Here is a 1,046,689-nt window from a genome sequence, read left to right on the forward strand (position 1 = left end):
GAATAATCGGGGCGGCGACGTCAGTGGGTGCCGGCAGTGCCAGGGACATCGGCAAAGGGACCCGCGCTGGGGAAGGCCGAGATGAGTGTTATGGCCTTTTGCTATCTTATGCATTCTCCCCACTATCTTACTCAGCCAGTAAGTGAGGTCATTGTATGATTGGAATGTTGACAGTGTTTGTGCTTGGATGAGTGGACAGTTAGAGTGAGAAGGGCTGAGCAGCAGGATGCTGCTCCTGGTGGGGCTTTATCTGTAACCTACAACTAAGCTAATAAAGCTACTTCTTTTAAAACCTTAAGGTATCCATTTTTTATTACAAAACTGACTCGATCGGTATCGGTCCGAATCCGTCCATGGATACCAGTGGCCCAACTGGTGCAGGGAGGAAGCCCTTTGGTGGAAAACCATTAAGGGTCCTCCCCTACCCTGCAGGGACTAAAAGCACGTCAGCAGGGATAGGCCACCCGAATATGAGGTGCATGGCCTCATAAAACTCACAGAGTTGGGCAAGGGTCACTCCAGGTCTTGGAAACTCAAGGAGCTGTGGATACAGCCCAGGCACAAGCTCAACTGAGGAGTTAGACCTTGAAGGCCAACTTTCACTCATCGCATCAGCTGACTTCGAAGTATGGGGAGAAGTTGAAGTCCGCTTCAACTTCTTGCTTTTCTTTTTCTAGCTGAAGGCCCAGATGACTTTGTCTGCAACAAAGATGAATGGCTCCACGCTCCATCGGGAACTCTCCTCTCGACTGGGATCAAGACCGTTGCACTGGCACACGTCGTGCAGCAAGGAGCTTGAGGGACCACTCCATCAATGCCTTGGGTGCATGGCATGACAATCGATGCAGGTCTTGATGTCATGGTTGTATTTGAGACACCACAGACAGACTAGGTGTGGCTCCATCACCAACATCTGCTGGCGACAAGTGCCATGGGTTTTAAATCACAAACTATTGTGGGGCAAACCTATAACCCATGGGAACCTGGGCTACATAGCAAAAAAAACAGAACAATGGTTCCCGTCGAAAAAAGGTTTATAACCTGAACATCCTAGGCTGAGAGTAAAGGTTCAGAAACAATAAGCATGAATTATATAACCATTTAATCCAATGAAATATCTCACAACATATGCCTAAAAAAAAATGCAGTAAAGGTGAAATGGTGACATATATGAAAAACGTGTACATTGGTGCTATAAAAATATATGCAGCAGATATGCACAATGGTCTATAGAGGCTGAAAATTCCATAAATAATTGGCAAGACTCAAAGTGAAAGTATAGTGTATATATCACAATACATTATATCAGTCCACTAGTATATTTGTCAACGTTTCAACCATATAGGAGGTGATTTGACAGAGCTATAATCAGGACAATAAAGAAACGGCAGCAACCAGTATAACGGGGGGGAAACATCACTGTATAGGACATAATGAATCAAGACATTAATGTAGAGTCTCTTCTAAAAATACAGTTACAATAAGTAGCACCCTCCAGGGATCAGTGTCAGAGGTCAAAACAGAAGCAATGAAAATTACCGCCTATGTGCACTTCAAAAAGTGCAATATGGAGGCGCCCTGAGTCTGGGGTCCACATTGTTTGGGGGATTTGTATCTGAAGACTAAAGTTACTGTCTCATGTACCAGCGTGCAGAAAGCAAGAAATTGAATAGTGTTGGTTAACCAAGGAAATCATAAGAGCACAGTCCTGCAACGTATCCATCTATGTGTGCTTGGGCTGTGAGGCTGTAATGTTTAGCAAACACATACATGGATGGCCACATGGCTGTCCAGCAAATGTCAGATAAATGGACACCTCTGGTGAGAGCTGTGGCAGCAGACCTGGTCTAGTGGATTAGGCATTAATACATTCTGGATGTGTTTCTTGGCCAAGCCTTATACAGAGGATAGCTCAGAGCAAAATGGTGCATTTGGTTACAGACCTGCCCTTCCTGGTTCCGGTGAGGTCATTTTGGTTGATGTAATAGAATACTGCATGCCTGGGTCTAATCTATGCAGCTGTTCTTCCTAGTTGGTGAGATGAGGGAAGAAAAATGGAAGAGTAATGGTCTTGCCCATGTAAAAAGTAGACCTTTTTTGTAGAAAAGATGGGCAATTGTGTAGAACTTTGTGGATCGTGGTTGAAGCCAAGGGGCCTGAAGATCACCTTCCCTATAGACTGAGGTCCTCACCACTGAGAAGAAAGTCTTTAGAGTCAGATGAATAACTGTGTATCAGTTCGAACGGAAACACCAAAAGTAACTTGAAGGCAAGGTTCAAATCACACTGAGGGACAATAAACATAGTGGAAATAATTGGTGGCTCAACCTTATGGGCACTGGGCATTGAGCATCTGTGATCCCCATTTTCTGACCAGTTTTTATTTTATCAACAGTGAATAATAGTCTAATATTCACTGCTGGTATAGTAAAAAAAAATGCCAACCCTCAGGTTGAGCAACAATCTGAGGCATTGACATCTGTCTGAGGGCTGTTGCAGGTGTGCCATGTTGGCTCTCATTATACCAGTGAGACAGCTGGATTTGGGCTGCAGAACCACTAGGTTGTGGGGAGCTAAGTCCAATTCCACACTGTGTGACAGTTGTTGGCCTAACCCATCTGGCGAGCTAGCAGTACAGAACATCAACAGATCGGCGTCCAGTGAAATGAAGTGCCACATAGAAAGACAGATGTAGTGCACATTTGAAAAGGCACCAAGGGCAACGAAACACAGGCTGCACACAGTCCAGTTCCTCAAGGAGTGGTGCTCCGAAATACTGCATCATGCATTCATGAGACAGTTGAGCTGGTGGATGCACTATCAGTCCTCCGTGTTGAGATGGGACAGCCAATGCAAATGAAAAATAGCGACAGTAGAATGCCACCAATTAAAGGCAATGTAATTGGGAATCCCCCGAATAGACTTGAACATATTGAGTGTATGGCTGAAGGTATTATGCCAAATATAGATGAAAAGGTGCTGACGGACCCAGAACCAACAGCCTTAAAGAGGTGCGCAATCCCTGCAGTAATGAATGCAAGAAATATTCCTACCACAAGTTTACCAAAGTGTCTTGGAAAGTTTGTATTTAAAAAGGACTGTATATCCACGGATGACCTTGTTACTTGGAGCATGCAAGTCTCGTGGGCAGACGTTAGCACTTCATGTTTCTGAAACAACAGTACTTTTAGTCTACTCAGGTTGTCAAAATGAGAAGTAGCAATATGAAGCCAGATGTCTGCTACTTTCTTCTGATGCGTAGGGGGAAAAAGGATGATACTGCAACAAGTTACAATTTGGGAGACCAAAAACTACATAGGCAATTCCAGGTCGCATTCCACAACAGCTCTCTCTGTTTAGAAGAATATAACTTCCATTTGAGAGCACTTGAAACGCTGGTCGAATCAAGGGGACAGGAACTCCCTTCAGTTAACAAGCCACATAAGTTGCAAAAGCATTACATGCTTCGTGCAAGGAAAGCTGTTTGCAAACCATTGAATGGCTCACAGAAGTCTCACGTTCGCTGCCGCTAAGTAAGACCTCTTTCATGCCATTGAAACATTTGTACGAGAAGGGTAGCTTCCACACCTCATGAATGTAACTATCTCCTAGCCTTTCGTATCTGCCTACAGGAATGTGTTTCAAACAGGATGGGAATTTGAATGTTGAAATAGGCAGATTGACTACCCCATGAATTAGACAGACTGCAGATGGTATTTCGGCCACAGTAAAAGGCAACTTTCCTAATTTTCAGATGTTCGGCATAATATAAGTAGCTTCTTTCTTAGCCATTATTTGTTGTCTTCACAAATTAAATGTGGTAAATAAGTCTTTAGCCCTGGTGTAATGCCATGGAATGCGACCATTTTTGCAATGTCTAAAGTGTCCAGCATAATGGACCTAAGTTGACTCTGTCCATGGTGTAAAGATGACATGTCAGTTTGCATAATGCCAATTGCAGAAGAAATTATGTTGTCAAGAGTGTATATTTGCAGTTGGACGAGGTAATAATCCCATTATCTACAACGGCTAATGTTTTAGGTAAGTTTTTCCAATCTATTTGCCTTAACCGTGCTGCAGCTTCTTCTTGTGAAAGTTTCCAAATTTTATTGTACATTGCATGTAAGAAGCACTTTTTACATTGTCTTCTGGGGCCTAATAGAAAGTCTTGTAAGTCTGTATTATTTCACAAGAGACTGAGGTATTCTTTTAGAGCATCTAGTGAGGAACTTTTTAACCATTGCTGGCATAATATTCCTACACTGTATGTTGTCACAATACATATATGTTCTGATGACACATAGCAAGGGTCTGATCTGTTCACTCTAAAACCCCCACTGGAGTTCACAAAACATGCATGACAGCCATTTGTGTCCACTAGCCACAATAACCACTGGCCAGGACTTGAAAATGTTGTGTTAAATGTTCCATTTTGGACCCACTCATTGAGCTGTTTTTCAGTTGCAATAATAAATTTTTGTCATTTGTAAAATTTTGTGGGAGTGGGGATACTGGGCGCATTTAAATCTTGCACATTTGCCACACCTAAACAACTTGTCTGCTGCACTGTCATTTAAAAATCTAAGGGCCTGATTTATACTTTTTTAGCGCCGCATTTGCGTCATTTTTTTATGCAAAAGCGGCGCAAACTTACAAAATGTAATTTTGTGCCGCTTTTGAGTAAAAAAAATACGCAAATGCGGCGCCAAAGAAGTATAAATCAGGCCCTCATTTGTAAAGGTATCAGGCACCGGCTAAACAAAGCTTCCCTTCCCTGTATCTGCCAATTTTTAGCTCACCAAACACTCTTTAAGTCAATCGTCTTCATCCAATATTCATAGCCTTCTATAGCCAACTGGGAAACAAAGGAATCAGAATAAATCAATTTTGTGTCCGTTAACAATACATTGTGCTTTTCCATTAATGGCAATTTAAAATAGTAGGATGCAACATCTTTGCCCAGAGAAATACGTAAACTTATCCGTATATGTCTTGGAACTCCCCACTGGCAGGGTAGGACAATGTTCCCACTGTGTATGATTAAAATTAGTCTTTCGGGTACTGCTGTACGAATGAAATGATGTCCATAATAATTGTAACAGAACATATCACCATAATTTTCTTTCGTTTGGTAAATATCTAATTCAGATAGCATAGAATCAACTGTTTTTACATCCCAGTCATCATCAACATCCCCAGGTGTTATTACATTGTTTAAAGAAAGTTTGGAAACATATGGAATTTGAAGAACCTGTCAGGCCAAATGTATCAAAAGATACTTTATCCCAAACAGTCTCATCAGAAACTGATATAGCTGATATAGCTGCAATGATCACTAGAGACAAGGCTCAATGGAAGTTGTGTAAAGAAAAATGACAAACCCAATCCGAAGAAGAAAGGCAAGTACAGTTAGTAAAAGCCACAGATAGTTGCATGGATGAATTAAATAGTTTTGTTTCAGCCAATTTATCAGCTTGCGTGCTCTAGATGATGGTTTCGCAAAAGAAGTGGATGAGTCAGAGAAGGAGTCATCTTGATCAGCAAAATATCCAGAAGCAGCTAGTGCAAAAGCTGTAGCCTTGTTAGGAAGTGGAAAACTAACAGAAATCTCTCTCTCTGGTTTGTAGTAGACAATGCCCTCCGTTTGAGTCCCATTTGACTTATAGTGCTCAATATTTTGGTTGTTTCTTGCTGTAGATGAAGATAGTGGTACTAATGAAAGATCATTTCCACTCTCCCCAAGCTCGGGGAAGTGTCAGCATTGCTGCTTAAAACCTGTAGAGGAACTTCCTAGTCTGTAGTGAGAGGCATTTGAGAACTACCCAAGAATCCACTAGGTCTGCTGCGTAGGATCAGCCACATGCTGTAGTTCGACATTATCAATGGAGACAAAGAGTTTTTCTTTTGATCCGGGCAGCGGTGGTAGAATAACATTTCTGGTACGGTGTATTCCCAGGACTGGAACCGGTGCACGATGTGACGGGCCAAACTCCTTTTTCACAGCAATGTTCTCTCGCCCTAGATCACCAACTTACGGAATCCAGCCGGTCGATGTTATTCGTGCATCCTTTAGTCCTGAAAGTGTTGTAATTCCTGCAAGACAGTTATACATTCATTTAAGTCAAAAGGTGTGTCTGCTGCCTCCGCACCAGAGTCATCAATATACATTTGTGTCCCGAACATCACCTCATTTGAGGTGTGCCCTCCAGATGATCTTCTGGGCAGATTATTAAGTGCTCTCTGGACTCCATACAGGTGACTAAGCCAACTATGACCTGTGTCTAATACTCTCACTGTTCAGGATTACTTTAAGTCTCGATTCTTCTGCTTCACTACACAGTTACCCTCAGGATGGTAGTGAGGTGAGAAATGTAGTTGGACCCCAAGGAAACCATGGTGTCCCTGAATGCCCTTTAGGCAAAGCAGGGCACTGGTCTGAGTGTAAAGCTACAACTGCATATGCACTGATAAAGACGTGCAAATCTTTGATAATAGTTTGAGCGTCAGCTGATCATTGTGGCCATACCCTTAGAAAGCTGGAGCATGAGTTGACAGCAACTAGAATGTATTTGTATGCACCATCAGGTGTCAGGGGGCCACAAAGGTCCAGGTACACACATTGTAGTGGTTTGTTTGAAATTAGACGGGGTTTCTGCGGTGGGCATTTAACTGTGGGTCCTTTTTTATTTGCTGACAGATGTCGCAGCAATGACATATTGTTTTGTCTGTTTATATAGACCGGGCCACCACTAGTGCTTTTTTGTAGCAAGGAAATAGTAGCCGCCAAACCTGCATGGGCTAAAGCAACTCCCTCATGTGCCACTTTTATCAACTCAGATCTTTCATCTTGGTTGGGGATCACATGATCACCCACCCTTGGTATTGTTACTAGGGCAGTGTTTAGGCTAGTTATTCACTAGCAATATTTGGCAGGATATGCCTTTGGTAATGGCTTGCCGTCAGCCGAGGCTTTCTTAGGAGCAATTGTTTCATCATCCAGTCTTGTTTGTGAACATGTTTTTGCAGCAACAGAAGCCGTAGCTACTGCTGACTTGCCCGCTTCGTCAGCCAAGGTATTGTCTGCAACATGTACTCCTACATGTTGATGTCCCAATGAATGATCCACATGGGCATTGGGTAGCGCTTCTTTAAGATCTGCTACTTTCCCCCACAATAACCTGTGTTTGATGGTGTTACCTTTTGAATCTCGGAACCCATTCGGACACGAGTAATGTAGATATTCATTGAAGGACTGGACACAGTAGTACGAATCTCAAACTACCAACGTTATTTATTCTGGATCTATGTGTTCCAGTGTCATGGCCAGAGCCTTAAGCTCTGGTAGTTGTGCAATGTAGTCCCCTAAGGTCGGCGTGTATTGTTTTGTGGATAGAATTCACCATCCCACATGTAGCCACTCACAGTTGCACAAGCAGCGGAGTATTGGTATTTTGTGCCTATGGCTGGTTGGGCTGAACCATCGGTGTAAATAATTGTTTGATATTGATCAATTGGCAACATTTTTGCTGGTATTGGATATTCAATTTCGTATTGAAGGAATTCTTGAGTTTGTAATTTTGGGTCGAAAATGTAGTCAACATCAGTGGCTGTCAGTGACGCTGCCCATTGGATCCAATGTGGATGTAATGCCTTATCGTTTGGTACACTGGCCTTTGTAACAGCCTCGAGGGCTGGGATAGGAGACACAACAAAGATACATTTCCCCTGAGCCAGAGGTCTCTCTTTAATGACAGCCATCTGAACAGCAGTCAGAATCATTTTTCTCGCAGCAAAGCGTTGTTCAGCTGTGGCGTACAAGTGTGATTTGGATGCAGAAGGAATGGTATCACCCTCATTAAATGTTATATAGGTGAAACCAATGGCACCAGCAATTACTCTGATTACCAAATATGTTTTTTTGTCCATTGTGTGTAAATGGCTTGCTGCAAGTATTTCTTGTTATAATGCTCTGGGAATAGGAACCAAGGGCAAGAAGAAGGCTTAATGATCTCTTCCCCCACAGGACTTCACAGATAAATTCTGGCGGCTAGTCTTTTTCAGCCAACAAATTTTCATAAATGCCAGTTAATCGTTTCCAAAATATAATGTCAAATATGCGCTCAGTGTCTCCCTTTAATTGTATTTTCATTTTATACACCATTTTGGGAGGGGAGACACACATGTCCGCAGTCTCGACTTCTATAAAGTCATCAGTTGTTTTCACCTCCAGATGCTCTTGAAGATTCTGACGAACTATTGTGACCTCTCCTGCCCTGTCTAGCAGAGCCAGTGCCCATTTCCTGTTCATCAGTAACACTCTCATCTTGCATGGCATTTCGTGCAAATAGCTGTCAAATTCTTCTTTTTGAATTGGGGTTTTTGTTGTGGAAGTTTATCTTTTTTTTTTATTGAAATTTCTGCTGAGCATTGTGAATCATTTTATGGTTTCACATACTCTGTTTGCTGTTCTGATTGCCCACCTCTCTCACTACGTTTATCCGGTGAGTCCTGAAAGGAACGAGATTAGTGTTTATCAATATATTGATATCTATCAGGAATTTTTATATTATCCCTGTTTCTTAAGTTTCTTAAGTAGTCAGGGGTCTACGAGTGTGGAGATTCTCCCCTGTCTTTTTTAAATGTTTGTTTTTGTTTACCCCAGCATTTCTTAGAACCCTCAGGTGCTTGCTTGTTAAATCCTTATTGGATTTACCTTGTAATTGTGGTGTTCTAGGTCTGGCTGCTAGACTATATCGACCTATACTTGAATAGGTTTGGGCAATTATTTTAGGCAGCTTGCGTTCTTGATCCTGTGCAGGAACATTCCAGAGCCCCGTGTGTACTGCTAGTGCTACTGCTTCCCCTTTAAGGTTGCATAATATTATTGAGGACACTGTAGCAAAATTGTCCATTAATTGCATCCCCAAATCTAGAGGTTGAGCAGCCCCGTATTCATCTTGAATTTAACACCTCAGTAAGATTGCCAAGTGCTGGTGTACCGTGTGCAGTAGTGTAGAGCGTGGCAAATACCGTGCCCCAAGGGTTGCAGTTATCCACTGCAGGAACCATTCCAAATGGCAAGTACATAGTGAGAATTCTGTGTTTATCTTGAGGTCCTATATGGGGAAACACAGCTTCCAGCACGTTTATTTCTTTGAGGTAGCTAAAATGGAATTTTCTAATTCTTGCCGGGTATAATCAAAAGTACCGTTGCAGGGTTAAGGCCTGATGTGACTGTGTACAGTTGTGCTGGAGCAGTGCATGCTGGGTTTGTATTTAATGTTTGTATTACAAATTGTACTAAGAGTCTATATATTGCTACAAGTTCAATGTATAAGTGGCAAACCTCAGCTACTGCCAAGGTGCCTTCATCAGGATGCTGTGTATATGTGGCCAATTGAGGTCAGGTAGGACCGTCATTACTCAGAGGACCTAGCCTAACAAACAGTTTTGTATGAGGTAGGGCACCATCAAGCAAGTTCTGGTCATCTTGAAAAGATAGAGGTATTTCCATGTATGCAAATACTCTGTGTTGTGCAGGTTCATTTGAATGTGTATAATGATCAAATATATTAGTGTTCCCATCAACTGCTGGAAAATTGACCCAAGAGTAGAAATGTTCTGTTCTATAAGCTGGATGAGCCTCAACCACAAACATAACAGCACTCCCCTGGGTTGTAAGGCCATTATTTAATAAATGATTAGTGGGGGGGTGTCTCATGTTTACAACAATTACCACCTGTTGCGTGTTTGCGGTAGCAAATATGGTGGTTCTGGTATAAGGACACAAATTGGGGATTAATCCTTTTAAGGTTCAAGATTGAACAGCCTTCAGTGTAAAATAGGTTCTACCTGTCTAGCTGAGGAGGAAATCCTCAATACAACAGTCATCTCTGTATACAGTATTGGGGTGCCTTTAGAAAGTAGTGGGACAGAGATACTCAGGGAGATCTGTAATTCAGTGCCTGACCAAATGCTGGTGGCGCCATGTCATGTTTGATCTCATTATATCAATGAGACTGCTGGATTTGGGCGGCAGCACCATTAGGCTCTGGGGAGTTAAGTCCAATTCCACACCGTGTGATAACTGTCGGCCTAACCCTTCCAGCCAGCTAGCAATACCTCACTCACACCTAAAAGTGGTGGTGATTTGTGACATGACAAGTGCACATGACATCCTAATTTCTCAGGGAAATCGTGGTGTAATATATCTCATTCTTTTCTTTCAGTTACATTTGTTACATTCGTCTCACACATGCAAAGACAAACAGAAGCAGGAATTGGTTCAATGTACTTTATTGAATCAACTGCATTCTAGATAAAATGGCATGTACTGCAATGATTAGGATAATAAAACATAATAATAGCAATTTGGTGACAAGGAAAGTGAAACATAAGAAAAGTCCCACCATTGTTGGAATTCCTACCTACACCACTAAGGTACTACTAGAGCACAGCTGTGTTAACCCTAATCCACCCTTCAGGATCCCTAGGACACCATCTCCCATACCTGAAGATGGTAATAGCTAAGAGGGCTGGTGGTCTACTGAGAGTACTCTCCTATGTAGGCGCAAATACAGCAAGTCTCAGCAGACAGCTGCAATGAAGCTACAGCATGCGGTGGCAATTTTCTGGCTGGAACTCTCCCTCTATTGTGTAGCGAGCAGAGGAATGTTTTATAATAAAACAGCTGGTGTTCTGAGAAAACTGCCCTAACGTAAGAATACATATGTTTCTAATGAAACGGAAAAGATTGTGGTGTTCCACTTTGTACTGACAACAATATTGAGTACAGCCTTGAGCAGAGTACAGAAGGAGAATGTCAGACTAAGAAGAATGAAAACAGTGCCTAGGCAAAGAGTGCGTGTGATAAAATAAATAAAACATCACTTTGGAATGAAGCTTCTGCTCAGAAAATAAACAAATAAAATAAATAGTTATTAGGCTAACAGGCACAAGCTGCAGTCCTATATCTAAAATACCATGCCCATAAAAGCTGACTAAAATAATCTCATGACAGGTGCATGAAGGCACCTGCCTCAGCTATCAGTGAGATTGTCCAGGTCTGGTTTTGTCCCATCCTTGGACTCTGGGGCTTGGTGCACCTTATGACAAAATGCTGGCCCTGATATGCTAGACATACTTTTTGGCACAGGTGTCACAAATGGTATATGGACAGCATCAATTACAAAATTATGGCACTGTCATATTTTAATGTCATTTTTTCTGCATTAGAGATAACTCATAATAATATGCTGGCCCTGCCACAATGACTTACAGGTGTGCCCATAGTATTCTTTGGAAAAAAATGGGGTCAACCCTAGGGAGGATCAGGCTTTATTGATGTGGCACACAATGATAGGATTTGACTATTTAAGGGGAAGCGCTGTTTGCTGCCGGGAGGAGTGTCACGGGGCAGGAGCTCTTTAAATTAACTTCGCGCTCCTGCCGTCGTGGGAAGCGCTGTTTGCTGCCGGGAGGAGTGTCACGGGGCAGGAGCCCTTTAAATTAACTTCGCGCTCCCGCCGTCGCGGGAAGCGCTGTTTGCTGCCGGGAGGAGTGTCACGGGGCAGGAGCCCTTTAAATTAACTTCGCGCTCCCGCCGCGCGGGACGCGCGCGGGCTGCGCCCGGACGAAGCCCGGGCCAAGGGCGGGCCCGTCCTTGCCCGTCATTGCCAGGAAGAGGCAGGGCAGGGCCACCCCCCTGACATCTACCCAAAGACGTGGACCAGACAGCTAACTTGTCCATGGCTGCCTGAAGGAGATCTTAAGTTCCTTTGCTCATTGCGTGGGTAGCCCTCCCATAGAGCCCCAGGCCCCATCAAGCACGTGGAAAACTATCAACCTAAACCGGATACTCGCAGGTTTTTCTGTGTACTCAGTTGAATTTACCTCAGTTCATCATATAACTGCTTATTGAATTACGCTTCTTGGAGGGCGGAAGGAGGCGGCACCATTCTTCTTCTCCCAAGGGCAGGAGCCCAAAATTCATTACCCGTTTTGCGCCTGTCTGCGCCCGATAAGTGGTTGGGCCAGGCTATATATATACGCTTTGGGCATCTCACTGTGGTCTTGTCTTTGGGATTTGTGAACAGTAGGGTCTGAGAAGCTCATTAATCACGCTATAGTGACAGAGGCTGGGTCCCAAAGACCTACACACCCCTATAAGCCGGGGGCTCACTAAAGGCCCCTGATTTAAAGAATAATGGTCCGACGACGTGGGGGTGGGTTGGAAGGAAAGCAGCACTCTAACAAAACCCTAGATGGTTTTCTGCAAAAGGCTGTTGGGGAACTTGAAAAAGAAATAGAGTTAGTGCAGCGACGCTTAGCTGCCCCCCCTTCTTCAACCAACAGCCTAGTCCATGATAGCTCAGCCCCACAGCCCCCCCGTGAACAGAATTACAGTCTGTACTGACTACCCCTTTCCCCTCCCCCTCTACAATCTCCCAGGAGAATCATGATGAAACCCCAATCGTAATCACCACCCGTGCTGCACCAATTCTCCTGGCTCAGAGTCCCTCAAATGAAGGCCCCCTTACCTTAGCAGATTCTAATACCAAAGGAAAAAGGAAACGAAGGGAACCCGCTTTTAAAAACAAACGATCCAGGACTTTGAGCCCCTCTAACTTGGCCCAATCTTCCAATAAGGATACGGTATTAATCCCCTTACACAACACAAATGAGTGTTATGCTAATGAGTACACCAGGGATTTCATAAGAGATGAGCTTTCAAAACTATTTCTTCCTATTTCAACCCGCCTCCAATCAATTGAGGACAAATTGGAAAGCCTTATTAATAGCCAGCCACCAAAAATTGCTCCACCCGTAGAAACTCAATCCCATCCCCTTGCCAACCATGACCTCATCACTGCCAACAGACCCACTGGCCAAATACCCAAAATCCCTTTTTCCTCTTTAAACCAAGATTGGCCCAGCTCCGTCAAAACAGCTAGTATTTTAATGAATAAGCCCCATATGGTCTCAGTTCCCCTTTCAAAAGGAACCGCCCCATGGAATAACTCAGTAACTAATCCGGGAGATGGCAACCCCACTTGGGAGCACCCGCAAACAGAACACCAGAAGAGTGACAAGATCAGGGGTCTGCTAGATCCAAAAGTGCTCCATTTACCACCAGAATCATGTCATTATGTTCTCATTATAGAATGTTCCTGAACTCAAACCTCATTCCACTGAATCTTTTACCGAACTTAAAAACAAGGTCATCCATTGGTTGCACGCGAATGCGGGGTTTGCTTTTTCCATGACACCCTCAATACTGATGGTGAGAAGGGTAGGGTGGGTGGGTTCCCTAGCGAAGATCGGTTCAGGGGACTGCATAGTTATCAACTTCAGTTCTCCTGACCTTGTCCAACGGCTCTTTTTAAACGCTAATAGACCTTATCCTATAATTGAAAAAGCCTCTCTTTGCAGGTTACAAGTGTTTTATCCACCTCCCATGCCAGCTTGGAGTAGACAATTGCCAACGTTATACGGGGCTCCCCCGGCTATCCACACACAGTCTATCCCGGCACTTGGCCCTAGATGCCCTTCGTCATCTCTTTCTGAGACAGACTGACTAGGAGATGACCTTTCGGAAGTGTCTCCGAGCAATAGTGAAGCTGAGGACATTCACCCTACTGCCCTCAGCATCTCTAACTCTGTTGCCCCTTCGACCTTGGCAGATCCTGTTAATCAGGGATCACCCACAAGCACCACGAGCCAAGCAAGCGAGGAATGTATTCCGTACCTGTCAATTGTTCCACACATTCTGGGGTCCACCCGTATGGCCAACCTACCAAATTTAAATATAGCTGGGGTCACATCCAGAGAGGTTTACAAGGCACATAGCGAGAAAGCTACTGGTCCTAATATACCTGAGGGAAATAGCATGGTTCCTAGCAGTTCCTCCCCCTGTAGGAAATATCCTCAGAATAAAGCAGGGTCCATAAAAACAGAGGATCTCGATAAGGTACTCAGCTGGAATATAGCAGGGTTGGAAAGCAAATTACAAAGCCCAGGATGGGGCAATTTCATTGATGATCACCTGATCTGCCTCTTCCAAGAAACGTGGGCATTAGAACCCATATATAGACTAGGCTTTTAAAGCTATTGGGTTCCAGCACGCAAGTCATCTTCTGGGAGACCATCGGGAGGGCTGCTTGTGTGGATCAATACTTCTCTTAGGTGCAAGATAGAAGAAATAGATACGGGTTACCCTGATTTGCAAGTCCTATTAATAATGATTTCTGAAGAGAGACCTTTACTTTTAATTAATATCTATAACAGGAATGTGAGCTCCAACCCTGATTCTGATGTCCTGTCCGTTTTGGACAGTTTTCTTAAAAACAATCCCTCCTTCTTTGTTTTGATTGGAGGGGATTTTAATGTCACTTTCGAACCTAATCCTCTAGTCCAAGGAATATGTAAAGAAGAGGATGCCCATTGGGGCATCCCTCAGCTAGTCTCCAACAAAAGACCAAGGCTGAATAAATCTGCGCGCTTACTGGCCGATATCACACTAGCCCATGGCCTCCGAGCCTGCAACGGTCGCTTGCGCTCGGATGTAAATTTGCAAGCTACCTTTAGGCGCGGAGGGCACAGCAGTCGTATTGATTATATATTTCTTGACATCCGACTGTGGAGGCACATGTTTGATATGAGGGTCCAAAAGCAAATTGAGAGCGATCATGACCCGTTGATCTTATCGACCAGAGGACTTTTTCCTTCGTTTAATGTGCCCTACTCTAAGATCCATGCCTCCCAGCTGGCCCTAACTAATAACAGACGCAACCTAAAATGGGAATCTGTTATTTCTTCCCCTAAACACCTGGCATCTATTTACAACCTGCTTGCCAACCAGATGGAGTGCATGATCCGGCTAAACGAGAATGGGGAGGGTGACAGACTCTTAGCAGCCCACACTGATTTGTTCCAATCTTTAAAGCATCTTTTTACAAAAAAGATTCTTAATAATCCTAACAAAAAGCACTGCGCTCCCTGGTTTGACAATTGTTGCAGAGAAGTACAACTATCTCTCCTGGAAGCAATAAAAGAAGGCCATGTTGGGCTGTTAAGAACAGCCAGAAAGGTTTATAAGAAGGAATGTTCCAAGGCACGCAGAAGCTGGGAAGAGGCCAGATGGGTTATTATTCTGGAGACTGCTAAATCCAACAACACATCTAGGTTCTGGAAACTAATAACTGATGACTGTAGTAATTCCCCTGCTGCACCTGGCTCCTAAATTCTCTCAGCATCATGGGTAGAGCACTTTGGGCAACTATACAAAGGGCCATCTGAAGCATCTCTGTGGGCCCCTGATGCCTCAATAAACCAAGAGACCACCCCGATCACATTCTCTCTAACCGAAACAAGAGCAGCAATAGACTCATTGAAATGGGGAAAGGCCCCTGGCCCAGATAAGATTCCAGGCGATCTATACAAATCAAGACCAGATATATGGGCACCATATCTCAACCTTATCTGCAATGCAATTGCAGCAGGGGCCCCCGCTCCACCCACTTGGAAAGGGGCTGAAATAGTACCCATTTTAAAAAAAGGAAATCCGAATATCCCTGCCAATTATCGTCCGATTAGTCTCCTTGATAACTCCCAAAAAATCTATGCAAAACATCTTCTGCTCCATCTTGAGGAATGGATTATGGAGTCTGAAGCTCTTTTTGACCTACAAGCAGGATTCAGACCTGCAGTGAGTACAGTTGACCAAGCCCTAAGATTCATGTCAATAAAATGGAAGAATGTTGACCTGGGGAGGGGTAATCTCTATGTGGTCTTCATAGACCTCAGAGCCGCATTTGATCTGATCCCCAGGAACCTGCTGTGGTCAACATTATCAAATATGGGAGTGACATCTGGTCTCCTGAAACTCATTGCTCAACTGCATGAAAATACTTTCGCTCAAATTAGATGTGGCCAGGGGGGCGAGTTGACTGACCCCGTAGCTATTAAAAAAGGAGTTAGACAGGGATGTGTCCTGGCACCCACTCTTTTTTTGCTATATATCAATAATTGCATCCACTACTTAGAGAACTGTACAAATGATTCACCTAAATTGGTTGGGAAAAAAATCCCGTGTCTGCTATATGCAGATGATACAATTTTGATATCAAAATCGCCAATGGGAATCCAAAACTTGATCAACCAATTCTGTGTTTTTTGTAGTGACTATGGTCTGGACGTAAACATTAAGAAAACAAAACTTATGATATATAGTACCTCCAAGAAACGATCGCGCGTTAGTATAGAAATGAACTCGATTCCATTGGAGAAAGTAGAAGAGTTCGACTATTTGGGTTTCAGACTATCGACCACAGGCAAATGGGAGGCAGCCATTGACAAAGGGGCTCTCATTATAAGCCAAAGAGGCGGGGCCCTTGTCCGTAGATCGAGAAAGGCTCCGAGTCCCCCCTTGAACATACTTGCGGAGATTTACAATGTCCAAATCAGAGCAGCGGCCCTTTATGGAGCGGAACTTTGGGGGTCCCACAAAAACCTGGATACTCTGCAAACCAAGGAAAATCATTTCCTTAGACAGATTTCCCGGTTAGGTATGAGCTCACCAATGACCCCTCTAAGGCTTGACCTAGGTTTAAACAGTATTAAAACCACAGCGGCACTAAGGCCTCTCTCCTATTGGATTCGTTTATGGAAATCTGTTAAACTCGAACCATATAGGCTAGCTATAAGAGAGCTCATAGCCGCCCCCCAGGCACTGGAGAAAATTCCATGGCTGAAGGAGATGAAATCTGCCTGGGTCAAAATAGGTTTGCCTTGCTACTGGAAATATCCGGATCAAATCCCCGATAATGCAAGGAAACTTGTCACAAAAAGATATTGGGAGAAAGTTAATGAAGACTCCTTGCACCAAAAGGGGGCGGGCAGGCTTTCAATGGAATTTCTCCAACTCAAGCACGAGCCCTGGGCTGAGAACTTCTTGAACCTTCCCATGCCTCCGTACGCCCGTGCTTTATATCTCCAGCTAAGATATGGTACACTGCCTATTAATGGTTTTACGGCTCACTGGTCATCTAACATTGTTTCAAATGATAGATGTATCTCTTGCCAAAATTGCAAAGAAACAATAGAGCATATACTATTTTTCTGCCCTTTGTATAAGAGTCCCAGAGGGAGGTGGATCATTCCCCTCTACAAAAACATGTCATTACAGGATAGAGCAAACGCCACCAGAATCTGTACATATGACTCATCCTCCGTGGTAGCTATTACAGTTACCAAATATTTATCGGAGGCCTGGTACATCCGGCGTAGGTTTATTGTATCAAAGGGCATGTGAGCCATTCTGACATTAGTCCACAGAAGGAGTCTCAACTGTTATTTTCTGGTAGTATCAGTAGGAATTTTTAGCAGGAACTTGTTGCCCTCTATATGAACAATAGAGATTGTATAAGCTTATAGAGCCATTTTTTTAGCTGAAATCTGATAGGCTTCTTGTTAAAGTATCCTATATCTAAATGGGAACTCTATTTGTTTTTTGGATTGACGAGGGCCAGGTCTTACGGGAAAATAACTGCACACATTGGTATGTTAGACAAAATTTTATATCCTAGCTTTTATCTTTTTTCTCTTACCATTTTTAGCCATGTCTTATTTATTGTACTTTTTATCTATGATCAAAAACTTAGTCCTGTTGATTTTATTGTTATACTGTCCTGATTATTATTGTTTTTTATATTGCTATTACGTTTTTTTAACAAATATTATTTATCATGTATGATTGTTATCTTTGTTACTCTAAATGGTTTAGATTTCTAGACCGAATGAACTCAAATAAAAATATTTAAGTGCTCTTTTATACTCTATGATCAAATGTATGTGAAATGTGTTCCTTAAAATACACACTGGCCCAATTTTCAAAACTTTTCTTGGGGAAATAGTCCTATGAATCCTCATAAACGTTTTACTTTCTCACTAGAATAGAATGCCCCACCATCTTTAAGGATCACCAGTCACCACAAGAAAGGCTGGTGCGTGAGACCACAAGAAAGGCTGGTCAGGGAGACACAAGGCACATTTGGCAGTCAATAACCACTGTTAGACTTTGTTGAGCAAGTAACAGAGGAAACTGCAGCAAATTGGAGAGGCAAGACAGAAATGGAAACAGGCTTCTGACTCACACCAATGAAAAAAACCTGTTCCAGTGACCTGCACAAATTGAACTTATGCATCCAGTTCTGGGCCATGGAAAAGAGATTAATAAATGGACACCCCGATTGGGAGAAATTCACATCCATCATTCCATGATCAATTTCCCATTCACGGTCCTCTTAAGAGCGGCGACAAAAGCAATTCACTGTTGTTTCACCTTTGGGAAACCCCCACTGTGGAGATCACTGCCACAGATGAATCGCCTCCCAACATAGGGTCACCCCACCCAGGCTGTTAATACGATGGATATGGACGTTTTGTTGGGCAAAACTTGGATGACTCTCTCTGAGACTGAAGGGGGGAAGGCTTTCATTGCACTGCAGATCTCTTCTGCTCCAGCATGTTTATATACAGGTGCTGCTCCATTACAGACTAAAAGCTCTATGTTATCATGCCACAGATGAATCGCCTCCCAACATAGGGTCACCCCACCCAGGCTGTTAATACGATGGATATGGACGTTTTGTTGGGCAAAACTTGGATGACTCTCTCTGAGACTGAAGGGGGGAAGGCTTTCATTGCACTGCAGATCTCTTCTGCTCCAGCATGTTTATATACAGGTGCTGCTCCATTACAGACTAAAAGCTCTATGTTATCATGTTCCACTTCAGTTCAGCAGAGCAAGTAGTCTTTGACCAGGGTGGCCTGCTCCCACAGCAGGGACAACCCACCGACTAGATGGAGAGACACATCCACCAGTGCAGATCTGGATGGACTGACTTGAATATCTACATCTAACATAAGAGCCTCTACTGATGTAGAGCAACTCCATTCCCAGGCACATCTGAAGGGTTCATTATTCAATTGGTATGTGGAAACAAGAGGATGCACAAGGCCATCAGAGCCATCAAATGTGGGGCATGGAGAACTGTGATATGTGTCTGAATCATATCCCAAATATGTAAAATCTTCAAAGAGGGAGGAAAGCATTCAGACGGGTTGAGCCTACAACTGCCCCCATGAACATCAGCATCTGGATGAGATTTCTCGGCTTTGATCGTTAAGCCCAAGTCCTACATAATGGTCATAATGCACAAACAATGTTCTTTGATCAGCAAAAGAGACCCCACCTTCATCAGCAACAAGCAGCTAGAAAAAATAAAGCGCAGTGTATTTGTGGTGGACTAGGACCTACAAATGATTTCAGGGCAACTTTGATTGAGTAGAGGTCAGATACACTAAGCAGATCATCCTAGTCAAAGTTCTTACCGTAGGACTAAAGCTGATATTTGGAGCTCAACATCTTTCAGCAAGGCAAGGTCCAAGGTTGAAGCAAAAGAGTGTCCTTCAAAGTTGAATTTATCATTATTGTTCCTTCTGGTTGCTCCTGCAGGTTTTAGGTTCCCATCTCTCTCCAATCAGGGTTGCTTCAGGGTTCAGCCAAATGGGCCCTCTTGGACTCAGGAATTCACTTTTTGTGTTACAGGAGCAGGCAAACAGAATGAAAACAACTTGAGGCTTGGACAGCAGTTCAAGTACCTTGATGCAGCAGGACTCATTGAGTCTCTTTTTTGCAGCCGTCAGGCTGAGTCCTCTTTCTATATTATGTTTTCTTCCCAGGTTCAGGAATATTCTGATGAGGTGGTGGTGAGGTGTCAGTCATATTCAGTGTACTAGCCAGTGATTGGAGAATTTTCTACATTCAATCCTGACTATTCTCTTGCACTATTCCTCCATCATTTTCACCACTTTTCCTTTGATATACTACAAATGTCCTAAAATCCCTAAATCAAAAATTGCTACCTCCTTCTTCCATCTAAAGACAATTTGGCCCTTCCCTAGCCACTCCCCTGTTCAGTTTAGTCCGTAAATATCGTTTATTAGGATGTTGGTCATGAACCAAGACACAATAAAATAAAGATAATAAACCACAGTACAAATATAAACCCGAACACAAAGGAAATAAAATGCATTCAATAAATGTAAAACAATCCGACATGCAATGATAACATTTAAAGCTGAGCCTTTATACTTAGTAAACATCTATCTACAGCTTATACCGCATCTGAAAAAAACCAAATCTAAATGACGAGGTGTTAAATATGCCCACCTTTGTTTCAATAACAATATACAATCAAGCATTAGTACAAGTCTCTCCCATCGGACAGTTACAATGACCTTCAAGCAGGGCTTAATTTGTGCTTGTTGTTCCCGGTGCTGAGCACTGGCACTTATTTTTGAGGGCCAGGGCTTAGTCTTCTGCCTCAAGCATTTGCTGCGACCAAAAGATACATATGGGAAAGACGGAGGAAGAGAAAAACGAAAAAGCGTCACAAAGGGAGAATGTAGAAAGCTGCCAGAGTGAGCTGAAAGGGCAGGGATTGAATTTATATGGATTGAAGAGGCCCGAGATGGCTTCAGAGTTACCCCGCCTCAGTTTCTGTGTTCGCACGTTTAATTGTAGCAGCCGTGTGTTTAAGAGGAGGGCTTTGGACACTGGCACTTTTTTATTTACAAATTAAGCACTGTCTTCATGTGACTGACGCATCTTAACAAAGTCTGATGCAGCATATGCAGGATGCAACCTCATTCTAAATCTCAAGATTCTACGTGTCAACACTCTGTTTGGGAGTTTCTCGATATAAGGAAAACATCTTCATCATTCTAGGAAAGGCCCACCAAGGGTGTTTGGTTTAAATAAGGAAGCTCTTGTTCCCAAGCTGCATTATGTGTCCCTGTAGGTGGGTGTCATCCACCTCGCCTGTTAGCTCCTCCGACAGGCGTCTTCCCCGCGCCTCGGTCGGGGAAGTATCGCGTTCCCACGTCAACGTGGGAACACCTACAGACGCCTGGGACTCGGATTTCCGGGTCCCGGGCATGAAAAGGGAGGACGGACTCAGTGAAGGAGGGGAGGAGTTTCCTTCAGCGTCCTCGGAACGAGAGCACGACAACGGACAGGAGAGCAAAGGACGGAGAACCGGAGGAGACGACACGGCCGATTACCAAGAGAATACCGGGACCCGTGGGGAGCCTGCCGAGCCAGCCAAAGCCCGAGAAACAAGCGTTTTCCGCCACCGCCCTGGAGGGACGTGGCTTACAAAGGTACGCTCCTTGTTTCAAGGACGCCGTAACTCCTTAGAATTAACAGGGTACAGGGAGGAGGGGAGTGGGACGAGAGAGAAAGGGTTTGAGGAGGGGGTTTGACGGGAACCATCAGAGAGACCAGCCTAAAAGCCTACAGGATCTATGGGGAAGCACTAGTAGAGGTTTTGACAACCACACGTGTTCCTACTGTTCCACTCATACACGGAGGTCGGTCTCTCTCTCTCTCTCTCTCTGGTTCTCTCTTCCACTCTTCCCTGCTTCTTTTTTTTTTTGTTTTGTGTGCGTTAATAACGTCTCTTCACCCAACTTACCTTTTCTTTTTTTTTTCACTCCTTTGTTTTCTTGTTTTCCGGTGTACCTGAGAACCCGCATGATTCTACGCCAAACAAAGAAGCACCTATAAAAGACAAAGGAGAAAACGCCCGTAAAGAGAGAAGCCTGGTGGAAGGAACCTACCAAATCTCATTATTTGCTTTGTTTTGCTCACCTATTGCTTAAACTTCTATAATAAAGTAAATACTTCCCCTTAACCAGTCTCGGAGTCCTCCGTATCACCTCCACACCCCGCCACAGGGGTGTCAGAAGTGTGATGTGCACATAGGTGGTACGGAAAGGCGAGACCAGAATGGGGGATAAACCTACGCTGGAGGATATGATCCAGCAGCTCGCTGAAGGGCAGCGACACCTCCAGTTAGTGTGGGAGGCTCATCAAAGGGAGGCAAAAGAGGACCGAGAGGCCTTACAAACAGCACTAAAAAGCCAAGCCACTATCATGGCAAATAATCAACTTGTCCATGAAACTGCAATCCAGAAATTAACGGACACCATCGCGGCCAGCAAAGTACATCCAAATGTACCGAGTTCTGTCCTGCAAAAATTCCAAGAAGGTGAAGACCCTGATGCGTTCTTCACAAACTTCGAACGTGTAGCCTCCTCAGCACAATGGCCGGAAGAAATCTGGGGTCAATACATTGCTCCTCTCTTAACGGGTTTCCTACAGACCGCCTACCAAGCAGCCAATCCCGGGGGTACGACCCCATACAAAGATATTAAGAGCAGTATCTTGGAAAGGGTGGGCCATGACTCAGAATACTATAGGATGAAATTCCGGAAAGTGAGGTGGGGACAGAGTGAGGATCCCCGTACCTTTTACTTCAAAGTGAAAGATCTAGGGTTAAAATGGCTGGGCCCGCTAGGAACAGAACGTGAAGACATCATTAAGGCAGTTATCTTAGAGCAATACTTGGATTCCCTCCCAGGCAGTACGAGGAGTTGGATAAGACAACATCCCAAAATAGACACTGAACTGGCGATAGACTTGGCCTGCGCCTATCACAGGTCTACTGAATTCAAAAACCTGGGAATTAAAAGTAATACCAAACTTCCCGTAGGACCCCCCCCAAATATCCCCCACGTCGACCTCAAGAAGACCCTGCAAACCATAGGACCAGTGAAATAAATCCCATGCAACAGCCCCAGTGTTTTAGCTGCGGAGAGTGGGGCCACATCGCTAGGATGTGCCCAAGGAAAACCGACAGGGTAGAACCCATGGAAATCGGGGTTACCAGGGGTAGGGTATTGTGTACCGGCACGGGACACCCTAAGTTCAAACAATCTGTTAAAATAAATGGGACCACCATACAAGCACTAATAGACTCAGGGTGTAGTCAGTCGGTAATACGTGGAGACCTGTTAAGCCAGATGGACTATTCCCCAAACCAATGGGTTACTATCTGTTGTATCCATGGGGACAAAGCTAATTATCCACTGGGTCAGATTAGATTAGAATGGGAGGACTATGAGGACTTTCTTTTTGTGGGAATCATGGATCGTCTGGTAGAAGACTGTGTCATAGGTACGGACTATGTAAGATTCTCAGACTTATTAGATAAAGCAAGATCCCCCGTTTAGTCCCCAGACTGGTGGTCTGAAGCACCTTTTTCGAATAGTCATATTGAGGAAGTCCCCGCTCGAGTGAAATTGTCTAGGAGGGAGAAAAGACAAGAAAAACAGAAGTATCAAACCTCATGTTCGGGACAGAATCCTGGAAAATTGGTAGCCAGTACAAGCGCTACCACTGTTTCCTTCCGGGCTAGTCAACGAGAGGATCCCACTCTGTGTCACACATGGAAAAATGCCAAAACTGAACCTACAAAGGAGCTGGTTCCTTATTTCTTAATACATAGAAACCTACTCTATAGGATCACCACGTCCACAAGAGGGGAGAAGAAACAACTGGTAGTACCCGAGCCCTACCACAATCAGGTCCTGTTTTTGGCCCATAACCAACCGGGGGTGGTCATTATGGTCGGGAAAAGACAGAGGAATATCTATTAAGGCGATTCTATTGGCCGGGGGTCTATGCACAAATTAGGAAATACTGCGCACAGTGTCCCCGTTGTCAGCTAGTAGACCCAGGAGCTCTAAGGAAAGCCCCCTTACAGCCACTACCTATCAATGATATACCCTTTTGTCGGGTAGGTATGGATCTGGTCGGACCACTCTTACCCTCCACAAAGGGGCATACTTATATATTAGTCTTGGTAGACTATGCTACTAGATACCCAGAAGCCATTCCTTTACCTAGCATGACCACGAAGTCAGTCGCCCAAGCCATGATAACCTTCTTCTCTAGAGTAGGGTTCCCACAGGAGATTCTAACAGATCAAGGGACACCGTTTATGTCGGCCCTCATGAAACAGATCTGCAAAGTCCTAGGAATCAAACAGTTGAAAACCTCAGTATATCACCCCCAAACTGACGGTTTAGTCGAACGATATAACCGCACCATAAAGACCTTACTAAAGAAAAAGGTTGAGGATTCAGGGAGAGACTGGGACCAGAAACTACCATTAGTTTTATATGCCATTCGAACCCATGAACAAGCCTCCACGGGACATAGGGGGTCATTCTGACCCTGGCGGTTATGGACCGCCAGGGCCAACGACCGCGGAAGCACCGCCAACAGGCTGGCGGTGCTTCCATGGGCATTCTGACCGCGGCGGTACAGCCGCGGTCAGAAACGGGAAACCAGCGGTGTCCCGCCGGTTTCCCGCTGCCCCTGGGAATCCTCCACGGCGGTGCTGCAAGCAGCGCCGCCATGGGGATTCCGACTCCCTTCCCGCCAGCCTGGTTCTGGTGGTTTCCACCGCCAGAACCTGGCTGGCGGGAACGGGTGTCGTGGGGCCCCCTAACAGGGCCCCACATAGATTTTCAGTGTCTGCGTGGCAGACACTGAAAATCGCGACGTGTGCAACTGCACCCGTCGCACCCCTTCCACTCCGCCGGCTCCATTCGGAGCCGGCATCCTCGTGGAAGGGGGTTTCCCGCTGGGCGGGCGGGCGGCCTTCTGGCGGTCGCCCGCCAGCCCAGCAGGAAACTCAGAATGACCGCCGCGGTCTTTCGACCGCGGTACGGTCTTCTGGCGGTTCCCGCCAGGCCGGCTGCATCCGCCGCCGGCGGGGGTCAGAATGACCCCCATAGTCCTTTCGAATTAGTGTTTGGAAGGCAGCCCCGTAATTTACTCGACATGGCCGCAGAACTGTGGGAAGAAGAAGGGGAGGAAGAAAAACCCCTATTAGAATATGTCCATAGGTTAAAAAACCAACTACAAGTGGTGTGGGAGGATGTCCGGGAACATTTAGAGAAGGCTCAGGGGAGTCAAAAGGCTTATTATGATCAAGGGACCAAACTACGGTCCTTCCAGCCCAATGATCGAGTTCTAATAATGCGACCCTCCTCCGAGAACAAGCTCCTGGCCAGATGGCAAGGACCCTATAGGGTTATAAAATCAGTCTCACCAGTTACATATCTAATCGAAATGACTCAACACCCAAAAAAGACTCAAATATATCATGTTAACCTACTGAAAAAGTGGGAGGAACCAGAAGAGACTACCTCTAATACCGCTACCGGGTTTCTAGTCACCCCAACCACTGCTTTAGGGATGGATCTATATCCCACCATTAGAGAAGAACAAGGGGAAGGCCCCCGTATAAACAGCTCACTGAAAGAAACCGAGAAAGCCTAACTCACCGCCCTTTTAAAAACCCATTCACGTTTTTTTTCTGGGATACCGGGTAGAACTACGCTAATTCAACACCACATTAGAAAACCAGAGGGACAAACCATTCGCTTACGACCCTATCGAATTCCTGAGGCAAGGAAACATCTTATTGAAGATAAGGTAGAGAAAATGCTAGCCCTAAAAGTTATTGAACCATCTACAAGTCCCTAGTGCTCTCCGGTGGTTCTGGTCCCTAAACCAGATGGTTCTGTCAGGTTCTGTATCGACGTTCTTAAACTAAACGACATCTCTCTCTTTGACACATCCCCTTATTCCACGAGTAGACGATTTACTGGAGAGATTGGGAAATGCCCGATATATGTCCACCCTGGACCTAACGAAGGGTTACTGGCAAATTCCACTTGCCCCTTCCGACAAAGAGAAAACTGCCTTTTCTACCCAGTCAGGCCTTTATCAGTTTACTGTGCTCCCCTTTGGCCTTCATGGCGCTCCAGCCACATTTCATCGGTTGATGGATCAACTATTAAAACCCTTCCAAGCGTTTGCCGCAGCATACTTAGATGACATAGTAATCTTCAGTGACTCCTGGGTAGACCATTTACAATATCTCCATAAGATATTCCACACCTTATACGAGGCCGGCCTCACGGCCATCCCAAAAAAATGTGTATTAGGAAACACACACATAGCGTATCTCGGCTACTTTATAGGTAATGGGTTTCTACAACCCCAAAAAAAATAAGGTTGAGGCTATTTTACAGGTGCCCGTGCCTAAAACCAAGAAGGAACTTCGCTCCTTTTTAGGTTTGGTGGGATATTATCGCAGATTTATTCCACAATACTCCACTATTGCCTCTCCCTTGACTGACCTACTGAAAAAGCACCAGCCCTCTAAATTACCCATGTTTTCTGACTCCCAGTTCGCTAGCTTCCACCGCCTGAAAAGGTCCCTCACAACCGAGCCCGTTCTTAGGTGCCCGATTTTTCTAAGGCCTTTCACTTATATACTGACGCTTCCAAAGTGGGTTTGGGTGCTGTCCTCACTCAGCCCGATGGTGAGGGTTTGGAACACCCCATAGTATATATTAGTAGGAAACTACTTCCCCGGGAATGCAACTATCCGACTATTGAGAAGCAGTGTCTGGCTATCAAGTGGGCTGTTGAGAATTTGCAATATTACCTGGTGGGCCGTCCCTTCATATTGTTTACGGACCATGCACCGTTGATCTGGTTAGCCTCCCTTAAGGACTCGAATGCTAGGGTGTTACGTTGGTTTCTGAAACTTCAACCTTTTACCTTCCAGGTCCGGCATATTCCGGGGGCTCAGCAGGGTCCTGCCGACTTCCTCTCACGGTTTCCCGATTCTTCGGTCCTCTACCAGTCCCGATCATGGGATGGGGAGTGTAGGCGGGTGTCATCCACCTCGCCTGTTAGCTCCTCCGAGTGGCGTCTTCCCCGCGCCTCGTCGGGGAAGTATCGCGTTCCCACGGCAACGTTGGAACACCTACAGACGCCTGGGACTCGGATTTCCGGGTCCCGGGCATGAAAAGGGAGGACGGACTCAGTGAAGGAGGGGAGGAGTTTCCTTCAGCGTCCTCGGAACGAGAGCACGACAACGGACAGGTGAGCAAAGGACGGAGAACCGGAGGAGACGACGCAGCCGAATACCAAGAGAATACCGGGACCCGCGGGGAGCCTGCCGAGCCAGCCAAAGCCCGAGAAACAAGCGTTTTCCGCCACGGCCCTGGAGGGACGTGGCTTAACAAGGTACAGTCCTTGTTTCAAGGACGCCGTAACTCCTTAGAATTAACAGGGTACAGGGAGGAGGGGAGTGGGACGAGAGAGAAAGGGTTTGAGGAGGGGGTTTGACTGGAACCATCAGAGAGACCAGCCTAAAAGCCTACAGGATTTATGGGGAAGCACTAGTAGAGGTTTTGACAACCACACGTGTTCCTACTGTTCCACTCATACACAGAAGTCGGTCTCTCTCTCTCTCTCTCTCTCTCTCTCTCTCTCTCATTCTCTCTTCCCTGCTTCTTTTTCTTTTTTTTTGTGTGCGTTAATAACGTACCTTCACCCAACTTACCTTTTCTTTTTTTTTTCACTCCTTTGTTTTCTTGTTTTCCGTTGTACCTGAGAACCTGCGTGATTCTACGCCAAACAAAGAAGCACCTATAAAAGACAAAGGAGAAAACGCCCGTAAAGAGAGAAGCCTGGTGGAAGGAACCTACCAAATCTCATTATTTGCTTTGTTTTGCTTACCTATTGCTTAAACTTCTATAATAAAGAAAATACTTCCCCTTAACCAGTCTCGGAGTTCTCCGTATCACCTCCACGCCCCGCCACAGTCCCTAAGGTCAGTTGTTGTTCAGAAAGATTCGGGCCCATATTTTTACTTTTTTAGCGCCGCATTTGCGTAGTTTTTTGACGCAAAATCAGCGCAAACTTACAAAATACAAAGGGCCGTATTTATACTTTTTGGCGCACAACTGCTCCAATGCAATTCTGCATCAAAAAATTTAACGCCGGCTAACGCCATTCCAAAGCGCCATGCGGGCGCCTTATTTATGGAATGACGTTAGCCGGCGGAGCTGCCTGGTGTGCGTAAAAAAAAAAAGACTTACACCAGGCAGGGCCGGCGTAGGGGAAAATGGAGCTTGGGCGCCAAAAAATGGGGCAAGTCAGGCTGAGGCAAAATTTTCGCCTCAACCCGATTAACGCCATTTTGTTTTTACTCCCAACCCCCATTGAAATGACTCCTGTCTTAGCAAAGACAGGAGTCATGCCCCCTTGCCCAATGGCCATGCCCAGGGGACTTATGTCCCCTGGGCATGGTCATTGGGCATAGTGGCATGTAGGGGGGCACAAATCAGGCCCCCCTATGCCACAAAAAAAATATTTAAAAAAATACTTACCTGAACTTACCTTAAGTTCCCTGGGATGGGTTCCTCCATCCTTGGGTGTCCTCCTGGGGTGGGCAAGGGTGGCAGGGGGTGTCCCTGGGGGCATGGGAGGGCACCTCTGGGCTCCTTCCGAGCCCACAGGTCCCTTAATGCCTGCCCTGACCAGGCGCTAAAAAATGACGCTAAAACGGCTGGACGTCATTTTTTTTGACCCGTTCACTCCTGGGTGTCATTTTTGCCCAGGAGTGTAAATACGGCGCACATGCCTCGGAGTCATTTTTTAGACGGGAACGCCTACCTTGCATATCATTAACGCAAGGTAGGTGTCCACGCTAAAAAATTACGCAAACTCCAAGATCTTTGGCGCTAGACGGGTCTAACGCCAAAGTATAAATATGGAGTTAGTTTTGCGTCGGAACTGCATAAAAAAAAACGACGCAATTCCGGCGCAAACAGAGTATAAATATGCCCCAAAGTTACAAATACCATTGAGGCATATTTATACTCTGTTTGCGCCGGAATTGCGTCGTTTTTTTTTACACAATTCCGACGCAAAACTAACTCCATATTTATACTTTGGCGTTAGACGCGTCTAGCGCCAAAGTCCATGGAGTTTGCGTCATTTTTTAGCGTGGACACCTACTTTGCGTTAATGAGATGCAAGGTAGGCGTTCCCGTCTAAAAAATCGACTCCGAGGCATGTGCGTCGTATTTATACTCCCGGGCAAAATTCACGCCCGGGAGTGTGCAGGTCAAAAAAAATGACGTTTGCCGCTTTTGCGCCGTTTTTTAGCGCCTGCAAAAGGCAGGCGTTAAGGGACCTGTGGGCTCTGAAGGAGCCCAGAGTTGCCCTCCCATGCCCCCAGGGACAACCCCTGTCACCCTTGCCCACCCCAGGAGGACACCCAAGGCTGGAGGGACCCATCCCAGGGACATTAAGGTAAGTTCAGGTAAGTGTTTTTTTTTTTTTTTTTGTGGCATAGGGGGGCCTGATTTGTGCCCCCCTACATGCCACTATGCCCAATGACCATGCCCAGGGGACATAAGTCCCCTGAGCATGGCCATTGGGCAAGGGGGCATGACTCCTGTCTTTGCTAAGACAGGAGTCATTTCTATGGGGGTTGGGAGTCGAAAAAAATGGCGCAAATCGGGTTGAGGCGAAAAATTTGCCTCAACCTGACTTGCACCATTTCTTGACGCCCAAGCCCCATATCCCCCTACGCCGGCGCCGCCTGGTGTACGTCGTTTTTTTCCACGCACACCAGGCAGCGCCGGCGGCTAACGCCGGCTAACGTCATTGAATAAATACGGCGCCCGCATGGTGCTTCAGAATGGCATTAGCCGGCGCTAATTTTTTTGACGCCAAACTGCGTTAGCGCAGTTTTGCGTCAAAAAGTATAAATATGGCCCATTGTATTTTGTAAGTTTGCGCCGATTTTGCGTAAAAAAATGACGCAAATGTGGGGCGAAAAAAGTATAAATTATGGGCCTCAATGTGGACAGAAGATTGGCGAAATCTAGAGCCGAACATGTATTCATATATTTTAATACTTTACATGTGCAATTTAGACTAATCGAATGTATTATTTACTAATTCCTGAGTTTACCAGTGTTCTCATCTTCCACGATTGCTAGTTTATTTAAGTAGCGCAGGTTTTGATTTTTGTTGATATAACTCCGGGACGTTAGGTTTAATTCAGTACGAACTGCTTGGACCACATAGGTTTAACTCAAATTTAAATGATTCCTTCAGCAAACGCCGACGCTGGTTCCATTTAATATTCACATCAAGGCTAAGCAACTCAGTACAGCATAATACCATTGGCTGGGCTATGGCCTTAGAGTTTTTAAGGAGGGACCGTGGAAGGGCCTCCATTACTGTAATTGAACTGTCACAAAGCAAGCGGTTTGCCTTTACCGTTTTCTCCTTTTGCAGGGTTCCCCACCCTGGGCGGACTAGGTGGAACAACATGGTTGGGCGTGACTGAAACCTGTTGGAATTATTACATGGTTGGTTGCTGGAATTACCCTTGTCGGTTCTGACATGAGTGCTCTCACTGCGGAGAAAAACACTGCAATCCTTCGGAGGACAGATATATGTCAGTCACAGCTACTGGAGTGGAACGGTTGAGAAGGTGGCTGAGGCGGTACCCCGCTGGTTTCAGAACTGCTTTCTCGGATTCGGGAGTGGGAAGATGGGCAGTGAACTTGAAGCTTGAGGAGATAGAAGTTGTGCCTGATGAACTGATAAGAAAAGTGAGAAGGGGACAAATGTAGACCGTTTTCGGAACCACTCCAGAAATTCATGAGTGGAGGGGGAGTTTTGACTAATTCATCATCTTTTTTGCTTGCAAGGGAGTTCAGTGAATGATTTTATCAATCAGAGTGAGTTCTCAGTTACCTGCTCAAACTTAGATGCAGCAATAGCGCTGGCGAGAAATTGCGGTAAAAGGGTGGTATTGGGCAGGGCAGATACTCAGCCTTCTGGCTACTGTCAGTGCATCCTGATGACTTTCATGTGTTGTACTTTCAGTTCCAGTGCCAGTTCTTCAGGGACAAGGCCATGCCTGTTGGATATTCAGTGGTGTGTGCCATCTTTGAGAAGGTTAGTACATTCCTTGACAGGGAGGTGAGACAGTTGTTGAGATTGGAACAGGTGATGAACTCATTAGACAATTTCTTGTTTTTGTTTGCAGGGTTAAGAGAATGTGGAAGGCTCATGAAAACTTTCTACGCAGTATCACTATTTCTTTGCCGTACCAGTTGCACCAAAAAAGGCACAGCACCCAGGTACACAACTGATGTTCCTGGGGATTGAACTGGATTTAGTGGTCATAGGGTTTAGATTGCCAGCAGATAAAACGAAGTAAGAGACATGTTGCTGGAAGTGGTTAGCAAGTAGAAATGCGAACTGAGATACATTCAAAAAGTACTAGGCCACTTGAATTATGTCTGCACGGTGGTCGCACCTGGCAAGGCTTTTTAGAGACAGCTAACTTTTGCAATCAAAGCCCCATGACAGGTTCAGGACAACAGCCACAGTGAGAAAGGACATGCAAGTGTGGTGGAGTTTTTTGGAACAGTCCATACCACCCTATAGAATAATGCAGGAGGGCCCTGTGAACACCCTGGTGCAACAATACAGTCAGTTGGCTTATAAAAGGCATTTGGTACACTTAACTGGAGGTATATGGTTGCGGTACTCTGACGCAAGGGGCTTTTAGGTAACCGCATATGCTCGAGTCCCTTCCTATATAGTAATCACACCACAAGGATCTAGACTGGAAAAATAATGTTGCCCCCTAGAGCCATATCCTGTAGATAAAAATGCAAGGCAGTCTTCTGACATCTATGCTATTGGCAAAGGGATGCTTCGGTGGTAACACCAGAAAGAAAGGGGGCAGAAGAGGACTGAAAGTGGCTGACAGGGCACATAAAATGTTTCTGTCTACAAAGACCTTGGTGCACTTTGTCACAGATCGCAATTCAGATCTAACCCTTATAATTAATAGCCTTAGTGAGTTCAACCGATACTTGGGTTTCATAGTCAATTGGAGTAAAACATGTGGCATCGTACCTGTGCCAACATTTTAAAATGCCCAACTCAAGCTGGCAGACAAGAACAAAACTAGAGAAACAGATCAATTTCAATATCTGGGGATACAAATATACCACTCAGACTCTGACTAACTGACTTGGAACTTGAGAAGGGCACAATAACCCCCTGAGGATCATATTGAATTCTGGAATACCCTGCCAATATCTGTCATGGGCAAAATAGCTCTTGACCAGTTGTATTACCCTCCTCCTATACTACCTCAATGACCTACCAGTATGGGTGCTTAGCAGACATTTCCATGCTTTAGGAGCAATGTGGGAGAAGGCTCGACCGCCAGATCTGGTTTATATTTTGTGTGGGATGTGTGCAAGTAGAAGTCCAACAAGCAAAGGTGTCTGGAAGATTGTGACAGCAAATGCTATTGTTGAGGTATGGTGGTTCAGTGTTACATATTACCTTGAGAGTGATGGTGAGGAGTTTGAATTGTACTTGTTTGTGTATTGGTAGCCAGTGGAGCGCCTTCAGGCATAGTGTGATGTGAGTGTGGCGTGGGAGGTTGACAGTGGCTCTGGCTGGCGAGTTTTGAATGACTTGCAGTGATCTGGTGAGTTTATTTTGATCTCAGCATAGATGGTGTTCCAGTAGCAGAGCTGGCTTGTGACAAAGGGGATTGTGACAGTTCTCTGGGTGCTGATTGGTAGCCATTTGAAAATCGTCCTCATCTACCGATTATGGAAGCATGAGGCAGTAATGGCATTGACTTGGGCGGTCTTGTTGAGTTTCCAGTTAATTACATTCCCATGGTTCTTGATGTGGGTGGTGAGGATGGGTGTTGGGCCTAGCTCTGTTGGCCACAAGGTGGAGTCCCAAGGTGGAGTTCTCTTCCTGAAGGTCATGATTTTGGTCCTGTCAATATTCAGCTTCAGAAAGCTGTTCTACATCCGTTGGGTGATTTCAGTCATGCAGGCATTTAAATTTGATGTAGGTACTAGGTGTCTTGCCAGTGAAGGAGTGAATGAGTTTCATATCATCAGTGTAGGGGAGGGCATTGATGTTTTGAGAGCGGATGATGCTGGCTAGAGGGATTATGAATGCATTGAAGAGGGCTGGGCTAAGGAAGGATCCATGCAGAACTACGCTGATGAGGCTGAGGACGTCCTAGGTGTACTGTGCCAGGATGTTTGACTGGGTCCTTCCAGTCAGGAAGGAGAAGATCCATTAGAGTGTGCGTTCTTGGATTTTGATGTCATGTAGGCATAGCAGTCGGCCAGAGCGATGCGTTTGGTGGTCTGGATCATTTGGTGGTAGTGAGTCAGGGCGGATTTGAATGTGCTTCTGTCTGCATTGTCCTGGATCATTCTCTATTTGTACTCCAGTAGTTTGCAGTGGGTTTCATTAGTCTGAGTTACTCCAAGTACCAACAGGCCTGGGTCTAGATCTTGTTGTCTTGCTGTGTTTGAGGGGGGTCAGTGCAGGAGATGATCCAATTTAAAATTTGTGTTGCCTATGGAGTGGCTCTTGCTGTGTGCAGGTCGGTGGGTGCTGAGAGCTGTGTTCCAGTCCATATCAGTGCTGCTGTTCCAGTTTCGGCTGAATGGCGGTGATGTATGTGCTTTGAAAGGGGACAGGGTTGCTGAATTTGACATGGGTGTAGTCTGTCCAAAAAACTGTGTGGGATCATCAACTTGAATGTTGTTGAAGGTGGTGAAAATAAGGTCTAGGAGATGTTCTGTGACCTTCACTTTTTAGGTGAATTCCAGGTTTCCAAGGTCCTCAATGAGTGCTTTTGAGTTGGGGTGGTGTGGTCTTTCAAGAGGATGTTCAGGTCTCTGTGTAGCATGCAATTGTTAGTGTTGAGGACGAGTGGTGTAACGAAGTCAGTGACGGTGTCAGAGAAGTTGGAGTATGATATGTGGTTTCAAGATGACAGTGCCACTTAGGGCTAAGTTAGCTGTGACGTGGCGCTTGAATGACAGTTGTTCTATGTTAGAGGATAACGTGTCTGTGGAGGTGGTACAGGGGATGTTATTCTTGTGGATGATGGTGACTCCACCTCCAAGCTTGTAAAGTCTGTCTTGCCTGGGAATCTTATAGCTGGGGTGGGATGGTTGTTGCAATGTCAGCTGCCAGATGCAGGGGTTCAGCAATTTATCTGTAAGGAAAAGTAGGTCCAGCAGATCCCAGATCTCTGTGGTCTCTTTGGTGAGTGACCAGGTGTTAATGACCATGTATTCAAATGCCAAGTTTTGTGTGGGTGGTTGCAGGACTGTATGAAGAAGAGAGTGAGGTTTTGTGTGCTGTCAGTGCAGGTGCGGTGAGTGTTGGGTGTGGGTAAATGCATGAAAATGTGCAGGGAGCACAGAAGAGTGCTGTTGTGTGGTGCAGCAAGGCAGCAGTGTGGTGAACGGCAGCTAGGGTTGAGGGCATGGAAGGTCACAGCGGGATAGCAGCGGGACAGATGAAGACCATACTTCCAAACCCTGGGCACAGTCCAGGGCAGAAGAGCTTTCTGTCGCCCTGTCTTTGGCACATCAGTGACATTCGTACTGTGACCGCCATTAACTAGGTCCTGGGAGAGGAGAGGAGTGATGTTACTTCCTATGCAGATCAATGATGGGAACTTCAGTGATGTAATTGTAGGAAGCTGGCTTGGTATGTGGTGGGCACCTATGGTGTTATCACGTTATACCAGGTCCAGGTATCCTCTATCAGTAAGGTGTAGACAATGACTAGGAAGTCAGGGCTCTCTAGAGATAGCTTTGAATGAGCAGCCAAGACTTATCTAGTAGACATTCAAAGCTTATGCAAAACCACTACAGCCACACAGAACTTACACACATGAAAGAACCACACAGTGTTACAAAAATAAAGGTACTTTATTATAGTAACATAAATAATAAATTACTGAATAAGCAATACTCCAATAGGAGGTACGTAAACACACTATTATGTACACATTAGGAGTCAGTGATTAGCATAGGAAGCAATAGCAAATAGTAAAAGAAATAGTAAGTAATGAAGCACCTAGGGGGGACCAAACCATATACTAAGTAAATGGAATGTGAAAGGCAGTCCCCCACCCAAGGAAGTGGAATCAGTAGAGGGGAGCTGGAGAAACTAGAAACCCCAAAAGGTAAGTACCAGGGTGCCCCCAGTGACCAGGAGACAAGAGGTAAGTGCCTGGTATATCCCCAAACTCACAAGAGAACTTTGGAAAAGGACTCTGCAAGACCCAGACAAGACTGGAAGAAACCAAAGGTAGATCCTAACAGAAAAGGACCTGCAAAAGAAAGGGCCCAAGCCCACTTCGAGGTGGAGTTTCTGGCTGTGGCAGGAGCCACTACTCACCCTTCTGTGGATGCAGGACCAGGTCGACAGTTGATGAAGCAAGTCGTCAGTGCACCACAGGAGCAGAAGAGGAGTTCCAGAAGTGATGCAAATTATGTCTCACATCGGCGGTCGTGTTGCAGTCAGTCAGTGGTGCTGGAAAACCACCAACAAGCCTTGGCAAATGCATGAGTCGTAGAAAAAGAAGTTGCAAGGCTGAAGAGGACCAGCAAGGCCCAGGGGACTTGACGGAAGGCGGGGAGTCTGAGGTAACCCTCAGCAGATGGGAGAGGGACAAGAATAGGAGACAGCCCCCACAGGCGACCCACAGGCAGCAGGTCCAGGAAGTGCAGTTAGGCCCACTCAGCACCCCTGAAGAGGAGTCCCACATCGCTGGAGCAGCAGGCAGGAGACTGTGCATTGCATTGTAGAGTGCTGGAGGCTGGGGCTACACAGAGCCTGAAAAGCCCTTGACAGAGGAGCAAACAAGACTTGGTAGCTGCAAGAGTCGCTGTGCACAGGGGTACTGTCCTGCAAGGAGAGGCAAGGGCTTATCAACTCCCAAGTTGGACAGCTAGTAGGAAGGACGAAGTGGACCACTCCAGACTACCACCTGTGAGGCAGGATCCACACAGTTCAGGAGGAGAGAGGATCCATGCAGCTGGTCGTCTTTGCAGTTGGTGCCCACGGATGCAGGGGAGTGACTCCTTCACTCCAAGGGAGATTCCTTCTTACTTTTTGTGCAAGCTGAAGACTCATCGGCCTCAGAGGATGCACAGCCAGGGAAATGTTGCAGTTGCTGGAAGGAGCCAGAGAAACAATGTTGCAGAGCTGAGTCGCCACTGGAGTTGCAAATTGTTGGTTCCTGGATGGTCCAGTAGCAGGACTGGTAGCCAGAAGATGAAGTAAGCGATGGAGAGGAGTCCTGCTGGAAATTTGCCCGTCAAATCTGAAGACCCACCCGGGAGGGAGACCCTAAATAGCCTAGGAAGGGGAATTGGTCACTTAGCAGGATGACCACCTATCAGGAGGGGGCTGTGACATCACCTGCCTGACCTGGCCACTCAGATGCTCCCAGGGGCCTCTGCACATTTTGGTTTCAAGATGGCAGAATCAAGTGGCCACCTGTAGGAGCTCTGGGCACCATTCCTGGGGTGCTGATGAACAGGGGAGTGGTCACACCCCTTTCCTTTGTCCAGTTTCACTCTAGAGCAGGGACCGGGGTCCCTGGACTGGTGCAAGCCATTTTATGCAAGGGGGGCACCAAATATTCCCTTCAAAGCAAACCAGTGGAGTGGGGAGACTACCCCTCCCAAGCCTTGTAACAGCTATTTCCAAGGGTGAGGATATTGCCGCCCTCTCCTAAAGGAAATGCTTTGTTCTGCCTTCCTCTGCTTGAGCTGGTCAAGCAGCAGGAGGACAGAAACCTGTCTGAGGGGTGACAGCAGCGCAGATGGCCTGGAAAAACCCCAGAAGACTGGTAGGAGCAATACTGGGGGTCATCTAAGGAGCCCCCAGAGTGCATAGAATCATACAAACAATACTGGCAACAGTATTGGGGTATGATTCTGACATGTTTGATACCACACATGCCCTGGTTCAGAGTTACCATTATATAGCTGGACACAGTTTCCAGTATATGGGGAAAATGGCTTCCCCGCACTTACAAACTCCAGTAAAATGGAGCTGGAGTTCGTAGGGGCACCTCTGCTCATGCAGGGGTGACCTCACATACAGGTACCTGCATCCTGCCCTCTGAGGTAGGAGGACCTGCCATAGGGGTGACTTACAGTGACCAGGTGCAGTGACTTGTATGGAAACGGTGGAGGAACCTTTTCACACAGGCTGCAGTGGCAAGCCTCCAAGCACATTTTGCATGGGTTTCCATGGGTGGAACAATACATTCTGCAACCCATGGTCAACCCCTGGTGCCCCAATGCCCTGGGTACCTAAGTACCATATACTGGGGACTTATATGGGGGCACCAGTGTGGGGTGTGCCTAAACAACCAAATTTGAAGGGAGAGAGCACAGTCACTGGGGTCCTGGTTAGCAGGATCTCAGTGAACACAGTCAAAAACACACCGACAGCAGGCAAAAAGTGGGAGGTAACCATTCCAAAAAGAGGTTACTTTCCTACAGTCACTTCATGTGCAGATAGATGATAGGAATGAGGCCTCTTGAGTGGCTTTTTCTTTTAAAAACAGTTCTGTTGGGAAACCAGCAATGTCACTTCCTATGCAGATGGAGGATGGAAAATCCATTGATATCACTTCTTGTCCAGATGGATGATGGAAATGAGTCCTCTTTCTTGCCTTCTTCTTTTAAAGACAGTTTGAGAGGGAAACCAGGGATGTCACGTCCTGTGCAGATGGATGATGAGAAATCCAGTGATGCCGCTTCCTGTGTAGATAGATGCTAGGAAATCCAGTGATGTCACTGCCTGTGTGGATGGATGATGGAAAATTCAGTGATGTCACTCCCTGTGCAGAAAATTCTGTGATGTTATTTCCAGTGCAGAAGGATGATGAGAAATAGAGTGATGCACTTCCTATGCAGCTGGGTGATGGAAAATCATCATATTCCTATATCAACAAATGTATTGTAATTATATTTAAAAGGCAAACACCAACCATATGGGTTACAACAATATTGTAAATAAAATGTAGAAAACAGGAAATTTAACACCTCACAGAAGCAATACCTAGTGGTTATATTTCAATGTATGTTCTGACCACCCGTTTTTTCCAACATAGGCGTTCATGAAAGGAAAAAAAGTCAAACAGTGACCTCCCAACTTAAGTACTCATATTCTTGCCTAGAGCATAATATGTCCTTTCCAATATATCCCCGGAAAGTGACTTAAGCACTTGTCATTCTCTGTATGCTATCTTACACACACGGCTTCTTCTAATTGAGAACTTCATCATCCCAATTCAAAGGGCCTTACCATCAGGGCTGATAAAAGTGATTTGGTGTTTCTGACTCTCTGCTACTGTAGGGTGAAATACACATTAGCCTTTTACTAGGGCTAGTCTTGTCAGGGTGGTTGCAGGACTATGTGAATGGGACAGCGTGGGGATTTGGGTGCTCTCAGTTCAGGTGTGGTGAGTGTTTGGTGTGGGTAATTGATACATCGAGGAGAGATATGTAATGATTGAAACCTTGTGTACTGAACCATACAATTAATCCTGTTTGTGTCACTGTTAATAAATGGTTCCTTAGGATTATTCCTGGAGTGGGGATGGGAGAAAATGTGCATGCTGGGTTCAAAACCATTATTGTTTGTACATGTGCATTTCATAGAACGAGGGGAAATCTGTTCTCTTCTTTGAATTATCCATAAGGGTGAGCTTTTCCTATCCTTAATGATTTGATGTACTTTTCTCAATAAAACCAATAAAATATCCTTGTTAAAGAAAATTCCAGTGATTCTGAGCCACATTTCGATCAATTTGCTTGGTGTTTTGTTGTTCATACACGAGAATAAACCAACAACTACATCTTATAGGAATGACACAGCAGCCAATGCGGTATTGCCACCTACTTCCAGCCACCCTGCCCCTGTAAATAAAAGAATACCCTTTATGGAACATGCAGCATGAGTGATAGTTTCAGGATTGAAGCAGATCAAATCACAGGGAGAATTTTAAAGCGAGGGTATAAAAAATGCTTCACAAGACATTGTAAAGAGCTTCCGCAAGTGTTTGAATCCCTCTACTTTTCTTAAATATTAATTCAGAACATAACAATTAACTAGGGGAACGCACCAATGGTGCCCCCTGTTCCCCTTGATGTACAAGTTACTAAGCTTTGCTAAAGAAATATCTGGTAGAGACATATTCTAGTTGCAGATTCCTTACCTTAGAATTTCCCCCAGGCGTCAGATTGGATCCAGAGATTTTTCGCTCAAAGAAAAATCTCCCGATCCAGTCTGACGCCTGGGGGAAATTCTAAAATAAGGAATCTGAAACTAGAAGTCTATCAGATTTTCACTTTACCCATTGGAGCCCTTGGTAGCGAAGATTCAATGCAAGCCTGCAATTCGTGATATGCAAAACTGCAGCAGGGAGCATAAACTAGCCCTCTTCGCAAATGACATAGGGAGTCATTCCGATCCCGGCGGGCGGCGGGCACCGCCCGCCGGGCGGAAACCGCCCAAACACCACCCCGTGTCAGATGACCGCGGGGGGCATTCCGACTTTCCCGCTGGGCCGGCGGGCGATCTGCAAAAGATCGCCCGCCGGCCCAGCGGGAAAGCCCCAGCAAAGATGAAGCCGGCTCCGAATGGAGCCGGCGGATTGGCTGAGGTGCGACGGGTGCAGTGGCACCCGTCGCGATTTTCAGTGTCTGCCAAGCAGACACTGAAAATCTTGCTGGGGCCCCCAGGGGCCCCACGACACCCGTTCCCACCACACCGCCAGGAACAGGCTGGCGGGAAGGGGGTCGGAATCCCCATGGCGGCGCTGCTTGCAGCGCCGCCATGGAGGATTCCTTTGGCCAGGGGAAAACCGGCGGGAAACCGCCGGTTTCCCTTTTCTGACCGCGGTTTTACCGCCGTGGTCAGAATTGGCCAGGAAGCACCGCCAGCCTGTTGGCGGTGCTTCCGTGGTTGTTGGCCCTGACGGTCAATGACCGCCACGGTCAGAATGACCCCCATAGAGTCCTCTATCCCCACGTTGATGAGGGAACTTGATCTATTTGCACAGGCATCCGGTTTCAAGGTAATTTTTCTAAATCCTAGGGCATGGGAGTGGCAGATTCAAAGGATAGCCTCTGAGGGCCCAATCAGAGGGAGGGTTTCTAATGGGTGACCTCAGCGATAACGTACCTTGGAGTCCAACTCCTATCACAAACAAATGCTCTATACAACAGTAATATCCCTCCTTTGCTCACTACTGTCTTCAAAGACCTGTAGAGGTGGGGCAAACTAGAGATTTCCTGGCTGGGCCGGCTCAATTTCCTCAAAATTAACTTTATGATCCATCTGCTCTGCGTCCTCCAGACCCTCCCCATTACCATTATTATTGCCAAATCAACACAAAAACAGACACCCAATAAGTTGCTGTTTTGTCTGGGGAATCAGGTCACCATGGGTGGCCCAGACAACTCTGTTCTGATAACTACAGAAAAAGGTGGCCTAGGGTTCCCGGATATTTCTACCTACATCCTGGCCACCTGCTTCAACCCTCTCTGGATTGGAACCATAATCCTGACAATAAATCCTGGGTGCAAGTCAAATAGGCCTTTTCCCTGACCCCCTTGGTTGGCCTTTTATGGCTTCCCATGTCAACTGGAGCTCAAGACCCCCCCTCCCGTTGACATCCTCACTCCTAGGCTACTGGTGAGAAGATCAAGGGCGACGACAATTTCCAGCATACCCTTTCCCCCTCACCCCTCTAGCTTACAATCCAAATTTCCCTCCAGGCATGGTTCACTCTGGTTCTTTTTGTTGGGATTAAAGGAGATCCCCAAAGTTTATAGACTTCTATGACGGCGGAGTCCCGAGAACTAATGAGAACCTGGTGGAGAAATTTACCTTGACAAGGTGGGGTGTATATAAGGTAGGGCAAGCATTACTCTGGGCCAGACCGCCCTCTGCTTGCCTGGTCATGCAAAAATAGAAGACACCTATAGAATCCTTGTGGCTTTCAAATGTCAGGTGCAAAGGCATATCATGGGTTTATCACTATATACTCAATCTCACCCCGCCAAAGAAGCACACACATGTGAAACAATAGGAATGGGAATTGACTACAAATATCGCAAATGAAACTTGGAAAGCGGGATGGCAGAGGGCTTCCAAGTCCTCTATCTGTCTCCGTTAAAAAGAAAACTCTTTCAAAATCCTCACACAGTGGTATTTGACACCAGTACAGTTACGCAAAATGTTTGGGAGTTCGGAATTCTGTTGAAAGGGTTGTGGGGGTACATTCTTGCACACATGGTGGGCGTGTCCAAGTGTGCAAACATTCTTTGATGAGGTCCTCCTTACGATTCGCACCATTACTAACATCACCTTACCCCGTGACCCACTGGTGGCCCCGGCACAGATAGAGTCTTTCCCACAATGACCCTGCAGGGGCAAATGCTTACCCACCTTCTCTTAGTGGTACAGCTTTGTATGACACAAATGTGGAAGCAGCCCCAGGCACCTACACTGAACCTATGGTGGAGAAAGGTGTGGAATCTTTACAACTTAGAAAAGCTCACAACTATCATCAGGGACAGGATGGCAAAATTGTATACAGGCTGGCGTCTTTTTACTACATACAACGACAACACAGAATGGGGGTATTACACCTCACAATGTCCAAAATGCTGAGGGCCCCAGACATATGGGTGCTGTCTGTAGGAAAGCCACTCTTTTTGGCATGGTTACCCCACTCTTCGCCTGCTGTCAATGTGCTTAGACTGTTTTCACTGTGATCTTGCTAACTAGGACCCCAGTGATTGGTCTCTCTCCCTCTAAATTTGGTTGCCTAGGACTTTGTACACTACACAATTGGCATACTGGTGCCCCCTTCTAAGTCAATAAGTCTGTAGTATATGGTACTTAGATACCCTGGGCATTGGGCACCAGGGGTTCCCCATGCGCTGCAGCATGTATTGTGCCACTCATGGGAGCACATGCAAAATGTGTCTGCAGGCCTGCCACTGCAGCCTGTGTAAAAAGGTGCATGCACCCCTTCACCACAGGTCATTGCACTAGATCACGGTAAGTCACCCCTATGGCAGGCCCACCTAGCCCAGAGGGCAGGGTGCCAGTCCCTGTGTGTGAGGGCACCCATGCATGATAAGAGGTGCCCATACGAACTACAGTTCCGTTGCACTGGACTTCGTATGTCCGGGGAAGCGATTTTACCCGTATACAGGGCACAGGTACATACTGGACCTGTGTCCAGCTACATAATGGTAATTCCGAAGCTGGGCATGTTTGGTATCAACCAAATCAGAATCATACCCCAATACTGTTGCCAGTATTGGTTGTACGATTCCATACACTCTGGGGGCTCCTTAGCGGACCCCAGTATTGCTTCTACCAGTCTTCTTGGGTTTTCTTGGCAGCCCACACTGCTGCCACCCCGCAGACAGGTTTTTGCCCTCCTGCTGCTTGACCAGCTGAGGCAGGGGAAGGCAGAACAAAGGATTTCCTGTGGGAGAGGGAGGCAACTCCCTGTCCCTTGGAAATAGGTGTTACAAGACTTGGGAGGGGTAGCCTCCCCAAGTCACCGGTTTGCTTTGAAGGGCACATTTGGTGCCCTCCTTGACAAACTGGTTTGCACCAGTCCAGGGACCCCGTTCCCTGCTCTGGTGCAAAACTGGACAAAGGAAAGGGGAGTAACAACTCCCCTATCCATCACCACCCCAGGGGTGCTGCCCAGAGCTCCTCCAGGTGGCCACTTGATTCTGCCATCTTGAAACCAAGATGTGCAGAGCCCCTGGGAGCATCGGAGTGGCCAGGTCAGGCAGGTGACGTCAAAGACCCCTCCTGTTTGGTGGTCATCAAACTAGGTGTTCAAACCCCCTTTTAGGGTTATTTAGGAACTCCCTTGAGGGAGGGTCCCCGAGTCAACGTGCAAGACTCCAACAGGACTCCTCTGCATCATTTACTTCATTTTCTGGCAATTGGAACTGCAACTGGACTCTTCAGGAACTGACAAGCTGCAACTCAGGCAACAACTTCGCTTTGCAACATTGTTTCTCTGGTTCCTTCTAGCAAGTGCAATATTTCCCTGGCTGTGCCTCCTCTGAGATCGTCAAGACTTCAGCCTTCACCAAGACGCAAGAAGCAATCTCCCTTGGAGTGAAGGAGTCACTCCCCTACATCTGCAAGCACCAACTGCAACGACGACCAGCTGCATGGATCTGCTCCCTCCGGAACCGGGTGGATCCTGCATCACAGATGGTGGTGTGGAGTGGTCCCCTTGGTCCTTTCTGACAGCTGTCAAACTTGGGAGACAGTAAGCCCTTGCCTCTCCTTGGAGGACAGTACCCTTGGGCAAAGCGACTCTTGCAGCTACCAAGGCTTGTTTGTTCCTGCTCCAAGAGATCTACAGGCTGCGAGTAGCCCTGACACCCAGCACTTCTTCTTGCCAATCAGAGTCACCTCTCGCCTCCTCCGGTGACGTGGGGCTCCTCTTCAGGTGTGCTGATTGGGCCTCACTGCGGCTCACGGGGCATGCTGCCAGTGGGTTGCCTGCAGGTGCTGCAACTGCTTCTTTTGGCTCTCCCCACTACTCAGGGTCATCTCAGTCTCACCTCCGTTGGTCTAGTCCCCTGGACCTTGCAGGTCCTCTTCAGCCTTGTAACTCTTGTTTTTCTTCTCTTGCATTTGCCAAGGCTTGTTGTCGGTTCTCCTGCACCACTGACCATCTGCGACCCGACAACCGACGTGGGACACCATCTGCACCACTCCAAGGACTCCTCTTCAGCTCCTGGGCTCCATAGCTGGTCTTCTTCATCCTTTGTCGACCTCATTCTTCACCCACAGAAGAGTGGGTAGTAGCTCCTGCCCACACTAGACACTCCATTGTGGACTGGGCTCTTTCTTTTAGCCGGTCTTGTTCCTGCATAATCCTAATTCAAAATCCCCCTGTTCCTTGGGAAAATCAGGTACTTACTTCTGCTCTCCTGGTTGCTGGGGGTCACTCTGGTACTCACCTCTTGGGGTTCCTAGTTTCTCTAGCTCCCCTCTAGCAACTCCACATCCTTGGATTGGAAACTGTATCTCGCATTCCACTTTCTTAGTATATAGTTTGGCCCTCCCCTGGGGCCTTTGCTATTTTTTACTAAGTATTGCCAATGCTTGTTGTTTCTATGCTATCTACTGAGTGCTATGGTGAATGTAATTAGTGCGTACTTACCTCCAGTTGGGAGAACTGCCTATAAGTATTATAATGTTGTGTTACTATAATAAAGTACCTTTATTTTTGTAAAACTCTGTGGTTCTTTCATGTGTGATAAGTTGCTGTGTGACTGTAATGGTATTGCATAAGCTTTGCATGTCTCCTAGATAAATCTTGGCTGCTCATCCACAGGTACCTCTGGAGAGCCCTGGCTTCCTAGACGTACAAGTTACATACCTTCGGTAACAACATATCTGGTAGAGACATATTCTAGTTGCAGATTCCTTACCTTAGAATTTCCCCCAGGCGTCAGACTGGATCCAGAGGTTTTTCTTCGAGCAATACCCTTGCACGTCGGTAGGTGGCGTCGGTCGACTCCGCGGGCGTCGTTGGCATCCTAGTCGCCATGATGATATTGGGAGTAGTACATAGATGCCGCCCTCACGCAGTGACGTCAGTTTCTTTTAACGACTTTCCATGCCAAAGCGCAGAGCCGCTAAGAACACTGAGATTGGTGCGCCAGAGCTAAGGACCTGAAAGGGGGAATCCCTGTCCCTAGTAATCAGTTTACAAGCGGGGAGGATGGGTGGGCGGTAAGGAATCTGAAACTAGAATATGTCTCTACCAGATATGTTGTTACCGAAGGACAGTAACTTGTACATCTGATAGAGATTTCTAGTTGCATATTCCTTACCTTTGAATAGATACCCAAGCAATGCCATCCTCGGTGGTGGGCTGCAAACCAAGATCATACTAGGAAGTCCTGCAGGACCGAACGACCAAAGTAGCCGCCCCGACGGACCTGACTGTCTAAACAGTAGTGCTTAGCAGATGTGTGCAGGGATGCCTACGTAGCTGCTTGGCAGATATCCAGGACAAGAACTCAGCGTGCTAATGCAGTGGAAGCAGCAGTTGCTTTGGTGGAATGAGCACGCAAGCCCTCAGGAGGTTGCTTCTTGGCCACAGCATGGGTGCAAATGGAGGCCCACGAGGCACGACACAAGGGGATCCCACGCTGCTGGAGAACCACTCAGGAAGCTGTGCGTCGCAGGATGAAGTGCTGGGGGCCCAAGCTATGCTGTAAACGAAGAACTTCTTGGAAGATCGCACACAAGCCTTGGCAACTGCAAGTCACTCAGTGCACTGGGGTACTGTGTTGCGTGGGGAGGCTAGCTTTTACCTCCACCAAATTTGGACACCTGGATGTTGGGACTGTCGGGGCCACTTTAATCCACCACCTGTGTTGCTGGATCCACGCTCATCATCTTGAGAGGGGACCCACACCACCGGTCGTCGCTGCAGAGAGGTGCCTGCTGAAGCAGGGAACTGACTCCGTCACTCCACAGGAGATTTCTTCAGTTCTTCTGGTGCAGGCTGAAGACAGGCAGTCCTCAGAGAATGCACGACCTGGAAACTGTTGCAGTGGCTGACAGGAGCTGAAGTAAAAAATTTGCAGAAGTCGTCTTTGCTTCTTTGTTGCAGTTTGTAGAGTTCCTGGAGGATTCAGCTGCGGTTCCGTTGGTAGAAAATGAAGTAAAGGATGCAGAGGATTTCTGCTGAAGTCTTGCAATCCGAATCTGAAGAAACACCCAGAGGAGAGATCCTAAATAGCCCTGAAAGTGGGATTGGACACCTAACCAGGTAAGCACCTATCAGGGGAGGGATCTGATGTCACCTGCTTGCACTGGCCACTCAGGTGCTCCCAGACTACCCTACCACCATGGAATCCAAAATGGCAAAACCCAGGGACACTCTGGAGGAGCTCTGGGCACTACCCCTAGGGTGGTGATGGACAGGGGAGTGGTCACTCCCCTTTCCTTTGTACAGTTTTGTGCCAGAGCAGGGACTGGGGGTCCCTGAACCAGTGTAGACTGGATTATGCAAGGAGGGCACCGTCTGTGCCCTTCAAAGCATTTCCAGAGACTCTGGGAGGCTACCCCTGCCATGCCTGTAACACCTATTTCCAAAAGGAGAGGGTGTAACACCCTTTTCCCAAAGGAAATTCTTTGTTCTACCTTCCTGGGCTTGAGCTACTCAAGCAACAGGAGGGCAGAAACCTGTCTGTGAGGTGGCAGCAGTTGGGGCTGCTTGGAAAACCTCAGAAGATCCCAGGGTGCATGGGATTGTGCAACCAATACTGGAATCAGTATTGGGGTACAATTCCCAGTTGTTAGACACCTTACATCGCCATTTTCAGGATTACCATTGTGAAGCTGGACATAGGTATCATATGTATTGACCTATGTCAAGTGCACTCGAAAAATGGCATCCCCGCATTCACGAAGTCCCGGAAAATGGTCCTGGATGACGTGGGGACACCTCTGCTAGTGCAGGGGTGCCTTCATACACAGGTACTTTGCACGTAGGCTTCAGGCTTGGAAGGCCCGACAGATAGGTGACATATAAGTGACCTAGTGCAGTGAAAATGGCTGTGAAAGGGTGCATGCACCATTTCACACTGGCTGCAATTGCAGTCCTGTTGAAACCTTTGCATGGGCTCCCTGTGGGTGGCAAAAGTAATGCTGCAGCCCATAGGGGTCCCCTGGAATCCCAATGCCCTGGGTCCTAGGTACCATATACTAGGGTCTTATAAGGGGTGACCAGTATGCCAATTGGGAGTGAAATACTGGGTTACCAGTATGTAGTGACAAATTTTGGAACAGAGAGAGAGCATAAGCACTGGGGTCCTGGTTAGCAGGATCTCAGTGACACAGTCAAGCATATTTACACAAACAGTGAAACATACTGACAAGTAGGCCACAAACCATAAGCACTGGGGTCCTAGCAGGATCCCAGTGACACAGTCAAACACACTGACAAACAGGCCAAAAATGGGGGTAACCATGCTAGAAAGAGGCTACTTTCTCACACTAGGTCGGGAAAGTGCTAGCAATAAATGATAAATGTGTTTATCTTGTCGCATTTGCTGGTGCTTCAGACCCATAGGTCAAATGTCAGGTTATGTGTTCTGACAAATTGCTGATTACACTTTTAATAAAGGATTAGTGTTTACTCTTCTTTCTCTCACTGCAAAGAGAGGGGAGTCTTAAAGTGAATTATGTAACAACCTTGCTGTAGTACACAGAGTGTGAAAGGAAAGGCTATAGGATCTTGTTTTTTGCAACACACAACAAAATGTAGATACATGTAAATAAACTGTGCATTCAGTAGTTAAGACAGCAATAATGAAGCACATCTTTTGTAACTCTGAAGTGTGCTGGAAACAGAGCTTTTAATAGGATCAAAACAAATTAAGACACTTAGGCCCATATTTATACTTTTTTAGCGCCGCTAAAATACTATTGTATTTTGTAAGTTTGCGCCGATATTGCGTCAAAAAACGACGCAAATACGGCGCTAAAAAAGTATAAATATGGGCCTTAGTGATGAGCAAATGATAAATATTCACTGAAACCATATCCGCACATTATCATTTGCATGCTATGTAGTTTGATCAGTAATTCTGTGTGCCGTGCAAATTTAGTGGTCATTTCAGTGGACAACGTGCTGCCTGTAAATGGCAATGTGCTACTCTACAAAGCTTTAGATGGATTCAAAAATCGTCCCTGCCTTAAGTCCTTTAAAGCTAGGTGGGTCGCTAACATTTGTAGTTCAAAGATTGGGTCATGGTTCTAAAACGTTTGGGAATCACTGCTGTAGCTGGAGATGTGCAGTAAGAACAGAATGGACACGTGGCTCGTCTAATAATCTTGGCAGTAGATATTTCAAATGCTATTCCTCGAAGGGACAGGGAATTCTTACTCCGTCGAAAGGCAGCCAAATTAATTATTACATTTCAACGTTTGCAACCTCTGGACTGAACAAAGAGATGCGGCAGCCCTTCGGTATTTTTAAAATGTTTAAATGTAATCCATTCAAGAAATTATTCTTTTTTTGGGCTGCTTATTTGGTAAATGCACTTTTATAAAAGCTCCAGAAGATGGTACTGTTGGATTCATTTTACATATTGACTCATTACTTCTTCTTTTCGTGTAAAATCAGGTGGCATTTAATGAAATAAGGGGCCCGGTTTCTAATTTGGTAGTTGGGCCGTTCATGTTTCGGTTCGATGGTGTAATTTATCCTGGCAGAGGTCGCGACCGCCAAATTATGAAATGTCCATCAACCTGATAGACAATTCAAGCATTCACAGGAACTGTCAAGGCGGTAATTGTGAATTAATTTGACCTTTGCAGTACAGATCTGTCAAAAATAAAAAATGCCCACCTCCACATGGGAGTCATTTTTAGGGTCAAGCCTGCAATAGCGTTCCCTAGCGCACGCGTATCTCTTGCGAGAAGCTATTGTAGTTAGAAAAGGGCTTGGTGTCCGCCTGCTACCTATCCTTTGCTGGACTGCGTGACACTCTTCTTTGCAGCCTTGTTATTGGTGACGGCTGGTATTTCTGTAATTGATGTAACTTATTCAGTGCCCGTCCGCTGCTCCCGGCGTGATGAAGGTACTTTTTTGTTACTTTTAACTCCTCGTTTTCACTGCCGTTAAGATCAGAGTTTGTGACATCGTCGAAAGAGTTTTTTGTGGTCTCTTGCTGCCCCCAAGTGGACGCATGAGTACCTAGCACATTCAATGAAGGCCCAAGTACAATACATCCTATCTAAAGATTTTAAGCAAATTTAAAGCAGGGGGTCGACCTCGTCAACAAGAATGCCGTCTTCTTTGTTAGGCGTCCACTCACTGGCCATTCACAGCAGCCTATATCTTAGACACACATTCCACATTGCCTGCTTCTATAACCCTATCCCGAGTGCACCACTTGCTGTGCATGCTGCTCTGAGGCCCCGTGATAATTGAATGCACCTATGCACGCAGTGTGTCAGAAAAGCGTGCCCTGACCAACGGGTGCAAGCATTATATAAACAACAGAGCACTGCAAATAGCAAAGCACACCGGGCACTGGGTGAACGTGGTAGCGCAAAAAAAAAAAATGCGTTATGTAATCGGAGCTTGTGAAAAGCACTCCAATACCTTCAGGGCGAGTTTGCGCTCTATAAAAAACTGCAAAAAAGCTGGACCCCACAAGGGGGAGTGAAAAGTGCCTACTACTAACCAAACCGTCCCTTAACATCGATCTCTCAATTTATTTTGTAGCTGGACAGATCAGACTAAAAACAGGATATTTGTAAACAATTTTGTGTAGTTCTGCTGTTGAACAAGTTACTTACCTTCGGTAACAATTTATCTGGTAGAGATATATTCTAGTTGCAGATTCCTTACCTTAGAATTTCCCCCAGGTGTCAGACTGGATCTGGAGATTTTTCTTCAAGCAGTACCCTTGCGCGCCCTCAGGTGGCGTAGGTCAACTCCGCATCAGTCGTTGGCATCATGGTCGCCGTTATGACGTTGGGGTCGTAAATAGATGCCGCCTTTGCGCAGTGGCAACAGTTTCTTTTCATGACTTTCCACGCCAAAGCACGGAGACATGAAGAACACTGAAAATGGTGCGCCAGAACTAAGGCCCTGAAAAGGGAATCCCTGTCCCTAGAAATCAGTTCGCAAGTGGGGAGGATGGGTGGGCCGGTAAGGAATCTGCTACTAGAATATGTCTCTACCAGATAAATCGTTACTGAATGTAAGTAACTAGTTCATCTGATAGAGACCTCTACTTGCAGATTCCTTACCTTAGAGTAGATACCCAAGCAATATCATCCTCGGTGTTGGGCTGCAAACCAAGATCATACTAGGAAGCCGTGCAGGACCGAACAACAGTAATGCTTTGTAAACGTGTGCAGGGATCCCCATGCTGCTGCCTGGCAGACATCCAGGACAGGAACTCTGCATGCTAACACAGTGGTAGCAGCAATTGCTTTTGTGGAGTGAGCACGCAAGCCCTCAAGGAGTTGCTTCTTTGCCAAAGCGTTGCACATTTTGATGCAAAGTAGTACCCATTGCGAGAGTGTACGCTTTTGCACCACCTTCTCTTTCTTCGCACCCACATATCCAACAAAGACTTGATCACCAAGCCAGAAATCTTTGGTATGATTGAGGTAGAACGCCAACGCTGTTTTTGGATGGTGGAGTCTCTCCTTTTCATGGGAAGGATATGGAGCTGAGTAAAAAGTAGGCAAAGTGATGGACTGGCCTACGTGAAAAGGTGTAACTACTTTGTTAAGGAAGGAGGCCCTCGTACGTAACACCACTTTGTCAGGGTAAACAGACAAAAATGGGGTCTTTGAAGAAAGAGACTAAAGGTCACTCACTCTGCGGGCAGAGGTGATGGCCACAAGAAATGCAGTTTTGAGAGCAAGGAGCTGCAAAGAACAATTGTGTAACAGCTCAAAAGGAGCATACATTAGGTATGTAAGGATAAGACTGAGGTCCCACTGAGGCATGATAAACGGAGTGGGAGGAAACAAATGGGTGAGTCCATTAAGGAATCTACCAACAATAGAAGACTTAAAAGGGGAAGGTTGGTCTGGCATTCTAAGAAAGGCTGAGATAGGCAATAAGTAACCTTTAAGGGTGTCCAAAGCAGAGCTCTGCTCGGCTAAACAAAAGATGAAGAAAAGACCTAAGAGAGAGGGGCACAGACGGGATCAACAGACCTCTTGGTACACCATGCCAAACATTTATGCCAATGACAGGTGTATAACGTTTTGGTGGAGGGATGTCTGGCTGCCAAGATAACATCACAGACTTCGGGCAGAAAGTCAAAAGCTGTCAACTACCACCGCTCTATCTCCACGCATCAAGGCGAAGATTGGACAGGTTCGGATGAAGGACCATCCCATGTTGTTGTGACAGAAGATCCTCCTGAAGGGGCAGTATGACTGCAGTATCTGTGGCCATGCTCAGGATACCATACTCTCCATGCCCAGTCTGGAGCCACAAGGATTACTTGGCCCGGCCGTTCTTGGTCTTCTTCAGAACTCTGGACAGAAGTGGTATGCATGGAAAGGCATAAAGGAGGCCTGAGTTCCACTCAAGACAAAAAGCGTTGCCAAGCGAGTGCCGCCTTGGAAACTCCAATGCGCGAAACAGCTGACATTTTGCGTTCTCTGCAGAGGCAAACAGATCTAACCAAGGCACTCCCCATTGCTGAAAGAGACCTTGCACCACCTCCAGATGGAGATGCCATTCGTGATCGACTGTGCATCGACCGCTAAGTTTTTCTGGCGTTCTGAGAACCCACCAGATGTTGAATTACCAGGATAATGCCCAAGTGTGCCAGCGATGTCCAGAGGCGTAGAGCCTCTTGACAAAGGGTCCAGGACCCTACTTCGCCCTGTTTGTTGCAGTACCACATGATGGTAGTGTTGTCCATGAACACCTGCACCAATGTTCCTTTGAGTGAGAGAAGGAATGCTTTCAATGCAAGCCTGGGGGGCCGGAGCTCCAGAAGAATGATGTGGAGTCCAGACTCCGCCGGAAACCAGAGACCTTTGATCTCTGCCTCTCCCATGTGGCCATCCCATGAGTGACGTGTCTGACACTACTGTCAGATCTAGTTGGGAAAGGGAGAGGGATGTGCCATTGACCCAATCCTGATTTGAAGGCCACCACTACAGATCTTTCACAGTCCCCTCTGAGATCTGGGCCATGTTGGAGAGATTCCCCTGATGCTGCACCCACTGGAACTTCAAGTCCCACTGCAGAGCCCCGCATATGCCATCTGGGATGTGTCATTAGCAGGATGTAGGAGGCCATGAGGCCCACAGCCAGTCTCACCATAACCCAGAATAGAAGCTGAAAACTCAGAATCATAGCCTGAATATCCTGGACTCACTTTTCGGGAGAATAGGCACTAAATTGCACTGTGTCCAGAATAGCTCCGATCAAAAGGAGCATCTGAGAGGGAGTCAGGTGTGATGTTGGCATGTTTATAGTGAACCCCAGCGTGTGAAGAAGGTTCGCCGTCGTCTGAAGGTGGGAGACCACTTTCTGGGGCGTGTCCGCCTTTAAAAGCCAGTTGTCGAGGTAGGGGAAGACTGGAAACCCTAACATGTGCAGATGAGCTGCAACCACCGCCATCACTGGTAAGGCCGAAGGGGACCACAGTAAGTTGAAAGTTCTCGTGACCTACCATGAATCGCAGGTAGCGTCTGTGGGCAGGCAAGATGGGGATATGAAAATAAGCATTCTGCAAGTCCAACACTCCCATTCAGTCTCTTCGGTCCAGGGCAGAGAGGACCTGAGCCAGCGTGAGCATTTTTAACTTTTCCTTCATGAGGAAGAGATTGAGGGTCCAAAGGTCTAGGATAGGACGTAAGTCCTTGTCCTTCTTGGGCACCAGAAAGTAGCAGGAATAACAACCACAGCCTACTTCTGGCGCAGTGACCCTCTCTATGGATCCCTTGGCCAAGAGAGTTGCGACTTCCCCGCCGAGAAGTGCCAGATCATGCTCCGGTAAGTGGCCGTAGGATGGAGGCATGGCCGGAGGGGCAGTCTTGAAGGGTAGTGAGTAGCCCCTTCGGACGATCTGCAAAACCCACCTGTCCGTAGTGATAGATTCCCAGTGGGGCAAGTGATGGCGAATCCTGCTGCATACTGGTCTGAGATGGGTGAACTGGCTGGGAAGGTTTGGAGGCTGCAGCAGGGGCAGAGGTGGACTGGGCAACCCACTGGTTCCCTGTCCCACGAGCCCTTGGGAGTCCACGTCCCGGCCACGCAGGGGCTGAGTCGTGTGGGTGGCACAGTGACTGGAAAGGGACACGACAAGAAGCCCCTTCCATGGCTATGAAAGGGGCAAAAGATGGACTGTTGGGGATGAGGGGCAGTCGAAAGGCCGAAGGACAGAGCCTGGGACTCCTTGAACCTTCCAAGCACCGAGTCTGCCTTGTCTTCGAAGAGACGGGTGCTATCAAAGGGCATGCCCAAAAGGGGCTGTTGAACAGACCCTGAAAAACCAGATGTCCTGAACCAGGTGTGGTGCCTCAAGGCCACTGTCAACACAACCGATCTAGCTAGAGAGTCGATCGTGACCAGCCCACATCGAATAGTGAACTTCGCTGCTTCTCTCCCATCAGCAGAAGCTTGGGAGACAATAGCCCGGGACTCTTCTGGGATCTGCGGTAAGACTTGCGCAACTGTATTCCACATGGACTAAGTATAACGGCCCCAAAGGCTTGCAGAGTTGACAGGCTGCAGCGACAAACTGGAGGAAGAAAACTTCTTCTCCCCAATTTGGTCTAGCCTCTTTGATTCTTTATCCGGGGAGCGGAAGGGAATGCGCCAGATGATGAGGATGCCTGGATAATAAGGCTCTCAGGTGTGGGGTGTTGGAACAGGAATTTAGGGTTGTTCGGGGCGGGCCGATGGCGGCGAGCGATAGTCCTATTCACAGAAGCCCCTGTGCTGCATCTGGACCAAGTACCCAGAGGACATCAGTGAGGCCTTCATTGAAAGGGTGGAGGGGCTCTGAAGCGGAAGTCCCAGGCTGATGCACCTACGTCAGGAGATTAGTGCTGACCGCAACAGTGGGCAGTTCGAGGTCAAGAACTTCAGCTGCCCTACTGACCACCATAGAGTAGAAGGCTCCCTCCACTGTAGCCGCTGTCGGAGGAGAAAGCATGCCAGCATTTAAAGAAGTATCCAGAATACTAGCCTCACCCAATTCCTGTGTCCAGTCTATGTTAGGGTCGTCTAACTGGTATTCATATGGGTCCAGTGACCCCTCCAATCCTTCCTCGTATTCATACCCATAGGAAAAAGGGATCCGAATAAGACCTGGGATGAGTAGATCCCATCAAAGTTGAAAATGGCGTCAGCCAATGCCGTCTGGCTCCGGGTCGTCGGGGATCCGGAGCAGGTCAACGTCGATCGTGGGGACAATCGACATCAGGGAGCATCAACGACCTATCCGGCGCCAGGGAAGGTCGCGATGGTACGACCAGTGTCGGCACGGATTCGGTAGCGGATCCGGAGGGGTCCTCGAGGCCAAAGCCTCTGGTGTGGAACCCGAAGAGCCCCCATCTGAACCCCCAGGCCCAAAGGGGCTGCAGGGGGGTGGGACTGCCAAATATGAGGCGCATGGCCTCATAAAATTATTTTTATTGGGCAGGGGTCGCTCCAGCTCTCAGAAACTCAGTGTGGCGCAGAACAGATCCAGAAGTAGGCTCCGCGGAAGGAGGCCTGGAGCTTTGACGCTCCTACTGTGTCGCATCAGCCGAGCAACGCAATGAATTCAAAGAATGTCTAGCCTTCTTCAACTTCTTCTTACCAAGAGTGACCCGAAGACTTGGAGGACGACGATTGGTGGTGACTTCACGAGTGGTCTCGAGAACTTCCTCTTGAGTGAGACAAGGAGGGATGCGTAGTCGAGCGCCAGGCTGCCATGTGCTTTAGTGACCACTCCCTCAAAGCCTTCAGGTGCATGGCCCGGCACTCAGAGCATGACTTTGGGTCGTGGTAGCACTCCAAACACCACAAACAGACCCGGTGTAGATCCGTAACCGACATCATGCAGTGACAGTCCTCGCATGGTTTGAAACCAGTCTTCAGGGACATCCTCGACGCACCAAAAAGTCACCAAAGAACTCGACTAAAGTGTTGAAACCAGGGTATCTCTCTCAGGATCAGCGCTTGGCACGGAAAGAAAAGAAATGACATTACTGCGCCGAAGCAGCACCTATGTGCGACCCCAACGTCATCACGGCAACCACAACGCCAATGACGGACACAGAGTTGACCAACCCCACCTGACGGCGCACAAGGGTAATGTTCAAAGAAAAATGTCCAGATCCAGTTTGACACCTGGGGGAACTTCTAAGGTAAGGAATCTGCAACTAGAAGTCTCTATCAAATAATTTCAGCAGCAAACCCCCAGACATGGAATGCATGCCTTGCAACACTTTATTCTGTTTTTAGAATACATAGCAGGTTTCCTCGGAGCAGCCTCAGGTCCTGGAGGGTCAGTGATTAGGTGGGGAACCTAACCTGGAATAGCATCCTGCACAGCTTTATGAAGAAGTTATAACTTAATCCTCCGCCATCACTGGTAGACAGTGAAGCGATCTTTCAGCCAAAGGTTCCTGGGGTCGCATGGATCTATAGTCACAAGTCCTACAATTCAAAGAAACACAGGGTTTGCAACTGCAAAATTCATTTGTGTAAGTGTGACAGCAAAGCATTCTGACTTGCAAAGTGGCTTTTACAATCCATTACAAATTTCAAACAGGAGCAGGGCAAGAAAGAGACACCCTCCCTCCTTTTTAGGGTAAAGCCTGCCGCCGCTTTATTTTTTGTTTGCATCAGCGTGCTTTCTGCTCTTCTGCCTCAAGTTCATTCACCACTTCCTAAACAAACTACCTATACCTCACTATCTTCCTTTCTATATATTCTGTGCAGCTCTCACCCCTATCTATTCACATTGTCATATAATTCCACTACACAAATATACTCCACACCACACAATTACACCCCACACAATTCCACTACTAACAATTCAAGTACAACCCACATAATTCCACTCCACACCACATACATCAACTACACTCCAAGCCAAAACACATTGTTAAAGGAAATTGTCATATACAATGTAAATAGCTCTAACTCTGGCAAACACATGACCTATTGCATTGCAAATGCATGTTGTTTGTTTAGTGCCCCTTACCACCAGGCTTTTCCAGTCAATGACTAGCAGTAAAAAACAGCTATATGACCGCCCATCCAAATTGGGTAGGTGGACTTATAGCCAATTCTACTCTGTCGAGCCATCAGAAAAGTTTGGCTACGGCAGAGACACAGTAGAATCTGCTGTGGCAAAACTATGGCCAGCTTGCTTCTAAATTTGGTAGGCAGATCATTATGTTGGCTGTAAGCATACTCCACCGCCATTGCGATGGAGTATGCTTACCACCAACATAAAAATCGGACCCTAATTGTTAATTAAATTTAAAAAAGTTTTTGAAACAGAGTGATTAGCTTGTGGAAAAGATGTAAATGTCTTATCATCTAACTGAACAAACGGTTCACTTAATGTATGTATATATATATGGGTAAAATTCAGCGCTTGATTTCCTTAGGTTGCTCCCGTGAAACATTGAAGGGAAAGTGTATCACCTGAAACATGCCTCATTAGTGTGGAGTGTGATGCAACTTTTAGTGAACTTTTGACTATGAAATGAAAAGCAAGCTTTTACCTGATAGAAAAGAAAAATAATTTGAAACTTTTAATTAAGGGCAAAAGCTGTAAAATGTGACTCAGCTATGTGCAGAGAGCAGTTTTGTTGCTGACACGGAAGAGGGTGTTTGGAGAAGACTGACAAAACTGTCTCTAGTAGATTGCTGCACAGGGTGTCAGAAGCTCCACTTTCCATCCACACCACGCTCTGTTCTCTTCTGGCATGCGGGACAAGGAGCACAGGACAGGTATTACAGGAATGGGGTGGTTATCCTTCCTTGGGGTGCTGTGACCTGGTTGGGCAACTGTTGCTGGACGCCAAAGGCACCATGCCGGTGTCTGTGGTTCCCTATGGTGTCCCAAGGAGCCATCTGGAAGCACAATATAGTGCCCAATCCCAGATGGCGGCCAGGCAATGCTGCTGTAATGTTGCGTTCCCAAACTAAAATGACAGAATTACATCCTGGGGTTGTTCTCTTTCCTTCCTATCACATGTTTGTATTTGAGAAAGGGAGTATCAAGGGTAGTTGCGTTACAATGTTCTTCTGTTGTATTGCACACTCCTAGTTAGTGTCCTTGCTAAAACTAAGCAAAAACCTTTCAGCCCATAAAGTCAGGATCCTTTGATTCTTTATTAGCAGGTGTCATAAGACAGGCATCTGAGATTTGCTACAAGGAGGACGTTTGGACAACCAGCCTTTCCAGTGAAGGGTGAAAGGACAAAAAGTGGTGGCTACTTGGAATAGGCCTATGAAATTCTGGGTCCAAGAACACAGGGTTCTTGGATGAACCCATTACAGGGCCCAAGCATTTTGTCAATGAAAGTTAGTTGTCTGTCACTAATGAGGGTTGCAAGAGCACAGCTAAAATGTTTAACTTTGCACCTGTGGAGAGCAAGGTTAATTCCAAGGCTACTTTACCTACCTTAAGCATGAGAGGAAATGCACTCTGAAGCAGGGCCAGGGAATTATGTCCAGGCCAATCACATTTTGTAAATCCAAATATAAGTCCTTATCAGTTTTGTGAATGGTTAGGAGACTAGTTACCACTTAATCAACATCTTCTGTATGGCCATTTTGGATGTGGCCCTCTATGTAGGGTCACCCTAAAACCTTTGCCCTTCACCCCTCCTGGTTTCTGAAAACGTTTTTGTTGGATTTTAGGAATCTGTGTACTTTACCACTGCTAACCAGTGCTAAAGTGATGTACTCTCTCCGTCAAACATGGTGAAATTGGCTTATACCTAAATGGCACATTTAATTTACTTGTAAGTCCCTAGTAAAATGGTACTTCAGGTACCCAGGGCTGTAAATTAAACGCAACCAGCGGATCTGCAGCACTGATTGCGCCACCTGTTTAAGTAGCCTTTTAAAATATATCTCAGGCCTGTCACTGCAGCCTGTGGGCAGTTCTAAACTGTTATTTCAACCTGGCAAAATAAACCTTTTGCCAGACCTAAATCTTCATTTTTAATACATATAAGTCACCCACAGGCTAGGCCCTAAGCAGCCCACAGGGCAAGGTGCAGTATATCCAAAAAGTCGGGCATGTACTTTTAAGTTTTACATGTCCAGGTACTGAAAAACTCTTACAGTCAATGTTTACTACTGCAAGGCCACCTCCTCCAAAGGATAATAGTGGGTTACCTTATTACATTTAATAAGTGGTAACCTTTGACTGTGAGTAGGTAGGCATGTCAATGTTGGTTTCTAAAGAATTTTAATATGAAAACCTTCAATTCTTAAGTCAGATTTTAAGTTACGATTTTGAAAGTGCTGCTTTTAAAAAGTTGACATTTTCTTGCCTTAATCATTTGGTGCCTGCACTAGTTGTCACATGACTAGGTGTGAATGGCAGTTGGCCCTTGTGTATTCCTCCTAAACAGCCACATAATAGAAGGCAGGGGGGTGAAGGCAGGATGGGCCATTTAGGCAGTATGGGGGTGGAGATATACCTATCTCACTTGCACATCAAAGGGGCTGCCACAGCACACTCACAGAGGGCTTCGCAGGAGGTTACTGTGCCTCCAGACAACCTGGGACCAGGGCAAGAAGGCAGGAAATTCCAGACACTTATGTGTTTGTGGTGGGGAGAGGGAGTCCAGAAGCTAAACCCACTTCAAAGGGGGCAACAGGTATAAAAATAGGACTCTCAGACCAACTCTTCAGTTCACTTCTGGACCTGTGGAAAGACTTTGAGAGGACTGCCCTGCTGTCTATGGCCTGCTATGTACTTCACTGGACTGCCTTGCTGCATCGAGGACTGCCCTGCTGCCTGAAGTGACCTAAGACATGCTTTTCTGCTTGCACCAGGACTACCAGAGTGACTCCAAGGGCTAGTTGGCTGCCTCCTGATTAGAGCCTCAGGGACAGAAAAGGCTCCATTATCTTGAACCTGCATCTGGGCCCAGCCTGAGTGAGTCCTGACCCTCCAAGTGGTACCCTTCCAGTCCTGGACCCTTGGAATTGGGGTTAAAGGTGCTGTGCCAGCCTATTTGAAGATTCCATCAAAACTAGCTGGAAGTAATGTGTAGCCCTGCAAAGCAATGACACACAAACCAAGCACCAAACACATAAGGTACAAACCTCAGCGAGACAAACTTGGTCCTGTGCCAGCCCGCTCTCTCTCATGGTTGGCCTGAACCTATGACTTTGTCCCTTTTCAGCATGACCAGATACCCTCAGTTGGCTCTAATTTGATGTAAATCTTTACAATTGCATATGTCCATCTCTACTGATTGGATTTTTGTCATTTTGGTGTAATTTTATTACATTATATTCTAATTTTAGGTACAGCGCGGAAGCACTTTGACCTGTTGTAAGTGTTGTGGGCTTTTAACCACGCCCATCACTTTCACTCGTTCATGGGCTTGCCTCTCAGAATTCACATGATGTCATTGGTAATTGCTTTATGTGTGTCCCGCTTTGAGATTGTTTTTGTCATACCTTGCAGACTTCCCCTGTTACATGGAAAATTGCATGACTGCTGATATACTTCAGCGTGGGTGAACTATTTTTTATTTTGTCTCTCCCCTTCATGCTGCGTGGCGGGCATGGCGCTTACAGTGCAAACAGGCACAACAGCTTGAACTTGTATAAATCATACCTGTTTATTCAGAATATTTTGTACGAATGCAATGCATTTTTAACTTTCCTTCCACCCTCGTGAAAATAAGATAAGACTCTTTATTTGGTTCATTTTTTATGCTGTCGAGCCCCTTGTATACCACCCTTCGGGGACCTGGGTTGCGTTATAGAGGTTCACCAAATAAACAAAAAATACAGTGCCTGCGGCCTGGCTGCCTGGTGTTTATTCCATCCTAGCTTGGCGGATTGAGTTTCCTGTCCTTTCACCTGACACAAAGCATAACATAACACAATATAACACAACATTGCATATCATAACATAGCACAGCATACCATAACACAACATAACATAACATAACACAACATAGCATAACATAACACAACATAGTATAACATAACACAACATAACATAGCATAACATAGCATAACATAACACAACATAACACAACATCCCATAGCATAACAAAACACAACATAGCATAGCACAACATAACACAATATAACAAAACATACCATAGCATATCATAACACAATGTCACACAACATAGCATATTATGACATAACACAACATAGCATAGCCTAACACAACATAACATAACATTACACAACATAGCATAACATAACACAACAAAGCATAACATAACACAACATAGCATAACATAACACAACATAGCATAGCATAGCATAACATAACACAACATAGCATAACATAACACAACAGAGCATACAATATCACAACATACCATAACATAACACAACATAACACAGCATAGCATAACATAATACAACATAATATAACACAACATAGCATAGTATAGCATAACACAATCTAACACAACGTAGCTTAGCATAACATAACACAATATAACACAACATAGCATAACATAACACACCATAACATAGCATAACACAACATAGCATAACATAACACAACATAGCATAACAGAATGCAGCATACCATATCATAACAGCACAACATAACATAACATAACAACACAAGATGGCATAGCTTAACATAACACAACATAGAATAGCATAACATAACACAACATAGCATAACACAATATAACACAACATAGCATAGCATAACATAACACAACATAGCATTCTTAGCATAACACAAAATAGCATAGCATAACATAACACAACATAGCATAACATTGCATAACAAAACATAGCATACCATAACATAACACAACATAGCATAACATAATACAACATAAAACAGCATAACATAGCACAGTATAACACAACATAGCATAGCATAGCATGACATAACACAACATAGCATAACACAACATAGCATAGCATAACAACACAACATAGCATAACACAACACAACATTGCATGACGTAATACAACATAACACAGCATAACATAACACAACATCGCATAACATACCACAACGTATCATAACATAACATAACACAACAATAAACAACATAGCATAGCATAATATAACACAACATAGCATAACATAAGACAACATAGTATAACAACACAACATAGTATAACATAACAACATAGCACAACATAAGCCTATTATAGCATAACACAGCATAAGACAACATAGCATAGCATAACATAACACAACCTAACCCGCTTAATTCCACGCCACACCACCCATACATCAACTCCATTCCAAACCAAAACACTTGGGTAAAAAACATTGGCATTTACAATGCCAACAGCTCTAACTCTAACAAATGTGAAACCAATTGCATTGCAAATGTTTATTCTACATTGGGTTGAGATTTTACTAGTGTTTTGATTTCAATTCATTACTGTTTGTGTGCTGCATAAATACTTTACACGTTGTCCCTAAGTTAAACCTGACTGTTTTTGTGTCAAGCCACCAATGGGTGAAGCACAGGTTAATTTAGTGACTGTGTCGTAGTTGGACTCTCATTACTAGGCGAGACTGCTGGTTTAGGGATGACAGCACTTTTGTTTGTAGGCGACTGTGTCACTCCTACAACAAGTCGTAACTGTTGGCCCAATCCTCCTGGCTCACAAGCAGTACCTCACCAAAAACCCAAACAATAAAAGGTGATTTCTGGCAGCTTTATGCATTGACTCTAGATTGCGACATCTCAGGGGAGTCGTGGTGGAATGGAAGTTACCCTTCGCTTGTGATTTGTATATTTCTAGAGCAGGAGTCAGGGCAAAACTGGGGGATCTGGTTGCAAATCTCGCAATGCCACCCGCCATTTGCTTCAGGCACATTAATGATTTCTGGAGTTGGGCCTGCCAGTGGTGTGAATCTTCTATTTTTACACCCAGATAATCAAAAGTGCTTACTCTTTCCAGTGGAACACCTTCTAAGTAAACAAGTCTCTTCATCTTCTGATTTTTGTCTCCAAACAACATGTATTTTGTTTTTGTTGAATTAATTTCCAGGCCATGATCTTTGCAGAACTCCACGAACCTTGCAAGCAAACATGAAAGGCCCATGGCTGTTTGGGAGAGTAACAAGGTATCGTCAGCGAATAAAAGACACGGGAAATTCTGCCCTCCCATACTAGGGGCGTCACTAGAACAATCCAAAAGATAGGGAATACATGCATTGATAAATAAAAGAAACAGAGTGGGCACCAGAACACAACCCTGTCTCTCGCCACGAACCGTGGGAAATGCTGAAGTCAGATCACCTGCCAGGCCCCATCGTACTTTGGCGCAATTGCCTGAATAAAGATCTTTGATTATATTAAGCATGGAGCCGGGGACTCCAGCTTTACTCATGACTTCCCACAGTTTGGGGTGCGGGACAAGGTCGAAGGCGGATTTCAAATCAACAAATGCCACAAAAAGATGGCCTGATTCCACATCAACGGTCTTCCACTTTATGGTAATAAAGCGGAAGACCTGGTCGATAGTACTGACCTTGTCTCTGAACCCTGCCTGGAGATGGCTTAACATCTGATTTTCCGCTATCCAATGCTTCAACCTGCTTAACAGCTGGTAGGATAATATTTTTTGCAAATTATCTAGTAAGCTAATAGGTCTATAGTTCCCTGGAATATTCTTCTCTCCTTTCTTGTGTATGGGCACAATTATTGCCTCCTTCCAGGAGTCAGGGTAAGACCTAGTGGACAAGGCAATATTCAATATCCTATTTATATACCAAGTCCATTTGGGAAGATCTGATTTATATAAATCTGAGGGAATTCCATCCGGACCAGGTGCCTTCCCTGATTTTTGGGCAAGAATTGCCAACTCAGTTTCTTTTAGAGTGAAAGGGGGCAGAGAAATCGCTGGAGAGACAAGTGGTGGTAACTCTCAGAAACTGATGACAGCGGGATCTGATGTGGGGCCATACAGCTCCCTAAAGTAAGTTAACCAGATGTCAGAGGCGATGTAGCATTCTGGGACAGATAAGAGATTTGAATCTACATGTAACTAGAAGCCAAAAAGGTTTGGCATCATGGGTCCTAGCCGCCTCAGCCAATTCACCCCATAGTTTCTCCTCATGCTCGAGTTTACACATCTAGCATGTGGAGACATAAGATCTTCTTGCTCTCACAATGGCTTCCCGATCCTTAGATCTTAATACTTTAATCAAGAAGCTCTTAGCCTCTCGGCACTTCTTGTCGAACCACTTGCTATTAAATGAAGAGGAGGAATTACTTCGATTCGAGACAGTTTTGGTAAACAACTCCTTAAGGGCCCCAAAGAGGTCCACATGAGAGGACATAAATTCCAATGAGGTTAATACCAGATGATCGTCAAAGCACTGGTGTCTAGAGACTAAGGCGCGCAGTTTATCCCTTAGCATGTTAGACTTCTGGAATTAATCCCATCTCACAGCACGCCTGTTACTGGACAGCTTCAAGGCCCCATGAGCACTGGAAATGGAAAGAGAGGCGACTTCTGATAAAATAATTCTATCATGAACAATTTGTAAAGGCGCATGATCGCTTGTGTGCCGTGGGCCCACCTTCACATCTATAATAGAATGCCAAACCCTTAAATCAAACATAACATAGTCCAAAATACTGCAATATGATCCCCTAAACAAAGCGGGAGTATCTGCTGGGAACCGACCATTGCCAAGGCGAAGACCGTGTATTACTATAAAATCTACTATCTGCGAGACCCTACTACAAGCAGTAGATAACACAGGCTGCGTCGGAAAAGGGGAAATATTCCACACTTCATCTTCAGTCTGCGTTGCCTCAATAAAGGCCGAGTCAAATTCAATTTGCGCATTAAGGTCACCTGCAATGATAATGCGATATTTGGGACGAAAGTCTAATATGAGATTGTACAGGAGATCTATAGTAGCAGACCGGTGATTAGAAGGGCCTGGTCTAGTATAGATATAGTATTGCTATTGCCAAAATATTAGGGGAATCTACAAAAATCTCCTTAACTTCACCCACCTCAGTCATCTTAACCCAGGTACATAAACCCCCTATTGCCCTACTGTGAGAAAGTAGCCTCTTTCTAGCCTTGTTACCCCCACTTTGGGCCTGTTTGTGAGTGTATGTCAGGGTGTTTTCACTGTCTTACTGGTATCCTGCTTGCCAGGGCCCAGTGCTCATAGTGAAAACCCCATGTTTTCAGTATGTTTGTTATGTGTCACTGGGACCCTGCTAGTCAGGACCCTAGTGCTCATAAGTTTGTGACCTATAGGTATGTGTTCCCTGTGTGATGCCTAACTGTCTCACTGAGGCTCTGCTAACTAGAACCTCAGTGGTTATGCTCTCTCTTTACAAATTGTCACTAACAGGCTAGTGACCAATTTTACCAATTTACATTGGCTTACTGGAACACCCTTATAATTCCCTAGTATATGGTACTGAGGTACCCAGGGTATTGGGGTTCCAGGAGATCCCTATGGGCTGCAGCATTTCTTTTGCCACCCATAGGGAGCTCTGACAATTCTTACACAGGCCTGCCACTGCTGCCTGAGTGAAATAACGTCCACGTTATTTCACAGCCATTTTACACTGCTCTTAAGTAACTTATAAGTCACCTATATGTCTAACCTTTACCTGGTAAAGGTTAGGTGCAAAGTTACTTAGTGTGAGGGCACCCTGGCACTAGCCAAGGTGCCCCCACATTGTTCAGGGCCAATTCCCCGGACTTTGTGAGTGCGGGGACACCACTACACGCGTGCACTACATATAGGTCACTACCTATATGTAGCTTCACAATGGTAACTCCGAATATGGCCATGTAACATGTCTATGATCATGGAATTGCCCCCTCTATACCATCCTGGCATAGTTGGCACAATCCCATGATCCCAGTGGTCTGTAGCACAGACCCTGGTACTGCCAAACTGCCTTTCCCGGGGTTTCACTGCAGCTGCTGCTGCTGCCAACCCCTCAGACAGGCTTCTGCCCTCCTGGGGTCCAGCCAGGCCTGGCCCAGGATGGCAGAACAAAGGACTTCCTCTGAGAGAGGGTGTTACACCCTCTCCCTTTGGAAAATGGTGTGAAGGCAGGGGACGAGTAGCCTCCCCCAGCCTCTGGAAATGCTTTCATGGGCACACATGGTGCCCATTTCTGCATAAGCCAGTCTACACCGGTTCAGGGACCCCTTAGCCCTGCTCTGGCGCGAAACTGGACAAAGGAAAGGGGAGTGACCACTCCCCTGACCTGTACCTCCCCTGGGAGGTGCCCAAAGCTCCTCCAGTGTGCTCCAGACCTCTGCCATCTTGGAAACAGAGGTGCTGCTGGCACACTGGACTGCTCTGAGTGGCCAGTGCCATCAGGTGACGTCAGAGACTCCTTCTGATAGGCTCCTTCAGGTCTTGCTAGCCTATCCTCTCTCCTAGGTAGCCAAACCCTCTTTTCTGGCTATTTAGGGTCTCTGTCTCTTGGGATTCCTCAGATAACGAATGCAAGAGCTCATCCGAGTTCCTCTGCATCTCTCTCTTCACCTTCTGCCAAGGAATCGACTGCTGACCGCGCTGGAAGCCTGCAAAACTGCAACAAAGTAGCAAAGACGACTACTGCAACTCTGTAACGCTGATCCTGCCGCCTTCTCGACTGTTTTGCTGGTGGTGCATGCTGTGGGGGTGGTCTGCCTCCTCTCTGCACTAGAAGCTCCAAAGAAATCTCCCGTGGGTCGACGGAATCGTCCCCCTGCAACCGCAGGCACCAAAGAACTGCATCACCGGTACCCTGGGTCTCCTCTCAGCACGACGAGCGAGGTCCCTTGAATCCAGCAACTCTGTCCAAGTCACTCCCACAGTCCAGTGACTCTTCAGTCCAAGTTTGGTGGAGGTAAGTCCTTGCCTCCCCACGCCAGACTGCATTGCTGGGAACCGCGACTTTTGCAGCTACTCTGGCCTCCGTGCATTTCCGGCGGAAATCCTTTGTGCACAGTCCAGCCTGGATCCACGGCACTCTAACCTGCATTGCACGACCTCCTAAGTTGTCCTCCGGCGACGTGGGACTCCTTTGTGCGACTTTGGGTGAGCACCGTTTCACGCATCTTTGTAGTGCCTGTTTCTGGCACTTATGCAGGTGCTGCCTGCTGCTGAGAGGGCTCCTTGTCTTGCTCGACGCCCCCTCTGTCCCCAGACGCAATTGGCGACATCCTGGTCCCTCCTGGGCCACAGCAGCATCCAAAAACCCTAACCGCACGATTTGCAGCTAGCAAGGCTTGTTGGCAATCTTTTGGCGGGAAAACACTTCTGCACGACTCTCCACGGTGTGTAGGATCCATCCTCCAAAGGGGAAGTCTCTAGCCCTTGTCGTTCCTGCAGGACCTCCAGCTTCTACTGTCCAGTAGCAGCTTCTTTGCACCCACAGCTGGCATTTCCTGGGCATCTGTCCATCTCCGACTTGCTTGTGACTTTTGGACTTGGTCCCCTTGTTCCACAGGTACCCTCAACTGGAAATCCATTGTTGTTGCATTGTTGGTTTGTGTCTTTCCTGCAGAATTCCCCTATCACGACTTCTGTCCTTTGGGGAACTTTAGTGCACTTTGCACTCACTTTTCAGGGTCTTGGGGTGGGCTATTTTTCTAACCCTTACTATTTTCTAATAGTCCCAGCGACCCTCTACAAGGTCACATAGGTTTGGGGTCCATTCGTGGTTCGCATTCCACTTTTGGAGTATATGGTTTGTGTTGCCCCTATCCCTATGTGTCCCCATTGCATCCTATTGTAACTATACATTGTTTGCACTGTTTTCTAATACTATTACTGCATATTTTGGTATTGTGTACATATATCTTGTGTATATTTGCTATCCTCATACTGAGGGTAGTCACTGAGATACTTTGGCATATTGTCATAAAAATAAAGTACCTTTATTTTTAGTATATCTGTGTATTGTGTTTTCTTATGATATTGTGCATATGACACTAGTGGTACTGTAGGAGCTTCACTCGTCTCCTAGTTCAGCCTAAGCTGCTCTGCTAAGCTACCATTATCTATCAGCCTATGCTGCTAGACACCCTATACACTAATAAGGGATAACTGGGCCTGGTGCAAGGTGCAAGTACCCCTAGGTACTCACTACAAGCCAGTCCAGCCTCCTACATTGGTTGTGCAGCGGTGGGATAAGTGCTTTGAGACTACTTACCACTCTTGTCATTGTACTTTTCATAAGAGAAAAATATACAAAACAAGTTCAGTGTATGTACACCTAACCAAAAAGTTTTGCATTTCTTTTCTCACTTCTTTTCTAAAGTGCTGAAAAGTACTTCTAAACTTTCAAAATGTTCTTAAAAAGTTTTAAAAGTTTTTTTTTCTGTCCTTTCTAAAAGTTCTGACAAACTTTTTATCCTTTTTCTATCACTTTATCTCTTTCTAAAAATGTCTGGCACAGTCCAAAATGTTGATCTGTCCAAACTTGCATATGATCACCTTAGCTGGAAAGGAGCAAGGAGTCTCTGCATAGAAAGAGGTTTGAGTGTAGGGAAGAATCCTTCCTTGGAATTATTGCTTAACATGCTTAGAGAACAAGATAAGGCCAGAAGGGCCCCATCTGTTGAAAAAGTAGCCAATGGTTCCCAATCTGATCCAGGGACTCCCCTAGGAAAAGATTCAGGAAAGAAACTTCCTAGCCTGCCCATTACTAGACAGTCTAGCATAGTTGGTAATGATGTAGAGGTACACCATACAGATAGTGTTATCTCAAATCATAGCAAGAGTATTGTTTCTCGCCACAGTAGAAGTGATGTTTCTGTTAACCAAGCTGTTAGGGTGCCTTCTGTAAGGGATAGGTCTCCTTCTGTCCATTCTCACCATACTTCTGTTTCAAGGCATGTCCCACCCACCCACCCTGATGACAGATTGTTAGAAAGGGAGCTCAATAGATTGAGAGTGGAACAAACCAGACTGAAGCTCAAGAAGCAATAGCAGGATTTGGATAGACAGTCCTTAGAAGTAGAGAAGGAGAGACAGAAATTGGGTTTAGAAACCCATGGTGGCAGCAGTAGTATTCCCAATAGTCATCCTGCAAAAGAGCATGATTCTAGGAATCTGCACAAGATAGTTCCCCCTTATAAGGAGGGGGATGACATTAACAAGTGGTTTGCTGCACTTGAGAGGGCCTGTGTTGTACAGGATGTCCCTCAAAGGCAGTGGGCTGCTATCCCTTGGCTATCATTTAGTGGAAAAGGTAGGGATAGGCTCCTTACTGTGAAAGAAAGTGAAGCCAATGATTTCAAAATTCTTAAGAATGCACTCCTGGATGGTTATGGCTTAACCACTGAACAATACAGGATAAAGTTCAGAGAGACCAAAAAGGAGTCTTCACAAGACTGGGTTGATTTCATTGACCATTCAGTGAAGGCCTTGGAGGGGTGGTTACATGGCAGTAAAGTTACTGATTATGACAGCCTGTATAACTTGATCCTGAGAGAGCATATTATTAATAATTGTGTGTCTGATTTGTTGCACCAGTACCTTGTGGACTCTGATCTGACCTCTCCCCAAGAATTGGGAAAGAAGGCAGACAAATGGGTCAGAACAAGGGTGAACAGAAAAGTTCATACAGGGGGTGACAAAGATGGCAGGAAGAAAGATGGTGAAAAATCTCAAGATAAGCATGGGGATAAGGGTAAAACCAAAGATCCCACTTCAAATCTTAAACACTCTTCAGAGGGTGGGGATAAAACAAATTCTTCCTCTTCTTCTCAACCTGCACACATTAAAAAGCCTTGGTGCTTTGTGTGTAAAAACAGAGGCCATAGGCCAGGGGATAAGTCCTGTCCAGGTAAACCCCCTGAGCCTACCACCACTAATACATCAAGCTCTAGTGCCCCTAGCAGTAGTGGTACTAGTGGTGGGACTGCTGGCAACAGTCAAGTTAAGGGTGTAGTTGGGTTCACTTATGGGTCCATAATAGAAACTGGGGTAGTCAGTCCCAAGACAGTTTCTGTCACACCTAGTGGCATTGGCCTTGCCACACTGGCTGCTTGTCCCCTTACAATGGATAAGTACAGGCAGACAGTTTCAATAAATGGTGTTGAGGCCTTGGCCTACAGGGACACAGGTGCCAGTATCACTTTGGTGACTGAAAACCTAGTGGCTCCTGAACAACACATCATTGGACAACAGTATAAAATTATTGATGTCCATAACTCCACTAAGTTTCTTCCCTTAGCTATAATTCAGTTTAGTTGGGGTGGAGTTACTGGCCCTAAGCAGGTGGTGGTATCACCTAGCTTACCTGTAGACTGTCTCTTAGGTAATGACCTAGAGGCCTCAGGTTGGGCTGATGTAGAGTTTTATGCCCATGCAGCCATGCTGGGCATCCCAGAGGAATTGTTCCCTCTCATTTCTACTGAAATGAAAAAGCAAAAGAGAGAAGGCCTGAAAACTCGGGATCCCTCTCCGTCAACAGGTAAAAAGGGTATCACAGTATCCCCTAACCACCCTGCCATTCAGGATACCATTCCTGTGGATGGAGAAACCTCTCCTGGGGTGGCACCTGTTCCAAGGGAATCATCAGCTGGCAAAGCTGTACTCCCAGAGGTAGAAGTACCTCTCTGTGGGATAACTAACATTGGTGACAAAAAGAGCACCATTTTAGTTAACATGGAGCATCCCTCCAACCCTCCCAGAGAAACTTTAGTGCAGAAACTCTGCACTGCCTTACAACACTTAGGACAGCATCCCTGCCCTAGTGTGGAGCTCATAGGACAGCATCCCTGCCCTGCTCCAACCCAAGAGAAACAGCATCCCTGTTCTCTCTTCCAGCCATATGGACAAAGTTTTTGCCCAGCTATGGCTTTTCTGAGAAAGCATCCCTGTCTGGCATTTCCATCACTACAAATAGGTTCAGTGGACAATTCCCACTGCTCTAAACTAAAATTTACTGATAGAAACTCTGAAAATACATCTTCACATTGTTGCTTAGCTAAAAAACTTCAAACAGGGTGGTTTACATCCCCACAGGGAAGTAACCATATAGTGGATGATAAAGGGAGTAACCAGTCTATTGCAGAGCTACTCTCTACTTATCACCACTTAGACAATAAAGTCTCAACTGGCCAAGGTTAGCCTTATTGTCCTTCGTTTGGGGGGGTTGTGTGAGAAAGTAGCCTCTTTCTAGCCTTGTTACCCCCACTTCGGGCCTGTTTGTGAGTGTATGTCAGGGTGTTTTCACTGTCTCACTGGTATCCTGCTTGCCAGGGCCCAGTGCTCATAGTGAAAACCCTATGTTTTCAGTATGTTTGTTATGTGTCACTGGGACCCTGCTAGTCAGGACCCCAGTGCTCATAAGTTTGTGACCTATAGGTATGTGTTCCCTGTGTGATGCCTAACTGTCTCACTGAGGCTCTGCTAACCAGAACCTCAGTGGTTATGCTCTCTCTTTACAAATTGTCACTAACAGGCTAGTGACCAATTTTACCAATTTACATTGGCTTACTGGAACACCCTTATAATTCCCTAGTATATGGTACTGAGGTACCCAGGGTATTGGGGTTCCAGGAGATCCCTATGGGCTGCAGCATTTCTTTTGCCACCCATAGGGAGCTCTGACAATTCTTACACAGGCCTGCCACTGCAGCCTGAGTGAAATAACGTCCACGTTTTTTCACAGCCATTTTACACTGCACTTAAGTAACTTATAAGTCACCTATATGTCTAACCTTTACCTGGTAAAGGTTAGGTGCAAAGTTACTTAGTGTGAGGGCACCCTGGCACTAGCCAAGGTGCCCCCACATTGTTCAGGGCCAATTCCCCGGACTTTGTGAGTGCGGGGACACCATTACACGCGTGCACTACATATAGGTCACTACCTATATGTAGCTTCACAATGGTAACTCCGAATATGGCCATGTAACATGTCTATGATCATGGAATTGCCCCTCTATACCATCCTGGAATAGTTGGCACAATCCCATGATCCCAGTGGTCTGTAGCACAGACCCTGGTACTGCCAAACTGCCTTTCCCGGGGTTTCACTGCAGCTGCTGCTGCTGCCAACCCCTCAGACAGGCTTCTGCCCTCCTGGGGTCCAGCCAGGCCTGGCCCAGGATGGCAGAACAAAGGACTTCCTCTGAGAGAGGGTGTTACACCCTCTCCCTTTGGAAAATGGTGTGAAGGCAGGGGACGAGTAGCCTCCCCCAGCCTCTGGAAATGCTTTCATGGGCACACATGGTGCCCATTTCTGCATAAGCCAGTCTACACCGGTTCAGGGACCCCTTAGCCCTGCTCTGGCGCGAAACTGGACAAAGGAAAGGGGAGTGACCACTCCCCTGACCTGTACCTCCCCTGGGAGGTGCCCAGAGATCCTCCAGTGTGCTCCAGACCTCTGCCATCTTGGAAACAGAGGTGCTGCTGGCACACTGGACTGCTCTGAGTGGCCAGTGCCATCAGGTGACGTCAGAGACTCCTTCTGATAGGCTCCTTCAGGTGTTGCTAGCCTATCCTCTCTCCTAGGTAGCCAAACACTCTTTTCTGGCTATTTAGGGTCTCTGTCTCTTGGGATTCCTCAGATAACGAATGCAAGAGCTCATCCGAGTTCCTCTGCATCTCTCTCTTCACCTTCTGCCAAGGAATCGACTGCTGACCGCGCTGGAAGCCTGCAAAACTGCAACAAAGTAGCGAAGACGACTACTGAAACTCTGTAACGCTGATCCTGCCGCCTTCTCGACTGTTTTCCTGGTGGTGCATGCTGTGGGGGTAGTCTGCCTCCTCTCTGCACTAGAAGCTCCGAAGAAATCTCCCGTGGGTCGACGGAATCGTCCCCCTGCAACCGCAGGCACCAAAGAACTGCATCACCGGTACCCTGGGTCTCCTCTCAGCACGACGAGCGAGGTCCCTTGAATCCAGCAACTCTGTCCAAGTGACTCCCACAGTCCAGTGACTCTTCAGTCCAAGTTTGGTGGAGGTAAGTCCTTGCCTCCCCACCCAAGACTGCATTGCTGGGAACCGCGACTTTTGCAGCTACTCCGGCCTCCGTGCACTTCCGGCGGAAATCCTTTGTGCACAGTCCACCATGGGTCCACGGCACTCTAACCTGCATTGCACGACCTCCTAAGTTGTCCTCCGGCGACGTGAGACTCCTTTGTGCGACTTCGGGTGAGCACCGTTTCACGCATCTTCGTAGTGCCTGTTTCTGGCACTTCTGCAGGTGCTGCCTGCTGCTGAGAGGGCTCCTTGTCTTGCTCGACGCCTTCTCTGTCCCCAGACGCAATTGGCGACATCCTGGTCCCTCCTGGGCCACAGCAGCATCCAAAAACCCTAACCGCAGAATTTGCAGCTAGCAAGGCTTGTTGGCGGTCTTTCGGCGGGAAAACCCTTCTGCACGACTCTCCGCGGCGTGGGGGATCCATCCTCCAAAGGGGAAGTCTCTAGCCCTTGTCGTTCCTGCAGAACCTCCAGCTTCTACTGTCCAGTAGCAGCTTCTTTGCACCTACAGCTGGCATTTCCTGGGCATCTGCCCATCTCCGACTTGCTTGTGACTTTTGGACTTGGTCCCCTTGTTCCACAGGTACCCTCGACTGGAAATCCATTGTTGTTGCATTGTTGGTTTGTGTCTTTCCTGCAGAATTCCCCTATCACGACTTATATGTCCTTTGGGGAACTTTAGTGCACTTTGCACTCACTTTTCAGGGTCTTGGGGTGGGCTATTTTTCTAACCCTTACTATTTTCTAATAGTCCCAGCGACCCTCTACAAGGTCACATAGGTTTGGGGTCCATTCGTGGTTCGCATTCCACTTTTGGAGTATATGGTTTGTGTTGCCCCTATCCCTATGTGTCCCCATTGCATCCTATTGTAACTATACATTGTTTGCACTGTTTTCTAATACTATTACTGCATATTTTGGTATTGTGTACATATATCTTGTGTATATTTGCTATCCTCATACTGAGGGTACTCACTGAGATACTTTTGGCATATTGTCATAAAAATAAAGTACCTTTATTTTTAGTATATCTGTGTATTGTGTTTTCTTATGATATTGTGCATATGACACTAGTGGTACTGTAGGAGCTTCACTCGTCTCCTAGTTCAGCCTAAGCTGCTCTGCTAAGCTACCATTATCTATCAGCCTATGCTGCTAGACACTCTATACACTAATAAGGGATAACTGGGCCTGGTGCAAGGTGCAAGTACCCCTAGGTACTCACTACAAGCCAGTCCAGCCTCCTACACCTACCTATGGGAGACTGCGTAGCATTTTTAATATAAGAACAAAACCCTTGCCTATACACACTTTCCGTAGCCCACGTTTCCTGGAACATGCAAATGCAAAAGGTTTCAACATAAGCCCCCCATTCAGAGTCAGCTAGTTTGCTTTTGATTCCAGCCACATTCCACGACAAAAGCATCCCTGTTGAATGTGAAGTGCGACAGGTAGGTTCACTAATTGGATCGACTGGAAATTGAGTGTTGTTGTGTTCAACATGCAATACAGGATTAGAGTTCACAGTAAGGACAAAATGAGAATCCCGTAAAGTACAAACACCTAAACTCGACAAGGTCTGTGGATCAGGTCTAATACTAGGATGACAGAGATTAGAAAAACTTAGTCAATCAATATCTGAAGTGACCCCCTGAAGCTCAGAATCACATGCACTGATGAGTTTACAAGCAGGACCCCTATCAGTCTCAACAGCTAGGCTGGATGTCGGGCCAATAAAAGCAACATGACCGGTTGCATCAATTGGTACTGGCATAGACATACTTGAATGAATGGACAAGCTCATGCTACCAGAAGCAGAGGTGCTGTCACTGAAAAAAATATCAAGTTCCTTCCTTGTATGGTTGCGAGCTTCCATCTGCAATAGACCCATGACCAGAAGGGGACTTGAGAGGATAAGTTTGATGGTATCCCACCTGCCAGATCGACCACGTAAACGTTTGGCGAATAAAATATCGGCATGGATAATTGAGCCACAACCTCTAACGTGACGAATCCAATGCAAGACCTTGTTGATTAAGGAAGATTTGTCTTCCCGCATTCGTGCTGAAGGCGAAGGAACATTGTACATATAAATGTAATTTTCAATAGGCATATAGGAGGGCCGGCCAGATCCTAAAGTGGTGTCCCAATTCCGATCAAGGTTAGAGAGAGAGGTTATGGATTTTGCCAAAGGCGGCACAGCCTTCCTATTATAATGAGGCCTATGGTTAGGCCCTGAACAACCTCAGAATTCAACAACAGATCTACTGACGAAGACACAGGTGCAGGGGAGTAATTACATGACAAAGACAATGGCTTCAGTACTCGAGGAAGAGATAGATCAGTTTTCTTGAGCAGCTTAAGAACTTCGAGCAATAAGTGCTTCAACTCTCCTACTTCATTCTTTAAGCTGGAGACCAGTGCCAAAAGTTCTTCTCTGGGAGGGTCACAAATGGGGGGCAAGGGAGCCAAAGGGACCTGTTGAACACTGTCCAAGTCTTGGTGATCCAAAATGGAGAAACAATTTGAACAGGTGATCCCATGAATAATAGTATCAGTAACTGGGGCTTCCAGATTGGACTTGGGTACAGAATGTAAAGAAGAATTAACAGTTCTAGAAGGGCTATTAGGAGCAAGTTCTTGAGGCAGTACACTCGTGGGCTGAGTGTCAGCAGAGAAATTAGTTCCAGATGTTAAGAACGGCAATAAAGTCCCCGATTTCTGCCCCTTCCAAACATTCCTCTCTTTTTTTATTAAGAATTAATTCCACTTCTTCTATTAAGTTGTCGATTTCTCTGGACACGCAATTGGTATGGGGTTGCGTGACTCTATTAGGTTTAGAAATTTTAGATTTAGCAGGGCCCAAATCAGGACTAGTTCTCACCTTCCGTTTTCCCATTCTGTACAAGAGTCTCCTACCAATGTGGTGGCAAATTGAAGGAAGGTAAGCACAGCGATGTCAAAATAACCCCAAGCCGTACCTTGGGCCCAGAGGGGGAGCCCAGCCCGGCCTCAGATGGTCGCAGTCAGTCACAGACTGGCCCGCCCTTAACCAGGGCTCCGTGGCGTGCTCGAAAAAATCCACGTTCAGAGGGTGCAACAGGGGACCTGGAGGGTGGAAGAAGCCAGCGCTCCTCGGGCCTCACCAGTCTCCAATCCTAAATGCAAAAAACTAAATATAAGAGATGTGGCCCAGCCCAGCCTCTTCCAGGCGCTGACGGGCGCAGGACCAGTGCTTGGTCCGGGCGCGTCCCGCGCACGTCACGCAAAGCGAGCGGGCAAAAATGTTTAAAGGGGCCTCTGGTCCTGCCCCAACAGCAGCTCCACCGGCAGCGCGTCTCCCGAGCAAAGCGGGCGCGCGAAAATGTTTAAAGGGGCCTCTGGTCCCGCCCCAACAGCAGCTCCACCGGCAGCGCGTCACTAGGTGACGGGACACAGGCCTGCAAGCCAAAGGGCTAAGCTAATCTCCTGAGTCCCAATAACAACTAAATTAATTTCACCACACCCTCCCCACTGCCGGAACAAGGATGCTAACATGCTCTTGAGGGTGCATGAGTCCAAGCTCAAATGCTCTGAGTTATAAACAGACTAAAATATTTTTCAAAAACTAGGCTAAAATCATACAATTAGATAAAATGTCAACCATGACAAGCACAGCAGGCCAAATGTGAATCAACTTAATAAGGCACTTTGGCATTAAACTTTAAAACTTTTGAATAAGGCTAATGGTCAAATCATTTAACAATAATCGTGATCTGGAAAAATGGCTCCAAAGTCATTAAGTGGGAGTGCGTCCAGGAAGGACTCCACATAGTTGGATGTCAGATCGATCACATGATTGGCAGACGGATCCACTGAGCAGAATTGCGCTGAGACCTCAAGCTCAGGATCACCTGCGAGGTCAGCACCATCTAGAGTGCCTGGTGGAGCAAAATAGTTAACCAGCGGTGGCTCATAAATGGCCTCGCGAATCAACCTCAGTCTCATGGGGCACGACCGTGAATGAACCCTCATCGGGAACATCAGCAGTTCCTTGTCCGCAGGAGGCACTTGCTGAACAGCAAGACATACCTGTGGTAGACACTCGAAAAGGCAACAGGTGCAATGAAAGAAAGTTTGCACGCACCACAGGACTGCTCGGAATGACAACAACCAATTATGCTCCAATTCCTCCAGCAACGGAGCACCAAATAATTGTACCATGTGATCACAGCACAGCTGGGTGGGTGGTAGTAGCTCTATTACTCCGCATAGCTGAGAAGCCACAACCCCTGTGTATTAGGGATAACAGCAGCAGTATCCAGCCAATCAGAGCCAAAGTCACAGGAAAACCACCAAACACACTTCAAAAGAGTTAATGGATAGCTGATGGAATGACTTTGAAGACAATCTGGAAGTTGGAATCAAATCCAGACCCACCAGCCTTAAGGAAGTGTACAATCTCTGCAGTACTTGAGGCGTTGAATATTCTGAAGACCAGTTCTCCAAAGTGCTTGGGGAAGTTGGTATTTAATAGGGATTGCATCTCGGCTAATGATCTCGCTATCTGGAGAGCCTACGTCTCTCTGGCCGATGTCAACGTTACTTCTTTTTGGAACAATAGCGCTTTTAGTCTGCCCAGCTTGCCATAATTTACATGAGTAGTACCGTATCAATGTGAAGCCACATTTCTGCTACTCTTATCTCTTGTGTGTGGGGGGGGAATAAAACATGTCCAGAGCAAGTTACTATTTGGGAGACCGAAATTGCACAGGCAATTCGTGGCCTCATTACACAACAGCTTCGATCGTTCAGGAGCAGATAACTTCCATTCAAAATTATAAGAAATTCCGGAGGAATCAAAGAGACAGAAGTACCCTCCAGAAAGCATGCCAAGTTCGTGACTCCCGCTTTGCAAAAGCCATGAAGTGACACCTGTTTGCAGATCATTGAATAATTAACAGTAGTCTTACATGCCGCTCAGAAAGACCTCTATTTCACTGTTCAGACATTTGAACTCGAAAGGCATCTCCCCCTCTTCTTTAATATAGCTAGCTCCTAGCCACTCGTATGTGCCCACATCAAAATATTTCAAACATTTAGTGAAACAAAAGGTGGAAATTGGCAGATTTATAATGCCATATACGAGCCATATTGTTAATGGATTTTCCGCTACAGTGAAAGGCATCTTTTCTACGCTTTCTATGTTGAGCACGGTGTAACTCATTTCTTTTTTAGCCATTATGTGTTGCTCCTTGGACAAATTAAAGGCAGCAAACAAATCACTACTGTTAATGTGTTTCCGTTGGGCAGTGCCATTTTTCAGAATCTGTAATGTACAACCCAACTGCATAATGGAACGCAGCTTGCCCATGTTGCAAGAGGAGCATGTCATTCTGAATGATGTCTAATGAAGAAGACACTATGGTAATCATTTTGATATTGGCGGTAAAAACTGCCTACCGCTGCGGTGACGGCCGCCAAAATACCGCCACCGCGGCTAGCATCCGTCCACCATATTATGAACACTGCTGGACGTCCGCTGTGTTCCTAGTGGTGGACGGTGGTAAGGTGGCGCCGCTACCACCAGCATCGCCACGCCACTAGAATGCCGCCAGCCGTATTATGACAATTCATACAGCCTGGCGGTGTTCTGCTGGCAGGGTGCTGCTGGCGGTAGCAGCGCCCCTTCCCGTCCCATGCTGGAAGACCTCCTCGACCAAGGTAAGTTGGGCTTCCGACAGGGGAGTGGGTGGAAGGGTAGGGGGTTGTTGTGTGCGTGCGTGTCTGAGTGTGTGCGTGCGTGTGTGAATGCGTCTGGTTGTGTTGTGTTGTTTGCGTGGTTGTATGCTTGTTAGTGAATGCTTGTAAGAATGGTGACGTGAGTGCGTGTCTGCATGTCATTGTGATTGTGTGTAAGAATGTGTGCGAGCATGCCTGGAAGCATGCATGTATGAATGCGTGTATGCCAGTGTGAGTGATTGGGTGTATGCGTGGTGCGTGTCAGCGGGTGTGTACATGTATGGAGGATGGGGGTGAGTGAGAGGGTTGGAGGGGGTATGGGGTGTGTGTTTGGATCAGGAGGTGGGTGTGTGTGTGTTTGGATCAGGGGTGGGGGGGTGTTTGGTTTGGGGCGGGGTGTATTTGAGTGTCGGGGTGAGGGTTAGTGAGTGTATGGGGGGCCTTTGGATTGAGGGGAGGTGAGGGTGTCTAGTGTGTGTTGGGGGGGTGGGGGAGCCGCCTACCGGTGACAGGGAAGAAATTCCCTGTCATCCTTAGGGCCTACAGCCATGGTTTTCGTGGTGTTACTAATGCCAGGAAAACCATGGTGGTAGGCAGGCTCATAATTCTGCCGGTTTTACTGTGTCGGCTGCCAGGCTGGAGATTGACATCTCCGTCCCAGCAGCTCATGGCGGTATACAGTAAGTATAGAAGTGGCGGGTTGACTGCAGCCAAACTGCCACATTAACACTCACCGCCGGGGTCATAATGACCCCCTATGTTATTAAGTGTATATATTCTATTGGACAGAGTATTCATGCCATTATCGACAACAGCTAAACCCTTTTCCACATTTTCTTTATTTATCTGCCTTAAACGTACAGCTGCTACCATTTGAGAAAGCTTCCATATCTCATTATATATGGCATACAGGAATCATATAGAGTACGGTTTTATTGGACCTAGTACGAAATCTTGCAAGTCTACTTCCTCTGATAGGAGACAAAGGTGTACTTTTACTGCTGCTAAGGTGTTAGTGCGTAACCATTGTTGACACAGTTTACCCACACTGTATGTGGTAACTATACCCAAATGTTGACCTGAGACATAGCGAGGGTCCGGCCGGCTAATCTTGAAACCCCCTGAGGAATTAACAAAACGTGCCTGACACCCATTTGTGTCTATTGGCCACAATAACCACTCGCCGGGACTTGAAAGTGTGGCATTATAGGTACCACCTGAACCTAAACATTTAGGGGGTCAATACAACCCTGGCGGACGGTGTTAAAGGTGCGGCAATACCGCAAACAGGCCGGCGGACAAAAAAAGGGAATTATGACCCTGGCGGAAACAAAGACAGCCACTTTAACACACCGCCCGCCACGGCGGTACAGACAAGCAGCGCGGCGGTCACCGCCAACAGACAGGCGGAAGACAATGTACCGCCCACAGTATTACAACAGGCCAATCCACCACCTTTTCCGGGGCGGATTCACCGTGGATAAAAAACACGGCGGAAACAGTTACTGCAATGGGAAAACGCTCACCTGAACACATCCCAAGAGGAACGCCCGAATTACACATTCTACCGGCCCTTGTATTCCTACTCATCTACGAAGACCAACAGCGGCGCGGCCGAAGACAACGGTGAGTACTGCACCTACGACATGGGGGAGGGTGGAGGCAAAAGTTAGGGGGACACCCACGAAACACCCCCACCCCCACCCTCGCATATTACAACATACACACCAATGCATCCACAAAAATCACAGTAACAACCCACAATCCCCCCGGAAGAATGCAAAGACAAAGCAAAATCAGTTCAAACATTGTAATGTAGCAATATACATGTCTGTCAAAAATATACAGATATATAAGAAAATCAGCCAGAAATATATACATTACGAGAAGTAGTGCAGATATGCACATAGCAATGTCCGTGCACCACTAGTCCAAAAACGCATGGGCGAGGCCCACAAAAGACACCTGTCCACAATCGGAGAGAACACTGCCGGGGCATCAGATAGAAATACTACAGGCATCTCAGGGGGAAGGGAAGGGGGGGCACCTCAGCCGGATGACTGCAAAGCCAGATCCACGACGGGGCTCCATGCCCATTGATGTATCCTGGGGAGTGCAAAGCCACAGTCTCTCAAGTCTCTACAGTGGGTGGCTCGCCCACTGTGTCATCCTGGGGAGTGCAAAGCCACAGTCTCTCAAGTCTCTACAGTGGGTGGATTGCCCACTGTGCCATCCTGGGGAGTGCAAAGCCACAGTCTCTCAAGTCTCACAAGTGGGTGGCTTGCCCACTGGACCATCTTGGGGAGTGCAAAGCCACAATTTCGCAAGTAGATAACATCCGCCAGTTGCTCTGGAGAGGGACTGGTGGCCAGACTGGATTAGTCTCCCCGTGAAAATTCCTGTCCCGTCACTGTCCCAGCTGCACATGGGATAAGGATGCTTGATGTGGCGGTCTTTTCATTCTTACCCGGTGCATGCCCTGTTCAGCGGTGCTTTGCCATGGCGGTCTCTGGACTGTTCAGCGGTGCTTTGCCATGGCGGTCTCTGGACTGTTCAGCAGTGCTTTGCCATGGCGGTCTCTGGATTGTTCAGCGGTGCTTTGCCATGGTGGTCGCTGGACTGTTCAGAGGTGCTTTGCCATGGCGGTCTCTAGACTGTTCAGCTGTGCTTTGCCATGGCGTTTCTGGAACGGGCATTGGTGTGTGGCATGACGTTCTCTGGACTGGGCATTGGTGTGTGGCATGACGACCCCTAGACTGGGCATTGGTGTGTGGCATGATGTTCCCTCATAGCGCACCGGGGCTGTGGCAGCTGGGGCCCTCCTGGGCACTGACTCCGGCAGTGGTCTCCTGACCAGTGACGATACTTGGGCCCTCCTGGGCACTGACTCCGGCGGTGGCGGTGGTCTCCTGACCAGTGACGATACTTGGGCCCTCCTGGGCACTGACTCCGGCGGTGGTCTCCTGACCAGTGACGATACTTGGGCCCTCCTGGGCACTGACTCCGGCGGAGGCGGTGGTCTCCTGACCAGTGACGATACTTGGGCTCTCCTGGGCACTGACTCCGGCGGTGGCGGTGGTCTCCTGACCAGTGACGATACTTGGGCTCTCCTGGGCACTGACTCCGGCGGTGGCGGTGGTCTCTTGACCAGTGACGATACTTGGGCCCTCCTGGGCTATGACTCTGGCGGTGGTCTCCGGACCAGTGATGACGGTGCTGGCGGTGGCGTCTCGACCGCCGGGAATGATGCCGCCCTTTTCCGCCGTGATACTCACAACAGGCTGGGCAGACTTCCTCTGGCCCTTTCCCACCTTTGGTGGAGTCACAGCTGACTCTCCAATCCCCTTGGGACCCCTTTGAGTTGTTTTCCCACCAGGAGTCTTCACACGGTCCCGTCGTCCACTTTCCAATTTCAGAGCCTTTACAGGGGGTGGGCTGCCAGTGCCTTGGCTCCGGGTCATACTGCCGGCCCTGGTGGCCGGTGCACTCCACATACCTTGAACAGGCACCACTGGTATTGGAGGCTTTTTGGCTGAGGCGCTACAACAGGACTGATGAATTTTTATGCAAAAAGGTCAACTTTACAGAGGGACAGTTTCTGACGAACACTGGGATGGGTAGTTGGAGGGGGTCTGGGAGTGGAGGAAGAGGAGGTGGTTGTAGGAGGTGTCACTTTAGGTGTTTTGGGTGCAGGTGCAGGTACTGGAGGCTGTCGTGAGGTGGATGGATGTTGGGTGTGTGGTTGCCGGCGTTTGTGTACTTTGGGAGGGGGCGTCACAGACACACTGGGAGAGGACACACGGGACGTGTAAATGGGAGTGGAGGTGGTGAGTGCAGGTGAGCGGCTTGTGGTGCTGGGTGTCCTGGTTCGATTCCTGGTGCCTGTAGATGTGGTGCATGCAGGTGTGTGTGTAGACGAGACTGGGAGGGAGGAGGGAGAAGAGGAGGAGGGGGACACAGTGGAGGCAGTGGATGTTGCTGTGTCTGTATGTGGGTGAGGCTTGCGTGAGTGCCTGTGGGTTGTGTGGGGCCTATGTTTGCTTGAGCTACTTGTGTGTGCTGACTTGTGTGCATGCTGGTCTGTAGGTGTGCTTGGGATGGGCTGGGGTACAGGGGATTGGGTCTGGGTGGAGGAGGTTGGAGGAGGGAGGCTAGACACAGGGACAATGGCTGCCATCAGTGCTGAGGCCAGAGATTGCAGGGTTCGCTGAAGGACAGCCTGACCAGAATGAATGCCCTCCAGGAATGCATTACCGTGTTGCAACTCTCGTTCTACACCCTGGATGGCATTCACAATGGTAGACTGCCCAACAGTGAGGGACCTGAGGAGGTCAATGGCCTCCTCACTGAGGGCAGCAGGGGTGACTGGGGCAGGGCCTGTGGTGCCTGGGGCGAAGGTGATGCCCACCCTCCTGGGTGAGCGGGCACGGGGCGAACGCTGAGGGGCTGCTGGGAGGGCGGTGCTGGTAGGGGATGTGACGGCTGTACCTGTAGAAGTGGGGCGCACAGATGGTGCCGCCACCACAAAGGAGCCCCCATCGGCGGACGAGTCCGTGTCGCTGGTTGGTGATCCGGTGGCCGACGTGAAGCTCCCCTCGCCCTCCGTCCCACTGGTGCATTCTGAGTCCGTGGTGTGGCCCTCCATGGCCATGTGGGATGCAGCTCCCTCGTTCTCCGGTGCCACTGTACCTCCGCCTGATGATGCTGATGCACAAAAGAACAGGGAGAGCACAAAAAGGGGGGGGGGAGACAGAAGAAGAACAGGTTGAGTGCATGGCATACCGCTACCGTTGGCGGACAAGACAGACACAGCAGCCCCCTGCATTACGCTGTGCTCCTGGCCTCTGCATATCCTGGGATATGGTCTACATGGCTATGGTGGACATCTGCACACATGGATGCCACAGGGGCAACTATACCTGTACTTGGCACTCTACTGAGGTGGGGTATAGTGCCACATGGGCTGCATTACAGAGGGGCCTAGTCTACGTATTTCTGGCTGGCCTAGGTACAGCCACAGGCCTCCTCCCCCACCCAGACCCCTCTACTGCACGCAAAGTCCGCAGAATGAGGTTGTACTCACCCCCTTGTGTCTGCTGTGATGCCCTCAAGCGCCCATCCAACTCCGGGTAGGCCACCGCCAGGATCCGGAACATCAGGGGGGTCATGGTGCGACGGGCACCCCTCCCACGTTGGGAGGCCATCCCCAGCTGAGCCTCCGCCGTCTTCATGCTGCAGCGGCGAATGTCCTCCCATCTTTTCCGGCAGTGGGTGCCCCGTCTGGTGGGCCCCCAGGGCCCGGACCTCCTTGGCGATGGCACGCCAAATGTCCCTCTTCTGGTGGGCGCTGACCTACATGACATGCACAAGGGAAGACGAAAAGTCATTACCAACTGCACCGTCGATGTGAGTGGCCCCCTCCCTACTCAAGCTATGTGGCCCATTCATTCACATGCATTAATGTTCCCTGAACTCTGCACCCTTCCCTCTTCCAACCAGCCCTCTCCACCCAGGCCTAGCCCATACAACGTGCTCCCTGTGTACTAACCTGTTGGTCTGGAGGACCGTAGAGTAGCGTGTACTGGGGGAGGACCCCATCTACCAGTTTCTCCAACTCCTGAGCAGTGAAGGCAGGGGCCCTTTTCCCAGACGCAACAGCCATTGTCGCTTCCAGACCGAGGTAACAGCAGAACTTGCAGTGTAGGTCCTCTCCTGTCGAAGGTCAGGTATCTAGTGATTGAACAGATAGAAAATGGCGGTGAAGTCCGCGGCGGTGACGTCCGCGGCGGTGCGTATCATCACCGCCGGCACACCTGTTCATTGGCTCCTGGGACCCATGGGGTCCTATGTTAACCAATGCAGCATTGCGCCGCGGTCTACGACCGCCTACTGCGACGGTGTGCAACGCCAGCGCAGTTACCCCACAATCCCATTGTCCCAGTTTAGAGGTCAGGCAGCCGCCATTTCAGGGGCCCACATGGCTTCGTTTACTTCTGCGTCACACATAGCTAGGCCTACACTCAACACACATACAGGAAGGGTTTTGTGCTTGGTGTAGTCTTCTGTGTAACTGTGGGTACATACCTGGATGAAAATTGACTTTATCGTCGCTGTTGTCCTTCGTAGGCGCCGTCAGCTGGGACATGTGAGAAGATGGCGGAATCCTCCGGTGTACCGACCGCTGGTGGACCTGTTGACAATGGAAGAGCGACATGTCATTGTCACATACAGGTTTGACCGTGCCACAATCCAGGAACTATGTACCCAGTTGGAGCCAGACCTGATGTCACCAATCCGCCATCCCACCTGAATTCCCCCTGACGTGCAGGTGCTGTCAGTGCTCCATTTCCTTGCAAGTGGCTCTTTTCAGACAACAGTGGCCATGGCATCAGGGATGTCCCAGCCTATGTTTTCCAACGTCTTGTCCAGAGTGTTGTCTGCTCTGCTGAAACACGTAAGGAGATACATCATTTTCCCTGAGGTGGAAGATTTGCCTACAGTTAAAGGTGACTTCTATGCCCTCGGACATATCCCCAACGTCATAGGTGCCATTGATGGGACCCATGTAGCTCTGGTCCCCCCCCACAGGAGTGAACAGGTGTACAGAAACAGGAAGAGTTATCATTCCATGAATGTACAGATGGTCTGTTTGGCAGACCAGTACATCTCCCAGGTTAATGCTATGTTCCCTGGCTAAATGCATGACGCCTACATCCTGCGGAATAGCAGCATCCCTGATATGATGGGTCAACTCAAGAGGCACCGTGTATGGCTATTAGGGGACTCTGGTTACCCCAACCTTTCCTGGCTATTGACCCCAGTGAGGAATCCCAGGACCAGGGCAGAGGAACGCTACAATGAGGCCCATGGGCGTACTAGGAGGGTGATCGAACGCACCTTCGGCCTCCTTAAGGCCAGGTTCAGGTGCCTCCATATGACAGGTGGTTCCCTATTCTACTCACCGAAGAAGGTGTGCCAGATCATCATCGCCTGCTCGATGCTTCATAATTTGGCTTTGCGACGCCAGGTGCCTTTTCTGCAGGAGGATGGTCCAGATGACGGTGTTGTGGCAGCTGTGGAGCCTGTGGATAGTGATGAGGAGGAAGCTGAGGAAGAAGACAACGACAACAGGGAGTCAGTCATACAGCAATATTTCCAGTGACACACAGGTGAGAACATTTTCAGTTTTAACATTACATTCACTGTCACACGTCTTCCTCTATCCTGTGTGTAATTAATTGGGATTATTTGGTAATTGAGTTGTTTCTTTCCATTACGGTTTCACAGGTGTGGTTACCAACGTGTGTCATCTACTTGCATCCTTCAAGGACTTTTGATGTGTGACATTGGTATGTTGCCTTTACATCTCACAACGCATTTTGACACTGTCATTGATATTACATTTTAACAAATCATAGGCTGACTCCAGGTTGTTTTGTGTTTCAAGGGTGTTTATTGAAGTGCTCAGAAATGGGAGGGCGTTGTAAAATGAGGATGGGTGATGGCGGAGGAATGTCCATGGCAGAGTCCAGTCTATTAGTCTCACAGGTGCACTGCCCATATGGGCATGGGAAGTGGAGCTGGGGCAGTTCAAGTATGGACAGGGTAACAAAGTGGGACAGTGGGGGGACAATCAGGGTGGTCTCATTTCCTGGCAGGGGTCTTGCCATCTTGCTCTGTCCTGTTCCTGGCTCTCAGGGACCGCTTGTGTGGTGGTTGTCCGTCTGGGGGGGGGTGGGGTGCTGGTGTGGTGGTCCTGTGGCGGGGCGTCCTGTACACTAGCGCCGGCGGAGGTGGTGGGCAGTTCATCGTCCTGGCTAGTGTCAGGGGCCCCTTGGAGTGCCACGGTGTCCCTCAGGGTCTGCTGTATGTCCTTCAGCACCCCTACGATGGTGCCCAGGGCGGAGCTGATGGTCCTGAGCTCCTCCCTGAACCCCAAATACTGGTCCTCCTGCAGGCTCTGGGTCTCCTGAAACTTTACCAGGACCGTCGCCATTGTCTCCTGGGAGTGGTGGTATGCTCCCATGATGGAGGTGAGGGCCTCGTGGAGAGTGGGTTCCCTTGGCCTGTCCGCACCCTGTCGCACAGCAGCCCTCCCAGTTCCCCTGTGTTCCTGGGCCTCCGTCCCCTGGAACGTGTGCCCACTACCACTGCCCCCATGTCCCTGTTGTTGTTGGGGTGGTGGGTTACCCTGGGTTCCCTGTAGTGGTGGACACACCGCTGATTGACCTGTCCTGGGTACGGAGGTTTGGGCCCGCTGGGTGGGTGCTGTGCTGGTGTTACCAGAGGGTGGAAGGTCAGTGTTGGGCTGTGCCTGTGCAAGGGGAACCGACTGTCCTGAGGCCCACGATGGTCCGGGCTGGTCATCAGGCTCCAGTAGGGCAGAGCTGCTATCGTCACTGTGGGCCTCTTCTGGGGGTGGAGTGGTGTTGTCTGGACCCTCTGGTGTGGTGACGGTCCTTCGTGTTCCTGCAGGGGCATAAGAGCATGATTATTGCATGTGTGTGTGTGATGGTGTGCAATGGGTGGGTGTCTGTGTACCCCAGTGCAGGCATTCCTGTGTGGGGGCTTGTGTGATGATGGTTAGGGGGTTGTTCTGGGTATGTGCAGTGGGCATGCTTAGGTGATAGGTGTCCATGCTTAGTTGTGTCATGCAGGGCTTGGTGTTGGGATGTGTAGTTTGTGTTATGAATACATTAGTCAGGATTTGGGGTGATAGGGGAGGGTGTGAGGGTGGGGGTGTGTGATAGCATGCAGGTAGGGTGGGGGATATGTTAGTTAAGATTTGACTTACCAGTGTCCCATCCTCCACCGACTCCTCCGAGGCCCTCTGGATGCATGATGGTCAAGACTTGCTCCTCCCATGTTGTTAGTTGTGGGGGAGGAGGTGGGGGTCCGCCGCCAGTCCGCTGAACCGCCATGTTGTGCCTGGAGACCGTTGAACGCACCTTCCCCCGTAGGTCGTTCCACCTCTTCCTGATGTCCTCCCTATTTCTTGGGTGCTGTCCCACAGCGTTGACCCTGTCCACTATTCTTCGCCACAGCTCCATCTTCCTGGCTATTGATGTGTGCTGTACCTGTGAGCCAAATAGCTGTGGCTCTACCCGGACAATTTCCTCCACCATGACCCGGAGCTCCTCCTCGGAAAAGCGGGGGTGTCTTTGGCGTGCCATGGGGTGGTGTGTGTGAGGTGTGGGGCGGTGTGAGTGTTGATGTGTGTGGTGATGTGTAGTGGTGTGTGGTGTTTTGTGCATGGATGTTGTGTTGGTGATGGTGTTGTGTGCCTCTGTGTGGTGGGATTGTCTGATCTGTGCTGTGTCTCTGGCCTTCGTGATTAATTTTGGGTCGTAGGGGTTTGTGGGTGATGTGGGTGGGTGTTTTATATTGCGTTGGGTGTGTGGGAGTGATGTTTGTATGTGTATCAGGTGTGTGTATTTTGAATTGTCCAATGTGGCTGTGTTTTGGAGATGTGTGTGTATTTTTAGCACGGCGGTGTGTACCGCCAATGGAATACTGCGTTTTAAAGACCGCCGCGTGGATTCGTGGGTCGTAATAGCATGGGCGTGTTTCTGTTGGCGTGGAGGTGGAGGTTTTGTTATCGCCAGTTTATCACTGACCTTTGGTGAGGCGGACTTGTGTGGGTGTCTGAATTTCAGCAGTTTCCGAGATGTGTGTCATAATAGCTGTGGCGGAATTCCGCGGCGGCGGCGGTGTATTGGCGGTCTTCTGCACGGCGGTAAGTGCCTTTTACCGCCAATGTTGTAATGACCCCCTTAGTTCTTCCTTAGCGACATTTAGGAAAGTTTGCAAATCAATGAATTTGGCTGGTGTGGGGATGTTGGGCACATTCATTTTCTTTATTTTTGCTAACCCAAAGGCAGGATGTTTTTTGAACTGTGTTATTTAAAATTATGATTAAAACAGGACTAAGGCATGCTCTAAACAAAGCTTCCCTACCCTGAATTTCCCAATCTTGTGTTCTCCATACACTTTTCACATCAATGGTGCTCTTTCAGTATTCAATATAGCCTTCAACAACAAGTCGGGAAACAAAGGAATCTGAATAGATTAATATAGTGTCAGTTAGCAATATCTTCCACATTTTAGAAGGTGGTAATTTGAAGAAAAATGAGTCTGCAGTTGTAGTGACATGCCCAGAAAAGTATGCAAATTTGTCTACATATGTTTTGGGGCTCCCCACAGGTTGAGTTGAACAATGTTCCCCCTCTGTGTGTAATTAAATACTGATCTATGTCTAGTTGCTCGGTGCTGATAGTAATGTCTCCAATGATTATAACAGAACATTTCCGCATAATTAGCTGTGTTCATATATACATCATTATTTTCAAATACAGTGTAATCCTGCAGCTCAGCAAGCATAGAATCGTATGTTTTAACATCCCAATCACCAGGAACAACAGCAGGTGTAATCACATCAGTCAATGAAATTTTGAATACATATGGAATTTGGATAACCTCAGTAGGCCCATATATATCAAATTGAACTTTACCCCAAACAATCCCATTTGGAATTGGCAATGCTGAAATGTTTACAAGGGACAAGTCTCTTCGGACCTTATGTGAGGAAAGATATAGGGCCAGATTTATTCTTTTTCACGCAAAACTGCATTAGCGTGAAAAAGTATAGCGACGGCTACCGCCATTCCAAGACGCCGGCCGGGTGCCATATTTATGGAATAGGGTTAGCCGGCGCTAATGCCTTGTTAGCGTCATTGAAAGGATGCTAACAGTGCAGTGGAAGCGTAGGGGAAACCGGGGCTTGTGCGCCAAATTATGGCACTACACTGTTTAGAGGCAGAAAAATGCCTCTAAGCAGTGTAGCGCCATTTTCTGACGCACAACCCCCATGGACATGGCTCCTGTCTTAATTAAGACAGGAGCCATGCCCACCACTCCAATGGCCATGCCCAGGGAACGAATGTCATTGCCATAGGTGCCAGTGCCGTACAGGGGTCCGCAAGTCAGGGCCCCCGAGCGGGGAACAAAAAGGAAAAAAAAATACTTACTGGGACTCACCTCTGATGGGTTCCCCATCCTGTGATGTCCCTCTGGTGTGGGTGGGGGGCGGGTGGGGGTGTCCCCTGGGCCAGGGAAGTGCACCTGTGGGCACTTTCCATGGTCTCTGACCATGGAAATATGCCTACAGGTCCCCTTACGCCTGCCAATACCCAAGCATTAAATAATGGCGCTAGGCAGGCTTAGCACCATTATTTAAGGCCCCCATCCCCGTGCCGTATTTTAGCACGGCGATAAATATGGCGCAAAGGCCATATTGTCCTTTTCTGGACGGGAACCCCTACCTCGCATCTCATTGACGCAAGGTAGGTTTTCACATCCAGAAAACAACGTTAACTCCATAACTTTGTCAAAGTATAAATATGGAGTTAGGTTTGCAGTGAATTAGCGTAAAAACAAATGACGCTAATTAGGCACAAACGGGGTACAAATATGGGCCATGGTGTTAAATCTTCATCCACTGGCTCAACAGAAGAGCATTCAGGAAGATAATGACCAATTATCAAGATAAAGAAAACAGTCACAAAACCAATCCATAACAGAAAGGCTAGCAATGTCAGTAATATCCACAGATAATTCCATGGATAAACCAAATAGTTATTTTTAAGCCATACGTACAGCTTACTTGTCTTTGAAACTGTTTCAGTTGCAGATGTAGATGAAGTTGTAGAAATGTCAGCAAGGTCAATGAAGTAACCAGAAGCAGTCTCTCCGAACACAGGAGGCAGTACGCTACTGGTGGATGGATCCACTTCGCGTGAAGGTTCATAGTAAATAGTGTTGTCAGTTTGCATTGCATTGGATTAGAAAACAGCCACATCTTGGACAGTTCTCGTCAGTGAAGTGGTAACAGGATTCAGCAAAAGCTTATTCTCCGTCCTCCCCATGCTCGGGGAGGCATTTGGAGCATCTTTGCACATTCTGGTATAGTCAGAAGTGTTGTTGTTTCTTCTTTGAAGAGGTATGTCCTGTTGGGTAGTGAGAGGGTACCAGGGACTACTCAAGGGTCCTCTGGGTCTACTGTGCAGGATCAGCCACATTATGCAAGTTGATGCTGTCGTTCGAGACAAATCTGTTCCCTCTGGAACCTCGCAGCCGTGGTAGAATGACAGTTCTGGTGCCTTGTATTCCCAGGACTGGAACTGGTGCTCTATAAGATGGGCCAAATTCCTTCTTCACAGCAATCTTCTCACAAACCAGATTCCCAACTTTAGGAATCCAGCCTGTAAAAATTGTTGGCAAATCCCTTATTCCTATGGTGGGAGCAATGGCGGATGAATTACCATCACAAAATTGTTGAAGCTCCTGTAAGACAGTGAGGCATTCATTCATGTCAAAAGGTGTGTCTGATACCACCATACCAGGGCCATCTAGAGCTGTGACATACATAGGTCTCCCAAAGAGGACCTTATAAGGAGTGTGTCCTCCCAAGGACCGTCTTGGCAGATTATTCAGTGCTCTCTGGACCCATATAGGTGATTAAGCCAACTGCGGCCTGAACCTAATACTCTAGCTGTTAAGTACTGCTCTAGGCCACGATTCCTGCTCTCCACAACAGAATTTCTCTTGTGATGATATGGGGAAGAGTCATGGAGTTCAACACCCATCATCCTCATGGAGTCCCTGAATGCCCGAGAGGCAAAAGCAGGGCCATGGTCTGAGTGGAATGCTGCAACCACATATGTACTGATAAAGTCCAGCAAGTCTTTTATAACAGTTTGAGCGTCATCTGACCGTTGTGCCAAACCCACAGAAATCTAGAACAAGAAACAACAGTGACTAATTGTATTTGTATGCACCATCAGTTTGTAAGGCACCACAATGGTCCAGGTGCACACACTGAAGTAGCCTATTGGACACCAAGAGGAATGTCTGCAGTGGGGGTTTGTTGTTTGAGCCCTTTATTTGCTGGCAAATGTCATAGCTAAGGACATATTGCTTGGTCTGTTTATACAGACCCAGCCAGAAGAAGTGTTTCTGTAAGAGTGATGTTGTAGCTGCGACACCAGCATGAGCAGATGCAACACTTTCATGTGCTGCTTTAATGCGATCTAATCTCTGGCACTGGTTGGGGATCACTGGATCTCCAACCCCCGGAATTGTTGCAAAGGCAACATTATGTTCACTGATAACGTAGGAATAATCAATAGGGTATGCTTTTGAAAGAGGCTTGCCCTCAGCCGAAGCTTCCACAGCAGCCTGAATTTCATTATCCAATCTTGTGTGGGAACAAGTCACTGCAGCAACAGAAGCTGTGGCTAATGCGGATTTGGCTGCTTCATCAGCCAAGGTGCTTTTAATAACGTGTATTCCTACCATTTGCTGGCCCAACGCATGTACTACTTGAGCATCTAGTAGCTTATCCTTTAGATCAGCCAGCCTCCCCCACAGAGTTCTGTATTTAATGGTGTTCCCCTTTGAGTCTCTGAACCCGTTCAACCGCCAATGATTGAGATAATCATTGTAGGACTGGACACAGTAGTACGAATCACACAAAATCACTGTAAGGTGACCTGGATCCCTATGTTCCAGCACCAAAATAAGAGCTTTAAGCTCAGCCAACTGAGTTGTGCAGTCCCCTAGGGTCTGGGTTTAGGTATGTTGAGGGTGGAATACACCATCCTTTATCACTCCGGTCACAGCTGCGCAAGTGGCTGAATATTGATGTTTTGTACCTACAGCTGATTGTGCTGAACCATCAGTGTAAATGACAGTGTGGTATCTGTCAATTGGCAAGATGTTAAAAGGTGTGGGGTACTCCTGTTCTTATTGAAGAAATTCTTGTGTTTGAAGTTTTGTGTCAACGATGTAATCAACATCAGTGGCAGTCAGGGACGTTACCCATTGTATCAAATGTGGATTTAATGCTTTAGCATTAGGAATGCTTGCTTTGGTGAATGCCTCTAAAGCGGGCACTGGGATAACAACAATAATGCGTTTCCCTTGGGCAAGTGGCCTCTCCTTGATGACAGCCATCTGTACAGCAGTTAGACTTTTTTCTGTGGGTGCAGAGCGTTGTTCTGTGTTGGAGTATAAATGTGATTTATATGCTATGGACACCATATCCTCCCCATTACAGGTGATATATGTGAACCCAATAGCACCAGTAATTATTCTAATGACCAAATGTGTTTTTTTTATCGCGTGTGTGTAAGTGTTTCGCTTGTAGCATGCCTTGCTGCAAACCTCTAAGGATGCACATGTATTCCACTTTCCAGTGTCTGTTTGAGAAATCTGGGTGAATTAAATCAAAGAGTGGTTTGATGCATTGGGAATAATCAGGAATGTAAGTTCTGGCAAAGTTAAAGATAAAAAGTATTGACTGCAGTTTCTTGATAGTGTCTGGTGATTGAAGTTGAGCACATTTTTCTAAAAAGTGCAGGGCCAGGCTCTTGCCCTCATTTGATAGCTCACATCCCAGGAACAATACACTGAGAAAAACTATTTTATTTTTCTTAAAGTTGAACTTGTAGCTAAGGGCTGCGAATCCTAGAATGATCTGATCAACCCTGGCAAGATAAATGTTGAGGTGATCATCTGTGAGATAGATATCATCCACAAAAGACAACTCCTCGGGATCAATATCATGCACATTTGATGTTACACGGGCAGAAAACAACCCAGGGCTATTCTTGTAGCTCTGGGGCAAATGGCAAAACCATTTTTGTGAGCCAAATGAGAATCCACTCAGGTCCCAACTTTTATGTGCTAAGTTTTGGAAGAAAAAACAGTTGGAAATATCCAAGGTTGTTTTGTATTTTTTACGTACCATGTTGTCAATCAGTGCCATGCTGTGTGAGTTTTGTATTGCATGTGTGCGTGTATAGTTTAAGTGTCTGTAATCTAAGACTATTCTACATGAATGGTCTGGTTTTGCAATGGGGAATAACGGGTTATTCATTGCAGAGACAGAGGGCTGTATTATTCCCTGGAACCCGAGCTGAGTGAGGATCTCTCTCGCTGGAGCTTTAGCCTCAAGTTTAACAGGATATTAGGGCTGAGGCTGGGGAGTAGACCTGATAGGTATTACATGGCAGGGGGAATCCTTATCCCACCCTACGTAGTTGCGGTATATTGAAGGTGCCTCCGCCAAAGCCCAGCTGACAGTGTAGGCTTCCTTTACCGCTTCCGGAACTAAATTTGAGAAAGAAGGCAAAAAAATGACATCTTCCCCATGTGGGAGCTTATGGACTTGTTCAGGTGGCCAGTCTCTTTCTGCCAACAGGATATCGCAACTAATTTCTTCCCAAAAACTTACACTAACAGTGCGCTCTATGTCCCCCTCGATCTGGATACTTAAATCAGAAACCCTGTTGGGTAGGAGAACGAGCCCATCTGCAGTCTCGACTACAAGAAAGTTGTTAGTTGTTGTCGCATCCAGATGATCTTTCAGATTCTGGCGTCATGTGACTTCTGCTGCACTGTCCAGCAGGGTCACTGCCCACATCTTGTTCTTCAGCAATGTTCTCAAGTTTGCTGGCAAGTTTTAGTGAAATTGCTGTCACCTTTTATTTTTTTTAATTGTGGCTTTTGTTGTGGGGATTTGTCTTCTTTCTTGTCTGAAGACCACTGCAAGACTTTCTCCTGTTTCATGTAGCCAGGACGTTGCTCTGACAAGCCCACTCTCTCACTACGTCTATCCGGTGTGTCCTGAAAGGAACGAGAGGGACATAAATGAGTATATCTGTCAGGAGCCTTTAAAGTTTCTCTATTTCTGAGATTATATCTCCTTTTGGAGTTCTCCGGATACGGAGAGTCTGCCCTCTGACTCCATCTGTCTTTATTTTGTTTTTGTTTATCCCAGCGTTTTTTTGAACCCTCTTGTGCTTGTTTAGTACCGTCCTTACGGGTGGTACTCGGAATTTCAGGTTTCTTCGGCTTGACACCCAAACTATCCAGTCCTATACTAGTATAGGTGTTGGAGATCATTTTCGGTAGTTGACGCTCCTGTTTCAATGGTGGAATCTTCCAGGGCCACTGGCATATACTTCCCCTTTAATGTTACAGAGTATTATTGAGGAGATTGTGTTGAAGTTGTGCATCACTTTCATGCCCAAATCTAGGGCTGGAGCAGCCCCATGTTCATTTTGAATTTGTTTTAACACTTCTCATAAATTTGCAAGTGTCAGGGTACCATGCGTGGTAGTGCAAATTGCAGCGAAGACTGTATCCCATGTGGTGCAGTCGTCCACTAAGGGAACCATTAGGAATGTCAAGTACATTATGAGAATTATATGTTTATCTTGGATTCCAATATGGGGGAAACACTGCTTCCAGCTGGTTAGTTTTTTGTTCTATCCAGAACTGAATCTTTTCAGGTTCTATGGACGCTTTGCCCATGATAGAATGTACTGTTTGTGGGGGAATCCCCATAACGGCCAATTGGTGACCAGCTGGTGCAGCCCGTGCTGGGGCAGTTATCAAGGTCCGCATATCGAACTGTACTAATCGTCTGTAAAGTTGTACTACCTCATTATAAAGTGTGCCTTCGTCAGCTATCTGCATTGCCTTAAAGCCAGGATGTTTTGTGTACATCGCAAACATGGGCCATGTTGGTCCGTCATTACTTAAGGGACCTAATCTCACTGGTTGTATTACATGTGGTAGGGCGCCACTGAACCAATTTTGATGTTCTTGATAGGAAAGCATTATCTCTACATACCAGTAAGCTTGGTACCGCTGCAGTATGTTCACTATTTTATATGAGTGAAAGGTATGTGTTCTGTCATCTTTTTCAGGAAAAGTGACCCAGAAATCGAATGTTCTGGTTTGGTAAGCTTCATGAGCTTAAACGATAAATGTGTCCTCCCTGCCCTCATCTGTTAAGCCATAGGCTTCTAGATGTTGTGTTAATACATGTCTTACATTTTCTGAAATATCGTTAGCCATTTTGACCAATGGATGCAGAGATTGAACACCAAATGGGGAGAAGTCCTTTTAGGAGTTCAAGCTTGAACAAACCTACAGCCTAGTTAGGCACTCCATATTCAGCTGAGGAGGATTGTCCCTAAGACCACAGATGGCTCTGTATAGTAGTACTTAGGGTACCTGCTGTGTGTGAGACAGAGATACTCAGGAAATCCGTAAATTAGTGCCAAAACACCATCATTGGGGACGCCATGTCGTAGTTGGACTCTCGCTCCTAGGCGAGACTACTGGTTTAGAGATGACAGCACTTTTGTTTGTAGGCGACTGAGTCACTCCTACAACAACTCACAACTGTCGGCCCATCTCTCCCGGTTCACAAGCAGTACCTCACCAAAAACCCAAACAGTAAAAGGTGATTTCTGACATGAACTCCAGATTGTGACATCTCAGGGGAGTTGTGGTGGAACGGAGGTTACCCTTTTCTCTTGTTAGCAACAAGTCTCAGTCACACACAGGCAATGAAGAAGATGCAGGAGTGTTTTCAGTAGGTTTACTAAAAAAGACTGCAATCTACGATAAAATGCATGAGTTGCAATGGTTACTATAACAAACAATAAAAGAAGCATATTTGTGAAGATGAGAGTTGTAAAATAAAAGATGCCCTCCATCTTACTATAAACATGTGATGTAAAATCCCTAGCACAGAGAACCTAATCCCTAACCTAATGATAGCTAGGTATGATAAACCTAATATACCAGTACCATGTCCATGAGAAGCGCCCCCAACCCTTGTTACATAGGAATTAGGTCTCTAGGTAAGACTCCATGGTGACACAAAGCAAGGTGACATGCGGTGCAGATGGCATCTGGAAGGAATCCCTCTCATGACCTTGTCTGTGTAAGATGTATTTATACAGATCATGTAGGACCCCTGACGTAGGTATGTTCCCAAACAATTGATAAGGATGCAGACTTGTGGTGGCAATTATGTAAACAATCCCAAACAATTGTACATTATGTTCCTGTCACACGTAAGGGAGAAAGGGACATGATGTGAATACCTGCGTACATCACTTAATTATGAAGCTGATAGTGACGCATTCACAGAGTGGCACTGATAATGCAAATCAAAACATTTCTCTAACTATAAACAATAGCAACCATCTTAAAATAAATAATAAAATAAATGGACTCAAACAGAGCACGCTAAGTAGGTTAAAAGTCACTGGGTGACGGGGGCACAGGTCTGCAACCGGACAGCCTAAGCTAACCTCCTGAGTCCCAATAAAAACTAAATTGGATTCACTGCGACTGTTTGTGATTCACCCTGACAAGGGCGTGGCTGTTGCTTAAGAAGGGCTCACACCCCACTAAACCAACAACCCAATTTCTCACAGGCCTTATTTTTTGTGAACTGCAGCAAACAAAAAGGTGATGGATGGAATGCCTGAATCAATCCCAGTCACTGACAATCGCTCAGGGCGTATTCCAGACCATCTTTTTTTGCCCACAGCAACAATCTAGACAGAAGAACGACGTATTTAAATCAGTACTGACCCTGCTCCTAATGGAAACAGCCCATCTTGAACTTCCAGCAGTGGCCTCCTCCAGAAAGGACCAGAAAACAACCCCACACCGGTTCAACCTATTTGGGCCTCGTCCTCAGGGAGTATCTTAAGTCTTACAGCACAGTGATCACAGGACCCTAGGATGTCAACTGCAATAAACTACAAGGTGATGGATGGAATGTTTGAATTAAACTAAGCAGGAAGAAATGGGCAACCCAGCAACCCCTTTTGGGTGTGAGTAATAGACAAGATTTAGGTAAAGTCTAGCAAGGGGATGATTTAATGAAACATTACTTTTAATAACTTCAGTATATGGGATGCCCAGATAGATGGCATCAGGATTCAACCCAACGGCACATACTCATGGAGCAAAACATTGTAAAAGTGGAGCTAATGAATGAGAACAAACAGGCGTAAATCAACAATAATAATCAAAACGTTAGATAAACCATGGGGAACACAATGTGCACACAGGGTACTCACAGCTCTGAGTGGTAAGGAGAAATGTTTACACAGCCAAGCAGGCTTCTTTTTGATGCCTCTTTTCTATTTTTTAACAAAAAATACCACTGTGCAGCTGCAAAGGTTTAAAAAAACTATATAAAGTTGCAAAGCATATAGCTTTGCAACTTCACACACTACCGATGCTAAAAGAAGCATGCCTTTAAAAAAAGAGCGGACAAGTTAAATAATTAAATTAATTAATCATAACAATTAATGCACATTAAACACAACTGCCTACTATGCCTTGGTGATGGAGCCTCAACCGCTGGCGAAAGTTGTGCAGCTGTCTTCTTGAGCAATGAAGTTTGTCCAACTGTGTACCACCTGACTCTAGGAGTGCGCAATACCAAACACCTGTGCCCAGTACCCCAAAAAGCAACCCGAAAGAAAGCTTAGCCTTCAAGGCCCACCACTTGTTGCTATAATACAGGAAAATTGATTGTTCACTAAAGTATCATCACTGAAATGTTCCTCGCAGATAAAAGGTTTCGCTTGTGGACGTGACAGGCCAGGCTATGGTCTGCAAGGCTGGCAAAAGTATATGAAAATATGAAGAAAAAAAACAGAAAAAAAAAAATAATATATAACAGCACCAAAAAAGATTTAAAAAAACAAAACGCACGGGAAGGATGGTGGGCTTAAAAAGGCATGATGCCGCCTTTAAAGAGAAAAGCACCAGGCCTCTCTCTTTCAGAAACAGAATAGGATCAATGGCTGATTTTTCCTGCGTATAAACGTGACATATATTGGTAGCACGTGGAGTGACGCACTGGTTACCACACGAGATTAGTAAGGATACCTTTCTCACAGGTGACTTCAATCACATACATAAATATTGATGGTTAGCTGCCAAAAGGAACGCATTGTGAAAGTCCTGATTATCACACAAGAATCCGCTGTTTGTAGAACTTTGCAACCTTCATATACCTATTAGAATTTTTAGGTCAGAAATGTGTGAAATCTGCAAAGAAAACCTCACACACCCTAGGCTTTGCCAAAACATGAGTAGAAGGTTTTAAAGGCGTAAGAGTTTTACCTGGACAGAATAGTCAATCTAAGCTGTTTAAGTCGAAGGTACTGCTGAATTTATGGTATACGTCGGGCCCAAAATCAGTCACATAAGATGAAGCGATATGCTGAATTTGAAATAAAGACACCAGAGTACGAACGTGAATAGAAATATTAACTTCAATAAGTACAAAATAAAGTCACAGTTCATATACAAACGAACAATCGAAATTGTAAGTGTACTGTACCCCGGGATGTGCAAAGTTACAGTAGGCACAAAAAGGGTCCACACATAGATACCGCAATTATCAGGGGCGTATATGTTGATGATGAAAAATCTAAAACGTTTTACAACCCAGAATTAAACACGATAAACATTGAAACAAGACGTTTGCGTACAGACCGAAAACAGTCCCAATTTTGCCGAGCAGCTTCATAAAAAAATATTCTCTTGCAAACCCCATAACATCAATAGCTGGTGCAGGCACCCCCGGCTCAGGAAAAGCAAGCAGGTTTGTCAAGGTCCTTTTTTGCAGTACTGAAACCTGCAAACCTCCTTAACCTGTATATTCAGTAATGATATTTGAACATGGTTCAGTCCGGTTCCTGATGAAGGGCTGCATTCTCCTCGTGCAGCAGTACGAATCCTCCATCATGGGAATGTCCAGTCGGTCCCTTAACGTGTCTTTCGTAGTATGATGGTACTGCTCTCGAACCGTGCAGGCACCAAGGTGCAGCTTCTCATTATGCAGTTGGTCCATTTCCCACGGTTAGTCACTGCACATAAAGCGGCCTACCCAGTGAAGGCATGTCCACACTATGCAGAGCTCCACTCCCTTCAAACTCTTCAAAAACTATAATCTGGAAAAGAAAACAAAAGACAGTTAATAAACAGAAACAGATCTGACACGTCCTTATGAGGTCATCTGGTCAGGTATTTTTAAGACTATGTTAAAAAGTGAAAACTCAATTCACCCCCCTTCAAGAAAAGTCAAGATAGCAGCTTAAGGTCAACCACATGCCTCATGATATTCCATCAAGTTACTACTTTACTGCTACTGCATCACTGAGTCAAGGAGCCAGATGGTGAAACATGTATCCAGACTGAACCTACTCACGATGGCTGACATCGTTAAATTACAAAGAAAATCACTGGATTCACGGATCGCTATCTTAATCCCCTCCTGCAATCAAATTGTGATTGATATTCCAATTGTTTCTATGCACACTGCAATACAATTGAAAACAACCATAAAAGACACAAACACATTTTTGGTGTAGGGACTCAGGCAGAGTACCATTAAAGTAGACCCCCGTTTCAAAGATGGTGTCAAAACCAGAGAATTTGCAAAAGGCAGCATGAGAGGGAAGGTGTAGGATGAAAGGTCGGATTTTAGTTTGAAGCTGACATGTCCGCTAATTTGGAGAAGATGGGTGATGCCACACAGCTAGGGTTGTCTAATTTCTAGGATTTCCTCTGACCCTGAATCAGAAGATTTAAAACTCAATAGTATGCAGTCCTTTTCCCTTGGAAAAGGTCCAGTACTGTTTAATGTATGAGGAAACCACATTTACTCCGTAGTTCAGTCAAGATAAAAACTGCATCTTTAGAGAGACTTTACAAATCGTTTCCTTGGGTCTAGCAAATGATCATAGAAATATATATAGTAAATAGATATCCTTGACCTACAAGACCTATTCAAATCAAGAGAAAAGAGTGTGAGTCCACAACACCATATACCAGCCACATAAAACAATGGAGGGTCACAGGACCAGATGGTCTGCAGATCACACATTTTTGGAAGCAGCATTTCTTTCACAATATAAGCACAGAATTTAACATTCCATGTATCCTTGTGGTGAATGGGTACTTTAATCCGCAGAGGAGCAAATGTTGGTTTTCCAAAGTGGACAGGGTTCTTTATCCAGATACAATAATTGAGGAAAACCATTCAGACTACGACTTTAATTTCCAAAGTGAAATAATGTACAACTGTACACAGGAAGCTTTTTATGAAAAATGTGAATGGCAGCATTTATCAAAGACAGTATCACATACCATTTGACAAGAGATTATCATGTACTCTCCTTGCCCTATTATCATCATTAGCACTGCCTACGCACCTTATTAATGATAACAAATTTCTCAAAAGTAGAGTCTGTATCCAAGTCTAAATTATTGATAGAAATAAAACCTGTCACGATAACTCGGCAACCATCAAAAATGAAGCAAAAATAAACAGTCAACCCATAAACCCTCAAAAAATGGGGAAGAAGAAAAAGTCATCTGTAATCAATGTTTTTGATTGTGTGTATTTTAATTCTGCTGCTAAGTTGCTCCCTCACAACAGGGCTTGTTTAGAGTTTGACACAGAGAGTACTCCGATGGAGTATCCTCTCGCCAAACTGAAGTTCCACCCACCTCATTTAGGGTCGAGCACAACTGAACCATGTCTAAAGTATGTCAGCAGGGGAGACTACTTTGTCTCCACCGCTGACTGCACCATTTGGCCATTTGACCACCGGCCTAATTTCGAGTAGGCGGTCAAATGGGCAGTCTTCCCTGTCTGTCACTGCCAGTTAAAACCTGGTGCTAAATGGCAGTGAAACTTGCAAAATTACCCCCTTGTCAAAGGAGAAATTTCCGGGGTGAGGGTGTCATAGTTTGTTTTATTTTCAGAAAGAAAATTCAGCTTTGGGATTTTGTTTTTGAAAACAATGCATCCCTGTACATCCTGGTCTGATAAGAGGTGGCGACTCCTGAAGTCACATATTCAACAAAGAGATACACCCTCAGTCCTTCTACTCAGCCCGTCATCAGCCGAACTATGTAGTAGGAATACAGGGCTCACCCTAATAGGGTGCAATATATGATGTATACGAGGAGGCAGGACCTTTCCTTTGACCTTACAGTTGATTGTTTTTTTTACATATAAGTATAGAATAGGGATCCTTCTTGAACCTTGAAAATTCCCCAAGCCCTATTTATGGCTATCATGAGGAAGAAACATGTTGGCGAAAAAGGGGGATGCAAAGGACATTGTACCTAAAAGCATTCTCTGAGCATATGTAAATATATTGTTATTCATACATAAGATACCACCTAATAAAGTCAATCTTTGTGGTATAACCTAAGGTATTTTTAAAGGTCCAAACTGGATCCAGAGGATTATTTCTCAAGAACTCCCTCTTTAAATCTATGAGGTCAAGTCTGTCCTGGTAGTACTATCTTACCAGGGTAAGGTGAGGTGGCCGATGATAAAGCGTGCCACATTACGTTGGTGAGACCACCTCATCCAATATCTTAAGCCTCTAGGTTAGTGCGATTACTTTGGATGGCTACACCTGACTATAGAGAAAGGAGAAAAGGACCCCAATCCCTCACAAAAATAGGTCACCAAATTTCATTGGGGTTGAGTGTCAAGGCCTGACCTGCAAACATACAGTGTCTTGGTCATCTTGTATTATCTGTGCCAAATTGTACCAGAGGTCATCAGGGACTGCAGGCAAGATCTCGCCCACCACGTCCTACAAGACCTGTGATTAATGTCCCAGGAGCCAACGTGAGTTAACGGATCTGATAGCAAAGCTGGCAGATGAGAACATCCTTTTCCGAAAGATCTCCATACATTTAGAGTCTCTTTCGGGAGGTGTGGTTGAGAATGAGTGACGGTTCAACCTGCTGCTAGATGCTAGAGGAGGAAGGTTGGATCCCTTGGAACAGGTCTATGTCACCTCACACTTTGTCTGTAGACAAAGGGGCAAGATTCTGGTTTTGCCGAAGCACCCATTAAGGTGTCTGTAAGGGCCTAGTCAAAAGAGAGGAGCAGATCTGAAGTAGCCTGTCCTGGCTGCAGAACTTTATTTATTTATTTATTTATTTATTTTATAGTCTGACACACCAAGAAAAAGAGACAATGCAGTTACAAAAAATCTATCAATTATCAAACAGCCTCTGTTATATACATAGATTTTTCCACCCATTTGGTCAGTGGTGCCCAAATTCGTTCCCCCCTGCGTCTCTTCTTATACCCTTTAAGTATTTATAGGCTCAGTTCAATATTATGAATTGCTAATAGTCTTGACCTCCATATCTGAAACGTAGGGGGCTCTTTTTTAATCCAATCCGTAGCTATGCACAACCGGAGTATTGCCATTGCCACATATAAAAAGAGTCTTATTTTTTTCAATGCCAAACCCATTTCTCCCAGTGTATCAATTACTCCTAATAATACCATTGTTGATGACAGCTTCACGTTACATCCCGTAATCTTGCTGAGAAATACCTCTAATTCACCAAATAATGGTCTCAGCTTGGGGCATGAAAAAAACATATGCAAAATCTCTGCCTCCTTCCCTCCACAGCCATCTGATCTTCCCCACTTTCTCAACTTTGCTGGTGTATAATATAGATCAAATGCTGTTTTATAATGTTGCGTTTTCAAATTTGCTGAGAGAAAGGTTGTGTCTGCCATTTCTAATGATTTACTCATCCACTCACCCTCCTTCCCCACACGTTTGACCCATCTTTCGTTCTGTTGTACAAAGTCATCTTGTTGGGTATCAACTAATATTGCATATAACATACCTATCTTCTCCCCATGTCTAATGGCCTCTATTAATGGTATCTTATCCATGAGCGGCATATGCTGTCTGTGGCGATAAAAAAAATCCCGGATTTGTAGAAACTTAAAGAAATGGGTCCTAGGTAAACCATATTGTGACTGCAGTTCCATAAAAGATTTACACCGTAAATTTGCATATACATCCCCCACCCTCCTTATCCCTTGTCGTCGCCAAGAAGCTAAAATGGGATCTCTGAAAATGAAACTAGGGATAAAGGAGAAATCCAATGGGGTATAGACAGTAATCTTGCCCAGTCCCAACCTTTGTTTTACCTTTGCCCAAACCTTATAAGCTGCTTGTAAAACTTTGAATCTTACTTTTTTTAAATAACTAGGCTCCTCAAATTTTGACAGCCACCCTCTTGCTGCCCTGCCCAGCATCATTTCGTATAGGGAGGGTTGTATTTCTTCATTATTTTCTCTAGCCTCTCCCCTTATTAGTGCATCCATATGTTGAAGGCAACAGGCATTATAATGCAATGTAAAATTAAGAACCGACCAGCCTCCTCGACATTTAGGAAGCATCATATATTTCATTGCCCTCCTTGGTTTAGCATATCCCCACTAGAAATTACTGCTTGTTGTTTCAAGTTTTTTTAGCCAGCTTTTTGTAATCTCAAAGGGAATCGCCCGAAATAGATATAATACTTTTGGCAGAATCATCATTTTTAAAACATTGCAACGACCCTCAAGTGATAAATATAAATAATGCATTCTATCCAAGTCACTTCTCACTTTGCTTAACAGCGGGGCTAAATTAAGTTCCACCACTTGATTTACGGCGGCAGTAATTTTTATCCCCAAGTACATAGCTTCTGATACCACCCGTTTATCCTTTATCAAAGCTTATTCAGAGCATACAATCTGTGTCTTATCCGCATTCAATTTATATCCAGAAAATCCTCCAAATTTTCTAGCCACTTCTTCAACTTCCTTGATAGCACTCTCCAGATCACTTGTTATTACGGCTACATCATCCGCATAAGCGAACACCTTATACTCTTCCCCATGATAACTCAGTGGCTTGATATTAATACACCCCTCCAGTTTAGACAAAAAGGGGTCTATTTATAATGCAAAAAGCATTGTCTAGTGCCCGTTGAAATCGTAATAATACCTGATTCCAGCCCTCCCACACACACTCTGGCTTTAGGGGCTTCATATATAGCTCTACTAGCTGTTATATACCCTGTCCCTATCCCCTTCCACTTCAAATTTTCCCATAGAAAGTTCCAAGCCACACGGTCAAATGCTTTTTCAGCATCTAGTAATAATAAACCAAGAGGTGTTCGATGCAAATCGGCAATGTCAAACAGGGAGACTATTCTTCTTATATGATCAACCGTTCCTCTACCGGGAATGAATCCAGGCTGCTTTTTACAAACTAGCCTAGATATAATTTTTGCCAGTCTACTTGCTAACACCTTTGCATAGATCTTCCCATCTACATTTAACAGTGAGATTGGCCTAGATAGGCTTATACTTTTTTTTAAACACTATAATATTAGCATATTCCCATGATAATGGAGCCTGCCCTTCTTGTGCTTTACAGAAAGTATTATGTATATCATTCTTTGATAATCAGCTGCGACTACCTTGTTCAGATAGGCATTGATTTTAGCTTTTAACATCAAAATCTGAGTCTGTATGGAGGTATGATCCTCCTTATTTATGATATTTTGAACTAATTCCTTTTCCCTCACCATAAGTCTTTCCTGAAGCTCTTTCACCTCCTTCGCCTTAGCCTTCTGGAGTCCCAGGCTATAGTTTAGGGTTTCACCCCTAACACCCGCTTTAAATGAATCCCACACCGTACCACTCGTAGCCGTATTTCTATTGATGTTAAAAAATTGTTGAATCCAAATCTTCATATCATATGATATATATCCAAGGTCGACCAATAATTTCCTATCGAATGTCCACGTACGATGTGGACTTACTAGCCCCTTTATCAACACAGTCAACGTTATGATCCGACAGAAATCTGGGCTTAAGCTCTATTCTTGTGTAGGAGGCTGGCCTGGCTTGTAGTGGGTACCTGAGGTACTTACACCTTGTGCCAGGTCCAGTTATCCCTTATTAGTGTAGAAGAGGTGTTTCTAGCAGCTTAGGCTGATAGAAGGTAGCTATGGCAAAGCAGCTTAGGCTGAACTAGGAGACATGTAAAGCTCCTACTATACCACTGGTGTCATATGCAAAATATCATAAGAAAACACAATACACAGATAAACTAAAAATAAAGGTACTTTATTTTTATGACTATATGCCAAAAATATCTCAGTGAGTACCCTCAGTATGAGGATGAGAAATATACACAAGATATATGTACACAATACCAAAATTATGCAGTAATAGCAAAAGGAAGTAATGCAAGCAGTTTAAAGTTACAATAGCTTGTAATAGGAACACATAGGTATAGGGGCAACACAAACCATATACTCCAAAAGTGGAATGCGGACCACGAATGGACCCCAAACCTATGTGAGCTTGTAGAGGGTCGCTGGGACTGTAAGAAAACAGTGAGGGTTAGAAAAATAGCCCACCCCAAGACCCTGTAAGGTAGGTGTAAAGTGCACCTACAACCCCCAGAGAGCACAGAAGTCGTGATAGGGGGATTCTGCAAGGAAAACCAACACGAGCAATGCAACAACAGTGGATTTCCGGACCTGAGTACCTGTAAGACAAGGGGACCAAGTCCAAGAGTCGCGACAGTGTCGAGAGTGGGCAGGAGCCCAGGAAATGCCAGCTGAGGGTGCAAGGAAGCTGCCGTCGTGAAGAAGCTTGCAGAGGTGTTCCCACGCAGAAAGACCGCAGACAAGCCTTGCTAGCTGCAAGGGTAGCGGTTAGGGTTTTTGGATGCTGCTGTGGCCCAGGAGGGACCAGGATGTCGCCACTTGGATGAGGAGACAGAGGGGGCGCCCAGCAAGTCAGGGAGCCCTCACAGAAGCAGGCAGCACCCGCAGAAGTACCGGATCAGGCACTTAGAAGAGGAGTGAACCGGAGTCCACCCGAAGTCAGAAAAGGGAGTCCCACGACGCCGGAGGACAACTCAGAAGGTTGTGCACTGCAGGTTAGAGTGTCGGGGACCCAGGCTTGGCTGTGCACAAAGGAAATCCTGGAAGAGTGCACAGGAGCCGGAGCAGCTGCAAATCACACGGTACCCAGCAATGCAGTCTAGCGTGGGGAGGCAGGGACTTACCTCCACCAAATTTGGACTGAAGAGTCACTGGACTGTGGGAGTCACTTGGACAGAGTTGCTGAGTTCCAGGGACCACGCTCGTCGTGCTGAGAGGGGACCCAGAGGACCGGTGATGCAGTCTTTTGTTGCCTGCGGTTGCAGGGGGAAGATTCCGTCGACCCACAGGAGATTTCTTCAGAGCTCCTGGTGCAAGAAGGAGGCAGGCTACCCCCAGAGCATGCACCACCAGGAAACAGTCGAGAAAGCCGGCAGGATGAAGCGATACAAGGTTGCAGTAGTCGTCTTTGCTACTTTGTTGCGGTTTTGCAGGCGTCCTGAGCAGTCAGCGGTCGATCCTTTGGCAGAAGGTGAAGAGGGAGATGCAGAGGAACTCTGGTGAGCTTTTGCATTCGGTATCTGAAGAATTCCCCAAAGCAGAGACCCTAAAAAGCCAGAAAAGGAGGTTTGGCTACCTAGGAAGGAGGATTGGCTACTAACAGAGATAAGAGACTATCAGAAGGAGTCTCTGACGTCACCTGCTGGCACTGGCCACTCAGAGCAGTCCAGTGTGCCAGCAACACCTCTGAATCCAAGATGGCAGAGGTCTGGGGCACACTGGAGGAGCTCTGGGCACCTCCCCTGGGAGGTGCAGGTCAGGGGAGTGGTCACTCCCCTTTCCTTTGTCCAGTTTCACGCCAGAGCAGGGCTGGGGGATCCCTGAACCGGTGTGGACTGGCTTATGCAGAGATGGGCAGCATCTGTGCCCATCAAAGCATTTCCAGAGGCTGGGGGAGGCTACTCCTTCCCAGCCATCACACCTATTTCCAAAGGGAGAGGGTGTCACACCCTCTCTCAGAGGAAATCCTTTGTTCTGCCTTCCTGGGCCAGGGCTGCCTGGACCCCAGGAGGGCAGAAATCTATCTGAGGGGTTGGCAGCAGCAACAGCTGCAGTGGAGACCCCGGAAAGGCAGTTTGGCAGTACCCGGGTTCTGTGCTAGAGACCCGGGGGGATCATGGAATTGTCTCCCCAATGCCAGAATGGCATTGGGGTGACAATTCCATGATCTTAGACATGTTACATGGCCATGTTCGGAGTTACCATTGTGACGCTATACATAGGTAGTGATCTATGTATAGTGCACGCGTGTAATGGTGTCCCCGCACTCACAAAGTCCGGGTAATTTGCCTTGAACAATGTGGGGGCACCTTGGCTAGTGCCAGGGTGCCCACACACTAAGTAACTTTGCACCCAGCCTTCACCAGGTGAAGGTTAGACATATAGTTGATTTATAAGTTACTTAAGTGCAGTGGTAAATGGCTGTGAAATAACGTGGACGTTATTTCACTCAGGTTGCACTGGCAGGCCTGTGTAAGAATTGTCAGATCTCCTTATTGGTGGCAAAAGAAATGCTGCAGCCCATAGGGATCTCTTGGAACCCCAATATCCTGGGTACCTCAGTACCATATACTAGGGAATTGTAAGGGTGTTCCAGTATGCCAATGTGAATTGGTGAAATTGGTCACTAGCCTGTTAGTGACAATTTGGAAAGCAGAGAGAGCATAACCACTGAGGTTCTGGTTAGCAGTGCCTCAGTGAGACAGTTAGGCATCACACAGGGAACACATACATATATGCCACAAACTTATGAGCACTGGGGTCCTGGCTAACAGGGTCCCAGTGACACATAACAAACATACTGACTACATAGGGTTTTCACTATGATCACTGGGCTCTGGCTAGCAGGATCCCAGTGAGACAGTGAAAACACCCTGACATATACTCACAAACAGGCCAAAAGTGGGGGTAACAAGGCTAGAAAGAGGCTACTTTCTCACATCTTGCACCTTGAATTAAGTTACCAGAAATAAAAAAGTAGTCCAAGCGTACTAATTTCGCGTGTGGAGAAGAATAATAAGTATAGCCCGGGTCTGGAGCCATAATGCTCTCCCAAGCATCGATTAAGCCATGATCCACTACCAATCTTCTTAAGGCCTTCCATACTTTAGGTTTCCGTCCCACATATTGATTCTGATTGCCCATATTATTATTACTTACTTCTATATGGATATTTAAATCACCACATAATATCAGTGGTAGTGGACACTCGGTCAATTCCGCATTTAAGGTATCTAATGCCTCGGCCTCATCAAAATTTGACCCATAGATGGTACAAAGAGTAAATTTAAGTGTACCAATTATACATTCTAAAAGAGCCCAACGCCCTTCCTTATCTACCCGCGAGCGACCAACTTGAAAGCATCCAGCCCTAGCTAAAATCGCCACTCCCCGTGTCAACACCTTCTGCTGAGTGCAAGCTCAAAGTATCAGCCCGAGTTCTTTTAACAACTTTTGTGTTTCCCATGGAATATGAGTCTCTTGCAAGCAGTATAAATCCGTTTGAATTAATTTAAGGCCGGCTGCCACTTTTCTCCTTTTTTGGGGGTTATTAAGGCCGCAAATGTTCACTGAGCAAATCCTTAGTCTGCTTGCCATTCTTCCTTGTCTAAACGTACATCTTGTTTTGATATCGCCACTTCTCCTCTACTTCTTCCTCCTCTAAAGCCCAACCTCTGTCTTTGCTCAACTCTCTCATTAATCCTTTCCTGCAACCTCGTTTGTCTCTTTACTTGGTTATTCTGTATATTCTTGGCTGTCAGTGATTTCCCCTTGCTCCCCCTCCCCACCCCCGCATGCCCTCCCCCCACCCTTAATACCTGTTTTTGGAAAGTATGGGACTCCACTGTCCATAGTGATGGATATGTGACAACTCTGCCCGCCCCCGTCCTTGTCAGCTTCCATATCAGCTCATGCCCTACAGCCACATCAAGTCAAATTACGATTACTACAATGCCCTATTTCCCAGTACTAATTACTAGCGCTAGAAAGGGAAAAGACTAAGGCCTCTCTTCCCCACCCCTTCCCCCCCCCCCTTTTTTTTTGTCCCCTCCTTCAAACCCACCCTTTCCCCCTAGGTCCCTGTCAACCGCCCAGACCATCCAAAAAGTCCTTTGCTTTAACCTCAGAAGTAAAATACTGAGTCCTACTACCAGCCACCACCTTTAATTTATCAGGATTTAACAAAAAGGCCTGTGCACCTCTATTCTGCAAAGGCTGAATTAGCTGGCGAAGCCTCCATCTTTTTTCAACTGTTGTATGGCAAAAATCAGGCCTTACAAAAAAATCACAGCCCCTAGCCTTGCGTCTAGAGTTAGGTCGGGCAAGATCATACACAGTCAGTCTTGCCTGGAAGTTGAGGAGAGAGATTAACATTGCCCTTGGCCTGCCATCTCCTTCTGTAGAGGATTTACCTGTCCTGTTAAAGGGAAACCGGTGTGCTCTCTGAGCTTCTCTCTCCCTCTCCCATTGGTTCAGATCCGGAAAGGCCTCTTTAAACAGAGCAACTGCAAACCCACGCAGGTCAGACCCCTCAAGCCCTTCTGGTATACCCAGTACTCGTAAATTATTGCGTCTCAATCTATCCTCTAAGTCTGTCAATTTCCACTGGGTATCTTCAAGTTGTTTCTCCATGGTGTCCTTTTCTGGGAGCCTACATCGTCTTCCAAACGAGAAATCCGAGTCTCCACCTCCTCCATACGTGACGCAAACTCAGAACATGTTTTTGCCACCCAATGAATTTGAGTTAGCATTTTACGACAGGCTAGTTGAGTTCTACGACTCTCAATCTTTGATTCCTCTTGATGCTCCATAATGCTTTGGTAAATAGTTTCTAAAGAAACTGGATTACATTGTTTCTCAGTATTACCATACACAGTCAGGTCTCCCTTAAATTGAGTATTAGAGTAGTCCCATTGAAGACCCTTGGTATTCTGAGGTATAGATAAATGTTTAGTTAAGCCCAAATGTTCACTCCTCTTTCTCTGTTTTTTCCTTACAGTGGTAATTTTACCACTCTCATACTGTTCCTTGTCCGAAACTAAAGAGGATATTTCAGAGTCCGGTTCAAGGGAGATTTCTTCCGCCTCAGAATCCGATCGCTAATTACTAGGCCAGCTTCAGTGATCCGATAAGGAAATAAAATTTGTCACTCTGTGCCAGCTCCATATCCCGTGTTGTAGCTGGCCTTGAGGCGTCGACTTTGACATAGCTTGATATGCCCACATTATCCGATATTGCCAGATCCATAGCTTGGCCATTGTTGCACCTTTTCTGGTTGTGTTAATACCTTATCACTTCGCCTACTATTCGATAAGTCTGTATGATTTTCTGTAGTATGGTATATCTGTGGAAGCGTATCGCGAAGGTTCTTTAATCGTGAAGTTTCATCCGATATCCTACCGCTCGATCCCACCAGTCCTTTCTGCAAATGGGGTTCTAGCTCAGTTCCAATAAGCCCAGGCTGTTCTGATATATCCAGTGAAGCCGCCATCCCTGTTTCACACTGTGCTCCCTCTTGTTTTTTTTTTTCCAAGAATCTATCCAGTGAGGCGATTTTTATTTTAGCATTCATCTTTTCACACAAACCACGCTTTACCTCAGCAGACGCTCCAAGTCGAGTGGCTGTACTTGTCTTGATCGGCTTTCCTCGCCCCCCAGGAAGCGCCGCCTTTGATCCTTTTGGTGGCATTCGCCCGGTGTCTAGCCTCCAGCAAGTACGAACGCTACAACAACGTAGCCAGTGCGGAAGCCGCTGGAGAAAAGAAAGTATCCCCGCTGCTACCGAAGATTGTAGCTTCCAAGTTTTTCTCTTACCAAGGTCAGGGCGCTTCCTTAATCGAATAGCGCAGGGGATATTAGGCAAGGGAAAACATTACTGTCTGACGGGAGCGGTCACTCACAGCCGATTCACACGGCCGCCATCTTGCTTTTTTGGGGGGATTTCCAAAATGCTAGTGGTCTAGACATATTTGACACCAATCTTAGATTTGCACCTGGACCTTCCAAGAAAGAATCAGCATCTTTTGCCATGGTTGTCAGAAGGGCTGCAGAAGTCCTGAACCTCCAACTGTTCTTGGTGGAGGTCAAAACAAATATCCTCAAGAAAGTGCAGAACTAGCATTTTGGAAATCCCCCCCCAAAATCTTTATACGGTATAACCCGGACTCATGATCACCTCGTCATCATCATCCATAGCTTGGCCATTGTTGCACCTTTTCTGGTTGTGTTAATACCTTATCACTTCGCCTACTATTCGATAAGTCTGTATGATTTTCTGTAGTATGGTATATCTGTGGAAGCGTATCGCGAAGGTTCTTTAATCGTGAAGTTTCATCCGATATCCTACCGCTCGATCCCACCAGTCCTTTCTGCAAATGGGGTTCTAGCTCAGTTCCAATAAGCCCAGGCTGTTCTGATATATCCAGTGAAGCCGCCATCCCTGTTTCACACTGTGCTCCCTCTTGTTTTTTTTTTTCCAAGAATCTATCCAGTGAGGCGATTTTTATTTTAGCATTCATCTTTTCACACAAACCACGCTTTACCTCAGCAGACGCTCCAAGTCGAGTGGCTGTACTTGTCTTGATCGGCTTTCCTCGCCCCCCAGGAAGCGCCGCCTTTGATCCTTTTGGTGGCATTCGCCCGGTGTCTAGCCTCCAGCAAGTACGAACGCTACAACAACGTAGCCAGTGCGGAAGCCGCTGGAGAAAAGAAAGTATCCCCGCTGCTACCGAAGATTGTAGCTTCCAAGTTTTTCTCTTACCAAGGTCAGGGCGCTTCCTTAATCGAATAGCGCAGGGGATATTAGGCAAGGGAAAACATTACTGTCTGACGGGAGCGGTCACTCACAGCCGATTCACACGGCCGCCATCTTGCTTTTTTGGGGGGATTTCCAAAATGCTAGTGGTCTAGACATATTTGACACCAATCTTAGATTTGCACCTGGACCTTCCAAGAAAGAATCAGCATCTTTTGCCATGGTTGTCAGAAGGGCTGCAGAAGTCCTGAACCTCCAACTGTTCTTGGTGGAGGTCAAAACAAATATCCTCAAGAAAGTGCAGAACTAGCATTTTGGAAACCCCCCCCCAAAATCTTTATACGGTATAACCCGGACTCATGATCACCTCGTCATCATCCTGGGGTTGAGGTTGGGGTGGGCACAACTTTGGCTGAGGTTGTGGTATGTTCACTTCTGAGTTTGATATGACAATAAGGTGCTCCTCTGCCAATGGTGGAATCAGTGCTGGCATTGACGCAAAATGAACCGACGAAGGACTTGTCGTAGGTGAGGAGTCGAATCAGGCATCGGTCACAAAGTCAGGACAGACCTCAGACCAGGGTCGAGAGGAACAGTTGGGACAGATCCACTGACAGTAGTCCGACTGGACTTTGAGTTATCCAAAGAGGCAGACCATCTGGGGGTCTATCAATGAACTTAGATACGGCAATCCTTGCATGGTGTAAAACCTCTAGTTTTAGGACGAGAAACGTCCCATACACACTGTGAGGATTTAGGTCAAAAAAGTTCAGTCACGCAACAAAGTTGTGAGTTGCGGTTCCACATCAGAAGGCACAGAAAGAAAGGAACGAACGTCAACACACAGAGGTGGCAGTCATATATGTGGCCTGATGTCACTTCCGGAGTGAAATGGACCCGACACGAGCCGCAAGACACCACCTACTAGACCTCGTGGGACCTCCATCTCAGGGCTGACTTTAGGGTAGGGGTGCCGAGCTTGGGAAGCGCTGTGCTTTGAAATATCCTATGGGTTTAAAAGCACCTACTGCAGAGTTCCATGTTTTCAGGCAGCAATAAAAATGCCATGATAACTGGTGATTAAGTTATCTGCTGGAGAGAAATCAGAATGTTGTTGAGTGGCAGTTGTGACTCATCATAAATAGTGGAAAGGGTTAATATGCCTGTTGCAAAGCACGTGCATATAGATCACAAAACTCTAATTTTTAGAGATAGCTCAGTGGGCCACTGCTTTTGTCAGAGAGACCCTTTTGTTACTTGCAGTTCATAAGTTACAACCCTAATATCGCACAGTGAGCTGAGGACTGTTATCAAAGAACTGCACGCAAAGTGCAAGGTATAGATTGGAACATTAAGTTTTTCCCAGTCTTTCATTATCCTAATGTTGCTAAAAAAAGGTTTGTTTGGGTAGAAATATTTTGTTTTCAATAAAGCAAACCCCAACTACTGTGGTACGTTTTAAACCCAGGGTTTGTGCTTCTCCAGACCAAGCACTCTTACAATATACTGACTACTATTATAGCTGACATGTGACTCCTACACTTGTTGACCTCTTTGATTATTCACAAGGTGAGGAATATGCAGTTAGAAGTATCCATCAGAAATATGTTTGTGAAGCAAATGGCGTGAATACAACTGGTTAGAAAATATGTGTTTTTCTATTGTAAATGCATAATTTTATTCGAAGCTAAATGTAATTAGAAATTATCCATCCTGTTTGTTTTTAGACTTTTATTTTCAATGTTAAAGCGGGAAAACAACACTTATTCTACAACTCCTTTCTGTTCTTCCAATTCCCCATCAGTTCCTATCCCACCTACTTCTTATTACGAGTATCTCCCAACCTTCTCCATTCTAAAGGCATGCTTCTCATTACTTCCATCTTCCACATTCTTTGTACTTTGCCCTTTTTAGTACCTCATGCTTTTCCCCTATATTTCCCAAAGCATTCCATCCTCCACCACTATTGATTTTCCCAACGTTTGTAACTCAAACCCTTTCATTTCGACTGATTAGATGAGAACCTCGGGCCACATGTACAAAAATCATGGTTTTGCGACTCGCATTTTGCGAGTCGCAAAATCTGATTTACAACAGTGTTAATGAAACTGTTTGCGATTCCCAATGGGGTCGCCAATGACCTACCTCATGAATATGGGAATGGCCGCCCTCACAGCGATGGTGGCCTGCTGGAGACAGCAGACCACCACGTCTGTGACTGCTTTTAAATAAAGCAGTTTCTATTTTGAAATGCAGCCCGTTTTCCTTAAAGGAAAACGAGATGCATTTCAAAATCAAAAATGAAAAGCTTTCTTTTCATTTTTTCAGAGCAGGAAGTGGCCCGTGGGACCACTGCCTGCTCTGAAAAAATATTTTCGCTGCCATTCAGAAAGGGGAAGGGGTCCCCTGGGGACTTCTTTCCATTTGCGAATGGGTTAGCTCCAGCTTGAAACTGGTGCTAACTGTGATTGTTTTGCGACCACATTCGTGCTCACAAAACAATCATACATACCATCTGGATTCGGTATTAGGAAGGGATGCCCTTGTCACACCCCTTCCTAATACTGAATCTCAAAACCCAAACTGCGATTCGGTAACAAGTTACCGAATCGCAGTTTGGGCTTTTTACATCCCAAATAGCATTTTTCAAGTCGCAAACGGGCCGAATCACTGTTTGCGACTTGAAAACTGCTTCGTACATCTGACCCCAAATCATTTAGACTAGTCACTTTGCACTTATGCAGCCACGAGCAGTGAACGGAAAAATGACATTTGGTATGGAAGGTGGTCACCTGGCGCCATCTGCTGTGTCAAGTAGGACTTACACCCATGCCCTTTCCCTATTCAACAAGCATTTGCAATGCAATGAGTCTCTCATTTGCTCGGGTTAGACCTACTAGCGTTGTAAATTCCTAACCTGACTTTTCTTGCCACATTAAACTGAAAAAGAAAAGTAAAACACTTTCACATAAGCGAGCGGTCGGCCGCCATGAGTATGAAGGAGACACACAAAAGGAAACAGAAGTTCGCTCGCAGTCAAAGGCATATGCAAAAGTGCAATTATCCATGTAACTGGCAAAAGTGCAATTAGTCATGTAACAGGGTCGATGTCATGAAAAGCGTTTGACTACTGCCCAGCGAGATCGCGCTGCATAGGAAATAAAAATAAAAAGTAGTCCAAAAGCCATTCGGAAAACAAGGAGCCTCGTATGTTTTCAGTAGCTTACCGGTGCTCTCGAGGGTTGCTAAACAGCGGAAAAGTCATGACGTATGCATGCCTTTCACTAATGAAATAAAGTGAATTTTAAAAGGCAAGCCCACAAACCAATAAAAGTGATGGGCATGACAGGGGCATGGTTAAAAGCCCACCGAGAGATTACAACAGGGGCCCGAGCGCTTGTATGCTCGACCCTAAAAATTCCACTTCCAATACTTTATTTAGCTGTAGCTGATGATTTCTGGACATATAATAAGCTGTTGCGACGAAAGGTATAGTAGCGATCCCCTTAACAGTACACAAGCTTACACTTGCACCAAAAACAAAGAGTATAACAGTATAGAGGCCAAGGAATACCTGCAAGAAAAAAATAAATAGTCATACCTAAAACTTTGTACTACGTGAAAGCTTGTGTTATTCAGTCTACCTTTTTAGCCAATCCATTTTGCACATTAGGACATTTATTCTCATGATTATAATACTAATATTGCAACCAAGGGGGTAACATCGCACTTCATAAGTGCAGTATCAGCCTGCAGCGCAGGTATTTGCTACCTGAGGTGCTGCCACAGGGGACTACAAGCCCCATATTTCTGTAGTGCTGGGGGCCCTAGGCCCTCATGCTACTATAAATGGCCACACAGACCCATGGTTGTGGTTACTGGAACTGACCTAGGGCACGTGCACCTGGCCCCTTTTAATGGCAGGGTCACCTGACCGGAGACACCTGTGATGGATGGGTGTGGGTTGAGTGTGGAAGCCAGCCCTCAAGGAGTAGCTGGTAGAAACATGTCATGTTAGAAACACTATTATTAGTCCAGCTGGACGCTACATTCTTCACAATCTTTATTAAGAAATAACAAACAAGTCCAGCCTGTGGGAGAGAATAAACACTCAAATAAACACCACAGAGTCTCTTCAGGCAGTCTGCCGGACATGATGACTGGACAAGTGCAGCTGGGGTCACGCAGCATCACAGCACACCTCCATAGTTTAACCAGACTACTTTGGGCACAAATGGCAGTGTTGATGAAGTCCGGATCCCTCAATTGTCTGTCCATGAGGTTACAGTTTCCTCAGGCACTGTTGATCCTGTCCCGCCTGGGTTCACGGTGTTGCAGTCTACTTACAAAGTCCACTGGGATGTCACATCCTGAGCAGTGGCAAAATCTTTCTACAGAGTTCAATGCCGGTGCATCAGGAGCAGTGGAGCGTCCACTGCAGAGATCTCTCTGAAGGCGCTCGAGCTCAATGGATAGCAAACCTGCAAAGACGACATGGATGAAAGGGTGTCTTCCTTGAAGGCCTTGGTGCTTCCTACCTTCCTCTGGTAGAGCAGCTTCAGGCTTACCTCTCCATCGCATAGGAGGCTCCTTGAGGCCCTTTTGCTGGGCTGCCACGGGACTGTGTGGACTGTGGAGGACCTATTGCAGACCAAGAAAAGGAGTTGCTGAGGAACAGCCAACAGGACCAGATCCAAGTCGCTCATGCAGCCACAAAGGGTGGATGTCTCAGGGTTTGTGTGCTCTGGCCGTCAGGATTCAGTTTCCCCGGCCCTCGTAGAATAGTCTTTGGGTCGCCAGTCTCTGTCCGCAACCTCAGTGTTTCCCGGTGCCTGTCATGGAGCTGCTTTTGACACATCTCTCTTGTCAAGATTCCCCTCTCACTGGAATTCTCTTGAGGCCCTTACCCCTGGATTGCAAAAAACTGTGTTGGAAAATGGGTTATTTGTAAGGGCAGGTAAATACCTACAATTAGCAATAGGCCACTAACCTCCACTTAGTTCCAGTTAGGTCTCAAATAAATGAAACCTAGCTCAACCCTTGGTAGCTTGGCAACGAGCGGCAGGGCTTAACTCAGGAGACAAAGCTTAAAGCATTAAAAAATCTCAAAACAGTAATTAAATAAAACACATGAAACAGTTAAAAAATCCAAAACAAATTAATAAAAATAGGAAATGTTTTTTGCATTTAAAATGACAGAAAAACATATAAAATCAGATAAAGGGAACCGGAGATATGAATTTTTAAAGAATGAATGCATTTCAGCACTTAGAAACGAATAGCACCAATCTGGTCACCTGGTCGCACCTCGACTAGGGCAAAGTCACAGTTTAAGGCCGACTGCGATGGAGCCCTGTTCGGTTACAAACAAAAGTTTATCTTCGGAGTTAGTCGTTTTCTTGAAGATTTTCTTCAGCAGGACCAAGTCGCCAGTCCATTCCGACCTCCTGGAACTTTTCCTCAGATACGCATTGCAGAAGCCCTTAGTGGAGATTTTTACCCGTCGGACTTAGTAGTTTTTTTTAGAAGAAAATCCTTCGACCGGGGCAAACCAGAATCTTGATCCGACGTCCTTGGAGCCCTCTTCGGATACACTACTGGGAGGTCCCGGTCAACTTTCTACGTTCGGACTTAGTCACATTTTCTCTGACATTTTCTTCACCGGGATGAACCTGCAAGTCAGGCCGAGACGCGGTACAGGCAAGCCGGCTCGAGTTGCTGCTGCGGGTCAGTTCCTTTATGGAGCTTTTTTCAAAAAGTTCTCCAAACTTCTCTAAACTTCAGGATCTTCTCCCAGATGTTCTTTAAAGGTTCTTTTGAGGTCCACATCTCACCCCAAGGTTCCAGAAGCTCTGAGATGCTCCTTGAGGGTGCAGACTACAAATCCCAGAATGCACCTGGCGCAAACTCCAAATTGGTCACTGGACAGAGGTCAGCTGGTCAGTTTCTTCAGGAGTTGGTGCAAGGGACTCTGGTTAGCAATTTTTCACCTGTAGCAAACAGGGAATCCCTCCTTGAACCAGTTGAAGCCAGGCAAAATCCTTCTTGTGAGAAACCCAAGTGTGCAGCTGGTGCAGTCCTCCAGAGTGCAGTGTCCAGGTGCAGGTCAGTGGTCCAGTAGGGCAGTCCTTCTTCTCCTGTAGTTCTTCCTTGTAGGGATCTGAGGTTTGGATGCAGGTCTGCAAGTGTTATCCATGCTCCTGTGTGAAATACAGGGGGGTCCTGGTTCTCCAATCAGGTACAGGGTCCTTCTCCCTGTGATGACCACTTCCTGGGAAGAGTGTCAAAAATGAATCCCAGGGAGCAACATTCCTCAAAAATCCATCATGGCTGAAAATGATTTTTGGAGGTTACATCTGGCTAAGGCCACCCACTGGTGTGGCTACAAATCCTAAACACACCCCTCTCCTGCCCTCTCCTAATCTAATCAAGGGGGCACCTAATTGTCTGGGTTTGCAGGATGTGAAGGAGGTGCTGTGTTGCTCCAAATGTCTTTCCCTGCCTTTGAAGACCAGTTTGGCAGCCCTCCCCCCCTTCCTGCCTCTCCATTTGCCAAGGGAAGTTCTCCTCCCCCAGGCACATCTCTTTGTGTTTAGCCCAAGCTACTTCACACCTCATCAAGGCAGCCTGGCCAGGCTGCCAGAGGCTGGCCAATCACAACAAAGCGCTACAGGGCTGAAGTTGGCAACTTTTTAGGTAATGTTTAGAACTCTTTACCTGAACAAGTTATATTAAATCCAACAATTGTAAGTTGTGGGATTTCTTATAACAATTAATTTGATACCAAACTTGATGTATCTGTCACTTAAGGGGACTTTATAATTTAAAATAAAGTTTACCCAGTCTAGCCTATGAAGGCCATTCACTACAATGAGGGAAAAACGAAGATGGTTGTTTTACCTCACCAGGGCTTGTAAAACTATTTTTATAAGGTCCCTGCTTATAGTTACATGGCACCCAACCCTAAGGGCACATAGGGCACACCTTAGGGGTGACTTATATGTTTAAATAAGGTAGTTTAAGACTTTGGAAGTACTTTTAATTCCAAAGTCAAATTTGGATGTAACTTTAATTTAAAAGCAGCCAGCAAGGCAGGCCTGCCTTTAAAATGACACTGGACACCTCAGCAGTACACCTATGGGTGCACTACCTATGCTGCGGTCCCTAAACCTACATGCCCTACCACATACTAGGGACTTATAGGTAGGTTAATATGGCCAATTATAATTAGCCTAATTTGCATATCTCTTTACACAGAGCACTGGCCCTGGGACTTGTAAGCAGTACCCAGGGCACAGCCAAGAGCCAGTAACCACCAGTACCTGTCTAAAATTTTTGGGGGTGACCAGGGCAAAAAGGAGGACTTTCCTACAGACTTCGTGGGCTTTGCGGGCCTCTATGCTTTCTTCGGCAGGTCTCAGGTCCACAGGAGCTCACAGCAGATTTTGGGTAGTCAGCATCCCACAGTGCCAGAAATGCCCTGTCAACCTCTGGCCTTTTTGCGGACACGCGGCTCCACTCTGGTGGTGCAATGCTCCTTAGGTGGTTCGGGTGATGCCCCTGGTAAATATGATGATCTTACCATCTAATAATTTGATCAACAGGTGGCGGTGTCTTGCTTGGAGAATGAATGACTCGAGGGACTTTGTAGCCACTTGCGGTTCTCATTCGGCATGTGCAGATGGCAGCAGATATGCCATATATGTCAAGCAGCCAGTGACTGGTGGCTGGACGGTCGCACTGAGAAGCGTGGGGCCTGGACATGGTTCGCACTTGCTGGCGACTTACCACATGACTGGAGGCACCACCAACAGGGTTACATTATGCTTCAGAAGCGTCACATTAGCCTGATGCAAGGGTGTTTGATATAGGGGCTGCCACAGAGGACTACAGGCCTAATTTTACAATGCGCCTGGAGATGCCACTGACGGGACTTAATTACGCCTTATAAATGCTGCATCAGCCCAAAATGCAGTACGCGCGCAGGATGTGCCCGAAGGCCACCTCTTTACCACCCATCTGTGGAACTCATTGGATATTCTCATTATAGTTAGTAGTTTTCAGAGGTTTAAACGAGCTGTCTTTTACATTTTTTTTGCTACAGGTGGGACTTTTATTGACATTTGCTGGTAGTGAAAGTTGCAAGTAGATCTGGTTGGTCTTTCTGTTGCTTTGTGTGGAGGGTTTGTCCCATTTGTACACCATGCATACGCAAATTGTTAACCAAGTAGGGTTCCTCAATTAGTGTTAAACTAGTCATAATGGTTGAAAGCAAATTACTGGAGGGGGCCAAAGGCTTAGACAGAGCTAAAAAAAATACTAAAATCAGAGAGTGGCAACTGCGTATTCGATAGAATTGATACATTGATAGATGAATGCAATGACATCATTAACACCTCTCGTCAGGGTCACCAAGAGTGGCACAAATAGAATTGTAGAATTCTGTATACAACTCCAGCTGTGGGTTACCCATTTTAGTAACCTCTAAAAAGATAGTAGTAACCAGGTTGAGGTAGGTTTAGAGCAGCCTCCTGAGCGGGTTTACGCTACAAATAGTGATTCTACCATCTTGAAACTGGGGTTAAATTAAACTAAATTAGCAATTAATTCCTGTCTGGCAGCAAGAGCCCCAGAGCCCAACATGATCCCCAACAATCTCTACTTGGCTAACATGGAAGTTTGGGGATATTACATTAACTTCCTGTATAATGCAATCCTGTCAAGTATGGAGATCCCTACATTTTGGAAATTGGCAGAGATTATCCCTGATTTAAAAAAAAGTGCAACATAGTAATCCGGGCAACTACAGGTTTATCAGCCTGATAGATGCTGTACAAAAAATGTTTTGCAACAAATACTTCTCCATCTTGTAGATTGGATAGAGGATGATGAAGTGCTATCAGAATTCCAGGCAGGCTTCAGAAGTAAAGTTAGTATAGTCAACTAGCTCTTCCACTATACCAGTATCTACTGGAAGACAGCCTAAATCGATGGGGGCAAAGTGTATGTTGCCTTTGTCGACATACCACCTGCTTTCCACATAGTTGCTAGAGCCATGCTTTGGAAGGTCCTTGAAAATGGGTATCCCAGCCAATCTACTGAATATATTGATTTGGCTCCAACCACAAAACTATGTGCAAGTGAGGTGGGATGAACACCGACCAACTGACAGAGCCCTTTAGCATAAATCGTTGAGTTCAACAAAGCTGCCTCTTGGGCCCCACCCTATTTTCCCTGTGTATTAATGGGGTGGTGAAGTACCTGAATAAGGACAGATGTGATTCCCCAAATGTGAGTGGCAGGGGGTCACCAACCTCCTTTTTGTGGATGACACCCTGTTGCTCTCCAAGTCCCCACATGGCCTGCAACAGCTCTGAAATTATTTTATTTTGTTTTGTACAGAGAGGGAACTGAAACTGAATAATTCCAAGACCAAGTTTGTGGTCTTCGGCACGACTGGACATAGAGGTCCAAAGAGGAAAATGAGAGTGGGTAGCAACACAACTGACCAGGTCCCTCACTTCGATGACTTAGGTGTGAGGCTCATGCCAAACCTGAATTGGGGCATGCAGTTCCAGAAATCACATTCCACTTTAACTCAACACTCAGGCCCTCATTACAACCCTGGCGGTCAAAGACCGCCAGGGCTGTTTTAGAGTTTGTACCGCCAACAGGCTGGCGGTACAAACTTGGGCATTACAACCGCGGCGGTCGCACCGCCGGGACCAGCGGTTTCCCGCCACTTTGTCCCAGCGGTTGTAATCCCCCAGGGCAGCGCTGCTTGGTATGAACCGCCATTAAAAGGCTGGCGGAAAAGGGAGTCGCAGGGCCCCTGGTGGGCATAGCAGACAGTGAAAAGTGCGACAGGTGCAACTGCACCTGTTGCACAGCCGCAACACCGCCGGCTCCATTTGGAGCCGGCTCCCGTGTTGCGGCCGAGATCCCCGCTGGGCTGGCGGGTGGAAACCAGGTTTCCGTCCGCCGGTCCAGCAGGGATCTCAAAATAGACCCCGCGGGATGGCGGCCGCATTTCAAAGTTGAAATGAGGGCCTCAGTCTCTAGAGCCAAAATCCATAGGAAAACTATTTCCAGAAGTGTCATACCAGCCCCAGAAAAATCTGCAATATGAAGGTTTTAGGTGCAGCCCTTTATGGCTGCGAAATATGGGGATTTGCTGATATCCAAATTCTTATTACAGCTGAAAATAGGTTTAAAAGATTGTTTTTTGAATTACCAGAAAGCACCATGATGATACCTCTGTTTTGATTTGGTTCACAGATGTATTGCTCAGAAAGTCAAGCATGGAATGCTTGGTTATTGTCATCGATTGTGGTCGACAGAAGAGTTAAGCTCCTATTGTCTGGGTCTGAAAAACGTTATGTCTCCAACTGGTGTATGTGAAATCCCATGGCTGAATTCCACTCGATTGCTCTTGGCGAAATTGGGGCTAGAAAGCCTCAAGAGTTGTGTGCAATTGTGAAAGCTAGACTAAATACTCAAACAAATGTAACCAGCAGTGGCTCCCTGGTAAGGGGTTTCTTAGATGTAAAACCACAACCATGTTATGAGGAAACTAAAGATGAAGTTACCTACCCTCCCACCCCCAACGGCTCGCAAACTGTACATCCAGTTTAGGTACAGGATGCTCCTGAACAAACAATTTTTTAGCAAATAGTCTATAGATGTACCAGGGAATGATATGTGCCAGTTTGCAGAGAGATTTTGGAATCATTACTCATATATTGTATTTTTTGTCCTGTTTTGACTCCAAAGAAGAAAGTGGGTAGTCCCCCTGTGCAGGAATCTAGGCAAAGGCCGCTATATGGAGGCGAATAGAATCCTCCCAACTAACTTAAGCAGACCAATGTTTTTTTCAATTTCTAGATATGTATTGTCTGTCTGGATTTGGCGCACAAAGTGTATTCTAGCTGCCCAGGAAAGGATAGAGCCTTTGAAAATCCTTGAAAAGAGAGTGGGTTGCTGGAAGGAGTTATTCATATTAGTACCTAGCACGTTATTGCAATTTTGCACTGCTTGGCATAGAGCAAGTATCGCCTTTTCTTGTCCCATTTTAACTTTATTAGAAAAATGTTTTTTAAGTATCTTCCACTTTTTGTGGGCCAACACTAAAAGCTAAAATGTGGAGTCAATCTGTTTTTAATTTCCAAAATGACATTCATATGTAGACTTGTTACTCGACAATGTGAACAATTTCCTTTTGAACTTTGATGACACTTTGTATGCCTTTGGGAGGATGCTTTTATGTGTCTTTTATATAAGTTGTACTTTGATGATCTTGGAGAACGAAACAAATTATTGCTATTACCTATTCGGAGTCAGGTCCTAAAGTAATCTGATCTGTAATCAGAATGATTCAGCATACCAAACAATATCAATGGGTCAGCGCTTTCTGGTAGACACTATTGGATTTGTCAATGCAGGGTGTCTTTTAAAATGCACAGGCAATGAGTGGTGACTGGCAACCTTGAAAGTCTATTTGGCTGCAACGTTATGTTATCCAAGGCGGCATGCGCAACTGAAGATGGGCAATGCATTGCATCATGCAATAAGGCTGCCATCTTGGAAGTCTGGATACACAATGTTCATATTTTCAAGATGAGAGTCATGTTGTGTCAGAGCCACCATGTATAAACAAGCTTGGTGTCCATCTTGGAAAAACTGTACTTTCAAGACTGACAGTCACTGTTATGTCCTTTGCTAATGCCAATGCATTTTAAAAATAACCGGCATTGGCAAATTCAACAGCGGCAACCAGCATAGAAAGGGGGCCAGAAGAGGGCTGTGGAAGAAATAGGAAGCCGTCTGAGGGGCAAAAGAGCATAGAAAAAGACTGGCAGAAGAGGGCAGACAGTGAGCACGACATGGAACCACTGCAGTGCCCGGGATCAAATACTCTTAGGTAGGGTGGAATGAGACAGTCGGAGTAGTAGGAGAGGTTTGGGCACCAAGGAGAAATGCCTGAGCATGCTCTACCTGCTGAAACAGCAACAAGGATCAGAAAATGCACTCCCATCAATATCTAGTGAACAGTGAACAGTGAACAGTAAAAGTAAAAAGAAAAGAGAAAGAGACATAGAAAATTAAAAGAAAGAGTATAAAAACGCATGAACAAGAAGGGAAACCATCCAATAAAGAGCATGAAACTAAGACAGACAAGAAGGCCACCAAATCCAGAGCAAGGGGCTGACCCAAAACTATATCCATGTAACACTAAATGCAAAGTGGTCTGCAGCAAGACCACAACAAGCATTTGCAATGCAATGGGTCTCACGTTTACTTGAGTTAAAGCTATTAGCTTTGTAAACTCCTAACCAAACTTTTCATGCCACATAAACTGAAAAGTAAAACAGTTTCACATAAGCGAGTCAAAGGCTGCCATATGTGCAAAGCAAACACACAAAAGGAAACAGAAGTTAGCTCGCAGAGAAACATATGGGCAAAACTGCAAGTATCCATGTAACTGGCAAAAGTGCAATTATCCATGCTACCAGCAAAAGTGCAATTATCCATGCTACCAGCAAAAGTGCAATTATCCATGTGCTTTTCTACTGCCCAGCAATATTGCGCTGTCTACGAAATAAAGAGAAAAAATAGTGCAGATAATGGAAAACATGGAGCATCGTATGTTTTCAGTAGTTGGCAAGTACGCTTGAGGCGGCTAAACACCAGAAAAGCCATGATGTGTGCATACCTTTCAGTAATTAAATCAAGCTAATTTTAAAAGGCAAGCCCATGAACCAACCAAACTGATGGCTTGGCGTGTTTAAAAGTCCACAGAGAGATTACACCAGGGACAGAGCGCTTTGCGCTCGACCTTAAGAAGGAGCAGGAAATGCTGCTGTCCTGTAAACGGTACCGATCTCAAAGAGGCTGAACGACAAATTTAAGATCAAAGGGAAAAGTAGTACCAGTAAGGAAGATTAGTTAAAGCTCTTGAAGCATTTGCCCTGAACGGTTATTGGAGAGTTTCTGGTGAAAAAACACATGAGGAGTGAAATGCACATTTGCCCCATTCAGACAGGACAACTGCGCAAACGAAGGGGCACAAAGGACAGCTAATCTAACAAAAATCACGTACATGAGTGAAAGAATATTAAAAAGAGTAACTATTCACAAAGAAAATGGAACTTTTAAAGGTCAGTCTTTTTTTTGTTACTCTTTTCTTGTTAAACCACGAAAATGCTTCCTATGCAAGGAAGTCTAACAAGAGTTATATGGTACACAACCTAAAACGTACAAATTTTCCACTGGCTGAAAAACCATCAGAATAATTCTGCATGCTGGATTCTCGAACTCGAAAATATTATTACGGCTGAAGAAAACCCTGCCTACAGCCCCATAGCATACTGGGTTGCTGATACCCTTCCACCCCCTGGAAACACAATAACCTTCTTTAGAAGGTAATTTGCATTCTTTTCTGAGGTGGGAAATGCCATGCAAAACGTTAATTCTCTGACTCACCACTTTTCTGGGCCACTTACATCCACAGGTCATAGTGGGTACCGAAAAACAACGGAAGATACCTCAGTAGTCTGCCATGAACATTCTGTATCTATTCATAACAGTCAGAGGATATACCTGAAAGATATCCCTAGGTATCCAACTCTAAACGTCCTTTGGTATGAAGCCGACTTGCTGAAACTGCTTCAAGTAACTACCTTTAAGCTCTATGACCATTCTTCTCAGTGGCAAAATAACGACCTCATATTTCTTAAAATGAGCCTTCTGATACTGTTTAGCTTATATACTAATTTGTCTCTTGTGTAACTGAAAAAGCATTTAACATCCAATAATAGTAGTACTCCTCCTACCTTTCCAGCCAATACCAGTTTGTTCACATGAGCACCTCCCGATCACAAAAGATCCCTAACACCTGTTGGGGCACTCGGGATTCTATACTGTATCCTGTCATCTTCAACCTTTACATGGAGCTTCTCACAGATAGCCATATCAAGATCCACCAATATGCTGATGGTATACAACTCTACCTATCAAAAGCTCAACCCAGGCAAAACAAATGCCTTTTATTTGCCAAGAACAACAAACAGATAGTACAAATTTGGCTCAATGGCATTAACCTTGATGAATTCAAACCCTAATTTTCACTGAATACCAAAACATTTGAATTCACCCTGGACACCAACCTTACCTCCAAAGAACACATTGCTTGGACCAGCTCTCTCTTCTGAAGAAAGTCAAACAGTTTCTTCCAGAAAGCAGCTTCAGAACTACTTTTCAAGCCCTCATACTTTTGCACCTAGATGGTGGTATTGCCCTATTCCTTGCCCTCCCAGACTCTACACGGCATCCCTTAGGAGCATTCTACATGACACAATAGGTCTAATTTAGGGCTTGAAGAAACACAATCATACAGTCCCATCCTGACATCACTCCCTTGCTTCACCTTGCTAGCTTCATCTTCAAAGTCCGCAGTATCAATTACAAAGCCATCCCTGGTAGTCCATGGCACAATCACAGCCACAACGCCATCAGCCTGCAGACTAAGAAGCGTGAAAAAGAAAAAAACAATACAGCAGGTCTTCTCAATCAACCAATATACACGTTATACAGTTTAAAAACAGATAAAAGTAATAAAACACAAAGTTACATTTCACCACAATCCAGCAAATTCATAAAACATGTTAAAATGCGATACAATACAGAACTGTGACACAGAGCGAGACCTCAGCCAGAAAACAAACAAAAAATACTTGGTCTTACAGCATTGTTTTAGAAACAAGCGATATGCCATCAAAGGTTAGGTAACAACTGTAAATATATCAGCACCGGCTTCATCTGATTGAAGTTATTTCCAATTAAAATAGGTTTAAAAAACTCTTGCGCAGGTGTCGATAAAATAGACAGATCAAAACAAAGTGCTATGGATTCCAAGCAGAACCAGAATTACACAGACAAGGGATGCAAAATCACTACTTGCCCACCTCTATGGCGCCTTATTAGGCTTTATAGATCTTTAGCATCGCGGCCACACATCTGTGACCCAACCTAACAGCAAAGCCGAAGGCTACGCCAATGATCCTTTCAAAAACATGTTTCCTGGCTTTAACTAGAGATGTCCAACTAGCAGATAAGCTGAAAAGAATGCCAAGATATGGAAAGGGGCTCACCTTGCTGAAGACCTTGGCCCTGGTGAAATGAGTTCTACTTTTAGTGGTCTTAAGTCCTATAATCATAGTGTGAGGGTTAACTGCGTTAATGCTAAGTCTAAACTGCCCATGTAATTAACAAACGTATCTACAGGTACTGTAGGGTTTGTGTAGTTCTAGGAATCAAGATAATATCATCAGTGTAAAGTAACGCCTGAACGGGCTGCCGGCCCATTAGATGAAAATCACGCCACCAGCGACCAACACTTGCCCCAATTTGTTCACATGGAGAATAAATAAAAACGGAGCAATAAGACTTTGTCTGACCCCATATTTCAGCAAGAAAAGCTCTGAACAATTGCCCTGATCATTGTACCTTACCATGGTACACAAATTCAGATATAGATGCATAATAAGGACAATGTCTGTGTCAGCCCCCATCTTCAACATGATACCTCACAGTATGTCCCTGTATACTCAATTAAAAACAGAACTCATGTCCATGAACACAAAATGTAATGCTCCAGACCGGACCAGGGTATCTTTATTGATGATGAGCTACACATTGAGACACTGATCCACCGTCCCTCTAATAGGAATACAACCATTCTGAATGTCAGAAAAACTGAATGATCACTAGCCCAGGACTTTGGCCTTGAAAGAACCAGTCTCCCCATCACCTTGATCGTCTAATCAATCAACAAAATGGGGCGATAATAATAGGGATCGTCTTTAGCACCTTTTTGAAAACCTGGCACAATGACAGAATTAGAACAAGAAGTTGGAAGATTGTGTCTGAGGACTGCATTGATACAAGTGGTTAAAATTGGGGCCAAAGGGATGCCATCGAGTCCAGGGGCTCTGTTGCTATGCAGTCCAAAGACTGCATTTCTAATCTCTGTTTAGTCAAATGCGGGCATGGGTACAGCTCAGACAGAAATAGAATTTGGAGAATCATAAATGGCTTCAAAATGCTTAACCCAAATATCTGGAAGTATATGCTGGAACACCACGGTGCCAGGGACAGAGCCAAAGAAGGAACGATTGACACCGTTACAGTTACAAGCATCTAACAGATCTCCTCAAGCCTCCTGCTTTAACTGCTTTTTCCTGTGGCACATGGCAGATTTATAAAAAGCGATTCACATGCAAAAAAGAGTGGAGCAGGAGGCAACTGTAAAACAAATCCTAGGAATTTCTTTGAGAGTCGCCATAAACTCGCAAAGGTAATCGCTACTGTTGCCCATCTTGAAATTACTTGTTTTGATAATGTGGTTATCCTTTTCTTGGGCTGGAGAACAATATTAGCAACTGGGCACACTTTCTGAAGTCTATCATTCTTTCCACGTTTGCACATGTTCAGAGATTGAAGAGCCCTGACAGCCTAAGGGTGGTCTTCCACCCAAACGTTTTGCCTCACTCCTCCATTTTTGCTGATCTTGTTTTTGTTGGCCTTAAGACTCTGTGCACATATCACTGCTAACCAGTACTAAATTGCATGTTCATCTCACTAAAACATGGCAAAACTGACATACACCCAACTGCCACATTTAATTTACTTTTTAGTCCCTAGTAAAGTGGTTCTGCATGTACCCAGGGCCTGTAAATTAAAGTCTACTATTGGGCCGTGCCTCACTGATTGTGCCACCCACTTAAGCAGTCATTTCAAACATGTCTCAGGCCTGCCATTACAGCCTGTGTGTGCAGTTTTAAACTGCCATCTTGACCTGGCAAAATAAACCTTTTGACAGGCTAAACCTTTCTTTCTAATAATATATGTAAGTCACCCCTACGGTAGGCCCTAAACAGCCCATAGGGAAAGAAGAAGTGTATTTAGAATAGTTGGACATATACTTTAAACTTTTCCATGTCCTGGTAGCGAAAAACTCTTAATTTGTTTTCACTACTGCAAGCCCTACTGTCCCATAGGATAACATTGGGTTCCCTTATTACATTTAATAAGTGCTAACTAAATTTGGAGCAGGCAGAATCAGGTGTAAGAAGAACTGTAATTGTAAACCCTCTTTAATGGTAAACTCATATTTTAAGTCACAGTTTAGGAAATGTTGCTTTTAAAAAGTTATTGTCCTAACCTTTTGGTGCCTACAGCCTCTCTCCTGGGTCACATGACTAGATGTAGCTGGCAGTTGGTATTTGTGTATACAGAGACAGTGAAACAAAGGGGAACTAGGTGTTGGCAGGATGGAACCTCTGACTTGATGAGGTGGAGGAGCTGTCACCTATCACACCTGCACATCACAAAGGCTCTGCCTCAGCACATCAGTATATTCTGCCCACATACATGCTGGGGCCACAACAGTGAGGAAAGAACTTCCAAACACCTCTGGGGGTCCAGACAGCCAGCATCCTCTCATACTTCAAAGCTGGCAACAAGTATACATATTGGACTCTCAGACCCAAATCTCCAGTACACCTCTCGACCTGAAGACTCAGAAAGACTGATGTGCTGGTCTGCTGCAAGAAGGACTGCTACTCTGCTGCCTTATTTAAAAGGACAGGACCGGCATCTTGAACCCAAGACCAGCAGAGTGACCCCAACAACTAGCTGGCTAGCCTCCTGATCACAGCACACAGATAGAAAAGGCTCCAACCAACCTGAACCCAGCACCTGGACTCTGGATGCTGTGAGGCATGCCCCCCCGTGGCGCCACCCAAGCCCTGGGCCCTTCGAAGTGGGCCTGAAAGTGCTCTGTCAGCATAAATGTGGTCTCCTGGGTAGATTGGATACAGCATGACACATCTCCTCACAGCATCAGTTCATCGGAACCACTGCTGCACAACACATCCTCAACACGGGATCTCGCAATACTCCGCAACCAGGACTTATGGTACTTTGTTCAGCAGGTTTGTTAGAAATTACCCTTTTTGCCGGGTTATCCCCAAACATTTTGCCTTCTTCCTCCTATTTTTTTCTGATTTGTTTTTGCTAGTTTATTGTCTCTGCACACTTTACCACTGCTGATCAGTGCTAAAGTGCAAATGCTCCCTTTGTAAATTGTATTGGTGATTGGTTTATCCATGATTGGCATATTTGATTTACTAGCAAGTCCCTAGTAAATTGCACTAGAGGTGCCCAGGGCCTGTAAATCAAATGCTACTAGTGGGCCTTCAGCACTGGTTGTTCAACCCACATTAGTAGCCTGTAAACATGGGTCAGACCTGCCACTGCAGTGTCTGTGTGTGCAGTTGTAAACTGCCAATTCGATCTGGCAAGTGTACCCACTTGTCAGGCCCAAACCTTCCTTTTTACTACATGTAAGGCACCCCTAAGGTAGGCCCTAGGTATTCCCATGGGCAGGGTGCAGTGTATGTTAAAGGTGGTACACGTACTGATGTGTGTTTCATGTCCTAACAGTGAAATACTGCTAAATTCAATCTTCACTGTTGCAAGGCCTATCTCTCTCATGGGTTAACATGGGGGCTGCCTTTAAATAACTTTAAAGTGCAAATTCCCCTTGAGAGCAGATAGAAATATGAAGTTTCGGGTCTCGGAACTCACAATGTAAAAATACATCTTTTAGTGAAGTTGCTTTTTAGATTGTTTGTTAGTCAGAAAGTAGGCATTTTCTTGCTTAAACCATCCTGTGACTCTGCCTGTTTGTGGATTCCCTGTCTGGGCCAGTTTGACAGGCTGTTTACACCTCTCCTCTAGACAGTGGCACAATGGAGCTGGGGTGTAGCCTGCATAACCTGATGAGCCATCTGAGCTAGAGTGGAGGGAAGAGTGGTCACTTACACCTGAAAGGACTGTGCCTTCCCTCACACAAAGCAGTCTCCAACCCCCGGTGTGTGTCTGGGGCCTGGGCCGGGCAAGGAAGGATCTTGCAAACAACTGAGACTTTCCTTTGAAGTTTGCCAACTTCAAAGGCAGAAAGGGGTATAAGTATTGGACCCAGAACCCCAGGCTTTTATAATCTTTCTGGAATCAAGAGAAACCTCTGCCAAGGAGAAGAGGCTGAAGAGCTGGAGGAGAAGTACTGTCCCTTTGCTGTTTTGTTTTGCTGGATTGGCATGCCGTTGCTACTTTTACCTCAAAAGAGAGTAAAGGGTGAACTTTGCTGTGTATCCTGCTTGCGAAAGTTCTCCTACGGCTTGGAGTAGAGCTTGCCTCCTGAAGTCTCAGGGACACCAAAGACTCCAGTTTCCTCGACCTACAGCACTGGGTACTATGTGTTTTGTGCTGTTCAAGAAGAAAAACCATTGCAACGCCATTAACGATGCCACTGGCGTGCACTGTGACCTGTCAACACCGCACAGAGCCGCACTGCCCCGGTTCGCACTGTGACATTGTTCTCACGGATGCCATCATCAGACGACTTCACTGAGCGGCTGCTCACACCGCGACCTGTGGGCCCTGCACTCCAGCATCACCTGCTCACACTGCAGCCTGGGCATTCCAGACAAAGCCGCTCCTGCTGACACTGGTGCCACTGCCTGCACTGTGGTCTGTGGACACCGCTCGTGAGGAGCGCGAAGCACCGTCCCATCCCACACCGCAACCCCGGTCCACCGACGGCAGCACCATTGACTCCAGTGTCGCCAAGAGGCGTCCCTGTCTGCACCACAACCCGTAGACGCCACCCAGTGCTATCCCACGCCACACTGCCGACAACGCTTCAGCAACGACGATGCCACTGCCTGCACCATGACCTGGAGACACAGCACGCCACACTGCCCCGCTTCACACCGCAGCCGACGCCGCTGGACTCCATCACCGAACCGCTGCTTGCACCATGACCTGTGGGCACCGCACATCGCATCGTCCTGCTTTGCACCGCAGCCCCGACACCATCCACGCCAATGTTCCTGACTTCACCAGCCCGGAGTTCAATTTGCAACACGTGTGACTTCAAGGGCCCCATGGCTCCGACTCCCCCACCAACTCTGGAACCAACACTGCAACAGCAGCGACATAGATCTCTGGAGCTCACCGCAAGGATCACAATGCCCTGCAAATCCAAAGTTACTGTTTGCGGGTCTTTCCGACACTGTAGCTGCCCGCTACGCCGTGGCCGACCTGAACTGTTGGTTTTGTTGATCATGATGCCATGATAGTCCCAGGTGGAGCTATCGACTTCAAGGAACTGTATTTTTAAGTTATATCTTGCAAAATTCATATCTGTATTACTATATGTCAGATTTTTATCATTTTGGGCTTGTTTTATATGGATAAATATTGGCTATTTTTCTAAAAGTGGTTTGGTGTCCTTTTGTAGTTTTTGTCACTGTTTTACTGTGTGTTATGTGCAAATGCTTTACACATTGCTTCTGAGATAACCCTGACTGCTCCTGCCAAGCTACCAAGGGGGTGAGCAGGGGTTATCGGCACGGGTGTCTCCCTTATCCTGACTAGAGTGCGGAACCCTACTTAGACATGGTGCAAACCGACTGCCAACCAGAGACCCCATTTCTAACAAAGTCTAACTGGATTCCTGTATCCGGCCAGCGCTCCATCACAGTCCACCTATACTTGTGACTTTGTCCCGGTCCAGCGCAACCAGATAACCACAGTGGCACTTTGTGTTTTAGGCACTATTTTCACTCTAGTTTTCTGACTGGATTTTTGTTGTTTTGGTGTTGAATAATTTATTACATTTTTGTGTTTTGTTTTCACTTTACTACTGTTTGAAGTGCTGTCGAAATACTTTACACATTGCCTCTAAGCTAAGCCTGACTGCTTTGAGCCAAACTATCCGTAGTTTTGAGTACAGGTAAATCTGGGGTTTGCTTGTGCCTCACCATGAAGAGAATTATGACTGCTGCTTCAGGAGGGGTTTCACCCTAGCTCAACCAGTAACAGAATTTCTTACAAGTAGGGACTGTAGATGTATGTGCCATCAAAGTTGGAATCTGATTCCTTGGACTGGCAGGCATCGGGCATGGGTCTTTAATGTGTTGTGGAGGTAGTGTATTTCAGGCTGTGGAAAAGAGATGTTCTGGGGGTCTGGTGGAGGCCAGTGAGATACATGGATAGTTGATACTTACTACTTAATAGTCTACCATCACATGCTGGAGGTTCTTAAGAAAGACTTGCACAGGTACAGCTCATAGTCCATGGCATTCCTCATAAGCCCCTTCATAGGGAACATAGTGGCAATCAAAGCTGGGTCTGTCTCCCCGCCATTCCTCCTCTTCTCTGAATCACAGGTAATTAAGGTAGTATTGCTGTGGGGACAGAAAAAAAGGCTGGATAATAACTTTGTTCATTCTCCGTGTCCTGGCATTTCACTTTGAGCTGCCTTGGTCTGTGCGCTGCTCCAAACGAGTCATCCAGGTCTGGGTCTTCCTCCAGTTCAATTTCAAGCAGCTTTGCAGGTAGCTGCCAGGGACATGTGCTCTGCAGTATTTCTGGTGTGAAGTGCCCCTTTCCCTGTTTTGGTATCCATTGTCCACAGGACAGTACCACTAGACTCTGCCAGCAGCAGAGTGGTCATCGACTGGACTGCACTGAGGGGGCAGTCATCAACAGGACGATCCTCAACAGGATACTCGTTGTCTGTTTATTTATTCTTCTTTGACAATGGAGCGTCAACAGGGGCAGCCAACTATGTCTTTTGCCTCAGCTTTGACAACAGTGAAAACTTAATTGGCGGTGCAACTGTCAATAATGCAGTCCCCAACAAGGACTTTGATTTCTTAGGCTATGATGAAGCTGGTACTGACATTAAGCAGATGATAGTCTTTTTATTGATGTCATATTCAGGTAACAGAAGCATAGGTCTTCTACATTTCTTGATGGTCTTTTGAAGGATTTTTTCTTTAGGTTTGTAGGAGATGAAGGTCAATTTGTTCACAGAGGGCAATATTTTTGCTACTCTGGCAACATAGAGGTGGCATGCTTTTTCTTCTGGGGGGGTGTACTGCCATTTGGCTTAGTTTGTTTTGACCAATGACTTTGTGTTTCACCACTGCGCATATTAGTTGCTCAATGTTCACCAGTAGCACATGGTATGTTTTGTTCAGTTTAGCCGCCTATGGGCTTTGACATTGCATTAGTCATTACATTCTGTATTCTGCCTATTGGCTTTGACATGGCATTAGCCATTACTTTCTGTATTCAGTTGAGCCGCCTATGGGCTTTGACATTGCATTAGCCATTACATTCTGTATTCTGCCTATTGGCTTTGACATGCTGTATCCAGTCTAGCCGCCTATTGGCTTTGACATTGCATGCCTATTGGCTTTGACATGATGTATTCAATTTAGCTGCCTATTGACTTTGACATGCTATTAGATATTCTGCCTATGGGCTTTGACATGATATTATATATTGCATTTTATATTCAGCTTAGCTGCCTATGGGCTTTGACCAGCTGACATTGCATTTTGTATTCAGCTCAGCTGCCTATGGGCTTTGACATGATATAAGACATTGCATTTTGTATTCAGCTTAGATGCTTATTGGCTTTGACATGACACTAGACATTGCATTTGATATTTAGGTTAGCTGCCCATTGCCTTTAACGTGGAGTTAGACATTGCAGTTGAGAATCCAAGCTGTATTTTTCCAAGCTGTGTTTTTGCACCAGAGAACCAAGATGTTTTTCTCACAGTAGACTAGACCTGATAAGAGAGGGTACATGGTGTTGTTCTCTCTGCTTGAGCTTGGGAACAGGAGTAGTCTTGGAGACCTGGCCAGTCTCCAAAAGGCTTGCTCAGTTTCCCAGGTCTGAGAGGAGGGGGCACACCTTTGTAACGAATGACACAGGCTGCAGAGAGTCAGATTCGAATCTGCCGGACCTCGTGCTGGAGCTTGGCGCCAGCTGCCAGCAATCGCGTGTGGGTAGATGAATCTCTTTCTCGCGGCTGACAGGGGTCATCAGCTTGCAGACCTTAGAAAGATGAAGCTGTAAATAATTCCCACACGGTGAAGTATTTGTTTTGCTTTGCATTCAATATCTTATAAATATAACCTGCTGTGTATATTGCAAACTGATATATTTTGTTTGATTAACGCGGACTTGAAAGCTACTAATTCGTCATTCATAAATATTGTGGTTGGGGAAGAATTAACAACAATAAAAGTCTTCTTTGACCTCAGAAGTGCATTTCTGTTGTGTTATGTTAGTGCTTAGAAACTAAATAAGAGGAAAGCACTACAATTGGTACCAGAAGTGGGGTGTCGGTCATTAAGAGGTGATTAAGAGGGTGTTGACGAGTTGGTAGATTTCTAAGTGCACACTTTAAAAGTGTAATTGTTTTTGTTGTTTGGAGAATTACAGAAATTGTTTTTTTGGAGAATCACAGTAGCACGGCAGACCATGTCTGGGAATGCATGTGTTGATAAACTGCCTGATGGTGCTACGAAAAACTGTGAATTGTTTTCTGTTTGGGGAATTACAGAAGCGCTGCAGACCATGTCTGAAAATGCACGTGTAGCTAAAATGCCTGATAGTGTTTTGAGAAATAATTTCTGTTGTACATATGTAGAAAGCGTGTCTTTTGGAAGTAATGATGACAGAAAGGTCTGGATACCTTTATCTGCTTACAGAGAAATGCAGGAGAAATGTAGGAAGTTGGAACATGAAAATAGGAATTTACGTGAGCAAATTAGCCCGACTGAAAGTTATAAAAATGCTGTTGTAGGTGAATCTTTCTTGTCCCATTCCAGTAATGAGGGGGTTAAGACAGCTCCGAGCTGCATTGAGTTTTCGTGTGAGCCAGGGTTTTTGGCAGCCAAAATGCATTCCTTAACTGATAACACGGACGAGAGAGACCAGAATGTGATTTACGAGTTACCGTTGCAAAATGCACAAGTAAAACGAAAGATTTTAGAGAAAGAGACACCGAGTTGCATTAGCTTGTTTGATTTTTGGAAAAAGAATAGCCCTCATTTGAGTGAAATCCTAACACTTTTGTATATGGTCACTGTGAAAAATAATATGCAGCTGCGCGCTTGTGATTTGGCAAATGAAATAATGCAGACTTTAGGTTTCTGCGCAGTGCAAGAAGGAAATACTTATGTACATGTAATTCAAGAACAAGGAAAGAAAATAGTGCCCCTAGCTAGAATCATACAATGGATCTGGTACTTGCAAGACAGGGCTAGAGTACCACAGGTAAAAGAGTTATCAATGAAGTTGTGTGCACCATTTGAATTCGTGTCTACTGAAGATAAAAAGCATGTTTGTTTTACTAATGATTCATTGACTGAAATGTTGTTTTCTGGCACAGTAGAAGGAACAGCGTTGTATAATGTGTGTCAGATTTTAAAGCAAGAGCTACGTGAGATGTGTCATTTTTATGCTGATTTTTGGTTCTTTGATAATGTTTTAGCCACATGGCTTGTACCTAACTGGTTCAATTACCTTGCAGATGTTAATCAGAAAAATTCAGAGAGAGAAGTATACACCCAGAATTCTGCCTTAGTGGGGATGGCTAAGTGGGTTCCCCAGAAATGTGAACAGCAGAGAGAAAAAGCCACTTACAGGTGGGCAGAGATGAGAGAGATGCACATTCCCCTAGATTTGATAAAAACTGTGCAGTACGCACAAAAGCAATCTGTCATGCAAGCAGTCACAGAGCAGTTGGGGAGAGGAAAGTTACCAGGACAGAAATGGCAAATTGATCAGGTTTTAGGGAAAGTGATTGCTGCAAATTACCAAGGAAAAATCGAAATTATGCTGATACCTAGAAAATAATCTGATTCATTCATACAAATTGGAGACAGAATGGCCCAAATTGACAAAAGTGCAGTGAATGGAGGTTTGATAAAGAATGAGTCTGCCCCAGCCCTTCTGACAGTGCAAGAAAAGGGAAGCTGTGGCGCAGCAGATAAAAACCTCAGTGCTGATGTGTGGGCTGAAGCCCCAAGTGATCCTCCAGAACCTGCAGCGAATGTAACAAAGGGCCCCAAAAACGTCCTGCTGATTATAAAACAGGGAAAGAAAGAGGAAGGGTGCAGTTTAAATGAAAAATGTTATTTGCAAGAAAAGTCATACTTGTTTCTTTTGCAGATCCTACCACGTTTCGCCACTGTCCCTGAGTGTGCTGTGTGGTCCCCCTTCCGGTGTGTGCGTGTGGGGTCGGGGAAGGGACCGAATCCCCAACCTGAACCTGGCTGAGTAAAGTGCCAGCACCATGGATCCATTTTGCGCAAACTGCGCCTTCAGTTCAAGTTCAACTTGTTTGATTGCATTCTTCCACTGGAACTAAGCTGTGTTTTTTTTTTTTCTTCCCTCTCATATGGAACTCTGACTTTTGCTTACCTTCCAGAAAACCTTTTAGGTGGACCGTACACCTTTACATGAGCAGAACTCATGCCACATCAAATTGCTAACACTGTTGAATTAGAGACTCACTCAGAGTATAAAAATTGCCCAGTCTTTTCTGTGTAGATGTAGCTGATGTGAAAGGTTATGAGATCAATGTGTTAATTCACTTCTATTGCTTTACAGGGATTGCTTTGATCATTCAAATGTGACTTGCTGATAATGTTTTTTTGTGCTGATGTTTTTTGTTTTTTGTTTTTTGTTTGAAACAAGAGATATGTGAAACAAAAATTCATTGGTCAAAGGGCGGAATGTACTGCCATTTGGCTTAGTTTGTTTTGACCAATGACTTTGTGTTTCACCACTGCGCATATTAGTTGCTCAATGTTCACCAGTAGCACATGGTATGTTTTGTTCAGTTTAGCCGCCTATGGGCTTTGACATTGCATTAGTCATTACATTCTGTATTCTGCCTATTGGCTTTGACATGGCATTAGCCATTACTTTCTGTATTCAGTTGAGCCGCCTATGGGCTTTGACATTGCATTAGCCATTACATTCTGTATTCTGCCTATTGGCTTTGACATGCTGTATCCAGTCTAGCCGCCTATTGGCTTTGACATTGCATGCCTATTGGCTTTGACATGATGTATTCAATTTAGCTGCCTATTGACTTTGACATGCTATTAGATATTCTGCCTATGGGCTTTGACATGATATTATATATTGCATTTTATATTCAGCTTAGCTGCCTATGGGCTTTGACCAGCTGACATTGCATTTTGTATTCAGCTCAGCTGCCTATGGGCTTTGACATGATATAAGACATTGCATTTTGTATTCAGCTTAGATGCTTATTGGCTTTGACATGACACTAGACATTGCATTTGATATTTAGGTTAGCTGCCCATTGCCTTTAACGTGGAGTTAGACATTGCAGTTGAGAATCCAAGCTGTATTTTTCCAAGCTGTGTTTTTGCACCAGAGAACCAAGATGTTTTTCTCACAGTAGACTAGACCTGATAAGAGAGGGTACATGGTGTTGTTCTCTCTGCTTGAGCTTGGGAACAGGAGTAGTCTTGGAGACCTGGCCAGTCTCCAAAAGGCTTGCTCAGTTTCCCAGGTCTGAGAGGAGGGGGCACACCTTTGTAACGAATGACACAGGCTGCAGAGAGTCAGATTCGAATCTGCCGGACCTCGTGCTGGAGCTTGGCGCCAGCTGCCAGCAATCCCGTGTGGGTAGATGAATCTTTTTCTCGCGGCTGACAGGGGTCATCAGCTTGCAGACCTTAGAAAGATGAAGCTGTAAATAATTCCCACACGGTGAAGTATTTGTTTTGCTTTGCATTCAATATCTTATAAATATAACCTGCTGTGTATATTGCAAACTGATATATTTTGTTTGATTAACGCGGACTTGAAAGCTACTAATTCGTCATTCATAAATATTGTGGTTGGGGAAGAATTAACAACAATAAAAGTCCTCTTTGACCTCAGAAGTGCATTTCTGTTGTGTTATGTTAGTGCTTAGAAACTAAATAAGAGGAAAGCACTACAGGGGGCTCTCAAGACTAATTCATTCCCAGATGATGGCGCACCAGCAGCCTTGATTTTTTGTAATAAAGCCTTCCCTCGCTATCATTGACAGCTTTGGTCAAAAATGTCCTGTAGATCTTACAGTCTTTAGGACTGTGATCTGAGTGTAGTCAATACATACCTATTGTGTGAGTAGAAGCCCTTATTTTACCATAAAGAAATATATGCCTTTTTCACCTAATCTGAATAAATGGTGGATAACTCAACATACACATTCGAAGAAGTCGTTTTGAGGGTGTTTTTTTTTATTAATAAAAGACGTATCTGTCTCAAGAGAGACTTAGCTCTAGGACTCCCTTTCCACACAACGAGCAGTAGTAATCTGAGGTAAGACAGCCTGTGGAAGGTCTGACAGCCAGGGCACACTCACTTCATTGCTAGGTTTTGCGTCTTTTGAAATGAGGTGACTGTGCTACTAAAGTCACTATGTTATAAGGCCTTTCAGGCCTGTTATACTTTCATACTGCTCTGTAGGATTACAGTGAGACTCCCATCTCAATGACTGAATGATTCAAACATGTGAGTCTATGAAAGATCCAATGCTGGAGATCTACCAGTGGATTCCAGCTGATTGCACTGACACATGGTTGGAAGAAAAATAAAGCATTCTACACCCTGCAGGGACTAGATTAGTTTAAGGTTAAGACCTCTGGGTTCAAGAATGCCCCTGAAACTTTTCAGCTGTACAGTGTCTATTGTCCAGTCTGGAATCATTCTGTGCGGCCTACTTTGGCAATGTTTCTGTTGCTGTGTTGCATGTGTTGCAAGCAGAATGCAGGCGGTCATGAGGGTCAACAATCTTAGGGTCAAAATCACCAAACTCCAGGATAGAGGCTGAAACATCGGTATCAAAGCCTGAATATGGACTCTCAGCTCAGGAGGACACGACCAAAACTGCACAATCTCTGGAAATAGCTCAGATGAAAGGGACCATCTGAGGGGGAGTCAGGTGTGACTTCGACATCTTGATAGTGAACTCCAGCGAGTGCAGGAGGATCGCCGTATTCTGGAGGTGGGAGACGTTGGCGTAGTCATTTAGATAGGGGAAGGCTGGAACCCCTGACCTTCACAGATCCGTTGCAACCACCGCCATCAACTTGGTGAACTCCTGAGAAGAGATGTTTTAAGGCATGGGCAAAGTTGGCTCTCGCCCAGGGCCTCAGCCTTTCAAGGGGCCCCAAACCCAGCTCTGTTCTACAGCGTGGCTTGCCCTTATGACCTTGAAAAATTCATAACAGATTTCTTAAAATACATATTACTCTCATTAATTTTTAATGTGGATGAAATGTGAAAGTCTACTACAGACAATTTGCAGAGAAATGTTGTGCTTACGTTTCAAGCAACATCCATAAAAAAAGTATTTTTTATATAAAAACAGAACCACACACGTGAGAAATGGGAGGGTGTCACAGCACAGAGATTATTTGCAGGGATGTTAGTGAGCTGCTGCAGTGTTACAATATTAAAATCACACAGCACTCTCCTTCAATATTAAATGTAAACATATTTAAAATTTGGACCAGTGTGCCTGTGCCTGTGCACTGTCAGTGATCTGGACAAAGAAGGCATGAATCAGCTGAAATTGAATCATATATTCAAAGCTGTTCTGCACAGGTGCCCCCAAAATACATTTGCCCCAGGGCCCCCAAAATCCTTAAGATGTCCCTGCACCCAAAGGGCGCAGTTAAGGCCGAAGGGAAACATGACAAAATGAAAAAGTGCTCTGAGCCCACCGTTTACCGCAGGTAACGTCTGTGGGCAGGCAGGGTGGGAATGTGGAAATATGCATCCTGCAAGTCCAACGCCACCATCCAGTCTCTCGGGTCGCGCGCAGACAGGACTTGAGCATTTTGAATTTCTCCTTCTTCAGGAAGAAATTGAGAAGGCACAGGGCTAGATTAGGACAAAGGCCTCCATCCTTTTTGGCACCACAAAGTAGCAGGATCAACAGGATTAGCAGCCACATACGACTTCTGATGCTGGAGCCCTCTGGATGGCTCCCTTGGCCAAGAGAGCCAACACTTCCTGATGGACCAAGGAGATGTGGTCCTCCGTCAGTAGGTGGCATGGGTGGGGAGTAGTTTCATAGGGGATGGAGTAATCCCTTTGGACGATCTGTAAAACCGAACAGTCTGATGCTACTAACTTCTAGTATAGGGGTGCAGGTGGTGGCGTATTCTACTCCTCACTGGATGCCCATAATGGTAGGAGGGCAAACTAAAGGGATTTGGAGGCTGCAGCTGCCAGATTTTACCAGCTGCTTAGATTTTCATCCTGGGGCAGATCCGTTTTTTGTACATCGGAGTCCACTGTACTTTCATAGCTTCATTACATTACTTCATTATTGTCCTAGGGACTTCTTAGAATGTCTGTATAACTGATTTTAGTACCATGTCCAGAATGCAGCCTTTCTATTTATGCATATTTGTAGATGCATCTTCAAAGCTTGCCTCTCACCATTTCTCTATAGCTGTACTCCTGCTTATCTGTGTGAGCTTTCATTCATGGTACGAGCCCATTTTTTTAAGGAAATCAAGAACATGGAATGTATATGTTAATAGCATGTGTAGGGGTGCCCTGACTACAAAAGCTGGAACACCTGATCTTGCAAAACTTCTGCTGTGATCAGATATACTGACAATAAAAGCAAATCACTGACTTGCCCTAAAAATCTGTTGAGATCATAATTATAGATAAGAAAGCTGAAGAACCATCTTGCTAAAATTCTGCTGTGAACAGTCTTATTGATAAGCAACTAAAGCACCAGCTTGTACTAAACTTCTGCTGTAGTCCGAATAAGTGATTATAAAGTGACAAAATTAGTCTCCGCTTAACTTCCAATTTTATCACAAAAAATGCCATTAAACTTGTGTTTTCCAGAGCAAACATAAAATTAAATGCTATGACCGTATGAACCCACGGGAAAAGATAAAACATAAAGATTTGAATATGTCCGCCAATCATATATTGTTTAGAATAAATCCTAAGACACCAAGAGAACACCAACCTAATAAGGAAGAAACCAACACCCAGGTGAAAACACAATGTGCATGATTCAGAGAAGAAAATACTCACAGGGGTCTTGATACTGTATAAAAATGTGAGGCAAGAGAAGGCCAATTGATATAAAAGCCTGAGTTGACAAGAAAGTCACAAGGAAATTCGTTTACCCCCAGCTAAAGTCCTCACAATGTAAGAGGTAATCTCTTTGCTGCATGATAAATAAAAACATGTTCAGAACCAATAGCACCAATTGTCCAATACATAGTTGCACTATGGAGAATTCACTAATGGCTCACTAATACCACCCTTAGGGGAAGGAGTACCATGTTGGATTTGTTGGAACGATGCCGAAGAATATCAAAATATTTACTTACAAAATGTGTTGGGTGAAGAATCCACCTGAGTTAACACAACGCTGCTCAGAATGGCGACATAAACGCTGTTACTACACTGAGGACGCTCTAGTGGCGCATTGTCTCCAAGCACAGAAAAAGTATACAGGTGTGCAAGATGAGGCTTGAACCGCACCATTCACGCCGTGAGGGAGCGTGGCCCAAGACATACAAATATTGCATGGAGCCCATACAATTAAATAAAAAGGAGGGGCGTTCAAGACAAAACACAAACAGTACCTGGTATCAATGCCCAGGCAACCTGGCAAATATCTATGTATATGATTTTGAACAAAGATATGTTCTGTCATCTATTAATAGATATAAAACTTATATTGGCTGTTGGTAAATATATATAGATGAAATATTCATGACTTGGTCAAGCCCAGAACAAGAAGTGCACAATTTTGGAGAATATTTGCATCATGTCCAAGAGCATCTTCGCTTTACTTTTACTATGAGCATTGTGAAAATTCCATTCCTAGACCTTATGATAAAACATGGAGATGGCAGAAAACATTCCAGCCTATATCGGAAACCTACAGATAGGAACACTCTTTTGGAATACAAGAGCTACCATCCACGAGCCCTGAAGGATGTCCTGGTTTTTGGTAAACTCCTGCATCTAGTACATTCCACAACTCAACCCAAAACTAACCATCTGCAGTTAAACCCGATGTTGGGGCCACCCCCCTTAAGATGGCATTATCGATGTCAGAATTGTGTCACATGTGCATTTACCTTTGACACAAAGAGATTTGAACATGGTTCTGTGGCGAATAATTTGAAGTCTGTACCTGACTGTAACACCAACAATGTTGTTGATCTGTTATGGTGTCCTTGTGCTTTAATTTCTGTTGGTCACACCACTCAACCACTTAAGACACCTATTTGTCTACATCAGAGATGGATCAGGTGTTCGGTTATTACAGCCCCTCTGGTCTCACATTTCCTTGAAAGAAACCATTCAGCAGATGAAATGGCAAGTTATCGACATTGCATTGACTCAATTGAGGGGATGGAATTTTTCAAAAATCCTGAAGAAAAGGGAACTGATGTGGATTGAACAGTCTGATTCTATCAATAACATACTGAACACAGTGAAAAAGTGGCAAGCATATGAATCACAACTGGAGAATGTATAATTCTAAGTGTCATACTGGACAACATATGCTCTTCTTCAGCATAAACAGGAAATGTTTTATGATATAACCATGGTTAGCATTACAGAGATTGGTGAAGTAAGTGCTGTATAGGATATATTGATGGCTTCCTGAGGCTGACAAACATTACAATTTGAACTAAACCATTAAATATACAGGTTCCTCAAGTGTCCTGAGATGAGGTGAACACTGATTCCGTTTCGTGTCACATGCTGATACACTTATTTACCTCTATTTTTTGAGTTAATCATTTGGTAAGGATGTTTTATATTATGTATATTCATATCATAGTCTTTGATGAATTGTATTACTGTATGGGGGAATTGTATGGTAAACGTTTTTCTGCATAATTCTTTCTATACTCTTCCTTGTCAGGACCTGTGTCTCTTGTAATTATTCGTCACTATTCTAACCCCTTCCTATTCTGGTTTATGGGGCGATTGATTTGACTATCTGACATGTCTGTGCTGGATAACATCCCTCTATCTTGGTATATTAATTACTGCTCCACCTTTATATTGGCCTCTTGTTAGACCTATATATTATAGGCTACGCCCCTTTTGCCTAACATTGTATGGTGTGGTTCAAGCCATGTCTTGATCGCCGGGTTTTATCATTTCTACTCTTTGCTGCACCTTTATGTAAGGGCTTCAGGCAAGATCTGTTATCATAGGCCAGGGTCCCCCCGCTTACGTTTCATACTCTGCGGTCCAAGCCTTGTCTTGAACGCCTCTGCATTGTATGGGTTCTAGACAATATTTGTATGTCTTGGGCCATGACCCCTCATGCGATGAACAGTGCAGTTCAAGCCTCGTCTTAAACACCCGTATACTTTTTCTGTGCGCAGAGACGACGCGCAACTAGAGCATCCTTAATGTATATGTCGCCATTCTAAGCAGCGGTCTGCTAACTCAGGCGAATTCTTCACCTAGCACGTTTTGTAATTAAATATTTTGATATTCTCTAGCATCGTTCTGGCACAATCGGACATCATACTCCTTCACATTATGGCAGCATTAGTGAGACATTAATGTGCCCCTGTGCATAATTGGTAATGAATGCTCTATAGTGCGAATATGTATTGGACAATTAGTGCTATTGGGTCCGAACATGGTATTTTTTTCATGCAGCAACAAGATTACCTCTTACATTGTGAGGGCTTTAGCTGGGGGTAAGCAAATTTCTTTGTGACTCTGACTTCTTTGTCAACTCTGGCTTTTATATTAATTGTCCTCTCTTGCCTCACATTTGTATAGTGTCAAGATCCCTGTGAGTACTTTCTTCTCTGGATCAGTCACGTTGTGTTTTCACCTGGATGTTGGTTTCCTCCTTATTAGGTTGGTGTTGTCTTGGTGTCTTGGCCTTTATTCTAAATTGTATATGATTGGCAGACATACCGCTATTGTCTATTAAACATGTTTCTCTCTATTATAGGTGTCCTTTTATCTTTTGGTCACGATGAGACCCCTTATCTGTTAAAGTGTCAAAATGTTGTCGTCTTTCATTGGTGAACCTAGCACTATAACCCTTTGTTAGGAATTGGGTTATTAAAATGGACAATTGATGGCTTTAGGTCACTTATGCCAAGGGTACTGGAAACCTTTAAATGTGATTGTGGTGAACAAACTTGATTGGTTTGCAATATGGTTTTTGTTTTGGGTTCCTGGTTTTGGACACCATTCTGATTTTTTGTAAATCATTACACTTAGGTGTTTTTTTAATCTAATTTAAATACAAATATAACTACTTTTATAAATTCTAAAAACTTGTGTTTTTCTAAATATAATGGAGCTCCCTTTTGTCATCTAAGAGATTATTATTAGATATCTAATTCAATTAATTGAATATACATATATTGTTGGACAAGAAACAATTTTGTATATATATTGTATAGTCCAGCTTTCTTGTTACTAGGGTGGCCTTTGCTGAGGTTTACATAATTCCTGCTACAAGTAAAGGAATTTAGATTCCTTAGAGTGCACATAGCTTACATAAATGGAGATACTAATCAGGTTGCTTTTTTTTAACTAGAGTTCATAGAACTACACAAGGTGAGAAATCTGCAGGTTAAAAGTGTCCATCAGCATGCCAGAGTAAGATTAATCAGAGGAGTGACACAAATGGAATTACATTAACTTACAAACAAAGCTTCCAAATGCCTCTGCTTACTTTATAAATGCCATAAGATGTTAAGGGTTCTATATTTATAGTGCAAGCTTAGAGTTTCTCAATGAGAGATATTCTTGTTCTTATCATTCATAATTGATTGAGAAAAAGTAGGCAAAAGATGCTTCTCATATATAGCAACCAAACAGTTGAATGGCTCAGTAGCAGCACTACAGTTGGAGCCATCACACTGAAGTTTACAAGTCTGCGAATAAAAACGATCTGATCTGCCAGCTGCTTCTTCTCTAGGCTACTTTGGCCAGTCTGCAAATAATAAGGATCCCACTGCCTAAACATGCTTTACGTATCTACAAAAGCACATTTTCCATGTGGTATATTTCTCTAACACCACATTTCCTGAGAACTTAAGATCTCCAGCTTAGAAAAAGCACAAGCCAAAATCTTAACCAATTACCATCCTCAGTCAATTGATTCCCAACCCCCACCCCTCCCATCTCCAAGGATTGATAGAGATTGAAATGGATGACTAGCCTATGCTCATGTAGTAGTAAAAATGTAATCAATAGGACCTTCTCTGTCTTTATATATTATATTCCTACCTCATTGTTTCCTGGATGAAGCCATGTTCCTGGTAGGAAGAGAGTAGACTGAGGGCCAATGTCCCAGTAGCGACCAAGGTTCCGCCTGTTAACAAATACAACACCCTTTCTCCATCCCTACAAAGATAAAAGGTGCAATTAAGCCATCAAAGGAGAAGTACATAAAGTAGCTAAGGACAGGAAAGAGAAGGAAACTTTACTTCAATTTGACAACAGTCAATAGTCCCCAGAGTCATAATTCCTGTATATTTATATATATATATATATATATATATATATACACACACAAACACATCTATATACACAAATATATATATAGTTACTGCAGTACAGATCTTTATGGTGAGTACTCTATCTACCTGCAGATTCCGCACCTGTAGAACAATTGCTGGTGGCAGACTGAATTTGGAAACTTCAAACTCACATTGTTGGCTTTATATACCCATATACAACATTTATTTCAAGCGTGTGGTTTAACTTCATTAACATGTGTGTTACATTTAATCAAATTAATACGGCTTATCTATTACAATACTAAAGCTGTATACATGAGCAGGATAAAACTTGATTTGTAGCTGTAACCATATTTGAAGATTCAAATTTAACACTGAATACTGCTTTCAACATATATATGTATATGATATTGTAACAGGCATCCATTTTGTTTTTCGAGAAAGCTTAACCTGACATGAGGCCTTTCTTGAAAAAGTTTCGTTTAATTTACCAGTGTGTTAACATCTTCTTCTGCAGGTGCATTATCAAGTTTCTTTTTAATTAGAGAACAGCTTATAACAACTGATAGTGGGGCCTGCAGGGAGGAAGTTGGCAATGAAATCAGAAAAATAATGGTGAAAGGAGGCCTAGGTGTACCAGGAGGGTACTTAATTCTGAGGAGATGAAAACATTGGAGAATGTTGAATCCCTTCATTCATTTTGATTTGATTGGTGGGAGAGCGATATGAAAGTTTTTGAGGATACTGGTTATATTTAGTTGGTGTTTCCACAGTTAGTTAGGCAGACTTTCCCTTGACTCTGAGAGGGATCGGATCTCTTTGTTGAGCTTTCTTTAAGTGTATGGCTTCATGCTAAAAACTTCTCTATATTTCCCTGAACCTCTACAGAAGTTCATCTCTATGATGAGACCTTCTATGTTTCCGGCTAGGAATCGCCTCTAGAAATTTGACCTCAACCTATCTTTAGATTAGAAAAGGGAAAAGGGAAGTTTCTTTATGGAACATCTTATTGCAACAATTGGGGTTCTTTGCATTGTGGAGGTTACTATTTTGTATCTCATTTTATTACGATTTTACTTACTGGCACATTTTAGCGTTCAAACGATATTGCTGTACCTTCTGGATTTATGTCTACTTTGCATGTACACTGGATGGATTAATGTCCTAAAATAAATCTGTGTACTGGAATTAATTGATTCTTAATCTTCATTACAGAGTCACACTATCTTCGGAAAAATGAAATGCATTTCTGATGATAGGTTCCTTACAACGCTTCAGGCCAAATAACAAAGGTCCATATGACCAATGGGAAAATATAGTTGACAATTATACTAGAAGATTGAGGTGCAGATATTTGCATGCCAATCAGATGGAAGCAAGTCAGATGGTAAGTCCCTGAAGTGAAGGGAGTTGAGTATATCCTTGCACGCAATCTACATTTGCCCAAGCCCAGTCCAAGCCCTTAAAGTTCATGTCCCAGTTTGGAGAATTGGTGATGTTCATCGGTTCAGAAGTTGTGGCAGCTGAGGAGCAAGAATGAGTATTGATAGGATTGCACATTGCAACTGTGTATGCCAAGCTTGCGGTTATGCAGTGTGGTGTAGTGGCATTTTGAGTTGTTGTGTAGATGTAGATGCATTTATTTTTTATCAATTGAAGTTGCTATTGGACTAATCATAGTACAAGATCCCGTAATAGATATGCATTTTGTGTTGTAAGTTTGTCTATTAAGTTTGTGGTATTAGTCGTGAGGTACAGTTGACTGCACCATTGAGATAGGGGCTATAACTTAGTTGTGAGATTACCAATATTGACTGGTGTTGGTGGATCCTATTGCACAAAGCAGAAAATGCACTAGTCCTAGTGATTTCCCGCTGTTCCAGATTTTATCTGTGCATGCATGCATAAGTCGGAAAGTGTTACTTTGGACTATTCCTTGTGTGATTGAATACTTTGAATTCTTTAGTGGAGGAGACAAAAGTCTTGTTTATTCTGCTTGCTTAGTGTTGTGAGAGGTTGTGTTTGTGAAATTGTAAAAAAGGGCAAACTGCTGCAAGGAGCAAGTATTGCGTCAGAGTGTGCTGGGTTGGGATTGGATGGTTGGTGTAGGTACTGCACTGCCATTGATTGTTACATCATTGAGAGTCACGCTGTGATAGGCCAGAGCATAAGGTGCTGTGCAGAGATTGGCTACCAGTGTCGAATAAGAGTTCATTGTTGCTGAGTAAGGACTACCCCTTTGTTTGAAATAAAATTTGTTTTGTAATTGTTAGACTCGTTATTGAAAAGGGTGAAGGTTGAAGAACTGCCGCTAGAAGCCCGTAGATGTAGGGTTCCATACATGCATTTCGTTGAGCCAGTGGCATAAGATCACACAGAATGAATGTACACTGAGATTTCTTCACTATGGCACATTTAATTTGAGAATTATTGAATATTTGAGAAGGGTATTGCACAAGATGAAGATTTCCCCTATACCTGCACAATATGAAGCACTTAATGCCTGGAAGTATTCTGCCCATGCAAACGTTAAGGAGAAATATCAGAGTAAAGCTAGGAGAGGAGTATGTAGTTGTGCTGATGCTAAGTGGGATGCACAACAGAAAAAGTGACAAACAGAAATAGTTTAGGGAACAAGGCTGTACCCTGCCAAGAGAAAAAGAAAGCCGAAAGGAGAGGATACAATGGATGGCCCAGGATCAGATGACTCTGATGGTAGTGATGACTTTTTGGATGTGCTGTTGTTCGCTCATCCACCTCCCTATAATGTTACCCCATCTGATGGTCTGAGTGGAGTTACCACCGGTGGAAACCCTGTAGAAACCACTGCCCCTGTGATCCCAAATCAGATGCCTATTGGAGAAGTTTCAGGGATTCATGCCCCTATGAATTCCTCCGACCCTAATGCTCCAGATGCAATAACTGCTCTTGTGACCATTGGTCCAGTGGTTCCTATGTATAAATCAGGGACATCTGGTGGAATAACACAATCTTTGACAGTGCCTACCTGAGGAAATGCTTCAAACAAAATCCCTATGACCCAGATTTGGGGAGAGACAGGGAGAATGCCTTTTATCCCCACTAAGGTAGCCCCCCACATAAAGTCCCTGTGTCTTCGATGCTAAACAAATATGACTCACTTCTATAGAGAAGCGTGCCCAATACCCCAACATTCTCACATTTCCATTTGGAACTCACCATAGCATATTTTAAGTAGCAGCCCAAGAGGGGGTGTTAGTTTGCAGGATATAGATGATCTGGTCAGCTTCTTTAATGTGCTCTGTGGAGAAGGTGAAACATCAAAGTTCGCAAGGGAGATTCAACTACCTAAGGAGAGACCCATAGATGTGGCTAGGATAAGACTGGATTCCGATGAATTGATCTTCGGAAATCTTGATTCTTTTCCTTGTATAGACAAGTGGATGAATGTAGGAGGCTGGCCTGGTTTGTAGTGGGTACCTTGGGTACTTACACCTTATCCCAGGTCCAGTTATCCCTTATTAGTGAAATGTAGTAGTGTTCTAGCAGCTTAGGTTGATAGAGGTAGCCGTAGCAGAGCAGCTTATGCTGAACTAGGAGACATGCAAAGCTCCTTCAATACCACTATAGTTACACAGTACATATACACAACAAAAGACAATACTCAGTGTTACCAGAAATAAAGGTACTTTATTTTAGTGACACAAGACCAAAAATATCTTAGAGGCAATACTCCTTCAGGAGGTAAGAATTATACACAATATATACACTAGACACCAAAATAAGGTAAGTAAATAGTCATAGGATAGTACAAACAATAGAAAATACCATAGAATGCAATAGGAAGAAATAGGTCTGGGGCAACACAAACCATATACTAAGAAAGTGGAATGCAAATCACAAATTCCCCCCTAGACAAGTGTAGTGTGTAGAGAATCGCTGGGAGAGTAAGAAAACCACAAAGGTGAGTAAAATACCCACCCCAGAGCCCACGAAATTAGGAGTAAAGTACTGCAAGTTTCCTTAGGACACACTACAAGTCATGATTAGAGTTATTGCAAGAACCAAGCAAGACTGCAAGCACAAATGGTGCATTCCTGGACCTGAAGACCTGTGAAGAGAGGAGACCTAGTCCAGAAGTCGCAGAAGATTCCAGTAAGGACATGAGCCCCTGCCAACCTAGAAGATGGTGCAAAAGAGGATTCTCCGGTTGGAAGAAGACTGCAGAAGAGCACCAAAGAAGATGGCTGTGGGTTCCTGCGTGATGCAAAGGATGTCCTACGAGGAGATGTTGTACGCAGGCGAGTTGCAGCGCTGGATTCGTCCAACAAGCCTTGGTTCAAGCAATGTTGCGGATTGCATCAAAATGGCACTGCCTGGACCAATGAGGGATCTGGGGGCCTCAACACGGACTAAGGAGTCAGAGGGGGCTCCCAACACTGGAGGGAACCCACAGATTACCAGGCAGCACAAACGGAGGTCCCAGGACACCGGGACAAAGAAAGTGCAAATTGTGGTTGCTGCAGCACTACAAAGGAAGGTCCCACGCCGCCGGAGGACAACTCAGCCAGTTGAGTGTTGCAGAATAGAGTGCTGGGGACACGAGCCAGGCCGTGCACAAAGGACTTTTGTAATTAGTGCACAGAGGCCTCAGGAGGTGAAGATGACGTGGTGCACAGGGGTACTGTCGCAAACGGGGAAGGCAAGCTCTTACCTCCTCCACATTTGGACAGCAGGGCCTTAGGACAGTCTGTGTCGAAAGAGTCCACCACCTGAGTTCCAAGGAGCACGCTCTCGCTAGGAGAGGAGTCCAAGAGAACCGGCCCTCGTCTTAGAAGGTAGAAGGTGCCTGCCGTCACTCCACGGGAGATTTCTTTGGTCCTTCTGGTGCAGGGTGAAGACAGGGAGTCCCCAGAGAGTGCATACTGTGGGAACTGTTGCAGTTGCTGGCTGGAGCTGAAGTTGCAGAGTCAAAGTAGCCCTTCTGGATACTTTGTTGCAGTTGCAGCGGTTCCTGGAGCAGTCTGCGGTTGATCCAAGGTCAGAGGATGAATCAGTAGTGCAGAGGATTCCTGATGGAAACTTGCAAGCAGAATCTGAAGAGGAACCCACAGGAGAGACCCTAAATAGCCCTGAGAGGGGGATTGGCTACCTAACCAGGTATGCACCTATCGGGAGGGGTCTCTGATGTCACCTGCTGGCACTGGCCACTCGGAGTGTCCCCACACCTTCAAACACAAGATGGCTGAAGTCTGGGACACAGTTGAGGAGCTCTGGGCACCACCCCTGGGGTGGTGATGGACAGGGGAGTGGTCACTCCCCTATCCTTTGTCCAGTTTCGTGCCAGAGCAGGGACTGGGGGTCCCTGAACCAGTGTAGACTGGCTTATGCAAGGAGGGCACCATCTGTGTCCTTCAAAGCATTTCCAGAGTCTCTGGGAGGCTACCCCTTTCAAGCCTGTAAGACCTATTTCCAAAGGAAATGCTTTGTTCTGCCTTCCTGGGACTGAGCTGCCCAGAACCCAGGAGGGCAGAACCCTGTCTGTGAGGTGGCAGAAGTTGTAGCTGCAGTGCAACCCTCTGAGAGCTGGTTTAGCAGTACTGGGGGTCCATGGTGGAGTCCCCAGGATGCATGGAATTGGCTCCCCAATACCAGATTTGGAATGGGGGGACAATTCCATGATCTTAGACACCTTACATGGCCATATTTGGAGTTACCAATGTGAAGCTACATATAGGAATTGACCTATATGTAGTGCACGGGTGTAATGGCGTCCCCGCACTCACGAAGTCCGGAGATTTGACCCTGGACAGTGTGTGGCACCTTTGCTAGTGCAAGGGTGCCCTGACACTTAGTAACTTTGCACCTAGCCTTCAGTAAATGAAGTTTAGACATATAGGTGACTTATAAGTTACTTAAATGCAGTGAAAATGGTTGTGAAATAGTGTGTGCACTACTTAACGCAGGCTGCAGTGGCAGTCCTGTGAAAAGGGTTTGTCTGAGCTTCTTATGGGTGGCAAAACAAATGCTGCGGCCCATAAGGATCTCCTGGAACCCCAATGACCTGGGTACCTAGATACCATATAGTAGGGACTTATAAGAGGGGTCTAGTGTGCCAATTGGAATTGGTAAATAGAGTCACTAGCCTATAGTGACAAATTTGGAAGCAGAGAGAGCATAAGCACTGAGGTTCTGGTTAGCAGAGCCTCAGTGACACAGTTAAGCACTACTGACACACAAATTAGACCACAAACTATTAGCACTGGGGTCCTGACTAGCAGGATCCCAGTGAGACAGGCAAAACATACTGACAATTAGGATTTCACTATGAGCACTGGAGTCCTGGCTAGCAGGATCCCAGTGACACAGTAAAAACACACTGACACACACTCACAAACAGGCCAAAAGTGGGGGGGAATCATGCTAGAAAGAGGCTACTTTCTCACAGTGAAACTTTTTTTATTGCATTTTTACATTGGTATACTTAACAATTCGGGAAAGAAATCACGTAGAATGCAGCCTGCAGAATTTGCAAACAAGAGTTCGTACATGGTGTTAACTGGAGATCAACCCACTTCTAGAATACTTGGATAACTTCCCCATCCCTCCTCATACCTCCCCTCCGATCCTGTGCCTCGTGTTAGTTAATATGGTGTATTACAGTTTATCTCTTTTGCACAGTGCAGAGTCACTACTCAGTCAAGATCATAGGAGCGTGCAACCTAAGAATTCGCATATTTGTGACCATCTAGTCTTAGGCGACCTCTGAGTTATGTGTAGGTATCAGGGGACTCTCAGGGGAATCTGGTTTAGGTTCTTTCAAACATTATACCAAGTTTCCCCAAACCCTTGCTTCGTCTATCAAACTGCAACCCATTTTTAATTCCCCAAACAGGACTACGCTCTCGTATCCAGCCCACAATATGAGGACCTCTCTCCACTTGAACACCTGGCGGTTCCCGTGGCCTTCCATTACATCGTAATTGTGCATTTGGGTGATAATCAGGGCTAGGCCTACAAATTTAGTGGTTACTTTGTACTTGGCTGGCCATGGGAATCCCAGCAGTAGACACGCTAGAGAGGTGCAGGGGATCACTTACTCGGTAACCTTGTTAATGCACTCTATCACCCCCTCCCAGAGTTCAAGTAGAGCAGGACAGGCCCACACCATGTAGAGCATCTCAGCTTCACGTTCTCCATATCTGAGGTAAGTTGAGGCAGGTGCTCCAAATGTCCCCATGATTTTCACCAAGGTAAGATATGCCCTATGCAAAAAATAGAGGTTTATTAACTTGAATCTCGTGTTGCATGAAACTGTATGTGTATTAGCCAGTACTGTGCTCCAGTCTGCGTCTGTGATCGGGAGTGTGATGTCCTCCCATTTTTGTCACAACTCTACTAATGGGGTAATGATATCTGCCCATTAGTAATCTCTCGAACCTTGCCCTTTGTTGTGCAGAGGACCCGACTACATTGATGGGTTGGGTCTCCGCTGTTCCTGTTCCCCAACAGTTCTGTATTGTCACCACCACCAACCAATGAAGCAAGAACTGCCCTCTGGGCAGCTCAAATGCTTCTGAAAGATCATCAAACGGCAGTAGCTTTCCGTCTCTATAAAGGTCTCCAATTCAGGTGATGCCGAATTTTGTCCATTCCATCATTCCCTGCAGCACTCTCCTCCCGTCCGTCTGTGACCTCTGATCCCTGTAACGGAATGTGTGCAGTGTAAGATAGGTGGGCTCTGGTACATTGCAGGCAACGCTGCAAGCAGCACCAGGCCACCTCCAATTCCGTGGGTCCCTCAGCAAAGGGGCATCAGGGTGTCAGTAGGTTCTGAAGCAATACGTGAAGACTCGGGGCTCCGTTCAGGAGCACCTCTTCAGGGTGTAATTGTGAATGCAGCCCCTGGTTAAACCGCTGGACCCAGGCCGCTAGGTAATAAGCCTCAAGGTCTGGTGTCACCATCCACCCCTTTGGACTTAGGCCGGCACAGCTTGGCCATCACTACTTCACGCCTAGCTGCTCCCCAGGTAAGTTCAATCAGGAACGAGTCTACCTCTTTGAACATTGTGCTGGGAATGGAAATCGGTAGTGTAGAAAAAAAGTAGAACATTAGAGGGAGTGCCACCATTTTCACAATTGCAATCAGTCCCGCAATGGATAGAGGAAGTGTTTTCCAAATATCCAGATTTGGGCAGAGTGATCTAATGGCTGCCCCAATGTTGCTGTCTAGGATTTCCTGGGGTTCATGGTAAATTTTAACTCACAGATATTTCATGCAGGTCCCTTCCCATGAAAGCCCAGGCAGGTCCTGAGGCTGGGGCATGTGGCGACACAGGGGGAACAGATACGATTTCTGCCAATTAATGCAGAGGCCTGAGTTGTTGCTGAAATACTCCAGTGGCAATATTGCCCCAGGCAGATCATCCTCTACATAGCAGAGGAACAGGAGCATGTCATCGGCATATAGCGCAATTCGGTGGGAGACACCTCATCGATCCAGTCCCCCGATAGAATGCCTCTGAGCGCACCCTGCTAGCCAGTGGTTAGACTGCAATTTCGAACAGTAGCGAGGAAAGAGGGCTACTCTGTCTTGTATTCCACCCCACCATGTAGGAGTTAGATATTACTCTGGCTGTGCCAACATGCATGATGGGCTCTGAGTAAAGGAGTTTAATCCACTAAAGGAAACCCAGTCCCATCCACATCTTATCCATTGCCTGGTATAAGTAGTCCCATTGTAGGCTATCAAATGCCTTTTCAATATCGATGTAGACTATCACCTCTTTGCCTCTCTTCTGGGTACGTAGTCTCCATAATGGAGAAGAGCCTACAAATTTTCGGTGCAATATTTCACCCTGGGATAAACTCATTTTGGTGGACATGTATGAGAGTGGGCATGTGTGGGAAGAGTCACCAGGATCTTATAGTCTATGCTTAACATTGACAATGGGTGGTATGCTCTAACATCTTGGATGGTCCACCTTTTTTCAGTAGTGGAATTACAAGGGCTTTGCTGGTGGTATTTGGTAAACGTCCTGCCTCTCGGGCGGCAGCGTAGAGGTCAACCAGCTTGGGTGCTAAGTTTTCCATGTAAGTGACATGAAATTCCACCAGCAATCAGTCTATCCGGGAACCTGCACCCCTTGCCATTGTCTTAATAGCAGCACAGACTTCTTGTATTGTGACAGGTCCTCCCAATCCCTCGGCCTCCATCTCACCCAAGAGCGATAATTCCACTGGTCTCAGGAAGTCAACTGAGGCCCCATGTGATGATTCAAAGGGGGACACATATAAGATGATATAATGATCCTCGAACCTTTGATTAATGTTGTTCTGTCCGTAATGGCTCTCTCTGGTGGTAGATTCCACCTCCAGTATTAGGGAGCTTCAGAGAGTGGAGTGGGCGAGCCATGATAGCAGTGTTCCTGCTTTGTCGCACTCAGCATGAGCACAGATTATGTATTCACAGTGGTCAAAGTACCAAAGCTTCTCTGGACCAGCCGTCAGTAGCTCTTTCACGTCCAGGAGCTGTTGTTCCAGCCCTGGAGTCCACAGCAAGCCCTCTTTAGCTCACTCAAGGTTTTCTCTTATGTTTCTACTTCGTTTGCCAGTTTGTTGAACCCCCACCACTTCAGCAATGCACCGGCCCGTATCACCAATTTGAAAGCATCCCACCAAATCAAAGGCGATTTCATTGAGTGTGCATTATCTGTAAAGCAATTCCTAATGGCCTCCCCTATGGATACAATAAACACAAGGACTTATAGGGTTTCCGTCCAAAGGCACCAGTAAGGGATGCAGGAGAGTTCTGTGTGCCAGTCCAAAGAAAGGGCTGAGGTAAGAGACCATGCAACAGAGGTATTCTGCGTGACGGACATTCCTGTGCACTCCTGAGGAGCAAAGAAAGGTATCCAGTCTTACATGCAAGTTGTGCATTCCGGAATAGAACAAGTAGGGGGTCATTCAGACCTTGGCGGACGGCGGAGGCCGTCCGCCAAGGTACCGCTGACAAATGACCGCACCGCGGTCAAAAGACCGCGGCGGCCATTCAAACATTTCCGCTGGGCCGGCGGGCGCTCTCCAAAAGAGCGCCCGCCGGCCCAGCGGAAATGCCCCTGCAACGAGGACGCCGGCTCAGAATTGAGCCGGCGTAGTTGCAGGGGTGCGACGGGTGCAGTTGCACCCGTCGCGTATTTCAGTGTCTGCAAAGCAGACACTGAAATACTTTGTGGGGCCCTCTTACGGGGGTCCCTGCAGTGCCCATGCCATTGGCATGGGCACTGCAGGGGCCCCCAGGGGCCCCGCGGCACCCCCTACCGCCATCCTGTTCATGGCGGGTTTCCCGCCATGAACAGGATGGCGGTAGGGGGTGTCTGAATCCCAATGGCGGCGGAGCGCGCTCCGCCGCCATGGAGGATTCAATGGGGCAGCGGTAAACCGGCGGGAGACTGCCGGTTTACCCTTTCTGACCGCGGCTGAACCGCCGCGGTCAGAATGCCCTTGGGAGCATCGCCAGCCTGTTGGCGGTGCTCCCGTGGTCGGTGACCCTGGCGGTCAACGGCCGCCAGGGTCAGAATGACCCCCGTAGTCTCTAATTCCGGGGTGTAATCGCCTTCCAGGAGTCTATTAAGCCCCATCTCTGCTGCCAGTCTAGGAACGTCCGCACTAGTCGTAATAAGGGGGAATCGCCCTGTTGTAGATGAGAGTGATCAAGTATCGGGTCCGTTATAGTATTGTAGTCCCTGCCAAGTAAAAAGGTCTGCAGCAGGTATGGTGCTACAGTCCGAGATAAGTCAGCCAAAACCCACCCTGGTCTGAATTGGGGTATAGATGCCAACAATGGTCATGCTCGATCTGCAAGATGGCCCAACACGAGGACATATCACCCATTAGCGTCAATTAACTCGCTGGTCTTCCGAATGGTACTCCAGGACCCCCCTTGCAAATGCCAAATAGGTTGTGGCATATACCTATCGCTGGCATAGTGCGTCCCTCTCAGGGCCAGTGAGGTTGAACTCTTGCAAAAGGGCCATATGGGCTCACCCTCTCTTTAGGTATGGTTTAAACTTGTAGCTATTAGCCATGCTATCCAGGCTCCTGACATTCCAGCTAATGAAACTGTAGTTTCAGGGGGGTTGCAAAGGGGAAGTTTCGAAGCTGTGCTCTGGGTCTGCCGACCCAGGGAACCAGCCTTTATAGAGGCCAGTGACCTCATACCACTGCACAAAGGTTGCAACGATGGAGGCAGAGGCAGTACAACATATAGGCCCACATTACAACTTTGGCGGTATGTACTGGCTACCGCTGCGGCGACGGCCACCAAAAGATCGTTGCCGCGGCTAACATCCATCCGCCATAATATGACAACAGCTAGATTTCCGCCACAAGAAGGGCGGAAATCCGGCTGTGGCCATGCTGGCGGGCGGTGTTCAGGTTGCACTGCTACTACCGCTGGTGGTAGAAACGCCCCGTCCCGTCCCCTGCCGGAAGACCCCCTGGATTCAGGTAAGTCGGGATTCCAACAAGAGAGGGGGTTGAGGAGTGTTTTGTGTGTGTGTGTGTGTGTGTGTGTGGGGGGGGTGTGCATGAATGTTTGAGTGTGTTTGTGAATTTGCATCAGTGTGTAGTGTTGCTTGCGTGTGTGTGCATGTGGGACTGCATGTATGAATGCAAATGTGAATGTGTGTAAGTTTGGATGTGTGTACGGATGTGTGCGTGAATGAATGGATGCATGCATGTATGAATGTGTGTGTGCCTGTGTGACTGAGTGTGTGAATGCGTGGTGTGTCCCTGCGAGTGTGCGTGTGGGGGGGGATTGGAAGAGGGGGAGCATGGATGGAGGTGATGTGGGGGTTGTCTGGGGAGTGTTGGGCGGGTGGGCCTCCTACCAGTGACAGGGAAGGAATTCCCTGTCACTGGTAGGGCCTACCACCATGGTTTTTGTGGCGTTACGAACGTCACAAAAACCATGGCGGTAGACAGGGTCATAATGCCGGCGGCGGTGCTGTAGCGACTGCTAGGTTAGAGATTGTTAGCTCCAGCCCGGCGGCTGCTACCGCCATGGCGGTCGATGTGGTACATTGGCAGGTTGGCTCCATCCAACCCGCCAATGTAATAATGTGGCGGTATGTACTGCCAGTCTGTTGTCGGTACTACCGCCACATTAACACCGACCACTGGATTCATAATGACCCCCATAGTCTGCCTAAAAAACCCAACAGTACCCCAACTCCAGGATAAGAACAGAATGTCTCCTAGTCAAACCATCAAACAGTTATTGAACAATTGAGCACTCATCATGCGTACAACTTCAAGGCAAGGGGTGAACTTGATGAGGCGTCTCCCGGCTTCACATCACACCATCCAGAAAACAGTAAGGATATTTCAGCCCAGGCCAGACCCAGTAATCAGAGCCCAGGCGTACGACACAACTTGCCCCCTCTTTTGTTTGTGCCATCAATGCAGAGCTACTACATCCCATCCAATCCATCATTATTAAATAAGGTCATCAGCAGTGCCTGGTGTGACCCGTGGAAGAAAGATATCTGAATTTTGGGAGGAGACTGAGGCATGGTCAGAGTCTGAGTCCCTCAGTTCCATGTCACCTATCTCTGAGGGAGGATTGGATCTTGCTTCACTTATGGCCGCCACCACCTCCACTACTTTCTGGCATTCCTGCAGTGTTTGTGAGCGGAATGGGATTGCATTTGTACCAGCTTTTTAACACTTCCTCCCCAATTTTCAGGTACTCTACCGATTGTCAATGGTAGATGTTTGACAGTGCTCAATCCAGTCACAGAGCAGGGATGGGGAAGTGAAAAAGTGCACTTTGTCCTTATATGTCACTAGGAGCAGGGAATAACATGGCATGTGTTATCCCCAGTTTCCTGAATAATTTTTTTAGCATCCACAAATGAGGCCCTTTGCAATTGCACTTTTCTCGTGAAGTCTAGAAAAAAATTACTCTTTGGTTTGGTTTGGTGTCCCCTTTGAGTCGGGCCTGGGCTAGAATGTGGTCATGGTCTTTAAAGTGTAATACTTTGGCCACCAGTGGTCTAGGGGCCCACCCGGTGGCGGGGACTGGGCAGGTACTCTGTGGGCATGTTCAAGCACGTAGAATGGCGGAAGGCCCTCCTGGGCCACCTCACTGCACAGCCAAGTCTCCAAGAAGCTGGTCATGTCAGCTCTAGGTCCCTCAAAGTGCTCGGAATGCCAATGATTTGAAGGTAATTTCTTCTGGCCCTCTTCTCAGCATCCTCCGCTCCGATCTCCAATGTCTTTACTCTGCCTTCCATGTTTGAGAGACATTCCCAGATGGTTGTCACCTTGGGGTTGAGTTTGTCCAGTTTTCGCTCTGTTGTAGTGACCCTCTCCACTAGACAGTGATGGTCTCAGCAGCCCTAGTCGGTTATCATGGTATCCATTTTAAACTTGATCACTTCTCGTGACTCAGATATTGTCTGTAGAATAGTGCTCAGGGTGGCTCCACTGTGTCTCTCCTGCAAGGGTCCCATATTTGAGGACATTTATACAGTGGTCAGGCCAGAATCGCTAGTTTCTTTTTTCTTTGAGTACTTGCCGATCTAGATATGACCATGGAGGTGGGAGGTAGGGCTGTACCCGCTGGTGCTACAGGGGATACTGGTTTTGGTAGTCAGTGAGAACCCAGCTCTACTCAGTAATAAGGAAGGTCCGGATACCTGCGCAGCTCCGGGCTCCCACAAATCTTTAGTTTTAGGTTTGTTAGCAGATGAGTGTATGGGTGTGCGGGGTGAGTTTAGTGCTGACCCGACTTGCGCAAGGTGAATGTTGCGGGGAAAGGCAGCAAAGGCAGGGGGCCTCTCCTACACCCCCCTGTCAGACCCCCCACACAGGTTGTGCTGCCCTTCTCTAGGCCTCAATACCATGCACTAATGTCAGAGTGTGGGCGCCTTTCTGTTTGACTGTCCATTGTCAGGTCCCCACATAATTTTATTAAAGTTCCTTACCAATAGCATGCCCCATCACTCGTCCACATATTCTCCATGGTCCACTCTGTCTCTTTGTGTTGTCGTGTTAATGTGCCCAGCTGGGCCCAGTGAGTTGTGCCTACTCTTATAGCTCCAATAGGAATCCTCAATGCTTTGTTGAGCAAGACTGATTATAGTTCAGCACTGGAGCACTGCTTGCTGTTTAGGGAGACAGGTATGACCATAATCTGACAGGGTGGGGACCATGCCAGGACTCCCCTGTGTGCCCTGATGCACTATGTGGCGGAATCATCAGTGCTGCGGGGGAGGTTGGCTGTGCCCCCCTCTGAAGAACATTGTTGGGATCCCTGTCTCACCCCACTGATTCTTTGTCCTACTGGGGTCTTTCAGGGAGTGATAACAGTTTCGCAGCAGCAGGGGGTAGAGCTGTGAATTCGCAGGCATCTCTTCGCAGCTGTCACAGGTTTAGTGGTGCAATGGGGCTACCAGGGTGAGTGGGGTTGCATGGGCTGTTTCAGCGAGTACAGGCTCAGCTGCACTAGTATAGGCCCCGTAGGCCTCCGTGACATTGTGTTGTCTTCCTCTCCGCGACTAAGTAAGGGCAGGCATTGTGCCACAAAGGTGATTATCGGAACCAGCTCTGCTTTTGTGGGCTCTGCCCCCTTGCTTCGGGTTAAGCAGGCTTCAGTGCCGTATAGTGAGTGACACCCTCTTCCGCACTGCCATTTTGGTGGGGGTTACTTTGCAGTGCTCAGGTGTGGCTTCTTCCAGGCTATTCCAGCAGGATGTCTTTGTGTCCAAAGCTCTGGCCCAGGGATCCTGGGGTACAGCAGGACTCACCCCTATACTTTATGGGGTCCAGATTAGGCAAAGGCGATTAGGGTTGGCCAGGAGCGTTGCAACTCATGTCTTACTGGTGCCAGGCCATGCTCCCTACCAAGAGGATGAACTTGTGTTTATATGCAAGGACGTTACATGACGTGCACGTCAAGCACATGACAAACCTTCTGAGGTCTGTCCATGGTGTAATCTCTCTATGGTCCTTTAACCACACCCATCAATTTGGTTGGTTTGTGGGCTTGCCTTTTACAATTCGCTTCATTTCATTAGTGAAAGGCTTGCACACGTCCTGCCTTTTCTGGTGTTTAACACTCCTCGAGCGCACCGGCCAATTACTGAAAACAAAGAAGACTCCATGTTTCCCGTATGGTTTCTGGACTACTTCTCTTTATTTCACAGGCAGCACGATCTCGCTGGGCAGTAGTCGAGCGCTTTGTATGACATCGACCATGTTACATGGCTAATTGCACTTTTGCCAGTTACATGGATAATTGCACTTTTGCTGATACATTTCACTGCGAGTGAACTTCTGTTTCTTTTTATGTGTCTCCATCACGCTTCATGGTGGCCGTGGGCTCGCTTATGTGAAACCGTTCTACTTTTCAGTTTACATGGCAAGAAAAGTCCGGGTAGGAGTTTAAAATGCGAATAGCTCTAACTCGAGCAAATGCGTGACCCGTTGTTTTGCAAATGCTTGTTTTGATATTGTGGTACCCGGTGATCTATGGGCTCAGTTTAAGGTGACTATTCAATGGCCAAAGAAAGAGCCTCACTGAAACCTTATAATTCATGCGCCATCGTCTAAGGTAATGAAAAAGTATCAACAGATGATCACGTTTTTGAAAGGGAAGGTGTCTGTGAAAGGTATTAATTGGGTAAAGATTGACAGGACCACACAGGAACCTGAGGAGACAGTGCATGCTTAAAATGAGAGATAGCTGCAAGTGTTCAAACAGCACAGCGGGATGGAAAACCTGGAGGAAAAAACATGGGTAGTTCAGTAATCAGGTCTGTATTGGGATGGCGACCTAAGATTAGTATGATGATTCAGTAGCATTTGATTTCTGAGATATGCTAGATAATGCGTTGATAGGTTGGACATAAAACAGAAACAATAGGGAGAAATGTTCATGTTGGTCGAAATGAAGGCGTCATAAACAGGAGGTCAGAATCTGCCATATGTAGGTAATGTGAGTGAAATGCAAGAAGTTTCAGGTCCACAGGGAGGATCAATGATGCAAGGTGGAAATGGTGTTCCCCCATTTAGAGTTTGGGAGAGGGGGTTTCTCCATCACAAAGGTGACAGATATCCCGTCAGCCGTATTACAATCCCATTATAGCCTATGTAGATTGTAATATGGCAAGCAGGTGTCCAGCACGTTTGTGACAAAGTAACCCCTTCGCCAAACTCTAAATCAGGCTCTAAATTTAAAAGAATTGAGAAGATGCCTGAGGCTGCAGAAGGTGCTTAAGGGAGTCATTTTAGAAGAAGACTCACAAATACTTTAGTGAATAAATTAATCACATTTCATCGTTGATATCAGTTTTGGCAGTTGCACAAGTAGAAACGCACAAAGAAATCCCATTTGCGGTTATTTTCTACTCAACGGTCTGATTGTAGTGAAGTCATGGAAGCTAGTAACTATAGTAGACGCAGGTTTATAGAACCTGGTGTATTCATAGAAATTGTTGTAGGGATTATCATTTTGTAGGATTATATTCACTCACCCCTTCAAAACTAACTAAACCTAAGCCTCTACTGTCGGGAACATGCATACTTTTGACTTTACGACGATGCACATAGATACTTCAAAGGGGAATTTTTATGCAAATGCTTGTTTTAAATTGCTTTATTAATGTATTGATACTATGGGTGCTAAGGACTGTAATGTCTGTACACAACTGCCTGCTTCAGTAGTGGAGGGGATTATTTACCACCATATTTCCCTCACGCACGGTATTTCTAGCAGCCTTCTGCTTAGTCTTTTAAATAGATGGTCATTTTGAGTTTTATTTTTCAAATTATGTTTTTTTTCCTGAAGTTCCTTTGTTTAAACATTTGAATCCACATCCTAATGCCTAGGTGCCAGACACTGTCTGGGGTTTTTCAGACCCATTGCAACGTTTTTTCAACGCTTTTTTACTGTTAATGCCCATAGGCACAATTTTACTTGTTCCCTTACTCATGTTGAATAGAAATGTATAGACGAAGTGGAAGATAGAAGCAGGGCCACGGAATGAGATGGAGGTCAGGGCTGGACCAACAGAGTAATAGATTAGAAAAAGAAGAATTGGAACATAAACAGTTAGGAGTTTTACCTGGAATGGAAACATAGGTGTATTTGTGCTCTTAAGGTAAAAACTGTAATTCATACTCAGCTTATGGGGAGGAACGACTATGAGCACATCTTTGAATCTGGAGGAAATTTAGATGAACTTTTAGGAAGAAAAGACTTTTAGGAGAAAAGGATTCCATTATCCCCGGGGTGTATTATGTTTGTAGAGAGCATGCATACATTTTGTTGCATAGGAATTGGTATGGCACTTGCTAAATCAGTGATTCTTAACCTTTTGACTTCTGAGGACCCCTGCTTAATCATTGTTGGAAACCAGGGACTACCACTGAACTATTAGCATTAAGTACCCCTAATCAGTTATTGCTGGAAGCCAGGTAACCTGGTCTAAGCATTTTCGATGATTTGAATTGCTAAACTATATACAAACAAAACAGATACAAGCATTCATCAAACAAAGACAAAAATGATCAAATAATTTATTTAATTCACAATCAAATATCATTGAAATCAAAACTGTAATTTTAAAAGGAAATTTGGAGTGCTTCTAAACTCAATTGTGGCCACTCATCGTCCATACTCTATTCTGTATGATGCACTTACACCGCTCTCACAAATCAAACTGATTATACTAACTTAATTTTTAGGCTCCAATTTCAAATTTCTTCACATATGCAGAACATTTTAAACTGTGAAATTTTACATTTAGCTTGTTTATCTATATACATTTTGTTCATCAGTTAATGTTATTTAATTTTTTAAGTAATTGTGGACCCCCAGAGTAGGTCTCGCAGACCCCCAGGAGTCCCCAGGCCCTGACACAGGTTGGGAATTACTGTGCTAGATGGCTATAGTCTTCCAAAAAATTTATCATTTTGATGATTATGTATATGGATTTCTTCGTAGTCCAAAACTGTGTAGTGTCGCTTTCAGAGATAGTTTGGGATATTTATTGTGCAATGATATCTTCTGCTGGTGTAGTTATAAATTAAGTAAAAAAACGCAAGGGGTCCCTGATTTGATAAGGAGAGGATTCCAGGGAACAAAACTCAAAACACAGCCAGTGAAACTCTCCTATCTAGTTAACAAAATATCGCATCAATGGTTACAATATAATCATAGAAAAAATATTTTATTCAACATATACAAATTTCAGTACATTGCCTGGCTTCCGGGTAAGACTCCCTTAAAATAACTCTAACAAAATACATACAACACAAACACTGATAATAAAAAAATAATGAAAAAATAATGAAAACCACAAGACAACAAATAGAGAGAAATAAGTGTTACAAACCTTTAAGGAACCTATTTATAAAACAGGTCTTGAAGAAGGAAGGCTGATCTGGCAGCCACAGAAAGCAGAAATGGCTGACAAATAACCCTTCAACACGCTCCATGCAGAGCCCTCCTGGGCCAGGGTAAAGATAAACAAAAGAACTTGGGAAAGGGGTGCAGATAAAGGGACAGCCTGTTTGGCTGTACACAAAACCATACACTTGTTCCAACAGTCGGCAAATACTGTCTTGGTGGAGGGATGCCAGTCTACAAAGATTACATTACACACTTTGGGCAGAAGGTTGGAAGCTGTCAACTGTCACCGCACAGTCTCCATGCATGAAGGCGGAGCATTGACAGGTTCAGGGGACGAATTCTCCCCTGCTGCTGCAACAGAAGATCCTACTGAAGTGGAAGCCTAATTGAAAGACTAATGGCCATGCTCAACAGCACAGGATACCAAACTCTCAGAGCCCAGTCTGAAGCCACAAGGATAACTTGGGCCCGGTCGTTTGTAATATTCTTGAAAATTCTGTCCAGGAGTGGTATGGGTTGAAAGGCATACAGGAGGCCATAGCTCATAATGAGATGAAAAGTATCTCAGAACGGGAGCTGCCTTGGAAACTCCTGTGTGCAGAAGTGCTGACATTGCACATTCTCGGCAGTGGTGAACAGAACTAACAAAGGCTCTCCCAACTGTTGGAGGACCTTGTACCACTTCTGGTTGGAGACGCCATTTGTGATCCACTACGCATATTCGGGTGAGTTTGTCCACTATGGCGTTCAGAGAGCCGCCATGTGCTGAACCACCAGGGGAATGCCCTGACGTTCCAGCCATGTCCAGCGACGTAGGGCTCTCGACAAAGTGTCCACGACCCCACCGTGCCCCCTTTGTTGGTGTACCACAAGGCAGTGGTGTCTGTGAATGGAGGGTAGAAAGGGTTTCAATGCTAGCTGGATCGCTCAGAGCTCCAACAGGCTGATGTGGAGCCCAGATTCTGCAGAGGCCATATTCCTCCGATCTCCATTTCTCCCAGATGGCCACCACTGACAGTGCATCTGTCACTACTGTGAGATCTGGTTGGGGAAGGAAGAGGGGTCTGTTGCTGACCCAATTGCAGACTGGGTTTGGCGAGGGGTCATGGAAATACCCACGGACCTGGTCGTAGCTCTGCGATCCTTGAAGCTCTTCAGCACTGAACCCGCCTTGACTTCGAAGAGATGGGAGCCATCAAAGGACATATCCTAAGCAAAGCTTGGACATCTTCCGAAAAGCCAGTTATCCTAAGCCAGGCATGGTGCCGCAGGGCCACTGATGATGAAACTGCTCTGCCTAATGAGTAGATCGTATACAGTCCAGAATCAATTATGAACTTTCTTGGGTCTCTCTCACCAGCCATAGCCTGGGGAAATATGGCCCAGGCCTCCTCCAGGACCACAGGCAACACCTGTGCAACAAAGTCCTAGAGTGAGTAGGAGCATCAGCCCAAAAGGCATGTGATGTTCACCGACCGCAGAGGCAGTCTGGCGAAGAACAGAAAAAAAGCTTCTTCCCCATGGTATCCAGCATCTTGGATTCTCTGTCCGGTGCAGTGGTAGGGAATGCACTAGGATTTACATTGGAGGGGGATGTTTGAACCACCAAGCTCTCTGGGGTGGGAAGCTGGGTGAGGAAACCAGGGTCCCCTGGGGCGGGGGGATGACAGGAGGATGGCAGTGGGCAATTGTCCTATTCATAGGAGCCTCTATGCAGGGCTTTGACTAGGCCACAAGTAGGACAACTGTGAGTACTTTATGAAAGGGGAGAAGCGGTTGACATAGAGTAACTCTTGGCTGACCAACCTCCGCAAAGATGTTTGTGGTTAGAAGAAGGATCAGGACCTCCTCAGCGCATCTCAGCACCATTGCAAATGAGGATTCTTCCTCCATAGCCATGGTAGAAGTAGAGACCAAGCCAGTATCTGGAGAGGTGTCCAGTTCACTGACGTCCATCAGATCCTGACACAATGAGTCCACAATGTAATATAGAGGCTGGTATTCTTCAGGGTCCATTCGGCTCCATGTTGGAGTTGGGGATGAGAATGAGGAAAGGGCCGGCATTGGGCGCCGGTGATGCTGGGGACATCGGCATTGGAGCCGGTGCTGGGGAAGGTCAAGATGGCTCACCAGCACCAGTCCGGATCTGTCCATGATCCAAGAGTCCCGGCTGGAGCTGGGGTCAAACCGGCCAGCTGAAAACCAGTAGGGGACTCACCCGGACCCACGGGCCCAAAGGCACGCCAGTAGCAACAGTCCGCCCAAATATGAGCAGATGGTCTCATAAAAATCACAGAGTAGGACGGGCGTTGCTCCAGGAAATTCAGGGAGACGCAGAGACAGCCCACGTGCAGGCTCAACCACTGACCCACGCCTCTAATGCTGACATTCCCTCGTCTCATTGGATGCTCTTCTTTTTTTGTGGGACTTACCTGATCACCCAGACAACTTCGACTGCAATGAAGATCGATGGCTCTGCGCCCAATCCAGAGACTTTTCTTTTGACCAAGCTCAAGACAGTCACGGCGTCGCAAGTCAAGCAGCAAGGGGAATATTGGACCGCTCTTTCAAGGTCTTGTGGTGCATAGGGCAGCCATCGGTACAGGTCTTGGCGTCCTGGTCATTCTCAAGACAGCAGAGGGAGACGAGGTGTGGGTCCATCACTGACATCTGCCGGTGACAGGTGCCGCAGGGCTTAACTCCCGCCTTCCTCATGGACATCCCTGCCACGTCAGTAGACAATGTCTCAGACAAAACATTAAGAAAAGGTTAAAAAAGGTCAATCTAAAAGTGACTGGCAGTAGCTTTTCCCTGGATCTATGCTGACTGTCACAGAAAGAGAAGAACTGACGTCAGTGCACCTGGGTGGCTCCTATAAAGGTACTTCTGGCACGGCCGACTCAAGAAATATTTCCATATGAAGCCTGATGCCTGGGTTAAATTCCGAGGTAAGGAATCTGTGTCTAAATGAGATTATACATTTATATACTTATATACAATATTTATATTAAACTTGTGGTTACCTCTGTGTTACATTTAATTAAATCATTAGGGTGTATCCATCACAATAATAAAGATCTATACATAAGCAGTATTAAAGCTGATTAGTTGACTCTTGTAACATGTTTGCATATTCACATTTATTCCATTACATCTATGCATAGCAATATTGTAACAGGCATCCATTTTGATTTTTGAGAAATCTTAACTTGACATGAGGCCTTGCTTGAAAAAGCTTACTTTAATTTGACTCTTTCTTCTGCAGGTGTGTTAGCATGTTTCTCGTTAGTTAGAAAAAGGCTTAGGCCCATATTTATACTTTTTAGCGCCATGTTTGTATCATTTATTAATGCAAAAGCGGCGCAAACTTGTTTGCGCCGTTTTTGTGTGAAAAAACAGCGTAAATGCTGCGCTAAAAAGTATAAGGTGGAGGTGGAGGTGGTGCCAGCTCCGACACTGGTGGGAGCCCTACCAGTGCAGTGGGAGGAAAGCCGTCCAAGGCATCGAAGGTTGCATTGCCACGCAGTGGAGCGTCAGGTCCAAACAGTGTGAAGTTGGTTTTGGATCCAATAGGAATGCACTGAATAGTGTCGGGGAAATAGGAGCTAGCCATATGGAGTCATAGGGCCCAAAGGGATACTGGGGGCATCAAGCAGCTCATTCAAAAATGCAGCCGGATCCAAACCCGCAGTCAGAATCTCCTGAAAGGCTGGTGCCGACATCAGAAAGGTCGCGTTAGGCGTTGTGATGGGCCCGGCACAAAGAGATCCAGAGATATGGGAGGCCGATCTGTAGCCCCATCCAGTGGAGTCATCAGAGCTGGCCACTTGAAGGAGGAATCAGCAGAGTCAAGTTGACCAAGTCCGGCTCGGAAGAAGATGGTCCAGTGGGAGAAGGAGAGTGATGAGGTAAATTACTTCTAGGGTGCTTCTTGTGTTTCTTCTTTCCTAATACTGGGTAGAGGAAGAAGGTGACCTCGAGCGAGGTCTAAAGCGTTGTTGACTTCTTCTGTCATCTTTTGCCCTGGCAATAAAGAGCTTTGTTTTCAGCTCTTTAATTACCTTAGGGTGCATGATATGATAGGAAGAACATGCCTGAGAGTCATGGTCAGACACCAGGCACTAGGAACTGATTGTGTTGGGGCTCTTAATGTATGTTTGTCCCTTACAATCCCTAAAGGGTGTAAACCCTGATTTAGTCCAGAAAGACATAAGTACTGCAAAATATTTGTTTGTATTTGTGGAAAAACATGCTCAGAGAGAGTGATCTCCAGATCTGGTTTGAAGGCACGGAAAAAAGAGAACTGATGTTTTTCCACCGGGATGGATGCTATATGGCTTGCAGGAAATCACTTCCAGCGGCATCCGGAACCAGCACCCCTTCGGCAAAGTTAGAGTTTTGACATTTCAGGATCTGTCTCACACCTGGTATTGTTCTACAGGGGAGGAAGTTAGGCCCTCGTCATGCACTGCTACTTATCCCACATATACACCCTTCAAAACATCTTTGGCATCATTGATATTATCACTGCAACATTTGCAATAAAATTATTGATGAGAAAGTTTTGTATGGCAGGGGCACTAGATATAGGCCCTCATTCTGACCTTGGCGGGCGGCGGAGGCCGCCCGCCAAAGTCCCGCCGTCAGGTTACCGTTCCGCGGTCGAAAGACCGCGGCGGTAATTCTGACTTTCCCGCTGGGCTGGCGGGCGGTCGCCTTCAGACCGCCCGCCAGCCCAGCGGGAAAGAGGCTTCCACGATGAAGCCGGCTCGGAATCGAGCCGGCGGAGTGGAAGCTGTGCGACGGGTGCAGTTGCACCCGTCGCGTATTTCACTGTCTGCGCAGCAGACAGTGAAATACATGTAGGGGCCCTCTTACGGGGGCCCCTGCAATGCCCATGCCAGTGGCATGGGCACTGCAGGGGCCCCCAGGGGCCCCGCGACCCCCCCTACCGCCATCCGGATCCCGACGGTCGGACCGCCGGGATCTGGATGGCGGTTGGGGGGGTCGGAATCCCCTCGGCGGCGCAGCAAGCTGCGCCGCCTTGGAGGATTCAATGGGGCGGCGGTACACTGGCGGGAGCCCGCCAGTGGTGCCGGTCCGACCGCGGCTTTACCGCCGCGGTCGGAATCCCCATTGGAGCACCGCCGGCCTGTCGGCGGTGCTCCCGCGGTCCTCCGCCCTGGCGGTCTTTGACCGCCAGGGTCAGAATGACCGCCATAGTTACCTTGGAGCACAAGTTATAGTTACTTGAAATAACTCTAACTACAGCAGCTGCATTTCTATGGTTTTGCACATGTAAATTCGGAACCTAACTATAACATCCCTATCCCTGTATTATGTTTTTAGTTGTTTGATTTGTGGCAATTGACGTTGTTTGCAATTTAGTTTTCACCAAGTTAGGTTTGAAATGCTGCTTTTACGCTCCTTTTCCTGTAATTTATTTTATCACTGTGTCTTTGGTGTTGGATTCGTGGTAAATGGAAGTTGCATGAAACTGGTGACATTTTAGCAAGTTTTGTTTTGAATTGGAGTTTTCAATCAAGTTTACATTGGTGAATTCTGTTGAAAACACACATGGTTGGCTATAGTATTAGTATTGTGTTGCAATGTGTAACAGTGAGGCCATCCATTTTCTTTCACAGAATCAAGAGACCCCTGCTTTGGTGGTAAGCCGTTCACAAGATGGCAGTTCCTACTGATCGGATAATTATAATGGAAGTGTTAAGGGCACAGTGATAAGATCTGTTGGCACTCTTTTTTTAAGTAGTATATGTGATTTTCGTTTTTTTATTAACAGTTGTGTTTTGTTGTTCTGTGTCCTGAAGATAACCCTTGAATCCAGTAGGTTTGAAACGCGTCGACAATAGGGAGCAGCGGTGAGCGCTATTAAAGAAGATTAGGCCTTCAGAGATAATCCAAAGTAGTGTCTTGTAATGCGGATCATTCCTGTTTGAGCTACCAAAAAGACTTAAAATTAGCACATCCGCGCTATTCTGCTCTTTAAGGAGGAGCCTTAAAAAGTTTGCGAATTAGTTAGACTCCAAGTTCTCTCTTTTTCAAATTGGTGCAGAATCTGAATTTTAATTTGATTATTCAATGTGATGTGTTACTTATTGTTTGTTCTTGAATTTGTATTATTGTCAAATGTTTTTGATGTAAGTAATGCAGTACCAATTTTTATATGAGTTAACTGCTCATTTCTAAAGTGCCATTTTCAGTACTGCAATTTAAAATCGAACTTAATCATAAATTCTGGCTTTAAATTTTGAGTCGAGAGACACCAATCTCGAAAAAGGTATATCTTCCAGATTGTGAATTGCACATATAAAATGTAATAATGTAATCCCAATGTTATCCTATGGGAGAGATAGGCCTTGCTGTAGTGAAAAACCACTTTGGAGTTTTTCATTACCTGGACATGTAAAACTCAAAAGTACATGTTAAGTATATTGCACCCTGCCCTCTGGGCTGTTGAGGGCCTACTTTGGGGTGATTGTATGTAGAAAAAAGGAAGAATTGGGCCTGCCAGATTGACATGGCAGTGTAAAACTGCACACACCGGCTGTGCAATGGTTAGAGGGATAGTTAAGTGTTAAGTGGGTGGATCATCAGTGCTGCAGGCCCACAAGCAGCATTTAATTTACAGGTCCTAGGCACCTGTAGTGCACGTTACCAGGGACTTATAAATAAATTAAATATGGAAATTGGGATTAAGACAATGTTGCCATGTTTTAGGGGAGAGAGCACAAGCGCATATGTATATATTTATATTAATTTATATATAATTTATTTGATGCAGCCACTAGAGATCTGGAAGGGAAGTACAAAGAAAAAAGGTACAAAGATGAAATTGTACATACAGCGACTGAGAATTCCACCAATATGAAGAGGTGCTGTTCAAGCCAAGTAAGCCAAAACAACAAAATCAAACAAAACTTACAGCACTGAGCAAGGTACAATCAAGAAAATATTAAACAACTATTGGTATCTAGCTGAGAGTGACCTGTTGATAGTCTCTTCACTTCCCCAAAGATTGGGGTGCACTTTCAGAAGAGTGAGGCAGATGTGGGATGAACTAGTTAAGAGCAACTCTACAGTAACCACCAAAAGTAGCTGGTTTAAAGGTAGCCAGGGATTCAGTAAGTGCAGCAAGTGTTGGGCCTGTGAGTATGGAGTCAATCAGATGCAGTATAAAACACCACTAGAGAGAACTCCACAAGGTGGGCGTGCCCAAGCCAGTGACCAAGATGGCAGAACGGCATTGGCGCCCTGGGCAGTATCACCCTCATCGTACTGCCATTAGGCATAATTTGCATGCGGAGATGCCTCGCTCCTCCCGCAACAAGCACTCACAATGGAGCCCTGACTGATTTTGCCACTCTGCCCGGGGAGGGCTGATACTCTGCCTGCGTCTTTCTGCACCTGCCATCGTGGCTTAACACAACCTTTGGAGGCCCTACAGGGACATGGCGTGTGGACGAGCCTGAGGGAGGGGCCGCAGTACGTGCGGTAATGTTTTGAGGATGCCTGTTGCCTCTGTGGATGCTCCTGGGACGCTGGTGGGGCTCAGGCTGCAGCACAGCCCTCTCACAGCTCTGAGTGCCGCCCTCTCCCATAGGACTGCGCTGCGCTCGAGGAGGCAGTGCAGGCCAAGCTCCTCCATCCTGGACCTGAATATGACATGTGCTGCTGTCAGGGTGCCCAGCGTTCGCCCCCTCCGCAGAGGACTAGACTGCTGAGACCGCCCACTTCAAGGAGTACCTACCAGTATGCAGTGAGTGACGACCTGGCGCAGGCGGTACAGACCCCCGCTACCTTCATCATCTCTGCAGATCTCGCCACGTACCTGAGGGCTGGGCTGAGCTGACGATCCCCCAAAGCTGCATTCCACATGGCTCCAGGCTTCATGCCACTTCTGCCTTGGGCCTGCTGTCACCTGCTACATTGGCTTCATGCACAAATTAAGTGGATTGCACAGAGCAGACCTTGTTACCTCTCATGCCCTGCTGGATTGGATTCCTTTGCCCTCTGCTGCACCCGCTGAGCATATATAGCTGTGGCATTCCGCTGTGACTTACTTGGGCCCGACCTTATTGACTCGGAGTTGGGGGCAATGTCTTTCTATGGTTGTGATCACGTTCTTTGCTTCACCCCTACATTGCGCTCCTTCCACGCCAACTCTTGGGGCAATGCAACACTCTCAGAGCATCATTGTCCCGTTCTAACTTGTTTCCTGCAGACACCCCGGTGCATGGCACTTACATGGTCACAATGGGCCACAGAGACCCTAAACACAGGCAGTTCACCTTTGATGAGGTGGGGGCCTAGCAGCAGGAGTCCTCTCCCCCGAGGCAGGAGGACCCCCTTGTGAAGCTGATAACGACAACCGCTTGAGGCAACTGCTGCCTTTATGGCTTAATTGAGAGCTGGCTTTCAAGTCAGAGGCACACCCTTTGATGTGTTGGCTAACCGATTAGATCACCTGAGTGAACGCCTTGATTGCCACTCTACCAGGCTTGATGGGGCAGAACACAGGATGTCGGAGATTGAGGACGGGGATGCAGACATCATGAAGCACCTTGAGAGGGTGGAGCGAATCCTCAAAACAACTGCTGCGAAAAATGAACATTTGGAGGGGAGGACCCTCCGTAATAACCTGTGGATCACAGGCCTAGCGGAGACCACCAATACTGGTCGCATGGATCTATTTGTCGAGAAACTCTTGGGGGAATTATTAGGCAGAGACTCTTTCACCGATACCTTCATGGGTTGAGAGGGCACACAGATTGGTCGGGCTGCGGCTCATATCTGGGGCACCTCTGTGGCCGATTATTGTCAGACTCCTCAATTTCAGGGATCGAGACACAGCCTTACGTCTTTCTTGAGAAACGGGTCCACTGCTACACCAGGGCGCTGCATTGTCACTTTTCCCTGACTACATGCAACTGGTCCAGGTTGCGTGGCGTTAGTTGACTGATGTGAAGCATACTCTTCCTTTACCCGGCGCAACTGCAAGTGGAGATGGAGGGCCAATATTATGTGTTTGGTACCCCAGCAGAGGCAGGCAACATAGACTTCACGGGGCCTCGCCAAGTTGTCAACCGTCTTCCGGCTCTCCCTCCTCAGCAGCGCCGGACCCTCAACCTGAGACTTGACCCTGTCTGGCCCTGTGGCTACTCTATGTCCTCTTATGTTGTGCACGCTTGGCTGCGGTTCTCCACTTTTGTTACCTATGACTAACATCTACTGTTTTGATGTGTACTATTCTCTGTTGGCCCTCCAGCTACACAATGCGATTTTAGTGCTATGTTGGGTTAGACATTATTCTCCACTATTGGTACCCATGGCTGGCATCCGCTGCTTTGCTGTTTATGATCCCCTGATGGCTCTTTACTAATTTTTGCTAATTTATGCACCCTGATACATGGGATGCTTCTTCCACAGGAGTTGTCACACCCCCTAGGTGTACACCACTATGGTTGTGTTCGTAATGTTGCTTGAAATTTGGGGATTTGCAAGCTTTTGTTGTGGGTGGAGGTAGAGGTCGCCATTATGTTTATGTTTGTTTTGTCAAAGCCACACTTCTATTCTCACATTTGACACTTTATGGTTCTACCCCCTCTTCTATGTCACATACATACCTAGTACTTGATGATGTCACACACTAATGGTGGACCGGCATTCAAACGCCCTTGCCTGATATGAAATATTAGGGGCCTCAATAGCCCAGAGGAAAGGTAAGCAGGTACTTACTTACCTCCATAGGCATGGTATTAAGTTGGCTTATCTACAGGAGATCCACTTATCTCAGCACCCTGATGGTAAATGTGGTTCTACCAAACAATGATCTTTTACGAACTCTGCACTTTGATTAATCGCTACCTGGCTGATTTTGTACTGATAGGTGGAGACTTCAATATGGCACGTGCTCACAGTCGACATGCCACTGGCTCCACTGTAGTAACTAAACTGCTCTCCTTACAGGCCCTCGCAGAACTACTAGATGCCTTCCAATCGTACTTCCGATACCCGCTGAAAACGGACTATACATACTGTCCTGCTCCTCATAATCTCTGGACAAGCACTGGTTACTGGTATGTTTCGACCGAAATGCTACTATGGTTAAATGATGTTGCTCACATCCCTCGCACACTGTCTGTGCGTGCCCCCATTACTGCTTCATTGAATGTCCCCAGCTCCACTCTGTTATTCCGACACTGGTGCTTTCCTGCAAATACCCTCCTCGATTAAGTTTTCCGCACAGATGTCCGTGACGCTAAACTTGACTATTTTGCTACCAATACTAAGGGGGTCATTCTGACCCTGGCGGTCATTGACCGCCAGGGCCAACGACCACGGAAGCACCGCCAACAGGCTGGCGGTGCTTCCTGGCCAATTCTGACCGCTGCGGTAAAGCCGCGGTCAGAAAAGGGAAACCAGCGGTTTCCCGCCGGTTTTCCCCTGGCCAAAGGAATCCTCCATGGCGGTGCTGCAAGCAGCGCCGCCATGGGGATTCTGACCCCCTTCCCGCCAGCCTGTTCCTGGCGGTTTACACCACCAGGAAGAGGCTGGCGGGAACGGGTGTCGTGGGGCCCCTCGGGGCCCCTGCACTGCCCATGCCACTGGCATGGGAAGTGCAGGGGCCCCCTAACAGGGCCCCAGCAAGATTTTCAGTGTCTGCTTGGCAGACACTGAAAATCGCGACGGGTGCCACTGCACCCGTCGCACCTCAGCAAATCCGCCAGCTCCATTCGGAGCCGGCTTCATCTTTGCTGGGTCTTTCCCTCTGGGCCGGCGGGCGGCCTTTTGGCAGTCGCCCGCCGGCCCAGCGGGAAAGTCAGAATGACCGCCGCGGTCATTTGACCGCAGTGCGGTCTTTTGGCGGTCTCCGCCCGGTGGGCGGCGCCCGGCACCCGCCGGGGTCGGAATGACCCCCTAAGTCTGTGCGGACATATTCCACTCTCTGGGAGGCTTCGAGGCCTATATCAGGAGTATCTGCATTGCCAAACATTCTGGAGTTCAGCCTAGTATTTGGAATGACTTGGTTAAAGTGAAGCGTAAACTGCGCGACATCAACGCGCTTGACTCCTCCACTACCAATGCACCCCACTACTCACTAGAACTGAATTGCTTCACGAGTTTCAGGACCTCGCCAAGTGTGAGGTTAACTATCTAAACAAATTTGCTACGGCACATGAATACGGCGAGGGCGAGAGATCAGGCTGCACTTTAGCTAGTATTCTTAGGCCCCTATACCATGCTATGTGTGTGACCAGTCTACAGCAGTCTGATGGTTTGGCCACTACTGATGCCACGACTATTGTGCACAAATTCCTAGCATACTATAAACACCTCTATACGTCCCGTGTATGTGACAATGAGGCAGCCTTGGCTGAATATTTATCTGAAATAGCAATGGTCTGGCTCGAGCCTGGGCAGCAACAGTTCCTTGCAGCTTCAATTACTTGCAAGGAGATTGTGCAAGCGATTGATGCCCTGAGCAGTTCTAAAGCTACTGGGTTGGATGGCTTCACTGGCAATTTATAAAAAACGTATACAACGCTTCTGGCCCGCACCTGCTGGAGGTTTATACTGAATCTTTAGAACAAGGCACTTTTCCCCCTACAATGAGCAAATCCGTTATTACCTTGCTCCTTAAGCCTAACAAACTCCCCCTCAAATATTGCACTTCATACAGGCCATTATCACTACTGAATAACAACAATAAAATATTGGCTTTGGTGATAGCCACACGCCTTTCGCTATTAACGGAATGTATTATTTCCCCCATGCAAACCGGGTGCATTCCACACTGTTCCACCTCAATTAACCTCTGTACTCTCTTTGCACTTATTAACCAGATTTCCCCCACTATCCCTTCCGTTACTGTCCTTCTAGATGTTGAAAAAGCATTTGATTATCTTGAATGGCCTTTCCCCACCACCACCTTATCTAACTCTGGTATTTCAAATGGCTTCCAACAACTCATTCTGTTGCTCTATAAGAACTCCCCGGCCCACCTTCAGGTAAACGGCACAGTCTCCAATCCCTTCCCCTTAATAAGAGGTATCGGACAGGGCTGCCTCCTTTACCCCCTCCTATTTATCCTTGATATGGAACCTCTGGTTCGACATTTACAGGAAAGACTCCTGGAGAAGGTCCTTGGCTTCCCCAGTGGCATGCTATAGGGATCGGAGGCCTCCAGACAGCCCGCACTCCCCCCACCATAAATACACAGACCGACAAACTTAACTCGTTGGAAGTGGTTTTTATTATCAAAAAAATTTCAAAAACATCTTATAATTTTCTTTAGCAAACTAGTAACAACAAGTGTAAAAAGATTATTCATTCCATCAACATTTTCATATTTACATGTCATGAGAGTTTAGCGACCATAAATCAAATCTGACAGGATCCCTTCCTGTCCCGAACCACCATTGGACCACACAGGTGACCCATATCTCACCTGTATCCATAGGAGGGGCGGTTACCCTGACTCCACCGTACCTTGTCCTCATGTTTCGGGGTCCGCCCCCCCTCCAAACACCAATCTGACTCGGGGTGTATCGGGGTGGCCAAGAGCTGGAGCCCCGTGTTCCCCCCAGTGATCTGAGCTCTCTTACCCCCTGATCTGGTTTGTACATCCGCTGGTTGGCACAGAACTTCAGGATCCTATCCCATGTGTCCTCCTGGGGGCCCAACTTTGGGGACCCCCCCCAGTTGTTTCTAGTCACATTTATATCTCAAATTCCGCCTTATATCTCAAATTCCGCTACACTTCACAACCTAACAAAAAGGAGAGGGTGGGTGGGTCAATCGCAGGCCCCCTTGTGGATCCGGCCGCCGCAACAGTTAAAGAAAGGCTAGCCTTCTTGGGGGGGCTCTTAAATAGCCCCCCACCGGATTGCGGTGGCCGGATCCGGCCAGGAGCCAACGTCGAGCCAACGCCTCACCCCCCACTGTACTTCCGCCACAACGCCTCGCGTGATAAGCTTCAGAACTTTTTCTGGACTGTCCGTTAATTGGAATAAATCAGAGGAATTTCAGCTCACTAATGCTACAACACCCTATACTTTAGAGTTCCCCCTTCAATGGCATATAGACTGCGCCAAATATCTGGGCATATACTTTCACAGGGAGAAAACGGAGGTAAGACAAGGGAACTATGGCCCAGCTATAGACAAACTCAGGACTCAAATAAAACGCAGAATTAAATTGCCACTAATGATGGCTGGGCATGTAGCCATCATTAAAATGGTAGTCTTTCCACGTTTTCTTTATCTCTTTTTGAATATTCCTATTGCCTTAAAAAATTGTTTTTTTGACACCTTGAGAAAGTTGCTCAATCGGCTGTTATGGGCTGGGTACCGTCCCCACATTCAATGGTATATGCGAACACTTCCGTATGACCGTAAGGGGCTTGGGGTCCCCAAGTTACATTTATACTATCTAGTGACCTAATCAAAGTTTGCTCACTACAGGTATCACTCCGACACTAGACTTCAATACCTTAAACCTGAACAGGCTCAGGTGGCAAACTCCCCCTCTCCTTTCTACTGCCACGTGGATTTCCCTGGAACCTCACTGAAATACAGACCCTATCTACCACCTGCTGGGACTGGTCCAAACTTTTACGCTACCTGGGTGGCCAAATCCTGTGCTCCCCACATCTACCCTTTCTACATAACCCTTGGCTTTCTTACCCTCAGGAACCTCTGGTGCAATGGTCCCTTACAGCACATAGCGAATTGTTGGTGATCTTTTTGTCAATGGCTCACTTAAGCCCAGCTCCACTGTGACGGCGGAGGGACCTTGAACTCCTATAGATGGGTTTAGATTCCACTGTTTGCACAGCACCGTTCGAGAAGCCTTACCTAATTGCCCAGAGGAACCTCCAGATTTCACTCCACTTACAACAGTATCCACTGCCCCAGACAGCAGCCACCTTGTATCTAAGCTCTATCGCACTTCGGTACAGATGCGGTCAGTCAATGTAGAGCGATCAGGGGCAGCCAGGGATCGGGATCTGTGACACTCCATCCCGGATAAAGTTTGGTACTATTGTTGCACTTAGATCAAACTTGTATCAAACAAACATCGTCATAAACTTTAACATTTTATGTGTCTACACAGGGCATACACCACCTCCAAAGCCTTCGTTAAACTTGACCCTACAAGGTCCCATTATGGCCCCAAATGTAAAGCAGAGCAGGCGGACTTGGAGACTTGACATGGACTTGCAAGAAGATCACAACGTATTGGGAGGGGAACGAATGCAACACTGGGGGTCATTACAATATTGGCGGTCTTTTCGCAAGACCGCCAAGTTACCGCCGCGGTGAAGACCGCCAGCCGTGGTGGTCTTCCGCTCCGCGTCTTATGACCGCTGGCAGCGTACCGACGTTTTCCGTACGGAAATCCGCCAGCAGCTACACTGGCGGTCGGCAGGAAAGTGGAGGCTCCTCAGCCTCCACCGCCACTCCAACACAACACCGCCCACAGAATCACATCCCACAATTCTGTGTGGCGGTGTTCTGGTGGCGGTGTGCTGGTGGCGGTGATGTCCCCATGGATCCCGTCGCCTCCCGGAGGACCAACGCACAAGGTAAGTTGATCGTCCGTTAGGGGAGGGGGTGGGGGGTGTTGTGTGCGTGCATGGGGGTGTGCATGTGAGTGTGTAGAGGGGGTGTGTGAGTGCGTGTATGCGTGCGGGGGTGCTGCTGTGTCTATGGGAAATGTGTGCGGTTCGGCCGGTGTGCATGTCTGTATGTATGTGTGTGGGTATGTGTCCTCGTTGTGTATGTGTGTGTGTAGGGGTGTGTATATGTGCATGTTGGGGGTGTGTGCGTGTAGGGGTGCGTGTATGTGCATGTTGGGGTAGGGGTGTGGAGGGGGTTTGTACCACCTCTGGGGGTGGCAGGGGGGTGGAGGGTGTGGGGGGAGGACTCGTGGGGGTACTGGGGGAGACCCCTATCAGTGCCAGGGAAGGAATTCCCTGGCACCGATAGTGCCTACCGCCATGGTTCTCATGGCGGTTCCCAACCGCCAGAAACCGTGGCGGTATGCAGGGTCCTGATACCGTTGGTGGTCTAGTGACGACCGCCTGGCCGGAGACTGCAACCTCCAGCCCAGCGGTCATTACCGCCATGGTGGTCGGAGTGGTGAAGTGGCGGTCGATCGCGGCGGTGACCGCTGCGGTCCAAATTCCATTTTTTTTGCCGCCGGTCTGTTTGCGGTCTTACCGCCGCTTCTCCGCCGACCGCCAGGGTTGTAATGGGGGCCACTGTCTCTTATGCTCAAACAATCAATAGATCCAGATCTACTGATGGCCATACTGGGGTATGTTAAGCCGTTATCCCCTGGACTGAGGCGTTTCCCCGCCATTGCACTGCCTTTAGCTAAACAACAAGTGGTGCTCCACTGGGGAAGTAGTATGCTCCCTACTATTGCTGCTTGGTTACAAGATATGTCACACTGTGATACAAACTCCAAACTGTATGCTTCCCTGCAGCCAATATCTTTCAGACCCAAGGATATCTGGCAGCCACTTAGAGACTACTGCTAACAACGGACCATGTTGTGGAGCATACAGATTCTGAATAATGACTTTGTGCAAGAGAGCTAGCACCTTGCTTTTCTTATTTCAGGGTCCAACCTGGTCCACTTACCAGAGATATCTATGCAGTTTTCTCTCCTCTGTTTCTATTTTTTTCTGGTTTTATCATCTTATTCCCATTCTGTTTCCCACTCCCCCGTGCTAGTTCCCTCATTATTTTGCCATTCATGTACTCATCGAGTGTCAAATGTCTTATATTTGCGTTTGTTGTGGATTCCCTGTTCTTTGTAAAAATAAAAATTGATAACGTTTTTAAAAAAAAGAGAGAACTCCACAAAATATTAGAGGGACCTACAGCTGTAGAGCAGAGTATGCAGTATATGTATTGGAATGCCTTTGTGGACTCAAATACGTAACAGAACCAAGCATCGAGTTCACAAAAGGATATTACAGCATGTTAGAGGCAATCAAACATACAGATAAGAAGTATCCGGTTGCAACACACTTTGCAAAATGCCTTGAAAGTAATGATAAAGGGTTAAATTATTATGTTGTTGATGCAGTGCCATAAGAGGTGGCAACAGGGAAAACGATCTTAGGAAATTGGAATCAGTCTATGGGGGTTATTACAACTTTGGAGGAGGTGTTAAACCGTCCCAAAAGTGACGGTAAAGTGACGGATATACCACCAGCCGTATTACGAGTTCCATAGGATATAATGGACTCGTAATACAGCTGGTGGTATATCCGTCACTTTACCGTCACTTTTGGGACGGATTAACACCTCCTCCAAAGTTGTAATAACCTCCTATATCCCCAGACTAGACAAATGTTCACTAGGGCTAAATATTGATAAAGAACTTTACATGCATCTATCGCATATAGTTAGTTCCCAGTTTATTAGTTTTACTTTTCTTTGAGCTTTTTTGTTTGATTTCCATAATCCCTAGTATCTTTAAGGAAAATCTGTAACGGAATAGGTGCAATAATAAGTCACGCTGTTTGGGAGTATAATGAATTGTGAGTTATATTTGGTGTGATTTAGCCCAGTTAGGCTTAATTGAGTGGTATTCTACAGGCGGTCTTTGGATGCATTTGAAGTAATAATTTATCATTTTTAGCATACAGCTTTGTGGGTTGGGGTTTATAAAGTATGATTTACGATGACATGGTAATACAAATGTATTTGGGTCATATTGATCAATCTAATTTTATATTACTGTTTGGTATACTGGTGTGTTCATAACTGAGCCTAGTTTCATGGTGATTTACAGTTTTCCATGGATTGACTTGTTAGATCCAATCTAACACATTATTTTCTTTGGAGTATTTGGACTCGAGATGGTATAATGTTGAGACAGGTTCATATGATGGTGTTTTTAACATGTCAAGCATGGAGCAGTTCAAGCACTTGGTCAAGATTGCAGTGGGTATTTGAATACAAATGAAATATGTCTGTATTATATTTATGCAAAGTATTTATGTAAAGTCTTTGTTCAGAACTTTTAAATGAAATGTGCAAAAATGCTTGTAGTATTTCTACAATGTCTATCACTAAGAGAAATACAACAGTACATATTCTTTTTCTGAACAAAGATGAAAAAATGTATGTGGGTTTTTCGTTTAAGAAAGTTTTTAACATTGTTTACTATTGTGAGTGACACATATGCCCATAAATAATGCAACAAAATGGTGGCTCCCTTAATGTGATCAAGGCCGATTCCAGCTGAAATGCAGTATGGGAGGCATTGATAGAAACTGAGCGACTTCAGAGATCTTGTGTGCTGGAGTTCGTTTCTTAGTGGAGTGATCGGATTTTTTAATGTATATATACATATATATGTTTGTTCACAGGATAAAAACAAAAATTAAAGTAACATTTTAGTTAGGTGTAATAAAAGGATCTGTTTTGGGTTTTTTTAACTTAGAAATTCACTGAAAAAAACAGAGGTTAAAGTAACGTTATAGTCAGGTAGAAATGTGAGTCAACATTAACTGTTTGAACTAAAAAAAAAACACAAAAATTCACCAGCTATAGTTATCAACAGAGGTGGGCTCCCCGGGGCCTCTGGAGGCTCAGGGAGGGAGGCCATATAGTCCCTCTTCCCCTTATGAAATCAGCCCTGAGGTTAGAGTCCACAGAGCATAGATAATTAAATATGGCCTGGCTGCCATCTTTTTCCCACTCCCGCGAGAGTCTTGCGGGATTGCTGCATTTTTTGCTGATTTTTTTTTTGCCCCAGGGTGGGTCCCTCTGGGTCCCCCCTCATGGAGCTTAGGTGGTCAGGGTATACCTACCCTGCATTCTTATACTATTTTTTATGCTCAACTCCAGGACAGGGGACTGTAATGGCTGCCAGCAACATTTTTCTCATATTGCTGGCAGCCATTCAGAGTGCTCGCTCATGTGGGAGTCTGACTCTCTCAGGAGGAAGATGGGCTAACAGAAATAAAGTTCTCAGGGCCAATCAGAATGCTCCATTTCTAAACTGAACTTCTCCCTCTTGAGGAAGAAAATGAGAGGCAAGGGCTAGGATAGGATGAAGGCCTCCATCCTTCATTGGCACCAGAAAGTAGTGAGAAAAGCATCCTCAACCTACTTTTGGAGTAGGCACTCTCTGGATGGCTACCTTGGCCAAGATAGCCGTTAGCTGGTGGAGCAAGGAGAGATGGTCCTCCATCAGCCTGTTGCAAGTATGTTGGGGTAGACATGAAGGGTGAGGGAGTATTCCATCCGAAAAATTTGGAGAACCCATCGGATTGATGTGATACCTCTAGTGGGGCAGGTGATGGCATATCCTGCCTTCTGCTGGGGGCCCATGATGGTAAGAAGACAGACTATAGGGGTTTGGAGGTTGCGACTGCCAAGGGTTGTTGGACTGGGCAGATCTTTGGCTGCCTGACCCACGGGTTCGGTGGATACCACATCCTTGGACATGCAGAGGCTGGGAAGCTTGTGTGCCACAGTGACTGGGAGGGTATACACAAAAGATGTGAAAAACCAGCTTAGGGCAGCAAGGGGCCATGGAAAGGCCCAATGACCTGTCAACAGCCCTGCTGTCCTTAAAGTGCTCAAGAGCTGAATCTGCCTTGTCTCTGAAGAGATGGGAGCCATCAAAGGGCATGACCATAAGTGATGCAGTGAATTCAGCTGAGTCTATCCTGCCAGCAACAGCCTCAGAGAGTATGCCCCGGGCGTCCTCTGGGACTATGGACAGCACCTACAGAACCAAATCCCATAGAGCATGGGAGTAACGGCCCAAAAGGCACACACTGTTCACGGCCTGCAGTATCAGGCTGATGGAAGAAAGCATCTTCTTCCCAATGTTGTCCAACCTCTTGAATTTCCTATCCAGTGGTGTGGTAAAGAATGCACCAGGATGTACATGGGAAGTGGAGTCGTGGACCACCAAGCTCTCTGGGGTAGGTTGTTGTGTGAGGAAGCTGGCGTCCCCTGGAGGCGGCAGTGCGGTGGGCAATCATCCTGTTCACAGGAGCCCCTGTGCTGGGCAAGTCCCAAGCAGGATGTTTGTAAAAGGGAGAGGGGGTAACTCCCAGCTGAAGCACCTCTGTCAAGACGTTTGTCTTGACTACCACAGAGGGCAGGCTAAGGTCCAGGACCTCAGCCAGCCTTCTAACCACCATTGCAAATGAAGCTCCCTCCTCTGTGGCCACAGCAGGAGGAGAAAGCATGCCAATATCTGGAGAGGTATCCAGTTTACTGGCTTCTGCCAAATCCTCACACCATCCCATGTTTGGTTCGAAAGGCTGGTATCCTTCGGCCCCTCCCAATTGCCCACGAGTCCTAGAACTCATTAAGGCTGGTCAAGCAGGCCACAGGTGGTACTTGAGGGTGGGATCCTTCTAAAATATCTAAGATATGCCAGGGTACCACTAATTTACCTGGGTGTGGATCCTACAATTGTCTTGAGCTATATTAGGATCCTACAACTGGTCTTTTGGACCAAAGGAATCACAACAGAAAAGATGAAACCTTTATGTAGTTACATGCAGGTCTGTCACTGACATTGAGCAGTGACAGGTGCAACAGGGCTTGAAGCAGGCCTTCCGAGATGACATCCATACCACACTAGGAGAAAATTCTCTCAAAAAGACTTTGACAAAAGGTGAAAAAATGTTAGTCAAAATGTAGCTCCCGCCAGATCTGAGCTGACTGGGGAATAAAGAAATAACTGAAGTCAGAGCACTGGGGTGGCACTGCACACATCACTTTTGATGCGACAACGCCATGCACAGCCGATCGATGCCACCTACTGGGGCACAGGGGTACTGCTCATGAAAAATGTCCGGTCTGACACCTAGGGATAATTCTAAGGTAAGCAATCAGAGGCTAGATACAGGGGGTCATTCCGACCCTGGCGGTCCAGTCAGAAAAGGGAAACCGGCGGTTTCCCGCCGGTTTTCCCCTGCCCCAGGGAATCCTCCACGGCTTGCAGCGCCGCCATGGGGATTCCGACCCCCTTCCCGCCAGCCTGTTCCTGGCGGTTTACACCGCCAGGAAGAGGCTGTCAGGAACGGGTGTCGTGGGGCCCCTGGGGGCCCCATTAAGATTTTCAGTGTCTGCAAAGCAGACACTGAAAATCACGATGGGTGCCACTGCACCCGTCGCACACCAGCAACTCCGTTCGGAGCCGGCTTCATCGTTGCTGGGGCTTTCCCGCTGGGCGGGCAGGCGGCCTTTTGGCGGTCGCCCGCCCGCCCAGCGGGAAAGTCAGAATGACTGCCGCGGTCATTTGACCGCGGTACGGTCTTCTGGCGGGGGAACTTTGGCGGGCGGCCTCCGCCGCCCGCCGAAGTTGGAATGACCCCCACAGTCTTTACCGGATAAACCATTACTGAACCTAAGTAAGTTGTTCTAGGCTAGCCATCACAATATCCCATGAATGTTTCTCATGAGACCACCTCATAAACTTGCTGTTTTCAACATCTTTCTTCTGTTTTCCAGGTGCTCCATCTATTCATAGAACCTACACTGACTCTCTTCTAGTTCTACATCCCTTCTTTTTCTTTTACTCCCTTTCTGTTTTCCTCTTCTTTCTCTGATTTTAGGCACTTGTACCCTTTAAACATAGCAAACAAACAAATTACACAGATAGCAATGACAAATAACTCTACTAACTTGGTTCACAAACCACTTGCTTACTGCAGAAAATCCATTTTCCAATTGCTTCCTAAGCACCTGCAGCTTCCAACTGTCCTAGATATTCCTTCAATGCAGTGGCTAGAAGTCTTTATCAGATTTGGTCTAATTTGTAGGTGGCAGAATGGGGCTAGTGCTATGCGGTATGGCATGAGATTCAGTAGCAACTGATGAACTCTGACACTTCGACACAGAGTATACTGCACTTGGAAACATTCAAAGTCATAAGTCATAGTTTTGAGGCACGTTCTGCTGCTGGGAATGCCTTGGCCAATTATGTCTCCAGGATCACTCCTATGAATGTATTCGTGTAGCAAGGTTAACAGGGAACTTATCTTTGCTACGTGGGAAGCTTGGTCATTGGGACAGTTTGATGCAGACCATTGTGGATTTCTGGGCTTCCTGAGGAAAGTGGTTTCCACCAGCCAGACATCCAGGTATGGAAAGACTTAGTGGTCCTGTTGACGATGGAAAGGTAATACCGGAATTAGGCATTTGGTGTAAATAAAACCAGCAGTTTTCAGGCTAAAAAAGAGTGTTTCCAATTAGTATTGCTGACCTGCCACTGAGAACCTTAGATACTGCCTTTAGGTTATGGAATGTGGAAATGGAGTCTTAAATATCCAGGGAGGTGACAAATTGTCCCTTCTGCAGAAACTGACAGAACTCATTAAGGCTGGCCAATCAAAATACCTGTTTATGAGGTAACTGATTTTTCCCATCCTCCATCTGCATCAGATGTGACATCACTGCATTTCCCATCATCCATCTCTATAAGACGTAACATCAGTGGTTTTCCATCACAACTTTCTTTAAAATAAGAAACCAACAAAGAGGGCTTAAGTTGTCATAGTCCATCTGTACACCGGCCACCTGCACCCATCCCAGAACATACTTATTGGTGGCCGCAGCTCCACAGGTAAGCCCATCTGAACCTAGACCGTGCACAGCACCAGAAATCCTGGTGATCCACCAGCGCTCCACGCTATGCTCCTCCCAAGCGTGTTCCCAATCTCTGCCGACAGTTGCCCCACTATACTACTAAACAAGGAAGTAGCTTTCATATGCACCTCCTGGAGGTTCTTAAGCACTCTCTCACTCTCCCTACCCTACACCCACCACTCCCACACCAATAGCATCCTGCCACCCACTCGCTCACAATCACACAAACCAGCCATCCACTCGTGCTCACATCGACCAACCACCCCCCATGCACACACCACACTAGCATGCATACGCCTCAACACTTGCTCACTCACCAAGCATTCCACAGAGATATGGGACCTACTGCACGACCGTGCTCTGGGCCTGCTCTTACTTAGGGAAACATGTCTAAACCCAACCTCAGCACCAGGCATCACTAGAGCCGACCTCACCAGCTACAAGATCACCAAACAAGACCCTAAATACAAGCCCAAAGGCTGGGTTGACATCATATTCAAAGAGACAATCAGCTGCACTATCCAAATGGACACCCCCAATAGCTACATGGAACACTTCACATTCAAGATGCCCATCACAGCTAACTCCTCCATGGGTGGAACCCATATACAGACCAAAAGGACCCTGTACCAATTTCAACAGCATGGATTTCGTCTCATATCTCATCATCAGTGCCAGTATATTATTCTCCTCAGAGATCTTAACTTTCACCTAGAAGGCTGCACCTACCCAAACCCTATAACTTTTCTAGGAAATATCAGAAACCTGGCCTGAGCATACCAGTAACTTCCAGAAAGCCATCAAGAATCTCCAGTGCAAACGTAACCCCATATTTATATTTTGAGAACAGACATGTCTAGCGCCAAAATATTGGAGTTAAAGTCATTTTTTGCCTGTGGAAAACTACTTTGCGTCAATGAGATGCAAGGTAGGCGTTCCCGGGCAAAAAATTACTCAAAGGACCTAGCGCCTTATTTATCTCCCGTGCAAAAAACACGCATGGGGAGGGGGAGGGCCTTACACAATGGCGCTAAGCCTGCTTAGCACCATTATTTAACATCTGGGTCAGGGCAGGCGTTAGGGGACCTGTGGGCCTTTTTTCATGGTCAGTGACCATGTAAACAGCCCACAGGTGCCCTTCCCTGCCCCCACGGACGCCCCCACCCACCCACACTTAGAGGACACATAAGGATGGGGGGACCCATCCCAGGTAAGTATTTATTTATTTTTTAAAGTCCCATGGGGGGGCCTAACTTGGGCCCCCCTACATGGCCCTGTGCCCAATGGCCATGCCCAGGGGACTTAAGTCGCCTGGGCATGGCCACTGGACTGGGGGGCATGACTTCTGTTTTTACTTAGACAGGAGTCATGTCCATGGGGATTGGGCGTGGAAATAATGACGCTAATCAGGTTAGAGTCATTTTTTTTACTCTAACCTGACTAGCTCCATTCTTTCATGCACAACCTCCAGTTTACCCCTATGCCTCCCCACCTGCTTAGCGTCAATAATTCTGACGCTAACTGGGCCTTACCGCCGGCTAGCGTCATAGCTTAAATATGACGCCCGGCTGGCATCCAGGAATGCCGCTAGCCAGCAGTATACTTTTTGATGCAAGCCTGTGCTAATGCAGGTTTGCATCAAAAGTATAAATCAGGGCCATAGTTTTGAGCAGTGAGCATTCTCGTGAGTGGCAAAGAAGTCCACCTCAGTCATTACCCAGTGCTGTAAGATGAACTTGACTACTTCTGGGTGTAGATACCACTCGTGGTCAGCTAGATGACGTTGATTGATACCGTCCGCTCATACATTGAGCACCCAGGACTAGAGCTGCAGAGCCTCTTGACAGAGAAAGTGCAACCATATTCCTCCCTGCTTGTTGATGTACCAATCATAGTTGTATTGTCTATCAAGATCTGACCAGACTGGCTGTGAAGGGAAGGGAGGAAGGTCTTGAGAGCCAGACATACCACCTCCAATTTCAACAGAGTGATGTGCAATATGTGTTCTTCTGGACACTAAAGGCCTCGATCTCCAATTCCTCCAGGTGAGCTACCCACCCTACGGTGGAGGCATCGGTGTTTACTGATGTCACCGGAGGAGGCGGGTGAAACTGCTTCCCTTGGAACAGGTTGCCTTCCACACTCTACTGTAGATCTGCTGAAGTGTCCCTGAAGAATTTGACACAGCTTTGAAATCTCCCCCAAGCTGAAACCATTGCCTGTACAGGCACCACTGGGGTGCCCTCGTGCCAGAGTGTATTGATGACCAACAGAATGCAGGAGGCTAGAGGACCGAACAGGCGTAATACCATCAGGACTGGAATGATGCTCCATTCTGAACCACCTGTATCATAGCCTGAATGTCCTGCACCCTTTAAGGAGGAGGGAAGGCTCCATTCAGTGTTGTGCCCAGTGCTCTCCTATAAACAGAATGTGCTGAGAGGGCATCAGATGAGACTTTGGCTTGCTAATTGAAAAGCTCAAGCAGCAGTGCAGGTTTCATTTGCAGGTGGTGGAACACCATCTCTGGAGAATTGACCTTGATGAGCCAGTCATCCAGGTAAGGGAATAGAGATTCCTGCCCTTCCGAGATGGGCCAAAACCACTACCATCACTTCTGTGAAGACTGGCGCTGTGGAAGTCAGACCAAACAGAAGAACAACAAACTGGAACTGTTCAAAATCTACTGTAAAGTGAAGATACTTTCTGTGCAACCCCATGTGTGGAAATAGGCATCTTATAGGTCAACAGACACCCTCCAGTCTCCTGCTTCCAGTGCAAGCAGAATCTGAGATAGGACAGCATGTTGATCTTTACCTTTTTGAGGAACCAGTTGAGCACCCTGAGCTCTGGAATCAAATGAAGACAGCTGTCTTTTTTTGAAGACCAGGAAGTCCTGTGAGTAGCACCCCTAACTCCTTTACTGCTCTGGATCCAACTCCACCGCAGATCCGAAGGCAGGATAATAAAGCCATTATTTTGTGCAGCAGGACACATAAGTGGTCTGTGTGTTGGGTCAAGGATAGATGAGAAGTGGATTTTGTTGAAAGGGTAGGGCATACCCCCTTTCCACAAGCTGCAAGACCCATAGGTCTGACATAACGGCCGTCCATGCTTGTAAAAAGGTGGATACCTGTCCAACAACAGGTTGCCTGTTTACTGACAAGGGGGAACTACGGCTGCTTCCCTGAGATGGGTGGGAAGTAGGAAGAGGAAGAGGCGGGGAAAGTGATTTGATAAGTCTTCTTCCTTTTCCTCTACCCATGTACCGCTTATATCAAGGGTTCACTTGTTGTTGCTGCTGGGCATATTGTTGTTCACCCCAAAAGTAAAAGCCTCAGGATATTCCTCTAAATTTTCAAAACTGCCAATATCCTCTTGTTTGAGCCTGGAGGCTAAGAGATCTGGCAGCGGGGTTTATTATCTTTAAACCTCTCCAAAAGCTGAGTCAGTTGTTGCCTCAAACAGACACGGGCCATTGAAAGGAAGGTCCATCAGAGTTGTTTGGACAGTTGCAGAGAATCTAGAGTTGTGCAGCCAAACATGGTGGTGCAGGGAAAAAGATGTCTCCTTGGCTCTTGCAACAGACTGTTGTGTCCAAGCCAGATTCTATGACTTGCCTAGCCATGGTTTGACCATCCCCTAATACTGCAAGTGATTTAGCAGATTAGGGATAACTGCTTGTGCTGAGTCCCATACAGCAGGCACATATCTGATGAGAAGACAGGTCCCTAAGTGATTTGTGGGTCACGCTCCATGCCGAGAACATATTTTTTGCAAATTCTTCATCTTTTTTTGATTCTCTGTCAGAGACTGTGAAGGCAAAGTCCCCCTGTCACAATTTCGAGGAGCAAGAGGCTTTTACTACCAGGCTCTCCGGCTAGGGATGTGCAACTGGGAAGGTGGGACCTCCTGGGGCTGATATGTAATCCCTTACTCTCGACCTGTGTACTGCACTGAAAGTTATTGGCTTGTCCCAACCCGCAAGTATAGGTTCAGTGAAAGCCTCTTTGGACAGTAGCAAAGGCTATGTGGAATGGGTTAGCGTATGAAGGACTTCTGTAAAACAAGTTACTTATCTTCCGTAACGGTTTATCTGGTAGAGACCATATCTAGCTGCAGATTCCTTATATTAGAATTATCCCCAGGCGTCAGACTGGATACAGAAGATTTTTCATGAGCTCTACACCTGTGCGTCTGTAGGTGGTGTCGATCGGCTCCACATGCGTCACCAGCATCGTCCATGACACCTATACAGGCTTCACCTAGGCGTGCTGCCATCAGTTTCTTTTTAATGACCTTCCACAGTAGAAACGCAGAGCCATGAACAGCAAACTAGGGCCCTGAAGGGTATACAGCCCTGTCCCTAGAAATCCATTTGCGGAGCGGGGAGGATGGGTGGGTGAGGAATCTGCAGCTAGATACAGGGCATGATGATCAAACATGATGGATATCCTGCCTGTTGTATTGCGATCTCCAAAGGATACCATGGGATTGTAATATGGCAGACAGGATATCCGGCACATTTGTGATGGAATATTCCCCTCTGCTGAGATCTAAATCAGGCCCATAGTTTCTACTAGGTAAGGCTATCAAAGGTAAGTAACTTGTTCATCTGATAGAGACTTCGAGCTGCAGATTCTTTACCTTAAAATAGATGCCAAAGCAATACACGGAGCTGGGTCTGTGGACCAATTTCACAAGAGGACGTCCTGTATGACCAAACAGGCTAAATGCCTGTCACAACGGACCTGGCTGTCCAGGCATTAGTGTTTGGTAGATGTGTGCAGGGAGGCCCACATTGTTGCCTGGCAGATGTCCAGGACTGTTAATGCAGTGTTCTTAGCTTTGGCTCTGGTAAAATGAGGGCTTGCTTCTTGGCCAATGTGTAGCATATTTTACTGCAGAGCACCACCCATCTGGAGATGGTCTGGAGATGGTCCTTTTCTGCGTAGCACAATCCTTTTTAGCTCCGACATACCCCTCGAAGAGTTGATTGTCACCTGGAATTCCTGTGTGCGTTTAAGGTAGAACGACAACGTCCGCTTCGGGTCCAGACGATGGAGAAGCTCCTTATACTTGAAAGGGTGAGGGGAAGTGGAGAAAGTAGGCAAGGTGATGGATTGACCTACATGAAAGGGTGTGACAACCTTCGGAAGAAAGAAGGCCCACGTGCAATGCACCACTTTGTCAGGATGAATGGATAAATAGGGCAGCTTAGATGATAAGGCCTGTAGCTCACTAGCTCATCGGGAAGACGTCATAGACACGAGGAAAGCCGCTTTGGTTGAAAGTAACTGCAGGGGACAATCATGGCTCAAAGGGAGCGCACATTAAGAATGTAAACATCAGATTCATATCCTACTGAGGCATGATAAAATCTATATACAATAGGAGATTTGAAAATAGAAGGGTTGATCAGTGATGGCAGAGATAGCAGAAAGATGATCTTTGAGAGTGCCCATAGCACAGCCTTGCTGGGCAAAAGATAGAATGAATAAAAGAAACAGAGAAAGAGGAGGAAAAAGGGGATAAACATTTCTGTCAGAACACCAGGCCACAAATGTCTTCCAACAGCAGGTGTATACTGTCTTAGTGGAAGAACGCCTGACTGCCAAGATAACATCACAGACTTCAGGAGGAAGGTCAAAGGCTGTCTCCTGCCTCCGCTCAACCTCCACACAAGAAGGCACAGACTGGACAAGTTAGGGTGGAGAACCCTTCCCTGCTGCTGCAACAGGAGATCCCCCAATAGGGTATCCTGATCAGAGCCGTCAGAATAACTTTGGCCCAGTCGACCTTGATCACCTTGAGAACTCTGGGCAGGAATGGTATGGGTGGAAGGTCGACAGGAGGCCTGAGCTCCACTCTAGACAAAAAACGCCACAAAGCGAGAGCTGCCTTGGAAACTCCAACACGCAAAACTGCTGACATTGAGCTTTCTTGGCGGAAGTGAACAGATCTAACCAAAGCTCTCCCTACCGCTGAAAGAGACCTTGCACCACCTCCTGATGGAGACGCCATTTGTGATCCGCCAAGCATCTGAGGCTGAGTTCATCTGCCCTGGAGTTCAGAGAACTCACCAAGTGTTGAACCACCAGGGAAATGCCCTGACGTTCCAGCCATGCCCAGAGACAAAGGGCCTCTTGACATGGGGTTTACGACCCCACCCACCCTGTTTATTGCAGTACAACATGGTGGTGGTGTTGTCTGTGAACACCTGCACCAGCTTCCCCTTGATGGAAGGTAGGAAGGCATTCAATGTAGTCGGGTTACCCGCAACTGCAGCAAATTGATGTGGGGTCCGAATTCCAATGTAGACCGGAGTCCTCTGATCTCCACCTCTCCAGATGGCCACCCAATCCAAGGGATGACTCACCCGTCACTATTGTGAAATCTGGTTGGGAAAGGGAGAGGAATCTGTCTTTGACCCAATCATGGTTTGTCAATCAGCACCGCAGTTCCCTCCGAGATCTGGACCATGTCGGGGAGATTCCCCTAATGCTGTGCCTATTGGAACTTCAGGTCCCACTGCAAAGTCTGCATATGCCAATGTGCATTTGTCAACAGCGGGATGCAGAAAGCCATAACTCCCCACAGTCTGTCTCACAAAAATCCAGGATACAGGCTAAAATATCAGTATCATATCATAGCCTGAATATCCTGCACTCACCGTTCATGAAGATAAGCCTGAAACTGCACTGGGTCCAGAACAGCTCTGGTGAAAGGTAGCGTCTGAGAGGGAGTCAGGTATGACTTCAGCATGTTTATAGTGAACCCAAGCGAATGCAGGAGGTTCGCCGTAGTCTGAAGTTTGGAAACGACAGCCTGGGGCGAGCCCGCATTCAACAGCCAGCTGTCGAGATAGGGGAAGACTGACACCCTGATCTCCACAGATGAGCTGCAACCACCACCATCACCTTGGTGAACACGTGAGGGGCACTGGTCAGGCCAAAAGTGAGTGTGGCAAACTGAAAATGCTCTTGGCCGACTGTGAACTTCAGGTAACGTCTGTGTGCAGGAAGGATGGGAATATGAACATATACTTCCTGCAAGTCCAATGCTACCATCCAGCCTCCTGGGTCCAGGAGAGACAGAACCTGAGCCAAAGTGAGCATTCTGAACTTCTTCTTGAGGAAGTAGTTGAGGGGCCACAAGTTTAGAATAGGACAAAGGCCTCCGTCCTTCATGGGCATCTGAATGTAAAAGGAACAGCAACCACAACCTACTCCTGGCATACGGACTCTCTCTATGGCTCTGTTGGCCAAGAGAGATGCAACTTCCTTGCGGAGAAGAGAAAGATGATCCTTCGTCAGCTTGTCTTGAGATGGTGGCACAGGAAGAGGAATAGTCAGGAAGGGGAGGGAGTAGCCCTTTCAGACCAACTGCAAAACCAACCAGTCTGATGTTATGGACTGCCAGTGGGGCAGGTGATTACATACCTTGCCACTATCAGGGTACCTGTGATGGCATAAGGGCAGATTAGGAGCTTTTGGAGGCTGCAGCTGCATGTGTGTGGGGGGTGGACTGACCCAACCTCTGGCTGTCTGATCCACGTGGCTTGAGGATCCCAAGCCCTCGGCCACACAGGGGCTGGAAAGCATGCTCGGCACAGTGGCTGAGCAGGAACTGGTGTGGTTGGTAACCCTTTCCATAGCCACGAAAGGGGCAAAAAATAGACTGGGGGGTGGTGAGGAGCGGAAGTTAAGCTCAAGGGCCAGGACGTAGCCCGACTGTCCTTAAATCTCTACAGCGCCGAATCTGCTTTGTCTCCGAAGAGACTGCAGCCATTGAAGGGCATATCCATCAAAGAAGTCTTGACACCCCCCAAAAAGCCAGCAGTAGGTAGCCCAGCGTGGCACCTAAGGGCCACAGTTGACAAAACCGCTTTGCCTGGAGAGTCGGTTGTGGCGTGTCCACATCGAATTGTGAACTTTGCTGCATCTCTCCTGTCTGCTAAGGGTTGGGGGGGCTAGCCTGGGCCTCCTTTTGGACCGAAGGCAGCACTTGCACAATTGTATTCCACTGAGCGTGGGAGTAGTGGCCCACAAGGCATGCAGTGTTCACAGACTGCCATGCCAGGCTGGCATAAGAAAACATCTTCTTCCCAAGTGTCTCCAGCCTCTTGGATTAGCTATCTGGAAGAGCTGTAGGGTTGAAATGGGAGGTGGAAGGCTGGACCACCAAACTCTCAGATGTGTGGTGTTGCATGAGGAAAGCTGGGTCCCTGTGTAGCGGAGTGGTCACGACGAGCAATCATTCTGTTCACTGAAGCTCCTGTGTTGGGTCTGGACAAGATACCCTAAAGGACATCTGTGAGGGCTTTGTTAAATGGGAGAAGCAACTCAGATGGGGAGACTACCGGCTAAATCACCTCTGTCAAGACTTTAGTCTTGACCGCCATCGAGGGCAACTGAAGGTCGAGGATCTCCACAGCCCTCCACACCACCATCGCAAAAGACGCTCCCTACTCTGTAGCCATGGTAGGGGAAGAAAGCATTCCAGCATCTTCGGAAGTATCCAGGCCACTGGCATCACCCAGTTCCTCACATCAGTCCATATCATGTTCATAAGGCTAGACTTTAGAGTCTAGTGACCCCTCTCATTCCTTCATAAGCCAAGCCAGTGGGAACAGGGCTTAGGATCCTATCTGGGAGGTAAGGCTCCAGATAGTGCTGGATACTTTGACGCCCCTTCAGCTCTTTATGGGTGATCAAAATGGGGATGGTGGCGCCGGTGAGCACTGGGGGTGCCGGGAGCGCTTGTGCCAGGGAAGGTCGAGGTGAAACAACAGGCATCCGTCCAGATCCAGGAGTGGATCCTTGGGGCCCCACCGGAGCCGTCTGCATGGAACCACCAGAGGCTCCTGCTGACTCCATGGGGCCCATAGCTGTGGCAGAGGGGTCAGCTCACCAAAATATGGTGCACATGGAGTCATAAAACTCCTTGAGTTGGGCAGGGGCTGCTCCCAGAAACGCAGGGAGGCACAGAGTCAGTGTCAGAAGATTACTCACTAAAACAAACTTTCACAGGAGCAGATGCCTTTTACCCAACTCCCTCCAACAGATGCATGCTCAGACTTTAACTGATTATCTGAACCCTGCATACGCTAGGGGGAAAGGGGAATGGGAATGGGAATAGAAAAAGAGAGACCGCCTCCAGATCCAGTTCCGGCCTGTGTTTTCCACTTGAAGATAGGATATTCAGTGTGTGTTTCTAAAAACCTGCACCTCTCTTCTTATTGGGATTGCCTTAAAGGAAGGACCTGCAGTTGGGTGCTACAAGCAGAGATAAGTATATTCCTGCTGCGCATTCAACTGTTCAGCCATTTACATTCACCCAATTATGTTGTTCTCCTAAACTGGATCTTTTGAGAGACTAGCCTCTCTCTAAGGGAACAATGTTAACTTAATATTTTGTTTTCTCCAGGAGTCAGAGGTTTCCAAGGTTCTCTGGAGAACAGTTCAAAAGTTCACAAATATACAAACTACTAATGTCTTTTACAAGAAACGAAAACTCCTTCTCAGGGTTCAGCTTTCTCAATCACAGTCTCTAGGAATTAGTCTGAGCACTGAGGTTTGTCTGTAAGACTGACAAGTCTGCAAAGCAAAGAGTTCTTGAATATATATGTACATATATATATTGGCAAGTCTGGAAATCATACAAGAGGATTCCTTACTACAGTTGCTTGAAGTTCTGATAAGCCAAAATGAATTCTCCTCAGAAAGCCGATAGCCAGTTGTTGGAAGAAGGAAAAAATTCAGCTTCTCCAAAAGGGAAAAAGTAGCTGATGTGCACACCGTAACAAGAAAAAGAATGAATTACTCAAAACTGGAAGAATTCTCAATGAAACGAAGCGCCTCAGGAACACTGCTCATTCTCCTCAGGATGACAGTTGAAGTGCAGGGCTCCCAGAGAGAAACAGCTGGAGGGACATTTCAGCACGACACTAAGGTAGAAACACTAGAGCGCTGACCTCACAAGGATTTGTGTCCACCTTTTTGAGTGGCAGTTAAACCTGAAGAAGCTAGTTCTAAGAACAGCCTCTGCAAGAGCCACCAGGAGTGAGGATGCCACTGCAACCAACGTGGGTACAAGGAAAAGAGGAATCGTTTTGGCTGAGGGAAGAACTTAACAACGCTGGCAATAGTTTTCCTGACAGTCCCAGGCACAGGCTCAACCACGGAGCGAGGCCTAGAATGCGGATGCTCCGCGTCTCGTCAGCTGACGGATGCAATGAGGTCAAAGTATGCTTTGACTTCTTCTTCTTATGCTTGGACTTACCCGAGTATCCTGGCGATTTCAAATGGGATGACTAACTCATACTCCATGACCAATCCCGGGACCTTCCTCTAGACCGATACCTCAACCGGCGCAGAGTCGCACAACGGAGCGCCATCAGCTTCAGGGCATGAACTCTCAAAGCCTTCGGGCTTATCACACGGCAGTCGGAGCACGACTTCCGGTCATGGTAGCGCTTGAGGCACACCAGGCAAACAAGATTGAAGTCTGCCATCGACATCAGCCCATGACAGGCAGGATAGGGCTCCCAAAAGACCCAGTGCCACACCAGGAGGAAAATTCCACAAAAACATTGACAAAACATTGATAAAAGCCCAGTCAAAAGGTGACTGGAGGGGTAGCTCTTCCTGGATCCATGTTGGCTGGTGCAGAAAGAAAGGAAATTATGTCAGCACGCCTGCGTGGTTCCTATATAGGTGCTGTGGACGATGCTGACGACACACGCAGAGCCAATCAATGCCACCTACTGACACACAGGGGTACTGCTTATGAAAAATCTTCTGGATCAAGTCTGATGCCTGTTGTAAATTCTAAGGTACGGAATCTGCAGCTAGAAGTCTCAAACAAATAGGATGTTTGTTTTTAAATCAGTAGAGGGAAGAGGAAGACCCAACATGCCTGCTGCCATTCTGATCACGGAGTGGTAGGATGTAACCTCAAATGGATGAATTCCAGTTAGGGAGTACAGCTCCAACTCTAGGGAAGTTTCCAGATCACTGGCATCCTTAAGGCCTGCAAAACCTGGACTGACATCCTAGACATTCATCCCGTTCCCTAGCCATGAACATCTTGGCCTACCTTTCCCTTAAGAGCTTTTGGATGCACCCTCTGACATGAATCGCTGGCCTTCACTTCATGCGCAGACCCCACACACCAAAGACTGATCTCATGCAGGTCTGTAATTGACAATTGTATGCCACAGTCCACACATTTTTTTAAACCGGACCGATAGGGTGGTGTAATTGCGAAGAGAACTGCACCTATAGAAAAATATTATGGAAAGGCATCAACAATGTTGACAAACTACTGGGGAGATTGAGAGTTCTGGACCGTGTTGATGGTCCGGGAATAAAGCAAACTTACATCATGACACCAATGAGGGTGCTTTAAGGCTCCAGTGACTTAATAGGGATGCTCCAAATGGCATTACAGGGAGGCCAGCACCCCCTACTGGCATAGAGAGCTAGTGAAGAGTTTCTGGATCCAGACTGGCATCTGGGATACTGAAAAGGTGAAATATCATTAGACAGAAGTAAGTATCCATCAGAAAGAGGAGTCCTAGAAGTTTGCTCTCTTCTCCCTCTACAAACAAAGTATCCGTGTCTCCCTGTTGGATTAGTACTTTCAAGATCTTACATGGTATTAGAGGGCTGGTGCTGTTTGAGATTGTTCTGATGTTGATGGATGAGCTGGAAGAGACAGCTATATCCAGCAGGGACCTTCTGTAATAATCTCCCATCTTGTAAAGAAAGTCATTAATCAAGTCCACCAAGCTTGCACTATAGGCCAATCTTGGTGAATATCACAGTACTCATCATAATATATCTCAAAGTGTGAGTGTCAATAGCTCCATTGTGATTCATCTTCTGCAGAATTCTTCGGATTAGCTAAGCAGGGGAAAAGCATAAGCATAGATTCCTGACCATTTGATCAAATATGCATTCCCCCTCGACCCTTTCTGCGATTGCCAGCTTGTGTAGTATTGGCATTTTTTGTTTTCCTTTGTTGCAAAGAGGTCTAAACTGGCCTTGCACCAGTGAAGAAAAATATGATCGAGAGTTGCCAGGTTGAGCTCCCACTCGTGGCAGGTTATTGAGGTTCTACTTAATGAGTCCGCCAGGGTGTTGGATACACCTGGAACATGTTCTGCTCTGAGAGTTATGTGATGTTGAAGTGCCCAATTCCATATCTCTTGCACCTGAAGAGAGAGCGCTGCCGATTTTGTACCTCCCTGCTTGATGAGGTAATGCATACTTGTGGTGTTGTCGGTTTGGGCCAAAACCAATGAGCCTTTGATTTTCGTCAGGAAGGATTTGCGTGCTAGGAATACAGCTTTTAATTCCAACAAGTTGATGTGGAGCATTGCTTCCTGGGTGGTCCATTTCCCTCTCACTGTCAGGTCTTCGAGGTGCACACCCCCATCCCTCCAGAGAGGCGAATGTGGTCAGAATATGCTCTGGGCTGTGATTCAGAAAAAAAAGACCCTCAGAGATGTGTGGGGTCTTTAACCACCATTCCATGGCTCCTTTTATCAGTGGGATGATTTGGGCAAAATCGTCGAAAGATGTGTTTATATGTTTCCACTGGCTGTCTAACTGCTGCTGAAGTGTTCTCATGCGGAGACGACAGTTTGGTATCAATGGAATGCACGAGGAGAGCATCCCCAGAAAAGATTTGTAACTCCAGACAAAAGTGGACTTTCTTTAGACTTCGAATCCTCTTCTGCCTGACCTGAGAGGTGAAAGCTTTTGCTTGTTCCGTATCTAATACGGCTCCTAGAAAGGTGATGTTGGTTGACAGCATTAGGTGCGATTTTTGGTAGTTGACTGAGACACCTAATCTCTGGAAGAGGGACAAGCATGTTGCTGTGTCTCTGGCTGCCCTGGACGCTGTTTTTGCTTTTATTAGCCAATCATTCAAGTATGGAAACACTTGAACTCCTTTTTGTCTGAGGTAGGCTGCCACCGGAGCTAAGACCTTGGTGAAAACTCGAGGAGCCGATCTTGGACCAAAAGGTGACACTCTGAATTGGTAGTGGGTGCCTGCCACTCTGAAGCATAATAATTCCCTGTGGCTGGGGTGAATAGGGATATGAAAATAGGCATCTTGGAGATCCAGTGCCGTCATAAAATCCCCCTTGTTGAGCAATTGTAATACATCCTGAAGAGTGATCATCCAAAATTATTGTTTTTTCAGGAATTTGTTTAAACATCGAAGATCTAAGATAGGTCTCCAGTCCCCTGTCTTTTCCCGGATGAGGAAGAAGCAAGAGTAGAAGCCAGTTCCTGTCTGAGACTTCGGTACAAGCTCTATTGCTCCCTTGTCTATCATATTGGAAATTTTTACAAGGAGCTCTTTTAAGTGGGAAGGTGGGGTCATTGTGGCGATACATCTGGAGGAGGTTGCTGAAATTCCAGGGTATGCCCTTTGGTGATAATATCGAGGACCCATCTGTCTGAGGTGATCTGGGACCACTGGTGGGAGAAGCTGGAAATTCTGCACCCTATCTGAGTGTCGGAAAAGGGGTTGGAGGCAGACATTGGTGGAGGTTAGTGCTTTCTTGCTGTGTCCTTGCCTCTATAAGCAGACTTTCCTTTTGTGGTGTGTCTGTAGGCTGCAGATGGTGGTTGCCGATAGGGCTGTTGCTGTTGCTGACTGGTGGCTGAACGAAAATGGCCCTGGTAACGCTAGTACTGCCGATACTGGTACAGTCCTCTTCCTCTTGCCCCTCGAAAGGGCTGCCCTTTGAATTGAAGAGTATTTAGCAATCTAGCTGTGTCCGTCTTTATTGATTGAAGCGCGTCATTGACGTGCTTGCCAAATAGTAGCTCTCCATCATATGGCGTATCCAGAACTTTCATCCGAACCTCCGGGCAGTAGGAAGTGGCTTTTAACCACCTCTGTCATCTGAGTCCTGCCGCTCCGGCTAGCTGGCGGAAACCTGTGGATGACACATTTATTGCACCATCTATGATCTCGGCAGAGATCTTTTCTCCTTCTTGCAATATCTTCTGAGCTTCAGCTCTAGCATCTTCGGGAAGGAGATCGATGTATTGGGAGATGTCCGACCACATCTGTCGGTCGTATCTGCCTAGAATCGCCAAGGAGTTTGCTGCCCTGACTGGTGTAGCCGCCATTGTGGAGAACTTTTTCTCTATCGTGTCTAAGTGCCTTCCTTCCTTATCCGGGGGCGCGGAAAGCGGAGAGGATGGATTTCTGGACCTGCGCTGGGCCATCTGAGATATTACAGAGTCAGGTTTAGGTTGATCAATTAAACAAGCTGGTGAATTTTACGGTGCTTTGTATTTTTTGTCCAGACTAGGAAGTACCGCTGGAATGGAAGATGGGGTCTGCATTACTTTAAGGCCCTCTTCCCAGATTAAGTATACAATCGGGATCGCACAAACTGATTTCCTGGTGTCTTCTTTAAAGTCATGAAGGAAGCAATCCGACTGCTTAGTTACAATGGGAAGCTGGAACCTTTTAGCTGCTCTTTCCATTGCACTATGGAACCCCCCCAATAATATCCTGTGGTGGAGAATCTACTGGTGGTGACGTAGAGATGGATGGTGTTTGCATCTGGTAATCATCCTATTCAGTGAGGAGTGAGGCAGTGTCCTGTATCTTTCCTTCTTCCTGATCGTCTTCCAAAGAAGGTGGCTCGTTTTCGGGAAATGGAGATGAAGGTGGTAACGGTACTTGAAAGTCTGAGGATCAGTCTCTGGGAGCACAACTCAACGATATTTGCGGATGCTGCAGTGGAGTGGATGATGCTGGTGGTGGCAATCTACTATAATAATCTTGCATCATATGCTTAAGTCAGCAATTAGAGACACTGGCATCTTCACTGTTTGCTCACGCTGTTGTCCTTGGGCGCGTGTGTATTGTTGATCCTGAAATGATTGCTGAATATATACTCTTTCACACTCTTCCTCCTCCTCTTCCTGGTATTTAATTGGCAGGTCTGAAGGACTACGTGCCACCGGAAACAGACCATCATCAGAGTAGTCATCTCCATATTCTTCTTCATCCTCAGCAAGGAGATGTTCTGGAGGTATGGGTGACACCTTACTAGGTGAGGTATGTCAAGGTAGCAATGTCTCTTGAGTGGATTGACGTTTAATTGCTTTGATGTAGAAAACAATATTAAAGAAATTTCCTGTCAGGAAAAGGTAAACTGAGCAGAGCTCAGGGAGACTCCTTTACACACGACGTGCAGTAGAAAATCTGAGTGACTGGAGCCTCTGTGCTGAGGGTTCTAAAGGGTGGTCTATCCTGATTGGCTGGACTTTGTGTCTTTTCTAACGACACTAATAAGCTATGAAAGTGAATGTATTTTTCCATTGACTTAAATGTTTAAAATTTGATCTACTGCTTTCTATGTACTGTGGGACTCTCACTTCGACGACGGGAAATGATTCAAGCATGAAAATCTATGAAAGATACCCCAATACTAGAGAACTGTGTTTTTCATATGCCTTCCTGGGAGACACTACAAAAGTTGAAAACACTCTCTCAGTTGGAGGGGGAATTTATGATGTCTTACCCCCTGATAAATGGTGCTTCAAAGACATTTTTCCCCTCATCAATGGTTCTCTGAGTAGAATTATCAACAGAGAAAGATAAATTACTGGTCGCCTCCTTTTGAAGCACCCCCACACAAACGCTTATCAATTTTTGAGAAAAAGTCCAGAAAAACTTTAGGACTTTGGGAGAATGTGGGATAGAGGCAATATATTCCTTCCTTGTGAGTGTCATTGGAGTATCATCTCTCTTTCCTACAAAAAGCACAAGGGCTGAAGAGCCTTCTTCAGTGAGTCAGATGTCCCTAAAGTATAAAATTGGAATATTCACTGGATAAGTATCTAAATCAGAGACCTTGGGCACGAAAAGAAGAGGAAAAATCTAGATATGAAGAGAAACTCTGAGCAGAGCTCTAAAAGTGCTCTCTTCCACAGGCCATGGTCTGAGGTAGAAATCTAAGGTAATCTGGCCTCTAGGGGGAGTAGTGTATGGGGAACTTGCCTCCCACTGGCTGGAGGTTCTGTCTTTTCAAAGTAAGTGGTTCTGCCATTAAAGTGAAGTTTTCTTTACATGTTCTGTAACTTTTCTTACTACTATTTAATATACCCTACTGAGGGGACTCCTGAGTAAATTAATTTATGAAAGAGTCAATGCTGAAAACGTATTTTAATATGGGCATTCTAAACATGAAGGTCACAAGATTTCAGGATCCACCAAAAGTGCCTGTTGAGCCCCCTCCAGGCAACTCTAATGAAAACCTTGATCCCTGATACGAGTTGGGAGATGCAAGCCTTCTCCAGCTAACCTCTTTTATCCCAATATTCTTCTTAGCAAATCCTGGGGTTCAATACCTGTTGATGTTCATCCTTCCTACTACGGATCATTCACTGTTTTGTTGCACAGGAAGATCAATACAAAATTCAGCTTGTTTACCAAACAAGCTAGAAACGTTGGTGGCTTTAGGTCTTCTCACTCATTCTCCAAGGTGCATACTCCACAAACATGGATGTCACATGAAGAGCAAAACCAAGCTTCATTCTCTGAATTTTCACACCACTATATGCCTGATTCCTCCACCATGGCATCAAATATTTCAAATCAGTACTGCTAAAAACAACTAACATTCTGGAACAATAGAACCGAGGGTGAGGAGTTTCTGGATAGACAGCTATTTATTAACATAATACACACTCCCCATAATCTCCCCCTCAATAAATGGATTTTAAGGCTACAGTTTTTTAAAACAAAATATACTTTCTGTTGGAACTTATGAAATAGCATACCATTTCAACCTAATTGTGTAGCCAGGGGTCCATTACGTTTAACTACTTTGGAATTCCCCCATAAATTGTCAAAGCTGAATTCACGGAAAATCTCATATCCAATGGGGGAAATAATACGAGAACTCAGAAACATAAGCAAAGTAGATTGGGATCACGTTTTGATAGCAGACGAAAGAAAACAGAAAACAAACTCCCAAAGAAGGAGCACATATTATTGCATGCAACTGGAACAAGGAACCAGATCGAAAAGGAATACCTGTTTACTAATCCTTACTTAGTATCAAGGAATAGGCAAAATCATATCCCATGAAGAAAATGTACTCAGTCCCTAAAAGGCAACAATCACACCCACGCCGTGCTGGACTGAGGACACATATGAGGAACTATCTCAGAAATACTACATTCAGACCCACATCTACTGTTTAGCCCATCAACTATCAAATTAAACATTCAGAGCAAACAAATGTCTCCAGGGCCAGACTAAGAACCCAAAGCAGCCCTGGCAGCTTTGTTGGACCAGCCCCCGGTGGTTGGAGTGGTGCACGTGTGAAGCACTGCTGCTTTTGTTACTGGGGGTTGTGATTGCCGCATCGCTGCAAAACCGGCCCGCAGTAACCATACCAGCCCCCAGCCTTCCAGGGAAACACCTGCTATGGCCAGTCCAGCCTTGAATGTCTCCCAATCACCGACTGTACAATTGAAGCCCTGGTGCAAATACAGCTTACTGACTCAGTTCCAGCAGTTATAAAGGGCAGTAAAAGAAATAAAGAGCCATACAACCTCTTACCTTCAAACTTAGGTATGTGTCAAGAGTTGGGGCAGAGGTTTTCAAGATCCCCCGAAAGAATGCTGGGCCTAAATTGTTGTCCGGTGGACTGGTCCATGCAGCTGAGCTCAGACTTCACAGGAAGAGAAACAGAGGTAGGTGTTAGATAGCAATCTACCTCAATGAAGCACGACTCCCTTTATAGAACACAACATTTCAAAATACATAACTTCAAGAGCTACAAATGAGTAGACTGACTGGAAGCTCTAGAGTGTCAACTATTCTGGGAAATAATGTTAAAACCATTTATTTGACTCTTTACTGTTACCCAATTGATATGCCAGTTTCATTGTTCCGTTCTCTGCACCTGTGAAAACATCATCCGTGAATCTGTCTTCTGTTAAAAAAATGTTATTTTTTCCCTCAGGGGCATGTCACGTCTTGCTTTGGGTGACAGGATCGTTCTAGAAAGGGCATTTGTACTAGCATTAGAGCCCTGAGTTGTCTGAGACGTGAGGATGCTACTTTTATTTTAATGTGTGCTTTAATATATGCTTTCACAGACATATTTACAATTTCTAAAGAGTCCACAAAGTGTTTAGTGTGTCCAAAAGGCATAATGTCCGTGTGACTCTAGTTCAGATTAGACATTGGGGGTCATTACAACCTCGGCGGTCTTTTTTGAAGACCGCCGAGGTACCGCCGTGCGGAAGACAGCCAGTGGTGGCGGTTTTCCGCTCGGCCTATTATGACCGTTGGCAGCTCACCGTCCTTTTACCGACGGTGAGCCGCCAACAGCCATACTGGCGGGAGGCGGGGAAGTGGAGGTTGCTCCACCTCCACCGCCACGCCAACAGAACACCGCCCAGCGAATCACGTCCTGTGATTCGCCGTGGCGGTGTTCTGTTGGCGGTGTGGTGTCGGCGGAGCTGCCCCTATGGCTCCCGTCCGCTCCCGGAGGATCGACGGAACAGGTAAGTCGATCATCCGTTAGGGGAGGGGGGTGGGGGGGTGTTGTGTGTTGTGTGGGTGCATGGGGGTGTGCGTCTGTGTATGTAGAGGGGGTGTGTGAGTGCGTGTATGCTTGCGGGGGTATTGTGTGTATGGGAATGAGTGCGTGTATGTCTGTGGGTATGTCTGTATGGATGTGTGCGTGTATGTCTGAATGTGGGTGTGCGTGTCTGACTGTGTGTGTGGATGTTGGCATGTATGTCGGCGTGTGTGCGTGTAAGGGTGTAGGTGGTGCCTGTGTGCGTGTCGTGTGGGTATGGGTGATGTGATGTTGGGGGTCGGGGTGGGGAGGGGGGCCCTGCCTTCTTTGGGGGGTGGTAGGGGGTGTAGGGGAGGGAGTCAGGGGTGGTGGGAGGTGGGGGAGACCCCTATCAGTGCCAGGGAAGGAATTCCCTGGCACTGATAGTGCTTACCGCCGTGGATTTCATGGCGGTTCAAACCGCTGGAAATCCACGGCGGTAAGCCTGGTCCAAATACCGCCGGCGGTATAGTGACGGCCGCCGGGCTGGAGACCCAGGGCTCCAGCCCAGCGGTCGTCTCCGCCCTAGTGGGCGGAACGGAAAACCGGCGGATGACCGTGGCGGTAACCACCATGGTCATAATTCCCCAAAGTAAGACCGCCAGCCTGTAGGTGGTCTTACCGCCGGTTTAACACCGACCGCCAGGGTTGTAATGACCCCCAAAGTGTCCTTCCCCTCTTTGGGGATCACAGTTATGATGGCTTCCACGAGGGTGCCTGTGGCTTGTTCAGGTTTGCCAAAGTGGGTATAGGGTTTTGGTAAAGGCAGGATGATTCCTGTGGAGGAGGACTTAAAGAATTATGCAGAATACCCGCCAGGGCCGGGATATTAACCTATTTCAAGCTTTTTGATGGCGCTGGATATTTCTTCTTTTGTTATTAGACCATTAATCGTTTACATTTCTTCATCTGCTAGTTTGGATGAGTTGGCCTTATGTAAGTAAACTCCACCCTTTCTTGTGGTCAGATGAGATAGTGTTTGTATAAAGATCCTGATAAAAGTCATTGAAGATATCAGCAATTTTATTAGGGTTGGTGTGGACAAGTCCTTTGTCGTCTATAATTGTGTTTATGGAGTATCTTTGTAGTTTGTGCTTTAAGTATGACGCAAGTGTTTTGCCTGGTTTGTTTGCTTTGCACAGCAATGTTTTTTTATTTATTGACCCAGATACCAGCTTTTGTATTTAGAATTCTATTGCAGTCATATTGTTTCTTGACAATCTCATTTAGTAAGTGATTAGCTTCAGAGGTGATATGACGCTTTTCTAGTTATTTGGTTTGTTTCTCTAACTCCAGGAGCTTACTGTTAGCCTCTTTGTTCTTATTAGATCTAATTTTAATAATTACAACCCTTACTGTGGCCTTAAGTGCCTCCATCCATTGAAGTCAGAGGAGTAATTTTCTTTTTTTTCATTGAGGAAGTTCTGAATGGAGTCCTCAAGGATTTGCACATTATGTTGGTGCTTGAGTATTTCGTCATTGAATCGGCATTGCGTTTGTTTTGTGCCCAGTTAAGATGATCAGATATCACTCTTGGTTCAACTGTTGTTTGGTCAACCCTTCTAAAGGAGTGTCCCAAAATTAGTAAATAATCTATTGAGAGTACGAGCTGTGTGGTGTTGACTAAAAGGTGTAATCCCTTTCATCTGGGTTTTGTGTTCTCCAAGCGTCAATAAGGTTGTGCCTAGAGCACACTTTCCTTAGGGTCTTATGGCTTTTGTTTGGTCAGTATGCAAATTGTGAATGTCTATCTAGTGTAGGATAAATTGGACGATTAAAATCACCTACAAAAATGGTCCTGGCAGAATCTGGGATCACTTTAAATTGAGTAAATAGCTTGTTCCAGAAGGATGGGTCATCAGCAGTGGGCGCATAAACGTTGACCACAAAGAAGACATTATTGTTATTGCGCCAGAATAACATGACCGTGCATAGCCACAATGAAACTGTATTTGAACCACGGTACCCACACAAAATAGGGGGCAGTTATGACGCTAGTAGTTACTGTTTACAATTGAGAGCCTGAGTGCAGGGTCTCAGTGTGGGTTTGTGCAGGCTTATGAGTGCTTAGTGACCTGCTCTTTGCCATGCATGGTGCATGGGGCTGCTATTTTAGCTGGTAGTTGGGCCACAAAGGCGGAACTCGGCACAGATTATAGAAAGTGAGTGCCAGTGGACTTAAGTTGAGCACATCTAGATCTCTACGTCACTAATCATCTCAACTGTGTTAAAGATGTACAAAAGAGGCACTTGGTTACTTTACACTGCACGATGTATACAGGGCCACCATTTTGGTTTGCACCAGGAGCAGTTCCATGACTCGCAGCAGTTGCTTTCAAACAGGTGGGTTTATGTAGTCACATATTTATTCGGTGAGACACTCACACAAGTGAGATAGAAACGTATTACTTGGTTGCGTAGATTTCATCAGCTCCATTCCGATGTAATTCAGTTGGCTTTCCGCCCTTAATGTGAGCTGTGCAGTATAATTTCGGCCCAAACAGAGACTTCAAACATTGTTTCCAGGCATGGATTTTAGTGTTGAAGGTTCCTTAGGGTGCACAAAGTCAAAACACACCCATTTCGACTTCTTCGGACGAATTGTAAACTGTGCAGATGCCACCAGTTGCCTCCTTGTCCAAGCCATGTCCCAGGAAGATAGAGTATCCACCATAAAGACAGCTATCAAAGGTAAGCAACTTGTTCTGATATCTACCTGCAGCTGTAAACTGTTCAACTCTTGAATCAGTACCTCACGGTTTTCTGGTCTGAAGAGATGGTCAAGCCAAGACGTCCTGTCACACAGATCTGCCAAAACGGCAATCCCTGCAGACCTCAGTGGAGGCAATAAATCCAAATGAAGGTGTGGACTGAAGCTCTGAGTGCAACCCAGCAGATGATTCCCTCTGAAGGCTCCTTTTTGGCATGATTATAGCAATTCTAGATGCACAACACATTTGAACTGGAAAGAAAAACTTACTTACCTTGGACAATAATCTTTCCTATAGAGACCCTATTTATCTGCAGATTCCTCAACTTCTGAACACCTCTTGACACAACTCTGGACCTGGAAACATGAATGAAACAGCTCATCTATGATGCAGATGGCACAGACTCCATTTTGACATCAATAACAAAAAAACCTTGTGATATAACTTGAGGTATAGGGTGCCCAACCAATGGTCCAACAGTGGTTTACAGTAGAATTGTTCTGCACCAATAAGGCAAAAGGGCGAGAAATATGTTAATTTGCAAACATACTAATGAGATGTACTACTTGAAAGATATTAACAGAAAATACACAAATGGTAGATAACCTTCTTCAAAACAGGGAGGTGGAGAAAACCTTCTTCAAGACAGGGAGGTAGTCCGGGTAGGTGAGAAAGCTGCATGTAGACAGAGTATCCAACAAAAAGATTGTTACAGAAGGGAAGTAACTTTTTCTTCTGATGAATAATTCTACCTGTACATTTCTCACCATGTGAACAGACTAGTGAGCCATAAGGCACTTTGAGGGGCAATTTGAAGAATGGGTAAACCAAGAAGTCCAGTAGTTCAGAAACTGGCAAAAAAACATCCTGTCCAATAGCTATATCCATAAGTAATGTTTGTCAAAAGTGTGCCGAGATGTCCATCTGGCAGCTTCCTATATCACCTCTAACTAAACTATTCCTGCAAATTTAGAGGTAGAAGACTTTGTTCTGGAAGAATGAGCATGGATGACGTCATGTAGTTGTTTGTGCTCTAGGAAATACGTTTTAATGTATAAAATCATCCACCTTGATAATGTCCTTTTTGAAATTTACCTGAGTAGTCCAAAAAAGCTGATCACTCACACGGACGTCTTTTGTTCCATCAAAGTAAAAAACTAACTGTTCTTTTTGAGTTAAGTTTTTGGAGCCTTGCTTCGTCCTTAGGATGGTCAGGGGGTGGGTAAAAAGATAGAAGGGTAATTAACCGACCTAGCTGAAACTGGGTTACAACCTTAGGTAAAAAAAACGTTCAAGTCCACAGTACTAACTTGTCAGAAAAAACAGAGGTAAGAGGTGAATGGAAATTCAGTGCCTACAACTCACTGACACACATTGCTGAAGTAGTAGTGTTTAAGATCTGCTCTTTCTGCTCAGTCACACTCGATTTGTTGCCTTTTTGCTAACCCCTATTTTTTGCTGGCTTTAGAACTCTGTGCACACTAAACGTGCTAACCACTGATGAAGTGCTTGTGTTCCTCCTTTCAACAGGATAAAATCAGTAAACACCTGATTGGTTTATTTATTTTGCATATAAGTCTCTTTTATATGGTATCAAATGTACCTAGGGCCAGTAAATTAAATGTTACCAGTTGACTGCAGCATTCATTGTTCAAAACACTGCAATGGCACTGTAAAACATGTCTACAGACCTACCATCACAACCTGGCAGTATAGTTTTACACAGCAACTTCGACCTGTCAAAATAACCTGTTTTTGACCGACTGAAACCTACCTTTTAACTATTAATAAGTCACCCTTAAGTGGGTTTTGCTGCCATTAGGCCAGGGTGCATGCTATTAAAAGGTAATAGATGTAAATGTTGAATATTACACATGTCCTTGCAGTGAAAATTCCCTCAAAGCTATTACCACTGTAGAAAGGTTGGGTGTTGCATAGGAAAGTACTGGGATGCAGTATCAAGTTTAATAAATGTAAACAGCTACCTATTTAATTTTTTAAGTTTCTGAAGTAAATATTGCTGGCCCAGTTCATTGGAGAACTCAGTTTTGTAATAGATAGCTTGGAAAATGATTTTTTTAAAGTCACCCTTGCCCTGCTTGAAGTTCCTGGAAGCTAAATTTACATTTGTTCTCTCTTCCTTTTGCCAGCCAGTCCTCAGCATTCCAATGGGTGTGAATGAGGTGTAAACTTGCTCCCAAGACAGGACAAATGTCTTTTGAAATGTACAAAAGACATTTGGTGTGGGGAGGTGTTGTGCCCTTGACAAGATTGTCTGTGGGCTGGGCCCAAGGACTAGATTCATTTCAAAGTAGTCTTTCCTGTCACAAGCAGATGTCGCTAATACCCAGACCCGGGCTCTTCTTTTGTCCCACAGGCCAGATCGGCCTCTATAAGAGGAGGTCTCTTCTTGACATCACAATGTCAGATCTTGCTAGAGTGCCAAGACCTGTTTCACAGATTTGCTGAGGTATTTCATATGACATTGGGGGTACACTTCAAAGGAGGGAAACACAATGGCAAAACAATATCAGCAGTATAGTTGCTGAAAGCTCAGTTTTGTCCTACCAGACTTCTGTCTCTGAGTTTATTGGGGGTGAAGGGATTGCCTAAAACTAGATTTTGGTGATAGATGTGGGAGGGCACTAAAATTACCATAGCATACGCCCAACCTACACCCCAGCCCTCAGAGCCCAAGTTTAGCATTGAAAATGCCTAAAGTGAGTAGCATTAGCCCCGGAAGCCTTTAACACAATGGTTAGGGTATCCGCAGGGGTCATTCCCACTCACTAGCTCATGCCAGACATAATTCTGCCGTTTCCAGGCACCTTCCAGCACCCACTTCAGAACATTCTAGGAAGATCAGAAGAGAAAGAGGATTGAACCTGCTGTCTGAGCCCTGAGAAGAACCTAAAAGGCCGGACCTGCTCTCCTTCTTGCACCCAGAACAAAGAAGTGGACTCCAAGAGTCATAAGACTGAACTCCTGTTAATGCTACAAGGGCACAACAAGCTATAAGGGACCTTTTCCTGCAACTGCCAGCTAACCTGTGGGAATTGGACCCGGACTGGACCATCTAGTAGCCTCTGCCTGAGACCTTGTGTGTCTCTAAGTGCCTTACTTAAGTCAAAAGAGCGGTAGTTGTGTACTCCTGTGGTGGAATGGGACTTAAAAGCCTAAAGTCAGAAGGTAAAATCTTTGACCAGGATGAACCTAGTTAGTGTATCTGACCTGTGATCCAGTGCAGTCATTGTCAAATTGCTTCTAGGTCCTTTCCTACCGTGATCATAGACTATCTCTGGCACTTTATTCTTCTTGCCGCTGTTTCTACCTAAAACTTTAAAAGTTCATATCCCAGTGTCCTTTTTTAGGTTGTTCGGGATTTTGGTGTCATTTTGTTCATTAAATTGTACAGTACTTTTCTCATTTGTTTTGGGATTTTTATTGTTTTGCATTTTGGCTTTATTACAGTTTTAGTATTGTATAAATACTTTAAATATTGCCTCTAAATTAAGCCTGTCTGCTCTGTGTCATAGCTGCAAAGGGTTTGAGTTCAGGTTTATTTAGTGACTTTTGTGGTTCACCCTTATAAGGATTGTAGCTAGTACTTGAGGTGGGCACTTACGCCTTCACCTAATAACCCAATTTCTTATAAAAAGCCACTAAAAACAGTGTTTTCAAAGTCACCAACCCTATAAGACAACAATATAATGCGATATAACAGTTCAAAATGTGAACCCACCAAGAATGTTAAAATGAAATTGAGCTCCCACTGTGGCATTATAAATGTAGGAGGGGGTATTCTGTTTGTAAGACCTTTTAAACATACAAAACAATAGGTGATTTAAATAGGGATGGTTTGTTCGGAGAGTAGAGGAATGTCAATAAGGCAACCCAGTAATCTTGGAACATTTCTATAGCACAGCCTTGTTGTGCTAAGGAAAGAACAAAGCATAGAATGTCGCAGAAACAGGCTTTCAAATGATCCACAGTGTTATCAGAACCAAGTGACAAACCTGTCCCACCTTCCAGAATGCACTGTTTTGTGGACTCATGGCAAGCAGATAGAATAGCATCTACCACTTCCAATGGTAACTGGAATGCAATTAAATGTTACCGTTCAACCTCTAGGCCTGGAGGTTTAGGATCTGAAGATTGGGATGTAGAACCTGGCCATTCAACTGGGAAATTAAATCTACCTGGAGAGGAAAATGGAAAGGAGAACACAGTGAGAGGTGCAGGAAGCCTGCCTTCTTGGCCAATCTGGGGCAATGAAGATTACTTATATCAAAATAGACTTACCGTTAACTGGTAGAAGATAGACCTTGAGGGCTAGACGTATTGCCCTATGTTCCAGCAGCTTGACATGAAGAGCCTGTCTTTCTGGAGACCAGAGGCCTCGAAATGAGCACATCACCCTAGAGTGGAGGCTTCTGTCACTATTGTGAGAGGATGGAAAGACAACCTTACAGCTAGATTGTTTTCCAAATTTCCACAAAATTAGATCTGCTGAAGCATCCTGAGAGATGACTATGGTGGCTCCCCCTCATAATTAGGAAAGCACCACTGGCAAGCCCTCATGTGCCAGCACGCATGTTTGACTGGTAGGATGCAAGAGGCAAGCAGACCTAGCAGGCATAGGATCTTCAGGAAAGGCACCTGAGCTCTGCTCACAAGCAAGGACCCATAAAGTGAATGTCATGAATCCTCTCAATTGTTGGAAAAGCTAAGAGAGATGTTTCATCCAGTGCTGCCACCAAGTAGAGCAGATTCTGGGAAGGCTCTAGGTGAAATATGAGCTTGTTTACAGAAAAGCCAAGGTCGAACAGCAAAAGAGTTGTGGACTGCAAGGGGAATGCATCATCTCCGATAATTGAGCTTTCCATAGACAATCATCTAAATACAGAAATACCAGGATACCCAACCTTCTGAGATGTGTTGGAACCACCATCACTTTTATAAAGACAAGGGGTGCAGTAGTTAGGCCAAGGGAAGTACTGCAAATTGCAGGTACTTCCTGTGCAACTGCAGAACAGTAACTGGGAATATGTTAGATACATGTCCTATGACCATCTAGTCAAATTTTTTCAGTACTAAAAGCATCTGAGCAAGGGAGAGCATTTTGAACGTATCCTGACAATGAAAAACGTTCAAGATATGAGGTCTAGAATTGGACAGCGATTGGCATCCTTTTTTGGGATCCCAATGTACTATGAGTAGCACACCTGCTCAAATTCCTGCTGTGGCAGCAGCTTCACTGCTCTTTTCTTTTACCACAGAAGAATATGGTGATGGGACTGAAGGACAGGCAGTGTGTACCCTTTTCCTACTATTTGTAGGACCAACCAGTCCAAAGTTATGGCGAAGATGGCATGAAAAAAAGGATACTCTGAGCCCCTCTTCATCACCCTTCCCCCATCCCGGTCATCACCCTTCCCCCCATCCTGGTTGTTCATAACTGACAAGAATAAGGCAGGACTGTGTTCCAAGATGGGTTTGAGAGATGGAGGAAGGGCAAGAGGATGAGACAGGCTGTTGCGTTGACCAGCCTCTAGATTTTCGACAAACCTTGAGTTGCCTGAAGAGTGAGTTTTGAAGCTGCTGTTGATGTTGAGAAGGTTGTCTCTGTTGTAACCCAAAACCTCTTGAGAATACTCTGAATTTTTGATATTATCAAAAATCTTTTGGGGAGCTTGAAGGCCAAGTAAATTAGCAGTTGTTCTGCTAGATTTAAATCTTTCGAGAGAAGAGCCTGTCTTATCTCAAATAGCTTTGAATCATCAAATAGAAGGTTCAGTACTGTATTTTGGATGCCAGCAGAGAATCCAGATGCCAATAGGCAAGTTAAGTACACTAAAAGCAAGCAGAGGCACCAATGAAACACTAGCATTTGCCAAAAAGCATGGGGCTCTAGTAAGATGGAAAAAGCAGGCAGAGCCAATAGGTGCACCTGTCAGAAAGTTTTCCTTCTGAATCATCACAATCATAGTCTGACTGTACTAAACAAACCCGGGAGGCTAAAAGGCCTTAGGGGAGACAGCCTGCATAACTGTCCCAATAAAGAAGAGATGCTGAGTGACACTTGTTGAAGTTAATGGAAACCCTCATGTTAAAGAGAAGGGAAGTAGAGGTTTTTAATGGGATCCGATATTGCTTATAGCAATCCCCCCTTCAGCAGGCAGTCAGGAAAATATGGGAATACACAGTTTCCCACCTCTGAAACTGTGATGGACCCACCAATGTCACCTTTGTGAAGACTTGGGTTGCTGAACTTAACCAAAAAGAGAGAACTGCCAAATGATAGTGCAACTCACCACATAATGCAGGCAACTCCTGTGTAATACCAGGATCAGTACATAGAATACCTGTCCTGCAACTCATTGGACTCCATTCAGTCTTCCAGCTCCAGAGCCAAATTTACCAGCACAAGTTAAAGAGTCTTAAAGGTCTTGCAAAGAAAGGCATTCAGAAAGTGAAGGTCCAGAATGGAACACAGGCTTCTTTCTTTCGTGGGGACAACAAAATAACAGGAGTAGCAACTTTGCATGATCTTGGTCTCTGCAACCAACTCTATGACCCCAAACTCAACAGAGTGAGAGCCTCCTGCTGCAAAATATGAGCATGGTTGTTTAAGGTGACAGTGTGAACAGAATAAATATGATGAACCAAGTCCTTGAAGAGAAGGGTGTATCCTTGATTGAGAATCTGGTGGACTCAAACGTTAGTGGTGATGCACTGCCTGTGTTTTGAATTAAAGGGAGCCCCTCCCCCTTACAGACCGTATTATAGTGGTTTTGCAGGAGGCAGAAGAGTATTTTTGCCCCACCCGCTTGCAGCTGCAAAATAACTTGTTTACCCACTGTTTGGCCTGAAAGTGTTGGTGCCACTGAAAAAGCAGGAGGCCCCAGGAATTTTCCCAGCACATGAGGTACTGCTAATGAAAATGCCAAACAGGGAAAGCTAAGACCAAGGGCTGAGTTGGAGCCTGAGCTTGTTGAGGTAGAACAGAAGCTCTCCAGTGCCAAGTCAGCCTTTTCACCACCGTGGTTAGCTCCATCTTAGGGCTAGTGCATAGGGTGGACATTACCCGAAAACACATGGCATGAATCTTGGCATGGCAGTGAATGGTTAAAGAGCAGCCCTTGGATTGAGATATCAAATCCAAATCTGCTGTATCCAGGCCAGAGTGAAGGAAATGTTCGGCTGTTCCTATCGTGAAAGATCACTGCAGATTCAAAGCTAAAACTTGAAAATGAATTTGGGACCTCGATCTGAAATGATCACTGAGGAAATTCCGTGTATCCGGACTCCATAGCAGTAGGCATGTTTTTCAAAAGAACAACATTTTTCTTAAGAGATCCACCACCAACCAAATGGTGCGGAATTCTTTGGTGGACACAAGATCTGTCACAAAATCCATGTTGATGGTGTGCCACAGGGCTGGTGAAATAGGCATTACTTGAAGGAAACATGTAGGGTGGGAGGAGATTGATTTGTTATGAGCACAGGTTAGGCAAGTCTGGACAATGGTTGTGATATTTTTCAACACTGTTTCCCACCACAACCATTGCAGGTACTTTTGTATGGTCTTTTGTTTCACAGGATGCCCTGCCAAGGGAGTACAATGACAGCAATCTAACATAACCTTCCTTAATTCCAGAGTGGGTATATATATAAAAAAAACACAAAGGTTAAAGTAATGTTATAGTTAGGTGAAATGTTTAGTAACAACGTAACATTTTAAACTGTAAAAACACAGAAATTCACCAGTTCTAGTTATAGATATCCCAAGTAACTGTAGCTTTTGCACTAAGCTAAGAAATCGTTTCTTACCTGTAACTCCTGTTCTCTTGTAGGGGAATTTCCATGATAAGTTATACGCACTGAATAGCCCCGCCATGTGTGAGGTCCCTGGCGCAGTTCTTTAATATATCTTCCTAAAGTGTAGATTTTTCACTTTTCTTCAGGAAGGCCTGTAAAGGCCCTTAAAAAGAAGACAGATACTGCAGCCTATATATCTAGGCTGCAATGGCCAAATGCTTCATCATGAAGTCAAAAAAGGGCCAATACATTAAATTTGCATAATTTAAGATGTTTTGAAAACCGTATAAATCTGCTTCACAAACCTCTTTTTATGACAGAAATGGGGGGGGGGACCGAGTCCTGAGTCTTAAGATAGCTGCCACCACTTCCTGGTTGAGGTGGTGTCAACCAATCAGATCTCAGATGGAGATCTGTCAGGAGCTTCCACATCCCTAGATATACAAAGTTTTTGAGCATTGATTGATGAAAAACTACTTAACGAATTTACACCAAAACACAAAAAGCACTCTTTCTGGACCTTGATCTAGCTTTCTGCCAAATTTGGTGTAAATCCGTTCAGTGGTTTAGGCTGTAGCTTTGTGTGATGTTTTTATGGGAACATACGTGGTCAAAACAAGTTTTGGGACCCCTCCCCCTTTTGTCTCAGCCCTCACTTTATTAGCAACACAAACATTGCTTTTCGTATGGAAAGCCAATCCTAGTGGAGGCAGCCACTGTTTTAATATATATATATATATATATATATATATATATATATATATATATATATACATACACACTGGTGGTTAGGACCTAGTTTCCATAGAAAAATCTTTGCCACCGTTTCACAAATCTTCACAAAATGTTCCAAAAAGGTGTGCCCAAGAATTGTGTTGTACATGGGAAGTTCCGGAGCGATCCGTCAAGCAGGGGATGAGAAAAAGGTGGTGTGACAAAAAGTGCATTTCCCATTGTAACTCCCATAGGAGCTTTGAACTCGACTATAGCCCAAACCACTGGATGGAATAACACCAAATTTGGGAGAAAGGTAGCTTTTTGTACGCAAATTACGCTTTTTGTTATTTGGTGTAAATCTGTTTAGTAGTTTAAGAGAAATTAAAGGAAAAACAAATTAGTAAATCTAGAGGTGTTAAGACTTCGTAAATCGTCCTGCTCCTGTGCAGAGATTTGATTGTATGCCAACACTTCAACCAAGAAGTGTTGACAGCCATTTTGAAACTTGGCTTCAGTCGAGTCTAAAAAAAAAAAAGGAAAAAAAAAGAAAAGGGGCCTGGATACTGTTACTCTAACCTCCTAGCCTTGGTTGGGACACCCTCAGGGCCTAAAATTTTTTTTTCTTTAATTCACGGTAAACATTGTGAATATTTGTGAATTCCGATGTAGATTCAAAAAACAAAAAGAAACAAAAAGCATGCTCCCGTGCTTGCTTTTAATTTTGCCCCCAGATGGGCCGGGTCCCGGGGCCATTCACAAAATATAGGAGGGGGACGCAGGAGCTCCCCTCCTAGGGCTTATCAAAGTCCCGGGAACCACCACCTCCCCGGGGCTACAGTATTATGATATCCAGGGGGCCACAGGGCCCACCACCTCCCCAGGGCAAGTAACAGAAAATTAATAGGGAGGAGGACCACAGACCCTCTCCAGGCCCCGGGTACCACCTCGTCCAAGGGCTGCAAAATTATTGTGCGGGTGCCACACAGACTCCCCAGCCTCCGGGGACCACCATCTTCCATGGGGTACAATTATTTAATGTGCAGGGGGCCGCGCAGAAGCCCCCCCTGTGCCACAGAAACCACCACCTCCCTAGGGCAATCAATACATCATAAATGGGGGGGGCCCGCAGACCCCCCAGGTCCCGGGGACTGCCACTTCCCCGGCCTGGAATTATTTAATGAGCAGGGGCTGCTCTAGGGACCACCACCTCCCCGGGGAAAAATTTACTGAGTTAATTTGAGACAGCCGCTCGGACACCCCAAACCCCGGGTACCAACACCCCCCCCTGAGCTGAAATATGCAATGAGGCGGGGGTCCGTCGCAGACCCCCGGCCCAGGGAACGACCACCTCCCCGGGGCCACATCGAATGAAAGAGGGGGAGATATGACAGCTCCAGCCAATCATAAGCCAACACTCTGCTTTCAGCAAGTGGGAGCTGTAAAAATGCTCCAGCTTGCTTGAAGTGTGGATTTCATCTCTTTCCCTGCCGCAGAGCTGGGGGCAAGAATTGCTCCCACATGCAGGGAGTTACATTTTCAGCAGCTCTCTATGTACAAGAGCAATGCTGGCTCCCGCGGGGGCCTTGAAGCTCCCCCAGCGGTCCTCAACGTTTAGTTATTAAAATGAATCCTGTCCTGATATTTTTTACAATAGAAATATGCTAAGGCGAAGCAAGTGTCTTTTATCTGCATTTCCACCCTGAAACGTTGTCTGTACACTGTGAAGGAGGAATTTGTATTCTTGCATTTTTTTAGCTATGGTCCACATCTTGACAATGTTGGTAAGTACCGCCAACTGCCGCGGTGAGAGCTGCCAAAAGACCATTGCCGCGGCTACTATCCGTCTGCCATAATATGACCACAGATGGATTTCCACCACAAGAAGGGCAGACATCCGGCTTTGGCCATGCTGGCGGACGGTGTTAAGGTGGAGCTGCTACCACCAGCAGCGCCACACCAGTAGACCGCCGCCTGCCGTATTATCAAAAATAATACTGCCTGGCGCTGTTCTGCTGGCGGGCGCTGCTGGAGATAGCAGCGCCCCGTCCCGTCCCCTGCCGGAAGACCCCCTGGATGCAGGTAAGTTGGGCTTCTGACAGGGGAGAGGGGTGGGGGGTGTTGTGTGTGTGTGCATGAATGTGTGAGTGTGTGCGTGAATGTGAATGTATGTGTAGTATTGTGTGTGTGCATGTATGCAAGTGTGAGAATGCGTGTTTGAATGGATATGTGAATGCCTGTCTACGTGTCAGTGTGAATGTGGTACGGATGTGTGCATGAATGAATGGATGCATGCGTGTATGAATGCATGTATGCCTGTGTGAGTGAGTGTATGTATGCATGGTGCGTGTATGCGTGTGTGTGTATAGTGGGTGGGAGATTGGAAGGGGGGAGCGTGGATGGAGGGAGGTGCCTGGGGAGTGTTTGGGGGGATGGGGCCTCCTATCAGTGACAGGGAAGCAATTCCCTGTCACTGATAGGGCCTACCGCCATGGTTTTTGTGGCATTATGAACGCCATGGAAACAGTGGCAGTAGGCAGTAGGCAGGGTCAAAATGCCTGAGGCAGTACAGTAGCGGTCGCCGGGCTGGAGATTCAGCCAACACGCCAATGTCATACAAATATGTGAAATGGCCTGGAAGCTGCACCTTTTTGTCCCAGCCTCAGGTACATTAGTGATATGCAACGTGTTCCCCCATTTTCCAAGGAAGAAGGACAGCTTACTAAAAGGACCCCCCCAATGCATTTTACACTGATTTTTGAGATACGTTCTTGATAGGAATATAATCACACCAAACAATGAAGCACTTCATGAGTGCCGTGGGATAGGAAGCAGGGACTGGCCAATTAGTGCAAGGTGAGGGGCTCCCCTCCTCAGGCTGATTTTAGGGCTAAGCCTTATTACCTATTATATATTATTGGGGAGGGGTCAAGCAGCCCGCCTCCCCAGGCAGATTTCAACCCCGGGGACCCCATTCCATGTTGCCCGGCCTTAAAATATATCTTTTTTGGGGGGGAGGGAGGCCAATCTTGTCCCTTGGGACCTGCCTTGTCACCTAGGTGCCCCCCAGGGCACCCAGTCACCACTGTTGGGGACCGCGGGGAAGCCTAAATGCCCCTGTGGTCCCAGCCAGCTCCCTGCCTCCCGTGGGAGCTGGCATTGCTGTCACAGACAGGGAGTTGCTAAACAAGCGGCTCCCTGTCTGTGAGAGCACTCCTTTTGTCTGTTTCCCTGCCCAAACAGAAGAAAACTCTGCTCCCAGCAAGCGAGAGCTGTTTGACAGTGGAGTTGTGTTTGCTCTGCCTTGGAGGGAGCTGTCAAAGCTTCCGCCAAGTCTGAGCAAACATCTATGTCCCGGGGGTAGGCACCCCAGCACATAGCGGGAGTGGCGGTCCCAGGTCCATGTATGGCTCCACGAGGGGGGCTGCGTTGCCCCCCTCCTTCTGTTTTTATGGTCCGGCCCTGGGGAGGTGGTGGTCCCTGGGGCAGTATATGGCCCATGAGGGGAGTCGTATGGCCTCCCTCCCACTTCTAGAACTTATTTGGCCCCAGGAAGGTGGTGGTCCCTAGGGCCTGGGAGTGTCCACGAGCCCCCCCTCCTTACTGTTCATTTGGCCCCCTGGATTTGGTGGTCCCCAGGGCACTGAGAGGAGGAGTCCGGGCATCTCCCCCATTACAAACTATTGCTAGCTATTTGGCACCCAATTAGTCTGATATAGCCCCTGGGAGGTGGTGGTCCCTGGGACTCAGAGGGGTCTGGGTGGCACCCCCATTACTATCATTTAGCCCAAAGTGGTCCCTGGGGCTCAATGAGTCTCCTTTTTTAAATAATGCACCCAGGACCTGACCCAACCGGGGACTTTTTCCAAAACAAGCCGGCAGACCACGCTTGATTTTTTAAAATGTTCACCGGATCCATGACTCTTGGTAATTTTATTTTTTTTTAATGCTTTTTTTGCCTTGGCGGGGTCCATCTGGGAACCCCGCACCAGAGCTAAGGGGGTCAGGATGTCCCTACCTTGGCCCCTTTTATTTTAATTAATCTTTTTTTCAGGTACTCAGCTGAAGCCAAGTCCCAAGATGGCTGCCAACACTTTTTTGTAGAAGTGTTGGCAGCTAATCAGATCTCAGCTCGAGATAGGGAGGGTTCGCAGAGCATTTGTTCCATATATGTACACATTTGAAATTTTTTTAATATCTCAAAAACAACTGAACAGATTTTCAGAAAATTACAAAAAGGTTCTTTCTGGACCAAGAGCTACCTTTCTGCCAAATTTGGTGTAATTCCATCCAGCGGTTCCGGCTGAAGTCCTGTTCAAAACCCCATGGGCATTAACATGGGGAAAACATGTTTTGGGACCACCCCCTTTTTCTGGGCCCCCCTTGATGGATCACCCCAAAACTTTCCATACACCAGCTGCCGTGAGTATCAAATTTTGGGGAAAGTTTTGTGACGATTCATTAACCGGTGCCAAAGACAAAGGCAAGTCTAAAAATGCTTTTTCTATAGAAATTAGGTCCTAACTATAACTACCTAGTGGGGACTGTGACTAGGGAATATATATATATATATATGCATACATAGATATAGAGATATAGGGGGTCATTCTGACCCCCGCCGGCGGCGGTAGCCGCCGGCCTGGCTGGGACCGCCAGAAGACCGTCCCGCGGTCAGAAGACCGCAGCGGTCATTCTGGGTTTCCCACTGGGCTGGCGGGCGACCGCCAAAAGGCCGCCCGCCAGCCCAGTGGGAAACACCCTTCCACGAGGAAGCCGGCTCCGAATGGAGCTGGCGGAGTGGAAGGTGTGCGACGGGTGCAGTGGCACCCGTCGCGAATTTCAGTGTCTGCAAAGCAGACACTGAAATTCAAAGTGGGGCCCTCTTACGGGGGCCCCTGCAGTGCCCATGCCATTGGCATGGGCACTGCAGGGGCCCCCAGGGGCCCCACGACACCCCTCACCGCCATCCTGTTCCTGGCAGTCGGAACCGCCAGGAACAGGATGGCAGTGAGGGGGTCGGAATCCCCCATGGCGGCGCAGCAAGCTGCGCCGCCATGGGGGATTCCCAGGGCAGCGGAAAACCAGCGGGACACCGCCGGTTTTCCTGTTCTGACCGCGGCCAAACCGCCACAGTCAGAATGCCCTGCGGGGCACCGCCAGCCTGTTGGCGGTGCTCCCGCCGACCCCGGCCCGCCGGGGTCGGAATGACCCTCATAGATAGATAATAGTTAGATATATAGCTATATATATATATGAGAGAGAGATGGGTGGATATTTGAAATACATTGAAAATAAATGTGGCCCAATTACACTTGTTACTTGGAAGAAGTGTACTAATAAATGCACTTTCACAGATTTATTTCTATGGTGCAAAGTCCAAGTTCTCTATTTCTATCATAGCACAGCTGACATGGTTTGACACAACACTGCTTAAGGCCTCACATATTCCTTTAAACCACTTCACTGAAGAAAATGACTGTACAATAGTTGCAAGGCATAGTTATTGTGGTACTATCTAACTGCATGAATTTAACTCCTTATTGTCTGGATATTTGATTAACTTCTTTATACCTCCTGCACATAAAAACTGCATGAATATTTGTTAAAAGTAATATGTAATTTATTACCACTGTGGAAGGAGGGGAGTGGCATTATGACTCACTCTACCGTGCTCCCCACACTCAACAATGGTAGTAAACAAGATTTAACACTAGGGGCAGTAGTAGCATTTTCTGATTTTGCGAATCGGAAATTGCGAGTCAGTGCGACTCGCAATTTCCGATTTGCAAAATCGGATGCAGTACGGTGTCTCAGACACCGACTGTGAGTCGCTATGGGGTCGCAAAGACCCACCTCATTAATATTAATGAGGTGGGTCGCATTTTCGACCCCATTGCGAGTCCCTGCACCCACAGGGATGGTGGCCTGCTGAAGTCAGCAGACCTCCATGTCTGTGACTTCTTTTTAAATAAAGCAGTTTTTTATTTTTTATTTTGCAGCCCGTTTTCCTTAAAGGAAAACGAGTTGCAAAATAAAAAAAAAATAACGAAACCATTTGGTTTCGGTTTTTCAGAGTAGGCAGTGGTCCATTGGACCACTGCCTTCTCTGAAAAACCCTTTTTGGCAACATTCACAAAGGGGAAGGGGTCCCATGGTGACACTGGTGGTAAATGCGAACTGCTTTACGATCGCATTCGCGGTCACAAAGCAATTTAGCATAGCGATGCGAGTCGCAAATAGGAAGGGTACACCCCTTCCTATTTGCGAGTCGCATTCGCAATTTGCGAGTCGGTAACGACTCGCACATTGTGAATGAGCATCGCAATCTGCAGTTTGCATGGAGCAAACTGAGATTTTCGCAGTTTGCACCATGCAAAATGCATGCTACATCTGGCCCTAAATGTAGCATTCTTTATTATAAATCGTAAGAGGTGAAATATCGAATCTCACTTCAAAAAGCCCGACCCAAATCTATTTGGCTTTCTCAGATAACATCTTGGCCACTTTCAAAGGGTTAAATACCAGAGAAGTTTTTCTCAAGCAACAAACTCTACTAACCTTTCAATAAAAGTAGTATTCATGTCCAAGCTGTAAATCTTGAAGGTCCTCAAAGGAGTTTCCCGCAAAATCACATCCCCTACAAGACCTGAAATACAAAGCGCTACTTAAGAAAATAGAATAGTAGCCGTTACGTGAAAACCACAAGCAAATATCAACAGTGATCAACCCTTATCCCTTGAAACAAATCCTAACACCATTTGAAATACTAGAGTGACAACATTTAGAGTTTGACAGATCAGCAGCTTGCCACACTCTTGGTTCTGCCACTCAATTCAGAAGCACAGATGGGCTGTGTTTACACCTTGTGAGAAAGTAGCCTCTTTCTAGCTTGGTTACCCCCACTTTTGGCCTGTTTGTGAGTGTGTGTCAGTGTGTTTTTACTGTGTCACTGGGATCCTGCTAGCCAGGACCCCAGTGCTCATAGATAAAAACCTATATGTCAGTATATTTTGCCTGTCTCACTGGGACCCTGCTAGCCAGGACCCCAGTGCTCATAGTTTGTGGCCTAATGTGTATGCCTGTGTAGTGCCTAACTGTGTCACTGAGGCTCTGCTAACCAGAACCTCAGTGCTTATGCTCTCTCTGCTTTTAAATATGTCACTCTAGGCCAGTGACATTATTTACCAATTACAATTGGCATACAGGACCCCCCTTATAAGTCCCTAGTGCATGGTACCTAGGTACCCAGGGCATTGGGGTTCCAGGAGATCCATATGGGCTGCAGCATTTCTTTTGCCACCCATAGGGAGCTCAGACAAACCGTTAGACAGGACTGCCATTGCAGCCTGCGTGAAATAGTGCACATACTATTTCACAGTCATTTTCACTGCACTTAAGTAACTTATAAGTCACCTGTATGTCTAACCTTCACTTACAGGAGGTTAGGTGCACAGTTACTAAGTGTGGGGGCATTTCCCCAGACTTTGTGAGTGTGGGAACGCATTATGCGCGTGCACTACATATAGGTCAATACCTATATGTAGTTTCACAATGGTAACTCCAAATATGGCCATGTAACATGTCTAAGATCATGGAATTGTCCCCCATTCCAAATCTGGGAGACAATTCCATGCATCCTGTGGGCTCCACCATGGACCCCCAGTACTGCCAAACCAGCTCTCTGAGGCTTGCACTGCAGCTACAGCTGCTGCCACCTCACAGACAGGGTTCTGCCCTCCTGGGGTCTGGGCAGCCCAGTCCCAGGAAGGCAGAACAAAGCATTTCCTCTGAGAGCAGGGTGTTACACCCTCTCCCTTTGGAAATAGATGTTACAGGCTGGGGAGGGGTAGCCTTCCCCAGCCTCTGGAAATGCTTTGAAGGGCACAGATGGTGCCCTCCATGCATAAACCAGTCTACACCAGTTCAGTGACCCCTTCTCCCCTGCTCTGGCAGGACACTGGATAAAGGAAAGGGGAGTGACCACTCCCCTGTCCATCACTACACCAGGGGTGGTGCCCAGAGCTCCTCCAGTGTGTCCCAGACTTCAGCCATCTTGCTTTGCAAGGTGTGGGGTCACTCCGGAGGGCTCTGAGTGGCCAGTGCCAGCAGGTGACGTCAGAGACCCCTCCTGATAGGTCCTTAGCTGATAAGGTAGCCAATCCCCCTCTCAGGGCTATTTAGGGTCTCTCCTGTGGGTTGTCTTCAGATTCTGCTTGCAAGTTTCCTTCAGGAATCATCTGCAACAACTTTAGATGCTTCTGACCTCGGATCAACCTCAGCCTGCTCCAAGAAACGCTGTAACTGCAACAAAGTGTCTACAAGAGACACTTTTCTTCAGCAATCTCAGCTCCAAGTCAGCAACTGCAACAGTTTCCATGGTGTGCCTGCTCTGGGGACTCCGTCTTCATCCTGCACCAGAAGGTCCGAAGAAATCTCCCGTGGAGTGACGGAGTCACTCTCCTGCTCCAAGCAGGCACCTTCCAAGGCGACAATGGGTACACTGGGACTCCTCTCACGGCCACGAGCGTGCTCCTAAGCACACAGAGGGTGGACATTATCGACACAGACTGTCCTGAGGTCCTGCTGACGCAATTTGGAGGAGGTAAGACCTTGCATTCCCCGAGAACGACGGTACCCCTGTGTATTGTGTCTTCTTCGCCTCCTGAGACCTCTGTGCACTCTTTGCAAAATTCCTTCATGCACAGCCTGGCCCAGGTCCACAGCACTCCACCCTGTGACGCTCAACTCGCTGAGTTGTTCTCCGGCGGCGTGGGACCTTCTTTTGTTGTGCTGCATCAACCGCATTTTGCACCTCCTTTGAACCCGGATCGTGTGGCTTCTGGGGGTGCTGGCTGGCATCCTGAGGGCTCTCTAAAGTGCTGAGAGTCCCCTCTTCCTCCTCACACAGAGTTGAGGCCCCCACGTCCCTCCTGGGTCCATCCAGCACCATTTTGATGGAAAACGCACTTTTGCCGTAGCCAAGGCTTGTTGGCGCCTTCCATAACGAAATCTCGTCTGCAACGATCTTCACGCTGTGGGACATCTTTTGCATCATGCAGGAACCTGCTGGCATCTTCCTAGGGTGTATTTCTGCAGTCTTCGACTAACTTGGGACTCTTCTTTTGCACCCTCTTCTGGGTTGGCAGGGGCTCCTGTCCTTCCTGGAACTTCTTTCGACTTCTGGAGTTGGTCCCCTTCCTTTGCAGGTCTTCAGGTCCAATAATACAGCAGTTGTTCTTTGTAAACTTGGTTGGCTGCTGCAAATCCCAAAAACGAGGTGTAGTGTGTCCTAAGGAAACTTGCAGTACTTTACTCTGCTTTTCTGGGCTCTGGGGTGGGGTAATTTACTTACCTTTACTGTATTCTTACTCTCCCAGCGATTCTGCACACACTACACCTGTCTAGGGGGGAATTTGTGATTCACATTCCACTTTTTTAGTATATGGTTTGTGTTGCCCCTAGACCTATTTTCTCCCATTGCATTCTATAGGATTTCCTACTGTTTGCATTGTTCTGTGACTATTTACTTGTCTAATTTTGGTGTCTAGTGTATATATTGTGTATAATACTTACCTCCAGAAGGAGTATTGTCTCTAAGATATTTTGGTACTGTGTCACCCAAACAAATACCTTTATTTTTGGTAAGACTGAGTATTGTCTTTACTTGTGTATAAGTACTGTGTAACTATAAGTGGTATTGCATGAGCTTTGCATGTCTCCTAGTTCAGCCTAAGCTGCTCTGCTATAGCTACCTCTATCAGCCTAAGCTGCTAGAACACTACTACATTCACTAACAAGAGATAACTGGACCTGGTGTAAGGTGTAAGTACCCAAGGTACCCACTACAAACCAGGCCAGCCTCCTACACGCCTTTACTGGCTGCACCATTGTAAAGCACAGATCTAGTGGTCCATCCACTAAGTGGCAGTCAGGTCACAATGATGGCCATCCCGTTCTACTGCAGGCAGGGCGATTGAAGGGGCTGGCTCAGTTTATGGTGTACACCTATAGGTGAGGCACCCTCTACTGAATCCAGGCAACCCTTATTGATAGTGTAGGCAGTTCTAGATAACCAGAGTTCTCATAAGGGTAGCTGTGGAGAGCAGCTAAAGCTTATCCAGGAGGGTGTAAAGCGGTTGCAAATACCACACAGGTCAGTCACTAATGTACACACAGGAAAGAACCACACCAGTGTTAGAAAAATATGTTATATTTATTGTAACACATACTCTAGTACTAACTTTGGTATATCTCCTAACCGGAGATATGGACATACAAAAATATACCTAGCAACAGGTAAGTAAAGGCATAAAATAACATGGGCCCAATGGATGTGTGTGGGGGGAGTGGCAAACCATATACTACAAAAATGGTATGGGAAAATCAGTCCTAACCCACACTACTACCCACGGACCCTTAGGACTGGGGAAGCACTAAAACTCCAAAGGTAAGTAGGTAGGATTTCCCAGGCACCCATGTGCAGAGTAGTATTCTCGGGTCAGTGTCCATAGGCTAACAAGAGGAAGTCGCGGTTTGAGTTTTTGTGTTTTAGGACCCTTCTCAGAGGAAACCTGTAGGGACAAGGGAGGATAGATAGTGCCCCCACTCGTGGATACCGAGAACAGTGGAGTACCTACACCAGGGAGCCCATGTGCCAGGGGATGAAGTTGTGTCAGAACCGCCCGTTGAAGTCAACGGGGACCTCGGTTGTCCAGCTGCTGTCGTGACCCATGGACCAGGTCGTTGGAACCCAGGTGTAAATTCCAGAAGAAGAGGACCTAACGAAAGAGGGGACAGAGCATAGACCACCCGGAGCTGCCCAGGCAGTGCAGGAGGGCAATGCCCACCCTTCCTGGTGATGCTTTCCTGTAGGACGGTGGACGAAGAAGTGCAGCTGTGGAGTCCAGACAATGCAAGGAGATCCCAGGACTAGTCCAAAACAAACAGGAGAGGGCTATTCCATTGGGAGTGTTAAAGAATAGTTGGCCTTGTGTACTGTACTCCCATCAAACTTAAAAAAAAAAAAAAGGTACACAATTCCAGACAGAAAATTATATATAAATGCAGTGAGTAGGGGATAGGTCGTGTGAGTCTGCTTTCTTTTGAACAAGAGCCCTCACTCACCAAATGGTGACATGCTTCATCATCGGGCCTTTGCTCTTCGTCAGGCCGGCACTGCAATGCCTGACGGGCCCCTCACGGGGGCTCTTTGCCGGAGATCTTTTTAGATATAGAGATGCCGGTCGTTGGGTGCTGGAATGCGGGTTTGGTATAGAAAGATATGAGTGTGTGAGGTTAAAAATGGCTAGAGGTCTGCAAAACTCATATTTAATCAAAATCAGACCCCTGTCATGATTAAAAACAGTAATGCGGGGAAAGGATTAGTAGTAATGTCTAATCCACCCTCAAAGGAAAAAATTCAAGTTTAGTCTACACTCCCTGGATTCAGAGAATGTTAAGAATGACAGTACAGAAATCCCTATACTGCTACTAGAAAGGTCAACATGTTTCTCGCATTTAAAGACATTTAAGATCAGTGCGATTCATCAGGACCAAAACGTACCTAATCCACATGTTATATTAAATTAATAATCAAGTTGTTTCACAGGAACCCTCCTTGTATTAAAGGATGGGACCCATCGGGATGGCAACAAGCATCAGTGGTCCACAATGGTCTAATTATCCCGCTCTTTGGATCCATGAGGCGGTATGCACCTACCCCTGCTCTGTGCTCCCGGGAGCTTGTTGCCATCCCGATGGTGCTCATGCACTGGTGCCCTCACACTTAGAACCCTGCCCTTGGACTGAAGAGCCTACCTTAGGTGTGACTTATAGGGTCAGAGTGCAGTGACCATGATATAAGGCCAACCTTATATCTGGAGTTAAAGGTGCATGCACCATTTCACACAGGCTACAATAGCAGGCCTGTATTCACAGTTTGCATGGACCCCCATTGGTGGCATAATTCATGCTGCAGCCCCTGGGAGACATCTGGTGTACCAATGCCCTGGGTACCTAAGTACCATATACTAGGGACTTACATGACTGAACATTAGATATTGGCCCAGAGCAAGCAAGGGAAAACACATGCAACGGAAAAACAGAGGAAGAGAAAGACAGATAAAATGTCATCAATGGAGAACGCAAGAAACTTCAGGAGTGAAATAAAGGTGCAGGGACTGTCTGGTACTGGATTAAAGAGGCGTGAGGTGGATTTCAGACTATGCAGCCTTGGTATTCCACGTGCAAACATTTGATAGCACCAGCTGTGGACTTCTGAAAAGAGCTTAGGGCACAGGCACTTATTTTTTTACACATTGTGCAATGAGTGGCATCTTTAAACATTGCACCTGCTCTTTAAAACCTCAGGATGTGACAGGAGCCAGGCAGGCTGAAATCTCCAAACAGGGCAGATAGTCGTCAGTTAGTCTAAATGATGCTGAGCATATGCAAAGTTCTCAGTGCAGTGGATTCCAGACATCTAATGAAAGACAATGAGAAAAATATGCATCGGTCGATTCCTTTAAGAAGCCAAAACTAGAATCCCTACTCAGAAACCTTAAGATTCCTCTAATGGACCTAGGATAAAGTAATCAAAGGATAGTGTATCCTGCCTCCCACTCAGTGCCCATCATGGAATAAGGTCTAACTAAAGAGGTTTGGAGGCTGCAGCTGCCAGGGGAGGAGTGGTGGACTGGCCCGACCTCTGGCTGTCTGACTGACAGGGTTTGGGTACTGTGTCCTCGACCAAACACAGACAGGGAAGCTTGCATGCCGTTGTGGCTGGGTGGCCGCGAAAGAAGGTGGCCTGGGGTTGGTGTGTGGCCATGGATAGCCCCAAGGATCTGGCCATAGCCCTACTATCCTTGAAGCATTCCAGCGCTGACCCGCCTTGTTTCTGAAGAGACGGGAGCCATCACAGGGCAAGTCCATAAACAATGCCTGGGCATTTCCTGAAAAGCCAGTCACCCTCAGCTAGGTGTGGCGCCGTAAGACCACAGATGATGAAACCGGTCTGCCCATGGCTTCGGTGATATTTGGTCATCTTCGTGTAATGAACATGGCTGTATCTCTTCCATCAGCAATAGCTTGAGAATCTCCTCTGAACCAATGGCACCACGTGAACAACTGCACCGCACAGTGCATAGGAGCAACGGCCTAAAAGGCATGCAGTGTTCATGGACTGCAATGCCAGACTGGCAGAAGAAAACATTTTCTTTCCTAAGGTGTCCAGCCTCTTTGATTCCTTGTACAATGGGGTGTTAGGGAATGTGCCAAGATTTACACGGGAGGTTGCGGCTTGAACCACCAGGCTCTCTGGGGTAGGGTGTTGGGTGAGGAAACTGTGGTTTCTGGGAGGAGGACAGTAGCAAAGGGCAATCATCCTGTTCACAAGATTCCCTGTGCAGAGTTTGGACCAAGACCCTAGCAGGAAGTCTGTGAAGGCAGGGCTTCATTGAATGGGAGAAGTGGTTCTGAGGGGGCCACTCCTGGCTGAGGCACCTCTGTCAAGATGCTAGTCTTGACTGCCACTAAAGGCAACTGAATGTCAAGAACCTCAGCTGCTTTTCTCACCACCATTGTGAATGAGGCTCCGTCCTCCATAGATACAGTAGGAGGAGAGACCAAGCCAGTATCTGGAGAAGTATCCAATCTGCTGGCGTCCACCAGGTCCTCACACCAGTTCATTTTGGGATCTAGGGACTGGTTTTCTTTAGGGTCCAGCAACCTCTATCACTCCTGAGTCCCAGTCAATAGGAATAGGATTCAAGATCCGATCTGGAATGCACTAGCCGTCCGATGCCCCTCCGGCTTCGTGTCAGAGATGAGGATGATAATGGGGATGGTGCTGTCGGGGGCGCCAGGAGCATCGGCAGTGCCAAGAGCATTGGCATCAGGACCAGTGTCGAGAAGGGTCACGGTGGCACAACTGGTGTCGGTCCGGATTCACTGTTGGAGCCAAGGACCCCACTGGCGCAGGGGCAAGAGCTGCTGGATGGCAACCAGTAGGGGCCCCTTCCAAACCTGCAAGGCCTGAAGAGGTGCTAGAGGGAACAGGATACCCAAATATGAGCACCATGGCCTAAAAAAACTCACAAATTTGGGCATGGGTCACTCCGACTCCCAGAACCTTGAAGAGGCACAGAGCTGGTGCAGGCACTGGATCAACCACAAAGCCAGGCCTTGAGTGGCGATGCTCCCTCGTCTTGTTGGCCAAAGGACAGGGTGAAGTCAAAGATCTCTTAAACTTCTTACTCTTCAGTGGGACTTACCCGAGTGGCCTGACGACTCCAAGTATGGCGAAGAGCTGGGACTCCACGACCTATCCCAGGACCTTCCTCTCAACGAGATCAAGACCATTGTGATGTTGCACATCAAGCGGCCAGATGTTTGAGGGACCGCTCCCTCAAGGCCTCGGATGTATAGTGCCACAATCAACACAGGTCTTCATGTCATGCTCAAGGCGCGAGAGGCAAATAAGGTGTGAGTCTGACCCCAACATCTGTCAGTGACAGGCACCACAGGGCTTGAAGCTGACCTTCATAGATGACATTCCTCCCACACCAGAAGATCTCTCAAAAAAGACTTCTAAAAAAGTTTTTTTTTTAAAGTTCGGTCGAAAAGTGACTAGGGGTGGTGTTTTCTGCATCTGCGCTGACTGGCGTGGAAAGTAAAGAACGGACATCAGTGACCTGGGATGGCACCTATATTTGACCTGCGCACATCACTTCCAGCACAGATGACGCCATGCGGAGCTATATTGCCCCCCTACCAGCACGCAGGTTTACTGTTCAAGAAAACTTTCTGGGTCCAGGCTGACGCTTGGGGAAAACTCAAAGGTAAGGAATCTGCAGATAGAAGTCTCTATAGATTGGAATGATGTGGCGGAGGATAAAATGTCGGAAATGTAATAGATTGCTCCAGATGGAAAAGGGTCACCAGTTTATGGAGCATAGCAGCTCTGGTTCAAAGAACCAGTTTGTCTTGGGAAAAACATGTGAAAGGGGGCAAAAGCTCAGTGCTTGCAACTTTCTGACAAGCGTTATCGACGTAATTGCTATCAGAAAAAGAGCTTTGAATGCCAAGCTCCTTAAATGGGGCCTTTAAAGAGGCTTGAAGGGGAAACCCATCAGAAATGTTAACACTAACTTTTGATCCCATTGTGGCTAACAAATGGGGAAGGAGGAAACAAGTTAATCAGCTCCTTCAAATATCTCGTCTTAATTGTAGACTTAAAGAGGTAAGGTTGGTTGAAGGTATCCTTTGATGGTGCCCAATGCACAACTTCGCTAAGCCACTGAGAGCACAAACCAGAGACCCTCTGAAAGGCAAGCTTACAGGAGATCCAGTTTGTTTTCAGCCCACCAACCAAGTGACAGATCTAATCGGCATTCCATAGTAAACTGATTTAGTGGAAGGGAGCAGCATAGATGAAATGATGTCAACCACCTCTGGTGGCAGTTGCCCCCACTCAATCTCCAGGCATGAAGGTAAAGGATCGAACAAAAAGTGTGGGGCCTGTTCCCCTGAATAGGGGAGAAGGTAAACCCTGAGTAGCAGTCAGAGTAGGGGACAAATGGGGAGGCACGAAAGGTCCTCATACCACACCCTTCTCAGCTAGCGTGGAGCAACAAGAATGGCTTGAGTGCAATCCTGACAAATCTTCCTAGATAGAAGAGGAAGGAAACATATACTGAAGTGGAATTGTGCATCTAAATCACATCCTCCAAGGCTCACTGCAGCGGATACTGGCAGGCATAGAATTGATGGCAATGGAAACTGGAGTGAATAGCCAAAAGATTTACCTGAAGGGTTCCCTACAGGGAAAATATGTCTCAAACCACCTTCACGTGGAGATGTCACTTGTGTTTAGGAAGTTGGCACAGACTCACGTTGTGGGCCCTGATGTTCAGAGAATCAGCCAGGTGATTTGCAACTGGCAAAATCTACTGCTATCAGGCCCAAGACAAGAGCCTCAACACTTCCGGACTTAGAAGATGAAGGTAGGTCCTCTCCATCCACCTTGATTGGTGAAGGATTGATGATATTGAGAGGCATGACTTCTGATTTCTTCGTTCTGATCGTCATCTTGTTGTGCATAGATGTTGAGGTGAGACATCTTTTCCTGCATATGTTGGTGTGTGTGATAGAGGAAGGCTAGATCTTCCTCATATCCTCCAGTGTGGGAAATAAGGTCCACCTGAGGCCTCTGGCTTAAGTCAGATGGATGGATACTGTCAAAGGCCTTCTCAAAATCAATTAAGTTTACGTATTGTTCTGTACCACTCCTCCATGATATTGTATACAGTAAGGATCTGATCAACAGAACCTCTGCCCTTGCGGAACCCAGTCTGTTTGTTTCCTAACTGCATGTCTATTACATCAGAAATGTGCTGTATAATGACTTTTGTGAGGATTTTACCTGGGATTGACAGAATGGTGATTCCATACCAATTGTTACAGTTGGTTAATGCTCCACTCTTTGGAATCTTGAAGACCATGGTTCTAGTCATCAGGTACCTTCTGTCCCTCCAAAATTGATGTAAAGAGTGGTTGGAAGATCCTGGCTAATATTTCAGGGTCTGCTGTGAACATTTCTGTATTCAGGCTATCTTGGCCAGGAGTTTTTCTGTTCTTGAGTTATCAGATTGCAGTGAAGATGTCTTCTTTAGTGGTGGTGGGGGAGGGGGTGCTGTATACATCAGTGTCTATCTCCTGCCTCTGCTTCTTGGATGTCTGCTTCGTTTGTTGGTCCTGGTCTGGTGAAGTCTTCTTTGAGGTGCCTGGCCTGATTTCAGACATCAGGCTCAGACCTGATGTCGAACCCAGTCAAGACCTATCTAGCCCTTCTTCCCTTCTTCAAGATAATGCAGAGAGAAATGCCACTAGTCTAAAACAAAAAGGAAAAAAAAAGAAACAACACTGATCCTGTTTCGCTGGTGAGCCCCTTAGATGCCCCCGCCACCTGAGGATTCGCCATCTGAGCTGAGCCACAGCTGGTGATTACTCCACCTCCTGAAGAGCCAGTGCCCAGAGAATGGGAGATTTTAAATCCTCTGTTAAGCCCCTGTTTTGAGTTAGGTAAGGCAAAGCCAAGATTGCCTTCAAAGAGCGGTCCTGTGGCAGTTTTCATGTCCTGCAAGGAGTGAGTAATCAGCCACTGCACTAATAATTTGGTTGGAGACAAGTAACCCCTCATTGAGGGTTTCTTGGAAATCTTCTCTTTTGTTTCGAGGGAGATTGTCAATACATTTAGCATGGAGTCCCATAAAGCCCTGTCAAATTTGCCTAAAAGGGCTGTAGCACTTGTCGCTTTCATTGTGGTTGTCGCTGTGCCGCAAACTTTGCGACCCATCGAGTCAATCTTCCGGCTTTCTTTATCAGGAGGAACCGTGGACGTAGGAGTAGTGGCATGATGTTTTTGGGCTGGCACTACAATGACAGAGTCCAGTGGTGGGTCAGTTCGAAGAAAATCAGGATTCTGCTCTGGAGGGCAGTACTTCTTCTGACGCCTGGAGAGTCCTGGCATAACAGAGGCAGGTGATAAAAATAGGTCCACAGCAGGTTATAATAGGCCTGGTACTAATGGTAACAAAGGCCTTGATGCTGACCTATGTTGAAGAGTCGCAAATATTACTGAAGGCGATGGTGTTGACGTCGACATTGCTACATTAAGCTTTGCAGCTCCCCTCACCAAGACTTCCTGAAAGGTGATGATGTCACCCACAGGTGATATACGTGGCGGTGGGGAGTCTGACAGTGTTGGTGAGTAACGTCCAGTAGTGGAGGATGAAGTGCCAAGGGTCTACATTGAACAAGATCTATTGAAATGGTGGTGATGACGTGATGGAGAGGAACGCCTTGACATGTAATGTCTGGAAAAATTGTGCCATCGATAACGAGTTGTGGATCTTGGTAGAAATACTGGAGGTGGAGGCAGTGGCAGAACCAGAGGTTGAGGTGGTAGAGGAGGTGGTTGAGAAGATGGCGCTGGCAAGGGAGAGCCAGGTGCAGGTCTTGAAGGGCAGCTTGTTCTTGAGTACTCTGAATCAGGAGAAGGTTAAATGTGCCTCCTCTTTTTTCTTGCCTGTTGTAGTCTTGAGGATGTTTGGAAGCTCCTGGACATTGACCGTTCTCTATGTCTCAACATCCACCGGCTTGTCAATGGTGACAGACATCGACGCCTCAACGTTGGTATAGATCTCAATGTCGATCTCCTATAGAGTCTTGACGGCGATCTGGAACTCGACGAGCGAGTGTCGTGGTGGCGTCGGACTCCTCGACGGCGATAGAGGTCTCCTAGTCGACAGTGGTGTTCTCGACGTTGACACCCTATGCCTTGACAGCGACTGCCGGCATTTCCTTGCCGACAAGCCATGGATAGGTGGTGAACAGGTGGAGGCCGTATCTCTCTTGGACATCTATGTTCTCGATGTCGATCGGGATCTACGTTGTTTTTCTGCTGTTTTCTGTCTGGGACTCTCATCAGAGACAGATGAAAGAGCCCTGACCCTCCCCTTTCTCTGAGGTCCCTCCTTCAGACTGCATCTGTTATTTTCTTGTTTCTTCTGTTCCATGGAGGCACATTTTTTCTCTGTCCTTCAGGGTGCATTCGGAAAAGGTCCTGCAGTGTTGACACGAAGCTGGAATATGCGTCTCAGGAAGACAGAGAATACACATCTTGTGAAGGTCTGTCTTCGCCGCCTTCCTCCCACAGGATGGACATTTATCAAGAAAAGGGGTATTTCCAATGAAAAGACCTCTAATTCCTATCAGAAAAAGCTCGATAAAGACCAAAGACTTCACATAAAACAGTTGTCACCAAAATTGAATTGAAAATTATGAAGAAAAAAGCCAAAAGGCCGGGCTAAATGCACAAGGGCCCTATCAGCAGGAGCTGGGAAAAAGAACTGAAGCAGCTGGCACCTGCCCAGCATGATGGGATACTGGTGGCCCCTCTCCTCTTAAAGGCACAGTCTCTATTTTCACTCTTATAATGGCGGCCTATGGGACAACACTGCCCTAGGTTATTTCATCTTTCTGCTTTACCAAAAAAAGGGTTTGTGAAAAACATTTATGCTGTTTTTACCAAAACACCATCAAATTACATACATAAATAATATTCTGGCATCTTGTTTGTGAGATTCAAGATGAAGACTCTGGCCATTGTAGCTTGTTCCTATAGGCTGTATAATAATTTTCTCTCTTAAGTGACTCTGCAGGCCTTCCAGAAGAAAGGCAAACATCTGCACTAAAGAAGATATATTGTGAGAGGTGCTCCTGGGCCCCTGAACGTGGGGGGCACTATTCAGTGATTATGACTATAGAGGAAATTCCTCTGCGAGAGATCTTGAACTTTCTGAACTTTAAAGATATTCAACTTACTTTATCACTACATAAGATATTTCACAGTACAAATTTCACAAACTAATTAATGCGAATTATATAAAATTGGATTCAGTATTATAATTTGATGAGTTCTAAGATATTATGATCACATATACATTTTGCACTTGACTTACAATTAGGGATATTAAAGGAGCTGTGAAAAATTAAGTTGTTGGTTGACTGTGTGAGCACTGGTCAGGCCACAACCACAATCCCTTACAGGGGGAACCACAAACAAAATCACACAAATAACCTGTCCCTAACCCTAGGTAGTTTGGAACAAAAAGAAGAGACAATGTGTAAAGTATTTATGCAGCACACAAATAGCAATACAGTGACAACACAACACAACAAAAAGCCCAAACTAATTTAGAAAAAATGAAAAAAGTCAAATAAATTACTTGAAACAAAAAACACAAAAATACAATTAGTGGACTGGAGTTATGAATTTTTAAAGTTTAGGGTTCAAAACAGCAAGTCCTAAGTTTTGGAATATGGCCACCTGGGTACTTTTAGCACCACAACTAAGCGTCCAGGAGTAGATGGAGACCTCTTGGGGGTTTAAGGCTCACTCAGGCAGGGTCAGGGTGCGGGTTCAAGACGGTTGGAGCCTGTTATGTCCCTGTAGCTCTGAAGAGGAGGCCAGCAAAACTAACCCTTGGAGACACTTTTGGAAGTCCTGGGTGCAGGTGTAAATGCCGGGCTCTGCAGCAGGACTGGCCCCAGAAGTTTCAAGGAGGGCTCCAAGTAGTAAAGCAGTCCTTCCAGGTACAGCAGCACTCTGGCAGAGTGCACAGCAGGTCACAGCAGCAGGTAGTCCTCTGTGAGTCCTTCCACAGGTCTAGTAGTAAACTTAAGAGTGGGTCTGAGAGAGCTGTGTTTATACCTGTGCCCTGCTCCTGGATGTTGGGAGAAGTTTACAGAAGGGTTAGTTGAAGCTCAACAAACTTGCCGCCTCCCCTGCCCTGACTTATAGTTGGCAGCACTGACAATACAGGGTCATTAAGCTTATTGTGTGGTGGCAGAGCTAATCCCACTATTGTGCGACTGTCTGAGGTGAATTCACAAAGTCCTGTCAGTTATACCCAGTCATGTGACCTAAGACAGGCTGCAGGCACAGAGGGCTAAGGACAGGAAAATGCCAACTTTCTAAAAATGGCATTTTCAAACTTGTAATGATAAATCTAACTTTGCCATTAAAGAGGGGTTATCATTACAAGTTCATAGACACCACACATGATATATCTACCTCCTATGGTTTAGGAATTGAAGTGTATTAAATATAATAAGGAATCCCCACTGCTATCTTATGGGAGAAGTAGGTTTCACAGCAGTGAAAAACAAATTTGGGGTTTTTTCACTACTAGGGCATGTAAAATTCAAACATACATGTCCTAAATTTTAATTACACAGCACCCTGCCCTAAGGGCCACCTAGGGTCTACCTTAGGGGTGACTTATATGTAATAAAAGGAGGGTTTAAGGTTTGGCAAAGGGTTTTAAATGCAAAGTTGACATGTCAGTGAGACACTGCTATCAGGCTGCAATGGTAGGCATGGGACATCTTTTAAAGCACTACTCAATTGGGTGGCACAGTAAGTGCTGCAGGCCCACTTGTAGCATTTATTTACAGGTCCTGGGTATATGGTATACCACTCTACAAGGGGCTTACATGTAAAATAAATATGCAAATCAAATCATGTTTTTGGGAGAGAGCACAAGCACTTTAGTACTGGTTAGCAGTGGTAAGGTGCACAGAGTCCTAAGGCCAACAAGCAAATATCCAGAAAAAAGTAGGAGAAAGGCAAAAAGTTTAGGTGTGGCCCTGTAGAAAGGGCCATTTTCAACAGGAGCTATTGCCCGAATTAACAACGATTTTGATTAATTTTTATGTGCTATATGCAAAACATTTATAAAATTATATTTATATCTATACTCATCACTGGATAATTTCTTTATGATAGACTGAAATATTAGTCCAGCAGTTTGGGCCATGCGCATATGAATCAATAAAACAATTTGCTAGTATAGTTGTCAAAAGGTGTATACATTAATTATTATGAATGTTGGGGCTAATAATACTGAGGTTCTACAATACTATTTCATTTATTGATAGGAACCTTTTGCTGGGAATCACAACCATTAATATTGGAAAAGCAAATCTAATGAAGAATCCTGACTACCACTACAGACACCTCGAGTGATAACTTGAGTGACTTACCTGCTAATATTTAAAGTACAATTGATCAATATAATCTATAAATCGGGAAATATGATCATCTTAATAGAAGAACTCTTAATCAGTGGCTGGTGGCAATGGCTGCCTTAGCAGGGGGTTGAGTTATTGGTTGTCACTAAGACAAAGTTCCTCTTTATTTTGGCCAATTTTCCATGATGTAAATAATCTTTTACACAAGTTACTTACCTTTGGTAAGGCCTTACCTGGTAGAGACTCCAACTTGTCCCAGATTTCTTACTTTAGAATATTCTCCAGAAGCAGACTGGATCTGGTAATTTTTGGAAAGCAGTACACCTGCACGCCGGAAGGTTGCATCATTCATCTCTCCGTGTTGTTGTCCGTGCTGGAAGTGACGTGCATGGTGACTATATAGGCACCACTGCAGCACTCTGACGTCAGCTTCTTTTTACGACTCTCCATGCCAGAAGATCAAAGCCAGGAAGAGCACTGACCACCAGTGTGTCAAACTAGGGCCCCTGAAAGAAGAACATCTCTTTACTCTGAATCTGTTCAGAGAGAGAGGAGGATCGGTAGGTCAGTAAGGAATCTGCGACCAGACAGAGGGCTTGATTTAGACATTGGTGGTCGTGTTACACCATCCGCCAAAATCTAAATCCCATAGGAAATAAGGGGATCTAGATTTCAGTGAACGGGATAACCATCACCGTTTTGACGGAGCAACTTGTCCGCCAATCTCTAAATCAGGCCAAGAGTCTCTAATAGATAAGGCGTTACCAAATGTAAGTAACTTGTTCATCTGATAAATACTTCTTGCTGCAGATTCTTTACCTTAGATTAGATACCAAAACAATACTTCCCCGGAGGAGGGGCTGCGAGACAGATTACACTAGAAAGTCCTGTGGAAACGAAAAAGCAAAATGTCTGCCTCGACAGACCTGACTGTCAAGGCAGTAGCACTTTGTAAATGTGTGCAGAGAAGCCCAAGTTGCTGTCAGACAGATATCCAAGATGGGTAGTCCACAAGCTAAAGCTGCGGTCTCGGCCTTGGCTGTGCTAGAATGGGCTTGCAAACCTTAAGGAGGTTACTTTTTGGCTAATGCGTGGCAGATTTTGATATCCATTGTGAGATAATCTGTTTCTGCACTGACTTTCCTTTTTTGGCTCCAATGTACCCCACAAAGAGTTGATCGTCCACAAGGATGATGACAACACTCTTTTTGGATGGAGTCTCTCCTCTTTAGAGCGGTGAGGCAAAGAGTAAAAGTTAAGAATGGTGATGGACTGGCCTACTTGAAGGGCAGTGACCACCTTCATTAGGAAGGAGGTTCTTGATCGAAGAACCAGTTTGCCTGGGTAGACGGTAAGGCATGGAGGCTGAGATGATAACGCTTGTAGCTCACTGGCACTCTAGGCAGATGTTATTGCCAGTAGGAAGCCCGATTTTATAGTCAGGAGCCTGATAGAATAATTGTGTAATGGCTCGAAAGGAGTGCACATCAGAAATGTTAGGACTAAAGTGAGGTCCCACAGAGGTATGATGAAGGGAAAAGGTGGCAATGTGCTGGAGACCTTTCAAAAACCTATTTACAATAAAGGACTTAAACACGGATGGCTGATCTGGCAACTGTAGAAATGCTGAGATGGCAAAAATCTAGCATTTTAAGGTGCCCAAGGCTGAGCCCTGCTGGACTAGATTAAGATTATATAAAAGAACTTGGGAAAGGTGTGCAGATAAGAGGTCAACTTGTTTATCTGTACCACCATGCCACAAACTTGCTCCAACGGCAGGTGCATACCATCTTGGTGGAGAGAGGTCTGGCAGCCAAAATAACATTGCAGACTTTGGGCGGAAGGTCAAAAGCTGTCAACTGTCGCTGCTCTATCTCCACATAGGAAGGCGAAGCGTTGTCAGGTTCGGGGCAGCTCCCTGCCCTGATGCTATGACAGAAGATCCTCCCGAAGGAGCAGCCTGATCAGAGGATCTCATTGTCAATAGCTCAGGATACCAGACTCTACATGCTTAATCCAAAGCCACCAGAACAACTTGGGCCCAATCGTTTTCTCATCTTCTTAAGAAATCTGGTCAGAAATGTTACTGGCAGAAAGAATACAGGAGTTCTGAGCTCCAATCGAGATGAAAAAAGTCTGCGAGCAACAGCTGCCTTGGAAACTCCAGCTGGCGAAACTGCTGACATTGGGCGATCTCAACAGAGATAAACAGTTCCAGCCAAGGCTCTCCCCGATTTTGGAAGAGACCTTGCACCACCTCCAGATGGAGATGCCATTAGTGATCTGCTAGGCATCAACAGCTGGGTTTGTCCATCCTGGCATTCAGGGAGCCTGGCAGGTGTTGAACCACTAGGGCTATGCCGTGGTGTTTCAGCCATGCCAAAAGGAGCATAGCCTCTTGACAAAGAGTCCACAACCCCACCTTACCCTGTTTGTTGCAATACCACATAGCAGTGGTGTTGTATGTGAATACCTGAACAAGCCTTCCACTGATTTAAGGAAGGAAGGCCTTCAATGCCAGTCGGATCACCAGGAACTCCAACAGTTCAATGTACATCCCTGCTTCCAACGGAGACCAGATTCCTCTGATCTCGACCTGTACCTTTGTAGGTAAAACATGGTAGGAAATGTTAAGGATTCCATCTGCAGATCGGCCAGTCTTTTCTGATTATCTTTTTGATTTGATTTGGTTGTGGGGTAAATGTTGTCACACATGTCAGCATACCCTCCTGCACATGGCTGCATGGTCCCAGTAGGGCTACTCTGTTGTTGTTTCTTGCCCTCTTCCGTGCTAATTTGACAATGTGTGGTGGATAGTGGTGTGTCTCCAAGTTGGAGGACAATTGTTGTGCCTGTATTTCAAAGTTATGTGTGGTGCTGCAGTTACGGTGAAGCCATAGGAACTGACCATATGGGAGGTTGTCCCTAAGAGCTTTTGGTTGATGGCTTCCATATAAAAGCAAACTGTTGCTATCTGTGTTTTTTTTTATAGGCAGTGGTTGTCAGTTTGCCATTGGACAGGCAGATCATTTGGTCAAGAAAAGGTAGATGCTGGTTCAAAATGTTTCTGGTAAATCTCAAGTAAGGGTTAAGCATATTGATCCAGACACAGACGTATTCACAAACAGCCCTGTCTCCTTGCCAAAAAATCAGTACATCCTTGATGTATCGACGCACGAGCAGGATGGCAATGGAGTAGGGATTGGTGGCATTCAGTATGTTCTCCTTCTCAAAACTGGCCATGTAGATCTGGATCTTGTCAGAGAGATTCCCCTGATGCTGCACCCACTGGGACTCCAGGTCCCACTATAGAGCTCAGATATGCCATCGGACATATGTTACCAGCAGGATGCAGAAGGCCATGAGGCCCAGCAGCCTTATAGTCAGTCTCACCTAAATCCAGGATAGAGGCTGAAACAATGGAATCATAACCTGTATATCCTGGACTTGCCCCTCCAGAGAATAGGTCTGAAACTCCACTGTGTTCAGAATGGCCTCAATAAAAGGGAAAATCTGAGCGGGAGTCAGGTGTGACTTCGGCATGTTGATTGTGAACCCCGAGCGAATGCAGGAGGTTTGCCGCAATCTGGAGATGGAAGATGACTGCCTGGGAAGAGCCTGACTTCAACAGCCATTTATTGAGGTCAGCAAAGACTGGAATTCCTGAACTTCGCAGATGAGCTGGCATCACCGCCATCACTTTCGTGAAAATCCCAGGGGAGCTGGTAAGGCCAAAGGAGAGAACGGCAAACTGAAAGTGCTCTAGGGCTACCATGAGCCCTAGGTGGCGCCAATGCAGGGATGTGAAAACAAGAATCCTGCAAATCCATCCATACCATCCAGTTTACTGCATCCAGGGCAGACACAACCTGAGCCAACATGAGCATCTTGAGTTTCTCCTTCTTCAGGAAACACTGAGAGAGTACAGATATAAAATATGGTTAAGACCTCCGTCCTTTTTGGGCACCAGAAAGTAGGGGGAATAGCAATAATGACCTACTTCTGATTCAGGATACCCTCTCAATGGTCCCTTTGGCCAATACAGCCTGCACTTCCTGATGGAGCAAGGAGGTGTGGTGTTTCGTCAGGCGGTTGTGGATGGTAGCATAATCGGTTGGTTTTCCTAGAAAGGGATGAAACAACCCTATTGAACAATTTGAAGTTCCCACTTGTTCAATGTTATAAACTGCCAGCGGGGCAGAGGATGTCTGATCCTGCTGTCAACTGGTTGTCTGTGGTGTGAAGAGAGGAAACTGAAGGGGTTCTGAGGCTGCCCTGGGGATGGCAGTCTGGGTAACCTCTGGCTTCCATGGCCACAAAAGGATTGGGGAGTCTGTGGGGCTTGGTGGCTGGGCAGGAATTGATTTGGCTGGTAGCCCCTACCATAGCCGCGGAAGGGGCAAAAAGCAGAATGGGTTGATATGGAGCCATTGAGAGACCCAGCATCTGGGCAGTGGCCCTGTTGTCCTTAAAGTGCTCTAGCGCGGAATCTGCCCTATCACCAGAGAGGTGGGTGCTGTCCAAGGGCATGTCCATTAGAAACGCCTGGACATACCCAGGAAGCCACTAGATCACAGCCAGGTGTGGTGTCTGAGTGCAACTGACAACACAACTGCTCTGCTTAGCAAGTGAGTTGTATCCAGTCCATAGAGACATCCACTGAGGGCAATGTAAGGTCCAACTCTTAAACAACTCTAAAGTATACAAAACAGTGACAAATTAAATAGCTGAATTAACCTCAGTGACTGGTAATTACTCAGGGCCGCATCCCAGTCCAACGTTATTTTGCATACCATGCCACCTCAATTTAAACCCAGTCACATCCAAATCAGTCTTGACTCTGTTCCAATGGGAAGAGACCAGCTCGAACTGCCAGGCCAAGTACTCCCTGAATCGGAACACAAGCAACTCAGGACCAGTTTTGCTCTCATTAGAGCTCATCAGCCAGGTATAACGTGGTTCCAGTGACAGTGTGCACGAGACCCACGTCTGGGCATACCTGTCCCATTTAGGGTGGCACACTAAGGTATACAAAAAAGTGATGGATATAATGTTTGAATTAATCTCAGCCACTGGTAAACACTCGGGCCGATCCCAGTTCATCATTATTTTGCACACCATGCCACCTAAATTTGGAACCAGCCATGTGCAGTTCAGTCTTGACCTTGCTCCAAAGAGAGCAGTCTGCCATCAATTGGCAAACCAGGTACTCCCTAGACTGAAATACAAGCAACCTAGGATTGGTTTCGCCCTAGCTGGGCTCATCAGCCAAGTATAACGTGATTACAGTGACACAGTGTGTACAGGACCCACATATGGGCATACCCGTCACACTTAGAACGACACACTAAAGTATTCAAAACAATGATCGGTGGAATACTTGAACCTCAGCCACTGGTAATTACTCGAGCGCATCCCCGTCCATTGTTATTTCGCACACCATATATACACAAATTGAGAGAAAGAAGGAAACAAAGAGGGAACTGACGTGGACAAGTGCCAGGTTCCTGTTAGAAAATTGCCTTTGTTAGTTATGATTTCCTTGCAGGAATCCTAAAAGATTTCTCAAAATTCAGGATTCCTGTAGGTTAATCATAACTAACAAAGGCAATTTTTCTAGCATGGACCTGGAACCTTCTGTGAACATGTTTTGCACACCATGCCACCTCAGTTTGGATCAACCCATATGTGAATCAGTCTTGACCATGCTCTAGTGGGAATAGTCCATCCCGAACTGCCAGTTCAGGTTCTCCCTGAACTGGAATACAAGCAACCCAGGGCTGGTTTCATCCAACTTAGGGCTGATCTGCCAGGTATAGCCTGAGTCCAGTGACACAGAATGTACGGAACTCACGTGTGGACATATCCATCCCATTTAGGGCGACACACTAAAGTTTACAAAAACTCTGATGCAAGAAGCTCTATGTTTCCTTTTTCACATCACTTTAGTGAAAATGCTGGGAGGTGTCCTGCTCACAGAATCATCACTTGCAAATGGGGACAATCCTAAGGTAAATCTTCTTTCCTTCTTATATGTATAATGCCGGCTTCCTTTCCCTTTCTTTAAAAGTCTTTAAAGACAAAACCTTGTAGATATCACAGTGTCTATGCTTGGAACACAAGCAGTAGAGGTGCTGTGCAGGAGGGTCATCGGTATGGACTTTCCTTATCCTAAAGAAGGTACAGATTCTAAATAGGGGTCCTTTCTTGTCTGTTATGGTGACAGAAAGACTCCTTTAGGCCAGAGTTCACAGAAAAAAACCAATAAGCAATTCACTTCAGAGTGTCTGAAGCAAGGTTTGGTCCTAATCTCTGGTAAATCAAAATATTGTTTTTGTGGTAATTCCAAAGTATAAAGTAATAACAAGGGCAGAGCTCTTCTCTTTGACTCCCTCCCACACAAACTGAGGGAGAATTCTGAGATATGGTGGCCTCTAGGAGTGGAGTGCTCAGCACATTCACTTTACTGGCTGAAATATAGGCTGTTGTTAGGGTGTGCAGCCATTTTAACTAGGCCTGGGTGAAAGTGAAATTACACCAGTATAATCTCTATAATATAATTTAAAGAATTTCATGTTATGCTTGTTACACAAAATTCACTTAAATACACCGCTATTCCACTCTGCATAATTACGTGCCATTGGTGGTATGAATTTATAGTGCACATACAATTTGTGGTCAAAACTTACAATGAAGGCACAGGAACAACAGAAAGCGAGTGGCTGTTGTTCGCTGTGCTTTCATTTACAATGTGTCCTGGTGGCACAAATCGACAAGAGGAAGCATCTCACAAATAAAATATAGTGTGAAATTGCACATTTGCATGTCATGTAATTACATGTAATTATGCGTAATTCTGCCGTAATTTTGCATATTTAAGCAAAGGCAAAGTATGTAAATTATGCGAGCCCCAAATTCAATATTGTTTATTGCTTTAGTAAAGTACTGGGAATTCCCAGCATGACCATTAACTATGTGGCACCATAAAAGGATGATGGACGGAGTGCTGCAACTTTTCAAACACTCACCCCCAGTCACAGATCTGGGTTAAATCCATCGTTCTTTTGCTCACCATGCCACCCCAGTTTCGATCCAGCCATATGCAAATCAGTCTTGACCCTGCTCCCCATGGGAACAGTCCAGCCCAAACTCTCAGGCCAGGTCCTTCCTGAACTGGAAACAAGCACCCTGGGACCAGTTTTCGTGACATCACCCCTCATAAGCCAGGCTAGCTTGAATCCAGTGGCCTGGCTGATGAGGAGTGATTCCCCGAAACCGGTCCCAGAATGCTTTTTTTCTGGTCCTGGGAGGACCTGACTTGGCAGTTCGGGCTGGACTGTTCCCATGGGGAACAGGATCAAGACTGATTTACATATGGCTGGGTCCACGCTTGGGTGACGTGTTGAGCAAAATAACAATGGATTAAACCCAGATCTGTGACTGGGGTGAGTGTTTGAAAAGTTTCAACACTCCGTCTTATCATTTTATTTTGTGATATTGCTATTAACTATGTGGATCTGGTGGCACAAGGCATAACAGTGACTAGAATGCAGGACACCATTAGGGACAGCAGGACTGCAATGAAGAAACCAACTACTCTTAAATTACAGGAGAAGCTTAGATCTGTGTTGCTTGTCAACTTCTATTTACACTTTCTCTTCCTAGGTGATCATTTCTATAAGTAAGTACTTTCCTGACCACCTTTAAAGCCTCCAAGACTTAAGGAGAGTAATTCAGTACTCAAACTTCCAAAGGTTTACTTTTTTGCCCTGTGCTCCCATTATATATTGTAAGACACAGAAAACCCACCTTTGCGTTGTTCATCCACCTTGAGACCGTAGTTCACTCTGCCACAATTTTCAACCAAAATTTTCATTCTCCTGTAACCCTTAAAAAATAATATTGAGGTAAATATTACAAAACCTTTGAATATGTGCTACAAGAATAAAAGAGATAAAGAGAACAAATGTGTGACACAAGGACAGAAAAAAAGAGTGAAAGTAACTCTTAATTGTATTTAATGCACGAATACTAAGGAATTAGCAACATACATTTCTCACACAACATCTCAGAATGGACAGAATGAGCCTCAGACAAATGCATGCACACAAACATGCATTCTTGCACATGCACTGCTGGCACCTCAAGCTTACATAAAATAATAAAATTACTTACTTTTGGTAACATTCTTAGTGATGCATGGCTCAGCTCCCCCATATTCCTTACACAAACAGTTTCCTTAGACTGGATCTAGAATATTTTTGTCACCAATGCGAGGTCAATGCAAAATGACACCAAGAGATTGGCCACCAGAATATCAGTTCTGCTCATTTTTACAGACCTCTGCAGAGGCTGGAGACACAGAGTACTGCATTCCATCTGAATTGTTAACAGGGGTGTTTGGTTTTATAGTGAGGTAGATTAGCGTTAGAATCGTGCAAAATGTGATGTCAACATGAAATTTTGCACAGGGCTTAATAGTAATGTAAACAATGAGTGATGATATAGACCCCAAAAATCGTATGTCTACTTTGCTCATATAACATCATAAAAGAAAATGGACGCCGCTATTATCTGTATAGCGATTCTGACTCTAATGTTAGGCATCCATCACGTAATTTCACATGTTTTTCTGGTCGGGACTGTCAAAAGTGGTATGAATTCTGCATTTTAGTTGACCCCTGACGAAGTATGAGAGATTTTTAATGATATAGTAAGTAATACCTTAAGATGTAAATAAAAAAGTGTGTTGTACTGCCCTTGTAAACTAACATTTTTTTTTTTTGTAGGTTTCTGAAATTGTGAAAAGGTTATCTGCTCTCAATGAGTAAAAATGTCTACCAAAAGAAGATGTGAATTTGCAAATATTGATAAAGAATGTATATCTAGTACACAAAATGTTGGAACTGAGATTGAATGTGATCTGTGTGTATTGTGTCCACAAGATTTACCAGGAGCTTTAGTGTGTCCAGCTAATATTAAACATTCTGATAAAGGATTTGGGTACAAAGGTTTGCTTGACTATCCACTAGCTTTTGACGAAATAAAAGGACTTCCATCAATTGTCAAGACAAAATTGTTAAAAAATCATGATGTAGTTGAACAATTGTTAAATGAAAACTGTGGATAATTCCATAAAATGTGTAGATGCAAATTTGACAAACACAAACCTGCAAGGTTAATAAAAAAAACTAAACTAGTTCAAGGCAGTTTTCAAGAGAGTACTTCAAGGTGTACGCATGCTTCATTTATAGTTGGTGAGTTGAAAGATATGTGATTCTTCTGTAATGAAGAGTCAGGGGCAGAGCGTATGAATGTGCGTACACTTGAATTGAGTAATCTGGTCCGAGCTGCTGCAGTTCAATTTTCAGTGACTCAAAAGTACATGCAAAGTTACGTAGTGGTGATATGGTTGAGACTGAAGCGAAGTACCCCAAAATGTGTCTTGTTCATTTTTTATAACCCGGTTTGGCAAAACAAAAGAAAGAAAAAAGTGAAGACAACAAACAAACAAACATTAGGTGAAATTGAAAACAATCTTGAAGATACACCTCAAAATCATAAAGTATCGCCAGTGTTTATTTTATCTAACATCAAATCACTCGTAGTTCGTTGTATGGCAGAATTAGGTGTAAAAAATGCAGACAAATATGTACACAGCACACGATTAGAAGAAAAGATTCTTGCATTCATACCAGAACTTGAAGCTGAACCAAAAGGTAGAGATATTCTTCTAATACGCAAAAACGATACAGGAGAAAATATATTCAGTATGTGTAGCAAAATTTTCTTTAAGATGGTGTTGTCTGGCCAATGCAGCTGCTATTATTCGAAAATAAATGTTTCAACTTGAAGTAGATGGATTTAGGGACAGTTTGAGCACAATTCCTAGAAGAAGTCAGTATAGACTGCTATGCTAAATCTAATATGAATGATTATGGAAGGCTGTAACATTTCAAATGACATCAAAGTAAATGAAAAAAGGAGTGCAGCTTTGTCAGTCTCACAGCTTCTTCGGCATCATACTAGTAAGTGTACTATGAGTCAGTTTTACTGCAACATATTTGAAACCCTTGGCTAAAAAAAACATTACAATTATGTGCTGGAAGACTAATATTTCATTTATGATAATTTACTGGCCCTTGCGGAGGCCATTTTTGTATAATGACATCACACGTCCAAAATAGATGGTCGGATTTTTGGAGTTTATATAAAAAATCAGTGTTCATAGGACTACCTAACACTATGCCAAGTGCCATATTAGTTTCACATTTTGCACAACTCTGGTGGTTTTTTACTCTAAGCTACCTCACTATTAGTCTAGAGGAGTAGTGAAAGAGTGGTGTGAAATCTGCAGGACCACGTCGTCCATCAGAAAGGGCGGTACCAAAGGTAACATACTCTTTTAATAGGTGCTTGTTCACACAGATTCTTACACGTAGCACACCCACAGAACCCGATCCAGGAAGAGAATGGGGATAAATAACAGAAATTTAGAACTGAAAAACACTGAAAGGCTGCCCTGAAAAATGGGTCATACTCGCTTTCCTCCATTTCCAAACAATAATGTTTGGTAAAATAATATACTGAGGGCCACAAGTATACTGGGATGCAACATTTGTTAATATAAGAGAAGTAGATGCCACTCCCCTAGCCAAATAAACACAAAAGACTCCTGGTGGGAGTTGTCTGTTCATAACAGTATTTTACTGGTAAAGAAATCTAATGTGAAATGCTTTGCTTCCTGACCCTTTTTCCCTTCGTGTTTCTTTGGATACCAGCAAACGTGTTATGATCAATCCGGGAGAGTTCAATACGGGTACTAAGCATTTTTCTAAGGTCTGATGTATGCAGCCTCTTTATGTCCATTGACAGATGAGTAGGAAATGAAAATGGCAGAAAGATCACCTGGGTAATATGAAATGCGGTTGCCACCTTAGGCAGGAAAGAAGGATTACCTCTAAAATTAACCTTATCTTTTGAAAAAAGTAAACTGAGGAGAAGCAGACAGAGCTTGTAGCTCACTAGCACTCCTGGCAGACATGACTGCTAGCAAGAATTCCATCTTCCTTTAGGCAAACTTTAGAGGACAGGCGTGTAAGTGTTTAACGGAATTTTAAAAAAGTGGGAACGATTGTAAATCTCATGGGGTCACTTGAAAAGGAAGCTGAGGAAACAAAACAACACATTTTGCAGACAATTCAAAAATACTGCTGGAAGTTTTAACAAAGAAGCTTCTTTAGGACAAAACCTATACTTCATAACCCTTGATTGTGCACACATTCAGGCCTATTTCTGTCAAAGGAATTGCAATATTTTTATTATCTTATTTCACATTTTCTTGAAAATCCCCAACATAGCAGCAGTGATGTATTTTCACAATTTACAAATGAAAAATCTTACAATTGGCTAATCAAAAACATCAGGTGACATACTATACTGAGGTAGAAACAGACTTTAGTAGTGATCGGAATACACTGCAAACTAAATAAGTTCATCGGTCTTACCACCATTGTGTGGAAGCATGTTAGAAATGGGGTCTCTATTTGGCATTCAGTTTACACCCTGTCCAAGTAGGGACCCTCACTCTAGTCAGGGTAAGGGAGTCATATACCTAAGATAAACCCTGCTCACCCCCTTGGTAGCTTAGCACAAGCATTCATGCTTATCTCAGAGGCAATGTGTAAAGTATTTGTACACACACACACACACACACACAGTAACACAGTGAAAACACTACAAATGTACACAACACTAGTTTAGAAAAATAGCCAATATTTATCTGAGTAAAACAAGAATAAAATGACAAAAATCCAATATACAGAAATAAAGTTATCACTTTTTAAAGGTTTAAAAGAGTCTTAATAGTGAAAAATCAGTGGTTGTATCCTTATAATACACAGTTGCTTGAATGCGTCAAAACCAAAGATGATGCGGGACACAAAGGAGGTGATGCATTGGGAAAGCAAGAGATGCGTTGATTATTTCCCTGCTGGATAGGCAATGCGTGGATTTTTTACCCACCCGGATGGCAATGTGTCGATTCCTTACTGTGGTGCAGCATGGATGAAGAAAATGACACCCAGGGATGATGCATGGAAAATCCAGACACACAGAAATGATGGATCTGCACTGGAGCAGGCAATGAACTGATTTTGCAGCCGCAAGACAGGCGCTGCGTGGATTTTTCAGCCGTGGTGCAGGTGCTGCATTGATTTGTCTGATGCACCGGCCTTGGTGCGTGGATTTTACCTCAGCTCACCAGCTTCCACTCCCAAGGGCCCAGGAACTGGATTTGGCACCACTTGGCAAATCAGGACTCTCAGCACAAGAGCTCCGACACTGGCAGATGAAGTCTTTGACGTCCCTGAGACTTCACAACAGGAGGCAAGCTCAGTTCAAGCTCTTGGAGAACCTTGGAAAGCAGGATGTAGAAAGCAAATCCAGTCCTTTCACTCTCAGGACAGATGCAGCAATCAGCAGGTCAGCAAAGCAACGCAACAGGCATAGTGGCAGTTCATCCTAAAGCTTCCAGCTCTTCTACCGGCCAGAATGCCCTCAGTCCAGAAGTGTTCTGAAGTTGTGGGGTCAGCAGTCCAATACTTATACTCACTTCTGCCTTTGAAGGTGTGGTAACTTCTTCCACCACCCAATATGCTGCTGCACCTCCCTCCACCCCAAGAATACCATCCTGATTACTGCTGGGATGTTCTGTGATACCGGATACCAATAGAAGGTCCATAATGTGGGAAAATCCCAAATTTGCTAGTGCCAGCCGATAGGCTGGGTCCGCCCAACTCCCAGTGAACCAATCGTGTAGCACTGGGGCCTGGGCTGCTAGATAGTAAAGATGTATTTTTAAATTGTGAGTTCAGAGACCCCAAACTCCAAATCTCCATCTGCTCCCAATAGGAAACTGCACTTAAAGGATATTTCAAGGCAATCCCATGTTAACCTATGGAAGAGATAGGCCTTGCAATAGTGAAAAAAACATTTAGCAGTATTTCACTATCAGGACATGTAAAACACAGCAGTACATGTCCTAACTTTTAATGATACTGCACCCTGCACATGGGGCTGCCTTGGGCCTAACTTAGGGGTGACTTACATGTAGAAAAAGGGAAGGTTTAGGCCTGGAAAGTGGGTGCACTTGCCAGGTCGAACTGGCAGTAAATACTGCACACACAGACACTGCAGTGGCAGGTCTGAGACAGGTTTACAGGGCTACTCATGTGGGTGGTACAATCTGTGCTACAGCCTCACTAGTAGCATTTGATTTACAGGCCCTGGGCACACATAGTGCACTTTACTAGCGACTTACCAGTAAATCAAATATGCCAATCATGGATAGGCCAATCACCAATACAATTTAGACAGACATCACTTGCACTTTAGCACTGATCAGCAGTGGTAAAGTTCCCAGAGCCCTAAAGCCAGCAAAAACGAAGTTCAGCATAGGAACAAAGAAAGGAGGACGGAAGCAAAAAGATGAGGGAGATCACGCCAGGAGCTCTCAGGTCTAACACATGTCCCCTTCAGCTGAAGGTGAGGAGAACTACCCAACCGCTGGAAGAATCTGGACAGGCCTTCAGAGTTGGTGTGTTCTGTTCCAGGGCGGTGCTCCACCATGAAGTCCATTCCCTGTATGGAGATGGACCACCTCAACAGTTTAGGATTCTCACCCATCACCTGCATCAGCCATCTGAGGAGAATGTGGTCTGTCTCAACACGTAAGTAAGTCCTAATCAAATAGGGTCTGAGATTCTTCAGTGCCCAGACCACAGCAAAAGCCTCCCTTTCAATTGCACTCCATCTCTGTTCCCGGGGAAGTAACCTCCTACTGATAAAGGCTAAAGGTTGATCAGGCCTTCTTTGTTTAGCTGTGCACAGCTCCCACGCCATGCTCTGAAGCATCAGTCTGCATCACAAATTACTGGGAAAAGTCAGGAGCCTTGAGCACGAGTTTTGCACACATGGCCTGCGTTAGGGTGTCAAAAGCAGTCTGGCACACCTCTGTCCAGATCACCTGATAGGGCTGCATCTTGGAAGTCAGCTCTGTCAAGGTTGCAACACTGGTGCCATACCCCTTGACGAATCTCCTGTAAAACCTGGTCAGTTACAAAAAGATCCTCCCCTCTGTCTGGGTCTTGGGGGGTGGCCAAGCCAGAATGGTGTCAGTTTTGGCTTGTAGGGGCACCACCTGGCTGCTTTCTACCTGGTGTCCCAAGTACACCACAGACTCCTGCCCTATCTGGCACTTACTGGCCTTGATAGTGAGGCCAGCTGGAGCTGAAGACTGCAATGTCATCTAAGTAGGCGGCACTGAACCCAGCCAGGACCTTGTTGACCAGCCTCTGGAAGGTGGAAGGGGCGTTCTTCAACCCAATGGACATGACACAGAACTGGTTGTGCCCCTCTGGCGTTGAGAGCGCAGACCTCTCTTTTGCCCCCTTGGTTAAGGCAATCTGCCAGTACCCAGATGTCATATCAAACGTGCTGAGGAACTTGGCAGCTCCCAACCAGTCAATGAGATTACCAGCTCAGGGGATGGTGTGCGTGTAAATACTGGTGATGGCATTGAACTCCCGGTAGTCAACACAGAACCTAAGTTCAGGTGTGAAACCAGGTGGGGCAGCCTTGGGGACCAGGACCACTGGGCTGGACCATGAACTTTTGGAGTGCTCAATCACCCTTACACCAGCATCTTAGAGACTTCCTCCTTGATGCTGTTCCTCATTCTATGAGTCAACCTGTAAAACTTGTACTTAACAGGCCGGCTGTCCCCATGACAATGTCATGGGTGCACTATTGGATGACCCCAGAGGTAAGTGAGAATAGGGAGGCAAACTGCCCAAGCAACTGGCAACAGTCCCTCTGCTGTTCTAGGGTCTGAGAAGGGAGGAGGTTCACGCCCTTCAGTGACCCATCCTGCTCTTTGGAAGATAGGAGGTCAGGGAGAGGTTCATTCTCCTCTTCCACACCATCATCTGTGACCAAGAGCTTGGTCAACTCAGAACTCAAAATGGTGTTTGAGGCGGTTCTTGGGAGATGCTCCCAGCCCCGTTCACCAAACTGAGAGGCCCTCTCACAGGGTGCCCATACAGAAGTTCAAAAGGGCTGAATCCAATCCCTTCTGTGGTAACTCTCTGCAAGCAGCCAACAAGCATGATAACAAGACGTCCTACTTATGCCTCATGGGTTCTGAAAGACCCATAATCATGCCCTTCAGGGTGCGGTTGAACCTTTCATCCAACCCATTACTTTTGAGGTGGTAAGGCATTGTTAACTTGTAGGTAACACCACATGCCTTCAAAATGGCCTTCATGTACAGCGACATGAAACTGGCACTCCGGTTACATACCACCTCTTTGGGGAAGCCCACACTGGTAAAGATCCCCATAAGTGCCCTGGCCACTGTGGGCACAGTCACTGTTCTCAGAGGGATAGTTTCCGGGTACCGGGTGGCATGGTCCAATAGGACCAGGGTAAACCTGCTACCCTTGGCTGTCTTGGGATCCACAGTGTAGGAAAGTACCCTCTTTTTGGCATGGTTACCCCCACTTTTTGCCTGCTGTATGTTTTGACTGTGTTCAGTGGGATCCTGCTAACCAGGACTCCAATGACTGTGCTCTCTCCCTCTAAATTTAGTTGCTTGGGGCTTCATACACCCCACATTTGGCATACTGGTGCCCCCTTATAAGTCCTTAGTATATGGTCCTCAGGGCATTGGGGCACCAGGGGTTTCCCATGGGCTGCAGCATGTGTTATGCCACCCATGGGAGCCCATGTAAAATGAGCCTGCAGGCCTTCTGTTGCAGTCTGGGTGAAAAGGTGTATGCACCCTTTTCACTTCAGGTCACTGCACCAGGTCATTGTAAGTCACCCCTATGGTAGGCCCTCCTAGCTCAGAGGACAGGGTGCAGGTACCTGTGTGTGAGGGCACCCTGCATAAGCAGAGGTACCCCTACGAACTCCAGCTTTATTTTCCTGGACTTCATAAGTGCAGGAAAGCCATTTTACCCGTGTACTGGCCACACATACGTATTGGACCTGTGTCCAGCTACATAATGGTAACTCCAAACCTAGGCATATTTGGTATCAAACAGGTCAGAATCATACCCCAATACTATTGTCAATATTGGTTGTATGGTTCCATGCACTCTGGGGGCTCCTTAGTGGACCAACAGCTTTGCTCCTACCAGTTTGCAGGGTTTTACCGGGCAGCATGTGCTGCTGCCATCCTACGGACAGGTTTCTGCCCTCCTGCTGCTTAACCAGCTGAAGCCCACAAAGGAAAAGCAAAGGATTTCCTTTGGGAGAGGGAGGCAACACCCTCTCCCTTTGGAAATAGGTGTTAAATGACTTGGGAGGGGGTTGCCTCCCCAAGCCACCAGTATGCTTTGAAGGGAACATTTGGTGCCCTCCTTGCATAAACCGGTTTGCACCAGTCCAGGGACCTCCAACCCCTGCTCTGACACAAAACTGGACAATGGAAAGGGGAGTGACCACTCCCCTGTCCATCACCACCCCAAGGGTGGTGACCAGAGCTCCTCCTGGTGGCCACTTAATTCTGCCATCTTAATTCCAAGGTGGGCAAAGGCCTCTGGGAGCGTCTGAGTGGTCAGGACAGGCAGGTGACATCATAGCCCCCTCCTGATAGGTGGTCAGCTTGCTAGGTGACCAATCCCCCCTTTTTGGGCTATTTAGGGTCTCCCTCTTGGGTGGGTCCTCAGATTCGATGTGCATGATTCCAGCAGGATTCCTCTGCAACGTTTATTTCACCTTCCGGCTACTCGAACTGCAACTGGACCATCCAGGAACCGACAATCTGCATCCACAGCGACGACTCTGCTTGCAAAATTGTTTCCACGGCTCCTTCCAGCAACTGCAACATTTCTCCAGATGTGCATCCTCTGAGGGCGACACGTCTTCAGTCTGCATTAGAAGAAAAAAGAAATCTCCCTTGAAGTGAAGGAGTCACTCCCCTGCAACCGCAGGCACCAACTGCAACGACGACTGGCTGCGTGGATCTCTTCTCTTCCAGCGCTGCCTGGATACCGCATCATGGGTGGTGGTCTGGAGTGGTCGCCTTGGTCCTCTCTGCCATCTGTCCAACTTTGGAGAGGGTAAGTCCTTGCCTCTCTACACAGGACAATACACCCATGCACCTACTCTCTTGCAGCTATCAAGGCTTGTTGGCATCTCCTCTGAGGGATCTTCAGGCTACGTGTAGCCCCAGCCCCTAGCACTCTTCCTGCAAATCATAGCCCTTGGTATGCTGCTTCAGCGACGTGGGACTCCTTCCATGGTGTGCTGCGTAGGCCGCATTGTAACTCCTGTGCTTGCTGCCTGTGAGTCACCTGTGGGGGCTGCCTCCTCTTCCTGTGACTCTACTCACTGCTGAGGATCACCCGGGATTCCCCTCCGTGGGTTGAGTCCCCCTCGACCTTGCTGGTCCCCGGCAGCTCCGCATTTAGTCTTGCACAACATTTGCCTTTGCCAAGGCTTGTTGGTGGTTTTTCCACACTACTGACCGACTGCAATCCTTCCTTCGGCATGGGACGTCGACTGCATCACTCCAGGAACTCTTCAGCTGCTCTGGTGCTGTACTGCTGACTGTCTTCGTTCACCATCAACCTGGTCCTGCATCCATCGACGGGTGGGTAGTGGCTCCTGCCACGACGTACACTCCAACGTAAACTGGACTTGGTCCCCTTCCTTTTCAGGTCTTCCTCTTCCAGGATCCACCTTTGGCTTCTTGCAGTCTTGTTTGGGTCTTGCATTATCCTCTTCTGAAGTCCTTTCAGTGGGTTTGGGGAGAACCAGATATTTACCCCTTTTCTACTGGTCGCTGGGGGGGGGTACTCTGGTACTTACCTTGTGGTTTTCCTAGCTCCTCCAGCTCCCCTTTTCCGATTCCACTTCCTTAGGTGGGGGGTCTGACTTTCACACTCCACTTACTTAGTATATAGTTTGGTTCCCCCCAGGCCTTCAGTATTGTCTATTGCTTTCACTGTTTTCTATTTCCTTTGTATGTTAATCACTGACTCCTAATGTGTACATAATAGTGTGTTTACTAACCTCCAGCTGGGGTATTGCTTATATGGTATTTTGGTATTTGTGTTACCCTAATAAAGTACCTTTATTTTTGTGGTTCTTTCATGTGTGTGAGTGCTGTGTGACTACAGTGGTATTGCATAAGCTTTGCATGTCTCCTAGATAAGTCTTGGCTGCTCATCCACAGCTACATCTAGAGAGCTCTGGCTTGCTAGACACTGCCTACACCTCATTATTAGGGGATACCCGGACCTGGTATAAGGTGCTAACACCGTAGGTGCTCACCACACACCAGGCCAGTGTCAATGCCCACCCACTCAAAATGGGTGATCACAATAGGAAACGGTTGAAGAGAAAACCTGCACCCCTTCACAGATTTGCCAATGGCCTGGCAGGTTTCACAGATCCTGCAGAATGCATCTGAGGCCTTCCTCATTTGGTGCCAATAAAAGATTGTGACAAGCCTGTCAAAGATCTTGTCCTGCCCCAAATGACCTGCAGGTGGCACATCATGAGCCACACCAAGTAGGAAGGCTCTGAAACACTGGGGTACCACCAACACACGGGGTGTCCCAGGTTCAGCAACCTTAGGCTCACTATATAGATAATTCTCCCGGTAAATCAGGTGAGATCCAGAGGTGTCACCAGCTGCCTGGGCCAGTTTCAAAGGCCCTCAAAGGTGGGGCATGCTTTCTGCACTGTGCAGAACTCCTCCCTGGTGGGGCCTCCTTCCAGCTGCCAATGGGTCAGCTCAAACGGGTGCCGCAGTTTGGCCGCTTCTTCTCCTATAAGTTCCAGGGCATCCCCCTCAGGTTTAGTCTTCTCCCGGACCGTGGGAATCTCAGGAGCGCGTTTCCCATGCCTCTCACCCCTCATTCTCCTGGCAGGCACCCGGGCCACTGTTTCAGGCTCTAGGTCCTTCTGATTGCCCTCTCTGGCGGCCTTTAATTGGACACTGGAGCTCCTTACAAACTTTTCTGATCAGGGGCACTGAGTATGTCTCCAATTTCTCCTACTCAAACTCTACATTTGCAGCAACTGTTGATGGCTCCCCGAATTGAGACATGCTTGTAGATAAGGCTCAAAGAGTTGCAAACTTCAAAAAGGCAAGAGAAATCCGGAAAGGAAAAATAATACAGTGTGTGACTGTGTATTGGTCTGCAATCAGGCAGTAGTGTACACCAATTACTGTATAGAAAGTACAAATATAAGTCCCATCCTCAACACTGATCACCAGTGTTAGAAATGGGGTCTCTAGTTGGCGGTCAGTTTACACCCTGTCGAAGTAGGGACCCTCACTCTAGTCAGGGTAAGGGAGACACACCGAAGATAACCCCTGCTCACCCCCTTGGTAGCTTGGCACAAGCAGTCAGGCTTATCTCAGAGGCAATGTATAAAGCATTTGTACAAACACAAACACACAGTAATACAGTGAAAACAACACAAAAGTATTCCACTCCAGTATAGAAAAATAGCCAATATTTATCAAAATAAAACAAGACCAAAATGACAAAAATCCAATGTAAACAAATAAAGGTATCACTTTTTAAAGGTTTAGAAGAGTCTTAATCCTCAAACATCAGTAGTTGTATCCTTATAACACACAGTCACTTGGATGCGTCAAAGATGATGCAGGCCACAAAGAAGGTGATGCGTCTGAAAAGCAAGCGATGCATCGATTATTTTCCGACTGGATGGGAAATGCGTGGATTCTTTTTCCACCGGGTTTGGGATGTGTCAATTCTTTTCCAGCCAGACAGGCGATGTGAGAATTTCTTTCCCACTGGGCTGATGATGCATAGATTCCTTGCTGCTGTGCAGTGTTGATGGAGAAAATGACGCCCAGGGATGATGCATGAAAAATCCAGATGCACAGCAATGATGGGTCCGCGCTGAAGTTTGAACTTTGCAGACGCTGAGTCGATTTTCCAGCCATGGTGCCACTACGGCCTTGGTGCGTGGATTTTACTTCAGGTAACTTCCACTTCCTTGAGCCCGGAGATTGGATTTGGCACCACTTGGCAATTCAGAACTCTCAGCACAAGATCCCAGGCAAAGGGCAGATGAAGTCTTTGATTTCCCTAAGACTTCACAACAGGAGGCCAGCTCAGTTCAAGCCTCTGGAGAACCTTAAAAAGCAGGGTATAGAAAGCAAAGTCCAGTACTTTCTCTCTCAGGACAGAGGCAGCAAGCAGCAGATCAGCACATCAAAGCAACAGGCAGAGTGTCAGTTTCTCCTAAAGCATCCAGCTCTTCTTCTAGCCAGAATGTCTTCAGTCCAGAAGTGTTCTGAAGTTGTGGGGTCAGCAGTACAATACTTATACTCATTTCTGCCTTTGAAGTAGGCAAACTCCAAAGGAAAGTCTTTGTGGTGCACAAGACCCTGCTTTTCCCTGTCCTTGTCCCAGACACACTGTAGGGGATTGGAGAATGCTTTGTGTGAGAACATGCACAGCCCTATTCAGGTACAGGTTTCAGCTCCTCCCACCACTCTAGCCCAAGAAGACCCTTCAGGATATGCAGGACACACCATAGCTCCTTTTGTGTGGCTGTCTAGAGTGAATTCAGAAACAACCCAACTGCCAGTCTGACCCAGACGTCTATCCAGAAACCAGGCAAAGGCACAAAATGGTTAAGCAAGAAAATGCCTTCTTTCTAAAAGTGGCATTTTCAAACTCACAATCTAAAAAACAACTTTCCCAAAAGATGTACTTTTAAAATGTGAATTCAGAGACCCCAAACTCAAAATCTCTGTCTGCTTCGAATGGGAAACTACATTTAAAAGATATTTCAAGGCAACCCCTCTGTTAACCTATGGGAGAGATAGGCCTTGCAATTGTGAAAAACGAATTTAGCAGTATTTCACTAAAAGGGCATGTAAAACACAGTGGTACATGTCCTACCTTTTAAATACACTGCACCCTGCCCCTGGGGCTGTCTTGGGCCTAACATAGGGGTGACTTACATGTAGTAAAAGGGAAGGTTTGGGCCTGGAAAGTGGGTGCACTTGCCAGGTCGAACTGGCAGTAAAAACTGCACACACAGACACTGCAGTGGCAGGTCTGAGACAGGTTTACAGGGCTACTCATGTGGGTGGCACAATCTGTGCTGCAGCCTCACTAGTAGCATTTGATTTACAGGCTCTGGGCACACATAATGCACACTGCTAGGGACCTACCGGTAAATCAAATATGCCAATCATGGATAGGCCAATCACTAATACAATTTAGACAGAGAGCACTTGCACTGTAACACTTGTCAGCAGTGGTAAAGTGCCCAAAGTCCTAAAGCCTGTAAAAACGAAGTTCAGCACAGGATCAAAAACAGGGGGTTGGAAGCAAAAAGATGAGGGAGATCACGCCAAGAGCTACCATGTCCCACAAAGCAGCTATGTTCTTTACAAACAAGTCTACCAGCACAGATCATATATCCAAACACCTCACCCCACAAAAATTCACAGTATTATTTTTCACTACAATCCCTCTCCCAGTTAAGTATTCATGGCATTCCAAATATTTCCAGGACGTAAGGCTTGAAGTAATAACAGTGCACATGTACCAGATGCATCATTACAGTTTGTCAGATCTTGTAACCATACCTTCGCTGCTGGCAGTGGGACTCGTCGCCATCTCACAGCTATTCTTTTTGACATCATAAGAGTCAATGCTGCCCATCTACACGTTGAAACTGTATTGTCTTTAACTTAGCCCAGAGGATGAGGAAGCTGTAACGGCCTCCGCAGCCCGGGAGCATGCAAAGAACCAAATCACACACTGAGCTCTACAGCTGTTATCTTAATTCCTCAGCATACAATCACACACTGCACTCTGATTACAATATAACCGGTAATAACCACATTTTAACACCTTCCAGCATGTTACGTAATTCCCCTATTGAGTCTGCCTAGAACCGTGAGGGTCCTAGCGCACATAGGCGCACAATGCTACATCTTCCCCCTTATTAAATAAAAAGTGCAAACAACAGTTAAATTATATTTCTTCAATGAATTGTCGAGGCACTTCCACTAGTTGGCCAGATCAAGTGGTATGAGGTAGTTGAGATGCACTCTGGCCATGCAACGAGGGCACCGGTTCTGATCGGTACTGGTAGACGGGGTCCCTTCATTCATAATCGCAGGAGCTGAAGAACGTTGAGGCAGGTGCTTATAATGTGATGAGTACGGTGTGATGGACCGTCCGGGAACACCTTCCTGCACAAAAACTATTTTAAATGGCAATTTGCACTTTCTATGTGTGCTGCAAAATGCAGAACACATGAAAAGAGCAAACAATGAGGAGAAATTAAAGCATTTCTCCTCCTTGTGCCACTCTAATGTCACCTTCAGGTGGCGTTAGATTTGGCTCTACCTCAGGTTTACGAAAACTCGTAAATCTGGGACAGTGTCAAAATGCAATGGGTGTTGTTGTGGCATGGCCACAGCAACACCCATTGTACGCCCCTTCCACACAAAGTGCTGTGTGTGAAGGGGCCGTATTTACAAGGTGGCGTTAAGCCACTTTTCGTGGCTTAAGGCCACCTTGTAAATACAGCGCAGGGCATAGTGCCACAGGGGCGTCACGAAAAGTGAAGCTGCGGTGGCACTAGGGGCTCTTAAATATGCCCCTAATTTTGTTCTTGTGAATCTCACTGCTGCATTCAGAGTGAGGCCTGTATCAGCAAATAACTGGCACGCCTTGCTATGTTCCTCTTACATGGCTCCAAATACCAGTATGTCACCACTATATTTGAAAGCATGCATGGCAGGTTGAGTTATTTGATGTATAACACCCTGAAATATCACTGCAGCTCATGGCACTCCAAAACTCAGTCTTTTGTATCTGAACTAACCAAGTGAGTTGAAAAAGTAGTGAGCTACCTGCAGTTCTTTTCTAGCTCGAGTTGATGGTATTCCTTGTTTAGGGCAAGATGAGAGAAGATTTTGGCACCGTTCAGTTGCATGATCATGTCCGGCCTGTCCACTAAATTATAGTTTCTGCCATCTTAGCAGTGGGAGAATAGAGGGTTCCCAGTAGCTACCGTACGTGGTCATCTCAGGGGCAGATTAGCTGTAGGAGCTAGCTACCCAATGGCCAATAGTCTCCACAGCCCTAACTCCCCTAAATCTAGTATTTAAAGGACAACCCTGACAACAGAACCGCAGACTTGATCAACCATCTTCAAAGAAGGACTAGAAGAAGCTCTGCATCACCAACAACTGGACTCTGCCCACTGCTCCAAAGCAAAAGAAGGAAACCCTGTCCCTGAGGCAACAGACTGGAAACTTGCTGATCGACCTATACCCACCAGCGGTCGGTACACCGGAGGATTCCGCCATCTCCTCACATGTCCCCGCGTACAGTGCCTAGGAAGGACAACAGCCACCACAGAGTCAATCAACTCAGAGGTACGTACCCACAGTTTACACAGAACACCAATCTTACACAAAATGTGGCCTGTATGTGTGTTGAGACTAGGCCTAGGTATGTGTGACGCAGTTGGAAATTAGGCCATGTGGGCCATGTGGGCCCCTGAAATGGCAGCTGCCTGACCCCTAAAGTGGGACAATGGGATGTGAGGTAACTGCGCTGGCGTTCTACACCATCGCGGTAGGCGGTCGAAGACCGCGCCGCAATGCTGCATTGGTTAACATTGGACCCAATGGGTCCCAGTAGCCAATGACGATGTACGCCGGCGGAGATGGTACGCACCGCCGCGGACGTGACCACCATTTTCTATCACTTCAATCACTCGATACCTGATCTTCGACTGGAGAGGACCTACACTGCAAGTGCTGCTGTGACCTCGGACTGGAAGAGACAATGGCTTGTGCATCTGGCGAAAGGGCCCCTGCCTTCACATCGGAGGAGTTAGAGAAGCTCGTCGATGGGGTACAAGCTACTCTACGGTCCTCCAGACAAACAGGTAAGTACACAGGGAGCATGTTGTATGGGCTATGCCTGTGTGGAGAGGGCTGGATGTAAGAAGGAAGGGGGGAGAGCTCTGTGTGCATGAAAGACGGTGGGTGCATGTGCCACATGGTAAGGGTAGGGATGGGGGCCACTCACTTTGACGGTGCAGTTGGTAATGACTTCTCTTCTTTCCCTGTACATTTCATGTAGGTCAGCGCCCACCAGAAGAAAGATATTTTGCGTGCCATCGCCAAGGACGTCCGGACCCTGGGGGTCTACCACAGACGGAGCACCCACTGCCGGAAAAGATGGGAGGACATTCGCCGCTGGAGCAATAAGACGGCGGAGGCTCAGCTGGGGATGGCCTCCCAACGTGGGAGGGGTGCCCGTCGAACCATGACCCCCCTGATGTTCAGGATCCTGGCGGTGGCCTACCCGGAGTTGGATGGGCGCTTGAGGGCATCACAGCAGACACAAGGGGGTGAGTACACTATCATTCAGCTGACTTTGCGCGCAGTGGAGTTGTCTGGGTGGGGGAGGAGGGCTGTGGGTTTCCCTAGGCCATGGCGAGTTCCGTAGGCTAGGCCCCTCCGTAAGGCATGGCCCTGTGGCCCCCCACCCCACCTCTGTAGAGTGCCAAGTACAGCTATTCATGCCCCTGTGTCATCTATGTGTGCAAATGTCGTCCATAGCCTTGTAGGCCATTTCCCAGGAATTGCACTGTCGAGCCCAAGAGCGCGGTGTAGTGCAGGGGGCTTCTGTGTCTGTCTTGTCCGCCAACGGTAGCGGTAAGCCATGCACTCAACATGTCTTTCTTCTGTTCCCCCCCCCCCCTTTTTGTGGTCTCCCTGTTCTTGTGAGCATGAGCATCATCAGGCGGAGGAGCAGTGGCACCGGAGCACGAGGGAGCTGCATCCCACATGGCCATGGAGGGCCACACTTCGGACTCAGAATTCACCAGTGGGACGGAGGGCGAGGGGAGTTCCACGGCGGGGACAGGAGCTGACACCAGCGACACGGACTCATCCTCTGATGGTAGCTCCCTTGTGGTGGCGGCAACATCTGTGCCCCCCGCATCTACAGGTACAGCCGCCACCTCCCCTACCAGCACCTCCCTCCCAGCAGCCCCTCAGCCTTCGCCCCGTGCCCGCTCACCCAGGAGGGTGGGCATCACCTTTGCCCCAGGCACCTCAGGCCCTGCCACAGTCACCCCTGCTGCCCTCAGTGAGGAGGCCATTGACCTCCTCAGGTCACTCACTGATTGGGCAGTCTACCATTTTGAATGCCATCCAGGGTGTAGAAAGGCAGTTGCAACAAACCAATGCATTCCTGGAGGGCATTCATTCTGGTCAGGCGGCCCTTCACCGAGCCTTTCAAACTCTGTCCCTGTGTCTAGCCTCCACCTCCAACTTCCTCCAACCAGACCCAATCCCCTGTACCTCTGCCTATCCCAAGCACACCAACAGACCTGCCTGCACACACTTCACCACACAAGGGAAGCTGAGGCAAACATAAGCACCAGACATCCCACAGGCACTCATGCAAGCATCACACACATGCAGACACACCAACATCCACTGCCTCCACTATGTCCCCCTCCTCGTCGTCTCCCTCCTCCCTCCCAGTCTTGTCTACACACACACCTGCATGCACTACCTCTACAGCCACTACGTCCCTCACCAGCACACCCACCAGCACACCTGCTCACGTGCAGTCACCACCACCACTACCATTCACACGTCCCCTGTGTCCTCTCCCAGTGTGTCTGTGACGCCCCCTACCAAGATACACAAACGCAGGCACACACCCTCCCAACAGCCATCCACCTCACGACAGCCTTCAGCGCATGCACCTGCACCCAAAGTCACAAAACGTACACCTCCTACTACCACCACCTCTTCCTCCACTCCCAAACCCCCTCCAGCTACCCGTCCCAGTGTGTCCCAAAAACTTTTCCTGTCCAGCTTTGACCTTTTTCCCACACCTCCCCCACCCCGTCCATCTCATAGGTCCCGTAGTAGCACCTCAGCCACAAAATATCTGCGGGACCAGTGGTGCCTGTAGTCACAGGTATGTGGAGTGCACCGTCCACCAGGACAGCCAGTGTGTCACGGAGCCCCAGCACAGCCAGTCCCCACCCTGTGAAGCATCAGAAGTTGGCCAGTGCCCGGCGGGAGAGGGGGAAGACTCCTGCCACCAAAGTCGCTCCCAGGGGTCCAGGTGGGAGTGTGGACTCAGCTGTGACATCTCCCAAGGTGGAGAAGGGCCACAAGAATCCCGGCAAGTCTGGGAAGAGCAGCACGGCGGAGAAGACCGCCATCATCCCCGCTGCCCAGGAGGGCCCCGCCAGTCCCATCACCGCTGCCCAGGAGGCCACCGCCAGCCCCATCCACGCTGCCCAGGAGGCCACCGCCAGCCCCATCCGCGCTGCCCAGGAGGGCCCCGTAGGCCCCATCCACGCTGCCCAGGAGGGCCCCGCCAGTCCCATCCCCGCTGCCCAGGAGGCCACCGCCAGCCCCATCCATGCTGCCCAGGAGGCCACCGCCAGCCCCATCCACGCTGCCCAGGAGGGCCCCGCCAGCCCCATCCACGCTGCCCAGGAGGGCCCCGCCAGCCACAGCCCAGCTGCCCAGGAGGGCCCCGCCAGCCACAGCCCAGCTGCCCAGGAGGGCCCACCAGCCACAGCCCAGCTGCCCAGAAGGGCCCCGCCAGCCCAATCCACGCTGCCCAGGAGGGCCCCGCCAGCCCCGTCCACGTTGCCCAGGAGGGCCCCGCCAGCCCCGTCTAAGTTGCCCAGGAGGGCCCCGCCAGCCCCATCCACGCTGCCCAGGAGGGCCCGCCAGTCACAGCCCAGCTGACCAGGATGGCCCCGCCAGCCACAGCCCAGCTGGGCCATGAAGGACCGCCAGCCCCAGCCCAGCTGGGCCATGAAGGACCGCCAAATAAAGCTCCTCTGAACAGGGCAAGCACCGCTAAACAGAGCACCGCCAAATCAAGCACCGCTGACCAGGGCAAGCACCGCTGAGCAGGGCACCGCCAACTTAAGCACTGCTGAACAGGGCACCGCCAACTCAAGCACCGCTGAACAGGGCACCGCCAACTCAAGCACGCTGAACAGGGCACCGCGGCACCGCCAACTCAAGCACCGCTGAACAGGGCACCGCCAACTCAAGCACCGCTGAACAGGGCACCGCCAAATCAAGCACCGCTGAACAGGGCACCGCCAAATCAAGCACCGCTGAACAGGGCAAGCACGCTGAACAGAGCACCACCAAATCAAGCACCGCTGAACAGGGCAAGCACCGCTGAACAGGGCACCACCAAATCAAGCACCGCTGAACAGGGCACCGCCAAATCAAGCACCGCTGAACAGGGCACCGCCAAATCAAGCACCCCTGAACAGGGCACCGCCAAATCAAGCACCGCTGAACAGGGCAAGCACCGCTGAACAGAGCACCGCCAAATCAAGCACCGCTGACCAGGGCAAGCACCGCTGAACAGGGCTCCACCAAATCAAGCACCGCTGAACAGGGCACCGCCAAATCAAGCACCGCTGAACAGGGCAAGCACCGCTGAACAGGGCACCGCCAAATCAAGCACCACTGAACAGGGCACCGCCAAATCAAGCACCACTGAACAGGGCACCGGCAAATCAAGCACCGCTGAACAGGGCACCGCCAACTCAAGCACCGCTGAACAGGGCACCGCCAAATCAAGCACCGCTGAACAGGGCACCGCCAACACAAGCACCGCTAGCCCATAAGCGGCTGGGGCACTGACGCAACTGGGACCGTCACGGGGTGAATGATGCACTCTGGGCACCAGTCCCCCTCCAGAACCATTGGCGACATGCATCCACTACCTCTGTCCTTCACAGGATGAAGCACTCTGGGCACCAGTCCCCCTCCAGAACCAGTGGAAACATGCATCCACTACCTCTGTCCTTCACAGGATGAAGCACTCTGGGCACCAGTCCCCCTCCAGAACCAGTGGAGACTGTTATCCACTTGAGAGACTGTGGCTTTGCACTCCCCAGGATGGAACAGTGGGCAAGCCACCCACTGTATAGACTTGAGAGACTGTGGCTTTGCACTCCCCAGGATGGAACAGTGGGAGAGCCACCCACTGTAGAGACTTGAGAGACTGTGGCTTTGCACTCCCCAGGATGGAACAGTGGGCAAGCCACCCACTGTATAGACTTGAGAGACTGTGGCTTTGCACTCCCCCCGGATACAGCTGTGGGCAACCCACCCACTGTAGAGACTTGAGAGACTGTGGCTTTGCACTCCCCAGGATACATCAATGGGCATGGAGCCCCCTCGTGGATCTGGCGTCATGCACTCATCCGGCTGAGGTGCCCCCCCTTCCCTTCCCCTGAGGTGCCTGTTGTATTTCTATCTGATGCCCCCGCAGTGTTCTCTCTGTTTTGATCTGGTATCGAGTGTGGGGCTCGCCCATGCATTTTGTGCCCAGTGGTCCACGGACTATGAATGGTGCAATACCTCGACTACTATTCTTGGTGTATATTTAGTTAATGGTGTATATATGTATATTTTTCCGTACTGCATTTTGATATATTACAATGATTACACTCATTTCCTTTTGTCTTTGCATTGGGGGGTTGGGGGGTGTAACTATAATGTATAGATATGTATTGGTGTGTGTGTTGTAGTGGGTGGGGGTGGGGTTGTTGCGTGTGTGTGTCCCTGTTTTTTCCCTCCCCCCTGTGTCGTAGGTGCAGTACTCACCGTGGTCTTCGCCGCCGGCGTTGGTGCTCCTGGTACAGGAGCAGGAAGGCTATCGCAGGTAGGATTTGGAGTTCCGGTTCCATGGCGTCCGGATTCTTCGTGGAGTGTGTAGAGGTGAGCATTTTCCCTTCGAAATCCTGTTTCCGCCGTGTTTTTATCCGTGGTGAATCTGCCCCGGAAAAGGTGGCGGATTGGCCTGTCATAATAGTGTGGGCGGTAGATTGTCCTCCGCCTGTCTGTTGGCGGTGACCGCCGCGCTGTTTGTTTGTACCACCGTGGTGGTCGGAGTGTTAAAGTGGCTGTCTTTATTGGCGGTTTCCGCCACGGTCATAATTGCAATTTTTTTACCGCCGGCCTGTTGGTGGTCTTACCGCCACTTTAACACCGTCCGCCAGGGTTGTAATGACCACCTATATCCTAGGTCATTTTAGAAACAGTACGACATATACAAGACATTAACAACATCTTTGAAAAACAACAAATATAGGTATTCAGGTTGAAAACCAATCAACATGGACTGAATGATGACATACTTTGGTCATTACTAGCCAGAAAATGACTTCTTCTAAATATGAAGTCTACAATACACAGTTTGTTTGTTAGATTTTCACCCTTGACATTTAAAAACAAAAACAATACAGATCACTGTCTGTTAATTGTATGTGCATCTATTGAAAATATTTCTGCATATGGGTTCAAATTATAAACTCCCTTGTTTGTGACACTCTCCTTTGACAAACATAAAATATGGCCTGTTGTCAAGATTTAGAGGAATGGCACAGGCTAGCCCTCTTTTTTATGCCAACACACAAAACCCAATATACACATAAAATCATATGAAATATTTGGGGCACACAGATTGTTTAAAACATAAAGAACAGATCAGCGTTATAGACGTTATCAAATTTAACGTTTTTAAGGTGTGCATACGTGACGTTGTGATGCCAGATACACAGGTTCAGAAACGTGCTCTGCTCTACAGCACCTCCCTAATATTTTGTTCAGCTAAAACAGATTCTGTATTTATATGAGAGTATTACATATGACACCACTTTAAAATGGCCTCCGTTCTCAGGTTGAGGAATGATTGAAAGTGTGGAAGGACCGATGAGATAAACTTCCAATATACTCTCTAATTCAGCTGTTTTGTAAATGTAGATGAAGTGATTATGTGTGTTCAAGCCAGTTTAATGCTTTGGCGAACCCAGTGGTGATATCATTGATTTGTTTAACTGATTGGATCAGTATTTCCAAGTGGTACAGGTTATATATTTAAATCTGTGTACTGCTACAATATGGCTGACACTTTTTAGCCATGGAAAAGATGTGGAGTCTCACTTCGCATCACCTGTATCCAATGTAGCTCAAATTCGAGAGTATTTAAGAGTGGTGTTTAAGTTGACAAGGTTCCTTTTCAGTGACAATTTACACTCATGCTGTTCTATGGTCGAATGGGACCGGGTGGAGGTAAGCGGGCGCACGATAATGTTGGTTATTTGATGTTGGGACCACAAGTGTTAGTTGGGATATATGTAAGTGTAGAGTATAGCTATGAATGTGATGGGGAAACAGAAGCTTCTATCTGGTGGTTATTGGATGCCACGCTAGATTACACATGGTTATATATTCACTATGTGTCTAGAAGGATGGGAGTCTGGTTGTTGCAACTGCTCAATGTTTGATTGAATATGCTATTGGAAGCTTTAACTGATAGCGAGTACCGTGGTGTGGGAAAATAGGATTTCTCATGGGTCATAATGATCAACCGATAATTTGGAAGTCCACTTTCTGAGAGTGTGTAGGCATGTATGAATGCAGTTTGCTTGGTGTTTTTCTACGTAGTGGTGGATGCAACAGGCAAGCGAGTGAATTTAGGATTGTAGGATTTTAATTTTTTATAGACATTTGGCGGGACTTTTGAAAAAACTGTCCTTGCTCAGAGGAACTTTAGGGGAGGTGTGACAGGTCTGGCATTATAATTCAATTTGTTGGTTGTGAAGTAAGACTGTGGCGTTACTCACCTTGTGGGTGGAGGTTTGATTCATGTGGTGACAACTACTTTTGAATAGTTTTTTCACGTGGTGGGTGATTATGGTTCATCCTATAACCTGGGGAGTTGTAGGTAACATTTTGGACTATGTATTTTAAATTTATGCTGTTATTTTATAAAGGATATGATAAAGTAGTATAATTTTTGTAAAGCTCTTGGTTTGGAGCTCATGTGTTATAATAATTTCTGGGCGACATTACGGTGGGTTTGTGTGGCTTAACAGTATTCATTTCCTTTTTCAAGGACTTCATTTTGGAATATTATCATTGGTGGTTGCTGTGGATAGAATAACAGTCACCTCAAACGACTGACTGCTATGCTTAGTTTATGCTTTTGGGTAAGAGAAAAATTCAAATTCTCAATGGAATAAATGTCATAGTAAGGCCCTCATTTCAACTTTGGCGGTAACTGCTGCCTACCACCACGGCTACCAACATACCGTCGCCGCGGCTACCAGCCGCCCACCCGCATTATGACCGTTGACGAAATTCCACCCCGAGGCTGCCGGAATTCTGTCGACAGTCATGGTGGCGGACGGCGGTAAGGTGGCGCTGCTGTCAGCAGCAGCGCCACTCCAGCAAAACACCGCCTACCGTAACATGAGCAATGATATGGCCTGGCGGTGTTTTGCTGGTGGACACTGCTGCTGACAGCAGCGCTGAGTCCCGTCTCCAGCCGGAAGACCTCCTGGTAAGGTTCTGTGACAGGAGGGGGTTGTGGGGGGTGTGGTGTGCGTGTGTGGGAGTGTTGTGTGTGTGGGGGGGGGGGTGTCTGTTTTTGTATGCGTGCATGCGGGTGTGAGTCAAGCTGAATGAGTGCGTGAATGACTGAATGTGAGTGTACGAGTATGTTCTGTGTTGTGAATGAGCGAGTGCAACAAAGTATGTTGGTGTGTGTTGTAGTGTGTGGGTATGTATGTGTGCATGCGTGGGTGGATGTGGGTATGCGTGTGTGTATGTGTGTATATGTGTGCGCGTGTGGGTGTATAAATGTGCGGGGGCTGGAGAGGGAGGGGAGGGTGGGGGAGGACTCGGGGGAGGGGGGCGGAGGAGACCCCTATCAGTGTCAGGGAAGGAATTCCCTGGCACTGATAGTGCCTACCTCCATGGTGTTTGTGGCGGTACTCTTGTGCGCGGTCAAAATTCCGAGGGTGGGATTGTGACGGCCGCCTGGCTGGAGACCGAAGTCTCCAGCCCAGCGGCTGTTACCACCCTGGCAGACGGAGTGGTACATTGGCGGTTTGGCTTGAGCCAAACTGCCAATGTCATAATTTGGGAAAAGGTACCGCCAGCTTGTTGGCAGTACCTATCCCCCAATTACCGCCGACCGCCAGGGTCGTAATGAGGGCCATAATCATGCCGACCCTGATGGTAGAATTCTAATTACTGAAGGTCTCAACAGATCCTCTGCCATGCTCTGGTTTGGTCAATATTCATTAACGAGGTAGGATGTAAATACATTACAAATGAGAAATATGACATGAAAGTGATCAGTTACAATAATAAATTCCATTTCTTGATGTGGTTTTGACTAATGTAGGTTTATTCAATCACTATACTTTACTCAAATAGGACTAGTGTTTTGATTAAGTAAAAGAAAACTGTGTTTCAAATCAATAGGATGTAGAAGGTCATCTATTTAGGTGTGAATTTTCTAATGAAAGGTTTTTAAATGGTGTTACTTGATTCATATTATTCATAGTTGGGGCTTTGTCTGTTGCTTGCTTATGTATTTAATGTTTATTGTACATTTATACATTTTTGTATTTGATCAATGTTGTGTATGGGGCTTAAGTTTTGTCATATGTTTTTTAACAGCCCTGAAGAGTAATGGGACAAAACGCACTGGATGTGTCCTTGTCTTTATAAACTTTTAATCAAGAAAAAAGATTGAATAATCGAGTTGGATTTGTATATAATTAAATGTTATATGAAGTAACTCTGAAACTGAATTTATGGAGAGGCAATAATACCCTAACTTTATGTGTCTAATTTATTTTCTACTTGGCAGAGTGCTTCTGCCCAAACCTGTGTTAGAGTAAAATAATAGTTTTCTTTAGCCAGTCGTGCAACTTCAACAATCACCAAAAATAGTCATTTTAGAGTGTTGATTTGTTTGAGGTTTGAGATGGAAAAGTTACATACCTGTAGTCCTAGTTCTGCATCGTAGGTATTTTTATTGAAGCCATAAACATTGAATAATTCCCTGCTGCCAGTGCAGAGCCCTGAAATCCTTAAATATATAGATTTGAACTTTCAGGAAATTAGTTGAATAATGTTGATACCTCGAAAATAATTTCTAAAAATCTTCAGGGTAAGCTATCAGAGATATATTTTCATTCTGAATGCTGTAGTAGAAAGGATGAAAAAGCTGTAAGACTTTGACAGCTGAACCCCTTGTCATGGATAAAAGGTCTGCCTGTGTACAAACAGCATGAACAGAAAATGCAGCCCTAGAGGCTACCACTGATAGGAAGTTAAAGATACATATGCTCTGATAGCTGGGGAGGAGGGAGGGTCGTTTATGACTTCAATGAAGGTACCTATGATCAGAACTGGGACTGCAAGTATTTAACTTTTCCTTATGCATCGTAGAATCTTCATCGATAGTCATAAACATTGAATAAAATAGCAAGCTGAAGAAAGATAACCCCTACCGCAGCTGTCAAATTATCTACGTATGCTAACTGCACAATATTCAGTGCATTTATCTTGATGTGGTTTGCTTCAAAGCCCCCAAACCTTGACTTAAAGGACCGTAATTTATAAAGAGGTGGTTCGATTTCCTAATACCACTCAACTTGTCTAAATAGAATCGGAGTATCCTCTCTCCATCAAGAGAATGTGGAGTTCTCTCGGCCGCTGGGGTAGGATTAGGGAAAAAAGTAGGAAGTGTAATAGATTGGTTAATATAAAATCCTTAAGCAGAAATGAAAGATGTTGTAGGAGGCTGGCCTGGATTGTAGTGGGTAGCAAAGGTCCAGTTATCCCTTATTAGTGAAATGTAGTCAGTGTCTAGAAGCCAGGCTGTCTAGGGGTAGCTGTAGCTGAGCAGCCAAGGCTGATCTAGGAGACATGCAAAGCTCTTGCAATTCCCCTTGTAGTCACACAGTACTCAGACACATGAAAGAAAATACTCAGTGTTACAAAAATAAAGATACTTTATTTTTAATGACACAATGCAAAAAATACATTAGACCATACTCCCTTAGGAGGTGAGTAATATACACAATATATACACTAGAATGCAGAAATAGCTATAACAGTTAGAAAACAGTACAAATAGTGAAAATCACAATAGGTTGCAATGGGCCTAGGGGGAACACAAACCATATACTAAAATAGTGGAATGCGAAAGTCGGTTTCAAACCTAGGCAAGTGTAGTGTGTAGAGGGACGCTGGGATTGAAGAAAACACCAAAGGTAAGTAGTAGAACGCACTCCAGAACCCAGGAAAACAGGAGTAAATCACAGTAAGTTTCCTGAAACACACAAGAACCAGAAGAAACTGCAAGACACCAGCGATGAATTTCTGGACCTCAAGACCTGTGAACCAAGTCAAAGAAGCATTGAAGAGTCCAGTGAGAACAGGAGCCCCTGCTAACCCGGATAAAGGTGCAAAAGAAGAACCACTGGTGAGAAGATAGTCAGTTATGCACCCTAAAAGACAGATGCGGTTTCCCGGTTGGTGCAGCTGATGTCCCACGATGGATGCATGATTGCAGTCTGGTTTGTGTCGCTGGATTCCGCCAACAAGCCTTGGCATACGCAAAGTTCACAGATAGTGGAAAATGGTGCTGCCTGGGACCAGGAGGGACCTGGTGGCATCTACCCAGGAGGGGGAGACAGAGGGGGTTCTCATCAACTCAGAGCCCTCAGAAGACCAGGCAGCAGGCACAGTAGTCCCACAGCACAGGGACAAAGAAGGTGCAAATGGAGGCCCATGTAGCACGACACAAAGGGATCCCACACCAATGGAGAACCACTCGGAGAGCTATGCGTCGCAGGATGGAGTGCTGGGTGCCTAAGCTGTGCTCGGCATGAAGAACTTCTTGGAAGGTCGCACACAAACCTTAGCAACTGCAAGTCACGGGGTGCACAGGGGTACTGTCTTGCATGGGGAAGCAAGCTCTTATCTTCACCAAAGTTGGACAGCTGGACCTTGGGACTGTCAGGGTCACTTTAGTCCGCCACCCGTGTTGCTAGATCCACGCTTGTTGTCTGGAGAGGGGACCCAAGCCACTGGTCATCGCTGAAGAGAGTTGCCTGCTGAAGCAGGGGAGTAACTCGTCACTCCACGGGAGATTCCTTCGGCTCTTCTGGTGCAGGCTGAAGACAGGCAGTCATCGGAGGATGCACGGCCTGGAAACAGTTGCAGTTGCTGGCAGGAGCTGAAGATACAACGTTGCAAAAGTTGTCTTTCCTGCTTTGTTGCAGTTTGGAAAGTTCCTGGAGGGTTCAGCTGCGGTTCCGTAGGTAGAAGATTAAGTAAAGGATGCAGAGGATTCCTGCTGGAGTCTTGCAATCCGAATCTGAAGAAACACCCAGACGAGAGACCCTAAATAGCCCTGAGAGGGGAATTGGTCACCTAACCAGGTAAGCACCTATCAGGTGAGGTCTCTGACGTCACCTGCTGGCACTGGCCTCTCAGATGCTCCCAGAGTGTCCTACCACCTTGGAATCCAAGATGGCAAAACCCAGGGACACTCTGGAGGAGCTCTGGGCACCACCCCTGGGGTTGTCATGGACAGAGGAGTAGTCACTCCCCTTTCCTTTGTCCAGTTTCGCACCAGAGCAGGGACTAGGGGTCCCTGAACAGATGAAGACTGGATTAGGCAAGGAGGGCACCATCTGTGCCCTTCAAAGCATTTCCAGAGGCTTTGGAAGGCTACCCCTCCCATGCCTGTAACACCTATTTCCAAAGGAAGAGGGTGTAACACCCCTCTCCCAAAGGAAATGCTTTGTTCTGCCTTCCTCTGCTTGAGCTGCTCAAGCAACAGGATGGCAGAAACCTGTCTGAGGTGGAAGCAGCTGGGGTTGCATGGAACACCTCAAAAGGCTGGTGTGGAAGTACTGGGGGTCCACTGCGGAGCCCCCAGAGTGCATGGAATTGTAAAACCAATACTGGAATCAGTATTGGGGTACTATTGCCAGGTGTTAGACACCTTACATGGCCATATTTGGAGTTACCATTGTGAAGCTGGGCATAGGTATTGACCTATGTCTAGTGCACGCGTAAAATGGTGTCTGTGCACTTGCGAAGTCTGGGAAAAGGGTCCTGGACGATGTGGGGGCACCTCTGCTAGTGCAAGGGTGCCCCCATACTCAGGTACTTTGCACCCAGCCTTCAGGGTTGGAAGGCCTGACATAGGTGACTTATAAGTAAATGGCTGTGAAATGGTGCATCCAGCATTTCACAAAGGCTGCAATGGCAGTCCTGTAGAAGCCTTTGCATGGGCTCCCTTTTGGTGGCAAATGTAAAGCTGCAGCCCATAGGGATCCCAAGGAACCAAAATACCCTGGGTTCCTAGGCAACATATACCAGAGACTTATAAGGGGTCGCCAGTATGCAAATTTGGGATGAAATACTGGGTTACCAGTATGTAGTGACAAATTTGGGAACAGAGCATCAGCACTGGGGTCGTGGTAAGCAGGATCCCAGTGACAGTCAAGCATACTGACAAACAGGTCATAAACCATAAGCACTAGCGTCCTGGCTAGCAGCATCCCAGTGACAGTCAAGCATACTGACAAACAGACCAAAAATGGGGGTAACTATGCTAGAAAGAAACTACTTTTTCACAGATGTGTATGCAAAACTACATTTATGATAGAAAACTGTGAAAGGTTCTGAGGATGACAAAGCCTGTAACTCGCTAACTCTACGTTATGGCTATCAAAAAGGCAGCTTTCCTTGACAAATACTGCAGAGTGGATTTATGTATTGGTTCGAATGGTGGGCCCATCAACTTTGACAGAACAAAATTCAATTCCTAAGAAGCAAGGAGAAGGTCTCCTGACTGAAGGAAACACTTTCTTAAGTGCTTCTAAAAATCCTTGACCACTGGACTCTTTAAGAATGACGGTTGTGGTGGAGACTTTCTGTATGCAGTGATCGCTGCTAAGTGGACCTTGATGGAAGAGAATTGCAGACCTGACCTGGCCAGATGAAGCCAGTACAGGAGGACAACATTTGTTTGTACCCATTAGGGTTATGTGCATTGTTACCCCACCATACACAGAAATGTTTCCATTTGAAGGCATAACATCAGCTTGTTGACTGTCTCATTGATTCTTTAATAATGTTCATACAATCATGAGGAAGATTTAGTGATCTCGGGAGCCTTGCTGTCAAATTCAATGATTGTGCAATGCAGAATCTTGCCATAGAGGCTAGATAGAAGATCTGGCCTGACGAATGTGTGTTTGATGTTCTATGGATAATTGGAGGAGATCCATGTACCACCACTGTCTAAGCTAGTCTGGTGCAATTAGAATCATTCTGATGTTCAACCTACATAATTTCTGGATTACTTGTGGTATGAATGGTACTGGTGGGAAAGCAGAGACAAATGGAGTTGACTGACCTCAAAAGGGCATTGCCCAGAGACTGCGGTTCTGGAGCTCTCGACACAAAATCTCAGTAACTTTTGTTTAGCATTGAGGAAAATAAATCTAACACTGGAGTACCTCATTTTCGAAGATGTTGCTTACTACCTGAGAGCCCACTTAAGATTTTCTTTGTGAAAACGACTGAGATAGTCTGCATTTTGTCTTCCCAGAATGTGGAAGGTTGTTAGCAATAATCCTCGTGCTAGTGCCAAATGCCACAATGTCTGAGTGTGCAGTGATAACTGTCTTGACCTTGTTCCACCCTGTTGTTTATATAGTACATCCTAATAGTATTGTCCGTTTGAATCATTTGGAAGTGAGAGGTGGAAGAAAGGCGTTGAGAGCTGGATGTACTGCTTTGAGCTCCAACAAACTGATGTGATAACACGTGTCCTTCTGGGACCAACGCCTTTGGATGCAGAGGTGGTCCATATGCACACCCCATCCAGACAGACACATCTGTGACGACAGGTGTTTCCTTCTGAAATGGTACTCCTTCTAGGAGATTGTGGGATTTGGTCCACCAGTTGAGGGATTGACAAGCATTCTCAGTGAGTGATTTGATCTTTCCACCAACTCCATATTTATGACCACTGATCCTCCAGACCCCAGGGGTCTCATAAACAGTTGTGCATTTGGAACTATGTATATGCAGGATGCCATCAACCCTAGAAGGGAGGCTATCTGATGGACAGCTGGTTTGGTTTGTCGTATTAACTGTGCGCATTTGGTCTGGATTGATGACACTTTCTCCTCTGAAGGAAACACTTTTTCTATTTATTTATCTATTGTTGCGCATAGAAATGTAAGGCACTGAACTGGGGAGACAATCGATATCTCTGTATTGATTGGTAGGCCAAGCTCAGCTAAAACGGTTGTTGTGGTTTTGCAGTCTGTCTTTGCCTGTTCGAGAGACTCTGCTTTTATCAGCCAGTCATCCAGGTATGGGTACAGAAAAATGCCTTTTTCCGTAGATGTGCAGGTCCTCGTGCCAGCTCCCCCTGTAACAGTCTCCTGTCCAGCTTGCCCACTGCCGTGCTCTGCTGCCTAGATTCTGCTAGTTTGTCTGCTCCTTTTTTCCTTTGTTCTGCTCGTTTTCTGCTCCTTCCCCCCTCTTTTCTGCTTGCTTTTCTGCTCATTTTTCATTCTTATGCTCGTTTTTGCAGTGTTTTCTTTTTTCTGCTCCTTCTCCTCTCTTCCCCATTTCCCTCCTCCTGTAGTTTTCCACCTCCCACCAGTCAGCACCCTGCCCTCCCCCCAGACCTACTTAATGAAGACTGCAGCGCTACCCCATTGTGCAGATCCACATGCCAGCTCCGCCTCTGACAGTCTCTGTCCCGCTTGCCTACTGCTACCCTCTGCTGCCTAGTTTCTGCCCTTTTTCCTCTATTCTGCTTGTTTTTTGCTCCTTTTTCACTTTTCAGCTCGTTTTATGCACTTTTTCCTCCTCTTTTCTGCTTTCTTTTCTCCACCTTTTTCCAGCCTTTTCTGCTTACTTTTTGCTCTTTTTCTGGTCATTCTCTCTTCATTTCTGCTCCGTTTTCACTCTTCTGCTCATTTTTGCCCTGCTTGCCTTTTCTACTCCTTCTCTCTTCCCCATTTCCCTCCTCCCACCTCACTACCCAGTGCCCTCCTTGGTCCCCCCAGGACCTACTTAATGGAGGCAGCACGCAGCGTGCATGCCACCAGCATGCCAAAGGCAAGCCTGTTTGTGCCCTTCTCAGGGCCCGTGCCTGGGCTGTGCCCAGTGCCAGGAACCCTGGCCATCCAGCCATGCACCGCTACTACACAGAGGAGCTCAGAGCCATGAATCTTGGGTGCCACAACAACTGCTGCACCACATCTCCTCATGCTACCAAAGGATCCATTAACAGCTGAAACTGCCACTTCTCCTGCAGCACTGAGCCGGCAGCTCACAGTGGTCCCCACGCCATAGCTACTTGAAAGGCCACGGTCAACCCGGAACCGCTCTGATGTATTCTGCTCAACACCCGATCCCTCTGCAAACACGCCACGGAAATCTAGGACACCATCACCTCCCTCTCACCAGTCATAGCCTTTATCACTGAAACCTGGCTAAACGTCTGCTCAAACCTGACATCCCCACCACAACACCCAATGGCTACAAGATTATATATCAAGACCACACCAATCAAACACGCCAGGAGCATCGCTATCATATTCAAGAACACCATTCGATGCATCGCCACCAACGGCACCTCTTCCCTTATGGATCACCTCAATTTCCAACTTCAAACCAATGTCAAAACTGCCTCAAGAGGCACCCTCGTATACCTTCCCCAAGGACCCTGACTGGCCTCCTGCGATGCCATTCCCAACACCATCGCACCACTAGCTATTGACTCCAACCACTACATTCCACTCCGCCAGCTCAATTTCCACATCAACCCCAACAACGCCAACTCCACCACCCTCCTGGAACTTGAGCAACACAGGCCTCATCCAACTGGTCAACGTACTTACATACAAGATTAGACACTCTCGACCCCCTCTTCACCTCCAGCGGCAGTCAGATTCAGACACATCACAGAACTCTCCTGGTCTGACCACAGCATCATCCACTTCACCGTCACCATCACCGATGCCCAATACATCACCACCAAGAACCACAGAGCCAACAACCACAACTGGAGCAGAGTTACTTAATCACAGTGGACACAGGCTCTCGGCTCATCCAAACCCAAGGCCTCACCTGACCTTGACCAGGCCATATTGAACTTCTCCTGGATCACTGAATGCACCAACTCAGTTGCCCTGCTGAAACCAGCCAGAATCAACAACCTTTACAAACACAAGCTGGTACACTCCGGAGCTCAGAGCCACCAAGAGCAGCGGCTAATTTGAGAAACAAATGCAGTCAACCAGGAGTCCCTCTGACAGAACAGCCTACAAAGCAGCCCTCAGCAACTACCACCGAAAACTCAAGGAGGTCAAGAGAGTGGCCATCAAAATCTGCATCGACTCAGCAGCCAATGCACAAAAGAACATTAAACAATAGTCAAAATTCTCCAACCCAGCAGCCACAGAGAACACCATCGCCCCCTTCCAAGAACTCTGCAACACCTTCTCAGACTACTTCCACAGCAAGATAACCACAAAATCCACAATCACCAACCTCCTCATCACAAAACTCACCAGCATCCTCAACACCTCTATCACATCTAGTTTCCCCAGACAAATGGAAACGTGCAGAAATCAAACCGCTCATGAAAAAACCTCCACCGACCCCCAACAAACTCAAGAATTACAGACCCATCTCTTTTCCCCTACCCACTCAAAGTACTTGAGATGGCCAAAATCAGCAGCTCACCAGCTACCTGGAAGAAAACAATTCAATGGACTAGACACCTCCCAATCAGGTTTTCATTCCAACCGAAGCACCGAAACCGCACTCATAGCTGCCACTGATGACATCAGAGCACTCCTACACCAGGGGGAAACTGCCTCCTTGACCTATCAGATGCGTTCCACACTGCCTCCCACCACATGCTCATCAACAGACTCCACAGCATCGGAATACAAAACTATGCCCTCAAATAGATCGCTTCCTTCCAGACAGGGTGCATTCGGAGCGTCGGCCTACCCCTTTCACCTCTGCACCCAAGAGCATCATTTGTGGTGTACCCCAAGGTTCTTCCCTCAGCCCCACTTCATTCAATGCCTACATGACCTCCCTGGCTGATGTTAGATCCCATGAACTCAATATCATCTCCTATGCAGGTGAAATTCAACTGATCCTCTCAATTACTCCTACACCACCAGAGCCAACTTCTGCACCGCCCTGACCGCCATAGCCAACTGGATGAAAAATAACTGCTTGAAGCTCATCTCCAAAAAGAAGGAAGTCTTGATCTTTGGGGGAGAAAATACATCCATATGGAACCATAGCTGGCGGCCTGACGAACTTGGACCCAATCCCACGCTTAGAGACCACTCATTCAACCCTGGCATCATCGTCAGTGAGCTGACCATGAAGAGGCATATCAACTCAGTTGTCTCCTCCTACTTCCACACCCTACGCATGCTCCACAGAATCATCCGATGGATCCCAGCCAACTCTAGAAAAACCAGGCCCTCGTCACCAGCTGCCTCGACTACTGCCAGCATGCCCTCCCAGCTCCTAAAGAGACGCCTGACAATACAGAACACAGCTGCCAGATTCATCCTGGACTTTCCCAGGCGCACCCACATCCCCCACCTCAGAAACCCCCCACTGGCTCCCCACCTAGAAGAGATGTCATTTCAAGCTCCTCATGCATGCCTACAAAGTCCTATGTCATCAAGGACCGGACTGCTTTAACCACATTTGTACTTCCACCAACTCACCAGACCCCTGCGCTCTTCCTCTCTGACCCTTGCACACACACACAGAATCTGACGGAGCTGCAATGGCGGCCGTTCTTTTTCCTACATTGCCACCAAGGCCTGGAATGACCTCTGCCTCTGAACTACACCTTCACTGGCAGGCGTCAGGACCTGGTCCTTTGACAAAGATATCGCACCCCTGGTGCCCATATACCCCCGGGGTGACAGCAACACACTCTACAAATGAGTGATTGATTGCTACCAGGCTGGAGAATGTTCAGGGGCTGATTTGAGACCGAAAGGAAGTACCACGTATTGATTGTTTCTGCTATGAATCTTGGACATTTTCTAGTATAATGAGCTATTGAGATATAAACGTATGCATCTTGAAGGTCTACTGCAAAGATCCAATCGTCCTTACTAATGTGTGGGTAAATTTGATGAAAGCAAAGCATCTTGAATCTTTACTGTCTGGACAGGCTTTTCTTTTGAACTAGAAAGTACACTGACTTGATCTGAGGAAACTTTTTCTATTGCTCTTTTCTGTAATAAAAGAGAAGTCACTTCAGTAGGTTATCTAGATGAGTCATTCGGACAGGTAGTTGCTTAGTGATAAGGCCACCAGGAGTTTGAACCCTATGGTAGTAAAACCATTTATCCTTGAATTTTAATTGATGACTGAAGGCTTTCTTTTGTTCTTCTAGATCCAGCACCTTGTGAGAAAGTAGCCTCTTTCTAGCATGGTTACCCCACATTTTTGGACTGTTTGTGTGTTTCAGTGTGTTTTTACTGTATCACTGGGATCCTGCTAACCAGGATCCCAGTGCTCAGTTTGTGGCCTATATGTGTTGTCAGTATGCTTGACTGTGTCACTGGAGTTCTGCTAACCAGAACTCCAGTGCTTATGCTCTCTCTGTTTACCAAATTTGTCACTACACTTTAGTAACTCCAGATTCCAATTCTGATTGGCACTCTGGCCCCCATCATAAGTCCCTAGTATATGGTACCTAGGTACCCAGGGCACTGGGGTTCGAGGAGATCCTTATGGGCTGCAGCATTTCTTTTGCCGCACATGAGGAGCTCATATAAAACATTCATCAGGACTGCCACTGCTGCCTGAGTGAAATAGGGAACACACTATTTCACAGCCATTTTTAACTGCACCTGGTAACTTATAAGTCACCTATATGTCTAACCTTCATTTACTGAAGGCTAGGTGCAAAGTTACTGTGTGAGGGCACCCTTGCACTAGCAAAGGTGCCCCCACGTTGTCCAGGGCCAATTCCCCAGACCTCGTGAGTGCGGGGACACCATTTTAAGCGTGCACTACATATGTCAATACATATTTGTAGCTCATATAAAACATTCATCAGGACTGCCACTGCTGCCTGAGTGAAATAGTGAACACACTATTTCACAGCCATTTTTAACTGCACCCGGTAACTTATAAGTCACCTATATGTCTAACCTTCATTTACTGAAGGCTAGGTGCAAAGTTACTGTGTGAGGGCACCCTTGCACTAGCAAAGGTGCCCCCACGTTGTCCAGGGCCAATTTCCCAGACCTTGTGAGTGCGGGGACACCATTTTAAGCGTGCACTACATATGTCAATACATATTTGTAGTTTCACAATGTTAACTCTGAATATGGCCATGTGAGGTGTCAAAGATCATAGAATTTACTTCCCAATCCAAATCTGGTAATGGGGGGCCAATCCCATGCCCCCTGGGGGCTCCACAATGGACCTCCAGTACTGCCAAACCTGCTCTCTGAGGTTTCCACTGCAGCCCCAGCTGCTGCAACCTCAAAGACAGGTGTCTGCCCACCTGGGGATTGAGCAGCTCAATCCAAGGAAGGCAGAACAATGCATTATTTAGGAGAGGGGTATTACCCTCTCTCCCATTGGAAATAGGTGTTACAGGCATGGGAGGGGGTATCCTCCCAGAGCCTCTGAAAATGCTTTGAAGGGCACAAACGGTGCCCTCCTCGCATAATCCAGTTTACACACGTTTCAGGGACCCCCAGTCCCTGCTCTGGCACGAAACTGGACAAAGGAAAGGGGAGAGACCACTCCCCTGTCCATCACCATCCCTGGGGTGGTGCCCAGAGCTCCTCCAGAGTGGCCCCAGCATTAGCCATCTTGGATTCCGAGGTGTGGGGACCCTCTGGAGACCTCTGAGTGGCCAGTGCCAGCAGGTGATGTCAGAGACCCCTTCTGATAGGTGCATACCTGGGTAGGTAGCCAATCCCCCTCAGGTTCGGTTTGCAAGATTCCTCCAGGACTCCTCTGCTTCAGCTTCTGACTGTCAGGTCAAACGCAGACTGCTCCAGGAACCGCTGTAACTGCAACAAAGTGTCTAGGACAACTTGCGTGACCTGTAACTTAAGCTCCAGCCAGCATTTGCAACAGTTTAAAAGGTGTGCACGCTCTGAGGACTGCCTGTCTTCACCCTGCACCAGAAGAACTGAAGGAATCTCCTGTGGAGTGACGGAGTCACTTCCCTGCTGCAGCAGGCACCCTTCTGCGACGACAACCGGTACTCTGGGTCTCCTCTCCTGACAAGGAGCGTGCTCCCTGCAACACAGGTGGTGGACCAAAGTGACCCAAACTGTCCAAAGGTCCAACTGTCCAAATTTGGTAGAGGTAATAGCTTGCCTCCATGTGCTGCAACAGTACCCCTGTGCACAGTTTCTTCTGCAGCTCCTTGGGCTTCTGTGCACTTCTTTTAAAAGTTCTTTGGGCAAAGCGTAGCCCAGGTCCCCAGCACTCCATCCTGCAACACAAATCTCTCTGAGTTGTTCTCCGGCAGCGTTGGACCCTCTAGTGTAGTGCTGCGACAACTGTACTTTGCATCTTCTTTGTACCCGTGTTCTGGGACTCCCGTGAGTGCTGCCTGGTCTTCTGAGGGCTCTCTGAAGTGCTGAGAGCCCCCTCTGTCTCCTCAGTCCAAGATAAGACCCCCAGGCCGCTCCTGGGTCCAGGCAGCTCCTCTTTGACGCAAACCGCGTACTTGCTTGAACCAAGGCTTGTTGGCAAAATCCAGCGATGCAAACAGTCTGCATCCAACAACTCGACATGAGACATCTCTTGCACCAAGCCATCTTTGGTCCACTTCTGTACTTTTCTTCTAACCGGAGAATTCACTTTTGCACCTTCTTCCAGGTTGGCAAGAGCTCCTGTCCTTCCTGGATTATTCTTCGACTTCTGGACTTGGTCTCCTTTCAGGTCCAAGAATCCATAGTAAGTTTCTTGCAGTCTTGTTTGCAGTCTTGCTTGGTTCTTGAATAATCCTTTATCACGACTTGTAGTGTGTCCTGAGGAAACTTGCTGTACTTTACTCCTGCTTTCCTGGGCTCTGGGGTGGGGTACTTTACTTACCTTCGGTGTTTTCCTACACTCCCAGCGTGCCTCTACACACTACAATTGCCTAGGAGGGAACTTGACATTTGCATTTCACTATTTTAGTATAAGGTTTGTTGCCCATAGGCCCATTGCAATCTATTCTATTTTCTACTGTTTGCACTATTCTATGACTGTTTACTTACCTGATTTTTGTTACTAGTGTATATATTGTGTATAATGCTTACCTCCAGAAGGAGTATTGTATCTAAGATATTTTTGGCCTTGTGTCACTAAAATAAAGTACCTTTATTTTTGGTAACACTGAGTATTGTCTTTTATTGTGTGTAAGTACTGTGTAACTATAGTGGTATTGCAGGAGCTTTGCATGTCTCCTAGTTCAGCCTAAGCTGCTCTGGTACAGCTACCCCTAGATAGCCTAAGCTGCTAGAACTCTGCCTACATTTCACTAATAAGGGATAACTGGACGTGGTGTGAGTACCTTAGGTACTCATAACAAACCAGGCCAGCCTCCTACACACCTTTATTATCTCCACCTCATTCTTCATCCTGATCATCTCTTCCTCCATATGTTGGCCAAACAAGCAAGAACCCGAGAATGGTACATTTACGATCTTTAGTTGGGCATCAGGCTTTAATGAAGATAATCTCAGCCATGATGTACGCCATAATGAAATACCATGGCAAAAGCACATGGTTGAAAGCTTGACAGAGTCCACTGCTGAGTAAAGGATTGATTATATATGAAGGAGCCCTCAATTCACCATCTCCAGAAAATCCTGTTGCCTGTGGGCAGGTAGGTCAGACATGAAGGCCTTAATTACATTCCAGATCTCCTGGTGATACCTGCCTAGCAAGGCAGCTGCGTTGGCGTTCCTCAAATGTGTGGAGGCCGTTCCAGACTTTTTTTGCCAATGGCATCCATTCTCTTGCTCTCTCTATCTTGTGGAGCTTAGAGTCTGAAGCAGAAGAATGCCTTTGTCTCTCCGCTGTTGCAATTTTTCAGTCTGGTTTTTGGAGCCAATCTCACGAAATCCAGGTCTTGTTGTGGAGGCCTATATTTTTTTAAGTACCTTAGTGTAGCATATTTAACCGTAGCTTGAATAGGGAACTTTTCCTCAGCTAAGACAATAACACAAGGAAGAAGGGGAAGGAGAGGTCTTGGTGCAAACCTTGGCTGAGGGTTTCCACAATCACCAATACCAAAAGCTGGTGTGCATGTTTAGTTTAGTGGCACCCCTAAGTAGCGCATCCTGAAAGGTCATAATGTAATCCACCGGGGAAATCCTAGCAGAAGACTGATGCAGTGAAGTTGGGGTGAATAAGGAGTGCATTGACAAACAAGTTACTTACCTTTGCTAACGCCTTATCTGAAAGAGCAATATTCTAATTGCAAATTCCTTACCTTTGAATTTCCCGCAGGTGTCAGACTGGATTGGATAATTTTCTGAGCAGTAACACTGCGTGCCATTAGGTGGCACTTGATCGGATCTGCTTCCGTCGTTGGAATTGTCCACGCTGGATATGATGTCATGGGTCCTCTATAGGCGACACCCCAGCGCACTGACGTCACTTTTTGCACGTCTTTCTGTGCCAGAAGTGCAGATCCATGAAGAACTCTGGCTACTGGTGCATCAAAACCAAGGCACTGAAATGTGAGTCCCTGTTCTCAGAAATCAGTTCACAGAGCGGGGAGGATGGGTGGGTCATAAGTAATCTGCAACAAGAAAATGTCTCTACCAGATAAGGGGCTACCGAAGGCAAGTAACTTGGTCATCTGATAGAGGCTTCTAGTTGCAGATTCCTTACCTTTGAATAGATACCCAAGCAATACCATCCCTGGAGGTGGGTCTGTGAACCATGATCATACTAGAAAGTCCTGCAGGATCAAATGGGCAAAGTACCTGTTCCTACAAACCTGATTGTTCAGGCAGCAGTGTTTGGTAAAGAGTGCAGAGAAGAACAGGTAGCTGCCTGACAGCTGTAAAGGACTGGGGATCTACATTCTAACACAGTGGTCGCGGCTGTAGCTCACGGAGAATGAGCATGTAAATCTTCAGGTGGTTGCTTTTTGGCCAGTGCCTGGATGATCTTAATGCAGAGTCAACCCGTCTCGAGATGGTCCGCCTCTGCACTTTCTGATCTTTCCTCACACGCACATAACCAAGAAAAAGGTTGGTCATCCACCTGGAACTCTTTTGTACGATCAAGGTAGAACGCCAACGGTCTTTTTAGGTACAGACAGTGGAGTGTCTACTCTTCCTTAGAGGGATGAGGGTGTGTGTAAAAAGTAGGCAAGGGGATGGATTGGCCTACATAAGGGGTGTAACCACTTTAGATAGAAAATAAGCCCTAGTGCAAAGCCCCACTTTGTCACGATAGATAAAAAAGTAGTGCGGTTTAGATGACAATGCCTGCAGCTTACCCTGCAGGCAGAAGTAATGGCCACAAGGAAGGCTGTTTTTAGAGTGAGAAGCCTGAGAGAACAATTGTGGAGAGGCTCAAAAGAAGCAAACCTCAGAAATGTCAGGACCAAATTCAAATCCCATTGGGGCATAATGAATGGGAATGAAGGAAACATGGTAAAACCTTTAAGGAACCTACATGCAATAGGGGACTTAAACAAAGAAGGTTGATCAGGCAGCCTCAAAAAAGCAGAAATAGCAGACAAATAACTCTTGAGTGCCCATAACAGAGCCCCGCTGGACCAGAGAAAGAATAAACAGGACCTCAGAGAGAGGCAGAAAGGGAGTTAACAGACTTGTCTGTGTACCATGTCACAATTTTTTTCCTACGACAGGCATATACCGTTTTGGTGGAGGGACGCCTAACTGCCAAGAATACTTTACAGACTTTCAGGCAGAAGTTCAAAAGCTGTCGCTGCTCAATCTCCACGCAAGAAGGTGGAGAGGGGACAGGTTCTGGGGCAGAAACCTCACCTGCTGTTGCAACAGAAGATCTGTCTGAAGTGGCAGTCTGATCAGAAGATCGATGGACATGCTTAACAGCTTGGGATACCAGACTCTCCATTCTCAGTCCGTAGAGGAAAGGCATACAGGAGGCCTGAGTTCAACTAGAGGCAAAAAGCGTCTCAGCGCCATTGCCACCTTGGAATCTCCAACATGCAAAACTGCTGATATTGCTCATTCAATGCAGAGGTGAACAAATCTAACCAAGGTTTCCCCCTTACTGCTAAAAAAGATCTTGCACCACCTCCGGATAGAGACCCCATTCGTAATCTGATAGACATTTTCGTCTGAATTGGTCTGCTCTGGTGTTCAGAGGGCTCGCCAGATGTTGAGCCACCAGGGATATGCCCTGCTGTTCTAGCCATGTCCAGCGGTGCAGAGCCTCCCGACAAAGGGTCCATGACACCATCCTGCCCTGCTTGTTGCAATACAACATGGCGGTGATGTTGTCCATTAACACCTGCACCATCGTCCCCTTGACAGAGGGAGGAAATGCCTTCAATGCTAGCCAGATCACACTGAGCTTCAAGGGGCTAATGCAGAGCCCAGTCTCCTCTGGACACCAGATGCCTCTGATCTCCACCTCTCCCAGATGGCCGCCCCATCCCAGGAGGCATGCATCTGTCAATACTGTCAGATATGGCTTGGGAAGGGAGAGGGATCTGCCTCTGTCCCTGTTGTGGTTCGTTAACCACCACTGCAGATCTTGTGCAGTTCCCTCTGAGATTTGGACCTTGTCAGAGTCATTTATATTGAACCCCAGCGAATGCAGGAGGTTGCCGTAGTCTGGAGTAGGGAACGACCATTACATTATCGTCATTTAAGAGCCGCCTCCTTGAGATCAATACAGAACTCAATGAGACAAAAGAGTTCTTAACTCAACAGAAGATCTCAAAATTACAAAAAGACATCAGGAGGTTTGATCGAGAAAAGGTATACCCTTATATCAAGGATTATGATGCGGATGCACAATCCCGATCATCTGATGATTCTTCTGTGTCCAACAAAAAAACTCGCAATTACAGCAGGAGTTCTTAATCCGATGGATGGAGCACTGACGACAGCATGCAACCACCCTTTTACAACCAACCCCAATACCCCCCTAATCAACCTTTCTTTTGGTAACCACCATATCCCTTCTTTCAACCTCGCCCCATGTTACCTTATGGGCCTTTTTTAGGCCGCGGCCAGGGCAGAGGAAGAGGAAGAAGGAGAGGCAGAGGCAGACGGGTTCACTGGAACAGAGAAGAACCACAAATAGTCACTCGTAGTCAGGGCAAGAACCCCCCACCGAGGACCTAGTGGTCAATTTATCTGACAGAGGGCTCACAGTAGATGAATCAACAGCCCTGAATAAGGGCCTAGGTTTTGTCCCCACTCCCTCCGAAGATCCTTTCTGGTTGAACTGTGAAATTTACCAGTTCTTTAGGAAAATACGATTACACGTTTTCTTCCTGGAACGCCCTATGACACCTGGGAGCAATGATACCGGTTTAAGAAAACCATCTACTTTTATTCCTCCACCACACTCCATCCTAATTGAAGTACTGGCTTTTGAAAAAGCTGTCGTGGCAGACCTTGGGACCCTCTCCCCTAAACAATCATTTGTGAATTTATCAACCTCGGAGAGAAAGGCCTTACAAGATCTATCCCTGGATCAATCAATAGTTATAAAACCGGCAGACAAGGGAGGTGCGATTGTTATTATGAACACCTCTGATTATAGGCAGGAAAGCCTACGTCTTCTAAGTGATACGACTCATTATGCCCCCCTTGTCCATGATCCTACCAATGAACTTCAAATCAACATCAGGAGCATGATCGAGGAGGCCCGTAATAATTCGTGGATCTCCCCCAAAGAAGCGGAGTTCCTCGACGCGACGCATCCTCGTGTTCCATACTTCTATTGTTTACCTAAAATACACAAAGGTACCTTACCCCCTCCGGGACGTCCTATTGTATCAGGCATCGGCTCAGTGTTAGAACCGTTGTCTGTTTTCTGTGATTCCTTTCTTTAACCTTTAGTTAAAGAATCAAGCACTTTTCTCGAGGATACGAAACACGTTCTGAACCTCATATAAAATATCAACTCTTACACCAAAGTTCAAACCCTCATCACCTTGGATGTAGAGGCTTTATATACCAATATTCCTCAGGAGGCCACTCTACAAGTGGTGGAGTCAGCTCTCCTAGCTACCTCTTGGTCATCTCCGACTCCGATCCACTTCGTGATGCAATGTGCTAATCTAGCTATGAAAAGGAATTTCTTTCAATTTGAAGATGCCCTATTCCATCAGATTCAAGGGACATCTATGGGTAGTACATTTGCACCCAGTTTGGCTTGTTTGTATATGTTCAATTTTGAGAAATTGTTCATATTACATCCATCCAATCCTTTTCTTGAGAACATCACCTTGTGGCGAAGATATATTGACGATATTCTGATTGTCTGGAAAGGGCCATATGAAACTATAGACAATTTTACCCAATGGGTTAACACTCTGGACCCCTTCTTGAGATTTACTGCTCACCATTCATCTACACAGGTTTCCTTTTTGGACCTTGTCATCAAGATAGATAATGGTAAACTTACCACCAGTACATTTCACAAGAGCACTGATCGTAACAGTTTACTCCTATATGATAGCCACCATCCTAAGGCCCTGCGTGACAACTTACCTTTTGGACAATTCCTTAGGCTAGGTCGTAATTGTAGCTCCATTCAAACCTTTGACATTCAGTCCCAAGACCTCAAACAGAAACTCTTTGACTGACATTATCCTAAAAATGTCATTAATCCTGCTTAGAAAAGAGCTCGGAATAACCATAGAGATGCTCTCCTGACACCTGTACTTAGAGAATCAGGTAGACGTTTGACGTGCGTCTCTACCTTTACCCCGTTGTCCAACTCTATTAAGAAACTTATCAATAAACGTTGGAACATCCTACAGAGTGGCGGCGTTCAGATTCCGAGGCCCCTTTTTTGCTTTTAAAAGATCTCCTAATATACAAGATTTGGTTGTCCACACTCACCCTCGGGCACATCCCGACGTGGATAAACAAACTATTCAATGGAACATACCTCCGCTGATGTGGCAATAGCCGTGTGGTTCCTGCAATGTCTGTCCTCTTACCAAAAGCATTGATAGAATAGACCTTGATCATTTTGGCACCTGGCATTTGAATAAACATACAAACTGTAACACCGGCCAGTGTATCTATCTGATCTCTTGTCCCTGTGATCTGAAATATATTGGGATGACTACTCGTCCTGTTAAACAACGTATCAATGAACACCAGAGCAACATTAGATGCTCACGCATTACTACTAAGCTCAGCTCACATTTTTTAGAAGCCAAACACGGCCCTGATGACATGTGGTGGATTGTTCTACGGTAATGATCCCAATCTTTTATTCAGAACAGAACAACGTTGGGTGTTCAGACTCAAAACCCATAGTGAGGGTCTTAATGACGAGATCCCTTGGAACTCTATATCTATCGAGTACTTGCTAGCCCTTAAAAAATGTTTTTTCGAACTTTTTGATTTTTCATCACATCTCTAGTCTTAACTACCTTGGGTTCCTATGTTATACATACACATTCCTGTGACCACTGACTAAATTTCGCCACATTTGTGGGACTTTTGTCCTCCACTTGTCTGTATGCCCATCTTAACTTGGCATCTTTATCATTACTATTCTACTGAGTATAGATTTTTACCGTCCACCTGATTGTGTAATTTTACTGAGTACAGACAGTCGACTTAGACATCTCTGAGTGTCCATGTCCCTTTGACATCATCTACTTAGATGGATGGCTATACGTACACTATTTGCCTAGGTGGGTAATTTCATTCTGACTCCATACATCTACCTTAGGCATTTCTGGATGATAATGACTATGTGACTACATCCACGATGTTGGTTAATATATATTTTTTACATATTTTTTTACACATTTGGCTTTGCTTGTTTTGTTATTGTTTTTTGTACATCCTTGGTCTATGGTCACTGACGGGTCTGATAGTTCAGGGCCTCTGATTTTGCATTATTATGCATCGGGCCCTGGATCTTACTTTTCTGAGCCCCGTTAAAAGATGGCCGATACCGCATTATTAGGCCCCAGGATCCTCCAACTTGTCTTTTGGAGCCTGTTCCAATATGGCCGCGAGCCCAGGATAGTATTCCTTTTTTGATTAGTACGACCCGGAACAACCAGCTGGTTGTTTCCGGATCAGGACGTATGAAGCGTTTCCCCAGCAACATAAAAAGCGCCCGAGGGCGCCGCTCGAGCGTCGACGCGCGCGCGTCCTCAGGGCAGGTTTACCGCAACTACGGAGGATATGACAAGTGAGTTATCTTGGAGACGTGGGGGCTCTGCTACCCGCCCCCACCTCTCCTTACATTGCTATTTGGCTCCCGCTCAGTGTGGGTGAGCCCTCCTTCACTTTCTGATTACACACTAACATGAGGCAGCATCCATGGGCCATGAATAACTTTTTGACTTTTTACTTTGAGCCCATCCTATATGCGGTTGCATAATTTTTATTTGTGTGTTTATACAAGCAAGTTATGTGTGCATAGGATTCCACTACTTATGTCGTATGGTTTCTTCTTAAACTGTCCAGGAATTGAGTTACTGTCTCAATTACCAGTTGTGTATGACTGATGTTTAACAAGTGTTATATTTCTGATTTTTTCATTAACACGGCGACCATTTGATTTTGCCTGTGGTGTTCCCTTGTTGGCAAGCCAGTTTTTGACATATTGACATGCATTGTTCTTTCACTATGTTGTTTTTACATGTAGTATCACCTCTATGGTCGAGGCTAGCGCGTGCCTAGGGAGCTCTATCTCGAATGTGGGATGGTAAGCCTTTGTTTTCCCTTTTTTATGTGGCACTCTTTTTAGGGTATGTTTGCTGTGCTTTGTGAGTACACCCTTTCAGTTACCTATTTGCAGGTTGGCACTAATTTGTACTTGATTTTTACTTTCATGAAGGGCGACTGATTGACCTACTGACTTTGACAAATTGTCTTCAACTTGTAAGTGACACCTCAGCACTTCATGTTTTCGTTTTTGAATAGGAGAAGTAGTTTCCGGGTCCTGACGAAGCGTCGTGGGATAATTTTTTGACCCAAAAAAGACGCGAAACATGTTGACCATACAATAGATAGGATTAGGTGTACTACCCTTCCTTCTTTATAGAGCATAGCAGGACATTATTCCAGCCAATACTCGAAATGTTTTTAATCTTGGCCTGAACCTTTTCGGATACATTAAAATGATGTTTTAGGCTCAGAGCCATTTTTATCTTCACTCTCCTTCACATACACTTCCTTTTTTACTTCTCTAGTCAGTTCTTATTCCAGACCTTCATCTGGCAAGTTGCCTTCGGTATAGTACCACCCCCATTGGGGGGCGGCCTGCCAGATATTGCATTACCGGTCTGGCGTGGAGATTGCCCAATGATGAAACAGGTCACCTTAGCGGGTGCTTGAGGGCTCTCCTGATACTCCTCTGGATCTCTGACTTTCATTCGCCCTTTTCTGCTGGCACCCCGAATAGGTTGGATTCCTTATGGAACAGTGTACCTTTCTTTATAGTAGGGAGATGACAGCCTGGGGCGAGCCCGCCTTCAACAGCCAGTCATTGAGGTAGGAGAAGAATGAAGCCCCTGATCTGCACAGATGTGCTGCAACCACTGCCATCACCTTGGTGAACACCTGAGGGGTGCTGGTAAGGCCAAAGGGGGGCATGGGGAACTAAAATTGCTTGTAGCCTACTTTGAACTACAAGTAACCTTTGAGGGCAGGCAGGACGGGAATATGAAAATAAGCGTCCTGCAAGTCCAATATGACCATCCAGTCTCTTGGGTCCAGGGCAGATAAAACCTGAGCAAGGGTGAACATTTTGAACTTCTTGAGAAAGCGATTGAGGAATCGAAGGTTTAGGATAGGATGAAGGCCCCTAACCTTTTTGGGCATCAGAAAGTAGTGGGAATAGCAGCCTTGAGCTACTTCTGGCACAGGAACCCTCTCTTTGGCTCCCTTGGCCTAGAAAACTAACTTCCTTTCGGAGAAGGGACAAGTGATCCTCAGTTTTCCAATCGTAAGATAGTGGCATGAATGGAGGGGTAGTCTCGAAGGGGAGGGAGTAGCCCCTTTGGCCTATCGGCAAAACCTACCCGTTTGATGTGATGGCTTGGCAGCAGAGCAGGTGATGGTAGATCCTGTCTCATCAAGGGAAGTCCGACTAGGAAGGCTTGGAGACTGCTGCAGAGGGTGGGTGGCGGACTGGCCAGGCTGCTGGCCCCTGATCCACGAGATCAGTGGATCCCACACCCTTGGCCATGCAGAGGCTGGGCAGCATGCACAACATGATGGCTGGCTGGGAATGAATGTGGTTAGAGGCCCCTTCCTTAGCCATGAAAGGGGCGAAAGGCAGACTGAGGGGGCAGAGGGGTCGCTGCGAGGCACAGGGACCTGGCTGTAGCATGAGAATCCTAGAAGCGCTGAGTCTGCCGTGTCTCTGAAGAGATGGGTGCCATCAAAGTAACTGGGACATCCCCTGAAAAGCCAGACATCTTCAACCTGGTGTGGTGCCTCAGGGCCACTATCGTCGAAACCCATCTGCCTAGCGAATCGGTCGTGTCCAGTCCCCAATGGATGGTGAACTTGCTGAGTCTCTGCCATCCACAACTGCCTGAAAGAGTACAACCTGGGCCTCCTCAGGGACCTGTGGCAGCAACTGCGCAACCATATCCTACAGCATGTGGGAATAACAGCCCAAAAGGCATGCAGTGCTCATGGACCACAATGCTAGGCTGGTGGAAGAAAAAAATCTTCCCAAGTGTATCCAATCTTTGGGCAGCCCTATCCTGGGCTGCGGAAAGGAACGCACTGTGGGACGTAGAGATTTGAATGACCAAGCTCTCATGGGTGGTGTGTTGTGTGAGAAGGCTTGGGTCCCCTGCAGTGGGGCGATGGCAGCGGGCAATTGTCCTGTTCACATGAGCTCCTGTATTGGGTTTGACCTGGTACCCAGTAGGACACCCGTAACAGCTTCATTAAAGGAGAATGGGTTCTGAGGAGGAAGCCCTAAGCTGAAGCATCTATGTCAGGAGGTTAGGCCTGACTGCCACCAAAGGCAACTCAAGGTTTAAGACCTCAGCTGCCCTTCTCACCACCAATTAATAAGAAGTTCTCTCCTCCATAGCTATGGTAAGAGGAGAAAGCATGCTAGTACCTGGAGAAATATCCAGTCTGCTGGCCTCACACAAGTCTCTACGGTCTTGGAGCTGGTATTCTGAAGGGTCCGGTGACCCCCTCCCATCCTCACCATAACCTATTCCATAAGAAAGGGACTCAGCATCGGACATAGGAGGTAAGTTTCCTGTGGGGATCAGAGTCTGCATCATACGACACCCATCAGCTCTGTGATAGATTCGGCAAAGAGAATGGAGATGGCGCCGCCCATGGCGCTGGAGCACCGGGACCAGCATCGGGGAGGTTTGGATCCAGGAACAAATCCATGGGTGTCCCTCGGTGCAGAGGCAAAGCCACCAGTGCAGAAGCCGAAGGAGTGCTTTCGAACTCCACGGGGCCTGAAGACACTCCAGCTGAGTCAGGCTGCCCAAAAATGAGGCGCATGGCCTTGTAAAACTTTTGGGATTGGGCAGGGGTCACGCCAGCTCCCAGATACTTGGGGAGGCACTGCAAGCAGGTTCCTCAGAACGAGGCCCAGAGGGCTGAGGCTGCTTTGCCTCATCAGCCAATGGACGAGAAGAAGTTGAAGAGCGCTTCGACTTCTTACTTTTCTTCTTGTGCCTTGACTCACTCTATTGCCCTCAGGACTTGGAGTGGGACAATGACAATGGAGGACTCAACAACCTTCGTCTTGACAGGACCTCAACTTGTGCGGAGTCAAGCGTTGGCCTGCCATCAGCTTCAGGGACCACTCCCTCAAAGTCTTTGGATGCATGGCCCGACACTCAGAGCGCGATTTCGGGTCGTGGTCTCATTCCAGTCACCAAAGACACATGAGCTGTGGATCCATCATGGACATAGCCCTATGACAGGAACTGCAGGGCTTAAACCAAGTCTTACTCAGTGACCTCCTCAACACCAGAAGTTGAAAACTCCCAAAAAAAAATTAACAAAAAAATTGAAAAAAAGGGCAGTCAAAAAGTGATTGAGGGGCAGTGCTCTTCGGATCGGCGCCAGCTGGCATGGAAAGAACTTATGTCATCACACTGGAGTGGTGCCTATTTAGGACCCGCAGTGTCATATCTGGTGCTGACAGATGCAGAGCCAATTAATGCCACCAAACGGTACACAGGGGTACTGCTCAGAAAATTCCCTGGATCCAGTCTGACGCCTGGGGAAAATTCAAAAGCAAGGAATCTGCAACTCAAAGTCTGTCAGATGTGGTATAAGGTGATTTTGACCTGGTGTGTGAAGGAGTGATTGATGCTCTATCCGAAGGAGTTCTTGATCGTGGAGTTTTAACTGGAGATGGAGCCTTCCATTTTCTTATTGGAAACATGGACATGGCTCTCAAACTTTTCCACAGGAGATAGGCGCAATGAGAGTAAAGGAACCTGTAAAGGGTTGTTTGCCGGCTTTATGGGCCTAATAGGTGAAGTGCTGTGTCTATTTGGGTGGCTGGGGTCTCAGACTGCTGAGAGATGGAAGAATGAAGGAGACCTGGACCAGTCAATAGAAGTGGAGAGGTGTGATAGGCTTCAGATTCCTTACCTCAGAATATTACCCAGGAGTCAGACTGAATCCAGAAATGTTTCATGAGCCGTACACTGGAGGGCCAGTATGTGGAGTTGTTCAGCTCTGCGTGTAGTCATCGATATTGTCTGTGTCAAATGTGACAGGCAGGGTTTATACAGGTGCCACCCAGTGAGCTGACGTCAGTTTCTTTTTGCGACTTTCTATGCTAGAAGCACAGAGCCGTGAAGAACACGGACCACTGGTGTGCCGAACCAGGGCTCTGAAAAGGGAACTGCCCTGTACCTAGAAATCCGTTCACGTAGCGAGGAGGATGGATGGGTCAGTAAAGAATCTGCCGCTAGATAGTCACTACCAGATAATGCGTTACCAAAATGAAGTAACTTTCATCTGGTAGAGACTTCCAGCCGCTGATTCCTACCCTTAATCGGTAACCAAGCAATACCTCTCAAGAGGTGGGTCTGTGAACATGATTTAAACCAGAACGTCCTGCAGGACTGCATGGGCAAAATGCCCATCCCGATAGACCTGACTGTCCAGGCAGTAAGGTTTTTTTAACATGTCCACTGATGCCCACGTCGCTGCCTGACAGATGTCCGCGAGTGGAACGTTGTATGCTAATGCTGTGGCCTCAGCTTTGGCTCTTAAGAGTGAGCCCAAAAGCCTTGATGGAGCTATTTCTTGGCCCATGCATAGAGAATAATAATGCACAGGACAATCCACTGTGAGATGGCTCTCTTCTGTACAGCTTTCCTTTTCTTTTTTTCTTTTTTGCTCCCACATAGTCCACAAAGAGTTGATCGTCCACCCAGAATTCTCTAGGGTGGTAAAGGTAGAACAACCACTTTTTTTTTTGGTCCAGGCAGTTGAGTCTCACCTTCTTTGGAAGGATGAGATGGAGCAAAGAAAGTAGGCAAGGCGATGTTCTGGCCTACATGAAATGGAGTTACAACCTTTGGAAGAAAGGAGACACATGTCAGAAGAACCAGATTGTCTGGTTAAAAGGTTTTATAAGGAGTGTGTTGAGCGCGCTTGTATTTCGCTGACACTCCTGCCCGATGTTATGACCACTAAAAAGGCAGTTTTGATGGTTAATAGCCTAAGAGGGCAATTTTGCAAATGCTCAAATGGTGCACAAATGAGAAAGGTGAGGACCAGGTTGAGGTCCTACTGATGCATGATGAAGGACGTAGATGGGAACATATGTTTCAGGCCTTTAACGTACCTAGCCCCAACAGGTGACTTAAAGAAATATGGGTTGTCTGGCAAATGCAAGAATGCTGCGATGGCAGACGGGTGCCAGAAGCAGAGCGTTGCTGCGCAAGAGGTGCGGATGGGAGTGTGTGTGGGGTGGAATGGTCAATATTGTGGGAGGCACACCCTGATAATAATTTCTCCCAACAGCAGGCATATACCAACTAGGTTGAAAGACGCTTGGCTGACAGAGTTCTGGAGAACTCTGGGCAGGGGTGATAGCGGTGGAAAAGCATACAGGAACCTGGTACTCCACTTGAGACAAAGTGTTTCTGAGCAACAGTCGCCTTGGAAACTCCAGCATGCAAAACTGCTGACATTGCTTGCAGTGGCATAGATCTCTAACTAAGGCTCTCCCCACTGCTGAAACAGACCTTGCACCACCTCTGGGTAAACACCGTTCATGATCTACTAGACATCTTCAGCAGAGTTAATCTGCTCTGGCGTTCAAAGATCCTGCCAGATGCTGCACCACAGGAAAATGTCCTGACGTTCCAGCCATGTCCAGAGGCGCAGAGCCTCTTGAGACAGGGTCCAGGACCCACCTGGCCCTGGTTGTTGCAGAACCTCATGGTGGTGGGGTTGTCCGTGAACACCTGTACCAGCTTTCACTTGATTGAAGGAAGAAAGATGTTTAACACCAAGCGAATCTCCTGAAGCTCCACAAGGTTTAAGTGAAGCTTGGATTTCACCGGAGACCAGAGTCTTTAGATCTTCACCTCTCCAATATGGCCATCTCAGCCCAAGAGATGCATCTGCCACCACTGTTAGATCGTATTGGGGAAGGGAGAGGTCTGTCACTGACCCAATCACAGTTCGTTAGCAATCAATGCAGGTCTTTTGCATTTCCCACTAAGCCATCGGGGGTCCCACTGCAGCGCTTACATATGACAGTGAGCATGTCACCAGCAGGAGGCAATGAGGCACAACAGCCTTAGCCAGTTTCACTGAAATACAGGATGGTAGTTGAATCACCGGTATCATAACCTGAATATCCCAGAATCGCTGCCTGGGATGATAGATCCAAAACTGCAGTGTCCAGAACAGCTCTGAACAGCTCAGATTAAAGGAAGTCTGAACAGGAGTAAGGTGTGACTTTGACATGTTAAAAGTGAACCCCAGCGAGCGTAGGAGGTTTGCTGTAGTCTGAAGGCGGGTGACAACTGCTGGGGTGAGCCCGCCTTCAGCAACCAGTCATCGAAGTAGGTGAAGACTAAAATCCGCAACCCATCACCCTGGTGAACACCCATGGGGTGCTGGCAAGGCTGAAAGGTAGCACAGCAAACTGAAAGTGCTTGTGGCCCACGGTGAACCGCAGATAGTATCCATGCACCGGCTGGACGGGGATGTAGAAATGTGTCCTGCAAGTTCAACGCTACCATCCAGTCTCCCAGATCTAGGGCAGACCAAACTTGGGCGAGAGTGAGTATTTTGAATTTCTCCTTCAGGAAGTGGTTGGGAAGGTGAAGATCCAGGATAGGATGTAGTCCTCCGTCCTTCTTCAGCACCAGAAAGTAGCAGGAATAACAACCACAACCTACTTCTGATGCAGGCACCCTCTCTATGCCTCCTTTGGCCAAGGACATCCACCTTGGGTAGGGTATTGAATCCGCTTACATTTTGAAAGTTAACAAACAATTTCTGTGTAACCTTTCAGCAGAAAAATGTGTGCCTCACTGTCCGCTCATCAAATTCCAACATGGACGTTTAGGGAATTGATTCCCAACAAGCAGTGGAACCTTTGGAAAATCTTCTGTTTGGTAGGTTTAATTTGAGGACATACTCTTTCACACAGATGTTCCTCTTTGTTTTGTCAGGTAAATTTCAAAATAACCTTAGCTTTCCCAGAAGTCAGATCTTAAGTTATATTGTACATGCCAACGTTCTAAATGGCACAGAAATGTCAGAAAATGTTGGGTATCATGTTTACCAGTAAGAACGTTGATTTAGTAGATGTGTTCGGAGTGGGTTTTGCCAGAGGAGTGGAAGATAGTGACATCAGGACAGCTATCAATGATTGGACTGTCTAATCCTTGGTGGCGATCAATGGTGTGTTAGAGAAAGGAGAAAGAGGAAAATATAGCCAACATAGCCTTCTGAAATTCAGCAGTCTCCCCTGAAGAAGCCCTAAGCTGTATGGAGCAAAGTCTCACACCTCTTTCAGATGCATGAAAGCAAACACATCACATGATGAGGTGTCATTTCTTATTCAGGAATCACATGCAGTCAGTTAGGGACATCTGTTTCTGAAAAGATCAAGTGGATTTGAACCCAGGAGACTTAAAAATCGACACCTTGAGATGTCAGAAATAAAGGTTGAATTATGACAAAGAGACCAAAAATACAAGCAGAAATGTGATCATTGACTCAAAATACCATGTCTAGAAAGGCACAAATGAAATAGTTGTTGCCTCATATTCATGTCATCTTTGATTGTGAATGTTTAATGGCTGTTGCAAAATATTTGTACATTCAGTCTGGTGCCCCAGTAAAAGACTGATGTAACAGTGCAATTGATGTAGGGAATCTATGGGGTCAAAAATCTAAGTGGATAGATGCATTACCTGATTCTGGAGGAGGACCACAGTATTTGGCATCCAACATACACATGAACTCAATTAGTGCAAACTCTACGAAGTATGAACATATGATCACATAATATATACTTTATACATAAACTCCAAGGTTCAGAATCAATGCCCCCTGGCCTGTTTCACAGATATAAGATCACTTACTGGAACTTCTGGAATAAAAACCTCCTTATTCTTGTAATCGAAGTACCCCATTATTTGATTGTTTACAAACACCTGTGAAAAGAAGAGATGGGGTAAATTGCTTGAGTTTTTTTCAGGATGATGAAAAAACAACAAATCAATCAAATGAGCAGTTACTCACTAGTAGCTCCCCTCCAAGAGAATGTTCATTAAGGTCATAAGCACCCAGTAATCCCTTTCACATGCAGAATTTCAGCAGCCTTTTTAATATATACATATAAACATGTAAAAGCTTTATTTAGAAAAGCCAACTTGAAACAATCGGGCAGAATGTCCACAGGATATATTGGCCAAAGTTAATTTATTATTGGTTAATCCTTTAGGGGAGAAAATGCAAACTATGTAAAGTAGCTAGAAAAACTATTTCAGAAACCTCTATTAAAGGTAAAATTAAAGAAAATATAAACAAAACATATGAATAGGATGCCTTTATTGACTCAGACTGCCACTGCTCCTCTGTGGAGACCTGTGTCCCGTCTTTGTGCCTCGCAATGGTGAGGTTGTGAGCTATGGTGCAGCTGGATTCAGTGGTGATTGATATATATATATATATATCAAACCAAGGCCCTTTCAGGGTTAGAGTGATGCATAAATTAAGAAAAAACAAAGGAGAACTCTGGGAAGTTCCCAATTTAGGTGGAGAGTTGCTCTAGTAAGGAGCACTCTGCAACACCAACGACACTCTAGATTTGCTCACCTCAAATGTCTGCTTATCTAGCACAATTTTTATATATGTATATATATATATTAGAGTGGCGGTAGCCGCTCTGTAGCTATAGTTTAGGTGACCAGAGATATGGATTTTGTTTTATTTTTGTCTCTTAATAACTTTGCACCCGTTTGCCCGTTTGTCGAATGCCAACTATGCTTTGCAGACTTGCTGCTCTTCTGTTTAACTGTCAGAGTACTGAACATTTTGCGGGGTTTGGTCAAGGCAGTGCAAGGAAGAAAAGGGGTCCAAAAACAGGCTTGAAATCCAATGTATTTTACACAGCCTTCGCTATTTTGCATAGTGTGAAAATGACCAGTCAGTTTGAAATTTAGCAGCATTAGATATAACGGTGCGCAGTTGGTTCTTTTTGGGTAATGCAGGTAAGTAGAGTAAGTGTTTCTTAAGTTAAAAGTTTTCTCAACTTAGTGATATCTCAACGCATAATACTACTATCAGTAGTAAGGTAGCCCAAAAAATAAATTGGACTGCATATGTAAAGTTTCAGATTTATTACAGAATTAACTGAAAGATCCACTTATGGTCACATGCTACTGGAAACCTATAAATACATAATGAATAGAATACATCTTCATCCAAATAAGTGTTCTTTGCAAAATAAAACTGGCCCAACAACTCAAACAAAAAACATCTTTCTTATTCACGCCTATGAAACAAAAAGAAAAATTGACGTAGCAGTAGAGCGACCCAAACTACTATTTGGAAGACATGATAGTAGGCTGCTAGGAAAAAACGATCTCAATTTTCATAACAATAACTATGATAAGCGCCACCGCTCCAGGTATTGGTTTTTAGAATTTGATTCATCTTACTTCCATTTTTTCCCCAACGCTAATTAAGAAACGGGGAAACGTAAAGCAGTGGATGCCCTTGCACACATGAGTGGCTCAAAAAAATCTAAAGAACAGCCTAATAACAAAACTAAATCTTTGGGTAACAATAAAAACAACACCTTAGAAGAGATTGACATTTTAATCGAAGAAGTGGAGGCCATTTTGAGAAGTAATTCACACTTATCAGCTACAACATATGACAACCCCGCCATAAAAAAAAATCCCGATATGTATAAAAAAATGTCGCAGGTGCCCAAACCTTCAAGGGAGCTTGAGCAAAAGGTAGCATCTCAAGTTTTAAGATCTGATTCATCCCCTGTGCCGACTAGTACCCAGTGCAGTGGTTTGGACGCATTGCTGTGTGCCTCAGGTGGCCCTTCTGCAGGAGAAGAGGCCCATCGCCTTCCCTTAAGCCCTGAGGCCCCGGTGATCCCAAATATTTTGTGCTCCAATCGGTACGGGCCTCTGGCGGAAAATGAGGGACCCTGTGACGCTGCTATTTATGCATGCACTGGAATATGTGCTGATGACAATGCCATGGCTAACATATCTGTGGGCATGGGAAGGCTGCTTCCACCGTGTAGCAATTTTGATTTGGCGTCTGTTCGCCAGAAACTGGATGAAGTTAAGAGCTTGGTGCTGATGTTGTTGAACAAATTAACAAGGGAATCTGGTCAGATATGTGGGTCTAGGTGCCCTAGGCCAAGTACGGGTGGGATCTTGCCTGTTTCAGGGGGAACGCCCATTGACACTGTTGTGCCCAAACCTAGGTCACAAACAGGCAATCTTCATTCAGAGTCTGTCATTATTCCCCCTTTTACAAATATTTTTGTCCCTCATACTGAAAGAACACAGGCCCCTCTTGAGGCCAATAGGTGCAAGTGGAGTCTTGATGTCAAGGGCAGGAATCATACCGGGTATGTCAGCCTCAATGAAGCTCAAACTGCTGACCTTTCAAGGGGCCCCCGGGGGGCGGTTGGTACCTCAGTGCTAGTTGGAGAAGTCATTTCTACAACACATGAAACTAGGCCACTGGACCATGTCTTACAACGGGCTGAAGCGAGATGGCCAACACCTAAGAAACAGGCCCAAGGTATAGGGAGAATTGGAGGCACCATATACACGACAGAGGTACCAAAGTTGACACCAGGGTCCTTGGAAACACAGGATTTACTGATAAACAAGGCCACCTATTGGCTGAGAGCTTAGCGTAACTGACTTTCTGTTATTCGAGCAGATATGTTAGAGGTGGGAATACACAGCCAGCCAGGCTCAAATTCCGATTTTATTTCTATCTGTCTTGTGGACAAGCTGCTAGTGGATAATCTCATTGACTTTGAAATGTGTACTTGTCATTTTAGGAATCCCAGTGGGGTTGGTATTAGACTCAAACTTTCTCCGCCCGCCATTAGTCCACCACAATATGTAGGGGTCAAGTAGATGGGAAGTGTGATCATAGCCAAAATCATGCCCCGGCTTTAGCAGCAAATAATCCCCACACTACCAGATGTTGACTGAATATCCACTGATTCCTATCTATCAACTCCGGTTTTGGTCTCTGTGGGTAGGCGCAGGGTGATAGATGAGTTTGTAGATTGCAGGGAAGTTCAGTAACCTGGGTTTAGAGCTTTGGAAAATAATTCTGAACTATCTATCATGTCCTGGAACCTGGCCGGGCTGGGTAGTAAATTGCTGGACCCAGAGTGGGCCAACTACATTAGTAAGCAGGATGTATGCATATTCCAGGAGACTTGGGCCGAGGGCCCAGTCTTCCTGGATGGTTTTTCATCCTATTGTGTGGCAGCTCAAGGTGCAGAAAGGGGCACTGGTCGGGCCAAGGGGGGTCTATTGATATTATTAAACAAGAAATTGCAGTGCGATCATTCAGCACTAAAATTAGATTCCCCTGATATACTAGGTATCCAGCTTGAATTCAATTGAGATCTTAAGGTAATAGTAATCAATGTTTATGCTAGGTCAGTGTCACTGAGGAGAGAGTCTCAGACCTTGGCTCAACTAATCGAATTCACGGATACCTTACATTACTCCACCAAGCTTGTGGTTGCAGGGGATAGGAACTGTACATTTAAACCCTCTCTTATAAACAGCGATCTAACAGCTGAAGAGGATGAACATTGGAGCATTCCACAACTGACGAGCGAACGAGTGTGTACTCGCTCCCGTGTCGCCCTCCAGCTGACATCATTGTGTTTCAAGTGTGGGCTTCGGGCTTGTAACGGTCGCACACGCTCCAATCCAAGCATCGCCCCCACCTTTAAGCGCGGCCAATCTACTTGTGTTATTGACTATATCCGAGTGGATGTTAGGATGTGGACGATGTTGGAAGATATGAGGGTTGATTTTCGCCACAATAGTGATCATAACCCCTTGCTCCTTACTTTGTGCAGTGGTCAATTTAGGAGGTTTCAGAATACTCACTGTTGGAAGGTGGGTCATTAGTTGTGTGGCCTGCACAAGTAACGAGTCCGCACACGACCGCCACTGGGAACCAAACACCCCATTGTAGCGCTTGACTCTCATAGGGTAGCGTTGCAGAGCAGTCCAAGGCTTACTCAAGGGAGGTGGTGTGGGCTAGTAATCCGCATTCACAAGCAGGCAAGCATGACTCTTAATAAATGAATGTCCAGTCTGTGCTTTTTCTTTTGATAAAGCAAAAGTACATTTATTATTCACACACACTACTCAATACTATGCAACAATCTACAAATATATACAAAGTGATGAAATCACTCTGGACCAACAGTATGTAATCGTTCAGGTCTCCTTAAGGGAGAATATAATCCAACAACACAACCCGCATGGCAAAACAATCCCAGTGCCCCCCTGTGCGACATTGGAACATTCTGACAGTATTCAACAGTACAGTGCAATGATGACACCTACATTTGTGAATAAATACTTTCATCCTGCCAAGATGTGACTGTCAGTATCATTATTCAAATTAGCATAATCAGGGAACAAAAGAGACCAAATTCTAGCATTATCACCATTGTGATTACTTTTAGATTACTTTTGATTACTTTTGGATTATTCTTACTAAACCATAAAATAACAGTAGAATACATGGGGCCATACCAACCTACACCTATGGTAGGCACCCTGGCACAAACAGGAACAAAAGTTCACTGAAGCTTGTGCTTCAAGAATCCATCTAACCCTTGAGGGGTTATCTCTCAGGTGTCCCACCACACAAAGGGTGGGGACACCAACAGATGTTGGGTGGAGGCTGCGCTGCTCCTGCTGCTCCCCCAGCCTCCTAGTTCTCCGTTGGTGGTGGCCCCCATCTCAATGGGACCACCACAGGCGTTTTGAGGGCTCAAAAAGCAGCCCCTGCCCCGCAAAGCATGCTGGGGCTGTTGCATAAATGATGAGCGGCTCTCCCGCTGTGCTGGGGAGAGCCGCGATGCCTTTTCTTTTCCTTTCCCTTTTGTTTTTGATTTTTATGTTGGGGGTGCAGGTCCCACCCGGACACCCCGTGCCAAAAACAAGGATCCCTCGTGGGAGGGCGGCCCAGGGAGCCCACCCCTGGCCGCCCCCGCCGGCTCCCCGCACGGCCAGCACCTCCGGGTGCTGCCGCGGGAGCCGGCCAGCTGATTTGGAGTCTGCCCGCTCCAGCGGGCAGACTCGGGATGCTGGCGGCGGCCGCTGGGGCCGCGCGGGGGAGTGCAGCGGCACTCCCCCTTCCTCCCGGCATCTTAGGGGCCCCGGGATGGGGTCCGGGGCCCCTCCTCCTCAGACGGGGAGCGCGAAGGCGCTCCCCGGAGTCCTCCTGTTCTCGGGCCCCGGGATGGGGTCCGGGGCCCCTCTCCTTTCGTAGGGGGGAGCGCGACGGCGCTCCCCCAGGCCCTCTTCTGCGCGGGGCCCCGGGATGGGGTCCGGGGCCCCTCGCCCATAATCACGGGGAGCGCGACGGCGCTCCCCGGCTTTTCTTCGGCTGGGCGTGCGCGACGGCGCACCCCCACTCCCGTCTCTTCTCGGGGCCCCGGGATGGGGTCCGGGGCCCCAGGGGACCATTTTCACGGGGAGCGCGACGCCGCTCCCCGACTTCCCTTCTGCTGGGGGGTGCGCGACGGCGCCCCCCCCCATTTCACCCTTTCTTCACGGGGAGCGCGACGGCGCTCCCCGGCTTGTGTTCGCCGCCGGGGGCCCCGGGATGGGGTCCGGGATCCCCTTTCCTCAGCGGCAGGGGGGTGCGCGACGGCGCCCCCCCTTCTTGAACCTCCCATGGACCAGGCTTCACGGGGCCCCGGGATGGGGTCCGGGGTCCCTTCTTCTTCTGCGAGGGGGAGTGCGACGGCACCCCCCTTGCTCCTCTTTCTCCTGGGCAGCCCCCAGGCCCTGGCCCACCCTGGGGGCACAGTCTCAAGCAGCTGCGGAGCTTCACTCGCTTCGTAGCTGCTTTCACAAAGGTCAAAGGTCGCCATTCTTTGTCCTGTGATATCTCGGGCCCCCAAGGGCCGATTTTCTTCATTCTTGCGTCGTTCCGCTCCTGGTGACAAACCCTTGCCACCAGGAGTACTCTCCTTAGGCCTCCTGGCCTGGAAGGGTCCCAGATCTTCAGGGAGCCAGTTCCACTGACTCCTGCGCCAATCTTTCCTCTGGGTTTCCTCTTTTCCTTCTGGGCTGCGCGCTCTCCTTGCGCTAGCCCAGTCCTTCCCCCAACTAGTCCTCTGGGGGGATAAGGGGGCCAGCTTGCCTGGCCCTGGCATTCGCCTCGCTGGCCTGGGATCCTTCAGGGGCAGAGTCCCTGCCCCATGGGCAGTCAGGAGGTTCTTCCTTCCAGTTGTCCATGACGCCCGTCTACAGTCCCAGGGTCCAGCAGTGAAGCACAGCCAAGAGAGAGAGCTCTCCCCTGTGCAGGACCTTTTAAGTGGGGGCGGAAGTGTCCAGCAGGTCTGCACCTCTGGCCTATCCAGATGTGCCACATCACTTCCTTGCTCCCATTCCCCTCCTTCTTGCACAGTCTTCTGGGATAGCTCAAGATGGCATCCTCCAGGAGTTAGTTGCCACATGTGCTCTGAAAGTCTCAGCCCCTCCTTCCTGACATTCCTCGCAGGGCTTCTCCAGCCTGCCCCTGGCACTGAATGACAGCTGGCTGATTGATGCTAGGCCCTGCTCCAGCAACTGGACAGAGCAGTAATTGGCCCTAATCCTCAGCTGAGGCAGAAAAATATGACATCCCTGGATGACCCATAAGTGGTACAACTATGCTCCTGTAACCTACTGCATCATTCTTTTCTTACAGGTTACAGTGTACTTTGGTGTGACTCTGGTCTCGGTGGACCCCAGAGAACTGGAGTTGCACCCTAGGCCCTCCTTTCACATTGACATTCAATGGAGTATCCCCCAATGCAAATACCTTAAGCACCCTGACATTGGCATTGAACTGGGTGTCCCTACAGTGAAAAGACAGTAAGCACACTGACTCTCCCTCACATGTATACACCCCTCTCATGAGACCTACTCCAGGTCACCACCCACTCTGCATAGTTCCTCCTGCGCCAGGACTATCTAAGCGCAGTTCTAGGGCTGCGCACACTAGGTATTCTCCTCCCACAGCCCTCACATGGGTGCACCTCCATGCGCACACATGATCACATGTAACCTGCCTGGGGCCTCCTGCCTTGCTGCGCCACAGCAGCCTTTCCTTAGCACGGCACCAGCGGTAAACATGTGTAGTCCATTTTACCATGTGTTTATTGTGCGGGAGTCACCTCATAGGAGGCTTCCTCACAGTAAACAGTCAAAAACCAGGTGGTCAAAAATCTAAAAATCAGGGCAGTCCTGATGGTCCTGATGGTCAGAACCGTCCTCTAACACTCACCATACTGTGGTCCCAGAGCCAATAATTATAAAAGTATTAGCTGGCCAAAAGTGATGACCAATCCATACTTGATCAAGGAGATCTATAAATTGTTTGTTGATGCCATGGCTAATTATGAAGAGCATGATGTCAGAAATATCCCAATTCTCAGCATCCACAAGATGCTGGTACATGAATTAAGAATGTCTTCTATAAGAAAATTACCACCAAGCAAACTGCTGTCACATATAAAACAAGGGAGTGGTTTAATGAGGATTGCTCTAAGGCTGAATTAGCATTAAAGTCAGCTATTGTGTCTCGTTCTCAAGGGGTGATTGGAACAGCCAGACTAGTATATAATAGGGCTATAGTACAGGCAAAGAAAATCTGGGAAGATTAAATCTGGAAGAATCTGCTTGATGCAACTAGACACAATGATAATGTGACTTTTTGGAAGTTTCTTTCAAATAGACATAGAGATGGTAGGAGTACAATTCGTACGCATATTCAATCAGAGAGCAGGGTGGACCACTTCACTACTCTCTATGCTCCATTGTGCAATTCTTCAACCCACGATTCCTTCCCCCAGCAGCTGGCTAAAACTCATTTATTGTCAGACGACCTAGGAATGGACGTTTGTAACTACGATGATCACATTGTCTTCACCTTGGGGAAAACTATTGCTGCAATCGATTCCCTAAAATCTTCCAAAACCCCAGTTCCAGATAAGATACAGGGGGACTTATATAAGTCCGAGCCAGTAATCTGGTCCAGTTATATCAATATGATATCAAATGCAATAGCAGCTGGGGGCCCAATGTCCAGTACTTGGAAAGGGGCCGAAATAATACACATTTATAAGAAGGGTGAAGTGTGTTCCCCTGCTAACTACAGACCCATCAGCCTTATAGATAATCTCCACAAAATCTTTTCAAAACAACTTTTGGATAGGTTGTTGGATTGGGCTGATGCTCATCAAGTGATCTCGCCACTCCAGGCTGGTTTCCGCTCCAAAACTAGTACAGTGGATCAAGTTTTTAGGTTGGCACTCCTCTATTGGAAATATATAACCCTTGCTAAACAAAATGTATACGTTGTTTTTGTGGACCTTTGGTCTGCTTTTGATATGGTACTTAGAGAGCAACCGTGGGGTGCTTTACACAAAATTGGTACTCCAGGGAACATCTTTTACAGTGACTACAAAAGGGTACATATGCTCAGGTGAGATGGGGTAATTAGGGGGAATTAACAGACCACATTGCCATCCAGCGGGGGGTTCGACAAGGCTGTGTCCTGGCACCAACATAATTTACTTTATATATAAACAAGGTGGTTCAAGCTGTGTCTCACTGTCAGAACAATGCTCCCTCCCTAAATGCTCAAAAAATCCCTATGCTACTTTTTGCGGATGACTCCCTCCTCATCTCTAAGGCTCTAATGGAGCTCCAGATTCTGTTTAATAAGTTTACAGCATTCTGTGCAGACCATGGGTTGGAACTGAATGTCAGCAAAACCAAACTAATGGTGTTTAGCCCAGGACCAGCCACGAGATGCAGTATTAACATAGCTTGTGTTCCTTTGGATAAAGTCAGCTTGATAGACTACTTAGGCGTGAGGATTTCCAATCATTTAAATTGGGAAGATCAGATCAGTAAAAGTGTGTCTCTCCTCCAACACAGATCAGGTGCCATTTTACGTCTACATAAAAGTACTGCCATGAAAGCTGTTTCTCCGGCTATTAAGATCTATTTGGCAAAAGCACAAAATGCTGCTATCTATGGTGCTGAGGTGTGGGGAATCTGCAAAGCTCTCAAATTGTCTGTGAGTGTAAATAGCTTTGCCAGAGCACTATTTGCATGCCCAGGCAGCACTCCTTTGATTCCTATCTTTCTGGATCTTGGCTTTAATAGTATCTCAGATTCGTTAGCATTAAGACCGCTACTTATTTGGGTAAGGATTTGACTACCCCAGGGCTTACTATTTATATGGATTCACTTCTTGGCCTTTTAAAAAGAACTAATTTAGTTTCTATCCCATGGCTTAGGCATGTGTCAAACTGGTTCCGCACTTTGGGTCTTGGGGGTTATTGGGAGAACCCACAGGAATTAGGGAAGGCCCAGAAACAAACATTGAAAATAGTCTACTGGTCTCACGTTAGGAATAACTATATCCTTGGCACATCGCATGGGCGGTTGACTAACAAATTCCTCGACTTTATATGGTTCCCCCAGTATGAACCTTTTTTAGATCTTATCTCTGATCCCCTAAGAAAGAGCCTGTATGCCTGTTTTCGCTATGGGTGTTTACCGTTAATGTCTTTTACTAGTAGTTGGAGGGCATTGTCAGTACCCAACCTATGTCCAGGCTGTAACAATGTCCGAGAATCGGGTGTAGCACTTTTTGTTCTTTTGTACAGCATATGCTTTTCCACGATGCAAGTGGATCCGCCCGGTCTGTCAGAATTTGGGCATTAGACAATATGTAATTGCCCTTAGGATTTTAAAGAGCGACACTTCTATTGTACTGATACATGCAGTTAGCAAGTTCCTTGTGGCTGCATGGCATATTCGCACTCTCCTTTTGCAACATCAGTGATATGCAATTATGTATGTTATAGGGCAAGGACTGAGAGATTTAATCATTTTTTAATCTTAATATTGTATGATTTTTTTTAATTGTTCCTATTTATCTTTTTGATCCAAGTTTGTATTTATATGGAGCATTTTGGTTATTTGCTTTGATGGTTTTTTATGACCGAATAAAGCTTGTGTTTCAATCAATGATGGTCTTTTATTCACTTTGGCCGGCATATGTAGCACAATCCTACTAAAAGTAGCAGGGAAGCCCAAAAAATAAAGTAGATTGCATATGTAAAGCTTTGGATTTTCTACATGAACAACTGAAGACCCATTCATGGTTAGTGTTAATGGAAACTTATAAACAAATACCTAAGAAATAGAATATATCTTATTCTACGTAAATTTTCTTTGCATGCTCTCAGGCTCACAAAATACAACTGTGCCCAACAGCCAAAGAAAAACAACCTTCCTTATGCACTTCTGTGCAACAAAATGGAAATGCGACCTAGGAGTGAGCTACAAAAACTACTATATGGAGGACATTATCATTGGCCATTAGGAGAAAAATAGTAATCCTTCTATTTATAACAAAGTTTGGCTTTAATTCACTTTGGGCTTCATATGTAGCACAACCCAACTAAAAGTAGAAAGGAAGCTCAAAAAAATAAGCTAGCCTGCATCTATGTAAAGATTCAGAATTACTACATGAACAACTAAAAGACATATTTATTGTCATATGATTATGGAAAACAAATACAATATTTAAAAAGGAAAGAAATCCCATTAAATCTGATTGCCTCTGTGTAGTTAGTATTTCCAAAAATAAGATTGAATCCAATATTACCTCCCTAAGAACTTTCCACCCGTTTGATGAATAACCACAAAACGTTCCAATCCATTTTTCATAGACTATTGTATTTGACGTAGGACGAAAATGCCCGAGTTGATCTACATTAAATTTGGCAGGGTTATACATTATAGTGCAGAGATGAAGGTTTTGGGTACCTCAGTTAAGTAGGGTAAGTATTTTTCAAGTTAAGTCTTTGAAACTTAGGGACATTGGTCACTACTGAATTTCACTACATGTTGTGAAACTACCTCACTACATGGATGTAAACCTATTTAAAAATATATAAAATATAAATGAATTTCCCTACCTATTACCACTTTAATATAGTGGTAATAGGTAGGGACCCACTGCTTACCAATATCTAAGTCCCCAACACTGTACACCGCTATTACCCAATTATATATCATGGCACAAAATATAACTAAGGCGTTGCTGTATTATTGGATTGCGGTACCCTTGTCACTCATGGTGTAGCATGGGCAATGCAATACTTACAAAGGAACACAAGGCCACCTGCGTGGCCCTATGTTGATTGGTAAAATCTGGAGAAAAGTCTGGCAGCGCACTTCACTGTTTTGAGTTATTCTGCACACCATAATCTACATTGTTGCTACATTTCACATACATTCGTATGCCAGGCCACTGTAGACACTCCACTATATGCTATTCCACTCTGTCACTCGACTGAACGCCTCTCCACTGTATGAGATGAACATCTTAAATTCGGTAGCATCTTATCTAGTAGAGACAATATCTAGCCACAGGTTCCTTACCTTTGAATTTGCCCAGGAATCAGACTGGATCCAGAAGATTTTCTGTGAGCAGTACTTCTCCGCGCCAATAGGTGCTGATGATTGGCTCTGCACGTTGTCGTTCATGCCGGAAGTGACATCTGCGTCACCTATATAGCTGACATCAGTTACTTTTTACAACTTTCCACTCCAAAAGCATGGAGCCATGTAGTACACCGGATTACAGCCCTGAAAGGGATCATCACTAACCCTAGAAATCTGTCTGCAGAGTGGGTAGAATGGGTGGGTCAGTAAGGAATCTGTCGCTTGATATTGTCTCTACCAGATAAGGCCTTCCCGAAGGTAAGTAATTTGGTTATCTGATAGACTTCTAGCCTCATATTCCTTAGCTTTGAATAGATACCCAAGGAATACCGTCCCTTGTGGTGGGACTGCAGATAAATTTAAACTTGGAAGATCTGCAGGACCGAACAGATGAAATGTCTGTCCCTGCCGACCTGACTGTCCAGGCAGAAATGTTTGACAAACATGTGCAGGGAAGCCCACATTGTTGCCTGACAGATGTCCACACACTAATGCAGTGGTTGCGGTTTTAGCTCTGGTGGAATGAGTCAGTAAGCCATCAGGAGGCTCATTCTTGCCAGTGCGTAACAGATTTTGATGCAGAGAACGGCCCATCGAGATATGATCGGTTTATGCACCCGACCTTTCTACGCACCAACATACCCCACAGAGCTCGACTTACACCAGGAACTTTTGTGTGTGGTCAAGGTAGTATGACAACTCTATTGGGTCAAGATGGTGGAGTCGCTCCTTTTTTAGAGGGATGTGGAGGAGGGTAGAAAGTGGGCAAGGTTGACAGATTGGTCCACATGAAATTGTGTTACCACTTTTGGCAGAAAAGAGGCCCTAGTGCAAAGCACCAGAGTGACTTGGAAAATTGACAAGAATGGAGATTTGGATGATAAAGCCTGCAGCTCACTCACTGCCAAGAGAAATGCTGTTTTGATCGTGAGCACCCGGAGGGGACAATTATGAAGAGGCTCAAAAGCAGCACACATCAAGAATGTGAGGACTAAATTAAGGTCCCACTGAGGCATAATAAAAGGAGAAGGGTAAAACATATGTACAAGACCCTTCAGAAATCTATTCACAATAGGGGACTTAAAGAGGGTTGGTCAGGCTGCAGCAAGAAGGCAGACAGAGCAGAAAGATACCCCTTAAGAGTGACCAAAACAGAGCCCTGCTTCGCAAGGGTAAGAAAAAAAGTAGAACATCAAAAACAGAGGCAGAACCAGATTTTTCTGTATAATATGATACATATTTTTTCCATTGGCAGGCGCATACTGTCTTGATTGAGGGACACCTGGCTGCCAGAAAAAATTGCAGTCTTTGAGAGGAAGGTCGAAAGCTGCCAACTGTTGCTGCTCAATCCCCACGTAAGAAGGTGGAGAGTTGACAGGTTCAGGTGGGGGACTTTCCCCTGTTGCTGCAAGAGAAGATACTACCGAAGGGGAAGCCTGATAGGAGGATTAACACTCATTTTCAGAAGCTCAGGATCTCCGTGCCCAGTCCAAAGCTGCAAGGATGACTTAGGCCCAGTCATACCTGATCTTCTTGAGAACTCTGGGAAGGAGTGGTATGAGCCAAAAGGGGTACCGGAGGCCTGAACTCCACTCAAGATGAAGAGTCTCTGAGCGAGAGACGCCTTGGAAACTCAAGCATGCAAAACTCCTGATATTGCATGTTCTCAGTCGAGGTGAAAAGATATATCCAAGGCTCTCCCCACAGCTGCAAGAGACCTAGCCCCACCTCCGGATGGAGATGCCACTTGTGATCGCTAGGCAAAGGTGGCTGAGTTTGTCCACTCTGGCATGCAGGGAAACGCCAGGGATATGCCCATCTGTTCCAGCCACGTTCAGAGACGCAGGGCCTCTTGACAAAGGGTCTACAACCCCACTCCGCCCTGTTTGCTGCAGAAACAACATGTCGGTGGTGTTGTCCGTGAACACCTGCCGTAGCCCTCGATTGATGGAGGGTAGAAAGGCTTTCAATGCCAGTCGGATCGCACGGAGCTCCAGCATGTTTATGTGGAGTTCGGATTCCGCTGGGGACCAAAGTCCTCTGATCTCGACCTCTTCCAGGTGGCCACCCCTTTCAGGAGTCACATCTGTCACTACTGTGAAATCTGGTTGGAGAAGGGACAGGGGTCTCCCTCTGACCCAATTGTGGGTCGTTAGCCACCACTGCAGGTCTTTTGCAGTTCCCTCTGTGATCTGGGCCATGCTGGAGAGACTCCCCTGATGCTGCGCCCACTGGAACTTCAGGTCCCACTGCAGACCCACATAAGCCATCTGGCATGTGTCACCAGCAGGATGCAGGAGTCCATGAGGTCTAGCAGCTTCAGAGTCCATCTCACCGAAACCCAGGATACAGGCTGAAACATTGGTATCATAGCCTGAATATCCTGGACTCGCGGTTTGAGATGATAAGCCCAAAACTGAACCGTGCTGAGAACAGCTCAGATGAAGGGGAGTGTCTGAGACGGAGTCATGTGTGACTTTGGGATGATAGTGAACCCCAGCAAATACAGGAGGTTTGCCGAAGTCTGGAGGTGGGAGACAATAGCTTGGGGTGAGCCCGCCTTCAACAGCCAGTTGTTGAGATGGGGGAAGACTTGCATCCCTGATCTCCATAGATGTGCTGTGACCACCACCACCATCTTGGTGAACACCCAAGGGGCTCTGGTAAGGCCAAAGGGGAGCACACTGAAGTGAAAGTGCTTGTGGCCTACTGTAAACAGCAGGTAGTGACGATGGGCAGACAGGACGGGGATGTGAAAGTAGGTGTCCTGCAAGTCCAACGTTACCATCCAGTCTCCTGGGTCCAGGGCAGACAAGAGCTGAGCCAATGTGAGCACCATGAATGTCTCCTTTGTGAGGAAGAGGTAGGGGGTTCATAGATCTAAGATAGGAGGCAGACCCCTGTCCTTTTTGGGAACCATAAAGTAGTGGAATAGCAACCACAGCCTACTTCTGGCCCGGAACCCTATTTATGGGTCCTTTGGCCAAGAAAGCCATGACTTTCGTGGAGCAAGGACAAATGATCCTCTGTCAGCCGGTCGTAAGATGGAGGCATTGAGGGAGGGATGGATTAGAAGGGGAGAAAGTAGCCCCTCAGAATGATCTGTAGGAGCCATCTTTCCTATGTTATCAACTGCCAGTGGTGAAGATGATGATTTCTGCCAACATCTGGATTCCCATGATCTAGAAGGCCAAGGTTAGGAGGGTTTGGAGGCTGCAGGTGCTGGGGGCTGGTAGTTGGAGCAGACTCCTGGCTACCCGAGTCACAGGGTCGGTAGGAACTGCTCCCTTGCTCACACAGAAGCTGGGAAGCTTGCACACGATGGTGGCTGGGATAGGGTTGGTGCAGTTGAATGCCCCTTCCATAACCACAAAATGAGTGAAAGGCAGACTGGGTATGCCCGCAGGGAAGCTTAAAGGCCCAAGAACTTGCCCATAGCCTGCAAGTCCTTAAAGCTCTCCAGTGCCAAGTCTGCCTTGTCTCTGAAGAGACGGGTGCCATCAAAGGGCATGTTCATGAGGGAAGCCTGAACATCCCCTGAAAAGCCAGAAGTTCTCAGCCAGGCTTAGCATCCAAGTGCCACCATTGTCGAAACCGCTCAGCCCAGCAAGTCGGTTGTGTCCAAATCACCGTAAATAGTGAACTTTGCTGCATCTTTCCCATCATTGACTGCTTGGGAGAGAACCAAGTCCCACAGTGTGTGGGAATAGTGGCCTAATAGGCATGCGTTTTCACTGACCATAGTGCAAGGCTTGCAGAAGAAAACATTTTCTTACCAAAGCTACACAGCCTCTTGGATTCCTTGTCCGGGGGGGGTCAGGGGGAAGGGAAGCACAGCAGCATGGAACGCGTCACAGGAGGTAGAAGCTTAGACAACTAAGCTCTCCAGGGTAAGGTAGGGTGTTGGGTGAGGAAGTTTTGGTCCCCTGGGGTGGAGCGATGGCAGTGGCAAATCATCCTGTTGACAGGAGCCCCTGTGCTGCATTTGGACAAGGTACCCAGAAGGATGTCGGTGAAGTCCCTGGACCTTCCTCTCAACTGGGACCGAGACCTCTGAGGAGTCGTGTGACGCAGTGTTGCCTGCCAGGCTGCTAGCAGCTTTTGGGACCACAACATCGAAGCCTTCTGTGCCATGGCCTGGCAGTTGAAGCATGACTTGGAGTCGTCATTGCGCACCAGATACACAAGGTTTGGGTCCATTACTGACATGTCATGGTGACAGGTGCCACACAGTTTAAATTCTGTCTTTCTCAAAGATGTTCCCTCGACACACCAGGAGAAAAAATCCTCAAAGGAGAAACAAAACGATTAAAACATCCTGTCAAAAAGAGACTCTGGGGTAGCTCTTCTCCAGATCTGCACTGACTGGCACTGAAAGAAAAGAACTGACATCAGTGTGCTGAGGTGGTGCCTATATAGGTGACGTGGACATCACTTCCACGGTGACGTGTATATCACTTCTGGCGTGGATGATGCAGACGACAACGCGTGGAGTATATCAACGCCACCTACTTGCATGCTTGGGTACCGCTCATGAAAGATCTTCCAGATCTTTGATGCCTGGGAAAATTCAAAGGTGAGGAATCTGCTGCTTAAAGTCTCAATCAGATTCCACTCTACATCACTCCACTCTACCCTATTACACAATAGAGTGGAGTGATGTAGAGTGTAAGCCACTCCACTGGATGCTACTCCACTATACACATCTTTCCACTCTACTCCACTCTACTGTACACCACTCCACACTATTCCACTTCACTCAAACACTCCATTGGGCTCTATTCCACTGAATGCCACTCCACTGTATGCTACTCCACTATATGCCCCTCCAGTGTATAGCATTCCATTCTACGCCACTTCATTCTATGCTTTTCAATTGTACCCCACTCCAGTGTACGCCACTCCACTGTATGCTATTACACTCTACCCCACAACACTGTATACCCTTCCAGCCTACACGACTCCATTACAGGCCACTTCACTGTTTGCTACTCCACTATGCACTATTACACTCCACTGTACAACACTCTGCTGCACCCTACCCTACTCCTACCCTATTACACTGTACACATCTCCACTCTATGCCTCTTCAGTTTGCGCCACTTCACTGTATGCCATTCGGCTCTACACTATTTCAGTGTATGCCACTCCGCTCTATTCTATTCCACTGTATGCCACTCCACTGTATGCTTTTCCATTCTACGCCACTCCGCTGTTTCCATTGGAAGCCACTCAACTGTATGCCACTCCACTGTATACTGTCACTCTAGCCATTTCAGTATGTCATTCCAGTCTACACCACTTCACTGTATGCAACTGCAACCTCCACAATACACTATTCCAGTCTACACCACTCTACTGTACAACACTCCAATCTACACTATGCCACTGTATGACACTCCACTATAAGCTACTACACTCTGTCACTCCAGTGTACTCCACTCTATGCTATTTCACTCTACTCAACTCCACTGTACACTACTCCAGTCTATGCCACTCCAGTCTGCTATTCCACTCCACGCTGTTCTACTCTATGCTGCTCTAATGTAATCCACTCTACACTATTCCTCTGTACATCACTCCATTTGACACTATTACATTGTACGCAACTTCAGTCTTTGCCCCTCTACTGTATAGTATTCCACGCTACCCTAATCCACTGTATGACACTTTACTGTATGCTATTACACTTTACACCACCCCACCCTAGACCACTCCAATCTAAACCACTTCACTATATGTAATTCCACTGCATGCTACTACCCTATACGCTATTACACTCTACATCACTCCACTGTATTCTACTACAGCCTATGCTACTTCACGCTATGCTATTCCCCATATGCCACTTCACTGTATGTTATTCCACTCTACGCCACTCCAGTGTACACTCCTCCACTCTATACGACTCCAATCAACAAAACCCCACTACACTCTATGCCACTCTACTAGACTCTACTCTGTCCCATACACTCCACTGTCCATATGTGCACTTAACTCTATACCCATATACTCTATTGTACAAGACACTACTCCACTGTACAACAGTTTCCAACACTGCACCACACAGCACTCCACTCTATTGTATGAGACACCACTCCAACTTATAGCAGTTTCCTCGACTCTATGCTATGCCTCTTCAATGTATGCCACCTCACTCTAATCCACTCTACCCTACTCAATTCTATGCCACTTCACTGTACCCCACTCTACGCTAGTCCACTCTATGATGTTGTGTAGCCATTTTAGTTATAGCTCCATGCATGTTATTTTAGCACACTAGGCCTGCTGATGTGCACTTTAACCTAGATATATTTTATTCAGCTTTGCTTATTATTTTAATAATAGCCACATTCGCGATCTTGTTTTATTTCTCTCTATCTAGCTGTTCTCTGCTTAAGCCAGCACTGTGTCCTTGAAATAGGCACTCTATGCTTTTCTCAAGGCTGCAGTGAGATAGGTTGCTGGTAAACATGGTAACGTTTTGTCTCTGGTGTTCATAGAAACACACACATCCTAACGTAGAGTCATTTTCTCATAACATCATCTGTTTTATTATAAAAACACTGCCTTTTCCCATACACGTTAGAGGGAGATTTCAGCCAGAGGACCACGACTGTATGCTGATTGCAGAATGTTTCGCTACAGCTGCTTATGCAGACTTCGGGCCTTTGCTCAGGTATGGGGGATGATGTCTTCCGAGGGGAACCTGAAGGGCAGAAATAGAGCTTAACATGCTGTGCTCTATTATAGCCTAGGTAGGAATTAGTCTGTTTGACTCTAGTGACAATATGGTAGCGTTATTTCTATGTGTTACTCTCCTCGTCACAATTTTAGTCCTGTCAAGCTTTATGGTCCTGGTTATTGCAGTACATGCTTTACTGTCTAAGATGCATTTGCTTCATTAAAACCTTATTGAAACATATACTGCCTCTGCTTGTCGTTGTATATGTGAGACTAATGTAACTGAGAGAAACGGATGAGATGTGAGTGACCACGATTTTCCTGAGGAGTCAACTGTGTCATGCACTCGGCTGCCCAATCATCCCTCCCTCAGGTAGAGATGAGGCACTGCTAGTTAGCCGTAGCAAAACCCGGATTAGGGAGACAGGTGTCACCTGTAGCGGGCTAAGACCCGGTCTCCCACGCCGCAGGCGATTCTGACGCTCAAATCCAGTAGTCTCATTAGAATGAGAGCCTACGCGACAATGCCACTCCACTCTTCTACACTCCATTGTAAAGTATTCCACTGTACCCTATTCCACTATATGCTACTCCACTTTACTGTAATCCACTCTATGCCACTACAGAGTACATCACTCCACTTTATGCTGCTCCACTGTATGACACTCACCCCCACTCTACATAAATCCACTCTATAAACGTCTACCACACTTCATGGCACTCTACACCATTATACTCTCCCCAGGTACACTCCACTGTCCAGCTCTATACACCAGTCTATGCCCATACAGTCCGATGTTCAATACTCCATTCCACTATACAACTCTTTTCTATATGTACAGCACCCCACTCTACTGCACAAGATGCCACTACCACAATTGAATAGTTTACTACCTTCGCTACACCAGTACACTCCACTTCATGCCACTCTACGATACACCAATACACTCTATTGTACTTTACTTGACATAGCTCAACTAAACACTACTCTACTGTACAAGATTTTCCCTCACTCTACGCTACTATACAATGTACTCTACGCAGCTCCACTTTCACACATTACTGTACTCTATGCAAATTCACTCTACTACACTGTATGCCACTCTTGAACACTATACTCCTTTTTATATACCTTAATTCCATTGTACTATAATGTATGCCACTGTACAACACTACTCTACAATACTCTAGTCTACCATACAACACAGTATGCTACTGTTTGTATGCCACTGCACCTACATTTATTCCATTCTACTCTGACACAGTCTTACATTCTACTACGCGACTCCACTGTTTGTCCACTCCTCTGTATGCCACTCAATGACGTATTCTAACAATTGTAGGTAGCGAGTTGTAGTTAGTGTTGCCTAGTTAGCGAGCTGAAAAGTGTGTGTAACAAAGTCTGCTACTTATAATAATTTGAAGGTGGTGGAAACATTGTAAATGAAAGTTATAACTATAACTTTAGAATTTTGAAAATGTAAGTAGTTTTAACTTGGTGTATACAGGGGAAACGAGTTTTCCTAACAATAAGCGTTAACCTTTGTTTTTTCATTGAAAACATAAACATAAACATACATGTGTGTAAAACATTATTTCCCCTAAAACATAACAAAATACATTAAATCAAGTAAATACACCCCAATGTATACATAATGTAAAATCGCAATATTTAACATTAATAATAAAAAATGGGAAAATGTGCCTGTGCTTTCTGAGACAGGGCTCTGGATTTTGTTCCTCTCAATGTATTCCACTACATTTCTGCTGCACTGAGTGTCTAAGAATGGAATTGGAACTGAATATTTGAACGAAGAATTTGAGAGCCAGGTGGACAACCCAGAGAGCCAGGTTTATTTGAAATGTGAACTACTTCTGAGACTATGCGTACTGGAGTTGAAGGTGATCTGTGTGCTCGCCCTACTGTGAGGGAGGCATCTGTCATGACTGAAATATCCTGAGGAAAAGGGTCACACTTCAAGTGTATGAATGAATCTCTGTGTGGGAAAGTCATAGCAGTTGCTAGAGGACCTGTGGTATTCCAGTCGGTGGCAGATGTCTTCTGTGAAGATGAGCATGAGGAACCAGGAAAATATGGGACACTACTGACCCTAGCTGCAATCAGATATGACACAGAGATGGGTGGGTTGTTATAAGAGTGTCACATTTCAAATGGATAGATGAAAATCTCTCCTCTAAAGATACACTTGTGCTGTCAGAGAATTGAATACAGCTCCCAGAGAATAGATGCACTCAACCTAGATGAATGTAGACTTGAATAAATTGACTTCTACTTTAATTTACTGGAGAATATGAACTGCAAGCTGATTACAATGTTAAATGTGCTCAGGAGGCAAGGTGTCCCACGACCACTGTCTGAATCTGGGAATTGTCTGGGTGCTGGTTTTAAGCAAAACGTCAGGACCTTGTGCTAGTAATGTTCCTTCCCTAGTGGGAATCTTAAGAATGTCCACAATATTTGAATGCGGAACTAGCAGTCTTCAAGATCATTTACACACATCCAATCTCCATGATGGCGCTGTTGGCAGATCTAGTGCAAGCCCACAGCCTACATTTCTTTCCTGATTCATTTGTTTACTGTCTTCCAGTCCAAAATGGAATTCAGTGCACTGTCATCTCATCATCTGGAGCTTGGGTATTTTCCAGTGAGTTGTGAGTGGTACTAAATTAAGGACTGTTTGGACATCTAGATTCAGTGGATGGCTGGCTGTACTATTATGTAACCAGATACTCCAATAATGTCAGAAGGGAATAATTCAAATACACAAAGCCGTGAGACATTCAGTGCTGGTGAAATAGGGGATCTTGTTCAGGAGATCTGCCTTTTGTCTGCAGGCATGACTGGAAGCTCTGACCACAGGCCTAAGAAAAAGCTGGAACTGGTTCTAGTAGTCCTGGGACCAAATTTAAAATAGGTCTGGCAGAACGTCTCAGGGTGAAGGAGCTCGAATATTGATGGAAAGGTTTCCTGCACCTCTTCTAAGTACCACATGGCAGGTGCTGTTATCTTCTCGACTAATTCAAGAAGATGATGATTCTATCACAATTGGACACTCTATGGGAACGGGCTGCCCTAGAAACAAATTCAATATGTGGTGGTTCTGGGTGTACAAACAAGCAGAGAGCATTTCTTTCTTCAAGAGTACCAACATCTAGATCAGTGTAATTGACAGGAATGATGCCTTCATCAGAATTGATGCCTCGTTGGTGTACGTAAGAATTAATCAGTGACCATTTGATTTGAAGTGGCTGGAGTTGCTGGCAGAGGTACAGGTAGGATAGCTGGCATGAGCAGCTATGGAATCATGTGATTCCTTTATCCCTCTGTTTTAGGAAGTGGCTATTTCCCACAGTAAAATACGTGAAACTTTTCCAATATCATCTTTAAATATGCTTTCAAATCATTACTTATTTTTTCAATTTTAAGGTATATTTTTTAGTTGTTCCATGTATATAAAAAGTGCTAAAAGTAGTCACACATGTGCAAGAGTAATCAGTGGTCACGATTTTAAAGCAGAATTTTAGAAAACAAAACATTTACAGGCTCGATCATCCCATCTCCACCACCAAGCATGCCTACATCTGCAAGTGAAAGGAAGGGAAATTGCTGAATCAATAGATTTATCATTAAGACACACAGCCCAGCGAAGAAGCAACAATCGGTCTTTCTCATTCCTAGGACAACCATATGTTCAATATCTTAAGCAGCAAAAAAAGACTACTACAGGACAAGTTGTCTATCTGGCCGGTTATATACAATAAGAGAGCAAATGTGTTTTAATCCATTGTGACAAAATATTGATTTAATCTCTTGCAGGTGGTTTAGCAGACTAAGCATGACAAAAACAGATGTACTAGAAACGCCTCAATCCGCAACTGTTAGTGGGCCACAGGGCTTCCTTGCAAGAAGCTGACTACCTATGAATAGTTTCTCCAGCTTTCAGGTGGTGCAAAGCGCATAGCGGTTGGAGATCTGGGGTAGTTCTTGATAGTTGGTGGGTGGAGTTTTCTTCTCTGCTTCTGCTGAGCTGGGGCTTGGAATGGCCCTGCTGGAAGATGCAGCACAGTGGTGAAACTAGACACAGCGAATGGTGCCTTAGAAACACTGAGAGAAGAGTGCAGCACTGTCAGAAAGGAGGGGAAATTTTCTCCATTCCTGTGTAATGAACTATAGGCAAGACTATCCATATACTCACATATTTTACAGCACGGACCACTGTAATTATAGCTTGTGCCCAAAAAGAGGCCATGGTTACACTGACAAGCCATGCTTAGAGCTAACTGGGTGTGGACAATGGCCATGCAAAAGCCTCGAAACCTCACACCATACACCAAACAAGAAAGGATCTTCAACTTTCCTAACAGTGTCAACAGCACAAATGCAGTGAGGCAGTGACCGGTGTGCACCAGAATTCTGTGGCCCAGTCTGTGTTGCAACTTAAATGGAATAGCAGCTCTGTGCAGGGTGAGAAGAACAGCTCTTACCACAGCCCGGTCTTTCTGCCCTCCCTCCCTACCTCCTGAAAGTGTCACTGTTTGCCACTTAATTTATAGGTAATGTATGAACTTTTAAAGTACAGCAAGTGTAGTTTTCATTGTCTCACTTTAGCATATTCGATTACATCAATGCTCAAGTCGCTTTTTTAGACATGTTAAACCACATGGCATGCTTCCGTATGACAAATTTGAATGATTCAAGACTCAGGTCAGTTATCTTCTGCTTATGGTCTATTAAACAGTATACAAGTGAGATGTTCGTACAGTATGGATCCTGAACATTTCAAGATGTTCTCAAATGTAATTATCACAGAAAAGTAGTCAATGCAAAAAATGTATTGCCTGTGGTCAATTACTTTGACTGTTAGATATGGGTTTACATCATTAATAGAGAACATTTTATAAAGTTTGAAAAGGTATAGTCTCACATAGTACAGAATGTATTTTATGCTATACTTATACTAGCTAATAATGCCTCAAGGTAACTAATGCCCTAGGACGAGCCACTGTTTTGTGCTGCAACATTGTCTCTAAGCACTGTCGTGATTATACATGAACCTCTGCAAGTTGCCCTGTATTAAATGTCTATCTTTTACCAGCAAAATGATATAGAATTGTTGCATGCTGTAGCAAACATGCTGCACTAATGCACATACTAGATTTTCCACTTTGCAGTGTTAAGCGTTGCACGTTATCACTAAAGTTTATTAATATAAGAAGCAATACTCTGCCCAAGGTATGGACAGCCACTCATGGCATCCGCCTTTTTCTTAATGTTGGGGTGGTTGGGTATGCAATGGGTTATGCAAGTTTTTAAGTGTGGGCTTATGTTTGCATTTTTCCTCTTCTCTTATCCTTTTATCCGCTCTTTTTCATCCTCACTCTCCTTCTTTCCCTCCCATCTTCCTTTCATTCTCTTACCCGTGGGCCCAGCACCATTTTGTTCCTAACACCATCTCTGTGGGTAGGAACCACAGCAGTTTTAAAGAAACTGCGTTCCAATCAACTAAATTTATTCTGTCTCCCACAACACTATTACCGGCAAGACAAAACCATAAAGACTGATGAGTGTTGTTAAAATGATTGTTCTAAATACCGAAGGCTTGAACCACCCAGTCAAACGTCAAAATACTATTGACTACTGCTATAAAAGGAGATATAATCCTATTACAAGGAATGAAAATGAGAACTAGAGAAGCACTTAAACTTGCAAGAGAAGAATTGATGACTTTGCTTGAGGCACATTCCTGAAAAAGATCCTAATCTCAAGAACGATTAAGTGTGTGTTGATGCAGGTGTGCCTCATGACGTAAAAGGATAAAGGAAGGGGATGAAGAGGTAATGTATTTTTATGCCCATACCAAAGAGAAATTAGATTTTTGGATCCAACTTAAAAAAAACTAACACAAATTCCACTGAAGGTGAGACTAATATTAGAAGGTGAAATTGACCTCCAATGGGATGGAATCACAAACATAATCTGTAGACGCACCGTCAAATCTAACAAATCTTGTAAACAAATAATTAATCTGTCATACTCATAAACTCGAAGATATAGGGAGTCACTAAGCCAATAGGCATGTAGTATACCTTGTATTCACATTCACATCCACATTTTCTAAAAAAAATAGGTCATATATTGGACATATCTGATGTGAGCATGGTCGCAGGTTCCGGTATTGAACCTATCCTAATTTCAGATCATGCAAGATTTACAATTACATATAATCTATCTCACACAGCAACTCAATAAACAAATTTGGACAATGAACAACCACATCACTAGGGAGAAGACATTGGCAGCTTTTATCAAAACACACATTGAAGATTATCTAAAATATAATGCACCCTCTTACCACAACCCACAAATTTTATGGAACATCCTTAAAGCCACAATAGGATGAAGTCTGGATGCTGCGATCCTTGCTCTGGTGGCGTAGCATGAGGACCTTCTGTGGTAAGGTGCAATCATTAACACAAGTTTGGAACCTCTGCTGAACTCCAGTATTCAAACCCTCTTGTAATGGAATCTGGAGTGGATCCGATTTCCATCCTGGAGAGGAGAATTTTGGTGAACCATATACTACCTGGAACTCTGTTTTCTCTTCCAGCATGCCTATGTGCTCCCTTACATGCATTCTGGTCACATTATGAAAATAAGGCTGATCCACGTCCCACTCTGGATTTTTGTTCTGCTTACTGGTTGCTTCCTGGGGCCTCTGTGCACTCCTTCAGGCAGAAAGCTGGCAGAGGGGCTTTGACTGCTTTCACCGGCACTGTGGTGCAGCCTGCTCACACATGGTCTGAATTCCAATCATCCTGTGTGGTGGCTGGGAGATGGGAGGTGGGATTTAAGTCTGGCTACTGGTTTCAGAACTCGTGGTTCAACTGTCGCTGGTGTAAGCTACTGATTTCTTCTCCAGTTGCCTGCACTGCTGAATCCTTAACCTTGAGGAGTTCCTGCTATTGCTTTTTTTTCGCAGTCTTCTGATTTCTTGTGGCTGTCCTGAGCAGCACAGTGCTTATGTGTTTCCCTTTTTCCCCGGTCTCACCTTCTTCTTTTCTAGCCTGAAATGATCATGTATTCACTAAGTTGGCAGCAGGTCCCTTTGATTCCTTGGTCTGATTTACTGGTCTGTCCTTGTTCTGTATCCCTATGCTATTCCATCTACTAGCAGGGCATTACTTGTTTTAGTACTTGTTGGGTAGTCTTGAGTTCGCTGTGCTGAATCTTAGTTTCATTTTCCCTTGTCTTCGGGACCCTTTTAGTACCTGTTTTACCTTTGTTTACAGCTAGTGCCTTACTCACATTTTGTACACGTTTTTATTCATGCTTAGCAAAATTGCTTTTCAGAGATGGACTTTACACATGTTATAAGTTGTTTCATTCTAAGAAGTCAAGGAGCATGCTGTTCAGTTAATCAGCATTAGCACTACATATAGGGGGTTATTCTAACTTTGGAGGAGGTGTTAATCCGTCCCAAAAGTGACGGAAAAGTGACAGATTTACCACCAGCCGTATTACGAGTCCATTATATCCTATGGAACTCGTAATACGGCTGGTGGTATATCCGTCACTTTACCGTCACTTTTGGGACGGATTAACACTCCTCCAAAGTTAGAATAAGCCCCATAATGTGTACTCTTTGTACTTGCACTGCCAGTCCAGGATTCAGCTTCTAGCTCAGAGGCACAGCATCACATCAGAACTGTGGCCCCACTGTGGCATGGGTTATTATATAAACTACACACTGACACAAGGACGGTAGTGGGGGAATGACCATCCTGGATGGTATACTGCACGACAGGCAGTTTTGCTTGTGCTGAGTTTCCAGAGGATTGACATCTATGTAACAGGCAGTTTCCTGATATTCTATACAGGTACGGGACTGGCGCTAATCATTCGGATCTGGCCACAGAGAGGGTTACCACTACTATGCTCTCAGACGAAGACCTATGGTTAGATAGGAATCTCTAGAACATCTAGAACCATACACAACATGATGGGGTTGTTTATCTTCTTCACGCTGATCGTGATGTTGGTTAGCATGCTTTATTTCACCTGCCTTATCACAGCCCATGCTTTTTATACCAGATTGTGACTGATTCAATAAATGTACTGAAAACGTGTTTTGCATCCTGTCTCTCACCTTGGTATGCATGAGTAACTGAGCAAAAGAGGTACAATTTGTTTCCACAACTGCCCTGGGAGTCGAAGTGTCATTTTCAGGTTGCCATAATCACCTTTTACCCTGACATGTTTGGAGGCGTGGGTGAAGCACTGTGAGCTATCAAACAGGGTGGGTTGCACTCAGTCTCCCACACTTGGCAGTGCTGCTGCCCTAAACAAGCAGCCCTATTTCCAAAGTAGGAACCGCATTACACCCTGTATCAATGGGGAATTACTTGTTGCAGTGCCTGCTGGGTACAGCCTAACCTTGATTCCTGTATTCATGTTCTTGATTTCTGAAATCCTGTTTTCTCCTTGTCTGGTTGCTGTCTATACTGTCCTGTATTGTGGCTATTCTTTCCACTCTGGTTTTCTGTCCTACTCCAAATTTGGTCCACTGTCTGTTGCAGTCCAGATCTGTATACAGTGTGACCTCTGGCTTGGTCTTCATTCCGAGCAGGTAAGGAAAATAATTTTGTTGTTGCGCTCAGGTCCTTTGGAGTCTTGCCTGTCACAGTGTTGTTGTCAATTTCGGGCCACCTTGCACTGAGTACAACAGTCTCTATACAACAGCCCCCACTATGACATCGCTGGATGACTGTTGTTAAGAGAAATCTTCTGGTGTCCGACCACAGGGCTTTCCCTAAGCTACCATGAGACCTCTTGTTCATTTACCAGTACACCCCTTACATTGATAGTACTGTGTTCTTGTCTATCTCCTGTGTTGTTTAGTGGCCTCAGTTATACTTTGAGTAGCCTTGTATTACCCTGCCTTGTCTCCTTACTAAGTGTTACCTCTGGAATCACTCAGCCTGCCTTCACTTCCCGGAGGAGGATCTATGATCAGCCTCATAGCAAACATGAATAACTTACAAATAGAATCCCTAGAAAAGCATAGTATATCCTTAGAAAAAAAACACTAATACTCTATCATGACACAGTTAAGCTGACCCAACTAGAAACATTGAAGTATGGTTATAACCAAATCTTGTTTAATAAAGCACACCCTATCATTTCCATATATAAAGGATGAAACTTCTCTGAACGCAACAAATCTGGGTGACTTATTATAACCTACCTGAAACATAATAATACACAAATATCACAGCATCAAAAATCAAGAAGGATCCATCTCTTCTAATAAGGAAGACATCCTTGACATTTGAAGCCTTCTAATGTAATCATTACTGTAAAAGCAACTTCTCCACCTATGAAGTGTACCCAATATCTTAATAAATTACCCATCCTCACTCTGAGAGACCATGCAAGACAAATCCTTCACAATCCAATTACAGTACAAGACATGTTAATGGCAATTTTCCCCTCAAACTGGGAAAAGCGCCAGGCCCTAATGGCTATCTGGCCTCTATTTATTGTAACTGGTGTAACACCATACTACAACCAGTCAGCGCACTCACTGAAACCACAGTGAATGCACACAATAGTAAGAGTTTCCCAACAGAAAACAAAGATCCACAAGGACCAAAAAACTACAGCCCATTTCTTTAATTATTAGAGCAAAAATGATATGCTAAAATCTTAGCTAAATTCTTGAACTGCTCCTAAAAACAATCATTTACCCTCTCAGGCTGGCTTCATCCAGAGCAGACTAGCCTCAGATAATTCTAGACTATGTACTCGAAAAAGCAAAAATTCTCCCAAATCGACTTACCACTCAACACAGAAAAGGCCTTGGACAAGGTATCCTGGACTTTCCTCTGGCCCACACTAGACAGCTTTAATGTGGGTACTTCCTCCACCATGATGGTTCTTTCTTTATACAACAACCCTATCACAAGAATTCATATCAATGGCTGTCTATCAAGTAACATTACCCTCCAACAAGGCATGCAACAAGGCTGCCCACTTTCAGCCCTTTTATACCTACTTACAAAGGAGCTTTCAATAGCATTTAGAGAAAACAAAGCTATAGCAGGAATCTCAGGCACACAGAAAGCAGCTGCATATGCTGATGAAATGCTTATGTTCTCAGAAAAGGGAAAGAAGGCTTTGCTATCGACCCTTAAAACTAAAGAGCTTTGCTAACCAGGAACAAAAAAAATACTACTGCCCCTTAACCTCTGCAACAATTCCATTAAAAAAAAACACAGGACTTATATGAGAACACAAGAGTCAAACATTTGAGGATATGGTTTGAAGCGATCTAAACGACCCTATTAAATATAATGAAAACAAACTAAAAATAATATCAAAGACCTCTTAGTAAAACAATTCCATCACATTACTCTTACCGCTCTTATCACAATGAAGAAATTCAAATCAGAATGCCAATGCCTACAGGAAGGCTACTTGCCATACACTTTATGGACAACACAATAGTAAACAAAATGAAGTATTCTACACTAGTCAGTCGATGGCACAACCAAAACATAAACTGATGGCAAGTCATCCCTCTACCAAGAAAAGGCAAATAAAATAATTTTCGAATAAAAGACTTGGGGCTTGGTTCAGATATTGGGGAGGGGTTACTCCATCACAACGGTGATGGATATCCCGTCTGCCGAAATCTAAATCCCATTGGATGTAATGAGAATTAGATTTTGGCGGACAGGATATTCGTCACCGTTGAGACAGAGAAACCCCTTCGCCAATATCTAAATCAGGCCCTTAGGGCCCAAATCGCAAAGGTAAAATTACAGTTTTGTGTATGTTTACCATTTTTCGATATCCACAAACAAATGTATTAGTAACTTTACAACTGTGAAGACTCCTCACTCTGGGCAGAGAACTCCACGCATAAAGGCAGGTCGGCCCTCCTCCCGTCAACTGGCTGCCAATGCTCCTTAAAAAACTTAGGTGGCTTTGCAGATGTTGCATGGGAGGAACAGAAGGAAGGTTGACCAGCGTGTCTACTTTTGGACTTGCCTTGGGCTTTGTACTGCCCAATAAATTAGACTGGCTGGGATGGATGGTGCTGATAAAAGAAAAGCCCCTTTGAGTAGCCAGGAAAAGAAGCATGTACACCATAGACAGGCATGCCTCCTCAGGACAATAAGTGCCCATGGCTCTGGTCACCAAATCCATGGCGTCCTGGCCTGATGACTTGTCTGGAGGCACCCTGATCAGCCCTGACACCTCTGTGAAACTATCCTCGAGATGGTCAAGTAGTCTGATCATCACCATGTCTGCCATTTCCAAGAATACATGATGTACCTGGCTAGCAGATACATGGTACTTATTAAATGCAGTGCCAGGCTACAACAGAGGACACTCTGTATCCATGGTTTCTAACGTTCTTGACTCTCAATGGGGAGGTGTCTTGGGAAACAAGCTCAGATTCTGCAATGGAGTAGGATGAGGTATGCACAACAGTTTTTATGGCAAAGAATGATTGAAGAGACGAGAATCCCCATGTATCCAAGAACGATTAGTAGAATTACTGCCTGGTGGAGGTCAGCTTGTCCCATGATACTTTGAAGGACTCCTTGAATTATGTGCTAATGTGATGAGTCGTACTGAAGCTACTGTAGCAGGCTGGAGGATCTCAGTGAGTATGTTAGACTTCTCCTCAACGGGTGAAGAGCTAGTTCTATACCTTTGCGGTGTTTCTCAAGAACGCAGTAAAAGAGGCCTCCTCAGGAGCTGTTGACTCCGAAGGATATCCAATTTCCATTTATGGGTATGTGTCTACCCGACAATAATTATATAATGCCAGGTAGTCATCTGCATCCAAATCTGCGCGGCAGAGCAGGTTAAGCTACCGCGATGTCACCATTATCATGAGGTATGATTTGGTGCATCTGGATATGGTCTAAGTATGACTCAAAACTGTCCTCCAGTATTTTCTTGGCCCAGGCCCAGGTTGCATTGCTTTTGTCTTGCTACATCTGGCAAATGCTGCGCGTTTCTTACACAGTGCATAACATTGGCTTGATTTTCAGAGAAAGATCCTTGACAAGGTGCAGGAGCCAGTGACAACATAGTTGTCTGTACCAGGGAAGGAACCATTGGCAGCTGGTCAAGACATCTGTGTGGCTTCCCTAGCTTGGAGTCGGGTGCTCCAGCAGAGCTTTAAATTCAATTGGTGTCTGGGAAGCAAAAAGCCCCAAATAGATCCACAGGAACCACAGCTGCACCATAGGAAACTGCAGCATGCCTCAAAAGCAGTCAGTGTGCAAGAATTGTGCTGGCTTGGCACCAGGAATTCTGGGTAGGGTGGAAGAGTCATTGGCATCGGACCCAGAATAGAAATCGGAGCTGGAGTCTGCAAGAGGGTCAGCACTGGGGCAGAGGCCAGGGCTAGGGAAGGTTCAAGAGGTGGAGTGTGGCGAGGAAAGGAATGGTTTCTTACCTGTAACTCCAGTTCTCTTGTAGGGGTATTTCCATGATAGTCATAAGCACCCGCGCACTAGGACCTCTGTAGTGATGAGGACGCATCCAAAAATGTTACCAAAAGTCGTTTCTGACTTTCATGTGAACCAAACCATTTCATTACCAACTTTCTTTCAAAATCCAACTACCCCTGCCGAGAGAACTCTGCATTCTCTGGATGTAAAGAGGGTTTTGAAATTTTACTTTGACAGGACAAAATGCTTGCGTAAATCACAGCAGCTCTTTGTTAACTATGGCCCAGTTAGAACAGGGTTGGACATGTCTAAGCAATCATTATCCAGGTGGATTGTTTCCTGTATACTGTTGTGTTATCAGTTAGCGAACAAATCTCTTGGTGGCAGGCCAAAAGCCCATTCTACTAGAGGGAAGGCAGCTACTGCGGCCTTAATGAGAAATATCCCTTTGGCTGAGATATGCAAGGCAGCCACTTGGAAATCGGTCCATACCTTTACACAGCATTACTGCCTTGATCCAGACGCTAGGGCAGATGCGCAGGTTGGACAGGCTTCCCTTAAGAATTTATTTGCATGGTTTTTTCAGTATTATTCGGTCTACTCCACCGCGGTTATGGGGATGGGCTTGCTAGTCTATTCAGTGCTTATGACTATACATGGAAATCCCCTACGAGAGAAGGAATGGTTTCTTACCTGTAACTCCAGTTCTCTCGTAGGGGTATTTCCATGATAGTCATAAGCAACCCTCCCTCCTCCCCGGTGGAGTTGACATGGAAAAGTTGCCATAATAGTATCGATGTTGGTACTCCAACTAATGTTTTGTTCCTTCATGTCAGGTGACAAGCCTTCAAAAAGAACTGAGGCAACTGCCTTTTGCTGTGCATGATGGGATATAGGAAGACTTTACTTTCTTAAAGGCACAGCTCTATTTACATTCTGTATAATGGCAGCCTATGGGCTACACTGCCCTGCATTGTTTTATTCTCATGAGAAGTGTAAATGAAGTATGAGAATGTATTTTTTATTTTTTCATTACATTTCTAGAATAAATACGTGTTTGAACGTGAATTTACACTACAGCTGTTTTTCTTTTCAACAATTTGGCCTGTGTAGCTGTTCACATAGGCTGCACAGTGTTATTCTTAAGTGATTTTTGACAGACCTTTTGCAAAGGGCCTCGATCTACACTTAAGAATATGCTTCACATCAGTGCTCAGGGGTCCCCGCAGGCGCGCAGAACTATTCAGTGCTTATGACTATACATGGAAATCCCCTACGAGAGAACCTACTCTTCGATTGAGAACAGTATTCTCTTTCTTTAGTTCCTCATCTTCTCTAGAATTACTCTGAAGACAGTTGAGCAAGACTTGGAGCCTGACTGTGAGCACAATCAACACCGAGCCCACACACCATAAAAAAGTTTAGCATCTCACTCATTAATTGCCTTAGTAGACATGAGGCTGCAATTGGAGTACGACCTGGAGTTGTGCTTCAGTCTCAAACACCACAAACAGATCTTGTCTGGGTCCTCTATGGAAATCTGTCCAGAGTAGGAGTAGCAAAGATTCAACCCTGTTTTTTTTTTTTAAGGGGGCATCTCTAAGTACTGCAAAAGATATATGCTTTTGTGAAAAGTCTTCATGGAGTGCAGCTCCAGATCAGCCTTGAAGAATGTGGAAAAACAAGCCATCAGGATTGTGCTGTATGGAAACAGTGATGCACACCCACACTGTGATCAACGCTGAGATGAAAAGTTACTGCAAGATGTCAGATTCCAGTCTGGCACCTGAGGATTTTCAAAAGGTGTGGAAGTGGGTATGGTTGAAGGGCTGGGGGTAGGTGCGTATGTGTGCCCTTGATAGACCATCTATGCCCCCCCCCCCCAATCACACCCCAAAACCCAAGAAAGCACTTATAGTGAGGCCACAGTGTGGCAATAGGGACAGGCTGCTCCTGTTTTGCAGACTGGCGTTTCAAAAGGCATTGTCAAACAAAAAAGGGAACATTAGTTCATGGAAAGCAGATAGCTTTAGCTTCCTTTTCCAGGGTTTTCAGTGACTAACTTCGAGAATTTCTAGTGGGCACACATGTTTTAAAACACAATAAAAGACCTGCACTGTCAGTGACGGTGCCTGAGTACTACTAACTATTTATCTATTAGCCCAAGACACCAATGTTTGTGCTAAAACACTTTATTTTGGAACTCCCCAGATTATAGATTAGGAATTACAGTGACGTGCTAAAATAATTTCAGGGCTAAAGCGCTGTTTTAAAGCCTCTCACCTTCATATCACTTGCTCTGATATATTCTTCTATGCTGAAAAAGGCATTTTAAAGGAGAATCATGAAAGAAGTGGGTGCATAATTTGTTCTAACTGCTTGCGAGTGGAAAAAGAAATCTCCACAGAAGACAATGAAGTCTCTTGATGCTTTTCATAAAACGGATCCAGGAGGATATCTTCTCCAGCTCATTCTAATAATGTGTGCCCCCAAATTAGCATTCATCTAAATCACATCCTAACAGGTGATTTAACAATTTAACATGGCTGAAACTGTTGAACTTAGCAGATCAAATTTAGAAACAGATACCCAATAACATCTTTGCTCAAAGTCATTGTGGTCTCTCTCTTTGCCATCAATGCCCTGATTGAGTTGGAAGGTAAAGGGTAAATGTAAAATTGTATGCAATTTTACGCTTACCATGAGATAAATCCTTCCCAGTACTGTCAATTACAAGTTAAAGCACTTGGAATGGGTAATAACTGAGTGGGACCCAAAACCACACAGCATTCCCAAACACATGAGGGTTAATGCTTACAGTAACCATCTGCTCTGAGTAGGTTGCAAATGTCTGCGTGGACCTCTGGTTGAGGTAGGGGGAGAAGGAGAAAGGAAAGGCCTTTGCTGGAAGGGTGCATTTGATCTGGTTCTCCGACACCCGTAAAAATTGGGTGTGGAGTAATATACCCACATGTATTCGGGTACAGAGGAATTACATGAGGTAATTCTGCGCCGTCTAACCTGTAATCAGCCCCCTAGTGAGCTTATGCAAACCGCAGGCAGGTAGCACAATGACAAAATGTGAAAAGACCCTTATTTACCTAATGATTTAACAATTCAGAGCCTGATGTTGGAAATTTAGCTCCGCAAAAAACGATGTAAATTGTGCACCGACTTTTTACAAATGAAATCTGATTTTGCAAACCGATCTATGCACTAATTGGTCGCTTACCAAACTAACAAATTGTCTTTGAGCCACAGAGTGACCTGCTTAATTAATATTCAGTAGACTTGTCACAATTTGTGACTACCTGTGATTGGCTACAGTCACAGGAAAGCTGGCCTACAAGGTACAATAAACCGCCATTCTTAGTACTGTATTACAAAAAGGGAAAGTAAATATTTTTAATACCCTGTGTTCCTAGATGGAACCAGTGCAGCTCTAACGAAAAAAAAAGTCTGCCATTTTGGAAAACATCAGGAGACCACTGGCTGCTCCCCATGAGGCAGCCATTCAGTTATCACCTCCTTTGTGGAGTTTGTAACTGGCCAATGGTTTAGGACCAGAATTCCAGTGACAACCCTTTTACACATAGGATTCCAAACTGTAATTAGGAAGGAAAACCCTTTCTAAATTGTGATTCGGTTTGAGTCGCACAGACAATTTTACGAGTTTGAAAAATTGTTCCAGCTCACAAAATGGGTTTTATACTTTACAAAAAGGAATTTTGCTGTCACAAAGCCAGTGGTTTTGCAAATCGCAGGAACTTCAACCACAAAATCTTTGTAGACATAACTGTCCTGATTAGGCATCGACAATATTACAAGGCAGAGATGACCTTTTTGCCTGTGTAGGGTGGCTGCATACTGATCGCTTCTGTTAAATGAAGTCTTCCAGTCCCTTGCAATGGTGGCGGACATGGATGTTGTATGTGAGCATGCATGATGCACGTGATGTAAGATGACATTAAACTGCAGTCTGGGCATCACAGAAGAAACTAAAGCACCTCATCAGGCTTCAAACTCATCCCAGAGCTATCACTGTGAACAGCAATGACTTCAGCCATCGGCGGATTCCCTACATTAATCCGGAGTGGATTATTCACTTTGCTTGGGTGGTGGGTTTTTGTCCAGGCCTTAAGGAAGAGACTCCAGAGGAGATTTACCCGACTGCAGCCTGAAGAGGAGCATGTCCTCCTCCTAAGCCAGCTTAGCATAGCCCCACTCTCCCTTTGTCTATTCATGCATGCGTGCACTGGAAACCGTAGCAGTGTGGCCCTCAATACTCATCTCTTGGCTCCACGAGAGGGATGTTGACGCTGAGATTGAAATGCTCCCAGCAACCTGTTATTGCTGTCAATTTATATTCTTTAAGGCATCATCAACATGACAGCCAAGCCTCAGGCCACAATGAGGTGCTACACAACCAACCTTGTCTTCTGAAAGCAGCTGCAAATGCAACCTGACAGAAGGTGGCATTGATCATTGCTGCTGAACTGTGTTTGTGTTTGCAGTATATTCTTGGGCTCCTTTTGTTATCATCAAGGATCAAATGTATATACTGCTGTATATCTGCCCACATCGGCAGGGGGTGGGTCCTCTGCAAAGGCAGAGGAGCGTCTCCCCACTGCTTTCAAGCAGCAGAGGAAGGAAAAGTAGAAATGGTAATAACGAAGTGTTATCATTTTATTTTACCTGGGAGCCGGGTTGAGGCAGGGCTGGGCTGGAGGGGGAGTTTTATGTGCACAATGTGTGCGCATATCTGGGCCAGCCAAACAGACATGCACACCTTGCACTCTGCACCCAGCTGTATTAAACAGCCGGGAGGAGAAAGTGCACAGGCCTTCACTCCCACTTTGAGCGCCGAAGCAGTGCACTCACACCAAACACGATGCTGCTGTCATGCTGGTGACAGTAGCATCATGATTGGCTGGGAGCATGCGTGCTGCCAGGAAGAGGACAGGAGACGGGTATGCGGCTCCAGAAGAAAGAGGTGTTTTTTGTTGTTGTTTTTTTAATTATTTTTTATTGCCCCCCTCCCCACCACCCCCGTTCAGTGGCAGCCGCCACTGCACATCGGTCAAACATAGCAGCCCAGGATTACTGGCATGTTTACTGCAACCAGACTGAGCTGAGCATATGGGGTAACAACCTTGCCTCTATCTATATTCCCGTTCCCCTCACTAAATCTGCTCTTGGATATCCAACAGGCAGAATGGAGTATTGTACGATGACATATACGTCTTTTCTAGTTGCCTTGAGTAGTTCATGGACAATAGCCGGAGAGGTGATCAATGTAGGTCTAACAAATTCACAGATTTCGAAGACCAAATAGGACCGGACTATGCTGTCTGACAGGGAATTGGCAAGTGGAAGTGGCCAAAGCTGGCAAGATGCAATTATCCATCTCCTCTCCCCCTTGCAAAGTTACCTACTTGTCACCATCCTCTTCCTACCTTTTGCCTAGTTATTTTAAGTGGCATCTACTTCAGCAAGCCTTAGGGAGGGACCATAGGTCCATGCAGCAGTTGCAGTAGTGAAGGAAATGCAAACTACAGAGGTGGCGGGGTAGGGGCAGTCTGGAAATCTAGTATAAGTTTTCACCATGTTCGCCCGGGACATCTTGTTTGGGGTCAAGGGCAACAAGTTTTTATGTTTACTTTGTCCTTGGGACAAGTAGGCCCAACCCTCTGCAGCACAAACCCTTTGGCTGCCACTTTACAAAGAGTGGAACTCTCTGCAGTTGAGGTAATGTGTGTCCAAAGGATAATGCTGTTCGAACTTGTATTTATGGTTCATTATTTGAAAGCCTTCATTATTAGGGTGAGTGCTGGAAATAAATGTTTTAAGGTCACACTTCACTACTGACGTTGGTTCCAGTACAAAAAAAAACAAACGTGTATACACATGTTTGAAAAGTTTAGGCTATGAGGCTAAGTATAATGCTCCCAGAATGTGCTCTGATTAGATGCAAATGAAGTTTCATTTAGTAAAATGTGTTGATGCATGCTAGTATTTCCCAAAAATATTTCTAATGGAAAATCAGTGTAACCATTTTCAACACGATTATGGGAAGCATGAAAATAAACAAACACTGACAAAGCCAACTGATCTGACATATTTTTATAAGTCTTTTAGTTTCATCAATGTGTGTCTTGTTTTGACATGGCTTTTGTAACACTTTATTGTTGTGGGACCTACCAGGCCCTCAACATTGTAACAAACACTGGCAAAACCCCCCCAAAAAGTTTTTGAACTCTAAAAGCACACGTTGCCACCAGTGGCATAACAAAGGCCCCGCAGCCGCCCTCCAGGGGGCCCCTTCAGCACAGCACCTGCCCCGAGTGAGTCTGGAGAGGGGGCTCTTCCATGTTCTTTACAAAGGGGCACCCTCCAGTTTCGTTACGTCACTGATTGCCACTGTAGTTCCTGACACTGAACAAAACTACTTTGTGTGCCAATATGCTCCTTGGGGAAGAGCAGAATGCGATCACTCACAGTAAAGCCAGCCGAAAGAGAGAGGAATAGAAGTTTAATAAAAACAAAATGTCTTTGTTAACACCAGACCTAATTAGGGACCAAGACCCACATGTAGGTAGCTTTTTAACCTGGTTACCGAATCGCAAAACGGGTTTGCGACTCGCAATTAGGAAGGGGTGTCCTCTTCCTAATTGCGACTCGCAGTGCAATGTAGGATTGTTTTGTGACTGCGAACGCGGGCGCAAACCAATCGCAGTTTGCACCCATTTCAAATGGGTGCTAACACTTTCGCAAAAGTGAATGTCACTGTAAACATGTCCTGTGGACCACTGCCTGCTCTGAAAAAATGAAACAAAAACGTTTCATTTTTCGTTTTTGTAATGCATCTCGTTTTCCTTTAAGGAAAACGGGCTGCAATACAAAAAAAAAAAAATAATGCTTTATTGAAAAGCAGTCACAGACATGGTGGTCTGCTGTCTCCAGCAGGCCACCATCCCTGTGAGGTCCGCCATTCGCAAGGGGGTCGCAAATTGCGACCCACCTCATGATTATTCATGAGGTGGGCATTTGCGAAGCCCTTGCGAATCACAGATAATGTCAGGAGTACCATCCTACATTCGGATTTGCAACTCACAAATCTGAACCTACCTACATGTGGCCCCAAATTCTTAAAGAAAGTCACAAAAGTGCACCCATGGTATATGTCGTACCCCTATAAAATATTTGTGAACTGTATTTTAGCATGGGTAAATACGATGTGTAGATTTGCTCATGTGAAAATCTATTGAGCATTTGCAAGTTCATTTTCCCTCCAGCGACTTTCTTTCCAACCCTGGAAGAAGTTCTAATTCTGCCATTGTCAGGAGTAAATGTCCAACCTTTCTTATTATGGGAAAATATTAGAGAGAAGCTGGTGAAAATCTTTAAAACATGCATGTTAGTAGGTTTGCAGACTCAAAGGCATTCCAGCCCTGGAACTATTGCTTACTGCTTCCTCCAGCCCCAGTATGCAGATCTGCAGAAAGGTGGCAAAATAAGGAAATTGCTACAGTGGGGATTGAAACTGCAAGTATTCAAGCCCTACTATGATAGTAGCCCTGGCATAATCAGAGAGGCTATTATCAGAGCTCTTACATAATGAGATTGCTGCCATAATTTTTCGCCACACTACATGGCACCAAAGGGACAAGTAGATCTTTTTACAGGACAAGTAGATTTGAGAAGCAACCTGTCCCCTGGACAAGTAGATATTTTAATAAATTCCACACCCCTTCCAGTGAGACTAGCAGCATGGATGTGTATGGATATGGAGCCCTATCACTGTAGGAAATAGTGTGGATCTCTATCATACCAAGATTGATTAACTGAGGCATAGTAATATGGACCATCTTGGTAGTGAACCTCCTAGTAAACATCCAAGTAATGATCAAAATCTTCGAAATCATCATCCTCCCCATGTATGTACAGCTGAGAAGGGCTGTGAGCTGGCCTATCTGTACTGTGTCCAAAAGTCTAGTCCAACTCGAGCATGGCTTTTCTGGATGACATGTGGGATGGCATTTTTCCAACTGTGCCTACAAATACGTTTTCCTTATTGTCAATGGGGGTGATGTTGACAAAGGTGTCGTCAATGTGGGGAACATGAACGTAGACAGTGCCACCTGAGTTAGCGTAGACAACGGCAGTGCCAAGGATGATTGTGCCGACTGCTGTTGCACCAACGAGGACTGCACCAATTGTGGTTGTGTGCTGGTGGATGTATCGTGATAATGGTACATAAGAAGATCATGGAGGCAAAGCAGAATCCATTGTGGGTTTGGTGGTTGAATAGTTGTGGAAGTAAGCGAAAGGTTAGATGTTGATAAGGAATGTACAGGAGGCTGTTATTGACAAATTTTGCGAAGGAATTTGTAGAACCTACTGTTGCCTTTGTCTTCAGAGGACGACTTACGGCCTGATTTAGAAGTTGGTGGAGGGGAATACTCTGTTACAAATGTTGATGGATATCCTGTTCGCCGTATCACGATCCCATTCTGTCCTATGGGGATTGTAATACGGCGAATGGGATATCCGTCATGGTTGTAAAGAAGTGTTCCCTCTGCCGACATCTAAATCAGGCCCTTATTATTCTGACTTTGTTTGCAACTTTTTGGGGTATTTCATAGACATCAACATAGTGGTCACAGCAGAAGCTGATCTGGAAGGCACTGCAGTTTTTAACTGGTGTCACCTTGTTTTAGTATGTAATGCATGCGGGTAGCGTTGCCTGTTTGTATCTGAATTGTCAATTATACATTAAAGAGATGCGAGAGACTTTGAAAGCTAGGTTAACTGCTCTGAGTTCTATGTAATGTATGCAGTATGATTTTTCTCTTTTGTTTACCACAGTCCCTGAATTCTTAAATTGCGTATGTGACCTTCCCAGTCCACAATGGAAGCATCCATTATGACTTAGATGGAAGTTGTTTTTGAAATCGTGTTCCTACTAGCAAATTCTGACTTGCACCATTTGAGGGATTGTACGTGCTGCCAAAGTTAAAGACAATTTATCTACCGAACTGTTTTCTCTTTGATTCTAACTGATTTTCTAAGCATTGTCAGAGTAATGCTATCATTGTCACAGTTGGTTGAAGGGTTGATGACAGGATATGACATTTGTTCTTGATAGAAGAAACTATCTCCTCTGAAAGATACACTCTTGCTTTTAGAGATTTCAATGTTGCCCCTAAATAAGACAGACTGGAGCAGATATTGATTTTGTGTTCGCTGATCTGTAGACCTAATCTGTACAGAATTTCATTGTCATTAGTCATGTTCTACTTTCTGTGGACTGTGCGCTTTCAGCAGCCAATTGTCTATGTAAGAATAAATGAAAGTCTCCTTTCTTCTTAGGGAAGCTGCTATTACAGGCATGAAGTTTGAAAATGTGTGTGGCACAGATTGAAGGCCAAACTGGAGTACTGTGAATTGATAATGTTGGTGTCCTACTATAAATCAAATACATTTTCTATGGGAGTGAGCTAAAGATATGTGGAGGTGCATCCTGTAGGTCTATTGCACAATCTAATCTTTTTCCTTCAGATACAAGTAAATTCCAAATGTTTCATGTTTGATAAATTGTTTAGGAATCTCAAATCTAATTGGGGTATGAATTCTCTTTTCTGTCCTTATTGGATTATGAGAAAATATTTGGGATATACTCCCAGACCTTTTTGATCTGCAGGAACTGGTTCCATAGATCCTTTCTTTAACAGGATAGTTGCTTCTTTCCTGACTACAGTTAGGTGGTGCTTTGCATTTGGTTTTGGTGGGTTCGGAGTTTCTGAAATGAAGAAAATATTCACAATGCACAATAGTTAACACACATTTATTGTTTGTGATTAAAGTTCACTCTGTCATATGCAAGGATACTGATCAGCCCACTAAAGTGAACAAGAGGGGAGGTATCAAATTGTCACTGACTTGTGCCAGATGATTGTCTTCCTCTAGAAGACAGGTTTTGACTGCCTCATTTTTATTTTAGAAGTTCTGGATTGGTAAAGATACCTGTGACTTTGAGGATATAGTTGTTGCTTTAGCTGGTTGAAAGACCAGCCAGGGGTTTGAACCTTACAGTGATTAAATCTACGATCTCTCGATCTGAGCTGTAGTCAGAAGAATGTTTTCCATTCCTCGAGTCCAACAGTTTTCAATGTCTCTGCCTTATTTTTCATCTTTTGCATTTCTTCCATTGTGTGCTGGCCAAGCAGATATTTTCCAGAGAAAGGTAGATTCATAATTTTAATTGCACTTCTGTTAGACAGACATAGGGGGTCATTACAACCCTGGTGGTCAAAGACCGCCAGGGCTGTTCCGACGGAAGCACGGCCAACAGGCTGGCGATGCTTCCCATGGTATTAAGACCGTGGCAGAAGAGCCGCAGTCGCACCGCCGGGACCGGCTGTTTACTGCCACTTCAGTCCCGGCGGTTTACCGCCACTTTTGTTCCAGCGGTTTTAATCCGCCAGGGCAGCACTGCTTGCAGCGCTGCCCAGGGGATTACGAGTCCCCCTACCGCCAGCCTTTACTTGGTGGTTTGAACCGCCAGGAAAAGGCTGGCGGTATGGGGAGTCGCGGGCCCCTGGGGGCCCCTGCACTGCCCATGCCACTGGCCCCCCTGACAGGGCCCGTGCAGCTTTTCACTGTCTGCTAAGCAGACAGTGAAAAGCGTGACGGGTGCAACTGCGCCCGTCGCACAGCCGCAACACCGCCGGCTCCATTTGGAGCTGGCTCATGTGTTGCGGCCATGATCCCCGGTGGGCGGAAACCAGGTTTCCGCCCGCCGGCCCAGCAGGGATCTCAAAAGTGAAATGCAGCGGGAGTGCGGCTGCACTGGCGGCCGCCCGGCCGTCCAACCTTGGCGGGCAGCTGTTGTAATGAGGGCCATAGTTATCTTATTGATATGACATGGCAATATCCAGTTGCTGCCAGTTCTGTCAAATAAATTGCAGCACTAATTATTTGGTTGGCTACCAATTAATTTTCTTGCAGTATTTGAATGTATGAATGTATTCCTTCACACATTTCACATTGGTAACAACCAAGAAGGGCAGTAGCACAAGTCTTAAGAAAGAAACACCAGTTAAGCATATCTTACGTCCAATAGTTCTATGCAGAGGGATATTTAACTTAGCAGCCCCTCTAACCAAGACCTCTTGAAACCTAGAGGTGTCGTCCACCAGAAAGGATCTAGATGGAGATGTTGTCAGTGAAGTTGGTGTAAATGATGCAGAGTCATCTGTTGCCAACAGTGTTATCAATGTTGTTGGAGCTCGGTATCCTTTTTCTTTTTTCTGGAGTATAGCTTGGAGAGGGAGAAGGAGCTGGTGTGCTCTTCCTTATCTGGGGCATTGATATTTGTCTTGACATCCTTGGTGATAAATTGAATGGTTGTAGAGGTTCTTGTTGCGGATCCTCAAAGGTATTATTTGCTTTATTGGTCTAAATTGCAATGGATGAGGATCTGATGTAATTGGATGAGAGGCAGAAGAAAGATGTCTTTTGAGAGTGGCTGCTCTCTTCCTGGGCATATTGTCAAAGAGGAGGTAGTAAACCTTGCAGTTACTTTACTCTGCTGCTCTGGTGATGAAAATTGTGGTGAATGTAACAAAGGTGATTACTGCAGCAAAGCTACAGATGGGGATGTGGATCTAAACATGATCAGTTTAAGACTGGAGTTGGACCTTTAGGGTTGTCTTTCTTTAACAATTAAGCCATCAACTTCGAATGAAACTCTTGAACATTGCAGACAGAAACTGTCGCTGCTGAGGCCTTTCTTAGACATCAACATCAAGTGATGTCTGTATGTTGATGCCAATCAACCATGTTTCTTTGACAGTGATCTCATCTCTTTATCACAGTCATTTGTGTGAAGTCGAGCTCCCTATGCACTGTGAACAAGTCTGGCTGATGCCCAAACACTGATACCCTTGCATCAAACCAGAATGACACAGGAAATTATGTTACCGATATCTTGATGAAGATTTTTCTTTAGATCTCCCTCTGTGGGAGTCTTTGTCGACTGGCTGTTTTTCAGAGGTTCAGAAGTTGTCTCCTCTTTTCCTTCTGCTTCCCCTCTGCTTTCATATCTTCCTTTGGGCTCATCAGCCTGATACCTTCTCTGTCCTTGAGAGTGCATTAGACATCTTTTTACAGATGTTGCAGTCTTTCACTATTTGGTTGCAGTCTTTCACTATTTGGTCTCATGGCAGACATACCACACAGAACTTGTGGAGGGTCTACTGTTGCCCTTCTTCCGACACAAGAAGGGCACTTCTCAAAAGACAGGGTATTTAGTGGTAAAAGTCTCCCAGTAATCTGGATTTTTCTTTAATGCTCAACAGAAAATCTCTGAACACATCAACTGAAATTTAAAAGCTATGAAGAATGCTGGTAATAATCAAACAACTGGTATTCTAATCCTCGAAGGTGCTCTGACGGCCCTTCTCACATGAGCTAGAAAACAGGACCATCTTTGAGGCAAAATGACAGTTAGGTGCTCTGTGGGCAGAGAAACCTTGGGGATTCTTAAAGGGACAGCAACCTTTTTTATCTTTATATTTAAAGTCTATCAGGTTGCATTCTCTGTTTTCTTACTTCGTAGATTTCACTTTCTGCGCAAATAAAAACTGCAATGCAGGTCTCAATTTGGTATCCGGGGCCTCATTACGAGTTTGGCGGAGGGGATTATTCCATCACAAACGTAATGTAATGGAACTTCTAATACGATGGATGGGATATCCGGCACGTTTGTGATGGAGTAATCCCCTCTGCAAACTCGTAATAAGGCCCTCAGTCTTTGTATTCACCCAGATAGAAAATGAGATTTTGATAGGCTGTCACAGGGTGCATTTCATCATGGAATAAGACAGACAAAAAAACCTATGGCATTTAAAAATCGATTATTCATTTACAGATGGGGTCTACACAGGCAGTGCAGACCTCTTCTATTAGTTATGACTATCAACGAAGATCGTGTGATGCAGAAGATGATGTTTGGCAATTGGTTTGTATGCACACTTCCTGTCTTAGATATACTGCATGATCTTTGCAATAAAGAAGTGACCCAAATTTGTTTTTTGCAAAGTGGACTATGGAAAGGACCATGGGACCGTATCAAAGCCTTTATTTCATTCCGTGTTCCATGCTACAGGCAAAGGGATTTAAATAGTTTCTCGTTTGATTTGTGTGCAAAAAGGTGTGCATTGTCAATTGACTTGCTACCTTTCACAAACCCTGTTTGGGTGGGGGAAGATTAAATTGAAAAGAATCAGAATTCTGCTGGCACAGACATTTGCAATCTTTTTTTTCATTCAGAATAAAGAGGTGAAATCGAGCAAGAGTGTTCTGGACCAAGTGTGCTTTTCTTTTCATTTGGAATTAATTCCCTCGAGGCTTCAACAGCTGAACGTTAGGCAATTTGAGTACTAGCAAAACATTGAATTATGAATTTAAACTGGGGATCCAAGGATCATTTGACAATTTCATAAAATATATTGGGGACGCCATCTGGCTGAGGGTCTTTGCAGTCTGGAAGAGCGTTGATGGCTGTGATGTTAAAGGGGCATTCTAAAGAGCTTTATGTTGCAAGGAGATTGTCAGAAAGCTCTGTTTATCTATGAATAAAGCAATGTTCACCTTGTCCTGTGGTTGTGTGGCAGAGTACCGTAGTCAGAAGAAATCCTTGATGGTTTCATGATGGCTTAACCATTAGTTGAACCGTATAATTTTTTCTGATGCCATTTTTAATGGAGCAGGCTTTTTTGAGTTTCAGATAGCTTGCCATTAGTTTACTGGACTTATTCTCTTTGCAAAATGTTTTGCCTTTTTTAAACCAACTTGCAGTCCAGTCTCCTTACCAACTATTTTGTTGTATTCATAATTAAATTATTTATATTTTCTGTAAAAAATGATTCCCAGAGGATAAATGTAGCTTTTTTAATTGCTTTATTTCTGTCTGATTTGAACTGATATTCTTATTGGATTTCTTAGTTGGGCAGCTTATCTGATCATGGTTCTGTGAATAGCAGCTATTTCGCTGGCAATGTTACATTTTCTCTGTTACCCTAGACATTTAAAAGGTCAGAGTTCAGTCTCCAAATGTTACCTTTTAGTTTGTGGGCTATTTAGTGTGTGGGGAGCAATTCTAAGTTGCCGGTAGAGATGGCACAGGCTTACAGGGTCCAGAAGAAAAAGATGTAGCATGTATTCCTGAATGGGCAGTGGTGACTTTTCAAGCCCATAATAAGGAATAGCAGGGAAAATGAATTGTTACTTACTTTTAAAGGTAAGTCTGCTTTGTAGATATTCTCACTGAAGGAAGAAAAGCAGAACAGCCCCACCTGCGTGCAGGGAACCAACAACACTTCTTTCTCCCTCGTGTGTGTGTGTGTGTGTGTGTGTGTGTGTGTTCCTGGGAAAAAATCTGGATCCCAAAGGATGCAATGAGTCACAAGCAAATGTAATATCCAAGAAAGATGTGACTCAAACAGATCTCACCATAGAACAAAAATATATTTCTACTACGTTTCAGCTTCCGCCTTCCTCATGTAGTCCAAGATGGTTTGCTCAGTGGCTGCACAGCTGACACTGCTGAATTTTTAAAAAACATCATGAGTGAAGATTCTAATTGGAATGTGGAATTAATGCAGTCCTGAGAACTCTTCAGATATGCAGAAATCAAATGGTATTGTCAGTGATGTTCAGTCCATCTGGATGCAGTGATTTTAAACAGTACATCCAGAAGTTTTTTTTCACTGATGTCCAGTCCTTTAAAACATGTTCCACAGGGCAAATCTTCAAATCTGATAGTAAATGGTCTACAAGGTTAAAATGATTGGCTACAGACTGGTCAAGTTTCTTTATTATTGCTGATTTGTGGTTCCCGAATCATGTACGGAGGTCATTCACTATATGGCCTACATATTGGGTTTTTTACAGCTTTGGCACTGGCACTGAATCACATAAATAATGCATGTTGAACGACATGTAAGATGCTGTCTTATTCCATAGGTCCTTCTTGTAGCAGAGCTAGTTACCGATGTTTGTAAAAGGTATTCACATGTGATGCATCTTTTAGAATCACAGAAATGAACTCCTGCATTTGTTACAGCTTGCTTAAGTTCAGCTCTGATAATAAGTGATCATAAATTGGGAGCTCTGTGGTAAGCAGTGACTGGCGGTTTTGGAAAAAGCTTTTGCAATTTTTCACAAGTGGATAGTAAGGAAAAAGTTGTTTGTATTATTTCTGTAGTTGGGAGCTGATGGATGATAGTAAACCACAAATGGGATTCTGTCACGTTTGTTTCTTCTGTTGGTATTCCAAATAAAAGCTGCCCTTGGTAACTGCATGGACTTGTCAGTTTGTTGCAGAATGATATGCCTCGCTTTTTGAATAATGTAACAAGCTCTTGTAGATGGTCTTTACAAGTGTCTTCATTGCTGCAGATGTGTCTTATTCTGAGTGCTTGGCTGTAGATGATGCTGAGTTTAGTGTGGCGTGGGTGACATGAAGTCCAGTTTAGATACAAATGGGCAACTTTAGGCTTGTGGTACAGATCAGTTATAATTTTTTGTTCATGAATGGTGAGTGTAATATATATATATATATATATATATATATATATATATATACACATGCACGCTCTCTCACACACATACATATATGGAGATATATATACGCCTATACCTACTGGGGTTGCCAGTAGGTAGTTATAGTTAGGACCTAGTTACCATAGGAAAAGAGTTTTTTTTTTCTAATAACTTAGGTGCCGTTTGACAAATCCTCATACATTTTTCAAAACTAGTTTGCCTTTTACTTCAGCTGCTGTCTGGAAACTTTCGGGGTGATTCGTCAAGTTGGTGGGGGTGAGAAAAGAGGAGGGCATTTTCCCAATGCAGTTTCCCCTGGGGATTTTAGACATAACTACAGGCCGAACCCCTGAACAGAATTACACAAAATTTGGCAGAAATCTAGATAGATCTTGGCCAGGAAAAGTCTCTTTTTGTAATCGGGTGTGAGTCTGTTCAGTATGTTTGCAGCTACTAAAAAAAAAAGATTTATGTATATCTAGTGAAATGGATCCAACAAACCATCAGCAATGCTGTGACTGGCTGCCCGCCACCTATGCGCAAAGTTGTGGTCACCATTTTGTCAAGTGGGACAGTTCCCAGGAGACTACTCACAAACACATACAACCACTTACACACACACACACTCAAAGACTCACAAAACAACTCACACACTCAGACCCCCACAACCACTCACACACCCACTCACAGACCAAAAAAACACTACCACATCTAGTCACAGGCCCACACAGCCACTCACACAACCACTTACAAGCCCACTCACAGACCCACTGAACAACTCACACCCACTCACAGACCTACAAAACCACCCACACACCAACTCACAGACCCACACAGCCACTCATACACCACCTATTCATACACACACCAACTTACAAACCCACACAAACACCCACTCACACACCCATACAGCAACTCACACACTCACTCACAGATCTACAGCGTGGGGTTGGCTGCCTGCAGGGGTTGGTTGCAGGCCTTGAGGAGGGCATGCGCAGCAGAGGTTGGATAAACTTACGGTAATTAAATATTACTTTATGTTAAACTCTAGTAAAACACTGAAAAAACCAAAGGTTACAGGGATGTTATAGTTAGGAAATAGAATTTAGAAAAACATAGAACATCACACACACAAAAAAAAAAAAAAAAAAAAAAAAAGGTTACAGGGACTTTACAGCTAGGTTCAGACTTTACACCCACAAAACCATAGAAATTCAGCACTTTTCTCAAGAAACTATAACTCGTGCCCTAAGGTAACTATAACTCGCTCACCCCTCTCCCCCGGGGCAGTATTCTCATCAATAACTTTTGCAAATGTTGCAGTGATATTATCAGTGATGTCATAGAAGATGTCCTGACTGTGGGAATAATTGTGACTGTGGGGTAATTAGCAGTGTATGGCAAGGGCTTGAGTTATAGTTACCTTGGGCTTGAGAAATCTGAACCGAACTATAAAGTCCCTGTAACCTTTGTTTTGCTTAGTCAATTTCTAAGGTTTTTTTTAAATTCTATTTCCCAACTATAACATCCCTGGAACCTTTGTTTTTTCTCAGTGAATACCGATAGAGAACTAGATATAGATATATAATGATATATTACAGAGTGGTCGTAGCCAGTCTGTAGTTACAGTTGGGATTCCCAGCTATCGGAATTTCAGATTTTTACTTGCTAATAACTTTGTCCCCATTTGATGAATCTCCACGTGAATTTCCAGACCTGTAGCTTTTTCCATATTGGCAGATGGTGGAAAGTTTTGCAGTTACTGGTCAAGGGGGTGCAAAGAAAAGAGATTTCCAAAACTGGAAATACTCCATTCAAAACTTCACTCGATGACAGTGCACTCTACGATTTAAACTATTTTTTTCAAAAAATAAAAACCATTAACATTCAGTCAAAAAAAAAAACAAAGGCTAACATTTCCATTTAGAAAAACGTTATTCTTTCTAGACAAACAAAATTTAAAATAAAGTTATAATTATACCTTGAATTTATAATATACGCATCACCTCCAAATTATTAGAACTCGCACTTCTGTGTGCAGTGATATCAACTTGATAGCCACACCACAATTAACTTGAATTTATAATATACGCATCACCTCCAAATTATTAGAACTCGCACTTCTGTGTGCAGTGATATCAACTTGATAGCCACACCACAATTACCTATACCAAGTGTCCTCACAATGCACTGCTAATTTATCCACTTATTGCACCACTCATGACATGTTCTGTGACATCACTAATAACATCACTGCAACGTTTCAAATGACATAATTGATGCCAAAACTATGCATGGCAGGTGTGCAAGGAGTTGGATGCCAGCAGGTGATTGGATGGAAGGCCTGGCCACAAGCCATGGGTACCGGTGGGTGGCCACCCATGGGTAGGTAGGTGGGTGCAGGGCCTGGCCACAGGCCAATCACATGCCATGCACAGCTGAAGGGTTGGTATAGTTATATATGGTAATAGAGAACATGTTACTTACCTTCAGTAATGCATTATCTGGAAGAGACTCTATCTAGCCAGAGGTCCTTACCTTAGAATATTTTGCAGGCATCAGACTGGATCAGAAAAATATTGAGGAGTATCTGTGTGCTGGTTGGTGGTGTTGATTGGCTCCGCGTCATCGGGATTGCCCCTGCTGAAAATTACATGTGTGGTGCCCATACAGGCGTCACCCCAGCGAGCTGACATCAGTTTCTTTTTGGGACATTTCTGCCCTAAAAGCATGGAGCCATGCTAGAAGGAGGATGGATTAGTGTGCAAGAACCTGTGAAACTACAGGTACTTTCCTAGGGAGAAATACATTACATACAGTAAGGAACCTGCGGTTAGATAGTCACTATTGGATACAGCGATACCAGAGGACAGCCATTTGTTCCTCTGATAAAGGCTTCTAGCCGCAGATTCCTTATCTTAGAATAGATACCCAAGCAATACCACCCCCAGGGGTGGGTCTGCAAACAGGTTCAGATCAAAAGATCCTGGAGGATCGAATAGGCAATGTGCCTGTCACAATGGACCCAACTGTCCAGGCAGTAGTGTTTCATAAATGTGTGCAGAGATGCCCATGTGGTAGCCTGACCGATGTCCAGGAGAGGAACTCCATGAGCTAATGCAGTGGTTGCAGCCTTGGCTCTAGTGGAGTGAGCTCACAGGTCCTCAGGGGGCTGTTTCTTGGCCAGCGCACAGCAGATCTTTGTGAAGACCACAATACATCTGGAGATGATTTGTTTCTGCACCGCTTTCTTCAACCCAGTGACCTCAATGAAGAGTTGACACAAGGATGACTTGGGCCCGGTCTGTCCTGATCTTCAGAACTTGAGGCAGGAGTGGTATCGGCGGGAAGGTGTACAGCAGTCTTGAGCCTCACTAAAAAAATGAATCTCTAAGCAAGAGCTGCCTTTGAAATTCCAACAAGCAGAAGTGCTGACATTGCACGTTCTCAGCGGTAGCAAACAGATCTAACCATGGTTCTCCCCAGTCATGGAAGAGACCCTGCATCACCTCCAGATGGACACGCTTTACATGATATGCTAGGCTTTGACAGCTGAGGTTCTCCGCCCTGGGGTACAGAGAGCCAGCCAGGTGTTGTACGACCAAGAAAATATCTTGATATTCGAGCCATTTCCAGAGCTGCAGAGCCTTGTGACAGGGTCCACGACCACACCTCGTCCTGTCTGTCAACAAGCACCTGAACCAACATCCCCTTGATGGAGGATAGAAAGGCTTGCAGTGCCATGTGGATTGCTCTCGGCTCCAAGTGTTTTTTTTATTGCTTTCAATATAGAGAGATAGAACAGAACATCCTCTGTCCATCAGGTAAAACACAGTGAGCACATTACACCAGGTACCCACATGTTCATACCCTGCAATCTCCTTGAAGTTCTATTATCTATCATTTCCTGTTGAAGTAAGTAAGCATTTGATACGTGTACATGTAAACGAAGTTTAAGTAAAAAAAATAGTCGAGTAGCCCATCTGCACACGTCACCCTCTGCACCAGAAACCAGTGGAACGGAAAGAAGAGCAGGAATAGAAATGGGGAGAAAGAGAGGTAAAGGGATAAGGAAGTCCTCGCATTCATAGCATCCAGCCTGAAAGAGTAGGGCATAGACTTGGTACATCAGGGGAGGCCACTGCTGTCGCATTTGGCTCTATATGCGTACAGTTGCACACCACTACGGCTGGTCTTTAAGGTAGACCTGCAGGGGAGACCATACATCTCATGGCCGAGAGTGAGACTGCATTAATTCCCAGTATGCAGTAAGTTGTTCCTGGAGGCACAGAATCACGCAGCCAATCCTGACAGCGGGGTGTCTGCCCCTAACCCCAACACATCGCCACTCTGTGCTTTGCCAGCACCATCAGCCCCACTAATCTCTGTTCGGAGGGAATCTCCTTGACATATCCCAGGAATGCAAATTTGGGAGATATATCCACCACAGCGCCCTCCATCATATTCAGGGATACAGCCTTAGCAGCTGCCATATGTTGAGGCCTCGCTCTGCTCTCACGCTCTGCCACTGTGTCAAGAACCACGTTAAAGCCTCCCCCCCATAATAGAGACCCCAAGCCCAGGGAGCACACCAGACCCCACAGCTCAAAAAACACTGGGTCATCCACATTGGGTGCCATACAATGACACCAGTCGGAAAGGCCTGTCTTGCAATGTACCCTGCAGCGTAACATAGCAGCCCTGCGTACCTGTAATCACTTTCTCTGCACGCCACTGAAGTCCCTTTCTAAGCAGTATGGCCACCCCGTTGCATAGCTTGAGTATGCCGCCACATGGCTTTCACCAATCCATCCATCTCTCACCCTATGTTTTGTGGCACTAGTCAGGTGGATCTCCTGAAGCATACAGATATCTATCATGGCGCTGCACACAAGCAGTTATTAATCTCATCTTGAGACCGTCATTCAACCCTCGGACATTCCAGGTCAAGCACTGTCACATCCCTGGAAATCATCACAGCAGATACCGCAATCACTCCGCAGCCTGCCCACACCAAGCCCTACTTCGAATCATCTGCAAGGACAAGTAGGGACAGATGAGAAGGAACAGAAGGGGAACATCCAACATGGTAACCAATGAAACATCAGCCGCCCCCTGCTCACTCTGGTCCCCCAATAGGGCCAGATCCCCCATCCCACCCCCACCCAAAGTCATATCCCATCGCATTGCAACAAACAACTTATTTGGACTCATCCAAGGGGGCGCTGGCGCGGCCATCCGTTTCCCACCCAGTATGGGTGGGTGGGCAGGAACCTCTGCATCTCTAAGACTAAAGGGTCAGTCATCATCGAGGCGCATTTTGCTTGTGTGTCCCAGCAGGCTGCAGCTCGCCATCAAGGACCACGGGTGCCCCCAGGCAACTGGTGTTCTCAGTCATTATCACTAAGGGTGTCCCCGCCCTCTCCATTATCCTGGGGGCCGTCCGGGTCCTCTTTCGGGGATGGTTTTCACAAATTTTGCTGCCTGTTTCAGATGTATGAAAAAATACAGTTTGCCCTTATGTTGCACACGTAGCTTAGCTGGGTAGATGAGGGAGTATTTAGTGTCTGTGTGGATCAGTGTGCGCTTAACTTGGAGGAACACCCTATGGGCCGCCTGTATGCCAGGCGTGTAGTCAGGAAAGATGCTGAGCTCTTTGTTGTTATAGACTAGGGGTCGGCGTCGCAAGCAAGGCGAAGCACTGTGTCTCTGACTGTAGTTTAGCAAGTGTGCAATCACAGGGTGTGCTGGCGTCCTGCGTGGCAGCTGCAGGCCGAGCAACCTATGCGCCCCCTCCACCATCAACACTGGGGAGAGCTCACCAGGAAAAAGTGCAGATAACATAGCCTCTACATAATCCTCCATGCGCCTCATGGCTGTCAACACCGGGAGACCTAAAATGCAGATGTTATTTCATCTAGAGCGGGCTTCAAGATTTTATTCTGGATGATTTCCAGCACCAGCTCCATCTGCAGAAGTCGCTCACCTCCGCGCTGACTGTCCTCCAGGTCTGAAGTGCGCAATTTCACCTGCTCAAGACGGGTGTCGTGATCATCCACCCTATCTTTTGAGTGATCCATTTGCTCTGTCAGATCTAGCTTAGCATCTATTCCCGCCAGGCTATGTTTAAGGTCTAGAAACATTGTTTTCACTGAGGTTGACTGCGAATCCTCCTCCTGAGGCAGATCGTCCGTCGATCTGCCCGCCTGGCTGCACTTTCTTTTACCCTCAAATGAGAGCTTTGATTGCTTATGGTCAGCCTTCCCCATCTTAGTAGATTCTTACCCCTGGTGGAGGACTGCACAGACCAAAGTCAACAGTGCAGGCGCCTGACCCAGCACCAGCCTCTCCCAGGCACCACCACGCAATGCGGGTAGAGGGGCACCACTTCTGAGCCCCGGAAGAACCTCGAGCAGGCCGCCGGGCGCATCACCCACTCCTGTCTGCCCACAGGTAGCCACCAGCACCACAGACCTTTGTTTTTCCTTCCGGGTCCCCCAAAGTGTCTTCTGCTCTCGCGGGTAGCCCACCTGTTACCGCCTGCAGCCGGGGGGAGAGCTCCCCCTCCTAGTGCACCTCCTCCAGCCACTACAATCAAGGCAAACCGTCACGAGGGCCAGGGCACACAGTGCGATAGTTTGCAATCGCTCAACAGCCACTCCACAAATGCAGGCAAGCAGCAGGCACCCTCACCTTCAGCCAGTCGTCCGCCACCCCCATCCGGAGCAGACAGCCAGGCAGCGTACACCACCACTGTCCAAGCCCCAGGCCTGGCCGCGCAGCGCACCCAACTGCTGGGCCTGCGGCCTAATTCCTGGTGCCGGTTGACTTGGCCCCGCAGGTGCTCGCCGCCAGACCAGCTCTGGGGCATCGGTGCTCAGGCCCACAGGTCTCATTATCCGAAAGGGGGGGGGCGCAGTGGGCAGTCAGTACCCCCCACATTGTCTTCCGCCGCAGCCGACCCGCCTCAGGACCCCGCCTCACTCTCCAGTTGGACACAAGGCACGGCCTCACCACCAGGCCCCCTTGTCAGCCAGTTGTGCCGGTCTTTCATCGGGCATCGGGCAAGATCCATTTCACCAGCCCAAATCTCTTTGGTAATCTGGTCCTCGAGTCTCATGATAAAGAGCGCCTCAGGTAGCCAATCTCTCCGGATTATAAACTGATTTATGTCCCTGCCCTGCAGAGCCTCACGGAGTGGCAGCCATCTTGCAGGACTGCCAGGTCACACCCAGCTCCAACAAGTTGATGTCAGAGACCAGAGTTTTCTGATCTCACTCTTCCAGCTGCACCAACTCAGAAGGGATGCACCTGTCAACAGTGTAAGTTCTTGGTGAGGAAGGGAGAGATCTGCTGCTGATCCAATCACGTTCCGCCAGGCACCACCGCATGTCTTTTGCAGTTACTTCCAAGATCTGGACCCCTTTGGAGAGACTACCTTGAGGCTGCACCCATTAGGAATTTAGGTCCCACTGGAAGGCGTCCATATGCCAGAGGGCGTGCTTTACCAGCAGGATGCAGGAGGCTGAGACCCAGCAGCCTCAGTCTCATCAAAATCTAGGATAGAGACTGAAACATCAGAATAATAACAGGGTAGGAGCGGAACTGCACTGTGTCCAGAATGGCTCAGACAAAAGGGACTGTCTGAGAGTGAGGCAGGTGTGACTTAAGCACGTTTATAGTGAACTTCAGTAAATGCAGGAGTTCTGCTGTAGTCTGGAGGTGGGCAACAACTGCCTGGGGCGATTTGAGCTAGGGAAAGACTGGAATGCATGACCGCCACAGACTGGCTGCACCCACCACCACCATCATTTTTGTGACCACCGGAGGGGCACTGGTAAACTGGTAAGGCCAAAGCAGAGCACAGTGAACTGAAAATGCCCCTGGCACACCGTGAACCGCAGGTAATGCCTGTAGGCTGGCCGGACGGGTATATAGAAATGTGAGTCCTACAAGTCCAGCGGAACCATCCACTCTCCAGGGCAGACTGGACCTGAGCCAAAATTAGTATTTTCAATTTCTCCTTTTTCAGGAATTAGCTGAGAGGGCGTATGTGTAGTATAGAGCAGAGACCTCTGTCCTAATTCTGTACCAGAAGGTAGTGGGAATAGCAGCCACAAACTGGTCCTGATGTCATCACCCTCTTGATAGCTTTCTTGGGCAGAAGAGCCTGCACTTCCTGATTCATCAGGGAGAGGTGGTCATCTGTCTGCCGATCGAAAGATGATGGCAGGATTGGAGGTGTGTCCGTATATGAAAGGGTGTAACCCTACTAAATTTGGAGTACCGGTTTGTCCAGGGTAACAGACCACCATCGGGGCAGGTGGTACTGGAGTCTGTCGCCTATTGTTTCCCCATGAGGGTCAGAGAGCATTTTAAAGGGGTTTGGAGGCTGCCAGGGGAGTGGAGGACTGGGCAGATCTCTGGCCTCGTGTCCCATAAGGCTTATGGGGACCCCAGCCAAGAAAGGACTGGGGAAATTGCTATTTAAGGTGGCTAGGCGAAAAAGAACATGGCAGGTAGCCCCTACCTTAACCACAGAAGTGAAAAGTGGAATGGGGCTGGTGTGGTGCCATGGAGAGTCCGAATGACCAGGCAATGGCCTTTGTCTTTAAAGTGCTCAAGCAAAGAATCAGCCTTAACACCCTACAGGCAAGTGTCATGGTATGGCATGTCCTAAAGGAATGTCTAAAATACCCCTGAAAAGGCAGTCCACCTCATCCAGGTGAGGCAACGAAGTGCCACCAGTGAAGCAATTGCTCTGCCTAGAGCATTTGTTGTGTAGTCAGTAATGTAAAGTGGATTTTGCTGCGTCCCTACCATCGGCAGTAGCCTGGGACAGGATGGCTCCAGCCTCCCTCAAGACCATGAGTAGCACTTGTTCAACTGAGTCCCAAACTGTGTGTGAATATCAACCTAAGAATCATGTGGTGTTCATGGACTGCAGTACAAGGCTGGTGTAGGAGGCTGGCTTGGCTTGTAGTGGGTACCTATGGTACTTACACCTTATACCAGGTCCAGTTATCCCTTATTAGTGAAATGTAGGCAGTGTCTTGAAGCCAGGCTCTCTAGAGGTAGCTGTGGATGAGCAGCCAAGGCTTATCTAGGAGACATGCAAAGCGCATGCAATACCACTGTAGTCACACAGCACTTATACACATGAAAGAAAACACTCAGGGGGTGATTCTAAGCTTGGCGGGCGGCGGTAGCCGCCCGCCAAGCGGGAACCGCCAGAAGACCGTACCGCGGTCAAAAGACCGCGGCGGTCATTCTGGGTTTCCCACTGGGCTGGCGGGCGACCGCCGAAAGTCCGCCCGCCAGCCCAGCGGGAAACACCCTTCCCACGAGGACGCCGGCTCAGAATGGAGCCGGCGGAGTGGGAAGGTGCGACGGGTGCAGTTGCACCTGTCGCGAATTTCAGTGTCTGCAAAGCAGACACTGAAATTCTTCGTGGGGCCCCCAGGGGCCCCACGGCACCCCCTACCGCCATCCTGTTTCTGGCGGGAGACCTGCCAGGAACAGGATGGCGGTAGGGGGTGTCAGAATCCCCATGGCGGCGGAGCGCGCTCCGCCGCCATGGAAGATTCTCAAGGGCAGCGGGAAGTCGGCGGTACACCGCCGACTTCCCGTTTCTGGCCGCGGCTGAACCGCCGCGGTCAGAATGCCCAGCGGTGCACCGCCAGCCTGTTGGCGGTGCTACCGCCGACCTCCGCCATGGCGGTAATTACCGACAGGGTCAGAATGACCCCCTCAGTGTTAGAAAAATAAAGGTACTTTATTTTAGTGACACAAATACCATAGACTGTACTCCATTAGGGAGTAATACACAAATAATATACACTAGTATGCAGAAATAGGCATAAAAACAGATAGAAAACAGTGTAATTAGTGAAAATCACAATAGTTAGAAATGGGCCTAGAGGGGGGGCACAAACCATATACTAAAAGTGGAATGCGAAAGTCTGTCTCCCACCTCGGCAAGTGTAGTGTGTAGAGGGGAGCTGGGAGTACTAGAAGACCCCAAAGGTAAGTACTAGAACCCACCCCAGTGACCAGGAAAGCAGGAGTAAATCACAGTATGTTTCATAGAACACACACAGAACCGAGAATAAGAATTATGTGAAACCCAGAAGAGACTGCAAGACGCTAACAGTGGATTCCTGGACAAGAAGACCTGTGGAAGAAGTGGACCAAGTCCAAGAGGCACAGTAAAGTCCAGGAAGAACAGGAGCCCCTGCTAACCCCGGATGAATGTGCAAAAGAACCACCTGTGAAGAACAGTCAGTACTGTACCCAAGAAAACGAAGTTGGGTTCCTGGTTGGTGCAAGTGATATCCCACGCCAGATGGAGGATTGCAAGTCGGGTTTGTGTCGTCTGAGTCTGCCAACAAGCCTTGGCACATGCAAAGCTTGTGGTTAGCGTAAAATGGTGCTATCTGGGGCCAGGAAGGACCAGGTGGACTCTACCGAAGAAGGGGAGTCAGAGGGGGCCCTCAGCAACTCAGAGCCCACAGAAGACCAGGCAGCGCACACAAGAGTCCTACAGCACATGGACAAGGAAGGTGCAAAAAGAGGCCCATGCACAACTACAACAAAGGCTCCCAGGCTGCCGGAGAACCACTCAGGAAGCAGTGCGTCGCAGGATAGAGTGCTGGGGGCCAGAGCTACAAGATGCACAAAGAACTTGGAGGAAGAATGCCACAATCCTTGGCAGTTGCAAAACACGGAGTGCACTGGGGTACTGTCTTGCGTGGGGAGGCAAGCTCTTACTTCCACCACAGTTAGACAGTTGGACGCAAGGACGGCCGGGACCACTTCAGTCCACCACCCGTGATGCAGGATCCAAGCAGCTCAGCAGGAGAGGGGATCCATGCAGGAGGTCGTCGTTGCAGTGGGTGCCTGCAGAAGCAGGGGAGTGACTCCTCCGCTTCAAGGGAGGTTCCGTCGCTCTTCTGGTACAGGCTAAAGACAGGCTGTCCTCAGAGGATGCAAGACCGGGAAACAACTGCAGGAGCCAGATATACAATGTTGCAGAAGGTGTCTTGCTTCTTTGTTGCAGCTTGTAGAGTTCCTGGAGGGTCCAGATGCAGTTTCTTCAGTGAGAAATCGCAGTAGATGGTGCAGAGGATTCCTGCTGGAGTCTTGCAATCTAAATCTGAGGAACCACCCAAAGGAGAGACCCTAAATAGCCCTGAAAGGGGGATTGGTCACCTAACAAGGTAAGCACCTGTCAGGGGAGGTCTTTGACGTCACCTGCTGGCACTGGCCACTCAGATGCTCCCAGAGTTCCCTGCCAACCTTGTATCCTAGATGGCAAAACCCAGGGGCCCTCGGGAGGTGCTCTGAGCACCACCCCTGGGGTGGTGATGGACAGGGGAGTGGTCAATCCCCTTTCCTTTGTCCAGTTTCGCACCAGAGCAGGGGCTGGTGGGGGTCCCTGAACCGGTGTAGAGTGGTTTATGCAAGGACGGCACCACATTTGCCCTTCAAAGCATTTCCAGTGGCTTGGGGAGGCTACCCCTCTCAAGCTTGTAACACCTATTTCCAAAGGGAAAGGTTGTAACATCCCTCTCACAAAGGAAATCCTCTTTTCTGCCTTCCTGTGCTCGAGCTTTTCAAGCATCAGGAGGGCAGAAACCTCTGAAGTGGCAGCAGCTGGGGCTGCCTGGAAAACCTCAGAAGGCTGAAATGGCAATACTGGTGATCCCCTAAGGAGCCCCCAGAGTGCATGGAATCAGACACCCAATGCTTGCAAAAGCCTTGGGGTATGAATCCAACATGTTTGATACCAAACATGCCTATGTTCGGAGTTACGATTATGTAGCTGGACATAGGTAGTGGCCTATGTCCAGTATACGCGTAGAATGGCGTTCCCGCACTCACGAAGTCTGGGAAAATGGTCCCGGAGGTTGTGGGGGCACCACTGCTAGTGCAGGAGTGCCCTCCCACACAGGTGCTTTGCACCCTGCCCTCAGGGCTTCAGGGCCTGCTATAGGGGTGTCTTATAAGTGACCTGGTGCAGCGTAAATGGCAGCGAAAGGGTGCTTGCGCCTTTTCACCCAGGCTGCAATGGCAGTTCTGCAGAAGCCTTTTCATGGGCTCCCTATGGGTGGCAAAATATATGCTGCAGCCCATGGGATCCCCTGGAACCCCAATGCCCTGGGTACCTAGGTACCATATACTAGGAACTTATAAGGGGGCACTAGTATGCCAATTATGGGTGAAATAATGTGTTAACAGTAACCAACAACCAATTCTTAGAGGAGAGAGCATAACTACTGGGGTTCTGATTATCCAGGAACCCAGTACACAGAAAAGAACACTGACAGGCAGAAAATGGGGGTAACAATGCCAAGATAGAGGGTACTTTCCTACAGCTGGTGAAAGAGAAAATCCTCTTGCAGAATGTGTCCAGACTCTTGGATCCATTTCCAGTGGTGTAGTAAGGAATGCGCCAGGGTTAACCAAAGGTGTGAAGACCTTGACTACCAGGCTGTCCGGGGTGGAGTGCTGGAAGAGGAAAGCTGGGTCCCCCAGGAGCAGGGCAATGGCAAGAGCCAGTGGTCCTGTGCAAGGCTTGGCACAACCCTAAAGCAGGACATCAGTGAGGGCTTCATTAAGGGCTTTATCAAGCACCTCTCAAGACGTAAGGCTTGACACCCATATAAGGCATTATTAAGTGCCAGGACCACAGTCTCCCTCCTCACCACTATGGCAAAGTAAGCCCCTTCTTACATAGACACATTAGGAGAAGAGACTAGGCCAATGTCAGTAGAAGTGTCTAGACCACTGGCATCTCCCATGTCCTCATACCAGTTACCCTCTGCCAAGGGCTCTTCCATGCAGTTGGGGATAACCATAGGGATCATAGTGTCTGGATAAATTGTATTTCCCACTGTCTCTAACCTGCATGGTCTTGGTACGGTTGGTGCCAGAGTCGATGCTGGTTAACATCCATCTGGCTCCATGTTGGAGTCAGGAATAACAATGGAGTCTGCTCTGCCAAGGGGTGCCAGCAGTGCCGGGTATGCTGCCACTGGAACAGACTCCAGGGCAGGGCACACAATCACACCTGGAGTCAATCTACATCTGAGAATGGATCTAAATGGCCAGAATGGCATGGAGGGCAAACCAGCTGGGACATCTGCTGAACCCCGTGAAGCCTGAAGGAGCTCCAGAGGTGTGGCCCAGTCAAATATGATGTGCATGGCCTCATAAAATTCTTTAAGATTGGTGGCGGGCGGGGGGTGGGGGGTGGCGATGGGGGTGGAGTTGCTCTGGCTCCAGGAAACTCTAGGTGACACAGAGCGGCCCCAGATTCAGGCTCCGTGGTTGACATGTGGGAATGGGTCATAGATTTGTGGAGTTGTTCCTGTGCCGTGTCTGAAGACTTGGAACTGTACAGCAAAGTCAAAGAACACTTTGACTTAGATTTTTTTCTTGTGGGACGTACCCTATTTCAATTCAATTTTATTTTATTTATGATTTGGAACTAAACGGAGGTCCACATAAAAAAGAGAAAAAAAAAAGAAATTTACATTACAGCCGAACAAAAAATCAAATTTACCCTTTACATCTAGCTAAGAACCATATAAAAGTTTACAGTATAGATAAACAAAGAGTCAGAATTACTATTTACACTTTACATCCAATCGGGTACAAGGAAATAAAATTAAATGATATATACAATAAAATATTACATCGAAATCCTATGTCATGGGTACCGACTTTGTATATGCACACTCAATGAAGCACCAATTCGAAAGAGGTAGAAATACCGGACTGTCGGAAGACAGAACCACGTTAACCATAGTATTGGTGGTATATACCTGTGCAAAAGCAGCATTTTCACAATCCAATCTCGCGCACTATCAAAAGGGGCCTGCTTTCTTCAGTTCCACATGTTAAGTCATAGTAATATTATTATTATTATTATGGACAAATTAAAAACAGTGATCCTATTATTTAACCAAGCCACCTAACTTGCCATATGGCAAGAATTTCTTAAAATAAGTTTAAAATACATTTGAAAAAATTTAATATTTGAAAACAGAATCTTTCATTCGGAGGATCATACAAGGCTTGGAGAAACTCAGGCACTGACAACAAAGGGAGCTGATAAAAGGTAAGGGAAGTGCCTTCTCCCTGTGGCTGTATATATATATAGCCCCCAGACCTCTTGCCTGACCTTGGGCCTTTGCTTTATTGGAGGCGATGTGAGCAACATCGCTAAGGTTCCCGCTCACTATTTTCCCGAAAAAGGGATAAGATTTCACGATTTCAAGATTTTGGTTGCCCAATATCCAACGATAATTGGGGAAAGTCATCTTTTTTTCCCCAAGAGACAGAGAACCTTACTTTTAGATACATTGATCTTCAGATAATGTGAGTCAGAGTATTTTGACAAGCGCTGCAAACGATTCTGAAGGCCTTTAGGGGTTAAATCAAAAATTAAGATGTCGTCAGCGTATAACAGGCAGCAAATTGAGCGCCCACCCACTAGTGGGGGAAAACCCTTACCCTTGAACAAAAAGGAAGGGAGCTCTGAGATGTAGAGGGAAAAGAGCAGGGGAGCCAATAGACAATCCTGTTTTATCCCGTTAGATGTAAAAATCTTGTGGGATAAACCTCTATCACCCCCAGGAGGATTCTACACCACGTATTGGAGTGGAAAGCTATTATTAACTCCAGGAGGGGTAAAGGTATCCCCAGGCTGCATAGCTTAGCCCATAGAAGATCTCTATCTACTTTATCGAAGGCCGTGGAGAAATCTATGAAGGCGGCATAAAACCCCCCCACCTCTCAGTTTTACATATTTTTTTGTAATAGTTTGAAGCACCATGTTATCTATGTTTACACCTGAATCCAGATTGTTGCAAGGGGATGATGTTATTCTCCTCTGCCCAAGACATTAGTCTAGAGAGCAGACATTTGGTGAAAAATGTTCCCACCGCATCAAGGAGGGCAAGGATAATTACCAGGACAGGATCGGTCGCCCTTTTTGTATAAGGGTACAATTATGCTACAAACCCACGAGGGAGGAATACATCTAAAGAGGAAACATCTTCTAAAGACCACATATAAGATCTTAGACCAGGAGCTCCTGTCCTGTTTGATAACTGATAAAGGAAGTTCGTCTGGCCCCATTGCAGCGGAAGGGCGCATCTCACCAATAGCACAGTCGATCTCTTTTATTGACGGGGAGAGAGAGTGGGAATTCCTGGAATTTCTGGAAGCCGGGAGGGTGCGACCCCATTAGAGGCATACAGGGAGGAGATGGATTCTGACCAGCGGGCTTCGGTGATAGCAACAGGGGAGGGATGGATTCTTGACCCACAACCTTCACCCACTAATGCCCAAAAATGCCTTGCTTGGCCCTTTGTAGCGGCTTCCCAGAGCTGGATCCAGAGCCTGTCCCCCGCTTCTTTTGCAAGACGGATCTTCAGCCGCTTCTTTCTCCTTTTTAATATGACAACCCTGATTTTCCTTTCCTCTGAGAAAGCTAAATACTGGGTCCTGACCAAGTTATTTATTACCTCTATTTAAGTCAAGCAATACGCGGGGATAGTTTTCTGGGCTACTTTATGCCCCCCAGACAGGTTGTTAGCCACCAATTGCTTCAGGAGATCAGAAAAGTTTTGCAACTCCATTCCCTACCAACTAATAAGATTAGCAACCACGGGTGCTAAAATTGCAGAAACACCAACAATCCTCTTAAAACTCCACTGGGTCCTCCCAGTCTTATTAGAAAAACTCTGGGTAAACCCACCAGATTTCCAAGAGTCTAGCGACAATATGGAGGTTTCTAAGGTGATAAAAAGCAAGTTATGATAGCTATAGGTGGTGCTTATTATCCTAAGATCTTCCAATAGACCGTATGAGGAATAACCAAGTACTAAATAGTCTAAAATGGCCATTCCCCCGGAGAAATATGTGTAAAAGAGGCGGGGGAATCCGAGGTGGACCTGCCATTAGCGATAATACAGTTTTTTTTTTTAAAGAAGACTGAGGAGAGGTTTACCCCTTTTGTTTGCTTTAATTAGAGGGGGGGAAAACACAGTCTGGGATGCGCAGCGCTGTTTCTCTCTCTACATCGCGCATTTGACATAGAGCAAAGTTGGACATTTTGCAATTTAGATCTCCCATTAGTGCTATCAGTGGAGGGAACTCAGTATCTAGGGCGTCCTCTATAAAGGCAAAGACCCTTTCTAACAAAGAATCGTACACGGCCTCCGGGGGCACATGCACATTAATTAATAGCAGAGAAGTGGGACCTCGCGAATCGTAAGAGCCATGAAGAGGTACCCTTGGAAGATTTGGAGCACAACATATAGGTGTAGGACATTCTAGGCGACCGGGAGCAGTGCAGAGGACTCTAGTATGGGCAGCCAGGAACTACAGGACACACTCCTAGACCAGCTTGGGATCCATCTCTCAACAGTCAGGGCAGGCCTAGGAGTTGTGGCCTGGCTCCAAATACTGCAAGCAAACCAGAAGGGGTTCTGACAGACATCTGCCTGTGACAGGAACCACAGAGTTTAAACCCTACAGTTTTTTTTTTTTTTAGTAGACATCCCTAACACACACTGGGGACGTAGCTCAAAGAGAATTTCGACAAAGTCGAAAAAGGTAGTCCAAAAAAGGACTAAGGTGGCTCTCTCCAGATTCGCGCTGATAGCGTAGAAAGAAAAGAAATTGTCAATGTGCTGTGGTGGCACCAATTTCAAACTGCACATCATTATTGGCTGGGATGACACGGATGCAGAGCTGATTGACACCACCTACCTGTACACAGAGGTACTGCTCAAGATTTTCCGGATCCCATATGTCGCCTGGGAAATATTCTAAGGTAAGGAAGAAGCAGCTACAATGTTCCAAATGTAAAGCATGTAAAAATGGTGAAAACATGAAGGCCCTCATTACAACCCTGGCGGTGGGTGGTAAAGTGGCGGTAAAACCGCCAACAGGCCGGCACTAAAAAAAATGGAATTATGACCATGGCGGAAACCGCCAACATAGACAGCCACTTTAACACTCCTACCGCCACGGCGGTACAAACAAACAGCATGGCGGTCACCGCCAACAGACAGGCGGAAGACAATGTACCGCCCACACTATTATGACAGGCCAATCCGCCACCTTTTCCGGGGCGGATTCAACGCGAACAAAAACACAGTGGAAACAGGACTTGGAAGGGAAAACACTCACCTCTACACACCCCACGAGGAACCAGGACGCCATGGAACTTGAACTCCAAATACTCCCTGCGATTGTTTTCCTGCTTCTCTACCAGGAGCACGACCGATGGCGGCGACGACCACGGTGAGTACAGCACCTACGACACAGGGGAGGGGGAGGGAAAAGAGAGGGACACACACACGCAACACCCCCACCCTCACCTACAACAACACACACACCAATACATTCTGAAACATTACATTTAGGCCCCCCAAACCCCCCCTGGAAGAACGCAAGGACTAAAGGAAATGATTGTAACCATTGTAATCAATAAACATCCATTAGTCAAAAATGTATATACACTATAAACAAATATGTACACCAAGAATTCAAGTCCAGGTACTGCACCTATACAGTCCGTGGACCACTGGGCCCAAAATGCATGGGCGAGGCCCACACAAGATATCCGATCGAAACAGAGAGAACACTGTAGGGGCATCAGATTGAAATAAAACAGGCACCTCAGGGGGCAGGGAAGGGGGGGCACGTCAGCCGGATGAGTGCACGACGCCAGCTCCACGAAGGGGCTCCATGCCCATTGATGTATTCTGGGGAGTGCAAAGCCACAGTTTCTCAAGTCTCTCCAGTGGGTGGGTTGCCCACTGCTTTATCCTGGGGAGTGCAAAGCCACAGTCTCTCAAGTCTCTCCAGTGGGTGGGTTGCCCACTGCTTTGTCCTAGGGAGTGCAAAGCCACAGTCTCTTAAGTCTCTCAAGTGGGAGGGTTGCCCACTGCTTTAACCTAGAGAGTGCAAAGCCACAGTTTCTCAAGTCTCTCAAGTGGGTGGGTTGCCCACTGCTTCATTCTGGGGAGTGCAAAGCCACGGTCTCTCAAGTCTCTCAAGTGGGTGGGTTGCCCACTGCTTTATCCTGGTGAGTGCAAAGCCACAGTCTCTCAAGTGGGTGGGTTGCCCACTGCTTTCTCCTGGGGAGTGCAAAGCCACAGTCTCTCAAGTGGATAACAGTCTCCATTGGTTCTGGAGGGGGCTTTGTGCCCAGATTGCTTCATCCTGCCAAGGACTGAGGTAGTGGATGCCATTCTCCACTGGTTCTGGAGGGGGCTTTCTGCCCAGAGTGCTTCATCCTGCCAAGGACTGAGGTAGTGGATGTCTTTCTCCACTGGTTCTGGAGTGGGCTTTCTGCCCAGAGTGCTTCATCCTGCCAAGAACTGAGGTAGTGGATGTGATACTCCACTGACAGTGGGGCAACATGGAAGCTGCCCAGGCCCCTGGAACTGACCACCAGCCACGTATGGATGACCACTGGGGATGGCAGCCATGTCTGGCGGCGGTGTCTTTGGCAGCGGTGCATGTAGCGGTGCCGGTGGCGGACTTGTCCGCCGTGCAGGTTGGCAGCGACGTTGACTTGCCTTTCTGCTTCAGGCCCTTCCCCACCTTGGATGCTGGCGCAGCTGTCTTGCCACTCCCCACACTTGTCTTGGCTGAGCCCTTGGTGGCAGGTGTTTTATCCTTCTCCCTCTGGGATGTGGGCAACTTCTTCTGTTTTGGAGGTTGGGGAATGTCCTTGGCCTCGCTCCTTGGGACACTGGCAGCCCTGTTGCTTGGCGCACTCCAAAAAACGGGTATTGCTGGCACCACTGTGCCCGGTGATGTGGTGGCTGAGGTGCTGGGTTGGGACCTGGAAAGGCGGGCCCTAGGGGACGGACGGACGTGGGGTGGGGGGGAGGTGTAGGGAAGAGGTCAACATTTAAGAGGAAAAGTTTTTTTGACACAATGGGACGGGTAGATGGAGGGGGTTTGGGAGTGGAGGAAGAGGTAGTGGTTGTAGGAGGTGTTCGTTTGCTGACTTTGGGTGAAGGTGCATGGGCTGGAGGCTGTCGTGAGGTGGATGGCTGTTGGGTGGGTGTGTGACTGCGTTTGTGTAGTTTGGGAGGAGAGCTCACAGACACACTGGGAGAGGACACTGGGGATGTGTGAATGGTAGTGGGGTGGTGAGTGCACGTGAGCGGTGTGTGGTGATGGGCGTGCTGGTGATGGAGGTAGTGGCTGAAGACGTAGTGCATGCAGGTGTGAGTGGAGAAGTGACAGGGAGGGAGGAGGGAGACGTGGAGGATGGGGACACAGTGGAGGCAGTGGATGTTGGTATGTGTGCATGGGTCTGATGCTTGTGTGAGTGCCTGTAGGATGTGTGGTGCTTATGTTTGCCAGAGCCACCCTTGTGTGTTGAGGTGTGTGCATGCTGGTCTGATGGCGTGCTTGGGATAGGCTGAGGTACTGGGGATTGGATCTGGGTGGAGGAAGTTGGAGGGGGGAGGCTGGACACAGGGACAATGGCTGCCATCAGTGCAGAGGCCAGAGCCTGAAATGTTCGCTGTTGGGCTGCCTGGCCAGACTGAATGCCCTCCAGGTATGCATTTGTCTGTTGCAACTGCCTCTCTACACCCTGGATGGCATTCAGAATGGTAGACTGCCCAACAGTGAGGGATCTCAGGAGGTTAATAGCCTCCTCGCTGAGGGCAGCAGTGCTGACTGGGGCAGGGCCTGAGGTGCCTGGTGCAAAGGAGATGCCCAGCCTCCTGCGTGAGCGGCCACGGGACACACGCTGAGGGGCTGCTGGGAGGGCGGTGCTGGTAGGGGGGTGGCGGCTGTACCTGTAGATGCGTTGGGCACAGAGGGGCCGCTACCGCAAGGGAGCTACCATCAGATGAAGAGTCGGTGTCGCTGGTCTCAGCTCCTGTCCCCACCGTGGAGCTCCCCTCACCCTCCGTACCTCTGGGGAATTCAGACTCCGTTGTGTGGGATGCAGCTCCCTCCTGCTCTGGTGGCACAGCTCCTCCGCCTGATGATGCTAATGCACACAAGAACAGGGAGACCACAAAAAGTGGGTGGGGGGGAAGAAAGAAGAAAGACATGTTCAGTATACAATACCGCTACCGTCGGCGGACACTACAGACACAGCAGCCCTCTGCACTACGCCATGCACTTGGAGTTCCCTAATTAATCACAGGGACATGGGGTACATGACCTATGCCCAATTGCTGCACACATGGAAGTCACAGGAGCCTGACTAGGTGTAGATGGCTCTTACCACTGGTGGAGATGGAGTGCCACTTAGCCTGCCTCACAAAGGGTCCTTGCCTACAAAGCTCACCCTGGCCTAGGGGAACCCACTGCCCACCTCCCCCACCCAGACACCTCCAATGCGCGCAGAGTCTGCTGAATGTGAGTGCACTCACCCCCTTGTGGCTGCTGTGATGCCCTCAAGCGCCCATCCCACTCCAGATACGCATTGCCCATACAGCATGCTCACAGTGTACTCACCTGTTTGGCTGGAGGACCGTAGAGTAGCGTGTACTGGGGGAGGACCCCATCCACTAGTTTATCCAACTCCTCCGATGTGAAGGCAGGGGCCCTTTCCACCAGACACATGAGCCATTGTCGCTTCCAGACTGAGGTCACAGCAGCACTTGCAGTGTAGGTCTTCTCCTGTCGAAGATCAGGTATCAAGTGAGTGAACAGAGAGAAAATGGCGGTCACGTCCGCGGTGGTGCGTACCGTCACCGCCGGCGTAGATCGCCATTGGCTCCTGGGACCCATAGGGCCCAATGTTAACCAATGCAGGATTGCGCCGCGGTCTTTGACCGCCTCCCGCGATGGTGTAGAACGCCAGCGCAGTTACCTCATATCTCCTTCTCCCACATTACAGGTCAGCCAGCCGCCATTTCAGGCAACATTATTTTTTAATGCGCCACACATATAATCAGAGCCAGGCACATAGCGTATTGACACATGTGTGCAATACTATTGTTTTTTTCCTACCTCACTGTTGGCTGACTCTGTGCTCGCTGTTCTCATCCATAGGGCACGTCCACTGGGGCAGGTGAGGAGATGGCGGCATCCTCCGGTATACAGACCGCTGGTGGACCAGTCAACAGTGGAAGAGCTACATGTAATAGTCACCTACAGATTAGATCGTGCCACAATCCAGGAACTGTGTGCCCAGTTGGAGCCAGACCTGATGTCAGCTATCCGCCATCCCACGGGAATCCCCCCTCTAGTGCAGGTCCTGTCAGTACTCCATTTCCTGGCAAGTGGGTCTTTTCAAACAACAGTGGCCATTGCATCAGGGATGTCCCAGCCTATGTTCTCCAACGTGTTGTCCAGAGTGTTGTCTGCCCTGCTGAAACACATGCGCAGCTACATCGTGTTCCCTCAGGTGGAGGATTTGCCTACAGTGAAAGGTGACTTCTATGCCCTGGGACATCTCTCCAATATCATAGGTGCCATTGATGGTACACATGTGGCCTTGGTACCCCCGCAGGAGTGAACAGGTGTACAGAAACCAGAAGAGCTACCATTCTATGAATGTGCAGATGGTGTGTTTGGCTGACCAGTACATCTCCCATGTGAACGCCAAGTTTCCTGGCTCAGTGCATGACACTTACATTCTGCGGAATAGCAGCATCCCTTATGTGATGGGGCAACTTCAGAGGCACTGTGTGTGGCTATTAGGTGAGGACAAGGACCCTATACCGTATGTATAGTTGTGTGGGTCTGGGGTTGTCTCTAAGGGTTAGTGTGTGTCTAACAGTTGTCCATCGTCATTTGCAGGTGACTCTGGGTACCCCAACCTGTCATGGCTACTGACCCCAGTGAGAAATCCCAGGACAAGGGCAGAGGAACGCTACAATGAGGCACGTGGGCGAACTAGGAGGATTATTGAAAGAACCTTCGGCCTCCTGAAGGCCAGGTTCAGGTGCCTCCATATGACAGGTGGTTCCCTATACTACTCACCAAAGAAGGTGTACCAGATCATCGTGGCCTGCTGTATGCTGCACAACTTGGCTTTGCGACAACAGGTGCCTTTTCTGCAGGAGGATGGTCCAGAAGGAGGGTCTTGTGGCAGCTGTGGAGCCTGTGGACAGTGAAGAAGAGGAGGCAGAAGAAGAGGACATAGACAACAGAAACGCCGTGATCCAGCAATACTTCCAGTGAGACACAGGTAAGAAGACATCACTGCCTCCTACATATGATAAAATTGTTAGACCTATCATCTGTCTGTCACTTTCACCCAGTGTATGGACCCTGATTTGTCACTTTGCCTTTCAATTTCACAGATGTGTGACCTCTGCTATGTTACCTCATGGTCTAGAGCTGTGTGAAATAGGTATGTAGACATTAGCATGGACATTGTAATTTTCCTCAGTTATTGCAAATACACAATTGTGAAATGACAGACGGACTCCAGCTTGTTTTGTGATTCAATGGTGTTTATTTAAGTCCAAATAGTGGAGGGGGTTGTAAAATGGGCAGGGGTGATGGTGGAGGAATGTCCATGGCAGGGTCCAGTCTATTTATCTCACAGAGGCATTGTCCAAAGAGCCATAAGAAGTGGAGCTAGGGCAGTTTAAGGATGGACAGGGTGACAAAGTGGGACAGAAGGATGACATTCAGGGTGGTCTCATTTCTTGGCGGGGGTCTTGGCATTGTTCTCTGTCTTTGTCCTGGATCTCAGGGACGGCTTGCGTGGTGGTTCTCCATCTGCAGGGGTTAGGGTGCTGGTGTCGTGGTCTTGTGGCGGTGCCTCCTGTCCACTAGCGCCGGCGGACGTGGTGGGCAGTTCATCATCCAGGCTAGTGTCAGGGGCCCCTTGTTGTGCCACAGTGTCCCTCTTGGTGTTCACAAGGTCCTTCAATACCCCTGCAATGGTGCCCAGGGTGGTGTTGATAGACTTGAGCTCCTCCCTGAACCACAAATACTGTTCCTCCTGCAGCCGCTGGGTCTCCTGAAACTTGTCCAGTACCGTTGCCATCGTCTCCTGGGAATGATCGTACGCTCCCATGATGTTGGAGAGGGCCTCATGGAGAGTGGGTTCCCTGGGCCTGTCCTCCTCCTGTCGCACAGCAGACCTCCCAGTTCCCCCGTTTTCCTGGGCCTCTGTCCCCTGAACCGTGTGCTCACTGCCCCCAGGTCCCTACTGTTCTTGGGGTGGTGGGTTTGCCTGGGGTCCCTGTAGTGGTGGACACACTGCTGCTTGACGTGTCCTGGGGACAGAGGTATGGGCCCGCTGGGTGGGTGCTGTGGTGGTGTTTCCTGAGGGGGGAGGCTCTGTGGTGGCCTGTGACTGTGTCAGGGGAACCGACTGTCCAGAGGTCCCAGATGGGCCGGGCTGGTCATCTAGATCCAGTTGGACAGAGCTGCTGTCATCACTGTGGGCCTCTTCTGTGGCGGGAGTGGACATGTCTGGAACCTCCTGTCCGGTGACGTTGGGTAGGGGTCCTGCAGGGGTGTAAAGGCATGATTATTGCATCTGTGTGTGCCATGTTGTGCAATGGGTGGGTGACCCTGTACCCCGTGCTTATATTCTTGTATAGGACCTTGTGTGATATTTGATTTGGGGATCTGTGTGGGGATGTGTAGTGGACATGCATTCGTGATGGGTGTCCATGCTCTGTTGTTGCATGCAGGGCTTGGTGTTGGGATGTGTGGGTTGTGATAGTGGAACATATGTGAGGAGTTGGAGTGATGGGGGTGAGGGTGAGGGTGGGGGTATGTGTTATCATGCAGGTAGGGTGGGGTATATGGTAGTTAAAGATTTGACTTACCAGAGTCCATTCCTCCAGCTACTCCTGCGAGGCCCACAGGATGCAGTATAGCCAAGACCTGCTCCTCCCACGTTGTTAGTTGTGGGGGAGGAGGTGGGAGTCCACCGCCAGTCCCTGGAACCGCAATGTGGTGTCTTGAGACCACGGAACGCACCTTCCCCCGTAGGTCTTTCTACCTCTTCCTGATGTCATCCCGTGTTCTTGGGTGCTGTCCCACTGTGTTGACCCTGTCCATGATTGAGCACCATAGCTCCATCTTCCTAGCTATGGAGGTGTGCTGCACCTGTAATCCGAATAGCTGTGGCTCTACCCGGACGATTTCCTCCACCATGACCCTGAGCTCCTCCTCAGAAAACCTGGGGTGTCTTTGCCGTGCCATGGGGTGGTGTGGGTGATGTGTGAGGTGGTGTGTGTTGTGATGTGTGGGGTGATGTTTAGGAGTGTGTGGTGTTTTGTGCGCGGATGTGTATGAGTGATGGTGTTGTGTGCCTCTGTATGCTGGTGTGGCCTTTGCTTTTCTGTCTCTCTGCTTCTTCCAAATTTTTCGTTGTAAGGGTTTGTGGGTAATGTGGGTGTGTGTTTTATATTGTATTGGGTGTGTGGGAGTGGTGTGTGTATGTGTATCAGGTGTGTGTATTTAGATTTTTTGCCAATGTGGTAGTGTTTTGTAAGTGTGTGTGTGTCTTGAGCGCAGCGGTGTGTACCACCAATGGAATACCGCGGTTGAAAGACCGCCGCGTGGATTTGTGGGTCGTGATAGTGTGGGTGTATTCCTGTTGGCATGACAGTGGAGGTTTTGGTATCGTCAGTTTATCACTGACCTTTGGTGTGGCGGACTTGTGTGGGTGTCTAGATTTTGGCGGATTCCGAGCTGTGGGGGTGTGTTGGCGGTCTTCTTCACGGGGGTAAGTGGGATTTACCGCCAATGTTGTAATGAAAGCCTAAATTGTTAATGATGGGAAGAAAAACAGTCCATAAAATCAGGGGACTATATACAAGCAAGAGTGGATTTGTACTATATATTTTAAGATGTAGTTGCCCTAAAATATATGTAGGAAGCACTAAGTTACAAGTTCATAAACTTATTTTACAACATTTAAGAGCCATCCAGAACAAAAATGATACTTATCTGGTCGCACGCCACATCCACAAAATACATGGTGGTAAGGTGGCTGAGTTAAGATATAGGGGGTCATTCTGGGTCACCGACCACGGGAGCACCGCCAACAGGCTGGCGGTGCCCCGTCGAGCATTCTGACTGCGGCGGTTCAGCCGCGGTCAGAAACGGAAAGTCGGCGGTCTCCCGCCGACTTTCCGCTGCTCGTGAGAATCCTCCATGGCTGCAGAGCGCGCTCCGCAGCCATGGGGTTTCTGACACCCCCTACCGCCATCCTGTTCCTGGCGGGTCTCCCGCCAGGAACAGGATGGCGGTAGGGGGTGCCGCGGGGCCCCTGGGGGCCCCTGCAGTGCCCATGCCAATGGCATGGGCACTGCAGGGGCCCCCGTAAGAGGGCCCCACAAAGTATTTCAGTGTCTGCAAAGCAGACACTGAAATACGCGACGGGTGCAACAGCACCCGTCGCACCTTCCCACTACGCCGGCTCCATTCGGAGCCGGCGTCCTCGTGGGAAGGTAGATTTGCCCTGGGCTGGCGGGCGGCCTTTTGGCGGCCGCCCGCCAGCCCAGGGCAAATCTCAGAATACCCTCCGCGGTCTTGCGACCGCGGGGCGGTATTTTGTCGGGGGTAGACTGGCGGGCGGCCTCAGCCGCCCGCCAGTCTCAGAATCACCCCCATAGTGTGATAGATGGAATATCTAAAGATATCAGAGGAGGAGATAGAGAAAAGAAGTTGAGGATGCTAAAGTCGAGATATATAACAGCCCTTGATACGAAAGAACTGAATGGACTTAATAGTAGCGAAGAACTTTATATACTTTTACAATTATATTAATACGCTACAGTAACTTTGGATGTGGTTAGAGGAAGGTATGAAAATAATGAGTTGAAATTGAGTTATATATTCAATTGGTAAATACTTATTTGATGCTTTCAAGAAATAAATAATTTAGCAGTAGGCTACATGAATATATATGTGTACTATATCTTTGGTGAGGTCACATGATATATAATAAAATGAGAAATCCGAGCCACCATTGAATATATATAGGGTGTTGTTGATAGCCAGGAATATACATGTACTTTTTACAGATATGTTAAAGCAAACATGAATTTAGAATGTATAGTTAAAATTAAACCACATAATTAGGATATCTATTATTGGCGTTATATTTGTGATATTTCTTACAAATCAAGCCTATTTGCAAGAGAGATTGATGATATGTATGACTTCTATACTTTAATCAAGAATTGTCTATTGCATTATGCTTGTGAATGTGTTTGTAGGAGTGGAATTTATTGTAATATAGGAAATACAAGCAAATAATAGGGTCAATTGTGTGACTATCAACATCATTATGTCCTCTGGGCGTTTTCACGAATCATGTTTCTTGCTAAAATGATGAAAAATATTGTAAATAATATGAGATATTTATCTAAGTAATTTAGAAATTGATAGAATGAGAGATTCGATTGTGGAAAGTATTGGTCTTTTTTTATGTTCATTGCGTGGTTTGCTAAAGAGCTCATGTGATATAAAAAACAAAATATGGCGACTTTCAGGTTGTCAAAGGCAGAAATGCCGAAACGCGTTCCTGTACATCAATACATTTTCTTTTACATTTTCCTCGCTTGTGGAGTGTCATGCTTCTGGACGAAAGAAGAAAGTGTGGAGATATATTTAGTAAAAAGCTAGCTCAAGGTCCAGAAAGCATGCTTTTTGAAAGTTAGTGTAAATCCACTCAGTAGCCTTTGAACAATTAATGCTCAAAATCTTTGTATATCTAGGGGAACAGAGCCTCCGTAGATCCCGACAGATCTCAAGCTGAGATCTGATTCACTGCCACCAATTTAAGTGAAAGTGATGGCAGCCATCTTGGGACTCTGGGCTTGGTCCAGAGTCCTGGGGGAAAAAAACAAAAAAAAACGAAAGACATGTGGGCAGGGTAGGAATACCCTGACCCCCTAGGCATGAGGTGGGTCCCAGACGGCCATGCATGGGGCCAAAAACAATTAGCAAAACATATATATTTTGCTGCACATTCGAGGAGTTAGGGTGAATCCGCAGCAAAATAAGAGCTGGTTCCCACTCTTGTTTAAAAAAAACCAAAACAAAACGTGGTGGGGGAGTATTTATTTTTGACGTGGGGGAGGCATGTGTGGCCCCACTACCCAGGTTGATTTTATCCTGGCGCACTTTTGAGGATAAGGGAATATCCTGCCCCCCTCTCCTGGAATCGCATCCCACGTGGCAGGATGCATTTTGGAGGAGGGGCCCCACATCCACTGTCACTTTAGGCCCCGGGGGACCTATCCTTTGGGGCCTGGTGAATTTTCTTTTAAGGGGAGAGGGGCCACACATCCCCTCTCCCCTCCAGTCTCTGAAGGCCCTTGGGAGCCCACGTTCAGGGCCGCCAAACTTAAGTTAATGGGAGGTTTCACGCAGCCCTGATGGCCCCATCCCCTGAGGCCGGTTCATATGCTATGTCACGGGGAGTCCAACGCTGGGACATAGCAGCTTCCTCACCAGCAGTGGCGTTGCCAGGGAAACCAGTCTTTGCTCTCACTTGGCGGGAGCATTTTTTAAAGCTCCTACCAAGCAGACGCCACATCCGCTCCCAGCAGGCTGGAACTTCAAAAATGCTCCTGCCTGCTGGGAATGGACTTTTGATCTATGAGAGCATGGAAACAGATCAAAATATTGCTCCTATCCACAGGGAGCAGCATTAGGGGTTGCTCCCTCTGGGTGGGAGCAGTGCCAGCTGCCACTGGATATTGGGGGAGGGGGGGGTAATTGAAGGGCCTTGCAGCACCCAATGAAGGAATGGTGGGTACCCTGGCTAGGCACCAGCACAAGCACCTTTAAGTTTTCGGGACCAGGAGGAAGGGGTCTCTGGAGCCAATACCGGAAGGGAGGGAGGCAGCATGCCCCCTCTCCCATAAAATTATGCCTGGCCACAACAGATGGGGTTCGAGGTCAAAATCGGCTTAGAGGGGAGTCAGGTGGCTCCACTCTCCTTTATTTTTAAATATGGCCCTAGGGTTCCCAGGGCCTTACAAGGCTCGGGCGGCTTTAACTTTTAGTGGCCCTGGAACATGAGGTTTCCAAGGCCTAACAAGGATCTGAGAAGGCAACCACACACTCTCCACTTCCATTAAAATAACAGCCCTGGGGGATAGAGTCCCTAGGGCCCAGTAAGGCTCAGGAACGGTGGCCACACAGCTTACCTCTCCCTTAATAAATAATGGCTTAGTAGGATGGGTTCCCCTGGGCCTAATAAGGTTTGGGGAGGGGGAGCACATTAAAACAAATAAAGGCCTTGGGAATGGTTCCCCGAGGGCCTAGGGAGGCTCGGGGCAGGTTTTAGGACACAAGGCCTTCTATCTCTTCATAAAAAAGTCCCTGGGGTATGGGGTCCCCAGGGCAAGGTCTTGTGGCCAACCCACTGCCACATACAGCTGAAGGCCATGTGCAGTGTGGGGTTGGCTGTCTTTAGGGGGGTTGGCCACAGGGTCTGGCCACAGACCAGACCTTGTGGGCAAACCCCCACCGCACAGGGCTGAAAGCTCTGCACAGGGTGGGGTTGGCTGCATGTTGGGGATTGGCAGCAGGGCTTGGCTGCAGGCCAGACCCTGCAGCCAACCCACGCTGCACAAAGTCGGGGGTTGGAATATGTGTGGCAATTAACTGTTACAGTATGTTTACAAAAAAAACTAGAAATTGACTTACAAAAACCAAAGCTTAAAGTAACATTATAGCTAGGTGAAATGTTCAGTAACAATCTAACGTTTTAAACACTAAAAACCACTGCAAATCACCAGTTATAGTAACTATAACCAGTGTCCTAAGGTAACTGTAGCGCGCACCCTTGCCATGCACAGCCAATTACCCCACACGTTGCATCACTCATGACATCCTCTGATATCATTCATAATTTACTGAAACATTTGCAGTGAAACTGATAGGAAAGTTGTGCATGGCAGGGGTGCGAGCTACAGTTACCTCAGAGCACGAGTTAGTTCTATAACTGAAAATTTCACCTAACTATAACGCTACAGGGCAGATTTTACTGCACTTTCTATAGAAAATTACAGTACTATCATTAAAATCAAGCAAAAACCACATTGCAGCATCTAGTTACGGAAATGTGCTACATCGTCAAAGTAAACTGTAAAGTGCTGTTAAATGAAAGGAAAGCTGCCTTTCAGGTCAAAAGTGCACTAGCTGAATTCATATGAAAGTGAGTTAACTACCTGTAAGTGCAGTTATCTAGTATTGGTATCTTTCACAGATTCACATGTTTCAATCATTTCCTGTCATCAAAGTGGGAGTCCCACAGTACCATAAAATAGCAGTATGCATCATCACCATAGGCCTTAATGGCAATGGACTATCTAACAACATATCCACATCCTTTTGTAAAAGGAACCAAACTTGGGCTATGACCAATCAGGCAACACCACCCTCTAGAACACTCCCTTCGGAGGCAGTTTCCCTCAGATTTGCAAGCACAAGTGTAGTATTTGTATATGAGTTATGAGGAGAGCCTCTTAGGGGAGGAGGGTGAGGTGCATCTGAATCTATGAAAGATACCAATACTGGATAACTGCAGTTACAGGTCAGTAACTCATTTTATTATCCAGTATTGGAGCTTTCATAGATTCACATGCTTGAATCAGAATATCAAGCAGCACTTTAGCATTGTGTAATGAAACAATCCCATATTTGTGGATTGTGGTTATTAATGCATCATAATTACATTTACAATCATAATATATTAAACAATAGTTTATCACACGAGTTATGCAAATAACACCATGTAATAAACGAACATAGTTAGCTTCTAAAGAAATCTCCCCTTACAAAGAGGCTCATCTTACTGGAACAAATGTCTTAACACTGTTTGTCCTACGGCAGCCTCCTCTCTGAGTGCTGACTGCAGCCAGTAATGCTGCACAAATGTGTGGGTATTCTTCATTGTTACAATAGTGCTATGGCTTGACTGTTAGCGGTTTACTGACAATACTGGATTGCTGCAGAAATCCGTCTTGCAATCGTGGCCTTGGTAACTGAATATCCTTGACATGCCTGGCTATATGACACAAACAGTTGATCAGATTTGTGTATGTCCTTTGTATGATGCAAATAGAATTTAATACATCTCTTGAGATCCAGAGTTTGAAGCGATTGTTCAGCTGAGTTAGCCGGATTTGGGAAGAAAGTGCGAAGAATGATTGGTTTATTCAGATGGAAATGAGTTGGCATCTTCTGAATAAATGGGGGATTTGTTCTTAAGAGAACATAGTCACCTGTGAAATGTAAGTATGGTTCTTGTGTCAAGAAGGCTTGTATCTCTCTGATTTCTTGCAAAAGTGAGTACTAATAATGCCACCTTCCATGTCACAAATTTTACATCAGCTTTGTGAATAGGTTCAAAGAGTGATTCTGGACATGGGGGTCTGACTGGAGGGAAAGCCCTGAATAATCCTTTCAGAAATTGGTTGATTAGTCTCTCCGAGCAAAAGGATGGAGAATGAGATGACCTTCTGTATCTCTATCGCTGCAAGGTGGACCTTGACTGATGCATGCCTTGATTAAGATTTTACGAGAGACAATAGATAGTTCAAAATCTGCGCCGAAGATATCTTTAAAGGATTGAAGCTAGATTGTGGACACCACATGCAGAATCTTTTCCATTAAAATTTATGCTTTGATGGTGGAATCGGCTCTTGCTTTCAAAAGTATATCCTTGCATTCTTGAGGCAGGTCTAAATCCTTGAATTTATTGAACTCAGGAGCCATGCACAGAAGTGGAGAGATGTTGGGTCCGGATTGAGAATCTGCCCCTTGTCCCTGGTTAGTAAAGTTAGAAGTGGTGGCAGATGAATGGGTTTGCATTCCAACATCAAAGAACTTCCGTATACCAGTGTTGCCTGGGCCATCTGGAAGCAATGAGAATCAGACGACAATGCTCCCTTTTCATTTTCCTGAGAACCGTTGCTATGAGAGTGACAGGGGGAAAAGTGTAGACATAAATCCCTAACCATCGCATCAAAAGGACATTCCCCCACAATCCTGGTAGCATGTGCTGACTGGTGTAGAACTGGCATATGGCGTTATTGTCTGTTGCAGATAGGTCTATTGATGGCCTTCCTCGGCCTGAGAATATTATGACTGCCTGCCCTTGATCCAGCTCCCACTCATGACAGCTGTCTGTTGTTGTGTCCCCTAGGGTGTTGGTTACATCTGACACATGCTCTGCCTTTAACGTGTGAACAGTGAACTAGTTCCAGAGATCCTGAGAGCCTGGGGAGAGTGTTAGAGACAGTGTTCCACTCTGCTTGTTTATATAATGCATGCTGGTCGTATTGTCTGTGCAATCCAGCACTGAGGCACCTGCTATTCTCCGAAGAAAAGCCTGCAGAGGGGAATATGGCCTTCAATTGTAACCTTTTGATATGCTATGCTTTCTATTGTCTTGATCAGTGTCCTTGAATCTGCAAGCCTTGCAGGTGCCCCCACCCCAGCCCTCCAGGGAAGCATCTGTTATGACAAACTTGGGGATCTGAGGTATAAACATGAGGCCTTGTGACAAAATGAGATTTGAGACCACCATACCAGAGCTTCCGTCATAGCTAGGGTAATAGCCACAATATTGTCGAATGATCCTTCTGTCTGGATCCACTGTTTTTGCAGTTCGTCTTGCAATGGTCTCATCTTGAAGCGTGCAAGAGGTACCAGACTGATTGAAGAAGACATCATGCCCAGCAACGATTTGTAAAGGTAAACTGAAGCAGACCTTCTTTTTGACAGCTTGACTGCTAGAGCTCTTAGACTGTTTTTTCCTGAGATAAATATGCTTTGTTGTTGATGGTATCCAGAAGAGCACCCAGGAACATTATAGTCTGACTTGGATTAGTTACTAATTTCTGGAAATTGACTGTGAGGCCTAGCTTGTGAAATAGACTGAGACAGGCTTGAGTGATTTTGGCAACCTGAGTCTTTGTTGGGGCTTTTAGCAGCCTGTCATCCAAGTAGGGAAAAACCTGGTGACCTTGGGTTCTTGGGGAGGCTGCTACAGGTGCTAGGCACTTAGGGCCAGATGTAGCAAAGTTGGAAATTGCGACTTGCAATTTGCGAGTCGGAGCGACTCGCAAATTGCAAGTCGCAATTTCCAATGCAGAACGGTGTCTCAGACACCGTCTGCGACTCGCTATGGGGTCGCAATGACCCACCTCATTAATATTCATGAGGTGGGTCGCAAATTGTGGCCCCATAGCGAGTCTAGGCACTCGCAAACATGGAGGCCTGCTGTCGTCAGCAGACCTCCATGTTCGTGACTGCCTTATCAATAAAGGAGTTTTTTTTTTTAAGTGTAGCCCGTTTTCCTTAAAGGGAAACGAGCTGCACTTAAAAAAAAAAACGAAACCTTTAGTTTCGGTATTTTTTCAGGGCAGGTAGTGGTCCGTTGGACCACTACCTGCCCTGAAAAAATTGTTTTGGGTCCATTCGCAAAGAGGAAGGGGTCCCATGGGGAACCCTTCCAATTTGCGAGTGGGTTACCATCCACTTGAAGTGGATGGTAACTGCGATACCATTTGCGACCGCATATGCGGTCGCAAATGGTATTGCATGCCACTCCGAATCGCAAATAGGAAAGGAACACCCCTTCCTATTTGCAATTCTGAAATGCATATTGCGAGTCGGTCCCGACTCGCAATATGCATTTCTGCATAGCAAAGAGGCATTTGCGCCTCGCAAACGGCTATTTGCGCCGTTTGCGACGCGCAAATCCTTTGCTACAACTGGCCCCTGGTGACAATTCGAGGTGCTGATGTAAGCCTGAATAGAAGCACCTTGAATTTGTAATGAGTACCGACTACATAGAAGCAAAGATAGTTCCTGTGTTTGGGATGTATGGGGATGTGAAAATATGCATCCTGTAAGTCGAGAGTCGTCATGAAGCCTTTGCTGGCGAGGAAATGCAAGATATTGGAAAGGGTGATCATCCAAAATGATTGCTTGCGTAAGAACTTGTTTAGCTCTCTTAAATCCAGAATGAGCCTCCATTCCTCTGTCTTTTTTTGGGTGAGGAAGAAATGAGAACAGAAGCCTATGCCCCTTTGTGAAAGCGGAACTCTGTTGCTCCCTTTGCAAGCATAATGAAGGCTTCCTTTCTTAATAAGTGAAGATGAGGGGGGTGCTCTCCCCTTGATGGGTTGTTTGGTGGTTTCTACACAAATTCTGAATACGGCCAAAAGGGGCCAAGTCCGAAACCCACTTGTCCATAGTTACCTCCCTCCTTTGGGGTAGGTGGTTGGAAATCTTCACACTCAGAGGAGGTGATGTTTGTAGCTGCCACCTGAAGGTCACTGTTTGCAACCTGTATCCACCTGTGGTGGCACAGCAGTTATGGTAGCCGGGTTCTTCATTATTTTAATCCCCTCATCCCATATATAATCATTAATGGAGACTGAAAGGACTGATTTCCTTGCCTGCTCCTTAGTCATACAGGAAGCAGTCAGCCTGCTTAATGAAAGTCGGGAGGTGAAATTGTGCTGCGGCTCGGTCCATCAAGTTGTGAAACCCTCTGATGTCCTCAGGAGGAGAATATGATGGGTGCGGTGATGGAGGTGATGGTGTGGGAATTAAATCGTCATCTCACTCATCTTGTGGAAGAGCATTATCCGGTATCTCACCTTCTTCCCTTTCATCCCCGTTGAAGAGAGGTCTTCTTGTGGTGGCGCTACAATGTTTCTTAGCATAATCCTGGGGTTTATAGGTGTAGGCGGATTCTGAGGAGTAAATGAGGCCGAGACAGGAAGTGGCAATGGTTGGTGTTCTGTTGGACGGTAAGGAAACCTTCTATAATCTTGCAACATAGCTTGCAGGTCTTGAACTAATGCAGAGGGCAATTACATCTCTTCCTGAAGTCTTTGAGGTGTATATTGGTGCTCATAATACCTTCTTGGTGGAGGGGCATAATATCGCTGGCAATAGATCTGCTCTTTGTCCTCACAATCATTATCTTCCTGGCATTTTACATGTAGCTGGAAAGAACTGTGTGATTCCAAAAGGTCCGTCATCATCTGAATCCTCCATGTCCAATAGATGAAAAGGCAATACCTTGTTGGAAGATGTTATGGCCGTTGACGACGTTGTTGATGATGCCTTCGTCGAAGGCATGGTTATGTTCTTTGGTGTTACTGTTGATGGTGGTGTCGTAGACAGAACTGTCGTAGACTGAGTTGTCATCGATGAAGTTGTCCTCGACGGTGGTCCTGTGGGCAGGGTAGTCGTCAATGATGCTTTCATCAGCGGGTGTAGTCGTTGACGATGGTCTCGTCGTTGACAGCCTTGTCGCCAAAGGGTGAATTCTTGACGATGGTATGGGTGCGTTGACGGCCGCCGTTTTTATCGTTCCTGTCAACGAAGGTCTGGTGGAAGATACCGTGCTCACTGTCGTCGTCAATACTACAATCGACTGTGATGCTGTCATCGACAGTGATTTTTCAGTCTTTGAAATTTCCCTAGATTTCAGCGATGGCATGGTGGGCTGGGAAGAGGCCTTTTCTGAGGAGATTAGTTTTTTCTCCTTTACCAGACTGCCTTTGTGATGTCTTGTTAAGGCCTTTCTACTCTCCTTGGATGTCCTTTGGTCAGAGGATCTTCCCCTTTATCATGATCTCTCAGAAGTGTCACTTTCTTCCTCAGAAGTTGTTACTTTCTGGGTATCAGACGTCTGCAGCCAGATTAGTAATCTTCCCCTCTCTATCTTTAAGAGTCTTTGAGGAAAACGTTCTACATACCTTACAGTCCTTTATCTGGTGGTTGGGGTAGAAGCAGTAAAGGAATTCTTTATGTGGATCATCCACATGAAGTCTCTTTTTTTCACAGGACTTGTGAGGTCTGAAGAGTCATTTTTTGGAAATATCAGCCATAGTTATAGGAATTTCTGTTTGGAACAAAGGCAAAACTGAGCAGAGCTCAGGAAGACGCCCTTTACACAACGAGCAGCAGAAAATCTGAGGGAAACTGCCTCTCTGGGAAGTGTTATAGATGGTGCTGTCGCCTGACTGGTCATAGTTCAAGAGTTGTTCCATTTAGAAAAAGATGTGGATATTAAAATAGATGGTCCATTGCCATTAAGGCCTATGGTGATGATTCAAACTGCTATTTTATGGTTCAGTGGGACTCCTCTTCGTGAATGATTTAAGCATGTCAATATATGAAAGATCCAATAATGGATAAACTAACTAACTATGACGTCCCATAGGGTATGATGCCAAGAGTAGAATAGCTCACACTGGTAACTAGGGTAGGGGACAGTTGCTTATGACTTCAGTCAGAATGCCTAAAATGCAGAACTTAGATTACAAGTAACATTTCCTTATTTATGGTATGGTTCTCACTGATAGTCAAAAACGTCAAACAGAGTAGTACATATATATTTAAACTCCGCAATAGTCCTTGCAAAGAAAATACTATTTCCAATTAAGGCATGTAGTTTAGTTGGGATGGTAGGTTAATTACATAAATTACAAAGCACCGCTTGACCCATCAATGTGTCTGCTCAAAAATCTTCATCAAAAAGTAATGTCTAGTCAGCATATGAATAGATTTTCAGATTGCTGCCTTTCATATTTCAGAGAGGGGAGCGCCCCTGACCCAAACATTGGATGCCACTTTTCCTCTAATTGAGTGTGCTTTGGGTTTACCATTCAAAGCTGGTAACAACACAACACAGGATACAATCCATCAAGCAATAGTCTGCTTGGAGGAGGCCAATCCAATCCCTAGATCATTGCTTAATTTGAGCCAGTGGTTGCAGGTGGGGCCCAATGGCACCCTCTTTTCTGGGGGCAGGGACTTACTTTTCCATCATTAGACTTTAACCCAAAACAGGAGAATGGCCAAAAAGGAGGAAAGAAAAGAGAATGATAGAAGTACAATGACACAGAGTAAGCAGGGATAAACCTGCAAAGGTGTGACAAAGGGTCAGGGTGTTTTGATGACAAATAAAAGGGGCATGAGGTGGAATAAATACTAGACAGCATTAGCATTCAGTAACTCTATCACTTAGTAGGCAGCTCAGTAAACCTACAAGAAACATGAAGAAGCAGCTACTGATCTGTTTCATAGTATGTGCTGCAGGCACCACAATTTTCACAAAACTAGGTGCATAAACCCATTTTGCGCCCTAATACTGAAGTTGACCATGCTCATGATACAGCCCAAGGATCACCAAATATAGCTTTCATTTCTACTGACCCCATATCAAAATGAATTTTGGAAAGTATGGTGCCAAAAAGGCTGTACATTTAAATAAAATGTACAAACCACATTGACCATACTTAATGGGCACATACTCAGCTCCGGTTGTTCTTACCTCATGATGTAAATAGCACTCGAAGAGTGAACGTTGAACAGAAAACAAAAGTATTCTCGGTAACTCTCATCCATACCCGGCAAGATCCTATCACTGCAGCACATTCAAATATACCAAGCATGTAGCCCATTGTTTAAGTCAGTGCTTAGTGGTCCTCACATAGGCTTTCAAATAAACGCAAAATGGAATAGGCATGGTCCAGAAAAGTGTAAAACTCCATTAGCAGTGTGAATTACACAGGCAAACAACCCAATGCATCCTGCAAGTCATGAGGTTTCTTCACTACCTCAGTTTCTTCTTTACACAACAGCAGAGTTTGCTGGCACCAGAGACCCTAGAGATAACAGTATGTATGTAGATTCTTCAGCATACTTCTCCCCTCCATTACCATATGGATCAGGAATAGTGACACACCAGGCCCCCCTTCCCTTGCCACCCCCCACCTAAAACGTCCCCCCCTCATCACTCATCACTCCTCCCTCCAATCTCCCTGTAGGCCTCCCAAACACCCCCCTCGCCATCCCCCACATCCATACAGGTCCCCCCAAACTCCAACCCCCCACATCCACATGCACCCAAGCATTCATACACGCAGACACACATCCCCCCCTTCACAAACACACACTTACACCCCCATGGACTCACTCAACACACCCACACCCATCCTCCCCCTTCCCTCTCAGGCAGCACTTACCTGTTCTGTGGTGCTGCTCTGGGAGGGAACGGACTCCTTGGATGCTGCTCCACCGGCAACGCCGCGCCTCAGTACACCACCACGCCTATGACTGCATCATTATAGGCGTGGCGGAGTCTAGGCTGACGTGGCGGTGAGGGTGGAGCAGCATCCACTCCCGCCACCGACCGCCAGCATGGCGGCCCTCACTGCCATCAATGGTGGTGAGGCTCCATGCGTCCAAATATGGCGGGATGCCTGCTGCCGCCACTGGCGGTCTTCTGTTGACCGTCAGCATGCTCAGCGGCAGGATATTCTGTCATATTCAGAATGAGGAACAAAGTTTTGCTTTCTGTCTTTAAAAAAAAAAAAAACATAGAAATTCACTAGAAAAAAACAACGTTAAAGTCACGTTATAGTTAGGTGAATATGCCAATCACAACATTAAATTTCATACATGATAAACTTTACAGTTAACCCATCTTCTAAAGCAAAAACAAGCACATGCACATAAGTTAGTGCCTGGTGCACAGTCTTCTGATATGTAGAAATTGTCATGCTGAGACAAATCTGTCTAATAACTTAAGGCTGCTTACAATACTTAGGTCCTGAGTTAGATCTTGGTGGTATTACCACCAATTTGCTGCAGCGGTGGGTCAAAGTACTCTATCAACAAGACGGCAGTCCGACCTCCATATTTAGATGTATTGCGGCTGAGCTGCCGACCTCCACAATGAAGTGCCCTTCCCAGCCGTCAGGCTGGTGGGTTCCTGACACTCATTTAGATGTTACAGACCCACAGGTGGTGTACTGACGGCGGATTGCTGATGGGTGGAGGACATTGCAGGACCCAATCGACATCGTACTATGGCAGTGGCTGTGTAATAGAGGTAAGTCACACACACTGTACCTTAGCCATATGTGTCCCCTGTACAACACACTAAACATACACACTAGACGCCATTGCCAATCTACCACAACAAAACACGTACATGCTGAAAACAGTCATACATCCATGACACAACATACACACACTATCAACACTGGACACAGGACACTGGACACAGGACACAACCACGACATCAACACAACTACACATTCATCTACACACACATTCACCAAATATCACAACTACACACATCACAACAATTGCAATCACAAAACAACCACACTCACCCTCCCAGGACACAACGACGACAACCAAAACGATTACACACTCCTACTCAAACGCACTCACTATCACACCTACACACAACAATAGTGTCACCACACAAGCTACACTCACCTGAATGTCGCACACAGCAACACAACCAAACATACACAACAGCAGACCCCTATGCAAGTGGCACACAATCTGACACAACCACATCACCCATTCATGTCCCTCCACCTCACCAGCTAACCCAATTGTACACACACATACTGACTCACAGACACATCTGGTAGCACACCAGTACAGGTGCATGTTCCCTTTCTATGTGCACACATGGGCATAGTTGACGAGTGTGATTGTGACGTTATTGTGGTGCCAGCATTAATCTGGCACTAACACCATAATGACAGTTGTGTATGTATGTGGTGTGTGTATTGTACCAGTGTGTTGCCATCCATGTCTGGCACTATTTTGTTCCCAACACATGCATGTCACAGTAATTTTAAATATTTACTATGACATGTATATGAGTGCAGTAGTCCCGAACCCATGTGCAGTGACCCCACAATGTACACAAGCAATGTGGGTTCCCTACCTACGAGGCTGGTGACCGGGAGGGGTATGGGGTTCGAGTGTTTTCTGCAAGGTTCAGTGGCAGCAGCGACGGAAGGTCTTGCCAGTTGAAAACAAAAAAGGATTCAGGAAAAAAAGTAAGTCTTTTTACCTCATTTCCACCCCCACGCCAATCCACCAACTCCGATGTGGAGGTGAGACCGCCACCGTGGGCTTGGTGGTAAGGCACTTCAAATCTACTCAGCGATCAGTCGCTGGAGTCCCGCCTCCACCCACTATTTCAATGGCGCCATCACGGCGCATGGCGATTCCTGGAGGAGACGACAGGACGTGGGTGGTCTATTGCCTATGGACCATCAACATCTAAATCAGGTGGGTGAACAGCCAAGCCGGCAGATGGGTTTTCTGTCAAAAAACGGACGGAGGGATTGGACCATCAACATCTAAATCAGGTGGGTGAACAGGCAAGCCGGCAGATGGGTTTTCTGTCAAAAAACGGATGGAGGGACTGTTACCACCAAGCTCTAAATCAGGCCCTAAGTATGTAGTACATACAATATTTGCCCCGTTGGAAACTTTTTCTACAGAGCTAAAAAAACAAGCTGAACACACGTCACTTGTTACCTACACACAAACGTACTCTTCAATACAAAGATTTATAACATGTTCAATACCTCTACACACATTATGCATTAGTAGCACATGTTTTGTAAACACTTGTGCCCATTAGCTGAGCACATGCTGTCCAATATTAGGTAGAAAAGTAATATGGTAGTTACCCGCCGCTATGTAAACTATAAAACAAACTAATACACCCTTTGGATGATTTCACCAGTGATGTCGTCAATGTTGTCATAGAACATGCCATGAGTGATGTAATATGTGAGGTTATAAGCAGTGCATGGTGGTGGTGCAAGTTATAGTTAGCTTTTCTAATTATAACTGGTGAATTTCTGTTTTTTTTCTGAGTTCAAAACATTAATGTTGTGACTGACATATTCACCACACTAAAACGTCAGTTTAACCTTTGGGGTTTTTTCAGTGAATTTCTTGGTGGTTTTTTCCCCGTAAAGTAATATTTTATTACCATACAAAAAGCAAACCCTCCACAGGCAGCCAACCCCATGCTGCACACAGCCCTTTGTCGCAAATCGCATCGGTTTGGCCATGGGGGCTGACTTGCAGCTACAACCTGCATCCGACTCCCTGCTGCCAGCCTTCCAGAGACAGCCAACCCCACACCGGGCACTTATGTTACGTGGGGGAGGGCGTCAACCCCCCAGCCCCTTGTTTCAGGGCCTTCTCTGGTCCTGGAACCTGCCCGGAGGGATCAGTTATTTATTCTGCTCCCTCTGGGCAGGAGCAATCTGTTGTTCCATTTCCCTGCCTGCAAAAGTGCGAACAGGGAAACAGAGCTCAAGTTTGATCCCATCTGGTGGGAGCATTATTAAGTCTCTCACCAGCTAGGCGCAGACTTTGTTTTTGCTCCCATTAGGCAGTAGATTTGAAAATGCTCTTGCCAGGCGGGAGCCAATAAATGTTTCCCTACTTGTGTCGGCGTGAGCAGGAAAACTACTGTGTCGCAGGTGTGGGCTCCCCGGTACACAGTAAGTGACTGCCCTGGGGGATTGTTAGAAATGGGGTCTTTGGTTGGCAGTCAGGTTACCCCCTGTCCAAGCAAGGGCCCTCACTCTAGTCAGGGTAAGCCACACACAATAAAAATTATCCTGTGCCCACCCTCTGGTAGCTTGGCATTGAACAGTCAGGCTTAACTTAGAAGGCAATGTGTAAAGTATTTCTGCAATAAATAATGCAATGACAGTATAAACACCACAAAAATACACCTCATAGGTATAGAATATTTATCTGAGTAGATTAAGGTCAAAACAATCAAGATTTGATAAATACAAGATGAAATATCACTTTTGAAATGATCAATCAAGTCTTTAGTTCTTAAAAAACAATGTGTCTCTGGCAAGCACATATTACCTGGTTGTGTCTAAATTATCTGCACAGGACCGCAGAGGAGGAGATGTGTGGAAAATGGGGAGATGTGTATCTGTTTCTATGGGCGCACAGATGATGAGTTGATGTTTTTCCACGCAGCCAGGGCTTTGCGTTGATTTCCGGTGCGCAGGCTTGGATCCTTTTCAGGTTGCAGGGTATTTGGACACCCCAGGGATGATGCGGAGAAGTCCTGAGCGTGCAGGTTGAAGTCACAGGAGCTGTGTCGGTCCGGTGGGCGATACAGGGAAATTTGTTGCATGGCAGGCACTGCGTCTATTCCTCTCACAGGAAGTCGGGCTGCGTCGTTCCAGCTCGGCTATGCTTCGATCCAGTGGGCCGTGCGTCGAAGTTCCGGTCGCAATGCTGGGGCTGCGTTGATCTCCACTCAGGGAGGCAGGCTGCATTGTTCCGGTTCGGCATTGCGGTGATTTTCTCACCGCAGGACAGGCTGTGCATCAATTAGTGCCGAACAAAGAGTTATTTGCAGAGATGAAGTGTCTTTGGCCCTGAGGCTTCATGAAACAGTAGGCAAACTCAATTCAAGCCCTGAGAGAGCACTTATCAGCAGAGCCAAAGGGCAGCAGGGCAACAGGAAGGCAGCAGTCCTTTTCAGCAAAGTTGTCAGGTGAGTCCTTTGGGCAGCCAGGCAGCTTCTCGTTGCAGGTTCTGATTCAGAGTTCCTTTCCCAGTTGGTATCTTGTCAAGAAGTGTCTGCAGAAATTTCTTCAGAAGTGTCTGAAGTCTCCCCCACTTCAAAGGCACATTTCTGTATTTAAAAAGGGCCTCTGACCCTACCAACTCATAGAGTGACTTAGAAGTGCACCAGGTCACCTTTCAGTTCATCCTGTCTACCAGGGTCCCAGTAGGGGGTTTGGCAGGCCACTGTGTAAGGGCAGACCACTGTCCTTTTAAATGTAAGTGTCAGGCCCTCCACCCTCCCAGGAAGACCCATTCAGTATGCAGGTGTGACTGAGCATCCTGTGTTTGGGGGTGTCTGAGTCAAATGCACAAGCGAGGGGGGTGGGGGGGGGGTGGGGGGGTACTGTCAACTAACCTAGCCAGACGTGGATTGTAAGGCACAGAAGGATTTAAGTGTTGAGAAATGCTCACTTTCTAAAAGTTGCATTTCTAGAATAGTAATATTCAAACCAACTTCACCAATAGAAGCAGGATTTTCTATCACCATTATGGCCATACAAAATATGACCTGGTTACTCCTTTCAGATCAGAATCTACATCTCAAACAGTATAGGAAGGTAGCCCTAATGCTTATCCTATGAAAGGAGCAGGCCTCGCAGCAGTGTAAAACTAATTTAGGAGTTTTACACTACCAGGTCATATAGAACAAACATATTCATTTCCTGCCTTTTACCTATATAGCACCATGCTCTATGGGCTACCTAGGACTTACCTTAGGGGTGACTTATATGTAGAAAAAGAGTTTAAGGCTTGGCAATTACTTTTAAATGCCAAGTCGATGTTACAGTGAAACTGCGCTCACAGGCCATGCAGTGGCAGGCCTGAGACATGGTTAAGGGCTACTTATGTGGGTGGCACAACAAGTGCTGCAGGCCCACTAGTAGTATTTAATTTACAGGCCCTGGGCACATGTAGTGCACTTTGTTAGGGACTTACAAGTAAATTAAATATGCCAATTGGGTATGAGACAATGTCACCATGTTTTAGGGAGCGAGCATATGCGCTTTAGCACTGGTTAGCAGTGGTAAAGTGTGCAGAGTCCTAAAGCCAACAAAAATGAAGTCAGAAAAAGATGAGGAGGAAGGCAAAAACTTTGGGAGTAACCCTGCTGAAAGGCCATTTCCAACAGGGGTGGTGTTCCCAGTGCCATTTAAAACTTTAGGGAGGGAGACCTTTCCCCTTATTAAACACAGTGGGGCCTTTGGGATCAGGTCCCTGGGAACCCCATCCGCTGGGGCCACATTACATTTTAGTAGGGAGGAGGGGGAAGTGCAGCCCCCTCATCAGGCCATGACGAGGCTCAGAGACCCAATTCCCTTGGCTGCAAAACACATTAAAAGGAGAGAGTGCCCCCCCTCTCCCCAAGCCATTAACAGGCCCTGTGGCATTGCCTGAGGCCACAACACATTTCAAAAGGGGAAGGGACATGCAGCCAGCCTCCCTAACCCATTAACAGTCCCTGGGGCCCCATATCCCAGGACTGCATCATATCTGAAAATGCCACAGGTGCCCCCTGCCACCTGGGACATCCTCAGCAGTAGGAGCTTCTGAGGCTGCAGGGGGACCCCCATGAATCCTGCTGTCCTTGTCGGCTCCCCTGCCTACATGCATCCCAGTGCAGCCAGAACCAGCTCTAGTAGTTTTGCTACCGCCTTGTGGAAGCAGCTTTTCACTGCTCTCACTGTCGAGAACAAAACTGTGTTCCCTCCCCGCAATGCCCATCTGGTGCAACCACAGCAATAGTAGCAAATGGAGCCTCGGGGGTCCCCCCAGGGCACCCGCTGTCCCTGTCGTCTCCCCTGCCTCCACCCATCGGAGTGAAGCAGGAGCCAGCTTTAGTGGTTTTCTCCCACCTGACATGAGCTGCTTTTCTCAGCTGCTGCCGGGAGAGAACAAACCTGTGTTCCCTCCCCGCATGAGCACAGACAGGGAGTTGAAGCTCTCTACCTGCGCTCTTGAGGGCAGGGACCTGCAGTATCCCGTGACCTATTATTACAAAATACCAACCACTTGGTGGAAGTTTGGTGTACAAATTGCAACCATTTGCACCAAATCCATTGTAACACATTCCAAATAAGAAATTGCAAATTGCAAATCATTATTGGTCACAATTTATGATTTCGTATTGCATGAGGCCCTTAGCCATCAAGAGTTTGATCATATACTATTTTAAAATTCCGTACAACTCAGAATTTTGTTTGGAATAAGGAGCACATTTTCCAAAATGTATTTTTTCATTAAGTGGGAGAAAAATAGTCTGGACATTTGTCAGCAACCCGGAGGTTTTCGGAACACTTCTTAGGTTAGCAACAACCTATCTGCCATCTTTGTCACAGTCTGGGATAATAATTTTTAGGTTTGCCTTTTTTGGTGTTAGAACTATCACACCATTTTGAAAAGGAGATGTCATCTATTCACACAGAATTCTTAACAGAGCCCTGATTTTTCAACTATACTTTTAATTATACTATAAAAGTTGCCCTTCTCTTTTTATAAATATATGAACTATTTTTTAAGTAACCCTTAAAATCTTGGGGAGGAAATCCCTCATATCTCCTTTTTTTTAACAAATTCTAATGTGCTTAACTGTGCAACCTTTAGTTATTTTCCATGTATTTAATTATGCAATAATTTATACTTTACGTAGTTTAATATTCTCCTTTGTTGTTGTAGTGTCCCACACTGCAGTTGGCACCTTCATGTAGTGTCTCACAATGCAGAAATCTTGATGTAATGGCAAGACCATGTTGTGCCCTTGATGTTGTTGTGTTGTACCCTCGATGTTGTCATGCTGTACCTTTGCAAGGTGATTAAGTGGCGATGGGTCTGGACAATTGGTTGATACGAAAAATATATAGTAGGCTTTTTTTGCACTTTGAGGAGTTCTGCCTATCAACCGCAAGACTCACCCCCTAAGGGCCAGATGTACCAATATTCCGAATTGCGACCCGCAAATTGTGAGTCGGAGCGACGCGCAATTTGCGACTCACAATTTGGAATGTTGGATGGTACCCTGACACCATCTGCGACTCGCAAGGGGGTCGCAAAGGCCCACCTCATGAATATTCATCCCTGTGAGGGTCGCCATTCACCAGGGGGTCGCAAACTGTGACCCACCTCATGACTACTCATGAGGTGGGCATTGGCGACCCCCTTGCGAATCGCAGATGGTGTCAGGGACACCATCCAACATTCAGAATTGCGACTCGCAAATTGCGAGTCGCTCTGACTCGCAATTTGTGGGTCGCAATTCTGAATGTTGCTACATCTGGCCCTAAATGTACTTTCTCGAGGAGTAAAAAAAGTATAATTTGATGATTTCCAAACGGGAGGAAGAAGTGGATAGAGTTATCAGATAAGGTCAAGTCCCAAAACAATTTTTGCAGTCCTGTGCTTTACTTTCACAAATCACCATTTTCAGTGGTGACAGCGCAATGTGTTCAATTTATTTGAGTCAGGGCTACACCGCCAAAATCCCAAAAATACGACGTTTTGGTTAAAAAAATCACAGGATGGGAAACAAGGTGTCCGGGTGAGTTGGAGACCGAAAGTAACCCTCGAATGAGTGGACGTTCAGAGAAAGGCAGTAGAGTAAACAGGACTTGTAGGTGCTGCATGCAGTCTACTTTTCCCTTTCTTTGACACTGCTTCTAATTACATTATTATACAAATCAGTAAAGTATTCTGCAATGTAGAGAGTTAATTTGCAATCCAGTCATTGCAAATTACCCATACAACAAGAGGTGCTGATCCCACGCAGCTACCAGAATAACTAACACAATACAACTTTAGAATAAAGTATCCTACTGTCAATAGAATATTTGTCCTAGCTAATTAACAAAACACCTAGCTAGCCAACAAAATACCAGGCTGGCTATAAAAGCAACACAAAATCTACTTAACTGTACCCCTAACCTACTACAATTTTCTCGATGTAAACAATGGACATCTGGCTGATTTTGTCCAAAACAACATGAACATAAAGAGCACACACTCCCAAACCTAACCAGATTTGGGGATTAAGTATAAAAACCTAACTCATTATCATCCAACAAGATAACAAGAGTATCATACCACAGAAGTATTTCAGTGCTTCTCTTTATAATTAGCATTTACCCGTGCTCTGTCTCTGACATTGCCCTCAGAGCTGAATCGTCCTCCTCCGTAGATCACAGTTTCATACAGGGTGTAGCCATAGGACTGCCCATTGTCATTATTCACTGGTAGGTTCTCCATGTTAATTGGTTCTTCAGATGTATATGGCTGTAAGAGAAGCAAGCGAACACACTTAGAGACCTATTCTGTCTAGGCAGTGAATGAGTAATCACTGACCAGGAAAGCCAATAAGAAAATAAGGCTGCAGTCTGTTTTTAAGTCTCAAATATTTGGACAGAGTATAACAAAGAAAGAAAATCAAACATCAATGGACAGTTAAAGGGGTGGGAAAACACTGCCAGGATGTCAGCATCAGTTCTTGCATAGTATTCTGGTAGATGCAATTCATAGTATTTTCAAATTACCCACAAGTAGAAAAGTGTGTGCCTTCAGTGTTGGCACAGCCAGTGCTTGTATTACTGGACATATGTTTCTGGGCAGATCCCCACAACGCCAAATCGTACGTTATCGCCTGAAGGTGTTTAATAAAAGCACAAAAAAGACGAGAAACGGGAAGACTATTGCTCCACCTGGTATGTACAGTGGTGGGTGCATGTTTTGAAAATGATCTGACCAAATTTCAATAAGGCAAATTCAATATTCTTCAAAGGGTGAAAACCCTTTAAGGATGGATTCTGTGCATTTATGGCAGCCTTACATATATGACTAGCAAATAACAGTAGATGCACACGAAGAGTCAGCAATAACTTGCTTCATCACCTGATGCAGAAGGTATGTCGACCACAAGTAATACGTTTCCAGAGGCATATGATTTCTTTGGAGTATATTGCTAAATTAATAACAGCAATAACCTGTCAAGTTACCTGCTGGAGCAGAAGGACAGCCAGCACAACTAATGATTGTGTTTCGGTCTGACTTGATACTGTGGCTGTCACCAGATCTTATGTGATCAACTGGAACAGAGTTTCAGAAGTACCAATGAGAGGTGGGTATAGGCTCTGCTCACATACTGGTTCCCTATTTATTAGATTTTTGCAGTTTAAAGTAACAAAACAAAAAGGGAAGTGGGAACAAGCTTACACAGTCTGCCCACAGGAAGCCAATTACAACCTGACAGGTCAAATAACAATTAAAATGACAGCATTTTGAACAGAACAGCTGACGTTTAAGCACCAGCGTCTGAGCACGAGTGTCAACAGGCAGAGGAAAGCAGGGGGCGAATGTCCAATATGTAATGAATACAACTCCTGCTCAGATGGATTTATCCGGGGTATGAGGTGTCTGAGCTGATTCGAATTGTCCAAAAGACTGGAGGGTTCTAATGTAGGAGGTTGGCTCAGTATATGGTGTACACCTATGGGTGACGCACCCTGCACTGAGTCCAGGCAACCTTCAGTGATAGCGTTAGAGGCCTTCCAATAACCAAAGCGCTCTAAAGGGGTAGCTGTGGAGAGCAGCTAAGGCTTATCATAGAGGGTGTAAAGCAATTGCAATAACCACACAGTCACTCAATGATTTACACACAAGAAAGAACCACACCAAGTGTTTGGAAAAATAAAGTGTTATTAATTCACACACCGGCACTAAGCTAACTCTTCCTAACTGGAAATATAAACACACAAAAATATACTTCTGAACCGGTAGGTACAAGCATATAATAACATGGGCCCCTATTGGGGAGAGGGGAGATGTTCGGGGGGGAGGGGGTTGGGGGGGTAAGTAAATGCACAGCTAACACATAACTATCACAAGGACTGGGGAAGTACTAAAACCGTAGAGGTAAGTTGCAGGTTGTAAGGAAATGCTTCCTTGGCATGGTTATCCCCTGACTTTTTGCCTTTGCTGATGCCAAGTTATGAATGATTTGAAAGTGTGCTGAGGCCTGCTAACCAGGCCCCAGCACCAGTGTTCTTTCCCTAACCTGTACCTTTGTTTCCACAATTGGCACACCCTGGCATCCAGGTAAGTCCCTTGTAACTGGTACCCCTGGTACCAAGGGCCCTGATGCCAGGGAAGGTCTCTAAGGGCTGCAGCATGTCTTATGCCACCCTGGAGACCCCTCACTCAGCACAGACACACTGCTTGCCAGCTTGTGTGTGCTGGTGGGGAGAAAACGACTACGTCGACATGGCACTCCCCTCAGGGTGCCATGCCAACCTCACACTGCCTGTGGCATAGATAAGTCAACCCTCTAGCAGGCCTTACGGCCCTAAGGCAGGGTGCACTATACCATAGGTGAGGGCATAAGTGCATGAGCACTATACCCCTACAGTGCCTAAGCAAAACCTTAGACATTGTAAGTGCAGGGTAGCCATAAGAGTGTATGGTCTGGGAGTCTGTCATACACGAACTCCACAGCACCATAATGGCTACACTGAAAACTGGGAAGTTTGGTATCAAACTTCTCAGCACAATAAATGCACACTGATGCCAGTGTACATTTTATTGTAAAATACACCTCAGAGGGCATCTTAGAGATGCCCCCTGAAACCATACCCGACTACCAGTGTGGGCTGACTAGTTTTAGCAGCCTGCCACACACCAGACATGTTGCTGGCCACATGGGGACTGTGCCTTTGTCACTCTGTGGCTAGTAACAAAGCCTGTACTGGGTGGAGGTGCTTCTCACCTCCACCTGCAGGAACTGTAACACCTGGCGGTGAGCCTCAAAGGCTCACCCCCTTTGTTACAGCACCCCAGGGCACTCCAGCTAGTGGAGTTGCCCGCCCCCTCCGGCCATGGCCCCACTTTTGGCGGCAAGGCCGGAGGAGATAATGAGAAAAACAAGGAGGAGTCACTGGCCAGTCAGGACAGCCCCTAAGGTGTCCTGAGCTGAGGTGACTGTGACTTTTAGAAATCCTCCATCTTGCAGATGGAGGATTCCCCCAATAGGATTAGGGATGTGCCCCCCTCCCCTCAGGGAGGAGGCACAAAGAGGGTGTAGCCACCCTCAGGGCTAGTAGCCATTGGCTACTAACCCCCCCGACCTAAACACACCCCTAAATCGAGTATTTAGGGGCTCCCAGAACCTAGCAAGATAGATTCCTGCAACCTAAGATGAAGAAGGACTGCTGACCTGAAAGCCCTGCAGAGAAGACGGAGACACCAACTGCTTTGGCCCCAGCTCTACCGGCCTGTCTTCCCACTTCGAGAAATACTGCAACAGCGACGCTTTCCCCAGGGTCCAGCAACTTCTGAAGCCTCAGAGGACTACCCTGCATCTAAAAGGACCAAGAACTCCCGAGGACAGCGGCCCTGTTCCACAAAGACTGCAACTTTGCAACAAAGAAGCAACTTTTAAAGACAACACGTTTCCCGCCGGAAGCGTGAGACTTTGCACTCTGCACCCGACGCCCCCAGCTCGACCTGCGGAGAAACAACACTACAGGGAGGACTCCCCGGCGACTGCGACCCTGTGAGTAGCCAGAGTTGACCCCCCTGAGCCTGCAGAGGGAATCCAGAGGCTCCCCCTGACCGCGACTGCCTGCTTCAAAGAACCGACGCCTGATAAAGACACTGCACCCGCAGCCCCCAGGACCTGAAGGATCCGACCTCCAGTGCAGAAGCGACCCTCAGGTGGCCCTCTCCCTTGCCCAGGTGGTGGCTTCCCCGAGGAGCCCCCCCCCTTGCCTGCCTGCTTCGCTGAAGAGACCCCTGGGTCTCCCATTGAATCCTATTGCAAACCCGACGCCTGTTTGCACTCTGCACCCGGCCGCCCCCGTGCCGCTGAGGGTGTACTTTTTGTGCTGACTTGTGTCCCCCCCGGTGCCCTACAAACCCCCCCCTGGTCTGCCCTCCGAAGACGCGGTTACTTACCTGCTGGCAGACTGGAACCGGGGCACCCCCTTCTCCATTGAAGCCTATGCGTTTTGGGCACCACTTTGACCTCTGCACCTGAACGGCCCTGAGCTGCTGGTGTGGTAACTTTGGGGTTGCTCTGAACCCCCAACGGTGGGCTACCTTGGACCCAACTTTGAACCCTGTAGGTGGTTTACTTACCTGCAAAACTAACAAACACTTACCTCCCCCAGGAACTGTTGAAAATTGCATTGTGTCTAGTTTTGAAATAGCTTATTGCCATTTGTGTGAAAACTGTATATGCTATTTTGCTAATTCAAAGTTCCTAAAGTTCCTAAGTAAAATACCTTTCATTTAAAGTATTGTTTGTAAATCTTGAACCTGTGGTTCTCAAAATAAACTAAGAAAAGATATTTTTCTATATAAAAACCTATTGGCCTGGGATTGTCTTTGAGTGTGTGTTCCCCATTTATTGCCTGTGTGTGTACAACAAATGCTTAACACTACCCTCTGATAAGCCTACTGCTCGACCACACTACCACAATATAGAGCATTAGAATTATCTCTTTTTGCCACTATCTTACCTCTAAGGGGAACCCTTGGACTCTGTGCATGCTATTTCTTACTTTGAAATAGTACATACAGAGCCAACTTCCTACACAGGTATTCCCCAGGAGCCAGTGCGCAGTTACCTAGTGTTGGGAGTCCCGTAGGATAACATTGGGTAAGTCGTAGTTAGGAAAAGGTTGTAAACTGACCCTTCCCAGAGGAAAACCTGTTGGAACAAGGAAGGCTCAAGAGTGTCCCCACCCATGGATACCCAGAAAAGTGGAGTACCTATCCCAAGGAGCCCAGGTGCACAGAGGTGAAGGCGTGTCAGACTCTCCCATTGAAGTCAATGGGAACCTTGGCTGTCTAGCTGCTACAGTGACCCGTGGACCAGGTGGGTGGAACCCGGGCGTGGATTCTGGACAAGGAGCACCTGTGGAAAGAGGGGACAGTCAAGGACACCCAGAGACGCCCAAGGGGTGTAGGAGGGCAATGCCCACTCTTCTTGTGGATGCTACCTCTGTGACAGTTGTTGTGAAGATGCAGCTGCAGCATCCAGGTGTTGCAGAAAGATCCCAGAGCCGTCCCGAGCTGTCCCACGCCAGTTGTCAAATGCAGAGTGGTCAGTGGTCAGCAGGACCACCAACAAGGCTTGGCAAATGCATGAGGAGTGTTGCAAAAAGAGTTGCAGTAATGGGGACCAGCAAGGTCCAAGGGACTCAACCTTTGCAGGTAAGTCAGGATCAGTCCTCAGCAGTGAGGAGAGCCAGCAAGAATCAAAGGACACCCCAGAAGGACACTGGCAGCAGTCACAGGGAGTCGCAAGGAAGCCTCAGCAGTAGAAACAAGATGGATGCCCATGTTGCAGGGGTTAAAGAGACGACGTCGGCTTTGGAGCTTTTGCTTGAGGCTGGCCTTTTTGGAGATAGGAGGTCTTCGAGCTGAAGAGCCAACAAGCCATGGTGAGGACAACAGATGCGGTGCACAGAGGTTCCATCCAGTAGGCTCTGAGGGACCACAGTCTTCCCAGTTGCAAAGAAGACAGGTCAAACCTCTGGAGAACCACAGAACCCTTCCTATGTTGTAGAGCCTTGAGGAGTCCATGGGACAGCAGGATCCACAAACCAGTCGTAGATGTCAAGGTGCCAGCGGTTGCAGGGGAGTGACTCCTTCACTCCAAAAGAGATTCCTTATGGATGTCTTTAGTGCAGGCAGAGTCCTTGTGACTCTGGGGGATGCACAGCCACAAAAGTTGCAGAGTCTTTGCAATGCTCGGAGACAAAGTTGCAGTAGGAGCCCTCCTAAAAGCTGCAGCCTCAGGGGAGCCCTTAAATAACCCAGGTAGGGGGTTGGACAACTACTGTGGTGACCCACCTATCGGGGTGGGGGGGGTCAAGGATGTTACTCAGCTGGACTGACCAGTCAACCGCTCCCAGGGGTCTCTGCCCATCCTGTTTCCAAGATGGCAGAATCACGTGGCTACCTGGCAGAGCTCTGGGCACCTCCCTAGGGGAGGAGCTGGACAGGGTGCTGGTCACTCCCCTGTACTTTGTGTGTTTCGCACCAGAGTGGGAGCCTGGGGCTCTTGCACTTTAAAAAACTGGTTTTGAGAAAAGGGCACGAAACTGCCCTTCAAAGAAGTCTGGTGGGACTCGGGAGCACCCCTGCCCTAGCCCAGAGACACCTATTTCTAAAGGAGAGGGGAGGGTTAACACATCTCCTCTAAAGGAAATCCTTTGTTCTGCCTTCCCCTGCCAGAGTTAAGTTCAGCAGCAGGAGGGCAGAACAGTGTCTGGGGTCAATCGCAGCACTGGCTTCCACGCAGACCCTGCAAGGCTGAACATGCAGACCTGGGGGATCCTCTAAGGAACCCCCAAAGTACATGGTATCATGCATGTAGTGCTGGAACTGTTGTAGTTGCATGATTCGAACATGTTTGATATGAAGCATGCCGAGGTTCACAAAAATCATTGTAGTTGGACATCTCGCAAGGACCAGTGACCACTACACTATGGCCCTCATTACGACTCTGGCGGGCGGCGGAGGCCGCCCGCCAGAATTCCGCCCTCCGTAATACCGCTCCGCGGTCAGAAGACCGCGGAGGGTATTATGAGTTTTTCCCTGGGCTGGCGGGCGGTCTCCAAAAGACCGCCCGCCAGCCCAGGGAAAAACTCCCTTCCCACGAGGATGCCGGCTCGTAATAGAGCCGGCGGAGTGGGAAGGTGCGACGGGTGCATTTGCACCCGTCGCGTATTTCACTGTCTGCCAAGCAGACAGTGAAATACTTGTAGGGGCCCCCAGGGGCCCCGCGACTCCCCCTCCCGCCATCCGGTTCCCGGCGGAAGAACCGCCAGGAACTGGATGGCGGGAGGGGGAGTCGGAATCCCCAAGCCGGCGCAGCAAGCTGCGCCGGCTTGGAGGATTCCTGGGGGCAGCGGGAAACCGGCGGGAGACCGCCGGTTTCCCTTTACTGACCGCGGCTAAGCCGCCGCGGTCAGAATGCCCCGCGGGGCACCGCCGGCCTGTCGGCGGTGCTCCCGCATGCCGCGGCCCTGGCGGTTCTATACCGCCAGGGTCGTAATGAGGGCCTATATATCTTAGAATGGTTTCCCTGCACTTACAAAGCCCCAGAAATGGAGCTTGGGTTTGTAGGGGTGCTTCTGCTCATGCAGGGGCATCCTCACACTTAAAACTGAGCACCCTGCCCTTGGGCTGAAGGGCCTACCTTAGGGGTGACTTATAAGATCAAAGTGTAGTGACCGCAACATAAGGTAAACCTTATATCTGGGGTGAAATGTGTATGCACCATTTCCCACAGGTTGCAATTTCAGGCCTGTAGACATAGTTTACATGGGCCCCCATAGGTGGCATAATACATGCTGCAGCCCATGGGGATCCCTGGTATACCATTGTCCTGGGTATCTAAGTACCATATGCTAGGGCCTTACAGGGGGACACCAGCTTGCCAATTGTGGGGTGTAAGAAGTACTTACCAACAACATTTTGGAGAGAGGAGACGGACACTGGGTGATGACTAGCAGGATGCCAGTGTACTACAGTCACAACACACTGGCACCAGGCAAAAAGTGGGGGCAGCCATGTCAGAAAGATCCTACTTTCTTGCACTGTTTATTACATTTCTGCTGTTTAAAGTAACAAAACAAAAAGGGAAGGGGAACAAGCTACACAGGGTGCACATAGCAAGCCAATTACAATCGGACAGGTTAAATGATAGTCAGTCATCTAGTCTCAGGTGTAACATATTTCACATATCCCAGCAGTGCTACTGAGGGGGGATCGCTGAGGGCAGTGACCTGTGATCAATACAATAGCATCATAAATGCCAGTCTAAATATTGCTTTCCTTGAGTACAGCAGTAGATGTGTGCTTCGACTTCACTTGTATTGCACTTTTCGCCTTGTGAGAAACCCTATACTCAATACAGAAAGTTGGTAATGGTGGAAAGTCAATGATAACCTGATCTGCTTACTATAAAAAGATTGTTACAGACATAGTCTCGCATATTTATTATGAAAACATGTTAAATCAATATGCTGGATTGTTATTACTTTGTATTAAAACCTTCCGAAAGGTATTTTGTGATAGTATGTTACAGATTACCACAGTAGGTACGGGTTTTTGGTGCAGGTTACCCCCCTCAGAACACAGCAATATTTACACTGTGGTAATTCTATTAAAGCAAATTACTCTCTCTCATAACAAGTTTAACCAACCATAATTTTATGACTGTATGCATGATGGTTGCCTTTGGTAAGTTTAAGCTCAATACAGCAGGCCGCTTGGATTGGTTATGGTGACAAGCCAGTGTTTAATGATACAGGAATGACTGATTCACTGAGAAAAAATTATGTCTGATGCAATAGGTCTGTTCTCTTTATTATGAAAAGTTCTAACAAAACCATAGGCAGGTAGCCTGCTTTATTAATTGTGAAACACATTTATTAATGCCTGTCGATCTTTAATGATGGATTGTTATCACACTGTGGCTGCAGACAGGTATTTTATTACAAGAAATCTCATTGATTGGCCTAATAGGCAAGGGTTTTGGTAGGTTGTGACCCCTCTGACTAACTCTTGGGGCAGGAGACTTTTACTCTGATAATCTTTTTAGGGACTTTTTGGAGTGTTGTGTAATTTTACAAGGGTGTATGATGGTTCACAGCTTATGAGCACTTAGGTAGACCTTTGGTGGTTATGGGGTCAAGTCAATGGTAAAGGCTGCAGGATTTATTGGTTTACGGGGAACACTATGCCAGATTCTTTTTGATCTATTTACTATCAAACGTTATGACAAAGCAAGTAGGCCTCACTTACATATTGTTCAAAGCATGTGTTAAAGGCAGTAGGCTAATATGGGTGGATTGTATTAACACTGGAAAAGCCAGTAGGAAAATAATTTATAACCTGGAATTTCACAGATTACAGTAGTAGACACGGGTTTTGTTGTTGGTGACCCGTTCAAACAAATTCTGGATATTGAAGATTTGCATTATGATCATCCATTATTAGACAAGGAGGGGACAATTGCAGGACCAGAACCATTTTGGCTGCTTCCTTTCCTCCTGTGGAGCGGACAAGTTGTGGATCCAGGTGCTACTTCAGAGAGATTTTTAACACCGCAAGTGAATATTTTGGTAAGTCTGATCCTTTTTTACCAATCAGAGTTAAGGGGAAGAGTGGCCTGTTTTTCCATCCATGATAGGAAATGAGCAACAATGCTTCGATTCTTCAAAGGGTCAGGGGATTCTAGATATATGGTCATGGATTGCCAAGGCAAATGCAGAGGCCAAGGCCAGTTACCTTCTCAGTTAAGGATTCCAAGCTAATAGATCGGGCGGTGATGGCTTTTATGTTGAAAAGGATAATAGTTCACTCACTAGCTTATCCATAGGGTTTCATGAGCAACATATTCCCGATGGAGACGAAAGACAAGGGGCATTGGCCTTTTATTGTATTGTATTGTAATCGAATTTATGTAGTGCTTACTACCCCTGACGAAGTGTTGAAGCGCTTTTCGGTGAGTAGCACGCTACTCTGGAACCCAACAAGAATTAGTGATGGATTAGTATCGGGGATTCCAAGCTAATAGATCAGGCGGTGATGGCTTTTATGTTGAAAAGGATAATAGTTCACTCACTAGCTTATCCATAGGGTTTCATGAGCAACATATTCCCGATGGAGACGAAAGACAAGGGGCATTGGCCTTTTATTGTATTGTATTGTAATCGAATTTATGTAGTGCTTACTACCCCTGACGAAGTGTTGAAGCGCTTTTCGGTGAGTAGCACGCTACTCTGGAACCCAACAAGAATTAGTGATGGATTAGTATCGGGAAATAATGAGTACAGTTTTAGTATTATTATGAGTTAATTCGAGCCGCGGATATGAGAGTTTGTTAGTTAGATTGACTGGAGTAATGGAGGGGTGGAGGAGGAAAGAAATCCAGAAGTGTTAATTGGGAGTATATCCTTCATTTACTCAACCCAAATGCTTGGGATGAGTAAAGGGTGATGGAGGAGGGAAGAGTCTGTGGAAGGGTTAGGGAGAGCATAGTAGCAGGGTGAGATAAATGCAGGAGAATTTAGTAGGGTTGTGTTGGAGGTCACGGTGGTAGAGTGAGGTTTGGTGAGTTAGATGTGGAAGCGGAGGGAAGAGCTTAGGCAGAGTTATTTAGGAGATAAAAGTAGTAGAAAGGATTTGGGATGAGTCAGAGTGAGAATGGAGGATAGTTTGATAGAGACATGACATATGATGATGGGTAGATAAGTGTGATAAGACGAGAGCAGGAATTCATAGATATGTAGTATAACAACCCACCCAGGAGCCATGCAATGACCCACGAACATGCCAAGCACAGAAACCACATATACACATACATACATACATATATATATACATACACACACACATACAAGCACACATGAATACACACACATATGCACATACAATACATAATTAGAACCATGGGTAAAATATACTTAGTCAAACAGGTTTAAAGAGTGTGTGTATTTTATTGGTATGACATAGTAGCGATACATATTTTCTAAAGAACTATACATAACTAAAAATATACACATAACCAGAAAAAAATATTTATCAATTTATCAACATAGGCATATGCAGTCGATAGTTGTTTGAATATAGTGGTTATGAAGGAAAGAGACAAATCTTGAGTAGACAAGAAAGTTATTTGTGGCTCTTATAGTTGGGGGTAATGAATTCCATAGTTTGGCTGCTTGAACGGAGAAGGATGTACCACCTATAGTCTTTTTCTTGTATGGTGGTGTTCTAAGGCGGAGTGCCAATCTTGAGCGGAGGTTTCTTTGTTGGATGTATTTGGTTATTTTGTTTCTGATAAAAAGCGGTCCTGTTCCATGTATAGCTTTGTGGGTGATGCAAAGCAGCTTGAAAGTGCATCTTCTGGCAACGGCTAACCAGTGTAGTGCTCTCAAGACAGGGGAGATGTGGGTTTGCGGCTTTACATGTAATAGTAGCCTGGCTGCGGAATTCTGGATACGTTGTAGTTTTTTCATAATAGATAGAGATGATCCATGGTAGAGGCCATTGGCATTATCCAGTTTGGATAGTACAACCGAGATAGTAGCTTGCACTTTGTGTGGAAATCCGAGGTGGGGGAGGATGCGTCGTAAAGTCTTCAAGGTGATGAAGCTTGTTCGTGCTAATTTGTCCACTTGGGCATTCATAGTTAACTTGGAATCCATGGTGATGCCTAGGTTTTTTACTTTCTTGGATAATTGAGGAGGTGGTCCGAGATCGTCAGGCCAGACGCACAGAGGGTCATAATTTTTCCAGTCACCACATATGAGTATTTCTGTTTTGGAGGTATTTAGTTTGAGATGGCTCCAGGTCATCCACTAATCAACGGCTCTGAGGCAACTGAAGATTTGTGAGTTTTCAATGTTTTTGGGGCATTCTAATTTAAGTAGTATTTGTGTGTCATCTGCATAGTTGTAGCATGTGAGATGGAAATCATTGATCAGTTCTGGTAAAGATATCATGTAGATGTTGAAAAGCAAAGGTGAGATGATTGATCCTTGGGGGACCCCTGCTTTTGTGAGGTAGGGTTCGGACGAGAAGGGGGCGACTGGATGATATTAGATCTTTTTTGAAGATAGGAAGTAATCCAGTCGAGAGCAATCCCTTGTATGCCGGCTTCGTGGAGTCTTTGAATTAGGGTGTCACGGTCAACCGTATCAAAGGCAGCTGAGAGGTCCAAGAGAAGTAGTGCAGCAACTCCATTGCGGTCGACTGTGTTTTTAAGATCATCCCAGATTGCTATGATTGCCGATTCAGTGCTTCTTCCTGGGCGGAATCCAGTTTGGAAGTCTGAAAGTATAGAATTGTCTTCAATTAATTGTGACATCTGGGTGAATGCTGCTCCTTCTATCAATTTGCCCAGGAAAGGTCCATTTGTGATTGGTCTGTAGTTGTTGGGGTCTTGCGGGTCTAGGTTTGTTTTCTTTAATAATGGTCGTATGTATGCCTTTTTCAGGTCTACAGGAAAAGTTCCTGAAGCTAAAGAGTTGTTGATGATTCTTCTTACAGGTGTGGCAGCAGAAGTAGATAGAAGAATGTTCTTGAAGATTTGTGGTGGGCAAGGGTCATGAGCAAATTCAACGAGTGTTTGGCTTTGGTTATCTTGAGATGGAAAGGATTTACCTGTTCAGAGATGTCTTCCAGGAAGAGGACTGAATGGTGCAGTTTGGATTTGAAGAACACCTATTTATAGTTCCCATTTTCCCTCCTCACTGTAGATTCTAACAATTCCAATGGAGAAGATGGGTGTATGAGTTAAGGGAGGTGCCTTGTGGCCTATCATCGGCAGCCTAGTGCTTCACAAAGGTGCTGAGACCATTGATGCAGTTACTCAGGGCAAGATGAGTGATTACTAGTGTACACAGTGGCTCAAGCAACATTTATGGCTGGCAATGTCCTTACCTGGATTCATAATCATATCGCCACCTCAAAAGATAACTTTCTTGGGATGCATCACTGACTGCGTCAGGCAACCATGAAGTTTTCCAACAAGAAATTGACCTAAGAAACTGCCTGACATAGAAGTGACTCTCTCCAAGGAGGCCAAGAAAGAGATCCATTGGTGATTCCAGCACATGAAGCTAGGGAATGGAGAAGTGCTCTTTGGATCAACCCTGCACCTTGTGGTAGTGTCAGAAGCCAGCAGATCAGGTTCGGGTAGAGAAGTATGTACCAGAGGAAAGTTGTCAAAAGAAAAGTTGGCCTTGCATATTAATTGTCTGGACCTCCTGACTGGATGCTTTGCAGTCAAGTGCTGGATGTTGTGTGTTGCTGAAGATAGACAACACCTTGAGGTACATTACATAAGCCACCTGGGAGAAACAACGTTGAAAGTCATCATGGGACTGGCAAACGACGTTTGGCATTTCTGCCTGGAGAACCAAGTGGCAGTAACAGTGGGGTACATCACTGGGGCATCAAAATGAGACAGCAGACTGGCAGGCCAGACACTTACAAGATTATAATATTTAACCCAGAGATTTCCAGGCACTGATGGAAAGACTGGGTCTTTGTCTGACTGACCTGTTTGCTTCTAGCCTTGATCATCAGCTTGTACAATATTTCAGCTAGAAATGGATCCAGGAGCAGCTAATGCTTTTCTGGAGGAATGAGTATGGAGAACAACTCGCCATGAGAATGGCGGCCAAGTTGTAGCGGACAATAGCAAACCTTCTTCTCATTACTCCGACTTGAAGATCATAACTGTTGTTTCCAGTTTCTGGTGGATCTTTCATGTGCTTTAACAATCCATATTCCTCACTGTCAGAACAAACTGAGGAATCTATAGATGCACTTCTATTGATTGGTAGAAGAGAACTCACTCCCACATATCATGTGGAAGATTACGGGGAAAGCTGGACATTGCAGGCCTTTCAAGAAAAGAGGGGGACCTCACCAGGAAGGCGTGGGCAGATAGCATAGGTATGGTAAACCTTACAGGTTGGCAAATATGGCTCTTTTGGTGTATGGAACAGGGCCTGGTTCCCATGGGGACTGACCATGTCCATCTCCTGAACTTCCCTTTAAAACTGGCATTGAAGGGCACAGCATACAGGTAAATAGACTTTCAGATCACATTTCAGTGGGGCATGGTTTGCTGGATGGCAACGCAGTAAGGGAATACCCAGGAGTGTGTAAATTGTTGAGAGGGGTCAGATTCTCAGTACCACAGTAGCCAAAGTACTCTTGCCTCTGGGATGTTAACAGGGCCTTGAATCTGTTCCTCTAGTAGTAGCATAATAAATATTTGAGAAGGAAGGAGTTATCTGGTAAGTTTGCAATGCTTTGATATTTGGTTCTTGTGGAAGGGTCTCTGATGTCCACGTCATGGACATCAGCAAAAGAATGTTCACACCACACAGGATTGCATTCACCGTGTCTAGATGCACATAAAGTAACAAACTGGGTGATATCCAGAGTTCAGAGAGTCAGATAGATTATGAGTAGTGCAATGTATCAAGGCCTATGAGGCCATGATGGAGGAATCCAGACCTCCCAAGGGTACAACAACTATTGACTGACTTTAAGAAATATTTTTTACTACGTCCTTCACCAGCGATTGCAGGATGGGTGAGATGATGCAAGAGACAGGCTTTGACATCTCCTAGTTTGGAGCACACTGTGGTAGAGGGATTATGGCTTCCAAAGATTTTGCCATGGGTGTTTGTTTGAAAGACATTACAAAGAAATCAAGACTGATTGATTGTTTGATTCAACCTTCTATTTTTTTATACTTGACGTAGGTAGTAACTTTGCTTATAGTGAGCAAACTTTAAACTAGGATATTCCTTGCCTCTGGTTCAGACACAGAATAACCTGTAACTGTTGCAATCTCACCATAGAAAATGCTGAGCAATGTATTTCTCACTACTGCAAGATGCTTGTTATGATGGATCAATTTCACCAACACCACTCTTTGAAGAGCTTCCTGAAGATTGACTTGCATCACTGTTGTCATTCGAGCCTCCTAATGAGGAACTTTCACCATCATTAAGTGTTTTAGAGCTACAATCACTTCCTCGCCCATCCACTTCATGAGCCAGCTGCAACATGCACGCATTGACAGTCCTCCATGATCACACATATAATGCGTGTGAACCTAAAGTTTCTGAAATATCCTCAGATGGCGACTAAGGGTCTGATTCACAAAGGTATGGGGAGCCCGAGGGCAGAGATTCCGCCCCGAGAGTGGACGTAAAGATATGACTCATATCTTACCTTTGTGAATAACAAAAAGTCATAAAGTTTTGAAACTTAGACAAAAAGTCTATGTTTACCTTTGTGAATCAGGCCCTAAAAGAGTAACTCATGATTCAACAAGAATCATGCTACGTATTTTGTATCTCCTACAAAGACTGTGACGTGAAGAAGAAAATTTCACAAACTATTTTTCTTTTTTCGCCACATTATATTTTATTTTTCAATTTGGCATACTCCGAACCATGCCTAGTCTGTTTAATTTCCAAAATGTATACCTCTTAGTAGCCATCATATTATAATCTGCTTTTATAACAATGTCTTTTATACAGTGTAACATTTCAAATATTTTTTCTTAATTCTTGAAACATGCAAGGCTTACAAAGATGTATCCAGGGAAAGCTTGTCACATTATTTTATGCTATTTTATATATTTTATGGTATCATACATATTTGCATTTTATTTGTATGCCTATTTCATTAATGTATTTTAGGTATAAAAGTTTATGATTTATTTCAGACAATATGGATTCCTAATTAGATACATATATATTCACCCCAACTATGTAACATTTAGACTTTCAAGCTGAAGATGGCATTAAGCAAATAACGCCAGACTCTGTTTTGAGCAGGCCAATAATCAATTTTCTGCTTGATCATCGGCATGTCTACTTTTTATGTGCAAGCCATCTGTCATTATCTTTCTTAAAACCTGTGAAGGTGTCACGTCATCCTGACAGTTACATCAATAAGAACACCTAATGGGGCATCCATCTGAGGCAAGCATCTTGTTATCTAAATCAGCGGTTCCCAACTTTTTGACCTCTGTGGACCCCCACTTTATTATTACTGGAACTCCCCCTCTCTCCCCCACCCCCCCAAATCATTATTGGAATCTGGGGACCTCTCCACTGAGCCATTACTGAAAGCTGGGGACCTAATCTGTTATTATTATTTAATTTTCTAAGCAGTCACGGACCACCTGAGGAGGCTTCATGGACCCCCAGATGTGTCCCCGGACCACAGTTTGGGAACCAATGATCTAAATTTCAAAGTCAGCTAACAATGATAACATTAAAACATGTAGTCTGAATTGATGTATGTTTATCATATTTGTTCACACTAATGGGTCCATGACTAGCATATTTATGGACACAGGTCATGTCAGAAATTCTTCAAAAATTCCCTATTTAAAATAAGAATGGTCATCAACAGTACAAAAGGTTCAACAAGTGGGCATTGAGGGGAGAGAGGTCATTCGTTCCAGATTACTGCACAAGATACTGCCAGAAGATCCTGACAGATTTCCGTACTGCTGCAGCAACCTTCTTACACGGTGAGCTGTTATCAAGGTAAGTCCGAGAGGAGCTGAGCCCAGTTGATATTTGCATAGAAGTAGGCTTTTGCATGTTAAATTACACTGTGGTAGAAATGTTCATATTATTTTCGTTGTTGGGAAAATACATTTGTGCTTTAATACTATTCTGTGTGGTTACTTTACATATGCTATGCAACAGGATGAAACAGCTGAAATAAAACACTTTAAAGCATGAGGGGTCTTTCTCTTAGTGCAGTGCTTGTGTGTGATATTATAAAGAATGGAATTGGGTTTGAATTACCACTGTGTCACTCACCCCTTTCCTAGGGACTGTTAGTACCCAGAAAGCATGGACACTACCTCAACTCTGAACTGAGTGAAGTTGTGTGGGTCTAAAATAATCTGTACATTCACAATCAAGCGTTGGTGCACCATGGGTGTGAAAGCACACCTGGTAGAGCTAAGCACACCTGGTAGAGCTAAGCCAGAGTCTTAGATTACAGAACACAGCCAATTTTACTACAGTTGAACATTAAGTGGAGGTCTTCATTTTCCTGCTTGACAACAAGCGCTGTTTCCTTTAAGTGGGGTCACAGTGTGTGGTAGTACACTAGCGCAAATCTTGATTTCGCAGTGATCACATTTCCAAAGTGACAGTGCAACTTAGTTGTCTGGATCAATTTAATTCTAAGTGATGCAAGGGATACAGTTTGAGAACTATAGGAATTGTCTCTTGTCAAACCTTCTCTTGATTTTCAGCTTGGCATAGGTACCAGGTCATCCATGCTATTGATGGCAGTATCTATGTTCTGAAAAAAGGAACAAGAGTCCTCCTGCATAACATGTACAAGATGTAAAATTGTGAGGTGATTTAGCCTTGTAGACTCCATGAATGCGTAAAGCAGGGAGAGCTAGTTCAAGAAATAACATGCTAACAGCTGTAGATAGACCTAGTCAGAGTTCAGGGATGCGATGGACAGGGAGTGTTTAATAAAGATAAGATCATTATGAGTTGTGTTATACATAGGGTTGACCGAAGTGTGGCATTGTGATGTGCTGGGAGAGTTCCATAAAACCAGGAGCATTCTAAACTGTTATAAGTAGGGTTTGTCATAGGAGTGTGGTGGAAGGTATGCATATTCTTACAAATGACTCCTTGTACCAGAGTAAAGACATTAAAAAAAATCCTCGAAACAAGAATTCCCTTTATGTACTACTTCCAACAGGGCATGGATGATGTTTGCTAAGTGGGCATGAATCAACCTTCGGATAACATGGTGTTCCCCTCCAGTCCCTGAGCAATAGAGCTATGTCAGATTTTCAATATATACACATGGCACATTATTTACATACAATTAATTTAAATGGGGACATTTACCTAGCCAGTGGTTATTCTGAAAATCTGATGCAAAAGAGGTGCTTGAGGATTGGAGCAGGAAGGGCACTGAGATGCAGGCACATGAACTTATTAGAACTTCTTGTTCCACCTATTCTTTTGTATAACTTTTAGACATATTGTGGTCACCTACCTCGCCAGTGTAATGCAGAACGTCCCACAATGATACATAATCTTTCATAATCACTGTGTCATATGCCACCTTTGGCATTATACTGGGTGGGATGGGCAAGGGATCCTCTGCAAAACCAAGATGCATAAAAACAGGCATTAGTGCAAGATCAAAGAACTACATTGTTGTTAAAGTACAAGTACTCGTTTTCTCTTTACCGTGCATTGACCCAAAGAGCTCCCGCAGTTTGTGGAACTTAGATGTGTATTCACCAGCCTCAGTTAGTGGAGCATCATAGTCTGAAAATCAAACGTGGACTTCAGTTACAAATGTTTTGAATTCCCAGCGGATACTGTGACGATTGTGGTTAGAGCATGAGCCATAAAAATAGTGCATCACACACTTCCAAAATTTTAAATGACTAACACTGAACGGAATAGGTAACCAAATGTAAATTACAGCAAGGAATGTGTTCTACATTTTGTCCTTTGCAAGAGTCCCTTATGATCACGATCCAGCCTTCTAATAACCACGCACCTCACATCTTGTGAACTACTTAAAACCACTCTGAGCTTTAGCTCCAATGGTGTTTAAAATCATACTCTGAGCATTTATAGCATTCACACAATTTTCTGCTAGAGCCTATGCTCTTATGTATCAAATAACCCAAATGCAGTTCTGTATGCAGCCTATCACCCACAATGTGTGCTCTTACGCAACCTATCGCCTACAGCATATTCTCTTTTGCAGTCTGTGCTCTTAAGCGGCCTGTCTCTCAAAGTATGTGCTCTTATGGGGTCTACCATGATAAGACAGTACATCATGTATTGTACGACCCCAAGATGGTGGCCTTAAGCTTGCAAGAAAAGCCAGTGCTTTAACGCTGTTGATGATGCACCACCTACACTCGAGAGCTCCTCTCACCGCGTTCCATTTTGTACTATTCACTCCAAGAATATCTGCTCCAACTCACCTGCTCTTCTGAGTCAGTAGTCTAAAACTACACTGCTCTAGCTGGTGGGATATAAATCAGGGTGTTCAGTTTTTATTATGTGAGCAAAATCTTGCATAATTCCAGAGTATTGGTCAACCCACAGCTTATTAAGTTTTATGTTTTTCTTAAGTGCACACGCTGGCGTAGTATTTACATGCAAACTGTTTCTCAAATGTGTTGCTTAGAACCGTAAATATATACATGTTTTCTGATGAGTTAACTTTAAAACTGTTTTTCTCAAGACTGGATGAATGATGCAGATCTATTTTTTTTTCCTCAAAACAGGTAAAGTTTATGTGACAATTATGGAAAATGAGCGGACACGTGCAACACCACAAGCTATAATGGACAATCAATAAACATCTCTGTTACCATATTATCCACCACTGACACTGGTATGATTATTGACTTCAGTGGTGCCAGAGTCAGATCTAATACCTAATACTTGCCATAACTTGTGACATCCGGGAGATATTCAGTGTCATGCAGAGCACCATTCATGAAACCGAAGTTTGTGCCACCATGGAACATGTACAAATTGAGAGAGGCGCCGTCCTTAATAATTTCCTGAACAGTCTTCAACATCTCTGCAGGAAAAAACACATGTGAGCAGCAAACAACAACAAAAAAGCAGTCTCATGAAATCCAGATGAAATGAAGCGAAGAGCCGCTGCTATTAGCCCCACATCTAGTCCTCCATGGATAACATCGGAGCCAGGGATTTATTCCAGTTCCTTGCAATCACTACTTGTGGTTCACCATCTGCCATCTTCAAAGTGGCAGTTCCTAAACTCAGTATAAACAGGGAGGGGTTTTCGAGGATTTAGATGCATATTATTAATTTTATGGCTACTAGAATCTCCGTCCAGAATACCTTTAGACGGGGCATGCCCTTTATACATGCAAAACCGCGCCCCCTTCTCCACAGACCCTGCAACAGTCTCCCATGGTGTCTAGGAAGATTAATTTCAAACACTCTTGAGTAAAATGTCATCCTGACAACCCTTTCTAAACTGATTTCCTGTGTTGCATGGAATTGCTGTTCCTGGATAAGTTCCCTCAACAGGCAGGGCCACCTCTCCATGATTTTCCCTCTACCCAAATACCCTTCCTATTTATTTATAGCTATTTCCGTGGTAAGAATTACATATTCAAAATCTTTATTATCTGCTGGTATTTAAACACTTCTCAGTCTGAATAGCAGTATTGGGTCTTACATGGTTCAAATGAAAATAGGTCAATTACGTTTTCAGAGCGGTCTCATCTCAGACGTCTCGCACCATACTAGTTATGTGTCCTGCAATATAAATTGGAAGGTCTATGTCTACTTTAATGATGGCCCAAAAGACTTTGGCACCATCGCTTGGTCCATCTGAACCCAAAGTTTCCTTAATACCTCAATTCCCCTTGTGTCCAAAGTTGACACACTGTAATACGCCATCAACATCTGAGGAATTTCATCCTTCCCATGTATCTATGGGCTTTTAACAGAGATGTCGCAGTGTGGATGGGCCACTCTGTCAAATGTACTTCAGAAACGCAACATGTTGAACTATAGCATCTTCCTCTCAATCAGAATGGGAAGAACTTAGAAGATGTAAACAGGCATGGTATCACTAATACCTTAAGGGCAGCAGTGTGGCCCTTTCATGAAATATAAAGGTACTTACAACTTGCTGGTTCATGTCTAATGAATTCCCAAAAAGCCAGTATAATTGCCTGGTAGAGTTTCCCCATCTTAAGGGAGATGTATAATCCAAAATATTTCACTGCTAATCAATTAACTCTCAGTGGGGGCACTTTCCACAACTGGGAAATGTCCTCCTCAGCACATTTATAGGAAGGAGTCATGTTTTACTAAGATTAATTTTAAATCCAAAGGCTTCCCTATATTGATTCAACAGGTACATCAGATACTGGATCAAAGCATCATCATTTGTGACAGTCAACATCATATTGTTACCGATTAATTATATTTTATGCTCCTTGACCCCGAATTCCCTTAACCTGACTGGATTTTCCGAGATTAATATCCAGGAACTCTATTATCAAGGTAAACAGGAGGAGCGACATCAGGCATCCCGCCCTCATTTCTCCAAAGAGGAGTTCAGCTCACCTGGTTGAAGGCCTTTTCTATATCTATGGATATCATGTTGCCTTTTGTCTCTTTTTTTCGTGTCAGCTTTTCCACAAGGTGAGCCAGACTTCTGATGCTGTCAGATTCTGTGATTTTTTATCTCCGTGGTTGTGTATGACATCTTGTGTTTCTGACAAACGCTGAATCCTCACTTCCAGCAACGACTGAAGAGCTTGAGAAGGCATCAGCTTGAAATCGGCATACAGCAATAATCAGCATACAAAGATTTGAGATTCTGAACTAGTCAATTTCCCCTGTGGTAGTGGCTCACACACAAACAAACTTCTGCTGAGGACCTAGAATGACTAGGGTCTCGGGTCTAAACTTGATTACTACACAGGAAAGTTGGTTGGAGGCTAATTGGCCGGCCCTTCATCAGCAAATATATGAAGACCATAGTACCCAGACTTTTATTTAAATCTGATTATTATGTATGGGATCAAATACACCCTACTGTACAGTATTAGGATATTGCAAGTAACCAAGGAGTTCCATGACATACAGAGGCACGAAACAGCAGGCTTTCTTTGACCTTCAAATGGTCATGAAACTCCAACTCCAAGTATGGAGTAATTTATTCCTAATAACACAATTTATACTTTTGATATTTGTTTAAGCTTGAAAAGCACAGTGAATTCATTAAAGCAATGTTTGTTTTATTGTTTTACAATGTTTTAACTGATAAACTTATAAACAAATAATTTGAACATTACAAGTTTCAGTCAGTCGAACAAGTTACTTACCTTCAATTACGCCTTATCTGGTAGAGGCCTCCAAGCCTCTTGACAAAGGGTCCATGGCCCACAGCACTCTGTTTGTCGCAATACCACATGCCAGTGGTGTTGTCCATGAACACCTCTGCCAGTCTTTCCCTGATTGAAGGAAGAAAGACTTTTAATGCCAATCGGATCACCCGAAGCTCCAATAGATTGCTGTGGAGCCTGTAGAGCAGAGTTCTGTAATCTTCACCTCTCTCAGATGCCCCTTCCCAGCCCAGGAGTGAATTATCTGTCACTACAGTCAGCTGGGGAGGGAAGAGGGAGGTGGGATAAGGGAGGAGAGAGGAGGGAGGAGGGGTCTGCTCTTGATCCATTCGTGGGTCATGATCCACCACTGCAGGTTTGATGAAGTTCCCTCAGATATCTGAACCAGGTCAAAGAGATTACCCTGATGCGGAGTCCACTGGAACTTCAGGGCAAACTGCAGAGCCCAAATATGGGAACAGGCAGGTTTTACCAGCATGGTGAGGCCCAGAAGCCTCAGAACCACTCTCTTCGAAACCAAGGATAGAGGCTAAAACATCAGCATCCTAACCTGAATATCCTGGACTCATCACTCTGGAGGATACCCCAGAAAATGTAGGAGGTCCACAGTAATCCGGAGGTGTTTGAGAACTGCATGGTGTGCGCCCACCCTCAACAGTCAGTGGTTTAGGTAGGGGAAGACTGGAACCCTTAACCTCCGCAGATGGGCTGCGACCACTGCCATCACCTTTGTGACTACCCGAGGGGTGCTGGAAAAGCTGAAGGGGAGCACAGCAAACTGGAAATGCTCCCACCCAACCATGTACCGCAGATAGGGTCTGTGGGCTGGCTGGACGAGGCTATGAATGTATGCACCCTGTAAGTCCAGTGCTGCCATTCAGTCTCCAGGATCCAGAGCAGACAAGAACTGAGCCACAGTGAGCATTTTGAATTTTTATTTTTTCAGGAAGTAGTTGAGAGGTCATAGGTTTATATAGGATGGAGGCCTCCATCCTCCTTCTGCACCAGAAAGTAGCTGGAATAGCAACTACGACCTACTTCTAATGTTGGCACACTCTCAATGGCTTCTTTGGCCAAAAGAACCTGCACTTCTGTCACAAGAGCAAAGGGTGGTCCTCCATCAGCCGATCATAGGACAGAAGCAACGACGGCGGGGTTTCTTGAAAAGGGCATAACACGGGTGAAAAATCTGGAACATCTAAGTCTGTGGGAAACATGTAAATAGCCACAAAAGGACTGGGGTGGCTATGCATGAAAGGACGCAGCTGATAACCCCTACTGTATCCACAGAAGGAGAGAAAGTTGGAATGCAGTTGTCATGGGGCCATATTGAGTTCCAACAATCTAGTGGTGCCCTGCTATCTTTAAAGTGCTTAAGCGCGGATATCAAGTTGTTGCCAAATAGGAGAGTACTGTTAAAGGGTATGTATATAAAGGATATCTGGACATCCCTCAAAGAGGCCAGTTGATTTCAACCAGGCATGGCATCTGAGTAACACTGACAAAGTAATTGTTCTGCCTAGTGAGTTGGTCATATGCAGTCTGGCTCAGGCCTCTTCTGAAACCATAGGCAGCACTTATGCAACCAATTCCCTTACAGTATGAAAGTACTGGCACAGTATGTATGCAGGGCTAGCAACTGTAGTGCAAGGCTGGTGGAAAATAAAATCCTTTTCCCAAAGGAGTCCAGCCTTTCCGACTCCCTATGTGGTGGTGTGGTAGGGATAATGTCAGGGTTAATTTTAAAAGTAGAGGCCTGGACCACCAGGCTCTCTGGTAGCGTCCTGGGTGAGGAAGACTGGGTCATCTGGAGCAGGGCAACTGCAGAGGGCGATGGCCCTGTGCACAGGATTGCCTGTGCAAGGCTTGGACCAGGCCCAGTGCAGGCCATCAGTGAAGGCTTAATTAGAGTGTAGTAGAAGCTCTGCAAGGATATCCCATGTTGAATCACCTCTGTGAAGACACTGGTCTTGACTTCCACCAGGGGCAAAGTTAGGTTCAAGACCTCAGCTGACCTCTGGATCACCATCACAAAGGTGGCGCTTTTCTTCGTAACCACCATGGAAGGATAGAGGAGACCAGTGTCTGGTGAGGTATCCAGACACCTGGCATCAGCTAGTCCTTTCGGGGAAATAAGTCTCCATCTCCGATTCAGACCACCTGGGTCCGGTCAGCATCATTCTTCATCAGTCCAGCTCTGTGTCTGAGTCAGGAATCACAATGGTGTCGGAGCCTTTGATGGGTGCTGGCAGATCAGGGAACAAAGTCACTGAGATAGACCCCCCCAAGAAAGTTGCGAAGTTGTGTCTGGGGTCAATTAAGATCCACCAAGGGATCCTGAGAAGCCTACCTGTGCTGAGTCGAAGCCACCTGCAGAAATCCAGTCAGAGTTCTTTTCAAACCCATGGGGCCAAGATGCTCTACAGGGGTCCGGCTCCCCTAAAACAAAGTGCATGACCTCATAAAATTCTCTGAGTTGGACAGGAGTCGCTCTGGCTCTGGGAAACTTGGGAATGTGCGGGGCAGAGTCAGGTCCAGGCTCCATGGGGATGATGTGGGAGCGAGGCCTAGACGTTATTCCCGTGCCTCGTCCAATGATTTGGATTGGCACAGGAAAGCCGAAGAAAAAAATCTACTTGTTTTGGGCTCCTTCTTGTGGGACTTACCTGAAGAAGTCTTAGATCACAAAGATGATGGCGCTAACAACTCCAAGAGGGGTCCCAGGACTTCCCTCTCAACCGAGACCTATAGCGGAGCAGAGTCAAGCAGACAGGATCTTCATGGCCCGCTTGAGAATTGCCTTTGGATGCGTGGTCTTGTAATCCAGGTATGCCTTGGAGTTGTGGTCCAGCTCTAGGCAAGAAATACATACCAAGTGGGAATTGTCACAGACATTTTTCCTCTGACATTCGCAACAGGGTTTAAAACCAACTGTTTTTTGGGGGGACATCTGGTGAGGAGTGTTGAGAAAAAGTCACATCATTCGAGTGAAAAAATGACTGAGGAGAGGGAGCTCCATTTGGATCCATGCTGAAGGCGCAGGAAAGGACGAACTAAGGTCAGAGCGTCACCTATATAGGTGATACACACGTAACGTCCCATGCTGGCAATGCCGCTTACTAGCAAATAAGGGGACTGCTGAGAAAATATTCTCAATCCAGCCTGACGCCTGGGGAATATTCTAAAGTAAGGAATATAAGGCCAGAAGCCTCTATCAGATGAATTCAAAACAATTCCCTTTCCAATAACACAGTTGCTCGCAGAAACAATGAAATGTCCTAGTGGACAGAAAATGAACTGATCAAAGGAGTTGGTGCACGTCAATTTCAAAAACATTCTTATTACAGCAGGACGAGTCCAGAGCTGTCCAAGCAGCAGCGGCTCCCCCGCCAGCAGCTGCAAAACCTTTACCATAAAACCATAATAAACTATGTTTATTATGGTTTTATTGTAAAAGGGGCGGGCCACGGGCAATGACAGCGACGGAGGGGAAGTGCACAGCACTCCCCTTCAGTGCACATGTATGTTTGGTAGGCCGTCTCAGGCCGGCCAAACACACTTGCACACTGAGCTGTCTCCAACTCGGCACTGTGTTGCCAGGTTGGAGAGGGTAGGCAGAGGCTCCCACTCTGCATGGGCGCACCAAGACAGTGCGCTCCGTACAATCCTAACGCTGTTTTCATGCTGCCAGCAGCATGTATGCCGCAGGACAGGCTGGGAGCCTGTACCTGCAGTGAGAACAGCGGAGGGACGTGGTACGGCAAGGTGAGGAAGGTACAGTTTAAAAAAAAAAGTTTTGTTGTTTCCCCCCTCGCCATGCACCGCCCCGCCCCCCTCCGCGAGCCGCAACTGTGTACAGGTTTGTCCTAGCTGCCTGTTTTCGTATATTACATATGGAACAATGAATCTGATGAAGATATCCTGTGCTGCAAACCAATAATTCGATGTAATAGGGAAGAAATATTTGAGGCCCTTGATACTTACGTAAAAATGAGAGGTCTGGACTGGCTGAAATAACAATGCACTGGGATCTGAACGGGTGGTGCCCAGGCTCTGTGCAGCAAAAATAGCAACGTTATGACTCGAGTTCAAGTGCATCATGGACTCACTGCAATCTACACAAGGAAGCGTTAATACCAGTGTGCCCCACTGGGTTGTTGGGAAAGGAAAAATAAAATGATACTAACGCTACGTTATTATAATTTTATTTTTGTGGGAGAAGGGGCAGGGCTGGGCTGGGCTGGGCTGGAGGGAAGGGGCCAGAGGAGAGGTACGTGCACTATGAAGTGCACATGTCTGTTTGGCCAACCGTGTTGGGCTTGCCAAACAGACAAGCACACTTTGCATGTTCTGTACCTGGCTGTATTGCACAGCAGAGAGGAGAACATGCCCAGGCTCCCACTCCCAGTCTGTGCAGCAAAGTAGGCCGCTCAGACTAATCAGGACGCTGCTGTTGCTGGTGACTGCAGCATCGTGATTGGCTGAGAGCCTGGGAACAGGAAGAGGACGAGGACAGAAGGGAAACTAACGCATCTCCCACACATGCAAGCTTTTTTTCTTTTCACTCCATAACTCCCCCCCCCCAAGTTGAGTGGCAACTGCCACTGGTTAGTACCATAAAGTATGTCGGATGATTTGAAAAGTATTTTGAACACTTCTGTGAAAAAGGTGACTTCATCAATTAGAAGCTGGCATGGTGGCTTTCAAGAAACAGCAAACCACCATCTCTGTAAATGATTTTCAAAATGGATTTTTTTAAATGTATCCTAACTTCTGAAAGAAAACAGGGCTGCTTTAAAAACAAAAACGATTGTGTCTAATTGTTGCGTGACGAGAACTTTGTTCTGAAACTCAAATACTTGGCAGACATATTACCGAAATTAAACAAACTGAATTTGACCTTACAAGGAACAGAAGGAGCCCATAAATATGCAGTTCATAATAAAATTTGAGGTTTCATCAAAAAACTTGTGTTGTGGAAGAAAAAGATTGAAATCCGCACATATGATTGTTTTTTTTGTTTTTTTTTATAAACACGTTGAAACTTTTAGTATAAAAAAAGAAAATGAGGTGAAACCAGCTGATAGCATAATCGCCGCACATTTGAAAGTACTGAAAGAACATTTTAATTTGTACTTCCTTGAAGTGAAGAAAAATTGTCAGCTAAAGACTTGGATTGAGAATTTGTTTCAGGGCGACATGAAATGACTAGGATATTGACAACAAAGGTTGACAACTCATTGATCTCTCCAAAGACGCCTCGTTAAAACTTAATTTCAACCACAAAAATTGAAGCAGTTCTGGCATTCTGTTCAATAAAAGTATCCAACTCTTTCTACTGGAGCTTTGAACGTTCTGCTCACTTTCAAATCTTCATAAATTTGTACAGCAGGATTTTTGGCAATGACAGGAACTGAAACCAAGGGGCATATTTATAATGAATTGGTGTAGGGCAGCGCGCAAGGCTTTTTGCTGTGCCGCACTGCCCTACGCCAATTCACAAAGACAGGAATTCACCACTGGCGCACAATTTGGTGCGTAGCGCCACTGCAGGCACCATTGCACCATGGTGCAAGGGTGTCTGCGTTGTTGGCAGGTTTGTTTTTGTACAGGAAGGGACACCTTCCTGCACAAAAACAATCCTTGGAGGTATTTTCCTCTTTCTATATGTAGAAAGAGGAAAAAACAAATAGAAATTAAGTTATTTCTCCTCGCTACACCGTTCCTGGAAAGGCGTACAATTTTGACACATTCCCAGGTTTACAGATCCTTGTAAATCTGGGAATGCGTCATAAACCTTGAGTGTTGCGTGGGAAAACCCACCACAATGCCCATGGAAGGCCCCTGTGACACAGTGCAAGGCAACGCAGCGACTTGCTATGCAATGGCTTACACTATATCAACAAGGCCATGAAAAGCCATGCAAAGTGGCTTTGCGTGGTCTTGTAGATATGGATCTGCACTCAGCATTGCCGAAGCATCATAAAAAGTTACACACCAGGGGCTCAAGGGGCTTGTAAACAAGTCCCCAAATTTTGAAACAGACTGCAACTGTCAAACTACTTGTGCCTGAAAAAAAACTATCATCGAAGTGGACGTCAGTGCCGATACTGGAAACAAGCACACCCTTCTCACATTCCATAATATGAAAAGTAGATGAGATTTTTATAAAATTATATTGAAATGTAATAATTAAATATAAAAAGCATTAAAAAATATTTACATTAAAAAATGTCCCGCCTCATAAAAACTGTAAAGCTTGGTGGGACACAGACGTTTGTATTTCTATAAGTTGAGTCGTGGTTTTAAAAAAGTTTGGGAAGCCTTGGTCGAGAAGACTGGCACCCAGATTGATACAAATAATTTTTCAAGTAATGCATAATAGAAAGTCTGAACTTGAGGCACAGAATAACCGAGCATGACGCCAGCAAAGATAGATATTCAGTGGTTAAATTTGCCACTAATGTGTCACTGGAAACAGTCACAAATGGAGTGTCAGAAGTCCTAGATGCACCGAGATGCTTAGCCAACAAGGAAACGATACATGACAAGGAGACAATGAAGTTATACTCACGGCCAGCGTCAAACACGTGATGATCGCTTCCCCAGTAGTCGAACCAGCCTGTCCAGTACTCCATCACCATCTTTGGCACAGTTCCCTGGGTAAAAACATGCAAAGGAGAGAGCTGAATGGCTGAACTAAAGAGAACAGTCTCAAGTTGGCATAAAGAAAGTAGCTGCCACTCATTTAATAAGGAAGAGTTATCATTAGGCATGACAATCAGCAGGGCAGAGTGACTAGTTCAACTATCCTTGGAAAAGAACAGTGACTATGGCATCGAAAATTCAGAAGAAAGAGTGACCAACACATAGGGTACATCCACGTAGAAGAGAGAGGGGGTTAGGCTTACTAATACATCCTCTCTGAGAAATACGTCTCACACACGTACAGAATAGAAAGCTATGATTACATTAAAATTGTCATACTCCGAGAAAACACATTTAACACATTTATTGTTTTGAAAAAATAGCCCTCGCCCACAATTTGTGGCATTTTACAGACTCCGCCCTGTTGTGACTGGTTGGCACACTGCAAGGGGCACCCAACACTCCATTCATGGGAAGCCTGTATATTGGAGATCTGACGCCGTGAGAAGAAACGCAGAGCCACTGATAAGTTTATAGGACTGGGTCACTTACCTGCTAAACAATTAATCACACGCAGCTGCAAATCACCCCCGCCTGGGAGCGTTCCATGACTGCTTTGCCACAGGCGGAAAGAGTCGCTCTTCATAAAGAGGACACACTTGGATTACGCAAGTACCCCTGGCAGTTTTGTGGGATGCCAGGGGTTACACCTTGCAAAATCCTCAATGAAGGTCAGATAATGCAAAACAAGTGGGCCTGATACAGTAATAAAAGAAAATCTTATACAGCGCGATGTGAGGTATGGTAAGTAGTGGAGCATACGCTATGAGTGCCAGTTCTGCTAAACATTGTATCAGGTCCCACCCAGCCACAAACAACATCGACACACATTATGTAGTCAGTATGTATATGGGACAGTGATCGGATCGATTATACACCTGAACGTTTCGGGGCACACAGGCCAATAAGGTGGCTGAAACTAATATATAGAGGATAACGCTAGCATTAGGGGTGTCAGGGGAAAGAATCTTCCGTGGTAGAGGAGGGTGCTTGGAAGTCCGCCAGTATAATTCGTCCGCTCTGCTTGCATTATGAAACTTGTAACTGTGTGTAATGTACTTTCTCCAACAAATCACAGTAACTCTGCTCTGTAACTGTTTGAAGTGCCAAAACTAAGGGTTTCTTCTAGTGCTTTTTCTTGTTAGTTTTTAGAAAATGTTAATAAACAGATTCAAACAGTCAGGAAAGGCTTGACCACAGTAGCGGGAGCTGATTGCATGTTATTTATCTTTTCTGAGATCAGAGAATGAGTAGTGTTTTGGGGGGTAAAATACCCTTGGAAAACAAAATGAACGATTTATTGGGTTTTTAAAATGTTTCCAGGCAAAGTTAAAATCATACATTCAGATTGTTGGAGAAATTATCCTTTCGAGTCGACATGTTTCAATCTTCACTCCTGCTGAAAGAGTCACGAGGCCTCCTTCGGTATTCTAGAATGTCTATTGACTTATATGTAGCTGTCAGTCATTTTTAAGTCCAGCCAGCACATACAACACGCGCATAGATAAAGACAAAACAAGCATAACAATATGCATGATATTTGCTTTGTATCTGGATATATATTTGATCCCCACTTGTGGGGTTACTGAACTCACAAGGAATGGAGAGGGAACCTCTCCAGTGATTCACACATTCGTCAAGAAAGCAATGTCTCCAAGGTTGTCTCTTCTTATTTTTTTTTTGCAAAATCAATTTTAGTTATTTTTCAAAATCATGGCCAGCTTGCCGAAATGGATCGGAACCCACCCACCCCAGTCCCATCCCCTGCAAATGCTGCATAATGTGCATCCTTAATCCACTATCATGTATACATCCAGGCCCCTGGGTTTGTTACAGAGGGCTCTTACCCCCGTACTTCAGTACCTATCTTCATCCCGAAGTTCTCTCAGGGTTGTACTATCCCCTCCACCTTCTGTTGACGGCAGGCTGTGTATGGTCAGTGTTTAGTATTCTGTGATTGCGACCCCTGTTAGCTACCATCCACTATCCTTCTCTGCGTGGCCCCCAACAGTGTTGCCTAAACCTCTAAATTATCCTGTAGTTTGTCATCTTGTCTATTGGTTTCATTTAGTCCTCCTCTGCAAGTGCCCACTCTGTGACAACTCTATAACCCAACATAATCGAAGGGGCTCTCATACTTAGCGATCCTATGGCCACCCTCTTCCTGGCCAACACTAATGCAAGTTGAAGGAACTTCCAATTTATCTTCCCTCTTCTTGGTTGTTTAACAATGCCTAGCAGACACACCTGGGGCATTGTTTCAACTGCTATTGCTGTCACTGTTTGCAACTGCGCACCACTGATGACCAGTATGCATGCACTCTGGGGCAGGTCCACCTCACATGGAGGAAGGAAACGCTCCCTCCCCCACATCTCAGGCAATCTAAGCTTCTGTCTCTATACATCCGACTAAGTTTAACTTGTGTTAGATATGTGAGTTGAACATAGTTGAAATGTGCCAGCTTAAACCTAGTATTGCATGAGACCCGCTTTCACCAACTCGCAGGTGGCGGACCACTCTCAGTCAATGGTGCTGCCAATACCTCCCGAATTGCCTGGCCCGCCGCAAGCCTAGCCTAGGCCCTGACCCTCTTAATTTCGCCATATAGAAACGTCACCAGGTGTTTTGCCATGTTGGCTGTCAACATCAAATATAAAGTTTCCGTCTGCTTGGGCATATTAGGTCCAGATTACACTTATAATGCTTGCTAACTTTGCATACTGTAGGAACGGTGCACTCCCCACAGTGAAGGCCTCTCATGCCTCTACAAAGGTAAAGAATTTCTCTCCAGGGTAGAAGTCACCCAGTGTCTCACAGCCCCACTCCCTCCGCGTGCCACCAACATGTCCTCACTAATTCGGCTAAAGGGCTAAAGTGCTGCAACGTCCAAATGCTAAGGTCCCTGGCAAAGGGCAGCCTCTTCATGACCCTGGGTACCACATTCTTCCCTACCTCTGTGACCTGTCATATCAGATAAGGAACTTCCAGTGGTATTTGTGACCCTCGCATAAGCAGCACCAGTTGTCCGCCTCTGCTGCTCAGAGTACTGTAGTTTATAGGCATAATATAGAGTTCCAGATACAGGAGGCCCACGCCTTCCCCGGAGGGTCTTGCCTGAGCAGTGGCAAAGCCGACTTGCTGCTTTTCCGAGCCCACACCAAGGAAGTCAGGAGTCTGTCAAGAGTTTAAATAAAGCTATAATGCAAGATGTAGAGTGCATTCTGAATGATACAGAGACACCTCGGGAGGAACACCATTTTCAAAACTATGATTCTTCACTACATGGATAGCGTGCATTCCAGAAGGGGACCGAATTGGTCAGTCAACTCAACAGCAGATCAATACTATACTGACGCTGTCTATCCAAGGAGTGTACAATCATAATTTCAAGTATCTGAACGTTTTAGTTTCACAGTACAGTCTCATCTGAGCCAGAGCACCTTCTGGGGTCCCACTTAGGGACCCTACTGGGAAAAGAGGTGACATGCGCAAGGCGGGTCGCTAAAAAAGAAAAAAAAAATCAATAAACAATTTTTTTTTTTTTTTTTTTTTTAATTCAAGGCAATTTTAACTCCCACACAGCACATTTTCAGATCTCAACAAAAATAAATAACAAAGAGCTCTCAATAGTGTGGTCAAAACCCATCGCAACAACACTATGTTGAGATGTAGAGCCCGATGATGAATCATGCCAACCTGGAAGGTAGCCTTGGATAAGTGGTATTAACATGGTGGGAGCAGTTTCAGTGAAATCATAAATCGCCAGCCTATCCACCAGTGGAGGACTGACATGTTGGTAGGCATTATTTTTATTTGACAAACTACTATGTCTGTGACTTTTTTGGCAAACAAAAAATAAATGTTTTCTTTCCCAGCCAATGAGGAGCATTATATGTGTTTTTTTAAAATCTTGCAGAAATATGATGTGCTTTGCTCGCGTACAGGAAAAATGCTTCTGCATGGTTTCGGGAAGTTTCTGACTAAAAAGGGTTCAGGTGATATGTACGAAACACTGATAAATGTCATGTGAAAAAGTTAACATTTGTCAGTGTTAACTTCTGTTTTTGATCTGTGCCCTCACACATATTTAATACATTTAAAGCCTATGGGCCATATGTATAAAGAGTTTACCCATCACAAACCCTCTGATTCGCTAAATCAGGGGGATTACAATACGATTTTTTTTCCTAATGTACTAAATGCTATTAGCAATTCCGAAACGTTTTTCTGAATCTCAAAATGGGTTTACAAATTGTCACCAATTTGCTAGTTGGAAGAGTGTGTTTTGGAGTCGCTTCCAAATCCTATATCATTAGTTCACAATTGTAATTCTCAATGCAAACCACTGATAAGTTATCAACTCCCAAAGTGCCAGATTTAGGGGAAGTAGGCAGTGGACACAAGGACCACAACCAACTGTCAATTAAGTTTACAAAATGGAAAAACATTTTGTTTTTAAAGCAGCCCTGTTTTCTTTCAGAAGTTAGGATACATTTTAAAAAATCCATTTTGAAAATCATTTACAGAGATGGTGGTTTGCTGTTTCTTGAATGCCACCATGCCTGTGAATGTATTAAAAAGGAGGGAGCTGTAATCTACAACATTCCTAATGAAAATTGATTAAGGAGGTCCTTCTGCAACCATCTTTTTTCCATTAGTTTGTGAACCATCTAACAGCGCAATGGTTGGTTTGCAAAATAAATTCTGGTTGACAAATGACGGAATAAGTTGGTTCACAATGTGCAAACGCTTCTCTAGACAAGTGCTATAATACCTCTGTCCTTAAATTTTCAGACCTTCACAATGTTTCTGCCATGTGGATAATTGGCATTTGTCACTATATATTTAGGTATACAACTGTTTTTGGTATAGTCTCTTTTCATTAGGTTTTTGCTGTTCATATTTATAGCATAACCCTTGACGCAGGGACTACATGGGGTAAATAAGTACTTAAAATCCCTGAAAACAATAAACAGGTAAATGTGAAAGACAGTTTAAGTGTTACTGTAAAATGTTACAGGGCCGGCGCTATTCGTGGGCAACATGGTCAACTGCCTCGCACCAGTGTTTCCCCTGTCCTGGGCCTCGCACCTATGGTGCAGCACTGTCAGGCCAACGCGAGGGGCTCCTCTCTCCTGGGCCTCGCAGGCATGTGTAGCGCTTGGAGGAATAGGGGAAGGGGCCTACCTCCCCTGGTCCTCGCAGCACAATACCACAGCTACAACACCCAGGGCAGGGACCCCTTCTAATATGGGCTTCACAGCCCCACCGTAGCTACAAGGCCCACATGCATTTGGCAGGTTTGGCCTTCAATTTTTAATCCTGCCACTCAAAGGCACCATATGAAGCCAATTGTGGTGCCCCCAAAACTTTTAACTCTTCTAAAGGATAGTCAACACTCATGATTTCAGCCCTTTACGAGGTGCGACAGGGATGCTTGTCAGTGGCAAGTAGGGACGTGTTACAACACAGGAGGGGTCCTGCACAATGCAGGTTCAGAAACACCCGCAGCTGTTAAAATGCAAACAACCTCGAGTGAGGTAGTAAAACTCTTTTAAAAAACACACTTTTTGCAGTTTTATGTTGTGGAAACTCTACCTGAAGGTATTGGAGTGCTTTACATGAGCACCGGTTACATTATATAAGGACATATTTCAAGGGTCACTAGAATTGTGCAGCATGGGTGGACCAAATTATGCTGAAGAGTATTTAAATTAAGCAGCAAGAAAATGAAAAGCATGCAGCATAAAACAAAATATTTGACATAGTACCAGTTCATTAGTTTGTCTTTTTTACAATTTGACCCTGTCTGGACAAATGTTTAACACCCCCCAAAAACAGCAATATGTAACTGAAAGGTGAATAGTAAACCTTTGCGAAGTGCCTTCCGCTGCACAGCAATACGTTGCTGCATTTTTAGGAATTTTTGATCTCTTTCAGGTAGAAACCACATTTTTTGTTGAAGACTGCAAATTATGCAGCAGATGATGGGTTATGTGGCAAATGCGACAAATCCATAACTATGCGAAAAACGCAGTTGCTGCAGAATTGCAAAATTCCTGTGGCCCTGCATATTCCTTTGTTAGGCACAGGGAGATTAAGGCCCATATTTATACTTTTTTAGCGGAACGTTTGCATAATTTTTTTACGCAAAAGCAGCGCAAAGTTACAAAATACAATTGTATTTTGTAACTTTGCGCCGCTTTTGTGTCAAAAAGCAGCGCAAATGCGACGCTAAAAAAGTATAAATATGGGCCTAAGTGATTTGCCCAGTATCACAGGATGTTGATCTGAAGCCAAGATTCGAACCTGGTTCCTGAGTTCCAAGGCAGTGGCTGTCGCTGTAACACCACATCTTTTGCCCTCCTCTGTCCATGCTCAGGACCTGTGTGGGGAGTACGCCTATTTCGTACATTAAGGGGGTCATTCCTACCCTGGCGGTCCGAGACCGCCTGGGTAGGGGACGGAGGAAGCACCGCCAACAGGCTGGCGGTGCTTCTGGGGCTATTCTGACCGCGGCAGTAAAGCCGCGGTCAGAAAAGGGAAGCCAGCGGTTTCCCGCCGGCTTCCCGCTGCCCCTGTGAATCCTCCACGGCGGCGCTGCAAGCAGCGCCGCCATGGGGATTCCGACCCCCTTCCCGCCAGCCTAGTTCTGGCGGTTTCCACTGCCAGAACCTGGCTGGCGGGAACGGGTGTTGTGGGGCCCCTGGGGGCCCCTGCAGTGCCCATGCCACTGGCATGGGCACTGCAGGGGCCCCCTAACAGGGCCCACATTGATTTTCAGTGTCTGCTTGGCAGACACTGAAAATCGCGACGGGTGCAACTGCACCCGTCGCACACCAGCAACTCCGCCGGCTCCATTCGGAGCCGGCTTCCTCGTTGCTGGTGCTTTCCCGCTGGGCGGGCGGCGACCGCCGCCCGCCAAGGTAGGAATGACCTCCTAAGTCTGTTTCAAAGTGCTACCAGATCGTAAGATCATTTGACATGGCACAGTGAGAGTATTATTTGCCCAGGATCAATCGGTTGGTTAAAGTGGTAGACGTATGAATGCAACAGCACTTCGTAGCCTTTCGGCTAAATTTGGGCTATATAAATATCAAATACATAAATGCATACTTGATGAATGCCCATGCAATCTGGAAACAAATTGTTAACATACAATTAAGGACATACGTTTTGGAGAGTCCTAGGCCAAACCTTTCTATCCAGTGTGACTAATATAATGTATGTCCACTTAAAAGAAATTTTAATTATATGTACTTATTTTATTAGGGTAATATTTATGTTTTTATTGATTCAACGATAAGCTGAGCCAAGAAAGTTGCTTCTTGTGAAGTCGCTTTAAATTGATGGCACTTCCTGTGATGTAATTTCCTGTGATTTCACATTGTAGGCAAATTAGAATGGCCTCACACATTCATTCTCTGCCAGGGGCCCCGAAAGTCCTAGGATCGGCCCTGGAAGGTCACAACCACTTAGCTACCCAACATGGCCACAATAATGTGCTAGCTCTCAAATATATGGCACGGATTCTGATGTTTTAAAGCAATACTAAGGTAGCAGAATCTTTATAACTTTTTCAACATTGGGATGACTTTGGTTCAGATATGTATCACCCATCCATCTTACTAATAATAAATATTATTCTGGTACACCAAGGGGCATATTTATACTCTGTTTGCACCGAATGTGCGTCAAAATTTTTGACACACATTCGGTGCAAACCGTGCACCATATGTAAACTTTGACGCCCGAGGCCGCGTACGCCAAAATCCTGCCGCGTACATCATTTTCTGGATGCGGGAAATCGCCTTGCGTTACTGACATGCAAGTTAGGCGATCCCGTCCAAAAAATGACTTAAACACTCGTGCGCCTTATTTATGCTACCGCGCAAAAATGACGCACGGCCGGGAGGCAGAGGCGGAAAATGACGCACAACCTGATTTGCTTAAAAAAATAACGACTGGGTCAGGACAGGCGTTAAAATGGGGCAAACACACCTATATTTAATGAAACCACACAGAAGCAACAGCAGAGCTCCAAAAGGAAGACATGGAGGTGCTTTTCATCCAGCATGCACGCAGACGCAGAGCACAGGAACAACAGCAGCTTCCACAACACCAGCAGGGACCCCAAAGGCAACGCAGAAGGCAGGAGAGGATATTCCGCACCCGGACAACCCTTATGGGACTCCGCCAACAAGACATCATTCTGAGGTGCAGGCTGAACTGGCAAGCCATTCAGCAGCTGCTGCCTGTAGGAAAGTACCATCTTGCCTGGCATGTTACCCCCATTTTTCACTGTATATATGTTGTTTTAGTTGTATGTGTCACTGGGACCATGCTAGCCAGGGCCCCAGTGCTCATAAGTGTGCCTGAATGTGTTACCTGTGTTATGACTAACTGTCTCACTGAGGCTCTGCTAATCAGAACCTCAGTGGTTATGCTCTCTCATTTCTTTCAAATTGTCACTAACAGGCTAGTGACCAATTTTACCAATTTACATTGGCTTACTGGAACACCCTTATAATTCCCTAGTATATGGTACTGAGGTACCCAGGGTATTGGGGTTCCAGGAGATCGCTATGGGCTGCAGCATTTCTTTTGCCACCCATAGGGAGCTCTGACAATTCTTACACAGGCCTGCCACTGCAGCCTGAGTGAAATAACGTCCACGTTATTTCACAGCCATTTTACACTGCACTTAAGTAACTTATAAGTCACCTATATGTCTAACCTTTACCTGGTAAAGGTTGGGTGCTAAGTTACTTAGTGTGTGGGCACCCTGGCACTAGCCAAGGTGCCCCCACATTGTTCAGGGCCAATTCCCCGGACTTTGTGAGTGCGGGGACACCATTACACGCGTGCACTACATATAGGTCACTACCTATGTGTAGCTTCACAATGGTAACTCCGAATATGGCCATGTAACATGTCTAAGATCATGGAATTGCCCCCTCTATGCCATGTTCCCACGGGTCTCTAGCACAGACCCTGGCACTACCAAACTGCCTTTCCCGGGGTTTCACTGCAGCTGCTGCTGCTGCCAACCCCTCAGACAGGCTTCTGCCCTCGTGGGGTCCAGCCAGGCCTGGCCCAGGATGGCAGAACAAAGGACTTCCTCTGAGAGAGGGTGTTACACCCTCTCCCTTTGGAAAATGGCGTGAAGGCAGGGGAGGAGTAGCCTCCCCCAGCTCTGGAAATGCTTTCATGGGCACACATGGTGCCCATTTCTGCATAAGCCAGTCTACACCGGTTCAGGGACCCCTCAGCCCTGCTCTGGCGCGAAACTGGACAAAGGGAAGGGGAGTGACCACTCCCCTGACCTGCACCTCCCCTGGGAGGTGCCCAGAGCTCCTCCAGTGTGCTCCAGACCTCTGCCATCTTGGAAACAGAGGTGCTGCTGGCACACTTGACTGCTCTGAGTGGCCAGGGCCAGCAGGTGATGTCAGAGACTCCTTCTGATAGGCTCCTTCAGGTGTTGCTAGGCTATCTTCTCTCCTAAGTAGCCAAACCCTCTTTTCTGACTATTTAGGGTCTCTGCTTTGGGGATTTCCTTAGATAACGAATGCAAGAGCTCATCCGAGTTCCTCTGCATCTTTCTCTTCACCTTCTGCCAAGGAATCGACTGCTGACCGCGCTGGAAGCCTGCAAAACTGCAACAAAGTAGCGAAGACGACTACTGCAACTCTGTAACGCTGATCCTGCCGCCTTCTCGACTGTTTTCCTGGTGGTGCATGCTGTGGGGGTAGTCTGCCTCCTCTCTGCACTAGAAGCTCCGAAGAAATCTCCTGTGGGTCGACGGAATCGTCCCCCTGCAACCGCAGACACCAAAGAACTGCATCACCGGTACCCTGGGTCTCCTCTCAGCACGACGAGCGAGGTCCCTTGAATCCAGCAACTCTGTCCAAGTGACTCCCACAGTCCAGTGACTCTTCAGTCCAAGTTTGGTGGAGGTAAGTCCTTGCCTCCCCACGCCAGACTGCATTGCTGGGAACCGCGACTTTTGCAGCTACTCCGGCCTCCGTGCACTTCCGGCGGAAATCCTTTGTGCACAGTCCAGCCTGGGTCCACGGCACTCTAACCTGCATTGCACGACCTCCTAAGTTGTCCTCCGGTGGCGTGGGACTCCTTTGTGCAACTTCGGGTGAGCACCGTTTCACTCCACTTCGTAGTGCCTGTTCCAGCACTTCTGCGGGTGCTGCCTGCTTCTGAGAGGGCTCCTTGTCTTGCTCGACGCCCCCTCTGTCCCCAGACGCAATTGGCGACATCCTGGTCCCTCTAGGGCCACAGCAGCATCCAAAAACCCTAACTGCACGATTTGCAGCTAGCAAGGCTTGTTGGCGGTCTTTCTTCAGGAAAACACTTCTGCACGACTCTCCACGGCGTGAGGGATCCGTCCTCCAAAGGGGAAGTTCCTAGCCCTTGTCGTTCCTGCAGAATCTTCAACTTCTACTGTCCAGTAGACAGTAGAAGCCTCTTTGCACCCTCAGCTGGCATTTCCTGGGCATCTGCCCATCTCCGACTTGCTTGTGACTTTTGGACTTGGTCCCCTTGTTCCACAGGTACCCTCGTTTGGAAATCCATCGTTGATGCATTGCTGATTTGTGTCTTTCCTGCAGAATTCCCCTATCACGACTTCTATGTCCTTTGGGGAACTTTAGTGCACTTTGCACTCACTTTTCAGGGTCTTGGGGTGGGCTATTTTTCTAACCCTAACTGTTTTCTTACAGTCCCAGCGACCCTCTACAAGGTCACATAGGTTTGGGGTCCATTCGTGGTTCGCATTCCACTTTTGGAGTATATGGTTTGTGTTGCCCCTATCCCTATGTGTCCCCATTGCATCCTATTGTAACTATACATTGTTTGCACTGTTTTCTAATACTATTACTGCATATTTTGGTATTGTGTACATATATCTTGTGTATATTTGCTATCCTCATACTGAGGGTACTCACTGAGATACCTTTGGCATATTGTCATAAAAATAAAGTACCTTTTTTTTTAGTATATCTGTGTATTGTGTTTTCTTATGATATTGTGCATATGACACTAGTGGTACTGTAGGAGCTTCACTCGTCTCCTAGTTCAGCCTAAGCTGCTCTGCTAAGCTACCATTATCTATCAGCCTAAGCTGCTAGACACCCTATACACTAATAAGGGATAACTGGGCCTGGTGCAAGGTGTAAGTATCCCTAGGTACTCACTACAAGCCAGTCCAGCCTCCTACACTGCCCGACGTTGAGCCACAGTTGGCACCCAGCTTGCAGACACCCCACACCATTGCACCCGAAACCAAGCTGCTAGCTGTACTACACATGTTGGCAAGTGGCTCCTTTCAAACCACTGGCGCCCTGGTTGCTGGGATCTCACAGCCATCATTCTCCGCCTTCCTCCCCAAGGTACTGGATGCTATCATCTCACTCACACCCGCCACACCTGCTTCCCCAACAAACAGCAGAAGCAGCAGGAGACAAAACAGGGGTTTTACCTAATTAATGTCTTCCCACACGTCCTTGGTGCCATTGACTGCACACATGTACGCATTGTGCCACCTGCTGCAACCGAACATCTATACCGCAACAGGAAGCACACACACTCCATCAATGTGCAGGCCATTGTCGATCACCAGGGATTAATCACCAGCATCGTGGCAAAGTATCCTGGGAGTGTACAAGATTCATTCATCTTCCGTCACTGCACCATCAATCAACACTTCCAGGATGGACGATATGGAAATGGACTACTTGTTGGTAAGTACAGAAACTTACTTATATACACACTGCACAGCAACCCACTAGGACACACAACACATACACCACGACATCGACATGTGGACAGGAACACACTGAGGTTGTGACACCGCTAGGCATGTTTGATATCTTCACACAATGGGAGACACACCTAGGGACAAATGACAGTTCCAAATAACAACTGATGCCACTCCACAGACACAAGGGAACAATTAAAAAACAACACAATGACAAACACATGGCCCCAACTGGCAGTACATCTGGGAAGATGAAACTTTCAATATCACATCAATAACACTCAATCTAACACCCTTCAAATCAATACGTACTGTGTAAGGGGTGTGTAATGTTTCTAGATGCAGGTCAAACACCATGACACACATAGCATGATGAGGAGCACAATGAAGGTCACGTGCAATCATTGAGGCCGTTCCAATATCTCACATCACTCCTGCTCTCACATTGCCCACTTCCAAGAAGCAAGTGGACTGTGCGAAGAACACATCTTGATGGGACAATATTGAAAGTGCGCATTCCTATACATATGCATTGCGACAAATTAACACACACACAACAGATGTACTGCCATACGGACCTTCTGAAACTCTAAATGACAACCTCACAACCAAGTTAGCCATCGTAACCTGCACATGTTCAGTAGTATAGGAACACGTAACAACCTGAGTCGACTTGGCAAGGGCAGAGAAATAGGTCTGCAGTGAACTTGTCACACATGTGAAACTAGTGTATAGTCAATTGTTAACATGTCAGTGCTCACAACGTACGGAGATGTTTTGCACAAAGTCACCTTGCCAAATCAAAGGGCCTCACTGATGCTTAAATTAATCTATTGCATATGTCAAATTGTATGGGATGTCCAGGGTACATAGATGCAACCGTGTTACCACCACTGTCGAATTTATTCTGTGTATGCAACTATCATCTCACCCTCAGTTAAGACACAGGGACACCTGTATCACAAGTCACAATGCAAGGGAGTACACACTCTACTGCAACTCTCCCCCAAAAAAATACTGCTGACATCCAGTCAACAGCCAAACACCCGTTCAGATAAGGAAACAACCCAATGCTGATGGTACATCCTAGAAGCCTAGCCATCGACACAATAACACAAACACCAATGAGTCACAGACAACACAAGAGCCCTACTGCCATGCAAGGTGATATTTATGGGGCAAGCTACATCAGCATGTTCTCACTCATTTTCTCTTTCAGCTGATCAGGGGTATGGGATCCAGCCATGCATTATGACACCATTTGGCAACCCAAGCACTGCATCAGAGCGTGCCTATAATGAGGCACATAGGAAGACACGCACCATGGTCGAGAGGACCTTTGGCATCCTGAAGTCAAGATTCAGGTGCCTCGACATCACCAGAGGCAGCCTCCTAAACTCACCAGAAACGGTGTGCAAAATAATTTTGACCTGTGCCATCCTGCACAACATATGTGTAAGAAGGAACATTCCCCTATATGAACCCGACCCACAAATGCCGGAAGATGAGGATGCTGGCCATCAACATGAGGGGGACCATCCAAACACAGCAGCAGGATTGCGTCAGAGACAACAGATTGCACAAAATTTCTTTTGACCCTACTCACCCATCATCACTGTCTAACCATATGTTAATAAACGCCTATACTAATCACCATATCATGGTCTGGAAAATCATTTTTGCATAACATTATCTCTAACTATCAGCTTCAGAGTGTAGCCTCATGGAGCACTGCTGAAATACCGATTAGGACACAGAACATTGCTAAACTAGTTAGATGCGTATGAATGTACAGCCACATTCACTCACACTGTAAATGACATATATCCTGTACATGTCACATTTGAAGGGCGATAGCAGAGGACCACACCTATTTCACACATACATGTTGGCAGTAAGGTTCATTTCAGCATATGGCACACAATTAAGACACCATCAGTCAATAATGGAAAACAAATCATCATACATGAGACAGTGGATGTGCTATTGCATTAGTAACAGGAATGTATGACCAGACCCTTGACAGCAGTAACTGTTACATCACCTATCTTTGCAAGGACAATGTGTGACTTGATTTCCATATAAGCAGCACAGTCATAGCATAGGTGCCCCAGGTATGACAAGCATTGCTCACATGACACCCCCTGCACATGTCAGCCCATGTCGTAAGTCCTGACACACCCATGTTCCCGGTCTCACCCCACCCGTCTTCAGAGGTCCCTGGAATGGTAATATGTGTACCCAGATAATACCTCCTATACACAATCCCAGACTCACAATCTAAATCCAGTGTTCTTCACCCTTTAGTATGGTATGCCGTAGTCACTGTACTTCTGTCTGCATGGACATCACGCTAAATAATGCACTGGCTTGTAGTTTCTAAGACCTGTTATCACTTGTACAGTGATTTCCATGTGAAAGGTACTGTTGGCCCTTTGAACTTGAATCTCACAGGACTTGTGAGAGACTGATGCTGCACACACCTGTGAGCACCTCCATGGAGACCAGCCATTTGAACATGCACTGCCCTTGCTGATGCTTGGAACAGCATAGAAGCTGCCATTTTATCTATAACACTGTTATGCCTTGCTGTTTAACTCAGCTGTGTAACACAGCCCTTGGGTTAATGTCTTACCTTCCAAAACACAGGACAAACACAGGTTTCCATTTCAACTGTCTTGTTCCTCCTTTGACCAGTCTCAGTCTGACCACTGTGTATTTACCTTGTGAACTGTCTGGATCCTCATTGACCCTGTATCCTGTTAGCCTGACTTGCTCCTGTCTTTGCGTTACCCTAAAGGTTCCTTGTGGCTACATTTGTATCATAGTTGCTTTCCCAAACCTCATATTCCTCCTGGGGTATTGTCAGGTGGGTCTACAATGCATACTCAAATAAATTGTATAGCATAATCAGTTTATTTATTGTACCGTGGGTGGGAACTTGTCTCCAAATACCCGAGTCATGGACTATCCCTTGTCGGGGTCCCATGTATGCATGAGTGACAAATTGTGACAGTGTACCATGGCTGTATGCAGGGATTGGGTATGATGCCTCCAGCAGAACCAACAACGTCAGATAATGTGCATGAAATGTCTACACATGTTAGGACTCTGACAGTCCACACGCTGATTCACATTGCTCCCAACATATTGATGGGGCGTGTGTGGTGAATGGCTGTGAGCTTACTCAGCACAGAGGCAAAGATGTTCCCAGATGCAGTGGGAATTTTAGAGGCCAACCTGTGTACAAATGTTGTGATGACACCTGCTGGTACAATAATCCTGAGATATTAACTGTATCAGCACACCATGTCTCATAACACGTCTGCAGTGACAGGGTTGGACCATCCCCATGTGTGTTCTCAAATCCTCATTGGCTTTACTTCTATAGATCTGCGAAGGATACTTTGTAGATCCAGGCAATGGCACCAGAGACTCATTACTAGACCTGCACGTAACTGTGACAACATAGATCCCAATAATTATACAGGCAAAACATTGGCCCACACACATGAACCAGACTCCTCTGTGCATTTGTCCACTGGAAATATGTGAACATGTGCTGCTTGGTCTGCTGGTCCTCCACTGCCACAGGGGAGACATGGCGCAGTTATATGACCTCAACTATGGTGTAACAATACAAATGGGGTTTATCTTTGATTCTCCGTGTCACAAACACGGTACCCACATAGTATGTACCTTTGCCTGACTCATGGTGGCTCAACAAACAAGTGCCTAGGAAGTAGTATCCAACATTCCAGGACATGTGATGGCCAAGTTTTGGACCATTGACATGAACAACCGTCTGCTATCTATCCAGTGCATGCTTTGTCATTTGTGGTGTTTATGTTACAAAAAAACTAGAAAGTGCACACAGGAGTTGTTGCTACATGTATGACTAACACATGTCCTCTCTTATTTCCACACTGACTTGCATCTGAGGGTTGGACACAATGACTCCACATGCATACAAGCATATTTGCTACAATGCATCTTGTGATGGTCACACAGTGGGTCAACAACAATAGTAGTAGCCAAATCACACACATTGACCTACAGGCATTGACTTATTGTGCTTATGTTGGTCCCCTTGCTATCCTCTCTTGACACCAAACATGGCCAAATTGGGTAATACATATTTGTAGGCCACACGTTTGGCCATCTATTGTGTCAGTGAAGAGTGAAAATCCTGTACACCAATTAGCGGATCATGGTCCACAGTAGTATGATCTGTCAAATGTGCCCATACACTGTAATGCCCAAAGTGGGTGCAATCAGCATATCTCTGTATTGTCACAACTGTCATGTACCATTAAAATGGAAAAATGACCCAAACCCAGTTTATGTCAGAAATTTTGACGCATACTCTTCAAAAAATGACCACATGCGTCTAAAAATGACGCTTATGCTTAGAAATATGACGCACAATGCCCTGAAACATCATTGGCCCTGAGCGGTATTTCCCACACTGTACCCACGGAAATTGGTTAAGTTGGAAACATTTTTTAACCATTTGGATGCGGGGTTCTATCTACTCATGTGCGTAAAAAAAAATGATGCGCAGACTGTAAGCATCATAATATTTTGACGCATAACAATAAAAACGCACCGCATTTGAGGCAGGAAGTGATGTAATAGGGTATCCTGTTTACAGAATTGGTACAGTGGGTGTACTTTCACTTTCACTTTGCAGTCTGTGATATTTCCTGACTGTGTGGCTGGGTCTCTCTGTGCATTTTGTTATTTTGTCTCCAGTGTGGTCTTTAAATTGTCTTTTTGTGTTTCATAACTGTCTGTGGTATCCTGTCTGAGTGTTTTTGTGGTCATTTGTGTTGTCAACATTTGTCTTTGTTGTGTTGGGAGTCTGTTGTGGGTAGTGGTAGTTTGGGTATAGTTGGGCTGTGTTTGTTGTTTTTTTGCATTTTTCCTGTCCTACTTTCTCTCTATTCTCCTTTTTTCCCATTTATCCCATCTTTATTTTTCTGATATAATGTTAGGTAGGCCTCGTCTTGGCAGGATGGGAGAGGAGGAGCTGGGTGGGTTCATTTGGCTGGTGTGCCATTTCCTACCCCTGATGATTGAGGCAGGTGTTTGTGTGATCCAAGGTTATCACACAGAGGCACGGAGGCTCCGGTGGGCAAAGGTGTTGCACCATCTGCAGAGGATATACAACACACCACGAAATGACCACCAGCTGAAGCACCGCTGGGCTGACCTTGTATCCAGGGAGCAAGATCTGCTGGACCACCTGGGCATTGTGATTGGTGGCCCTGTTGGTGAGCACAAATCAGGGTAATGTCCACGTTTAAATGCTCTGTAGTGATATTAGCTGATTTTTTCATGATCTGCCGGCAATGTTTTTGAACATGTGGAATGCTAGTGAAACATACAGGGACATATTTCTACTTTGTTAGCACTGCAATTGCGAGCTGTTTTGAAACAAGAGCGGTGCAAACTTACAAAATACAATTGTATGTAGTACATTTGCGCCCCATTTGTGTCAAACAGCAACACAAATGTGGTGCAAAATATGTTTAGATATGGGCCACAGTTGGTGTGAGGTGTAGAAATTTCCAACACATTACCGTAATTTGTTGTCGCAACAGCTACACTAACTTTATAAACACAACTGTAGCCAGACAATTAGTGCAGCCTTCACGTCCATTGATGATGGCAATGTGCCGCAAACATATGTTTCATGTGTGGTCGGTGAGTGTGTAAGGAAACAGATCATGGAAATCCTGAAATTTTTCTGAAACATTCTGTCCCTCCATTTTTTGGGGATACATGTCTGAACTGGATTTGGACACATACGTAACACGCTACAGCTGCGCTCAGCTAACTTCTTGGACTGATATTTGGAGTTTGTAGTGCCACATTTCAATTAGGGATGGCTGGCAAAACGTATGCACATAGGTTCATATCTCTATGGTTGGTGCAACTCACCATAGCTGTGGCACATCAATTGAAGAAAATGATACAAATTGAGGGGTAACAACTGTCCCTGGCCCTCTGTACACTGTACCTGTGAGTCTAAAACTGGTCTTAGTCACAATGTCTGGGTGACTGGTATTGCAGTCCTCACGGAAAGTGGCTTTGGATGTCTCATGTATACACATGAGAGGAATACACTCCATGATTTTGTCTGCTCACTAATGAAGGAGCATGTTTGCCACGACATGATAGTTAGGGCCACTGCATGTGTGCAGATATGTGTGTATCACTCACTGGAGTCCAAGGATCTGTACATGTTTGCAGTGGTATGTAGGATGCAGTATCATCATGTCTGAGAGGCTTTACTTTCTGAGTTCACACTACACATAGTATTTGTATTTTGAATTGTTGTACAGTGCACAGACATTGAGCACATTTCTCCCTTCCATGCCTTACAGGTGGACCGGCACCCTACACTATTGGAGAGGTGGCTCGATTTGCGGACCCAGACATCTCCAGTAAGTGTTGATATTTATGTTCTGTGTTGTGTTAGCTGATGATGTGTGATTGACTCCTGTGTGTTGGACACATAGCAAGGTGTGATGCGCTGGTCAATCATTTGTTTTGTTCCATGAGTGGAATATCATTTTATCACCATGTTTGAGTTGGCCGATCCTTATTGTAATGTCAAAGTTTGGGATTCTAGGTCAGTCCTGTAGGCACGACAATGTGAATAGGGATGTGTCATGTGGATAAAACCTGAATCCGAAAAAGTGGCAGTGGACCATATTAGTGAATTAGTCAGCCAGTCAGACCCTGATTCTCTCAGAATAGGAATGCCAAAGTGTTAGCCACAGACTTTAGCTTCCCTATTCACTAATGGACATGTTTGAATGTATGTTAAACTTCCTAGCAGCATGTAGGTCCACATGTAATGCTACGAGTATGAGGCACTTGAGTACAATGGCCTAGGTGTGCATGCAGCTCATGGCCAGAGGTGTGCTTGCATCTATCTGTTTGTTGTAAGTTATGGCTTACTGGTAGTAACTGATGTGGACAAAGGAATGCATTTCCAAAGATAAGTGTTGATGGGATTGTCCAAGGTTTGGGTGTATCCTATTTGGAGTTCCTCCTTACCTGTGGTGTGCTGGCCAAACCCATGTACAGCTTCCCAAAGCTTCTTGGGTGTCCTTGTTGTTAGAAATTATTAGTTGATTGTCCACCCCCCCTCAGACACAGGCGTAGGATTGGGAATAGTGTACCTAGGACTGATGATCCAAGTTTGGTATACAGACATGTAAATCAGTAAATCACTTGTCGAAATGTAAGGTACCCACTCAGGATTAGCACATGCTTTCTATACTGGCAAGTCCATTTACAACTCACAGATCTTGTGGCCCTAGAGTGCCATCCAGTACATAGAAATTTGTTGGCCAGGCAGTGGTGGAGGATATGGAGAATGATTTTTACCTGACAACTGGCAGAACTATGATGCCAAAATCATTCCAGTTGTTATCCATCTTGTAGGGTTTGGATGTGCTATTTGATGATAGGACATTTGTAGGCTGGCTTGCCATGTACTTCCTCAAGGACTGTCAGTGATCTGTATGATGATATGGGCTGTTACAGATACATTAGATGTAATGTCTGATTTACTTCTTGAGCCATTTCACACAATGCAGTACCTAATGTTTGGTTTTCTATTTGTCCTAACAGCTGCAAATATGACTCCCATCCAGATTCAGGAGTTTCAATGCCAGGCAATGCGATACCGCCACATTCTTGATGTTGAGTCTGGGTACCGCAACATGGCAAGAAGATATCGCCATTTAAGAGCCTCTGGAGCGTGGAGGGCATTTGCACAAGGGGGACCCTCCATAGACTCTGCAGCTTTTGAAGAGATGCAAAGGAAATTGGACCGTGTCCTACGAAAGATGACCAGACTGCAGCAGGAGGTGGCACAGGTCAACCGGCGGGTGCCTGCCATTAAAAATATCCTGAGGAGGGCCAACCTGTAGGCATGAACGCGGACATAATTCCCTCCCCTCCCTCCTCCTTCCTGGTTCTTAAACTTAGTGGGTTTAGGGGGCTTAGTGTTAGGTTAGTATAGGCTGTTAGTTTAGTTAGTAGTAGTAGGTGGGGGGTGGGGGTTTCAGATTATTTCTACAGTTTTTGATTATGTGTGTTGGACAATGTTGGGGTTTTGGTGTTTAAAAAAAAAAAATAACATAAAAAAAGAAAATTACAAAAGAAAATTTACAAAAAAATATATATTTGTTTAGTATAGGATAGTATGTGTTTAGGTTAGTATCTGTTGTCCTCCATGTGTCCCGTCTTATAAGGGGGGTGGGGGATTGATGTTTAGATTGTTTCGTTAAATGTGATAAGTAAGTTTAGCTTAGGTTAGTTAGGGACAGTTGTGGGTAATGTGTAGTTAGAGTAGATTAGGTTAGGTGAGGTGTTTCCCCTAGTTTTAACTTCTGTTTTTACTCTTTAATAAATATGTAGGTAACCTTTTACAGTATGTGTCAAATGCTTGTAGATCAGGGCCTTGCCATGAGTGAACAGTGTCTCTTTTGTATTAGCTTTTGTGTCCCATGCTGCAACCATATCCCAACTGAGCTGATACATTGGCAGCTACCCCAAAGCTACTTAGCTAAGATTCAGCCATTCTTTGCACCCACCACTCACAGTTACTATGGAGCCCAAAGTGTGGTTATTTTGTGATGTATGTTTTCAATGTCACATACTGTGCTACCAGAATTGGTATTGGGGACACTGTGTTAAGTCTGCCTGCAGCCTGATGTCCAAGCAATTCCTTATAAGGTGAGTGGTAGTATGCTCTCTTGTAGTGTACATAACTCACACATATCAATTGTTACAATGTGCAGCATGGTTACTTATTTGTATGGAAACTCATACACATCCCTTCATGCAGTTTGGTGTGTGTTAGGTTAAAATTGGGGCAAATGTCAAATACGAATGTGTTCACTTTCAATAACAATTGAAGGCAGTATTTTCTGGCTTAGACATCCCCTGAGGAAGCATTATTCTGTCCAACACAGCATTATACTGTATAGTTTCTATTTCCCTCAGAATTAACCCTCGGGAAGGGCAGATGATGGTACAATCCAGGTCACTGTGCATAGTTATCAGTCCACATTATTTGAGGGCAGTTGTATTGACAATCTATATTCATTGACAGGAGGCAAACATCACTGATCTACCGCACGGTTGATGTGTCACATTACACAGAGACAAAGTGGTTGTGTAAGTGCTATTTATTTTAAAAGTGCTGTAGTGTTATATGTACATTGTCCATGATTGTGAGTCCATTATTGTGACATCTTTCATTGTGATCAGACACATGTGCAAAAGGACATGTCATTGGACATGCTGGGGTGAAGTGTCAGACAGTGCAGAGGTTACAGGATGTGCCAATGAGTTAGTGAGAGACAATCACAGGGCAGGGTGACAAAATAAACAGTGGGTTGCAGAACAGTGCTTGAGTACAGTTGTTGCAAGACTGGCATGTTACAAAGCATAGGACCTTGGTAATATGTGGCCATGTGGCAGGGACTAGTGCTACCGGGTACTATTACGTGTGAAGGTGATCTGTTCCACGTCTTCATCTTCTGATGTGTGTGTAGTCTCCTCTGCTCTTGGTGGTGATGGTTGTGAAGGGGCAACACACACCTCAGTGTTTGAAGACGTGGAGTCAGACATCCCGGTAGCTGCTATCTGTGGGGGTCTTAAGGGCAGTACTGCAGCAAGGAAGATCTGCTGGTTCTTAACAATAGCAGCCACATCACGGTGGTAGGTAGCCAGATCGGCCCGAGGGGTTCAATGTTGCATTCGTGCACGCGTTGACAGGATTGCTGTTGTAGGTGTTGGGTCAACTGTATTACGGCTGTGCTGATTTCCTTCAACCTTTTTTCTACTTCCTGCAAGATAGTTGTTCGCCCTTGCATAGCTGCTGCCTGTTCTTCAGTTGACATCATGCACAAACGCACCCCCTCTAGGCTGGCTGCCATATTTTGCATCCCCACCCGCATCTCCTTGGCCAGCTCCCGCTGTACTCCAACTACAGTTCTCTCAAAGCTGGTGCCAGTGTCGTCAGAGTCCTCAGCTGTGTTGGAGAAGGCAGGTCGTACAACTGGTGTTGTGGGTGGGTCCTCTGTGATGGCTGCTAGTTCTGTGCTCCTCCTTGTGACTGAAGGTGGGGTCTGGAGGGTTCCAAGGACCTCTTGGAGGGTCTACTGGCTGATGTTTGTCAGCTCGTCATCCATGTCATCAGGGTAGTCCTGGACAGGCATATCCGCAGGAGATCCATCGTCCTCTGCAATGAGATATGGTACAATTAGTGTGTCAGTGTTGTGGGCTTTGTAATGTGACATGCCTGCCTTCCGATTATTTTCACATTGTGATCTTGGTTCCTGTTCATTGTTCCTGTCTTTCAGATTGGCATTCTCCCAGGCCTATGCCCCACCTACATGTCACATGTATTGTGGTCAGTTAGTGGACTTGTCGGCATCATATCCTCTAGGTGTTGGTTCTGGACAAATTGTGAATTGCCACCTTCTTGTCCAACTCAACCCTCTGTCTACTTCCATTATCATGGTGAGGCCTTTCACTGGCTGTGGGTGCTCTGATGGCACTAGCACCACACTTAACAATCTGGACCTGCCCCAGTCTCTGATCTTTCACATCCACCTATATGTAGTTGAGATGTAGCATATACTATGTATAGCATTGTTATGGCACTATAAGGATGTCAGCATTGGTAATGTGTACTGCTGATGTTGGGGAATGTGTGGTACACTGGATTGCACTGATAGTCGTAGCAGTGTCCTATTTCCTCCTCTGACTGTGCTGGTGTATTTCTGTGACCAGTTACATGTGTCCTCCCCCTCAATGCTGTTGTCTGAGCAGTATGACATTTGGGATGTTGCATGGTGTAATTGGAGCTATAGTGACCCAGGCACAGGGTGGACCCTAACATATGCAGCATGGGTATGACATTAGTGCTGTGTACCTCCTAATGTTCATGACAATGGGTGAAGTGTGTAGCAACTTTTGGCAATCACATTTGACAGGATTGGAACATTTGCCTTGATTTCAGGGGATTGATAACGTTGTCATCCTGAATCCTCTAATTTGGGTGTGTTTGATCCATGGGGACGTTACTGCCATTAGCTACTTGACCTGCACACACAGCAGAGGTGGTAGTGGCAACTGTCGTCAATGTTACATTCCACTTGCAGGTGTGGTCAGAGGTTGTTAATTGGGCCCTAGTTAATGTAGGGAGTATACTGGCTGACGTGTGACGGGCTGCCAGTTTTATGTTGTACCCTGGCCTGGCTTAACCTTTGCAACATCCTTGGCATGGCAGCACACCCCCATGCAAAGGTTGTTGGTGTTGTGTAGTGGTGGGCCCCAGGTTTCCTCAGTACGGGCCATGCCCCCGTGCCGTGCCACTTTACCCATTCCACTCCCTGAATATCATGGCTGACATGCAGTGTGTAGTAGGTATGTCCACCCCCCCCGGTTGCAGTTAACATTAGTGCATTTTAATTCCCCATGCGACTTACCCTGCATGTGCGTTGTCTCCTGGTAGTCTGAGCCGTCCTGTCCTTGAATCCCTGTGACGATCTCCTCAGGGATGACGGCTACGACCATCTCCTCCATGTGGTCCAGGGGCTCATGTGGTGCTGGACTCCCACCTCCAGTCTGCAGTGATGCCTTCCTGTTCCTGGTCATGTTTTCCTTGGTCCTGCGCTTGCAGTCATGCCAGCGTTTCTTTCACTCGATGACTGTTCTGCGTACTTCTGCCGCACTGTTGATCTTGTCAACAATTTGTTGCCATATTGCCTCTCTCCTACTGATTGGCAACTTTGAGGGGACAAACAGTTGGTGCTGGTGTTCCGTCACCTCTTTCACCAGAATTTCCTGTTCCTCTGCACTGAAGCAACACTTTCTTTTCTTCTTCTCCCTGTCCTGGGTCTTGTGTGGGTCTTCCTGGCTGGTTCCTGGTCTGTTGTCAACTTCCTGGGGGTCTGTGCAAGCATCTGGGATCCATTTTGGCTCTCCTCTGCACAAATTGCTATGTTTGCAGCAAATCTTGACACTATTGTGTCAAAAAATGCCGCATATCCGGTTTGCTTTGTCGTAAACCGGCTCACAGTAATTTCCGCTGCCTTAATGTCGTTTTCCTTTACGACGTGACGCAGTGGTTTGAGTAAAAAAAAATGACTCACACCTGTGGTTTGCGCCGCCGTGCGTCAAAGTATAAATTTGACGCCGCAAGGCGCAAAGAAATGGCGTTAGCCGGCGGTAATATTTTTGATGCAATACTGCGTCTGCGCAGTTTTGCGTCAAAAAGTATAAATATGGGCCCAAATATGTTAACACTAAAGCATGGATTTTGGTGACCACTTTCGTTCTTTAGTAAAAGTAGGTGATGGTCTTCAACTGGTAGTTCTGGCCTTCCTCTAAAATGATGCCGCTTTTCTAACATTATACAAGGCAGGATTGCAAAATTGGGTTAGTGGTGAATCCACTACATGGAGGTAATCTGTATGTTGGTTTGTTGTGAATCCACTATGCAAATGTAATCTGTATAATCTGAGAGCACCCTCTCCAAGATTTGCACTTAGCATGCTCAACTTGCCCAGTGGTGAAAGTGGAACACAACCAGTAGAATATCGGCACCTGAGTTTCTCTGATTCTCAGTTCACAGAATGTACTAGAAGCAAAGTCACTGTCAAATAGTGCCACAGACTCTTGAAATAAAGTCAAAAGTTTTTATATTAAATTATAAAAGACCAGCAAGTGCAGAAGCTGCATATTCTTCCATCCAGGCCCTGACTGGGAGTCAGACAGAAACAAACTACCTATAGAATTCCACTCCATCTCATCATCAATGGCCCAGTTTTCTTGCAGACGATTTACCTAGCGGAGGGAGGAAACTCCAGACCAATTTAAATGACTGGTAATTCCTGCAGTTAAACGTAATGAGGGTTTGGCTGCAGCAGTAGCCAAGTCTCATCCCCTGCTCCACCTTGATGTTTTTCTCTGGCAACTGGGGGGGGGGGGGGAGGCATTCACTAATCCTCCCTATCAGAAACAATTTTTCTTCTCCCCTCAAACTTGCCATACCACATTCCCTCCACTAACTCAATATCCACCCCATATAGAAGCCACGCACATTTCCCACTTGCTTAAACAGTAAATGTGTATGTTACACAACTAGGAATAGGGAATCTTGTGTAGGATATAACGGTTATTTCCCACTCTTTAAGTCATAAAAGGTGAAATTCCATGTAAATATACTGGCTGGTACCAGTAATTCTGGACACTGGGAATCTCTGCATGAAATTCAACCTAACTCATAATCGGGGCAGAAGAGGGGAAATCTGATGTGATTTGCCAAATTTATGGTTTGAGTGATCTGAACTACAAGGACATCAACTTTAAAATGAAAATATATAGAAGGATTTAGCCGTTGTAAATCAAACATAACAGCATTAAGATTCACCAATATGCAGAATGTGAGGGGGCTTGGAAATATGATGGCCATGTGAGCCATTGCGGGGCCTAAAATAGTGAGTGGGGCATACGAAAACCCATGGGAGTCCCTGCAGATAGAACTAGGAAGATTATCCCGGTGGAATGTCTCAATTAGAGTCTCCACCAATAAGGGTCAGATCTCGTGATATCAATGGCTGAAGACAAGATTACTTCACAAATACCTCTGTTGGAGAGAACAGCTCCTTGATTTTGTGTGAAATCCCTCTCTGCTTAGGAATGAGTAAGGAAAGTTTCCTTTTACAGAAAGGGGTGGTCTCACACACTTAGTAGTGTCATGCTTCATCATAGACCACCCCTACCCACTCTTGTAGAACAATATCACAAAGACGGACTCAAATGTCTGTTTCGGACCTACCAGAGGGAGTTCTTATATAAATTAAACTGGACAATAGCGGGATCCAGATGCTTAAAAATACCTAGTGGAGTACTTGTATTTCACCTTTATTATGGTACCCATTGTTATGACTAAAAAACAAAAAGAGAAGATTTGAGCTTGGGTACAATGGTCCTGCTCATCTATGGATAAGTCAACCTGTTTCTGCCCATTTTCCAAGCCTCTACAGGTCTAGGGCATTCATCAGGGATACGGATCCCTATCAAACCACACACTGGAAAAGTGTAAAGTTTATAGTATGATCTAAGTGGGTTATTCTAACTTTGGAGGAGGTGTTAATCCGTCCCAAAAGTGATGGAAAAGTGACGGATTTACCACCAGCCGTATTACGAGTCCATTATATCCTATGGAACTCGTAATACAGCTGGTGGTATATCCGTCACTTTACCGTCACTTTTGGGACGGATTAACACTCCTCCAAAATTAGAATAACCCCCTAAGTCTGTGGGTAGAGTTAGTGAAATTAGGCAGGACCTACCTGAAATTATGTCACTTATTTGGGACCTATATTTACAGGAACTAAGGCCTCATGTCTGGGAGCAAGGCAATGCCCCTGCTAGTGCAGGTGTCTTTAATAAAATGTATTAACGAGTGTTTATGTACTTTGAGAAATGAGTTTATTGAGAAAATGAGATAACGTAGAAAATAATGCATGCCTTTGAAAATGTGACCTCAAAGAATGTCCATCAGTGTTCACGAAATGTACTACTTAATGATTAATACTTATGAAATATCGAAAATGTACTAGACTAATGCAGTAATATGTCATATTAAGGGTTATGAGGTATGTATTAGTTGTAGGCTTTAACTTAGCGAGTGTCTTGGCCTATTTTGCCAGGCCTCATGCAGAAGCTGTATTTCTTGGCATTTAATAAAAACGCTGACCAAGTGAATTAAACTGTGAAATGTCCATTGTCTTGTTAAATGTGCTTAACTGAAGCTTTTTGTGAGAACCGACTGCTAGGCGATGATGTTCCTGCTATTGCAACATTTTAGGTGTAATATGTGTGAGACTAACTTTCCCAGGACAGGAGCAATGAAGATTCTGACTGGAGTTGAAGCTGCAACAATATTGTTACCTGACAAGCCGGATGATGAGAACATCGTAAGGCGAGCCAATCAACTGTATGTGAACAGTAAAATAATAGAATTCATAGATTTGGTATAGAAATATTATTGGATAAAGTATGAACATACTATTAACTGACCAATAGGGAATTAGGGGATAGTTTAGGTGACTTTGATATAACACCGCAAAGGGGAGAGAAGCCAGACACTTTAGGAGGGAGAGACTTATTTTGAGATTTTGAGAAGAGGGAGATGCTTTAGGAGAGATTCAAGATTCATTTCTACATTGGGCTCATATCCCTTGACTGAGAGCCTGATGCTTGCTGATCAACTGATGACCTGAGGACGAAGACTGATTCTGCTTTGCTGACCCATACCGAGGATAGGTATACAATGATAATCTGTGACTGTTATGCATATTATGCTATTTCTTTCTAGGTACCAACTGTGCTGTTTTGATAGAACCATAGTTAAATGTTTTTCCAAATTTGTGTTTCTAAATGTTTTGCATAAAGCCCAACATGCTGATGCTAAGGCCCTTACAAATGACTGATGATCACAGGGACTAACGTTTGAATTACCTTGCTGAATTCCATGTATGTTATAACTTTGTCGCAGCTGACTCTATTGATTTGCACTGTAACCTTAGAATGTGTCGTAGTTCGAGCTTTGATTAGATTGCATTTCTTCCGCTGCTTTGAACAACCAGTGTTTTTATATGTGTTTCATTTGATATTGAGATTAATCTACATGACCTTAGCATTGTTAATATAGGGAAATAAACATACTAAACTTTTACTAAAGGTGTGGTTATTCATGGCTGAAAGGTCATGGTGCGTGACAATTACTTACTCCATTGACTATTGATTTTATTGATTACTAATGATGATTATTGTATATTGATTATGTACTGGAGCTATGGTAAGAACTTCTTAATTGCAAGTCAAAAGGTTAATCGACCTATTCGCATCCCCTTGTAAGTTTACTTATTAAGGTCTGATGCGCTAACAGTTATGGTATCAGACTGATGGTTTGTTCACTTAAGAGCTTGCCATAGATGTTTGGTACAGAGTAACACCAGTTAGGGTAAGAGATTGATGGTTAGTCTCCAGAGACGGTAAGATACCGATGGTTTGTCTCCTTAGGAGCCCACCATAGATGTGCAGTATACAGTGACAGGCGTTCCCAGTTATGGTAGCAGTTTAAAGTGGTCCTTTCGAGAGTTCATTATTATCGAGATTTGGATTTTGTTTTTCATTGATGATAATTGGAGATAAAATGATGTTCCCTTAAGCCCATAAATGACTTTCCCAGATCCTGGATCCTGCTAATGCATTGTTGAGAACAAAGACTTTCCAGGGAAGAAAATTAGTTACTTACCTGTAACTGCAGTTCTCCAGTATTGGTATCTTTCATAGATTCACATGCTTGAATCATCCCCGTCGTCGAGGTGGGAGCCTCACGGTAAGTTTAAATAGATAAAGCAGTAAGTCAGTAAAAGTAAAACCAGTAGGCCCCAGTAGGCCTCATAAGGTATTTTACAGTCTATCCACTTTGTTTTGTGAAAAGACCCAAACTTCAGTCTCAACCAATCAGGATTCAGACCCTCCCAAACAGTCCCAACAGAGGCTGAATTCCCTCAGATTTTCTAGTAGGAGTGTGAAGTTTAATATCTGTATAATAGGGGAGCCTCTGAGGGGAGGAGGGTGGGTCGCATGTGAATCTATGAAAGATACCAATACTGGAGAACTGCAGTTACAGGTAAGTAACTAATTTTCTTCTCCAGTATTGGATCTTTCATAGATTCACATGCTTGAATCAGAATAACGAGCAGTAATGCTTTCTTAATTAGTGAATTACATTGACTGTAATTCTATTTGTAATTTCACAAATGATGTGAATCCCATCAGTTCAGCTTTAAAAACCACATACCTATTAATATATGTACATCAATAGACATTCGAATAGAAGAGCAATAACAGGTGTGTGGCAGAAAAAACCTGTACTCTTTTCATGATGATGAAGAGTACGACAAGCTAAGACATTATAAAGAAATGAACAATCTGAAGCAGAAATGTAGAGTAAAACACACTGTAACTATTAAGAAGACTAAGAACCAATAATGAACATACCTTGAGTGTGGTGGTGGGATGTGTTAGAGGCTCACCTTATCGAAATAAATGCCTCAGCACTGCCTGCCCCACTGCTGTATCGACGTTGTTCGTTTCTTCGAGACAGTAATGCCTCGTAAATGTGTGTTGGCTGGACCATGTTGCTGCTCTACAGATGCTATGTAGTGGTACCCCTGCAAATAATGCAGCAGAAGTGGCCACCGATCTTGTAGAGTGGGCTCTGACCTTGGTGTGGAGCGGTTTTCCTGCTTTTGAATGGCAGAATTGAATTGCCAGACCAATCCATCTTGCTATAGTCTGTTTGGACACCGCGTGTCCCTTTCTTGTTCCTCCGAAAGCTACAAACAATTGATCCGACTGGCGGAGAGCTTGAGTTTTCTGCAGATAAAACTTTAAACATCTTTTAATATCAAGGGAATGTAATGTTTTTTCCGCTACTGTTTGCGGATTTGGAAAAAAGGTTTTTAAGATAACTGGTTCATTTAGGTGAAACGTTGAAGGAACTTTCGGGATGTATTTTGGATTTGTGCGCAAGATGACACCTGAGTTTGTGAATTGGAGAAAAGGCTGTTTGATAGTTAAAGCCTGAATGTCACTGACTCTCTTTGCTGAAGTAAGAGCTAGCAGTAACGCTGTTTTCCATTAAATGAATTTTTGGTCAGCTTTGTGGATCGGTTCAAAGGGGGCTTTCATAAGCTGCATCAATACCACATTCAATGACCATAATGGTGGAGGCTTTCTAACTGGCGGGAAAACCCGAAAAAGGCCCTTCATAAATTGTTTGACGATTCTAGTGGAACACAAAGAAACTCTGTCTGGAGATCTGCGGTATCTGGAGATTGCTGCCAGATGCACCCGAATAGAAGAATATGCAAGCCCTGATTTTGCAAGGAGCAGGAGATATGGAAGTATCTGTTCCGGAGTAGAGGACAAAGGATGTATATCTTGTGTTGCACACCATATACAAAAACGTTTCCATTTAAGTTGATAGGTTTTGTTGGTAGTGTCCGCTCTAGCTTTCGCCAATATATCTCTACACTCCGGGGAAATGTTGAGATTCAAGTATTCATTGTATTCAGGAGCCAAGCTGACAAATGAAGAGATGACGGATCTGGGTGTCTGACTTGTCCCTGGTGCATCGTTAAGAGAGTCGGGCTCTGTCTGAGTCGTAGATGTGGTCGTTCGGAGAGCATGAGGAGCTCCGTATACCAGACTTGTCAGGGCCATTTGGGAGCTATGAGCAGAAGGCGACACCCCTCCGCCTTCAGTTTGTTGATGACTCTCGGAATGAGCGGGATCGGAGGAAAAGCGTAGGCATAAACTCCGGACCATCTCATCGAAAACGCATTCCCCCACGAATCTTTTTGGGGAAGCCAACTTGCGTAGAACTGGCATTTCTTGTTCTCGAGAGTGGCAAATAGATCTAAGTTCGGTTTGCCCCATAATAGAAAAAGGCTGTTGAGAGTTTTCTGGTCTAGTTCCCACTCGTGATAAGGAATCACTGTCCTGCTCAGGGTGTCTGCTAGAATATTGGTTTGTCCTGGCACATGCTCCGCCTTGAGTGAAATATTGTGCTTTATGGCCCATGTCCAAATTTGTTGGGCTAGCTGCGAAAGTTGCAGGGATCTTGTGCCTCCTTGCTTGTTTAGATAAAACATGCTGGTTGTATTGTCTGTCCTGATTAAGACGCTTGAACTCTGTATCTTTGGTAAGAAAGCTTTCAGAGCAAAGTGTATTGCCTTGAGTTCCAGATAATTGATGTGAAGCTGACGTTCTTTCTGATTCCAGATTCCGCTGATTTGCAGGTCCTGGCAATGTGCCCCCCATCCTGCAAGAGAGGCATCCGTTGTTACTATGTATCTTGGTGTTTGGAGAAGAAAAGACAGTCCGTTTGATAAATTGGTTAGATTCGCCCACCACCTCATGATGTTCTTTATTGGAGGCGTTATGCAAATCTTGTCTTCGAAGGAACCGTTGACCTGGGTCCATTGTATGTCTAATTGTTCTTGTAGGGGTCGCATATGGAGCCTGCAATCTGGGACTAGCGGAATGCATGACAATATCATTCCGAGCAATGATTTGTAGATGCGGACTGAAACAAACCTTCTTCTGGAGAGCCTTTGTGCCAAGGAGGTTAACTTTTGTTTCCGCTCGTGAGATGGGTAGGCTTTGTTGCGGACTGTGTCCAGAATTGCCCCCAAGAAATTCAATTCCTGTTTGGGGTAGAGTTGAGATTTCTGATAATTGACTACGAACCCTAGGTTGTGTAGCAATTGAAGGCAATGGAAAATATGATTTTTCACTTGCGATTTTGAGGGTGCCTTTATAAGCCAGTCGTCCAGGTAAGGGAAGACCTGGATCTCTGACTGGCGGAGATGTGCTGCTACCGGAGCTAACATTTTGTGAAGATTCTGGGGGCTGATTTGAGGCCGAATGGCAGAACTCGGAATTGAAGGTGCATACTTCCCACTCTGAACCTTAGGAATTTGCGATGGTTGCGATATATGGGGATATGAAAATAGGCATCCTGGAGGTCTAGGGATGCCATGCGATCTCCGGGATTTAACAGACGCAGGACATCCTGTAGAGTTACCATCCTGAACGATTGCTTCTTCAGAAACTTGTTCAGGGCTCTCAAGTCCAGAATGGGGCGCCAGTCTCCTGAGGGTTTCTTTACAAGGAAAAAACGGGAGTAGAATCCCCTGTTCTTTTGAAATAAAGGGACTGGTTCCACTGCTCCTTTTCTCAACATTATTCTTACTTCCCTGAGGAGTTGGTTCAACCTCGGAGGCGGTGGGCCCGATGGAGGAACAGTTGGTGGTGTTTGAGTGAATTCCAGAGTATGACCTCTGGCCACTACATCGAGTACCCATCTGTCCGATGTTATCGCCTTCCAGTTGGGGAAATAGGAAGTGATGCGACCTCCGACCCTCGATGTTGGTTGGTGGGGAAGCGTTGAGATGATCGGCGGGTCATTGTTTCCTGCCTGTATCTCTTCCCCGGGCAGCTCCTCGTCCTCTAGCTGGGTGTTTGTAAGCTGCGGCCGGAGGCAATCGATAATGCTGCTGTTGCTGATGGTACTTCTGTCGTGATCCTGTGGAGGAAGATGGATATTGTGACCTGTATTGCTGGTATCCACCTCGAAAGGAGTAATTACCTCTACCCCTTGCTCCACGAAAAGGTTGTTTTTTATATTGCAGGGTACCTAGGGATTTTGCCGTATCGGTATCCGTCTTGATAGCCTGCAACATGTCGTCAACGTGTTTGCCAAACAAACTCTCTCCATCGAAAGGCATGTCAAGAACACGAGTCTGGACTTCTGGTCTGAAAGAAGTCGCCTTTAGCCATCCTTGTCTGCGCAGGACTGCTGCGCCAGCTAATTGTCTAAAGCCAGTGAGAGAAATGTCTATTGCGCTGTCTATTATTTCTGCGGAGACCCTTTCTCCCTCCTGCAAGACCTTCTTTGCTTCCACCTTGACGTCTTCTGGCAGTAAATCTAAAAAAGCAGACATGTCTGCCCACATCTGGCGATCGTACCTTCCCAAGATGGCGAGGGAATTAGCCGCCTTAACGGTGACTGCGGCCACAGAGGAGAATTTCTTGCCAATATTGTCTAATCTCCTTCCTTCTTTATCCGGGGGAGACGCAATAGGTGTGGAGGGGTTTTTGGAACGTCGCTGAGCCGCCTGTGATATCACAGAGTCAGGTTTCGGCTGTGAGACTAGACAGGCCGGAGAATCATCTGGGGCCTTATATTTTTTCTCTAGTCTTGGCATTTGTGAAGGCACTGTTGCTGGGTTTTTCATTGCCTTCAAACCCTCCTGCCATAAGAAATCGACAATGGGTATGGCTCGTACAGATCTTTTTGATGGCTCTTTAAAGTCGTACAAAAAACATTCGGTTTCATGAGAAACAATTGCAAGGCCAAAACGTTTCGCCGCTCGCTCTATCAGATTATGGAAACCTCCTATGTCCTCTGGAGGAGAATCTACTGGACCTGCTGGCGGTGGAGATGGTGTGGGGACGAGATAATCATCCCATTCACTATTCGCCGAATCTCTTAGCTCACCCTCTTCCCTTTCGTCGTCCGATGAGGGGCAAGTTTCCTGGGTTTGGCTAATTACAGGTATAGTAGCCTGTGGCGTTACGGAAAGGCTAGTAATATGAGCTTGCCGAGGTGTCTGGTAGCTCTCAGGTCTAGGTGGCGTGGACTGAGTTGACGGTGGAAACCTTCTATAGTAGTCCTTCAACATAAATTGAAGATCTGTTACTAATGTGCTAGGCATAGCGAGGGGCGATGGTTGTTGTGTCTGTGGATAAGATGTTGAGGCATAACTAGGCTGATACTGTTGATCCTCTTCCTCGTCAAACTCTTGGCATTTTACATTGAGTTGTGACGGGCTACTAGCTGCCCCAAACATTCCGTCGTTCTGCGAGTATGTGTCGTCGTCCTCATTCTCTAAAAGATGTTGTGGTGGGTATGGCAACACTTTACTTGGTGAGGTATGCATCGGAAGAATATCAGACGCCTTGTCCCCTATATTAATAATTGAAAGGGGTAAGAATCTGGAGGAATCGTCCTGATGGTACGAGGAATGGTGAGGCGAAGTATCCAGGTAGGTGGATGGTTTGTATATTGTTAATGCTGTAGATGATATGATCGTCGACGGTTCACTCGTCGGCGGTTGCCTCGTCGACGGCTCTCTATTGGCCCGTTCTGTCGTCGACGGTTCTCTCGTCGACGGTTCCTTCGTCGACGGTTCCTTCGTCGACGGCTCTCCCGTCGTCGGCGGCGTCTTTACTAACGGGTCGTCAGCGAATGCTCCGTCGACGGTCTCTTTTTCGACGGGTACTTTATCGACGACGGTCGAGTAGGTGCCGTCGTCGGGAATGCCTTCTTGAACCTCATTGAGAGGTGTTTCGTAGACGGGAGTGCCCTGGTTGATTGGTGAACCCAGGAGGCCTCCGCTGTCGACGATGTGGTTGCCGACGAAGCTTTCCTAAAAATTTTTGCCGTAATTATCGTCGGCGATGACAACGGTGACGACGTCATAATCATCGGTGAGGCTGGCGTTGTGAACGTCGACGATACCGTAGTCGCTGTTACCGTCGACACAGTCGTCGACGGGGTGGTCGTCGACGGATGTTTTTTCACCGAAAAGAGTTGTTCTGGCTCTTTTTGTGGTGACAGAGATGGCTTTTTTGAGGTACTTTTGTGGTGTAAAGGCGTAGTAGGTTCTGAATGAACCTTTTTTGGCCCATGTTTAAATGTCTCTGAATGAAAAACATCCTTTTTCGTCCCAATAGAGACTTGTCTTGTCTTCTTGAGCACCTTCCTTGGTGGTTCATCCGACCCTCTGCTTCTCTCACCTGTTCTTTTCTGAGGGCGAGAAGTTTGTGATGATGCCTCGCTGTCATCTGAGGAAGGATGCTCTAAGGCTTTCTGTTTTTGTAGCCATAAGAGAAGTCTACCCTCCCGGTCTTTGAGGGTTTTTTGACTAAAGGTGCGACAGATTTTGCAGTCTCTCACCTTGTGGTCTGGATGAAGGCAATAAATACACTTCTTGTGGGGGTCATCAACATGCAGTCTCTTCTTCCCACAGGTGTCACAATCTCTGAACAGACCCTTTTTTGCCTTTTCAGACATAGTGGAGCTGTAGCAATGTTTCCTGAGAGAAAAAACTAATCTTCAATCAGAAAATAGGAAAAAACTGAGCAGAGCTCAGGGAGACTCCCTTCACACGACGTGCGGTAGAAAATCTAAGGGAATTCAGCCTCTGTTGGGACTGTTTGGGAGGGGCTGAATCCTGATTGGTTGAGACTGAAGTTTGGGTCTTTTCACAAAACAAAGTGGATAGACTAAAATACCTTATGAGGCCTACTGGGGCCTACTGGTTTTACTTTTACTGACTTACTGCTTTATCTATTTAAACTTACCGTGAGGCTCCCACCTCGACGACGGGGATGATTCAAGCATGTGAATCTATGAAAGATCCAATACTGGAGAATTAAGTTGTTTCCTGCAATTACACAGGAAAATGAGAAGGAAGGAATGAAAGCGACTAGGAAGATGAATAGAAGTCCGTCGAAAGTAAGGGAGCTAGAAAGTCTTCAACAGTAGAGGAGGACTCAGATAATGATGGGTTCCTTACACAGTTATTGAGAGACTGACCACCACCATATACAGTACATGAGAGTGGTCCGAGTACTAGTGCTGATCCGACAGCACCGACACAGGGTAATGGGACAGCGAGTCCGGTGCAGGTTAATACTAACCTGACACAGAATGCGGTGCAAAGTGGTCCTAATGTGCCAACTACTCCTGTAGTGCAGACTCAGATGCACCCGCCACAGATACAGAGAATATATCCTGATGTGCCCATTTTAGAAACGACTTTGAACTTAGTGGTGCCCATGGAGCAGGTGGTTCTGAGACCAATAATGGTCCAGACTGAGCCGACTCCGATTTTGTTGCCCCAAGCGCAGCCACAGGTAATGCCGAGATTTACGCAAATGACAGGGACACAGTCAGATATGACTCCGATGATGAATCGGAATATGGGAGATACTCTCCCACAGAGTGTAGGTGCCAGAGCGGCCCCAGATGCAATATCACTACTGATTACTGTTGGTCCAGCGGTACCATTATTTGAACAAAAGAAACCGACTGAATGAGCAGGGAGCAATGACCCAGAGTCTGATGAGGGGAGGACATAATGAACAAGTTTAGGTAGTCTCTCCCGAGGGTCAGACTTTTGACAGACCAAGATTATTGTTAGATCTTAGTCCACTTGTTGCACTTCCAGATGCAATGACAGGACCAAATGTAAGCCATAGCCTGAAATTATTGACACCGCAGACTTTGCATGTAGTCGCACAGCAGGTGCCCCCGGTCCAAGCGTGTAACATTTCTTTACAGGAACTGACAGCTCAGCAATTGACTGAATGGTTAGACAAGCTGAATACCACATAGAATGCCCCCAAAGGAGAGGAGTATTTGAATTGTGCTAGGCTAAGCATGGAAGCGGGTGAACTCATTGAGGGGATGATGGGGGTGAATAGGTTAGAATCCTACACAGAGGCAGAACTGAGATATTTGTGCCCAAAGATGACGAGAGAAGTGAGCAGAGTGCATCAGAGATTAGCAGACATAGCAGAGAAGTACGGCATAGAGATTGAGAAAACAAAGCATTTGAAGAGGAGTTACAGATTAGATTTTGAGGCGAAAGATTTTGAGCACATGAAGTCAGCCGGAATTAAGGCACACCTTAAAGAATTACTACAGAGTGCTGAGACCTGGGGAGCATTAGACAAATAGGAAGGCAGATCGGTAAAGAAAAGAGGCAAGAGAAAAAGAGATTCTCTGGAGCTGACTGAGAATGTGCAGCCGGACAGAGATCCTGTGACGATATTACCAATGAGGGAGATTCCAGGGAGAAATTTTGTTCACATCCCTTGGAGCAGAAGTGACATTCTACATTCTGACAAATGATTATCCAAAATTGAGGGAAACCCTCATAGAGTGGTATCAATAGACAGATAGGTTTGTGAAACCTGGGAAGTGTTTGTGGGAGGACTTGAATACATTACTAGAGATAGTGGTTCCAGCTGACTTGTGGGTCGAGTGTAAGAGGAGTGTAGACTGGCCAACAAGTGAACCGGAGAGAGACAAGAATACAGGGGCGCCGTCTTCTGGGGTAATTAAATATTACTATAAGGTGATTCTGAGTTTCTGAAATCGCGGATTTCGGCCAAGAATATTGATTGGCAGAGGATTGACAAGACAGCTCAGGAAGCAAAGGAGTCGATACATGCATGCTATGAGAGATTGTTGCAGGCCTTCAAGTATTACAGTGGTACAGAAACAAGTGAGGCGAAAGACATGCTACACTTTGTGTTCAGATCTGTGGAAGGATTGAGACCTGAAACTAGCAAGATGATTAGAAATCATTTGATTTGCTGGCAATCGAAGCTGATTGATGAAGTGTTGCAGTAAGCAAAATACTCTAGTGACGAGATTGAAGTGAAGCAGAAAAAGTTGAAAGAGAAAGCGATGGTAATGCAGATTAAAGCAGCTCAGACAGGGGTGCAAGGAAATTTTGTACAGCAGATGTCGCAGCAGCAGGGAAATGTCATGTTTCAGCCACTGATGAGGTAGAGGTCGTGGAGTCAATATGAATCGTGGTCCGGATTTGAATACTATAGTGGTTCAGAATGACGTGCTGGGAATGAAGAAGCTATTGCCATGCCATATTTGCAAAGCCGTGAGACATTGGAAACAGGAGTGTCCAATGATGGTGTAAGAAGGTGGTGTTCAGCAGAATAATTACATCAATACATTTCAGAATGTGAGAGGACCGAGATTAAGGGGTCCTAATCCAAATTTTCAGAATAATGTGAATCAAGTAGAGAATTTTCAGCCCATGCAGCAGGTGTAAATGCCCTGTGCACAAGTGCCACAGTTGCAGCCGATGCAGCAGCAGGTTCCCTTGGTAACTGGGCAGGAAATGCAAATACCTCAAGCCCCAATGGAGCAGCAACAGATGATGCTTTCTTAACAGGTCACAGGTCAGAGGCAAGACAGAAGTAGTAACACAGTGCACCAATTCCCGTTACACAGTGAGGATGGAATAAATGATGAATGGACGAGTGGTAGTTCAGATGAGGAGCCATGTGTGCTTGCGACTGCTTTAGAAGTAGATCAGAGAGGACCCTATGTGAGGGGAAAGGTTATGGGTCACAGAGTTTCATTCTTTGTGGCCACAGGAGCTACATGATCTACAGTGAAGTGCAGAGGTTCCTAATTTGCCCATTTCAGGTAGGACAGTTCAGGTTGTGGGGGTAGCAAACCAGTATTTGACAAACCTGATTACTGACCCAGTTCAAGTTGAGATTGAGATTTTCAAGGATTACATACATTTGTGGTATCCGATTCAAGTCTGGTATCCCTACTGGGAAGAGACTTGCTGTGTAAAACAAAATGTTTGATTACTTGCTCAAATGATGGAAATAAGATACAGATGAATAGTGATGATGAGGAAGACCAAGCCCCAGAAATTGAGTGTGAAAATACAAATGAGGAGTACCCTTTGATTGAGTTTTTCCCGATGTTCACAGTGAAAGAGCTCCATCCTGATTTGCAGGGAACAGTGCAAGAGAAGGGGTGGGATTTGACTGGAAAGGAAGTAGGTCTGATTAAAGGAGTGGAGCCAGTCAAAGTTACCATAAAACCGAATGCAGTTTTTCCTCAATTTCCTCAGTACCACATGCCACAAGATGTCCTGATGAAAGTGGCTCAGATAATTGCAGATTTTGTGAAGCAGGGAGTTCTGAAGGAGGTGTTGAGCAGTCCATGTAACTCACCGATAATGGGTTTGAAGAAGCCCTGTTGGAAGGTTCGGATTGTTGAGGATTTGAGAAAAATAAATGAGATTGTGGTCAAATGTTGTCCTGTAGTGCCCAATCCAGCTATACTATTCCAGATTCCATGTGATGCAGAGTGGTTCACGGTCATTTATTTGTCACAAGCGTTCTTTTCTATGCCCCTTTATAAGGATAGCCAATTTCTCTTCTGTTTAAAATTCCTGGATCGAGTCTATTGCTGGTGTAGAATTCCTCAAGGGTATTCAGAGTCACCTTCCTTATTCAACCAGATCTTGAAAAATAATTTGGAGTCGTTGGAATTGCCTTTCCAATCGACATTGGTACAGTACATTGATGACTTACTGATTGCGTCCAAGACAAGGGCCGAGTACAGGTATGATACGATTGCCCTGTTGAACCATTTGGGAAAGAATGGTCAGAGTGTCTCCACTGAAATTGCAGTACTGTCAGAAAGTAGTGAAGTATTTGGATCACCAGATTGAGAAAGGGTTGAGAAAGATTTCCAGAGAGAGGATTACAACGATATTACAGATAAGTCCCCCAACCACACAGAGAGATGTCAGGATGTTCTTGGGAATGGTGGGTTATTGTCACCAATGGATTCCAAATCTTTCAGTAATTTCAAGACCATTGCAGAAGCTGACTCATAAGGAGGTCACTTATCCCATAGTGTTAGACCAGGATGAAATGAGAGCATTTACTGAGTTGAGAGAGAGTTTGTGCAGAGCTCCAATGTTGGGTATGCCTGACTACACGAAGCCTTCCACATTCTTTTGTCATGAACATGATGCATGTTCATTGTTTGTCTTGACTCAAGTCCATGGAGGCGCACATCGCCCAGTAGCATATTTTTCAGCTACTTTGGACCCAGTTGCAGCAGCCTTACCAGGGTGTTTGCGTGCTGTTGCCGCAGTTGGTCAAAGTATTTCACAGTGTGAAGGCGTAGTGATGGGATATCCCCTGACTGTAATGGTCCCTCACTCTATTGAGATTTTATTAACAAGGACGAAAACCCAATACTTGACTGGTGCGAGGTTGAATAGATATGACACTAGTATTTTGGGGTCACCGAACGTGGCACTGAAAAGATGTGCAGTGCTGAACCTGGCAACCTTACTTCCGAGTGAAAATGCTGAAAATGAAAACGAGGAAGATGATGAACATGACTGTCTCAAAGTAACTGATTTGTGCACAAAACCGAGGCCTGACATTAGAGATACCTGATTGGAAGAAAATTACCAAATAATCTTTGTTGATGGTTCTTGTCTGAGAGACAATACAGGGACACTGAAAGCAGTATATGCTGTGTGCACAATTACAGGTACCTTGGAAGCTTCTTGGCTTCGAGGAGTGTATTCTGCCCAGGTAGCGGAACTGGTCGCCCTTACTAGAGCATGCCATGTTTCTGCTCAGTTGAGAGTTACTATCTATACGGATAGCCAGTACGGATTTGGAATAGTTCATGATTTTGGTCAACTGTGGTCACAGAGAGGTTTCCTGACCTCTTCTGGTTCACCAGTGAGAAATGGTGAGAGAATCAAAGAGCTATTATATGCGATTCAAACGCCTGAGAAGATTTCTGTGGTGAAATGCAGTGCACATCTGAATTCGCAGGACTATGTGTCATTGGGAAATGGATATGCAGATCAAGTCGCAAGGTTTTGTGCATTGAACTGTATATCGTTCAAAGACAAGTGTGAACTGTTACCTGAAGAAGACGAAACGTGCACAAGTTATGCATTGAAAGTAATTAACACTTTGGAAGAGTTCAAATCTTTGCAGAGTAATGTTGACAAGGAGGAAAAACATTCATGGAATAAAATGAAATGTGTTCAAAGACAAAATGAATTGTGGGTTTCTGAGGAGGGTCAATTGGTTTTGTCAGACAGCCTGTTGTCTCAAATGGCAAGATACTACCATGGTCAAGCACATATTGGGAGGGATGTTATGGTTCGTCTGTTCAAACATGATTGACCAACCCAAAGTTTAGACAAGTTGCTGAAGCAGTTTGCCATTGCTGTGTCATTTGCCAACAGTTAAATGCGGGGAAAGGAACAGTGGTTAATTTGAGACACATTGGAAGAGCAGGAGGTCCATTCAGCAGAATGCAAATGGATTTCATTGAGATGTCTGTGTGTGGAGGTTTGAGATATGTGTTGGTGATTGTATGCATCTTTAGTCACTGGATTGAAGCGTACCTTACAGAAAGAAATGATAGTCTCACAGTGGTGAAACTACTGCTTAGGGAACTGATACCGTGTTTCGGGTTTCTGATCTCTTTAGAATCAGATAGGGGAAGTCACTTCAATAATGAAGTAATTAAATTACTGTGTGTAGCATTGAACATCAAGCAGAAGTTGCATTGTAGATACCGCCCTGAAGCATCAGGACTAGTTGAACAGATGAATGGTACCTTGAAGTTAAGAGCTGCGAAGATGTGCGCAGCTACAAATTTAAAATGGCCCGATGCATTGCCTTTAGTATTGATGTCAATGAGAAACACACCTGACAGGAAGACTGTACTGTCGCCTCATGAGATCCTCATGGGCAGAGCAATGAGATTACCAGCGGTGCCAGCAAATGCACTTGTCAACATTACAGATGATATGGTGTTGGATTACTGAAAGGGTCTGGCTGATGTAGTCCGCTCTTTTTCTCAGCAGGTGGAGGCAACCACACTGCCACCGATCCATGACCTAGGGCACAACCTGAGAGCTGGGGACTGGGTTGTCATCCGAAAGCACGTGAGAAAGACGTGCTTGGAGCCTCACTGGAAGGAAACATACCAAGTGGTCCTGACGACTACTACAGCTGTGAAGTGCGCTGGGATCCCGAACTGGATTCACGCCAGCCACACGAAGAAAGTGGCATGTCCACTGGATCATGAAGAAGCGTTGTTGGGATTACCAACAACAGTGAGACAAGTCTCAGGGCTGGAAGGAGAGCAAAGAGGAACTGAGACCGGATCTGAGCTTGTTGAGGATGGTTCAGTCACTCCTGTGAGACGAAGGAGGAGTCCTCCAGGAGAGTATCACAGAGCCTATTTCAACTGAAGCAACAGGAGAGCCTAGTCAGAGAAGGGCTTTATACTGAGAGACAAGCGGAGCAATTGCCAGAACCAGAAGGGGAAGGAGTTGAGGTGGATCAAAGTCAGAGTGATCTGACTCCTCCTGAACTGGTTGCAGGTCCGTCAACAGAAAACACCACAGAAAAAGAAAAAGGTTCAAGCTCAGTATTGAAGAGAATACTGACAAAAGGTCCACTGAAAGGAGATAAGTGGGGCGAATCGCAAGTGAAGAAAAGGACAGAGGTGGCTGTCGAACCAACAATAGAGGAAGAAGTAGATACCACAAGGAAAGAAGATCTAAGTGAAGGAGAGCTAAATGGTGATTGAAAACTGAAGAGAAAGAGTATAGCAAGTCGAAGATACGCAGGTCCTGAATGGGCGTATGCAACTACAAACAAATGGCAGCAAGAGTTTGTCTTTTAGTTTTGATAGAGAAGTTCTGGGTCAGTATTTTGGGGTGACGTGCGAGAAGCTAATGAACTGAACTGTTGAAACAATCTGAGAGAAAACATTTTTTAGAAAGAGACTGTTAAAAGTAACCGTAAGAGACATTGATAACCTGATTTTGACAAAGCTGCTAACCGATTTTGACAAATAAAAGGGATCCTGGAAGTGAAAGTGAACTGCTGAAAGAAGAGTTGTTTTTTATTTTATTTTTGCTGCAAGTTTTATTAAATTTCTACTGCTTTCTGATTCTTTACAGATCATGAGTAACATTAGTCAACAAGGTAGAGGTGCTAGGCGCTGTAAATATATGAGCATTGGTTTGTCAATTACGTGTGGGATATTGTTTGTAGTGTTGTGGGTATGTCTGTTCTTGATACGAGAGGAGCCAACGATACTTCTGCTTTTGAGATGACTACTGCACTAACGGCATTATAAAGCTTTAAGTTACATTAAAAATATTTGCATGGTTATACTAATGCGCAGGGAGAACTTTCTTCTAAGGTTTCCTATTGCTTCTTGAGTATGTTGAGACAATGGATGCGAATAATTGTTTGTGTGTACGCAGATTCCTGCATCAGTTGAGGAAGGAGTCAGATATCATAGTTTACCCCTAACCTACAGGATAAGTTGTAGTCTATTACTAACAAGATTTTATAACCAGGAGTATATTCAATACTTCTATTCAAATCATGACATGGTGTTTTCGTATGTTCTTATAATTAGATATTTAAGTAAAGTAGCTAAGAATAATGACACAGTATTAGTTAGAGGATTCTTTGAACCTACATTAACGTTTGGCACAGCTTACGCGCATCGCAACAATCTGACATGCTTGCTTACACCTTTAGAAAAGAGCTTTTTAGATCACACTGATGATAGGAGAAATGTTTTAAAGCAGAAATTAGAAAAAGGCTTAGAGAAAAGGACTTACAAGAATGATTATGATTATAGTGCAATCAAAAAGCAAGGGAAATTAGCTTTAGATGTGCAACACGTAGGGAAGCTTTGTATATATAGGCCTAAATCGTGCACTGACACTTTATTTGCGGGTACGAGTGAATGCAGGCATGTGTTTTTGTTTCAGAATAAATTTACTTTTATGTTGAATGGGCAGGGCCCCGCAATTCCAGCGATATACTATATTTGTGGACTTAATGCTTATTACCGTCTTCCAAGAGGATGGTATGGGGCATGTTATTTGGGAATAGTTTTCCCAAAGATTTATCAGATGGAGGATTTGAAAAAGTTTCCGAAAGTGACTGAATTACATCATAAGAGACAGAGGAGGGAGTCCTCTTCTGCGATAGTGAGAGATATATTTGGAGTGGTGATTCCTTCAGTGGGAGTCATCATGAATTCAGCTAAGATTTGAAAGTTGTCTACTATTGTGGATAACATGCTGACAAATTTTTCAGGGGCTATACTCCTGATAGATACTGAATTAGCTGCGGATAGAGCTATGACTCTTCAAAATCGTCTTGCTTTAGACATTCTTTTAGCGAAGGATGGCGGAGTCTGTAGAATGATTAATTCTAGGCATTGTTGTTCGTATATACCTGATAACAGTAAAGAGGGAAGAGACTTACTTACTGATCTGACTAATGGAAGTGCTGATTTGAAGGAATTGAAAGAACCAGGTATTTGGGAAAGGGTTGGCAAATGGTTTGCTTCAGGGGAAATTGGCTCAGCAACATTTGGAATGTGGTTCTATTGAAAATACTACAAGGGATATTAATTGTTGTGGTTTGTCTAATTGGGATATGGGGATTATACAAATTATACAAAAGGATCAAATTGAAAAGGTCTAAGAATAATGAGAGGAGGGAAGAAAAGAAAAGGGAAATATTTTACAGGGAAAGTTCAAAGGGAAGACAAAATTATGAAGAAATTGAATTGTAAAGGTTTGTGGGTGATAATTAGTGTGATTACATATTTAGTCATCAGAGGAGGGATTGCTAGCGCAGGTGTCTCTAATAAAATTTATTAATGAGTGTTTATGTATTTTGAGAAATGAGTTTATGTAGAAAATGAAATAACGTAGAAAAATAATGCATTCATTTGAAAATGTGACCTCGAAGAATGGCCACCAATGTTCACGAAATGTACTAATTAATGATTAATAATTATGACATATCAAAAATGTACTAGACTAATGCAGTAATATGTCATATGAAGGGTTATGATGTATGTTTAGCTTTATTAATTGTAGGCCTTAACTTAGTGAGTGTCTTGGCCTATTTTGCCAGGCCTCATGCAGAAGACGTAGAGTGAATCAAACTGTGAAATGTCCATTGTCTTGTTAAATGTGCTTAACAGAAGCTTTTCGTGAGAACCGTCTGCTAGGATATGATGTTCCTGCTACTGCAACATTTTATGTGTAATATGTGTGAGACTAACTTTCCCAGGACAAGAACAATGAAGATACTGACTGGAGTTGAAGCTGCAACACTATTGTTACCTGACAAGCCGGATGATGAGAACATCGTAAGGCGAACCAATCAACTGTATGTGAACAGTGAAATATTAGAATTCATAGATTTGGTATAGAAATATTATTGGATAAAGTATGAACATACGATTAACTGACCAATAGGGAATTAGGGGATGGTTTAGGTGACAACACCGCAAAGAGAGAAGACGCCCAACACTTTAAGAGGGAGAGACTTATTCAGATTTTGAGAAGAGGGAGATACTTTAGGAGAGATTCATTCCTACATTGGGCTCATATTCCTTGACTGAGAGCCTGATGCTTGCTGATCAACTGATGACCTGAGGACGCAGACTGATACTGCTTTGCTGACCCATAACGTGGATAGGTATACAATGATAATCTGTGACTGTTATCCATATTATGCTATTTCTTTCTAGCTACGAACTGCGCTGTTTTGATAGTACCATAGTTAGATGTTTTTACAAATTTGTGTTTCTAAATGTTTTGCATGAAGCCCAACATGCTGATGCTAATCTGACTTTAGTTTAGGGCCCTCACAAATGACTGATGATCACAGGGACTAATGTTTGATGAATTACCTTCCTGAATTCCATGTATGTTATAACTTTGTCGCGGCTGACTCTGCTATTGATTTGCACTGTAACCTTAGAATGTGTCGTAGTTTGAGCTTTGATTAGATTGCATTTCTTCCGCCGCTTTGGACAACCAGTGTTTTTATATGTGTTTCATTTGCTATTGAGATTAATCTACATAACTTTAGCATTGTTATTGAAGGGAAATAAACATAATAAACTTTTACTAAAGGTGTAGTTATTCATGGCTGAAAGGTCATGGTGCGTGACAATTACTGACTCCATTGGTTATTGATTTTATTGATTACTAATGATGGTTGATTATTGTGTATTGATTTTGTACTGGAGCTATGGTAAGAACTTTTTAATTGCGAGTCAAAAGGTTCATCGACCTATTCGCGTCCCCTTGTAAGTTTACTTAGTAAGGTCTGACATACTGAACACCCCTTGTAGTCACACATTTGTCAAAGGGTGCATCGCGGAACACCACCTTTGTATACTGCCTCCTCCCAGCCGCTTTGACAGCTGCAGTCAAGTCACAGCAAACATTCTGCTTTTTGACAGCGTGACCTGTCAAACAGGACCCACTGTCAAAAAGCACAGTTTTCATCTCTGTTCCCTGGACTCAGGATTGCGTGCAGGGAACAGAGATTAAGCTTTGCTTCAGCAAGCAGGGAGCTGCTGTTAAAAGCAGCTCCTTGCTTGCTGAAGCAATGGATAGCCTGTAAAGGGCTTAGTAAAAAATAAATAGAAAAAAAAAAAAAACGTCGGGGACCACGGGGGAAGCTTTGAAGCTTCCCCGCTGTCCCAGATAGACCGCAAAGGGATTAGTATAAAAAAAGTCAGAGACTGCACGGGAGGCCTTGAGGCTTCCCCTGCAGTACAAGATAGCCTGGAAAGGGATAAAACAATTATGAAAAAACAAACAATTAAAGAGCTCAGTGTGAAGGTTGCAGACCTTCAAACTGAGCATTGAGGGTTTGAATCCAGATGTATTCCTGATCGTTTCCCTACTTTTTTTTTCTTTTTTAGTTCACATGTTTAAGGCTCATACTGAAAGGTGATCCTACTCTTTTTAATTGACAAATACATTTTTCTTTTCAATTTGTGCAGAATTATCTCATTGTAAATATAGCAGCCATCAAAGCTTAAAAAACTCTCTATCTCTATATCTCTCCCCTCGCTATTTCTCTCTCTCTTTCAATCTTTTTTTCTCACTCACGCACACACTCAGATCCTTATACAGCCACTCACAGACCCACTCAGACATTCACGCAGCCACTCACATACCCACTCAGACACTCATGCACCCACTCACAGGCCCACTCAGACCCTTGTGCATCTACTCACAGCCCCACTCAGACCCTCACACACCTACTCACATATCCACTCAGCCACTTACACGGACATACTCAGACACTTGTGCACCTACTCACAGCCCCACTAAGACCCTTATGCTCGACTTACAGCCCCAGTCAGACCTTCATGCACCCACTCAGACACACTGACACCCTCATGCAGCCACTCACACACCTGTGCAGACACTGACACACCCATTAGGACAGTGATGCATGCACTCTCACACCCAGATGACTTTCACAGCCACTCACACCCCCATATGCACCCTCTTACATCTACGCTCACACCCAAAGAGGTAGGCTGAGGCCAACTCCTGCCATGCACGGCCAAAAGGCCACGTGGAGTGTAGGGTTGGCTGGCTGACTGCAGGAACTGGCTGCAGGCCAGTCCTTGCAGCAAACCCCTGCTGCACACGGGTGAAGGCCGTGCATGGTGCAAGGTTGGGTGCTTATAGGGGTTGGCCTGGCCCACCGAAGTCCATGCGCGGCAGTAGTTGGATTAAAGTTTAATAATGAAAATTACCATATGTAAAAAAAAACAACTAGAAATTCACTTTAAAAAAACAATGGTTACAGGGGCGTTATAGTTAGGCTCACATTTTAAATGTACAAAACCATACAAATACACCAGTTATAGTTAGAGTTATCTCAAGTAACCTTAACTTGTGCCCTAAGGTAACTATAACTAATTACCCCACAAATTACAGCACTCATAACATCTTTTTTAACATCACTAATCATATCAATGTAATATTTTGAGTAAAAATGTTTATGAAAAAACTGTGTATGGCGAGGGTGTGAATTATAGTTACCTTAGGGCAAGAGTTATAGTTACTCGAGATATCTCTAACTATAACTGGTGAATTTCTATGGTTTTGTACATCTAAAATGTGAGCCTAACTATAACGTCTGTGTAACCTTTGTTTTTTTTAAGTGAAGCTATATATATATATATATATATATAGCTTCACTTAAAAAAAACATATACACAATATATATATATATATATTATGTATAGAGAGACAGAGAAAAAGATAGAGAATACACAATGGGTAACTGAATAATATGGTCCAATGTTGCCATCAAGGGGTTCTTGTGACATAAACCAAGATGCCAAAGGCGCAAGGGGTCAGTATTAGTTATGGATCAAGCAGTGATACCTAGAGTGTTGTCAAAAATTATGATAATGTGATAATCAGGGTTGTCAGTTACAATATCATCACTGGTGTCATATGTGATGTTCTTTGCAACAAAAGGGGGAAGTATAAGTTATGGTTTACATAACTAACAATATTGGGCTAATTTCAATGGTTTGAGTCACAATCAACTCCATTTGTAACTGCGTTTTTTTCAGTGAATTTAAATGTTTAAAGCAGAGTGTTTAATTTAAAATATGCATTTACTAAAAATGTTAAATGACACATTGTAGAGTTTATTAATTTCCAACCTCTTACAATCATTTAACATTTCTTCTTTTAGTAAGCTCCGAACCTTCTTTGGACACCCCGCCTCACAGTATCTTTGCCAACATCAGAGTGTTTACATCCCTGATTTCAGGCTTGTGTATGCAAGTCAGCGTGTATGTGTAAGCTTGGGTCTGTGTTGTATGCCCTCCACCCAATGACCCTATAGGAGAGTTCATACCATGAGTGTAAGCGACTATTCATGAATGTAAATCTGGACCTACATTAGACACCCACCACCTCACGGTACATTTGACTCCATTTAAGTGTTCATATCCCTCAGTGTAGCCCTGAATGTATATCTGAGTGAGTGGTGGTGTGCGTAAACCCGGACATGGTTTGAACACTCACCGTCTCACTGTACCTTTGCCTCCATCAGAGCATTCATATCATAGCATTCATATCCTTGAGTGTAGCTCTGAGTGAGTATCTGAATGAATGGCAGTGTACACAAATCTATCCACGCATTGGACATCAACCGCCTCAGTATAACTTTGGCTCCATTGGGGTGTTCTTATCCGTTAGTGTAGCCCACAATGTGTATCTGAGTGAGTGGTAGTGTACGTACAACTTGTCAGGCTAGTCAGTTATAAATGTTTTGTTTTACTAATGACTTTGGGGCTGTTCGACAAAGCCACCCAAAAAAACAAAAAAAATATCCACAATGAGTTTGACATGGCATTATTTCCTGTAGATCCATCAAACATGCGCCAAAAACAAGGGGGGGGGGGGTTTCAGGCAACAAGTAACAATTTTCAAATTAACTCCTAGTGGTTTCTTTGTTCCTCAATACAGAAACAGATGAACAGAAATACATCCAACTTAGCATTAAAGTATATCTTTATCTTAAAATCTTTGCCTGGTTTAAATCTGGCCAGTAATTTTCAAGAAATTTGTGTTTTAAAAGTGTTATGGTCTGGGTATGAAGCGGTTACATTTTAGAAATATTTGGACTGGTATTTCGTGGCGTTACCTGCATGAAGCGTTGTGGGGAATAGGGGTCCTGTGGAGAGTTTGTCCAATGACCTAGTCCCAGAGATGTTTTGAGGCATGGGCAAGGCGGGCCTTCCTTAAGGGGGGCTGATAAAGCAAGCTGTGTTCTTCAGAGAGTCTTGCCCCGATGACCCTGAATAATTCTTGCAGACTGTTTTCGATAACAGTTTCCTTTACTTTATTTTTATTGTGGATGATGTATGGGAGTCTATTACAGACACTTTACAGAGAAATGTTTGTTTTTCAACACCATGAAACATCCATAAAAAGACCTCACATTTCAGAATTGGGCGGGGCACAAAGATTATCTGTAATAATATTAGCAAGCCACAGCTGTATTATAAATTGAAAACACACATCACTATCCTTAATTATTGGATGTAAACACGTTTAGAATTTGGACCAGTGTGCCTGTGCACTATCAATGACCTGACCATAAAATCCATGGATGAGTTAAAATTGAATCATGAACTCAAGGCTATTCTGAATACGGACCCCCAAATTACGTTTAGCCCAGGGCACCTGAAATCCGTAAGATATCCATTCCTAGTCCCTAGTTATAGAGTAGATGATTCTCAGAGTACAGTGTCATGGACGGGAGTACCATCTCTGCTTAGTATGTCTTAAGAGGCTGGAATGATGTCTGTGCCACTCGGGTAGACAGTGTGACCAGAGTCAGCTTTTGAGCAGTGCGCCCAGTGCAGCGCACCTATCGCTCACACGGGCTGGGAGGGGGGCTGGGAGTCCCTGTGTTTCAAATTAATTATGGGTTTAAAGATACATGCTGCAGAGTTCGTTGTTTATTTAGCAGTTTTCAGGTAACAATAAAAATGTCAAGAACGCTCTGGTAATTATTGCTCCTGCTTGAGAGACATCCGAGCTTTGCCTAATGGCATTTGTGACTCATCATATTGTAGTGCAGAGGGTTAATGTGCCTGCTGTAAAGAAGTGTACCATGCAGAGCACAGACCTGAGTGTAAGTGAACTATGAGTAGCACTATAAAAATGAAATCTATATCTGAGAGTGGTTATGGAGAGAAGATGGGCACTGTTGGAGGGTGGTAGTGTTTTCAGGTTATTTTAGCATCATTTAATGGGCACATTATTTTAACCATAGGCCTGCAACTTGTGCCCTTTAGCCTACAAAATAATTCATTTTATTATTTTAGCAGAAGTCTTGTTTTGCAGTGATGTTTTTATTCTTTTTCAGTTGTTCGCTCTGCTTAGGAATTGTTTTAATTTCCTAGCACAACATCTTCATTCTGTGCTCAAGGCTGTGCACGATAATGTTGTTGGTACAAAGTAGAACATCATATTCCCTGTCATTTCATGGAAACATATGTGTTTTATGTTAGGGCAGTTTACTTAGAACATCAGTTGTTTCATTAAAAAACACCTCTCTGCCCCCTACACGTTAGAGGGGAATTCTAGCCAGAAGTTGCCACTCCATGCTATTCGCTTCATTGCAGCTGTCTGTTGAGACTAAACATCTTTTCCGCATACATGGGAGTAGGCTCTTGGTAGCCTAGCAGCCCTATTCGCTACTACCATATTCCAGTATAGGGGATGGTGTCTTCCCAGGGGTCCAGAAAGGCGGCTCAGGACTGACACTGCTGTGCTGTAGTATAGAACCTTAGTGGTGCAGTTAGGAATCCTGACACTTATCATTGTGACACCATGGTGGGACTTTTCTTATGTTTTACTTTCTTTGTCATTGCACTGCTATAATTATGCTTCATTATCCTTATTATTGCAGTACATGTCTTTTTATCTAGGATGCAGTTGATTCAATAAAATTCATTGGACCAAGTCCTGCTTCTGTCTTTGCATGTGTGAGACGAATGTAACTAAGAGAAAAGGGTAAGATCTGTTCCACAACGATTTCCCTGAGAAACAAGAATGTCATGTGCATGGCTGCCACAAATCACCTCTACTCTTGGGTACTGGTGAGGTACTGCTAGCTGGTTGGAAGGGTTAGGCCAATAGTTGTCACACGTGGGGAATTGGATTCAGTTCCCCACAATCCAGTGGTGCTGCCACCCAAATCCAGCAGTCTCATTGTTATAATGAAAGCCAAGATGACATGGTGCCACCAACGTTTGGTCAGGCACTGAATTATGGATCTCCCTAAGTATGTCTGTCTCACTACGTGCTAAAGGCACCCCAATACTAAATACAGAGACATCCTTAGTATTGAGGATTTCCTCCTCAGCTGGATAGCTAGCACCTATTTAAGACTGCAGGTTGTTCAAGCTTGAACCTTAAAAGGACTAATCCCCAATTGGTGTCCTTATCTCTGAACAAGTGCACTCAACATGGCGAATCCCACAACGGGTGGTAATTGCAATAAACATGAGGCCCCACCTCACTAATCATTTATTAAATTATGGCCTTACAGCCCAGGGGGTGCTGTTAGATTTGTGGAAGAGGTACATCCAGCTTATAGAACAGAAATGTTTTACTCCTGGGTTAATTTTTCAGCAGTTGATGGGAAAAGCAATACATTTCATCGTTATACACATGCTAATGCATGTGCACAACACAGAGCATACACATACAAAGAAATACCAATTACAATATTCTACCAAGCAAGCAGCTGAGGGTTCTAAAAAACGCTGGGATAAAAAAAAATCATCTAAAAAAGAGAGGGGAGAATCTCCACATTCGGAGACCCCTGAGAAACGCTATAACCTAAGAAATAAGGATAATATAAAAACTCTTGATTGATATCAATGTATTGATACATGCCAATCTCGTTCATGCTCATAAGAAGTTTCAATTAAAATAGAAGAGAAACTTCCAAAACAAAAACCCCAATTCAAAAAAAGAAGGTTGCAGCTATTTCTGCAAGAAATGCCAGACAAGATGAGAGTTTTACTGAAGAACAGGAACTGGGCACTGGCTCTGCTAGACAGCGCAGCAGAGGTCACAATAGTTAACCGGAATCTTCAAGAGCATCTGGAAGTGAAAGCAGCTGGCGACTTTTTAGAAGTCAAAATTGCGGACATGCGTGTCTCCCCTCTCATTAGGGTGTTTAACATGCAAATACAAATAGAGGGAGACACTGAATGCACAATTCATATCATATTCTGGAAACTGCTAACTGGCATTTATGACATTTTATTGGCTGAAAAAGATTGGCTGACAGAGTTTGTCCGTGAGGTCCCACGGGGGGAAGAGATCATTAAGCCTTCTTTCTCGCTCTGGCTCCTGTAGCGTTCAGATAGGCTTATGCATTTAATTGGGCCTTGGCACAAGCCCCCATGCTGTACTGCAACCATGTGGGGTGGGATAAAGATTCTACCTACCACATAATATCAATTAGGTCCCAACTGCATCCTCAACATCAATATCCTATGAAACTTGAGGCAAAAGCACCTGGGAGTGAGATTCTCACACAGCTAGAATACCAGGGTGTAATTGAGCCTTGCTTCTCATCAATGAACAATCCCCTATTTCCCATTGCTATGCCCGACCATTCATATAGAATAGTCTTTGATTACAGACATTTAAACAGTCATACACACACATTTGCTATCCAAAATACACAGAGAACACCACTCATTAACAATACAGTGCACAAAAAATACAAAAAAGTTGGATATTCCCAACAGCATTTTCTGCCAAACTATAGCGGCTGAAAGTAGGGGTCTAACAGCATTTAGCGCTTTAGACTTGCAGAAAAAAATATAGGCTCCCACAAGGGTATTCAAATAGTCCTGAGCTGTTCTCAGCACATGTAACATCCATTTTACACGACACTGACCCTGAGGCGTTTTCCTATGTAAATGACATCTACCTTATGGATGATGATCTCATTCAACATCTAAGATGGGTGGCAGGCATTGTTGTGGGAATTGCCGAATTTGGCTAAAAATTTAATTTTAAGAAAACAAAAATTGCTTTCTTCAGTGTCCTATTTCTGGGATTTGAATTATCAGATGAAGGAAAGAGCCTACTGCCCACTTTCTAGAAAGGTGTGCACAATTGCAACCACCAAATACCATAAAAAAGCTCCAGTCATTATTGGGCTTTTTAAACTTTGGCAAAACTTACATCTGAGATTATGCACAACGCATTAAACCGTTATATGAATTAGTACGCCCCGACTTTTCAAGCAAATATTGGACAGTCAAACACACACACATTCACAAAGCATTGCAACAAGACATGCTTGCAGCAAAACACTTACATACAAGGCACAACAAAGCACATATGGTCATCAGAGTTATTGCTGGTGCCATTGGCTTCACCTATGTAACATTTAATTAGGGTAATAGCGTCCCTACAGCACACAAATCACATTTGGATTCCACAGCAGAACAACACTTTGCTTCCTCAGAAAAGATTCTGACTGCTGTTCAGATGGCTGTCATTAAAGAGAGACCTCTGGCTCGGGGGAAACGCATCATTGGCGTGTCTCCGATCCTAGCGCTTGAGGCTGTCACAAAGGCTAGCGTTTCAAACGCAAAACCATTACATCCACTCTGGATCCAATGGGCAATGTTTCTGACAGACTCTGATGTAGATTACATTTTTGACCCAAAATTACAAACTCAAGGATTCCTTCAACCCGAAATGGAATATCCAATACCAGCAAATACTTTGCCTATTGATCAATATCAAACAATTATTTACACTGATGGTTCAGCCCAACCAGCTGTAACCATTAAACACCAATACTCCGCCACTTGTATAGCTGTGAGTGGCTACATGAAAGATAGTGAATTCCACCCACAAAATACTTACACACAGACCGTAGGGAACTGTACTGCTCAACTAGCAGACCTCAAGGCTCTGGTGATGGCACTGGAACACATGGATTCAGAAAAAACTAACATCGTTAGTCTGTGATTCGTATGACTGTGTCCAGTCCTTCAATGAATATCCACATTACTTGCGCCAGAATGGGTTCCGAGATTCAAAATGCCACACCATCAAGAACAGGTTACTGTGGGGGACAGTAGTGGATCTGAAAGAAATGCTACCCAATGCCCATGTAGTTCATACATTAGGACATCAACATATAGGACTGCACGTCACAGGCAATAGCTTGGCTGATGAAGCGGCCAAGTCAGCAGTAGCTACGGCTTCTGTTGCTGCAATTACTCATTCATGAACAAGGCTGAATGATGAAACACTGACTGCTGTGAAAGCTTCGGCTGATGGCAAGCCATTACCAAAGGCATATCCCGCGAAATATTCCTACTGCATACCTAGCCTGAATACTGCCTTAGTAACAATACCAGGGGTGGGTGATTGATCTTGGTTGGGGATCACACAAAGATCTAAGTTGATGAAAGCGGCTCATGAGGGAGTTGTTTCTGCCCACACAGGTGTGGTGGTTACTATTTCTTTACTTCAAAAATGCTATTGGTGGCCAAGTCTATAAAAACAGGCAAAACAGTATGTCCTTTGCAGTGACATCTGTCAGCAAATAAAAGGGTCCACCATCAAAAGCCCACCACAGACACCTCTTCTTATTTCAAACAAATCACTACAATGTGTGTACTTTGACCACTGTGATCCTCTGACGCCTGATGGTGCATACAAATACATTGTACTCGCTGTCGAATTATGCTTCATATTTCTGTGGGTATGGCCACACTGATCAGCTGACGATCGAGCTAATTTGCGAGTCTTTATTGGGACATATGCAGTTGCGGCATTCCACTCAGACCAGAGCCATGTCTTTGCCTCAAGAGACTTCAGGAACACCATGACTTCTTTAGGGGTCCAACTTCATTTCATATCCCCCTACCATCCTGAGGATAACAGTGTAGTGGAACGGAAAAACTGAGACTTGAAGAAATCCTTAAGAGCAAGAGTATTAGGCATGGGTCATAGTTGGCTTAATCATCTGTATGGAGTCCAGAGTGCACATAATAATCTGCCCAGAAGGACCCTCGGAGGGCGCACCCCATATGAGGTGCTGTTTGGAACACAAATGTATGTTCAAGATCTTGATGGCTCTGGCATAGAGGCAGCAGACACACCTTTTGACATAAATGAACGTGTCACTGTCTTGCAGGAATTACAATAGTTCAGTGATAAAAACACATCTTCCTGTGCTGCCTCCTTCGGAATAAGGGATGCACCAATAACATCTACAGGCTGGATTCCAAATGTTGGCGATCTAGTGCAAGAAAAGATTGCTGTGAAAAAGGAGTTTGGTCTTTCATATTGTGCACTGGTTCCACTCCTGGGAATACATGGTATCAGAACTGTTATTCTACCACCACTGCCTGGTTCAAAAGAAAACCGCTTTGTCTCCATTGATAATGTCAAGTTATACCATGTGACCGATCTTACACTGCAGACCTAGAGCAGTGTTTTTCAACCACTGTTCCGCGGCACACTAGTGTGCCGCGAGATGTTGCCTGGTGTGCCGTGGGAAAAATTGAAAAATTCGAAAGATTTAAAAAAAAAAAAAAATGTCACATTTTCGCCCACTAGGTGGGCGCCGGACTGTGTCCTGGGTATGGGGGGGGGGTGGGGTTTTTGACCCCACCCTCGGCCAGCAGGGGCGCCGATTGGCGCTCCTCAGGGGGACACCCTCCACTTTTCTGATGTCCGGGCTGTGATTGGTCCAGACTCCAGCCTGGACCTATCACAGTAGGACATTGTGAACGGGTCGTTACGACCATGTCCACGCCAGCGCCAACCAGCTTCTCGCCAGGAAAGCCCGACGAGTCAGTTCCGCGTTCCCATGTCTCCATGGGAACGCTCCGGGCGTCGATGACGCGTTTCCCTGTTTCCAGAGAAACGCTTGAGGACTTCCGGGGCAGCAACGGTGAAAAGGGGCCGGAGCCGAAAGACGCGGAGATGGAGAGCGCGACGAGGTCAGGACGAGACGAAGGAGTGAAGGAGGTCAAGTCAGGAAGAACTGGAGTCGAGGAGCGGGACGAGGAGGACGAGAGAGCGGCAGTAACGAGAGACAAGGAGAAGGAGGTCTAACACGGAGAAGAGCCGGAGCAGAACAGCCGAGGAGCCAGCCACGACCCAGGAGGGTCGTGGCTTGCAAAGGTACGGTCCCTCCTGGGGACGCGGGAACCTAGAGGGAAAAGGGCACTGGGGAAGGAAATAGGGGAGCTGGGAGAGGAGAAAGGGTAGGGGCACAATAACAGCAACCGAGGACAGTCTTGTTTTCCTGTCCACTTGGGAGCACGATGCACTAAATTAGAGACCCCTCACCATTACCCGTTCAGCCAAACAGGCCCAGGTTGCGCACTGAATAAAGTATTTTATAATTTTTCATATTTCTGTTTACTTACTATTTCATAATAAAGTAATTATAAAATACTTTCTTTGTGTTTATTTGATTCCTATTCAAGAGAATTACTTTATATATAGTCAATATAGGCACAGAGTTAAATTTTGTAACATTTTCTAATGGTGGTGTGCCTCGTGATTTTTTTTCATGAAACAAGTGTGCCTTTGCCCAAAAAAGGTTGAAAAACACTGACCTAGAGGACTCCTGGGTATTTACCGAATCACTCTCACTACGGATCAGGAAGTTCCTCTACAGGTTTTGAGCAGTGATGCTGACACTCCCCCGAGCTTATGAAGGGTAGAAAATGATCTTTCATTAGTACCACTATCTCCATCTGCGACAGGAAACGTCCAAAATCATGAGCAATTTTACTCAAATTCAACTCAAACTGATGGAATTGTTTACTGTGAACCTCCAAGGGAGACTTCTGTCAGTTCTCCATTTCCAAACATGGCTCCAGTCTTTGCATGAACTGCCTCTGGATATTTTGCAGACATCAATAACTCTTTCACCGACTAATCTACTTCTTCTGTGCCACCAATGTCAAGAGCACGTAAGCTGATAAACTATCTCAAAATTAACTATTTTATTCATCTATGGAGCTATATATGGCTCTTACTAACTGTACTTGCTTTTCTCCTTTGGATTGGGTTTGTCATTGTCTTTTTCTTAACATACATGGTCATTACCTTCCTGAATGCTCTGCAGTCGAACTGGTGGATGAGGTACTAAAACCTAATTTTTCCTCACATAAGGTCTGTCGAGACTTGCCCCTAGTGAACATTTCCACTATACCAATTCCTGATGTGATTGTTTCGGATAAAATATCTTTTGGTATAATTGGCCCGACTGAGGTTCTTCAAATTCCATATGCTTTTAAAATTTCAATGAATGTTGTGATAACATCAGGGGTTGTTTCTGATGACTGGGATGTAAAAACAGTTGATTCTATGCTTTCTGAGCTCGAATATTTTACTGTATTTGAAAGTGACAATATTTACCAAAGAAAAATTATGGAGATATGTTTTGTTATAATTATTATTATGAACATCATTTCATTCATAGAACAAGCACCTGGAAGACTTTTTTTAATTATACACAATGGGAACATTGCCCTACCCCACCCGTGGGGAGTTCTAAAACATATATGGAAAGGGTTACATATTTTTCCAGGCATAATGTTAAAAATGTTGTGTCAGAATATTTTTTTCTGAATCTTTTGTTTCCCAGCTGGCTATAGAAGGCTTTGAATATTGGATGAAGTCGACTGATTAAAAGAGTGTTTGGAGAACTAAAAATTGACAAATACAGGCAAGGAAGCTTTATTTAGAGCATGCCTGATGCCTTTACAAATGATATTTTTGAATGACACAGTGTAGCAAACAAGTTATCTAGGCTTGGCAAAAATTAAAGAATTGAATGCGCCCAGTATCCCCACTCCGGCAAAATTTTACAAATGGCAAAAATACATTAATGCAACTGAAAAACAGCTCGATGAGTGGGTCCAGAATGAAACATTTAACACAACACATTCAAGTCCTGGTGGGTGGTTACTGTGGCCAGTGGACACAAATGGTTGTCATGCACGTTTTGTAAAATCCATGGAGGGTTTTAGAGCAAGCAGACTAGACCATTGTTATGTGTCATCAGAACACTGGGGTATTGTGACAACATACAGTGTAGGAAAATTATGCCAGTAATGGTTAAAAAGTTCCTCACTAGACGATATAAAAGAACACCTCAGTCTCCTGTCAAATAACAAAGATTTACAAGATTTCCTGTAAGGCCCCAGAAGACAATGTAAAAAGTGCTTCTTATATGCAATGTAAAAGAAATTTGGAAACTTTCACAACAAGAAGCCGCTGCCCGGTTAAGGCAAATAGATCAGGAAAATTACAGAAGGCATTAGCCGTTGTAGGTAATGGGATTAACACCTTGTCTGACCGCATATACATTCTTAAGAACATTATTTCTTCTGCAATTGATATTATGCAAACTGACATGTCACCCTTACAACATGGGCAGAGTCAACTTAAGTCCGTTATGCAGTTGGGTTGGACACTACAATGAAAAGTGGCCGTGCTCTATGGCAATAGGTTAGAGCAAAAGACCGGTTTGCCGCATTTAATTCGATGCAAAGCAACAAATAACAGCTAAGAAAATAGCGACTTACATTATGTTGAGCATCAAAAAGTTTGAAAAGTTGCCTTTTACTGTGGCAGAAATTCCATCTGCAGTGTGGTCAATTCATGGGGTTATCAATCTGCCGATTTCAATACAACAGTTCACAACTTGCTTGAAACACATTCCAGTAGGCAGATATGAAAGGCTAGGAGAAAGCTACATTCATGAGGTGCTGGAGCTACCCTTCTCATACAAATGTTTCAATGGCATTAAAGAGGACTTTATTAGCGGTAGCGAATGTGAGACCTCTGTAAACCATTCAGTGGTTTGCAAACAAGTGTCCTTACACGGAGTATGGAATGCTTCTACAGCAAAATTGGCTTGTTATCTGAAGGGAGTTCCTGTCCCCTTGATTCGAGCAGTGTTCCAGGTGCTCTCAAATGGAAGGTATGTGTTTCTAAACTGTGAGTGCTGTTGTAGAATGCGAGCCGGAATTGCCTATGTAGTTTTGGTCTCCAAAACTGTTACTTGTTGCAGTAACATGCTTTTCCCCCCATACAACAGACAAAAGTAGCAGACATCCGGCTTCCTGTTGCTCCAAGTAGCGAGGTCATCTCCAGAAATACAGTCCCTTTTAAATACAAACTTTCCAAGACACTTCAGTGAACTCCTGGGGCGAATTTTTAAATGTGTCCAATACTGCCTGGATAGTGCATATCTTTAAGGCTGATGGTTCTGGGTTCATCAGCACAATTTCATTTATATTTAGTAAAATACATTCAGCCATATACTCACTATTCTTTGACAGTTTTTGGGGATTCCCAATTATTTTGGCTCTAATTGGTGGAATTTTGCTGTTGCGATGGCTGTCCCCTCAGCAAGGAGGACCGATGACGTTTCCACCAGTGCAACTGTGTCGTGAACGCATGATGCAGTATTTCGGAGCATCACTCCTTGAAGAACTGGAGTGCAACTGGTTTTTATCATTTAGACCGTTCCTGGACTGTGTGCAGCCCATGTTTCATTGCCTTTAGTGCCTTTTCAAATGTGCAATGAAATTGTGTCTTTGTACACGGTGTTTACTTTAATTGAACCCTGAGGGCTCATTACCAGACATGCGCAGTGAGGGTGTGTTTACTGTGGGAAGCCTCCTATGAGCTGCCTTTAGTGGATCAAATGGCTTTGGGTACTTTGACATCTAGCACTACACAGAATGCTGCCCCTTTGTTGAGCTGAGGCTTTGCAACATGAATGCTCTTTGGTTTTCCTTGGCACCGATTTGGTACAATTCATACCTGCTGAAGTGATCTTTCCTTGACTCAGTTGTCATGGATACAGCTGCCGATTTTCAAAATGAATTTGACTTTTAATATAATGTTGACATTCAGCTTTTTCACAAGATTGTTCTATTCTAAATTGAGCGTTTTTGTTTGGCCTACTTCAGTGTGTTTTGCTTTTCAACTTGGACATGTATGTACATATTTTAGTCTATCTTTAGGCATAGTACAATTAGGCTGACCTCTACACTTTGAACAGACAAGGGGAGAGTTTTTTTAGGTTATTTTAGCATCATTTTATTGGCACGCTATTTTGACCATAGTCCCTGCAGCTTGTGCCCTTTAGCCTAGAAAATAATTCATTTTTATTATTTCAGAAAGAGCCTCATTTTGCTGTGATGTTTTTATTATTTTATCTGTAATTCACTCTGCTTAGGAATTGTTTTAGTTTCTTATCACAACACCTCCATTCTGTGCTTGCTAAAAGCCGTACACAATAATGTTGTTGGTACAAAATAGAACGTCATATTCCCTGTCATTTCATGGAAACATAGGTGTTTTTACGTTAGGGCAGTTTTCTTAGAACATCAGATGTTTTATTATAAAACACCTCTCTGCCCCCTATACGTTTAAGGGAAATTCCAGACAGAAGTTGCCACTGCATGGTGTCCGCTTCATTTCAGCTGTCTGCTGAGACTATACATATTTTCCGCCTACATGATAGACCAACAACCCTCTTTGCTAATACCATATTAAGGTATGGGGAATGGTGTCTATCCAAGGGTCGTGAAGGGTGGATTAGGGCTAACACTGCTGTGCTCTAGTATAGAACCTTAGTGCTGTAGGTAAGAATTCTGACACTTAGCATTGTGACACTATTGTGGGACTTTTCTTATGTTTCAATTTCTTTGTCACTACACTGCTATTATTATGTTTCATTATCCTTATTATTGCAGTACATGCCTTTTTATCAAGGATGCAGTTGAGTCACTAAAATTAGTTGGACCAAGTCCTACTTCTGTTTGTCTTTGCATGTGCGATACGAATGCAACTGAGAGAAAAGGGTGAGATCTGTTCCACCAGGATTTCCCTGAGAAATCAGAATGCCATGCGCACGACTGCAACAAATCACCTCTACTCTTGGGTACTGTTGAGGTACTGATAGCTGGGTTAGGCCTACAGTTGTCACACAGTGTGGAATTGGACTCAGTTCCCCATAATCTGGTGGTGCTGATGCCCAAATCCAGCACTCTTATTGTTGTAATGAGAGCCAACATAACAGTAGAGAGGGAATTAGTGGAAAAGTAGGTCACTGGGGACGCGCCAAAAAAGACTGTAGCACAGGGTGCCACTAGCGCTAAAGCCAGCCCTGAGTATGACTTACTTCCAGGCACTGTATCACTTTCTACTTTAGCTGGAGAAAGTACCGGAAGTTGTGCTGCAAGCTCCATTGGCTCTAGTTGTGAAGTTGGCACTGGTGCAGGAGTCATGGATGCTTGTGCCAACGTGTGACTGGTAGAAGAAATATTAACCAGTGACATACCAGTCATACATCATCAAAAGGAAATTACACCCTGGAATGTTCCCAGTCTGAAACCTTCTCCTTTTAAGCTTACTGAAGTGATAGGTGGTATTTAATGTCCCAACACTGCAACACCTTTCGACATCGATAGCCTTGGTCTCGTCAATGTCGAGTGCCCACCGGACTTTGGTGATAAATGCATCGAAGTTTCTCTCATAGGGGACTTCCATTTATAGTCATAAGCACTGAATAGTCCCACCCACGTGCGGGGACCCCTGAGCATTTTTTCTCAATATATCTTCTTGAGTGTAGATGTTTGCTTTTCTTTGAGAAAGCCTGAAGAGTCACTTAAGAGTGTGAAAAATATTATGCAGCCTACAGGAACAGGCTACAATGGCCCAATTCTTCATCTTGTACTTAAAAAGGGGGCCAGGAGATTATATATGTATACAATTTATTGATGTTTTTGTAAAACAGCATAAATGTCTTTCACAAACCCTATTTGGTAGAGTAGAAAGATAAAGTAACGTAGGGCAGAGTAGCCTCATAGGATGTCATTACATGAGTTAAAATAGAGACTGTGCCTTTAAGCTTTAAGAATCCAGAGACCACCAGTATCCCATCATGCTGAGCAGGTGGCAGTTGCTTCAGCTGTTTTTTTCCGGCTCCTTCTGACAGGACCTTGGAGCATTTAGCTTGGCCAAATTTTGACTTTTTTTCTTCAAACTTCTCAAGTAAATTTTGGTGACAACTGTTTTACTCAACATCTATGGTCTTTCCCAGGCTTTTCCTTTTTTTCTGACAGGAATTAAAGGTCTTTTAACCAAAAATGCCCTCTTTTTTTGATAAATGTCCAGCTTGTGGGTGGAAGAAAACTAAGGCAGATCCTCATGAGGTGTGTATTCTCTGCCTACCAGAAAATCATATTCCCACGTCTTGCCAAGAGTGGCAAATAAAACATTTTTCTCCATTGTACCAAGGAGAGAAGAAAACAACAGACACAGTCTAAAGGTGTGACCTCACTGCTAGGACAGGGTCAGACCTCTACAAGGGCTCTGTCTCTGGAGTGCGTCCCAGGAATAAAACAGCAGAAAAACGACATTGGTTCTGATCAACATTGAGAGCATCAATGCCAAGAAGAGGTACAGCCTGTACCTGGTCACTATCTACCCATGGTTCGCCGTTGAGGAAACGCCGCAGGTCTGTGTCAAGGTATGGGGTGTCGATGTCAAAAATATCACCGTTGACTCACAGACATCTATCGACATCGAGGAGTTCGCCTCGACTACCACACTCGCCGTCGAGGTTCCACAGAAGATCAACGTCGAGGTCCATACCAACGCTGAGACATCGACGTCTGTCACCGCTGACAAGCCGGTTGACGTCAAGGCATAGAGGCAGGTTGATGTTGAGGACCTTCTCAACCTCCTTCAGGCTACAGGAGGCAAGAAAAAAGAGAAGGCACATCTATACCTCACCGTATTCAGAGTATTCAAAAACTTACTCCCCTTCAAGAGCTGCACCTGGCTCTCCTCAGCCAGTGCCATCTCCTCAACCACCTCCTCCGCCTCCACCTTAACCCCTGCCTCAATCACCACCTCCTCCTCCAGCACTAGTTATTCCACCGGGGTCCACAACTCGCTCTAGATCACGCCATCATTCTAGGCTCCACCATCACCGCTCCAGGTGCTCATCTCCATGAACCAGGTGCTCACGTCATTGCTACCATTCAAGAAGATTTAGTTCCAGACACAACATAGATACTCTCCAACTATGTCAGACTTCCCACCGCCACACATATCACTGGTGGATGATATCACCTCTACTCTACCAAAAAAAGGTTTGTCAAAAGACATTTATGCTGTATTACAAAAAAAAGCATGAAATTGTATCCATATATAATCTTCTGGCCCCTTTTTTAAGTACAGGATCTCCAGCTGGAAGAGTCCTTAGAAAAGGAGGCGCAAGCTAAGGTGGAGGAACCTCCTTCTCCTTGCCCCTCAAACCTCCCTCATATCGACCGATGTTGCCCGCACCAGTTCCTATGAAGTCCCTGAACGGGAACCTTCCCAATCTCCTTAGGGTCCTCCTTTACATCTGGCAGTGGGGACACGCCTCCAAAGATAGGAATAATGAGGACAGGCTATGCAGATGCTGTGACAACCAGTATGAACCACCTTCTTGCCACAAAAAGGTCATCTCATAAAGGCAAAAACATTTCTCAAAAAAAAAACAATGTTTTCTGTCCTGACATCAAAAGACAAAATACAAATATTAAATGCAACTATGGAAAGATTTTGTCACAAAAAGCCCAGCTCAGTACTCCAGGGTGCTGTTGCCTGGAGCCAGAATAATAGTGGTTGAGTGTGCTCCTTTAAAGAGCAGTGTCATTTTCCCATTCTCTTCAAGCCATAGCCTATGTACCTACAGTGCTCACCCATCTGTCACTTTTCTTTTAAAGGTCTGTGAGTTTCTCTAGTCACTTTTCTTTCTTTAATGGCTCTTCTAAATTAAAATGAGGTACGTCTGGGCTGTGGCCAGGCAGTGCAAGATGGCGGGAGCTTTCTTTCAGTGTCCTAATGCACATCGTGAATAATCAGAAGTTCACCATGCCCCCAATTTTACTGACTAAGCTATGCCCCTGGCCTCCAGGTGGACTATAGGAGCTGTTATCTGAAACCTCGCCTGCTGCCCATGGACCTGCCTTGCAGCCCACAACGCCAAGAAGGTAAGGTGAGAAGACCAGGTGGCAGATCACCAGTCGCACTACTGTTGGTGGGGCTGGGAAGCTGCATGGACACTTGACACCAGGTAGATGTTCCTTGCGCCCCCATATTGAGATTGTAACTGCCCCTATGTGGCTGAGAAACCCCAGCTGCCTGACATCGAGAAGAAACGCAGGAACTGCAGTGCCACTTTTCTCCCCTAAATAGATTTCCACTTTATGCCTTGACCAAGGAGATACGAGGATCTTGACCTCTGGGCATGTCAGGGCCACTGTACTTGAGGCATCGCTGTTTCCCCCCAATCCTGTCCACCTAGATCAGACTTGTGATCCTTGAGGAAGGTAAGAGGACCAAGTAAACAGGGCTGTTGTTTGAGGGGCTGGGGCACATTGCAAGCACATGATACTCAGCAGGCACTCATATCCAGCGACTCATTCAGAGACTGGACTTCTCCTGCTGTTGCCCAGGGGTTCACTGATTGAGTCCCCCTGGAGGCTCCCATGTTTCAACCTCCACCCCTCCTACAACCCTTAATAACCTCTGCTTTCTTGGGATATCAGAGGGCATGGAGCGCCATATCCCGAACTGTTGCTGAAAACCTGGCTTCATACCATCCTTGCTGGCAGGTTAAATATCACAATGTCTCTTGCTTGAACATACCCACCTCTCCTTGACACAAAAACCACCACCTGGAGCCCCTTGCACAGCCCATGATTACACGATTCTTAAACTATCGAGACAGAGACATGATATTTTGAATAGTGAGGGTGGATGGGGAAGTAAAATTGGAATTACATAAAATCCTTTCATATTACTCCAGACTAGTCCAGTAACTAAGAAAGTCCTTTGAAGAAGTCAAGCAGAAACTCTGATCAATTGAGCTAAAATATATGCTCATATACCCAGCAAAGCTGTAAGAGGTATTTCAACGGAAGGTCCCTTACCTTTAATTATCCAGATCACACCTGGGAATGGGTTGAGGAGCACCCACACCTGGGAATGGGTTGAGGAGCACCCACATCAGCTGGACTAAAGATCACTACCTTGAGGGGGTCTAAAAAGGGCCAAAAATCAATGTGCCTGGGGAGTGGGTCCAGGTGTGGGGGAAGCTGCTGCTTCCACCGGAGACATCCCCTGAAGAAGAAAGAGTCAGTGCTGTGATTTTGCTGAGATCAACAATAAACAGGAAGACTATGAGGGGCAAAGGGCCTCCCGTGGCCATGGTATGGAGGATCAGCACCCCGTGACTCTCTATCAACTTGAGAGGCATATTCCCGATCAACAGTGCTTTCCCCCCACACATTTAGTTTAGTTGCTTTATTAAGTGTGCTGATTTATGAGTATGTTTGGGTGACAGATGTTTCAGGGTTGGAAGCATGGGGTGAGGAATTATTAGGGGGGAGTGGTGTTTTGCTAGATTTGTTTTACTTGTGTTTTACCAGTAGGCAGACACTTCATGGATATTTTTTCCCATTTATTGGAACAAACAATGATGCCTAGGATGTGTACTTCAGGGAGAGACAAATTGTTATCATGGAATGAAAAAGGCCTACTAGATAAGATCAAGAGGGGGGCTGTGCTAGTAAGCTCCAACTTATATGAGCCAGAAGTCCTCTTACTGCACTAGCCTCATCTCATTTGCATGAAATATGCCTTCCTTTGAGGCATGGTTATACAAGCTTCCAGCATTCTGGTTTCACTATGGGCTTTGAGGGGGGGGGTTCTACATAATCCTTCCTCTTCAAGACATCTAAGATATACTTGTATGACCTGGTCTGATTTTTGGTCCTCGAGGACACTTTGGAGGGCACAGCTTGGGTTCCCTGCAGTGTGTATGCCTTCCCACCACTCTTGTCACTAACACACAACAGGCTCTCATGCTCTGGCTCATACTCTTATTACAGTCCAAGGTCGATGTGGTGGAGTTGGGCATGATTTAAACACATTACTCAACAAGTCCCTGGACACAAACTCCTTCTCCCCAAACACCAGACTACGAGTCTTGGAGAAATGGGCATCCTTACTGGGTTTCATTGATGTGTGGCGCACTTGATACCCAAAGGTGCGTCACTTCATGCACTTTTCCATCTCACAAAATGTGACCCTCGCATTGACTAGTTATTCGTATCTGCTTCTTGTATTCCCCATACTTCTGGAGTAGAAATTGGCCCCCATGACCTTTCCCAGAATGCACCAGTTGAGGCAAACGTCCTGGGGCCACGTCCCTGTCCTAGGGTTATTTGGACCTTAAATGCCTTGTTGTTTATGGATGACCAATTCACTGCTTTGCTCAGGGGAATCATTAAGTAATAACACCTAAATGGTATCCTCCCCTACATGCCTGTGGGAGGCCTTCAAGGCTCTGGTTAGTGGTAAATCATTCACCACTGTGGGAAGCAAAAACCGAGATGGGGAACATGGGATCCTGGATCCAGAGTCCCAGATTCTCACAATAAAAAAGAGTGCTGACTCCAGCCCAACGCAAAATAGCTGCCCGCAGCTAGAAAACCTATGGGAAGCTCTTGAGTGGAAATTGTTTGATAATCCCAGAGTGGCTTGGACCTGTCCCGCTACAAAATATTCAAGCACAGCAATTAAGCCATCTGGTTGCTGTACTGGCTGGCCCAAAGAGATACTGGGATATGTAATGTCCTCTTCATTTGCACTGCAGACAGCCGCACGATCTTGAGGTCCCTTGAGATTGCGGCGAACTTTACCAATTGTAACAAACAACTTTACCAGGCGTAGTCACTCCCCATATAGAACAAGCACAACGAATCGCTTATGACTTAGTGGCACAATCTTTTTCGGCACTGGAGCTAGCTGAGCTTGAGTCATTATTATCACTCAGTGAAATTCAGGCAGCCATACCAGTTTCCCCATTGAGCTGGACCCCATGTCCTAAGAGTTTCCCCACTGAGTTCTTCAAAAAGTTTCTCTGTTTTGGCAAACCATCTGCTGAATCTCTTTGCTGAGGCTGAATAATCTGGCTCTCTGCCAGAGTTCCTCCAATATACAACTAAAATCACAGTCCTCAAACATAACAAGCCTCCGGACGAATGTGCCTCCCACAGGTAAATTTCCTTTCTTAACATGGAGCTTAAAGTACAATATAAAAACAAGATCCTACCTTTGTGGAGACTTGATCTGCAGTGAATAAAAAGGGTTCCTGCATGTTAGTAGTACCAAACATTGTCTATCTAGGATCCAGGTGGAGTTAGCAAATTTGGATGGCCTTCAGAGCCCGGTGGCACTACTCTTGCTAGACTTGGAAACAGCTTTCCATACAGTGCACTAGCTATTCTTGATGCAGATGTTGTATAGGATGAACATTAGTCCTAAATTTGTGGGATTAGTGTCAGCCTGTATGACGTCCAGCAAGCTTGGGTCAGAGTAAACAATGTTCTCTCTTCTTCATTCCCATTTGACAGAGTACTCGTCAGGACAGTCCCTTGTCCCTGCAGATCTTTGCCTTGGCCATTGAGCCACTGGCAGAGTGGATCAGGAGACATGCACAGGTGTCCAATTTTCAATGGTTGATGGACTGGAGGAGAGAGCGCTGCTATATGCCGATGATATACTTCTGTTCCTCCATTCCCCACACAGCTTCCTTCCACACCTGACACAAATGCTCTGGATATATGCTAATGCCTCTGAGCTATTTGTCAATTGAGACAAATCCACATATATGTACATCTGCTTGACCCCTGCATTGCCATTCTGTCTTCCTATTACACAATGTCCTGTAACAGAGGGTCCCTTGCACTACCTTTGCATCCACACTGCACATGACAACAATTTGCCTGGGACCTTAAAATCCTCCCTATAATGCAACATACCCATGGGGACTTGCATTCCTGAATGTCACTGCCCATTAACTTAAAGGGAGAGTAGTCCTGTACAAAATGATCATCCTCCCCGCTTCCTTTACTGCTTGCAAAACTACCCATTCATTCTTCCACCCTCCTTTTTTACAAGCGGTGCAGCCTATAGCCTTCATGTTCCTGCGGATGGGTAACATCCCCCAGGTGTCCCATTATGAATGCTCACTCCCAGTGTATGAACGTGGCCTATGGGCCCCTGACCTCAAATTGTATTATTGGGCTGTGCTGCTGGTTCCAATTGGTGATTGGTTATTCAGTGGTAGACACGATCCTTCCTGGTGCCTAGAGCTGGCTGCCCTTAAAAAACCAGCAGTTCTGTGCATGCACTACAGCAGCCCACCTTCACTTGCCCTCCCACAGGCTACAAGGCTCCCTTTGCTTTTCTGACATGCAGCATTAACATAAATTAGGTGGCTGGGCAGCCAAAACTGCCCAGGCCCCATTATGGACCAGTACCTGGCTGAGGCGGGTGGCCTCGCTGGCCAGTTTCCTCACATAGGGCTAGATGCAAGAAAATCTGATTTTGCGACTTGCAAATTGCGAGTCTGACCGACTCACAATTTGCAAGTCGCAAAATCGGATGCAGGATGGTGTCCCTGACACCATCTGCGAATCGCAAGGGGGTCGCAAAGACTCACCTCATTAATATTAATGAGGTGGGTCACAATATGCGACCCCCTTGCGATTTGCTGCACTCATAGGGATGGTGGCCTGCTGGAGACAGCAGACAACCATGTCTGTGACTGCTGTTTTAATAAAGTAGTTTTTTTTTTGTATTGCAGCCCGTTTTCCTTAAAGGAAAACGAGTTGTAATACACTCGAAAAAATGAAACGTTTTTGTTTCATTCCTTCAGAGCAGGCAGTGGTCCATAAGACCACTGTCTGCTCTGAAAAAATAATTTCAGAGGCATTCACAAAGGGGAAGGGGTCCCATGGGACCCCTTCCCTTTTGCGAATGGGTTAGCACCCATTTCAAATGGGTGCTAACTGCAAATTGCTTTGCGACCGCGTTCGTGGTCACAAAGCAATTCTACATCGCGATGCGAATCGCAAAGAGGAAGTGGAACACCCTTTCCTATTTGTGAGTCGCATTCCCATTTTGCGAGTCGGTTACCGACTCGCAAAATGGGAATGAGCATCGCAATGTGCGTTTTGCATGGCGCAAACAGCGAAATTAGCTGTTTGCACCATGCAACACGCTTTCTACATCCGGCCCATACAACCTTAATGGGCTCATTCAACTAGGTGACACCTGGCAATTGGATCACATACTGCTCTACGACCAAATGACCCAAGAATCTGACCTACATAAGTGCCAGTTTTATATCTATCTCCAGATATGCCATGCTTTTGACACTTACCAGGTGGTCCTAGGAGCCATACCTGTAGGAGGCTGGACTGGCTTGTAGTGAGTACCAAGGGGTACTTGCACCTTGCACCAGGCCCAGTTATCCCTTATTAGTGTATAGGGTGTCTAGAAGCTTAGGCTGATAGATAATGGTAGCTTAGCAGAGCAGCTTAGGCTGAACTAGGAGACGTGTGAAGCTACTACAGTACCACTTAGTGTCATATGCACAATATCATAAGAAAACACAATACACAGTTATACTAAAAATAAAGGTACTTTATTTTTATGACAATATGCCAAAGTATCTTAGAGTGTACCCTCAGTGAGAGGATAGGGAATATACACAAGATATATATACACAATAGCAAAAATATGCAGTATAGTCTTAGAAAACAGTGCAAACAATGTATAGTTACAATAGGATGCAATGGGGAAACATAGGGATAGGGGCAACACAAACCATATACTCCAAAAGTGGAATGCGAACCACGAATGGACCCCAAACCTATGTGACCTTGTAGAGGGTCACTGGGACTATTAGAAAATAGTGAGAGTTAGAAAAATAACCCTCCCCAAGACCCTGAAAAGTGAGTGCAAAGTGCACTAAAGTTCCCCTAAGGACAAAGAAGTCGTGTTAGAGGAATAATGCAGGAAAGACACAAACCAACAATGCAACAACTGTTCCAATCTAGGGTACCTGTGGAACAAGGGGACCAAGTCCAAAAGTCACAAGCAAGTCGGAGATGGGCAGATGCCCAGGAAATGCCAGCTGCGGGTGCAAAGAAGCTTCTACTGGACAGAAGAAGCTGAGGTTTCTGCAGGAACGAAAAGGGCTAGAGACTTCCCCTTTGGTGGACGGATCCCTCTCGCCGTGGAGAGTCGTGCAGAAGTGTTTTCCCGCCGAAAGAACGCCAACAAGCCTTGCTAGCTGCAAATCGTGCGGTTAGCGTTTTTGGACGCTGCTGTGGCCCTGGAAGGACCAGGAGGTCGCAAATTGGACCAGGAGAGAGAGGGGACGTCGAGCAAGACAAGGAGCCCTCTCAGCAGCAGGTAGCACCCGGAGAAGTGCCAGAAACAGGCAATACGAGGATGCGTGAAACGGTGCTCACCCGAAGTCGCACAAAGAAGCCCCACGTCACCGGAGAACAACTTAGGAGGTCGTGCAATGCAGGTTAGAGTGCCGTGGACCCAGGCTGGACTGTGCACAAAGGATTTCCGCCGGAAGTGCACGGAGGCCGGAGTAGCTGCAAAAGTCGCGGTTCCCAGCAATGCAGTCTAGCGAGGTGAGGCAAGGACTTACCTCCACCAAACTTGGACTGAAGAGTCACTGGAGTGTGGGGGCCACTTGGACAGAGTTGCTGGATTCGAGGGACCTCGCTCGTCGTGCTGAGAGGAGACCCAAGGGACCGGTAATGCAGCTTTTTGGTGCCTGCGGTTGCAGGGGGAAGATTCCGTCGACCCACAGGAGATTTCTTCGGAGCTTCTGGTGCAGAGAGGAGGCAGACTACCCCCACAGCATGCACAAACAGGAAAACAGTCGAGAAGGCGGCAGGATCAGCGTTACAGAGTTGCAGTAGTCGTCTTAGCTACTTTGTTGCAGTTTTGCAGGCTTCCAGCGCGGTCAGCAGTCGATTCCTTATCAGAAGGTGAAGAGAGAGATGCAGAGGAACTCGGCTGAGCTCTTGCATTCGTTATCTAAAGTTTCCCCAGAGACAGAGACCCTAAATAGCCAGAAAAGAGGGTTTGGCTACCTAGGAGAGAGGATAGGCTAGCAACACCTGAAGGAGCCTATCACAAGGAGTCTCTGACGTCACCTGGTGGCACTGGCCACTCAGAGCAGTCCAGTGTGCCAGCAGCACCTCTGTTTCCAAGATGGCAGAGGTCTGGAGCACACTGGAGGAGCTCTGGACACCTCCCAGGGGAGGTGCAGGTCAGGGGAGTGGTCACTCCCCTTTCCTTTGTCCAGTTTCGCGCCAGAGCAGGGCTAAGGGGTCCCCTGAACCGGTGTAGACTGGCTTATGCAGAATTGGGCACATCTGTGCCCAAGAAAGCATTTCCAGAGGCTGGGGGAGGCTACTCCTCCCCTGCCTTCACACCATTTTCCAAAGGGAGAGGGTGTAACACCCTCTCTCAGAGGAAGTTCTTTGTTCTGCCATCCTGGGCCAGGCCTGGCTGGACCCCAGGAGGGCAGATGCCTGTCTGAGGGGTTGGCAGCAGCAGCAGCTGCAGTGAAACCCCAGGAAGGGCAGTTTGGCAGTACCAGGGTATGTGCTACAGACCACTGGGATCATGGGATTGTGCCAACTATGCCAGGATGGCATAGAGGGGGCAATTCCATGATCATAGACATGTTACATGGCCATATTCGGAGTTACCATTGTGAAGCTACATATAGGTAGTGACCTATATGTAGTGCACGCGTGTAATGGTGTCCCCGCACTCACAAAGTTCAGGGAATTGGCCCTGAACAATGTGGGGGCACCTTGGCTAGTGCCAGGGTGCCCTCACACTAAGTAACTTTGCACCTAACCTTTACCAGGTAAAGGTTAGACATATAGGTGACTTATAAGTTACTTAAGTGCAGTGTAAAATGGCTGTGAAATAACGTGGACGTTATTTCACTCAGGCTGCAGTGGCAGGCCTGTGTAAGAATTGTCAGAGCTCCCTATGGGTGGCAAAAGAAATGCTGCAGCCCATAGGGATCTCCTGGAACCCCAATACCCTGGGTACCTCAGTACCATATACTAGGGAATTATAAGGGTGTTCCAGTAAGCCAATGTAAATTAGTAAAATTGGTCACTAGCCTGTTAGTGACAATTTAGAAAGAAATGAGAGAGCATAACCACTGAGGTTCTGGTTAGCAGAGCCTCAGTGAGACAGTTAGGCATCACACAGGGAACACACACATATAGGCCACAAACTTATGAGCACTGGGGTCCTGACTAGCAGGGTCCCAGTGACACATAACAAACATACTGAAAACATAGGGTTTTCACTATGAGCACTGGGCCCTGGCTGGCAGGATCCCAGTGAGACAGTGAAAACACCCTGACATACACTCACAAACAGGCCAAAAGTGGGGGTAACAAGGCTAGAAAGAGGCTACTTTCTCACACAACCCCCCCCCCCAAACGAAGGACAATAAGGCTAACCTTGGCCAGTTGAGACTTTATTGTCTAAGTGGTGATAAGTAGAGAGTAGCTCTGCAATAGACTGGTTACTCCCTTTATCATCCACTATATGGTTACTTCCCTGTGGGGATGTAAACCACCCTGTTTGAAGTTTTTTAGCTAAGCAACAATGTGAAGATGTATTTTCAGAGTTTCTATCAGTAAGTTTTAGTTTAGAGCAGTGGGAATTGTCCACTGAACCTATTTGTAGTGATGGAAATGCCAGACAGGGATGCTGTCTCAGAAAAGCCATAGCTGGGCAAAAACTTTGTCCATATGGCTGGAAGAGAGAACAGGGATGCTGTTTCTCTTTAGTTGGAAGCAGGGCAGGGATGCTGTCCTATGAGCTCCACACTAGGTCAGGGATGCTGTCCTAAGTGTTGTGAGGCAGTGCAGGGTTTCTGCACTATAGTTTCTCTGGGAGGGTTGGAGGGATGCTCCATGTTAAATAAAATGGTGCTCTTTTTGTCACCAATGTTAGTTATCCCACAGAGAGGTACTTCTACCTCAGGGAGTACAGCTTTGCCAGCTGATGATTCCCTTGGAACAGGTGCCACCCCAGGAGAGGTTTCTCCCACCACAGGAATGGTATCCTGAATGGTAGGGTGGTTAGGGGATACTGTGATACCCTTTTTACCTGTTGATGGAGAGGGATCCTGAGTTTTCAGGCCTTCTCTCCTTTGCTTTTTCATTTCAGTAGAAATGAGAGGGAACAATTCCTCAGGGATGCCCAGCATGGCTGCATGGGCATAAAACTCTACATCAGCCCAACCTGAGGCCTCTAGGTCATTACCTAAGAGACAGTGTACAGGTAAGCTAGGTGATACCACCACCTGCTTAGGGCCAGTAACTCCACCCCAACTAAACTGAATTATAGCTAAGGGAAGAAACTTAGTGGAGTTATGGACATCAATAATCTTATACTGTTGTCCAATGATGTGTTGATCAGGGTTCACTAGGTTTTCAGTCACCAAAGTGATACTGGCACCTGTGTCCCTGTAGGCCAAGGCCTCAACACCATTTATTGAAACTGTCTGCCTGTACTTATCCATTGTAAGGGGACAAGCAGCCAGTGTGGCAAGGCCAATGCCACTAGGTGTGACAGAAACTGTCTTGGGACTGACTACCCCAGTTTCTACTATGGACCCAAAAGTGAACCCAACTACACCCTTAACTTGACTGTTGCCAGCAGTCCCACCACTAGTACCACTACTGCTAGGGGCACTAGAGCTTGATGTATTAGTGGTGGTAGGCTCAGGGGGTTTACCTGGACAGGACTTATCCCCTGGCCTATGGCCTCTATTTTTACACACAAAGCACCAAGGCTTTTTAATGTGTGTGGGTTGAGAAGAAGAGGAAGAATTAGTTTTATCCCCACCCTCTGAAGAGTGTTTAAGATTTGAAGTGGGATCTTTGGTTTTACCCTTATCCCCATGCTTATCTTGAGATTTTTCACCATCTTTCTTCTTATTGCCATCTTTGTCACCCCCTGTATGAACTTTTCTGTTCACCCTTGTTCTGACCCATTTGTCTGCCTTCTTTCCCAATTCTTGGGGAGAGGTCAGATCAGAGTCTACCAGGTACTAGTGAAACAAATCAGACACACAATTATTAAGTATATGCTCTCTCAGGATTGTGTTATACAGGCTTTCATAATCAGTAACTTTACTGCCATGTAACCACCCCTCCAAGGCCTTCACTGAATGGTCAATGAAATCAACCCAGTCTTGTGAAGACTCCTTTTTGGTCTCTCTGAACTTTATCCTGTATTGTTCAGTGGTTAAGCCATAACCATCCAGGAGTGCATTCTTAAGAACTTGGAAATTATTAGCATCATTTTCTTTCACAATAAGGAGCCTATCCCTACCTTTTCCACTAAATGATAGCCATAGGATAGCAGCCCACTGCCTTTGAGGGACATCCTGTACAACACAGGCCCTCTCAAGTGCAGCAAACCACTTGTTAATGTCATCCCCCTCCTTATAAGGGGGAACTATCTTGTGCAGATTCCTGGAATCATGCTCTTTTGCAGGATGACTATGGGGAATACTGCTGCTGCCACCATGGGTTTCTAAACCCAACTTCTGTCTTTCCTTCTCTAGTTCAAAAGACTGTCTATCCAAATCCAGCTGTTGCTTTTTAAGCTTCAGTCTGGTTTGTTCCACCCTCAACTTATTGAGTTCCCTCTCTAACATTCTGTCATCAGGGTTGGTGGGAGGGACATTCCTAGATACAGAGGTATGATGGGAATGAACAGAAGGAGACCTGTCCCTTACAGAAGCCACCCTAACAGCTTGGCTAACAGAAACATTACTACCTGTATGGTGAGAATAAATGCTTTTGCTATGATGTGAGACAACACTATTTGTATGGTGTGGCTCATCATCATTACCAACTATGCTAGACTGTCTAGTAATGGGCAGGCTAGGAAGTTTCTTTCCTGAATCTTTTCCTGGGGGAGTCCCTGAATCAGATTGGGAACTATTAGGTACTTTTTCAACAGATGGGGCACCTATAGCCTTATCTTGTTCTTTAAGCATGTTAAGTAACAGTTCCAAGGAAGGATTCTTCCCTACACTCAAACCTCTCTCTATGCAGAGACTCCTTGCTCCTTTCCAGCTAAGGTGATCATATGCAAGTTTGGACAGATCAACATTTTGGCCTGTGACAGAAATTTTTAGAGAGAGTTAAAGTGATAGAAAAAGAGAAAAAAGTTTTCAGAACTTTTTAGAAAGACAGAAAAAAACTTTTTAAACTTTTAAGAACTTTTTGAAAGTTTAGAAGTACTTTTCAGCACTTAGAAAAGAGTGAAAAGAGGAAATGCAAAACTTTTTGGCTATGTGTATATACACTGACCTTGTTTTGTATATTTTTCTCTTATGAAAAGTACAATGACAAGAGTGGTAAGTAGTCTCAAAGCACTTATCCCACCGCTGCATAACCAATGTAGGAGGCTGGACTGGCTTGTAGTGAGTACCAAGGGGTACTTGCACCTTGCACCAGGCCCAGTTATCCCTTATTAGTGTATAGGGTGTCTAGCAGCTTAGGCTGATAGATAATGGTAGCTAAGCAGAGCAGCTTAGGCTGAACTAGGAGACGTGTGAAGCTACTACAGTACCACTTAGTGTCATATGCACAATATCATAAGAAAACACAATACACAGTTATACTAAAAATAAAGATACTTTATTTTTATGACAATATGCCAAAGTATCTTAGAGTGTACCCTCAGTGAGAGGATAGGGAATATACACAAGATATATATACACAATAGCAAAAATATGCAGTATAGTCTTAGAAAACAGTGCAAACAATGTATAGTTACAATAGGATGCAATGGGGAAACATAGGGATAGGGGCAACACAAACCATATACTCCAAAAGTGGAATGCAAACCACAAATGGACCCCAAACCTATGTGACCTTGTAGAGGGTCGCTGGGACTATTAGAAAATAGTGAGAGTTAGAAAAATAACCCTCCCCAAGACCCTGAAAAGTGAGTGCAAAGTGCACTAAAGTTCCCCTAAGGACAAAGAAGTCGTGTTAGAGGGAGGAATAATGCAGGAAAGACACAAACCAACAATGCAACAACTGTGGATTTCCAATCTAGGGTACCTGTGGAACAAGGGGACCAAGTCCAAAAGTCACAAGCAAGTCGGAGATGGGCAGATGCCCAGGAAATGCCAGCTGCGGGTGCAAAGAAGCTTCTACTGGACAGAAGAAGCTGAGGTTTCTGCAGGAACGAAGAGGGCTAGAGACTTCCCCTTTGGTGGACGGATCCCTCTCGCCGTGGAGAGTCATGCAGAAGTGTTTTCCCGCCGAAAGAACGCCAACAAGCCTTGCTAGCTGCAAATCGTGCGGTTAGCGTTTTTGGACGCTGCTGTGGCCTTGGAGGGACCAGGAGGTCGCAAATTGGACCAGGAGAGAGAGGGGACGTCGAGCAAGACAAGGAGCCCTCTCAGCAGCAGGTAGCACCCGGAGAAGTGCCAGAAACAGGCACTACGAGGATGCGTGAAACGGTGCTCACCCGAAGTCGCACAAAGAAGTCCCACGTCGCCGGAGAACAACTTAGGAGGTCGTGCAATGCAGGTTAGAGTGCCGTGGACCCAGGCTGGACTGTGCACAAAGGATTTCCGCCGGAAGTGCACGGAGGCCGGAGTAGCTGCAAAAGTCGCGGTTCCCAGCAATGCAGTCTAGCGAGGTGAGGCAAGGACTTACCTCCACCAAACTTGGACTGAAGAGTCACTGGACTGTGGGGGCCACTTGGACAGAGTTGCTGGATTCGAGGGACCTCGCTCGTCGTGCTGAGAGGAGACCCAAGGGACCGGTAATGCAGCTTTTTGGTGCCTGCGGTTGCAGGGGGAAGATTCCGTCGACCCACGGGAGATTTCTTCGGAGCTTCTGGTGCAGAGAGGAGGCAGACTACCCCCACAGCATGCACAAACAGGAAAACAGTCGAGAAGGCGGCAGGATCAGCGTTACAGAGTTGCAGTAGTCGTCTTAGCTACTTTGTTGCAGTTTTGCAGGCTTCCAGCGCGGTCAGCAGTCGATTCCTTATCAGAAGGTGAAGAGAGAGATGCAGAGGAACTCGGCTGAGCTCTTGCATTCGTTATCTAAAGTTTCCCCAGAGACAGAGACCCTAAATAGCCAGAAAAGAGGGTTTGGCTACCTAGGAGAGAGGATAGGCTAGCAACACCTGAAGGAGCCTATCACAAGGAGTCTCTGACGTCACCTGGTGGCTCTGGCCACTCAGAGCAGTCCAGTGTGCCAGCAGCACCTCTGTTTCCAAGATGGCAGAGGTCTGGAGCACACTGGAGGAGCTCTGGACACCTCCCAGGGGAGGTGCAGGTCAGGGGAGTGGTCACTCCCCTTTCCTTTGTCCAGTTTCGCGCCAGAGCAGGGCTAAGGGGTCCCCTGAACCGGTGTAGACTGGCTTATGCAGAATTGGGCACATCTGTGCCCAAGAAAGCATTTCCAGAGGCTGGGGGAGGCTACTCCTCCCCTGCCTTCACACCATTTTCCAAATGGAGAGGGTGTAACACCCTCTCTCAGAGGAAGTTCTTTGTTCTGCCATCCTGGGCCAGGCCTGGCTGGACCCCAGGAGGGCAGATGCCTGCCTGAGGGGTTGGCAGCAGCAGCAGCTGCAGTGAAACCCCAGGAAGGGCAGTTTGGCAGTACCAGGGTATGTGCTACAGACCACTGGGATCATGGGATTGTGCCAACTATGCCAGGATGGCATAGAGGGGGCAATTCCATGATCATAGACATGTTACATGGCCATATTCGGAGTTACCATTGTGAAGCTACATATAGGTAGTGACCTATATGTAGTGCACGCGTGTAATGGTGTCCCCGCACTCACAAAGTTCAGGGAATTGGCCCTGAACAATGTGGGGGCACCTTGGCTAGTGCCAGGGTGCCCTCACACTAAGTAACTTTGCACCTAACCTTTACCAGGTAAAGGTTAGACATATAGGTGACTTATAAGTTACTTAAGTGCAGTGTAAAATGGCTGTGAAATAACGTGGACGTTATTTCACTCAGGCTGCAGTGGCAGGCCTGTGTAAGAATTGTCAGAGCTCCCTATGGGTGGCAAAAGAAATGCTGCAGCCCATAGGGATCTCCTGGAACCCCAATACCCTGGGTACCTCAGTACCATATACTAGGGAATTATAAGGGTGTTCCAGTAAGCCAATGTAAATTGGTAAAATTGGTCACTAGCCTGTTAGTGACAATTTAGAAAGAAATGAGAGAGCATAACCACTGAGGTTCTGGTTAGCAGAGCCTCAGTGAGACAGTTAGGCACTACACAGGGAACACACACATATAGGCCACAAACTTATGAGCACTGGGGTCCTGACTAGCAGGGTCCCAGTGACACATAACAAACATACTGAAAACATAGGGTTTTCACCATGAGCACTGGGCCCTGGCTGGCAGGATCCCAGTGAGACAGTGAAAACACCCTGACATACACTCACAAACAGGCCAAAAGTGGGGGTAACAAGGCTAGAAAGAGGCTACTTTCTCACAATACCAGAGCATAATCCTCTAGGTATCTTCGAGTTATACAAATCACTTCTTCTAAACTCCCTGGATCCCTTGGGGATAATCAACTCAACCTGGAACGGGGTTGTTGGGGAATTAGATGACGACTGGAGAGAGGCTAAAACAGCCTCTCGGATTCTGGCTATGTCCTCCAATTTCAAATTTGCGCAATTTGGCTACTTTCACAGAATATACTGTAGCACAGAGATACTTTGGAAGATGGGAAGGTCAGACCGCCCGACCCATATGGGGTGTGGTAGTGCTATAGGTAATCTATACCATTTGATTTCGGAATGTCCTAAAATTGTGACTTGTTGGCACCTGGTACACTATACCTTGGCATCAATTTTACACAGTTCCAGTTAGTGGGACCCAAAAGTGGAGCTTCCTGGGATCATGGAGGGATGGTCTGTCTCTAGCAGACAAAGGGCCGTGGCTGGAGATGGGTTTTTGGTGTCGAAAGAGGACATTGAAAGTCACTGGTGTGGGGCACACCTCTCTGCGATTGATTTAGAGAAATGGCTTACTGCTGTGCAGCAGAAGAAGACAATTATAAATGGAAAGCCTGTGCCACAAGCAGTGCAGGGTGTTGGCTGCTTGGTCCTCAAAACACACGACCTCTAATGACATTGATTGTACTCCCTTAACTAAGATACCTAAATCCACGTTGTCATTTTATGCTGTCATTGTTTTAAAAATAATTATATACCAACGTTCGGCTGGATATATCTGTTTCCTTCTTTCCCGTTTGCACGCTTCTGTGCACTGCATTATGTTGAGTGATTGTTTTAAAATGCTCATCAAAACAGTTATTAAAAAAACTGGGCATCAATAATGTTTCAATTTTTTTTTATTTTAAAAATTAAAATCTGTCTAATCCAGACACAAGAATATATATTTTACTTTTGTAAAATGTGCCGGGATCCCGCACGTGGACAGACAATTCAGTGCTTATGATTAGTAATAGGCAAGAAGAAGCGTATTTACACTCTGATTCATTGTATTACGAAAATGACGAAAAATCTAGTTCATTTAGCAAAATATGGCATTGGCATGGTGCTGCCATTCGGACAATCTGAAAGGGATGATTTGCATGGTTTTACAGTGTTATCAGTGACTATCATAAGATCGTCCGTGGAAAGTAGGTACCCTATCCGTCGTAGAGTGATTGCCCTAGGAAGTGTGCATTTCATATGGACAGTCAACTCATGCTTCCATGTAAGGACTGGTAACTTACCTGGAAACTATCAAGATATGAAAAGAGAATAGGCTCTTTCTTTTGGAAGTTAACAGTGGCCAAAACTGTGGAAAAAGAAAAGAACACAATATTAAATAGCAGTGACATTAGGAAACAACATCTTCATCATAAAAAGAGGGATTAGATTGGCGGCTGTATCAGAAAAACTAAACTCCTAAAAAAGGACAGGAATTTGGTAGAATTAATGAGAAGAAGTTATTTACCTTCAACTACAGTTCTCTACATTTGCTATAATTCATAGATTCACATTCTTGTAGTCTACGTTTATACAGAAAGTGTTTACATACTCTAACTTAACAATCCAGAAGCTATGCACCATGTAAAGTGTATTCATCTCAGAAGGCAGCCTGAACATCTCGGAGGCTTGCACTGCTCATGTTTTCTAATCAACAAGTGTAAACATATGGTAGCCTCATAGAAAAAGGGAAGAGGGAGTACTGCATTTAATCTATGAAAGATATGAAAGCTGGAGTATAGTAATCGTGGTTTAACTTATTTCTTCTGTGGTATTGGACTGTTCATAAGTTCACATACTTCAATAAAAATACAAAAGCAGAATAAAATAGAACATAGTGGAGAATGAAGAACGGTAGATAGGAGACCCGCCTTAATGAAACAGATTCTGCAGCCGGCCTGCCTCAGGGAAGTTTCAGACCTTGGCTGACATTCGTGCCTCCTGAACGTGTAAGCTGCAGGCCTTTTTTGCCTTGCAAATGTCAGTTAGCATAGTGCCCGAAAAAAGGGCTTGTGCAGTGGCCACGCCTCTGGTGGAAAGAACATCCACGTTTCTCCTGATAATTTTGTCATGGCAAAGAATATTGCAGAATATACTCCTACACAATACACCTTGCATCAAAAGGGGTTGCTCATCAGTGGCAAAGAAGAAAAGTTTCTTACCTGTGGTAAAAGTCTTTCTGGTGGATACTCTAACTCTATCTACATACAGGTTCCTCACCTGTAGAATAATCCCTGATGGCTGACTGTATGTGGAAACCTCAAAGCTCTCACTTTGTTGGTAGGGGCGCTGGCTTCATGTTGACACAGAATGTGGCATCAGATAACATCACTGTAGCCAAATAGTGCCCACTTTGGTGCAGCAAAGTGAGTTTAGATCCATTCCCCAACCCCCAACCCACCTTCAAGGTACATTGAGGAACTCACATCAACAAAATAGTGAAGTCCAAACTACCAAGTGCAATTTTATTAACTTTTCCTATAGCTCCTCTATCAAATGGGGAGGCAGGCAAGTCAGTGAGTAATCTGCAGGTAGAAAGAGCATTCACCAGAAAGATGTTACTGCTGATGGATACTTCTACCTGCAGGTTCCTCACCTGTAGAATAGGTTCCAGAACAACAGCCTTCCACTGGAGGAGGAATGATGGTTGTTTAGATGAGAAAATCTTGCAAAACAGACCTAGTGAAGTGTTTGTCTGAAGGACCTCAGAAAATATACAGTAATGCTTAGAGAAAGTACGTAGGGGTGCCCAGGCCACTGCCTTGCAGATCTCTGCTATGAGGACAGCTTTGGCTGGAGTATAATTAATGGATGTGGCTCAGGTGGAATGGTCTCTGACATCTTCTGGAGGATCCTTCTTGGTCAAGGCGTAGCCAGTTTTGGTGCATAGAATCATCCATCTTCAAAGGGTCTACTTCTGCACCACCTTCCCCTTTTTGACTTGACAGTACCCTACAAAAACCTGGTCATCCTATCGTATGTCTTTGGTGCGGTCCAAGTAGGATTCAGCCTACAAAGCCGCTCCTTCTCCTTAGTGTGATGTGGAGGGGGGTAAAAAGTGTGGAAGGGAAGGGAGTCAACACTTTTGGCAGGAAAGCAGCCCTGGTATGCAAAATCAAACTGAAAGGGAAAAAAGAAGCAAAGTGTGGACATATTCTTGAGAGTTAACATCCTTAAGGGACAGTTATGCAGGGACCCAAACGGAGTCTCTATAAGACAAGTCAAAACCAAAATAAGGTCCCATTGGGGTACAACAAACAAGGTTGGTAGATACATATTTATCAAACCTTTCAGAAAACCGTACCATTTGGGGGATTTGGAAAGGGACGGCAGGTCTGGCAGAGAGAGGAGTGCTGACAAGGCAGCCAAATACCCCTTAACACTACCTACTGCACAACCCTTGTGAGCAAGGGAAAATGAATATTGCAGGATCTGTGACAACTTAGCTTGCAAGGGGTCTACACTGTTGTCTGTACACTATACAAAAAAAGCTGCTCCATCTCTCAGAGTAAGTGAGTTTTAAGGGGGAGACAATACACTGATGCGTGATGGCAGCTGAAAGGAACTAAGATGTCCCTGTTCAGTCTTCAAGCATGTAGGTGGAGGTCTCGGAGACTAGAATGCAGAACCAACCACTCCAAATGGGAACGGCAGCTTCATGGAGTGACATGTGGAGAAGCGCAAGAGGTCTGCGTACCACACCCTCCTTGGCCTATCCGTAGTAACGAGAATGACTTGGGCCTAGTCTTGGCAGATCTTCCTCAGAAGAGAGCACCCAGCAACCCCAAACAGGAGTAAACCACGAAGCAATGGCCAAAAAGAACCTATAACGGGAAAATCAGCCGAACTATGAAGAACCAAACACCAGCCACGGAGTCAACCAACTATCAGCAGCACCCACAAGAAGATGCCTCGCCATCCCACACAAATATTTTAGGACAGTACTGCGGCCAAAGGACAGACAACCCCAGAGATATAAAGACTTAGGTAAGAACGTCAAAGTGGCCAGGAGAAGCAAGTATTAGGGTCCAGTAAAAACAAACGACCCACACACCATATCCATGGCAAAGCAATCATAGGATCAAGGAGCACCATGGTGAAACAACCAAAGACCACCAAATAGCAAAGAACGATTATGGGCAGCCCCATCAAATTGCAGTAAGAGAGCAAGAAGGGCTGTCAGGAGGGAAACTCAACACGTTCTATGGGAAAGACACACTCCAGGACATGGGAAACATCTATAAAGGAGAATCGCGCCACCCAGAGACCACTGGCCACCAAAGCAATGGAATACCAACTGCAGTAACATGCAGGGGCTACTCCTGCCTAAGCTACAGACCCTGTGCTTGCCAAACAAACTCCGTAAGGCACGCCTTCCCATCCACAGGCTTCACAGTAGGGGGCCCACTAATGCATTTTAACTTTCTTGACTTTTAGGAATGGCATGAATCATTATGACTCCTTGAGTGTATCTTACATTTGGTGGAGTCTCCCTCAACAAGCTGAAGCATTCTTGACTCCCACCTCAACACACATAACAACTGAAGGTGTGCTGAGGTCTTCCTGTGATATGAAGTGAGACCCAGAGTGGGGCTCTGTGGTCAAGATGGCACACCATGCACACTTTCCTTTTAAAGGAAGTGACCGCTGCTATCTCACAAGGCTGTATAGGACTGACAGTGGTTGTAGTTAGGTGATTAGAGAAGCAGGAGCAGTCATTCTTCCTTCCGCTAAAGAAAGTGGCCTAACACCCTTTCACTTGTTTTTAAATTGTTTGCTAGCTCTCTACAACTTCGCTCATCCATGTGGGACATGAATGTCACATGCATGAATTTATCTGTATGGGTAGAAGACATGCCACCATTGTATGTGGTGCATGTGGTTATGCCACAATGGGTTGCATTTGGACAGAATCCACGTGGTATCTAAGATGAAGGATCTGAGAGCCCAAACAGCCAGTGTGACTTGGAGGACTTTTTTAATCCACTGATCTTGAGAGTGGGCCATGGTAGAGAGTGTTTAGGAGTGGAGACAGTGGGTCCCTATGAAGCTAGAGAGTTCCCCCATCCCTTTCCTGGCCCTTTATTATATTTAAGGGCTATCCTCTACAGATTAACAAGAAGCTGAATAGGACAACTCTTCTTTCTCTATCTTTTTTGTGTTTTTTGTGTTTCTCCTGACAGGAGACTCCCGCACTGACCTAACCTTTCTGTAGACACAACATGGACTTAGACCATGGCTGGACCAGTCTGCATAAAATAAAAAAAGTGCAGAACTGCCCAGAGCCGGTCAAAGAAATTAACTGCTGAAACACACAAAGTCTGTCTGCTACTTAAGCATAAAGATGAAGCAGCATTTCAGTTTGTGTACAAAGATTTATTTTCTGCAACGATTATTGTATACTTATGTCTGTGCAAGTTCCTAGCCATCTCAGTGCTATGAAGCCAGCCGGTGCTACAAGAAAGCACCCAAGCTTAGCAAGACTCTGATGTCTTAAAAAGAGTCAGACCGCTGTCAACAGCTGACATTCCAACGAAACCAACTTGATGCGACAGCGAGGTCAGCACCAACAACTAATGACTCATCTGGGATGGACACTCAGACGATTGATTTGAGGGTTTGCGTCTGGGCTTCAGGTACAACTTCCAAGGGGTCCATGGAGACAAGAGTACCTTAGCCTCAGCATCATCTCCCCAACTGTTGTAGACGATGCGTCCACTCACCCTTGATCTCTGAGATGACATAGATCCTACCGTACACCAACCAACCATACTAGGGAATCAAACACTCCTTTACCAGCAAGTGGGGACTTGAAGCACACAACCCGCCAGCTGCACAAAACCCAATCCATGGTATGGGTACAAACTGTCAGAATTATGGACAACACCATAATTATGAACTACAGTTAGACCTGCAATGAGATAGGGGGCTCTGGTTGATCCTATTTGAGAGCAGTAACCCCTGACTGTCCAGGAATTCCTTAATTAGCTCCCAGTGGTTTTTATACTCCCTACCACCTGGCTTGTTTGCGCTGCCATTCAAAACCATCCCAAGAAATGGCTAGCCAGTTTCTAATCTGACCTCCTAAACCATATCCGACATATCCTTACTATGTGCGATTCTGCATTTATCAAGGGAGATCTGAATGTCTCGGCTGACAACCTCTCAAATGCAAATAGCCTATACCAATTTGATGATATGGAATACATCAGTTTTATACAACTGCTTAAGGAGCCAAATCATGAAACATATCGCCGCTCTTGATTTATTGTTTCCAGCAATACTTGAGCTCCAAAACGTTGAGCTCCTTCAACTGTCCTGTTCTGATCACCTCAAGCTAGTTTTGATATTGTAACCAAAATATCCAGCAGATCCAAGAATGCCCCAATATTGTCTATCCTCCTCCTGGTGCAAACTTAACTGAATAAAACAAGACTTTTTCATCCATTTGCGGAGGTGTACTTCAGAGGCTGCACTCTGGGTTTTTGATGACATATCAGTATTCTGGTTCATACCTTCTTAAGGAATACTTATACTACGAGCAAAAAAGAATTGTTCCCAGATCAACTTTAAATACTAAAAAGTCAAAGCAGCTCACTAGAAGATACTGAAGGACAAACAAGCCACTGAATTGCAATGCTCAACTTTCAATGCCCAGTCTTTGGATATTAACTGGTATGTGCTAGGGCAAAGAAAGAATACTTTCAGTTCCACATTAATGAATCATTCAGTTAAATCTGCCTATGAACTGCTCCACAGCTTGAAGGAGCTAGTGTCTCTAAACCTCAGTACAATCATACTTGCTCCTTCAAAGGACTTCTGTGAAAAACGACTATCTTTGTTTTTAGTGATAAAATCAATACTTAAAGATCTCACATTGCTCTCTCTGCCTCCCAGACTTTTGAGACTCCAAAACCTCAAACATCCTTTATGTTCTTGCCTTCTCTTTGAGACTGGGGCCAGCCTCAGGGTCTGACTGAAACAAATGTTGTTCTCCTTCATGAAATCCTACCTATATTTGGACTGCTGGAAAGCAAAAGTCATTAATCTAGGTTTCCTTGCACTTACATTGACCAATATCATCTAGTCGGGTATTAATCTAGTGGTAGTGTCCCCCAAGGTTTAAGCATGTAATCACCACTGCCATCTTAAAGACAACAAATGCAAACACTGATAAAGTGGAAAATTACAGACTCGTTTTTGGCCTTTTCTTTGTTGCCAAGGCATTAGAAACGTTTGTAGCTTGTCAACTGTCTGTCCATCTGAATTACAATTGCCTTCACAAGGACCTCCAGTCTGGCTTCAGACCACATATGGGCACAGAAAACAAATTACTAATCATATGAGAAGAGGTCTTAAGTATCCCCTGCACAGGGCTTATTGATACACTGTAATCATCAGTAGACACCAGAGTTACCATATTTCCTACACAACCACAGCCATCAAGCGAAATGTGGCCCTTTCCTCTTAAGATCTGCCAACATCACCTGCACAGTAAACCTCATCGACACCACCCACTTCTTATCCTACTCTGATCACCACTTCATGCCTTTTTGTTTCAGTATTTTACTCTTTATTTTCTGACCTTTTTGCATTTTTCACCAATCTCACTGGGTCCAACTGTTTTTTTCTTGCTTCCTCTCTCCTAAATAGCAGGCCATTGGGTCCTCCACTAGACCGAACAACCCTTTGTACAGTGTCTAGTATATAACTGTTGGAACAAATCCTTTCCGCGGGGTCTCCTCTGACTTTTGCATTCCTTTGTTGAACCTGTTTTGGTTGGCTTTTAGGACTCTGTGAACTTTTCCCTTGCTAAATAGTGATACAGTACTTGCGCTCGTCTTTAAACATGTTCTAATTGGCCTGTATCTAATTAGCACATTCAAATTGATAGTAAATAGTACTACATGTACCCAGGGCTTGTGAGTTAAGTGCAACTAATGGGCAGCAGCAATCATTGCGTCACCCACTAAATTAGCCTTATAAACTTGTCTCAGGCTTACTAGTGCAGCGTGTAGTTCAGTTGTAAACTGCAATTTCAACATTGCAAAATAAACCTTTCACCAGGCCTAAGCTTTCCTTTTTAACGCCTATAAGTCAGACGAAAGGTAGGCCCCAAAGACTCACAGGGCAGAGTGCACTGTATTTAAAATGTAGAGCATGTGTGCTTACGTTTTGCAAGTCCTAGCAGTGGAAAACTCCTTAAGAAATATTCACTGTTGTAAGGCCTAGCTTTCCCATTGACTAACACTGGAAAACCTTATTACATTTAATAGGTGCTAACTTCAGACTGGAAGCAGATAGAAATACACTGATTACACTCAAATGAATGAAATTTAAAACCTTTTTTAATGGTGAAGTTTTACTTCAAGTTCCGACAATGCCATGTTTAGAAAATTTGAATTTTCTTGTTCAACAATTAGTGCATTTCTGCCAATGTCCTGGGTCACGTGACTGTGAATGGCTCTGCTGTTGGGTTTTGCGTATTGCGTCAAGAAAAAGTGAGACAATGGGGGCTTAGGTGTGGACAGGATGGACATCCTGACAAGATGGCTTAGGAAGCATTGTATCCAGCCTTACTTACACTTTAAAGGTATTTGCCTACAACACACACACAAAGGAACCTGACACCAGGCCTACCCTGTCTTTTGTCTCCCAGACAGTTTGGAGCCTAGACCAGGGAAAGGGGAAGATCGGGCCAGAACTAGTTTTGGGGGTAATTTAGGGAATTCCCCCACACAAAGGCTAGCACCGGGTATAAAGATAGGACCTTCAGAATCACTCATCAGAACATCCTGGACCTCTGGAAGATTGAGAAAAAGGACTGCCCTGCTGCTTGAAGGACTGCTTTGCTATCTGAAAAGGAAAAATTGACCTGCTGGTCTTGATCTGAAGCTTCCCAGAGTGACTCCAAGGGTCGGTTGGCTGACCACTTATGTGAGATACAGGGACCAAACAAGCTCCCTGCAACTTCCCTGATGACCTGAACTTGTGCACTTTCTGCTTCTTGATGCTATTTTCTTTTTTTGATAACAATTTGTATTATTTTTACTATAGAACACAAATGTCCAGACAGTCAAACCAACTATGTCACAGACAGCCCCACGATGAACAATAAACAATGAACATAGCTGTTTCAGACTTATAAACCCAAACCATAATATTCCCACCATCTGCCCCAAATCTTCCCATGCTTCTGTGGGCATCCACTGGCTGTATAGATAGGCTTTTCCTATTAGGCGAACCAGTCTACTCCTGCTTGCCAGGCAGCCAATGAGGAAGGGATCTTTGAATTCCACCCAGAGCAAAGTTTCTCAACCGGTGTGGCAACCCCTACAAGCACAAGCTCAATTCTTGGTCCGCCTAAGTCATCCAACAACCCCATAACGGAAACACTTGGGGTAAGGTCTAAGGGCTGGTTAAGGGCTGATGTGAATTCTTGCTCTATTCCCTGCCAATTTGGGGTCAACACCAGGGATGACCAGACCACATGAAAAAGATCTGCATCTGGCTATAACCAGTGAAAACAATTGGCTTGTGAAAGCCTACCCGTTCAATGAAGCCATTGAGGGTTCATGTAGTTGAGGTTGAGACAATTAAGTTGGACTAACCTGAGGCACGCATAGGTGGCAGGTTCCCGAGAGCCATCCTAGCCGCTAGTCAGTGCCATACAGTTCCCCAAACCATGCCTTTCAGTTCTTTTTCAGGCTTGAAAACCGGTTGGGGGAATTGATGACCAGAAAGCGGCAGATCTGTGACATTGTGCCAGTGGTAAGACTACCAGTGAAGTAATCTTACCAGCCTTACTTGGTAAGCCTACCAGTTAGCAGTTTAGCCTTCCAAGGGGCTAAATTTGGGAGCTCAGTATGTAAAGGGATGTGAGCTGCAAGAGCATGCCGTAATTGTAAGTACTTATGGAATTGGGTACTAGAGAGTTGATACTGCTCCTGTAGAGCTTGAAAAGTCTAAAAGTGGGCCACCCGATAAGACATCACCGAGCTGAGTTATGCCTATCCTCTCCAATTTTGTGAACCCTTCTAGACCCGCAGTGAGATGCAAACATGTATCTAGCAAAAGAGGACTTATGTGTGTCAATCTACGATCCCAGCCGATAAGTCAGAGTACCGTGCTCCAGCACTGGAAGACCACATGGTAATATCCAGAAGGGAATGGAGAATCAGAGAACCATACAGAAAGGCCATAATTCGGTCTAGTTCCAGCAGGGCCAACTTGGCCCTATAAGTCAGGTCACTCCAACCCCCATTAAGGCAGTCATTTACCACACTCACCTGGGAGGCTATGTAATAACAGTGTAGAACTGCCATTCCCAGACCGCCATTAGATGGTTACTGTCGACAACTATCAAGGGTGACCTCTCGCACCCGTTCCTCCCCCCCCCAGGCATCGCAGCACAGGAGCCTCACCAGGGGTTCAAGGTCCAGAGCAAAGAGAAAAGGGGAGACGGGTTCCTCTACCAGGAGGAAAGGGAGAGGAGATTTACCCATTTACCTGGACCTGTGCCATCAGCGTAGAGTAAAGATGCAGAAAGGGGCCAAGCCTTGCATGCTCCAGCACCATACGCAAGAAGAACCAGTCAAGTGTGTTAAAGGCCTTCTCACAATTTATAAGGAGTAAAGCCACTGGGTGCCGGAAGCGGTGCACCGGGGACAAGGCCAACTGGACTCTACGAACGCAGTGCCATATGCTATGGTCTGGCATAAAGCCACATTGGTCTGGGTGGATCAAATACAGCAGTTATTTGCAACTGGTTGGCCAAGACTTTTGCAAACACCTTCGTCTCCTAGTTATTGAGAGAGATGGGCTTGTACAACATGCATCTGTCCGAAAGTGGCCTGATTTCGGAATAAGCACAATTGAGGCCATATCTACGTCCTAGGGAAGAACACCTGTTTTCAGAACCTTGGTATACATGGCCAGCAGGAATGGGACCAGCAAAGAGTGAAATCCATAATAATATTCAATGGGGAGCCCGTCAGAGCTCAGGGTCTTACCGGAAGACATGGCTGGGAGTGCTGCATCAATCTCATTGGCTATGACTGGCTGGTCTAAGTTATGGACCAGCGACTAGGGGATCGATGGGAGAGGGATCTCAGGTAGCAGTGGCTGTACCAGCTTCTGAGGAGGTCGATGTAAAGGGGCAAACAGCTTATGGTAGAAGTCAGCAAACATCTGCGGAATATTGGGGGTATGGACTCTGAAGCAGCCCTTGGCGTGCACCTCTAATACGCAAGACCACTTTGGAGGCACCTCACCGGTGGCCGGCCAATGAAGGAGCTTCCTAGACTTGTTACCATGCTTGTAGACCTGTCAGGCTGTAGCCCTCTAACAATGCCGGGCCTCCTCCAGGGAGACATGTCACAGTGTCATTTTGCCACACCTAATTGCTGAACAAGCGTAACCAATGTCCCAGCACAAACTCAGTGCTTCAATGCAAGGAATCGGGTCTCAAAGGTCACGATGTGCAAAAGCCTTTCCCTCTCCTTACCCTGGATGCACTCTTTCTCTAGACCCCTAATCAAGGGTTTACTGGCTGCCCAGAGGGTGCCAGCGAAGGACACGAACCCTTGATTAGTCCAGAAGTAAGCTAGCAGCTCGGTATCTACACAGTCAGAACAGCCCTTATCGGATAAATGCCATGCATTGAGGAGCCACATGGGCCACCTTGCTGGTTTTGAGAATCCCATATGCAAAATAAGGGGTGTATGGTTGAATATCCCCTGTGGAAGTATGTCGACAAGGGACATCAGCAAGACATCCATGGCCGAAAGGAGCAAAAGGTAAATATGCAACAATGTCTTGTGGGCTGTGAAGTGTGGGTGTATGCAGCAACATGGGATGCCAAGTCCTTCACGCATTACAGAGCGCAAGGGAGTCGATCCAAGCCCTAAACTGGTGGGAGCAAGACCGACGCCTCACTACCAGAGGGCCCATGGAGTCTAGCTCAGAGTCAGGAACTGCACTGAAATCCCCCTCAGTAACAGTGGTGCCTGTGGGAAGCCCAACAGAACCGGGGACAGGGAGGCCATTGTAAGAGCGAGCCACTGATTCTTTACCTAGTCTGACAGGAAGTTGTATTGTTCACCCTCGAGGAGCCCCTCCCCCCTAAGTATCAGACATGGGGGTCCGAGTGGGTACCACTAGGAGGAAGCCCCTGTGGAGGAGAACCGCCACCCCAGGTCAAACCCTGGTGAAACCAGAACGGTAAATCTTGTTGTAGCCATAGAACTGGAGTAACGGGCAGTGTTCTCCCAGCAGGTGGGTCTCCTGCAACATAAGTCTTGGACAAGTCGATCGTACAGAACTACAGCTGTATGCTTGACGAAGACCCAACAGGCCATTTACATTCCAGGACAAAATCCTAACACCAATGACAGGGAGAACTGGGTAGGCGCAAGACGTACAACTCCAGAAGGTTGCCATAGGGATTCAGCAGCATCTCGGTGGACCGGGGACAGGAGGACCCCTGAGGTACAAAGGTGGGGCAGGTGACCTGAGCAGCCATGACTTAAGGACTGTAGAACAAAACAAACATTACACAACACAACTCCCTGTACCCCTAACTCTCACCTCCCCATACTTCTACCCCAGAATAATCTGTCGCCCTGTGCTGAAGCACAACAACACTCTCAACAGAACAAACAACAGAATATAAAAGACCTCCTCGAGTGCAGGATGATTTATCAAGCCAACGCATGTGACTGTATTATATAAATGCGCCTCTTCCTGCCCATAAGGAAACGCATCCACTGGTGTAAATGGCAGGAGCCTGCAATTCAACCCGGTGAGCCAGTGATATGTTCTGCCTGGGTGCCAAACAGCCCCAGTATGCATTCCACCTGCCCACCAGATCCACTCCCTCCACCGGTAGCCATGTGCCCGGTGTCAGAACCGGAGGAGTGCCAACGAGCACAGGGGTGAACTCAACGCCCTTGGGATATTGTTCTTTTCTTCCTGGATGGTTTGGGAGGGGGATGGAGAGCGCTCCCCAAAGCCACCAGGGTACAAACACTGATATCAGCTGAGCAGTGAAGTTCAGTCCTTTCATTTGCCCATTCCCAGGCCTCCTCCAGCGTCTCAAAGAAATACATTTTAGAGTTGAAAATAATTTTCTGTTGCACTGGAAAAAGGAGAAAACTTTAAAGATTGAGAGCGCAGAGCTTTTGTTTGACTGCATCGAAGGAGCATCCACTCTGCTGGACCACCCATCTGTAATCACGAAAGATCATTATTCAAGACTTCTGGAAGTGAAGGTCAGAGCGCACTCTAGCCTCCCAGAGGATGGCGTCCCTTTTGTGGAGGTTAAGAATGCGGGCAGTGAGTGGGCGCGCCGGGGCCCAGGAGGGGGGGCTCTCTTGGTGATATTTTCTCTAAAAACTTTAAAATTTAATATCTCCGGTTCTAATGATTGGATTCTTGTTCTTTTGGCATAATGTCATTTATCACAATTTACTCCATTTTTCTAGATTGATTTCATATTTCTCTTGTGCTGGATTTTCACTTCTCTACTGTTTATGAGCTGCACAAATACTTTATGCATTGCCTCTAATTTATTTAAGCTTGACAGTGTTTCTGCTAAAATAGCAGGGGGTTAAGTTCAGGTTAATTTAATGACTTTTGTAGTTGTCAGTGTTGCCTGAGTAGAGGATTCCACCCTTCTCCACTAACAGCCTAATTTCATGCAATAATATATCAGACACCTTCAAAGGAATGCACATAATCCCTTCTATTTCTCCTGCAAAATAAAGAGGAGATTATTTCCTGGTTAAGTCCAGGTTTATGTCCTCATTGCTCATGCTATCCTGGCAGTCATATTATCAGGTCACAGAAACTAGTACTTACTTCTCCAGATTTGGTATCTTTCGTAGATTCACTACTACTAGGCGAGGAGGGAGGTTTGCATGTAAAAAAGGAGGGGGAATTAAGGTTTCTTGTTTTCTTGATGCAGAAGCCTGATTTACCCTTATCAAGGAGTATTTACGTCCCCTTTTAATCAACTTAAGGCGATATGGTTGAACCTAATGAATCTGTAATGAGAGCAAGTGCAGGGCTTTATTGGTGCAATATTGGTATAATCTCTTAAACTGAGAGCCATATGTCTTAATTGTAGATTGGCCAAAGGCAAGTGCCATGCCCTGTGTCAGAGCTTCCCAAACGTTTCAGAACCACAACCCAATTTTTAGAACAATAAACTTTTGCAACATTCCCACCTTTAACAAACATGAGGTGGGGACAATTGTTTAAAAGTAAAGCTGACATACTTTAAAATGTTGTCAATTACAATATTACTTAAATAGCATAATCTTTACATTTTTGCATTCCTCTCTAACAGCAATTATTTGTAAATGTAACAACAAAGAACATTCCTTTCAATATGTCCATATCATCTGTGGCCAAAATATTGATCTGCCCATAAATTGCAGATGTTGAACTGCACTGGAAGCTGGAATGCTTTTCAGAGTGGTTTACTGGCTTGTGGCATCTGTTCACTAAAATTACAAGGCTTCTGAAAAATCTTGGTGTTGATACCAGTATGGGGTAACGCCTCATATCACATCCATTTTTGTGTTAACATGAGAATATATGTATATTAACCAGTAGCGGTAGCCACTCAGTAGTTTTAATTAGGATTGTGTTTGCATAGGAAATGCCTTTTTTGTGTTGGTAACAACTTTGTGCTTTTTGATGAATCACCACAAAACTTTTCAAAATGTGCTACTATTTGACTAGTTTGTGCGTGGAAAGTTTCGGGGTGAAAATGGGATGCATTTCAAAAGTAAAAATGAAATGTTTTCTTTTAATTTTTTCAGAGTAGGCAGTGGTCCATGGGACCACTGCCTGCTCTAAAAAAGCATTTAATTTTTGCTACTATTCACAAAGGGGGAGCGGACCCTGGGGGACTCCTACACATTTGTGAATGGGTTAACACCAATTTGGAATTGGTGTTAACTGCAATTTCTTTGGGACCACTGTCACAAAATAATCCTACATCCCTCTGCGACTCTCAATTAGGAAGGGACGCCCCTTCCTAATTGCTAGTTGCAAACCCTATTTTGTGAGTCGGTAACTGGATATCGACTCGCAAAATAGGGATGGACCATTGTACAAGGTCATTTTGCGGTCGCAAACAGTGATTTTTGCCTTTTGCAACAGTAAAATTGGGTCGGGATAGTGAATAGTAAAAAGGGGTAGATGAGTACTAATTACACTTCATTATTAGTTAAGGCTATTGTGGTCATTGTTTTTGTGAGGAAGTGTATAAGAGATAAGTACTGCAATTTCCCAAAAAAAATTACGATCTCTGGAGACTGTTGCAAGATTGTGAACAGTAAAAAGGAGTAGGGGATCCTTGAATAGACTGTAGTACGCACACTCGCTACTGTATGAAGGAGTACTACTGGGGATGGTATTTGTCAGAGTGTACCATTTACGTCCATTGTTTTTGTAAGTGTTGTGAGTCGGGTATAGTCTCTCTTCATACTATTCACACCAATTATCAGAGAGAGGGGTGTTAGCAGGGAGGACAGTCCCTTCCCACTTACTACTACTTACACCTGCCATCTGAAAGAGAGGTTTCAGGGGAGAGGGCATTCTCTCTCTACACACCTTTCTATGCTAACTTGTCATCTGAGAAAGAGATCTGGAAGGAGAGGTCAGTCCATGCACAGACCTTTCTTATGAACTAGAGGTCTGACAGGAGAGGCAAGTCTCTCCACACTACTCCCCACACCCATTATCTGAGAGGGAGGTCTGAAAGGACAGGCCTGTCATCCACCACACACTTCTATGCACACCTGTCATCTGAGACAGTGGTCTAAAAGGAAAGGCCAATCCATCCAAACACCCTACTACGCACACCTGTCATCTCAGAGAGAGGTTATAGAAGAGACCAGTCCATGTATACATCCTAATATGCACACCGATCATCTCAGATAGAGGTCTGACAGGAGAGGTAGTCCATGTACACCCCCTACTATGCGCAGCCATCATGTGAGACAGCGGTCTGACAGAGAAGACCAGTGCATATACATACCATAATAGGTACACCCGTCATCTGAGAGCCAGGAGCTAGTGGATTGTTTTTTAAATACAATTTTTTTAAGTTTCTACAGTTTTTGTTCCATAATAGCTGTTAAATATTTGAAAATGAATACAGTCTTCTAATGTTGACTTAAAGTGGCAGTTCATTCTTCGAGAACAGTAACTGTCCTCCTGCATGTATATGTAAGTTTGAGGTACTATAGATAGATTAGTGCTTCTTCCACTATATAATAAAGACTTTTATACAAGAGGCAGGTTTTGGTACAGAGGCACATGCATTCTCATAGTATACTATGCACTGCTGTCTGCTGGTGGAGAGGGCCCTCCTTTTGCACATCTTTGTATATATGCTTATCACTTTGGAGAGAAGTTTCAGCGCAGAGCTCTGTCATTATGTACACCCTAGTTCACATGCCTGTCCCCATAAGGAGTTGTCTAAGAGAGAGGTGAGTGTTTCCTTACATTCAAATGTAGATACTGGTTAGGTCTAGAGACATGCTGTATCTTCTCTCTGAGCATTCGGCATGCCTACTGCTTTTGATTTGTTCGTTTGTGTGCCTTTTGACATTCCCTTAATTTCTGTGGTGAATTGTTCACATTTGTCCCTCCTTTCAGTATGTTGTTCCGCCCATGGTAAATGACCCTGTTACATGTTTTATTTTGCTTGTTTCTATTTTACTTACTGCTCAGAAACTATTTTTTAAAAATCCTGAACAGCTTTTCACACATGCGTTCCTGTTTTGAGAAGCAACGAGCTTTCATCTTGTTGACTGCGATCAAAGGTCAAAAGCTTCTTCAAGTGCAGATATTTACTGTAAAAAAAAAAAAATGAGAGAACCTCTATTTTCTTTTGTTTAATGTAAGGTTGCTTTGTGCGTGGGGAAAAATAAACAAAAACAGACACGTCTGAATGGCATCGCAGAGCCCTCTCCCAGGGGCAAGGGAGGAGCTGGCCAGGTCTCCTGCCCAACTTTCCACACTACTGTGAGAGTTTAAAAACAACACCTCGTTCCCGTCCCCGCTTCCACCTTTTGGTGCTGGTCAGCTGGTGGACCAAACGGCTGTGCGCAAAGGGGCAGCTGCTTATCCTTTCTGCTCTGCCTAGAATGGCATCCCCTGGCCGTCCATGTCAGCTATTTGTATTGTATTAAACTGCACACAAAAAAATTACCTATATGTTCCCTCTCATGTTTGTTTGCATGGGTCAGCCGCCTCTGTGCTAGAGATTACTTGTATTTCTGTTGCACCTGCTAGACTCCCATGGCAACAGAACGCTTTACATTCGGTCAAACTACCATGTCGGGCCACTGAAGAGATTAATCCAAGAGATAAATAAAAAATGATGTTATACTTTTATTCCCCAAATATTTCATGGGTTGCTCTTGCAACACTACTGGCACGTTTGAGAGACGCACTGCCAACATTTACCAATGCTCTTTGTCTGCACACCACGATGAATGATCCCCCCAGTGTATAAAGGTGTTGCCTTGACACAGAAGCTAAGACATACCTCACAGTCCCAGGAAGGGTGAATGCCAATCTCAGGCAGCCCACGTTTCACAGCAGACATGGTTTATTATATTATTTGCCTGTAAGCTTGTTTTAAAGTAGAGATTGCAACACAGAGCAAGAACAGTTAAGAAGGAAAAGCGAGAGGCAAATTTACAAAAAGCTGCTTCTGTTCTCTCTCTCCCCTTTCGCAGAAGCAGTGGAGTTTTTTTTTCTTTTTATTGCAGCTCTTTTTCATTCTCTTCAATTCGCTCCCCTAGTTATTTTGAGCTGTAAAGTTGTAGTAAATCTCATGATAACTGTGCATCATAGCTGAGTGCACGTGTGGTGCTGTGCCCTTGAATGGGCTGGTGCTTTTCAAAGATTGAAAGGCAAAGAAAGAAAATTAAAGCCAACCAATCGTTAGCTCATTACCTTCACATTTGCCGCTCCCAGACTCACTACTCACTCGCTGACAGCACATCAGGACCCCTCCTAATACTTAGGCCATCAGACTAGTTTCTTTTATGTACTTTTATAATCGATGTTAGTGTTGTGAAGTAACCTAAAAGGTACATGCATCACTTTACAAAGCTCCTAAATAAATATATACGATTTTTAGCGCTCAGCTTCATTTGCCGCCAAGAGATTTTTAGGTTCTCTCCTTCCTTAGACTTCATATTTGGGTTCCGCCTCCCGCAAGGTCCTTTTCAGAGATGGCCCAGCTCGAGACACGCTTCCCGCTGCCACAATGGCCAAAAAAGAGGCTTTAAATCTAGTTCCCATGTAATTCTAAGTGGCTAATCTATAATTTACAACCTTCATATCATTTAAGTAATCTGAGAAAACCCTGAAACCTATGGTGCAAGTCTTTTACTCCGTTGCATCCTGAGAGGCAGCTCACATCTTATTTACACTCTCAATATCATTTAATGTAACCCAAGAGACAGTCCTGCTGTCTAAGGAGCAAGCCTTTAAATCATATCCATCCTGAAGCATAGCTCTCCTCTCATTAGCACCCATGGTATAATTAATGTAACAAGAGGCACAACCCTGCTGTCTAAGGTGCAAGCCTTCAACTCCAAGGCATACTTAAAATAGCTCTCCTCTCATTGACTCCAGCAATATTATCTAAGTAACCTGAAAGACAGCCCTGCTCTCTAAGGTGTTTGCCTTTAACACTCTGTAAACCTGATACACCTCTGCCATCTAAGGTACAGGTCTGTAGCATCTGTGTAAATTCAGTATTAGCTATACTGTTGGAGGCCACACTTCTTATTTTTATGTGAGTTGAGGAGGTCTTGCCGGAGCTCCTGCACTTCCCGGAAGGAAGAGGAGCCTTGTAGGTTGACAGCCAAAGGTCGTAGGTTGCCGGCATTCACGGCTACCGGCATTGTCATTCGGGGTCCCGAGGGACGGCGTTTGAAGAGCCCGTGTCTGAGAAAGGGGAAAGAAAACAAAAATCGGCATCGGAGGAACAAGAGCGGTGACGCGGACCGCGTTATCAGTCCAGAGGTATCAGAGCGGCTCTGAGCAGCATCAAAGGCACGAGCATGGCACTGGAGGTGCCGTAGTCCTTTTCTGTGGTCAATTGGAGTGAGAACAGCATTGGAAGCTGTAAGAGGAGCCCGTGGAAACTGGAGGCTTAACTTAGGGGCTGTGGGAAAGCTTGGCTTGTGGAATCATTAGCACAACACCTGTGGAGGGCCCAAGGTACTGTGTGCTGACCTGTGTGCACATTTCCCCCTCTTCATTCGCTCTTCCCTGGTTCTGTTTGTTTTTAATGCCTGGATCTGCTGCATTAGTCCTTCTTATCTTTGTTATCTGAGGGGAGAACAGCTTGGGACTCCGGACAGATTAAGTGTAGTACACAACTTATCTGGCTCCTGATCAATATTTAATAATATTCTTGGCTAACTGGAGAAGAGTGGGGGCAGGGTTTCTGTGGTTGGAGTACCTTGCTTCACCCACCTAGGAGGGTTGCATTCTCAGCAGTGGAGGCGGCCACGGGTAGTTCATGGTGCGGCCTGTCGTCCTTCACCTCTCCTCTTTGCTCACCCCTCCTCCCTTGTTCAGAATTGTGGACATTAGGAACTCTTTTTGACCCACTCTCAAATTTACCCCTCAAATTTTGTCCGGTGTAGAAGCTTACAAGCAGAAGGATCTGTCCATTGGTACAGCAAGCTGGCATCTTGGGGAAGTGGTAAGCATCAACGGCATTTGGTTATTAAAGGCATCAGAAGGGTGCAATGACTGCCAAAAAAAATGAGATTGGGCCTCCTACTACGTAGGGGGGGGGGAAGGAGGAGGTTTCTTTAAAACGAAATCTAACCCTCTTCACAACAGGGATGCTGTAGCCAGGGGTTTAAAATGCAAAAATCTAATTTTTACTGTTTGTGAAAAGGAGAAAGCTCCATTTTGAACCACCTGATATTCATTTATTTAGTAGTGGGGACATGTGCAAAGTTACGCAGCTGGGAGTTCAACATCATTCAATCCTCAAGGGGTCAGCTTTAACTAATACCCTTGGAGAGGCAGTACAGGAATTTCATTCATCCCAGGTAGCCCATTGCCATATAGAGGATCATGGCTTGAGAAAAGCGCCTTTCACGCCCTATGGCATCTCCCTGCCCCCAGTTTGCAACTCTTAGGACTCAGCGCTAGGAAGGATAGACAGGTCAGCTGTAGTCGGGAAAGAAGCTCTTCCACAAAGATCGAACTTGGGGCTCCAGATGGATGACTTTCCACTTCCGGACCTGGATATAGATTTATATAAATGATATGGGCCACAACAGGAGGTTGATACGCTTCAGTCTTCTCGACAGCCATTGTCTACAGGTCTGCAGCCTTTTAGTAGTACCCATTCAAATCATCCCTCCTTGTATTCACATTTTTCAACTCCCGATTTGGGCATAAATGATAATCTCCCAGATCAAAATATACAGGTCTCTGCCTCCCTTCTTAGTTTAGAGAGACTTCTCTCTTCTATTCTAAATTTATTGGAAAAATGTGTTGGGGGGTCCGATTGTATTTTTGATTCAGTAACAGCTATTTTGAAAGAAATGATCACCAACTGGCAACTGGAATCCGATCCCACTATCAGAAGATCTTTTCCACGGTCTTGTGTGGTAGGGAACAAAGTTGTCCAGTCTGAGATTGACTTTTGCTCTCAGGCAGGGAAGCCACAGGTTAAGGAGCCACATACGAACTCAGTCCCTGGTGAGAGCCTGGTAGATTCTATTAGATTTGTATTGAATTACTTTTCACCAGAGAGAAGACTCAGTTGTGATCCACAAAGTGTGGAATAGGAAGTAGTTTTAATCATCAGGGCTTGCCCTAAGGGGATATGATGATTGGAGAATCCTGTTTGCTGGTACAAAAGCCTATGAATAAAAAGAAAAATGGAAGGAGGCGAAGAAACAGAATCGCAGAATCACCAAAAAAGGTCATGGAAAAGTGCGATTTACAGAGGATTCCCCCTCTCCTCAAGAATCTCAAACATTGGAAGAACCCTTTCGAAACCACAATCTTGACAACCTTGAAACTGGAGCATTAGATGTCCCTTTAAGCCCCTCACGTGTGATAGGAGAAGATAGGTTAACCATGGATCATAATATGTTATCATTACATTCGAGCATATTGCCCTTGTACTCCCTGGCTCAATCATTTGTGGATCTAACATGGCATAAGCTCCAGTCAGAATGGATGCCCTCTGAGGGAAAGAAGCAGAGGCCGAACTATGCGGATACTTTCACCTTAGATTTTTATCCCTCTTTATGATACAGATTTATTCTTGAACAGATCTTTTCTGTTAAAATGTTTCTCTGCGATAGAGTCACTTAGGTTAATTGGAAGCAATGACATTCATTTGGTATGTCTGAAGGACTTGGGCCCTGGTTCCAAAACAAGGGTGTCTTTTTATTCAAAACTTATAGTTAACAAAATTTTAAATAATTCAGAGTGGTTGCACTGCAAAGATATCAACGCTGTTCCAAGATTGAGGGAGATAGGGAGCCAGTCTGTTGGATTGGAGGTGCAGTTAGTCCGGGAGGCGGCTGGTGGGCGGGTCTTCACCCCACCAACCCCTATGCTTTATCAGTAGTCGCCCTCTGGGTCAACGGGGACTAAAAGTCTCTCTAAGGAGGCATGGCAGGCAGGTGACATTCAAGGAACCTCCGAACTGTCCCCCTCAAGAGTCATGCACTAGCACCTACTCATGGAATTGGCTACCAGGTGTTTTAAGTAGTTCTTCCTTAATGTCTCACCCATCAGCATTATTAAATTAGCAACGAGCTTACCGTCATTTCCTGGAATATTGCCAGCATAAGAAATAATAGGGAGAAATTGGATTTCCTGAATTGTTAAACATTTAAGTAATTTGCCTGCATGAGCCTTGGGCCCTCATTTTTTTTAAGACAAATTTTATTGGTTTTCTGCTTTAACTTGATACAACAGGCAAAGTGTAGGATTAATATCATTACACATCTGGTATGAATGTAGGTAAGTGGTCTACTTCTAGGCCTACAGGTATGACTGCATATGAGTGTATCCTTTAATCTTAACGATGAACATCAAAATTCCCTTCCCTCGTATCTCCCCCCCACCCTCTTGCTTCCGTCATAATGTGTAACAGATAAGACATCCATAGCATTAGTGACACTGATCCCCCGGTTGTTTCTACCGGAAGGGAGGATCACCATGAACAGTCTACACCATGACAACCCTCAGCTTCATGAGGCATCCGCAGTATAAGTGCGACTAAACAAGAACCCCATGGTGTATCCTCAGGATACTACTCCCTCTCTTTGCGCAGCACCTGTAAGGCACTAAGCTCATCCCAGTGCAGCTAGTCTTGCAATTCATTCTGAGCCCTGAATGCTTCCACTAAGGTGTCCCATTCCAGAGATATAGGTTTCTTTCCCAGCCCTCTATACTCCTCTCTTCTAAGAGCTGCACCTTCAGCCTGTCCCCACCGTAGTACTTCCTCCCTCCACACCTGAAAAGTTGGGGCCTGGGTGGACCTCCAGCGTCTCATCAATTGCGCTTCGCTAAGAGCAGAGCTAGATCCATGAAGCGTGTTGTTACCTTAGAACCTCGTGGGCCAGGGTGTAACCACAGGAGGCAATAAGAAGGCACCAGTGCTACTGTCACCTAAGTAGTCTCCATCAAAGCAGCTCCTATGGTAGCCCAATACTGTGAAAGGGATGGGCAGGCCTAGAGCATATGGAGAAGATCGGCATCATTGGCATGACACTGAGGACACTGCGCTATTGTCGAGGGAAACATCCTACTGAGTTTATGCAGAGTGAGGTATGCCCGATGTAAAAGGTAAAATTGTATCAGTTTAAATCCAGTATTGTGGGATGCCTTTTTAGCATATTGTAATGTGAAAGTCCACTCTCTATCAGTAATATCTCTACCTATATCAGTTGCCTATTTAGTTCTCAGCATATCTAAGGATGTGTGAAGATATACTCGGAGCCCTCGGTATAGCCAACTAATCCGATGTCTGCCATGTCACATTGTGTGCAGTGCCTGAAGGGCTTCATGTGTGTCTGCTTCAGTGCCTTGTGGTGCCCAGAGTTTGCATACATAGGCCAGTATTTGAGCATGTGTTAGAAAATGGATTCCAGGCAACCCATGTACTTGCGCAAAGTCCGACTGCGGCATTAGTATGCCATCCTCGAATAGGTCCCCTGCTATCCGCGGTCCCTGTTGTTCCCATGCTCTGAGTATTGCTGCCGTAATCATCCCTGAGGGGGTAGGGAGCCCGCGTAGTGGTATGTTGGGTCCATAAGGGGCTGCAGAGGCTGTGTATCGTGTAGCTAGCTTCCAGTAAGCAATCGCTGTTCGCAATTGTAAAGTAGGCCCTGGGGGTAATGCTGGGAACCCAGGACATATCAAATGGTGAATAAAGCCCTTCGCCCATAATGTTTCCGTACAATTTATCTCTTCCAGATTATGGCCGCCTAGCCAGTAGGCAAGCCATTGGAGTTGGCTCGCTACACAATAGGCCACAAAGTCTGGGGCTCCCAATCCTCCCACGGCTGGCGGCAGCTGCAGTTCCCTCAGGCTGACGCGACAACGACCCTTCCTTCAAATGAGATCAATCAGTAAGGAGTTCAATGTTCGAAATATACCAGATGGAACCATGATCTGTAAGTTAACAAAATGGTATAAAACACAAGGCAACGCCACCATTTTCACCAGTGCCACCCTCCCTGCTACCAAAAGCGGTAGAGTGATCAAAAAATCAACTTGGGTGCGGAGCGAAGCTGTCGTCCGGCTTAAATTCCCTTCTAGCAGATCCTCCTGGTCCCGGTATAGGCAGATACCAAGATAGTGGTAGGATACCAGTGCCACACCAATGGTCATGGGTCCAAATTGGACCAAAGGTTCCGAAAAGGTGCCCCGGAAGGAGTATGCATGGGATTTATCGGAGTTGATTTGAAGCCCTGAAAGGAGTGCAAATCTATAAAAAATCTGCGCTGCCCTCTCAGTATCATGCCGCAAATCCCTATAATATAGTATCATATCATCTGCATACAAGGAGCAGGCGTATATAGTGGGGTGAAGCACAATGCCCCAATCGGTTGAGCTATTGCAAAGGTGTTGTGCCAGTGGTTCCAATGCCAAGACAAACAAAAGGGGTGACAGAGGACAGCCCTGCCTAGTTCCACGACATATGGGGTAAGAGGCGGATATGTGCGCTCCCGTCTTGGCCCTGGCAGTCGGTGAGGTGTATAGGAGCTTCACCCACTGTATAAAAGCTGGGGGTATGCCATAGGCTTCCAGAGAGGCCAGCATATATTCCCAGCTGAGTGTATTGAATGCTTGCCGCATATCTAAGGAGATACAGCCGGCATGCGGATACTTATGTTTCGTCTCATCCATCAATTGAAATAGACGACGGATATTCATCAATGTGCCACGCAAGGCACAAATCCACATTGGTCCGTATGTAGTAAACGCGGAAGAAGTAGAAACAATCTGCACGCTAATACTTTACTGAGGAGTTTATATTCGGTATTTAAAATAGACAAGGGCCTGTATAAAGACATCCGTGTAGGGGGTCTATCTGGTTTAAGAAGCAAAATCACCACCGTTTCACGAGTTGTTGCTGGGAACATGCCCTCCTCAAGAGACCCATTATATAACTGGTCTAGCTGAGGGAAGAGGCGATTAGCATATGTGGCATAGAATTCCACTGGTAATCCATCGGATCCGTACGTCTCCTTCAATGCCTCGCGAATTTTGGTGATCACAAGTGTAGCTTGCAGTTCTTCTCTCTCTAATGCTGTCACCTGCGGTATGGATATTGGTGTTAAAATCGGTGTATGGTGTGGTCACCTACTGGTGGGGGCGCATCGTAGAGATCGGTATAATATTGACGAAAGGCTTCATTAATGTCAGTTTGAGTATTTACTATTCCCACCTGTGGCGATTGTATCGTTAGGATCAGCGTGGGAGATTGCTGTGGTCAGATTAGTTTAGCCAGAAAAGCACCCGGTTTATCTGTCTCTGCATGTGCCCTTTGGGTGTACGCTCTGTTATCCACAGCTCTCGAACGCTCCAGAGGCTCTGCATGACAGATCCGTGCTGTTTGTAATTGCTCCGTCTTAGTGTCATCTAGGGCTGCCTCTCGTTCCAGAACTCCCAAATTGTCCTCTACAGTTGTGAAGTCATGTAGAATTTCAGCTCGTGCTCCCACCCACATGGAAATGAGGGATCCCCGTATTGCCACTTTGAAGGCCTCCCATTCGATCAATGGGGAAGAGGCAGTGCACGTGTTTTCTAAAAAGAATGTATTGATAGTCTTAGCTAGGCTATCTCTACAAGCCGTGCCCGCCAATAGCATGGGCTATAGCCTCCATGTTGGTATCGGGGTGGGCAACTGTCACCCAGGCCAGCTGGATCTCCAGTGGGTTATGGTCAGAGAGCGTTTTACCCATATATGTAGCATGCCTTATGTGTGACTGCAGACTGGAATAACACAAGAAGCGGTCTAACCTGGAATGGAGTATGTGCGGGTAGGAGTCAAAGGAGTATTCCCTCGCTTCTGCATTGCAGCTCCTCCATACATCCACCAGGTCCCATCCTTCTACCCATTGTCTCAATGCTCTAGCCTGGCGAATTGGTGCCGCGATCAGGAGGGGTGGGTGTGAGCCGCCAAGGGGAACATTTAGTACTGCATTCAAGTCCTCTCCCAACACCCATGGAATATGAGCACAGTCCGCTAACATAGTAGATTTGCGGGTATAGAAAGCCTCCTGTTCTTGGTGCGGTGAATAAAGACATCCCAGCGCAATCTGTTCTCCATCCAGTAGTCCCTGAGGAGTATGTATCTACCATGTGTGTCTATTTTTGTGTCTTTTACTGAAAATGGAATCCCCGCCCTTATCCATATGGCGGCTCCTCAGGCATACGCCGTGAATGACTTATGAAACAATTGTCCCCTCCACCTGTGCTTCAGCTTTAGGGCTTCTGGTGTAGTACAGTGTGTTTCCTGTAGGAAGACAAGGTGGGCGTGACGTCTGTGCAACTGTGCCAGCACCCTATGTCACTGATGGAGTGACTCCTGCCCCCTAATATTCCAGGTAATTATATTGTATGATTTAGTGATTGTGGCAATGAAAGTTAGTTTGGGCATTGTTGAGCAATTCTATTCTTGTGGCTCTGCTGTATCCTCCCAGTGTTTCCAAAGCATTATAATAACAAATAACACGCCTACCCAATTCGTGGTCAAGCATGAAAAACAGTGCTCGATCAGTACAACAAATACAACCAAACTGTAAAAACACCGCCGTCACTGCCACTCCAAAAGGAATCCGCCCACCGTATTACGATCAGTAATATGGCGAGGCGGGGTGCTGTCGGCTGTGGAAGCACCGGGTCCCTTCCCTGGCGGACAATCTCCTCGCTGTACAAGTTAGTCGATCGTCCAACAGAGGAGGGAGGTGGGAGGGTGGGAGGTGTTGTGTGTTCGTGTGTGAGTGTGTGTGTCAATGTGTGAATATAAGTGTGTATGCGTGTGTGTATGCATGTGTGAATGCGTGTATGTAAGTGTTGGTGAGTGCATGTGATGAATGCGTGTATGTAAGTCTTGGTGAATTAGTGTATGTATGTGTGTTGGTGAATGCGTGTATGCAGGATACGTGTGTGTATGCAAGGAGGGAAGGGTGGGGGAGGGGGGAGCTGTCGTGGAAGGGGGTAGGGGAGCGAGGTGCTGTCATGGAAGGGGGGTCATGTAATTGCCGAGGGGGTTGGGGGAGGCATCTGCTGGCAGCAGGAAAGGAATTTCCTGTCGCCGGCAGCCTTTCCGCCAGAGTTTTCATGGCGGTGCTAATGCCACGGAAACCCTGACAGAAAGGCGATTCGTAACACCACCGGCAGTCTTTAGAGGATAGCTGACCCTGGAGGTACCAGTGGAGGTGTGGTGGTTTGGCAGAGGCCACAATCATAATGTGTCATAATGAGGGCCCAAGTCTGGGGGCGTGGCCAAGCGTCTAACATGGCGGACGCTTGATCCCTCTGCTCTGGACCCTGGTTGAGCAATTACACCCGAGTGCCGGTCCCAGCGCGTTTGCTGGTACCACCACAACAACCGAAGGCGGCTGAAGAGGTGCTGGGCTTGAGGCCAAGCCCGAACCGAGGTGCAGAGGTGTTCTCCTGCGGTCCTTGGTGGATGGTTGAGGCCTGCCACGAGGCCTCCCGGCTGCTTCCCTGTGCGCCGGGTCCAGATCATTGAGACCCTGCAGGATAACACGGGTTTTCACGCAGGCTGTGCAGCGGCCTGAGGGTGCCCCCTTGCAATAACTGGCAGTTGCCTACTGTGCCAATATGGCCGGTAGAGGCCTGGCTGGGGCCCAGAGGGGAGCCTGCCTACATGAGTGTTGGGACACTTGCCGCGGACACTGAACAGGAGGGGGGAGCCTGCCTGCAGCCTAGAACAGTGTCGAAAATAGGCCAGACACGGGCCACCCCCCCATCCCCAGAGACAGCAGAGTTCAGGGCACTGGTGAAAGGAGACAATCTAAACGCCTGGGAGGGCCCTACAGTATGGAGACTAGTGGACAGCAGTGGTAAGTGGACCTGCGGTGGAACCTACCGGCAAGCATCCCTGACATCAGCGGCAGACCACGTAACCAAAGACTGGATACATACAGCCATAAAGATTGGCAACTGAAGAGAAGTGGAAGTGCCCTGTCCCACATAAAACTGTGAGGGGTGTATATCTGGACCGTGGAGAGGGCCACTAATTTAACAGCGCCTAGTCATAGGCGAGATGGTACGCTCCCCACCTTCTGAAGACTCGATTGGCTCTACACCCTCTGCCTGTACTCCCCCATGAGTGCAAAGCCCTCAGGGGGACAAGCTAGATCTTATTTTGCAAGAAATACAGGGCTCCAGAGCAATTATGGAACAGAAACTGGGCGCTATAAATACAGAGCTCAATCTGCTGAAAGATGACCAGCATAAATTGGCGGATAGAGTCAAATCGACAGAGCAAACATTGCCCACACTACTACAGACGCAAACGGAACACAACACACTGTTGATATAAATGCGCAAGCAAGTGGAACAGATCCAGGATCTTACTGAGGATGCAGAAGGAAGGGCGCACAGAAATAACATCCGTATAGTGGGTCTTCCGGAGGGAACTGAGGGAGCCCGACCCACACAGTTCATTGAGACATGGCTGCAGATGTCGGTGGCACTGGAGGGTCTGTCTGCTCTCTTCACGGTGGATCGGGTGCATCGTGTGCCTACCGAATGACTAATTCCTGGGGCCCGCCGCGGCCTGAAGTGCCAAAAATACTGAACTACAGAGATAGGGATGCGTTACTCTGAACGGCGTTAGCATGATTGCTGTCGCCAGCTCTAGAGTGTCTCTTTACTCAGATTACACGCTGATGGTGCAGCGCCGCCGGGCCTCCTTTCTAGAAGTTAAAAGACACCTCAGAACGCATGGCCTTGTATATGCATTGATCTTCCCGGCAAAGATGAAAGTTCTACATGAAGGACGTTCCCATTTTTTTGATACTCCAACAGCAGCCAGAGAATGACTAGACCAGAACTTCCAGAGAACACGGAGTGACCGACAACAAGAGTTTGGATCCCAGCAATCGAACCGTTGGGCACAGTTTGTTCGCCGCAAACAGGACGCCACGAACAATGACAGAAGGGGGCCGTCTCTGCGACAGGTGCGGGAATGTCAACTGGAGGCCATCCACCTGGCTACTACGCTTCGGGACCACGGTCGTCGATCCAGTACGGAGTCATCCGTGGCTGGGGACTCAGAAACTGAGACTGAAGGCAGTGTAGCATTATACCCTACTATAATGCCACAGACCACCAATGAACTCTGAACGAGCAAGGTTTTCACTCACTCAGTGTTGCTCGTCCCCACCTTGGGGACCCTGCGAATGTTGTTGGGAGGGACCTTTGTCTCGCACTGTCCACTAATCTGTTACCTTGAATCCTATATATAGATGCTGTGGTTAGCTACTTTTAGTAAACATAACACTTAACCCGCTACATGTGACACCCTTGTATTATTAGCTAGATGCTGGGACTTAATATGTGAGTACTTTATTATAAATGTGACCTGGGTCCGGACCTATACATATTATGCTGAGTGGCAGGACTATTGGCATGTTGGAGTATGGCCCTAAGTACCCCTCTAGCGTAAGCTGCCTCTGCGCCGCCAACTGCCAGCACGACTGCTGACAGATTTCCACCCAAACTGTGGTGGAAATCCTTCTGTGGTCGTAATATGGCGGTCTTCTAGCGCTGAGTCGTAATGAAAGCCTTGGTGTGATGGGTAGCTCTTGAATGATAATTATTATTTGCTTTATTGCAATGCTACCCTCTCCAGAAGAGGTCACGCAAAGGGTGGGATGGCTTGCCTGTTGACTAATAGGCTCAAATGGCATTATGAATGTTTTAGAGACTCTAGCAACCTGTTTATGGCTATAATTTTGTTAGGGAGCCTGCACCTCAAATTATTCTGGTTGGGGACCTAAACTGTAAACTATTGAGTCTTGCCCTCCTCCAATTTTGGAATGAGGAAAGAGAGGAAGCTTATCAAATCCTCCCATGTGTTTTTTCCAATAATATAAGAACAGATAAGAGCTTGAAGCTCTTCCATGAGCAACTAAAGATAAGAGATTGTATCATTGCGAATGGTAGACTTCCCTCAGATTCACCAGCACAACATACACATAAATCTTCAGGGGGAGCGGCAATCTTAGACTATATGGTGACCGGATGTCAGACATTTTCTTTGTTACACAATATAAAAGTGACAGAGACAGTGTTTAGTGCTCATAATATTCTGGTTGTGCCCCTGAACCTGAAAGTCCTCCCCAATGAAACTTGGCGTATTGAAGGGTCTAAATGAAAATGTGACATTAAAACTGGAAGAACACATTGGTCCCATGGTAGGACTGAGGGTTTGAAAAGTAAATTAAAAACCACCTCAGAAAATCTTGAAAGCTGGGCTGGAAATGTGTTTGAGAAGTTTTCTAAGTTCATACAGAAGCTGCTTGAGAACTCCCGTCAGATGACCATAGGTAAAATTACGGCAAAACCTTGTCCCTTACTTTTATTAGACAGATTAATGCCCTCATCCGTAAACAATATAGGGAATACTCTTTGGAAAGAAATATTCAGATGTCCCTAGTAAAAAGAAGAAGGCGGCATTTGAGAGCACGTCTAAAAAAGAGATGCGAGCGACAGATTTTGGGTCAACATAAGGGAAGCAGCAGTTAAAGGTAAGTCTATTTGTTTTTCATCGTTAGTGGCTGAAGGACGTGGCTCGGGAAACCAAATCGCTCCCAATGGTCATTAATGAAGCAAGCTGGTCCATTTTTATCTCAGGACATTACGCTACGATTGGGATACTAGTGGAGAGATGTTTAGTTGGTGGTGATTTTTCTTTATATGATTCTCCCTCTGCAAAAGAGATTGAGGTGGTTATTAGAGGCATGCGTAGCTCGGTAGCAATGGGGCCAGATGAAATCCCTATTTTAGTTTTAAAACATGATGCCCTTAATTGGAGTAACATTTTGTTTCAGGTCTTCCAGTGTTGTTATGAAATTAGGAAAATTCTTCCATCTTGGAAGGGCAGTATTATTGTACCGTTATTTAAGAAGGGAGATCGTAGTTGTCCTGGGAACTATTGCCAGATTGGTCTGCTAGACGGGGTTGGCAAAGTATTTGCTAAATGCTTGCTGCCTCAGATTAGTGAATGGACAGAAGGAAACAAAATTATCCCCCTAGAGCAATCTGGGTTTAGAAAGAAGCATGGAACAATAGATAACATCTCGGCCCTTCAGGTAATTAATGAAAAATATGTCTCTGTGAGAGGGGGGTGACTTGGGCAACCCTTATAGATTTCTCCACGGCATTTGATCAAGTAGATCAGGTTACACTATGGAGAAAGCTTGCAAGATTGGGTATGCCAAGTATCCTGTTAAATTTGGTCATCTCCCCACAATATTATTATTCAAATATTATTCAGTTACTCAAGTCTATGCTTATTGTGCACATGTAATTATTGATCACGGAGCCCTTCGGGGCCAATGTTATGTTATGGCCGTCCCAAGACACTATCCAGTGTCCTGTTATTCACATTTGTATTTGTGTACCTTGAATCATTTATTTGCTTTCCATAAAATCAATAAAAGATCTTTATTAAAAAAAATTAAAAAAATCTGGTCATCTCCCTTAATTCCTCCACCTGATGTAAGGTACTGTTAGGTGGTGATAGAGGTTTGTCCCATGAAATTCTAACCTTGAATGGACTAAAACAATGGTGTGTGTTAGCTCTGTTGCTGTTTTCCCTGTATATCCCAGATTTGGCCAGCCCTTTGGCCCGGAGTGAGGGTTTGCCCCCATGCTGGGGGGAAGGCTGATATTCTGCTTACTTTACGCAAATGATATAATAGTTTTGGACCTCACCCCATAAGGATTAAATAATCATCTGCAAGCTTTGCAGCAGTTTAAAGAGGCCCATTTTTTAAAGATAAATTGCTCCAAAAGTAAGACTTTGTGTTTCCACAGTAAGAAGAAACTTAAATATGATAAGTTCTGTTGGTCCTTGGGAACCCAGAAGTTAGAAATAGTAAAATCGTACCCTTGTTTGCAGGCTCATACAGATTGCAGGCAATTCCAAAAGGCAGATGTGAAGGCACTTATTCTTCACCCACAATCCCCCTGTGGACGGATTTTGTATGTGAGCTGCTCAATCACCCATGTAGTAGCCTGTAGTTATGATACCTTTCACTTGTGGGGATTAAAAGAGAGTCCTGGCTGCCAGGATTTTGGACACTCTACACTTTAGTGGAGCCTATTTGAGGTGTGGAGTGACATTCACAACATTACCCTATTATCCTGAAGGTTATTGACAATGCATTTCCAGTTCTTCCTAGATTGGTCTTGTTCACAGATGGTAGAAGACTATTAGCAACAAGAACATAAGTTCCACTACTGAATGTACAATGCAGGAGTTCTTAGCCATTGCTTGGAACCTGGTTATGTGTGTCATAGATGGGAATGTTTTGCAGATACACATTCCCAAGAATGCCCCCAGGAATTGGAGCCTTACAACATGATGAATAGATGACTTGTCCACATTAAGCATCACTCTTCTTCTCTGAAACATGCTGAGGCAACCAATTGAAGTTGCAAAGACACTCCTTTCAGAAGCGGCATTTAGGAGTAAATGATCTGTTATGGAAACAACTCTAGCCCAGTTTCCAAGGAAAGCTTGCAGCTGGAGCAAGGCACATGGTCAAAATCACAGGGGCAAATTTTAGGCTGAAAGGTGATACTTTAAATTAGAAATGCTGCTCTGCCACTGAGAACCTAAGGTATAGCCTGTGCTTTGGATGTAATGAGATATGGAAGTTTTTGAGATCAAAAGAGGTAAAAAATTATCCTTCCTGCAGCAACAAGGCAACTTCCAGGAAGTTTCCCTTCCGAAAGGATTCCTTCTTGAGAAACGTGCCAAAATTTCCATGGTCTAAAGTCAGTCTCCATCCACCTGTCTTCTGAGAAGGAGGGTGTGGATCTCCTGTAGTAACTTTTGGAGTTGGAGTATTTCATTTTACATGGGTGATGGGGTTGTTTGGCATAAAATCATGGGTATGGCTTGGCTGCACATTTAGAAATGCCTCATGCTTGTTTCTTTTTCCTCTTGATTCCTTCCGTTTTGGTTCCTTAATTTAAAGAAGCAGGGTTTAGAAGCATGGTTTAGGTCTGCTCTAACTATTTTATAAAATGTAGAGAATCTAAGTATATTAAAATCATAATTTTATCTTTTGACAATGTTTAGTTCTTTCACTGATTGGTAAAACGACTGGCTCATAAGAATATTGGTCAATATGTACCATCACATTTACTTAAGAGACACAGAATGGATAACCACCCTTTGATACATCCGCTGCCTGTGCATTGTTAGTGGGTTAACTGTCAAACTCTCTAGCCTTTAAACATTCATTGCAAGGTGTAGTGACCAGTATCTGAAGAGTGTTTTGTCACCATGCACAAGAGATAGTACTGAAAAAATGATACAAGACTTTCTACATATTAATATAATTCATAGCTGCAAGGTGTCTTTTGTTATGTGTGATACCTTCTGCTAATGCTGTTTTTTTACCTAACTGCAGTTTACGACTGGAGTTTTTTAGCCCATGGTTAAAATGCTAACAGCACAATTTTTGTCCCGGAAGTGTGTGTGATATCTATTAAAAGGCCAGGACTGACTTAAATTGAGGCATTTGCCATAGGGACACCTGAAAGTTGTCAATGTCCACACAACTACAGCACCACCTTACTGTAATCAGGAAAAGAGTGTAGAGAGGCAAAGGTGAGCATGCATAAAGCCTCAAGTTTCAGGTGTCTTGAAATGCAGGGGTACAAATTAGGTGTAATTCAACATGTTAAAGGTTTCACAATGTACGGTTATGTTGGCAGGGTTATCTACCTCTACAAGATCAAAATATTAGCTAGGGTGTAGGTGAATGTCCCCCAACTGTGTTCAAGATGTTGTTTATTAAAACATTTGACTATAGCACTCATACTTTTTAATCAAATAATACTCCTGTAAGCCATACAGAGCCCTGACAAAGTGAGTCTGAGGGACATGAAATGTGAGAGTAGGTAATGTGCTGTGAATGAGAGCGCAAAACTCACACTTTCTATGCTTAAAACATCCTAAAATAAGCCCATTGGACACCATAGCAATGGAAAGACACTACTTACCCTGCATTACTTCTGTTTTAAATTAAAGATATGCTATAACAATAACTGCAAAACACAACATGTTTTTTAAACACAGTTCTTGTCCTATTTTGGTGGCTAGACAGCTGAATAAACACTGATAAGCACTAATTTCAAAAGGTTTTTGAAAACATTGAGAAGACACAACTAAAATCCACAAAAAAATCAACACTGAAAACAGGGCAGCCTGGCAGTACCCTGAGGCATGGGACGTACTAGCTGGGACTGTGGATGTGGGGTAGTGGTTTGTACTGCATAGATGTTGGAGGAGGAGAGGGAGGTTGCTGCAGAGATGGAAGTGGAGGCAACTGAGACAAAGAAGTTGGTAGCAGTTGGTGCATATGCAGAGACAGTTGCAGCTGTAAAGGAAGAAAAAGTTACTTACTTGTATTCTAAGTTCTGCATCGTAGGAATCTTCATTGACGTCATAAATGCTTGAATAATTCCACCACACTCACTGTGCGTGTGTGTGTGTGTGTGTGTGTATATATATATATATATGTGTATATATATACACATATATATATGTGTGTATATATATATATATATATGTATGTATGTGTGTGTGTGTGTGCCTAGCAAGCTAGTCATCCAATTTTGTTTCCTGAATATAGCTTTGATGATTGAAAATAACACTTATTTCAAGTCTGTATTGCAGCATGTTAGTAGCAAAATGCATTGAAAGTGTATATCATGAAGGAACAAAATGAAGACTGATAGGCTTACACTGAAAGCTGCAAAAAAGATATCCTATCCCTTTAGGATTGGAGCTTCCTCTACCTATGATGCACTGTACAGGCAGTTGCCTCAAAGTGCCAGTTCATTTATTAAAAAAATGTGTAATAGTAGTTTCCAATGCTCAACTCTACCTATTTGGGGAGGGAGTAGCTAGCATCAGTCTGTGTGTCTGAGTTAAGACAATAGTGTTCTGTAAATGTATGCAGCAATTTCCAAGTTAATGCTTTACAAATGTTAGCAACTCGTAACATTTCGGAGCCATGTTGTAGTTGCTTCTTTAGCCCTTGGGGAGTGTGCTTTAGGTCTGCCTGGAAGAGGCTTGCTGGCTAAATGATAGCACAAGGTAATCCAAGCAAGTATCTCCCTAGCAATAGACTGCTTAGAAGTTGTGAAACCCTATCTAAGTGGCCATGGTTCGTGAAGAGCTGATTGGGTTTTCTAAAGGCTTTACTCTTGTTAAATTAGAAACTAAATACCCTTCTTATGTCTAATGACTGAAGGGATTGTTTGACAGGTGTTAAGGGATTTGGGAAGAAGATGGCTAGTGTGATGACGAGATTGATATGAATCTCAGAAACGATCTTTGGGAGGAAAAAAGGATATGTCCTCATTACTACCCTGTTAGATTGGAATACAGTGTAAGGTTCAATGGAAGAATGAGCCAGTATCTTGCTCGCTGTTTGAGCAGAAGTGAGAGCTATTAAAAAGGTGGCTTTCCTTGAAATGTGCTGCAAGGTAGCCTTCTGAATAAGCTCAAAGTAAAGGCCCATTGATTTCTAGAGAATTAGATTCAATTTCCAAGGAGGAGACGGTCTTCAAATGGATGGGTATACTTTCCTGGGTCCTTCTCTAAGAAGTCTTAAATTCTTGAAACCTAGAAAAAAAAATCTGTATTGGAGATCTCCTATTGGCCATGCTGGTGGTAGTAGTATAGCAGGTGAAAACTGAAGTTTAGATTGTGGTAAGTGCACAAGATAAGGAAGTATAACATCTGATTGACAGACAATGGGGTTGTGCTCATTGCTTTGGCACCACAAGCAGAATAATTTCCACTTCATGGTACACGATCATGTTGGGAGATGTCTAGCCTCTCATTAAATCTCCATGAAAGCAGGGAAAATATTTTGATGCCCATACTGGCTGAACTCAGGAGCCATGGTCTGAATTCAAGTTTGGATGTTGGACCTCCCCTCAAAGTCTGGTTAATAGATTAGGATAGGGTGACAGTCTCATAGATCCAGGTACCATCACTGTCACAGCCAGTCTGGAGCAATTAAAGTCATCTTTTATAGAGACTCTCTCAGTTTCACTATCACAGTGGGAATCAATGCCTCAAGGGAAATGCGTAAAGGAAATCTTTATGCCAGTTCATTAAAAAAGGCATTGCCCCTTAACACCTGTTCAGATCACCTGGATGCATAGTCTCAGCATTTTCTGTTTTGTGCCATTGCCAAGAGGTCTAAAGAAGTGGTATCCCAGTATTCGAAGAGTATAAGTTACTTACTTTCAGTAATGTCTTATCTGGTAGAGACTATGGGGGTCATTCCGACCTCAGCGGTCTTTTCAATAGACCGCTGAGGGACCGCCGTACGGAAAACCACCAGTGCTGGCGGTCTTCCGCATGGGCCATTCTGACTGTTGGCAGCGCTCCGCCCGTTTCCGGACGAAGAGCCGCCAACAGCCATACTGGCGGCAGGCGGGGAAGTGGAGGTAGCTCCACCGCCACGCCAACAGAACACCGCCCAGCGAATCACGACCTGTGATTCGCTGTGGCGGTGCTCTGTTGGCGTGTCGGTGTCGGCGGAGCTGCCCGTTCCCTCTCGGTGGATCACCAGGAACAGTAAGGTGATCGTCCGCTAGGGAAGGGGGGTGGGGGGGGGGGTGTTGTGAGTTGTGTGCGTGCATGGGGGTGTGCGTGTGTGTATATTGAGGGGGCGTGTGAATGCGTGCATGAATGCGGGGGGTGTGTGTATGTGCATGAATGCGTGCATGAATGCGGGGGGGTGTGTGTATGTGCATGAATGCGTGCCTGTATGTGTGTATGTGTGTGTATATGTTGGGGATCGGGGTGGGGGACGGGGGTCCTGCAACCTTTTGGGGGTGGCAGGGGTGGTGGGGGGGGTAGGGGAGGGAGTCGGGGTGGGGTTTGGGGGTGGGGGAGACCCCTATCAGTGCCAGGGAAGGGATTCCCTGGCACTGATAGTGCTTACCGCCATGGATTGCATGGCGGTCCCCAACCGCATGAAATCCATGGCGGTAAGCCGGGGTCAGGCGGGTTGGAATACCGCTGGCGGTATGTGATGACCGCCGGGCTGGAGACCCAGGTCTCCAGCCCGGCGGTCGTTACCGCCGTGGCGGTCGGAACGGTGAAGCGGCGGCTGACCATGGCGGTAACCGCCATGGTCAGAATACATGAAAAAAGACCGCCAGCCTGTTGGCGGTCTTACCGCCGCTTCACCGCCGACCGCCAGGGTCAGAATGACCCCCTATATCTAGCCACAGATTTCTTACCTTAAAATATTCCTCAGGTGTCAGACTAGATCTGGGAATTTTCAAGCAGGACCACTGCGTGCCGGTAGGTGGCGTCGTTCGTCTCTGCGTCAGTGTCGTCCATGCCGTAAGAGACATATGCAGTACCTATATTGATGCCACCTTGGCACGCTGACATCAGTTTATTTAGCAACTTTCTACGCCAGGAGCTTACAGCCACGGATGAAGACTGGCCACTGGTGTGAGTTTCTAGGGCCCTTTGTAAGGGGAAACCATCATCCTTTAATCAGGCTGCAGACCAGGCAGGATGAGGTCGGTAAGGAACCTGCAGCTAGACAGAGTGTCTACCGGATAAGGCGTTACCGAGATGAGTAGCATGTTCATCTGATAGAGACTTCTAGCTGGAGATCCCTTACCTTAGAATAGATTTCCAAGCAGTGCCTCCCCAGAGGTGGATCTGTGATTCCAACTTAGATCAGAAAGTCCTGCAGGACCAAATGGGAAAAATGCTCATCCAGACAGACCTGACTGCCCAGGCAGTAGTGCTTCGTGAACATGTGCAGTGAAGCCCACATTGCACTATAATTGCATAATTGAGCCACTGATCGATCACACCCCCTACCTGGCTCTCCAGTCGAGACAGCAGCAGTGCTTTTTTCTCAGCGGCTTCGACACTGGCCCTTGTTAGACAGTTGAAGATCTTTATATCCAACTGAGATAGACTACTTGAACTACTGAGTAGTGCTTGATTTACACGTTAGGCTAGACAGAATCCTGTGTGACCTGATGACTCAACTCCGGGTGATGGGGGCGGAGTACATGGGTAAGACATTTTCTGACCACAATCTATTGCAGATGCAGCTAGAGTGGGGTGCTGCTAGACTGCTGGTTCCCTCCTGGGGACTGCAGCCAGCCGTACTTGAGGATCATGCACTACGTGCCGAGAAGGCTGAAACACTGACACACTACTTTGCTGAGAGTTGGGGCACATCTACCTCCAAGCTCATGGACTGGGAGGCAATGAAAGTAGTGTTAAGGGGTCATTTCATCCGTGCAGTAGTGGGAGCTAGAGCGACCACAGACAAGGACCTGACGCAAGTTGAGGCCTCTCTGAAGCCTCTGGAGACTGCCGCTAGGGACAATCATACCAAGCTAACAGATCTGAATAAGGCATTGGTTACGCACACGCCTGATGGAGCAGCAGCAGTGCATCGACTTTAGGTTGTATCAGGGCAAGATGCACGCTGAGGGCGATAAGGCCGGATGTCTGTTGACTTGGCTAATACGTAGCGCAGACCTCCCCACCCCCATTGTGAAGATTCATAGATCACCGACAGAGTTAGTCTTGCAACAAACCCAGATACATGATGCATTTACAAAGCACTATCGCACAATGTACAATCCCTTACACTTGACCCAACACAAAAACATACAAGAGCTCTTAGATGGGGTGACACTCCCAGTATTATCGCCAAAGAGAAAGAAGACCTTAATTCCCCCTCACATTAGAAGAGATTAAGGGAGTAATCAGGGGAGCAGCCACTCACAAAACGCCGCTTCCTATCGAATTCTAAAAGACATACTAGCATCACCTAGCCCTCATTTTATATGCTATTTGATATACTGGAATGGGACTACCTTTTTGCAACATTGATGAAGTTCAGGCTAGAGGGGAGGCTCCAAGCGTTAACCCGTCTTCTTTATGTGGACCCGCTTGTGAGGGTCAAGCTTGGCAGATGTGTCTCTCAACCGTTTCAGATCAAGCATGTGACCCGGCAAGGGTGTCCAGTTTCTCCACTTCTATTCGCTCTTGCCATGGAGTCATTTGCACAGAAGCTGCACTAGCTAGGGAAAGTATGGGCCATTCAGATACACTGGGAGACACATGTCGTCTCGCTGTATGCTAATAACGTTCTGCTTACGTTTGTGATATCAGAGTAGGCCTTGAGCCTATACAGATGATCCTGAAAGATTTCTATGAGGCATCAGGGCTGCGGGTACATTGAGCTAAATCCTGTTTGTTCCCATTACATCTGCATTGTCCTCCACAGGACCTCATTGTAGAGGGTCACCGCTTCAGGTGGGAACCTCATACATTTGAGATATCTAGGCATTAATGTATATCACGACCGGCTAGATCTTCTAGATGGCAAGAGGGAGTAGCGTCACTGAGGACTCAGATGGCCTTCTAGAATACACTCCAGCTCACGGTCCACGGCAGGGTGTCACTTTCGAAAATGGTGATGCTCCCTCGTCTGTTTTACTTCTTCCAAAACCTTCGGGTCAACATCCTCAGGTCCACCTTTCATGCTCTACACTCTTCTTTGGGGTCCTTTATTTGAAACAATGGCCACCGTCAGGTAGTGCTTTGGAAGCTACAACTCCCTACTGAAAAGGGGGGTTTGGGTGCCCCTAATTTCGAATATTATTACCTGGCTGCACAATTGCAGAGGCCCACATATTGACTGGCAGGTCGTCACATCGAGGAGTTGTCTCCTCTGGACCTGGGGAGGGCACGGGTGGAGCTGAGAAGTGCACTACGGCCTTGTACGCGCCCTCTGTCTCTGGAAAATGGTCCATTGAAAATTGCGTTTAAAAGTTATCACCGTAGCCTGAAGCTGATGCCACGTATGCCATTTTATTCACCGGCTATTCGATTGGAATTAGTTTCACTAATATGTTGGGAGAGGCAGGAATGCATGCATGGACAGAGGCAGGAAGGGACACGTTAGGAATGCTATTCCGGGAGGGTTCGCTGCTGACTTACGGGCAGCTTCGAGAAGCATTTCATCTGACTGTAGGGCACATCCTGGAGCACGCTCATCTCTTGGCGGAGATGGTGTGTCTCTGGGGCATCATAGACATAGAACCAGACTTCCCACCCAATAATCCATCTATTATACACCATGGGTGAAGGGCATAAATTGATAAAATGGTTCGCCCAGGCATTTGCACAGGATGCCCTCGCTGCGACTCGTAGGGAATGGGAGGACGATCTGGGAAGGGAGATTTCTATGAAGATTGGATAAAGATCACTGAGTATCCTTGACGGGTGTCTGGGAACGCAAAGTTCCAGTATATCCAACATAATATAGTGCACAAGGCGTATCTCACGCCTGCCTCTCTCTCCTGAATGTTTGGCTCCCTGTCCAAATGCCCCCGATGTCAACAATTGGAAGCAGGTATCAGGCACATGTTTTGGACCTCCCTGGTTGTGGCGGAGTACAGGACCCATATAACAGCTGAAATAGAATTGCACAGCCCTGCACACAATGGATGGGGCACTGTTGGGTCTCTTTCACAGACCAGTAGCTGCTAAAGCCAGTAATAGGTTCATAGATCTGGCTCTGCTTCTAGCCCGCAGGCTCGTCACAATGCACTGGAAATCACCAACGTTACCCAGCACAGCGCACTGGCGAGCAGCAACACTTAAATGAGGTCGGACGAAGGCAGTGGCCCTACGGCGGGAAGAGATAAGGGGCTTGCAGAAGTATCCTATAGCCTCGGCCTGAGAAACATTGCTTAACAACTTATATCCTCATCCAGAAACACCTAATAACTCGCAGGAGGATGCATGAGACCCGCTCCGTACCTCCTCTCCCCCCCATTTTCGAATGTAGCCTCACTCCTTCCCACCTTTCATCTCATACACTCCACGTCATAGTCAGAACATACATTCTTCAACCCGTAAGTCCCTAGAAATCAGAACTGCCCAGAATGAATACACTAAAATTAGGAGGATGAAGTAGGTGTGTCACAAGTTGGTTTTATCTGTGGACGCGATATTATTATGTGGTATAACACAAATGATTATCCTGTCGATGTAAATGAAGATTCATATGATATGACAGAGAACAATGAGCAAATGAATTTACAGATTATGTCCCCAGATTGTTCTACTGTATGAAATTCTACTTGTGTACTTTAATAAAAATTGTTTAAATAAAACTGTGACCAAAGCAAAGTCTTGCTGGGCAAGATTCAAAGCAAACCTCATAATATCAGATAACTTGGCCTAGAGGGGGATCAATTTGATGTGTGCTGTATCAAACCACAAATCTGTCACAATGACAGGCATATAAAGTTTTTGTTGAGGAATGATTGGCTGCCAAGAAGACATCAACCGTCTCTAGTGGAAGGTCGAAGATGTTCAACTGTTGCCGCTCAATCACCATGCATGAAGGTGGAGATTACAAAGGCTAGGGTGCAGAATTCAGCCCTGTTGTTGCAATGGCAGATCATCGTGGAGGGGCAGCCTAACCAGAGGACAGATGCTCAAACCCAGGAGTTCTGGATACCATATTCTCTGTATGCATTCCGGTGCACCCAAGATGACTAGGGCCCGGTCGTTCCTATTCTTCTTCTGAACTCACGGTAGAGTGGTATTGGTGGAAAGGTGTACAGAAGTCCTGAGTTCCACTCTAGGTGGAATGCAGTCCCAAGAGAGAGGGGTCTTGGAAACTCCAACAAGCAGAACTGCTGACATTGAGCGTTCCCAATGGTAGTGAATAGATTGAGTTAAGATTCTCCTCACTTAAGAAACAGACTGTGCACCGCCTCTGAGTGTAACTGCCACTGGTGAACAGCTAAGACTTCGATGGCTGAGCTTTTCTGCCCTGGATTTCAAAGCTCCAGCCAAGTGGTTCTCCACCCATAAGATCCCTTGACTTAGTACCTCCTCGCACAGGATCCAGGACCCAACACCTTCCTGCTTGTTGCAATACCACATGGCAGTAGCGCTGTCCATAGGTTCCTGTGCCAACTTTCCTTTGATAAACAGAAGGAAGGCTTTCAAGGCCAAGCAGATGCCCCTCAGCTTTAGGAGGTTGAAAAAGAGCCAGGCCATTGCAGGAGATCAAAGGCTTCTGATCTCCGGGGCAGGTCCAAGTCAGGCAGCAAGGTGGCTGCTCCTAAGGGCGCTCTGCAGGCTGAAGACATTATCCTCACATTGTCTGCCACCAGCAGGCTTCTGTTTTGCCCATTGAGCAGCGACCGCCTCCAGCAGGAACCAACAAGACAGCAATTGTGCTCATTGGGAGCTGCCAAACCCCCACTCCGAGACCTCCAGCACCAGTGGCACTCCGCAGGAGTCAACAAGCGTGGACTGTCCCCTTCATCGTAAGGGGTGAGAAGCAGCATGAGTTGTTGGCCTAGCCCCTCTTATTGTGAACTATGGAGGCCCTTCCCTCCTAGGGGTAGCCTTGAGCGCTGCGAAATGGTCTCGCAACCTTGTGCAATCGGTGGGCCTGACATTCCCTGCGTCAATCTTAGCTATGGGCAGACTTGTAAACTCCTTACCCGCTGTTGTTGACATTGGCCCTGAGATGGAAGTGTGACCACAGGTGACCACAGGGCTGGGCATGGCCGCCATGACTCACACACCTCAGGCCTGCTAAGAATCTGTTGGGTCTGGTGCGGCACATTTGAAGACATGTGGTGGGGTCCCGTAATCTGCCCAGCGCACCTCCTGATTCCCTGCATTGTGATGGGGATCTGCATTGCTCTCTGAGGCCGTTGTGCCTCTAATTTAGTTTATATCTGCCCTGCTGTGTGGTGCCCCACAGACTCCACGCTGATTGTGCTGCATTTGATCCTGGGTGCTTACACACAGTAACTGGACACTGGCTCCTGATCCTGCCTGAGTAGTGGGCTGGCTCTCCTGGGGACATCTACATCAACGGGCGCAACTCCCCTCCCCCTGCACCTGCCCCCCAATTGTCCTTTGGGCCTGCTTGTACCCCCTGGGGGGCACAACAACTCACCAGGGCGTGGCGGGGTCGACTGTGATACCTGGCTGTTAGACCTAGCAGCTCTTAGTGTGGTTTCCCTGTTTTTCTTTGCTTCTGACCCCCTGTTTTTAGATCCTCTGCTGTAATTCGTTTTAGCTGGTTTTGATGCTCTGGGCACTTTACCTTTGCTAAGTAATGCTAAAGTGCGAGTGCTCTCTGTCTAAATTGTATTGATGATTGGTTATTCATGATTGGCATAATTGATTTACTAGTATGCTCCTAGTGAAGTGCACTAGAGGTGCCCAGGGCCTGTAAATCAAATGCTACTAGTGGGCCTGAGCACTGATTGTGACACCCACATGAGTAGCACTGTAAACATGTCTCAGACATTCCACTGCAGTGTCTGTGTGTGCAGTTTCAAATTGCCAATTCAGCCGGGCAAGCTCCACTTGCCAGGCCCAAACCTTCCCTTTTACTACAGGTAAGTCACCCCTGAGGTAGGCCCTAGGTAACATCATGGGACGGGTGCAGTGCATTTAAAAGGTAGGACATGTACTGTTGTGTTCGACATGTCCTGATAGTGCAATACTGACAAATTTGGTTTTCAGTATAGCAAGGCCTATCTCTATCATAGGTTAACATGGGGACTGCCTTTAAATATCTTCTAAGTGCAGTTTCCCATTGGGAGCAGATTGAGATGTAGAGTTTGGGATCTCTGAACTCACAACTTAAAAATACATCTTTTGGTAGAGTTGTTTTTTAGATTTTCTGTTTGAAAATGCCACTTTTAGAAAGTGGACATTTTCTTGATTAACCATTCTGTGACTCTGCCTGCAGAATCCACATCTGGGTCAGACTGACAGTTGGGCTGTTTGTGAATTCTCACTAGACACAACGGAACTGTAGAGTGTCCTGCATACGCTGATGAGTCTCCTGGGCTACAGTGGGGAGGGAGGAGCTGACATTTACCCCTGAAAGGGCTGTACCTGTCTTCACACAATGCAGACTCCAACCCCCTGGAATGTGTCTGGAGTGAGGCCTGGGCAAGGCAGGATCATGTGAACAACAGAGACTTTCCTGTCTATGGGACATCAAAGACTTCATCTGCCAGTGTCTGGGCACTTCTGCTGAGAGTCCTGACTTGCTAAGTGGTGTCAAATCCAGTCCCTGGGCCCTTACAAGTGGAAGCTGGTAACCTGTGAGGGAAACTCCACACACAGCTGTGTGCGCATCAGAAAAATCGACGCAGGCCTGTCTCATGGCTGAAAATTTGACGCAGTGCCTGCCTCACGGCTGGAGAAACGATGCAGCGCCTGTTCTCCCCACGGACTCTTCGCACAGCGTGTTGGAAATTTTCCCGCATGGATCCTGGGCGTCAAAGTCTTCAACATCCCTCCACAAACCCAGGGCTGCGCATTTGGAATCTGAGCACGGCCTCCCTTGCAAGAAAAGAATCAACGCATGGCCTCCAGTGCGATTAAAGAATCTATGTTTTGGCCTCACTTGCAAGTAAGGAGTCGACTAATCGCTTGCTTTTCTGACGTACTGTCAACTTTGCAGCTGTATTTTTGACGCTTTTGATGCTGCCTTTCATAGGGAAATTCACAAAGAAATCACAGAGTATTTTACTCATAATGAGGGCTCAGTGAACTCTCCATCTACACTCTGGGAGGCATTCAAGGTCATTATTTGTGGCACTTGCACAGCTAAGCATTCCAGCATCCTGAAGGCCATACAGAGGAGCCTTGTTCGCATGGAGTTGGAAATTCGGGCCTGTGAAGACCAATTCTTCAAGGCCAAGTGCACAGCCATACTGGCTAAAATCCAAGATCAACTGCTAGAATTCAAAGAAGAAATCGCTCGGGAATTCAGTTATCTGGACCGGGATGCACAGGCTTGTCACTATAGCAAGGATGACTGACTGGGAAGGAGCCTTGCGGGCTTGCTCCTCAAGCCACGAGCCTCTACATAAGTAGTGGAACTGCTAGATGACAATCAGGTCCTCCATTCTGCTTCCAGGGACTTCCTGGACACAAAAACCTCTTTCTACACACATTTACATACAGCCACTGTGACCCACAACGATGACGCACTTCGGGCATATCTTGACAACCTACAGCTCGTGTGGCTTGAGCGCACTCACCGCGCCTACCTCGACTTGCCCATAACAACAGGAGAGACAGGACAAGTTATCCGTAGTCTACCGGGTTTAAAAAACGCCCAGTCTTGACGGCCTAATCACTACTTTTTACAAAGAATATGTGCCTCTCCTAGCCTCCCAGATGTTATCAATGGGCGAAAAAATACCTCACCAGGGGCTCCCTCCCCAAGTCCCTTAGAGAGGCGGTCACAGTGACACTCCTCAAACCGGACAAGCCCACCTCTCATTGCACCTCTTTTCGCCCGCAGTCAGTGATCAACCTAGACACAATAGGGGTCATTCCGACCCTGGCGGTCAAAGACCGCCAGGGCCGCGAATGACGGAAGCACCGCCAACAGGCTGGCGGTGCTTCCTTGCCCATTCTGACCGCGGCGGTAAAGCCGCGGTCAGAAAACCGGGGCCGGCGGTTTCCCGCCGGTTTACCCCCAGCTGGGCGAATCCTCCAGGGCAGCGCTGCAAGCAGCGATGCCTTGGGGATTCTGACCCCCTTCCCGCCAGCCTGTTTCTGGCGGTTTTCACCGCCAGGAAGAGGCTGGCGGGAACGGGTGTCCTGGGGCCCCTGGGGGCCCATGCCACTGGCATGGGCAGTGCAGGGGTCCCCTAACAGGGCCCAGGGCGTCTTTTCACTGTCTGCTTAGCAGACAGTGAAAAGCGCGACGGGTGCAACTGCACCCGTCGCACCGCCGCAACACTGCCGGCTCCATTCGGAGCCGGCTCCTGTGTTGCGGCCCTCATTCCCGCTGGGCCGGCGGGCGCTAACTTGCTTAGCGCCCGCCGGCCCAGGGGGAATGTCTGAATGCGGGAAGCGGTATTTTGGCCGCGTGGCGGCCAAATGGCACTTCCCGCCTGGCGGGCGGCAACAGCCGCCCGCCAGAGTTAGAATGAGGGCCAATATGTTTGCAAAAATCTTGGCAAACCTACTCCTCTCACTACTGTAGGAAAGTCACCCTTTTTGGCATGGTTACCCCAATTCTGATGCCAGTATTGGTGGCATGATTTCTTTAACCCTGGGGGCTCCTTAGAGGACCCCCCAGTATTGCTCCTACCAGCCTTCCAAGGTCTGCAAGCAGCCCATGCTGCTGCAACCTCACAGACAGGATGCTGCCCTCCTGCTGCTTGACCAGCTCAAGCAGGGGAAGGCAGAACAAAAAAATTCCTGTGGGAGAGGGGTGCAACCTCCTCTCCCTTGGAAATAGGTGATAGAAGGCTTGGGAGGGGTAGCCTCCCCACTCCACAGGCTTGCTTTTAAGGGCACATTTGATGCCCTGCTTGCATAATCTGGTTTGCACCAATCCAGGGACCCCCGGTCCATGCTCTGGCGCTAAACTACACAAAGGAAAGAGGAGTGATCACCCCAAAGTCCATGACCACCCCAGGGGTGGTGTCCAGAGATTCTCTAAGTGGTCACTTGATTCTTCCATCTTGGAAACAAGATGTGCAGAGGTCCCTGGGAGCATCTGGTTGGTTAGGACAGGTAACTAATATCAGTGACCCCCTTTGATAGGTGGTCACCCTGCATAATGACCAAGCCTCCTTTTAGGCTATTTAAGGGCTGCTCCTTTGTGGGTGGGTCTCCAGAGTCAGCGTGCAAGACTACACCAGGACTCTTCTGCATCAAACTCTTATGCTCCTGGCCACCGGAACCGCTGCTGAACTCAGGAACCAAACACGCCTGCAACACCCAAGATTACCTCACCTTGCAACATTGTTTCTGCAGCTCTTTCCAGCAAATGCAACATTTCCACAGCTGTGCATCTTCTGGGGTCGGCAAGACTTCAGCTGCACTGAAGAAGCAAGAAGGAATTTCCCTTGGAGTGAAGGAGTCACTCCCCTGCATCCACAGGCACCTAAACAACGATGTCTGGCTGTTGGGGTCTGCTCTCCGCTGGAACTGCATGGATCCCCAACACAGGTGGTGGTTCTGAGTGGTCCTCTTGGTCCTTTCTGCCTTCTGTCCAACTTGAGAGACAGTGAGCCCTTGCCTCTTGCTGCAGGAGATAATCGATGTGCACTGTGACTCTTGCAGCAACCAAGGCTTGCTGACTCCTGTTCCTAGGGATCTTCAGGCTCCAAGTAGCCCCGGCTTCTATCATTTCATCCTTGCAAGGACAGTCTCCTCTCTGCTCTCCTGCAACGTGGAACTCCTTTCCAGGGGTGCTGACTGGGTTTCACTGAAACTTACTGTGCCTGCTGCCAGTGGGTTGCCTATGGGGGTTATGACTGCTTCTGCTGGCTCTCCTGACGGCTGAGGGTCAGCCCAGGCTCCCCTCCCAGGGTCGAGTTCCCTGGACCTTGCTGGTCCTCTTCAGCTCTGCAAATCCTCTTCTGCCCAGATTTGGCAAGGCTTATTGGTGGTCCTCCTGACCACTGACCCGTCTGCAACCCGGCGACCGCTGTGGGACAGCTTCTGCAGTACTTCAGGTACTCCTCTGCAGCTCCTGGGCTCCACAGCCGACCTTCATCTTTCACCGTCGGCCTGGATCTTCTCCACAGAAGGGGGGGCAGTGGCTCTACTATTTTTGTATAGGGTTTGGCCCCACGGTAGGGCCCTAGCTATTTTCTGCTATTTCTTACCAATGTTTGTTGTTTTTCTATGCTAATTCCTATTACCTACCGTGTATATATGGTAAACACTTGCCTCCATTTGGGGGTCTGCCTACAATAATCTAGTTCAGTAATACTGTGATAAAGTACCTTTTTTTTGCAATACTGTGTGGTGCCTTTCATAGATAAGTTGCTGTGTGACTACTGTGGTATTGCAAGTGCTTTACACTCCACCTAGATATGCCTTGGCTGCTCACCACAGCTACCACCAGAGATCCCTGGCTTCTGAGACACTGTTCACTAACTAATAAGGGTTGCCTGGACCTGGTATAAGGCACAAACACCATAAGTGTCCACCACACATCAGGCCAGCTTTCCTACAACTACTGTTCAAATTCATGAGACCCGACTAATCCGGGTACATCCGTGGCTGTTCTACATCCCACAACATTCGCACCATATCTGTTGTTATGCACCACCTACATCCTTGGAAATCAGCAGTAGCCGCACTACTAGACGCCACCAAGGCATTCGATTTTCCCAAGTGGTCATATCTGTTCCAACTACTAGTACGCATCGGATTGAGCACTCGCTTCGTTCATCAGATAGAACTTCCTTATACACTGACCACCGCCCGAATTCAGATTAATGGTATAATATCCGATCCCTTCCCGATCACTCACGAAATGTGCCAGGGATGTTCACTGTCCTCCATCCTATTTGCCATTGTGATGGAGCCCCTGGCTGCACATCCTCGACAACATGCGGTCTGGGCTTCGTGTCGAGGGGGCTGATCATTTCTCTATATCCTGATGATATCACACTCTATGTCCGGCACCCTCAAGAGCACCTTACCCCACTCACCAGAGACGTTATCCGCTTTAAACTGGTCCAAATCCACCTTATTCCCCCTCACAGATGGCACCCAGCCTTTTCTGTTAGATTACCCATACCAGTGGGCCTCTGAGTCAGTCTGCTACCTGGGAATCTAGCTCAGCTGACCCACTGACGAGCTGTGGACGGCCAATTATGACAGTGCCATCTCATGGCTAAAGGACCAAATTCCCCATTGGTCCCAGCTCCCACTGTCCTTAACTGGTCGGATATCGATTGCAAAAATGGTAATCCTACCAAATTGTTTATATCTTTTCCTTAATGTGCCCTTGCAGCTCACTACTTCCTTTTTGCGTCACTTCCACTCCAATATGGTAACACTGATCTGGGCCGGTAAACAAACCAGAAATAAATGGGAACTACTCACTCTTTCTCCCTATCAGGGCGGGCTGGGAGCGCCATATATGTCACTATTTGCACTGTGTGCCCAAGTGTTGTATCTACACTACTGGCTATACCCGACTCTTTTCCAACCCCATGTTGCTATAGAAGCTTATCATGCTGAGCCCTGGCCTTTGACGACTGCCATCAACCTGCCCTATAAAGCACCATGGAAAGAGATAGATACGGTGAAGTGCCTCTGCTGGGCATGGGACGGGCTGCAAAGACACCCTGGGCACTCTTGCCTGCATGTGCCCTCTATCCCGATTGGATGCAATCCCCAAATGCCTCCCTTGTTGGACCGTGGGGCCAGAATGTGGGCCCGCAGCCAAGACCTCACAACGTTCTCCGACCTATATCCGAATGTTTACTTTTTGCCGCCTTTTGAGGAATACCTGACTCCTCTTCCTACTGCACTTGAGTCGCTACTTTACTACCAACTTAGGGTGACCTGTTGCTCCCTACACAATACTTTTCCTGTCCCACCCCTGGCGCTTCAGGCCCTTGGGCACATACTCACTGTTCCCTTGCCACATAAGCTCATTACCTGCCTATATAATGTCATGCATTCTACCGCACCCATAGCATCATTGCCAGCACGTGAAGCCTGGGCCCTAGACACTCCCAACCCACCCACTTACTGATACCCAGTGGTCGTTCAGTTGCAGCCAAATCAAACTCTTCTCTCCTACTTACCGTCTGAGGTTAACACATTTCAAACATTCACATTGCCTATATCGCACACCGTCCCGACTCCAAAAAATAGGCCTTGTAGAGGAGGTCCACTGCCTAAAATGTCGAACACCACAAGCCACTTTCCTGCATCTCGCATGGGAGTGCCCTGGGATTGCACAACTGTGGTAAAAGGTATCCTCTAATATACACACCATAATCGGACACGCCCTACCACGTACTTACTTGGTAGGGCTGCTGGGTTACACCAGAGACACAACGGTTTCCAACCGTCGCCTTGTTGACATGCTCCTACTTATGACCAAACACAGAGTGGTCATGCACTGAGGCCGGCAGTACATTCCTGCTGTGGACACCTGGCTACAAGATTCCACATACTGTCAGGAACAATGATCTACATTCTAGGATCAGATGCCCATACAATCCTGCCCCAGAGACATCTGGGAACCTTCTTATCTTTTTTAAACCACCAAACAAATACCTCGTATCCCCTTCAGATACACCTACAGAGGGCAATTATACACCCACCCAGCCATCCTTATCCTCACTGATGTCTGGGGGGGATGCCACCCGATGCCCAATCCCCCTACCAATATGCACAAACATACTCCCCCGCCCAACACCACTGCCAAGTTCATGGACGGCCACAAATCAATGCTATGTTAGGGCTGAACCACTCGGTAAATAGATCCCTCTTGAGGATCTTACAGCAGATATCTGCCTGGTCACTGATACCCTCCCAGATATAAATGTGTAACCTTGATTCCTCCCTCTCTCTTTCCCCTTGCGTCCCTCTTTTCACCCTTCCGCTTTCCTCCCCAAACCCCTCCCCCAGTTATTGCCTTGTTTCTTTCTGAAACATATTTCACAAAAACCAATACAAAGATTTTTTAAAAAGGCTTCTGATCTTCACCTCTCCTAGACGGCTGACCAAACCCAGAATGGATGCATGGATCACTACAGTCAGTTTAGGTTGCGGTAAGGCGAGGGCTCTGCTGTTGATTCAATTGTGGGCCAGTAACACCACTGCGGATATTTTGCAGTCTCCACTATAACCTGGACATGGTCGACGAAGTACTCTTGATGTTGAGTCCACTGAGACTTCCGGTGCCACCACAGAGCTCACATATGCCACCTGGTATGCTTGACCAGCAAAATGCAGGAGGTCATCAGTCCCAGTAGTCTCAGGGTCAACCACAGTGGAATTTAGAACACGGGCTCAAAGATCGGGATCATAGCCTGAATGTCCTAGACTTTCCTTTCTTGGGGAAAGGCACGAAACTGAACTGAAAGTCTCCTATGGAAGGGAGCGCCAGGTGTAACTTTGCTACATTAATAGTGAACTCTAAACATGACAGGAGGTTTTCTGTAGTCTGGAGGCATCTGAAAGTTACCTGGAGTGAGCCTGCCTTTAACAGCCAGTCATCGAATAAGGACAAGAGAGGTATAATTGACCTCCGAAGGTGTGGGGCTACCACCTTCATCACTTTCGTGAACATCTAAGGGGTGCTGATGAGATCAAAGGAGTGCACAACAAACTGAAAATGCTCTTGTCCTACCCTGAACTGAAGGCAGCACTGATGTGCCAGCAGGACGGGTAAATGGAAATAGGTGTCCTGCAGGTCCAGTTCCACTATCCAGGGTCGAGATCAGACAAGACCTGGGTAAGTGTGAGCATCTTGAATTTTTCCTTGAGAAGGTAAATGTCTAAAACAGACGGAAGGTCGCCGTCCTTCTTTTGACACCAGAAAGTAGAGGAAAATAACAACCACAACCTACTTCTGGCACAAGCACACCCTAAATGGCCACTTTGGCCAAAAGGGCATGCATTTCCTCCTGTAATACGGACAGAGGACAGATGGTCCTCTGTTAGTCACTCTGGGGAAGATGAAAGGTGCAGCAGAGTGGCTATGAAAGGTAAGGTGTCCGGATTATCTGCAGGGCCCAGCTGGTCACATGATGGTCCACCAGCCAGCCAAGAATCAATGGATCCTGCATTCAACCAGGTGGCTGTGCTTCACTAAGGGTACGCTATCGGGGTTTGGTAGGTGGGGCTGCGGGTAAGGGGGGCAGTAAACTGAGCAGCTTGCTAGCACTGACGCAGGACAGTGGGTTCCCCAGCTGCAAGACCTTGCTGGGGCTGGATTGGCAGGCGTGTAGGGTATCTTTGCTGAGGCTTGGTAGGAACAGTAAGGCTTATGCACATGGCAAGGCAGCGCCAATAAGCCTGTAGTGTGTAGTGACCCTGCTGTCCTTGAACTGCAGTAGATAGAAATCAGCTTTCTTCCCAAACAGCCGAGTCTCATTTAAGGACATGTCCACAAGGGACGAATGGACATCACCTGAGAAACAGGCCGACCTCAGCCAGGCATGGCAATGAATGGAAACACTGCTGCCAGTGGCTCGCCAGGTGAAGTCAGTGGTGCCCAAACCACAACAAATTGTGAACTTGGTTACACCACTACCATCCTGTATGGCATGGTTGAGGACAGATCGTAGGTCATCTGGGACACCTGGAAGGGCTTGAGCTACTGAATCACAAAAAGCATGGGAACTCCGGCCAATGAAGCAAGTGGCATTTTCAGGTCTGAAGGCCAGGCTGGTGGAAGCAAACACCCTCTTCCCAAAGGTCTCCACTAGTTTGGACTCCCTATCATGGAGAGTAGTCGAGAAGGAATTTAGGTTTGCCCTACTTGTAGGTGCCCGCACCACCAAGCTCTTAGGGGCCGGTTGCTGAGATAAAAATGCAGGGTTGTCAAGGGCAGAGTGGTGGCATCTTGCAATTTCCCGATTGATCAAAGGGCCGGAGCAAGGTTTCGCCCAAGCCCCCAAGCAGGTATCTGTAAGGGCCTCACTTAAGGGCAAAAGAGGCTCAGTAGATGTTTGCCCTAGCTGAAGCATTTCTGTTAAGACACTGGTTATGACATTTAAGGTGGGAAGCTGGAGGTCAAGAAATGTTGCCAACCTATGCATGACCACAGCATAAGAAATCATCTCTTCAGTGGCAGGACCCAAGGTGAGAGGAGGACTGAACCAGGTGAATTATCTAGGCCACTGGTTTCTTAATGGTCATCATACCAATTTTGCTTGTGGTATGGTTGTCCAGTCTCATCACCTGTGTCATAATCACTGTCCGAATCTGTGCCAAATAATGAATGCAACATATGTGCCCTTCTTTTTGGGTGTGGTGTGTTAAGGGGGGTAGGTGGCACCTCAATGGAAGCTGAATGCAGCCCGCATCAAGGTTGTAACAGTGCCGGCTCAGTGTCAAAGCACACAATGGGCACCTTGTCATCGATGATAACTCACGCTCTGGCCATGCACTGCTAATTACCCCACAATTTATGGCACTGATGACATATTTGATAATATCATTGACATCACTAATATTTGCGTTAAAATATTTGATGAAAAACTGTGTGTGGCAGGAGTTATAGTTACCTTAGGGCATGAGTTATAGTTACTTGAGATAACTTTAACTATAACTGGAGAATTTCTATGGTTTTGTTCGATTAAAATGTGAGCCTAACTATAACATCCCTGTAACTTTTTGTTTTTTGAAGATCTTCTGATGCAGCACTGTACAGTACGTCTGAGGAACACGTTTGTGAAAAGTCTTCATCAAGGTTTTTAATCAAGGTTTACATGAGATTTGCAGGCACCTGCTCCACGGGTGAGTTCTGACAGTGGTATATGAGCTAATAAAGGTGCTTATATCTCCATTAGGGTTCCTCAGCTACACTGAGCATGAGTCTAGAACTCCTCCAGAAAATAACTAGCGGGAAGGAGGAAGACTGGAGGCCATAAAAACCTTCCAGCAGGGCAAGCCAAGGACTGGAGACAAGCAGAAGATGCCAGCAGAAATCTGGGGGAAACGCAGAGTCCAAAGAGTCCAGAGAGCGAGCAATGATATAGAAACAACTGAACACAACTAGAAGAGGATGAACAGGAAGTGAGCTCATTAGAGAAAATGGGCTCAGACATTTTTGACTGGGAAGAACAAAATCATAAATATGTAAGGTTTTTTTATGTATAAGAACCAAGAAAAACATGAATTAATCTGTGAGTGCTGTAGGAGGCTGGACTGGCTTGTAGTGAGTACCAAGGGGTACTTGCACCTTGCACCAGGCCCAGTTATCCCTTATTAGTGTATAGGGTGTCTAGCAGCTTAGGCTGATAGATAATGGTAGCTTAGCAGAGCAGCTTAGGCTGAACTAGGAGACGTGTGAAGCTACTACAGTACCACTTAGTGTCATATGCACAATATCATAAGAAAACACAATACACAGTTATACTAAAAATAAAGGTACTTTATTTTTATGACAATATGCCAAAGTATCTTAGAGTGTACCCTCAGTGAGAGGATAGGAAATATACACAAGATATATATACACAATAGCAAAAATATGCAGTATAGTCTTAGAAAGCAGTGCAAACAATGTATAGTTACAATAGGATGCAATGGGGAAACATAGGGATAGGGGCAACACAAACCATATACTCCAAAAGTGGAATGCGAACCACGAATGGACCCCAAACCTATGTGACCTTGTAGAGGGTCGCTGGGACTATTAGAAAATAGTGAGAGTTAGAAAAATAACCCTCCCCAAGACCCTGAAAAGTGAGTGCAAAGTGCATTAAAGTTCCCCTAAGGACAAAATAGTCGTGTTAGAGGGAAAATGCAAGGAAAACACAAATCAGCAATGCAACAACGATGGATTCCTGACTGAGGGTACCTGTGGAACAAGGGGACCAAGTCCAAAAGTCGCAAGCAGCTCGGAGATGGGCAGATGCCCAAGAAATGCCAGCGGTTGGTGCAAAGAAGCTCTTACTAGGCTGAAGAACTGTGAATACTGCAGGAACGACAAGGGCTAGAGACTTCCCCTTTGGAGGATGGATCCCCCACGCCTTGGAGAGTCGTGCAGAAGTGTTTTCCCGCCGGATGGACGCCAACAAGCCTTGCTACACGCAAATCGTGCGTTTGGCGTTTTTGGACGCTGCTGGGGCCCAGGAGGGACCAGGAGGTCGCAAATTGGACCTGCAGAGAGAGGGGACGTCGAGCAAGACAAAGAGCCCTCACTGAAGCAGGTAGCACCCGGAGAAGTGCCAGAAACAGGCACTACGAGGATGCGTGAAACGGTGCTCGCCGAAGTTGCACAAAGGAGTCCCACGTCGCCGGAGACCAACTTAGAAAGTCGTGCAATGCAGGTTAGAGTGCCGTGGACCCAGGCTTGGCTGTGCACGAAGGATTTCCGCCGGAAGTGCACAGGGGCCGGAGTAGCTTGCAAAGTCGCGGTTCCCAGCAATGCAGCCCAGCGAGGTGAGGCAAGGACTTACCTCCACCAAACTTGGGCTGAAGAGTCACTGGACTGTGGGGGTCACTTGGACGGTGTCGCTGGATTCGAGGGACCTCGCTCGTCGTGCTGAGAGGAGACCCAAGGGACCGGTAATGCAGCTTTTTGGTGCCTGCGGTTGCAGGGGGAAGATTCCGTCGACCCACGGGAGATTTCTTCGGAGCTTCTGGTGCAGAGAGGAGGCAGACTACCCCCACAGCATGCACAAGCAGGAAAACAGTCGAGAAGGCGGCAGGATCAGCGTTACAGAGTTGCAGTAGTCGTCTTTGCTACTATGTTGCAGGGTTGCAGGCTTCCAGCGCGGTCAGCGGTCGATTCCTTATCAGAAGGTGAAGAGGGAGATGCAGAGGAACTCGGCTGAGCTCATGCATTCGTTATCTAAAGTTTCCCCAGAGACAGAGACCCTAAATAGCCAGAAAAGAGGGTTTGGCTACCTAGGAGAGAGGAAAGGCTACTAACACCTGAAGGAGCCTATCACAAGGAGTCTCTGACGTCACCTGGTGGCACTGGCCACTCAGAGCAGTCCAGTGTGCCAGCAGCACCTCTGTTTCCAAGATGGCAGAGGTCTGGAGCACACTGGAGGAGCTCTGGACACCTCCCAGGGGAGGTGCAGGTCAGGGGAGTGGTCACTCCCCTTTCCTTTGTCCAGTTTCGCGCCAGAGCAGGGGCTAAGGGGTCCCTGAACCGGTGTAGACTGGCTTATGCAGAATTGGGCACATCTGTGCCCAACAAAGCATTTCCAGAGGCTGGGGGAGGCTACTCCTCCCCTGCCTTCACACCATTTTCCAAAGGGAGAGGGTGTCACACCCTCTCTCAGAGGAAGTTCTTTGTTCTGCCATCCTGGGCCAGGCCTGGCTGGACCCCAGGAGGGCAGCTGCCTGTCTGAGGGGTTGGCAGCAGCAGCAGCTGCAGAGAAACCCCAGGAAGGGCAGTCTGGCAGTACCAGGGTCTGTGCTACAGACCACTGGGATCATGGAATTGTACCAACAATGCCAGGATGGCATAGAGGGGGCAATTCCATGATCATAGACATGTTACATGGCCATATTCGGAGTTACCATGGTGAAGCTACATATAGGTAGTGACCTATATGTAGTGCACGCGTGTAATGGTGTCCCCGCACTCACAAAGTTCAGTGAATTGGCTCTGAACAATGTGGGGGCACCTTGGCTAGTGCCAGGGTGCCCTCACACTAAGTAACTTTGCACCTAACCCTTACCAGGTAAAGGTTAGACATATAGGTGACTTATAAGTTACTTAAGTGCAGTGTAAAATGGCTGTGAAATAACGTGGACGTTATTTCACTCAGGCTGCAGTGGCAGGCCTGTGTAAGAATTGTCAGAGCTCCCTATGGGTGGCAAAAGAAATGCTGCAGCCCATAGGGATCTCCTGGAACCCCAATACCCTGGGTACCTCAGTACCATATACTAGGGAATTATAAGGGTGTTCCAGTAAGCCAATGTAAATTGGTAAAAATGGTCACTAGCCTGTCAGTGACAATTTGGAAAGAAATGAGAGAGCATAACCACTGAGGTTCTGATTAGCAGAGCCTCAGTGAGACAGTTAGTCACTACACAGGTAACACATTCAGGCACACTTATGAGCACTGGGGCCCTGGGTTACCAGGGTCCCAGTGACACATACAACTAAAACAACATATATACAGTGAAAAATGGGGGTAACATGCCAGGCAAGATGGTACTTTCCTACACAACCCCCCCCCAAACGAAGGACAATAAGACTAGCCATTACCTGATGAGTCTTCATTGTCTAAGTGGAAATATCTGGAGAGTCCATCTGCATTGGAGTGGCTACTCCCAGGTCTATGTTCCACTGTATAGTCCATTCCCTGTAGGGATATGGACCACCTCAACAATTTAGGATTTTCACCTTTCATTTGTTTTAGCCAAAGTAGAGGTTTGTGGTCTGTCTGAACAATGAAGTGAGTGCCAAACAGGTATGGCCTCAACTTCTTCAGAGCCCAGACCACAGCAAAGGCCTCCCTCTCAATGGCAGACCAACGCTTTTCTCTAGGGGTCAACCTTCTACTAATAAAAGCAACAGGTTGATCCTGGCCCTCAGAATTAAGTTGTGATAGGACTGCCCCTACTCCTAATTCAGATGCATCAGTTTGGACATAGAATTTTTTAGAGTAACAAGGGCTTTTCAGGACAGGTGCAGAGCACATGGCCTGCTTCAGCTCCTCAAAAGCTTTCTGACAGTTTGCTGTCCATAATACCTTTTTAGGCATTTTCTTGGATGTGAGGTCATTAAGAGGGGCTGCAATGGAGCCATAGTTCTTAATGAACCTCCTGTAATACCCAGTGAGGCCTAGGAAGGCTCTCACCTGAGTCTGAGTGGTAGGGGGAACCCAATCAATAATAGTTTGGATTTTCCCCTGAAGTGGTGCAATCTGTTCCCCACCAACAAGGTGTCCCAGATAAACCACCTTACCCTGCCCTATCTGGCACTTTGAAGCCTTGATAGTGAGGCCTGCCTTTTGCAGAGCCTCCAAAACTTTCCAAAGGTGGACCAGGTGATCATCCCAGCTGGAGCTAAAGACAGCTATATCATCCAAATATGCTGCACTGAAAGCTTCCAGCCCTTGCAGGACTGTGTTCACCAACCTCTGAAAAGTGGCAGGTGCATTTTTCAAACCAAAAGGCATTACAGTAAACTGGTAATGTCCTCCAATGGTAGAAAATGCAGTCTTAGGTTTAGCATCTTCTGACAATTTGATCTGCCAATACCCTGCAGTCAAATCAAAAGTGCTTAGATACTTGGCAGATGCCAGTGTATCTATAAGCTCATCTGCCCTGGGTATAGGGTGAGCATCAGTTTTGGTTACCAAGTTGAGACCTCTATAGTCTACACAAAACCTCATTTCCTTCTTTCCATCTTTAGAATTGGGTTTTGGTACCAGTACCACAGGAGAAGCCCATGGACTGTCAGAGTGCTCAACCACTCCTAGTTCCAACATTTTCTGAACTTCTTGCTTTATGCAGTCCCTGACATGGTCAGGCTGCCTATAGATCTTACTTTTGACAGGTAAACTGTCTCCAGTATCTATAGTGTGCTCACACCAAGAAGTGGTGCCTGGCACAATGGAGAAGAGTTCTGAAAATTGTCCTAGGAGATTTATGCAATTATCTTTCTGCTCAGCAGTAAGACAATCAGCCAAAACTACACCTTCCACAAGAGCATCTTGTTCTGTGGAAGAGAAGAGATCAGGTAGAGGATCACTGTCTTCTTCCTGTCCCTCATCTGTTGCCATGAGCAGGGTGAGATCAGCCCTGTCATAGTAGGGTTTCAGGCGGTTGACATGGAGCACCCTAAGGGGACTCCTGGCAGTGCCTAAGTCAACCAAGTAGGTGACTTCACCCTTCTTTTCAACAATTGTGTGGGGTCCACTCCATTTATCTTGGAGTGCTCTTGGGGCCACAGGCTCCAAGACCCACACTTTCTGCCCTGGTTGGTACTGAACCAAAACAGCCTTCTGATCATGCCATTGCTTCTGGAGCTCTTGGCTGGCCTGAAGGTTTTTACTGGCCTTTTTCATGTACTCAGCCATCCTTGATCTGAGGCCAAGTACATAATCCACAATATCCTGTTTAGGAGCTTTTAAAGGTTGTTCCCAACCCTCCTTTACAAGTGTGAGTGGACCCCTAACAGGGTGTCCAAAAAGAAGTTCAAAGGGGCTGAAGCCCACTCCTTTCTGGGGTACCTCCCTGTAGGCAAAAAGGAGGCATGGTAGAAGGATATCCCATCTCCTGCGGAGTTTTTCAGGGAGTCCCATAATCATGCCTTTGAGAGTTTTATTAAATCTCTCCACCAGTCCATTTGTTTGTGGATGATAGGGTGTTGTGAACTTGTAAGATACACCACACTCCTTCCACATGGCCTTTAAGTATGCAGACATGAAATTGCTTCCTCTGTCTGATACTACTTCCTTTGGGAAGCCCACCCTGGAAAATATTCCCAGGAGGGCCTTTGCCACTGCAGGAGCTGTAGTGGTCCTTAAAGGAATTGCTTCAGGATATCTTGTGGCATGGTCCACTACCACTAAGATAAACCTATTGCCTGAAGCAGTAGGAGGGTCAAGGGGGCCAACTATGTCAACCCCTACCCTTTCAAAGGGAACCCCAACCACAGGCAGTGGGATAAGGGGTGCCTTTGGAGTGCCACCTGTCTTGCCACTGGCTTGACAGGTTTCACAGGACTTACAAAATTCCTTTGTGTCCTCAGACATCCTAGGCCAATGAAACAATGGTACCAATCTGTCCCAAGTTTTCATTTGACCCAGGTGCCCAGCTAAGGGAATGTCATGTGCCAGTGTTAGGAGGAACTTTCTGTACTCCTGAGGAATCACTAATCTCCTGGCAGCTCCAGGTTTAGGATCCCTATGCTCAGTGTACAAGAGGTTGTCCTCCCAGTAAACTCTGTGAGAGTCACTGACATCCCCATTAGCCTGTTTGACAGCTTGCTGTCTGAGACCCTCTAATGTGGGACAGGTTTGCTGTGCCACACTCAGCTCCTCTCTGGCAGGCCCCCCTTCACCCAAAAGCTCAGCAGTGTCTGCTTCCAGCTCCTCTGGTGTAGGTTCTGCACAGGGAGGGAATTCTTCTTCCTCAGAATTAGAATCCACTGTAGAGGGAGGGATAGTAGGAAGTGGTTTGCTTCTACTAGCCCTAGCTTTAGGGAGCACTTGGTCCATTGTTCCAGGATCCAAGCTTCCCTGTCCTTTTTGCTTTTTGGCCTGAGCCCTTGTCAAAGCAAAAATATGCCCTGGAATGCCCAGCATTGCTGCATGGGCCTCCAACTCCACATCTGACCAAGCTGATGTCTCCAAATCATTCCCTAATAGACAGTCTACAGGTAAATCTGAAGCTACCACAACTTTCTTTGGACCAGTTACCCCCCCCCCAGTTGAGATTTACAACAGCCATGTGGTGGCTTTGTGTTATGTTGTGAGCATCGGTTACTTGGTACTGGTGTCCAAGTATGTGTTGTTCAGGGTGCACCAGTTTCTCAATCACCATTGTGACACTGGCACCTGTGTCCCTGTAGGCCTGGACCTCAACACCATTTATTAGGGTTAGTTGCTTGTACTTCTCCAAGTTATGGGGGCAAGCAACCAAAGTGGCTAAGTCAATAGCCCCTTCAGAGACTAAAGTAGCCTCTGTGGTCTCCCTAATTAGACCAACCCCAACTAAATTACCAAAAGTGAGCCCAGCTACTCCCTTGGATTGGCTATTAGTAGGTTTGCTCCCACCACCACTGCTATTAGTAGGGACACTAGGTGTAGCAGTAGGGGTTGTAGTGGTAGGAGCTGTGGTGCCTTTCTTTGGACAACTGGGATCTGTTGTCCAATGGCCTTTTATTTTACATAAATAGCACCATGGTTTATTTTCCTTGTTCTGATTAAAGGAGGATTTGGACCCACCACCCCCACCAGAGTGTTTTTGTGGGCCTGATGAAGACTCATTTTTAGATTTGTCCCCACCCTTGTCAGAAGACTTACCATCCTTCTTTTTGTTGCCATCTTTGTCACCCCCTGTATGAACTTTTCTGTTCACTCTTGTTCTGACCCATTTGTCTGCCTTCTTTCCCAATTCTTGGGGAGAGGTCAGATCAGAGTCCACCAAGTACTGGTGCAACAAATCAGACACACAATTATTAAGAATATGCTCTCTCAGGATCAAGTTATACAGGCTGTCATAATCAGTAACTTTACTGCCATGTAACCACCCCTCCAAGGCCTTCACTGCCTGGTCAATGAAATCAACCCAGTCTTGTGAAGACTCCTTTTTGGTCTCTCTGAACTTTATCCTGTACTGTTCAGTGGTTAAGCCATAACCATCCAGGAGTGCATTCTTAAGAACTTGGAAATTATTGGCATCATTTTCTTTCACTGTAAGGAGCCTATCCCTACCTTTTCCACTAAATGATAGCCATAGGATAGCAGCCCACTGCTTTTGAGGGACATCCTGTACAGCACAGGCCCTCTCAAGTGCAGCAAACCACTTGTTAATGTCATCCCCCTCCTTATAAGGGGGAACTATCTTGTGCAGATTCCTGGAATCATGCTCTTTTGCAGGATGACTATGGGGAATACTGCTGCTGCCACCATGGGTTTCTAAACCCAACTTCTGTCTTTCCCTCTCTACTTCTAAAGACTGTCTATCCAAATCCAGCTGTTGCTTCTTGAGCTTCAGTCTGGTTTGTTCCACTCTCAATCTATTGAGCTCCCTTTCTAACAATCTGTCATCAGGGTGGGTGGGAGGGACATTTCTAGATACAGAGGTATGATGGGAATGAACAGAAGGAGACCTGTCCCTTACAGAGGGCACCCTAACAGCTTGGCTACCAGTATAATGTGAGAGCACACCATTAGTATGGTGTGATTCAACCTCTGTACCAACTATGCTAGACTGTCTAGTAATGGGCAGGCTGAGAAGTTTCTTTCCTGAACCTTTTCCTGGGGGAGTCCCTGGATCAGATTGAGAACCATTAGCTACTTTTTCTACAGATTGGGCACTTATGGCCTTATCCTGTACTCTAAGCATATTAATTAACAGTTCTAAAGAAGGATTCTTCCCTACACTCAAACCTCTCTCTATGCAGAGACTCCTTGCTCCTTTCCAGCTAAGGTGATCATATGCAAGTTTGGACAGTTCAACAATTTTTCCTGTGCCAGACATTTTTTAGAGAGAGTTAAAGTGATAGAAAAAGAGAAAAACGTTTTCAGAACTTTTTGGAAAGACAGAAAAAACTTTTTAAACTTTTAAGAACTTTTTGAAAGTTTAGAAGTACTTTTCAGCACTTAGAAAAGATTGAAAAGAGGAAATGCAAAACGTTTTGGCTATGTGTATATACACTGACCTTGTTTTGTATATTTTTTCTCTTATGAAAAGTACAATGACAAGAGTGGTAAGTAGTCTCAAGCACTTATCCCACCACTGCACAACCAATGTAGGAGGCTGGACTGGCTTGTAGTGAGTACCAAGGGGTACTTGCACCTTGCACCAGGCCCAGTTATCCCTTATTAGTGTATAGGGTGTCTAGCAGCTTAGGCTGATAGATAATGGTAGCTTAGCAGAGCAGCTTAGGCTGAACTAGGAGACGTGTGAAGCTACTACAGTACCACTTAGTGTCATATGCACAATATCATAAGAAAACACAATACACAGTTATACTAAAAATAAAGGTACTTTATTTTTATGACAATATGCCAAAGTATCTTAGAGTGTACCCTCAGTGAGAGGATAGGAAATATACACAAGATATATATACACAATAGCAAAAATATGCAGTATAGTCTTAGAAAACAGTGCAAACAATGTATAGTTACAATAGGATGCAATGGGGAAACATAGGGATAGGGGCAACACAAACCATATACTCCAAAAGTGGAATGCGAACCACAAATGGACCCCAAACCTATGTGACCTTGTAGAGGGTCGCTGGGACTATTAGAAAATAGTGAGAGTTAGAAAAATAACCCTCCCCAAGACCCTGAAAAGTGAGTGCAAAGTGCATTAAAGTTCCCCTAAGGACAAAATAGTCGTGTTAGAGGGAAAATGCAAGGAAAACACAAATCAGCAATGCAACAACGATGGATTCCTGACTGAGGGTACCTGTGGAACAAGGGGACCAAGTCCAAAAGTCACAAGCAGCTCGGAGATGGGCAGATGCCCAAGAAATGCCAGCGGTTGGTGCAAAGAAGCTCTTACTAGGCTGAAGAACTGTGAATACTGCAGGAACGACAAGGGCTAGAGACTTCCCCTTTGGAGGATGGATCCCCCACGCCTTGGAGAGTCGTGCAGAAGTGTTTTCCCGCCGGATGGACGCCAACAAGCCTTGCTACACGCAAATCGTGCGTTTGGCGTTTTTGGACGCTGCTGGGGCCCAGGAGGGACCAGGAGGTCGCAAATTGGACCTGCAGAGAGAGGGGACGTCGAGCAAGACAAAGAGCCCTCACTGAAGCAGGTAGCACCCGGAGAAGTGCCAGAAACAGGCACTACGAGGATGCGTGAAACGGTGCTCGCCGAAGTTGCACAAAGGAGTCCCACGTCGCCGGAGACCAACTTAGAAAGTCGTGCAATGCAGGTTAGAGTGCCGTGGACCCAGGCTTGGCTGTGCACGAAGGATTTCCGCCGGAAGTGCACAGGGGCCGGAGTAGCTTGCAAAGTCGCGGTTCCCAGCAATGCAGCCCAGCGAGGTGAGGCAAGGACTTACCTCCACCAAACTTGGGCTGAAGAGTCACTGGACTGTGGGGGTCACTTGGACGGTGTCGCTGGATTCGAGGGACCTCGCTCGTCGTGCTGAGAGGAGACCCAAGGGACCGGTAATGCAGCTTTTTGGTGCCTGCGGTTGCAGGGGGAAGATTCCGTCGACCCACGGGAGATTTCTTCGGAGCTTCTGGTGCAGAGAGGAGGCAGACTACCCCCACAGCATGCACAAGCAGGAAAACAGTCGAGAAGGCGGCAGGATCAGCGTTACAGAGTTAAGTAGTCGTCTTTGCTACTATGTTGCAGGGTTGCAGGCTTCCAGCGCGGTCAGCGGTCGATTCCTTATCAGAAGGTGAAGAGGGAGATGCAGAGGAACTCGGCTGAGCTCATGCATTCGTTATCTAAAGTTTCCCCAGAGACAGAGACCCTAAATAGCCAGAAAAGAGGGTTTGGCTACCTAGGAGAGAGGAAAGGCTACTAACACCTGAAGGAGCCTATCACAAGGAGTCTCTGACGTCACCTGGTGGCACTGGCCACTCAGAGCAGTCCAGTGTGCCAGCAGCACCTCTGTTTCCAAGATGGCAGAGGTCTGGAGCACACTGGAGGAGCTCTGGACACCTCCCAGGGGAGGTGCAGGTCAGGGGAGTGGTCACTCCCCTTTCCTTTGTCCAGTTTCGCGCCAGAGCAGGGGCTAAGGGGTCCCTGAACCGGTGTAGACTGGCTTATGCAGAATTGGGCACATCTGTGCCCAACAAAGCATTTCCAGAGGCTGGGGGAGGCTACTCCTCCCCTGCCTTCACACCATTTTCCAAAGGGAGAGGGTGTCACACCCTCTCTCAGAGGAAGTTCTTTGTTCTGCCATCCTGGGCCAGGCCTGGCTGGACCCCAGGAGGGCAGCTGCCTGTCTGAGGGGTTGGCAGCAGCAGCAGCTGCAGAGAAACCCCAGGAAGGGCAGTCTGGCAGTACCAGGGTCTGTGCTACAGACCACTGGGATCATGGAATTGTACCAACAATGCCAGGATGGCATAGAGGGGGCAATTCCATGATCATAGACATGTTACATGGCCATATTCGGAGTTACCATGGTGAAGCTACATATAGGTAGTGACCTATATGTAGTGCACGCGTGTAATGGTGTCCCCGCACTCACAAAGTTCAGTGAATTGGCTCTGAACAATGTGGGGGCACCTTGGCTAGTGCCAGGGTGCCCTCACACTAAGTAACTTTGCACCTAACCCTTACCAGGTAAAGGTTAGACATATAGGTGACTTATAAGTTACTTAAGTGCAGTGTAAAATGGCTGTGAAATAACGTGGACGTTATTTCACTCAGGCTGCAGTGGCAGGCCTGTGTAAGAATTGTCAGAGCTCCCTATGGGTGGCAAAAGAAATGCTGCAGCCCATAGGGATCTCCTGGAACCCCAATACCCTGGGTACCTCAGTACCATATACTAGGGAATTATAAGGGTGTTCCAGTAAGCCAATGTAAATTGGTAAAAATGGTCACTAGCCTGTCAGTGACAATTTGGAAAGAAATGAGAGAGCATAACCACTGAGGTTCTGATTAGCAGAGCCTCAGTGAGACAGTTAGTCACTACACAGGTAACACATTCAGGCACACTTATGAGCACTGGGGCCCTGGGTTACCAGGGTCCCAGTGACACATACAACTAAAACAACATATATACAGTGAAAAATGGGGGTAACATGCCAGGCAAGATGGTACTTTCCTACACAACCCCCCCCCCAAACGAAGGACAATAAGACTAGCCATTACCTGATGAGTCTTCATTGTCTAAGTGGAAATATCTGGAGAGTCCATCTGCATTGGAGTGGCTACTCCCAGGTCTATGTTCCACTGTATAGTCCATTCCCTGTAGGGATATGGACCACCTCAACAATTTAGGATTTTCACCTTTCATTTGTTTTAGCCAAAGTAGAGGTTTGTGGTCTGTCTGAACAATGAAGTGAGTGCCAAACAGGTATGGCCTCAACTTCTTCAGAGCCCAGACCACAGCAAAGGCCTCCCTCTCAATGGCAGACCAACGCTTTTCTCTAGGGGTCAACCTTCTACTAATAAAAGCAACAGGTTGATCCTGGCCCTCAGAATTAAGTTGTGATAGGACTGCCCCTACTCCTAATTCAGATGCATCAGTTTGGACATAGAATTTTTTAGAGTAACAAGGGCTTTTCAGGACAGGTGCAGAGCACATGGCCTGCTTCAGCTCCTCAAAAGCTTTCTGACAGTTTGCTGTCCATAATACCTTTTTAGGCATTTTCTTGGATGTGAGGTCATTAAGAGGGGCTGCAATGGAGCCATAGTTCTTAATGAACCTCCTGTAATACCCAGTGAGGCCTAGGAAGGCTCTCACCTGAGTCTGAGTGGTAGGGGGAACCCAATCAATAATAGTTTGGATTTTCCCCTGAAGTGGTGCAATCTGTTCCCCACCAACAAGGTGTCCCAGATAAACCACCTTACCCTGCCCTATCTGGCACTTTGAAGCCTTGATAGTGAGGCCTGCCTTTTGCAGAGCCTCCAAAACTTTCCAAAGGTGGACCAGGTGATCATCCCAGCTGGAGCTAAAGACAGCTATATCATCCAAATATGCTGCACTGAAAGCTTCCAGCCCTTGCAGGACTGTGTTCACCAACCTCTGAAAAGTGGCAGGTGCATTTTTCAAACCAAAAGGCATTACAGTAAACTGGTAATGTCCTCCAATGGTAGAAAATGCAGTCTTAGGTTTAGCATCTTCTGACAATTTGATCTGCCAATACCCTGCAGTCAAATCAAAAGTGCTTAGATACTTGGCAGATGCCAGTGTATCTATAAGCTCATCTGCCCTGGGTATAGGGTGAGCATCAGTTTTGGTTACCAAGTTGAGACCTCTATAGTCTACACAAAACCTCATTTCCTTCTTTCCATCTTTAGAATTGGGTTTTGGTACCAGTACCACAGGAGAAGCCCATGGACTGTCAGAGTGCTCAACCACTCCTAGTTCCAACATTTTCTGAACTTCTTGCTTTATGCAGTCCCTGACATGGTCAGGCTGCCTATAGATCTTACTTTTGACAGGTAAACTGTCTCCAGTATCTATAGTGTGCTCACACCAAGAAGTGGTGCCTGGCACAATGGAGAAGAGTTCTGAAAATTGTCCTAGGAGATTTATGCAATTATCTTTCTGCTCAGCAGTAAGACAATCAGCCAAAACTACACCTTCCACAAGAGCATCTTGTTCTGTGGAAGAGAAGAGATCAGGTAGAGGATCACTGTCTTCTTCCTGTCCCTCATCTGTTGCCATGAGCAGGGTGAGATCAGCCCTGTCATAGTAGGGTTTCAGGCGGTTGACATGGAGCACCCTAAGGGGACTCCTGGCAGTGCCTAAGTCAACCAAGTAGGTGACTTCACCCTTCTTTTCAACAATTGTGTGGGGTCCACTCCATTTATCTTGGAGTGCTCTTGGGGCCACAGGCTCCAAGACCCACACTTTCTGCCCTGGTTGGTACTGAACCAAAACAGCCTTCTGATCATGCCATTGCTTCTGGAGCTCTTGGCTGGCCTGAAGGTTTTTACTGGCCTTTTTCATGTACTCAGCCATCCTTGATCTGAGGCCAAGTACATAATCCACAATATCCTGTTTAGGAGCTTTTAAAGGTTGTTCCCAACCCTCCTTTACAAGTGTGAGTGGACCCCTAACAGGGTGTCCAAAAAGAAGTTCAAAGGGGCTGAAGCCCACTCCTTTCTGGGGTACCTCCCTGTAGGCAAAAAGGAGGCATGGTAGAAGGATATCCCATCTCCTGCGGAGTTTTTCAGGGAGTCCCATAATCATGCCTTTGAGAGTTTTATTAAATCTCTCCACCAGTCCATTTGTTTGTGGATGATAGGGTGTTGTGAACTTGTAAGATACACCACACTCCTTCCACATGGCCTTTAAGTATGCAGACATGAAATTGCTTCCTCTGTCTGATACTACTTCCTTTGGGAAGCCCACCCTGGAAAATATTCCCAGGAGGGCCTTTGCCACTGCAGGAGCTGTAGTGGTCCTTAAAGGAATTGCTTCAGGATATCTTGTGGCATGGTCCACTACCACTAAGATAAACCTATTGCCTGAAGCAGTAGGAGGGTCAAGGGGGCCAACTATGTCAACCCCTACCCTTTCAAAGGGAACCCCAACCACAGGCAGTGGGATAAGGGGTGCCTTTGGAGTGCCACCTGTCTTGCCACTGGCTTGACAGGTTTCACAGGACTTACAAAATTCCTTTGTGTCCTCAGACATCCTAGGCCAATGAAACAATGGTACCAATCTGTCCCAAGTTTTCATTTGACCCAGGTGCCCAGCTAAGGGAATGTCATGTGCCAGTGTTAGGAGGAACTTTCTGTACTCCTGAGGAATCACTAATCTCCTGGCAGCTCCAGGTTTAGGATCCCTATGCTCAGTGTACAAGAGGTTGTCCTCCCAGTAAACTCTGTGAGAGTCACTGACATCCCCATTAGCCTGTTTGACAGCTTGCTGTCTGAGACCCTCTAATGTGGGACAGGTTTGCTGTGCCACACTCAGCTCCTCTCTGGCAGGCCCCCCTTCACCCAAAAGCTCAGCAGTGTCTGCTTCCAGCTCCTCTGGTGTAGGTTCTGCACAGGGAGGGAATTCTTCTTCCTCAGAATTAGAATCCACTGTAGAGGGAGGGATAGTAGGAAGTGGTTTGCTTCTACTAGCCCTAGCTTTAGGGAGCACTTGGTCCATTGTTCCAGGATCCAAGCTTCCCTGTCCTTTTTGCTTTTTGGCCTGAGCCCTTGTCAAAGCAAAAATATGCCCTGGAATGCCCAGCATTGCTGCATGGGCCTCCAACTCCACATCTGACCAAGCTGATGTCTCCAAATCATTCCCTAATAGACAGTCTACAGGTAAATCTGAAGCTACCACAACTTTCTTTGGACCAGTTACCCCCCCCCCAGTTGAGATTTACAACAGCCATGTGGTGGCTTTGTGTTATGTTGTGAGCATCGGTTACTTGGTACTGGTGTCCAAGTATGTGTTGTTCAGGGTGCACCAGTTTCTCAATCACCATTGTGACACTGGCACCTGTGTCCCTGTAGGCCTGGACCTCAACACCATTTATTAGGGTTAGTTGCTTGTACTTCTCCAAGTTATGGGGGCAAGCAACCAAAGTGGCTAAGTCAATAGCCCCTTCAGAGACTAAAGTAGCCTCTGTGGTCTCCCTAATTAGACCAACCCCAACTAAATTACCAAAAGTGAGCCCAGCTACTCCCTTGGATTGGCTATTAGTAGGTTTGCTCCCACCACCACTGCTATTAGTAGGGACACTAGGTGTAGCAGTAGGGGTTGTAGTGGTAGGAGCTGTGGTGCCTTTCTTTGGACAACTGGGATCTGTTGTCCAATGGCCTTTTATTTTACATAAATAGCACCATGGTTTATTTTCCTTGTTCTGATTAAAGGAGGATTTGGACCCACCACCCCCACCAGAGTGTTTTTGTGGGCCTGATGAAGACTCATTTTTAGATTTGTCCCCACCCTTGTCAGAAGACTTACCATCCTTCTTTTTGTTGCCATCTTTGTCACCCCCTGTATGAACTTTTCTGTTCACTCTTGTTCTGACCCATTTGTCTGCCTTCTTTCCCAATTCTTGGGGAGAGGTCAGATCAGAGTCCACCAAGTACTGGTGCAACAAATCAGACACACAATTATTAAGAATATGCTCTCTCAGGATCAAGTTATACAGGCTGTCATAATCAGTAACTTTACTGCCATGTAACCACCCCTCCAAGGCCTTCACTGCCTGGTCAATGAAATCAACCCAGTCTTGTGAAGACTCCTTTTTGGTCTCTCTGAACTTTATCCTGTACTGTTCAGTGGTTAAGCCATAACCATCCAGGAGTGCATTCTTAAGAACTTGGAAATTATTGGCATCATTTTCTTTCACTGTAAGGAGCCTATCCCTACCTTTTCCACTAAATGATAGCCATAGGATAGCAGCCCACTGCTTTTGAGGGACATCCTGTACAGCACAGGCCCTCTCAAGTGCAGCAAACCACTTGTTAATGTCATCCCCCTCCTTATAAGGGGGAACTATCTTGTGCAGATTCCTGGAATCATGCTCTTTTGCAGGATGACTATGGGGAATACTGCTGCTGCCACCATGGGTTTCTAAACCCAACTTCTGTCTTTCCCTCTCTACTTCTAAAGACTGTCTATCCAAATCCAGCTGTTGCTTCTTGAGCTTCAGTCTGGTTTGTTCCACTCTCAATCTATTGAGCTCCCTTTCTAACAATCTGTCATCAGGGTGGGTGGGAGGGACATTTCTAGATACAGAGGTATGATGGGAATGAACAGAAGGAGACCTGTCCCTTACAGAGGGCACCCTAACAGCTTGGCTACCAGTATAATGTGAGAGCACACCATTAGTATGGTGTGATTCAACCTCTGTACCAACTATGCTAGACTGTCTAGTAATGGGCAGGCTGAGAAGTTTCTTTCCTGAACCTTTTCCTGGGGGAGTCCCTGGATCAGATTGAGAACCATTAGCTACTTTTTCTACAGATTGGGCACTTATGGCCTTATCCTGTACTCTAAGCATATTAATTAACAGTTCTAAAGAAGGATTCTTCCCTACACTCAAACCTCTCTCTATGCAGAGACTCCTTGCTCCTTTCCAGCTAAGGTGATCATATGCAAGTTTGGACAGTTCAACAATTTTTCCTGTGCCAGACATTTTTTAGAGAGAGTTAAAGTGATAGAAAAAGAGAAAAACGTTTTCAGAACTTTTTGGAAAGACAGAAAAAACTTTTTAAACTTTTAAGAACTTTTTGAAAGTTTAGAAGTACTTTTCAGCACTTAGAAAAGATTGAAAAGAGGAAATGCAAAACGTTTTGGCTATGTGTATATACACTGACCTTGTTTTGTATATTTTTTCTCTTATGAAAAGTACAATGACAAGAGTGGTAAGTAGTCTCAAGCACTTATCCCACCACTGCACAACCAATGTAGGAGGCTGGACTGGCTTGTAGTGAGTACCAAGGGGTACTTGCACCTTGCACCAGGCCCAGTTATCCCTTATTAGTGTATAGGGTGTCTAGCAGCTTAGGCTGATAGATAATGGTAGCTTAGCAGAGCAGCTTAGGCTGAACTAGGAGACGTGTGAAGCTACTACAGTACCACTTAGTGTCATATGCACAATATCATAAGAAAACACAATACACAGTTATACTAAAAATAAAGGTACTTTATTTTTATGACAATATGCCAAAGTATCTTAGAGTGTACCCTCAGTGAGAGGATAGGAAATATACACAAGATATATATACACAATAGCAAAAATATGCAGTATAGTCTTAGAAAACAGTGCAAACAATGTATAGTTACAATAGGATGCAATGGGGAAACATAGGGATAGGGGCAACACAAACCATATACTCCAAAAGTGGAATGCGAACCACAAATGGACCCCAAACCTATGTGACCTTGTAGAGGGTCGCTGGGACTATTAGAAAATAGTGAGAGTTAGAAAAATAACCCTCCCCAAGACCCTGAAAAGTGAGTGCAAAGTGCATTAAAGTTCCCCTAAGGACAAAATAGTCGTGTTAGAGGGAAAATGCAAGGAAAACACAAATCAGCAATGCAACAACGATGGATTCCTGACTGAGGGTACCTGTGGAACAAGGGGACCAAGTCCAAAAGTCACAAGCAGCTCGGAGATGGGCAGATGCCCAAGAAATGCCAGCGGTTGGTGCAAAGAAGCTCTTACTAGGCTGAAGAACTGTGAATACTGCAGGAACGACAAGGGCTAGAGACTTCCCCTTTGGAGGATGGATCCCCCACGCCTTGGAGAGTCGTGCAGAAGTGTTTTCCCGCCGGATGGACGCCAACAAGCCTTGCTACACGCAAATCGTGCGTTTGGCGTTTTTGGACGCTGCTGGGGCCCAGGAGGGACCAGGAGGTCGCAAATTGGACCTGCAGAGAGAGGGGACGTCGAGCAAGACAAAGAGCCCTCACTGAAGCAGGTAGCACCCGGAGAAGTGCCAGAAACAGGCACTACGAGGATGCGTGAAACGGTGCTCGCCGAAGTTGCACAAAGGAGTCCCACGTCGCCGGAGACCAACTTAGAAAGTCGTGCAATGCAGGTTAGAGTGCCGTGGACCCAGGCTTGGCTGTGCACGAAGGATTTCCGCCGGAAGTGCACAGGGGCCGGAGTAGCTTGCAAAGTCGCGGTTCCCAGCAATGCAGCCCAGCGAGGTGAGGCAAGGACTTACCTCCACCAAACTTGGGCTGAAGAGTCACTGGACTGTGGGGGTCACTTGGACGGTGTCGCTGGATTCGAGGGACCTCGCTCGTCGTGCTGAGAGGAGACCCAAGGGACCGGTAATGCAGCTTTTTGGTGCCTGCGGTTGCAGGGGGAAGATTCCGTCGACCCACGGGAGATTTCTTCGGAGCTTCTGGTGCAGAGAGGAGGCAGACTACCCCCACAGCATGCACAAGCAGGAAAACAGTCGAGAAGGCGGCAGGATCAGCGTTACAGAGTTAAGTAGTCGTCTTTGCTACTATGTTGCAGGGTTGCAGGCTTCCAGCGCGGTCAGCGGTCGATTCCTTATCAGAAGGTGAAGAGGGAGATGCAGAGGAACTCGGCTGAGCTCATGCATTCGTTATCTAAAGTTTCCCCAGAGACAGAGACCCTAAATAGCCAGAAAAGAGGGTTTGGCTACCTAGGAGAGAGGAAAGGCTACTAACACCTGAAGGAGCCTATCACAAGGAGTCTCTGACGTCACCTGGTGGCACTGGCCACTCAGAGCAGTCCAGTGTGCCAGCAGCACCTCTGTTTCCAAGATGGCAGAGGTCTGGAGCACACTGGAGGAGCTCTGGACACCTCCCAGGGGAGGTGCAGGTCAGGGGAGTGGTCACTCCCCTTTCCTTTGTCCAGTTTCGCGCCAGAGCAGGGGCTAAGGGGTCCCTGAACCGGTGTAGACTGGCTTATGCAGAATTGGGCACATCTGTGCCCAACAAAGCATTTCCAGAGGCTGGGGGAGGCTACTCCTCCCCTGCCTTCACACCATTTTCCAAAGGGAGAGGGTGTCACACCCTCTCTCAGAGGAAGTTCTTTGTTCTGCCATCCTGGGCCAGGCCTGGCTGGACCCCAGGAGGGCAGCTGCCTGTCTGAGGGGTTGGCAGCAGCAGCAGCTGCAGAGAAACCCCAGGAAGGGCAGTCTGGCAGTACCAGGGTCTGTGCTACAGACCACTGGGATCATGGAATTGTACCAACAATGCCAGGATGGCATAGAGGGGGCAATTCCATGATCATAGACATGTTACATGGCCATATTCGGAGTTACCATGGTGAAGCTACATATAGGTAGTGACCTATATGTAGTGCACGCGTGTAATGGTGTCCCCGCACTCACAAAGTTCAGTGAATTGGCTCTGAACAATGTGGGGGCACCTTGGCTAGTGCCAGGGTGCCCTCACACTAAGTAACTTTGCACCTAACCCTTACCAGGTAAAGGTTAGACATATAGGTGACTTATAAGTTACTTAAGTGCAGTGTAAAATGGCTGTGAAATAACGTGGACGTTATTTCACTCAGGCTGCAGTGGCAGGCCTGTGTAAGAATTGTCAGAGCTCCCTATGGGTGGCAAAAGAAATGCTGCAGCCCATAGGGATCTCCTGGAACCCCAATACCCTGGGTACCTCAGTACCATATACTAGGGAATTATAAGGGTGTTCCAGTAAGCCAATGTAAATTGGTAAAAATGGTCACTAGCCTGTCAGTGACAATTTGGAAAGAAATGAGAGAGCATAACCACTGAGGTTCTGATTAGCAGAGCCTCAGTGAGACAGTTAGTCACTACACAGGTAACACATTCAGGCACACTTATGAGCACTGGGGCCCTGGGTTACCAGGGTCCCAGTGACACATACAACTAAAACAACATATATACAGTGAAAAATGGGGGTAACATGCCAGGCAAGATGGTACTTTCCTACACAACCCCCCCCCCAAACGAAGGACAATAAGACTAGCCATTACCTGATGAGTCTTCATTGTCTAAGTGGAAATATCTGGAGAGTCCATCTGCATTGGAGTGGCTACTCCCAGGTCTATGTTCCACTGTATAGTCCATTCCCTGTAGGGATATGGACCACCTCAACAATTTAGGATTTTCACCTTTCATTTGTTTTAGCCAAAGTAGAGGTTTGTGGTCTGTCTGAACAATGAAGTGAGTGCCAAACAGGTATGGCCTCAACTTCTTCAGAGCCCAGACCACAGCAAAGGCCTCCCTCTCAATGGCAGACCAACGCTTTTCTCTAGGGGTCAACCTTCTACTAATAAAAGCAACAGGTTGATCCTGGCCCTCAGAATTAAGTTGTGATAGGACTGCCCCTACTCCTAATTCAGATGCATCAGTTTGGACATAGAATTTTTTAGAGTAACAAGGGCTTTTCAGGACAGGTGCAGAGCACATGGCCTGCTTCAGCTCCTCAAAAGCTTTCTGACAGTTTGCTGTCCATAATACCTTTTTAGGCATTTTCTTGGATGTGAGGTCATTAAGAGGGGCTGCAATGGAGCCATAGTTCTTAATGAACCTCCTGTAATACCCAGTGAGGCCTAGGAAGGCTCTCACCTGAGTCTGAGTGGTAGGGGGAACCCAATCAATAATAGTTTGGATTTTCCCCTGAAGTGGTGCAATCTGTTCCCCACCAACAAGGTGTCCCAGATAAACCACCTTACCCTGCCCTATCTGGCACTTTGAAGCCTTGATAGTGAGGCCTGCCTTTTGCAGAGCCTCTAAAACTTTCCAAAGGTGGACCAGGTGATCATCCCAGCTGGAGCTAAAGACAGCTATATCATCCAAATATGCTGCACTGAAAGCTTCCAGCCCTTGCAGGACTGTGTTCACCAACCTCTGAAAAGTGGCAGGTGCATTTTTCAAACCAAAAGGCATTACAGTAAACTGGTAATGTCCTCCAATGGTAGAAAATGCAGTCTTAGGTTTAGCATCTTCTGACAATTTGATCTGCCAATACCCTGCAGTCAAATCAAAAGTGCTTAGATACTTGGCAGATGCCAGTGTATCTATAAGCTCATCTGCCCTGGGTATAGGGTGAGCATCAGTTTTGGTTACCAAGTTGAGACCTCTATAGTCTACACAAAACCTCATTTCCTTCTTTCCATCTTTAGAATTGGGTTTTGGTACCAGTACCACAGGAGAAGCCCATGGACTGTCAGAGTGCTCAACCACTCCTAGTTCCAACATTTTCTGAACTTCTTGCTTTATGCAGTCCCTGACATGGTCAGGCTGCCTATAGATCTTACTTTTGACAGGTAAACTGTCTCCAGTATCTATAGTGTGCTCACACCAAGAAGTGGTGCCTGGCACAATGGAGAAGAGTTCTGAAAATTGTCCTAGGAGATTTATGCAATTATCTTTCTGCTCAGCAGTAAGACAATCAGCCAAAACTACACCTTCCACAAGAGCATCTTGTTCTGTGGAAGAGAAGAGATCAGGTAGAGGATCACTGTCTTCTTCCTGTCCCTCATCTGTTGCCATGAGCAGGGTGAGATCAGCCCTGTCATAGTAGGGTTTCAGGCGGTTGACATGGAGCACCCTAAGGGGACTCCTGGCAGTGCCTAAGTCAACCAAGTAGGTGACTTCACCCTTCTTTTCAACAATTGTGTGGGGTCCACTCCATTTATCTTGGAGTGCTCTTGGGGCCACAGGCTCCAAGACCCACACTTTCTGCCCTGGTTGGTACTGAACCAAAACAGCCTTCTGATCATGCCATTGCTTCTGGAGCTCTTGGCTGGCCTGAAGGTTTTTACTGGCCTTTTTCATGTACTCAGCCATCCTTGATCTGAGGCCAAGTACATAATCCACAATATCCTGTTTAGGAGCTTTTAAAGGTTGTTCCCAACCCTCCTTTACAAGTGTGAGTGGACCCCTAACAGGGTGTCCAAAAAGAAGTTCAAAGGGGCTGAAGCCCACTCCTTTCTGGGGTACCTCCCTGTAGGCAAAAAGGAGGCATGGTAGAAGGATATCCCATCTCCTGCGGAGTTTTTCAGGGAGTCCCATAATCATGCCTTTGAGAGTTTTATTAAATCTCTCCACCAGTCCATTTGTTTGTGGATGATAGGGTGTTGTGAACTTGTAAGATACACCACACTCCTTCCACATGGCCTTTAAGTATGCAGACATGAAATTGCTTCCTCTGTCTGATACTACTTCCTTTGGGAAGCCCACCCTGGAAAATATTCCCAGGAGGGCCTTTGCCACTGCAGGAGCTGTAGTGGTCCTTAAAGGAATTGCTTCAGGATATCTTGTGGCATGGTCCACTACCACTAAGATAAACCTATTGCCTGAAGCAGTAGGAGGGTCAAGGGGGCCAACTATGTCAACCCCTACCCTTTCAAAGGGAACCCCAACCACAGGCAGTGGGATAAGGGGTGCCTTTGGAGTGCCACCTGTCTTGCCACTGGCTTGACAGGTTTCACAGGACTTACAAAATTCCTTTGTGTCCTCAGACATCCTAGGCCAATGAAACAATGGTACCAATCTGTCCCAAGTTTTCATTTGACCCAGGTGCCCAGCTAAGGGAATGTCATGTGCCAGTGTTAGGAGGAACTTTCTGTACTCCTGAGGAATCACTAATCTCCTGGCAGCTCCAGGTTTAGGATCCCTATGCTCAGTGTACAAGAGGTTGTCCTCCCAGTAAACTCTGTGAGAGTCACTGACATCCCCATTAGCCTGTTTGACAGCTTGCTGTCTGAGACCCTCTAATGTGGGACAGGTTTGCTGTGCCACACTCAGCTCCTCTCTGGCAGGCCCCCCTTCACCCAAAAGCTCAGCAGTGTCTGCTTCCAGCTCCTCTGGTGTAGGTTCTGCACAGGGAGGGAATTCTTCTTCCTCAGAATTAGAATCCACTGTAGAGGGAGGGATAGTAGGAAGTGGTTTGCTTCTACTAGCCCTAGCTTTAGGGAGCACTTGGTCCATTGTTCCAGGATCCAAGCTTCCCTGTCCTTTTTGCTTTTTGGCCTGAGCCCTTGTCAAAGCAAAAATATGCCCTGGAATGCCCAGCATTGCTGCATGGGCCTCCAACTCCACATCTGACCAAGCTGATGTCTCCAAATCATTCCCTAATAGACAGTCTACAGGTAAATCTGAAGCTACCACAACTTTCTTTGGACCAGTTACCCCCCCCCAGTTGAGATTTACAACAGCCATGTGGTGGCTTTGTGTTATGTTGTGAGCATCGGTTACTTGGTACTGGTGTCCAAGTATGTGTTGTTCAGGGTGCACCAGTTTCTCAATCACCATTGTGACACTGGCACCTGTGTCCCTGTAGGCCTGGACCTCAACACCATTTATTAAGGTTAGTTGCTTGTACTTCTCCAAGTTATGGGGGCAAGCAACCAAAGTGGCTAAGTCAATAGCCCCTTCAGAGACTAAAGTAGCCTCTGTGGTCTCCCTAATTAGACCAACCCCAACTAAATTACCAAAAGTGAGCCCAGCTACTCCCTTGGATTGGCTATTAGTAGGTTTGCTCCCACCACCACTGCTATTAGTAGGGACACTAGGTGTAGCAGTAGGGGTTGTAGTGGTAGGAGCTGTGGTGCCTTTCTTTGGACAACTGGGATCTGTTGTCCAATGGCCTTTTATTTTACATAAATAGCACCATGGTTTATTTTCCTTGTTCTGATTAAAGGAGGATTTGGACCCACCACCCCCACCAGAGTGTTTTTGTGGGCCTGATGAAGACTCATTTTTAGATTTGTCCCCACCCTTGTCAGAAGACTTACCATCCTTCTTTTTGTTGCCATCTTTGTCACCCCCTGTATGAACTTTTCTGTTCACTCTTGTTCTGACCCATTTGTCTGCCTTCTTTCCCAATTCTTGGGGAGAGGTCAGATCAGAGTCCACCAAGTACTGGTGCAACAAATCAGACACACAATTATTAAGAATATGCTCTCTCAGGATCAAGTTATACAGGCTGTCATAATCAGTAACTTTACTGCCATGTAACCACCCCTCCAAGGCCTTCACTGCCTGGTCAATGAAATCAACCCAGTCTTGTGAAGACTCCTTTTTGGTCTCTCTGAACTTTATCCTGTACTGTTCAGTGGTTAAGCCATAACCATCCAGGAGTGCATTCTTAAGAACTTGGAAATTATTGGCATCATTTTCTTTCACTGTAAGGAGCCTATCCCTACCTTTTCCACTAAATGATAGCCATAGGATAGCAGTCCACTGCTTTTGAGGGACATCCTGTACAGCACAGGCCCTCTCAAGTGCAGCAAACCACTTGTTAATGTCATCCCCCTCCTTATAAGGGGGAACTATCTTGTGCAGATTCCTGGAATCATGCTCTTTTGCAGGATGACTATGGGGAATACTGCTGCTGCCACCATGGGTTTCTAAACCCAACTTCTGTCTTTCCCTCTCTACTTCTAAAGACGGTCTATCCAAATCCAGCTGTTGCTTCTTGAGCTTCAGTCTGGTTTGTTCCACTCTCAATCTATTGAGCTCCCTTTCTAACAATCTGTCATCAGGGTGGGTGGGAGGGACATTTCTAGATACAGAGGTATGATGGGAATGAACAGAAGGAGACCTGTCCCTTACAGAGGGCACCCTAACAGCTTGGCTACCAGTATAATGTGAGAGCACACCATTAGTATGGTGTGATTCAACCTCTGTACCAACTATGCTAGACTGTCTAGTAATGGGCAGGCTGAGAAGTTTCTTTCCTGAACCTTTTCCTGGGGGAGTCCCTGGATCAGATTGAGAACCATTAGCTACTTTTTCTACAGATTGGGCACTTATGGCCTTATCCTGTACTCTAAGCATATTAATTAACAGTTCTAAAGAAGGATTCTTCCCTACACTCAAACCTCTCTCTATGCAGAGACTCCTTGCTCCTTTCCAGCTAAGGTGATCATATGCAAGTTTGGACAGTTCAACAATTTTTCCTGTGCCAGACATTTTTTAGAGAGAGTTAAAGTGATAGAAAAAGAGAAAAACGTTTTCAGAACTTTTTGGAAAGACAGAAAAAACTTTTTAAACTTTTAAGAACTTTTTGAAAGTTTAGAAGTACTTTTCAGCACTTAGAAAAGATTGAAAAGAGGAAATGCAAAACGTTTTGGCTATGTGTATATACACTGACCTTGTTTTGTATATTTTTTCTCTTATGAAAAGTACAATGACAAGAGTGGTAAGTAGTCTCAAGCACTTATCCCACCACTGCACAACCAATGTAGGAGGCTGGACTGGCTTGTAGTGAGTACCAAGGGGTACTTGCACCTTGCACCAGGCCCAGTTATCCCTTATTAGTGTATAGGGTGTCTAGCAGCTTAGGCTGATAGATAATGGTAGCTTAGCAGAGCAGCTTAGGCTGAACTAGGAGACGTGTGAAGCTACTACAGTACCACTTAGTGTCATATGCACAATATCATAAGAAAACACAATACACAGTTATACTAAAAATAAAGGTACTTTATTTTTATGACAATATGCCAAAGTATCTTAGAGTGTACCCTCAGTGAGAGGATAGGAAATATACACAAGATATATATACACAATAGCAAAAATATGCAGTATAGTCTTAGAAAACAGTGCAAACAATGTATAGTTACAATAGGATGCAATGGGGAAACATAGGGATAGGGGCAACACAAACCATATACTCCAAAAGTGGAATGCGAACCACGAATGGACCCCAAACCTATGTGACCTTGTAGAGGGTCGCTGGGACTATTAGAAAATAGTGAGAGTTAGAAAAATAACCCTCCCCAAGACCCTGAAAAGTGAGTGCAAAGTGCATTAAAGTTCCCCTAAGGACAAAATAGTCGTGTTAGAGGGAAAATGCAAGGAAAACACAAATCAGCAATGCAACAACGATGGATTCCTGACTGAGGGTACCTGTGGAACAAGGGGACCAAGTCCAAAAGTCACAAGCAGCTCGGAGATGGGCAGATGCCCAAGAAATGCCAGCGGTTGGTGCAAAGAAGCTCTTACTAGGCTGAAGAACTGTGAATACTGCAGGAACGACAAGGGCTAGAGACTTCCCCTTTGGAGGATGGATCCCCCACGCCTTGGAGAGTCGTGCAGAAGTGTTTTCCCGCCGGATGGACGCCAACAAGCCTTGCTACACGCAAATCGTGCGTTTGGCGTTTTTGGACGCTGCTGGGGCCCAGGAGGGACCAGGAGGTCGCAAATTGGACCTGCAGAGAGAGGGGACGTCGAGCAAGACAAAGAGCCCTCACTGAAGCAGGTAGCACCCGGAGAAGTGCCAGAAACAGGCACTACGAGGATGCGTGAAACGGTGCTCGCCGAAGTTGCACAAAGGAGTCCCACGTCGCCGGAGACCAACTTAGAAAGTCGTGCAATGCAGGTTAGAGTGCCGTGGACCCAGGCTTGGCTGTGCACGAAGGATTTCCGCCGGAAGTGCACAGGGGCCGGAGTAGCTTGCAAAGTCGCGGTTCCCAGCAATGCAGCCCAGCGAGGTGAGGCAAGGACTTACCTCCACCAAACTTGGGCTGAAGAGTCACTGGACTGTGGGGGTCACTTGGACGGTGTCGCTGGATTCGAGGGACCTCGCTCGTCGTGCTGAGAGGAGACCCAAGGGACCGGTAATGCAGCTTTTTGGTGCCTGCGGTTGCAGGGGGAAGATTCCGTCGACCCACGGGAGATTTCTTCGGAGCTTCTGGTGCAGAGAGGAGGCAGACTACCCCCACAGCATGCACAAGCAGGAAAACAGTCGAGAAGGCGGCAGGATCAGCGTTACAGAGTTGCAGTAGTCGTCTTTGCTACTATGTTGCAGGGTTGCAGGCTTCCAGCGCGGTCAGCGGTCGATTCCTTATCAGAAGGTGAAGAGGGAGATGCAGAGGAACTCGGCTGAGCTCATGCATTCGTTATCTAAAGTTTCCCCAGAGACAGAGACCCTAAATAGCCAGAAAAGAGGGTTTGGCTACCTAGGAGAGAGGAAAGGCTACTAACACCTGAAGGAGCCTATCACAAGGAGTCTCTGACGTCACCTGGTGGCACTGGCCACTCAGAGCAGTCCAGTGTGCCAGCAGCACCTCTGTTTCCAAGATGGCAGAGGTCTGGAGCACACTGGAGGAGCTCTGGACACCTCCCAGGGGAGGTGCAGGTCAGGGGAGTGGTCACTCCCCTTTCCTTTGTCCAGTTTCGCGCCAGAGCAGGGGCTAAGGGGTCCCTGAACCGGTGTAGACTGGCTTATGCAGAATTGGGCACATCTGTGCCCAACAAAGCATTTCCAGAGGCTGGGGGAGGCTACTCCTCCCCTGCCTTCACACCATTTTCCAAAGGGAGAGGGTGTCACACCCTCTGTCAGAGGAAGTTCTTTGTTCTGCCATCCTGGGCCAGGCCTGGCTGGACCCCAGGAGGGCAGCTGCCTGTCTGAGGGGTTGGCAGCAGCTGCAGAGAAACCCCAGGAAGGGCAGTCTGGCAGTACCAGGGTCTGTGCTACAGACCACTGGGATCATGGAATTGTACCAACAATGCCAGGATGGCATAGAGGGGGCAATTCCATGATCATAGACATGTTACATGGCCATATTCGGAGTTACCATGGTGAAGCTACATATAGGTAGTGACCTATATGTAGTGCACGCGTGTAATGGTGTCCCCGCACTCACAAAGTTCAGTGAATTGGCTCTGAACAATGTGGGGGCACCTTGGCTAGTGCCAGGGTGCCCTCACACTAAGTAACTTTGCACCTAACCTTTACCAGGTAAAGGTTAGACATATAGGTGACTTATAAGTTACTTAAGTGCAGTGTAAAATGGCTGTGAAATAACGTGGACGTTATTTCACTCAGGCTGCAGTGGCAGGCCTGTGTAAGAATTGTCAGAGCTCCCTATGGGTGGCAAAAGAAATGCTGCAGCCCATAGGGATCTCCTGGAACCCCAATACCCTGGGTACCTCAGTACCATATACTAGGGAATTATAAGGGTGTTCCAGTAAGCCAATGTAAATTGGTAAAAATGGTCACTAGCCTGTCAGTGACAATTTGGAAAGAAATGAGAGAGCATAACCACTGAGGTTCTGATTAGCAGAGCCTCAGTGAGACAGTTAGTTACTACACAGGTAACACATTCAGGCACACTTATGAGCACTGGGGCCCTGGGTTACCAGGGTCCCAGTGACACATACAACTAAAACAACATATATACAGTGAAAAATGGGGGTAACATGCCAGGCAAGATGGTACTTTCCTGCATACTATGCTGTTAAATTAATATATTTTCATTTTTGCTGCTGTGGTGTATGCCAGGAGCTGGCATGTAGGAAATCGCCCCAGAATGCAATGCACAGCCGAGAAACCCGACACATGCAAGGGAAAAAAATGCCATTGGCCAAGGATGCTGCTGTGTCCTCTTCAAGAAGGAAATGTCATATGGCATGGAGCTGGTTGCGAAAACTGCTGCTGTACAACCTGTGTTTGGGAATAAGGTAAGGCGAAACTCTTTACAATAGCTGGGTGTTGCTATGTCCCATATGAAATTAACTGGGACACCACTGATGCCTGTATTTTGCTGCAATATGGTGGTTGACATAAATCATTAACCAGGTCACTGACAACAGTATTTGCACAGAAAACATGCTAAAGAAAGGAGTTGTCAGCGATTGAGAAGCATTCGATGAAGTTGTCAATAAAGTCATATTCAAAAGAGGAAAAGCCAAAGAGATGCTCTCCTCTGCTGGGAATCTCTAAACAATTATTGATGCACTCATTGCTGTCTGAAGTCTCCTCTTAAATATAATCATCAGTGAGGAATCTACTAATGGTGTTACTATTTTGCTTTGAGTCAATGGGATCACTGGTTGCAGAAGCACTGAAGGAAAACTGCTGTCCGTCCAGGAATCTCGGTACATACCAGGATGCAGACAACAAAGTCAATTGTCAGCTTTGTCAGGCAGGTCACCATCAATGGTTTTGCCTCCTTTGCAGCTGAGGAGGTGCCTCCTGTCTATAATCATTTAGGTGGGAAAGCTAACAGGGCATTAAGGAGCTGGGTTATAGTGCCTTTTATGCAACTGCTCTGATGGTTTTCATGATTTTCGGTTGAGGACTGATGACTTTCCTTTTTTGAGACAGAAAGAGGCTCCTATGAGGAAAACTAACCCTACTTTTTGTTTCGGTCTCCTGGAAGTGCATGGACAATCACTACACAGGGAATGGATCCCTGAAGAATGGGTAACCCCACTTGGTTGAAACTTTCTTTCTGTTCTAAAGATAACAAGCCTGAAGATACAGGGTCAGCCTCCTTTACCTGTCCTTTAGTGCCCTTTCAGGATACATGCAGTACAGAGACTGTACATATAGTAATAAAAAGTTTTTCTTTGCCCCAGATGGTACAAACATTAAACAAAGAAGTAATTTAAGTGGGTGTACATAAAGATGTTTTTCAATGCCCGTCACGATCAGGAAAAATGGTGGTAAGGGGCCTTGTTTTTTGTATTTTCATGAAGAAAATTCTGCTTTTTTTTAAATAAAAAAATGTAACTTTGCGGAAGGCTCTGTCATGTTTCACAGTGCAGTCCGGCAAAGTTCAAATGCATTGACAGGACCCAACCTCACGGCAGTTTCTGTGAATGCTTGAAATGTCCACTGATAAGTGTTTCAAAATTTGCTGGTCTTTATTTCAGTCAGGGCAACGGAGAAATTTACTCCACCGCCCTGGCCGAGCTGAATAATGACATATAAAGAAGGCCCAGAGTTAACTGTATAATTTGTTGGGCTTGTCCTTCCAGTCACAATTGTGGTTGTGATATACAATAACATTTTCTTTCTCTTTATTTTGAGCAGCAGTGGCCGCCATAAATGTCAAGGGGGGGTGGGGGGAACCAACGGGGACGAGAGAAACAAAAAAAAAAAAACTTAACTTTCCCGCCATCTCCTGCTGCCTCGTTCATCGCTTCTTTTCTTGTGGTGTCCCAACAATTGCTGGGAAACCATCACAGGCTCCCCAGCAATCCTACCACTGCTTTCATGCTAAACCTAGCATGAAAGCAGCACCAGGATTGGTGTGAGTGACTCGGACTGCCGCTCAGACACTGCCCTGGGGTCTGTGCAGTTTCTCCAGCCTGGATGTTCAACACAGCTGGGCTGGAGAAACCTAAGTGCGCATAAGTGTTTGGCCGGCCTAAGACAGTCAGCTAAACACACATGCGCACCTAGGTGCACTCTCTCCTCCTCCCCCCTCCTGTGACCCAGGCCCGGCCGTCCCCTCCCTGCACTGCTGGCTGAGCCAGCAGATGAAAAATAAAACGATAGTCAACTATCGTTTTATTTTTCATCTCCTGGCTCTTGGCCAGGGGTGCGACGCTCCCGAGTTTGTGTTGTGTTCTATAGTCGATCTGACAAAGGCAATGCTTAAGTAAATTGACGGTAGAGCAGCATGCTTTGTTTGTAATCCACAGTCACTACAGGAGAAACAAGTGCATACCACTGATATTAACACACGGACCTCTCAATGAACCAGCACTGAAAATCACCGTGTGGGGGAAGGCACTTAGAACGAGATTACAGTCACACACTTGAGAAAGTAAAAACATATACAAGCAACATACCTCCTTCGAGACTCCCAGAACTCAGGCCATCCTTGTTATCACTAGTCATCAGCATCTCCACGATCCCCCGCTTCAAGAGTGCCTGTCAGGTGCAAGAAAAATGGAAACAGTTTTAAGAATTAAATTAGAAATTCGAGACCGCGAAACCCCAGCGGTGGAGCCATCGTGATGCAGCTAGCTATCCAGTGACATTGTACGAAAGATGTCTTCCATTACAAATTGGCAAGGGGAGATAATAACATAATTCAAGTATTATACAGTTGGTACTGGCAAAGATTCTGTAATTGCTTAAATGAAGAACCTAACCCTATAAGAGTGAACAGGATTCAGAGTAGTGCTTCATGACACCTAGCTCTCGTACATGTGTATGTCTCTGTGTAGGAACACCTTTCAGAAATATGCCAGTAGAAGAAAAATGTTGCAAAATGATCAGAAGGTGGCAGCATTCCCTCAGCTGATATAGCCAGTACTAGAGCTCTGGTGAGCTTGACGTCACTCTCGAAGCTGCCCTGGCAGCACGTGGAACCGAACTGCATACGAGGTCTGATCATCGGGCCAGGAGCAGCCGGAGGGTATTGGACAGGATATACAGGGAGAACCAGGCAGTTCTGAACACCACTACATACCTATGTTTCTTTGTGAGCAGAAGTTACTCTCCAAATATATGTTGATTAAGCAGTCAAGATTTACTCCAAGTGGGAGTAGTAGGTCTTGAACTCCAATATAGTATGGCTTAGCAGTAACAAAAAAGGTGCTTATCTGCAACAATAGTTCTGCATCAAGGGTTTGTTCATTAAAATGCTAGATTCTGAATATTTCCACCCATGCGCAGGATTCCAGAGCACACTTAAAAAAGAAGAGGATAGACTCTTCAAATAAATAATAATGCCTATATAATACAACATTTGCTCTCCATTTTTATCTTTTAAAACAAGCACACAATCACAATCTCAAGAAAAAATTGAATATTAATGATAAGTTTAAGACATAAATCAGCCCTGCTGGCCAAAAAACCTTTTCTATTTTCACCATTTTAAAAAGGGAATCGAGAGGCAAATGCTACCTTTGCCATGCAGCATGACAAAACGAATAAAGTAGTGTATAATGCAGCATGACACAGAGGATAATGTAGTGTATCTTTAACGCTGCCCTGGATCTCCCGCGCCACGGCATGCAGCACAGTGACAGTGAACCTCATTAAGAGTGGGTGGAAGTCGAGGAGTTTCGCTTCGTGGGATTCTGCAGAGTTACAGAAAAACTCTGAGATTCCGCAGAATTCAGCCAACGACCAGAAAGTATGCAGTTTGTGCTGCAATTTAGTGCCAGTAGCGCAAGCAGCGATGAAAAGCAGCGCGTACTGCACCATGCATTGCGCAAGAGCACACAGCCATTCCAGTTGGTTTTGCTGCTGCTTGAGTAGAAAGTCCACTCGAATGGCAGCAAATCTACTCAAATGTCAGCCCTCTGACTGCGACTACTCGTGCATGTCGGTGACCACACGCGTTAGAATACTGTGTTAGGGGACAACAAATCTCACTCCTATATTTTAGAGAATCGCAGGAGAAATATTCTGACAAATGATGACTGGCGTAATTTGCCCAGAACTATGCGTTAAAGAGTAACACAGAGTAGCTAAAATTCCACCAATTCTGCGGGCGGAGTGGAATATTTCACCCACTCTTACTCTTAGTTCATTATAACGACTTATTAAAAAAACAAGTTCTTATATTTTTATCTGTGTTTATATTCACATAGTTCAACCAGGGAGGAGAAATAGTTGTTTATCGATTTAATGAGGAATCCTCTGATCAAGAACTAATGTTACCAGTAAGTTACGTTTTGTTCTCCATCAAAGGGTTATCATTGATATTCATGAACACAGAACAGATTAGTAAATTAATCAATTCCCCGAGGTGGTGGCAGATACCAATGGAATCAAAAGAATGGACACACGTTAATACAGGAAGGACAACCTGATAAGCCTGCCCCTTAGAGGGATGAAGTATTCCGAAAACAGTCTTGTTTCCAAGAATTGGTAATATAGATTGAACCTGGTCAAAACTCTCTTCTAGTCTTTCCTTAACTATAAAGAAAATAAAGTCCCTGAAGGAATTTATGCATCCATCCGCTTTCAATGTTTGCAAAAAGATAAAGGTTTGCTACCACAATACAAACTGATTTACCTTAATTTACAAATGAGAATGCAATGTTAGCAATGAGCGTTTGCTTAGAGACTGCCATTCTTTTGCTAAAAGTTGCTTTTATTTTCATTAAATCCATGGGGATGGTTCTGCCTTCCTTGACTGGTGTGCAGGCAGGTGTTCCATTGCGGGCCAGGCAGAGGGGAGACACGCTGCCTGCGCGGCTAAGGGTCATAGCAAGCCAGTATAGTGAGGGGTGGGAGAGCATTACGACAAGCTTCCCTAACCTATTGGGGCCATCTTACCTGCCAGACTTGGAGAGCTGGTGGACAAAACGTTATAGGATGGTGTGGGAGGGGGGTGGGGCGGTTGGTTATAGCAACACCGCCTCCCAGGCTAGGTGTCTAGGCAGCCCAGTACTTTGGGGATAAGGGCTCACTGTGCACCACATTACTTTGTGAGAGGACATTGATTATTGATAATATTAATAATCTCCATTGTAGAGTGAATAATTAAAACGATATTTATGGTAGAAACCTTCCTGGAATAAATCATACTTCACCTTTAATTCTAAAAACTCAGTGTTGGCAATCAAAAATATTCATACATACAACATCCATCTAATAATGCAAACCTCCTCAAACAAAGATGGGCCTCCAAACAGCAGCTGAAACAAAAATTAGTCTTAGCAGCTGTGTGCAAAATACTTGAATGCTTAAACTGCGCAGAAGGCATGCATTAATCCAAAAGGCCCTCTCAATAGCTTCTTTATCTATAATATTGAAATGACTACAAACTACCCACTCCACATGCAAGAATGTACAAAATATCATGTGTTATTCAGGTATCTTAAATATCATTCTACATGAATTTTGCCACAAGCTTCACAAAGAGCCTGATTAGACATTCAGATTACCCCGATCCCCAACTGATCCTCTCCCTGTCCGACAACTCTGTGAAGGCCAAGAGAAATTTCCACGATGGAATTAGAGCAGTCACCACTTGGATGGAAGCCAGCTAAATCAAACTCAACTCTGACAAGACAGAGATCCCCTAAATCAGTGCCACCCATTCTGCCTGGAATGACTCCTGGTGGGCCACTGCACTGGGCAAACAACTCAGCCCCCACAGACCATGCACACAATCTAGGCATCATACTGGACTCCTCACTATCCATGACCAACCAAGTCAACCCGGTCTCTTCGTCATACTTCCACACCCTACAAATCCTTTGAAAGATCTTAAAGTAGATCCCCTCCGACACAAGGAAGACAGTCACCCATGCACTTGTCACTAGCAAACTGGACTAAGGCAATGCACTCTGTGCAGACATCACCAAGAAATTGCAATCAACACTACAAAGAATCCAGAATGCAGCAACCAGGTTCATCCTGGACATCCCCTGAAGTAGCCACATCTCCTCCCACCTCAGAGACCCACACTGGCTGCCAGTCAACAAGGGCATCACATACAAACTCCTGATCCACACCTACAAAGCACTACAGAATATAGGAACAGCATACCTCAACCATCGCCTTGCCTTCTACGTACCCATCAGACAATTCAGTTCGGCACAGCTCACCCTTGCAGACGTTCCCAAGATCTGGAAAAGCACAGGAGGCGGAAGATCCTTCTCCTACCTCGCAGCCCGGACATGGAACACGCTACCTCTCAAATTTAGTCAGACAGCACCACTCAAGCAGTTCAGGAAAGACCTCAGGACCTGGCTTTTCGATTGAGCAGCACGCCCACAAACATCGCCTTGAGACCCTACAGGTGATTAGCCGTGCTTTAGCCACACTTTTGAAATTATTGATTTGTTGATTGATTTCGCTCTGCAGACGATACTTATACAATTTCAACAACTTTTATAAACCTACCAAAAGTTTTGCAGTTAACTAATATTTCTGTAACCTCACTGCATGTTCTCACACTAGGTCTACAAAAGGGCAGTTTTAGAAATAATCCCCTTTCATTACTCAGAGTTGGACAGGGACAACAATTGAAATAATTTGTAAGACCTTAAATTGCACAAAATTCACTTAATAAAAGTTGTCTTATTTTTTTCTGGCCAGCCTTGATAAACCTAAACAACCAAAACCTGATTCTCAGAAAATATGTTTCAGTAGACTTTCTTATGGCAGAAGTGAGGTTGCATTTCTGGGTCAGAATAAGAGCCCCTAACAAACCTTAACCTATTGAGGACACAGTAATCAGAATAAAAAGATCTACACAGCACCTCCTTTTTCAGAGTTCTTTTCAGAAGACTATACAGAAACTGCCCAGCGCCCGCCCCATCTTCCAAGGGTTCCAATGACAAAGTGATCTTATTTCTGTTTATTTTCATAACCCATCTCCCGCTCTATACCTACCTCTCCTTCTGACTGTCTCCAGGGATGTCTCCTGTTAGACGCTATGGAATAGTCCAGTGGTTCCCAACCTGTGGTTCGGGGACCCCTGGGTGTCCACAAAGCCTCCACAGGGGGTCCGTCACTGCTTCGAAAATTAAATAATATTAACAGATTAGGTTCCCTAGCTTTCAGTAATGACACAATGGGGGGGGGGGGTGTCCCGGGATTTCAAGAATGATTCAGTGGGGGACCCTGGGTTCCAGTATTGATAAAGTGGGGGTCCACAGAAGTCAAAAGGTTGGGGACCACTGGAATAGTCAATGCAGTAGAAGAACACATTTTTTGTTTTAGATGTATATGCTTTATATGTTAAAGTAATTAATGCACAATATTATTGCCAGTAGAGCAATCAGACCTGGAACCCGTCTGGTGAAGCGTTCCCTTATGCGTCTAATAATGCTCTCAGATGATAACTATTAGGAATGTTTTTCGGTCCCCTCTTATATTTGGGCTGAAGTACAGAGACTAGAGAGATCATAGAAGTGAAATTAGGTTTGGTATGAGTCTGTCAAAAGAGGGATACACAAGGAAAGTGTTTAGAATGGGGTATTTGGGAGATCTCAGTAATAAAATGACGTCTGTGGTGAGCCGAGGAGGGATAGAGGAAAATTGTGCTACACCTAACTATGCTGTCTGGAGTTTATCAAATCATGTGTGTTGCAAAAATAACCTAAAACAGCAATATAGAAGAATAAATATTCGCCTAAACAGATTATATTGACCCAATGTCTAACCAAGCTGATAGCCTGCCCCAAAATGCTTCACTGCCGTAACTAATGGCTAGTAGGACTTTGGCATGGAACTTTTTCAAAAACAGGGTTGAGAAAACAGTGTTTTAGATCACTGCTTAACATGATCACATAGAAAAAAAGCTAAACTGGTTTTGGTTTGTAATTAACACCACAACTCACATAAGACATATAAATTCACTTTTTTCCAATGATTAGATTGTGCACTGCATCTTTACAAAAATACTGTTACATAGGCACAGGGCCTAATCTAATCGTATAGACTGCTTACAAAGATTATTTGATGTATCCTTTAGGACATCTACAGATCATGAGTCACCTCTGTGACTTTTAGGAACCGACTACATAAAGAAGATACTAGAATTTATTAAATATTGAAGTCGATAAGCCTCTATAAAATTTATAGACTCCTAAGTTTAGAGTGACCGTCTATAGATTTATTTAAGGGTTTACTCAGAGCTAATTAGTCTTTTTTCATATATTACTGAAACAATGTTAAGGTCATCTTTTCACATTCATAAACACATTGTGTAGCTTGAAGCAAGTTATAAAACGGATTACTGGCCAGAGATTTTCTCTGACGGATGTTCAGCGAACCTGTGCTTTTGAATTTGAGATTAAACAAACACAGCTCATTCAAACAAACAGGACACTATGGACATCATTATGATATTGGCGGTAAAAACCACCTACCGCCTCGGCGACCGCTGCCAAAAGACCGTCGCTGTGGCTACCAGCCTTCTGCTGTATCATGACCACAGCCGGATTTCCACCACAAGAATGGCAGAAATCCGGCTGTGGCCATGCCGGTGGATGGCGGTAGGTGGCACTGCTTGTGGCAAGCCAGTAGACTGCCGCCGGCCGTATTATGACCCATAATACGGCCTTGCTGTGTTCTGCTGGCGGACACTGCAGGTGGCAGCAGCGCCCCATCCTGTCTCCTGCCGGAGAGCCCCCCTGAACACAGGTAAGTGGGTGCTCCAACAGGGGAGGGGGTTGGGAGGTGTTGTGAGGGGGTGTGTGAATATTTATAGGAGGCTGGCCTGGTTTGTAGTGGGTACCTTGGGTACTTACACCAGGTCCAGTTATCCCTTGTTAGTGAATGTAGTAGTGTTCTAGCAGCTTAGGCTGATATAGGTAGCTATAGCAGAGCAGCTTAGGCTGAACTAGGAGACATGCAAAGCTCATGCAATACCACTTATAGTTACATAGTACTTATACAAAGTAAAGACAATACGCAGTGTTACCAAAAATAAAGGTATTTATTTGAGTGACACAGAACCAAAATTATCTTAGAGGAAATACTCCTTCTGCAGGTAAGTATTATACACAATATATACACTAAACACCAAAATTAGACAAGTAAATAGTCATAGAACAATGCAAACAGTAGGAAATCATATAGAATGGAATTGGAGAAAATAGGTCTAGGGGCAACACAAACCATATACTAAAAAAGTGGAAAGTGAATCACGAATTGCCCCCTAGACAAGTGTAGTGTGTGCAGAATCGCTGGGAGAGTAAGAATACAGTAAAGGTAAGTAAATTACTCCAGAGCCCAGAAAAGCAGGAGTAAAGTACTGACAGTTTCCTTAGGACACACTACACCTCGTTTTTGGGATTTTGCAGCACCCAACCAAGTCTGCAAAGAACAACTGCTGGATTATTGGACCTGAAGACCTTCAAAGGAAAGTCCAGAAGTCGAAAGAAGTTCCAGGAAGGACAGGAGCCTCTTCCAACCCAGAAGAGGGTGCAAAAGAAGAGTGCCGAAATGCACCCTTGGAAGATGCCAGCGGGTTCCTGCGTGATACAAAAGATGTCCCACGGCATGAAGATCATTTCAAAAAGAGGTTTTGTGTTGGAAGGCGCCAACAATCCTTGGCTACGACAAAAGTGTTTTGTTCATCAAAATGGCTCTGGATGGACCTAGGAGGGACCTACGGGGTCGCAACTATGTGTGAGGACGAAGAGGGGGTTCTCAGCACTGTAGAAACCCCTCAGGATGCCAGCCAGCACCCCCAAAAGCAGCAGGATCTGGGTTCAAAGGAGGTGCAAAACGCGGTTGAGGCAGCACAACAAAAGAAGGTCCCACGCCGCCGGAGAACAACTCAACAAATAGAGTGAGTTGAGCTTCTCAGGGTGGAGTGCTGGGGACCTGGCCCAGGCTGTGCACGATGGAATTTTGCAAAGAGTGCACAGAGGCCTCAGGAGGCGAAGAAGACACAATATACAGGGGTACCATCGTTCTCGGGGAAGGCAAGGTCTTACCTCCCCCAAATTGCATCAGCAGGACCTCAGGACAGTCTATGTCGATGATGTCCACCCTCTGTGTCCTTAGGAGCACGCTCGTCGCTGTGAGAGGAGTCCCAGGGTACCGGTCGTAGCCTTGGAAGGTGCCTGCTTGGAGTAGGGGAGTGACTCCGTCACTCCACAGGAGATTTTTTCGGTCCTTCTGGTGCAGGATGGTGACAGGGAGTCCCCAGAGCATACACACTGTGGAAACTGTTGCAGTTGCTCACTTAGAGCTGAGGTTGCGGAAGAAAAGTCTCTCTTGTAGACATTTTGTTGCAGTTACAGCGTTTCTTGGAGCAGGCTGCGATTGATCCGAGGTCAGAGGATGCTGAAGTTGTTGCAGAGGATTCCTAAAGGAAACTTGCAAGCAGAATCTGAAGAGAACCCAGAGGAGAGACCCTAAATAGTCCTGAGAGGGGGATTGGCTAACTTATCAGGTATGGACCTATCAGGAGGGGTCTCTGACGTTACCTGCTGGCACTGGCCACTCAGAGTCCTCCAGAGTGCCCCCACCCCTTGCAAAGCAAGATAGCTGAAGTCTGGGACACACTCACACTGGAGGAGCTCTGGGCACCACCCCTGGGGTGGTGATGGACAGGGGAGTGGTCACTCCCCTTTTCTTTGCCCAGTTTCCCCCCAGAGCAGAGGAGAAAGGGTCCCTGAACAGGTGTAGAGTGGTTTATGCAAGGAGGGCACCAGCTGTGCCCTTCAAAGCATTTCCAGAGCCTGGGGGAGGCTACCCCTCCCCAGCCTGTAACAACTATTTCCAAAGGGGGAGGGTATAACACCCTGCTCTCAGAGGAAATGCTTTGTTCTGCCTTCCTGGGACTGGGCTGCCCAGACCCCAGGAGGGCAGAACCCTGTCTTTGAGGTGGCAGCAGCTGTAGCTGCAGTGCAAGCCTCAGAGAACTACGGGTCTATGGTGGAGCCCACAGGATGCATGGAATTGGCTCCCCAATACCAGATTTGGAATGGGGGGACACTTTCATGATCTTAGACAGGTTACATGGCCATATTCAGAGTTACCATGACGAAACTACATATAGGTATTGACCTATATGTAGTGCACACGTGTAATGGTATCCCCGCACTCACAAAGACTGAGGAAATGGCCCTGAACTATGTGGGGGACCTTTGCTAGTGCAAGGGTGCCCTCACAGCAAGTGAAGGTTAGACATATAGGTGACTTATAAGTTACTTAAGTGCAGTGAAAATGGCTGTAAAATAGTGTGTGCACTATTTCACGCAGGCTTCAATGGCAGTCCCGTGTAAGGGTTTGTCTGAGCTCCCTATGGGTGGCAAAAGAAATGCTGTGCCCATATGGATCTCCTGCAACCCCAATGCCCTGGGTACCTAGGTACTATATACTAGGGACTTATAAGGGGGGTCCAGTGTGCCAATTGAAATAGAGCCTTAGTGACACAGTTAGGCACTACACAGGCATTAACATTAGGCCACAAACTATGAGAACTGGGGTCCTGGCTAGCAGGATCCCAGTGAGACATGCAAAACATACTGGCATGTAGGTTTTTATCTATGAGCACTGGGGTCCTGTCTAGCAGGATCCCAGTGACACAGTAAAAACACACTGACACACACTCACAAACAGGCCAAAAGTGGGGGGAACCATGCTAGAAAGAGGCTACTTTCCTACAATGTTTGTGCATGTGTGTATGCGGGTGTGTGTTTCGTGTAGAATGTTTGTGCATGTATGGAGGTTTGAGTACGTGTATGTTGTGTTCTGTGAATGCATGTCTGAGTGTCTGCATGTATGTATAAAAGTGTGTGTGGATATGCATGCGTGGATGCATGTGGGAATGGGTGTGTGTATGCATGTGTGTGTATGTGAAGGGGGCGTGAAAGTAGGGAGGTTTGGAGAAGAAGGGGGTGTGGGGGGGTATCTGAAGAAGGGGTTGGGGTTGGGGAAGACCCCTATCAGTGACAGGGAATGGATTCCCTGTCACTGATAGTGCTTACCACCATGGTTTTTGTGGTGGTAAAGAAGCAACAGAAACCATGGCGGAAGGCGGTGTCATTATCCCAAAGGCAGTACAGTGAAGGCCGCCGAGCTGGAGATTGATATCTCCAGCCCGGCGGCTGTTACCGCTGTGGCGGTCGGTGTGGTACGGTTTGGCTTCAGCCAAACCACCAATGTCATAATATGATAGAAAGTACCGCCAGCCTGTTGGCAGTAATTTCCACTATATTACAGCCGACTGCCAGGGTCATAATGAGGGGCTTTATCCTTGTAAAAGGATGAAGAATTATGAGAATGAGAATTATCGTAAGATTTTGTGCTTCAAGATTTGAACACTGCTTTAGGATCCTTTCATTCTGAGCAACCATTTCTCCCATTCATATTGTATCACTTCTGCTTCATCTTATGCTTTCCTGGTAACATGATGATATAGGTATAAAAGAATGTGATGGCGTGGATGTGCCTATCATTCTTTTATACCAATGTATTGTCCTCTACCAGAATAGTAGTAAGGGTGTCACTTTGGAACTATTGCTGTACCCTATGAAAAGCCCTGCTGCCAGTAAACACTGTTTTCAGGATTGTGCCAGGCATGAACGCACATCTGTACTTTCCATTGTCCTTCTAGGAGCTATATATGGATTTTTAGGTGGCTCTCAACCCTGGCAGTGCGCTATGATGCTGCAGTTAATCCCTAATCAAGGCATGGATCTCAAGATTTCATATGCCATAAATGTAATGATGATATCAAGACTTTCATGTGACTCTAAAAAGCCTAACAAAGTCAAGGAATAGGACATCAAAGACGTCACAGCCATGGGATTTCATAACTTCAAAGCATCAAGTGGTCTGCATCACCTTATCGTTTTATCACTTAATGCCCCCAAGGATCCAGGATATCAAGGTTTCATTACCTCAAGTTTGCATAGCCGCACAGCTTTATGACATTCATTTTTTTAAATGTTTTTATGTTTTGTTATTAATGATATATAACATAATACACATTAGAACTGCGCCAGCATATGTAATCATCTGGTATTACTGTAGGCAACTCTGGATAGTTTGCCAGGAAGAGAACCATCAATTGCAGGGGCGGCTCCTCCATGAGAGCGGCGGAGTGTCGCTGCCCCGCCAGCAGCAACAACTGCAAAACTTTTACAAGGAAACGATAACAAACAGTGTTTGTTATCATTTCCTTGTAAAGAGGCGGGACCACTGGGGTGACGGGCTCTGAGGGGGAGTGCTGAGGGAGTGAGAAGTGCTGGGGGAGTGCTGAGCCCCCCTCAGAGCACGTGTGTTTGGCCGGCCGTCTCAGGCCGGCCAAACGCTCATGCGCACAGGGCTTTCTCCAGCCCAGCAACCCTCTTGCTGGGCTGGGGAGAGCATGCACAGTCTCCCAGTCTGCCTGGGAGCGCCCTGGCTCTTAGCCAATCCTGACGCTGCTTTGAGCAGCGTCAGGATTGGCCGTGGGGCAGGCTGGGAGCCTGTGCCTGCCTCTAGCCAGCAGAGGAGCAGCGAGCGGCACGGGAGCAAAGGTAAGTTTATTTTTTTAATTTTATTTTTATACCCCATCCTATGCCCCCCCCCCACCGGCGCGCCGCTCCGCCCCGCACCCTTCAACACCCACAAGCAGCGACTGATCAAGTGTGTGAGGAGGGTAGTAGCAGTAGAAGTGCAGAAGGGGGAATCCTGGTCGGCACCAGGCTATGTTGATCAGACGACTTTGCGGAAAGCTTGAGCCGTTAGTTTAGGAGGCTCTTCATGAGGGTAGTTGTATCTAAGGAGGGAGGGCATGATCTCTAGTCTCTGAGTCAAAGTAAAATAAAAGCTCAAACCAGCTCTGGGAGATGAAGTATTTCCGGAAGCATCTATCCAGTTTCTCTCTTGCAGCTGTGCTCTCTGTCTTTGCCCACACCAATAGCGATTGGGTCCTAGCAGTCACGCAGGAAGGTTGAGTGGCTTTCTAATGTCGGGTGGTGGTGTTCTTTGCCAGTAACAGTGCTAGATCTAAAATGCAGGCCTTTAGCTTACTGTTCTTGGTGCGTTTGTTAGAGTCTAAAGAATAAGTTACATTCTTTCAGTAATGCTCTTTCTGGTAGATACTCTAGCTAGCCCCAGTTTTCTCACCTTTTGGATATACCTCATGGATCAGACTGGATCCTCAAACTTTACAGCAATACCTCTGCATGCGGGAAGGTGGCACCACGCAGCTGCGCAGTTATGTCGTTCTGCTCTGGAAATGATGTGCGCAGCCTGTGTAGGTGTCACTCCTTCGCGCTGACGTCAGCTGCATTCAGGACTGTCCATGTCCCTAAACGAAGAGCCCCAAAAGCAAATTGGTGTGGCAAGTGTGCATATTCCTAGACTTGGGTTCTTATTAATGGATACATTCCGATAACAGACCAGGGTGGATGGGTCAGTGAGAATTTTGCGGCTAGACAGAGCCTCTACCAGAAAACGTGTTACCAAAGGTAACTTCTTCTTCTGATACAAACTTCCAGCCTGAATAGAAATCAAAGCAATGCCCTTTCAGTAGTGGGTCTGTGAATGGACTCTAGTCAAAAAGTCCTGCAGGACCGAGCAAGCAAAATGGCTTTCTTTGCAAAACTGACTATCCAGGCAATAGTGGTTAATGTGGAGGGAAATCCACGTAGCCGCCTGCCAAATGTCTGGGACAGGGACTTTGCATACTAACTCAGTTGTTACAACTCTGACACTGGTAGAATGATCATGCAGACCTTCTGGAGGCTGCTTTTCTTCTAAAGTGTAACAGATCGTAATGTAGAGCATGATTCTGCAGAAGATGGTTCTCTTCTGCACTGCCTTTCCTGTCTTCCCTCCAGCGCACCCTACAAAGAGTTGATGGTCTTTGGTATGATCTACACTGAAGCTCAGCACTCTATTGGAGTCCAAGCAATGGAGTCTCTCGTCCTCTTTAGAGGGATGAGGCAAAGCGCAAAATGCAGACAGGATGATGGTTTGACCAACATGGAACAGAGCCAAAAGTTTCAGCAGGAAGGACGCCTGAGTATGCAGAACCAGTTTATCTGGGAAGACAGTAGTATACAGTAGATTTACACAAAGAGCCTGAAGCTCACTCATATGTTGTGCTCATATGATGGCATTGAGGAACACAGTCTTAATAGTAAGGAGCCATAAACGGTAGGTATGAAGGGAATGAAGTGCTGATTAAATTAGTGTGGACTATATTATGATCCCATTGGGGCATTACAAAGGGAGAAGGGGGAACCTATGTAGCAGCCCTTTAAAAAATCGTATCACAACCAGTGACTTAATAATGAGCGCTGAACCTGGCAACCGTAATATGGTTGAAAGATAACCCTTAACTGTGCCCAAAATGAAGCCTTGCTGGGCAACAGATAGAACGAACAAAAGAAAGTCAGATAACTTGGACTGGAGGACGTCAATCTGGCATGTGCTACAACAGACCACAAAATCTGTCCCAACTACAGGTATACACAGTTTTTGTCAAGGGATGCCTGGCAGACAAAATGACAACTACCTTTGGAGGGAGGTTGAAGGTTTTCAGTTGTCCCGCTTGATCTCCAAGCATGAAGGTAGAGGCTGCGAAGACCCGGGTGCAGAAATCCACCCTGTTGCTGCGACAGTAGGTCCTGTCGGATTGGAGGACATGTGCTCAAGCCCAGGAGTTCTGAATACCATATTCTCCATGCCCAACCAGAGCCACTAGGATGACTTGGGCCCAGTCAGTCCTGATCTTCTTGAGAACTCGGGGCAGGGGTGGTATCGGCAGAAAGGCACACAGGAGTCCTGAGTTCCACTTGAGATAGAACACATCCCAGAGTGAGAGGCACCTTGGAAACACTGTAGTCCACTAGGAACTGATAACTGAGCTCATCCACCTTGGCACTCAATGATCAAGCCAGGTGTGAGGCCTCCTGGCACAGGGTCCGTCAGCCCCCTCCGCCCTGTTTTTTGCAGTACCTCATGAGGGTGGTGTTGTCCGTGAGCACCAGTTCCAGCCTTCCCTTGATGGACAGAAGGAAGGCTTTCAATGCCAAGAAGATGGCCCTCAGCTCCAGAGGATTAATGTGGAGCCAGCAATCCTCCAGAGACCAGAGGCCTCTGATCTACACCACTCACAGATGGCCACTCCAACCTGAAGCGATGCGTTACATCAGTCACCACTGTCAGCTCTGCTTGGGGAAAGGAAAGGGGTCTACCCCTGACCCAGATGCAGTTCAATAGCCACCACTACAGATCTTTTGCAGTCTCTACTGAAATCTAAACATGTTCGGAGAGGTCCCTAGATCCCACTGCACAGCTCACGTATGACACCTGGCGTACTTGACCAGCAGGATGCAGAAGGCTAACAGTCCCAGCCAGCCTCACTGAAATCCAGACGAGGGGCTGAAAGATCAAGATCATAATATGAAACATGAGCTGCCACCACCACCATTACTTTTGTGAACCCTAAAGGGCTCTGGTGAGTTGGCTGCTTGTACTTATCCATGTTCAGAGGACAAGCAGCCAAGGTGGCAAGGCCAATGCCACCAGGTGAGACAGAAACTGTCTTGGGGGTTACTACGCCTACCCCAGTTTCTATGATGGACCCAAACGCGAACCCAACCACACCATTACTTTGACTATTGCCAGTAGTCTCACCACTATTACTACTACTACTAGGGGCACTAGCAGTGAAAATGGATGTAGCAGTGGTGGTAGGCTCAGGGGCTTTACCTGGACAGGATTTGTCCTTTGGCCTATGGCCTTTACCTCTGCACAGATACCACCAAGGCTTTTTAGTGTGTACAGAAGAAGAAGAAGAGGAAAAGGTTTTATTCCCACCCCCTGAGGAGTTTTGTGGACCTGATGAGGAATCTTTATTTTTGTGTTTGTCCCCACCCTTGTCCTGAGCTTTATCACCTTCTTTCTTCTTTTCTTTGTCATCCCCTGTATGAGCTTTTCTGCTCACCCTTGTTCTGACCCATTTGTCTGCCTTCTTTCCCAATTCTTGGGGAGAGGTCCGATCTGAGTCTACTAAGTACTGGTGCAACAAGTCAGACACACAGTTATTCAAAATATGCTCTCTCAGAATCAGATTGTATAATCAGACACTTCGCTGCCAAGTAACCAGCCTTCTGAAGCCTTAATAGAACAGTCCACAAAGTCAACCCAATCCTGAGAGGACTTTTTTCTGGTTTCTCTGAACTTAATCCTGTATTGTTCAGTGATTAAGCAAAATCTATCCAAGAGTGCAGTTTTAAGAATACCATAGTTTTTTTAGTCTTCTCTGACAGTGAGAAGTCTATCCCTCCCCTTGTCAGAAAAGAAAAAACACAGAATAGCAGCCCACTGCCTTTGAGGGACCCTCTGAACTGTGCACGCCCTCTCAATTGCAACAAACCACTTGTAGATATAATCCTCCACCTTGTATGGGGGAACAATTTTATGCAGGTTTCTAGAATCAATGGTGTCCTCCCTGACCCCATAACTCCCGAAACTGCTGCTGCTGCCACCATGGGGAAGCTCACCACAACCCCTGCCTTTCCCTTTCCACAGCCAAGGCCTCCGTATCTAGGGCTAGCTGTTGCTGATGCAGCCTTTCCAGTCTCCTAAGCTCCCTATCTATGGAATCATCACCTGGAGCTGAACCATAGGATCTCTAAGAAAACGTTTCTGATATGAGAATATGCAGAGGTAGATCTTTCCCTAAGTTTTGAGACCCTTGTGACTTGGCCTCTGGGTGTGAAGGGAGCCCTACCTGAATGACTACCCCTCCCACTGCCAGCTACACTATTAGGTCAGCTGGTGGAAGATCTTTGGAAGAACGCTCCCATGAATCTGAACGATGATTCTCTGATTCTAAGGGATTAGAATTTCTCTCATCCTGCTTATCAGCATGTTCCTGATCATCCTGAAGGGGAAGGCTCAAAAGAAAATTCTTGTTGTGGTTCTTCCCTACATCTAGGCTTTTGTCTGAGCACAGCCCCTTCAATTCCTTGAACGTCATGCCCTCATAGGGAGTACCCATGACCTCAGAGCTAGGCTCAGCAGTAGACATGATGTAAGTGTGTGTTAGTGTAGTGTAGGGTAACCTAACCTCCCTAACCTTTAGTCTCTAGGAAAGGAAACTAAGAGACTAGAACCCTGTACTAGGTATATGTGTATAGCTCTAGGTACAGAGTGTTCTTTCCTGTGGAAAGCACCAGTGACAAAGTGGCAAGGCAATCGCAAGTGCTTATCCTACAGCTGCACCACCAATATAGGAAGCTGGCCTGGTGTGTGGTGGGTACATATGGTACTTACACCGTATAACAGGTCCAGGTATCCCCTATTAGTGTAGTGTAGGCAGTGTTTAGAAGCCAGGCTATGTAGAGGTAGTTGTGGATGAGCAGCCAAAGCTTATCTAGGAGACATGCAAAGTTCATGCAATACCACTGTAGTCACACAACACTCAGTGTTACAAAAATAAAGGTACTTTAGTTTAGTGACACAATACCAAAAAATACTAGAGGCAACCTTCCAATAGGAGGTAAATAACACACTATATATGCACACTAGTTATCAGCAATAGGCATAGAAAGTGGCATAGAAAGTGATAGAAAACAGTGCGAATGCAAATAAACAATAGTGATCCTAGGGGGAGCCCAAACTACATACTAAAAAAATGGAATGCCAACACAGGACCCCCACCTAGGTAAGTGGAAGGTGTAGAGGGGAGCTGGAGGTACTAGGAAACCCTAAAGGTAAGTACCACAGTGCCCCCTAGCGGCCAGGAAGAAAGGAGTGAGTTACTGTATTTTCCCCAAACCACCCACAAGGAAGGAAAAGAAGAAAATGCAAAACCTAAACAAGACTGCAAGAAACCAGCGGTGATTTCCTGAAGAGGAAGGCCTGTGAAAGAAGGGGACCAAATCCAGAAGTCACAGAAGAGTCCAGGAGGAGAAGGAGCTACTATCCATCCAGCTGTGGATGCAGGAGTTGGTCGACAGTAGGACGAAGGTGATCAGGAATGCAGCCCTGGAGCAGGTGAAGATTCCTGGAGGATGCAGTCGTCGTTCCACGCTAGATGGATGATTGCAGTCAATCAGTGGTGTGGAAGAGCCACCAACAAGCCTTGGCAAAGGCAGAAGTTGCGGTGAAGAAAAAGTGGAGCTGCCAGGGACCAGCAAGGTCCAGGAGGACTCAACCAACAGGGGAACCCTAGGGGGACCCTCGGCAAGGCAGAGAGTCCACAGAAGAAGAGGCAGCCCCCACAGGAGACCCACTGGATGAGGAAGCAGGAGTCACAGAGGAGCCCATGCAGCAGAACTGGAGAAGGGTCCTACACTGCAGGAGAAGTACACAGATGGCTGTGCGTCGCAGGAAGGAGTGCTGGGTGCTGGAGCTAAACGAAGCTTGAAGATCCCTTGAAGAAGATACAAACAAGCCTTGGTAGCAGCAAAAGAGGCGGTGCACGGGAATACTGTCCTGCATTGGAAGGCAAGGGCTTACCTCCATCAAAGTTGGAAAGCAGGCAGGGAGGACCAAGAAGACTACTCCAGACCACCACCCATGATGCAGGATCCATGCACCTCAGGGTGAGAGGAGATCCACGAGGCTGGTCGTCATTGCAGTTTGTGCCTGCAGATGCAGGGGAGTGACTCCTTCACTCCAAGGGAGAGTCCTTCTTCCTTCTCGTGCAGACTGAAGACTTGCCACCCTCAGAGGATGCACAGATGGGGAAATGTTGCAGAAGCTGGAAGGAGTCGTGGAGACAATGTTACAAGCAGAGTCTTCGTCATGTTTGCAGATTGTCGGTTCCTGGAGGGTCCAGTTGCGCTTCCAGTGGCTAGACGTCGAAGTAGAGGTTACAGAGGATTCCTGCTAGAATCTTGCAAGCCGAATCTGAGAACCCACCCAAGAGAGAGACCTAAATAGCCCTGAAAAGGGGATTGGTCACCTATCAGGTGATGTCCCTGCCAACCTTGGATTCAAGATGGCAGAACCCAGGGACCCTCTGGAGGAGCTCTGGGCACCACAACTGGGGTGGTGATGGACAGGGAAGTGGTCACTTCCCTTTGCATTGTCCAGTTTCGTGCCAGAGCATGGGACTGGAGGTCCCTGAACCGGTGTAGACTGGTTTATGCACGGAGGGCACAAAATGTGCCTTTCAAAGCATACCAGTGGCTTGGGGAGGGTACCCCTCCCACGCCATGTAACACCTATTTCCAAAGGTAGAGGAAATAACTCCCTCTCCCAAAGGAAATACTTTGTTCTGCCTTTCTGGGCTTGAGCTGTTCAAGCAGCAGGAGAGCAGAAACGTGTCTGTGGGGTGGCAGCAGCTTGGGCTGCCCGGAAAACCCCAGAAGGCTGGTAGGAGCAATGCTGGAGGCCTTCTAAGGAGCCCCCAGAGTGCATGGAATCATGCTTCCAATACTGGCACAGTACTGGGGTATGATTCCGACATGTTTGATACTAAAAGCGCCTAGGTTCAGAGTTAACATTATGTACCTGGACATAGGTAGTGACCTATGTCCAGTATGCGCATAAAATGGCATCCCCGCACTCACGAAGTCCTGGAAAATGGAACTGGAGTTTGTGGGGCCACCTCTGCTAGTGCAGGGGTGCCCTCACACACAGGTACTAGCACACTGCCCTCTGGGCTAGGAGGGCCTGCCATAGGGGTGACTTACAGTGACCTGGTGCAGTGAACTGTAGTGAAAAAGGATGCATGCACCCTTTCATGCAGGTTGTAACGGCAGGCCTGCAGAACAATTTGCATGGGCTCTCCATGGATGGCCTAATACATGCTGCAGCCCATGGGGATCCCTTGGTACCCCAATACCCTGGGTACCTTGGTACATATACTAAAGAATTACAGGGGGCACCAGTATGCCAAGTGTGGTGTGTAAGTAGCAAAGTTACCAAGTTAGAAGGGAGAGAGCATTATCACCGGGGTCCTGGTTAGCAGGATCCCAGTGAACACAGTTAAACACACTGACAACGGGCAGAAAATTGAGGTAACCATGCCAAGTAGGAGGGCACTTTCCTACAATCAGGAACTACTGAACCTCTCCAGAAGAACCCAGCCATGCATGGAGGGAAATAGCAATAGTGGTGTCTGTGGCCTGACTGATGGAATCAGTGGTGTCCAAGCCATAACGAATTGTGAGCTTGGCTGCATCACAACCAACCTGACAGTGCACAGGGCGAAGGTCTTCGGGCAGACCAAGGAGGACTTGTGAAACCGAATCCCAAAGGGCATGCAAATAGCATCCCAACAAAAAGCTGGTATTACCAGGGAGGAGGGCCACATTGGTAGAGGAAAAGACATGTTTGCTGAATGTTCCTACTGTCTTAGATGCCTATCAAGGAGTGGCTGGCGAAAGTTTGTACCCCTAGGCTTTCTGGTGAGCAGTACTGAGAAAGAAAATCAGTCCCGCCCAGAGCACCAAGCAATTTGTCGACTGACCAGGGTGTCAGAGCAGAGTTTGGAACTGATGACTCCAAAGATGTCTGCCGCAGTTGAAGGACTTCTGTATGGAGCTGGAGGTAAACAAAATATATCACCTGCCCTACACATCACCATGGCGTCAGAAGTGGATTCCTCTCTGGCTGGTCCAGGTGGAGAAAATAGACCTGTCTCTGGGGAGATATTGAAGCCACTAGCCTCCTGTAGATCCTCGTACCAACTGTCATCCTGGTAGAGCTGAGCGAACTCATCATCTGGGTCACAGTCATTATCTGAATCTCCCAAAAAGGGAGTGCAGAGAGTGCTCCCTTCCCTGTGGCAAATCAAGTGGAAAAAGTGGGCAGATTCGGGCACGACTTAAGTGAAGGCCAGATCAACGATGAGTCGGAGAAAACTATTGGAGCCACCTCCTCTGTCATTGATGAAGTCGATATTGACAACTACATGCTTACTATTGTCCCTTTTTATCAGTAGTAACTTTACACTTGTAAAAGTGGCTGCTCCTCCTTTCTCAGGATGTGCAAGTAACTTTACACTCAGATTTTGTGAATAACCCAAAGTAGTAAAGTAACCCAAAAATGCAAGAGAACATGTACTACTAGTAAATCTACACGTGTAGATTTACCTTTGTAGATAGACCCTTTCATGTTTAAGCTTCAGACATCAAATATTGAGAAGAGAGATTCATAAACACATCAATTACTGTATGCAAAATTGTACCACAAAGTCAATGTAAAAGGAAGACTGAGGTTACACATGTGACCATTCTGCAAAAGGACATTTCAATGCCTACACTCGTCCGCACAGAAAACAGTAATTGAGGATGGATATGTAGAAAACTGCACCTATTTTTTCTGGCAATAAGTAGGACTGTTGAGCCATACTGTGCCTCTAATTAATAATCTATTATATTATTAACGCCCTAGCCTAGTAGCTTTAAATATCTGTAGGGGAATAATAATTTTTTTGAAAATTAACAACAGGAACAAAAGACAATTGCTGTTAATAAAAACATGAGAAATTCACACTAATACAAAAATGATTCAGCTTTACCCATCACTGCTAATCGTCCAGAGTGAGAGCAGAAGACAGAGGTAGGCCTGCCCAGTAACGAAAATCATATTTGAGACTGGACTGGCAAAAGGGGACCCTGCAAGAACTCTGGCCAGAAGTAAAAGCATTACCATCTTGATGTATTCCATGTAGTTGGAGTCTTTGGCATAGGAACCATACTCATTTTCCACCTGCACAGCAATGATTGGACCTCCTTTCTGGTACTGCAGGAAGAAAGAACATAACTCCTGGTTAGGATTTCACACCTGGAAATTGGGTGATAACAATCACTGGGTTCATTAATAGGCCAAAAGAAAGATAGAACTACCTTCTAGTCAATAGGAGATGTTGCTTATAGGAAATCCATTTGATTATACAGTAGTTAATATAGATGGCAAAGACTGGAAGCTAAGATGGTCTGTTAAGCTTCCTTCTTGATTGCTCAAGGAAGGTGCAACACCACCTCTAAGTAGAAATGGTGCCACCTTGCACAGAATAATTTGCATGAAAGTTGTCATGTATCTCCTTAACAGGGTGCCAGTTGAAAAGAAAAAGCTACAATCTTGTAGTTCTTGACTGAAGAACCAGAAGTTAATGCAGAAGTTACGTGCAATGCACCAATCTCAGAACAGGAAATAGCAAGGCAATACATCAGAAGGAGATCCAAATGTCAATCCAACTGTAGAGTGCATAACTGAGGCACAGAGGTAGCTTGAGGGCAGTGAACATGATGGAAAATAGAGAAAAAAAGGTTGCAACAGATCTATCACTCGCAAATGTGTCCTTTATTAATGATTCAAATAGGAAAAGCCATCACAAAAAAAGACTCTAAGGGCAGCCTTCATCTAAGGTCAGCGTTCGACCTAGTCAATTCTGAGAAATTATGACATTAATTACACAAGACTGAGTTGACAAATCATTTTCTGGTCTGTCTTCTTACTAATGGGCAGTGTTGCTGTTGATTCAGCACATGGATGATAAATATCCTTAATCAGTGCAAAATTTAAATTTGCTATGCTTAGACGTTCTTGCTAAAGGAGTGTATGTTACAAATTAGCCCTGGCTAGTGAAGATAATTATGAATGTTGTCAGTGTACACATAGCGGGCTACGGTTTACCTAGTTAATCGACTAAGTAGATCTGATTGTATATTAGGAAGTATATTTTAAAATGAGAGGCAGATTTAGTAAAGAAGCAAAAACTGACATGAGACTTTATAATGTGGAAAGTGAGCATTGTTCTTCTTGTTATTTTGCACATTTTCGGTGGATTGTGTCTTTTGGTGTAGAAAAAGAATGCTATGTCCTTGTGGTCTCTTTGAATAAAGATTAACTCTAATAGTTATATACAGTTTTTTAAAAATTATTTTATTATGAGTTGTATATTTTATGAATTCCATTACAGAAGGGACAAACCACTTATTTTTAATTTTAGGGCGCTTATGACGTGTACCATGACCATTAGCTAAGCATGGGAGTTGGACATAGTTATGACGGTATTTATGGAGGGTGGTTATGAGTGTTTTAGAATTATTTGTTATGCTGATGTTAATTGTTTCAGTTTGATCTCTAGTGATGATTTTCAAATGTGAGTGTTATATATTGTAAGACTGTCTGCTGATGACAATAAATAAAGAAATAAAGAAAATACTCAACTTCATCTTAGATTGGGAACCTCAGGCAAAGTTCCCTGAAAAGATGGCTATCTTGGAAGGGCAGCTCATGGGGATTATTTATACCTCTCTGTTGTAAAGCATGGAATCGGCTAAACACAAGAAGAACCCCAAGTTTGACATCCTTTAGCCTGCTCTCAACTTTGCAGCCCACTGCCACACTTCCCATCCAACACTCCACACTGATTGTGGAACACCCATCAAGTTGACTGTTAGAAATGGGGTCTTTGGTTGGCAGTCAGGTTACCTCCGTCCAAGCAAGGACCTTCACTCTAGTCAGGGCAAAGGAGAAAAACAGCTGGTTAACCCGACTCACCCCCTTGGTAGCTTGGCACGAGCAGGCAGGCTTAGCTCAGAAGCAATGTGTAAAGTATTTGTACCAACACACACAATAATACAGTGAAGACACTACAAAATGGACACCACACCAGTTTAGCAAAAGAGGCAATATTTATCTAAATCTAACAAGACCAAAACGACAAAAATTCAACATACACAAGTCAAGATATGAATTTTCAAAGAATAAGAGTCTTGCTCCTTAGAAAACAATGTAAATGTAGATTTTACACAAAGTGCCTGGTCTGAGTCAAAAATAAAGCTGCATAGGCGAGCTTGCATCGGAAAAGCCTTACTTGTAAGTGAGGCCGTGCGTCGTTTTTTCTACAGCTGGGTCGGCGATGTGTCGTTTTTCTCCCTCGCAAGAGAGAGATCAGTCTGTTTCTGGACAGGGCACCTATGATCCGTGCAGGGTTGGGATGATTTTGACACCCAGGGACGTTGCATAAGAAATCCAGTTGCATAGTGTTAGAGAACTGCGCTGCGTAGGTTTTGCGCTGTAATCAGCAGCTGCAAGTGGGTTTTGTGCGTCGTTTCTCCAGTCATGATGTGTTGATCTCCCAGCTACGTCGGTCTCAGCCATGAAGCCGGCGGTGCGTCGTTTATCAGCCATGTTGCAGATGGTGAGTCGAAAATGTCCCTGCACTCCGTTCTGTGCGTGGATTTCAGCTCTTGTTCTGCCAACTTCACCTTTCAAGGGCCTAGGGACTGGCTAGGGCTCTACTTGGCATGGCAGGAGTCTCAGCAGAGAGTCCAGGTGCTGGCAGAAGAAGTCTGAGACTTCAAAACAGGAGGCAAGCTCAGTTCAAGCCCTTGGAGATTCTTCTCAAGCAGGAATGCACAACAAAGTCCAGTCTTTGTCCCCCTTCATAGGCAGATGCAGCAACGGCAGGGTAGCCAACAAAGCACGGGCAGGGGCAGCACTTCTCCGCAGCTCTTCAGCTCTTGTCCTTGGCAGAGGTTCCTCTTGGTTCCAGAAGTGATCTTGAAGAAATCTAAAGTCTGGGGTTTTGGGTCCACTACTTATACCCCTTTCTGCCTTTGATGTATGCAAACTTCAAAGGAAAGTCTCTATTGTTCACAAGATACTGCCTTGCCCAGGCCCCACACACACACACCAGGGGGGTTGGAGACTGCACTGTGAGAGGGCAGGCACGGCCCATTCAGGTGTACGTAACCACTCTTCTCTAGCACAGATGGCTCATCAGGATATGCAGGCTACACCCCATCACTCTTTGTCTCACTGTCTAGAGGGGATTCACAAACAGCCCAACTGTCAAACTGACCAAGACAGGGAATCCACAAACAGGCAGAGTCACAGAATGGTTAAAGCAAGAAAATGCCCACTTTCTCAAAGTGGCATTGTCAAATTAACAATGCCCACTTTCTGAAAGTGGTATTATCAAATTAACAATCTAAAAACCAACTTCACTAAAAGATGTACTTTTAAATTGTGATTTCAGACACACCAAACTCCACATTACTATCTGCATCCAAAGGGAATCTGCACTTTAAAAGTTATTTAAAGGCAGACCCCCATGTTAACCTATGAGAGAGATAGGCCTTGCAACAGTGAAAACCAAACTTAGCAGTATTTCACTGTTAGGACATGTAAAACACATCAATACATGTCCCACCTTTATAACATACACTGCACTCTGCCCTTGGGGCTACTTAGGGCCTACCTTAGGGGTGCCTTACATGTATGAAAAGGGAAGGTTTGGGCCTGGCAAGTGGATACACTTGCCAGGTCGATTTGACAGGTGTTAAAACTGCAAACACAGACACTGCCGTGGCAGGTCTGAGCCATGTTTACAGGGCAACTTATGTGGGTGGCACAAACAGTGCTGCAGGCCCACTAGTAGCATTTGATTTACAGGCCCTGGGCTCCTCTTTTATTAGGACTTACTAGGGACATACTAGTAAATCAAATGTGCCAATCATGGAAAGTCAATTACACAAACATTTTACACAGGAGCACTTGCACTTTAGCACTGGTTAGCAGTGGTAAAGTGCCTAGAGTGCCAAAAACAGCAAACACAGATTCCAGCACATGGTCCAAACGTGGGAAACTGAGGCAAAAAAAAAACAGGGGAGACCATGCCAAGGATGCCAGGACTAACATTGGCCATGACCTCAGAAACTCCAGCATAGTCCAGGCGATAGGGACACCCAGTTAAAGTTGACAGCAGTGTCCTACAACTTTCTGCAGGAAGCCCACATTTCCGGATGCCCCCTGTCGTCCGCTACACTCTCCACGCTCCTAAGAATGGTAGGGGAGTCTCGCCTGGTATCTCAGATATATCGAGCACTATGGGATGATCTGCCTAACATCCCGTTGTGGGTTCAGACCCGACAGGAGGAGGTGGTCCCAGAACCTCTATCAGAGAGGGAGTGGATAAAGATTTTCATCTGAGTGAGACTGGCCAGTTCCAACACCCGATTCAAGTTAACGCAATATAATTTTTTACGTCAAGCATACCTTACTCCACTGAAATTACATGCAATCTATAATGCACAATTGGATGCCCGCCCTCGGAGTGGAACCCCTGGGGCCACTTTCCTACATATCTTATGGGACTGGGAGAAATTACTCCCTTATTGGGAGTGCATTTTGGAGGACATTAATAGAGCCTCGAGGTGGCACATTCAGTTAACTATAAGACAAGTTATATTGGGCCTCATACTTAGGCCCTCATTATGACATTGGCGGCAAGTACAACTTACCGCCATGCAGACTGCCGCCAACATACCGCCACCGCAGCGGATTACCACCACCCATATTATGACCCACACATAGCAATCCGTCACTATACAGCCACACACACAAGTCCGCCAGCCCAAAGGTCAGTGATAAACTGGCGGTAGCAAAAACCCACACCGTTATGCCAACAGAACTATACCCACAGCATTATGACCCACGAATCACCGCAGTGGACATTCAATGGCGCTAAACCACTGGCGGTACATACCGCTGCGCTCAAAATACACACAACCTAACAAACCACCACCACATTGGACAATTTGAATAACACACACCTGACACACATACACATACACACACCACACCCACACCACTATAAAACACACACCCACATTACCCACAACCCTTTACGACTACAAACGATTGCCACAAGAGGGATAGCAAAGACCACAGATAATACCAAAGCCACACACCACCATCACCAATTCACCATCCATGCACCTTACATCGCACACCCCAACACAGCACCCCACACACCACAACACAGCACCCCACACACCCTTACCCACACCACTCACACTACACCCATGGCACCACAACGACACCCCAGGTTCTCAGAGGAGAAGCTAAGGGTCATGGTGGAGGAAATCATCCGGATAGAGCCACTGCTATTCGGATCACAGATGCAGCAGACATCCATTGCCAGGAAGGTGGAACTATGGTGGAGAATCGTGGACAGGGACAGGGTCAACGCCATGGGACAACACCCCAGAACAAGGGATGACATCAGGAAGAGGTGGAACGACCTACGGGGGAAGGTGCGTTTCACAGCAGCAAGACACCAAATAGCTGTACAGAGGAGTGGCGGTGGACCCCCATCTCCTCCCCAACAACTAACAACATGGGAGGAGCATGTCTTGACAATCATGCATCCTGAGGGCCTGGCAGGAGTAGAAGGAGGACTGGACTCTAAGTAAAATCTCTATTACTATCCCCCCCCTACCTTCATGCCATCACAAACTCCCACCCTTACCCTCACTCCCATCACTCCACCACCTCCCACACACCCCACCATCACAACCCACCCCTCCCAATACCAAGCCCTGCATGTAACACCAATGCACGGACCCCTATCACAGACAAGCATGGACACCCATCACTAAAGCATGCACTCTAGAGAGAATCACCTAGCCCACAAAATAACTACTCACACAAGGCAAAGCTGACAAGGCAATAACAACCATAGAGGGCAACACACCCATGCATAAGATGACACACACAGTAACAATAACACTGCATTTACATCCCAAACAGGTCCCCCACCCAACGTCACCGGACAGGAGGGGCCAGCAACATTCAGTCCACCCCCAGAAGAGGCCCACAGTGACGACAGCAGCTCTGGACACCTGGATCTGGATGACCAACCTGGCCCATCAGGGATCTCCGGACAGTCTGTAACCCAGGCACAGTCCCATACCACCACAGAGCCTCCCCCCCTCAGGAAATACCAGAACAGTACCCACCCAGCGGGCCCATACCTCTGTCCCCAGGACACATCAATCAGCAGTGTGTCCACCACTACAGGAACCCAAGGCCACACCACAAACACAGGACGATCGGGGTCCTGGGGTCAGTGGAGGTGGGCACACGGTTCAGGGAAAGAGGCACAGGACAACAGGGAAGCTGAGAGGACTGCTGTGCGACAGGGGGAGGACAGGCCCAGGGAACCGACTCTCCAGGAGGCACTCACCAACATCCTGAGAGCATACCACCATTCCCAGGAGACGGTGGGCCAGATACTGGACAAGGTGCAGGAGACCCAGCGGTTGCAGGAGGGACACTCCCTGGGGATCAGGGAGGACTTGAAGGACATCAACATCACCCTGGTCACCATTGCAGGGGTGCTGGCTCGCTAGTGGACAGGAGGCCCCGCCACAGGAACAACAGGCCACCAGCACCCCACCCCCTGCAGAAGGAGAACCACCCGAGGCTGCAGGGGATGGGCTGGAGCCTCCCCCAGCACTGCTAGCACCAACACCAGCCCCGCCACTGACACCACTGAGCAGCCAGCACCGCCGGCGGACAGTGTGTTGTCCTTCCTCCAAGGGCTGTTGTGCGTCCTGGCCCCTGAAAATCCCGTGAGTGTGACACCCAGGTGAGAGACTGTGACCTTGCACTCCCCAAGATCTACATCACAGGGCACAATGCCCCCTCCAGAACCAGTGGAAGAAAGATGTGGTAAGTGGATGCCTTCTTCCACTGGTTCTAGAGGGGGCTTTGTGCCCAGTGTGCTTCATCCTGGCAAGGAGGGGTGAGTGGATGCCTTCTTCCACTGGTTCTGGAGGGGGCTTTGTGTCCAGTGTGCTTCATCCTAGCAAGGAGGGGGTGAGTGGGTGCCTTCTTCCACTGGTTCTGGGGCTTTGTGCCCAGTGTGCTTTATCCTGGAAAGGAGGGGGTGAGTGGATGCCTTCTTCCACTGGTTCTGGAGGGGGCTTTGTGCCCAGTGTGCTTCATCATGGATGGTGCAAGGTCACAGTCTCTCACCTGGGTGTCACGTCAACAGGTGTTGCATGGGCAAGGACGCACTCCAGCCCATGTAGTGACTACTACACACTGCTCGCCGGCGGTGACAGCTGCTCACTGGATGGCAGTTGCGCTGCAGCTGCGGTGCTGTTAGTGGTGGGGGGAGGCTCCAGCCCTTCCCCTGCAGCCTCGGACGGCTGCCCACTGGGGCTGCTGCTGCTGGCAGTGGTGCTGCTGGCAGTGGGGCAGGTGGCGGTGCTGGCCACGGTGCAGGTTGTGGTGCTGTCAGTGGTGGGGGGAGGCTCCAGCCCTTACCCTGCAGCCTCGGACAGCTGCCCACTGGGGCTACTGCTGCTGGCAGTGGTGCTACTGGTGGCGGGGCCGGTGACAGTGCAGGTGGCGGTGCTTGCCAGGATGCAGGTGGCGGTGCTGTCAGTGGTGGGGGGAGGCTCCAGCCCTTCCCCTGCAGGCCTCAGACGGCTGCCCACTGGGCCTGCTGCTGCTGGCAGTGGTGCTGCAGGTGGCGGTGCTGGCCGCTGTGCAGGTGGCGGTGCTGTCAGTGGTGGGGGGAGGCTCCAGCCCTTCCCCTGCAGCCTCGGACGGCTAAAGTGCCATGGCTGGTGTGGTCTGCCAGCTGATGATCTTTTCTTGCCTTGCTGGCTGGTGGTGCCTCCTTCCCCTTGATGGCTGGTGGTACCTGCCTTCCCTTGCTGGCTGTTGTCCCCTTCTTGCCCTTGCTTGGTGGTGGCTCCTTCTTGGCCTTGGCAGGTGGTGCTGGCAAACTGGCTTTGCTGACGGATGTCACCTTGGAGCCTCTCACACCTGCAGAAGCTGCAGAAACCACAGTGGCCGTGGACTGGGTGGCTGAAGTGCTGGGCTGGGTTCTGGCCACCCTGGCCCGAAGTGAAGGACAGGGAAGAGGGGTAGGGAAAAGGTCAATGGTGGCGAGGAAAAGCTTCTTAGGGACACTGGGGCGGGAAGAGGGTGAAGGTTTGGGAGTGGAGGAAGAGGGAGTGGTTGTAGTAGGTGGCAGTCTGCTGTGTTTGGCTGCAGGTGCATAGGCTGGACGCTGTTGTGAGGTGGATGGCTTTGTCCTCCCCCGGAGAAATGAACAGGTGTTCAGAAATCGAAAGAGCTTTCACTCTCTGAATGCACAGATGGTGTGTTTGGCGGACCAGTACATCTCCCATGTCAATGCAAAGTATCCTGGCTCTGTGCATGATGCCTTTATCTTGAGTAATAGCAGCATCCCATATGTGATGTCTCAACTCCAGAGGCACCGGGTGTGGCTAATAGGTGAGCCCATGGTTCCCACCCAGTTGATGTAGGTATATGGGTGTGGAGTTGTCCCTAAGGGTGAGTGTGTGGCTAACAGGTATCCCTCGATATTTACAGATGACTCTGGTTACCCTAACCTCTCATGGCTACTGCCCCCAGTGAGGAATGCCAGGACAAGGACAGAGGAACATTACAATGGGGCACATGGGCGAACAAGGAGGATCACTGAGCGCACCTTTGGCCTCCTGAAGGCCAGATTCAGGTGCCTCCATCTGACCGGTGGATCCCTGTACCACTCACCCAAGAAGGTGTGCCAGATAATCGTTGCATGTTGCACAATCTGGCCTTGAGACGCCAGGTGCCTTTTCTGCAGGAGGATGAGCCTGGGGATAGTCGTGTGGCGGCGGTGGAGCCTGTGGACAGTGACGAAGAGGAGGCAGAGGAAGAGGATGTGGACAAGAGAACTACAATAATCCAACAGTACTTCCAGTGACACACAGGTAAGACACTGTAACTTCACCTTCCATTGCAGTTTGGTGTTGGACATTGTACATGGCAGCCTGATTTCCCTATTTCTATGGCCACTTACTGTACCCTTTAGCATCTCTATTTTCAGATATCTGTGTCCCATTCTGGCTCCTGGTGTGTTTACTGCTGCCCACTACAGGTCATACCTATGTAAATATAACTGTACATTTGAATTGCAGTTTTTACAGCTTGTTAAACGAATGCGTATTTAAATCAATTGACAGACTCCATACTTGAATTTGTTCCAAGGGTGTTTATTTCTGTGATAATAAGTGTAAGGGGGTATTGCAATGGGCTGGGTTGATGGTGGCAAAATGTCCAGGATAGAGTCCAGTCTATTGGTATCACAGGTGCATTGTCCAAGGGGGCATAGGAAGTGGAGCAATGTCAGATAAAGGTGGACAGGGTGACAGAGTGGGACACAAGGGTGACAATCAGGTGAGTCCTATTTCCTGGCGGGGGTCTTGGCAATGTTCTCTGGCTCCTGCCAGGATCTCAGGGACCTTTTGCGTGGTGGTTCTCCTTCTGCAGAGGGTGGGATGCTGGTGGCCTGTTGTTCCAGTGGTGGGCCTCCTGTCCACTAGCGTCGGCAGAGGTGGAGGGCTGTTCTTCGGTGTGGCTAGTGTCAGGGGTCCGTTGGTGTGCCACTGCCTCCCTCATGGTGTTGGCCATGTCTGTCATATAACTCCCTAGGCCAGTTCCCCAATCCTCCTCAGGGATCCTGCACACTGTCAGAGCCCTCCTATGTTCCTGCAGCCACTGGCGTATGTCATACGCCTTTATTAATCTAGGTACCAGGTCTGCGGGTATGCGAGTGAGTTTTCTAACACTAGACTCCTAATTGCTGACACCACTGAACTCCATCTGGAATGCTGGTGAGTCGAGATCTTTAATAATATGCTCAAGGGACAGTTTCCTTTTCTCAAAAGCAAGTTTTTCCCTGGTGAAGGCCCTGTCAGCCTCTGCCATCCTTTTCCCAGGGGGCGCGGCAGCACTGACGAATCACAGACAGGTGATGCCTCCGAAGTGGCGCAGGTTTCCCAGGGTTTCGGTCAGAATGGGCACGGCATTGAGGCCGTGTTCTGCAGTGTGCGAGCCCTCTCTCTGTGTCTCTTGCGGCAGAGGGGCTCGCAAGAGGTTGCCAGGTAACGTAGTTCTGGTGCAGGACTTCTTTTGGCGCTGCAGTGGTTTCTTGTGGAGCCGGAGGGAAAAGCAGCACACAGCCCTGGAGTTACACATGAAGTTGAGCAGGAGGTAGTGCCCACCACACCCTTCTAAAAGAACCAGATTAGGAGCTCACCAACCACTGGGGAGAAGATCACCACTCACCACGCGATAGTGATGAACATGAGGTGAACTGAAAACACTCACCAAGCGCTGGGGAAAAGCACTATCGATGCGCAAAAAGCTATAAATTGGGAAATGAAGCACTGTGCTGTACTTTCCAGAAGCCAAGGAGCAGGCAAAAACCCTCCCATGTGCTGGGCTCCTTGGTGGGAGTACTTGAGGGGCGCAAAGATGCAGGAAGGCCAGCACATTGAAGCAGGTCGGCTATATGGCAGTTCCTTCAGCAGTCCAGCAGTGCCTTGGCAGAACAGAGTCAGGAAGCAGCTGGCAGAAGGGCAACAAGCAGAAAACCAAACCAGTAAGTACTTTATGCCACCCAGCAGCAGGTACCAGGACAATAACAGAAAAGCAGTCCATCTGAGTCCTTTAGGGCAGGCCAGCAGTCTTTCTGACAGAGTTTCAGTCCTAGTTCATAAAGTGCTCTACCAATCATGGGGTCAGAGCCCCTGCACTGATATTTCAAAATGTCTTTCTTCAGGAGGTGACTTCAAAGGGACCCTTTCAAGTGCAACACAACCCCTTTCAAGCCAGCCCTGGCTCCAGACATCAGTAGGGGGTAAGGGACACAGCCTAAACAAATGGAAGTGCACTCCGCCTACCTTTATACCAGCCCAGTAAGACTTAGGCAGATGATAATGCAGATGCACCCAGCCCCTCCTGTGTGATGGCTATCTGAAAACTATGCACAAAGTGTAGCTGTCACTCTGCCCCAGACGTGGATTGGAGGCTACAAAGCACACAGAGTTATAAGCACTTAGAAATGTCCACTTTATAAAAGTGTCATTTCTAAATTAGTAATGTAAAATTCACCTACACCAGTAAGCATGATTTCTCACTACCATTCCAAACATGTTCACACTACTCCTTTCAGATCAGAAATTACTAATTTTATAATATATAAAGGAATTCCCAATGCTAACCTATGAGAGGAGCAGCTCTTATAGTAGTGAAAAACAAAATAGGCTGCCAAAATAGGCTGCTTGTCACTACCAGGACATGTAAAACACAAACTTAAATTTCCTACCCTTCACATACACCGCACCCGACCCATAGGTCTACCTTAGGAGTGACTTAGGTGTACTGAAAGGGAGTTTAGGCCTTGGCAAGTAGTTTGAATATCCAAGTCAATGTGGCAGTACACTGCACATTCAGGCACTGCAGTGGCAGGCCTGAGACAAGTTTGAAAAGCTTCTTATGTTGGGGGTGGGGCGGGGGCAATCAGCGCTGCAGGCACACTAGTAGCATTTAATTTACAGGCTGTAGGTATATGGTATACCACCTTACAAGGGACTTACAAGTAAATTAAATATGCCAAACAGAGAACACATACCAAGTTTTAAGAAAGAGAGCACATGCACTTTAGCACTGTTTAGCGATGGTAAGGTTCCCAGAGACCTAAAGCCAACAAAAAGAGGTTCGGAAAAACAGGAGAAGATAGGCAAAAAGTTTGGGGATAACCTTGCAGAAAGGGCTATTTCCAATAAAACCCTCCTCAAGCCTAAAGCCATGGTAAACCAATCAATACCTTGATCGGATTCCCTGCTTGGGGCGACAAAACATGGGCAATGGTCCGCAACTGCAGGGGCCGCACTTGCCAGTTCTACGCCACTTTGTAGTCAGTTGGATCCCTCTATCTATGCTCCCAGAGCCTACTTTCTTCACTCCACTTCCCAGCAGCTCAGGGGTGGTACCCTGAGACTGGCCCTCCAGCCCAGAGTCTGTACCCTCAAGCTGGACAGGAGCCAGGGGTGAGGCTTTCCTCCCCTTCTCCTCCTTCTGGGGTTCCATACCTTTCTTTTGGGAGTAGTACCCCCCAGAATACAGAGTTGTCGGGGCACTTAAGTCATCCATCCTGCTCAGTTCTCCCACCTGTCCAGAGGTGCTCCTTGCAAATGGTCTCCCAATCTTGGGTCTGCACCCTTGGGTTGAACTGGGTTCAGAGGCGAGTCCTTCCTCCCCCCCAACTCCCTTCCTGAGTTCTGCACCCTCCCAACAGGATTGGTACCCCCAGAAGTCACAATGATAGGGACGCTTGTGGCAGCCGCCCCTCCATCCAGGTCAGGGGTGATAACCTGAATCTGGTCCTCCAACCTAGGGTCTATACCCTTACACTGGACAGTGGTAATGTGTGAGTCCTTCCTCCTCTAACCCTCCTCCTGCACTTCTACACCCTCCTCTGTGGAGTGGTACTGCCAGACACCAGAACTGGTTGGATGCTTGTGTCAGATGGCCCCTCAAGTTCTCTTGACACTACGCTCCCCCTCAGTAGATGGTCTCCTGGTACAAACTAGAATCCCTTCCTGGGGTCCCCTCTGGGTACTCTCCAGGCTCTGGGGCCAGAAATAGGGCACCCTGGAATGTCTCTCACTCCCATCTCTAATCCTCCTCTGAGAATGGACATGGGACCCTGCACCCACCCCACAACAAGGGGACCTGTCTGGGCTACCCTGAACCTCCACCGCCCTCAGGCGGGGGTAACCTGGGCCTCTCCATTTAGGGTCACTCCCAAGTGCCTTTCCATAACTCCTGATACTCATCCAGAAGTCTGCATCCTTTGGAAGTTCCCTGGGGTCATAAAACTTACACTCCAACAGGTGTAGGCATAGCCCCTGGAAAAGAACAATGGAACATGTGCTCTCTGATAACCAAAGTGTATAGCCCTTCAAAAAAATGTGCTGCGCCACCAAACATCCATTCACCTAGTGCTTTGCAACAATCCTCCACAAACTCCCCCAGGACTGTGAGACAGTTTCCTACTGTCCCTGAACCTCACCCTATACTCTTCGGGGGTGACTCCATATCTTGGAATCAAGGCTTCCTTCATGGGACTGTAGCTCTGCCTGTATCTCCCTTCTAGGGCCTGTAGGGCATCCCTCACATTATGAGTAATTTAACTCCACAGGACAGCTCCCCAATCCTCCTCTGGAACCCTGTTCACTGTCAGAGTCCTCTCATATTCCTGCAGCCACTGACATATGTCATACCCCTTCTTTAAGCTAGGCACCAAGTCTGTGGGTATGTGGGTGATGTTCCTAACACTAGACTACAAACTGCTGCCACCACTGGACTCCACCTGCAATGCTGGTGAGTCCAGAACTCTAATACTGTCCACAAGAGTCGGTTTCCTTTCCTCAAAGGCAAGATTTCCCTGGCAAAAGCCCTGTCAGCCTCCACCATCCTCTCCTCTCGGGGGTTCGTGGCCACGCTGAAAAATCACAGATGGGTGGTGCCGCCGTAATTGTATGGTTTCCCAGGTTTTGCTCAGAACAAGCATGGCATTGCCTCTCTCCCTTTGAAGTCGCCATATGGCACCGAGGCCTCAAGGCTGACTGCAAGGAGATGAGCTACACCTGGAGTCAGATTGAAAGAAAAGCCCAAGTCACAGATGGCTAGAGCCTGATTGATGGCCTATACTCCAGGAGAGGTAATAGGCATAAGTTATTAAAAGAATAATTCAAGCATTCCATCTATCCCTTTTTGTATACTTTACTGTGTCATCCTAAATGCGACTGGTATGCTTAGACGTGGGTCCCATGCATGTTGTGGCACTGAACCAAATTGTACCTAGCTGATGAGCTCTAATAAGAGCTAAACAGGCCCTGGGTTACTTGTGTTCCAGTTCAGGGAAGATGTAGCCTGGCAGTTCAGGCTGGACTGTTTCCACTTGAGCAGGGTCAAAAGTGATTTGCATATGGCTGGACCCAAAGTGAGGTGGCATGGTGTGCAAAATAAGGATGGATTGTGTGCCCCAGTAATTACCAGTGGCTGAGATTTATTCAAGCATTCTGTCCATCACTTTTTGTATACTTTAGTGTGTCGCCCTAAGTGGGATGAGTATGGCCAGACATGGGTGCAGTGCATAATGTGTCACTGGGACCAATATGCATATTGTATAACTGGAACCAAGCTTACTTGGCTGTTGAGCCCCAACTAGGGCAAAACCAGTCCTGGGTTCCTTGTGTTCCCGTTCAGGAAGGACATGGTCTGGCAGTCTAGGCTTCACTGTTACCATTGGAACCGGGTCAAGACTGACTTGCATATGGCTGGGTCCAATCTAAGGGAGCATGGTGTGCAAAATAACAATGGACTGGGATGCAGCCCTGAGTAATTACCAGTGGCTCTAGAATACTTCAGGCATTTTATCCATCACTTTTTTGTATACTTTAGGGTTTAGGCACACCACAGTGGTCTTCTGATGGATCTCAAAAAGATGTTCCAATTTTTTCCGGAACATGTTGTGTACAGATCCGTAGTGATCTCCACTTTAGGCCATTGTACAGCAAGTCACTGAACATGAGGGTACCAATGTCACTGATACTTGTTAGACCAGACAGCCTTAGGGTGGTCACCTCTAACTTTTTGCCTGCCTCCTTCCACTTCTTGGACACTGTTTTTGCTGGTTTTAGTACTCTTCACACTTCACTACTGCTAACCAGTGCTTAAGAGCATATGCTCTCTCCCTTAAAACATGGTGACATTGTTTCATACCCAATTGGCTTATTTAATCTACTTGTAAGACCCCAGTAAAGTGCACTACATGTGCCCAGGGCCTATAGATTAAATGGCACTAGTGGGCCTGCAGCACTGATTGTGCCACCCGCATACGTAGCCTCTTAACCATGCCTCAGGCCTGCCATTGCAGGGCCTGTGTGTGCAGTTTCACTGCCACTTCGACTTGGCATTTAAAAGAACTTGCCAAGCCTTAAACTCCCCTTTTTCTACATATAAGTCACCCCTAAGGTGGGCCCTAGATAACCCATAGGGCAGGGTGCTATGTAGGCAAAAGGCAGGACAGGTACCTGTGTCGTATATATGTCCTGGCAGGGTAAAACTCCTAAATTCCTTTTACACTGCTGTGAGACCTGCTCCTTTCATAGGCTAACATTAGGGCTACCCACATATACTGTTTGAGTGGTAGATTCTGATCTGAAAGGAGTAACAAGGTCATATTTAGGGGGTCATTATGAACATGGCAGTAAACACCGTCGGCCGCCGTGGCGATGGTGAACAGAAGACCACCATTGGCGGTGAACCGAAACCCGCCATATAAAGATGCCAAAAACAGAATCTTCCAAACTTTCTGCTACCACCAGCCACCGCCAGGGCCTTGTCGGCAGAAAAGCTGCACATCCCACCCCGCCACCGCCAAGCACACAAATCTCCCAACTTCCAAATAATGATGCACAAATCACCGCAGCGGTTAGTGGATGCCGAATGACCACTGGTGGTACAGACCCCCACAGCAAGCAATGGTACCCAACAGCAAGGAAAGCACACATTGCACACATTGGCAAGGTTGAAACCCGCACACCTGATACACATCCACAATGCTATAAAACATGCACGGACACACCCCACAATCCTTTGCATCGCCAATAGGATAAGCCAGACTGACAACACTAGACGTACACACACCAAACCACACAACAGTACCCATACCAATATCCACACAACACAGCACCCACAACACACACCATGGCATCCCCTAAGCACCCACACTTCACAGAAAGGGAGCTTAGAACAATGGTGGATGAGATACTCAAGGTCGAGCCACAAATCTTCGGGCACAGATCCAGCACACACCCATCGCCAGGAAAATTGAGTTATGGCAGACTATAGTGAACAAGGTCAACACAGTGGGAAATCATCCAAGCACGAGGGACGACATCCGCAAGAGATGGAACGACCTGCGTGGGAAGGTGAGGTCAATGGCATCGAGGCACAACATTACGGTCCAGAAGACTGGTGGAGGACCCCCACCTACACCCCCCGAATACACTGACAGGGAGGAAAAGGTACTGGCCATCTTGCACCCTGAGGGCCTCACTGGACTCAGTGGAGGAATGGACTTGGGTAAGTCATCTACAATTACCCCATATCCACCACACCTGTAATGCATGCACCAGCTCACCCCTCCAACTACCACTAGGATCACACCCCACCCTGGCCTCAATCACAACACCCAGGCACCTTGCATGCCCACAAACTCACCAACAGGCCCACATCCCTCCCCCTGTGCACAGCCACTCACCCCTGCAAGGTATCACAATGGCACTACACCACCCACAATGCACCACCACATCCCATGCAAAATGCAATGGTAACCCCACAAAAGGTCCCTGCATGACCCAACGGGGAAAGAACTGCACAAAATAGGCCAGAGCTGTGCATCCTCATGCGAATTAGTAAATGTAACACACATGTCCATCCCCCCACAGGCACCACCACCCATGCCACCCTGACGGAAAGGACAAGGAGTGCCAGTGCCCCACACAGAGACAGAAGCACCACTCAGGATACTTGAGAGGGAACTGTGGACACTGAGGAATACTCAGGTCAGTCACACAGTCCTGGACTGTCACTCTCCAGCAGCCCTACCCAGAACACCACTGACAACCCTGTCACCCAGCCACCAACATCTGCACGTGCCAAACGACCCCACACCAGTGTATCCAGGCCACAGACTGGTGGAACACAAGTACAGAGACCACAGTCTCCACCTAGGAACAGGCAGGATGACGATGGCCCCAGAACAAGTGGTACCGCCAGACCTGTGCAGGGGACACAGGCACAGGGGACTAGGCCCAGTGGGAGAGTATCAGTGGCCTAGGGGGAGGCCAAAGGTTGGATGCTGCAGCCCAGGAGGTGATCTCTGAGGTTCTGGAAGCATACCACCATACCCAAGACAGGATGGGCCAGATCCTTGCCACCCTGTAGCAGAGTCAAAGGCTGCAGATAGCCCAACATCAAGAGACCATGGAACAGTGGAAACAACTCAATGCCACCATGGCTACTATTGCAGGGGTGCAGCACCACCACCCAACCCAGCCTGAGACCCCCACAAACTAGGAAGTCCCTACCACTGACCACGACACAGACCAGCCATCAACATCATCAGCAGCATCTGGACTAGTGTCACTGTCTAAGGACACACAGGAGACCAGCACCCCTACCCATACAGCCCAGCACAGACACTCAAACAGTCCCTCAGACCCAGATATGGCACTGGAACACCTGCCAAGACCAAGGCACCCTCAAAGAAGTGACTTTGACACAAACTGTTTCCCAAGTGTGCCACTGTGCTACCATCCTCAGCGGCCAATAGCAACTCAACAACTTGCAAGGTACAGATGGACCTATACACACTGCCACCAATCGCTGAGACCATGTAGCCAGTATGGACATCCACCATCAGCCCACTCCCCATCACCGAAAAGAGCACCAATGTTTTCCTGACAACAATTAAAACACATGTACACCAATTTCTATGTCCCCTGTCATTATGTTGAATCAAATGTAAGTGTGAATGCATTTGCCAGTTAAATTCAATAATCAGACCTTTATTGCAGGAATGGCACCCCACACACATCATTGTGTGGAGAAAAACAGAAATGTACACCATGTTGGTTATCATGGCACATGGCACCTGAAATTCATGTAACAGTGTCAATGACTACAGACCTCACATCCCCAGAGTGAATGAATGAGACTGACATTATGCAGTGCAGACAACATAATCAGTGAACAGTACCTCATAGTCACTGGAAGTATAGTTGGATCCGTTGGTTCAAGGAGTGAACATCTTCCCCCTCTTCATCATCACCATCACTCTCATCCCCTCTCAGAGGAAGCAGGTCTGGATATACAGCACCCTCCTCCTCCAGTAGGGGGATAGATTTCCTCACAGCCACATTGTGCAGAATGCAGCAGACCACCACTATTCTACACACCTTCTCAGGGCCATAGCACAGAGATGGATGCAAACGGAATCTAGCCTTCAGGAGACCTATAGTGCACTCAATCACCATCCTAGTTCGCCAATGGGCCTCATTGTAATTCCTCTCTGCATCTGTCCTAGGATTCCTCACTGGTATCAGGAACCAATGAATGTTGGGGTAGCCAAAATCACCTGCAAAATGGGTGACACAGGACTGTAACAAACTATCATCAGTTGCAGACAACCTGGCTGTCAGCTATGTACAGAAAAAGTGTCAAACACACTCACCTATGAGCCATCCTCTGTCCCCTTGTAGTTGTTCCATCATGTGTGGCACACTGTTGTTCCTCAGGACAAATTAATCATAGACTGATCCAGGGAGCATGGCATTCACATGTGAAATGTACTGGTCTGCAGTACACACCAATTGAATGTTCATTGAGTGGAAGTTCTTCCTGTTTCTGTACACCTGTTCACTTACTCTTGGGGGGATGAGAGCTATGTGTGTGCCATTAATTGCACCTATCACATGGGGAATGTTGGCAAAGGCATAAAAGTCTGACTTGATGGCAGGGAGTTCAGCCCTTAGGGAAAACTTCACATATGTCTGCAGGTGTACTATAAATGCATCCAGGAATTTGGACAGGATAAGGCTAGACATTGGCTGTGAGAACCCTGCACCCATGCCCACTGTCACCTGAAATGAGCCGTGACCAGGAAATGGAGTACAGAGAGCACTTGCACTTCAGTATGGATGTCATGGTGATTCCGATTTGCCAGTCTCTGTACAGGATCCAGTAGCTACGAGTGAGTCTGTCTTTGATAATGATGTGACGTTCCACCATGGTCTCCAAATCAACAAGAGGTCTGTACACAGATGGGGCCCTCCCTCACCTCATGGGTCTGTACCTAGGAGAAGTGGCGAACACATGTGAGGGACACACATTCATTTGCACAACCTGTTGTGTATAAAACACTGCTGTACAACATGTAGGTTACACACAAGCATTGTAGGATGTACAAATGGAGTGATGTTTTAACTGATACGTCTGGACTGTTCTGGGCAATAAATAGTAATTTGGGCATGTGAATGAGGGCTGGGGTCCATAGGGCCTGCATGGGGCCCATAACCTGGAAATATCTGTGTAGTACTTTCAAAATGGCAGCCCCCTGCTATCCAGATATGTAGCAGTGGAAGTGACCTCATACCGCTAGTGGTTGTTGTAATGGCGTGAGGCGGTGTTCACCGCTGTGCACCCATTCATTGGTTAACATGGTTGTCTATGGGGAATATGGGCCTATCATGATCGCCGCCAGCGGTGATGGTGCACACCGCCGTGAAGGGTACGCCATTTTGTCACCCTAGGTTTACTTGACTCCCAGATTCCGTGCATGGAAGTACTCTACTGAGTGTGCTGCTGTGTCCTGACTCTGGTTACTCAAATGGCAAGAGTCACAGGGGAAAGGGTCCCGGCCTTCAACACGAAGGAGCTGGAGAAGCTGGTGGACTGGGTCCTACCCCTGTATGTAAAGTTATATGGGCGACCAGAGGTGCAGGTGAGTAGGTGGATGGCGTGCATGGATGTGTGTGATAGTGGTGGATGCCTGTATGCATGTGTGCATGATTTGTATCTGCACAGGCGTTGAATGTTTGACAATCAGCACGAGTGAGGTGGTGGAATGATGTTGGTAAGTGTCCATCCGATAGAGGACGTACAGCTAGCGGTATCAAATGGGCATTGTCTGACCTCTGTGTTACTTTTCAGTGTGTCCCCTACAGGTCAGCGCCCATCAGAAGAGGGGACTCTGGCAGGTCATCGCCAGGGAGGTGCCAGCCCTGGGGGTCTACAACCGGTAGAGCACCCACTGCAGGAAGCGGTGAGAGGACACGTGGCGCTGGGTCAGGAAGACCTGCGAGGCCCAGCTAGGGAAGTCCTCCCAACGAGGAAGGGGTGCCCGTCGGGCCCTGACCCCCCCAATGCACTGCATTCTGGTGTTGGCATATCCAGACTTGTATGGGAGCTTGAAGGCTGCACAGCAGACACAAGGGAGTGAGTACCGAGACCATTTTATGCCTCCTTGATGGATGTCTGAGGGTGCTGTAGTATGTATGCTGTCTAGTGGCAAGGACTCTTACTCATGTCTTACAGCAATACGGCCCCCATGGGCAATTAGATGATTAGGGGCAGGTCTGCTGTTCCTCAGGTCCTTCTGTAATGTGGGAGATGGTTGTATGCTAGGGTTGTGGCCATTAGTCAGGGGCATAGGCATGACAATAGCTGTAGGTTCTGCGTGTTGGTGTATTAGCTGGGTGGGAGTATGAGTGAACCAAATATCCCAGGCACACGTTCAGACAGCCATGCACACACCTCAACACGCAAGAAGCACACTCAGAAACACAAACACCACACTTTCCACCACAGGCATACACACAGCCAACATACAAAGGCACACACAACAACATCCACTTCCCCCAGTGTGTCCACCTCTCCCGCCTCCCTGTCTGTCACCTCTACATGCACACTCACAAGCACTGCACCCTCAGTCACTGCTTCTGGCCCCATTCTTGGAGTCACCACAACATCAGACATCCAGTCATGCATCCCAGACACCACACCTGCACACACCACAACGACTTTGAGTGACACTTGCATCACACTCACCAAACTTGCAGACACCCAGACAACATCCATTTACACTGGCAGCCTGTCTTGTCCTACTGTGTCCAACCCCCTCCTCCCAAGACACTCAAACATTCCCAGACATCCACCCAACACACATCCACCACACCTCAGCATACTGTACAGGCACCTGCATCCAGGTCACGCACACCTACACCTGTTACAACCACTCCCTCTACCTCCACTCCCACACCTTCCTCCATGTCCACCCCGACTGCCCCTAAAAAACTTTTCCTATCTCATGTTGACCTTTTTGAACCCACTGGCCCACCCCATCTCATCCCTAAACGTGCCCGCCTCCTTGCCCTGTCCACTCCTTCCATGTCCAAGTCCGCCCCTGTCCGCCTTCTCATTCCCGTGCCCCGTCCGCAGTGAGCAAGAAGCCACGTACTGGCTCTGGTCCATCTGCCACCCCCTGGTCTAAGCCCGCTCCCTCACCTTCCAAGGCTAAACCCAAACCCCCTCCACCTCCCAAACGTAAGCCCAAGCCTCCCCTCCCAGATGTAAGTCCCCACCCCCCCAACCCCTGCCTCTGTTCCCTGAGGTGCCTGGCTGCCCCATTGATGTCCCTTTATGATGGAGTACCATGTGCACATGTGGGAGTCAAGTTCAGGCCATTTTGGCCCATCAGCCTTTTAGTGTTGGACTCGACAAAGGCCTCATTTGGACAATCTGCTATAACATCTGTAATAAAGTTTGTGTGCCCAGTGTTGATGCTGGCACACTCTCGATACGTGGTTCTTTGTTTAATTGTGCGGGGGTGTTGTGCACATGTGTCTAATTTAGGCAGGTTGTCTTGGCCATGTGTCGGGTAAGTACCTCTTGCTCAGGTGTGTATGACTTGTGATGTTGTGAGGGGTTGTGGGTGTGTTGCAGGTTGGGTGGGTATGTAACTGTGCCCTTTCTTCCCTTGTTTGGTAGGTTGTGGTACTTACCGTCGTCGTCGTCTTCATCGGCGGTCACGGTTGTGGAGGTATATGGCAAGGAGCAGCACTGGCATGAACTCCAATTCTCTCTCCATGTCTGCTTCGGCGTGTTTTGTGTGCCTCCGGTGAGTGTTTCCTTTTATAGGGTTTGTTTGAGCCTGGCTGTGAGTTGTGATGGTTCCTGCCCCGGAACTGGCAGCGGTCTTGTGCTTCATTATTTGTTGGGCGGGTATGGCCTTTTCCGTCGGCCTGTGCGCGCCTCTTCCGTCGATGTCGGCACTCCTCTGCTGGGGGTGAGTGGTTTTCAGGCTGCCTGTTTTTCATGTGCTTCATTATTTGGCAGTCCAGACCGCCAGCCTGTTGGCAGTAGTAACCACCACCGCCGGCGGTGCGGTCTTTTCCGCTGTGTTCATAATGAGGGCCTTAGTATGGCCAGAATGGTAATACATAATCCTGCTAACTGGTGAAGTTGGATTTAATATCACTATTTTAAAAATGCCACTTTTAGAAAGTGAGCATTTCTCTGCACTTAAATCATTCTGTGCCTTACAATCCACGTCTGGCTAGGTTTAGTTGACAGCTCCCTTGTGCATTCACTCAGACAACCCCAAACACAGTATGCTCAGTCACACTTGCATACATCTGCATACTGAATGGGTCTTCCTGGGCTGGAAGGGTGGAGGGCCTGACAATTACATGTCAAAGGACAGTAGCCTGCCCTCACACAAACGACTGCCACACCCCCTACTGGGACCCTGGCAGACAGGATGGAACAGAAAGGGGACCTTGTGCACTTCTAAGCCACTCTTTGAAGTCTCCCCCCCCCCACTTCAAAGGCACATTTGGGTATTTAAGCAGGGTCTCTGACCCTACCAACTCAGACACTTTTGGACAAGATACCACTTGTGAAGAATCCTATGTACCCATCAGGGTTTCGAGGCGCTGAGGGGAGGGGGGGGCGTGGTGCGCTGCTGTTTAGCGGTCGAAGAGCCAGGTCTTGAGGAGCCTTCTGAATGCGAGGAGGTCCTGGGTCTGGCGTAGAGGTGTGGGGAGAGTTCCAGGTCTTGGCGGCGAGGAAGGAGAAGGATCTGCTGCCGGAGGTCTTGCGCTGGATTCGGGGTACGATGGCGAGGGCGAGGTTGGCGGATCGGAGTTGACGTGTTGGAGTGTAGAAGTTAAGTCTGGTGTTGAGGTAGGAGGGTCCGGTGTTGTAAAGCGCCTTGTGAGCGTGGGTGAGGAGTTTGAAGGTGATCCTCTTGTCTACCGGGAGCCAGTGGAGTTCCTTCAGGTGAGGGGAGATGTGACATCGGCGGGGTATGTCGAGAATCAGTCGGGCGGAGGCATTTTGGATACGTTGGAGTCGTTTGATGTCTTTGGTTGGGATGCCTGTGTAGAGTGCGTTGCCGTAGTCAAGTCTGCTGCTGACGAGGGCCTGGGTCACCGTCTTTCTGGTTTCTGTTGGAATCCACTTGAAGATTCTGCGGAGCATTCGAAGGGTGTTGAAACAGGAGGAGGAGACGGCGCTGACCTGTTTGGACATGGTGAGGGCGGAGTCCAGGATGAAGCCGAGGTTTCTTGCGTGGTTGGCAGGGGTGGGCGGGGGTCTGAGGTCGGAGGGCCACCATGACGTTCCAGGCCGAGGGAGTGCGCCCGAGGATGAGGACTTCCGTCTTGTCAGAGTTGAGTTTCAGGCGACTGTTGTTCATCCAATCGGCGATGGCTTTTAGTCCCTCGTGGAGGTTTGTTTTGGCGGTGAGCGGGTCTTTGGTCAGGGAGAGGACGAGCTGGGTGTCGTCGGCGTAGGAGATGATGCTGAGATGATGTTGGCGGGCCAGTTTAGCGAGGGGGGCCATGTAGACGTTGAACAACGTAGGGCTGAGGGAGGATCCTTGGGGGACGCCGCAGATGAGGTTGGTGGCTTTGGAGCGGAAAGGGGAGAGACGGACTCTCTGAGTTCTGTCGGAGAGGAAGGATGAGATCCAGTGGAGGGCTTTATCTTGGATGCCGGCTTCCTGGAGGCGGGTCAGTAGGGTGCGGTGGCAGACTGTGTCAAAGGCGGCTGATAGGTCGAGGAGGATGAGGGCTGAGGTTTCGCCGTTGTCCATTTGATGTCTGATGTCATCTGTGGCGGCGAGGAGAGCAGTCTCAGTGCTGTGGTTTCGTCTGAATCCGGATTGTGAGGGGTCCAGGATGGAATTGTCTTCGAGGAAGTGGGTGAGCTGAGTGTTGACGATCTTCTCGATGACTTTAGCTGGAAAAGGGAGGAGAGAGATCGGACGGAAGTTTTTGAGATCGTTGGGGTCGGCCTTGGGTTTCTTGAGGAGGGGTTGGATTTCTGCGTGTTTCCAGCTGTCCGGGAAAGTGGCGGAAGTGAAAGAGAAGTTGATGATCTTGCGGAGTTCGGGGGCGATGGTGGCGTTGACTGAGTTGAATACGTGGTGAGGGCAAGGGTCCGTGGGGGAGCCTGAGTGGATGGTGTTCATGGTTGTTATGGTTTCTGCATCGTCCACGTGGGTCCAGGCGGTGAGGCGGCAGTCGTGGGAGGAGACGTCGGGGGTGGGGTCTGGCGGTGGACCGGTGTTGAAGCTGTTGTGGATGGTGGCGATTTTCTGGTGGAAGAAGGTGGAGAGGTAGTCGCAGAGTTTCTGGGAGGGCGGGATGTCGTTGGAGTTGGCTTTTGGATTGGAGAGTTCCTTCACGATGCCGAAGAGTTCTTTGCAGTCGTGGGCGTTGTTGTTGATGCGTTCGGTGAAGTGGGCGCGCTTGGCGAGGCGGATCCGTTGGTGGTGTTCACGGTTGGCGTTTTTGAGGGTGGCGAGGTTGTCGGGTGTGCGTTCTTGGATCCATTTCTTTTTGAGCTTCTGGCAGATGCTTTTGGAGGTGGTTAGATCGTCTGTGAACCAGGCTGGTTTTTTCTTTCCTTGGATTGCGGTGGGTTTCTTGAGTGGGGCAAGGGTGTTGGCGCAGTCGAGAATCCATTGATGGAGATTGATGGCGGCTGTGCTCGGGTCGGTTGCGTCGGGTGGAGGGTTGTTGATGAGGGTGCTGGTCAGTTGGTCTTGGGTGACTTTGCTCCAGTGGCGGTGAGGAGGTAGCTGGATGCGGTGTTGCTCTGTGATTTTCTTATAGGTGAAATGGACGCAGTGATGGTCGGTCCAGTGGAGTTCGGAGGTGTGGCTGAAAGAGATGTGGTTGCTTGAGGTGAAGAGGGGGTCAAGGGTGTGTCCGGCGATGTGGGTGGGAGTGTTGACTAGCTGGTGGAGTCCGAGGTTGAGGAGGTTGGAGGTCAGTGATGCGGTGTTGGCGTCGTTGGCGTTTTCCAGATGGTAGTTTAGATCTCCCAGGAGGATGTAATCAGTGGAGGCGAGGGCGTGGGTGCTTGCGAGGTCGGCGATGGTGTCGCGGAAGGGGGCTCTTGGTCCTGGAGGGCGGTATATGAGGGTTCCTCTGAGGGTCGTGTTGGGGTCCGTGTGGATCTGGAAGTGGAGGTGTTCGGCTGTCTTGAGGGTGTCGTCCGAGTGGGTGTGAATTTTGAGGGTAGCTTTGTGAGCGATGGCTATTCCGCCTCCGATTCCGTTGGTTCGATCTCTTCTGATGATTTTGTAGCCGTCCGGTATGGCGATGGCGATGTCCGGAGCCGAGGAGTCGTTCCACCAGGTTTCGGTCAGGAAAGCCACGTCAGGTGCAGTGGTGTCGAGCAAATCCCAGAGCTCGATGGCGTGTTTTCGTGCGGAGCAGGTGTTGATGAGGATGCAGTTCAGGTGGTTGGGGTTGAAAATTTTAGTAGTTGGATTAGTCGTTCTGATGCAGGAGAAGTTGCAGGTGCGGCAGGAAAAAGGTCCTTTAGTGTGCTTCGGGGACGCCCGGAAACATTCAGTGGAGGGGCCGGGGTTGAAAGCGCGGAGTTCGTTGGTCGAGTAGCGGATGTGGGGGGCGCGGGGGCCAGGGGGGGTGGCGCTGGGCGCGGTCCAGGCGCGGACGGGCGCAGACGGGCTTGCCTCCGGCGCACCAGCGGCGCGCCCGCTGCGCGCGTCCGCGCAGCGCCAGCCATTAAGAAGGGAGGGAGGACCAGCTGGGAGGCGGGAGGCGGGAGGGAGCGGCAAATGGGGGCGCGAGGGGGGCGGGCCGCAGGGAGGCAGCGGCAGGGAACGGGGAGCGCACAAGGGGCAAAACACTGAAAACGAGCAAAAATACAAGCAGTTACAATAAGAAAAGCACACAATCAGAAAACAATAATGGCACAATACACGATCGGGGAGACAGCAGAGCTGCTTTGATGAGTGGCAGAATTGTGGATGGGAATTTTAAACACTTGTATCAGCAGGGCATGCAGCTCCTTACTTCCCCAGCAGACTAGACGGTATGCCTCTTCTGGCAAAAACCATACACTCCTAGATCCCTGTGAGCGAGTAGCCATTTCTATTACCTCCGTCCTCAAGGCACCCCTCTATTTTTCCAAATGGCGTGCTGTTCAGTTGGTCCAAAAAAACATGAGGTTATCCCTTTGATGAAAAAAGAAACATATAAAATACACTCAAGTTTCTTTGCTAGATTTAACAGTCTTTCTGTGGTCCCCTCAGGTGGCAGTTTTGAAACTGGAGCAGTTTGTGTTAAATGTTACAGAATATAATCACAATATAGCACATATATTTTTCTGGGTAAAATGCTTAAACTATAATGCTTTCATCCAAAGTAGTCGTTTTCTTGTGGGATATCCGTACTGCTGCACTAGACAGTATTCTAACCTGTGAAATTTGTAACATACAAAAAAAGAGGCACATCCCACCTTTTTCAAATGATGTGTATGAATATTGTTTTATTTCAATTTTAAACAGGGAGCAATTTCAATTCTCATCAATAGCAATAGCCTTCAAGACGCTATAAAGTTTGCACTGTTAGTAGAAATGTCTGCATTGTTTCAGACTAGGGAATGCATATACCATTCCGAACTAAAGGCACAATCTAATTGTGAAATCATCAAGATATAAGATCATATACCTGCTCACTGGCAAATCTGCACTGCTAGCCAATGTCACTTATATTCCAAGGTCTTTAATGGGCAAACAAAATACATATCCCAGAATGCAGAGTGCAGTTGGATAAAAAAGCAGTATGTTCTTGTATTACACACAGGCTATGGGGTTAACGGGAAGCTGTGCTTTCACACCAGGCCAAAGTAAATTGAGTTTGCACTACATAAAATATCACACATAAGCACACCGAAAACATGGAAATGTCACATATAGGCAGTTTGAAATCTTGGCAAATCTGGTGGGATGCTCCTAGCCACTGCCCATGAAGTCAGAAATTTGCTCTTTTAGAATATTGGCCCGCTATTCCCGCAAATTGCCAAGACCCTTCCTGTGTCCTTCTAATAAGAGGTTCTTAAGCAGCGAGGTTTATTCTTAGGTGCTTCTATTACGGACAGTCCCAGTCAGGGCTTTGTGTACAGCCCTGGTTGGCTGACTGACTCACCAATTTAGCAGCACGTCTTTCATAAAAGAGCTGCACATCTCGGAAAAGGTTTCCTGTGGCCAACGCCTAATTTTAGCCGCGGTTGCAGCTGGGGTCCACCCGCACTCATTTTTGGTGACCTGCTCTTATTTTTCGCCATATGACTTTGACCCACAGCAAAGAAAAAAAATACAAAAGGGGAAGAAAGAGAAATATGGATAAATAGTAACAAAAGGAGAAAGCAGGTATGAAAAAAGAACTGTAAAATGAGATAATGAGCTAAAATGACATTTGACTCTAATATTACTTTGAAAGTAGCACAATGTTCTGCAGCACCTCCATCCTCCAATAACAGAAACACTTTCTACAGAGCGCTGTTTCACTCTATGCCTGTGTTCAAACTCTCAGACAGTTTTCTATAGCACAAGCTCAGTGCTTAAATACATCTGCACAGCTTATACGCATAGTAAAATACCCCATAATCACCAGGAGAAGCTGCAAAACTCTCACAACGAGGGGATAATGAACTATGTTTATTATCCCCTCGTTGTGAAAGGGGTGGGGCATCTGGGGTGAGGAGCTGTGAGGGGGAGTGCTCAACACTCCCCATCACTGCGCATGTATGTTTGGCTGACGTCTGGCCAGCCAAACACACATGCGCTGTAGGCTCTCTCCAACCCGCAACACAGTTGCCTGGTTGGAGAGAGCCTGCACAGGCTCCCAGTCTGCCCGGGAGCGCCCTGGGTGCTCCCAGCCAATCCTGACGCTGCTTTGAGCATCGTCAAGATTGGCTGCAGGGCAGGCTGGGAGCCTGTGCCTGCATGCAGCCAGCAGGGAAGAGCAGCGTGGCGCGGGACTGTGTCGAAAAGGTAAGTGTCCTTTTTTTGGTATTATTTAATTTTATTAATTTTTAGGTCGTCACCCCCCCCCCCCCCCAAGCCTTCCTCACACGCCGCACCTGCCCTGTGACTGCAAACTCCACCCACGACCCACTCGGGAAACGGCATTGGTCAAATAACTCTAATGTGGAAGTTTCTGTTCTTCAAGGTCCTGATGCTTACCCAGTTGTGCTTAATTGTATTACAGCAGGTCATAGCCTTTAGCCGGGCGACAAATCACACTGTTGGTTACACCATGGGAGAGTGCATGGTGAGTAGCCAGAGAAGTGCTCTTATCTGTCTTGGGAGGCAGTGTCCTAAAGTGTGGCTGAGGTGGGGGGCAGAAGGGGTGACACATGCAGAATATAATTGTAAATAACTTATGTTTCTAATTTACTCTGGAGGTCAAGTGTTACACTTTGATTTCTATTACTCTAGAGGCAGGGTTTATCTGGATGGCCAGTGTCACAGGTAATCTAGGTGGGAGTGATGTGGCAGGGGGACAAAAACATAGGAAACTACATAGCACCAACCTTGCCAGAGGGGCATTGGGATCCTCTATGCACATACCTCAAAAAATACAGAGCAATCAGGGAAGTCCCAGTAATACATATGGCCACATGCGCAAGGCAGAGATGCTGTCAAATGAGTAAAATGATGCCAAATATGGAAGAAGGGATGTTGTTGACAGAAGCAGTAGTTTCACGTTTAGTAATACTTTATTTAAACAAGAAAGTCTATCAAAGTGAGAACCTTGTAATACAAGTACAATCAGAATTCATACGACAATTAAAAACATAAACTCAGTAAATAGTGCTATTCGTAGATCATTTTTAAGCTAAAACGTAAGTGACATAGTTAATGCAAACAAATATGAAAATTGCCAGCTGTCTTCGCAGCGTAAATAAAAAGACATTTAAAAGCTGCAACAGATGGAGACAATTCATAAAATAAGTATGGGCTGTAATTAGAAAGAGATCTATAGCCTAATCGTACAGATAAAAATCTGAAAAAGTATCCAGCTATTGTGGCAATACGAATAAAACGATCTGCAAGGGCCAGGTTGATATATATGCAGGGTCCTACGCACATGTCTACTTGTTTTGCACACCTCAAAGTACCTAAGAATTGCCGTTTTCTCCAGGTGTGGCAGGTTGGTCAGGCCATAAAGTGACAAGTGCTATGAATAACCTGGGCCTGTGTTTGTTAGTAATAAGGCATAAGTGATCTTAGCCGGGTGTGACTAGCGCAAGAATAAAACAGGAGAGACTAAAGACCAAAGGTTAGGTTAGAGGCGGCTATAGTCATGAAAAGTACCTTGTGTTGAAGTTAAAAGAGTAGTGTGTTTAATATAGAAAAGTGCAAACTAAAAACTGGTAAAATCTCGGTTATGCCACAAGTCTGGGGGACGATATTAAGGAGATGGATAGGAGAGTTTCAGCACAGGATCAACAGACAGTAGAGGGCAGGGACAATTGATAACTCTAACCTGCTGACTGAACTCTCCTAGCAGCCAACACATAATACCATTCACTGTCCAAAGGCAGAGTGTTACACATGCAGGCTCATAGGTCAGGTTCCCTCTACTGGCGTTCTTGGAGCTGCGCCCTACAATTCTGAGTTGTTTGGAGATGGATCTAGCTTTATCATTGTGTGTGCTTTGTCCAGCAATTTTATTACTCCAACGATTGCATGAGGAGGTGCTTCATTCAGAGTAAAGTTCACAGCTGCCTGAATTGTTTGAATACCTTGTTTGACAAGGAGGTGGTGGAGGAGCCTTCTGCGGTCGTCAATTAATGCTGGGCAAGTGCACAGCAGATGAGGTAAAGACTCTTGTAGCTGACTGCAAAGGTGGTACTTATTGCTCGAACTGACCAAGGTGGAAGCAAGTCTAGGAACGAGAAGTTTCCCATTCAAATAGAGCAGAACCTGGTTTTGTAATACACAGAGAATGCGTCTGTGATGTTTGTTTGGACACCTCTTTTATCATAGCTCCCTTATACAAGCACCGTGTGCTTTCTACTCTTGAAAGTCCGACGGTCCTGTTCAAAAGATTCTTTATGAAGTGTTTTGTTTGTAGCAAGTTTAAAATGCAAGTAAAAGAGGTTTTGGTTCCTGTAAGTTGCAGCATTTATTTTAGCTCCAAAGCATCCAAGGGTTTTGGGATGCAAAGCTGGTCAATGATGAAACTTCTAAGTGTCTTCTTTTGCTGCACATGCTGAGTGCAGATATTTAAGAAGGCTGGCTTTCTGTGCTAAAAGTGGGTTACACAACATGAATTCCAATCTGATCTGAGCTGCGGAGGTATGAAGAGGGAGTTTGAATAGTGATCTAAAAACAGAACTCTGGACCGTGTTTTAAAAGGAACCCAATTTCCCAGGAAAGCTTCCAGGCCATCACCTACAGTGGGAATAAGTTTATCTTTTATAATTTTCAGTAGAGGCTTCAAGGTGGACTGTTTTACTTGATTGAAAATTGTGTGAATGGCAAATAGGTGATGCAGCTTTAGGGTTTAATGAGTTTAAATGTGTTAAGTGCCCACCCTTATCATCCAGCCAGCATCCCAGGTATTTGTAATTTGATGCTACCATCAGGTGTGATTATTTAGATGTCATGTGCCAGTTTTGTTTCCTTTTCGAGTCGAAAATTATGATTTTTGTCTTTTCGTAGTTCACTGTCATACCGTTGATGATGCCGTGCTTCTGTAAAGGATCAATAAGTCTCTGCAGACCTTTCGTAGTTTGTCTTAGAAGAACAATGTCATCTGCATAAAGCAGGGAGGTGATAGATTGGTTTGCTAATTTTGGTGCATCACTGATTATCAAATCCAAGGCAGGTGCCAGATCACAAATTAGCAGGTTGAATAGGGATGGGACTAAAACACACCCCTGCTTGACTCCTTGTTCTGTATTTATGTAGTTGGAAACAGTACAGTTGTACCCCAGTTTTACTCTTACCCAAGTATCAGAATAAAGCAATATAATGCACCAGAGTATGGGGTCAGGGATGTCTGAGGCTTTAAGTTTTAACAAGAGTAGTTGATGATTAACGTGGTCAAAGGCCTTGCTGTAGTCCACAAAGCAGCAGTGGAGGAACTGCTTTCTTTAAATATCTGCTTTGTCACTAGCATATGGATGGCCACTACTGTAGATTATCTATAGTATCCAGCATGGGTCTAAAGCCTGTCTGGTTGAAAGATTTTTTTTTTTTTTTAGTTAGCCCATGCATCCAAATCCTCAAAAAGTAGGGAGGCAAAATATTTGGCTTCGACATCCTGGAGAGCTGTAAGGCAGTAGCTCTCAGGATTTGTCACCAGACCTTTTTTTGTAAATAGAAGGAAGTATTGCTCCTTGCCAGGACAGGGGGACAGAGTCAATGACAAAGCAAGTTGTGAATAGCCCTTCCATCAATCTAGCACAAAACTCAACTTCTTGTTTATAGACAACTGAGGTATTTCCATTAGAACCGTGAGCATCATCAGCTCTTCTTTTCGCGATCAAATTGGTAATTGTTTTAGGTGTGAAATACATCAAATATTGGTAGCTTTGTGTCTCAGGTCTGCTCTGTGCCTTGGAAAATTTAAAGTGGCTAGGTAACAAATTGAAGCAATCCGGTTTAGTTTTATAAAGGGTGCTGATGTATGTGGTCCAACTTACAGCCGTGACATTATATCTATTTAGTATGCCCGGTTCAGTTTCTCAATTTAGACATTTGATGATAGTCCAAAACTCCTTGGAATTTTTAGTTCAGCAGGCCATAAAAAGTTCTAGCTGAAGTACTTCCTCATATTGCTTTTTTGGCATGCCAGATTATTTTTTTTGGAGTAGTACTTGTCAAGAATGTGGATTTCATCTGGAAATGTGCCATTAAATCCAGATTTCAGTGCTCTGAGCTTTTTGTTCAAAGACCTTTTCAAGATTTTGAGATATTTTGTGAACCCAGGGCGACACAGAGTAGGACCTAAAAGGCTGAAGCCTGGACAGCATAGTAGAATGCTGACAAGGGCGTAGAGGAGCTGTAGCACAAAGGACTCCCAATCAAACGTTGTTTGCCAAGACGGAAAACTCTGGCTTGAGTTAGTAGATTTCCAGATCAAGTATTTCACTGCAGTAGTCATGCCCCTATTTTAAAGACATAGGCCCTCATTCTAAGTCTGGCGGGCGGCGGAGGCCGCCCGCCAGACTTCCCCCCTCCAAAATACCGCTCCGCGGTCCAGAGACCGCGGAGGGTATTCCAAGTTTTCCCCTGGGCTGGCGGGCGGCCGCCAAAAGCCCGCCCGCCAGCCCAGGGGAAAACAACCTTCCCACGATGAAGCCGGCTCGTAATCGAGCCGGCGGAGTGGGAAGGTGCGGCGGGTGCTACTGCACCCGTCGCGGGCGAACCGCCAGGAACAGGATGGCGGTAGGGGGTGTCAGAATCCCCAAGGCGGCGCAGCATGCTGCGCCGCCTTGGAGGATTCATTTGGGCAGCGGGAAACTGGCGGGAGACCGCCAGTTGTCCCGGTCCGACCGCGGCGTTACCGCCGCGGTCGGAATGCCCAAGGGAGCACCGCCGGCCTGTCGGCGGTGCTCCCGCCCCCATTGGCCCTGGCGGTTCTGTACCGCCAGGGTCATAATGAGGCCCATATATTTTAAAGGCAGGGATACTGCTGTACAAATACACCTCATGAACAAGGAAAGAAGTAGAAAAGCAATCAAGATTGGCAATCTGAGCAGAATGTAAACAATCTTTAAAAGGCCTAGGTTCCACTAACTCCTGATAGGCCGAAGAAGGTCCAAATTGGGAGCAGAGGTTCCCTCCCATGCTCACAAAGGCCCCAAAGGACAGACAAGTACCAGCAGGACGAGCTCTCTTTGTGTCATGCCACAGGCGATAGCCAGCAGGAATGGGTTAGATATAAACCGTTTGATAGTTTCCAGCCATAACAGTACCAAAATGAACCGCCCATCAATATCACAAATTGTGCCATTAATTTATTACATTTTTTTTCCTGTGAAGATTTTACAGTCCACAATACGTACCTGAAACCGGACCACTTTTCCCATTAGATGATCAAAATAGGCGTCAAAAGCAGCAATAAATCCTGGGTAAGTGGTTCGAAGCTTCATGTTCTTGTCTCTCAGTAACCAGCTATGAACACATAAAACAGTAAATACTGCTTAATTAACAAGCTGGTAAAGAATGTCACGTCTCACATCTGCAGAACACGGAAAATTGTCTACTACCGTCCACCAAAGCTATTTCATGCAATGTCATCCAAAGAATAAGAATACAAACCAAGGCTAACTACAGTCATCTTAAAAGAAACCGCCCATGCCTGCCCTAACATGTAAGGCCTCATACCATAGCACGCACCAGGAGTGTGAACGGATATACCAGCTCAGAACTCTAACATCCTGATTTTGAGTGTGCTGGTGGGTGGTTAACAATTATCGTACCTGATAACATAGAATACATTGAAGTTTGTTATTATTGGGTGCAATAATAATCACGAGTTAGGTGTTAAACCCTTAAAATGGTGCACGAAGACGAAAGTTCAATCGTTCCTTTATTTTCCACTGGTAAATATCAGCTAGCCATAACTGGGGACAATTGAGGGGTACAGATTTTATCGCACATGGTAATTACAGGGTGTAATAAACTCCAAACAACATTTGGAATAAGGGCCTAACTCCCATACAACATAACCCATTCAAACATGGTTCAGTCATGGTCATAAATGGCTGGCAAGGTTCATGCAATGGATGACGAAATAGCCATAATCTAAGTAACCTCCAAATTAATCTTCAGTATAGTCAATTTGATGTAATTACGTCCAATGTTTACAAATATTCAAAATCCCTATAAACAAATTAATAGGGAAAACACGTTTAGGGACCCCCCCTATTTCTTGCCCCCCCCCTCCCCCATCCCCCCCCCAGATGGATCACCCCGAAACTTTCCAGACAGCAGCTAATAGCGTGATTGTTTTTTGGGAAATGATGTGAAAATTCGGCAAGTGGCACCAAAGTTATTAGCAAAACAAAACAAATTTTTTTTTTATAGAAAACTAGGTCTTAACTACCTAATGGCGACCCCCACCAAGATATACTCTTTCACTGAAAGGGCATATTTTGATTTGCCTATAATTTTTGGCCTCATGGCTCATGAACGGAATTGCACAATATGTGGCAATTGGTGAATCCATTCTGCTAAGTGTCAGCGTTCAACTTTTATAAAGATCTGTTAACTGGGCAATAAGTTATAGGCGAGTGATAAAAATAAGTGGTTTCCCATTTTAGCTCCCATAGAAAACTTTGTCCTCACCTACAGCCTGAAACGCTGAACAGATTAACACCAAGCTTGGAGGGAAAGTAGAACTTTAGTCACAAAACGTGCCTTTTGATTGTTTTTAAGGGGTTAACACCTTTGTATATCTCTGAGATTTAAACTCGTGAATCAATCCTGTCAACCATATTTTCAAATTTTACACAATGCTGGAATAGGGCAGAATTTTTTGGGGGCCATTATGCGCCATTTCGTGCTGTGAAAAAAACTTTCAGAGCCATGGGCGGTCAACCCCAAAGATTGCCAGTCCCATGATAGTGGTGAGTGGAACCCAGACGCATAGAAAACTGTAAGCAGTCCTGGAAAAAACTTCGATTTTCTGCATGCGACCCACAAGTTGGTGCTGTCTCTCAAGTTCAGTAGCGTCCATTTTAGTTGCTGGATTTAACAGACACTTTGTGCCTGACTCACAAGTCACCTTCGACTCATGTGTTTCAAACACTGTAAAAAAAGCACGAGCAAATCCTAATTCTAAAATAGGTGTCCATCCTTGAAAGGCATTAGGTAGGAGCCAGTTGTGTGCAGCCTGGGTTGGGAGGACGAAGCATATTGGCGCAGGCCCTAGTTGCAGCCAGAAACCTGTGCGGAGTGTGGGTTGGCCAGTCACTGTAGACTGATGGCAAGCCAAGCCCTGCTGCCCATCAATGCTTCTCACAGCTAAAGGCCAGGGCATGAGTTGAAAATAATGTGGGTTGAGCTGCCAAAACCTGATGCACAAGGCCGAAAGCTGTACATAATGGGGGTTGAAAATAAAATAATTCATAAATAAACAATGAAATACAGTGAAAAACCCACAGTTAAAGAAATAAGTTATGATTGAAAACCACTGAAATTTGTCATTTATGTTTGAAAACTTTAAAACAAACACAACACATGACATAACTCACTGACATCTGCTGTACAAATGCCATGCACTAAAATAAGTGACTAGCTTTGCTTGAAAGGCAGGAGGTAGGAGCCCAACCCCCAGGCAAAACCACTGAAATCTGACTGTTATGTTTTAAAATACATTCAATGCATGACATAACTCACGATCGTCCACAATGCAAAAAATACACCTTTGCCAATGCCACACATACACATAAACAGTTAACTTGAGAACAACTTGAGTTGACTGCCAGATATTGTGCTGTGTGTTTTATAACCAAACTGGTGAATTTCATCAGTTATTTTGCATGTTTGAGTCTCAAACATAACTCACCTTCTCTCTCTCTCTCTCTCCACATATATTAATATATATACATATATATATATATATATAAAAACACTGGGTACTTATAGTAAGGAGCACATGAGTTCCATAGGAATTTTTGGTTTGCTAAAAATGTTGGCACCATTTGACGGATACCCTGACCCCCTTCAACTGGTTAGGGGAGAGAAGGGGGAGGAGACTCAATCCCACCCCCATATGGTCAAAAATGTAATTTCTTTTGTGGTACCATGGATAAACAGATGAGCCGTAGCTAGATAAAAAAATAAAGGAGCAGCTTCTTGCCCTTTTACTTTGGAAACCTCTGTGGTGGGCCAAGCGGTAGTGGCTGTTTTTGAAAAAAAAATATGTTTGGGGAGAAGGCATGCGTGGACCCCCCCCCCCCACCCCACCCCCCAAGCCTTTTGCAGGCCTCCATGATCCCATCCCTCAGGCTGATTTAATTTTTTTTTGGCGGGGGGGGGGGGTCCCCCTCCCCACTCCCTGAGTCGTAGTACAGCCTTGGGTATCCCATCCCCAGGGGGATTTCTTGTTTTTTTTGTGAGAAGAGCAACCTCCCCAGGCCACAGTACGGCCCTGTGAACCCCATCCCTCAAGGCCCGATCTATGTCTCACATATAATATATATATATATATATATATATTCGTATTTGTATTCCGAAATGTTACTATTTTAAAATTAGGACCTGTGAGAAAATGGGTAAGCTGAGTAAACTGACGTGGAAAGGGGATGATTTACTGCTGCAGAAATATATTATGCCTCAAATTACTAAACATCCATAACTCCCATCACATTTAAACCCTCTGGTTCATGCGTGCATTAATATCTCAATGCTTATTTATTTCAGCCTGCTCCTCGGAAAAAGCTTTAAATTCAACAGCTCCTGTTCAACAAAATGGCGTCAAGAAGTGTCTTGCTTTAGTCTTGAATAAAAAAATGTTAGCTCTCTACTTCTTCATTAGAACTCTTTGGTAACGCTGCTATTGATTATGAAGGTGTTAACTTACAGGCTCAGTTGTTACTGGTGTTGGAAGTACATTTTTCTCTCTGCGTTTCAGAATGGTTTAATAAAATGGATGATGAAACTATTGGAAAACTCACAGAAAAAGTGGCAGTATTTTAGCTATCTAGGGCACTAACCATATTTTGTAGGACAAAAAAACCCTAGCTTTGATCATTTGTAAAGGTCATTCTTAAGGTTTTACAACTTCAAATCCATCAAGATGGCTTTAGGTGTACCACAATGTTGTCACAGATACAAACTGTTAGTGCTCTAATTGTTCATTACAACACTCTGAAAAGCTGCAGTAAAACACTGGAAAGTTAAATGAAAGGCCGCTGTTGGGGTTGAAAGTACACATTTCACTCTGCATATCAGAATGGTTTCACTATGACTTTCTCATACAGGTTATGAAAGATGCACAAAAAAGAACTTTTTCTCTCAAACATAATTCATCAAATCCCAGCTCGGTCAGCATTTTTCACGTGGCAAAATCACTTAAAAACTCACCTCATTCCTAAAATGAGTATGACCAACAAATTATTTATATAGTGAACAGAATCTCTCTTTATAAATGTCCTTTTTTGACCCTCAAAACATTGGCATTCACTACTGTGAATTTCAATGAGGACCCATGAGTCAGAGTCCTCTAATGCCTGCCACAACATGTTGTCCATGTTTTGGCCAGCCAGTCAGAGGGGGTCCCTTTGCTACCACCCCTGCCCCTCCCACACGCCCCTGGGATTCTGGGTGTGCTCACTCTGCCTTCTTATATCTTTTTTTCATTCATTTTCAGGGCACAGAGAACGTGTCCCTGAGTCTTGTAATGGATGCCACAATATACTGTTTATTTGTGGCTAGCCAATCAGGATTGACTAGTCCCTTTAAAGTAGTGAATCAGAGTACAGCTGGACAAAATTCTTCTTTTTAACCCATTCATGATCATCTGACTACCTCTTTAAACACACATTTCTCAAAAACAACTGAACATATTTACATCAAATCACAAAAAGCATGATTTCTGAGTAAAGTTCTAAGTATTATGCCACATTTGATGTAATCTGTTCAGTCTTTTCTTTGTATCTGTGCTGGATTTGTTTCTTGTACTGGTATGAAACGTACCTATGTCATCTTCCATGTCATGCTTTGGGATCAGCCCTGAAAAAATCCATGTAATGGATACAACGCGTTGACTATGTGGGAGTGATGATGATATTTTAAAGAAGAAGAACGTCAATTAAAGAAAAAAAAAATGTTGGTAATACCAATAGACTAACGAGTGGTCTTTTTCTTGATGTGGCTAAAGTGAAAACGTGCTCTGGATAAAGATTATTTTTGGGGGGATATTGTTTAAATAACAAATTAGGAAGTGGTGCTGGGATAATGTTTTCTTTATTTGTATATGTGGGCCATTTGGTTCTGAGGGAAGGCGAGAAGAACTGGCTTTCCGATCCCATGCACCAGTGAATGGAGATATTAGCCTACTAGGATAAGTGTCACACATTTTGCCTCAGTCCTTTTGTAAATTAATTCTTACATGTACTTCTGATAACCCTATAAGGAAATTCATCCTCTGGTACTGCTCTTCTCTGCTTACCTTGATAAGTCTGTAAGCGTTTACATCTATGCACCTCCTATATTTGTTCTATGAAGAGAAATGTTCCTATAGTAAAAAATATATTTTTTTTAAATGTACCGGTACTCATAATAGAGCTGCTAAAAATATATGTGTGGTTGTAATACCTGATGTCACTTCTTGTGATGTCACTTCCTGTGAGGTCACTTCCTGGGATGCCACGTTTGATGTCATATGCTGTGACGTCATGCGCTGCAATGCCACGCGCCATGATGTGACTTGCATACTGCCTAATTTGGTTAGCCCCCCGCCCCTTACTTCTTTTTTAGGACGTGTGCCGTGGTCCTGGTAACTTGGAATCCACTGGTTGAAAACAGCACCGTTACTGATAATTACCCATCTATAATTCTATACGTTTATAGAAATCTGTTTGCAAAATAACAGATAGTTAGAAACAGGCAGTATCATACCTAATTTTGCATCATGTAAGCGCTGCTAACATAGCAATAACCGCAACATAAATTAGATCAGAGCCTTTCTGTTGCAATATCCAATGGTGATGATGATAACAAAGAAATAGCCAACAAGTAGAATACCAAGCGGTGCCTCAAACTAATATTAGAAGCTCACGACGTCAGGACCAAAACCTTTACTCTGGGGCTCACTAAATATCTAAGGCAAGAGTTGTGCTTTTTTTATGTCCTTCCACAGAATATTTAGAGGAAAGGGACTTTTCATTGCGTCCCATTTATTAAAAATATGGTGACTGATTTTTTCTGTTGTCTTTCACTAGATAGGTCCCCGAAATATATTCTCCAGATCTTTAGCAATATTAGTGGCGAGGTAGCGAGCCAATTAATTTGCAAAAAACAGTCAAGTGAACGCCCAACAAAACCCTGGTTTGATCTTGAGTGTACCATGGCGCTTAAAGTGCTTAAAAAGGCTACTGCTCACATGACACATAAAACAGAGGTTATAATCAGCTCCAGCAGAGCCTATAATCAAGCCTTATTAAAAAGCATGTGTGATGTGAGGATCAAGGCATGGAAGGATTTAAACAAAGCGGCTAAGTCAACAGATGGTAAACTCTTTTGGGAGATTGTTAACCGTCTATCCTTTACTACTGATTTCACCTCCGGAATTGAGTGTCACATCAGCAGTCAGGACTGAATTAATCGTTTTTCTGCAATTTTTAATCCCAGGGAAGTTTTATTTACTCAACAGGAAGTTACAGTTTTCTTGTCTATTTTAATTGCGGAGGAATGGTTAGCTGACCTCATTAACCATGCTTGTGTAGTCAATGCAACCCAGAGTGCAGCTAATGGGAAGGCCCCAGGCCCAGATGGTGTACTAATTGATCTGTACAAACATAATATTGATCTTTGTGGCCCCCTATTGACTAATGTCCTAAGGGCGGCTGTTAAAGGCAATCTGAAGGGCTCATGGAAAGACGCTGTTATTGTCCCTATTTTTAAAAAAGGAGATTGGAACTTGCCTATCTGCTACCTCCCGATCTCCTTAATAGATTCCACAGTGAAGATTCTTGGTTGGGTAATTCTAGATAAATTCTACACTATGGCTTTAGATCTAGTCTAGGGACAGTAGAGCATGCTCTAAATCTAACTCTCATTTGGGGGAAGTATGTCAAAGCCAGGAGAGTTGCCCTTCACATGGCATTTATGGACCTTTCCTGTGCTTTTGACCTAGTGGACTGGGCAATTTTATGGGACCTAATGGACCTGACAGATATTGATCATACATTAGTGGGTCTGGTGCAAAGTTTGCATACAGATACAGCCACTAAGGTGGAATTTACACTTTCCGGCGAATGTTCGAAACCAATCAGGGTATCTAGAGGTGTGAGACAGGGTTGTATTCTCGCACCTTTCTTATTCTTATTGTACAATAATTCCTTAGGTACTTACCTACAATCATACAGTTTGGACATTCCACGTCTTGGTGCACAAGCAGTCCTGGTTCTCCTCTAGGCTGATGATGGCATTCTTTTGGCATTAACCGCCAACGGCCTACAAAACTTGTTGAATGAGTTCTATGACTTTATGTCTAAATTAAAGCGTAAGGTCAACTTTCAAAAATCATTTATACTGACCTGTGGTCCAAAAGATACAACAACAAGGCCTTTCAAATAGGAGGCACCCAATTAATGAAAGTACCTTTCTTTTGTTATCTGGGCATCTTGTTTGATGCATGTGGGTCTTGGAAGAGGCTGATTTCCCAACAAGCACTTAAATTGTGGGCAGTATCTGATGCTCTATTCAGATTTGCTAACCGGTAAACACATTACAGTATTGATTCAGCTGTAAAGAAGTAAATACCTCTCACTTGGGGTGTATGCTGCTGGTGTGTGGGGCTGTACTTCCCCAGGGCGACTGCAAGCTGTTGAGAACAATTTCCTATGCTGCTTGATAGCATTACCTCAAAGTACAGCAAGTTTTATTCTCCACCTTGAATCAGGAGAAGATTATATTGAGGAGTTTGTGGGTATGTCCCCATGTTCTTATGGATAACAATTTGGGGCACTCCAAAGGCTGTATTTTCTTGCCTAGTTTTAGCAGATTGCTTAAAGCTGGACTACTGGCATGCCATTCCATGGCGGGCATATATAAAAAGCAACTTTTAAGATCTTGGCCTGAATGCACTTTTTGATTGCCTTGATGAGATTTGCCCCCAGATTAAAGAAGGAGTTAAAAAGCTGTATTTGTCTATAGCGAGGAAGGGCGCATCGTAAGAGCCCTTAACATGGTTTCCGTGATGAATTTTATGCAGCTCGATAATATCTCTGGGGTGAATACCTGTTATGGTTAACTAACCCGCAGCATAGGTTCAATATGACAAGGTTGAGGCTGAATTTAATTCATCATTTGGTAGCCTTTCCAGTGGCAGGAGCAATTATAACTCGCTGCCCATGTGATAATGTCTCAGTTAAATCCATGTTGCATTTTATGCTTTTCTGTAAATTGTATTCGGTGTTCCGGCCTCCTTTTATTCGCCCCATGTTTAAACGTATGCATTTTACATCATATAAATATAGTCTGAAATATTTGCAATCTGCAACCTCACCGAAAATTTGTCATGCTGCTGTGAGTTTTATTAGGTCTGCCATAAAGTTACTGAAGGCATACAGTACCGGGACCTGAATCTCGAGATCGTTTTATTATAAAATGCCTATGTTGATGAAGTTGGAATGTATTCTATCGTGATTTGATTCTTTCAAGATTGTATTTTTAAGGGTTTTAATTAAGTATATATTGGCTTAGCCGTAATATATTAGGGAGGCATTTGCCAATTTGCACAATAAAATTGCTGTTTTTGATTTTGAATTTTTATATTGTTTTATCATAATATTTTCTCACAATAACGTTTACACTAAACACAATGAGTTCTATGCTCACAAGGGTTCTATTTAAATATATACTGCTTCGGTCGTGAAATATCTGGAATGGTTCACACTATTTGCCAATTTGCACATTACAATTGCTTTGTTTTTTTACCTCTGTTCAGCTGGTACCTAGATTTGTATAACTATTGATGTATTCCGTTTTTAATACTTGATGAATGTAATGTTGTTATTTCTGCACCTTCATGGTCTAATTCAGACCGAATAAAGTTATTTTGACTGACTGGCTGAGTCCTATTTATCATAATGCTAAGAAGCTATCAGATTCAGCTAAATTCTGCACATATTCTAAGTAATAATAATATATTTTTTTACATAATTTTGTATACCTGACTTTTGTGATGTTTCATACAGCTCTACATAAACAGTATTTTCTTAAGCAAATCAACAATACTCAAGTTACTGACCTCAATACAGCGAAATACTGAGCTGGCCAAGCTAATGACTTACAGATGGCATAAAGATAACAGCTGCGAATAACTAACTCGCTGAGCCATCTTCCTGACATTAACCACACTCCTATGTGACCAATAGCAAAGGGGTAGCCTGATCTATCTAGTGACAGCGTGGCAATTACTTCTTCACTGCCACGACATATGGTCAATGGGAACGAACAGTAAAGAAACTGTTTAGATGATGTGTCACCAGCAAACATTAAAACGGATGAGAGTGGCAATCTAGATTAATGTCCATTTTATGAATGTTTTCACAAGACCTTTCTCATTTTTATTTTAAATTTGTCAATATAACTGTACTTCTTGGGTAAAACAATATAATCATATAGCAAAAGCTAACAACATGACATCTCCAAAAACATCGACGAATATTAACAACAAACTCCAAATCATCTATCTCATTGGTTTAAAGTGAGCCTTTTGTTAACATATTTATTCAACTGTTTCAGTTTATACCGCGTAACCTTATTATAGTTTGCTTACACAGTCAAGTCTAGAATCCAGTCCCACCCACCCATTGGTATGGCTTTAGACTTCTACATGTTTAAAATGTGCTTCTTTTTTCTTGTAAGCTTTGTAACAGTGCCAAACTTTACGGAACAGTTCTAGTGGGTGCTTCTACATAGGGAGCTTACAGGAACTATGCAGCACTGTTGGAAGGTGAAGTGGGGGGTGTGGGCGAGAAGCTGTGATACAGCAACATGCTGCTGCCTTGCACAATGGATTTGCAGGTGATGTTTGCCAATGCCATGCCTTTGCAATCATTGAAATAAATTAAACGGTGACTCTGCGATTCCCATTCGGTTGCAAGTCAGAATTTCAAGGGCAAATTTATCGACCACAAGGTTAGCGATTAGAGAGTTTCAACTACTTCTATATTGTCAATGTAAGAAGTATCCACAGGTAAGTGGACCCTTACTAATCTTCACTCTACATCTACTTACCTCAAGGTAAGAAGGTGTGGAGTTGTGCCTTGATGACATAGTAGAAGTCAGCAATCTGCGGTCGATATTCTTTTAGGTCGATATTAGAAACTCAATATTATGGTAGTAAACTTTCCATGTCGCTAGTGGGGCACATTTTACAAGAAATAAATATAGGTAGAAAAATGTGTGAAATGTATATTTTTTTAATCTGTTATTTGGACTCCTTTGGTTAAGCATGCAAAAGTGTACATTAGTAGGGAGACAGGAATCTTTAATGTAATTACGTCTGTGTCATCGCAGATGGTAATTAACGAAAGACATGCACCTGGGACTTGGCAGAATCTCTGCTCCAGAGACTCTGTAACTAAGGAAGACTCTTCCAGTCAAGGCCAGACAGAATCCCAGGTAACTATAAGCCGGGGTGGAACCAGTGTGCCAACGTCATACAAGACGAAACACCAGAGATAAGACTGTGGAGGGTTCAATGTCAGAACAGAGAACACAAATGTGATGAAAATGTTGAGCCAGGGCTTCTACAACACTAAGAATATCCCAAGACAGCACACTTACCATTTGTTAGTTCGCCAGTCCCTTTGCAAATGGTGATCAATCTCATACAAAACAACCACATGGAAGAGAAAGGATGTGCCCCAAACAGCTGTGCTATTGCATCTCTCAGCGAGACAGAAGTCACCCTCAAAAGCTTTTGGCTTTATTCAGCCTCTGCGCTAGGCATTGCAGGTAAGGCATCCAAATCTCGATACAGCCATTTCGCTTAGGAAGCCTCAAATGAGAAGAGATATGTGACTGAAATGCCTATTATTAATGATTCTAAAGCCCTAGGTATACCTAGGAGCAGTTTAACCCTCCCCTCAAAAGGCACAGCCTGCCTCCGACTACAAGGCCACATGCCATCTGTAAACGCATCATACAATTTGGAGTCAAAATACAATTCACATGAGAACTGAGGACTGAAACTGTAAGAGAATATTTAAGGTGGTCTTGTGACTACATCACTTATACATAACACCTCTTGGGCACCATTACAATGAATCAAATACTGAGGGGTGAGGTTGAGGATGAGAGATACTGTAAGTGTACTGGGAGGGAGGGAAACAAAGTCGATGTAACTACTTAGACGATGAAGTGGTATTGATAAACTGACACTAAGATAGTAGACTGATATGTCTAAGTAAGGCTGCTGAAGTATTGGTGTCCATATGGTGGTAGGTCGAGGTAGTACCATAACACCATTAAGCTGTAAGTGAATGGGCTAAAAACAATTGTTGATGGTGTGGAGGTTGAAACAACACTTCAGGTCACAGAATGAAACAAGAAGGAATACTGGGATTGAAAGGTTTCAGAGACTGAATCTGAAAGGGGCTTGGCAAGGCCAGACTTGAGCCCAGAACTAAACGTTTTGTTGGTGCAGTAAAACGATCCACTGGGATACTGTGGGAGTGGGGTATGGGGGGGGGGGTACTGCTGATAATGCAAATGCCATCTTACCTGGGTAAACCTCCAAGGTCCCACTCAGCACAGATGTAAGGTCCAGGACGCAAAATTACCCACAGTCCGACGTCCTCTGCAGTTTTAAGGAATGCCCTGGAAGGTCAACAGAAAACGCATCACTAAAAACAAATTATAATTCGAGCATATAATGCCCTGGCGACCCAGAATATGGGTGCCTGGAGCACCATCCACTCTGAATGTGTCAACCAATCTACCTTAAACCAACCCGCAAGTCTCTAGAATAGAGTACATTTTTTATTTCCTTACTACCGTTTGGTAATTTTATATACATATCCGACTGCCTTTCAATGCTTTATTCATACAGTGATAACATTTGTAGCATTAGTCTCTTTATTTAATATGATTTTATTTGTAGAGGCCTTTCCTTGCTAAGGGTAGAACATGTTCTGTCCTACATTATCCTTCACTTGGTTCATTCATTCAGAAGGCTCTAGTGATCCCGATTACGGCACAAAATCGAGATTATAAAATGTGAACTAATATCTATCTACCTGTCTCCTTCGCTTAATGTCTGTAAACATCTGCCACTGTTTTTAATTGTCCCTGTCTCTATCCATTTCCTTCTGTTTCTGTGTGCACCTCCCTAAGTACCTAACGGTATATAGCTCTCTTTTTCTTTATCAGTCTCTATTCTTGTCTGCATCTGGCTGTCTCTATCCGTCTCTCTCTCTCTCTAGCTATATACCTGTATCTGTCTCTATTTCTCTCTCGATCTCTATCAGTTTCAGAAACTATACCTATCAATCTAGCTGTCCCTGTCTCTTTCTATTGACCTACATCGTCTCAGACAGCTGGAAAGCGTACTCCTGCAATATTACCTGTATTCACAGGAGCTTTTTGTGAGTCGATCTCTATGTGTCTGTTATGGTGGAAAAAATGTCTTAAAGCCTTTGTAAACCACAAGACTGATCGTGGATAATATTTATGGACCACAGAACACTTGCAAAATAAGTGCAGCATGTCGCTGCCTCAAAATAAAGCCACACCCAAGGGGACAGAAGTAGCGATTAAAAAACAACGTGAGCGAATATATAGGAGGAGTGAGAAAAGGTGGTGGCAGTGAGGTTAATGGGGAAAGAGGACCCAATCGACAAAAATGAATATAGTTCAAGCAAAGTGCAGACAAAATCTATATTAATTAATCAGAGATAATACGCACGAAATGTACAGTGAAATGTGTATATGAAACCTAGCACATGGTCCTCTTCAGTTTCCTCAAGGTTAGAAATGATCTTGTCATCAAAAGCTGTTAGCTCGGTTTGATATGATTTAAGGAACAATACATGGAATTTCTGAAGAGGCAGCTCTAAAAACAGTTAAAAAGCTGCATTTGACGTCGAACGTCCTCCTCTCTACACAGCGAGATTTTCCAACTCTGTCTTAAGGATTGGAGGGCGGCGGAAAATAATGTCTCCTTGCACTTACTTTATAGAAAAACCTTGGGGTCGCTGTCGCAGCATTCCCAAATGAGCAGTGGCCTTACATTGGACCCCTCAGCCCCTGCAGTAACATACAATTCGATTTCTCGAAAGCTCATTCGTGGTTCAATAAAGAACCCCACTCAATCAAATGTTTATTCATTTCTTTGGTGCTTCTGTTCGTTTGTTTGAAATCTACCATTGGCTTCAGGTTTCAGCATGGTGTAAAACATAAAGAAATAGAAAATGCTACTCACCACAGTAACTCCTGCACACTCCGTCCTTCAAGCGCTTTGTTAATTTATTCAGGACCAAGAGTACATGGTTTACTACGGCCAGTAATTTCTTATTCTTCAGTCTACGTCACTCTAGCATCCCTACATTTGAAATCCATTTTAATTCATGGAGTAAATCTAGATGTAATTCTAAGGCACCATATCTGAGTCATTGAGAAAAATACAGTTCTGAAATGTTCCTAGAAAACTGCAAGGGACATCCTGCAGTGCTGGCTTTCTTCACATCCTTCACTTGTGTGGTATTGATTTTGGTGTGGAGTGTGGATATGCGCTGTTGGTTGCAGATTTAAGAAGAATTTGGTTTCCAGAGTAAAGAAATGGAAAGTAAGTTACTTGTAATTCTATGGGTGTTCTCTCTAAATTCATAAAATGGTAGTTTATCTTTGCACAAGTGTAACCAAGCCAACAAAAAACATACCAGACATTCTAACATTTACTTTTAACATCCAGTCTATCCAATCGAACAGCTAAAATAAACATTTGATTGAAAACACCACTAAACAGCCAATCTTTTTGACGAAACTAAAAATAAGAAATTAAATGACAGTAACAACTAACTTTATAAAACTTGTGAAGTCACCCAGCTACTTAAGAAGTTTGGAAAACTGCCTCATCCCACCATGCTCAGCAATTCGATTTTTTGACCAAAAAGAATGATAAGGAATAACTGATTTGACGATTTAATTATGGCTCCAAAGTTAGAGAGACAGGTGGTGATTTTCAGAATTCAGAGAGATTACCCATAATAAAGAAAAACAATTACAAGTGGCTTCTTTTTTTCATTGCAGGCTTTCCTCTGATATCACAGAAAGCATTATACTAGCCAGCTAATCCAACCTCAAGAGTATGAACACAGTGTTAGGAATTGAGTTGTTGAGTGACTGGGGTGTAGGCCTTGGTCAAGCACAAACCACAATCCTACCCTGAGTAGGGCACAAACAAACCCTAAGTTAGCATGTGCTCACCCTCTAATAGCACAGAGCAGTCAAGCTTAACTTAGAGGCAAATGTGAAAAGTATTTGTGCAACACTTGAAATAGTAGAACAGTAATAACACCACACACAAACATTTCACACCAAGTTAGGACAATAGATCTAAATTAAAAAAAATACAAGACCAGAACAACAAAAATCCAATATGGGGAACTGGCGATATTAAATTTCAAAGTTTTAACAAAAGAAAGAAGTGCTATTGGTAATATCTGGTTGTGTCAGACTGGGACAAAGTCAAAAGTTCAGGCTGACTGCGATGGAGTGCAGGCCAGATACTGGGACCATATTAGGCCAGCTGAACCAAAGTACCTTAAATCCTGGTTGCGGAGAGTTGTTTTGATCCACGTCGAAGATGCATCGCTTTGCCGATACGATGCGTCAGTTCCGAGATGCAGCAAGGCTGTGTTGTGAGGTTCTGTTGCGTAAACCTCTAGGATCCTGCCTACAGGGATTGCGATGTGAAGGCCGGTGTTGAGGATGCATTGTATAGTCAAGACTATGCATTGGTTCCGATAAGTGGTGAAGCTGTGATGCGGAATTTCGCCACCAGTGATGAAGCTGCCATTGATGGGAGATGCAAGGCGACTGCACCAGGAAAAGAGTTACATAGTGGTGGTTCCGAAGGCAATGTGTCGAAACCCAGATGCCGACTGTGGCGGCAATACGAGTCTGTTGCGATGGATCCAATCCACGCAGCAGCAGCGATACATTGGATCTGCTCTGGGATGCATCAGTCAGCAGAGAGGATGCTTCTATTCGGCAGGCAAACACCTCAGACCCACTTCCAAGGGTCCAGAACTGGGGTGGCACCATTTGGTAGGGTAGACTCACAGCTGGCACAGCCCAGGTGAGGAAGCAGATTGGTATTAAAAATGAAGGTTTGGGCCTGGCAACAGGGTTAGGTCGACATGGCAGTTCAAAACTGTACATACAGGCTCTACAATGGCAGGTCTGAGACATGGTTACAGGGCTACTTAAGTGAATTAATCAATCAGTGCTGCAGGCAAACTAGTAGCATTTAATTGACAAGCTCTGGCCACATGTAGAGCACTTTACTGGGGACGTGTAAGTAAATTATAATAGCCAATTAGGGATGTGCCAATATTACTATGTTTTAAGCGTAGAGAACAAGAACTTTAGCACAGGTTGGCAATAGTAAAGTGCAAAGAATTCTAAGGCTAACAAAAAGGAGTCCAGTCCAAATAGGAGGAAGAAGGTAAAAAGCTTGGGGATGACCCTGCAGAAGCCTTTTTCTATCACACAGCCACTGTTGGAACTCCTAATCAAACAGATTATGAAGCAAATCCTGGCCAACCAACGCACCTGCCCTGGTGTATGATTCCAAACAATAATATTTAGCAAAGGTAGGAGCTGACGTCCAAACATAAGCCTTACAAATATCAGGAATAGAAACAATTCTCATCAAAGTAGCTGTTTCACTCTTTCTGCTAAAGACTGGGCCCCATCCCTATCAGGTAGGTGGCCATCAGCTTTCTTATAATAGGAAACAAGACAATAAACTGTCCATCTCGTTATGGTTATGTAGAGGAGGCTAGTTGAATAGCTCCATAATTCAACAAGGGCTACTTGCCCTTACCAATCTCTTTGTTCTTTTCTATATAATAATTTAACAGCATTCTGAGACAAAGGATGTGCCAACCATTCGCAGAAGTACAATTTGAGTTGTTAAATGAATACTGTGATTAATGTGAAAATCAAACACAACTTTAAAAGGAAAAGAAGGATAAGTAAATATGGATACAACTGTAGACTCTGTATGGTTATCACTATCTGTGGCCTTCAGGCTGATGGTATAACCATTAAAACAGTAACCTTACAAGACAAGTGAAATAAACCAGCCTTGTGGACTTGTTCAAAGTATCACCTTACATAAGGCATCAAATTTCCAGGGAGGACACAGTCTTATAACTAGAGGAAACACTTTTTAAGACTTTTTAAGAATACTTCAGCCATTGGAATAGTGAAGAAATATGCCTAGGAAGGAGATGTATAACAAGCAGTGACAGTAGTCAAATGTAGTCTCGTGGAAGTTAACAGCAAACCCAGTTTTCCCAGATGAACAGGATAAGGTGGTAGCAGCTCCTCCTGACTTCACAGATCTGAGTTGACACACAATAAGCTGAACCGCCTCTACTGAACGCATGCTTAAGCAGAACTTCTTGCACTGAATGAAGGCTGCCTACCTCAAGATGACGCCATGCAATCATCAGGGAGATTGCCCATAGCAGCCAGGCAGTTAACTTTAGTAATCCTGAGGATCTAAAAATGCGTTAATCACTGTGATGCAAATGATGTAAGAGTCGATGATGAGTAGACATCCTAAAATTCTGTCTTTCGCCCTTTTGTGTGTCTATTTCAGACCCAGAATAAAACGGAATTCCTATTGCTTAACGTTTTCAAGAGGAAATAATGTAAATATACACCATTGTTCCATTGATTTTTGGGAACAGGCTGTATTGTACTTTTCTCCAACAGCGAATGAGTCTTCTGAACAAGCCAGTCCAAGACAACAGGATTTGTGTCCTTCATTGTAATCAGGACAAAAAGAACACAAACCCTACTTTCTGAACCCATTCTGCACAATATCCAGCACCCACTTGGCTTTGTAATTTCCTTACAGGCAGACGTATGCTCTTGAAGCTGTCTTTTCCAGAAAGGGACACATAAATGTTGTTTAGAAAAACACTGTAGTGTGGTGTCAGGGACAAACAACAGTTATGCTATAGTCCGAATAAATTGGTGATGTTTCTCCCTTTTCATTTTGATTTTCAGACCTCCTTGAATGATTACAGGTACCTCTGATTCAGCCACGTATATATGTTACCTTTATTTGCTGTTGGGTTACTGCATTGACTGAACCAATGTGTATTTGTTTCTTGAGCAGCAATCACAATTCTAGTGCTTTTTCAGTCCTAATGATGACCGTAAATAAGAATGGTCAAACCACCAACAGCACATACCATCAGAGGAATGGATAACTATTGCGTCATGATATTTTCAACATTAGAGCAGTGCTTAATTTGTGCTTGTTGTTTCTGGTGCTGAGCACCGGCACTTATTTTTGAGGGCTGGGGCTTATTCTTCAGTCTTAAGCATTTGCTGCGAGCAAAAGGCACATATTGGAAAGATGGAAGAAGGGAAAAACGAAAAAGCGTCACAAAGGGAGAAAGTAGAAAGCTGCAAGAGTGAGCTGACGGGCAGGGAGTGGCTTTATATGGATCGAAGAAGCTCGAGGTGGCTTCAGGATTACACCACCTTAGTATCCCGTGTTCACACATTTAATTGCAGCAGCTGCGTGTTTAAGAGGAGGGCTTCGGGCACGGCACGTTTTTATTTACAAATTAAGCACTGCATTAGAGTGACGTATTTCATGCACAACAAGAGTTGCTATATTTCTTTATTCGGTTGTTCTTCTCTTTTGTTTGTGTTTCACCTTCCACCGTGGTTCATTACACAATCAGTATGTGTTCACCTTGTGCTCTCATTAAGCACTTTGTATACTGATGTTGTCCTATATTTATACATTTATATTGAGTCATGTGACTGTTGTATTGTGCAGTTAAATTGACTCTTTCTGTAATTCTTTATTGGTGTATTGTTTGTGGCTCCCTTCCTTTTTTAGTGAATCCCCACAGGGGCACTGTTGATGGTTATACAGAGTGGTAACTGGGCACTGATTTGGGACATCTTTCACTTTGGCACCACCTCAGCACTACCTTGAGCTGGTGGCAATGATCCATGAAAGCACAAATTTATTGCACCGAGACCAATGGCCTGGAGGCTGCAGGGAGTCACACTGATAACTTGGATTGCCCGACTACAGAAACCACCAAAATTAATCGGAGTATGCAAGTAAGGGTTTACACCCTGTCCCTTTGACTCCAGAGCAGCCCTTAGCGATCGTCTCGGTGACAATTTAAAGCACATGAGCACTTTGTTTTAATCAGAGGGAAGCCAGTCATAGACCTGAACTTTAGACCCCACAGGTCTGGCTGCTTCAGTTATACTACAAACATGGCTGGTTCAAAAACGAAAGCTGCTAAAGCGTCCTTCATCAGGGAGATGCTTCAGGAGCAAAACGCAGATAGAAACCAGGGACAGAGCTCTATTAACTTGGCCTGCTTGGAGATACTATGGACATATAGGACGTCAATCTGCAAGTGCCTGCCCCCACAGGAGACATTCATGGCATTTTTGTTAGAATTTTGCAAAGACATAATGGCACAGCATCAAGACATTAACAAAGCAATCTCCGAGTTTGATCATTTTATCCAGAAAATTGAAACCTGCAGGGATCAGTTGGAAAATGACAAAGCGGCTACGTCAGGACGACTTTTCGCAAAGGCTATTATTGTGTGAAACACATCACAAGGACCTTGCTGACAAGATGGGAACTAGGAAAATCGTCCCAGAAGGAACAATATACGAAGCAGAGGCATTCCAAAAGTAATAATGCTGAAGATATGAGGACTACGTCCACACCCTTTTCCAGTACATCCTTCAGAATCTGCTACCAGATCCCATAGCCTGGATCATAACCAAAGGGCAGTCTCAGCATATTAAGCGAAACAAAACTTGACACTGGACCTCCTTACTAGAGTTCACTTTTTTGAAGAGAAGGAGCAGTCCTCTGAGCGGCTCGCCAGCAAGTACAGACAGTCTTCATTCAGAGACTACCGATAGCCATCAGAGACTCCACCCTAGTGCTCTTTCAAGACATATGATCGTCGACTTTGGCACGTCGTAGAGAGTTCACTATCCATCTCCATTGAAAAAGTAATCTATATAGGTAGTTGTTCCCTTTCGCCTGTTTAGTTTCAAAGGCACACACAAGGAGTGCATGAGGTGTCTACGGCAATCTCTATTCTGGGCTTAGTGGGAGCTGTGGCAGCTCTGACCGACGCAACTAACCAACAGAGAGGACATGAGAGGAAGCTGGTGCACACCCAATACAAATAAACCTCAAAAAGATCAGAGGAGGCAATGACAACTATGGGATAAAAACGACTAAAAGGCCACATCGAAGGACGATTAACCTGTACCAACCGAACAGTTCCAACAGAAATCAAAAGGGCACAATAAAATGCCTATTAATTCTTGTTTTTAACACTTTGACACATTATGGTCTGCTGCAATGGCTCCGCCAATTAACAGAGATAACTTGCACTAAGACTAAAGTTTGTAGGCAGATGTATCCCTGTATGACACTGCGATTCTTGTTAAAGCTTTATTTACAAGAGGTGGGGGTGCTCCTCGCTCTCATCCAGAGTTACCCCCCTGTGGATCTTACGGTGCGGGACTACATCTGAAAGCGTGTAAACAAGACTGTAAGACATTTCCTTTTGTTTTTATTGTTGTTTTCATGTTAACAGATAAAGTTTAATAAAACCATTAATCAGCCACGAGGGAGACACTTACCGCACACATGCTACTATAATCAACATGCACAAACAGTTTTCCTATATATTGCAAACACAATGGACTGGTACTTGCTGGAAAGGAAGGAGAAATGCCACTTTCCTTAGTTCTTCTCATCCTTCATTATTATGAAAAACAGAACCCATGATGTCCTGACTGCTATAACTATCATCATCCTGAATGTTCATGATCTTAATTCCACCATTAAAAGGATGCACTTGGATACTGTGGTCCCATACACTCAAACAAGTAGACCATGAATTAAAGAGAAATAGCGGTGTGGGATCCTATAGTGAAGGAACACATAAGGAAAGCAAGGAAACACTACTTCCAAGAGAAGATAATGGGGAGGTGAGTCGCAGTGTCATGTGGGATGCTGCGAAGGCTGCATTTAGAGAAGGGCTAATTTCCCTCGCCACAACATTTGGAGCTTAGGGAGACAGAAAAAGTTGGAAGAGAAACTATGTTGCTTAGAAACTCAAAGTAATTCGCTCGTTAGAAATGGGGTTTCTGGTTGGCTAGGGTATGCACCTCAGACAGGCAGAACCCACCACTCTAGTCAGGGTATGGGAGTCACACAGCTACGATAACCCTTGCTCACCCCCTTAAAAGCTTAGTCAGAACAATCAGGCTTATCCCAGAGGCAATGTGTAAAGCGTCTGCACAACCCACACATTCCAGTGACACAATAAATACATCACAAAAAGAGACTCCACACATTGTTATATAAAAATATAAAATATATTGTTCATAAACCATAGACTGGAACCTCATAAAACAGTAACTACCTTGCCAACCAGGCAATTGTCAAACATCACAAAGAGTACACATAAAATAAATTTCCCGCATTGCACATATCCTGAAAAGCCATCCTCCCTAAGCCTACAATGCAGATCCTGCAATATGCTCATTATCCTGACAGGGAAAACGACATATCAGGTCAGAGAATTCAGCCAAAACACTGAGAGCGTGACATACAGTAGTGAAATGCAGAACATAAAACAGCTGCCCTAAAATACCTTCTATATGAAGGCTACAGCACACCTGCACGCCTTTTATGGATTAAAAGGTAAGTGGAAACTCACCAAATTAAGTACAGGGGCTCCTGCACTCCTACCACCATATTTACGGTACGAAGGGGCCACTGTCAAAGTTTCCTTCCCGTCCTGCAAGCCCCAGGTGACTGGCTCCACAGATCAGTATGTCTCCTAGAACGTCATAGCCTCCATCCACACACCTGAGATCGCTGCGGGGAGAACTTGATGGTTTCCCCTCCCCAGTTCCAGTAGTGATAGGCAGCTGCCTACAATCACATAGTGCAGCTGCGACGTCAGTACTAAGGCAGCGTAGATTTGGTCATTTGGCCGTTCTGACCACCCCACAGCTCCCGGACCCTTTCAGGGCCTCGAAGGTGCCGGTCACGCTGGAGACCTCTTCTGGTCTTGAGCAGCCGTCCGTTGCAGTCCCCTCGGCTGGGGGGACTGTCCTAGATTCTGTGCATGGAAGCACTCACCACATGCTTAAGGTGACATGGAGGACAGCGCTCCCCATGTTGTCCTTAGAGAGGGCAGTCCTGCTCAATCAAGCTTTGGAGGGCCTGTTCAGCCCACACAACCTCTTCCTGAGCAAAGCGCTCACCGCGTGTTAATTGCCATGAAAGGGGAAATTAGGAATTGCTCTCCCAGCGCTAAGTCGAGGTGCACAGTCCAAAGCACAAACCAACTGGAAAGATGGGGCCCTTCAGGACCCTAGGCTCCCCAAAGCAGACGGGAAGGGTGGGAAGGGGAGGCCGCCAATCTGCTTCTGGAGGCGGCAGGCAGCAGGCCAGCACATAGGATATCTTTGCAGAGAAGGTGTCCTTCCCTCATCCTAACAGTCAAGTAGTCCCAATGGCTGTCCTTTCCAGCAGCAAAACAGTCTCTGGCAATGTGAAGCACGTACAGCCAGCAGCGTCTGGTTACAGGTCCCAGGCAGTGTCTAAAAATGTGGGGTTACAACCCTTGCAATTATACTCAAAATGTCTTTGATCCAGAGGGCACTTCAAAAGAAACTTAGCAGTGCACAACACTCTCTTTCAACCCTTGCCCTGGCTCCAGACATCAGTAGGGGGTAAACAAGCCCTTTTTGTGATGGTAGGACACAACCTAAACAAATGCAAGAGCACCTTGCCTCCCTCTCTCCCAGCCTTGGAAGTTTCTGTATGCAGGTGAAATCATGTTACACCTACACCCTCCCTTTGTGATGGCTGCCAGGAAAGTATGCACAAAGCCCAGCTGTCACTCTACTCTAGACATGGATTGGAGTCAGGCTGCAAAACACAGGAGTGATAAGCACAGTGAAATGCCCACTTTCCAAAAGTGCCATTTCCAATCGTAATAACAAATCCACCTACACCAATAAGCAGGATTTCCCACTACTATTCTAAACATACCAAACATGCCCAGGCTACTCCTCACAGATGAGAAATTTCAATTTAAGTACCTGTAAGGGAATTCTCAATGTTAGCCCATGAAAGGAGCAGGCCTCAAAGCAGTGAGAAACCAAATAAGCTGTTTGTCACTAATAGGACATGCCACACAGTAAAGGCACATGTCCTACCTTTTACGTGCACAGCACCCTGCCCATAGGGCTACCTAGGGCCTACCCAGCAGTGACCTATATTTAGTAATAGGGGAGTTTCAGGCTTGGCAAGTAACTTTAAATGCCAAGTCAATATGGCAGTAAACTGCGCACCCAGCCCTGTTGGGGCAGGCCTGAGACAGATTGGAGAGGCTACTTCTGTGAATGGCGTAAGCTGTGCTACAGGCCCACCAGTAGCATTTAATTTAGAGGCCCTGGTTATATGGGATACCAGTGTACAAGGGACTTGCAGGTAATTTAAATGTGCCAAACAGGTGTAAACCAATCATACCAAGTTTAAAGGAGAGAGTACATGCACTTTAGTACTGATCAGCAGTGGTAAAGTGTTCAGGGTCCTAACACCAACAAAAAGAGGGACAGAAAAATAGGAGGAGGAAGGCAAAAAGTTTGGGCATAACCCTGCAAAAACAGCTCTACACACATAAGGCACGTAAGGCAAAAGGTGAACAGGAACAATTATTGACTTCGCTGACACTGGAAGACTGCTTCCCTTGACAGGAAGAAACTTCAGTGGGGGAGGGTAAAGCAGCTATAAGTAGGTTACCTGACAAAAATGTCCAAGACCTGGTGGATTTCAGGCATCCTTTCATAAAGCATTCCTCAAACTATTAGCAGAGCTACCAACAGCAGTTTACAACGATATCTTAGAAAGTGGAAATGTCACAGATACAATGTTAGAATCTCAACTCTATGTGGTGTTAAAGCCAGGAAAACACAGTACTACTTGTACATGATATAGGCCAATTGCATTTCTCAACATGGATGTGAGGATCTTTTTTCTATGTGTTGGTATCACAACTACCTATGATATGGGCAAGCCTGATATCCCCACAACAAGCCGGTTCTGTCAGAGATCGCCACATCAGGGATAAGACTAGATTAGCCCTCCCCCGAACGGAAATCGTTAAAAGAGAACAGAAAAGATGTTCATTCTCTAGCTAAATGTTGAGAAAGTGTCCAATATGGTGAATTGGCCATACATCACTAAAGTTTTGGATAAAATCCTCCTGTGCCCTTTGTCCCCACTGGTATTTTCACTTACATTGGAACCCTTCAGTCAGAAATTTCAAAATAATCCAGCCATAGAGGGAGTTTATGGCAGGCACACAGGAATTTAGGTTGGCATTATATGCTACTGATGTCTTGTGTTTTCTACCTGAGCCTGAGACCTCTATGCTACCAGTGAAGGAAGAACTAGCTCAATTCACCGAAGCATCTGGTTTCTTTGTTAATTACACAAAATCCTGTGAAATGGGAATAGCGGCTAATGTTGAGGCAGCTCAAAAAACCCTTGAACAAAATGGTTTTTCTCAGTCACAAGGGCTCAATGATGCTAAGGCATTAATTTACCAAACTCCACAACAAACTTTTATCAGTGCAATATTCCACCTGTGCTGAGAACTTTATCAATGGGGTAAAATTGAGATTTCTCGGCAAGGGAGGGTGGCATTGATGAAAATAAACCTCATGCCCAGGCTTCTTTATGTGGCACAGACATTACTGTTACAGTTCCTAAAATGGATTATTGATCAAATTAAAAAAACGCTCCTCTCCCTTGTTTGGAAGGACCGATCCCCAGAGTTTCAAGGACAACATTATATAGAATAACAAGAGGGGGTTATGGGTTTACCAAACATAGGATCCTACATCCAGGCAGTGCAATTCTATCGGGCCCTGGATTGGGATCATAACCCAGGTAACCAGGGTAGGGTTCATGTCAAATAACACTTCTCACAGATCCCACTGCATATTTTGTTTTGATTTTTGGCTCCCACAAAGGGCGTTGTTGGGTTGGCTACAACAATGGCTGTATAAGAATATTGGCAGCAAATTGCACATAAGGCTAGATCCACTATGTTCCCTTCACTGTTGTCTCCTATCATCTACAACCCTGACTTCCCCTACATATTGGTGACCCTCGTTTCAAGGGTTGAAATAATGGTAACCTCCCTTTACCTGGGTAACCGTTACTCGGATAATGAAATACATTCTCTTGAAGAGATGCAGGAAGGTGGCACCTGGGAAGGGCAGACGACTTCCAGTTCACAGAACTCCTGCACTGCACTGGACTGGTTCTTGGTAGGTGCAAGAAGGAGTAAATCGTGAGAAACCCCCATTTGAGAGTACATTTGTAAACAAGTTACAACAAAAATGGTAACCTGAATACAATGAGCAATTACAGATCCAGACCCAAAACATGATTATACAGTACAATGAGAGTGGCACGTAGGCCTAGAGACACCAGGTGACACATGGAACAGAGTCTGGTAGAGGGCTGCAACAACTTCCATCTGCACTTCACACAAATAGAATGCATATAAATTGATTACCCTGTGGTATCTATCCCCCCACCCAGCTCCACAACAATGTGTGGAAGTCCAGCTGGAAAAAATAAGGTGGTCGTGTAAGTTCACTCAGGGATACTGCAAAGACATCGTTTCACACATGACAGGAGTAACAATCCCCCTACAATAATTGTCAATATTACTGCGTGAACCAGCAGAAAATAGTGACTGGCCACTAATCACACTATGAGACAAACTTATCACTCATTTACTAGTTGCTGTACGATCGCTATTCACCCAGGAATGGGAAAACCCATCATAACTCCACTACACATTTGGAGGGGAAAGTATGGTCTACTTTTGCACTTGAGAAACTGACTGTGACACTCCCTGATAGCCAGAGGTGTAGTTTGGACAGTAATATTGGAGAGGTGTGAGCTTTAGCTTTCCCAACAAACACGTTTGTACATAATGTTAAAATACATTATACGATATACGACAAGCAGGATGCACAAGAGGTGCTTAGAGGGCAGTGGAAAGGGAGAGGAATGCAGCCTAATAGGGGTACTAAGTGAAAGAAACACATCATTTTTTAAAATAACCAACATTTTTGAAGTATTTTCAAGCAGAGAGGGAAAGAGTGTGGGTGTGGGTTTTTGTCTGTGTATGTAAAAATTCATGGTGAAATCCAACAGACACCTCTCTGTACCCGACTGAAAGCACCTGCACCCAACTATTTATCACAAAATACATTTATTAAAGAGGGTGGTACAACCATGTAGTGTCACGCCTGTGACGTAACGGTGTCGTGACCACTACCATGTGAGGTTTGATTGGAGGGGTATCTTGTGGTATCACCCCTAGCGCTGTTCATTAATGAAGTGACCCATAGGTCACGTGAGGACTAGTTAATAAAGTAGGCGTGGCCGGCGAGTGTGGTCATGGTATGCCTCTGGCCGGCAACACCTGAGCATGCCCGTGGAGCCGGGGCCATAAGTTCAAAACCACATACTTGTGTCTAATCTTTATTTTTGCATCGCTACATCATAATGGAGCCAGCGCGCCTCTGACACACCCTCCAACACAACCCTGGCGACGAGGATGCACTACCGTAGCTCTCCACGACACAGAGGCTGCTTGCCTTGACACATGGCTTGAGGTGCTCGTGCCTGTCTGTTGGAGCTGTTTGGCGGTTCAGATCTCCCGATCAGCGTGCTGCTGGCACTGAAGTGTCAGAGTGCCTCCGCGGCACAAAAGGCATTCCCAGGCCTCCAGGAAGCAACACATGTGCAGCAAAGGGCCCGTGGGTTGGATCAGGCCCCGCCCACCCCAGTGAAGAAGCTTCTTAAAGGGGCAGCGTCCCAAAATACTGGTGCAGCCGGTTCTCTATAGCAAAAGTGCCCAGTGTTGCACCCTGGTGTCCCCTGATTGGCCAGGATCAAGTGCAAAGTACTCATAGCAGGATGTCCAGTAGCGGCTCTAGTACACACTGGGGCATCCATCAATGTTATGGCAGATGCCACGTATCAAAGCTTGCAGCCGCGACCACTCCTAACGCTGACCCATATTAGAGTGTTTGCCTATGGACAAGCTCAGCCACTCACCATGAGAGGAAGGTTCGAATCTCCCATCTGTCATGGACCACACGAGATAGAGGCATATGTATACGTTGCAGAGGAAGGTTAGGGCACACTTCTGGGATGTCACACAGCTGAAGCTCTAGGCATCATGAATTTAACGTTCGGAGTCTGTGTCAAATCTCTCAGTGACATTCTCAACTCTTTCCCGCAAGTATTTGAAGGAATAGAGTGCCTCAAAACTAATGAAATCACCCTACACATAGATCGGTCGGTTCAACCAGTGGCACTCCACCACAGACGGATTGCCTTCCACCTCAGGCCTCTCGTTAAAAAGAACTGGAGAAACTGGAGGATGCAGGTATTATCGAAAAGGTAAAAGGCCCAATGCCATGGGTGTCGCCGATTATAGTGGCCAGGAAACCAAAACAACCAGCGGAAGTCAGAATCTGCATAGACATGAGGCTACCCAATGCCGCGATATAGAGAGAACGCCATTTGACTCCTACCATTGATGATTTCATTGGGGAACTTAGCGAAGCCCGCTAGTTCTCAAAATTAGATCTTCGGTCGGGGTACCACCAATTAGTCTTAGCAGAAGAGTCTAGGTACATCACAACGTTCTCAACTCATGTGGGACTTCGCGCGCAACCGACTATTACATTTTCGAATTTCCAGCACGGCAGAAGTCTTTCAGAACACCATCAGCGAACTACTAATTGATTTACCTGGAGTCATCAACGTCAGTGATGACATTTTGATTTATGCCAAAACCATTCGAGAACACCATGCGCAACTAAAGAAGGTCCTTCAGCACATCCACGAATCTGGCCTGACTCTCCACAGAGAAAAATGTGAATTCCTAAACAACAAACTGCAGTTCTTTGACTATGTATTTTCATCTGAGGGAGTTGCTCCCGAAAAAGTTGTAGACATCAAGAACGCTCTCCTGCCTAGCGTAATAGAAATCCGTAGCTTTTTAGGCATGGTGAACTACTGCGGGAGATTCATCAAGGATCTCACGTCCCTCACGCAACCATTGAGGGACCTGTCTAAAGCCACCACAGCGTGGTCATGGGGTCTGGCTAAAGAGAGCGCGTTTCAGGCGACAAAAAATGCCTTGCCTGGGGACACCACACTGTGATATTTTTCTTCTTCTTTTTTGGCCCACACAGGGCCTTTGGTCGGCCTTTTACTGAATCTTGGAACAGATGTAACAAACATGCTGGTCCAAAGTCACTAATTATGAGTCACTGTTAACAACCATGAAGGAGCTTCAGGTGGTCTATATCTTTAAATGACTTTCCATTTCTAAGTATCACTAATCTTCAGTCTGGTGATGATAAATATGACAGCCACTTTCATCTCCAGACAAAACCTGAGAGGGGGCACTTTTTGCTTTTCTATTTTCATCAGCATTTAAGCATTTACTTTTAATCCATTAGTTTTACAGGGTTTAGCTTGCGGTCCTATCAGACATCGCTGTTGCCTGAATCCAAAGATAGGACATAATTTACCAGGGAACGCAAAACAATATGGGCAGAGAGAAGGCACTCAGATATCCCCAGGAAAAGATCCTCCATATGTCTTTTTTAATACACATTCCATGCTTCAGGATGATGCAATTTCCCAAGTTCATTAGATGTACAGACCAGGAGGGTATCTTTTTGAATACCAGTCCTTTTGAAATAGAGTACATGCCAAACTGGAGTCTGCCTTGAAGTGGAGGTGGCACTTGACCACGAGTATGCACTAGTAGGTGTGAGGGATATTTTGGACTTTGCCAAGCATAAGTTCACCCTGTATGCTTTGGGGCTGATGATGACACAATGTGACATTGATAGGCAGAGGAAGAATTCAGTGTGAAGTAGGGGTATGAACTATTGTAAGTCTGCCAAAATGGAGATTTATGAAGTCATGAGTGCCCAAAGAAGATCCTCAGGATATTGTCTCCCTTTCAAGATGGAGCATAGAAAGAGGACCACACCTCTGTTCCCTGCAATATGACCTGGATCTGCTCCCTGGAAACCCAGACGTTTATAAATGTGTTTGTTGCAGGTCACTCTCTTTTAATTCACCTGGCCGTCAATAACCTTTCAGAAGCAGCAACAAGGGTCGGACAAATAGCAGGTCAGATTTAGAAACGTCTTCACCTTGAACCTTGTGCAGAAACTGCAATCCACCTTTCTCCCCTACTATCTACCAATAAGAAACTATTTAGCACCCCTTGCTAACAAAGTTAATGACATTTCTAAAAGTAGTCCTTCATCCTCATCACTTCATTGTTTGGTTCTCCATCCTCCAGCCACATGAGTGCAGGCAGTTTACTTCCATTGTATGGGGAAGCTGTCCATACACCCATCTTCTGCCATGCTCATCCGGGGGCATCCAAAATGGATCTCACTTTGCTTTCAAAATGAATACATGAAGCCAGACTTTAGCGGTGAACATCAGAAGACATCTGCTCCAGCTTTTCCAGAATGTCCTGCTAAATAGCTGCACTTTTCATGCTAGATACTCTCTCACTTTGCTATGATCCCGAGGTTACTGATGCCTTTAAGAACAGTGCTTAAAGCTCTCCGTATTTCCCTATGTATGTGTCCAGCCATTACTTTACACTTCCAGTCCCTGAGCTGATGAGCTGTTCTTGCTGAAACAGTGGTCTAGGTGTAGCCTCTCAGGGAAAAGAATGTATGCCTGGTTCTAGTACATACCAAAAGTACCTCATATGGCACTGCCTCCCGTGAAAATAATGTTGTTTCGTCTATATATCTGTACCCTCAGATTGCTTGCAATCTCAAAACCCACTTCTGTATACATATGAAAACTGCCCTTGATTTAAAACTTGCATTTGTTTCTTCTCCTTTTATTTTAGTTGAGAGGAGATGAGAGATCCTCTACTTACGTTCCACCCTCTGCATGTCTCCTCCCTTTTAGCACAGGTTACCCTAGATCACTTTTATGTTTGCCTCTGCCCACATCTCATGTCAAAGCTCACAACCTGTCCTTTAAAGGTCATACTCTAGAAACCTAACAATAATTAACCTCTTGTTAGTTTGTTAATACCGCCAACCATTTACATGAATTCATATACTCCCCTCTCCCAATAAAAGATTACTATTAATTTAATCTTCTACATAGAAACTGTAAGTAACTGCATGGAGTGGTTTCCTTAAGAGTGCAAGGCTAGTCCAAATAACCAACAATAAACACTGGGGTAAAAAAAACACTACCTTTGGTGCTAGAGCAGCGTGTTGCTCTGCGTAAAGCACTTTAATGCCATGTCAAAGGTAATAAGTGATATATAAATACAATTGCAATACAATACAATATATGGCTCTCTTGTCCCACACAAAAACACTCAGCAGCCAGGCAGACTATTGCATTTCATACAGGCTGCTTTCAATGCCTTTATGTTGCTTGGCACTGGTACATTCACATATGGCAAAACTGTTATTGGTTATGGCCATCACCCAGTACACTACCTGTCCACAGCAAAAAAACACATATCAACAATAAACCACCCATCACCAACTAAACAAGCATGGGATAATTGAAAAAAATCTGCCACATGCCGCTGGCCACTGCAGGATTATAACAATACCATAAAGGGGACTGCAGAGTTGTTGAGAACTGCCAGCTTACTGAAAACCATAAACTTTAATCCTCTCTCTCACACATCTGTATCCATCTCACTGATAAGAGCTGCGTCCTTTTGCACAATAACCACATTTCAGTGGTCATCATGCACAACATGGAAACACTCCTCACAAAAGATCAAATTACGAAGAAAACCTCTTGAGTTTTACAGTCTCTGCAATGTCATTATAGATTGAGAGAACTTTGTTATTAAATATTTTTAACTATGGGAGGTGTGGCCTGGCTATACTGCACGATGGCCGACACTGTGTGAGGCTCTGCTGGACAGAAGCATTAATCCTACTGTTATCCGGGAATATTGGCCGCCCGAAGTGCCATCCTGCGGGAAAATCGAGTGCTGCAATGCTGAGGATATAAACAATTGTGCGGCGGTGCTGAATCAGGGGCAAACGGTGGAGGTTGGCCTCGCAGGCCGAGAGGAGGCGAGGCCTGGGGATGGGCCTGCGGAGGACAGCAGGGGAGTGCTGCGTCTTGGCAGACCCGGGCGCTGGGGGCCACGGTCCTGGTTGGGCAGTGAGGCAACCGCCACCTGTTGGAGACTAGCAAGGAAGTCTGGAGGGGCGACCACCTGCATGACTGGCGTGTGAGGAGCAGAGTCACTGGCCAGGGCCTACGGCTGGTCTGGCACTCACCTAGTTGGTAACCGCAGGAGGAACAGTGGCAACACACGTCCAATGGGTGGACCGGCAGAGTGGGAAGAACACATGATTGGACCATTCTCCGATGTTTCTGGCGTTGAAGATTCCCGGGGGCCCTTGCCATAAGCTCATGTGGCAGTTGCCGAACAGGGCACTGAAAGATCAGGCCTTTAGGGAGAAGGTCCAAACATCCATAGTGGATTATTTTACTATCAATAAGGGCTCGGTATCCTCCATAGGCGCCCTGTGGAAGGTCTTTAAGGTTGTGATTCGGGGGGGGGGTCTGTCTTGCCAAACAACATGGTGTGCTCAGAGAGATTTGTCGCAAATTAGCAGGATTGGAGGCAGGACTGGAGGCCCAACTGACCTTGCTGTAGGGACGCATGTGTGAGGGTGTAAATGGTGCCCTTCTGAGCGAGGTGAGGGAAAAGCTGTTGCAGAATGAGGAAGCAGCACTCCAGGAGGTCTGTTTGCTGGGGAGAGAAACTAAGGTGAGGAGATATAGGGTGGGTGAGAGAGCTGGTAAGACACTAGCTGCGCAAACCATGGGCAGGGAAATCCATATTTGAGCTAGTTGATATGGCCGGCGAGTGCCGAGCCGGAATGGAAGAGGTCAAGAAAGTAATGACAGATTTGTATACCTTCTTGTACACCAAGTCGGTGAAGCCTGACTGTTCAGTCTATACTGAGTATTTTTAAGATATTAGCCTGCTCTGGCTAGAGAACTCACACAGACAATAACTAGACTCCCCATTTTCGGTTGTGGATATCACACAGGCTATCTGCAGCCTACCTGGGGATAAAGCACAGGGATTGGATGGGCTAACAACGGCCTTTGACAAGGAATATGCAATCTGCTAGCACCGCATTTACTAGAAATGTATGAGGAGGCACTTGAAAAGGGAAGTCTCCCACCCTTGCTCCGTGAGCCCCTCACTGTTTCCATATTGAAGCCGGGCAAGGTTCCCTGCTTCTGCTAAACATAGACAATAAGATTCTAGCGAAGCTAACTGCAGCCCCTGCCATCGTCCTTGGTGCTTTCAGATGAATCTGGCTTTGCACCCAACCGTTCAACCCAGCACAATCTCTGCACCTTCTTTGCGGCGACCCGGATGGTGAGTCCGGAGGACCGTGCCGCAGCAGTATTCCGTGATGCCACAAAGGCCTTCAATTCCCTTGCATGGCTCTATATGTTCGGCTTACTGGCAAGGGTGGTATTAAGTCCAAGGTTTATTCAACTAATCTGCTTATTGTACACAAACCTAACTGCTAAATTGGGAATCAGTGGGACAGTGACAGCCCCCTTCCTGGTGGCCAAGGGTACTAGGCAGGGATGCCCTCTCTCGCCTCTGCTGTTTGCGGTGGCGATGGAGCCGCTGGCTGCGTGGCTGAGACAACATCACCATGGTTGAGGGCTGGCCTTCAGGCGGCGCCTGATTCTGGTGTCAATGTATGCAGATGATGTTGCCTTATATGTACGAGACCCACAGATCAATCTAGACACACTTGTGGAGGAGTTTGTATGCCTTAGTAATCTCTTGGGTATTACGATAAATTGGACTAAGTCAGTGGTTTACACTTTGACGAATGCTACAGTCCAATACTAGTCAAAGCACCCCCTAAGTTGGGCGGATGGCCCGGTGCGCTAGTTGGGTATATGGCTCAGCAGGGAGATGGATGAATTGTGGATGACAAACTATGGCAGGGCCATCACATGGTTGGAGGACAGGGTAGAGGCCTGGCGCTCTCTGCCACTTTCACTGACCGGTCAGATAGCAATAGCCAAAATGATAATTTTACCCAGGTGCCTCTACCTATTTAGCAACATATCTCTTACCCTCACAGCCAACTTCCTAAAGTGACTCGATCACTGCTTATAACGCTGATCTGGGCAGGCAAACAGCCAAGAATTGGATACATCCCATTCAATACCTACCACATTTGGCTCCTGAACATGAGTCCATGTGGCCTTGTACGCTCTCAGGCGCTATTTTCTGTCCACCCAGGGCGATGGGGACGAGTGTAGATACGGTCGCATGCACAGTACAAGCTTGAAGGGCACTCTTGCGATGCACCTGATCTGGAGAGCTGTGTGCGCCCTCGATGCTGGTGCTAGAACTTGTGAGCCTGCATCCATCTGAGGGAGGAGAGATCCGTGCACGGCTCCGCAACATGCATATGGCAACCCTGGGGTTGTGGTAACCGGAGGGCTCGTTTATCACTCCAGAAACTGCACTCTGCAAGCCACATAATACCACCCTGCATTGCTTGACTTCTTTGCAGTTCAAGGCAAAGGCGCGGTCGCGATACCCAGAATTCCCTGCGGTGCCACTGGTGTGCCAGGCGCTAGAGTTGGTGTACAAGGCCCTGATGCCCTGCAGGCTTATCACTGGCTTTTATGCCAGTACGCAGACATCCGCACTCTCGGCAACACCCAAGGCTAGGGCGCAATGGGAAATGGATATGAATGAGGTCCTCCCGGACGAGGAGTGTTGATACTGCTGTGCACACATGCAAGAGCTTTCCCCCAATTAAAGACTGCGCTTAATCCATTTGAAATTCTTGCACCATCTGTACTATACACCGAAAAGTCTTTGGAGGACAGGATGCAAGCTGTATCAGATGCTCAGCGCCAAACGCGGACTTCCTGCATTCGGCGTGGAGTTGCGAGGGACTGAAAGAGTACTGGATGAAGTGATGGGAGCGATCGAGGAAATGATTGGGATAGAAACACCACGCTCCCCCAAATTTGCTCTTCTAGGGTATGTCAAAATGATTCAGCCTTAGTATAGGAAGCTAGTGGGGCTGATGCTAGTGCTAGCAAAGCGCAGGGTGGCTATGTGTTGGGGAAGGCGGCAGGCCTCCTGCAAAATAGACTGGCTGGGAGACGCAGCGTACTGCCAGGAACAAGCCTACTGGGAAATTATGCCACCTGACTCCGGCCCCGTAGATATATGGGCTCCCCTACGGACATATCTTCCGTCTCTGCGTTAACAATGTGATATAGCCGCTGATGCAGATGGGCATTGCCCGACTGCGTCGCACCCTCCTGATACAGCGGTATAGAGGTTACAATTTTTAACAGGTTTCTGGCGATGCGAAGACCCCCTTCCCCACCTTCCACTTACTCTGCCCCTTTCATCCTCTCCCATCCCTTGTTGTCCACTACAGAAGTTGAATGCACAGGTAAAACATCAATTAATAATTCAGCACCTGCCCTATGCTACTTGATGATCGGCTGCTAAATGATCAGGGTGATAGAGCGGAGTAGAGATTGAATGTAACTTCACAGCACAAGGCGCTTTGTCATAGAAATGGTGATATGTACCTTGACTGTTGTATTGGTTACATGTTGTTGTTCATTGCACAAAAATTTAATAAAAAAAATATATATATATTTTTAACTACTTTATTAAAGTCTTGAGAGGGTATAATCTAGTTGAGCCTCCAAAACATGCAGGACACCTGATGCAAAAAAACTAAACGCTTAAAGACAGAAAACAACAAAATATTATACAATTAGAACTACTACACCAACTGACAAAATGTAAATTAATTACATTCCATACACATTTTCACAGAATTACACATATGTACAATACATTTCCTTTGCATTTTTTTTATCACAAATAAAGTTTGTATTTTAAAGTCACACGGTCCTGGAATTTTATTTTCCTTTGATTTGTCGTTTCTTAATTAAGTCAATAAAAACAGGATAGGACAAATCATTCCATACCCAAGATCTAGGTTTCCGCTGAAGTCAAAAACACCTTTTGCCGCCTCATGCAGATTCCATGGTACGTATCTGTAAGAGAGAGAGAATGAGTGTTGCATATGAAAGTACTGTAAGACAGCAAGATGGAGTCTTTCCTTAACAATGACTGTATCAGACATTTCAAAGCTATGCTAACTTAAGCAGTGATTTAAGTAGATTTCTTTTATGATTGGCAGTGGAAACTCTTTTCATTGACAACTTCAGAGCTAAGGCAATAGAGTTGGCAATTTGACATGTTGGTGGGCCAGATCGCATTAGCACGAAATAGAATTTAAAATAAAGTATAAAGAAAAACCAAACAAAGTTGTTGGGGCAGAAAAGCCATTACAAAGGCCTGTCTCAAGGATTGTGATCTTGCTGGACTGGGAGGAATGCCAAAACGATACTCTCATGATGGTGAACGGTTACTGCCTTTACCAGGAGTTAAGTTGCATGACAGTGGTGGTGGTAGCACATCGTGCAGTGACTAGTGGAAGTGAACAGGCCTTTTTACCTGTGTCACTGGAGTGAGGTCTACAGGGTCACTCATGTAAAGTTCAGCTGATGTTTGCTTTGCTCACCCTTAGCCTAAACCAAGTTAGTGTTTAGTGCTGAGCAGCATGTGAGGTTGCATGCATGTCCAGTGTGTATGTTTGCCTGTGAATGGTGCAATACAAGGAGGGCTCTGGGTTCAATTTTGAGAGAACGAAGGCTGACTAGAGAATCCCTCCACCCAGACATATTTGTGGATTACTGCATTCTTGTGAGCTGGGTGGGACACACACTGGAAGAGGAAGTGCCAGGCTCTTCAGTACATTTCAAAGGGTGCTCTTTGATTCAGGGACAGGTCATCGGAAAGGGGCCTGGCACATCTCAGGAAAGAGATGAGGTTAATGCAAGAATCATAAAGAATAGGGCTGGTGCCCCTGGGGTAAACTTTTGTTCCATATATCAGAGTGGTTGACATCCAGGTGTGAACCTATAGTCACTCCTACAGCCTGTGTTGTGGGCTATCAGAATGTGGAGTCACGATCCTGCTGTGACAAACTGCTTTCTGGAGTAAAGGCAGGGTAGAGGGGTGGGAACTTCGAAAGGAAGCAGACCAATAAAAAACTCAAAGACTCAGACCCTTAATCACATTTGGTTTCTGGAAATGGACTGTAAGAGGGGGAGGTGAAAGACCCCAAAATTGTCAGCTGCCAAGCAGCCCGTCGAGCTGTGCGAGGAACAGAAGTTGTGCAAGACTTTTGCCTGTGACCAGGGAATTCCTAGACCATCTGCCACCACAGCCTGGGGCACCAGTGCCTGCCTGCTTGCCACAACTAGTGTGCCCCGAGAGGGAGAGGAGAGCGCTAAAGGGAACGAGGTCCAGTGTGGGATATTGGTATCTTGATCCCTGTAGCAAGGTGTGAGGACATTGCTGCTGCATTGATCAGGTCATCGCACAAGTGAAGGTTCAAGTCTGTGGCCACATTTGTTAGACGGGCCGCCATGAAGTTAGCTGTGTTTGCTTTCAGTGCCATGACAATTGCACCATAGCTGTGTGCACAGGGAAGGCGGTAACCCCGTATGCCAGATGGGGCTGCTGTTAAGATTACTGCCCTGCCGATCAAGCTGTAGCCTGTGTGGGGGCACCAGAGGGGGCATTAAAAAAGGACAAGAACTGTTTCCTGCTTCAAGCGTCATCAAGATTAGAGGCTTCCGTGATGACCCATACAGGCCTGAGCTCCTGACTGAGGAATGAAACAGGGGCAGTCATCCACTTCGCCCCCATCTATGGGATGAATCAGACGACCTTACCACCTCACCGGAGTAAGTATCAGCAAGGCCCAGCCATTGCTCTGCAGAGCCGCAAGTACAACTCACCAACAGCAGCCGGTGCAGCACTTTGCAACATCCACAAGTGAAATGCTTCCGGAGACTCTGGCTGCGGATCAGAATGTTAAGAGGGTCTGAAGGCCCCACTGGAATGTGTTTTGCCACATAGATCTTCAGGCGTTGGAACACTTTTGACTTTTAGAAGTGCCAGAGTTGAACTCCTGAGACTCTGACTACTAATTTAATTAGGGACCAGTTTGAAACAGTGTGTGAAAGGAAAGAGGGAAAGAGGCTGTAGTTGACTCTGGAGAGGGAACCAGGTTAGGAACCCAGGAGGAGAGTGCTGTGGTGTCAGGCTCTAGGATCCCTGTAGGGCAGGTCTAGCCCAAACACACACAGAGTGTGTCCTCTAACGCATTTCCCAGAGTTCCTAAAAGACACTCACAACCTTTAGTTTTTAGAATGCCCCAGGTGTGAACACCAACTCAAAGTTCTAGGGTACCACTGTCACCAATCCCAGGGGTCACTGCACTACCCTATGCATGAAATTACTTTGTAAGGAAGGCCAGGAACAGGTGAGCAAAGGAGTGATTGAGAAACATTATGTTGGCTAGGTGGATGGCTAACTTTATAGTGAACCAGCGAATCCTGAACTAGGAACTAGCTGGAGGCTAGTAGTTCCATTACTGCATAGTAATTTCCAGTTGTCACCGGCCCACAACGTGCCCTCAGCAGAACACTTGAGCATTAGAAAAACCTAGGATAAGTTAGACCCTCTGTTTTACTTGTCAGGGATGTGCAGAGACACAGAGAGGTTCTGTAGAACACGTCCCACTTGCCAGATTAGTGGTAAGTAAGGAAGGAGGACAAAGGCACTGCTAATACCTTCACCAGCTGTAAGTGTTCCATTTGAGAGGGTTGGAATAGACACTGTTGGTCCAGTTGACTTTCACAGTCAGGCAACAAGTATATCTGTGTATTATGCCACCAGGCACCCAGAAGTTGTACGTCTGAGGAGCATGACTACATGAGTACTAGCAAGAGTTCTCCTGGGGATCTTGTCTAGGGTTGGATTCCCAACAACAGTAATTTCTGACCAGGAACCAATTTAATCTCCTCTTACACGAGAAAGATATGGTAGCAAGCTATTGTGACATTCTACATCTGCACAGCTTAGCACCCACAAACCAATGCTTTGTCGGAGTGGTTTAACAAAACACTGAATAGCATGCTGGTAACTCTGTCAGAGAACTTTGGGAGGAAGTGAGATCTTCTACTGCCGTGTCTCTAGTTTGCTTACCAAGACATCCCTCAGAAGTGGGTAGAATTCAGCCCTTTTCAGCTTATGTATGGACACCCAGTGCAGGGTTCACTAACCTTAGTCAATGAAGGGTAGGAAGGAACCTCTGAGTCTCCACAGAATTATGTCAAGAACTATGTTATTCGCCTCAGAATGTTGATGGTGCAATACGAAAAGGAAAACCCTCAGGCTAGCCAACCTCTGATGAAGAAGTGATACAACTTGAAAGCTACGCTCACTGGATATCAGGAAGGTCAGAAGGCTAGTACCTATTTATCCCAGGATTCTCAGTGACAAATGGTGGGGACTGCACAAGGAAGTTCAGAAGTTCTATGAGGTTAAGTACTTGGTAGGAACAGGTGCCACGAGGAAACCCAAGAGGGCGGTCCATGTGAACAGGCTGAAGCCTTACTTCTGGAAAGATTACACAGTGAATGTCATTGCTATGGCAGAGGAAACTGAGGAAGACAGAGATCCTCTTCTTGACTTGATGCATAGTGACAAGAGGGATGGCACTGTTGAAGGGGTTCAGCGAGCCTCTGAGTTAACAGCTGAGCAGCAGGGTATGTACAGAGGTGTTGGGACAATTTGCTAACCTCTTCTCATTGGCTCCAGGGTTGACACCTGTCTGTGTGCATAACATAGACACAGGTGACAGGTTCTCATTGAAGGACAGGATCTACAAAATGTCTGACTGAGGTTCAGGAATGCATTAAGGTGGAAGTTCCCCTGCTTTCGGCCTGACGATGGAGCCCCTGGCATGCCGGTTGTGCTTTTTTCTACAGGAGTGGGGAGTCCGGATCAGGGAGACCACACTCGTGGCCTCCTTATATAATGATGACGCCTTAATCTATATGCGTCAGCCATCATGCTCAGTCCCCATCATGCTGACAGCTCTTGCTGAATTCGGCAAAGTATTTAGGTTATGTGTTAATAACTAAGTCTAAGCTGTTCCCGTTGGGGGAATTAGCTGGAATGCAAGTGCAGGATCTGCCTTATTTGGGCCTTTTTTGGATGACGAGAGGTGCGCAGTATCTTGGGATCAGAATAGCACATGGGGCAGAGGAGTTTGAGGCTTCAAATATAGGTAGAGTGCTAGAAGGGTTAAAACCCACAGAGAAGTTTTGAATCACTCTCCGGTTGTCATTGGTGGTCAATCAAGTTGGCATTAGTAAAAGTGACTGTACTGCCTTGCTGCCTGTGTGTCTTTCAGGGGGCCCTATTCAAGATCCCTAGGAAATATTGTGGCAAACTAGACAAACTGATTATTGAACTCCTGTGGGCCTTGGGGAGAAAGAAGGTTAGTTTGGCCACTCCCAAGTGCCCTTGGAAGAAGGGAGGTCTTGAATTACCTAGCCTTGACCTTTACTATCTTGCAGCTCAGTTGCAGCATGTGGTACATTGGTTTGACAAAGGGGAAAATTGGGATAGAGATTGTTGAGGGGTACCTGTGATGGTGCTCCCTTGCCCGAGCCGGCAGGTGTGAATTCCTGTGTGACTTATGCCCAAATGACAGGTTGAATACACTGACAGATGCCTTAGAATCATTTTCATTGGGGACTGGACAGCTTTAGGAGTTCGCCAAGACCGCAGTAACAGTCCACAGGATATGGCCTTCTTTTCTGGAGGTCACTCAGGAAACTCAGGCTTTGGGAACCCTGGTGAGTATTGCTTGCGGCAGAGATTGATCTCAAATGTCTATAGGGCACTGAGAAAGGATGTGCCTCTGAGTAATGTACCGGTACATACTAGGTGGCATGAATTAATGGGTGCTCCTCTATCTGCTAAGCATTTGGAGGGAGTTCATGAGGGGATGAAGGGGACCTTTACAAATGTGAGGTTTAAGCTGCTCCAGTATAATGTCGTTCATCAGGTGTACCTCTCCCCGAATATATTGCATGCCGTTTTTCCAGTGCTGTCGTCCTCCTTTCTTCGCTGTGCTCTGCCGAGAGGTGACTTTCTAAATTTGATTTGGAGATACCCTGAATTAGGTACCTTCAATATTTGAGTCCTTGAATGCGGTTCCTTCCCAGGGATATTGACCAGTGCCTGCTGTTACTGATCTGAGTTAAAAAAAACAGAAGCTTAGTAGGAAATTCCTCCTGTTCGGTCTGGTGCTGGCTAAGCGAAGAACAGCCACCAGGTGGTTGTCTCTGGTTGCCCCAGAAGTGTTGGATTGGCTGAGAGATATGGCTGAATGGGCGGTGGCCATATGCGAAAAACACGCAGGTATGATAAACTTACTGGTGACCTGCCAGCCTGGGCAGCAATACTTGCTGAGTAATTAGAAACCCTAGATGCCCTGCCCCCATGAGTTAGTGGTTAGTCATGAGTGATGTTTCAATAAGGGATAGTGGCTAGGGAACGACTAGGGAGTGACAATTTCTGTTTCTTATACTGTGGAGCTTTATCACTGAAAAGACATTTGCATTGTGCTGTTTTTCTTTGCGCAGTATGTAATACAGAGATAAGTCCTTGTAGAGCCTATTGGGGTGGGAGGGTTGATTTGATTAGATTTAAATTTCATAGAGCGCGACATATGCCAGTAGGTGTCTTGGTGCTGCCATCTACCTGACTGCTAAAAACTACCTGTAAATTAAGCCACAAGGGAGGAGTAAATAACCACGTTTTGAGATGTTTTCTGAAGATCTGTAGTTTTGGCTGACTTTTCAAATGCCACAGTATTTGATTTCAAAGAAGGGAGGTAGTGTAGGAGAAGCATCTGCCACCCCCTGAGGCTTTATGTGTTTTTGGAATTATCACTTTTTTGGTCGGGGGTGATCGAAGGCATTTTTCAAGGAAATACCATTTGATTTCATTTTTAAGAAAAACCGGGCCAGTGTGATTGAGGGCTTTATGTGCAGGGCAAAGCGCATTAAAAGCGGCTTTTTGATGGGGAGCCAGTCTAGTTCTCCCATAGCCTTCAAGACTGGCTCAAACTTCCTAATGTTCCTAAGGATCTGAACTGCTGCATTTTACAGTCTCTGACGTTTTCTTAAAATGCCTTGCCGTGCACCGGCATATAGGGCATAACAATAGTCCAGCCTAGATAGGACAAGGGAAGTGGTAACTGTTTTTCTGCAGATCAGGAGATAAGAAAGGAAGAATTTTCTTCAGTGATTTTAAGATGAAGAAACAGGAAGACATTAGTTAATTAGTCTAATCTATGAAAGTAAGGTAGGAATCAAAAATGATTCCCAAGTTTCTTACTTTCAATACTGGGGTAGGGAGAGAGCCGAGGAGCTGCGGCCACCTGGAATTATTCCAAAAGGAAGTGCCCTGTCACAAAAGGAGCACCTCAGCCATTTCAGACAGAGTGAGTTCATCCAGTTAACTACTGCAGTCATACATTTATTAAAACTAGAGGCCACCTCGCCTATTTTGTTAGTGATAGATACCACAATTTGGGTATCATCAGCATAGGGGACCGTAGAAAACCCATTATGTGTGGAGAAGAGCCACACATATATTTAATAATGTGGGACTAAGTGAAGATCTTTGTGAGACGCTATAGGGGAAGGAGAAAGGCTTAGAAGTGAAATATCCCATGGTAACTGATTGCTCCCTTTCATCCAGGCAGAGCCTTAAAGGTTGAAAACAGCGCTTCGAACACCTATCTCGGCCATTTGGTGCTTCATAACCGAGTGATTCACTGTGTCAAAGGCTGGGGATGGGCCCAGTAGGACCACCACAGCCATGCCACCCTTATCCAAGATGTCCCTGATCTCCTTGGTAACTACTACCAGTGCCAAATCAGTACTATGCGCTTTCCTAAAGCCGAACTGTGCATTATCCAGAATACCAGTGTGATCCAGATATTCAGATAGAGAGGTATTAAGATGTTTCTCTAAGAGTTTTGCTAGTGTAGGAAGCTGGGAGAAAGGCAAGTAGTTCTTTCCTTTGTGCAGGTTTAAAGCCGTTTTTTTTAGTAGCGTAAGGATGGATGCTTTTTTCCACTCACTGGAAAAGCTGCCCTTCCTCATGACGTTGTTAAACAAAAAGACCGGTAGTGAAGCAATACATTCTGCTATTTCTTCATATGGGTGGTACACTTTGATCATGTCTATTTTTTCCTGTGATAAACTTGTAATAGTTTGTAAATGCCAATAAAAATGAATACAAAAAAAGGAGGAAGTTGCCTAAATGTTAGACAATGGGGGGTCATTCAAAGATCTCATCGTCCATAGTCCAGTACTGACATTTTAGTACCAAAGCAAGGATCTATTGCTTTGCGGTTCCTTGTGAACAACTGAGCCCTCGATGAGGTAACCAAAACCTATGCCCATCCAATTTCCAGAATGGATTAGCTTGTGAATATATTAGATGCTCCATAGACCTGAGCAACTCTGATCTGACCAGTGGCTACTGGCAACTTGCTTTAGCACCATTTTCTACACCAGAGGGACTGCATCAGTTTAGGATCATGGACTTTGGATTTAGAAATGCTCCTGCCACTTTTCAGCACGCATGTTCTTGCAGGGCTGAAGAAGTTCTGTGTGGCCTTCCTGGTTGACACTGCAGTGTTCAGCAATTCATTACAGGACCACTTGAGACACCTATGTGTTGGCTCGGATACAGGAACCGAAACTGATCATCAAGGTGACCAAGTGTGAAGTGGGGCAAACCTCTGTACTCTACCTTGAGCATGAGGTGGCGAATAGGAACATTTGCCCGTTGGATATCAAGATTCAGTCTGTGGTGGCGTGAGAGGTTTTCATCATTTTATTTTGTTTTGTGATGTTGCTTTGTGCGCCCTAAGTGGAAAGGTTATACCCAGACGTGGGTCCCTTGCTCGCTGCGCCACAGGATTCAAGCTAGCCTGGCTGATGAAGGGTGATACCCTGAAACCGGTCCCAGGATGCTTGTTTCCTGTCCAGGGAGGACCTGACCTAGCAGTTCGGGCTGGACTGTTCCCATGGGGAACAGGGTCAAGACTGATTTTCATATGGCTGGGTCCAAACTGGAGTGAGGTGGCGAGCAAAATAACAATGGATTAAACCCAGATCTGTGACTGGGGGTGAGTGTTTGAAAAGTTTCAACACTCCCTCCATCATTTAATTTTGTTTTGTGATGTTGCTTTGTGCGACCTAAGTGGCAGGGGTATACCCAGACGTAGGTCCCTTGCTCGCTGCACCACTGGATTCAAGCTAGCCTGGCTGATAAAGGGTGATACCCTGAAACCGGTCCCAGGATGCTTGTTTCCTGTCCAGGGAGGACCTGACCTAGCAGTTCGGGCTGGACTGTTCCCATTGAGAACAGGGTCAAGACTGATTTGCATATGGCTGGAGCCAAACTAGGGTGACTTGGCGAGCAAAATAACGATGGATTAAACCCAGATCTGTGACTTGGGGTGAGTGTTTGAAAAGTTTCAACACTCCGTCCATCATTTTATTTTGTTTTGTGATGTTGCTTTGTGGGCCCTAAGTGGCAGGGGTATACCCAGACGTGGGTCCCTTGCTCGCTGCGCCCCTGGATTCAAGCTAGCCTGGCTGATGAAGGGTGATACCCTGAAACCGGTCCCAGGATGCTTGTTTCCTGTCCAAGGAGGACCTGGCCTAGCAGTTCAGGCTGGACTGTTCCAATGGGGAACAGGGTCAAGACTGATTTGCATATGGCTGCGTCCAAACTGGGGTGACGTGGCGAGCAAAATAAAAATGGATTAAACCCAGATCTGTGACTGAGAGTGAGTGTTTGAAAAGTTTCAACACTGTCCATCATTTTATTTTGTTTTGTGATGTTGCCTGTACTGAAAGCACCTGATTACAGTCGGTCTTTCATTATACTGATGGATGCCTCTGACAAGGGAGTTTGAGTAGTGTTAGCTCAACTGGATAACATGAGTGGAGCGCGTCTGATAGCCTTTATTACTACAAGGTTTCTACCCAGAGTACAGAACTGGGTGGCTATTGAGAAAGAGTGCTATGCGATTGTGTGGGCTTTGCGTACGTTACACCCATATTTGTTTGGCACTAAGGTTTTGGTGCAAACAGATCATAAGCCATTGAAATAGTTGATGGGTATGAAAGGGGAGCATACCAACTTATTGAGATGGCCTATTTCTCTGTAAGGGTTAGATTTTGTAGTGTAGCACAGTGCCACATGGAGCCATGGGAATGCTGATGGGAGAAGGCAGAAGGGAGACTGGACTCTAGACTGGAGAGAAGCAGAGGAATGCGATTGGGCGGACATGTGGTGGAGAGAAACAGGAGAAAGTGAGACAATTCAGACAGGAGCAGAGGTGGGAGACATGAACGAAAGCCAGTGTATTTTATAGTAAGCACTCAATGCGGAAGGGATAGTACAACATCAGTGGAACTGTAAAGTAGAAAAGCTACCACTACAATTAAGGTGGAGGTAAGCAGTCAGTCCGTCCTTGTAATGAACTATATACGAATAAAGATGTAAAGATGCATGAATTAAGTAAAATGTGCTTATATTTATCCATTAATCATTTACAAAATTAATGACAGAGCTTGATTTTCATTTTACTAACTCATATGAATATCATGGGCATGGAAAAACCTGAGATCTCCTGTTTACACCTCCACATAAGTGTTGGTACCTATGAATGTGTATAGCGGGGTGTCTGAAGTTGCAGTGTGCTAAGACAATTTATTTTCACACGGACAATAAAACCTGAAAACTACTAAACTTTTAATTCGCTATATATTAATAATCATACTGACCAAAACTTCGACTCCCACATCGTAACTGACGACAAACTCTACTTAAGCGCATGGTAATTAATATTTCCATTGTTTAAACTAATTGTAGACAAATCAACCAATGAATCGTGGAATAAAATATATTAAAACCATGCACTTTCAACATTTAAATGTCTTTAATAAACCAAAAAGCAGTTGCTCACTAAAAACTTTGCATCACTTTTATAAAAGTCCAGAATGTTACATCCACACATTTACATCAGTTGTGGTATTTTTAGCTGTTTGCATATAATTTTGGAACTCCCCCTCCACAGACGTCAATTTCAGCTTTTCTACAACCCAGTCCCAAACTCGTGGCTGTTTCCGAGTCATAACGATTTGCCTCAGAACAACGATTGCACTCAAAATTCCACAAACCTCGACTCAGCATTCACTTTCATAGGTCTATGCCCGTACCCTAAGATGCATCTTTTAGTCTGCAAGGTTTGGTCTCCCTGTGACGTTCGCTAAAACTTCAGTCAGAGTACTCCAGCGTGACCTTAGGTCATAGTAACTCGAGAACATATGCATCAAACCTGCACCTGCCGACCCACACCTAGGGCACTGATCACTAACCATCCTATGAGGAGACAAGTTAGCCCTTTGCAATACTTTATACTGAAGCAATTTAAACCTTGCATTAAAAATCCTGCAAATGGGTGCTCCAATACAAACGCAACCTGTTGTCAGCAACCTGCACCTGTGTCTCTGTCATCAAAGAGGTGCCTGCAAACTGCATGGTATGGGTTAGAACGTTATGTTTTACTTTTGTTTTCTTAGTGTTGATAAAAATGTATTCTTATGAGTTATGAGCACCGATCACACAGAGATGCACGGACACATTTACGTTGTCAACCACTGCTGCTGCACCACTGTTTCTTGGAAGACAAAACAAAGTTGTGTTTTGTTTCCATTGATTAAACAACGTTGGCACGACAGGAAAAGCAGGACGGGTACTTTATGACTTACCACAACCTTCGCTCCCCGTGAATTTGAGGTATCTGGTGCATCCACAGCGACAGGTTGCACAATGAAAATGTACCTGCACATGGTGAATTTGCAGCATTTATCGCATCTACGACTGCAGGTTGGGCAATGCCCAAGCCAAAGTGGGGTATAAGGAAAAAGATGGGTCAGCCCTTCTTGTCAACTGCATGTACTATGTATGTACACTGTCCTACAAAATAACACTAACGGGGATATTCATAGCAGAAATAACATTTTAATTCCCCACTTCATGGCACATCTAGCTGTTTCCACAGGGAGTTACACAAAAAGGATGCCACAATCTAGGCTTAAGTTCTTCACCACTGCCCCAGCATAGTATCCATTTTCCTCTTAGTGTGTTCATTGCATTCCGTCCTCATCAATGGAGGATATGTTGACGTTCTGGCACAGGTCTGTTCAAAGGAGGAGAATAAACAGTACATACCATGAAATGTGATCCTGCCTACTAGATAGTTCATAACAATGGCAGACTTGGCATTAGAGGATCAAGAGTATGACGACCAAATATTCTACACCCAGCTCCTGGCTTAACATTCCACATATATAAGGTGATAACCATATATTACACAAAGTATTCAGATCTTGTTCCAGCCTGGATCTGTCATTTCCAGTGGAAGGAAAGAGAACATGGATACCATGAAAAAGAACCAAAGCTTTAAGGTGTTAGCGAACAACAACCACCTGTTTGAGCACGTTCAACACACTCTAGGCACATAATTGTCCCCTCACAGAATTATTCAGTAGGTCTTACAAGGTTCAAAATCTGGGGACAATGAGATCTAAAATTATCAGTGGTTGTCTGCATTTGTCACCCATTCCTCAGTAGATAGCCATTTCTATGCCTTCCTTGCAAGGGATCGGCTAGTTCACTGGCACACATTCCTAATTATAGTTATAATAATATATTAGAGCTCCCAACTAAACAGCAAACTCCGGTGCTTCTGGTCTCATCCAACAATCTCTTCCTTCTAACAGGAGTATATCTCGGTACCAAATCTACTGCCAACACCACAATGTGTCGTCTAGCCTTACTCTGTGTATCACACATCTGTTGGTTGCTGTAAATCTCCCTTGAAAAGGCAGTTTGTAATTGACTGAAGACTTGCCCAGAACGCCACCAAGGCCCTCACTCCGAGCTGCGCATTATCTTTGCTGAGAGATACCGGGGTCGGAATTCATATGATAAAGGGGATGACACGTTTTTCCCCAGAATGGGAAACAACAGACTGTCTCGGGTATACTAGATCCAAGTCTGCATGTTTTGCTCCTTCTGGGAGAAACAACCGGCTCCAATCTGAACACACTGACCACCTGCTTAGAGCTATCTTCTTTTTAGTGGGTAGGAGAGGAGGTGACTAAGTCACGCTATGATACATTCTTGCAATTCGAGATCATGACCGCACCTAATGAGCACTTTTGGCATACATTACATTGCCTATAGGCTCTACTAAACCAGGGATGTAAAACGGACCAAGATGGCCACTGGGGCACAGTGGGTCCCCCAAACTTCCAATGGGGGCCCCATTCAGCCCAAGACCACCAATATTTGAGAGGTACCATAGGCTTGGGGGCCCCACATCACATTCTGCAGAGGGGCTCCTTCATTTCGCTATATGCTACTGTACTTAACCACTTTGGAACAGTTGCGTCGCTGAGTGGGGGAGTGGTCACTTGGTAGGGGCTTTGCTCCATCTGTAAAACTTGACTTGGAGTCCCAACAGAGTACCACCCACTCCTGCACAAAGATGTCTAGGGGTCGCTGTGATGCTACTAATGTTTACAAGTTGGATCAATGTTACCCGCCAACTTGCAGTTTTTACTTTTATCCATGTCTTTGGCACCACCACGCAGGTCCTATGGCAAATCACATAAATGTAAATGCCAGAGGGGAGAGAAGGCGCCCAGTGTTGTAGAGAGTGGGAGATATGATGTGTTGGCTGCAAACTCCACATATCAGAGATGTAGTGAGGACTGAGAGACCCAATTTAGAGTCTATCCCAAAAAGCAATGCACACAGACCAAGCAAGATAACTAGACACAACTCCACTGCCCCTGGTGTAGGCCATCGTGGTCAGTTTTACCAGGGGTCGGCTAGTATGTATTTTCAAACAAACATGCCTGGTCCTCTGCAGGCAGAGGGGCACAATCAGGCACTGGGGGGAATGGACTGGTTTCACGAGAAAGAAGAGGAGAGATGCAGGAATAGCAGGAAGAGATGGAGTGGGAGAAAAATAGTCCCTCATAGGCACAGGAATGCAAGGTCTGATGTCAGCAGTGGAATAATACTTGTCATCCGGTCAAAACATAGTGCGATTGAAATGTTCCTGAAAGTGACAAGCATGAAAATCAGAAGAAAAGCCACTAAATTAGGATCAGGAAAGTGAGAGAGGCAGGCAAGAAATCCCATCACGCTTAAAAGGCTCACCAAAATCCCATCCTTTATTTGTATTGTTCACAGTAGGTCATCAACAACAGATTGCTGTACTGCATTCAGGTGACAATTAAAAAACGAGAAACTCACAAAGCACAAAACTAAAGAAGCAGAGCTAGTGAGATCCTCCACCTTGCAAAACATGAAAAGGCAGAGTGCTGTCCTGAAGGGAACGAATGAGTGAGCGGTAAAAGTGAGTGACAAAAAGGAGAAAAATTTAGAAGAGATAAAACTGCAGGCCTCATTTAGAGTGAAAGAACAAACAAATGCGGGGACCAGCCCAGGGGAGACGATGCTGCTGGTGCGGCACAACAGCTTCTGGTATGCTACTCGCTGCTGCCTTCCCTGAGTGATCTTTGGAGGAACAGGGGTGGACTCCCTGATCAGTGCCCAAGTGAGGACCAAGATACTACCCACTGGCAGCATGCCTAAGATGGGGGCAACCTAGGACCCGCTGAGGCCTCCTGTGTGGAAGGGACCTCGGCAGCCCGGCCGGCTGTTGCTGGCACATTGATGTGGGCGGGCATGATTTTATCAATCCCTGGGGACCTCTGAAAACCACGGAGAGCGCCTGACGAGCCCCCGGAGGGGACAGAGTGCCATAAGCAGTGAAGGCAGCGGAGAGGGGCTGCGGCATCCCCTGGGAGTGACGAGACTCCTGCTACCAGGAATTGTGCGGGTGTGGTGAGCGGGCTGTGTCCTGCCCCCTTTCTCCCCTCCTCAATGGTATCGACTTTGGCAGAGACTGTGTGCGGCCCAGCAGGTTGGGGCCACAGACATGAAGGACTACTGCGGGGCCTGTGCGGGGTCTGACTGTGGCATTTGGGGGCCAACTGAGGGAGAGGGAGACTGCAGGCTCTGGCTTGGTCCTAGGGCCCGAAGCCGTGTACCCCCTAAATGCCGCTTTCTGAGACTGTTGAGTGGGAGCAGGAGCCTGCAGAGTTGCACTGCTGGCGCATTAGCAACATTTGACTGCCACGGGGCCGGGCGGCACTCCCCTCGCATCTGAAACTGCAGCCCAAGCAGCTGAACTGGGAGCCACCGGAGCGGTGCAGCGGAGGGGTCCGCTTGTATTTTCGAGATAAGGCCAGGGGAGGCATGCCTGGAGTTCCTTTCTGAGAGGGGAGTGGAGTTTGGAGTTCGCACAGCGCAGTCTTGAGGAGAGGTGACCACCCCTGCTGGTGCAATTTGCGGATTGCCATCACTGGGGTATTCTACACACCTGATGAGATGTGGGAACTTGAGACATGGGCACCTCTCCACTTAGGCACCAGTGGCGGCTGGCAGCTTTAGGAGGGAGGGGGGCGGGCGGGCGAGAAGCACATACACACACACACAGACATGCACTCACGCACATTCATTACCAACACTCATAACATTCAAACTTGCACGCACGCACCAAACATTCATTTTAAAAGTTCACACACACTCATTCTTTCAGACACACATGCACATCCATTAACACTCATACCATTCAAACATGCACGCACGCACCAAACATTCATTTTAAAACATCACACACTCATTCTTTCACGCACGCACGAACGCACATCTATTAACACTCATAACATTCATACATGCACACACGCACCAAACATTCATTTTAAAAGATCACACACACTCATTCTTTCACACACATGCACGCACGCACATCCATTAACAACACTCATAACATTCAAACATGCATGCACACACCAAACATTCATTTTAAAACATCACACACACACACACACTTACCTTTAGTCTCGTCACAGAGTGGGATGGGGTCAGTGAGTCACTGATTGACACTCGCCCTGAGCGCTTCAGGGCTTAAACCTGAAGCGCCCAGGTCGAAGTCAATGGGTGACACTTTCCTCGTCACCTAGGGGAGGGCCTCGAGGCACCTTTGCTGAGCCGAGGAGGTGACACCCACAGGAGCTGTGGCCTCCTCAGCCCAGCAAAGTTCAGCTCAGGCTGCCAGGAGTCTGCGCAAATCGCGCATGTCTGCTCCTGGCTGCCTGAGCTGAAAATGAAGAGTCTGTCAGGCTGACCTTTGTCCAGCCTGACAGACACTCTTCATGAGGGGCAAAAGGTGGGAGGGCGTGGCCCCTCCGCCCTAAGGGACGGGCCCCGCCTTCTAGGCACTGACAGAGCTCATGGATGACTGTGACTGCTCTTTGCTGGAGATTTGGCTGGGGGGCGAATTGCTGAGAGCCCAGCAGTCTGGAGTGATGGGAGAGGCCAGGCTGTTCTCTGGAAGTGAACAGTGACTTATTACAGGACAAACAGGTGATTGCCTGTACACCCCTTGGCGCAATGGTCAAGGGCAGGCGCACACGTAGCAGTCACCAAACAAAGATCGACCAATTCACGGCTCGGGACCAGAGGGACCCACTGCTGAAACGTGGAACTGGCCTGCATGAACCACAGGACCCCATGGAAGTGCATATCCGTGCTTCGTTTGCTTCCTCCGGTGCGGAGGTTCAAGCAAAAATAGATACTGTATCGATGGAGGTTAATCTGCTGCAAGTCGAACTCAGGAAGGTGGTGGAGCGCTTCTTGGAGACAGAACAGCAGGCTCAAAAGCTCCAGGCGGAGGTTACAGGACTTTGTTATGTGGTTGCAGCACTGACCGCCAAACACATAGGCTGGAGATGCGAGCAGAGGATGCTTAGGGGATGTTAGAAATAGGGTCTCTAGTCGGCAGCCAGTTTACACCCTGCTCAAGTAGGGACCTTCACTCTAGTCAGGGTAAGGGAGTAACACTCCTAAAATAACCACTGCACAACCCCTTGGCAGGTTGGCACAAGCAATCAGGCTTATCTCAGAGGCAATGTGTTAAGTATTTGTACCCACACAGTAATACAGAGGAAACACTACAAATTGACACCACATCAGTTCAGATAAATAGCCAATATTTATCTAAGTAAAATTAAACCAAAACAACAAAAATCCAGATTACACAAGCAAAGATATGATTTTGAAAAATTAAATCCCAATAAAGGCACTCAGGAACCTAATAGCTCCAACTGGTGTTATCACGATGTTGTGTCAGACTTGTTCCCAACAGCACAATGGCACTCGCAAGGGAGGGTGGCCCCGGTCACGGAATTGCGCAGACCCCAGGTACAGTACCTTAGAAATGAAGCAGAGTCAAAGACGTGGCACGGAGTTGAGGAGGTGAGGCGTTGCTGAAGCGGGTGTGGTATTGGTTCTGTACTGCTACGCAGGAGGTCGGTTCCTTAATGTTATGCAGGGCGAGTAAGTCATCGGTTCCTTACGGAGGCAGAGGAGGTGAGGCAGCTTTGGCAGCAAGGCGTTGGTTCCTTACGATCCGGTGGGACTGATGAGTCCAGAGGGTCAAAACGCAATGAGGCGACTTCACAGTGTTGCGGTCACAGCACACGCCCACAGGTGCCACGGCGGAGTTGGGTGTCACGGACGTCAGTGACACTCAGGACTCATGATGCTGCCGGACTTCAGAGGCGCTGCGGCGGCGTCGCACCTGCAGTGTCAGTCACGGATGTCGCACTTCAGTTGGGACCATGGCTGTGGGTGCAAGCAGTCGCGTTGGGCAGCGATGCCGGTTCTGGAGTCATCCAGAGTCGGTGTTCCTGGTTCTTCTTATTTTTCTGCTAGACTTCACTCCCAAGGGCCCAGGAAATGGAGTGGGCACTTCTTGGCAAGTCAGGGTCCTCAGCAAGAGCACCCAAGGGCAGGTAGTCTTTGATGTTCCTGAGACTTCCTAACAGGAGGCAAGTTCACTCCAAGCCCTAGGAGAAACTTCACAAGCAGGATACACAGCAACGTCCAGTCGTTGTCCTCTTTAAAGCAGAAGCAGCAACTGCAAGCCAACCCAGCAAAGCACCCACAGCAAAGGGGCAGTACCCCTCCTCACAACTCTTCAGCTCTTCTCCTTGGCAGAGTCTCCTCTTGATCCAGAAGTGTTCTAAAAGTCTGGGATTATAGGTCTAATATTTATACTCATTACTGCCTTTGAAGTAGGCAAACTTCAAAGGAACATCTTTGTAGTGCACAAGATCCTGCCTTTTCTGCCCTGGTACCAGACACACTTTAGGGGGATTGAGACTGCATTGCGTAAGGAAAGACACAGCCCTATTCAGGTACAAGTGTCAACTCCTTCCACCACTCTAGCCCAGGAAGACCTAACGGGATATGCAAGGCACCCCTCAGCTCTCTTTGTGTGACTGTCTAGAGTGAATTCACAACCAGCCCAACTGTCATCCTGAGACAGAATTGGGTCAGCCAGGCAGAGGCAGAGACTGGTTAAGCAAGAAAATGCCCACTTTCTAAAAGTGGCATTTTCAAACATGCAATTTAAAAAACACCCTCCCTGAAGATGTATTTTTAAATTGTGAGTTCAGAGACCCCAAACTCCATTTCTATAACTGCTCACAATGGTAAATTACACTTAAAAGCTATTTCAAGGCAATCCCCATGTTAACCTTTGGGTAAGATGAGCTGTGAAAAACAAAGTTGGTAGTATTTCACTATCAGGACATGTAAAACACACGAGTATGTGTCCTACCTTTTAAATACACTGCATCCTACCCATGGGGCTACCTTGGGCCTACCTTAGGGATGCTCTACATGTACTAAAAGGGAATATTTGGGCCTTGTAAGTGGGTGCGCTTGTAAGGTCGACATGGCAGTTTAAAACTGAATACACAGACACTGCGATCAGGTCTGAGACATGTTTACAGGGCTATTCATGTTAATGGCACAATCAGTGCTGCAGGCCCACTAGTAGCATTTGATTTACAGGCCCTGGGCACACATGGTGCAGTATATTAGGGATTAACTAATAAATCAAATATGCCAATCATGGATAACCAGTCATAATTACAATTTACACAGGGAACACTTGCACTTTAGCACTGATCAGCAGTGGTAAAGAGCCCAGGGTACCAAAACCAGCAAAAAGAAATGAAATTCGGCACACAGAAAAAAAAGACAGGGGGCAAAGGTAAAAAGACAGGGGTAAACCCTGCAAAAAGGGCCATTTCTAATAGGAGCGCTCCTGCCACAGTAACCTTTAATTTGTGGGATTCCAGGAGGGCGCCGAAGGGAATGCCCCAGAATTATTCCTGGAATAATGGATCTGTCAATTGCTGCCAGAGATCGCGCTCTCCCCAGTCTGTGTGGTGGAACGGGCCCATAGAGCATTGGTGCCACCCCTGCTGCCTGAGGCCTCCCAAGAACACTGATGGCTAAAGTTCTTAATCATCAGGACAGGGACGCCATACTGCAGGCAGTCCGCAAGGCAGGAGACCCAGCCTTTTAGAATCCGATGATTCTTATTTTTCCTGATTATACACAGCAAGTTTAGAATTTGTGTTGCTCCCTTAGGTTGGGTCAAGCAAAAACTCAAGGCGATGGGACTTACCTATATGCTCCATTTTCCTGCGAAACTCAAAGTACTCCATGAAAGTTAGACTGAATACCAGCACCAGCGCGAGGAGGCCGAGAGAGTGATTACAGGTTTAGAGTCGGGGTGGATCATCGAGATGGTGACTAAACAAAGGCCTCAACAAAAATTGTGATTCACCGGGACACAACGCTGGATGTGGAAAGCCAGGAAGGTGGCGAGAGCGATTGTGGAGTGGGTGAGATCGTCACCTTCAAGTGAGGGTGGCTCAGGAGTGGTCAACAACATACCTGTGGTGGAGGCGCCATGATCCCAGGAGGCGGTTGCAGATCTTAGGACCCCTTTATTGAAGAGAGGGAGCTGGGTCGCAACCGTTCTCTAAGCAGTGAGACTGCTTGTTCAGCCACCCTCTCCTTACCTTCCCTTCCGTCCGGACCTGAAGGACTCTTGCGTTCCAGCCGAGAGCTATTGACTACAGGGGAGGGGGGGGTAATGTACTGAACTATCTTGTATCTCGGTGCGGACAAAACTGGTCTTACTGCACTGTACGATGCTGTGAGCTCTGTGACCTTGGAGCATTCTGGCTCTGTGAGGGCGGGTGGGGAAGAATGTGACTTTATTCCCCCCATTTGTACTGTTTGTTGATGTTTTTGTTTTGGACGTGTGCTTGTGTGCGTGGGTAGCTGGGAGAAGTGACTGCACATCCACTGGGACTAGGGCTCCTGACTAGGCCCTACTTTGTCGCACCTGGCATTCCCTGGCCCCTGAAATAGTGATTTGTGTGAGAGTGGTTTTCAGTATCAGTAGCTATTTGGGGTGAGTTTGCATGGTTGGGGAGACACCTTTTGGGGTTCAGTGTGCAGTGTACATGAGGGGAAGTGGGGTAGATCTTGCAATTATTATGTTACAATGTTTTCTAGTTTTACGCAGCAAAGGGTTGGTTGGGTGCTGAGCTACATGGCTATGGTACAGTTTAGAGGGTGTGAGGGGAGAAAAATTAGTCCCTTGTTTGCACAGGACGGCGTGGGCAGGGACACCATGATATTCCTATGGGAGGAAACATGAGAATGGTGACCTGGAATGTGCAGGGTCTGAAACGTTTGTCGAAAGATAAAGCGCAAATGTATACCCGCACAGGCTGGGGATACAGGTCACCATGTTACAGGAGACTCATCTGTTGGAGGCAGAGGCCTTGAAACTCCAAAGAAAGGGGAGAAGACAGTTATTCTCTTCCACATATTTGAGCTACGCCAGGGTGGTCTTCATCTAGTTAGCATCACAGGTGCAATTCAGGGTGCAAAGTTTCAGAGCTATTAATAAGGGGCGCTTTCTCCAAGTCTATCTAATTCTGGATGGGTTGGAGATCTGTTTCCTTGATGTGTATGCCCCTAATACAGGTAATGTGGAGTTCTTTGCGGTGGTGGTGGGGGAACTTATACCGCATGTGGAGGTGCCACTCATATGGGGTGGTGACTTTAATTGTGTGTTGAACAGCATGCTAGATAGGCACCCTCCTCAGTTTGGCACTAAGCAACACTCCTCAGTTTGGCACTAAGCCACACATGGCAGGTAAACCGATGCAGTCCATGGACAGGATGGGTTGCAAGATACTTGGTGAGGGATAAATCCAACGGAAACATTTTTTTCTTCCTATACACTGACACATGACACATACTGCTGGTTAGACCAGTTCCTGGTGACTGAGGAGAGTGCACATAATGTAAGGAAGATTGAATATCAGTCCAGTTTTCTGTTTGACCATGCGCCATCACTCCTGGAATATGGGGGATGCACTGAGAGACAGGCAGTCCCGTTCTGGAAACTTCATCCAGAGGTGTTGCAGGACCCAATCTTTTGTGAAGAATTTGGGGAGGTCCTTCGATTCCAAATGGGGGTCCCTAGTGAGTTGAGGTGCACAATGGGGAGCGCTAAAAGTGGTGGTGCGGGATGACTCGAGGGTTGGTGGTATCTGGCGGAGACTCCAAAGGGATCTTACAGAGAGCGAAGAGGCTTTGGCCCACCTCCAGCGTCACGGTATAGCCCCACCGGCGGAGGCTGGAAACCTCCTTGAGGCACATCGTAAGGTGGCCGACCTGTGGGATAGACTTAACCGCTTTGTCCGGAGGGAGTACAAACAGAGACTCCACAGAGGGAGATTAAGTCAGGACGCATGTTGGCCTGGCTGCTCCGGACAGAAAGACCTCCTCTGCTGATACTGTCTTTGGTTGCCCGACATGGCTCTAGAGTACCTGGCTAGTTGGGGATAAATTGTTTAATCAGGAGTCATATGGTGGAAGTGCATGAGTGCTAGGCTGTGGGTACAACACACTCTATTGAGGTATTTCTGGACCGATTGGTGCTTCTGGACACCCAGAGGGAGCAGCTGGGAGGAGGGGAGCCAGTGCTCCAAGAGATGCTGAGTGGGAACTGCCCGGGCCGGATGGTCTCCAAGTTTAATTTTATCAGACCTGTTCGGCACTGCTGGGTCCACGACTGCTTGAGGTATTGCACGTGACCCGGGGACGGGGTGTGCTGCCACTGGCCATGTGGGACACTGTAGGAAGTTGGCTCTGTATGCACTATTTCAAAGTAAGGAATAGTATGCACAGAGTTAAAGGGTTCCCCTTAGCGGTAAGATAGTGGCAAAAAGAGAAAATACTAATGCTCTATTTTGTGGTAGTGTGGTCGAGCAGTAGGCTTATCAAAGGAGTAGTGTTAAGCATTTGTTGTACATACACACAGGCAATAAATGAGGAACACACACTCAGAGACAATTCCAGGCCAATAGGTTTTTGTATAGAAAAATATATTTTCTTAGTTTATTTTAAGAACCACTGGTTCAAATTCTACATGTAATACTATGCATGAAAGGTATTGCAGGTAAGTACTTTAGGAACTTTGAATAATCACAATAGCATATATACTTTTCAAATAAAACACATATAGCTATTTTAAAACTAGACACAGTGCACTTTTCACAGTTCCTAGGGGAGGTAAGTAATTGTTAGTTCTTGCAGGTAAGTAAACCACCTACGGGGTTCAAGTTTGTGTCCGAGGTAGCGCACCGTTGGGGGTTCAGAGCAACCCCAAAGTTACCACACCAGCAGCTCAGGGCCAGTCAGGTGCAGAGTTCAAAGTGGTGCCCAAAACACATAGGCTTCAATGGAGAAGGGGGTGCCCCGGTTCCAGTCTGCCAGCAGGTAAGTACCCGCGTCTTCGGAGGGCAGACCAGGGGGGTTTTGTAGGGCACCGGGGGGGACACAAGTTAGCACAGAAAGTACACCCTCAGCAGCACGGGGCGGCCGGGTGCAGTGTGCAAACACACGTGGGTTTGTAATAGGAATCAATGGGAGACCAAGGGGTCTCTTCAGCGATGCAGGCAGGCAAGGGGGGGGCTCCTCGGGGTAGCCACCACCTGGGCAAGGGAGAGGGCCTCCTGGGGGTCACTCCTGCAATGGAGTTCCGATCCTTCAGGTCCTGGGGGCTGCGGGTGCAGGGTCTTTTCCAGGCGTCGGGATCTGAGAGTCAGGCAGTCGCGGTCAGGGGGAGCCTCGGGATTTCCTCTGCAGGCGTCGCTGTGGGGGCTCAGGGGGGACAACTTTGGTTACTCACAGTCTCGGAGTCGCCGGGGAGTCCTCCCTGAAGTGTTGTTTCTCCACCAGTCGAGTCGGGGTCGCCGGGTGCAGGGTTGCAAGTCTCACGCTTCTGGCGGGAAGCGCTGTTGTCTTTAAGTTGCTCCTTTGGAAACAAAGTTGCAGTCTTGGGTGAACAGGGCCGCTGTTCTCGGGAGTTTCTTGGTCCTTTTAGAGCAGTCCTCTGAGGATTCAGAGGTCGCTGGTCCTGGGGAAAGCGTCGCTGGAGCAGTTTTCTTCCGAAGGGGGGAGACAGGCCGGTAGAGCTGGTGCCAAGGCAGTTGGTTTCTCCGTCTTCTCTGCAGGGTTTTTCAGCTCAGCAGTCCTCTTCTTCTTAGGTTGCAGGAATCTGAGTTCCTAGGTTCAGGGGAGCCCTTAAATACTAAATTTAAGGGCGTGTTTAGGTCTGGGGGGTTAGTAGCCAATGGCTACTAGCCCTGAGGGTGGGTACACCCTCTTTGTGCCTCCTCCCAAGGGGAGGGGGTCACATTCCTATCCCTATTGGGGGAATCCTCCATCTGCAAGATGGAGGATTTCTAAAAGTTAGAGTCACCTCAGCTCAGGACACCTTAGGGGCTGTCCTGACTGGCCAGTGACTCCTCCTTGTTATTCTCATTATTTCCTCCGGCCTTGCTGCCAAAAGTGGGGCCGTGGCCGGAGGAGGCGGGCAACTCCACTAGTTGGAGTGCCCTGTGGTGCTGGAACAAAGGGGGTGAGCCTTTGAGGCTCACCGCCAGGTGTTACGGCTCCTGCCTGGGGGAGGTGATAGCATCTCCACCCAGTGCAGGCTTTGTTACTAGCCACAGAGTGACAAAGGCACTCTCCCCATGTGGCCAGCAACATGTCTTGAGTGTGGCAGGCTGCTAAAACCAGTCAGCCTACACGGGCAGTTGGTTAAGGATTCAGGGGGCACCTCTAAGGTGCCCTCTGGGGTGTAGTTTACAATAAAATGTACACTGGCATCAGTGTGCATTTATTGTGCTGAGAAGTGTGATACCAAACTTCCCACTTTTCAGTGTAGCCATTATGGTGCTCTGGAGTTCGTAGTTGAGACTCCCAGACCATATACTCTTATGGCTACCCTGCACTTACAATGTCTAAGGTTTTGCTTAGACACTGTAGGGGCACAGTGCTCATGCACTGGTGCCCTCACCTATGGTATAGTTCACCCTGCCTTAGGGCTGTAAGGCCTGCTAGAGGGGTGACTTATCTATACTGCATAGGCAGTGTGAGGTTGGCATGGCACCCTGAGGGGAGTGCCATGTCGACTTACTCGTTTTGTCCTCACCAGCACACACAAGCTGGCAAGCAGTGTGTCTGTGCTGAGTGAGGGGTCCCCAGGGTGGCATAAGATATGCTGCAGCCCTTAGAGACCTTCCCTGGCATCAGGGCCCTTGGTACCAGGGGTACCAGTTACAAGGGACTTACCTGGATGCCAGGGTGTGCCAATTGTGAAAACAAAAGTACAGGTTAGGGAAAGAACACTGGTGCTGGGGCCTGGTTAGCAGGCCTCAGCACACTTTCAAATCAAAACATAGCATCAGCAAAGGCAAAAAGTCAGGGGGTCACCATGCCAAGGAGGCATTTCCTTACACAACCCCCCCCCCCCACCAAACGAAAGAGGATGAGACTAACCTTTCCCAAGAGAGTCTTCATTTTCTAAGTGGAAGAACCTGGAAAGGCCATCTGCATTGGCATGGGCAGTCCCAGGTCTGTGTTCCACTATAAAGTCCATTCCCTATAGGGAGATGGACCACCTCAACAGTTTTGGATTTTCACCTTTCATTTGCATCAGCCATCTGAGAGGTCTGTGGTCAGTTTGAACTACAAAGTGAGTACCAAAGAGGTATGGTCTCAGCTTCTTCAGGGACCAAACCACAGCAAAGGCCTCCCTCTCAATGGCACTCCAACGCTGCTCCCTGGGGAGTAACCTCCTGCTAATGAAAGCAACAGGCTGGTCAAGACCATCATCATTTGTTTGGGACAAAACTGCCCCTATCCCATGTTCAGAGGCATCTGTCTGCACAATGAACTGCTTGGAGTAATCTGGAGCTTTTAGAACTGGTGCTGTGCACATTGCTTGTTTCAGGGTGTCAAAGGCCTGTTGGCATTCTACAGTCCAGTTTACCTTCTTGGGCATTTTCTTGGAGGTGAGTTCTGTGAGGGCTGTCACTATGGATCCATATCCCTTCACAAACCTCCTGTAATACCCAGTCAAGCCAAGGAATGCCCTGACTTGAGTCTGGGTTTTTGGAGCTGCCCAGTCCAGAATAGTCTGGATCTTAGGCTGGAGTGGCTGAACTTGGCCTCCACCTACAAGGTGTCCCAAGTAAACCACAGTTCCCTGCCCTATCTGGCATTTGGATGCCTTGATAGAGAGGCCTGCTGATTGCAGAGCCTTCAAAACCTTCTTCAGGTGGACCAGGTGATCCTGCCAGCTGGAGCTAAAGACAGCAATATCATCAAGATAAGCTGCACTAAAGGACTCCAAACCAGCAAGGACTTGATTCACCAACCTTTGGAAGGTGGCAGGGGCATTCTTTAAACCAAAGGGCATAACAGTAAACTGATAATGCCCATCAGGTGTGGAGAATGCTGTCTTTTCTTTTGCTCCAGGTGCCATTTTGATTTGCCAGTACCCTGCTGTTAAGTCAAAGGTACTTAAGAATTTGGCAGCACCTAATTTGTCAATCAGTTCATCAGCCCTAGGAATGGGATGGGCATCTGTCTTGGTGACAGAATTAAGTCCTCTGTAGTCCACACAAAACCTCATCTCTCTCTTTCCATCTTTGGTGTGAGGTTTGGGGACTAAGACCACTGGGCTAGCCCAGGGGCTGTCAGAGTGCTCAATTACTCCCAATTCCAGCATCTTGTGGACTTCCACCTTGATGCTTTCCTTAACTTGGTCAGACTGTCTGCAAATTTTGTTTTTGACAGGCATGCTGTCTCCTGTGTCCACATCATGGGTACACAGGTGTGTCTGACCAGGGGTTAGGGAAAAGAGCTCAGCAAACTGTTGCAGGACCTTCCTGCAGTCAGTTTGCTGTTGGCCAGAGAGGGTGTCTGAATAGACCACTCCATCTACTGAACCATCTTTAGGGTTTGATGAGAGGAGATCAGGGAGAGGTTCACTCTCAGCTTCCTGGTCCTCATCTGTTACCATCAACAGATTCACATCAGCCCTGTCATGGAAGAGCTTAAGGCGGTTCACATGGATCACCCTCTTGGGGCTCCTGCTAGTGCCTAGGTCCACCAGGTAGGTGACCTGACTAATCTTCTCTAGCACTGGGTAAGGGCCACTCCATCTGTCCTGAAGTGCCCTGGGAGCCACAGGCTCCAAAACCCAGACTTTCTGCCCTGGTTGAAATTCAACCATTGCAGCCTTTTGGTCATACCAAAACTTCTGGAGCTGTTGGCTGGCCTCAAGGTTTTTACTTGCCTTTTCCATGTACTCTGCCATCCTTGAACGAAGGCCAAGTACATAGTCCACTATGTCTTGTTTAGGCTCATGAAGAGGTCTCTCCCAGCCTTCTTTCACAAGAGCTAGTGGTCCCCTTACAGGGTGGCCAAACAGAAGTTCAAAGGGTGAGAACCCTACTCCCTTCTGAGGGACCTCTCTGTAAGCGAAAAGCAGACATGGCAAGAGGACATCCCATCTCCTTTTGAGTTTTTCTGGGAGCCTCATGATCATGCCTTTTAATGTCTTGTTGAATCTCTCAACAAGGCCATTAGTTTGTGGATGATAGGGTGTAGTGAATTTATAAGTCACTACACACTCATTCCACATGTGTTTCAGGTATGCTGACATGAAGTTGGTACCTCTGTCAGACACCACCTCCTTAGGGAAACCCACTCTGGTAAAGATACCAATGAGTGCCTTGGCTACTGCAGGGGCTGTAGTCGACCTAAGGGGAATAGCTTCAGGGTATCTAGTAGCATGATCCACTACTACTAGTATGTACATATTCCCTGAGGCTGTGGGAGGTTCAAGTGGACCCACTATATCCACACCCACTCTTTCAAAGGGGACCCCCACCACTGGAAGTGGAATGAGGGGGGCCTTTGGATGTCCACCTGTCTTACCACTGGCTTGAGAGGTGGTACAGGAGACACAAAACTCCTTAACTTTCTGGGACATGTTGGGCCAGTAGAAGTGGTTGACTAGTCTCTCCCACGTCTTGGTTTGTCCCAAATGCCCAGCAAGGGGAATATCATGGGCTAAGGTCAGTATGAACTCTCTGAACTCCTGAGGCACTACCACTCTCCTAGTGGCCACAGGTTTGGGATCTCTTGCCTCAGTGTACAGGAGTCCATCTTCCCAATAGACCCTATGTGTTCCAGTTTTCTTGCCATTGGACTCTTCAGCAGCTTGCTGCCTAAGGCCTTCAAGAGAGGGACAGGTTTCTTGCCCCTTACACAACTGCTCCTTGAGGGTCCCCCTGGGCCTAAGAGCTCAACCTGATAAGGTTCCAACTCCATAGGCTCAGTTCCCTCAGAGGGCAGAACTTCTTCCTGAGAAGAGAGGTTCTCTTTTTGTTGTTGTGTTGCAGCTGGTTTCCCAGTTGTCTTTCCTTTTCTCTTGGTAGGCTGGGCCCTTTTTCCAGACTCCAGCTCTACTTTTTCACCCTGAGCCTTGCACTGTGCCCTTGTCTTGACACACACCAGTTCAGGGATACCCAGCATGGCTGCATGAGTTTTCAGTTCTACCTCAGCCCATGCTGAGGACTCCAGGTCACTTCCAAGCAAACAGTCTACTGAGATATTTGAGGAGACCACCACCTGTTTCAGGCCATTGACCCCTCCCCACTCTAAAGTTACCATAGCCATGGGATGTACTTTAGTTTGATTGTCAGCATTGGTGACTGGATAAGTTTGTCCAGCCAGGTATTGACCAGGGGAAACCAGTTTCTCTGTCACCATGGTGACACTGGCACCCGTATCCCTCAGGCCTTCTACACTTGTCCCATTAATTAAGAGCTGCTGCCTGTATTTTTGCATGTTAGGAGGCCAGGCAGCCAGTGTGGCTAAATCCACCCCACCCTCAGAGACTAATGTAGCTTCAGTGTGACACCTGATTTGCTCTGGGCACACTGTTGATCCCACTTGGAGACTAGCCATTCCAGTGTTAGCTGGAGTGGAGTTAGAAGTGGTACTTTTCTTGGGACAGGCCTTGTCTCCAGTTTGGTGTCCAGGCTGATTACAGCTACGACACCAGGCCTTTTTGGGATCAAAGTTTTTACCCTTGTACCCAAAATTGTTTTGTGAAGAGGCTCTGGGCCCACCCTCCTGTGCAGGTTTTTGGGGGCCTGAAAAAGACTCTTTACTATTTTTGTTTTTGGATGTCTCAACACACTTCCCCTGGGGAGGCTTTGTGGCCCCTTTCTTTTGGTCACCCCCTGTGGAAGTCTTGGTCACCCTAGTCTTGACCCAATAGTCCGCCTTCTTTCCCAATTCTTGGGGAGAAATTGGTCCTAGGTCTACCAGATGCTGATGCAGTTTATCATTTGAACAATTACTTAATAGGTGTTCTTTCACAAATAAATTGTACAGCCCATCATAATCATTAACACCACTGCCTTGAATCCAACCATCCAGTGTTTTCACTGAGTAGTCCACAAAATCAACCCAGGTCTGGCTCGAGGTTTTTTGAGCCCCCCTGAATCTAATTCTATACTCCTCAGTGGAGAATCCAAAGCCCTCAATCAGGGTTCCCTTCATGAGGTCATAAGATTCTGCATCTTTTCCAGAGAGTGTGAGGAGTCTATCCCTACACTTTCCAGTGAACATTTCCCAAAGGAGAGCACTCCAGTAGGATTTGCTTACTTTCCTAGTTACACAAGCCCTCTCAAAAGCTGTGAACCATTTGGTGATGTCATCACCATCTTCATATTTAGTTACAATCCCTTTAGGGATTTTCAACATGTCAGGAGAATCTCTGACCCTATTTATGTTGCTGCCACCATTGATGGGACCTAGGCCCATCTCTTGTCTTTCCCTTTCTATGGCTAGGATCTGTCTTTCCAAAGCCAATCTTTTGGCCATCTTGGCTAACTGGATGTCCTCTTCACTGAGGCTATCCTCAGTGATTTCAGAGGTGCTGGCCCCTCCTTTGAGGGAAGCAGCATCTCTGACTATCACAGTTGGAATCAGGGATTGAGGGTCCCTGGGTTCCCTAGTTAGGACTGGAAGGTGGGAATTCTCCTCCATGTCACTAACATCATCCTCTGGGTTGTCATCCTCAGAGGGGTTGGCTTTTTCAAACTCTGCCAAAAGCTCCTGGAGCTGTTGTTTGGAGGGTCTTAAGCCAATTGTGATTTTCTTTATTTTGCAGAGTGCCCTTAGCTCCCTCATCTTAAGATGGAGGTAAGGTGTGAGGTCGAGTTCCTCCACATTCACATCTGCACCAGGCATTATGTTTCTAAAAGTTGGAATACTTTTTAAGAATCTAAAACTAGTTCTAGAACCTAATTCAAACTTTCACAAAACTTTTAAACTCTAAAATAAATGCTAACAGGGACTAACACAAGGCCCTAGCAGGATTTTTAAGAATTTAGAAAATAGCTCAAATTTCAAAAATCAGTTTCTAATGACAATTTTTGGAATTTGTCGTGTGATCAGGTATTGGCTGAGTAGTCCAGCAAATGCAAAGTCTTGTACCCCACCGCTGATCCACCAATGTAGGAAGTTGGCTCTGTATGCACTATTTCAAAGTAAGGAATAGTATGCACAGAGTCCAAGGGTTCCCCTTAGAGGTAAGATAGTGGCAAAAAGAGATAATACTAATGCTCTATTTTGTGGTAGTGTGGTCGAGCAGTAGGCTTATCAAAGGAGTAGTGTTAAGCATTTGTTGTACATACACACAGGCAATAAATGAGGAACACACACTCAGAGACAATTCCAGGCCAATAGGTTTTTGTATAGAAAAATATATTTTCTTAGTTTATTTTAAGAACCACTGGTTCAAATTCTACATGTAATACTATGCATGAAAGGTATTGCAGGTAAGTACTTTAGGAACTTTGAATAATCACAATAGCATATATACTTTTCAAATAAAACACATATAGCTATTTTAAAACTAGACAGTGCAATTTTCACAGTTCCTAGGGGAGGTAAGTAATTGTTAGTTCTTGCAGGTAAGTAAACCACCTACGGGGTTCAAGTTTGGGTCCAAGGTAGCCCACCGTTGGGGGTTCAGAGCAACCCCAAAGTTACCACACCAGCAGCTCAGGGCCGGTCAGGTGCAGAGTTCAAAGTGGTGCCCAAAACGCATAGGCTTCAATGGAGAAGGGGGTGCCCCGGTTCCAGTCTGCCAGCAGGTAAGTACCCGCGTCTTAGGAGGGCAGACCAGGGGGGTTTTGTAGGGCACCGAGGGGGACACAAGTTATTTTTGATAAAGATATTTTTATTGGTTTTGCAAAAGATAAAACAAAATACATACACGTAACTAGGCGCCAACGGGCACCAAACAATGGTCAATCCCTATTCTCAGACAATACACTGTGTGTGAAGATTATGCGTCTCTCTGTAAAGTATCCCACGCCTGTCACCACCCAATAAAGGGGGAGAGGGAAGCCCGTTTAGGTGCTTTCTGGTGCTGAGGCAGTCGACAGTGCAGGGGGGTTGAGTGCAGTGGCCTCCCATTTCCCCCAAACCTTATCATATTTATTCGGGCACCCTCTGGCCTCGTAAACGAGTTTTTCACGTTGGGCACACCAGTCCACTCCTCTTCTCCATTTAGTCAGAGCCGGTGCGTTTTGGGCTTTCCAGTCCGTCATTATGTCTCTTTTGGCCACTAAGGACGCCACCCCCAGAAAGGTCCGTTCCGCCCTCCTCAATCCAGTGTCACCCATGATCCCCAATAGGAGCAACATTGGCGTCAACTCGATGTCATACTGTAAGGCCGTTGAGATCTCCATGGTAACAGCCTCCCAGTAAGCTTTAATAATTGGGCAGGACCATACCATGTGGAAAAAGTCAGCGTCTGGGTCCCTACAACGTGGACAGTCAGCTGCGTCACAGAGACCTGCCCTGTACAACCTGACGGGTGTTAGGTAAGCAATATGGAGATAATAAGTCTGTATTAGTCGGAGCCGAGTCGTCATCGTTAAAGTGTGTGGGGCTGCTAATGCTTCGTTCCAGTCTACCTCTTCCATAGGACCCACCCACCCTTCCCATCTCTGACGGAGTCCCTCCATGGCGGCACCAGTGGTGGCAATCAACGAGCGATATATCTGGGAGACACCTCCTCTACCTAGGCTCCCCATCAGGGCTTTCGCCTCCATAGGGCTATATTCAGGTATATTATCCCCTGTCCGGATTTCTGTCAGCAAGGCGTGGCGGATCTGGAGATACTTATGGAATTGCGTCTTATTTAGTGAGAACGTTTTCTGGAGGTCTTCAAACGAGCGCATGTGTGAGCCGTCCCATACGTCGCCTAGTGTAGAAATACCTATGTTGTCCCACTTCTGGAATCCCTCCAATCTCGCTATCTCTCTTAAGTGTTTTCCCTGCCATAGTGGAGTCTGATGGGTGAGGCGTCCCCACCACCCTGTCACCTTTTGGGCCGTCCGCCAACCCCGCAGTACCACCCCGGTCACCTCCGGGGTCCCACGCGAGATCGGGCCTCCATACAGAGCATCAAAGATCTTTGGATAACTCATGGTCTGAAGTTCTAATCGATACGCCGGATCTGTCCATCCACCCCCTACCCAATCATTTATCACTAGTAGTTGCGTTGCTAGGTGGTAGTAATGGATGTTGGACATTCCCAATCCCCCCTCGCAGACGTCCCTCTGGCATGTTTTAAGCGCCAATCGAGGACGGGTGCCGTTCCATAAAATTGGCGTGCCTGTGAGTCCATTTCCCTGAACCATCTCATGGGGATAGGGTAAGGGAAGTTCTGGAGGAGGTAAAGAAGTCTGGGGAGAACCATCATCTTGTAAAGAGCGATTCTCCCATACAAGTTAAGGGGGAGGTCACTCCAGCGTTGGAGGTCGTTTTTTATTCTTTTGGTTAATGGTGTAATGTTAAGCTCCCATGCTAATTCAGGGAGCAAGGAGACATGCACGCCCAGGTATTTAAAACTATTTTTTCGTATTGGAATGTTTTGCTGCCAGTCTATGCAGTCTCGAGATTGATGGAGAGGAACCAGCAGGGACTTACTAGGGTTCAGGGTCAGTCCTGAGGCATCCGAGAAGAGATCTAGAATTTGTAGAATGCGGGGGCCAATTTTGGCCAGGTTTGAGATGTACAGCAGGACGTCATCCGCGTACAGTGCCACGCGATCCTCTTGGCAGACGGGCCAGGACCAGCCCTCTATCAGCGGGTCTTCCCTTAGCATTTTCGCCAGAGGCTCTATTGTTAATGCAAAAAGCAGGGGGGATAATGGACATCCCTGCCTGGTGCCACGGCCGATAGGGAATGGGTCTGAGATTACTCCGTTTACTTGGACATGTGCTGTGGGATTAGCATAAAGTAGTTTCACCAATCCTCGGAATCTGGGCCCAAGGCCGTTGCTTTGTAGGACGTTTTCGAGGTAGGACCAGTCTACCGTGTCAAAGGCTTTCTCGAAGTCGAGTAGAAGCAAAGCCAGAGGGGTTCGAGGCAGGGTCTTTTGATGCGCCAACGCTAGGTGTAATCTCCTAATACAGTGTCTAGTGCTACGGGCAGGCATAAAGCCACATTGGTCAGGATGCACCAGTGTGGGTATTGCATCTCTTAGTCTTGAGGCGAGGATTGAGGCTAGTACCTTGACTTCAGTGTTCAGGAGTGAAATGGGTCGGTATGCCGAGCAGTTTTGCGACGGGGGCTGGGTCTTGGGGATCACTACTATTGTCGCTAGATCAATCCCAGGAGGGAAGTGTCCCCTCCGCTCAGCCTCCTCGTACATGTTGAGCAGATGTGGAGCCAGAATATCGCTGCATTTCTGATATAACTCTGGCGGGAATCCATCAGGACCTGGGGTCTTGCCTGATGCCAGGTTGGCAATCGCGTTGGTTATTTCTGTGAGGCTGATTGCCTCATCCATACTACTCCTGGCCGTCTGGGAGACTCTGGAAAGAGTTATGTCGTTCAGGAGGGGGGATTCCCTTTCAACGGTGGGCCGAGGGTGCTCTGCGTACAGGCGTGCATAGTAAGAGGCGAAGCTCTGAGCTATCTCGATGGGCGCTTTGGCGAGAGCACCTGAGTCGTCTCTAATTTCAGGTATGATTCTATTGGCCAGGGGGTGGGTGGCCAGCCAATGCAGGAGTTTTCCATTCTTGTCCCCCCAGCCATATATTCGGGCGGCCGATGCTCTCCAAAGGTGTTTTGCCGACTCAAGGACCAAGTGTCTGATTTCCTCTCGGGTCTTAGTAAGCTGCCTCAGAATAAAGGCCGAGGATAAGGTCGTTTGTTGGTGCTCCAGAATCAGCGCCTCAGCCTCCAACGCAGACACTCTTGAGTCTCGAGCACGTTCACGTGCACGAAGAAGACACTTGGCATGCCCTCTTAGTGTAGCTTTGCCGGCAGCCCATATTATACCTGGGGACTGGACCGTTCCCAAGTTCAACTCAAAATACTGAGCAAGGCGGTCTCTTATTTCAAGGGTATATTCGTTATCTTGTAAGCACCATGCATTCAGGCACCACAATGGGCGCCGGGTGGGGTCTGTCCCACCCAGTCGGACTCGCACAGGTGCGTGGTCTGAGACCCCTCGTGGCAGTATATCGGTCCCCGTGACACCGATGACATCCAGCGCAGGCATAAATATTAAATCAATTCTGGAATGTGTCCGGTGGGCGGCTGATGTGTGTGTGTATTGACGTTCTTTAGGGTGCCAGGTTCTCCATATCTCGCAGAGGCCGAGGCTCTCCACCCATCCGTTAAGACTCGCAGCCCGAGAGGTCCTACCAGTGGTAATGTCACCGGATATATCCAGTCTGGGGTCCAGAACAGCATTAAAATCCCCTCCTATCAACGTGGTTCCCTGGGGGAGTCCCGCTACCACCTGGCGGAGTGAGAGTAAGAAGGCGTTGAATCCCGCTGGGGGGGCGTATGCGCATACAAGGTTCAGCAGTGTACCGTGAAGCATCCCTGAAGCGATCACGAATCTGCCCTGTGGGTCAGACAGCGTAGATGTTATCACCATAGGTAGAGAGCGGCTGAGTAGAATGGCCACTCCCCTGGATCCCCTGGAGAAACCTGCGTGGTAAACCCTATCAAATCCTCCCTGTGTGAGCATAGGGCATTTAGTTCCCATGAGATGAGTTTCCTGCAGTAGGACCACTGAGGGGGAGTGTCTGCGGAGGGTGTTGAAAACTGCAGATCGTTTGATCTTATCTAAGAGCCCGTTTACATTCCAGGAGATGATTTGTGTCAGTGAGGACCAGGCGTGGGCTGCGTGGGTGTTATATCTTGCTGGGTGTCTGTCAGTGGAAATAGGGATGACCGTTTAAAACATAACATTGAGGTACTAAACCTATAGTAAATACATGACCGAGTGCTACTATCTAACCCCAACTCAAACCTCTCATCCCCCAACTGCCCCCCACCCCATACTCCCACCCCGGAAGCATCTGTCGCCCCTGACCCCAACCAGAACATAACAGCCAGTAAGACTGTCTTGGGAGTGGAGTGGTGGACCCCTCCATTCAGTCGGATCATTCTGCAATCATAAGTGAAAAGTCTTCAAGTCCTGTTTGGCGAACCCCAGGGGGCCGCCGAATCGTCCGACGATGCGCCCCAGGGCCCCACAAAGGCGGTTCGTTCCCCTCGATCCCCTCCATGTGTCACAGCGAAGACTCCGTGTAACAGTTCAACCAAGCACCGGGGACTGGCTCAGACGTCTATCATCCTCGGTTTGTATCTGTTCCTGCCCTTCTGGGGACTCGATGGAGATCCCCTCCACCCGGGAGCTAGAGTCTCCAGCCATTCCTCCACTTCCAGGAACGGCCAGACCATCCTGCATCCCTTTCCGAGATCTGGTGCACCTCCGACTCCTTCGGGGTCCCCCCGGAAGGGGGGGTCTATCCCGAGTGGGCTCTCCTCCCTGCTTTGGGGCTCCCTTTCGGGCTCCAACGCCCTCCTCGGTCAGCCAGTCCCATGCCTCCTCTGGAGATTCAAAGAAATGCGCCCTACCAGCCATGATGACCTTAAGCCGCGCCGGGAAGAGGAGCATGTATGAGAGTTGCATTGCTCTGAGTTTCTGTTTGACTTGCTCGTACGATCGGCGGCGGGTCTGAACCTCCCGTGTGTAGTCTGGGAATATCAGGATCTTGTGGTTCTCCCATTGAAGATCTTCCAGGCGTCTCGCCTCTTTAAGGATATTGTCTCGATCTTTAAAGTTAAAAAAACGTGCGATCATCGGGCGCTTCGGGCCACCCGGAGGGGGGCGCGGTGCAAGGGCTCTGTGAGCGCGTTCAATTGCAAACCAGAGTGAGAGGGCCTGGTCTGGTATCCAAGTCTTGATCCAGCGCTCCAAAAATTCCGATACTTTATCCTCCTCCGCGCCCTCCGGGAATCCGATAAAACGCAGATTGTTGCGTCTCGATCGATTTTCTGCATCCTCAGCACGGCGGTGCAGCTCGCTGGTACGTGTTTGTAGCTTGGCCACTTTTGTTTTAAGATCAGCCAGCTCGTCTTCGGTCTGGGAGACCCGGCCCTCCACCTCCGTAATTCGGCTCACTGCATTTCTGAGGTCCTGTCTGATAAGGCCCATGTCCTCACGCACTTCCCCAATTTTGGTCTCCACAGCCGATTGCGACGATTGAATTGCTTGGAGGATGGCGCTCACTCCGTCAAGCGCTGGGCCTCCACTGGCGGTTTCCCCTTCTCTTCTGGGGCCCGCTGGCATCGTGAACTGGTCGATCTTTTGCTGGGAGGTCGGGGGTTATTTGTTTGCTTTGTCCTTTCCCATTCTGTCTCAGGGAGTTGGGGGTGGCCGGTCGTCACCCAGATCCACCTCGTCCAGGTTTCTGCGTCTGACAGGGGACCGCCTCAGAGGGGGTCTATCAGTGGGGCATCAGAGCACACGCTGGTGGGCACCAGCCCAATCACCTTCTCGGGGTCCAACAGGCACTGCTCCTCTCCACTCCGTTAACTCACACCGTCAGGCGACTGCCCAGAGTTGCGTCGGGTCTCACCTCGTGCCTCCAGGTCATCGGGGGCCCGCAGGACTCCCTGCCCTCCCCACAGTCCAGGACGTCTCCAGCGGCTCCCCCTCGTTCGGGGCCGGTCGAAGCGTTGCCTGCGCTGCGCCCCCAGAGTGCGGCTAGGGGCCAGAGAGGTCTCTCGATATCAGTCAGGTTTGTCCTTTCCTGGATTCAAGTGCCCGTTGTATTGTATTGATTGGGGGTTCCTTCCCCGCCGAGCACGCGCTGGGGTGCCTTTGTTTTCCTCCGAGAGGGGGGGAGGGGGGGCTCCCCGCCTCCCGGCCCGGAGTTCTCTCGCCTTCTAAGGCCCAACGCCAGCGATCTCTGGGGGGCCACCCACTCCGCCCCAGGTGTTCAAAGTCAGTGACTGGGAGCAGGAATGTCCCACTTGGCAGCCTCCCTGTTAAGTTCAGTTTCATCTCTCGGGTCCCCGCATACCTGTATAGAGGGTCCGACCCCCCGAGAGTCCTTCAGCTGCCGCTCGTGTGTTCACGGCCCGACCCACCGGGGCCCGGGTCTCGGTGCACAGCCGGGCGAGCCAGCTCCCCTCAGGAGCGCGACCGGAGTCGCGTTCACGGCCCCTCCTTGATTCCCGGGCCTCGTTCAATCTGGACGGAGGAGACCTCCTCGCGTCTCGGGATATCCTTCACTTCTCCCGGGCACCCGCGCAGATGCACAGCGGGGCCCAGGTCGCCAGGAGTCCTCCTCCTCACCGCAGACACGTTTCGCCTCACATCGGCCCACAAGGGGCCCAGGTCCCGGACCGCAGGGCCGGCGTCTCCGGCATCCTCCACCGAGCGGTCGCCCCAGCGGGGGAGCCTCCCACCTCGGGTTCAGCCGAGCGCCGCGGTCCCGGCCGCCATTTTGAATTTATCGAGCCGGCCGCGGCTGGTGCTATTACGGCTCAAATATGCCGAGGATGGTTCCAGGGGGGATCTCTGGGGTCCAGGAGTCGATGGGCACCCCCAGGGCAGCGCCAGTAGTGTGAATAGTGGCAGCTTCGTAGGGCGGATGACGGAGGGGTCCAGAGCACTCTTAGAGTGCGACCGCCATCTTGACGCCCGAAGCCACGGCTGAGGGGGACACAAGTTAGCACAGAAAGTACACCCTCCGCAGCACGGGGGCGGCCGTGTGCAGTGTGCAAACACACGTTGGGTTTGTAATAGGAATCAATGGGAGACCAAGGGGTCTCTTCAGCGATGCAGGCAGGCAAGGGGGGGCTCCTCGGGGTAGCCACCACCTGGGCAAGGGAGAGGGCGTCCTGGGGGTCACTCCTGCACTGGAGTTCCGATCCTTCAGGTCCTGGGGGCTGCGGGTGCAGGGTCTTTTCCAGGCGTCGGGATCTGAGAGTCAGGCAGTCGCGGTCAGTGGGAGCCTCGGGATTCCCTCTGCAGGCGTCGCTGTGGGGGCTCAGGGGGGACAACTTTGGTTACTCACAGTCTCGGATTCGCCGGGGAGTCCTCCCTGAAGTGTTGTTTCTCCACCAGTCGAGTCGGGGTCGCCGGGTGCAGGGTTGCACGTCTCACGCTTCTGGCGGGAAGCGCTGTTGTCTTTAAGTTGCTCCTTTGAAAACAAAGTTGCAGTCTTGGGTGAACAGGGCCGCTGTTCTCAGGAGTTTCTCGGTCCTTTTAGAGCAGGGCAGTCCTCTGAGGATTCAGAGGTCGCTGGTCCTGGGGAAAGCGTCGCTGGAGCAGTTTTCTTCCGAAGGAGGGAGACAGGCCAGTAGAGCTGGGGCCAAGGCAGTTGGTGTCTCCGTCTTCTCTGCAGGGTTTTTCAGCTCAGCAGTCCTCTTCTTCTTAGGTTGCAGGAATGTGAGTTCCTAGGTTCATGGGAGCCCTTAAATACTAAATTTAAGGGCGTGTTTAGGTCTGGGGGGTTAGTAGCCAATGGCTACTAGCCTTGAGGGTGGGTACACCCCCTTTGTGCCTCCTCCCAAGGGGAGGGGGTCACATTCCTATCCCTATTGGGGGAATCCTCCATCTGCAAGATGGAGGATTTCTAAAAGTTAGAGTCACCTCAGCTCAGGACACCTTAGGGACTGCCCTGACTGGCCAGTGACTCCTCCTTGTTATTCTCATTATTTCCTCCGGCCTTGCCGCCAAAAGTGGGGCCGTGGCCGGAGGGGGCGGGCAACTCCACTAGCTGGAGTGCCCTGTGGTGCTGGAACAAAGGGGGTGAGCCTTTGAGGCTCACCGCCAGGTGTTACAGCTCCTGCCTGGGGGAGGTGATAGCATCTCCACCCAGTGCAGGTTTTGTTACTAGCCACAGAGTGACAAAGGCACTCTCCCCATGTGGCCAGCAACATGTCTCGAGTGTGGCAGGCTGCTAAAACCAGTCAGCCTACACGGGTAGTTGGTTAAGGTTTCAGGGGGCACCTCTAAGGTGCCCTCTGGGGTGTAGTTTACAATAAAATGTACACTGGCATCAGTGTGCATTTATTGTGCTGAGAAGTGTGATACCAAACTTCCCAGTTTTCAGTGTAGCCATTATGGTGCTGTGGAGTTCGTAGTTGACAGACTCCCAGACCATATACTCTTATGGCTACCCTGCACTTACAATGTCTAAGGTTTTGCTTAGACACTGTAGGGGCACAGTGCTCATGCACTGGTGCCCTCACCTATGGTATAGTGCACCCTGCCTTAGGGCTGTAAGGCCTGCTAGAGGGGTGACTTATCTATATTGCATAGGCAGTGTGAGGTTGGCATGGCACCCTGAGGGGAGTGCCATGTCGACTTACTTGTTTTGTCCTCACCAGCACACACAAGCTGGCAAGCAGTGTGTCTGTGCTGAGTGAGGGGTCCCCAGGGTGGCATAAGATATGCTGCAACCCTTAGAGACCTTCCCTGGCATCAGGGCCCTTGGTACCAGGAGTACCAGTTACAAGGGACTTACCTGGATGCCAGGGTGTGCCAATTGTGAAAACAAAAGTACAGGTTAGGGAAAGAACACTGGTGCTGGGGCCTGGTTAGCAGGCCTCAGCACACTTTCAAATCAAAACATAGCATCAGCAAAGGCAAAAAGTCAGGGGGTCACCATGCCAAGGAGGCATTTCCTTACAGACACCTTTATAGTTATGATCCCCAAGCCTGACAAAGAGTCAGAGGGCCTGTGGTCCTATCACCTGCTACAGATATTGGACTTAGACACGAAAGTGCTCTCTATGAGATTGGCCATGCGGTACCGGATTGTGGTTGCTAGTTTTGTGGCGGAAGAGCAATGCAGCTTCATATGGGGTCAGGAAACGCATATGAATCGGAGACGACTTTCCCATGTCATGCACACAGTGCACAGAACTGATGTGGAGTTTGATATCGAGAAGGCATTAGACACCCTTGCCTAGAGGTACCCTTGGGATGTGCTTCAGGGCATGGGTGTGGAGAGTTTCTTTCCTGGGTATGCCTGCTCTACGTGGAGCCCACTGCTAGAATTGGGACTGGGTGTCTTGTGTCGGGACAAATATAGGTGAGACACGGCACAAGACAGGGTTGTCCACCATTCCTTCTGCTCATTGTGTTAGGAATGGAGCTGTTGGTGGTGAGGATACAGCGAGACCTCGCAAAATGGGGAGTTAAGACCGGAGGCTCGGTCCATGTAGTCTTGATGGATGCAGATGACACTCTTGTGTATCTCAGCTGCCCGGATCATTTGGTGCAACTGTTATTGGGGATTATGTCAGACTTCAAGTGAGCCTCGGGTCTTCGTGTCAATGCACAAAAGACGATTCCTTTCCCCTTCGGGAGCCTGGTGAGATTGCTGACACCAGATCTCCCGGAAACAGGACTGACCTGGGAGACTGAAAGCTTTAGATATTTGAGGATCAGGATAGCACACACAGAGAAGGACCAATATGAGCTCAATATGGGCTGGGTGCTCATGGGCCTTCAGGCCTAGGTGGGATTTTGGAACACACTGCCGCTTTCTGTTATGGGCAGAGTGGCCCTGGGCAAGATAGTCCTCCTTACCCACTGCCGGTAGAGCCTCCAATACTCATTCTGTGAAATATCTAGGTCCACCTTTCGGGCGCTGCATGGCGTCCTGGTTTTATTGGTCTGGGTGGGATGTAGGAGCAGGGTACACCTGGAGATCCTGAAGCTGGACACCAGCAAAGGTGGCCTGGGCCTCCCGGATCTGAAACTTTATTACATTGCCGGACAGTTGCAGCATGCTGCGTTGTGGTGTGCAGAGAGCAACAGAGAGAAGTGCCTACTGGCGGGATTGGTGGAGGAGGGGGATCTGCCAAGACTATTGATGAGTGGTGCACACATCACAGTGCGTGTGCCATACATTATAAGAAGAGTGCAAGAACAACCCTATTGGCACAAGAGGATTACATTATATTGAGTTGTGTCACAGTTGTAGCCAAAAGAAGGAATGTCTATATTGAATTGTATTTAGATGTATTTGTAAGATTAAATGCTTTGTATATGTATGTTAATTGTTGTGGTATCACAATTGTATTGTCATGTCTTGCGTGGCACATTGTCTTTGTGAATAATTGTTGTGTGTTAATGTATTTGTCCATTATTTGTATCTTTTGTATTGAATTGTTTTTTAATATCTATGTATGATTCAGGTTTATGTGTTAATTTATCTGCGCAGGATTTGTATATTTATAAAGTTATGATGTATTGGCTTGTCCTTATGTACATACACATTTAATAAATATCATGTTTGAATTTATTTCATTGTTTTTTTGCTTTATATATTATTTTGATAGTGCTGAACATTGGTTGTAGCTCAATTTTTTTGTTCTTGTACACAAGTATATTTCCCTGGATGGGCTACTGATTAGACCAGGGACCCTCAATAGTTTTTCTCCTTCTGGATACAACACATTGTGGAGAGGGTTGTATTTTTATGTTTGTTTGTGTATGTCAGAGTTTATTTATATTGATTGAGAAATGTTCTCTTGAGATCCACGGAACACTGGGTGACCTTGGTGTTGGCTGTCTTATTGATCATTTTTTAATATTGTTTGTGGTTTGGAGCACTGCTTTGTTGTTGTTTTGGTTACCATGTTAGTAGGAGGAGTTTTTTGTTATTGTTTTGGGTTTTTTGTTAGCCATGGACGGTATAAAAACATTTGGTTTCAGTGAAGAGGATTTAATAAAATTGTTGGGGCAACCTAGAACAGGTACCGGATCGAGTTCAGGATTTAATCAACCTAAAGAAGGTTGGTTTAAACTAGTGGAATTAAAAAAGAAGGCTAGACGGACAGAATTACATGCTGAATTCATGTTGGAGTATCTGAGGGCAAGAGTGATACCAGCAGGCTTAAGAGTGAGAAATATACCAGGGCTGTTTACAGAAATACGGAAATTTCTGGAAAAATGGTCTTTAATATCCAACCGGTGTTCCCGTGATTGGATGATTCTCATTGTAGAAACCCCAAGAGAACTTATTGAAATATTACCTACAGAAATACAGAGGCTTGAAGATGAGCTAAAAACTCAAGATTCCGTACAGGAAGCTAAGAAACAGTTAGAAATTGTAAATCAGGAATTGGATTCTGTTGATGCTTATCTTATAAAAAGAAAAACAGACAAATTAAGAAAAGACATCAGATGGTTTACTCAAGAAAAAGCCTACCCCTATTTATCGGAAAAATACTATCAGAATTACAAACAAACAGGCCAGTATTCAGATCGGCAATTTTGGACTAGTAAAAAAAATATTATTTTCTCTGACACGTCCGAATCTGATGGGGAAGGTGTTGCAGTCCGACCCGAGTAGTCTGGTAATAGGAGTTCATATAATGAGGGGTTCAACCAGTCTAACCATTTTTTGTCCCGGAGAGGATCACAACGTACCAGGTTCAGAAGCCAACAGAGAGGCAGATATTACAATGCAGACAATTCCACACATTTCTTACAGACAAGGAGACAACAGTACGGGAGGGACTAGATCCCATTCCAGTATTTAATCTTACTTCCTTATACCTGGATATAGATATGGAATTGGTTCTTAAGAAAGGCTTGTCCTTTGTCCCTAGTGTATCTATTAACCAGTTTGGACTCTTTACTGATTTGCATGCTTTTTTTAGACGCATCAGGCTAAAGAGATTTTTTGAGAATAGGAGTGATATTCCAGAAATTATGTCAGGTTTGAAACCTACTTCCACCTTTACTCCTAGCCTAGACATGGTGGGATCGGAAATAAGAATCTTTGAAAATTTGGTCCTAGAAAAAGTAAAAATATTGTGCAAATTTACCCCTAAAAATAGTTTCAACCTTACAAGGAATGAACAACAGACGTTAGATAAATTACAGCAAAACAAGGGTATTATCATAAAACCTTGTGACAAGGGAGGAGGTATGGTGCTTTTAGAAATAGATCAATATAAGCATAAAATCAATCTTATGTTAGGAGTGTCAGAACATTATAGTAAACCCAATAATAACTGGCAAACAAGTATTAAACAGGCAATTCAGGAAGTAAGTATAAAAGCGTACAATGAAGGTTTGATTTGTGATAAGGAATACCAATTTTTGAATCCTGCTACTACTACAGTCCCAATATTGTATGGTTTACCGAAAATACATAAAAACGAGGTGGATCCCCCTTTCCGTCCTATAGTGTCTACTGTAGGGTCTATCACTGAACCATTATCTAAGTTTGTGGAAAAAAAATTGAAACAGCGAGTGGTACAGCTTCCCGCGTATATGAAAGACACAGGCCATAATATCTCTAAACTGGAAACGGTTCATTTTAATCCTGCTACAGAGCTTTTGGTGACTATGGACATCGAAGCCCTCTACACGAACATCCCTCAACATGAAGCCTGGCAGGCGGTATTTCAACTTTTTGAAAAGGAAGGCATGACTGACCATTTGTTTCTGGTGTTAGACTATTTAAAAATTGTGTTGGAAGGATTTTTTTTTTAATTTGATGGTACGATGTATCAACAAAAGAAGGGAGTTAGCATGGGGGCAGCATGTAACCCTAGTATAGCAAATATTTATGTGGGTGCGTTTGAACAGACCCACATTTACAATGAAATCGCCCCCTTTTTATGAAAACATCAGGTTATGGTCCAGATACATCGATTATATTTTTTTCATTTGGTCAAGACAGGAAGAACAACTCAATGAGTTTTGTGAGTGGATTAACTTGTGTGACAGGAATCTTAAATTTTCCATCAGTAGAAGAAGCAACAGAATTAAGTTCCTAGATATTTGGATAAAGAGACATAGGGGGTCATTCTGACCCTGGCAGTCGGTGAAAAAGCGGCGGCCAACCCGCAAACAGGCCGGCGGTCAAAAAAATGGAATTCTAACCCTGGCGGGAACCGCCAACACAGGCCGCCACTTTAACACTCCGACCGCCACGGCGGGACCGACAAACAGCGCGGCGGTCACCGCCAACAGGCAGGCGGCAGACAATGTACCGCCCACCCTATCACAACTCACCAATCCGCCACCTTTTCCGGGGCAGGAGCCCCGCCGATAAAAACACGGCGGAAACAGACTACGAACGGGAAAACGCTCACCTCTACACACTCCACGAGGAAGGAGGACAGCATGGAGCCCGAATTACACATCCTACCAGCTATTGTCTACCTGCTCATCTACCAGGAGTACGAACGCCGGCGCAGACGACAACGGTGAGTACTGCACCTACGACACAGGCGAGGGGGGAGGAGGAAAGCTTACGGGCACACACATGCGCCATACACCCACCCCCCCCGCCACAAATACCTACACCCCAATGCCGAGCAACAAGTCAGAGTGACACCACACAAACCCCCCGGAATAATGCAAAGACACAATTTAAATGATCTATAAAATATATGTATAAATAGCTCCATTGAAGGAATGGCAAATATGCCATATAAAAGATACAAAAATAAGGAATGAACATAGGCAACAATATATCGTTGGTCAAAAAGTCCAGCACATTCCGTCAAAGTTCCATAGTCCGTGGGCCAAAGTGCACAAACACATGGGCAAAGCCCACACAGGAGACCAGATACCATTGGAGAGAACACTGCAGGGGCATCAGATGATAAAACTACAGGCACCTCAGGGGGAAGGGAAGGGGGGGCACCTCAGCCACATGAGTCCACGACGCCAGATCAACGAGGGGCCTCCATGCCCACTGTCCCATCCTGGGGAGTGCAAAGCCACAGTCTCACAAGTCCCTACAGTGGGAGGCTTGCCCACTGTACCATCCTGGGGAGTGCAAAGCCACAATCTCACAAGTCCCTACAGTGGGAGGCTTGCCCACTGGACCATCCTGGGGAGTGCAAAGCCACAGTCTCTCAAGTGTCTACAGTGGGAGGCTTGCCCACTGTACCATCCTGGGGAGTGCAAAGCCACAGTCTCACAAGTGTCTACAGTGGGAGGCTTGCCCACTGGACCATCCTGGGGAGTGCAAAGCCACAGTCCATCAGATGGATTACCGACTCCACTGTTATTGGAGGAGGCATGGTGCCCAGAGTGCTTCCTGAAGCCCTGCTCGACACAGAACCGGCACTGTCAATGGGCCAGCGGTGCTTGAGATGAAGGGCCCAGCGGAGCGGTGCTTGAGATGAAGGGCCCAGCGGAGCGGTGCTTGAGACGGCGGGGCCCAGCGGAGCGGTGCTTGAGATGAAGGGCCCAGCGGAGCGGTTCTTGACAGGAAGGGCCCAGCGGAGCGGTGCTTGAGATGAAGGGCCCAGCGGAGCGGTGCTTGAGACGGCGGGGCCCAGCGGAGCGGTGCTTGAGATGAAGGGCCCAGCGGAGCGGTGCTTGAGATGAAGGGCCCAGCGGAGCGGTGCTTGACAGGAAGGGCCCAGCGGAGCGGTGCTTGAGATGAAGGGCCCAGCGGAGCGGTGCTTGAGACGGCGGGGCCCAGCGGAGCGGTGCTTGAGATGAAGGGCCCAGCGGAGCGGTGCTTGACAGGAAGGGCCCAGCGGAGCGGTGCTTGACAGGAAGGGCCCAGCAGAGCAGTGCTTGAGATGAAGGGCCCAGCGGAGCGTTTCTTGAGACGGCGGGGCCCAGCGGAGCGGTGCTTGAGATGAAGGGCCCAGCAGAGCGGTGCTTGAGATGAAGGGCCCAGCGGAGTGGTGCTTGACAGGAAGGGCCCAGCGGAGCAGTGCTTGAGATGAAGGGCCCAGCGGAGCGGTGCTTGAGACAGCGGGGCCCAGCGGAGCGGTGCTTGACAGGAAGGGCCCAGCGGTGCGGTGCTTGACAGAAAGGGCCCAGCGGTGCGGTTCTTGTCCCGCCGGGGCCCTGTTCAGCTTTTCTTGTCCCGGCGGGACCCTGTTCAGCGGTGCTCCTCCCGGCGGGGCCCTGTTCAGCGGTGCTCCTCCCAGCGGGGCCCGTTCAGCAGTTCTTGTCCCGATGGGGCCCTGTTCAGCGGTGCTCCTCCCGGCGGGGCCCTGTTCAGCGGTGCTCCTCCCAGCGGGCCCGTTCAGCGGTTCTTGTCCCAGCGGGGCCCTGTTCAGCGGTGCTCCTCCCGGCGGGCCTGTTCAGCGGTTCTTGTCCCGGCGGGGCCCTGTTCAGCGGTGCTCCTCCCGGCAGGGCCCGTTCAGCGGTTCTTGTCCCGGCGGGGCCCTGTTCAGCGGTGCTCCTCCCGGCGGGGCCCTGTTCAGCGGTGCTCCTCCCGGCGGGGCCCTGTTCAGCGGTGCTTGTCCTGTGTGTCTAGGGAGCCAGACCTGGGCAAGACTTCCCGCTCATTCACCATCCATACTTGCGGTCGCAGCGCCCTCCTGTGATGGAGTCCTGGGCCCGTGGGTGTCGTCCGTCACACCCGGAATGGGGCTGGTGGGGCCCTCCTGGGCAGTTCGCCTGCTGCCTGACTTCTCCGCCCTGCTGCCCTTGCCCTCCTTCGCTGGAGCTCTGTGGCCCTTGCCTCCCTTGGATGATGTGGCAGGTGACGGGGCAATGCTGCTGTCCTTGGTGGCAGCCGTCTCAGGCTTGTCGCGCCGGGCCTTCTTCTTTTTTGTCCTCTTCCCGGGGGGGGCTGGCTGTCCCCTTGCTGCTGGCCGATGTTCCTGCCCTAGGATCTGGTGGACTCCAATAGCCCTGCACTATGGTCACAGTAGATGCAGGGCTGGTGGTGGCTGAGGTGCTTTTTTTACTCTTACCAGATGGAGGGGGTGGGTCAGGGATTGGAATGAGCTCAAGGCTGGAAAGGAAAACGACTTGGGAAGGACAGGGACGGGTAGCTGTAGTGGGTATGGGAGTGGAGGAATAGGATGTGGTTGTAGGAGAGTCAAGTGTGCTGTCTTTGGGTGCAGGTGCTTGTGACGGAGGCTGTCGTGAGGTGGATGGCTGTTGGGTGGGTGGCTGCCTGCGTTTGTGTGCTTTGGAAGAGGGGGTGACAGACACACTGGGAGAGGACACAGGGGACGTGTAAATGGCAGTGGGGGTGGTGACTGCACGTGTGCGCACTGTAATGGAGGGTGTGCTGGTGATGGAAGTACTGGCTGATGGTGGTGTGCATGCAGGTGTGAGTGGAGACGTCACAGGGAGGGAGGAGGGAGATGAGGAGGTGGGGGACACAGAGGTGGTAGTGACTGTTGGCATGTCTGCATCTGGATGTTGCTTGGGTGAATGCTTGTGGGATCTGTGGTGCTTATGTCTGGATGAGCTGCCCTTGGGTGTAGAGGTGTGTGCAGGCTGGTCTGATGGTGTGGATGGGATAGTCAGAGGAACAGGAGACTGGGACTGGGTGGAGGGAGTAAGAAGAGGGAGGCTGGAGACAGGGACAATGGCTGCCGTCAGTGCTGAGGCCAGAGCGTTGAACGATCGCTGATGGGCAGCCTGACCCGAATGAATGCCCTCCAGGTATGCATTGCTCCGATGCACCTCCCTTTCTACACCCTGGATGGCATTCAAAAGGGTAGACTGCCCAACAATGAGTGTCCTGAGGAGGTCAATGACCTCCTCACTAAGGGCAGCAGGGGTAACTGGGGTAGGGCCTGAGGTGCCTGGGGCGAAGGAGATGCCCGCCTTCCTGGGCGAGCGGGCACAGAGCGAAGGCTGAGGGGCTGCTGGGAGGGCGGGGCTGGTGCGCTGGGTGGCGGCTGTACCTGTTGTGGCGGTGGGCACGGATGTTGCCGCCACCGCTAGGGAGCTCCCTTCCGAGGACGTGTCGGTGTCGCTGACATCTCCACGGGTCCCCGTTGTGGAGCTCCACTCGCCCTCCGTCTCACTGGTGTACTCGGAGTCTGTTGTATGGCCCTCCGGGGCCATGTGAGATGCAGCTCCCTCGTGCGCCGATGCCACTTCTCCTCCGCCTGATGATGCTAATGCACACATGAACAGGAAGACAAAGAAAATAGGGGAGGGGGAGAAATGAAGACAGGTTGAGTGCATGCATTGGCAACACCGTTGGCGGAGAGGACAGACACAGAAGCCCCCTGAACTAGGCCATGCAATGGGGGTACACTACTCAGTTATTGTGACTAGGCCTACGGGTCTATGGACGACAAATGCACACATGGGTGGGGCCGGACCATGGCTAGCTGTACTTGGCACCCTACAGAGGTGGGGGGCGGGGGCACAGGGCCGTGTCTAACGGAGGGGCCTAGCCTACAGAATGCGCCCTGGCCTGGAGATAGCCACAGCCCTCCTCCCCCACCCAGACACCTTCACTGCGCGCAAAGATAGCAGAATGTGCTGATACTTACCCCCTTGTGTCTGCTGTGATGTCATAACGCGCCCATCCAAATCGGGGTAGGCCACCGCCAGGATCCGGGACATCAGGGGGGTCAATTGCCGGCTGGCACCCCTCCTGCGTTGGGAGGCCATCCCCAGCAGAGACTCGGCGGTCTTTCTGGTCCCGCGGCGTATGTCCTCCCACCTCTTTCGGCAGTGGGTGCCCCGTCTGTTGTGGACCCCCAGGGCCCGGACGTCCTTGGCGATGGCACGCCAAATGTCGATCTTCTGATGGGCGCTGACCTATGTGACATGTACAGGGTGGTAAAGGAAATCGCATCAGTTTTCTGCCTGGTCAATGTGAGTGGCCCCCCCCCTCCCCAACCTTGCCATGTGGCACATGCTCTCATCTTTCGTGCGTTGCACTCCTCATTCGCTCCCCTCCCCACCATCTTACATACACCCCACTCAACACAGGCATAGCCCATTCAACGTGCACCCTGTGTACTAACCTGTTGGTCTGGAGGACCGTAGAGTAGCGCATACTGGGGGAGGACCCCATCAACAAGTTTCTCCAATTCTTCGGCAGTGAAGGCAGGGGCTCTTTCCCCAGTCGCAGCAGCCATTGTATCTCCCAGACCGAGGTCACAGCAGCACTTGCAGTATAGGTCCTCTCCTGTGGATGATCAGGTCTCGAGTGATTAATCAGATAGAAAATGGCGACCACGCCCGTGGCGGTGCGTGCCGCGGCGGTGCGTACCGCGACCGCCGGCGCACATCGTCATTGGCTTCTGAGACCCATAGGGTTCAATGTTCACCAATGCTGCTTTGCGCCGGGGTCTTCGACCGCCTACCGCCACGGTGTGCCACGCCAGCGCAGTGACCTCACATCCCACTGTCACACTTCACAGGTCAGGCAGCCGCCATTTCAAGGGCCCACATGGCATGATTTCTACTGCGTCACACAGGCCTAGGCCTTGCATTGCCACTCATACAAGCCGTTCCATGCATAGCGATTCGTGTACTGTGCAAGCTGTGTGAACTAACCTGTGGGTTGCTTGACTCTGTGCTCCATGTTGTCCTTCCTAGGCACCGTCCGCTGGGACTTGCGAGGAGAAGGATGAATCCTCCTGTGTACCGACCGCTGGTGGACCTGTCGACAAAGGAAGAACGACATATCATACTTACATACCGGCTTGACAGAGCAACTATACATGAACTATGTGCCCAGCTGGAGCCAGACCTGATGTCCCCCATCCGCCAACCCACAGGGATTCCCCCTCTGGTGCAGGTTCTGTCAGAACTCCATTTTTTGGCAAGTGGGTCTTTCCAGACAACAGTGGCCATATCATCTGGGATGTCTCAGCCTATGTTTTCTAAGGTTTTGTCCAGAGTGTTGTCTGCCCTGATGAAATACATGCGGAGCTACATTATTTTCCCTGAGGTGGGCGAATTGGCTACAGTGAAGGGTGATTTCTATGCCCTTGGACATATCCCCAACATCATTGGTGCCATTGATGGGACCCATGTGGCTTTGGTTCCCCCCAAAGAAAGTGAGCAGGTGTACCGAAACAGAAAAAGTTATCCTTCGATGAATGTCCAGGTGGTCTGTTTGGCTGACCAGTACATCTCCCATGTAAATGCCAAGTTCCCTGGGTCAGTGCATGACGCGTATGTCATGCGAAATAGCAGCATCCCTTATGTGATGGAACAGCTACAGAGACACCGTGTGTGGCTAATTGGTGACTCTGGTTACCCCAACCTGTTGTGGCTACTGACCCCAGTGAGGAATCCCTGGACCAGGGCAGAGGAACGGTACAATGAGGCCCATGGGCGAACTAGGAGGATCATAGAAAGGACCTTCGGGTCCTGAAGGCCAGGTTTAGGTGCCTGCATATGACAGGGGGATCCCTCATGTACTCACCAAAGAAGGTGTGCCAGATCATCGTGGCCTGCTGTATGCTTCACAATCTTGCATTGCGACGCCAGGTGCCTTTTCTGCAGGAGGATGGTCCAGATGGTGGTGTTGTTGCAGCTGTGGAGCCTGTGGAGAGTGAAGAGGAGGAAGACGACGGGACGACACGGACAACAGGGATACAGTCATACAACAATACTTTCAGTAGCACACAGGTAAGAAACAGCCACCCCAATTTACATTTACTTGAGGCCTCATGCGTATCCACTGTCTGTGTTTCCCCCCAGTTCCTGTTAACTGATTTGTGACTTTCCCTTCCCTTTTCAGAGCTGTATGACCCACTGCCTGACTTCAGCTTTGTTTGCCCATGGACTAAAGCTTATTGAAATTGGTATGTTGTCATCACAAAGTAACTGGAAATTATTGAACCGTTATGTGTAATACATTTGTTAAGAATACAAGCAGACTCCTGTTTATTTAAGTGGAATAAGTGATTTATTTTAAGTGCTAGATATAGGTAAATGATTGGGAAGCGGGGATGGGTGGGGGTGGAGTAATGTCCATGGCAGAGTCCAGTTCTCAGTCGCACAGGTGCATTGTCCATATGCCTGTGGAAGGATGGAGCAGGGGCAGTTCAAGGTTGGACAGGGTGACAATGTGGGACAGTGGGATGACATCAGGGGGTATCTTAGGCTGGCGGGGGTCTTGCAATCCTACTCTGTCTTCTTGTGAGATCTCAGGTTCCGCTTGCGGGGTGGTTCTTCTTCTGCAGGAGGTGGGGTTCTGGTGGCCTGTCATTGTGTGGGGGCCTCCTGTCCACTAGCGCCGGCGGAGGTGGTAGGCTGTTCCTGGCCTGGGCTAGTGACAGGGGCCCTTTGGGGTGCCACATGGTCCTGCAATGTGGTGACGATCTGGGTAAGGGCCAGGACGATGGTTCCCATTGCGGAACCGATGTTCCTCAGTTCCTCCCTGAACCCCATGTACCGTTCCTCCTGCAGTTCCTGGATCTCCTGGAACCGGGCCAGTACCGTCGCCATCGTCTCCTGGGAGCTGTGGTATGCTCCCATGATGGAGGAGAGGGCCTCTTGGAGAGTCGGTTCCCCGGGCCTGTCCCCCCCCTGTCGCACAGCAGCCCTCCCAGTTCCCCTGTGTTCCTGGGCCTCTGTCCCCTGGACGGTGTGCCCACTACCACTGCCCCCAGGTCCCTGTTGTTGTTGGGGTGGTGGGTCAACCTGGGTACCCTGTAGTGGTGGACACACCGCTGATTTACGTGCCCTGGAGACAGAGGCATGGGCCCGCTGGGTGGGAGCTGTGCTGGTGTTCCCAGAGGGGGTTGAGTCTGGTGTAGCCTGTGGCTGTCTGTGGGGAACCGACTGTCCAGAGGTCCCCGATGGGCCGGGCTGGTCGTCTGGCTCCAGGGAGACAGAGCTGCTGTCATCACTGGGGGCCTCTTCTGGGGGTGGGATGGACATCTCTGGACCCTCTGTGGCGGTGTGGTGGCGTTCGGGTCCTGCAGGGGTATAAAGGTATGGTTATTGCTTCTGTGTGTGGCATTTCGTGTGATGGGTGGGTGTCCGTGTACCCATGTGCAGGCATTTCCTTGTGGGGGCTTTTGTGAGGGTGGCTTGTGGGGGTGATGTGTGTGTGCAGTGGGCATGCTTTGGTGATGGGTGTCCATGCTTTGGGGTCGCATGCAGGGCTTGGTGTTGGGATGGGTGGGTTGTGATGGTGAGCCTTTTGCTAGGGGTTGGTGTGATGGGGGAGGGGGTGAGGGTGGGGGTATGATTTGGCATGCAGGTGGGGTGGGGGTGGGAAGCAGTAGTGAAGATTTGCCTCACAATCCATTCCTCCGCCTACTCCTGCGAGGCCCTCAGGATGCAGGATGTGCAAGACTTCATCCTCCCACGCGGTAAATTCTGGGGGAGTAGGTGGGGGTCCGCCGCCAGTCTTCTGCACCGCAATGTTGTACCTTGATACCATGGAACGCACCTTCCCCCGTAGGTCGTTCCATCTCTTCCTGATGTCCTCCTGATTGTGTGGATGCTGTCCCACCGCGTTAACCCTGTCCACTATCCTTTGCCATAGCTCCATCTTCCTGGCAATTGTGGTGTGCTGCACCTGTGCCCCGAAGAGCTGGGGCTCTACACAGACTATTTCCTCCACCATGACCCTGAGTTCGGCGTCACTGAACCTGGGGTGTCTTTGGGGTGCCATGGGGTGGTGTGGTTGAGGTGTGGGGTGGCGTTTGTGGTGATGAGTGTGGTGTGTGTGGTGGTGTGTGGTGTTTGGTGTGTGGATTCTGTGTGGGTGATGGTGTTGTGTGCCTCTGTGTTGTGGGATTCTCTATTCTGTGCTCTGTCTCTAGCCTTCGTCAATGATTTTGGGTCGTAGGGGCTTGTGGGTGATGTGGGTGTGTGTTTTATATTGTGTTGGGTGTGTGGGAGTGGTGTTAGTATGTGTATCAGGTGTGTGTATTTCGAACTGACCAATGTGGCTGAGTTTTCTATGGGTGTGTGTATTTTGACCGCGGCGGTGTGTACCGCCAATGGAATACCGCGTTTGAAAGACCGCCGTGTGGATTTGTGGGTCGGAATGGTATGGGCGTATTTCTGTTGGCGTGACGGTGGAGGTTTGGTCAGCGCCATTTTTTCGCTGACCTTTGGTGTGGCGGATTTTTGAGGATGTCGGGTTTTTGGCGGTTTGCCAGTTGCGGGTCAGAATGACCGTGGCGGTTTACCGCGGCCGCGGCGGTGTTATGGCGGCCTTCTGACCGGCGGTAAGCGACTTTTACCGCCGAGGTCAGAATGACCCCCATAATCTCCAGTTGGAAGTGTCTCTAGATACCAAATCTACGGCAAAGAACACTATCCTGCACTTTGACAGTTACCACCTATGGAGCCAAAAGCAGGGTGTTCCTTTCAGCCAATTTCTACGGATTCGTAGAAATTGCACGAAACTTAGTGAATACGATCTACATGCGGATGTACTTCAGAAAAAACTTCTGCTTATGGGTTATCCTAAGAGATTGATTAGGGAATCCTATAAAAGAGCAAAGTATTTCAATAGAGAAAGCATGTTACGTACGAAAGGATCAAAATCCCAAATAGTTTGTTATCCAACATTCTAATTTAAATGACAAAATTAAAAAAAAAATAAACAACAATTGGCAAATTTTGAATTGTGACCAAACTATAGCACCTTTGGAAAGACCTCTTTTGGCTTTCAAGAAAAATCTGAATATTCATAATAAATTGGTAAAGGCAGCTATGCCGAGAGACAAAGATTATTGTTAAAAGTCGATTACTGGACTAGCTCCAATTAAAGGTAACCATAAATGTGGGACATGCAAAGCATGTGCAAGAGCAATTGTAGGTGATTCACTTGATTGGAAACTAAAGAAGTACACATTTTTGGACATGACAAACGGTAAAACGTCAAATTGTATATATTTAATAACTTGTCCCTGCCCGGCTGGGTATGTAGGCGAAACTGGACGTGAGATCAGAGTTAGGATTTTAGAACACCTGTCTAATATCCGGAACAAAAGGGAGGGAGCTCCCCTTGTGCAGCACTGGTTGAATGAGAAACATAGTTTGGACGATCTTTCGTGGACAATCTTGGAAAAAATCAAAAATGTCCAAGGTGTGGAAGAAGTAAAAATTAGAAAAAAACGAGAAGTATTTTGGATTTTTACTTTGGAGACATATTGTAATGGATTAAACGAGTATATTCCTTGGGAAAATGCCTTGGTTTGAATGTTTTTTTATGTTTAGTTTTAAGTATTTGTATTTGAGTATTCTGAGTTGTTTGGATGTAAAGAGGGTTGATTCGCCCTTTTATGGTGTAGATGTTGGTTTAAGTTTTTTTCGGGATTGAAGATATGGGTTGATAAGGTTTTGATTGGATTCTTTCGGTTGTGTGCGAAGGCAGTGAGTACATCATGAAAAGAATATATGTATGTTAAAGGATTTGGTCTTGTGAGGTTGTCAAGTATTTGAATATACAAGGTTGGTTACTAGTTGATTGTACCTTTTTCCCTTTATGCTTATGCTGTGGAAACCTTGACCATTTCAATATGGCCGACAGTTGGTTCTTTCTTTCTTTTGTGTAGCGAGATCTCGCGATAGCAGGGGAAACCTTATGTCATTCTGTTTCGAATCAGAGCGAGATGCCTGTCCTTAAAATGGAGGGGTGTTCATGAAACAACTCTCGTTGTTGCTGCCGCTATACATGAACTGAAGACCTATGTTAATCAGAAGGTAAAGTGCTTCTCAAAATATTGAAGGGTCGCTATGCAAGGCCCGGAAGATTATTTTCGTTCCGGCCAGATTTACATTAGGCAAACTGAAAATGTAACTTTGACGATTGAGGTCTACCAAGGCAGATGGCGGTTCTTACTCGTAGTAAAGGTTGTATTTTTAAGTGCGCGGTAGCCAACAGATTGAACTTGCCCTCGTTATGTCGTATTATGAAACTTTAATACTGCTGTAATTTAGCCTGTGATTTTTGCATCGTGTTTATCATTCTGGGAGATTGGGACTGTCTTTTTCTTACTAAGTTGTATAATTTTCTGTAACTGTAGTTAATTAATCCAACTCTTCACGATACGACATTTATGACATTGGGGTTCTTTTTGGGCAGCCTTTTGAAACAATTTATTGAGAACAAGGCAGTTATGTAGATTTTTTTGTGGAGATGTGAGCGAGTTAAGCAACCTTGGGATTGAGTTCTCTTGTGGTGTTTTTCTTTCTTTTTTATAGATGGAAGTACTATGACTAACATGAACTATAGGAAGTACGCCTTGGTTTATTTACCATCGTAAAATCTACCATCGCTGGTGAAATAGAAAGTTATTGTTTAAATTGGTATGATTGTGTATTATATATTTTCTTTTTTGATTGGTATAACGTGGCTATGGTTTGATTGTGATTATTGAGTGTTCATTTTTTTCTTTTTAGAAATTTGGATCGGTCATTTTAGGCATTTGGCTTTATTTCTCTGCCCAAGAAGTTCCTGTGAGGCAGTATTTGAATAAAAAAGTTGTCCTTTCCCATTTCTTTTTGGGATTAATTTTCATCTTTGCCTCTGCTGCAGGTATTTACTCTTTGTGAAATGATTGTTGGGAGTCTCTGTTCACTTGGTCTTTGTCTGTATGGTCATTTTCAGTACACATTTTTATTTATTATTTTTTTCCTTCACATTAGCACTTGGTGACGGCGTTGACACGGGTGCAGGCACTGGTTGTTCACCGTATCTCAAGAGTATATATTTATTCATTTTTTTGTATTTCCAGTTGTATTTTTTTATTAGGTTATCCATCATTTGGAAGGTTAACAGAATTGAATAAACCTGCGGCATTTTGTATTTTCAAGTATTAATGGAACTGCCCTTATGAATGCGGCCTCCTTATTTAGAGGATTACCACCAAAACGCACGTAGACTTGGTTCCTACCATTGTTTGTGTGAGGATCCATTGCTTTATTTTGTCAGAACTATTTCACAGTATAGAAGATTTATTCCAGGTCATTACAAGGCAAGATTGAGTGATAATTGCTATTGACACAATAGGATTACATTATATTGAGTTGTGTCACAGTTGTAGCCGAAAGAAGGAATGTCTATATTGAATTGTATTTAGATGCATTTGTAAAATTAAATGCTTTTTATATGTATGTTAATTGTTGTGGTATCACAATTTTATTGTCATGTCTTGTGTGGCACATTGTCTTTGTGAATAATTGTTGTGTGTTAATGTATTTGTCCATTATTTGTATCTTTTGTATTGAATTGTTTTTTAATATCTATGTATGATTCAGGTTTATATGTGTTAATTTCTCTGCGCAGGATTTGTATATTTATAATGTTATGATGTATTGGTTTGTCCTTATGTACATACACATTTAATAAATATCATGTTTGAATTTATTTCATTGTTTTTTGCTTTATATATTATTTTGATAGTGCTGAACATTGGTTGTAGCTCAATTTTTTTGTTCTTGTACTCAAGTATATTTCCCTGGATGGGGTACTGATCAGACCAGGACCCTCAATAGTTTTTCTCATTATAAGAAGAGTGGCCAGAGTTTCGGAACTGACAGTTATGGCAGACTGAAAAGGCCCTCTTATACTAAACTGCTCCCGCTATGGTGGCTGCGACCGTTCCGCGATATAGCGGGATTGATGGATATGTCCCAGTGAACCACAGGAGCTTGTCACTATGTGGGCGTTTTGTACCAAAATGCGGTGTTCCTCATGCTAGCCCAGGCTACTAATTTGTTTCAATTGCGACCCAGGCAGTTCCTGCAGGATGCAAAGTTATCCAGCATGGTACAGGATATCTGGATGAAGTTTCTGGCTGAGCCCATGGTATCCCAAGGGCTCACACTAATGCTGAACATAGCATCGAATAAGGGCTTGATCTCCTGCCTGTATGCAGCATTGAAAGTGGATACATGCCTGGATTTGGAAGGGGTCGTCTAGGCTGGAATGAGGTATTGGGGGATGAGCTGACAGATAGTGAATGGAAATGCGCAGGGGTGCAGGTCCCCGATATGGCCAGCAATGCGCGATTTAAGCTAATACAGTTTTACTATCTGCATCATGCTTATCTCAAGCCACAAAGATTGCAAAGGATTTTTCCAACTCGATTGGAAGGCTGCCCCAGGTGTAGAGGTACCCATGCACTTTATACATATAGGGGGTTATTCTAACTTTGGAGGAGTGTTAATCCGTCCCAAAAGTGACGGTAAAGTGACGGATATACCACCAGCCGTATTACGAGTTCCATAGGATATAATGGAGTCGTAATACGGCTGGTGGTAAATCTGTCACTTTTCCGTCACTTTTGGGACGGATTAACACCTCCTCCAAAGTTAGAATAACCCCCATAGTATGGGAATGCTCCAGACTGAGGGTATATTGGATTAGTGTGGATGACACACTACGCAGGGTGACAGGTCCTCGAGTGGAACAGAGGTTGAAGCATTGCCTGCTATGCTTATTGGCACTAAAGGGAGTAAGATGAGGTACCGTTTTGCCTTGCTTGGTCTGATGCTAGCAAGAAGACGTATTTCCGTTCACTGGGCCAACCCTGCGCCCTAGTCCTTGACTTTCTGGTTGTCGGACCTTAAGAAGTGGGCAGTAGCTGAGGAATGTAGGCTGAAAAGAGTGAGACAAGATGAACATGCAAAGCAGGATCTGAAGAGATGGGGTGCCATGCTTGACTGTCGAGATGAGAATGCCTGGGTGTCTGAGGAGGACCTGGGCCAGCCAGGACGGGAGACAAGGGGGACTCCACTAGAGCAGAGAGAGAGAGGCTAGCAGTGAGGCGGAGCCACAGGCTATCGGGAGCCCATTTGAATGGCTGTGTGAGGAGCTGGATGGTGGATTGTGATTTACCGCACTTGGGGTTACTGTATGCTCTTTGAACCTCTGTCTCCTCTCCGCCACCGCAGGGCATGGTGAACTATGGAACTCTGTATAGTGCCCTGGCACACCAATGTAACTCTGCTGCACAGTTCTACTGTTGGCATATTGTTGTGACTGTTGACAAAAACTGTTAATAAAAACAATTTTAAAAAAGACTGCTGAGTGCAGTCACTTCTGGTCCTACTCGCCATTTTACCTAATACTTCCGATTGACGAAAACGATGATGTAATTTCCTATGCTGATGCAAAAATCAGAAGATTATTTGTTGAAGAAAACATTTCTCTAAATATCTTCAAGGAACGGCAGGTCCTCATGTGCACGGATAAAAAGAGCGAGTAAAGGACTAATGATTAAGTAAACACCATGTCCAGAACATGTGCAATTGCTGCTGTGTTTACAGTTTATTGCGTGTGCCATACTACATTTTAGACAAAAACAAGTAGTAAATCAGGTGCAAACACTTACTCTGGTAAATCCACAGGCATAAAGCGTACTCGTAGCCAGTAATCTCTATGGCAAAACAGCATGCCTATAACAAGGCTGAAAAATAGTGTTATGTGAGGAAAATAGGCAAAATTCACAATGCCCAGGGGGGAAAAGCGTGTAAAATGTGTCCCTGTACAATTACTCGCATCTTAGGTCAAATGTCTGCCTTTTATGGAATTCCTAACAAACCTAGTAGTACTCCTGAAATTGCCTTGAATTGTGTATTTCAAAGGAGTAATTCCAATTGTTACATCTATTCTTGCGGAATGTCCACCAGTTGAAAATGTGAATATGTGAAAATGTGACTCAACTTTGTATTTGCAGATTACTTTCTTCGTTTCTATAGGAAGGACAATATTTTTTACCACGGAGAATACTATCAACCATACCATATTACACATGGAGTGTTCCGTCCCTAGCCCCACCTTAACAAGAATTGACAAAGACTTGTAAATGAAGATGGCCTGGAAGCCTGGTCTTGTTTGTTAGGCGTGGGTCTAATTTGCCTTCAATTATTTGAAGAGGTTTAAGTATATAAGAAATGTGGAACTATAACCCCCAACGCCCTGGGGGAACAGTCAGTGAGTGGGGTGGTGGAGTCAAAGATGTGGCTTAAAAGAGCAAAATATTGTGTAAATATTTCTGTTTTTTTTCACTGTCAGGTAACTGAATAATAAAAACACGCACACATCCGAAACGAATAATAAAAGCAAGTTAAACTAATTAGTAAAAAATATTCAGTTGTACTTTATAAAACCTCAGTTAGTTATTGGGAACAGTGTAGATGTGTGTGCGCGACCAGTCACATAATTTAACCCTTGTTGGCCCATGGGGGAATAGTGGTTTGAGTATTTATAATGCTAAGTTGTCCCAGTCTGTGCATATGCAAATTATTATTTATATCTTTATATTTTAGTAATACGTAATCAGACTATGCCTAGAAGCATTTCTCGAAGTGTCTATTTAAAGGACACCAAAACTCACTTGGTAACACTCTTACATTACCTCTCAAGACCAATAAATCCTTGACACAGTGGATTTCCAAGTGTTTCCAATGGTATGGGAAACTAACTAAACCCAGGGCCACTGGAAATGTGCAGCAAAGAAGAACCAATTTATGTGGCAGGGTTGAGTAAATTATGCGGCATAATGCAGCACATTTTGTGAGAGTATTACTTTAATATCTTTTTATTTTTACATTTGCAAACAATGTCTGAGCCGAAATTTCACGTCATTAATACCGGTTTAACACTTAAATGTAGCAATAAGCAAGGGAGAGGTGAAAAGACAATGTTTGCGAAGGGCCTTTTACTGTGTGACAACACGCTGTCACGGAACACATATTTTTTTAAAATAAAATATACAGATTATGTATCAGGTGATGGATTATGTGGGAAAAATGGCAAAACCATAATTATGAGGAAAACACAGTGGCTGCAAGATTGCACAAACCCGATGGCCCTGACTAAATCCCAATTAAGGCAATTTTGCTATCCTTCCTTGCTTGCATGAGGGGTCAGAGCACACTTTTTTTGCCAGTGTTATTTTGGACCTCGTGTCGGGGCGATTTCAATTTAGCAGTTGACTCTGCTGGCTAGCTCGAATCTGTCAGCTACGGGTTAGTCTAAACAGGTTAAAATCCTTACCTGGATATTGATTGATCTGAATATGATCCGTTGGGTGTGGTGAAAGATAAGAGTGGAGTGGAGTGGGAGAATGTTCTCTCTTTACTCCTCGGTCCATGATAGCCATTGAGATTAGACTATTGGTTCCTCGGTGCTGACACTACATTTCGGGCTAACGATGTTGAAGGTTTGCCACATACTCTCTCACCAATCACTCCCCGGTGGTGTTAGAACTTGCTGACTTGATGTCCTTGCCATATCAGAGAAACTGGAGGTTTCTGGCTATGGCTTTGCATGATAGAATCTTTTGTGAACAAATTCAGTCATTGGGTATTTATTTCTTTAAAACCGATTTGGGTTCTTTTTCGATATATATATACATATATATATGGCGTGGAATGCCTTTAAGGTCTATGCATGTGGGATGGCTAACTGTAAACATTTTGGAGTCCTACATGATATTAGGCACCAACTCCAAAAACGGGAGGCTGAAATAGAGGTGAAGTATCTGAGTAAACACAAGCTGGTTCAGCAGTATAAAGAGGGACAGATCTAGCAAAACCCCAGCATGTGTATTTAGAATCTCAGAATAACATGCTCAAAGTGTGATATCTTTACAAACCCAAGGGGGAGAGAGCATTACGTCTAAAGCCAGATTAAAATGCATTGACGTTTGCACTTGAGGGAAAACTGAGAGCGATTTAAGGGTGGAAAATTACAAGCAAGGGATTTATGAAAACCCGCAAGTTTACAAGTGCGCAGGCTTTTGTTAAGACCTCAACAGAAAGCCCACAAACTAGCCCTAAACCCCAAATTTGAGGTGGGGGTTATGCCAGCTAACCAGCAGAACTCTCATATGGTATTTACTAGGGTAACATTCCCAAAATGTGTGCATCACTATTACAAATTTCCCCTCACAAATGGTTTTTATTCCACAGCACAACTAATCTTAGGAGTGCAAAAATATTTATGAAACGCACGCAAAACCTGCACCTGCTTGAGAGACTACCCTCTATTAGAAGGCATATGGGATCTGCAGCACGTGTAGCGATGGATTCCGCCAACAAGCCTTGGCACATGCAAACCTCACGGTTACCGGAAGACGGCGCTGCCAGGGACCAGGAGGGACCTGGTGGCCTCTACCCAGGAGGGGCAGACAGAGGGGGCTCCTAGCAACTCAGAGAGCCCTCAGAAAACCAGGCAGCGCACACAGAAGTCCCACAGCATGGGGATAAAGAAGGCGCAAATGGAGGCCCACGCAGCACAACACAAAGAGATCCCACGCCCCCGGAGAACCACATAGGAAGCTGCATGTCACAGGATGGAGTGCTGGGGCCTAAGCTGTGCTGTGCACGAAGAACTTCGTGGAATGCCGCACACAAGCCTTGGCAACTGCAAGTCATGCGGTGCATGGGGATACTGTCTTGCGTGGGAAAGCAAGCTCTTACCTGCACCAAAGTTGGACAGCTGGACCTTGAGACTGTCGGGGTAACTTTAGTCCACCACCCCTGTTGCTGGATCCGTTCTCGTTGTCTGAAGAGGGTTCACCGGTCGTTGCTGCAGAGAGGTGCCTGCTGAAGCAGGGAAGTGACTCCGTCACTCCACGGGAGAGTCCTTCGGTTCTTCTGGTGCAGGCTGAAGACAAGCAGTCCTCGGAGGATGCACAACCTGGAAACTGTTGCAGTTGCTCGCAGGAGCTGAAGTTACAAGGTTGCAGAAGTCGTCTTTGCTTCTTTGTTGCAGTTTGTAGAGTTCCTGGAGGGTTCAGCTGCGGCTCCGTTGGTAGAAGATGAAGTAAAGGATGCAGAGGATTCTTGCTGGAGTCTTGCAATCCGAATCTGAAGAAACACCTAGAGATTAACCCTGAAAGGGGGATTGGTCACCTAACCAGGTAAGCACCTACGAGGGGAGGGCTCTGACATCACCTGCTGACACTGGCCACTCAGATGCTCCCAGAGTGCCCCACAACCTTGGAATCCAAGATGGCAAAAACCAAGGACACTCTGGAGGAGGTCTGGGCACCACCCCTAGGGTGGTGATGGACAGGGGAGTGGTCACTCCCCTTTCCTTTGTCCAGTTTCGCAACAGAGCAGGGACTGGGAGTCCCTGAACGGGTGTAGATTGGATTATGCACAGATGGTACCATCTGTGCCCTTCAAAGCATTTCCAGAGCTTCTGGGAGGCTATCCCTCCCATGCCTGTAACACCTATTTCCAAAGGGAATATATTTCTCTTAAAGGAAATCCTTTGTTCTGCCTTCCCAGGCTATAGCTGCTCAAGCAACAGGAGGGCAGAAACCTGTCTGTGAGGTGGCAGCAGCTGGGGCTGCCTGGAAAACCTCAGAAGGCTGGTATGACAGTACTGGGGGTCCACTGTGGAGCCCCCACAGTGCATGGGATTGTGCAACCAATACAGGAATCAGTATTGGGGTACAATTCCCAGTTGTTAGACACCTTACATGGCCATATTCAGGGTTACCATTGTGAAGCTGGACATAGGTATTGACCTATGTCTAGTGCACGCATAAAATGGCGTCCTCGCATTTACAAAGTCCTGGAAAATGGTCCTGGACGATGTGAGGGCACCTCTGCTAGTGCAGGGGTGCCCTCACACACAGGTTCTTTGCACCCAGACTTCAGGGTTGGAAGGCCTGACATATAGGTGACTTATAAGTGACCTGGTGCAGTGAAAATGGCTGTGAAAGGATGCATGCACCATTTCATGCAGGCTGCAATGGCAGTCCTGCAGAAGCCTTTGCATGGGCTCCCTATGGGTTGCAAAAGTAATGCTGCAGCTCATAGGGATTCCCTGGAACCCCAATGCCTGGGTACCTAGGTACCATATACTAGGGACCTTATAAGGAGGGACCAGTATGTCAATTTGGGATGAAATACTGGTTTACCAGTATGTAGTGACACATTTGGGAACAGAGAGAGCATAAGCACTGTGGTCCTGGTTAGCAGGATCCCAGTAACACAGTCAAGCATACTGACAAAAACAGTGAAACATACTGACAAGACAACCACAAACATTAAGCACTGGGGTCCTGGCAAGCAGGACCCCAGTGACACAGACAAACACAATGACAAACAGGCCAAAAATGGAGGTAACCATGCTAGAAAGAGGCTACTTTCTCAAAGCTACATCATTATATTTGAACATTTGGACACAACAGACATCTTAAGAGTAAGGAATCCACAGCGAGTAAAGCACATTATACCAATCTTGCTTCTCATACTGGTATGTTAGTCAGAACTGCAGTTTTGTCATTGGTGATCTGCCATGTAGCTGTTGAAAGTTGCAGTGCATGGATAGGATGCTAACGGAGTAGAACATTAGCAGGGTTTGCTTCTTTTGGGACAGTGGGAAAAAACAATGCACATCAACCACAGTTCATGTGGAAATCGTCCCAACGACAATCAGGTTACTGGGATTCAATTGTCACAAGTAAAGTCTTTTGCATTTGATGTTCCAAGGACACTTTACTTGTTAACTCACACCGAGCACCCAGTACAACCCTAAAGTACCTGACACTCAGGGCAGAGAAGCAGAGCATTCCAAGGCTTACTCATGGATGTGGTGTATGTAAGAAATTCTGAACCCTAAAAGGCACAACATAGCACTTCAGAAATCAATGTCCAGCCATCACCCTTAACTTGGAAAATGCAAAAGGTACTTTAATTCACGCAACTAAATGCTAAACACAAAATTAAAAATGTACCAAACGAATGCAAGAACTTCTCTAGTCCTTCTTTAACTAAAGATCTGTGTTTGAAGATTCTTTTAGTGTTGTGCACTGTAAAGACCGCATTTTTTGGTGTTTTTCATTTAGCTCATGATGTAAAACCACTTCCTATAATATTTGTCACAGAGTTCATAATGATAAAGCACTTTCTACTGCATTTGTCATGGGAGGTCACACCATTTGTCAGAGTCTGCCATAAAAATTTCTCTGCAGGGTATCAGAAATTGTACTACTTCATTGATGGGTTACCACAACTTATACCCAATCTGATGTCCATCAAGAATATCAACAAAGATGCAGAACCAAAACTTGGGTCACTTTATTATTAGGCCCAAACAGAGCTCCAACAAAAATACTTTAGTGCGTAAACCGTAGGGTACTAAGGAGGAGCAGTCCAAGGCTTTGTATGGGATAAAACTCAGAACTAAGCAAATCACACAGCAGGGGTTAATAAATACATGCCCTGCCTGTGATTTTAACCTTTATGTTTGTTTAATTTTTTTTAATAACATAAAAACTATTTTGAACAAATGGAAAGAATACCTTAATTCACACATGGCCATGTAAAAAATTAAAGCAATGCAAATCCACAACATGAAAACAAGACCTAGACTTTCCTGAACTCCACATCTGTGTACAAAGGTATCGTAGTGTTATTCACTGTTAAGCCCCTTGCTAGAGTGCTATATCATAGTTCATAGTGTGAAACGTCTTCCTATTGTGTTTTCCAGAGAGTGCACAGTATAAAACCCCTTTTACATTGCATTAGTCAGAGTTCAAAAAGTAAAACATGCATTTGTCATTCACAAGGAAAATCCCTTTTTGTTGTATTTATAAACAAGTTCGCAATGTCAAACCTTTCCTATTGCATTTTTCAAGAAGTTCACAGTATAAAATTGCTTCCTATTATATTCGTCAGAGAATTCACAATTAAAAAAAACTCCTTCCCACTGCATTTGTCATGGAGTTACATCGTATAGAGCCCGTTCCTACTGTATTTGGCAGAGAGTATGTTTTAACAATGTTGCTATAATTTATAAACAATGGAACTACTTCATAGATGGGCTAACACAGCTTCCCAATCAAATTAATGTAAGAAATAAAATCATTTAAAAGATGAAAACAAAACCCTTTTCTTAATGCTGCTTTTCAGTTCTTTTTTTCTGATTACATGAGGCCAGACAGACAACTAAAAATGACCCTAACCAATTAGTGGCTCATTGCCAGATAAGGCTCCAGGACCAGGCAGCATCCCAGCTGATCTCTTTAAGTATAACACTGATCTTTGGGCACCAATTTTGGTAAACATTTTTAGAGCTGCATCAACCTCTGTCCTTCCTCCATCATGGTCTAGTACCATCATTGTCCTAATGTTTTAAAAGGGAGACCGGAATGACCCTGCTTGTTATCGTCCAATCTATCTGGTTGACGCCACCGCAAAGATTTTTGGGAGAATCCTTCTGGACCATTTGGAAGCCTAGACTCTTCACAATAACATCATCTCTGAGTCACAGTTTGGCTTCAGGAAGGCGGTGGGCACAGTCGACCAATGTTTAAACCTCCACTTGATTAGAGAAAAGTATGTTGGTGGAAGCAATGGTGTCTTTATTTGGCATTTATGGATCTAACGGCAGCTTTTGACAATGTGGACAGAAGCACATTATGAGAAATGTTAACCAATAAAGGTGCAAATCCAAAGATAGTGTCCTTGTTGGCCCAACTTCACAATGACGTGGAAGCTAAGGTCAGATTTGGGCAAGAGGGGCAATGCACCTGCCCCTTTAAGGTTAGGAAAGGGGTAAGATAGGGCTGTGTTCTCGCACCCTTCCTTTTTACGTTTTATATAAATGGCCTAGAGGAAGCTTTGATTGACGAAAAGGCAGATCGCCCTAAGATTGCCAACAGACCACAACCGGTACTAATGCAAGCTGACGACTGTGTTCTGATGGCAAGACCTGGGAGGGGCCTCCAAAAACTTTTAAACAGATTTGTTGACTTCATGACGGCGTTGGGACTATCCACTAATAAAACTAAATCATATACTATGACTTGTGGCCGCCTAAGAACCAGAGCCCCTCAGTTTTATATCAAAGGTATCCAATTGAGCAGTGTGAATACCTTCACGTATTTGGGGATTCCCTTTGATATTGGGTCTAACTGGAAGCACTTTAGAGAAATCAGGAATATACAATACAATCAAGCAGTGACAGCTCTACCCAAATGTATTATTAAACTAGGTTGTGCACCACTAAAGCCCATTACCACCATTACTTCAATTGTCAGATAGGGAGCTGGGGTATGCGGCTATACGGGCGTACCATCTCTGCAAATAGGAGAAAACACATTTCTGAGAAGTCTACTTTCGCTCTCTCAGAGTGTTGCCGCTATAATTCCACACACAGAATTAGGTCTTCCTTTTCTGGAAGACTTGATTAAGTTAGCCCCTTTAGCCCTCTGGATGTCTGTTTGGACTAGGCCGGAAGCAGCTCTCACACAGACACTGCTTATGGACTGTGTGAGGCTGGATGGAGTACAGAGATCCACCTGGGTTAAGTACATTAAAGAGTCCCTGAGCAGCCTCAACAGATCAGACTTATTTTTTAACCCTAGGGCCATAGTCAAGCAGGACATCCCAGTAGTAAAAAATGAATTTCTAGAGAAATTGGCTACCGACAAAGAGAGGCACGATTTGGGGGAAATGCATGGTGGCAGCTTATCTTCCCTAATGTAACACACCTAAAATCGAACCCTATCTTTTAACTGTCTTGCTGCACCATAGATTTTTCCTGACAAGGTTTTGTCTGGGCCTGGCCCATTTTTTAGTGGCTTATCCCCCAAGGTGTACCGCAAAAGGGACCTAATACCCTGTCCATGTAATACGCTTTCAGAACAACCACAAATGCATATGTTTTTATTCTGTAAGCCAGTGGTTCCCAACCTTTTGACTTCTGTGGACCCCCACTTTATCGTTACTGGAACCCGGGGATCCCCACTGAATCCTTATTGGAATCCAGGGAACCCCCAATCAGTCATTACTGAAAGCTGGGGACCTAATCTGCTCAAATTAAATAATTTTCTAAGCAGTCGTGGACCCCCTGATGAGGACCTCTAGGGGTCCCTGGACCACAGGTTGGGAACCACTGCTGTAAGCTGTACAAAGAGCAGAGGAAGTTTTTTTTAATGCCAATTCTTAAATCACTAAATATCAGGATGTGTAAGGAAGCTATTTTTAATCTGCAGTTACTCCAGTCTGATATGATCTGTATGGTAATTTATCGTTTCAATGTGAAGCACTTTTGCTATCATTTTGCACAGCTCGGCAAAAAACATTCTAGATGACCTAATGACTATTTGACCAGGTATGCAAATTTTAAATGGTTCCAATTACTGTAATTGTATTTATTGTTTGTTTTTTACTGATCATCTTACGCACGTATATTCTATTGCTATTTATTGATATCTTTTATCATTTTAACTTTTACATATGTTCTTTTATGGATATTCACAAAAGATCAGAATAAAGATTTTTGACTGACTAACCCTAACCAAACTAAAAAATAAGTTCTTAATATGCAACTGACCATAAGTGCTAGACCAGCTGTGATTCATACACTTTAAATGGTAGGTTGATAAAGCTGAATCAACTTTACAACACTATGCAGAGAAATGAGATGGGATATATTCCACGAAATAGATAGAATAACACTACATCTATTTACCAATACATAGAAACAACCACATTCACCATGCCTGTATTAACTGTGCATGCATATAATGTAATAAGCCACTACATTAACACAACTACATCCTCTGCACACCTCAAACCAACATCCTATTTCCCCTTTCCATAACCTTGACCCTAAATTAACACAACTCCTTACCATAACCTTAAATATGCACTTATCCTTATCCTCCCCTTTTGAGTAATTCAACACTTACTCTTAACTTGAAGCCTAACCCCACTTCTTACCCTAAACCTCACATTTATCCAAAAGCTAACTATACCCTTATCTTAACCCCTCCACAGAACGTAATCCTAACGCCTAACCTAAGAATCAATGTTAAGATAACCTTTACCCTAAATTTAACCTCTAGACCTAAACATAATTCGGGTCCTGCAGCAGTTATAACAGTATGTAACGGGATCACCACTAGCGTTGAGGCAGAGAGCAAAACACAGCAGCTCGGCCATTTGTTTATTTTCTGGAACACACACTTAATTCTGGCCCTATGTCTGAGCCTAAAGTTAACCTCAAACCTTACCTCCTACTAATCCTAACACAAACTTAAGCCTAAACTTACTGCATCTTTCAACCACATACCTAAACCTTCTACACATTAGCGTTACTTTTCCCGTAAACATTAGTCTAATCATAACCCAGACCCTACCACTAACCTTAATACTACCCACTACACCTTCCCCCTAACAGTGTCAATGTAGTTTTTTATATGTGTTGATGCAATGGATTTGATTTATACTTTGTGTCGATATACAGGATTTAATTACTGTGTTGCCATGCTGGAAACGACCCGAGTGCTGGCTATTGAGAGATTATGCAGTTATGAAACTTATTTGTATATCACATTGTTTAGTTACAACATTTAAACCCTTAAATCACTCTAGGATAAGCCATAATAGGAAACGGCATATCCCAGTATGAACAACAAAGACTATGTATTATTCCATAAATGTATTTAAATTAAAAAAAAATCTTTTAGAACAAACCCTTTTCTATAAACATCTTCTTTACATTAAAGTTCCACTGTCCATTTTATACACTATACTGCAAAACCTATTCTAACTTGTGATTTTAGTTTGTAAAGACGTGGGTTTTCATCTGCAATATGCAGGGCAGGTACTCATTAACTCAATGATAGTAATTTGAGAACATATTATGTCACGTACAATTATAATAATAAATGGTTGCTAGAAAAGCAGTGCAACTTTCTCTCCGGCTCTCACTCATCTTGTAAAAATGCATTTGTTGTGACTGGCAAAGGAGTAACCAGAAAATGAAATAACCCCCACTTTAAACCTTAGCTCTGATGGCATCAAGCAAGCGCAAGTGAACTCGAATCTTCCTAGAAGTGCTCCCTTGTCTCTTCCATCCAAGCATCTAGTCAATCCATTCTTTCACCCTTCCATCCACCCTCTAATATCCACCATTTCACATTTACATTCTGTCATCCATTCATTTTTCACCCTTCCATCCTTTCACACATCCACCACCTATGCATACTTCTATTCATCTACCTATACATTCATTCTTTGACTTCTACCTCCATCATTAAAGGCTTTTATCAATCAATTGGTCCTTTTTGCCACCCATACACTCAGATTTCCATTTACTCTGCCATTCTCTCACCAGCCCATCCATCACTCTCTCAGAATTCCATCACTCTCTCAGAATTCCATTTAACCCGTCCATCCACCTCTCCATTCACCCATCCATTCTCTCATTCAATAACTCACTCACACATCCGTCCCATCACTCGTCATATATTTCTTTCACCCTTTCTTCCTCTATCCTTTGCTTCCTTTCAGTCTTTCATTCTTCTTTCTCTTTTCTATTAACACTTCTTTCTTTCTTCCTTAACGTGTCATTTGTGAACGTTTGTCTGTCGAGTTGCAGACTGAAGTGGTCCATATAGAACCCCACCCTTGCTGTAGCTGTTAAAACAGGGGGTTCATGATGTCCATGGTGACTAGGAACTGGTTCTGCGCCAATGGTGTGAATCTGAGTTGAAGCTGCCCATCAGTTTACTGAGCTTTTCATGGTTTTGGACCTGTGGGGACTACCTTTTAGAAGAACTACAGAGTCTACAGGTCACGTACAGCCCACATCCTTGGTTTGAGATTAAACCAGGGCTCTGCTGAAGTTCGGTGTGGTGACGAAAGAGGTGAAACTGCAGTGAAGAACAAGTTACTTACCTTTGGTTATGATCCTCCTGGTGGATATATCTACTTATAGATTCCTCACATTTGGATAGATTCCCAAGCACTACTTCCCTTAGAGGCGGACCTGAAGGAAATTAAATAGAGGAAATCCTGCAGGACCGAAAAAAAGTTAATGGCTATCCCTTCTCACCTCAGAATAAGTGCATAGATAAGGAGTGGTGGGAAGGTCATCTCACTGATTTACATATCTTGCTGATTTACATATATCCACCACCACCATACTTCTGGCTAAGACCACTGTGGATGACTTCGCCCTGATGGAATGGGCTCAGATCCTCTAACGCAATCCTTTCTTCTCCAGTATGTTGCAGATCTTAATTCACAGTTATAACTTTTACACCGCCTTGGCTTTTTTGTTGCCCATGTATCCAACAAAGAGCTAATTGTCAGACCTGATCTTCATGCAGCTAATGTAATAACTAACGCCTAGGGTCCGGCTTAAGCAACCATTCCTTCTCCTTGATCGAATGGGGCAGTGGGTAAAAGAAGGGCAAAGTGACAGTGGAAGGAACACACCACCTTAGGAAGGAAGGCCGCCTTAGTTTGAAGCACAAGCCTATCCAGAAAAGGCAAGACACCCAAGGCCGGAAGCTCGCCAACTCGACCAGCCAAGGTCACAACAACTAAATCTTTAAAGTAAATAATCTTAACTGAAAACTCGGTAGACTCTCAAACAGAACAACCCCAGGAATGTCAAAATTACATTTATGTCCCATTGAGGCATAACAAATGGAAGTAGCAGAAACATGTTTGTTAAACCATTAAAAAAATCTAGCAAACACTGGTGACTTGAACAAATAAGGCTGGTGTGGGAGACATAAAAAGGCTGACAAAGCTGCAGTACATCATTTGACCATACCCACGTCACAACCCTGCTGGACTGTGGACAATGCAAACTGGAGAATGTTGTCCAAGTTGCCTTCAAAGGATAAATCTGTCTGTCTGAGCACGATGTCACAAACTTGTCCCATCTTCCAGACTAGACCAACTTAGCCGCATGGTGACATGGGGACAGAAACAGTTCAACCACCTCCAGGGGGAGCTGAAAGTAACTCAGATGGCCCTGCTCAAACAGAATCCTTGGAAAATGAAGTGCAGGACCTGCTCCTGATGGAGAGAAAGTCTCTCCGAGTGAAGGAGAAAGCTGAGCCGAGAGGCAAAGGTGCAGAAGGTTTGTGTACCACACCCCTCTCGGCCAGTCCTGGCAAATCCTCCTCAGAAACAAAGGAATCAAGGGTATGGGAGGAAACACATAGAGAAGTGGAAAGTTCCAGTTCAAATGAAACACATACCCCAAGGTGCATTGTGACAGATGCTGGAGGGCACCAAACTCTGGGCAATGAACACTGCTGAGAGTGGATAGTAATTCTACAGGACAAAGACATCCTGAACCACCACCTAGTAGAGATGCCATTTGTGGTCGGCAAAATACACCGACTGAGGCTGTTGAGACTGACATTCAATGAACCTGCCAGATGGTTAACCACCAGCACCAGCTCCAGTTGCTACACCCAAGTCCGGAGCCTTAGCACTTTTAAAAGAGAAGGTTACTCCTCATACTTCCCTGTTTGTTGGCATACCACATCGGGGTTGTATTATCTGTCAAGATATGGATGGACTGATAATGAAGAGATGGAATGAAGGACTTGAGTGCCACCAGATTGCTAAGTAATTCTGTTCCACTGGTGACCAGAGGCATCTGATCTCCAGACTCCACAAGTGAGTTCTCCACCCAAAGTTGGACTCGTCAGTCACCACTGTGGTCACTGCTGGAGATCCCCTCAAGACAGGTTCTTCTTTGCACTGCACCAGCTCAAGTCTGCAGTTCTTTCCATGGAGATCTTGTTGCAGTCTGCCAGATCTCCGTGATGCTGGAAACACCTCTTGCACAAGAACCACTACAAGGCTGGTATATGTATGACCAGGAGGATGCAAAAAGCCAACAGAATGAGCAGGAGTAGAATCGGAGCTCCCAACCAAAACATTGGGATAATAGCCTGAATGTCCTGGATCCTCTGTGATGAAGGGAAAGCCCAAAGCAAAGTGGAATCCAATACTACCCCCTTGCACAGAAGGAGTTGGGGTGGGGGTTCCCAGGTAAGATTTTGGCACATTGGTCAAAAACCCCAAGGCAAACAGCAAGTCTGGTGGCAATGCAGCAACACCATCTGCGGTGAACCAACTTTGAGCATTCAGAGATGGGTCACGGCCAACGATGTCACAATGGTGGGAAACCAAGGTACTGAAGTCAATTCAAAAGGAAGAACCGCAAATTGGTCGTGAGAGTACACATCACAAACCAAAGATATTTCTGTGTGATCGCAGGCTCGGTGTGTGAAAGTGCAAATACTGCAGGTTAAGGGGCACTGCTAGAAATGGGGTCTTTGGTTGGCAGTCAGTTTGCACTCTGTCCAAGCAGGGATCCTCAGTCAAGTCAGGACAATGGAGATACACACTCACGATACCTCCTGCCCACTCCGGCGCAAGCAGTCCGGCTTATCTCAAAGGCAATGTGTAAAGTATTTGTACCGACACACCACAAATGCAACATACACAAGTAAAGTGATTAATTTTTAAGTTAAAAAATCTTATTACCTGGTTTGCGTAAAAAATAAAGCAGCATGGGGATGCGTGCGTTGGAAAAGTCAGTGATGCGTCAATTCCTTACTCACAAGTGAGGCCGTGTGTTGTTTCTTCCCAGTCACGTAGGTGATGCATCGTTTTTCTCTCCTGCAAGAGAGCGATGCATTGATTTCTGTACGAGCAAGACTCGGGTCCGCACAGGTCTACGTTCATTTTGACGCCCAGTGACGATGTGTGCCAAATCTACCCGCACGGTGATAAGGATCTGCGCTGCGTGGGGTTTGCCTCGATTTCTGCAGCCGCAAGCCGGTGTTGGTCGTTTCTCCAGCCGTGATGCAAGAGGTGTGTTGATTTCTCAGCTGCGATGCAGGTGGAGCATCGTTTTTACAGCCGTGTTGCAGGTGGTGCGTCACATTTTTCCCCACACAGCTCCTGTGCGTGGATTTCGGTCTTGGTTCCACCAGCTTCACTTTTTCACTTTTCAAGGGCCCAGGACTGGAGTGGGCACCACTTGGCAGGGTAGGAGTCTCAGCAAGAGAGTCAGTCCAGGTGCTGGCAGAGGAAGTCTTGGATGACCCTGAGACTTCAAAACAGGGGGCAAGCTCAGTACAAGCCCTTGGAGACACTTCGCAAGTGGGAATATACTTCAAAGTCCAATCTTTGACCTCTTTCAGACAGAAGCAGCAACTGCAGGCCAACACCAGTAAAGCACACCGAGAGGTAAAAAGGCAGAGGTTCCTCTTGACTCCAGAAGTAATCTAAAATCTGGGGTTTTGGTCCACTACTTATACCCTTTTCCGCCTTTGAAGTTGTCAAACTTCAAAGGAAAGTCTCTGTTGTTCACAAGATCCTACCTTGCCAAGGCCTGGCTCCAGACACACACCAGGGGGTTGGAGGCTGCATTGTGTGACGGCAGGCACAGTCCTTTCGGGTGTATGTGTCAGCTCCTCCCTTTTCACTGTAGCCCAGGAGAGGGATTTTAGGGGGTTGCTTTTGGAATTATAGGCTATATCCAGTTTTCACAATCTGCAAGACCCAGTGTTCTGAAGTTATGGCATTCCAGGCATGCAGAAAAGAGGAAAATCATCGCTCAGCAAAATAACATGCTCCTTCCCAGATGAACTACTGTGATTTCCCTGGTGCTGCAGGGGATGAGGAGGAGGAAGAGGAAAGCTGAACCTGTCGGCAGCGTCCTTTACCACTGCCCTTGAACTGCAGAAAAGGGGATTTTACATGTTGCTGTTCGGAAGAGGTGGACTTCTGCTGTCTGAACTGAAAAGCTCTGCTGAAATCTTTGGGACTGCGAAAGGAGTGAAAGTCTTTTGCAGAAAACTGCAGTCCTAGTGATCTAGTAGTCATTCTACCTTCCTTGAATTGCTCCCGTGGGGCTTCAGCTTTTTGACCAAAGAGATGCTTGTCATCAAAGGGCACTCCCATCAGAGTGTTTTGGACATCAGCTGATAATCCTGATAAGTCCAGTGAGACATGTCACCTTAAAGTACCAGAAGAAAGTATCACTCTTGAAATGCAGTCAGCCGTGTCAAGGCCCGCCCTGATTATATGTCAGAAAGCATCCTGCCCGTCACGGACTGCCTCCACAAAATAACCCCTGAGGTGTTTGGATAAGTTGGGGACCACCATTGCGGCCAAGTCCCAAAGTGTGTGGGAGTAGCGCCCTAACAAACAGCATTCAGGGGGTTCAGTGCTAGATTGCCTAAACAAAAATCATTTTCCCTACTCTCTCTATTTTTTTGCATTTCCTGTCCAGTTGGTGGGTAGGGAAGGCTCCTGGGCTTAATACTGTTATAGAGTATGCCGGAACAAATAAACCTTCTGGAGAGGAATGGCACAAAAAGAAAACACAGTCCCTGGGGTCTAGTCTGTAGCAATATCTTATAGTGCACCTCAGCTCTGGACATGAACTAGGCTTGGACCAGGGCTACTTCACAGCCTCCACCAATGCCTCAATAAAAGGGAGGAGTGGCTTCACTATAGTCACAGCTGGCTATAATACATCAGTTGAGATACCTTGGTGGTACTCAAATTGATTTGATTTGAATTTGTAAAATACTTGAATTCCCTGAGGCATCTTGGCACTGCTACTGTCCGAAGGTATTAAGGGATAAAGGTATAAAGGAATCAGCTAGTTAGAGAAGAGATCGTTTTTTAGGGATTTCCTGAAGAAACGAAGGTTAGAACTTTCCTTCGACTCCAGGGGAAGGGAGAGCCACAATTTGGCAGTGCCAGTTATGAAGAGTCTGCCACCCCAATAAGCTCATCTAAACTTGGGGGCAACAACATACTGTATTACAGCGGAGCATTCTGAGAAGAGTGTCCCAGACAAATATATGTCTAAGATATTCAAGGACAGAGTTATGTAAGGCTTTAAAGGCAAAGCAAAGGGCCTTGATTCTATAAGCTTTTTTTTATAGGCAGCCAATGAAGCTTAACCACAGTCTGAGAAACATATTGATGTTTGGGGATCCTCAGTAGGAGATGTGCTGCTGCGTCCTGCAAAATCTGTAGCTTATGAAGGAATCAGTGCTGTATATGCAGATAAAGAGAATTGCCATAATCCAGTTTGAATATGGCAAGGGTGAGCACTATGGTTTTCTGCAGGTCCACAGGAATAAAAGGACATACTTTACTGATGATCTTCCAGGTGAAGAAAACTGAGGAAGTCAACGTGTTAACCTGATCTCCATATGACAACTTGTTGTCAGATGGAATGCCGAGGGTGAGGCCACTCCACCCAAAATCCCGCTTTCTTAAGTATGGCTTAGAAGGATGCCCTCTTCCCAGGGGTTGGATTAGGGGCTGGATCAATGTCACTATTCAGTGATAAATCCAACCCATTGATGTTCTGGTTGGTCTAAAGATCTGATGCGTCAGAGAAGGGGTGAGTATCATTATCATTAGTATAACCCTGTCCATCTGGAGATTGCTAGACCAAATCCAAACCAAATAGGTTAGGAATAGCATTCTAATACTGGCTTTGGGCATTAGACCTTCCTATTAATATTGTTCTTCCTCAAAGAAGTGCTGAACTTCTCTTAACAAGTTCAGCCTTTGACTTGTTGCAGGAAGGGATACCTGAGGGTGTGGTAGAGGAGGAGGGAGGGGAAGGGGCACTGGGGATGTTGAGGGTGTCAACGGCACTGGAATCGTCACCCTAGTCAGCATCAGGAGCTGTGCTGGGTCATGGGTCAGAATCAAAATCAGAACTAGTAACCCTGTCAAGGGCCCCGGTGGAAAACCAGATCCAGGCAGTGTCAGGTGAAACCAGTAGGGGACAAAAGGACTGTTCAGTGCTGAAGGAGAGACACTAAGGGGAGCCCCACGTGGTCCCACGGGGTCAACAGGTGCACTGGAGGGGACTGCAGCTATCCAAAGCATGTCCAGCACAGCCTGAAGGAATAAGGCTGGATCTGTCCCGGTTTGGAGAACTCAGGGTATACCAGTGCCATTATTACCCCTGCCTCTGGAGGAGGTGACATTGGTGCTGTGAGGGGAGTGAGGACAATGTCTCTAACTATACCTCCAGAAAAGTAGGAGTGAGGGGAAAAGCCAGATGTGGAGACTTGCTTGTGGATTTTGATCTTGTGGTAAAAGAGGAATGCTTTGTTTTCTTCTTGTGACTCCTCGTTTAGAAAATGGGGAAGAGCGATATAGAGACCTGGACCTCATCCTGGGCCTCGACTGATGACATTCCCAATGGTCATCTCAGGGACAGACCATGAAGAGTTTGGCATCCCTGTCCCTGATAGCCTTTAGGTTGTGTTTTGGAGGCAGAATAAAAAGTCAAGCCTCAAAAAGACACACTTGCTGCAGAACCTAAACCATGACTTCTTTGGTGGGGACATGTCTCTAGAACAGCATCTTAAACAGCAATGCAAAAAGAAACTCTGTGCTCGTCTTGAAAGGCGCAGAAAAAAATGGAACAGACGTCAGGACCTCAGGGTGGATTTTATATGGCTCCAGTGACATCAGAGCGAGACCATTTCGGACACTGAGTCAGACCTCTGCTAACTCAGGTGAACTATGTCAGATGTTTCCAGACTTGCTCCTGTGATATTCAAATGCAAGGAATCTGCCTAGAATTATCCGTGAGAATTATACTGAAAGGGGACCTCAGGGACTGGTGTTGCAGCAGGAGGGTCTGGAAGTATGATCATTTCCCTTTTTAGAAATTGTGCCCCTTCCCTGGTAAATCTTTTGGAAGTGAAGTTAGTGAAGGTCACAGAAGAATAAACTTACCTTCCGTAACCCTCTGGGAAAAACCCCTAGAGTACCGCTGATGGGTCTGTTGAATGGAGGAACTAACCCCAGTGAGCAGGATGTAGCTCTACTGGTTTCAAATCTCTATAAGGCCACAACAGCTTTCTAGCTGAAAGGCCTAGATACACCCAAAGGGCATATCCGCCAAAAAGGCCTCGCAGTCCTCAGGGAAGGCAATGAAGCTCACAGAGGCAATTCTTCTAAAACGGGTGCCGAAGGAGTGGGAAACAGAAACTATATTGTCTAATCTGATATGTAGAGTATACTTTGCAGCATCATGTGCATCTAGTTCTTTCTGGGCAACGAACTATGTTACCATTACCTCATTTGTTTTTTTTATAGAAGGAGTTATTAACCAAAGGAATTACATCAGGAGTCTTTACATCACAGGTAGGTTTTCAATTTTTTACTTCCCAGGTAAGTTCGTTTTAAGCGTCTTAATCTTATCAATGTACGTTATGGAGTTTTTAGAACTCAGTGGTGGGTAGTGCATAGAGGTTGCAAGGTGCTTTATGACTCAGAGATGGGCAGTGCATAGTGGTAGTTTTGAGTTTTCAGCCTCATGGATGGGTAGTATATAGGGGTAGTAGGAAGGTTTTAGGTTTAAGGTCATGGTAGTTTAAAATCTAACAATAAAAAAAGTAAAATACATGACAATAAATTCAATTAAAATTAATGCTATTTTAATATGAAACAAACTTAATTATTACAAGATGTAATTACATTTAAAATAAATAATCACATGACACACATACATGTGATAGTAATACTTACAAACTTACCAGCAAAGGCACTCCCCAAATGTAATGATATGTGATGAAAAGGCACTCCTGATGTATTGACTGCAATGTAATGACTTCCGATGTAAACTCTTGAGAAGGAGCAACTGACTTCAGACAAAGGAATTGCTCATATCCTCCTGCAAGTCCAGCCACACCTTGTGAGCCATGTCACAAAAGGCATGTGTATAGTAACACAGGAGGTAAACTACTTTCAAGGAGCACAGAGTCAAACTGGCAGCAGAAAATATGTTTTTGCCCACGGAGTCACTACTTTCTGATTCGCTCTTCAGTGGAGTGGCTGGAAAGTATTTGATTTCAACTTACTGTTAGAGGCTTGCACAGCAACACTCTCTGGGGTTGGGTGCCGTGTCAAGAACTGAGGGTCACCAAGTGCTGGTCTGTAATGTTTTGCAATAGTGCAACTCACTGGTTGAGCCAAGAACAGCTGCTAGGATTTGGGGATTTGGCCAGTCAGGAGTTAATTGAAAGGCAAGTAGGGCTCAGAGGTAGATGGTCATGGTTACAATATTTGTGCAAGAAGCTTAACTCTAGTCTTCTCAGTACTGAGTGGTAATTTGAGGACTTCTACAGCCCTGGAAATCACTACCACAGAACAGGCACTTTTCTCCGTAGGGGGCCCAAGAGCTAATTTAAAGAATACACCGGAGTGATATCAAAGCCACTGGTGTTTTGGAAGTCAACATAACGGCCAAACTCTGTATATTGAGGAGAGAGCAAATTATCTGCCTCCTCATCGTCATAATCTTACTGTTGAACATGTTGGGGACCTTATACAGCATTAAAAACCGATCCGAAACATTTCCTTCATACTCTAGAAGCACTGCTGCCTTGGCAGAGGAAATGGAAGAAACCCTTCATTAGCTTGAGCATTAGCTCTGATGGTAGTATATTTCAACACTCGAAGATTCCTTGTCAAGAATTGTTCCTGATGCAACATCAGAGTCGGGAGAGTTCCAGAACCGGTGTTAATAGAACTTGAGATGGCACTGATGGATGATCAGATTGCAAGGCCTAAGGCAGAGGAGTTGAGACACAGCACTTTGGTGAGTGGGAGAATGCAGACTTCACCTTAGGTCAGGCAGCACTGAGAATCAGCCCACTGGCAGAAGCCAAACTAGAAGTCCCCATGAGTCTGGGTTGACGATGGCCGAGGAATCTCAGGGCACATTGGCTCTAGAAGCAACATAGGGTCCGACTCAGATGCTGAAGTTGGAGTCGGATGTCATGAGCACCAACTGTTTAATCATGTCCTGGATCGGGCGCGTCTGGATGCTCAGGAGCCTCGGGTGCACTTCTTGTGCTCTTTCTTTGAATTTTCTCTGGGCTTGTCTTTGGACTTATGTTTTTATCTGCGTGACAAGGGCGACCAAGATCGACCCTGCATCTCATGTTCATTACTCTTTTCCTGACGGCCTTCGGGTGCACCATAAGCAGAGCTCACGCACGACCATAAAAACATATGCTTCCGACACATGCGGCACAGCTTCAATCCTGTTGTCTATGAGTGGCAACATCCCTGCACTCTGCCAAGATAAGATTTTAAACGCTTTGGTGAAAAACATAAAATCAATATCCACATCTTTGGGGACCACAAAGCTGGTGCCCTTTTGCAGCTCTGTGTATTTATGTCAGGAAGAGGGTTGTAGTCACGACAGACAGACAATTATGTCGTAGGGGCTATTGCAAGAGTTCTCCGCTCCAGTCTAGCCTCTCGGGAGATGCACAAGGTGAAGAATCTGTAGTTAGAGGTACCCATCAGAAGATATAGGGCTGACAAACCATTGATACATTAATCACTTGAAGGAAAAAAAGCTGTGCAACTAAAAATGGAATACATCGAAACTGATGTGAAAGAGAGAATGGTTATGAAGGCTTGTAGTTAATATGGTTTCAAACTTTTACAAAATGTTGTTGGCTCTTGACACTGAATACTAACAGATCACTGCACATCAGGAAATAACATGCTGTAACTAATAATGGCCACTACAACTACAGTCAACCAGATGCTTAAACGTTACCAGCAATGTGTTATTTGCACATCATAAGCATTTATATGCTATGTGTCAGTGTACAAACCACAAAAGAACAAAGAACGTGTTTCCAGTCAGCAAACGGCAGCGGTGATTAATGATAATATTTTCAAGTCTGTCCGCATGACAAGATGCGCATTCTGGTATTTCCCAACACAAACAACAGATTTGGGCATGAGGTGGCATGCTGGCCAAGAAAAACCACAGCTTCATGGCTCGTCAGTGCAATAATGGTTGCTAAGAATTTACAAACAAGTTTTTATATTTTGTTCATGTTCATTGCCGGGTGTACATATGATCTACATATGAGCTATATATATATAGCCAATTTTTAAAATAGGCAATAACATTCCAGTGACAACCAAATATAATGCTACATTGTGAATCAGTAGCAAGTCAAACAAAAGTTCACATTTATGTAATTGTCTTAAAATATCTGCTGCATTAGACCAAGAAAGAAGTGAGAAGTCAGCAACTAACGGAGGATGTTGAGTTCTAAACATTGACCAACGTACTAGTGATATTTTATTAGCATATTTGTATAGTTTATAAAAAAATAAGGGGACGGGGAGTTTTTTGAGGTCCAGTGTACAGCCTCCCTAACTATAAAAAAAACCCTCTAAGGTACACTGTTCCTAAAAGAAGGAAAAACAAGAATATGGGTCCTCAAGACACTTCTAAAATTAGAAGCAAGAACCCTCACACATCCAATGGATGTCATCTTCATCATAGGGTTTGCTCCTCGTCAGACTGGTGCTGCAATGTCTGACGGGCCCCACTCAGGGGCACTTTGCCAGTGATCTTGAATGTGAAGTGTGTGCCGTGACAAAAACAGTGGGAATAAAGTAAACCTACAGTCAAGAAAAAGCAGGAGAAAAAGAAAATGACTTAAAATTGGCTCAAGAACCTCAACAACAATTGTTTAACTTAAACTCTGAGGATCTTGGTCAAGATTAAAAAACGCATGAGAGTGGGTGAGGAAATAATGTTCCTCCACTCTACTCAACTAAAAAGGTAGTGAGGGCACTTTCCTTCTCGCTACAATAGGGTCAACATGTTTCACACCTCAAGGGTCCAGATGGGTCACATGGCGAAGCCCGTCTGGACCATTAAGTCTGCAGCTCTCATGCCAAGCAATGGGGCTCCACTTCTGGCATAGTCTACGGACTTCTTGTCTACTTAACAGCATTTAAAGGGCACTCGATGCTTGTGAGCCACATGCTCTAAACTCAACAATCACATGAGGCCCAGATTTAAGGATTGGTAACCAAATGTGCATTGTGAACTGAGGACATAGCTCTCACCTGCCAGAAATTATGCTAAGTTGTTCTATCAAAAAGTTTCAAAGAGATCAGCCCACAGATTCACATTGCTGCTTCTTTCCATCAAAAATCGAAGTTCGTATTCTCTTTGTCAGAAGGAGAAACAGCAGGGCTCATGCCGCCATGATATCTACTATTCATCCCTGTAGCCACCAAACAATCCTGCGATGGGCTGCTTCTTAAATACTGGAGAATACTGCATGGGCAAGCTGCACACAGACTTAACTTCCGGGGAAGTACCTGTGAAGTGCACTTTCAGAGATCCAGGCAATGTATTTACCATAATGCAATCAGGTTAAGGTAAATACAATAGCCAGACCCTCACAATGCTTCAAAATGCATCTGTGCATTTTACTTGTTTTTCCAGTGGATCAGGTCCAACTCCTCTTCATGGATGGAAAAAAGGAGGGAAATTCTAGCATTTCACTTTTTGACAATTTCAAAGGTCACATAGTCACCATCTCTTTTCAGCACTGGCTCCTCCTAAGATGGATGAGGGATCTGCAGCTCTTTTGTAGCTATGAGAATCACAACCCATACCACCAATATTACCTACACTGACAACAGTCCCAACATGTGCATACAATAGTTTTTCCTTGTTGTATTATGTTATAGAAATTAATTGTTTTGCTTTCTTCTCTGGCCCAAGATGGCGGCACGATGGACTGGTGTTGGCCCAATAGGGCAAGATGAAACCCTTGGAAGGTGGTGCTTATGCAGAGCCCTGTAGAATATGGTATTTGCCCTCTTCTGGGCCGTAAAACCGAGGGCTCTCAAATGGCGACCACCCTCCCAGGCAGTAATAGAAGGTGCACAACACTTTTTATCCCAGAGGAGGCCCCAGGAGCCCTGTGGCCATTGTTGCTCCTGGGGGAGGAGGACAGCTCCAGAGTCACTGAACTCCTACTATCCCTGCAAATATCTGGTGCTGCTCCTGTTTCACTTGTGGGGATAGGGAAAGGTGCTGCCAATGGCCCTAGAGAAAAGCTGTGAGTAATCTTCTGCCTAGTCAATAGGTAGGAAGAGTCCTCTGTTAATGACTGCCAGTTCAAAGACTATACAGGAGTCCATCGGTTGGCCCCAGGGTAAACTTGTCTGGAGAACTGAGGGATACTTGGTCTTTCAGTTCAGTGTGAAGTGACACAAGTCTAGGGCCCTTAAAGAGAAGCAGGAATTTGTCAACCAGTGGCTGTCCCATTAGGGGCCTTCAGCTGGAACACTGGGGGCAATCAGTTAACAATGGGTTATGGACTCCATAACAAAACTGACTGCAATAGTGACCAGTATGGATTAGGATCTCAGGTACTGAAAAGAAAGTTATTAGGAGGAGCCTACCTGGTGCAGCAGCGTCATTGCTGCCCTATCGGGTGAGAGGCGCCTTGATTTGGGACTCTTGCCGTTCATGAGGGGGCTTTCCCCCCGCACCATTCTCACACTGCAAGACCCTGCTGCATCTTGTGCCGGTGCGTAGTGGGAGACCTTAACCCTGGCTCTTCTGTGTCACCCCCACCTTGAAGTGTCCTGGTTTGTGGTGGGCTTTGCCTCCCACCTTGTGGTACAGACTGTTGGACATTCTTGTTGGAAGTACAGCGACACTCCTGCGGGATCTGACATTGGACTACATTCACTTTTTGGATACCCTTTGGCACCTGGGACACTACTCCCCGCGATCTGTGCCAAACCCGCTGGGACAGTGGTGCCCTGCTTGATCCTGTCTCCCTCAGCTCACTAGTGCCATTCCTCAGGCACCTGCCCGCACAATACTGTGCCAAGAGATAAATCTTCCAGAGAGAGCTCAGTAATCTCCTTATGGTCGAAATCCTCCTTGCCAAATATGTCTGCCAAAAGGGACCTTCCCTCGCAAGCCCCTGAAACCTCTGCAGCTCCACTCATCACTCAAGAGTACATGGCTCAGTTCCTCAGTGATATTAGGCAAGAAATGGGCTCCTCAAAGGCAGACTTTAACACCTACATCCAGGACCTCTGCAGAGATGAGACAGAAGTGGGCACCTTGGTGATCTGGAGCACACAGATTTTTGCTCTGAGGCCAGTAGCTGCTGATGCAGTGGGACCTCACCCTAGAGGACCAACAAGTAGAGCTTCAAACTAAACAAATGACTTAGAAAAACGCAGCTGCAGAAATAACATCCTTGTCCGGGGTGTTCCCCGGGTGTGGATATGATGGCCTTCAAAGAAGCAAGGGAGACCGGCCACTGATTCTGGTTCATGATCACCGGGTCCCTCCATGGTGGGCAGACCTGACGCCTCACCAGATATCTTAACAAGGGTACATTTTTTAGAGGACAAGGAGGCACTCCTCAGAGTGAGCCGGGCAGGGCAGACCTGTTTTTTAGGGGACATACTCTACAGATCTTTCAAGACCTCTCACCAGCAACTCTTAAAGAACAAATAGACTTCAGGCCGGTAACTGAGAAACTTCGGGAGATGAACAGTAATACTAATTGACCCACCCTTTTGGTGCGCTTTTCCGGATCAATGGCAAACAACGGCATGACACCAGGCCCCTGCTGGGACTGCCCAATAAATCTCTGGACCGAAGATCCGAGCCCACAACCACAACCTGTTTTTTTTTTTTTTACACCTGGGGGTATAGTTCCCCCAATCTTCAATAGCATTGGATTATTTCCCTTCCTTCTCCGTTTGTTGCCAAGTTGATATTGTGTTTAGTTTCTTTGAGACTATACGTAGTCAAAACATTATTTTGGATCTAACTTGGATGCAGTTATTTGTATGCCCAATTTAACATGGGATTGTTTGCTAAACGTGTTGTACTACATGTTTCCAGTACCCAGATCTGCACTCCATGGGGGCATTATGATCTATATTGTTATTGTTTTTTAGCCAGGCCATATGATCTTTCTGCAGTATTGCCTATTTCATACTTTGTATTGATTTCGTCCCAATAGCATGTTGAATTGCACTGACTTTGTATCTTACCCACCCTCGATGGTCCTTCAATTGAGGTCCTTTGCTACAGCTTGCTTGTATTGTATCGAGGTTCAGGTCTACATGCGCACTGTACGAGTGACTATGCATCCTTTATTATGTGTTAAGTACTTTTCTTTAATGTATTAAAATTCAACAAACGGATTATGGAAAAAAGTTGGGTGTTAGAAACTGGATTTCTGATGGGAAGAGATATGCAGCCCGCCCAAGCAGGAACCACAATCCTATTCAGTCGCAAACACACTGAATTAGCCTGTGCTTACCCCTTGGTAGCTTGGCACAGAGCAGTCATGCTTAACTTAAGAGGCGATGGGTTAAGTATTTGTGGAACACTTCAAACAGTAAGACAGTGAAAACACCACAAAAAAGACGTCAAATCTTGTTAGAAAAATAGAGCTTAATTTAAGAAATTAAACAAGACCAAAATGACGAACATTCGAGTAGAACTTGAGATATGAATTTATAAAGAATAAACTGTGAAATTGAGCTTAGAAAAAGAAGTGCCAACTGGGGATATCTGATCATGCTGGACCGGGACTAGGTCAAAAGTTGAGGGTGATGGCAATGGAGGGTGGGCTGGCTACAGGGACCCTGTTGGGCCCACTGAACAAAAGTAACTTAATCCTGGTTGCGTTGACGTCAAAGATGTGCGAAGCAGGCTGAATCAATGTGTCTATGTTGATCCCCGCTTGGGAGGTGATGCATTAATCCTTTCCTCGCAGTAGCAAAGATGTATTGATTTTCTCCATGTAGCAGCATTGATACATTTTGGCAGCTCCAAAAGTGATGCGCCATGGTCGATCTGCACTGGAGAGGAAATGTGTCAACTCTGATCCACACAATGGGGACTGATACACCACTTCAGATCCTTGCAACAGGGGCCATGAATCGGTTATGATCCTTGCAGCGGCAGCAATGTATTGATTTTGACTGTAGCAGCACTTTATACCCACCGCCAAGGGCCCAAGACAGGATTGGCTCCACTTGGCAGGACAAGACTCACAGTTGGTAGAGTCCAGGTGCTGGTTTAGGTGAGCTGAAAGTCTTTTGTGTCCCTGAGGCTACAGAAAACAGGAGGCAAGCCAGCAAGCCCTTGGAGTCACTTTGGTTCTGGGTTGGAGAGATGCAGGTACAGTCTTTATCACTCCCAGGCATGAAGGACATCAGCAGGCAGCAGGTCAGCAGAGCAGGCAGGAGTCCAGCAGAGTAGCAGTCCAGCAGAGTGTCAGTCCTTTCAGCACAGCTGCCCTTTTTCGTGGTAGAGCATCGACAGGTCCAGGGTGTCCTGAGTTGGCGGTGTCTGAGGTCCAGTACTTATACCCAGTTTTGCCTTTTAAGTGGAGGAGACTTCAAAGGAATGCCTACAAAGTCCAGGGAACACTTACCCTTCCTGCCCTAGCTCCAGACTCACTACACGGGGATATGCAGCCCTTTGTGTGGGGACAGGACACAGCCTATTCAATTGTGAGTGTCAGCTCCTCCCGCCCATCCTGCCTAGGATGGCCATCAGAATGTGGATGGCCCGTCAGTCACACCCAAACTCCCTTTGTGTGTGGCTGCCTAGAGGGAATACACAAACCTCAGCTATCACCCACCCCAGGCATGTATTCAGAGACAGGAAGAAGGCACCAAATGGCTAAAGTGAGAAAATGCCAACATTATAAAAGTGTCATTTTCAGAATTTTAATTTAAAATCCAACTTCATCATAAATTGTGATTTTAAATTGTGATTACAGAGACACCATACCCAGGGGTCCCATCACTTTCCAATCAGAAATTACTCTTATAAAACGCAATAAGGCAACCCAATGTTATCCTATAGGAAAGACAGGCCTTGCAGAAATAAAAAACTAATTTAAGAGTTTTTCACCACTAGGACATGGACAACTTAACAAGACATGACTTACTTTTCACATACACTGCACTGTGTCCTTGGGCTGGCCAGAGCCTACCTTCAGGGTGACTTATATGTAGAAAAAAGGAAGCTTAGTGCCTGGCAAGAGGATTAAATTGCTAGGTTGACATGGCAGTTTAACAGTGCACACATAGGCAGTTTTGAATAGCAGGTCTGAGACATGTTAAGGGGGTGGCACAATCAGTGCTGCAGGCCACTAGTAGCATTTAATTTACAGGCTCAGGGCACAGGTAGTGCAACATTATTGAGGATGTACAAGTAAATTAAATAAACCAATTGTGAATAAGTCAGTAATACCATGCAGAGAGCATACACACTTTAGCACTGGTTAGAAATGTGTCTTAAAGCCAGCAAAAACGGGGTCAGCAAAATAGGTCTGAAAGCAAAAAGTTAAGGGAAACCAGGATTCTAGGTTTAACAGAGGGCAGCTGAAAATAACATCCTTCCTGCCAGTCATTCTGGCGATGAGTTTGCAACATCGTTGATTAATGTTTGTTCCCTAAACCCTTGAGAGAAATATGTCAGAATTCTGGGCCAATTCATATATGTAGTTTTTTCTAAATCACTTGACACAGTGATCATAGTATCCTACAGATTAGATTGTCCCAGTTTGATGTTAGGAGTACTCTAAGACAACAGCTAAAATATGATGTGACAGAAATGGAAGAGCCTGAACCTCACTCACCTCCCAACAGATGTATTAGCTGTACATCAGCCTTGTGTGTTGGTTAAAATGGAGGAACCATCAATTTAGAGATTACTACATTCAAATCCCAGGGAGAAGAAGGCCTTTTAACTGGAGGAAACCCTTCCTTAAGACATGCCAGCAAATCATTTAATCAGTAGGATAGTGAAAAAACAAGCCAGAAGATTAAGTAGTACTGTCTCTTCATGCATGTTCTTGGGTCCACCTACTCTCTCATACACCACAAGCAGAATCTCTTCCACTTTCCACTTAGATGCATTGGCTGAAAGGTATCATACAGATAACAGGAAGCTTGAAGTGTTGATACTGCAAGACCTCAGCAGCCATGCAATCAAGCTCAGTGATTAAGTGCTGGGGATTGAAGATTCAGCTTCAAACCCAGAAAGCATCACCGACCTGATCAGCAGAATCTCAAGACGGTCCAGATTCCACTACTGCCGAAGTGAATGCCATGCTACGAGAATCATCTTTGCATTGCGGAAAATCAACTTGGTATTCACCTTGGAAAGAAGGGGGGATAAGAAGAACACCAAAGATCCACTATACAACTTATATGGAGAGTGCTCCCAAGGGAACAAGGCTCTGAAAAACTAAAGGCGTAAGCGAGGCATTTTACATTTTCTTCAGCTGCAAGGAAGTCTGTTCCTGGATGCCTCCAACAGGAGAAAATGTTTTCCAGGAATCTGTTGTTTAAAACAAATTTGTGCTTTTTAACACGTGGCAACTCAAGCCGCCTGCTTTTGTGTTTTGCAGCCCTGGAAGGTGCATCACTGTCAGCTCAGTGCCTGTCACCAACATCTAGCACCAAATTGAGCTTCCTGAGAGAGCACCTTGAACTTTCTACCCCCTTTTTTGTTCACATAAACATCATTGGCATTTTGTCCGCTTTGAGTAAAAGAGGGCTCAGTTTGATCACTAGTAAAACTTCATTTCCAGATAAACTACCCTCAATTCCAACACATTGATGTGATATTCCTACTCCCAAGGAGACCACAGCCCCTGAGCCATCAAGTTGTCCAAGTGGACCCCAGTGCTCCAGAGATGTGTGTGTTATCTGTTATCACTGTCTGTGAGGTCAGCAAAGGACAGAGTGATACAACAGGAAGAAGGTTCTTCTTCTTGCACCACCTCAAGAACTGTAAGGCATGTGAAAACAGTTATACTTTGTCTCCCTAACTGTTTGACTTCTGGCATCATTATTCTCCCAGCAGTGCTTAATTTGAGCTGGTGGTTTCTGGTGCGGGACACTGGCTCTTATTTTTGGTGGCCGGCACTTATTTTTCCGCATCAGGCAACTACTGCAAGCAAAAGATGCATTTGGGAAAGACAGAAAAGTGTCACAAAGGGAGAAATCAGAAAGCTGCAAGAGTGAGTTCAAGAAACAGGAAGTGGCTGTAAATGGATTAAAGTGGCCTGAGATAACTTTGATATTATGCTGCAGCCTCAGTATTCTGTGCTCGCACATTTAATTGCATCATCCACGTATTTCAGAAGAAAAGCTTTGGGCACCAACATGTTTTCATTTACAAACTAAGCACTGTCTCCCATACATTATTTCAGGGAGTCTCAAGATCCATCTTGTGTCCCGGATCAGAAGCCCAAAAGCAAGGACATTTGACAAACTGAAAGTTTCTGAAGGCGTTGAAAATGAAGGCATGTCTGACATATTGAAAGGCACCTCTTTTGGAAAAGAGATATTTTTACTTTTTTCATCCCATGGAATGCCCCGAGTATGAAATTGTTTGTATATGTATTATATTGTTTGTATTGTTTTAAATGTATTTACTTATATTCAGTAAAAGACCCGGCTTGAAGAGTAGTCTAACCAGAGTAGTACTGTTAAAATCAGGCCTTGAAGACATTGTGAATGTGAGGAAGCATTGATTAACCAGTCCTCCAGATATGGATAACTAACACTCCCTTTCTGTAGAGATACGTTAGACTCATCGCTACAACTTTTGAAAAAGCTCTAGGAAGCTGTTTCCAAACTGTGGATCGCAGCTCACTGGTGGGTCCTGAGACAATGTTTGTTGGGTCACTAAAGTCTAAGCAATACATAAAGATGCATTTAAATTCTTTATTTATCCTGCCAATCCTGCTGCGTTTCAAAGAAAGAGGTGAAATATCAGGCTATGTCTTCTGACAAACTGCTGCTTTATTTATTGTTGGTGTTTACAAACTCCTCTCACTTTTCAGCCAGAGAAAGAAAAGTAAAATGAGTTATGTGACAATCTTTTTTTGTAACACACAACAAAATATAAATACCCGAAAATGATCTGTACACATTCAGCAGTTAGGAAAGCAAGAACTGAAGCATTTTCTTTTATTCTGAAATGAGATGGAAACAAAGATTTTAATAAGATCAAAATAAATCAAGACTCTTTACTTGGTGGTGGACAAATGAGGAATATTTTGCTGCCTTGGACCTTGCCCCATACTTACCTTAACTCCAGAAGAAAAGTCCTACAAGTCATTGCCAAGTAACCGTATGTAGAATATGTTTCTTTCCCATAGGAGTCTAACCTATCACTGGCAAGTGCTATCAAGGAAATATTGGAAGTACGGGTGGTGGAGTAAACGTTAGAGATTAAGAGGTAGCTATAAACAACTTAAATGAAGAGATGTACAAATGTATTTGGTTGACCAAAGTGCTAAAACGGGCACAGCCTATTCAGTGACCTGCACCTACCCCATTGTGCTGACTGTTGTTTTGAAAACATTTGCAATTTCTGAAAAAACACATCCGGTACAAGTACTAAGAATATTATGACTTTTACAGGTCCAGAATTGCTGCCCTGTCTGTAGTAAACAAGCACTGGCAAACCCGATAAATCTCACATGTGACAAATTTTGACTTTGCCAATACATTTTTTGGGAATAGTATTTCTTTTGTTTAGTTTTAAGAAAAATCACCTAAACACAGTGACTATATTGGAATGGTTTAAAAAATCCATCTAAATAGCTCTGCTTGCCGAATGCTACAGTGAGCAGATTTGATTAAGCAAAAGGAATGGGGGGCAAATGAGGGGAGCTAGTAAATTATAAAGAGTGCGAGGGTCCAAAAAGAGGGAGAAGGGGCAGGGAGAGACACGCTGAGAGAGAAAATAGTCCCTCATACATGTCACATTATGACATCAGCTGTGGAAAGATACAACTCATCCAAGCAAAACACATGGGGATACAAATGCAACTTAGGTGGGACAAATACAAGAATAGAGAGGAAAGCAATGGGTCAGTAATAGGGAACTCAGATAGACAAGAAAGCCATCAAATCATGAAAAAAGGGCAGACACAAAGCCCTCTCTGAGTCCACTTTGAAAACAATAGGCCGGTTCCCCAACAGTCTGCTGAGCCTGACTATAGAAGAGACCTAAATAGGCTAGGGTGATGAAGTGCATGTCCAAACAATATATCTTAGAATGATCTAACCAACACACTTTTAACAAAGCCTTGGCTCATTGGTGCCATGACTCTCAGAACTTACGTAGTGAGTGTGTTCAAACCACAGGCCTTCATCTTCAGCATCCGGTCTTTCCAATATTCGCGAGGCACTCTGAAGTAATGTAGGGAACCTCCCAATATTTGAAAAGGCATTCCTTCCAGAAGAAACAGTGATCCACCAGTCTGCAGTCCCGTGTGCCGGCTCAACATTTTGAAGGGGAGAAGGTCCAATCTACAATCAGAGAGAACAAGTGTTATTAAAGAGTCTTAGCTTTCTAAATAAATCATCTATATGCCAGTGATGTGGTTATATTGCTGTACAATATTATTATTGCTTTGATCACAAAGCCTTTTGAATTAAAGTTATGAAAACATACAATGAATTGGTACGGAGGGTGAAACTGGATGCAGGTTATTGCGCCCGGCAGTTAGCTGCTCCTGAGATTATAGAGTCTCTAAATCAATCTCTGCACAGAGATGGATATGGGAAGAAACTCATATGTTAACTTGCTGAGTTTGCATGGCACCATTCTGTGTTCACTAAAACGGGTAAATTTCTTCATACTTTCCTGAATGGGGCGCCATTAATATTAATCTGAAACTGGAAAAATGAATTTACATAATAATAATCAAACATAAATACTAGTCTAACACCTACGCAGTAATATTTGAAGAAACCTCAAAATGTATAGGGATATGATCCCTAAAGGAAGCAAAATCCAAATGTCGCTAAGGGAGGATGTTTTGATGCTTTGCCAACACAGTTTGACAAGTCCTTTAAGACGTTGTGAACGTCCATTACTAAACTAAACTACTTTAACTTACCACAATTTCAATACGACAGGGACTTCTAAGTATTCACTCTAATGATAACTATGTAGACTTCAAAAAGCAAAGAAAACGTACATTATTTCTTAAATTTCTATGTACATGTGTCTAGACACATTTTTCTCTATGTGCAAGGACTCATGTCAGAACAAAAAACAGTAGACGAGGAAGAGCTTTTGTTGAACCTCTACATGATGAGTATTTCTACGCCAGCTAATTATTTGACTGGTCAGCAGTTGTGTTACTCCACTTCTAAACTGCTTACATCGCAAGGCAATTCATGGTGAGGTGTGGATTCACTGCAAAGAGGTGTGGTGTTAGATTAGTTCTGACTGGAGCTCAGACATAACCACCTCTGCTACTGCCACAACTAAATATCTGTAACGCCCTCTGTATTCTTTAATATGGCACTTGCGCCTCCATTCACTTCGTGTGACAACCACTTCTGAATTGTCTTCTGCTTGTATTTACTGTTGGTTGTTTATATGGAAAAGGTGGAAAATACAAGTTCATGCCGATTTTCCAATTTGTGTTTGGGGTCTTTAGCATGAAAATACTGGCCATGCTTGCGAACAGCTCATCAGGTGGCAACCCCTCCTATGTGGGGGACTGGATAATTGACTAACATTGGGATTGTCGGAAGTTCACTCAGTTTTTACTGGCATTAACATGAAAACGCTGGCCATGCTAGTAAAATACTGACCACATACAAACCCACCCATGTGATAGTGCGGATCCCGGAATAGCATTGGGATTAAAGTTAAACCAGTTGAGCCTAGAAGGTTCAGTGCAGTGTCTGATCTGAGAGGCAAAGACGATGCTCCCAACTGATGAGGGGCTTGTGTGTGAGCAAGATCTGAATGGAAATGAGCTGAGGTGTATTAGCTCTTCAGCTGCTTATCCCATATGGCCTAAAGCTGCATGAGTTATCTGACTGCTCAGGAGGGAGTGCAAAGAGGGCTCTTTCACTTGCACTTACATGTTCCTCAATTTTACAGTACGATGGGGGGAGGTGGGCCTTGAAAATGTGCTGATGGACTTGCCATATCAGAGGCTCAGTGCTTGCTGCAGGAGGCAAGCAGTAGGTGTGCATGACGTGGTGCTAGTATTCAGGATATATAATTTACACTCTACGATGTTAGTGGGGAATCAACACAGTCTGGAATAGTATAAAACAGCTGAGCTCTTCCATTTGGTACAATAAAAGCATGATCAGCTTCCCATCTTTGTCTAGTAGCTCAGAGTTCAAGTCCTACGTTGTACTACTTCTCCATTGCTGGGTCTCTTAAGGTTATAACAAGTAAAACAATATGAAATAGGAATTGGCAAAGTCAAACGACCTAGTTTTAATTTGGTAATGTATGCAAACACATGCATGCACAAACCAGCTTGTAGAATAAAAAGAAGGAAAAACACAGGAGGCATAAAAAGTAGTATATACATTTGCGCTATCACAAAAGCAAGAATGGATGCTTGCTTTAGAAAACCCAGTGACTGGGATAAGGGCTAAAGGGGTAAAAAAGGTGATTTAGGAGTTTATGGGCCTGATTTATAGTTTGGTGGATGGGATACAACATCATAAATGTGGTGAATATCCCATCCACCGCACTACAAGTGCCTTATATTCCATGGCACTTTTAATACAATGGACCAGATATTTGCCACGTTTGTGAATGAGTAATCTGTATTCCACAGTGTAGCCCTAAATCCTTACGTGTTTTACCAGTCTTGACAGTAAATCTTCCTGGAATTAAGTCAATTTCAAATGTATACATTCCTCCGCCAGCCAAATGTTCAAACCTTTCAAGAACTATGCTCACTTATTTTCACGGGATCCAAAGAATGTACAGACAATCCTGATAAATCTATATCCAGACTGGGGGAAACAGCACCGTCCAGTGAATTTGTAGAATCAAATCTGTCATGCTGGAGTTGCAATGGGTATCCTCGAAAAGACATACAATTCTCAAAGCCTCCCTTCCCCCAAAAAGAGAATGTGAATGAATGAATGAAATCAGAACTTACAAAGTTCACAACCACTCAAACCGAACTTCCAGGCGAGCTAGATTAGACCATGACATAAGTCATCAGGTGCGGAGAGGAGCCATGTTTTGAGGCTCTTCTTAAAGGTGACTTCATTGGTTGTGAATCAAAGAGGAGCTGGAAGTTGGTTCCAGACTTTAGCACCTAGAAGTGTGAAGGATTATCCTCCAACTGACTTCAATCTGAAGGGAGGTGGGGGCGGGAGCCAACAGATTGGAAATTGATGATCTGAGGATTCTCATAGGCATGTACTGCAAGAAATAAATAGATAAATATTTAGGACCTGTGTCATGAAAAGACCTAAACAACAAAAACAATCATTTAAAAAGAACACGCATGTTGGGGTCGGGGGTGAAACTTGTTGGACTACAGTACCCAGGAGTATTTGTAATAATATTGGGTGAACATAGGGAGTATGTGGCACTGCTTGTCAATAATCAGATGTATTCTAGTTAGTACTGATGGTGCACTTAAAAAACCACCCTTTACTCCTTGCACTCAGTGATGAAAACACTGATAACAATATTGATTTATATAAGGCACATATCCAACTTAAAGTCCATTAGAAATCAATGTTCGTGTCTTTATTCTTCAATTTAAAAACAACATTCATGTCTTTATTCTTCAATTCTTCAATTTCCAGCCGTTACTTGTCAGCTGCTGCCAGAACTCGCCAGATACCAACACATGTTTCGTCAGGGGGGTACCCCATGACTTCATCAGGATACTGATTTTCATGAATTCCTTATTAATTTTGTTTACAATGGCTCCTATTGAAGTCAAACGGAAAACTGCCCAATTGCCACCGAAGTCTATCTAGACTACAGTACCCAGGAGCCTTTGTCCTCAGAGGCCGCCCACCACCAGTCTTCACGCCCGGAGGCGCATTTAAGCACAGCTGTTGGCCCGCTACTCGGGACTTGCCAGGTCCAAGAGCGGGCCTGTCTGCGCACGCCCGTGCCTGGACGAGACTGGGCTGCCCCCCCCAGGCCTGGCAACAGATCACTGGAGTGGGTAAGAGTGACATTTAAGACATCGACTTTGAGACTGTAGCCGCTGTGGGCAAAAGGAATGCAAGTGCTATTAAAGGGGAAAAGAGGGCTTCTGTTTCTGTAGCCTCTTACTTAACTACTGCTATGAGTGCTTTAGCTTATAAAATTGAATCAGTCGAAGGAAGGATGGGGGCTGAGAAGAAAATAATTCCCACTTTATCTAATGTGGCAAATGGCGATAGTGCCCCTTCGGAGGGAGCTGGGTTCTGACTGACAATGCCCACAGCGGTACCAGAAATGAGACTAGGACCTGTACAACATGACGTACCAACTGTTGTGTGAGTAATGAGGAGATCGGAATTGTAGTTGAATCACTGGCTCCCCAAGTGACGCCTGCCCTAGCTAAAAAAGCAATGTCTGACAACAGCATCTCTCCTCCCAACAAAAGGAAGTAAGCAGACTTGCGTCCTAGACGCACTGTTCCTGCTGCCACCAAACTTGGAAACAAGATTTCCGAATCTGGAAAGACCTTAAATGTGATTGACTGTGTTCATACTATAGGCCAATGTAAATCTAATACTGCTACAGGAGCATCAATAGGGGTTACTGCTGATTTAGTGGGAGCTCTTTCGAAAGTATTGGAACCAGTGGTTTTAGCCATAAATATTTTAACCAAAAGTCTGAAAGAGCTTCGGGACATGTCAAGTTGGATGTATGCCCTATTTTGGGGTGAGGGGTCGCCCAGTTGCTGATGAAAAGGGACACTTGTCGATATCTAAGACAGGGAAAGCCAATGTTGCTAGGATAGCCATAACAGAAAGTATGAAATTAAAGCCTGCTGATGTTGATCGACACGCAGTTATGTCGCTATTGGGAGGAGAGCAAAGGGAAGGGAGCTCTAGTAATACAAGGGGCCATAATTTAGTTACTACCTCCGGCAATAAAAGAGTATGACAGCTCCTACCGGCTTGCACCCCATATGTTGTTGTTTTAAAAAAAGGTACCTGTTCTCTCTCCAACATCCAAGGAACAGGATGATCAATTGAAGAAAAAGGTGGTTCACTGGATGCCTGACGTACTTGTGGGGGTCTCTAGTGATGTCCTAGTCAGGGGTATAATTGGGGTCAGAAGGGTACACTAGATGGGATATACTCAGACGAGGGTGCAGGGCGATTGTGTGGTGATTCATTTTCAGGACCCTAGTCTGGTGGATTGGGTATCGGATCAATTTAATGACCATCAGGAGAATTTATACAGCATCCAAGATGTTCCTTTGGAATACTTTTATCCACCTAGACTAACGGAGAGGGTGCCAGAAAGTCAATGCTTTTTCAATGCAGATCCAGAATCGATTTGCTCCACTGGAGGAGGTGGATTGACTCCATGCCAGGAAAAACAGTCCCTCTAGGAAATTAAGGAGTAATAGTATAGAGGATTGGGAAACTGGAGGGGTTACTCCATTGGATGGCATGCCAATTAGCCACCACGATTTGCCACTGGCTGGGAGTGAGTGTAACACTAGGATGGATTTAGATGGCCATGTTAAGAATTGTTTCTGTGAGCCAACTAAGAGTGAGTCAACTATCGCAAATAGTCGAGGAATTATCCCTGATATGAACATTCTTTTCTGGAACATTGCAAGCTTTAAAGGAAAAGAGAATGATAGTTATTGCTTATCCATAATTGACCAACAACAAATAGTTTGCTTACAGGAAACATGGGCCAATACGGATTTATTCATCAATGGCTTTTTGTCAATCTCTACCCCTGCCAATTCATCCTCGTCAGGAAGTTCTAGTGGGGGACTTTTAAGACTTATTAGTACGTCGTTACTGGCCAAAATTAATAAAGCTTGTATTGATTCTCCTTTCTTCCAGCTGATAGTTTTGTCTATGAAGGGGCTTCCTCAGATCTTACTAATCAACTTTCCTCATAATAATTTTAGCCTAGCAAATGTTAATGTTGTTGAGTCCTTTGTTAGTAGTTTTCAAAGTGTGATGTCTGTTTTTAATGCTGATTTGATAATTGTTTGAGGGAGTGATTTTAACCTTAGGCCTTGCACTGTTGAGGATGGTAGGGTGTGTAAGGTCTCAGATCATGAAACATCTAATTTTTCACATTTCATTCATAACCAGTGAGGGGATAAAATGAATACACTCCTTAGCTCATATGATTTAGTTATGGGTCTTGATCTAGTTTTGGAGCATGGTGCTCACTGAGCTACATATATACAGAGAGGCAAGGGATCCATAATTGATTATGTTATAATATCTAAAAAATGGGGGAATAAAGTTTTTGATTTTAAGATCTTGAACAGTACCTTGAGTGACCATAACCCTTTGGCCTTTAGAGAGAACATGAGAGGAAAGGATGGTCTGCCCCACTGAATATACTAGACATAAGGGGTTAAAAAGGAAATTAAGGGATGTTGATGAGGAGGTGTTCTTAGTCCAATTAATCATGCAAAAGAGGGACTACAAAAGAGGGACCGTTTTAACTGTTGTCTAGACATAAATTCGAAACCAGAAATGGTTCTGGATGCTTTTAGTGATATTTGTGTATCGATGATTAAGACACTTTTATCTACTTCTGTAAAACCTATATCCATTAAGCCTCTGAAATGGTTTGATATTACTTGTATAAGTGTCCACAGCGAATTGATATGTGCGCTGAGGAGAAACACTCAAAATCAATTTGAGGTCAGGGCTAAGAGGTCAGATTTTAAAGTAGCCACTCGGGTAAGGAAAGTTGAAATCAGAAGGGAGGCATGGGAAAAAATGGCAAGTGCTGCTGCATCAGGGGACTCTTCACAATTTTGAACGTGGTAAATTTGCAGCGTCATCAATGGAATAGAAGTTACTCTTCCAGAGATTATTTGGATTCATTATTTTACAAAAGTATTTGGATGTGATGGGGCTGAGATCTCTAGAGACCTGAATTAATTTTATGCTTGGGATGGTAAAATAGGAGGTAGATAACAACTTGAGTGATGTAGTTTCAGCTATGAAGAGGTCACCTTTAAATAAAGGCCCGGCCCTGGTGGAGTAGATATGTTTAAGGGGAACTCAGAACTTTGGGTACCAATTTTATTGAATATTTTTAAAAGTGTTGTTAAGTTATCCTCACCTTCTACTTGGTCCAGAGCAATTCAGTACCAGTCCAGTACCAATTTTTTAAAAAGGGGAATGTAATGATCCTTGCTGTTACCACCCAATATCCCTAATAGATGTCACTGGCAAAGCTTTCGGCAAAATTCTTTTGGACCATCGTGAAGATTGTACTATGGATAATTGTATATTGTCAGCTGCTCAATATGGGTTTAGGTCTGGGCTGGACACGCAGGACTAATGTTTGAATCTCCACTTGTTAACGGAAAAATATATAAGTTCACGCCGTGACTTTATTTGGCATTTATGGATCTCAGTGCCGTGTTTGACAACATCAATAAGAGTAAACTCTGGGAGATACTGAAGAATTCTGAAGCAGACCCTAAAATAGTGCACGTAATTGCGCAGATGCATACTACTGTCAGAGCAAAGGTTAGGTATGGTCGTAATGGGGGGTATACCCACTATCAAAAGATTGGGAAGGGGGTTATGCAGGGATGTGTTTTGGCCCCCTTCCTTTTTAGCTTTTATATTATTGACCTGGAGGACCGTCTATTAAAGGTCGATGTTGCACCTCCTAAGATAGGGACAGGTCAGCTGCCTGTGTTATTATATGCCAATGAATGGGTCCTTATGACACAAATTGGCAGGGGACTCCAGAAATTGATAGATAACTTTGCCAATTTCATGTGTAACTTGGACCGCTCCACGAATAAGGGAAAATCGTGTGTAAAGATCTGCGGACATCCAAAAAGCAGAATTCCATCTTTTCATATTGGGGAGACCCAACTTAGTACGGTTCCAACTTTCTCCTATTTAGCTGTACCCTTTGGTAATTGCAGTAGATGGGATCATTTAAAAACCTTTGAGGTAATGCAGTATGAACATGTAGTTATATCGCTGCGAAGGTTTGCTTCCAGAATTGGATCTTTGCCACTTGATGCATTTAATATTATTTACAAAGCCAGGCCAATCCCAATAGTCACATATGATGCAGTAGTGTGGGGGGTATATGGACACACATTCAATTCAGGTTTGTGAGAACAAGACACTAAGGAAGGTATTGTCTATCCCAGAGAATATTCGTGCAACCATAGTCCATGAGGAATTGGGCCTTCCATTTGTAGAGGATATATTTAAACTGGCCCCCGTAGTACTATGGTTGCCAGTTTGGCAATAATGGAAGCAGTTTTGACTCAAACTCTGATTCAAGACTGTTTGATCCTCAATGGGATTGACAACTGTGGATGGCTTATGTAGGTTAGAAAAATTCTTGCTTATGTTGACAGATCTGATCTATTTACCTACCTCCGGTCTGTGAACAAATCGGTATGTCTGACGGTTAAGAATGAGCTGAAAAAAATGGCTAAGAGATGAAAGGAGGATTAAAGATCACAATAAGGGGATGGTGGCTGAATATTCATCTATTTCCTCGACTCCTAGAATAGAGACATATTTGTTAAGAGTACCTCAGCATCAAAGATATTATTTAGTTAGGTTTCGATTGGGTGTGGCTCACTTTTTGGTGGCCTACCATCGAATGTATTTAGTTCTAAAGATTGAATGCATTGTCCGTGCAAATGTGTGTCATCTCAATCATTGTTACATATGATGTTGTTTTGTGGTTTCTACCACATGTAAAGACGGAATATATTGATTCCAATGCTTAAAATCTTAAAATCAGGCAGTGCAAGGAAGCAATGGCGTATCTTCAGCTGCCCCAAATGGATTTAGTTTGCACTACTGTTTATTGATTTATTGCCTCCATAGTTAAAGTCAGGAGAAGACTTGGGAAATGACTGATAGGGATATAATCATTCTTTTAACTGTGTGATATAGCACAGTGAAATCGGCTTGGTCGTCCAACCAGTGTTTTATTATATAATGTTTTTATCTGAGATTTTAGCTTTTGATATATTGTATCATATGCTGTACTGGTTTTATGGACTGAAATAAAGTTTGAATTCATTGATTGAAAAATAACTCTCTTATGGAGAGGCAGTCAGTTCAATTCTCTAAGTGCTTTAGAAGCAGAACTTTTCCTGGGAAGTCTAAGCACTAGCCTAGCTGCTGAGTTTTGGACAACCTGTAACTTATGAAGAAGTTGTTAAGAAACTCCTAGGTAAAAGCTGATACAGTAGTTCAGCATTGATGTTATGTGTGCAAAGACCACCATTTTTCTGGCGGCCCAGGGGAGAAAGTCAAGGAAAGTTTAAAATATTTATTCAGGGAAAAGCATGTTCCTGTCACTGACAGTACTTGTGGTCGAAAGGACAGAACATTTTCAACTTTAACTCCAAGGTTTCTGAGGGGCCATATACATGTTAAACAACGCCTCCTGAATAGCACGAGTTGTTTTCTCGTTTCTTCATGTAAATACAATCTGCTTGGAACAAATTCTCCCCCTGCATGATGCACGTCCACTTCTATAGTCACATTAGGTAACAACCACTTTATATGCAGAATGTCTTCCCTATGGAGCGACCAAGTGTCAAGTCCAACGATATGCTTGTTTAAATCCTACTAGTTATGTTGCCTTTCAGCATCAGAACATTTTGCTCTGTATAAGAAGAATTGTTGGTAAGGCTACATACACCTTCTTGAGTACAAAGTTCAAGCTTTGCCTTTTCTTGACCTAGGAAAGCCAACAAACAATTAGTCATCGCTCCCATTATCAAGGATCGAAATAGAAACTCAAGACCCTCTTATGGTCAAGCCTGTACAATTGCTCTTCTTCATTACAGGGATCAGAAGGGGGAAAGGAAGCTGCAAGTACAATCTTTTATGAAAGGTGAAACACTGAAACAGCCTTTGCTAAGAAAGATAGACTGACACAATATATATGAAGAAGAATTACATAAGGAGATGAATTATATAAGAAGACTGCTGTTCTCTAACCCACCAAAATAGAGAATGGAACTCAGTCTACAAAGTAAGCAGACTTAAAGGCCACAAATGCAATTTGTTCAAGCGGATTCAAAAAAGGAATTATAAAAAGCGGGCCTCAAGTAAGTGTGATAAAAAGGAATAGGTGGCAAAGTATTTCGCAAACCTTCCAGGAAGTGGCACATACAGTAAATTAGAAGTTAACGACCCTGGAGAAATTTCTGACTGACAAATATTCTTTAAGAATGTACACATTAAGTAAGACACTCATGCCAAAGGCCAAGCAAATTTCACAACGTTGGGGGAATCCAGTTTTTAAGGCAGTATGAGGATGATGCGCCGCACACTCAAAACGTCCTTCTCCATTCCAAATACAGTTTTTGTACAGCTACATCTGCCTGCTAGCAGTACATCAATACCTTCTCAGCAGAACTGCGCAGCCTGTACCGCAGCAGCACAGCGAGGCTGGCAGGTAATAAAGAGTTTACAAAGGAGCACCACATCTGCCATGCGTTTGGCTGGCTACAAGCTTTCAGTAAAATGGAGGTCCAGCACTTGAGCTGATTTTCTGTCCACATCTGAAATGGAAATTGGTTCAAGTGGAAGTGGCACATTAAGCACAAGAAAGTCTCTCCTGAAGACGTGTCAATGCCACTTGCATTATAAAGTTCAAGTAATAGAATGTGTTTAAATCCAATAGTTTCTTGGTGTTGCTATCACTATCTTCATCACTGTATGTATGTAGCCTACAGCCAGCGAAGTGCTATACAAGGTCAAAGGCAAAATAAAAGTAAACAAGAGATTGGAGGCACTGCTCAGTTCTGACAGCAGACACTGACTGATGGTCTGTTCTGACCACTAGTGTTTAAAGCAAGAGATGTGTCATCAACTCTCTGTTTTACTGAATGAGATTTGGTGCTATCCTGATAGGATATGTAGAAGTTATTCCAGGTCATGGACAAGCACATGGAGAAAACCTGCTGACTTGCTTTTTCTTTTTGCACTTCTTCTCCGACAGTCTAATTATGCTAGTGCTTAATTTGAGCCGGTGTTTGCCGCTGGGGGGCACCAGCACTTATTTTTGGGGGCTGGCACTTATTTTTCTGCATCAAGCAATTACTGCGAGCAAAATAGGCATATGGGAAAGACGGAGGAAAGCAAGACGAAAAAGAATCACAAAAGGAGAAAGCTGCAAGAGTGAGCTGAAGGGGCAGGAAGTGGCTGTAAGTGGATTAAATAGGCCTGTGATGGCTTTAGGATTACGCTACCTCAGTATTCTTTGCTCGCATGTTTAAGAGCAACAGCCTCGTTTTTCAGAGGAGAGTTTTGAACACCAGCACATTTTTATTTACAAATTAACATCTGGATTATGCCTAAGCAGCGTTGTGTAGCGAGCAACTCAGGATGGCCAGTTTGTCAGCCAAATAGGTTGTGACGGCTTTGTAGATTCCAACAGCTGGTCTTGAAGATTGTGCAGGATGGCAGGGGGAACTAGAGAAGTTTCCATCAAGTTCTGGTTGATGTGGTAATATGTCTTCTGGACCTTAATGAGATCAGTTACAGTGTTTATGAATCCTTTAAGTGTTGTTTAGGGGCTGAGTGAAGTCTGTGAGGCCATGTAGCAGGGCAAGGTGACCATCCAGATGCAAAAGTATGAGGGCTTCAACTGCAGTTCTGGAGTCACTTTCTGAGAGAAAATGTTTCTCTTTCATTAGTAGAGAGAGCTGGTACCAGGCCGTCCTGATTTTCTTGGGCCTGTGTTTCATGAGGGTGAGATTGGTGTGAAGAGTGAATTCAAGAGACAAACACTGGGTGAAAGTTGGGCTTTGAAACCATCCACATTCACGTCTTTGAGTCTGGTTTTAACACACTTTTGCTAGTTGTCATTGACAAATAGCTGGAAATCTACTTCAGTGGGGTTGAGCTTCAGGTTCTTGACATCTTGGTCATGATGAGGGGCAGGCGCTCTATGTCTAGCGTGGAGGAGACTTTCAAGTACAGTTGTGTGTCATTGGTAAATACTGATGATTTTGAGGGTTTTGCCCAATGGGAAAGGACAGGAATCACATATTTTGGGGATATTCGCCGAGGAGGAACTCTGATGCCCTTTCAGGAATTGAGAGACCAACATACTTTGTCCTATACACAATTGTTTCCTCCAGTTGTGTCATGCCTTGCAGGCTCATCTTTCCATGGATATCCACATCTCTCAATACAGTCTGTTGGATGCAAAACTTCTCATGGGGCGCCTATGTAAGGTGGCCATATTAGCGATTTATTGCTCACTGGTGATCAATGCACCAGACAGGTTCACTTCCATCTGATGGAAACGAGAGGGGAGGGTGGGCGAACTAGACGATGAACTCTAGAGGGAAGCATACTTAGCCCCGAGAGAACTGATGATTTCTTCGCGATTGAGGATGGTCCAAATTAATTATCTTTATGCAACTTACTTATTGCCCCATCCGTTACGACTGATGGACCGAGCGGCCCAAGCCGTATGTGCATGTTGTTCTTTCCCTGGCGCTGATTTCTACCAGGTGGCCTTGGACTTCCCGACTCTGCACCCCATTTGGGATGCAGTGGGTCATGAGATTTTGGCAGTTCCTCCTCATCCCACTGATTTGGGTCCTCGGGTGGCCTTGCTGGGCCTTTTAGAGGAACTTGGGAGGGTCACACTCCAAAAGAATTTTTACAGGGATGCCCTGCCTGGTGGCAAAAAGAGACAGTGCTCGTCATTGGAAGCAGCTTACACCCCCCTCACTGCTGGCCAATAGGAAGTGAATTGACTGGTGTGCCCACCAAGAGAAGACATCATATGAAGCACAGGGGTGCACCCAAAAACATGTTAAAATATGGAAGAAGTAGTACACTCATCATGGGTTATTGGCATGGTGAAATGTTATTTCACATGATTATTCAATCTCGATATTGTATTCCAGAGCTATTATTGTTGTTATGGAATAATATTTATTTCACGGTGAAAGATGTTTGCTCTGTTAAACACAATAAAATTTGGTTATACAACAAAAAACCCTGATGATGTTATTGGTAAGTGGAGTCTAAGGGGCTCAGTGTAGTGGTTGAAGATGACAGGTGGCAAGATGAAACCCTGCAGAGCTTAACAAGTGATAGGGATGTTCTTGAGCCTGGGGGTTCGCATGTGAATGAACTGGTGGCAGTTAAATAGGTAGGAGAACCAGTGAAGGATGTTGGCAATGAATCCCATTCAAGAATTTATGATGTGGCTTGGGGTGCAGAGGTTGACTGTGTCAAAGACTGCTGAGAGCCCCTGCAATATTAGGAGGCAGGGTCACCTTTATCTGTGGTCAGGGGGCGTAGTCTACAATTTGTAAGATGGCTGTCTGTCTTCATGCTGCAGAGTGTTCTGAAAACTGATTGGCAATAGTGTATATGATTGACACTGACGTCTTCCTGGAGTTGATTGAAGGCTGTTTTTTCAATGATCCTGCTGATCAAGGGTAGGTAAATGATTGGAGTGTAGTAGGCATGGTCATTAGGTTCTGGTTTGAGTATCCCCAGAAATGGGAGTATATGGCCTGTCTGAGAACTTCTGGAACGATACCTTGAGGAAAGGAGTCAATGATGATAAGCATTGATGGAAGAGCTTTTCTTAGGAGGGCTTTGATAAAGGACAATGTTAAGACATTATCTTCATATGTGGTGGTTTTTTAAGAGTGGAGTATGTCAGTGAAATCTCTGGCAGAAGGATTACTTTTGTGTGATACTAGATAGAGGGGTTTGTATAAGGCGAAGGCAGGCTTCGTGTTGTTTAAGTGGTTTTGGATCTTATCCATGTTTTCACTGAAAAAAAGTTTAATGACATTGCACTTGTCAGTGAAGTGTGAGATATGCCAGGGTTTAATGTTGCGCTTGATTTTTCTGAATAGTATCTGCTTCCACATACGGCTTTTTTTATTACACTGGTATAGTACTTGGCTGTGACTGCAATAGCTTGAGGTCATCTGGGATTATGCTGTCCTTCCATTTTCTTTCTTTTCTGAAGGTTTTAACTAGTATTTGCATGTTTTTGTTGGAGTGTGGTTGTTCACATGCTTTCCAAAATGTGCTCAAGTAATTTAGAAGGGTTTGACTTCTGGAATAGCAGTAGTAGGGTGAGAGATGAATAAGAGTTTTAGGTTGTGAATGGAGAGTATTTATAAGGATCTAAAAGTCTGTCATTCTCTTGGGTTAAACTTATAGGGTTGGTTGGACACTGAGAATGATGATCGGGATAGCTTCCTGGAAAATAAAAGGTTTGCAATGGATAGTTAGTCTATTTGAGAGGACAAGGTGGAGGACATAGCCTTTGGAATGTGTTGGTTGGACAACATGTTATACCATCTTGTGCTTGTCAATGGCGTGGAGAGGGGTGTCCTTTGTTAATTTGTACTTGAGTTACCTAAGAGACTGAAGTCACAGAGGAGAGTGGTGTGCATTGGTCATATAGATGAGGCGTTAAGGTGGTCTCATAACGTGTCTAAGAAGTCTCATTTGTCTGGAGTAGAGGTGTGTACTTGAGGTGGAAGGTGGAGAACTGAGAGGGAAGTGGCATGTTAGGAGCTCTATGGCATTTACTGTTGCTTGTTTTTCAAGGGTGGAGAACCAGGAGGAGTTCTTGATGACAGCAAGGCCTCCTCCCTTCTGATATGCACAGTTTGCATGCTGGCTGCTGAAGAATGTGGAAAGAGGGCTGTCACTGAAGTGTCCAGATCGGGGAGTGAGCTAAGTTTCTATGATGAAGAGTGTAAAATAGGTTGTGAAACCTGATGAAGTCTCTGATGCCTAGAGTGTGGATTACTGCAGTGCCCGTATGAATGAGCATGAGTTGCCATGTGTGTTTGGTAGTTTTATGGCATTTGGTGGTAAGCAGGAGATGTATAATGTTGAGTTGATATGTTGAGAATGTGATTTGAGTGGGAAAGAATAAAGGAAGCCAATTGTAGCTAAGTCCGAGCCAAACAGCTCTTTAAAGAGTCAGACGTATTGAAAGTGTTCACTTTGGTTCACAGTCACTCACCAAAGAAAAACAATCCTGCTGACTTTTCGGCAGTTTTAAAAGTGATATTATTTATATGCATCAGAGGAGTGATGTGAATGGGCAATGTGGTGCAGTACCTAGTGTTGATGATTGTATGGACTGCCTCCTACACAGAACTGGCTCTTGAACACATGAAGGCATCTGCAAGATTCTACTAGTTCCAGTAGAGCCACATAGTTTAAAGGACCCACAATAGCAAGTGCTGGCGCGAACATGGAGTGGCATAAAGCATCTCTTAAAAGCCAAAGGAACATACACGGCTACTCTTGTGGGCGTATCAGAGGTCCTAGATTTAGCAGAAACCTCATCAAACATTATACGGGTTGCCTTGCTTACGGCTTCCATCTGTCTTGCATCAGAAGAAGATTAAGGAAACCTTGTTTTTTGTGTTACAGCTTTATTAATACAAGAATCGATTCTTGGAATAAAGACAACTGTTCTAAAGACCAGGAGTAGCAACACCTGGTATCGGTGTCATCTGTGATGACTGCATTAGTATAGCGCTTCATTCAGTTGATAAGCCTGCAAAACGCCCCAATTTGTATCAGCTCCAATGTACTCTTTGGGAGGTGTGTTATTGAGAGAGCGTTGGAAGTGGTAGGACCTATATAAGAGATGTCAGTTGGGTGATTGTGGTTCAAGGACATAGATAGTGCAAAGTGCAGCATCAGTCACAGAGGATATGCATGAATTGTTGCACAAAGTTTCAGCTTTGTTACATTGTTTAGCAAACAGTGGCATTTGCAGGTCTGCTGTATTTTGGCTCAAGTCCTTTCTATCTGATCAATATAAATCTGTCCATCTTCCAACATTTACGTCTTCTGCCAAGCTCATGAGACAGGGTATCCCGCAAGGCTCTGTCCTCAGTCCCACGCTATTTAATGTCTATATGTCCCTACTGGCAGATATATTCCAACAGTAGACTTGAAGGTGGTGTCATATGCTGACAAACAACTCTACATAACACTCAATATGACTTTCCTTCAAGTAGACAGAGTTAGCAGGAAGTGCTGCTGCCACAGTTCCGAGTGCTTCTGGGGGCAAACATACACCTCAAAAAGGGTTTTTTCAAGAAAATACAATTAGTCATGCCTATGAGCTAATCGTTTACAGTGAGGGCAGCTGACGTTTGACTAATCCTACTCTTAGGTTCACTAGGGCCTTCAGATAGAGATGTCCATCAATACTGTCTGGTATATGCAATACTTAGAGGGATGGAGTGTCCTGTTTAGGACTTTTGAAATTCCAAGACCTCTCACCAAAATAACAGGATGACTGGGCATTCGAAAACCATATGGAAGAAGGTACCCTCTTCAAGTTTGCACCTGAGGCATGTTGGCGAACATTTCTAAGGATGCGAAACCTGCCTCGAAGTAATAGATTCTGTGTAAGTATATTAAGTAGTGCAAGGCTATAGAAGGAAAAAATGGACAAGGCCTACATTTCAGGGTTATGCAGAGGATTACACCAGTCCTCGTCTATCAGACATCCTACATCCCCTTTCAATGCTTGTAATTTGGGGAAGGTGTCAGTCAAATTTATAAAGAGGAAATGATACAGTCAAGAAATGTTTTTAGCCACAAGATGGCCCATTATGACCTTAGATTCCAGCAGGTTTTAGTCAGCGATCTCACACACTTCTTTCTGGTAGACAGTGATGGCACGTCCCAACTGAGAAGAGCAAACAGACTGAGATGTTTGGAGTTATTTTGTAATTCTATGAATGATGGAAGTTGTAAGTGGGAGAAAACATCTTTTTTTTAAATTCTTTTTATTAGTTATGTAGGTTTTGTGGAGCAAGTCTGTTGCCATGGTCACATATAACTTCAAATCTCAACTACACAATTGAGGTACAACCATCAGTAACCAAAAACAATATATCAAATATCACATTAACTTTGTGTGCACTTTAACAAGTTCCAATGACCCACAAGGATTCGACCCTTACCTTCCCATCTCCCTGTCTCACCTCTTTCTCCTCTCCCAGCTAATGCTATACAATCTGTATCAGCAGTCTCCAACCATAGAAACATCCAATCCTCTAGAGCAGGTATTGCAAGGCCCTGTTCCATACAGACCCTATTCAAAGAACCCTCCGCCCATCATTGCTCTCCGGCTGCTGCCTCGGCGTGGCAGAATATCCAGTGAGTATGTCCCCCTCTCACTACCCCCCATCCATTTCCATCTGCAAGGCATCGAGCAATGTGGCCCAAGTTTCTAAATCATCCTTCAGTTTATCATCCCATCTAGTGAGTTTCATGTGCACCTCCTCTGCTACTGCCTACTGTGTGACCTCTTTAGTCCATAGCGAAATCGAAGAGCCTCTCATGCTCAGCCACCCCTTGGCCACTCTCCTCCTGGCCAGCACTAAAGCGAACTGTAGGACCTTCCAGTTCATCCTGCCCTGTCGTGGTCGGTTAACAATGCCCAGCAAACACACCTGTGGTGTAATCTCAACTGCCAGGACTGTCACCGCGTGCAGCTGTGTGACCACAGACAATCAATGTGTGTGCACACTGGGACATTTCCATGCCAAATGTAAGAAGAAAAACTGACCACCCCCACTGCAAAGACCTCCCATGCCTCCACAAAAGTGAGAAACTTCTCCACTGGGAAGAAGTCACCCAATGTCTCGCATCCCCCCTCCCTCCATCGCACTAATAACATGTCCTTGCTGATGTGGATAAAGGGCAACTACGTCCAAATGAAGAGATCCCTATCAAAGAGTGGCCTCTTCAAGACTCTGGTCACCACTCTCTTCCATATCTCTGTGACCTGTCATATCAGGTAGGGCACATAACATGGTATCGAGACACTTGCATAAGCAGCGTCAATAACAAATGCGTGCCATAGTTGCCTCGCAACAATCTTTTCTCCTAATGGTCCTCTTCTGCTGCCCAATGTGTTGCATGCTGTAGTTTACACACGTAACAGTAAAGTACCAAACCCGGGACGCCCATGTATCCCTTCACAAGGTCCCGCTTGAGAAGTGACAGTGCAACCCAGCTCTTCTTCCCAGCCCACACCAGAGAGGTCGTGAGTCGGTCAAGAGTGCTAAAAAGGTTACGCAGCAGAGTGTGCAGTGCATTCTGAACAATATAGAGACACCAGGGGAGAAACACCATTTTTGCCACTGTGATTATGTGAGCCACAGATAAATACAGCAAATTCCTAAATTGAACAGAGTTCGGCAGTCCGCTCACCAACAGGTCAATACTGTACTGACACTGACTGTCTATTGAGTGTCCCACCATAACCCCAAGGTATCGGAATGTCTTAGTCCCCCATCTGAGACCCTCAGGACCAGATCACCTTCCGGAGTCTTACTAACCACCCCCTCTGGGAAAACTAGGGATTTACATCTGTTAATCCTTAATCCTGCCACTGCCCCAAATTCTTCCAACTGTGCCAGCAGCATCGGCACCGCCTTGGTGGGCTGTTGTAAATAAAACAAGACATCATCTGCATATAGGGAGATAAGGTGTGTAGAGTCCCCCACCATGATACCAAAGCCCCTCATCTCATTGTGAAGCCGCAAGGCAACAGGCTACAGTGCCACAACAAAAGGGATTGGAGACAGCGGGCAGCCCTAACGTGTACCCTGTCTCACCTCCCAATCCTCCAACACCACTCCACAACTCTGCACCCTGGCCCTAGGGGCAGTGTACAGTAGCCTCACCCAACTGCCGAAATGGGCTAAAAACCCACCCTCTTGGATACCTGCATTAAGTAGGTCCACTCAAGTGTATCAACGGCCTTGGTAATATCCACTGATGCCAAAACTAACTCTTCCCCACTCTGTCGCACTGTGTGCATCACTTGTGATAGTCTCCTCAAATTAAGGGCTATACTGTGCCCCAACATAAAACCACATTGATCTTCATGCACCAGGAATCCCACCACCTCTCTCAGCCTTTCAGCCAAGATTTTTACATAGTACTTTGGCATACACATTAAGCATGGTGAGAGGTCTATAGGATGACGGAGTCATTGCATCATCCACTGGTTTTGGAACCACACAGATCACTCCCTCTCTAAGGGTGGGAGGCAGTTACCCCTGCCATTCATCTCCTGAAACACTTTCAGCAGTGGTTCCATCAACTGCGCCACATATGCCTGCTAAAATTCCACCGGAAAGCCATTGCCTCCCAGCACCTTTCCCCTATTCATCCTACCTAGTGCCTCTTTCAACACTTCAAGAGTGATGTCAGCTTCCAGTTTCTCCCTTATCAAGCAAGGCAAACCCGGCAGGTTCACCAGGTCTAGGTACCTGTCCACCACTGTGAAATCTAGATCCTCTCCTCCGCCATACAGCTCATGCAGGTGTTTCCCCAGTGTGTCATTAATGAACTTCTGGAACATGGCTAGCAACCCATTCGGCTTCCAGAGTGCTACAATAGGCGCCCGGCCTACCTCACGTTTGAGCAGCCAAGCTAGAAGCTTATTGGCTTTATCCCCCTTTCGGTGTAAACGATGTCTATATTCGCGTCATGTAAGCCTGTCCAGGAAACAACATCTTTAATTTGAAATATCCCAAAAGTGTCCCAACCATTGAAGCCCAGGAGGAACAAGACCTCTGCCAGACGCAAGCGAACCCAAAATGATGTTTTATCAGTCAGTATACTTTGCCACTGGAACACACATAATGAGATGTGCCAGAAGCCAAAGGACAGTTTAGTAAGAAGTGGTAACTCAGGAAGCATGTGTTCACCATAAAGGTAGTGTAGGCATGAGTGGTCCTCCAATAATCACCAATCAGTTGAATATGCAAGTTTGTTCAGAGGACCTCATTAATGAATGCTGTGAAGCTCGATAATAAATGGTGGTCATCATGCCTAGACCCCCATCACGTGCGGGTTTGTAACACTTAGCCAAGGATATTCACAGGATGCCACCCCCACTGTCCCCCAAAACATTTTACAGTAGGGGATTCATTCTATGGAAGAAAGAAGACTGGATTTGGTGGGGTTAATTTTTGTAATGCATAGAGCAGTTTGGATAGAGTTGAGCAACTTTTCAGAATCAATGCAACCCAGGATAGACAAGAGAAGTGGGTGTCAAATCTTGCTCTCTCTCTCTGTAATATTACAAAAAGAGGGGGAACATCGTTAGTCCTAGAATCTGGGTGCTGAAAGTGCCACATACACCACCATGTATCTGAAAACCTCAGATTCTGCTGTCAATTCTGGACACCAAGCTATGGTGTCTAGTGGTCCTCTAATGAGAAAGTGGATTCACTAAGTCCAGTTGACGTTTAGACCAATTAGTGACCCAAACAGGTCAACAATTGCGTGAACTGAAGGTTGGCGTTCTAAACTGATCAAAAGATCGCTATAACAGAGTAAACACAGACCTCCAACCCTGATGTTCAACAGAATAATTGTATATTGCTATGAGTTGTCAACAGCCCTGGAAGAGATTCAATAGCTAAGGCGACCAGCAGAAGAGAAAGAGCATAGTCCAGTTTGGACCCCCTCCTGATGGGGAAGAGTTGTCCCTGTCACCTTATCTATCAATATTGTGTTTTTGCAGATTCTGTCTGTTGGAAAGAGTCCCACTTAATATACTCTCTAGTTATCTCAGTGGTGTATTTCAACTGTATAGTCTCATATAGTTGGAGGCAAAGGCAGTTACTAGTTGCATCGCTGTCTGGAGGGATCTTCTGGAATGCTAAGACAGAAGAGTAACTTGACAGTTTTGTTTCCATTTTCATATATGTACCTTGTTCTGAGAACAAATGCTCTTGGCCTCATTCATCATTTGTTGCCACAATGTAATTTGTGCTACTTCCATGAACAGGGCAGAATGTGGTCCCCAAAACTGCATGATGAAGTAGATGAACCTCAAGGAGAGCTACTGCTTCCTACTGTTGTCCTTTCAGACACTAAGAGGGTCATTACAACATTAGCGGAAAAAGGCGCTTACTGCCGTGCAGAAGACCGCCAATACACCGCTGCAGCCGCGGAATTCCGCCACAGCTATTATGACCCACATCTCGGAATCCGCCAAAATTCAGACACCCACACAAGTCCGCCACACCAAAGGTCAGTGATAAACTGGCGAAAACAAAACCTCCACCGTCACGCCAACAGAAACACGCCCATGCTATCACGACCCAAGAATCCACGTGGCGGTCTTTCAACCACGGTATTCCATTGGCGGTACACACCGCCGCGCTCAAAATACACACACGTCTCCAAAACACCGCCACATTGGACAATTCAAAATACACACACCTGAGACACATACAAACACCACTCCCACACACCCAACACAATATAAAACACACACCCACATCACCCACAAACCCCTACGACCAAAAATTAGAGACGAAGGCGACAGAGAGATAGCACAGCAATAGACAACCCCACCACACAGAGGCACACAACACCATCACCCATACAACATCCACGCTCAAAACACCCCACACCACCACACATCACCACACTCATCAACACATACACCACCCCACACATCACCTACACCACCCCATGTCAAGCCAAAGACACCCCAGGTTTTCCGAGGAGGAGATCAGGGTCATGGTGGAGGAAATCCTGCGGGTAGAGCCACAGCTATTTGGAGCACAGGTGCAGCACCCCTCCATAGCCAGGAAGATGGAGCTATGGTGAAGAATCGTCGACAGGGTCAACGCTGTGGGACAGCATCCAAGAAATCGGGAGGACATCAGGAAGAGGTGGAACGACCTACGGGGGAAGGTGCGTTCAGTGGTCTCCAGGCACAACATCGCGATTCAGCGGACTGGCGGCGGACCCCCACCTCCTCCCCCACAACTAACAACATGGGAGGAGCAGGTCTTGACCATCATGCATCCAGAGGGCCTCGGAGGAGTCGGTGGAGGAATGGACACTGGTAAGTCAAATCTTAACTATCATATACCCCACCCTACCTGCATGCTATCACACACCCCCACCCTCACCCCCTCCCCTATCACTCCAACTCCTCACTAATGTACTAATAACACAAACCACACATCCCAACACCAAGCCCTGCAAGACACAACTAAGCATGGACACCCAGGACTAAAGCATGCTCACTGCACATACCCATAACAACCCCCCAACCATCATCATACAAGCCCCCACACAGGAATGCTTGCACTGGGGTACACGCACACCCACCCATTGCACACCATGACACACACACATGCAATAATCATGCTCTTATACCCCTGCAGGACCACTACAGAACGTCACCACACAGGAGGGTCCAGACATCTCCACTCCACCCAAAGAAGAGGCCCACAGTGACGACAGCAGCTCTGGCCAACTGGATCCAGATGACCAGCCCGGACCATCGTGGGCCTCGGGACAGTCGTTTCCCCTTGCACAGGCACAGCCCAACACTGACCTTCCTCCCTCTGGTAACACCAGCACAGCACCCACCCAGCGGGCCCATACCTCTGTACCCAGGACACGACAATCAGCGGTGTGTCCACCACTACAGGGAACCCAGGGTAACCCACCACCCCAACAACAGGGACCTGGGGGCAGTGGTAGTGGGCACACGGTCCAGGGGACGGAGGCACAGGAACACAGGGGAACTGGGAGGGCTGCTGTGCGACAGGGGGCGGACAGGCCAAGGGAACCCACCCACCACGAGGCCCTCTCCTCCATCATGGGAGCATACCACCACTCCCAGGAGACGATGGCTACGGTCCTGGCCAAGTTTCAGGAGACCCAGCGCCTGCAGGACGAACAGTATTTGGGGTTCAGGGAGGAGCTCAGAACCATCAGCTCCGCCCTAGGCACCATCGTAGGGGTGCTGAAGGACATACAAAAGACCATGAGGGACACCGTGGCACTCCAAGGGGCCCCTGACACTAGCATGGACGATGAACTGCCCACCACCTCCGCCGGCGCTAGTGGACAAGACGCCCCGCCACAGGACCACCACACCAGCACCCCACCCCCTGCAGACGGACAACCACCCCGCAAGCAGTCCCTAAGATCCAGGAACAGGACAGAGCAAGATGGCAAGACCCCCGCCAGGAAATGAGACCACCCTGATTGTCCTCCCACTGTCTCACTTTGTTACCCTGTCCAGATTGGAACTGCCCCTGCTCCACTTCCTATGCCCATATGGGAAGTGCACCTGTGTGACTCATAGACTGGACTCTGCCATGGACATTCCTCCAACATCACCCATCACCATTTTGCCACCCCCTCCAATATTTAGCACTTCAATAAACACCCTTGAACCACAAAACAATCTGGAGTCAGTCTGTGTTTTTGAAAATGTGTATTAGCAATGACAGTGACAAAATGCGTTTTCAAATGTAATGCCAACATACCTATGTCACACATCACAAGTCCATGAAGGATGCAAGCAGATGACACACGTTGGTAACCATAATGGAAATGTACAACTCAGTTATCACATACTGGTTGAAATCGACAGACGGGATAGAGGTAGAAGTGTGAAAGTGAATGTAATAGTAAAATAATTGTTCTCACCTGTGTGTCACTGGAAATATTGCTGTATGACTGACTCCCTGTTGTCTATGTCTTCCTCCTCAGCTTCCTCCTCATCACTGTCCACAGGCTCCACAGCTGCCACAACACCATCATCTTGACCATCCTCCTGCAGAAAAGGCACCTGGAGTCGCAAAGCAAGATTGTGAAGCATCGAGCAGGCGATGATGATCTGGCACACCTTCCTTGGTGAGTAGAATAGGGAACCACCTGTCATACGGAGGCACCTGAACCTGGCCTTCAGGATGCCGAAGGTGCGTTCGATCACCCTCCTAGTCCGCCCATGGGCCTCATTGTAGCGCTCCTCTGCCCTGGTCCTGGGATTCCTCACTGGGGTCAATAGCCATGACAGGTTGGGGTAACCAGAGTCCCCTAATGGCCACACCCGGTGCCTCTGGAGTTGACCCATCACATACGGGATGCTGCTATTCCGCAGGATGTAGGCATCATGCACTGAGCCTGGGAACATAGCATTTACCTGGGAGATGTACTGGTCTGCCAAACATACCATCTGTACATTCATGGAATGATAACTCTTCCGGTTCCTGTACACCTGTTCACTCCTGCGTGGGGGGACCAGGGCTACATGGGTGCCATCAATAGCACCTATGATGTTGGGGATATGTCCCAGGGCATAAAAGTCACCTTTCACTGTAGCCAAATCCTCCACCTGAGGGAAAACGATGTAGCTCCTTACGTGTTTCAGCAGGGCAGACAACACTCTGGACAACACGTTGGAAAACATAGGCTGGGACATCCCTGATGCCATGGCCACAGTTGTTTGAAATGACCCACTTGCAAGGAAATGGAGCACTGATAGCACCTGCACTTCAGGGGGGATTCCTGTGGGATGGCGGATTGGTGAGATCAGGTCCGGCTCCAACTGGGTACACAGTTCCTGGATTGTGGCACGGTCAAACCTGTAGGTGATGATCAAATGTCGCTCCTCCATTGTTAACAGGTCCACCAGCGGTCGGTACACCGGAGGATTCCGCCATCTCCTCAAATGTCCCAGCTGACGGTGCCTAAGAAGGACAACAGCGACCACAGAGTCAACAAATTCCCAGGTATGTACCCACAGCTACACAGAACACGACACCAATTACAAAACTCTTCCTGTATGTGTGTTGAGTGTAGGCCTAGGTATGTGTGACGCAGTAGTAAATGAAGCCATGTGGGCCCCTGAAATGGCGGCTGCCTGACCTCTAAAGTGGGACAATGGGATGTGAGGTATCTGCGCTGGTGTTGTACACCGTCGCGGTAGGCGGTCGTAGACCGCGGCGCAATGCTGCATTGCTTAACATTGGACCCAATGGGTCCCAGGAGCCAATGATGAAGTGCGCCGGCGGTGATGATATGCACCGTCGCGGACGTCACCGCCATTTTCTATCTGTTCAATCACTCGATACCTGATCTTCGACAGGAGAGGACCTACACTGCAAGTGCTGCTGTGACCTCGGTCTGGAAAAGACAATGGCTGCTGCGTCTGGGGAAAGGGCCCCTGCCTTCACTGCTCAGGAGTTGGAGAAGCTAGTCGACGGGATCCTCCCCCAGTACACGCTACTCTACGGTCCTCCAGACCAACAGGTAAGTACACAGGGAGCACGATGTATGGGCTATGCTGGGTGGAGAGGGCTGGATGTCAGTAGGAAGGGGGCAGAGTTCAGCAACCATGAAGGACTGTGAATGCATGTGCCACATGGCAAGGGTAGGGATGGGGGCCACTCACTTCGACGGTGCAGTTGGTAATGACTTCTCTTCTTACCCTGTACATGTCATGTAGGTCAGCGCCCACCAGAAGAAGGACATTTGGCGTGCCATCGCCAAGAGACGGGGCACCCACTGCCGGAAAAGATGGGAGGACATTCGCCGCTGAAGCAAGAAGACGGCGGACGCTCAGCTGGGGATGGCCTCCCAACGTGGGAGGGGTGCCCGTCGCACCATGACGCCCCTGATGTTCCGGATCCTGGCGGTGGCCTACCAGGAGTTGGATGGGCGCTTGAGGGCATCACAGCAGGCACAAGGGGGTGAGTACACTCTCATTCTGCGGACTTTGCGCGCAGTGGAGGGGTCTGGGTGGGGGAGGAGGGCTGTGGGTTTCCCTAGGCCAGGGCGAGTTACGTGGCCTAGGCCCCTCCAGAAAGCAGGCCATGTGGCACTCCACCCCACCTGATAAGAGTGCCAAGTACAGGTATACATGCCCCTGTGTCATCTATGTGTGCAGATGTCCACCATAGCCATGTAGGCCAGATCCCAGGAATTGCATCTGTAGAGGCCAAGAGCACGGCGTAGTGCAGGGGGCTGCTGTGTCTGTATTGTCCGCCAACGGTAGCGGAAGCCATGCACTCAACCTGTCTTTCTTCTGTCGTCCCCCCCCTTTTTGTGCTCTTCCTGTTCTTTTGTGCATCAGCATCATCAGGCGGAGGTACAGTGGCACCGGAGCACGAGGGAGCTGCTTCCCACATGGCCATGGAGGGCCACACCACAGACTCTGAATACACTAGTGGGACGGAGGGCGAGGGGAGCTTCACATCGGTCACCGGATCACCAAACAGCGACACGGACTCGTCCGCCGATGGGTGCCCCCCACTTCTACCGGTACAGCCGCCACCCCCCCTACCAGCCCCGCCCTCCCAGCAGCCCCTCAGCCTTCGCTCCGTGCCCGCTCACCCAGGAGGGTGGGCATCACCTTTGCCCCAGGCACCTCAGCCCCTGCCCCAGTCACCCCTGCTGCCCTCCGTGAGGAGGCCATTGAGGAGGCCATTGACCTCCTCAGGTCACTCACTGTTGGGCAGTCTACCATTGTGTATGCCATCCAGGGTGTAGAAAGGGAGTTGCAACACGGTAATGCATTCCTGGAGGGCATTCATTCTGGTCAGGCTGCCCTTCATCGAACCCTGCAATCTCTGGCCTCAGCACTGATGGCAGCCATTGTCCCTGAGTCTAGCCTCCCCCCTCCAACTTCCTCCACCCAGACCCAGTCCCCTGTACCCCAGCCTATCCCAAGCACACCATCCGACAAGCATGCACACACCTCAACACACAAAAGTAGCTCAGGCAAACATAAGCACCACACAACCCACAAGCACTCACACAAGCATCACCCACATACAGACACAGCAACATCCACTGCCTCCACTGTGTCCCCCTCCTCGTCGTCTCCCTCCTCCCTCCCAGTGTCTACACTCTCACCTGCATGCACTACATCTACAGGCACTAGGACTCGCACCAGAACACCCAGCACCACACCCCGCTCACCTGCACTCACCACCCCCACTACCATTTACACGTCCCCTGTGTCCACTCCCAGTGTGTCTGTGACGCCCCCTCCCAAAGTACACAAACGTGGGCACCCACACACCCAACATCCATCCACCTCACAACAGCCTCCAGTACCTGCACCCAAATCACCTAATGTTACACCTCCTACAACCACCTCCTCTTCCTCCACTCCCAGACCCCCTCCAGCTACCCATCCCAGTGTTCGTCAGAAACTCTTCCTCAGCAACGTTGACCTCTTTCCCACCACCCCCACCTCTCCAATTCATAGGTCCCGTAGTAGCACCTCAGCCAAAAAAAGTCCGGTACCAGTGGTGCGTGTTAAAGGTGTGTGGAGTGCACCGGCCACCAGGGCAGCCAGTGTGACACGGAGCCAAGGCACTGCCAGTCCACCCCCTGTAAAGCACCTTAAGTAGGAAAGTGGCAGACGGGAGAGGGTGAAGACTCCTGCCGGCAAAACAGCTCACAAGGGTTCCAGGGGGAGTGTCGAGTCAGCTGTGACTCCTCCCAAGGTGATGAAGGGGCAGAAGAAGTCTCCAAAGTCTGGTAAGAGCAGCACGGCGGAGAAGGGCGCCATCCTCCCCGCCGGCCGGGACGCCACCGGCAGCACTGTCGTCACTGGTCAGGAGACCACCGCCAGAGTCAGTGCCCTGGAGGGCAGCAGTATCGTCACTGGTCGGGAGACCACCGCCAGAGTCAGTGCCCTGGAGGGCAGCAGTATCGTCACTGGTCCGGAGACCACCGCCAGAGTCAGTGCCCTGGAGGGCAGCAGTAACGTTACTGGTCCGGAGACCACCGCCAGAGTCAGTGCCCTGGAGGGCAGCAGTATCGTCACTGGTCCGGAGACCACTGCCAGAGTCAGTACCCTGGAGGGCAGCACTATTGTCACTGGTCCGGAGACCACCGCCAGAGTCAGTACCCTGGAGGGCACCAGTATCGTCACTGGTCCGGAGACCACTGCCAGCGTCAGTGACCTGGAGGGCCCCGGCAGCCACAGCCCCGCTGGGCACTGAGGGAACGTAATGCCACACACCGCTGCACAGGTCAGAGACAGCAAAGGCAAGCACCGCTGAACAGGGCAAAGACCGCCATGGTGAAGACCGCTGAACAGGGCAAAGACCGCCAAATCAAGCATCGTTAGCCCATGTGCAGCTGGGACAGTGACAGAACTGGGACCGTCACGGGGAGCGTGATGCACTCTGGGCACCAGTCCCCCTCCAGAACCAGTGGAGACCTGCATCCACTTGAGAGACTGTGGCTTTGCACTCCCCAGTATAAAGCAGTGGGCAAACCACCCACTGGAGAGACTTGAGAGACTGTGGCTTTGCACTCCCCAGGATGGTACAGTGGGCAAACCATCCACTGTAGAGACTTGAGAGACTGTGGCTTTGCACTCCCCAGGATGGTACAGTGGGCAAACCATCCACTGTAGAGACTTGAGAGACTGTGGCTTTGCACTCCCCAGGATAAAGCAGTGGGCAAACCACCCACTGGAGAGACTTGAGAGACTGTGGCTTTGCACTCCCCAGGATGGTACAGTGGGCAAACCATCCACTGTAGAGACTTGAGAGACTGTGCCTTTGCACTTCCCAGGATAAAGCAGTGGGCAAACCACCCACTGGAGAGACGTGAGAGACTGTGGCTTTGCACTCCCCAGGATGGTACAGTGGGCAATCCACCCACTGTAGAGACTTGAGAGACTGTGGCTTTGCACTCCCCAGGATAAAGCAGTGGGCTAACCACCCACTGGAGAGACTTGAGAGACTGTGGCTTTGCACTCCCCAGGATGGTACAGTGGGCAATCCACCCACTGTAGAGACTTGAGAGACTGTGGCTTTGCACTCCCCAGGATAAAGCAGTGGGCAAACCACCCACTGGAGAGACTTGAGAGACTGTGGCTTTGCACTCCCCAGGATGGTACAGTGGGCAAACCACCCACTGTAGAGACTTTTGATAAAGCAGGGGGCAAACCACCCACTGGAGAGACTTGAGAGACTGTGGCTTTGCACTCCCCAGGATGGTACAGTGGGCAATCCACCCACTGTAGAGACTTGAGAGACTGTGGCTTTGCACTCCCCAGGATACATCAATGGGCATGGAGCCCCGTCGTGGATCTGGCGTGGTGCTGTAATCCGCCTGAGGTGCCCCCCCCCCTTTTCCCTTCCCCCTGAGGTGCCTGTTGTATTTCTATCTGATGCCCCTGCAGTGTTCTCTAAGTTTGTGGACAGGTATCTAGTGTGGGCCTCGCCCATGCATTTTGGGCCCAGTGGTCCACAGACATTCATATGTGCATACCTGCAGTACTACTCGTGATGTATGATTTTCAAATGTTTATATATATATATATCTGTATATATTTGGTTACTGTATTTTGATACATTACAATGTTTGAAATGATTTTCTTTTGTCTTTGCATTCTTCCGGGGGGGTTGTTGGTTGTTACTGTGCTGTTTGGAAATGCATTGGTGTGTGTGTTGTAGTGGGTGAGGGTCGGGTTGGGGGTGGGGGTGTTGCGTGTGTGTCACCCTGACTTTTGCCTCCCCCGCCCCTATGTCGTAGGTGCAGTACTCACCATTGTCTTTGGCGCCTATGTTGCTGGTGATCGTAGAGGAGCAGAAAGACAAGCGCAGGGAGTATTTGTAGTTCGGGCTCCATGGTGGCCTCCTTCCTCGTGGAGTGTGTTAAGGTGAGCGTTTTCCCATTGTAAAAGCTGTTTCCGCCGTGTTTTTATCCTCGGTGAATCCGCCCTGGAAAAGGTGGCAGATTGGCGGGTTGTGATACTGTGGGCGGTACATTGTCTCCGGCCTGTCTGTTGGCGGTGACCGCCGCACTGCTTGTCTGTACCGCCGTGGCAGTCGGAGTGTTAAAGTGGCTGTCTATGTTGGCGGTTTCCGCCACGGTCATAATTCCCTTTTTTTGTCCGCCGGCCTGTTTGCGGTATTACTGCAGCTTTAACACCGTCCGCCAGGGTTGTAATGACCACCTAAATGTATCCTGTTGCTTGCTCACTGACCCCTCATTTTAAAGACACTCAAAGTATTACTAGAGAGCCAACTGATCCACAGTTAAGTTAAGAGTAAGAATCAGGGCCTGACTTAGAACTCAGTGGACGGTTTACTCTGGCACAACAGCGGTGGATATCCCGTCCATTGAAATCTAAATCCAATTCTATCCTGTGGGATTTAGATTTTGGCGGGCAGGATATTCGTCACCGTTGTGGTGGAGTAATCCATCTTCCAAGTTCTAACTCAGGCCCTCAGTCTCTTTAGTTAAATGTGCCATAAAGGCCTCATTTGGAAGCCACCAAGTGTTAAGAAGCCAAGAGTGTTTGCCCAAATGATTGATGGACACAAAGGCAAGCAAAACAGGATAGTGGTCTGAAATGCCACAAGGCTGAATTTCGGTATAGGAAGCTGTGTGCATTTGCTAGTGGCATAAATAAATAGTCTTATCTGGAGAACAAGCTTCTGGCTTTCGAGAAGAAGGAGTAGGCCCAAATTGTGGCATGAAGAGGGCACCTAATGTCTGATACAGCCAGGGAGATGGCAAAGCTGGATAGGGGATGTAGCCCGTGTGGACGATTAGTCTGGTAGAGAACAGATGACAGTCCAAGTCCATGGTCTAATTAAAGTCTCCACCAACCAGTAGAAAGATGGGAGCATGGGTATCTAATAAGAGAAATTGTTAGAAAGAAGAAAAAGGAGAGTCATACAGGAGGCGAAACATAAACATTTAGGCAAATAAATAGGGTGGCATTCAAGAGACTCTGAGACCATTATGAAGCTGCCATGAGTGTCCTGCAAGAATCACCAAAATAGTGGGTTCCTGCATAGTAGAATAGCCAATCCATGGGAACACTAGGCAAAAAGCAGAGTGTAGGATATTTGTGAACCAATGGTAACTTATGAAGGGACACTGAGATCCCAGTGATTTTTCTGAGCAAAAGACATGTCAGGTAGAGTTGTTTCATTCCTTTCAAAACAGCCCTTTTCTTGATATTATTGTTTACTCCATGGACATTCCAGGATACAACCAGAAGAGCTGGGAAGTCAGAGGCATTTTGTTTAGTGGCCATCAGTCACAGAATAGGATGAGAGGTGACGCCGCAACATAATAGGCATTGGAAAAACCCTTAAAATGTGTCAACATGTCGGTACCTGGTGCAAAATAATACATAAAACAGTAAACAACCTAAAACTAAGAACACCCAATATATCCCTCCCGGTCTACATGTCCAAAATGAAGTATCAATAGTCCGTCGCTGATGCATAATATTAAGCCCACATTAAAAATGAGGGACATCAATACTATTTCGACATCAATTGAGAACCACCCAATCAACAAAAAAAGTACCAGTCATAAACGTGAAGGGAGTCTGCAAAGTGGCCTGCACTCAATTAGGTGTTACCTTCTAGTGGGTATATCCTAGGTTTGGGTTCAGTGGAAGACTTGAATACCATACAGTTTCAGCTCCATGGTTGGCCTTCTGCCTGCTGCTGTGGGTCCAATCAAAGCATCTTTAGGCCAAGCCTGAATCAGGGATGTGGAATTCCTATCACCCAGACAGGACATCTTGTTTGGGGTCAAGGGCAACAAGTTTTTATGTTCACTTTGTCCTTGGGACAAGTAGGCCCAACCTTCTGCAGCACAAACCCTTTGGCTGCCTGTTTACAGAGAGTGGAACTCTCTGCAGTTGAGGTAACGTGTTTCTGAAAGATAATGCTGTTCGAACTTGTATTTATGGTTCATTATTTGAAAACCTTCATTATTAGGGTGAGTGCTGTAAATAAATGTTTTAAGGTCACACTTCACTACTGACGTTGGTTCCAGTACAAAAAAAAAAAAAACGTGTATACACATGTTTGAAAAGTTTAGGCTATGAGGCTAAGTATAATGCTCCCAGAATGCTCTCTGATTAGAGGCAAATGAAGTGTCATTTAGTAAAATGTTTTGATGCATGCTAGTATTTCCCAAAAATATTTCGAATGGAAAATCAGTGTAACCATTTTCAACACGATTATGGGAAGCATGAAAATAAACAAACACTGACAAAGCCAACTGATCTGACATATTTTTATAAGTCTTTTAGTTTCATCAATGCGTGTCTTGTTTTGACATGGCTTTTGTAACACTTTATTGTTGTGGGAGCTACCAGGCCCTCAACATTGTAACAAACACTGGCAAAAAAGCCCCAAAACGTTTTTGAACTCTAAAAGCACACGTTGCCACCAGTGGCATAACAAAGGCCCCGCAGCCGCCCTCCAGGGGGCCCCTTCAGCACAGCACCTGCCCTGAGTGAGTCTGGAGAGGGGGCTCCTCCATGTTCTTTGCAAAGGGGCACCCTCCAGTTTCGTTACGTCACTGATTGCCACTGTTGTTCCTGACACTGAACAAAACTACTTTGTGTGCCAATATGCTCCTTGTGGAAGAGAAGAATGCGATCACTCACAGTAAAGCCAGCCGAAAGAGAGAGAAATAGAAGTTTAATAATAACAAAATGTCTTTGTTAACACCAGACCTAATTAGGGACCAAGACCCACATGTAGGTAGCTTTTTGCATGTCGCAAACAGCGACTTCGCTGTTTGCGACGTGCAAAAAGCACATTGCGATGCACAAACCCAGTTTTGCAATTCGGTAACCTGGTTACCGAATCGCAAAACGGGTTTGCGACTCGCAATTAGGAAGGGGTGTTCCCTTCCTAATTGCAACTCGCAGTGCAATGTAGGATTGTTTTGCGAACGCGGGCGCAAGCCAATCGCAGTTTGCACCCATTTCAAATGGGTGCTAACACTTTCACAAAAGGGAAGGGGTCCCCCTGGGACCCCTTCCCCATTGTGAATGTCACTGTAAACATTTTTTCAGAGCAGGCAGTGGTCCTGCGGACCACTGCCTGCTCTGAAAAAATGAAACAAAAAAGTTTAATTTTTCGTTTTTGTAATGCATCTCGTTTTCCTTTAAGGAAAACGGGCTGCATTACAAAAAAAACCAAAAAAACTGCTTTATTGAAAAGCAGTCACAGACATGGTGGTCTGCTGTCTCCAGCAGGCCACCATCCCTGTGAGGCCGCCATTCGCAAGGGGGTCACAAATTGCGACCCACCTCATGATTTTTCATGAGGTGTGCATTTGCGAAGCCCTTGCGAATCACAGATGGTGTCAGGGACACCATCCTACATTCGGATTTGCGACTCGCAATTTGCGACTCGCAAATCTGAACCTACCTACATGTGGCCCCAAATTCTTAAAGAAAGTCACAAAAGTGCACCCATGGTATATGTCGTACCCCTATAAAATATTTGTGAACTGTATTTTAGCATGGGTAAATACGCATGTGTAGATTTTCTCATGTGAAAATCTATTGAGCATTTGCAAGTTCATTTTCCCTCCAGCCACTTTCTTCCCAACCCTGGAAGAAGTTCTAATTCTGCCATTGTCAGGAGTAAATGTCCAACCTTTCTTATTATGGGAAAATATTAGAGAGAAGCTGGTGAAAATCTTTAAAACATGCAGGTTAGTAGGTTTGCAGACTCAAAGGCATTCCAGCCCTGGAACTATTGCTTACTGCTTCCTCCAGCCCCAGTATGCAGATCTGCAGAAAGGTGGAAAAATAAGGAAATTGCTACAGTAGGGATTGAAACTGCAAGTATTCAAGCCCTACTATGGTAGTAGCCCTGGCATAATCAGAGAGGCTATTATCAGAGCTCATACATAATGAGATTGCTGCCATAATTTGGCGCCACACTACATGGCACCAAAGGGACAAGTAGATCTTTTTACAGGACAAGTAGATTTGAGAAGCAGCCTGTCCCATGGACAAGTAGATATTTTAATAAATTCCACACCCCTGTGAATGTTGGACCACAGCACATTTAACCTGGAGGCAATGATTACAGAGTAAGAGAGCCAAAGCACCATCAGTGTGCAGGACACGGGAGCACGCCCAGGTATCTTCCATTGAGTATTTGGTGTCTCACCAAGGAAGACAAGGGTAACCTTCCTGGAGGAGGGTTGAAATAGATGAATTGAAGCCAGAGAGTGAAGTACTACCTTGCCATGGATGCATTTGGACACAGTTGAGGGTTGGGTCTCCCCCCATGCACAAGTTGCATCTGGACTGTCAAAGAAGAAATATTTAGCTTGATGAATTACCTTAAGTTTGGCGGTGTGTATGAGCATGTAGAGGAGATTCATTGATCAGAGCTTCTGCTTGTTGTAATTGAAGGATCTCCTGAGGTTGAACAAGTCTTGCGTTGTCTGGGAATACCATTATGCTGTGCGGGTCCCAATGAACCAAATACAACCTGGGAGAAATCGGGTTGTTGGTTGACTTGGGTGTAAGCCCTGGTCAAGCAACAGCCACAATCCCTTGCAGGGTGAATAACAAAAAGTTACTAATTTAACCTGTGCTCAACCATGGGTAGCTTGGCACAAAAAGCAATCAGTCTAAACTTAGAGGCAATGTGTTAAGTATTTATGCAGCACACAACCAGCAATACAGTGAAAACACAACATAATAAAAATCCCAAACCAATTTAGACAAAAAGAGAAAGATGAATTTAATAAATTATTTGACACCAGAACCATCAAAATCCAATTAGTAGAACCGGAGTTATGAATTTGTAAAGTTTTAAGCATAAAATAGCTTTTAAAAACAAAAAGCGCCTAAACTCCCAGGACCTGATTATGATGCTGACAGGGGTTCGCAAAATGGGAGAAGTCAGACACGAGAACTCTAAGATCCTTATTTCCCCGACTATGCCAGGGAGGTTCAGAGGCAACCTCACACCTTTGACTCAGTGAAGGCCAAACTCCACAGCCTTCAGCTACAGTATATGCTCCTATTCACAGCCAAATTGAAGGTCTTGTTCCAGGGGAAAACATTCTCCTTCCAGACCCCGGAAGATGCCTGGGCATGGTTGGACGAACATCCCCAACTCGCTGGGAAGGGGAGTCAGGGGGCTGACACCAGAACCAATGGAAGAAAGGGAGCTAGACCAAAGGATTGGTCGCGCCCCATGTGGAGTGGCCAGGGGAGGCGATGATGTGGAGGCGGTATGCATTGGCGGCCGCCGCGGTTGACAAAGGGAGGAGCCGATTCGTCTGACTCAGAGGGAGGCTGAACAACGGTCATTCTAAAGAGGAACAGAGAGAAGGACCATGACACTGCCATGATACTTGACAACTCCGGTGTGGACTTAGAGACTGGATCGGAGTCTCCCCATCCGTTAGTGGCGGCCATTGTCCATTTAGAAACTGAACAATGAGCCCCAGAGACCGATGGGGGTGGCAGGATCATGGAGGTAGAATCATGTTTAAGGGCCAGAGGAGTATGGACTGGCTTCCCTGCCACCGCCACCCCCACGAACTCCCACTTGTAGAGGACTTCTTAAGTTGGCGTCGGAGTTTTCTTTAAAAAAAAATGTTCTTCTGTGTTTTGATACAGGGGTTTCCGCTCTCTGGGGCGGTTACCCCTGATTTGTTTCTAAAGTGTGACACTGAGGGGTTAGGGTGGGATTGGTGCTACAGACCTCTCGGCTCCTGTTGAGATGGTTCATGGGGTTTAGTGCTCGCAGGGGCCCTTGGGAAGTGAGGAGGGGGATGGGAATTGGTATTTGTTGATAGGAGTGTAATGGTTAAAGAATTTGAGTCACAGACACATGCTTCAAATAGGTCTCCCCTAATGGGATGACGGGCCCCAATTCCCCCTTCCGCATCCCTGAGCGCCTCAGTCGTGGGGTGCGCCTCCACTCACTACTTCTCTCCATTAGACCAAAGATGACCCCTACAGTTAGCGAAACAGGGCCTTCTCGGGTGGTCTTAAAGTCCCTCACCGTTTTATCTTGGAATGTGAATGGACTAGGTGACAAGATCAAAGGAGGTTTGGTGTCCCAATACATAAAGAGGCTGCACCCTGACGGCGTACTTCTACAAGAGATGCATCTTAAAGGAACACAGTGTAAATTCCTGGGTAGAGGATCCAATGTTACGTTGGTACACGCAGGTTTTACCTCCTGCACTATACACTGATTCCTATAGACCAATTTCCCTCCTCAACGTAGAGGTGAAAGTTCTAGCCACAGTATTAGCAACACGCCTCCAGAGCATCATAACTCCCCTGTTCCACAGAGACCAATCTGGCTTTAGGCCAGGATGCTCCACATGATACAATCTGACGCACACGCACAACTGGCTGAACGCCATACTGAAGTGTCCAGACCTACACATATGTCTATCCCTTGATGCTGAGAAACCGTTTGATGCAGTGCACTGGCCCTTCTTGGAAGGTACACTGGCGAGATTTGGGTTTGGCCCTCGATACTGTGAATGGGTGAGATGGCTCTACTGCAACCCAGGGGCGGCAATGAGGGTAAATGGCAAACTTTCTTCTGAGTTCCCCATCGCAAGGGGTACTAGGCAAGCAAATCCCGTCACCCCTTTTGATTGCCCTTACTACAGTATCCCAGGTGTGCATGATACGTACCCACCCTGAGTTACATGGGTACAGACTAAGCGAGGAGGAGACTGAAGAGGAACGAATTTCATTATATGAGGATGACATCCCATTATATCTCACAAAGTCCCTAGTGTCCCTCCCATGACTCTTCCACCTATTTGAGGAATATGGGATGCTTCTCTGGTTACCAGATTAATTGGGACAAATCTATCCTATATACCCCGCAGGGAGAAACAGCCATACCTTCCTTCCCAAGCCATCTTCAATGTTCACATGAGGGGTTCAAGTACCTCTGTATATATGACACAAATGGCGGGTCTCTGCCGCACTAACAATTTGAGGAGGATGATGAGAGCCTGTCGAACAGACTTGGAACGCTGGAGATGTCTCCCTCTCACACTGATGGGGCGGGCAGCCATGTTTAAGATGATCCCTCTCCAGAAGCTACTATGGGGGTCATTACGATCTTGGCGGGTGGTTACCGCCGCCCGCCAGGCGGTAACCGCCGTGCGGCCACCAATACGGCCACACTCATGCGGCCCCCCTTTATGACATTCCCGCTGGGCCGGCGGGGATGAGGCCGCAACATAGGAGCCGGCTTCTAATGGAGCCGGCGGTGTTGCGGCTGTGCGACGGGTGCAGTTGCACCCGTCGCGCTTTTCACTGTCTGCTATGCAGACAGTGAAAAGCTGGCTGGGGACCTGTTTGGGGGCCCCAGGACACCCCTTACCGCCAGCCTCTTCCTGGCGGTGCAAACCACCAGAAACAGGCTGGCGGTAGGGGTGTCATAATCCCCTTTAGATTGGAGAGACTGCAGTGAGAGAGGAAATCTTGTCTCCACTATCTATACAGGGGAGGTGGGCAACAACGCCTTTCACCAGTCACTCAGGTGTCCCTCAGTGCAAGGTCCAAGGTTACCACTGTACTAGGATGGCACCACCGACCCATGAGGGAAAACCCCTTCTGGGAAGGACTTTGGCTACCGGAAATTAGAAAACTGATGGGCTTTGAGGCTTGGGACTGCAAATGTATTTCCAAGGTGGGGGATATAATGGAGGGGAGAGATATCATGCCTTTCACGTCCTTTCAAACCGAGTATTCGCTTAGTAAGACACAGTTCCTGCTTTATACACGTTTGCAGAACCCAAGGAAAGCAGAGGGCCTTTGGGGGAAGGGGATACCTAACTATGCCCCGTTGGAAGGTATATTGTTGATGACGAGCTTAGACACGAAATCGGTGTCCATGACGTATAGCACTATTAATAACAACATGCCTAACACACTTCTCAGACTATGCAGCCACTGGGAGACCGACCTAGGGGAACTGGAAGATGTGGATTAGGAGGCAGCATTGATGTTCCCACGAGAAGTAACTATTAGGTCAAGACTGAGACTAATTCTATTTAAGATCCTTCTTAGGATATATTACAATAGACAACCTTTGCATGCTATGGGAAGGGCACAACACTCAACTGTTTAAGATGTCACTTACCATTGGCACCTTCTTACACACATTCTGGGGATGGCCAGTGCTTCAGGAATACTGGACAAGGATTGTGAGGGAATTACGGGGGTATTATCAAAGCAGATCCCATTTACCCCAAATGTATTCTCCTACGAATTCCTAATGACGTTGACTTGCCCCGTGCTGAGCTCCTGTTCTGTGGCCTTGTTATGGTGGTGGCCAAGAGGGATATTGCCCGACTATGGGGCTCTGAGGTATGTCCAGCCTTGGAAATGTGGAGAAGAGGGATGGATGTATTTATGATGGCAGACAAGGTAACATACACCAATAGAGGCTATCCCTGGAAATTTGGGAAGGTCTGGGGGCTGGACAGCATACTACACATGGAATCATGGCCTACTGAGACATGCTGCTGAGTGCAAACTGAGGGGCACGGAGAAGCATATGGTTTGGGATGTTCATAGATGGGGAGAGACTATACTTGTTGCAATGCTTACATTGATGCTTAAGTGTCTGTGGGCTGATATGGGCGGTGGGGGCATTGTTGCTTATTTCTCTCTAGATTTGGTGCTATGCATGCAGTGATTTACCAATTTGTAATGCTTCTATGGCCATGCCATGCTTCTCTTAAAAAACAAATAAAAATATATTTTTTTTAAGTGCCAACCATGGACATCTTGTTGTGCTAAACCAGGGAAAAGTCAAAAGTTAAGGCCGACCGCGATGGAGTGTGGTTCAGATACACAGAGTGGATTAGGCCTTGTCACTGCTTACCTTCAAACTTAGAAACTCTTTGAAGAAAAAAGTCTATGAGAAGGTGGACGTTCAGATGTCAAGGCTGCAGGAGTGTCCCAGGAGGGAGCGGCGTCGTTGGATTGCCGCTGACCGAAGCCGCAGTGAACATTTTTACCTTCTGACTTAGTCATCCAGAGATGGAATCCAGCGAAACGAAGCAGAAGCTTTTAGCCGAAGACACTTTCAAAAGGTCAGATACCACTTTCGTGAAGGACTGAGGAAAAGGATTTGCTGCTGCAGAGAAGAACATAGCGAGAGAAGCCGCAAAGTAAATCTGACGGGTAATGCCCCTCGGGCGGATACGTGAGCAGACTGGTCCCATTCTCCTACCGGCTCTCAGAGCACTTTTTGGTGACATTTCTTTTAATTCCACACTTTTGGAAATCGGCCATCTGGGCACCTTTAGGACTACAACCAAGGGTCCAGGAGTAGATGGAGGCCTCTTGGTGGTTCAGGACTCACACAGGTTGAGTGCAGGTGCGATTTCAAGATGGTAGGAGACTGTTATGTACTATTGGCTCTAAACGGCAGGCCAACTGAACTAGCACTTAAAGTCACTTTGTGGAGAAGTGTGGCACAATGGTTAGAGCAGCAGACCCTGAAGCAGAGATCTAGCTCAAGACCAGGGTTCAAGTCCCGCTTCGGCAGGTCTTGGGCTCAATTCCCTTGGACCAGATAATTCTCACCTCGGTGCCTAATCTAATTAATGAGTGCAACTCTGGGCAATAGCTTGCTTAATCTCCACAACAGCGCTTGGATGCCTGGCTTTACCCTGGGGGTGCCCAGGAGTGGGCACCTCACAGGGAAAAACCAGGAGGGGTTCCATAGTGGTATGAGTACAGTGCCTTGAGACCCTAACAGGTGAGTAGTGTGCTATACAAGTGCAAAGTTTACAGTTTTACTTGTGATATCCTGGGTGCAGGTGAAAATGCAGGGCTCCACAGCAGGGCTGGCCTCTGAAGGTTCAAGGCAGGCTCCAGGCAGCAAAGTAGTCCTTCCAGGTATAGCAGCAGCCTGGCAGAATGCACAGGAGATCACACCAGCAGGCAGTCCTCGGAAAGTCTGAGGTCCACTAGTGAACTGAAGAGTGGGTCTGAGAGCCCTATTTTTATACCCGGGGGCCCTGCTCCTAAAAGCTGGGAGAAATTTCCAGAAGGGCTCTTTGAAGTTCCATGAGTTTCTTACCTCCCCTGCCCTATCTCCGAGCTGGCTGCTCTGACAATACATGGTAGTTAAGCACATTGTGTGGTGGCAGAGCTCAACCTATTCAGGTGTAAGTGGGGCTGTGCTCAGCTCTGCCCTCTCCCCCATCGTGCCAGTGAAAAGGCCTTTCAGGCACTGCTAATCCCACTATTGTGTGCCTGTCTGCGGTGATTTTGCAATGTCTGAACTGTCAGTTACACCCAGTCATGTGACCTAAGGCAGGCTGCAGGCACAGAGGGCCAAGGGCAGGAAAATGCCAACTTTCTAAAAGTGGAATTTCCAGGCTTGTAATGATAAATCCGACTTTACCATTAAAGAGAGTTTATCCTTACAAGTTCATAGTTACCAAATGTGACACATATACCACCTCTGGTTTAGGAATTACAATGTATTAAATCTAATAAGGAATACCCAATGTTATCTTATGGGAGGGGTAGGCCTCACAATAGTGAAAAGAATGAATCTGGGAGTTTTTCACTATTAGGACATGTACAACAAAAAGCAGATGTCCTACCTTGTAATTACATAGCACCCTGCCCTTTGGATTACCCAGGGACTATTTTGAGGGTGACTTTTATGTAATAAAAGGGAGTTTAAGGCTTGGCAAGGGGGTTTAAAGGCATAGTCGAAAAGGCAGTGGGACACTGCCATCAGGCTGCAATGGCAGGCCTTGGGTCATTTTTTAAAGTGCTACTTAAGTAGCTGGCACAATAAATGCTGCAGGCCACCTGATAGCATTTAATTTACAGGCACTGGGTGTATGGTATACCACTCTACAAGGGACTTATATGTAAATTAAATATGCCAATCAGATATGTGCCAATCAAACTATGTTTAGGGAAGTGAGCACAAGCACTTTAGCACTGGTTAGCAGTGGTAAAGGGCACAGAGTCTGAGGCCCACAGAGCAAAAATTCGAGCAAGATGGAGATAAGCAGGCAAAAGGTTTGGGGGAAGACCAGTCCAAGGCTGACTGGTCTGAAACAACCCACACATTACTTTGAGCATCTCATCACTATTTTGGTAACTAAGCATCCAGACACTCGCTGGCCTTCATGTCACTTCCTGGGGAGGTTTCAGAGTGAGCTTCCAGCGAGCTTGTTCTCTAAAGTATGAGTAGAGATTTTCTGCTAGGACAAAGGAGCTGGGGCATTGAGTTTACTGTTAGATTGTTAGAGTTTACTGTTAGACTGTGTCTACCAAGTACGTTTGAGATCCAAGGTTTTGCTTCAGTGACCATCAAGCAACTTAAGGTGATTCTTGTGTAAGAAAGTTATATCAAGACTCACTTCTACCATCTTTGCTACTATGGCAGAGCAAGACAATAGAATTGCCTAGGGGTATGAGCTCAGTGAAATGAGACATGGTCAGTTTGTTCAGTGGCAGAGGCAGCAGAAGTAAAGTTAGTTTCAGATAAAAATGCAGAAGAGGTCTTGCTAATTGCAAGTTTATTTAAGTTCCCATGGTGAGGAATGGGGCCTATTTTATCCTTTACCATGATCTGAAAGTCAGGGGGGTCAAGATCTTGAGTTGATTGGGCCTGTGATAAGGAGTGTTATGGAAACAAGAGGTGTTGGTGGCAAGTTCAAAATCAGAGACCAAGATGCATTAAATGTCAAGAGTAAGGTGTAGCTGCTCATACCAGAGCTGGTGGGACAAGAAACCAGTAGAACAAAGTTGGTGTACATTCCTGGCCCCTTAATACGCCACCTGAGCAAAACAGAGCGAAAAAGACCACAGATTCTAGCCAGTTTGGAGAAAAAACGTATTTCAGTTGGCTTGTGGTAGGAAATATAGGTTTAAATAACTTTTCCTGCTGGTACAGGGCCACAAGAACCTTAGCTTCTTTCTCCCAAAAAGCCTTAATGTTTAATTTTGCACAGGGAAGTCAAGATTCCAAGATACAACCAAGGTCCAAAGGCCACAGATTCACGATGTGACATCTGCTTTTTATACTGAGAGCACAGTGTAAAAGTGGATGAATTAGGAGGTACCATGGAAAGCCAAACATTGAGAAAGTAATTTTAAAAAACTAAGAAAAAAATGTAAACATTGGCAAACCCAGTAGGTCTCTTCTTTGCAACTGAGAGCCAACCCATTGGCTTTGTTATTAGGTTTCGCCTCCACATCGCTTGCACTGTGCTTGCAAAGACTTTTGAGTTTAAAAAAAAATCTTAAAAGATACGTACAGCCCGCCCACAGGCCACACATTACTTACCATTCCATTAGCTTTGCCCGTCACTCTTCTTTTCTTGCTTCTCACTGGTCAACAGCAGTTTCTGATATCATCAGGCTGCACTTCCTCTCTTTACCCGACTTTGGCTGCTGTTCCCTGGAGGATGGACCAAGTGCTCTTTCCGGTTGCCGGTCAGTGGCTGCCGGCCAGTGTCCTTCGACTGTCCTCACTCTTCCTGAGGTGCTTTTTTTCATTTTGTCACCACACTCCATACCAGCGGATCTGTTCTGCCTTTCCACTGCACATTGTTTGTCTTTTTGTGCTGCCTATCACCCCCGCTATAGTTTTACACACTTCCATGTCTTTGTTTACAACACCCTCCTCGTTATTTTTTTAATTTATATATTTATTTGTTTATTTATTCTAACAATTATTCATAGCGCAAACTTGTCCCGAAGATATCGTAGCAATCTGCACAGGCATCAGTCCATTATGGAGAGATTTACTGTTCTGCAGAGAATCACAGGATGTTGAGCCTCTGTCGAGACTTGAACCGGGTTTCCTGGGTTCATGGTCGGACACTTTAGCCCTTACACAACATGCTCTCCCCTCGCGTCCATTACTTACGTTAATGGCATTACTCCTAGTCCTACTCCCTCGCCTTCATTTAAACCAATGAGGCTTCCTGCCTCCCCATAGACCCACCCTTCCCCTTAAACCTCCCCCACCCCCACCACCTCCTGTACAAAAACAAGCCCAAGCAGCAACTCAGGCGGTCCGTATCGGGAGGGCGCTCGGGAACGGAAAGGAAGGCGAGGGAGTAGGACTAGGAGTAATGCCACTAACGTAAGTAATGGACGCATTACCTCCCGTCCCTCCCTCGCCTTCCTTTAAACCAATGAGACATAGCAAAAGAAAACAGGAAACGGACACTGAGTTGCAATAAGTTTAATCACAATCAATAAAGACCACTGAGTACCCCCCCTTATTACATCATAGAGGATAAGACACGGTGACCCAATACCGACTCCAAATTGCCCAAGTCCGCCAGCCTATAATGACGTACAAAGGTCGAAGGTGAGGCCTAAGTGGCGGCCCTGCAAATTTCCACCACAGAAGGACCCTGAAGCTCAGCCACCGTAGCCGCCATACTCCTGGTAGAACACCCCTGAATCCCTTGGGGAGGAACCACCCCTTTCAAAGAATAAGCCAGCAGAATCAACGAGCGAACCCACCGACTCAAAGAAGCCGCGGAAGGCTTCTCATCCTTCCGGGCCAGACCAAAATTCACAAAAAGAGAATCACCCTTACGGAAAGGAGCAACTATTCGCAGATATTCCAACAAGGCCCTGCGCACATCCAAAGAATGCAACCGAACCTCCTCATCTGAGGAAGGATTCGGACAAAACGAAGGAAGGATGACCTCCTGGCGAGCATGGAAAGACGAATTCACCTTCGGAACAAAAGAAGGAACCGGAACAAGCACCACACGATCCGGGAAAACCTTACAAAAAGGAAACGAGCAGGCCAAGGACCCCAATTCCCCTAAACGGCGGGCCAAAGTAATGGCCACCAGAAAAAAAGTCTTCAAAGAAAGATGACGCAAGTCACAGTCCCCCAGAGGTTCAAAAGGGGCGACAGTCAACGCATCCAAAACCAAGGAAATATCCCAGGAAGGAAAAGAACGCACCGGGCGAGGAAACAAGTTAAGAAGACCTTGAAAAAACCGAGGCATCAAATGACCCTCATCAGAAAGATTACGCCAAGGACCCCTAAAAGCCTGAATCGCTGCCCACTGCACCCTTAGAGAAGCCACTGACAACCCCAATTGGGCACCATCCTGTAAAAAATGCATCACATCAAAAATAGAAGTGGACGTAGGATCCAACTTATGCCAGAAACACCAAGAAGAAAAAACTCTCCACTGTCTACCATAAGACAGCAAAGTGGAACGCCGTCGGGAAGCCAGCAAAGTAGAACTCAAAGCTACTGCCACTCCCAAACCCGTCAAACCCTGTCGTCAACTTCCAGGCCGTCAATTGCAACCTCCTCATCGACCCCTTCGAGAGGCAAGGAAACTCCAGAGGCGACGGACAAAGAGGAAGAGTCCACTCTTGACCTGATGCCATCAACTGGAGCAACGGAAACCAATTCGCCCTCGTCCAATGGGGCGCAATCAAGATAACCCTGGCTCCCAAACGACATACCCTCAACAGAAACGCCCGGAGCAACTGAAATGGAGGGAAAGCGTACAAAACATCCCGTCCACCTCCCAAGCCTGAGGACAACGAAACCGGGAGCAAAAGCAACTGAGCTTTGCATTCTCTGGAGACGCAAACACATCTACCACCGGAAGACCCCAGAGGTGAAATAGATGAAGAAACAGCGACCACCGGAGGGAGAAAAGCTGCGAGGAAGGAATCACCCTGCTCAGAAGATCCGCCCGAACATTGACCACCCCCTGAATGTAGGTGGCACGCAGGGAGAGAACCCATTCCTGAGCCCAAACAAAAATCTTTCTCGCCAGACAGAACAGAGCCCTCGACCGGGTTCCCCCCTGCCAGTTCACATAAGCTTTGGTCACCAAGTTGTCTGTCCGAATAAGAACCGCAACCCCTTTCAGGGAGACCTGAAAAGGAATCAGATCCAACAACACCGCCTTCAACTCTCGCCAATTCGAAGAGCGTCTGGCCTCCAGCGGCGACCAAAACCCCTGAATTTGCACCAACCCCATCCACGCCCCCCAACCGGAGAGGCTGGCATCCGTCGTCACCACCACTGGGAGCAGAGGAGATAAAGACACCCCTACCTGAAGATGAGTGGACACCAGCCACCACCCCAACTCCCTGCGAACCAACCCTGACACCGGAACCCGAGTCAGCAGAGAACCGGACCCTGGAGACCAATGACTCAGGAACCAGTTCATCAGGCAAAGAAGATGGAACCGTGCCCAGGGAACCAGAAAAATCACCGACGCCAAATGACCCTGCAGGCGTAACCACAGAAGCGCCCGGGGAGCAGACTGCGACACGATCGACCTCACCAGGGACTGGAGGACCAACAACCGCTTCTCCGACACAGTCACCAAACCTTGACGAGTCAGAAACCGAGCCCCTAGAAACACCAGATCTTGGGAAGGGACCAAATCTGACTTCCCCCAGTTGACCAAAAACCTGTGGTTTTGCAGGGCCACATGCCTCCACAACTGCTCCTGAGAGGGCGCATGGATTAGAATATCGTCCAGATAAGGATGAATAAACACCCCTTCTGAATGCAGAGGAGCCACCAGAGGGGCCAGCACCTTGGTGAAAATGCGGGGAGAGGACTTGAGGCCGAAAGGCAGAACACAAAACTGATAATGCTCCAGGCCTACTGCAAAACGTAGGAACCGCTGAGAAGACCAAGCCACTGGAACATGCAGGTAAGCATCCTGCAGATCCAGAGATGCCAGGAAATCCCCCTGACTGACCAGAGGAAATATAGTCTGAATGGACAGCATACGGAAATGTACCGTCCTGATCCAGGAATTCACCCCTTTCAGATTGAGGACAGGCCGAAAAACCCCTGACACCTTCTGAACCAGAAATAAGATTGAATAAGTGCCCAGACCTCTTTCCCCCACAGGAACTCGGGAAATGGCCCCCTTGAGAAGCAAGTCCCGGACCCCAACCAACAATGCCTGTCTCCATGCCCCGACAGCAGGCAGCGGAGTGGGACGAACCCCGGAATCTGGAGGCACCATATCGAAATCTATGGCTTAGCCATTGTCCACAATGTCCAGCACCCAATGATCGCTGACACTCTCCTGCCATACTGGAAGAAAGCGCCTCAGGCGTCCCCCAACCTGCCCGATGCCCGGGCCACAATGATTGTCAGGACCCATTCTTGAACCCACCCCGGTTCGAAGGGGCAGACTTTTAGGAGAAAAACGGGGCTGAAAACGACGTTTCCTGAAAGAAAAAGACTTGGAATCCATCTTGGGAGAAGAGCGTGAATGCTTCCTCCACCCCTTGCCAGAAGCAGAGCCACCTTTGTAAGGCAAGGCATGTTTCCTCTCCTTAAACGCCTTGGAAAGCATGGAAGGCAACTGATGACCAAACAAACTACGCCCTTCAAAAGGCAGTCTCAGGAGAGCAGATTTCTCCCCAGGATCCGCCTTCCATGACCTCAACCAGAGGGACCTCCGAGCCCCAATCAAAGCTCCCGATGCCAGAGCCGAAGTACGGACCACATCAGAAGACATGTCAGCCAGCAACCTGGCCTGCTGCTCCATGACAGCCAGAAGTTCTGAGCACTCTGAACCTTCCTGAACTGCCACCGCCAGTTTGTCAAAATCCTGCACCAAAGTTTGGGCAGAATAAGCCGAATATATACCCGCTCTGAGGGCCAGATTCTCAGCCGCAAAAGCCCTCTTGAGGCCAGAATCCACCTTACGGTCAGTGGCATCCGTAGGTACACAATCCTCCGGATTGACCGCCGTCTTGCCGATCAGGGTCACCAAAATGGAATCCAGATGAACAGAGGGAGGTAACACATCCTCCCCCTCCAGTAAGTATAGTTTCTGAAGGAATCGTGGCACTTGAGCCTTATCCACATCTTTCCATTCCCGAAACACCATATCCTTCACAGGTCCCTGAAAAGGCATGGCAAACTTAGAAGGTGTTTGATACTGAGGGGACAAATGCAAATCCGATCCCGCAGGCTGAAAAACAGGAAAACCTAAATTGTCCCGGACATGCGACATCACTTCCCACATCTCTTCCCTGGAGACATATTTCCCACCAGAAGAAGTAGATGGAGCGTCATCATCCTCATCTCCCGAAGAGGACCTCTCCGCAGTCCCAGGAGGACGGGCCGCCTGAGAACGACCAGGCCTGGCCACCCCTGCCTGGAGAGCCCGAGAGACAGCCACCTCAATCATGTCCTGAACCTCTTCTCTGGACATGAGTGGCGCAGAAGCCCCTCCCGAAACCTGGCGACCCCCAGGTGTGGAAACTGAAGCATCGCCCTCCTCCCCTGATGAGGAGGAAGAAGAAACAATCCTGCGTCGTTTGGCCGGTACCTTCGGCTTGATATCCAACATAAATGCCATCCACAGGACCCCAACCTAGTTAAATACCAGAGAAAGGCCCTCCTTTGAAAAAGAACCAGCAAATGAAAACACCCAAACAATTACTCAAAAATGGGTTAAAAACGCGGGCAGAACGCCCGTCCTACTGCCAAATTGCCGAAAATTCAAACCGGCACCTCAGCGCGGCTCCGCGAGCCGAGAAACCGGAAACTGTAGCCCCAGCCGCAAAGAGCCGACCGACCTCGTCAGCCGACTCCTAGGACGCGTCTCCATCAGCAGTCGTACTTATTTATTTTTGCTTACAGCTGCAGCAGGCGGCAAGCGGGCCTGCCTTGTCCTGGGCCCTCTATTCAGCAGGAATCAAAATAATGCATTTGTGGCAAACAGAACTCTGATCTGCTCATTCAAGCAGCAACCGGGAAATGTCGTTATTGAGATTCAGTGTATATTTTTTTGTTTTAATGGTTTCTTTTCTCACAACCTGCAGCAGGACTGGGATGGTGTACAAAGAGCAAAATGTAAATATGGTTTCTTTCTCAAATGGGGAATAGACACCTTTCTTCTCTGGTCCCTGGCTGCATGTTATTTTATCTTTAGAGACTCTTTTTGGGGGTGTTGGGGGGAGTTTCAGCTATGGTGAAACTCTTTCCAACTTTATCCAAAGTAGAGCTCTGAAAGTGTGCTGCATTGTATTTCTATTTATACAGCACTGACAAGGCGCTGAAATAGGTTTTGTGAGAATCCTGATTTAATGTTGTTCAAAGCTGTGGATGCTTTGATTGGAAGGAAAGAATATTGATGCAAAAGTGACTAAAATCCATAATGAAAGAATTATAATATTTCTCTGAAACACTGTCTTGTGAGTAGGGAGTTTGGCCCAATGTCCAATAACTCAATATGTTGTTGCTTGCAACTTTCAGCTATCGTTTGTTGATTGACTTAATTTGTGAGCATTCCAGCCATTTGATTTAAGCCATGTCCTCATTTACACAGGCCACGTCCCTTGTGACGGACTCTTGGTAATGCCCCTTCGGGCACACCCCTTTGAGGCCCCCCACTTTTTTAGTCCACTTAAAGCCCTGTCTAGTACACAATCAGCCCACAGCCCTACATGAACGCAAACAGCTGCAGCCCTTTTTGCTCTGCAATTGTTGTTCGCTTATGGGTTTTGCAAAAATGTATTGTCGGTGGGGAGCGGGTGCTGGGCCTTCGTCAATACTTTACACCATTTTGCTCAGCTGGTCAACTGCTGTGCAACATGTACAAAAAAAATGTGACACATGCAATAGATTTCGTATAGACAAAACCTATTGGCTTTGCCACTACTTGTTTTTTTTTGTTGCCCACAGAGATTCTGCTGTGCATGCCTAGCAGCCATCTTGTAATAGATTTTAAAAAACATAAGAAACTCCTCTATAAAGATGACTGCCATGCCTGTGCATGCATGCACAGAAACCATCTTGCAATGGAGATTCATATGTTTTTTTAAACTCCATTACAAGATGGCCACTGCACATACATATGCATAAACTGAGGCTATTTAGTAATAGAAAAAAAAAGATAATAAACTCAATTGCAAGATGGCCTACATGCATGTGCAGAGACAGTGAGTGTGGGTGGTAGAACAACAGAGATGTTACCACAGGTGACTCCTTTAAGCTACATGTAACCTTCCATATACAATGTAATGGCTTAAACGACTACCTTCCAAGCCAACTGCAACGTCTAAAAAAATGCCAGTGTAGGTATGCATGTATGCATGAATATCGATAACATGAGGTTTCCGATTCCCTGGTATAACTGCCTATAAAGCAAAACAAAAAAATGGTTGGTCAGGCTCACAGAAAAAGAACTGATGACGATGATGCTGGCGATTGAATTGAGGAGCTGCAATTTCACTTTCAGCTTTGACAACCTGTGGCCACAGTGACGTCATCTTGTGTGTGCTGGGTAAACTGCTGAAAGTGTTCTGTATCCAGAATTATGTGGATCCAGTAGGATGCCTAGCTAAGAAGTGTTTGGCAAGAATTATCCAGATAAGGACGTATTATTTTTATCTGAAGTCACTTCATGTGGCCCTCTGTAAATCAACATTTTGTGACAAATGATTTATACAGAAAACAAAACCCCTGCAATGTGATCCATTTCCCCATAAAATCTCACTGCCAGCAGAGATCAGGTTGTCATCACATAAAAGGGGTTTCACAAACCACACAGTTGGTCAAAGGACTTTACTCAACTAAAGTTCTGCATTACTCAGAACCCTGAGTTACATCACAACAGAATGCAATTTGACTTGAATAATATTCAGTGTTTCATGGGCTATTGCTAATTCATTATTTCACTTTGAGACAGGCTACTGTTAAAGACAGCTACAGTTAGGAATAACTGCCAAAGCTAGGATAATGCACTCTGTACATAATTGGGTTGTTGTCATGAAGACCCTGAGGAGGACAACACACTCATAACTCACCCCAAGGCATCCTCCTCCTAGCAATTTAAAGGAATAGGCGGAGTGTGCATAACAACTGCTTCGCAAACTGACCTTTAGTCCATTCTGCCCCCACTCCTAATACAAGTCTTTAAGGCCTCCCCTGGGGCTGTGTCTCTGTCGTCTGGGGGTCTCTTTGTTGCCCATAGCAGCAGAGAAGGTGGTTTTCAGTTTCAGCATAATCAGCACTACACGGCAGGTGTAGAAAAAGTCAAAGGCAACTGTAGGAGACCTAAGCAGGCGAGTGCAGTATCTGCAGCAGACAATGGCCACATCTCACCTTGAGCGCAAGATCAGCACGCCCAGTAGGACTTGTTAAGAAAAGTTCTGCTGATTTAGTAGAAGGTTATCTTAAAACGGAAAAAGGCATTGCATCTCGAAACAGTGGAAATATTATTGGAGGGGTGTTTTGAGAACAGAATGGTATTCTAAAAGCTGAATCCTATGCATGTGTTAGGATGGTGAACGCCACCCAAGGATATAACTGCAGCATGGGCCACGTGTGTACTGACATATCACATGGATGCCATAGCCGTCAAAAGGGAGCTTGGGTCCATGATGCAGTCAACATTCTCCTCGTCCCAGATCATCTGGTTTCTACAAGTCTATTGCACCACATCCCTTTCTACGGCCACTGACCTCGCCTCTACAGACTCATCTGCACTTCCTTGTTTCTGATTTCAAATTGGCATCACTTTATTTCACCTCCTGAGTCACGCCCCCCAGATGTGCCACAAACACCTCTGCATGTTTAGTGCGCAAAACGTGTTCTATGCCAAACCCCTGTAAAGCTGTTTTCTGTGTGTATTACCTACAATTCACGCTCATACCCTCATCTTTTGGAGATGCAGATCCGGTTCTGCTATTTTTGTATACTTTCCTTCTAAAATCTAGCATGCTTAACGCAAAGCTGCTAACTTTCACCAAAGTGAAATGTAGCTACATTTAAAACACACTCCCTCGGCCTATTGTAAAGAATGCACTGAATTTACGTTGCCTAATTTACTCAGTTTAAATTCTGCGGTGGCGAAGTTCACCCACTAACAGCACTGTATATAAAAAGTACGCTTTTTTATCCCTCCCACTCAATCCACAGTTTACAAAGAATTAAAACAGACAGCAGATCGACTGCATTTAATACCATTTTAAAACAGTAACGAATAATATTGTATAGGCAATGATGCAACGTGTTATCATTACGTACCTTTGGCAAAAATCTGCCAGCGATTGTTGCTGAAAGGCATGCGAATCAGTAGTCAAGTCCCTTCAGCACTCTGGACTGCAGAGAGTTAAGTGTACTTCAACCTACTTATTAACCAGATCATAAGACGCCATACATAACACAAGTAAAACATTAGCCGCATGCCTAGTCATGAACAATCGTCTCCTATCTGGGAGCTGTGAAGGCGACAATGGCCAAAATACCAAGCTTGCCACGCGGGACTTAGCACTCCCCCTGCGTGATGAAGAACAGGACTAGAGATTTGTGCTATGGATGCCAGCTGCAAGAGCCTCCTCGGTAAAAAAAACATAATAAAGCCAACCACACAGTACACACGCTTGCTGGGCACCGACCTTTCCTGCTTAGACTCCATTCATGTGAACAGACTGGCTGAGACAGACGATGGCCAGTGGTAGGTGTTAGTAAGCTTGTTTCTAAACGTGTTCCTGCTTCGTTTCATAACAGCGCCCTCGAGGGCAAGTCTGGGCACCAACTGATTGCTCCAATGGCTGGCATCAATAAAGATAACATTTACCAATGTCCAATTCCAAGGAAGTGAAAGCAGGAGCTGTGGGCAAAGTAGGCAGGTAACGCTTGACAAGTCACATGAATTGTTTCAAGAGTTTTCAAGTTGTCTTAACTTACATTGAATTCTGGTGCCGCAAAAGCACTAATGCCCTTGCACAGGAGAAGTGGAATGGACAACTGAACAGGTGTGTGCATAGCTTGCACTAGAAAACTCCGTGGCAGGTATACAAAGAGAAACCCGAGAGACGGTCACTGTATCGATTTACAAAGCACTGGCGCATCCCCCTCGTGAATGTTAATAAGGTGTGAAACATGGCTCAACAGATGTAATTCTATATCTTGCTAGCTTGATAACATTTCAATAGAGGTTCAATTCAATAAGGTGCATATAAACAACAGAAATGGAGAAAAATGAATCTGCTACATTTTGTTTACTTTTATTCCATACAAGAATTCCAACTACTATGGTTTCCATCTTGTGAACAATTGGGTTACTGGATGAAGTGGGTGAAAGCACTCTCAAGCAACAGCCACAATCCTGTCGGAGTGAGCCACAAAAAGTAACTAAATTAACCCGTGCTTCACCCGGCAGTAGCTTGCCACCAAAGTAGTCAGGCTTAACTAAGAGGCAATGTGTAAAGTATTTATGCAGCACACAAAACAGTAATGAAGTAAAAACACATCACAATAAAAAGCCTATCTAGAAAAATCAAGTATGTTTTAATAAATAAAATAATACCAGAACAACAAAAATTCATTCAGTAGAACTGGAGATATACCATTTCAAAGTTGTAGGTAAAAGTAGCAACAAAAAGCGCAGAATGGTAGCTGTGGTTATCTGGTCACGCTGGACTGGTCCAAAGTCCTAAGTTCACGCCGACTGCGATGGAGTGCAGGCCGGGTACAGACCAAATTGAGCCTGCTGGACAGTGTAACTGATTGCTCTTGAGTTGAGATGCGAGGTCCTGTGTCATGCTGCGTTGAATTGCATTGGTTCCGATGGGGCTGCCAATCGGGGGTTGCGAGGTGCTGAGTCAAGTTGCGTCAGGCTGAGTGTGTTCCAATGAGGGAGCCGATCAGGAGCTGCATGATGTTGCGTCGTATTGTGTAGGGTCTGAAGAGTTTTCAGGTGTGCGCCATTCATTGTGTTGCTCTGCATCAGTTCCGATGAAGCTTTGAGCTGTGCGGCGATGCTTTGCAGAGCTTTATGCTGCTTTGCGTAGGCTCTGATGAGCTTTCAGCATCACTTGGCTTCGGGTCCAATGAAGCTGGCACCTGTGCGACAAGGCTTTGCTTTGCTCGGTGTCAGTTTTGATGAACCTGGCAACCGTGTGCAAAAGCTTTGTGTTGGGTTTGATGGAACCTTCTGTAAGGCAAGGAGGAGTTCTGTCTGATGCCAGTCAAGGGTCCAGGACCTGGGGAGGAAACCTCTTGGGGATCAGGGACTCTCTCGAGAAGAGGCTAGCAGGGCTCAGTCATGTCCAGTTGCAGGTCCAGTGCAGACTGGCAGCTGGGCAGTTGCTAGGAGGCCTCTGGAGCTTGTTGTATCCCTGTAGCTGAGAACAGGAGGCCAGCCAGCTTGTCCTTTGAGTCACTCTGATGTTCCAGGTTCTAGGCTTCCTTTCTCATGCATCAGGGAAGCTGGGAAGTCCTTCCAGCAGCAGGTCAGCAGAGCAGTCCTTCTTGTGAGTCTTCCACCAATCCAGAAGTGATCTGATAAGTGGTTCAAGAGGTCCAATATTTATTGCCTGATGCCAGCCTTTGAAGTGGGGGGGCAACTCCATATACACTCACCTCTGGTTCTTGAAAGTTCCTTTCTTCTCCTGTCAAGGCTTCAAGTAGTCTAGGGTGACAGAAAACTGGTGTTTAGTTTTTTGTGTGTGCTGGAGGCAGCACTTTGAAATGTAAGCAAGGCAGGGTACAACTCTGCCCCAACCACTCTGGCAGGATGGCCCATCCTGCCAACATCATGCCTCCCCCTTTATCTTACTGTCCAGGAGGAAGATGCAAAGGCCAATAGCTAAGGTAATCAGAGTCACGTGACCCAGAACACTGGCAGAAGACACAAATGGTTAGGCCAAGAAAATGGCAGTTTTCCAACAGTGGCATTTTCAGAATTGTTAATTACAATCTGACTTTGCCATTAAAGAGGATTTTAAATTACAATACATTTGAGTGTAAACACAATTTCCCTATCTGCTCCCAAACTTAAGTTATCATTTTAAGTGTAATAAGATAACCCAATGTTATCCTACGGAATAGATACGCCGTGCAATAGTGAAAAATAACTTTAAGAGTTTTTCACTACCAGGATATGTAAAACTTATACTTAAATGTATCTTGTTTTTTTAAATACAATGCACTCTGCGTTTTGGGCTGTTAGGCCTACCTTAGAGGTGACTTATATGGTTTAAAAAGGCCTGGAGAAAGGTTTATTGCCAGGTCTAGTCGGCAGTTTAAAACTGCACACAGGCCACAATGGCAGGCCTCTACATGTTTAAAAGGTCTACTGGTGCAATTAATTCTGCAGGCCCACTAGTAGCATTTAATTGATAGGCCCTCAGTATATGTAGTACCACTTTTCTAGCAATTTAGAACTAAAGTAAATGTGCCAATCAGGTGTAGACTAACTTTACCATGCTTTAGGGAGAGAGCACAAGCACTTTAGAACTGGTTTGCAGTAATAAAGTGTGCGGTTCTAAAGCCAAGAAATTCAGCAAAACAGGAAGGATGAAGGCAAAATGTTTGGGGGGTACTACTATCCAAAGGTGTCAGGTCTACCAGCTCCATACTGCAGAGGATCCCATTCAAAAACAAATTAGCTAATTTATGTATTGTTGTTTTCTGCCTATGTTTGTAAACATTTTCTAGGATTTAAGCTGCAGAATTGTGCTTTAGAAAACATAAATCAAAGGGAAGTTTTGAAGCATAATCCTGTTGCCATCTACTCACTCCTTTGAACAGTCCTTAAGAGTATGGCAAATTGTACCTATACATTTAACTTTTTCTCCTTTTCTGTGTGGACGGCACTCTTCCCTAAAATCCCTAAATATATGGGGAATTTGGAGGCACCTCTCACCCACTTTGCATTCATAAGCTAACCATTTTTTTCTGGACAAAAATTATATGTGCAAATAGAGTGAGAAGTGTTACTGGGAATGGTCTCAAAGTGATTACTTTATCAATTTTCCAAGCACTACTAATAATGCCTCTCTTTTGCCTCATTTGAAGACAAGCATTTTACCACCCTTTTACTGAACACACCACTACCGACTTACCACAATTGTATGTGGAATGCTTTAATGTTTGGGGGGGAGATGGGGAGTAGAGGTCGGAAATTTCTGAAATTTTGATGCTTTGAATCAGGGTTTCAGAATTCGTTTTTTTGCAGCCCCAAACTACATTGTTGATTGCAAAATGTGTTCTGAATCTAACCCACAGTGTATATATTTTTGTACATTTAAATCACATAAGACATCAGGGAACCTTACTGTAAGTCAACCCACAGCACACTACTTATCTTAGCCGAGGGGAGGCAAAACACTTAGTGGATCTTGCTAGAATCCTTGCCCATAACTGACAGCTGTCTTCAATTTTGAAATCAACAAAATGAACACCACAAACCAAGAGTAGGCTGGAATATGCTATTTATTACACAAGTAGAAAAAGTCCAAACTGGGGTATGTAACTATAGGAAGTTGACTCTTCATATGATATATCAAAATGAGATATATTGTGCAGAGTCCAGGGGTTCCCTTACTAGTGGATAGGGAGCTTGCTCTAGCAAACCCAAGGTGCTCCATTAGGGGGTAGTGTAGTTGAACAGCCTTAGGCTTATTAGAGAGGAGTGTGAGACATCTGCAAATACTCTCACAGTCAATAAATGAGATACACAACTCAAGTTGGAGATCACCACCAATTTACAAAAATAACAAGTATCTTTATATATGTTTTGGCACCACAATCAATACGTTCAGGTAAGTACGTTCTTCAAGAGAAATCTTTACAGTTTTGAAAAGTCAGTAGTGCAGTTTTTGGAAGCTGTAATGTTATTCTATGGAGAAAAAACAAATACAGCAAACAAGTACAGTACAGCAACTTACGAGACCAATCTCCCAGACTTAAGGTGAGGACTGGTCAAGTGTTGGGTCCACACTAACAGGTCACACAAGGTGGCATTGGGGCAGCTGGGTGCAGAGGTGTGGTATGGCGTTGAGTGCCCAATGTTAGTCAATGGAGATCAGTCCAGTTGCAAAGAGGCTGCAGATTTGGACAGGGAGTCCAGTCAAGGAGAAACAACAGGTGAGTTCAAGTCTTGAAATGCTCGGGGACCTGGGGATACCTCAAGTCCTCTTCTCCACGGGCCGGGGACGAGGGGTGCTGTGGTGTCCTGAGGTGCATGCGGTTGATGGGGCCTGCGTACAAAGGCTGCAAGTGGCATTGGTGAGTCCACAGTGGGCAAGTCCAAGGTGGGCTTTTTCTCTGGAGGGCTGGGGAACCACGTTGGCACCGCTGGCCCACTTCAACTCGGCAGCACGGGTGCAGTGGTGCTTTCCGGTGTCAAGTTTTCTATGGTCCAGAGTCTTTGCCGTTGTCTTGGGGCGCTGCTCCACAGGAGTTCCTGGGTCTTTGTTGAAGGCAGGCAAGCCTCCCAGGTTTTGGAGGCACATCAGCTTGCAGGGTGAGCCAACTGTGGTGCAAATCAGTAGGAACTGCACACAGGATGGCAAGGCTGGGGCCAGGTCAGGTGCTTCTTCCTTGGGCTTTGCTTTTGCGACTCTTGGGTGTCCTTCATCTTAGTAGATCAGCATGTATCTGTTTTCCTGGTGCCAGGAGCTCCCCGAAATACTGGATGTAGGGATGTTTCTGGAAATGTAGTGTAGTAGCCAGTGGGCTATTTACCCCGGGGGTCACTACACTCCCTATACGACCACTTCGTGTGGGAAGTGGGAATAACCCTGTCCCAGAGTTCCTAAACTTGCCAACACCAAGATGGCAGATTTCTAAATGCTGTGTCCACATCAGGCAGCTCAGCTTGTGGGTGGGACTGACCTGAGGGGTGGACACACCTCTCTGAATACTAAATTTCCTACCTGTCCCAGTGCCAAATAGGCTCTGGGGCAATGGGCTCAGCATCTCTCTTGTGAATGAAACGAGATCTGCATTCCAAGAGTGGTGGGATTCTTTGAAGCCCCCTGCCTTGGAATGTAGAGTCGCAGGTCAACCTGTTGGGTGGTGTGTGTAAATACCTCTCTGAGAGTAAGCTTGGTTTATGATTTCCCAATGGAAAAGGCTCTCACCCTTGAGAGGGTCAGACTTGTGTCTGGTGGTGGAAAGCTGGCTAAAACTGGTCAGTCCACACACGGGTCGATGGTAGGTTTTCATGGGGCACCTCTAAGATGCCCTCTCGGTGCATGTATTAAGAAAACCATCACTGGCATCAAAGAGAGCTTGTTAATACAAGATGTCTGATACAAACATCTCTGTTTTCAGTGACGCCATCATGTAGCTGGGGAACTTGTAGTGACCAGTGTCTTCCACATGTACTTAAAATTGCTTCCCTGTTCACTCACTATGTCTAAGAATCGACAGAGACACAGCAGGGGCATATCTGCTCTTGCTGATATGTCCTCACAGGTAATATAATGCACCCTGTCTCAGGGTGACATATATATTGCATGAATGTTAGGGGACATGGCATACAAGCTGTGTGACATGTAGTGTTTTCACTTTTAGCTGCACCAAGACACGCAGCCTGCAATGGCTGTCTGCATGTGCTAAGTAAGGGGAACCTGAGGGTTGCACAATATATTCTGCAGCCCTTGTGAACTTTCTTTGGTACCCATGCCCTAGGTACCAGGGGTACCATTTACTAGGGACTTACAGGGGGGCAAAAGGTATTGCTAATTGAAGAACAATTTCACAGTTTTAGGGAAAGAGATCTGTCTCTGGGGATCTTGTTGGCAGTAACCCAGTGAGCTTTCAGTCATAACTGCATCGAATACCAGGCAAAAAAGTGGGAGTGACCAGTTCAGAAAGGGGCACTTATCTACAGTGGCCTTGCTGTTTATGTTCAAGTAAGACAAATCATCTTGCTAATTAGTTGTATTTTCTTTTTTCTTCTCCTGATGTCACCTATTTATCTTTGACTATCCAAGTAAGGACTCTGATGAACCAAAATCTTCCTATAAGCTTCTTCAAAAGCAAATAGTTTGAGAAACCTAAAGCAAGTATGCTCCTGAGGATGTATGGACATCTGTTTTGGACGGCAGTCATAAATAACTGCTCAATAAATTATATATATATTTTTTAATTCATGGATGTTCCTAAATGTTTGTCTATTAGAGAAGGCATTTGCTCTTTGAACTGATTGCCAGTTGCCAAGCGTGTAAAGTTTAATGTGGTTTGTCTTGTTCACACAGCTATCAATTGCCAGGGGCCGAGGCATTTGAGAATGGCCTTCCAATGGTGCATGCCCAGTAGAGAGTTAAGGTCTGCCTCTCTCAAAACGGCTTTCAGATGCCAGGTGAGGTAGACGTTACTCTTGCATGGCTGCTGCCAGGCTGTGGAACTCCCTTCCCACCCACATTGCAAGCTTGCCCTCTCATGCTGCCTTTCGTACTCTTTAAATCCTGGCTGCTTTCCTCTTGTGAAGAGTAGGTCCTGTATCTTTCTTGTAGGAGGGTTCTCTGGTTAGATATATATATATATATATATATATATATATATACAATTGCAATTAAACATAAATACAACCTCAAAGAGCAAACCATATGTCCCAGACCCAGAATAACCAAATAACACTGTCTGTCAAAGATAACAGTCATACCAGACGTGTACACAGTAATGTTAGTACTTACAAAACTCTCCTATCCGCGATTGTACTTTGAAAATACAGACCTCGGCTAACCCTGTTCAATGCCCAGCTCCATCCTTCGCTTGTAGGCTCACCTGAAGGTGCACTAAAGACCAGTTGTCACATTCTTGTGCCTCTGTCTGATCAGTTTTTGATACCATTCACATTCACATTCACAGCCACCAAACCAAGAGGTGAATGACAACCAAGCAGAATGAAGATCTGAGTGAGAAATTGTAATTATATTAACCAGAACACTCTTGAGGATATAGTTTCCAACCACAATGGTCTCTTAAATCTGTGGTCATTTGTACCTTATACTTTACTACCACAATACAGATCATGAATAAGTGCACCCTTAAAACTGAAAAAAAGAAAACAAACTTTGCTCCATGGCGCTTAAGATTTTAAAAAGAAGCAAGGAAATTGATCAGAGCCAATGAACAGTAAAGGAGACATACTTCTCTGCAAACCACGTGGAAAATCTCTGAAGAGAGCGCAATTAATGCAAAACACAAAGCCAAAGCTTTCTTTGTGTCTCTATTACCTTACCTCTCTCAGCCTTTTCCCCCTTACCACTCCCCTCTTGCTCATTTCTCCCTCTACCTCACATCTAACTCGATACCTCGCCTTTCTCTTTCTACCCCACCCCACCCCTCTCTCTCACTAACCTCTTAATTTACCTCACTATTAGTTCACTACCTCAACTCTGCGCCTCCAGTTTGTCTCAATCTACTTCTGTTCCTTTTCTTTTCCTTCACCTCCTCTCAATATATCTTACTTCTTTCTGGCTACCTCTATTCTCTGTCTCAACCACTTTTTCTCCATTATCAACTTCTCTTTCTCTCTCAAATATCTCCCTCTTTCTATCACAAATACCTCTCTCTGAACCACATTCTCAATTTCAAAACACCCCTTCCAACTCAACTATTTCTTGCAACCTTTTTCTTTACGTCTCTATACCTCACCATCTCTTCCTCTGTTTGTGTGTCACAACTCTCTATCACCATACACATCTCACCATCTTACTCTAGTTAATGTAAGACTCTCAAGTTTATTTTCACTCCACACCACATTTCTTTCTACCACTCACCCATTTACCTTTCTCTCTTTACCAGATCTGTTTCTCTATACAGCTTCTCATTTTGCTCTCTCTCTCTACCTTTCATCTCTTTGTTTCCCTCAAGTCCCTCGAGCTACCTCTACCTCTTGCTGCCTTTAACTCTTTCTAATTGGTCTCTTTTTATACATCACCTCTTTCTCTACCTTACTGAATGGAGCACTGTACTATCCTGTCTCTCTATACATTTCTTTCTCCCTATCTCTGCCTGTCTCTACCACACTCCAAAACTTTACCTATTTCTCTCTCTTTCTATGCTTACATCTGAATCTCTATACCTCTCCTTATCTTTCCTTCTGGCCATCTCACCTTTATTTTGCTTTTCTCCCTGACACACCTTTTTACATAATCTCAATCTCTACCCTCTTCTTCCTCTACGTTGTCTCTCATTATACTGTTCTTTTTATGTCTGTATGCTGCATGTCCCGTTTCTCTTACACTATAGAGTCACAGGTAAATGTCTAGATAGAGAAGTGCACACATAAAAAGGAGCAGAGGGACAAGACTGGCAAAGAAAAATGAGGAGAAATAGGAGAACGTTATTACATTCTAAACGATGGAATTGTGAACTACCTCAGGGCAACGCTCTGGTTTCCACTGTTGCAGAAAAATGCCAGAAGTGAAGGGGATATATTTGTGATTTAAAAAAATGCACCTAAAGCAACAATCTTAAACAATATGTGCAAGTCTTACTTTAATATTAGTCCACTAAACATCTAACAAGTCACCCTTAACATGTTTTTCCGACAACGGGAATAACAAGCTGGTAAAACACTGAACTGCACAAAAAATGCTGTGCGTAAAACAAACCTAGATTCAAACTCAAAATGAAATGGCGGTATCAATGCTTGTTCAAGCTTTCTTTTGGTACTGTTTGGCTGGTAGGGAAGAGGCAGCTTAAGCTTTTGTATGTTTTTGAATGCCCCTGTTTCTGAAGGTTTAACATATAATTCAATATTGTTTTGGCATCACGAGAAGCCTTAAGATGTCACTGTAGGAAAGTACCATGTTGCCTGGCATGTTACCCCCATTTTTCACTGTATATATGTTGTTTTAGTTGTATGTGTCACTGGGACCCTGCCAGCCAGGGCCCCAGTGCTCATAAGTGTGCCTGAATGTGTTACCTGTGTTATGACTAACTGTCTCACTGAGGCTCTGCTAATCAGAACCTCAGTGGTTATGCTCTCTCATTTCTTTCAAATTGTCACTAACAGGCTAGTGACCAATTTTACCAATTTGCATTGGCATACTGGAACACCCTTATAATTCCCTAGTATATGGTACTGAGGTACCCAGGGTATTGGGGTTCCAGGAGATCCCTATGGGCTGCAGCATTTCTTTTGCCACCCATAGGGAGCTCTGACAATTCTTACACAGGCCTGCCACTGCAGCCTGAGTGAAATAACGTCCATGTTATTTCACAGCCATTTTACACTGCACTTAAGTAACTTATAAGTCACCTATATGTCTAACCTTTACCTGGTAAAGGTTGGGTGCTAAGTTACTTAGTGTGTGGACACCCTGGCACTAGCCAAGGTGCCCCCACATTGTTCAGGGCCAATTCCCCGGACTTTGTGAGTGCGGGGACACCATTACACGCGTGCACTACATATAGGTCACTACCTATGTGTAGCTTCACAATTGTAACTTCGAATATGGCCATGTAACATGTCTAAGATCATGGAATTGCCCCCTCTATGCCATCCTGGCATTGTTGGTGCAATCCCATGATCCCACGGGTCTCTAGCACAGACCCTGGCACTGCCAAACTGCCTTTCCCGGGGTTTCACTGCAGCTGCTGCTGCTGCCGACCCCTCAGACAGGTTTCTGCCCTCCTGGGGTCCAGCCAGGCCTGGCCCAGGAAGGCAGAACAAAGGACTTCCTCAGAGAGAGGGTGTTACACCCTCTCCCTTTGGAAAATGGTGTTAGGGCTGGGGAGGAGTAGCCTCCCCCAGCCTCTGGAAATGCTTTCATGGGCACAGATGGTGCCCATTTCTGCATAAGCCAGTCTACACCGGTTCAGGGACCCCTCAGCCCTGCTCTGGCGCGAAACTGGACAAAGGAAAGGGGAGTGACCACTCCCCTGACCTGCACCTCCCCTGGGAGGTGCCCAGAGCTCCTCCAGTGTGCTCCAGACCTCTGCCATCTTGGTGACGTCAGAGACTCCTTCTGATAGGCTCCTTCAGGTGTTGCTAGCCTATCTTCTCTCCTAAGTAGCCAAACCCTCTTTTCTGGCTATTTAGGGTCTCTGCTTTGGGGAATTCCTTAGATAACAAATGCAAGAGCTCATCCGAGTTCCTCTGCATCTCTCTCTTCACCTTCTGCCAAGGAATCGACTGCTGACCGCGCTGGAAGCCTGCAAAACTGCAACAAAGTAGCGAAGACGACTACTGCAACTCTGTAACGCTGATGCTGCCGCCTTCTCGACTGCTTTCCTGGTGGTGCATGCTGTGGGGGTAGTCTGCCTCCTCTCTGCACTAGAAACTCAGAAGAAATCTCCCGTGGGTCGACGGAATCGTCCCCCTGCAACCGCAGGCACCAAAGAACTGCATCACCGGTCCCCTGGGTCTCCTCTCAGCACGACGAGCGAGGTCCCTTGAATCCAGCAACTCTGTCCAAGTGACTCCCACAGTCCAGTGACTCTTCAGTCCAAGTTTGGTGGAGGTAAGTCCTTGCCTCCCCTCACCAGACTGCATTGCTGGGAACCGCGTCTTTTGCAGCTACTCCGGCCTCTGTGCACTTCCGGCGGAAATCCTTTGTGCACAGCCAAGCCTGGGTCCACGGCACTCTAACCTGCATTGCACGACCTCCTAAGTTGTCCTCCTGCGACGTGGGACTCCTTTGTGCGACTTCGGGTGAGCACCGTTTCACTCCACTTCGTAGTGCCTGTTCCGGCACTTCTGCGGGTGCTGCCTGCTTCTGAGAGGGCTCCTTGTCTTGCTCGACGCCCCCTCTGTCCGCAGACGCAATTGGCGACATCCTGGTCCCTCCTGGGCCACAGCAGCATCCAAAAACCCTAACCGCATGACTTGCAGCTAGCAAGGCTTGTTTGCGGTCTTTCTTCAGGAAAACACTTCTGCACGACTCTCCACGGCGTGAGGGATCCGTCCTCCAAAGGGGAAGTCTCTAGCCCTTGTCGTTCCTGCAGAATCCTCAGCTTCTACATCCCAGTAGCAGCTTCTTTGCATCCACAGCAGGTATTTCCTGGGCATCTGCCCATCTCCGACTTGCTTGTGACTTTTGGACTTGGTCCCCTTGTCCCACAGGTACCCTCGTTTGGAAATCCAGCGTTGTTGCATTGCTGATTTGTGTCTTTCCTGCAGAATTCCCCTATCACGACTTCTGAGTCCTTTGGGGAACTTTAGTGCACTTTGCACTCACTTTTCAGGGTCTTGGGGTGGGCTAATTTTCTAACCCTCACTGTTTTCTTACAGTCCCAGCGACCCTCTACAAGGTCACATAGGTTTGGGGTCCATTCGTGGTTCGCATTCCACTTTTGGAGTATATGGTTTGTGTTGCCCCTATTCCTATGTGTCCCCATTGCATCCTATTGTAATTATACATTGTTTGCACTGTTTTCTAATACTATACTGCATATTTTTGGTATTGTGTACATATATCTTGTGTATATTTGCTATCCTCATACTGAGGGTACTCACTGAGATACTTTTGGCATATTGTCATAAAAATAAAGTACCTTTATTTTTAGTATATCTGTGTATTGTGTTTTCTTATGATATTGTGCATATGACACTAGTGGTACTGTAGGAGCTTCACTCGTCTCCTGCTCTGCTAAGCTACCATTATCTATCAGCCTAAGCTGCTAGACACCCTATACACTAATAAGGGATAACTTGGCCTGGTGCAAGGTGCAAGTACCCCTTGGTACTCACTACAAGCCAGTCCAGCCTCCTACAGTCACTGCTTGGTATGTGCTCCCGGATGAGCTACACATAGCGGCAACTGACCAAAACCCCTTACCTCCACTCCCCAAATATTGGGGTGCTTGTCACATATCGCTGGTGCCTTTTGCTGTGGGATTGGGATGGGCAGAAGAGGGAAATTAAACTATCTAGTTTAATGGACATGCAGACCACCAGGGGCCGTATTACAGGAAGGGAAATAACTGGAACTTGCACTCACTTTTTGTGTGCCTGGGTCACTTTGATATAGAAGGGGCCGCAAATGCTTGTAATGCACACATCTATAATACAGATAGTGACTGCATTATCAAGAAGGGGTAATTCCTTCAAATGCATTAGAGTGTGGCTCCTTGCAAATGAGCCTTTGCACCCATGCTATATTACAAATGGTAGCGGAGAAATAAACAGACCATCAGAAAGTGCACAGACCATGCACCACATAAACAAAACACAGCTGTGCTCATGGCCATTACTCACTCCTGTTAGGTGACCACAGGTTGTGTCACTGCAGGTTGCATGATAACAGCATGAGGAAATTACCTTACGGTCTAGGCCAGTGGTTCCCAACCTGTGGTCCAGGGACCCCTGGGGGTCCATGAAGCCTCCTCAGGGGGTCCGCGACTGCTTAGTAAATTAAATAATATTAACTTATTAGGTCCCCAGCTTGCAGTAATGACTCAGTGGGGGGTCCCTGGATTTCAATAATGACTCAGTGGAGGTCCCTGGGTTTCAGTAATGATAAAGTGGGGGTGCACAGAAGTCAAAAGGTTGGGAACCACTGGTCTAGGCTCCTCACTCCACTGAATTTGACTAGGACATGGTACTGCTACTGGAGGTGGGATATGAAAATCAGCACAACCAAAATGTATTAATGAAGACAACATAATTAAGAAATCCATAATGGTGCCAATACAATGAAGAATTTCTATTTTGAGTTATTATGAAGACAAACAAAGAGTGAAACTTAATATCAGTTAATAATAATTTCAGTTGAGTTTAGTTGCTATGAGACTACATAGAAGCGCTGTTAGTGGTGGATGCACAGGTCTAGTTTATCCTGACCACATCCTTCTTCTTCAGTCTGTGCACGCAGACTTGAAAGATCAAAAAAATGTAATGTATCTTCAAATCAGAAAAGGGCAAAATACCGTAATTCTACTTTTCAAACAGTCAACATGAAAAGTCCATTGCCAAACAGGCCCGGTACGGCCCGAGAGAACTTTATGGCAAGACCTGGAGGCCAGCATTATCCATTCTTTATTGACATCACTTACAGCAGTTCCTTTAAAGAACATAGGGGGTCATTCTGACTCCCGCCGGCCGCGGTAACCGCAGGGCTGGCGGGAGCCGCCAGAATACCGCTGCGCGGTCAGAAGACCGCCGCGGTTATTCTGGGTTTCCCGCTGGGCTGGCGGGCGACCGCCAGAAGGCCGCCCGCCAGCCCAGCGGGAAACACCCTTCCATGAGGATGCCGGCTCCGAATGGAGCCGGCGGAGTGGAAGGGGTGCGACGGGTGCAGTAGCACCCGTCGCGATTTTCAGTGTCTGCATGGCAGACACTGAAAATCTTTGTGGGGCCCCCAGAGGCCCCACGACACCCCATACCGCCATCCTGTTCCTGGCGGCCAAAACCGCCAGGAACAGGATGGCGGTATGGGGGTCAGAATCCCCATGGCGGCAGAAAACTGGCGGTACACCGCCGGTTTTCCGTCACTGACCGCGGCGGTAAATGCCCATAGGAGCACCGCCAGCCTGTTGGCGGTGCTCCCGCGGTCCCCAACCCTGGCGGTCTCGGACCGCCAGGGTTGGAATGACCGCCATAGATTCTATCAGACACTACTGAATGTTCACATTTTCTACAACCTATGAGTATTTTATTTGTTTATTTTGTTAATTGTGCAAGAAATTAGCATTTCAATTAGAAATGCTGTAGAAAATCAGAGAGGCTCAATACAAATGGTCATAGACCGTTTGAGTGGTAGACATATATATATATATATATATATATATATATATATATATATATATAATGTTAATGTAAGGCGCATAGTCAATTTGTATAATAAAAACTGGCTGAACACACAAGTTTCGTTAAACATACCAGACAAACTAATCTCTCTCTCTCTGTGAAGAAATAAGAATAGTTTGTTATTAGTGTTATTGATGTAGTTCACAAAAACAAACTGATTTGTCTCTTAGCTGCTGAATTACAGGCATATTTTACTACTTTTTAAAACAGGCGGTCTACCTTTCAATAATGTACTGCCTAGAATAAAGAGTGGGTTTGCAGATGATCTAGGGGAAGCACATTATAATAGGGAGCTCTATTGCTGTTTGCAAATGGTGCACCTCTTTAAATGTGCATCGTAGAGAAACAGGAAAAATGTGTCCTGTCTATAATACAGGCCCAGCAAAGCAAAACACAAATATAATACAGGCCCAGGTCAGGAAGCTGCAGTGCAATCTTGCTCTACTCTCCACACAGGTAGAGTACAGATACAATCAAGGTACCACGTCCCCCATCTGTATTATGGGGGATGCATTACTGTCACTTTAAATTACTCACTGGTAGTTGAGTGTTCACCATGTGTTAGCGCAGCCAGTGCTTGTATTTTTAGACATGTATTTTTGGATCTTTTTCCATTACAAGCAGAGAGTAAAAAGTCAGTTTGGGGGTACTTGAAATGCTGCTTAGTGTTTCTCAGGTTAAGTACTATTCCCAAGGACAGGCGCATCCTACATTTTTGTCAGCCCAAAAGCTCCAAGAGAAGCCAAATAATCATGTGGGAGAGGAGCACACTGGCATAACAGCACCAGATCTCGCAGAAGCATTGTGGTTGATACAATTCAGATTACTGTCAATTTAAATTGCTTCCAAGTGGTACAGTGTTAGCATTGTCTTGGAAAACACTCTTCTACTTGCAGGGGTGTGGAATTTATTAAAATATCTACTTGTCCATGGGGCAGGTTGCTTCTTAAATCTACCTATCCTATAAAAAAATCTACTTGTCTCTTTGGTGCCATGTAGTTCGATGACAATTTATGACAGTAATCTCATTATGTAAATTAATAGCTCTGTTAATAGCCTCTCGGATTACGTCAGGGCTAGTACTATAGTGGGGCTTGGATACTAGCAATTGTAAGCCTTACTATAGCCTTTTCCTTATTTTGCCACCTTTCTGGAGATCTACATACTGGGGCTGGAGGAAATAGTAAGTAATAGTTTCAGGGCCAGAATGCATTTGTGTCTGTGCAGACCTACTAACTTGCATGTTTTACGGATTTTCCCCAGCTCTTCTCTAATCTTTTCCCATATTGAGAAAGGGTGGAAATTTACTCCTGGCAAGAGCAGAATTTCCTACAGGGTTGGGAAAATAGTGGTTGGAGGGAAGGTGAACTAATAAACACTCAGTAGATTTTCGCATCCAAAAATCTACACATGCAAATTTTCTCAGGCTATAAAACAGTTCACAAATATTTCCTAAGAGTACAACTTCCTGGTCTACTTCTGTAAATTCTTGTGAATTCATGAAAGCCACTAATGCAAAGACATATACCATGTGTGCATTTTTGTAACTTTCTTTAAGATTTGGGCCCCTAATTAGGTCTGGCGCTAACCAACACATTTTGTTTTTATTAAAATTATTTTTATCTCCCTATTCACCTATTAGCTGGCTTTACTGTGAGTGATAGTATTCTTCTCTTCCACAAGGAGCATATTGGCACACAAAGTAGTTTTTTTCACTGCCAGGTACTGTGGCATTGTGTGCTTTTTGAGACCAAAAAACATTTTTTGCTTTTGCCAATGTTTGTTACAGTGGTGAAGGCCTGGCAGCCCCCACAACAATAAAGTGTTACAAAACCCATGTCAAAACAAAACACGCATTGACAGAACCAAAAGACTGACAACCAGTGTTGGATCGGTTGGCTTTGCCAGTGCTTGTTTATTTTCATGTTTCCCATAATCTTGTTGAAAATGGTTACACTGATTTTCCATTAAGAATATTTTTTAAATACTAGCAAGCATCAACACATTTTACTAAATGATGCTTCAAAGGAATAGTACCTACAATTTCACAGTAATTTAGCACAAAAATGTTTTCCTACCTGCATTTTTTCTGAACATTTTATTTTGAATGAAAGAATCATCAAACTTGCCTACAAGTTTCTGCGAGCATTTGCATTTAATCAGAGAGCATTTTGGGAGCATTATACGTAGCCTCATATTAAATGTTTCAAACATGCATGTACACATTTTTACTGGAACCACTGTCAGTAGTGCAATGTGACCTTACAATGTTTATTTAGAGCGCAGACCCTAATAATAAAGGCTTTGCAATAATGAACCATAAATGGAAGTTGGAACAGCAGTAGCATATAGACACAAATATAACATCAACTGCAGACAGTGTCCTTCCCTGTAAATTGGCAGCCAACGAGTTTGTGCAGCAGGGGGTTGGGCCTACATGTCCCAAGGACAAAATAAACCATAAACCTTGTTGTCCTTGACCCCAAACAATATTTTTGGGCGTCAGGCTATAGGAATTCCACAACTCTGAATTGCCAGTGATGGAAATCAGTAGAATCTTTATTTTCCACATGCACCTTTGAGAACTGGTGCTGTTAGGCCAGCAGTGTGCTCCCTCCTCCCTTGACTGGTGGACTCCTTCTGTAGTCATTTGCCTGACAAGCTAATGGGATTTACCTGTGCGCTTTGACATTGGACTTAATCTCCGAGAGTATAAGTAGCCTTTTAAATACCCTCAAGCCTTCTCATTATTCTTTGTCGAAGGCAGACAAAAGGCAGAGATACAAGCATTTGCTCCGCCAACACCGAAGGCAAGCGCTCTTCTTCTTGTAAATAACTGAAAGTGACTGAAATCAGCATGGTCTGCATTTACCATAATGTATGTGGACGAGCTAGTGCTGTTATACCAGCAACGTGTGACACCCACTTGTCAATGTAGACACAAGCACAAGGGTGGGTACTGAGCACCTTGAGTTGGGGATGTAAAACACAAGACTGGAGTGCGAAATAAAACGCAGACAGAAACCGGGAAAGGGCACAACAAGGTAACAGGCAGCAGTGGAAAGAAAGGGCCAAAAAGAACATTGACAAGGGTCCAACCACCTGGTAAAGGTGGACAAATGGAGAACACGACACAAGTAGTGGCGGGGAAAAGTGCAGTAGCAGTAAAGCATGCCCACGACAAGAGCAAGAAACAGTGCAGTTACATCCAAAACGCAAAAGGTATAGCACAGCAGCAGCAACACATGCTTCTCAGCTCATACAAAGGTGGTGTCAAATTTCCTCAATCAAGATTGCCACCTGACCATTAAATTAACAGCCTAGCCTGTATGTTCATGCCCTGGCAGGTCAAACAATTCAGGAAAATCATTAACATCTGGAATTTCTTTTCCTTTGAAATATTAATTTAAAACAGCAAACACAATATGTCAGCATTCAAAAGAATATTAATGCAGTCTAGATTATTCCTAAATGCCCCTTTAAAGCGAATAAATGTAGAATTACTGTATTAACAAGCACTGGCAAAGCAAACAGGTCTCGTCTATGTGTAAACTCCAGCTCCTACTTACCTGGACGGGTCCTCCAACCAGGCTAAGGCCCTTTACGACCCAAACTCGTTGCCTTGATGAGTCGCCTCTCTGCTTCTTCCTCTCCTCCTTTCTTTGATATCTCTCTCACTCCAAAGGCAAGCCCATCTGCACCTGGACCACGCTCACCCCCACCCCCACGGACCATGGTCTATCCGAACACCGCCACTACACAACCTCCTGTGGGGTATTCCCCAGCCTGGGAGTATGCAAATTAATAAGCTACACACAGAACTCTGTAACAGACGTCTTTATTCCTCAACGTACTTTCAATACATTGCACGCATTGCATTATAACTTTCATACCCACAACTTAATACATCACATCAGATTACATAATTCCTGTCTCGAGTCTATCCATGAACGCAAGGGTCCTATCGCTCATGATATCAAAGACACTACACCCCCCCAGTTAAATAAAAAAAGCAAACAATATTAGCATCATATTTCCTCAATGAGTCGCTGAGGAGCTCATACTGGTCTGAAAGATCGGGTAGTATGAGGTAGTTGAGATGCACTGTCATTACGCATCGATGAAATAGGCTCAGATGTGTGATCTGGGCGTTCAAGTGGGGTCGCCTCGCTTGTGATCTCAGGACCTGACAAATATTGAGGTAAGTGTTTAAAGTGTGACAAGTCCTGTGCAATGGATTTTCCCAGGACGATTCACTGTTATCAAGTGTCCTTTGCACGTCACGACCCTCAAAGGGTTGACAGCTAATGGAGTGTCTATTTTCTGCTTCCATTTCTGTTTGACCAGTACCCCGTCTCCTTTCTCAAAGACTATTTTGTGGGATCATCAGCGCTGATCGGCATATGTTTTTATTTTGCACTTTTGAGAAGCATCTGTGATATGAACCTTATCAGCTTTCATCGATCAGTCCATTGTGATAGTGTGGTTCCGATGGCTCTCCCAAGTAGCAAGATTGCAGGGCTCTCACCAGTTGTGGGGTGAGAAGTTGATTGATAGGCACAAAGGGCTAGGCACAGGACTTGGTTTAGACTGATTCCTTCTATCCACTCTTGCTGAATTACCCTCTTGAGGGTTCCCAAAAATCGCTCAACAAACAACACCACTGTCTTGGGGTCAGAGAGGTGTACTCTTTTTATTCATGACATTGAGTAGAACAAGAAACTCCTTGGATTCTTTGCTATTGAAAGGCAGGCCATTAGGTTCAGTTTTGAGAATAGCGGAGATGCCCCATACTATAAAGATGTCATCAAGCCTCTCAATAACTTTATCAAGGGTTTTTCATCAATGACTACCATGAGATGATGTCCATTTTCTAGAAGCCCAAAGAAACTAACTGCAACTCTCTCCCCGGCATACACAGGAAGGTCTGACATTGTCAATGGACGCTGCATTACCTTGGGGAATAAACTCGTTCTTCTAGGCCAGGGAACCACACTTGGTCTCTTAAGGCTCTTTTATTGGCTGCAATGCCACGATGTTCTTTATGGGCTATCTCAGTGACTCAATAAATCAGGTTCTCAGGTATGACAATTCTCGAGCCTCTCAATATGACACCCTCTCGAGTGGCGGATAGATCATAATACATATTTAACAATTTTTGGAATTCAACACCGTCAGCAAAAGGTTGAACACTTGTCGTCCAGGATTGCGCTGTACTGAGTTCTTTCAAGATGAGCATGTCTTTATCTGCCTGGGTAGCAGCAATAATCTATCCAGTGGATAGAGCTGCTGGCATGCTGGACGTCACAGTGAAGCAGAGATCCTCATCAGCAGCTTTGGATGTAAAACTGTGGCGATGGAGCAGCACTTGTAGGAAGGTCATCTACATGCTTTTTGTCTACCCTGGCTTGCGTACAATCACATAGTCATACTCTTGCAGTCGCAACTCGCACCTCGCGATGCGACTGGGCATCGTAGCTATCGAGTTTCCAAAGATAGAAAGCAATGCCTGTTGGTCTGTGATGATAGTGAAACATTTCCTATATAAGAAAACATGAAAATGTTCGCAGGCCTAAACTACGGCCAGGCTCTCCTTCTCTTGCTGAGAGAAGGTGGGGTCTGTTTCAGACAGGCTTCTATTAGCATAGGCCACAATATGTCTCTGGGCATTTGGATGGCCATTGTGTTGAGCAAGGATTTCCCCACCCCACCTGGTCCGCATCTACTATAATCTCAGTATGTAACTTGGGGTCAAAATAGGCCATTTCAGTTGAATTCCTAATCACATGATTTATTTCTTTGAAACTGTGATCACATTTGGGAGACAACTGCAATGGGACATTCTGCTTTAAGTCTCTTAGTGGGGCACTTACTGTAGCAAAGTTGTGGCTGTACCTTGAGCAATAACTGACCATGCCTTAAAAAGGTCATGGCATGGTTACATCTTGTGGGGGGAGGGCAGATAGATGACAGTGCTTGCACCTTATCTGGCTCAGGAGGCATTTCCTCATCAGAGAATATGTGCCCAAAGAATTCAAGTTTGGGTTTGTGAAACTCACATTTTGCAGCATTGAGAGCGAGACTGACAAGAGCAAGTAACTGTCACACTTGAGTAAGAGCCTTGTCATACTCCTTTCGTGTTTCCCCAAATACCAGTATGTCATCACTGTAATTGAAAGCATGCGTAACAGGTTGTATAATTTGTCGAATAGCATCCTGAAATATCTCCACAGCCAAAGATATTCCAAAACTCAGTCTTTTGTATCAGAACAAACCAACAAGAGTCAAAAACACAGTAATGTACCTACAGTTCTCTTCCAATTGGGTTGATGGTATCCTATGTTAAGGTCAAGCCGGGAGAAGATTTTGGCTCCGTTCAGCTGCATGATTATGTCCGCTATGTGAGAACCAGGATGTGTTTCTCTCTTGTTTTGTTGGCCTGGCACATATCAACGCAAATGCACACTACACCTTCATTGTCCTTTTTGGCACCACAACTATGGCGAAACCCACAGCGTGAAATAGGTAAAGCGTTCAATGATGTTTCTAGTTCTTTCTCAACAGCTGTTTCTAAATGAAAAGCAACTCTGCAGTGTTGTTGGGCAACAGGGTAAATGTCCTCATCAATATGAAGTTGCACTTTAATTTTTTGAGTCTTCCTAAGCCATGAAACAATGAGAGGAACTGACCCACACTTTCAGCCTTTGCATGGATGTTGTAGTTGAGAGTTATCAGTCCCATGTCAGCAGCAGTGCCAAATCTAAGTAAGCATGCACTAGATGGAGTTCCATGGTTCCCTGAAGAAAACGAACTGGCACTTGCACTGACGTTGTTTTGTGTTGCGACGTTGCTGTAAATGACCCATGACTCTGTAGCAGTTGAGAAGCACCCCACGTGTATACCTTTGTTTTTGACGGAGGAAGGCATTGCTTAGCAGACAGACTGTTGAACTTTTCTACTGGCATAATGTTAATCAACGCACCACTGTCTATAATGAAGGTTACGGTGCAACTATTCACTTTTAATGTAATTTTAGGACAGTTTCCAAATGAATTTTGTCGCTTTGTTTGGTGATTCACTTTTGTCTTTTTTGCAAGGAAATAATCCTACATCTGGATGTTGTTCCTTAGTCAATATCATCAATGCACATCCAACCTTCTTTGCTAGTACTTGACAGTGATGTTGAAGAGACTTTATATGATGAATTGGATGATGATCCACTGCATATAGTTTCTACTTATTTTAACTGATGTCACCTTTTGGCCTTGTGGGCATGGCAAGAATGCTCCTGGAGCAATCTGGCGTCCATTCTCTCTTCTCGTTGTGATGCATTTGGTTTCTCTTTTGTGTTGCAGACCATTATGAAGTGGTTTTCTTTCCCACAGCCTTTGCATATCTGTCCAATGGTTGAGCATTTACCTTCATGGGAAAATGAAAACCCACATCGGAAGCATAACTTTTTTGTCTTTGGTGATGTCAACTTGTGTGCATTTATTTTGTGCTTTTTCTTGCCTTTCATGATCAACGCTGATTCATTAAATGCTGTTCCCGCTTCCATATCAGCAGCTTGTTGATCAGCTCATTCTTCTGTCCTTGCAGCTATCATTTTCTCTACACTGATTGGCTCTCGCAACATGCGTCTTCAGAAGCAATCTGAAAGGCAGCCATCAATGACTTTGAGACGCATGGGTTATTCATCATTAAAGTTACAGAACTTACAGTGTTTGAGAAGTGCATCATGTCTCTCAACAAATTCATCCATTGTTTCACCAGCTTGTTGTCATGCTTGGTTGAAGATGTACTTCTCGTAGTCTATATTCAGCATCGGATTGAGCTTGGCAGCCAACGCTTCTTTGATCTTTGGGTATATGTTACATAAGCATGAGATTTGTTTTTAGCACTTCTTTCAATCCATCAACACCAAGGTGTTTCAAATATTTAATGATTTTCTTATAGTCTTCTTCTCTTAGTGCATCTATGCACTCATCGAAAGTTTCGATTCAGGCAGGTCACGTGACACCAATGTTCTGTTCTTCACATAACACCTCGTTGCTTGTGTCTGGTTGTCTTGCCTGATTTTCAAAGTCAATCAGCACTTCACTCACTTGTATCAGTAAGTACGTTTCTGTTTTCATACCTGGTCGTCACCGCCGCTAGCCTTTGCTCAATATTGATGATGGTTCTGAGTTATTGGGCAGCAGAGTTTCTCTTCTTTCAGCCTTACCAGCGGGTTTTGGTGGCCTTTTCAAATATGTTCATCTGGCAGGGCCTTCAACTTCTTTGATGGCTGTGTATGGGCTGGAGTAGGAGTTTGACTGCACATTCGCTAATCGCAGACTGATTTGCATCAATTTGGGGCGCACATGGCGCAAACAAGAATTTTGTTGCACCTTTACTAGCTCTCAAGAACAGCAGCTTTGTTTCTTAGGGGCTCGTATCTCCTACTCGTCACCAGTTGTAGTGTTTACCCCAGCCCAGGAGCATGACAATGAACATGCCACAAGCGGAGCTCTGTAACAGATGTCTTTATTTCTCAAATTACTTTCACGCTGTATATGCATTGTGCCATAAGTTCATAATCACACCTAACACTGCCCATCAGATTGCGTAATTCCTGTGTAGAGTCCACCCAGGACTGCAAAGGTCCTAGCACACATGATATCATAGACGCTACACCTCCCACCTGCAAACATGCAACATCAGATGCCACCACAATAGCTGCTTCTGCCCTCACCCTGCTCCACAGTAGGACCTCTCTCATGCACTAACTGCCACTTCACCTGCACCAGCATTTAACGAACTACACATTCCTCCCCACCTGGCATGTATGCTTCTCAGTAGCATATCGCTCAAAAAACACGTCCCCAAGATCTGGGATACCTTCACTATGCACACCCCAGATATCTGTTTCCTGAGACTTGGCTCAACCCCTCATAGGCACCCAAAACCACCTTGGCCATACCACAGGGTTACAAGATCTCCCACCAAGACAAACCAAACAAGTCAAGAGTAGGATTTGCCGTCATCCACAGGACCCCCCCACCTGCACTACCCCCGCCAACAAGAACAATACTGTCATGGAACATATGCACTTCCGACTACAGTCCCAAAACCATGGCACCATCAAAGGCACCTAGCTTACCGACCCCCTGACCACGAAGCACCTTCAGCAAACTGCTCCCTGACTTCATCACCTTATCAGCTCAAATTACTTCATCTTACTTGGTGACATCAACTTCCACCTCGATGACCGAAAGGTTCCCAACTCAACTGCCCTACTCGAGAGCCTAGAGAACCTCAACTCATCCATCTCGTCAAAGACCCAATCCACAATGCAGGAGACACCCTCGACTTCATCTTCACAGCCAGCACCAAGAGCAAATTCAGCCACCTCACTTTGCTTACTTGGACAGACTACTCTGTTGTCCACTTTTCATCAAAGCACCCCAACTTCCCACAGCCAAAACTACTAGTTAGTTCAGATGCAGCTGGAAAAAAATTGTGGAAACAGACTGGACCAACACCCTCAGTGCCTACCAGTCAAACCTCATATGCAACCTGCACTCCAACATTAAAGACTTCAACAACTGAATCACAAACTGCCCAGACGCTCTAGCCCCACTGAAGGTCATCAGTCAATCAGAATCCAAAACATGAGCCAGCTGGTACACCGAAGACTTTAAAAACTCTAAATGCCTCTGCAAACAGCTGGAGAGAAAACGGAGAACCAGCCAGGATACCATTGCATGAAACACATATAAATCCACACTCAGAAAATATCACACCCAAATCAACAAGGCCAAAAAAACAGCCCTTGATAACAGACTGGAAACCATCTTCAACAACTGCAAGGAACTTTTTAACATTGTCAATGAATTCTCCAACCTGCCACCACCTCCATCACCCCATTGCAAGACCTCTACGACAACCTCACCAAATTCTTTCACAACAAAATTCTCAAGGTCTATAGCAACTTCGACCCACAACTTAAGACTCAAGACCTCATTAACCAGCTACCCACCGCTACCAAATATGACCTCCAGCTCACAAACTGGAAACCTCTCACCCTAGAAGATATCACTGAAATCTTGAGAAAAGTCCACTTCAGGGCCCCCACAGACTCCTGCCCCTACCATACCTGCAACCTGGCTCTGATGAGCTCCCACCTAACCACCATCATAAACGCCTCCTTTCACAGCGGAACCTGCCCAGACAACTGGAAATGCACAGAAATCACAGCTCTCCTGAAAAAAACTACTGCAGACCCAGAAGGGTTCAGCAGCTACAGACCCATCTTGTTCCTGCCCTTCTCATCCAAACTTGTGAAAAAAATTATCAATAAACAACTCTCCAATCATCTTGAACAACACCACCTTCTTAACAGCTCCCAGTCTGGATTCTGCAGCAACCACAGCACGGAACCAGCCTTCATCACAGTAACTGATGACATTCGGATTATCATGGACAAAGGGGAAAGTGCAGCGCTTATGCTACTCGACCTCTTTGTGGCCTTCGATACCATCTCCTAAAGGAACCTCATGACAGGAATCCACAATTTCGGAGTACAAGGACCTGCCCTGAGATGGTTGGCCTCTTTTCTCTCCCACACTACCTAGTGTGTCAGGCTCCCGTCCTACAATTCCAAAGCCAAGAACCTCATCTGCGGAGTCCCTCAAGGATCATCGCTGAGCCATACCTTCTTTAACTTCTACATAATACCTCTCGCTCATTGTAGGAAGTTGCCTCTGTATATACTATTTCAAAGTAAGAAATAGTGTGCACAGAGTCCAAGGGTTCCCCTTAGAGGTAAGATAGTGGCAAAAGTAGATACTTCTAATGCTCTATTTTGTGGTAGTGTGGTTGAGCAGTAGGCTTATCAGAGGGTAGTGTTAAGCATTTGTTGTACAGACACAGGCAATAAATGAGGATCACACACTCAAAGACTTACTCCAGGCCAATAGGTTTTTATATTGAAAAATATATTTTCTTAGTTTATTTTAAGAACCACAAGTTCAAGATTTAAATTAAACACTTTAAATGTAAGGTACTTCACTTAGATACTTTAGGTACTTTGAATAAAAGCAATATCATATACAGTCTTTGTAAAAATGGCAATAAGCTATTTTCAAAGTGGACACAGTGCAAAAATCAACAGTTCCTGGGGGAGGGTAGTAAAGGTTAGATTAGGAGGTAAGTAAAACACTTACAAGTCTCAGTCCTGGGGCATAGGCAGCCCACCTTGGGGGGATCAAGGCAACCCCAAAGTTACCACACCAGCAGCTCAGGGCCGGTCAGGTGCAGAGGTCAAAGATGTCCCCAAAACACATAGGCGCCTATGGAGAACAGGGGTGCTCCGGTTCCAGTCTGCCAGCAGGTAAGTACCTGCATCCTCAGGGGGCAGACCAGGGGGGTTTTGTAGAGCACTGGGGGGGACACAAGTAGGCACACAAAAGACACCCTCAGCAGCACAGGGGCGGCCGGGTGCAGTGTGCAAAGCAGGTGTCGGGTTTTAGGTAGAAACCAATGAAGGGACCCAGGGGTCACTCTAGCAGTGCAGGCAGGCACACAGGGGGCTTCTCTGGACAGCCACCACCTGGGCAAGGGATAGGGTCGCCTGGGGGTCACTCCTGCACTGAGGTTCGGTTCCTTCAGGCCCTGGGGGCTGCGGGTGCAGTGTTGGTTCCAGGCATCGGGTCCCTTGTCACAGGCAGTCGCGGTCAGGGGGAGCCTCTGGATTCTCTCCGCAGGCGTCGCTGTGGTGGTTCAGGGGGGTCGTCTCTGGTTACTCACAGGCTCGCAGTCGCCAGGGAGTCCTCCCTGAGGTGTTTGCTCTCTGGATCTCGCGCCAGGGATGTCGGGTGCAGAGTGTGAAGTCTCACGCTTCCTGCGGGAAACGTGCAGTCTTGGAAAGTTGCTTCTTTGTTGCAAAGAAGTAACTGGTTTTGAACAGGACCGCTGTTCACTGGTGTTTCTTGGTCCCTTAGTCCATGGCAGTCCTCTGAGGCTTCAGAGGTCGCTGGTCCCTGTCGGATGCGTCGCTGGAACAGGTTTTCAAAGTTGGAGACAGGCCGGTAGGGCTGGGGCCAAAGCAGTTGTCGTCTTCCTCCTTCTCTGAAGGCTTGTAGGTCAACAGTCCTTCTTGTTTCTTCATGTTGCAGGAATCTAGTTTCCTAGGTTCTGGGGTGCCCCTAAATACTGAATTTAGGGGTGTGTTTAGGTCTGGGAGGGCAGTAGCCAATGGCTACTGTCCTTGACAGTGGCTACACACTCCTTGTGCCTCCTTCCTGAGGGGAGGGAGGCACATCCCTAATCCTATTGGGGGAATCCTCCAAAATCAAGATGGAGGATTTCTAAAGGCAGGGGTCACCTCAGCTCAGGACACCTAGGGGCTGTCCTGACTGGTGGGTGACTCCTCGTTTTTCTCATTATCTCCCTGGACTTGCTGACAAAAGTGGGGGCTGTGTCCAGGGGGCGGGCATCTCCAATAGCTGGAGCGCCCTGGGGCATTGTAACACGAAGCTTGAGCCCTTGAGGCTCACTGCTAGGCGTTACAGTTCCTGCAGGGGGGAGGTGTGAAACACCTCCACCCAGAGCAGGCTTTGTTTCTGGCCTCAGAGAGCACAAAGGCTCTCACCACAGGGGGTCAGAAACTCATCTCTCAGCAGCAGGCTGGCACAGACCAGTCAGTCCTGCACTGAAGGATTGGGTAAAATACAGGGGGCATCTCTAATATGCCCTCTGTGTGCATTTTTTTATAAATCCAACACTGGCATCAGTGTGGGTTTATTATTCTGACGCGTTTGATACCAAACTTCCCAGTATTCAGTGTAGCCATTATGGAGCTGTGGAGTTCGTTTCTGACAAACTCCCAGACCATATACTTAATATGGCCACACTGTACTTACAATGTCTAAGAATGGACTTAGACACTGTAGGGACATATTGCTCATGCAGCTATGCCCTCACCTGTGGTATAGTGCACCCTGCCTTAGGACTGTAAGGCCTGCTAGAGGGGTGACTTACCTATGCCACAGGCAGTATTTTGTGTGCATGGCACCCTGAGGGGGGTGCCATGTCGACTTTGCCTTTTTCTCCCCACCAACACACACAATCTGCAATGGCAGTGTGCATGTGTTAGGTGAGGGGTCCTTAAGGGTGGCACAACACATGCTGCAGCCCTTAGAGACCTTCCCTGGTCACAGGGCCCTTGGTACCACTGGTACCTTTTACAATGGACTTATCTGTGTGCCAGGGGTGTGCCAATTGTGGAACAATGGTACATTTTTAGTGAAAGAACACTGGTGCTGGAGTCTGGTTAGCAGAGTCCCAGCACACTTTTCAGTCAAGTCAGCATCAGTATCAGGCAAAAGGTGGGGGGTAACTGCAACAGGGAGCCATTTTCCTACACAAGACCCCCCCCCACCCCAGCCCACAGGCCAGGAGACTCAGCCAAAGCTGGGAGAGTCTTCCTAGTCTGTCAGGCGAGGAAGAGTAGGGGAAATAGGCTGGTTTGTTGCAGGGCCTACTCTGCCTTACATCCTCCTGTTCAGGTCATTCCCTCTGGGGAACTGACCCACTTCCACAGTGATAGGCCCTAGTCTGAATTGCTTCTTGTCTGTGTCTTTGATATCTTCACCCATTTTCTCTATTTTGGGGTTAGAGGTATCCACCTCTGCTAATCTTATCTTAGCCAGGGTCACCTCTAGCTTACCCAAAGAGGTTACCCATAGCTGGAGTAACCCCACCATGACCAAAAGGGTCGGGGACCTAACTTGCTATTTGGCATGGGGTCAGACCACCATGCCAAGGATAGTGCAGCCATAAAGGCTAACACCCAGCAGAGGCCACTGACAGCTGTCAGTGCCCAGAACCACACCTTTAGCTCTTCACCTACAAGGGAAGGAGCTAAGTTACAGGCTTCTTTGGGTTCAGGGTGCCTGTCTGCTGTGTTAGAGTGGGGAGTTACTACATCTTGTAATAAACTCCCTTCTTCTACTCTTTCTTCTGTTAACTGAGGAGCCACCCACTCAGGTTTAACAGTTGCCTGACTAGCCAGGACTTCTTGTGGGTCAGGTTGGAATTTACCAGTGCCAGTTTTGGAGTTCTCCTCTACTGGAGCAGAATTTCCTTGGCTTGCTGGAACCTTGGCTAAAGGTTGTCCACCTTTCCTACTCTGTTTTCTTTTCTTTTTCTTCTGGGGCCTACTTGCAGTTACTGCAGGAATAGCACCTCCAGAACCCTTGGGAGAGGGCTGGCACTGGACCAGTTCCTCTCTTGGGCTCTGACTAACCTCTGGGTAGTCATTTCCAAGGAGACAATCAAGGGGGAGGTATGTACTGACTACCACCCTTCTCCAGCTAAACGTCCTACCCACATCTATGGGCACAAAAGCCACAGGCCTATCAGTGACCCTGTCTGGGCTAACTCTTACTCTGGCAGTCTCACCTGGGATGTACTGGTTTGAGAACACCAGTCTGTCATGCACAATAGTGTGACTGGCAAAAGTATCTCTCAGGGCAGTGGCTGGGATTCCATTCACCAGTAGGTGGTGGAAGTGTCTACTTCCCTCTGGAATCTTCAACTCACCTGTTGGGCCCTTTTTCCAGTTGAAGGCTATGAAGAACTCCTCACCTGAGGAGTCATCCCCAATGGCTACACTGATCACCCCTGGGATTTTGCTAGGGGGTTTGTTTTTGGGACAAGAAGTGTCCTTGGCGTGTTGCCCTGTCTGTCTACAGTTTTGGCACCATGCCATAGTGGCATCCCAGTTCTTACCCTGGTACTTACCCTTGTTGTGGGTTGTGTCTTGGGGCCCACCCACCTGTTCTGGTTTTTGGGGGCCTACAGAGGACTCTTTTTCTTTATTTCTAGTGTCACCCATTTTCTCCTGGGGAGGCTTTGTAACCCCTTTCTTTTGGTCACCCCCAATGGAAGTTGTGGTTACCATAGTCTTGACCCAGTGGTCTGCCTTCTTTCCCAATTCTTGGGGAGAAATTGGACCTAGGTCTACCAGATACTGATGCAACTTTTCATTGAAGCAGTTACTTAAAATGTGTTCTTTCATAAACAAATTATAAAGCCCAACATAGTCATGCACTTCATTTCCGGTTACCCAGCCATCCAGTGTTTTCACTGAGTAGTCTACAAAATCAACCCAGGTCTGGCTCAAGGGTTTTTGAGCCCCCCTGAATCTAATCCTGTACTCCTCAGTGGAGAATCCAAAGCCCTCAATCAGGGTAGCCTTCTTGAGTTCATAGGATTCTGCATCTTTACCAGAGAGTGTGAGGAGTCTATCCCTATACTTCCCAGTGAACATTTCCCAAAGAAGAGTTCCCCAGTGAGATCTGTTTACTTTTCTGGTTGCACAAGCCCTCTCAAAAGCTGTGAACCATTTGGTGATGTAATCACCATCTTCATATTTGGTTACAATCCCTTTGGGGATTTTTAGGATTTCAGTATTCTCTCTGACCCTATTTAAGTTGCTGCCACCACTGATGGGAGCTAAACCCATATCTTTTCTTTCACTTTCTATGGCTAGGAGCTGTTTCTCCAAAGCCAATCTTTTGGCCATCCTGGCTAACAGGAGGTCATCTTCATTGAGGCTGCCCACAGTGTTTTCAGAGGTACTGGTCTCCCCTATGGAAGAACCAGTCTCTCTGACTATGATTTGAGGAGTCAGGGTTTGAGGGACCCTGTTCTCCCCATTTAGGACAGGAGTGGGGAAGTCATCCTCCTGTTCACTAATTTCCCCATCTGAAGGACTATCCTCAGAGGGGTAGTCCCTTTTGAACTCTGCCAAAAGCTCCTGGGGCTGTAATTTGGTAGGGTTGGACCCAGTTTTTATCTTTTTTAATTTACAGAGAGTCCTTAACTCTGGCATCTTTAGATGCAGGTAAGGGGTGAGGTTGAGTTCCACCACCATCTCTTCTGTGCTAGACATTACTTTTCTAAAAGTTGGGATACTTTTTAGGAATCTAGAACTATTTCTAGAACTTAATCCAAACTTTTACAAACTTTTAAACTCTAAAAGAAATGCTAACAGGGACTTACACAAGGCCCTAGCAGGACTTTTAAAAATTTAGAAAAATTGTTCAAATTGCAAAAATCAGTTTCTAATGACAATTTTTGGAATGTAGCCGTGTGATCAGGTATTGGCTGAGTAGTCCAGCAAATGCAAAGTCTTAGACCCGACCGCTGATCCACCAATGTAGGAAGTTGGCTCTGTATATACTATTTCAAAGTAAGAAATAGTGTGCACAGAGTCCAAGGGTTCGCCTTAGAGGTAAGATATTGGCAAAAGTAGATAATTCTAATGCTCTATTTTGTGGTAGTGTGGTCGAGCAGTAGGCTTATCAGAGGTTAGTGTTAAGCATTTGTTGTACACACACAGGCAATAAATGAGACTTACTCCAGGCCAATAGGTTTTTATATTGAAAACTGACTTTTCTTAGTTTATTTTAAGAACCACAGGTTCAAGATTTACATTAAACATTTTAAATGTAAGGTACTTCACTTAGATACTTTAGGAACGTTGAATAAAAGCAATATCATAAACAGTCTTTGTAAAAATGGCAATAAGCTATTTTCAAAGTGGACACTGTGCAAAAATCAACAGTTCCTGGGGAGGTAAGTAAAGGTTAGATTATGAGGTAAGTAAAACACTTACAAGTCTCAGTCCTGGGGCATAGGCAGCCCACCACTGGGGGTTCAAGGCAACCCCAAAGTTACCACACCAGCAGCTCAGGGCCGGTCAGGTGCAGAGGTCAAAGAGGTGCCCAAAACACATAGGCGCCTATGGAGAGCAGGTGTGCTCCTTTTCCAGTCTGCCAGCAGGTAAGTACCTGCGTCCTCAGGGGCAGAACAGGGGGGTTTTGTAGAGCACTGGGGGGGACACAAGTAGGCACACAAAAGACACCCTCAGCGGCACAGGGGCGGCCGGGTGCAGTGTGCAAAGCAGGCATCGGGTTTTAGGTAGAAACCAATGGCGGGACCCAGGGGTCACTCTAGCGGTGCAGGCAGGCACAGGGGGGGCTTCTCAGGACAGCCACCACATACGCAAGGCAGAGGGTCGCCTGGGGGTCACTCCTGCGCTGAGGTTCAGTTTCTTCAGGTCCTGGGGGCTGCGGGTGCAGTGTTGGTTCCAGGAGTCGGGTCCCTTGTTACAGGCAGACGCGGTCAGGGGGAGCCTCTGGATTCTCTGAGGAGTCGCTGTGGTGGCTCAGGGGGGTCGTCTCTGGTTACTCACAGGCTCGCAGTCGCCGGGGAGTCCTCCCTGAGGTGTTTGTTCTCTGGATCTCGAGCCGGGCACGTCGGGTGCAGAGTGTGAGGTCTCACGCTTCCGGCGGGAAACGAGCAGCCTTGGAAAGTTGCTTCTTTGTTGCAAAGAAGTAGCTGGTTTTGAACAGGGCCACTGTTCACGGGAGTTTCTTGGTCCTTTAGTCCAGGGCAGTCCTCTGAGGCTTCAGAGGTCACTGGTCCCTGTTGGATGCATCGCTGGAGCAGGTTTTCAAAGTTGGAGACAGGCCGGTAGGGCTGGGGCCAAAGCAGTTGTCGTTTTCCTCCTTCTCTGAAGGCTTGTAGGTCAGCAGTCCTTCTTGTTTCTTCAGGTTGCAGGAATCTAGTTATCTAGGTTCTGGGGTGCCCCTAAATACTGCATTTAGGGGGTTGTTTAGGTTTGGGAGGGCAGTAGCCAATGGCTACTGTCCTTGAGGGTGGCTACACCCTCCTTGTGCCTCCTCCCTGAGGGAAGGGAGGCACATCCCTAATCCTATTGGGAGAATCCTCCAAAATCAAGATGGAGAATTTCTAAAGGCAGGGGTCACATCAGCTCAGGACACCTTAGGGGCTGTTCTGACTGGTGGGTGACTCCTCCTTGTTTTTCTCATTATCTCCCTGGACTTGCCACCAAAAGTGGGGGCTGTGTCCAGGGAGCGGGCATCTCCACTAGCTGGAGTGCCCTGGGACATTGTAACATGAAGCCTGAGCCTTTGAGGCTCACTGCTAGGTGTTACAGTTCCTGCAGGGGGGAGGTTTGAAGCACCTCCACCCAGAGCAGGCTTTGTTTCTGGCCTCAGAGAACACAAAGGCTCTCACCCCAGGGGGTCAGAAACTCGTCTCTCAGCCTCAGGCTGGCACAAACCAGTCAGTCCTGCACTGAAGGACTTGGTAAAATACAGGGGGCATATCTAAGATGCCCTCTGTGTGCATTTTTTTTATAAATCCAACACTGGCATCAGTGTGGGTTTATTATTCTGAGAAGTTTGATACCAAACTTCCCAGTATTCAGTGAAGCCATTATGGAGCTGTGGAGTTCATTTTTGACAAACTCCCAGACCATATACTTAATATGGCCACACTGTACTTACAATGTGTAAGAATGGTCTTAGACACTGTAGGGCCATATTGCTCATGCAGCTATGCCCTCATCTGTGGTATAGTGCACTCTGCCTTAGGACTGTAAGGCCTGCTAGAGGGGTGACTTACCTAGGCCACAGGCAGTATTTTGTGTGCAAGGCACCCACCCTGAGTGGGATGCCATGTCGACTTTGCCTTTTTCTCCCCACCAACACACACAATCTGCAAAGGCAGTGTGCATGTGTTAAGTGAGGGGTCCTTAAGGGTGGCACAACATATGCTGCAGCCCTTAGAGACCTTCCCTGGTCACAGGGCCCTTGATATCACTGGTACATTTTACAAGGGACTTATCTGTGTGCCAGGGGTGTGCCAATTGTGGAACAATGGTACATTGTTTGTAAAAGAACACTGGTGCTGGAGCCTGGTTAGCAGGGTCCCAGCACACTCCTCAGTCAAGTCAGCATCAGTATCATGCCAAAAGTGGGGGGGGGTAACTGCAACAGAGGGCCATTTTCCTACACTCATGTCATATGATTCCCATGAAACCTAGGTTGTCTCCTACACAGATGACACTCAACTCATCCTCTCCCGCACGGACAACAACCACACCACCAGAACCAACTTCATCACCTGCATGTCAAATGTAGCAAACTGAATGAAACAGACCTGCCTAAAACTCAACACTAATTAAACATAAGTCCTGATCTTCCTGAGCAAGAACACTTCTTGGGAATCCTCCTGGTGGCAAACCAACCTGAGACCCGCGCTCACCCCAACTGACCACACCAAAAACGTATGCATCTTCTTGGATAACAGACTCACAATGGTCAAATAGGTGAGCACCATCACCTCATCCTGTTTCTTTATTCCATGTTTGCTCCAAAGGATATTCAAATGGCTCCCTTCTGACACCAGACGCACAGTACCCAGGCCCTCATCATCAGCAGAGTAAACTATGGCAACACTCTCTATGCCTGCATCACAAATCAACTAATAAAAAGACTCTGGATCACCCAGAATGCCGCTACCAGACTCATCCCTAACCTCTCCACCTCAGAGAGCTACACTGGATACCAGTTCAGAAAGATGTCAGTTCAAACTGCTCATCCACATGTACAAAGCCCTCTACAATACCGGACCTGCCTACCTCAACCACTGCCTTAACATCCACCAACTCATCAGGCAAGTGCGCTCAGTCATACTCTACCTCTCACAAACACCCCACATCTGCGAAGCAAATCAGGACAATCTTTCTCCTACATTGTTGACTAATTCAGAAACTGCCTTCCATATCACATCAGGACCTCCCCATCTCTACTCGAGTTCCCCAAGAAACTAAAGACCTGGCTGTTCAACTAGCAGCCCATTTGGCCTACTCATCTACTCCAGCACCTAGTGCTCCCTGGTGATAAACATGCTTTACAAATCTACCCAACATTACATACCATAACATATGTGAGGTATTGGCTTTGTCAATGTGTTTTTAGCCTTGTTGTGCAGCATGACTGAAAACTATGTACAAAGAAAAGTGCTATGAGGCAGCCAGCACTGCCAACACGATAGACAAAAAGAGGGAAGGTGGGATAAAGCAAAATCAGGAGAGAGGGTGGGACATAAGGCAACACTGCACGAAAAGGGAGGGAGGGTGGGGATAGGCAGCATGGCGAAAGGCAACAAGATGGACAACGGAAGGAGGGAGGAAGGGTGTGGGACAGCCAACACGAACAGAGGAGGAAAGCAGAGGGGGGAGAAGTAGAGGAGGCAGCCAGCTGAAAAAGAATCAATCTGGTACAGTACTAAAACACAAAGAAAAAAGTACGGCCTAAAAAAATGACCAGTGGAAGGGCAAGAGTAATGTCCATGCTCCCAGAAAGGAACAAATGTACAAAAAAGGAAACCTACAGCAGCTGACCAATAAGAAAGCAATGAGAGTGATTATGAAATCAACAAAAAATACACTGGTTTCTAAGCCCATTGATAGAAAACAAAAAATCTCGAAGAAACAGTGCACGAACTGTCAAGACCTAAAAAAAAAGAGTTCAGATGATATTCACCACCTGTTTCCATTTCCAGCTTCTGCATCTTCAAGAACCCCCAAAACACCAAGAAATAACTAGGTAAAGCGTTAAAAAAGCACTCGCATGTTTTAGGAAAACAGGAGCCCATAGAGTGTCCATGTGAATGGAATAATAATATTTGGGAACAATCGGGTCCAAGCAACCTTTAAACTGTTCCCCTCTCTCATTGCTTATAAACCCAGTTTCATATGGCCCAAACATCCAGAACTCCTGCAGAAAAAAATTACCAAGAGAAGAGTATAAATAAGGCTGTGCCGCCAAACTGAGCTAAAAAACAGAAGTAGGGAATGCTGTACAAGCCGAGTGCTGAGAAAATGGTAAGTGAACCACGTTAAAAAAACACATTGATAGAAATGGTTTCAACAGCTGAAAACTCCAGAGAACCCTTACTGGTGAATGGTTCGCAGACCAACAGTGGCGCTTGATTAAAAGTAAATAAACACTGTCACAGAATACAAACGAAGAGGTATACACCCATAAAATATAGGCACAGAGATGTCGGGCAACTACAGTGCAAGTTAATGTCGTAAAATATAGGTTTAGAAATAATTACCGTTTGAAGAAAATACTCCAGATTGTTAAATTCACACCTGGTATGGCTGGCCTGCTTGAAGTAGAGTTATAAAGTAGCGGGCAGAGCTTAAGTGGGCAGGGTTCCAGTGGAGCACTGTGATGTCCCAGGGTGGCACTGTGATCTCACAAAGTCACTGAGGCCAATCTGGTGGCAGCCATTTTGTGTTTTATTTCGGACTCACACCCGTAGCATGGCTAACCAAAATGGGGAAATCATGAGTAAGTGAAGAGAACCCGAAAAGTTTCCCCGCCTTTAATATTTAATATCCCATCTATCTCCTATAATAATGTGCTTTGCTTCCGGCCACGTTTGGAAAGAGAAATAAATACCCTTTTCCTTTCCAAACGAACCCCCCCACCCCACCTTTTCCCCGAAAATACTGGGTTCCTTTTGTTTTTTCACTCAATAAGTAGTCTTAAAACACAGCGCTAACTTAGTTTTCCCTGATTCCATGTATTAACACAATCCACTGTGATGTGAAAAAAGCCTAGTATCCACCTGAGAAGTTTCCATAGGTATGACAGAGCTGTCTGTCGCCCTCTGCTGGGGAGACACAGAAACTACCAGCGTGTGACAATTCAATATTTTCCAGTGGGAGAGGATTATGTGTGGGAAATATTGGAAGGAGAGGTAAAAAACACCAAGGCTATGGTGCCAAAATATATATAGCTGGTCCTGGCCTCACACTGCTGCAGTCATGCCCACAAGGTATGCAGCAACATGCTAAACTAGGCAGCATGCCAGAACTACGCCCACCGCAGTTAAGAGTTTCCTCGAAACCAGGCACCTAGGTCTAGACAGCTTCATGTTTGGTCTTTGAAAGTAAAGAGTTGTTTCAGCCACCGCTCGCTGGGTAAAAGGGAGATCGAGCAAAAACTCCCAATTCTGAAATGTTTGTATAGTTATTTTACAGGTATTTAAACGTTGTGTATTTAAAAAATGGCTTCCTACTGCCTCTCCTTTCACACTCCCAGTACCCCTACAAGAGTGTCACATAGATCTCGTTACAAAATCCTATAAATTTGCAATCAGTAAAACAAAAGTAAAAAACAATCTCAGTGTTAAAAGAACTCCCCCGCCCCCCAACACGTACCCCTACTCCAAGCGCCTATAAGAACACCTCATTTTCACAGTATGCAATTGTAATTTGTGCACAGAATACCCCACTAAGACAGCTGGTGCAGCACGATTTGATTTTGATGAGTAAATGGGCCCTGCTAAAATGGCACTTTTGTAAAACCCTATCTACTGACAACATGCTTTTATGATTAAATCATCACTATATCAGCGCTCAGCGATGTCAATTCATACCATTACAATAGCAACCCGGCAGAAAAGCAAAGAAACGTAGCATCAACAAAATTGCATGAAATCGTCCCTACCACAATTGCTTTGGTGTGTGAAGTAATGACGTACTCTTATTTAGAAAAAAAAACATTACCAATGGAGCATGGATACTCGCAAACATTTTCCCAGGGGCCAAAATGTTGGGTCTGTGATGTAACCAAGGGCCGCATTGACGCCAGGAGGGTGACTGTGTTGGGGGGCTTGGTGGAAACGTAAGTGTAAGGGAAGCGAAACAAATTCATCAATGAATTGCACAATGTGAAACCAGAAAACCTAGGATTAATTCCAGCTTGCCCATTTGAATAAATTGTGTGATCCTGGAAGATTGTTTTATTTCACTTTCCCTCCTTTTCCTTCACATGCAGAGGACCTCGAAATACACGGCTTCAAGATGTGTGCTTTAGAAATCCCTCACCAATAAACTATAATGATGTTCATGTGTAATATAAAGCCAGGTCACACACACAGTGCACATATGAACTAACTTGCTTCTTAGTTCGCTATTGGCATTGACATGAGGAGGGGGGGAAAGAATGTATGTTTCTAAATTCAGGTTTACAAACTTTCACTTTAAAAAAAATATTTCTCAATGCAGTGATATAATCTAGAGTACATAGGCAAAACGGTTTTGCATGTTAATGAAGTACACTTGGAATTTTGAACAGACTTTATTATATTTGTAAACGTTTGCTGCAAGTTTTTTTTTTTTTTTAAATGAAGGTGTTCTTCAAGATTTTGCTGCATGACACTATAGTTACTTCCATTCTCCGAGTTCAATTTACCTGAAGTTAACCGTTAAATAAATAAGTGCTTGCCTGTTTACATAACACATTTTAATCTAAGTGCTGCGTAGAGTATACAGCAGCCCAGTGCTACTATTGACCAGTCAGAGGTGCTGCATGTAAAGTCAGGGCCGTACTTTGAGTATCACTGCAATGGAAGGACAACAGGCCTACAGTAAAATAAAAACGGGAAATTACTAGGATAGACTGAAGTATCGTGGTTGGACAACTTAGGTGGCAAGCAAAGGTGTTCCCCGGCCAGATACCGAGTCACCTCAACTCTTTCGGGGTGCAATTAAATTAAGACTAGAAGTTGGCAGGACTCTAACAAACACTACCCCACACTCACGTACTTGTTTTGGAAATTATAAGGGGCTACACATTATGGAAGACTCATGGAGCCATAGACTCTCAACTTCAGAGCCTACAAAGGTGGCCAAAGTTTCCAGAGGTGTGGCAGGTCTCATCTTCACTTGTTTCCTGACTGAGGAAAGCAGAGGTTGTCTCTGAGAAGTAGAGGTAAAGCATTACACTGGGTTGCTGGTACTATCGGTGTAGCCAGTGTGTCATGGGCCCTACTGCGGGGAAGGAAAAATCCCTCCCAACCGCTGTTAGAACTGTGAAATACAGCAATAATCTGGGTTCAATAGGCCCACAAGTTTTCGGGCTCTGGTGCCACTGTACCTGCCGCACCAAATGGAAGCTACCCCCTCCTTCGTACCGACTTCAAGGGTCTGTGATTGATACATTCCCATGGGGTATCCTCATGGGACAAGTATTTGGGTACCATTAGAAGGCAGTTATAAGGAGACCCCATGGACGCGGGCGTAAGGGTTGTGGGAATGTCACACATAAAGTGGCGATTGGGCCCCTACTCCAACCCCACGCCACTACCACTGATGGCAGATATGAGGCAATTAGAAGATCACCGTCTGGATCATTTGTAAAGGCACTTATACGAGCCCCCAGTGAGGCCATTTACGAGGATTAGAGTAAGAGGGCAGACCTTGTTCTAATAATCTTTATAAAGACGCCCCCTTGAGTGCAACTAAGACACCCGCAAAGGGCACCTACAGGGGCCACAAAGCAAGAACTGATGGGACGCCTAGGTAATTAAATGGACATTGGGCCAGTGGAAGGGCAGGAAGTTATGTCATTTTTCAATTGTACTAAAGGGCAGGGGCAGAATGATGTATTAAGTTAGTTTAAAGCTGTGGGGGCAATAAAGTAAGCACAGTTTGTCATATATGCAGGCAGCTAATATGATACAGAATAAATTAGTTTTCCTTTCTTACTTGTAGAGCAGGAGAACCGCTAGGATCCCAGAGAGGGCACAGATCCGGCGCCGCACAACCCGCCGCATCTCTGACACCGAGAGGTGACCGGCGCCGTGCTGTCAGGGATTCCCGCTGCCTGTAAACCACTTTCCCTCCTCTCCCTGACACTCGGGCGCTCCCTGGTTGCTATGGCGACACCAAGCGCTCCCAGTCAGCGCCTGCCCCGCCCCTCCGGCAGGTGTTACTGTGCCTCTTGCTGTCTGGGGTTGTGGTTGGCAGAAAAAATGAAATGGGAGCCGCTTTGATGCGAGGAGTCGCAGGGCCCTGAGAACCGACGTCGAAAGAAAAACGAAGGCGACGGCCATTTTTCTGCACCTAAATAGTGACATAGTTGACGTGCGTTTGTGACACAGGCAGGATTCTGCCATTATCTTCATTCAGCGTGTTAGCAAAGGGTACTCAACTATTTTTGTTTTATTCGTTTCCATAAACCTATCTTAAAATGTCCTACAAAGATGTCGCTATTCTAAAACAATTCTCCTCGGGTAGTTGGAGTTACTGTGCTCATCACACTGTGTATTATTTTTACATTATATACGTGTCCAAAATACTTATAATTTTTACTCAGTTATTATTTTATTCATTGGCGCGCATACGGTTTCAAAATGAGCGCCTTGCATACACTCCCCTCTAAAGGAAGCGGCTACACCGGACTGGGGTAGTTTTGGACCACTACTTAAAATGCAGACACGAGTAAGGGTCTAACTACCGAGCGTGGCCACACCCTGCAGTTCCTTTTTCATTAACATTGTGACATCATTTAGAGCAAGCCATTAGTTTGCAAGCATTCTGGTAACTCGTCCCACCCAACCACAGTATTGGCCCATGAGCAAATACTACATTCCTCCCCAAAATGCATTAGAATTCAAAGCAAAACCCCAACACAACAACTTTCAAAAACATAGCGGTTTTTGATAAGAAAAGATGACCCCTTATGGTTGATCACAGCACAAAGTCACAATATCTTTGCAATGGTATGCGATCTTATCTCAAATTATATCATATCAAACAACAAATTGCAAAGATGCAATTCACCTGGTTCAAAACAAAAAAAAAAACACTCAAGGCAACCTTCGCCTAAACATACACACAAGATTATACAAGTAATCTTTTTGAAAAGCTACTATTCAAACAGACTTCAGAATGCAAAATGTGCAAATAAAGATTTTTATGAAATTTTCATTGAATTTCGTAAACTTTGATTAATCAAATATAACCACCCCATTTCCCAACATTTCACTGACATACTGGCGTAGGAAAGTACCATCTTGCCTGGCATGTTACCCCCATTTTTACTGTATGTATGTTTGTTTTTGCCTATGTGTCACTGGGATCCTGTTAGTCTGGACCCCAGTGCTTATAAAGTATGCCCTGTATATGTTCCCTGTGTGGTGCCTAACTGTATCACTGAGGCTCTGCTAACCAGAACCTCAGTGTTTATGCTCTCTCAGCTTTTAAAATTGTCACTGCAGGCTAGTGACTAATTTTACCAATTCTCATTGGCACACTGGAACACCCTTATAATTCCCTTGTATATGGTACCTAGGTACCCAGGGTATTGGGGGTCCAGGAGATCCCTATGGGCTACAGCATTTCTTTTGCCACCCATAGGGAGCTCAGACAATTCTTACACAGGACTGCCACTGCAACCTGAGTGAAATAACATTCACGTTATTTCGCAGCCATTTTACACTGCACTTAAGTAACTGATAAGTCACCCAAATGTCTAACCCTCACTTGGTGAAGGTTAGGTGCAAAGTTACTTAGTGTGTGGGCACCCTGGCACTAGCCAAGGTGCCCCCACATTGTTCAGGGCAAATTCCCCAGACTTTGTGAGTGCGGGGACACCATTACACACGTGCACTACATATAGGTCACTACCTATATGTAGCGTCACAATGGTAACTCCGAACATGGCCATGTAACATGTCTAGGATCATGGAATTGTCACCTCAATACCATTCTGGTATTGGGGGGGCAATTCCATGCATCCCGGGTCTCCAGCATAGAGCCAGGGCACTGCCAAACGAACTTTCCGGGGTCTCCACTGCAGCTACTGCTGCTGCCAACCCCTCAGACAGGTTTCTGCCCCCTTGGGGCCTGGGAAGCCTGGTCCCAGGAAGGCAGAACAAAGGATTTCCTCTGAGATAGGGTATTACACCCTCGCCCTTTGGAAATAGGTGTGAAGGGCCTGGGAGGAGCAGCCTCCCCTGGCCTCTGGAAATGCTTTGAAGGGCACAGATGGTGCCCTCCTTCCATAAGCCAGTCTACACCGGGTCAGGGATCCCCCAGCCCTGCTCTGGCGTGAAACTGGACAAAGGAAAAGGGAGTGACCACTCCCCTGACCAGAACCTCCCAGGGGAGGTGCCCAGAGCTCCTCCAGTGTGTCCCAGATCTCTGCCATCTTGGATCCAGAGGTATGAGGGCACAATGGACAGCTCTGAGTGGCCTGCAGGTGATGTCAGAGACCCCTCCTGATAGGTGCTTACCTTTCTCTGTAGCCAGTCCTCCTCTGTGGGCTATTTAGGATCTCTCCTGTGGGTATTTCACGCGATAACGAATGCAAGAGCTCACCAGAGTTCCTCTGCACTCCCCTCTTCGACTTCTGCCAAAGATCGACCGCTGACTGCTCCAGGACGCCTGCATAACCACAACAAAGTAGCAAGAAGACTACCAGCAACATTGTAGCCTCATCCTGCCGGCTTTCTCGACTGTTTCCTGGTGGTGCATGCTCTGAGGGCTGTCTGGCTTCACCCTGCACTGGAAGCCAAGAAGAAATCTCTAGTGGGTCGACGGAATCTTCCCCCTGCCAACGCAGGCACCAAACTTCTGCATCACCGGTCCTCTGGGTCCCCTCTCATCCTGACGAGCGTGGTCCCTGGAACACAGGAGCTGGGTCCAAGTGTCTTCGACCATCCAGTGGCCCTTCTGTCCAAATTTGGTGGAGGTAAGTCCTTGCTTCCCCACGCCAGACAGTAATCCTGTGTACTGCATGAACTGCAGCTGCTCGGGCTTCTGTGCACTTTGGCAAGACTTCCTTCATGCACAGCCTAGCCCAGGTTCCCAGTACTCCATCCTGCATTGCCCAACTCGCTGAGTTGGACTCTGACGTCGTGGGACCCTTTTTTGTGACTCTGAATCGACCGTTGTCCTCAGATCTTCTAAGTGCCTGTTCAGGTGCTTCTGCAGGTGCTGCCTGCTTCTGCATGGGCTCTCTGTGTTGCTGAGCGTCCCCTCTGTCTCCTCCCCCAAGGGGCGAACTCCTGGTCCTTCCTAGGCCCTGGCAGCACCCAAAATCCTCAACCGCAACTCTTGCAGCTAGCAAGGCTTGTTTGTGGTCTTTCTGCATGGAAACAACTCTGCATCCTCCAGCACATCGTGGGACATCTTCTGACCAAAGGAGAAGTTCCTGGCACTTTCCGTTGTTGCAGAATCTTCAGCTTCTTCCACTTGGAGGCAGCCCTTTTGCACCTTCATCCGGGGTTTAGTGGTCTCCTGCCCCCCCTGGACACTTGCGTGACTCTTGGACTTGGTCCCCTTCCTTTACACGTCCTCAGGTCTAGGAATCCGTCTTCAGTGTTTTGCAGTCAGTTGTTGTCCTTGCAGAATCCCCTATCTCGACTTTACTGTCTTTCTGGGGTAGTAGGGTAAATTTACTCCTACTTTTCAGGGTCTTGGGGTGGGGTATCTTGGACACCCTTAGTGTTTCCTTACACTCCCAACAACCCTCTACCCACTACACTAGGCCTGGGGTCCACTTGTGGTTCGCATTCCACTTTTGGAGTATATAGTTTCTGTTGCCCCTAGGCCTATTTCTCCCTATTGCATTCTATTGTGTGTTCTACATTGTTTGCACTACTTTTCTAACTGTTACTTACCTGATTCTGGTTTGTGTCTATATATTTGGTGTATATTACTTACCTCCTAAGGGAGTATATCCTCTGAGATACTTTTGGCATATTGTCACTAAAATAAAGTACCTTTATTTTTAGTAACTCTGAGTATTGTGTTTTCTTATGATATAGTGCTATATGATATAAGTGGTATAGTAGGAGCTTTGCATGTCTCCTAGTTCAGCCTAAGCTGCTCTGCTATAGCTACCTATATCAGCCTAAGCTGCTAGAACACCTCTATTCTACTAATGAGGAATAACTGGACCTGGCATAAGGTGTAAGTACCACAAGGTACCCACCATAAGCCAGGCCAGCCTCCTATATTGGTGGTGCAGCAATGGGATAAGTACTTGTAACTGCTTTACCACTTTGTCATTGGTACTGTTCATGAGAAAAACATATACCAAATATTTCAATATATACACATTGAACCAAAACAGTTTACTGTTCTGCTCTAAAACTTTCTACAAAGTTTCTGAAAAGTTCTGAAAACTTTGAAAAGTTTGAACAAGTTTTTTTTCTCTGTGCTTTCAAAAGTTCTAAAACTTTTTCTCTCACTGTCCTAAACCTTTTCTATCATGTCTGCAGTAGAGCTCACTCCCAAAATTGTTCAAGCAACCTATGAGAGTTTAAACTTTCAAAGTTTGAGGGTTCTCTGCATAGAAAGAGGTTTAAGCATTGGTAAGAATCCTACCAAAGACTTTCTCTTCAACCTTCTCCTAGAAAATGACCAGAACCAGTCTGGCCCATCCCAGGAACAGGAGGTAGGAGGGGAAGGTACCCAGTCAGACTCAGAGGAGTTCCCTGAAGAGATTGGGGAGGGTTCTTACAAAGACCTGCCAATTAGCAGGCCACCTAGTGACATTGGTAGTGGGAGGGGGTCACACACTAGTAGGGCACCTTTCACTCCTAAATGCCAGGTTACTAGGGTCCAGCCAGCTAGGGACATGTCTCTCTCTGCCAATTCCCAAATTTCCTCTGTATCTCACCATTCCCAAGCCTCACACCCTGAGGATAACTTAATGGAAAGGGAACTCAGAAAGCTGAGGTTGGAAGAGGTCAGGCTGAAGCTTAAACAGCAGCAGCTGGCCTTAGACAGGGATTCTCTGGATGTAGAGAGGAAAAGGCAGAGATTGGGGTTAGTACCCCATGGTGGCAGCAGCAGTGTTTTTGATAGCAATCCTGTTAGAGAGCAAGATTCCAGAAACCTGCATAAGATAGTCCCCCCTTACAAGGAGGGGGATGACATTAACAAGTGGTTTGCTGCACTTGAGAGGGCCCGTATGGTACAGTTGGCCCCTCAAAGGCAGTGTGGGCTGCTATCTTGTAGCTATCTTTCACTGTTAAGGGTAGGGATAGGCTCCTTACTGTCAGAGAAAGTGATGCTAATAATTACAAAGTTTTGAAGGATGCACTCTTGGATGGATTTGGCTTAACCACTGAACAATACAGGATTACGTTCAAAGACACCAGAAAAGAGTCCTCTCAAGACTGGACAGACTTTGTAGACTGTTCAGTGAAGGCCTTGGAGGGTTGGTTGCATGGCAGTAAGGTGACTGACTATGAAAGCCTGTATAATCTGATTCTGAGAGAGCATGTTCTTAACAATTGTGTGTCTGATTTGTTGCACCAGTACTTGGTAGACTCAGATCTGACCTCTCCCCAAGAATTGGGAAAGAAGGCAGACAAATGGGTCAGAACAAGAGTGAACAGAAAAGTTCATACAGGGGGTGACAAGGATGGAAAGAAGAAGGATGGTAAGTCTTCTGACAAGGGTGGGGACAAAGATAAAAAAACATTCTGAGTCTTCATCAGGCCCACAAAAATCCTCTGGGGGTGGTGGGTCCAAATCCTCTTCTAACAATCAGAAAAAAGCCTTGGTGTTATTTATGTAAAGTAAAAGGCCATTGGGCAAGTGATTCCACTTGCCCAAAGAAAAACACCAAACCACCCACCACCACAACCCCAACTGCAACCTCTAGTGCCCCTGGTAATAGCAGTGGTGGTGGAAAGTCTACTACAAATAGCCAATCCAAAGGTGTATCTGGGCTCACTATTGGCAGTGTAGTTGGGGTTGGTCTTGTTAGGGAGACCACAGAGGCTGTTTTAGTCTCTGATGGTGGCATTGTCTTTGCCACCTTGGTTGCTTGTCCCCTTAATATGGGTAAGTACAAGCAACTACCCCTAATCAACGGTGTTGAGGTTGAGGCCTACAGGGACACAGGAGCCACTGTAACTATGGTGATAGAGAAACTGGTTCACCCTGATCAACACCTACGTGGTCAGCAGTAGCAAGTGACTGATGCTCATAATAACACACTTAGCCACCCCATGGCTGTTGTGAATCTCAACTGGGGGGGGGGGGGGGTTACTGGTCCAAAGAAAGTTGTGGTAGCCACTGAATTACCTGTAGATTGCTTACTAGGCAATGATTTGGAGACATCATCTTGGGCTGAAGTGGAGTTGGAGGCTCATGCAGCAGTGCTGGGCATTCCTGGGCATATTTTTGCTTTGACAAGGGCTCAGGTCAAAAACCAAAAAGGACAAGGAAACTTGGATCCTGGAACAATGGACCAAGTGCTCCCAAAAGCTTGGGGGTAGGAAGGGTAAATCCTTGCCTACTATCCCTCCCTCTCCAGAAGATTCCCCTTTTGAGGAAGAAGAATCCTCTCCATGTGCAGAACCTACACCAGATGAGCTGACAGCAGACACTGCTGAGCTTTTAGGTGCAGGGGGGGCTGCTAGGGATGAGTTGAGTGTGGCACAGCAGACCTGTCCCACACTTGAGGGTTTAAGACAGCAAGCTGTCAAGCAGCAGAATGGGGATGTCAGTGATAGCCATAAGGTGTATTGGGAAGACAGCCTCTTGTATACTAAGTCAAGGGACCCTAAACCTGGAGTTGCCAGGAGATTGGTCATTCCCTTGCAATACAGAGAGTTTCTTCTTACCTTGGCACATGACATTCCCTTGGCTGGGCATTTGGGCCAAAGTAAAACTTGGGACTGACTTGTTCCTCTGTTTTACTGGCCTCAAATGTCAGAAGACACTAAAGAGTTTTGTCGCTCTTGTGTGACCTGCCAAGCCAGTGGCAAGACTGGTGGCACTCCAAAGGCCCCCTTAATTCCACTTCCAGTGGTTGGGGTGCCCTTTGAAAGGGTAGGGGTTGACATAGTTGGCCCCCTTGACCCTCCAACAGCTTCAGGCAATAGGCTTATCCTGGTGGTAGTGGACCATGCCACTAGGTAACCTGAAGCCATCCCCTTAAGGACCACTACAGCTCCTGTGGTGGCAAAGGCCCTCCTGGGAATCTTTTCCAGAGTGGGTTTCCCTAAGGAAGTGGTGTCAGACAGAGGTAGTAACTTCATGTCTGCATACTTCAAGGCAATGTGGAAGGAGTGTGGTGTAACTTATAAGTTCACAACTCATTATCATCCACAAACAAATGGTCTGGTTAAGAAGTTTAATACAACTCTCAAAGGTATGATAATGGGACTCCCTGAAAAACTCAGAAGGAGATGGGATGTCCTGTTACCTTGCCTCATTTTTGCTTACAGGGAGGTACCCCAAAAAGGAGTGGGCTTTAGCCCCTTTGAACTCCTCTTTGGGCACCCTGTGAGAGGTCCCCTTGCTCTTGTTAAGGAGGGTTGGGAACAACCTTTAAAAGCTCCTAAACAGGACATTGTGGACTATGTACTTGGCCTAAGATCAAGAATGGCTGAGTATATGAAAAAGGCCAGTAAAAACCTTCAGGCCAGCCAGGAGCTGCAGAAGCAATGGCATGACCAGAAGGCTGTCCTGACTCAGTACCACCCAGGACAGAAGGTGTGGGTATTGGAGCCTGTGTCCCCAAGAGCCCTCTAGGACAAATGGAGTGGACCCCATCTAATTGTTGAGAAAAAGGGTGAGGTTACCTATTTGGTAGACCTTGGCACTGCCAGGAGTCCCTTTAGGGTGCTCCATGTCAACCGCCTGAAACCCTACTATGACAGGGCTGATCTCTCCCTGCTCATGGCAACTGATGAGGGACAGGAAGCCGAGAGTGACCCTCTCCCTGATCTCTTCTCCACCACTGAAGCTGATGGCTTAGTGGAGGGAGTAGTACTTGCAGATTGTCTTACTGCAGAGCAGAAAGATAACTGTATAAATCTTTTAAGTCAGTTTTCTGAACTCTTCTCACTGATACCAGGTACCACTACTTGGTGTGAGCACACAATTGATACTGGAGACAGTTTACCTGTCAAAAGTAAGATTTATAGGCAGCCTGACCATGTCAGGGACTGCATTAAACAAGAGGTTCAGAAAATGCTAGACCTAGGAGTGATTGAGCCTTCAGAAAGCCCATAGGCTAGCCCAGTGGTGCTTGTCCCTAAACCTCACAGTAAGGATGGAAAAAGAGAGATGAGGTTTTGTGTTGACTATAGAGGGCTCAACCAAGTAATCAAAACTGATGCTCGCCCTATACCCAGGGCAGATGAGCTTGTAGATACACTGGCTTCTGCCAAGTATCTTTTGATCTAACTGCAGGGTATTGGCAGATTAGGTTATCAGAAAATGCTAAATCAAAGACTGCATTTTCAACCATTGGAGGGCACTATCAATTTACAGTAATGCCCTTTGGTCTGAAAAATGCACCTGCCACTTTTCAAAGGTTGGTGAACACAGTCCTGCAAGGGTTGGAAGCTTTTAGTGCAGCATATTTAGATGATATAGCTGTCTTTAGCTCCTCCTGGGATGATCACCTGGTCCACCTATGGAAAGTTGTGGAGGCCCTGCAAAAGGCAGGCCTTACTACCAAGGCCTCAAAGTGCTAGATAGGGCAGTGCAAAGTGGTTTATCTGGGCCACCTGGTAGGTGGTGAACAGATTGCACCACTGCAGGGGAAGATCCAGACCAGTATGGAATGGAACCCCCCCACTACAACTCAAACCCAGGTGAGAGCCTTTTTAGGCCTTACAGGCTACTATAGGAGATTCATCAAGAATTATGGCTCCATAGCAGCTCCTCTTAATGATCTCACTAGCAAAAAGATGCCTAAAAAGGTATTGTGGACAGCAAGCTGTCAAAAAGCTTTTGATGAGCTCAAATAGGCCATGTGCTCTGCCCCTGTCCTAAAAAGCCCTTGCTACTCCAAAAAATTCATAGTCCAGACTGATGCTTCTGAATTAGGGGTTGGGGCAGTGCTATCACAGCTGAATACTGAGGGCCAGGATCAACCTCTTGCTTTTATCAGCAGGAGGTTGACCCCTAGAAAAAAAGCGTTGGTCTGCCATAGAGAGGGAAGCCTTTGCTGTGGTCTGGGCACTGAAAAAGTTGAGACCATACCTGTGTGGTACTCACTTTATTGTTCAGACAGACCACAGACCTCTACTTTGGCTAAAACAAATGAAAGGTGAAAACCCTAAATTGTTGAGGTGGTCCATATCCCTACAGGGAATGGACTATACAGTGGAACATAGACCTGGGAGTACCCACTCCAATGCAGATGGACTCTCCAGATATTTCCACTTAGACAATGAAGACTCATCTGGGCAAGGTTAGCCTTATTGTCCCTCGTTTTGGGGGGGGGGAGTTGTGTAGGAAAGTACCATCTTGCCTGGCATGTTACCCCCATTTTTACTGTATGTATGTTTGTATTTGCCTATGTGTCACTGGGATCCTGCTAGTCAGGACCCCAGTGCTCATAAAGTATGCCCTGTATGTGTTCCCTGTGTGGTGCCTAACTGTATCACTGAGGCTCTGCTAACCAGAACCTCAGTGTTTATGCTCTCTCTGCTTTTAAAATTGTCACTGCAGGCTAGTGACTAATTTTACTAATTCTCATTGGCACACTGAAACACCCTTATAATTCCCTTGTATATGGTACCTAGGTACCCAGGGTATTGGGGTTCCAGGAGATCCCTATGGGCTGCAGCATTTCTTTTGCCACCCATAGGGAGCTCAGACAATTCTTACACAGCACTGCCACTGCAGCCTGAGTGAAATAACGTCCATATTATTTCACAGTCATTTTACACTGCACTTAAGTAACTTATAAGTCACCTATATGTCTAACCCTCACTTGGTGAAGGTTAGGTGCAAAGTTACTTAGTGTGTGGCCACTCTGGCACTAGACAAGGTGCCCCCACATTGTTCAGGGCAAATTCCCCAGACTTTGTGAGTGCGGGGACACCATTACATGCGTGCACTACATATAGGTCACTACCTATATGTAGCGTCACAATGGTAACTCCGAACATGGCCTTGTAACATGTCTAGGATCATGGAATTGTCCCCCCAATACCATTCTGGTATTGGGGGGACAATTCCATGCATCCCACGGGTCTCCAGCATAGAGCCCGGGCACTGCCAAACTAACTTTCCGGGGTCTCCACTGCAGCTACTGCTGCTGCCAACCCCTCAGACAGGTTTCTGCCCCCCCTGGGGCCCGGGCAGCCTGGTCCCAGGAAGGCAGAACAAAGGATTTCCTCTGAGAGACGGTGTTACACCCTCTCCCTTTGGAAATAGGTGTGTAAGGCCTTGGAGGGGCAGCCTCTCCTGGCCTCTGGAAATGCTTTGAAGGGCACAGATGGTGCACTCCTTGCATAAGCCAGTCTACACCGGTTCAGGGATCCCCCCAGCCCTGCTCTGGCGTGAAACTGGACAAAGTAAAGGGGAGTGACCACTCCCCTGACCAGCACCTCCCAGGGGAGGTGCCCAGAGCTCCTCCAGTGTGTCCCAGACCTCTGCCATCTTGGATGCAGGGCTGTGAGGAAACAATGGACAGCTCTCAGTGGCCAGTGCCAGCAGGTGACGTCAGAGGCCCCTCCTGATAGGTGCTTACCTTTCTCTGTAGCCAATCCTCCTCTGTGGGCTATTTAGGGTCTCTCCTGTGGGTATCTCACGAGATAACGAATGCAAGAGCTCACCAGAGTTCCTCTGCACTTTCCTCTTCGACTTCTGCCAAGGATCGACCGCTGACTGCTCCAGGACGCCTGCATAACCGCACCAAAGTAGCAAGAAGACTACCAGCAAAATTGGAGCTCCTCATCCTGCCGGCTTTCTCAACTGTTTCCTGGTGGTGCATGCTCTGAGGGCTGTCTGCCTTCACCCTGCACTGGAAGCCAAGAAGAAATCTCCCGTGGGTCGATGGAATCTTCCCCCTGCCAACCCAGGCACCAAACTTCTGCGTCACTGGTCCTCTGGGTCCCCTCTCATCCTGACGAGCGTGGTCCCTGGAACACAGGAGCTGGGTCCAAGTGTCTCCCACAGTCCAGTGGCCCTTCAGTCCAAATTTGGTGGAGGTAAGTCTTTGCCTCCCCACGCAAGACAGTAATCCTGTTTACTGCGTGAACTGCAGCTGCTCGGGCTTCTGTGCACTTTTGCAAGACTTCCTTCGTGCACAGCTTAGCCCAGGTCCCCAGCACTCCGTCCTGCATTGCCCAACTCGCTGAGTTGGACTCTGATGTTGTGGGACCCTCTTTTGTGACTCTGAGTCGACCGTTGTCCTCAGATCTTCTAAGTGCCTGTTCCGGTGCTTCTGCGGGTGCTGCCTGCTTCTGCGTGGGCTCTCTGTGTTGCTGAGCACCCCCCATCTCCTCCCCCAAGGGGCGACCTCCTGGTCCTGCCTAGGCCCTGGCAGCACCCAAAATCCTCAACTGCGACTCTTGCAGCTAGTAAGGCTTGTTTGCAGTCTTTCTGCGTGGAAACAACTCTGCATCCTCCAGCAGGTCGTGGGACATCTTCTGACCAAAGGAGAAGTTCCTGGCACCTTCCGTTGTTGCAGAATCTTTGGCTTCTTCTACCCAGAGGCGGCCCTTTTGCACCTTCATCCGGGGTTTAGTGGGCTCCTGCCCCCCCAGACACTTGCGTGACTCTTGGACTTGGTCCCCTTCCTTTACAGGTCCACAGGTCCAGGAATCCGTCTTCAGTGTTTTGCAGTCAGTTGTTGTCCTTGCAGAATCCCCTCTCGACTTTACTGTCTTTCTGGGGTAGTAGGGTAAATTTACTCCTACTTTTTACGGTCTTGGGGTGGGGTATCTTGGACACCCTTAGTGTTTTCTTACACTCCCAGCGACCCTCTACCCACTACACTAGGCCTTTGTGGTTCGCATCCCACTTTTTGAGTATATGGTTTGTGTTGCCCCTAGGCCTATTTCTCCCTATTGCATTCTATTGTGTTCTACATTGTTTGCGCTACTTTTCTAACTGTTACTTACCTGATTTTGGTTTGTGTCTATATATTTGGTGTATATTACTTACCTCCTAAGGGAGTATATCCTCTGAGATACTTGTGGCATATTGTCACTAAAATAAAGTATTTTTATTTTTAGTAACTCTGAGTATTGTGTTTTCTTATGATATAGTGCTATATGATATAAGTGGTATAGTAGGTGCTTTGCATGTCTCCTAGTTCAGCCTAAGCTGCTCTGCTATAGCTACCTCTATCAGTCTAAGCTGCCAGAACACCTCTATTCTACCAATAAGGGATAACTGGACCTGGCACAAGGTGTAAGTACCACAAGGTACCCACCATAAGCCAGGCCAGCCTCCTACAACTGGCAAATCACTACACAGCCGAAGCATACATGTTAGATTCCTATTTAAACCAAAAGAAATTCACCAGCCTCTTTCCAACAACCTCCCCCAAGGATAGGGTAAGACAGTCTCTGCTTTTCTTCAAACTATCAGAAACTGATTTTATGGATCTTGTCAAAATAAGAATGCCAACCAGCTGACCCTTGGCCACCACAAGTTTTCAAGAACATCCTTTTATTAACTTCTGCCGCCATCCTAGTCAGAACAATGATCGATTATTCCTTGTCAAAAGGAGTTTTTCCCTAAAACTTAAAAAAAAGACATACATAGGCCCAATACTACAGAGACCAAACCTAGACCCTCAAGAACAAAACAAATGCAGACCTACTGCAAACTGACCATTCCTAAGCAAACTAATAGAAACAGCAGCATTCACCCAGATGTCTCAATTCATTAAAGATAAATTTATACTTTCTGCTTTCCAAACATGATACCGTCCACAAAGAGGCACAGAATCTGTCTAATTGCCATCTGGGATGACCTTAAAACGCAGTAGACCACAACAGGGTTGCTGTTATACTTCTCTTGGACCTTTCAGCTGCTTTCAACAGAGTTGATCATGACACTCTAATCCAAAGATTCTGTAAATCTGGCATAGAGGGGACTGTTCTCAAATGGATCACATTCTACCTTCAAAACATAACAAATGTCATCCATATTCCTCCTCTCTCACCCAAACCCTACATCATAAAAGCAGAGCTCCATCAAGGCTCTATTATCTCAATCATGCTGTTTAGCATTGTGAGAGTGTGAATTTTCAAATATTTTTATTAATGAATTTCATATTAATAATGAGTGATGAATTAATGTGTAAAATGAGAAAACTTTTAAATAATTGTTTTTGGTTCCTAACTGAGCAAAACTATATTCAGATGCTGTAGTTATTTTCCATGATTTGAAGCTTCAATAATAAATGTTTTCAAGCTTGTGTAGACATATCCACAGCTACCCCTAGCGGGTTGCGGTGACATGGCCTACAAGGTCATATAGTAACCGAGCGTTGCATAAGTTGAAATGTCCTATTGTTTGAGAATGTTACTAATATCTGTTCTTTCCTCAAGGATGGAAGTGAATGTTGCTGAGAGAGTTTCTTCCTGAGAACAAGATATGGAAGTGGCGGATGAGACAATGGAGTTACGGACGAGAAGGAAGGAGAGTGTATCTACTGAAAGAAAAATGTTATAGTAAGCATAGGTTTGTCAAGTTTAGGTCATCAAATTAGTTGTCGATTGGCTGAAATGAAAACATCCCACAGACTGACCAATCAGGAGTTGATTAGATTTTACTATAATAATCTGTGTAGACTTATTAGGGGGCAGTGAGGGAGAGTAGAATGCATGGACCGTGGGTTTGTTGTTCCTTGAGAGCAGTCGAGTGTCGAGATTAGCTGTCGTAAGGCCCAAAACTGCTGATGGTGACCTCAAGTGGAAGCTGATCTTTTGCTGTTACTACTATTGTGGTCATGTATGTTATTAATTGTGAATTGTGTCTCTCTTGCTTTTCAGGTACCAACTGCACCTAATGATATATTGCTGCACATTATTAGTTTTTATAAATTGACATAATTGAGTTAAGAGTTTTCTAAATCCCAGCATGGAATGCTAATCTGTGGTTAGTTAGAGAAATAATCATCTATCGCTTATGATCTGGTTTGATCAGTGGATCAGCAAACTGCGATTTCTCTTCATCAGTTGGACATCGGTCTGGTTAGTGTCGACAATGGGACAGTAAAGGAAATGGCTCAGCCATGGTTGGGCTGTACGTTAACTGAAAGGTCATGAAGCTAAGGAATTGGCATTAACACTCTAAAAGGATGGTTAGGAGAGGAGGGAACATCAGAAACTGCCCAATTCCTCGGACAGGACTGCTAAAGTATCGAGAATAAGATAGAATGAAAAAGTGACTCTAAACGGAAAAGCGACTGCCTACCTTCTGCCAAGTGTAGTCTGGATATACCAAACTCCATAAAGCATTTTCTTACGCCATCATTGGTCAGGAAATCGTGCAGTAGGACCAATACATTCTAAATCCTAAATCTAAAGTATAACCAAACAGTCTTTCACGTGTGGATGGTTAATTCCTCTTCTCCCATTCCCATCGTCAGCTTCGTCAGGTAACATTTTAGTTGCAATCCTATCTGTAGTCAGTGCAGCCATGGTCCAGGCCTGGGAACACCTTCTTCTCAAGCACCAAAATTACAAAGTAGCAACTTCTAGTGCTGGACATTTTAACAAGCAGTTCTCATGAGAAAGTTTAAGACATTTACAAATCACTTGGTCAGCTCTGTGTGAGCAATGAACAATATTCATTCTCTGCTTTCAAAACATTTACGAGCATGTATTAATGTCATGCAACTTAACATGAATCTTAGTCAGCTAGGCCCAAAACTCCACAGTTAATCAATGCTCATATATTCTAGACAAATACATAATATTAATACAATATTATGATCCACTAATACATTTTATTCTACATGTGCACATTATTTAAACTTTAAGTACAAATTCTTTATTGGTTGTTGTACATGTTATGATGGCCACTCAAGTGGTCACATTCTCCAAGGCACACTAGTTTCTATGTTAGCCTAATTCATGTAATCCTTAACCATTAATCAATGCAAATTTCAGTAGTAATTAATTCAGCTTTCACAATCCCTCCTCTGATGACTAAATGTGTCATTACACTTTACATCACACAACACAATTTGTGTTTTACATAACATTTTGTTATATTATAAACCTTTACATTTCATTTCTTTCCCCAATTTTCTCTAAAGTATCTTTCTAATTTAATTTCTTACCTCCTCTGATCATTTTTCAAATTTTGCATTTTAATCACAGTGCACAACATATGGATTCTCCATAATCCAACTATAAAAATTATAATACTCAACATTATCTGTATTATCTTCATACTTATACCTTTCCCTAGGTTGTCCAGTGTTATGCCATTAATTGTGTTTGACCAATGACTTTGTGTTTCACTACTGTGCATATTAGTTGTTCAATGTTCATCAGTAGCACATTACATTTTGTATTCAGTTTAGCTGCCTATTGGCTCTAACATGGCATTATACATTACATTCTGTATTTAGTTTAGCTGCCTATTGGCTTTAACGTGGCATTAGACATTACATTTTGTATTCAGTTTAGCTGCCTATTGGCTTTAACGTGGAGTTCGACATTGCAGTTGAGACATTGCAGATGAGCTGTGTTTTTCCACATGATAGACAAAGCTGTGTTTTTCGCATTGTGTTCCTAGCGTGATAAGAGAGCGTTTATTTTGTGTTTTCCTCTCTATCCAGCCTGGGAACGAGTGAGGTTTGGAGACTTGGCCACTTTCCAACTCTTGTTCTGTTCCTACTATGTACAGTAGCCAGCATGTTTTGACTAAGGGGCCTGTTAGCAGGCTTTTTGCATTATAAGACGATGTCCCTGGGCAGCAGCAAGGGAGGATTTTCCAGGACTTCAATCAGGAGCGGATGTCAGCTGTCTGGCCTCCCGTTTGGGTGGAAAATCTCTTTCTCGCAGTTGAACAGGAGTCATCAAATTGCAGGCATAAGAAAGATGAAGAGCAGTGCCCTACGGTGATGAATTTAGACTTTTATTCTTTGCTTTGAAGTTATGCTATAATATAATCACATGTATTTGCTGTGTAGATTGCAATTGAGAAGTACTTTGATATATTTTCCTTTCATTGCTGTGACCACTTTTAAACGTGTGCTTCCAACCTACTAATCTCGTCTCTCAGGAACCTCGCGGTGAAGTAATAATAAATGTCTTCTTTAAACTAAGTAGTGCATTCCAGAGAAGTTTTGTCAGCTTGGTCATAAGATAAGGAAAGCAAAACATTTTGGCGTTAGTCGTCAGCCTGGGAGTCGAATTAGAGATTGGAGGTGCACGATTTATAAGTGTAATTGTTTTTGTTGTTTAGAGAATTAAAGAAGCACGGCAGACCACGTTTGAAAATGCATGTGAAGTTAAACTGCCTTATGGTGCTGTGAGAAACATGTTTTCTTGTTTATCAGGACTTTGTGAGTCTTGGAAGGAGTGCTTGGATAAAGCAAAAGTGTTTTCATATTTAGAAAATTTGATTTTTGAAAGAAATGATGTCCCTTTTGTTCTTGACAGAAGGGTTTGGATACTTTTGTCTGCTTACAGAAAAATGCATGAGAGATGTAGGCAGTTAGAACATGAAAATAAGAATTTACATGAGCAAATTAGCCAGAACAAATTGTTGCAAGATAAAACTGAAATTTATAAAGCTGATGCAGGAGAATTTGTTTTTTCCCATTCCAGTAATGAGGAGATTTAAAAGGTGGGGGCCAGTGTGAGTCTCATGAGCAGAGAGGAGATCTCCGTGCACAGAGCAGCCCACAGTTGTTGGCAGTAATTCAAGTGCATTCCTTAAAAGATTACACTGAGCACGAAGTTGAGAATGTTATATTCAGACCGCTTTTGCAAAGTACGATGTGTAAAATTAATTCAGACAAGGCAGAGGTACTGTTGCAAAATGTGCAGTTTCTGGGACTTCAGTGGAATCCAGAAAATAGCCAGACGTTGTCACAGGTAAAACAAAAGATTTTAGAGTTTCTTACTATTTGCATTAAGCAAGAGACACCAAGTTTCACAAGCTTTTTTGTTATTTGGAAACAGTATAGCCCTCATCTGAGTAAAATCTTAACACTTTGGTACAAAGTAACTAGGAAAAAACATGAGTTTAAATAGAGTGAGAAGCAGCTGCGTGCTTTTGATTTGGCAAATGAAATAATTCAACAGACGTTAGATTTGTGCGCAGTGCAAGAGGGAAACACTGATTTACATGTAAATCAGGAACAGGGGAGGACAAGAGTTCCCCTGGAACTTTGGATTAGAACACTATCTGGCTTTGTGGAGCACTGTACTCCTTTTGAAAAACAGCTTTTGACTTGTTATTGGGCTCTAGTGAATACCCAGCAAATGACATTAAATGATAATGTAATTCTGAAATCTGAAATATCAATCATGCAGTGGGTGATGAGTTCACCTAAATCTCGCAGTATAGGACAGGCACAGGAGGCTAGTATCATACACTTGATCTGGTACATACAAAACAGGGCTCGAGTCACTGCAGCCCTACATGAACAGGTGTCACAAGTCCCTTTACAGGATGAGCAGAGAGTGCAGAAGGTACCACAGGCAAAAGAGTCACTAGTGAAATTGAGTGCACCATTTGAATTCATGTCCCCTGAGGATATAAAACGTGTTTGTTTGACTAATGATTCAATGAAATGCATGGATACTAAAAGACAATGGAAAGCAGTGTCATACAATCCAGTTACTGAAAAGTTGTTGTCTACCACAGAAGAAGGAAAAAGTAACCAATTTACAGAGTTGTACAATGTGTGTGAGACTCTAAAGCAAGAGCTGCTTGAGACGTGTCATTTTTACACTGATTCTTGGTTCACTGCCAATGGATTAGCCGTTTGGTTTTCCACATGGCTTGTACATAACTGGTTCAATTCCCTTGCAGATGTTAAAGCCAACATTTCAAAGACAGAAGTGTCAACCCAGAATTCTGACTTGGTGGGGATGACTAAGTGGGTGCACTTAAAATGTGGACATCTGGGAGAAAAAGCCACCTACAGGTGGGCAGAGATTAGAGAGATGCACATTCCCCTAGATTTGATAAAAACTGTGATTTTGCAATGTCCTATTTGTCAGAACACACAACAGAGATCTGTCCCACAAACAGTCAAAGATCAGTTGGGGAGAGGAAAGTTACCAGGAGAGATATGGCAAATTGATCAGGTTTTAGGGGGAGTGATTGCTGCAGATTACCAAGGAGAAACCAAAGTTATTCTGGTAACTAGAAGAGAACCTGAATCATTCATACAGATTGGAGACAGAATTGCCCAACTTGTCATAAGTGCAGTGAATGGAGGTTTGGTAAGGAAGGAGTCTGCCCCAGCCCTTCTGACAGTGCAAGGAAAGGGAAGCTGTGGTGCAGCAGTTAAAAACCCCAGTGCTAAGGTGTGGGTTGAATGCCCAGGTGACCCTCCAGAACCTGCAGAAATCATAACAAAGGGTCCCAACAATGTTCTGTTGATCATGAAACCAGGACAGGAAAAATGGGAACATATTCCAGATGACAAATGTTATTTGCAAGAAAAGTCATACTTTTTTCTTTTGCAGATCCTACTACGACTCACCACTGACCATGAGTGTGCTGTGTGGTCTCCCTTCGGATGTTTGCGTGTAGGGTCGGGGAGGGACCGCACCCCCAACCTGAACCCGATTGATTAAAGTACAAACCCCATGGATCCATTTTGCGCAACTGGCGCCTTCAGTTCAAGTTCTACATGGGATCAATATAAAGTTTGTCAACTTGTTTGATTACATTCTTCCACTGGAACTAAGCAACATTGACAGTTAAATGTCTGTGTTTTTTCGTGTGGAACCCTTACTTTCACTTACATTCCAGCAAACCTTTCAAGTGGACCGTGTACCTTTACATGAGTAGAACTGATGCTACATCAACTTGCTGTTTTAGAGACACTGTTCAATCAGTTATTATCCCAATCAGAGTATATAAGCTTTGATCTTTTTATTGTAGGTGTATCTGATTTGAAAGGTTATGTAATTAATATGTTAATCCACTTCCATTGCTTTTATCATTCTAATCTGATTTGCTTATAATGTTTTTTTTGTTTTTGTTTGAAATAAGAGGAATGTACACAAAAGTCATTGGTCATAGGGTGGAGATGTTATGCCATTAATTGTGTTTGACCAATGACTTTGTGTTTCACCACTGCGCATATTAGTTGTTCAATGTTCATCAGTAGCACATTACATTTTGTATTCAGTTTAGCTGCCTATTGGCTTTAACATGGCATTAGACATTACACTCTGTATTCAGTTTAGCTGCCTATCGGCTTTAACGTGGAGTTCAACATTGCAGTTGAGACATTGCAGATGAGCTGTGTTTTTCCACATGATAGACAAAGCTGTGTTTTTTGTATTGTGTGCCTAGCGTGATAAGAGAGCGTATATTTTGTGTTTTCCTCTCTATCCAGCCTGGGAACGAGCGAGGTTTGGAGACTTGGCCACTCTCCAACTCTTGTTCTGTTCCCACTATGTATAGTAGCCAGCATGTTTTGACTAAGGGGCCTGTTAGCAGGCTTTTTGCATTATAAGACGATGTCCCTGGGCAGCAGCAAGGGGGAATTTTCCAGGACTTCAGTCAGGAGCGGACGTCAGCTGTCTGACCTCCTGTTTGGGTGGAAAATCTCTTTCTCGCAGTTGAACAGGAGTCATCAACTTGCAGGCATAAGAAAGATGAAGAGCAGTGCCCTACGGTGATGAATTTTGACTTTTATTCTTTGCTTTGAAGTTATGCTACAATATAATCACATGTATTTTCTGTGTACATTGCAATTGAGAAGTACTTTGATATATTTTCCTTTCATTGCTGTCACTACTTTTAAACGTGTGCTTCCAACCTACTAATCTCGTCTCTCAGGAACCTCGTAGTCAAGAAATAATAAATGTCTTCTTTAAACTAAGTAGTGCATTCCAGAGAAGTTTTGTCAGCTCGGTCATAAGATAAGGAAAGCAAAACACCCAGCCAATTTCCCACATAAGCAAAACCTTTGCCAACCTTTTCCCAAACTCCAGGTTCTTTCAGAACTTCTAAGTCAGAGCTACGATTAGTCATTTTGTTAATAAAGCCTCTAATTCTCTACTATTGTTAGGAATAAATGTGCAACAATGTTACGATTTCAGCATTTTACAAACTCCGTCCTCCTTTGCTAAAACGATGTCTAACGCAAGAGGGGGCGTGGCAAAGCACCGAATGGATTAGGCAGCAGGGCGCCAGGGCTCTGTGACCCGCAGCCATCCTGCAACCCCCACAGATCATCCTGTATGGAGGAAATACTCAGGGGCCCTTTCCTAGGCTCTGAGTCACCCAGAGCCCAACCGACGGTTACACCGACCATCGTAACCCCCCCTGAACCAGACATTAACAGCATGGAGCACACCTGCCCAAGATGGCGGCTGTCCATATGGGTGGAGGCCGCTGACGGGCGCCAGAAGCAGCGCTGCTAGATCATGACGACTGGAGCGATGAGCGACGACTAGGACCTTGCCGCTGAAGAGGAGAAGTGACGACGGGGCCCCAGAGGGATGGTGACGCGGGCGCTGGGGGCAGCGCGAAAGGGGCCCAACCTGACGCTGGACTGTCGAGGGCCGCGGTCCTGTGCCTCAGAGGGGGTCCCCCACAGCTGGGGGACCTCCGACAGAAGAACCCCTAGGTCGGTGCCCTGCACGCCCCTGGCGCTGGACACGGGGCGGGGAGGTGCGTGGGGCCAGGACGGGGACGAGGACACCTCGGGCTGCCCCAACAGTCAGTGGGGACGGACAGGAGACAAGAGGAGACCACAGGTGAACACGCCATACCGGCAAACTGCCAGTGCAGAAATGAAGTAAGATTCATACTTTACTTCTGCGGCGACGCAAGCCAGTATTGCACATGACAGCACCTCATGAAAGGGGGAGATCTGGCGCAGAGGAGAAACAGCCAGTGCACAACTGCAGGGCTGCAGGGAGGAGCCCCCTCCACAACAATACAGGAGTAGGAGTGGAGGCTAAACAGAGAGGGCACAAATAACGAACTAGGTTTACAAACCTTAGTATCACAGAGTTCTGGAAGGCCCACTGCAGAAACTGACCACGCTCGGGAGGAGAGGCCACCTTGGGGCAGCACAGGTCACCACAGTGCAACACCGGAGCAAGAGCCAGGACCGAGAGATCTACCCAGACAAGACCGGCGCATCTGAGGGAAGGTGTACTGCCATCGGGGAACAGAAGGAAAATAGCGTTTGAGGTGAGAGGAGGCCCGAGGCAATGGGGTGAGGAAAGCCACAGCCCTCGTCAAATTGGGGCGGACTGAGATGCCCCCAGGGGTCCTAACGCAGCCCTGGAGAAAAGGGGCACAGGTGAGCACAGCGATCTCAGAGCTCCTTGGTGTTAAGCCCTGCAGCACGTGGTTGGGACGCGTTGGGACAGCTACCGCCTGGATGCGCTCAACCCAAGAGACCCAGAAGACGCCCGTCCTACAGGTCGGACAGGCCACAGCCGTAAGAAACTGCACAGGGGCCTCCTGGGGGGCACAGGTCTGCCACACAAGGAAAAACCCACGACTGGGCACAGGGAGCACCCGGGGTAGGAACCTACTCCCCAATATATTACCAAATGGGGAAAGCCTTAAAAAGAGTGACTGCAGCATGGGGGGGCCTTTGCGGCCCATGCCACCTAAGGATGCAGCGGACCCAATCACACGCCCCACAGTGGAGATGACACCTACCATGCTGACACTACAAGACGTACTCCAGGCCATTGCAGCTTCACGAACAGCGCTGTTGGTCAAGATAGATCGACTGAGTATAGATCTAGGCCTCCTTTGAGATGACCACAGACGATTAGCAGAGAGAGTCACCACAACGGAAAGGGATTTAGCAGAAGCGCTCCCTGCCTTGGCTCTAACCGACTGCCGTTTGGATGCCATGGAAAACTGCCCAAAAGCACTGGAAAATAGAGTGGAAGACGCCGAGAACAGAGCGAGGCGTAATAACAGTAGGATAATAGGCCTTCCAGAAAAACTGAAGGATCCGATATGGTGGGGTATCTGGAAGACTGGCTTCAAACAGTGGTAGCCCCGGAGGGCCTCTCATCCTTCTTCGCGCTTGAAAGAGCTCATAGAATACATACTACAGCATCTCCTCCGGGGACTCCCCGAAGACCCGTGATAGCGCTACTTCTTCATTTCAGAGACCGAGACCACATATTATGTCAGGCTCGACTACACGACGATCTGAAGATTACAAACAGTAAAATATAAATATTCCTTGATTTCTCCCGAGAAGTCCAGTGGCGGAGGGCTGCATTCACTTCTGTGAACACACAGGCTCTGAGAATTAGAGATCCTTTACTCTATGCTGTTTCTGGCTAGGCTCCAAGTGGTCACCCAGACAGGGATGGAATTCTTCAATGCACTGGCAGAAGCATGGACCTGGCTAGAGTCGGGACCGGACCCAGGTCTGAGTGCCACTTGCAATACTGAAAGAGAAACCGCTGACCCAGATTGCGTAGGAGACAACCATCATCCTGGATTCACCCACCCACAACTGAAGAAGGGCAGGAGGAATGACAGAGGGCGGTGGCGGCAGCTGCGTCATTGGGTGGGACATCAGGAGACACAATGCCCCTCAGCCAATGGAGGGGGGTAGAACAGACGGACTCCGATAGAGAGACCACGACCTCAACCCAATCGAGTGTGGTTCTGCCAGTGGTCACCCTAGGCACAGCTGATGAGCTCACATAGAAGGGGGACAGAACACTGCAATAGAGCTCAATTGGGAATACCAACTGCCAATCCGTGGGTGGGCCCTGGATAGATGGTGAGAAGAGTGATGCATCCCTCCCTACTACTATCAACACCAATGCCTCTCTGATGTGATTTGGAAACCTCACACATAGCGAACAAAGAGATGAGGGGTGAGAGGCGGGCCAAGGGAATCCCGCAGCACCCGTCTGCTGGACAACAAAACCACCACCCCCATACACACCGTGGCCTGAACATTAGTGGCTATGAACATTACTGAAATTTGGCTATTTGACTGGTTGGGAGAAGGCATTAGGTCTCTTGCCCTGGGAAAGGGGAGTTGGGGAGAATATTGTTTGATTACAGATCAATCCACTTCGTTTTGCCTAGATATGTCATATAATCGTGTAGATGTGAGTAGGGCACCATTAGGATGGGCAAGGAGCCTAGACGCCAGTCACCGGGTTCTCCGATACACTGTTAATGGATATCACACTAAATATCAAATTCATCACACGGAATATTAGGGGGACACGATCCATGACTAAGCATCATAAGGTATTTTTCTTCCTTAATAGGTGGGGTGTCCAAATAGCGATGCTGCAAGAGACACATTTAGATGCTATTGAGGGCCGTGTCCTTCAAAAGCGGTGGAGAGGCCAGGTATATTATACCACTTACTCTGCCTTCACCAGAGTGACCTTGATATGGGTCAAACATGGGGTACCATACCAGCAGATGGCGACTATCATATACCCACTGGAACGCTATACCATAATTGTCGGAAAGTTAAATGGGAGGGAGGTAGTACGGGGCAGCATCTATGGCCCCAGTACAGCTCAGGGGGGATTTCTAGCATCCGTTTCTGAACGGTTGGCTGCACACTTAACGGGACCGGTATTATTAGGGGGAGACTTCAATTGTATAGCAGACATGACATTAGACAGGTCACACCCCCCCTTGCCCTCGTCACTGGTCATTAAGATGGCCCATGCATAACGCGCCTGGCAACAGAACTGGGGCCTGGTCGATACCTGGCGCATCCAACACACAGACCACAGAGACTATTCTTTTTACTCACCAATGCATGCTTTACATATAAGATTAGATATCTTAACATGTACACCAGAGATACATGAGCTGACACACCTGAGTGAATACCTGACCCGGACAATTTGGACCATAATCCATTGCTCCTTAAGATTGGATGGTCTCTGACACGGGCACCGATCCCCACATGGCGACTCCAGCCAACTCTACTAGAAGACAAGGCCTTTAAACATACTATTGTTACGGCAATAGATGCTTACTTTGAGACTAATGAGAGCCCGACAGCTTCAAAACTGCTAGAATGGGATGCATTCAAGGTAGTCATCAGAGGGAACTGCCTCTCAGCAGCTGCTGGTGAGCACTGCTTCTGGATGTAGCAAAAGCTGAGCAGGAAAGTGAATGCTTGAGCAGAGACTCCCCAACACCCCAGAAATACACGCATCACTCCTAACTGCACGAGAGGCAACAGCGGTAGCAATGAATCGACTGTGCTGTTATGACTATAAGGCCTATCTAGCACGTACTCACGCAGAAGGGGATCACACAGTTCCCTACTGGCCTGGTTAGCAAATCCAGCGATTAGAGGTTCTGCTATAGTTGAACGAACACAATCTATGGGTCACCGCATTTAATCCCAGGCTGCAATTAGTTGCAAATTTCATAATGCTATGCTGACCTCTACACGAGCAACGTCCACCCAATGGATGGTGAGATCCGCACCTTCGCTCCCTATTATATCGGAGCAGGAGGTGACGGAGCTGGGAGTGGCAATCCTCATCGTAGAGGTAAAGGCTGCCATAGCCAGCATAGCGCGTAATAAAACACTGGGTCCAGATGAACTCCCAATAGAATTTTATTCAGCATACATCTCAAAGCTGGGCTAGCCACTGGTGACCGTCTTTGAAAAAGCTAGGGTATGTTGAACTCTTCCTCCATCTGCCCGAGAAGCCCTGATCATTCCTTTTGCTGAAACCGAGAAAACCCTCCACGGACTTAGCTTCCTACCGCCCCCACGGATGCTATCAGTTAATTATAAGATATTGAGTAACATTCTAGCGATGCGCCTCATGCGACACATGCCACACCTGATACATATGGACTAGGCTGGGTTTATACTAGGCCATCAGACAGCGATGAACATACAGCGCCTTATTTCTATGCTTCATAGTGATGTTTACAATAAGCAAAGGGCAATGATATTTGCCATTGACTTTGAAAAATATCTATATGAGGTGCTTTGCAAATTTGGGCCGGGGGACCAGTTCATTGCATGGACAAGATTACTTTAGACTGGCCCAATAGCCAGGGATTCGCATAGGCAGCACTGTCTCAGAGAGTTATCGGATGGTGAGGGGTACTAGGCAGGGTTGCCCTCTTTCCCCCTGCTTTTTGCCAATAGAACCATTAGCTTGCGTGTTCAGGACGAGAAATGCCTACAAGGGTATAGCACTAGCAGAGCAGACTCCCCACATTGCTCTTTTTGCTGATAACCTCCTTCTCTTCTTGAAAGATGCAGAAGATGCGTTACAAAGAGCTCATAACTTATTGGAACGATTTGGAGATATATCTGGGCTTAAAGTGGATTGGCAAAAATCCAGTTTATTTCTGACAATGGAAGGAAGGACTGCTCCCCCAGACTTTAGAGACCTACAGTGAGAGCTGAGATGTCTGCCACACCTAGGAGTTCAAATCTATCACGGCGACCAGGACCTGATTGAGGGCAATGTGGCACGGGATCTGAGAGGACTTCGCGGTATAGTGGCCTTCTCGGGCACCCTGCCACTATCAGTGGCGGGCCGGGTGGCACTTCTGAAGATGATAGTGCTGCCCAGTCTATTGTACTTTTTCACAACTCTCCCGGTATGGATCTCAAGCCCATTCTTCAAAGAATTGAATTCCATGGTCACAGGATTTTTATGGGGGGGCAGGCAGGTGATGATTGGCACTCACAGGTGCAACAGTTTCCAATTAAAGAAGGAGGAATGGCAACCCCTGACTTCGAAGCTTATTAATTAGCAGGCCACTTACAATGGCTGACCAGATGGATAGCAAGTTGTACGACGCCGGATTGTGAGATTCCCCTTTTCACACCAGACCTGCATTCACTGACTAGGGTTGTCTTTCATCTTGGCCCCCCACCTGCCTCTAGATCCAATGAGTTAAAAGTAATTCACAAATGCTGGCAGCGGCATCTATGCAGAACACGACTTGCTGCCGCCTAGGCACCTCAAATGCCACTGAGGTACCTGCTGCCACTGCCACATGGAGAGTTTGGGGGAGACTCTTGGGATGAGAGGCAGCAGGAGCAAGCACCATGGGCACCCTATATGAAGCAGACTCCCTGCTACCCTTCGAGGACTTCTGAATTAGGTACTGGATACCTGCGAGGCACTTCCTGCTCTACAGGTCAACCACTGAGGCAACTGTCAGACACTGGCAAGTGGGAAGGACAGAACCACCCATATCGGTGGTGACTCAATATTTGGTGTGTGCCCCGGGGACTCATAAGGCATTGACTTGCCTTTATAGAAAAATTAGGTCTACGATATGCCAGCTGCTGACAACTCTTAAGCAGCTTAAGTGGGAAGCAGATTTAGGATCCCCTATTACAGACGCCGACTGGGAGGAAATCTTAGCTCGCACTCCGCGAGCCTATAGGAACGCCTGATTCAAACTGATCAATATATATGTTTTGCACAGAGGATACCTGACCCCAGGCAGGATCAGGAGACACTTTGGGGCAGCAGAGGCTAGACGTCCGAGATGTGGGGAGGAAGAGGCCGAATTCATCGACATGTTCTGGTACTGCCCAACAATACGTGAGTAATGGCAATTGATCACACAACATCTCACAGACACGATTGAGTGGGAGGTACCTACTGATCCCAGACATTGCCTGCTAGAGGGCTATCATTGACAGGCCAAACACAAAATCACCAACCAGTTCCAAGATCTGGCCCTGGTTTTACCTAAACAAGAAATTGCAATGACGTGGAAGGCAACATTGATCCCCCAAGAAAGTACATGGAGGAGAGAGGTCCTGAAGTGGGTCAAGACCAGAGGAAGCAATAAGACACCGGGAAGCGTGGGGAGGCCAGGGGCAATAGAGAGGGCGCAGGCATGGAGCACCCAGGGTTGTTACTGGAAACACCTGGGGAGAGACCACCAGCAGACATTGTACCCCCGAGCACCCTGAGTTGACACACACAGCGGGGACCTAGTGACGACTTCCGAAACAGACTAATAGAAGCACAGCCATCCCCAGGGAGATTGGAGCAGATTGATGGTAGGCACAGATTCCCGCCACACAGAATAACACTAGGGACCCGAAAACCACTGACACATCGAATCAGCTAGGCACACGAGGAGGGGGGGGTTTGATCCTGTAAAGGGGAGCTCCACCATAATGAGATGTTGAATTATACTTCTATGCTCTCATATAAGAATTTTCCAATAGATTTCAACAGTAGATACTTATGCATGTGATGTTACCCAATCATGTTGAAAGTTGAATGTAATGCAACAAAAGTCCTAGATTAACGGGCACGAGATACCAAAAGAAACCAACAAGATATGTGATATATCATCATCGAATTGGGGAGCCCCTTCATAAGGATTGCATTGCTTGTTTTGTACTGAAAACCAATAAAATATGTAAAAAAAAAAAAGATGTCTAACACAAGGCGGTTCTGAAGAGTCATAGATATTACCGCTGCCGTTTCAGTGTCCATTAGGATCCTGGCTCCTGAAAAACTAGTCAGCATGTTATCCACAATAGTAAACAACTTTAGAATTTTCATGGAATTAAAAATAAATACCACTGAGGGAATCATTGCTCCAAATATATCTTGTATTATGCCAGAGTAAGAGTCTCTCTTTGGTCTAACATGGAGTAATTGATTCAATTTCGGTGCCTCATTTAAGTTCTCAAGTTGATAAATCTTTGGGAAAACTATTCCCAAGTAACATGTGCCATACCATCCTCTCGGAAGACGGTAATAAGCATTTGGTCCACATGTGTAATAAACCCCTGGAATTGCTGGGTCTTGCCTATTTAACATAAAAGCCAATTTACTCTGAAAGAGTCTGCATTCATTTGTTCCTACAAATAATGCATCAGTTCTAGACTTTGGCCTGTATATACAAAGCTTCCCTACGTGTTGAGCATCTAAAGCTAACTTCCCTTGTGTTCTGGTTTCACTAAATGCATAGTCATTTCTAAATGTCATTTTCATTAAACCCTTATTTAACTTCTCCCTTAATGCCGTTCTCCTGTCATCAGTTTGATCTAAGAAACTATTTTCTACTGGTACAAGCAGACGTGTGAAGTTGTTCCTGTGAGCATAAGCTGTGCTGAATGTCAATGTAGGTTCAAAGAAACCTCTTACTAATTCTATGTTATTTTCCATAGCTACTCAACTTAGGTATTTGATAATAGGAACAAAAGAAAACACCAAATCATGATTTGAGTAAAAATACTGGATGTATTCTTGGTTATAGAACCTTGTTAATAAAATACTGCAGCTAATTCCACATGTTAGTGGCAAGCTATGATAACGTATCCCTTCCTCTACTGATGAAGGAATTTGCGTGCAGACATAATATTCTCTCACATCCATTGCCTCAACATACTCATGCAATAAGCGATAGAAAACGATGAAAGGCCTCCTTGTGAATTATCTGCGTGTAAGTGTAATTCTCATCCCTTCTAACTTGTCTGACTCTGTAAGTGTAGTAGTAGTTTCTCACTCAGAGGTATAATTAGCTCTAACTTCATTCAATAAGCTCATATTTCCAATCAATAACAAACATGCTATCATAAACACAATAGCTAAGCCAATACCTATGTATTTACAACAGCTGTTCTTTCTAACTTGCTTGTTGTGGTTACTCATGATCTGTAATGAATCTGAAAGTAGAAGGAGAAAAAAGGAAAACTGAAATGCTACTATGCAGCAAAACAAATATCTTCTTGGCAATTATTTACAGCTTTCAGTCTCCTTTCCCAGGACTTCTGTAAAAAATCAGCAATTTGTCAAAATCAGTTTAGTAGCTTGTCAAAATCATTGTTGTTTCAAAAGTCTCTTCAGGTTATTCCACTTGTCTCTTTTCAGTTTCACAGAATTCTCAAATATCAGCTTCAGGTTCAGTTCATTGACTAACTTCACATGCCAAAATATTGACCTGGTATCTCACGATTAAAACAAAAAGCCAAAATGTACTTTGCCAATCACTATTTGTGGCATATGGCCATTCAGGACCTGCCTACCTTCGATTTGCAATTTGTTTTCTTTTCAGTCTTCGATCTTCATTTAACTCTTCATCACTCAAATCTTCCTTTCTTGTGGTCTCTACTTCTTCTTTGATCGGTGACACTGTAATCAAATATTTTCTCTTAGCTTGTGATTTCCGCCACTTCTCTTCTTTTTAGTGAACCCTTGATTAAAAGTCTTTTCAATGTTGGACTTTTAACGTCTTCTTCTGCAGGATTTCGACTTGATGTACCTGCGATTTCTTCTGGAGGAATCAGATCGGCTTGACTTTGATCCGACTCAATTCCTTCCACTGGGTCTGTATGTTGCTCTAGCTGTCCTTCAAGCTTGTCTGCTTCTGGGAGAGCCCTCCTCTGACTAGACTCTCCTGCTACTTCGGTTGAGGCTAGTTTGATGTCACTCTCCTGTAGGTCCTCTGTTTCATCTCTTAAAGGAGTACCTGGATTGTCTTCGGTCTGCTCAGAGTCTGTCTCATATTCTTGAGCTTTCTTCTCTGATTCTGGAGTATGTCCGGATGTTGTTGGTACTCTCAACAACTCTTCTTCATTGTGTCCGGATGTTGTTGGTACTCTCAACAACTCGTCTTCATTGTCTAATGGACAGAATACTTTCAGAGTATGGCTAGCATGAATCCAGTTTGGGACTCCCGCACACTTCACAGCAGTAGTAGTAACCAGTACTATTTGTTGAGGTCCTTTCCACCTGGGCCCCAGACAAGTCTTCCTTACGTATTATCTGATCACAACCCAGGCTCCAGCTTTCAGCCTGTTACTTTGATCTTGAGATGGCTGCACAGTTGAGGCCTCCACCTAATGAGAATAAGAGCGAACCACATCAGTCAGACCTTTGCTGTAGTCCAACACCATATCATCTCTTATGTTCACAAGAGCATTGGCAGGAGCAGCTGGCAACCTCATTGCTTTGCGCATGAGGATTTCATGCGGCTACATTCCAGTCGTCGTGTCGGGTGTGTTTCTCATAATCATCAGAACTAACGGTAGTGCCGAGGGCCATTTCAAATTTGTCGACACACACATCTTTGCCAGTCATGACTTCAGGGTACCATTCTCTTGCTCTACAAGTCCTGATGCTTCAGGGCGGTAACTACAGTGCAACTTCTGCTCAATGTTTAAGGCTGAACATAGCAATTTAATTACTTTATTACTGACTTCCTCTATCTGATTCTAAAGAGATCGGAATACCAAAACAAGGTATCAGTTCCCTAAGCAATAATTTTGCTATGGTAAGGCTGCTGTTTCTTCATGTGGGGTTAGGCTTCAATCCAGTTACTAAAAATGCAATCACCAGCACATTTCTCAAACCATCACACACAGGCATCTCAATGAAATCCATCTGCATTCTGCTAAATGGACCTCCTGCTTTTCCAATGTGGCTCATATTAACCACAGTCCTTTTACCCATGTTCATTTGATGACAAATGATGCAATGGTGGCAAACTGCTTCGGCAACCTCTCTAAACTTTGGATTGAATCAAAATTGCTTAATTGTACGTATCATAGCATCTCTCCCAACATATGCTTGACCATGATAATATCGAGCCATTTGAGTCAACAGGTTATTTGGCAGGACTATTTGGCCCTCTCCTGACACCCATATGTCATCATCTCTCTGTACACATTTCATTTTAACCCACATCTCCTTTTTATCTTTGTCAATATTTTCTTGTACCGCTTTCAGCTCTTCCCAAGTGTCAAGCATAGTTATAGCATCTCTTTTTCAGGTAACAGTTCCCATTGGTCTTTAAAAGATATACAATTCAATGCGCAAAACCTTGCAACTTCAACTGCATATTAATTTCCCATTGATGCAAAATCTTGCGATATCTGGTGTGCACTACATTTCACCACAGCAATATTTTCAGGTATTTGTAAAGCTTGTAATAAATCATGGACTCTTTCACCCTTTCTAACTGGTGAACCAGAAGAGGTCAGGAAACCTCTCTGTGACCATAGATGACTGAAATCGTGGACTATTCCAAATCCATACTGGCTGTCTACATTAATGGTAACTTTAAGCTGTAAAGAGCCATGGCATGCTCTAGTAAGAGCCACCAATTCAGTCACTTGTGCAGAATATACTCATAGAAGCCAGGAAGCTTTGAGTATACCAGAAATTGTGCACACAGCATATCCTGCTTTTAGTGTTCCCATGTTATCTCTTAACTCCTTCGCTGCCAGGCCTTTTCTCCTCCTGTGCCGAGCCTTTTTTTGGCTATTTGGGGCAGTTTGCACTTAGGCCCTCATAACATTTTGTTCACATAAGCTACCGATGCCAAAGTTGCGTCCTTTTTTTCCAATATCCTTGCGATTCTAGAGGTACCCAGACTTTGTGGGTTCCCCTGAAGGAGACCAAGAAACTAGCCAAAATACAGCACAAATTTCGTTTTTTTCAAAACAATTGGAAAAAAGGGCTGCAGAAGAAGGCTCGTGGTTTTTCCCCTGAAAATGGCATCAACAAAGGGTTTGCGATGGTAAAATCACCATCTTCCCAGCTTTCAGGAACAGGCAGACTTGAATTAGAAAACCCCATTTTTCAACACAATTTTGACATTTTACTGGGACAAACCCCATTTTTACTATTTTTTGTGCTTTCAGCCTCCTTCCAGTTAGTGACAGAAATGGGTGAGAAACCAATGCTGGATCCCAGAAAGCTAAACATTTCTGAAACTTAGACACAATTCTGAATTCAGCAAGGGATCATTTATGTAGCTCCTACAAGTGTTTCCTACAGAAAATAACAGCTGAAATAAAAGAATATTGAAATTGAGATAAAAAAACTGCCATTTTTCTCCACGTTTTACTCTGTAACTTTTTCCTGCGATGTCAGATTTTTTAAAGCAATATACCGTCAGCTGGACTCTTCTGATTGCGCGGATATATAGGGCTTGTAGGTTCATCAAGAACCCTAGGTACCCAGAGCCAATAAATGAGCTGCACCTTGCTATGGGTTTTCATTCTATACCGGGTATACAGCAATTCATTTGCTGAAATATAAAAAATGAAAAATAGGTATCAAGAAAACCTTTGTATTTCCAAAATGGCCACAAGAACAGGTGTTGAGAAGAAGTGGTTATTTGAACATCTCTGAATTCCGGGGTGCCCATACTAGCATGTGAATTACAGGGCATTTCTAAATTTTTTTACACACTGTTTACATTTGAAGGAAACAATTTAGAGAAAGACAAGGGCAATAACACTTGTTTTGCTATTCTGTGGTCCCCCATGTCTGCCGATAAAAATGGTACCTCACTTGCGTGGGTAGGCCTAGCGACCGCGACAGAAACTGCCCCAAAACACAACATGGACACATCACATTTTCGCAAAGAAAACAGAGCTGTTTTTTGCAAAGTGCCTTGCTGTGAATTTTGTCCTCTAGCTCAGCCGGCACCTAGGGAAACCTAGCAAACCTGCACAGTTTTGAAAACTAGACACATAGGGGAATCCAATATGGGGTGACTTGTGGGGCTCTGACCCGGTTCTGTTACCCAGAATCCTTTGCAAACCTCAAAATTTGGCAAAAAAAACACTTTTTCCTCTCATTTCGATGACAGAAAGTTCTGGAATCAGAGAGGATCCACAAATTTCCTTCCAGCCAGCGTTCCCCCATGTCTCCCGATAAAAATGGTACCTCACTTGTGGGGGTAGGCCTAGCGCCCGCGACAGGAGAAGCCCCAAAACACAACGTGGACACATCACATTTTCACAAAGAAAACAGAGCTGTTTTTTGCAAAGCACCTAGCTGTGGATTTTGGCGTCTAGCTCAGCCAGCACCTAGGGAAACCTGGCAAACCTGCACAGTTTTGAAAACTAGACACCTAGGGGAATCCAAGATGAGGTGACTCGTGAGGCTCTGACCAGGTTCTGTTTCCCAGAATACTTTGCAAACCTCAAAATTTGGCCAAAAAAACACCTTTTCCTCTCATTTCGGTGACAGAAAGTTCTGGAATCAGAGAGGAGCCACAAATTTCCTTCCACCCAGCGTTTCCCCAAGTCTCCTGATAAAAATGGTACCTCACTTTTGTGGGTGGGCCTACTGCCCGCGGAAGGAAATGCCCCAAAACACTATCTGGACACATCAAAATTATCAAATACAAAACTACCTGTTTTTGCGGGGGCACCTGTGTTTTTGGTCCTGGGCTCAGCAGCCTTCTAGGGAAACCTACCAAACCCAGACATTTCTGACAACTAGACACCCGAGGGAGTCCATTGAGGTGTGACTTGCGTGGATCCCCCAATTATTTCTTACCCAGAATCCTCAGCAAACCTCAAATTTGGCTAAAGAAATCACATTTTTCCCCCATTTCTGTGTGGGATCACCGCACTGGGACGAATTTCATACCACCCAATGTTCCCCTCAGTAGCCTGGTAAAAATGATACCTCATTTGTGTAGGTGGGCCAAGTGCTTGTGAAAGGGAAGAGCCAAAAACATGTCGATATTGAGGGGGAACCAAAGGGGGTCCTAAAGGGCAGTTTGCGAAAAAACATTTTTAGGCTGACAAGTGAAGCAGAATTTTTATCGGTACAGATGAGACAATGCTAGGTGGGAGGAATTTTGTGGATTCCTGCAGATTCCAGAAGGTTCCATCACAAAAATGTGGGAAAAATGTGTGATTTCCAGCAAAGTTGGAGGTTTGCAGGGGATTGTGGGTACAAATATGGTGCGGGGTGCATGTGAAACACACCACCCTGGAATCACCCAGATGTTTCGTTTTCAGCTGTGTCTAGGTCTTGTGGATTTTTCTACATGGCAGCGTCCCAAAGTCCATAAAGTGCAGCCCTCACCATTCCAAGTGGGACGATTTTGAGAGTTAGCCAAGCTCTCATGGCCCAAATGTAAAACTAAAACCCCAAATAATCAAATGTCTTCTTGCTTGTTGTGGGATAAGATGTTTTAGAGTGCGGGGGAGAGCTGAAAGACTGTTACCCCACTTCAGTTGGGGTGGGGGCGTAACCAGGCCCATACTGGTTGGTAGCCACCACCCCAATATTTTTTGTTTATTTTAAATTCCCTGGCATCTAGTAGACTTTCTGCCCCCGGGTGTGGATCAGGGGTTATTGCCCCATCTGCCCACTGGTGGCCAGAACAACTTTGGCTCCATTTATTTGGGGTGGGGGTATGGCCATACCCCCACCCTCTTATTTTTGAAAAAAAAACTTTCCTTGCCTCTGGTGGGCTTTCTGCCCCCTCTTGGGGGCAGATGGGCCTTCCAAAAATAGGCCCATCTGCCCCCAAGGGGGCATATATGGCCAACAGTAATGTGCCCCCATGGGGAGCGACCCTTACCCAAGGGGCTGCCCCCTAAAGAAAACACATGCATACACACACACCAATCCCTGGTGCCTAAGTGGTTTCTGCCCCCCTTGGGGGCAGATTGGCCTAACAAAAATTGTCCGATCTGCCCCCAAGGGGGGCAGAAATGGTCTAAATACAATGTGCCCCCCAGGGGAGCGACCCTTGACTAAGGGGTCGCTCCCCACCTCTAAAAAACAAAACAAAAAAAAACACATTTTTTTTTATCCCTGGCGCCTAGAGGTTTCTGACACACCTGGGGTCAGAAAAGGCCTAAAATAAATATGCCCCCCCCCCCGGAGCGACCCTTGCCTAAGGGGTCGCTCCCCACTTCTAAAAAACTAAAAAAACAAAATAAACAACAACAAAAAATTATCCCTGGTGCCTAGAGGCTTCTGCCTCCCCCCTGGGGGCAGATCGGCCTAATAACAATAGGCCGATCTGCCCCCCAGGGGGCAGAAATGGCCTAAAATAAATTTGCCCCCCCCGGGGAGCGACCCTTGCCTAAGGGGTCACTCCCCTTGCATGACATTGGCGCAAAAAAAAAGATCCCCGGTGCCTAGTGGTTTCTGCCCACCTTGGGGGCAGATTGACCTAACAAAAATCAGCCGATCTGCCCCCAAGGGGGGCAGAAATAGTCTAAATACAATGTGCCCCCTGGGGAGCGACCCTTGGCTAATGGGTCGGTCCACACCTCTAAAAAAACAAACAAAAAAAAAGATTTTTTTTTTATCCCTGGCGCCTAGAGGCTTCTGCTCCCCTGGGGGCAGATCGGCCTAATAACAATAGGCCGATCTGCCCCCAGGGGGGCAGAAATGGCCTAAAATAAATTTGCCCTCCCTGCCCCCCACCCCCTCCCGGGAGCGACCCTTGCCTAAGGCGTCGCTCCCCTTGAGTGACATTGGCACAAAAAAAAGATCCCTGGTGCCTAGTGGTTTCTGCCCCCCTTGGGGGCAGATTGACCGAACAAAAATCGGCCGATCTGCCAGAAATGGTTGAAATACAATTTCCCCCCCAGGGGAGCGACCCTTGCCTAAGGGGTCGCTCCCCATCTCTAAACAAAACAAAAGAAACAAAAAAACACAACAAAAAAATTAGCCCTGGTGCCTGGAGGTTTCCGACCCCCCTGGGGGCAGATCGGCCTAATAACAATAGGCCGATCCTGGGGGCAGAAATGGCCTAAAATAAATTTGCCCCCCTGCCTAAGTGGTCTCTCCCCTTCCGTGAATTTGGCGTAAAAAAAACTCCCTGGTTTCTAGTGGTTTCTGCCCCCCTTGGGGGCAGACTGGCCTCATAAAAATAGGCCAATCTGCCCCCAAGGGGGACAGAAATGGCCTAAATATAATTTGCCCCCTAGGGAGCGACCCTTGCCTAAACAACAAAAACAAAAAAAAAAAGAAACACACAAAAAAACAACGGGGGCAGAAAAGGCCTTGAAAAATATTGCCCCCCTGAGGAATGACCCTTGCCCAAGGGGTCGCTCCCCTTATGCCGATTTCAAATAAAAAATAAATCCCTGGTGTCTAGTGGGCATTTCAAAAGCCGGATCGCTTTACAATCCTGCTTTTGAAATGCTCTGAGAGACTTCAAAGGGAAGGAAATTCTTTTCCTTCCCTTTGAAGCCTCTCAGGGCCCCATCACATGATTGGAAGAGAAATGCTTTGCATTTCTCTTCCAATCGCGCTGGAATCTGAGCTTCCAGCGCGATGGTGAAGTGGCCTCTGATGAGGTCAGCGCGCATTTGCGCGTTGACGTCATCAGACGTCACTGGGGTGGTCAGGGAGGGTAGTGGGTGGAAGGGGAAGGGCTTCCCCTTCCAACCCTGCCTTGGGTGGGGTGGGAGGGAAGCCCACAGAGGGAGCGCTAGCGCTCCCTCTGAGCTCAGTGCCCAGGACGTAATGGTTACGTCCTCAGCACATGAGCACTGTGCCGCAGGACATAACCATTACATCCGCGGCACAGAAGGGGTTAAACAGGAACCATCAACAAAAATAATTTGGTAATTTTCTTCCAATCAGGTATCTCGAATATCAGGTCTAAGTTTTGTGCAAATCAGTAACTTCTAGACAGTCATGTTCAACATCTTTCAATTTATCAGTTTCAACATTTTCCTTTGGAAGCAAGATTGCTGGGTTAAGCTCTATACACCTTTTCAGAGTAATATTTGGAGACCCCAAAACTATAGTTTCATATCGGATCAATCTTGCATTGGTAAGATGTTGGGTCTTGGTTTGGGCAAGCAAAACTTGAATGGAGTGAGGGTCCAAAAAAGTTAAGAAATGCCCCATTACCATGCTCTCCCTCTGAGTGAGGCTCAATCCAACCACTGCTACGGTTCACAAGCAGCCAGGTAACGCTGCTGCAACTGGGTCCAAAGTAGCTGAAAAATATGGTATTGTGCAGTTTACACCACAAAGAACCTGCATCAGTACAGACAAAGAACATGCATCACTCTCATGACAAAACAACATGAATGGCTTTGTGTAGTCAGGCATTCCCAAAGCCGGAGCTTTGCACAGACTTTCTCTCAACTCAGTAAACAAGCTTGGTCAAAATCTAGAGGGTCAGTAACTTCTTTGTGAGTTAGCTTCTGCAATGGCTTTGAAATGATTGAAAAGTTGTGAATCCACTAGCAACAGTAGCTTACCATTCCCAGAAACATCCTGACATCTCTCTGCGTAACTGGGGGATTCATCTGTAATATGGCTGTGACTCTCTCTTGGGAAGTCTTTCTAGCTCCCTTTCAATTTGGTGTCCCAAATATTTCACTTCTTTTTGACAATACTGTAATTTTGCTGGGGACACTTTGGGGCATATTTATACTCTGTTTGCACCAAATTAGCGTCATTTTTTTTACTCTAATTCAATGCAAAACTAACTCCATATTAATACTTTGGTGCTCGACCCGTCTAGCACCAAGGCCCCGATTTATACTTTTTTTACGCCGCATTAACGTAAATTTTTGACGCAAAAGTGGCGCAAACTTACAAAATATTGGCCCTTATTTATACTTTTTGCTGCAAAACTGCACTAACTCAGTTTTGCACCTAAAAGTTTAGCACCAGCTTGCACCATTCCTGTTCCCTCAGCCGGGCACCATATTTATGGAATGGTGCAAGCCGGTGCAAAGGGTAGGCTAGAGTAAAAGAAAATGACTTTAATCGGGTGGGGCTGGCAATATAGAAGAAGAGGGTTTAGCACCAAAAAATGACTTAGGGCAGGTTAGAGTAAACAAAAAATGACTCTAACCAGATTAGTGTCATTTTATGGTGCTGAACCTACCATGCCACATGATTGCTGCTTTAGAAAAGGCAGGAGTCACGCCCACCACCCCAATGGCCAGCACAGAGGACAAGGGTCCCCTGGGCATGGCCGTTGCACTCTGTGCCATGTATGGGAGCCCATTTCAGGGTTCCCTATGGTACTTTCAAAAATAAAATGCAATCTTACCTGTACTTACCTGGAATGGGGTCCCCCATCCTCCGTAGTCCCTCTGGTGTGGGTGGGGGTGCCCCTGGGGCCAGGGGAGGGCACCTGTGGGCTTATTCCATGGTGTTCCACCATGGAAATAGGCCCACAGGTCCCCTAACGCCTGCCCTGACCCAGGCTTTAAAAAATGGGGCAAAGCAAGATTTGCCCCATTTTCTGACCCCTCCTCCCTCCCTTGCACCATTTTTGCATGGGAGTATAAATATGGAGTTAAGGGCATAGAGTCATTTTTTGCATGGGAACGCCTACCTTGCATCTCATTAAAGCAAGGTAGGTTTCCACTTCCAAAAAAATGACTCTAACTCCATAAATTTGGTGCTAGATCCGTCTAGCACCAAAGTATAAATATGGAGTTAGTTTTGCACCGAATTAGAGTTTTAAAAAAATGCCGCTAATTCAGTGCAAACAGAGTATAAATATGCCCCTTAGCGTAAAAAAATGACGCTAATCTGGTTAGTCATTTATTTTGACTCTAACCTGCCTAACGTCATTTTTTTAACGCTAGCCTACCTTTTGCACCGGCTTGCACCATTCCATAAATATGGTGCCCAGCTGGTGCTAAAAAATGGTGCAAGCCGGTGCAAAACATTTTGGTGCAAAACTGCGTTAGTGCCGTTTTGCACCAAAAAGTATAAATAAGGCCCTTTATGTCCATTTTTTCCCAAAAGGTTTAATAAGGCAATAGTATCATGCTTGCATGCTTCTTTTGTCTTTGGAGCGACTAACAAATCATCAATATACTGAACCAAGATCAAATGGGAAGATTCTTCTTCAGTATTTGATTAAAAATGGATGGTGACTCTGAAAACCATTGAGGAATTCTGCACCAAGATACTTGAGACAGGAATTTAAAACAGAAGAGAAACTGGCTATCCTTATGAAGAATGCTTGTGATAGGTCCACTACGGTGAACGATTCTGCATCACATGGGATCTGAAACAATATCACTGCTAGATTTGGCACCGCTGGCCAACATTTAATCACAATACCATTTATTTTCCTCAAATCCTGAACACTCCGAAATTTACCACATGTCTTTCGCAATCCAATTATAGGTGAATTGCTTGGGCTGCTAAATACTTCTTTAAAGATGCTTTGCCTTACAAATTCTTCAATTATAGGCACAATTCCTTCAATAGTATCCTGTGTCATGTGGTATTGAGGAATCTGGGGGAAAATTGCATTTCGCTTGGCTGGGACTTTAACTGGCTCAACTCCTTTAATTAGGCCAGTGTATTTCCCTGAAAAATCCCAAACTTTAATTTTGACTGTTCCCTGTAAGTCAGAAGGAAGATCGTGTATTTCAAAAACAGGAAAGAAACTGATCAAGGGATACTCTTCATTCACTGAGTCACAATCTTTTCCTCAGGCTGGTCATCTTTGTCATCACTATTTGTCTGAATGGCAATCCCATCATTTGAACAGATAATTGAACATCTCATTGTGTATAGCAAATCTCTTCTCAATAAGGAAACTGGACTCGAGTCACAAACTACAAATTTGTGTAATCCTTTGAAGTTTCAATTTTTAACTGTAACTGGTTCTGTAATCGGGTTTGTCAAATACTGGTTTGCAACTCCTACAATCTGTACTGTCTTCCCTGAAAGAGGCAAGTTGGGAACTTCTGTAGTTCTCACTGTAGAGTGTGTAGCTCCTGTGTCGACTAAAAATGAGACTTTGTTACGCATTACTTTACCCTTCACATACGGACCTTTCTGGTCCACGTCTAATGATGCTGCTAACGCACATTCTTCTTCATCCGAACCCTCACTCACCCAGTCATCATTTGCTTCATCCTCACTGTGTAATGGATATGGGTGTATTGTGTTATTACTCGTGTTAAACCTTTGACCTGTGCCCTGCTGAGGAAGAATCATCTGCTGCAGCTCCATTGGGGGCCTGAGGGCTTAAGGTATCTGAACTTGTTGCCTTGGGACCATATGAACTTGGGGTTGCATTTGCTATGACTTATGCAAAAGTGGCAGGACCTTGCGCCTGATTCACATTGTTTTGGAAACCAAAATTTTGACCACTCACTCTTGGTCCTCTCATGTTTGGAAAATATTTGATTTAATTTGTCTGTGGGACAACACCTTCCTATCCTAGCATCGGACACTCCAGCTTCCAATGTCTGAGGCCTCCACAAGTGTGACAAAGTAACGTTCTTTTCATTGCATCCATATCATTCTGAGTAACTACAGTATTCAAATTGGGACCACGATTCATGTTTCAAATTCCAACTCAACCTCTACCTTTCACCTGATTTGGAAACCACATGTTTCCCTGCTGCTACTACTGAAAACTCCCTTGCATTCCTGATTGTGCCGCTTTAATCTGCATCACCATTGCCTTCTCTCTCAACTTTCTCTGCTCCAACTCAATCTCATCACTACAGTACTTAGCATATTGCAGTACTTCATCAATCGACTTTGCTTGCCAACAAATCAAATGACCCTTAATCACCTGGCCAATTTCAGGTCTCAATCCTTCAACAAACCTGAACACAAAATGAATCACGTCCTTCAGCTCAATTGTTTCTGTCCCACTGTAATGCTTGAACACCTGCAACAATCTCTCATATTACGCATGTATGGACTCCTTTCCTTCCTGAGCTGTACTGTCTATTCTCTGCTAATCGATATTCTTGGGTGAAATTCTCGTTTTCCAAAATTCAGTCACCTTATAGTAATATTTCAATACATCAGGAGATGGTGCACCTGTAGCTGGACCTCTTGGAGGTTCTCTTGTCGGCCAATCTACACTTCTTTTGCATTTGACCCATAAATCTTCAGGAACCACTATCTCTAATAGAGTGCTCAAATCCTCTCACAGGCATTTTGCAAGCTTCACAAACCCATCTGTTTGCTGGTACAATTCCACTGGTTTCTCTCTCAACCTGGGGTAATCATTGGTAAATGACATAATGTCACTTCTGCTCCAAGGGACATGGACAAAATTCCCTCCCGGAATTTCCCTCATTGGTAATATTTTCACCGGGTTATCAGTCTACTGCACATTAACAGTTAAATTCTCTAGTTTCTTTACCCATCTGCCTTCCTATTTATCTAATGCTCCCTGTGCCTGAATGTTCTGGATTAATTCCCTAATGTGAATTTTCATTCCTGTAATTCTCATGTTCTCAGTGTCTTTGGAGTCAAATTCTAGTCTGTAACTTGTCCTCAAATGCTTTGTTTTCTCAATTTCTATGTTGTCTTTCTCTGCTAGGTCTGCTAATTTCTGATGTACCAATACAATTTTGTTGGTAATTAGTTTGCAAAAAAAGGGCAACTCATCTTCACTATATGAGTCCAGCCTGTTCAATCCAATTGTTCCCTCAATTAATTCTAATTCTATTTTAAGCCTGGGCAAATTTAATGGACTGGCTCCATTTGAATCTCCCGGTGTACTATTCAGCTTTTCGAACCACTCGGTTAATTGTTGGGCTGTCAAACCTTGTAACAAGATATGGTTATTGCTTACATTAGGCACTTATTGCAACATTAGGCAGGGAGTCTCTGGTGTCCTGGAAAATGGGTTGGGACCTATCTCTGGCCTCCCCGGATTATTTGGTGGAGTCCTGGAATGACTCAAATCAATTAAGGGACCTGTCATGTCATAAGTCTGTTTCATTGGAGACATAACTCCCGTGTTTAATCAAATCTCTCCATTTCTACACTTGAACTGAAAATCTTCTGTTCATTGCTCTTATTGTTTCCCTGGGCAAACAATGTTATGACTGGACCAATAGTAACAGGTGCTGACACAGTGTCAGGACTCGGTCGGACGTTTTGATCTCTAGGGTACATTACTCCTGTATTCTGATTTGTCAATACAGACATCTCTGTCTGTGATCCTGTCATGGGGGTGTATCTCAGGATTGTCTTTGCTTGCAATTGGGCAGCAAATATGGTGTAGACTCTATGTGAATCAATGTTGGCTTCTGATAAATCTGTCTTGTCTGTGAAACCTGTCCTTTGGCACCATTAAACTCGTTGCAGTATCTACAATAGGTACATCTGGATAAATTCTCAGTATGTCAATCTGCGGAACAGGTGCCTGAATTATGGATGTGTTAGGAACATTGAAGCTAACCCGTACTTGCCTTGGTCTAGTTTTAATAGGCACCGGAGCTGTAGGATCTGCACTAGTACCTGGACCTGTCTCATGTGCTGCATATGTTGGCGGACTACTTCTTAGTAGCTGCAAAATAAAGTCATCATTGTCTGATTCCTCATCATAGGTCAAAGATTTTCTAGACTTTTGACCTCTTTTTGGTACTCTTTCTGACATGGCTTTCGTTCCCTGATGTAATTGCAGGAAACATTTTAATTGCCTGTAAAGTCTCAATTCTCCAAAAGTTCTTCTCACTATCCCATCTTGATTCTTCTAAAGACTTCTCAGCTTTTCTCATTCTTCTCTCAAATTTCTGGTAGTGTAAGAAAAACACCCAAGGTAAGTAAAATACCCCACCCCAGAGCCCAGAAAAGAAGGAATAAAGTACTGCAGTTTTCCTCAGGACACACTTCAAGTCGTGATAAGAGTTATTGCAAGTACCAAGCAAGACTGCAAGCAACAAATGGTGGATTCCTGGACCTGAAGACATGTGACGAGAGGAGACCAAGTCCAGAAGTTGCAGAAGATTCCATGAAGGACAGGAACCCCTGTCAACCTAGAAGATGGTGCAAAAGAGAATTCTCCAGTTAGAAGAAGTCTGCAGAAGAGCACCAAAGAAGATGGCTGCATGTTCCTGCATGGTGCAGGAGATGTCCCATGTCAAGAAGTTGGATACAGGCTGTTTGCGTTGCTGGATTCGTCCAACAAGCCTTGGTTCAAGCAAGGTTGCGGTTTGCATCAAAATGGTGCTGCCTGGATCCAGGAGGGACCTGGGGGCCTCAACTCAGTCTGAGGAGGCAGAGGGGGCTCCCAACACTAGAGAGAGCCAACAGATGACCAGGCAGCACCCACGGAAGTCCCAGGAAATGGGGACAAAGAAGATGCAAATTGCAATTGGTGCAGCACAACAAAAAAAGGTCCCATGCCACCGGAGAACAACTCAGTGAGTTGGTCATCGCACGATGAAGTGCTGGGGACCTGGGCTACACTGTGCACAAAGGATTCTTGGAAGAAGTGCACAAGAGCCCAAGGAGCTAGAGATGACGCGGTGCACAGGGGTTCTGCCGCAAACCGGGAAGGCAAGCTCTTACCTCCTCCAAATTTGGACAACTGGACCTTAGGACAGTCTGGGTCGGATGGGTCCACCACCTGTGTTCCAGGGAGCACGCTCGTCGTCAGGAGAGGAGTCCCAGAGAACCGGTCGTCGTCCTGGAAGGTGCCTGCAGGAGCAGGGAAGTGACTCCGTCACTCCACAGGAGATTCCTTTGGTTCTTCTGGTGCAGGGTGAAGACAGGGAGTCCTCGGAGCATGTACACCTTGGAAACTGTTGCAGATGCTGGCTGGAGCTGAATTTGCAGGTCACAGGAGTCGTCCTGGATGCTTTGTTGCAGTTACAGCGATTCCTGGAGCAGTCTGCAGTTGATCCAACCATCAGAAGCTGAAGCAGAGGATGCAGAGGATTCCTGGAGGAGTCCTGCAAGCTGAATCTGAAGAGGAACCCACAGGAGAGACCCCAAATAGCCCTGAGAGGGGGATTGGCTACCTACCTTGGTATGCACCTATCACGAGGCTCTCTGACATCACCTGCTGGCACTGGCCACTCAAAGATCTCCAGAGTGTCCCCATACCTTGGAAAACAAGATGGCTAACACGACTGACACACTGGAGGAGCTCTGGTCACCACCCCTGGGGTGGTGAAGGACAGGGGAGTGGTCATTCCCCTTTCCTTTGTCCAGTTTGACGCCAGAGCAGGGTCTGGGGGTCCCTGAACCGGTGTAGACTGGCTTATGCAAGGACGGCACCATCTGTGCCCTTCAAAGCATTTCCAGAGGCTCTGGGAGGCTACCCCTCCCAAGCCTGTAGCACCTATTTCCAAAGGGAGAGGGTGTAACACCCTCCTCCCAAAGGGAGAGGGTGTAACACCCTCCTCCCAAAGGAAATGCTTTGTTCTGCCTTCCTGGGACTGAGCTGCTCAGGAGGGAATAACCCTGTCTGTGAGGTGGCAGCAGCTGTAGCTGCAGAGCAAGCTTCAGAGAGCTGGTTTGGCAGTACTGGAGGTCCATGGTGGAGCCCCCAGGATGCATGGGACTGCCCCCCAATACCAGATTTGGAATTGAGGGACAATTCCATGATCTTAGACACCTTACATTGCCATATTCAGAGCTACCATTGTGAAGCTACATATAGGTATTGACCTATATGTAGTGCACGCGTGTACTGGTATCCCCGCAAGCATGAAGTCCGGGGGATTGGCCCTGGATAGCATGGGGGCACCTTTGCTAGTGCAAGGGTGCATTCACACTTAGTAACTTTGCACCTAGCCTTCAGTAAATGATGGTTAGACATATAGGTGACCTGTAAGTTACTTAAGTGCAGTGAAAATGCCTGTGAAATAGTGTGTGCACTGTTTTACGCAGGCTGCAGTGGCAGTCCTGAAGAAGGATTTGTCTGAGCTCCTTATGGGTGGCAAAAGAAATACTGCAGCCCATAAGGATCTTCTGGAACCCAAATGCCCTGGGTACTGAGGTGCCATATACTAGGGACTGATAAGGGGGTCCAGTGTGCCAATTGGAATTGTATTATGAAGTCACTAAACTATAGTGACTAATTTGGAAGCAGAGATACCATAAGCACTGGAGTTCTGGTTAGCAGAACTTCAGTGACAGTTAAGCACTATTGGCAACACACACATAGGCCACAAACGATGAGCACTGGGGTCCTGGGTAGCAGGATCCCAGTGAGACAGGCAAAACACACTGACAAATAGGGGGTTAGCTAGGAGCACTGGAGTCCTGGCTAGCAGGATCCCAGTGAGACAGTAAAAACACACTGACACACACACTCACAAACAGGCCAAAAGTGGGGGGTAACAATGCTAGAAAGAGGCTACTTTCTCACAGATCTGGTTGGGGAAGGGAGGGGTCTGCCTCTGACCCATTGCAGTTTAATCACCACTGCAGATCTTTTGCAGTTTCCTTTGAGAAGTGGACCTTATCTGAGAGATTCCAATGGTGCTGCGCCCACTGAGACTACAGGTTCCACTGCAGAGCTTGCATATGCCATCTTGCATGTGTTACCAGCAGGATGCATGAGGCCAAACAACCTCAGAGTCATCCTCACCAAAATCCACGATAGAGGCCGAAACATCAGTATCATATCCTCAATATCCTAGACTTGCCACTCGGGAAGATAAGCCCAAAACTGCACTGTGTCCAGAATAGCTTAGATGAAAGGGAGCAACTGGGAGGGAGTCAGGTGTGACTTCTGCACGTTTATAGTAAACCCCAGTGCATGCAGGAGGTTCCTCTTAGTATGGAGGTGGGAGACAACAGCCTGAGGCAAGCCCTCCTTCATTAGCCAGTCCTTGAGATGGGGAAAACTGAAACCCCTGATATCCGCATATGAGCTGCAAACACTGCCATCACCTTCGTGAACACCCAAGTGGTGCTGGTGAGGCCAAAGAGGAGCACAGTGAACTGAAAGTGGTCGTGGTCCACCCTGAACCACAAATAACATCTGTGGGTAGGCAGGACAGGGATTTGAAAATAAGCGTCCTGCAAGTCCAATGCTACCATTCAGCTCCTGGGTCCAGGGCAGAGAGAACCTGACCCAGTGTGAGCATCCTGAACTTCTCCTTCCTGAGAAAGACACCGAGGGACTGAAGGTCCAGGGTAGGGCGGAGACCCTTGTCCTTTTTGGGGACCAGAGAGTAGCAGGAATAACCTACTTCTGGCACAGGAGCCCTCTCTATGGTTCGCTTGGTCAAGAGATCTGTGCAAAGAAGGGACCAATGATCCTCCGTTATACGATCGTTTAACAGTGACATAGATGGAGAGGTAGTCTCAAAGGGGAGAGAGTAGCCCCTTTGGACTATCTTCAAAACCCACCTGTCCAGCTGAGCAGGTGATAGTGAATAGTGTCTAGGAAGGTGGGGGGGACGACTAACCCCACTGCTGCCCATCTAATCCACGAGGTTGATGGGTCTCGTGCCGTCAGCCACGTAGAGGGTGGGCAGCATGTGCGGCACGGTGGCTGGCAGGGAATGGAAGTGGTTGGAGACCCATTCTGTAGCTGTGAAAAGCAGATTGTGGAAATATGTCACAAGGCCAAAGGACCTGGGCATAGCCTGAGAACCTTTGAAGTGCTCGATTGTCTAGTCTGCCTTGTCTCCGAAGAGACGGGTGCCATAAAAAGGCATGTCCATCAAAGAAGCCTGGACATTCCCTGAAAAGCCGGACGTGCTCAGCCAGGCATGGCACCTCAAGGCCACTGTCGATATCGTTCTGCCTAGAGAGTCTGTCATGTGCAGTCTGCAATGGATTGTGAACTTAGCTGCATCCCTCTCATCAGCAACAGCCTGAGAGAGTACAGCCCAGGCCTCCTCTGGGATCTGTGGCAGCACTTGCGCAACCATATCCCACAGCGTGTGGGAATAACAGCCCAAAAGACATGCCGTGTTAACAGACTGCAATGCAAGGCTGGCAGAAGAAAACATCTTGTTCCAACGTGAGTCCAGCCTTTTGGATTCCCTATCCGGGGGACCGCAAGAGAACACGCTCTGGGAGGTAGAGGCTTGGATCACCAAGCCCTCAGGGGTGTTGCGTCAAGAAACTTGGGTCCCCTGGTTAGGACACCACACAATTTAGAACACCCCCCAAAAAATGCACATCATGTAGCTTGCTCCAGGTTGATTTTGCATAAAAAGGCATTGTTCCAACATCAATTTAGCAAAGTAGTAAAATAACTGGTCCACTCAACAAGACCAGGAGGAAAGGTTAAAGAGCTATATTACAAACAGGGGTGTGGAATTCCTATAGCCTGATACCCAGGTCATGGTGTTTGGGGTCAAGGACAACAAGCTTTCATGTTTCTTTTGTCCTTGGGACAAATAGGCCCAACCCCTGGCAGAACAAACACTTTGGCTGCTAGTTTACAGGGAAGGGAACTGTCTGCAGTTGAAGTAATATTTGTGCCCATATGTTAATGCTGTTTGAACTTGTATTTATGGTTCATTAATGCTAAGCCTTTATTATTAGGGTGTGCAGTCTAAATGAATGTTGAAAGGTCATTCTGCCCTACTGACAGTAGTTCCAGTAAAAATAAATGTGTACACATGTTTGAAAAGTTTAACAATATGAGGCTATGTATAATGCTCCCAGAATGCTCTCTGACTAGATGCAAATGTTTGCAGAAGCTTGTAAGCAAGATAGTTGATTCTTTGCTTTCAAAATAAAGGGTCTGATTACGAGTCTGGTGGTCACTCGACCGCAAGACTGGCAGTGGCGATCAGGACCACCACTGCTGTGGGGGTCCAATTGCCACATTAAGACCCTGGCGGTCAGACCACCAGGGTACCGCCGTCTCCGCTGGGATTGGTGGCGCAGGTTGCAATAAACCAGGGTGGCTGTGCATGCAGCGCCACCGTGCTGATTACGACCTGATTACGGCTGGCAGAGAACAGGTGCAGAGGGCCACGGGGGCCTGCACTGCCCATGCACTTGGTATGGGCGGTGTAGGGGTCCCTCTGCCCAGCACCCTCACAACATTGCGAGGGTGCTAGTCAGGGGGGCTCCTCCTCTAAGGAAGAGTGTGGTCCATCTGCTTTCAGCAGAAGAAAAATAACATTATAATAATGGATCATTTTTACCAATTTATTTTTTGCTGAGAAGGGATAGGGCAGGGTGGGGCTGGAGGAAGGAGTCGTGGTATGTGCACCATAAGTGCGTATGTCTGTTTGGCCGGCCTGTATTTCACAGCCAGGAGGAGAAAGTGCACAGGGTGCCACTTCCTCCGTGAGCATTGAAGCAGGCCGCCCACACCGATCACAGCACTGCTGTCATGCTGGTGACAACAGCGTCGTGATTGGCTGAGGGAAGTCTGGAAGCCTGTGTGCTTCCAGACAAAGAGGAGGATGGAGGAGATAAACGCGTCTCCAGACTTGACCAAGTAAGTGGAATTTTTTTTAACGTATTTATTTTTTAATCCCCGCCCTGCAACCCCTGTTCAGAGGCAGCGGCCACAGGTGCACCCTGCAGGCGGCAGCATTGTCGTCTCCTCAATTACAAGCCCACTGGGCTGACGGGCAGAAAGCTTGGTTTTCACCCGACAACCCAACGGAAAGTCATAATAGGTCCAACAGGGAGGTAGCTACTACAGTGGAGACCACCCTGTCTGGAGTTTGGTGGATGGGTGTTCCAGTCTGCCAAACTCATAAATAGGCCCAAAATGTTCAGAAAAACGTGCAAGTAGGAAAAAAAATGTTTTGCTAAATTACTGTGAAATCTTAGGTTATATTTTATTGAACCATAATTTAGTAAACTGCGTTGATGCATCCTAGTATATCCAAAAAATATTCATAATGGAAAACCAGTGTAGCCATTTTCAACAAGAATATGGGAAAAATGAAAATAAACAAGAACTGGCAAAGTCAACCGATCCGACATTGGTGGTCAGTATTTTGGTTTTGTCAATGCATGTCTTGTTTTGACATGGCTTTTATAAACCATTTATTGTTGTGGGATCTTCAGGGACCTCACCATTGTAACAAATATTGGCAAAAAGAAACAAAAAACATTGAGGTCTGAAAAAGAACACTTTGTCACAGTAGTTCCTGGCAATGAACAAAACTACTTTGTGTGCCAATGTGCTCTTTGCGGAAGACCAGAATGCTACCAATCATGGTAAAGCCAGCTGATAGATGGATAGAGAAAGAAATAGAATTTTAATAAAATCAAAATGTCTTGGTTAATGTCAGACCTAATTCAGGGACTAATTCCTAAAGAATGTCAGACAAGTGCATCCATGGTACATGTCTTTGCATTAGTGGTTTTCATGAATTCACAAGAATTTACAGCAATAGACCAGGAAATCGTACACCTAGAACATATTTGTGTACTGTATTTTAGCACAAGTAAATTTGGATGTGTAGATTTGCTCACACAAAAATCTATTGTGCGTTTAGAAGTTCACTTTCCCTCCAATCACTTTGTTTCCCAACCTTAGAAGAACATTTACTCCTGCCCTTGTCAAGAGTAAATTTCCAACCTTTCTCGGTATGGGAAAAGATTAGAGAAGAGCTAGGGAAAATCCTTAAAACACACATTTTAGTAGGTTTGAACAGACTCAAAGGCATTCCAGCACTGGAACTATTGCTTACTGCTTCTTCCAGCCCCAGTATGTAGATCTGCTGAAAGGGAGCAAAATAAGGAAATTGCTAGTATTCAAGCCCCACTATAGTATTAGCCCTGACAGAATCAGAGAGGCTATTATTAGATCTCTTACATAATGAGATTCTTACCATAATTTGTTGCCGCACTGCATGGCACCAAAGGGACAAGTAGAGTTGTTTTACAGGACAAGTAGATTCATGAAGCAACCTGTCCCATGGAAAAGTAGATATTTTATTAAATTCCACACCCCTGTACAAATCAAGAGATACATAAATAATGCCCATAAAGCTCAAATATACACTTATACATAGTAGTAAGAAACCAAACTAATTCTAAGTTAAAGTGAGCATCAGAAATCATGAGAGAAAAGGCAGCATCCCTTGCAATTCTTTTTTTTTTTTTAAACAGAAATCCCTGAAAATCTAAATTTTGGGTCATCCCCAGAAAAAAGGGATTCTTATACACAATTATTGCTAGGAAATTAGCTAAAACCACAGCTTTAGCAATGCATGATCCCATGTAACAATTCTTTAGCAAATCCGATTTCACCTCAATAATAATATACTTTACCACTATCCCATTTGTAAGCAAACATCCTGCTTTTCCATGCCAATGCCATCAGGAGATGTTGAAACTAATATGAAAAATTCAGACAATAAACCTTTAACACTGATGAATAATCCTAGGCTCATCAAAAGTAACATAGCGTCCAAGCCTTGAATAAATGTTACAGGTAGGAACACTAGAAAGTTTATTCAGAGCACAACAGGAAAATTATATTCTATGGGGAGAGAAGATGCACAAGGGAACCTAATGGTAGGTAGGTTGATACAGGAGGGAAAACCGAGACAACAGCAGTGTCCATTTTATCCAAAATTGAGTTTTCTCAAAAATGCAGCATAGCTTAATCATGGTAAAAAACACACTTCTATACAATGTAATAAACTTGTTTCAACTGTAGTCATATTAATTCAACATTTGCTTATTGGATCCAACTTAAAGCTCATTATTACTTATTATTTGTTGCACAAGAATATACACTTTTTAAAACACTCTAACAGTTCCCCCTCTGATTATTTAATAATCACTAAAAACCCATCAATAACTTAGTTAGTCAGGAAATCATTCAGGAGGCATCACTTTGCTTCTTTCTGAAACCTTCCCCCATCATCTTTATCAGGCTGTAAACATAATCCTTCATGTCGTCCATCTCATAGTCCTTGAGTATCTTCTTCTCCAATTTCCCCTTTTTCATACTTTTTAAACAAACATCCAGAACATTTTAAGAAAAAGAAACAGGACAATTGCACCAATCATTATGATTTTACAGGGTTTAAAATGAGTCTTAAAGTGCTTCCTCCTACCTTATCTACCCATTCAGCATCTTTACTAAAACACTTTTCTATTCTACTGAACCAGGAGCCTACAGTTTCCCATAAGCCATGCTCTTCAAAAGATTTAACCTTGTGTGAAATATTTGTCAGGTTAGTAATAAAGGAATCAATAATCCTCCTGTATTCTGGTGTATAAGTGCAACACTTCTTGGTCTTATTTACCTTACAAACTCTTCCCTCTATTGCCAGGAGGAAATCCAATGCTGAATGATTCTGTATTACAGTGGCTCTAATAGCCATCATCCCTGCATTGACTTGCTTCAATGAACCTGCTGTATATGCCACAAGCTTATCTACAAGAATATATATCTTATTTTCACAGCATTCAATGCCACACCGACAGAAGGAATTATGGCACCTAATATATCCAAGAACTGTTTGTCTAAAACTGTTTCACCCTTTTAATGGCAACTTCAGTATCCACTTCACTCATATGGAAAACTCTATGAAACACTGAAGCTAAATAACACGATGCAACCCAATTCAGTGGCATATTGAAATAAGGGTTTTTTCCTCAAACATAATTCCTTTCAAAATTGGCTCTGCACCTAGCAAATAGTTTCCACTTACTTTATAAGTTCTACTACACTCACGTTTTACGGAAATAAAATCAGCTGTTCTTCCTTTTAAGGGATTACCCTTTACCATACATAATTCACCCCCTTTGTTCTTGCTCCATCTTTAACCTAGGATGCAAATTTGACAACCTAAATTCTTCCTCTTCCTTTATCAGTTCCACTACAGCCTTCCTTTCTTCCCAATTTCTCATAATCTTTACTCATCTCTCATTATATTCTCTAATAAAGTTATTATCCTCACTACTCAAGATACATACATGACCCTGATTAGTAATTATATTTTCATACTTAATTTGCACAATCACCCATAAGAATGTATTATACGGGGCGTGGCCAAGCAATATGGCCGACAGGACGCGTCTCTGAGTGGCTTCTTGCTGGCCTGGGGACATTTTTCATAATCCTGTGCAATACCTTGCTGTAACCCCCTGAAAATAAAGACTCCTGGCTGGGGAGCTACTGTTGTGCCTGGGAAGATCACCCTGCAGCCCCAGTGTGGGCCCTGGAGCACGGCGTGAGTGGCCACATCGGAGTGGCCTGTGGTTGCATGGCCTAGCACGGAGTTGGCCGGTGCTCTTGGGGCGGTCGCTGCAGCCTCATTCCTCCTGGGTCATGTCTGATGGAGTGAGCCCACTGGAATCCTGTCCATGACCTGCCAGCTTGCAGCAGGGAATGGTCCCCACAGAAGAGGTGAGCTGGGAGGCCTGTCCTTAATCGGTGGGCTGATGGACAGAGATGCACAGTAAGCGTGGATACTGGGAGGAGGCTGCCGAAAAAACGTTGGAGACACCCTTTTCCTGATGACGGGGAAGTGACCGCTTGCTCTGGTCTGTTTTCCACCCTGCCCTAGAGGAGAGGGACAGAACATGGCAAGCGGCAGACTCCACTTGCCTGGATATTGACGGACCCCCCAGGGAGCTGATACAGGGGCCCACAGGACATGGCGGATCAAGAATCCTGCTTGCCTCCCTGGGGCTGCTGGGGGACTTGCTGTGCCAGTTGATGGGGGAATCTTATTTAGAACAAGCCTAACCGGGTGAGTCTATATCCCCTATGACTCCACTAAGACAGACACTGAAGGAGCATCAGGGGCTTCTCTGAGCTAGGAGAGTGCAGTGAGCTGAAGGGGGCTCGAGATAAACTGCAGACTGCTGGCCTGGACCTTGGGACTGTGACCGGAGATCCTCCTGGCAGGTCATGGTGGCCCTTCACCTTTTGCTGGTTGGGGGCTCTCACAGGCCTCTGGTATAATCTGGAAAACTGAGGAGGGGATCCCAGTCAGCCTCTAAACTGACAGTGGTTCAGTTCAGGCTCAAGGATAAGCCATGCAGTGGGGGGGGGGGGGGGGAACCTGGCTGTGCGCATTAGCCCATGAGCCGAGTTCTTGGGCCTGAGGAGTGTGGAACTGTGTAGGAGTGACTGCCCCCCCTGTGGTGATACTTCCTGCTGCTCTCTGGTTTAGAACATCATTCAGTAATCTCAGTGCAGTCATTCTCTGGTTCATCATCAGTCTCATCAATGTTATTACCCCCCATCTTCACAGCACCTATCTGAAATAAGAAACAGTGTTGCTAGGTTCAGCAAATTGCATCTTCTAATAAAAATGTTCTCAGCTACAAGAAAATGACTTGTTCATAACATGTCTGCCTACTATTAGTAAAATGCTGCATTCTTGTTCATGTTAACAAGAACTGAGGGATATAGAAATGTAATGTGTGGCCAATCACGATTTTGCCACTGTGATGAATAGCAACACAAACAGCTATTCTAGAAGTCTACAGCTGCTAGTTCTAATATGGCTGAAAGGTATGGATGCATTAGCCCACCATGCTTCTGTGTCAGGATTGATAATGAACCTCCACTCCTTTCATGACAGTACTGGGAAAACGTTTGATTATAGTTTGGCATTCCCAGTGCTGGTGTATGGCAGGGACTCAATTCTTTAAATGCTTCAGCGCATTCTTTGTCAAAAAGTGCTGGATCTTGTACATCATTGTGGGTTAGCCTTACTTAAGGCTTTGTAGTCAAGGAAAAGTTTGTAAACACTGACTACAGTAGGCAACAATTCCAAGAAGCATCCAAACCTCCCTCTGTGTGGCTCGTAGGCTCATTTTCAAAATTGTCGAAACACGTTCTGTTGATAATTTACTCACTCTGCATATGGCTGGGTCCAAATTGGGATGGCATGGTGAGCAAAAGAACGATGGATTAAACCCAGATCTGTGACTGGGGGTGAGTGTTTGCATTGTTCGGCACTCCGTCCATCATCCTTTTGTGTTGCTAAAGTTGCCCTATGTGGGAAGGGTATGCCCAGACGTGGGTCTCTTGCTCACTGTGCCACTGGATTCAAGCTAGCCTGGCTGATGACGGGTGATACCCTGAAACCGGTCCCAGGATGCTTGTTTCTGGTCCAGGGAGGACCTGGCTTGGCAGTTCGGGCTGGACTGTTCCCATGAGGAACAGGGTCAAGACTGATTTGCATATGGCTGGATCCAACCTGGGGTGGCATGGTGAGCAAAAAAACGATGGATTAAACCTAGATCTGTGACTGGGGGTGAGTGTTTGCATTGTTCAGCACTCCGTCCATCATCCTTTTGTGTTGCTAGTGCAATACTTTACTCACACCTTCTTCAATATTGTGTCCAAGATAGATCACTTCCTTTTTAGGGTCGAGCCTGCGTTGCATTCGCTTGCGCATGTGTTTCGCTTGCGAGACACTTTAGGAGTTAGAAAAGGGCTCGGAGCCCTGTTCACGTCACGTCAGTTGTCTTTCATTGGTTCGTGGGCTTGCCTGTTAAAATCCGCTTGCTTTCATTAGTGGAAGGCACGCATACGTCATGCCTTTTCCGGTGGTTAGCTCTCTTCGAGCGCAGCGACCAAGTACTGAAAACATGCAAGGGTAGCTGTTTCCGTCAGGTTTGTGGACTACTTTTTTTCTTTTGTTATCAGCGCGATCTCGCTTCGCAGAAGTCGAGCGCTTTGCAAAACATCGACCCTGTTACATAGTTAATTGCACTTTTGCCGGTTACGTAGATAATTGCACTTTTGCCGATAGGTTTAATTACGAGTGAACTGTAGCAGCGCAATCGCACTGTTTTTTTCTTTCAATGTGGAAAGAAAAATCCGGTTGGGAGTTTACAACTGCTAATAGCAGCGTGATTGCGCTGTTTTTCTCTTTCAATGTTGAAAGAAAAATTCAGTTGGGAGTTTACAACTGCTAATAGCTGTAACTCTGAGAAATACGAGACCCTAGTGCATTGTAAATGCTTGTTTACTGTGCTGCAGTTTTCCATTATCAGCAAGATGATTGAACAAGGCCATGGTATCAAGTTTACAGCCCTTCTTAGCCTTAGATGCCACAAACAGGTCATCTGTGTATTAAACTAAGACTGAATTACAAGGCAACCTCAAATGTTCTACATCTTTATTCTTTATTTGACTAAAAATTGAATGACTTTCCATAGAAATCTGCACCACTCAAGAATTTTATTTTGCAAACAGACACTGGCTCTCTTCCTGCCAAAGGAATGAAAATAACGCTTGGCATAAGTTTATTACTGTATAACATTCTGCTTCTAATGGAATTTGCAACATAACTACTGCTGGATTCAATATCACTGGACAACATGGGATGAAAATTGTACTTATCTGTAGGAAAGTACCATCTTGCCTGGCATGTTACCCCCATATTTCACTGCATATATGTTGTTTTAGTTGTATGTGTCACTGGGACCCTGCCAGCAAGGGCCCCAGTGCTCATAAGTGTGCCCTGTATGTGTTACCTGTTTATGACTAACTGTCTCACTGAGGCTCTGCTAACCAGAACCTCAGTGGTTATGCTCTCTCATTTCTTTCAAATTGTCACTAACAGGCTAATGACCAATTTTACCAATTTACATTGGCATACTTGAACACCCTTATAATTCCCTAGTATATGGTACTGAGGTACCCAGGGTATTGGGGTTCCAGGAGATCCCTATGGGCTGCAGCATTTCTTTTGCCACCCATAGGGAGCTCTGACAATTCTTACACACGCCTGCCACTGCAGCCTGAGTGAAATAACGTCCACGTTATTTCACAGCCATTTTACACTGCACTTAAGTAACTTATAAGTCACCTATATGTCTAACCTTTACCTGGTAAAGGTTGGGTGCTAAGTTACTTAGTGTGTGGGCACCCTGGCACTAGCCAAGGTGCCCCCAGATTGTTCAGGGCCAATTCCCAGGACTTTGTGAGTGCGGGGACACCATTACACGCGTGCACTACATATAGGTCACTACCTATGTGTAGCTTCACAATGGTAACTCCGAATATGGCCATGTAACATGTCTAAGATCATGGAATTGCCCCCTCTATGCCATCCTGGCATTGTTGGCACAATCCCATGATCCCACGGGTCTCTAGCACAGACCCAGGGACTGCCAAACTGCCTTTTCAGGGGTTTCACTGCAGCTGCTGCTGCTGCCATCCTTCAGACAGGTTTCTGCCCTCCTGGGGTCCAGCCAGGCTTGGCCCAGGAAGGCAGAACAAAGGACTTCCTCAGAGAGAGGGTGTTACACCCTCTCCCTTTGGAAAATGGTGTGAAGGCAGGGGAGGAGTAGCCTCCCCCAGCCTCTGGAAATGCTTTCATGGGCACACATGGTGCCCATTTCTGCATAAGCCAGTCTACACCGGTTCAGGGACCCCTCAGTCCTGCTCTGGCGCGAAATTGGACAAAGGAAAGGGGAGTGACCACTCCCCTGACCTGCACCTCCCCTGGGAGGTGCCCAGAGCTCCTCCAGTGTGCTCCAGACCTCTGCCATCTTGGAAACAGAGGTGCTGCTGGCACACTGGACTGCTCTGAGTGGCCAGTGCCAGCAGGTGACGTCAGAGACTCCTTCTGATAGGCTCCTTCAGGTGTTGCTAGCCTATCTTCTCTCCTAAGTAGCCAAACCCTCTTTTCTTGCTATTTAGGGTCTCTGCTTTGGGGAATTCCTTAGATAACGAATGCAAGAGCTCATCAGAGTTCCTCTGCATCTCTCTCTTCACCTTCTGCCAAGGAATCGACTGCTGACCACGCTGGAAGCCTGCAAAACTGCAACAAAGTAGTGAAGACGACTACTGCAACTCTGTAACGCTGATCCTGCCACCTTCTCGACTGCTTTCCTGGTGGTGCATGCTGTGGGGGTAGTCTGCCTCCTCTCTGCACTAGAAGCTCCGAAGAAATCTCCCGTGGGTCGACGGAATCGTCCCCCTGCAACCGCAGGCACCAAAGAACTGCATCACCGGTCCCCTGGGTCTCCTCTCAGCACAACGAGCGAGGTCCCTTGAATCCAGCAACTCTGTCCAAGAGACTCCCACAGTCCAGTGACTCTTCAGTCCAAGTTTGGTGGAGGTAAGTCCTTGCCTCCCCACGCCAGACTGCATTGCTGGGAACTGCGACTTTTGCAGCTACTCCGGCCTCTGTGCACTCCCGGTGGAAATCCTTTGTGCACAGCCAAGCCTGGGTCCACGGCACTCTAACCTGCATTGCACGACCTCCTAAGTTGTCCTCCGGCGGCGTGGGACTCCTTTGTGCAACTTCGGGTGAGCACCGTTTCACTCCACTTCGTAGTGCTTGTTCCGGCACTTCTGCGGGTGCTGCCTGCTTCTGAGAGGGCTCCTTGTCTTGCTGGGCGCCCCCTCTGTCCCCTGACGCAATTGGCGACATCCTGGTCCCTCCTGGGCCACAGCAGCATCCAAAAACCCTAACCGCACGACTTGCAACTAGCAAGGCTTGTTTGCAGTCTTTCTTCAGGAAAATACTTCTGCACAACTCTCCGCGGCGTGGGGGATCCATCCTCGAAAGGGGAAGTTTCTAGCCCTTGTCGTTCCTGCAGAATCCTCAGCTTCTACTGTCCAGTAGCAGCTTCTTTGCACCCACAGCTGGCATTTCCTGGGCATCTGCCCATCTCCGACTTGCTTGTGACTTTTGGACCTGGTCCCCTTGTTCCACAGGTACCCTTGACTGGAAATCCATCGTTGTTGCATTGCTGGTTTGTGTCTTTCCTGTAGAATTCCCCTATCACAACTTCTGTGCTCTTTGAGGAACTTTAGTGCACTTTGCACTCACTTTTCAGGGTCTTGGGGTGGGCTATTTTTCTAACCCTCACTGTTTTCTTACAGTCCCAGCGACCCTCTACAAGGTCACATAGGTTTGGGGTCCATTCGTGGTTCGCATTCCACTTTTGGAGTATATGGTTTGTGTTGCCCCTATCCCTATGTGTCCCCATTGCATCCTATTGTAACTATACATTGTTTGCACTGTTTTCTAATACTATACTGCATATTTTTGGTATTGTGTACATATATCTTGTGTATATTTGCTATCCTCATACTGAGGGTACTCACTGAGATACTTTTGGCATATTGTCATAAAAATAAAGTACCTTTATTTTTAGTATATCTGTGTATTGTGTTTTCTTATGATATTATGCATATGACACTAGTGGTACTGAAGGAGCTTCACTCGTCTCCTAGTTCAGCCTAAGCTGCTCTGCTAAGCTACCATTATCTATCAGCCTAAGCTGCTAGACACCCTATACACTAATAAAGGATACCTGGGCCCGATGCAAGGTGTAAGTACCCCTTGGTACTCACTACAAGCCAGTCCAGCCTCCTACATTGGTTGTGCAGTGGTGGGATAAGTATCTTTAACTACTTACCACTTTTGTCATTGTACTTTTCATGAGAGAAAAATATACAAAACAAGTTCAGTGTATGTACACCTAACCAAGAAGTTTTGCATTTCTTTTCTCACTTCTTTTTTAAAGTGCTGAAAAGTACCTCTAAACTTTCTAAAAAGTTCTTAAAAAGTTGTAAAAGTTTTTTCTGTCTTTCCAAAAGTTCTGAAAAAAATATTTTCTTCCTTTTTCTATCACTTAAACACTTTCTAAAATGTCTGGCACAGGCCAAACTGTTGATCTGTCCAAACAAGCTTATGATCACCTTAGCTGGAAAGGAGCAAGGAGTCTCTGCGTAGAAAGAGGTTTAAGTGTAAGGAAGAATCCCTCTAGAGAACTGTTGGTTAACATGCTTGTTGAACAAGATAAAGCCAGAGGTGGCACCTCTGGTGAAAAATTAGCTGATGGTTCCCACTCTGATTCTGGGGCACCCCTAGCAAAAGATGTGGGAGGGAAACTTCTAAGCCTGCCCCCTAGCAAGCCACCTAGCATAGTTGGTACTGAGGTAGAGTCACACCATACTGATAGTGTTGTCTCACATCACAGTAAGAGTATTCCTTCTCACCATAGTAGAAGTGATGTTTCTGTTAGCCAAGCTGTTAGGGTGCCTTCTGTCAGGGACAGGTCTCCTTCTGTTCATTCTCACCATACTTCTGTTTCAAGACATGTCCCACCCACCCACCCTGATGACAGAGTGTTAGAAAGGGAGCTCAATAGATTGAGAGTGGAACAAACCAGACTGAAGCTCAAGAAGCAACAGCTGGATTTGGATAGACAGTCCTTAGAAGTGGAAAGAGAAAGACAGAAGTTGGGTTTAGAAACCCATGGTGGCAGCAGCAGTATTCCCCATAGTCATCCTGCAAAAGAGCATGATTCTAGGAATCTGCCCAAGATAGTTCCCCCTTATAAGGAGGGGGATGACATTAACAAGTGGTTTGCTGCACGTGAGAGGGCCTGTGTTGTACAGGATGTCCCTCAAAGGCAGTGGGCTGCTATCCTATGGCTATCATTTAGTGGAAAGGGTAGGGATAGGCTCCTTACTGTAAAAGAAAGTGATGCCAATAATTTTGCAGTTCTTAAGAATGCACTCCTAGATGGTTATGGCTTAACCACTGAACAGTACAGGATGAAGTTTAGAGAAACCAAAAAGGAGTCTTCACAAGACTGGGTAGACTTTGTTGACCATTCAGTGAAGGCCTTGGAGGGGTGGTTACATGGCAGTAAAGTTACTGATTATGAAAGCCTGTATAACTTAATCCTGAGAGAGCATATACTTAATAACTGTGTGCCTGATTTGTTGCACCAGTACCTGGTGGACTCTGATCTGACCTCTCCCCAAGAATTGGGAAAGAAGGCAGACAAATGGGTCAGAACAAGGGTGAACAGAAAAGTTCATACAGGGGGTGACAAAGATGGCAATAAGAAGGAGGATGGTAAGTCTTCTGACAAGGGTGGGGACAAATCTAAAAATGAGTCTTCATCAGGCCCACAAAAACACTCTGGTGGGGGTGGTGGGCCCAAATCCTCTTCTAATCAAAACAAAGAAAAGAAACCATGGTGCTATTTATGTAAAATAAAAGGCCATTGGACAACAGATCCCAGTTGTCCAAAGAAAAGCACCAAGCCTCCTACCACTACAACCCCTGCTGCTACACCTAGTGCCCCTAGTAATAGCAGTGGTGGTGGGGGCAAACCTACTAATAGCCAATCCAAGGGAGTAGCTGGGCTCACTTTTGGTAACTTAGTTGGGGTTGGTCTTGTTAGGGAGACCACAGAGGCTGTGTTAGTCTCTGAGGGGGCTATTGATTTAGCCACCTTAGTTGCTTGTCCCCTTAACATGGATAAGTACAAGCAACTACCCCTAATAAATGGTGTTGAGGTTCAGGCCTACAGGGACACAGGTGCCAGTGTTACAATGGTAATAGAGAAACTGGTCCACCCTGAACAACACCTACTTGGTCACCAGTATCAAGTAACCGATGCTCACAACAACACACTTAGCCACCCCATGGCTGTTGTAAATCTCAACTGGGGGGGGGGGTTACTGGTCCAAAGAAAGCTGTGGTTGCCTCAGATTTACCTGTAGACTGTCTACTTGGAAATGATTTAGAGACATCAGCTTGGTCAGATGTGGAGTTGGAGGCCTATGCAGCAATGCTGGGCATCCCAGGGCATATTTTTGCTTTAACCAGGGCTCAGGCCAAAAAGCAAAAAGAACAGGGTGACTTGGATCCTGGAACAATGGACCAAGTACTCCCTAAAGCTAGGGCTAGTAGAAGTAAAGCACTACCTACTATCCCTCCCTCTACAGTGGATTCTACTTCTGAGGAATAAGAATTTCCACCCTGTGCAGAACCTACACCAGAGGAGCTGGAAGTAGACACTGCTGAGCTTTTGGGTGAAGGGGGGCCTGCCAGGGAGGAGCTGATTGTGGCACAGCATACCTGTCCCACACTAGAGGGTCTAAGACAGCAAGCTGTCAAACAAGCAAATGGGGATGTCAGTGACTCTCATAGAGTTTACTGGGAGGACAACCTCTTGTACACTGAAGCAAGGGATTCTAAACCTGGAACTGCCAGGAGATTGGTGATCCCTCAGGAGTACAGAAAGTTCCTCCTAACTCTAGCCCACGACATTCCCTTAGCTGGACATTTGGGGCAAATGAAAACTTGGGACAGGCTTGTTCCCTTGTTTCATTGGCCTAGAATGTCAGAGGACACAAAGGAATTTTGTAAGTCCTGTGAAACCTGTCAAGCCAGTGGCAAGACAGGTGGCACTCCAAAGGCACCCCTTATTCCACTGCCTGTGGTTGGGGTTCCCTTTGAAAGGGTAGGGGTTGACATAGTTGGCCCCCTTGACCCTCCTACTGCTTCAGGCAATAGGTTTATCTTGGTGGTAGTGGACCATGCCACCAGATATCCTGAAGCTATTCCTCTAAGGACCACTACAGCACCTGCAGTGGCAAAGGCCCTCCTGGGAATATTTTCCAGGGTGGGCTTCCCAAAAGAGGTGGTATCAGACAGAGGAAGCAATTCCATGTCTGCTTACTTGAAGGCCATGTGGAAGGAGTGTGGTGTTACATACAAGTTCACTACACCCTATCACCCACAAACAAATGGACTGGTGGAGAGATTTAACAAAACTCTCAAAGGCATGATTATGGGACTCCCTGAAAAACTCCGCAGGAGATGGGATATCCTGTTACCATGCCTCCTTTTTGCTTACAGGGAGGTACCCCAAAAAGGAGTGGGCTTCAGCCCCTTTGAACTCCTATTTGGACACCCTGTGAGAGGTCCTCTAACACTTGTTAAGGAGGGTTGGGAACAACCTTTAAAAGCTCCAAAGCAAGACATAGTGGACTATGTACTTGGCCTCAGATCAAGTATGGCTGAGTACATGAAAAAGGCCAGTAAAAACCTTCAGGCCAGCCAAGAGCTCCAAAAGCAATGGCATGACCAGAAGGCTGTGTTGGTTCAGTACCAACCAGGGCATAAAGTGTGGGTCTTGGAGCCTGTGGCCCCAAGGGCACCTCAAGATAAATGGAGTGGACCCCACATAATTGTTGAGAAAAAGGGTGAAGTCACCTACTTAGTTGACTTAGGCACTGCCAGGAGTCCCCTTAGGGTGCTCCATGTCAATCACCTGAAACCCTACTATGACAGGGCTGATTTCACCCTGCTCATGGCAACTGATGAGGGACAGGAAGAAGAGAGTGACCCTCTCCCTGATCTCTTCTCTTCCACAGAACAAGATGCTCTAGTGGAAGGTGTAGTTTTGGCAGATTGTCTTACTGCTGAGCAGAAAGACCACTGCATAAACCTCCTGGGTCAGTTTTCTGAACTCTTCTCTACTGTGCCAGGTACCACTTCTTGGTGTGAGCACACTATAGATACTGGAGACAGCTTGCCTGTCAAAAGTAAGATCTATAGGCAGCCTGACCATGTCAGAGACTGCATAAAGCAAGAGGTGCAGAAAATGTTAGAACTGGGAGTGGTTGAGCACTCTGAAAGTCCATGGGCCTCTCCTGTGGTACTTGTACCAAAACCTCATTCCAAAGATGGAAAGAAAGAAATGCGGTTTTGTGTAGACTACAGGGGTCTCAACCAGGTAACCAAAACTGATGCTCACCCTATACCCAGGGCAGATGAGCTCATAGATACACTGGCATCTGCCAAGTATCTAAACACTTTTGACTTGACTGCAGGGTATTGGCAGATCAAATTATCAGAAGATGCAAAAGCAAAAACTGCTTTTTCAACCATTGGAGGCCATTACCAATTCACAGTAATGCCTTTTGGATTGGAAAATGCACCTGGCACTTTTCAAAGGTTGGTGAATACAGTCCTGCAAGGGCTGGAAGCTTTTAGTGCAGCATATCTGGACGATATAGCTGTCTTTAGCTCCAGTTGGGATGATCACCTGGTCCACCTATGGAAAGTTTTGGAGGCCCTGCAAAAGGCAGGCCTCACTATCAAGGCTTCAAAGTGCCAGATAGGGCAGGGGAAGGTGGTTTATCTGGGACACCTGGTTGGTGGAGAACAGATTGCACCACTGCAGGGGAAAATCCAAACTATTATAGATTGGGTTCCCCCTACTACTCAGACTCAGGTGAGAGCCTTTTTAGGCCTCACTGGGTACTATAGGAGGTTCATAAAGAACTATGGCTCCATTGCAGCCCCTCTTAATGACCTCACTTCAAAGAAAATGCCTAAAAAGGTATTGTGGACAGCTAGCTGTCAGAAAGCTTTTGAGGAGCTGAAGCAGGCCATGTGCTTTGCAACTGTCCTGAAAAGCCCCTGTTACTCCAAGAAATTCATTGTCCAAACTGATGCATCTGAATTAGGGGTAGGGGCAGTCCTTTCACAACTTAATTCTGAGGGCCAGGATCAACCTGTTGCTTTTATCAGCAGGAGGTTGACCCCTAGAGAAAAGCGTTGGTCTGCCATAGAGAGGGAGGCCTTTGCTGTGGTCTGGGCACTGAAGAAGTTGAGGCCATACCTGTTTGGCACTCACTTTATTGTTCAGACAGACCACAAACCTCTACTTTGGCTAAAACAAATGAAAGGTGAAAATCCTAAATTGTTGAGGTGGTCTATATCCCTACAGGGAATGGACTATACAATGGAACATAGACCTGGGAGTACCCACTCCAATGCAGATGGACTCTCCAGATATTTCCACTTAGACAATGAAGACTCATCAGGCCAGTCTTATTGTCCTTCGTTTGGGGGGGGTTGTGTAGGAAAGTACCATCTTGCCTGGCATGTTACCCCCATATTTCACTGTATATATGTTGTTTTAGTTGTATGTGTCACTGGGACCCTGCCAGCCAGGGCCCCAGTGCTCATAAGTGTGCCCTGTATGTGTTACCTGTGTTATGACTAACTGTCTCACTGAGGCTCTGCTAACCAGAACCTCAGTGGTTATGCTCTCTCATTTCTTTCAAATTGTCACTAACAGGCTAGTGACCAATTTTACCAATTTACATTGGCATACTGGAACACCCTTATAATTCCCTAGTATATGGTACTGAGGTACCCAGGGTATTGGGGTTCCAGGAGATCCCTATGGGCTGCAGCATTTCTTTTGCCACCCATAGGGAGCTCTGACAATTCTTACACAGGCCTGCCACAGCAGCCTGAGTGAAATAACGTCCACGTTATTTCACAGCCATTTTACACTGCACTTAAGTAACTTATAAGTCACCTATATGTCTAACCTTTACCTGGTAAAGGTTGGGTGCCAAGTTACTTAGTGTGTGGGCACCCTGGCACTAGCCAAGGTGCCCCCACATTGTTCAGGGCCAATTCCCAGGACTTTGTGAGTGCGGGGACACCATTACACGCGTGCACTACATATAGGTCACTACCTATGTGTAGCTTCACAATGGTAACTCCGAATATGGCCATGTAACATGTCTAAGATCATGGAATTGCCCCCTCTATGCCATCCTGGCATTGTTGGCACAATCCCATGATCCCATGGGTCTCTAGCGCAGACCCAGGGACTGCTAAACTGCCTTTTCAGGGGTTTCACTGCACCTGCTGCTGCTGCCAACCCCTCAGACAGGTTTCTGCCCTCCTGGGGTCCAGCCAGGCTTGGCCCAGGAAGGCGGAACAAAGGACTTCCTCAGAGAGAGGGTGTTACACCCTCTCCCTTTGGAAAATGATGTGAAGGCAGGGGAGGAGTAGCCTCCCCCAGCCTCTGGAAATGCTTTCATGGGCACACATGGTGCTCATTTCTGCATAAGCCAGTCTACACCGGTTCAGGGACCCCTCAGCCCTGCTCTGGCGCGAAACTGGACAAGGGACAGGGGAGTGACCACTCCCCTGACCTGCACCTCCCCTGGGAGGTGCCCAGAGCTCCTCCAGTGTGCTCCAGACCTCTGCCATCTTGGAAACAGAGGTGCTGCTGGCACACTGGACTGCTCTGAGTGGCCAGTGCCAGCAGGTGACGTCAGAGACTCCTTCTGATAGGCTCCTTCAGGTGTTGCTAGCCTATCTTCTCTCCTAAGTAGCCAAACCCTCTTTTCTGGCTATTTAGGGTCTCTGCTTTGGGGAATTCCTTAGATAACGAATGCAAGAGCTCATCAGAGTTCCTCTGCATCTCTCTCTTCACCTTCTGCCAAGGAATCGACTGCTGACCGCGCTGGAAGCCTGCAAAACTGCAACAAAGTAGCGAAGACGACTACTGCAACTCTGTAACGCTGATCCTGCCGCCTTCTCGACTGCTTTCCTGGTGGTGCATGCTGTGGGGGTAGTCTGCCTCCTCTCTGCACTAGAAGCTCCGAAGAAATCTCCCGTGGGTCGACGGAATCGTCCCCCTGCAACCGCAGGCACCAAAGAACTGCATCACCGGTCCCCTGGGTCTCCTCTCAGCATGACAAGCGAGGTCCCTTGAATCCAGCAACTCTGCCCAAGTGACTCCCACAGTCCAGTGACTCTTCAGTCCAAGTTTGGTGGAGGTAAGTCCTTGCCTCCCCACGCCAGACTGCATTGCTGGGAACCGCGACTTTTGCAGCCACTCCGGCCTCTGTGCACTCCCGGTGGAAATCCTTTGTGCACAGCCAAGCCTGGGTCCACGGCACTCTAACCTGCATTGCACAACCTCCTAAGTTGTCCTCCGGTGGCATGGGACTCCTTTGTGCAACTTCGGGTGAGCACTGTTTCTCTCCACTTTGTAGTGCCTGTTCTGGCACTTCTGCGGGTGCTGCCTGCTTCTGAGAGGGCTCCTTGTTTTGCTGGGTACCCCCTCTGTCCCCAGACGCAATTGGCGACATCCTGGTTCCTCCTGGACCACAGCAGCATCCAAAAACCCTAACCGCACGACTTGCAGCTAGCAAGGCTTGTTTGCGGTCTTTCTTCAAGAAAACACTTCTGCACGACTCTCCACGGCGTGGGAAATCCATCCTCTAAAGGGGAAGTTTCTAGCCCCTGTCGTTCCTGCAGAATCCTCAGCTTCTACTGTCCAGTAGCAGCTTCTTTGCACCCACAGCTGGCATTTCCTGGGCATCTGCCCATCTCCGACTTGCTTGTGACTTTTGGACTTGGTCCCCTTGTTCCACAGGTACCCTCGACTGGAAATCCATTGTTGTTGCATTGCTGGTTTGTGTCTTTCCTGCAGAATTCCCCTATCACGACTTCTGTGCTCTTTGGGGAACTTTAGTGCACTTTGCACTCACTTTTCAGGGTCTTGGGGTGGGCTATTTTTCTAACCCTCACTGTTTTCTTACAGTCCCAGCGACCCTCTACAAGGTCACATAGGTTTGGGGTCCATTCGTGGTTCACATTCCACTTTTGGAGTATATGGTTTGTTTTGCCCCTATCCCTATGTGTCCCCATTGCATCCTATTGTAACTATACATTGTTTGCACTGTTTTCTAATACTATACTGCATATTTTTGGTATTGTGTACATATATCTTGTGTATATTTGCTATCCTCATACTGAGGGTACTCACTGAGATACTTTTGGCATATTGTCATAAAAATAAAGGCCCGTATTTCTACTTTTTTTGCGCCGCATTTGCGTCGTTTTTTGACGCAAAAACGGCGCAAACTTGCAAAATACCATTGTATTTTGTAGGTTTGCGCCGTTTTGCGTCAAAAAGCTGCGCAAATGCGGTGCTAAAAAAAGTATAAATACGGGCCAAAGTACCTTTATTTTTAGTATATCTGTGTATTGTGTTTTCTTATGATATTGTGCATATGACACTAGTGGTACTGTAGGAGCTTCACTCGTCTCCTAGTTCAGCCTAAGCTGCTCTGCTAAGCTACCATTATCTATCAGCCTAAGCTGCTAGACACCCTATACACTAATAAGGGATACCTGGGCCTGGTGCAAGGTGTAAGTACCCCTTGGTACTCACTACAAGCCAGTCCAGCCTCCTACATTATCATGCGCAAATCCTGAACTGTGCAGCACTTACCACTTGTTTTATTTAATTCCCTACACAGGAGAGTTACAAGAACTACCAAGTTCATACCGACGGACTCCATCCTCAATTATTTTCTCAATCACTGTAAGAGGCTGGCCTGGCTTATAGTGGGTACCTTGTGGTACTTACACCTTGTGCCAAGTCTAGTTATCCCTTATTAGTAGAATACAGGTGTTTCTAGCAGCTTAGGCTGATAGAGGTAGCTATGGCAAAGCAGCTTAGGCTGAACTAGGAGCCATGCAAAGCTCCTACCATACCACTTATATCATATAGCACAATATCATAAGAAAACACATTACTCAGAGTTACTAAAAATAAAGGTACTTTATTTTAGTGACAATATGTCAAAAGTATCTCAGAGGATACCCTCACTTAGGAGGTACGTAATATACCCAAATTATATGTACACAAACCAAAATCAGGTAAGTAACAGTAAGAAAAGTAGTGCAAACAATGTAAAATCACAATAGGATGCAATAGTTTGACATAGGCCTAGGGGCATCACAAACCATATACTCCAAAAGTGGAATGCGAACCACAAATGGACCCCAAGCCTATGGGAGGTTGTAGAGAGTCGCTGGGACTGTGAGAAAACAGTAAGGGTGTCCAAGATACCCCACCCCAAGACCCTGAAAAGTAGGAGTAAAGTTACCCTACTACCCCAGAAAGACAGTATAGTCGAGATAGGGGATTCTGCAAGAACCACAACCACCAGCAAAACAAGGAAGACGGATTCCTGGACCTGAGGACCTGTAAAGGAAGGAGACCAAGTCCAAGAGTCACGCAAGTGTCCTGCGGGGGCAGGAGCCCACTAAACCCCGGATGAAGGTGCAAAGGGGCTGCCTCCGGGTGGAAGAAGCCAAAGATTCTGCAACAACGGAAGGTGCCAGGAACTTCTCCTTTGGTCAGAAGATGTCCCACAGCGTGCTGGAGGATGCAGAAGTGTTCCCAAGCAGAAATACAGCAAACAAGCCTTGCTAGCTGCAAGAGTTGTGGTTGAGGATTTTGGGTGCTGCTGGGGACCAGGAAGGACCAGGAGGTCGCCCCTTGGATGACAACTCAGAGAGCCCCCACAGAAGCAGGCAGCACCTGTAGAAGTACCGGAACAGGCACTTAGAAGTTCTGGGGACAGCGGTCAACTCAGAGTCACAAAGGAGGGTCCCACGACGTCGAAGTCCAACTCAGCGAGTTGGGCAATGCAGGACGGAGTGCTGGGGACCCAGGCTAGGCTGTGCACAAAGGAATCCTTGTAAAAGTGCACAGAAGCCGGAGCAGCTGCAGATCACGCAGTACACAGGATTACTGTCTGGCGTGGGGAGGCAAGGACTTACCTCTACCAAATTTGGACAGAAGGGCCACTGGACTGTGGGAGACACTTGGACCCAGCTCCTGTGTTCCAGGGACCATGCTCGTCACGATGAGAGGGGACCCAGAGGACCGGTGTTGCAGAGGTTTGGTGCCTGCGTTGGCCGGGGAAGATTCCGTCGACCCACGGGAGATTTCTTCTTGGCTTCCAGGGCAGGGCGAAGGCAGACAGCCCTCAGAGCATGCACCACCAGGAAACAGTCGAGAAAGCTGGCAGGATGAGGCGCTACAATGTTGCTGGCAGTCGTCTTGCTACTTTGTTGTGGTTTTGCAGGCGTCCTGGAGCAGTCAGCGGTCGATCCTTGGCAGAAGTCGAAGTGGGAAGTGCAGAGGAACTCTGGTGACCTCTTGCATTTGTTATCTGAGGAATAGCCCAGAGGAGAGACCCTAAATAGCCCAAAAAGGAGGATTGGCTACTGAGAAAGGTAAGCACCTATCAGAGGGGTTCTCTGACGTCACCTGCTGGCACTGGCCACTGGCCACTCAGAGATGTCCATTGTGCCCCAACACCTCTGTATCCAAGATGGCAGAGGTCTGGGACACACTGGAGGAGCTCTGGGCACCTCCCCTGGGAGGTGCTGGTCAGGGGAGTGGTCACTCCCCTTTCCTTTGTCCAGTTTCACGCCAGAGCAGGGCTGGGGGATCCCTGAACCAGTGTAGACTGGCTTATGCAGAGATGGGCACCATCTGTGCCCATCAAAGCATTTCCAGAGGCTGGGGGAGGTTACTCCTCCCCAGCCCTTCACACCAATTTCCAAAGGGAGAGGGTGTAACACCCTCTCTCAGAAGAAAACCTTTGTTCTGCCTTCATGGGACCAGGCTGCCCAGGCCCCAGGGGGGCAGAAACCTGTCTGAGGGGTTGGCAGCAGCAGCAGCTGCAGTGGAGACCCCGGAAAGGCAGTTTGGCAGTACCCGGGTTCTGTGCTAGAGACACGAGGATGCATGGAATTGTCCCCCCAATACCAGAATGGTATTGGGGTGACAAATCCATGATCCTAGATATGTTACATGGCCATGATCGGAGTTACCATTGTGACGCTACATATAGGTAGTGACCTATATGTAGTGCATGCGTGTAATGGTGTCCCCGCACTCACAAAGTCTGGGGAATTTGCCCTGAACAATGTGGGGGCACCTTGGCTACTGCCAGGGTGCCCACACACTAAGTAACGTGGCACCTAACCTTCACCAAGTGAGGGTTAGACATATAGGTGACTTATAAGTTACTTATGTGCAGTGAAAAATGGCTGTGAAATAATGTGGACGTTATTTCACTCAGGCTGCAGTGGCAGTCCTGTGTAAGAATTGTCTGAGCTCCCTTTGGGTGGCAAAAGAAATGCTGCAGCCCATGGGGATCTCCTTGAACCCCAATACCCTGGGTACCTAGGTACCATATACAGGGAATTATAAGGGTGTTCCAGTGTGCCAATGAGAATTGGTAAAATTAGTCACTAGCCTGCAGTGACAATTTTAAAAAGCAGAGAGAGCATAAACACTGAGGTTCTGGTTAGCAGAGCTTCAGTGATACAGTTAGGCACCACACAGGGAACACATACAGGGCACATATTATGAGCACTGGGGTCCTACCTAGCAGGATCCCAGTGACACATAGGCAAAAACAAACATACATACAGTGAAAATGGGGGTAACATGCCAGGCAAGATGGTACTTTCCTACAATCACCGACTTCATTCCTTCTCTGCATCTTTTGAAAGCCTACACTGTTTAGCTCAAAGGAGAATAGCATCAGATCACACTTTTATTTTAACTGGATCAGTACTTTTTAGCAATTCGATCTCTTTTCCAGAGTAATTCCATATCTCATGATTGACAGTATGGGCCTGATTTAGATGTTGATGGTAACGGGTCTGCCACTTTTTTGAAGGAAACCCTGGCCACTGGCTTTGTGGTCTGCTCGCCTGATTTAGATGTTGTTGATCCCATAGACTATAACCTGCCCTGTCGACTCCGCCAAGGATTCCCATCTGCTGAAACAGCGCCATAGAAAATAGTGGCTGATGGAGGGACTCCTGCCACAGTCACTGCCGTGCAGATTTGGATGCGCCTTCCTGCCAAGCAAAATGTGGCGGTACAACCTCCACTTCTGATTTGGCGGATTGGGAGGAAGGGGTGAAGGCTCACCTTTAATCCCCATTCCACTTTTATTTCCCGCCGGACACGACTGGACAACACCCTACGTCGCTGCTTCAACTGGACCACGTAGAAAACACGACCCTCCAATCACTGGGCGTGAAGATAGGTAACCTTCATTGGCTGTGTACATTGGGTGGTCACTGCACATGAGATCGTGACCACTGGAGCCATAAACGTCACAGGAATGTTTTAAAATGACTGTGACATACATATGTCAGGGAGACAATTGTGTGAGGCACGGATGGGGACACACAGGTATACGACACATATCGCAAACATACACAAATGTCATTTTCGTGTCAGTATTCATTGCCAAATGAATGCTGGCACCACAATGACAGTACTATTACATCTGTCAACGGTGTCCATGTGTGCACATTGCAGGGGGGCCTGTCATGTTGTGCTTCCACTTCTGTGTGTGAGTCAGTATGTGTATGTGTGTGTGTGATGCGATCGGCTGGGTGAGGTGGAGTGAGTTGGAGTGGGTGATGTGGTTGTGTCAATATGTGTGCCACATGCATATGGCATGGATGTTGTTGTGCATGGTGTGCTATGTGCTGTGTGCAACATCCAGGTGAGTGTTGTGTGGCAGCTATTGTCGTGATGTATGTATTTGTGCTTGTGTGTCAGTGTCTTTGTGTAGTCGGGTATGTAGTTGTGTTGCTTGTGGTTGTGTCCTATGTGCGTGGACTGTCAATAGTGTGGGTATGTTGTGTCTTGGATGTACATCAATGTGTATTTTAGGAATGTAAGTGTTGTGTTGGGGTGGAATGGCAATGTATACTAGTGTGTATGTGTTATATGAAGCAGGAACACATATGACAAAGGTACAGTATGTGGGTGGGTGTGTATTCCATAGCCAATGCCATTGCTGTTGTCCATTGGGTCCAGCTACGGCCTTCCTCTGTCAGCAAACCCTCGCCAGTACACCACCTGCAGGACTTTAACATCTAAATATGGCGGGCAAAACACTGTTGACTTGACGGTCTTCGCGGGTCAGCCGCTGTGACGGTTTGGAGGTGACACCACCAAGATCTAAATCAGGCCCTATGTCTTAAATCCAGAGCCAGGACATCATTTCTTAAAGCCGGGAATAAGTGAACTATACTCTCTTGTGATTTTATTTTAAACAATGAGTCTTCATCTTGTATTTCAATCACAACACCATTTGGTGAGCATTATATCACACAATTTAATTTGCATAAAAAAGTTACTTGCCAACAGATTCACAGGACTTGAATCGCACAATAAAATGGTTTTATTTTCCATTCGACCAGTCCTAACCAGGGCATCTGCTGTAACATGATTAACAATTTATTACTGACCCCTATAACATGGAAGTTTTTTCCCAAGTGGCGTAGGTTTGGTGAGTTACACAGAATGACCTGTAAAATGAGTAGGCCCTGTATCGATAAAGAATGAAACAGGATGGTCATTGACTTGTCTATCAACATATGGGCCACTTTGGTCTATCGCTAGGACTCCTCCAAGTAAGCAATCCACCTCCTGTATCAGGCAACTTGATTGTGAATGGCTCCCTGCTGAATCATCAGTCAAAATGAATTGATTCTGTCATCAACCTGCACTATATGGTGTTTTGTTTCTCATATCTTGCTCTATCACTGGAGCTGAAGGCATAGTCATTTGAAATGACTTCTGATTTTGCATATTCTGTTCAAAAGTTGAAACTATTGGAACTATCATTTTTTTGCATTTGAGGAACACCTTCATCCTGAACTCTATTTGGATTCTGGCCACGCTTGTGTTTCCAGTGCCCAATCCTGCCACAGAGGTTACACTCAGTGTTTCTTTTAATCATTTCAATACTCAAATTAATTGCATCATTCCTCTTTCACCACTTTGCATTTGCATCACACCATTTCCCATTGCTGCATCTGATTTATACCATTTATTCCAGCCTGAAACAAATTCATATATGAACCCATTTAGTTCCGACATGGATTTTCAAATTTCTTTGTCTGAGTATTCATCAGTTTCTCCTTGATACTTTTTCGCTACTAATCTTAGCAAGTTTAAAGATCTCATCAACTCTTCGACTGCCAGCACACTCATTCTGCTGTGCATGATTACTAAGCTCTAGCTGCAAACCCTTGGCAAAAATAGCAATCAGACCATTGACATCATCTTTTTAAGGTTCATTTGTTTCCACTGCATTTCTTGAAAATGTGCATGAACCTCCCATGCAATGATTAATTTGGCTCCTGTGAAGTTCTCAAAACCTCCACTCAATTTATGTCTTTTTCGGGCACTCTTAAGTGCTCAGTCACTTGTTGGTTACTTCCGCAGAAGGAGTATTATTAGAGCACCCCAACCTGGTTCTTCAGTTGGTCAGACAACCACTGCCTCACATTCTACCCATAAATTATTAGGAACTACAATCGAAAATAATGAATTGAAATCAGTCCACTGCACTTGTGATATGCCAGTCTCCCAATGCACCTCTTTGTACCACCTTTCTGGTTCTTCTCACAATTTTGGAAAGTTTGCAGTGAAACCATAAAGATCAGCCCTTGTCCATGGCACATGCACAAGATTCGCTCCATGTACTTCCCTCAAAGTAAATTTCAAACCCTTCCTGTCCCAGCTTCTGAATCAATTGCTGTGCCTTTCCCCCTGCCTTTGGTTCCCTTCTCTTTTTATGTACCCTCCCTTTCGTCCATCTTTCTTTGTATTTCTTCAGATCAATACAGTCCCTTGTTTTTTTCAATCAATTCTTTAATATAAGCTTTCAAAGTAATCAAACCCACTTCTTTAATCTCATCATGAGGCAAATCCATTGTATAATTTCATTTCACATTTTCCATTTTGGTAAAATCCACTTCACATTCATAAGCCAACTCCACCAATGTTTCTTGTGCTTGATTTGGAAAACTCGCTGCTTCTTTAATCAATTATCTAATTTAATCAGCACTGTACGCCAACAGTCTGTTTAGGTCAATGTTCCCTTGTAACATTTCACCAAACAAAATCTTTAAAAGGCCAATGTTAATAACTTTAAAAGGCTACTCGATCATTACTGTTCTAGCAAGTGAATCGATTTGAGCCTAGGCAACAGGCTGGGCATACTTCCATACTAGTAGTAGGCATCACTGTCAAATATCCACCAGGCGGTTCCGCTCCAGGTTGATCTTGTGCAAAAAGGGACCCTTCCCAACATCAATTTAGCAAAGTAGTGAAATAAGTGGACCTCACAATAACTAATTTCTAGATCAGGAGGAAAAGTTAAACGATTTTATTGCAGAAATCACAAAATCAAGTGATACACAAAATAATGCCAAAAATACTGAAATGCAGAGTTATATAGAGTAGCCAAAATTAGGAATAAATCCAAAGTGAGCATCAAAAATCAGAAAAGAAAAGGCAACATCTCTACTAAGAAATTCAAGTCCCCTGGAAATCTAAACTCTTGTTCACCCCAGACTCGAGGGGTTCTTATGTACAGTACTTTAATAATAAGATAGGCGCAACACTACAGTTACGTCAGCTGATGTGTCCCAGCACTAGGGTTTCCTTTCCAAGGTACAGAGCATGAAGTGCCAAAATGGCTGATATTATGTAGCTCTAAAGAGCCACGTTTTTAGTTTCTTGTGAAAGGATAACTCTAATGTTTCCTGCCTAAGCAGGAGAGGCAGGGAGTTCCATAGGTGGCTGCCAAAAAACTGAAAACTGAACAAGCATCCTCTGATACAAGTTATTTTGATGCAGGGAATACACGCCGGGAAGCACCAGCTGATTTCATGTTTCTCTTTGGGGAGTAGGTACCAACCAAAGGATGCACATACCTAGGGCCTTTGCTGTTGAGAATTTTGTGGCAATAGATCATGGCTTTAAGGGAAACCCGTTCCTTCAGAGGAAGCCAATGCAACTTTGCCAGAGCAAGAGCTGAGGGGAAGCGTCTAGGCAGATTTAATAGAAGCCGAGCTGCCATGTTCTACACACGCTGGAGCCTCATTAGTCATGACTGAGAGCCCCCCCAGATATAGTAAGTTGCAGTCATCTAGTGTGGACTTATCAGAGACTGGACCACTTTCTTCTTAGCTGCCTCAGGCAAGAAAGTGAGGATTTGTTTCAGGGATTTTAAGATCCTGAAACATTGTCCCAGTAGGCTTGTGATTTGATTATCGAAATGATTGCTTTGAGTCAAACCAGATGCCCACATTTTTTACTGAAGGCTTCGATAAAGGTAAATAGCCCAGGGAGACAGGCCACCAAGCACTGGACCAGATTGGTGGCTGCTTGCCAAGAATGAGGACCTCTGTCTTACAAGTATTGAGCTTGAGACAACTGAGGCTCATCCATTCAGCCAACTCTGCCAGGGTGGAGCGAAGCAGCACCGCTGTGTTGAATGAATTCTGAGAGAGGGTGACTATCAACTGCATCTCATTGGCAAACAACACTGTGTTAAAGCTCTCACGCTCGACCATATCAGCCAGGGGGCGCATGTACTGACTGAACAGGGAGGGACAACAAAAACCGAACTAGAGCCCAGCAGCTCCGCTCCCTCCAGGCAGGCTTCTCTAGAAGATAGAAGCTACTGAAGAAATTAAAATAACATCAATTAAAAGGTGAGAAAACTTAAACCCATAAACCAATTGAAAGAGCAGGGGAGGCGATCTAAATGTCACCCAATAAAAATTGAGTCACTCGCTTCTGAGCAAAGTAGGGCGCTTTCTGGGACCTGAAAGATGCGGGTAAAAGAGTTGCCATGGCAACACCAACGCGGCAAGCCAAGCAGTTTAGAATGCTCCTTACGAAAGCTGAAAACTGCAGCGGATGTGCAGCTGCCATAGTTAAATTGCCCACCTCTAAAAGGGGGCGTGGCTATACCAAATAAATGCCAAAACCAGGAGGGACAACAAAAAACAAACAGCAGCCCAGCAGTTCCGCTCCCTCCAGGCAGGCTTCCCTATCAGACGGGAGCAACTGGTGAAATTAAAATAACAAATTAAAAGGTGAGTAAAGTTAAACCTATAAACCAATTAAAACAGCAGGGGAGCCGATCTAGGATGGTGCCCCATGACAATGGAGCCAGGCACCTCCCAGTGTGTAAAGCGCTTACATGCAACTGAAAGATGCGAGTAAAGGCATCGCGGTAACACCAATGTGGCAAGCTAAGAAGTGTAGAATGGTCCTCACAGGAGCTGAAACCGCAGCGACTGCGCAGCTGCAATAGTTAAATAGCTTACCTCTAAAATGGGGCATAGCTATACCAAGTGAACGCCAAAACCAGAGGGGGCAACAAAAATCGAGCTGGAGCCCAGCAGCTCCGCACCCTCCAGGCAGGCTTCCCTACCATATGGAAGCTACTGCGAAATTAAAATAACATCAATCAAAAGGTGAGTAAACTTAAACCAATTAAAAGAGCTGGAGAGCTGATCTAAAAAAGCGCCCAATAAAAACAGAGCCAGGCACTTTCGAGGACACTAGAGCACTTGCAAGCAAAAAGATGCAAGTAAACGCGTCCCCATTGTAACACCAGTGTGGCAAGCTAAGAAGTGTAAAAAGCTCTTCACAGGAGATGAAACCACAGTGGCTGCACACCTGCTATAGTTAAATACCCCTCCTCTAAAAGAGGGCATGTGTAGGAAGCTGGCCTGGTGTGTGGTGGGTACCTGAGGTACTTACACCTTATACCAGGTCCAGGAATCCCCTATTAGTTTAGTGTAGGCAGTGTCTAGAGGCCAGGCTTTCTAGAGGTAGCTGTGGATGAGCAGCCAAGGCTTATCTAAGAGACATGCAAAGCTCATGCAATACCACTGTAGTCACACAGCACTTACACAAATAAAGGTACTTTATTTTAGTGACACACTACCAAAAACAATAGGAGATAAGTAACACACTGGATATGTACACTAGTAATCAGTAATAGGCATAGAAAGTGATAGAAAACAGAGCAAATGCAAACAGACAATAGTGACCCTGGGGGGAAGCCAAACCATTTACTTAAAAAATGGAGTGCGAACACAGGATCCCCACCTAGGCAAGTGGCATGTGTAGAGGGGAGCTGGGGTTACTAGGAAGCCACAAGTGAAGTACCACAGTGTCCCCTAGTGACCAGGAAGAAAGGAGTGAGTTACTGGATTTTCCCCAAACCACCCAAAAGGAAGGAAAAGAAGAAAATGCAACACCCAGACAAGACTGCAAGAAACCAGCGGTGGACTCCTGAAGAGGAAGACCTGTGGAAAGAGGGGACCAAGTCCAGAAGTCACATAAGAGTCCAGGAGGAGTAGGAGGAGTAGGAGCTACTACCCACCAAGCTGTGGATGTAGGAGTTGGTCGACGGTAGGATGAAGACAGTCAGGAATGCAGCCCTGGAGCAGGTGAAGAGTTCCTGGAGGATGCAGTCGATGTCCCATGCCGGATGGATGATTGCAGTCGGTCCGTGGCGTGGAAGAGCCACCAACAAGCCTTGGCAAAGGCAGAAGTCATGGCGAAGCACAAGTGGAGCTGCCGGGGACCAGCAAAGTCCAGAAGGACTCAACCCATGGGGGCGGAGGCCTAGGGGGACCCTCAGCAAGGCAGAGAGTCCAAAGAAGAAGAGGCAGCCCCCACAGGAGACCCATTGGGAGAGGAACCAGGAGTCACAGAGGAGCCCATGCAGCACAACTGGAGAAGGGTCCCACGCTGCAGGAGAAGCACACAGAGGGCTGTGCGTTGCAGGAAGGAGTGCTGGGGGCTGGAACTACACGGATCCTGAAGATCCTTTGGAGGAGATGCAAACAAGCCTTGGTAGCTGCAAGAGACGCAGTGCACGGGGGCACTGTCCTGCGTGGGAAGGCAATGGTTTACCACCATCAAAGTTGGACAGCTGGCAGAGAAGACCAAGAGGACTACTCTGGACCACCACCTGTAATGCAGGATCCATGCAGCTCAGGATGAGAGGAGATTCACACAGCCAGTTATCGTTGCAGTTTATTGCTTCACTAATTCTGTGCCTCTGTCTGCCTGTGTAATCTACGTCTGGCTCAGATTGACAGTTGAGCTGTTTTTGAATTCCCACTGAACGGTGACACAAAGGGAGCTGGGGAGTGTACTGCATATCCCAATGAGTCTCCTGGGCTAGAGAGGGAAGGGAGGAGCTGACACCTGCACCTGAAAGGGCTGTGTCCATCCCCACACAATTCAGTCTTCAACACCCTGGTGTGTGTCTGGGGCTGAGCCTGGGAAAGGCAGTCTACTTCAAAGGCAGAAATGGGTATAAGTAGTGGACCCAAAACCCCAGACACTTAGATCACTCCTGGACCAAAAGGAACCTCTGCCAAGAAGAAGAGCTTGATGTTTGAGAAGGACTTCCCACTCTGCTTTTTGCTTTGCTGTGCTGGCCTGCTGCGGCTTCTGCCTAAGAGGGAAAGGACAGGACTCTGCTTTCTGCAATCCTGCTGGTGTAGTATCTTACAGGGCTTGAATTATGCTTGCCTCCTGTTAAGAACTCTCAGGAAGAGCAAATACTTCATTTACCAGCCTCTGGGTCTACTTGCTGTGGATTCTATCTCACCAGGTGGTGCCTACTCCAGTCTCTGGGACCTTTGAGTGAAAGCTGGTTGAAAAGACAAGAAAAACCAATGCACCGACTCCAGACGACACCCGGACTGATGCCACTGCTTGAGCCTGCGACATCGCCTGCAACCAAAGCCGTGGTCCCTGCTGGAGCGCGACGACCCCCCAACATCGTGGACCTGACACTGCTGCAGCCCCATGGATATCCTGTGACTTTGTGAGTCCCGAGTGCATGTCACCGACATCCGTGACATCCAACTCCACCACGGCACCTGCAGCCCCGTGGCGTGACCGTGACCCCATGAGGTCTCCCCACTGACTTTTGACCCACTGGACATCAACGCCACACCGGATCCAGCAACGCCTCTCCTCCCCGACTCCATGCACCGGCTTGTTTCTTTGTTTACCAAAGGTACTGAACCTGGGGGTTTGTGTGACTCCGTGACTCGCGCCATTGGCGTCTGATTGTTGGGTACGACTCCATTACAACGCCGCAAAACTCTAAACGGAAGCATTTGTGTTTCTCAGCGCTATATTCAAGTTGAATCTTTAAAAATTCATAACTTTGCTTGTGTATGTTGTATTTTGGTTGTTTTGGTTTTGTTCGATTTAGATAAATATTGGCTATTTTTCTAAACTGGTGTTGAGTCCTTTTATGGTGTTTTCAAAGTGTTACTGTGTCTGATTGTACAAATACTTTACACATTGCCTCTGAGATAAGCCTGACTATGCCAAGCTACCAAGGAGGTGAGCAGGGATTATCTGAGTTGTGTATCTCCCTTACCCTGACCAGAGTGAGGGTCTCTGCTTGGACAGAATACAAACTAACTGCCAACCAGAGACCCCATTTCTAACAACACTGTACTCACACATGCCAGTATCAGAGTATGCAAAGTGATTAGCAGTGTCTGACTGGGTTAGAAAATAGGCCATGGCACCAAAACAAAATGGGCCCTACTACTGAATCAGATAGCTAAAAAAATGGCCCACATTTGCAAATCTGGACAGATTTGAACTTGTTCAGACACCCCCCCGGACCTTTCAGACCAGCCCTTCTGGGACCGATGAATTATGCTATAGTCCAGCCTGACCCTAGCGATGAGGATGGCCAACAGTCATGTATTTTGCAGGTTTGTCTGCAGCTGTGGCCCCTGTCTTGCTGTCTGTACAGAGGCACTGAGGGACACCATTTTGGGTCCTACATGTGTTAATCCTCTGAAAATACAAGTAACTCTCATTCTTTAAGCCTCAACAAGCTGTAAACAAGGGACCTATCAAACTTGGGGATTTAATAATTTTAGAATATGAGGGCTCCTGTGCAATGGAGTTTCAGGAACGTTCAACCACCGAGTTGCAATTCCAGCAGACTGCTGAAAACAACCCATTGAAAAAGCATATCTGCAGTCACAAAAACCGAATTGGAGCATTTGTGACCACAAAAATGCTGTGTATATTTGTCTCACAATGAATGAAGACAATATGAAACCTAAGAAGTCACAATAATCAAATGTCTTGCAATTTTAACTCTTCTGCCCAAAATAGTATTCTCTCACAACTAATACCGCCAGCCATAGGACTGGATGTACATGCATCTGAGTCACTCAGTCCGGTGGCACCATCATCAACATCTCATGAAGTGGCCCCACCAATTTCCTAACCACTGGAATAATCAGTGGTCTCTACAGATTCTGAAAAAAGATCTGACAACTCCTGATCTACACTCACACCGTACTGATCTTCATCACACCAATATTGTGCACTTGTCTTTCTCAAGGTTATGCAACTATCGTCCTTGTCTGTGGTGAAAACCAAACAACTAATGTGTCAGTTTATTCGTTAAAAATTCAAATATCAACTTCTACTAATTGGATATATGTTGTTATGGTCTTGTTTTGTTCATTAAATTAAGCTCTATTTATTTTAACAAGGTGTGGTATCTTTTTGTGTGGTGTTTTCACTGTTTTACTGTTTAAAGTGTTTCACAAATACTTAACACATTCCCTCTTAAATTAAGCCTGACTGGTCTTTGCCAAGCTATCAAATCTGAACATGGGCTAATTTAGGGTATGTTTCTGACTTAACCTGATGAGGATTGTGGTTCCTGCTTGGACAGGGTGCCTACCTTTGCCAACCAGATACCCAATTTCTAACAAGTTATATTCAACTTCAGAATAATTCTATGTGCAAACCGATTAGGCTTACCAAGCTTTTTCTAAAAAGAAACTTTTGCAACTTGCTTACAATCCAGGATCTAATGGCCTCATTGTCACATGCAACTATACCTTCGCAACACTATTTAGTTATAGTATTTATTTAGATTTGAGTGGATCCCCAATTGGTATTGCAGAGGCAAAAGTAGATAGGACTAAAATGCTCTATTTTGTGGTAGTGAGGGTGTGCAGTTAGGCTTATCAGGCGGTCGTGCTAAGCATTTGTTGTACTCATGGAGGCAAAAAAAGAGACACACACTCAAAGAATAAATCAGAGACCAATTTAACAAAAATAACATTTCTTTTTATACATGTTTCAAACCCAAGAACTTTGTAATCAGGTAAGTAGATTTACAAGCATAAATACTTAGCAGTTTCAAAAGTCAACACTTCATGCAATTTTTCAGTTCAGCAATGTTAACCTATGGGAGGAAAACAAGAATGCAGATTAAGTGATTTGTCCAGAATCACAGGATGTTGTGCTGGTGCTCAGGCTCAAACCTGGTTACCCAGTTCCAAAATCGGCAGCTCTGGACGTTATGCCACATCCTCTCCCTAATGCATATATGCCCTCACTTGTAATATAATGCCTTAGAGCTATAATGTCTGCTACAGGGGTGACATACATTTTGCATGCAGTGTTAGAGGACATGGCACACAGGCTGTGTGTCATGTTGAGTTTACAATTTTGGGAGCACCTTGTCACGCAGACTGCAATTGCAGTCTGCATAAGGTTGGTGCTGGGTCCCTCAGAGTGGCACAAGTTGTGCTGCAGTTCTCATGGGCCCTCCTCAGTACCCATGTCCTGGGGTATCATTTACTAGGGACTTATAGGGGGCTGAAGGGCCAGGTCACTTGGGGATCAAGTGACCAGGTGCCTTGTTTTAGGGAAGGAACAATGGCACTGGGGACCTGGTTAGCAGGAACCCAGTGCACTTCAGTCGAAGTTGCATCTAAAAACCAGGCACAAAATGTTGGGGGGGGTGTTTGCATTGAAACCAGAACTCAGCTCCCTACAGGTGGAATAATTAGAAGATTAGTCATTGTGTGCCAAGGTAGTGAGTGGACCACGTGATGTCAGTGCGTTCAAATGCAGACCTTTCCAGTGCATGTGTGTGCAAACAACAGTGGATTGTGGTCTTTAAAACGAAACTGAAAGGCCTTCTCTTTCAAAAACATTTTACCTAACCCCTGCACAGTTTCAGTCAATAATTGTACCTTTTTTTATTACTTATTGTTCTACCTCACTTTCAAAAGACTCCAACACGCATCTGGCTCCAACCGAAATACTGTTGCATTAAGTCTAGGACTGTTGTAACTAATAATTTATTACTAATATCATGCTTGTTGCCAATGTAATCTATGACCTATGTAATGATAATCATGCACCATATTATGTTTTAATGTAAAGTACTCTGGCACCTTTGTGTAATGTTCCTGCTATATAAAAAGGCAAAAATAAATAGAATGGAGGATGCACAGACTTCCTGCCTCCTCTCGCTCTCATTAAATCAATCATGGATTTGTAGAGCGCAGCTAATCCCCCATAGGGTCTCAAGGTGCTGTATGTGGGCGTGCTGCTCAGTCGAAGAGCCAGGTCTTCAGGTCCTTCCTGAACTGCTTCAGTGATGCGGTCTGCCTGAGCTTGAGATGTAGTGCGTTCCATGTCGGGGATGCTAGGTAGGAGAAGAATCTGTGCTTTTCTGGATCTTGGGACAGCTGCAAGGGCGAGCTGGGAGGAATGGCGATGTCTGTTGGGTACATAAAAGTTGAAGCAGTGGTTGAGGTATGACGGTCCTATGTTGTGCAGTGCCTTGAAGGTGTGGATCAGGAGTTTGTATGTGATGCTCTTGTTGACTGGGAGCCAGTGTTGGTCTTTGAGGTGGGAGGAGATGCGGATGTGTCGGTGGATGTCCAAGATGAGTCTGGTTGCTGCATTCTGGACTCTTTGTAGTTTCTTGGTGATACTGGCATAGAGTGCATTGCCGTAGGCCAGTTTGCTGGTGATGAGTGCAAGGGTGATTGCCTTCCTTGTGCCAGGGGGCATCCATTTGAAAATCTTCCGCAGGAGTACAAGGGTGTGGAAGCATGACGAGGAGACGGCGTTGAATTGGTGGGTCATCGATAGAGAGGAGTCCAGGAGGATGCTCTCTGCCTTTGCCTTGCAAATAGGGGAGCAATGGAAGGGACTTGTGCACAACCCAAGGTGCAGCACGAAGGAATGCACGTGGAGGGATAAAAAAGGTGAGATGCAGGTTAACCATGAGAAGAAAGTCTGACTTTACCTCAGGATAAGAACATAAATCTGACCAAACAGTCCCCTCACCTCATTTCGATGTTGTGTGTGAAGTTGAATTTGTACACAGTGGACACAATGAATAAAAAACACCATACATCTCTAAACCTATATCACAACCATTAGACTATGAAAAAAACTAGATTGCACTTAGCTTTGCGGTGACAAAAGAGGAAAAGGAACAGAAGAAACAGAGTTATATAGGAATTCTATGATTGGTGGATTTATGGATACTTTGGGCCTGATTTAGAGTTTGGCGGAGGGATTACTCCGTCACAAACGTGATGGATATCCCGTCCACCGTATTACAATTTCCATAGGATACAATGGGATTGTAGTAAGGTGGACGGGATATCCGTCACGTTTGTGACAGAGTAACCCCAACCGCCAAACTCTGAATCAGGCCCTTTGTTTTTTATCCTTTACCAGGGTTCATGTGATTAGGGCACCTTGATAATGGTTAAAGGAATAAACTTATAAATGTCTACTGTTTGATAAATTGAGGACAGTGGATGCATAATCTTAGTTTCCGGTCCTAACAAAATTGTGCTTGTAACCAGTAATGCGCAGGTCCATGGGGTCCAACAAGGTTTATTTTTCACCAAATTAAAGGGACTCCAAAACACTGCAAATACTCCAGTTACACATTTCTTATAATCAAGCAGATTGACAGTAGCTAACCAGCCACCACAAACCTTCACTAGTGCTGTCCCCAAAACCGTGAACACCCTACATTCTTTGAGAAACTGGTGAAATCAAGATTTTAGTTAAGGTAGAAGTGCAGATGGAATGAAAAAGAATACAGATGGAATGTAAATCAACAAAGTTGTTTGCAATATTACCTATACTACACGGTGTTTGCTAAAATGCTACTGGCCGCAGGTATCACAACTCGAATGGCACGGGCCAACTCAGCAAGTAAGCCAACCTACAGCAATCTAAACATTATTGTATAATGGTGATGACCAATAAAACATCTTGCTGTGTATCTTGATTAGAAGATACAAAACGAGGCAGATGCCTTGCTTGATTTAATGTAAAATGTATGTTTAATGTAAAAGTTGGGGAATAACTATGGCTGCATCCTGTTACACCATTTTTTACTTTAATGTGTCCTGCAAACACATACAGGTTTGGAGTCAGCTCCTCAGTGGAATGGGAGCGAGACCAAGTGGCACTGTAACGCTCTTGTGACTTCTCCGGTTATTAAGAGTGGTTGGATGGGGCAGAGTCCGGCTTAGACGTACCCAAAGACTTTGATCACAGTGAAGGCCTGTCATGTGAATAACTTCAGTAGCGGGCCCATTCTCTTCATCTTCAACCAGCAGCAGGACTTGCGTGGAGTCTTGCAGTGTTTTGCCACTCAGAGGTTCTCCTCTCATTCTTGAAGGCCTTTGGCTTCATTTTGGTGCAGTGCTTGCAGGTCTTAGAGTAGTGCATCAAACCTAAACATCAGAAGCACACCTCATGGAGCTCTGACACAGACATCTGTTTGCGACAGTGCATACAGTTATTAAACACCGTAGTATTAGGGGGTGACGTTCCCGGGCACACTGGAAAAATGTAGTGGTGAAAATCATAGGAAAAAAACTATTCATTGAATGATAGAATAGGAAGAACAGCAGAGCTCCAGATCCATATCTGAAGGCATAGGAAGAAATAAACTGATGTCAATGTGCCTGGGTGACTCATATATGGCTCGCTCATCACTTTCGGAGTGGAGCAGTGTCGACATAGAGTCGCACAGCCCTTCCTACCAGCGCACAGGAGTACTGCTTTTTAAGTTTCCGGATCCAGTCTGGGTCCTGGAGATATTCACAAGCTGAGGAATCTGCAATTAGAAGTATTCATCCAAGAATACTTTTCTGTCAAGTTAATGCCATCTCACAAATTGATATCTACTGACCAAAGAGAATAGAGAAATATGTCCCTTCTTTAATTGTTCTGCTGTTTGATCTACAGCAAAACTTCACCTTCAGAGGCTCAAGGACCCCAAATTGTCCCCACACCACAAGAATGTTAATGCCTATGCAAGTGGCATAGTAATCAACAGCCACAATACACCCTCACACTTGGAGTACAAACATGCTATTTCCTGGGCCACTGATCTCAAAGCTAACCCACAGAAAGGTGTGCTAGGATCCCCCACATACAGTACCTAGGTTATATCAAGTTAATGGGACCATTCAATTACAAGTCAACAAAATAAAAGCCATCTGCGAAATACCTTTTTCAATTACCAAAAAGGCCTTGTGTTTTTTTCTAGGCCTTGGGACTATTATAACATTTTTGGACTAATTTTGCATTACTTTCTACCCTGCTGACTTCTCGGACTGTCCTAAATTATTGCTACCCATCTAAAGAGCTGCACCCTTTCCTCCTTTCAATTAATAAAGAGGACAATATACTTATAGTTCTTTCTATACTGATGAAAGCCTGCTTCACTTATCCGTTTCATCTACATTCCCTTCAGGTGATGCTTTTCTTTCAACCCTTTACCAATGGACAAGACAGAATGGTGCTGTATTTAACCAGGAAAACACTGCAGTCAATGACTGGGCAGGAATGTCTTTCAATAAGGAGTCCCACTGACTCCTTGTGATACTAATTATTATGTCCCACCTTCAAACCTTTCACAGGTTATGACAGTTTTATCTGGATTTTCTGATGAACACTTTCTATAGATGTAGCCTTTGTTTTTACAACCCTTTGCCTTTTACAACCCATCATTAGGTAGAAACAATGTAAACCAAAATGGAATACCTTTCACGCTACTCCGAACCTTCTGTGTCCATTGCAACAGTTAGGGGGTAGGTTCATGACCCCTCACCCCGCCGACCCCCAGAAAACAGACCGATGCCAGTCATCTTTCTCTTTATTTCTTTCTCAGCAGATTGTGACTGTCACCCAATGACTTCCCGGAAATGACAAGAAACCAAGCACCAGCAGAGGAACAAGAAGGAAGGGACCAAATAAACAACGTGCTGATGAAAAGAACAGCAAAGGATAGAGATGGTATTCCACAGCCAGAGCGAAATACTTACGCAGATGTCTTTAGAAACTCAGAGAGCTGAAGCCACCTAACCGAGAACAAGAGCGCACCCCAAGCACAACACTTTCAAGACGTACCTGAAAATTGGAGCAAGGCACCGTTGCTCCTCCCACAGCAATCCTGAGCGCAGGCTGTGGCCGAAGACAAGTGTTATGGAACTGGTGCGGCAACAATTAGACAGTCACAAGCCCATTCCTTAAGGTGAGGTTGAAATCCCTCTCAAGACCCCCACCCTCCTCGACCAGACTTGAGAGTGAATGGCTAAGGGGACCATCAACACAGACCATTGAGAAGTGAAAGTGGAATTATAGTTTACTTGGCCCAACCTGCTATCTAATGCAGAGGTATTCTTATTTTATTTCAACATATGCAGGACTCAACTGCTGATAGTTCTTTTCATGAACCGGGAAGCACTCCTCTCTAGCAGAGATGTAGAGATCTCCTCTGTGGTAGCAGCAGGTTGAGACGGAAGCCTTTCAACGTGGACAACATATATACATATACACACACACACACTTAAAAAAACAAAGGTTACAGGGATGTTACAGTTAAGTTCTGAATGTACTCATACAAAACCAAAGAATTTCAGCAGTTATATGTATGGTTATCCAAAGTCATGAAAACTTGCGGCCCAAGACAACTGCAACTCGAGCCCCCACCATGCACAGTTTTCTCACCAATAATTTGACTACTAATGTTACATTGATATTTTAAAGATTGTTATAAAAGATGTCATGAGTGTTGTAATATCTGGGGTAATTAGCAGTGCATGGTGATGGCATGAGTTATAGTTACCTTAGGGTGCGAGCTATAGTTACTTGAGATAACCATAACTATAACAACTGAATTTCTATGGTTTGTGTGAGTAAATTCAGAACCTAACTATAACATCCTTTTAACCATCCTTTTAACCTTTGTATTTTTGAGTGAATTTCTATGTTTAAAAAAAATTATATTTCCTAACTATAATGTCCATATTACATTAGTTTTTTCAGTGAACTATATTTTTTTAACGTAAAGTAATTTTAATTACTTTGCTTTAATCTAACCACTGTAGCCTTCGACTGTGAGTGGCAGATGTTGGTAGCAGGGCCAGGCCCAGCGGCCAACCCCCTATAACCACCCACCTCTGCCCCTCGCACAGCCTTTGGCCGAGCGCAGCGAGGATCAGCCACAGGGCTTGGCCTGCAGACAGGCCCTGCATACTACCCCCTTTAACTACCCAACCATGCACCATTCACAGCCTTTGGCTGTGCACAGCAGGGGTTGGCCACAAAGCCTGGCTTGAGGCCTGGCCATGGGGCCTTCCCCCTATACCTACTCAACCTCACACCACCCATAAAGTGCTTCTTTGTTTGGTGGAGATGTAATCATATTCTTGTGCTTCAAGAACACATCTCCAAAATCGGTAGGAAATGCACTCAATGGGTCCTTATAGTAAGCTATCCATCATCATGGGAACATGTGTGGGAAGATGTTACATACCTCTGATGTATATGGAGTGGGGCCACAAAGGGCTTGGCTTCTGGGCCATTTTTCATAGTTGTAGTTTTTAAAAGGCGGAAAACGATCTCTAGTCTCAGCAGCAGATGACAAGAAAGAACCCCCTCATCACAGTCACTGCGTGAGATATTGCACTTGAAAAAAGCAAGGATGCAAATACTTCCATCAAGGTTTACAGATATATTTTCAAGATGGAAATGCAGAGAAAAAACTCTTGCTTTGCCTAGACCATTCACAAGAAATTAGGATGATTAGTACTTTACAGAAATGGAGCATGAACTTTGGCAAATGCTTTGTTTATGTCTGTAAGTGCTTCCCATTGAGGTTTGATTCCTGTGAAACGAGTATCATGCCAAAATGAATCCAGCCCTGCATATTTATCCAAGAAGAGGCCACTGCTTTATGCTGAATTTCTACCAAACTAGAGTACTACGGGCTAATTAGTAAGTGCTAACTCATTGGGAAAATGTAGAGTGGACCTCCTACACTACAGCTGCTAAAGGACGCTGAGGTAATGTATCCAGTAAACTTGTGTTTCTATAACTTTGCCAATGTGATTGTTCCTCAAGCATTTTCATCAGATAACTTTTCGAGGTGGAACTGCACAGTAAACACACTTTGGTATTTTCTCTTTTTCTGAGCTTGTCGGGCCCCCTCCATGTTTTAAAAAAAAGGAATGGCCCCTGGGAGTCCTTGGGAATTAGGGGGGAGGGTGTTCTCCATGCTCCCTCTAATATTTTGTTGTATGTAGCCCCACGGAGGTGATGGTCCCAGGGGCTTTTAAGAGCCCTAGGAGGGGGGCCTTGTGTGCCCCACCTTCATTATTAAATTTGACATGCCCCCGGGACCTGCTCCACCTGGAGACAAAATGAGTAATGAACGCGGGAGACAGCACTTGTTTTTATTTTTTTAATTTTCAGCAAAATCCACGGATCCGCCACTGATTTTGCCAATTTTGTTTTAACAAAAATACTTCTTTGTCCTGTTGGGGTCCCAGGGGGATACCAGGACCAAGGCTAGGGTATTTTTACCCTGCTCACTTTTCTTTTTTGTGTGTTTTTTTTGGGAGTCGGCTGAAGCTGGTTTCAGGGGCCACGCATTTGGATTTTTTATCTCGTGCAAGGTTTGTCCTTAGAGCCCTTTCTACTGTGGCAGCCTCCAGCACAGTTACTGTTACTATTCCTGGCTGCTGCCACTGTACCTGGCCCACTCGAGAAGTCAGGTCAGTGTGGGTGTATGGCAGGGTGGTGATCAGTGACAACAGGTGCTGTATTGTGTCATGTTGTGCTCTGCTGCAGAGTGGTATCTTTGAGCCTGCCACAGCAGTTCTTTCAGTTGTGGGGGCCTCGCATTCCTTCAGCCTTGCAGTCACCTTGCAGTCCTATAAACTTCTATAAGGATATTGGCTGCTGATTTCTGAGTGTGCAGCCTTATGGCCTAATTTTATCAGGACACCAAAAGACTGCATTGTGCAAACTGTGAGTGCACGAACAGCGGACTGCCAGGTCTGAGGCCTCTGTCACTACCTGTCATTTCCTGTCACTGCAATGGCCCTGGTTTGTGTAGGTAGAAGCAGCGGCTTCAGCAAGACCAGGCGGTGGAGGTAAGTGGACAACTCTGGTTGCTGTTGCTATGCTGCTAGTTTTGCTGATTCTGCTGTACTATTACCTTGCCATCTTGCCACCTGTTGAAACTCTTGTGAAGTCCCATTGCTAATCTCTTAACCCATCATTTAAGAGACTCACAGAGATATACAGTTTTATTCTAGCTGCTGCAACTGGAGGGTTGAGCTAAGGGGCAGCGGTGACGGCCAGGCTAGGGCTAGGTGCAGTTTGCAAGCTGTTTGCGAGCTCCCCCGCTTTAGTATACCCACCTATTATGCAGTCTTGGCGTTCTAGTGGGACCCTGCAGCTGCAAAAGAAACCGAGAAGGACGAGGAATGGACACGCTGTCTCTCCTCGCAACACTAAGGAGAACACTTATGATCCATATGATGCACCCATAACAATGTCCCTCTTGGAAAAAGACGTGGTACCTCTCTATGATAACCAGGACTCTATTCAGCCATCTATAGTGGATTATTGTATCAAAATACCTGACAAGTTTCAATGTGAGGTTAAAACACCTTCAAACATCTTAGTCCCATTAGCGATATGCTCCACAGCTACTACTAGTTGCCAAACAGACATAAAATCTGAAAAAGATCCCTTTATCCCAATTTCAACAATGAGCTTTACTCACCTGGATCCAAAACCAACTCTAACTCTGCTAACGGTACTTTCTGACAAAACTGATAACCCTTTAAAGACAGTGCCAGATCACATAGAAGATAACTAATTGGTCAACTCCTTACCATCTGCTGATTTATCCTTTTTGGCAAAATATTGTGCAATTGACAGGATCAACACCCAAAACAAATCCTCAATCAATAGAAACCAGTCTATGGGGGAACATGTTGAGTACAATGGATGAAATTACAGCGGCTCTCAAATTTCCATTCTGATACATTAAATATCCAGGTAGAGCTGCTTAACACCCCTGCTCTTTACGTAGCAGGAATTTATTTTAAATTACATAATCTTACTAACCTGGTTGTTAAAGCTTAATATGATCAATTAATATCATGTACCTTGCACCCATATTCCAGACAGTGTTTCAGATCTTCCAAAAATAGTTGGAACACTTTTGGATGAAATAAAAAAAATGGCTTCAAATCCTAGGACTGAGCTAGCTTTATTGCTGCAGTTGATCTCGGGTTTAAGCCCAGAAGGGGCCTATAGTTATGACCGTGCAAGAGTCCACAGTTACCACCCAGTAGTTCAATAAGTTGATTGCATTGTTGCTCAATCCAGCAATCCAGCTGGTCACTCAGCCCTGTGTAGTGAAATAGAAAAGCCAGAAAATGCAGTTAATTTATAGTCAGCTATGGTGGAGGAAAGGGTTGAAAGGGCTCCTTTAGTAGAGGGAGGGACTGATTGTGAAGCTCAGAATGCTCTAGATGCCCCTACCTCTCCCACTGGTGCAAATGCGGAAAACGGTCTTACATATAGGGCCAGAAAGAAGTTAAGAAAAGCTAAGATTAAAATTAAGAAAGCCTCAGTAGCCACATTAGGTCAGAAGTTTCACATATAGACTGTTTCCCTAAATTCAAATGCAAGGGATATCTCAACCAACAGCAGCAGCGTGAAAAGGCATAGATATAGGTGACCAGATATAAAAAAAATCAAAGACCGGGACATTTGACTAAAATAAATGAAGGACTGCAATTTTGTTTCAGCCTGGGAGGCACAGAATGACAGCACATATCAACATAGAAAAACAGAGGGGGTACTGAGTAAATAAATAAGGTGGGATTTTTAAACCCACTGTCACGCCTGTTAATTAAATTGCTTTCTGAGAACACCTGCAAACTAGTCCTGCTTTGGAAAATATAAAAACGTGCTTCTGTCGGTTTTCAATCGTCCCACTCTGAAAACCGGGACATAAACCAAATTTGCTGTAATCTGCCGGGTCAGCTGCTGAACAACCGGGACTGTCCTGGAAAAATCTCTGATGCCTGGTCACCCTACATAGATAATGGAGATCCCCTCCAACTGTAATTAGGGAAGTTAGTCCACCTCACATTCAGAGCTCCAATCAGCAGAATAGTGATGAGGGGGAGAAGGTAAATATTCCAATAAATTAATAAAGAGGTCTGCCATCTAAAAACTTTTATTGTCCTAACAGAGTCCTTTGTCAACAGGGAAAATGGGGACGACAATACACCAAAGAGAGATGGTGGCCTAATATATTCTATAAATATATCAGAGGTAGACTCAGTGAAGGCGTCTAAAGTTAGCCCTCCTTTACTGATCTAAGTCATTCAGGTAACCCTGAGCAACAGAGTAGATACAGGATAAATAGGGGAAGAACAATCGCTGAACCATCAGCAACCCCTTACGGAACGAGAAATTGCACTGGCAGCTGAGCAGTATCCAAGTTTGAAACATAGGGCCATATGTACGAACACATTTTCCCATAGACACAGAATGGGCAAAGCTGCTTGCTACATCTGGCCCACAGTGTGGGGTTTCTCGGAGGGTTAAGTCAGACTAATTGGTCAAACAATAATGTAAAAATCATGTTTCATCCTTTATATGGATCCAGAGGCCACTATGACATTCTTAATTGTGGTTCTCTACTAAAATTGACAGCCTCAAATTCAGCTCTAGCACACCTTTCATCTAGTGATCTCATGCCGGGTTAATTTAAACAGGATCCTTATAAACCCACTGGTGAATCCACTAATACTATTTGGTCTAATAGTGACATCACAAACAAAATATGTAATACTAGACTAACTTTCGCTGAATGGGGCATAGAGTTTATGAGGTCTCCCCTCCCAAAATCACTGTAGACCCACTAAAAAATGACGATCTACCCACTGTCATAAAAAATTGCTTAGGGTGACTGAGTTCCTTGCTACGAGGAACATTAAGTCCACTGAATACTCCGGGTAAAAATTCAGGTCTTGCAATTAAAACTTCACTCTCAGGAGTACATACTTGGGAACTAATTCAAAGAAATACGGATCTCAATAAGGAATAGTCATGGCTTCCGGCCCCTTTATCCAAGACAAAATCCTGCAATACAGATTGATGTTTGAATGATCTAGCTATCCGGTAAAGTAAATAAAACTATTTTCCTAGAATGCACGTGAGTTGGCAAACTTGATGGATCATATAGACACTCTAATCATCTTTCAACATCTTGATATTCAAGAAACCTGGAAAGCACACAAGTTACCAATTATTGGCTACAAACAATTCATCATTCCGGCCACCTTTGCATCCAAGCAAGGTTGTGCTAAAGGAGGTCTTTCTTTGTACATTACTACCAATTTTACTGTCAGGACACTACCATTTTCACTCAGATTCTGATCAATATCTGCCTTAGTATGAGGTTAAATAATAAAAAGTCTCAACTGTTCTTATTGTGGGAAGTAATTAAAAGTCTTGAGCATCAACATCTAAATAGGAGTTTAATAATCGCTAGGGGCAAGCCAAGTAGAAGTATGGCCCAATCCTGTGGAGAAAATGTGTTGTGTTGGTCTGGTAAAATTGAGTGAAAATTCTGCAGAGAAGGCACTTACAGTCCTGACCTTTAAAAAACTCAAAAATTGTTCTATATTAGATTATACTCTTATTACGGAGAACTTGCTTCCCAATATTGTTTTATTGTTTTCTTTTAAGTTTGCTGCCACTATTTCTAGTTACAAAAATGTTTTGATTTGCGTTGTCAGTGCCACTCTGTGAAGGCGTCTCTATCAGCGTCATAATCAAGTGATGTATGTAGGTATTCACATCATGTCCCTTTCTCACTTACGTGTGACAGGAACACAATGTATACTTTTTGAGACATTATTGCCGCCACAAGTCTTCCCCTTTATTAATTGTTTGGGAGCATACCTGTGTCATGGGTCCTACATGGTCTATATAAATACATCTCACACAGACAAGGTTATCAGAGGGATTCCTTTGAGATGCAATCTATGCTGCACGTAACCTTGTTGCAGAAATCAACCTTTGTATCACCACAGAGTCTGACCTTGAGACCTCATTCCAAGGTATCGAGGGTTGGGGGCACTTCTCATGGACATGGTGCTGGCAGATTAGGTTTATCATACCTAGCTCTCATTAGGTTAGGGATTAGGTTCTCTTGCTACGGATGATACACTTCTTGTTTATTGCAAGATGGTAGGGGTCTTTGTATTTACAACTCTCATTTCACAATTATGCTTCTTTTATTGTTTGTTATCTTAATCATTGCATTTTACTGTAGATTGCAGTCTCTTCAATAAACCTATTGAAAACTCTCCTGCATCTCCTTCGTTGCCTATGTGTGACTGAGACTTATTGCTATCGAGAGAAAAGGGTATATTCCGTTCCACCACGACTCCCTTGAGATATCACACTCTAGAGTCCATGTGTAAGACTGCCAGAAATCACCTTTTACTGTTTAGGTTTTTGGTGAAGTACTGCTTGTGAGCCAGGAGGGTTGGGGCAACAGTTGTGACTTGTTGTAGGGATGACCTAGGTGCCTACAAACAAAAGTGCTGTCATCCCTAAACCAGCAGTCTCACCCAGGAGTGAAAGTCCAACCACAACAGAGAGAATAGGGCCTGCAGCGCAAATATTAAAGAAAATGTCTGCGTAGATCATACTGCTACTTGTATGATCGCTGTGTTACCTCTACTTGTCAATGTTATTTTGGGGGAAACTTGTACCCCTTATTTATGTAAGTCATTGCAGGGAAAGGAACTTGCTGTAAGTGCACATTTTCAAAGGAAGTAAAGTAGTCAAACTGACCCAGTAGTGTTATTAAGTCCGACTCCTATAAAGAAAGAAGTTATTACCTCAATACGACAAATTAGATCAATGGGGGGGTCTGGGCCCAAATGGTCTTCCAAATGCCATGTTTAGAATTAATCCAGAAGTGTGGGCTGAGGTTTTGACTCCACTATGTAATGAGGTTCTATTAATTAATGCAGTTCCGGAGATGGGGCAAAGACGTATTCTGCAAACCTTTTACAAATCTGGCCCATCTGAAAATCCGACCAGCTATCAATTAATAGCCTTAGCATATGTTGAGGCAAAAGTTTTAAACTCCCGGTTATTGAACCATCTGGAAGAATGATCAACGGGCAAGCATTTAATCCCAATTAACCAATCGGGCTTTCGTAAGGGTCAATCTACTGCCACTAATCAATTGACCCTCACCCTGCTAGCGGAAAGTGCAGCTTTGGAAAACAAACCTCTATGTCTGTTTTATTAACTTAAAAGCCGATTTTGAATCTGTTCCATGATCCACGTTATGGAGAAAAAAAATTAGGATGGGGCATTCCTCAAAAACTACTGGATGCTATCATTTTACAATATACAAACACCTGGGTCCAGGTCAAGTTAAGTGATGGCTTCAGTTTGACTCGGCGAAGTAAAACTTTTAAGGGGCTCACACAAGGGCGTGTACTTGCTCCATGTTTATTTAACCTTTTTATGGCACATTTGTATCAGCATTTGGGTAAGATCAATGCCCATCCACCTAAATTTGCAAACTGTCATATAAAATATCTACTATATGAGAATGATACAATCCTGTTTAGTCAGAACCCCATAGACCTACAGCATCTAATCGATTATTTTGAAGAATATACATTTATGAATGGTCTTGAGCTAAGTATAAGGAAAACTAAGATAATGTTGGTAGGGTTCTCATTCGCTAAGTCTAATACATGGTATGCTAGAGGGAAGTCAATGGATTTAGTGAGGAGCTACAAATACTAGGGAATTTTAGTTGGTGGTAAGGTTTTTTGTAAAGCTCATTTGAATGTTTTAACAGCCAAAACATCATCCTTTATCTACGCTTTTAAATTACTATGAGACCAACTTAGGTGCCAGTCGTACGATCATTTGGTGAAAATTATGAAAGCTAAATTGATCCCAGCTCTAGTTTACAGTTCAGTTATATTTAAAGGCAAGGATGCCAAATTACTGGATTTACTCCAGATTAAAGCATGTAAATTAGCTTTTATGATCCCAAACAATATTGGTCACACTGGAGTTTGTCTGGAGCTGGGTCTGCAAAGCCAAGTCCTAGCTAGGAAGGCAGCGTTTCTTAAATGTATGCATTCTCTGTCTTTATCTGACTCAGACTCTTTGACTAATATGTGTTGGCAGGAAATCACACACTCGACTTCTGCTGGTGTTTGGGGATTGTATTTATCAAACTGTCTCTAGATTTGAGCTGCAGTCTGAGTTTCAGGAAATGACTAAAGCATCTTTAAAATTATTTGTTTAACTGGAGTACAATAGCTGACAAGGATTCTCTGGCACCAAAGAAGCATGCCTCCTCAGCTATAAATGAATTTGATAAATTGGCAATTCAGCTTTATATGTCTATATATTTCCCCTCACACATAAGGGATACCTTCTTAAAAGTACACGTTGGCAAATAGCCAACAAAGTATGGCACACTGAATTGGATTGTACAATGGCCATCTAATTGCTGCAGAATTTGTGGTTACACTCAAGAAACTTTATTGCACATAGTTTGTGTCTGTCCTTATCTCCTTGACATGCGCAATATTCTTTTACAGCCACTGTTTTTAAAAGGAAGGGTGAGAACATGTCACCAAGCTGTTAAGCTCTCTTTATTAGGCAAATCAAATCCAACGATCTGCCATTTTGTTAAGTTTCTGCTCTTGGCTAAAAAAAAATCAAAACCTTATCTTAAATCATTAATATTGTTTAATTTCTTCCTTTGTATTAAGATGCAGCACTTTAATCATTGTGATTACATTAAGTCTCTTTTTTCGATATTGATACTTAATGGTTTGACAAAGAATTATAATCTATAGGCACTTATGCACTTTAGTATCAATATGCATAACCGGTTCTAATATTGGGTTTTTTGTTAATTTTATTAACTGTGCTTTTTTTATATTTGCTCATAGAGATTGTTTTATTAGCAAATTGTGCTTTTTTCATCTTTGTGCTGAGTGTGTTTAATTAAAAAAATGAGAGTTAAACATAGATACTAAGCTACTGCATAAGTTACATGTATTATTTTTTCCTGTGCTACTATTGAGTAATCCTATTTTAAACATATGTCATCCAAGTGGCTGTAATAGATTTTTAATGTGAATGTTAGTGGCTGCCTTAGGGACTGTATTTGTGGATGAGTGGCCGTGCAAGTGGCTGAATGCTTGGGTAAGTGGGTGTGCAAGTTGCAGTATGACTGGCTGAGTGGCTGTGTGAGAGGCTGTATGTGTGGGTGAGTGGATGTGTGAGTTCCAGTTTGAGTGAATGTTTTCCCGTCTGAATGTGTTTGGTTAAGTTAGTCGGTGTGTGACTGGCTGTATTAGAGAGTGATGTCTATGTGAGTGTTTGTATGGATGAGTGAATGGGTATTTAAGTCTTTGTATGGATGTGTCAGTGGGTATGTAAGTTTTGTGGGTAGTTGTGTGTGTGTTTCAATGTTTCTATGGGTGACTGTATGGCTGTGTTCAGAGTTTTTGTATGTGAGTGCCTGTACGATTGAATAATTGTGCGAGTAGCTGTACAGGTGAGTGTGTGGTTGATTGAGTTGTTGTATGTATGCATTAATGATTGTGCCAGTAGTTTTATGGGTGAGTGAGTGGCTGTGCAAGTGCCTGTATACGTGAGTGAGTTGGTGTGTAAGTGACTTCATGGTTTATTGAGTGGGTCTGTGAGTTGTATGTATCTTTGAATGGGTATGTCAGTGGATGTGTGGGTATATGAGAGACTGCATGGGGGTGTGAGTGGGTGAGTGAGTGAGTGATTCTGTGGATTATATCATCAGTGATGTCATTTGAGATTTCATCAGTGATGTCACTGACCATGTCTTTAGTGCTGTAATCTGTGAGCTCATGAGCAGTGCATTGTGGGGGGTGTAAGGTATAGTTAGGTGAGGTAACTATAACTGCCGAATTTCAATGGTTTTGTACGTTTGAAATGTGAGCCTAATTATAAAGTCCTTGTAACCTTTGTTTTTTTTCATTGAATTTCTAAGGATTTTTAAATTCTGTTTCCTAACTATAACATCCCTGTAACCTTTGTTTTTTCAGTGAATTTCTAAGGTGTTTTAAATTGTATTTTCCTAACTATAACGTGGATGTAACCTTTGTGTTTTTAAGTGAATTTATTTGCTTTTTAAATGCAGTGGTGGTTGGTGACAGTGCCTGCCCTGTAGTCATGCTCTAAGGCTAATATCCGTCTTAGTGGGTGTGCGAGTATCTGAGTGGGTGCATGAGTGTCTGGGTGGGTCTGTGAGTTGGTGCGTGGAGTATCTGAGTGGTTTGTGAGTGGCTGTGTGAGTATCAGAATGTGTCTATGGAGTCTGTGAGTGTGTGCTTGAGAATCTGAGTGGGTCTGTGAGTGGGTGTGTGAGTGTCTAAGTTGGTCTGTGAGCGGGTGCATAAGTGTCTGAGTGGGTTTGTGTGTGGGTGCAGGAGTGCCTGAGTGGGTCTGTGAGTGTGTACATGAGAATCTGAGTGGGTCCATGACTGGGTGTGTCTGAGTTGGTCTGTGAGGGTCTAAATGGGTCTGTGAGCGGGTGAATGAGTGTCTGAGTGGGTCTGTGAGTGAATGCATGAGTGTCTGAGTGGGGTTGTGAGTGAGTGTGTGAGTGGGTCTGTGAATAGGTACATGAGAATCTGAGTGGGTCCATGACTGGGTGTGTGAGTGTCTGAGTGGGTCTGTGAGTGGATGCGTGAGTGTCTGAGTGGGTCTGTGAGTGTGTGCATCACCAAGAAGAATGTTAATCTGCTTCTCTGTAAATCAGTCTGGCTAATTTGCATAACATATGCAGAGTATATTTATCATTGTGGTGGCTACAGCAAAGAGAGCGTGCAAGTATCATCCGTCAAGTAGCACAAAAGCCAAAACCGCTGCATTGTCAAACATCACGTGACCTCCCCTCTTCACAAACAGTTGTGTTCACGGTGTTTGCTCCGGTGCATTTTCCATTTTCTTCAGCTCGATTTTTACAACCACGTGCACCTTAAAATGTTGAGGACTGTTCGAATCGAAAAATCAATACCATAAACCATTGATGGGGAAATGGTAATCCCGCGTTTCATTTCAATCACTTAATCGCACTTGAAGTAACTGTTTCATGTTTTCTTATCTTCACAAAACTGATCACGGCTATCTTTAATGTTTCACACTAGATATAGAGGGAATAAAGTGGAATTTACGACCTTTGATCGTGTCAGGTGTTTCTGCATTAACACAACTTAATTACTCAGACGGCAAATAGACCGGCAAGGCCTGGGTTATGTTTGTGTGACGTGTAAGCGCATTTCTGAGGCAAAGGTTACACTCTAGTTCCACCCCTCACAGTCCTGAAAATCTCGAGTTACATTCGTGCAAGCTTACAAGATGTACGCTTGATTTATGCTACTGCTATATCAACTGTAAGTACTTTTTTTTTTTTTTTTTAAGATGTTTTTTATTGAGTCAAATACAAGAACATTAACTTAACATTGCCAGGACAGAGATATGCAGTTGTGAATATATATGCATAAGGAATATTGTACTTGTAAATGCATATTTAAACATGTACATGAATTAGGCATATACAGCAATATAGTATCAAAGACTCCAAGTTTGAATAAAGAAAGAAGAAAGAGAGGGAGAGGGAGAAGAGGTTTAGGGATAGAAAAGGGAATCAAGTGATAGCCATGTGGAGAGAGAGGCAATAGGCATTAGTTACAGCGAATGTAAGATGAAATAAGTATATATAAGAAGAAAACCAGGAAATATATTGACATTTTTTAAAAAGGAGGAGAAAAATCCATTTCCTTCACAGTGAGTGAGAGATAGTTACTTAATGGCAACCATAGCTGATGACGTTTGAAGAAAGTTCATGTTGAATCAAGCTTGTAGCTGTCAAGTCTATGATGATAACATACAGAATTCCACCACTGTCTGAGAGTAATGTTCTCCGAAGATTTCCAGTTAGAAGTAATAATAGAGATTGCAATAGAAAGCAAAAGGTCCACCAATTTTCCAAGAGGCCTGAATGAACTCCAGATATCGTGTATGCCTCCCAAAAACAGTAATTCATATGACATTGGTAAGGAGATCTGCGCTATTGCTGAAATGCGAGACCATATTGAGGACCAAAAAGTAGATAGGGATGGACAGGAAAAAAACATGTGAAAGTCGGTACCCTGCTGAGTGTGGCAGCGCCAACAATTGTCATTTTGTGCAAGTTTGAATTTGTAAAGGCGTACAGGAGTGTAGAAAAGTCTATTATAAAAAAAATATAGGGTCTGTGTGAGGCTTGCAGTGCATGCAGTGGAATGTATCTTATACCATATTCTATCCCATAAAGAAGTTGGCCAAACAACACCAAGATCTGATTCCCACAATGTCTCAATAGGTGATTTGAGTCTAGGTGAAACAGACGTTCTTAAAAGTTTATAAATTCCAGCTGCCCTAGGATAATTAGAAGTTACAATCGGGTGTGGAGATGATGCAAGAGAAGAATGATTATGATGTATAAGTTTATTGAGGGCCTCTTGGACTAGAGTAGAAAGAATGATATATTGGGATTTCATGCGAATAGGGAGATTATAAATTGCTGAGAGAGTAGTAAAAGGGATGATAGAGTCTTTATGATATAATTGGGAAATGAGAAGAATACCTTTAGTCATCCAAGCCTTCCAACACAAGGTTTTACCTTGTTTCCTAAGCGAACTATTGTGGCAAATAGGACTGTTAAAGAATTGATTAATGGGGTTAAGATGCGAAATAAAAAAAGGTTTCAGTAAGTTAACTGAATGGGAGATAGTGCTGGGCAACCAGAATTTTGGGGGGTTAGACATAAATATAATGTGTTTATGGGAAAAGGGAGAAATAAATGTTTCTTCCAAAAAGAACCATAGCTTTTTGGGGGCATCATTGAGTGTAGATAAATGGGGATGTATTTGCTTAATACCAAAAGATTTGTGATAAGTTATAAAGTCAGGGAAATTAACTCCACCTTGTACTTTAGGAAGTTTTAATTTCGAGAGAGAGATTCTGGATTGTTTACCGTTCCACAGGAACTTGGATAGAATTTTATCAATTGAACTAAAAAATTGTTTAGGTATCTTAATAGGAAGCATCATAAGGAAGAAGTTAATGATAGGTAGAAGCATCATCTTAATGGTGTCCAAGCGGCCCCACCATGTGAGATATAACGGAGACCATTTCTGTGTGAGATCTACAAGCTTTGCAGATAGGATTTCTAAATTAGTCCTTAATGTGTCCTTGAGAGTAGTGCAGTACCATACCCCCAGGCATTTAATCTTAGAAGAATTCCAAGATAATCCTGCATCAAGGAATACAGAGCCAGTGCAATGAGCATTAAGTGGTAAGACCACTGTTTTGTCTATATTAAGTTTATAGCCAGATACATCAGAATATAAGTTGAGCTCATGCAGTAATGCAGGAAGAGAAGTGTCAGGGTGAAACATGAACAAAAGAATATCATCAGCATATGCCATAAATTTGATGTGTGCATTATTAATTTGAAACCCCGTAAATTGTTCAGACGTTTTTAATTGGTATAGAAAAGGTTCGAGAGCCAAAATAAATAGTAAAGGAGATAATGGGCATCCCTGACGAGTACCCCTTTTAAGAGGGAAAAAAGGAGATCGGATACCGTTTGTTATAACCGAGGAACATGGTGAGGAATAAAGAATGGATATAAAATGTCGGAATTTAGTACCTAGTCCATGCCATTCCAATGCTTTCAACAAGAAACCCCAGTAGACCCTATCAAAGGCCTTTTCTGCATCCAATGATAAAGCTGCCAGAGGAATCTTAACTTTAGATGCCTTGTTAATAATATTTAAAAAAGTACGGGAATTATCTGCTACATTTCTATTAGGGATAAAACCAAATTGATGAGAATCAATAAGGTCAGGTATATATGGGAGTAAACGGAGAGCTAAAACTTTGGCATAGAGTTTACAATCAGTATTAATTAAAGATATGGGTCTATAATTTTTACAGTGAGTCGCATCCCGATCTTTTTTGGGAATAAGACAAATCATGGCCTCCGTAAATGAGCCAGATGCAGAACCTGACATTATAAAATGATTAAGTAATTGAAAGAGTTTGGGGAAAAGAGACTTAGCAAACTGAATAAAGAATTCTACTGTGAAGCCATCTGGGCCTGGAGCCTTACCCTTGGGGAGAGATTGTAAAGCTGTATATAGTTCGGTAAATTGTAGGGGTTGGTCTAAAGATGAGAGGTCAATCTGCAATGGGTCCCTTGGTTTGAGATTAGAGAAATATTGGTTGAGAGATTCAACTGTTGGTATGTGTTCTGGAGTGTACAGGTCCTTATAGTAAGAAGCGAAACACGATGCTATATCTTCTTTTTTTGGGGGGTTTGCCTTAATGAGGCCGCTTAGTTTTGCCTTTAAGCCAACTGAACAGGGTATTTTTCCAAAAACTATAAATGGGAGGCAAGTCCGGCTTTGCTGCTGGTGGTGCCTGATGCAGCGCTCGCCCTCCGTTGGCTTGCTTCTTCCCGCTTTCCTTTCTGCTGCCTTTAGGCGGTGTCCCTCGGCTCTTCTTGGACACTTTTTCCACACTTGTTTGTTTACTTTTGTGCTGCTGCTCTTCCTAGTGTGGGGTGTCGGAGATCTTTGCATCGCACATGTGTGTGGTGCAAAGACGGTGAATCGTGCAGGTTTGTGAGGATAAATGGATGGGAAGTGTTGCATGGGACGTCGGGGCTGTGGAGTGTAGGGGTTACGTTATTATCCATGCTGATGGGCGTTGTATGGTTGGAGTACTTTGTGTGGAGGGGCATGCGAGAACTGATGCCCTGCATAGTGGTTATAGTTGCTATACTGGTGGGCGTTTGTTTCTGTCGAAGAAAGCACATTTGGCGGATTTAGATTAGTGGAAGATTGGGGAGAAGGAAGTGTTCTGTACTTCTGCATTGCGGTTGTGCAGCTCCTTGATGCCGATCTGTGATTCGCTGTGCTATACTGAAACAATGGGGGTTGTGTGCTGCGAGTGACGTGGTTGGGGCGGGGGGAGGGGGTGGGGGGGAGGCGTTTGTGTCTTATGCGGGTGTTGTGACCAGCAGAGTTGCTTAGAGCGCAGATCTGTGATCCGCGCGTTGCATATTGTTCTTTGCAGCTGCATTGTGATGAGCCACAGCTGCGACTGGACGAGGCTCAGATCTCCGTCAGGTACATTGTTAGTGTTGTCTTGATATTTGTATTTCCTAGAGGTTTCTTGTCCACGTGTGGAGCTCTGCAGCAGATGACTTTGACCTTGCAAGATGTTTTGGGATGCAGGCTGCTGCACTGGACCTTGGCACCTGGTGCAACGGCATGGGCCGGACCGCCTTAAAGCCGACTCTGATTGTAGGCTGTCTGTCAAGTGGAGCTCCACTACCTTGTTAATACACAGATCCCCTCACTTCAATGTCTTAATGTATGAGAGACTCAGGTTGCCCTTGGATTCCCTTCAAGACACAGAATGGTGTATACTTGGGCATGCTCCACAGGACCTTGCCCACCTGGGGGCTTTCTTTTAAAACAGGCACAGGCGCCTGCCCATTAAAAAAAAAAAAAGTTTTTCCTCAAATTTGCAGCAAACAATTTTTAAAAATGCATTTTTGCCTTGGCGTAGTCTCATGGGGAAACCAAGGCTAGGAGCTCAGGTTAATTATACCTTTCCCCTTTATCCTTATTCTTAATTGTTTTGTTTGGGACGTGGCTGAGTCTGAGTCCCAAAATTGCTGCTATCACTTCCTGGTTGAATGTTGGCAGCTAATCAGATCCCTGCATGAGATTAGAGGTACTCACAAATGTATCGCTCCCCTAGATTTACAAGTTTGTAATATCTTGAAAACTACTGAACAGATTTACACTAAATAACAAAAAGTTTGCTTTCTGGACCAAGAGTTGCCTTTCTGACAAATCTGGTGTAATTCTGTCCAGCGGTTTGGGCTCTAGTTGAGTCTAAAACCTCTAAGGGAGTTAACATGAGCAACACATTTTTTTGACCCCCCCTTTTTCATGGCCCCACTTATTGGATCACCCCAAAACTTCCCATGCACAACAAGACCCACTGACACTTTTCACAAAGATTCATCAAACGGTGCCTCAGATGTAGCCAAGTCAAAAAATGCTTTGCCAATGGAAACTAGGTCCAAACAATAACTACCTACTGGCGACCTCCAGTAGGATGGATATATATATATATATATATATATATATATATATATATATATATATATATATATATATATATATATATATGTATGTATGTGTGTGTATCTATATATATATATATATATATATATATATATATATATATTCCATCAAACGGTCCGACTCGTGGCGTGCAAATTCACAGGTGTATCCATGAGGAAAGGACCATTCCTCTACAATCTCCAAAACAAACAATTGCCAAGCAATTGATACTTTGCACTCCAGGAGAGTTTTATTGCTTTATCCAAAAGTGTACTTTGAACGATACCACCACCAACGCGTTTCATCCTCTCGGTCTTGTTCACAGTTTATAAAAAACACCTTCCCATGAGTCTCTTTTATAGTTTTTCAGAAGCCCCTAGATTCCTACCTCGGGGGAATGTTGGAACTTCAATAAGGGTTTCTGCTCCAGACATCCCTGTAAATTCAAATAGGAGTGCTCTAAATGTGGAGGAAAGCACCGGGTCACCCAATGCTTCTCATTCAATAGCCCAGCGGAACAGTGGAGAGTGGCGAGGGGTAGAGGGATGCAGGGCGCTCCTGCACCAAAGGGTGCCTATGCCAATTAGGCTTGTGGTCTTGCTGCCATGGCTGCACAAGTACCCGGATAGGGACATGGCGAACAAACTGGTGTGGGGTTTTCAAGAGGGGTTTCGAATAGGTTACCAGGGGCAGAGACAAAGGAGATGGGCAGACAATTTGCGGTCTGCAAAGATATGCCTCAGGTGGTAGCAGATAAGTTGGCGAAGGAAGTTGCTGAAGGAAGAATTGCGGGCCCCTTTTTCGAGTGGCCTATGGCTGACTTGATGATTTCACCTTTGGCCGTGGTTCCCAAAAAAGCATTGGGGGAGTTTTGTCTCATCCATCATTTGTCATGGCCAGAAGGAGCATTGGTGAACCATTTTATCACACCAGAAGACACACGGGTGGTTTATGCGTCTGTCGACAATGCCTTTTGGCTCGTTCGGGGATGTGGTAAAGGGGCTCAGCTAGGAAAATGTGACATCAAGGTGGCTTTCAGGCTCTTGCCCATTCATCTGGAGGATTTCAGGTTATTGGGAATGTACTGGATGGGGCGATTTTTGTGGACAGAGTCCTCCTGATGGGCTGCGCCATCTCATGTGCGCTTTTTGAGACTTTTAGTAAATTCCTCCAGTGGGTTTTTGTGAAAGTGTGTGGACATCGGGAGGTGACTCATTATCTGGGCAATTTTTTGTTTGTGGGCAAGGCTGGCTCAGACTCTTGTGGAAAGGCATTGGCATGTTTTGAGAGACTGGCAGGGGAAATGAGTGTTCCGTTGGCTCCCGAGAAGACTGAGGGCCCCAGTTGGGTACTGACTTTCTTGGGGATTGGGTTGGATACAGTGAGCCTGGTAGCTCGTTTGCCACATGGGAAGGTTGATTAGATTTTGGAATTTCTGAGACAGGTTTGAGCATTACATAAGATTGACTTACGCAGTGCACAACAGCTGTTGAGTTATCTTAATTTTGCATGTAGGATCGTCAAAGGAGGCAGGACTTTTTATAGGCGCCTGGGGCTTGCCATGTCAGGCGCTTCCCTTCCGCATCATAGGATTCGAGTATCCGTGGATTTAATGGGGTTTCCATGATTTTCCGCGAGGAGGATACGGTTTGGCAGGTGCAAATATTTTCAGATGCTGCGGGGGCTGCTGGTTTCACCCTTTTTTGGGACTTAAGGTGGTGTGCGGAACAATGGCCGGCTCGTTGGTTGCAACAAGGACGAAGTATCACGCTTTTGGAGTTTTTTCTGCTGTTGGTGGCTTTGACGGTTTAGGGGACAAACTGTCCAACAGGACGGTGTTTTTTCACATGGACAACATGACAGTGGTGGACCTAGTGAACAGGCAGAGGGCAAAGGTTGTGAGGGTGTTGCGCTTATTGAAATGTTTCATGCTTAGATGCTTGTTGCTGAATGTTATATTTAAAGCAGTGCACATTCCAAGGGTAAACAATGTTATTGTGGATTCCCTGTCTCGTTCACAGTGGCACCGTTTTTGCAGTTTGGTGCCAGAAGCAGATCGGCACAAGACAGTGGTCCTGGCCAAAACTTGGGAGTGGGGGGAATGATGATCATTGAGCTGGTGGAGAAGTCCCTAGCGGAATCCACTTGGAGGAGTTACCGTCTGGCATGGTTGGAATTTCAGAGTTTTGAAAGTTTTGAAGGGAATTTTTGGGTGCAGAGTGAGACCGTGCTGCAGGCCCGTACTCTGCATTTTGTGCTTTTCTTAATCAAGAAAGGTTTGTGTTTCATTTTAAGGAAAATAGTTTTTTGGTTGTGATCCAGCTAAAGATGATATTCTGAGAAGAATATTGAAAGGGTGGGGTAGGACTAGGGGGGATGGGTAAGGAGGCACGGGAACCCATCACATTTGAGCTGTTGCTGGAGCTGTTACATGTGTTGCCTTTTTGTTGTTCGGATGCTCGTGAGCGGGCCTTGTTTTGCATGTGCATGGTGTGGATGTTTTTTGGGGCTTTTCGTGTGCCTGAACTTTTGGGCATAGAGAAGAAAGTAGGAGAAAGAGCAGCTGATATTTCCTTGATCGGAGAACATTTGGCAAATGGCTGCAGAAGTCTAAGATGGATCAGCTAGGGTGGGGGAAGTGGGTTTAGTCGGAGAAAGGGGGGAATGCAGCGGCTTGTCCTGTAATGAAGTGGCACTGTTTTCAGCCACAGGTGCATACCGGCGAGGCAGGGGTTTCCACCACAGGGCCAACACACCGACACCCCTACCCAGACAAGGGAGATGTGGAGGACGACGGGGCGGCACCAGTTACAAGAGGATTCCTCACCTCCTTATTCAACTTCCTGAAGACAGATCTCCAAGACTTGCGGAGGGATCTTTCTCAGGAGAGGCGTGAGTTGCACACTGATTTCACCTCGCTGGGGAATAGTGTCAGGTATTGAGGACAATGAGATATCCAGAGGAGACGAAGTCGAACAACTACAACAAGAGATCATTTGCTTGCGCGACCAGCAGGAGCAACTGCAGATTGCGACTGAGGATCTGGAAAATCGCTCCCGGCGCCATAACATACGAATTAGAGGGGCCCGAAAGGGGCTGAAGAGGACGACATCAGAAAGTATGCTACGGCTTTGCTCCGCTCCCTCCTGGGCCCAGAGAGTACACAGGAGATCATGGTGGATCGGGTCCACAGAATAGGCCGACCGGGGGGTACGGGGTCGTGCCCTCCCGACATCCTATCGTGTATCCACAATTTTATGACCAAAGAAGATATTCTCCAAAAGGCGCCAAAACCTTCCTCAGATTCACTTTAGGGGGCATACCTTTCTGCTCTACCAAGACCTCTCTCTACTTACATTGCAGAGGCGTAGGGAGTTCAGGCCCATCACGGATCACCTCGGGGCTAACTCCACACCTTACAGCTGGGGTCACCCCTTCCAACTCATATTTCGCTGGGTGACCAGACGCGACAGGTGAACTCGCCTCAAGAGGCCCGACGGATCTTAAATTTGGAGGAGGACGATGCCGGGGTGAGGGTACCCGGGGGGGCCCCAGAGAGACGTACTGGATGGCGGTGAAAGGAACTGAGGCGACGACCGCCACGGCCATTGTCTGTGGAGCGAGCTCTGGAGAGACAATCTGTTCTGAACAGCATTGCTACCGGAGCCGGCCCATAGTCATCGCTTGTTGCTGGCCGCTGGCGGAGGGATATGCGGGCTGCCTGAAGAGCTCAGATCTGACGGGCACTGATGCGGGGCCTGGGTGGCGGGGCCACAGGACGTCGTGCTCAGTCTCTATGAGACATCCCTGAGCTTTGTTCGAAGCCTCGATTCTTCTGGACTTCCTATAGAGGACTGGATCGTTGTTTGAAGCACACCTGTTGTGCCGTTATGTTAATAAAAGTATGCTCCACCCACAAGAAATGCCACCTGGCACATATGTCTGTCAACTACTACATAAAAACACCATACGTGGCTGCCCCCGGGTCCAGGTTACTTACAGCATACGGATGCCATAGCCCTCCACCTTACACTCACACTCACACTCACACTCTGGACATTTAAGTGCCTGAGCCTCAATGTCCGAGGCCTTAATAATCCCACAAAGCGGTTGGCTATCCTCTCCTTCATTGAGTGGTCAGAAAGCCATATATGCTTATTACAAGAGACACACTTGCTGGCCAAAGACACATACCGCATGCGTTCCAAATGGTCCCCTCAACAATACTGGTCTTCAGCTTCCACAAAACACGGAGGGGTGGCGATTTTGGTTTCCAAAACGTTCCCTGGGGAATTCTTTGCCAAGGTTCACGAGATAAAGGATAGATACTTAGCTTACAGGGTTCGGATAGATTCATTCCATTTCACAATAGCAAATATTTATGTGCCCAACACACAAGAGGCATGCATGATGCAGGCTCTTTCTTCGACGCTATCCACCCCCGACACCGTTATACTCGTGGGAGGTGACTTCCACCTCGTTATGGACAACAAACTAGATCGGTCAGGGCAATGACACGGGCCGACGGGGGCTATTACTCCAGCAGGTCTACACTGGCTCACGGACTATGACTTAGAGGATATCTGGCGGAAGGCTCATCCAAACCTTCGCGATTACACATTTTACTTGGCTGCCACAAAGACTTATACATGCATAGATTATTTTCTGTCTTCTTCGGAGTTCTGAGCCTGTGTTCAAGAGGTCACAATAGAGCCCCGTGCTCTGGCAGACCATGCCCTTATAACTTTGACGGCCCAACTTAATCTCAACTCGGGGTCCTGGCTGGCTTTTTCGGGACACGCTCCTGCAGAAACAGAGTGTGGTAGACGCATTGAGACACACGATCACAGACTATTTTAGCCAAAATGATGATGGGCATACCTCCTTATCGGGACTCTGGGAAACCCTCAAAGCATTAGTATGCGGAGAGGTGATTTTTCTCTCGCCCATGGAAAACAAGGCCCGGAGAGAACAGAGAGCGTCACTAGGGCAGAAGGTGGCTGCACTGGAGCGCTCCCACAAGCAGACTGGAGCCCCAAGAGTTTGGAGGGAATTGGAGAAAACTCACCTCCAACTGAAGCAATTAGACTGGGATCAGGCCGGATACGCTATAGCACGGCTCAAGCATAAATATTACATTGGGGCAATCGATGCGGGAAACTTCCTGCCCACAAGCTACGGGCGCACCGTCATGCTAGCACCATCAAGATGGTGCGCTCCTCCTCTCGGGGAGAGGCATGCACCAACATGCAAATAGCAGAAGTGTTCTCCGAATTCTACAGAGAGTTATACGCGGCAGATACCGCTATTACCCTCAATGCCTCCGCATACCTCACTGATTGCACAATTACTCCACTCTTGGAGAGCGATGAAGCTCTCCTCGACAAACCAATCCGGATAGATGAAGTGATCTCAGCCACTTCTCGCCTCAAGGCAGGGAAGTCACCAGGTCAGGATGGCTTCACCCCCCACTTTTATTAAATGTTCTGCCCTGAAATGGCCCCAGCACTCACACGACTCTTTAATTCCTTCACAGAGAGCAACGCCCTTGCACCCAGCATGCTAGATGCAATTATCACTGTAATCCACAAGCCAGGGAAGGACCCGAAGGAGTGTGTCTCATATCGGCCTATTTCCCTCTTAAACATAGATGCCAAGATGTTCAATGGCATCTTGGCACAACGCCTCAACCCCTCCATACCTCATCGACAGTGCAGAGACAACACGAAGCGACTTTTACATCTCATAGACAAAACGCACAGATCGCGTAGGGAGGCACTCCTCCTTACTATTGACGCAGAGAAGGCATTTGATAGAGTGCACTGGCCCTATCTCTTCCAGGTGTTGGAGCACTTTGGGGTTGGACCAATATTTCTGAAGTGGATAAAATGTGTTTATCAAGAACCTACGGCAGCGGTTCGAGTCAATGGCATGCTGTCTTCGCCATTCCTGATCCAGCGTGGAACGAGACAGGGCTGCTCCTATTCGCTCTTTACATGAAGCCTTTGGCACAGAGATTGCGGGCCAATCCCCTATTAACGGGCATTAAATTTGGGGGTGACTACCATCTTATTAGCCTCTATGCAAACGATGTGATCCTTTCTCTGACAGAACCCATGGTCTCACTGCCGGCGCTTACTGACGCATTACACACATTCGGTTCCACTTCAGGTTTCAAAGTGAATACACAAAAATCGCAAATCCTGAACTTGTTGGTCCTTCCTACACACATGGAGGAATTACACTCTAAATACCCCTTTGTTTGGACATTTCCGCATGTCCCGTACCTGGTCATTGATCTAGCAACGACGACCACGAAAACGGCATACAAGAATTACGCTGCCCTTTCCAATGCTGTAATAAAGGACTTGGAGTTTGGGGTTAGCATAAACGCCCCTGCGTAGGTAGAATTGCTGCAATAAAAATGACAATCCTACCGTGCATACTCTACCTATTCCAAACACTCCCCCTTGCACCGCCACCTAGAACCATAGCTACACTTCAATCGGCATTACTAAAAGTCACATGGGACCGGAAACCTGCATGCATTTCGTGTCGCACACTGTATCTTCCTAAAACACAGGGGGAGGCGGGCGGTCCCGTGCCTCTTGAAATACTATCAGGTGGCTCAGTTGCACTTTTTGCTGGAGTGGAGCCACCCACTCACCGAGAAACACTGGTGTTTCATGGACCAAGCTGTTGCGGGGTCTCATATATGGAAGGAGCCCTGGCTGCAGCTTAGACACAGAGCTGCAGGGTTATATTCTTCCCCTATCACTAACACGACCTTCCGGGTCTGGGACTCAGTGGCGACCAGAACAGTCTAACGACCTTTCCCTCCCCTATGACTCCGATTTGCGCGAATCCCGAATTTGCCCCTGGCCTGAAATCTGAGGGCTTTCAGCTATGGTGGCTTCCTAAAACTAATGGTCAAAAGAGGTGGGAGGCTGAGTTGGGGAGGGACCTGATGGAAGAGGAATTGGAAGGATCCACTTCAGGGCACACCACACAGCTCACAACATATCTGGTGCCGAAACAGCCTATAAAATAGCAACATATTGGTACTATACCCTCGCGATAATACACACCTGGGATCCCACTAAAACTGAGCTCTGCTGAAGGGGGTGCGGAAGCACGGGCACACTCCTACACTTGTCATGGCACTGTCCCAAGCTGAAACGATACTGGAGTAGCATCCTAGACAAAATTGATAGAGTATTCCACACAGAACTTCCCAGATTCCCTATTTACACTATCCTAGGCTTACCTAACCCTCTCACCTTCCCCCTCCGATCCTTACGAGGACTATAGATTGCCCTAGCCCTCAATGTGGCTCACCAGATGATACTAGTTCTGTGGGGCAGGGACAAGATTCTGATCCACACATCATGGCTCCATAGACTATGGTTCATTTTAGCAATGGAGAAGCTATCGCTGGCAGCGGAAAGGCGAACAGACGAAGTCGTCACACTTTGCGGAACCCTGTATAAAGATTTTGTCTGCTGAATTCAATGAACTTACTTGCCATACATATCTAAAGACTTTGCGCCTGCTGAAAGACAAATGATGCCCGCGAGCACATTCAGAATCCTCTGCCTTGCTTCAAGGTCCTGGAGGACCTTGAACAGCTACCTTGGGTGTCTGTGGAGGTGGGAGACAGAGGGTAGCTTGATGTAACAGCAGGGGGGAGCTACTTCATTTCTACCAGTTGTTTTGTTGACTGTTGATTGTTTGGTGATACTGCACATGGGACACTGCACTCTCTGACGAAATCCTCATCAAATTGTCTTGTGGGGGAGTGTTATCAATGCTGCCGGCCTGTACGGTTGCAGGTATATAGCTGTGTACCCCTTTTCTCTTTCCTTTTTTTACTCAAAATATCAATGAACAGATTTGATCCATAAAATCAGAAACCTGTGGAAGTAAGTCATAAAAATGTTTCAAAACTCTCCCTCAACTCAGCCAATGGACTTCTGTGTGGTACTGTTGTAATTTAGTAGCGATTAGATTAAGCATTAGCAGAAGACATCTTGTATTTAGCAACTATTGTGAACATTTCGCGGAATCCATTTTGTATTCATGGCAGCCATTATCTATGCCACATGCTGCCATGTGCTCGCCGTGTGCTCTGTCCTACCTTTCTGTTAACTACTCTTGAAAATCTGTCTAGTGACAAGTTATATTTAGCATATCCCACTTTGCACATGCCCAGTAAGATCTGCAGCTGTTAGTAATTAGTAACTAGTCCTTGAAAACTGTTAGCCCCTCCTACCATATGACCTTATATGTATATAAGTCTTGCTTCTATAATTGTACCACCTTCTTTTTAGCCCCTGTGTGGGTATAAAAGGACCATGCTCTCTTAGTTCATTGTGCTACTTCAAACATTACTGAAGGGTGCTGTTTGAACTGTAGTACCACCTCATGAGGTTTAATAAACTTTGTCTTTTATTTCAGTTTCTGGGCCAAATTCTTCCTATATGGTCTGAGGACTTTGTGCAGAGAATGGCGAACCCCTTGCACTAGTAGGCCTTGCCGAGGCTTACTTCGACAGAACAGAATATCTTCATAGGCAACATTTAGCTCAGACAGAAATTCCTGAAACTGTCTGTGGTTTAGTGCATGGGCTGTAATGAAGTTAACACAAGATACCACAATTTTCATGACAGAGTCCAACTTCAGTGATTTACAACACAGTGCTTGTTAGTGGATGAGGCAGTGTATGGCTATTGGATGTGAATGATTGTGTTTGTCCATCTATTTCTTAATGCGTGCAACCACTCCTTTCATAGACCCCACCATGCTAGGAGCACCATCAGTTGTCACACTGGCTAGTTTAGCCCAGTCCAGCTCCAAATCATTCACAGTTTGGCAAATTTTTTCATAGATATCCTCTCCTGTTGTTGTTCCTTTGATGCTTTTCAGTGCAGCAAGCTCCTCTGTGACTTCGAAATAATCATTTGTCCCACGAATGAAAATTAGAGGTTGTGCAGAATCACGAACATAATTGCTTTCGTTGAGTGCCAATGAAAAATACCAAAGTTTTTCTTAGGAGTTTTTCAAATGCAGATGCACATTTTCCCCCATTTCTTCAATCCTTTGTGTAATTGTAGGTCCTGAAAGACTCACTGTACTAAATAAATCAGCCTTCTCTGGACACATCACATTGGCAAAAAAAAGATGACATTCTTTAACGAATTCTCCATCTACGAATGGTCTGCCAGTGCACGCTATGTGCTTGTCAACTTGAAAACTTGTTCGTAATGATGATATATTTAGCTGCTTTTGCTTCACAAAAGTATGTTTCTGAGTTGTCAATCCATTTTTCAGTTTTAATATTTTATCTTTTCTCACTTGCCCGACCAAACAATCATATTTATCTTGATGTCGAGTTTCATAGTGTCGACGCAAATTGTATTCCTTGAACACAGACACTAAATTCTGGCATATAAGACAAACAGCCTTCTTTGTAATGTGTGAAAAATTAGTCATAAGTCCACTGTTCATTGAATACCCTGCACTCAAGGTAAATTTTTCTTTTTGTTGACATAATTATTCCCTAGGGATTGAAAATTGCTATTAGTAAAATACCAATAAATACACAGCTACAGCTACAAAAACAATATACCAGCAATAATGACTAAACAAAAATAAAAAATGTCAGCGCTCAGCAGTAACGCAAATGGTCAGCGCTCAGCAGTAACTCAAATGGTCAGTGTTCAACAGTAATGCAAATGGTCAGCGCTCAGCAGTAACGCAAATGGTCAGTGTCCAGCAGTAACGCAAATGGTGAGCACTCAGCAGCAACGCAAATGGTCAGCGTCCAGCAGTAATGCAAATGGTCAGTACTCAGCAGTAACACACAAGCTCACTCACTAGAAGGCACACACACACAAGCTTATTCACTAGCAGACACACACATACACAAGCTCACTTGCTAGCAGGCATAGGTGAAAGGTGGCCCTAGTATGCTAATACTATTAAATTGACCATAGCAATTTCAGTTTAGAGCCTAGAAGACTAAGCTGATAATCATCCTCCTGGGAACTGGAAGTACGAACCGCACAGATTTTGTCACATCTGGCGAAGCTTTGAATCTAATAGTGAGGGCTAGGTATTAAATATGTGCTGTGCAGGGAAGGGGACGTTCATTCATATGGCTTGTGGTCGGTTTCAGGAAAAAATTCCACTTTGCAGAGCCCTATCTAATACGTTGCTGATGCCCCTCACCCTTATGCACCCCCCCAAATGTAATGCACAATAGGTCCCCCAAGCCTCTTTATTCCTACCTGTATTTCAAGATGCAGACAGAGCAGCTCAGCTCAGTTGGAGGAAAAGAAATGTCGCCGCTGCGCAGTCACCGGATATGACGTCATGTCGTTATACGCCTCTCACATCCGGCGGATGGCGTATTAAAAATATTTGCACTCTTCTGACCATCAGCCGCAGAAGGACTAACAGCAAAAAAACATATTTTCCTGTCTTGTGGGTGAGTGTAGCCACATCTCAAAGTGGCCCCAGGGCTGCTATCAGAAATTTTGGGGCCCCTAACACTGCTCAAGGTCTGGGCCTGTCTGCAAGCCTGCCCCCAAACCCGCCCACAGGAATACACAAACCCAGACAGATGCACTGATACAAGAAGGACACAGAAACACACACAAAGATACACACATACTGACACACACATACTAACAGACACACATACTGAAACACACACATAGACATTGTAGCTGGGTAGCGGATCTCCCGGCGACATGTTACGCCGCAGACGGGAACCAGGATATCCGGGTTCCCGAAATCATAAAAAAGAAAAACAGACTACGCACGGCACGCGCGGAAGAGGAGGAAGACGTCGAGGAATTGAGCCCACCGAGTGCCGAAAGTGAAGCCTGTGGGAGGACGAGAAAGTCACCGACCCCTACCATGGGGAAGAAGAAACACAGAACACCAGAGAGACCTTCACGAAGGGACAGGAAGGTCCCAAGAGGCTCGAGCCCCGCCACATCCCTGGAGGGACGTGGCTGAACCAGGTACTGTCCTGCCTACGTGGCAAATTACGATTTAAGGTGGGAAGGGAGGAGGGTGGAGGAGAGGAGTGAAAGATAGGGAGGAGGGAGGGGGAAATTGGGAAGGGAAATCCAAAGAAGCACCCATCACTGTACATAAACTAGAATGTAATTTTCTCTCTGTGTTGTTGTTGTTTAAAAGAGAGATTAAACTCACAGAGGTGTAGGAGTGGAATCCTATTACCCCCTCAACCTTCAAGCTCAAACCCTCTTATTTTTTTCCCTTTTGGGAGAGGAAACATATACCCTATTCACCCCACACACACCCTATCTCTCTCTATCTCTTTTTCTCTCTCTCTCTCTCTCTGCACACCCTCCCCCACACGATAGAGAACCCAGACTAGATTTGGAGAGACACTACTTACCTGCCTTTCGTTCCTCTTTTTTCTGGTCTTCCTGACAATGCCGCCGCCGGAGAACCATCTTCAGTTACCGGGAACCCTATGGGAGAAGAAACAGAGGAGGATCACCAAGTATAAGACCACAGATAGTGACTGTTGTAAAGACACTTATTGCACCACAAATAAAATCACATATATTCATCCACCCACCTGAGTGTCGTTGTACTCTCTATCATAAGGACATACATACATACACACACACATACATACTGACATACATACATAGACAGACAGATACATACCCATACTAACATACATATATACACATACCCATACCTACTGACATACAGACATACATACAAACATACATACATACAGATATATACATGCATACACACAGACATACACATACTGACATACATACATACTGACATACAGATAAATACACACTGAAATACGTACACTTACATACTGAAATACATACACATACATACAGATACATACATACACACAGACAAACATAAATACACAGACATACATACAGACATACATACAAGCACATACATACAGATACATACACACAGACAGACATACTGACATACATACATATACATACATACTGACATACACACCGCTAATTTTCTTACTGACATACATACATGTGCATACATACTGACATACACACCGCTAATTTTTCTTACCTTTTTTTCATTTTGCAGGAGGGTGGCTGTGTCTGATGGAAGTCGGCGTGGCTCTCCTGTCCTCGCTGCGTGGCTCTTTTCCCTCCCGGGCGGAGGGAGCTGGGAGGAAGTGACCTGGCGTCCATGGTGTTTTCCTGTGATGCATCCGTCCGCTTGTGGAACCTCATTCTGTCCCACGCCCGGGCTGGGATTCAGACCCAGATGCAGCAGATGGCTTCCAAGAAGGTCTCAACCACGAAGCACCACAGAGACAGTGTCCGCTGTTCTCCGCGCCTCTAGGCACCACTGGAACAGTACACTTCTGCAGCGCGTCGCCTGATCGGAGGTGAGTGGAGATGATATGAGGACGCCACTAAACCCTGAGGAGCCTTCACACGCTGAGCTCCTTCGGCCATCCAGGGCTCTAAGGTGGCACTGGACAGTAAGATAGAGACTGTGGTAGTGGAAGTCAATCTGCTACGGGCGGAACCCCGGAAGGTATCTGACAAGGTCAAGGGGATGGAGGGTTCCACTGGTCCTGTATCCGGCACGCTTGAAGGTCCTGACAGGTGGGAGATCACACTTTTTCGATCGTCTTGAGGAGGTGTGGCGATGGTTGCAGATGTGGGACAAGGTAGCCCCGGGGAGGATGGAGGGACCTGGTGGCGTCACTCATCGGGCATCTCGAGCTGAGAGCTCAGACTGGAGATCACGCGGCGCTGGTCAGCTGGTGGTCGCGGGGTCCGGAGGGTCTGCCGTGGACTCTCATGACAGAGTGGAGATACAGCAGGATGGAACAATGGCGATGGTGGTTGCTGATCTGGTCGGGGGTACAGCCCTGGAGCGGGGGCTGGGTGTGGGCAGGGATCCTGTGGTGGCCTGACTGTGATCCTCATAACTCGGGTTGCTGGTGTGCCTCCTCTCTCTCTTCTCTATGTAGGGTTGGTGAAATGGAGAGGGTATCTTTCTGGTAGAGATCTGTGGTGCTGACTGGTCTCGGTCCTGATGGGGTCTTATAAACGGACTGAAGTACACTGATCCTCATGGATGTCGCTAACACTTAGGGAACCCAGGTTGAGGTGGTGCCAGGTACCTTTGTAAATCAATAAACCTCATGCCAACAATGACTACCCTGGGTGCACATCCCTACAGTTTCAAGCAGTGTAATGTTACATACGGTGCTGTCAACACTAAGGGGGTGATTCTGACCCCGGCGGTCTTAGACCGCCGGGGCCAGGGTCGGCGGGAGCACCGCCGACAGACCGGCGGTGCCCCGCAGGGCATTCTGACCGCGGCGGTAAAGCCGCGGTCAGACCGGCAACACTGGCGGTCTCCCGCCAGTGTACCGCCGCCCCTTTGAATCCTCCAAGGGGATTCCGACCCCCCCTACTGCCATCCAGTTCCCGGCGGTCCGCCCGCCGGGAACCGGATGGCGGTAGGGGGGGTCGCGGGGCCCCTGGGGGCCCCTGCAGTGCCCATGCCACCGGCATGGGCACTGCAGGGGCCCCCGTAAGAGGGCCCCTACGAGTATTTCACTGTCTGCTTGGCAGACAGTGAAATACGCGACGGGTGCAACAGCACCCGTCGCACCTTCCCACTCCGCCGGCTCGATTACGAGCCGGCTTCATCGTGGGAAGGACGGTTTCCCCTGGGCTGGCGGGCGGCCTTTTGGAGGCCGCCCGCCAGCCCAGGGGAAACCTCAAAATACCCACCGCGGTCTTCCGACCGCGGTACGGTATTTTGGCGGCTCCCGCCGGGCGCGCAGTGACCGCGCCCGGCGGGAGTCAGAATGACCCCCTAAGTATACACCTTTTGCCAATGTGTGTAAACTGGAGCCTAAAAAAGGACCAATAATTTACTAACTACTAAAAAGTGAGGCACACATATATAAAAAATTATTAAGTTACACAAATAATTGTTCAGCCATACCAACATTCAAAGTCAGAAGCCTACTTAACATAGTAAATCACCATACACGTGTATACCCCAAAATAAAGGATTGGAAGCAGTCCGCTATTTTTTATCAAATCGATCAGCATCTCATTTAGAACATACGGAAATGCTGATCCAGGTGATTGAGTTTATCTTGGATAATAATGTGTTTCTTCATGAGGATGTTTGGTATCGCCAGGCTCAGGAAGTAGCCATGGGATCCCGATTTTCAACATCCTATGCGAACCTATACATGGGTCACTTCAAACAACTTCATATTTGGAAAAAAGGTCCCCCACATCTGACAGAACATATACTTTTCTGGGGGAGATAGATTGATGATATTTTACTAATTTCGACAGGATCCATACTCCTATTAGAGTTTCTTTTTACTTATCTCAATACCAATGATTTCAATATACAAATGACATACGAATCGAGCAAAAGTTCTATATGTTTTTTGGATATACAGCTTATGGCTAAGGATAAGACAATCCAAACTAGAAACTATTGCAAACCAACAGCATGTAATGCATCATTATATGCAAATAGTTTCCATCCTAAATCACAACTATCAGCCGTACCCTTTGGTGAAATGACTAAAATTCAAAGAAACTGCAGTGAAACAGACATATGTGAAATGGAACTAAACAATTAGGAGCACAGATTTTTACAAAGAGGTTAAATTAAAAAAACAATTATCAGTAGCCAGACGGAGAATAAATAAAGTATCAAGGGAATCACTATTGCATAAATCGAGAGATCAAAGAGGTCAGACGTTGTTCAACTCTGTCTGTTTCTGCACACACTTTAGCCAAAATAGCAATGATATTTCAAAATATTATGTAAACATTGGGATGTTTTATGTACAGACTAGACTCTCTCTCATATCATCCCTTATGGACCAAGGATGATACACAAAAGAGGCAATACTATAAGAAACATTGTTTGTAAGAGTTATTTTCCTCCATTGAGGGATAATTCCATGACATGATTACCTACAAAACCTTGTGGTTTCTATTAATGTGGCAGTTGCAATATGTGCAGCATAGCACTACATAAGACATTTAGCTTTAGCTTCAATGACAGTAATACTTATAAAATCAATACTTTTATCAATTGTAATACAAAATATGTGACGTACATTTTAATATGTGAATGTGGCGATATATATGTAGGCAGCACAATCCGTCCTCTTAAAGAGCGAATACAGGAACATATGCGGTCACTTAGAAGTAATGATCCATTATCTCCCGTAGTATGCCATGTTAGTGACAAACACAGGACAGCAGAGATTCCATTATTTAAATACATGGGGATTGCACAGACCAATAACAACCCCAGAGGCTGTGATCACACATTAGAACTAAGGAAAAATTAGGCTAAATGATCAGATTAAAAGCAGTGGAGCTAGGCATGAATGTGTATAATGAGATGTACCACTTTTTATAAACTCCTCTATAGCAGTTGATTTTTTGGTGTAAAATATGTATTGAAGAGTACGTATCTGACAGAATGCCACACTGTTAAAGACTTGTCAATCTTCAATGGTAGGACGTGTGTTTAATGTGACTAAGATAGCAAGAATTAACATATGTGGTAACAGATGAGAGATCTGCTACATACTGTAAAATAAAATTCTCATATACATGTCTTAGGTTTTTTTCTTTTGACTAATGAGCTACTTATGAGAAGGATATACCTAACATAATTATGACATACATATTATTATATACGTATGGACACAAATATATAATTAATTGTTCCTAACATACTAATAACCCACATTCTACTAATTATTAACAATAACATATACTTGCTTTGATCATGATACATTCATTATCTATATATTTGTTGGCACAGAGAGCATAATTGGCAGCATAAAAAATAGCGATACTTTGTTACCTGGATATACTTAGGATCGTTTTAGAGAAGGTAACCATCTGGGACCTTTATGAGATCTGGGCAATTTTGTGAGGAACTACAATTTATAATGGAGGAGTAAGATATTGTAGTGTAGCCATTTTTAATGTAGCTTTATGCCCGTTTGCTTAAAGTATTAGGCCTCTGTGCACTTTGCCCTAGATGCATTTTATTTTGCATCGCACTGTTATTTTACAATAACCAGTTTCATGGTCCTTCTATCATACTGTTTAGCTTACTTCAGCACTGTGTTCTCAAACAATACATTCTTGCTCACTCTGTGCTTCAGTCAAGGATACAGTCTGGTACATTGCCGATAGACGTGGTAGACGTTTAATCTTTATGGTTCGTAGACAGTACACATCCTTACGTAGGAACATCGGGGTGTTAGTTCACATCAATAGTATAAAAACACTTTCTAGTCCCGGTACACGTAAGAGGGAGATTCCGACCAGGAACCCACAACTAGATGCTGACTACCCTGTTGCAGATGCTGATCCAGATCACAGGCCTTTGCTCAGGTATGAGGGTTGATGTCCTCCCGGGGAAACCAGAAAGGCAGGCTTCGAGCTTCCCATGCTGTGCTCCAAATATAACTTAGAGAGAACATATTTTAGTTACAATATGATAGCCTTATTTTTATGTTTCACTCTCCTCGTTACTATTTCCATCTTACTGTGTTGTATGGTTCTGGTTATTGCGGCTCACGCATTATTATCTAAAATGCAGTCATTTTATTAAACTAATCTTTAAAACTCAAACTGCCCGTGTCATTTATATATGAGACGCACTTTGTATGAGAGAAATGGTTGTGACCTGAGTGACCACGACTTCCCTGGGAAGTACTAAGATGTCATGCGCTCGGCTGCCCAATTGTTTCTTCCCTTCGGGAGAGATGAGGCACTGCTAGTTAGCCAGAGCATAACCCAGATTTGGGGCAACAAGGGTCCTTCATCGTGGGTTAGACTTAGTCCCCCACACTGTGAACGATCTTGCTGCCCAAAAATCCAGTAGTCTCTTTAGGATAGTGAGAGCCTACGCGACATGGCGCCGCCAACGTTTGGTCTGGCTCTAATTTTCGGGTCTACCAGTTTCTCTTGGTCTCATATCATATAATGATCCCTCAGTTCCTTTAGCGGAGACGTCCGTGGCACTGAGGGTTTCCACCTCCGCGGTATAGGTGATCCTATTTACAGCGGATGGTTGTGCAAGCTTGAACCTTAAAAGGAAAGACCTCGTCTTGGTGTGCCTTCTCTGAACTATCGCTGTTATAAAGATGGTAAATCCCCAGGTAATACAAATAGCTCTTAATATGAGAAAGCCGCTCACGGCACATTTGCTAGTGGATGGCCTTACAATCCAGGGTGGTCAAGTCACGTTTGTGGTGGCCGCCCACGCAGCATATAGAACAGAACTCTTTTACTCTTGGGTCACATTTCCAGCAGTTGATGGAAACACAAATACATTCCACACATATACAGTTGCGAACGCACCTGCACAGTACAGGGCGTACGCATACTTGGAGATACCTCTATCTTATCAAGAACATAATAATTGGCTTGATGGCGCCCTACCACACACCATATTACCAGTAAGGTTAGGTCCACTTAGCAATGATGGTCCTACATGGCCTTTACTGGCCACATATACACCACATCCTGCGGTAGCAAATATGGCAGTGGCTGAGGTTCGACGCTTCTATACAGACCTAACGGCTACATATAGACGTTTAGTACAATTTGTGATGCAGACACTAAATACAAACCCAGCGCGTGCTGCTCCAGCACAACCACATGCAGTAGTGCCAGGTATAAACCCGGTGACTGTACACTCTATTATGGGTAAAGTGCCAGCGAAATGGGAGGAGACTCCATTTTGGCTGGCGCAGAAAATTAATACACTGGAGGCGGTATTTCCCCATACGGGACCTCAGGACAAACATAGAATATTGACTATGTGTTTACCCTTTGGGATGGTTCCCACGGTGGAACATTGTAATACATGGGGCACGGTATTTGCTGCGCTCTATACCACGGCACACAGTACACTGACATTGGCTAACCTACCAGAGGTGCTTAAACAAATTCAGGATGAATACGGGGCAGCCCCGGCTTTAGATTTGTGGATGCAACTGATGGGCAGCTTTGCCACAGTCTCTTCTATCATCCTAAGTAATCTTAAAGGAGAAGCAGTTGCACTTGCAGTGCGCATGCATCTTCGTGACGTCCCACAAGAAGATCAGGAGCGGGAACTGCCTAAAATAATAGCAGAAATGTATTCCAATATTGGTCGAGATAGCCTAGGGGCTAGACCACAAAAACCTCAATTTCAGGGGAAAATTAGTAAAGAAAATACTAAACAGCAACCTGATGGTAATAAGAAGCGTTTGGAGAAAAAACAACAAACACGTAAAAAAGAAAGGGGAAAATCTCTGCGTACGGAGACCCCACAGAATAGATATAATCTCAGAAATAGAGATAATATTAAAACGCCTGATAGATATCAATATACTGATACACGCCAATCTCGTTCCTTTCAGGACTTAACGGAAAAGAGAAATGAGAGAGGTGGGCGTTCAGAGCGGAGAACAGAGTACGTGAAACCAAGACAGGACTCACAACGCTCTTCTGAGGTTTCTGTCAAGAAGGAAGAGAAACCGGTACAACAAAAACAACAGTTTAAAAAGAAAAAGGTGGCAGCAGTCTCAGTTAGACATGCCACTCAGGAAAAGAGTTCTCTTGAAGAACAAGACATGGGCACTGGCACTGCTAGACAGCGCGGCAGAGGTCACAACAGTTTGCCGGAATCTTCTAGAGCATCTGGAGGTGAAAGCAAGTGATGACTTCATACAAGTAAAAACAGCAGACATGCGTGTCTCCGAACCCGATTGGGTGTATACAGTGACTTTACAATTGGAAGGAGACATTGAACGCACTATACACGCAATCTTTTGGGATCGTGTAGTTAAGATATATGACATTTTGCTGGCTGAACAGAATTGGCCGCCTGATTTTGTCCGCACCTGCCCAGTTGGGGAGGAGGTTATTAGACCTTCCTTCTCGCCCATTGTTCCAGGGGAACTCGTGGAGTCCTATTGCATAAAATGGGCTCTGACACAAGCTCCTGCCTTATATAGAAATCACGTAGGGTGGGACAGGGATTCTCCATATCATGTAATTCCGATTAAAGGTGAACCTCAGCCACAACCGCAGTAACCCATAAAACATGAAGCAAGGGCACCGGTGAGAGAAATACTTACACAATTAGAATACCAGGGAGTAGTTGAACCCTGTATCTCACCGATGAATAATCCCTAGTTCCCTGTAGCTAAGCCGGACCATTCATATAGAATAGTCTTAGACTACAGACATTTGAACGGACATACACGTACATATGCTAAACAGAATTCACATAGCGCTGCACTGATGAATAACATAGTGAGGAAAAAATATAAAACTACATTGGATATCTCGAATGGATTCTCCTGCCAAAATATTGCACCGGAAAGCAGGGATTTAACAAGCTTTAGCGCGTTAGGCTTCCTGAAAAAATTCAGTTGTTTGCCTCAGGGGTATAAGAACAGCCCGGGACTGTTTGCGGCTCATGTGACTGAAATTCTACATGAGTTGGACCCTGAAGCGTTGTCATATGTGGATGATATATATCTCATGGATGATGAGTTACTACAACATTTAAGGCGGGTAGCCTGCATTTTTGTAGGGTTTGCCGAAGTCGGCTACAAATTTAACTTTAAAAAATCCAAAATTGCCTTTCTCAGCGTCATATTCCTGGAATATGAGCTGTCGAATGAAGGTAAGAGCCTAGCGCCACATTTTTTAGAAAAATGTGCACAGCTGCAACCTCCAAATACGATTAAGAAACTCCAATCGTTGTTGGGCTTTCTCAATTTTGGCAGAACATACATTCCTGATTATGCTGCACGCATAAAACCTTTATATTAATTAATATGTCCTGATTTTTCGAGCAAGTCGTGGACAATTGAACATACACATACTCTTCGGGAGTTGCAAGCAGATATGCTGGCAGCAAAACATCTACATACATGGGACAATAAGACGCATTTGGTCATCAGGGTGATAGCTGGGGCCGTTGGGTTTACATATGTCACATTTAATGAAGGTGAGACAGTCCCGATTGGATACAAGTCACACTTGTATTCTGCTGCTGAACAACGATTTGCTCCCACGGAGAAAATACTAACTGCTGTACAGATGGCTGTTATTAAAGAAAGACCTCTTGCCCAGGGAAAACGCATTATTGTTGTTTCTCCTATTCCGGCCCTAGAGGCTGTTACAAAAGCTAGCGTCCCGAACGCAAAAGCACTATATCCAAGATGGACACAATAGACTACGTCTTTGACAGCCACTGATGTAGACTACATTTTTGACCCAAAGTTACAAACTCAGGAATTTCTGCAATATGAAGTTGAATATCCAGTCCCCGCTGACACATTGCCTATTGATCAATATCAAGTAGTCATGTACACCGATGGCTCTGCGCAACCGGAGATTGGGACGAAACACCAATATTCGGCTGCATGTGCAGTAGTGAGCGGCTATATGGAGGGGGAAAAGTTCTGCCCCGACATACTTATACACAGACCTTAGGGGATTGTACAGCACAATTAGCTGAGCTACAGGCTCTCCTGCTGGCTCTAGAACATACGGACCCGACGCAGTTCACGCTGATTGTTTGTGATTCGTATTATTGCGTCCAGTCTTTTAATGAATACCTACATTACTGGCGCTTGAATGGGTTCAGAGATTCAAAAGGCAACACCATAAAACACAGACTACTGTGGGGGAAGGTAGCAGCACTGAAAGAGACGCTACCGAAAGTCCATGTTGTACACACACTTGGACACCAGCGCGTTGGAATACACGTTGCTGGAAATACCTTGGCTGATGAAGCCGCTAAGTCGGCAGTTGCCACTGTAGCTGCAGTGACTCGTTCGAGTACCAAACCAGACACAGAAATTATGGCTGCCATACGAGCTACGGTTGATGGCACGACTTATCCTAAGGGATTTTGTAACAAATACCAATATTTCATGGGGAGTATGCTGAACGCTGAAGTTAAAATTCCTGGTGTGGGCGTAAGCGACATCCCAAATAAAGCTGTTAGACCACAATTTATTAAGGCAGCGCATGAGGGAGTGGCATATGCACATGCGGGTGTGGCCGCTACAATATCGCTCTTACAGGCCCGTTTCTGGAGACTAAGCAGTATGTCCTTTGTTGTGACAACAAATTAAAGTTTCAACAGCTAAGCGCCCGCCGCAGACACCCCTCTTAATATCCAACAGACCATTGCAATGTGTGTACTTTGATCATTGTGGTCCACTAACATCGGATATTGCATATACATATATACTAGTCGCTGTTGATTCTTGCTCCAGATTTGTGTGGGTGTGGCCTCAGCGCTCGGCTGACGCTCGGACTGTTATTAAAGATTTGCGTGTCTTTGTCGGTATATATGCAGTTGTGGCGTTCCATTCGGACCAGGGCCCTGCTTTTGCCTCAAGGGCGTTCAGGGACACCATGGCTTCATTGGGGGTCCAGCTTCAGTACTCGTCTCCATTTCATCCCGAGGGAAATTCTGTCGTGGAGCGAATAAACCGCGATTTAAAGCAATCCTTAACAGCCAGAGTCGTAGGTACGGGTCGTAGTTGGCTAATCCACCTGTATGGAGTTCAGAGAGCACTAAATAACCTGCCTAGAAGGTCCCTGGGGGGTCGTACTTCATATGAGTGCCTGTTCGGAACACGTATGTTTGATCCGGATCTTGATGGTCCTGGTGTGGAGGCGGCGGAAACGCCTTTTGACATAAAAACATTGTGTAACTGTTTTGCAGGAATTGCAGCAGTTCCGTGGAGATAATTTTTCTAAAAGTGCTACCTCCACTGGAATTAAGGATGTGCCAGTAATACCTATCAGCTGGATTCCCAGGGTTGGTGATCTTGTATGTGAAAAGGTCGCAGTGAAGAAAGAATTTGGCCCTTCTTATCGAGCACCAGTCCCTGTGTTGGGGATACACGGATCGAGAACTGTTATTCTACCACCGTTGCCGGGTGCCAAAGAAAATCGTTCTGTTTCCAATGACAATGTCAAGTTACACCATGTGGCCAATTCTACACAGCAGACCAGGAGGAACGTCCAGTAGTTCCCGAATCCCTCTCACTACTGGGGAAGATGTTCCGCTTTAAGTTATCTATACCAACACTGTCGCCTCTCCGAGCTTGGGGAGGGTGGATGATGATCTCGCATTAGTTCCACTGACAACACATAACTTAGAAATTTTGGATCAAGTCACCATGACTACTGACGTGACGGATGGTGCTATCTACAGTGTACCACTGCGAGAAACACCAACTCCTCCATTGAATACGGCGACACCTTTTGCATGAATTGCCTCTGGTTACTTTGCCAACACAAACGATGGTATTTCGGACTCGTTTGCCTCTTCAACCTCTGACCTATCAGGTCCACGTAAGCTGATGTGTTGGCTTAAGGATACGTATTTTGTTTTTCCATGGAACTATCTGTGGCTTTTGTTGACTATGCTAGCATTTTTTTTGGGTTGGGGTTTGTCATTACCTTTTTTCTGTTGATACATGGTCATTTTCTTCCTGAGAGATCAGCGGTTGAACAGGTGGAGGAGGTGTTGAAGCCACATTTTTCATCACATAGGGTTCGAAGAGACTTGTCCTTTGTGAACATTTCTGCAGTGCCGATTCCAGATGGGATTGTGTGGGATAAAGTCATGTTTGATATTACTCCGTTTAAGGATAAACAAATGCTGTTGACTAACACGAAATTCATATACTCAGATTCTTTTGTTTCCCGACTGTCAATCGAAGGTTATGAATATTGGTCAAATAATGTTGATTTGAAAAGTGTTTGGGGGACAAAACATTGGCAGACAAGGGGTAGAGAAACATTGTTTAGAGCATGTCTCATTCCAGGCCAAATTATTTTTTTAAATGAAACGGTACAACAGACTAGCTGTTTAGGCTTAGCAACAATCAGAGAATTGAATGTGCCTAGTATACCTGTCCCTGCAAAAATTAGTAACTGGCAAAAATACATAAATGCCACTTTTAGTGAGCTTACAGACTGGGTCCAGAATGGTACATTTAACACTTCATTGACACGTCCGGGCAGGTGGTTATTGTGGCCCATTGACACCAACGGGTATCATCAACGTTTTGTCACCTCCTCGGGGGGTTTCCGGACGGGTAGGTCTGACCCTCGCTATCTATCGCCAGAACATGGTGAAATAATAACTACATATAGTGTGGGAAAATTGTGCCAACAATGGTTTAAATCCTACTCGCTAGATGCAGTTAAGACACATCTCACTCTCCTGTCTAATAACATTGACTTAGAAGACTTTTTGTCAGGCCCGAAGACACCACGTAGGAAGCGTTTCTTGTATGAAGTATACAATTAAATATGGAAACTTTCCCAGCAGGAGGCTACATCCCGGTTAAGGCAGATAGATCAGGAAAATATGAAAAAGGCATTAGCTGTTGTGGATAATGGAATTCACACCTTGTCCGACCGCATATATACAATTAACAACATTGTTTCTTCTGCGATAGACATAATACGATCTGATATGTCTTCTTTACATCATGGACAAAGTCAGACCAGGTCCATTATACAGTTGGGTTGGACACTTCAGACATTGACGGCGGGTCGCGTTCCGTGGCAGCATATCAGTGCCAGGGAGATCTTTTTATCCTTTAATTTAACACGACAACAATAACTAATGGCTAAGAAGGAGGCGACTTATGTCAGGCTCAACATTGAGAAATTAGAAAGGTTGCCTTTTACCGTGGCCGAGATCCCCTCTACAGAGTGGTTGATACACGGGGTTATTAATCTGCCCATTTCTACGTTACAGTTCACTTCCTGTTTGAAGCATGTTCCGGTTGGCAGATATAAGAAGTTGGGAGATAGTTATATCCATGAGGTATGGGAGCTTCCCTTCTTGTACAAATGCCTCAATGGCATGAAAGAGGTCTTTCTTAGCGGTAGTGAATGCGAGACTTCAGTCAGCCATTCGATGATTTGTAAGCAGCTGTCCTTGCATGGGGCATGTAATGCCTCGGTTGCGAACTTGGCTTGCTATCTGAAGGGAGTTCTGGTCCCCTTGATTAAACGCACATTCCAGGTGCTTTCAAACGGCAGCTACGTCCTCCTCAATAGTGAAGACTGTTGTGGCATGCGGGCCGGAATAGTTTCCGTCACTAAGGTCGTTACTTGCTGTGGGAGCGTGTTGTTTCCCCCCACTAAATTGAGTGAGGCAACAGATATCTGGTCTCATATTGCTACTTCCAAGGTGAATTTCGACAAGTTAAGTAGACTAAAGGCTTTATTGTTTCAGAAGTGTAGGAAGTTGGCTCTGTATGCACTATTTCAAAGTAAGAAATAGCATGCATAGAGTCCAAGGGTTCCCCTTAGAGGTAAGATAGTGGGAAAAATAGATAATTCTAATGCTCTATTTTGTGGTAGCGTGGTCGAGCAGTAGGCTTATCAGAGGGTAGTGTTAAGCATTTGTTGTACACACACAGGCAATACATTGGGAACACACACTCAAAGACAATTCCAGGCCAATAGGTTTTTATATAGAAAAATATATTTTCTTAGTTTATTTTAAGAACCACAGGTTCAAGATTTACAAACAATACTTTAAATGAAAGGTATTTCACTTAGGAACTTTAGGAACTTTGAATTAGCAAAATAGCATATACAGTTTTCACACAAATGGCAATAAGCTATTTTAAAACTAGACACAGTGCAATTTTCAACAGTTCCTGGGGGAGGTAAGTGTTTGTTAGTTTTGCAGGGAAGTAAACCACCTACAGGCTTCAAAGTTGGGTCCAAGTTAGCCCACCGTTGGGGGTTTAGAGCAACCCCAAAGTTACCACACCAGCAGCTCAGGGCCGGTCAGGTGCAGAGGTCAAAGTGGTGCCCAAAACGCATAGGCTTCAAAGGAGAAGGGGGTGCCCTGGTTCCAGGCTGTCAGCAGGTAAGTACCCGTGTCTTCGGACGGCAGACCAGGTGGGTTTTGTAGGGCACAGGGGGGGGACACAAGTCAGCACAAAAAGTACACCCTCAGCGGCACGGGGGCGGCCGGGTGCAGAGAGCAAAAAGGCGTTGGGTTTGCAATAGGATTCAATGGGAGACCCAGGGGTCTCTTCAGCAAAGCAGTCAGGCAAGTGGGGGGCTCCTCGGGGTAGCCACCACCTGGGCAAGGGAGAGGGCCACCTGGGGGTCACTTCTGCACTGGAGGTCGGATCCTTCAGGTCCTGGGGGCTGCGGGTGCAGTGTCTTTACCAGGCGTCGGGTTCTTTGAAGCAGGCAGTCGCGGTCAGGGGGGAGCCTCTGGATTCCCTCTGCAGGCGTCGCTGTGGGTGGTCAGGGGGGTCAACTCTGGCTACTCACGGGCTCGCAGTCGCCGGGGAGTCCTCCCTGTAGTGTTGGTTCTCCACAAGTCGAGCCGGGTGCGTTGGGTGCAGAGTGCAAAGTCTGACGCTTCCGGCGGGAAATGTGTTGTCTTTAAAAGTTGCTTCTTTGTTACAAAGTTGCAGTCTTTGTGGATCAGGGCCGCTGTCCTCAGGAGTTCTTGGTCCTTTTAGATGCAGGGTAGTCCTCGGAGGCTTCAGAGGTCGCTGGACCCTGTGGAACGAGTCGCTGTTGCAGTTTTTCTTGAAGTGGGAGACAGGTCGGTAGAGCTGGGGCCAAAGCAGTTGGTGTCTCCGTCTTCTCTGCAGGGCTTTCAGGTCAGCAGTCCTTCTTCGTCTTAGGTTGCAGGAATCTAGTTACCTAGGTTCTGGGAGCCCCTAAATACTCGATTAGGGGTGTGTTTAGGTCTAGGGGATTAGTAGCCAATGGCTACTAGCCCTGAGGGTTGCTACACCCTCTTTGTGCCTCCTCCCTGAGGGGAGGGGGGCACATCCCTAATCCTATTGGGGGAATCCTCCATCTGCAAGATGGAGGATTTCTAGAAGTCAGAGTCACCTCAGCTCAGGACACCTTAGGGGCTGTCCTGACTGGCCAGTGACTCCTCCTTGTTTTTCTCATTATCTCCTCCGGCCTTGCCGCCAAAAGTGGGGCCGTGGCCGGAGGAGGCGGGCAACTCCACTAGCTGGAGTGCCTTGGGGTGCTGTAACAAAGGGGGTGAGCCTTTGAGGCTCACCGCCAGGCGTTACAGTTCCTGCAGGGGGAGGTGAGAGGCACCTCCACCCAGTACAGGCTCTGTTACTAGCCACAGAGTGACAAAGGCACTCTCCCCATGTGGCCAGCAACATGTCTGGTGTGTGGCAGGCTGATAAAACTAGTCAGCCCACAATGGTAGTCGGGTATGGTTTCAGGGGGCATCTCTAAGATCCCCTCTGGGGTGTATTTCACAATAAAATGTACACTGGCATCAGTGTGCATTTATTGTGCTGAGAAGTTTGATACCAAACTTCCCAGTTTTCAGTGTAGCCATTATGGTGCTGTGGAGTTCGTGTTTGACAGACTCCCAGACCATATACTCTTATGGCTACCCTGCACTTACAATGTCTAAGGTTTTGCTTAGACACTGTAGGGGCATAGTGCTCATGCACTTATGCCCTCACCTATGGAATAGTGCACCCTGCCTTAGGGCTGGAAGGCCTGCTAGAGGGGTGACTTATCTATGCCATAGGCAGTGTGAGGTTGGCATGGCGCCCTGAGGGGAGTGCCATGTCGACTTAGTCGTTTTCTCCCCACCAGCACACACAAGCTGGCAAGCAGTGTGTCTGTGCTGAGTGAGGGGGCTCCAGGGTGGCATAAGACATGCTGCAGCCCTTAGAGACCTTCCCTGGCATCAGGGCCCTTGGTACCAGAGGTACCAGTTACAAGGATTTTACCTGGATGCCAGGGTGTGCCAATTGTGGAAACAAAGGTACAGGTTAGGGAAAGAACACTGGTGCTGGGTCCTGGTTAGCAGGTCCCAGCACACTTTCAAATCATAACTTGGCATCAGCAAAGGCAAAAAGTCAGGGGGTAACCATGCCAAGGAGGCATTTCCTTACACAACCCCCCCCCCCCCCAAACGAAAGAGGATGAGACTAAACCTTTCCCAAGAGAGTCTTCATTTTCTAAGTGGAAGAACCTGGAAAGGCCATCTGCATTGGCATGGGCAGTCCCAGGTCTGTGTTCCACTATAAAGTCCATTCCCTGTAGGGATATGGACCACCTCAACAGTTTTGGATTTTCACCTTTCATTTGTTTTAGCCATCTGAGAGGTCTCTGGTCAGTTTGAACTACAAAGTGAGTACCAAAGAGGTATGGTCTCAGCTTCTTCAGGGACCAAACCACAGCAAAGGCCTCCCTCTCAATGACACTCCAACGCTGCTCCCTGGGGAGTAACCTCCTGCTAATGAAAGCAACAGGCTGGTCAAGGCCATCATCATTTGTTTGGGACAAAACTGCCCCTATCCCATGTTCAGAGGCATCAGTCTGCACAATGAACTGTTTGGATTAATCTGGAGCTTTGAGAACTGGTGTTGTGCACATAGCTTGTTTCAGGGTGTCAAAGGCCTGTTGACATTCTACAGTCCAGTTTACCTTCTTGGGCATTTTCTTGGAGGTAAGTTCTGTGAGGGGTGTCACTATTGATCCATAACCCTTCACAAACCTCCTGTAGCACCCAGTCAAGCCAAGGAATGCCCTGACTTGAGTCTGGGTTTTTGGAGCTGCCCAGTCCAGAATAGTCTGGATCTTGGGCTGGAGTGGCTGAACTTGGCATCCACCTACAATGTGTCCCAAGTAAACCACAGTTCCCTGCCATATCTGACATTTGGATGCCTTGATAGAGAGGGCTGCTGCTTGCAGGTCCTTCAAAACCTTCTTCAGGTGGACCAGGTGATCCTGCCAACTGGAGCTAAAGACAGCAATATCATCAAGATAAGCTGCACTAAAGGACTCCAAGCCAGTAAGGACTTGATTCACCAACCTTTGGAAGGTGGCAGGGGCATTCCTTAAACCAAAGGGCATTACAGTAAACTGATAATGCCCATCAGGTGTGGAGAATGCTGTCTTTTCTTTTGCTCCTGGTGCCATTTTGATTTGCCAGTACCCTGCTGTCAAGTCAAAGGTACTTAAGTATTAGGCAGCACCTAGTTTGTCTATCAATTCATCTGCCCTTGGAATGGGATGGGCATCTGTCTTGGTGACAGAATTAAGTCCTCTGTAGTCCACACAAAACCTCATCTCTCTCTTTCCATCTTTGGTGTGAGGTTTGGGGACTAAGACCACTGGGCTGGCCCAGGGGCTGTCAGAGTGCTCAATGACTCCCAGTTCCAGCATCTTGTGGACTTCCACCTTGATGCTTTCCTTAACTTGGTCAGACTGTCTGAAAATGTTGTTTTTGACAGGCATGCTGTCTCCTATGTCCACATCATGGGTACACAGGTGTGTCTGACCAGGGGTTAGGGAAAAGAGCTCAGCAAACTGTTGCAGGACCTTCCTACAGTGAGATTGCTGTTTGCCAGAAAGGGTGTCTGAGTAGATCACTCCATCAACTGAGCCATCTTTAGGGTCTGTGGAGAGGAGATCAGGAAGAGGTTCACTCTCAGCTTCCTGGTCCTCATCTGTTACCATCAACAGATTCACATCTGCCCTGTCATGGAAGACTTTGAGGCGGTTCACATGGATCACCCTTTTGGGGGTCCTGCTAGTGCTTAGGTCTACCAGGTAGGTGACCTGACTCTTTCTTTCTAGCACTGGGTAAGGGCCACTCCATCTGTCCTGAAGTGCCCTGGGAGCCACAGGCTACAGAACCCAGACTTTCTGCCCTGGCTGAAATTCAACCATAGCAGGCTTTTGGTCATACCACATCTTCTGTAGTTGTTGGCTGGCCTCAAGGTTTTTGCTTGCCTTTTCCATGTACTCTGCCATCCTTGAACTTAGGCCTAGTACATAGTCCACTATATCTTGTTTAGGCTCATGAAGAGGTCTCTCCCAGCCTTCTTTTACAAGAGCTAGTGGTCCCCTGACAGGATGGCCAAACAGAAGTTCAAAGGGGGAAAACCCTACTCCCTTCTGAGGCACCTCTCTGTAGGCGAAAAGCAGACATGGCAAGAGGACATCCCATCTCCTTTTGAGTTTTTCAGGGAGCCCCATGATCATGCCTTTCAATGTCTTGTTAAATATTTCTACAAGACCATTGGTTTGTGGATGGTATGGTGTGGTGAATTTGTAAGTCACCCCACACTCATTCCACATATGCTTCAGGTATGCTGACATGAAGTTGGTACCTCTGTCAGACACCACCTCCTTAGGAAATCCCACTCTGGTAAAAATACCAATGAATGCTTTGGCTACTGCAGGGGCAGTAGTCGACCTAAGGGGAATTGCTTCAGGGTATCTAGTAGCATGATCCACTACTACTAGTATGTATTGGTTCCCTGAGGCTGTGGGAGGTTCAAGTGGACCCACTATGTCCACACACACTCTTTCAAAGGGGACCCCACTACTGGAAGTGGAATAAGGGGGGCCTTTGGGTGTCCACCTGTCTTACCACTGGCTTTACAGGTGGCAGAGGAGACACAAAACTCCTTTACCTTCTGGGACAAGTTGGGCCAATAGAAATGGTTGACTAATCTCTCCCAAGTCTTGGTCTGTCCCAAATGCCCAGCAAGAGGAATATCTTGAGCTAAGGTCAGAATGAACTTCCTAAACTCCTGAGGCACTACCACTCTCCTAGTGGCAGCAGGTTTAGGATCTCTTGCCTCAGTGTAGAGGAGTCCATCTTCCCAATAGACTCTATGTGTTCCTGTTATTTTTCCTTTGGACTCTTCAGCAGCTTGCTGCCTAAGGCCTTCAACAGAGGGACAGGTTTCTTGCCCCTTACACAACTGTTCCCTTGTGGGTCCGCCTGGGCCTAGGAGCTCAACCTGATAAGGTTCTAACTCCATGGGCTCAGTTCCCTCAGAGGGCAGAACTTCTTCCTGGGAAGAGAGGTTCTCTTTCTCTTGTTGTGTTGAAGCTGGTTCCCTAGTCTTCTTTCCTTTTCTCTTGGAGGGTTGGGACCTTTTTCCAGGCTCCAATACCACTTTTTCACCCTGAGCCTTGCACTGTGCCCTTGTCTTGACACACACCAGTTCAGGGATACCCAGCATGGCTGCATGGGTTTTTAGTTCTACCTCAGCCCATGCTGAGGACTCCAGGTCATTTCCAAGCAAACAGTCTACAGGGATATTTGAGGAGACCACCACCTGTTTCAGGCCATTGATCCCTCCACAATCTAAAGTTACCATAGCTATGGGATGTACTTTAGTCTGATTGTCAGCGTTGGTGACTGGATAAGTTTGTCCAGCCAGGTATTGACCAGGGGAAACCAGTTTCTCTGTCACCATGGTGACACTGGCACCTGTATCCCTCAGGCCTTCTACACTTGTCCCATTAATTAAGAGTTGCTGCCTGTATTTGTGCATATTAGGGGGCCAGGCAGCCAGTGTGGCTAAGTCCACCCCACCCTCAGAGACTAATGTAGCTTCAGTGTGAACCCTGATTTGCTCTGGGCACACTGTTGATCCCACTTGGAGACTGGCCATTCCAGTGTTAGCTGGAGTAGAGTTAGAAGTGGAACCTTTCTTGGGACAGGCCTTGTCTCCAGTTTGGTGTCCTTGCTGATTACAGCTACGACACCAGGCCTTTTTGGGATCAAAGTTTTTACCCTGGTACCCAAAATTGGATTGTGAAGAGGCTCTGGGCCCTCCCTCCTGAGCAGGATTTTGGGGCCCTATAGAAGACTCTTTACTTTTCCCTTTTGATGTCTCAACACTCTTCCCCTGGGGAGTCTTTGTGACCCCTTTCTTTTGGTCGCCCCCTGTGGAAGTCTTGGTCATCCTAGTCTTGACCCAATGGTCCGCCTTCTTTCCCAATTCTTGGGGAGAAATTGGTTCTAGGTCTACCAGATGCTGATGCAGTTTATCATTGAAACAATTACTTAACAGGTGTTCTTTCACAAATAAATTGTACAGCCCATCATAATCATTTACACCACTGCCATGAATCTAACCATCCAGTGTTTTTACTGAGTAGTCTACAAAATCAACCCAGGTCTGGCTCGAAGATTTTTGAGCCCTCCTGAACCTAATTCTATACTCCTCAGTGGAGAATCCAAAGCCCTCAATCAGGGTAGCCTTCATGAGGTCATAGGATTCTGCATCTTTTCCAGAGAGTGTGAGGAGTCTATCCCTACACTTTCCAGTGAACATTTCCCAAAGGAAAGCACCCCAGTGAGATCTGTTTACTTTTCTGGTTGCACAAGCCCTCTCAAAAGCTGTGAACCATTTGGTGATGTCATCACCATCTTCATATTTAGTTACAATCCCTTTTGGGATTTTCAACATGTCAGGAGAATCTCTGACCCTATTTATGTTGCTGCCACCATTGATGGGACCAAAACCCATCTCTTGTCTTTCCCTTTCTATGGCTAGGAGCTGTCTCTCTAAAGCCAATCTTTTGGCCATCCTGGCTAGCAGGAGGTCCTCTTCATTGAGGCTGCCCTCAATGCTTCCAGAGTTGCTGGACTCTCCTGTGAGAGAAGCAGCATCTCTGACTATCACTTGTGGAGACAGGGTTTGAGGGACCCTGTTCTCCCTAACTAGGACTGGATGTGGGAAATTCTCCCCATCACTAGCTTCCCCGTCTGGGAAGGTATCCTCAGAGGGGTTGTTTTTAGCAAACTCTGCCAAAAGCTCCTGGAGGTGTATTTTGGTAGGGTTTGAACCAGTCTTTATCTTTTTTATTTTGCAGAGAGACCTTAACTCTGACATCCTAAGATGCAGGTAAGGGGTGAGGTTGAGTTCCATCACTATTTCTTCCGCAGTAGACATTATGTTTCTAAAAGTTGGAATACTTTTTAAGAATCTAAAACTTTCTCTAGAACTTAATTCAAACTTTTACAAAACTTTTAAACTCTAAAAGAAATGCTAACAGGGACTAACACAAGGCCCTAGCAGGACTTTTAAAAATTTAGAAAAATAGCTCAAATTTAAAAAATCAGTTTCTAATGACAATTTTTGGAATTTAGTTGTGTGATCAGGTATTGGCTGAGTAGTCCAGCAAATGCAAAGTCTTGTACCCCACCGCTGATCCACCAATGTAGGAAGTTGGCTCTGTATGCACTATTTCAAAGTAAGAAATAGCATGCACAGAGTCCACAGGTTCCCCTTAGAGGTAAGATAGTGGCAAAAAGAGATAATTCTAATGATCTATTTTGTGGTAGTGTGGTCGAGCAGTAGGCTTAGCAGAGGGTAGTGTTAAGCATTTGTTGTACACAAGCAGGCAATAAATGGGGAACACACACTCAAAGATAATTCCAGGCCAATATGTTTTTATATAAAAAAATATATTTTCTTAGTTTATTTTAAGAACCACAGGTTCAAGATTTACAAACAATACTTTAAATGAAAGGTATTTCACTTAGGAACTTTAGGAACTTTGAATTAGCAAAATAGCATATACAGTTTTCACACAAATGGCAATAAGCTATTTTAAAACTAGACACTGCAATTTTCAACAGTTCCTGGGGAGGTAAGTGTTTGTTAGTTTTGCAGGTAAGTAAACCACCTACAGGGTTCATAGTTGGGTCCAAGGTAGCCCACCGTTGGGGGTTTAGAGCAACCCCAAAGTTACCACACCAGCAGCTCAGGGCCGGTCAGGTGCAGAGGTCAAAGTGGTGCCCAAAACGCTTAGGCTTCAATGGAGAAGGGGGTGCCCCGGTTCCAATCTGTCAGCAGGTAAGTACCCGCGTCTTCGGAGGGCAGACCAGGGGGGTTTTGTAGGGCACCGGGGGGGACACAAGTCAGCACAAAAGGGTGCAGAGTGCAAACAGGTGTCGGGTTTGCAATAGGATTCAATGGGAGACCCAGGGGTCCCTTCAGCGAAGCAGGCAGGCAAGTGGGGGCTCTTCGGGGTAGCCACCACCTGGGCAAGGGAGAGGGCCACCTGGGGGTCGCTTCTGCACTGGAGGTTGGATCCTTCAGGTCCTGGGGGCTGCGGGTGCTGTATCTTTACCAGGCGTCGGGTTCTTTGAAGCAGGCAGTCGCGGTCAGGGGGAGCCTCTGGATTCCCTCTGCAGGCGTCGCTGTGGGGGCTCAGGGGGGTCAACTCTGGCTACTCACGGGCTCGCAGTCGCCGGGGAGTCCTCCCTGTAGAGTTGGTTCTCCACAAGTCGAGCCGGAGGCGTTGGGTGCAGAGTGCAAAGTCTCACGCATCCGGCGGGAAACGTGTTATCTTTAAAAGCTGCTTCTTTGTTGCAAAGTTGCAGTCTTTGTGGAACAGGGCCGCTGTGCTCTGGAGTTCTTGGTCCTTTTAGATGCAGGGTAGTCCTCGGAGGCTTCAGAGGTCGCTGGACCCTGTGGAACGCGTCGCTGTTGCAGTTTTTCTTGAAGTGGGGAGACAGGCCGGTAGAGCTGGGGCCAAAGCAGTTGGTGTCTCCGTCTTCTCTGCAGGGCTTTCAGGTCAGCAGTCCTTCTTCATCTTAGGTTGCAGGAATCTAGTTACCTAGGTTCTGGGAGCCCATAAATACTCGATTTAGGGGTGTGTTTAGGTCTGGGGGGGTTAGTAGCCAATGGCTACTAGCCCTGAGGGTGGCTACTCCCTCTTTGTGCCTCCTCCCTGAGAGGAGGGGGGCACATCCCTAATCCTATTGGGGGAATCCTCCATCTGCAAGACGGAGGATTTCTAGAAGTCAGAGTCACCTCAGCTCAGGACACCTTAGGGGCTGTCCTGACTGGCCAGTGACTCCTCCTTGTTTTTCTCATTATCTCCTCCGGCCTTGCCGCCAAAAGTGGGGCCGTGGGCGGAAGGGGCGGGCAACTCCACTACCTGGAGTGCCCTGGGGTGCTGTAACAAAGGGGTGAGCCTTTGAGACTCACCGCCAGGTGTTACAGTTCCTGCAGGGGGAGGTGAGAGGCACCTCCACCCAGTACAGGCTCTGTTACTAGCCACAGAGTGGCAAAGGCACTCTCCCCATGTGGCCAGCAACATGTTTAGTGTGTGGCAGGCTGATAATACTAGTCAGCCCACACTGGTAGTCGGGTATGGTTTCAGGGGGCATCTCTAAGATGCCCTCTGTGGTGTATTTCACAATAAAATGTACACTGGCATCAGTGTGCATTTATTGTGCTGAGAAGTTTGATACCAAACTTCCCAGTTTTCAGTGTAGCCATTATGGTGCAGTGGAGTTCGTGTTTGACAGACTCCCAGACCATATACTCTTATGGCTACCCTGCACTTACAATGTCTAAGGTTTTGCTTAGACACTGTAGGGGCATAGTGCTCATGCACTTATGCCCTCACCTATGGTATAGTGCACCCTGCCTTAGGGCGGGAAGGTCTGCTAGAGGGGTGACTTATCTATGCCATAGGCAGTGTGAGGTTGGCATGGCACCCTGAGGGGAGTGCCATGTCGACTTAGTCGTTTTCTCCCCACCAGCACACAAGCTGGCAAGCAGTGTGTCTGTGCTGAGTGTGGGGTCTCTAGGGTGGCATAAGACATGCTGCAGCCCTTAGAGACCTTCCCTGGCATCAGGGCCCTTGGTACCAGAGGTACCAGTTACAAGGGACTTACCTGGATGCCAGGGTGTGCCAATTGTGGAAACAAAGGTACACGTTAGGGAAAGAACACTGGTGCTGGGGTCTGGTTAGCAGGTCCCAGCACACTTTCAAATCATAATTTGGCATCAGCAAAGGCAAATAGTCAGGTGGTAACCATGCCAAGGAGGCATTTCCTTACAAGAAGCATGTGGCCCTTACATCTGCACGCGAGACCTACGCACTTCAGGTGGCAAGGTCACCCTGTTAACCCCTTAGCTGCTGGGCCTTTCCCCCCCCAGTGCTGAGCCCTTTTTTGGCTATTTGGGGTAGTTCGCGCTTAGGGCTTCATAACTTTTTGTCCACATAAGCTAACCACGCCAAATTTGCGTCCTTTTTTTCCAACATCCTAGGGATTCTAATGGTACCCAGAGTTGGTGGTTTCCCCTGGAGGAGACCAAGAAAATAGCCAAAATACAGTGAAAATTTTGTTTTTTCCAAAAAAATGGGAAAAAAGGGCTGCCGAAGAAGGCTTGTGGTTTTTTCCCTGAAAATGCCATCAACCAAGGGTTTCTGGTGCTGAAATCACTATCTTCCCACCTTTCAGGAACGGGCAGACTTGAATCAGAAAACCGAATTTTTCAACACAAATTTGGCATTTTACTGGGACATACCCCATTTCTACTATATTTGGTGCTTTCAGCCTCCTTCCAGTTAGTGACAGGAATGGGTGTGAAACCAATGCTGGATCCCGGAATGCTAAACATTTCTGAAAACTAGACAAAATTCTGAATTCAGCAAGGGGTCATTTGTGTAGATCCTACAAGGTTTTCCTACAGAAAATAACAGCTGAAATAAAAAAATATTGAAATTGAGCTGAAAACAACAGCCATTTTTCTTTATGTTTTACTCTGTAACTTTTTCCTGCGATGTCAGATTTCTGAAAGCAATATACCGTTTTGTCTGCTGGACTCTTCTGGTTGCGGGGATATAAAGGGCTTGTAGGTTCATCAAGAACCCTAGGTACCCAGAGCCAATAAATAAGCTGCACCCTGCAGTTGGTTTTCATTCTATACTGGGTATACAGCAATTCATTTGCTGAAATATGAAGAGTGAAAAAGAGGTATCAAGAAAACCTTTGCATTTCCAAAATGGGATCAAGATAAGGTTTTGAGGAGCAGTGGTTATTTGCACATCGCTGAATTCCGAGGTGCCCATACTAGCATGTGAATTGCAGGGCATTTCTCAAATAGACGTCTTTTTTACACACTCTCTTATATTTGGAAGGAAAAAATGTAGAGAAAGATAAGGGGCAATAACACTTGTTTTGCTATTCTGTGTTCCCCCAAGTCTCCCGATAAAAATGATACCTCACTTGTGTGGGTAGGCCTAGTGCCCGCGACAGGAAATGCCCCAAAACACAACATGGACACATCCTATTTTTTTTATAGAAAACACAGCTGTTTTTTCCAAAGTGCCTACCTGTAGATTTTGGCCTCTAGCTCAGCCGGCACATAGGGAAACCTACCAAACCTGTGCATTTCTGAAAACTAGAGACCTAGGGGAATCCAAGGAGGGGTGACTTGCGGGGCTCGGACCAGGTTCTGTTACCCAGAATCCTTTGCAAACCTCAAAAAGTGGCTAAAAAAACAAGTTTTCCTCAGATTTCGGTGACAGAAAGTTCTGGAATCTGAGAGGAGCCACAAATTTCCTTCCACCTGGCGTTCCCCCAAGTCTCCCGATAAAAATGATACCTCACTTGTGTGGGTAGGCCTAGCGCCCGCGACAGGAAACGCCCCAAAGCGCAACGTGGACACATCAAAATTTTTGGAAGAAAACAGAGGTGTTTTTTGAGAAGTGCCTACCTGTAGATTTTGGCCTCTAGCTCAGCCGGCACCTAGGGAAACCTACCAAACCTGTGCATTTCTGAAAACTAGAGACCTAGGGCAATCCAAGGAGGGGTGACTCGCGGGGCTCGGACCAGGTTCTGTTACCCAGAATCCTTTGCAAACCTCAAAAAGTGGCTAAAAAAACAAGTTTTCCTCAGATTTCGGTGACAGAAAGTTCTGGAATCTGAGAGGAGCCAAAAATTTCCTTCCACCCGGCGTTCCTCCAAGTCTCCCGATAAAAATGATACCTCACTTGTGTGGGTAGGCCTAGCGCCCGCGACAGGAAACGCCCCAAAGCGCAACGTGGACACATCAAAATTTTTGGAAGAAAACAGAGGTGTTTTTTGAGAAGTGCCTACCTGTAGATTTTGGCCTCTAGCTCAGCCGGCACATAGGGAAACCTACCAAACCTGTGCATTTCTGAAAACTAGAGACCTAGGGGAATCCAAGGAGGGGTGACTTGCGGGGCTCGGACCAGGTTCTGTTACCCAGAATCCTTTGCAAACCTCAAAAAGTGGCCAAAAAAACAAGTTTTCCTCACATTTCGGTGACAGAAAGTTCTGGAATCTGAGAGGAGCCACAAATTTCCTTCCACCCGGCGTTCCCCTAAGTCTCCCGATAAAAATGATACCTCACTTGTGTGGGTAGGCCTAGCGCCCGCGACAGGAAATGCCCCAAAACAGAACGTGGACACATCACATTTTTTCATAGAAAACAGTGCCTACCTGTGGATTTTGGCCTCTAGCTCAGCCGGCACCTGGGGAAACCTAGCAAACCAGCACATTTTTGTAAACTAGAAACCCAGGGGAATCCAAGATGAGGTGACTTGTGGGGCTCGGACCAGGTTCTGTTACCCAGAATCCTTTGCAAACCTCAAAATGTGGCTAAAATACCACGTTTTCCACACATTTCGGTGACAGAAAGTTCTGGAATCTGAGGGGAGCCACAAATTTCCTTCCACCCAGCGTTCCCCCAAGTCTCCCGATAAATATGATACCTCACTTGTGTGGTTAGGCCTGGTGCCTGCGACAGGAATAGATCACACAACGGTCAATGTTGGTCCTTACGTGAGGCAGCTGTTGACCCTGGGGTGATCCATTCCTGACACAGGCACTAGGTGTAGGCACTCAAGTGGGGTAGTGTTTTTATCAGGACAGGTGAGGAGTCACTGGGTGGTAGGAATGTTGTGGATCCCAGCATATTCCTGTAGTTTGTGTGACAGAAATGCGAGAAAAATAGAGTTTTTTCTCAACATTTCAGCTTTGCAGGGTATTCTGGGTAAGAAAACTTTGGGGAATCCACACAAGTCACACCTCTGTGGACTCCCCCGAATGTCTAGTTTCCAGAAATGTTTGGGTTTAGTGTGTTTCTCTATATGGCCGCCGAATCCAGGACCAAAAACACAGGTGCCTGCCTTACAAAACCAGTTTGTTTTGCCATAGACAATTTTGATGTCTCCACAATATGATTTGGGTGGTGGAATTTGGGGCTGAACTAAATTGGTGAGCTCCCAAGAGAGCACTCTCTCTCTGCTTGCCGCCGCATTCACCTGCTCTCTGGGTTGGCCTAACCCACTATTACCCAGTTGCACGAACAGCTTGCGAAGGGACAGCAGGACTGTCCTCATCACCTCCCTCATAATGTACTGGAAGAGGAGTTTTCGAATGGGACTCCTCTGACTGAAAAATCACTCCCAGAGTCTGTGCCATTGTCCTATCCCTCAGATGCTGTCTCAGTATCTGATGTCTCAGTCTCTGATCCTATGTCAGAGCGGTCCTCTATAACCCGAGTGCAGGCAGCAGTCATCCATCAAGATGCCATCTCTGCTATTGGCTAAACTGTTGCTCTAAAATACTAGCCTACGTAGACAGTCACAAAATCGATGGTGTGTGTGAGATACGTGCAACAGTAGAGGCCACCTTACCTGCGCTTCTTCCCTCAATCAGCACGTACTTTCAAGACACTCAAAAAACACCTTGTCACATACCATTCGTCACAGTCTTTAGCACCTCCTGCGCCCAGTCCAACAATCATTATTGGTGCTCCCACTCCCTCCTCCTCGGATTCCCTCATTACCACCCAGCAAAAGTGCCCTTCATCTCTCCATAGACTTTACTAATGTACTCAGCTATTTACATAAAATACAGATGTGCTCTTTGCAGTAGGCATATAAACCTTCTGCGCTTCTTTATGGCACTAAAACTGCCACTAGACAAGTCGGACCCTTTTCCCCCCAGGGAAACCACACACATATTGACAAAAGTGATGTATATATGACAGCCAACCACCTGAAACTCAACTCAAGCAAAACCGAAATAATCCTCTTTGGCCCTCACCAAAAAAACCTGGGACCCCCCATGGTGGCCCACCACGCTAGGCCCTGCACCCACCCCCGCCAACTACGCACGCAACCTCAGCATCATCCTAGACTCCTCCCTCTCTATGACCCATCAAATCAACGCTCTTACCTCCTCATGCTTCAACAAACTCCGTATACTGAAAAACATTAAAATGGATCCCCACAGAGACCAGAAAAACTGTCACTCACGCACTCATCAGCAGCAGGCTTGATTACAGAAATGCCCTCTACGCCGGCACCACTCTAAAACTCAAGTGCAAACTACACGCATCCAGAACTCAGCAGCACGACTCATCCTCGACCTCCACCGACACGAACACATCTCTCCACACCTCAAATCCCTCCACTGGCTCCCCATTGACAAAAGGATCACCTTCAAGATCCTCATCCTCACACACAAATCACTCCACAACACAGGCCCTGCCTACCTCAACGAGAGTCACCTTCCACACCCCCACACGAAACGTCCGTTCAGCTGACCTCTCTCTCGCCTCTGACCCCCGCATCAAACACACCACCACTGGGGGCAGATCCTTCTCCTACATTGCACCCAAAACATGGAACGCACTCACAACTCACATTCGCAAGACCCAAAACCTACTTCTTTTCAGGAAGAGCCTCAAAACCTGGCTTTTTGAACAGTGAACCTCCTAGCCCCTTTCCCTCCCCCCCGTCCCCCCCCCAGCGCCTTGAGACCCTCACAGGTGAGTAGCGCGCTTTATAAATCTCTTTGATACAGATCTACCTATATATATATATATAAATATATATCTACATAGATATATCTATAGATATATCCATGTACCTAGATATATCTATCTACATAGATATATATATATAGATATATACATATATTTTTTTTTAGTTGTTGTATGGTTTCCTTGGGGGCCAAAATGGCCCCCAGGGAAACCCTACAACATCTAAAAAAAAAATTGCCCCCACAGGGGGTCACCCTGCCCACGGGCGACCCCCTGTCATTTCATTTTTTTTTTTTTTTGTTTTTTTTTTTTGAAGAAAAAAAAAAAATCCCCTGGGGGGGCACCTACCTTTTTATTTTTTTAGGAAAATTATGCCGGGGGGGGGGGGGCGGCCCGTTTTCCGGGGGGGGGCTGCCCCCAAAAGTGAAATCCCTGGTGTCTAGTGGGGTTTCCTGGCCCCCGATCGCAGCTGTGCTGCGATCGGGGGCCAGGAAACCGTTTCAGAAGGCCTCATAAGAAAGGGGAGACTCTCCCCTTTCTTACGAGGCCTTCTGAAACTGTTCGGGGGCCAGAAACAGTTTCAGAAGGCCTCGTAAGAAAGGGGAGAGTCTCCCCTTTCTTACGAGGCCTTTTCAAAATGTTTCCTGACCCCCCCGATCGCAGCTGTGCTGCGATCGGGGGAGCCAGGAAACCTGAAAGTGTTTCCTGGCCCCCGATCGCAGCACAGCTGCGACCGGGGGCCAGGAAACACTTTCAGGAAGGCCTCGTAAGAAAGGGGAGACTCTCCCCTTTCTTACGAGGCCTTCCCGAACGTGAAAAAGGCCGTTTTCCCCATGAAAGCAGGAAGCGGCCGCAAGGCTGCTTCCTGCTTTCATGGGGAAAACACCTTTGCAACGTCAGCGCGCCGACGTCACAAAGGGGCGGGTGATGGGCGGGGGGAGACACGGTAGCTTCCGTGTCTCCCGGGGGGGGAAAAAAAATAAAAAAAAAATCCTCGGGTGCGACGCACCCGAGGATTTATTAATGCCCTTCCTGGTGTCGGCCTCTGGTCGTGACCCGCACCAGGGAGGGTGTGTGGGCGTCGGCCAGTGGCCGACGCCCGCATTTAAGAGGTTAAATAACAACTTTCCGAGCCACTTTGGTGAACTCGTGGGACGTATATTTAATGCGTCCAGCATGGCTGGACTAGCACATTTTTTTAAAGCTGTTGGTGTTGGTTTCATTCACACCTTCTCTTCCATATTCGGTTTGATACCTTCGGCTATTCATTCAATTTTCGGAAGCATTTTTGGGGGATTTCCGATAACTTTGGCCTTATTAGCCGGCATTTTGCTGTTGCTGTTGTTTTTCCGCAATGGCTGTCCCGCCGCAACAAGGATGAATGTGGGCGCTCCCATCAGCGCAGCTGTGTCGTGAACGCATGATGCAGCACTTTGGAGCGACACTCCTGGGACATTTGGAGTGTGACTGGTCTCTGTCATTCAGACCGGTTTTGGATTGTGTGCAGCCCGTGCTTCGGTGCCGTTGGTGCGATTTGAGCTATTTATGAGAATGATATACCTAACATAATTATGACATACATATTATTATATACATATGGACACAAATATATAATTGTTCCCAACATACTAATAACCCACATTCTACTAATTATTAACAATAACATATACTTGCTTTGATCATGATACATTAATTATCTATATATTTGTTGGCACAGAGAGCGTAATTGGCGGCATAAAAAATAGCGATACTTTGGTACCTGGATATACTTAGGATCGTTTTAGAGAAGGTAACCATCCGGGACCTTTATGAGATCTGGGTAATTTTGTGAGGAACTACAATTGATAATGGAGGAGTAAGATATGATTTTCTCTTGTTGGAGTATATGAACCATATAATGCATGTCAAATAGGTACTTCCTTACAGTTACAGATTGCTAAAAGCGGGAATGTACATTATTGATGAAGAATATATGTTCGTAACATTCCTTGAATAGACATCTTATTTATTATGTACACCGTTTTGGCTTACTAGAAATATCGAGGATAACATCAAAGTAGAGTTAACCTAACATATTATATACATGGCAAATATGAATGGTACTTTCTTTGTACTCAATATATGGTTAGATATAATACGTCACAAGATGGCGAAAGTTTTTACATCGTTTGTATACCACATCCTCATTGTGTACTGAATATACATAATGCGAGCTGAGAGGATAGACTGTTGGAAGCGTTACTTGACAAGGGTATAAATTCCTTTTTATTCTGACTTACAAGATTTAAATATGCAGTTATCTTGAAGTCGTAATGAGACCAATATAGTTGTACATATCTTCATGTTAATATTATCAAATAGATACTTTCTCTAACATTATATTTTTTGATAATATTGCCTTTATGGCTAGGCATTAAATTGTACAAACTAATTGTAATAAGATTCAGGTAGAGTATTCTGAGAAGTGCTGACGTTGACGCTAAATGGGTACATAAACACACTTCAAGATGGTGACCATATGGGAGTTTTCTTCTATACAGCATCCGCAATTACGTCTAATACACCAAGGAATACGTGGATTAGATAGACGGTAGTTTAGAATTTACGGAAACTGGTTGAATAAAGACTTTGCCAGACAATTACGGCAACGTTGCTGCTAGGGACTGGTCCCCGGTTGATCACCACCACTTGTGGTTTCACACAGGTAAGAAGCATACGTCATAAATGCAACAATATATATTTGGTGGACATAACAACTTAATTGGTATACCGTATATTTGATTAATAAGTAACCAACATGTTATGAAGAAGTAATGTTGGTTCTCCGTAATGTCGAACGACACCTATAGGAATTGAGCATCGTTTGGTCTGTGATTAGTTGGGTATACACATATGTATTACATAGTTCGTTCCTGGATATACTTATATTTGACGTTTCGGTGAAATTAAACATACGCGTTTAGCTAAATATCCCAATCCTAATTATTCCAGCACAATTTAACTGACAATATGTAATATATATTTTTATTGGCTGTTTTGGATTATGACAGTTTAGAACAACTTGGGGGATGTGGTGTTGGTACATCAATTTGGAGCATTTTGTGGGGTAATTATCAACACTGATGTTGCATATTGATATAATTTCTAATAGGTTAAGACATATTAGAGATATATATATATATATTTATGAGAACATGTTTTTGATTTTGGTAGGCTTTATAATTCTATCTATGTGGAGTTGACGTTTGAGATGTGATGAATTTTCGTTTCCCCATGGGATTGTGCTTTTTATAGTGTTATGCATATTTTGGATTGTTTTACATACATATGATTTGTATCAGTGTAGTTTCTAAATATCACAAACACTAATTCACCTGCATGATTTATGCATGTCCCAATAATATATTAACTGATATGGTCTTTCCTTTTTTTTGCATTGGTGTCTTAAAATCGACTCTATATTAAAATACTAATATTATTTGTTATCAGCTCTGAAGAAGTCCTATGTTAGGACGAAACACGTGTTGGCTGGCTATACTTTTTAAACATTGGGTCGGTTGAACTTTTCCCTAATTATCGGATTGAGACTCCAACATCGAACCAATATGGGCAAAAGATCGATGTCACAACAGCGAATCATATAAGTTTGGGACTGAAAAGAATTATCATCTTTTCTTCTCTTTGAGAGCACACTGTTTGGTGGACAGTCTTTGAATTATTAGGACTGATGTTTTGGATCAACGGTTACAAAGAATCGTCTGGACAAATCTAAAATCATGTTGAATGAGACTGTTTAAATAAATTTCATATTTGAGATTCAGGAATTAACTTTTTTCCTATGGTGATTTACTATGTTAAGTAGGCTTCTGAATTTGAATGTTGATATGTCTGAACAATCATTTGTGTAACTTAATAATTGTTTACATATGTGTGCCTCACTTGTTATTACCAGGTACATTTGTAGACTGATGCCGGGGGGGGTTGGTCACTCCACAACTGTGGTAGGCCTTTCATACAGTAAGTTGGGGTTTAGGCTGTGGTCCTGACTGCTTTCATTTATGAAATTGACTTACAGTATGATCTGTTTTGGTTGTTTTACTCTATTTCCGGGGTGAGGGTGAGGGTGTGGGAGGTTTGATGGGTAGAGTTCATCAATGTTTGAAGTTCGTTCAACAGTGCGGGTGTCAGGGCGAGCTGTGCAATATGTATTTTTCTTGTCTTATTGTGGGGTTGTGGCACACAGGGGAAAGTGTCCATTGGGGTGGACGGACAACAATGTATTGCCATGGGTCGTACTATTAACATGCTGACATGAAATGTCAGGGTTGAAGAGTTATACAAAACGCAACAGGGTGCACTTATTTCTAAGGAGGCCTAAGGTTCATATTGCATGTCTTCAGGAAACACACATGACTGACAAGGAAGCGCACAAACTGGCTATAAAATGGCGGGACAAATGTTTTCATCCTCCTTCTCTTCCTATGCACGGGGTGTCTGTGTGGGTGGCCCCCGGGGTTCCCTTTACTCTTGTATAGAGTGAGGTAGATGTTGAGGGCCAATACGTTCTGGGGGAGGGCATGTTAGACGGTTTACCCATTGTTAGCCTTAATACATATGCCCCCAATACGGACGATCACTCCTTCTACACCAGAATACCTGGGATTTTGGGGGACAGTGTGGATAGGCCTTTGGTTTGGGCAGGGGATTATAATTGTGTGTTGCATGGGGACTTAGACCACCTTCCGCAGAAGCTGGGAACTAAACCCCTGATGGTGAAATCTCTTAGGGAAGTGATGGCACACCTAGGACTATGGGATAGTTGGCGGGAACTACATCATGAGGGCAGGGAATACACTTGTAACTCCAGAACACATAATACTCACACCCGACTCAACAGGTTTCTGCTGGGTGGTCTCAGTGGCTCCCAGGTGCTGGATGTCACGCATATGGGTAGGTTCTTGTCTGATCATGCACCAGTGTGGCTACAGCTACAATGGGGAGAGGCGATCACCTCCACAGCACGAGGCTGGCGTATGCCTGCGGATTTACTTACTGATGTGGGGGTGCCGGAAGAGGGTGAGCAAAACTATTAAACAATATATGGAATTGAATTGGAACACAACTGAGTCTCGGGGCCTGGAGTGTGAGGCTATGAAGGCAGTCATCAGGGGAGAGTGCATAGGCATGGTGTGTGGGATGTGCAGACAAATGGAGCGGGAACTTACAGATCTAGCGGTGAAACTAGGGGAAATGCAGCAGCAGTCACTAGATGCGAGTACGACTGGACGGGAGGAGCTCAGGTTATACAAGGAGGTTAATAAGTGTTGGGATACATTAAGCCAGACAACACTCAGAGGGTATAGGCAGCGATTGCATCGAGAGGGAGATAAATCTGGCAAGCTTTTAGCGTGGATTCTGAAACGGGAGGTGGAGGCCCTTCCTATTCTGCATATTAGGAACGCTGAGGGTGAAAGGCTCACAGGGCGCACAGATATTATACGGGAATAAGCTGCGCACCTCCAGAGGGTATCGAGGGCTGGTGTCGTACTAGCAGAGGAAAGCGTGGGGGAGTTTCTGCAGCAGATGCAGCTTCGCCGTTTGGATCCGTAGAGTAGCTCTTGAGCTTCCAATCACTGTAGAGGAGGTGGGTGAGGCAGTGGCTGCGATGGCAAAATCCAAATCTCCCGGTAGTGATGGTTTTCCTGTTGAGTTGTATAAAGCGGTTTCCTTGTCATTACGGGAGAAGCTCCTGGAGATCTTTGAGGAAGGGGGAAGACGTGGTATGTTACCAGACACCATGCGTCGGGGTATAGTGTGTTTGATGTGCAAGCTGGGGGGGTATCCCGGGGACCCCTCCTTGTATCGCCCGCTTACTATTCTAAATGGCGATGTCAAGATACTCTGTAAGATTTTAGCCACTCGGTTTTGTGGGGTGATTCAGGGTTTGGGGAAAGAGGACCAATGTAGGTTTATCCCTGGTCGTAGTACGTCCTATAATCTGCATCGATTGGCACATATTTTGCATGAGACCAAAGGAGTGGAGACAGAATTGGCATTGGTGTCTCTTGACTTGGAAAAAGCCTTAGACACAGTTGAGTGGAGATATCTTTTGGAGGTCTTGCAGGGGTATGGGGTTTAGCCCCGGTTTTTGTGCTTGGGTTCGGCTGCTGTATATTGCTCCAACTGCACAAGTATGTGTGGGGGAGAGATATCCAACACCTGGGAGGTATGCAGGGGTACACAACAGGGATGCCCGCTCTCGCCTCTCCTGTTTGCTCTAGCGGTAGAGCCTCTAGCGATCTGGCTTTGTGAGATGGTGCAGTGGGGGATTACGGTGGGATTGTCCACACATGTAATTGCCATGTATGCCGATGATACATTGGTGTATGAACCAATGAATCCCCGTGTCTCGGTGCCAGTGCTGCTGCAGAAGTTGGATGCTTTCAGGGCTGTCTGTGGTCTTAAGATTAACATGAAGAAATCGCTCATGTTCCCTTTGGGGTCCTTCATTGGGGTTCCACAGGCTGAGCTTCCTGAGGCAGGACTTTGGTGGGAGGTTGAGTTTTAGGTAGTTGGGTATCTGGGCACTAATTCTGTTGCTGCGTATGATATACATAATGTTGGGCGAGTAGTGACGAGCCCGGAACGCTCGGTATCCTTTTGGAATAGGTTGCCTCTCTATGTGATGGGTCGGGCAGCAGTGGCGAAGATGGTGTTCTTGCCCCGGTGTCTTTATCTGGTACAGAACTCTTTATATCCGTTGAAGGCATGGCTTTTTCGCCGTCTGGACAGCACTCGGACTTCTACAATTCCCAGTTGGCTGCGAGATCTGCTGGAGTGGGGGTCAGCAGAGGAGCAGTATATGCGCTTGACACGAAGTGATGAGAGGGAACTTACTAATGTGGCAGCTTGGGGTACATTGTTGGAGCGGTTCACTGGTGGGGAGGATGTAAGCTCTATAAGCAGCGATGAGATTGTGGGGGATGGGGACACACACCTCCCCCTATGAACAGGTGGCGACCAATTGTGGTTTTGATTTTGCTCCTACATGCATAGGTTGCTTAACGTTTGGTATCATAAGACTAGGGGTTGGGAAGGTGGGATAGAGGATAAGATCTGTACTGTGGTTGTGACTCCCTATTGACTTGAACCCTGGAGTATATGCCCTCGGGCACCCTTGTGTAATGAAGATGTATTGTCTTGCTGTAACCTTCACTGTTCTATACGTTTTTGTTGGTTTGCATTTTTCAAAACTTAATAAAAACTGTTTAAAAAAAAAGGAGTCAGTCAGGGGTTCTATTTTGAATGTTGTCAACTATTTTGGTTCGATTTCTGTTGATGCTGAATCACTGACACAACTTCACAATATAGCTATAGGTGCAGAAGGACTTTTGATTTTGGGGGGATTCTAATTTAATCTAGGATTTAAAATTGGTTACTACTAATAAGACTAAAAAGTAAAGTCTAAAACGATTAGAGTCCTAACAACTATTAAAAAGGATTTTGTTTTAGTCGATCCTAGTGCATATATCATCCAGATCTTCTGCAGTTCACATGTTTTCCTTGCCAATTTTGTAATGCTTCTCATTTAGATTTTTTTTTATCAAGTGCAATCAAGTAGGATATAGTAGTTATATGGACAAAAGCGTTTTCTGACCACTCAATAGTTTTGCTGCAATTGTAAATAGATATCTTGTCAATAGACAGACATATGGTAATTTGTTCAATCTCTATTATCAAACCAGTGTTGGCTATATGAACATTTTAATTCAAGAATTATTTGAGAGGACTTGTCGTCTGTCTCTGACTTTATAGTATGGGAGGCCTTCAAAGCGACTTTTACAGAGTGGGTGATAGCCTATAAATGTAATCTAAATAAAATACGAAAGAATTGAGTACAAGAGTTTCAATGCGCATTAGATCTTGCTGTAAGCGAGTATGCGGCTCCAGAAGATAGGTCTTGTCCAGTGGTGGCCGGCAGCTTTAGGAGGGAGAGGGGCAGGCGGGAAGCACACACACACTCATTCATTCACACGCATGCATGCATGCACATCCATTAACAACACTCATAACATTCAAACATGCACGCATGCACCAAACATTAATTTTAAAGATCACACACACACACACATACACACACTTACCTTCAGCCTCAGAGGTCCCAGGAGGGTTGGGACTGCTGCCTTCCCTCTTTGGCTGACCTAGGAAAGGCAGCAGTCCCAGCATCGTCACAGAGTGGGATGGGGTCAGTGAGACTGCTGACCCCACCCCACTCTGTGACGAAGTGTCACTGATTGACATTTGTCCTGGGCGCTTCAGGGCTTAAACCTGAAGTGCCCAGATAGAAGTCAATGGGTGATGCTTTCCTCGTCACCCAGGGGAGGGCCTTGAAGGACCTTTGCCGAGCCGAGGAGGTCATGCCCATAGGAGCTGTGATCTCCTCAGCCCAGCAAAGTTCATCTCAGGCAGCCAGGAGTCTGCGCAAATCGCGCATGTCTGCTCCTGGCTGCCTGACCTGAACATGAAGAGTGTCTGTCAAGATGACCTTTGTTCGGCCTGCCAGACACTCTTCATGAGGGGTAAAAGGTGGGGGGGCGTGGCCCTAAAGGACGGGCCATGCCTGGTCTTGTCAGCTTTCTAGAAAGGAATATCTTGCTAGACGGTTCAGAATCTTCGATTTCTTTTCTGGTTGAAGAGATCACTAATTATAGAGTGTTTCAGTAGAAAGTCATAGAGAGTCAGCAAATAGGTTCATTTCTCGCCAAGTTTACTAGGCTGAAGAAGAATAAACATCACGTAATGGAGATTCATAACCCTCATACCCAAAGGTTAACGGCTGGGAACGGGGAGATTATAAAGGTCTTTCTGCATCATTATTTTAATTTGTATGAGAAAACTAATTAAGGGCCAGATGTAGAAAACTTTTTGCACGTCGCAAACAGCGAATTTCGCTGTTTGCGACATGCAAAAAGCACATCGCGGTGCCCAATCCCCATTTACCGATTCGCAAAACGGGACCCCTTCCAAATTGCAAGTCGCAGCGCGATGTTGTATTGTTTTGTGACGCAGTCGCAAAACAATCGCAGTTACCACCAGTGTCACACTGGTGGTAACCAATTCGAATTTTCTGATTCATGCCATCAATTATATTTCTAGTAATCAAGAGAAATCTGCTATATTTATGATGGATGCCTGAAAGTCTTTTGATTAAGTAAATTGGTGAGGAAAGGGGGTTAATTTTTTATTTTCGCTAAATTTGGATTTCCAGGCCAATTTTTTTAAATGCTTAGCTATCTTTAACACAATGAGGAATTGTTTTTAACTCAAAGAATGCAAGCTCAGTGAGATGTAATACAGGCACCCGCCAGGGATGTCCAATGTCCAACGTCCCCAATTATTTTTACTTTTTGATTGAACAATGGGCAGTGGAAACTCGCAATCAAGACTCAATTGTTCCACTGTTGGAATGGATTTCGAAAATTAAACTGTTTGCCTATGACATACTGTATTTAAAAACTGACAGGAATAATATTGAAGCAGTGATGAACAAAATGATAGAGTATACCGGGTAGAGGGGTACTAAGTAAACAAAACGGAACCGGAACTTTTATTATTTATTGCAACAGGCAAGCAATCTCCTTAAAGACTTTAATCACCATTTCTTCTCCCGAAATCGTTATTTGGTAATATATCGTACGAATAACTATTCACAACTGTTTCAGCTAATTTATAAAGTTATGCTCAGCAAAGTTAAAACCCTACTAGATAGATGAACGTTACTTTGTCACTGATAGGTAGATTGGCTGTAGTACAGTCTATTCTGCCATTATTTTTATCCCTTTTTTCAAACCTCCCTAAAAAGAATAACAATACATATTTTAGAGAGCTAGAGTCACATATAATAAAAAGTATTTAGAATAATAAACATTCCAGGGCAAAGCTTTTGGTCATGCAGTAGGATACATCTGAGGACGGCTTGCGCTACTTCGTTTCCAGACCTATTGTCAGCCTGCGCCATTGGATGATTGCTTCAACTTTATTCGATACTGTAGTTTTTTATAACTTTGTATTAATTCACATAGTGGAAGAGTCAGCAATTGATTTATCAGCATTTCTAAAAACATATCTTCTTTACACGCTCTGCGCGTTCCCAATTCTGTCATAAGTTGTTTCAAGAAATAAGTAAGCGTGCCCAGCTATTTTAGTATTGTCTGGCTCATCGTATGCCATTAATGGGGTCAAAAAGCATGTACAATACTTCATTTCTATTGTTATATCTGTGGCATGGCTCCTGGAGATTACAAAATTGGAAAACAAAAAAATAATCCCACTTTTGAACATTGGTATGTCAAAATGCGAAGGGCTAAAACCTTTCAGGAGGCATATGGCTGACGAATGGGAAGTCTGTCAAGGTTCTTAGCAATATGGAAATCATTGGAGTTTTGTGGTCACAGCTCTTCTTCGTGAATAGATTTTTAGAATTTACAGTATTCGAGCTCTCTTACGAACTTTAAGATTTTATATTTCCTGCTATAGTACATAGGTACTTTCGATAGTTTTCTTCTGTTTAGTTAAGGGTGCTACTCGTTATTTTCAAAGGGGCTACAATTTGTTGTAGAAGGACTTGCTTTAGGTACTAATGCTTTTTATTAACGAGCTGGTGAATGTATGTGTCTATGTCCAACTTTACAAACATTTTTGCACGTTTTTGCTATTTACTGTTTAATATTTAACAGGAAATGGGGTAGAGTCAGTTTCACTAGAGAGTAGTGGACTGGAGTAAGAGCCCAGAAAAGTAGCGCTACCCCATGGTTACACGTGTTTACCACTGTAGCACTTAATTATTCTGTAGTATGGTAATCATAAGGATGGCAGAATAAATGATTGCTGCTAATACCAACTGCGCTTGCTGTATATTCATGATTCCTTTTAAGACAAATCATCAAAGCACTTTATGACCCTGGTGCACTTAAATTAAGAGGTAGGAGCTATGAATGATTTGCTGTTTATATCAATTGTAGTTGTTGGAAATTTTGTATTAGGTGATGTTTTTGTATTATGGTTGGCAGTTTTTTTAATGTCTTCTCATATTCTGCTCAATAAAAAATATGTATATAAAAAGTGGTGTCATCCCTATCTCAACATGAGAGCTCAGATGATCTAGTCTAGTTGCTCCTCACTCAAAAGGACCAACATTGATGATGATGGAGAGCAGACTGTAGTCTTCCACCCCTAAGCAACAAGGTGGGAGCCCAAGGATGCTAAGGGCTCACATTGCATCATGCAGGCCCTCCTCAATCAACCTGGCATTAAGGCCACCCAAGCGCTGGACTGCTGCACAAATAGCAAGGCAAACAAAATAGTGAATGTTGGCCTAGGGAGGGAGTGTGCTTGCCAGGGTCACCATTTGGCTCACCAGCAGATGATGTACTTCGATATTGGTTCAGCCCTCCCCATTCTGGCAGAGTGGGCCCTGTAGGTGCTATTCTCCAGACCCTGAGAACTGAATGAGTGCTTTTGTGGAAGCAAGGTCGTCAGCAGCAGGGCAGACCTTGAGGAGGGCCTTTAAGCTTGTCGTAATCCAGCAAGAAACAGGTAGTAGGCTCCATGCAAGTTTAGTTTATAGGTGTCCATAAATATCCATGTTGTAGCAGTGTGGCAAGGGCCTGGTGCCAGTCACAGGCAGTGCATCCTTTGTAGTTTGAAAATGCAAGGAATTAGGATGGAGCAGAGTTTCTTTCTTCAGACACTTTCAAAATGCACATGCAGGCTCCATGGCCTAGAGAAATAGGCCGAGAGTCACACAGGACATAAGATAAGATATCACGTTTCTGCCTATCACACCATTCCAGCCAAAACCAACGTGCTGCTAGCCTGCATTTCCATGGAAGGAACTTAAAGAGGTGAACCAGTGTGGGGAAAGCTTGACCATGACTCTTCAATGTTAAAGGTTGGGGAATGTTTTGCAATTAACCGTTTTGACAAGCAGTAATTGATTATTGTGGTGGTCTTTTAATGCTCTTGTATCTTAATCTGTTGCTTGCTTTCTTTTTTAACTGCAGTTCTTACTTAGGATTTTAAGAAAGCAATACAGCAGGTGTTTAAGATGTTAAATACACAGGACCATAAAAACAATCAGGTATACAAAGCAAACCTACTTCCAGAAGCACCAGGGTGCACCCTCACATCTGCGTCTTTCCTCCTCCCCCCACCTCCATCTGTATAACATCTCTCCCTATTGAACTACTCTTTTTGCCCTACCCCCACCGGCTGCCAGTCTCCATAATCAGCTCCCAGTCGTGAGCCATGGCATCATCTGCTAAATTGTACCACCCGTACCCTAAACCACTCAAGCAGCAGAGATCTGCTTGTAGCCAATATGTTGGCACCATTACCGCCCCTCCCCGGTTACACTGTTTTCCCCCAGTTGTTCACACTCAGATAAGCAAAAATAAACTCACTCAACTCACTAAGCAACACACTACACCAGATCCCAAAACACAAGGTCTTATACACTTGCCTTTAATCACTATTTAATGACTGTGTTCTACTTGAACAATGATGTTCATTGCATCCCTGTGCATTGAACATATCCCAACTTTCAAGGCTGTGTTTACTTTCAAAACCCAATAAAAAGATGTTTAAAAAAAAATTAACCAGGGTGAACCCTAGTACTTCTATAGAAAACAAAAAGAAAATAAAGGAACATATGAACAGAGATTCAGGAGGTATGGGGAGAAGATAGAAGAGATATAATGAGATGAAAGAGTGGGATCAGGGAAGTATGCAACATCCAACTTCAGTCATCTTATCACAAATCAAAAATAGGAGACATCCTCATTTCCATGATGAGGAGAATCCACTCTCAAAGCATGTACATATCACTGAAAACATCGAAGTTAAAGTGGAGTTATATGTAAGAAAAGTAGTAACATTTTAACTTGCCTTTTAAAAAAAAAACTTTTAGAAATTCACTGGAAAAGCACTACAGATATAGAATCAGGAGCCTGACTTCATTTTTAAATGCACGTAACTTTAGCCTGACTGAATTATTTTCCGTTGTCAGCTTCAAACAAGCTGTCTGCATGTTTCACAATACACAGGGGTAGTTTCTCTTCTAGGGCTAAGGGCTGTGCCCCTCTAAAATTCCTACACATGAGCATTAAAAAAATATGAAATATATCCATTTGTTTAGAGGTACGATTGTACCTCTAAACAAATCAATGTATTTTACTATGGACTGTCTGTCCCAGGCTGCCTGCCCCACCTCGCTTTGAATTAAGAGACGGAAGCCAGACAGTAAATCAACTTATCTACACAGTGATGCACGAGGCAGGGCTTAGCATTCCAAAGCCCTTCATTTCCATTGCGATCTACGGTGGTAGCCACTATAGGCCAGAGATGCTTTAAGTGTTATGGTTTCGGGCGTTGGAGTCTTCATCCCTGCGTGACAGCAGGCATCTTTCATTCAGAGGCATCGATCCCACCCTTTCCCATTCTTCACACAGTAGGAGTGAATGCAAGCATGTCTGGTTTAGTGCCTTGTCCTCAGTAATGGTAAGTGTTAAAATGCTGATCCTGGGTTATTTATATTGTGCTGAGACCCCTTGTCACCCTAACCTCCCAGACTTTGACACCCCAGGCCCTGACTGCAGATCGCTGGCCCCTTCAGAAGTGGAGCTTCTATATTTGTTCCTCTGCTAACGTGTTCCGAAAGACGAGCGGGGTTTTGATTTCCCTTCCAAAGTTTATCCACATATCTGAGTCAAGCTCAAAGTGAGAAATAAGTGCTTACAGGAAAGGCAGTTACTTGCTGTGTGGGTTAAAACTGTCCCTATCTTCATGTCCTTTACATTAATGCCAAAAATATGAATTGATTTGTGAGTAATGAATGTTAAAAACGTTAAGGTAATGTGTCAGTGATGTCATTCCTCTTTTGTCAGTTATACTTACTGTTGCATTCGCCAAGAGTTAGCTGTTTCATCATGATCTGTTTCTGTATTTTTTTGTGTGCATTTTATTACTCTTGCATAGTGCATACTTTGACTTGTGCCAGGTGTTTATTAGGGGCTTTGATTGAGAGCGCTGGTGCTGAGGCTGAAGGCAAAGCAAAGTGCCTGTCAGTGTGTTGGTGCCTCTGCAGAGCACACAGAACAATGTTCATGTATTCCAGCTACAATTGAAATTCAGTGCAAATGTGTGGGAAGGCTGTGCAAAGAGGGAAACATATTTAGAAGGCAAAAGGAAATAAAGTGCTCAAATGTGTATGAGTGCAATGTATGTTTGACATGGTAAAATGAGGGAGATGTGAGGAAGTGCATTCAGGCGAATGATTGCAGCCAGCAGCTGTCGGTGCTTCCCGCTGCCTGGTTAGAACATTTTCTTTCAAAGTTGATGCTGCATGTGGTGCAAGACACTGTAGAAGCACACACCTTAAAGGGCCTGAAGTTGACATGCTGTACAATTTCCATATTAAAATAACCTTTGAACTTATTAATGCAGTAAGATATGGGGCAGTTTTTCATGTGTTTAATATTTCAAGGCTATACAATACCACTGCTTTACAAACCCTGCTTTCTCATTAAAAACATTTGCTTTCAAGTGCAGCATTTGTCAATTTTTTTCCAATTTTCTTTAAGGGAGTAGGCCCCATCATTGACCCCAAGTTTGTCCATTAGGCTTGCTCGCTTCACTTGCTGCATAAAAGTCATACCCAGCTTTTAAAACCTACCCCTGTCAAATGTCACCAGCCACCACTGCAGGTACATTCAGTTTGCACACCTATATAGTCTCTTTTGATTATCAGCAGAATAGGAGACATGAGTCTGGCCAATATGCCCTGAATATCTACTTCTCAGGGTTGCCCTGTAGAGACGTCAACCTAGAACAATGATATTTGCACAGAGGTGACACATATTATGAACACTGGTTCCAGCTGGATATTTCCACCACATTTCTGCCTTATTTTACACTCATCATCTGCTAGATTAATCGGTAGTCAGTTTGTTACATAAACACAGAGACTTGACCATTTAGGGGCAGACAGGCTTTCAGTCCAGATGGAGTCCAGAAGAAGTCAGATTCTAAACTGCTGGTTGCTGTAACTCTCAGGCTAATGATCGGACACCTACACAGAAGCAGAGATCAGATAGCTCAACAGATGAGCTTAACTGACGGAGTGCATGTTTCAATGGTGTAAGGAAATGCCTTTTTGCATGGTCCCCCAATGTTTTGGACTAATGCTGCTGCGTTTTTGACTCAGAGTGCACTGAGGCCCGCTAACCAGCTCTCTGTGCCTATGCACTGACCTTAAACTGTATGCTTGATTGGCCTCCTGAGTGGCATAACCTAACTTACTTGCAAGTCCCTAGTATGTAGAACTAAGGTACATAGGGCCCGTAAGTTGGAAGGTCACCACAGAGACTGCAGTACTGATTGTGCCATTCTGGGTGTGACAGAAGCAAAAATAGTGCTCCTAGTCTGCCAGTGCAGACTGTATGGGTAGTTTGAACTGCTAACTCGACTTTGCAATTTAAAGCCATGGCAAAGCCAATAACTTCCTTATAATATACATAAGTCACACCTAAGGCAGGCCGAGCAAACCCTAAGGCATGGTGCTGTACAGTTGAATATGTGCTATGCTCCAACAGCAAAAAGCTGTGATTGTTGTTTTTACTGTGGAAAAGGCAAGTAGCCCCATTGGCGAATGCAGAGTGGCAGACTGCCATCGCAGCCCTGATAACTTTTGACTGGGCTACTAATGTTGATACTGTAAAGTACAAACAACTTGTTACATTAGGCCTGACTTTGATGCCCAAGTTTAAATGATTGTAACTTGTTATTGTGCTCAAGTTTAACAAAGTTGCCACTTAGTTGCCCTAAACCCCCTGTGTCCATTCACAGCTGCAAACTGAGGGGCAGATTTAAGAGTCCCTAGCTCCTCCTTGCACCACATTATCGTAATTTTGTTTTTAATGCTAATGTGGCCCAATGAGCCCAAAATCGCCACACTAAATTTACAAAATGGCAGAATGCATGCATTGCACCACTTTCTAACCCTTTGTGCTACATTATGCCTGCACCAGGCATAATGTATGCAAAGGGGGCGTTCCCCCATTAGAAGGGCCAAAAAAATGGTGCAAACAAACCTAACAGATTTCTTTGCATTATTTTTTCAGCACTTTTAATGCCTGCTCAGTGCAGGTGTTTAAAGGAGGCACAACATTGTTTACAATGGGCTTTGCAGGATTAGCGGCAACATTTTTACACTAATCCTGCAAAGTGCGAACTAGCCTAAAAAATTCTGACAGTAGCTCCGTAACTACTGCCATGATGTGACGTATCTTTCATATGGCGCACACATGGTGGTGCTAAGGGGCGCAAGGTGCAGCCCCACTTTCCTTAATTCAGGCCATGAGTTTCTCCTTGAGACACTTTTCTGCCCTTGTGCAAATGACTTGCAGGAAAGAAGACAAGAGCAGCCTGCGTGGGAGAGAGGTGTTACCTCTCCCCGGCAGGAAGCCACACAGGTGTTGACCCAGAAGGTGAGCTTCAAATAGGATGTCTCATTTGAAGAGCAAATAGGGAACACTTGGGCTGCCCTATTGCTTAGGTAAAAACAACAGATAATGGAAGAATGCAGACCAAATCAAACATTCACCCGAGTCACAGATCTGGGTTTAATCCATCTATTTTTTTTGCTTTCCAGGCCATTCCAGTTTGGACCCGGCCATATGCAATTTCAGTCTTGACCCTGTTCCCCATGGGAACAGTCCAGCCCAAACTGCCACACCAGGTCCTCCCTGGACCAGAAACAAGCATCCTGGGACTGGATTCAGGGTATCACCCTTCATCAGCCAGGCTAGCTTGAATCTGGTGGCATAGCAAGCACGGGACCCACGTCTCGGTATACCCTTACCACTTGGAACGACAAATGCAAAAACAACAGATAATGGACGGAATGCAGACCAAATCAAACATTCATCCCCAGTCACAAATCTGGGTTTAATCCATCAGTTTTTTTACTTGCCAGGCCATTCCAGTTTGGAGCCAGCCATATGCAAATCAGTCTTGACCATGTTCCTCATGGGAACAGTCCAGCCCAAACTGCCACGCCAGCCAGGTCCTCCCTGGACCAGAAACAAGCCTCCTGGGACCGGTTTCAGAGTATCACTCTTCATCAACCAGGCTAGCTTGAATCTGGTGGCATAGCAAGCATGGGACCCACGCCTGGGCATACCCTTCCCACTTGGGGCGACAAAAGCAAAAACAACAGATAATGGATGGAATGCAGAAAACATCAGCCAGGCTAGCTTGAATCCGGTTGCATAGCAAGCACGGGACCCACGTCTGGCCATACCCTTCCCACTCGGGGCGACAAAAGCAAAAACAACAGATAATGGACGGAATGCAGAACAAATCAAACATTCACCTCCAGTCACAGAACCTCATAGCAGGGGGCCGCATTGAGTCCCGCAGGAGTCCCACAGGACTGTGACAACAACAAAAAAATCATTTTTATTTTTGTTTTGGCCCAAGACCACCCACAACGGCTTGGAGGGTAAGGTTATCCCTGCCTAGCCCCTTATGTGTGTTTTTTTTTTTTTCAGGACTCCGAGATCAAGTCCCCTTGCCGTATAATAGTGCAGGCAACATTTATTTTTTCAAGTTGCAGCCAATAGTGACATTACTAGGTTTCGAAGGACTTCCACGTGCCCGACTAATAAAAATTAATTCTTTCCTTTGGGTGTCCTACAGCAACAGGCATCTATACATTTCTAACCTTAATTTCTTTAAAGCGGCTGAACAGAATTACACCAAATCACAAAATCATGCTTACTGTATGAATATCCTGCTTTCGGACACATTTGGTGTAATTCTGTTCAGCTGTTTTTGCTGTATCATTGTTTATTTTGTTTGTGGAAACTGCATGGGAGAAAGTGTTTTGGGACCATGCCATTTTTCTTGGCCACCACTTGACGGATTCCCCCTAAAAGTTTCCTGAAAGGAAGTGAGGTGGATGAACTTTTTTTTTTTTTTTAAAGGTTTGTGAGATTTATGAAAAGGTGCTAGTTGTTAGCAAAACAGAAACAGCTTTCTCTATGGAAACAATGACTCACCACTGTAATAAATGTACTGCCTCCTACAGTAAACAGAAAGGTATAAACAGATGTGTGTGTTGAAGAATACCACAATTCCACAAGCAATACCATTGCCAATGCGACTATACCAGGATCAAGTCCCTACATCCAGAAAGACTCAAGCATAGTGGCAGAGGACATGGCAGGATGTAAAAGGATTTTAATTCACTAAGGCAATGGGGCCTATCTATGCCACTGTGTTCTGGGGTGATTCCAAATCTGATTAAAAAGAGTCATCTGTCCATTCATTTTTATAAATAGTACATTCAAGGAAGACCACCCACAACAGTTCAGACAACCATTCATCCTCAGTGGGTACCACGGGGTTCTGCTAATACTGCTCGAGTTATCTGTGTCTATGGAAGCATAGACTCGTCAGACTGGCCGTGGGTAGAATGGCATGTTGCATCCCAATCGTACACACTTCCAGTGCTTAGAATGATGAAAAACTACCAGCTTTAATACCATTTTGTTTAAATGCTGAAATAAGAATGCATGAGCTTGGCTTCCATGATAAATTGCTCATGCGAAAGAAGCAAGGAGGAACAATAATCTTCCAAATAGCTGCACTCTACTACTGTACACAACAGAACTATCTGGTAGCCTCTTCTGTGTTAGCAGAAAAGCAGCCATCAAAAAATACCTTCTATAGACCAGAGGTCAAACTTATAATGCAGGACAGGCAATGTGGGTAAAGTTATTGGTGTTGGGCCCAGTTGTCTTTGATTGCAGTGTGATAGATGGCAATATTGCCTGACATGTGTAGGTCATAGATTGAACTCCACAAAAAGTAACTCAAATAGCTTGAGAGAACATTCCTCTAGCAATTAGTCTAGGGCACAAATTCCCCTTGCTAGCAATTCCTCCCAATTAATTACATTGCCACCAATAGAGAATGTGGCAATATCCCAGATGGAAACAGACTGGCGCAGTAACAATCTTCTACAACAGTGGTTCCCAACTTTTTGACTTCTGAGGACCTCTACTTTATCATGACTGGAATCCGGGGACCCCCACTCAATCATTATTGGAATCCAGGACCCCCTCAATGAGTCATTACTGAAAGCTGGGTACCTAATCTGTTAATATTATTCAATTTTCTAAGCAGCCACGGACCCCCTGAGGAGGTTTCACAGACCCCCAGGGGTCCCCGGACCACAGGTTGGGAACCACTGTTCTGCAAGCTTTCCATGGACATGTTTCTAGTTAACGAACATAGCCCTGCATACAAGGTTATCGAGATTTGTGGCAGAGTCTGAAACCTATATAAGGAATAAGCACTGCCTACAGTGAACCAATTCCTGCTGAGGACTCATCCAGCAGGCTCCCTGTTCCACTAGAGCAGGAAAGCCAGCTGAGATAATTTAAGTGTTTGATAACAAGAATCAACATGTGAACTTAAATCCTCCACACGTGTCCTTGCATTGAGTTGACAGGGTTTCAACCCTTTAATGTTCGCACTTGTTGGAAATGTGGTCTCTAGTTGGCAGAGGTATGCCCCTTATCCAAGTAGGGACAACAATCCTAGTCAGGGTAAGGCACAACACAACCTAAATTACCCTGTTGTGACCCTCCAGTACCTTGGCACAGAGCAGGCAAGCTTAACTTAGAAGGGAATATGCAAAGTATTTGTGCAATAACTCAGACAGTAACACAGAAAAAACACCACAAAAAGTACCCCACACCAGTTTAGAAAAATAGATAATATTTATTTGAATAACATAAGATACAAATGACACGAATCCAATATGCACAAGTCTATATATCACTTTTTAAAGGTTTAGATGAGCTTCAATCCTTAAGAAAAAGTGTTTGCACCTTTTTAACACACAGTACCTGGGATGCGTCACAAATAACACAGAGGGCCGCGGAGGAGGAGATGCGTCTAAAAGTAAAGCAATGCATTTTTTTTCCGGTGCAGCAGAGGCGATGAGTTGTTTCTTTCCATGCTGCAAGGTGATGCGTTGGTTTTTCTCACTGCGATGCAGGGATATTTTGACACCCAGGGATGATGAAAGGAAAATCCATAACGCATTGTGAAGAGGCAACAAGCACTGCGTTGATCCGACAGGCGATGCAGTGATTCTTCAGCCGCGAGGCAGGCACTGCATCAATCAGCAAGCGTTGCATCGAATTTTGCAGGCGTTGCATTGATTTTCCTACACACTGGATTTTTTTCTCTTTTGGGAAGTCTTTGATAGTCTTTGATAGCCATCAGACTTCAGAGCAGGAGGCAAGCTCAATCCAAGCCCTTGAAGTGCACTTGTGGAGGAAGGCAGAGTCCTGCCAGCAGGCAGCAGGGCAACAAGCAGACCAGCAGTCCTACCAGGAAAGCAGCCAGTTGAGTCTTTTGGGCAGGCAGGCAGTCCCTCTGACAGAGTCTAGTTTTAGGTCCAGAAGTGTCTGATTTGGAGGGGTCACAGACCAAGTATATAAACCTAAAAGTACCTTTGAAGTAGAGGAAACTTCAAAGAGTGGTTCTGAAGTGCACAGGCTCCCCCTTCAACCCAGCCCTGACTTCCAGGAGGCTTGTGGGGGGTGGAAGGGTTACAGACCTTTGTGTAAGAGCAGGTCACTGGCCTTTGAAGTTGAATGAAAGCCCGTCCATCCTTCCTGCCCAGGAAGACTCATCAGTATGCAGATGAATGCAGATGTAGCTGAGAGTCCTGTCTGGTAGTGTACCATCCCAACCATGTCAAGGCTGATCATCTCAGATCAGATATGACCACTTAAAAGCATATAAGGGAATTTCTAATGTCGGCCTATAAGAGGAGCAGGCTTCACAGTAGTGAAAAACAATTTTAGGAGTTTTTCACTGCCAGGACATGTAAAACTTATAAGTACATGTCCTGCCTTTTACTTCCATAGCACCGTGCCCTAGGGGCTACCTAGGGCCTACATTAGGGGTGACATATGTACAAAAAGGGACTTTAAGACTTGGCAAGTAGTTTTAAATGCCAAATTGAAGTGGCAGTGAAACTGCACACACATGCCTTGCATTGGTAGACCTGAGACATGGTTAATGGGCCACGTATGTAGCTGGCACAATTAGTGCTGCAGGTCCACTAATAGCATTTAATTTACAGGCTCTAGGCACATTTAGTGCACTTTACTAGGGACTTATAGGTAAATAAAATATGCCAATTGGGTTTGAGCCACTCGTTTTAGGCCAATGAATCGTTTGACCCTGTTGAGAGACACCTTAGGACGAGATAGCTAATCAACATGTCAATTAATACGTCAATAATGTCATCAATATTTATCACAATAATACATTTCACCTTAGTCAAAGACATTAATCAATCTCAAGACAACACCATGACCTTGCAGTCATGAATGGCCACACCAGTTTAGTATGAATTTAGTGATATTTATTCCCTACTGGTTACAATACTACTAGCAAATTTATTAGTCTCAAAACCAAGAAACATAATAGCATAGTCACAATATGGCAATTCTGATAAGATTTCATCAAAGCAAGAATCACAAACATTAGAATATAGCACAGAGCGAACATAAACTATCATTAGCAGAGTATATCAGCATATGGTTCAACAAAGCATAGATTAAGTCATTTGTCTATTTGCGTCCATTTAGTGAACCCCTCTCAACTAACCTCTGATTAGCACTGGCATGTTGGGCGTCATGCAAAACAATTTCGAAACACCAATTTGGTAAACATCTAACTATGGCTCCTGTCCAAAGAAAAGCAGTTGGTACCTAGAAAGGAAAAGCAAACAGACAATCACAATTTCACTGTAATATAGTTACCCTCAAAGTTTGGTCAGCACTCAGGTTCTGTCTTCGTCTTCAGGACATCAGTTGATTCGCCATCAGTCAGGAACTCAGCTCACGGGAAAGGGGCACTTCCCTCATAAGGAGTTAAAGTGTAAAGTGTGTAATCTAAGGACAAGGATGGTTCTAAGTAAAATCAGCAAAGTCACTAGGCAAAGTGACAAAGTCTCTGGATCATATCAAATCGCATCAGCATCTCCCTAACTAACTAACTAACTCATTTCCGTGTGTCAAGGGGTTTTATCCCTTTTTCGTTGTACATTCCCCTAAAATCTAATTGGACAAGGGGTTGCACCCAACTATCTATAACCAATTAAAAAACACATTAAGTCATCAAATTTGTCACCCCACAACAGTTCCCACGTATTTTATTGGTGCTTATGATTGACGTCTTTAGCGGGTGGTGTGTCTGGTATGATTTCATCGTCTTGTGGTCCTTTGCACATCTTCGGTCAGTGGCTCCATTGTCTGTACCGGTTTAGGTGACCTTGTTAATCTACACTGTTGCATTTAGCTAAAAATGTTACTATAGGCAGGGTGAATTTCATGAGAACGGATCTACTACAGTTACATTCAGCTTCTAACTTTTGGAAAAAAACAAGAGTTCATGTCCTTTAGCAAGTCAGCACACTGCACGTTAGAAAAATATATTTAATATGAGAGTCAGGCAGCTAGGCCTCGGCTCATGCTAACTAAGGCCTACTGCTATATTAGCAAGCATCTAATACATTTAACCTTTCAACACTAATGTAAAATTACGATTTAATAAACATTTCACTATTATTAGTCAGTTTCATTAGTCCCCGTATATATTGACGGCCATTCCCCGTGGTCACATTTCAAGTGCGCGTTTTTGGCAAAACATGTTAATACAGTTTCTATGCGACATTATTATACATTAGTTCATAAACATTTAATGTTAACATAGCCTTAGAACCCGCCATAGCGGGCTCTACCGGCTATTAAAGGCCCGCTCCCGCGTTAAATGCCTGAGCCGGCAGGCTGCTCAGGGAAGAATGTTCTATTAGATAAAACAAATTCCTCACGAAGACCGAGGGGATTAAAATCCCCTCGGGCTCAGTGAGGCTTTGTTCACAGCTCTGGCTGTGAACAAAGAGAACACTGGAATGTTGGCGCTGCGGGCTTTTACCGTCCAGTAAAAGCCCGCAGCACTCCATTGTTTTCAATGGAGCTGCCAACGTTCCAATGTTCTAATATAGATTATATAAGCTACGCTCTCTCAGTCCCTCCTCTGATGACCCTAGTCATCACACAAACCTTTCACTTTCAACCTTTCACTTTCAATTTTTCACTTTGTGCATAATGCGCATTTCAATATCTTGCCCTTTGTGTGAGCTTTCCCAGATTTCATTAAACATTTCCTCCCTCTCATTTTCTTCATTTCTTTTGCTTCGTTTTGTCCAATTTCTTCTAATTCTTTCATTAATTTGGCATGCTCCCCATAAACCCAATAAACAAATCAGGACAATTAATAGACCCCCTAATATTTTTGCAAGTACCCCATTCCAAATATTACTAAACCAATTCCCTACTCTGGCAAATCCCTTTCCAACTTTCTCCAAAACTACAGGTTCCTTCAGCTCCTTCAAATCTGCACTATCTCTAGTTAGGTTAGTAAGCATACCTCTAATCTTTTTACTATTATCAGGAATGAATGAGCAGCAATGACGCTCGTTAAGCATCTTTCAGACTCCGCCGCCCTTCGCTAAAAGAATGCCTAAAGCAAGCCGATTTTGAAGAATCAGCTCTTTCCGCAGCAAGTTCAGTATCCATCAGGAGTATAGCTCCTGTGAAATTTGTTAGCATGTTATCCATAATAGTAGACAACTTTCAAATCTTTATGGAGTTTAAGATTACCCCCACTGAAGGAATTATGGCTCCAAATATGTCACCAATGACATTTTGGGTATTTGTTTTAAGTCATCAATCTGGTAAATCTTTGGGAAAACTATTCCCAAATAATATGCCCCATACCATCCCTTAGGGAGACGGTAATAAGCATTAAGCCCACATATATATTAGATCCCAGGGATCGCTGGATCCTGTCCATTTAACATGAATGTCCATTTACTCTGAAACAAAAACACATGCCTGCATTCACTTGTTCCCACAAATAAAGTGTCATGATCAGATTTTGGCCTATATATACAAAGCCTTCCTACGTGTAATGCATCTATAGCTAATTTTCCCTGTGTCTTTTTTTGCGGTGTAAGCATAATCATTTGCATATGTGTGTTTTTCTAGCCCCTTTTCTAGCCTTTCTTTCGGTGCTTTGCGTCTATCATCAGTGTGATCTAAGAAGCCCTTCTCTACAGGTGTTAGTAGACAGGTCAAATTATTGCGGTGCACATAAGCTGTGCCAAAGGTTAGTGTCGGCTCAAAGAAACCTCTAACTAATTTTATGCTATGCTCTTTAGCTAACTTGTTCAGAAACTCAATCACAGGCACAAAAGACAACACTACGTCTAGATTTGAATAAAAATATTGCACATGTTCCTGGTCATAGAATCTTGTTAGTAGCAAACTACAGCTTATCCCGTAGGTTAGAGGCAAACTATGATAAGTGACCCCTTCCTGTACTGATGAAGGAATCTTTGTGCACACATAACAGTTTCTTGCATCCATTGTATCAACATACTCATTCAGCAAGCGATAGAAAACATTAGTGGAAAGTTCCCCTTTTGAATTAGTTCCCTCATGCAAGTGTTTTGTATCCTGCTCAAACTTTTCCCACGGTGTTAGTGCAGCAGTCTCAGGTTTTGAAGCATTGTTAGTCACCTTTTTATCCAACCAAGGCATTCCCACAATAAGACCTATAATTATTATTGCACATACAGTACCTAATATAATACTTAACCAACCACACACCTTACCCTTTTTGCTACTACCTCTAGTGTAAGCCATCATCTGTAAAGAGTCAGACAGAAGATATAAGACAACCAATCAACTTGAGGATGACTTAAAGCTCTTTTTTTTTTTTTCAAAGTCTCTCTTTCTTTCTGCGAGTATTTACAGCGTTCCACTCACACCAGGACCCTTTTGTAAAATCAGGTTAGCAGCTTGTCATAATCGGTTTTCAGAGTCAATTCAGGTTATTAATGTCACATCCAGTAATTTATCAGTCTCTTTTCTCAGCTTTTCAATTTCAAATTTTAACACAGTCTCTTTCTAAAGTTGGATTAAAGTACAGTAGTATTGAACTGGTACCTCTCGATCAAAACAGAACGCTAAGAATTCTTGTTGCCATTCAGATGTCGTTGCATATGCCCATTCAGGACCTGCGTACCTTCTGTTCGCGACTCTTTTTCTTTTCAGTCTGCATTCGCTTTACAACTCTCCTTCACTAAGATCCTCTCTTCTGGTTGTATCAATTTCTTCCTCTATTGTATCACCTGGGATGACCTTTTCTCTTGCAGCTTGTTTCTTCGGCCAGTTATCACCTTTATGCGTTTTCTTCCTGCTTGGCTTTTCAGCACGCTGAACAGCATCCTCCTCTTGTGCTATGGTATTTTCTCTTGACGGACCTGCAAGTGGCTCAGGAGGAGTCGGTGTGCTTTGACCTCCCTCTGCTCCTTCCCCCTCATCTTCAGGGTCTGTAACGGGTTCAAGTTCTATCCTGTATCCATCTACTTCTGGGAGAACCTCTCCTTGACTTAGTTCTCCTGCTGCCTCTACTGAGATAGGCTCATTGTCACCTCTTTCGAACACGTTTACTGTTTGAGGGACTAAGCTGTCCTCAGTGAGCTCTCCTTCAGTCTCAGTTCCCCTTTGAATATTCTCTGACCCTGAGACTTCCTTCTCTGGAGTTGCTGAGTCGGAAGCTTCAAGTTCCTCATCAGTCGGACATGTCACCTTCTTTGTGTGACTGGCATGTATACAGTTTGGAATGCCTGCATATTTCACAGCAGTGGTTGTTGTCAATATTACTTGATATGGCCCCTTCCAACGCGGCTCCAAACACGACTTCCTCACGTGTTTCTTGACAACCACCTAGTCACCGGCTTGCAGGGTGTGACCTGGATCACTGATCAGTGGCAATGTGTTAGCCTCCACCTGGTGGGAAAAAGAGCGGACCACATCAGCCAGACCCTTGCAGTAGTCCAACACCATATCATCCGTGATATTCACAAGAGCATTTACAGGTACTGCGGGCAACCTCATAGCTCTGCCCATCAATATTTTATGGGGGGGATAGTCCTGTCTTCTTATCAGGTGTGTTTCTCATTGACATCAGCCCAAAGGGCAATGCATCTGGCCACTTCATATTGGTAGCTGCGCACATTTTTGCAGTTCTCGATTTCAAGGTACCATTCATCTTTTCCACTAATCCTGATGCTTCAGGGCAGTAGCTACAATGCAACTTCTGCTCAATGTCCAAAGCAGCACATAAGAGCTTAATCACCTCATTGTCGAAGTGTCTGCCCCTATCTGATTTTAAAGAGATCGGAAATCTGAACCGTGGTATTAATTCTCTAAGCAACAGCTTTGCTACTGTGAGACTGTCATTCCTTCGTGTAGGGTATGCTTCAATCCAGTGACTGAAAGCACACACAATCACCAATACGAACCTCAAGCCTCCACACACAGGCATTTCAATGAAATCCATCTGCATCTTGCTAAACGGACCTCCAGCTCTCCCTAAGTGGCTCAAAGTCACCACAGTGCCTTTTCCTGCATTCATCTGTTGGCTGATGATGCACCTGTGACAGGTAACCTCTGCAGCTTTTCTGAAATTGAACCAATCAATTTTGAATAACCTGATCATTGCGTCTCTTCCAAAGTGTGCTTGACCATGGTAAAGTCTTGCAAACTGGGACAAAAGGCTGTTTGGTAAAACCAACTTCCCCTCCTCTGAGACCCACAAGTCGTCAGCCCTCTGTGCACCTTGCATTCTTTGCCGGGAGCGTTTTTCCTCTCTGCTAGCACGGCCCTGCAGTGATTTTCGCTCATCTAATGTATCAACCACGCTTAATGCAAAGTTCAAGCATGTTTCATTTTCAGTTTCAGGTAATAGTTCCCACTGTTCCTTGAATGATATACAGTTCAATGCGCAAAACCTTGCGACTTGATCTTCATAGCCGTTTCCCATTGACACAAAGTCTTGTGATTTGACATGAGCATTGCATTTCACCACGGCAATTTCAAGAGGTAACTGAATCGCATGCAACAAATCCATAATTTGTTTGCCATTTTTCACTGGTGAGCCAGAAGAGGTCATGAAACCCTTCTGTGACCATAATTGGCCAAAAGCATGTACAATTCCAAATCCGTATCTGCTGTCAGTATAGATAGTGACTTTCAGGTTTACAGCTGCGTGGCATGCCTAAGTAAGGGCAATTAATTCAGCCACTTGTGCAGAGTACACTCTTTCGAGCCAGGAAGCTTCTAGAATACTGGTGATTGTACACACAGCATAACCAGCTCTCAGTATTCCGACTGAGTCTCTTAAATATGATCCATCAACAAACATAATGTAGTAATTTTCTTCTAACTGTGTATCTTTAATGTCAGGCCTGGGTTTGGTGCATAGTTCTGTTACCTCAAGACAATCATGTTCCACTTCCTCTGTATTACTAATCTCAGCACTTTCAATAGGAAGTAGAGTTGCCGGGTTCAATATTGTACACCTCTTGAGAGAAACATTAGGAGACCCCAGTATAATGGTCTCGTATCTCGTTAGCCTAGCATTTGTCATGTGCTGAGTCTTAGTTCGGGTCAACAGAATTTCAACTGAATTTGGAACCATTACTGTCAAGGGATGTCCCATCACTATGCCTTCACACTGTGTGAGGCTTTGACCAACTGCTGCAACTGCGAGCAAACAACCCGGTAAGGCTGCTGCGACTGGGTCCAAAGTAGCTGAAAAATATGCTACTGGGCGGTTTGCACCTCCATGGACCTGTGTTAAGACAGACAAAGAACATGCATCACGTTCATGACAAAACAGTAGAAAAGGCTTTGTGTAATCAGGCATACCCAAAGCTGGCGCCCTGCACATGCACTGCCCAATTCCATGAATGTCTCAAGTTCTTCTTCGGACAAAATTATTGTACTCTGGTCATCCTTAACTTCCTTACCTGTTGTTTTAACAATGGTTTATAGATAATCGAGAAGTTGGGGATCCACTGGCAACAGTAGCCCACTATTCCCAAAAACATTCTGACATCTCTCTTTGTTGTCAGTGGATTCATCCGCAGTATGTCTGTCACCCCTTCTTTTGCTATTCTCCTAGACCCTTTTTTCAATCAAGTGCCCTAAGTACTTCACCTCTTTCTGACAGTACTGCAATTTCTTTGGGGACACTTTATGTCCATTCTTTCCCAAATGGTTCAGTAAGGCAATGGTGTCATACCTACAGTCGTCTTTCGTTCTGGAGGCAATCAGCAAGTCATCAATGTACTGCACTAGGGTCGAACTGAAAGGCAGCTCTAACGACTCCAAATCCTTCTTTAATATCTGATTGAAGATGGATGGTGACTCAGTAAACCCTTGAGGAATTCTGCACCAACTGTACACCTTGTCCAAGAATTTGAAACTGGAGAGAAATTGGCTGTCCTCATGAAGAGGCACCGAAAAGAACGCTTGCGACAGGTCCACAACCGTGAACCACTCTGCATCACACGGAACCTGAAACATGATTACTGCTGGATTTGGCACTATGGGGCAGCATTTTACCACAATATAATTTATTTTCCTCAAATCCTGCACAATTTGAATCTTCCCACAAGGCTTTTTCAGACCCATTATTGGTGAATTACACGGGCTGCTTAATACCTCCTTCAGAACTCCTTGTTTTACAAAAACTGCAATTGTCTGTGATACCTGGATGAGTACATCCTGTGCCATGTGGTACTGCAGCACTTGGGGAAACACTGCATTCAGTTTTACCTGTACTTTAACCGGTTCTACTCCTTTTATCAGTCCTACTTCTTTTCCTGTCAGGTCCCACACCTTCTCTGTCACTGTTCCCTGCAACTCGGGTGGCAACTCTGTCACTGTAAGCATTGGGAATAAGGTTATCAAAGGGTATTCCTCATTTGTACTTTCCGTCTCTAGATCTGCAAATTGCCCATCGTCCCCCTCATCATCACTGTTTGTCTGTACTTCAATTCCTTCATTAGAACAGGTAATCAAACATTTTGTTTTGCACAGTAAGTCTCTTCCCAGTAGGGACACTGGACTAGAGTCACAGACTACAAATTTATGCAGTCCCTGAAAGTTTCCAATCTCAACTTGAACTGGGTCTGTGATAGGGTTTGTCAAATACTGATTTGCCACACCAACCACCCTTATGGAACCTTTGCACTTCTGACTGTAGAGCGTGTAGCTCCTGTGTCAACCAAGAACGAAACCTTGTGACCCATCACCTTTCCCTCTACATAGGGTCCCCTCTGATCTACTTCTAGAGACGCTGCGAGCCTGCACTTCTCACTGTCAGAACTGTCATCCGACCATTCATCATTTATTCCATCCTCACCACGCAATGGGAATTGCTGCACTGTGTTATTTTGACTCATCATTGTTTGGCCTGTGACCTGCTGAGGAAGCATCACCTGTTGCTGTCCCATTGGAGCTAATGGTAGTTGCATTTGCTGCCTAGGTACCATTGGAACCTGCTGTTGTACCTGCTGCATTTGTGCTGGTTGAACACGTGGCATTTGTATTTGCTGCATGGGACGTAACCCCTGCATCTGGACCATGTTATTCTGGAAGTTCGGAGTTTGACCTCTTGATTTTGGACCCCTCATAGTTTGAAATGTACCGACATCAGTGCTTTGTTGAATGATACCATCATGCACCACATTTGGGCATTCCTGCTTCCAATGCGCTACGCTCCCGCACGCGTGACATGGTGACATCTTTTTCATCCCTCGGCCATCATTTTGAACCACCACAGTATTCAAATCAGGACCGCGATTCACAAAACCCAGACCATGGCCTCTCGGCTGTGCCTAAAACATGCCATTCCCTTGCGGTTGCTGCTGTACCATCTGCTGGATTCCAGTTCCCTGCATACCTGCCTGCGCTGTCTTAATCTGCATCACCATCACTTTTTCCTTCAACTTTCTCTGCTTCAGTTCAATCTCATCACTGCACTATTTCGCATACTGCAACACCTCATCAATCGGCTTTGGCTGGCAACAAATCAAATGATTCTTAATCATCTGGCTAACCTCTGGTCTCAGTCCTTCAACAAATCTGAACACAAGATGGTTCATGTCTTTCGGCTCAATAGTCTCAGTGCCACTGTAATGCTTGAACGCTTTTAATAACCTCTCATAATAAGCATGGATTGACTCTTTGACCTCCTGTGAGGTCCGGTCGATTTTCTGCTTTTCACTTTCGGCGACACTTTCTGCTTCAAGAACTCAAACACTTTATGATTGTACTTCATCACCTCCTCAGATGGTGCTCCAGTCACCTTATCCCTTGCTGGTTCTTGCGTCGGCCAGTCCACACCCCTTTTGCACTCAAGTCATAAGTCAGGTGGAACAATGATCTCAAACAGGGTTTTCAAGTCCTCCCAGAGACACTTTGCAAGCTTCACAAACCTGTCTGTCTGCTGATACCACTCTATCGGTTTCTCCCTCAACCTGGGAAAATCATTTGTAAATGACAGAATGTCTCCCCTAGACCACAGTACATGGACTAGAACCCCTCCAGCTGTTTCTCTCATTGGTAACATCTTTACTGTTCCCGTATCCGGTGAAGCTTTAGCTTGATTTGATTCCGGACTTTCACCTTTCTCCTTATCTCTTTTCTTTGCCCATCTGCCTTCCCATTTTTCTAGTGCACCCCAGATCTGCGCACTGTGCAATATCTTTTTAGGATGCGCTTTCATTCCGGTAGATCTCATGTGCTCAAAATCTTTAGAATCAAAGTCTAATCTGTAGCTTCTTTTCAAATGTTTAACATTCTCAACGTCTATATTGTATTTATCTGCCAGGTTCGCCAACCTCTGATGCACCTTGCCCACTTCTTTAGTGATTTTGGGGCACAGATACCTCAATTCTGCTTCTGTGTACGACTCGTTTACCCCCATTGTCCCTTCCACTAGTTCTGCAGCTTCTACTCCCAGTCTCACAAAATTCAGGTATTCTTCTCTTTCTGGCTTTTCTGCAGTTACCGCAGTATTTTGTGGAGCATAGGTCTTTTCTAACCACTCATTCAATTGTTGCACAGAAAAACCTTGCAGTGAAATATTCCCTGCATGCATCATTGGCGACTGAGATTAGTTTGTACTTACTGTCTGTGGAGTCAGCACACCTAATCCTGCTTGCCTCATTGCCTCCAAAGGTGCTTCGATCGGACTAAGGTCTATCAAGGACCTGGTCCTTCAGCTGATTGCTCTCTTGGTGCCATTAATTGGGGAGTCCCTATGGACCCTCCTCTTATCGCCTCCTGGATCATTACTCCCTGATCACACACACCAGGCTTACCCTGTGCATACAACCAACCAATTACCAACTGTAATTGGTAGTGATATGGCAGCTGGTGTCTGACCTGGTCCCAAACTCCGTGGAGCAGTAACTCCCAGAGCTTGACTCACTGTAGCTGGTGCAGGTACAAACTGAGGTCCTGCCGCTGGACTATAACCCGGAATCAGCTGTTGCTGCGGCTGGGGCAGCAACTGCAGAGTTGGCTCAATCTGCACTAACCTTGATTACGTATACATCAGGTCAGGCGGCACCGTCAGACTCGTAGTAGTATCTAGTACTGGGACGTCTGGATAAATCCTCTGTATCTGTGGCGGAGGTTGCAACTGTATCTGCATGTCTGGCGCAGTGGGTACACTGACACCATTTTGTATCAAAACCGTATCACTAGTCTGCACTGTATTTGTAACTTCCTTACCCTGTGTCTGGTTCCCAGGACCCGCACTAGTGCTCGGGGCGTTGTCATTTATTGCATAAGGTGGCGGGCAACCATGCAGCAACTGGTTAAGAAACTCTTCATCGTCTGAGTCATCTTCATCTATCCAAGACCTCTTAGTCTCTTTTGGCTTACTAGAGCCCTTATCTGTTTTACAGATGGCTTTCTTTCCCTGCGTCTCATCTTCTTGTGTTATTGCTGGAAACAATTTGAGTCCGTCAACTATTCCCCTTCTCCACATTTTGCTCTCGTTGTCCCACCTAGCCTCGGACAAAGTCTTCTCTGCCCTTTACATCCTCCTCTCAAATTTTTGCTGTCTTTGTCGTATGGCCATTAAATCCCAGACTGCTAATGCCTCATACTGGGCTGGTCTCGGAGGTGGCTTTTGTACACTTAACATCCACCTCAAGTTTTCTAAAATTCTCGTATTGAACGTTCCATGCTCTGGAAACGCTAAACATCCCTCCTTCTCTGTTAATTTGCGCCACTGCTTCATCCATAGGGAAGGCAACTCCCTTTTCCTCAATTACTATATAGGCTGGAGTACCCTCAGGCGGTGTAGGCTCCCCCTCACTCGCCATAATGTATGCGTCTCCTTTCAGTGCGCTCCTCAAAGCTTTAAGAAAAATCATTTTTGCGTCTTTTATTTTGAATCTAATCAGGAAGTGACTTTAATTCCCAGGACACTCTTCACCCACCTTTCTCAACCTATTGCCTCTCACGGACGGCTGCCAATCCGTGCGCGACCCCTCTCGGCAACTGACCTATCCCAGTGCGGCACCACTGACGTCACACTCACACACTGCAGCTGACAAAGTCTTGCAGCTAGTCCTCCTTACACTGGATTCACACCAAACTAATGCAATATATTGCGAGCACCTTTAACAACAACAACAACTCAAATTTGCCGGTTTACTACAGGAAGGGTACACAATCGCTTCAGAACATTACAGAGATTTCACTTGAAGCCTCGGCCGCTACTCTCTCCTTCTCAGTTCCCGCATATGCAAGCAGAATTCGACCCACGAACCCTACTCTCGACTTGTCAATGGTTTGTTCTAGTGCACTATAGAACTTGCCAAATTTCCATCGAAAGTTTCATACACATAATTTAAATCAAACTCGACTTGTCAACCACGCCCGATTGTCCAATTAAACCGCACAAATTATAACATAAACCCAAGTGTCTCCTAACTTGTCAATATACTCCGGAGTCTTAGACCACGCCGGGTCCGTACATTACGAACCAACCACGTGGATAATTTTTTTGCACAAAGCGCCACACTCATATGAAGTACGCCGACTTCCCTACTCTCATACTGCGGAGTAGGCCCACTTCTCCTAAAACAACATTGCCTGGCCTAAACACACACAACTTCACAAATCACCTGCAAAATGCATAAGCTGAGCAAGTGCAAATTCTATACCACACATGCTAAAACGCCAAGAACATTCCCAACTCACTTAGGCAGGCTCCGAGATCCCGGGAAAGTCATGGGAATTTAGAAATGCATCATACCTCTAATTTGCATTATCTCAGAAAAACTATTTAAACAATAATTCTCCGTCCTAGGGCCACAAAGGGCCTAAACCGTCGCTCTGCTACCAGAACTGTTAACACGCCCCTTTATGATAAATTATTACACATTGGGACACGTTTTAGGCCAATTAATCTTTTGACCCTGTTGAGAGACACCTTAGGACGAGATAGCTAATCAACATGTCAATTAATACGTTAATAATGTCATCAATATTTATCACAATAATACATTTCACCTTAGTCAAAGACATTAATCAATCTCAAGACACCACCATGACCTTGCAGTCATGAATAACCACACCAGTTAGTATGAATTTAGTGATATTTATTCCCTATTGGTTACAATACTACTAGCAAATTTATTAGTCTCAAAACCAAGAAACATAATAGCATAGTCACAATATGGCAATTCTGATAAGATTTCATCAAAGCAAGAATCACAAACATTAGAATATAGCACAGCGTGAATATAAACTATCATTAGCAGAGTATATCAGCATATGGTTCAACAAAGCATAGATTAAGTCATTTGCCTATTTGCGTCCGTTTAGTGAACCCCTCTCAACTAACCTCTGATTAGCACTGGCATGTTGGGCTTCATGCAAAACAATTTCGTAACATCAATTTGGTAAACATCTAACTAAGGCTCCTGTCCAAAGAAAAGCAGTTGGTACCTAGAAAGGAAAAGTAAACAGACAATCACAATTTCATTGTCGTATAGTTACCCTCCAAGTTTGGTCAGCACTCAGGTTCTGTCTTGTCTTCAGGACATCAGTTGATTCGCCATCAGTCAGGAACTCAGCTCACGGGAAAGGTGCACTTCCCTCATAAGGAGGTAAAGTGTAAAATTTGTAATCTAAGGACAAGGATGGTTCTAAATAAAATCAGCAAAGTCACTAGGCAAAGTGACAAAGTCTCTGGATCATATCAAATCGCATCAGCATCTCCCTAACTAACTAATTTCCGTGTGTCAAGGGGTTTTATCCCTTTTTCGTTGTACATTCCCCTAAAATCTAATTGGACAAGGGGTTGCACCCCACTATCTATAACCAATTAAAAAACACATTAAGTCATCAAATTTGTCACCCCAGAACAGTTCCCACGTATTTTATTGGTGCTTCTGATTGACGTCTTTAGCGGGTGGTTTGTCCGGTGTGATTTCATCGTCTTGCGGTCCTTTGCACATCTTCGGTCAGTGGCTCCATTGTCCGTACCGGTTCAGGCGACCTTGTTAATCTACACTGTTGCATTTAGCTAAAAATGTTACTATAGGCAGGGTGAATTTCATGAGAACGGATCTACTACAGTTACATTCAGCTTCTAACTTTTGGAAAAAACAAGAGTTCATGTCCTTTAGCAAGTCAGCACACTGCACGTTAGAAAAATACATTTAATATGAGAGTCAGGCAGCCAGGCCTCAACTCATGCTAACTAAGGCCTACTGCTTTATTAGCAAGAATCTAATACATTTAGCCTTTCAACATTAATGTAAAATTACGATTTAATAAACATTTCACCATTATTAGTCAGTTTCATTAGTCCCCATATATATTGACGGCCACTCCCCGTGGTCACATTTCAAGTGCACGTTTTTAGCAAAACATGTTAATACAGTTTCTATGCGACATTATTATACATTAGTTCATAAACATTTCATGTTAATATAGATTATATAAGCTACGCTCTCTCATTACTATGTTTAGAGAAGAGAGCATAAGCATTTAGCACTGGTCAGCAGTGGTAAAGTGTGCAGAGTCCTAAAACCAGCAAATAGGAGAACACACAAATAGAGGGAGGCAGGCAAAAGTTGGAGAAAGACCACCCTAAGGCTGTCAAGTTTAACAGCATTGGTAAAAATGAACTGTGAATTATGAGTCTGCTGTGGAAGCATGCCATGTGTGTGGAGACATGGAGCATATATTAATTTGACCACCTGTACCCTGTACCACATGAACAAGCTGGCATGAGATCACTTGTCAAAATAATTTCTTGTCTTGAATATCAAGGGATATAGGTTGTCTTGAAACATTTTCTCGAGCCTTCTATTTATCAACTTTAGCCCTTTGGATGCATTTTTCATGTTGTGACTGTACATAATCCCTGTTGGTAGATAAGGACGGGGGTAACACCTTACATTTTCAACAGTTAACCATAAAATATCAGAATAGCAAGAAACAACTGATCAGTGATAACCGGGAGGGGAGTAATGTGTCCGGGACAGTAATCCTGAGCCAGATATCACTTGTGTGCAGAAAAACTTCACTGAGCTAAGCAGAGTGTGCACTCCCTTAAAACCAGCAGAAGTCTGAATAGCTGCTACTAGCAGCTCTGATGCAAGAAGGAAAAGAATGGTGGGATAACAAGCATCCATTGGGTGTCCCTCTTTCTATTCATTTGTTGAGACAGGAATCTCCCGAAGTTAATTTGCATGGTAGATGTATACCCATTTGACCTCAGAATTGAAGTCATCGCCAAGCCCTGCCTTTGTAGACTGAGAAAATGGCAGCGCCGTTAAACAGAGTAAAAGGTCTTTCACACATTAAATGATAGGGTCAGTACATCATCCAGTCATTCTTTGTCTTCCAAATCAGATATGAAAACAGACTTAAATGATTGTATAGGATAGCTCAGCGACAAACATGACTTGACATTCATGTATAAGGGAAGGTATTACCTTGCATATTGTAGTTGCAAGTATTTTGGCTAGTATGTTAATGTCAAATTTAATTAATGAAATGGGATGGTATCTGCCACAGTCAAGGGTATCCTTCCCTTCTACAACCATGAGCCCAACAAAACAAGTTATTTACCTTCAGTAATGCTTGCTCTGGTGTGGTGGATACTCAATCTAACCTTGTATTCATTACCTTGTGAATCGCCCCAGGTGCCAGACTGTATATAAAAAGTCCAGAAAAAGTCCTCCAGCAAGCTAGTAGGTGGTGCTGTGTGGCAGCTTCGTTCCCCCTATAAGTGACCACAAGAGCTGCTTATAAGTGCTACTTATGCTCGCTGACATCACTTTCTTTTTTAGGCTTGCCACGCCCTCAGAGGTGCAATCTGACAGTAATTTGGAAGTTCCAGGGTGCAGATTCCTAAATATGTACCTGTATAGATGGAAAAGGTCACCATTCCCCAGAACAGGTAAGTGGGACGCCAGTGAACATTCTGCAGTCAGAGTAACCACTAGAAAGAGTGACACCAAAGGTAAGTAACTTGTTCTTATGATGACTAACCTTCCTTTGATGGTTGGCAAGAAGCTTTAAATACCAAGCGAATCATCTGCAACACCAGCAGTTTGAGCTACTTCTGGGCCTCTGCCTCTGAAAGGTATCTAGTCCACTGGCATCTTGCAGGCCCACATACCAGTAATCATTGTCATAGCTTGAGGTAAAGTACCCCTTCCCCAAATTATCATCTCCATATGGCTACCTCTGGTCAGAGTCTGAGCTGCAAAATGTGGTGCAGAGTCTGTACTTGACTGTGTGGTAATGGTCTTTGTGTCTGAGTTAGAAGAATTGAGTTTTGGCTGCCCCCCCATCGGGATAGGGGCATGGCCACGGTTGAGATGAATTAGTCTTGAAGTCTGATACCACAATAGATTGTGGATTCTCCTCCAATGGTGGTGGCATTGGTGCTGGTATGAAAGTGAGCAGCACATGATTTGGGTGCTGGAACCGAAGTCAGAGGTGGTGCAGAACCAGGAGCATGTTCTAGGAGCGCATACGGTGCTCAGGGCAGATCAACTGCCAGTAACCTGACTGGAGGCCCCTATGGATGGTTGGGCCACAAAGGCATACCAAATGGAGCTGGAAGTGTGCTTAAAATGTGCAGCATTGCCTCTCTAAATGCTTCCACCTGCAGTGACATCACCAATGGACCCGGCAAGTTGGGGTGCATCAGGACCAGGTTTGGAATTGGCCCCTCAGTGGAATGAGAACGAGACCGAGTGGCACTTTCTCTGGTGATTGAGAGTGGTGGAGTGGGGCCAAGTCCTGCTTGGACTTCTTATGGTTTTTTGGGATTTAATCAAAGACTCTGACCGCAATGAAGACCTGTCACGAGAGAGATTTCAGGAGCAAGTCCACACTCTCATCTTCAACCAGGACCAGGACCTGTATGGAGTCTTGCAGTGTTTTGCCATGCAGGGCTTTGCATGGAAGGCCTTTGGGTTCATTTCAGCATCATCTTCAACGACTTTGGGGTTGTGTACCGAATCCAAACAGCAAAGACCTTTTAGAGATCTGTCACAGACATCTGTTTCATAGAGTTGCTACAAGGTTTATACCCTATAATTTTGAGAGGTGACGTGTTCCCTTGTGCACTGGTGCATTTGAGAAAAAACTGTCATGCAAAAAAATCTCTTGAAGAGATAAATAAAAAGAGTGCATCTCCAGATCTGGGTTTAAAGGTGAAGAAAGAAAGGAACTGATGTCAGCACGCATGGGCGAAGCTTTTATGTGGCTCGGTTCCTCACTTCCAGGGCCACCTAAAGTTGTACAAAAGCACTGCTTTTCCAGTTTCTGAATCCAGTCTCTCCAGAGAGATCTTATGTCTGAAGACAGCTCTTCCTGTTTTAATGAATCCATACTGAAAGCGGGCAGTCTTCATCAGCGACTCATAGGTCATGGTGGTCAAATATGTAACAGGACTATTAAAATCAGGCAAAAGCTTCAGGCGTCTCAGAAGGTTGTGTTGAAGAAGCCACCCTGTGCTCTTATCACTGGATATGCCAATGACCTACTTGCCTACTTCTAATGCCTCCCCCCCAAAACGATGCCCAGATGCCTAACTTCACACTAAAGGTGCAAGATCTCGTAGCCCTGATCCGGGTTCTCGTCCAGCCTACTTTCCACATTATTAGTCTCTTTTCCATCAACAGTGTTTTTTTTTTAATTAAGGATGCAACATCGGTGGATAATGACTTAACTACTGATATCAAACTTATTTTTTTCTAAAAAAAAAAAAATTCATATTTTTTCTTGCCCAAGACATCAAAACGAATGTAAACAACCGAACAGCAGAAATATCTTAGTCTGGCCAGCTATATGAATTGGCCTATTTTGACATCAGCATCAATGACTTAACTGCCAAGGTGGATCTTATTCAAGTTTTATATTAATTTCCATACCTCACAAAACGCATAAACCCAACATTTGGTGGCCCGACCGTTCTGCAAACCAAATATCCCTCAATTCGACCCCTAATGTAACCACCAGGTGTATTTTTTATTTGCATCTTCCTGGCAAAAAGATGAAGTGGTGCCTCCCCAGTTTCATTTCTCCCAAGTTGGGACACTTCTGCAGTGCCTCACCACGTCCACCCGTTGTCTATCACCTTCTAGGGGTCGTGTGCCTAGCCTAAGAGAAGCCTCTTGTCAGTTACTCTCTCCTGAAGCACTAGTGCTCCCCGTGCCTCAATATTCTCCCTATTACTTCTCTATATTTTAACTGATTATTACATCCACTATAATCTCCGCACAATGATTCACTTCAAGTGTCCTTGTTTATGTCGCAGGCCTCGGGAGATTTCCATGTTAGTGCTATGCTTTTCTTAGCAAGCAGCAATCCTCAATCTGTGAACCTATTTCAGCTTCCTTATGTTATTGTTCTCCCTTAATTAGCCTCCACTGGAATATTATGGAAAACTACAATTGAATTCACTCTCCTATCTGAGTTTACTGCAGTTCGCTCAGAATAAACAAAGTAAACAGCTACAGAGGACACCCCAAGAGGAAAGAGAAACTGAAAATAAGAGAAACACATGTCGGCAGTGTAGCATATTCTGAAGCGCTTTTGGTTATGGCTCACACAGGACGCTCCACAGACTACCGCTTTGGAAGCTGTAACACAAAATAGGCTAAACGTCCTAATGATTAATCTGTTTACAATATTCTATTTAAAATATATAGCAACTTAGTCTAGTCAGAATATCTCATTTAGCTCAAAATTGGTTTTCTGACTTCTGAAGTCTGCTTAATAATGCTCCTAAAAATAAATAAATATAGATGTCTGTATTAAATGCATATCTTTTCCAATTTTAGAAACTGACTAAGGAACATATTAAAACACAAACCTAGTATTGCAGGAGAGGCAGCAGGAACAAACCACGTTTTCACTAGTAATGAAAAGTTAACCCTCTAGCAAAGTGTCAAAAGAAAAATTCGGCAACTTGCCTCCTCAGTTTAAATTATCTCTGTGTAAATAACAGTTACTTTATAACTAGTCTCCAGCTTCCAATAGAGTTTATGGCGAATAAATTAGCCATCCTATCAGGAAAGCAATTTAACACGAGCATTTGCAATGTAGTAGGTCTCGCATTTTCTTGAGTTAGAACTATTGGTATTGTAAATTCATAACTGGACATTTCTTGCTACAAGAATTGGTCAACCCTGACTCATAATTTCGTCTTTTTCTGCCATATAATTCCAGTGGCCCTGCATATAACTAAAGCACTTCCATTTACCTTCTTCATCTGTGTTAGAAATGGGTTTTTTAATTGGCAGTCACGTTAACCCATGTCCAAGCAAAGACCCTCACTTTAGTTAGGGTAAAGGAGAATCACCCTCAGTTAACCCCCGCTCACCCCCTTGGTAGCTTGGCACGAACCGGCAGGTTTAATTTCAGAAGCAGGGTGTAAAGTATTTGTACCAACACACACAGTAATTCAGTGAAAATACTACAAAATAACACAACACAGGTTTAGAAAAATAAATAATATTTATCTAAACAAAACAAGACCAAAATGGCAAAAATCCAACATACACAAGTTTTGAATTTAAAAAGCCAAAGAGCCTTAAATCCTTTGGAAAACAATGAGAACGTTTTTAGTGTACAAAAGTACCTGGGTAGCGTCAAAATAAAGCCGCACGGGCGAGTGTGCGTCGAAAACAGCCAGCAATGCATCGATTTCTCACTTGCAAGCAAGAGCATGTATCGTTCCTCCTCCGGTTGGGTCGGCATGCCGCGTGCCTTCTCTCCCGCAAGAGAGCAATGCGTCGATCCAGACGGGCATCTCGGGTCCGGGCAGGCTTTGCATTGATTTTCCGTGCCCATCGCTGTTGCGTTGAAATCCAGTTGCACGGTGTCAAGGAACCACGCTGCGTGGGGGCTTGGGTCATTAATAGCCGCTGCTGCCGGTGTTGCGCATCGTTTCTCCAGCCACGTTGTGTCGATCTCCCAGCCGTGATGCAGGTGGAGCGTTGATTTTAGCCGCTAGGCTGGCGGCGCATCGTTTTTCAGCCGCGAAACCGGTGCTGCATCGAACGTTTCCCCGCATGGCAGTCTTCGTTTGGATTTCTGTCCTTTTCCACTAGCTGCACCTTTCAAGTGCCCAGAGACAGGTTAGGGCACTACTTGGCAGGCAGGACTCTCAGCAGAAAGCCCAAGTGCTGGCAGAGAGACGTTTTTGCTGTCCCTGGGACAGCAACAACGGGAGGCAAGCTCAGTTTCAAGCCCTTGGAAATTCTTCACCCGTGGGAAGTCACACAAAAGTCAGTCTTTGTCCTCTCTCAGGTAGAAGCAGCTATTGCAGGCCAACCCAGCAAAGCACAAGCAAAGGGCAGTACTCCTCCTCCATCTTCTCCAGCTCTTCTCCTTGGCAGAGATTCCTCTTGGTTTCAAAAGTAATCTGATTTTCTGGGGTTTTGGGTGCTCTTCTTATACCCCTTTCTGCCTTTGAAGTAGGCCTACTTCAAAGGAAAGTCTCTGTTGTTTTCAAGATCCTTCCTTGCCCCGACCAGGCCCCAGACACACACCACGGGGTTGGAGACTGCATTGTGTGAGGCAGGCACAGCGTTTTCAGGTGTAAGTGACCACTACTCCCCTCCTCTCAGCCCAGATGGCCCATCAGGATATGCAGGCTACACCTCAGCTCCCTTTGTGTCACTGTCTAGATGAGAGGTGCAAACAGCCCAACTGTCAAGCTGACCCAGACAGGGAATCCACAAACAAGCAGAGCCACAGAATGGTTTAAGCAAGAAAATGCCTTCTTTCTAAAAGTGGCATTTTCAAACACACAATCTAAAAACCAACTTTACTAAAAGATGTATTTTTAAATTGCGAGTTCAGAATCCCCAAATTCCACGTCTGCCTGCTCCCAAAGGAAATCTGCGCTTTAAACATATCTTAACACGTTACGCCCGCACTACCTCCCTGGTGCGGGTCACGACCAGTGGCCGACACCAGGGAGGGGGTTAAAAAATCCTCCGGTGCAATGCACGGAGGATTTTTTAAAAATAATTTTTGTCTAGGTGACGCAGAACAACTTCCGCGTCTCCCCCCCACCCCTTTGTGAACTCAGCGCGCCGCGAGGCGCGCTGACGTCACATTTTTCCCCACCGGAGAGGCAGAGGAGCAGGTAAGCGTCCTCTTCCTACTCCGGTGGGGGAAAAAAAGCCAAAACGGCCACCCCAGATGCCAGGAAGGCATCGATGGAAAGGGGAGACTCTCCCCTTTCCATCGATGCCTCCCTGGCACCATTTCCTGGCCATGGATCGCAGCACGGCTGTGATCCATGGCCAGGAAACGCCCCTAGACACCAGGGATCTTATTAGGGGGGGTCGGCCTCCTTGTAAATGGGCCGCCCCCCATGGGGGCACTATTTAAAAAAAATATACTTTTGGGTTGCTTTGGAGGGCGATCGCGCCCGCCAGATAAAAAAAAAAAAAAGGGACAGTTAAAAAAATTTAAAAAAACATTGCGGGGTCGGCCCTCCGAACACGGGCCGACCCCTGGGGGATCAAACAAGAATCTAGTTTTCCCTGGGGGGACGATCTGGCCCCCCCTCAGGGAATATTAAAAAATAAAAATAAAATGTTGGGGGTCAGCCCTTAGGGTGACCCAAGAGGCCATTTTTTTTTTTATACATGTGTGCTTAGTTATGTAGAGAGTTAGGCCCATATATATACTTTTTGATGCAAACCAACCCCGGCACCATGCGGGCGCCTTATTTAAGTAATGACGTTAGCCGGTGCTGCGGGCTGGTCAGAATAAAAAAAAATTACTCAAACCAGGCAGCGCCGGCGTAGGGGAAAATGGGGGTTGTGCGTCAAAAAATGGCGCACGTCAGGTTTGAGTAAAAAATCATAGCTCAAACTGGACTTTTTTTTGACGCACAACCCCCATTGAAATGGCTCCTGTCTTAGCAAAGACAGGAGTCATGCCCCCTTGCCCAATGGCCATGCCCAGGGAGCTTCTGTCCCCTGGGCACAGTGGCATGTGGGGGGGCCAAATTAGGCCCCCCATGCCACTTTAAAAAATGAAAAAATAATACTTACCTCAACTTACCTGTACTTACCTGGGATGGGTCCCCCCCATCCATGGGTGTCCTCCTGTGGTGAGCGAGGGTGGCAGGGGGTGTCCCTGGGGGCTGGGAAGGGCACCTCTGGACTGCTTCCATGGTCTGAGACCATGGAAGTGAGCACACAGGTCCCTTAACGCCTGCCCTCACCCAGGCGTTAAAAAATGGCGCCCATCAGGCTGTGGGCTGTTTTTTAAGGCCCGCCCCCTCCTGTGCGTCAAAATGACGCAGGGGTATATTAAGGCACACAGGCCTTAAAGTCATTTTTTGGACAGGAACGCCTACCTTGCATGTCACTAACGCAAGGCGGTTTTCCGCATCAAAAAAATGACGCACACTGAGGTTTTTTTGACGTCCGCGGGGTCGGGCGTCATAGTTTAAATATGGGGCAAGGTTTGCGCCGATTGTGCATCAATATTTTTATATATGTGTATTTTTTTTTTTTCTTTCATGTGTTTTCCGGGAGCCACAATTGGCACCCCAGGGAAACCACACATATATACATATATATATATATATATATATATATGTCTGTCTTTTGTCTAGTGGCAGTTGCCATAAAGTAGCGCAGATGGTTTATTGTCCTGCTGCAAAGGATATACATTTATATGTATTTAGCTGAGTGGATTAGTAAAGGCAAGCGTTACCTGCACTTTATAACAAATGTTATGCGAGGGGGGACTATGGAGATATGAGCAGCACTTTTGCTGGGTGGTACTGAAGGAATTAGAAGAGGAGGTAATGGGAGGCAGATCACCAAAAATGACTGTCGCACTGGGTGCCACCAGCGCTAAAGGCTGTGATGATGGGTATGTGGTAAGGTGAAGTAATACATTCTTTTTTTGTTTTTTTCATTGTTTTCAGAGAATCTGCTGAATTGGAGAAGAAGCGAAGGTAAGGTGATGACATTTCCTAATGGACATATCAAACATACCCACGAGCAATTTTGTGATTATCTGCCTTCTACGTAGGCTAGTAATTTAGAGGGACAGTTTAGCCAGTACCAGAGATGGCATCTCGTTGGATGACTGCTGATCAAGCCCTAACTTGGGTTATGGAGGACAGTTCTGATGTAGGCTCAGAGACTGAGACAGCAGATACTGAGACAGCATCTGAGGGAGAGGACAATGGGGCAGAATCTGGGAGTGATTTTTCAGTCGGCGAAGTCCCATCCGATGACACCTCTTCCAGTGAGTCTGAAGGAGACAATGACGACAGCCGTGCTGTCCCTTCGTAAGCACATTCTGTGCAGCGGGACAACATTGGGATAGCCGAACCCAGAGGGCAGGTGCATGCGGCAGCAAGCACAGAGAAAGTACTCTTTTGGCAGTCCCCCCGTTTGATTCAGCCCCAAATTCCACCTTTTACTGGTGATGCTGGATGTAAAGTCGATACAGCTAACTTTTTGCCAGTCGACTACATCCATCTATTTTTGGATGTTGACTTCCTTCAGGAAATTGTGCAGCCAACAAATTTGCGTGCAGACCAATTTCTGAGGGAGCGTGGAGGCACTCTAGCGCCCCGTTCTAGGGCACACCAGTGGACTTCCACTTTGCTGGCAGAGTTGAAGATATTTTTGGGCCTTACGCTCAAAATGGGATTAGTGAGGAAACCCACCCTGCAGTCCTACTGGACGACTCGCACGGTTTGGGTGACTCCCATTTTCGCACCATACATGAGCAGAGATCGTTTTTTGCTACTGCAGCGCATGCTGCATTTCAATGACAATTCTGCTGCATTGCCCCGGGACCATCCAGATCATGACAGGTTGTTAAAAATTCAGCCTGTCGTGGAACATTTGTCTACCAGGTTTCCAGAGATCTATACTCCTGGAAAGAATATAGCAGTCGATGAGTCCTTGATCCTGTACAAATGACGGCTGCTTTTCAGACAGTACATTGCGAGCAAAAGAGCTTGCTATGGCATAAAGCTGTACATGCTGTGTGAGAGCTCTTCTGGCTATGTGTACAGCTTGAGAGAGTATACAGGGAAGGATTCTATCCTAAACCCTGTAGGTTGCCCTCCCGCGTTAGGGGGTCACAGGTAAGATTGTATGGGAACTTATCCAGCCACTTCTTCACAAAGGTTATTACCTTTATGTGGACAATTTCTATAAAGGTGTGGAGCTGTTCAGTGAGCTCTACAAAGCTGGCACTGTGGCCTGCGGTAGAGTTCGTTGTAACCGCAAAGGATTCCCGCAGGAGCTTGATTGCAAGAAGCTCCAGAAATCAGAGAGTACTGCATTGCGTTCTAACGAACTGCTTGCAGTCAACTTCTTGGATAGGTGTGATGTATACGTGCTCACTACAATTCATGATGAGAGCACTTCCCCCATCACGGTTTGGGGTCAGATGGCCGAAGTCCACAAGCCCATCTGTATACTTGATTACAATAAGTACATGGGCAGAGTGGACAAGAACGACCAGGTTCTTCAACCATACAATGCGTGTCGTTAAACTCGCACTTTGTACAAGAAACTGTTTACCCACCTGATTCAGACGGCAACATATAATGGATATATTCTTTACCGTCAGACAACCACAGGAAGACTCATGACTTTCCTTGACTTCCAGTTGTCTGTAATTGAAAGCCTCACTGCTGTTACAGAAGCAGCAGCAGCCTCCACCTCATATGTTCTGGAGGATGTGGCAAGGCTGCAGGAGCGACACTTTGATGATCGCATTCCTAAAACACCCAAAAAGGATCATCCATGTCGTCACTGTAAAGTGTGCTCGAAGCATGGAAAGCGGCAGGAGAGTCGGTATTACTGTCCCCAGTGTCCATCACAACCAGGCCTCTGTATCCCTACTTGCTTTACGTTGTATCATACTAAAGCAAAGTTCTGGGAAATCGACTGAGGTTGAGCTGCCGTTAGGTAATCTTTCAGTGGCAGTGCATGGATACGGAACGTCCATGGCCACTGCTTCGTTAGGCAAGGAGCCACAGAATTTGACTTCATGTACTTCATCATGGACTTCCTTTGGGACTGCTTGCGGGCTAAATCCACCGTCAGAACGTGGTAGGTGTTCTGTTCAATTAACATGCATTATATTCCCCCTACTGCATATACCAGTGGACAGAACATATGCCACATTGTCACGGAGTACCCTTTCTTCACCAGCATGTCTACCTTACTTTCAACGGTAGATATGCTCTCTCAGTTCAAGGAATCACTTTGTACGGCATACTTGGAAAACCCCCAACTTGCATCCACAAACTAGTATAGGTTCACTTGGCAATTATACAGGATTAGTCAGGACTCTGATGAGAACAGAGACATGAATGGGTAAGGAAAGCTTATGGTAGGTGTGCCTTCACAGGGATATTGCACAGGTAGAAGGCAGATAGTAAAGGTAGTACAGATTTACATCATCTACACCTATTGATTCAAACCCATCGGTGCCATCCCAGCACTGAAGGAGAATGACTTGTATAGGTCAGTGTTTGACCTGCTATTCATGTTCATCCTCCATCAGAACTTAGTAGATGTTCAGTTTGCTGTATAAGTGCTTTACAGTCACATCACTGCACATAAAGTTGGCTGGGACATATGCTACGTTCTCATGGACTCCCCTGTGTGCCAAACACTACCCTTTTTCATAGCTTATGACCTTCTCTTTAAGGAACATCATGAGAAATCCCCAGCCTGCCTCCCTTAGTTTCAAAGGTAGATATGCTCACTCAGTTAGAGGAATCGCCTTGTACGGCATACTCGGACACCCCCAACTTGCATCCACAAACTGGAAGGAGTTGGATTTAGCATAGTGAGTGCATTAAAGGCGCATGAAAAACATGTCTTCCTGAGACTCAGGTGGCTGTCACAGGAGTCATTAGTAATGGTTCGTTACGCATGCATTTGGTAATGTTCAGGAAGAAGGAGGCAGTTACTTGACAGGTGGTAAAATGTAGTCAAACTTATTCCGTTCTGTGGCGTGTGAATGTGATGGGCCCTTGTCTGGCAGCGGTAAGTTAATGTTAGTGCAGTGATTGCTTGGATTGGGCCCGTGGCCGGCGGTATGAAAGGGCTGTTTGTTGTGCGTGAATGGCGTGTGAATGGACCATAAACAGGTTGGTGTCTGGACATAGCTTTATGGCCCACTTTCAGAAGGCTTGGTTTCAATATTCAGATACTTTGGTAAGTATTCATGCTTTGAAACCATAATTTCTGGAGGTGCTAAAACCAACCAGTGTGAGTGGTGGGTTAACTTTAACAAACTAGTACCAGGGGAGTCCAAGGGTGCAGGACATGCTTGGCTCTCACCAGTTTTCCTTCACCCAGAATCTCCTTGAAATCACAAAATGTGCTTAAGAACACGTTTGCCTTTCCAATGAGCAGAAGTCCAGGGATCTGCAGAGAGCCACAACTTTTCTACCACTAGGCGTTCCACTAAGCCTCCAGTGAAAAACTGCCTCACTTTAGTGAGTGGGCAAGTGACCACAACAGGGAAGTACCCAAAACAGATTGTGGAGACATTAAAATTACCTACCACAAAACAGCCTTGTTTTTTAAGACGGTCACCTAAGTATTTGGTCCTGGGCTCGGCAGCCATATAGGGAAACCTACCAAACGCAGACATTTCTGAAAACTAGACACCCAAGGCAGCCCACGTAAGTGTGGCGTGTTTGGATTTCACAAAGTTTTCTTACCCAGAATACCCTACAAAAGTGAAACGTTGAACTTGGATGTTTGATTTGGTTTACATTCCGTCCATCAACAGTTCTTTTTGCATTTGTCACCCCAAGTGGGAAAGGTATGCCCAGATGTGGGATCGGTGCTCACTATACCCCTAGATTCAAGCTAGCCTGGATGAGGAGGGGTGAAACCCCAAAACTGGTCCCAAGATGCTTGTTTCTGGTCCAAGGAGGACCTGGACTGGCAGTTCGTGCTGGACTGTTCCAATGGGGAACAGGGTCAAGACTGGTTTGCATATGGCTGGGTCCAAACTGGAACAGCATGGTGAGCAAAAAACTGATGGATTAAACCCAGACCTGTGACTGGGGGTGAATGTTTGACTTGGTTTACATTCCGTCCATCAACTGTTCTTTTTGCATTTGTAAAAGTAATGTCCTGCAAAGCATTTTGGTACAAGTTTCCATGCCACAAATATGTTAATATGACTGTAATGCTTAGAACGCCCCCTAAAGGTCCCAACAATGAAAATAGCATTTGTAAGAAACATGGTCATGTAACTGTATAGATAGCCCCTGGGGAGCATAACCACACAAACAAAATGGCAGAAAGTAATGCAGTGCAACCATATATTTAGTCCCTAGAGGACATAGTACATTACACATATTCAGCGCTAATACAAGGTCTATAACAATGAAATTACAAACTAAGCCCTTAAAACACAACCTACTCTAAGCTACAAAAACAAAAGTTCCAGCTATGAGAAAGGTTAAACAGATACTGAATGTTGGGAGTGGTTATTATTTTGGGGACACAAATATGATGTAGATAGAAAAAACACATTTTTGTGAACATTTTGCTGGCGGTCCCATTGTCCTAGGACCTCCATAGGCTGTTATGAGCAAAAATGTTTTGAAAAAGAATGCTTGTAAAGCATTATAGGAAGAGTTTCCCGAGTGCAGTGAATATTGTAGTATTGGCTCTCCCACTAAGTTGGGAGAGCCACTTTCACTTTGAGAATTTCTGTTTTAGTAAAGCATTTCCCATTTTCATACCAACAATAAGCTACCCTATATGCTTATTTGTCCCCCATATCGGCCTGCCCAACTGGGAGTCCAGTTCTCTAAATGTCTGGGAGGAACCTACAATGGTAAGTTAGTGAAATAAAACAGCAATCTGGGGGGGGGGGGGGGGTTCCACTATCTTAGTCAGTGCCACATTTCCTATGCCTAATAAAAGAAGTGAGTTCCAAAAAGTAAAGCTACTCTTGGATAACCTTATTATTGTTGCCATCCAGTAAATTTTGTTCTGACTGGTAAACTCTTAACCCAAAGCTTTGGCAAAAAACACCACTACTATTTCAACTAGCTTTTCAGTTTCGTCAAGCCAGGTCCCACTTGGCTAATCCTTAATGAAAATATTCACACCTTTTGCCAGCTTGTTTCCAGGACAGAGACCTGTCTAAAACTTTGCAGTCAACTGCCAGAGCTAGATCTTCCTTCACACCTCGTAAGTATAGTAATATGTCATCTGTGTAAAGTAATATAATGTGCCCAACACAGTGAGCTCTCTATCACTGTTCTGATGTCTAACTGTATATGACAATGGATCCATAACTATGGCAAATGTAAGTGAGGAGAGGGGGTATCCCCGCCAAGTTCCCTTTCCAATCTGGAACGGTGCTGAGATCATCCTGCCTGTGCTTACTTCAGCATGTGGTCAGTTATATAAGAGTACTGTCCATTGCATCAAACTCCACCCCAAACTACCTCAGCACCTCAAGCATGTAATTCCAGTGTTTCATGTTTGACACTTTTTCAGGTATGCAGAGATTATCACTGGAAATTTGAATTTGTTTGGCACCTCCTTACAGACATGAAACAGCATTCTAATATTGGATGATGTGTTCCAGCCCTGCAAGAACCCACTTTGATTAGGGTGAATGTTGGAGGGTAGCATTACACACTCAGGCCATCTGACATTATTGATAGTGGTTTATATCAGTGGTTCCCAACCCATGGTCCGGAGACTCCTTGGGATCCGCGACTGCTTAGAAAATTAAATAATATTAACATATTACTAAAGTGTGAATAAATAAAGAGGCTAAATGTACAATTTAACATTTTAAAATGTGCTGTATTTGTCAAGGAATTTGAAATTGGAGGCTAAATATTAAGGCCCTCATTACGAGTTTGGCAGTCTTTGGGCAAGACCGCCATGGAAAATACCACCACCATCCTGCTAGTGTTGGCTGCACAGTGACCACCGTATTACCCCCAGTGGATGTCTGGAGGACGACGAATTGCCTGGGCCATCTAGGTGGACTGGCCAGTCCACCTCCGGCAGCCCCAACCTAGACACCCCTGACTCACCCTCTTGTGTGGCTACAACACCACAGCTAGCCCCTCCTCCCCAAATCAGCGCCTCAGGGACCACTCAATTATAGGTGTGCCCCACAGTACAGGGGCCTGAGTCAAGGGCACCCACCTCAGACAATGAAGGCCTTGGTGCTACTGGGAGTGGGCACACTGTGCTAGGGGCACAGGCACAAGGGGCCAGGGCTAGTGGGAGGGGATCAGTGGTCCAAGGGAGGGGGCAGAAACTACATCAAGTTCTGGGTGCATACCCTCAAACCCAGGACACCATGGCCCAGATCCTCACTACCCTGCAGGAGACCCAGGGGCTACAGAGGGAGAACCATCAGGTGGCCATACAGCAGTGGCAGACCCACAATGCCACCATGGCCTCCATAGCAGGGATGCTAACAGAAGTTACCTCCATACTGCTTCAGTCCACCTCCCACCAGCAAACCCCTTCCATTAGCCAGATCACATCCGAGCCCTCCACGTCAGCCGCAACCAGTGGAATGGAGGCCCTGCCACAGGACACGCAGGACACTAGCACCCCTTCCCCTGTAGCTGAGAAGCCCCCACACAAGCGAGGACGTCCAACCAGACATCCAGCCTCCACTGATGCCAAGACCGCTGCCAGGAAGTGAGCCACTTTAGAACATACCACCTTGTGTGTCACAGTGACACCCTGTTGACTGTCCACTGTCATTACTCCTTTTTCACATGGACATCATACTGGACGATGACTCCCCACAGGTGGGCTAAGTACTCTGATGATCCCTATCGTCATGACCCCACTCATCAGCCCTTGCACTTGTATTATAAAAATAAACACCTTTGAGCACAGTTTCGGTCTATGTCTTTATCTACCATGAGTAAAAAATAAACAGACATGACATATGTAAAAGGCAGACCATTGACCTACCAATTCATGTGACAGTGCCAGAAAGGGGGGGGGGCAATCATTTACAAGTTCTGTAATACAGTTAACAGCACCACATCTAAAGTAATGGGTTCACCCTATTCCCATACTGAACACACAAACCTGGTAGATGCCCTGCACGCGGCACACATTGCTACTGGTTACATAGCATGGCTTTGAGACACACCTGTATGTCAGTGTAAGTATTAATGTATCAGCTCTGCTCTGGAATCAGCTGCATCCTCGCCATCCTCCTCCTCTTCATTCCAAATGTCCCCTTCATCAGCCACTGGCACAGTTGCACCCTCCACTGCATCCAGTAATGGGAAGCAACTTCGGAGAGCCAAACTGTGTAACATGCAGCATGCTACAATGATATGGCACACTTTCGCTGGTCTGTATAGTAGGGCCCCTCCTGTAAAGTACAGGCTCCTGAATCTGGCTTTCAGCTCTCCAAAAGTGCATTTGATTAACCGTCGGCTCCTACCATGGGCCTCATTGAAATGGTTTTCTGCTGCTGTAGTTGGATGCCTGATAAGTGTCAGTAGCCATGGCAGGTTGGGATAACCAGAGTCATCTGTGTGCACAGAGGTAATAGGCAAATTGAAAACTGTAGGTAAATCTGGAAGGTGGTGTAGAGTGTGCAGAATATAGAGGCACACATATGACACGATACATACCGATGAGCCAGGCATGATCCCTTTGCAGTAGTGCCATCAGGTGTGGGATGCTACTGTTCCACAGTATGTAGGCATCATGCATTGACCCTGGGAACCGGGCAGTCACTTGAGTGATGTAGAAGTCAGCGAGACATACTACCTGAACATTGGTTGAGTAGATGTTTTTATGGTTTAAAACACCTGTTCGCTCCTCCTGGGTGGCACCAGGGCAATGTGGGTCCCATCAATAGCCCCGATCACATGTGTGAGTGAGTGTTGGGGTGATGTGTGCAGGTAGGGTGGATGCGCTGCATGTGGTTGTGTTGACTGTTGTGGTGGGTGCAGATGTGGTGTATGGTGTCTATGTATGGGGGTCTGCTGTTGTGGTGACGGTGGCAGTGGCACCTGTGGCTGAACCTGGGACTGATGATGTGGTGTCTGCATGTGTGAGTGGTGATGTGACTGTGAGGGGGGGAGCAGGTGGGGGAGTCGGGGTAGGTAGTGGATGTTGTGTGGGCGTCTGAATGGTGGTTGGGTGCATGGTGGGGGTGGGATTTGTGGTGCATGTGATAGTCCTTGCGCTCTGGGTCTGTTGGAGGGAATGCATGCTGGTATAAAAGTGTGCTTTGGATGGGAAATGGGAGAGGGATGTGGAAGTGGCAACAGGTAGTTGGAGGGAGGGGCGGAAGAAGAAGGTACACTGGCTGCCGTCAATGAGGAGGCCAGAGCCTGAAAAGATCTCAAGGGCAGACAGGGCACCGTGAATGCCTTCCAGGAATACATTTGACTGTTGCATCTGGGATGCCAATTTGTGGATGGCATTCATGAGGGTGGTCTGCCCAACAGAGATTGACCTCAGGAGGTCAATAGCCTCCTCACTGAGGGCAGCAGGGCTGCCTGGGGCGAAGGAGATGCCCACCCTCCTGGTTGAGTGGGCATGGGCAACTGAGTGGGGAGTTACAGGGAGGGTGGTGCTGGTAAGTGGGGTGGCGGACAAGGAGGGTGCAGGCATAGGGCCTGAAGGTTCCACCACCACAAGGGAGTCACCATCAGAGGAAGAATCACATGATGGTGTAGAAGTTCCTGTCCCCCCTGTGGTGCTCCACTCGCCCTCTGTCCCACTGGTCCCCTCGGCTCTGCTGGTATCAGCCTCCTGGGTCCCGTGGGATGCAGCTTCCACACTCGCCGGTGTCCCGTCTCCATCACCAGATGATGCTGATGCACACAAAGACAGAGGAGGAGTGGGAGGGGTAGTGAGAGACAGGGTGGGAGAAAGAGAAACAGGGAGCAATTGGTCAATGCCAGCACAACAGCCACACACGTCACTACAACATACTCTAATGCCATGTCATTACATGCCATGCCTTCACACACACACATGCCACTGCAATGACAGCTCATGCGTGACACCTCAGTCATGCACATGAGTTTCACTCATGCTGACACACAACTTAACCTTTACAGGATGAAAGCCATACCCTCAACACATGCCTGACCCAGCCCATTGGCTCATTGCTCTATACGATCACTAGACCCGAACTTAATACTCTAGGGGTGTTTGGAGGCATACTTGCACAGCCACATAACCCAAGCACATACAGCTGTATAATGTGAAACCTCATACGTTGCAGACTACACATACACAACATGCCAGCAGACAGCAGTTAGGGATATGACCCCTGCAACACTGATTGGATAGTTGGGAGTATGATGTGTGTGAACTCCAGAAGCAGAAACCCTGTCCACATCTAAGACCCTGATCATGTTCTACACAGTTGCCCTGTCGTCGATGCCACTTAGCAGTTAAGTCAACCTCAACTCACATCCTGCATGGCATATGAACATGTGTATGTAGCACATCCGGCCGCTAGGTGTCCCAAGCATAGTCCAACAGTAGCTACCTAGCACACATTCCACAGCCTTCACACACTGCACAGGCTGCGCCTATCACTCACCACATAACCCACGTACGAATGTGAACTCATCCCCCCTTGTGGCTGCTGTGCTGCCCTCAAGTGCCTATCCACCTCAGGGTACGCCGCCACCACCAAAATGCGGGACATAGGGGGGGGGGGGATCAGAGTCCGACAGGCACCCCTCTCTCATTGGGAGGACGTCCCAAGCTGGGCCTCACTGGTCTTCCTCGCCCAGCACCTCAGGTCCTCCCACCGCTTCCTGCAGTGGGTGCTCCACAGGGCATGGACCCCCAGGTTCCACAATTGCTGGACGATGGCACACCAGATCCCCTTCTTCTGATGGGCACTCACGTTCATGGATAACAGGGAGAATAGGAGATAGTCATGTAGCGTGGCATCTTAGGGACTGTATTGGACACAACACATCCCCTGTATATATGCATATTTCAACCTTCCAGTTGTCCTCACAGCCCTCAGCCAGGTCCTTCCACAAGTCACTCATCCTCGTCCGATGTTCCCCATTCACATTCGTACCACTCACAGAGAGTACAATCATAGTGCACTCACCTTCTGTCCTGGTGCCCCATACAACCGGGCATACAGGGGTAGGACACCCTCCACAAGCTTCTCAAGTTCTTCCTGTGAGAAGGCTGGGGCCCTAACCCCTGCAGCATGTGGCATGTTGGCTACCAGTGGCAGATCACAGAAGCACCCACAGTGGAGGTCTTCTCAGCACAAGTGCCAGGAGTCAAGTGAACATGAGCACATGGAATGGCGGTCACGGCCGCTGCGGACATCACCGCCGGCGGTGATCGCCATTGGCTCATGTCTTCCATAGGCAACCATGTTAACCAATTAGGAGTTGCACAGTAGTAGCGACTGCCTACCGCCATGATGTCTTATACCGGAGGGATTCGCTTCCTCCTATTCCCAGGTATGGTGGAAGAATGATGGTGAGGAATGCTCCTGTCTACAGGCCCCTGGCCACTTCTGCCACCCTTGAAGAGAGGCACGTCATCCAGTTCTATCGGCTTAACCGTCAGATCATCATGGAGCTTTTGAGGCTGTTAGAGCCAGATCTGCGGCCTGGTATTCGTCATCCCAATGCCATCACACCCACAGTACAGGTGTTGGCAGTCCTCCACTTCCTTGCCTCAGGGTCCTTCCAAATAACAGTGAGCTGGGCTGCTGTAATGTCCCAGCCCATGTTCAGTAATGTCTTGAAGAACATCCTATGTGCCCTACTCAAACATTGGCAGCTACATCAGGTTCCCCCAACGTGACGATCTGCCCACTGTGAAAGCAGCGTTCTACGCTATAGCACTTGCACCTCCCTGCCATCTCTGTGTCTCCTCCACTCCTCCTCTTCCCAGTAAACCTTTACGCCCACACTCATCCACCCAGCACACACATATCACACACACCCACGCATCAGCACCCATACCACATCCACGTATACATCTGTCAAACATCCCCCTCTCCCTCCACTCCCAAATGCCTTACCCATGACCTACCGCTGCCCATAAAAAAAGATTCCTGCATAGAATTTTCCCTGTTCCCTTCCCCTGGTCCAGTCCCGGTTCCACCCTCCCACCCCCCCCAAACGCCCTGATACCCTTCCCAAATCCATGCCTTCCACCTCCTGGTCCTCCTCTGGGCTGATCCATACCCCGCAGACAGCAGTCTGCTGTGCTGCCACAACAGGCACACCTGACCCTCACACCTCCAGCCCTGGTAGCACTCCATCTGGGTCCCCTGCTGTGGTGGCCTCCACGGCCGTCCCACCAAAGAAGGCAGGAAAGGGGGCCAAGGCTAAGGCATCCCCCCGAAAGCATGACAGTAAGGAGGGGAAGCCTAAAAAGAAGAGGAGGGACCCCCTATACAAACCCTGATCACCCACCCCACCCCCCATCCCATCCCTGAGGTGCCTGCATGCCCCATTGATGCCCCTGCCCTGTGGAGGTCTACACATTGCAGTCAGGAGTCAAGTTGGGCAGTCCTCACTTGCCCAGTGTGCCTGGGACATTTTGAAAATGATGCACTGGCCCTTGTGGCATTTTGTAAATAGTTGTTATAATGACATATTTGATATTTCAAATAATATTTTTCTACAACGGCACCATTGGTGTCGATGCTACATAGCTCGTCCTGGCTTTTCTTGTGCATGTGTGTATGGTGACTGTGCGTTTGTGCGTGTATTAATGTCCTTCCCTCCAGTGTGTGCTAGGCTGGGGTACTTACGGCCAGCGTCGCTAGCCCTGGATGTCAATGGCCAGCAGGAGCATTGGAAAGACTTGCAATTCATGTGCCATGGCACCTGCGGACATGCCTGTGTTCCAGAAGGTGGGTGCTTCCTTTTATGTTGTTTGTTTCCGCCATGGTTTTCACGGCAGTTAGACCGCCCTGGAAGTCCTGGCGGTGTGCAACCTCGTAATACAGTGGGGGGAAATTGTCTGACCACCGGCCTGAAGAGCCCCACCGCCAGCAACAGTGGTTCTTCCACCATGACGGTCCGGACGGAAACTTGATTGTGTTCTGCAGGTGCCTTCTCAGTACTCGTAATATGGCGGTCTATGCCGCCAGGCCTGCGGCGGTGCAACTGCCATCTCCACCATGGGGGTCCACTGACCGCCAAACTCGTATTGAGGGCCAAAATCAGTATCCTTGGTCTGATTCGTGGGAGCAGTGAAGGTGCATCAAACAGAATACAGTATAGACTATGTGTGGCTTCATTTGAATTTAAAAAAAGCTCCAACCTTCTATTCAAATTATTTTTTTTAATTAATATTTCTTTGTAAATTAAATACATTTGTTATCATTTGTGCGTGTGTTTGATGAATGTTTGTTTCTGTATTTTTTGTGTATTGTTTTGTGTTTCAAATCATCGACAATGTTTAGTCCGGGGTCCCCAGCTTCCAGTAATGGCTTAGTGGGGGGGGGGAAGGGTGGCGTGTGGCTGGATTGCAATAATGATGCAGTGGAGGTCCCTGGGTCCCAGTAATGATAAACTGGGGGTCCACAAAAGTAAAAAAAAGTTGTGCATCACTGTCTGAATTGGACAGGCAATGCCTCCTTTGTTGAGAGAGGGAGTATGCACTTCCACTTTGTCGACTCCTACATTTTTAACAGTCGGGTGCCAGTTTTTCCATATATAAGGCATAAAATGTCATTTAACTAGGGGTTTTACCCTTAGCCAAATCGGTAATTGCTTTCTGAATTTCCTGGATCCTCAATGGGACCTCCAACTACCCAATGTGGTGTTCCTCCAAAGAGGGCAGTTCCACACTGGTTGTATATATTTTTCTATGCTCACTCCCATGTCATCCACTATCGCCACACACAGGGAGGAATAATACTTGCTGAATACCCAATTGATCCCTTCTTGGGAATAATGGGTAGACCTAATGCTGTCCTTAATACTAATTGAGGACTCCTTTGTGTCTGGCTTAATTAGGCTGGCAACTTTCCACTTTTACCGGTCAACAGCATATATTGGCCACGTAGGACTAATCTAGACATGTCAGAACTTCCAACCATTCTTTAGAGGAGGCCAATTCTGTCTTTTTCCGTCAGTTTGCACAGTCCATTTCTCCAGCACTCCCATCCTCTTTTCCAGTTGCCCTAATTCTTGATCAGTATTCTTCCTAGCCCTATAAGATGTCTTAATACAATGCCCTCCTTATATCCACTTTGAGTGCTTCCCATTCAACCAATTAACCCAACTTTGCCCTTGTTCACCTAAAAAAAAATGTAGTACTTTTAACCCCTTAACATGGGGTCCTCCAATGCCACATCCCTATAGCTTCTAGCTTGTGATAGGTGATCTAAACACCCCAATTAATTTCAGTTGAGTGGACTGTAGTCTGAGACCATAACGAAGAGGTGCTCAGTCTGACTCACTCTCCTGTGTAGCCGTTTAGAACAGTATACCATTTTTAGCCAGACAAACAGGTGGTAAACACTAGAGTAGAATGAATACCCCCTTTTCCCCGAATGGTATTCCCTCCAGGAGCCCACTAAGTCCTAATCAGTCACCCAGCTTTGCAAGGCCCCTTCCACTTCCATGACCAGGGATGCTGGCAATGGCAGGTGTGACCTGTCAAGAGATACATCACAGACACCCTTAATGTCTCTCCCAATAACCATCAGGAATGTTGCAGAATCTGGTAGTTGCGGGGACATTTTAAGAGAATTCACTTGATCAGCCTTAGGTGTGTAGCTACTGAGTGATAGTCAGCCCTCGCCCTTCTAATCTACCCTGAACCAGAACATATACTCCTTCAGAGTATACTTGTAGTTCAGAAGGACTAAAGGTGGTCCTAAGTCTCACCCAAATCAGTACTGCCCTGTAGTACTGCTCCATCACTTGAAGTAACACATCCCTAATATTGTGGATTCCTTTGTACCCATAGTGGGTGTGTGACCTCCTAATATTAGATTAAGGTGACACATAATAGGGCAGTGACATCTACTACTCTAACAAGTCGACTGAAATCCGTTGACTCAGACAGGAGTAATAAGATCATCAAATCAAATAATGAGAAACTAATAGTCAAACTACAACAATATGCAATAAGGAGTCAGTAGTTTACACCCATCATGACCTATGTGGTCATAAATCACCACACCAATTTAGTAAAATTTCAAGTATCCCAAATAACCTGTGGAACAGCTCAGCTTTTCAATGCTTCTTCCTGCGCTGGGTCTTTTGCAGAAGTGCCACATGTACTCCCTCTTCCCTTCAGATGTGTATGAACTGAGTACCTCCTGACAACATTGTTCAGACCTTGAATATTGCATGTTATAAAAATATATTGATGTAACGACGCAATGCTGCTCCCTAGGTATCACTAATTGGCATAGCCATCAAACAAACCCCTTCCAGCACTCCCCTGGCCGGTAGGACAACAGTCTTCCGCCCAACAAATAAACACAGTGTCCCACTTATGCTTATTGTGCAAAAAGAAAAAAAGGGAGGAGGGAGTCTACTCTGACCAACAGACTCCCCCAAAAGCCACACATCAATCTATACATCACCACACACCCTTGCTCTCAGCACTTTAAGAGTCCTTTTGTCATCATTGTTACCAGGAATGTCAGTTTCACCAGGAATGTTCACTGCTTTGCTGCCGTTAAATCATTTCACCCGCTGCTCTTAGAGTGAACACCAGCTTACCTTTTTCATAATTTGTGGATGTTGTTGGCTGAATGAGATATATTTGATTCTCTCTCAGAATCAGTCATGACCTAGTTATTTGCCCTTCAGTGGTAGCTCTCTTCCACCCCCAAACCAAGCTCACTGGCCCATCTCAACACCTCTTCTTGATCAGTGAAAAATGTTGTCATTAACAATCACTTGGTGGTCTGCCAGAAACAGAGTGTACCTCAGCACTGCCTCCCTCAGTTGCCATTCCACTTCAAAGAACGAGGTCCTATGATGCTTTATGACTGCTGTGTAATCTATAAAGAGCAATTTTTCCACTCTGTAATGCCCTGCTGTCCTAGCTCTTTGGAATAGTTGTCCCAAACTATATAGTTTAAAATGCACACCACCACTGATCATGGAGAGGAACCATGCAGGGGCCTAGCCACATCCACCTTCTGGGCCCTTTCAACAGTGTAAAAATTAGATAGTCCCTGTGGCACCACTATCTGTTGCAGCTATTTTTCCATAAACATGACCATATACAATTCTTCCACATTCTCTAGCAGGCCTATAAAACTTTTGAGAATGCAGCAGGAGCAACCCTCTAGATCCTTGACCCTGAATTACATTTGTCATACCCTCTTTGTCAGTTAAATGTCAAGAGCACTGTAGGTATGTTTTGGAAGGACTCAAGGATTTTCAATTGTTCCCCATTTCCTTAACTCTGTCCACTGCTCCTGAATTAAATTTTATTGTGAGAAATTTCCTGGTGGTCACTATTTCTTTAATAATCATGTCTAGTTTCTCTTGAGCAGTTTTCTTTGCTGTAGCCTCTACTCTGTGTTCAGTTGCAGTGCTTGAAGCAGATTTGCCAGTCTGTTCTGTAGGTTGGGGCCTCCTATCCTAACCCTCATCCTTTAATCATTTTGAGTTTTGCCATGCTCTTTGCAATCACTCCTCTTCCAGTGTATAGTGCTTAGATACAAGTACTAAACCTCTTCAATAATTTGTTGTCCGAGTGGCCCAGTACTCACACACATATCTTCTTATATACCTCCAAGAAATCTGCTGCTCTGGGATACAGTAGCACTTGTTTAACTCTCTGTCCATCAGTCACATCTCATTTACCCAGTCACATTTATTTCTGGCTTTAGAATAAGCACCCCTATTTGCACAACCCACACTTTCCTGGTGGTCTTTGTCTACTGCCTCTGTGTGAGGCGCTTCTATGCCTCATTTAGGCTGTGGAGTTTTGCCATCTCCCATGCTTCTTCTCAACAGTGATATCCCTGATCATTTGACTAAGGCTTCAAAAAAAAAAAAATAACAGGCCTCCGATTACAAGGTTGGCCTACAACAAATGACATCTTAGTTGCCTACTTCCAAGCCTGAGCTGCCATTGGCAGTGGGTGCAGGGGAGCAAGGACGAGATAGGGGCTCCCAAATAAACCTCACGCCATCAGCCAATCTTGGTTATTCTTCCATCTTCCACACCAGGATACTCTCCTGATTTGGCAGTCACTCATAACCTTACAGCATCCTGTGCTAGGTCTTCCACAGCCCCAGCTGGGATCCCAGTCTTCCATCCTGATTGTCCCCCAGGTCTAGGAGGTGGCCGGTCTCTCTACTTGCTTACCTAGCAACTCTCTTCTCTGCCAGACAGGAGTACACGTCATCTTGATTTTGGATGTAACAGAGTATCAAACTTTTTCGGCTTGATAATTCAGGGAGTTATCGGGTGGGTGCATAGAAGTGGCAGCTCCATAGATCGTTGGGTGATTGTGTTGTTTACAGTAGCATCGGTGGTGAATAGGGTGGCTGGAGGGCAGTTCGCCAGGAAACATCCTGCTTTGTCACTTGAACTCACACACCCCTAATATTGTGGGCTGCTTTGTACCCATTGTGGGCATGTGACCTCCTAATATTAGGCTAAAGTGACACGTAATAGGGCGGTGACATCTACTAACCTCAGAAGTCGACTCAAATCTTTTGACTCAAACAGGAGTAATAAGATCATCAAATCAAATAATGAGAAACGAATAGTCATAAACTACAACAATATGCAATAAGGAGTCAGTAGTTTACACCCACCAGGACCTATGTGGTCATAAATCACCACACCAATTTAGTAAAATGTAAACATTTATTGTTGTTATATTAACAATGCTAAAGTCACATACATGACGCGCAGAACTAAATGATAGCATTACAGAAACAACACAGGCTGACCAAATAATTTGAAAAATGTCAAACTTATAAGAGCAATCACAATTAAACACTCCAAAAGAATAATACAAAATAAATAACAAAAGTATTATTTGAGAAATAACAATAGATTTCATTAGTTGTGCAGTTGAATCAGTCATAATCAATTAATAAACATTTAATTTACGTATTGGGTCAGACATCCTAACCACCAAATTCTAATTTGAAAAGCATGTGTGAGGCTGGGCTTTGTCACATGCAAAAAGTAAAAATTAGACAAAACTCAATTTGGAAAACAGCTAACCATGGCGCTAACAAAAATATGTGGTTGGATTTCTAATGAGAAAAACCTGTGAAACAGCAGTTAACTGAGTCTTTGTCAGCAGAGTACAGGAACAGCAGGACTTCAGTGAAAAGCATCAAGAACATGGAAAAGGGCAACGGTTCAGTAATGTGGGGTCTAAAGTATCAGAACTGCTTAATCATAAATAAACTGGACAGAAACTGAACTTAGTCTGACAACAACTGAAGCTAGAAAAAAACGGAGCAGAACTAAACTTCC

At 46.0% G+C, this 1,046,689-nt stretch overlaps 1 protein-coding gene across 2 annotated transcripts; it reads right to left on the minus strand.

Annotated features, from left to right (window-relative positions):
- Positions 1-97,253: 97,253 nt before the first annotated feature.
- Positions 97,254-844,035, minus strand: GLB1L2 (galactosidase beta 1 like 2). 2 transcript variants are annotated; one of them, XM_069224446.1, is made up of 19 exons: positions 843,884-844,035; positions 754,477-754,665; positions 666,233-666,301; positions 643,528-643,623; positions 632,127-632,235; positions 599,193-599,285; positions 578,999-579,080; positions 496,602-496,666; positions 417,234-417,318; positions 408,208-408,345; positions 406,983-407,063; positions 406,786-406,892; positions 389,317-389,463; positions 297,310-297,381; positions 244,358-244,436; positions 221,510-221,597; positions 202,697-202,808; positions 144,786-144,902; positions 97,254-97,952 (listed from the first exon to the last, which is right to left on the minus strand). In XM_069224446.1, exons 1-19 carry the CDS (start codon positions 843,949-843,951, stop codon positions 97,866-97,868), a joined length of 1,884 nt encoding a protein of 627 aa, XP_069080547.1. In that variant the 5' UTR covers positions 843,952-844,035; the 3' UTR covers positions 97,254-97,865. The 2 variants fall into 2 exon arrangements, with proteins under 2 accessions (XP_069080547.1, XP_069080548.1); XM_069224447.1 differs by lacking the exon at positions 843,884-844,035 and adding an exon at positions 804,981-805,053 and having other exon boundaries at positions 97,740-97,952.
- Positions 844,036-1,046,689: the final 202,654 nt, after the last annotated feature.

The sequence above is a fragment of the Pleurodeles waltl genome, chromosome 3_1 (genome assembly GCF_031143425.1).
Source record: "Pleurodeles waltl isolate 20211129_DDA chromosome 3_1, aPleWal1.hap1.20221129, whole genome shotgun sequence".
In the NCBI taxonomy this organism is placed as follows: Eukaryota; Metazoa; Chordata; class Amphibia; order Caudata; family Salamandridae; genus Pleurodeles; species Pleurodeles waltl.

What these genes read in the sequence shown, in the direction of transcription:
- GLB1L2 (XM_069224446.1), bottom strand. Translation starts at nt 843,951, where the DNA reads ATGCGGCGGGTTGTGCGGCGCCGGATCTGTGCCCTCTCTGGGATCCTA. An exon ending in CCCGGATGTCACAAGTTATG is followed by an intron (nt 407,064 to 408,207) that starts GCAAGTATTAGG and finishes TTTGATTTTCAG; the next exon opens with ACTATGATGCTCCACTAACT. An exon ending in AATACTACTTTTATTGAAAG is followed by an intron (nt 202,809 to 221,509) that starts GTTAGTAGAGTT and finishes CTTCCTGTGAAG; the next exon opens with TCTGAGCTCAGCTGCATGGA.